A 1,153,433-nucleotide genomic window follows, 5' to 3' on the forward strand; every position below is an offset into this window, starting at 1 on the left:
TGCGCCAGTTATTCGGATAAAAGATCAATACCACACAAAGATACTTCTCTTCAAGCCTTAAGATCTTGACCCATCATTAGATCTTATCCTTCATCAAGTGCTAAGGTTCATCCTTGATTCAGATCCAACTATGCACCATAACCCAATAACCTGTATTTTGGATCTTGTTGTTCATCAAATATTCAATACTTGAGTGCCCTTGCCTAATGATATTCTCCTCCTTTTATAGTCTTAGGCCTTACTCAATACCATGGACCAAAACCACTTAGAACCAATACCTTGGACCAAATACCTGGGGTCAACACTTTGGACCAGATACCTTGGACCAATACCATGGATCAAAATACCATGGACCAAAACTTATTTTTCCAACATGTATGCGCCTTTCCTTTCGTGAAAGTGTGTGTATGCTATACGCGCCTTTTGATCTGTGAACCCGCGTGTACATGTAGCTTGATCAATGGGGAACCTGTGTATACCTCTATTTCTCCATTCCGTGAGTCTGAACTGTGATCTGTCATCTGGGTGAGTTTCCATCAAGGACAAGACCTGTGTCATAGTGCCAAATCTGTGTCATAATGCCAACAATATCCCCCTTTGGACTTGATGGCAACCCCAAGCCACTCTCCCCCTTTTTCGTCAAGGGAAAAGGGTTATGCTCCCCCTGAGTACATGTTGAATTCTATGATATGCTGAAGTGTGTTGATTGAGCTCCATGATTGAGTCCATGCTCCCCCCGAATATAAGAAAGATATGCAAAAAGATGTTCTAAAAGAAGAACATGACTCTATACATACATCATGAATGACCTTCCTATCACTAATGACTCATACATACATCCATCTCCTAACCAATTAGGGATATACCAAGTTTGACTCATCCACCCAACCAAGTGGGGATATACCAATTGTTTATACATGTCAAAACAAGAACATTACATCATCCATCCCATGCATAGTGGGGAAAAATAATAGGTCCTTTCATGACCTTGACATTAAAAAAATATACATGACATAGAGACCAAATATCTGAAACAAGACCATGATAGTCATCAACAACTATCATGAGTAGCATCTGTCAATCACCATCCAGAACAGCAACCATGATCTTCCCCTGAACCTGTTCCACCTGAATAAAAAACAACTGTGAATTTGTACCAAGATCTTCTAAGATAATTCCAACAATGAATTATTAGAAGTATATGCTCCCCCTGAACCTATGCCCATATCAGACTCCTTTCATCCTGAGTCTGGCCCACTGCCTTTCTTCAAACCAACATATGTGTGACTGTATCCACAGCAACCTACATATGTACGTGGATACACTTCATGAAACTCGCGTATAACCACTTTTCTCTGAAACAGATAAGTTTTAACTGCAGGATGATGCATCAACTACTCCCAACTTCTATATGAGATATTCAAATGTCTCTCTGGGCAGTGGTTTGGTGAATATATCAACAACCTGTTCTTTGGAGGGAACATACTCCAATTTGACCTTTTGTTCAAGCACTTGTTCACGTAGAAAATGATATTTGATGGGTATGTGCTTGGTCTTGGAATGCATGATTGGATTCTTTGAAATACTGATGGCACTTGTATTATCACATAGAATGGAGATGGGTGGAGTACATGTGATTTGAATGTCTTGCAATGTTTGCATCATCCAAAGGAGTTGTGTGCAGCAAGATGCAGCAGCCACATATTCTGCTTCAGCTGTAGATAATGCAATTGAGCTTTGTTTCTTGCTGAACCAAGACACTAATCTAGAACCCATATAGAATGCACCACCACTAGTGCTTTTTCTGTCATCAACGCTTCTTGCCCAATCTGCATCTGTATATGCATGAAGTGTAAGATCTGTATCTCTAGGATACCATAAAACAAAGTTATGTGTTCCTTGAAGATATTTGAAAATCCTTTTGACTGCCTGAAGGTGTAATTCCTTTGGATTTGCTTGGAATCTTCCAACTATTCCCATTGCATGCATGATGTCTGGTCGGGTACCTGTTAGATAAAGCAGACTTCCAATCATGGATCTGTAGGTTGGTTGATGTACTACTGTTGATTCATCATTTAAGCTGAGACTGCATCCTGTTACCATAGGGGTACATACTGGTTTAGAATCTTCCATGCCGTATTTTTTCAAGATCTGCTTGAGATACTTGGTTTGTGACAAAAAAATACCATCTTTATTTTTTTGAATTTGTAGACCAAGAAAATATGTAAGCTCACCAAGCAGGGACATTTCAAATTCTTGCTGCATTACTGAAGCAAAATTCCGACTCATGGCTTCTTCATTGCTACCAAAAATGATATCATCAACATACACAAAAAGTATTAGCAATTTATTATTTTCAATCTTTGTATATAGATTGCTATCAGTTGATCCTTTTGAGAAACCTTATTGATGGAGGTATTTGTCAAGATGGTAATACCAGGCCCTTGGAGCTTGTTTTAGACCATAGAGAGCCTTTCTGAGTTTGCATACAAGTTTTGCATCATTTCCAAGGATGAATCCATCTGGTTGCTCAATATATACTTCTTCTTCTAAGTCTCCATTAAGAAAGGCATATTTTACATCCATTTAGTATACTTTGAATTTCTGAAAACTAGAAAGAGAAAGAAACATTCTTATGGCTTCAAGTCTAGCAACAGGTGCAAAATTTTCTTCAAAATCTATACTTTCTTGTTGAGCATACCCTTTACAAACAAGTCTGGCCTTGTTTCTAATAACTTTCCATTTTCATTCAGATTGTTTTTGAATATCCATTTGGTTCCTATGATATTCTTATCATGAGGTCTAGGAACTAATTCCCAAGTATTATTCTTTTCAATTTGCTCAAGTTCTTCATTCATGGCTTTGACACAACATTCATCTTTGCATGCTTCATTTACATTTTGAGGTTCGATGGAGGAAAGAAATTCTAGATAGCTTGAAGCTTCTATAATAGTTATTCTTGTCTGCACACCTGGCTCTTTCTGTCCCAAAATTTGAGTCTCTGGATGATTTTTCTGAACATACCTGGATGGAGTCTTTTCTTCTGTAATTATCTATTCTTCTGGTGCTTCATTGGTTTCTTCTTCAGAATTAGTTTGATTTGATGTGGAAGGATAATCCTCATCTTCTCCACAATCTTCGGTTTTTACCAGCTTTGAATTTTTGCCTGCTTCATCAACCACAACATCAAAAATTTCAATGATTTTCCCAAGTCTTTTATTATAACACTTATATCCTTTACTTCGGGAAGAGTAACCAAGGAGAATGCCTTCATATGCTCTGGGTTTAAACTTGCCAAGTTTTTCATTAGTCCTTTTGATGTAACATTTACTTCCAAAAACTTTGAAGTATTTTACAGTAGGAGTCTTACCATGCCAAAGTTCATGTGGAGTTTGAGTGCTATTTACCCGAACATTTGCTTGGTTGAGAATAGTGATGAAAGAGAATGCAGCTTCACCCTAGAAGGTTGCAGGAGTTCCAGACTCATCTAGAATAGCACGAGCCATTTGTTGAACAATTCTATTCATCCTTTCTACCATTCCATTTTTCTGAGGAGTCCTTGCAGTGGAGAATCGCCTTTTTATTCCATGTTCTTCACAAAAGTCAAAGAATTCATCCGAGGTAAATTCCCCTCCTCAATCAGATCCGAGGCATTTGATTTTGTGATCTGATTCATTTTCAACCAAGGCTTTGAAGGCTTTGAATTTTTCAAATGCTTCATCTTTATGGTTTAGAAGCCCTATCCAACACATTCTGGAATAATCATCAATGAACAATATAAAGTATTCCTCTCCACGAGGCGAATTTTTCCTTGATGGTCCACATAAATCAGTATGAACAAGTTCAAGAGGCTTACTAGCTGATCCTTCCTTTTCAGGGAAGTGCACTCTGGTTTGCTTACCAAATTGACATGATTTTCATATTGTATTTTCTGGGATGCTGATATCAGGAAGATCATGAACAACTTGGAATCTGCATGCTTTTCTTATTTGAGAGAAGCTTAGATGCCCCAATCTTCTGTGCCATAGCCAGTGTTCATCATTTTTTCTTAGATAGAACTGTTGTTGTCCTCCCTTGAGTATGTATAAGTTGTTTGGAGTTCTTATACCTTTGATCACGGTTTCTCTTGTATCAAGCTCACGAACAACACATCCATTTGATCAAAATACTACTTCATTTCCTTGATCACACATTTGACTGACACTCAATAGGTTATGCTTTAGACCATCAACATACATAACATTCCCAGCTTTAACTTTTTCTTTTAAGAGAAAAAAACCTTTACCTTTTATGACAGTAGGAGTGTCATTTCCAAATGAGACCTTCTTTTGATTTTCTAAGGCATTATATGACTGAAGTTTTTCTTTATCACCTGTTATGTGTTTCGAGCATCCACTGTCAATGTACCACTGATTTTATTGTCCTTCTACATACAAGGCTATACCACATCTTTCTATTTGTGGTTCTTTCTTTCTATAGAAATTTTGAATAATATGACACTTATTCACAGAGATTATCCCGATTATACACTATTGCAGAATACATGCACAATACATAATCTCCTCTACTTTGATCATCAATTTAGCAGCGTCAAAAACAATGACAATCGCATGCGCACATTAACACAGTATGTAACCCGGGGAAAGCATACAGCTGAAAACCCCACACTATCTGTATATTATAATGATTGAGAACATGTAACAATACATAGTACAATACTCCTCACAAGTACTCAATACTATCTCCACCTGTTACACACAAAACTAGCTCAGATCCGAACAAGTCACAGGTTCAAATCTCCTCCGCTGCTTTGCCTGCCTCCACTGCACACTCCAAGGTGAAAATCACGTGAGCATAAGCTACAATTGCCTTGGTATTGGCCCATACTACGCAGTCCTCATTGGCATAACTCAATCCATGCATGTGAAAATCTCATGCACGACTGATGGTCACAACTCACCCTTTCACTTACCTATAACACTTGTCTCTGTTGAACTGTCCATGCACTGAGTTAACTGATGTATTCTTTAGTTTCTTTATGAGTTAATAATTAGTGAATTAATTAACAATTAATTCACACAACTCATCACTAGTGTATTCTTTAGTTAGACTAAATACAACTAGTTCAACTAAGTCAAACTGAACACAACTCCATCAACTCCACACCCAACTCCACAGAACTCACATGCATGATTTCTAACTGAAGTCCTCCATGCAATAGCTCAAATAACACAAAAGAAACCACATGATTCCTTTTGTCATCTACATGTGCCACATCCGTAGCTCGAACTGAAGTGATCCAAGAGAATAAGATAATGTTTAGAGTCCAAATATTATTAAGGGCTAATAATATTTGACTGTTTCTATTTTTAGCCTCGCAGTCTAAAAATAGACTCTGATCACTCCGCTGTGAACCAAAAATAGAAGTCCATCTATTTTTCCCAACATGACCAATCATCCATAAACAACATCCTGCAACTCATAGACCGTGATCCATATGTCTAAAAATAGACATAGTCTAAAAATAGAATTTGCGCCAAAAATAGCCTACGGGACCACTTAGTGAAGGCGACTCCTTTCCACTAAGCTCCATCATTTTGTTGCATTTTCAACACTCCCTCTCAACAAGATATGGATTATCTACAACCCCTATCCTGCAACTTTGGAATGTTCTGCATGCAACACATTTGCCCGGTCCACTTGCTCCAACAACAATTGGAACAAAAACACTCCCAACTGACCACTCTGTTGGGCTAGGAACATACTCTGATGTTGAAGCTCTACCTGCTGCTAACAAGTGCTCCCTCTCTGACATCTGTGCTACTACAACATCTCCATGCATCTCGCACCATTGCACACTTCTCTGTGCCACCTAGCACTGTGCAAAACACTTGTGCCTCTCGCATTGCTGCAGCCTGCTAGCTATGCGCTGTCCTGGGATTCCCTACACTGTCACTCTCTCTGCCACTCCATCCGCATCTGTCTCTACCCAATTAGTCAGTTCCTGCTACTCCACATCGGGGCTCCTGTAGCAAGGTCTCATCCAACTGGTTGGGTACCTCAAGGATCCTGCCCCTCCTCCTTGGGATGATCAATCCACATCACCCCACCTCCTACTTGGAGGTATGGCTGCATGCGATCCCTCAGCCCACCTGGCTCTAAGTTCCCCCCTACTGGAGGTCTCTGCATGAGTAGATGTCTCTACTCGATCTCCTCTCAGCTTCCCCTGTTGTGGCTACTCCACAACCTCCTGAAGCTGCTACACCAATCATGGCTCCTCCACAATCGTCTGAGACTTCTTCTAGCTTTGCATGTTGAAAGGTAATATATGCTCCCTCTCAACCACCAAGTCTCCATCAGTTGCCTCGCTGCTCAAGGCTTTGCATGCATCTTGAACCTCAAGAGCATATAGGTTCTTGACCCGTGAACCAATCTGCTTCACCTGTCTAGTGATGATGTGTCTAAGGAAAACCTTTCCCTTACTGAAGACTACATCATAGCCTCCGTCTTCCAGCATCGCGATCGACACCAAGTTTCTCTTCAGTCCTGGTACATACTTGACATCAGTCAAGGTAAGGCGAGCTCCATGCTCCCTCTAAAAAATAACCGTGCCTACACTTGAGACACTATACTTCTCATCATTACCCATCGCTATGAGTATCTGGAGATCTTTCTCCTCCAAAGTACTGAACAAACTCTTGTCACCGGTCATGTGGAAAGAAGCTCCACTGTCAAGAAACCAACCACTTCCCACCATGGATGAAACCATGCATGCGAAGAGTGTGAAATCCAACTCGAACTATGAAGAAAGTACCTCACCTTCAGATCCTTCCCTGGATCCCTTCTTGGATTTCTTCTTTGGGCAATTAGTAGCATAATGACCCAACTCATGACAACGAAAGCATCTCACCTTCGACTTGTCAAACTTCTTCCCATCATTGGAAGAACTGGATTCGAAAAGAGAACCCTTCTCCTTCCCCTTCTTCACCTTACTCGCTAAGGCACAATTCTCCTCATCATGCATGGATGAAGAACTGTCTTTGGTGCTCTGTCTGATCTCCTCTTGCACAAGATCCGACCAAAGTCTCTCCCATCCTGGAAATTTCTCCCAACCATTGAGAGAGTCCTGATAGGAATGTGAACTCTGTGGAAGACCAAGGAGAGCCAAGCTCACCAAGTCCTCATCATCAACAGTCAACCCATACTTCCCAGCTCATCTCGGCATTGGGTGAACTTCGTGAGATACCTGGGCATACTGTCTCCATTTTCACACTTAATGTTTCTGAGTTTATCCTTGAGCGCCAACTTCCTCTGGTCGCTCTCACTTTGGAATAGATCTGTCAACGCTTTCCACATCAAATATGGAGAATCCTTTCCATGCAGGCTGGACACAATGTGATCCTTCACGCCCTCCAACAGAATCCTTCGACACTTTGCTGTCTTCTTTTGCCAAACCTCAACGTGAGCAGCATCAGTAGGCTTTGGGACCTCAGCCTCTATGAACTCCTTCAACACATTGTCATCTAACACTGCCTCCATCCTATCTTTCCATGCAATATAATTCGAGCTGCCTTCAAGAGCATACTTCAATCGCAATCTGTTGAAAGACATTTCAACTTTGACACCAAGAAAACACTGCTGCAAATTAGAATTCCACCAGCTCAAAACTCAACTGCTTCTGATCTAAAATTTGTGAGAACAAAGTATTTATCGTACAGAGATTGACTGTATGGGATTTTACCGGATATCTCACCTTCCAAAGGAAGGATGAATCCCGAGGCTACCTGGCCCGATTACAGACTTTGTCTGAAGAAATATAATGTAAACACTTTCTAAATAATAGATCTGATGATCAACTTCTCCGATACCATGTAGAAATTTTGAATAATATGACACTTATTCATAGACTTTATCCCGATTATACACTATTGTGGAATACATGCACAATACATAATCTCCTCTACTTTGATCATCAATTTAGCAACATCAAAAACAATGAAACATCAATCACATGCACACATTAACATAGTATGTAACTCGAGGAAAGCATACAGCTGAAAACCCCACACTATCTGTATATTATAATGATTGAGAACATGTAACAATACATAGTACAATACTCCTCACAAGTACTCAGTACTATCTCCACCTGTTACACACAAAACTAGCTCAGATCCGAACAAGTCACAGGTTCAAATCTCCTCCGTTGCTTTGCCTGCCTCCATTGCACAATCCAAGGTGAAAATCACGTGAGCACAAGCTACAATTGCCTTGGTATTGGCCCACACTGCGCAGTCCTCATTGGCATAACTCAATCCATGCATGTGCAAATCTCATGCACAACTGATGGTCACAACTCACCCTTTCACCTCTAACACTTGTCTCTGTTGAACTGTCCATGCACTGATTTAACTGATGTATTCTTTAGTTTCTTTATGAGTTAATAATTAGTGAATTAATTAACAATTAATTCACACAACTCATCATTAGTGTATTCTTTAGTTAGACTAAATACAACTAGTTCAACTAAGTCAAACTGAACACAACTCCATCAACTCCACATCCAACTCCAAAGAACTCACATGCATGAGTTCTAATTGAAGTCCTCCATGTAATAGCTCAACTAACACATAAGAAACCACATGATTCCTTTTTTCAGTTGCATGTGCCACATCCGTAGCTCGAACTGAAGTGCTCCAAGAGAATAAGATAATGTTTAGAGTCCAAGTATTACTAAGGGCTAATAATATTTGACTGTTTCTATTTTTAGCCTGGCAGTCTAAAAATAGACTCTGATCACTCCGTTGTGAACCAAAAATAGAAGTACATCTATTTTTCCCAACATGACCAATCATCCATAAACAACATCCTGCAACTCATAGACCATAATCCATATGTCTAAAAATAGACTTTGCGCCAAAAATAGCCTGCGGGACCACTTAGTGAAGGTGACTCCTTTCCACTAAGCTCCATCATCTTGTTGCATTTTCAACACTTTCTCCATATTTTGGGATTTAATGAAGTTTTCTCCTTCTGAGATGTTTGTCGAAATTTACTCCTGCATTCAGATTCATCATGACCAAAGTTGTTGCAGATAGAGCATTCTATTTCATTTTCAAGAAGAGAAAAGTATTGTAGGTTCGTTTCATGATCCCCATCACATTCCTTTGATTTTGTGCTTCTCTAGTCATGATGGTCTTGTAAGCAACACATTGAGAAGCTTTGTGTCCAAAGTTATGACATGAAAAACATTGGCCATTGAAGAAATTCCTGCGATTATCGAATCTACTGACTTGGTGATTGTAGTTGCTATTCATTCTTGAAACAGATTGAGTGTGATTTACCTGAGGTTGGTTGTAGCTTCTGTTTATCCTTGAAGTAAATTGAGCTCGATTTACCTGGTGATATGCTTTATTCCTTTGCTGTCGTTTGTCAAACTGTTCACTGCTCTTTGTTGCATCAAGATAGTTTTTAGTGGAGGTTGACGACTTTTGTGCTTGGGATGCTTCTTCAGTATATACAAGACCTATCTTTATCAGAGGAGAACACTGCACTTTGATAATTTCATTTAGGGTTTCTGATCCTTTAGAAAATTTAAGGTTAAGAGCATTTGTTTTCTCAATATCCTTTCTTAGACCCACAATTTCACATTCTAGTTTTTCATTGTTTTTTTTTTTCTTTCAGCGAGTTGGAATGTCAGAGTATCTATAATCATATTCTTTTCTTCTAGAAAAATTTTGAGTTTATATATTTCTTCATAAAGGTCATCTTCATCTAAAGCATCCAAGAAATCATCATCTTCAATAGCCATCAGAAGTCTATAGTCATTACTATTTTCATCTTCATCACTATTTGATAAACCATCGCTATCTTCATGCATATAGTAGCTCTTCTTACTTACACTTTGTTTTCTATTCCATTTTGTTGATTCCTTACATTTATCAAGCTTTTCTTTATGATGACATTTGGCAGCATAATGACCGACTCTTCCACAAGAAAAACATTTGAAAGGTAGTTTACCTCTGAATCTTTTGGAACCCTGTTGAAGGTTCTTGACAAAGTTTGCTTCTTCCTCTCCTTCTGAAATATGTCTCGATTCATTGAGTTCTTCTCTTCCTGAAGCTTTGAATGCAACTTCTCTCATATCTGATGGACCTCCTTTTCTCATTTCGAAAGCAGTTAAGATTCTATGCAGTTGTGTCATAATAATAGTCTGAAGATCCTGCTTTTCTTCTATGGCAGATACTTTTGATTCAAACTTAGTAGACAAGGAACTTAAAACCTTTTCAAATAAAGTAACTTCTTTTATCTTTTCACCCAATTTCTTCATGCAATTAACAATCTCATCTATACATAAGAAGTAAATAGCTATACTTTCATCATTGTGCATTTTGAGATTTTCATATTGAATTCAGAGAGTTTGCAGTTTTGCATGTTTTACCTGATTGTCTCCTTCATAGCTTAGAACGATCTTGTCCCATATTTCTTTGGCAGTTTTGGGCTGCATAACTTTGACAAATTCTGATTGTGACAGACTCCCCAGTAATGTATTGACAGCCTTGGCATTGGTTTCATATTGCTTTTTAACTGCCATATTTGTAGGAATTTTTGATGGAAATGTATATCCTCCTTCCACGATTTCCCAGACATCTGTTCCAAGAGATTGAAGATAGGCTGTAGTTCTTACCTTCCAATAAATGAAGTTGCTCCCATCAAAAATTGGTGGTCTAATAGATCCCTCTCTTTTGTAGTTACTCATGATGATAGATCTTCCTTCAAGCGATCAAGCTTCTTCTGAAGGACCCGCTTTGATTCCAATTGTTGGAAATAATACTGAGGGGGGGGGGGTGTGAATTAGTATTAGCAAGTCAATAATATTTCATTTCCATAATCAGATTCATATACGCTACTTCAGTTAATGGAACTTGCGTGTATACACAACTGTATTTAAGGCAACTAGCGTATATCCTGCAAACTTATGATTCAGTTAATTCATCATATGTTGATCTTTAATCAGTGCATCATAACCATATAAACAGTAACCAAGTGCAGTAAAACAGAACAGACAATCACACACATGAACACAAGATATAAGGTGGAAACCCAATGTGGGTGAAAACCACCTACTGCAATCGTCTCTATCTTCTTTTTAATAAGAAACTTCTTTTTACATTTTTTGTACTAGTGCAGTCTTATACCAGTACGTAGGCTTCTACTTGCAGAAGGCTACAGCCTTAACTCATTCTCCAGCTTCTCCTAGAAGGGAGCTACAACCGCCTAGCTCTTGTACTAGCTGATATGTTTACTAGTACGTAGGTGCCGACCTACAGAAGGCTACAACCTTCTCTTTTCTTCCAGGGACCACGTTTCATAAAATTTTAGACTGGATCCATCAATAACATTAATCAAACATCAAATATATCGACATCAACCAATCTCCTTTGTACCAACCAAAGCTGAATCAATCAATCACTTTTCAGAATGTTGTAACCAGAATATAGTAACAGTAACCAGAACCCAAGCCAAAACCCAGAACATTGCAACAACAAATAGAAGTAGCTAAAGCATATTTTATGAGGTATACACTACTTCACTGTTTCAAACCTGTGTGCATACACACTTTTCTTAAGGCGAACCTGCGTATAGATCTGCAAAACAAATTTAAGATGTATACGTTGTTTTGATATGTAGAAATAGCGTGTATACGAGCCTTTTCTAAAGTGAACCTGCGTACAGATCTGTAAATGATGATTTAAACTTTACAACAATTCCAGACATCAGTTATACACAGATCATCATATTACAGATTACAACATGCACCAGTTATTTAGATAAGAGATCAAAATCACACAAAGATACTTCTCTTCAAGCCTTAAGATCTTGACCCATCATTAGATCTTATCCTTCATCAAGCGCTAAGGTTCATCCTTGAGTCAGATCCAGCTATGCACCATAACCCAATAACCTGTATTCTGGATCTTGCTCTTCATCAAATATTCAATACTTGAGTGCCCTTGCCTAATGATCTTCTCCTCCTTTTATAGTCTTAGGCCTTACTCAATACCATGGACCAAAGCCACTTAGAATCAATACCTCGGACCAATACCATGGACCAAAACTTAGTTTTCCAACATGTACACACCTTTCCTTCCGTGAAAGTGTGTGTGTACGCTATACGCGCCTTTTGATCTGCGAACCCACTTGTGCACATGGCTTGATCAATGGGAAACCTGCGTATACATCTCTTTCTTCATTCTGTGAGTCTGAACTGTGATCTGTCATCTGAGTGAGTTGCCATTAAGGAAAGCTCCTGTGTCATAGTGCCAAATCTGTGTCATAATGCCAACACTCCCTATAAATTTTTCGCTCTTGCTTGAAGTTAGAAAAGCCTCTCTCCTGCACTGTTGTTGGTTGATTTTTTTTTTCTCCTTTGTTATAGGCTACATAATGTTTCCTCCTTTTTCTTGAGGTTATCTTTTTCAAAATTTAATTGAACTGTCAGAAGGACTACTTCCAGTAAGTCCCTCCTTATTTTAATGCATGTTCTCTTCCTTTTCATCTTTTCCAACGAAAGTATGGGCTTGTCCTCCTTCTTGGAGAAATCCATACGCTTCTTCCAACAACCATTAATTTCTCAGTCAAATTCATTAAAAGCTAAAACAATTCAGTTACATACTTTTCATTAAATGGGCTACTTCCTCCAAATTTCCAAAGCAACACCCTCAACCCAAAGCTCTAATTCTATGTCCTTCCCTCAGCCAGTTCATTGTGATTACATTTCACAATAATTACAATTTTTTTTATAAACATTTACAAGAGGGAATTTAACAAAATGGGAGGTCACACCAACTCCACAAGAGGAATATAAATTATTAAGTGGAAACAATGCAATTATGGTACCCTATTCTATGGAGACACAAGGCTCTGATCCATTTTCACATTATCCAAGATCAATTTGTTAGGGAATTCATACACATGCTCATAATAAATGAGTGCCAAATGATATATTCATAAGCTCAACAAATCCTTAGGAAAATGAGTGAATATGGAAGAGAAAACTCATACATATATTAGGATTTATGGTTATGATGACAAACCAGTGTTTCTTCTCATGTTTATTTTGGTAAGTATTTTGTTGCAGAAATTTGTAGATAGTATCATTTCTGGTCAATTCTATTTGACAAGAAAAAGAAGATTTTTTTTTTTATTACCATTTTATGTTGAAGGTGTTATTGTGAATAATTCTACAAGTTCTAAATGATCTAAAATATTAAATCCATTCAATTTAACTGAAGCTTAACCTACCCAAGGATTTGATCTCGAGGGCATCTTTTCAAGGCATTTGGAAATTGTATTATATGACAATTTGTTCATAAATATTATAGAAGGAAGTGAAGATTATGAAGTTGGAACGTTAAAGGAGAAGGAAGAAATAATACCAAAAGATGTCGTATTTAGTGAAGTGAGTAATAAATCAAAGGAAATAACCAAGAAAAGAGGGGAAAACCCGATTAATGCACAACCTGTACCCTGCCGTAACCTGTGCATAAGCTCCATGCACTTGTCATGTTGCTGACATGCCTATAAGATCTGATCCTTTAAGTCTATCCCATAAGAACTCATAGCTGCTATACGATTCACCTGTATCCTCCTGCTAAGATCATCTGCAACCCTGATCTCTTTACCCTTTATGTACTTGATCTCAAAGTTGAACTCATTGATAGTGGCCAACCATCTAGCTTGCATGGCATTCAAATTCGGATGATCAAACAAGTATCTCAAACCATTGAGTTCACTCATCAATACAAACCTCATGCCAAGAAGATAATGCCTCCACATCTTTAAAGCATGGATGATCACTTCCATCTCAAGATCATGTGTTGGATAATTTTTCTCGTGCTCATTCAGTTTCCTTGATTCATAGCATACCACTTGTCCTTCCTATATAAGGACTCCACCAAGCCTCTCTTGCTAGCATATATACATACCAAAAATTCTTTGTCTAGATCTGCAAAATTTAGAACTGGAGCATTCGTCAACAACTGCTTCAAGTGCTCAAAACATACTGCACATTCCTCTGTCCATTCAAATTTCTTACCTTTCCTTTGTAATGATGTAATAATATATGAAATGTGAGAGATTTTCACGATGAACCTCCTGTAGCAACCTGCTAACCCAATAAATGATCTTACCTCATCCACATTTCTAGGAGGTTCCCATTCCATGATAACTTTTATCTTCTCTGGATCCACTGTTATATCGTCCTTGGAAGAAACTTGTCCCAAGCAATGTACCTCTATATGAAAGAAACTGCATTTGCTAATCTTACCATACAACTGATGCTCTCTCAGGAATCTCAACACTACTGCTAAATTCTTGGTATGATCTTCCTCATTTTTAGAATGTATCAAGATTTCATCAATGAACAAAATAATAAACTTGTCGAGATAAGGATGGAACACACTATTCATCAAACACATAAAGGTAGCTGGAGCACTAGTCAAACCAAATGGAACTACAAATAACTCATAATGCTTGTACCTGATTCGAAAAATTGTCTTTTATATGTCCTCTTCTTCGATGCGTGCCTGATGATGTCCTAATCTCAGATCAATCTTTGAGAACACTGCTACTCCCTTCAACTGATTGAAAAAATCATCGATCCTCCATAATGGGTGCATGTTCTTGATGGTTACCTTGTTCAACTTCATGTAATCAATGCATAATGTGAGAGTACCATCCTTCTTCTTCACAAACAATATCAGTGCACCCCAATGCAACAAACTTGGCCTAATGTATCCCTTGTCAAGCATTTCCTTCAACTGCAACTTTAACTCTACTAACTCTGGAGTGATCACCCTGTATGGTTCCTTTGATGCTGGTGCTACCCCTGGCACCAAATCAATGGAAAAATCCACTTCTCAATGAGGCAGAAACTCTGAAATCTATGTTGGGAACACATCCTGAAACTGTTATAAAACTGGGTACCTGCTCAATGCCTCCACTTCCTCATCCTCCTTACCTTTATCACTAGAAATATGCACGACAAATAACACACACCATTTTATATGACTACACTTTTCCTGCATAGCTTTCACCATCCTTACTGTTGTTGCTTTCTTCTTACCCTGCGCGATTCTTTGTTCTCCGTTGTCATCCAAGCACTAAATGGATTTGTCATAACAATTCACTTTGGTCCTATGAAGATAAAACCAGTCCATACCCAATATAATCCTATATGATCCCAATGACAATACATTCAAATGTGCTGATGTAGGCATACCATTTAACTCGAATGCACATGATTTTACCTTGTGATATACTCTATTTTTTGTACCTGTAGCCAATTGCACTAACGAAGATTCTACATGAATTTCTCTATTTAATCCACACTTATCCTCTAGGTTAGGACTAACATAACTATAATTAGATCTAGGACCAATCAAAATGGAAACAACTTGACCACAAAGCTCACCGTCCAGCTCGATAATAGTTTCCTCGTGCTTTGTCTACTTTTTATATAGCACTGCGTAAATCCATGGAATGCTCTACCCAACATCCCGAACTGTCTATGCCTCCTGTCCACTGTAAATCTTAGGCCTGCCACCCTGATTTTACAAACAATACCTCTTAAGATGTTCCTTACCACATTTCCAACATTCCAACCATCCTGTACCATCACACCTATTCTTCTATTGTGACCCATGTCCCTATCTAGCTACGTTGAACTTCTTGTATGGTGCAAAATTTTCTCTCTTTCGCATTCTGAGGCCTTGTTCTTTTTGTCTGCCATTTACCTTTACCTTTATCTTTCCCTTTCCATCCTTGTTGAGATTCATTCTTATGCTTTGACTACTCATAGCAATGCTTCGGTTTCCTAATAACTTCCTCAAGTGATCGAGGCTCATCATACTCAATTCGATCTCTAAAAACTAATGGCAATCCAGTAACAAATCTCTGAACCTTAGCCTTCTTATCCTTAAGATACAGTACATACCTCAATAGCTCTAGTAACTTAGATGTATATTCCTCATCTGTCATTGATCCCATATTTATCTCGTAAAATTCTTTAGCCTTACTGTCGTGGTACCTTTCTGACAAGTACTTCTTCCTAAAAAATATTTTGAATTCATGCCAACTCAACTCCTCTGTCTTGATGTCTATAACCCTCGTTACATATTCCCACCAGATATTCACTTTACCTTTAAGACTGAATGCCACTATTATAGCCTTCATGTTCTCTAATTAATCATACAGTTCAAAGAAATTCTTCATCCGAAGTAACCAAGCCTCTGCATCCTCAGACTTCTTCAAATATCCATCAAAAGTAGGTGGCTTAGCTCTCTTAAACTCATCTAGAAAATATCCCCTGTCACTCCTCCTATAAGGATGATAACAATGACGATCATAGTTCCTGTCAGAATTGTAGGTTTTAACCCTGTATAGAAATTACGTGTAAACGAATTCTTAAAAGCAGAAAATAAACAGTGATGAGAACATAAAACATAAAACATATATACACAGAGATTTTTCATTATATTCCTTTCATTGTTACAATACAGATATATACATGTTGAAGCATCCATAAACCCCAATCCATTAACCCTGGATTAGAACATAATCCTAGTTCCCTTGACCAGATCTACAAAATACCATGGATAGAAAACCATCATGCCCAGAGCCATGTGAGAAATCCATGCACAAAACCATAGGTAGGTCTACCCACCTAATATAACACACACCCAACATTCTCCCACTTGTTGTTTTATTTCCACAGGGGGACACAAGGGAGTTTATTCACTGATCGAACCTTGCAATGTCCATTGTTTCTATACACCAAGATAACTTCTGAGTGTTCACAAAATTTGTTAATGCATCTGCAATATTCTTCAACTTTACTAGTAACACCGTTTTGTCCACAACCATATCCCTCACAAAGTGATACTGAACATCAATGTGCTTTGCCTTTGAATGATAAGAAGGGTTCTTTGCCAAGAAAATTTCATTTTGGCTGTCACAATCTATCCTTTTAGCTCGTTGTACTAACCTCATACTTGAACATAATCTCTGCAACCAAACTGCTTCCTCGCTTGCATGAGTGGCTGCCATGTATTCTGCCTTTGTAGTTGAAAGGGCCACTACAAACTATTTCTTACTCATCCAACTGACTACACCTCCAAATAGGTTAAACACATACCCACTTGTAGATATTCTCTGATCCATATCTCCAGCCCAATCTGGATCAACCAAGCCATGTATGTCAAAAACTCTATCCAATCCTAGTCTTCCTTGGTAGCACAAACCATAATCACTAGTGCCATGCAAATATCTGAAAACTCGCTTCACTGCTGTCTAATGATCCTTCCCTAGTTTTGACATAAACCTGCTCAATACTCCCACTACATGTGCAATGTTTGGTGCAGTACAGACCATTGCATACAACAAGCTACCACTGCACTTTCATATGGAACACGGGACATGTCCTCTTCCTCTTCTTGTGTCTTAGGACACTGTTCAATAGATAAATTTACACCTACAAGAATAGGAACCTTCATCAGCTTACTATCCTACATATTAAACCTCAACAATATTGTCTCGACATACTTCCTGTGGTTTAACCAGAGCTTCCTCTTTTCCCGATCTCTTTTAATTTCCATGCCCAAAATATAGTTCCCAACACCAAGATCTTTCATGTCAAATTTGGAGGACAATTGGGTCTTCAATTCCTAGATAATTTCTTTGTTATTTCCAACCACCAACATATCATCCACATACAAGACCATATAAATAATACAGTCACCAATTAATCTAAAATATACCTAGTGATCTTCTTTGCTTCTAGTGAATCCAATTCCCCATATAAATGTATCAAATTTCAGATACCACATCTTTGGTGACTGTTTTAACCCATACAAAGACTTTTTTAACTTTCATACTAGTTGTTTATTACCCTTCATCACAAATCCTTCAGGTTGATTCATGTATATCTCTTCTTCCAGATCCCCATGAAGAAATATTGTCTTCACATCCATTTGTTCTACCTAAAAATCAAAAGCAACAACAACAGATAAAAGTAATCTAATAGAAGCTACCTTGGAAACAAGAGAAAAACTATCACCAAAATCAATTCCCGACACCTGGGTATAACCTTTTTCTATCAACTAATCTTTGTATTTCTCCACCTTGCCTTATGCATTCATCTTCTTCTTAAACACCCATTTGCTGCTAATGGGTTTCCTTCCAGCTGACAACTCCATCAGATCCCAAGCTTCATTTTTGTGCAAAGACGTTATTTCATCAACCATGGTCTCTTTCCAGAGTTTTCCATCCTCTAAATCTACTGCCTCCCTGACAGTTCTGGGATCATCATTACTAATAGATAAAGAAAATTTTGAATAGAAACCAGATGGACTATACCTTTCTGGTTACCTTCTTTCTCGAATTGATCTTCTCACAATTGGAGTTTGTGGCTCCTCATCTTCTGATTCCTCTTCTATTGTAGAGTCTGATTCTTCCTCCTTTAGCTCAAACTCTATCTTCTCAGGTTCCTTTGGTATGACTTCATGTTTAATAACATCTTTCACCTCTCTAAACACCACATCGTGTCTATACACAACCTTCCTTGTTTCCGGGTTCCAAAGCTTATAACCTTTTAAACCATCCTTATATCCAATAAAGATGCACCTTTCAGATTTACTATCCAACTTAGTTCTTTTCTCCTTCGAAACATGCACATATGCATCACATCCAAATAACCTCATATGTGAAAGAGAAGGTTTCTTACCAGTCCATACCTCTTGTGGAGTCTTATCCTCCAATGCTGATGAAGGTGATCTGTTGACTAGGTAACATGCAATATCCATCACCTTTGCTCAAAATTCCTATCCTAACCCGATGCCACTGAGCATGCTTCTTTCCTTTTCCATCAACATTCTATTCATTCTTTCTACAACTCCATTTTGCTGAGGTGTGTATGGAGTATTCTTCTGCTGTGCTATACCATACTTCTTACATAACTCTTCAAATTCCCTCTTGCAAAATTCTCCACCGTTATCTATCCTCAGCACCTTTATCTTCTTCTCTGTCTGGTTTTCCACCAGAGCCTTAAATTCTTTAAACCTATCAAATACTTCAGATTTATTCCTGAGGAAATATATCCATGTTTTCTTTGAGAAGTGATATATAAATGATACATAGTATACAGACTTACCCAGTGATGGAACTGACATAGGTCCAAACACATCACTATGCACAAGCTCTAATATCTGTTTCGCCCTCTTAACACCATAGGGTAAAATCACCTGATTATGCTTCCCATATACACAATTTTCATAGAAATCAAAATCTAAAGAGAAATTAGACATAACTTCTACCATACCATTACCATGAAGTATTTGAAGGTCCTTCTCTCCAATATGTCCAAGCCTTTGATGCTGTAGCATGGTCTTTTCTCCAGAGACCACTAGATTTTCTGCTCCACTTTTAGGAACTACAGAACTATTGCACCCATAAATAACAGTGCTACCCTGTATTTTGTACAGAGTTCCAATCCAAACTCCCCACATCAATACCAGTGCTCCCTGAACCATCTTGCAGGTATATTTCTCGAACATTGTTTTTACACTTGCATCATCCAACTTGCTTACATAAATGAGATTTCTAGACAATGCAGGAATAAGAAGAACACCCAAAAGTTTTCTAATATTTTCATCCCCTAAGAAGACATCACCACCATCATATTTTTTATACTCACAAAACCACTCTCTATGGGGAGTGAAGTGAAAGGATGCACCTAAGTCAATCAACCATGCCTCATTATTTACATGTGTACTTGAAGAAGAAGCCAACTACACATCCCCAACTTCATATGAGGTGGTTTTTGCCTATGCAGAAGGAGCATCATCAGATCCCTTTCCTTTCTCAGTAGATTTAGATTTACAGTCTCTTTTGAAGTGCCTTTCCTTTTCACATTTCCAGCACACCTTTACATGTTTTCTTGGAGATTTAGATCTCCCTCTAGATTTAGATCTCCCACTCGAGGACTTATTTTTGTTTCTGTTCTGGGACCATCCTTGTATAGAAAAGGCATCAACATTTTGTCCCTCCATATTTTTCTGTCTCATCTCCTCCAATAGCAAGGATGAGACTATTTCATCAAACTACAGGGCAGTTGCATTGCTACCTATTGTAACAACCAGAATATCCCATGAATCTGGTAGAAAACACAACAAATTGATGCACTTTTCTTCATCTAAAATTTTAATATCAATAGATAATAACTGGCTTACCACAGTATTAAAGGCGTTCAGATTCTCTGTCACCAAGTCTCCCTCCTTCATCCTTAGGTTATTGTTGGGTAGCAGAAGCCCCGCGTAACGGTCATGGGGCACAAAGCCCGAAATTTTGGGTAGAGATAGGGTAAAGACTCCAAGGAATGCGCGAAGCACGAATTATAATAGGTCAAGTCAAAGGGTTTTTCGCCCAAAAGATGATGTAAAGTAATGTAAGTTGAGTTGGCCCGCCCATGGTCCGTGGACCATGGAAATGTATAAATAGAGCGACGCTCTATGGGTAGAAGCTAGTTTTTGGTATGTAATCTTGGATCTAAGATGTAATGTGTTGTTAAGAAGGAAAGTCTTGAAGCATCTGTAAGTTCGAGTTGCGGGTATTGGGTAGTAGATAGAGGCTCTGTAGCTGTGTGTGCAGAGGCCTGAAAGAGTCCGTAGCTGTGTGCGTGGACCCTTGCAGCTGAATGCGCAGGACGGATCTGGATGTATTGGTGAAGAAATTGAATAAAGATAAGTTGATTTTGAAATTCTATGTTAAATCTGAATTATCGCGGATCTGGCTAATGTATGGATAGTATAGTTGTTTGATCTATGCGCGAATGCTTATGTTATGAATATATGTTAATCTGTATCTATTCTAAGTGTGAGAACTAGTTAATCCTGATAAATGTTTGCTTAAAGACCATAAATAGTAGATTGAATCTATAAACAACGCAATAATAAGTATTAAAGAATATTCTGGGTCTGGATCTCCGCAAAGCAGAGTGGCACGAAGCCACAAAATGGTGTGTGAAACCTCTAGACCACATCAAGACATCCCAAGGGTGTAGAAACCTGGTTCCAACACCCTCCCTTGCTACCTCGGGCGAGACCTCAGTCCACGCTCCGCGGGTTGTTACCGAAAGAGCCGGTAGCCGCGGGATTTGTTTGCCTAAATAACTCTTCCGAACCTGGGTCAAGCCCCTATAAGCCAACAAATGGTTCCATTGTCAGGACCAGGATCTGCCTAAGGGGTGTCTGACGTTGGAACACTGGAACCCTACAAAGAAAGAGCTTAAAGAGTGGTTGAATCTGAAGCTCCACGAGTTCGCGGCTCAAGAAAATAGAAATCCACGGATATTAGAGGAAGATTGGTTGGACCGCTATATATACACAGATATCCACGAGGTCTTCTTTGCGACATTTCCAGTAGAGCTTTACAAGTGGATCGCGAGGTTAGCTGACAGCGTGGGAAGGTGCAGATTAGATCAGCCTATTGTGTGGACTCCAGAACTAGTGCGCAGGCTAGAAGCCACCAAAGATAAAATCGCACACGCAGTAGATCATTGGCTGGATCGGGTAATAGGAGGATTTATCACTGAGTTCGTGATAGATACAACTGTGAGTTATAGTGAAGCAGAAAGGCGATTTCTCCAAGGACCGCAGGGTAAGTATATCAAATCATTGAATACTTGGATTAAGATGTTGTTGTGTGAAAAACAGATTATGCGCATCTATTGATGTCTAGAGTAACACGGAGTGGAAGAGGTTACCGAGGGATGGGGGGGTAGAGAATAGTCCTCTGATTTCTATCTCACGGGAGAGCGAGGAGGAGCTTGCAAGGTTCTCACCGAGAAGTGCAGTTTGGTTGATTACGGAGCACTTCCCACTGATACCACCTCCATCCATGCCACCCCCTGCTTCACCTACATCAAACCCATCCACACCGACACCACCCCCACCTCCTCCACCACCAAAAGTTGGGATGGCGAGTGCAGTCCAGCTGTCGATATTTAAGGGTGTAGGAAATGAGGAACCGGGCCAGTTCTAGTTTGTGATAAAATCTGTATGGGATGCTCAAGGCATCATAGATGATAACATCAAGAAGGATACCTTAGTTAGCGCGCTGCAGGACCGTGCGTTGACCTGGTACATGAAATACTCAAGTGATCATCCAAATGAGGGAATAGCAGTAATCTAAGAGGTGCTAAACAAGGAATTTGGGCAACCAAAGTCAGAAGCACAACCAGTTATTGGGTTCAAGGAAATTGTAATGTTGCCTAGTGAGACCCCGTGGGATTTGGATCAGAGATTGAAAAGCACCATCCGTGAGGCAAACATGACACTGTCAGGTGTTCAACACTATGCTTGGTTTGTCACGTCATTGACACCATATATGAGGACGGCTTTGTCACAACAAAAGATCTCAACCCAAGTTGAAGCGTTGGAGATAGCAATGAGGTTGCACGAAACCCTAATACAGGATCTAGGGTTGGGAGTACAACAAATCCAAGTGCAAATACAAAACCTATGTCTAGAAATGTGAAGTTTGAAACAAGGGCAGGCACCTCGGACAGAAGTACGGGAAGAGGTGTGGTGTATCAAATGTAAGGGCCAGGGCCACGATAAGGACCACTGTTCGATCTTCGCGAACTATATGGTAGGAGGGGGACCAATAATATTGCGACCAGAGGTATAAGTTGGTCCAAGCACGGCACCCGCACTCTGGTGTGCAATCTATCAGGTGGGAGGAAAGCATGCCACAGACAATTGTCACCTATTGCTGAACCTAAGACAACCCCCCCCCCCCCTCAACAATTATTTTGTAACTTCTGTAGGATGGTGGGCCATGATGAAAGAAATTGCCGCAGTTATGAGATGTTGATGGATCGAACACTTGCTTATAGGATGTAGATGGAGGCGTGCGGGTAGGATCCCGCTGCACCACTTGCGCGAGGAGGATACCAAGGACATAGACGGGGCTGTGGGGAAATGGGACCTGGATGGGGATGAGGACAATTAATTTGCTATAATTGTGGAGGACCGGGGAATTATGCGCGTGATTGCACGAACCTGACCAAAGCCTGTTTCCCTTACTGTTACCAATTTGATCATGAAGCAGTCGATTGCCCCACGCTAATTGCTCAGATGCGGGAAAAGGGGGTGCTTCCGGCTAACCCTACTCAGAACGTCCAAATGATGAAGGCTGAACCACACGTGGAAGATCCTAACGTAAATATGATGCTCAGAAGTGGCACCGCTACAAGGGAAGATAAGGGGAAGTAGCTAGAGGTGGATACATGGGTCCGTAAGGCCCCCTCAAAACAACCAGAATTTGACTTGGAGCGTGCGAACGTAACCTTTATGGAAGCCAAGAAGAACTTCGCGGAAGCTTCTACTTTGGACAATAAGGATCAATTTGGATACTTCTATGCTAACCACCTTCTTGGAAACATGCATGAAGTTACTCAGGGATGCTAAAGCGGTGAAGGGACTACAAGAATTGATAACTCGTTGCGTAGGAGCAGATGAACTGCGAATGGTCCGGAAGTTAGGCAAACATGCTTTGCGCACTGGGTGGGAAATGCGATTGACTGTCCAGATTGGAGACTATGAGATGGACCAGGTCGTTTTGGATTTGGGGTCCGACGCGAATGTCCTACCAAAACAAACTTGGGAGCGCATGGGCAGGCCCACACTACAATGGTCCCCGATCTAGTTACGGATGGCTAACCAACAAAAGATCCTACCCATGGGAAGACTGCATGGGGTTACAGTAGACATCGATGGCGCTAGCACACAAATTGATTTTGAGGTCATAGAAATTGTGGACAATAGTAACCCATATCCTGAATTGTTAGGGATATATTGGGCAATGGATATGAATGGAGTCATCAACCTCAAGAAACAAAAAATGATATTTGAAAAGAAATCTCTTCACGTAGTAGTTCCGTTGGATCCAACTGAAGGGGCGCACTATACTGAGCCAGTGTGTGACGAAGACAGTGATGGTGAATTGGACTGTATCTACCAGATTACAACGCAAGATCAGGACAGGGTAAATCCAACAGCATATGATAGACTCTCATGGGATCAGGATAGTTCTTGCACATCAGACTCAGATGAAGAGATTGAATGATGGCAGAACTGATTACATGAAGTAACCACACTAAATTATAACAGGATGGTTACAATAGGGGCAAAGGAGAAGCTAGCTGATCAGTATGAATCAACGAATGGGAGAAAAAACCTGCCGGAAGTATTCGAGGAGGCACCACGCGTAACCACTGCTTCAGGAAAGGGTGCAGTTCCAAGGATGCGAAGGAAATGGCGCAGATGTCGGAGGCAGGTGCGCACACAAATGGGAGAGCGAAACAAGGTAAGCATCCCTCCCCAACGTAGGCTGTAGGTGTATGAGGTGGAGATACCCAACCAGCTTAGAATTAGTAGCCCAAAGCCACCACAGCAAACCGATTCGCCAGCAGCCGACGCCAAGGTTAGTAGGGAATCAGGGAAGTTGCAGATACCATGGGTTCAATGGGCCTGTAATAGACGACAGAAGGGAGCCCAGAAAATACAGGGTAGCTGCAGGCCCTGCAACATCAATAAACTATGGGTACAGCCAAGGAAGAAAAGTGTGCTAAGAAGGGATGGATTTAGCAAAGTAGCATGTTGCGACGCCCACGAAAACCGCCCCAGTCTGCATATAAAAAAATTAGGCCAGGTCGGGTATCCCGCAGCACAAGAACGAGTTGTGACCCTGTTATCATGGCTGCGTCCACACTTACGGAAGAGCACACCCCCCATAATGACGCTTATCGACAGACTAAATACCCAGATGCTCGAGAGGTGCTTGTAGCCCGGGCTAGCAGGGAAGTTGAGAAATCGCACCAAAGGTGCGAACACCTGACTAGTAGTAGAAACTACAGTCTCAGTGCCCCAAGCAGTTGAAAGAAGGTGTGGGACTATAAACAAGTCTGTGAGCAGCTGGTGCGGAAAAAAGATTCTCTACCAAGTCATCCAATCCACAAGATCACAGCGGGAAAAGTCGAAAGATGACCGTTAGCAACATTATTCATGACAAGAAAGTCAGGTTACGTCAGAGAGGAGCGGGTGGCGGGACATTAAGATGAGAGTTCCGGACTAGATACGCAAAGATCTATCGACTAGACACCACTAATAAACTAGAAAAGGAGGGAAGGGATTTTTTCAAATCTCATAATCTGTGGATGGCACTGGAATATTGGCGCTTTGAACCAGTGAAGAGCAGCGAGTACTCGGCTACTAGGCACCCCATGAGTACCATGGCCAGAACTCGAGCACGGTTCGTGGAGGAACTGCAACTAAATTAGGAAGAGCCCGAGGACGTGACTCAGGTTCCCGAAGTTCCAAAGTCTCCACGCACACCGCGACCCAGGAAGAACAAGCAGACGGTAGGAACAGTCTGGGCCTCACCAAGATTCAACAAATGGTCGACAATTGACAAAGGCAAGGCAGTCACCACCGAACCCGCTAAGGATGACGACGATCTGCAAGCCCTGATTGATCAAATCGACACACAAGCTAAGGAAGAAGACGCTGCGTTCCAACTTCCATCACTACCTTCATATATTTCTCCTTGGACTGGGATGACCAAGATACTGAAGGATGTGGACGATGTAAAGGCTACGCTCCAGAGCCCACTTCTTCCGGATGAAATAAGGTTCAAAGGGTTTCTGATGGGGTGCATTCGAAGCATCAAGTTCAAATATTGGGACCTTGCGGACAGTGACAAGTTCCCCAAATTAGACGAAGACAAGCTATTGCCATAGCAGTGGTTACTAGGTGTGGATAAGGCGGGACTACTGAATCTCAGGTGGATACCTCACTATCATCGCATGACCATCACCATATTTGTGGTCTGATAGCTGCTCTGTCTCATACATGATGGATATCTCTAGTTGGAAGAGCCGATCCCAATCACAGCCGAATTAATCCACCAAATTACGCACCTGCCACTTAAAGGGAACGACCCCACAAACATAGCAGGAACAAGTAGCGAGGTAGGCCTCGCCGAAACAATGAAGGAGAAATACCAGCTGGAAAAAGGAAAGTGGGGGTATGTCATCACAAGCATCAACGACCACGCAGTACGAGTTGCCACTCAGCTACTAGCTGGTAAAATCATGAGGAAGTAACGCGCAGATGAGGTGCCAGCTCCTGTCATTGGACTGGCAGGGCAGTGCGTCGAAGGGGTTCAATTCAATTAGGCACAGTTTTTATGCGACGAATTTCTGACCAATTGTCAAGAAGCACAGGACAAATGTAAGACATTTCATTATGCATGGTTGCTCTTATAAATCCTTCTGGTTACAGGCAAACTGCCGCAGGAGAGACAATTTCCCCGCGTTGAAGATAGCCTACCCAAAGCAGTGTGGTATATTTCGCTATGGGCTACAAAGGATGCAGCAAGGGTTTTTGAAATTCAAGCTTTTTGGACCTCCATGGAAGGGAAGGTATGGACATGAATTGCTTGAAGACCGCAGATGTCTCCCACAATCTATAATAATTTCCAAAGCACGGCCGAGTTCAAAGCGGACATGCATCAATTGTATATTCGGGCACGAAAGGATCCAAAGCGATCATGGGTCACACTTCTGTTCATTACAATAGATGATGCCATTTATGCGGTATTAGCATCATGGCCTCTAGAATGGCGTGCCCCAGACAAGGCCATTCTTGACAGGATGGCAGCCCAACAGCAGAAGAAGGAACGCCAGCAGCGACTCACTCAACTGGCAGAAAAGACACGTCAGGAACAACAGGCTGCTTCGCAGTAGGAGGCTACCAAGAGCCTGACAGCAGAAGAGAACCAGGCAGATCAGGAAATGGACTTGGAATAGGACCCGCAATAGGAAATGAAGACACAGGACCACCTCAAGCAGTCGTGCGATAAGGAATCACTAACTACAAGGAAAAAAACCCAAAACAACGAAGGCTCTGGAAAAAGAATTCGTTGACAACAGCCAACTAGCAAGAAATGTTTCCACTAGTGCGTTGACCGGACTAATCACCAAGCAGACAATTGTGTTGGGGGAGATCCAAGTGTAGTTGTAGGCATTATAGGTGCGACCCCTGGGAAGGGTCACCCTACAACCAGCAGAAGATACAGCCACCGTCGTGCAGATGGTATGCACGCACACAATAAACACCCTACCATTGCCAGTAGGCACTATCCTAACCGAAGCTGCAGGCGAAGAATGTAGTTGGGGATTAAATCTGGCCGCCCTGTCCAGGGAAGTACTATACCAACTATAAGAGGGGGTAACTAATGAGCTTCGTGATAGGGAAGGTCGCGCCTTATACACCTTGATAGAGTAGAAGGCAAAGTTAGAACAGGTCACTCTCCAGCATGATGACTTGGCTGCACGCTACTGGGAAGTAGAACAAGCTGTGATGGAGGCATGTAGCATGGTATTGGAGCTAGCCATCCCCAGAGACCTCCCAACAGCTACCAAGATTCAGCACATGGCAGCTGGATTTCATATGGCCCAAGAGGAGGCCACAAGAGCCCAGGGGGAACTAACTTTACAAATTGTAGAGCTCCGCCTCAAGGCACAGCCACCCACACCTCCAGCAGAACGAGAACGGTGCTGTGGCGAAATTCAAGCCGGATTGGACACAATCAGGAGCATTGTCTGCAAATGCTCAGGACTACTATATCAGTCTCTCGTTATGCTCACATCCCTCTAGGAGGACCCAACCATATTGCAAATGGAAACCTAGGCGCGCGAGTTATAGCAGGCCTATGACACCGCTTGAGGGGCTGCACAGATGGTCACTATCACACAATGGTTAGCCAAAATGAAGGAGGCCTAGGCTCTCAAGGCCCAAGTTGATGTGGTGTGGCAACAGGAGGCAGTACTTAAAGAACACATCCATCCCTGGCTCAATGAAGCATTTAGCATCTATACAACTATTGAAGGCAAGTTAGCTCATATGCAGGCAGTATGTGACAACGAGCAAGCAACTGCAAGTGATAGGGATGCATCAACGGCTCACCTAGAATAGGTACAGAGGCTCGCAACAGAATTTATTGAAGGCACCTGCAACATGCAGAAGTTGCTGACCGACCTTTGCCCGAAGATTCCTGCACCAGCTGAGTGACTTGGGACGAGTCACGATGATTGTGTTGGGGGACTGTTCGGTAGAAAAAGCCCCGCATAACGGTCATGGGGCACAAAGCCCAAAATTTTAGGTAGAGATAGGGTAAAGACTCCGCGGAATGCACAGAGCGTGAATTATAATAGGTTAAGTCAAAGGGTTGTCCACCCAAAAGATGATGTAAAGGAATGTAAGTTGAATCGGCCCGCCCATGGTCCACGGACCATGGAAATGTATAAATAGAGTGAGGTTCTATGGGTAGAAGCTAGTTTTTGGCATGTAATCTTGGATCTGAGATGTAATGTGTTGTTAAGAAGGAAAGTCTTGAAGCGTCTGTAAGTCTGAGTCGCGAGTATTGGGTAGTAGATAGAGGCTCTACAACTGTGTGCGCAGAGGCCTGAAAGAGTCTGCAACTGTGTGGGCGGACCCTCGCAGCTGAGTGCGTAGGACAGATCTGGATGTATTGGTGAAGAACTTGAATAAAGATAAGTTGATTATGAAATTCTGTGTTAAATATGAATTATTGTAGATCTCGCTAATGTATGGTTAGTATAGCTATTTGATCTATGCGTGAATGCTTATTTTATGAATATATGTGAATCTGTATCTATTCTAAGTGCGCGAACTAGTTAATCCTGATAAATGTTTGCTTAAAGACCATAAATAGTAGATTGAATCTATAAACATCACAATAATAAGTATTAAAGAATATTCTGGGTCCGGATCTGTGCGAAGCAAAGTGGCGCGAAGCCACAAAATGGTGCGCGAAACCTCTAGACCACATCAAGACATCCCAAGGGTGCAGAAACCTGGTTCCAGCACCCTCCCGTGCTACCTCGGGTGAGGCCTCATTCCGTGCTCCGCGGGCTGTTGCTGAAAGGGCCGGTAGCTGCGGGATTTGTTTGGCTAAATAACTCTTCCGAACCTGGGTCAAGCCCCTATAAGCCAACAGTTATATAACTTTTTCCACAGGAATAGTTTATTCACTAGAGACTTATATTGGTACAAAGTCCCTAACTTGTCCTACAAAGCCTTTGTCGAAGCTTCCCCTGATACAATCAACAATACTAAATCTCAGACACACAACTGTATTGTGCTCTTTTCCTTCCGATCCAACTTCACCCTGTCTTCAATTGATATTGCCATTGTTTTAGTACTCTGATCTACCATGATCCACTGATATTTATCCATGAGATGATCCTCCATCTTGAGTTTCCTTAACTCAAAACTCTGACCATTAAATTTCTCGATCTCTATCTTTCCACTACTCGTCATATTCTTTCACGACAAGAATAAATCCCACAAATCTCCCACTGAACAAGGTCTACCATAGGCTCGAGAGAAACCCCTCAGCATCAAATGCGTCCCCTTGAAGCTGAAATAGATCTAATACCAATTGTAGGTTTTAACCCCGTACAACAATTAACTGCAAATGAATTCTTAAAAGTAGAAAAAAACAATGGCGAGAGCATAAAACATAAAACAAACGTACACAGATATTTTCCCCTGGAACCCAAAACCGGGACTACCAGATTGATTTTTCATTATATCCATTTCAATGTTACAATACATATATATACATGTCGAAGCATCCATAAACCCCAATCCATTAACCCTAGATTAGAACATAACCATAGTTCCCTTGATCGGATCTACAAAATACCATGGAAAAAGACCATCATGCCTAAAACCATGTGAGAAATCATGAACAAAACCATAGGTAGGCCCACCCACCTAATATAGGGGCCAATTTGTTTTCTCGGGGCACTATCCTGGACCATGTGAAGGGGGGCTGCCACCCCCCTGCAAACCCCCCAACAAGGGGGGCAGCTGCCCCCCCTATGAACCCCCTGTTATGCCCGACACAACGTACAAGAGAGGTTACCACCCCCCTTGTGACCCACCGCGTGGGGGGTAATTGTGGAAAGAATATAACACACACCCAACAAGAACCATAACTATAATAGTGCCTATGTCCATCACCTCTCCTATCCGAAGTTTCTAAGAACTTGCCATCTCTAACCATGTGATCCCTATCCAACCTATTCCCACCATGAGATCTACTAGCATATACCCCATTAGTTATATCCTCTTGTCCATGGCTAATCCAAAGTGGTCCCTATCTCTGCAATTATGAAAAACTCTGAAGGACTACTCATTGACTTCTGCTTGTTTCTCTTGTGCTTGCATGATTTTGTCATTATTTTCCTTGCAACTCCTTAATTCTTGCTTCAATCTTCTCAATGTGTCTTCTAAGTCAGAAGAGTGCCCAACACCATGCTTCTCATCTGATCCATAGGGAGAATCTCGAGAATTGTAGTCTACCATCTTGTTGTTCATCTTTGATCTCTTTCGTGCCAAACAAACCATGTCAGCTAAACCAAAATATAACATAATCAAAATACCTCAGTGTAGTTTGGGGAGGATATCTCATCTACAGCATCAACCAAATTAGCACAATACATGTATAAACATAATCATAACAACATATAAGTGTCATCCTAATCATAGTCCATTCATCAATGCATGACCATATCAACCACACATCATGACCTCATGCATGACAACTACACCCATATAAACGTACACATAATCAACATATGCATGACATGTATGCATACACAATACATACAACATTGACATGCATAACTAGTGTATAACTGACCTATACTCACGATAAGCATATCCAACAACACACCATCAACTTCCACATGGTGACACAAATGCAACCATGGCCAACACCATGCATATGCAACGAGTACATAGACCACAAGTATAAGGAACACATATGCAACCGACATGAATGCATGACCACCACACCACCCATCTAGTCCAAGGGGTGAACCATGCTCTGATACCACTCTGTAACACCCTCCTCCCACATCTACCCAAGTTGACTAGTTAGTTGGGGTAGACATGTGATGAGAGGCTACTATGATCTGATTCAACTCCCCATGTATGGTCAAGGAAGTGGAACTGCCACCACACAACCAATCTAACCTTCCACACATGCTGCAGAACCTCAAGGAGCCAACCAACCTTTCCAAGTGACTAACACTTGAGGAATATTAACATTTTATTTACCTAGAGCCTCAGCCACTCCTTTTGACATGGGAATTTATGTGAATGGGACTCTCTAGTCGCTCTCATAGCAAGGACATGTAAGTGACTGGGGTCTTTTTCAGCTAGTTCTTAGCTTGCGACCCCAAATTTTGTGCCACTTTTTCAGGGCCAGGACTCAGGCCACTGCCTAGAACTCCATGAAACCTTCAGGAATGAAAAATAACATTGGAACAATGATACTAATGCAAATACTCGAACAAATACTTGACTGGACACCTACTATCCATGACAAATATTTCGTCAAACATGTCACAAATATGCAATCTATAGGTCATAACAACATATCTGAGCGAGAATCACTAAGAAGCATTTATGCCTTATCACATTAGATACATTATCATCTATTAGGTCATTAATTCATTATTCATTCATTTACAAATCAAAACACGATGAGAGCTATACATCATCACTATCATAAAACATACTCATAAACAACATATAAACAACTGAAATAATAAGGATACAACAACCATAAATTCCACATATAAACCAATACATTTACACATGAAATACCAAGGAGAAGGAACTCTTATTAGTGAATGAAAAATCCAACCAAGTTTTGGACTTCCACAAACCACCTGACCATAAATTGGCTGAACCAAATATTTCTTTCAGCCAATCATCCTCGTGCCATATAACAAACGTGAATGTGAGACCCATAACCAAAAATAAACCAAGGCTTCCCGAGGCTATGCCACCTCACCCTCATCAATAGAACCAGGGTTTCCCACAATCGACATTGCATCGTTAGGCCCTAAACAAGCATGGATGCCACTACATTTCTCCACCTACAACATGATGATTTTTCTTGTCTCCTAGCTTCTAGGATTTATTGCAATCCACACCAAATCACTAGGTCCTAACCGAGACTCTGCCCTCTAGGCTTTACCATATATCATGCCAATCACTAGGCAAGGATTCCTAGGCCTAATGGAGAGCATCCAGCTCTAGGATTTACCGTATATCCCACCATTCACCGGTTGAGTAATCCTAGGCCCACTGATGTAACAAAAAATTTGGCTTTACCAGAACCCATAGTTTGGTTCTAGGGTTACTAGGCCATGTGGTCTTTCTTTCAGAAACCACCTCACTCAATTTTGAGTCCATTCGACAATCCAGCTCAACCAAAAACATGAGAACCCATCACACCATGTCTATTTAGAAATGTAAAGGCAAGTCTGAAGAACACTGTCACACCTAGAAAAAGCCATGTCAATGATAACAAGAGAACCAAGAACACACATGCATAACCATGCATTCCAAAAATAGCAAGGAAATCACACATGCAAATCAATACCTACAAATAATCCTATTGTAGCTACTTGATCCTACTCTTCCTTGCTTGATCCTTGCATTCCTTTGCCTTCTTTGATTTCTTGATCCAATGCTAAAGTGATCCAAGAAAACTCTATGTCTAAGAGTGTGTGAGAGAGGGATTAGAGGGAGAGCTCCAAAAATGAACCAAAAAAAGGTTACAAACTGATCCTCAGAAGCTTTTTATTAACGAGGCCTCTATTTTATTCAATTTTCCATTATTTTCCTTCATTTTCCTCCTCACATGAAACTTGTGACCTTTCACCTTCCTTTTCTCCTAATTTCCATTATTTTCATAAATAAAATGCCAATTAATGCCTCATGCCTTTCCAAAGCCTTTGCCATTGCCTTTGCCAATTTCCTTAGCTATAATAAACCAAATGAACACCCACACTAGGATGTTCTGCCCAACATTCAACTTGGAATAAGTGTCCCACAAACGTGGTTATTATTTTTCCTTTATTAACTTTTATTAAATGGAATTTTCGCCAGGGTTGTTACAACAATAATCACCACTAGCTCCAATAGTGGAGCATTGGGGCCACTCCTTGCTCCCCAAAAGAATTCATTCGTCTCTCTAATGCCTTGCTGTTGTTGGGAAAAGTATCCAATACGGAATGACCCTATCCCACTCTAAGGGTGATAGTTCCTTAGCAACAATCAAAGCAAAGCTATCTGAGATTACTTCTTTATGAGATGTAAAAGAGGGGAGAAATAGATCCACTAACCGATGTCTTTCGCTAATGGTTGATCCAATCTTCTCTCCTTGCTGCTTGCCCCCAGCTCCTTGCTCTTTCACTGGCCCAGCTACACCAAGATCCTGCAAAATGGCAAGAGAGGGAAACTACAAGAAGCATACATTCATAATTGATTCAAGGATTAGAATAAATCAAATACACAAGTATAACAATACACCATTGAGACACATGCATATAGAAGAACCTCAAATGCTTTATTAATGGAAGAAGTAAGGTTTAGGAAGTGATACAACCATAAGAGGCCCAATCCAGCATCACCTTCCCAGCAGAAAGAAATCTCCTCTTCACCTCCTTCAAAGCAAATCACCCAATAGTTCTAAACTCAAACCAACAACAATTCTTTACATTCACAAGATTCCAGCCTCCCTAGACCTCATGAGAGAGATCTATATATAGGAGTTTTGGAGAAAGGATGAGTCAGCTTGAGGCTGGCATGAAGCTGACTAGTGTCCTCTCTCACTTCAGTTCTTCTTCAGTTCTTGAGTCCACTTGGAGGTTCTTGCTTCCACTTGGAGATCTAGAACCTCTTACTCATCACCAGTCGAATTCCCTGATCCAAGTGTCATTTTGGAAGCTTCCTGGGCATTGACACCTTGAGGAATGACTGTGCCACATGTCCAAACTCACCCAGTGCAGGTAGCCTTCTTTGCAGTTGACATTCAACGCAGGTAGACAGTGGAGCAGTTGACATTCAACGCAGATGCTCAATGGAGCAGTTGACATGATCCAGAATTGCCTTGTTTTTGAGTGTTTTCAGGTGGAGAACTTTTATTCAGTGCTGTGGTTTGCTGGCCTTGTTCCTCTAGGGGTAGGAACAACATGTTTAGGGACTTTGGATCCCTTAGATTATGGAAATTTCATGCTTCATGCTGTAAGGCACAAAAATGTCTATAACAATTGCCCCCTAAAGTATGAGGTCATTTATCGGGTGAAATGCTTTATCAGGAGGATCCGAAGTTCATTCAATTGCTGAGAGGTGACCTGTAATAAGATACAATACAATACATTATTTTTCATACTGCTTTCATGATCTAGCTGAGGCGGGCATTCCCATGCTCAGCTTTATAAATACATTTTTCTGTACATAGAACAGACAATCGTCTGATGGTAGACTGATAATTCTCTGTTGAAATTATCATCCTTTGAGTAGGATTATCATCTGATGCACATGTCAATGTCTTTATTTCCTGAATATATATCGCAGCCCGGATGGATGAAACTAGATCTGGGGTCTTCAAACTCGTCCGATCTTCACTCTGAGTACAATTCGATCCATGTGAGAATTTCTTGGAGTCGAACATGGAAAGACATCGCTTGATTACCAGTCAATGATGTAAACTGTTAAAAAGCGTGAGAGGAATCACCGATAATGATGATGACCCTCAAGGTACGACAGTACAATCCACGTGGTGTGAATAAATGACTTGGTGTCGAACACCACGCAGAATCTTTCGGTTGAAGGTCATTGATGTATACCTGTCGCGGGAAGTGAGAAACTTGCCATTGAGGCATGCAAGCTTCAAAGTACTGAGGGGGATGTTCCTAGATCAACTTCTTGGATAATGAGCTGAAGTCGACAAGAAGCGATCTATCAAAGGAGGGCCTTAATGAATCCCACATCAGTGACACGGAACGGAGCTAATGATTGTGATGAAGGTGAAAACGATCTGTGAAATATGATTCAGGGTGGCGGTCATGAAAGGATGAAAGATGATGTATGGTAGTGGATGGGACACGGTTGACTCTTTTTGAACAACATCTCTTGAACATATAATGACACTGATGCGATGGATCGGTAGCATTACCCCAAATGTGGATGGTTTGGCGAGACCATGGTGATGAGGCCGGTGAATGAAACAACCCAACCCAATGTGGTACGGAGGAAAAGTGTCATGTTCAAGAGCGACTTGCTACCATTAAAGCTTTGAGGTTCTCCCAATTTTTCCCTAGTCATTTCTGACCAGTACCTCTTTATTTTTGTCAAGCTTGAGGAGGATAACATATGCTTGTTCTATAACCTGCCCTTCGGGCAAGCCCATCGCTATGTTTTAACGAGCCTAGCGATAGGGAAACTCGTTCTCGTCTAAAGACAATTTTGTCGCTATTTAATCATTTTAACGAGTCTAACGACAAGGAAAACTCGGTCCTTTTCATTTTTAGAGAGTCTGAAAAGGTACATAAAGTCAACTCCAAAATTCCTTTTTCGTCATCTAATCCCTTAAGTCTGAAAAAGTATAAAACAATACAAAAGGGATGAGTTTTCGATATCTTTAACAAGCCGAACAAAACAAGCGCTCGATCTTTTTGTGCAATAATCCCTCAGGTCCAAAAAGATTAAAATCTAGAGGAGGGATAGCTCTTCCGGTCCTTTAACGAGCTGGAAGGCCAAAACTCAGCAATCTTTTCATATTTTACGAGTCAGTTGAAAAGAGCTCAAAGAAGACTCGTCTTTTGAGGAACGAGTGATAAACAGGGATAGCAACTGATTCCAGGTACAGGTTGGAATTCTCCAATCACGGCAGTGTCACAAGGATGGCTAAGTGAAATCACTCTTCGCAGCTGTTCCTCAAAATGGGTAAACAATCATATGGAGGTGAACGATCAGCCAAATGAAGGTGGAGGTGGCAGGTGCAAACACGACCAAGGCTTTTATGGCTGATAAATTTACGATCACAGCGGTTATTTACCGGGATAGGTTCATTTTTTATTTAAAAATGAGCTTAAACTCTGGAGGAAACATTGCTCACTGCTTATATTTATTTTTTAATGAGCATGAAGACCGCGTTAAAACTGCTCGGATCTTGCGTTTATTTTTTAACGAGCATGAACTTTATGCTAAAACTGCTCGAATTACCAGTCATAAGATAAGAAATGTCCCCTCAAGATTCTATTTTTTATGGAGCTTCATCTCACTAAGCTTTGCTCCGCTCCTTTTTTTATGCAAGTTCGGAAACGGCTAATCCAAAAAACAGATAAATAACCGCTCTTTGCTTGCACTCCAAAAGGGTTGCATGCCCCCAGGTATAAAATACAATTTCGAGGTTGCCCCTCCTCCTTCCCACCTCTGCTTTTCTTTGGGTGTTCACAGCTACTTGTCGTCTTGCTAGTCCAATTTTAACGATACTTGTCTTCTCGTTAATTTTAACGGGTCTATACGATACTTGTCTTCTCGTCAGCCCAACTTTCAACAGATTTTTCGCAAGATCGCAAGAGAACAGCTACTTGCGACAAGAGAGCAGCTACTTGCGACAAGAGAAGAACACTACTCAAAGACAAAACATTTGTGTTACTGAGGGAGGCTTACCTCTTTCTGGTTACCCAAAGATTGTCTCGTTAATCTTTCAAACAAAACACTTCCTCGGCAATGTCTACCGAAATAGACAAGGGTGAATGACTGGTGCCAAACACGTAACTTTGACAAAAGAATCTTATTCTAGAACAACCCCTCTTCCAACCACGGACGGGGTACGGACTAGTCATATTCTCTCGCGGAAATTCTACCTTATACCCAAGGTTTTCTCTGCCCGAAGCAGACCAGGACGCATGCCCCCTGGGTTCCAGTCCCATCTTTCCGAATCACTCGCATTCATCGGGAAGAAGGACTGGGGGTGGAGACATTTCTTGATTGAATAGACCATTCAGGGTTGGTATGTGACTATTTGCGATGCGTGATCCCGGAAATGAAAGTTGGTCTACGAGCTTGACCATTCTTCCTTCGTGTGGAAAACACATTACTCTAAAGAGTGAGGAGACTATTGCTCCCATGCAATATATATAGTCTCGTCCAAGGAGTAGGTTATAATCCAAGGGTCCTTGGATGACCATCACGTTCATTTGAACGGCCTTCCCTTTCAATGTAATGGGCACATTGGGGAGGATCCCTAATGGTCGACTGGTTCCTTTATCGAAACCCGAGAGATTTCTTATCTCAGGCAAAAGCGTCGGGGAACCCAGTGCTTTCCAAGCAACAGAGGAAAGGATACTCACAGATGCCCCTTCATCAATGATAGTTCCAACCATTACCATTCTGTATATTTGTACTATGATTCTGAATGGTATACTGGCTGGCAACCGGGGTCTGCCTAGTTGGTTCCAATCAAAGGACACAACCAGGTTGCTTGGTGGTGGGACCGAATACACGGCCGGATATGACCCTGACGATGTTCCTTCATGCGATAAAGGAATGGGCGCATTGCCCTGACGCTCGTCAGAGTCTGTGTTGATGAAAAGAATCTGGATGGTGTCATCCTTATTCTCTTCAGTGAGGGTGTCATTTGAAGATGAATCTTCAGTGACGGTGTCATTTGAAGATGAAACTTCTAAAGGGAGAACCGGGTCAACTGCCGTTTCGACCTTTGGACTTTCGTCCGGTCTGGATTCAGTAGGTTCATTTTCAATGACTGACGCTTCAGCTGACCACTTGAGCGGGCCAACTGTATTCTCAACCAACGAAGGACTTGGCACGAGTTTTTTGTATCCAGGAGGAAGTCTCAACGGTGAAACCGGATGATCTTCCAAAACTCTCTTCGCTTCGTCTAAGAAGGGACAACGGTGGATGGCGTGATCGCCTTCACACAGTCTGCAGGGGGATCTTGCTCCCTCTCTTTGTCTTGAACCTTCACTTTCACTGGTTGACGATAAGCATTCAACATGGCTATCAGAGGTTGATGCTCCCGAACTATGCAAACGAGGGGACCAGTCCCTTAGTATCCGGGGAATACAGGGACAATCTCTATGGAAGTGGTCTCCTCTACATATGACACATGGCGATTTAGGCCCGGTCTGTGCTGTGTGTGGATTTTTGTCAGATGTCTTTTGCTTGCCCCCAGTCGCCTTAGGCTCCTTCTTCTTCTTCTCTCTCTTCTTCTTCTCCTTCTTCTCCATGGGAGCTTGGCTTTTGCCGGCTCTACCTTGCGAAGATGAAGGATTGGAGGAAGAGTTATAGGAAGTAGAAGGCTGGTGGGCAGCTCTAGACTGATCTAAATGTTGACTCGACTGTTCAGGAACCATGGTGTTCTGAACTACATTGGTTGAGAATATCCAGATTGGCAGGCCAATTGTTAGTCCTGGAAGCGACAATGTGGCCATGTGGGGCGCACCAACTTCTCCCCAAGAGGAGAAAGGACTAGGATTTCCATCATGGGGAATTCCTTGGTTGGTGCATTCCATGTTCTCAACCTACAGATCAACGCAGGAATAGGAGGTGATTATGTTCCGTTTTAAAATAAATTTTATAATGACGCTTTAGACACAACTTGCTTTTTCACTTTTTAAGAGTCGAGAAAAAGCTAAAGATGACTCTAGTCTCCTTCGATGTTTTAACGAGCCCGAAGTGACAAATGCTCGGATGGACTTTTTCAGTTATAGAGTTTGAAAAAGGCCAAAAGAAACTACTCTGGAGTTCTAGGCAGAGGGTGTGCCAAACTTTTCGCAAAACCACAGAATACGTTTTACGGTACGGGTGGTCGATCTTCGTGAATGTTGTGTTCACTGCATTGCGATCAGTAGGGCGGCCGACGCGGCTTCCTATGGATAAAGGCTTTGTTCCTATAGGGGTCTCCCAATATATACGCGACGGTACGTGGGAGCACAAGTCCGTATTGATACTTATCGCTTCACCGTGGAGGAATCACCCAACCACTCAACGCTAAGATATCACATTTAACGACGCTGGAACACGTCTCTAGCTTAGACCTCTATGTGTTTGCGTTATGTTTGAAAGCGTTGTTATGTAAATTCAATTTATTTTAGGTTGATCTTGTTTAGCAGTTTTCCTTTATGGATCACCACGAGATGTATGGTACAACTCCTAAATGCAGTCTAAAGATGAGAAGCAAGCTTTTTCAATCTTTTCAACCTATGAAAATCTTAACTACTGAGGGAAAAGAAAGACATCATCTTTTCACACAGATCATAGAGCACACACTAATGCACTTTCTCCTAAATCAACATGCAAGCTGTCAAAATGCACATGCACAATGCAAGTATTTCTTTTCTCTTTCTTAATGTTGGTGTACTACAAAAAGAAAGCTGTTGTATAACTTTGAATTCAATTTCAAGTGAAAGCAAACAAGCTTTTGTCCAAAATCAAAAGACACCTTAAGATTTACTTGTTTCAACACTAGAAATACATAAATTCAAACCATATGATGAAAGCAAAAGCTCAATCAGCTATGAACAGCAAACAAACTAACTCTTAAGATCAGAACGACACTTATCACAGGTCTAGATCTAAGAGGCCACAGCAAGACTAGTTCACTTTCGTTATGGGAAACTGCAAATGATGTAAGAAATACACAAAGAACAAATACAGTTTCTTTATACAACTGAGGCGGAATAGTGGCAAAGAAAGGTTGTTTCAGATAGGTACATTGACTGATAACAGGCTGCAAAAACAGGGATGAAAACAGGGCAACAGAAAGCAGAGAACCCCAGTTGCACAAGGCCACACTGGTTCAGCGCAGGTAGAACACTGTCAGTTTGACATTCAGCGCAGGTAGCCCCTTTGGGACCTGCGATGAAGTGCAGACTGCCTTCACAGTGCCTGCAATGAAGAGAGAAACTCTCGTTTCTCCCGGGTTCTGGGTCACAAATTGCTCAAAAATCAACAGTTTTTGGCCAAATCAAAGCTACCAATCAAGTACACACTAAAGGATGATTCAAAGGAGGATGAAAAGCTATCACTAAGAGCTGTTCAGAGTCCTTGTGGATCATCTCTTCAAATCATAAACATGCCCAGAAACTGAGCTAGAGTAGCTGCCCTCTACTTTGCATTTGAAAGATCCAAATGCAGTTCGATTCGGTACTCCCTGTGTTTAGGAAATGAATAGCAAAAACACAAACAACCAACAAGATACGATCCCCAGTGGATTCGCCAATTTGTTGTTGGGAAAAGTATCCAATACGGAATGACCCTATCCCACTCTAAGGGTGATAGTTCCTTAGCAACAATCAAAGCAAAGCTATCTGAGATTACTTCTTTATGAGATGTAAAAGAGGGGAGAAAGAGATCCACTAACCGATGTCTTTCGCTAATGGTTGATCCAATCTTCTCTCCTTGCTGCTTGCCCCCAGCTCCTTGCTCTTTCACTGGCCCAGCTACACCAAGATCCTGCAAAATGGCAAGAGAGGGAAACTACAAGAAGCATACATTCATAATTGATTCAAGGATTAGAATAAATCAAATACACAAGTATAACAATACACCATTGAGACACATGCATATAGAAGAACCTCAAATGCTTTATTAATGGAAGAAGTAAGGTTCAGGAAGTGATACAACCATAAGAGGCCCAATCCAGCATCACCTTCCCAGCAGAAAGAAATCTCCTCTTCACCTCCTTCAAAGCAAATCACCCAATAGTTCTAAACTCAAACCAACAGCAATTCTTTACATTCACAAGATTCCAGCCTCCCTAGACCTCATGAGAGAGATCTATATATAGGAGTTTTGGAGAAAGGATGAGTCAGCTTGAGGCTGGCATGAAGCTGACTAGTGTCCTCTCTCACTTCAGTTCTTCTTCAGTTCTTGAGTCCACTTGGAGGTTCTTGCTTCCACTTGGAGATCTAGAACCTCTTACTCATCACCAGTCGAATTCCCTGATCCAAGTGTCATTTTGGAAGCTTCCTAGGCATTGACACCTTGAGGAATGACTGTGCCACATGTCCAAACTCGCCCAGCACAGGTAGCCTTCTTTGCAGTTGACATTCAACGCAGGTAGACAGTGGAGCAGTTGACATTCAGCGCAGATGCTCAGTGGAGCAGTTGACATGATCCAGAATTGCCTTGTTTTTGAGTGTTTTCAGGTGGAGAACTTTTATTCAGTGCTGTGGTTTGCTGGCCTTGTTCCTCTAGGGGTAGGAACAACATGTTTAGGGACTTTGGATCCCTTAGATTATGGACATTTCATGCTTCATGCTGTAAGGCACAAAAATGTCTATAACACTTGCGGGAGGCGTCAAGGTGAAAATTCCCATTCTCATATAGTGAGGGTGTATATATAACCAATGAGGTGATATTTCACCTTCCTTTGGACTCTTTGACTACCCTCATGATTCTTTGACTTCCTATGACTTTTTGACATTACATGACTCTTCATATTTTGACTGTGTCCTTTGGACTTCCACTTTACAATACATTTTAAATAGATCATTACATAATCCACAATGATGATGTGGCATATGAAAACTCATGAAATGACATGACATGACACTGCTAACATGGACCGCTTGATGACATGGCAATGTCAAACCACTTCTTCTATTTCTTTCTACATGTCTTCTTGAGGGTTCTCTTCTATTCACCTCCTTATAGATTAGAGGTAAGGAGTCTTCAATGATATCAAGTCCAGAGCTATGGTCACAAACTAGTGTCCCTTTTGTATTCTCTTGATTTATCAAATTGCATAATCAACTACACAAGTGTCCTTTTAGCATGTTCCCTTCTCCATATCCTTCTTTATCATCTTTTCATGGTATGATAGAATACTTGCATCTGAAATTCATTCATGATGAGATGACATCAGTCCGATAAAACCCCTAGTCTAATATGGCACATGTTGATCGACTGACTGATCCAAAACTAGATTGTAGGTTGGGAGAGAGGTTCAATGGCTGTGCAATTGCATGGTTTAGAAGCTCAGGGGTGGATTTTGAGCCTTGAGACTGCGCAATGTGTAGTCCAGGTTAGATTGAGGAAGGAAACTATGTAGTTTTAAGGCTCAGTGTGACAGGCTGAGGGGATGGGCACTGGTTCAACCCAATTCATAGTTCTTCTAGAAAAAGGAGGCTAGATGACTATGCAATTGTGCAATTCAAGAGCTCAAGGTTTGAGCTTGAGTTCAGATACTACGCAATGCACAGTTAAGGCTAGGCTGGAGGGATGGATTGCGAATTTTTGGGGGCCAAGGTCCAGGACTGAGCACTGGAACTATGCAGTGCGTAGTCCTGGGAGTAAGGAACTGCGCATTTCATAGTGGAAAGGGACAAGGCTGCAACTTGAGCGTTGGAACTCTGCAATGCATAGTTGGGAAAGGCTATATGAGGCTAAGTTGCTGGGAAATTTTTGAAAATTGGCTAAGTGTGGGGGCAGTGAATTAATGTGATCAATGACATCAATTGACTGTGACCACACTTAAAGACCTGAAAACATAAAAACATAGATCATTTGTGACACATATACCACACAATTCCCTCAATGCGACAACTCTGTGATGACTTACGACAAGTGTGACATGAAAGATACACTCTATGACAACTGTGATGACACTTGTGCGACAATGCTTAAAACTTTGGGAATGAGTGCAAAGAATGTTTACATGGATGGACCAACTCATTACACAAATATAACCCCTTGAAACCACAAAACAATCTTCTACACATTATGTGACGACTAACATATGAAAATAAGACATTTTTCCTTTCTTGCAAAAGGGACTAAAACACTTAAAGAAAAAACATGAAATGGACTTCAATATTTGCAACGACAAAATGCAAGACCAAGGTAAGCTTCAAAATTTTGTGCAGGACAAAATTTTGGAGGGTGTTGTAGTAGCGACAACAAGTGGTCTTAGGAAAATCCCAAGGTAGAGGGTGGAGATTGTTTTCTCCGAGTGAGCCCTTGACAAGTGGAGGGAGAAGAAAAATCCTCTGGGTATGGTGAAGAAATTTTGAGGCATCCAAGCTTGTATTGGTTTTGATGAAATTTGGACCTTGCCTTAGGTCAAATCAATGTGGCTTGAGGGTGGACGTGGTTTTTTTTAGGGCCTTCGTTTTGAATTTTGAGTGTTGGCAAGAAGAAAAGTCAAGAATAGGTGGCAGGGATAATGGTCCAGGTTGCGAAGCTAATAGCCAAAGGAAATGGACAAGAACAGGGAGTGAATGGGTAGTTGTGGCAAGGTGGCAGAAGAAGACAGAGGCAACCGATCAGGGGAAACAACCGAGGGTGGAGTCATCCAAACATAACTGGTAGCGGGAAGATGAATTAAAGGATAAAAGGCAAGCAACAACAAGAGAGGGGGCAGATGATGAAGTGGGTGAGCCAAGGCAGGATCTTGAGAGCTAGATCGATTGCGAAAGAGCTAGGATTGCCCTCGGCTCTTTTTATGTTCATTTCTATCAGTTATATTATATAAAATTATTCTCTGTGTATTTGATGAACAAGCCTCGAGCCTTTTTTATTATTTCATGTACTCCTTTATATTCCAAGTAATGAAAGAAGCAGTTTGGGTCCTATACTGTATCGCTTTGTTCTTTATGGGTTATTTAAAATTTTAAATGAATGATTAACCACTATATAATTTTTTGTGATGATATGAATGGGATGACACTATTAGATTGTCCAGCGATTGAGTGTGATGAGTTATTGTTACATGTTCTTTACATTCCCTCGATACCCCCCGGACTCTATCTAACTTCGGTCGCGACACACCTTGGGTGAGACTCCTTGCCCTTTGGGTAAGGTGAAAATGTTGGTGTTTTCCTAGACTACATCAGAGCCTTGTTGGCCCTCTAAGCCTGAACCTAGGGTCCCTTCCCCATTGTCATTTTCTTGCCAACAAATGGCTTTGTTGTCAGGACATGAAATCAAAGAGAGGGGTTCAGAATATGGTATTGAGGATTTTTAAGAAAGAAATAAGAAACTGGTGGGATGACCAAGTGGACTAGTTTGTATCACAACAAACTTTCCTTCGAAGGTGGACCGTTGCTGAGGTGAACGATGAGATCTTGTATTCATAAGCTGCAAGTGATCAATATGAGATCTTCTGGTGTAAGTTCTTGAAGGAATTATATAATTGGCTGTGAAGATTGCAAGTGAAGGATCAGCTGAACAGACAACAACCATCTCATCGTGGGTGGAGCTCCACTGATATTTCAACACTCCAAAATTTGGACACCGATCAGACTAGAGCAATAAAATTTTTGGTGTAGACTATTCTGGAAGGATACATGGTTGAGTTCACGATGGAAAGTCATCAGTCCTTCTCAAAGGCTGATTTGGTGTTCATATCGGGGCTGAGGGGAAAATTACTGAAGGAAATACCCCTTTGGATTAAAGTTTTGATGGTGGAGGAAAGCTTGATTTCTTTCTAAGAAGCGAGTATGGCAGCGTAAAACCCCAATGTTGGGTTAAGGAGAAAAAGGGGGAAATTCTATTGAATGAGGGGCTATGATGTCGCTGAAGGATGGATGTAGAAGACTCATGAAGATCTAGGGAAGTAAGAATGAAAAGGAGAGCGCTAATAGCAGAAAAGTGGTAGGAAAGGGCCATACAAGCTATGAAAGTGCATGCCAAGGGACTGCACCAAGAAGGAGTGGTGTCTAAGGGTCCAGGAGGAAGAGACGAGATGAAAAATAACTCACAAAAAGGAATAGGGATAGATGAGCCAGGCGGAAGCATGGAAGATGGTAGGAGCCCTCCCTCCCTAGTCATGGGGGAGGAGTCTAATGGAAGTAGTCACATTAATCCCAAAGAAGAGATGGATAATGAGATGTGTGATGTTATGAGATGACTGTTTGCAAAAGATAACACACTAGATGAAATCAAGAATCTGAGCCCCCGAAGCTCAGGTAACATTCACCCCGACCTTCCCTTGGTACTTTACAATAGTTGTTGGGAACAAGTTCCCCTAAGAGTTAGTTTTGGGGCTAAAAGCCTATGTTTTGGGGTAGAAAGCCCAAATTTTGTAATAAAGATGTAAAGTCTCCACATTTTGTGGTCGCATAGTGTGAAGATGTCAAAAGTCATAAAGGGTTGTCCTCCCTTGTTTTGTAAAGAGTCATGTCATTTGTAAATATCTACCCATGGTCTGCGGACCATGGACCATGGGATTGTATAAAAAGAAGCTAAGTAAGTAAGCTCTAAGTAGTTTTTAGTCTTAGTTTTTGGGAGGAAGTTCTAAGTGTTCTCGAATCATAGAGGAGCTAAGAGTGAGAGTCTTAGTGTAGGTAGAGGCTCTGCATATGAGTGCGTAGATGCTATGAAACCATCTCACAAAAAGATAGAAAAGATATATGAACGCCTTATAAATAAGCCTCTTCGAGGGGGAAACCTCATTTACATTACACAAATGAACAATTCTTCGATGATTCAAATGACTAAACCTCCCTTATATATATAGGAGTCTAAGGGGTCATAAGATAATCAAGCCGACATAACAGTAATAACATAGGGGCACAAAAATAACAATAGTGGGTTTCTATGGGGCATACTAATAACAATATGGGGACAATAGGGGCACCATAGTAACAAGAAGGGATACAATGACAATAGTAATGGGGGAATCACTAGTATTATAGGTGCATAACATGCCCCTCTCCTTATGAAAAGCGTTGTCCTCAACGCTTGAGTAGTTCTGGATGCTTCTGTATAAAATTCTCATCCTCCCATGTCGAATCTTTAGCAGATAAGTTCTTCCACTTGATGAGATACTCCGAAATTGATTGATTTCGTATTTGTCGAGTTCTTGTTTCTATGACTGCTTCCAGTTCCAATATGATTTTTCCTTCCTCATGTTCTCGAAATATTGTTTGAACTGGGAGCTTGTCACCTGTAACCTTCTTTAAACATGAAACATGGAAAACTGGGTGCACTTGGGAAGCTACAGGAAGTTCCAATTTGTATGCCATAGTACCAATCTTTTGTAACACCTTGTACGGACCATAATAATTTGGCGCTAACTTATTATCCTTCTTAGCTTGCTTGGGGGGCATTTGTTTATATGGTTGTAGCCGTAGGAATACCCAGTCACCTACATCAAAACTTCTTTCATTGCGATGTTGATCTGCCTATTGTTTCATTCTATTCTGCCCCAATGTGAGGTTATCCTTTAAGAGTTGGAGAACTTGTTGTTGATGCTAGATGTGATGTTCCACTGCTTGAACCTTAGAATTTGCTCTTAAATATGATGTGATGTATGGTGGATGATATTCATAAAGTGCCATAAATGGGGTCATTTTTACTGTAGTATGGAAGGAAGTGTTATACCACCATTCAGCCAGAGGCAACCATTTGACCTATTGTGTTTGTTTATCAGATACAAAGCAATGAAGATATCCTTCCAAACATTTGTTTACCATCTCAGTTTTCCCATCAGATTGAGGATGATAAGATAAGCTATGAGCTAATTGAGTACCGAGACAAGAAAATAATTTTGTCCAAAAATTTCCAGTGAAAATGGGATCTCTCTCACTTACAGTAGCTTTTGGGTAGCTTTTGAATTGTTTCCATAAATGCAGTAGAAACTATACTGGCTTTAAATAGATGTGATAATGCACCAAAGTGTGCATACTTGGTAAGTCTATCAACTAATGTTGGGTAGCGGAGGTCCCACGTGATAGTTTTGGGTCTGATAGCCTAGAAATTAGGATTAAAATATTGTAAACCTCCAAAATATGCGGAGTGTGAAATGTAAAAGGTCGAGTCAAAGGGTTGTCTTCCCGAAAAATAATATAAAATAATAAGAAGTAAGTTGGTTTGCGGATCATAGGAAGGTATAAATAGAGCGTGACTCTCCTAGAAGAGTCCATAGCTGTGTGCATGGACCCCTGTAGTTGAGTGCACATGATGGATCTGGATGTATTGGTGATAAAGTGGAAATAAAGATAAGTTTCTTCTGAAAATTCTGTGTTAAATCTAAGTTATCACAGATCTGACTTTATGGTTAATATATTTGTTTAATCTATATGCTTATATTGTAGAGGTATGCAAATTTGAGTTTATTCCAAGTGCGCAAAATGGTTAAATCTGTTAAATGTTTTCTTAAAGACCCTACTAAGTAGATCGGATTTACAATACTTCATCAAAGAGCTTGCATCTGTAACCCGTGCGATAATAGAAAATAGAAGTTATTCTGAGTCCAAATCTGTGTGAACATAGAGTAGTGTGAAGCTGTAGAAAGGTGTGCGAAACCCCCAGCCCACATCTAGACATCCCAAGGGTGCGGAAACCTAGTTCCAGCACCCTCCCTTGCTACCTCAGGTGAGACCTCAGTCCGCTCTTCGCAGGCTATTAGCGAAAGGGCCGATAGCTGTGGGATTTGTTTGGCTCAATACTTCTTCTGAACCTAGGTCAGGTCCATATAAGCCAACAAATGGTTCTGTTGCCGGGACCAAGATCTACCTAAGGGGTGTCTAGTGTGGAACGCGGGGACTCTGTAGAGGAGAAATTTGAAGGATCGAAGGGATCAGGAATGATAGTAATTCGAGGGTAACAATGACGAGTGCGATTCAATTACCAGTATTCAAAGGAGTAGGAGGTGAAGACCCGAAATAATTCTGGTTCATGCTAACATTAGTATGGAACACACAGCAAGTTGTGGATGATAATATCAGAAAGGCTACCTTAGTCAGCGCGCTGCAGGACCGAGCACTGACATGGTACATAAAGTACTCAAGCAAGCACCCAATGGCGGGGACAACAGAAATTGAAACTGAATTGAAGAAGGAGTTTAGCCAGCCAAAGTCAGAAACACAGTTGATTATAGGGTTCAAAGAGATCACGATGATGCCTGGAGAAACCCCATGGGATTTGGACCGAAGACTGAAAAGTACTATTCATGAAGCTAACATGACATTGACGGATGCGCAGCACTGTGCTTGGTTTATGGCATCCTTAACACCACATCTAAGGGTGGCTCTATCACAACAGAAGATCTCAACCTAGGCCGAAGCGCTAGAGATAGCGATGAGGTTACACGAAACTCTGTTGCAAGACCTGAGGTTGGGAGTTCAGCAAATCCAAGCGCAGATCCAAGATTTGTGTGTGGAAATGAAGAAGCTAAAACAAGAATAGATACTGCGAGCAGAAGTTTGGGAGGAAGTATGGTGTATAAAGTGTAGAAGCCAGGGACACGATAAAGATCACTGCCCGGTCTTAATAAATTTTGTGGCAACGGGTGGACCAGTGCTATTGCGACCAAAGGCACAGAAAAGACCAAGCACCACAGCTCCGCTCTAGTGTGCAATCTATCAGGTGGTAGGAAAGCACAACACTGATAATTGTCATGTATTACCAAAATACAACTAGACCCCCCAGTAGCTATTTTGCAACTTTTACAGGTCGGTGGGCCATGAGGAAGGAGACTATCATAGCTACCAATTGTTAATGGACTATTCACCTGCTTACAGAATGAAAACTGAGGCGCGAGGTTAGGATCCAGCTGCGGTGATCGCGTGCGATGGGTTCCAGGGCCGTGGATGAGGACAGGGCGGAATGGGGCCAGGAAGGGGTCACGGGCAGTTAATCTGCTACAATTGCGGACGACCAGGACATTACGCGTGGGAGTGTACCAACCCAACAAGAATTTCATGCAGTTATTGTGAGCAATTTGATCATGAGCTGATAGATTGTCCTACATTGATAGTGCAGATTCGTGAGAAAAAGGCAGCGCAACCAAAAACAACCTAGAATGTGCAGATGATGAGGTCCGAACCCCACGAGGAAGATCCCAAGGTCAACATGGTGTTGAGGAGTGGCACGGCCATAAGAGCGGATGGAAGGAACTTAGGGGGTGGTAAGGAGACATATATGGAAGCTCGGGAGAGCTTCGCAGAGGTCTCTACCTCAGGTAGTAGGGATCAGCTTGAGTCAGACAAGGACCCCTCGATGATAACTACCTTTTTAGAGACATGTATAAAGTTGCTTTGTGACAACAGGGCGGTTAAAGGCTTACAGGAATTGATAAATAGATGCGCAGGATGGAGTGAACCTCACGTCGTTTGGAAGTTGGGAAGACATGCATCACGGACTGGAAGGGAAATGCGGTTAACAGCGCAGATCGACGATTATGAGATGGAGCAGGTCATTTTGGATTTGGGCTCAGATGCCAACGTACTGCCGAAATAGACTTGGGAGCGCATGGGTAAGCCTACACTACAATGGTACCCTATCCAATTACGGATGGCAAATCAGCACAAGGTGCTACCCATGGGAAGGCTGCAAGGAGTTATGGTAGACCTTGACGACGCAAGTACCCAAACGGACTTTGAAGTTATTGAGCTCATGGATGAAAGTACGCCCTATCTTGCATTGTTAGGAATAGATTGGGCCACCGACATGAATGGGGTTATTAATCTAAAGAAGCGGAAAATGATATTTGAAACAAATTCGCTCCGCATAGTCCTTCCACTAGATTCAGCTGAAGGATCGCGCTGCATTGAACCTGTGTGCGACAGAGAACGCGACGACGACGTAGATTGTAGCTACAGAATGTTTTCCCAAGAGCGAGGATTGGTCAAGACAACGGAGGATAGAAGAATATCACAGGGTGATGGAGAATCCTGCACTTATGATTTAGATGAAGACGAATGGTGGCACAACAGGTTGAACGGAGTAACCACGCTACACTGCAACATGGTGACTAAATCACTATACTATGTAAGGGCCCAGGATCGCAAATTGCTGAAGTATGATGGGTTGACAATAATAGATGAATTCCTGACCAAATTTGAAATCACAGTACTAGAGCACCAATGGTTTGATGTGATGAGATGGGCGCTGCGTGCGACGCCTACGCGATGGTGGGGCACACATGAAGGGACATTCGAAGATTGGCACGCCTGCAGGCACATGATGAAGATCAGATTTGGGAAGCCGAAACTACGCATAACGGAGAAATACGATGGACGTGATGACCCGCGCATGCACCTTACCAGATGGATCAAAGCCTACGGAGAGGAACCTCAGCCAGAATGGGTGCACTTGTTTTATCACACCCTAGACGTCATTCCCAGAAACTGGTATACTGAAGCGGAGCTCTGGCACGACACAGGCGAGTGGGATATCTTGTGCACAGGTTTTTGTCAACATTCCTTTTTGAAGATCAATGGATGGATCCCGTGGATGAAGCATTACAACTGGTAAAGGTCGCCATATTCAAGACATCGCTAGAACCAAAGGAAACTGTGCAGCCCGACTGGTCACGGCAGCTGAGCCAGGCCCTCGAATGCTATAATGTCCAGGTAGAAGATGATGAGGATGATCCGTGAAACGTCAATATTCCAGAATCAGAGGGGAGCCGGGAGGTGCACGGACCCGAAATCGAAGATCCAGATATCACGGCGCCATTGAAAATGAAACAAGTTAATATCAGAACTGAAGAAGAGCCGAAGTATGCAACGCTTGGGGACTACTGGGATGACGCCATAGTGGAGAAGGTCGTCGAATTGCTTTGGGAATATCGAGATTTGTTCCAAATGAAGATCACGAAGTTAAAATGGATCCTAGGATACTTAGGAATGATGAAGATAACATTGAAGCACGATGCGAAACTGGTGAAGCAACGACCCTATCGATTGAATCCAAAATATAAAGCAAAGGTCCACGAAGAGTTGGACAAAATGCTAGTAGCAGGAATCATTAAACTAGTCAAGGAGTCTGACTAGGTAAGTCCGATGGTTGTGCAGGAGAAGAAACAGAAGGGCAATATTCGCATCTACATGGATCTTAGGAAGCTAAATGATGCCTGTGTCAATGATCCGTTTCCAACACCGTTTACAGATGAGGTACTGGAAAATGTGGGGGGGCAGGAAGCCTACTCCTTCATGGATGGGTTCTCAAGATACCACCAGATCAAGATCACACTAGAGGATAGGAGTAAAATAACATTCGCCATTGAATGGGGTTGCTTTCAGTACACAGTGATGCCCTTCGGACTGAAGAATGCGCCGACGATATTTTCACGAATAGTAGTCATGACATTCAAAGAATTTATCCACAAGTTCTTAGAAGTCTATCTTGATGACTGGACTGTGTTTGGACTGGTCAAGAAGCACGTAGCGAGCTTACAGTTGATGCTAGATACTTGCCGCCGACATCAGATTGCACTAAACTTGAAGAAGTGTACTTTCCTTGTCCCATTCGGGAACCTGCTGGGCCATGTGGTCTGTAAGCAAGGCCTAATGGTGGATTCGGCAAAGATCGTCGTCATACTCAATCTGCAAGCACCGCGAAGTGTCAAGCAATTACGCACCACACTAGGACACACGGGCTACTATCGAAAGTTCATCAAAAGCTACGCTCAGATCACGGCTCCGATGGAACAGTTGCTGAAGAAGGATGCTACTTATTGCTGGAATGAGGAATGTAACAAAAGTCTGGAAACGCTTAAGGAAAAGATGGCATCAGCCCCTATATTGGTCTTTCCGAAATGGGACATCGAATTTCATGTGCATGTCGACGCGTCATGTGTCGCATTGGGGGCAGTACTTACTCAACCAGGAGTAGAGGGAATTGACCACCCGATTGCATTCGCAAGTCACCGGTTGTCAAAAGCTGAGAATAATTACTCCACTATTAAGCATGAGGGATTAGCGATGATATACATGCTTCAAAAATTCCGCCACTATCTTCTTGGAGGTCACTTTAAGATGTATACCGATCACTTGGTGTTAAAATACCTAGTGAACAAGCCTGTGTTGGGGGGGCACATCTGTAGATGGTTGTTGTTATTCCAAGAGTATGACTTTGAGGTTGTCGTCAAATCAGGATGTCTAAATGCAAGCCCAAATCACCTGTCCCGAATTGAGACTGGCGAAGAACCCACAAATATAGAGGACGAACTTCCAGATGCTCAGCTATATGCAGTGAGCGTAGCAGATGGTCACTTTGAAGATATAATCCATTTCTTAACTACAGGAACCACGCCGCAGGGATACTCTGTTCAGTAGAAGAAGGAATTGGTGATACGCGCCGCAGACTTCATCGTGATTGCAGGAAACCTCTACAAAATGGGCAATGATGAGATATTGGGTCGATATGTCCTGGAGTTCAAGTGAGGACAGATCCTGGACGAAGCACATGGGGGGTTTCTGGCAGACATTATGCGGGTCGTGCCACAACTCAGAAGATCCTTCGCGCAGGATTATGGTGGCCTACTTTACATCAGGATTCAAAAGCATACTTTCGAGCTTGCGAAGTATGTCAACAATTGGGGAAACCATTGCGGAGAGATGAAATGCTGCTCCAGCCACAGATGATGCTATAGCCCTTCGAGAGGTGGGAAATTGACTTCATAGGACCTATTGAGCTGTGAGGGAAAATGGGCGCGCACTATATCATCATCGTGATAGATTATTTGACCCGATGGGCCGAGGCATAGTCGGTTAAGGATTGCACAGCTGCAACAACTATGAAGTTTTTGTTTGAGACGTACTGACAAGGTTTGGCTGTCCAAAAATTCTCATGAGCGATCGGGGAATGCATTTTCTGAATGAAACAATCAACGCACTCACTGAGGAATTCTAGATATATCACCAACAGAGTACCCCATACCACCCGCAAGCAAATGGGACCGTGGAGGCATTCAACAAAATCTTGGAGACTGCGTTGACCAAGGTCTGTAATGCGTGACCAAATGACTGGGACTTGTGCATCCCTGCTGTGTTATGGGCATATCGAACCACGTGCAAGAAGTTGATGGGATAGACACCTTTTCGGTTAGTCTATGGTAAGGAGGCCGTTATGCCTTGTAGGAATTTACAGGGTAAGTTCCTCAGAAAGAATACCAAAAGGACACCGCTCACAACCAGATCACAGATCAATACACTAGTACTTTTGACGTGGTTAAAACCCTCAAAGAGGGAAACAGTCCACGGCCTGTCCCAACGTGGGTACTACAGGCAATGTATTAATCAAAGAATGAAAATTTACATAAGCTTCTCTCATGCACGGATTACCCGAACAATGACCCTCCATGCGCTTTAAATAGAACTCATGGACCAATCGGGTGTCAAGCCACGGATCAAGTGTCGGTAATACCGAGGTGAGAGTGAACCGTCGGATCACTACATATCGTGACCGTCGGATCGTAAGTTACAAAATGTACAACGGTAAAGAAACACACTTTACCTAACTCTATACCTAACTCTATACTAGACCAAGTTGAACTTAACTATTTCCTATGTGTCGGAATATCCTAACATCCCCCCTTAAGAACAACTTGGGATAGGATTGAAGGATTTACAAATATGAAACAATAGGAGAAGGAAGGAGGCACTAGAGCCTATCCCCCCTTAGTGACAACTTCCTGAACTCCAAGCATATATCGAAGTTTAGTGAACTTCGCCTCTGGGAGAGCCTTTGTGAAGATGTCTGCAACCTGATCATCTGTTGAACAATATTGCACTTCAAGAACATGGTCATGAATGAGCTTTCTGATGAAGTGCATGTGTAGTTCAATGTGTTTACTGCGCTGATGCTGGACTGGATCTTTGCATAGCTGAATGGCACTTTGATTATCACACCAAAGTGTGGTTGGATGCTGCTGCTCAAAGCCAAACTCTGATAGGATCTGACGAAGCCACAAGGCTTCCTTACTAGCTTCCACGGCACCACGATACTCTGCTTCTGCTGACGAAAGAGAAATGGCAGCTTGTTTCTTACAAGCCCATGTAATAGGTCCTGAACCAAGAGTGAAGACATAACCGGCAGTAGACTTCCGATCATCAGGGTCACCAGCCCAATCAGAATCAGTGAAACCAACTAATAGAGGAGCTGCTTTGGTACTGTAATGAATCCCAAACTAGACTGTACCTCGAACATAACAAAGTATTCTTTTAGCTGCTTTCCAATGACTTTCACGGGGGTTTTGCATGAACCGAGCAACAAGGCCAACAGCAAAGGAAAGGTCAGGACGAGTATGGGTTAAATACAAGAGTTTTCCTACAAGTTGACGGTATAATGTAGCATCAACTTCAGGAGAAATACAAGAGACTGAAAGTTTGACTCCAGACTGAAAGGGAGAAGGGGCTGGCTTACAGTCTTCCATGTGAAAATGACGAAGAATATCACAAGCATACTTGGACTGGGAAAGGGAAATACCCTCCTTGGATTGCAAGACTTGAAGACCGAGAAAATAGTGTAAGTGTCCTAAGTCTGTCATTTCAAATTTCTTTTTGAGGCTAGACTTCACATGGTTTATAAGGTTGGGATCACTACCAGTAAGGATAAGATCATCAACATAAAGAACAAGGATGATAAGAGAGTTGCCCACTTTCTTGGTGTAGACAGTATTGTCAGAATGACACCTAGAAAAGCCAGATTCTAAAAGAAAGCTATCCATTTTGGCATACCAAGCCCGAGGAGCTTGCTTGAGACCATAAAGGGATTTCTTAAGTCGACAAACAAGGCTGGAGTCTGTTTGTATGAAGCCAATGGGTTGTTCCATATAGATTTCTTCCTGCAAGTCCCCATGCAAGAAGGCAGATTTAACATCCATCTGATGGACTTCCCATTTTAAAGAGGCAGCAAGGGAAAGAACAAGGCGGATAGAGTTCATTTTGGCAACAGGGGAGAAGGTTTCAGTGTAGTCAATGCCTTCAACCTGTGAAAAACCCTTAGCAACAAGACGAGCTTTGTGTTTATCAACTTTCCCATCTGGTCCATACTTGGTTCTGTAAACCCATTTACATCTAACAAGTTTGCGTCCCTTTGGTAGAGGAACAAGATCCCATGTATCATTTGTCAACAATGAATGATATTCTTCATTCATAGCTGCTTCCCAATGTGGATGGCCTGAAGCTTCTGCAAAAGTGTCAGGATCATGATTTACTGGAGCTTGAGCCAGTAAAGAAGAGGCTCTTTCAAACTGAGAACGTGTACGTCGCTGATCTGTAGGATCACCGGCAAGATCACCTGCTGCATCCCGAGTAGCACGGACCCATCTTGGAAGTTGAGGATCCTGAGAAGGTGGGGGAGGATTATCATCCTCACTTTCATCATCTGAAGAAGAAATGTTTTCAAAAGTAGAAGAGATAGGAAGAGGTGGCACATCCGCCGGACTAGGCTCGCAGGCCGATTTATTTTCATCAAATTTTACATCTCTTCTAATGATAAAATTTTTGGACTTAAATGGAATAAGTCTATAACCTTTTACATCTTCAGAATATCCAACAAAAGTACATTTCTCACTCTTAGGTTCTAAAGCTTTATGCTTTTCATCTGGAATATGGGCCCATGCTTCACTTCCAAAAACACGAAAGTGACTTACATCTGGTTTAATGGAACTCCAAGCTTCTTCTGGATTGATATTCTTTAGAAACTTAGTAGGAGTGCGATTGATTATATAATTTGCACAATTAATTGCTTCGGCCCAAAAACTAAGACTGAGTCCTTTAGATTGCAGCATACAATTAGCCATTTCCTTTAAGGTGCGATTTTTCCTTTCAGCTACACCATTTTGTTGTGGAGTGTATGGAACAGTATGTTGCATTTGAATTCCATTTTCGGTGCAAAAGTTGATGAATGTGTTTTTAACATATTCTCCACCATTATCAGTTCTTAGCTTAAGAATTTGATGTCCAGATTGTTTTTCAACAAAGGCTTTGAAGGCCAAAAATGTGTTAAATACTTCGCTCTTGAGTTTTAAGAAGTATACCCAAGTGCGTCTGGAGAAATCATCAATGAAAGTTAAGAAATACTTGCAGCCAGAGAATGAAGCAGCAGGAAGTGGACCACATAAATCACTGTGCCAAGCTGTAAAGGGGCTGAGGCGTGCCAAGAGGCACGTTTGTCAAAACTGTCCCGATGATGTTTTCCGAGTACACATCCGGAACAAACACCATCTCTGCAAGATACCATAGGAAGACCTGTCACCATATTTTCTTTACATAGATGCTGAAGGGAGCGATAGTTTAAGTGACCAAATCGCTCATGCCAAAGTTTGCTCACTTCATCATTATGAGCAACAAATACTGAGGGAAGATTTGATGACCCAAAGTTGTGAAATTTATACAACCTTGTGGAATCATCAGCAATACCAGTAGCTAGAATCTGTTTAGGATCTCTTAGATCCTTGATTACAACATCATGAGGTGAAAATTCAACAATTTTACCTTCACCTGAATGAGTTATCTGATATACAGATAGAAGGTTGCAGGATAAGGTTGGAACACATAATACATCATTAAACTTACCATTGTCTAGATGAACAGTTCCAGTCCCTACAACATTAAGAGATCTATCATCACCAACATATATATTTTTGGTGTTACAATCATTTAAAGAAGAAAACATGGCTTGGTTTTTGGCCATGTGATAAGAGGCTCCAGAATCAATGAGCCACTCATGAGAAGGAGAAGAAGAAGATACATTTAATGCATAACCAGACTGAGATGATTGACAACGACATGCAGAAAGTGCCATTCTGGAAGTTGAAGTTGAAGTATGCTCCACATGGATGTTATGTTTCTTCATTGCGGCTTCCAAGGCTTCCATCTTCTTAAAGCATTTAGATTCTAAGTGGCCATCTCGATTACAAAAGTTACAATGTCTATCAGTCTTCTTCCATTTGTTTTTATTGGTCTTATCACTTTGTTGAAATGATCTTTCATTTTGAGGCTGAGTTTTCTTAGGACCCTTGTTTGGTTTAGGACCATTCTTTTTAGGATTCTTTGAATTTGGTTGCTGTTGGGCAGCTAACGCTTTCTTGGAAGAGTTTCCAAGATTAAGAAGACCAAGGTGTAAGAGTTTTTCTTGTTCTCTTATTAAGGAATCACAAAAGGAGTCAAAGGAAGGGGCCTTGTAGTCTTTTCCTTGACAAATGAAAGCTTCCCTTGTAGAATGGAAAGTGGAAACAAATACAGAGTAGGCTGGTCCCAACTTAGTAAGAATGGAATAAATAAGGTTACCATCTTCTTTCTTAACTTTAACACCTTCCAAGAGATATCTAAGGGTCTTGAATTTGGACAAGAAATCTTCAATGCAAGAAAAATTATTAGGATCCAAAGTAAGCAACTCATTTTCAAGTTGATGGGCTCTAATTTCATTTTTAATCCCAAAAACTTTAGCGAGTTTTTCCAATGCTTCATGAGGAGTCTCAAGTTCTGCAATATGGAATCTAAGATCAGGAGAAATAGACATCCCTATCAAACCACGTGCTTGATCTTGTCTATTTTCCCATTTTGCAGCCTTGTCTTCATCTTTTGGTTTCTTCTCTTGGTCTGTGCCTATTCTGAAGAGACCTTTACTTCTAAGTAAATCTTCCATGTAGGCTACCCATTGGAAGTAGTTAGTGCTGTCAAGAATGACTTGGCATGGACTTTCCATTTTTTTTTTTTTAAACTGAAGCTGAAGATGCTGAAAGTAAGTGTTCCAATGGATAGATCTCGAAAATTAGGCTGTTTTAAAAAAAACAGCTCTGAAAAAGGCTTCCGGATGAAGAAGTTATGGCTTTTTAAAACAAATTGTTGAAGTTGCCGGCAAAATGCGCGAATGTGCGGGAATGAAAAAAATCCGCCCCCACAAAATGGAGACTTGAACCCAAGACCTCTACTCTCTTAAAATAGCTTTGAACCAATTGATCTATACAAAAAATTTGAGAGAGAGAGAGAGAGAGAGAGAGAGAGAGGGGGGGGGCCTTGGTTTGCGTGCTTGCCTTGAGAAAGTTTTTTTTCCCTACAAAACACAAAACACAAAACCCAACACGAATATGCAAAGAAAAAACGAACCTTGCGGCTCGAAGTTAGCTTTAGCCAAAAAACTAAATATTTTTTTAAAAAAAATCTCAAAGTTAGCTTTGGCCGAAAAACTAAATATTTTTCTCAATGTTTCTGATTTTCCGAGATCACACTAAGGTGCAGGGAAAAGAGCATACGCATGAGAAAAATCCTTCCTTTCTGTTTCTGATTTGCCCAGATCGCACAGAGTCGTAGGGCAAAGAGCATATGCAGAAATGAAAGGTATAGATCCGGTTAAAAAAAGGGCTAAATAAACCGAAACCGAAATAAGCAGAGAGAAAATAACAGTAAACTGCAAAAACACTGTATACCTCCCGATCTGAAAAATGACGCAGCTAGGGCTACCGGAAACCTTTTCGCGTGAAACGAAAGGGGTTCCTCACTGGAACAGATGCTCTGAATGCAAAAGAGCAGTCCTCTCGGCCTGAAAGCAGTCAGAAATAGCAGATCTAGGAAACGACAGCCGCATGCAGTTCTACCGGCTTCAGATTTGGATCACCAACGGACGCGGCCCTCAAATAGCTCTGATACCATGTAGGAATTTACAGGGTAAGTTCCTCAGAAAGAATACCAAAAGGACACCGCTCACAACCAGATCACAGATCAATATGCCAGTACTTTTGACGTGGTTAAAACCCTCAAAGAGGGAAACAGTCCACGACCTGTCCCAACGTGGGTACTACAAGCAATTTATTAATCAAAGAATGAAAATTTACATAAGCTTCTCTCATGCACGGATTACCCGAACAATGACCCTCCATGCACTTTAAATAGAACTCATGGACCAATCGGGTGTCAAGCCACGGATCAAGTGTCGGTAATACCGAGGTGAGAGTGAACCGTTGAATCACTACATATCATGACCGTCGGATCGTAAGTTACAAAATGTACAACGGTAAAGAAACACACTTTACCTAACTCTATACCTAACTCTATACTAGACCAAGTTGAACTTAACTATTTCCTATGTGTCGGAATATCCTAACATGCCTATGGAATATATTGTGCCCAGTATACAGATCATGACAATCACAGGCATGGCAGACCTCGGGGCTTTGGAGGAAAGGCTTGTGAAGCTCGAAGAACTAGAGGAGCAACGATTTTTTGCTAGATTCCATCAACAAGTACAGAAACAATGTTAAAAAACGTGGCATCATCGCCATATCAAGGTGCGCACTTTCAAGGAGAATGATATAGTATTGCTATATGACAGTAAATTCGAGAAATTCCCTGGCAAACTCCGAATGCATTGGTTGGGACCCTATGTCGTCAAAGAAGTTACCGATGGGGGCGTGGTTTAGCTTGCCAAACTCAATGGGGACCCCTTCCCGGGCTGAGTGAATGGAAGTCGCTTGAAGCTCTACACGGGTGGGTTTGCCGCTTGACTAACCATTTGAGGGAAAGTCTCACCACTCTGGCCAGTTGAAAGAGAGTGCGGGATGGTAAAGCAGTCTAGGAGAAAGAGGCGTGAGTGCTAGGATACGTGTCGATCTGGCCCATCATCAGGATCGTGGTTAGAAGTATGCTACTGCGTTGCTCCGAGCATAGGTGACTGTTCCTGTCACTATTCATAATAAGATGTCGGCATTATGGCGAAAGGGAGTGGGCGGCGAGCAATTAAGAGGAGTATGAGCCAGATATGGCATGAGCTGCCATAGAATTTACATGGGGACGCTGGAACAGGTAGGAATCAGGGAATTTGAAATTCAAATCACTTATAAATCACTGAGGGGCATCCACCATGTGACCTACACTTCCGAAAAGCATATGTTGCATCTTGATATGGAGCTGTTTATTATCTATGCACAAGGAGTAAGCTCGAGGGTGGTGATATGGCCGATGGAATAGCAGGACTATCTAAGGAGCATGGTGTTGACAGCCGCGGGAATTCCATAGCCTGCAGCCTCAATAATAGGGGATGTACCGAAAAAGGGGATACACGAAGTAGAATTGGTCCATATGCCGTCGCCCCGCCCGCGGGCAGGTCGGCGAACTACAACAGTTCAGTGAAAGGATGGAAAAACAGAGACCACAGGTAGGAATGAAGTTACTAAGGCGTCTCTGAAAGACCTTAAGGAGTGGGATCTCACGGACAACAGCAACGGTCTTGTAAAATTGCAACACAAGCTGCAGTAGACAGTGCAAAGAGCAGATATGAAGGTTGGAAGTGGCTGCGGTGGTATAAGGAGGTCCCGTATGTGGCTCCCCCGCTCGAGCTAAAATCCTATGAGGGGGTGTTCTATGTTAACCGAGCAAAGCAGAATGAGCATCATCGGTTGCAAGAAATGGTAAAAACACTGAAGCAGGAGCCGAACAAAGCGTTGTAGGAGACAATGAAGAAGCAGTAGGACGACGAGTGTCACTCAGAGGGAGATGAACCATGAAGCCACAACAGCGCGTCTCGCTGCACCAATGAGTGATTCGGGACGAGTCACAATGATTGTGTTGGGGGACTATTGGGTAGTGGAGGTCCCACGTAATAGTTTTGGGTTTGATAGCCTAGAAATTAGGATAAAAATATTGTAAACCTCCGAAATATGCGGAGCGCGAAATGTAAAAGGTCGAGTCAAAGGGTTGTCTGCCCGAAAAATAATATAAAATAATAGGAAGTAAGTCAGTCCGCAGACCATAGGAAGGTATAAATAGAGTGTGGCTTTATGAGGGAAAGACAGTTCTTTTTGGGTATGATCTTGGATCTAAATTGTAATGGGTTCTTGAGGAGAAGAGTCTAAAAGCGTATGTAAGTCCGAGTCGAGGGTTTGGGTAGTGGATAGAGGCTCTGTAGCTATGTGCGTAGAGTCTTGGAAGAGTTCGCAGCTGTGTGCGCGAACCCTTGTAGCTGAGTGCGCAGGATGGATTTGGATGTATTGGTGATAAAGTGGAAATAAAGATAAGTTTCTTCTGAAAATTCTATGTTAAATCTGAGTTATCATGGATCTAACTTTATGGTTAATATATTTGTTTGATCTATATGCTTATATTATAGATGTATGTGAATCTGAGTTTATTCCAAGTGCACGAAATGGTTAAATCTGTTAAATGTTTGCTTAAAGACCCTACTAAGTATATTGTGTTATTGCCTAGATTTACCTTAGGCTAAGGAAGGTAGGATCCAGGGCCAACATCAAACCACGCTTAACCTGGTAGCTAGCCCTACCAGGTCGGGAGAGGGCTCTCTCCGGGTCAATCTCAGCAAATTATGATCGATGAGGGCTTGAGATGACTGATAGAAATACTGATCTTAGGCTAGGTATATGTGCAAGAGAGTTTGATTGAATAAAATGATGTGTTTTTTGGTTCTAATGGAAAAGCAGATTTTGGGTGCGGGGAATGAGGCTCAATTTTGCAGAGGTCTCAATGCGGCAAGGTAGGCAACTGATTTTGGTACTTCAAATCGAATGAGGTGGAGGGATTAGACAGGTGAGGAGTTGAAGAGGGCAAGAGAAGCCATGGATCCTCTCCAAACAGATGATTTTGGCATTTCAAATTGAATGAGGTAGAGGGATTAGACAGGTGAGGAGTTGAAGAGGGCAAGAGAAGCCATGGATCTTCTCCAAACAGCTGAAAACATCAAAACAACTAAAGCAAACTTCAAGTAGAGCACTGCACTTTCAATGGATTCTACTTACACTCTTGTTTGTTTAGTTCAGAAGAAACAAGATAGAGAATGGCATACATGACATATAAGCAAATACACAATTACAAAGAAAAGCACTGTACCAAGACAAATTGCCACATGAATCCCAAAGAGTGCTGCAAACCCTGGTCTCAATTCCTTAGCCAAAATGCTGATATGAGTGTACAATGAAGCTCAAGGCTTTCTCAAGAGTCCAACCATCTACCAAAATCCAACCCCTACACTATGAAATTCATAAAATATATACATTTTCTCATCCTTGTACTAAGGGATTGAGCTCAACCATTTTCTTCAAAATAGAATTAGTTACATTAAACTTGGGCCGAATTTCTGAAAATAGGTGTTGAAGATGAACTCGTATATCCTAAACCATAGCACTTGTTACAAAAATGAAAGAGGTTTTTGTAGATAAGATCATGTTGGAGAAAAACCTCTCTCAAATTTGGGAAATTCGTTTCTAGTAGCTCGAAATATTTTCCACAAAATCATCTCTAAAACAGAAAATCATTAAAAATTTAAATCTGTGAAAATGAGCTGTAAAGATCTAGTCACATATCCCAATCCCTGACACCTGTGAATAAACTAAAAGAGGTTTTTGTTATATGGCTCTTTCTTAACAAAAACCTCTTTGGTTTTCTCAAAATTACTTTCCATCTATTTTAAAATGGCCCCGCACTAAAATGACTAAAACAGTAAAAAATATGAAAATTTTGCTTTGTTTTAATGTAGGTTCCAAATATCACCGTATATCTCCCACATAGTATCACCTGTGCATAAATTTAAGGAGTTTTTTGTTATTTAGTATGTGATGAACAAAAACCTCTTTCACTTTTGAAAAATTCCTTACCATTATTTCAGAAACTGATTTTGTACTAAACTTGTCATTGTGTGCAGCAACTGACCTCAAAACATGCATAACCAAGAATCACTCATTCATTTCTTCTAATCCAGGAACTGGTTACGGGAGTGTGATATACCGTTGGAAATATTTTTCTGAGCTTCTTCTGATGGACACACTTGTGACATGTTTTGTGCTAAACATCATGTGCAAAACATCTAACAAAACCAGACATAGTAAGAGCTCATGTTGATCCCTGGTGACAGGCTGCGAAGACTGGAACTAACATCGGCTCCAATGGGGATGGTAGCTCCTTGGAGGTGCCAAGAACTACAGATATCTGGAAAGTAGATAGTGCCTCTTCCATTGGGCATGGATGGTCAAACAACTGCAAACCCAAAACAACTCATACCAATCCAAAAACATATACATACTGCAACATGTACATAAACAAATACCGCAAACTGAAATGCTACCTCGGGCAGCTTATTTATGTACAATTCTAACCCACTTTGCTGCAAAATTGATAGATCAAATAATGTTGTAATGCCATACCAATCAAGTAACTATGACAAGGATGCTACTTGAAAGTGCTTCAACCAGGACACAGATGTAAATGATGACAGCCATACATGCACATAATGAATTTGGTTGTGTAAAAGGCAATCTGATCTATCATTCAAATTGAAAAAAAATTCCATGTACATTGCAATAGGATCAAAGAAACCAAACTCTATTTTCTGCCCCAACTCCTCAATACATGCTTCCAACTGCAAACTATTAATGAAAATATCCACAGGTAGCCTTACCTTTTGTTCCTTTTGCTGAAAAAGGTCCCCAAAGAATGGGACTCCACAATTTAGATCTTGGGACTATATTTGGGTCTCCAATTCAGCTAGATCTCCTTCAATTTTGATGGCAAACTCTTGAAAAAAGTTGAGCTTAACTTCATGGCTACATCGACAAGATTTCAAATAAGAAGAAAGAGATGAAGCAAAGTTCTCATCTACCTCATCATCTGTGCACATATCTTCCCATTCTCTAAACCCTTGAATAGAGGGCACCTCTATTTTGAATTCTTCCTTTTTCTCCATCCATGTTTCAAGAAATATATGCCAAAAATCTGCAAATGAATTAATAGATCTGATAGGAAAACCTTCAATCCATTTTTTACATTTGCCTTGAAATTAATCAAAGAACAATCTGATGAAGACATCTTCCTTTTTAACTCTAAGAATGTCCACAAATGTTTTAAAATTTTCTATATGTTCTAGAGTCAAATTCATATCTTCCCCATTGAATTTAAGGCCATTACTCAAAATGTATGCATCCTTTGGTAATTGATTAGGAAAAACAGGAAGATTAGAAAAATCGATACATGAATACCTTGAATAAATAGAAGCAACATCTGAGTCCTTCATTTAGCCAGTGGAGCCACCATCAATACTTTGAAACTCGAGACTTCGAACAATGGAGTCACCAGGTAGATGATTTCATCCTTCATATGTGTCTGACTGCTATCCACCATCAGCAATCAGATCTGAACTTGATTACAAAATTGTACTGGGGCAATTTGAAAGTTAGATATTCCGTTCATAAGACTAGACCGGAGATTGACTGAAGTAGCTTTTATCTACTTGTGCTAATGCAAAGCAAAAGCATTTCGAAGGCTACCTGGCTAATCTTCAGGCTCTATCTGTAGTCTATAAAACAAAGAACACTAACAAACAAATAAATGTTTCTTCCCTAGTGTGGTCATCATTATGTTAGTGCCTAGATTTACCTTAGGCTAAGGAAGGTAGGATCTAGGGCCAATATCAAACCACGCTTAACCTGGTAGCTAGCCCTACCAGGTCGGGAGAGGGCTCTCTCCGGGTCAATCTCAGCAAATTATGATCGATGAGGGCTTGAGATGACTGATAGAAATACTGATCTTAGGCTAGGTATATGTGCAAGAGAGTTTGATTGAATAAAATGATGTGTTTGTTGGTTCTAATGGAAAAGCAGATTTTGGGTGCGGGGAATGAGGCTCAGTTTTGCAGAGGTCTCAATGGGGCAAGGTAGGCAACTGATTTTGGCACTTCAAGTCGAATGAGGTGGAGGGATTAGACAGGTGAGGAGTTGAAGAGGGAAAGAGAAGCCATGGATCCACTCCAAATAGATGATTTTGGCACTTCAAATCGAATGAGGTGGAGGAATTAGACAGGTGAGGAGTTGAAGAGGGCAAGAGAAGCCATGGATACTCTCCAAACAGCTGAAAACATCAAAACAACTAAAGCAAACTTCAAGTAGAGCATTGCACTTTCAATGGATTCTACTTACACTCTTGTTTTTTTAGTTCAGAAGAAACAAGATAGAGAATGGAATACATGACATATAAGCAAATACACAATTACAAAGAAAAGCATTGTACCAAGACAAATTGCCACATGAATCCCAAAGAGTGCTGCAAACCCTGGTCTCAATTCCTTAGCCAAAATGCTGATATAAGTGTAAAATGAAGCTCAAGGCTTTCTCAAGAGTCCAACCATCTACCAAAATCCGAATCCTACACTATGAAATTCATAAAATATATACATTTTCTCATCCTTGTACTAAGGGATTGAGCTCAACCATTTTCTTCAAAATAGAATTAGTTACATTAAACTTGGGCCGAATTTCTGAAAATAAGTGTTGAAGATGAATTCGTATATCCTAAATCATAGCACCTGTTACAAAACTGAAAGATTTTTTTGTAGATAAGGTCATGTTGGAGAAAAACCTCTCTCAAATTTGGGAAATTCATTTCCAGTAGCTCGCAATCTGTTCCAAAAAATCATCTCTAAAACAGAAAATCATTAAAAATTTAAATTTGTGAAAATGAGTTGTAAAGATCTAGTCACATATCCCAATCCATGACACCTGTGAATAAAATGAAAGAGGTTTTTTTTATATGGTGCATTCTTAACAAAAACCTCTTTGGGTTTCTCAAAATTATTTTCCATATGTTGTAAAATGGCCCCGCACTAAAATTACTAAAACAGTAAAAAATTTGAAAATTTTGCTTTGTTTTAATGTAGGCTCCAAATATCACCGTATATATCCCACATAGTATCACCTGTGCATAAACTGAAGGAGGCTTTTATTATCTAGTATGTGATTAACAAAAAACTCTTTCACTTTTGAAAAATTCCTTACCATTATGTTAGAAACTGATTTTGTACCAAACTTGTCATTGTGTGCAGCAACTGACCTCAAAACATGCATAACCAAGAATCACTCATTCATTTCTTCTAATCCAGGAACCGGTTATGGGAGTGTGATATACCATTTGAAAGATTTTTTCAAGCTTCTTTTGATGGAAACACCTATGACATATTTTGTGCTGAACATCATGTGAAAAACATCTAACAAAACCAGACATAGTAAGAGCTCATGTTGATCCCTGGTGACAGGCTGCGAAGACTGGAACTAACAGATTGGATTTACAATACTTCATCAAATAGATTAGATCTATAACCCACGCAATAATAGAAAATAGAAGTTATTCTGAGTTTGAATCTGCGTGAACACAGAGCAGCGTGAAGCTACAGAAAGGTGTGCGAAATCCCCAGCCCACATCTAGACATCCCAAGGGTGTGGAAACTTGGTTCCAACACCCTCCTCTGCTATCTTGGGTGAGACCTCAGTCCGCGCTTTGCAGGCTATTTCCGAAAGGGCCGGTAGCTGTGGGATTTGCTTGGCTCAATACTTCTTCTGAACCTGGGTCAGGCCCATATAAGCCAATAACTACCACCATGATGACACTCTTTCCCTCGGACTTGGGTAAACCTGTGATAAAATCCATTGAAACCTCCTCCCAATGTTTTCTTGGAAAGGATAAATGTTGTAATAAACCTAGGGTCTTAATTGTTTCAACTTTATTTTTTTGGCGAACCAAACATTCCACCACAAACTTTTGAATATCTGATTTAAGGCCATCCCAAAAAAAATCCTTGTTAACCCTATGGTAAGTTTTTAAAAATCTCGAGTGCTCTCCTAAGGGAGAAGTGTGTAATTCCATAAGAATATTTTGTTTGAGTTGGGAATTCTTACATAGGTATAAGTGATCTTTGTACCATAACAAATCATTTTTCTAGCTAAATGTATCAGATGTACTGGGATCTTGTTGTATCTTTCGAATGAGTGCCCACACTTCTTCGTCATTCTTCCATTCCTCCCTTGCTTCGTTTATCAAATCTTGTTGGATAATAGAAATGGCACACAACAATGCTTCCACATCCTCATCCTTTCTTGAGAGTGCATCAGCCACAACATTTTGCTTCCCTTTTTTGTAGATGATTTCAAAGTCATAACCCAACATCTTTGTGACCCATTTTTGTTGCTCTTCAGAGGATAATATTTGTTCTAAAAAGTATATAAGACTATCATGATCCATTTTTACCTTGAAGTGTCTTCCTATTAGGTAGGGTCGCCATTTCTTAAGCGCATGTAGTATTGCCAACATTCCCTTCTCATAAATAGCTTTGTGTAAATACTTTCCCTTGATTGGACGATTTTCGAAAGCAATGGGTCTTTCATCTTGCATTAAAACCGCACCAATTCCATTTCGCATCACATTCCACAATAAAGGTTTTTGTGAACTCCAACGTAGCTAAGACTAGTGCTTGGAACATTGCCTCTTTAAGATGTTCGAAGGCCTTTATTGCTTCTAGAGTCCATGAAAATGCATCTTTCTTCAATAATGTTGTTAGAGGTGTTGCTATTCTCCCATAATCCTTAACAAACTTGCGATAATATCCTGTCAACCCAAGAAATCCTCGTAGATGCTTTATGGATGTGGGGATTTTTCATTCCTTAATGGCTTTAATTTTGCTAGGGTATACCTTAACACCTTCATGAGATAGAATATGACCCAGATATTCCACTTCTTGTACTCCAAAGAAACATTTGGAGCTTTTTGCATATAATTGTTTCTCCTCCAATAGTTTGAGCACCTTGTCAACATGTTCAACATGATCCTTCCAAGACTTGTTGTAGATTAGTATATCATCAAAAAATACTAACACAAATTTTCTAAGGAAGGGTTTGAAAATGGAATTCATCAAACCTTGAAATGTAGAAGGTGCATTGGTAAGGCCAAAAGGCATGACCAAAAATTCATAATGACCCTCATGAGTTCTAAATGATGTTTTCGGAATGTCTTTAGTCTTCATTCTAATTTGATGATAGCCTGAACGAAGATCAAACTTGGTGAAGTAAATTGATCCATGCAATTCAACCAATAATTCATCAATGACAGGAATGGTAAATTTATCTTTAATAGTGAGCTTGTTGATCTCCCTATAGTCCGGACACATGCGCCATGATCCATCCTTCTTGTGCACCAATACTACTGCAGCAGAGAAATAACTTTGACTAGGTTGAATTATACCAGCCTCTAGCATTTCTGCAACCATACATTCAATTTCACTCTTTTGGGCATAGGGATATCTATATGGCCTGATGTTTGGAGGAACACTTCCTAGAATCAAATGAACAGCATGATCATGATCACGAATAGATGGGAGACCTTTGGGAGTCTCAAATACCTTGGAATGCTTGTCTAAGACTTTTTGGAGATATGGAGAAATAGATGATTTCAATGTGGGAACCTCTAGCAAACATAATTGTGCAATTACACCTCATTGTTCCTTCTTTAGAAGCTTTGTCATACCGTTAGAGCTAATTATCTTTCCCGGTTCCCCTTTAATACCCCTTAATTCAACTTCATTTCCTTCCACACAAAATTTCATGAACATTTCTTGAAAATTAAAAGCTATTGTACCCAAGGATTGTATCCATTGGACTCCTAATACAACATCAGCACCACCCATTGGAATGGAAATCATTGGGCTATTCAATACATATTCTCCCATGGATAGCTTGATATTATGGCACTTTCCAGAGCAATTTATGGTTCCTCCACTTGCAACCATCACTTGAAACTCTAGTGTTGGATATAGGAAGCAAGTCAATTCCTTTGTTATCTTACAATGAATAAAATTATGGGTACTTCCTGAATCAATCAACACTATTACCTTTTTCTTCTTGATATGTCCTTCTATCTTGATAGTTTGAGGAGTGGTAATTCCAGCCAATGCATTGCAATTTATGGTTGGCTTCATTTCTTCCTTATCTAGAGTTTGTTCCTGCATTATATCCTCTTCTTTTGACATTTCTTGTTCCTTTTCTTCCTCCTCTTCACAATCTATGTAGAATAATTTCTTCTCACCACACTTATGACATTTAGTGTATTTGCTATCACAACTATAACAAAGCCTTTTACTCCTTTTTCTTCCAATTTTTGTTGTGTCAACCTTGTAGGTTGTGGAAAGCTAGGTGCAACAACACTTCCATCTTTATAGTTGTGAGTGGTAGGCTTCCTGGTTGCCATAATTTTGCTTTCCATTTTTCTTGCTAACCTGAATGCCTTCTCTAAGGAATCAGGTTCCCAAAGGTGAACCTCATGTTGGATGTTATCCTTTAAAGTCCCTATGAACACATCAATCCTATGCTCCTCTAGAATATCTTTTACCCTTATGTTCAATTTTTGGAAGTCCTCAATGTGCTCCATCATTGAACCCTTTTGTTTGAGATTTATCAATTGGCTTAAAAAGGTGTTGCTTTTTCTATCCTCATAATGTGCTGTCATTTCTTCCGTAAAAATTGCCCAAGTGACAATTTTTTTACGAGAGCAAAGCCATCGATACCATACAAACTAGTTTGATTCCAAATATAAAGTTACAATACGTACCTTTTGTGTGTTTTGCACATTATGGAGATAGAAAAATTTCTCCATCTGTAGTATCCATGTTCCGGGATCCTTGCCATCAAACTTCCTCATATCAATTTTTGGAACATGGTGGGTCTTCAATCCAACATTAGAGTCTATGAAATCATGATTAACATTTCTTTTGTTCTCATCATGAGTTTCCTTTACTACCCTTTCACCATTAGTGACCATTTCTTCGTCCATGCCATTCATCTTAGCTTCCATGCCATCCATATTAGCTTCCATATTAACGTGCATGCCATTCATATTAGCTTCCACACCATTCATCTTGGCTTCATTTACCTTTAGTGAGAATGAAATTTGTTGTACTTGGTCTTGTAATTTTGATATATCATGTTGCATTTTTTCCTCTTCTTCACGAGTCATGTTAGAGCTTTCAGGTTGCTTACCAGGTGTTTCCATTTCCTTTCTTTAGGGCATTAATTAATACTAATAATTCTTTACTATTCCCTTTGAATTCCTTCAAACTAATTTTTCAAACCAATCTTCTGCAAAATTAAAAAAAAAAAACTACACACCTTTTTTTTTCACTTTGTAAGAGCTTGATATTGAATCTATTGTATCTCTGTAATTGCATATCTCTAATATCTAAACTATCTTCCTATGGTAGCCCTCTGTGTCCTCTTTCTAACCCCGCAATTCTGATCAAGATTGGATTCTCCAAGGAAGATTTATGCCAAATATCCCACGGTGACCTGATTATAAACTAGTTCAGTAGAGCGAACTTGTACGATTTGCCACGTGTCAGTGTTTCAACCTTAGTACCTGAAACTGATACATAGAAAACTACAGGCCATCCTATTTCTGAAACTTCTTATGAAATTTCAATCTGATGCTCAAAACCAAAGGTATGGCAATTTTCCCTAGGTCACCTATTTGGAATGTAATTCGGGAGTCTGCAAAAACCCTAACTTTCTCAGATCATATCTCCACAAATATAGTGAGAAAAGCTCTGAAATTTAGACCCAAAGTTTAGAATGATTTCAGAGAAAATGAGTTTTTTTTTAGCTTTTGAAATGTCGCAGAAAAGAATTTATAGCGAAAATGCCACGATGACCTATTTGGAGCAGTGAAACCCTAGAATCCAAAGCTCTGATACCAAATGTTATGAAACTAGCTTACAAAAAGATAGAAAATATAGATGAACGCCTTATAAATAAGCCTCTTCAAGGGGGAAACCTCATTTACATTACAAAAATGAACAATTCTTCGATGGTTCAAATGACTAAACCTCCCTTATATATATAGGAGTCTAAGGGGTCATAATATAATCAAGCCGACATAACAGTAATAACATAGGGGCACAAAAATAACAATAGTGGGTTTCTATGGGGCATACTAATAACAATATGGGGACAATAGGGGCACAATAATAACAATAAGGGATACAATGACAATAGTAATGGGGGAATCACTAGTATTATAGGGGCATAACAATAGAGGCCTAGGGTGGAAGTCTGTAGCTAAGTGCGCGGACCCCTGTAGCTGTGTGCGCAGGGCGGATATAGTCTGTACTGGGAACTTGAAATATCAATAAAGATAACTATTCTGAAATCACTGTGTATTTTGTCTCTGTTTAATGCATCCGATTACATTATGTTAAGTTCTGGGTTTACATTATAATGCTAATTTGATGCGTGAATGTATCTGATTGCATATGTTAATTGAACACAAGTAAGAATATATGTTTACGTGAAGATAACCTTAATGCATGATAGAGTGGGTAAAAACTTAAGATAATTCAAGAACTTGTACAGTAGCGTAGTTACAGAGGTGCGTAAGTGCTTGAATTTCTAGTTAGGGCTGCGGGAAAGTCAGTCATATACCTTCGCGAAGGTACTAAAGGATGCAAGAGAAGGTACATCGATAAGCCCAGAAGGCTTATCGATCTGTGCGCAGACCAGACTAAGAGATAAATATCGACATCACGACCATCTTAGGGTGTGAAAAATTGGTTCCTGCATTGCCCCACACTGCTTCAGGTGAGACTTCAGTCTGCGCTCCGTGGGTTGATACTGAAAGGGCCAGTAGTGTAGGGATTTGCTTGGTTGACTAACGTTGAACCTAATTCAAGTCCCATCAAGCCAACAAATGGTTATGTTGCTGGGACCGGGATCTGCATAAGGGATGTGTGATGTCATATCACTGGAATCCAACTAAGAAAGATATTGAAGGCTAGTTGGATAGAAAGATCCATGAATTTGTGGTGCAAGAGTACAGGAATCTGCAATTGACGGAAGATTAGTGGTTGAACAGATACCTGTATATAGAGACACACAAAATTTTATTCTGTTCCTTACTAGTTGAGTTATACGAGTGGACCACGAAGCTAGCGGACAACCAAGGAAGGTGGAGGCTTGACGGTCCTATTGTCTAGAGCCTGGAGTTAGTGCGGATATTGGAAGCATATGAAGATAAGATTGCTCGCACTGTAGATCATTGGCTCAATCATATCATAGGAGGATTTGTAGCTGAGTTCACGGTCGATACTTCAGTCAGTTACAATGAAGCAGAGCGATCCTTTTTCAAGGGTCCACGAGGTAAGTATTTGAAATATTTAAATACTTGGATTAAAATTTTATTGTGCGAAACGTGGGTTATGCAGTTACCTTGATGTTTGAGGCTACACGAAGTGGAAGGACTTATAGGAACGGAGGAAGAAAGGGCCTTGAATATAGCCTGTTGATTGCACCTCCTTTAAGTGATGACAAGGGAGTAGCACAGGCTTCTTCGCAAAGTGTTGTTCAATTGATAAAACAAGGGTTCCTACGAATACCACATCCACCTACACCACCTCCATCTTCACCTCCGTCAGTTGTGACCTCACCCACACCACCACCACCTCCACTGCAGTTCAGTATGGCGAATTTAGTAAAACTATTTATGTTCAAAGGCTTGGGAAATGAGGACCCGGACCAATTTTGGTTCATCATGAAGGCTATATGGCAAGCTCAGGGCTTCATAGATGAGCACATGAAGAAGGTGACATTAGTTAATGCTTTGCAGGATCATGCGCTAACCTGGTACATCAAGTACTATAATGGTAACCCGGTAGCTACGCTAGCAAAGATCCAGACCACGTTGAATAAATAATTCAGTAGGCCTAATTCTGAAGCGCAATCGATTGTGGGATTCAAGGAAATCGTGATGAAACTAGGTGAGACATCTTGGGAGTTAGATCAGAGATTGAAGTGTACAATTCGCGAAGCTTATATGAATTTAATGGATGGGCAGCACTGTGAATGGTTCATGGCTTCACTCCTGCCTCACCTAAGGGTTGCATTGTCACTACAGAAGATTACAACCCAAGCAGAAGCCTTGGAGATTGTCTCATTACGTTGTCACTATAGAATATTATGACCCAAGCAGAAGCCTTGGAGATTGGAATGAGACTGCATGAAACACCGATGCAAGATCCGAATCTGGGGGTTCAACAGATTCATGCGCAGCTACAAAACCTTTTCTTATAACTGTAGAGTCTAAAGAATGACAAGACAATTCAACTAGAGGTGTGCGAAGAGATATGGTGCCTGAAATGCAAAAGTTAGGGGCATGACAAAGACCACTACCCGGTCTTTGTGAACTATATTGTAGCAGGAGGACCAATTCCTTTGAGGCCAGAAGCCCAAGTAGGGTCGAGCGCGGGACCTATGCTATGGTGTGCTATATGTCAGGTAGCAAGGAAACATATGACTGACAATTGCCATTTGTTGTAGAAGTTTTTATAGACACCGCAACAGATGTTTTGCAACTTTTGTAAGTCGGTAGGGCATGATGAGCGTAATTGGCGAAGTTATGAATTGATGATGGATAGAACACCCACCTATAGAGTTCAGATGGAAACAAGGCCTCCTGACCAGGGAGCTGGGGTAGCACGGATAGGATTTCACGGGCGTGGTCGGGGCCAAGGCAGAGGAGGACCTGGCAGAGGTTAGGGACAGGTGATTTGTTACAATTGTGGAGGACCAGGACACTATGCCCACGAGTTCATTAACCTGACGTGTCCATCGTGTCAGTATTTTACTTAGTTTGATCATGAGGCTGAAGATTGTCCTACACAGATAACAAGAATATGTGAGAAGGGGGTGCTACCTTCGCAACTGAATCAGAACCTGTAGATGATGAGGGTTGAGCCTCATAAAGAGGATCTGAATGTAAATAGAGTGCTACGAAGTGGAATTGAATGGGCAATGATAAAGGGAAACAACCTGAAGAAAGTATGTGGGTCCACAATGCTCTAGAGAAGGAGGTTGAATTTGACTTGGAGCGCATGCATGAAATGTTTATGGAAGCAAATAAGAGCTTCACTGAGGCCTCTACCTCAGGGAGCCATGATAAACCTGCTAAAGAGATGGACCCTTCTATACTTACTACCTTCTTAGAGACATGCATGAAGTTGTTGTGGGACAGTAAGGCTGTAAAGGGTTACATGAACTAATAAATAAGTGTTATGTGAGAGAAAATGTCCCTAGTGAACCGCGCATAGTTTGAAAGATTGGTAAGCATAAGGCAAGGACGGGATGTGAGATGAGATTCACCGCATAGATAGGAGAATATGAAATGGATCAAGTTATTCTGGATCTGGGGTTGGACGCGAACGTTTTTCCAAAGCAGGCTTGGGAGACCCACAGTGCAGTGGTCTCTTATTCAGTTAAGGATGGAAAATCAACAGAAGATCATCCCCATGGGATGGTTGCAGGGAGCAACTATAGATATTGAAGGTGCAAGTGCATTGGCTGATTTTGAAGTAATAGAAATTGTGGATGATAGTAACCCCTACTGTGTGATCCTTGGGATTTATTTTTCTATTGACATGAATAGGGTGATCAACCTAAAGAAGTGAAAGATGATGTTTGAAAAGAAATCGCTTCGTGTAGTGGTACCCTTGGATCCCACAAAAGGGTTGTGCTATATTAAAGTAGTCCGAGATTACGAAAGCGATGACGATTTGGACTGTATATATAAAATAATAGCACGAGACCAAGATTGGGTGAATCCGATAGCAGATGGATGTACTACGTGGGATCACGGATGTTCTTGTACCTCAGACTCGGATGAAGAATTAGAGTGATGGCAAAATCGATTACATGAAGTAACTACGTTGAGCTTTAACATGATGACTAAGCCGCTGCGATGTGTGTCATCAGAGGTAAGAAATATGACCTCTTATGATGGTTTGAATGATGTGGATATGTTTTTGGATGCATTTGAGAGAGAAGTACTAGAGAAGCATCGCTTCCAGGCTTTGGATTGGGCACTATGCACTACGCCCGTAAGATGGTGGGGTATGCACAAAGGTATTTTTGATGATTGGCATGAATATAGGAGGATAATAGAAGACCTGGGCATTATGAAGATCATGTTAAAACCCGATGTGAAGCTAGTTAAGAATAGGCTTTACCGTCTCAATCCAAAGTATAAGGAGAAGGTCCACTTAGAGTCAGATAAGATGCTCGTGGCAGGCATTATTGAGCCCATAGAAGAATATGATTGGGTGAACCCAATGGTAGTACAAGAAAAGAAGCAGAAGGATGAAAGAAGGATATGCGTAGATCTCAAAAATATGAATGACGCTTGTGTAGATGATCCTTTCCTGACTCCATTTATTGATGAGGTTTTGGATAATGTAGGTGGCTAAGAAGTGTACTCCTTCACTGATGGGTTCTCTGGGTACCACCAAATCAAAATTGCACCTAAAGATAGAAGCAAGATGACCTTCATGACTTAATGGGGATGCTTTCAGTATACCGTAATGCCTTTTGGATTAAAGAATGTGCCTACGATTTTTTCGTGTGTGGTCATTGCGGCATTCAAAGACTTCATTCATAAGTTTCTGGAGGTGTACTTTGATGATTGGACTGTGTTTGGATTGGTAAAACACCATGTGGCAAGTTTGCGCTTGATGCTAGATACATGTCAGAGATACCAGATCACACTCAATATGAAGAAAGGCTTGTTTTGCATTCCTTTTGGGATTTTGCTGGGTCATGTGGTATGCAGACAATGATTGACGGTAGACCCCACGAAGATCGCAATAATAATTAACCTCGAGGCACCAAGGAGTGTGAAACAAATGCACACGACACTAGGACATACTGGGCACTATAGAAATTGCATCAAGAGCTATGCCCAGATCACGGTGCCTATGGAAAAACTGTTGAAAAAGGATGTCACGTTCTATTGGAATGAGGAATGTCAGAAAAGCTTAGATGTGTTGAAGGAGAAAATGGTCTCTACACCAATATTAGTCTTCCCGATTTGGAAGGAGTTTCATGTACATGTAGACGCGTCATGTATTGCGCTGGGAGCGGTACTGACACAGGATGATGAGGGAGAATTGGACCATCCTATAGCATTCACGATCAGAAAGCTATCCAAGGCTGAGAAGAACTATTCCACCACAAAACGTGAAGGACTAGCCATGGTGTACACACTCCAGAAGTTTAGGCACTATTTGTTGGGTGGACATTTTAAGATGTATACGGATCATTCTACGTTGAAATATGTGGTCAATAAGCCTGTGTTGGGGGGGAAGATATGCATATGGTTGTTTTTGTTCCAAGAGTATGATTTAGAAGTTATTGTGAAGCCTGGATGGTTGAATGTGGGACCAGACCATCTGTCATGCATCGAAACTTGAGAGGAGCCTACTAATTTAGAGGAAGGATTGCCTGATGTGTGGCTCTTTGCATCGCGCGTCGCGGAAAGTCACTTTGAAGATATCATATACTTCCTGACGATAGGAACTACCCTAGAAGGCTATACAAGCCAGCAAAAGAAGGAGTTAGTGGTCCACGTGACATAATTTTCTGTCATTGCAGGACATCTGTATAAAATGGGGTCTGATGAAATATTGCGACATTATGTACCAGAGTTTGAAAGACACAGTATCCTTGCAGACGCTCATGGGGGAGCCGCTGGAGGACATTATGAAGGAAAAGCAACCGCGTAGAAGATTCTACGCGTTGGGTTGTGGTGACCAACCCTCCATAAGGATTCAAAAGCATACTACAGGGCATGTGATGTGTGTCAAAAGACTGGAAGGCCATCACGAAGAGATGAGCTGCCTCTGAACCCACAAATGACGTTACAACCTTTCGAGAAATGGGCAATAAATTTTGTGGGACGGATTCAACCTCAAGGAAAGAAAACGGGTGCGTGATACATTAACACTACGACTAAGTATTTGACTCAATGGGCGGAGGCACAACCTGTGAAGGACTGCAAAGGCACGAAAACTATGAAGTTTCTTTTTGAGTACGTATTGACGAGATTTGGGTGTCCAAAGATTTTGATGAGTGATCGCGATACGCACTTTCTAAACGAAACGATCAGCGCTTTGACGAAGGAATTTCAGGTGTATCATTAGAAAAGTACGCCTTATCACCCACAGGCTAATGGGACGATGGAAGCATTCAATAAGATACTGGAGAGCGCACTAACAAAGGTTTGCAATGCTCAGCGAAATGATTGGGATCTGCATGTACCCACAGTGCTATGGGCTTATCGAACGATGTGCAAAAGGCTAACTAGACAAACACCTTTTAGGCTTGTATATGGTGTTGAAGTAGTGATGTCGATGGAATACATTGTACCTAGTCTGAGCATAGTGGCATTCACAGGAATGAAGGACCGTGGAGCCCTGGAAGAGAGGTTTGCGCAGCTCGCAGAGCTTGAGGAAGAAAGGTTTTTGGCTAGATTTCACCAACAGGTTCAAAAGGAGTGTGAAAAAGCATGGCATGATCGGCACATTAAACTACGCACCTTTAAGGTAAATGATCTGGTTTTTTTATATGACAACAAGTTTGATAAATTTCCAGGGAAATTTAGGATGCACTGGCTAGGGTTTTATGTCATCAAGGAGATTACTGACAGTGGAGTAGTTCAGTTGGTCAAATTGAATGGAGATCCCTTCCTAGGAAAGGTGAATAGCACCTGATTGAAGCCATACACCGGTGATCTAGCTAGGTGACTATATGAATGTAGTACAGTCTTAGCACTCCAGGCAGCTGAAAGGAGGCATGTGACTCTAAACTACATTGCCTGGGTTGGGGAGCTGTGCAATGGGGTAACTGCGCGGAACAAGGGAATGTCATAGAGCCCACATCAACGTGAAGAGAGCTATGCTACCAAGGGAAAAACCACGCAGGTAAGTCAGAAAGTGACCATTAAAGTCACTGTTCATGATTTGATGACAAAAAAATGGCCAAATGGAGTGGGGGGCAGCATTTAAGATGAAATTTATGGGTGATATCCTTGAAAATATACCGCCAATCTAGCATTAATGAACTGATTTTGGGGGGAACAGTCAGATTTGAATTCAATATGGCCTATATGTTACATGTGGCTGTCCAGCAAAAAACACTTGGCATTTTCAGCATTGAGTTGTTGAGATCTTAGGCGTGCATGAACCATGAATACTTTGTAGCTTTGATAGCGAGTTCAACGCTTGAGAAATTGCCAAAGGAGACACAAGAGATGTTGATTCAATAGCATCATGTCAACACCGACAAAAACCATAAATATTGGGGAAGTAGTGAGAACCGAAGGGGTCGTTCCAGAGGTCACTATGGAAGTAGAGGGAGATGCTTTGAAGATTGTGGAGATACCGACTGAAGTACCCAAGTCACCACAGTCACATAGACCAAGGCCTACCCCAACCAAAGAAGGTGCAAAGAGAAAGAAAGGCAAGCAGGTAGTGACACCATAGCCGGTGCACGCATTTCCTAGAAGGAACCCACTGAAGGATAAGCCCATTGCACAAGAAAAGGGAAAGACAGTTAACCTAGAGCCGGAAGAAGAAGAGATTGAGGATATCCTAATGGATGACGAGGATGTTTGGGTGGAAATGGAGGATGTTGAATTTGAGGGGTCTGACCCCATTACTAAATTTCCTGAGTACGTTCCTCCATGCAGGAGCAAGACTAAAGTGCCCAAAGAGATTGATGAGAGAAAGGTCACCCTGCTCAAACCCCTTTTGCCGGACCAAATTGTTTTTGAAGGACCGCACTTGGGGTGGATCCCATTGTTGAAATTGGAGGACTGGGACTTAGCTAACACCAAGCGATTCCCTCACTTGGTGATAGACAAAATAATGCAACACGTTTTTCATAAGAGCACCGGAATGACCGCGTTGGAACTGTGGAAGTGGCTGAAAGGTGTGGATAAGGCAGGCTTGCTCAACTTGCTATGGGTGCCACATTACAACTACACACCCATTAAAATGGTGGTAATAAATCAGCTGCTATGCTTGGTACACGATGGGTGTCTATGGCTGGAGGAGCCAATACCCATCACTGATATGTTGATCCATAGGATCAAGTGGCTGGTGTGTACAGGGGAGAATTCGGCCATGGCATTTGGCAGAAAGGGTGGCGAGCATGCCCTCACATAGGCCATGAAGGAAAAGTTCAAGCTCACAAAGAAGCCGTGAGGATATGCCATTACAAGTATCTCTGACCCCACAGTCAAAGTGGCCACACAAATCTTGGTAGGGAAGGTCATGCGGAAGTGTTGCACATATGAAGTGCTGACACCAGTGATAGCTTTGGTAGCCTAATGCGTGGAGGGAGTTCAATTTAATTAGGTGTGCTACCTCTGCGGTGAGTTCCTCGTGAACTGCCACGAGGTGCAAGATCTTAGCAAGACCTTCCACTACGCTTGGCTTTTGCTGTCCATAGTGCTGGTAGCATGGGAGCTACACAAAGACAATTAGTTTCCTTTGGTCACGCCGGACCTATTAGAGGCAGTGAAGTACGCTTCGCTGTGGGTGACTAAGGATCCTCAACGGATAAATGGAAGCAAGACATTTTGGATCTTGATGGAGATGAACGTGCATATGGCCATCAACTGCAAGCCGCGGTTGTCGCCTACCAACTTTGAAAGATTGTAGGAATATGTGGAATTCAAGGCTGACTTCCACCATGTATCAATCCATGCATGAAAGGACCCTGAACAGAAGTGGCACGACTTGCCCTACTTAGCCACGGATGACACAATCGACGCAGTCCTTGATTGTTGGTCGGCAGAGTGGCGCACTACCTCAGAATTGGCTGCGGGATCGAGCAACTCCACCGTACAGCGCAAAAGGGAAGAGGCCAAGCTCAAGATGGAACAACTGGCCACAAAAAGGAGGAAGGAGGCTGATGATAAGGCCTAGGCAGAGTGCGCTACCGCACAACAGACAAGTGGGTAGGCAGGAGAAGAGGAGCGCAACTCTGACAAAGGTCAGAAGTCACCCTCACTAGAGACAGAGGAAGAAGAGGATGAGAAAACAGAGCAGGGAGGAGCGGACCCGCAGACGACTCTATTTCATATCAAGAACCCTAGAGGACTAGAAAAATTAGGGTCATGGAAGAAGTCCAAGGCTAGCAAGATGTCTTTGGATCTGAACACTCTAACAGAGGGGGATCTGAATGATATCTGGGATGCGGTGTGGGATGCTACCGCAGAATTTCTGCAGCAGTTTGAACAACAACAACAACAGGCATTGGGGGCCATTCAAATGGGTCTGCGTGAACTACAGATCCATGCATCACAAATTCAGGCCGACACGATGTCTACTAGTTTGGCTATTGGCACTTTAGAAGCCATTGGGATGTTGCGTGCAAGGGATTCCCGAGCCATAGTGCTGCCAGATGGAGCAATGACGACAAAGACCGAAGTTGATAGGCCCACTATAAGCACCCTCAAGGGAGTGGGTGTTATGAAACCAGTTCACAAAAATATAGAAAAGAAAGATCAATGCCTTATAATTCAGCCTCTTTGAGGGGGAAACCTCCTTTACATTACACAAATGAACAATTCTTCGATGATACAAATGACAAGTCCTCCTTTCTATATATAGGAGTCTAAGGTGTCATAATATAATCAGAGCCGACATAACAATAATAATGTAAGGGCACAACAATAACAATAGTGGGCTTCTATGGGGCACAATAATAACAATATGGGTACTACATGGGCACAACAATATAATAAGGGGGTTGCACTAATAACAATAAGGGGTTACGCTAGTAGTATGGGGACCTAACATGCCCCTCTTCTTCAAAAAGTGTTGTCCTGAATGCTTGAGTAGTTCCGGATGCTTTTCTATAAAATTATCATCCTTCCATGTGGAATCTTCAGCAGGTAAGTTCTTCCACTTGATGAGATACTCTGAAATTGATCATTTTTACAGCTGTCGATTTCTTGTTTCTGTGACTAGTTCAGGTTCCAATACGATTTTTCCTTCCTCCTCAAGTTATAGCAATATTATTTGAACTGGGATATTTTGCAACTTTTGAATGAGTGGCCACACTTCTTCGTCCTTCTCCCATTCATCCCTTGCTTTTTTTATCCAATTTGGTTGGATAACAGAAATAGTACAAAACAATGCTTCCACATCCTCACCCTTTCTTGAGAGTGCATCTGCAACAACATTTTGCTTCCCTTTTTTGTAGATGATCTCAAAGTCATAACCCAATATATTTGTGACCCATTGTTTATGTTCTTCTGAAGATAATCTTTGTTCTAAAATGTATTTAAGACTATCATGATCCACTTTTACCTTGAAGTGTCTTCCCATTAGGTAAGGTCACCATTTCTTAAGTGCATGTCGTATTGCCAACATTTCCTTCTCATAAATATCTTGCTTGAGGGACATTTGCTTGTATGGATTTAGCCATAAAAATACCCAATTGCCTATATAAAAAAGTCTTTCATTGCGATGTTGATATGCCCGTTGTTTCATTTGTTTCTGCACCAAAGTGGCATTATCCTGTAAAAGTTGAAGAACTTGTTGTTGATGCTCAATGTGATCTTTCACTGCTTGAACCTTTTTCTTCTTGATATGTCCTTCTATCTTGAGACTTTGAGGAATGGTAATTTCTACCAATGCATAACAAGATATGGTCAGATTCATTTATTGATGCTTGATGTGATCTTTCACTTCTTGAACATTTTTTTTATTGATATGTCCTTCTATCTTGAGAGTTTGAGGAGTAGTAATTCTTGCCAATGCTTTAAAAGATATGGCTGGATTCATTTATTCTTTCTCTGGGATTGGTTCCTGGTGTATATTCTCTTCTTTTGACATTTCTTGATCATTTTCTTCCTCCTCTTCACAATCAATGTAAAATAATTTCTTCTCAGCACACTTATGACCTTTAATGTATTTGTTATCACAATTGTAATTAAGCCCTTTTGCTCTTTTTTCTTCCAATTGTTGTGGTGTCAACCTTGTAGGTTGTCGAAGGCTAGGAGAAACAACACTTCCATATTTATAGTTGTGAGGGGTAGACTTCCTTGACACCATAATTTTGCTTTCCAATTTTCTTGCCAACCTGAATGCCTTCTCCAATGAATTAGGTTCCCAAAGACGAACCTCATGTTGAATGTTATCCTTTAAAGTCTTTATGGAGACATCAATCCTCTGCTTCTCTGGAATACCATTTTCCCTTATATTCAATTTTTGAAAGTCCTCAATATGATTTACCATTAAACACTTTTGTTTGAGATTTATCAATTGGCTAAAGAAGGTGTTTCTCTGTGTATCCTCATAATGTGCTATCATTTCCTCCATGAAAATTGACCACGTAACAAGTGGTTTACAAGAACAAAGCCCTTTATACTATAAAAATTGATCCAGTTCTAAATATGAAGATACAATACGTACCTTTGTAATAGTTGCACCTCATGTAGATCAAAATATTGCTCCATCTGTAGTATCCAATTTACCGGATCCTGACCATCAAACTTCCTCATATCGCCTTTTCTTGATTTTAGGAGCTCGATATTGAAACGATTGTAACTCTGTAATTTCAGATCTCCAAGTTCTAAAATTTCATCCTGCAGTAACCCTCTGAGGCCTCTTTCTAACCCAACAAGTTCGATCAATATTGGATTCTGCAAGGAAGAGTTATGTCGAATCTCCTAATATGACTTGATTATATAATGTTTCAGTAGAGCGAATGTGTATGATGTGCCACGTGGCACTGTTTCGATCTTCGGATCTGAAAAATATACATGGAAAACTACAGTCTGTCCTCTTTCTATAAATTCTTACAAAATTTCAATATGATGGTCAAAGAGAAAGTTATGATGATTTTCCCAAGGTCACCTATTTAGAATGTAATTCGGGAGTCTGCACAAACCCTAACTTGCTCAGATTATATCTCTGAAAATATAGAGAGAAAAGGTTTGAAATTTGGATCCGAGCTTCAACAAGATTTCGGCTCAAACGGGTTGTAATTTTAGAGTCTTAACCTTCGTCGAAAAACAATTATGTCAAAAATTCCAAGATAAATTGTTTGGGATGAGATTTTGGAGCTTGGAAAAATCCTAACTTCCTTAGATCATATCTCTGAAAATATAGCGAGACCATATCTAAAATTCGGACCCTAGTTTTAGCCGATTTCTTCTCAAATGGGTTTGTTTTTGAGCTTCTGAAACTTCATATCGAAAAAGTTATAGCGAACATTCCACGATGACCTGTTTCGAGTAGCGAAACCCTAGAATCCAAAGCTCTGATACCAAATGTTATGAAACCAGCTCACAAAAAGATATAAAAGAAAGATCAACACGTTAGAATTCATCCTCTTTGAGGGGGAAACCTCCTTTACATTACACAAATGAAAAATTCTTGGATGATACAAATGACAAGTCCTCCTTTCTATATATAGGAGTCTAAGGGGTCATAATATAATCAAAGTCAACATAACAATAATAATGTAAGGGCACTATAATAACAACAGTGGGCTTATATGGGGCACAATAATAACAATATGGGTACTACATTGGCACAAAAATATAATAAGGCGGTTGCACTAATAACAATAAGGGGTTACACTAGTAGTATAAGGACCTAACAGTGGGTCTAAACTTGGCATTGCTTCCTAGTGAGGCGCTCCACCTTCTATAGGATGGTGCGAATGCAAAACTTAGGGCCCACAAATAGTGCACATTGCAGGTGATCAGCGAGAAAAATATCAATAATGCTTAGATGGTCGTGGAGCAAGAATCTTCCATTACCACTGTGAACGACCTTACCAAAAAGAACAAGCGCATAGTCAAGCTTGTGGAAGAAGCATGCCGAATGGTCTCAAAGTTAGCCATTCCCGAGGCTGAACCAGTAGATGTGCAGGTTCAGAAACTTGTTGCGGGAGTGTGTGACGCACGCACAAAGTTGGAAAAGGTTTAGCTGGAGCTGAACCTAAAAATTTTGGAGTTGAAGTTGAAGGCCTAGCCTTCGACTCCGCCGGAAGTCAGGGAGCAGCACGCGACTGCTATAACAGATGCGATGGCAGCAGTAGAGAGTGCAGTGATGGACTGCACGAAGCTTTTCGAATAGTCGTTTGAGGTACTCACCAACCTGTAAGAAGACCCCAATGTGCAGATGTTGGAAATAGAAGCGCGAGAGCTACAATAGTGCTACGACAAGGTTAAAGCAATAACGCGCACTGTCATCGTCATGTACAGACTCAGAAAGCTACAGGATGTTAAGGCATTGAAAGAGCAAGTAGATGCAACTCAGCATAAGGAGGGAGTGTTGAAGGTGTGCTTGAAGCCATGGGTGGAAGAGGTCTACTTGATCACAACCTCTATTGAAGGAAAGCTGGCTAGTCTGTAGGAGACTCAACAGAAGCTTCAGGCTGATAGTGCAGGGCCAATGACAAAGAAGTTGGTCGAGGAGATGAAGCAGGCGACCATGCAGTGCACCGCTGAGGTAGCACTTGTCCAGGTTGAGCTGGGATTTCTTCGCAACAAGGTCTCCGCACCATCAAAGTGACTCAAGGGCGAGTCACCATGTTTGTGTTGGGGGCCTGTTGGGAACAGGTTCCCCTAAGAGTCAGTTTTGGGGCTAAAAGCCTATGTTTTGGGGCAGAAAGCGCAAATTTTGTAATAAAGATGTAATGTCTCCACATTTTGTGGTTGCGAAGCATCAATATGTCAAGAGTCATGAAGGGTTATCTACCGTTGTTTTGTAAAGAGTCATGTCGACTGTAAAGATCTACCCATGGTACGCGGACCATGAGATTGTATAAAAGGAAGCTAAGTAAGTAAGCTTTAATTAGTTTTTAGTCTTAGTTTTTGGGAGGAAGTTCTAAGTGTTCTTGAATCATAGAGGAGATAAGAGTGAGAGTCTTACCATAGGTAGAGGCTCTGTAGCTGAGTGCGCAGAGGCCTAGGGTGGATGTCTATAGCTGAGTGCACAGACCCCTGTAGCTTTGTTCGCAGGGGGGATAGAGTCTGTACTGGGAACTTGAAATATCAATAAAGAGAAGTATTCTGAAATCGTTGTGTATTTTGTCTCTGTTTAATGCATCTGATTACATTATGTTAAGTTCTGGGTTTACATTATAATGCTAATTTGATGCGCAAATGTATCTAATTGTATATGTTAATTGAACACAAGTAAGAATATATGTTTACGCGAAGATAACCTTAATGCATGATAGAGTAGGTAAACACTTAAGATAATTCAAGAACTTATACAGTAACGTAGTTACAGAGGCACGTAAGTGCCTGAATCGCTGGTTAGGGTTGTGCAAAGGTTAGTCGTATACCTTTGTGAAGGTACTAAAGGACAGAAGAGAAGGTACATCGATAAGCCTGAAAGGCTTATCGATCTACGTGTAGGCCGAAATAAGTGATAAAGATCGACATCATGACCATCTCAGGGTGCGGATACTTGGTTCCTGCATCGCCTCATACTGCTTCGAGTGAGACTTCAGTCTGCACTCCGCAGGCTGATGCTGAAAGGGCCAGTAGTGTAGGGATTTTCTTGGCTGACGAACGCTGAACCTGGGTCATGGCCCATCAATCCAACAATAATCTTGATAAATTTGTTGCTAAGTTGGGGAAGGAAATACAGATACATAGTGTGCATGTTAGATATAAAACAAATTTCGGTACTTATAGTAGTAGTGGAAATAATAGTATTGGTAACCTAGGATTATAAGGATCTCAACGGCCAGGCACTTAAGCCAAGATCTTAGCATGCACTCAAGCCAGAATGGCAGGATCCTTTACCAGATATCCAAAGTTATTGGGACGAGGGAATGAGGATGTGAAACAACATTGGTACCTAATGGCTTATATGGGCCTGATATAATCCTGTGCGAAGAATCTTCTGGGCTGTGGCGCGACCCGCATAATGTCCGCCAACAACCCCCCCATGTGCTTCAGCCAGGATCTGTTGTTGCTCGAATTCCGAGACATATCTGTGTAATATTTCGTCATTGCCCATTTTGTAGAGGTGTCTTGCAATCATGGTAAAGTCTGTTGTGCGTATCACCAATTCCTTCTTCTGCTGAATAGAATACCCTTGCGGCGCGATTCATGTAGTTAAGAAATGGATTATATCCTCAGTGGCCATCTGCTATGTGCACCACATATAGCTGTGCATCCAAGAGTCTGTCTTCTAAATTTGTAGGCTCTTCGCCAGTCTCAATTCAGGACAGATGGTCCGGGCCTGCATTTAGATGTCCTGGATTTACGATGACCTCGAAGTCATATTCTTGGAATAACAACAACCACCTACAAATGCACCCCCCCAACACAGGCTTATTCACTAGGTATTTTAACGCAGAGTGATCGATATACATCTTAAAGTGGCCTCTAAGCAGATAGTGGCGAAATTTTTGAAGCGCGTATACCATTGCTAATCCCTCTCGCTCAGTAGTGGAGTAATTATTCTCAGCTTTTGACAACTGGAGACCTGCGAATGCAATCGGATGGTCAATTCCCTTCGCTCCTGGTTGAGTAAGTACCACCCCCAATGCGATACATGATGCGTCGACATGCACATGAAATTCGACGTCCCATTTTGGAAAGACCAATATAGGGGCGGATGTCATCTTTTCCTTGAGCGTCTCCAGACTTTTGTTGCATTCCTCATTCAACCAATAAGTAGCATCCTTATTCAGCAACTGTTCCATAGGATCCGTGATCTGGGCATAGAGTTTGATGAACTTCTGATAGTAGCTTGTGTGTCCCATTGTGGCGCGTAGTTGTTTGACACTTCGCGGTGCTTACAGCTTGAGTATGATAGCAATATTTGCCGAATCCGCCATCAGGCCTTGCTTACAAACCACATGGCCCAAAAGGTTCCCGAAGGGGATGAGGAAAGTACACTTCTTTAGGTTGAGCGCAATCTGGTGTCGGCGACAAGTATCCAACATTAACCGTAAGCTCGCTACATGTTTTTTAACTAGTTCGAACACGGTCCAGTCATCAAGAGATACCTCTAAGAACTTATGTATGAACTCTTTGAATGTCGCTACCACAATTCATGAAAATATCACCGGCGCGTTCTTCAGTCCAAAGGGCATCACTATATACTGAAAAAAAACCCCATTCAGTGGTGAACATCGTTTTACTCCTATCCTCTAGTGCAATCTTGATCTGGTGGTATCCTGAGAACCCATCTGTGAAGGACTAGGCTTCCTACCCACCCACATTTTCTAGTACCTCATCTGTAAATGGTGTTGGAAACGGATCGTTAACATAGGCATCATTGAGCTTCCTGAGATCCACACAGATGTGAATTTCCCCCTTCTGTTTCTTCTCTTGCACAACCATTGGACTTACCCAATCAGACTCCTCGACTAGTTCAATAATTCTCGCTGCCAGCATCTTGTCCAGTTCTTCACGGACCTTTGCTTTATATTTTGGATTCAAGCGGTAGGATCGTTGCTTAACTGGCTTCGCATCCAGCTTCAACATTATCTTCATCATTCCCAGATCTCCTAGGATCCCTTTTAGCTCCGTGATTTTTTTGGGAATAAATCTCGATATTCGCGAAGCAAGTCAATGACCTTTTCCACTGTGGCGTCATCCCAATAGTCCCCAAACGTTGCATACTTCGGCTCTTCTTCTGTTTCGATATTTACTTGTTTCGTTTTCAACGACTTTGTGATATATGGATCTTCAACTTCGGGTCCGCGCACCTCATGGCTCCCCTCTGATTCTGAAATATTGATGTTTCACGAATCATCCTCATCATCTTCCACCTGGACATTGTAACATTCAAGGGGCCAGCTCAACTGTCGTCACCAGTTGGGCTGCACAGTTTCTTCTGGTTCCAGTGGAATTTTAAAAATGGCGGACTTCACCAGCTGCAACGCATCATCCACGGTATCCATCCATTGATCTTCAAAGAGTAATGTTGACAAAAACCCTTCGCACAAAATATCCCACTCGCTTGTGCCGTGTTGGAGTTCTGCTTCCGTATACTAGTTTTTGCGAATGACGTCCAGGGTGTAATAAAATAAGTGCACCCACTCTGGTTGAGGTTCCTCTCCATAGGCTTTGATCCATCTGGTAAGGTGCATGCACAGGTCATCATGTCCATCATATTTCTCCGTTATTCATAGTGTCGGCTTACCAAATCTTATCTGCATCATGTGCTTGCAGCCCTTCCAGTCTTCGAAGGTCCCTTCATGTGTGCCCCACCACTGCGCGGGTGTCGCGTGCAATGCCCATCTCAACGCATCAAACCATTGGTGCTCTGGTACCACGATTTCAAATTTGGTCAGGAATTCATCTATTATTGTCAGCCCATCATATGTTGGCAATTCGCGATTCTGGGCCCTCACGCAGTATAGAGATTTAGTCACCATATTGCGATGTAGTGTGTTCATTCCGTTCAACCTGTTATGCCACCGTTCATCTTCTTCCTCTAAATCAGTGGTGCAAGACTCTACACAACCCCAGGATATTCTTCTATCCTCTGTTGTCTTGTCCCATTCTTTCCTCTGTGCAGACATTCTGTATATACAATCTAAGTCGTCGTCGCGTTCTTTGTTGCGCACAGGTCCAATATAGTGCGGTCCTTCAGTCGGATCTAGCGGAAATGACTACGCGGAGTGACTTTGTTTCAAATATCATTGTCCGCTTCTTTAAATTAACAACCCCATTCATGTCGGTGGCCCAGTCTATTCCTAACAAGGCAGGATAAGGCATGCTTTCACCTATGAGTTCAATAACTTCAAAGTCCATCCCAGTACTTGCATCGGCAATATCTATGATAATTCCTTGCAGCCTTCCCATGGGCAAGACCTTTTGCTGGTTTTCCATTTGCAATTGGATAGGGGACCATTGTAGTGTAGGCTTACCCATGCACTCCCAAGTCTATTTAGAAAGTACGTTGGCATCTGAGCCCAGATCGTGCGACATGACCTTCGGCTAAGCAGTAGGCATGCACTCCCAAGTCTATTTAGGAGGTACGTTGGCATCTGAGGTGGATTGGTTGTAAGTCTTTTAGTTTCTCTATTAAGTTGGTTGGATATCTAGTGCTGAAGTCCCATGAACAACCAGAGGTTGCTTTGGTGTTGCGACATGATCTGGGCTTAGATGCCAACGTACTTCCTAAATAGACTTGGGAGTGCATGGGTAAGCCTACACTACAATGGTCCCCTATCCAATTGCGAATGGAAAACCAGCAAAAGGTCTTGCCCATGGGAAGGCTACAAGGAATTATGATAGATATTGCCGACGCAAGTACTCGGATGGACTTTGAAGTTATTGAACTCATAGGTGAAAGCATGCCTTATCCTGCCTTGTTATGAATAGACTGGGCCATGAATGAAGTCACAACTTGAAGTCCCATGAATGAAGTCCTACTGCTTAGCCGAAGGTCATGTCGCAACTGGATGCCCAAGAATAAGAAGCATAAATCCTACATCAGGGCTGGGGTTGTGGCGGTAGGATCACAAGGGGAATTTTAGGTTCGAAACTAACCTGAGTATTGTGACGTCTGTAGGAGCTATGGATACTCACCTCAGTTGTGCCCGGTATTGCAAAAATATTAGACCATACCAAAAAATACCTACAGTAAGTTATGTGCATCCACAACTCACCACACCGAACCAGAGGTTGTTCAAGTCGCAACTTGAAGTCCCATGAATGAAGTCCTACTGCTTAGCCGAAGGTCATGTCGCAAATGGATGCCCAAGAATAAGAAGCATAAATCCTACATCAGGGCCCACTGGACCATTGGGGACTTCGCCTACAGCTGGGTTTGTGGCGGTAGGACAAGGGGAATTTTAGGTTCGAAACTAACCTGAGTATTGTGAGGTCTGTAGGAGCTATGGATACTCACCTCGGTTGTGCCCGGTATTGAAAAAATATTAGACCATACCAAAAAATACCTACATTAAGTTATGTGCATCCACAACTCACCACACCGAACAATGTCGAGCATTGGATGCTCTGGCAGAGAGGCTAGATTGGTCGATGTTCAGAATCAATGAGACCGCTTACAGAGGGTGAGGAATGAGAGGAGGAAGAATAGGGGGTAGGGGACCTGTGTGGTGCTACAACTGTGACCAGGAGGGACATGTCACCAGAGACTATCCTCTTCTAAGAAGACCTTGGTGTTCTCAATGTCGGGTCAATGCACACGCAACAGAGGATAGCCCTGAGTTGATCACAAGATGGGAGGAACGAACCAAGCAAAGGGGAGATAACTTAATTAATGAAGAACCAAGAGCTACTAAAATAATCCATCTGTTTAACATAAATATAGTAACTAGAGGAGGAAAGAAGACAGGGACTGATCAGGGAACACCAAAGCAACCTCTGGTTGTTCAAGTAGCTTCCCAAAAAAAATCATACAACCCCGAACAATAGAAATAATACTATCAGGATGAAACACAAATGTTTGAAAATTTGGTGGGCACTTAGAAGGACAATGTATCAAATTAAGTAAAGCCTGCCATATCCCGTCCGATTGAAGAATGGTTCAAAATATTCTTGCATATTTTCAACAACGATCAGATGTTAGGAGAACTATGCATGAGTCTAAAAGTAGTTCTAATAGAAGAAGGAATGAGGGAATAAGGAGTCTCAACAAATCTGTTAGAGAAGCACATGAGGAGAGTCCAAAGAAACAAGAAAAGAATAGGTAAGGAGTTTCAAATTGACACACAAGTGGTAGGGTTCCAGACCAAAGACACAATGTTGGACCTAGGTTCGGACGTTAACATTTTTCCTAGGAAAACATGGGAGGCACTGGGAAAACCACAATTGAAGTATTCACCAATCCAGTTACAGATGGCCAACTAATACTGCATTCTACCCATTAGGAGGTTGGAAGAGGTGGAAGTAGATGTCGTAGGGGTGAAAACACACATAGACTTTGAGGTAATAGACATAATGGGGGACAAAGATCCTTACCCAGCATTGCTTGGCATCGACTGGGCCTATGAGAATTATGTTGTCATTGATCTCAAGAAGGAGTTGATGATCTTTGAAGTAGATGGGATGTGGGTAATACAACCGCTGGATCCGTACCAAGGACCAAGATTCACAGAACCAGTAGATGACCGGGATGAACCTAGGACACTAGACCAGCTATACCGATTAACAACCAGAAGGAGGGAATATTACATTAATCCCATGGTGGAGGGGTCAGTCAGATGGAGAAGTATACGAAACTTAAAGGTGGGCTCTGAGGTTGCATGGGATGCCTGGAAGCAAGGAGGATATGAAGTCAATACAAGACATTGCGCTACAATATGTCGCATCAACTGGATTGGGATGGAGGTAAGTGATTATCCTACTTTCCATGGCATAGATTCAGTAGACATATTTTTAAGTAAAGTTGATAGAACCATAAGGGAAAGCCACAAGGTACCATTGTTGGACATTGCACTGCAAGAAACACCAACATGGTGGTGGGGATCTCACCACAACACCCTTTGTGATTGGGACAAAGTCAAGCGGGCCATGAGAGAAAGGTTCAGGAAGAGAACAGACAATGATAAAATGTAAAATATAGGGGGGAATCTAATCCCCGACAGCACCTAGAGTGCTGCACAGACATATGGAATAAGGAACAGATCTTGAAGGAGCTATGTGTACATATGTTTGTACACACCCTGGGTATAGTCTCGTGTGCTTGGTATATACAAGAAGAAATTCAAAGGCAAATTGGGAACTGGGATACACTGGCCGAACAATTTAGTAGCAGCTTTTCATTTAGAGATAGTGACAGATGGCTAACTGAGGCTCTGTACGCCATCAAACAGATACTCTTCACCTCAGGACAATTATGGGAATGATGCATTGGCGAAAATTTCCTATAATAATTTTACGAGTCAGGGTACCCAAAGTCTGTGGCTTGTGGGATGGTGATCACAGATCCAGAGGAGGATGATTTAGAGGGATTGAGGCACTTGATGTTTCAAGAGACTGAAGGGGAAAGGGATATTCAAGAGGGACCGGTAAAAGATGCTCCCCACTTACTCCTAGTGAAACTCAAGAAGCATAACATCGGGACAGAGGATAAGCCAAAGATGGAATCTATAGGGGATTACTGGGATGAGCACACAACTAAGGAAATTTTTGATATGTTGCACAAGTATGAGGATTTATTCCCAACTTTAGTCGCAGAGTTAAAAGGAATCAAAGGAGATATTGGCAAAATGAAAATTGTGTTAAAGCCAGATGTCAAGCCTATCGAGCACAGACTGTATAGGTTGAAACCGAGAGTAAAAGAGAAGGTCAAGAAGGAGATGGATAAAATGTTGGAGGCATGACTCATTTTTCCAATAGATGAAGCTGAATGGATCATCCCAGTAGTGATCTAAAATAAGAAGGACACCACAGAGATAAGGGTCTGTGTAGACTACCGTAGCCTCAACAACGCTTGTGTCCATGACCCATTCCCCACGCCTTTCAGTGAAGAGGTCTTGGATAATGTTGCAGGGAACGAAGCCTACTCCTTCACAGATGGGTTCTCAGGGTACCATTAGGTCCGCATAGCAGAAGAAGACAAGAAGAAAACAACATTCACCATAGAATGGGGTTCATACACATATCACGTTATGCCTTTTGGCCTAAAGAATTCCCCTACTGTATTCTCCAGAATTTTTATCGCCGCTTTTAGAGACTACATTCACCGGTTCTTGGAGGTATACATGGTCGATTGGAAAGGTTACAACCTATTGAAGAAGCATGCCAACTTACTTAGAGTAATGTTTGATCGGTACTGACAACTACAAATCTTCCTAAACCTGAAGAAGTGTATCTTTGCAGTTCTGTTTGGTACATTGCTGGGACACATTGTTTGCAAATATAGAGTTTGTGTGGACCCCGCAAAGGTTGCGGCAATTGTAAATATGGATCTGCTGGCCAATGTGAAGCATTTGCGATCAATAATCGGCCACACAGGTTATGATCATTGATTCATCTGCAACTACGCCTCCATAACCGCTCCTATGGAGAAGCTACTAAGGAAGACGAAAACATTCAACTGGACGAAAGCGTGTCAAGTGACATTGAACATCCTCAAGGAAAAATTTATAAGTGCACCCATCTTATTATACCCAGACTGGAACAAGAAATTCCACGTACATATATATGCATCAAGCATTGTGCTAGGGGCAGCATTGGCGTAACCTAGGGAAGGGAACTTGGATCACCCAATCTATTTTGCAAGTAGGGAGCTGTCAACGATAGAGAATAACTACACCACGACTGAGAGAGAAGCACTAGCCATGAAAACTCAAAAAATTGCTGACACTACTTACTTGGACCTCCATTCAAATTCTTTACAAATCACTCAACATTAAAATACTTTGTCAATAAGCCAATCTTAGAGGGAAGAATCTATAGGTGGCTACTGTTGTTCCAAGAATTTACATTCGAGGTTATCATTAAACAGGGATGGTTGAATGTGGGACCAGATCATCTCTCTGGAATGGAGTCAGGGGAGAGTGGGGGTTCCCTAGATTAGCAACTATCGTACATTGATCTATTCCACATAGAAACAATTCCTGACTACTTGGAGGAAATCACAACTTTTCTAGCCATAGCACAATGTTCGGAAGGATATATAATGACAGAGAAGAGATACAGGGTGGTGCAAGTAGCTGGCTATCAAATAATTGCCAGACACTTATATAATATGGGCTTAGATCAAGTCCTGTGGCGATGTCTCCTCCAACATGAACAATAGGATGTCCTGTGGGAGTGCCACTCCGGAGTTGCGGGAGGGCATGTAGGGGGAAAACAACAACGAGGAAGGTCTTGCAAGAAGGATTATGGTGGCCTACGCTCTACAAGGACGCCAAAGAATATGTGAAAGGTTGTGATGTGTGTTAGAGAGTTGGAAAACCATTGCATCGAGATGAATTACCACTACATCCGGTATGTACAGTGAAAATATTTGAGAAGTGGGCAGTAGATTTTATCGGGTCGATCAATCCACCAACACGTCACTCTCACGTGCAATGTATCATCACAACTACCTAATATCTCACACGATGGGCATAAGAGGTGTTAGCCTTGTGGGAAAACAGCCTAAAAAAATGGATCCAAAACACTCTTGAACTCTTCAAGAGTTGATTAAGATCTTCCCAAGGTCGAAACAATCATATGCCAAAAGCCCTCAGGAGGGCGGAAATACACTATCGGGAAGCTCAAAACACTCCAAAAACATGGAAAAAAACCATTACTGCAGTCTTAAATAGTGGTTGCACAGCAGCCGTTAGATCCAGCCGATCAACGGCCCACATTAAACCGGCAGATCACATCAGTGGATCTAATCGGCACAAGCAAGCAATGGCAATTAGCACTGGGCATCACCGATGATCGAATTGGTGGGTCACAATGGCAAAGGAAAATCTACGCAAACCATGGGGCAATGGCAATGGTGATTGGCGATTAAATGAGGATCGTCGATCACGCACGCGGGTCGATGGCCCAAATCACATTGGAGGATCGCAGATCAGGGAGACCATGTGATTGCGATCAGATCGCATCGGCGGAAACCAAGTGGCATAGCCTTTACAAACATATGGATGCGACTTGTGATAGCGATTAAACCTGGACCCGATGGGATTCACAATGATATCGCATAATTTTTTCAAGTTCGCCCAAGGTCGTTCTCAATGCATTTTTAATGTATTTTCGTTGTTTCAACGAAATACGAAAGAACCTTGGCCAGCACCGATAGCGATGAAGCCCGGACCCGAAAGGGTCTGGGAAGTGAAATATATATATTTTGAAGTTCGCCGAAGTTAATCTTTTATGTTTTCTAGTGTTTTTTAAAAATTACCAAATATAATGGGAAGCGAGGGAACCAACCAGCTGTGATATGTGACAGTAACCCCCAGGGCGGACCCAATAAAGGAATTAATCATTTTTTAGGACTATTGAAGTCCGAAAGGACAAATAAGGGTGGGATTTACACAGTTGCAGTGTTTTATGGATGAAAAGGAAAACAATTATGTCTATCATTTGAAAGGGACTATCGCAGGGATTTCATAGGCCCGATAGCCTCTCCATTTGCAAGGTCAGGTGGCTAGCCATCCTTAGAAGCATTGTGCATAAATGTTTACATGCTATAAGAGGGATTTGGCTGGGATATAGCAGCTAGTGGACAGATCCTAGAAAAGGAAAGAGAGGGGCCACAACACGCTGCAACCAGAATCAAACGAGATCATGGAGCATCGACGGCCCTGCCAGCGTAACAACCATCATAACAGACATGATGGGGCATCTCTGGCACGAGAGAGCTCCCAGGCATCACAGCAGGTTGCCCAAAATATCTTAATATGATTATTCCTCTGTCAAAAGAGGAAAACCACTGAACCATGCCTGCATATTGAGGGAATCAAATGGTTAAACAAGACAGAGGGATAGATTAAGACACCTGAAGCCTCAAAAGGCTCAGGACCATTGTAAACAAGCTATAAATAGCTGAAAACAAGATGTAACAAGGGTTCAACTTTTGGAGATCATTCCTCCTCTGTTCATTCAAGCTTCTCATCTTCATTTTTAGTAATATAAGCTTCTTTTGTTGTTATATATTCAATGTCCATTTCTCTTTTGTTCTATGCTTGCACTCAAACATTTTGTTCTAGTTTTCTTTGTGTTTAAGGCCAGATAACTATCATCTTATCTCTGCTTTGATATATTATATTTGTAAGCTTCTTTGCTGCATGTAGCTAGCCATTTTTATGTGTTATTATATATGCATCTGTTAGTATGGTCAGTAAGTTCATTTGCTACCTGTAGCTAGCCATTCATATATGTTCATGTATGCAATCTGCTAGTATAGTCAGTATTCTCCATCTATCCATTAAATATACAAACTATTGAGCATAAGTGGTCTAAAGTCTTGTGTTTTTGGGGGTGTTCATGCATGTCTTGAGTGAGAATAGAGTTGAAACGGTTATCTGACTTGATCCAAACCATCATCCATTCCAGTAGTTCAGAGAAAAAGACTAAAGATTATGTGTTACCAGGCATCTCCGATTTACAACCATAGGAGAGTTTCCTGGAGTGTTAACTTAATTGGCACCATTGCCAGGGAGAGGAAACTGAAGTTCAACTTCCCTGGGAAACGACACAGATCCAACTTTGATGATAGACAAAGTCTGGGCACATTTTTGGTTGTAATCATCTATCTAGCGACTCTACTGGAGGCCGAACCTCTTGGTGACTCCACTTCATAATTTTGGCTCAGTTTGTGAGGCATACTCGGAGAAATCCTCAGAAATCACAAGCTGACCCAGTACCTGACCCTGAAAAGACCATCAAAGAGAAGAAAGTATTGCAGAAAGGAGCATCAAGTTCAGGTAAACCTAAACAATATTCTATATCTCTTCAAGAAGATCTTGCAATAGAACAAATACATGTTGAGAGTACAGATTCTAATACTAGCAGTGAAGAAAAGCTCTCAGAAATTCATAAAGCTCCTTATTCTTTAGTTTCTCCTTTTGTTGTCAGCCCAAAGGGAACCTCACCTCCTATCCACCATACTCCTTTGGTCTCATCAGTCACTCCTCAGCTTTCTGTCATCCAGACTTCTAGTACTCTTTTAGTCACCACAGTTATGGCAGGTCCACAAACACCCAACAAAATGGAAAGAATCATAGCTGCTAGGTATGGACCTCTAATACTACCCACTCCTTTGAATGCTATGCCCACTGGAGAATATTAGAAGAATATGCCTAAGTTCACTGGGACTGAAGATGTCATTGCTGTTGAGCTTTGAAATTACACCTCTCCTACACCTTTTCCCAAACTTTTTCCTCCTCACCAGTACTCCATAAGCTATTATAGATCATTGCATATCGATTCTAAAAGAAAATTTAAGTGGTTCTTCTAACTATGTTTTTGTGTTTGCTGCTTGACTTAGATTTTTCTCATTAGCTGCGGAATGCAGCCACTTTTCGTAGCTTATTCAACTTTATGTAGCTGTTTTTTTTAACTCCAGGTTGCAGGTGACATCAGGCAAAACGGGACATGTCGGCAGATCAGGAATGACCTGGACATGGATCAGGTCCTATTGGTGCAGCCGAATTCATTAAGGAAAGTCATGGTCAACGATGATCAAGCGGTGGTCAAACAGAGGAGTCCTACAGCAACATGACTATGTTTTCAAGCACGTGAAGGATTCGTGGTCGTTCCTAGATCCCTGGGGTCATGTTGACAGCTGTAGACTGCCCCACGATGCAAATCCAATAGCCACTTTTGATAGATTGAATAATCTCGGCAACCATTATGCTAAATTCATGGACGTTGTCTTTTACGTGTCCTCTATTGACGTAGTTTCACAGGAAAAAAATTATAAAGCTTTGTTATAAATAATGCATTTCCAAATGCATAGAGTTAGTCTTTGTTGATGTAATTTCGCTGTGAAAGTTTACTGTGCCGTCACACTAGTCCCACTGTGGTAACGAGAGGATTATTCCTCTGTTTTGAATTATAAAGAAGACTCTATTTTTATATGACTGCATGAGCACAATTTTGGACTGATAACCTGTTGACCAAGGCCGTGCAGAAGGCCCCTGCACGCTGAGGTTTTGTTTCCTTATTGTTGTACAGATTTTATGTATTGTTTCCTTATTTCCATTGCACATGTTTCATAAGTTATCCACGTGTGTATATATTTCATCTGTTATGGTATTAACATTTCATTCCTATTTATGATTTTACAAGCTTTGCATATTGTTGTTAACGCTGATCAGTGTATGTATGTTTTAGGATAGAGTAGGCCCGGGCATTTTCATATAATTTTCACAATAACTAGTGACATGGGATTAGCCTCTCTACTGACTTTGCTTTTCTTAGTTTTTTTTAATTCCAGTTATGTTTTGTTGATTTCAGTCTTATTCACTTGCTTTGTTAGTTAGTTTAGATATCAACTTGCTCATATCATTGACGTTATCTCCGAAAGCCATAGCTTAGACTACATGGCGAGGTATCAGACTATGAATGATGTGATTTGATTTTAGTTTTACTTTTATGCAATTAGACATCAACTTGCTCATATCATTGACGTTATCTCCAAAAGCCATAGCTTAGACTACCTGGCCAGGTATTGGACTATGAATGATGTGAATTGATTTTACTTTTACTAGATTGCAATTTTTTTTATTTATTTGAGTGCAGTAGCTTAATTCATTTTTTTGTATTTAGAAGGCAGCAGAGATAATGGTTTCATGATCAGTAGTTCATTATTTTCTTGATTTGAATAGCAGCACATTTTTATTCTTGTTCAAGTATTAATTTCATCACTAGTATGTTCTAAGACCCTCTTAAGTGTTAAGTTCTGGAAATCATTATAGAGGACATAATTGCCTTAAAATCTATATCCGTACTTGCCTTCTAGAGTATTCTTAAAACTCGGGAATAGGATTTCCATTCATATTAGGAGATAAACAAAGATAAAAACCCCCAAAACAATTGAAAACGACAAAAAGGTAAGAAAGAGGTTGTCTTGCACATATAGTTCGCCACACTTCATCAGTCTACGACTCGCAGATTGATAATTAATGTAGCAATTTAGGACACACTTGCTGAAGAACACTTTGAGTCATTTTATAGCTATGCTGATAATCTGGATATTAGTGAAGATGATGTGTGGATGAGAGTCTTTGTCCAAAGCCTAGATGGGGAGGCTAGAAAATGGTTCAGAGAACAAGCCCCAAGATCTATAGCAGATATCGAAGCTTTAGATGATGCATTCCTAAAACAATGTGGGGATAAGAAGGATCTCCTCTACTACCACACCAAGTTTGGGAACTTAAAGAGAGAAAATGGTGAACTGCTGTCCGATTTTAATAAGAGATTTAACCACATGTATAGCAAGATACCAGCTGAAGTGAAGCCCACTACTACCTATGCTAATGCTTTTGATTTTGACTTCTGCCTACTGTTGAGAGAGAGGCGATGTGCTACTTTGGCTGGCATGCAGGATGCAGCCTTGGAAGTAGAGTCAAACATCATGGCTGCAGAAAAACTCGGGAAATGATGATAGAAGAAGACAGAGGGGGGAGTCTTCAACATCCTCTGATCCCAAGATAGATAAAATGACCAAAATAATCGAGTCATTAGCCTCTAAAATTTCCAAATTAAAGGTTGAGTAGCACCCTGGGAAAGGGAGAGTTCCCAATACCTTTGATCCTAGAAATCCAAATCCATATAGAAGAGCTAATGAACAGTTGCAGATATTGCAAAGAAGCAAAGATGCCAATGAAGTCCAAAAGGTCAAGACCCCTTTCCAGAATGTAGTCATGGAGGAATATTGAAGAATAAGATGAGATCCATTGCCTTGAAGACAAAGGCAATGCTTCTTTTTTGACCGTAGTTGCCTATGAAAAGTCATTATGCAATGACCAGACTAACCAAGAATGGGGTGGTGAAGCTGTTCTACAAGCTGAAGATCAGCGTAGATATAATCTACAATCAAAGATGAATAATTCCAAGGAAACTCCTGTTCAAAGAGATGCTGACCCTGCAGTGCAGCAAGCTACTAAGCAAAAACAACCGACAATTAATCTTATCATCCTCAAAGCTCCAGTTCAAGAGTTAAGAGGCCTTGACAAGTCCCCTTCTCCTTTCAGTTTTCAATCAGAAATTCAAAAGCTAAGAATACCTATGCCTCTGATTGAACTAGTGAAAAGTGAGTCCTTCAAAAGATCCATCCTCGAAGCCCTTGATCCTAAAGCCATCCAAGCTTCCACAGACTGTGTAAATCTACAAGATGACAAGCCAGCTGTTATCCTTAGCCTAATGATTGAAAATGGTGAGGACAGCTCCCCATCATTCTATGTCTCTCTGAACATTCATAATAAAATCCTCCACAACTGCCTTTTGGACACTAGAGCTAGCCATAACTTAATGCCCAAGGCTGTCATGGACGAATTGGGTCTCGACATCACTAAGCCTTATCATGATTTGTTTTCTTTCGACTCTAGAAAAGTGAAATGTCTAGGATTAATCAAGGACCTAGCCATCACTTTGTCTCAGCTGCCTATGAAAAGCATGATGATTGATATTGTGGTAGCATATGTACCTCCCAAATTTGGAGACTAGGTGGATCATTACAAAATGATCTAACCTATGCTACTATCCCAGTTTTCGGAGGTGAGAGCAAGAGATTATACAAAGAGGCACAGTTGGCTTACATCATCAGCAATGAGAAGAATCCCACTAATCATCCCATCTACACTGTTGATACTGATTTTGGAGCATGTATTCTTCATATTGAAGAGTCTCAGTTGGCCTCCAAGCAACTTAGAAAGCCAGTTGGCTAGATCGCGTAGGATGGAAACCCGCAGATTTGGGGTATGTTCTTTGATGGGTCTTGCTCCAAAGAAGCTGCAGGGATAGGTGTAGTCCTTGTGTCCCCAAAATAGGAATACATTCATTTGTCTTTCAAATTAGCCTTTCAGGTCACAATCAACATAGCAGAGTATGAAGCTTTGATTCTGGGCTTAAGCGCTGCTAAAGAAATGGGTATCAAAGGCCTGTAAGTGTTTGGGGATGCAGACCTCATCATTCAGCAGGTAAATAAAACGTTCCAAGCAAAGCATCCAAGGCTGAAAGAATACAGGGATGAGGTATGGAGGCTTAAAGATTCTTTTAAAGATTTCAGCATTTCTTATATTCCAGGAATGAAAAACTAGCTTGTCAATTCCCTTGTTGTCTCTACTAACACGTTTGTTCCTCCTTTGCCTCCTAAATTGACATATGAAGTTCAGGTAAAATACAGACCGTCCCTATTAGACAATGTCAAGTATTGGAGAGTTTTTGAAGACGATGAGGAAATTAACAGGTGTTTACAAGTCGTTGAGGAATTTGTTGAAACGCACATCAACCAAGAAAATAAAAACATGGAAGAATTCGTCCAGTCCAAGCTAAAAAGTGAAATCGACCGAGAAAGCATTGTCCAATTGCCTAGTAATCACATACCAAAGGGATTGGTGCCTCTAGAGAAACTTTTCGATCATAATGACATGCCCTACAAGCCGACCAAAATAGAGAATGAGTCTGTCACTTGCAAACATGATATAGGGAGCCCAGCCCATCCGAAATTCATCAATTTGTCTACTCATTTGTCTTCTGCCAAAAATTCTGAGTATTGCTCCCTCATGAAGCAATTCACTGATATTTTTGCCTGGGAATACAACAATCTTAAAACTTATGACCCAGACATTATTCAGCATAGGATCCCACTGGAAAAGAACACCACCCCTTTTAAGCAGAAATTAAGACCTGTCAGCCCTCTCTTACTGCCTATGATCAAGAAAGAAATCAAGAAGTTGTTGGATGCCAAAATCATAATCCCCTAAGGTATTCGAAGTGGATAGCCAACCTGGTGGTGGTAAGGAATAAAAATGGAGAAATCAGGCTTTGCATCAACTTCAGAAATATGAAAAAATGCTCTAAAAAATATAACTACCCCCTGCCCAAGATGGAACATTTGCTACAAAGAGTTTCAGGGGCTAGAGTCATGTCTTTCTTAGATGGATTTTCAAGCTACAATCAAATAGTTGTACATCCTAAAGATCAGGAAAAGACTGCCTTCACTACTCCTTGGGGCACTTTCACGTACTCCAAGATGCCTTCCGGACTGATGAATGCTGGAGCTACCTTTCAGAGGGCCATGACATAGCCTTTGTGGGAGAGAAGGACAAGTTTGTCCTTATTTATCTTGATGACATAACAGTCTTCTCCAGTAGCCACGAATATCATTTACAACATTTGAAGAAAGTCTTTCTAAAGTGTAGACATTTTGGAATTTCAGTCAACCCAAAGAAGTCACAGCCTGCTTTAGAAGAAGGCAAACTTTTGGGACATATTGTCTCTGCAGAAGGTGTAAAGATTGATCCAACCAAGGTTGAAGCCATTCAGACATTTTCCATCCCAAGGTCAAAAAGGGACATTCAATCCTTCCTAGGTAAGATCAACTTTGTAAGGAGGTTCATTCCAAACTTTGTAGAGTTAGTAAAGCACATCACTTCCATGCTGAAGAAAGGATCGTAGATAAAATGGACAGCCACTTCAAGAAGCTCTTTTGAAGCCATCAAGCAAGCTATCATGGAGGCTCCTACTCTAATCAGCCCAGATTACACTAAGGAGTTTTGTATCTTCTCTTTTGCCTCTTATGATACACTGGCAACAGTTTTGTTGCAGAAAAATGATGAAGGCATAGAGCACCCCGTAGCCTTTTTCAGCAAAACTCTAAGGGATGCTCAACTAAGGTATGACCTTATTGAGAAGCAAGCTTATGCTCTCATAAAATCTTTGAAAGCATTCAGGATTTATATTTTGCATTCCAAAGTAGTTGCATATGTGCCCTTAGCCTCAGTGAAAGATGTCTTAACTCAGCCAGATATTGATGGAAAGAGGGAAAAATGGCTTGCAAAACTCACAGGATTTGACATAGAGGTGAAGCCCACTAAGCTTGTCAAAGGCCAGGGCTTGGCTAAGCTCATGGCCGAAGAAAATTGCAGCTTGTTAGACATAAATTTCATGGGTCTAAATTCAAATGATGAGCAAATGAAGGGAGCATCAGAAGAGCAAAAGCAGGATCAGTCCTTGGCTGAAAATCTAGCCACATGCGAATGGTATTCCAGCATAGTTCATTTCTTGCAGAAGTTGGAAGTTCCTCTAGGGTTTAGTTCAAGTCAAGCTCGTACCACTAGACTCAGATCAGCCAAATTCTACATTGACAAAAATATGCTTTACTGGAAAGACCCATCAGGAATCCTCTTAAGGTGTCTAGATAAAGAACAATCTGTAGAGGTCATACACCAGTTCCATTCTAGCATCTGTGGTGGGCATCATTATTGGAAAACCACAGCTCACAAAATCTTGAGGGCTGGGTATTATTGGCCTACGTTGTTCTCTAATGTGTTTTCTTTTGTAAAAGCTTGTGACAAGTGCCAGAGGTTTGCAGGAAGACAGCAGCTAAAATCTCTGCCTTTGAAGCCAATATAGGTCAGTGGTCCCTTCCAATAGTGGGGCTTGGACTTTATAGGTGAGATTAACCCACATTCCAGTGGCCAACACAAATGGATCTTAGTAGCCACTAATTATTTCACCAAGTGGATTGAGGCTATACCCACTAAGAATGCCAATCATCAAGTTGTCATAAAGTTCTTGAATGAGAATATTTTCACTAGATTTGGTTGCCCAACCAAACTAGTCACTGATAATGCAACAACTTTTAAGGCAAAAGAATTGATGGACATGGCTGAATCCATGGGCATTCAAGTGGTGCATCTTACCTCATATTATCCTCAAGGAAATGGCCTACCAGAATCATCTAACAAGAGTTTGGTAAGGATAATAAAAAAACTATTAGAAGAAAACAAAAAGAGCTAGGATTCCAAGTTGAAGTTTGCACTATGGGCTGACAGAGTTTCCATCAAAATTTTCATAGCGAACTCTCCATTTAAACTGGTTTATGGTGCTGATGTTGTTTTCCCTATCCAGCTGATCCTCCCTGTGGCTAAGTTCTTGCAAGAAGAACAAGATGAAGAGAATGACTTAGTAAGAAGAATTATAGTAGATCAGAGAGCAGTTGGTTGAGAAGTCACAAGTCCATCAAAAGAAAATGAAAGAAACCTTTGACAAGAAGGAAAAAGTGGACAATTTCCAAGTTGGTGATTGGGTGGTCAAATGGGATGCATTGAAGGAAAATAAAGGTAAGAATGGCAAGTTTGACTCCTTATGGAGTGGTCCTTTTGTCATTGCTCAAGTTTAGCACAACAATACATTCATCCTACACAATCTGGAAGGCGGAGACACTTTTGGTAGCCCAGTAAACAAGTGGTTCCTGAAACTCTATTTCATTTAAGGCTTTAAAACCTTATTATTGTACATATGTTTTTCTTTTAGTTTTTATGTTTATGCTAAAAAGACTCCATGCCCAATGGAACACTAGGGGAAGGCTTTAATTTTGTTTTACAGGAAAGGCATTGCTCTGCAGTTCTTGAAACCTCACAGGGAGGCTTTCATCCCCAGAAGGAGCTAGTGTTAGCCTTGTGGGAAAACGGCCCAAAAAATGGATCCAAAACACTCTTGAACTCTTCAAGAGTTGATTAAGATCTTCCCAAGGTCGAAACAATCATATTCCAAAAGCCCTTAAGAGGGCGGAAATACACTATCGGGAAGCTCAAAACACTCCAAAAACATGGAAAAAACCATTACCGCAGTCTTAAACAGTGGTTGCACAGCAGCCGTTAGATCCAACTGATCAATGGCCCACATTAAATTGGCGAATCGCATTGGTGGATCTAATCGGCACAGGTGGGCAATGGCAATCAGCACTGGGCACTGCTGATCAGTGATATCCAATGATCGAATCGACGGGTCGCAATGGCAAAGGCAAATCGGCGCAAACCATGGGGCGATGGCAATGGTGATTGGCGATTAAACGAGGAGCATCGATCGCACACGTGGATCGACGGCCCAAACCACATCGACGGATCGTAGATCGGGGAGACCAAGGGGCAAGGCCTTTACATATAGCGATATGTGATTGTGATCAGATCGCATCGCAATATCGCATCGGCGGAAACCAAGGGGTGCAGCCTTTACACACATATGGATGCGACTTGCGATAGCGATTAAACCTGGACCCGATGGGATTCGCAATGATATCACATAATTTTTCAAGTCTGCCCAAGGTCGTTTTCAATGCATTTTTAATGTATTTTCGTTGTTTCAACAAAATATGAAGGAACCTTAGCCAGCACTGATAGTGATGAAGCCCGAACCCGAAAGGGTCTGGGAAGTGAAATATATATATTTTTAAGTTCGCCGAAGGCAATATTTTATGTTTTCCAGCGTTTTTTATGAATTACCAAATACAATGGGAAGCGCAGGAACTAGCCAGCTACGATATGCGACAGTAACCCCTAGGGTAGACCCGATAAACAAATTAATCATTTTTCAGGACTGTTGAAGTTTGAAAGGACAGAGAAGGGCGGGATTTACACAGTTGCAGTGTTTTATGGATGAAAAGGAAAACAATTATGGCTATCATTTGAAAGGGACTATCGCAGGGATTTCATAGGCCCGATAGCCTCTCCATTCGCAAGGTCAAGTGGCCAGGCATCTTTAGGAGCATTGTGCAGAAATGTTTACATGCTAGAAGAGGGATTCAGCTAGGATACAGCGGCCAGTGGACAGATCCCTAAAAGGAAAGAGAGGGGCCATAACACGCTGCAACCCAAATCAAATGAGATCATGGAGCATCGATGGCCCTGCCAGTGTAACAGCTGTCATAACAGACATGATGGGGCATCTCTGGCACGAGAGAGCTCCCAGGCATCATGGCAGGCTGCCCAAAATATCTGAATATGGTTATTCCTCTGTCAGAAGAGGAAAACCGCCGAGCCATGCCTGCCTATTGAGGGAATCAAATGGTTAAACAAGACAAAGGGATAGATTAAGACACCTGAAGCCTCAAAAGGCTCAGGACTATCGTAAAAAAGCTATAAATAGCTGAAAACAAAATGTAACAAGGGTTCAACTTTTGGAGATCATTCCTCCTCTATTCATTCAAGCTTCTCATCTGCATTTTTAGTAATACAAGCTTCTTTTGTTGTTATATGTTCAATGTCCATTTCTCTTTTGTTCTATGCTTGCACTCGAACATTTTGTTCAGGTTTTCTTTGTGTTTAAGGCCAGATAACTGTCATCTTATCTCTGCTTTGATATATTAGATTTGCAAGCTTCTTTGTTGCCTGTAGCTAGCCATTTTTATGTGTTATTATATATGCATCTGCCAGTATGGTCAGTAAGTTCATTTGCTACCTGTAGCTAGCCATTCATATATGTTCATGTATGCAATCTGCTGGTATAGTCAGTATTCTCCATCTATCCATTAAATCTACAAACTATTGAGCATAAGTGGTCTAAAGCCTTGTGTTGTTGGGGTGTTCATGCATGTCTTGAGTGGGAATAGAGCTGAAATGGTTATCTGACTTGATCCAAACCATCATCCATTCCAATAGTTTAGAGAACAAGACTAAAGATTATATGTTACCAGGAATCTATGATTTACAACCATAGGAGAGTTTCCTGGAGTGCTAACTGGAGGCACCAGTGAAAGATTGTACAACAGACATAATAACGAGATTCGTCTTTGAAAACATCATATCCAAGTTTGGATGCCCAAAGAGCCTAACTAGTGGCCAAGGGACTCATTTTATAAATGAGGCAGTTGCATAACTACTGACAAAATTCCTAATCTAGCATCACAAGAGAAACCTGTACCATCCACAGGCTAATGGAATGGTTGAAGCATTCAACAAGATATGTTCAACAAGTCGAGACGATTTGGATGAATGTGTAGTAGCCACACTATGGGTGTACCAAACAATAGGTGAGCGTTCACACAAGAAAACAACATTCTAATTGGTATATGGATGGGAGGTCGTGGTACCCATTGAATTTGCAGTACCGAGCATCTTCATTGCCCAAGATACAAAGATGATAGATGATGCATCGCTACAAAAGCGGTTGGAAGAATTGATGGAATTAGATGAAGCCATATTTCTAGTGGAATTCCACCAGTCTGTCGAGAAAGCAAGTCAAAAGCATGACATGACAGGCACATTAAGAGAAAATCATTCATAGTTGGAGGACAAGTTTTATTGTATGACAACAAGTTTCAGAAGTTCCCGGGTAAGTTGCAGATGCATTGACTTGGTCCATTCATAGTCATGGAGATTAGGGGTCTGGAGCGGTGAAACTTGTGCAACTGGATGGAATATTGATACCAGGATGGGTGAATGCCACACACCTTAAGCCCTTCCACCAGAGCAACACCCAATCTTCAAATTGATGAGGTCTCTAAAAAGAGACTATAGGTAGGTTTAGAGTCAGTAGAAATAAGATAGCCAAGTAGTCAGTCCATTTAAGTTTCAATTTCTTTGTTTTCCATTCAATAGTCTCATGTGTCAGTTTAGTTGCGACACCTATGCCGCCCCACTACAACCAAATGTGGTTGGGGAGGTCAGTCACACGTTTCACATGTCTAATCCACTATACTCAAAGTATTTTCCATAATAATTAGGCAATAATACCCCTGTCAGGTAAATTTCCATAAAATATTTTCCCATTATGGAAAGAAGTTAACCAATAAATCCGCCATCACGGTCACATTATTACCCATATGCTCCACTCAATACATTTCCTGTCATGCGTCATCCAAGTAAAGTACAACTCAGCTAGAGGCCAGTTAACACAATCGAGTCTGCATAGGGAAAGTTTTCATAGTAATTAGTTAGCGAGTCTAGTCATAAACGTCGTGTGGAAGTTGGTCAAATTCAGGTGACAGAATTCTTTGAGTCTCGGTTCGAAACTCAACAACGTCACTCAGGAACTAGCTATCGGCCTCCTGTAACTGTTGTATATCAGTGACGAAGAAGTATGACGAAGATAATCTTGGTTCCAGAAGACAAATTAAATGACTGAATTATGGTTGTAAAATCATTGTATGGTAAGCATGATAAGGCCACACTCGTAGAAAATGATATTTTAGACTATTTCTAGTTTCCAGTGCTCAAACAATAGATATATACAAAGGAAGTGTCGAAGGGTGATGGCATGATGGAAACAAAGATCAAAGGAACATTTCAATCATTTCAGGAGTCTACCAATTTTCAGGACGTCTTTTGCTGCAATGAAGTGTACTAAACTTCCGGTGAGCAGGATGCATGGTGGCTCACTCTGGTTAGACAAATAATATTCGATTCATGTGGAAGACATTTTGTGCCTCATTGGACTCTTAGTAGTAGGAGATCCAGTCTTGACAGAATTCAAACTGGGTCAAAGTGAGCCAAGAGAGAGGGGGATAATGATTATTACACCATGTATAACACCAAGCGTGGTGGCAAGGGCACAAAAATAGATTTGATAAACAAGGACCACATCAAATTCACCTACTACATCATTGAAGGGAAAGTAATGAGACACTTCTCGAGAAACGAGTGCACATTGGACACCATTTCGGTTACGGAGCACTATTGTGAAGGAGTTGTGCTCAACTGGTCGACATTTCCATTGAATGAATTATTTGAAGCTTGCGAAGATGTATAAAGAAGAAGAAAAAATTTCATTTGCGGATATTTTCTTATGAATTTCGTGATGTGGAAGTGGTGCCTGCCAAGAGGAAGGAACCTCGTGGAGATCACAAACGAGCAGCCACTAGTGCTCAAATACATGCCATGGAGGACGTCCAGGGACCCCAACAGCAAATAAATCAACGAGATGTGCTTTAAGGACTGGTACCAAAAGATCCTAGTGACAATAAGGGTGACAGAGATAATCCCCAAAGGATTGCTCAATATCTACTCAGAAGATATCTGGTTTGGGGTAACCCATGACCAAACTTATATCAGGCCACAGTGTGTTCATCCAAAGACATTCCAAATGAGGCCACATAGGTTCACATTATCAGAAGGGCCATTTCACACAAGGTTGGATCATGTCCAGGGGTTTCCTACGAGATTAAATATGGCCAATGTAAATACTTGTTCGAGGGCATGCAACTAAAACCACAGATAAGAGAAACGACTGGGAGTCGTAGGAAGAGGGGGATGGAGGAGGATCTACAACTGATGGTCTGTCAATGAAGCAACAGATGAGCTTCCTTAAGTAGATAATCTCCATCTTCGTGGATTCACTAGGTACAACTCCCCAGTCAGGTCTTTTCCAAGGGTTTACTTCATTTAATCCTCTCATTACCACTCCCCTAGCTGAGGAAATACCTCCTTGTGGCCCTCACTCTTAGACCAAGCCATCCATCCCCAAACCCAAGCAACCCAAAGGCACCAAAGCACCAACAGCCAAGAAGCAAAAGACAGTGCTTTCCATAACCGTATTTTACCTCACTGGGGATGGACGCCAATCAACATTAGCCTCCCCAATTGTTGAAGAACCCCCATCATCCACTTCTATAGTTGATCCAAATTGGATCCTAAAACACTCTCTAAGTTTTCATGACTGTTTCAAATTATGCTAAAAGATTCAAGTCTTTGAATCATCAAAGCTATCAAAAGGAATACTCGTAACAGTTGTAGTTGTAGCCAGAGTGGAGCAACGAGGACCCTCGGTCGAGCGCACAGACTGTTGTTCCATGGTAAACGCGCACTGGCACAAACTAGCAAAACGAGAGGCCAAATCAAGAAACGGGGTTGGTTTTTGATATGCGATTAGCACTAAGTGCGTATCGCAGGGCGTCCCCCTCAGTGAAGGAAAGCCTTGAAGCGCCTGGACCCAAAATCGCTATAAAATTCGAAAAAGTAATTGTTTTGGTTCCGTAGCGTGGGATTCCCCAAAACCAGCAGGATATCGAAAGGCTTCGAGGTGGTAAGCAATTTTTGTTGAGTCTCGCCCGATGCCACACATCGAGCGACATGCGTATGACGTATGAGAGAGAAAACTGCCCACATCAGACGGTGAAACGTCGTGCGACTTGTCTGCCCGATATGAAGGATGACTGTAGGATCTAGGGGGCCCAGATCGACAGCGGATATGCGTTCCAATGACTAACCAGATTTGACAAGTCAAAAAGCAAGATGACAGGGGATTTGAAGTCCGATGTGGATGATGAGTTGGCAAACGATTCATGTTCGTGAGTGATATTGAAGTAAATAGATTTAACGGCCATTTGAGTATGACTCAGGGAATCTGACACCCAGTTCGTTAGCAAACAGGTGGTCGCCTCCCTGCGAGGCGTTACCCAATGATGATGACGCAGAGCAGAGGAATTCGAACAGACAGAGGACAAGGAAACCAAAAGGTTGGGAAGCGGAAACAAGCAATCAATGATAGACTGGCTTTAAATCCATGAACTGATAGAAGCAGAGAAGAGGGAGACAGCGAAGAAAGGAAGAAATCTAATAGTAGAGAAGAGAGAGTAAGAGCAGAGCTGACCTGAAGGCAGCATCGAGCTAAACAGAGTGAGAGAGAGTCAGAGAGTCTGTGTACTCCATTGAATACTTGAGAGGTTCAAGAAAATTCCTCAGCATAGGCCTGTCATACTACTGTGACCCTCAGAGGCCAAGTTTCAGTAAGGAGAATCTATGCACTCCATTCCTATCGATTGCTATCTGTTTAGTGAGACTCGAATTGAGCTCACTGTTGTAAAAACTCTGCTTGAAAACATAATAGAGAGGCCACCACTGAAAGGCTGGACCAGGAGATGTAGCCTAGGAGCATTGGGTGAACTCCTTATTAAACTTGTTTTGTTTACATGTTTGACTGTTATGTCTTCTCCGATTACCTACATCCTAGAAATCTTATTGATCTATTGCATAAGTAACATAGGCACATCCATGCACATGAGTCTATAATACCTTTAATTCTTTATCTTGGATAAATTCTAGATCAAGTGGTATCAGAGCCCAATTTTACTAAGGTTAGACAAGCTTGTGTTGGATTTTGTTGTTGAATGCTAACTAGATCAAAGCTTAAATTAGGAGAAGGAGAGTTGACTGAAACTAACCCAGAAATTGGAAGAGTCTATTCTAAGAGGAAAATGTCAAAAGAAAATCCCTTGGAATTAGATTCCCAGTTCATGGATAGTTTTATAACCCTGAAATCCATGGTGGAGGAAATGTATAGGGACTTTAAGAAACATAGAGATGAAGATTCATCAAGCTCCAAACAAGACAAAGGAGTAGAAGAATCTCTCCTCCATGACCACTCTAAAGGCAAAGGGAAAGAAGAAAAATTTCTCACGCCTCCTAATAGCCCTGAAAATAAAAAGAAGACATCTTTGATTAAATTAGATGTTAAATTTGATTTACCAATATATGATGGAGAGTTGAATGCAGAGAAGATGGATAATTGGATTAGGAAGATTGATGTTTATTGTAAAGTACAAAGAATTGACTCAGATAAGAGTAAGATTCAGCTGGCTAGCCTACGCCTTGGAGGCACTGCCTTGGTATGGTGGGAAGGCAGGACACAAGTTGACATGAAGAAACATGGTAAGATTCTTTCTGTCTGGAGTGAATTTGTTTCTGCAATTAAAAAGCAATTCTATCCACTAGCCTACATGCAGCAAGCCATGATGAGCTGGCAAACTCTTCGACAACTAAAAGGGAAAAGTGTACAAGGTTACACCCAAGAATTTAGGAAAAGAGCTTTGATTCTAGGAATTTCTTTAGACTCACCTGAGACTCTGTTGAAGTATATAGGTGGTCTACACAACTACATGAGGCATACTATCCCCATGTTTAATTCCACTAGTATAGATGAGGTATCTGTTCAAGCTATGCATCTAGAAGCTGGAGTTAAGAATGGGAACCCAGAAATTGGGGGATCATCCCAACCCACTGCAAGCAAAAATAAGGAGAAAAGAAAACAGAAATGGAAATAGAGGAAGACAAACACTGTACAGAATGTTGGGTTGTGTTATATTCTTTCCATATAGCTAATAGGGGGTTTGAGGGGTACCCGTAACCCCACTTTATGGGGTCTGGGGCAGCGCCCCGAACAATTTTGATTTTGGACCCTATGTTAGGTTGGCAGACCCACCTATGGTTTTGTGCATGATTTTCGCACATGTTTTTTAGACGCGATGGTTTTTGGTCCATGGTATTGGATGCGATGGTTTTCAGTCCATGGTATTGGATGCTTCGACATGTATAAATATGTATTATAACATTGAAAGGAACATAATGAAAAATCAAGCTGGTAGTCCCAGTTTTGGGATCCAATGGGAACATCTTTGTGTATATGTGTTTTATGTGTTATTATCTCGCATTGTTTATTTTTCTATGTTTTAGAATTCATATGTAGGTAAATTATGTACGGGGTTAAAACCTACACAGAAGAGCAAGTCTTCATGCACTCACTGTAAGAAGGATGGGCATGATGATGAGCACTACTAGATTCTGCATCCGGAGTTGAAACCTAAGAAGTTTGAGGGCAAGAAGAAGAAGACTATTGCAGCTATTCAAAAATATTTGGGATCAGACTCAGGAGATGAAGCAACAATCACAGCCACAGGTATAAAAGGTAAAAATTCTGAAGCATCTACTAGTAATTCTGCACAATCTACTGATAATGAAGAAAATGAGAGAAAAAGACATGAGATTTTTTATATTCGAGTTATTTCTAATCATCAAAATATTGATACTTTGTTTGATAGTGGCTCACAAGTAAATTTAATTTCTAAAGCAATTGTAAAGAAATTGGGATTACTAACCACACCTCACAAGAAACCATAGCCATTAGTTTGGTTATGTGATAAAGCATAGCTACAAGTGACTAGACAATGTAAACTTAAGTTTTCTTTTGGGTCAGCATTTGTAGATGAGGTTGAGTTAGATATAGTTCCTTTGGATATATGTGGAATTGTTTTAGGAAGTCCTTACTTGTATGATAGAAAAGTTATTTTCTATAGAGCTGAGAACAAGTATCTACTCGTTAAAGATGGAATCGAATATATTGTAAGAGCTCATAAGCTCAAGAATAATTATACTCTCATAAACTCAGGGCAGATGAAACAAATTGTAAATTCATGCAAATAATTTTTACTGATGGTTGTAAAGGAAAAGAAACCTGATAAAACCAATGTATTTGAGGGTTGTGATGCTAAACAGCAAGCTGATTTAGAAAAAGTTGTTTCAGAATATGATATATTGTTTCAAGAACCTAAAGGTCTGCCACCCAAAAAGGAAATAGTGCATGATATTAATTTGCAGCAAGATGCTCCATTGCCTAACATCGGAATGTACAGGTTGTCCGCTTTAGAGAATGCAGAAATCAAGAAGCAGGTACAAGAGTTGCTCGAGAAGGGGTTCATCAAACCTAGCACATCACCATGTGGGTCTCCAATTGTTTTGGTGAGAAAGAAAGATGGCTCATGGAGAATGTGCATTGATTACCGAGCACTAAATAAGATAATGATCAAAAATCGTTATCCCCTTCCTCGCATAGATGATCTATTAGATCAATTGAAAGAATCTGTTTATTTCTCCAAGTTAGACATGCATAGTGGATATCATCAGGTCAGAGTTGCAGAGCAAGATGCATGGAAGACTGCTTTCAAAACAAAGCAGGGATTGTATGAGTGGTTGGTTATGCCTTTTGGCTTAACTAATGCTCCTGCTACTTTCAGAGAGTAATTAATGATGTACTTAGACCTTTTCTTGTTGATTTTGTTATTGTATATCTCGATGACATTCTTATATTCAGAAAAATGGTGGAAGAACATTTAAAGCATGTTAAGCAGACACTAAATGTTTTGAAAAGAGAAAATATTTATGTTAAACTCTCAAAATGTGAATTTGGCAAAACATATTTGAATTATTTGGGACATATAGTAGGGGGTGGTGAATTGAAGATAGATCCCTCTAAGGTTTTAGTCATTGTAAACTGGTCTAAACCCAAATATGCTACAGAAGTTAGAAGCTTCTTAGGAGCAGAACAATATTGGAGAAAGTTTATTTCTAACTTTTCCTTAATTGTAGCTCCCTTACATGCTTTAACAAGATTGAACAAGGTGTTTCAGTGGGGAGGAAAACAGCAGAAAGCCTTTGACACCTTGAAAGAAAAGATTAGTACAGCACCAGTACTAGCACTGCCCGATCTTCAAAGACCATTTGAGATTCAGACGAATGCCAATGACCATGCCATGGGAGCAGTGTTGATGCAGCACAGTAAACCCATATGTTATCATTCTGAGACATTTAATTCTGCAGTAGTTAACTATCCCACATATGATAAAGAATTGTATGCATTAGTACAGAGTGTGAAAAAGTGGAAACATTACTTAATGGGCAAAGAGACAGTTATACAAACTGATCATCAACCACTTCAATATCTACACTCCCAAACTAAGTTGTAGAAATCAAGACACTATATATGGATGGGTTTTCTACAACAGTTTCATTTAGTCATCAGATATAAAAAAGGCATACACAATAAAGTTGCAGATACATTGTCTAGACCAATTATAAATGCATCTACTATACTTAAGCATAATTCAGTATTGCATGAAAGCTACATTGAACAATATGCTCAAGATATAGATTTTAAAGATGTATATGTAACTTTAAGTCAAGGAAAATGAGTAGAAGAATTGGACTATCATATTAAGGACCAACTCTTGTATCATTTTGGGAAGCTATGCATTCCACAAACTGAAAGAGTAAAGATAATTCGAGAAGCACACACTTCTCTAATATCAGATCACTTTGGTGTAAGTAAAACAGTTGCATAGCTACAAAGATTTTGTTATTGGCCAAAAATGAATGAGACAGTTTCTAGATATGTAAGAGGGTGTACTATGTGTGTAAAAAGCAAACCCAGTAATAGAAAGCTAGGCTTGTACACTCCACTGCCAGTTCCTTCTCGTCCTTGGGAAAGTGTTTCCATGGACTTTGTTGGAGGACTTCCTAAATCTATGAAAGGTCATGACTATTTATATGTTGTTGTGGATAGGTTCAGGAAAATGTGTATTTTGATACCTTGTAACAAACATATTACAGTTGAACAAACTGCAAAGCTGTTCTTTCAGCATGTATGGGTTCATTTTGGATTACCTACTTCCATTATATCTGATCAAGATACCCGATTTGTTGTGAAATTTTGGTCAAGTTTGTGGGAATTGATGGACACCAGGCTGAAGAAGAGCACAGCTTTTCATCCGCAAACAGAAGTGGTCAACAGGACAGTGATCCAGTTGCTTAGAGGCTATTGCAGCAAGCATCCCAAACTTTGGGATGAACATTTATGTTATGTGTAGCATGCTTACAACTGAGTAAAACATTATTCTACACAAAGATCTTCTTTTGAGACCTGTTTTGTTTTCACACCAAGGTATCCCTTGGATTTTGTCTTTGGTAAAGACATAGTGGTTGATGGACACAGTGATGTGGACAAGGCAACCAAGTTCATTGAACAAATCCAAGAGATTCACTAGGCAGTACAGGAACAACTGGAAAAGTGCCAAGCCAAGTACAAGGCAAGGCATGACAAGCATCGGATGGAGCATAGTTTCCAAGTTGGTGATCAAGTCTGGTTGTATATCAGCAAAGACAGAATGCAAGGTGAAGGTAAGAAGTTAAAGCCAATAAGGTATGGACCTTTCAAGATACTTGACAAAATTGGTGAGAATTCTTTTCGCTTGATCTACTAGCTTACATGCACATCTACTCAATTGTTAATGCAGATAGCTTGAGAATTTTTGAACCTTCATTAATTGAAGATCCCGAAGAGCAGAGTCAATTTCCTTCTATTGATGATATGTTACCTAAATATCTTAATTAATTGTAAGAAGATACGGTTCTGGATAGGAAGGTGAGAACCACGCACAGAGGGGATGTTGAGAAACTCAAGATTGGACTCAAAGGTTCAAAGCCAAGCAATGCGAAATGGATAGAAATTGAGCAAGCGAGGAAGCAATACCCTCACTTGATTGATGCTTAAAAGAAAACCAACTTTTGGTGGTCCAAAAGCTTTTTCAGTGGGAAGGTCGTGATCTGAATTGGATCCTAAAACACTCTCTAAGTTTTCATGAATGTTTCAAATTATGCTAAAATATTCAAGTCTTAGAATCATAAAAGCTATCAGAAGGAATCCTCGTAACAGTTTCAGTTGTAGCCAAAGCAGAGCAATGAGGACCCTCAATCAAGCGCGCAAACCATTGGCCCATGGTAAACGTGCACTGGCACAAACTAGCAAAATGAGAGGCCAAATCAAGAAATGGGGGCGGTTTTTGATACGCGATTAGCGCTAAAGCACTAATCGCGTATCGCATGGCATCCCCCTCAGTGAAGGAAAGCCCCGAAGCGCCTGGACCTGAAATCACTATAAAATTTGAAAAAGTAATTGTTTCGGTTACATAGCGTGGGATTCCCCAAAACCGGAAAGATATCGGAAGGCTTCGAGGCAGTAAGAAGTTTTGGCTTAGTCTTGCTCGATGCCACACATCAAGCAACACGCATCCAGCGGATGAGACTGAAAACCGCCCGCATCGGACGGGTAAACGTCGTGCGACTTGTCTGCCAGATATGAAGGGCGACCGTAGGATCTGGGGGGCGCAGATCGATGGCGAAGATGCATTCCGATGACTGACCGGATTTGACAGCTCATAAAACAAGATGACAGGGGATTTGAAGTCCGGTGTGGATGATGAGTTGGTAAACGATTCGTGTTCGCGGGCGATCTTGAAGTAAATAGATTTAATGGCCATTCGAGTATGAGTTAAGGAATCTAACACCCAGTTCGTTAGCAAATAGGTGGCCACCTCCCTGCGAGGCGTTACTCGGTGATGATGATGCAAAGCAGAGGAATTCGAACAGACAGAGGACAAGGAAACCAGAAGGTCGAGAAGCGGAAATAAGAAGTCAAAGACAGACTGGCTTTAAAGCCATGAACTAACAAAAGCAGAGAAGAGGCAGAGAGCGAAGAAAGGCAGAAAGCTAATGGTAGAGAACAGAGAGTAAGACCCGAGCTGACCTAAAGGCAGCAACAAGTCAGACAGAGCCAGAGAGAATCAGAGAGTCTGTGTACTCCATTGAAGGCTTGAGAGGTTCAAGCAAACTCCTCGGCATAGGCCTATCATACTACTGTGACCATCAGAGGTCAATTTTCAGTAAGGAGAGTCTGTGCACTCCATTCGTACTGACTACTATCTGTTTAGTGAGACTCAAATCGAGCTCATTATTGTAAAAACTTTGCTTGAAAACATAATAGAGAGGCCACCACTGAAAGGCTGGACCAGGAGACGTAGCCCAGGAGCATTTGGTGAACTCCTTATTAAACTTGTTTTGTTTACATGTTTCATTGTTATGTCTTCTCTGATTGCCTCAGTTTCTATGTATTCTAGCAATCTTATCGATCCGTTGCATAAGTAACATAGGCACGTCCATGCACATGAGTCTATAATACCTTTAATTCTTTATCCTGGATAAATTCCAGATAAATATTGTCACCTGGGTCATGAGATCCCTCCCCCCATACCGCTTCCATCTCTGCAACCCTCTCTAAATTGATCCCTCCAAGCACCTATATAACCACAGATAAAATCGAAGTTGACTCGTCCATCCAGAACATTCAGTCACTGAACGGGGATGTGGACCATACTGCTATTCAAACCTCCATGGTATTGTTGGAAATAAAACTTGGGGGAGGGTGAATCAGTATTGGCAAATCAATAACCTTTTCATTTCCATTATTAGATTCATATATGCTACTTTAGTTAAGGCAACCTGCGTGTATACACAACTATGTTTAATGCAACTAGCGTATTTCTAGCAAACTTATGATTCAATTAGTTGATCTTTAATGAGTGTGGTGGACTCCAATATTGCAGCAATAATGCTACAACTCATGGGACTCCCTTCTTTACTTATATTAACCTGGTAGTTCGTAACAAACTTGGAAGCGACGGTGCTATATGCACAAGTACTAGCTCTTGCCGCAGGCTGTCACTTGATCAGCTGACACAAGTCCGCTAGGACCTTAAGCCAACTTCTATGAGCTCTCAGAAGAATATTTTAACTATGATGGATGAAAGCTAACTCTAAGAAGGCTAACCTATTTGCAGAAAGAAACTAAAAGCTGAAAGGAAATGCAAACCCTAGCAAACCCTAGTTTTACCAACTAACCCTATTGGTGCAAGAAAAAAGATGAAAATTGCTGAAATGGATGCCATTGACTCTTGGAAAGGTAAAATGCATGTGTTTAAGCTACTTCTGAAAAAATGAAATAATAATAATAATAATAATAAAATAAATAAATAAAAAATAAAAATAAAAATAAAATAAAATAAAATTTTGCAGAATTATTGTGCATGTGCTTTAATTATTTTTTACTATGCAAAGGTTGATTGGCGAAAGGAAATGGAGCGAGCACTTGCAAGAGGTTGGGAAGGTGAGAAGAGGGCCTAAGGGGTCCCTAGCACCCTTCCAGAGAGTTTCACAACAATCAGATCTCAAGAAACTGCCCACGTGATCTTCTACAGGAAGTCTGCAGGGGTTCTACAGGAAGAGCCGAGAGAGGATTTTTGAGGGTTGATGGAGGAAAACAGGTGGGAAAGTGGAAATGGAGGTTGGATGAGGCTGTGAAGAGGTCTAGGACCTGGTAAATGAGGCTAAGGAGTGGTTAGGGTGATTCGATTCATCAAGGATGGAGGGAGCAATGTTGCACAAGAATGTAGAAATTAGGTCAAATTAGAGAAGTGTGGCAAATGAAGGGAAGGAATCTGGAAGTTGGGGTTGGAGCAGGTTTTATGATGAAGGAAGGATAGGCAGGGACGTATTATAGGTGATCTGCACACTATTTCTTAAAACTAATCAAACAAATACTATGCAAACCAAAGATCTAGCTATCTTGACCTAATTTGACCTAGAAACCCAGCAATCATGATGAACAGAACTTTATTGGTAGAAAATCATGTAAGATAACTATGAAAACTAAGCAAGAACAGATCTACACATGTAATCACAACTGGTATCAATGTTTGGAACTGAGAATCTAACACTAGCAATTGCATGAAGAAGAAAGAACAACGTTTTTGTGGCAGCAAGGACACCTTGGTCTCAGCTCAAGGTCCCGAGGAGGGAGAGGTGAGATCAAGGGTTTCTTGATGGCCTTTTTTGAAGATATTTTCTATTACCAACCTATCAAATCAACCTGAACAAGAAAAGCTATTTCAATCATAAAAAATGACCTAAGTAACAAAACAAGATTTTAACCTAAATAACAGAAATTATTCTATGAATGCAGCAAAGACACATAAAAGTACACAAAGGATGTACTGGCACTTGGGTTGGGCCCAACCCCAAGAGCTACAGCCTCCTAAGAAATATTAGAGTTGTGCAAAGCTAGATTCATCTTTATTGATCAAAAATAATAGTTACATCCCAAAAACTGTCTATAAGAAAAAGCTCGAAAATATGTTGATATAGGGTTGCACTAAAGTGCTAACCTACTGACTAAAATCTAACTACAATCTAACTAAAATCTGACTAACTGAGCTAAGGCCCTAAGCCTTCTTATTTATACAAATTGAGGACCCCAACAGCCCTCCTAAACTTTAGGAACTCGGCTGCCAAAACTTGCAGTTAACAGCAGTCCTACTTGACTTGCTTGGCTACCCCTTGTGCTCCGAGTTTTTGATGGAGAATTCGAGGTAAGGGCTCATAAATGAAGGGGACACCTTCCTACAAATCCTCTCCCTTGTTCTTCCACGAATTTGGCTGCCAAGTGCTCATTAAACCTTTGATTTTGTCTCAAAATTGACCAAAAATCTGCATAAAGCACACATTAGACTTTTTGGCATAATGACTAACCCAATTCACTCTATTAGCATAAATATAATAAAAAACATGCAATAAACTAATGAGAATGGTGGATTAAGTCAAATTAGGAGGCTAAATGAGCCCATATAATTACCCATTTCTGGGGCTCATCATCACCCCCCTACTGAAGGTGTTGCTCATCCTCTGAGCAACTAATCTATCTCTTCATTCTTGCTGGCTCTGGTGGCCTCCTTATCATCCCAAGCTTCTGATGTGGTCTACTCATGTGTGCCATAAAATTCTACCTTCTTGTCCATGTCCTTCCACTGCTCCTCCTATTCTGCTTGTTTGAATTCTTGTGCTTTTCCTGGCCTTAAAATACATGGAGGTTTGCCTTTTTCCTTTTTCTTTTTGTTTTGTAGGTGTGCTTAATGCAGCAAGCACAGTTGCTACCTCCCTTGCCAATATCTCAGGTGATTTCTCCTCTTTTTGTTCTTTTTCCTTGCTTCCTGTAGAAATCCCTGTGTCAACTGTTTCTGTGTGTGTTGCTGAGATCTCAAGGTGTGTCTTTTCCTTTTGTTTTTGTGTGTCTACTTTGGCTGTGGTAGCCTTCATTTGGGTTTTTTCAGCCTTCTCTGTCCTACTCTGCATCCTCTTTTTCCTTGTTGTTTTTGCTGTTGTTTCTTCCTCTATTTTAGGCTCAGCAATCTGGCCCATTTCCCCTTTTTCTTTTTGTTCTTTTTGTGCTTGAATGTCCTGTGTTTCTTCACCATTGGTTTTCTCACCTTCTTCAGTGTGTTCTTCCTCCTCACTGCTGGATGGGGTGATTTTTTCGGCCAAAATTATAATATTGTCATCCCTGGACATGTTTCTGAAGATTTCCCAAGATATGGGAATAGTGTAGGTGTGCAAAGCATCTTCCACCAATAGTTTGATGAGCCCATGATGGGCCAACTAATCTGGGATCCCTTCATTTAACTTTGTACCATATTCAATCAGTGACTGAAGAAGGAAATAGGGGATGCTCAGTTTCTTGGCTGGAGGCAAGGCAATCCCATGCCTTAGTTCACACAGCAACCTGAAATGATAACCATAGATGATGCTAAACCTCCCTTCACACGTGATGTACTTTGTAATTTGGAAACTGACTTCACTCCAGAGATTGATCTTTTTATGTTTTAATTAGAAAAGGAAATGCTTAGGCAACCAAACAGTCAATCTAAAACAGAGGATACCTGAATTTGATTTCCCCTGAACCCAAGAAGGAATTTCTCATGTGTCCAATATCAACTAGCAACAATTCCATTGTTTTAAGGCTGTTGTCACCCAGAATTCAACGGTTTGCTTATGAAAGGAAGAATTTTGTTTTTACAGGCAGAGCACAAGGATTAGGTTCTCTTCTCAGCACACAGACAGATATGGAAATCCAAAAGAAAATTTACACACGCACAGGCTGGCCTCCACGGCTGCATATATCTTCCCTACAAGAGAATTTAAAAAGAAAACATGGAGGAGATTTTTGATGCAGGAAAACTGGGGAAACTCAGTGCAATATGTAGGCAAACGTTTTACTTCCACTACACAGGCAGACTTTTCTTCTGATTTTCCAATCTGATGCTGTTCAATTCACCACCTTGCACAAACATACCATGCATAGAGGAGTTTTTTCGAGCCTACCTCATTTTGAGCTTGAAATTCGCTGAAAATCCTGGGTTTTCTTTCTGCAGGGCTGTTTTCTGCCTTTCCTATAGAAGGCTCTCGTTTCCTGTAGAACAAAATTGTGCTTCCTGTAGAATGCCGATAAGCAGGAGGGTTTTGAAAAATGGCTGAGAAAGACTGGTTCGCTGCTATGGAGGTGGTATGGAGCTTGTTGCAACTGCAGGGACGATGATAAAATGGAAACAACGATGGTGAGAGTATTTCAAAGATGAGTTCGATTGGCTGCTTATGAAGACTTCCGTTGATGGAGGGTGAGCTGGCCAAGTGCATGTTGGCCCCATGCAGACCATTGGTCCCCACTGCAGTGTTATTATGAACTGTATGTTCTCTGCCTGTAATCACTTCCATCAATTACGTTGGAGTTTAAATAGCCACCACTACCTGTTTTCAGTTTTCTTCCTGAGATGGCTGAGCACACGTGTCGATTGCACCCACCGAGCGTTGTTTGAACTGGATGAGGGTGGCCAGTTAGCTGGCCACCAATCTTGTTTAATCACAACCATCTCATTGTTCACGCAGTTCTTAAATTACATTCATGCAACAGAGGAATGGGTTTAGTCACGTACCTGGAAGTCGAATGCGTTTGCTGTGAGGTGTTGTGGCCTTTCCTTCTGCTGCATGCCTTTGTTTTTGTGGATGCATGCTGGTCTGGTTGCTAATACGTGGCTATTTTTCTTGTGCAGGTATCCTCTAGCTAGATCTAAGTTGCAAGAGTCTGTTTCAATGTTCAGATTTGCACCCTCATGCTGCTGATGCTAGATTTTTGCAGGACAACAACTTGTTTTGCCCATAGCTCCCAAACGATAGACCGGATTGACCTGAAACTTTCTGAGCATGTTTCTATCATCATTATGCACCTCCCATAGAAAAATTGTGATCAATGGATGCACAAATTTCAAGAAAAACAGAAAATGGTTGAAGGTGACAAAGGTCAATTTCTTGGAAACCGTGCACTGGAATTGGTTGAAACTTCTTGGACATGTTACTATCACCTACATGCATCTTCCCATGAAACATGTTTTGAAATGGATGCTTGGATATGGAGAAAATACAAAAATGGTTGAAGGTGATGGAGGCTGGTTTCCTGAAAACCATGCACTGGAATTGGCTAAAATTGCTCAAGCATGTTGCCATCATCCCTATACAACTCCCCATAAAACAGTTTTTTAAATGGATGCACGGTTTTCAAGTTAGGGAAAAAACAAATTTTTGCTCTATGTATTTTTGTTTCTAAGCATTCTTGAGCTTGGGGTGTGATGCAGGCATGGAAATGATGGAAGAGGGGTTTGAAGACTGTAGGAGGATTTATAAATCCTTTATGAAGCTTCCATGTTTGCCAAACTACTTTTTAAAATCCATTTCTAGCTTTCTGTAATTTCTATAGGAACTTCCTGTAGAAAACACAGTTTTTAGAAAAGAAGCACAATGAGGTGGAAAAAATGATGGACAAGGGTGAGGGATGGAAACAGGGATGTTTACAGGCCTCATAGACAAATTCTCAACCTTCGGGTCCTCTTCTGAGATCGATTTTGGCTTGTTTGTAGGTTCTACAGGATCTTCCTGTAGAAGACACAGAACTTCCTGTAGAAGGTGAAATCTCAGTCCGAATGGGACCAAATCTTGGGAAAGGGTAGTGGTCATGGAGGAATGGATTGTGAGGGATGCTTGTAGCCTGGTGCTGACCTCTGTCTTTTTCTTGTGCGATCCTCCTAACCTGCAATGTCCTTCCTGCAACCTGCAATTTATTCACCAGAAATTAGGTCTATTTTTCTTTTTCTCTTTGTTTTTTTATTTTTCTCTTCTTCTTTTTTGAAAACAACTGGGGCACCTCATGGAGGTTTTCACCCTAATTGCCTGCCCTGGGCGCCTCCAAGGGATGTTTTCACCCAGGGATCTTATTCTCTTTTTATTTTCTCTTCTTTCCAACCCATTGACTGCCTCATGGAGGTTTTCAATCAATGAGCCAATCTGAGGCGCCTCTGAGGAGGTTTTCGCCTTAGATTTTTATTTTCCTCTTATTTTCATTTTTTCTTTTTTATTTTTCCCTTTTTTTTCCTACCCTACCCTACTTGAAAAACAAAATAATTTTCAAGTATAAGAATACTTCCAATGGAGCCATGTGCTCATCGAGATGATAGAAAAAATGATGTGGAGGCTTGAAATGCATGCCTTGACAGGTATCCAGATTTCAGAGACCAAATGATTTGACTTTGAAGGGATCAAGCATAGTTGAGGAAGAGAGTACTGTTGCAACTTAGTGACCATCTGGAACCATATCTCAATATAACTCTGATATCTTCGATCCTTTTGCTGATCTGGATCATTCTTCATGTCCCCTTCTACCATGACCTTCCCATCTTCCTCTTTTTGCTGATTTTTCTCTTGAATACGTGGAGGATTTGATGGTAACCATGAGGGAACTCTCTCGATCTTAGATTTTGATGTCTTCTCTTCATCAATTGTAGCCCATGGTCCTTTGATCTCCTCTTTTTCATCTTCGTCTGCTAGATGAGGTCCTTCAATGATATCAATATAATTTCTATTTTGCAATATTCTTCCTGAGCTATGGTGAATATCATTGAGCTCAAGAGGAGTTGTTTGGACATGTTGTGCCTCAGCATTGTAATTGGGTTGAGCTACTCCAATGTGCGGGTTTGGAAATGGTGGTGCGGGTAATTGAGTGGGTGTGTATATTTGAGATGGATGTGGATGGGGTTGTGGTTGGGCAGGTGGTTTCCCACTATATACTTGCTGATCCTGCCTATTATTTGGGTTCAGGTTCAGTTGAGCAGGCATTTGGGGCTGCCTTGGTGGAGCAGGAGGCGATGGTTGCGGTTGAGCAGGTGGTGGAGGAAAAGGAGTGGGAGGAGTGTTGTACTGGGGCCTCCACCCCTGATGAGGTGCATTCCACTGAGGTTGTGGCTGAGCATAGGGGTGAAATGGATGAGCAGCTGGTTGGGCATAATATGGAGATGTGAAGGACCAAGGAGGAGGTGTGGACCAGGAAGGATGAGTAGGGGGACCCCAAGAAGGCATGGAAGTGGCTTGATAGGGGTTGTAATAGGTCTGGGATGTCCCTTGCATTCCCTGCTGGTAAGGTATGGGTCCATGTGGCCTCCTTTGGTTCATATAATAGAGTGGTTCAGTGGCTCCTTTGGCCCTCTGATATGCAGCTTTAATTCTGCGCAAGGAGGGGCACTGATTCGTAAGATGGTCTTTTTCACATATAAAACACATTTCTATAGAGTGCAATGGACATCTGTTCCTAGGATGCTTTCTAGTGCACCTAGGACAAAAGATGGCCAAAGCCCTCTCGACTTCCTCTTGCTTCCTTTGGATCCGCAAGGTATCCATTTGCATGGCAACCATCTGCCTTATCTCGCTCTTGCAATCTTCCCACATGTTTCCAATTTCACCTTCAATGGATGAGTTGGAAGAAAAAGTATTGCTCCCAACATTTCTGTTTTCAGCCATTTGCTCCAGAGGAATGTTTTCTTCTTCTTCTCCCCTAGAGGTTCTTCAAATATGTCTTGTTGTCCACCTAGGGGTTCTTCTTAATCACAACCATCGAAGAAGAGAGAAGGTTGGCTGTGTGAAGCAGTGGGGGTGTTGTGCAAACATTTTTTTGAGTTATCTCTACTCCTACGAGGCATGAAAGGAAATCTTTTTGCGTGATTTTTGTGTTTTTTCTACTTGTACCTGCAAAACAAAAATAGATTGAACTGCAACTAACTAAAATCTATCTTGCTGAAATGAAAATGCGGAATTGAAATGAAAGTAGGAAAGGACTAATCTATTTTGTTGAAATGAAATTGCAGGAATGAAATGCTAGGCTACACTTGCAGAATTGAAATTGCGGAATTGAAATGCTAATCTATGCTTGCAGAATTGAAATTGCAGAATTGAAATTGCGGAATTGAAATGTTAATCTACGCTTGCAGAATTGAAATGTTAATCTATGAAAGCAGGAAATATCTAATCTACGCTTTCTGAAATGAAATGAAAGCAGGAATTTCTAATCTACTTTTACAGAAATGAAATTACAGAATGGAAATGAAACAACTACTCTACTCTTGCTGAAATAAACTACTTAGCAGAAGGTTGCAGTAGAAAATAGAAGAAAAGCAGCAATCACCAATACTCTGACACTTCCCTGGCAACAACGCCAAAAAGATGGTGGGTTCCAGTATTGCAGCAATAATGCTGCAACACCTGGGACTCCCTTCTTTACTTTTATCAACCTGGTAGTTCGTAACAAACTTGGAAGCGACGGTGCTATATGCACAAGTACTAGCTCTTGTCGCAGGTTGTCACTTGATTAGCTTGCACAAGTCCGCTAGGAGCTTAAGCCAACTTCTATGAGCTCCCAGAAGAAGCTTTTAACTGTGATGGATGAAAGCTAACTCTAAGGAGGCTAACCTATTTGCAAAAAGAAACTAAAAGCTGAAAGGAAATGCAAACCCTAGTTTTACCGACTAACCCTACTGGTGCAAGAAAAGAGATGAAAACTGCTGAAATGGATGCCATTGACTCTTGGAAAGGTAAAATGCATGTGTCTAAGCTACTTCTAAAGTAAAATCTGAAAAATAAATAAATAAAAATATTTTTGTATTTTTGAGTAATTTTGCAGAAATATTGTGCATGTGCTCTAATTGTTTTTTACTGTGCAGAGGTTGTTTGGCGAAAGGAAATGGAGCGGGCATTTGTAAGAGGTTGGGAAGGTGAGAAGAGGGCCTAAGGGGTCCCTAGCACCCTTCCACAGAGTTTCACAGCGAGCAGATCTCAAGAAACTGCCCACGTTATCTTCTACAGGAAGTCTGCAGGGATTATATAGGATGTTCTACAGGAAGAGCCGAGAGAGGATTTTTGAGGCTTGATGGAGGAAAACAGGTGGGAAAGTGGAAATGGAGGTTGGATGAGGCTGTGAAGAGGTCTAATACCTGGTAAATGAGGCTAAGGAGTGATTAAGGTGATTGGATTCGTCAAGGATGGAGGGAGAAATGTTGCACAACAATGTAGAAATTAGGTCAAATTGGAGAAGTGTGGCAAATGAAGGGAAGGAATCTGGAAGTTGGGGTTGGAGCAGGTTGTATGATGAAGGAAGGATAGGCATGGATGTATTACAGGTGATTTGCACACTATTTCTTAAAACTAATCAAACAAAGACTATGCAAACCAAAGATCTAGCTATCTTGACCTAATTTGACCTAGAAACCCAACAATCATGATGAACAGAACTTTATTGGTAGAAAATCATGTAAGATAACTATGAAAACTAAGCAAGAATAGATCTACGCATGTAATCACAACTGGTATCAACTTTTGCAACTGAGAATCTAACACTAGCAATTGCATGAAGAAGCAAGAACAATGTTTTTGTGGCAGCAAGGACACCTTGGGCTCAGCTCATGGTCCCGAGGAGGTGAGATCAAGGGTTGCTTGATGGCCTTTTTTGAAGATATTTTCTATTACCAACCTATCAAATCAACCTGAACATGAAAAGCTATTTCAATCATCAAAAATGACCTAAGTAACAAAACAATATTTTAACCTAAATAACAGAAATTATTCTATGAATGCAGCAAAGACACATAAAAGTAAACAAAGGAGGTACTGGCACTTGGATTTGGCCCAACCCCAAGAGCTACAGCCTCCTAAGAAATATTAGAGCTGGTGCAAATCTGGATTCATCTTTATTGATCAAAAATTATAGTTACATCCCAAAAACTGTCTACAAGAAAAAGCTCAAAAATATGCTGATACAGAGCTGCACTAAAGTGCTAACCTATGGAATAAAATCTAACTACAATCTAACTCAAATCTGACTAAATGATCTGAGGCCCTAAGCCTTCTTATTTATACAAATTGAGGACCCCAGCAGCCCTCCTAAACTTTAGGAACTCGGCTGCCAAAACTTGCAGTTAACAGTAGTCCTACTTGACTTGTTTGGCTACCCCTTGTGCTCCGAGTTTTTGATGGAGAATTCGAGGTAAGGGCTCATAAATGAAGGGGACACCTTCCTACAAATCCTCTCCCTTGTTCTTCCACAAATTTGGCTGCCAAGTGCTCATTAAACCTTTGATTTTGTCTCAAAATTGACCAAATATCTACATAAAGCACACATTAGACTTTTTGGCATAATGACTAACCCAATTCACTTTATTAGCATAAATATAATCAAAAACATGCAATAAACTAATGAGGATGGTGGATTAAGTCGAATTAGGAGGCTAAATGAGCCCATATAATTACCCATTTCTGGGCTCATCAGAGTGCATCATAACATTATTAACCATATAAACAGTAAACAGGTGCATTAAAACAGAATAGATCATCACACATAAGAAGCACACATGAACACCATGATATAAGGTGGAAACCCAATGTGGGTGAAAACCACCTGCTGCAATCATCTCTATCTTCCTTTTAATAAGAAACTTCTTTTTACAATTTTGTATTGGCGCAGACTCATACCAGTACGTAGGCACCCACCTGCAGAAGGCTACAACCTTCTCTCGTTCTCCAGCTACTACTGGAAGGGAGCTACAACCCCCTAGCTCTTGTACTAGCCAATATGTTTACTAGTACGTAGGCACCGGCCTACAAAAGGCTACGACCTTCTCTTTTCTTCCAGGGACCACGTTTCATAAATTTTCAAACTAGATCCATCAATACAAAACAATCACCACTGCAATACAACCATCAACTATATCTGCATCATCAATCTCTGAATTACCCAAAAACTGAATCACTGAAACCCTGTCACCAGAACAAAGAGCAGAACCCAAAACTTTGCAACAACCACTAGAACAAACAACAACCTCAAATATCAAATCTCATAATGTATACGCTACTTGGCTATGTTGAAACAGTGTATATACGCTCTTTCACCAAAGGTAACCCGCGTACAGATCTGAAAATAATTACATATACCTTTGTTGCAATTTTCAACTTCAGATATACCTAAAACATAAGATATAAAGGATAAGACATGCGTTAGTATTCAGATCTATTCATGATCATACCATATAATGATAAAGCATTTTAGTCTTCATGATCCCGGTTCATCAACCTTCATTCGCCACATAGGTGCATCCTTAACAAAGCATCACATACCCATAACCTGCATACTAGATCTCACCCTTCATCAGATATTCATCACTTGCACACTTGCACTTTGGCCTAATGATCTTCTTCTCCTTATATAGGTTTAGGCCTCTCTCAATACCATGGTCCAAAACCACGTAGAACCAATACCTTGGACCCAATACCTGGGGTCAACACTTCAGACCAAATACCATGGACCAAATACCACGGACCAAAACTTAGATTTCCAACATGTACGTGTCTTTCCTTCTGTGAAAGTGTGTGTGTACGTATATGCAACTTGGTATATGGTGAACCTGCGTGTATACGCTTCTTTGTCATAGTGAACCTGCATATACCTCTCTGATCATTAATTATTTGCTATTTACTTGCTATACTATGGTCTGTCATCGAAATGAGTTGCCATCAAGGACAACACCTGTATCATAATGCCAACAATCTCCCCCTTTGGACTTGATGGCAACAACCACACCAAGTCACTCTCCCCCTTTAACATCAAGGGCAAAGGGTGGACCAAAATATTCTCTCCCTTGATATACATTCTGATGTCCATACTCCCCCTGAGTACATGTTGAATTCTCTGATTGACCTTCCCCTTTGTATATGCTAATATGTATCAATCTGTCCATGCTCCCCTTGAGCACTTGCCGAGTCTACAACATGACTAACTCTAATAAGTGAGTATTACCTTCCTATCACCAATGACTCATACATACATCAATCTCCCAACCAAGTGGGGATACACCATTTTGACTCATCCACCCAACCAAGTGGGGATATACCAAATGTTTATACATGACTGAAATAGACATTATTACATCATCCTTCCCATGCAAAGTGGGGTTACAAATTAGGTCTTTTCATGACCTTTACATCAAATGATATACATGACTTTTATAACAATGACCAATGACCTAAACAAGGCCATGATAGTCATTAGCAACTATCATACACCATATGATCTGCACCATAAGCATCTCTTATCAACATCAGCAACCTGTAACCTGTAATATCATTCTCTTGACCAACCAACAGTAAGTAGCAAGATGTATCATTTATCTACATAAAAATTATTAACAAAGTCTTATAACAACAATTATTCGAAGCATATGCTCCCCCTGAACTTGTGCCAACCAACACATACCATGACTAAACCATATTAGACTTCTTTTCCTGAGTCTGTCCTGTTGCTTTTTCTTCAGAGCTCCATATACGCAACTCTACAACCTCTAACTTGCATATATACACGACTTCTCTTCATAATATTTGCGTATGCATATTAGAATACTAAAGGTCTACACTTTCAGTTTCCCCAGTGTCTATTATGTCTGCTAACTGAGTTATGCCACATTTTTCTGACTCTAATTTTGTCTTCTTCAATACCTGGAATTGCGATGATGTATGATCCTTTTGCTTTGGTGTCCGAATTTTGCTCCTGCATTCCTTTAATTTATGTATCTTACATGTTTCATAATCCTTTTATTGCAATCAATAGCTTCGTGACCGAACATATTGCAAGCAAAACAATATCCCTTAAAGTACCTGGAACGTGATGATCTTTCTTGAACCATTCTACTTCTGCATCTGGCTGCAACATGTCTAATATTATGACATTCATAACATTCAACATTATTCATTGGAGGACCGTCTATCACTTCCACAGTTAGGAGCAAAAGATTTTCTTTGAAGAATTTCTTTCCTTGGTTTTTGCTGAGGTTGACCTCTTATTTCCTTGTTGAGCATTTCAGGTTTTGCATTAAAGTTCCTTGCCTCACCCTATGAGCTAGATTCACTTTCAATAGTTTCATAGAAACCAAGACCAGTTTTGATAGAAGGGGATCTTTGACTACTAATAATATCATCCAAAATCTTAGTACTGTCTTGAAATCATAACAGTTTATCCTTTTCCTCTAATTTACCTTTTAATATATTGACCTCAACCTAATGTTGTTCTTCCTTTCCAGATATTGCTTCTTTATGTTTTCTTCAGCTTTTCTTCCTTCTTCCACTTGTTGCCTTAATTCGAGAACTTCATGTTCTTGTTCTTCAAGAGCTTCTTCATTCTTCTTCTTTGATTCTTCAAGATCTTCTTTTAGAGAGAGGATCTTAGATTCATGTCTCTAAATTTTTATGCTCTGATCTTTTACTACATCCTGCAGCTGCTCCCTTACTTTGGTTACTGTCTCTAGCTGATCTTTTAATCTGGTAACTTCTTCTGTTTCTACATCCTTATTTTCATATGCCATGAGAAGTTTAATTTCTTGATTATCTTCATCACTATTGGACAAGCCATCACTATTATCATGAGTATAATAACTTCTATTACCTTCTTCAGACATCTTTCCTTTGTTATGAGGGCATCTAGCAGCGTAATGACCAACTCTACCACAAGAAAAACATTTGAAAGGTAGCTTACCTTTGAACCTTCCAGATCCCCGTTGAAGATTCTTGACAAAATTTACCTCATATTCTTCTTCTGAGATGTATCTTGATTCACTGAGTTTTTCTTTTCCCTTTGCTGATACTTTAAATGCGGCTTCTCTCATATCTGATGGTCCTCCTTTTCTCATTTCAAAAGCAGTTAAGATTCTGTGAAGCTGTGTCATAGTGATATTCTGCATATCCTCCTTTTCTTCTATGGTAGATACTTTGGATTCAAATTTAGCAAACAAGGATCTCAAAACTTTCTCAACTAAGACAACTTCCTTAATTTCTTCACCCAGATTCTTCATACAATTGACAATCTCATCTATACGTAGGAAGTAATTAGCTATGCTTTCATTACTATGCATCTTAAGAGTTTCATACTGAATTCTGAGAGTTTGAAGCTTAGCACGTTTTACCTGAGCATCTCCTTCGTAGCTTAGAATGATTTTGTCCCATATTTCTTTGGCTGATTTGAGCTACATGACCTTGACAAACTCTGATTTTGACAAACTTCCCAATAAGATAGTAACAGCTTTGGCATTGATTTCATATTGCTTTCTACCTGCCGTATCTGTAGGAATTGCTGATGGATATGCATATCCTCCTTCCACGATTCCCCAAATATCCGTTCCAAGCGATTGTAGATAGGTTGTGGTTCTTATCTTCCAGTACATAAAATTGCTCCCATCGAAGATTGGTGGTCTGATGGCTCCCTCTCTTTCTTGATTACTCATCCTGATGGATCTTCCTTCAAGTGATCAAGCTTCTTCTGAAGGACCTGCTCTGATACCAATTGTTGGAAATAATACTGAGAAGGGGGGGGGGGGTGAATTAGTATTAGAAAATCAATAACCTTTTCATTTCCATTATCAAATTCATATACACTACTTCAGTTAAGGCAACCTGCATGTATACGCAACTGTGTTTAATGCAACTAGCGTATATCCAGCAAACTTATGATTCAGTTAGTTGATCTTTAATGAGTGCATCAGAACATTATTAACCATATAAACAGTAAACAGGTGCAGTAAAACAGAACAGATCATCACACATAAGAAGCACACATGAACACCATGATATAAGGTGGAAACCCAATGTGGGTGAAAACCACTTGCTGCAATCGTCTCTATCTTCCTTTTAATAAGAAACTTCTTTTTACAATTTTGTACTGGCACAGACTCATACCAATACATAAGCACCCACCTGCAGAAAGCTACAACCTTCTCTAATTCTCCAGCTACTACTAGAAGGGAGCTACAACCCCCTAGCTCTTGTACTAGCCAATATGTTTACGAGTACATAGGCATCAGCCTACAGAAGGCTACGACCTTCTCTTTTCTTCTAGGGACAACGTTTCATAAATTTTCAGATTGGATCCATCAATACAAAACAATCACCACTGCAATACAACCATCAACTATATCTGCATCATCAATCTCTGAATTACCCAACAACTGAATCACTGAAACCCTGTCATCAACACATAGTCACCAGAACACAGAGCAAAACCCAGAACTCTGCAACAACCACTAGAACAAACAGCAACCTCAAATATAAAATCTCATAATGTATACGCTACTTGGTTGTGTCGAACTAGCGTGTATACACTCTTTCACCAAAGGTAACCCGCATACAGATCTAAAAATAATTACTTATACCTTTGCTGCAATTTTCAATTTTAGACATACCAAGAACATAAGATATAAAGGATAAGACATGCGTCAGTATTCATATCTATTCATGATCATACCATATAATGATAAAGTATTTTAGTCTTCATGATCCCGGTTCATCAACCTTCATTTGCGACATAGGTGCATCCTTAACAAAGCATCACATCCCCATAACCAGCATACTATATCTCACCCTTCATCAGATGTTCATCACTTGCACACTTGCACTTTGGCCTAATGATCTTCTTCTCCTTATATAGGTTTAGGCCTCTCTCAATACCATGGTCTAAAACCACGTAGAACCAATACCTTGGACCCAATACCTAGGGCGACACTTCGAACCAAATACCATGGACCAAAACTTAGATTTCCAACATGTACGCGCCTTTCCTTCTGTGAAAGTGCGTGTGTACGTATACGCAACTTGGTATATGGTGAACCTGCGTGTATACGCTTCTTTGTCACAGTGAACCTGCGTATACCTCTCTGATCATTAATTCTTTGTTATTTATTTGTTGTACTATGGTTTGTCATCTGAGTTATTTGCCATCAAGGACAACACCTATATCATACCTGTATCATAATGCCAACAGGTATCTCTATTTCTAGGAACGGTCCCACTCTCGAGTGATGAACCAATCATTTCTCAACCACAATCAACTACAATCAAACCATTTGAAACCACTTTTCATTTAAATTTCCCCATTTTTCTAGAACCAGTCATTCTCCCTCCCGCTCACCAGTTTCTTGAGTCCACCCAGCCTATAACTCCCCCCCAAGGCCACTTAGAAAAATCCATTGCTAGTGGCCAAGCCCTGCAAATAAATTTCTCGGATCCATCAACAATGCAACCAAAGAACCTTAAGCATTGGTCCTCCACACAACTCTTTGTTTTTATCCGACAGGTAGCTCAGAGGTTTGGGCAGATCCACAATGACCTTGTCGCTTAGCACAAGAAACAGAGGCAACAAATCATCACGATCACGGCGAAGTGAGATCAGCTCTGGCAAACCAATCAATAGTTTCAAGCACAATTCGAGCAAGTAACGTCAAAGCTGAGAGAACTTTGGCCAGTGGTGGCCGATTTGGTAATTGAGGCACTTGAGAATTTTTCATCGATCACTTTGGTTGACTGTTGCGACTATATTCAGACATAATGCACAGAACTTGTGGCCATTAACAAGGAACTAAAGAAGATCTTAAACAGAGCCAGAGCAGTGTTGTTCAATCCAACTACAAGCTACATCATGGAAAATGAGCAAAGACTAAACACTGACATTACCCTAAAAGCTGCGATAACTGATACCCTGGTGGATGGGTATGTGCTACTGGACCAAGTCAAAGATTGGTACGGTAGCTTGGCCATAAAAAACCAGCCAGTCTATCCACTCTGCCAAAAACTCCAATAACGCATTACTGATAGGAAGACCTGCAAGGGTAAAGGGAAACTAAGACAAATTGATGATGAGATCGCCTCTCTCGAGGCCATAATACAACAAATCAAGGTGGAATCTACTGTGACAAAGAAGAAAATTCGGGACCTGATGCCCCCAGTTCGTAAACAGGTCATAGCACTACGGGAGGTATATGATGAGGTTGAAGAACAATGGAAGACACTGCAAAACACCCAGCTCGAGCAGCCAAAATCCATATCAGCGGTTAAATTTCTCCAACAAGCAAAAATCATTACAAACATATGGTGAACGACTTTGGAATATTATAACCGCTTCCTCCAGGAAACAATGTTGCAGTACTGAAGTTGGGGCCTTCGTTTGGAAAAGAAGGCTGGGGTATAGCATAAACAACAGGACAAACACAACAAGGGGAAGAAGTAGAAAAAATAGTAGGACCAACATGGCAAGGAGAAGAAGCAACATAAATAACAAGACCAACACAACAAGGGCCAAATCCATCAACACCTCAAGAGGAGGAATCAACACAACAACAACCAATGACTACAGAGACCCCGCCAGGAGCAACTACAAAGCTGACAACACTGGAGATATATTGACTCGGGGATGAGTAAAAGGACTATGGTCAGGGCCTGTTGGGGCCTAATTCAAGAACAGTTGGCGGGGACAATGGTCAAGGTTGCAAATATGACAACCAAAGGAAAGAGACAGGAATGGGGAGTGAACAAGTAGTTGTGGCAAGGTGGTAGAAGAAGACAAAGGCAGTCGGGCAGGGGAAACAACTAAGGGCAGAGTTAGCCAAATGAAACTAGCAGTGGGAAGGAAAAATAAAGGATAAAAGGAAAGAGATAACATGAGAGAGGGTTGGTGATGAAGTGGGTGAGCCAAGGCAGGATCCTGAGAGCCAGACCAGTTGTGGAAGAGCTAGGATTGCCCTTAGCTCTATTTATGTTCATTTCTGTCAGTTATATTCTATAAAATTATTCTTTGTGTATTTGATGAACATACCTCAATCCTTTTTTGTTCTGTCATGTACTCCTTTATATTCCAAGTAATGAAAGAAGCAGTTTGGGTCCTATACTCTATCGATGCATTCTTTAAAATTTTAAATGACTGATTAACCACTAGATAGTTTCCTTTTATGATATGAATGGGATGAAAGTCTTAGATAGTCTAGCAGATTGAGTTCGATGAGTTATTTTTACATGTTCTTTACATTCCCTCGATACCCCTCCCATCTCCATATAAATTCTGTTGTGGCACGCTTCGGGTGAGACTCCTTGCCCTTTGGGTAAGGTGAAAATGTCGACGTTGTCCTAGAATACATCAGAGCCTTGTTGGCCCTCTGAGCCTGAACCCATGGTCCCTTCCCTGTTGTCATTTTTTTGCCAACAATTTTCCTCTAGATTCCCTATTTGGTTATGTTTTGGTTTATCCCATGTAGTCCCAATTCTAGCTTGGAATATGGCACGAGGGTGATTGCGGTGGAAGAAAGGATTGGTTCAACCCAATCTATGGTTGAGTGGAACATGGAAGTCCCTGACGTGGTTGGTACTATGCATATGTTAATATGTGTTGTTTTTAATGAAGATCAATGAGCACAAGTTTTAGTTTAATGTGTTTATTATGTGACTAGTTTGTCATGGCTCCATTATTGGTTAAGTGTATATTACACACATATTGTATTTCTTGTTTTATGAAGTGATCTTGCTATTGATATGTTTCATGGTTTGAAAAGATCTTAGATGATTTATATGGATGCATGAGCTAATATTTTTTTTATTGTAGCTATTATGAGATGGCATTAAGCCTTCTTAATGAACATATGATGGAACTATTGAAAAACATGAACAAACTATGCATTCATCACCTACAGGTACCATAATAAAAAAGTGTTTGTATAAATGAATAATATGTGCTACGAAATCATGAGACACAACAAAGCCTAAGAATATAACATGAATGCTTATACATATTGTTGACAAAGTTATGGAAAATTCTAGGCTGTTGGCTTGAATTCTAGCCATAAATTTCTGGAACAAGGTCCATGGCCATACTATTAGAACTAGGAGATCTCAACCACAACTACATTGAGGATGGGTTATCTGTGTGGCTGAAGGCCTATGGTCACATTGACATGCATGCATCCATGCCACTGAGAAGCAATCTAGGTCAACGAGTGATCTAAGCCCAAGGAAAATGATCATCAAGGAAAGTTAGGTTCATAATAATGTGATCATGTGTCTTTGGGTGTTTGCAGTCAATTCACGATAAGTGGACCCCATTTCCATAACTGCATCTTGGAAGTTGGGTCATGCATAGTAACTCTCAACTCATGTTTACCTTGGTAAGCATGTAAAAGTGGGTAAATATGGGGTGGGGTGTTATAGAGTGGTATCAAATCCAAGTTCACAACACTGGACCTCGAGGTAAATGCAAATTATTATGCAAATCTATATGTTTATCATGCATGCATGTCGGTTATTTTACCTTAATTGCTATTATAGCCATGTACATGATGTTGTTACAGTTTTGTGTCATTATATTGATTCATATATGAACTAATATGTTCTTGATATTATTATGTATCATGCTAATCTGAATTGACCATTGCATATGAAATATCCTCACCATAATTAAATTGAGGTAATACTTTTGATTACACATTTTATTTGGTTTATCTAACAATGGTATCTTGCAAGAAAATGAAAGAAAAATAGATGAAGGGAAAAATGGTTTAGTACAATTAATATGACTCCCCGCACACGCCATAAGAGAAATTAGCGGAATGGGAGAAATCAGTTGAGTAGCAACGAGAGGGAGACTCTCCTAATATAGAAGACACATTAAGAAGTCTAAGGGCAGAGATCAGAAGTTGTAAATATGATAATGATCAATTGATTGAATACTAGGAAAGGCTTGCAAAAGCTTAAGAAACGCAAGTTGAGGTTAATGTAGTTATTCTTCAAAGCCTTTTAGATTTATAGAAACATGGACAATTGTGGACCAGTCATTGAGACAAACAAGAAGAAAAAACTAATAGGGTGGATGAAAGCCGGTATCATAAAATCTATAGGATGGATAGTGATGATATAATAAATAGTGGAAGACTCTTGAATACACCTGAGAAAAGTGATAATACACATGGATTTTATTCTAGATCTACTTCTAGGAGACACCATCACCATCACCGTCAACGTCATCATAGGAGGAGTGACAGGGAGTATTTTTTAAAGTAATTCAAGAAAGCAAATCCTCTTACTTTTGATGGTGAGATGACAAAATCAGATGATCTAGAAGCTTGGCTGCTTGGAATAAGAAAATTTTACAGACTTCATGATTTCTTAGAGAATATCAAAGCCAAGATAACTACTTTTAGTCTCAAAGGAAAAACAAATATCTGGTGAGAAGATGCCAAGTATGTCAAGGGCATCAGGGAAGATAAGTTGAATTGGGAAGAGTTTGAAAGACTCTTCATAAAGAAGTACCTATCTGATAGGTATTATGATGGAAAGGCCAAGTAATTCTATCAGCTCAGTATGGCCTCCATGCCAGATGAAGAATATACAACTAGATTTCTAGAGCTATTGAGATATGTGCCATATATCAAGGATGAAAAAGAAAAAATCCAAAGCTTCATTAATGAATTTCCATTATCATTCAAAGACCAAATTGAGTTTGATGAGCATCAGTCATTTGAGGAAGCCATTAGAATGTTGAATCATTTCTATGAACAATCAAAGCACAAGCCTGAGTTCAAGTGTGACTGGAAGGGTAGTGAGAAAACTAAAGGAAAATGGCTCAAGAAGTGAGGAAGATCTCAGGATGCAGGCGAGAAGGAAAATATGGCTCCTCATAAGAAGTTCTATACAATTGAGAAAAGACTTGGGTCTCAGCCTATGGAGCAATAGAATAAAGGCAGTGGCAGAGAACCATTGAGGTGTTGGACTTGTGGCAGAGACCATCGCAAGAAGGATTTTCCATTGTATAAGGGTGCCATGCCTCAGATCTACGGTGCTCACGAGGCACAAATAGTTGGGAATGTAGCTCATAGAATTCCCTGGATCTATGCAATAGTTAATAACAGGCAAACATAATGATTAGCCCCATTATTGCAACAAGAATGCTGCAACTCCCAGGGCTATCGACTTAAATTATCAATCTGAGGTTCGTACAAACTTAAGAGTTTTGCAACATGTAATGTGTCCTTCTTTTGTTGATTTGATTCATTGAAGTGAATGTCATGAAATCAAAGCCTAAACTAATTGCATAAATTGAAATGTTATTCTATTTGCAAGAAATGGAAATGATTCTTTCCTAAATGTAAGTGCTAATCCTAATTGCAGAAATGTAAAGGCTATACTACTTGCAAAAATGTAAACATTAAGCTAGCAAAATGTAAATGTTGCATTGAAAGGAAACCTAGTATATGGAATGGAAGCCATATCTTGAGAAAAAAGAAAAAAACTAATCTAACTTGAATGAAGGAAAGATCATGTAATCACTCACTGCATTCCAAAGAGTTTAGATCCATTGACATAGTTCATTAGATGTGGCAATCAAGAAAATCATTATTGTGTTATCCAATTCATAAATATGTCCACTAACCCAAATTGCAGAGGTGAATTGCAATGGAGAAGAGGCAAGGCTTAAGAGTTCTTTGGTCTTACTCAATCATGGATTCAGAGCCTATGGGTCATGATTCAATCCTAAGAGACAAAAATCAATCTTTTGGAGAAAATCTGGTCATGTTTACATGTTCTATAGGACTGCTACATGACTGCTACTCCTCAAGATAACTTACTGAATGCCCAAGAAATTAAAATGAAAATGAGATGGGATTTTTTTTATAAATTAGGATGTCCTAGGACTCCATTCCAAGTGGAATCATTAAAAAATATGCCTATAACATGTGCCAAAAACAACAAAAAATTACTACTCTAAAAACTGGAAATTTAAGAATTAGTGAGTTAGTTAACCTTCCAAATACCTAGCCTAATCAAGTGAAAATGATATGGGGTAAATTTTTCCATTAAATTGAATTTTTTTATGACCCAATACAAGTGGAATCAACTCAAATGAATCTCATTAACATGTTCTAAAAAATAGTAGAAAATTAATACTCTTTTTCTACAAGGGACTTCCAGAAATTCTAGATTTGTGAACTAGTAAACCAATCCAAGTAGCTCAATGATGAATATGAATTTTCTAAGGATGAATCATGCTTGTGACTCTATAAATAACCTACAAAAAAACTCACTTCAATGATTTAAGTACTATATCCTACAACAAAAGAGGCATGAACACTAAATCCATAAATAAGAGATGCAAGTGAAAAAGACAATGAAAGGAAATAAATAAATTGTACAAGAGGGATCTGAGGCTCCTGAGATGGCCAAGCCCAAGGATACTCAGATTCCTATGAAGGAAACCAAGATTTAAAAGCTAAAAATGGCACCAAACTTCATTATTTGAATGAATCCAAGTACATCTCTTCTAGAAATGAAAGTGGAGCTGCTAAATAACAAGTTTTCTCCACAAGAAGACTAATAAATACATAACCCTAGAGGAAAATTGGAATTGATACTTATACAAAGTGATGAGGAAATATTCTCCTTGAAAGGAGAAAACTTTCCCCTCCAAAATCCCTCAAAAAGTGGATCTGGTTCCCAACACTAGGAATCTTCATTAAATGATAGGGAACATATTCCTAGATTTTCTCAATCAGTGGAGCTCCATAATTTGTCAATAATTTCATGATATTTTGTTCATTTATTATCCAATATTGGTCCATCCTGTAGTAGGGAGAAAGTCCCTATATTATCTCATTCAAAATTTACCCAATATTCTCTCAATATTCTACAAAAATAAATAATATTAGACACATAATACACAATTATCTCTAAACCTTCCTAAGAACATATTAAAGCTAAAAAACATTATTAAGAAGGAGAGATTTAATATGACATTTATGTGCCTAATAAAGGTTAGATGGGCCTTAATTTGTGTCTAATTTAGAGGCCCATCATACCCCCTACTGAAATTGTTGCTCATCCTCTGAGCAACCTATCCATATTCTTTCCCTGTTGTTCTTATTTTATGCCTCAGATGACTTTTACGATGTCCCATACTGATGTTGATGTAGCTACCCCTACTAGATAAGATTTTTGTTTATCTCAATTTCCCATCATTCCTTTGATTCTCCCTCTTGGTTTTAGTATTTCGAAAGTATTTATTCATTCTCCCCCCCTCATGACTTCAATGAACATTTATTAATGTGGAACAAGGACTTTCTATTTTCTGCTATAGGAGTGAGAGTGTTTGTGGAAACATAGGTAGAATAAATGTTCTCTTTATGAGGTTGAGGAGAAGGGAGAATTCAACATGCAACCCAAGATACTTTATGCTTGTTGACACAAATTCATTGATCTTTATTACTGAGATTTAAATATGTAGCAACTACAGAGTATGATTTTGAGAATTGAGAGAGTTTTAAAGGTTTTCATGCCAAGTATTGGTGGGGAAAACTTGTACTTACCCTTTCCCCCATGATTATTTCCTCCTTATTAGGGTTTGAGGGCAATTTTGTCCACTACCATGCTTCCTGTAGCAACCTATGACTTTCCTATAGCACATTTTGCAGACCCTAGAGGTTCCTATGCAGAATAATATAACCTAATTCTATTATCAATTTGTGGAATCTTAAATATTGAGCTAAACAATATAACCAAAAGAAGAAGAATCAAAGGCACAATACACATGAAAATACTTTGGGGAAACTCTCAGATAAAACACTATTGTATTATCATGCATGGTGGAAATACATAGGAATTATACAAAGCCTTAGCTCTCACAGCTAGCCAGCTCTCAGTATAATCCTCACAAATGCTCAGAGGAAAGGCTTCTCTCCAGCCTTCCTCTCTGCCCTCCAAGCTCCTATTTCCTTGTGTTGTTCCTTGTGGATGATTAGTTGTTCCTTGTGGATGACTAGCCCATTACCAAGTGGAAAAACAAGCCTTCAAAACTGCGCAATCCTCAAGGATGAATCCTTTACTGCATGCATGAGTTTTCTCCATGAGAAAACACATGGAACTAATAGTACACTGTCCTTGAACATTAATCTCAACTGTGTCTTTCTCAGAATAGACATGCATGAGTTTCTGATGAGGTAATCTTTAGTTAACTGGAGTAGCACTAGCTGAGTGCATTAATGCATCAACTGACTGCTAACTCACTATTAGTTCCTCAAACAGTTTGGAACTAATTTAACTGGACTTAACTCAGTAAACTTAGTTAACTAATTACAACTCAAATATAACTCAATCTTATCTCCTTAATTTAAGAGATAACTCTTGCATGACCTCAGAAAGACTTCTAACTTGAATTTCTCCAACTAATTAATTTAAAATAAATTAATTAATTATTTCCAAGTAGTTGTTAAGACTAAATTAGATTTTAATTCACAATTTAATTCAAGGAAAATTTAAATTGGAACATTCTTGTTGTCATATTTCAACACAGAATAAGTTTTTGACAATCTTATTTTAAGGTTAAGGAAAGAAAAATTACAACATGCAACCTTTTTTCCTATTCAACACACCATATTGTTAAGCAAATACTTCACCAATCCAACTGTTTTCTCTTTCTAGAATCCAAACTATAGCTTTGCAGAGTACTTTTTCTTGATGATTGAGGTGATTTTGGAATCCTTATGCCACATGTTGGAGAGAAGGAATTTTTTCTTACATTTCCTTGCTTCCCAAGGCTGTAGTGGTTGTTTTGGGTGAAATTTTCCTTCTTGTAGCACTTTGTTAGCTTCCTAGAGCACTGCTAGTACTCCTGTAGCATTGCTGGTACTCCTTTAGAACTTATGGTACTATTGTAGCAGCCAATATAAATCCTATAACAATTATTATTTGCATGTCAAGAGGTGGTGGGTCCACCTTTTTATTCTTTTATTCTCCTTTTCATTCTTTTATTTTTTTCATTTTTTTATTTTATTTTTTCATTGCATGCCAAATAAACTTAGATTTCTTTGAGTTAATTGAGTTGGCCATCACTTACCTCTTCACGCTCCTTGTCCTCCATCACGACTAAATTATTACAACCCACTTTCTCAAGTCGTTTTCACTTTTCTCTTGTTCCTCCCCCACATGTGCAGGTGTCTTGGTGGAAAAGTGAAGCTAATTGCTAGATAAGGCTAAGGCTTCTCTACTACTAAGTTTGGCTAAAAAAAAAAAATTTTCCTTCATACACTTGGAACGCTTTTCAAGCTAAAATAATTTCATATGAAAATTTTAGAGGATTGCATACCTGAGCCATACCCTGGGTGTGTTTTTGCAACTGATGCCAGAGCTGCTGATGTGATTATTGGATTTGTTGATGTGACCATTGGAACACTGATATGATTGCTGGAACTTGATATGTTGTTGGAACTCTTCCTGATGTGATTGCTAGAACTTGGATGTAGTGGCTGGAAGGTTGATGTGACTGCATGAGTTCCCTCTAAGGTTTAATTTGTTTCCTTCATTGATCCATTCTCTGTCTTGAATTTTTCTGAGTTTCTTTTGTTGATTGAAGGTTTATGATGCAGATCCTCCAGAGCCCAGGTGCTAGTGTGGATCAAATGTTGTTGTTGTTTGTTGAACAAAGATCTTGTAGCAATCTATAGAGGACCCTGTAGTTGTCCAAAACTGGTGTTGGAGTCCTCTGATGCTTCATGATGCATATATTTCATGATTTTTTGCCTTGAATGTGGTCCTGTAGGGTATGTGTAGGCTGCTACAGGACTGTGCCTATAGCAGTCACACAAACCCTTATAGGACCAATTTTTTTTCCAAGTGTTGCTTGATAAAATATTGATAATTCATAAGGAAGCTATTGATGAGTGTGAGAGAGTTCTGTGATGATGAAAAGAGGTGGAAAAAGGGATGAAGGACAATGATTTTGATGGAAAAATATGGGAATGAAGGTGGGAAAATTTTAAAATGGTATGATGGATGGATGATAGGGTTATTTTTGGTCCCATCCCCTATTCTAGAGTGAAAATCATCTAAACTTATCCTTTTTATATCGATCAGAATCATGTAGCAATACATGACAATCCTATGGGGGGGGTGTTGGACCTTGCGCGCTGGAGATGGAGCTCCCCTGCCTCTGTAACCCTTGACCGCCCTCGTTCGAGCTTGGCAGCCTTGCTGCCGGGCTTGCTGGCCCTTACGGGCTTCCCCTGCTGCGCCCCCCTCACTGATCTGCTTCCTGGGCCTCCTGCCTGCTTCTTGCTGCTCGAGCTTCCCTGAGGGCAGCCCTCTGCTGCGCCTCTCTTTCCTGGGGCTCCTGCCCCTCCCTTTCTTTCCTCCTGCCGAGCGATCCAGCTCGATGGATCTTCATGCCTCTTCTCAACCCGATTTTGAGAAAGCCTTTGCTTCTCTCGTCCCTGAGAACAACTCTGAAAGGATCCGACCTTCTGCCTCTAAATTTATCAAAAAACTTGATGAAATTCCGGAAATCCCTCTTCCTCTTTCTCTTCCAAGGAGATCGGCTGTAGCCTTAGCTGAACGGGGATTGGTTGGCCAGTTTACGGGGCTATGGCCCTCCCCTCGAACCGTCCAACGTTGGGTGGAGAGAAATTGGAATGCCATGGTCCAGGGGAAAATTGCCATAAGGTTCTGTGGAAGAGGTTTTTTCACCTTTCTCTTCGAATCAGTGGAGGATCGCAACCTAATTTTCAGGAATGGGCCGTACTTCATGGACACAAGAGGCCTCTATCTCAATCGTTGGACCCCGGATTTCGATCCAGAAATGGATGTACCCAACGCAGTTCCTGTATGGGTTCGCCTTCCGCACCTGCCGCTTCACTGCTGGGCTGATGAAACTGTTCGGGCGATTGGAAATGCAATAGGTAAATATGTTGACAGATCTGAACCAAAGGAAAATATGTATGCATGTGCGAGGATCTGTGTTGAGGTAGACTTGGGCAAAGGTCTTCCAGAAGCTGTTAAACTCAGAGTGGACCAGTGGACGCATATTCAACAGGTGGACTATGAACAACTTCCCTTCAAGTGTAAGGTATGTCATGAGTACGGTCATTTTGCTAATAGATGTCCTAAATCTAAATCTGAAACCAATATCAATAACTCTGGAACTCATGAGGAAGCATGGGAAATAGTAAGGAAAAAGAAGAAATCAAACCCCCCCCCTGAGCCTGAGGCGCCTCACTCTGGAACCCCTCCCTCCCCCCCTGTCTTCCCTTCGTCCTCCAACCCCTTTGGATCCCTTGCTTCAGAGGACCACCCTTCTCCCCCACCCTCCCCCAAAGGCCCCAGAATCTCTCCCTCCTCCCCTCACCAAGCTTCCCCCCCGCAATCAGTGGAAAGGAATTTATCCAAAAATAAATCGAAAATGCCCGATGATGGCCCTCATCCTGATCAACCAGTGTTGACCTGTATTGATCCCTTACTGATCGCCCCGAATCCATCTCAGCCAGCCCATGGAAATCAGCCCATCAGAATTACCAGAAGTTCCTCCAAGGACCTTGGTGCATCCGGTGATACCCTTAAGAAATCTGGACCAGGCAGAAAATCAGCCAAGCAGCATCGGGAAGAAAGCACGCAAAAGGACATAGCTTTAGGGTTACAAACCCCCATGGATTCCTTCATTATAGGCTCTCAAGAGAAAGACACAGCAGCTAAAGAATTTGAGAGGCGAGCACCTCCTCGCTCGAACTTTTTATGACGAAGCTCTTATCTTGGAACAGCAGGGGTATGGGGCACCCCTCTAAATCAGCCGCCCTAAGAGACCTTCTTCATTCAGAAAGACCTGAAATTGTTCTAATTCAGGAAACCAAGCAAAATCAGATTGATATGCAGTTAATCATAGAAGCTCAAAATTCCTTTATAGGGATCAGTAGTAATTCCAGAGGAGCTTCCGGAGGAATCACCACCATGTGGAATAAGCAGCAATGGAATTGCAAATCCTCTGTCCTCAATCCAAATTGGATTAGAACCAACCTCGTCAACAAGGAAGAAAGTTGGGATTTAATTATTTACAATGTCTATATTCCCAACCATTTCCGGGAAAAAGAACAATGCTGGAATGAATTGAAGCAGGAAATAGACAAGGAACAGAACTCAAATGTTATCCTTGCTGGAGATCTTAATTTAATTCTCCATGCTAATGAGAAAAGGGGGGGCGTCTTCAACCCCGACCCTTTCAGAAGGCAGCTGGAAATTATCATGGCTGAACACGAATTGATGGACATCATTCCTAAAAATAGAAAATACACTTGGAACAATAGACGTCTGGGACCAGGTAACATTATGGAAAGGCTGGACAGAATTTTGGTTAATGTTACCCTTCTTTCCTCCTTTGCAGCAGGCCACACCAAAATTCTTAGCGCCACAGCCTCTGATCATTTTCCCATTTTATTAACGTTGGAATCTCACGCTAATTTGGGACCAATCCCTTTCAGATACAATCCATTGTGGAGAGATAGCATCGAGGCCGAATCAATTATAGAAGATACCTGGAAGAATCACGTGGAAGGTTCTCCAAACTACATTTGGGAAACCAAAATTCGAAACACTAGGAAAGCTCTTAAGGATTGGGCAAAAGTCAGTTACCAAGAACCAGAAAAAATAAAAGAAAAAATGCAGCAGAGTTTGGAAGATATTCACAAACAAATAGAAGATCATGGATACACAAATCAACTAAAAAGTAAGGAATGGGAAGTGCAGGGACAGCTAACTCAAATTAAGAGGGCGGAAGAAATCAAATGGAGGCTCAAGTCGCGAGAAATATGGCTAAAGGAAGGCGATAAAAATACGGCATACTTCCATAAGCAGGCTACAGTAAAAAAATCAAGGAACATTGTTACTACTATTACAGATAGTCAAGGTAACCAGCATGATGATCAGGAAGCTATTAAAAGAGCTGCCTTCCAACATTACAAGTGCCTTCTCACTGAAAATCAAAGCGCCATGGACTATTCGGCCTTTCTTCGGCACCTCCCAGGGAAAATCTCTGCTGAGGAAAATGAGAGGATGAACAGCGATATAACTGAGGAAGAGATAAGAAAAGCAATCTGGACTCTTCAACCAGACAAATCTCCAGGTCCAGATGGCTTTACTATTAATTTTTACAGGGACCATTGGCATTTGATAAAGAAAGATCTTGTAAAAATGATGAAAGGAATCCAAAGAAAAAAGAAAATGGGGGGTTTTACAAATTCAACTTTTCTTGCCCTCATTCCCAAGGAAACCAGGCCCACTTCCTTCTCGAGATTTAGACCAATCTCCTTGTGCAACACTTCTTATAAGATTTTTGCAAAAATCATAGCAGCTAGACTCCAGCCTCTGCTTCCTTCCATCATATCTGAAAATCAGGGGGGTTTCATGACCAATAGGCAAATTCACGACTCCATCTCTTTGGTTCAAGAAGCTATTCACTCTAGCACCTCTAGACAAGAGAAAGGTTTCGTCCTCAAGCTTGATTTAGCCAACGCTTTTGACCGAGTAAGACACTCCTTCTTGTACGCTGTCATGAGAAAAATGGGCTTTAATTCTGACTTCATAAGCACCATTGCCGCTTGCATCTCTGGTCCCTGGATCTCGCCTCTCATAAATGGTCGCCCTTGTGAAGCTTTTCAATCTTCAAGAGGACTAAGGCAAGGCTGCCCTCTCTCACCCTATCTATTCATCTTGATGGCTGAATCCCTCAGCAGCAACCTTGATTACAACAGAAGAGTCGGCCTCATCTCTGGTATCAAGTTTGGGAATGGAGTCAAAAATATCAATCATTCACAATTTGCTGATGATACCCTGCTCATTGGCGGGGCCTCCACCACAATAGCAAGGCGTTTCAAAAACCTCCTCGATCAATTTATGGAGTGCTCTGGAGGAGAAGTTAACTTTCAGAAAAGCTGCATCTATGGATGGAACATCTCTAATCAAACAGCTCACAATATTGCCAATATCTTTGGAGTAGCCTATAAAGAAAACTGGGATCACTTCACCTATCTTGGGATGCCGGTCACCCTGGGTGCTCTCAAAGCGTCCACCTGGAATGAAATAATCGACAAAGTCAAAAGGAAGATTCAGCAATGGGGTACCCAATGGCTTAACCCAGCGGGCAGACTTATCCTGCTTAAATCAGGTATTTCCTCCTTACCTTTATATCGCTTCACTCTTTACCAAGCTCCTGCTTCGTTCCATAACAAGCTAGAAGTTGCACTCTGCAATTTTTTATGGCAAGGAGGGAAAAAAGAAAAAAATAGATACAATCTGGTCAACTGGAAAAATGTAATTCAATCTCCAGACAGAGGTGGATTGGGAATCAGAACGCCCAAGATTCTGAATCTCGCCTTTGGGATTAAAATGGCTTGGAGACTTATAAGTGAACCAAAAGCCTGGTGGAAACAGGTCTTTGAATGCAAATATCTTTCGGACCATAGACAAAGACTTCTTGAATCTGATATTCCTATAAGAGATTCCACCAAAATTTGGCAACTTTGCAAGAAAGCAATCCCCACTCTTATTCAAAACACCTCAAAGATTCTGGGGGGTGGAAGCAGTATCAATTATGCCACTGACAAAATCATGGGCCTCCAACCATTAAACACTGTTGAAGATGCCATTCCCATCATCCTTTACCTTCATAGCAAAGGCCTTCAAAGGCTGGACCAAATCTCAAAATGGGATGCTGAGAGCGGTGCTTGGCTTAGCTGGGAATTCCCATTTATTCCCCCAAACTTGGATTCAAGCTTCCAAGTTCTTCTTAAAAATCTTCAAAACAGAGCCCCTATAAAAAAAGGAGCATTAGATGGGCTCAGATGGGATCCCACGGGTTCAGGTTACTCCATCAAATCCGGTTACCAATTCCTCTGCAATAATACTTATCAGGCTCCCATCTGGAATCATTGGAAAATAATTTGGAATTCTGAGGCAATCCCAAAGGTCAAATTCTTCATCTGGCTGCTGCTCAAGGGTAGAATTCTCACCTCGGAAAATTTGAGAAAGAGAGGGATACATGGTCCCTCAATCTGTCCTAACTGCTGCTCCGAGGAGGAAACCATCCACCACCTATTTCTTGATTGTGCCTTTGCGAAGAAATGCTGGAACATCATGGCCAACCTGGGCAACATAACTTGGCATCCCCAGCAAAACATTGCTGAGACAATTCAACACTGGAGAAGGAATTGTCCTTGGAAAGATAAGCGAAGCAAGATTGTTAAAAGAACCTGGGACATCATCCCCCACAACCTCCTCTGGAAAATCTGGCTCACTAGAAACAAGAAAATATTCCAAAATAAAGAAGGCAATATCTGGGAAACATGTAGCAGCGCTCACCTTCTGGCTCAGGAGACGATGAGTGTTAAATGCTCAGGAATAACTAAAGCAACTGATTATACAATTGAAGAGCGGATCATGATCAGGCATATTCTAGGCAATTCAAGCCATCATCAGAGAATTCAGAGAAAAGTCATGAAACTCAATCATAAGACCAAAGAATGGGAAATAAGGCTACCATCTCAGGAATTTAAAAGATGGCTAACGAGTAATAATTGTCCAATCCTATTCTTTGACGGAGCCTCCAAGTCCAACCCAGGACCAGCAGGTGCAGGAGGTATTATTTTAGGCGAATCAGGAGAAGAAATATGCAGCTACGAATGGAGTTTAGGGGAAAAAACAAATAATAACGCCGAGGCTCTTGCTCTGTATCAAGGACTGCTGCAACTAAAAAATAGGGGAATCAAAAATGCACTTGTTCTAGGAGACTCCTCTATAATCATTGGCTACATGAACCATTACAGGATATCCTCAAACAGTAGTCTTCAACAGCATCTTCAACGCATCAGCCTCCTCACCAATCACTTTGAAAAAATCCGATTCTGCCATATCCTTCGCACATACAATGGGGAAGCGGATAAACATGCTAATAAAGCAGTTGGACATCAGGAAGGAACACTGAGGCACAGTCAACGAGCCTTCTTCCAACCTCTGCCATGAACCAGGACGACTCGGGAAATACCCAAGCACGCAAACTCAGCAAGCGCGTGAAGGGGATAGCAAAAACTGCCCTTGGGCAAATTTCGAAAATCTCAAGCAATCTCAGTGAGAATACGGCCCTCAGATCAGCTGACATCCCAAGGGATTTTCATAATTATAGTGAAGGACGGAGGAATGATTCTGCTACTGCAGACAATCGTCCTAAAGATATTGGAAAATATCTAATTATCACTGAGGATCGGATCTCTGATAAGAATCCAGGTTGCTGCAGCTGGAACCGATCCATAAATACGAGTATAGGAAAGCACTTCATGGTCTATCATCTCTGCGACCAAGAGCAGCCCCGTGAAAGAGGAGAAAGCGCTCAGGATCAGCCACGAAGGAGACCGTTTGCTCTGGTATCGGCTCCCTATCCTTTGCATAAATTTTCTCTAATTAATCCTTCGGTCTTTTTCAGGGAAAGCTTTGAAGGGAAACCTGGAGATCCAGATCCCCTTCTTCACTCTCATCTACCTTGCTGGCCGTCCCCCTGCCTCTCATCTTGCTTTCTCAGCTTGCATCTTTCCGGCTCTTCTCTCCTATTTTCAAGATTTCAGGTTCTTCCTATTCATCTCTCTCTGAAACTCAGATCGGTGGGCTCGCCCCTCTGTCTTTCTTCTGCCAAGAACCTGCGCTCATCTCCCATATCCTCAAGAAATTATCTTTCAGCTCTGCGCACTATCTCTCATATTTTTCCTATCTACCTCTTTTTGATACTGAAGGCGGCGGGATCGATTCTCTGTTCTCTTTCTGTCAATATTTTGCGCACTATTACCCGGCCCTTAATCCTTTGCAGTAAGAAGGATTCATCAGACCATCCTTGTGAATCTGTTCCTCCTAGAACCTATCCCTCTATTGCAATGGCTCGCTCTGAGCAATGTTTTCACTGCCGCGACCTCCAAGCTGAATTCGACGAGGTCAGAACTCAACAACGCATCCTGGAAGATCAAGTGCGACATATGGAAGCTAGACATGCTGAGCAGATTCGAAGTGTGGAAGCTAAATTCGAGGAGCAGTTCAGAAATCTCCATGCTAAATACCGTACAGAAATGAATCTGTTTCTCCACAGGGTTCACTCACTTCAGGAGCAGTTCAACGGGCTCAACAACAGATGCATCCATGCCGAGGAGTCGCTGGTAATTCTAAGGGAAATTTTGGAAACAAAGCAGAAGGAGAAATCAACATCTTCAAGCGCGAAGCCAATGGAAGAAGAGCAGCACCCCGAGGACTCTACAGCGAGAAATATCAGTCATATTTCCATTGACTAATTATGTATTGCAAATGCAAATTTTTGTGTCATCAGTTCGTCCGGATCTATAGTAGTATTAGCTCTTCAGTAGTTAGAATCTTCAGAAATCACCTCAGGGATAGGAAACTCATGCTCTATCCTTGGACATGCAATGCTCTTGAAGCAAATTTTGTACGGCTTTATGCCTTATCACTTTTTTTTATCAATATATAGCAACCGACTCTTTAAAAAAAAAAATACATGACAATCCTATAGATAACTTGTTTGATCCATATCTATCAAACGGTAGATTGGATTGACCTGAATTTTTTTGTGCATGTTTCCACCATCCATATGCATCTCCCCATAAAAAATCTTGGCCGATGGATGCATGAATCTCAAGAAAAAATAAAAATGGATGTACGTGATGGTGGCCAATTTCTCAAAAATTGTGCACTAGAATTTGCTGACAATTCTTGAGCATGTTACCATAATCCTTATTCATCTCACCATGAAAAAACTCGGCCAATAGATGCACGGTTTCCGAGATATGGTAAAAACAATTTCCACCCTCTGTATTTTGATAGTCATATAAAAAAACCTTTCCTGTAGCACTTCAGGACAACGACGAAAATGAGTAAGAAAGGCTTGGGAAAGATGGGAAATGTCAAGGAATTGGATCTGGGTGATGGATTGACCTGGCCTTGGTCCCATTGGAGAAATTGGGCAAAGGGGGAGAAAGCCCAAGTTAGACTTCCTTTGACTAGGTTTTTGATCAACTTTTCTTCTTTTGGTGCTAATTTATTCTTATTGCTTGCAAAGGTTGGAGAGAACCTACATTCATCAAAGAGAGATACATGAAGCAAATATTTTTTTTCATTTTCATTTTTTCTTATGCCTACTAGCTGACCCAATGAAGTTTTCAACTAGTAGGTCTGCCTAGGCGCCTCAAAGGAGGTTTTCACCTAGGATCTTTTCCTTTTTTCTTTTTTCTTTCTTTCCAACCCACTAACTGCTTCATAGAGGTTTTCAATTAGTGAGCCAATATTAGGCACCTCAAAACAAATTTTCACCTGAGATTTTATTATTTTCCTCTTATTTTTTCTTTTTCCATCATTTTTTTGTTAAGCTTGGCAGGACCATTCATTTTCTATTTATAATCGACAAATTTACACCACATAGATTGGCTAGGTGGCCTCAACTAGCCCAATGAGAAACCAAGTCTGTTGGCCACCTATCGTCATTGTAAGCCATCCAAAAACAATAAAGTTTCAACCTTTCTATCCAAGCTATATATGTCTTTGTTTTGTGACCAAACTCTATATATCTATCTATCCTTATACTTGCATGACAAAAAGTAAATGCTAACTACATATATAACAAAAGTAAACATGGTAAATTGACTATCCATTATGCTCCTCCGATGCTGATTCCACAGGTGCCGAATCCTTGATAGTTGCTCCAAGCATCTCAGAAAATTCCAGGATGCATGGAATGTGTCTTTCAATTCTGTCCAATCTAATGTCCTACTTATGAAGTTGAAACCAAATTCTCTACAGATCTTGTTTTTAGCTTGACATCCCTTGGAGAGAGACCACCATCCCCACCGAGATCTGCCCCATGGCTTTACCCAACAAGCTTTTCGTTAGCCAATAGAGGTATAATGTCTGCTTGAATTGGGTTATCCTTCCTCTAGTATTCCTAGGGTCCGAGGCGAGTGTCCTCAATTCTCCATATACTCCTCTGTCTCACTGCCGTACTTGATTTCATCTTCCCATTCTTCTAGAAAATTGTGGATGCCTTCATCTGTTCCCTCTTGGTATGCAGCAACTGCTTCACTGATAAGATGCTCTACCAATTTCCTTCTTCAACGGGGCTCCGACGTGCTCTGGTCCTTAACATTTCCAGGCTCCCAGCCCCATCTTCCACATCCTCATCCTCTTGTTGGCCGAGCCATATCAACACTATTTGATACCTATTCACAAGAAAGAGTTGTTAGCTGAGAGCAATGTAACATATTATAAAATTGGTTACTGTCTTGACTGGAATTGTCATTTTCGTCATTCTCCCCATTCATTTCCTTTTTCCATTTGCTAGCAGTACCAGGGGTAAGATGGGTGGAGAACCAGTCCTTAGAAAGGGCCGAACTCCATATCCCTTCTAAATTTTCACACCTCCCTCGCCATTGCCTCACATACTCAGTGTGGTTGATAATCCCCGGCCAAGGCCATGCAAGTGAGCCTAGCCTAAACCCAACTTTTATTTTTATTTATATCCTGCTCTACTTGAAAAAAAAAATCTCTTTCAAGTATAGGAATATTTCTAATGGAGCCATGTGCATATCAATATGGCTAATAAAATCATATGTAGGCTCAAAATATATGATTTGACATGTACCTGAATGTGAGAGACCAACTAATTTGAATGAGATGAGATCAATAGTTGTTGAAGGAGAGTGTGTTGCTGGAACTTAATGATTGTATGGAACCATATTTAAATATATTTGTGATGTCCCTGGTCCACTTGCACACTTGGATCTCTTTTTGTGTCCTCTTCTACCATGACATTCAACTATTATTCTTTTTTCCAATTAGCCTTTTGAACACATAAAGAATCTAATGATAAGCATAACATAAATTCTTCATTCTTAGGCTCCAATGGTTGCTCTCCATCGAGTGCAACCTATGATTCTTTGGTATCTTATGGATATTCTTCTTCTAGATGTTGTTCTTCAATGGCATCAAGATAATATATTATTTACAATACACTTCCCGATTTAAGGTGAATACCATTCAGATCAAGAGGAGTTGTTTGGAAGTTTTGTACCTCAACATTGTAAGTGGGTTGAGTTATTAGATTGTTTAGGTTCAGAAATGGTTGTAGATGTAGTTGAGTGGGAGTGGATATTTGAGATGGATGTGGTTGAGGTCGTGATTGTGGTGGAGGTGGATGGTAGGGATAACATAGAGTTGGGTATAGGGGATATTGAGGAAAATATTGAGGATATTGTGGATTTCTCCCATAAGGTCCTTTCTAACCTTGTTGCCAAGATTAGTTTTGGGGTTGAGATGGCAAAGGTTGCCAAGGAAAGTGTGTGTTCCAATTAACTTGAAATTGTGAATTGGGTTCTTACATCATACTAGGTTGACTATTTTGCCATGGTCCTCTTGGAGCTACATAACAAACATGCTTTGGTGATTGACTTGCTCCATTGTATTCTTTATAAAATTCCTTCAACCTTGGTAATGATGGGAAATCTTTAGTAGCACGTGATTCTGCATGGATAACACAAATAACATCATATTATCTTTTCTCATTTTGCATTCTTAACATTTCTACTTATTCACTTAGATTGCTAAGAATTTATGTTTTAAAGTTATCAAGCAAATTTCCAAGTTCAACTTGACTTATCGATCTTGATGCTGATTGACTTACTCTTTCCCTTCCTCTTGATACGCGCTTACATATTTCACAAATTTCTTCAAACGATAATTGGTATACATCACCTCTACTCATGACATCAAGGAGATCAATCCACTCATCTCTAATTGTTCTAAGTAAGATGGTTTTTAGTGTGTCAAATCCTAAATGATGTAATTTTTCCCTCTTAACATTATAAATAAATATCTCTATTAGATCCTCAAGACTCTAATCTTCTTTTTGAGTCATTGCAAAGATTTCTTCTTTAAGATCATGATCTTTATAGTTTTCTAGAAATATATGTTTCATATCATTCCATGATTTATTTCAATTAGTCCCTAAATTCATGAATTGTTTAAAATCTCTATTCTTCAATGTTGTTGGAAACAACCTCAATTTTTGAGTGTTTAGTAAGCAACCATAAGATCTACAAAGGATTTCAAATTCAAAGAGAAAGGATCTGGATCCTCTGACCTCATACCATGGAAGTTGGGAAGGAAAGATGGAGGGATGTTCTTCATATGAACACTGATATCAGTATATTGAATGGGAAATCCAAGAGGATATTCTTCATTGTCACCATCTCCATCCATTTCTTCTACCTTCTTTGCCACCCATTCTTCTTCTACTTGCAAAAGTGGATGGTGATGTGGTTCTTACTACACCACGTGATCAAATGGGGTGTTTTATGTTGGAGAAGTAAATTTTGATGTTTTTATAATTTTTTTTTAATAAGAATGCTAATGCAGTGCAATTGTCTAAAATGAAATATGCTTAATGCAAATTTATGTTTTTGTAGAAATGGATCAACTGGGGAAGAAAACAATGCATACTTTGACACCTCCATGACAATGAAGCCAAAAAGTGATGAGTCCCAGTATTTCAACAAGAATGCTACAACTCCCAGGGCTATCGACTTAAATTATCAATTCGGGGTTCGTATAAACTTAAGAGGTGTCAACACTATATGTGCAACATGCAATGTGTCCTTCTTTCGTTGATCTGATGCAATGAAGTGAATGTCATGAAATCAAAGCCTAAAATAATTGCACAAATTTAAATATTACTCTATTTGCAAGAAATGGAAATTATGTTTGCCTAAATGTAAGTGCTAATCCTAATTGTAGAAATGTAAAGCTAATACCACTTTCAAAAATGTAAACATTAAGCTAGAAAAATGTAAATGTTGTATTGAAAGGAAACCTAGTATATGGAATGGAAATAACAATGCTTGAAATATAAGCCATAGCTTGAGAATAAATAAATCAAACTAATATAACTTGCATGAAGGAAAGAGCATGTAATCAATCACTGCATTCCAAAGAGTTTAGATCCATTGACAAAGTTCATTAGATGTGGCAATCAAGAAAATCATTATTGTGATATCCAATTCATAAATATGTCCACTAACCAAAATTGTAGAGGTGAATTGAAATGGAGAAGAGACAAGGCTTAAGAGGTATTTGGTATTACTCAATCTCAAATTCAAAGCCTAGGGGTCATGATTTAAGCCTAAGAGACAAAAATCGATCTTTTGGAGGAAATCTGGTCAAGTTTACATGTGTTACACGACTACTACTCCTTGAGATAACTTTCTGAATGCCCAAGAAAATTAAATTAAAATGATATGGAACCATTTTTTATAAATTATGATTTCCTAGGACTCCATTCCAAGTGGAATCACTCAAAAATACCCTTGTTAACATGTGTTAAAAAATAACATAAAATTACTACTCTAAAATCTGGAAATTCAAGAATTAGTGAGCTAGTTAACCTACCAAATATCAACCATATCAAGTGAAAATGCTATGAGGTAAATTTTGTTATTAATTTGAATGTTTTAGTTACCCAATACAAGTGGAATCAACTCAAATGAAGCACATTAACATGTTCTACAAAATAGCAGAAAATTACTACTATTTTTCTACCAAGGACTCCAGAAATTCTAGATTTGTGAACTAGTAAACCAATCCAAGTAGCTCAATGATGAATATGAATTTTCAAAGATGTTTAAGGATGCATCATGCTTGTGAATAACGTGCAAAACAACTCACTTCAATCACTTAACCAATATAATGTACAACAAAAGAGACATGCACACTAAACGCAGAAATAAGATGTGCAAGTGAAAAAGACATTCAAAGGAAATAAATAAATTGTACGAGAGGGCTCTGAGGCTCCTGGGATGGCCAAGCCCAAGGGTAGTTAGAGACCTATGAAGGAAACCAATCTTTAGAAGCTAAAAATGGCACAAAACTTCATTATTTGAATCAATCCTATTATATCTCTTCTAGAAATGAAAGTGGAGATCTTAAATAACACGTTTTCTTGACAAGAAGGCTAAGAAATAGAAGCCCCCTAGAGAGAAATTTGAAATGGTACTTATAAAAAGTGATGAGGAAGAATTCTCCTTGAAATGAGGCAACTTTCCCTTCCAAAATCCCTCAATAAGTGGATCTAGTTCCCAACATTAAGAATCTTCATTAAATGATAGGGAACACATTCCTAGATTTTCTTAAATAGTGGAGCTCCAAAATTTGTCAATAATTTCATGATATTTTGTTCATTTATTATACAATATTGGTCCATCCTATAGTAGGAAGCGAGTCACTATATTATCTCATTTAGAATTTACTCAATACTCTCTCAATATTAAGAAAACATAAATAATATTAGGCACACACTATGTAATTATCTCTAAACCTTCCTAAGAACATATTAATGCTAAAAAACTTATTAAGTGTAGAAAGAGAGATTTAATATAACCTTTATGTGCATATGAAAGGTTAGATGGGCCTTAATTTGTGTCTATTTTAGAGGGCCATCACAGACCACTAAACATCCATCATCGAGATGGAAGGTAACCTTTGTGATCAAGTTGTTTCTATTTTGATTGATCCAGGATCAAATTATAGCTATATTAGTCGTCAACTAGTGGATCAATGTCATTTGGACAAGTGTTGGGTTGTGTTATATTCTTCCCACGACTAGCTCCCATAGTTAAACGGGGGGGTTAGAGGGGGTGGAGCCCCCCTTTTGTTGCACCAATGCGTAGCGGGGGGGTCACAGGGGGTTTGAGGGGGGCGGTTAGCCCCCCTCTACAGGGTCTGGGGAAACACCCCGGGGATTCTTTTTTTGCACCCTATATTAGGTGGGCAGACCTACCTATGGTTTTGTGCATGGTTTTTGCACATGGCTTTGGGCGCAATGGTTTTTGGTACATGGTATTGGATGCTTCGGAATGTATATATATGTATTGTAACATTGAAAGGAACAAAATAAAAAAAATCAATCTGGTAGTCCTGGTTTTGGGATCTAAGGGAAAATATCTGTGTATAATTGTTTTATGTGTTATGCTCTCGCTATCGTTTATTTTTTGTGTTTTAGAATTCATATGCAGGTAATTTCTGTACGGGGCTAAAACCTACATTTGGTATCAGAGTTGCTTTGGCTTCAAGGGGATGCCTTTGTTGCTAAGGGGTTTCGCTCGGCCCTGTGGTAAACCCTGTTCAGTGAGATATCTGCGGGATTGATTCTGGTGGTGAAAGAAGATGGTGAGTCGTGGAAAGATAGAGATCGAGAAATTTAATGGTCAGAGTTTTGAGTTATGGAAACTCAATATGGAGGATCTGTTGGTGGATAAAATCAGTGGATCATGGTAGATCCGGGTACTAAACCAACGAGAGTGTTCGATGAAGAATGGAAAAAGTTGTATCGGAAGGCAAAGAGCACAATACGATTGTGTGTCTCAGATTCAGTATTGTTGGATGTATTAGGGGAAGCTACGACGAAGGATTTGTGGGACAAGTTAGGGACTTTGTACCAATCTAAGTCTCTAGGGAATAAACTGTTCCTACAGAAAAAGTTGTATAACTTGAGGAAGAAAGATGGAGACTCTGTGACAGAGCATCTGAACGCATTTAATACTCTGGTAAGTTAGTTATTATCTGTTGATATTAAAATTTCAGATGAAGATAAGTGCATCAGTTTGTTGTGTTCTCTACCAGATTCGTGGGATAGTCTAGTTATTGCAATAGGTAGCAATGCAGCTACCTTGCAGTTTGATGAAATAGTCTCATCCTTGCAGAAGGAGGAGATGAGACGGAAAAATATGGAGAACCAGAACAATGATGATGTATGGATCTCATCATGTTTTTATTTGTAAACTAATGAAAACTCTATCTATGACCTAATAGATGATAATGCAACTAATTATATAAGGGAACAATGCTTCTTAGCAATTCTAAGATAAGTATGAGACCCCTATGCTGAGATATGTTGTTTAAACCCATAGATTACATATTTGTGACATGTTTGACGAAATGTATGTCATGGCTAGTAGGTGTCCAGTCTAATCCTTGTTGATCTTTTTACAAATGCATCATTGTTATGTTGTGTAAATTAATTTCTGAAAGTGTCATTGAGTTCTAGGCAATGACCTGGGCTCTGGGCCCCAAAAATTGGCACAAATCCCAGAGATGTAGGCATAGGTTTGAGGAGAAAAGTCCCTAGAAGCATGAATACCCATGCTGTGGGAGAATCCAAAGCCTCTTGGACACATGCATGCCCATATCAAGGGAGCGTCCAAAGCCTCTTGGACGCATGCATGCCCATATCAAGGGAACGCACAGGAGTTTAATGGTCTAAAACCTCAGTAGGACCCATGGGTTGGTTACTTGAGAGGTTGGGATGACTCCTGGGAGCCCTGTTGCTGATGTGGAAGGTTTGTATGGTGTGTTTCCATCGGTTCCACTTCCTTAAGGTGACTTAGGAGGTCAGATCATATCATAGTAACTTCTCGTCACATGTTTAACCTGATTGGTTGGTTACTTGGGTAGATGTGGGAAGAGGGTGTTACAAATTGGTATAAGATCATGGTTCACCTCTCATACTGGATGGGCCATGTGTTGGTCCTGAGGTGATAGAAGCTGTTTCTAGGAGCGCAGAAGCCAAGAAGTGTGACGCAGAGCCAGCCAGAGCCACGCAGAAGAAGTTGGGAGCTATGCAGAGCCTGAGAGAGGTCATTGTTGCTGACGCAAAGGGCCAGAGGGATGACATAGACCCATATGGGGTGATTCAGAGCCAGCGTGAGGCAGAGGGGGCTGACTCAGTTCATAGAGAGGCAGTTGATGGAGTCTAGAAGGCTGCAGAAATATTGCAAAGTCGATTTGGTGAGGTATTGTAGTCAGAACAATACCTGACAGAGCAAGGCCAAAGGAGTTGTTACCGAGGGTTTCTAGTCGAGGAACCTAGATTGGCAATGCAGTTGCACAAGATGATCAGAGTAGGGGGCATCTCAACAAGCAGAAGAAGGATTTCCAAGAGGGAAATCAGGACTCAGAGGGAGTCCAGAAGAGAACTTCCAGATGGGAAGTAGAGACTCAGAGGAGTCAAACAGATAACTTCCAGGAGGGAAGTAAAGAAGCATCATGGCACTACAATGGATAAGAGACCAGGATAGACTGGACAAAGCATCGAACTTAGTAGTCTGGAAGGCCAAAATCTTATCAGTGCTTGACAAGAATCATGTCAAGAACTTTGCCTTAAAGGTTATATCTATCCCAGTCGACCCCAATGATAATGACAAGTACGAAGAGGCGATGGCGAGGGCCAAGTGCATTATCCTTGATGGGGTCAAGGATCATGTGCTACCACATATAGCCGAGAAGGAAATGACAGTTGAGATGTGGGAGGCTCTCAAGAACCTGTACCAGCATACTTATGTGCAGAGAAGAATGCTGCTCGAGAACCAGATGAGGTCATATTAGATGAAGAAGGGTCAATCGATTGACACCTTCCTCAGAGGATTGAATGAGATCTGATACAAGTTGACTGCTATAGGAGCGACATTGGATCAGGAGCTTATGGTGAGGACGGCGCTGAATGTTGTCTCAGAAGATTAGGAAGTGTTTGTCCATAGTATCCTAGGCAGAGGGACCTTCCCACCTTGGGACGAGATGTGGGCAGCTCTTCGCTAGGAAGAGATCAAACGGCAGTCGAAGACAGGTAGCAGCAGCAAAGTGATCAAGGTCAAGCAGGAGGAGGAGGATGTGGCCCTAGCATCTGAGGAAAAGTAGGAGAAGCGGAAGAAGAAAGATATCTCCAAGATCAACTGCTTCCACTATGGGGAGTTGGGTCATTATGCAACCCAATGTCCAAGGAAGAAGAGTAAGGGAGAGTTTTCTGAGACTAAGGCAGTGCCAACCCAGGCAGAAAAGGAAGTTTTGATAGACGATGACTGTGCCATGAGTGCACACATGTCTTGAGCAGAAGTGGGGAGACATCGAGCTGTAGTCAGGTTGAGTACAGGCGATGAGGGGCAAGATCCTCGAGGTACCCATACTCTTGGATTAGACCTTGTTATGGGAGCCCAACGAGGAGTAGCAAGACTGGCTGAGTGGGTAGAGATGGATGCAGATGGAGCGATAGGGAGAGCTACAATGCAGGAGTCCTAAGACAGTGCAAAGCTAGTAGGATACAGTAGTGTGAGAGGAATAGGAGTGTTGCACCAGTGCAAGAAGGTAGAAAGAGGTGTGCAATGATGCGAGATGCAGGGAGTTGTTGCAGCATCGCAGAGGTTAGAGAGGGAGCACTTGTCAGCGGCAAAGGGAGCTTTAGCATCAGTGGGTGTTTCCAGCCCTGCAGAGAGGTCATCTGGGAGATTAGTTACTTACTTCTCAGTAACTGAGTTGCAGTGCAGCAGTGGGCAGCATGATGCAGCTTGATGAGAGGAGGTGCAATGTGGATGTAGTGATGGGAGAAAGGACCAGCAGTAACATGGATGCAGAGGGATTTGTCGTACAAATGAAACAGTGGAAGTGGCAGAACCATGGGCAACAATGCAGGAGGCAACATTGCAGAGGATGTTGGGCAAGAAGCCCTAGCATCAACATAGGTACCGATGCTGGATGATCAGAGTAATACTCAGTCAAGAGTATTGCTAGAGCACATTCCTCACTAAGAGGGAGTGTTGATTTGGAGTAGCATCGGATGTTCTCTAGCCACAAAATTTGGTGGAGAGGTTGGGGCACATGAGATCTCAAATACCCAGATAGGTTTTTGGAAGATTCTAAGCAGATCAGGAGATATTAAAATAATTAATATTTTTAATGGAGTCCCTGAGTCTAAACTTAGGGAAAATAAAATATTAATGTGTATTAATATGAATCTGTGTTAGAGTGGTCCAAAATACATGGATCAAGTGATATCTAATCTTAGTTGTTGATTAGGGACTTAATCTCAGCCATTGAGATGTCAACAGGAAAAGTATAAGAGGAGGCTTGAGGGTCACTTGGAGAATACACCAGAGTGATCAGTCATTCTATTCTCTAGAGCGGGGTTTGCTAAGAGAGATAGAATCAGTGATCGGGAGAGAAGTTGAGGGGCATTGAGTATAGAGAAATAGAGAAGGCAGAGGTTGTGCCATGAGAGCAGCGCAGCAGCCAAGGAGAGTGACGCAGAGCCAGTAAGGGCTCACAGAGGGCCATGCAGAGGGAGCCAAGTGCTCCATAGAGCACCAGAGAGGCCGGCGTGTCTGATGCAGAGGTCAAGAAAGCTGACGCAAGGCCAGCGTGAGACAGAGACGAGCTGATGCAGTCCAGATTGCGCAGACACTGGGGTTGCAAAGCAGTTTTGTGCTAAGGAGTTTCCAGAAGGATTTTCCGAGGTTTCAGCCAGGAGATTTCTCTCAAACTGTGAGGTATAGCTGCTAAGGAAATTATCTATTGGGTAGGCCAATTTCGGCACCCATATTGTACTCCGATATTGATTAATAAGAAAACCCTCATATAGTTGCACCAATTTTCCTGCATTGGGTTTTTCCAGGGACATTGGTCCAAAAATAATGGTGTCATGTGGTGTGTTTGTTCTTGTTTCTTTTAGTTGCTGATCTGTAATATGTTGAGCATGCACTGGTGTTTATTTTCAGTATTTACTTTGTAATAACTTCTTAAAGAAAAATAACAAGCAGATAGGAATAAATCAAAAAAAGTGCATGAAGGGTTTCTAAACTAAGTAAACTTAGAAACTTCAACGGACTCTATGCTTTATACCTTAAAACTATCATATGTTTATGGTCCTAAAGATTTTCTCTTCAAAAACAAGTCTCACATCACATATCGCTATTTATGAAGACCCTGCCTTAAAAGGTTATCTCAAAACAAGCGAAATGTGAAATTGTGATGGCATTGTAACCTTTATCACATCACATTTTGAGAATTTAAAAGAGTACCACAAAATTACCATGAGTGGATATTGCGAAATGTGATCAAGACCCGGACCCACTCCTTCAATACATCACGAACAAATGTTTAGGTCCACCACTTTTTAAAAAGGTATTTACATAGGAAAAACCTGAAAAGTAGCTATGTTTTGAGGCAATAAACGAGCGGCTCACATCTCGCATCTCGTATCTCACAAAAACGTAAGGGAAGGTAAGAAAAGTGAAAAGGCACAATGCGATATTGCTTCACAAATCGCAAAATTGGCATTCTCACACTTCAAAGGCTTTCCATCCTAGAAGCTTTCTTCCTAACTTACGATGCAGACATTTATGAGCATTAAAGCTAAGGGATAACGAAGCATTAGTGGGCATTTAGTAATAGTTAACTGCATTTATGTGTGAAAATCCATTTAACGTGATATGATATCTTCTTACGAGCGTTCGAATAAAACTCCTTTTATCACCTTTACAAGTTATCCGCATTATTTCATTTCACATTCATTATCATCTATGTGTATTCGACCGTTGTTTTTCTTCACTTTCAGGGAAAATCCATAGAGAAAATCGTTGGGAGCAATGGTGAAGAAAGGCAAGGCAGTTATCTCTAAGAAGTCAGAAATGACACCTCTATTTATGGATACTACATGCAGCAGAGAGGGAGGAACCTCTACGTGGTAAGCCATGCATAATATACTGGAGGAAGAGAAACCAAGGATTCTGGAAACGAAGGTTACAGTTGACGGACGTGATTCCTGAAACTCTTCCATGTTTGAGACAACATACTCATTTTTGCATCGTATAGCTGCGTGCCCGAAGATAATCCCTTATACAGACATGGTTAAATGGTTTATTGATGAAGCCGACATCTCAGATAGAGAATTCAAGACAAGAAGCTAAGATGTTATGGGATCTTTTTCGTCAGACAACCTGCGACTTATGTACCACCTACCAAAGCCACAAGTCATCTACAACAAGAAATTCATCGAGATGTTTGCCGAAGAGAATGAGGACCCAATAGACTGCACCCGGACCTGGTCAAATAATGAGGGAAAAATCAAGAAAGACAAGAACGACATGTACTCTACTACGTCTATTTGTCCCCCTCATAGTTTTGCAATGACCATGCTATGTAGACTATTTGGCAAACCCGATAGTACTAAATTCTCCCCAGAATGCCTGCCATTAATAGATGCAGCTGTAAACACAACTATAATGAATTGGGCACAAATTTTGTTTGATAATTTAGCAAGAACGATAATGGAGTATAGAAGGAAAATAAGTGTTGCTTCGAGGGTTTACCCTCCATTTTTTATGAGCGCCTATGTAATGGATGCAATTTGTTTTGATTCGAAATTTCCTATCATGGGATGGAAGTGGACTATCCAAAATCCACTTCCCATTCACATATACCATAAAGACATGTGGGAATCTCACTTTCAACCACATTTTTACAAAATTTGTCATGGAGTTGTGCTCCCTATCCACAAATAGCTTTATAACCAATATGCCCCCAGGTTTTCCAAAGAAGCCGAGTTAGATATACTCCCAGTGGCCAGAGGGTTCAGGGAGGAAACATTTACATATATCAGGGTATTTGGCAGGATTACCTCCCCCCATGTCCTCCCATACTATGTTCCGGACAAACTGATGGCTGGAGAGATAGCTTATCAAACAACTAGTGAGGGAGGGATGAGCAAAACATTAAAGGAAGAAAAAAAGATCATTTGGCCTACATTCCCTTTACAATGTGGAGCATTTGCATTGCATGACCTGGAGCATGCATTTAAAGAAGCAGAGATTATGTTATCTCTGTAGTTACCTAAATTCCTTGGAAGGAAATATGACCCATTTGGCGCTGTCAAAGACTTTACCACCATGGGAAAAATAAAAGTATTCAGTAATGAGGAAGATGTATTTGATGAAATATTTTTGCAGAAGAACACCTTCACAGAGGTGAAGCATATGGCACAATTACCTTTTGACCGTGAAGATCTTGAAACCTTTAATGAGTACAAAGAAAGGAGGCTAACGGAGGTCCCATTGGACCAATTATTGATTGAACCCATAAGGGAGCCTACTCCCAGTGTAATTCTAGAAGGAGATTCGAAATAAAATTCTAAAATTGATTCTGGATCAAAATCCAAAAATAAATATACCAGGGAGTCAAAGAAGTCATCAGAAAATGGGAAAAGCAGAAGCAGGGAGTCGGAAAAAGATACAACCCAATCTACAGAAAAGACAGTTGAGCAAATTTCAACTAGCAAACAGGCTGAAATCCATGCCACCTCCACACAGGCAATAAAATCCCTGGTGATTGATTTAGAGGAAGAATGGGACAACTTTAATAAAAGGCTCCATACAGAGGAACAAACATTAGAGTTGAAAACTCCACAACAGAAAACAACTCAAGGAATTACAGCAAAGGAGACTATAAATACTCAAGAGGTAGAGCACATCCCTGTTACTCCCACCTCTAAAATTGTTTTGAGAATTGAGAAAATTCCCCCTCTAGATGCGTTTTATAGCCCACAACACAAAGCCATTGTTAAAAGACAAAGGAAGAAAAGGAATTTGGATTCTACAGCTGTTACTACCCCTGATAATGAACTAATGGATGTTGTCTAGAAAGACTCACCCATCAACCCGTATGCCAACCTTACTAGACTGTCACAGTTTGCATGTGCTTATGCTACAATGACCATTGACAAAGAAATAGAGGTGAAAATGTTGCTTAAGGAAAAAGAAGATAAGATTCTACCACTTGAACAACAACTACAACAAGCAAAATCTAGCGAGAAAGCAGAGATACAGTTAGCTAAGCTTCAACAAGAGTTCGAATGGATGCAAATAAAACATCAAGCCAGCTTAGCAGAGAAGGTAGCACAAATACAAGAAATAACTGATCTACATAAAGATGATCCGAAAATTGATCAGTTTATTAGTGAAGCACTCGACCTTACCTCCCAACTAATGCACCAAAAATAACTATTATGCCAAAAAAATTTGTAATGGAATTCTTATTGTGAAACAAGCAACAAATTTACAAGTCAAGTCATGGAAATGAGACTTGAATATGATGAAATCTTGAAAACAGTCTTTGAATTCATCACCTAGAAGAATTCAGAAGATGGGAGAAAATCCAACTTGCCTAAACTGGAGGAGTCACATAAAGAAATCTTATTTGCAAATTGGATTCTCGACTAAGAGAGGCAGAAAAAGCAACAACAGACACGACAATAGCAACAAACAGTGTTATGGAAAATATTAATGAAAATTTACATAGCGCCAACCTTGTGGGAGAGTCCATTCCGGGTTTTCTTCCTAATGTAAAACAACTTGAGCTACAGTGGAGACAGGAAACAAAAGAAAAAGTAGAAGCAATTCGGAAAATGACCAGGTTAAACTGGGAAGCATATTTGCGACATTTAGTGAAACCCCACAGCCAGTGGATTACCCTACGATGCCTAACCTCTTCTATGGAGAAAATGGTGCCAACACTGACCGACGTCATGTTCACTGGGCAATTGAAAGATGAAATCGGCCAACCGACAGAACTCAAACCCATGTTGGACATTTGTGATCTAAAGGATCAAATGCAGAACAGTTAGTCACCATGCTCATTTCTATTTTTGTTTTATTTTTCATAATTTGAGGAAGGCCGTTTAAACCTCCTCAACTATTTTTGTAATAATATATTTTTAGTTTTATAGTTTAGTATTTAAACCCCTCTCATGCATTTAGAGAGGGGTCCAAAAATTTTATCAGAAACAATCTTCAAAACATGCACTTTTGTCCCTTCGAGGAAGTTCTGGTGAAATGAATGGAACAAGATTTATTTTTATCTTATCTTGCATCTTCTACTAAAATTGTACTTTTGTACTCTTAGATGGTGTTGAAAGGATTGAAAGTAGATCAATATTGTTGAAGTACATGAGTAGGACATATTATAAATGGTACTTTTATCTCGTAATTCTTTTTACTTATGTATCAAGCAATAATTTCTCTTCAAGTTGTTTATGTATGAAAGTTTGAATCTTGGTTAGCATTATTGCACTTCTGTATAATGATGGCCTATATTTTATGATGAATACATTAATAATTTCTTATGCGATATATCTTTCACAATTGTTTCAGCTAACTTTTCATACAAAACGATTATTGTTAAATGATTTCATTTCTCATTGCAATTGAATGATATTTATTACCACTTGCTTTTGGACATTATTGTAGATCACATACTTCAAATTATTCGCGGGTATAGTCATAATTAGATAGTGTTTAAATTAGGATAAAATGCATGTGATTATTAGTGTAGATTCAATTACTTTTAGCTTAAACATTACTCCAAAAATATCACATATCACCCCATTAACACAATCATAAAATAGATTGGGAAACTGGTCCCATTATCCCTAGTTGGAGCCACTACTCCAAACGGAAAAGGAGCTGCCAACCAAGGTCTGGATCGGGTGGTTTTCCCCCATGTTGAAGCAACGATTTCCAAGGCTTCAACATTTTGGCGCTAGAAGGAGGGCCTAACTGTGAATGGCAAGTAAATCCAAATCAACAGGCCATTCTAAGAGTAAAAATCCCTCACCATCACCTCAAACTTATCGAAAGCATTCTAAATCCCCTAATCCTAAGCAAGAAGTTGCAAAGAAAATTACAGAACCCACTACTGAAATCCCAAAAAAGCCAGATCATTCTTCTTCTACTGAAGGCCCTGAAGTCCAATCTTTGATTTATAAATTACAGTGGATTTCGTTATCTCAAGAAGAATCTGAGTTATCCCAAGATAGTGTTACCTCTTAGTTTACCCCATCTCAATGGTTAACTAGAGCACATAGTGAAAATCTTGGAATCCCTCTATTTGAATTCCCTCTGCCAAGCCGTAAGAAAGCTAAGAAGACACCATCTGAATCTCATAGAGAGGTTCTTTCGTTAGCTCAATGTTCATCTTCATTCATTCCATCTATACCATCACAATATCAGTCATCCGCCTCGCCATTCCAGATCGTGATTCACACAGGTACAAGAACTACATCTTCCTCTACCCAATCACCTTCAACCATTTCTACACCTTCTCCTACTTACATACCAGCAATGGCACAAAATCCTCCAAGGCCATGGACAAACCCAGGATCTGTTAGGATGGTTGGGCCTTTACATCAATTTCTAGCTCATCCAAAGAAATAGTTACCCAAATTCAATCTTGATAATGACCTACTAGTTGAGGAACATATAAACAATTTCATGTTGTCCATTAGCTTAAATGAAGTAGTGGAAGAAGACATAGTTGTAAGACTAATTCCATATACTTTACAGGGAGCAGTAGGGTCATGGTACTTCTCATTACCATCAGGTTCTATTAATAGACGGGATGCTTTCCAAGAGCGGTTTTTAACCAAATTTGGAGATGATAGATCCACAACTACCCTAATCAATGATATCTCCAATTTGAAAGTCGAACCGAAATAACCCATTAAGGACTTCAACTCTCGCTTCAATAAATTATTGAATAAGATACCAACAGCGTCTAAGCCCAGTGATGAAGTCCAAAATGAGTGGTATATTTCTACTCTACCTTCAAACACAACTATTTTCATTGATGGGGCTTCCAAACCAACTTTAGCAGAAAATATGAAAGAGGAAATAACTGTGGAAAAACGCATTCTAACTGTAGAAAATAAAAATGCATTAGAAGAACAAAAATCTAAGAAAGTGACTTTTAGGGATGACTCCAAGAAGAAACCACCAAAAGATCCTTTTGATCTTGAAGGGTTACAAAAAGTCCTCAAGACCATGTCTAACGAAATGGTTGATGTCAAAAAATAGGTAGCAGAGACTTCCTCTAAGAAATATTTTAGACCATTTAAAAGGAATTCCCATGTTGATCCTAAACCTCCAAATGTTATATCAAATGTTGAATCAGATGGAGAGGAGAATGAAGTTTCAACAAATGAAGAACAAACAGACAATGAAGAAGTGGCATAGTTACACGGAATGTGGAATTTTATCCTTCCCAATGAGGAAACTCAAGAAGCGTTGCTTGTCGTTACCCAAAGTAAAAACCCTGTTCATTTGTCACAAACAAATTCAAAGCAGAAGGCTTCAATGTCACCTCACAGGGACAAAACAACAGGTAAGAAATATTCACCAAAAGCCACTCAAACTACTCCTACTCAATTAGATTCTTCACCTTCACCTAAAACTCTAATAGTCTCTGATGAAATGGAATATAATATAGTTGATGATATGAAGAAAACTAGGGCAACATCACCTTTCATGAGCTTAGAAAATTGAAGCATCAGAAGAAAATACTCCTTAAAGAACTCAAAGTAGTACCCACTGCGTCGCTTCCTACCATCGTGATCTCACAAGCCGCCCAAGAAATGGGAAGCCCCCCTAGCACCTCTTTAAACAAGATTGATCCAACCGACATTGCTCTAATTGGAAGAAGATTTAAATCTCATAATCCTCCATTTCTCCTTACTTTTGAAGTCTTTAATACGAATTTACACAACTATTTAGTTGATTCAGGAGCTTCATCTAACATCTTACCTAGAACAGTTTGTGCAAAGTTGAATGTTTAGCCTCAGAAATTTGTTGTACGTATAATACAGTTATATCGATCTCAAGTTGAAGTTGTTGGGGAACTTAACCAAGTAACCATCAGACTTTCATTAAATCCTAAAGTTTTTCAATTCATTGACATACTTGTAGTTGATATTCCTGAGTTTTATGGCTTAATCCTTAGTAGAGACTAGTCAGAAAAACTTCATGGTTATTTTGCAAATGACTGGTCTCACATGTGGCTTCCCTATAATGGCAAGCCAAATCAAATAAGGGTTGATCACAAGAAACATCAAAAGTATATAGTCACAGAGCTAGAAGGAGAAAATGAACCAGTCGCATATAGTAACAATATCATCATAAACTACTCAGTAGAATCATTTCTAGGAAATTTCAATGCTCACACTTCACCTTTCTTAGAAAGCTATGTTGTATCTCAAGTCAAGATTTTTTCCCATAAATGTGTAAATTTTGTAGATAAACCTGTAGTTAGATATTTATTTTGGAAATTATTTTTTGATGGATCTAAATCCAATGATGGAGCAGGAGCAGGATGCATATTAGCTAGCCCAGAGGGGGAAAATACTATGTTAGCATGCAAACTTGAATTTGATTGCACAAACAACATTGCTGAATATGAAGGACTGGCTCAAGGTTTTTATAAGGTAATCAACCTTAATATCAAACACCTCCAAGTATTTGGAGATTCAGAAATTGTAATAAAACAGGTGAGAAATACTATACACTATTTGTTAGGACATTTGAAACACTATCAGTCGTTAGTCCAAGACCTAACCTTTCACTTTACAGCATTTAATATTTCCCCTATTCCAAGACTCCAAAATGCTAGTGCTGATCTTCTAGATAATGTCACTTCCAAGCTTATTCCACTAGAGGATTATAGCCCTTATCAATTTTCCATTGAATTGATTTTTAGGCCTTCTATTCCAGATAATATCACCAACTGGAGAGCCTTCAATAGCGATCCGAATATCATAAGCTTCCTGACTTCAGAAGGCTCTTATGATGACTAGATAGTTGATGAAGACCAGCATGATAACCAACTTAAACAAGAAATAGTCAATAACGTTATACCAAAATCTGTAGTTAAGTTGGAAGATCTATGACCTCAAAGATAGATTTAAACGACCCACCAACTCAAAACTTCAGAGTTCAACTCTGAGGTTTGAATTGATTAATCTTGGACTAACCTAAAGCCTCAAAATATTAATCTGGGTCTCAGACTTACATCAGACGAAAAATCAGCCTTTATAGGTTTTTTGAAGAGATACAACAATGTCTTCACATGGAACTATGAAGATCTTAAGACATATGACACCACTATTATTCAACACACTATTCCCATGGCATCTGATGAAAGATCTATTCATCAGAAATTAAGGAAGATCCATCCTAATTTAGAAAGTCAAATTAAATCTGAATTGAATAAACTATTGAAAGCCGGGATTATTTTTCTTGTCTAACATTCCCGGTGGGTCTCCAATCTTGTCCCAGTAATAAAAAAGAGCGGCGATATTCAGATATGTATAGACTTCCGCAACCTTAATAAATCTTGCCAAAAGGACAATTTCCCATTTCCCCCTATGAAACAGATATTGCAATCAGTTGCAGGCTTAGAACTAATGTATTTTGAATCAGTGATCGGAGAATCCACAGTTTGAACATCTTTATACCAACGTTTCAAATCCCAAGTGGGATCCATCATCAGGGTTGAAGAATGATGAAACAAGAAGAGCAAAAAACCCTAATAAATACTAATGAGGAAGAAGAATAAGGAAGAACAAAGAGTCGGCTCGAATTTTTAATTTTATTTTATTATTTTTATTTTTATATTTTATTTTTATTTTATTCATCTTAATTATTATAAATAATTAATTTTTATAATAAATTAATTATTATAAATAAATAATTAATTAATATTAATAATATTTTATTGTTATACATATTAATTATTATAAATAATTAATATTTACAATAAATTAATTATTATAAATAATTAATAATAATCATATTTTCTAGTTATTCATATTAATTATTAATTATTAAACCTAATTAATATTTATAATTAATATATTAATTAATAAAATTAATATGATAATCAATTAATATATTAATTAATATTTATAATTAATATATTAATTAATATTTATAATTAATATTTATATATTTATATCAATTAATATTTATAATTAATATATTAATTAATAAAATTAATATTAATAAAATTAAGACTAATCAATTGTTATATAATAATTAATTAATAATTAATATAAAATGAAAATTAAATAAATAATATAATAATTAATTAATATAATAATTATTAAATAAATTAAATTTAATTAATATATTTAAATTATATTAGTAACTATAAATAGTTAATATTTATAGTTAACTAATATAATAAAAATATATTAATTAAATTATTATTAAAGAAGTCTAATGATGTAAAAATAGAATAAGAAAAGGAGAGGGGACAACATATCAAAGGGATGCATTACCTGGGGATGGGTATGCGACTTCTAATTTCTTTTATCAAGGGGAGCCAGCTTCCGCTAATTTCCATACCATTGTCTCTGTTCAGATTCTGAGAATGCTTAATAATCTCAAGAGCTTCTCTGATCTTTCGTCTTTGATGATGTTCCTCTCTTGCGATAATGGATGCGCTTTCTAGGCAAATATGGTGTTTAGTCTTCAAAGAGTGTTCCGCCAATGCTGAGGTACGAGATCTTCCATTTCTGATATCAGCGCCATGTTCTTTGAGCCTTGTCTGGAGGGAGCGACCAGTTTCACCTATGTAGCTTTTTCCACAAGAACAGTTTATTTTATAGACTCCTTTAAGCTGAAGATTGTCAATATCATCTTTAACAGACTTCAAACTTTGTCTGATGGTACCGGGGGCTGAGAAATGAGAGATAATGTTTTTCTTTCTTAGGATTTTAGCGATCTTGTCAGTAACACCATGGATATAAGGTAGAAAAACCTTATCCTGAGGTTGGTCTTGCGTCTTATGCTTATGGGATGACAACTTTCTTTCAACTCTCTCAAAGGCTTTTTTAATCTCATGCTCTTTGTAGTCTATCCTCTTAAAAGCTGAAACCAAAAGAGGATAGGCTACAAAGAGCATGAGATTAAAAAAGCCTTTGAGAGAGCTGAAAGAAAGTTGTCATCCCATAAGCATAAGACGCAAGACCAACCTCAGGGTAAGGTTTTTCTACCTTATATCCATGGTGTTACTGACAAGATCGCTAAAATCCTAAGAAAGAAAAACATTATCTCTCATTTCTCAGCCCCCGGTACCATCAGACAAAGTTTGAAGTTTGTTAAAGATGATATTGACAATCTTCAGCTTAAAGGAGTCTATAAAATAGACTGTTCTTGTGGAAAAAGCTACAGAGGTGAAACTGGTCGCTCCCTCCAGACAAGGCTCAAAGAACATGGCGCTGATATCAGAAATGGAAGATCTTGTACCTCAACATTGGCGGAACATTCTTTGAAGACTAAACACCATATTTGCCTAGAAAGCGCATCCATTATCGCAAGAGAGGAACATCATCAAAGACGAAAGATCAGAGAAGCTCTTGAGATTATTAAGCATCCTCAGAATCTGAATAGAGACAATGGTATGGAAATTAGCGGAAGTTGGCTCCCCTTGATAAAAGAAATTAGAAGTCGCCAACCCATCCCCAGGTAATGCATCCCTTTGGTATGTTGTCCCCTCTCCTTTTCTTATTCTATTTTTACATCATTAGACTTCTTTAATAATAATTTAATTAATATATTTGTATTATATTAGTTAACTATAAATATTAACTATTTATAGTTACTAATATAATTTAAATATATTAATTTAATTAAATTTAATTTATTTAATAATTATTATATTAATTATTATATTAATTAATTATTATATTATTTATTTAATTTTCATTTTATATTAATTATTAATTAATTATTATATAACAATTTATTAGTCTTAATTTTATTAATTAATATATTAATTATAAATATTAATTTTATTAATTAATATATTAATTGATTATCATATTAATTTTATTAATTAATATATTAATTATAAATATTAATTATGTTTAATAATTAATAATTAATATGAATAACTAGAAAATATGATTATTATTAATTATTTATAATAATTAATTTATTGTAAATTATTATAAATTTATTGTAAATATTAATTATTTATAATAATTAATATGTATAACAATAAAATATTATTAATATTAATTAATTATTTATTTATAATAATTAATTTATTATAAAAATTAATTATTTATAATAATTAAGATGAATAAAATAAAAATAAAATATAAAAATAAAAATAATAAAATTAAATTAAAAATTCGAGCCGACTCTTTGTTCTTCCTTATTCTTCTTCCTCATTAGTATTTATTAGGGTTTTTTGCTCTTCTTGTTTCATCATTCTTCAACCCTGATGATGGATCCCACTTGGGATTTGAAACGTTGGTATAAAGATGTTCAAACTGTGGATTCTCCGATCACTGATTCAAAAAACACAAGCCACAGATCTCTTAAAAACTAATGTCTTTCCTAGATGGATTCTCATGTTATAATCAAATCTTAGTACATCCAGACGACCAGATGAAAACTACATTCAGGACAAAATGGGGCACTTATGCTTATCAAAATATGCCATTTGGACTGATTAATGTTGGTGCCACTTTCCAAAGAGCCATGGACATAGAATTCAAAGGTTTAGTAAACAAATTAGTAGTAATCTACTTATATGATATAACTGTATATTCCAAAAAGCACAATAATCATCTAAGGGATTTAAAGCAAATATTTGAACGTTGCCGAAGGTATGGGATTTCTCTTAATCCCAAGAAGTATTTTTTCACATTAATTGAAGGAAAGATCCTTGGATTCATTGTGTCCAAAGCAGGGATTCATATTGACCCTGACAGAACTAGAGAAATTTCTGAGATACCTTTACTACATAACAAAAAATCAATGCAATCTTTCCTAGGTCAGATAAATTTTGTTAAACTATTTGTCCTTGACTTATCAAGAATTGTTTTACCTCTTCAATCCATGATAAAGAAAAATTATTTTTTTAAATGGGTACACTCATAACATGAAGCTTTTAACTTGATCAAGCAAGCAATTATAAATGCCCCATCTTTAGCAACGCCAAAATTTTCAAATCATTTCATTTTATATACTTTCACTTCCGAGAAATCATATGCAACCATATTGACACAAGTCAATGAAGAAAAATTTGAAGCCCCAATCTCTTTCTTTAGCTCCAATTTGCAGGAAGTTGAATTGAATTACTCAGACGTTGAAAAACAAGCTTTTACTGTTTTCAAATCAATAAAACACTTCAGACCTTTTCTCCTCAAAACCCACACCAAAGTAATAACACCATTCTCAGCAGTGAGAAATCTATTAATACAAAGGGATGTAGGTGAGAAAAGATAAAATTGGGTTATAGCTCTGCAAGAATATGACATAGAAATCAAACTAGAAAAAATTGTAAAAGGTCAAGGTATTTGCAAGATGTTGGCAGGAGCATCAAATCTATCAACATTACATCATCCAGGTGACTATTTACAATTCTATGAGGTAAGCCTTAATGACACTGAATCAAGATATGTTGATATCATATTTTACTTAAGAAATGGATATGCCCCAACACAATTAAATTACACAAAGAAAAGGGCCTTGAGATTAAAAGCTAGACAATATCTTCTTTTTTTCTCGGTAAAAACTAATTCTATTAAGAGGAAGTATGGTACAATATGAAGATACAACCAAGAGAAGCAAGAAAACGGGCAGCCGGAAAGGATTGACTATCCACCTCGGCCCCTTGGAGAAAACAAGAAGAGAACAGTGCTAAGCAAGAAGTAACAAGAAGAACAGAGTAACAAGAACAGAACAGAGGATTCTACCCAACGTGGGTAGAATCAACTATTCGGTATTTTTTTCCTTTCTTTTTACCAACTTTGACCCAATCAAGATGATTCTGCTGAGCTGGCATGATTTGCAAACTGAGCTGGGCTGACGGAGAGGACTCCTTGTCTGAATCCGAGGGAGAGGACTCATGAATTCTTTTCTGTGAGTTTGGTGGGACAGTAGATTCCTCAGGACCAGTCGAGGGCGGATCCTGTGCCGACATTGCTTCCATTCCTTCCGCATCGCCTTCCTCTTCATCTGAGCTGGAATCAACATCATCCATGGGAGGAGGATCATGAGGTTTCCAGCTTTTGGATTTCGGCTTAGGATTGGCTTTCTTCTTTTGGGCAGGCATCGAGGGACAAGAGCTCTGAAGGTGCCCTGTGTGATGGCAATTTCGGCAGCGAAAGGCTGTGTTCTCGTAATCTAGGGTCTGAGTCTAATGGAAGTCTGTAATTTTGAGAATAATCTGATCAGGTAGGCCTTTGCTCAAATATATTTCTGCACAAATTCTGGCGAAGGTGTATATACCTTTTTCCCCTCTGGAGGTGTCTGTGGTTAGAAAGCAGCCTAGAGTATCGTCGATTCCTTGGAATACAACAAAGTGCCATAGATGCACCGGGAGATTAGGAAGTCTGACCCAGATGGGGAGCTTGGTGATGATTGCTGTAGAAGGATCAAAATCTGGGAACCAAGGGGTGAGGAATAAACCTGCTGAGTCCCAAAACCATGGGCCTTCAGTTAATGCTTTTTGGTAGTCTTCACTGAAAGCAAATACTACAATGAAAAACCCTTTGAGCAAAGAAAAACCTTGCAGTTGCTGGTCCAGTTAGAGTGAATCCATTGGTAGAGATCCGATGTGCGTGGCCATAGCCCATTGAACCTACATATAATGGCATGCTCTACATACTTTTGGATTTGCTCATCCAGCATAGGATGCATTATTTCAATGGAGGGGGTTTCCTCCAGTTTGTCCACCAAAAAAGGTTTGGGAGCCTGAGCTGGTGGAGCTATTTTCTTGGGCCTCTGAGCATGGACAGCATCTTTGTATGAAAAAGCTGCAGCTGAAGATGACTGTCCAACAGCTCCCCCTCTCAAAGGAAGGGTAAAAACGATGGAGGCATTTCTCTTAATGCTGTAAAAAGAAAGGGGATGAAGATCCTCAAGTTGTTTACCTTCATGGAGGAGACATTGAGAAGCAATGGGAATCCCCAGCCTAAATTCCAGGATTTGCTTGAGGTCCTGCACTAGAACCTAAGAGCTTACCCATTGTAGCAGAGTTTTGCTATAAAGGAGCATGATCTGGATCTGGAACGAGGCAGAGTGATCAGACTGCTGCTTTCCACTGCATATATTCTCCATAGAAAAAGGGGTTGTCGCAATTCTGGGCACAACCTCTGCTAGACGGAGAAGAATAGCATCGGTTTGATTTGGACCTGCGACGAGAGGCGGCAGAGCCAAGGGAATATGGCACGGCAGCGATTTTGTCTTTGTACCTGCAGATATCGCCTTTGAAGACATCAGGCCTGACCCCGAAGAGCCTTCACTTTCCAGCTTCAAACCCTCGTCGACGAATCCTCCCTCGTCTCTTATCCACTGCACCAAATCTCGCACGTCTGGGCTCAACCCTACGCCCTTCATGTCGTAAAATATCCTGACAGCCTCTTCGGAGCACCCATTCTGTGCATACCCACAGATCATCGCACCCCATGAAACCTCGTCTCGCTTCCGCATTTTGTCAAACACTTGTTGTGCATCCGCCATATTCTGGCATTTTGCATATATGTCAACTGGCGCACTCCCGGCCAAAACCTCACGCTCCAATCCAGCTTTAAAGACATGGGCGTGGATCGGCTTTCCTTCTTCAGCCGCTGCTATGCCGACAGAGGCTATCAGAACATTTCCAAACGTGGACTCGTTCGGCATCGGGCCCCCCCGCTGCATTTGGCAAAAATGTTTGAGGGCCTCACTAGCGTGCCCCTGAAGTCCAGTCTTGATAATGTGGGCATGGATCTGTTTACCCCGAGCCAGGGCTTTGGCGGCGGTGCATCTCTTTAGCAGAAAAGCATAGCTGTTGGAGTCTAGGAAAACACCGTCTGCCATTTCCACACCCTCAAAAATCTCATTGCACCGTGACCAGAATACGGATACACCATGAAAATAATGCAGAAAATTGATCTGTACAGATTCAACGTGGTTTTGTTGGAGGTGGTAACTGGAAAGCAGCCCCTCGACCTAACCATTCCCAAAGGCATCCATTTGGTGGAGTGGGCACGAGACGCAGTGCAGAGCTCGGCTTCGATAAAAGCTAGATAATATCAAATTGTCAATGATGCACTATTTAGAATAAATTATGATTCTCTTTTACTTAGATGTCTTGAAAAATCTGAGGCAGATAAGGTGTTGCAGGAACTTCATGATGGACCAGCTGATGGTCACTTTAGAGGAGATACTACTGCACATAAAATCCTACATGTCATCTATTACTGGCCAACATTATTCAAAGATGTACATAGTTATGTAAGGAGATGTAAAAAATTTCAGACAGCTGCTGGAAGACAGAGGAAACCTGCATTACCATTACAGCCAGTCAACATTGACCAACCATTCAAGCAATGGGGATTAGAAATAATAGGTGAGATCATTCCTCATTCTTCTAAGCAGCATAGATATATCCTTACAACCACTGATTATTTCACCAAATGGGTGGAAGAAATTCCACTCAAGGTAGCCAATTCTGAAAACATTATTGAATTCATAGATCAATTTATCATTACTAGATTTGGCCTGCCATTTGCTTTTATGTTTGATAATGCATCTTATTTTTCAAGCAATGTTATGACAGAGTTTGCTCTTAAAATAGGTTTTAAGCTTAAGTACTCTACTAATTATTATCTGCAAGGAAATGGGTTAGCTGAATCCACAAACAAGAATCTCATTAGGATTTTTAACAAAATTTTGACCAAATCCAGAAGAACTGGCATAAGTCTTTGATGTTTTCTCTATGGGAAGATCAAATAACTCAGAAAGCCTCCATTAGCACTTCTCCTTTTAAATTAGTCTATGGGAAAGAAATTGTCTTACCTACAAATGTAGATATTCCCTCTTTAGCCTTATTTCAGTTCATTGAAGAAACTCCTTCCTCATCTATGCAAGTTAGACAATTACAAATCCTTAATCTTGAAGAGGAAGAGAAAAGGCAAGGATCACACATGCACATCATCAGTAGTTAGTTAAAGCTTCCTTTGATTCAAATTTTGTAAGCTCAAAATCTTTTCAACCAGGAGACCTAGTATTGAAATGGGATAAAGCCTACGAAGAGAAAGGTAAGCATACCAAGTTCCAACAAATGTGGCTTGGCCCATTTCATATTGTGGAACAAATAGGCCCATCAACTTTTCTATTACAATATTTATCAAGTAAGAGAGAATCTCTACCTATTAATGGGAATATTTTAAAGAAATACTTTCCATAGAAGATGATCTCTTATGTTCACTATATATCATTACCTTTAGTTTATTTTTTTAGAAAAGAATAATACAAGTTGAAAAACATTTACTTTTGGCTTTACAAATGATATTCTCTTTTTAATTTTGACTTTTCGCTTGTATAAATAAATATTGTTATGAAAGTAATATTCACATATGAAATATATAGTTAAGTTCTATTGCTTCAAAACTGCTTGTTCTCTGCCAAAATTACTTGATCTTTGATGATACTTAGCTTTAGAAAGAAATCTTTCCTTTACATCAGTCAAGAAAAGTATCAATAACAAAGCAAAGTCTCTCTACAGAAAAGAATCTTTAAAACTATACAATTGTCATCCAGAAGCTCTTAATGAGCCAATCATTCTCCCCACCTAATCAGCTTTTATTTTTAGAGTGTAATTCTAAAATATACTTAAACTTAAAGGATAAGAAGTCTCATCAAGAACTAGATTACCATGATCATAATATTATAACTAACTGACATTACCAATATTGCATATCAAAACAAGGTAATGTCTTGAGATTATATTAATCAAAAGACAAGGGATCTCATCAAGAGCCAGCTTGTTTAGTTAAGTTACAAATCAAGTGAATGGCATTGTCAATTTTGGTCACCAAACCAAGACATTGTCCTTTAAGAGATAAAAGATGAAAATTTGAAGGAAGAATGAATTACTTCATAAAATAAAGAAAGCAATAAGTATATAAACGAGCTTATCTTTAAAATTGCATTCTGACCTAGGTGGGATACTGAATCATTGTTGGTTAAAAGGTAACCCTGTCGAGGCTATGAACGCCTGCTGGCAGCAGAGGCTCTACCTATGACAACTGAGTATACCAAAAACTGATCTAAGAAGAGCCTCCTTATTTTTATCTTTAAAAACCAAGTAATGACTGATGTAGACAAAGTGACTTTCTTATGAGAAAATAATAATCAAAAGAATGATAGTTAAGTAGATGTTGTTTTATTATTAATGAGCAGTATTACTCACCTTATATTCCATGTAATTTTTATTTTTAAAACTATCCTTACTTTGGAAGTTTTTAGAAATTTCAAAAAACTCTCAGAGATAACTGGTTCTTCTAAGTGAATCGCCAATTGTTGTGCTATTCAACAAACCCCCCATTTATTAATAGTAGTAGTTAATACTACATCAATAAATGGGGACCCTTTAAAAAATCCCTCCAAAAAATAAACTTATCATTTAGGCTTTTTTCTTATTTTTGGAATAAAGCAAGATATCAATCAAACCCCTTTTTCAAAAGAACTACTAAATGCTTGCCTTCCCGCATATCGCATTATTAAGCATCATCAAAAACATTTCTAACCCACCAAATCTAGTGAAAAACGATTAAAAGAGGACTCTATGCTTTATACCTCGAAACTCTCATATTTTTGACATAAACTAGGTCCTAAAGATTTTCTCTTCAAAAACAAGTCTCTCATCGCATATTTATATTTATGAAGAGCCTGCCTTAAAAGGTTATCTCAAAACAAGCGAAATGTGAGATTGCGATGGCATCATAACCTTCATCGCATCGCATTTCAAGCATTTAAAAGAGTACCACAAACTTACCATTAGTGGGTAATGCGAAATGCGATCAAGACCCGAACCCACTCCTTCAATACATCGCAAACAAATGTTTAGGTCCGCCACCTATTAAAAAGGTCTTTACATTGGAAAAACCTGACAAGTAGCTATGTTTTGAGGCAATAAATGAGCGGCTCGCATCTCGCATCTTGAAAAAACGTAAGGGAAGGTAAGAAAAGCAAAAGGGCACAATGCGACATTTTTATATGCGATATTGCTTCGCAAATTGCAAAATCGGAATTATCACAATTCAAAGGCTCCCCACCCTAGAAGATTTCTTCCCGACTTACGATGTAGACATTTATGAGCATTAAAGCTAAGGGATAACGAAGCAGTAGTGGGCATTTAGTAAGAGTTAACTGCATTTATGTGTGAAAAGTCATTTAACGTGATATGATATCTTCTTACGAGCATTTGAATAAAACTCTTTTTATCACCTTTACAAGTTATCTACATTATTTCATTTCATTTTCATTATCATCTTTGTGTATCCGATAGCTGTTGTTCTTCACTTTTAGGGAAAATCAATAGAGAAAACCAGTCATCTTTGAGAAGTCAGAAATGACTCCTCTATTTACGGATACTACATGCAGTAGAGAGGGAGGAACCTCTACTTGGGAAGCCATGTATAATATACTGGAGGAAGAGCAACCAAGGATTCTGGAAACAAAGGTTACAATTGACGGACATGATTCCTCACACACTTCCATGTTTGAGATAGCATGCTCATTTTTGCATCGCAGAGCTGCGCGCCCGAAGATAATCCCTTACACAGACATGGTTAAATGGGTTATTGATGAAGCCGACACCTCAAACAAATAATTCAAGGCAAGAAGCCAAGAGGTTATGGGATCTTTTATGCCAGACACCCTGCAGCTTATGCACCACCTACCAGAGCCACAAGTCATCTACAACAAGCAATTCATCGAGAAGTTTTCCAAAGAGAACAAGGACCCAGCAAACTACACCCGAACTTGATCAAATAATGAGGGAAAAATCAAGAAAGACAAGAACAACATGTACTTTACTGCGTCTATTTGTCCCCCTCATAGTTTTGCAGTGACCATGCTATGTAGACTATTTGGCAAACCCAATAGTACTAAATTCTCCCCAGAATGCCTGCCATTAATAGATGCAGTTGTAAACGCAACTATAATGAATTGGGCACAAATTTTGTCTGATAATCTATCAAGAACGATAATGGAGTATAGAAGGAAAAGAAGTGTTGCTTCGAGGGTTTACCCTCCTTTGTTTATGAGCGCTTATGTAATGGATGCAATTTGTTTCGGTTCGAAATTTCCTGACATGGGATGGAAGTGGACTATCAAAAATCCACTTCCCATTCACATATACCATAAATACATGTGGGAATCTCACTTTCAACCACATTTTTACAAAATTTGTCATGGAGTTATGCTCCCTATCCACAAATGGCTTTATAACCAAGATGCCCCCAGGTTTTCCAAAGAAGCCGAAGTAGATATACTCCCAGTGGCCAGAGGGCTCAGGGAGGAAACATTTACGTATATTAGGGTATTTGGCTGGATTACCTCCCCCCATGTCCTCCCATACTATGTTTCGGACAAACTGATGGCTAGAGAGATAGCCTGTCAAACAACTAGTGAGGGAGGGATGAGCAAAACATTAAAGGAAGAAAAAAAGATCATTTGGCCTACATTCCCTTTACAATGTGGAGCACTTGCATTGCACGACCTAGAGCATGCATTTAAAGAAGCAGAGATTATGTTATCTCTGCAATTACCTAAATTCCTTGGAAGGAAATATGACCCATTCGGCACTGTCAAAGACTTTACCGCCATGGGAAAAATAAAAGTATTCAGTAATGAGGAAGATGTATTTGATGACATCTTTTTGCAGAAGAACACCTTCATAGAGGTGAAGCATATGGCACAATTACCTTTTGACCGTGAAGATCTTGAAACCTTTTATGAGTACAGAGAAAGGAGACTAACGGAGGTCCCATTGGACCAATTATTGATTGAACCCATAAGGGAGCCTACTCCCAGTGTAAGTCTAGAAGTAGATTCCAAATAAAATTCTAAAACTAATTCTGGAGCAGAATCCCAAGAGAAATATACCAGGGAGTCAAAGAAGTCATCAGAAAATGGGAAAAGCAGAAGCAGGGAGTCGGAAAAAGATACAACCCAATCTACAGAAAAGACAGTTGAGTAAATTTCAGCTAGCAAACAAGCTAAAATCCATGCCACCTCCACACAGGCAATAAAACCCTAGTGATTGATTTAGAGGAAGAATGGGACAACTTTAATAAAAGGCTCCATACATAGGAACAAACATTGAGTTGCAAACTCCACAACAAAAAACAACTCAAGAAATTACAGAAAAGGAGAATGTAAATACTCAAGAGGTAGAGCACATCCCTGTTACTCCCACCTCTGAAATCATTTTGAGAATTGAGAATATTCCCCCTCTAGATGTGTTTTATAGCCCACAACACAAAGCCATTGTTAAAAGACAAAGGAAGAAAAGGAATTTGGATTCTACAGCTGTTACTACCCCTGATAATGAACTGATGGATGTTGTCTAGAAAGACTCACCCATCGACCCGTCCGCCAACCTTACTAGACTGTCATAGTTTGCATGTGCTTATGCTACAACGACCATTGACAAAGCAATAGAGGTGAAAATGTTGCTTAAGGAAAAATAATATAAGATTCTACCACTTGAACAACAACTACAACAAGCAAAATCTAGCGAGAAAGCAGAGATACAGTTAGCTAAGCTTCAACAAGAGTTCGAGCATATGCAAATAAAACATCAAGCCAGCTTAGCAAAGAAGGTAGCACAAATACAAGGAATAACTGATCTACATAAAGATGATCCGAAAATTGATCAGTTTATTAGTGAAGCGCTCGACCTTAACTCCCAGCTGATGCACCAAAAATAACTATTATGCCAAAAAAATTGTAATGGAATTCTTATTGTGAAACAAGCAACAAATTAACAAGTCAAGTCATGGAAATGAAACTTTAATATGATGAAATCTTGAAAAATGTCTCCGACTTCATCACTTGGCAGAATTCAGAAGATGAGAGAAAAGCCGACTTGCCTAAACTGGAGGAGTCACACAAAGAAATCTTATTTACAAATTGGGATTCTCAGCTCAGAGAGGCGGAAAAGGCAACAACAGACGCGGCAGCAGCAACAAACAGTGTTATCGAAAATATTAATGAAAATTTACATAGTGCAAACCTTGTGGAAGAGTCCATTCTGGGTTTTCTTCCTAATGTAATACAGCTTGAGCTACAACGGAGACAGGCAATAGAAGAAAAAGCAGAAGCAATTCGGCAAACGACCAGGTTAAACTGGGAAGCATATTGGCGACATTTAGTGAAACCTCACAGCCAGTGGATGACCCTGCGATGCCTAACCACTTCTACGGAGAAAATGGTTAGCACTGACCGACGCTGTGTTCACTGGGAAGTTGAAAGCTGAAATTGGCCAACTGACATAGCTCAAACCCATGATGGACATTTGTGATCTAAAGGATCAAATGCAGAACAGTTAGTCACCATGCTCATTTCTATTTTTGTTTTATTTTGCATAATTTGAGGAAGGCAGTTTAAACCTCCTCAACTATTTTTGTAATAATCTATTTTTAGTTTTATAGTTTAGTATTTAAACTCCTCTCATGCATTTAGAAAGGGGTCCATAAATTTTATCAGAAACAATCTTCAAAACATGCACTTCTGTCCCTTTGAGGAAGTTCTGGTGAAATGAATGGAACAAGATTTATTTTTATCTTATTTGGCATCTTCTACTGAAATTTCACTTTTGTACTCAGATGGTGTTGAATGGATTGAAAGTAGATCAATATTACTGAAGCACATGAGTAGGACATATTATAAATGGTACTTTTATCTCGTAATTCTTTTTACTTATGTATCAAGCAATAATTTCTCTTCAAGTTGTTTATGTATGAAGTTTTGAATCTTGGTTAGCATTATTGCACTTCCGTATGATGATGGCCTATATTTTATGCTGAATACATGGAATATTTCTTATGCAATATATCTTTCAAAATCATTTCGGCTAACTTTTTATACGAAATGATTATTGTTAAACGATTTCATTTCTCATTGCAATTGAATGATCTTTATTACCAATTGCTTTTGGACATTATTGTAGATCGCATACTTCAAATTATTCCCGGGTATAGTCATAATTAGATAGTGTTTAAATTAGGATAAAATGCATGTGATTATTAGTGTAGATTAGATTACTTTTAGCTTAAACATTACTCCAAAAATATGACATATCACCCCATTAGCACAATCATAAAATAGATTGGGAAACTGGTCCTGTTATCCCTAGTCGGAGCCACTACTCCAAACAGAAAAGGAACTTCCAACCAAGGTTCGGACCAGGTGGTTTTCCCCCATGTTGAAGCAACGATTTCTAAGGCTTCAACAGTTCCTTAGATTGTATCACAACATCTTTACTAGCATAAGTTTTTTGTTTTAATTGTTAAACTATAAAAAGAGATTTATCTGCTTTTGTGTGATGAGAATGTACAACATATTCAATTCCTTTTTTGAACAAGTGATATTGATTTTGTTCCCTGTAAAAGATTTCTTTTATATCATATAAATACGGGCTACCCAAGACCATCCCACATGTATCTAGTTTTACCACACCACACATCACCTTATACTTAAATTAAGAAGTTATTGCAAACGGTAACATGCATTGCTCAGTTACTCGTAATTTATAATTTCTTATCATCCAAATTAAAGCATCCGATTTACGATGCTTTATGGTTTTCAATCCCAATTGCTTAACCACATTTTCTGAAATTAGGTTAGCTTGAGATCCATTGTCTAACAATGTGTCGATCTTTGTATGTTTCATAACAACTCTTATATGAAATAACTTGCCTCTAGAATTGTTAGAATCATTACCTTCATCAGATCTACCAGTCATAATCAATGATGTGATCTACATCTCATCGCCCGAATCTAACCCTAGGTCCAATGGTTTCGATGTTGTTGCAACCTTTTACTTCCCTTTTTTGATCCACTTCGGTTTCATTTTGGGATGCAATTGCCAACAGTGATCCTCGTGATGACCCTCTTTCTTGCAATGCTTACAAGAGAGATTTTCAACCTCCTTCTTGGTGATGTTTACTTTCTTCAATGTAAGTCGCTTGTAGTTCGACTTCATCCAAGTTAGTAGGAATGAACATAAATACAGTATTGCGGACATACTCAGGTAATCCTCCTATGTATTTCATTAGAGTTTCTTGAGTATACAAAGGAATATCTAACATCAATGCCTTCTTACGAAACTCGTCTATATATTCCTGCACTGAATGACCTTTCCTAAATTTGAGTCCTTGCCATTCTATTAAAGCTTTTTCTAGTAATAAAATCAAAACATGATGGAAAAAACTTACCGATATGCTGAGTACTTGTTTGTAACTTACTTTGCCACCAGATCAATGTTGTGCCTGCTAAATGAAGCAATGGTAGTCTAATTTTGACTTCATCTTCAGTGATCTATTGCACGCTACAATATACCTCCATTTTTCTGACCCAGTTGTCAAGATTCTCAGCATCAACTTCTCCATTGTACTTGGGTAACTCGAACTTAACATCGAGTTTCAACAGCGGTTTCGAAGTTTCAGATGGATTCAAGAGAGAAGTTATAAGGTCTTTTTGATCGCTTTCATCTTCTTTTCCAAATTGTGATGGTTTTCCTTGTTCAAATTTAGATTTTTCTATCTTAAACTCTCAATATATTTCTTCGACCATGGCTTGCAAGGTCATGAAAGCATCCACAAAGCCTACATCAGATCCAAATAGGTGATCATCGCTTCCTTTTTCAGCCATCTCTTCTCCTCAAGTTGTCCTTCTTCTTGAGCCAACTTCTGGATATCCTTCAACAAGTTCTCCTTCACCAAGATTTGATTTGATCCTGGTGATCATGCAAAATTCAAATCACAATTATCAACAAATCACTTTGATACCAAATGATCCCTATAAATATTTTTAATTGAAATGGTGATTTGCTTATGTTTAAAAAACAAGTTAATGCATGAATTATTAGAACACCACTTAATCACGTAAATTGTAAATCATGGAGAACTGAATAATAATGTTGCATCAAAATAATAGAACAAACATGTGCAAAAGAAAATGACACAAGAAATTGATAACGGAGTTCGGTTATCTCAAAGCCTACATCTTTGGGCCCAGTCTTCAACGGGGAGGTCTTTTATATTAATAAAAATTGAGAAGCCATACAACATTTCAAAGTTACATCAATGGAATTTCTGACTTGTCTCGCTGTGATCTGCTCTGCCTCAAGAATCCGATGCAACTGACAGCACTAAAAAAAACCTCTTACAACTCCCGGAATAAACCTGCAAAATTTTGCTTCCAAATCTCCAAAGCTACACCAAAACTCTTCTCCGCTACAAAAAAAAATGTCACAACTCCTCTATCCCTCCATAACCATATTACATTAATAATATTTATCGCTCCAAAATAATATAACGTTAATAACCCTTATCGCTCCACATTAATCTCACATTAATTCTCCACCATATCCATTTCTAACCAAACCAAACTAAATATTAAAATCACATTTTACATCTGGTGTATAGTTTGTTTTTGAAATCATAATTCACGTGGCTTTTGAATACATTATCCAACATTCACGTTAATGAGTTATGGCTCATAACTAACACCATAAACCTTAATACGCATATAACCGTTGGTGCTTGGATATGGCGGATAAAGGAATGGTATGATCATGGCGGAGGTATGGTATGATATGGCAGAGATCATGGCGCAGGTATGGTATGATATGGCGGAGATTCCATGGCAAGTGTTGAACTACGTATCAAACATAGTATAGTATTCTCGATGATGACATCACATGAGAACCTGTGGCATGTGAACACGGTGTTGTAACGATGTTTTAAATGGCAGTTCTGCATATTTCGTAATCACAAATCCGACGGTTTTGGATTGTTGACTCTACACCATGTTATACCATATAACAATATTTCCTTTGCAACGTTAATGTAAAGTAACCACCATATATTAATGTATCCACCATATATGGTTTGTAATATTCCATTGCACCATATATTAATGTAAAGTAACCACCATATATTAATGTATCCACCATATATGGTTTGTAATTTATACATAATGCACCATATTTTTAATATATGGTTTATATATATAGAGTTTTATTTTTTATATAATGTATTTAAATATGGATTTTAATGCACCATATATTCCCGAATCTTACCATGCAATCGACTAGAGATATTATCACTGTAACGACGCTGGAGATCTGCCACTGAGCTTAACTTGTACTTTTTCCATGTGTCGAGCAATTAAACACTCGTTCGTCACAAACTTCCACAAGCAATTCCTCATTCATTTGGAGGTCAAATGTGCCCATGCAAGTTGTGTTAGGATCATTTCTGTGAACTCGACGCAATGGCACTACTTTTGCTTAATTCCAGTAACTTTGGATTTTAGGCCTTTTCAGATCCTTGATCAATTTCGGATCAGCATGTGTGTTTTCCTTGCTAGATTTGGCATGCATGGTATTGCATGTGGTTATTTTCTATTATGGCATGGGTTTTTCCAGGTGTGACATTTTTTTTAGCCTAGCCTTTCCATTTCTGGATAACCATGGTGTGATGGCGTTATCATGTTTTGGTTGAGCTGGATTGTCGGATGGATTCAAACTTGAGTGAGGTGGATCTCTGAATAATAGAACACATGGTTTAGTTACCCATGAACTCGACTGTGGGTTGCAGTAAAGCCAAATTTTGTGTTGCCTCGGTAGGCCTAGGAATCCTTGTCGATGAATGGAGGGATATACGGTAAACCCTAAAGGTGGTTGCCCTTTATTAGGCCTAGGAATCCTTGCTGGTGAATGGCGGGATATATAGTAAAACCTATAGAGTGGAGTCTCAGTTTAGGGCCTAGTGATCCCTGGATTAGACTCTAGATTGCGGTAAATCCTGAGAGACTAGGAGACAGGAAAATTCCTCACGGTGTAGGTGGAGAAATCCGGTGGCATCCATGCTTGTTTTGGTCTAGTGATCCGATGGAGATCATGGTAAAGCCTATTATTACATGTTTATTATTTTGGCCTAGTGATCCAGTGTGGAATATGGTAAATCATGGTTTCTATTGATGAGGGTGAGGTCTTTTAGCCTTGGTATGCCCTGGTTGGTTATTTTGGTTTGAGTCCCACATTCATTCTTGGAATATGGCCCAGGGGTGAATGACTGAAGAGAGATTTGGCTCAGTCATTCTATGGTCGGGTGGAGCATGGTAGTCCCATCCCAGGTTGGTTTTTGCATTCATTAATAAGAGGTTATTTCCTTGTTATCTTATATGTAAACGTACTGGTTTATATGTGGATTCTATGGCTGATGTATCCTTGGTATTTCAATTGTTATTATGCTAGTTATGAATATGTATTATGACAGTGATGATGTATGGATCTCCTCATGTTTTTATTTGTAAATGAATGAACATTGTATCTATGATGTAATAGATGATAATTAAACTAATGATATAAGGGAACAATGCTTCTTAGTGATTCTTAGATATGAGACCCCTATGCTCAAATTTGTTGTTTAAACCTGTAGATGATATATTTGTGACATGTTTGATGAAATTATTGTCATGGCTAGTAGGGGTCCAGTCTAATACTTGTTGATATTTTTTCAAATGCATCATTGTTATGTTGTGTAAATTAATTTTTGAAAGTGTCATTGAGTTTTGGGCAGTGACCTAGGCTCTGGGCTCAAAAAAGTGGCACGAATCCCAGAGACACAAGCACATTCATGAGGAGAAAAGTATCTACACGCATGCATACCCATGTTGTGGGAGCATCCAAAGCCTCATGGACGAATGCATGCCCATATCAAGGGAGTGTTCGAGAGTTTAATGGCCTAAAAGCTCAGTAGGACCCAGGGGCTGGTTACCTTAGAGCTTGGGATGGTTCCTAGGAGTCATGTTGTTGATGTGGAAGGTTTGTATGGTGTGTTTTTGTTGTTTCCACTTTCTTAAGGTGACTTAGGAGGTCGAATCATATCATAGTAACTTCTCGTCACATGTTTGCCCCAGTTGGTTGGTTACTTGGGTAGATGTGGGATGAGGGTGTTACAATTACTTGGGGCATATTATTTCCAAGGAGGGGATAATAATAGATCCAGAAAATATTAAGGCTATCATGGAGTGGCCAACTCCAAAGAATGTGAATGAGGTTAGATAACTCATGGGAATCGTAGGCTATTAAAAGAGGTTCATGACGAAATTCTCCAAGATTCACCATCCTATCACATCATTCTAGAGGAAAGTAAATAAGTTTGAATGGACTGCTTAATGTGCAACCAACTTTGATCAAATGAAGCAATTGCTTACCAATTCTCCAGTTTTGAGTATTGCAGATCTTTATAAGGACTTTGTGGTTTGTATAGATGCCTACGAGGAGGGACTTGGTGGAGTCCTGATGCAGGAAGGGCAGATGGCTTGCTATGTATCACATAAAATAAAAGAACATGAGCATAATTATGTAACTCATGATCTCGAGTTGGAAACTGTCATTCATGCATTGAAGATGTTGAGACATTATCTCCTTGGTAGAAAGTTCATTTTGAATAGTGATCATAGTGGACTAAGGTACTTGTTTGACCAACCCAATTTGAATGTAAGGAAAGCTAGATGGTTGGCTACTCTAAGTGAGTTTGACTTTGAAATCAAGTACATAAAAGGCAAGGAGAATCAAGTTGTGGATGCACTTAGTAGGAGAGTATAGGTGAATCATATTTCAATCATGAGATCTTATAGGATATATTTGAAACATATATTATGTGTAGGTAAACAAGATGAGAGGTACTAGAAACTAAAGCATATATTGCATCATCAAGGTGATGGATATAAGGATGAGGAGTATCACCTCACAATAAATGTCTTGGTTAGATTCAAGAGTAGGATCTATGTGCCTAATAATAATGAATTGAAGAAGCTCATTTTGAGAGAGTTTCATGTCAAGCCATATTTAGGCCATTCAGAATACCATAAGACTTTGATAGCCATTAAGAATTTCTACTATTGGCCTAATTTGAAGAAAGAGGTAACTAAGTTTGTTGCTAAGTGCTTGGACTGTCAATGGGTGAAATCTAAATGCAAGAATCCAGTTGGTCTACTGCAACTTATTTCGATTCCAAAATGGAAATGGGAGGTTATTTCCATGGATTTCATTACAGGATTACTAAGGAAATCAAGACAAAATGACTCCATAATGGTTTTGGTTGACAGATTGAGAAAGGTAGCTCACTTCATTGTAGTAAAGTCTACTAATTCATCTAGAAAAGTGGCTCAAACCTTCATTAAGGAGATAAGTAGTTTGCATGGAGTTCCCAAGAGGATCATATCAGATAGAGTTTCCAAGTTCACTTCCAAGTATTAGAAGGAATTATTTTAAGGCTTGGGGATATAGCTAGCATTTAGTAAAACTTATCATCCACATACAAATGGGAAGATAGAGAGGATCAACATGATCCTTGAGGATGTGTTGACGATGTATGTCATGCATCAAAAAATGAAGTGGGGGGAGGATCTTCCACTGGTGGAGTTTTCTTATTATAATGGGTATCAAGAATCCTTGAAGATGAGTCCATTTGAGGCTCTCTATGGGAGGAGTTGTAATACCCCTATCATTTGGAGTGATCTTATGAGCAGAGTGTTGATTGGACCTAATATGTTGAAAGAGATGGAGCAAGAGATTCAGGTTATCAAAAAGAATTTGAAGGAAACTCAAGATAGGAAGAAGAGATATGTGAATCAACATAGAGTATTCAAGGAGTTTCAGGTTAGAGAGTATGTGTACTTTCATATCAATCTATTGATGATGTTGGATGCGTCCAGCATACAAGGGGTCTCCCCAATGTGAAGTCCTAATTAGACCTCACAACATTTGGTGTAGGAGCCCCATTCAGATATAAGGTCCAACCACTATTGCAAGTGATATTAAAGGGATGCCTTGGTTGCACGACACACACAAGAGATCACGCACATAAATTTAGGGTAGAAAGTATGTAAGATTTGTGAGGCATCAAGTGTAAGGTGTAAATGGAGCTTCCAATAGAGGGACGAGAAACAAGCCTCTACTAGAAAAGTAATTGTACTATCCTAAGAGAGACACATGAGAGCCAATGGAAATATTCATTGATTAAGCTGCAAATTAGTTCACAAGATAAAATCAATCATATAAACACATAACGACACCCATTCAACAAGATTCATATCTAAAGAAATGAAATAATTCATTATCTTTAGTATGCATAACACAACATATACCATAAACATGTAAATAATAGTCTTACAAAATTTATGTTACATGCATGAAAGGGTGTTGGCTCCAAGAGATTCTAATAATTAATGAAAGATCCAATTATACTGTTACATTGATGATACACTAGCTCCAATAGTGGAACATGAAGCTACAACTTACTTCTCCAAAAGAATGATCTTCTCTCTTATGTACAACTAGAGAAACTATGGCCAAATATCTAAAAGTTCAAGCCCTTTTTTTGAGTTATGAGGGCTTATTTATAACAAATGACAATGGCTCTTGAGTTTCCTCATGACTCTTTAACTTCCACGACCTATGGGATTCCATGTAAATCTTCATATTATACATATGTGTTTTACATTCCACATGTGTCTCTTCACATTCCACGTGTATCTTGGACTTATTTTACGTTACATTTATACATAAGAGACAAATTACATCAAAATGGTGGCTACATAAGACAAAAATTTAATAAGACAAAATATTCCTCATGAAGAATAAAAATACAACTCAATAGCTTGAGCATGGAGTTCATTTGTGATGTAGGAGTGGAATGCTATGAAATTTGTTGTGATAAATTTGAATCTAACTGGAAGCTCTAAAACATATCACATCTTCACCTCCAAATCATCTGAGAATATGGATTTGGAGCTCGATTGTATTTTATTACAGAGCCAAGACAATTTCATGTGAACTTTAGTTGGCTCAATTTCACACTATAAAGTAGTGTTACTGGTGTTTTCCAAGCCTTATTGCTCAATTGCTTGCTTGATCTACTCAATGAATTCTTTCATCTCCTGCATGATGACATCCTTGCCCTTATATCTTCGAGTGAACCCACAAAAGGTACTTTGTGTTTATGTGTGAGGGACTCTAAACCATTATGCAGTTAGACATAAACAACTGTAGTGTTGGCACATGTTCACCCATGTGGGTGTAATTCTAAGTGTGTAGCCTTAATTGTGCTCTATTCACCTTGGTAGCTATCTTATCCTTCTTGATCAACATTTCGGGAACATCTATATACTTGACACCCAAATCCTAAATCAAATCTACAACTCTTCTTGTAACCTTTAGAAGCTTCAGGATCTCTTGAGATTTGTCCTAAATTTGAGCTAGGCGAGTCATCACCTCAAGCAGGAGAATCGTCTCATTGTACAAATGCCTCATGGTGTCTTCCATTGCTTTAAATTCTTCAGATATGGCTACCCACAACTTTGTTGGTTTGATATTGGCGGAAGCCTAACCGTTGATTCTCTCTGGTAGGTGACCAATCTATTATTTTGCAACAACTAGATCTTTCCTCAATCGTGCACTCACTCAAGAGAGTTGTTATTATCTTGCAGTGCTACCATAAAAGCCACATTTTCTACCATGAATGCTCTAGGATTTCTCTTGGTATTAGATGTTATCGCCTTCTTTGTGGATACAGAGACTGGACGGGAAGGATCATTGGGAAAGTACATTTGCCTTTCTTATACAATCCTCTTCTTCATATGGTTGAAGGTAAGGATGGATACATCAGTAACCTTGTCATCTGGTGGAGGAGCGATTCCCATTTCACTAAATGGGAGATGGTCTCTAGTGAGAGGAGGCTCTGGATGCATGTTTGGTTCATCTGAAATTAGTTCAATGGCATCCTCCTCCTCCCTTATTCTAATTCATGGGCCATTTGTTCTTCCTCCATTATCTGTGCAACTTCTTCCTCATGTATGTTCTTCATTTTTTCTTCCTGTGACTACTTTTGTAGTTCCTCTTCCACTAATTTTCTCCTTTCCTCTTTTCCTTTCTGCTTTAGCAAGTCCTCTTGCTTCTTCTTCTCTTCTATTTCTTTCTATAATATCTCCTCTTCTCTTTTATGCTCTTCTTTTAGTTGCTTCTCTGTTTCTATCCTTCTCTTCTTCTCCTCCTTCTATTTCCTTCATTGTTCTGCCTTAATTGTGCCTTTGCTCATAGGATCAACCTTAAAATTTCTACTACTCTTTTCCATTGGATCATGTTGTAGCTTCTTCCTAGGTGTTATAATGGTGCTATAATGTTCACTTGAGTATTTGATTCATGTTTAATCTCCTCCATCTTAACCTCGAGTACTTGTGGAACCTAAGAGGGGCCTACCTCATCTCCCATCCTATTCTTCCTTAGTGCATTGTACCAATTCTTAATCCTTTCATCTTCTAAAGTGTTCATTGGTACATATGGCCAAGTTTATTGTATCTTATCATAATGTTGCATGCACACCTTTCTAGGATCATATATGTGAAAGATAAACGTTCCAAAATGAAGGCTCTTGAGTCCTTCAATTGCAAGTTTAGTTGCCTTAAGGATATTTAGATTAAAGTCCAATTCGTAAAGGAAAAGAAGGCCAAGGGTCCTTTTTCCTCTTGTGGAGCTGTGTGGACAATCCATTGTTCAGCTAATAGGTTACCTCTTGCAATACAACCTTATTTGTCACATACCTCAACATAAGGTGAGGGTTTTTTTGACACCCGAAACATCTGATGTATGTGCCATGTGGTGAAGCAAATCAATCTGCAATCTCATAAAGTGCCTCCTTCACCTAATTTCTCATGCAAGGGGGATCTATCTCAAAGATCATCATGTATAATACTACAAAGAAACACTCAACCAATTGTGTATAAACTCCTTGAAAACTAGCTTTTATGGCATCCCCCCATGATATTCATCCACCCATATTATTCATTCACCCATGGTATTTTAAATGGTATCCAACCATGGTATTCATCCACCCATGGTATTTATCCACCCATGGAATTTACCTATGATATTGTAAGTGGCATCCACCCATGGTATTGTAAGTGGCATCCACCCTTGGTATTTATCCTCCCATGGTGTTTATCCACCCATGGTATTTACCCACCCATGGAATTTACTTATGATATTGTGACCAAAAAAGGATATAAGTAACAAGTCGCATTTTGTAAAAGAACAAATTATCCACCACAATGTAGTCTTTACAATTATTATTTGTTTAAATAAAAAAATAAATCTTTGTGGTTTTGTTATGTGTGTTCTCCTCTTTTCTTCTAGCATTTCATTTTTTTTTAGATCTTCGGGGCCTCCCACCAAGATTCAGATCAATGGTATCAGATTCATGTTATGATTCCATGGGAATGGGGGTTTGATGCATATTTTAGTTTCAATTTTTTGTAGCAATATTAAACAAACTTCAGGCACGTACTACGACCTCCATAGAGCACTTTCTTGGGCAAAGCGGGAAGAATTTTTCTTTTTTCATTTTTTTTGCAAAATTTTTTTTGGGGGGCAAGTTTTCAGATCAGATATGAAATGTTTAATAAAAAATTTACAAAAGTAAATAATATATTTGGATTTCTTGCAAAAAAATACCCAAATTCAAAAAAAAAATCGACCAAATCAAAGTCCGGATGAGGGAGATATCGCTGATTTAAAATCAGCTATGTTGCTGAATTTTTTCTGACGACAATTCATGGACGGCGGCTCTCCTAATTTGCATTATTTTCATAAATAAAATGCCAATAAATGCCTCATGCCTTTCCAAGGCCTTTTCCATTGTCTTTTCCAATTTCATTCACCATTAATTAACCACAAGTGATCCTCATCACTATGTTTTTTCCCAACATTCAACTTGGAATACATGTCCCATCAACCGTGGTTATTATTTTTCCTTTATTAACTTTTATTACATGGAATTTTCACTAGGGTTGTTACAGAACCCTCCCCCTTAGGGGAACATCGTCATTGGTATTCAACAACACCTTCCTCAGTGTTCAACAACACCTATAACCAACAAGGTTGTTGCAAGCAAACCATTCTTCCAATGGAGATTTATAACATAGCTCGTTGCATTATTTACAATGATCATCCTGCTAAGAAGCAAACCAACATGAAAACATAACAAGTATAACATCATAATTCCATGACATCCATACCACTTATTGGAGAGTTATAACATAGCTCGTGGGTGTATTTGCATCCATATACATATGTACATATACCAAACGTCACCAAAACATGTACCAAAAACATATACAAAAAACGTGTACCAAAAACATATAGAAAAAACATATACCAAAACATTTGCTCAACCAATGAATAAGGAAGGATACATAGCCACATATGATCCGCCATCTCCCATGTAGCTTCATCGGGCCCAAATTTCTTCCATTGCACTTTAACCTACTCAATTGATCGGTTCCAGATCATGAACATATTTCTCTGCAAAATGCATTGTGGTTATGGCTGGAATTCTCCTTTTGGCTCCACCTGCAATACACACTAGTCAATCACATGATCAACATCTTTAACATACTTCTTAAGCAATGAAACATGGAAAACATCATGGAATTTCACTATCGGAGGCAATGTGAGTCGATAGGCTACTGGCCTAATCCTCTCAATATTCCTAAAAGGTCCACAAGACGGGGTGCCAACTTGGAACATGATCCAATATGCAAAGAGCTCTTCTTCGGTTTGATGCACAAGTACACATGTTCCCCAACTTGGAACTCCCTGAACAACCTATTCCGATTTTCATAGCTCTTCTACCTATCATGTGCTGCTTTCAAAATTTTCTTGATTGTTACAGCATCATTTACCACCTTTGTTACTTGATGCTCTGAGTGATGGCCTTGGGAAGCCCTTTCCCTTTAGACTTGGTCCAATTATTAAAAAACATTATTTTAAATTCCATACGTGACTTTGCCCTTCAAAAAATCTGTGAACACGCATGTTCAGCTATACCCAACCCACGTATATGATTTAAAATATGAAAAGAATATAAAATCCCTATTTTTTGGGCGGGGTTTATGGGTTACAGCGGAAGCCTGCCTACTGGAGTCCATGGCCTAACTGTATCCCAACTAAAAAAAACTATTTTGAGGTGATATAAATACACCTCATGGGGTAAGCCTAAGGGGAGAGAAATATAGGATATTGAAATTATATCCAACTTGTCCCTGATCAAGTCTGATTTATCCCTGTGCCTCCTGCACTCCCAACTATAGGAAACCCTTGTTTCCTCATTGTGATGTCCATCTCCTTTATATGGCATCCATGTGTATGCATTTGAAAGAGGATTGTTGAGGCTTGGGATGGACAGATCTGGAGGAAGGTTTTGCTTGGATCAGTGTACAAATCAGGTAGTATTCTTCCACATTCTTTTGCAGTCATCAATAAAGAATCTCTGTCTTGTTTCTAATGTTATGATATTAATGCTTTAATTCATGTTTTAATATAGCTTATGTATGATTTCATGTTTTATACTTATATGCTTATATGATCTAACATCTATATAATGAACATGATTTGAACTACTGTTGGTATATGTGATTTTCTTGAATGATTTGCAAGTTTTGAAGCATTGGAGGAAGCAGAGGGTTTGGACCCTACGGGAACAACCTCAAACGTAGGACCTTCGGGTAATACTTCTTCTTCCTACTTTAGTAGTTTAAGTATTAAGGTTGCTTGCTTGTTTGATTCTTGTTGGTGTATGCCCTCTGCTTTGTTGGGGTGCTCAACCCATACCCTAGGGTGTATTATTCCCATAACAAAATTGGTGACTCCGCTGGGGAATACTTCTAGTATTTCCTAGTTTGGGTTGTTTCTTTCTTGATCTGGGCCTTCTTGTTTGGTTTCTTATCTTTACAGTATCTTTTTCTTGTCTGCAACCTAGGCAAAAAGTTTGATCTTCTAGATCAGACCTAACTTTTTTTTATTTTTCCTTACTGACTTTTATATACGCGAGTTTTAGTTTGCACAATCGCATATACACGTGTTTCCTTGAGAACAATTGTGTATACACGCGGGTCTGTCACTGCACAGTCACGTATGCCTGGTTTTATTTGAATTTTCAAATGCTGAGCCTAGTAAAGTGTTTTTCCTGATGTTTCTTGCTTCTGTTTAGTCATTGATTTCCTTGGGAAGTCCTGCTTCTTGCAGATTTTTAGTTTCCTTTCTCTCTTTGTGAAAAAAACCTAGTCAACCTAGGGTTTTCTTTTTGGTAAGGTGTTGATTTTTTTTTTGAGTTCAAGGCTTCTCAGTGAAGTTTTTGGCATTTCTAATCCTTAGGAATAGAGAATTGGTTTCAATTTGTTTATAACCTAGCCTTTGCATTGCTTTGCCTCGCTTTCTTGAAAGTTGATGTTCTCAATTTTTTATTTGTTTTTTGAGATTTTTTTCTTGCAGTATTGAAAAATTTTATTGGTCTTCTTGAATTCTTTCTTGTTTGATGGAGTTTGTATGTTACCGTTCGGATCATTTTATTTGAGTTTGTAGCCTTTTTTCACTTTAAGTCTTATCATGCTTATGATTTCTATGGCTTGTGAAATGTGAGGTTCTTCATGGTTGAATTTTATCTTGAAGCCTTAAGTAGTTTTTGTTTTCTCAAAAACTCTTCGTGTCCTTAAAAATAAAAAGATAAAAACATTGTTTTGTTGCCTTCCTTTTTCCTTTTTGGTTTTGTTTTTGGTCTTCTTATCATTTTGAGCAAGTGTGAAGTCGTTTCATTAGGTTGAATTTTCTATATGTTGGGAAGAGTTTGTGATTGAATTTGTTCTTCCTTCTATCAAGTTTGGCCTCTTGATCTTTTTGAGAAACACATTTTCTTGTTTCTAGAGTAGACTTTAGGATCTTGCATTAAGAATTTAGTTTGCATTAGGATAGTTGCACTGTAACCATTTTTAGCCTTTTTTTGTATCTTGAGTGTGTGAGCGTGTGCTTTGAAAAAGAAAAAGAAATTTTTGCTTTCATAGTTTGTTCGTAGAACCTTGTAGAAATCTCTTTTCGTCGAAAGAAAAAATGTTACATGTGCATGTAGCCAGGTTTTCTATTCATTTCTTTTGCGTCCATAACATCACAAAGTTGCACTTCCATTTTACCCCTGACCTAAGAAAAGCCATTAAAATCAAGTACTTAATTTAAAATGAACTAGAATGTTTTTTATTTGTCATAGTAACATCAACTAGTCTAGGTAATAGGCGAGTGGAGAGTTAACTCTCCAAGGCCAATCTAAATTTAAACATGGAATTTTATTAAAAGAGTGAAATCTAGTGTCGTGAAGTTGACCGAGAAATCTCTTCTCTTTTGGGAGCTAAGCACGAGGGCGAGTGAAGGCAAGAAAGAGAGATACCCCCTCTCCGACTTGTTGGATCCCGACCAAACACTGTTCTGCCCAGCTATTGATACGAACTGGTGACCTTAGTTGCCTTTCCTAGGGACCACATAGGTGACTGTGGGGGGGAATACCCGTGGTACCTGAGGCAGACATTGTATCACTCTCATTAGTACTTCTGGAGGGTGCCCTTGCGAAGCTTGGGTACTTGCACCAGAAAAGGCTTTTGATTGGAGGTCAGTGTAACTGTTTCTGTTACCTTTGTTGGTAGGCTTGGGTCGTCATTATCCAAAACTATCTTTGGAAGGTCCTTTATATTGCTTTCTTGTATTTTGGTGTCTGGTCCTAATCACCTGGAGCGGAAATACCTGAAAGTAGCTTGATTGATTGTATATTTAGGGACATTTCAGTGAGTTCTCTTTGCTCTTAGATTTCCATAGATTTATAAAAAAAAATGAGACTTTATAAGTTCTCATAAAAAATAAAAGTGGTTGATCGACCATTTCGTCAGTCTAGGAGGCTCCGTGGGCTCTCACTTACGAGTGTCGAGCCTTGTTTTAGAAGGAGTAGGAGAAATTCTGATGGTGATTTTCAATCAGTAGCAGTGAACGCATCGGAGATTGATCCTACACATCAGGTTATAGTTTCATAGGGTAGACCCAGTGCAAGTCATGATTTGGATAGGGATACTCATGTCCTTTCTAGGGTCCTCTTCTAGTCGAAAGATGAATTTGAAGTTGAAGAGATTCCTGAGTCACCTGTGACTCCTTCTTCACCTCTTCCTCCTAATTATCCAGACGTTCTATTATACGTTGGGACCCCAACTCATAGGTCGACAAACCCTGGTTTTTATCGTCCTTTTCTTCAATGGCCACTGCTGGGAGCATGAATCCGGCTATGAGTGCTACTAGTGAGCATACTCCTCTTTCAGTTCAAGGAGGAGGTACTATTGTTATATCTACTATCACTCCTAGTACTGCAATATTTGGCTCTACTTCCATTCCATCTTCGAGTGGGGGCACCCAAGATTTTTCTTCCCACACTGGTTCCTTCCCCTTTGGGATGCCTTCTAGTGCAATTCCCTCAGTTCCTCTATCCATCCCATCCGTTGTTTCCACAACTATGACTTCTATGGCTAGTGGTTCAACCTCTTTTCAGGGTTTTCCCTTCGGAAGCAATCATATACCTCATTATAATCCTTCTTTAGGATCTCTTCCTTTTTCCGCTCAAGTTCAAAGTTATAATCCTTTTCAAGGGTGGACTAACTCTTCTTTTATTGGTTTAGGAATCGAGAATCAATTTTATTTTGGTCAATAGGGGAACATGCCTTACTCCTCCGTAAGTTCCTTTTAGGTTTTTTCTCCCTTCGCTAATGCATGGAACCCTTACCAAGGGCTCTCCTCTCCTTTTAATACTTCACTTGGGGGAAATATTCCTGGTTATGGTAAATTTTTGGCAAGACTTGGTCAACTCCGAATTTCTCTGGACCACAAGATTTCCTTATGGTTTAGTATCTTCCACGGGAAATCCTTGGCAACCTAGTGCCTCTACAAATCTTGGATATTCTTTTCAAACTGTTGGGAATCCATCTCAGAGTGAGTGGAATTCTCAAGCTGCTTCATTGTTACCATTCCTCGCAACCCTAAATTTGACAGATCTCTCAAAATTGATGAATGATCCCATCCGATATAATCTGGTGCGGCCTCTAATTCCTACCAAAATTCTATTGGATATTCCAAAATTCGAAGGAAATTCTGGGGAGGATCTGGCTGACCATATAACAACATTCCATTTATGGTGTTCCTCTAACTCCCTAATTGATGATTCAATCGGGTTGAGATTATTTTAGTGCACCTTAACTGGAAATGTTGCTAAATGGTATATAAAGCTTAATGGGGGTACCTTTGCTTCATTCGGTGAATTGGATACTATGTTTTTAAACCATTTTCAGTTGCCTGTTCGATATGATACTGGAACTGAGCTATTGGCTAGTTTCCAACAAGATACGACAACTCACATTTCTAATCATATTCAGGAATGGCGGAGAAGGAAGAGGCTCATAAAAGCCTATATTCTTAATGAATTCCTTCTCAAATGGTTTTTAAAATCTTTACAACCAGAAATTTCTAAGGATGTATCACTCTCCGGAGTATTCACTAAAGAACATGCTATCTTTAGAGCCCATAATTAGAACTTATATATTCTCAGTTTGGATTCTTGAGAAGATTTTTCCTTATGCTCCTCGATAAAAAGATTGATTTAGTTAAACCGAAGCCAAGTCCCCATGCTGATGGGATTATCGGATCGATCAATAATAGCACGGCTAACATGCTAAGTTAATTGCAACAATTGTCTTTACAAACTACTTCTTCGATTCAGGCATCACCATCAGTGCCTGTGCCTTCTCAACCTTCAGTTATTAATGTTGTCCAATCTTCTAACCTCAAAGGAAATCAACAATCCGATGGGAATAAAAAGGGACAAGGTAAGAAGAAAGATAAGAATGGGAAGGGTAATGCGAACACACCTAGTAATAATACCAGGGAGGGTAAAAAGGAGTCTAAAAATAAAGTTAAGTTTCCTTGCAAACTATGCAATGGAGATAGTTTAACTCATCTCTTCCCTAAGATTCAGGATGCTCGGCGCTTGTTAGTGTAGCAGGGTTCTTCTAGCTCCCAGGCAGTTATAACTAACTCTTTTCCCCAAGGGAAACAAGTGTTTGCTGGAGCGAATGCTAGTACTGGAAACCCCATAGGGGGCAACCAGGAAGGGGAAAATCCATCAAATGTATATATGATGAGTACTCATGTCAATGTTTCTACAAGATCACCTAATTATGGTGAGACGGAATCCTCTAAGGTTAAGGCTACTCCCGATGTTCCAGAGCCACTCCATATTGAGAGGCCCACAGTTGAGTCTATACCTCGGATGCCAGGGCTCCCCATAATTACTCCATTGTCAAATATCTGGCTCAAAATCCTTGTGCGATGTATGTGTTAGAGGTACTCTAGTCGTGTCCATCACAAAGGAGTGTGCTACTCACTGTGATCGGGGCCATTGATCCTAAAAACTCTCTTATTGTTACATTTGGCATGTCAAAGTTTAAGAAGAGACTACATCATCACATGGATTTCCAAATTAAATCTACATATCCAAAGATCAATATATTTCGAACTGTAGTTGATGAGCAAGCTTCCACATGTGTCATGTCCATTGCATGTTGGAAAGCTATCGTATCTCCTCAAGTTGTTCCTTAACCTCCTCGCTTCCCCGCATTTGATGGTCATTATGATAGCCCACATGGAATTATTCTAGCCTTTCCCATCTATGTTGGGAGAAAGGTGGTCAATATAGAGGTGGAAATAGTCGATGCAAATTTGGATTATAATATTCTATCGGGATAGAATTGGATTTATGAAATGGATGCCATTGTATCATCATTATTTCACATCCTATGCTTTCCCCATGAAGGGAGAATTGATCAAATGGAGTATTCTCTGAAAGAATCCAATGCATCCTCTGATTCCTCCATTCCCTTGGTGAATAATCCCAAGAAACCTGATGAGAATTTAGGAGCTGGAATGTATTCCTCATTGATGGGTAACTTTGATATTCCTTCTCCTATTGATTGAATAAATTACATTTCATCGTCTAAGACCCCTTCTCAAAGATACTTCTTCAGAACTCATTATTTTTTGGATCGTTAGCCCTTACCATCTTCTACAACCACATTAGAAGTAGGGAAAGTGGGTGGAATGGCATATCCTATGTTTGCAGCTGAAATTGCTTATCAATTTATTGTTAACACTGCAGATTTCGATCCTACTCCTCTTTCACCAGAGGAATTGGATGGAGATGTGGCTCTAGCTTGGACTCTTGACTCTACTTCTTCTATGGACTTCCTTGATACTATTTTACCATCTGAGGAAGAAATCTTAGAAGCAATTATGGGTATAGACAAACCATGGGATGATTTTCATCATCGGTCATATTTTCTCCCAGACTTGCGTGAAGTAGAATCAAGTTTGTCTACTCCTTTGTCGATTAGTGATGTTCACACAATTTTAAACTCTTTAGGTTTTTTCCAAAGGCAACATGTTTGTTATTTCAGAAACTATTCCGGAGAACATCTCTAGGAATCCAAATATAATCGTGAATGCTTTCATCAGAGTCGAATGCTCCCCTGAAGAAATTCAAATATATATTGAACTTTTTAAATAATTCTATGATGTGTTTGCTTGGTCTTATGAGGAAATTCCTGGAATTGATACATCAATAATCCAACATGAGATCAAGACTTACGTGAATGTGTAGCCTATACAAAAAAATATTCGGCCGTAAACCTTAGGAAAGCGGAAACTATCAAAGGCAAGGTTGAGAAGTTTCTTAAGGCAGTTTTCATATACCCCGTTCCATTGACTGAGTGGGTCTCGAACCCAGTCTCGGTTGATAAAAAATAAGGAACGATCCGCGTATGCATAGACTTTAGAGATTTAAATAAGGCTTGTCCTAAAGATGATTTCCCCACACCATTTATTGATCAAATTATCGACCATTTATTGGTCTTATGAGGAAATGAGATTTTCTCCTTCATGGATGGTTTCAAGGGTTATAATTAGATTACTATCCATCCTAAAGATCAGCATAAGACAACTTTTATCTGCCCTTGGGGTACTTTTACATACAAAAAGATGCCTTTTGGCCTTAAAAATTCTAGAGCTACTTTTCAGTGGGCCATGTCCTATGCTTTCCATGATATAAAACATATCATCGAAGCTTATTTGGATGACCTAGTTGCTCGTTCTCGAAAGAGAATTGATCATCCTCATCATCTTCGATTGGTTTTTGAGCGATGTTGTTTTTATAAAATTCGGTTGAATCTGAATAAATGCGTTCTTGCTGTCACATCCAGTTGATTATTGGGATTCATCATATCTACTGAAGGGATTCGTGTAGATCCTTTCAAAGTTGAGGCAATACTTCAATTTCCTACCCCGTCAACTTCAAAGTATCTAAGGAAAATCCAACTCTTTGAGGAGATTTATCGTTAATTACAATGAGATTACAAAGCGATTTATGCAATTGCTGAAGAAATGAGTTCCATTTCTATGGGATGATTTCACTCAGTGCTCGTTCGATGCTTTGAAAAAATCATTGACCTGCGCTCATTACTGAGTTCACCTGATTATAGCAAGGTTTTCCTCTTATATCTCGTTGCAGCAAAATAAACAATCGGTATGGTTCTAGTTCAGGAAGATTATGCTCTCCGTGAGCACATAATTTATTATTTGGGACAAGGCTTGGTAGGTCCTGAACTACAATATTCTCCTATAGAGAAATTAGCTTTGGCAGCTATTCATGTTGTCCAATGACTTAGATACTATATTCTGCTTAGATTTTTTTTGTCTTGGTAGTTGTCAATCCATTTCAATTTGTTCTTAGTAGGCGAGTGATTGGGAGAAAATATAACAGATGGATTGTTATTTTACAAGAATTCGGTCTCGAGTTCTTTTTAGCCAAATCTAAGAAATCATTACTATTGTGGAATTAATCTAAGAGTTATTAAATAATGAATCCATACAGGTGAGGATAGTTTTAAATAGAGGAGGAATGGCCTGTTATAGAGTTTTATGAACCCAACGTTTCGAACTACCAAGTGAGTCCATCATCAGGGGATGCGACAATAGATATTCTAGAGATATTCATGATGTATCCAAGAGCTATATTTTAAGTTTTATATATATATATATATATATATATATATATAGGTTATGAAGGAGTTAATCTAAGAAATTGGGTCGGCCAATCTCCACTAAGTTTGTTAATATTTAAAAAAAAAAAATTTATTATATATATATATATATATGTATTAATTAATCAATCAATTAGTTTGTTTAATTAATTAATTAATTGTTTAATAAATTAATTAATTTGTTTTAATCAATTCCCTAATTAATTAATTAATTTGTTTGAGTAATTAATTAATTAAACAAATTAACTAATTAATTTGTTTAACTAATTAATTAATTTTTTTAATTAAATTAACTAACTCGTTTAAGTAATTCCCTATAATTTTATATATGATTCATATTGTTTACCTTCTAACTGTTTAATATGAGTTATAAGGACTATTAATACATGTGTTACCATGCTATTATAATTAATAAGTTATGATTTTAATTTATTTTAATAGTATCAAATGATTAGTTATGAAATTGTTGGACACCTAATCCTAAAGGGTTAGTGTGGAATTCGAATGGACAAAAGCAGTCCAAGAGACCTTGGGATCTGAATCCCAAGAGTCACCTATTGTACTATAAATGTGTATCTTATGTTAATAAAAAATGCACTCACTGATTTATCTTTCATGTGTGTCTTGTTGTCCATGTGAGTTTAACATGGTATCAGAGCCATGATGAGTGGCCTGTTTTCCCTGAGCAACTGGTCTGAGTTGCCTTGAATAGTGCTGACTAGAGCTGGCATAGTCTTCTGTAACGCTCCATTAATTCTGCCATCCCTGCGTTGTACCTGCGCCGTACCTGCGCCCTGCTCTTCTGAAGCTGCATACAAAATGATGTCAGAGCTGAAACAGTAACGCTGCCTGAAACATTGCTGAGTGAAACGCACGCTTCTGACATGCTGCCACTGTCCATATACGCTCTGCGTTCACTGTCCATATACGCTCAACCTCTGTGAAATCTTAATCCTCGCAGATTTGCAGGTGAATAACGCATCTATTTAGTTGAATAACGCATCATTTCAATAACGCTACGTTGAATAACGCATCTGTCATCTACGTATCTGTCATACGCATCTGCATAGTTCTCTGCATAACGCTCATTCCAAATACATCTGCCACATTGAATAACGCATCTGCATCAAGTTTGTCATGGGGAGAGGGTTCATTTGGTGCGGTGGTTTGAAGACTCTGGTGCATTAAACAGTCTTGAAACTTTGTTGAGAACCGTTGTGAACGCTGCCTGAATTAAAAGATGGTGCACGATTGTACGTTAAATACTCTACAAGCTGTGGATCTGAGAGCGTAGACCCTAGGCATCACGGACCCTCCGATATCTTCTCCCTGGAAACTTTCTGCTGAGATTGTCTAGTGGTAGCTCGATGCTCTTGGAAACCGAGTGAATGTGTGAGAAGCTTTTGTTGTAAACAGCAGGATCAAAGGACGTTGAAGACAATGACTCTTCTGGTTGCAGTGAATTGCAAGATTGCAGCACACTTGAAAGATTTTTCACCGCGTCTACCTTGCATCTGACAGAGCAATAACGGTAGGGTTCCTGCAGCACCCTGTCACAGGTCTCACAAGAATTCCCCAGGCCCTTCGATTGTCGAGACTGTGGCCTCTGGTTCAAGAACACCACTCTAGCACTGTTGGTGATATAGGTCTGCACCAGAGAACAGTCTATTAGCTTCTGCATGTCCTGAAGCCGACTTGGGACAATCGAATTCGTGCGACGGTGTTGGAGATGTGCAGTGCTTCATGAGGCCCTGGTAAGGATTTTCAAGGGCCGATTTGGTGAGTCCACCCCTCCAAAGGCATATCAAGTGATCTTCTTTCATGTCAACATCAAGAAGTTGCAAGTTCTTCATTTTGTAGCACTTAAGTCTTTCAGAAATTTTCTCTGCAACGAAGGTATAGAGATTGCTGCCGCTGCGTTGGAGGTCTCTAAGTTTAGTGCGCGTTGAATAGTTTGTGTTGAGGAAGTGTTTTAAATGTATAAATCCATTACATCATATGATTCATTGTATGTCATGATCCTTGTATATATCTTCTAGGTGGCATGTAAGAAGGAATACAAACAGTTGTCCGTGGGTGCTCATGGGAAATAAGAGCAAAGTATATGTTTATTCTTCCATCTTCATCTATTGTCATGACATTGAAGTTGAAAAGTTAGTGGGCAAAGCACTCAAGCTATGAAACATTTGGATTCATAGAACGTGAGCGAACTTGACTATTTAATGTAGTGTGGACACTGCCTTGATTCTCGACATAGGCATGGTGTATCGTTCTCAAGGATTTGCATAGCCAACGGGCTTTATTCAGAAAAAAAAAAAAATTCTTTGTATCTTACTCTATTGACTGGAGTAGAATCATATCGACACCCTTTCTCTCATTTTCAAACGAGGAGGAGGAAAAGGTGTGGAGACAACGACTCAGCGGGATTCGATCCCGGGAACACCGTCTGAACTATTGCTCTGCCCGTCGCCATTGCAAAGGTGCTTTTTCAGCGTTTTCAGAGTCTTCTTTGTCATGTAATGTCTGAACTTCCCGCAGGGCAAGGTTGATATAGGTGTCATGTCACGAAGGAATGTGAAACACTAAGTCAGCTATAATATTGAATGGTAGATTTGTTCTTTTCTGTCACTTTCTGAACCAGGAGAAAAAATCAGGGATAAACATACATATCTGGTACACAAACCATTTTCGATACATGCCCATTGAATGGTAGATCTGTCCCTTTCTGCATTGTGGACTGAACATAATCTGGACATGCAGCAATTTCAATGAAGATCAACTTTATGTGAACCAACGTGGCCAAACTAAAATCGGATAACAATTCTTATCCGTGAGCATGTCAAAACGGTGTAATATCATTTTCAATACAGTTCAACTTTATATCGATAAGGTTATGTTATGTTATAATATGTTATAATATCATTTTCAATGAAAGATCAACTTTATATAAAAAAAATAAAAAAAATCCAGATCCAATTTTATTGTGACAGTGCCATGAGAAGGAGTCCAATCAGCCTATAGAAGGGTCGAATATATTGTTTTTCACTAGCAGTAGGAGGGTTGAGCTATTTATCATTCAGAGTACAAATTCCAAGAAGATTTTCTACCACCATCAGTTGATATTGAAGTCATTGTGTCCAGTAGTTGAGGAGCTTGCACTGGTTGATATTAAATATATGGTGATTGTCATTTTCAGATCCAAGGATGTGCAAATAAGGAGCCTGTTTCAGATTTATTTATGCTCAGAATTTCAAGGTATCATGGCCGCATTGATTAGGAAGTCGTAGAGATTAAAGAGTCGGAGCATTGAGGTATGGTTTCTCATTGTACCCAAGGTTGTTTTGTGCATTTTTCAGAGAATATTAAAGCTGAACCAGGTGCCAGAGAAAGCTCTATCTTTGTTATGGAGGAGAGCCAAAATTCTTTATAAGAAGATGGGACAAATTTCCTAAGTACCAAGCACAAAACCGAACTAGATAAATGTACAATGATCCTATGTTTCAAATGAATGAAGAGGGACAACAAATCTGATATGAAGGAGACCATCGTCGTATATATAGGTTCACATGCACCAGATTTGAGTATTTTGCCATAATTCTGTAGCAGACTGCCTATACAGAAGATTGAGTTTATTTCAGTGGCATATGCAATCAACTTGTTCAATTTCTTAATAGAAGGAGCCTATACCAGGGGTACTCCTCCAATAGCCTTATAACTTCCAGACCTAAAGCAATCTGTCTAAAGTTGGTTCGTGACCTGCATAGGCCAACTTTGTATTTTCTACAGCGACTTCCATAAAGAATGATCTAGCCCCAAGGCTACAAACTTGTATTTTCTGTGGTTGTTTCAGTTGAGCAACATATCTATTGTATCTGTGTTGGAAGGACTTTGAGCCTCTCATTCTTGCTGTGAAATTTCTACAGAATTTAAAGAACAGAAAGTCTGGTGATATTTGTATAATTTTGACAGTTTCAAGATATCTCTGGTTGATTTTTTTCCCTTTAAGCTATAGGGCTCTCTTGTGCAACTTGAAGATATTTAGCAGCTTACATTTTTCTGTGAGATTTGGAGATTTTTAAGGTGTAGAAAAATGGCTAAGCTTGAAAGAATATTAGAATTATTGAGAACTCTAATCATGTCCACTGCTAACAGCACAGTCAAAATTAACAAAGCCTCTCTTTCAGACATTCAAACATGTCTGCAATATGCACAAGAAAAGATAGAGTTTTTGCAGCTTGAATCTCAGCTTCGGCAGGAAGAATTACAACAGTGGAGTCATCATTCTGAACCTGTTTCTGTTCAGAACAATGAAGCAGACTCCCATAAACAGCAAGCCAATATTGTTCAAGTTCATTCAGATTCAGTACCCAATAAAGCAGCAGTTGTACATGCAGATGCAGAAACTCAATCTGCACTTCCCAAGCCCATCATCAGACCTTGGGAACAGCTTGTCCACAACAAGCACAGAACTGGTCTTGGATATGACAAGGACTTGTCCTTTCATATTCCAGACTACTCAAAGCCCATTCAGTTTCAGAGTGCTGGATTCACTGATGACAGTTCAGCTTCAGCTGTTCCAGAATCTGCCCCTCTTCCGCAACAACAACAACAACAACAACAGATCGTGAAATGCCAACACTGTGACCGAGTTGGCCATTTGAAAGATCACTGTTTTGATCTTCATCCATGTAAGCACTGTCATAAAACCAGCCATTCTTCACACAGATGCTTCAGAAACAAACGTCCTGCAAGAACGAAGATTCATCTTGGATGGATCGCTTCTTGGCAATGGGCATCAACAGCCAAGAAGATATTCCAAACACATGTCAGAACTTGTTCCAGAATATTGAACAGTCTTGCAGTTGAGTTTTCTCCATCTTCTCACCTTGTACCTGACAGGGGGGGAAATGATGGTCATCTACAAGCTCCAAAGCCACATCAAGCGAGCCTAAGCCACAACCTGCCACTCCAGTTTCAGAGTTGTAGCCAGAGACAAAGATGCCTGAACATGCCTTCAGTTGGCAATCTGGGACACTTCCTCTAGCAGAAGACTCCAGCTTCTTGCCAGTTTTGGAAGAGTTCCAGGAATCGCAGAGTTGTTGGTCATCCTTAAACCATCACAGATTAAGAACACTTCCTCTAGCAGAAGACACCAGCCTCTTGCCAGTCTTGGAAGAGTTCAAGGAATTGCATTAAGCATTCCAGAGTTGTTGGTCATCCTTAAACCATCACAGATTAAGAACACTTCCTCTAGCAGAAGACTCCAGCTTCTTGCCAGTTTTGGAAGAGTTCCGGGAACTGCACTAAGCGTTCCAGTGTTGGTGGTCATCCTTAAACCACTGCCCTTTTTTACCAACATTTCATAGAGCACATTCAGCCTAGTGCTGCCATGCATTTTTGCACATTTTGTATTACAGCTCTCTTCTTGGACTCATACATAACCCTTCGGATTAAGGGGGGGAATGTTGGACACCTAATCCTAAAGGGTTAGTGTGGAATTCGAATGGACAAAAGCAGTCCAAGAGACCTTGGGATCTGAATCCCAAGAGTCACCTATTGTACTATAAATGTGTATCTTATGTTAATAAAAAATGCACTCACTGATTTATCTTTCATGTGTGTCTTGCTATCCATGTGAGTTCAACAGAAATAACCAATTATTTTATTTATATGTTTAGTTAATTAATTTGTTTAATTAATCCATTAGTTGTTTAATTAATTAATTATTTGTTTAATTAATTAATTAATTTGTTTAAATCAATGCCCTAATTAATTAATGTTTGAGTAATTAATTAATTGAACAAATTAACTAATTTATTTATTTATTAATTAATTAATCAATTGTTTAATTAATTATTTAATTCGTAAAATTAATTAATTAATTTGTTTTAATCAATGCCCTAATTAATTCCCTACTTAATTAACCAATTTTTTTGAGTAATTAATTAATTGAACAAATTAACTAATTAATTTGTTTAACTAATTAATTAATTAATTAATTAATTTCTTTGTTTACTTAATTAACTAACTTGTTTAATAGATTCCTTATAATTTTATATATGATTCCTATTGATTATTTTCTAACTGTTTTAATATGAGTTATTACGACTATATGTTTAATTTAAATACATGTGTTACCATGCTATTATAATTAATAAGTTATGATTTTAATTTATTTTAATAATATCGAATGATTAGATATGAGATAACCAATTATTCGATTTATATGTTTATTTATGTTTTTGTTTTATTGTTTGAGGAGGATGTTATATAATGTTTCCTTGTTGAGTTGATTTATCTTTTCTTAATCTTTTAATGATAGATGAGGGACTAAATTATTAGAAAGGATATGAGTTAATTATTGGTTCTTTAAGATCTCAAGTAAAGGTTTCCAGGTGTTGCTTAGTTTTAATCCATCATCTCGGTTCAAGTTGTTCTTCCTTTTTTCTATTTCAATGGCTTCTTTGTTTTTCCTTTTAAGGTAGTGGTCTTTTTTTCTAACTAGTTTGCCTTCTTCCATGCAGATGTAATGAGAGGAGGAGTGAACATGTTCTGCTAAGGCCAATTTTGAGGTCCTATCCATTCTTAAGCCAACAGTGTGTTCTTTAATTCTAATGTTAAGAGACCTACCTGTTTCACCTATGTATTCTTTTCCGCATGAGCAAGGAATAACATAAAAACCTTTTTGAAGGTTAGGGTTTATGGGATCCTTGATTGAGTTGAATAATTGTCTGATGGTGTTGGAAGGGGTGAAGGCTACATTAGTATTGTGTTTATTAAGAATTTTAGTAATTTTATCAGTGGTGCCTTTTATGTACGAAAGGGAGACCTTAGGAGTTGATGAATTTTGATCTTTGATATCATTATTATTCTTGTTTAATGATAGGTGCATGGCTTTCTTAATGGTATTCCTATTATAGCCATTTAATTCAAACACTTTGTGAAGATGGTTGAGTTCATCTTTTAAATGGTTGGGATCAGATATTCTGGCCACCCTAGTGGTTAAGGTCCTAATCTAAGAGTTTCCTTATGAAGAAGAAATAGTTTATGAGGAATCATTCTTTGATGAGCATATTTTTCTTATTTCTTCACAAGATCCTTAGCATGGATATATTATAATATATCTTTAGACTTCGAAGTTTTCCCTCTCTTTTTTAAAGGATGAGCAAAGAAAATTGCATCACTTAGTGAAACATTATGTTATTATTGGTGACACTTTATATCGTTGCGGGGTTGATTCAATTCTTAGATGTTGCTTACACTTAGAAGCAATTGAGTCAGTGCTAAATGATTGCCACAGTGGAGCTTGTGGTGGTCATCTATCTGGGCTTGCTACAAACCAAAATATCTTGCGTGCAGGATATTTTTAGCCTTTGATTTTCAAAGATTATGTTGAAGTGATCAAAAGATTCCATCCTTGTCAGGTTTATACTTGGAAAATGCGCGCTCATCTAGCTCCACTTTTTCCTGTTATTACTGTTGGTCCATTCACAAAGTGGGGCATTGATTTTACAACTTGTAACCCGCCTTCGATAAAGGGTCATAAGTATATTATTGTAGTAGTGGACTACTTTACTAAGTGGGCCGAAGCTATGCCCACTATTGTGAATGATGGTGAAACAACAACATTGTTTCTTTTCAACAAGCCATTTCTCATTTCGATATTCCAAAGGAGATTTTCACTGACCATGGCAGTCATTTCTAGAACAAGATGATGGCTGAATTGGCAGTCAAGTTGGGTTTCCGCCAAGAGAATTTGTCTCCTTACTATCCTCAGGCCAATGGTCAAGTGGAAGTCATGAATAAATCCCTAAAATTTATCTTTTAAAGGACAATTAATAAGGCTCAATCTAATTGGCACATCATGTTATATCCTACTCTTTGGGCATACCAGATGTTGGTTAAGACCGCTACAGGTTTCACTCCTTTTCAACTAGTTTATGGTTTGGAATCGATCTTCCCTATGGAATGTGAAATTCCTTCTCTTAAATTAGTTGTAGAACTTCTTCCAGACACTTCTAGTCCTTAAGAACACCTCATTCATTTGGAACATCTTGACAAGCAACATCGAGGTGCTGCCACAATTAACGAAGCTCATAATATGATAAGGTTGTGCATCTTAGGGTTTTCTTTGAAGGTGACCTTGTCCTGGTTTATGAGCAAGACAAAGAATCCTTGGGGGTAGGTAAGTTTAAACCCATGTGGTATGTTCCTTTTATCGTTAAAAAGGTCTTAAAAAGGGAGCTTACGAATTGGTTTATTTTGATGGAAATGAGTTGTCAGAGCCTAGAAATGGGCTCTATCTTAAAAAACATTTTGCCTAGGTTTCTCCCAAGCATTTGCTTGGTTGTAGATATTGTATATATTTGTGCATATCTGTATATAGGTTTCATAGTGATATCAATATTTTTTATCTACTTTGTTAGGTATCGATGGATGATTTGGTATATCTAGGGTTCACTGATGGTACTAGTCGACATGCCCAAAATTTGGCTTTTGCGGCTTGGGTGATTTACTATCCATCCAGACAGTTGTTGGTTTCAAGAGGCATATGTATTAGCCCTGCTACAAATAATGTTGCCAAATATACTGTTGTGGTTAGCTTACTATTTGAAGCAATGTCTCTTGGTATTGATTCGTTAGTAGTATACTTGGATTCACAACTAGTGGTTTCTTAGTTAAACAACATCTATCGCATGAGAGATCCTTATTTATATCACCAATTTCTGAGAGTGCGTTTATTACAAAGATCATTTAATTTTATCACATTTATTCATATTCCACAATTAGAAAACTCATTTGTTGATTCCATAGCTAATCAAGCATTATATTGGCATATTAATCATTCATCACATTAAAAATAAAAAATAATCAAACATCATTTGTATATATGATCATCACATCATGAAACCATCTGTATATAGATATAAGTTTTATGTTCAAAATGTTATACAAAATCGGGACAAAATGTCCTACAAAATTAGGGCTTAAGCCCAATCATGCCTATCAAAATCTAGACATCTCTAATATATATCTATGGGTCCAACCCCAGATGTGCATCTCGGAAGAAGACGATGGTAGTAGCCACCCGTCGGAAGAGCTGCACCCAATCTCGTGGTACTCCTACCACGTGTCTCTGCATAGCCTCTGGTAGATCCTCTATTGCTACCATAAGTACCTAGTGAGTCAACCTCTCCAAGTTCCTCTGTATGGTATGGAGGAGTCTCTTAGTCTCATATGCGACACGCTCCGTGTCTCTTCCATGACGCCTATGCCTGGGTAGACCCTGAGGTCTTACCGGTCCCACATCTATATCATGATCAAATAATTTTGTAAGAATTTTTTGTCTCATCAAAAGAATTTCAATTCATAATTTTTGAAATCCAAAAAAATCAAATAAATTTAAAAACTTAAAAATATTTTTACCTATGGCACCCCATGTAGCATCTGGTGGAAGCACTAGATCTAAATTCGCTCTAAAGTCCATGCCTGCATAGGGATAGTCCTCGATGGAAATGACTTGTTGTTCCCACCAAAGGAAAAACTCGTTTTCGAAAGTTGTTTTAGGGACCTCGCCACCCCCTAGTCTCTTCATCAAATCAGTCCATCTACCTATATGTGGATCCCTCGGGCTGCTGATGGTCGAGGGAAATTTGGATTGAAACCCTGGTAGCCTCTCAAAGAAGAAAGTGCAAAGGATGGTACCATACCAAAAATGTTTGGTATTACTCTTTTTGATAGACGTGAGTTGCTTTTTCAGATTGATTAGGAGGGTTGTACACCAGTCAAATATTGTGGTGAGGTAATCGACTACTAGGCTCATTGTAACACGTGATGCTTGGTGCAATGAAGTTGAACATGATACCCTCACAATGGTAAAAATGATAATTCTTAGGGGTAGACTCTCCACATTATTATTGGGATATGTGTCACTACCTTCTCATTATTCCGAAGGTAATATATGCGAATATAATCATCTACGAAGAGGCTTCCTTGGGCCTTCCCTTGCAAGTTAATCAACTCTCCTCTTCAGGAAATTCTAGTGATGAAGTAGATATCTTCTACTTCAATTCGCAAGGGAATTTGATTAATCATAAAAACATCCTATTCTAGATCCTAGTAATTCACAAGCATCTCCAACAACCTTTTGTTGGTTTTCATATTAGGAATTTTGAAAATTTTCAATAATCCACACCCTCTCAATGAATCAAGTGACAGTGGGTCATTCATTACTTCATTGTCTACTGCACTATGCTCTCTTTCTTTCCATGTGATAATCATCCTGCAATTCAAGAATTTTTATCCATTAAAATTCATGATTTCAAAATTTTCACTGTGCACACGTGGGTTCACTTCATACATACTCGTGTATAGGGCTTACTCATACGCGACTTCGATATGCCCAGCCCATGTACGCACAGAGTAAACATCTAAAAATGAGTTCCCTACGGTAAAATTCTTGAAAAAATGCTTGAAATGTACATAAATTCATTGAAAGATCAAATTTGAGGAATACCTAGATGTTTGGTAACTGTTCAGGCCAATAAATAGGGTGGATTGTGGTTGTTGGTCTTTGCTCTAGAGCTCCTTTTCTCAATTGTTCAAAACACAAATGAGGTTTGTTGAGCCAAAGGTCTATTTATAACTTATAATTTGAAAAACTTTTAAAAACCCACTTTTACAAAGTTTATGTTTTATTTTTTTAATTTTATAAACTTTGTGACCTTTTGGCTTTGAGTGTTAGGATAGGCTGTCTTTCAGGTTAAATTAAAGACTTTGAGATTTTTTCTACCGCTTCAATTCCATGACCGCTAACCCGTCATTGCAGGTATCATTTTCCTCACTGGCATACAGGTTAGGGGAGATCACTTTTCTGTTGCATTACGCATTCTAGCCTCCATACTACGATATGTTGCCATAGGGTCGACCCCATTGTGTTATGATTCTTAAAACCATTTTCACTCTCCGACTTATAAAAGTCATGACATGATGATAGAGCCTTCCTTTACATGATCTTCCTAGTTAGATCCTCGCTAACATATGTTGCCCATGCTATAAAGATTGAGTAGGCTTGGGAGTCCTTTATAGTCCCGCCATAACTTTTTGCGATGAAGCTTCATTCTCCTTCTTCTTCGCTGTCTTTTTGGCTTTATACCTAGAGGCTCCCACATGTTGAGTTGTACTGTTGCATTGCATGTTGACTATTTGTACCTTTTGGCCTTAAGCCGACTTCACTTGGAATCATGTATAAGCCACTTTTTGACCATGTATTTTTGCAAAATCAACCTTGCAATCACTTAGCCTCTGCAACTTGAAACCTTTTTCCCGTGGAAAGAACATTCCTTTAAGTGTCATTGACTAGTTTCGTCACCTTGCATTGAGCATAGGAATTTTCCCCTCTCATGAACTAGTTTAACCTTGAAGCATATAACAGATTTTTGTCATTTTACTGAGCTTCTTAGAGTTAAACATGAGGATGTTTGTATAAGGTTATTCTATGATTCACTTCAAGGGAAGTGCAAACAGTGGGTTGAATGCTTTCCTGCCAAATCCATTAAGTCATTTCAAGACCTTTGGCTCATGTTTTTGGAGGAATGGATAGATAGGTCAGAGTTGGTGGCAGACTCTCCCTCAGTTGAAGGTTTCAAACAATGGAATGATGATCATAGTAAAGAAGAAACAAATGAATCTTTTTCTTTGTCATTATCCTCATATCTAAAATCTTTTGACTGCAAGGCTGAGGATAGGATGAGATTTTTGGATGAATTTGCTGAGGACCTTAAAAAAGAAATTGAAGGTTTAGAAGGACAAATTCAGGCATACAGTTTTCATGATCATTATTTTCAGCAGCCTTCTATGGCAGAACATAAGGAGAGAGTATTGTTTCCTTTCTCTTTTACACTTGAGGAAATGCACACTGCTATTGAAGGTCAGCTTGCACAGCCGGAAAGTTACGAGAGAAATCAAGCTGATCATGTATTCTGGGATCCTGTAGCTGATTACATGGAAGAGTTTTACTCTCAAGTTTTTCAGTTTTCCTATAAAGATCAGAGACAATTTCAGTGGCAGCGGTCATCACACTATCATATTGGCTCTGAACTCCGATGCAGTCAAAGAGGTCAAGTATCAGATAAAACAGAGGATTGGCTACATTGGAAATTTCATATTGATTGAGCAGAAAGAAGTTGAAATGGTTAGGGTAGGTAGGTATAGGTAAATGCAAATAAGCTCAAGGTCAACTGAGCATTTTTCAGTAGAAGTAGCTTTCTTTCTCCTACAGTTATGCTTGTCAAGCAAATTTTTGTTTGTCACAAATGGATAAGGCACTGGAACTGCAGGTTCTTAGTGCACCACAAGGGCACACTATCCCAAGTGGAGCCACTGTTATCACTGAAAATTCTGTTGCCAAAATTTTTTAGCCTAGCTTAAAGACAGGGTGTTTTCGCAGCGCATGAATTCTTTTTAGCAGTTTCGCAGCGCTACCTGTTTAGGTGGTTTCATAGCGTGCTACGAAACTGGGGTTTTGTTCGAATCCATAGCAATTGTCATGCAAAATAGCGCTGGGGTGGATGCATTTTACAGGTGGCATGTTCTCAAGCTCCTGCATGTGTGCTTGTCATCAGTTCTAAATTTGAAGGGAAAAGTTTGAAGTGATTGCACTACCGAGTTCCTTAGTGTAGCATTCTGTTTTTCAATGCAAAGTGATGTACTTTGAACAGGTACTTGAACTTCTTAAAAAGAATCCTGAATGTCTATCAGATTTGGAATCATCTAAAGAAGGCCGTGATGAAGCTGATATAAATGAGGAAGTGCACTACCTGATTCGAGATCTGGTAATGCATATGCATGAAAAGGAGAAAGACCTAAAGAATAGAATTTTGGTTTTCCTACCAACATATCGGTCCCTGGAGCAGCAGTGGCTGTTTGTAAGACATTCTAGGAGGTGTTTCAAGGTCCTTGAATCTGGAACACTTACTCTGAACAAGCTAAGCGTTGATAAAAATCTTATTGAGGTATTTGTGAAAGATGTGGACAAAGACCATGTGGTTTTGCTTGCAGCTAGAGCCTCCAGAACTGAAGATCAAGATGCCATTGATGCTAATGGATCAGCTGGTTCTTCGTATCATACAAAGACACTTATAGCAAATTTTTGTGCAATTCTGTTTTGGCAACGGATTTTGAAGGACTTAACATCAGCAGAGGATTTGAGTAAACAGCTAGGGTAGCTTTTCAGTGAAGAGCAGATTTATTGGATTGATCATTGCCTTGGAAAGGAATTAGTGCAGAATCTGTTAGTAGTTCGGTGCGCAAACCCCTTTGGAATCGAGATAACATTGATAACGTTCAGATTGTCTTTAGGGAAGATTTTGGAACAGAGAGGTGTTATGGTCGCAGTTGCATCTGCTGATGATGTGGCGCAAGGGCTGAAGTTATATTGACAGATGTCGTTAAAGATGAGTTTGCATTAAATAAAAAAACAAATGGAGGCGGGTTCTAAGCCGGTGCCTCCCATTGCAAAGAAGGTGAAGCGCCTTTTGGTTTCATAACTCAATAATTCAGTTACGACAGCTCTTCCAACATGTAATTTTCGCATCTCCAGCAAGAAACCGACACAGAAAAGGCAGAGGGTTTTGAGATCGATTCACCTTACTTGCACTGCAAAAGTGATCAGGAAGACTATGAGGTTGTGCGAAAAGGGGGCAAGTACAGCGAGGTTTTTAAGGGTGTTAAAATATCATGAAACTTCATAAAACCAAAAAATGACGAGAAAAACCTCATGCTTTATGCATATTCATTCTCTCATTCTACCGTTCGCGCTACAAACTTTCGAAAGAGCCATCTAGCTCTATGATACTCCCGAGTCCCGACGGATTTGAACTTCGAAACTACTGCAGTGATGGAAGGCGAAAGCAAGCGGCAGGATGTGATTCTACAGACAGTATCTCAGGCTTTCGCTCATAGGTTTGTGCTCTATGCAACTTCTCCAACTCTGTTGGCTTTTCCTCGAGAGAATGGCTTCTGTGATAGTGCCGAGGAATTGGGCTCCGTGGAATCGGAATACAATGGGCCATGTTTGGTTCTGCTGCGGAATTGTAGAGTACCACCTCAAGAATTTGAACAACATATTTTATGTACTTTTCTTCGAGGGTATATTATGAGGATGTACTGGTGCCAATATGTTGTCTCTAGTAAAGTTCAGATGGTATCACACATCAGGTCATTGATAGAACTTCTGAGTCCGAGTTCTAAACCTTGGGCATGCAATAAAAATGATGAAGAAGTGTAGGAAAATGTCTTTTCTGGATCTGGTGGTGCATTTGATTCTCAGGATTCAACTTTATTGGATTGCAAAGCATTATTAAAACTAAAATTCAGATTACAGACCCATCCTAGAGCACTTGCAGAATCTTTATTGGATGAGCTGCCAGAACTTGAGTGCAGTCTTCATGGGTTTACACACACTATATATGTGGTTGAGATTGATGGAACCCTTCACTATGGATTAGGCATTGGCTCAAACATGTATCTACCAGGATCCAATAGGGAGGCTCTTTCAAAAGGCTGTGTATCCAGAGCTTCAACGAAAATAGAGGAGGCAATGCATGTTGCTGACTTGAAGTTACACCGAAGCATGCTTGTGCTTGATGTCGGGTTGCATCAGGGGTTTCACAGTCAATAAGATATGTATGCAGGGCCTCACGAAAGGGTAGGTGCAATTTGCATGAGTCAAGTACAGTGAGAAAATAGAAATAACAGCACTTTTGAGCCGAAAGAGTTCAAGGAATGATTCAGACTTGTGTGTATGGCAACAGAAGAAATTGATAAAGTCTTCTTGTTGATTGTATTGGATGGGCAGACCAGCATCATAATATACAACTTTTATGCCTTTGGATAAGACAGAAAATTACATTAACTGTAAGAAATAGCAGCAAAAGGAGATGTAGGGTCATGATGTTTCTGTGCATACATCGGTTTTGGGAAAACCACATATTCTATATGATTATAATGACAGATCTCAGAAGGTTGATTAAGACACTCAGGCTCTCAGAGTTATAGCCAAAGTTATATTGGACTGCCTTGTTTATATACCTTCAGAATTCCGCACCTTTGCTGCAAATATATTTTGGTCAGGGTTGAGTACTTTAACAGCAAATGCATCTCAAGTACTGTTACAGGAATGTGCTGGCTATCATGAATGTGTTATGCTACATGAACTCGGTTTTTCCATGGGTACTATTAATTGGATAAAGGATTATCAACTTTGTTCACTTGATGCAGAATATTCTAGCATGTCTGAAGAATGCCGTGAACTAAACAGTACACAAGCAAAGATTACAGCAGAAACTGAAGAATGGCAACAGCAGCTATTCAATTTTGTGAGGAGTTTAGAGGAAGACTGTGTTTTTTAAATCACACAGCAGTTTCGTAGCGCGCTACGAAACTGCTGTAGGTGATGTTTTCAATGCAGAATAAACAGTTTGACCGGGAATGTTAGAAGAGAGACACCTGTACATCAATACAGCCTACAGCTCATCTGGAGACATGGTATTTGGTAGCAGTGTTCAATACTTTGAGTTATTAAAGATTTGGGAACATGCTGCTACATTTTCGGAGAATGTTGGGAGACAGAGACCGTAAAAACAGAGCACATCTTTTGATCAATTAATGAGCCATCAGCGCTTTCAAGCATCCAAGGTTAGCTGGTTTATTGCATCTTTAGCTCAGCCATCTCAGCCTAACTGAAGGAGGACAACTGTCAAGGATCCAAGAAGAATCATGTTACGAGGAGAATGGAATTAGTGTTTAAGTTTGATTAGGATTTTGTGTAATTACAGCTCAGCACTTTTGTAATTAATGAATTAGTTAAATAGCATATAGGAGTAGTTAATAGAGCCTTTGAGCTCGCTCTAGAGAGGGAAGAATGTATTCCTATAAAGGGATCAGACTAGGATGTAATAGGGGTTGGAGATTTATACAAAAAACAGAGTTTTTATATCAGCTTATGTAAAAGACTTTTGACAGTAATATGAAGATTACTTTTTCTTCCCAAGATTCATCATGTGTTCAAATGCTCAGAATATATGTGGTTTTGTTTTTATCCTTTATATTTTACAGCTCACTAAATATGCAATCACTCTGAATTCACCTAGTGCTCAGACTTCCTGTGTATATTTATGAGTTGAGGTTCTTTTTGAGAAATGTTCTGAGGGTTTAAACATTATATGCCTTGGCTTCCATGATTAAGTAGTTAATAGTTTACTGCAGAGGTGTTTGACTCCATGAGCCCAATGGAAGAGGTGTTATTTTGTTGTTCCAACCAGCTTATTTTCATGTACTGTTTGAAGAGTTAGCCATCTTTTCTTATTATTAATCCATATCAAAAATCTGTGAGAGAGCCCTCTCTGACTAAGGAGGCTAAGCCTTAGTCTAAAGCCTGGTTTGAAGTAGTTACATGAGATCTTGCTAAGTAGCAGCCCTTAGTACACGATTTTGTGATAACAGGTTCTATGAAGGTACAACCAATCCATGCTGAACAACATACTGTATGATACCAACAATAATATATTCAAATGTGTTGCGACAGACATACCATTCAAATCAAATGCACAAGCTCTTACGCAATGATGAAATCACTTCTTTGTACATATAGCCATCTGCACTAGCCAAGACTATGCATGCACTGCTTTATTCAAACCACTCTTATCCACCAAGTCAAGAGTAACATAGCTATAATTAGATCTAGGAACAATGTAAACTTTGAAACGGGAACTAAAAACTCAAAACGGGAACTTTGGCCAAAAAACCCTGAAAAAACATGAAAAACAATGCTAAAAACGAAAAGTATGTATACTAGAAAGATGTTTTTTTTTAGGGTCAATTTTGAACATGTTTTAAAAATGGCAGTGAAAACAAATTTTTTGTGCAAAAAACACCCTAAAAATGAAAAGTGTTGATACTGGAATGATGACTTTTTTTTAAGGATCAATTTTCAACACTTTTAAAAAATGCTAGTAAAACCGAATTTTTATGTGCAAAAATTGTGCAAAAAACACTCTCAAAACGAAAAGTGTTGATGCTGGAATAACATTTTTTTTATTTTCTAGAGTAATTTTCAACATTTCGAAATAATGGTGTAAAAGATTTTATCATGACTCCGAAAAACATTAAAATTTCAAAAGAATAATGAAAACATAAAATTAAAACAATGGAAAAAACAAAAAAAAAAAAGTTAATAAAAATTGCAAAACATAAATTAAAATATATATTAAAAACAAAACAAAAATCAAATATACAAAAATAAATAAATAAAATAAAATAAAAAATCAATCATAAAAATGTTAAAAAAAAAAACAAAATTAACCTATAAAAGGTAAGAATTAAAAAACTAAAAAAAATATATAAAGAATTAAATAATAAGAAAAACATATTTTCAAAAAAAAAAAAAATTGTTTTTCTTTTGTTAACTACAAAACCATATATATATATATATACTGAAAAAATAAATAAATAAATAAATAACAAACTAGATTTAAAAAAGAAAAATAGAAAATTAACAAAAAAAAAATCTAAAAAACTAATAAAATAAATATTAAAAACATTTTTAAAAACCTATAAAACAAAAATATATTCAAATTTAAAAAAAACAAAAAACAAAAACAAAACAAAAAACAAAACAAAACAAACAACAAAAAAACAACAACAACAACATATTTTTTATTTAAAATAAAAATAAATAAATAAATATTTAAATTTTAAATTAAAAAATTTTAAATTTTAAATTTCGATTTAAATTTTTTTAACATTGTTAAAAAAAAATTTAAAATAAATAAATAAATTATTATTTAAAAAAATAAAATAAAATAAAAAATAAAAAATATTTACAAAGATGTTAAAAAATAAATATTATTTGTTTCAAAAAATTATATGCATTTTTTTAATTTTTTTAATTAAATATTCATTTTTTTTAATGGGTAAGTCTTGCAACCGCGTCGCCCGGTCGCCCGTGGGGGCGCAACCCTTGGCGACGTGGCTGCAAGTCTTGCCAATTTAAAAATAAAAAATAAAAATTGATATTAAAAAAAATTAAAACGAATATTTTATAAAAATAAATAAATAAATAAAACAAAATGCATATAATTTTTTTAAACAAATAATATTTATTTTTAAAACTTTTTAAATAGTTTTTTGTTTTTTTTTAATAATTTTTGTTTTAATAATGTTAAAAAAAAAAATTAAATCGAAATTTTAAATTTTAAAATTTTTAATATAAAATTTAAAATATTTTTTTTTAAATAAAAAATATGTTGTTTTTAATTTTTTAAATTTTTTTTTTTTTTTTAAATTTGAAAATACGTATTCTTTTTAAAAATTTATTTTATTTTATTTTTAATTTGAATTTATTTTTGTATTTTTAGGTGTTTTCTTAATATTTTTAATCTTTGTTTTAGTAGTTAAAAAAAAAATTAATTAATTAATTAAATTAAATTTTCTAATTTTCTAATTTTTTTTGAAAAATCTAGTTTGTTTTTATTTTTATTTTTTTTTAGTTTTTGTTAATGTTTTTTTTTTTCTACTTTTACTTGCTTAATTTTACAGGGTTTTTTTTTTGTTATGATATATATATATATATATATATATATATATAACAGTTTTTTTGTCTTTTTTATATCTTTTTAATGTCAAAAAAAATTGACATAAAATTTTTTAAAGTGTAACAAAAATGTAACATTTAAAAAAAATATCCACACTTAATACATTAAAAAATTTAAAGTGTCAAAAATCATTAAATTTAGAAAATAATTATTTACATTTCATACATTAGAGAAAAGTCAAAAAATAGGTCTTTTAAAAAAGGGCATGATGCAGAATCACCACTTTTTTAAATCAACATGCAAATCACTAACATTCTAAAACGTAATGTACATAAAAAAATTTAAAGTGCCAAAACTATGCTCTAAAAAAAATATGTGTGTTTTGCATCGCCCCTTTTCAAAATTGGGTCACTTTTTTGCTATCTCTACGAAACGGGTAACAATATCAGTTCTTGTTTCAAAGTTTACATTGTTTAGGGTTAATCAAAATAGAAAAAACTTGATCACAAAGATGCATGATGATATGATTGTCTTTTATCTAGTGCTGCATAGATATGAGGAATACTCTGCCCAACATATCCAACTATCTATGCCTCCTTAGCACTGTATATCTAAAGCCTACTACCATGATGTTGTGGACAATCTCTCCAATGATGATCTCCTCCACAAGCCCAACACCGAACAGCCTCCTTATTCTTTTCCTCAGTTCGAAGTCCCTGTCCTCTTTCAGATGCATTAAACTTATTTGATGTTGTTGCATTCTCTTTATTACCTCTGCCTTGGGGTATCGCTCATTTCTTATTCCATTTTCCTTTGTTCCTTGCATTACCTTCCCAGTCCAGCTTAGTCTTAGATCTACACTTCGATTGTTCATAGAAATGCTTTAGCTTTCAGATGGCCTCCTCCAATAATCTTGGCTCATGAAACTAAATCTTGTCTTTGAATGCAATCGGTAATACACTAATTAACCTCTAAATCTTGGCCTTCTGTCATCGATCCCATATTTAACTCATAGAATTCTTTTGCCCTATCATTAAATTATCTCTCTGATAGATAATTCTTCTTGAATATCTCTCAAACTAATTCCAATTCAAGTCATCCTCATTAATACCTCTGACATTCTTCACATCTTCCCGCCAAATTTCCATTTTACCTTTGAGACTAAATGTAGCTACTCTAGCTTTCATGTTCTGTGAGTAATCATTCAACCTAAAGAACTTACTCATACCAAGAAACCATGCCTCTGCATCCTATGATTTCTTCATCTCTCCATCAAAAGTAGGTGGTTTTCTTTCTTAAACTTGTCTGGAATATATCCCCTATCACTCCTCCCGTGAGAATGATAATGATGAAGATCATAGTACCTATCTAAACAATAACTAGAATAGTACCTGTGTCTGTCACCTCTCCTATCTGGAGTATCCAACAACCTGTTGTCTTTCACTGCGTCATCTCTATCCGATATGTGACTTCCATGAGAACTACTACCATATGCCCCACTAGTTCTGTCCTCCTGCTCATGACTTATCTGAAGTGGTCCCTGTCGCTACAATTCTGACAAACTCTGAAGTATCACTACATTTACTTATTCTTGTTTCTCCTATGCTTATATGGTTCTGTCATTGTCTGCCTTACAACTCCTTATTTCTACTTTAATCTTCTCAATGTATCTGCCAAATCAGAAGAGTTCCCAACACCACACTACTCACCTGATCCATAGGGAGAGTCTTGGGAACTGTAGTCTACCATCTTGTTATTCATCTTTGATATTCTTCTTGCAAGGTATGTCATGTCAGCTAAACCAAATCACAACAAACCAACGTACATTAACATAGTTTTGGGAGGATACATCGTCTGGAATATCAAAATACCAACGTAATACATGTATAACATAATCATGACAACATATATACATATAATGCATAAGCACAAAACCATATAACCATCACTCTAGATAGAGTCCAGTCATCAATGCATGACCATATCAACTACACATGCCATGAACTCATGCATGACAAAAACCACCACATCAATGTACACTTGACCACATGTGAATACTAACATGCATAAGTAATGCATATTCAACCATACACTCATGAAGGCACACTTTACAACAACATCATCAACTTCCCATGGCGACATCACCACAACCATGAACCATACCATACAAATGAAACAAGCACATGGTATTACAACACAAGAGACACACATGCAACCGACATGAATGCATGACCAACACATAGCCCATCTAGTCCAAGGGGTGAACCATGATCTGGTACCACTTTGTAACACACTCCTCCCACATCTACCCAAGTAACCGACCAACAGGGGTAAGCATGTGACAAAAAGTTACTATGATATGATTCAACCTCTTAAGTCACGTTAAGGAAGTGGAATTGATGGAAACACACCATACAAACCTTCCACAACAACAAAAAGACTCTCAGGAACCATCCCAACCTCTCAGATAACTAGCCCCTGAGTCCCACTAAGGTTTTAGACCAATTAACCCCCAGACGCTCCCATAATATGGGCATGCTTGTGTCTAGAAGGTTCTGGATGCTCCCATAGCATGGTATGCGAACATCCAGGGACTATTTTTCTCAGTGCTGTGACAGTGTCCCTAGGATTTTAGCCACATTTCCAGTCCTAGAACCCAGGTCACTGCCCAAAATTCAGTGATACCTTTAGAACAGAAAGATAACAATGAAATTATGATGCAAATACAATTACATGAACAAGCCCTTGACTAGAGCCCTACTAGCCATGTCAGGGATTTCATCAAACATATAAAAAATATGTAATGTACATGTGTAAACAACATATCTAAGCATAGGGGTCTCATACTCATCTGAGGATCGCTAAGAAGCAATGATGCCTCAACACATTAGCTATAATTTCATCCATTAGGCCATAGATAAATTGTTCATTCATTTACAAGTAAAAACACGACGAGATCCATAGAAAACCATTGTCATAATACATATTCATAACCAACATAATAACAATAGAAATACCAAGGAAACAACAACCATATAATCCACATATAAACTAGTATAATATTCATGGAAGAATAAGGAGAAATAATCTCATATTAATGATGCAAAGGTCAACCAATTGTGGGACTTCTACGAACCACCCAAATGTAGATGCCAATTCTTTCTTCATCTAGTCACCCTCGTGCCATATTCTAAGCACGAATATGGGATCTCATAAAACACATCAACCACAACCATCTAGGGCTTCCAAAGGCCAAACCACCTAAACCCATCAAATACTTATTCCACCTCACAGTTGGACATCACAAAACCATCACCAAATTAGTCTCTACCTAAGCCTTCCAGGGCTCCAAGGCATTGGTTCCAACCAAGGCTCCAGGACTAGTAACTCAAACCATAGTTGATGTCGGGCTCCAAAGCGTTTTTCCAACCAAGGCTCGAGGACTAGTAACTCAACCCACCAAGGTCTCTCGAGAATTTTTCCAACCAGGGCTTCAGGACTAGTAACTCAACCCAAGATGTTACATGGCTCTAGAGCATTTGTACAACCAAGGCTCTAGGAACTAGTAACTTAACCCAAGCTATAGGGAATTTGAGAACCAAAAAAAAAAACAAATAAATAATCCCACAACACCATGGATATCCAGGAAATGGAAGGGATAGGAAAATTCATTGTCAATCCAGGCAATCCTCCATGCCAGTGACAGATCATGACCAATAAACCACATGCATATGTCACGCATGTCAAAAATAGTGAGGAAAACATACATGCAACTCATTACCTACAAGAAAAACCCATTGTAGTTATTGATCCCGATGTCCTCTTACGCTTTCCTGCTCTTCCTTTTCCTTCTTGCTTCAAAACTCCAAGTATGCCACACTCTCCAAGAGTGCTCCAAGAAAACCCTAATTGTCCAAGAGTATGAGAGAGAGAGAATAGAGAGAGAGAGCTCCAAAACTGAACTGACAAAAGTCTATGAACTGATCCTCATAAGCCTTTTTATTAATGAGGCCTCTATTTTCTTCATTTTCCATTATTTTCCATTATTTTCCTTCATTTTCCTCCTCACATGCAACATGTGACCTTTCACCTCCCCTTTCTCCTAATTTCCATTATTTTCATAAATAAAATTCCAATAAATTCTTCATGCCTTTCCAAAGCCTTTGCCAGTTCCTTTTCCAATTTCCTTAGGCATTAATTAACCTCAAGTGATCCCCATCATTATGTTTTTTACCAACATTCATCTTGGAATACGTGTCCCATCAACTATGGTCATTATTTTTCCTTTATTAACTTTTATTACATGGAATTTTCACTAGGGTTGTTACAGAAATCATCGATGAACGTTAAGTAGTAGATATGGCCACTAAGTGAATATATAAGCATTAGATGACACATTTCAAAATGAATGAGTTGAAGGATGTCGTTAGTTATGTTCTTCGGAGAGGGGAATGGTCCCCTTGTCTTATTTCCACTAGCACATCCTAAACATACTCCATCATGTTGAGCTTGAAACTCAGGGATCCCAGATACCAACTTCTTCAATTTTGAAATAACTTCATAATGTATAAGTTCCAATATTCGATGCCACAACTCACTTTAATGACTGGTGTCATGTACCATTGCTAGAAGAGGTCTTCCAATGACCCTATAGATTCCTTCAAATCTAGATCCCAATGTGAAAGCATATCTCATATAAGATCCCACAGGAAAAATAAGTACTTTTCCCTTGACGAAGGTGACCCTCATCCCTTTGTCCTCCAAATTATATATATATACCAAATTCTTCTTCAACCCCAAAAAATACATCACATCATGAAGAATAATAGATTCCCCCGAGTCCAAGTGAAATTCAACAAAACCAATGCCCTTAACAAGATGAGTGGAGTTGTCTCCAAGAATAATCTTCAAGCTTAACTCCCTCTCTACCAAATTAGAGAGAACCTACTTATACCCATAGAAATGAATAGAATCCCCACTATCAATTAACCAACTATCCCAAGTATCTGGAGGAGAGGAACTAGAAAGTGTAGAAATAAGAATATATTCAGATTGACTAGTAGAAACATTACTTTCATACCTGGAGTTTCTTGAATTCTTTTGAGGACAATGGTATTCATCGCAATCATTCGGGGTATCTCTTCTTCTCCTTTCATCTCTTCTATTACTATCATTCATTTGATCGTATCCCCCTCTTTTATTATTGAACCTAATATTGTTGCTTCTAGTGTTTTATCTTGGAGAATTGTTCTTCCCAGGGAAATACCATGCATAATGATATTTCTTGTGATAATTGTAGCATTCAATGTGAAATGATTCTTTTTCTCTTCCATTCCCTCTATTATAATTTTTGGGAGCGGGCTTCCTTGAACTTGATGAACCTCCTTTTCCTTTATTTTTCTTGTTATGAGTAACGAAAGTTGTGGGCTCTCCTTGTTGATGCTTTTGTATCCTACCTCTTGAAATCATCGTGGATTGTTATTGAGTGAGTTTTCCAACAAGCTCATCAAATGACGAGGATACATTTTTTTTGCTTATGGTGGTAATGGAATTTTTCCAAATAGGAGGGAGACCTCTAAGGGATACCAACACCAACTCCCTCATCAAGCATAGTTTCCCCAACTCTATGCAATTAATCTTTAAGACGAGATAACCTCATGACATAAGATTGCATAGATTCTCCTTTATTCATCTTCATATATTTGAGTTGATCTTTCAAGGATATTATTTCATTCAAATTGGTAATGTCATACATGCCAACAAGATTATCATACATATCCTTAGGCCTCTTCAAATTTCCAACATAGGCAAGTAAGTGATCTTGTAAACCATCAACTATAATTTTCTTTGCTTTTAACTTGCCTTTCTTGTACTTGTTCTTGGCATCAGTGGGATCATTTTTGAGAGGCTCAATAACCTTTCCTTGTATGTACTCCAAAACACCATTGTCCTCTGATATGATTTCCAATCTTATCTTCTAGGCAACACAATTTGATGAGTCACCCAACTTCTCATTTTCCTTGAATTAAGAGGTAGACATCTTGACTTGAGTATATAAATTCCTATGAATTTCCAAAGATGATTTCTCTATCTCTTGTCTCCTTTGGGATTGTCCTTCACCTTACCTATGATACCATGTTAATTTTGCACTACTCTATGCTATAACAATTACTTTATCCCAATTCAATTATTCAATTAGCAATATTTTCAACAATAATTAATTCTTCCAATCATCGACAATAATTAAAGATAGAACAATAAATAAAATGAAAATAGGAGACAATCAAAACATCAAAAAGAGACACCTAATTGGTCAAAGACTGGGGAAACCCCACAAGTGGGGAATCCCTTTGAAATTATTCTTCCATTAGATTGTATTTAAATGTTTAGCAGAGAGCACAGTGATCCAAATTTCATCAACAAGAGTCAAAGTTCAACTTTTGATTTATCCAACAACACTACCAACAAAAATCCAAAACATGAGCCAATAGTAAATATGGTCAAAGCCAACAACAGTAGCAACAACAACACATGTTCAGCGATCAATGGTCAACATTCCTCCAAATGAATTCGGTCTGTAGTAAAAAAATGTGGCTGGATTAACCGGTCAAAGTGCCTAAAAAAAATCCAAAAATATCCTTCAAACTTGGTCAAAGTCAAAGTCAAAGAAAAAAACCCTAGTTGCAGATCTGAAGTCAACCATAGTCAAAGTTCCCAAAAATTATCAATTTTGTGCCAAGAAATTAGGCCCTCCAAACAGTCCAAAAACCAAGTCAAAATTGGTCAAACTATGCCTAATCTCCAAAAAATCGACCTTTGTCAAAGTACTAGCCAAAACATAATTCATCCTCCCTACAGTTTTCCTTTCCTCTTGCTCACACGTGTGAAGAAGATCCCTGCGATTTTTCAGATGTATTGAACCCAAGAAGAGGAGAGAGGTGTGATGATGGATGTCCAAATGAGCTTGAGGTGTCATGAAATTTTTAGCATTGGAGGAGGGCTAATCTGTTCTCTAAGTCCACTTGATCAAATGTGACATAGTGGGTTTCACTTGAAAAAATCCAATACTTCAAAGGTCAATTTGTCTTTTCTTAGAAAGAGGAATCTAGTCCAATGATTGGAATTTATCACTGGGTGAATGCACGGATATGGGTAACGCTTTTGGACCAAATCTGGCGAAAAATTTTCAAGTTTTTACTCTTTTATCTAATTGTAGCCCTTAAAATTCATATAAGCATTGTGAATTTTGATTCAGAGTAAAAAGACAATATTTGGAGAATTATGTTTTTGTCCTAATGATATTTTTTACCAAAATATTTAGCGTCGTATAATCTCTCAATTTTCAATTAAATGCAATCCTTGTCCTTGTAAATTTTTGCACATCTTAAGAGGTATGTGTGTGTTCACATAGCATAACTTATTCTAAAATATGTAATTTAATATATATATATATGAGCATGATCTACACAGAAATAAATATGTTTTTCATATTACAAATTTATTTTTTATGTAAAATTATATTTTTTATTATTTTTCGAAATTGGCGAAATAATATTTCAATTGCATTTTGGAGACACAAGTTTTCGCGTAAGATTTTTTTGAACTCTATAAATAAATTGAAAAACCAAGAGTAGCATTTTGAAGAGGACTTGTAAATGAAGATAGTGGTATTTTTTGACTTTTTTGTTGTTGTGTATATTTTATGTTATTGATTTTTTATTCAACCCCTTTGAAACTATCTAAAAAAATTTCAAGCATTATGTTTAAAAGAAATTAGATAAAAATATCATATGAATTTTAAAGTTTCAAATTCATATGCCATTGTATAGAGGATTCTTTCATGAATCCAACATCATCAACTCCTCCACTTAAGGAAAATTCTTCCCTAAATTCGCTAGGGTACAAAATGGGGTTGCAAAGACATTTGCAGGAGGGGTGCTGAAATTGTGAGTTTTAGGATCTTATGAGCTAGATCAAGTGCTTAAAACGCTCGATCAAGCACTTGAATTCAAAATTCAATATGCTAGATTGAGCGTTAAATAAACCCTCGATTGATCTGTATAGTTGGTTAATCAACAAATCGATCGAGCATTAAATAAACCCTCGATCGAGCCGTATAGTTGGGTAACCAGTGGCTCGATCAAGCCATTAAAAGGATAACCATGACCAACCGCCTACCAAATTTTATTAATGCTATTTATCTAAAATGATACATATTAAGGGCTCGATTGAGCCTATATCTCGATCGAGCCTCTGCTGTCAACACAATAATAATAATAATAATAATAATAGTAATAATTGTCTAAATTTGAATGTAGAAAAAAACAACAAACATTAATTCATAGAGAAATATCAGAGCGTGAAAATTACACAAGGATTCACAACAAACATGGGAAATTGGAGATTTGGATCTAAAAAAGGAAATAAATTTCCATCCACAAAGAAAATGTGAGAAAAATCTAGAGAAAGGATGAGAAAAAGATGTCAGACATTGAGAGAACAAGAAGATCATGTAATTCAAGAAATTCATGCAAATACATGTAATTCAAATTGTCTCACTTCTCATATTACTTGCTCCATATTGTATGCATTAGGAAATATGATTGAAAACCATAAACAAATGGAGAATGAAATAATAAAACTAAGATAAAATAAACATTGAAAGTAATACCATGTAGTTAAAAATTGAGATGTAACAAAAACTAAAGAAAACCACTTGAAACCATGCAAATTATTGAAAACCACTTGAAAGCATGCAAATTATTGAAAACTACTTAAAACCATGGTTTATTGGAATTTTTTGAAACCACTTGAAATCATGCAAATCATGAACCACCTTTGAATTGTAATGGTTTAGAATAACCCACAAAAACTAATGATGTGATTTAACAAAATAAAACCATTGGAACATAATTTCAAATATTATTTACATGAATTGCAATTCATGACAATTTATTTACAAGAGAGATTAGAAAAAATGGTTGTCACATAGGTGCTCCAAAACCTATAAATATTAGTTTGATTAATGCTTGATATTCTTGTAGGAGTTAAAAGAGAGAAAATATGTCAAGATATAGGAGCAAGAGTATCCCTCCTTCCAATTTGGATGAACTGAGAAGACATTTTTTGTTAAACATATATAAAAACATTGATTTTTCATAACATTCATCATCATATATAACATTTAATTGTTCCTTGAATCGTAAATGATGATCCCTACTTTGAAAACCTCACAAGTTTATCCTTTCAATTCTCACATGAAGGTTATGAAAATTTTTAAAGAGAACAATTTTTTTAAAGACATACAAAGTGTAGTGTAGATTCATGCTTCCAAAAAAATGAGTGTATTATTGCATATACCTAGAATGCTCCATCGAAGGATCATGTGATTAATCAATATTATATAATAAATGCAAAAGAAATAAATTAGCATGCATGTATTGATGATATGATAGAGATGTTTACAATGTTATTCTTCTTATATTGTGGCAATCTAATGTTGATTAAATTCATCTAGTTGTTTCTCAACATGTAATCATAAAATATATTTCAGAATATGGTTCAAAAGTAAAAAAGAGGAGTTCCTTATTTTAAATTTTGTCAAGATTTGATGAAAATAACTAAAAACATAAAAGACACTGGATATCCATCTTTTCACGTGCATAAAAAAGGTTCCTCGTAGAAACGTATAGTTTTTTATATCCTCTTACCCCTCCGTGTTCCCTACTTGATTGTTGTGCTAAAATTTCCATGTACATTCTCCCAAAAAAAACACTCAAATCATGTGTGCCCCTCTTCACCACAAATGATAACAATGTACATTCATTGTTGATAAGACCTTGAAGCATCTTCCTTGTTCTCTAAATCCACTAAAACCTCTATCTATTGATTTCTTTATGTTTCCTTATCAACAATTTCATTGGCCTTCTCATACTTCTCTTCCCATATTTATTCCACTTTTTATTTGGAATTGTGAAATTCTCTATAGTTATGATAAGTTATTCCTTTAAGAAAGTTTTTTTTTACTATTGTTTTATGGGAACTTTAGTTACAATTTTTTAAAATCTAAATTATATGGTGCTTCTAATGAAGAAAAACTTTTCCAACTAATTTGATTTTGTATAATAGGATTTCAAGTATTAATATACTTAAAAACTAGTTGAATAGGTTCCTGATTGTATCATGGAGTGTGTATTTATGTGTTGTATAGTTTTTTAATCACAAATGATCTTATATTTGATTAAATTTGTATAAATTTATAGATATAGATTTTGTTTTATCTCGTGAAATAAACTTGGCCCTTCAATTTATTAATCACTAGCTTGATTTTTCGAGAATCTCCCACTCTCTCAAATTCAGAAGATTTTCCATATCATTAAGTTCTAAGTAATATTTCCCTTTGAAATATGTATTTAGAATTTTCCTATATAAGAATTTAAACTTAATTTCTATTAGTCTTTAGTTCAAAAACCTTGCAAATTATTATACAATATCTTCTTCATCAATTTTACTAGCTCTGCATCCTCTTCTCATTTTTGAGCCACTCTCTTTGGATTCTTTAGTAAACTCTCCAAATCTTCTAATATAATTCTTAAAACCTATTCTATTTTAATCACTTGAATCTAGTTCATTCTCTTTTCACAATCCCTTTTACTTGACATTGGATTTAAATAATTGAAATGTTTGGTAAATGAGATACATGAACAAAAATATAATACCATCCTTGTTACAGTAGGGATAAGTTTATGTTTGGGATTTATGTAGTATTTTGAAGAAATAGAAATTTGTTTCTAAGAATAAGTAATTTTAAGAAAGGCCTTGAAATGCTTTACTTGGTAAATGTGACTTTCCGTGAAACCAAACGAAACTTCAAACCTAGATTCATTAGTAAAATTTTGGGGTTATATCTAACAATAGATCACCTTTATCACACACCCTTCAATCCTATGCCCAAATGGTTTTAATTTTTTTCATTTCTTAAACATGTGTTGGGGGGAGAGTGAAGAGAGATTATTGCTTGTGGGACTAGATTACTTGGGAAATAGGTATATATTGAAAATTTACTTTCCAAATTCTCTAATTTTATTCTTAACACCTATTATTTTTAAATCATTTTTCTCTTTTCTTCGGTTCTCACAATATCTCTTAGTTGGGTTTGGATTTTAATTCAAATGTTTGGTGAATGAGATGTATGAAAAAAAATATAACTTGATCTTTGTTGTAGAAATCAATTTTAGTTTAGGATTTATATAGTCTCTTGAAGAAATGAAAAATTGTTGCTAAGAAGAACTAATTTTGAAAAAGGTCAAATGCTTCACTTAGTAAATGGAGAAATGGAGGTAGATATATATATATATATATATATTTATGAATTCAATTTTTTATTTTTTTACATTATTAAATGATAAAGCAATTCCAATTTCACATACTTGCAATTCAAACACTTTGTATGTGCACTATATTCACCTTGCAACACACCGTCACTACTAACTAATTTGCTTTACTAACCCTTACAAGTAGAGTAATTGAAGCTTATATTTTACTTTGAAATTTTGCACACAAACATATGACCACATAGTATAATTAGGAAAGAAGTAGTGACCCATCATCTACACATCATTTATTTTCTTGCAAAGAACAAACATCACATAGTGTAATTAGGGGAATTGTATTAAAGAATCATGAACCACATATCCACATGCTTGCAATTCAAACACTTTGTATGTGCACTAGATTCACCTTGCACACACCATCACTATTAACAATTTTCTTTACTAATCATTACAAGTGATTTACTAACCATTACAAGTAGAGTAATTACTTATATTTTACTTTGAAATTTTGCACACAAACATATGCTCACATAGTATAATTAGGAAAGAAGTCCCCAATGAGGTTGGGGTATAAGGAGTTGGGACTTGAATTGGTTAAGCCTTTGCAAGACCATCCTTGCTGACACCAACGACCTCCCATGGCCGAAGGAAAGGAAGATGAGGGAACATGATATCCTATCAAAATGTTTCTTGAAGAAGCCCTTGAGTGGAAAAGGAATGAGATGATGAACAAATTTTCCCAGATCCTTCAGTGGATGCCCACTGGCAATGCATCTTCATCCATCAGTCACTTCGGAGGTGCCGCTCACTTCAATGTACAAGTGAACTTCGATATCCCTATATTCAAAGGTCAAATAGATGCAAATGTTGTATATAAATGGTTGAATCTATCGAAAGGTTATTTTTCGGTCCATACTTTCTTTGATGTGAAGAATATTATTTTTACACTGTGTAAGGTTTTTCCCCATGTCAAGGATTGTTGGGAAAATTACTGTGAGAAAAGAGTTGAGAAACCCTCTTTGTGTACAACCACCCCCTCTTGGAACTCTTTCCAAGACACTGTGAAAGAACAATATTACCACGTGGGGAGCTATGAGAACAAGTACATACATTGGAACAAATTACAACAAAGGGACCAAGATGTGCATGAGTTCATAAATATTTTTCATACTCTACACACAAAGTTGGGTATCAAATACTTTGAGTGCCATCTGGTTCTCAAGTATCATGAATATCTGCACAAATACATTCAGGAGGAAATGGAGTTCCTGGACATCTCCTTGCTTGGTGCAACATATTGATATGCTGTCAAGATTGAAAAAAATTTAAACAAAATAAGTGCGACTTTGGATTTGTGAATCAAAACTAGGGAAAGAGCACCGCCAGACCATAGAACAAAGGATAAAGCTAAGGTGGAGCGACCCATGACAACCCATTAAAGCCACAAGCAAAGAATGGCATCATGAAGACAAAGAAGGAAACCAGAAACTAGTGTGAGTTCCACAAGATCCCCACTCACAACACAAATCTTTGTAGAAAATATATCCTAAAAATGTTGTAGAACTAGGTACTTGCTCAAAACATCCGCATCCTCAACTTCCTTACCTTTTTCACTAGAGATATGTATGGAAAATAAAACACACCCTTTTATGCAACTATGATTTTCCTACATAGATGCCACCATCCTAACTGATGTCGCTTTATTCTTACCTTGCAAAACTCTTTGTTCCCCATTGTCATCCAAGCACTCAATGGCTTTGTCATAACAATCCACTTTGGTTCTATGAAGGTACAACAAATCCATGCCCAACAACATATTGTATGATCCCAATGGTAATACATTCAAATGTGTTGCGATAGGCATACCATTCAAATCAAATGCACAAGCTCTTACCCAATGATGAAATCACTTCTTTGTACATGTAGCCATATGCACTAAGCAAGACTTTGCATGCACTACTTTATTCAAACCACTCTTATCCACCAATTCAGGACCAACATTGATATAATTAGATCTAGGGTTAATCAAAATAGAAAAAACTCGATCACAAAGATACCTGCCGATATGCATATCTTTTATCCAATGCTGCATAGATACGAGGAATACTCTGCCCAACATCTCCCACTATTTGTGCCTCCTCAGCACTGTATATTTGAGGCCTACCACCTTGATGTTGTGGACAATATCTCCTATTATGATATCCTCCACAATTCCAACACCAAACGGTCTCCTTATTTTGCTCCTTAGTTCGAAGTCCCTGTCCTCTTTCAGATGCATTGAACTCATTTGATGGCATTGCATTCTCTTTATTACCTGTGCCTTGGGGTATTACTCGTTTCTTGTTCCATTTTCATTTGTTCCTTGCATTACCTTTCCAGTCTAGCTTACTCTCAAAACTACGCTTCAATTGTTCATAGAAATGATTTAGCTTTTAGATGGCCCCATCTAATAATCTAGGCTCAATGAACTAAATCTTGTCTTTGAATGCAATCAATAATCCACAAATGAACCTCTAAATCTTGGCCTTCTGTCATCGATCCATATTTAGCTCATATAATTATTTTGCCCTATCATTAAATTATCTCTTTGATATATAATTCTTCTTGAATAGTCTCTCGAACTAATTCCAAGTCAAGTCCTCCTCATTAATACCTCTGACATTCTTCACATCTTCCCACCAAATTTCCATTTTACCTTTGAGATTGAATATAGTTATTCTATCTTTCATGTTCTGTGAGTAATCATGCAACCTAAACAAATTACTCATACCAAGAAACCATGCCTCTGCATCCTATGATTTCTTCATCTCTCCATCAAAAGTAGGTGGTTTTCTTTCTTAAACTTGTCTGGAATATATCCCCTATCACTCCTCCCGTGAGAATGATAATGATGAAGATCATAGTACCTATCTAAACAATAACTAGAATAGTACCTGTGTTTGTCACCTCTCCTATCTGGAGTATCCAACAACCTGTTGTCTTTCACTGCGTCATCTCTATCTGATCTATGACCGCCACGAGAGCTACTACCATACACCCCACTAGTTTTGTCCTCCTACTCATCACTGATCCGAAGTGGTCCCTGTCACTATAATTCTAACAAACTCTGAAGTATCACTGCATTTACCTCTGCTTGTTTCTCCTGTGCTTGTATGGTTCCATCATTGTCTGCCTTACAACTCCTTATTTCTACCTTTAATCTTCTCAATGTATCTACCAAATCAGAAGAGTTCCCAACACCACACTCCTCACCTGATGCATAGGGAGAGTCTCGGGAACTGTAGTCTACCATCTTGCTAGTCATCTTTGATATTCTTCTGGCAATGTATGTCATGTCAGCTAAACCAAATCACGATAAACCAACGTACCTTAACATAGTTCGGGGAGGATACCTCATCTACAAGATCAAAAAATCAACGTAATACATGTATAACATAATCATGACAACAGATATATATATATATATATATATATATATATATATATCTATAGATATAATACATAAGCACAAAACCATATAACCATCATTCTAGATAGATTCTAGTCATCAATGCATGACCATATCAACTACACATGCCATGACCTCATGCATGACAACAACCACCACATCAATGTACACTTGACCACATGTGAATACTAACATGCATAAGCAATGCATAGTCAACCATACACTCATGAAGACACACTCTACAGCAACACCATCAACTTCCCATGGCGACATCACCACAACCATGACCCATACCATACAAATGAAACAAGCACATGGTCTTACAACACAAGAGACACACATGCAACCATCATGAATGCATGACCAACACACAACCCATCCAGTCCAAGGGGTCAACCATCCTCTAATACCACTCTGTAACACCCTCCTCCCACATCTACCCAAGTAACTGAACAACAGGGGTAAACATGTGACGAAAAGTTACTTTGATATGATTCGACCTCCTAAGTCATGTTAAGGAAATGGAATCGGCAGAAACATGCCATACAAACCTTCCACAACAACAACAAGACTCTTAGGAGCCATCCCAACCTCTTAGATAACTAACCCCTGAGTCCCACTAAGGTTTTAGACCAATTAACCTCTGGACACTCCCATGATATGGGCATGCTTGCGTCCAGAAGGCTCTGGACGCTCCCATAGCATGGTATGCCACCATCCATGGACTATTTTTCTTAGTGTTGTGGTAGTGTCCCTCGGATTTGAGCCACTTTTTCAGGTCCAGAGCCCAGGTCACCGCCCAGAATTCAATGATACCTTTAGAACATAAAGATAACAATGAAATTATAATGCAAATACAATTACTTGAACAATCCCTTGACGGGACCCCTACTATCCATGTCAGGAATTTCATCAAACATATCAAAAATATGTAATCTACATGTTTAAAAAATAGTTCTAAGCATAGGGGTCTCATACTCATCTAAGAATCGCTAAGAAACAATGGTGCCTCAACACATTAGCTACAGTTTCAACCATTAGGCCATAGATAAATTTTTCATTCATTTACAAGTAAAAACATGACGAGATCCATAGATAACCATTGTCATAATACATATTCATAACCAACATAATAACAACAGAAATACCAAGGAAACAACAACCATATAAACCAGAGACGAGGGAATTTGTAGAACGATTGACATTAGAAGTGGTCTACATATAAAAAAAAAATCCACTTGAACATTAAATACAAGAAGGGAAACATCAATCAGGTTGTAGATTTCCTTAGTCAGCCCCCAGTTGCATCATTGACTATTGTTCTCAACTCTTGTGGCCACAAGGCCTATAGATGGTCGTAATTGTACAAAAATGATCCAGAGTTCACCACCACATACTAGATGCTAGTGGATGGAAAGCGTGTCCCATATTTCCTCCTTCATGACACATTATTATGCTACCTAGACCACCTTTGTGTTCATTCAGGAGAGTGTACCAAGCTGATTTGAAAGGAACACTATAGTCAGGTTGCAAGACACTTATGTGGAGAAAATTATGGTCATATTATAGAAGCATTTTTTTTTTCCAAAAATTTTACAAGACATTGGAAAATATATCAGATCCTGCACTTCCTGTGACATTGCCAAGCCAACCATCAAGAAGCAAGGCATGTACACTCCTCTACCTACTCCTACTACTCCTAGTCAACCTTAGGAATCCATCTCCATGGACTATCTTTCGGGCCTCCCTTCTACTAAGCATGGTAATGACTATGTATTTGTGGTCATGGAAATATTTTCTAAGATGGATATATGAGCAACTTGCAAGAAGAGTATCATAACAGAGGACACTGCTAAACTCTTCTTTGAACAAGTATGGGTACATCTTGGATTCCCATGGACCATTATATCAGATCGAAATAGAAAGTTCCTGAGCACATTATGGTTGGGCCTCTAAACAATATTGGACACTAAGCTCAACAATTTGATTGCATTCCATCCCTATACTAATGGCCATAAAGAAGTCGTCAACAGGATGATAATGCACATACTACACATGTACAACTCCAAACATCCATGAACCTGAAATGATTGTCTTCCTTATGTGCATCATAGTTATAACAAATCTCTCCATAGCTCGACTAGCCGCAGTCCTTTTCAAGAGAGTCTGGGTTTTCAACCATTGTGTCTAATTGATGTTTCCATGTCTCATGTGACTACATAGAAAAATCCACACATGTATAGTCTGAGGCTAATAAATAAACCAGATTTATTTAATGCATTCAACACATTTACCAGAAGGTGCACAACATCTTGGATATGGCCAATTCCAAGTACAGGTAGCGACATGATCAACATCGGGTGCCACGCAAGTTGCAGGTGGGTGACAAAGTTTAGTTTAATTTGAAGAAATAATTCCTTACAGGAGCCCATTAGAAGCTCAAACCACTCTAGTATGTGCCTTACACCATCACCAAGGTTGTGGGAGACAATGATTTTGAGCTCAACGTTCCTCCATTCTTTGGTCTGTACCCATTTTTCAATGTGGAACACCTTCAACCATACTTTCCACCATTATTAGACACATCAAACATTTCATAACAACTAACACCAACATAGGTAAACCCAAACTGCATGGAACATGCCATGATTGATCGGATCATGGACATGCAGATCAAGAACACTCTCCAACAGAAGATCCAACTGTATCGGGTTGTCAAAGTTGGCCAAATGCTGCGCTAAGGAAAGTGGCTCATTAGGTGATCCAGGTGGATATTGGTGGCCACCCGCCTATTCAACCTACATCTCTAGTTGGTTTCATCTGTTTCCTTCTTTATTTCATCATTTACTATTTTTAGCAGTTTTTGGGGTCTTGAACGTCTGGAGCAGTTTTGACCACCTAAACGGCGTTTTTTTAAGGTCAATTGCATGCCCATTTCCATAGCAAGGGGCTTTCCATAAATCATGTAGTACTTGGGGAGACCTTTCTAATAAGGTATTGTACACGCCAAACGGATATAATATGACCAATTTACAACCCCGGGAAGTTGGATGCCCAAATAACCCTAATGGGGCCCACAAACTCTTGCGTTACATCTCTTGGGGTTAGGGTTTTGATTGTTTAGGGTTTTACTTTGTTCTTCAATAATAAATAGGCCCTTGAGCCTCATTTTAACACATTTTAGAGGCATGTAGCCGCCACATCTCTTAGAGATAAGCTACCATCGCCAAAGCTAGTTTATTTCCATTCTGTTTGTAAGCATATTTCAATATTTTGATATTAATGAAATGGGTGTTATTTCTGCTGCATCTCTGTATTTATGGTTATATATGTAGTTTGTTGCGTTCTTGCTTAAGTTTGGATTAGTGGTATCAGAGCGGTCTACTCGTTCTCTTTTTTTCTTTGCATGTCCCCAACGAGGTTAGGGTATAAGGAGTTAGGGCTCGATTTGGTTGGACCTTTGCAAGACCAAGTTCACAAACCCTGACGACCTCCCATGGCATAAGAAAAGAAAGATGAGGGGGTAGGATATCCTTTTCCCAAATCCTTCGAAGGCTACCCACAGGTGACACATCTTCATCTAGCAACCACTCTGGAGGCGCCACTCCTTTCAAGGTACAAGTTAATTTTGATATTCTCATATTTGAGGGCCAGACAGATGTAGATGCCATAGATAAATGGTTGAATATGTTGGAAGGATATTTTCCAGTTCATGACTTTTCCAATCAAGAAAAGATTACTTTTTCACTTATCAAAGCCGCCCCACACGTCAAGGACTAGTGGGAAACCTACTATGAACAGAAGAACAAGAGTGAATCCTCACTATTTTCAGCCGCACCCACTTGGGATTCTTTTCGAGATTCCATCAAGGAAAAATATTACCCTGTTGGGAGCTATGAAGATAAATACATAAAGTGGACCATGCTACGGCAGGGAAGGCACCAAGATGTGCCAGATTTCACAATTTTTTTCGATACGCTCCGCACGAAATTGGGTATCAAGGATTCTGAGTGGAATTTGGTACTCAAGTAAAGCGATTGTCTACACAAGTACATCTAGGGTGAGATGGAGTTCCTAGACATCTACTCGCTCAGCACGACATACCGATACACTGTCAATATCGAGCAGAAGTTTAAACATAAGAAGCGAGACTTTGGATCTGTGAATCCGAAGCAAGGAAAAGGTGTCCCCAAACCACAGAGAAAAGGTCGAAGCCAAGGCGAGGTGACCCGAGACAACCCGTCGTAGCCACAAGAAAAGAACAACATCATGAAGCCAAATAAGGACATGAGAAAATGGTGTGAGTTCCATAACAGCTCCACACACAACATAAGTGAGTGTCGGGCCAAGTAGTCACTAGTGGCGGAGCTGAAGGCTTCTGATTTAAACACAGGTTCTGACTCTGAGTTAGAACCCGACCAGGGGAATGAAAAATGGAAGCAGATCATTGACATGGAGCCTAGTGCCACCATGGCCACCACCAAGATCCAAAAGAATGAGCCTAAAGATCCATAGGAAGGGGAACGCCTCTTCCACTCACAGATGTGGGTGAAGAGTCCTTTGTTGCAGTTCATTGTCGAAAGTGGGAGCCAAAAGAACCTTGTTTCAATAGAGTTCATGAAGTGGTTGGGCCTATTCATGACAACACATCCGCAACCTTACACCATCAGATGGCTTCACCATGGAAGAGATCTCTGTGTCAGCCAACAGTGTTGCCTTCCCTAGAAAATCAAGCCCTTCACGGATGAAGTACTATGCGATGTTGCTACTCTTCAAGTTTGTGATGTACTATTAGGAAAACCATATTGGTGGAAGAGACATGTTGTATATGATTCTGGACCTCACTTTGTGATTATTACTTTGGGAAATAAGTTGTACAAGATACTTGAGGTAGCCTTGCTAACGCCATCTCTTTGATCACTGCAAAGCAATGCAGTAAGATTATTTCCCAGACCAGGAATTTTATTTTCTTTATGATACATCCCTCAAGGCTAGAAGAAGGTTGTGGCCATGGCTTCTAGACAAGGCTCCATCGCACAACAATAACAGATGGACAATTTCGTGGAGGAGTACAGGGACATTTTCACCTCATCCATAGGGGTACCTCTACACTGTCAAGTCAAGCACTCCATAGATCAGAGCCAGGGCACATCGCTACCTAATGGACCGATATATTGATGCTCTGTTATAGAGAATGATGAGATCAAGAGGCAAATTCAGGAGCTTTTGCATAAAGGGAACATTAGGCCAAGATCATCACCCTTTGGGAGCCCCATGGTATTGGTAGAGAAGAAGGAAGGGACCTTAAGACTTTGTATTGACTATCAGGTGCTGAACAAGATCATTGCCCGGAATAGGTACCCAATCCCATAGTTTGATGACCTTCTAGACCAGCTCAAGGGGGCCAAATATTTCAGCAAGATTGACTTGAAGTCCGACTATCACCGGGTGCTTATCAAACCCTCCAATGTGTGGAATATTTCCTTCAAATCCAAGGAGGGCCTTTTCAAATGGTTGGTCATGCCTTTTGAGTTGATGAATGCCCCCAAAACCTTCATGAGATTGAATACATATTGCGACCCTTCACCAATGCATTTGTGGTGGTGTATTTAGATGACATCTTGATCTTGAGCCAGATTTGGGAAGAGCACCACCAACATATTCGACAAGTCCTTCAAACCCTGGGACAACATAAGTTGTGTGCCAATTTAGAGAAATGCACTTTTGGCATGACCGAGCTTCAATATCTGGGGTACATCATTTGATGAGCAGGGTGTGCATGTGGACCCATCCAAGATACAAGTCATTCGGGATTGGCCAAACCCCACCACTCTAATAGAACTCAGCAGATTTCTGGGTCTTGCCAATTTTTACCGCAGGTTCATGTTGGGGTTCTCTCATATCACTTGGCATTTAAGTCAAGTCACCAAGGGCAGAGCAAAATATTTTATTTTTTTTTGGTCCGAAGCCCAACATAAGGCATTTTTTGAGTTAAGGCATCTCTTCTTCTTTGCCAATAGTCCCATTACCAAACCTGCAACAACCATTTGAGATTTAGACAAACACCTCTGACTATGTTATGGTATAGTTCTTACTCAGCAGGAGCATCCAATGGCTTACCACAGTGAGACACTTTCAGACACAGTCAGGAAGTATCCCACTTACGAAAAATAAATGTATTCCATTGTGCAGGCTTGCCGTCAATGGAAACATTATATTTTGTGGAAGCAAATGGTCATCCACACAAACCACCGACCCCTGCAGTTCATACAGATAGAAGGGAAGTTGAAGAAAGATCGCCATCAGAAATGGTCTACCTACCTGCAATAGTTCCATTTGAAAATTAAGTACAATAAGGGAAACATCAATAATGTTGCAGACTGCCTCAACAAACCACCAGTCATGGCACTGATCACTATGCTCGACTCCTATGGGCACAAGACTTATGGGTGGCCGCATCTTTACTAGAGTGATTCAGAATTCAGCAGCACATACCAGAATGTCCTATAAGGGAAGAAAGTTCCAAATTTTCACCTTCATGATGCATTGTTGTGCCACCTAGGAAACATATGTGTTCCTTCAAGTGAGCGTGCCAAGATTATTTGAAAGGAAAACTACAGTCAGGTCGCTAGTCATTTTAGAGTAGAGAAAACAATGGCTACAATCCTTGGGTACAATAGCTTTTAATTTTCAAGAAATTTTCATCAAATTTTCTTTGGAAGGAAAGGAATTTGAATTAAGGGATATCACGGGGAAACCAGGAAAGATAATCATCTCTAACATACTGACAAAGCTTCTAAAGAAATAAAAACAAGGCGTAATTGCACAATTATTTTCACTAAAGGTTCCCACACCGTACTCATCTATTTCTCCATATCTCCAAAAAGTCTTAGACAATCAGTCCAAGGTATTTGAGACTCCCAAAGGCCTCCCACCTATTCGTGATCATGATCATGTTTTTCATTTGATTCCAGGAAGTGTTCCTCTAAACATCAGGCCTTACAGATATCCCTATGCCCAAAAGAGTGAAATTGAACATATGGTTGAAGAAATGCTAAAGGCTGGTATAATTCAACCTAGTCAAAGTTCTTTCTCTGCTCCAGTAGTACTGGTGCACAATAAGGATGGGTCATGGTGCATGTGTCTGGATTATAGGGATCTCAACAAGCTCACTATTAAGATAAATTTCTCATTCCTGTCATTGATGAATTATTGGATGAATTGCATGGATCAATTTACTTCACCAAGTTGGATCTTCGTTTAGGATATCATCAAATTAGAATTAAGACTGAAGACATTCCAAAAACAACATTTAGAACTCATGAGGGTCATTATGAATTTTTGGTCATGCCTTTTGGCCTTACCAATGCACCTTCTACATTTCAAGGTTTGATGAATTCCATTTTCAAACCCTTCCTTAGAAAACTTGAGTAAGTATTTTTTGATGATATACTAATCTAAATAAAATGTCTTGGAAGGATCATGTTCAACATGTTGACAAGGCGCTCAAACTATTGGAGGAGAAACAATTATATGCAAAAATATCCAAATGTTTCTTTGGAGTACAAGAGGTGGAATATCTGGGTCATATTATATCTGAAGAAGGTGTGAAGGTAGATCCCAGCAAAATCAAAGCCATTATGGAATGGAAAATCCCCACATCCATAAAGCATATGTGAGGATTTCTTGGGTTGATAGGGTATTATCGCAAGTCTATTAAGAATTATGGGCGAATAGCAACACCTCTAACAACATTATTGAAGAAAGATGCGTTTTCATGGACTCCAGAAGAAACGAAGGTCTTGTTGAATGTGATGCCTCGAGAAATGGAATTGGTGTTGTTTTAATGCAAGAAGAAAGACCCATTTCTTTTGAAAGTCGTTCAATCAAAGGAAAGTATTTACACAAAGCTATTTATGAGAAGGAAATGTTGGCAATACCACATGCACTTAAGAAATGGCAACCCTACCTAATGGGAAGACACTTCAAGATAAAAATGGATCATGATAGTCTTAAATACTTTTTAGAACAAAGATTGTCTTCAGAAGAGCAAAAAAAATGGGTCACAAAGATGTTGGGTTATGACTTTGAAATCATCTACAAAAAAGGGAAGCAAAATGTTGTGACGGATGCGCTCTCAAGAAAGGATGAGGATGTGGAAGCATTGCTTTGCGCCATTTCTATTATCCAACCAAATTGGATAAATGAAGCAGGGGATGAATAGAATAATGACGAAGAACTGTGGGCACTCATTCAAAAGTTACAACAAGATCCCAGTACAACTGATACATTTAGCTAGAAAAATTATTCGTTATGGTACAAAGATTGCTTATACCTATGTAAGAATTCCCAACTCAAACAAAATATTCTTATGGAATTGCACACCTCTCCCTTAGCAGAGCACTCTGGATTTCTAAAAACTTACCATAAGGTTAAGAAGGATTTTTTTGGGATGGCCTTAAATCTGATATTCAAAAGTTTGTGGTGTAATGTTTGGTTTTCCAACAAAATAAAGTTGAAACAATTAAGACCCTGAGTCTATTACAACGTTTATCCATTCCAAGCCAACATTGGGAGGATGCTTCAGTGGATTTTATCACAGGCTTACCCAAGTCTGAAGGAAAGAGTGTCATCATGGTGGTAGTTGACAAACTTATGAAGTATGCACACTTTTGTGCACTCGCATCCATTTAAATCCAATACAGTTTCTACTTCATTTATGGAAACAATTCAAAAGTTACATAGAAACCCAAAGATTATTGTAAGCGACAAAGATCGAATTTTTATGGGAAAATTTTGGACATAATTATTTTCTTGCCTTGGTACTCAGTTAGCTCATAGCTCATCTTATCACCCTCAATATAATGGGAAAATTGATATAGTAAACAAATGTTTGGAAGGATATCATCGTTGCTTTGTATCTGATAAACAGACACAATGGGTCAAATGGTTTCCTCTCGTTGAATGGTGGTATAACACTTCCTTCCATACTGCAACAAAAATGACCCCATTTATGACACTTTATGGGTCCATCACATCATACTTAATAGAAAATTCTAAGGTTCAAGCAGTGGAATATCACATCGAGCATCAACAGCAAGTTCTCCAACTGTTAAAGGATAACCTCACTTTGGCGCAGAATAGAATGAAACAATAGGCATATCAACATCGCAGTGAAAGAAGTTTTGATGTAGGTGACTGGGTATTCCTACAGCTACAACCATATAAACAAATGTCCCTCAAGCAAGCAAAGAAGGATAATAAATTATCACCAAAGTATTATGGTTTGTACAAGGTGTTGGAAAAGATTGGTACTATGGCATACAAATTGGAGCTTCTTGCAGCTTCCTGAGTGCACCCAATTTTCCATGTTTCATGCTTAAAGAAGGTTATAGATGACAAAATCCTAGTTCAAACAATACTACCAAAACTTGACGAGGAAGGAAAAATCATATTAGAACCTGAAGCAATCACAGAAACAAGAACTCGACAACTACGAAATTGATCAATTTCGGAGTATCTCACCAAGTGGAAGAACTTACCTGCTGAAGATTCCACATGGGAGGGTGAGAATTTTATACAGAAGCATCAGAACTACTCAAGCATTGAGGACAACACTTTTTTGAAGGAGAGGGACATGTTAGGTCCCTATAGTACTAGTGATTCCCCATTACTATTGCCATTGTAGCCCTTATTGTTATTATTGTGCCCCATAGAAACCCATTATTGTGACCCCTTAGACTCTTATATATAGAAATGAGGTTTTGTCATTTGTATCATCCAAGAATTGTTCATTTGTGAAATGTAAAGGAGGTTTCCCCTCGAAGAGGCTGATTTTGAAGGCGTTGATCTATCTTTTCTTCCATTTTGTGAGATGGTTGCATAGCATCCAATGACAACAAGAGAACCAAATACACACATGCATGTACCATGCATGCCAAAAATAGCAAGGAAATCATACATGCAACTCGATACTTGCAAATAATCCCATTGTGGCCTATTGATCCAACTCTTCCTTGCTTGATTTTTGCTTCCCTTTTGCTTTCTTTTCCTTCCTTTTCCTTTCTTACCTCCAAAGCTACAGTTATCCAAGAATGCTCTAAGTGTGTGTGAGAGAAAATGGAGAGAGATCTCCACCCAAAAACCATCAAAAGGCCATGAACTGATACTCAAAATCCTTTTTATCAATGACACCTTTATTTTCTTCATTTTCCATTATTTTTCCTTCATTTTCCTCCTCACATGCAACCTGTGACCTTTCACCTTCCTTTTATCCTAATTTCCACCATTTTTATAAATAAAGTTCCAATTAACGCCTATTTGTCTTTTCAATGCCTTTGTCTTTGCCTTTTCCAATTTCCTTAGCCATAATAACCAAATGAATACCCACAATAGGATGTTTTGCTGAACATTCAACATGGAATATGTGTCCCATGACCTTGGTCTTATTTTTCCTTTATTACCCTTATTACGTGGATTTTAACACAGGGCTATTACAAACCCCTCCCCCTTAGGGGAACACCTTCCTCGGTGTTCAATGACACCTACAACCAGTAAGACTACTAAAAACCAAAACATACTCCCCATGGAGCTTTATAACTCAGCTCGTTGTAGTATTTACAATGACCACTGTTGAAAACAATACAATCATACTGTGTATTAGAGATTTATAACACTTATCATTATGATATTTACAATAAAAAACACATATACTTATACACATTTGCTTCAAACAACAAATAACCATACTGTTTATGGAGATTTATAAATCCAACTCGATATGATATGATGTCTGCATCCACAACAAGGGAATCCAAAGGCTCACACCTCCACCCTCAAAGTAGTACCAAGATTCACCTCCTTCCCAAGAAGTCTAGAATCCACTGTCAAAGTCAAGCCTACATCCAATATCCAATGCAACAATCCCGCTACTTGTTCCCTCAATGAAAAGTTACCGCCTCATTGTTCCAGGGCACACTCCCAATGTGCATCTAATTCCATCTGGCATTGCTAATGACTAAAAAAAATCCATCCCCAAATCTTTCATTCTCTGCTACACAATCCCTTGGTAAATCTGTTCACCCCCTTCCATGTAGTCACTCATCTTCCAAGTTCCCCGATGTCCCTTGTCACATGCGTTCCATCCCTTGGAAAGGTTTCCTCGCATCTGACGGTCCAAAAACCAAGGGATATCCCTACCACAAAACCATCATACCTGTCATAGCATGCTCATGGAAATCAATGAACATTGTTGGGTACTAGTGTCCTACAATGACCCTCCTCCTGAAGTCCTTTACCATAATACCACTGCCCATTCCAATTCCTTTTGTTGTTGCTGCTAATTCTTGTAGTCAGTTCCAATAACCCTAAACCGGGTGTTTTCCATGCTTCCTGTACCAAGCACATAGTTTCCATTAGATTCAAAATGAATTGAAATAAATCAAATCATACCTCATTGGTGGCTCGTCAATAAGGTACACTTGCAATCCAGTTTACTTCATGTCACAAGTGAAACTAGATTTTCGATCAAAACATCATGTATAATATATCACATTCGGTTAGCCCAAAATGCAACCATCATAATCAAAGTTATAGATCTCATGTAACAATCATAAACCAGAATCATAGATCACATGCATAATTAAAAACTTAAATAAATACTAATACTTATTCTTCAATCAGTCCTTTGCTTCTACCTTTGTTCATTTCATACACTCATTGGATCAATTGCGACACCCGACAAGCATCTAGTGCCTTTTCTTCTCTTCAACCACGTATGCATACACACAATGTACATCACATGCATACACCCACACACGACATACAACACCACACAATACATGCATCTACACCTAACATACAACACAACAGATACACCAGCACCTGGTGTACATCATAACACAATACATATATGTACAAAGAGTATAATACAATGAATCAACATGTCATGACACCATGAGTACACCATACACATACGTAGTACCGCATGTACACAACAAAACATTTACGACATGCACACAATACCACATGTACTCTAGTACCACATGTACAACAAGTACACAATACCACTTGTACAATGTGTACACAACACCACTTGCGCAACGTGTACAAACCACCACATGTACACCCCACCACATATACAACGTGTACCAAACACCACATGTATACAAAACCACATGCATGACATATACATGAACCACATGTACACAACGCAACATGCACGACATGTACACATCACCACCTGCACACAACACCACATGTACAACATGTACACAACACCACACGCACGACATGCACACAACACCATATGTACAATTATGCACACAACACCATATGTACATAGCACCACATGTACAACATGTACACAATACCATATGTACATAGTACCACATATAAAACATGTAAATAACACCATATGTACACAAAATCACATATCCAACATTCGCACGATAGTATATGCACACGATACCACATATCCAACATGTGCGCAATACCATATGTACATGACACCACATATCCAACATGTTCATAGCACCATCTATACCTAACATTGCATATTCAATATACACATAACACCATATATACAATAGGCACACAACACCATATGTACACAATACTACACATGCTACATGTACACAACATGACTACTGCACATCCTAAGACCACACTATCCTTACCAAGCGACCTTGTTTCTAGTGCCGTATCCATGCTTGTCCTAGCATACCACAAAGCACACTGCTTTCATTCCGTTGATGCATTCCTTATCATAGCATGTCCATAACATAAACATATACATATTATAATCACATAATATCAATTCATAACCACATGACTCTCACCTCGTACATTTTCTAAGGCTACTCTTCCCACTTGATTCCTCATAAACTTAGAACCTCTTCATTCCATTCATCTGCATAAGCAATCATTCCTCCACAAAAATGATCCCTAACAACCTTGTTAGACAACAACATACATACATATATATAAACATTAGCATAAAATAATCATGATCTTGTTAGAAAATGACATACATACATACATGTATACATATATAGACATTAACATAATCATGATCACAACATAATTACCAGATATCATAAGGTCAAGGTTAAGAGACTCCCTTTATCCATGCACAACATTGAGAACAACGGTTCCCAACATAGCCAAGGCATCTGACGCCTCAAATCCATTTACTTTACCTTTCCAATTACCTTTCTCATGTTTGTACCACCACTGTCCATTTATCCTAATGGACCAACCAGTGCAACCGGTTGTCATATTCTTACCTTCAGCTGCCCTTATACATGTAATGGGCTTCATCTGAGTCTTACATTACTTGTAAGGTTTCATTCATCCCTTCTTGAGCTCCATTAACTTTCCTCTTTCCCAACCAAATCCCAAGACTCTCAAAACATAAAAGGAAAGACCAAGAAGAAAACAAGATAAAACCCTAAAAAACCACTAACAATATAGGAAACTAATATAGATCCGTCTTAACTTTTGATCTATCAAGTGCCCAATGGGATCGAATCTCTCAATGTGAATCTTTCTCATCGCAGGTCATGAAACATTCTAATTTGTAACCGACAATTTGGACCATTAATTTTATCTTTTTATTATATTATATTTTTAGATTTTATTCAAATGTAATTTGATCGAATCAAAATGTTAAATAGGACAAGAACATTCCAACATCTCTTTCTATTATTATATTTTTAAATTTTATTTAAATGTAATTTGATCGAATCATATAACATCTCTACCATATGAAGAAGAACGTCCACTAAAACATTAATCATTTTTAAATAATTAATAAATAATGTGTATTGCAATTAATATGATAAATATTTTTTTTTGGCCATTTTTGTTAGATAATTTTAACCAAAATGGGGCAGAGGTTTTTAAAAATTAGTGTTTAAGTTGTTTAATCAATAGAATTGAGTGTCGTTTTCAAGTGTTGAATCCATTCATACATTCAAAAATGTAATTTACATAACAAAAAATCATCACTTTACTTGAATTTGAGTGTCCTTTTCAAGTGTTCAATCCATTCATACATTCAAAAATGTAATTTACATAACAAAAAATCATAATTTTACTTGAAATCGTGTCGCTAGATTTAGGTGAAAAAAGTCATTTAGTGGACAACGCCAATAAATAATACATACTCTCCACATATTTTTAAGGTAGCAAATATTCATTGTGCTATTGACCCATTAATACGGGGATGCTATATATATCCATCTTTGGATTTACACAAGAAAATTATCCAGAAATAGACATATACAACCCCGCGCATTAAAGCTGGGAAGTGGGTTTGGGTCAATGCCAAACAATATTGGGGCATTTTAAAATGAAGAATAGCCTGTCTACAATGGGAGCAAACAAGGAAGAAACAGTCTAAAAAGAAAAGTAATCGAGCCTTTCGCAAAAAGCAGTCAAACAAATCTCCTCCACAAGCACGTGGCAACAAGAAGTCCAAAGGAAAAGTCATTGATGATTCTGCCTTATATAGTCCCGCATCCACACCTCTCACCTGGTCATCTGATCTTTATGTGAAAGAATTGTTAAATGCAAAACAAAGGTTGGAGGTTTTAGAAGCTAAAGGGCAAGAAAGAGATCATAAAATTCATATAATAACAAGGTGTTAGAAGAAAGCAATAAAATTTTAAAAGAACAAGTGGCATTTCTACAGGAAGCTCTCCTGATAGGGAAGACAGAATGGAAACGCATGAAGGTGGATGTGCAAAACATAAAGAAACCTGTTGTGGAAAGTACAAAGGTGGTGAATGTGAAATCATCCCAGGATAAAGGGAAAATGATTGCCCAAATAAACAACCATGAAGAGAACGCAAGAGAAGAAACGAAAGAAGATTCCACCAAAGTTTCCAAAACTTGGGCTCAAGTTATTAGCAATTCTGCTAACAAGGAAGGAGAAACAAATATTCAGGTTGACAACATGCAAGATAGTGAAGGCAAGGAAAGACAAAATAGGGCGGCAAACATAATTATTAAAGGGGTGAAAGACTATGGGAAAAATTAATGTACTCTTGACTTTGCAAGAGACTTCTTGAAAGACAAGTTGTTATGGCAAGGACAAATATGCCACACATCGAGGGTGGGTAAGTTTAACGGGGAGAGAGCCAGGCCCATAAAAGTCATTATTCCTAGCTTGCATGATAAATATATTATTCTAAGCAAGAAACATCTCTTGAGGCGCTCTCGTTTTTTCCTAGAAGAAGATTTAACTGTAAAACAACAAGAGGAAAGAAGGGAGGAAATTTTAAAGGTTAGGGCAGCAAGAGATGAATGAAAGAGAGCATGGATTTATAACAACAAAGTTGTGATAGCGCGATTTGGACCTCCTTCCAGAACATAGTAGCAAGATGGTAATAAAGAAGAGGCAACAAACTCTTCAACAGGAAATCTGAAAGCAAGGTCCGTATCAGAAAACAGGGACAAAGACTCAAATGTGAGTCTTGCATGTCAAAATAAATAGCAATCAAGTCATACCCAGGTTTCCTTAATATTAGTTTGTTGGAACTGTAGAGGTTACCCATGGAGACGAGGACCTGGGTTAGGGCCTATTGCAGAAAATAGAGACATAATTTGCCTCATAGAAACACATGAGCATGAAGGGTGCAAGACACCTTTGTTTGAAGGATACTGGAAGATGGCAGTGTGGAACAAAGCGACAGGGAATGGCAAAGGGCACGGGGGTATCATGGTTTTAGTAAGGGAGAAAGAAGGTCGTCTCATTCAGTTAGAAAAAGAAGACTCAAATAAGCAATTCATTTGGTTTAAAATATCAGAAAATGGAAACCACATCAAAATTGCAGCATGCTATTTTGCGCCACAGGTTTCAAAAATCTACGAAGGTAGAGGGCTTGACCACAAAGATCCATTTGCAACTTTAACAGCGGATATTGCAACATATTCACAGCTAGGTGAAGTCCTTATAGTGGGTGATTTCAATGCTAGGACTGCAAGTGAGCAAGCTAGCATTCTTTGTTGTAAAGATGATTGTGACCCTATTTGACTTATAGAAGAAAGTAATCATCAGTGGGAAAGAATTTCAGAGGACAAGGGTTGCAATCTCTTTGGTGAACAATTGCTTACTCTATATCGGGCCTTTGATTTAGTCATTTGTAATGGTTTGACTAGATGGGCAAAGTCCGATAATTTCACTTGCAATACTTACAATGGAGCAAGTGTGGTAGATTATGTAATTTGCTTGCATGGTTTGTGAGAAAAAGTGGAATAAGTTTTGGTTGGAGATCAGCTGTGGGATTTGAAATCAGATCACAACCCAATTTATTTATGTTTCTCTTGGATTGGAAAGAAACAATTAGAGTAAAAAATTCAGCATGTCCAACAAAATCTCCCACAGGGCAGAATTATTTTGACCCTAGAAAATTATAATACCTTCAAAACGACACGAGAGGCTCTTTGAGAAGGAGAAAATTACAGTTCATAGCATTCATAGTCATGAATTAACACATTTAATTCAATGCACCCTTGCAAAGTGCAAAAGAGCAAAAATTAAGGTATGAAACAAATTGCTTTCCGGTTAATGCTTGGTTTGATGAGGAATGCAAAAAGGCAAGGAGAATGTGGAAAGATTCAAACAAGGATAACATAAAGCTCAAATCTTACAAGCAGTTATTAAGCAAGAAAAAGGCTTCTAAATGGTTTGACTATGCAAGACAACTCTATGAGCAGGTTTCCAAGGTTGACCCTCCCCACTTGGTCAACACTGATACTGAACTCTTCACGGTACAAGAGGTAGAGATGGGTATCAAGAAGTTGGGTGTTGGAAAAGCAAAAGACTTAGCTGAACTTCAAGCAGAATATCTAAAGTGGGGCTCAAAGATTCTTACACCTCACATTACAAAAATCTTCAACAACATCATACAACAAGGGCTCCCCACAGATTGGACAACTAGTCTGGCAATACCTCTTTTCAAGAGCGGTGACGCCAATAATCCCTCCAATTATAGGACCATCATGATAAACCCTTTGTTTGCAAAGCTATTTGGAAGCATGTTAGAAAACAAAATTAGCAAGTGGGCATAAGAAAGAGATAAGCGTGCTAAATGGAAAACAGGTTTTAGACCTAAGCATTCCGAAATTGATCATTGCATATCTTTAAGGCACATCATTGAAAAAGTTTGGGAGAAAAAGGAAGAAGTCTTTTGTTGCTTTGTTGATTTCAGAAAAGCATTTGACTCAATTCCTAGGGATAAACTTTGGCAGAGAATGGAGGAACTTGGGGTTCTTAAACATTTGAGAGTAGCTGTGTATAGGCTGTATGAAGAGGTGAAAGTCAAAATTAGAACTTCAGCAGGAATTTTTGAAAGTTTTAGAAGTGATATCGGGGTCAAGCAAGGTTGCCCACTGTCTCCTACCCTTTTTGGTTTATATATCGACAAGCTTGAGAAGTGGTTAAATTCACAAGGGGGTGATGGTATCTATTTGTGCAAGTTTGTTATAAAGCTTCTTTTGTATGCAGATGACCTTATTCTAATTGCTAAATCGGCTCTTGGTTTGCAAGAGCACTTACTATCCCTTGAGCATTTTTGTAGAAGTGTTGGGATGCAAGTCAATATCAGCAAAACGAAAGTAGTGGTTTTCTCTAACAAAAGAAAACATAACCAGCATAAGTTCTACTTTGAAGACAACATTTTGGAAGAAGTTGTGGATTACAAATACCTCGGAATTGACTTCAACAAAAATCTAATCTGGAATGTTTGTAGAAAGAAAAGAACTTTGGGGGGTTGGAAAGCATTTTATGCTTTCCAAAATAGGTGTAGAGAGGCAGAGTTATGGGACTGGAAAACCACTCAAACTCTTTTTGGGCTTCTAGTGATTCTCTATGGTTGTGAACTATGGGCTAGCAGTACCTCCGACATGCAGTAGAGACAAATTGAGAAAATTCAAAAGCGTTTGATTACAAACAAATTTAAGATTAAAAGTGCAGTTCCTTATGATATCTTGTTCAGTCAAAGAGGGATTGCTCCTATTGAAGCAATTGCTATGGTATGAGTCATAAGGTATTTAAAAAAAAGTGAGCAAATAGAAGAAGGTAGATGGCCCAAGGTTGTCTTTAATGATAGATTGTGCAAGAGCAAAAAAACTTGGATGCAGCAAAATAACAAATGGTTTAATAAATGGGGTATTTGCTTGAACGCGTGTCCCATAAACAACAAAGAGATAAAAACTTTTGTTATGGAAAAGTTCCACAAACGCACTTGGAATAAGGAGCTAGGAAGAAAGAAAAATTACTATATTGAAGTGTTTAATCCCGCTCATAATCATCAACCAAAAGCATACATAGAGACTAATAGCTCTTGGAGAGCCAAAATTCTTATTGCTTAGTTAAGGACTAATTCTCATCAACTCTGTTGTGAAATAGGGCGCTGGAAAAGGCAAAAGGAAGTGTGGGAGAAAAGGGTATGCATTTTTTGTTCTTCCGGAAAAGTGGAAACAAAAAAACATTTCATTTTAGAATGTGAGGCTTTCAAAGACAACAGAGAAAGTTATGCAGATATGCTGGCAGTTAGCGCTTGGGATAATTTATTTAGTGAGGGGTTTGTCGAAACGTTGGAGCATTTATTGTGAAACTTCACAGAAAAATGGCCTAATACATCAAGCATATGAAGAAACAATCTGTCCCATAGGCTATCTTTAGCCTAGTGGACCTTAAAATAATTTCTTTATTTCTAAATAGATCAATAACACCGTAAATTAATTACCATATTTTTAATATTACCGTGGTAAATTATTTACCTAACAAATTTATCTATATATTTTATTCAAATAATTACTTAAACACGCAAGGAATAAAGTATAATGAAATATAACGACTTGTTCCAAAACCGGCGGGACTGTGCACTCTGACGCCTTGTTTGTTTTCACGACAGGCTCCAAAACGAGCGGGGACGTGGCTGCCGTTACTTCAAATTGAAGATTCGGCAGCACGAGTTTATAGTTCTATGACTTCTATAGTACCCACCAAAGTGCTGCAGAGGCGTTTTTCTGTCTGTATTACCTTTTTCTGCCTGTATCACCTTCTCCCTGTTGCAGATCAATCTGGACAGTTTTAGGCAATGGCGGACTCGTTTCGTAATAGAAATCGCAGGCAGCGGCGGCAAGAGCAGCACTCTAGGATTTCAAACCCTTCTTCGTCCAATTATAGCAACTTCAATGCTACTCACTCGGCAGCTCAGAGTAACCAGCGCAGGGGGGGTGTGAATGTGCGGGCTGACATAATAGCTCGTGCCGAGCAAGCGGCCACAGATGCATACAGGGGCCTTCTGTCAAAGGGAGAGAGTGTGACTGTTTGGAAACTTACTCAATCGGTCTTCTCCACTCTGAAGATTGATTCCTTGGAGTCTGTGGGTTTGAGGGTTCATGAAATACCTTGCTTGTATAGGATCATTCTCTTGGAAGGGAAGGTGAGTTCGTTCTTTCTATTTTGTATTACTCCCCAAATTCTTGTAATTATGAAATTTTGGTCTCAAAAGAATTTGTTTGTGTCATTTTGTTTATTTTTATGGATTGAAACCTTCCTGGATAGTCTGCATTGTACAGAAAGACTGACTTCATAAGTTTAGGTACCCAATGATTACCAACTTTTTCAAGTGCTCAATTTGATCCAGTACTTGTTCTTGGCTTCATCTCTCACGTCATTCAAGTGAGGAAGACCCATCAACCTTTGTTGTCCTCTCATATATAGAAAAATGGTCTTTTTCTTTCAGAATTAGACAGTACAATTTTGGTGATCTTGTGATTTCTTATTATTTTAAAACATATTTTAAATGTATAAAAAATGAGCACTCTGAAAAACCCGAGTATTTGAAATTTGCAAATTTAACAAATTAAGCTTATGATTGTTAAAAATCTTCACCAAATTTTGGCAAAATTGAATGGAATAAATACTAAAAAAAGGAAGAAGCCATAATGATATATATGATGTTTTGATTTTGTCAAAACTAAAGTGGAGAAGATTATTAATGTCTAAAAGTAACCGGCAGAATTGAGTGATTAATGGAAATGTGGCAAAATACATAGGCATAGCCCAACGTTTTGGACTGCCTAATGCAAGTGCAAAACGGTAAAGGAGGTCGTATTACAAGTGTAAAAGCTGTAAGAGGTCATATGGTTTAATTGCATTGCGGAAGAATAACTATGGCAAGGTAGATTCCCTGTACCATGCGGATTTTCAGCTCTCTTGTGCCTTACCCTTTTGGTCTTAGGAGATGGTAATGTCACCACCTTCTTAGGCAACTGGGCATTTTTAGGCAAGAAGATCTCAAAGATTTTGGCTCTAGTAGCGACATCAAGCTCCTGATAAAGTTGGGTGAGGGCTTTTAAGGAGAAAGGGGCACTATTTTCCACAGGGGGAGCCAACATCATCTGATTTATAGACTGGGCAGTAATGGTAAACAGAATGTCACCAGATGGGGCCATAATAGCTCTTTGGGCAAGGACATAACAGGCTTGACATTTTCTGGTGAATTCAGGGGCTTGGAAGGTCAGAGGGAAGATATAATGGGGAAGATTTGACTCCCAGAGTCCAATTTCATCAATCTTATCTGCATGCTTGTCTTCCAGCCAACAGTATAGCTCTAAAAACTCACAGTCACATTGGGTTTCATTAATCTGATAATCCCTGTCGGCTAAAGGGATGTGATCTAAATCTATGGAGGGAGGGATCAAGGGATTGAAAATTTTCTCTTGGGTTTTGCTCTTTGGAGGCATGACTGTATTAGTGAAAGATAACAGAAATTGATAGGAGACCTTACTAGGAAACAGGTAATGAGTTGTCAGGGGGAGGAGACAAAGAACTGTCAATTTCGATCTTGGTCTGATTGCACGAATACTTTGAAAATGATCGTTGTGTAAAAGCTGCGAATTACAGGGAATAAGCTAGTGAAAAGGCAGAAAGTGATGGTTTCGAAGGCTTTTAAACAACGATGGGAAGTCTCGTTGGAGGTGGCGAGGGACCGTTAAGTTTGAACGGTTACCCGGGAAGGTGAATTGAATGTCGAACGGTTATTTTTGTTGGGAGAGCAATTAATTGGATAATGGCTAGGCGACGTGGCGGGAGGTGAGTGGCAGAGATGTTGTGGTAGGGACGCGGTAAAGCGGGCGAGGGGAAGGTGGTTTCAGAGGGGGTAGAGGGTGGTAAGTAGTATTGCAAGGGGGGTGCGAAATAAGGAGAGGGCGCCACTTAGAGATGGGGCCCGACAAAAGAAACAACCTTTTCGGACCCCCCCTGACGGTAAAGGTAGGATGGAGGGGGGGGGGCAAAAGTGAATGAGGGCCGTGGATCATGAGGGACAGATGATCTCGATGGTCTGACAGCGGCGTCGCTTAATCGAATACGACAAAAGAAATTTGTCCGTAGGTGTCTTTAATTTTTATTTTTTGGACTTAGGATAAAGGTTAGGAATAAAAAACATGTAAAAACACTTTATGCCATCGTGCCCCTTTGCCTTTTTACAATGTCATTAAAACTTAGGATAAAATGGCATAGGCATATATTTATAAAACCAACTATTTTACCTACCCTTAACTAAACTAACATTTTTATTCTTTTAAGGGGTGCACTTAGACTAGCAAACCCACATTATTTTCTCTTATAAAAAATGAAAAACTATCTAAATCCTATCACTTATTTCTCCTATTGATTTAGATTAAACCGTTGAATCAATGCCATTTTCTACTTAACTATTGATTTACCAAGATTAAAATGTTTAGCAAATCTTTATTCTCTAATCTATTACAGAAATTTAAACATGTTTAACCATGATTGTATTGTATGATTAAACAAATAGCTAGTCATTGTGGCATTTTAAACAAGCTGCACACAACCTTTATTTATCAATGATGAGGAAAACTATCTATCGGTAGTGGCATTTAGACTTGCAACACTTTTAATATTATTTTTTTTTGTTTTTCTTTTGATGGGGTTCTATCTTTTATTCTTTTTCAATATTTTTGTCTTTTCCTTCTTTTTTATTATTTGAACCCTCTTTTCATTTTTTATTCTATTTTTCTTTATTTGGAAATCATTTGCAGATTGACAATTTTTTGCAATATAAGATTCTTGAGATAAAATACTCAATCACCTTGAGATCCTATAAATTATAGGACCCTAATAGGGCTGATAGCCTATATCTTGTGTCCTCTTGTTTCATTTTTCTTTATTGTTTGGTTTTTGTTTGATGATAAGAATACTAATTATAATAGAGAAAGAAGAAGCTAATCAAGTTAAGTAAAAACACATCACAAGCAGTTATCAAAGTAAGAGAAATCATTTAATCTAGCTGTCCTAGATTTCTCAACAGACACATCCAAGGTCAACGTAGACAAGAGAAAAGAATATGAATGATATACTTCAACAAGCACTGGAGCTCAAGCCTTTAAAGAATCCCCAAGTTGAAGGATTAACACCTAGGGTTCCCTCTTAATGCAATAGCTAGGGCATCAAATTTTGTGGAGAATCCACCATGAGAATTGCCTCAAATCTAGAGGAGAGCTAGAGGAAATACCAACACATAAGGATGTTCAAGCGGTTTTGCAAAAGCTCCTTTCTAATGCAATTCACATCAAGCCTTAGGGAGGCCTCCTTATTCTTAAGGGGACAAAGTTCAAAGAGAGAAAAGAAGAAACGTTTATGTATTAAATCCAAGTTTGACCACCAAGGGACGAGACTAGTGCCTAGACCATTGGGTGTATGGAGTCACAAATGCTTTAGATGAGCTATTTAGATCCTTAAGGAGGCCAAAAGTAGAAGCTCTAGCTGCCACTTTCAACAATTACCCTCTTTAAACAAAGTTAATGGAGTTTCATGGACAAATTACAACAATTCTCCACTAGGAACATTCATTTCATATCATCAATGAGTAACACATGCAAAACTTCCCAAGATCACAATTTCACACCATGTCAAATAAATTAGGGCATAAATCTTCGCTATGAGAACGAATTCCATGCATTAGACATTTACATAAAGATATTCAACAAGAAAAAGCACTTACTAGACAATATGAAGTATATCCATCCATTATACCATGGAAAAGAGGGTCCAAAATGATTCTAAACCAACTCCGAATATCAAAGTGCATTTATGAACATTCAAAACATTCCCAATTTGCAGTTCCAAATTCTTTTCTAGTCCATGCGAAAATCCCAAGTGTGATGGTTTGTAATGAGACCAAGTCTCATGTATTTATACATGTTCTAATAGTTCAAATTCCTGATTACAAAGCCCCTAAAACATATCAAATGATGTGAAGACCCTTGGTTACAAGCCAACCAAGATAGCTTAACAAATAATCATTATTTTAATCTCCTTTTAGCCCTCGTAGGGATGATGTCATCCATGCGAAGTGCTCTCCAAGCCTAGTGTTGAGGCCTTATGTGCTGAGAATGAGGGTGAGGGCCTCAAAAGTGATGAATAAGAGGGGAATGCCCTCCAAATGCTATAAAACATCTTGAAACCATAATTTTGGCTTTGTGGGCTCCAAGTGGGTCTCACAGGTTTCCAAATGGGTCAAGATCAAGTCAATGCTCCATCATTGAGGGCTAGAAGACGACACATGACCGACGACACATGACCTCCCATGTCTCCTTGAGAAAGACAAAACCTGCTTTGGGCCCTGGATCAGCTGCAAAGCGTCAAGTGCAATGTGTAGCCGACTAGGCAACATGGTCCAAGTGCATCATCATCTTTTTATAACTGAGGCACGAACAAGCATTGTGGTGGTGCTGAAGAAGCTCGTGATGTGGCAATCAATGCTCTGCATGGTTGGAGGCCCATGGCTCTCAACGCTCACCCTACAAGTCCCATTATGACCCTTTGGAGGGCTTGGATCTCGTTTAGAGAGGCCAAGTCCAAGATGGAAACCCACTTGCAATCCTGTATAAGATCCAATGCATCTCACCTTCTAGTACAATAATCCATTAGTGAAATCTAGTAAATAAGCTTGCTAATCAGGGGTAAAAGTGGACACTTCATAATGTCATGCCCTTCCAAATGGGCTTTGAAGTTTTGAACATGTACTAATGTTACCTTCCTTGACATGGGAGATTAATGAAGGACCCTATTAGGTGTTTTCAACCTCTAAGGGAGTGGCAGGTCCATGGTAAATCCATCAAATGGCAGGGTCGTGTGTTGAGAAATCAAGGGCAGCTAGATTAGGGTGATTTCGCTTACACCGATAACTGCTTGTGATGTTATTTCACTTAACTTGATGTACTTGTAATTAACTTCCCCTTTCTCTTGGTTATTATTGTGTTCTGTTCATCAAACAACTACCAAACTATGAAGATCAATGAGACAAGAGTACACAAAATGTATGCTGCTAGCCAGGGCCAAAACCTCTTCTCTTGAGAGGAAAACCCACAAGAATTATTCTCTTCTTATAGAATCTTCAAATGATGAATTCCAAGACCTAAAACCCTTGACAAAGACCCATCCAAGACCAAGTCAACCTCTCATTTGATCAGCTTGTGCTTCACAAAGTCAACCCAAGTCAAACTAGCTTCAATTCCTTAGAGTTCGGCCACACTTCAGATTCTCGACTTCTGCTTCAGGTCTGCACTTTTTGGCCTTCCTGTTCTCTTTTGCAATTTTGCACACGTGATTGAATTTAGGGCATATTTGAGTCCTTTCCTTCTTTGCTGAGCTTGCTCTTTTCTTCTAAGATTCTCCAGCTCTTTCTTTGATCTTTTGTTTCCAAACTTCGACTTCTTTTGAGGAGTCTGCAATTCGGTCTTACTGTAGTCACAATGATGCCCTAATCTCGCATGTGTGAAGGATGATTGCCCAACAGTCCTCAAACACTTTGCTTTCTTTTTCCTTTTATTCTCTGTCTTTTTGCTAGGTATTCTTGCCTTTTTTTGTGCTTCAACAAACTTTTTTATGGTGAGGTTGAGTTCTCTCTTATATATAGGCTTCTTATGGAGGTTGAATAGCCCTTGTGAGGCCAACTTGTTGTAGGTACTCCGACTTGATCTTGGAGGGTCTCTATGACTCAAATTGACTTACATAAATTTTCTTTACATGATACAACATGCCAAAGAGAGTCATTACATATGATAAAGACTTCTTTTGACTCCTAGACTTTATGACAAAGCCCTAGAAGCACTCAATGGGTGCTTGACCTATAAATAAAATGACCTAGAGCATGAAACCCATGCTAAAAAATAACGATAATAAATTTTCTTTATCTCTTTACATCAAATACATAAAATCATGATTACATAGGACATTATGAAGACCGAACTTAGTTACATTTTCCAACACTCCCTCTTATTAGGGAGCTATTCATAATCAATGTTGCAGGAAGCGTCCCCCCCTGGTTCTAAGGCCCGAAGTGCGTCCCGTGCGGATGCGTCCAAGAAGCGTCCTCGGAAGCGCGCTTCCAATTCAGAAGCGCTCTTCCGCTTGTTTTGGACGCTTCCAGACGCTTCCGCCTGTTTTGGATGCTTCTGCCTGTTTGGGATGTTTGTTTAGAGTATAAATGCAAATATATATATATATATATATATATATATATATATATATATATATATATATATATATATATATATATATATATACATAAGGAAAATGATGCTTTTGCGTCCTCGCTTCCAAAAAACGTCCCCACTTCGTCCCCGCTTCGTGCAACATTGTTCATAATACATACAATTACTTGGACATTCTCATACTGAAGAATTCTCATAAGAAGAGTTAGATTGGTAAGCCATCTCATAAGCTATCTTATCAACTTATATTAATGCATCTCATCATATCAACCAACATTGTCACATAGCAAGGCCTTGACTAACAACTCTATCTCTCCACAAGATTAGAGCACAATGCTGGGGAGACAAATGATTTATAGACACCTTCATCATTGTCTCTCAAGGCACATAGCCCATCCAAATGTTCACAAGTTATGTCCTTCTAGGACCATTCCTGTCTTGGATTAACACATCCTCAATTTCTTCTTCGACTATTCTTACCTATTCGATGCCCTACCTCATCCTCAAAGAGTATTGGAATTCAGATGCTTACCCAATCCTCCATTCTTTCTTCATGACATGAAGACAAGAATGATGTGTCTATCTCTCCCTCTCAACTAGGGAGGATCAACTCATTCCTATAAAAGGAATATACCCAAGCTCCCTCTTAACTAGGGACTTGTTACCAACAACAACTATCTGCTCTTTGGTGGAGATCATGGTACTATCAGTTGCTTGTAGAGCTCCTCATCATGTCATGAATGAACTTCAACTTCTTCATCATGAAGCCATCTTCTTCTAGAACTTTTTCGTAGGGCATCGACCATCTTCTCCATCACCCTTCAACAGAACATAGTGTTGAACCAATAGTCATGTCATCCTTTTCTTCATCGGGAATTGACCTTCTTGTCCACATCTGGCTATCCTTCATACATCTACCTCTTCCAAGTCATGTTTCTTTCAGGATCTTCCATCCAGTCTCATGAGTACTAGTTGTAGGTGACTTTCTACAACCCTCTTTTGGTAGCCTTGTTTCAACCCAACCAGCTGCTTGCTCAAAAATCAAAATGAACATCAAATCAACATTACCTTTTTATGATGGCCCTTTCTCATGACATCTGCTTCTTGCAACATCAACATCCTTTCGCATACTGTATGAATCCATCTCCAAGACATACATTGCCAAGGTTCTCCTTCTTCAACATATCAAGATCTTCATACCTTCTCTATGGAGATGTCATAGCTAATCCTTCTTGTTGTCAGATGTTGATCACGTGACTATAGATACATGTTTCACAAACTCTTCTTTCACCTTTCTTCACATATTGCTTCCATAGGATCTTCTATACATAGTTCCTTCATCATAGGAACCATAAATGCCAACCACCTCATATTCTTGATGAGGTCATATCATGTTGATTTTATCTTTGTCAATATGTAGAAGAGTTCAAGGCACATTGTCTACATGCCTCCATGCATTATTCTCTTCCTTCCTGTGGTCATTTAGACTCTCTCTAGCAACTTCCTTTCCTTGCTTGAAGATTAAATACTTCAACCAACTTGACATGCTGCACTCCTTTGTCACCATACCTTCATCCTTCTAACTAGTGGATCTCACACAAGGTGGAATGTAGACTATCTGCAAGACAATTGCTTCTTCTAAGTTGAGGTGAATCTCTTAACACAGATTCCAATGGAGGATCTTGATGATCCTCATTCCGCAAATGCTTCCTTCTAGTGATGATGAGGTGTGACAAAACTTTTATTTGCCTATCTTGCTAGATGACTTGCTTTAATCATTGCTACTCCACTTATCCTTCTATGCTTTCAATGAAGATGCCATGAGCTACTTTCTTTCTATCATGTACTATGACTGCTTCAACCATATAGACTTCTACTTCGACTATTCTTCCATGCCTCTATGATATTGTCATCTTAATCTTTGCTCTAATTCATCCTATCATACTAGTGATGTTTTCCATCACGACTTGCTAATTTCTATGTGAGAGACCTAATAGTGGAGGTCTATCACTTCTTCCTTGTTTGTCTTCTTCTTTTCTGGTTCTTCTACTTCTCCAGTGACATGTGCTTCATTTCTTTCTTTTCTCTTCTTGTTCTCTTTCTTGAGTTTAGGACAATTCCTTTTGAAATGCCCATATTCATTACATTCATAACATTGAAGTTTAGACGTGTCGATTTTCTTTTGAAATCTTTTTCAAGACTTTCCTTCTTTCCTTGCCATAGCTGCATATGCTTAGTTTGTTCACTTGATCCAACCTTGTCCTTTGCCTTTAATCTAGTTTCCTCTATTTTGTTCGTTGAATTGGGTAGTTTCCTTCTTTCCATAAATACTTGATACAAAGTTGCCCCATTCATAAGGTATTGCATTGAGCACAATGGTGGTCATCTCTCAATCAAACACTACTTCTCCTAGCTCTTGTAGTTAATCTCTTATTTGAGATACCCTCATAAGGTATGAGGCTACCCCTTCTTCCTTTGATACCTTCATCTTGTATAGTTCGGTTCTTAATGATATAATTTCTCCTGCAATGCTTACAAAGAACAATTCCACCATTTTTTCATAGATCTCTTTCGTTGTCTTCAACTTTGCTACATAGGGAATGAGGGAATCCTTGATTGACTCAATAAGGATTCTTTGAGCTCTTACTTCTCGTTTCATATACTTTGATAGTGCTTGAGATTGTTCTTGAGAAGGTTTGGTAATTGATCCCTTGATATAGTCAATAACTTCATTTTCTATGAGGATCAAATCTATCCTCTTCTTCCGTGCAAGGTAGTTTGATGACCCAACAAGTTTGTTGCTCTCCTTGCAGAATGAAACCATTTGGATAGTAGATTTAGACTTAAATATAAAATACTTGATAAATAAGATATCTCCTTGATGAAGATGTCTTCTACTAGACGCTTTCCTTGATGATGATGTCTTCCTTGATGACCTTCTTTCTTCAAAAGATAATGCTTCTTCTTCTAGATGATGAGAGATTTCTTTCTTCAAGTATGCTTGAGATGTGATCCTTTCTTCAATGACAGAGAGATCACCTTGATTTCTTTGATGATGATGGCAAGGCTTCTTCTTCCTTCCTTTGGATGATAATGTAGAATGTGGAGGCTTCCCAAGGTGCTTCAAGTGTGTAGGGTCTTTTGAGTGGAGGTGGGGTTCTTAAGGTCTTCTTCTTATTTAAAGAGTTGTTCCTTCTAGATGATATGATCCTTGTGATGAAATGGATAGTACTCTTTGATGCTTCTGTAGTTTTTCGTGATGAACTCCTTGTGCTCTGTCCTTATGTATCCTTCTTCAATTAGATGATCTTCAAGTTGCCTTTCCTTCTTATTGTCACCTTAGCTCTAATACAATGTTGAGAAATCAAGGGCAACTAGATTAGGGTGATTTCTTTGACATTGATAACTGCTTGCGATGTTCTTTTACTTAACTTGATGTACTTGTAATTAACTTCTTCTTTCTCTTGATTATTATTGTGTTCTATTCATCAAACAACTACCAAACTATGAAGATCAATGAGAAAAGAGGACACAAAATGTACGCTGCTAGCCAGGGCCAAAACCTCTCCTCTTGAGAGGAAAACCCACAAGAATTCTTCTCTTATAAAATCTTCAAATGACGAATTCCAAGATCTAAGACCCTTGACAAAGACCCCTCCAAGACCAAGTCAACCTCTTCTTTGATCAGCTTGTCCTTCACAAAGTCAACCCAAGTCAAACTAGCTTCAATTCCTCAGATTTCGACCTTGCTTCAGATTCTCAACTTCTGCTTCAGGTTTGCACTTTTCAGCCTTCTTGTTCTCTTCTGCAATTTCGCAAGTGTGACTGAATTTAGGGCAGAATTGAGTCTTTTCCTTCTTTGCTGAGCTTTCTCTTTTCTTCTAAGGTTCTTGACCTCTTTCTTTGATCATTTGCTTCCAAACTTCGACTTCTTTTGAGGAGTCTGCAATTCGGTCTTATTGCAGTCACAATGATGCCCTAATCTCGCATATTTGAAGGATGATGGCCCAAAAACAATTATCAAACACTTCACTTTCTTTTTCCTTTTATTCTCCTTCTCTTTGCTAGGTATTCTTGCCTTTTTGTGCTTCAACGAACTTTTTTATGATGAGGTCGAGTTCTTATATATAGGCTTCTTATGGAGGTCGAACAACCCTTATGAGGCCGACTTGATCTTGGAGGGTCTTTATGACTCAAATTGACTTACATAAATTTTCTTTACATGATACAACATGCCCAAGAGGGTCTTTACATATGACAAAGATTTCTTTTGACTCCTAGACTTATGACAAAGCCCTAAAAGCACTCAACGGGTGCTTGACCTATAAATAAAATGACCTAGAGCATGAAACCCATGCTCAAAAATAACAATAATAAATTTTCTTTCTTCTCCTAACATCAAATACATAAAATCATGATTACATAGGACATTATGAAGACCGAACTAGTTACATTTTCTAACAATGTGAAATAGTGATGGAATGGAGTATGGGCAAGAGGGGAGGCTCCAAGCCACATGCCAGGGTCCAAGGGTTAGCTATAATGAGGGAAGTCCACACCTTGGGGGTATGAATGTAGGAGGGAACAATCGCGACACACCTTTGTTTTTCCACCCTTCTTCATATGCCTCTTGCCTTTATTGGTTTTTCTTCATTTTACTGCTCGGGGCTTAAGAGGATAAGAGCATGTTGTATAAGATGTAGCAGTGATTACCCCCTTATGTTAGGGCAGTACATCGCACACCAGGGTTTGGGACAATCATGGGTTCCTTAATGATGCAAGGGGCACTCATAGGGGCCCTAGGAACCAGGGTGATGGCCATAATGATAGGGGGTAGAGCTCATGTTTGGCTTTTGCCCATGTGCTAAATGAAGCGAACAAAGTTCGTTCTTCAGGCCAAATACTCCAGAAGACTTGGAATATGTAGATCTCCATTGAGGATACAAGGATATATATTAAAAATGTAAGAATAAGAATGATGTTACAAATGAGAGTGAGGGTCATATATATATATATAGCCAGGTAAGTACCCTTTCACGAACGAACATGTCTATAGAGACATGCCTCTTCACTACTAATTATTAGTTAATTAATCATTGTTTATGTCTATTATTATTTATATTATTTTTACTATTTTTATATATATTTTATTCATAACATTGCCTTCCTCCTCAAAAAGCTTTGTCCTCAAAGCTTATTGATGAAAATGCTTGATCTCTTTTTCTGTTTTGAATGTCTTCTCGTCTTGGAACTGTCATCTTCATTGATACAAGACGATATGATCCTCTGAGTGATAAACAAAATTGTCGAACTAAAAATGGATCTAACCACCCTAAGTTAATCTTCTGTGGAATCTTTCGATTATTGGAAACTTGTGATGAATTGTTATCACTGAACCGAGTTGTGCACACTTAAATATTCTTTGGAACATAAGTTTGTTGTTTATGTTCCGATTGATATAGATTCGTCGTTTGATTGAGGTGTCTATTCTTGTGCTTCAGATGTAGATGTGGAGTTCTTCTTATTTGACCTTCCTTTAACTTGTGTGATAATTTCCTGATTTTCTTCAGGGACTAATGTTGTTGAGTTGGCTACTGAAACATCATTTGGAGTTTCCATTGTTTGAACTGCAACCTCTGAGTAGGTCTTCATTTTAGCAGGTTTATCCTCTTCTTGAGTAACGATTTTGACTGGATCGGTATTTGTTCCTCTTTCTTCCACTTGGACTGAAGACTTCGACACTTCTTTCGTGATAAGTTATTCTAATTTGTTTTTCAATGATTTCTTATCATCCTTAAGTTTCTTAATTTGAGTGAGTAGACTTTGATTATGGTTTTTGAGACGTAAGAGTTCCTCATTTTCTGAATCAACTTTATTTTGGTCTTCAAGCTTCTCATCTTTTAAACACTTGATTTGTTCTAATAACCTTTGGTTAAGGTTCTTTAAGCATAAACTTTCCTCTTCTTTTCCTAATAAACTTTCGTTGAGTTTATTTTCAGAAATTTCATTTTCTTTTTCTAACTGGTGTTTCTTAGCTTTACATTTTCTCATTTGTGTAAGTAGTTTTTGATTATGCTCCTTCAAACATGAATTTTCCTTATTTTTGTTGGATATGACTTCTTCAAGCTCTTTCTGCTTCTTTGATACTGTTTTTGGATTCTCTTGAAACATTAGTTTCGAAATATCCTTAATATCTTTTGATGAAGGCATATTATTAGTTCTGTTTTCGTTGTCATGTCTTGGAATGTGACCATCTTCTTCTTGTAAGGGAACATCAAGATTTTTTTTTTTTTTGGGTGTTTAAAATGAATGTACCTAATTCCTTGAACCAAGGTCGACCGAGAATTATGTCAACCTCTTTGTCAAGCATAGTTATGACACAAAATTGAGATATGTACTCATAATGATCAATTGTCACTTGTAAATTATTAATTTCATATTCTCTTTCGGCAAAAAGACTTTTTCGGCAAAAATATCTTTTTGTTCGCCTATATTTGGCTCTAGAACTAATAATTGATTTGCCAAATTAATACTGATGTAATTATCCTCAATGTTTGGATTAATAGCGATACTAATCTCTTTCCTTTGGATACACCTTTTTAATGTAAATAATCTAAGATCTACAATTGGGATACCTTTATAGGAGAAACTTCCTTCCTTTATTTTCGAATTAGGCTCCATTTTATTTTATTTTTATTTTTTTAGAGATTGACTCTATTTGTATTAGTCAATAATTTGGTTTTTTTCCTCCCTTTACTCTTGAAAAATGCTTCCTTAATTTTGATTTATTTTAATTACTCCTTTTATAATTGAATTGGAATTTCCCCTTCCTTCTTCTTACTTCATCTTTTTCTCTTCTTTTTTTTTTTTTCACTTTTTTTAAACTTTATTTTGTTTTATATAATTTTTTTTCTATATATATATTTATATATACATTTTTCTTTTTGAAAAGTTACAACCCTAGTGAAACATGGCTATTCACCTCTTTGGGGTATAATATAAAATATATGTCCACTTATGTGCCTTTGACTCGGTTAATTTTCTCCATGTAATAAATAAAACTTACCATTCACATAAAGAGATTTTGTATTCCTTTTGTTCTTCTTTTATCTTGAAAATACTATGGGTAATTACCATGGGTTGCTAAAACCACGAGTTTGTAAACCACTTAATGAAGAATCAAGATAATCTTATCTACTCTTCCTTCTCTTACATGATTCCTTTTGTTCTTCTTTTACCTTGAAACTACCATGGGCAGTGACCAAATGAAGCGAACAAAGTTCTCTTCAAGTCAAATACTCCAGAAGACTTGGAATATGTAGATCTTCATTGAGGATACAAGAATATATATTAAAAATGTAAGAATAAGAATTATGTTACAAATGAGAGTGGGGGTCTTGTATATATAGTTAGGTAGGTACCCTTTCACGAACGAACATGTCTATAGAGACATGCCTCTTCACTACTAATTATTAGTTAATTAATCATTTTTTATGTCTATTATTATTTATATTTTTTCCCCTTGGAAAAATCGTAATTTTCATTAATAATAGAAAATTACATATTGTAGATGCATTCTGCATATGTTGTATGAGTGGTTGTTGCCAGTCAACAAAGAGAGTATCAAAAATGTGGATCTATGTTCTCCACATAGGGAGAATAAAGCTTTTGTAGTGTTCAAAATAAAGATCAAAAAAGCTCCACGCAGGGAGTATTTATATCGGCCATGTATGTACATCTGATAACTTAATACAAATACTATAAACAAGTAAATAAAATGGCTCCTTCAGAGCCAGTTATGTAGTAATATCCATGTATGGACGGTGATAGTACTGGTAATGTACACCGTCCCTCTGCTCCAGGATCAACCATGAGCCACGAGGCCGGTTTGCCGCTTCCTTGGAAAGCTGGTCGGCAGATTGGTTCCTCTCCCTGTAGATATGGCGACAAACAAAGTGATCAAAGTGTGTAATGAGTCTATGAGCTTCTTCCAGAATGGGCCTCAGAGAGTATGCAGTGCAGATTGATTTATTGTTTATCCAATTGCATACAATTTTTGAATCCCCAAAAATTTGGATGTTCCTGCAATGTTTTTCCAGAGCAAAATGTATGAGATGTTTTAGAGTGAGCAACTCGGTGAAATTGTTGGTTCCCCTTCCCAGTCCCATTTGTATTTTATAAAAATGAGAGTCAGTAAGGTATAGTATGCACCTCCCCGCACCTAGCTTCCTGTGCTGAGCCATCAAAGTATGCCCAGGGCTGTTCTTTGTTTATGTTCTCGGGGACAATGTTCCTGGGGGCAAGAATTTTATCGTCTTTCGGGAGGGAGTTGTAGTCAGCCAGCAAGCGGGCAATGATGGATGGCCAATGTGGAATGATATCCTGAAAGATGCAACGGTTACGAGTAATCCAAATTGCCCAACAAGTGAGAAGGGGGAGATTCCTTGCTTTGTTCGAGGTCGTAGTGGACCACCATGTGTTCCATGCATCAAGCACAGTCCTACCCTACCATGAGCATTGGGAGTTGATGGCCGAGAGGGTGGAGTTCCAGAGGTCTACAATAATCGGACAAGTGAGAAAAAGATGATCAATAGTTTCGGAACTGTTTTTGCAGAGACAACACCAGGATGGTCCTTGCAATGCTCTTTTATTCAAATTGTCTCCCGTGGGTGCCTTATTTCTCAGAATAGTCCACATGAATAATCTGGTTCGGGGGGTGGTGCCTTCAATTTCCACAGGTGCTTCCACCATAGATCTACAGCCGGGGGTTGATGGTCAGCAATAATACAAAGGTATCCCTCTTTAGGGGAGTATAAGCCATTCTTTGCGCGAGCCCAGATAATCTCGTCTTCCCCTTCAGTGACTCTAGTGTGCGATTCTGTCAGCGCTGCTATATACTCATTCCAATGTTGGTGCCAGGTCGGAGGGATATGCAGGCTCCGAGCAGATTTCCATGCCTGTTGGAATATAGTGGTGTGTTCCTGGTCTGCTATGTGACTGATAAGAGAGATGCCAGAATTGTTGAGATGAAGCAGAAGATCTTGTGGAAGTCTGTGAGCGTTACCACAACCAATCCAGGGGTCAATTCCAATGCAGACTGATGAACCTGATTGGATTTTCCACGTGATCTCGTCACGTATAATTGGCATGGAGTTTATCACAGCTTTCCATATGATCGAGATTCCAGTCTTATTCCAACTTGGTAGTCAGATCCAATCCATCAGGTTGAGGGGGGATATATACTTCGAAAAAGTTACTCTAGTCCATAAGCTGCTGGATGTAATCAGGTGCCATCCAAGTTTGGCTGCCAGCGCAGCTGAGAAATCATCCAACCTTTTGATTCCCCATCCTCCCCATTTCTTAGGTAGGGCAAGCGATTCCCATTTGGCCCAAGCAAAAATTTTCCTAGACTGTTTGCCTTTCCAAAGGAATCTGTAGCAGAGGTTTTGTATTCTTGTCAGAATGCCCGAGGGATCCATGCCAGTGACATCCAGTATACTGGGGTAGCTTCAAGTACCGCTTTTATGAGAACAAGTCGCCCTGCTCTTGAGAGGTATTTATGATGCCAGATGTTGAGTCTTTTTTCAAGCTTGGAGATTAACCAAGTCCAATCAGCTATTTTGTATCCAAGAGGTTTCAGTCTGTACCCCAGGTACCTAAGTCCATCCTCCATTTGCAGCAGAGTGAATGGAAATCTATGTAATGCAAACTGAATCTCATGTGTTGAGCACCCCGATGCTGTGAGCGTGGATTTGGAGTTATTGATTTCCATTCCTATGGTAGTTCTGAATAATGCCATGGTGTTCTGTAGGTTTGTCAAGTCCCCAATGCCACCGTTGAGAAAAATCATTACATCATCTACAAAAAGTAAGTGAGTTAGAATGCATCTGTCAGCAATCCTGATTCCTTGTAGTCTGCCCAAGCTGTGCTCTTCCCTTATCAGTTTGCTGAGCCCCTCCATAATAAGCAAAAACAATAACGGGGACAGAGGACATCCCTGTCTGAGTCCTCTTTCTGAGTGGAAAAATGGTGATGCTGATCCATTTATGAGTACACTGAAAGATATGTTGGTTATGCAGCACATAATCCATTGAATAAAGTCTACGGGAAAGCCGAGGTGAGTTAGGAGCATTCGGATGTATAACCAGCTAGCACGATCAAATGCTTTGGAGAGATCTACCTTGAGGATCATACCTTTCAGTTTCTTTATCTGGACAGAGTGCATCACTTCTTGAGCGGTTCCAACAGCTTCATGTATCTTGGTCCTGGAGGAATGCGAACTGTTCTGAGGAAATATGGGAGGATAAGATGGGATGAAGGTGATTTGCAATGATCTTCGCAATGATTTTATAAATGCAGTTGCAGAGGGAGATGGGGCGGAAGTCATCAAATGAATCGGATTATTCGATTTGGGGATGAGGGCAATGAAAGTGGAGTTGAAGGCCTCGTACATTCTCCCAGAGATTCGACAATCTTCAATAACCTTGAGCAGGTCAGCCCCCAGAAGTTCAAAGAAGGCAATATAGAATTCCACCGACCATCCATCTGGTCCAGGGCTCTTGTCGCGCTTGAACCATTTCAGAGTAGCCTCAAGCTTTGCCCATAGTGACCTCCTTGTTGAGTTCCAATACATCCTCCTGATCCACGAATCGAGGGAAGAGTTGTGCCACTCTGATGATTTCAGCCAACGTAGCATTGGGGGGTGCTTTATATAGCTGCTTGAAGTGGGATGTGGCCATGGTGGCTAATTGCTGGAAAGTGTTTACTCGGATCTCCATGGTGGCTAGTTGCTGGAAAGTGTTTACTCGGATCTCCTCCTCATTTGTCAGATGCCAGATGGTATTGATGGCTTTACGCCCATTTGCATATTTGTGGAAGAATTTAGTATTATCATCTCCTTTGAGCAGCCAAATGGCTTTGCTTCTCAGCCTCCAAGTTTCTTCCCTGTCCTTTAAGATTTTGCTTCTCTGTGCTACTAAGGTTGATAGCTTCTCCTTCTGCTCAGGGGTTGAATGACCCCACCCTTGCTCCTCTTCCATATCAGCTATCTCCGCCTCAGTGTCCCTTAGGGATTGGTCATCCCTTAGTCTTTTGTTGTGTGCCCAAATTTTTGATAATCTTTTCAGCTCTCTAAGGTTATGAGCAAAACCCTCAGCTATATTCCCACAGGCAGCAGGAGGGTGTGTCCTCCAGTAATCTGTAACCATATTTATATATGATGCATCATTCAGCCATGATGAGTTGAACTTGAAAGGAGCTTTTGGCTTATTCAGGCCACCTCTTATTTCGAGGTATATCAGTGAGTGGTCTGAGATACCCCCCGATCCAACCCATTGTCTGAAGTTATAGTCCATGCTCAACATTCGCTCTTTGATAAGGAAGCGATCTAGTCTTCTAGCAAGGCTATCTTCCCCAGTTCTTCTGTTCCTCCAAGTAGGTTGAATTCTCGTAGATGGGATGTCAATGAGGCTGTGGTCCTCCAAGATGTTCTCGAAGAAAGCAGATAGAGGGTCGATCTGGGCATGGTGACCCCAAGATTCAGAGTATCCCATTGAGAAATTTAGGTCTCCTCCAAGTATTAGATTATCCACTTGTAATAGATTGGTATTCAGAAGGTGCTCCCAGAATTCTCCATGATTTTGACATGGCCCATAAACATTGAGGAGTCTGATGTCAGAGCCAAGTTCAGATGAGTAAATGTTCGCCCCGATGTGTCTGATACCTCCCCAAATATTACATAGTCTGATAGTCCTAGAATTGATGCCCAAAGCAATTCCACCAGATCGTCCATTAACATCGAGGGCGTGGAACGTCCAACCAGGTAACATGGATTCTAGAAGGTGTGTGATGACCTCGGCTAGGCCCAGGGTTTCCTGAAGGAGAATGACATATGCTGGTTCAGTACTCAAGAGCCTACGAAGAGCTAGTTTTTTTCAGGGCTAGCTAACCCTCTGCAGTTAAAGGAGAGCAGCTTCATGGAGGAGATGGCACCAGGGAGTTCTGTGCTCTAAGAACCTGGTCAATAGCAAGCTGTCTGCCAGAGACAACCTCCTCCTCTGCCTGTTGCTTGGCTTTGGATAAGGAGGAGGGTCTGCCTCGAGGAGGTTTCGGGGGGATGGTAGGAGTTACCATGCCAATGCCAATGGTATCAGGGGGTTGTGATTTGGAGAGCGAGCAGAGGGGGTAACTGTGGGTGAGAGATCCTTGGTTAGAGTCCGAGGAGCGGACAGATGGGGTCGGATCCGGAAAGGATGGGGGGGTGCAGGAGAAGGTGGGGGGAGGAGGTTGCAGGGAACATGCCAAAGATTTGGGGAGAGGAGAGGAAAAAGCGATGCCTCGATGATCAACAACAGATGATGCAATAAAACATGAAGAATTAGAGAAATTCAAAGTACAAGGGGTTGATATGGGCATACTCGAAGTAAGCGCAGCTACCGCAGCCGCCCTAGCCCTGGTCAGTGGTGGAGAGGGAGGTCGATAGGGAGCTTTGCCACGCTTCTTCAGTGTTTCCTTGACTGCTGCTGTCGCTGCCGCCTCTGTGGAAGTATGGTGCTCAGGTTACGTGGTAACCTTGGAGGGAATCGTATTGCCCTTGTCTGCTGCCCTTGCTTTTCCATTCAGGGGACAGTCCTTGAATAAGTGACCCACCTTGTGGCATCGTCTGCATCTAAAAGGAACCCCTTCATAATCGAGGATCTGAACCCGTGAGAAGTGTCTCCATAGCAGAGTAATATGCTCCTGCAACCCATCCCTGGTGTCAAGATGGACAAGTATCCTCGCATATGCCATGATGCCTGTGGTTAGATATGATTTATCGTGCTCCAGGTAGGTGCCCAGGGTGTTTCCAATGCGCCTGAAGATATCCTCCGACCAAAAATGCAGGGGCAGTCCTGGTAATCTAACCCACAGTGGTCCCGCGCCAAGTTGTTCTCTCTTGGGATCGAACAGAGGATCCCATCGACAGAGAAGAACAGGGGCGTGTTCAATGTGCTAGAAGGATGATAGGACCCAATTGGTATGTTCGGCTCTGGCAAAACGGAGGGCGAACCATCCCCGGACGAAAGTTTGCACAAAGGGGAGTTCAGCCATGTGCTGCCCCCAAATTTCCGCTGTCCACTGTTTAAGCCTCGCCACAGTATAGCTTCTCCCACGAACCCTACCAACCAAGACTCTATCGGCGGTATCCATGGTTTGACCCCACTGTATGTCTTCTCCTAGTCGGAGTGCAATGTCCTGAGATCTGGGCTTGACGCACTTTTGTTTCTTCCCCGACCTGTGATCCTTATCGCTGCAATCCGCCTGTGTGCCACAGTGAAGAGGGTTCAGATTAGGGTTTGGTGTATTCGGTCCAGGTCCAGTAGGGTTTGATCCCAGATTCGGGGGGTTGCCTGTGTAGCAGCTAGAGAGGGGAGTAGAATGGGAGGTAGTAGGAGGGACCGAGGGTTCACCGGAATGGGAGGATGAGGGAAAATGTGAGCCGACAAACAGAATATGAGGTGGGTAACCCAAGGAGCCCGCGGTGTGGTCAAGACCTATGCAATGGGCCATAAACTGTAGGGATGCCAGTGAAGGGGGAGGGGTAGTGAAAACTGGCCAAGAGGGGGGGTCCTCCGGTAGGGTAACAACCGGACAAAAGGGGCCCAAAATCGATGGCAGAGGGGCAATGGCGTCCGACAGTTTGCTGCTGAGGGGAAACATTCCGTTCGAGCTGATGGGGTGGCTTGTCCAGATGGTGACATCAACGAGAGGGTCTTCAGAATAGTCAACCACATCCAACTCCATAACTGCCTGCTGAGAGCGACGCGCCAGCTCCCACCGGGAGTGGTAGATTTGTCGATAATCGGAACTGAGCTGTGGAGAAAAGAAACAAGGGAGTCGCTGCTAGGTCACGGGATAATAGGGCAACCATGGAGTCCAAACGGGGTTCAGGTGACGACTTTAGAAGTAAACGACTTTAGGTTCCATTAAGGTCTGTACAGTGTAAGGGCAGCCTCCGTCAGAGCAGGTTTTGTAGTTAGCCCTAGCCCGTATCAGGCATCGTCCATCGAGGGTTCCCCATCTCAGCCTCAGATCTCCATTATTATTTATATTATTTTTACTATTTTTATATATGTTTTATTCATAACACTAAATTTTATTGCCCCGACCATCTTTTGCATTTTCCTGTTGTATCTGGCCATGTCTTAATGCGATAGAGCCTCCTTGCTCATCGACGTACCATATCCCAGATAAGGTAGTATCTGATGTCTATATATTGGAGCAATCATAGAATACGAGATTCCTCAACAATCGAATCCCCCCCTAGTTGACACAGAAGATCACGGTGGTATCCATCATGTGTACAAAAAGCTCACTGAGGAGCTTCCACAACTAGGCAAATTCACACGAGATCATACTCGTAGTTATGTATTTGGTCTCCGTGGTGCTCAAAGAAACCGTCTTCTGCTTCCTGCTCATCCAGGATATTGAGCAGAACCCAAAGAGAACCAGTACCCAGAAGTGCTCTTGCAATCCTCCACACTGCCTGCCCAGTCAGCATTCGAATAATCATGCAACTTCACATTTCCTGCAGTGTATCTCAATCCATGAGAGATTGTGCCCCGAAGATATCTTAGAAGATTCTTGGCACCAATCCAGTGAGGCTCAACCATATATGAACTCATCATGCTAACTGCAAAACATATATCCGAATGGGAGTTCACGAAGAAAATCAATGCTAGAATGAGTTTATGAAACTTAGAGGCATTTCCCAAATCAGGTCTGGCATCCCTACCACATAACTTCTGAAAGTTAAGATCCATCGAGGTAGTCACGGGCTTGCAGTTCACCATTCCAATTCCGGAATCCAACTCCCTCTTAATTTTGCAAATGAGAGGGTCTGCACTTGTCAGAAAGAGGTCGTCCTGAGAAGTTTCTGGTATGAGAGGTCTATCATCCACAACCTTCAAGCAATGGTTTGGATTGACTTCACTCCTAGTGAATCTCAGCTTTATCAGATAGCTATCAATCCTCTCATACTATGCCTGGGGTGTTTTGCTTCAAGCCATAGAGGGCTTTCTTCCACCTGCATACACGAGATTCCCGATCATGAATCTCAAACCCCTCGGGTTGTTCCAAACCTATGGACTTGCTACATGAGGGGAATGGTCCCCTTGTAAGATTTTGCTTCGGTACATCTCAGACATGTATCTTCATGCTCTTTTTGAATTCAGGCATCCCAGTCACCATCTCACTCACATCGGGTAGGGTCCTATAATAAGTAGACCTCCGGTGCTATTGATGAGATACGTCAATTGACATGATCCTCAATGGACCATCCTGCAACTTGATACAAATTGCCAACCCTGAACCCATCAGTAAAAGCATCTTTGAAAATTCTGTTTTCAAACACGTACCTTTCCATCGATGAATGCCACCATGAAACCTTTGACTTCCATTGCCGGAATGGACACCAGGGTCTTCTTGCGATCGGGTACATAAAAGAGATTCTTGTAAATGAATTGAGTTACCCTCATTCACTTGAGGGGTAACATTCCCTACACCCTTTTCGGGATAGGTGACCTTGACTCCAATATAATCCCACGATTGTTTTCCTCTCTACCAGATTAGAGAGAGCACCCTTCTATCCGATGAAGTGCCTTGAAGCACTACAATCAATAAGCCAGATTCCCAAAGAGTCTGAATGAGAGGGCCAATACAAGATAACGCTTCTTATCTTATCAGAAACAACATTTGATTCTTCTTACCTGGGGTTCCTTGCTTTCTTCGAAGAGTCGGCTATTTCCTTGATGACCTGCATTACTTGTCATTCCTTCGATAATTGAAGATGTCCCTGGAATGATTGTTATCTTCATCAAGTGATGTGTCCCCGCCATTCAGACACTCCTTCGTATAATGGCCGAACTTATTACAAACAAGGCATCTGCCTTTCCTTCCACCCTTAGATCTATACTTCCCATTGAAATGATCTTTAGGTAGGCCATCAGAAGTTTCCGCTACGCCATTCTGATAATATTCTCTTCTTTGACTTCATCCTTGGTGAATTTGAAGAGAGACGAGGAATCCATTGATCCTTTTGCCCTTTCCCAACTGTCTTCGGTGATTGCTCTTCCACTCTTGCTTGGGCTTTGTCTTCACCTCAGCTTCGATACCATGTTAATTTTAGGTATGTTCTATGCTTAGAGCAATTTATATCAATTTTTCAGTTAGCTCAATATCTTTTCCAGATTAGCAATCACATTAGCATTAAAGTAAATTGCAGATAGAACATAAATGTAGATCGCAGAAGACAAGCCAAGACAAGAGGACACAAGATGTGGCGTTAGCCAGGGACAAACCCCAATGTGGGGAAACCCTTGATCAATTCTTCTTATATGTTCTTCAATAGTTCAACAGAGAGAGAGAGAGAGAGATAATGCATTTACAATAGAAGTCAACACTTTGACCTATCTAGATAAGAGCATAGATCATCTCTAAGAAGATGATACATGATATCAGTTGAAGACATGTTGCTTCAACTATTTCTCCAAGGTGACTCCTTCACCTATCATTGTGCTGCATCTCGTCATCATGCTGCACCATGCTACACCCATCATCGCAATGCTGGACCTCATGAACATGCTGTACACATCATACTGCTGCACCTTATGCTGCACTGCTGTCCCATGTGCCATTGTTGCAACATGCTGCCACAACTGTCCCATGTGCCATTGTTGCACCATGCTGCCACAGCTGTCCCATGTGCCATAGCTGCATCATGTTACCACACTACTGTCCCATGTGGTAATCTAAACCATGTTGATATACAACATGTCTCATGTGCTTGCAGCACCATGCTTTCCATGTTGTCCATGCTTGCCATGCTGTCCATGCTTGCTGCTGTCCCATGTTTGCCTTAGCATTCCTTTTCTATCCCATTTACTATGTAGCTGTCCCTTGCCATTGCTGCCTAGATATATTGCTGTAGCTTCTATCCCTAATAGTCATGCTATACCTTGCTGTTGTCCCCTTAGCCTTGCCATAACTTGCTGCTGTCCCATGTGTCTTAGCAGCTCCATGTAGCCCAGCTGTCCTGGACAACGTTTAGGGCTGCCTTAGGACAACATTTAGGGCTGCCTTAGAACAACGTTTAGGGCTGCCTTTAGGACAACATTTAGGGCTGCCTTAGAACAACGTTTAGGGCTCTTCCTTGAGCTCCTTTAGGTCAACGAATAACACCCTTCCATCACTTCGCTGGCCTGCCTTCTTTGATGCGGCTAGGGCAACCTCTTTTCCTCCGACGTATAGGGCTTCCACTCCTAGATTTCTCTTCCACTAGAACCCAAGACAAGTGGAGAGAAATCAAGATAGAAGTGTGTGTGAAATGACTCTCAAGTCATCTCCTTTTATACTAAAACGTTGAGCACATGTGGGGTTTATTTGGTTGCTGGCCGACCTTGACGAATTGTCTTATAACACAAATAAATTCATAACTCCATGAATACTTATCGGAATCGGATGATCTTTAGATCAATCCTACACCTCTCGATGAGAGGGATCCAAGAAAAATATCAGCTGCCATAAATAAGATGACCCACATGGAGTTTGGCCGTAGTTGCCAATATTAACATCCTTCAACACTCCCTCTTAACTAGGGAGGTATTCATACAACATTGCAAGGTGTTTGGCTATGTTTCAATCTTGAAGAATTCACATAAGAGAAACCGGATTTGCAATCCATCTGTTATAGCATCATAATAACCAACATTGTTTCCACAGCAAGGCCTTGACTGACAGCTCTATCTCTCAATAGATTAGAGCACAATGTTGGCGAGACCAATGACTTATAGACACCTTAGTCATTGTCTCTCAAGGTACATACCCACTCGGGTGTTCACTGAGTATGACCTTCTAGGACTATTTTTGTCTTGGGTTCCCATCCCTCAAAGAATATCGGTCCTCTTGCCTACTCTTGTCTTGGATGCCCTACACATCCTCAAAGAGTATCGAATGCCAGATGATTACCCAATCCTTCCATTCTTTCTTCCCAAGTGAAGAAAAAAATGTTGTGTCTATCACTTACTCTCATTTGAGGAAGACATGCCCAAGTATCCTCTGACAAGGTACTTGTCTTAGTTCCTTTGTAATTGGGAACTTGTTATAACTCCCTCTTAGCTAGGGACTTGTCCATTCATCAACAACTTCTTCTTTGTGGGTCCTTTAGCTGCTTGATCTCCTTCCTTCCTTTGATGTCATGAAGTCTTTGTTCGCACTTTTTCTAGTTAGGGCACCATCCATCGATCACTTTCCTTCTTGGTTTGTCATGTCATTGCTTCCTTTGTGGAAAGTGGCCTTCTTGTCATATATCGGGTTCCCTTGTCATCTATCAGGTTCTCTTGTCATCTGTTTATTCCTTGTCATCTTGTCTATGCTTCAGACTACTCTTCACATGGATGCTTCTCTGTACTTGCTTGTTCCCATGCTTTGATCTAGTAGCCTTCATGACTTCATCTTGATATTGGTTCAACATTAAATGGTGCTTTTGCTGGATGGCTTCTTCATCATGACATCTTTGTAGAGTAGAATCAGTTATCTGCACCTTTCATATCTCCAAGGCCTTCATAGGTGTCAAGGGTCCTTTGATCTTTTCCTTTCTTAGTCAGAGTTGTCCTGCCTTAGGAGATGTCTTTCAATGGATCTTGTCAGATACTGATTCTTTGTGATCATGGTGTTCTTCACATGCTTGATCTCTTTCTTCACTTGCTTCTTCTTGGATAGATTAGTAAACCACCTTATGCTCCTTGTGGGAGCACTTTTTCATTGCTTGCTTCTAGGACCAGTCAATATTCCTTTTTCACTTGCTTCTTAGTCAACAATCTTATACTCCTTCTGTGAGTATTTTTTTTTGTTGACCTTCATTGTATTGTAGTACATGCCTTTGAGCATGTCATTGGTGAAAGAGATTCTTTCATACTTGATCATGTTATAGAACCATTCCCATGACTCAATAGTATACAAATGATAACATGACTAAACTTTGATGCATACATACCTCATCTTGATTCTCCTTTGATCATTTTAACTTCATTTGGTTGTCCTTGGTGTGGCCCTTCTTGCTTCATCTTAGCTTGCCTTCATATCATCCTTTTCTTGAATCCCATGAATGGGATTCCCAATGAGACATCTGCGTTTGTTTATGAATCTTCTTTTGAAGATTCCATCATAGGATTTTGAAGACCCTTATCCTGCAAATGTTTCTTTCCTTTTGATGATGGAAGTCTTTTAAGATTCTTATTTTCTTTCATTGTGGATGAGGTCCTATTCTAGGTATGCTCCTTCTACATGAATATCTTGAGCTATATCTACTATGCTCCTATATTCTAGAAGATATTTCTAACCATGCATTTTGTTCTCATTTATAAATGCTCTTTCTACATGAGTGTTTAGAACTCTATGTACTTCATACTTCTAGATTCTAGAAGATGTTTCAAGCGATGCATTTTTATTCTATTCCTACATGCTCCTATCTTACTCAAAATTTTGAAAGAAGACTTTAAGTAAAGAGTTTGACTTAGTCATAGTAGAGATCCGAAGGATCTTCCTTCTTTTGCTTCTTTTCTTCTTCTTTCACCTCTTGAGTCATGTGAGCTTCTTCCCTTTTTGTTTTGTTGTTGTTGTCCTTCTTTAGTTTAGGACAATTCCTTTTGTAGCGTCCATATGCTTGGCATCCACAGTGATAAAGTGATGGAAAAAAGTAGGGGATGAAGAGGGCAAATTCTGGGTCACATACCAAGGTACAAGGGTAGCTATCAAAAGGGAAGTCCACACTTGGGTATATAATGTATAGGAGGGAGCAATCGTGGTGCATGAGGTGCCTCAACCTTGATTTTTCCACACTTCTTTATATGCCTTCTTCCTTTTATGATTTTTTCTTTGGTTAGTTGCTCGGGGCTCAAGGAATAATGAGCATGATCTATAAAGTATAGCAGTGGATACCCCCTTTGAGGTGGGAAAGTTCATTACCCACCAGGGGTTGGGACGATTATGGGTTCTTGAAGGATAGAGGAGGCTCATCTAGGGCCTATAGAAACCAGGGTGATGGCCATGGGCATTGGGTAGAGCTCATGCATTGGCTTTTGACCATGTGTTAAATGTGTTTGTCTCGGCCATCTTGTGCGTTTTGTGGTACATTTTCCTATTGAATGTGGCCAATTATGCTTTTACTTTGTTTTCAACTGGATCAACCTCCGGGGCATCATTCCAGGCCTGACCCAAGGTGTGGGCAAGGGGAGGGGGAAGACTAACCCTATGTGGACCCAGTGGAGGAATGTAGACCTAGGTGGGAGAAATGATGAATGAGGTTATAATGAGTGAAAAGGGGGCAATATATGCAACGAGGGAGTGCGACCACACAACCAAAATTAGAGTTTCCCATGAAGTACCATCCCTAGAGCCCAAAGGTCAGTAAAAGAGATCCCACAGGACTAAGATCCAAGGGTAACATCCAAAAGAGATCTAGGGGACAGAATCACAAACCTAACCCACTCTTTCTGCTGAATCCCCCCATTAATCCATGCCCATAAGTGTCCATGATAAGTGCCCATAAGATTTGGCCGAGCACTCCAGTAAAACCAATCATCATATCTGTATTGAAAAGTCTTGTGTTGTGGCCGAAATTGATCATTATCACGATAGGAAACTCAGAGAAGCTATCGAAATAGGTAAACACCCTAACAACCTTAACCGTGATGATGGTTGGAAAATTAGTGATAATTGGATTCCTACTCTAACCTCTGATTCCACCTTCTCCTAAATGCTCCTTGCCCTCTTATCGCTAGATTTGGCCTCCATGATCTTCCTTTTAGTACACCAGCCCTAAATTCATTAAAACATTTTAATAAAATAATCAAGAATAAATAATTTTTATAATTTCTATTTTAATTCATTTTAATTTTTAATCTAATAACTTTAGTTTAATTTAATCAATCTCAATCATTATATTCAATTCTAAAATTAAAAATCTTTATAAATTAATTAATAATAATTTATAATAATATAATAAAGTTTATAAGCATTTAAACTTTGCAACATCATTTACAAAATATTTTTAGTGATTATAAAAATTAATAAAATTAATAAAAAAATTTAGAATCCTCAATTTGAAACAAATTAAAGGATTAAATTTTTTATTCAATTTAAACATTAAATTCATTTTTGAAATTAATAATAAAAATTAATTTATTGTGCATAATAATAAATTAGTTTATAATCATTATTAGTCATTAGGTATTAATTATTATTTATTTTTAATCATTCAATTATAACTGAAAATAAAGATAATTCATACAACTTATTGATTCCAATTACCAAAAATAAAAAATGTAAATCATTAATATTCATTTTAATCATATAATTAATAAAAATTAATTAATTATACAGAAAATTATTAGTTAGTAATCACTAATAGATATTAAGTATTAATTAATAGTTATTTTTAATCATTCAATAAAAACCAAAAATACATTTGTCAAAAATTTTAATGATCTTAAAGAAAGAAAACTAGATATTAAATTAAAAATTAAAAACTAAAACTACAATCATTAACAAAATAAAAATAAATTATAACTAACACTGAATTATATAATTATCAAACCTGTCGACTGATATTCATTCCCATCCCAACCCTAGCCTTATTTATTAACCCTATTGAGTTCTGACTTATTCACTCATGGATCTAATCTTGATGATGAACCACAAAGGTTGGTTCGAAACGTCAATTCCAACAAACATGAATGCGATGACTCCGGAAGATAACACCACATATACTGCAATACTCAATTACGAAATGACAAGCATTCAGGAGGCCCACCTTCAAACATACGATCATGACAGATGGGTGAAGGACCACATGGCTGGCTTAGGTGGAGAAATGCCATGGCGAGCTAGTTGGTGGCTAGAAGGGGCTGCTGGATGCCGGTTGAGGACTATCTTGGAGAAAATAGAATCCTAGTGATATCACCAACAAAATGGTGGTTAATAGGCCCCTACTACGCTGGTGTGTCTCCTAGGTACCCTCCAATTTTGAAGAAATTATGACTGTGGGATTTTAAGATATCTCAAGCCCTGTTCTAGAGATTGAATCTTGCCCTTGGTTTCCTTAGGCTAAAGCCTTATTGGGACCCTCACATTGTCTTGCATTAAAAATTCTTTCTTTGGTACCTTTCCCCCTCTGGAATAGGTCAAGCATATTATTGGTTGCTAAACCCTACCCCCTTGACCTACCCCCAGGTCCATTTGGTCCTGTGTGGTCCCATACAATATTAAGGGTAATTCTTCAAGGATCACTAGGAATCCAAGCTTTCACAAGAATTCCAAGGCCTAGGAACCTCAATTATAAGATACATACCTTAAACCTAAACCTTGAAATTCCCCTTAAGCCCTTCCTTGAGAGCTTTAAACCTTGCGTCCAAAGCAAGCTAGCCTCTTATGTATAGGCTTCTCTACCACCCCTCACCTTATCATTGGTCTATCCATTTAGTGATCCTCATCATAACGGGTCTCCTCCGATTGGTGAAAGTCCCTAAAGAGTAGGGAGCCTTAGTCGAGGTGACAGTGGGCTATTGCTCCATTTGTTGCCCTTAGCGTAGTAGTTGCACTTGAAGGATCCCCCTTTAGGACCCTTGCTAGTTTGCGCGGTAACAAGCCCTAGTTTTGTGTTTGGGGCACAAAATGGGTCTCATGGGTCTCTTGGTGATAGAATAGCTTGAATTTGCTCCATTGTTAAGAGCTCAAAGAATGGTGCTAGCCCTCCCATGTCTCAAAGGGTGAGACAAACCTCATTATGGGCTCGGATTGACTGTCAAACCATGTGATCACTGCTAAGCAGGCTGGGGAAAAACTGGTCCAAGTGCATCATCTCGTGAATAATGGGGGGCAAAGCGCAAACTACTATGGTGCTATAGATTCCCATGGTGTTGAATGATGATGCTCTGCAAGTAACATGAGGCTCATGGCTCTCAACGCTTCACCTAGAGGGTGTCATATGCTCCTATAGTGGTCTTGGGGCCTAGTTAAGTTATGCAACCGATGATGAAACCACCTACCAATCACACATAATGTCTAGTGCTGCATCCTCGTCATTAGGTACAATAATTCATTAGTGCATCTAAGTGAACCAAGCTTGTTAATCAAGGGCAAATTGAGACTTCATATGGGGCTTCCCTTCTAAATTTGGAGCTTTGATCTCAAAGTAGTGTTACCTCCCTAGGTAGGAGTGGTTAATAAACAACCCTATTAGGTGTTCCCAACCCCTAAGGGGAAAGACATGTCCCTGGTACATCCTTCAGTCAATAGGTGGCATATGAGTAATAATGAATGGGTGGGGATAAGGGGTTCTTAGAGCCAAATGCAATGGGTACAAGGATAGCAAGGATGACGGATGTCCATATATTGAGTATACAAAAGTGAGGAGGGAGCAATCGTGGTTACATGGGTTACCCTAGTCTTTGTTTTTCTACCCCTTTATTTTCCTTATGCTTTTTCTTGATTTTTCTTTGTATTAGTGCTTGAAGCTCCAGGAAATGAGAGCATGCTGTGAATGATGTGAAGCAATTATTACTCGCTTAAGGTGAGGCAGTTTATCGCCCACCAGGGGTTGGGACGTGCATGGGTTCTTTTAATAATATGGGTGCAATCATGGGCCCTAGTAACCAGGGTGATGGCCATAATGATAAGGGGTAAAGCTCATCTTTGGCTTTTTCCCACGTGCTTTATTAAATGTCCCGACCATCTTTTGCGTTCTATGATTTTCCTTTTCTTTTGTTTCTTGCTTGTGGCCATGATATGCTTTTAACTTTCTTTTAGCTGCATCAACCTCCGGGGCAATGAGATGTAACCCAAATGGTGAAGATCAATCGTTTTATACTAGTTGCTAAGATTTATAGTCCTGTGTTTAATATATGGGTTATACATTCTATATTTATTTGTTGGGGGAAGGTTGTTTGGAGCAGTGTTTTACAAACCGGCCGTTTCGAAACCGAAACGGCCTCGAAACGGCCGAGTCGAACCGAGTCGATTGCTGGAGGAGTGACCCGGCCAAGTAACCGGTCCGGTTGACCGAGTCACACATGACTCGGCCGAGTCATGTGTGACTCGGTCAACCCGACCGGATCCAATTTGACTCGGCCGAGTCACAAGGGGACGGCTGGGCAGGTCAGCGAAGTCAATTCTCAAGCTAATAAGGACTGTTCTTGCAGACTTGCACAACTGTATGAGGCTTAAAACTCTGAATCATTTAGCTCTGTGATTGGCTTAGTCAATGAGATCCGTTTCGCATTTATTACCTACTTATTGCACTGAAGTATTGATCCTTTATATACATCATCATCTACAAAGTTCAAACTTCAAACGTGGTCTTCTATTCACAATTGAATTTCCAAGTTGACTTGACAAGCAGATTGAGTAGGACTACATCATCAATCATTACTTCAGCAGTGCCTCCAATAGTAGCAGTTAGAAATTAATGGTAGGCACCTTCTGACAGTGTAAGGTTCAGTGGCTTATATTGCAGCAGTGAGAGGTTCATGTTTCATTGGTTTGCAGTAAGGGTATTCACATTGCAGTTGTGAGTCTTGATGATTCTAAGTGAAAAGACAGAGGCACTGTATGTAGTAGCATTCCTCTTATTGACTGAAGTTGAAGATTTGTAGAAGAATATGTCTTTGTCTATAGTAAGGTTATCATCATCGGAATTGGTCTCATGATCAGGAGTTCATTTACATATTCTGGCTTACTTCATCAACAGTCCTTCATTCTAAGATAGGGGGCAGTAAAGGTTTATGTTTCATCATTGTTGTAGCACTCTGGAAGGTGCTTCATTGCTATATCTGAGAAGCTATAAGACGCATGCCAGTAAGCCTCCTTGGGCAGAGGTTGAGATATTTTCAAGGTCATAGAGCTGACCTAAGACATCTAGCTCTGAGCCTCACTGCTCGCAGCATATTTGTTGATACATCCTTTCGGCACCAGTGCAGCAGTGTAAGATTGAAAGCAGCTTGGCATAGTTGATTTAGCAACTGCGCCATGAGCTCCCTATTGCATATTCATTCGTGAGCATTGCAGTGTTTGTGTCGAGGGCAACAGTGGTTGTTGTATAGTGACAATGTCAAGATTGACAGTCAAGGTTTAATGTACAAATTGAACAGAAGCAAAGAGCCTACTTTGATCATATGTTGTCTTCCATCTATATTATAATGCTGTGTGTTTGGAAACATGAATGAAAATCTTTAAAATTATGTTTAAAATATTTAAAATTATGTTTTTTAATAAAAAAAATAAATATTTAATGTATTTTTTACAACGACCGAGTCATTGAAATCGAGCCGGCCGAGTCATTACCGTTTCGGAGTCGGAGTCGGAGTTGATCCTCGGCCGAGTCGGAGTCTTAAAACATTGGTTTGGAGTGAAAACCTAGAGTTCTGTAGTGTGAGGCAAAAGTTTGAACAATAGTGTCTTTTGTATTTTGTATTTCAGCTTTTGAGTTGATCATATGTGTCTGTTCCCTCCTCTACATCTACCTCTATTTCTAATGATGAGTTGTGCTTCTCACTTTTCTAGCATTTACCCTCTTGGGTCGCCTTTTCTTGCTCTCTTTTCTTTCGTTGTTCCCTGTACCTCATTATCTTGTAACATTCACGAGTAGCCTTAGTATTCCCACATTATGTTATTTACTTACTGTATTTTCTAGTGCCATTGATCAATTCTTTTGGTTGCTTGACATTAATAAAATTATACTATCTATTTCAATGCTGCATAGTTTAATTAGTCAAAGTAAAGCATAAAGCAATTTGTATTAGGTATCCCTCAATTCATGATTATGCAGCATTCTCGTCTGTTTCTGTATCTAAAGCAGATTTTTTTGGAAAATGTTTTGATGCCACAAGAGTATACTGGCAACCATCTTTTTCTAGTTTGACTCATTTATTGATGGCTCTGTGTTTGGGCAGTTGAATGCTTTTGTACATTGCTATGTAGCAGTAAGGAGGATTGCAACTCTGCATGACCTGAGCATTGAGATTTGTAGAAATGAAGGGGTGGAGGAATTTGAAGGGCTGGGCTTAGGGCCTTTGATACGGCATCCATTGATCGTGCATTACTTTGCACCTCCAGCAGATGCAGTGGCAGCTTTCAAAATAACAACAGAGAAGATTATATCCTATCTATCTGTTTTCTTGTACAGGGTGAAAGATATACGGGTAGAGGAGTTCTTGTCTTTTGTGGCCAACAAAGAATCTGTTTCTTTTCCTGCACAGTTATGCATACGTATCCAAAGTTTAGGGTATGTATTTCAATTTTCATCCCTTTGTTTAGTAGACATAAGATAGAATAGTCCATTTTATTTTTTAATTGAAAATAGTTTCTTTATTATCAAAATGTTAAGTGATTAATACGTATTACAGGACTAATTTACAATAAGAAAGGGCCCACTGGTTGAGGGTCACAACTGTCATAGTACAAGGTGAGATCAAAATCCAAATTGAGCCATAATATAAGAGAATTCAAGCAACATGCACAATAGCCACTGGAGCACAGCCACTTAGTGCTTTCCCACTACTCAAATGCTTGCTAGCAAAGCCTGGTCATGATCAGCTTGGCCCCAAACGTCTTTAATGAGTACCTAGATTAGTGGATCACAAATTTTAACCTCTGCCTTATTTGTCATGCCGGTTACTGTAATGGTTAAATTATCCTGAGCTGGGGTGGCAACTTCAGCGAGACTATAAATATTTTTTCACTTCCTCGGGAAGATGCTAGTGTACTTAAATGAAGTGTCTCATGGCATGCAATTTGAGTTATGATGGGGTCAGATTTGGTTCCTCTCTCCTTTGTCTACAAAGCCCTCTTGGAGCAGCACCTGGCTCACAATACAAGGAACATTGACCTAGCGACTGAGGAGGCTGCGCAAATGGTCAATATCTATGGCAACTTTTTCAGTGTGTGACCCATCATACTGCATGAGGATTGCATGTGATTTTTATCACAAGTTAGAAGGATTTTCAGAGTGATAGTTTCACGAGGATGGTAATTCAGTTGGGTTGCTTCGGTACTTTGGATTGGATGAGGCCTTTTCTCTTCTCGAGTAATCAGGTGTTAGCACTCATCTCTTTAGTGGTGGCATATCTAAGGTTGATGGATTAGTCTGGTAGTGGATATCTGGTGATAGTGTTTACACTTTGCTTATTGTCCTAGCCCCTCAAGGGGTTGGCTATGGTGGTGATGATTTTACTGGCTGATCGGTTAGGAGGGTACATCTCATATGTTCCCCTTCTCTTATGTTGTTGACCATCACTTGGTGCTGGGTTAGCCTTTGGCGGGAAATTATTTGTAATTTATTTATATGCCCTAGCACTTATTGATGTACTTCCTCTTGCTATCACATGTTGGCTAGGTTGGCATTACATTTCAGGATAGTGCTTGGCATATTCCCCCTTTTATGCACTTAACTTATCTCCTCGGGCTCACATTGCTGGTACACTTGTGGAGTCAACTCCTTAGACTATTTCCCCATGTTCCACCAAGTTTCAAGGACATGGGGGTGAGGGAGCATGGATACGTAGGAGCGGCCTAGCAAAAGCTCCCCACCAATTTTTAGGCAACGTGAGGGGATGTCGGGGTCATAAAAAATTATAAATATAAAAATATATGATATATCATTGAAATTTTAATATTTATAATGTAACTGTCTTTATCATTATATAATATATAACACTTACATCATGAAGGATAAATGATAAATCGATGAATCATATAACTGAAGTCTGAAACAAATTTAAAACGAAAAGCATGATATCATATAATCATACATCATACATGTAAGTTTGTAACTGTACAATGTAACTACTAACAATGTACAATGAAAATAAATGTTTAAAGTTTTAAAGTTTAAACCATATTGAAGTTCCAACTATGAATACTGAATATTGAAATAAAAGTCAAGTCTGATACATCAAGAGTCAAATTTTTATAGAGTCAAGACTCAAGTCTAATATATCATATATCAAGATTCAAAATAAACTGAAGTTTGAAACATAACAACAAATGTGAAAGGACGAGAGGCGCCTAAGCAAAGTGATATCATGAAAAGATGAAACAATGTGAAATGAGCATTGAAAATAAAGTTTAAACCCTTCCCAGTTCATAAAAATTAGGATTTTTTTTTTCATTAAAAAAATTGCGATTTTTGTTTAGGGAAAGTTGGAAACGACCTCTCACAATCCCACATGACCCCTTTTGCCTAGGAAACGACCCCATTTGGAGGATTTGACCCTGAAAATTGAGGAAACACCCCTTACAAGTTTCAGCATGTACCTTGCTTTTTGAGAGCATGGGGAAACGACCCCATTTGGAGGATTTGACCCTAAAAATTGAGGAAACACCCCCTTACAAGTTTCAGCACGTACCTTGCTTTTTGAGAGCATGGGGAAACGACCCCTAGTCGTCCCCAAGTGTCCGGAGCGCGAGGGAGCTAGGAAACTCGATCCTCAGGTGGGGGGACGCGACCCCGTGGAACACTGCTATTTCCTAGTACACCTTAAGCTATTTACTAGTAACCCTTAGACTATTTGTTGAAATTTACCTTGGTTAGCATATATGTGAAATCACTTTATAATGTTTTATTTGTAATGGGGATTGTTATCCCTCAGACAACACCCGATGGAAAATTCCAACCTCTCTCAAGGTTGAGCCTAAGGATATGACAAAAAGCTACCCACTGTCACCTTGGCAGTGTTATGAATAAATAATTCATAAAAAATAATATAATAATATAATAATAATTAATTAATTAGTTAATTAACATTAATAAAAAATAATTATGTAAATGAAAGGTCAAAGGCATGACCAATCAACCCTCGTGACCAGTCAATGCCAATTTAAGCACACCGTTCGAGGGGATGTAACTTACCCTTCAGATTTTTTTCAATAATAGATTTTACCTACTTACATACTTGCACAAGTCTACATTCAATTACACTCTCGTAACTGGTTTCTCTTAACAGTGGTATCAGAGCATTCCTCTGAGTATACGAACTTTCTTCGTTACAGTGGTATCAGAACAACTTCAAGAAGAAGTATTGAAGTTGCCAGTCATTTCAGTACAAGTCGAAGATAAAGGAAAAAACACTGATCCAGTCAATATCACAACTCAAGAAGAGGATAAATCAGTTGAAGGGAAGACGTACTCAGAAGTTGCAATTCAAACAATGGAAATTCCAAGTGATGATTCAGTAACCAACTCAACAATAACAATACCTAAATTAATTCAGGAAATTGCCACACACATGTTAAAGGAAGGTCAAACAAGAAGAACTCCTTATCTACATCTGAATCACAAGAGTAGACACCTCAATCAATCTACGAATCTATATCACTTAGAACGTAAACAACAGATTTATGTTCCTAGGAATACTGAAGTTTGCAGAATCCAGTCCTATGATATCAATTCATTACAAATTTCCAGCGATCAAAAGATTCCACAGAAGATTAATTTAGGATGGTCAGATCCATTCTCAGTTCGACAATTTTGTTTATCAGTTAGAGGATCATATTGTTTTGTATCAACGAAGATGAAAGTATTGAGACATGAGAAGATATTCGAAACAAAGCTTTTTGAAGAGGAAGACAATGTTATGAATATAATTTGTCGTAAAATAATAGAAAATAATTTAAACAATAATAATCATAATTAATGATTAATTAACTAAATAGTTAGTAATGAAGAGGTATGTCCCTAAGGACCTAAGTTGCACGAAACAGGGAAACGGGGAAGCGAAACGAAACGCGGAAGCGAAACGAAACGCGACCTCCCCAAATTTTGGAAACGGGGAAACGCGAATATATATAATAATAATATATATATATATATTAAAAACATTTAAAAATTATTAATATATATATATGTGCAATCATAAAGCATTAATGATACATTTACTTAAACATTTTAACATTAAGATTAAATTTACATCACAATGATCACATTTACTCATGAGTCATCACATAATGAAAATAAAAATATAGGAACTGGAAAATCCAAAATCAGCCTTTATTTATATTAGTATATGAGGCTGCAAGTACAATAAAGACTATAAGGCTGCAAGAACTATAGAGACAAGTCACAAAAGACTAATCCTCATCATAACAATCCTCATCAAAAATAGAAGCAGCAGAATGCTCAACAGTGGATGGTGGTGCTGAAGAAGATGATGCACCAATTCCACTTCCAGAATCCTCCTCAATATTCAGGGCAGCAAGAGAGAGATCCAAATCAGGATTTTCTGCATCCACATCCCATTCTTTAGAAGGACCACTGTTGTATTCTGGACCCCTACGAGATGCAAGGCGAAGGTTGGAGTGCACATAAACAAGATCCTCTGCTTTCTGTGAGCCCAACCTATTGCGCTTCACAGAATGAATAAAACCATAAGTGCTCCAATTCCTTTCTGCTGATGAAGAGCTTGCCACTTGTGAAAGAATACGAATGGCAAGGCTTTGCAAATGTACACCATTTGCTCCATGACAAATCCACCACCTAACTGGATTCATGGTGCTTCTCTCCTCCAAAGCTGATATATCTGCATAATCATCTATTCCTGCAGCAAAACTGGCAAATTCCTCCTTTACCTCCCTATGTAGGTGAGAAGGAAACATTCTCATTAGTGCTTTTTTCACCCCAGTAGCCACCTCTCTATCCTTATGGGGTGCCTTCCTCTTCCCATTGCTTTTAGCAATAAGCTCCTCATCATAAAATTTGGGGTTCAAAGCATGTGCTAAAGTGTGCAATGGTGTATTGAAATTGTTCCACCTGTCAACAATGATTTTCTTGATCAAACCAGCAAAATGATCATCAACAAACAGAAGTTGTGGAGACTCCTGCGAAATGATTTCCATAGTTTTCTCAACCATGGAATCCATGCCATCATATACCTCTCCCAAGAAAGGTTGGTCAGTGTCAGCACTCCGGAGAAGCTCAAATGCAGGGGTTGTGAACTTTAGCAAGAAATCTACCTTGCTCCACCAATCCTCATCAAGGCACAATCTACGCACCATAGATCCCCGCTCTGAATCTGCTTGTCTCCACTCAATCCACAGTTGACTCACCACCATAGAAACTAATGCATGCTTAACCTCAACAAGGCGGCGCAACATCACGAAGTTTGAGGCATATCTTGTCTCAACAACTTTTAACAACTCCAATTTGGAGTACTCTCGAAATATGGCCTGAGACTGGTGGTGGTTGGTGATGAATTTGATAATCTCCCTTGCATCCCCTGTGACTTCCTTTATCTAGGAAACTTTGTTGTCGATCTCCTCTAAGATCAGATTCAGATTATGGACAATGCATGGTGTCCAAAATATGTGGTCATACCTCCCCTCAATAATCAAACCTGCAGCTTTGCAAACTGGTGCATTATCCGTGATAACTTGCACCACCCTGTTAGCCCCTATTTGTTCAATAGCTTTTATAATAACATCAGCAATGAACTGTGCATCTTTCACCTCTCCTGAGCAGTCTTCTGCCTTGATAAACATTGCTCCTTTGGGGGAAGTGGCAATGATATTTATCAATGGTCTGCGCCTCATATCTGTCCAACCATCTGAGACTATGGTAACCCCAGAGCTACTCCAGGAAGAACGAATTGGAGCTAAAACGTCCTCCACAAGTTCCTTCTCATTTTTGAGAAGCTGGGTTCTGACTTTCTCATAGTTGGGCCCCTTGTACCCTTGAGGAGCTTTGTTAACTGCCCTTATCATATCTTGCCAGTAAGGAGAGCGAACAACATTGAATGGGATACCACATGCATAAATGCACCTGGCAACTCTGGAATCAGCTTCTTCTCTTGCTTGCACATTCACCAATCTAGCAATTCTGCTATCCTGAATTGATTGGGATGCCCCTGAGCCTCTGGTATGTTTGGGTGCTGCTTGTTCATGTTCTTGACTGTGACCACCTCTCCTCTTTCTTGCTTCAACTACAATCCTTGGCTCAATGTTAGATGTAGCCTGAGTATGCTCATCATGCCTCCTCTTAGTACCATCCGCCTCATCTTGCTCTCTTTGATATGCCCTCCTTACCAACGGATCTGCTGTTTTTGTGCAACCCAGAATCCCCTGTCCTCCTCCATGCAACAGATGCGCCTTCACTCTTGGGTAGGAGCCCTTGTACGTAATATTGCAAAGAGTGCATCGCCATTCCCATGAGCCACCACCTCCACATTTTTGAAGCTTCGTCACATGCCTCCAAAGAGGATAATATTCAGCCCTTGGGTTGGCCCTAGGGTTTGAAGTTGCAGCTGCACTTTGGCTGGAAGCCATTGCTGCAAAAATAAATTAAAAAAACAAATCTGTAAATAATAAATTTATAAAAACGTTTTTCATATTTTTGGCTGTATAAACCCTAGAAAAATTAAAGAAATAGTAAGAAAAAAACTAAGAAATAAATGTGGCTTACCCAAATTAATTATCTGTGGCTGAATCTACCCTAAAATGCCAGAAAAGAGGAGAAATATGGCTGTAGCTGAGCCAAATCTGCTGCAAAAATAAATTTAAAAAACAAATCTATAAATAAAAAACGTTTTTCAGCAATTTAGCTGCATAAACCCTAGAAAAATTGAAGAAATAGTAAGAAAAAACTAACAAAATGAATGTGGCTTACCCAAATTATTTTTCTGTGGTTGAAACTACCCGGAAATGCCAGAAAAGAGAAGAGAAATATGGCTGTAGCTGAGCCAAATCTGCTGCTACAGAAATCTCTTGCTGAAATCTCCTTCTCTTGCTGCTGAAATCTCTTTCTCCCGCTGCTGAAATCTACTTTGCTCAATGCTCAAAACACCAGCTACTGAAACAACTGCCAATCTCCAAGAGAAACTCCTTGCTGAATGGTGTGATGAGAGAATGAGAGGCACTGCTCTTTTATAACTTTAGAAATGGTTTCTAGAAGTGATTAGAAACCCTAAAATAAATTAAAAACTAATTAGGAAAAAAAAAAATTAAAAAAAAAGTATTTTTTTGTGGGAAACGGGGCCCGTACGGCGTGAAAACGAGTTTCCGTCCGTATGGGCGCGTTTCCATTTCGGGAAACGCGCCCGTACGGACGGAAACTCGTTTCCACGCCGTACGGTACGGGGAAACTCGTTTTCGTTTCGTTTCCGTACGGAAACGGACCCTCCCCCTGCGTTTCCTGCAACTTAGCTAAGGACATAACTGTTGTGAAGAGGTCCCTGCCTAGGGTATATAAGTAGGCCCTCACCCTCATTGTAATCATCTCATATCAATTCTTTTATATAATATTCAATATACAATTATTTGTCCTACAATGGATACTTACATATTTCAGTTCCTTTGAATTATTCTGTTGCGTATACGAACTTTGTTCGTTGCATTGGTATCAAAGCATTCCTCTGAGTATACGAACTTTGTTCATTAAAGGCAGTCTTGCCCCACACTTCAGACCAAGGAAATATCCTAGTCTAGGGGGGAATACCTATGTGTCAATCTAGCCTATGATAGTAATAGAGATGTGAATGTACTACGCTCAGATTGACTAAAAGGATCAATTCACTCTACTCACCTTTAATGATAAATGATGGGAGTGCAAACATGTGAATAGATCAAGCTGACTAGATAAAAAATAAACAAGATTTGATAATCTTGACTTAAATGAAACAATGCTTATTCAAACATTAATGCTTGGAAATGAAGCGCGAGTTACAATGTTCAGTTATATTCGGGAAACAAAGAATGTATATCAAATGGTTGTGCGTCCAGAAATGGAATTATCCACAACATCATCTCATTTATGATAATTAAAACTGGAAATCTCAAACATTTACATTCCAAGTCTTAAGCAATTTATGACGATGATTTCGATCCTATCACGTATTTGATGCATCAGCGAAAGACCAAACAGAGCAAGATATCCTCTCCTAGTTGTTATTATAACCATATTTCATTCATGCATCAGATGTGAGATGCTTATCACTACCCAAATTATTAGTTATCAGAACAATATCTAAATGTCATATCATTTTGAGAGGAAACTGAAATTTAAGATATGATTTAAGCTCAACATTCAAATATTTTAGGCAACCTCAAATCATATTCATTCAACTGTATTTCAAGTTAAAGCTCAGCCATTGATCAGAGATAGAATTTATAATATTGAGATACTGATCATAAATCACAATGAGTGAGCGTTAGAACAGTTCTTTAGTGCAACAATAAACATAAAGATTTGCAATGGGCCCAGTTGCAAAGACTGTTATTAAATTACCAAATGTAAAGAATGATATTAAACTTCAACAAGATTGACAGATTTCTTGTAAATGCCAAATATAAGGACTGTTATTAAAATTCAACAAGATGGACAATTTTTTTTTACAGTTCTATCAAGTTAATTCTATCAAATTAATTGCATTTGCGTACCTGATTCTCCCATCTGGTGTCGATCACATTACTCCAAGTTTTCTGGTTCCGTTACCAAACCAACTGATTCCTCCCTGCCTATCTGGGATCAACCTCTGCGGTTCCTAGATCCAGAGAACTTCGAAATGGAAGTCCACTGGCCCCTATGCCCAAAACTCCAAGAACAGCTGAAGGTTTTCCAATTTTCAGTTCCAAAATCCAGCCCTTGGCTTTCCCTCCAACAGATTTATTTTTCCCCATTCTCTGTATATTTTCCCCATCCCCTTTTTCATGCTTCTCTTCCGTCTATGTATAACATTTCTTGGCGGTCACCATTTTCTACATGGTGACACCTTCCCCCTTTTGTAACATGTAACTCATTTGTCCAAAGCTACAGGGATTTTGACGTGTGTTAGTTTACCTTTAGGATTTTTTATTAGTTTTTTTTTAAATGCCCATAGTTTATAATATTTATTTTATTTTGATTTAAATTTCATATTTAATAATTATTTAATATAATTTATTAATATTATGGGATATATAAATATGTAACCATATTTATAATTAACTTTAAATTTTACATTTATTTCTTTATAACCAAATTTACTTTATACCTTTAAATTTATATCATTGAAAATATTTAGGGTATTTTCTCCTTAATTATGACACATTTAAGCAATATGCTTGGTGATGGGTGAGGGTGTAACTTCTATTTGAAGCAGTGTCGATTTTCAACATTTATAGTTAATTTAGAATATGTATATAATAGTGCAATACATGCATATGTAGCTATCATATGCATGCATTGTATGCATGCTAATACTCTTGTGCTCTCTATATTAAAGATGGGTCATTACACGAGTGATGATGTGATTTCGCTCCTGTGACCTGGCTGTCATCAAACTTGGAAGTCCATCCTAACCGCATCATAAGGGAAACCAAAAATGGGGATATTAAGAAATTCCAGCAATGTATACCTTCAATCAGTATGACATTGATGTTCTGTATTAGATTATTTGGTTCATTTAGCATATATATATGTTTTCATGTGATGTTCAGAATTGCAAAGAAAAAACCAAAACGCTGCAACAAAAGCACAACACCCCTGAAAATATATTCTCACAGAAATATCTGTTATGGCATCTGTAGATTCATATACAGTTATTTAAAGATAGCAAATGAGGTATTATTCAGTTATTGCTTCAGATCATCACAAGAAAATGTGCCAATCTGAATGGAAATGTTGTTCATACAAGAGCTATTAATGAAATATGCAAATCAGAAAGTAAAACCTCGTATGTCACATTCAAACCTGACAAATTTGCACATCGTTAGTTTTACCCAAGGGATTGCAGCACCCTCCTGTGTCTTAACTCATTCAAGGGGCAACAAAAATGTCAAAAACTCATGTGTTGTAAAAATGTCAGATTGCCACACTGGGTTGAATTCTCATGTTGAGAAATAGCACGACGTTCAATGTAATGTCTGAGCTTGGAAGAAATATACTGCACCATGAACATATCACATCTATGCCATGAACATATCACATTTGTTCCTGAACTAATTTACATCTGTGGTGTAATCTGTAAATCCTGAACGCTAAATAAAGTCGTTACCCTTAGGTATTAAATTATTCTTCTTACCTCGTTGCTGATTTACTTACGGACAGGTTTATATGCTCAAACATTTACCCAAACATCATGCAATCAATATGCTCAGATTTCTTTTTACACAGATTTGTCAATGCTGCAAATATCCAGTGCCAGAAGTCTTGAGACAACAAGCAATTTAGTGTGACATGAACAATAGGAGGATTGCTGAACTTGTTTTGCATCGGTTTTCCTTTTAACGGTATTCAGTAAAAATATCAACCCAAAACGTTGCAAATAAATGAAAAGGAGATGTGAGTGCTACTTCACAGATTGAAATCCTATGTGTTTTAATGTCCAGAATAAAGAACATGTTTAGATTTGTGTTAGGCGAAAGATGGACAAATTCTTGTGCCACATATTAATTTACATCACTATGAAGTATATTTGGATCTGCCTGATGACCTCAAGCCCTAACGTCAGGTTTAAAAAATCTGCGATTTGGATTCCAATTGACACAAATTATTGTACTTACAGATCAGCTCTGGTACAAATCTTTGCAAAATGATTTCTAATGAGAGTAAGATTGACCACTAAATAGGTATTTCCAAGTATATGCTTAGGCAAACAACATAGATAACAAATCTTTGAAAAGTTCACGGTTTCCTTTAGTTATTTTGCTTTAGACCTAAAATATATTGATGAAACTAGATTAACACACATAACCATTCTAATTCAATTAAATAAAATTTTAACAAATCGATTTGTCAATGCTGCAAATAACCGGTGCCAGAAGTCTTGCGACAAGAAGCAATTTAGTGTGACATGAACAATAGGAGGATTGCTGAACTTGTTTTGCATCGGTTTTCCTTTTAACGGTATTCAGTAAAACATCAACCCAAAACGTTGCAAATAAATGAAAAGGAGATGCGAGTGCTACTTCACAGATTGAAATCCTATTGTGTTAATGTCCAGAATACAGAACATGCTCAGATTTGTGTTAGGCGAAAGATGGACAAATTCTTGTGCCACATACTAATTTACATCACTATGAAGTATACTTGGATCTGCCTGATGACCTCAAGCCCTAACATCAGGTCTAAAAAATCTGTGATTTGGATTCCAATTAACACAAATTATTGTACTTACAGATCAGCTCTGGTACAAATCTTCGCAAAATGATTTCTAATGAGAGTAAGACTGACCACTAAACAGGTATTTCCAAGGATATGCTTAGGCAAACAATATAGATAACAAATCTTTGAAAAGTTCAGGGTTTCCTTTAGTTATTTTGGCTTAGACCTAAATTGTGTTGATGAAACTAGATTAACACCCATAACCATTCTGATTCAATTAAATAAATTTTTAACACATCGATTAGCAATTAAAATCAAAGCATGAAGAAATGTAATTAATAAAATACCTTTGGATTGATCAACCTATGCTATGACTTGGCCAACAAAACTTTACGTTGATTGTTTTTTAAGCCCAAGTTATGTCATAGATTAAATGATTAAAGGCTTAACTTAGGCAAAGCGAATTCTTTAAGAAATTAAACCTGAAAATTTCAAACTTGCTCAGAAAAATTAAATAAAAGGAAAATAGCAAAGTTGATTAAAGTAAATGGCTGAAGTTTGGTCTACAATTGGGCCATTGAATCCTTCTTGCTCTTGTAGCTGCTTCTTTGCTGATGTGTAGAAGTTCTCTCATTTAGAGTTGAGAGAAAAACATCAACTTGAGATAAAAAATTTAGCAGCTATAAAGAGGGCTAAATCTAATTAAAATAAATAACCCAAGTCAAGCAAGGGCTTCTCTAGACAATCATTAAGTAATAATACAAAATATGAATTGATATTTCACCTAAATGCAATCATAAATTTATTTAGAGAATCCTTGGAAATGCCAAAACATAGAAGAAATCACACCCTTTGCATGTCTCCACAACTTCCATTACCTTTTACTGCTTCAAGATGCTAAAAGCCACCCGATCTCCTATAGAAACAATGAAACATTTGCACAATGGAAAGAGAAAGTACTAGAAGAGAAATAACAGATAAGCTTCTTCCTTATTCTCTAATGAGCAAAAATGAGTTAGAGCAACCCCCTTTATAGGAGAAGAGGTGTCTTAATTCCATCATAAATACAATGTGCTCATGTGAAACGACGAGGTTATACCATGTGCCAGGTAAAATTATGAGCTCAATACATGTGCCCAAGTCAAACTATAGAAGATTCAAAAGTTTGTTACAACAAACCCTTAGTCGAAGGAGCGCCCTTGTCAAAGTGAGTGAATTCCACGTGTGGACATGAAGTGGTCAAAACACATGATATTTTTCATCCGGAAATTTCTTCAACATCATAACTTGGTTAACTTTTGTTAGATTTTCTATTATGACTATGTTGACCACTACTGGTCAACTACCCATGCAGTACTCCCCCCTTTGCTTGGCAGAAAGGGGCAGCTCCTGAGCGACGTGTCCGTGCCAGCCTACCATCATCAGCAGTTTGATCTTTCTGATTGTAAACCCAGTCTGCATGTATAAGTTGTAAATAATCTAAGCAGATCAGAGTCATGTATGTAAAGTTGCCTAGGTGGACCTAACTTTCTGATGATGATCTGCGTCCCGGGAGGTTTTTAGTCTCACCGATCCATGGATCGGCAGAGTTTTCCTTCAAACCCGACCCCAAAGCCGGGATGCATTTTGTTATTAGGACTTTAGGAGAATCCTAGCATGTTAATCTGCTAGATTATAGTTGTGTCGCAGAACTGGGTGTTCTATGAGGGTCTGTGCTAAGTGGTTTCATCCCTTTGAGATGTAAATTGTAAAAATCATGATGAAATGTGTTTTGAGGGTTGAGAATGTTGTAAATCCCCTCATGAGTCCTAGGTCCTAGGTCCTAGGTGATGTTTCCAACGGCTTAGTTTGATGATCCATCTTAAAATGAATTAAAAATTTAAAAAATGAATAAAAATAATAAAATTAAAAAATAAATAAAAAATTAAAAAATTAAAAAATAATAAAAAATTAAAAAACATAAAGCAAAAACCCTAAGCAATAAAATAATAATATTTTTTGTGAATGCATGCAAAAATAGTTTTTTTTAAATAAAATCGACGGATGAGATTAAGGGATGTCTTAACTCTCATCGACGGTCGAGATCGCTTCAACATGGATCACCCAAAACTAGCCGTTGGGATCATTTCCTTTATATAGGGTCTTAGGGGGTCATTTCAGATGATCGGATCTGTGAGTCTAAGACTGAAGAAGCTCTCTTGTAAATTCGTTTCTGGTTAATAAAGAAGACTTTGGGGTCCATATCTTGCTGGTGTTACTCTCCGGAATTGCTGTGAGATGATTGTTTTAATTTTCTGCATATTTCAGTTTTCAGCCATTAATCATAGCTTGTTTTTAGAGTAGTGTGAGCACAGGTATCTTGTTCACCTGCTAGGGTTTGAGGGCTGCTAGGGTTTCTGAAATAATGGCAGGTATCTCCATTATTTCCTGAGATCTAGCAGCTTTCTCTCTCTCTTTGCTGATGGTTGCTTGAGATGTGCAGGAAAACATTTTTTTGAAGGAAACAGGTGGGCGTTTGGGGAAGTTCTAGGCTGAACCAGCCGACTCCCACAGGCTCTTCTGTGCAGAGCCTAGCTGATTGTTCCCTGGGTTAATCATTCAAAGTTTCTTTCTTGTTTTACGTTGAGAGATTCTCTTTCTGTTCACAGTGAAGTTCAAAATTTCTCATATATTGAAAATATTTCTGCTCTTACTGTTAAATCTGGCTGTGTAGGGGCCAAAATCTGTACATTAATCAGCTGCCTAGGGTTTTAAACGTTTGTTTTATTCAGTGTTCATTAGGGTTTTGTTGCCTTGGAATTGCAGATACAGGGTTAGCTCTTCGGTAGCAGGGGTTTTGCAGAGGCTGCAAGAAAAAGTTTCTCTCTGTGTATACACAAGGAATCATTTCCATCTGCCGTCAAACGAGGCTGCTGAATGCGTTAAAGGAAAAGCACATTACAGAGAAGATCCTAACATTTTGGTTTCATTTTTGCTGGGAGGCGACTGCATATGAAAGACAACATTTTGAAGTTTGTAATTCGCATTTCCTGTGGTGAGATATTGGGAAATTCTCAGGACGTGTTATACACGTGGACATCAGAATCGCTCAGATTTGCTTGGCTCCTCACCGTTCACTACTCCATTTTCCACAACCGGCCAACCTGCATAAAAAAACAAACTTGCGTGGATTCAAATAGGGTTCATATTGTTTAAACGCCAGCAAGCTGAATGTAGTTGAGAGCCCAGATCTGACTGTTCCATTTACAAGCGTTCAGCAAAAGCGTGGTCTCAAAAAACGATTTCAAATCTTTTCTGTTCGCCCGCAGCAAGAACGCATTCCCTTCTTCACGTAGATAATCGATGCTCAGATTGTATTTCACGCAGGCACGTTGACTGAAACTCCTCAGGTTTAAGCGTTTATTCTGCCGTCGAAGAGCCTCAGGTAAAAACGTGAATCGTTATTCGAATTCTGCTGAGAGATAATCGTTGTGCGGTTTGCGTCTACGGTTCTGGTCATTCTGCGCAGTGATGTCTATTCTGCTAGGGTTTCACCGTAACATTCGTTCCCACCTTTGACTTTTGATGCGTTTTGATTTTGTTTCATGGCATAGGTTAGCGTAATTTTGTTTCTGAGTTTTAGGATTTAAGATTTGTTTTATGATTTCTTATAGTTAAGTTTAATATTTAGACTTTAGATTTAGGATATTTTGTCATATTTAGATTTTATGAACAAGCAAAAACATAAAAAATGCGATTTCACTCTTAGGTTTTGTATATAATTTTAGATTTTAAATTTTATCGTTTTAGATTTTAGATATTAGTTAATTGTTTCTTGATTTTATAGATTTTAGATTTTAGGGATTTAACTTTAATTAGATTTAAATTTTTTTTTTTTTTTAGAATAGAAATAATAAAAAATGAAAAAATATATTTTTAGTTTTATTTTTAATGGTTAGAATTTAGTTTTTTTTTATTTTTATAAAAAAAAAAAAAGAAAAAAAAAAAAGAAAAAAAAAAAAAATTGAAAAAATAAAAATTTTGCGGAAATTTTATTTTTCCAAGTCTCAGTGGTTTTCATGTTATTATCTTTCATTCTGAGATCTAAAATTTTCAAGTCGAGATGCGAAGTATGATATCTGGCTAATGTTTTATGACTCTTGGTGATTTTAAGCATTTATTTTTCTCGAAAATTTCAGTTTGCCGGATGTCATTTTGGTCATGTGATTTAGCTGATGATAGATGGTTGCTGTTCATGGTCCATGTTTCTATATCATTTAAATAGTAATCATTTCAACATTAACTCCACAAGGCACTGGTCTATTAAATCTCAAAATCCATCGAGCCCTTTTTTATCGTATCTCGTGTCTCCCAGCCCAACTGTTTGGCAGTTGGCCTTCATCATTTCACAGGGTCTACCCCCCTTAGCCGCGGGAGACAGGCTTAAACGGAGGGATCGGGGATCAGAGTGACAGCCCCCGGTCCGAGCGTTGTCGTGCCAATCTGCGCGACAACATTTTTTGGCGCCGTTGCCGGGGACAGAGTTTTTCTGTTCTTGGGGTTTCATCGACATTCAGCTTCTCATCTTCTCACCTCTCATTTGAGCTGGCAGATTCAATATTCTGGCATCTTTTCATCATATATCAGCAGCATCTCTTCGGTTTTGTTTCTTGTTTGGGTGGCGACTCCACTTTTCTCATTTTTCCCAGACAAGAATCTTCCCTCGTATCTGCTTGCGGTTTCTTCTTGGATCTTAGAATCAGTTTTATTGTTCAAGTGGCGACTCCACTTCTTTCATCTTTTGATTTTCTTGAGCAAAGAGCTAGTTCTATCATCCATCTGATCCCTTATTGTTCATCATGGATTATTCATTTAAACCATGTCGTTTTACTCACCGTCTCCATGATCTTCCGGAGGAGGCCACTCCTAAATTACCTATTTTTTCAGGTGGTGATCCAATCGCTGTTAGAAGGCATCTAGGCTTGTTTGATCGCATCATGATCATATATTGCAGATCCCCTCAGTTTAATCATGAAGATATCAAAATGCGTTTATTTGTCCTTACTTTAGAAGATGATGCTTTAAATTGGTTTAACAGTTTTCCTAAGGATTCTTTCACTTCTTTAGAAGACATTGTTGATGCTTTTAAAGATAGATATGGTTATCCAAACATATTGCCTTCTAAAATTGTTGATCAGAAAGAAAGTAATTCAGCTGTTGAAGAAAGATTTCAAGATCAGAATGTGTCATCAACCGGAAATATTGCAGATCATCATAGTGGAAAATCAGGGACAAATAATAGTGAAAAGGAAGAACAAAAGCAAATTATACAAGATCTAATGATGCTGGTAAGAAATATGGAAAGCAATCAAACTAGTCTTATCAATGATGTCAAAACTTTATGCACCCACCTAGAAAAACGTAATAGGGAGTTGGAGGTCACGCAAAATCAGCATGCTAAGGAAATTGAGGCCATAAAAACTAATTATGAAACAGAAATTAGAATCATGCATAACAAGATGTCAGTCTTAGAGGAAAATATGGTGACCATGAAAACTGATCATGATAGGGAAATTGACTCTATGCAAAATAAGCTATTAACCATGGATGAGGAAATGACCATCATGACTTTCAATCATAATAATCAAGTGGCTGACATACAAGCAAATCATAAAGAAGAAGCAAATTTTATGCAGCATTGCTTGATGGACATAAAGGAAGTGAATCATAAAGTAATAAAAGACATGCAAGAGCACCATGCCAGACAAATCAGTGTTGTAAAGGTTGAACACTCTAGTCAGATAGATGCATTTAGAATACAAGTTCAAAGGTTTCAGCAATTGGAAGATGAAAGAAACCAGGTGACATCAATAGATCAGGAGCCTTCTCATGTGCTGCAACAAGATCCATCTTATTATGAGGAGGTTGTTGATTTGATTGAAAGATGGTTAATTGAAGGTGATCCGGACAGACTTAAGAATGATAAAGATCAGATGCGGGCTAAAGAAGGACATATCATGCGTACTTCATCTGATAGTGTTGAAACAGAAAGTTCCAGGTCATCAATAATTCCACCTGCCAGAAAGAAAAAACGTAAGAGAAAGAAGATGAGACGAAGATTTGATACATCAGACGGCCGTGAGCAGCTTGATTTTCGGATAGGAAAAAGTCCTACCATATGCAAAATTGGACATGGCACATCCGACAAGCAGCCCACAGATTTGCCTGAAAGCAGGCAAATGCTTAGTATGCACTATATTGAACACATCTGATGTCGTAGGGCATCCTTTTGTATCGTATTGCTAACCCTACTCCTTGTTTTTCCGCATTTTCATTTCTGCTTTAGATAGTTAATAAATGAAGAGCTTTTATCTTTATTGTGCTTAATGTTATATGATGATTTTTGGATGGACGCTACTTATTTTTGTGTTGTATGGATGCAGATTCTGGATTCTCACATTCCTGCAAGCAGCAACGTGTCCCCAAGTGGAGCCAGATGTTGACCACTACTGGTCAACTACCCATGCAGTACTCCCCCCTTTGCTTGGCAGAAAGGGGCAGCTCCTGAGCGACGTGTCCGTGCCAGCCTACCATCATCAGCAGTTTGATCTTTCTGATTGTAAACCCAGTCTGCATGTATAAGTTGTAAATAATCTAAGCAGATCAGAGTCATGTATGTAAAGTTGCCTAGGTGGACCTAACTTTCTGATGATGATCTGCGTCCCGGGAGGTTTTTAGTCTCACCGATCCATGGATCGGCAGAGTTTTCCTTCAAACCCGACCCCAAAGCCGGGATGCATTTTGTTATTAGGACTTTAGGAGAATCCTAGCATGTTAATCTGCTAGATTATAGTTGTGTCGCAGAACTGGGTGTTCTATGAGGGTCTGTGCTAAGTGGTTTCATCCCTTTGAGATGTAAATTGTAAAAATCATGATGAAATGTGTTTTGAGGGTTGAGAATGTTGTAAATCCCCTCATGAGTCCTAGGTCCTAGGTCCTAGGTGATGTTTCCAACGGCTTAGTTTGATGATCCATCTTAAAATGAATTAAAAATTTAAAAAATGAATAAAAATAATAAAATTAAAAAATAAATAAAAAATTAAAAAATTAAAAAATAATAAAAAATTAAAAAACATAAAGCAAAAACCCTAAGCAATAAAATAATAATATTTTTGTGAATGCATGCAAAAATAGTTTTTTTTAAATAAAATCGACGGATGAGATTAAGGGATGTCTTAACCCTCATCGACGGTCGAGATCGCTTCAACATGGATCACCCAAAACTAGCCGTTGGGATCATTTCCTTTATATAGGGTCTTAGGGGGTCATTTCAGATGATCGGATCTGTGAGTCTAAGACTGAAGAAGCTCTCTTGTAAATTTGTTTCTGGTTAATAAAGAAGACTTTGGGGTCCATATCTTGCTGGTGTTACTCTCCGGAATTGCTGTGAGATGATTGTTTTAATTTTCTGCATATTTCAGTTTTCAGCCATTAATCATAGCTTGTTTTTAGAGTAGTGTGAGCACAGGTATCTTGTTCACCTGCTAGGGTTTGAGGGCTGCTAGGGTTTCTGAAATAATGGCAGGTATCTCCATTATTTCCTGAGATCTAGCAGCTTTCTCTCTCTCTTTGCTGATGGTTGCTTGAGATGTGCAGGAAAACATTTTTTTGAAGGAAACAGGTGGGCGTTTGGGGAAGTTCTAGGCTGAACCAGCCGACTCCCACAGGCTCTTCTGTGCAGAGCCTAGCTGATTGTTCCCTGGGTTAATCATTCAAAGTTTCTTTCTTGTTTTACGTTGAGAGATTCTCTTTCTGTTCACAGTGAAGTTCAAAATTTCTCATATATTGAAAATATTTCTACTCTTACTGTTAAATCTGGCTGTGTAGGGGCCAAAATCTGTACATTAATCAGCTGCCTAGGGTTTTAAACGTTTGTTTTATTCAGTGTTCATTAGGGTTTTGTTGCCTTGGAATTGCAGATACAGGGTTAGCTCTTCGGTAGCAGGGGTTTTGCAGAGGCTGCAAGAAAAAGTTTCTCTCTGTGTATACACAAGGAATCATTTCCATCTGCCGTCAAACGAGGCTGCTGAATGCGTTAAAGGAAAAGCACATTACAGAGAAGATCCTAACATTTTGGTTTCATTTTTGCTGGGAGGCGACTGCATATGAAAGACAACATTTTGAAGTTTGTAATTCGCATTTCCTGTGGTGAGATATTGGGAAATTCTCAGGACGTGTTATACACGTGGACATCAGAATCGCTCAGATTTGCTTGGCTCCTCACCGTTCACTACTCCATTTTCCACAACCGGCCAACCTGCATAAAAAAACAAACTTGCGTGGATTCAAATAGGGTTCATATTGTTTAAACGCCAGCAAACTGAATGTAGTTGAGAGCCCAGATCTGACTGTTCCATTTACAAGCGTTCAGCAAAAGCGTGGTCTCAAAAAACGATTTCAAATCTTTTCTGTTCGCCCGCAGCAAGAACGCATTCCCTTCTTCACGCAGATAATCGATGCTCAGATTGTATTTCACGCAGGCACGTTGACTGAAACTCCTCAGGTTTAAACGTTTATTCTGCCGTCGAAGAGCCTCAGGTAAAAACGTGAATCGTTATTCGAATTCTGCTGAGAGATAATCGTTGTGCGGTTTGCGTCTACGGTTCTGGTCATTCTGCGCAGTGATGTCTATTCTGCTAGGGTTTCACCGTAACATTCGTTCCCACCTTTGACTTTTGATGCGTTTTGATTTTGTTTCATGGCATAGGTTAGCGTAATTTTGTTTCTGAGTTTTAGGATTTAAGATTTGTTTTATGATTTCTTATAGTTAAGTTTAATATTTAGACTTTAGATTTAGGATATTTTGTCATATTTAGATTTTATGAACAAGCAAAAACATAAAAAATGCGATTTCACTCTTAGGTTTTGTATATAATTTTAGATTTTAAATTTTATCGTTTTAGATTTTAGATATTAGTTAATTGTTTCTTGATTTTATAGATTTTAGATTTTAGGGATTTAACTTTAATTAGATTTAAATTTTTTTTTTTTTTAGAATAGAAATAATAAAAAATGAAAAAATATATTTTTAGTTTTATTTTTAATGGTTAGAATTTAGTTTTTTTTTTAGGATTTTTTCTTTTTTTTTATTTTTATAAAAAAAAAAAAAAGAAAAAAAAAAGAAAAAAAAAAAAAATTGAAAAAATAAAAATTTTGCGGAAATTTTATTTTTCCAAGTCTCAGTGGTTTTCATGTTATTATCTTTCATTCTGAGATCTAAAATTTTCAAGTCGAGATGCGAAGTATGATATCTGGCTAATGTTTTATGACTCTTGGTGATTTTAAGCATTTATTTTTCTCGAAAATTTCAGTTTGCCGGATGTCATTTTGGTCATGTGATTTAGCTGATGATAGATGGTTGCTGTTCATGGTCCATGTTTCTATATCATTTAAATAGTAATCATTTCAACATTAACTCCACAAGGCACTGGTCTATTAAATCTCAAAATCCATCGAGCCCTTTTTTATCGTATCTCGTGTCTCCCAGCCCAACTGTTTGGCAGTTGGCCTTCATCATTTCACAGGGTCTACCCCCCTTAGCCGCGGGAGACAGGCTTAAACGGAGGGATCGGGGATCAGAGTGACAGCCCCCGTCCGAGCGTTGTCGTGCCAATCTGCGCGACAACAGACTACATTTCAAAAATCTTGTGGTCAATTTACAACCAACAGTGCTGATCTGATAGAAATCTGGGCACTCTGTCAAAAGATGATTGCCCCTGAAGTTGGCCACCATAAAAAATGTTCTCTAACCACTTCTAACCACCCACACATGTAAGAATATTCCTCCAAGTGGCTCAACAAAGGGGGATGCCTCTCACATGTTCTAGATAATTATTACCCACCCAAGTGCATAACTTCTAAGAAAAAAATTCTCCTAATTGATTAGCTTGACAACCAATAGTCCTGTGATGATCCACATATAGCTATGCTTTAGAGCTCTTCACATATGTTGGGTCAGTGCTCTCTCTCACCTAGCATGCCTCTTGAAAGAAGGTGGGTGATTTATTTCAAGGTACACTAACCATTTCTATAATCACGTGCTTTCATTTAATGTTAAGGGCATTCTAATATGAGTCACGGGTTTAGCTAGATGATTGATTGCTCTTGATTGTATCCTGGTTCCCTTGCTTAGCCTGAGAGGTTATCCTCTTTGCTGCTTTCCCAGTGTGACCTTCCCTAAGGCCGTTCCTTTCCATTGTTCAGTAGGATCGCAAAAAAGAGGCATTGATTGATATAGCGTGCCCAAAGTAATCCATAATTTTCACTTTCCATCAGTCCCTTGGATCCACCTCCATTTTTTGGATTGTTTGTTATTGGTCACTAATATTGGCACTCTTCTTCTCATCTTTGAGTAAGGGCTAGGAAAATTTTCCCTTGAGAGGGTGATGCAGCTGAAAGAAATATAAAAGAATATATATCCACGAATGAAGGAAAATGTAAAATGCAAAAGATGGATGGGACAATTTAAAGTGCGTGGACTAGAGCCTAGCCTGCTTGGAAAAAAGCCTAGCTCAAGCTCTACACCCTTCATTGGCCATCACCCTATTCCTAGCATATCATTCATAATCTAATTTAAAGGAATTTATGAATGTCCCAAATTTGATGAACATTAAACCACTACATCTTAAAGGGGTGTTGGAAAATATCAAGCAAGATGGTTACCCAAGTTGTTGAAGAAAGAAAAAGCAAACTCATTGAAGTAAAAGGCACACCAGAGGGGTAGTAAAAATAGGTTGAGGAAAGGGGTGTCTCAGACCCTCACAGTGGCTCCCTCTTTAGATCTTTACACTCAAGATGTTGGAATCCAGGTAATCAGTACCATGGCTATGTCGTCTTCATTTAAGTCTCTGCCATTCCATGCCCAACTTTATCACATGCACTTGTGGATTGATGTGCCTTCCTAGCAGTTGTCCTTTCCCTTGGTGTTGGAAGTGTTGTAGCATTTTTTGGTTTTGATAAGTTAGAATAAATTAGACAAAAAATGAAAATATATTTACAAAATGTTAAGATAGGATGTGGACCAAAAAAATATTGAATAAAAAATGTTAGGAAAATATTTTGATAAATATGTCCATATCAAAGAAAATGTTAGGGTACATGCCCTAAAAAATGAAGGCAAAAATAAGATGTTAGGTTGGACAGAAAAGAAAAAGAAATCAACTTTGAAAGTGTTGCAAATCTAAATGCCACCACTTTTTTCTAAATTCAGTTTGAAAATAATAGTTGTGTGTAGTTTGTTTAGAGACCACACTAGGTTATATTATCCAATTATACAGTTGCATCATAATTGGATTTGTTTTAAATTGATTCTCATAGGTAGAAAGTAAATTGGCTCAACAATTTAATCTGAGCCAATGGAAGGAATAAGGTATAGAGATAGATTGTTCATAAAAAGAAAATATTGGGTTGCTAGTTTAAATGCACTCTGAAAGGATAAGTGAAAATGTTAGGAGTAGAAGGGTAGGTAGAAATGTGAAAGTTTGGGATGTTGAAGTGGTTATTTCCTAAAGATCGAAACATTAGGAAACATATTGATGACGGGAATTCGAATAACCAAAGTTTTGACCTTATGTTATTTCATTCATATGCTATCACTCCATTCGTTAAATCACCCGAACCCACAGCCGCCGCGTCCGCTTATCATATTGCCACCTCACCTCTCATCCCGCACACTCCTCCGCAATCCTACGGCCCACACTCCCTTTTGGCCCTCATTCGCCGTCTGAAGTTTATCGGCCGGGGGGGAGGGGGGGGCGGCGAAATGGGCAGTCTTTAATACCGCCTACATAAACCACAAAATTACCTTTTAGTCTTTCGGGACTAGAAATCCCAAAACCACAAACCACTCTGTCTTACCCCCGAATGCAGTATCCTTCATAGCCGTTTACCGCCGCCCCACGTCACCTCCATGTCACGTTTCACTTCGTATCTCCCGTCCAATCGTTTGCCGCCTATTCGTTGCCCATTCATTTCTGCTCCCGCGCATTTATAACCAAATGTCCATTAATTAACCCGTTGGATAATTAATGAATTTTCAAACGTTCGGCGCCACCCTCCCACTCCATTTTTCTCTTTATAAACACTGTGTCATGCATTTCAAAGGTTACACAGTTAATTTCTGCGACCAAGATTATTCTTCAAGCCCGCCTGCTCAACAGCTCAGCCACTGTCCGACATTCCAACAACCACTTGTCATGTTCGCAAGCACATCTTCCAGGTCCACTTGTCAGTTGCCTGTCTCCACTCTGGTAACTCCTTTTACCATTTTGTCATTTACAGTCCGCAATTTCGTTTGACAAAATGCCTCCCAAGGGAAAAACAATTGTAGAGGTTTCAAATCCTCTAATTCACCCATAGGTTGATTTCCACCATACTCCATTAGTCGACAAGGATTGCAAAATCATTGAGACTTCTTCTCAATTTGATTTATTTGAAATTTATTGCTGGTGGGAAGATCAGCTAATTGACCAGAGTGATGAAATTGGGATCTGGGAATCCCAATTACCCCACTATATTTTTCCACAAATACACAGAGCTCCAGAGTTTGTGAGAAAATGCCATGAATCTTATGATCCCAGCCAGAGAGCAATTATCTCACCTACTGGAGAAATCCTCTATCCCATTAACGCCGATTCAATTGAGAAAATGTTGCAGGCCCCTGCCACTACACCAACTCATCCTTTTTCCCATGAAAACCTGATAGAAGCTTATAACAAACTAGACTTTACCAAGAGATCCCAGACCCTGGAACTGTTTTTAGCAATTGGTAGTCCTCTACCAAAGAGAAATCCCCCTTATGATTCATCCATGTTTCCTGATAGAACCAGGCATATTACTACTATCCTGTCCTATTTGCTTGGTTATCACTCTGATCAGTCTGTCAATGAAGCCATCCTTGGTTTCTTATCCATGTTTTCTTCTGATTCTAAGCCTACTGTTATTTATGATTTCAGTGATTTCATAGCTGAAACCATACATGAGCAGTTTGTCAAATTTAACACTGAAGAAGTATTCAAGTATGCTTCAGTAGTTGTCTATCTTTTTATATATTTTCAGGGAGACAAATTCCCATTTCCATTGCAGAAACTTGATGAAGAAGGACAACAACAGTGATTGATTTTCTAGACTTCAATGTGGATGAAGGAGAAAGAAGAGTTCACATATAAGCAGTTCATAGAACTGTTTATTCATCCAACCCTCAACTTTATGAGAAGCACTCCATTACCAAGGATCAATGAGGAGATTGTCAAAGAACTTCAGTTCATAGATCAAGCTGCAACAGGAGATTGGTATTGCTACCAAAACTACACAGAAATCAGGGTTTTTGGCTGTGAGCTTCCACCCTACAAACTGCCAAAGTACCTCCCTGTTAGAATCTTTGCACTGGAGTATTTGAGGCAAAGATTGAATGCAGATGAAGTACATTTTGTAGCTGCCAAAAAGAAATCGCAATTTAAGCTCAAAGCTCAAGTTGGTCCCTTCAGTTGTAATACTAGGGCAATAGGGGAGGATGCAGATAAGCTGTTAAAAGAAATGAAATTTGCTCTCAGTTTCTCTTGGTTGTATGACCCATTAGGAGTCATCTCCAAACTCAGGGTGGAAAATAAGTTCACACCATATCATCATACAGCTAGGCCTGAGATAGAACAATGCAATAATCAGTTGGAATGGACTAAGAATACCCTCCAAGACGCTGAGGAGCAGGTAGTCCCTACTTCAAATATGCAAACTCCAATTGCACAAGAAAAGAAAACCAAGAGAGGGAGGGAAGAACAATCTTCACCTAAAATAGAGGCAACAAGCCAAGGCCTCAAGGTTTTTCACAGGAAAAAGAAACAAGGTGTCTCTATGAATATTGATTCACAGTCTGGTGGACAGTCTATAGTATATACAATCTCCAACTCATTCTACCACTTCTCATGAACAACAGATAGTTCAAACTGTTGGAGGCATTCCAGAGAAGAAAGAGGAAGACATTTTCCATGTCTTTAGTGAAATCAAAAGAAAGAATGAAGAATTGAAGTTGAACACTTACACACAGTTTTGGAAGCATTCTTCCAGCTCTCAAGCCAGGCTTCTTTCAGTCTTCGACTCTGAGAAGGGAAAGATGCAAATGGCTTTCTTGCAGGCCCAAGTTCCTCAACCCAGGACTGCAGCACAATACCAGAAACACACTTCTTTTGAGTTTAATGTCAAGGATGTGCATCCAATTGATCAAATTGAGATGCACAAACAAACTAGACAGATGATTGCTTCAACCTTGACAAAAACTGCTATGAGTTTGTCAAAAATGTAGGTTACATTGGCCAACATTCAGTCATAACTAAAGTTGGAGAAGGTCTCCTCATTAGCAAAGGATACCAAGATTCAATCCTTGGAAAATCTAGTGCTAAGGATGGGATATGATCCCTCAAACATAAATGCTGTAGAGGAGCTCATTAAGAAAAAGAACGCTGAAGTTGTAGCATTAAAGAAACAACTGAAACTACCAGCATTTGAGGATCCAATGGCCAAAGAAATTGAAGAGACATATATTCAAAACTTAGATATGATGAAGCTCATCATAGAACATAATTTGCAAATAAAACAAATGGAGGAGCAGATGGAGAAATTGGTCAAGGAGAAGGAGGAAGCTATCAACAACATTAAACTTCAATGGATGTAGTCTCTCTTGCAGCAGTTCCCATCACCAGAGTTTTTACTTCAGCCACTACATCAAGAACAGGTACAACAGAAGGAGCTGAACAACTTACTGAAGTTGTTTAGAACTTGTCTATCCAGACAGGAGAAATTAATAAACTAAAGGATGAACTCAAAGAATTACGACTTATGAAGTCTATATCAGACAGTTCACATACAACTGAAACAAACAGACTCAAAGGCCAAGTGGAAATGTTGTAGAGAGAACTCACAGATTCCTTCATAGGAAACAAACTGTGTTTAGCAAAAGAAATTATGTGGGAAGAAATCACAGAAGCAATCAAGGAGATTTGGCCCTCCATTAAGATAATATTCAATCAGAAAGATCTCTTTGAAAAAGCTTAGGAAGCAGTAGAAACTATAACTAAGCAGCTGGAGGATATGCCAAAGATTGCCTCTGATATAATCAAATTTCTAAATTCCAGGGATGACTATGAGCTTGAGAAATTAAGAATAAATGACAAAATTGCAACGATATTAGAGGTAAAGAAGATTATCACTAAGAAAAATCTCACCCTTCAGCTACAAAAAAAGTGCAGCAATGTTAATACCATAGTTCAGAGATTTTTCAACAAGATTGAACCTTTGGTTAGCAAGGGTTTACCTTCTATGATGGTTATGAATGATAAATTAATGCCAATTAAGGATTATGTCAAGAAGTTAACAAAAGTGGGCACCCATGCAACTTCAGTTTCCAATATCAAAGGATCAGCAACACCAGCTCTCATAGTAAAAACACTCAGGGATTCTTTCTTCATCCTGGATGAAATCAAGCATATATTTTTGGTAAAACCCACTTTTACTAAATATACCGAGATGGATGAAATCTACAGGAGGGTAACAAAGATTTCTATCCTAGATAAGAAACGCTGGGAAGAATTAACAGATTTACTTGATTAAGTATAATTGAACAACATTCAGTTTTTGAGGGAACAGTCATCCAGCTTCAACCATTTTTCAAGTTTTTCAGTAATAGTCATCAAATAGCGCAACACCAAAATAGTGCCAGATCATTAGGCAATTTTATTTTTGATTGTGTAATAATCTATTTTTGTAAAAGCAGTTCAAGATATTTTTCATCCTACTGTTGTATAAATAACTCTCTTCACGAGTTATTAAGGGTTGCACCCTTGAAGAAGCATTTATAGACATTTGATGTAATTAATTTTTCTAGATCATTAATACGAAGCAAAGGATTCTGAATTCTGTTTTACATAGTTTGTGTTTCTTGTAAGTTTTTCCAGTGTCATTCATTATGTTTTTCTTCATATACTTGTGTCTTGCAGAGATAACTAGGTAGGAATAATTGTATTTCAATTTATTCCTATAAGCTTCTGAAGTGATAATCTATATAGAGAATGAATTAATGCACTGTTTGATTAATTAATTCCCTTAAATTTAATAAATCATCAACATCTTTTGTAAGCTCATGTGTATTTTCTCAAACCTTTAACCATAGTTTAAAGGTTTTCATACTTATGATTATTTAACTTTCAATTTGAAAACTGTGGTAATCATATTACTTTTCTGTTTTTGCTCATCATCATAAAAGCTATTTCACTGTGTAAATATTTATAGCAGCCCTCTGCTGAGATATTGATATTATTCAAGAGGTTAGGCACATTAGTTCTATATCTGTTTCATCCATTGGTCTCCCAAATTAAAACAAAACCCCCAAAACAATTATCTTAGATGCTCTGGCATAATAACTGACCATCATTATCTCATAGATACAACATCAAATTGGTGCTGTTGCCGGGGACTCGAATTTCATTAAGTTTTCCTGGGGCAACGATATGTATTCTATTCCTTTAAGGTGATTAAAGGTCTAGAAAGGTTAAAATCCTTCACTTGGCGACTCCACTCTCCCAAACTGGCACCTTTTAAGCACACCAGATCTCGTTCAGAGGCTGACTTAGTTAATCCTCTGTCAGACCCTAAAAAATTTATGAGAAAATCCAGTTCTAAAAGGGGACATCAACCCTCTTCTTCTTCCTCTTCAGTCTTGCAGTTTGAAGATTTAGCATCATTTGATCCTTATAGTAACATTCCACCCAATCTAGATTACTCCCACCTATCACCTAGGGTTGCTGAACTCTTAGACAGGGGAGTTGATTTTAAATCAACATTCCTTATTGATTCATTTGAATCTCATCCAGCACCCTCACTACCACTAGGATCACCTAAAACTGAGTCTGACTTGGGTGTTAATTTTCCAGAATACAAACGAACAGATTTCATATCCTCTACCACTTATTCATTTCCTCCCACTTTTGGACAACCTGAAGCTTCTACTTCTGAACAACTTGAAGAGACCTTCTATGTGTATTCCAATCCACTCGTTGAAACAAAGGAGGGTATTCATCCACAGGTCCAGAAGTTAGTTCTTAAGACTCCTTTGAAATCATTCAGGAGATCCCCTCCTTCTTCACCTCCAACTGGTTCTTCACCCCCTCAATCACCTTTTTCAACCCCTTCTTCATCTTCTTCAACTTCTTCATCCACACAAACACCTCATACACCACCTCCCACTATGGCTTTCCGACCTATTGTACAGGCTAGATATGTAGCTTTAGTCTTACCTCCTAATCTCGATGCATTCCCAGCTGGATACTTGAAATACCTTCCCAGGTATAATGGAGAAACCGGTCCCTCTGCTGAGGACCATCTTCAAGCCTTTTTAGACTTTGCAGATAACATGAATATTGAACAAGAAAATGTTTACATGAGGTTGTTTGTACAATCACTTGAAGGAAATGTAAGAATTTGGTTTAGGCAGTTACTTGCAAATTCCATTAGAAATTGGGAAGAACTTACAAACATATTTAAAAACCAGTGGGGTGTGAAAAAAGATCCTCTTTACTTTCTCACTGAGTTTGATGAACTTAAAAGAAATTTTGGTGAACCTGTATCAGACTTTATCAAAAGATTCAATAAGCTTTATCATAAAATGCCCCTAATTGTAAATCCCTTGTAGTAGCAGCAAAGTCTAGATTTTCTAAAGCCTTTGATGATGATTTTGTTGTTATGATGAGAGAGAGAACTTCAAGAACTCTTGAAGATATGCAAACAAATGCTATTGAGGTAGAAGCAAACAGGGCTACTTCAACTTCTTTGAAAGCTAAAGAGGAAAAGGCCCAAAGAAAACTCAAATCGACACCAGAGGCTTCTAGTTCCTCTAAGACTAAAACTGAAGATTCTAAAATAGATGAAATAACTTCTCTTCTTAGAAATCTATCTAATAGAATTTCCAAGATTGAGACTCAACCTAGGACAATTCAACAAACAGTTACCAGACCCCAAAATCAAAATCAAGGTCAGTATAAAAGAAATCCACAATTACAAATTCTTCAAAGACCTAGTAATGATCAGCAGATTCCCACTCCTTTGTTGATAGATGATCAACAACCTGATGATAATGCTATGACCATCACGGAACATATAAATAATATGGATACTTCCTCTAATCAAACTGATATTATTCCTCTTACACAACAAAATCAGGTTCAAGAAGATCAAGAATCTTCACAGGTTTCTAAATACCATGCCTTCTCTAAATTTTTAATTGCAGAGTTGAACAAAAGATATGACCTTAGGCCTAGGCTTGGCCCTAGAAGACCTCCTAAGGAAACTCCAATAATTGAACCTCGTGCCAAAACTGCTCAAACTCAAACAACTTTTATTCGACCATTAGATTAGTCAATTGATACTCCTAAAAATGACAAAAATGCTTTGACTACATTTAATGTTGAAAAAGAGTTAGAAAGAGTTAAAATCCCAATTCCTCTTTCAGAACTTTCTAAAAACCCTAGGTATAAAAATCAGGTCTCCAAATGGATACAAAGTACCTCGGTTGATGTTGAAGGTGATATCATCAGTCTGCAAGATGAAAAACCAGCAGTTGTTTTTGGTCTTAGCTCAGATATGATAGATGAAATAGTGCCTCCTTTCTATGTAACTCTTAAGACAAATGATTCTATGTTGTATACTTGTATGCTTGATTTTGGAGCATCACATAACCTCATGCCAAAAATTATCATGGACCATTTGAAACTTGACATAACTAGATCCTATCATGACTTGTACACCTTTGATTCTAAAAGGGTGCCTTGCTTAGGATTGATTAAGGATTTAGCAGTCACCCTTGCCCAAATTCCATTGAAAAGTGTAGTACTTGATATAGTTGTCACAAATATCCCTCCCAAATTTTGAATGCTCCTTTCTAGGTCTTGCTGTGCCAAATGAGGGGGAACTCTTCAGATGGATATGTCTTATGCTACTATTCCAGTTTATGGGGGAGAACAACTAAGATTATATAGAGAGGTGAGATTTATGCACACTGTTTGCAAAACAGACTAGCCAAGGAACCATCCCATTTATGGAATTGACCAAGATTTTGGTTGCTTTCAACTCTCTTCAAACCAAGTGCATGAAACTCAAGTTAAAATTGAAGATGTAATTGAAAGTCCAGCACCAAATCAAACTGATATATGGAAACTATTCTTTGATGGCTCCTGTACAAAAGATGGAGCAGGAGCTGGAGTAGTTTTAATATCACCAGAAAAAGAAAACATTACCCAATCATGTAAGCTCGACTTCGAAGTTACAAATAATGTGGCTGAATATGAAGCTTTCCTTTTGGGATTGCAATTAGCCAAAAGCTTAAAGGTTCAAAACTTAAGTGTTTTTACTGATTCAGAACTTATTGTCAAGCAAGTGAGAAATATTTGCTAGACTAAACACCCCAGACTTAGGTCTTACCGAAATGAAGTATGGGATTCAGTTGAAAACTTCTTTGATGCTTTTAATTTGACTTATATTCCAAGAGATCAGAATATTCATGCAGATGCCTTAGCTGTTTCTGCTAGTTCATTTAAAATTCCTGATCAGACTAATTTACTCTACCAAATACAAGTCAAGTATAGACCATCTATCCTAGACAATCTAAAACACTGGCAGATATTTGAAGATGATGAACATTTGAAATCTTTTCTGCAAGTTGTAGATCAATTTTCTGTTCTACAAATTGATGAAGATAGATTCGAAATAAATGAAAATACAAGTGAGAATGATACTTCAGATTTCAGTTCAAAAATTGCTGATCATGATATTATTCAATTGTCTAACAATTTTATTCCCAAAGGCTTGATACCTTTAGAAAAATTGTTTGATCAAAATGATGTCCTTCGAAATCCTCAGTCCATTTCTTCGGAAGAGGGCATAGAGGAAATTAACATTGGAACAAATGATGATGTCAAAAGCATCAAAATCTGTGCATCTCTAGACCTTGAGATTAAAACTCAATATCTTAAGTTACTTCAAAATTATAAGGATGTTTTTGCTTGGACCTATGCTGATCTAAAAACCTATGATACTTCATTAATACAACATAAGATCCCTTTGAAGCCAGAAGCAATACCTTATCAACAAAAACTTAGGAGGATTAATCTAGCCCTTCTACCAACTGTAGAAAAGGAAATTAAGAAAATGCTAGATGCCCAGATCATTCTCCCTCTTAGATATTCTAATTGGGTTGCAAATTTAGTTCCTGTTAGGAAGAAGAATGGAGAAATCAGACTTTGTGTGGACTTTAGAAATTTGAACAAAGCATCATTAAAGGATAATTACCCTTTGCCCAAAATGGATCAGTTACTTCAAATGGTTTCAGGAGCACAAAGACTTTCTATGCTTGATGGTTTTTTAGGTTATAATCAGGTGAATGTTGATCCAGCAGACAGGGAAAAGACAGCCTTCACTACACCCTGGGGTACATTTATGTACACTAGAATGCCATTTGGCTTATCAAATGTTGGAGCAACATTTCAGAGAGCTATGGATGTAGCTTTTATGGGTCAGGTAAACAAATTTGTGGTTATTTATCTTGATGACATTACTGTTTTTTCTAAATCTGATCAGAAACATCTAAAGCACTTGATCAAGGTTTTTGACAGGTGTAGAAAATTTGGGATATCATTGAACCCTAAAAAGTCTTTATTTGCTATCAAAGATGGAAAAATGTTGGGCCATATAATTTCAAAGGAAGGAGCAGTGATTGATCCCAAGCGTGTGTCTGCCATTGAAACATTGACCTTACCTAGAAACAATAAAGAAATTTAAGCTTTTCTGGGCAAGATTAAGTTTTTAAGGAGATTCATCCCAAATTATGTAGAGATTATAAAAGATATAATTGACATGCTCCAAAAGGATCATGAAGTTAAATGGACTGTCTCTTCCAGTCATGCATTTGATCCAATGTTGCACGAAGTGGGGATGAAGCGGGGATGTTTTTTGGTTCGCGTCATTTTCCAAAAATCTAGGAAGCGAAGTGTCTGCTATATATATATATATTTATATTTATATTTTTTTGCATTTATACTCGAAACAAACATCCCAAACAGGCGAAAGCGTCCAAAACAAGCGGAAGCGTCCAAAACAGGCGGAAGCGTCTGGAAGCGTCCAAAACAGGGAGAAGTGCGCTTCCGGGGATGCTTCCTGGACGCATCCGCCAGGACGTGCTTCGGGCCTTAGAACCGGGGGGGGGACGCTTCCTGCAACATTGATTTGATCAGATCAAGAAAGCTATCTCTGAAGCTCCCAACTTGGCCAACCCTGATTATAGTAAACCATTCAGTATCTTTTCTTTTGCCTCAGAAACAACCCTTGCTGTTGTTCTATTACAAAAGAACGAAGATTCCCATGACCAGCCCATAGCCTTTTTCAATAAGGTTATGAGAGATTCCGAGCTTAAGTATGACATAATCGAGAAGCAAGCCTATGCCCTCATTCAAGCCCTGAAATCTTTCAGGATGTATGTCCTACATTCACCTATTACTGCTTATGTTCCTAATGGTGTTGTAAAAATCGTTTTAACTCAACCAAACATTGATGGGAAAAGAGGTAGGTGGATCACTCAAATACTTGAGTTTGATCTAACTATCAAAACTACAAAGCTAGTAAAAGGCCAAGGATTAGCCAAGCTTCTAGCAGAATCCAATTGCAAAGTGCTTGGAATCAATTCTATTTTAGAAGTACAAGGGAAGAACCCACAAGAACCTTCTGTCCTTGCACAAGGGAAGAATCCACAAGAACCTTTCCTAATTTTACAAGGGAAGAATCCACAAGAACCTTCTGTCCTTGTAGAAGGGGAGAATCCACAAGAACCTTCTCTTCAACCTGAAGAAAAGAATCCACAAGAACCTTTACCTTCAGATCAGATCAACCCTTTACATATTGATGACAAATTTCTATTGTCAGATTGGTATCAAGACATTGTAAATTTTCTGCTCCATTTTGAATGCCCAACATCATTCTCCAAAGCCCAGTGTAAAACTCTTAAATTGAAAGCAGTCAAGTACTGCATCATAAATGCAAATTTGTACTGGAAAGATCCATTGAATATTTTGTTATTATGTTTAACAGAATCAAAAACTGAAGGAATCATTGATCAGTTTCATACAGGATTTTGTGGAGGACATTATGCTTGGAGAGCAACAACATACAAGATTTTAAGGGGAGGATTTTATTGGCCAACATTGTTCTTGCAAGTAGGGGCAAAGGTCAGAGGTTGTGTTCCTTGTTAGATGTTTGCTAGTAAGCAGAAACTAGCAGCTCTTCCACTAGTACCATCAATAATTTCAGCACCTTTCCTTCAATGGGGATTAGATTTTGTTGGAGAGATCCATCCCACTTCAAGTAATCAGCATAGATGGATCCTCACAGCAACAGACTACTTCACTAAATGGGTGGAAGCAATTCCAGTAAGAAATGCTACCGATTCAGTAGTAATTAAATTCATTGAAGAAAATATCTTATCTAGGTTTGGTTGCCCAACTCAAGTTGTCACAGATAATGCAACAACATTCTCTAGTGTTAAAATGATTGAGTTTTGCCAAAAATATCAGATTCTGTTACATCATTCAACTCCATACTACCCTCAAGGTAATGGCCTCGCAGAATCCTCAAATAAAAGTCTGGTGAAGGTAATCAAAAAGACCCTAGCAGATCATAAAAAGAGTTGGGACTCTCATTTAATTTATGCAGTATGGGAAAACAAAATAACTTCAAAAAGATCTACTGGAAAATCTCCTTTTCAGTTAGTTTATGGGAAAGATGCAATTTTTCCCACCAATTTGGCTTTCCCAGTTTTAAAATTCTTGTAGGACTCAACAGATGAACTTGATGATTTTTCAAGAAGGATAAATCAGATTATTGAACTAAATGAAAACAGAGATGAAGTTCAATACAAATTGAAGAAATATTAGAATAAGATGAAAAGCCTGTTTGACAGAAGAGCCAGGGAAAGGGACTTCAGGGAAGGTGACCTAGTTCTAAGATGGGACTCCAGGAGGGAGGAAAAGGGAAAGCATGGCAAGTTTGATAACCTATGGTTTGGTCCTTTAGCAATTGTTGAAGTGAAGGGAAACAACACTTTTGTGCTACAAAATCTTGAGGGACTATATTCCACTTTTCCTGTAAATGGAAGGTTTCTCAAACATTTCATTGTAAAAACTCCGGTTTCTTTTACTTTTCAAGATGTCAGTGAGAGTTTTTACAGCAAAGGACTCCATAGCCCGAGGAGAAGGCACATGGATCTATAGGTTCTTTGCATTCTACAAGAGAAGGCGGTGCCCAGTTGGAGCCAATGTTGTAGCATTTTTTGGTTTTGATAAGTTAGAATAAATTAGACAAAAAAGGAAAATATATTTACAAAATGTTAAGATAGGATGTGGACAAAAAGAATATTGAATAAAAAATGTTAGGAAAACATTTTGTTAAATATGTCCATATCAAAGAAAATGTTAGGGTAGATGCCCTAAAAAATGAAGGCAAAAATAAAATGTTAGGTTAGACAGAAAAGAAAAAGAAATCAACTCTGAAAGTGTTGCAAATCTAAATGCCACTACTTTGTTCTAAATTTAGTTTGAAAATAATAGTTGTGTGCAGTTTGTTTAGATGCCACACTAGGTTATTTTATCCAATTATACAATTGCATCATAATTGGATTTGTTTTAAATTGATTCTCATAGGTAGAAAGTAAATTGGCTCAACAGTTTAATTTGAGCCAATGGAGGGAATAAGGTATAGAGATAGATTGTTCATAAAAAGAAAATATGGGGTTGCTAGTTTAAATGCCCTCTGAAAGGACAAGTGAAAATGTTAGGAGTAGAAGAGTAGGTAGAAATGTGAGAGTTTGGGATGTTGAAGTGGTTATTTCCTAAAGATCGAAACATTAGTAAACATATTGATGACGGGAATTCGGGTAACCAAAGTTTTGACCTTATGTTATTTCATTCATATGCTATCACTCCATTCGTTAAATCACCCAAAACCACAGCCACCGCGTCTGCTTATCATATTGCCACCTCACCTCTCATCCCGCACACTCCTCCGCAATTCTACGACCCACACTCCCTTTCGGCCCTCATTCGCCATCTGAAGTTTACCGGCAGGGGGGGGCGCCCGAAATGGGCAGTCTTTAATACCGCCTATATAAACCACAAAATTACCTTTTAGTCTTTCAGGACCAGAAATCCCAAAACCACAGACCACTCCGTCTTACCCCACAAACCCACCCCACTGAGTTCTTCTTATGCTCTCAACCATTGCAAGCATAAGCTTGACCTTTGGTATGATTCAGAGAGGAACTTGTGTTGTGCTGGATAGTATTAATAGGGAAAACCTTTCAACTCTTATTGTAAAATTCAGATACTTGTTTGTTAACTTGTGAAATCAGAGGAATGGCAAGAAACTAAGTTTCTTCTTGTTGGATATTCGTGCAATTTAATTGTATCCATTTTGAGAATAAGAGCCACAGTGGAAACAAACTTTATATTAGTTTTCTTTTTGGCTAAGTTGCAGGAAACGCAGGTACAGGGTCCGTTTCCGTACGGAAACGAAACGGAAACGCGTTTCCGCGTACCGTACGGCCTGGAAACGCGTTTCCAGGCCGTACGGGCCCCGTTTCCTCCAAAAAATCACTTGTTTTTTAATTTTTTTTTTTTTTTTCTAATTAGTTTGTAAATTTTTTTAGGGTTTCTAAGCTGTTCTAGAAACCATTTCTAAAGTTATAAAAGAGCAGTGCCTCTCATTCTCTCATCACACTATTCAGCAAGGAGTTTCTCTTGGAGATTGGCAGTTGTTTCAGTAGCTGGTGTTTTGAGCAGTGAGCAAAGTAGATTTCAGCAGCGGGAGAAAGAGATTTCAGCAGCAAGAGAAGGAGATTTCAGCAGGAGATTTCTGTAGCAGCAGATTTGGCTCAGCTACAGCCATATTTCTCTTCTCTTTTCTGGCATTTCCGGGTAGTTTCAACCACAGAAAATTAATTTGGGTAAGCCACATTCATTTTGTTAGTTTTTTCTTACTATTTCTTCAATTTTTCTAGGGTTTATGCAGCTAAATTGCTGAAAAACGTTTTTTATTTATAGATTTGTTTTTTAAATTTATTTTTGCAGCAGATTTGGCTCAGCTACAGCCATATTTCTCCTCTTTTCTGGCATTTTAGGGTAGATTCAGCCACAGAAAATTAATTTGGGTAAGCCACATTCATTTCTTAGTTTTTTTCTTACTATTTCTTTAATTTTTCTAGGGTTTATACAGCCAAAAATATGAAAAACCTTTTTATTATTTACACTGTTACAGATTTGTTTTTTTAATTTATTTTTGCAGCAATGGCTTCCAGCCAAAGTGCAGCTGCAACTTCAAACCTTAGGGCCAACCCAAGGGCTGAATATTATCCTCTTTGGAGGCATGTGACGAAGCTTCAAAAATGTGGAGGTGGTGGCTCATGGGAATGGCGATGCACTCTTTGCAATAATACGTACAAGGGCTCCTACCCAAGAGTGAAGGCGCATCTGTTGCATGGAGGAGGACAGGGGATTCTGGGTTGCACAAAAACATCAGATCCGTTGGTAAGGAGGGCATATCAAAGAGAGCAAGATGAGGCGGATGGTACTAAGAGAAGGCATGATGAGCATACTCAGGCTACATCTAACATTGAGCCAAGGATTGTAGCTGAAGCAAGAAAGAGGAGAGCTGGTCACACTCAAGAACATGAACAAGCAGCACCCAAACATACCAGAGGCTTAGGGCCATCCCCATCAGTTCAGGATAGCAGAATTGCTAGATTGGTGAATGTGCAAGCAAGAGAAGAAGCTGATTCCAGAGTGGCCAGGTGCATTTATGCATGTGGTATCCCATTCAATGTTGTTCGCTCTCCTTACTGGCAAGATATGATAAGGGCAGTTAACAAAGCTCCTCAAGGGTACAAGGGGCCCAACTATGAGAAAGTCAGAACCCAGCTTCTCAAAAATGAGAAGGAACTTGTGGAGGACGTTTTAGCTCCAATTCGTTCTTCCTGGAGTAGCTCTGGGGTTACCATAGTCTCAGATGGTTGGACAGATATGAGGCGCAGACCATTGATAAATATCATTGCCACTTCCCCCAAAGGAGCAATGTTTATCAAGGCAGAAGACTGCTCAGGAGAGGTGAAAGATGCACAGTTCATTGCTGATGTTATTATAAAAGCTATTGAACAAATAGGGCCTAACAGGCTGGTGCAAGTTATCACGGATAATGCACCAGTTTGCAAAGCTGCAGGTTTAATTATTGAGGGGAGGTATGACCACATCTTTTGGACACCATGCATTGTCCATAATCTGAATCTGATCTTAGAGGAGATCGACAACAAAGTTTCCTGGATAAAGGAAGTCACAGGGGAAGCAAGGGAGATTATCAAATTCATCACCAACCACCACCAGTCTCAGGCCATATTTCGAGAGTACTCCAAATTGGAGTTGTTAAAAGTTGCTGAGACAAGATATGCCTCAAACTTCGTGATGTTGCACCGCCTTGTTGAGGTTAAGCATGCATTAGTTTCTATGGTGGTGAGTCAACTTTGGGTTGAGTGGAGACAAGCAGATTCAGAGCGGGGATCTATGGTGCGTAGATTGTGCCTTGATGAGGATTGGTGGAGCAAGGTAGATTTCTTGCTAAAGTTCACAACCCCTGCATTTGAGCTTCTCCGGAGTGCTGACACTGACCAACTTTTCTTGGGAGAGGTATATGATGGCATGGATTCCATGGTTGAGAAAACTATGGAAATCATTTCGCAGGAGTCTCCACAACTTCTGTTTGTTGATGATCATTTTGCTGGTTTGATCAAGAAAATCATTGTTGACAGGTGGAACAATTTCAATACACCATTGCACACTTTAGCACATGCTTTGAACCCCAAATTTTATGATGAGGAGCTTATTGCTAAAAGCAATGGGAAGAGGAAGGCACCCCATAAGGATAGAGAGGTGGCTACTGGGGTGAAAAAAGCACTAATGAGAATGTTTCCTTCTCATCTACATAGGGAGGTAAAGGAGGAATTTGCCAGTTTTGCTGCAGGAATAGATGATTATGCAGATATATCAGCTTTGGAGGAGAGAAGCACCATGAATCCAGTTAGGTGGTGGATTTGTCATGGAGCAAATGGTGTACATTTGCAAAGCCTTGCCATTCGTATTCTTTCACAAGTGGCAAGCTCTTCATCAGCAGAAAGGAATTGGAGCACTTATGGTTTTATTCATTCTATGAAGCGCAATAGGTTGGGCTCACAGAAAGCAGAGGATCTTGTTTATGTGCACTCCAACCTTCGCCTTGCATCTCGTAGGGGTCCAGAATACAACAGTGGTCCTTCTAAAGAATGGGATGTGGATGCAGAAAATCCTGATTTGGATCTCTCTCTTGCTGCCCTGAATATTGAGGACGATTCTGGAAGTGGAATTGGTGCATCATCTTCTTCAGCACCACCATCCACTGTTGAGCATTCTGCTGCTTCTATTTTTGATGAGTATTGTTATGATGAGGATTAGTCTTTTGTGACTTGTCTCTATAGTTCTTGCAGCCTTATAGTCTTTATTGTACTTGCAGCCTCATATACTAATATAAATAAAGGCTGATTTTGGATTTTCCAGTTCCTATATTTTTATTTTCATTATGTGATGACTCATGAGTAAATGTGATGTAAATTTAATCTTAATGTTACAGTTAAAATGTTTAAGTAAATGTATCATTAATGCTTTATGATTGCACATATATATATTAATAATTTTTAAATGTTTTTAATATATATATATATATATATTATTATATATATTCGCGTTTCCCCGTTTCCAAAATTTGGGGAGGTCGCGTTTCGTTTCGCTTCCCCGTTTCGTTTCGCTTCCGCGTTTCCCCGTTTCGTGCAACTTAGCTTTTTGGAAATCACAAGCAGATCAACATATCCACCTCTCCATTTCGACTCACTCTAATAATCCAAGTGAAATCCACAATAATAAAATTTACTGAGAGCATTTCACCAAAATATTTGACAGCATATGCATTGGGCCATAATCACATTTGGCTGAGGTTCTCATTTCCACAATATAAATATTTACTTCTGGTACTCATCCATTTTTTTCACTATTTAAATTATTGTCATTATTATTTGCTAATCAATTGCATGAATCATATGCTGCCACATTAGATTGGTGATTTATATTGCTCTTGCATTATAATTCAACTCCAAGAACACTTTATTTTGTTTACTCTAGCTTACTTATCCTTAGTTATTTTCTTAGGGACTACCCCCCTTCACTTCGTTATGAGCTAGCCTAGATGAAGGAGTCGAGATAGAGTGACAGTTAACTCGACTCGTGACTCGCCCCTGTGAAAATTCTATTACTGCAGCAACTGATTTATTTTTCCTACTTATTCTTCAATAAGTTATTTACGAAATCGCTTCAGTAAATATTAAAATAAACTCTACTGCAGATATCACACCATAGAACAAAAAGAAAAACCAAACACATCAACACAGTTATTTTTGGACAAATGTCCCCGGAAAAACCCAATGCGGGAAAACCGGTGCAGCAGAGGAGGATTTTATTAATCAGCTATTCTTGAGTACAACTGGGTGCCAAACTGGCTTACCCAACAGAGATAAATTCTCCAACACCTCCCCCAAACTTAGCGTCAGACTTGTTGGTCTTTGCGCAGCTCCCAAACCCTCTCCGTCAACTCCTGCCTCTCTGCGTCACCCACACAGACCCTCCAGTGACTGCGCAGTCCTACTGCCTCTACGTCTACCTGAGTGGCTCTGCATCTCCCTCTATGATCTTTGCACTGATCTTCTGGTACTGTTCTTGCCTCTCTGTTCCATACTTGCTACCTCTTGCTACAATCCAGACCTTTAGTTCGAATTTCTTAGCAATCCCCGCTCCAGAAATCGAATTGACTGGTGTCTCTCAGTATATCTCCAACTGACCCTCAAGCCTTTTCTTATACATTTCTTGTTGATGAATCAATGGCCGAGATTAAGTCCCTAATTAACGACTAAGATTAAAATAGACTTGATCTTCGTCTCTTAGAAGCTTCTCATCCTTATCTTTATTAATACCCAATAATATGCTTATTTTCCTAAGTTTAGACTCAGGACCTCATTAAAAATATTAATTATTTTAATAACTTTTCTTCTGGATGGAATTTTCCAAAACGATTTATGGGTCTTGGAGATCTCATGCTCTTTAGTCTTTCCACTAATTTTCGTGGCTAGAGCACATCCGATGCTACCCCAAATCAACACTTCCTCTTAGCGAGGAATGTGCTATAGTAATACTCCACATTGAGCATCACGCTGATTATACGACACCGCTACCTGTGCTGATGCTAGGCCTCCCCGCCCAACATTCTCTGCACTGCTGCATCCTGTACTGCTGCCCATGGCTCTATCACCACCACTGCTACATCTATACTGCAGCACCCTCTGCATCCGTGCTGCTGCTGGTCCTTCTTCCCAACATTGCATACGCACTGCAACTCCCTCTGCATCTGTGCTGTTGCTGGTCCTTCTTCCCAACACTGCATCTACACTGCAACATCATACCCATTTCTGCTACTGAAATGGATTCTTTATCATCCTCATCTTCTCCCTGAAATAATCAAACTTGGTTTTTCCAAGGGCCTTGGTAAGGATGTTTGCCACCTATTCTCCTGTAGGAGTGTAGCTCAACTGTACAACTCCTCGTTGGACACAGTCTCTAACAAAGTGACACCGAATATCAATGTGCTTTGACTGATCGTGAAATACTGGATTCTCAGAGAGCTTGATGCAACTCTGATTATCACACATGATCCTGGTCGCCTCCATCTTTCTTCTGAATAGGTTCACAAGCAATTTTCTAAGCCGTATGGCTTTGCACGAAGCTGTGCTTGCAGCCATATATTCTACTTTAGATGAGCTCAGAGCTACGGATTTCTATTTCCTGCTGCACCAGGAGGTCATTCTCGATCCAATGTTGAAACAATACCCAGAGGTACTTTTCCGATCCACTGAACTTCCAGCCCAATCTGCATCAGTAAATCCACTCAATCTGATATCCTTACTCCTGGTGTACAAGAGTCCATAATCGATTGTTCCCTGTATATATCTAAGAACATGTTTGGCTGCTGCCTAGTGCGCCCTCTTCGGTTCCACCATGAATTGACTGAGGGTGTTGCCAACGTAACAAATGTTTGGCTTGCTATTGACCAGATACATCAAGGACCCTATGAGCTGCCTGTATAAGGTGGGATCAACATCCTTGTCTTCTGATGCATCAATTTTCTTCCAGTTGGTGATCATTGGAGTAGCCATGGGTCTACAATCCTGCATCTTGAATCTCTTCAGAATTTCTGTAGCATATCTCCCTTGTCCAAGGAAGATCTCCCCCTTTTGCTGCCAAACTTCCAACCCCAGGAAATAATGCATCTGTCCCAAATCCTTCATGTCAAATTCTGTGGCTAGATTCTTCTTGCAGTCCCCGATGAGCCTGGATGATCCTGTCAAGAAGAGATCATCCACATATAATACTAGGATTAGAGGCTCATTCTCTACAACCAGATAGTAGAGATTTGGATCTGTGTCACTCTTGACAAACCCCATCTTCTGCAAGTAGCCATCAATTTGACCATACCATGCTCTAGGTGCCTGTTTCAGCCCATACAAGGCTTTCTTCAATCTGCATACATGAGACTTCTTCTCATGTGTCTCAAAGCCTTCTGGCTGTTCAATGTATACCTCCTCTTCTATCACCCTGTTCAGGAATGCTGTTTTGACATCCATCTGATGAATCTCCCATCCCATTTGTGCTGCAAGAGATATCACGGTTCTAATAGATGTATACCTGGCTATTGGGGCAAAGGTCTCTTCGTAGTCAATTCCTTCCTTTTGAGCATACCCCTTAGCCACAAACCTGGCTTTGTATTTTTCCACACTGCCGTCTGCAACGTATTTAATCTTGTAGATCCATCTCGAACCTACCACCGATCTGTCTTGAGGCCTCGGCACTACCTCCCAGACATCATTCAACATTATAGAGTTGTATTCCTCTACCATCACATCCAACCAAACCTGATGTTGAGCAACCTCCTGAAAACTAGCAGGCTCCCCATCCTGAGCTACTAATGCTTGATATCTATCTGGCTATTTTCGCTCCCTTTTATTGTTTCTTGGTGCACTGATGAAATCCTCTGCATCTCGTAGAATTTGACGAAGTTCCCTACTCATTCTTCCTCTGGTCGCAGGTGCTTCTGTTAGCTCCTCCTCCTCCTATGATTCTTCCTAATCCAGGGAAGAATTCTTGACTTCCGTTGGTTGAAGTGGTTTGACCAATGGCTCATCTTTTGACTGCTCCTTGGAAGGCATTTCTCGAGATTTTCTGAAGGCCCTATCCTCCATGAACTTCACATCTCGTCGAACTACTACCTTCTTGCTCCTTGGAAGATAGATTTTGTATGCCTTAGCGTTCTTGCTATATCCCACTAGATATCCTTTCTCTGCAGTTTGATCCAGCTTCTTCCTCTTTTCCTTTGGTATGCGGCAATATGCTAAGCTCCCAAATATCTTGAAATCACTGACTTCAGGTGTCTTTCTTATGAAGACTTTTTCTGGAGTAATCTTGCCCAATGCCCGATGAGTTCTATTCTGAACATAGACTGTCGTGTTGCATGCTTTTGCCCATAGGAATTTTGGCATATCCTGATCATACATCATGGCCCTGGCTGCTTCCATGATAGTCCGGTTCTTCCTTTCTGCTACTCCATTCTGCTCCGGATTGTACGGAGCTGTCCACTCTCTTCTGATGCCCTCCCTAGCGCAAAAGTCTGTGAAGTCCTTGTCGACATATTCTCCACCATTATCTGAGCGCAAAACTTTTATTTTCTTTCCAGTCAAATTCTCCACCAGAGCCTTGAACTCTTTGAATCGACAGAAAACCTCATCCTTGGTTTTCAGAAAATAAATCCAAGTTTTCTTGGAGTGGTCATCGATGAAGGTGACAAAGTATTCGACACCACTAAGAGCTTTAGTGGACATTGGTCCGCAAATATCTGAGTGTATCAATCCTAGTACACTCTTGGCCCTGTTTTTACTTCTAGGAAATGTTGCTTTGGCATACTTGCCCAGAGCACATCCTCTGCATACATCATCTCTTTCTGTACTAAGATCTGGAACTCCTGTTACAGTTTTCTTGAGGATTCTCAGAGCCCCATGGTGCAAATGTCCCATTCGTCTATGCCATAGTTCATTCAGATCCTTGTCCCCATGACTGCCTATCAGTGCCATTGGTGATTCTAGCTGTAACCTGTACAACCTGTTACTCCTGATTCCGATCTGCACTTTCTTTTTCCAGCTTGGGTGTTTGACGTACACTTTCTCCTTGATGAAGAAAACGTCATAGCCCTTGCTTTGAAGTTGTGATACGGATAGTAAGTTCATCCCCAGTCCTGGCACATGCAACACATTGGTGGCCCGGAACCGCTCTCCCGTTTCTGTTTGAAACACTATGGTCCCCTTTCCTACTGGAGTACACTTTGCCTTATTCCCCATGGTGATCTGAAAATTCATCCTTTCCTCCTGATACTCAGAGAAACATTCGTGGATTCCTGTCATATGCCAAGAGGCTCCAGTGTCTATATACCATACCATAGATGATGCCGAGCTTGTCACACAAGAAAATTCTTCTTCCAATCTGGAAGCTAACATAGAGAAATCAAGATTTCTATCCCTTGTGCAATTTTCTGAAAATTTGCATGAGTCTCCTGATGTTGATGCCTCTGCATCATGATCTCGACCCATAATTGATTTTCCCTTCAGGTCTCTGATCCTTTGTTGTGATACCGTGTAAAAATTCTATTACTGCAGTAACTGATTTATTTTTCCTACTTATTCTTCGATAAGTTATTTACGAAATCGTTTTAGTAAATATTAAAATAAACTTTACTGCAGATATCACACCATAGAACATAAACAAAAACTAAACACATCAACACAGTGATTTTTGGACAAATGTCCCTGGAAAAACCCAATGCGGGAAAACCGGTGTAGTAGAGGAGGATTTTATTAATAAACTATTCTTGAGTACAACTGGGTGCCAAACTGGGTTACCCAACAGAGATAACTTCTCCAGCACCTCCCCCAGACTTAGCGTCAGACTTGCTGGTCTTTGCGCAACTCCCAAACCCTCTGCGTCAGCTCCTGCCTCTCTGCGTCACCCACATAGACCCTCCAGTGACTACGCAGTGCTGTTGCCTCTACATCTGCCTCTCTGATCTCTACGCTGATCTTATGGTACTGTTTCTGCCTCTCTGTTTCGTACTCTCTACCACTTGTTGCACTCCAGACCTCTGGTTCGAATTTCTCAGCAAACCCCGCTCCAAAAATCGAACTGACTGGTCTCCCTCAGTATATCTCCAACTAACCCTCAAGCCTTCTCTTATACTTTTCCTGTTGATGAATCAATGACCGAGATTAAGTCCCTAATCAACGACTAAGATTAAAATAGACTTGATCTTCGTCTCTTAGAAGCTTCTCATCCTTATCTTTATTAATACCCATTAATATTTTTATTTTCCTAAGTTTAGACTTAGGACCTCATTAAAAATATTAATTATTTTAATAACTTTTCATCCGGATGGAATTTTCCAAAATGATTTCTGGGTCTTGGAGATCTCATGCTCTTTAGTCTCTCCACCAATTTTCATGGCTAGAGCACATCCGATGCTACCCCAGGTGTGGGTTAGGTGGTGATAAACATTTTGGTGCCTTAGTCGGGAAAAAAATATTTTTAGACCCAGAATACAACTATTGTTTTCCTTTTTGTTTATTTTTCTTTGTTGGATGTATGATTCTAGTTATTTGAACTTGATTCAGATCATCTCGCACAGGGTACTCTACAAGAAGAAACTCATAAGGTTTGATCAACTTCGTTCCTTATCCTGAAAAGGTGTCGAAGGAGATTGAACGAACTTGCTTCTCGTAAAATCCTTGGTAAACTCGGAGACGAATCAGTCTGTGATATCCTTCTGCTTTTTTGTTTAAATAATTGTCAAGTAGAAATGGATGATCTTTACGAGCCTCTCGAATTGTTTGCTATTAATGGTTATCCTCATGCGCTACTTGACAAAGCCTTGAAGAAATTACCATCCTTTCTGGGAAATAATGCAATAAGTGCCTAAATTGATCTAAGAAATTTTAGGCTCTGTGTTAGTGGTGCAATGTGCATAACCATGAGGATGTGAAGATGAAGTTTGTCTTGTCTCTAGAGGAAGATGCTTTAGATTGGTTCACTGAACAAGATGACAATAAGTCCACAGCCATCAAACAAATCACAAAAGCCAGAGTCGAGATAGAGTGACAATTAACTTGACCCGGGACTCGCCCCCAAGGCCATACCCAATGGATTGAAGATTTCTTCCGTGTTACTTGAGGTGTGGGTTAGGCAATGATAAACATTTTGGTGCCTTAGCCAGGGAGAAAATATTTTTAGACCCGGAATACGACTATTGTTTTCCTTTTTGTTTATTTTGCTTTGTTTGATGTATGATTCTAGTTATTTGAACTTGATTCAGATCATCTTGCACAGGGTACTCTACAAGAAGGAAGTCATACAGTTTGATCAACTTCATTCCTGAACCTGAAAAGGTTTGTCGAAGGAGATTGAACGAACTTGCGTCTCGTAGAATCCTTGGTGAACTCGGAGACGAATCAATCTGTGATATCCATTTGCTTTTTTGTTTAAGTAATTGTCAAGTAGAAATGGATGATCTTTACGAGCCTCTCGAATTGTTTGCTATTAATGGTTATCCTCATGCTTTACTTGACAAAGCCTTGAAGAAATTACCATCCTTTATGGGAAATAATGCAATAAGTGCTAAAACTCATCTAAGAAATTTTAAGCTTTGTATTAGTGGTGCAGTGCGCAGAACCACGAGGATGTGAAGATGAAGTTGTTTGTCTTGTCTCTAGAGGAAGATGCTTTAGATTAGTTCACAGAACAAGATGACAATAAGTTCACAACTATCAAACAAATCACAGATGCCTTCAGTGAGAGATGGGGGGATAAGAAAGAACATTGGCACTTGTTGGCTTCACTTAGCACAATAAAGAAGAATGAAAATGAGACAATGGAGGAATTTAATAAAAGATTCAATGATCTAATCAAAAGTTTTCACATAGACATTAAACCTCTTGATGCCTCTATTCTCATTTATTATATTGAGGCCTTCAGTGGTGACATGAGATATTAGCTAAGAGATAGGGAATCGACAAGCCTGAAGGCTGCCCAAACAATGGCTGTGAAAATTGATAAAAGCATGCAAGCCTTGGGTAAATCAAACCTGCCGGGTTTCACAAGGGGAATTCCTTCAAAGCCTCATGAGCCTAAGAACAATGCATTTGTAATATTCCTAATGGAAACTTTGCAGTGATAACAAAGACATGAAATGATTTTCAAAACAAAATGTACTCAACGATTGACACATAAACATAAATTTCTTCATCAAACACCCAAATGGCTGATTGTCATTAATAAAATATGGATGAGGTGCACCTGGGCTTGCACAAGGCAAGCTACAAGCCACAGGTGATCAATACAAAAGAGCCCAACTGCTGTAGAAGTGTTGCTCTCCAGAAAACTGTGCCGTCCCTCCAAATTTGCACTGCTGGCTGACTTTAAGCTCTGATTTCTCCCCTCATAACAACCCATAAATTTCTGTAAATTTAGGAGTGTACTCCTTGCCAAAAACCCATAAAAACCCAGCAAAGGATTTCCTTGGTTTTGACCCTTCAATTTCAGCCACCTAAAGCTTGGCCCTCCTTCAACACTGGGAATCTACACCTGTAGTTGGAATTGCTATATCTTGCTCCCAAAATGTCAAGGAACCTCCCAAATCAGTCTCCCAACAAATTCCCCCACAACCTAGCTTCTCAATCCTCTGGGTAAACTCCTTCCTAACAACTCCCTCTAGTGACTGTGCAGTCCTGGGTGAAGATGACGCAGTCCCTTGCACCAAAAACTCGACCTGGGTGATTGACTCCTCCCCCTGCTGTAATATCTCTCCTCGGAGATGAAAACCTGATAAGAATGCCTCCAACACCCACCTCACTCCAAAATTTTGTCTATACTGCTCCACACAAACACGCAATCTCTCCCATTGCGTCCCTACTGCTCCCACTGCGTCCTTGTTGAGCCAAGGCAACACAATCCTCTGATGGTGGTCACTCTCTTTGTCTCCAACTGCAAGGAAAGGCCCTCCTAGGGTGGCACTCGAGGTCCACCGAAGAAAGGGGTGTGCTTCACTCCTTGGGAAGCTCTTGTGCTAAACAACCAAGTGACGATGAATTCTCAGATCAGCAAAAGGCTCCAAATGCTGCTCCTCTCATTCTATTTATGCTTGCTCCCTTGGGCCCCACGTGGGTCCCATCAAATATTTTGACCCCAAACTTAGGAAAATCGAGCTGCCTCGAAGGGGTGAGTGGTTCCCACAATCCACTAAAGGCATATCGACCCCCTTTTCTCTTAAGTTCTTCCACCAAAAATGCATTAAGCCAAAAATAACAAAATTGGCAGAATTGTTTTTCCTCTCCTTGGGAGAACAATTAGGAAGGGACATTACAACATTCAATTCAGAAAATAAAGAATCATCTAGTGACCCTTTAAAAGAATTGCCTCAACTAATGAAGGCTATGGAAGCCAACCATGCTAGTTAGATGAGTGCCATGCATAATAGATTAATTGCCGTGGAAAAGTCACAAGCAAATAAATTCCATCCCAAACAAAGTTATAGGTGCAAAAGAGAGGTCCTCCCCAAGATCAAAGGCTACTTAACCAATTGGAAACCACAAATTTTGTTGGGCACCAAGCTCCTCCTTTTTGCAGACCTTGCAACGGATTTCATGAAGAATCCACCACTTTCCCTGTTTTCTACCAAACCGTTGAGGAAGAGCCAATACGAACAAATGGCATTAAAGACTCTCTAGAGCAGATAAATATGGTGGGTAGAAAGCATATAATTTCTATGGATCATTGGATATAAATATGGAGAGGAGTCAAAGTACAAATAATCTGACTGCTACTTATGACAATGTTACTAGAATTTATGGAGAGAAGCTTGTTACCCACCAAAAGTGGGTACCCCTAGGAGAACTTTTCTCCTAATCATCTTCCAGCCGACAACCCCTGGTAGCCACCTTGTAGTTGATGTGATGTGCCATTTCATTTCCGCCACTTGCATCATCCATATGTTTCCTGCTCATTTGTTAGGAGCACATGTTAGAAGGTGGGAAATCTGATTCAAAAGGTATGTTATTCAGTGTGCAATTGGGTGCTTATGCTTGTTTTTCATTTGGGCATTTGGCATGGATTATTTGGTGACTTGGAAGAAGGAAGGGTTTCGACTGTGGTTTGTTCCCTCACCTTAAATTTGGGGTTAATATTCAATAGTCTAGTGGGACCTCCTCTAATGGCCCATGACTTTAGGAAGGGCACTACTTGGGAAACCTTGATTGAGATAGTGTTGTCCCATTTTTCCGTTCCATAGTTATCACTTCCCCTCATACATTACGAGCCCTATACTCCATCTTCCATCTCTGGGTCCACACGGCCATGGGTTCATTGGGTTCTAGCATACCCCCTCCTGTTGTCCACATATCTTGGTTGGGCTTAGAAACTTTGCCCTGGGAGGTTGATGCGACTAAAAAAAAGTAAAAAGCATATTGAAAATCATAAAAATTCAAAAGATGGTTGGGACATCAATATTAGCATGTGGGCAAAATCCAAGCATGAGCTCTACCTCTCATCATTATGGCCATCACTTGGTTCCTCGGGCCAATGTTGCCTTATCATATCATTGAAAAGGAACCCTTGCATATCCCAACCCTTAGAGGGCAATCGAATTGCCCCGCCATTAAGGGGGTAAACGCTGCTACACATCATTCACAACACGTCCTCATTTCCTATAGCTTTGACATTAATACAAAGAAAAATCTAGAAAAGGCAAAAGGCAATAAGATCGGTGGAAAAACAAAGGCCGGGTAACTCGTGCATCCACGATTTATCCCTCCTCACATCTGTATGCCTAGAATGTGGATTTCCTTATCAATGGTACCCCTTTGACCATGACATTTGGCCCTTAGACCCCTTCCCCCCTATGTTCGATTTATTATTCATATGCCACTTATTGATTGAAGTATGTACCAACGACCTGTCTTTCCCCTTAGGGGTTGGGTACACCTAATAGGGTCATCCATTAGCCTTTCCTACCTAGGTAGATAACACTATTCCGTGATCAAAACCACAAATTTGGAAGGGAAGCCTTGTATGAAGTGTCAATTTTCCCTTGACTAACAAGGTTGGTCCACTTAGATGCACTAATGATTATTGTACCTAACGACGAAGATGCAACATAGGACATCGTGTATGATTTGTAGGTTGTTTTCATCATGGGCTGGGCAACTTAACTAGGGCCCAAGTCCCTTAGAGGAGCATTATGACTCCTTACAGGTGAAGCATTGAGTAATAGTACTCCTACCACTTGCAAATCATCATTCCATTCCACGGGTACTGACAACACTCCAATAATATGCACTTTTCCTTGCATTATCCATGAGATGACGTTCTTGGACCAGTTTGGCCCAATCGACTTAGCAGTTGATTTGAGGCCTAGATGAGGTTTGTATCACCCCTTGAGACATGGGAGGGCTAGCACCATCCTCCGAGCCCTCGACGTTGGAGCAAAACTACGCTATTTTATCAGTAGGAGACCCATGAGACCCATTTTGTGCCCCAAACACAAAACTAGGGTCCACACGATGATTTGCATGGAGATCTAGGGGCCAACCCCTAGAGTATGATTTTTGGAGTCCTCTTCAGTCGGTTTGGCACTAGAGGAGCCCAACGCATGCCCTTAAGAGGCCTACACATGCATGACGTCAGCATTTCGATCCACTTGAGGGTGATTTATTATGATTTTACATTGGCTATAAGGTTGGCTTGTAATCTCACTTAGTATTTACCCATTATTTTATGACTTGAGGGAATTTCAGGTTAAAATTAGAGATTATTGTACACATATAAATTAGAGAGATCTCATTTGATCTCTCTCATCATCAAACTTGTGAATTTCAGACCTCTTAGAGAATTCACACTTGCTTCTTGTGGGTGATTTTGGAGATACTTGGATGCATTTTGATGTATGGAAGCTGATTTTGACATTCTTTGGAGCTATTTCTTGGTCTAATGGATGGATATACTACATGTTATCTTGTAAGTGCCTATTGTTGAAGATTATTATTTTGAATTGTCTAATGTATGGAATTGTTGCTTCTAGATTATGCTTGTTTGTGCCCTAATTTGTTGAAAATAAATTCTAAAGGCTATCTAGTTGAGTATTGCATATGTTACTCATTGTATAACATGTAATGAATGTTCCTAGTGGAGTACTTCTTGTTATTCTCCATAAAAATCCATTATTCCATTAAGTGGGTAATTGTTGAAATTTTAATAGGTAGGCATCAAATTTCGACATCCTTGGAAGGGAATTAGGCTTATTTAGGACATCCTTGACTCCATATCCCCATAGGACAAGGCACTGGTTCAATTACTTGATCAACCTTAAATTTTCTCCATAATTTTCTCTTCTCAATTTTGGTCCTTTTAAGGCTAGGGAGAAAATCTAGGGCTTCGAGCGAAATTTTAGGAGGGATTTTTGGTAATTTGAGAACCTAAACAACAAGAGATAGATCTAGGCTACCTAGCCTATCAATTTGGTGGGCATCCACTCAAATTTTTTCAATAAAATATCTTGCCCTAGGTGTTGCTCTAAGAGGAAAACCCTAGTTTCTTATCCCTTCAACTTGAGGATTTTCTTGAGGGTTTCATGAGCCTTGGCTTAGTTGAATATCATTATAAGAAACTCTTTCCGTTGAGAATACATATCATCATCAAAAATCTCAAAAACCTAGGTCTTGAGCCCTGCTTTTCTAGGGCTTTTTTTTGAGAGCGTTATGCTTCTTTGAATATTCCCAAAACTTTCACTCCTCCAATCTCATATTTAAGCATTGATTTGGGTGGTTGGATAAACAATGCTGGAGTATTAGTCCATGTGGTAGAACTCCTCAAGGCACTCCTAGAAACAAAAGTTGGTAAAATCCATAGAGGGTCCTCAAGAAAAGAATCATGAAAAACTTTTAAGGAGACAAATGAAGATGCACATTGCCATATTGCAGAGCATGTATTTGTATAAGGGGAATGAAAAGCATCAACCTTTCTTCATCTCTTTGCTAGTAAATGATTATCTTCTACATAACTACATGCTAGACTCTTGTGTCTCTTTGAATGTTACGACAAAGGTCATGGAATAGTTGATGTTGGAATTAGGGGTGAATCAACATTTCTTATCGATTATTATATTTTTAATTCCACAGAGTCTTAATTGTTATTAGCATAAGATAAACATCATCAACACCATTCAACAACGCATAACAAATAGAGACAATAGACACAGATTTTTAGGTGGAAACCCCTCCGGGACAAAAACCACTGAACGCTTCTTAATATTTGTCTTCAAAGATTTACATCAAGTTTTTAGCTCCAACTGAAGGAGGCACCAACCCCCCCTAGTTTGTAGGCTCCAACCTGTAGGACACTCCAATACCTTGTTTGCCAACTGAATCTGGGCGGATGCTCCAATGCCCTGGTTTATAGGCTCCAACTTGAAGGTGCTCCAACACCCTATGTACCAGCTGCAACTGGATAAACACTCCAACACCCCGTGTAGGCTCCAACCCGAAGGTGACTCCAATCACCTGCCTTGCACTGCCCTGCCACCTGTTGAATTGGGGTAGCATCGGATGTGCTCTAGCCATGAAAATTGGTGGAGAGGCTAAAGCACATGAGATCTCCAAGACCCATAAATGGTTTGAGCAGATTCTAACCGGTTTGGGAGATATTAAAATAATTAATATTTTTAATGGAGTTCCTAAGTCTAAACTAGGAAAAATAAAATATTAATGGGTATTAATATAAAACTGGGTTAGAAGGTTCCAAAAGACATGGATCAAGCCAAATCTAATCTTAGTCGTTGATTAGATATGTAATCTCGACTGTTGAAGGACCAACAGGGAAAGTATAAGAGGAGGCTTGAGGGTTAGTTGGAGAACACACCAGAGTGATCAGTGGTTCCATTTTCTAGAGCGGGGTTTGCTAAGAAAAGTCGAATCAGTGATCAGTTTGTAGCGAGGGGTAGTGAGTACTGGACAGAGAGGCAGAGATAGTGCCGAGAGACCAGCGTAGAGGCAGAGAGGCAGACGCAGAAGCCAGAGCAAGCCATGCAGAGCCTAGCTGAGACAACGCAGAGGCCAAAGGGCTTGCGTCATCCACGCAGAGGGCAGCAGGAGTGATGCAGAAGGTCGTAGAGGCTGCGCAGTGCCTCAGAAGGCTGATGCAGAGGGTTTTTAGGCTGACGCAGAAGCTGGGAGGGCTGATGCAGTGCTTTAGTTGTGATGGAGAGGGTTTCGCGGGGCAGATTTTCTGAATATTTGCTTTCGAATAGAGAGGTATTACTGCCGGTTATTTTTCTCTGTCGGGTGAGCCAGTTTGGCACCCAGTTGTACTCAAGGATATACTGCATAATAAATAACCCTTAGAATTGCTGCACCGGTTTTCCCAAGTTGGGTTTTTCCAGGGATGAGTTGTCCAAAAATAATTGTGTCACTTGTGTGTTTGCTATTTCTTTCAGCTGTTGATCTGTAGATGGTTGAGACTGTATTGTGTTTATTTCGATGTTTATATGTTTAAATAACTTGTTGGTAATTAACAACTAGGAGAGATAAGCCAGAAGAATACAAATAAAATTTCTAACGGTTAGACTTAGAAATTTCAACTCCACCTTGATCAACTGGTAGACCACATGTCACAATTTTCATACTGGATCCACCTGTGCTCTGAATAAATACAAAACAAATTGAAATATAATCACTGCTGCTTCTGCTTAGTATGCATATCAATGTCAAACCCTGGCAACCTCACTGCTCAACTCTGCTCAATCTACACATCAAACTCTAGCTGTCAATGCCAATGTTATACTTCAACTTTTGTTGTTGAAACCCTAGCTACACAACTGTGACCAACATTTCTCATCGTAGAGCTATATCTATTAGCAACTCAAGTGGTAGTATGTCTAATGCACTGACCAAATGACTAGTACTGTCTTTGCTCCTACTCAACGTGTCTGCAACAATATACTGTCAATCCAATAGTCATGCAATCTGTAGCCTGCAACTACAACCTACATAAGGAGCTTTCCTCAAGATATATGCTTTTCTGCTTCCAATCCTCTATACTCTGCAAACCACAAAGTCTGTTCAATACAATAATGTGCTCTGGCATCAACAACTAAAACTTTGCCCAACCTGTCAACTTACATTAGCAGCAAGGCTTCTGCTCCAACGTATCACCCTTTGACAAGTCACAACATAAAACCCTAGCTCGTCAAACATAAGGCATTGTAAACCTTGGCACATACCCTCTGTTCACATAAATAATTCTGCTCCTAGCAACACTTCAAGTTCTCCCACAAACTACTCAAAATCTGATTATCAAGACTTGTGCTTTTATAATTGTTCACTTACAAAGTACAGATTGTGATTCCTTTTTCGAAATTCAATTTGGGCCAAAAATGAGTCTAGAAATCTCTTAAAACAAAAAGTAAATTATCTGTTCTACAAAATGGACATTTTAGATTACATTCTACAATATATACATCGTAGGTTTGCTTGTTCATTCGACAAAAGGCATACCAAATGGGTAAAAATAAAAAAGGTTTATAACTTGTCAACTTTTGGAATTAGGGCCTGTTACCACACAAACTAGCAATGGTCCTAAAGGAGAACATAAAGGGATAACTACTAGGGCACAACAACAATATGGGACAAAGGCCCATGGTCACCGCCCCTTGCCCCCTTGTCTTCTTAGATTTTCACCGACTGGAGGAGTTCCAGCGTCCGTCACTTGTGATAGATATTCCTAGGATAAGTTTGAATTGATGCAAGGCGAATCATTCAATGGAAAGTCTCAATAAAGGTGCAAGCTTAGAGAGAAGCTAGAAAGGCTTTCCACAAAAAACCCCTTGTAATAGATAGCCACACGAGACCTAGGGTTGATGTATATGCCAAAGTATGGGTTCATCCGAGTTCTGGATAGCTAAGAGAAAAGGCTTTGTAAGATGTACTTCAACAAGTAGTTAAACACAAACCTTCAAGAAATACCCAAGTCAAGGCAACTTCAAAGTTTCCTCCTTGGTATGAAGGCTAGGGCATCAAATATCTTGAAATCCATCCATGAGAATGACCTCAAAACAAGGAGGAGACCTAGAAGAAACACCAGCGCAGGAAATTGTCGAATTAGTTTTGAAAGATCTCACTCCCAAGGGATTTCACACCAAGCCCTAGAAGGGTTACCTATCCTTGAAGGGACGAAGAATGAGGAGAGAAGAAGGTGAAACAATGATGTTCTATTAAGTGATATGATCATCAAGGATTTCTAGACTAGTGCTTGGCCATTGGGAAGTCAGGAGTCATGAAAAATTTCAATAAAGACACTTCGCTCTTCAAGGAGACCTAGAAGCAACTTCGCTAGCCCTAATGAAGCAGCTACACAACACTTCTAGATATTTACACTTCGCTGGAAAATTTAAATGGATTTTCAAGGAATATAAAGTGCATTATTTCCCCTAGGAACATTCATTTATTCGTTATCCATGAGTAACAATGCAAAATTCACAATAGCTTCAATGTTCCACCAAATTTCATTAATTAGGGCACATTAAAGACCATGAGACAAATTCCATGCATTAGACATTTATCAAAATTCAGAAATATAGCATTAAACATCACTTACAAGACAACAAAGAATCTATCCATCCATTATAATGCCAAAGAGAAGCTCCAAGAGAGATAGCGAAAATATCCAGACATCAAATTTCATTCAAATTACTGCAAAAACATTCCACAACTGCAGGTCCCAATGCCTCTAAGGAGGCTGGAAATCCAAGTGATGATGATTTACAAATGAGGCAATTATTTATATGAGCCTCCAATAATTCGAATGGGTCTAATTAGCCAAATAAGCCCCTAAAAATGACTCTAATGTGAAAAATAACAATATAATTGGTGACAAGCCCACCAAGTAGCTCAAAAGTACTCAACAAGACTTCCTAATGAGGCTGAAATGATAGAAAAATGGTGCAATAGGGCCATTGAAAGGCCTAGATAAGTCCTCCACGTGCCAAATCAAAGAGGAGGGCTCTCATAATGAGGACCAAGGGGGTGGCCTCATGGTTTCCAAGCAATCTGTTGTGCTCCCAAGTGGCTATGGGGCACAGTAAATCTCCTCATGGGTCTCCAACTGGATCAAACATGTTGATACTCCACCCATGAGGGCTAGAATGATGATACAAGCCCTCCCATGTCTCCCTAGGTGAGACAATACTCCATCTGGGTCCTGGATCAAATGCCAAGTGTCTGGTGCAAGTATGTGGCTAGGTGGGCAATGTGCTCCAAGTGTATCATCATCTTTGCATGAGTGGGGCACAAGCAAGACAAATGTGGTGCTGAAGAATCCCATGGTGTGGCAATCAATATTCTACTATGGAGGAGGCCCATGGGTCTCAACGCTCACCCTACAAATGCCATCATAACCCTCTAGAGGGCTTGGATCCCATATATGGAGGCCAAACCCCAAGATGAAGACCCACCTGCAATCCTGTATAAAATCCAATGCATCTCCTCACCTTCCAATGCAACAATTCATTAGTGCAATCGAGTAAACAAGCTTACAAATCAGGGGCCCAAGTGGACACTTCATAGTGGCACGCTTTTCCAAATGGGGCTTTAGAATGTACAGGTGTGCCCAGGTTCAAGAGGGAGGTTAATAAAGGACCCTATTAGGTGGTTTCAACCTCTAAGGGAGCGACAGGTCCATGGTACATCCCTGTAATGGCAATTGTCATGTGAATATAATGATGGAACAGAGTGGGGAAGCAAGGGAAGGCTCCAAGCCTCATGCCATGGTACAGGGGCAACTATAATAAGGGAACCCCACACATGGGTGTATAGATGTAGGAGGGAGCAATCGTGGTACATGAGTTACTTCGACCTTTGTTTTTCCACCCTTCTTCATATGCCTTTTTCCTTTTATTGATTTTTTTTTTCTTATAACTACTCGGTGCTCCAGGGAATGATAGCATGATGTGTATGATATGGCAATAATTATCCCCTTACTATTGGGTAGGTCATCGCCCACCAAGGATTGGGACAATCGTGGGTTCCTTAATGATGCAGGTGGCTCATATAGGGGCCCTGGGAACTAGGGTGATGGCCATAATAATAAGGGGTAGAGCTCATGTTTGGCTTTTGAACACGTGCTAAATTTTTATGTGCCGACCATCTTTTGCATTCTATGGTACATTTCCTATTGTAAGTGGCCAAATTATGCCTTTAACTTTCTATTTAGCTGCATCAACCTTCGAGGCATCGTTCCAGGCCCGACCCAAAGTGTGGACGAGGGGAGTGAGAAGCTAACTCCTTGTGGACCTAGATGGGAAAAATGTGAAAGGGGGTCATAATGAACGAAGGGAAGTGATGTATATGATGTCAGGAAGCAGTACCACGCAACCAAAAACGGGTTTTCCCATGTAGTGCCACTCCTGAAGCTAGTGGCCAATAAAGGAGATCCGTCGGGATTAGGATACAAGACTAACCACCAAGTTGGAGAAGGGGACAAGAGTACAAACCAAGCCCATTCTATTTGCCGAATCCCCTCACTAATCCATGTCCAGACGTGTCTATGATAAGTAAGCAAAAATACCCAATTACATAATGAAAAGCCATACCTTTGGGGTTGGAAGGCCCACCTTCAAACATGTTGAAAAGTGTAACTAGGTTTGGTCTTCATAATGACGTGTAATTACGATTTTATGTAATTGATGAAAAGAAGAAAAATAAATTATTATTGTAATGCTTGTCCCATGGGTTTCATGAGTAAGGAATTTTATTTTTAGTGATGTCTCCCATTGTGAGCCTTTAGGATTTGTCATCTAGTCATAAATATCAATTTGAGTCTATGTCATATATGAAGGACCCTTCTTGGGCATGTTACATCTTGTATGAGTCATTAGATATGTATAAGTAGCCCTCCAAGACAAGCACAAGTATCTCCCTTCAAGTTAGATACAAAAAGAATAATAATATCTCTCCAGAGGACACGTCGACTCATCTCCAACTAACGTCGGCTTATTACAGGCTCCAATAACTATAAATAGGGCTGTTCAAATTTCATTTAGCCACAAAATTTTAGAGACATATTTTTGGTAGTGGTCTGCAGTTAGAAGTAGTGCGAAGAGTCAAGGAGAGCAACACTATACTCAACGAGACGCTCAAGAAGGAAGCCTCCTCACCAGCGAAGAAGAAGGGAAGATATCTGAATCTATTTTGGGGCTGTCTCCTGTCACTCATGCAAGGAAGAAAGGTGGAATTGGTTGCAGAAGAAGCTGAGAAGAGTTCTAGAAAGGTCGAGGCTAGTAGGGTCACTTGCAAAGTCGAATCAAGGGAAGATTCATCAAGCCGGAGTATGTAAGGAAAGTGATAACAAGGTACATCATACATTACACATGCTGCAACTAAGGTTACTAAAGTTAGCAGGTCTAATCTAAGAAGCTGAGATCTAAAAGATAGCAGAGAAGGAAGGAGAGGCAAATAGTTTGACCATTGAAGAAAGGAGTTAAACTAAGAGGTCTTGTAGCTTGGTTTTGAGTGGCAAAAAGGTCTAGAGTCTTGGTCTTGGTATTCGTCAATTGGAATCGCTATAAGAAGAATAATTTGTTCGGATTTTCCTCTCAAGAAAGAGAGGTTTTGGCCCTGGCTGATAGCCTACATTCTGTGTCTGTTGTCTCTTTATGGTTTATGCATTGGTGGCTGTTTGATGAAAATAACACTAATAATCTAAGTAAAAGAAGATCCTAATCTAAGAAAGTAAAAGGCATTCACAAGCAGTTATCTAAGGAAGAGAAATCACCTAATATTAATGCCCTATATTTCTCAACATGGTATCAGAGATAAGGTGACAAAGTCAAGGAAGGGCATATTATCAAGGGATACTCAAGGATCAAATCTCGAGGAAGGCATCAAAGCAAAGATCATCTTTAAGACAAGATCTACAAAAGAAGCATTATAACCCTAGATCAAAGGAGGAGTCTACAAAGAAGTCTTGGGATCATCATCAAGAAAAAAAGGCCAAGTTGAAGAGGTCTATGAATCAAGGTTTGCAACAAACTAAATTTATATAAAAATAAACACAAATAATGTAAAAGACAACAAATAAGATTAATGATTAATTAGTTAGCAATTAATGAAAAGGTATGTCCCTAAGGACATAACCGTTAGTGAAAGGGTACTTACTTGGCTATATATACAAGACCTTCATTCTCATTTGTATCATATTACATCAATTCTTTATATAATATACAATTTACACTTACTATCCTACGATGGATGTATTTGTCTACGAAGTATTTTAATATTTCCGCTGCGTATACAACTTTTGGTAGTTACAAGGTCCTTACCATTGAAGGCATCACCAAGAAGTCATCATTGATTTTTATCAAAGGATTCAAAGAGATCTCACTCTCTCTAGGATCAAGGATCACCCTTGGAGAAAACTACCTTCATCAAGGAGAAGTTTTCTACTCTCTATATCATCATCAACATCAAGGAAGTAGCAAGGAGAAGGAGCATCCTATCAAGTAAGTATATTTATGTCCACATCTGAATCTGTAAAAATGTCTTTTTGCAAAGAAAGCAACAAATTGGTTGGGGCTTCAAACTATCTTGCATAGAAGAAAATGACAAATTTGAATCTCATTGAAAATGAGGTTATGGAACATGTCAAAGGATCTATCACTAAACCAAGAAAGGAAGATGCTCAAGCTCTTGCAAAGTATATGAAAGGGGAAGTTAGGACTCAAAGGATTCTCATGGAATCTATCAAGGATCCTCTCATCCCATATCTATCCAAACTTGAAACTTCAAAAGAAATCTATGACAAACTAGTATAATTGTATTTTGTAAACACTGCTGGAGAACTCATCTCATTAAGGCAAGAAATCTACAAGTTGAAGATGTCAAGGGAAGATGGAATAGCCTCATACTTTATGAGGATATCTGAAATCCAGGATCAACTACAAGATCTGGGAGAAGTCATGTTTGATAGAGAAATGACTACAATTGTATTAAATGCACTACCGGAGGAGTGGGGTAACTTTACTTCAAGTATTTATGGGAAGAAAGAAGCTACTCCATTCCAGGATCTATGGTCACTGTGCAAGATTAAAAAATCTAGACTAAAGGCCAAATTTGATGTGGGAGCAGGTGAGCAAAGTCAAGCTTATGCTACAATGACAAGAAGAAAGGAAAATTTGGAAAGTCTGGTTCTTGGAAAAAGAAAAGGGACATGTCTAAGATTCAATGCTATGGGTGTCAAGAATATGGACATTGTTGACTCTGCCGCCTACACCTATCTACAACTCAGTGGGAAAAGCCTTCAACCCCACAAGGTATGGTTGGTGGCAGGGAACTAAGAGAAGCGACTGTCACACTAAATCCCCTCTTTCTCTGTTTAAGTTATTTCCTAGGTTAGCTATGGGGGGTGGTCCCTAATGTGGAAAACTAAGATAAAAGAAATGTGAGGTTCTAGGAGAGATGTTAAAGTGAAAGTGGATTACTTTTAAGAATTATGAGTAAAATATGATATGAGAAATAAAAATCATTAACATATTAAAACCATAAAACGAGTGCCTTAAGATAAATTGCTCAATAGGAATGAAAGATATATTTGCTGAAAACAAAAGTAGAATGTTTCAAAAATTAAAGCAAAGCAATCTTGAAATGGAGACAAAGATGTTAACACGGTAATCGATACAAGATATAAAATGCTTTTAAAATATAATCAATACCTAAATCAAAGCATATAGAGATATCTTGCAAAAGGAAAATCAATTAGTGTTCTACTTTCAAAAGGAAAATGAAACAATGCTTGCCAACATAAAATATTCAATGATGACAAGTAAAATGGACAATTGCATGTGAAATCATAAGATGTATTAGCATGAGATGCACCTATACTAGATTTGAATGCAATTAGTCTTGGCTATTTTTAATCTAAAATGTCTAATCTAAATGAGAAGTTCTCCTCTTGAGCTCTTACCAAAGGGTAAAAATTTGGGTGATTGTAAGAAAGAGGGGGCGAGGGCACGGAGGTGTCATTAATGATATCCATTCCCGGAGTCTTACGAGCCAACATGTGCCGTCGTTCCTACAAGGGGACAAGCCACCTTCATAAATGTAGGGTCACAACGCCTTTACCTTACTTCGTATCAGATGGAAGAACTCTCCAAAAAATCTTTTTTCCCTATACTTTCTATCAACCAAGCTTATGCTTGGAGGTTAATTTTAGTGAGGCTTGGGGCTTGGCTTGGAAGCCTTCTTATACTAAAATGCCTAGTTGAAATGCACGAGTGAATGCTATTGCTTCCAAGAAAGTATTGATATTAGTGCTCAAAGTAAAAGACAATGTTCAAATAAACAATACCAATATCTTTCAATGGAAAGGGAAAGTGAAACAATTAGCTCAATGTAGCTCCACATGTTCCAAATATGTTGCTTTGCAAGTAAATGAAATCAATGCCAAATTGCTTCAATGGAGTGACACAAGAAAGACCCAACAATAATGATAATGCCACATAATATAAATTGACAATGATAAAGCAATGTGCTCAAGAGACTTGTGAAACTAAAGTAGATGGATAAATTAAATTAGTTTAAGCTTGCCCAGTAAATATAAAATACTTGCTTGCATCAAAAGAAAAATTGCATGTGTTGTAGTAGATTGCCCAATACAAGTATTCAAGAAATGGAAATGGCAAACATAAACCAATCTCAAATGTATACTAAAATTAGAATGGATGTGAGTGTTATGTTAAGAAACTAATCATGCATAAATGAACTTAGCAATGAGATTAACAAAGAAAATTGGAGTAACTAAACTAAGAGATTAGTCCACCCACAAGCAATGATCCTCCCTTTAAATGGGGAGAAAGGATACCATGGGAAAAATCCCAAGTTCCCTCACAAGAAAAAATAATCTTTTTATTAGAGATTGGTTACAAAGAGAGAAAAGAAAAGTCTTTTGAGAAGACTCCCTAAGGAAACCAAAGGAGTCTTTTACAACATGCCACTTTCAAGGGCTAGATCTCTTCGAGTAACAACTACATGAGAGTCTTTTACAAAATCTAAAAATACAAGAAACAAATTTGCAGCAATCAAATCAGCCACAAAGAGAGTTGTATTCAACGCTAAGGAGAGAGGCTAAGCCTCCTCTAACCCACAACCTAGTGAGAGAAGGATGTTGCCCTCAAACCAGAACTCGGCCTTTCAAGAAATGATGCCTCAAATAATCACAAACTCCTTGAATTTTCATCTCAAAATGCTCCAAAGATCCTGCAAATAACTTGTTAAATGTCTCAAATGAAAACTCCCTCAAGCTGCCACAAGGATTGAATTAGTAAATCTGCTCAAAAGGGGCTGCAAAACAGATCCAAAATGAGTTGAAAGGAGACATGAAAGAGTCAAAATGATAATCTACAATTAGCGTACAAGAACTAGATCAAGACATGCAAATAGAACTCCATACTTGTCTAGTTAAAACCATGCTCTAGGAGGCAAATAAAATCCTTGAAAGCACAAGAAATTGATGAAGAAAAATATTGAATTTAAATTTATGTGATCTTAGTAGGGTAGAGGAAAGGAAACTCCCTCTTTCAAAATCGTTTGATGAGATCTTTGAGGCAAACCGATTGGGTCTTTCTATTCTTGATCTTGGGAGTTAGTTCGTCTATTGGAGAATTACACCACGCCCAAGTAAATCCTTCAACCAAATCTAAAGATCTTTACATGCTTGGAAAAGATGTCAACCCTCATAAAGGGATTAGATTATACAATGGAGGAGAAGACTAAAGATTTCACCAAAAATCTTCTAGTGCTTCTCTTCCTAGAGTATCTCTCTAACCCAAAAACCATACAAGATAACTTGCATATGTTAATCCAAACAAGTGACACAATGATAACTAGCATAGTCCAACATACATATAGAATGTAAAGCACAACAATTGAAATAACATCACCTCAAGCAATGGAAGGAGAACACCAACACAATAGTACCCCAAAGTCTTTTTATTATATGAAAATGAATACAAAATCTAGTAGAGTCTCCGTAAGCCAAATAACTCGTTCTAAAGATACAATATGAGAGCCAAAGGCTCATTTAAATAGAACTATGAAAGTCAATCCCAATGTAGAAGTGATTAAACAAGTGGCATGAGGTGACAATTCCAAAGAGAAATTTGAATTTGTTTAATGGAGCTCCAATGCCAAGTGTAAAAATCGAATTCTTGCAAGTGGACATCATTTTCTTCTTCCTGTATGTGCCAAATTCAAATTTTATGTTGGAATGACAAGTGAATATGGGTGGTAACCCATGTAGGGACAATTTCCCACAAAAATCTCCACCAAATATTCTCCCAAATCCTCCCAAAGGTGCATTAACTTCACAAATTCGAATTTCCAAGTAAGCAACTTTATCATTTAATGCCAGGAATTCGATTTTATTTGAGCACATGTCCTTTCCTTGATTTTAGGAGTCCACATCACATTGGGACTTCACTTTAACTCCCCCATAATTTCCCACCTCATTTCCATAACATTTAGCATGTGTGGATATTTATTTTTCTCCATTTTATTTAATTTCTGGCTTAATCATTGTTTTAAAAAATGGCCGAATCAACATCGACTTGACCGAGTCAAACCGAGCCAATTCCTGGCTGGGTCGGCTCGGTGGCCGAAACGGAACGACCGGCTGGGTTGTTACCGAGCCAGTCATTGACTCGGTCGACTCGGTGACAACTCGACCGACTCGGTAATGACTCGGCTGGCTCGGTAACAACTCTGCCTGCTTGGCTCTTTGACAAAAACCATGAAGCACATTTGTCAAAATTTGTTCTGCCTCCTACATATCAATGGTTGGGTTGTTGTTTATTGCATATTTATAGCCCTAAAGTAATCTATCACTGTGAGAAAGTTTTGAAAATTACAAGGCCGAAGTATGGTTATCCTAGTGGCATGAATTAGAAAATTGAAACGATGCATTGAGCCATACAATGTTTTAAAAAATGCAAACGTTCTGGCAATGGACTAATAAATGCATATTTACCTCTGATTGTTCTTGAGCTTGAGCATAATTAAATCAAGGTTTTTGAGACTTCATTAGGGGCAGAGAATTGGTATTATTGTTGTTGTAGTCTAGTGATTGTCCGTAGGTTGAGGCAGAAAAGAGTCTTGGCATTGGTGGCTAAGTATGAACTTTGTATTGGACAGTGCACTGGTTGCCATTTTGATATAATGGATATATTCATGAGCCTACTTTGATCATATGTTGTCTTCTCTCTATATTCTAAATCTTTGTATTTGGAAACATGAATGCAAATCTTTAAAATTATGTTTTTTATAAAAAAATAAATATTTAATGTATTTTTTACGATGACCGAGTCATTGAAATCAAACTGGTCGAGTCGATACCAAATCAGAGTTGACCCTCGTCCGTTTTTGAACTGGAGTTGGAGTTTTAAAACATTGGGCTTAATTAATTGCTAGATTTCCCACTAAACTTAGGAAAAGTGGGTTTTGAGGGTGAGCAATGCAAATTTAATTACTCATACCCTATATAACTTATCTAGACATTACTTATTACATTACAAATACAATTTTATTAGCAATTTCCGTAGTGCAGAAAATTTACAAATTTAAAAAATGACTATCTAGACCTAACCAAATTCCACGATTTTTTTTGTGTGATCTAGTATGGTAATATACATCGACTTTAGACACTAAGATGTGTTAAGGGCTCAACCTTCAAACCGTCACCCCGACTTTGGGGTAAAAAGTGAGTGAAAAAACCCAGAAAATTATTCGCCTCTGAAAAAGAAAGTATAATTGATCGAGTTCCAACATCCTAGGCCTGTTACAGACTCAAAAACTCATCATTACTAGTATCACTTATTACAATTCCCCGCAGGGTGTGGAATCTGGGTACAAGAAAGATGATGAGAATATAGGAGTTAAAAAACTCTGTTGACTGATGATATATGATGGTACACATGTCCTCTGGATCATCCTTGGGCGTGGAGTTTTCATATAATCATCAGGTGCCACTCTAGTGGTCAACATTTGGCTCTATATGGGGATGCATGCTATATATGAAGTGATAGTGTGCAAGAACGTAGAATCTGCATCCATCGACAATAGACATATATCAGCAGTATCCATTCAAAATATGATCAAATGAAATAAAGTACAGAAATGAAGAAAGAGAAATTTATTCTAAGAGCATAAATGACAATTTATTAATGAAATAAAACTAATTAAACAAAGTGACACGGGATAATGTTAGAAATATGATACAAAAAGATGCCCCATGGCATCAAATATTTTCTTTGTAGAACAATTTGAGCAGTTGGCCGTTCATAGGTAACTCGAGTGGTTCTCCATCCGAAGTGCTGAAATGGTAGGAATTCTGTCCAGTTGCTTCCCTGATAATGTATGGTCCAAGCCACAAACTGTCAAACTTACCATGATTACCTGGCTTTTCATTCCCGCGACCATAGCAAAACCATATCATTGTTGAAAACATTCTATTTCTAGATGATTGTCAAAATTTCTTTTTACCTTAGATTGATTTTTACAACAATGCTCAAAGGCTCTTCTTTTGGTTTCATCCAATTCTACAATTTGGTCAATCCTACATTGCACACCATCTTTATCAAATGTAAAACTTTGTAGCAATTGGTAAGATGGTAGCCTCAAATGCATAGGAAGGGTAACATCCAAGCCATAAACTAACTCAAAGGGACTCTTCCCAATATAACTCTTCTCTGTAATCCTATCAACCTACAAAGCATATTTAGTTTTACTATCCCATGCCCGTTTGTTATGCCCCACTATCTTCTTGATTATGGTTATCAAATTCTTATTACTAGACTCTGCTAAGCCATTACCCTGAGGATAGCAGTTTGACGAATGGGATAAAACAATGCCATACTTAAAGCAAAAAAATGAGAATTCAACAGAGCTAAAAGACTTGGCATTGTCTGTACTAATCTTGGCAGGGACACCAAAGCGAGTAATAATCTTATCTTCAAGAAAATCTATCACTACTTTGTCGGTGGCGTGTTTTGTGGGGATGCCCTCTACCCATTTAGTAAAATAATCAGTGGCAGTTATAATCCACGAGTAGCCATTAATCGAACTTTCATTAAATTTCCCTATAAAATTTAGCCCCCAATGTTGAAAGGGGGCCTCCACGGCCACATGTTGAAAAGGCAAAGAGGCTAACTTCTGCTTCCCAGTGAATAGTTGACAAGCTTGGCAACCTCTAACATACTTTTGCACATCAACAAAAATAGAAGGCCAAAAATAACTAGTTCTCAAGATTTTGTGGGTAGTAGTCTTAGCAACATAATGCCCTCCACAAAATCCTAAATGAAACTCAAATAGAAGCTTTTTGGCTTCAACTTCATCAACACACCTAAGTACTACCCCCTCCAGATTTCTCCAACCCAGACCATCCTTCATAATGCACTACTTAGTTGTTCTAAGCCTTAATACTCTTCTCTTGTGGCCAACTAAATGGTTAGGACATGATAAATTTTGCAAATAATAAATAATGTTTTTATACCATTCAAGTTGACCCAATATTTGAATTTCCGATGAAGCTAATTCCAAATCATTTTGACAAATCATTCCTATCACTTTCTCATTTCCTTCAGTCAAGATTTTGGCCAATCCCTGGCCTTTCACAAGCTTGGTAGGTCTAATATCCAAATCATACTCTTGAATCTTCGAGACCCACCTAGCTCGAGTTCCTAAGCAATCAGCTTGGACTAAAATATCCTTTACAACAGAGTGGGGAACAAATGCAATTATCCTAGAATACCCCACATAAACTCTGAATTGTTTAAGAGACTTGACTAAAGCATAAGCTTGCTTCTCCATGGTGCTATACTTCAACTCAGACCCTTGAAGGGACCTACTCATAAAAGCAATAGGCTGCTCATGCCCTTCATTATTCTTTTGAAGCAACACCCCAACAATAGTATCTTCAGATGCAAAAGAGAAAATCAAAAACTCCTTTGAATAATCAGGGCTTACTAGAATAGTTGCTTTGACAATAAAATCCTTTATTTCTTGAAAACCTTTTCTACCCTCATTTCCCCAAACAAACTTAACATCTTTCTTTAAGAGGGTTTGGATGGGTTTGACAATCTCAGCATAATTTGGAATGAACCTTCTAAGAAAATTAATCTTTCCTAAGAAGGATTGAAGGGTTTTAATATTATGAGGCAACGGAATCGTTTGAATAGCCTCAACTCTTTTAGGGTCAATCTTGATCCCATCCTTTGAAATGATACGACCAAGCAACTTTGATGCCGGGCTAAACCGACAGTAACCACATTATGCAAATAAAATTGCATGTCACTGGTCCCAAGCCTTAATCACCTGATCCATGGTGAAAATCTTCTCAAATAAAGGTTTAAGGCCCTTAATTAAATCTCATGCGGAACCGTTTGATTGACTATTCAATAGTCTGAACTTTAGTCAACCTGTACGTGCCAAGTCATCATTTATCGCAATTGCGGAGATTCAAAGGATTCTTAAGAATATGGTATTCAGAATTCTTGATCAGATCAACGGCTGTCGCATCGTATTGCCACTTAAACCCATTCATCCGCCGGAACTCAAATGACTTAACTCGCGTTGATAAACTTCTCTGGTCTACTAAGGCCCAAGCCTTTATCGGCTTCAATCTCCTCCGTCAATCTTACCATTCAATCTGACAGTTGTTGGTCCACCTGAGCATCGCACATCGCAAATTACATTTTCTTAAGGCCAAGGTTCCTCCACTCATGAAATATTGCGATGCGAAACTAATCGGCGATCCTCCATCGTTGATCAAAACCTATTTGATCCAACGGTTAACAACGATATCGGCGAGCCACTTGCACGAGGATTACCCGTCCGATAAAGTGGTTTCCTCTCTCCTCCGACGTGCTACGTGTCGACTGCTAAATGGAATCGGGTGACCATCCCGAATTACCACTTACCACTTTTTCTCCACCCGATAAACAACTTCCACTTATAAACCCGTCTTTCTTCCTTGACTATTGTACGAGCTGATTGGCGCGCGATGACTGTTAGATATAAGAGGCCATCAAATCTACGGTTTGCGGGACTTCAACTAGCACATGGTTTAAAAATGGCTTAACCCCGCAGTTGACTGTGACCGAAAAGTTTGAAAATGAGATCGACGGCTAAGAGTGAGTGCGGGACTTCAACCACGATCAAGGAAGTCCGTACTCTCCTACCCCCGTAGTTGCTAATCACCGTCGATCTAACAGATCTGTCGATCTGACAATCCAGATCTATTCCTCCGCCATTAATATCCATCGATCTAAACAATCTAACGCTCCTGTGCACGTTTACTTCCTTCCTTCGTACCTTTAAGTGGTTTCTCAAAGTTCTCTGTGTTTTCAGGTTCCTCCAGGGTTTAGGGTATTTATTTGTCCTGCAACACAACTTCCCCCTGAGCTTAATTCCGCATGCTCTTAACACAGTCACTCCTGAATCTCGACTGTGATCCTTCGAATGGATTCAAGCGATCCATTACGATCCTTCATATCATTCTTCTTCTCTGTGTTATGCTCGAATTCCACCTGCAACCTCTGTTACACAGAACTTACTCTAGTTCACACACAAATTATAACTAAATTACTCCATACACACACACAAACCCAAAATTGAGTTGTTTGTATTAATAAACAGGTATTTACATAGGAACTCTCTCCTTGGCCTGATCTTCTGTATCAGTGGCCTCTGTTTTCCTAACTACCCGTAGGCTTACAATCAAACTTCTAACTCACAACCTCTAACTAGCTAACCAGCTAACTATCTAACTTGACTAACTTTCTCTCTATCTTTTTGGCTTACATTTATACATAAGGACTCTATAACCAATTCCTGGTTTAGATCCATAAACTTCTACCAATTCCTGGCTTAAATCCATAAACTTCTCAAAAAAATCCTAAAATCTCATCTTTATCCCTAAGGAGCCTCTTTAATCCGCAAATCATGAAACCAACTCCTAATCTAAGATTTACAATTGATTCTCAAATCTCTCAACTATCCTAAATCTCTCATGTTCTCCAACATTTGAGAATATTTACAAATATGCCTCACTATACTTAATTAAATCCCTATTTTAGCTTCTCTCATTAGAATCACTCAAAACTTTAATAATTACATTAATCCAACACTTAGGAAACCAACTTCCTTAAAACACAAGACCCCCCTATGTCTATTAAAATACAATGATTCTTTTGAGCTGAATGCTCGTGCATCAAACTTCCTTTTAGTCACTCCAAAAATAGATTTAGCAGGATTTAAGGATACTCCATACTCTCTACACTTATCAAAAATTTACCTTAGGTGGCCTATATGGGAAATTCCATTTTTAGAAAAAACAGTTAAATCATCTTGATAGATCTCAATAAATTTCCCAATTAGAACCTTAAAGGCATAGTCAATAGCCCTTTGAAAAGTTGCTCCAACATTCATTAATTCAAAAGGCATCATCAAATATTCAAAAGTACCCTGTGGTGTGGTGAATGTTGTCTTCTATCTATCCTTCTTCTTCACCAAGACTTGGTTGTATTGTGAAAGTCCATCTAACAAAGACATCATTCCAGATCCTGTTACCCTTTGCAATGATGTTTCCATATTAGGTAAAGGGTAATTATCTTTTTTATAAGCTAAATTAAGATTTCGAAAATCTACACATAGCCTGATTGATCCATTCTTCTTCCTTACAATGACCAAGTTTGAACACCATGTGGAATGCCTAGTGTGAGCAATAATACCAGCTTGAAGCATCTTTTGCAATTCCTTTTGCACTAAGGGGGCTAACTTAGGATTGATTTTCATAAGTTTATGCCTAAAGGGTTTGGCATTTTCATCCTTAAGAGGGATAACATGTTCCATAACATCTTCCCTATAACCTTTCAACTCATCATATAAAAAAGCCAAAACATCTCTATATTCATGAAGTAAATTGCAGTAAGGGTTTTTAATGTGTTAGATTTAGGAATTTTCACATGGTATCAGAGCGATTGCAGATCATAGGCGATTGAGGACAACAACCGAGAAAATCTGATAATTGCAGTAGAGAAGCAACTGTTCCGAGAGACAATGCTGTTCCAGAGTTGAAGAGGCAAGAGGAGGAGTGACGCAGTGCAGAGAGAGTGACGCAGAGGCTCATGCATTGCCTGCGTCAGCACTCTGAGCCAAGAGAAGGGCCAATGCAGAGGCAAAGGAGCGCATATCAGGCTCACGCAGAGCCTAAAGGGCTCAGATTCTTCGAGTTGTCGGGGATAAGGGAGTTGTGCAGATTTTGATTTGAGGAGCTGGTGGGACACTGTTTCTGTTGGTGCAGAATAGTGTCTAAGGAGACTGAACCGAGGTAGAGAGAAGCATTACCTCGACATATTTCTAGCTAAGAAATCTAGATCCGGATTGCAGCTGCAAAGGAGGATTGGAGAGGAGTGATTCGACAGTTGGCCGAAGGATTTCCGAGAGGGAAATCAGTACTCAGAGGGAGTTTAGAGAAGAGCAGCAAAGATGGAAATGAATGGGTTGAGGAATCAGGACAAATTGGACAGAGCATCCAATTTTGTCATCTGGAAGGCTAGGATCCTGGCAATCCTAAACAAACATCACATCAAGGACTATGCCTTGAAGGTTGTTGCTGAACCGGTCGACGCTGATCCATTGAAGAAATACAAGGAGGCCCAGGCTAAGGCCAAGTGCATGATCCTAGACGGGGTCAAAGATCATGTAGTACCACACATTGCTGAGAAGAACACAACAAGGGAGATGTGGGAGACCCTGGCCATCTTGTATTAGGGCTCTTCCGTGCAACAGAAGATGCTATTAGAAAATTAGCTGAGATAGTATCAAATGCAGAAAGGAGAGCAAATAAATCCCTTCCTTCTCAGGTTGCAAGGGATTGTGACCAGCTTACTTCCGTAGGGTCTACATCAGATCCAGAGTTCATGGTCAGGACAACTTTGAATGCAGTCTCTGAGGAGTGGGAGACGTTTGTCCAAAGAATTTTGGGCAGAGCAACTCTCCCCAGTTGGGAGGAGATGTGGGCAGCTCTTCGACAGGAAGAGCTCAGGAGATTGACCAAGGTGGGGAGTAGTGGTAAGGGAGTTCGAATCAAGGAGGAGGAGGAGGATGCAACTCTTGCATCAACGGGACAATAGGGGCTACAGAAGAATAAGAAGAAAGACATATCCAAGGTCAAGTGCTTCAACTGTGGGGAGATGGGACATTATGCCTCTCAATGCCCCAGGAAGAAAGGCAAGGGAGAATCTTTTGAGTCAAAGGCTGCTCCAACAAAGGCGGAGAAGGATGTCGAGATTGATGGTGATTGTGCCATGAGTGCTCATGCGCCTCTAAAGAAGAGGTGGGGAGACTTGGAGCTGTAGTCGAGAGGACTACAGAAGGAGGGCATGACACTTGAGGTGCCCAAACTCTTTGATCACATACGGCTACTGGAGCCCTAAAGACAATAGCATGATGACAAGTGTCAGGTGGAGCAAGGTGTGATGGAGCGGCAAGGCAACGCTAGAGTGCAGAAGTCTGTAGTAGCGCAATGGAGGTTGTGTCAGGCCAGACAGTAACTCCACAAGGCAAAAAATGATTCGTGTGTTCTATTCCATCAGGTAGGTCTTCATTATATACATGAGGGAGAGACTGTTTAGTTCATCTCCCGATGACTGTTCATATTTCTTATTTATCTATTTACATATATTCACCCAATCACAAGGATTAGGTGTCAACATTCCCCCCTTAATCTGAAGGGATGTTGGTGAGTCCAAGCATTCTGAATCGTTCAAGCTTTTCTCTTCCAAGCGCTTTGGTGAAGATGTCTGCAATTTGCTCATTTGTCGAACAATGACGGAGATGGATTGTTTTGGCCTCAACATGATGTCGAATCAGATGATATTTAGTGTTGATGCGCTTCGTTCAATCATGGAACTTTGGGTTCTTGGCCAACTTTATTGCAGAGGTATTGTCAATCATGAGTGGAGTTGATTGTACTTGTTTTACCTGCAAATCTTCAAGAATTTTCCTGAGCCACACAATTTCTTTTGTTGCTTCAGTTGCTGCCACGTATTCTGCTTTTGTTGTGGAATCTGCTGGAACTGATTGTTTGCGTGATCTCCAGGAGACAACTCCTGATCCAAGACTCATAGCATATCTTGAAGTAGATACCCCAGTTTCTTTGTCTCCATCGAAGTCTGAATCAGAGTATCCAATCAAGCTGAAGTCGTCCACCTGTGTATACTTGATTCCAAAGTCTTGAGTTTCCTTCAAGTACCTTAGAACTCTTTTTGCAGCAGACCCAATGTTGCACGAAGTGGGAGCGAAGCGGAAGCGCGGAGCGCGGAAGCGTCATTTTCCAAAAATCTAGGGAGCGAAGCGTCCGCGGAAGCGTCTGCTATATATATATATTTTTATATATTTTTTTGCATTTATACTCAAAACAAACATCCCAAATACCAAATTAATTGTAGAAGACATGAAAACATGCATATTTTTGCATAAATCAAGATAGATATGGCATCCATGATTCCATTGTAGTTACTAGTATGTACAACAATCATCTATATTCTAGCTATTACAAACATACATCAAATTTTTAAGCATATTATAAAACATAAAACATTTAAGCATATTATAAAACATAAAACATAGAGCATATTATGATTTATCTAGCAAGTGAGCAACTGTCAACATTTGTCATGTCCAAAATTCAAATAATAATGTTTACAAAATATGTCACTTGGTCACCGCCAAGCCAAAAAGGTTCAAAATTCAAATTCACAAGTCTACAAGTCTAATGAGTAATCTATGACAAAAAGAAGTAGATTGTGAATATATCTACTAATCTCTCCTCCTTCCACCACGAATAGAACGTGATGGCGGGCCTCCACGTGGTGGCAATGAAGAAGATGGTCCCTGTGTAAGTCGTGGCACTGGAACTGATGAAGAAGAACCCCCTGCCGTTGGTGTTGAACCATGGAACCTAGAAACCAAGGGACCAGATGGGGGTGGGGGTGGTGGCATATCAACACCCGTGTCATCATCCTAGAATCGCTCAAAAAATTCATGCAAAAAAAAAAACACTAGTTAACAAAAAAATTAAAAACATGAATTCTTTATAAGGGAAAATTGGAAAATTCATACCACAATGGACATACCTGGATAAGAGAATCCTCTAATTGCTCTAGTCGCAACACTCCATCCTCCAAATTGGGCTCCTCTGGATTCTTGTCCCAAGTCAACAAGTCTTTATTAGACTTTGCATCTTCACAGTAATGGGACAACAATCGCAAGTTGTAATGAACATAAACCAAGCTCTCTGCCCGGTCTAAATTCAACCTGTTCCTTTTAACACTGTGGATGAAAGAATAAGAGCTCCAACACCTCTCTGCAGAAGAAGTGTTTACCACCTGTGATAGCACCCGCAATGCCAAACTCTGTAGAAGTGGAGTAGGCCCTCCATGCATGTTCCACCACTCAAGAGCAGAAAAATGCTCTCGATCTTGAATTGCATGCATGCTCGAAAATGGACCAGTGTTGCTCGTATAGTTGCTCACCTGTCTCCGTACCAATGCAGCCTCCTCCTCATCAGGGATTAATCTACTCAATGCAGCCATATATTTTTCGTGAACCTCTTTATCTTGGTGTGGTTTTCTCCTGACTCCCCCCCCAGGTGCTGGTTTTGAAAGCCATGATGGATGATAGTATTTAGGTGTCAAAACATATGCTAATGCATGCAATGGAACATTTAGCATATCCCATCGGTTTTCCACCTCTTCACGAATATAATTGTACAAGGTGGTATCTCTAGGCTCAACAATGTCTTTAATCTGCCCCAACATGCTATCCATTTGCTCATACACCTCCCCAATTACTGGTCGATCTGAATCTGCAAACTTGATCATGTAATAAATTGGTTTGGTGAATTGCAAAACATATTTAACCTGTGACCAAAAGTAACTGTCAAGAACAGTGTCCTTGACTTCATTAGCACCATCTGTGTTAGTGTTAATTTCATCCCATGTTTCAGCACACACCAGATTAGTTAAAGCTTGTCTCACCCTCACTAGCCGCCTAAAGGTGAGGTAATAACTAGCAAATCTTGTCTTTGCAATTTTAAGCAATTGCAACTTGGAGTAAGTGCCATAGAAGTAGTTTACCCTTGTATGCCCTGTGATGAATTTAATGAGCTGCTTCCCTTTCCTGTAAACCTCAGCAATCCACCCACAATCTTTGTGTTTCACAATATCATGCATCAAAAGGTTCAATGTGTGAACCAGGCACCCAGACCAAAAGATGTGTGGATGAGTACGCTCAATAATTTTTCCTGCTAACTTACAATTTGCTGCATTATCTGTGATCACTTGAACCACATTATTCGGACCAACATCTTTGATTGATTTCAATAGGAGATCTGCAATGTTTGGTGCAGTTGCACTGATGGAGGAGGAGTCATGAGATGCAATAAATACTGCACCACTAGAAGAAACACCAAGAACATTTATCAAATGTTGGTTTCTAATATTTGTCCACCCATCTGATACAATGGATACCCCAGAATCCACCCACTCATGTGTAAAACGTGTCAAAGCTCTTTGAACCTTAGCTTTTTCTCTTTCTAATAACACTGTTCTAGCTTTCTCATAGTTGGGGGCCTTGTATCCTTTTGGGGCTTCATTGATGGCCTTTACCATGTCATGCCAATAGGGAGAGCGAAGCACATTGAATGGTACACCGCAAGCACAAAGAAAACGGACTATCTTTCCATCCACATCATCCCTCCCGGCAACATTAAGGAAATCCCCTATTGTTTTTCTACCTCCAGAGGTTGCAAAAGTACCATGAGGAGATGGGCAACTACCAAATTTAGAGGTTGCACTTGATTCAGAATGAGTTTTTTGTTTCTTGTTTTTTCGTTGTGCAGCCATCTCTATTTTGATGTATTTTTGTCTTTGTTCACTTGAAATGTTTGGGCAAATGGTTACCCCCACGGAACCCTTTTTTTCATCACTGTCTAGCACCCCACAAAGATGCCTCCTCAGACGGGTATATGAACCCGTATATGGTTTTCCTCCATGACAACCATGAGGGCACATCCATTTGTAAGATCCACCACCCTTTCCCCCTTCAAGTTTGGTCACATAGTTCCACAAGGGATTTGATGTACCTTTCCCATCTTGTGCTTCAGTGTCCTCTTCAAGTTCATCCCCTTCCTCTTCAAACCCTTCCTCCTCATCATACATTGGGTCACTACTATTAGGACCAAGTTCATCCCCTTCCTCTTCCCCTCTATTCCTCACCCTTGCCATCATTAAAACCAAGAGTGGAATGATACATAGAAGCCAAAAGAACACCATCTTGGAATATGGATATAGGTGGTGGACAACCTGTAAATAAAGGAGCAAGTAGAAACAATGGGAAAGAGTAGGAGAGGGAGGAGAAAAATACAATTTTTTTTTCAAAAAAACAAGGGAGTTTGGGGTTTGAACTTACCTCTTTAGCTCTTGTAGATGAAGTCTTCCAAGCTCTTGCTCCAAGCTCCTCCTCCTTCTCCTAGCTCCTCCTTCTTCACTCCTCCAAGCTCTCCTCTCTTTTCCTCTCCTTTCCTCTCTTCTCTTCTCCTCTCCTCTCTTCTCTTCTCCAACTCTCATAAACTCGAAGTGAGAAAATGAGAAGAGAATGGGGGCTTTATTCTTTTCTAAAGTCACCCTAAACTCACCTAACCCACCCCCTCATGCTAGTTAAGTTACATTTTAAAACAAATTAAAAAAAAAAAAAAGTAAAAATCGCTGGCCCGCGGGGTTGCGTCCGGGTTGCGCCTGGGTGGCGTGCGGGTGGCGTGCGCTTCCGGGCAGGTTGCGTGGCGCCACCCCGTGCCCGAAGCGTCCTCCGATCCGCGGTTCCGGGCGGCCGCAACAGCAATTGGCAGGAATCGTTATTTTCTGCCGGAATCGCGCCACCTCCAAATCCGATCCGCGCTTCCAGGGTGGATTCCGGGACGCTTCGCTCCGATCCGCGGTTCTGGGTTTGGATCCGGCGGGGGGGGGGGGGGCGATTCCTGCAACCCTGAGCAGACCAATGTCCCTCACAAGGCTTTTGCATAAACCTGGAGAGGATTCCAACAGCAAACGAAATGTCTGGTCTGGTAGTAGTTAGGTAGTTGAGACTTCCTACAAGTTGTCTATACTTTGTTGCATCTCAAATTCTTTTCCTTCAATAGATGTGAACTTTAAGTTTTGTTCCATTGGAGTAGTAAGAGGATTGCGCTCTATCATGCCAAACCTGTTCAACAGATCTCCAATGCATTTCTTTTGAGAAAGAAATATGGACTTCGGATGTTGGGTTACTTCAATGCCGAGATAGTAATGAACATAGCCCAAATCAGTCATTTCAAAACTTTTCCCCAATTCCTTCTTTATGGATGCAATGTAGCTTTCATTGTTCCCTGTCATCAAAAGATCATCTACATATACCACAAGATATACAACTGTTTTGCCAACTTTCTTGACAAATAAAGTTGCATCATCAAGATCATAATGTTTGAAATTGAGTTTCAGAAGATGCTCAATTAGTTTTTCATACCAGGCTCGCGGTGCTTGTTTGAGGCCATATAAGGACTTCACCAATTTGCATACTTTATGTTAATGTCCTTTCACAGCAAATCCTTCAGGCTAGGACATAAAAACATTCTCTTTTAGATCTCCATTTAAGAAGCAGTTTTTACATCCATTTGGTGGACTTTCCAACGTTCTGAGATGCTAGTGCAAAGAGTGTCCGGATGGTAGCCGATTTTGCTGTGGGGGCAAAAGTCTCCTCATAATCGACCCCTTCCTTCTGTGCAAAACATTTTGCCACAAGCCTAGCTTTGTGCTTGTCAAGTGAGCTATCAGCTTTATACTTGTTCTTGTAGACCCACTTGCTACCAATTGGCTTGGTTCCTAATGGAGGATCAACCAGCTTCCAAGTGTCGTTCTTTATGAGGGCATCATACTCCTTTTGCATTGCTTCTTTCCATTCATCATGAGAAGCAACTCCTTTGAAGGAAGTTGGTTCAAAATCTGTAGACAAGTTCAATTCACAATCATAAGAAACATCCATATCAACAGGTGAATTAGAGTCATCCACATCACCTCCATTTTGTCGGTTTGAATTTCTAGTTCCTGTCTTTCCAACCTCATCAGGATGAACACTTTCAAGTGTCTTCGTCAACCACTTTGGAGGGCCTTTTTCAGATGGTCCAGGCTGCTCCGTTGATTGAGTTGGGACTGAATCAAGATTGAGTCTCCCAATTCTATCAATCACATCACTTAAAGCATCATCTGTTGTTGGAGTTTCATGCGGGGGAGAGTGTTCTTCAGAAGAAGATTCCACATATTGATCTAGTATAGGAATCCCCCCTTCAAGATGTGGAATCTGATTATCAAATTCTTGAAATGATTTTGCTTTTGCGAATCTATCCAAGCGATCAAGTTGCCGCTCAACAACATTGTCAGTTTTGGATGATTCAAGAAAAATTACATCTCTATGAAAGAATATTGAATGAAATTAATTAGGAATGAGCAAACAGCTCAATGATAATACAGAGATATTTACAATGATAGAAATATCAGGTTTCTATGTAGAATATGGAAACAATCAGTTTCATCTTAAGAAACTGCTAAAAGAATAAAAATAGCAACAGCTAAAAGAATGAGCATTAAATACTAAATAGAAATATTCTAATACCCTCCCTTAATGCTCAATCTATTTACAACACCAATAGACCCTCGGAATTTTACAAATTTATCAGGACCAAGAGGCTTGGTGAAAATGTCGGCGGGCTGCTCTGTTGTGGGAACATATTGCAACTGAACTGAGCCGTCTTCAACCAGCTGGCGAATGTAGTGGCAATGAGTTTCCACATGCTTTGTTCGTTCATGAAAGACTGGATTCTTGGCAAGTTTGAGCACTCCCTGATTATCACAGAACAAAGGAGTAGGCCCTGTCTGGAAAACATGCATATCTGCAAGCATACGTCGAAGCCAAACTGCCTCACAGGATGCCTTAACTGCTCCCCGATACTCAGCTTCTGTTGAGGAGAGAGCCACTGCCTGTTGCTTCTTACTAGTCCAAGTAACAGCACCAGATCCTAGACTAAACACATACCCAGCTGTAGATTTACGGTCATCAACCGAACCGGCCCAGTCAGAGTCAGTGTAGCCACTGAGAATAGGATTTGAACTGCGAGTATATAAGAGGCCATAATCAGAAGTACCATGCACATATCGTAGCACCCGCTTTGCTGCTATCCAATGATCAGCTTTAGGAGCTGACATGAAGCGGGAAATGTAGCTTATTGCAAAACTGATGTCAGGTCTGGTAGCAGTAAGATAGATGAGACTGCCCACTAATTGCCTGAATAAAGTTTCATCCACAAGGGGAGAGGGTGACTGTGCTGAAAGTTTGAGCCCTGGTTCAATAGGAGTCGTGGCCGGTTTGCAATCCTGCATTCGGAACCTTTCCACAAGATTTTTGGCATACTTGGACTGAGAGAGAAAGATCTGATTTTCAGTCTGCCAAACTTCAACCCCCAGGCAGTAATGAAGAAGTCCCAAGTCTGTCATCTCAAAAGTTCTGCATAGATCTTGTTTGATCCCATGGATCAAATGTGTAGAGCTGCCAGTAATGATAAGGTCATCCACATAGACAACCACAAACAAGATATCACCACTAGTATGCTTGATATACAGGTTTGCATCAGATGGACTCCGCTGAAAACCCTGATCTGTCAGGTACTGATCAATTTTCATGTACCAAGCCCGAGGAGCTTGTTTCAATCCATAGATTGCTTTAGCTAACCGACACACTTTCTGTTCTTGACCAGCAACCTTGAATCCTGGAGGCTGCGTCATGTAGACTTCTTCTTGGAGATCACCATTTAGGAAAGCACTCTTTACATCCATCTGATGAACTTTCCAATTGAACTGAGCTGCTAGAGCAAGGACAAGCCTTATGGTACTCATCTTGGCTGTAGGAGCAAAAGTCTCCTCATAGTCGATGCCTTCCTTCTGTGAGAACCCTCGAGACACAAGACGAGCTTTATACTTGTCTATGGTTCCATCAGCTTTGTATTTCACTTTATACACCCATTTGCAGCCTATGGGATTTTTTTCGGCAGGAAGATCAGAAAGTGTCCAGGTGTGATTCTTCTGAAGACTCTGGAATTCGGCTTCCATAGCCTGTTCCCACTCAGATGTACCCTTAGCCTCTGAATAGGTTTGAGGCTCAAAAATACTGTGTAAGTTAGCCATAAGAGCGAAATTGACTGTAGACTGTTGTCTGTTCTTATGTCTAGAAGTTCTACCTTCAAGGAGCTCATCATCCCGGAGATCACCAATGGTTTTAGCCCACCATTTAGGCCGAAGAGTAGAAGAACCAATATCAGGAGTAGAGGAACCAATATCAGGAGGAGGTGGAGAAGACTCAAGAGCAATAGGGGCAGCAAGGGGAGGGTTATTTTCTGGAGGAAGCTCAGATAGAGTATTATCAAATACTGATGCTACATCATCCCTCCCATCAGGTGGACCGACCGGAAGAAGAACACTGTGAGGCTGATCCTCAGAACGCTGCTCAGAAGAAGAAGACTGAAAGAATCCTCTGTCTTCATCAAATACTACATCTCGACTGAAGCTAAGACGACCAGTGGCTATATCTATCAGCCTATAGGCCTTGTGATGATCACTGTAACCTGTCATCATGAGTTTCTGGCTTTTGGAATCCAACTTAGAGTGCTTAGCAGGTGGAATCCAAACATATGCAACTGAGCCAAATACTTTGAGGTGACTGATCTTAGGCTTACGACCAGACCAAACTTCTTCAGGAGTCTTCCCTTTAACACCCTGAGTAGGTGGTCGGTTAAGAAGGTAAACAACAGTAAATACTGCTTCAACCCAGAATTTGTTTGGAACACTCCTGTGTTGTAACATGGAACGAGCCATTTTAACAACCGTGCGGTTGCGACGCTCGACAACACTGTTCTGCTGGGGAGTGTAAGGTGTGGTTAATTGTCGTTTGATGCCATGAATATCACAGAAGTTGGCAAAAGCTGAGGAACAAAATTCCCCCCCATTGTCGGTTCTAAGGGTCATGATATTACACCCAGATTCTTTTTCAACTAAGGTTTTAAACTTCTGAAAGGTACTAAGAGTATCAGATTTATTTTTTAAAAAATACACCCACATCTTTCTACTGAAGTCATCTACAATAAGTAAAAAATATTTGCAAGCAGTGATAGAAGCTGTATTCATAGGACCACAAATGTCAGCATGAAGTAACTGAAGTACCTTAGATGCGCGCCAAGATTCTCCACTTTTGAATGAAGACCGATGTTGCTTTCCCGCTTGACAGGCGCTGCATACCCCCAACTGCTGAGTCTGAATATCAGGTAATCCTGACACAAGTCCCTCCCGAGAGAGCTGAGAGAGATACTGCATATTTAGATGCCCATATCGCTGATGCCATAGAGTGCTGATGGGAGAGACACGTGCTGCTAGAGCTACTTCTGGAGAGTCACCGGTGTCAAGTAGCCTGTATAGACCATGGTCCTCTAGGCCAACAGCAACTGTTAGACTGGTCTCCCTGTCAATGATGGAGCACTTGTGTGCACTGAACACAACATCGAGCTGAGGAGAATTCCTCATAATCTGGCTGACAGATAGCAGATTAATCTCCATACCAGGAACATAGTATACATTCAGAAATATGAGCGTGCGTCCACCAGACTGAATTTGAACTGTACCCCTGCCAGCTACAGTGTACTTTTCACCTCCACCAAATACCACGGAATCACTGAAAGGTGAGAAGTCAATAAACCAGTCACGCCTGTGAGAGAAGTGGCGTGATGCACCAGAATCAATGTACCATGCAGAGGAAGGAACATGTTCTGAAGACCTTTTAGCCATAAAGGCGTAAAAGGCAGAATCTGTCTGCTCGGAATGTTCTGCAATATTTGCTGTCTGATGTGGCCCTCCCTGTTTCTTCTGTTCAGAAGCAATCCTCTGTCGGCAATCTTTCTTCATGTGACCGAACCTGTGACAGTAATTACACTGCACACTTTTCTTCCTAGCAGGATCAAAAGGCTAAGAAGAGCCTTTCTGCTGAAAGAACTGAGAGGACTGGTATTTTGCAGCAAATGCATTTTCCGAGGGCACTGATGACGCACCACTACCAAACTGCTGTTTCCACCGATCCTGCTGCAGAAGTTTGGTACATAAATCTGGAAACTTCAGATCAACATTTGTGGTTATAATGTTGAGTGTTTCTATGAAGTGTTCATAAGATTTCGGTAGACTTTTCAGCGTAATGACTACCATATCTTCTTCCTCCATGGTCCGACCAATGGCTTCGAGCTGATCTCGAATGTCTTTAATTTTGTTGAGATGTTCCTGTAAAGACATATGTTCATCCATCATGATGGAGAACAACTGATTTTTGAGAAAAAATGTTCTGCTTTTGTCAGATGTCTCGTGCAGTTCTTTCAACTGTTGCCAGATTTCGGCAGCGGTCTTGCCAGAAGGAATCTGTGGTAACTGATCATCAGCGACAGAGAGCTTGAGAAGCATAACAGCCTCTCGATTTCGATCATCAAATTTATCTTGATCGGTACCAGCTGTACCGGGACGAGGCTCTTTGCCCAAAATGAGCTGATCAAGACGCCTGTATTCAAAAATGGTCAGCATTCTTTGTTTCCAAATGTTATAGTTGCTGCCATTAAAGCGTTGATTTCCTTCTAACATCAGATTGGTGAGCGTGGCCATTTTCCCAAAGACAATACAGAAGTCTGACACAAAAAAAAATGTAGCTGCCTGCTTAAAATTCCTCTTTCAAGATGACTGTACCAAACCTTAACAAATTCTGCTTTGAAAGAAATAGTCTTGCACAAAAATAACTCAGATCTGTATCAGTGCACCAGATCAAAAACACCAGACCAAAAATAATAACTCAGATCTGTATCTTCATAAAATTAAAGCTGATTTGAAGAGAGAGAAAAAAATACGTAGACTGAAGCTGTCCACGATTATATATACGCTGTTCTGGTCCCACCGCTTCAAAGGAAAATCACAATAAACTTTAATCAAATCGCTAAGCAAACACGTGAATCTGGAAAATGCCGTTAATTGAAAATACCGTCACTAGAAAATGCGTGATATTTTAATGCCGTCCCTATAATCTGTGGAGGATCTCGATCTGTTGAATACGTTAGCCAAAAGACATGAGCCAAAATACGTGAGGGAAAAAACGATTTAACTGTAGCTTCGGCTTTGGACGCAAACGCTTCGGCTTTGGACGCAAACGCTTCAACTTCGATTTCTGCTACCGCTTCAATAGATTGATACCACGGGAATGATATATGTTTTATAACCCTGGATCGAAACCGCGGGGTTCTGAGATCGAAGCTGCCGTTGCAAGATATTCAATGTCTTTCAAAATCAGCAGAGAAACCCGTCCGAGTCCATCCGACTCTGCTTGGAGAGCACGCGTGATGCGATTGAGAGCCGAAAACCTGATCTATAGGTACGAGCTGCAGCGACGGTGTCTGAATGATATTACTGTAACTTGATATGATTCGGGCGTGCGATTCCTGTGTAGCGAAGACTGTGTGTGCGTCGGGCGTGTAGACTCAACCGACAAATAGACTGCTGCCCCTGGATTCGAAATGCCGGATTTTAATTTCAAGACAATTTCACGATTCCGCCACAAAGTTAATTCCTCATAAAATGACAATGCAGGAGAAGAATCCCTTTCTGTATCGAGATTGACGACTGTAAGCTTTTATCACAGTGAGCAAAGCCGAGGCTAAGACTCAGTGAAGGCTACCTGGCTTACAGAGGGCTCGACCTTAGAAAGGAATGAAGGAACTCAAGAGATTAGGATACGAAGAGGATAGCTGATCAAGAAATCTACAGACCCTGAGAGCAGTTTCGAAATGAACTACTGAATTTTTCAAACTATGAAAAATTATTTCGAAAAAATCCCTGTGCTCTGATACCATGAAAGAATATTGAATGAATTAATTAGGAATGAGCAAACAGCTCAATGATAATACAGAGATATTTACAATAATAGAAACATCAGGTTTCTATGTAGAATATGGAAACAATCAGTTTCATCTTAAGAAACTGCTAAAAGAATAAAAATAGCAACAGCTAAAAGAATGAGCATTAAATACTAAATAGAAATATTCTAATACTCTAGATACAACAAACTTCTTATTTACTTCATCATAGAGGCGGTTTGCCTTGGAGGTGTTTGAGTACCCCAGAAAGATACACTTACGACTTCTAGCACCAAGTTTGTTTCTATGTACCTTTGGTATCAAGGCATAACAAGTGGAACCAAAGACCCTGAAATGCTTTACCGAAGGAACATATCCATACCACATTTCATATGGGGTCTTGTTTCTTATAGCATTCGATGGACATCTATTCTTTATATATGCAACACATAGAACAGCGTCAGCCCAAAACATTATCTTTACATTTTTGAAGAAGAGCATGGATCGTACCATATTTAAGATTGTCCTATTCATTCTTTCAGCTACACCATTCTGTTGGGGATTATAAGGCACAGTTGTTTGATGTTTGATCCCATGTTGACGAAGATAGTTTTCAAATTCATTTGATGTGTATTCTTTTCCATTATCAGTGCGAATAGACCCAATATGAGATTGTGCATCATTTTCAGTCCATTTATGAAAATTCTTGAATGTTTGAAAAGCATCAGATTTGTTCTTCAATAAATAAACCCAACACATTTTGGTGTAGTCATCAATAAATGTCATAATATATTTATTTCGATTTACAGAAGGAACAGGCATTGGACCACATAAATCTGAATGAATGAGTTCAAGTTTTCTATGTGCTCTTGAATGTGAATCATGGAAAGACTGTTTGCTATGCTTTCCTAGAATGCAAGCATCACATTGCTTAAGTTTCCTAGGAATTGTAGGCAAACTAGCAACACCATTTTTCTTCAACAAGCGGAGACTGTTGTAGTTCAAATGTCCAAATCTAGCATGCCATAATAAACTTGATGGAAGTGTACCTTCTTCATGATGAGAATTGTATGAGAAATGTTGTGCACGAGCAGAGGTTCCTTGCAGCTTGAGAAGCCTTTCTTCTTCTATTCCCCTCATGACAAGTGAGTGGTCAGATGCTTTTCCTACCTCAAGCTTGCCATCAAACATATGAATGGAGTGACTTTGCTGGCAGATGTGGACCAAGGACAACAAGTTTCTCTTGAGTTGTGGGAGATATAGAGCATGATGCAAAAGAAAGTCTAAAAGACCAGGCAGTTTAAGCTTGATTGTGCCAAGCCCTGATGGTTTGATTTTTGATTGGTCTGCAAAGTATACTGCTCCATCAACATTGTTAGTGAAATCTTCAAAAAATCTTTTCTATGAGTCATGTGGCAGGTTGCTCCTGAATCAAGCAACCAATCATTTTTCCAAGAAGCAAGTGAAGCATTAAATAAATCTTCATTTACTCCAATGTTACATTGTGCCACAACATAGTGAGCGGATTCAGGTGCTTTACCTTTGTCTGTATCATCAGTTTTACCTTTCTGTTGGTTTCTTTTCTGCTCAATTTTGTCCCATGGTAGCTTGCATGTAGAGGCATCATGTGATCCATTTCTTTTGCAGCGTATGCAGTGCAAATCTGCCTTTTCTCCTTGAGAATGTTTGCCCCCCCGCCTTTGAAATATCTTCCTCTTCCTCTTCGACCACCTCTTCCTCTTGTAGAATCTTGAGCAGGATGCTTTTATTTATGAGCAAGGCACACATCCTCTTCAGAAGATTCAGGGGCTGCCTTCTTTCCAAAATCTTTCTCTCTTTCAGCAAACTTTTTCACAAGAGAGTCAAAGGTTATATCTTTGAGATTTCCATTTGCTTGCAATGACTCAAGATAATTGGAGTAAGTAGGATAAAGTGCCTTGAGAAAAGTGATAAGGGAATATCCAATTCAACTTTAGTGGATTTGATGTCATGCATTATAAACTTTACTTCAGATGCAAGAGCAAGAGGATCATTATTTTGCAGTTCAAGAGTGAAGAGTTTAATCATGAAATGAACAACTTCAAGTGCAAAATGTGAGTCATAGAGTTCTTTCAGCTTTTGTAAGGCTTCAAAGGTAGTTGAATATGACGAAATATGGCGACTCGCCTCTTCATTTACAGATGCTACGATTAATGCATAAGCTTTGCTATTCTTGTTTTTCCAAATGACGAGCTCTTTGTCTAAGGTATGCTGTACTGGTTCATTGTCTCTGTCTCTGACACACACTCCTTTCCACAACTCATTGAAAATGAGGTTGTGTTTTATCATCCGGGACCATTCCGGATAGTTCTCCTTGCGAGTGAGAACTATTCCCACCATGGATATGATTGAATGCATTCTGTAAAAAAAATATTTCTGCTGATAGAAAATACTTCTGCCAATATACAGTAAAATTGTACTCAAAAGGGCATTCTCAAAAGATTTCAAATCTCGTCCTTATATATCAATATGGATGCCAATATCATGCAGTCAGCGTACCAAAAATAAGGGGCTCAATACAATTCCATGTGTTAAACAGAGTTAAGAGTACACATTTTACATGTCAAAAAGTCTTCAACGTATATACCAAAAAACTTCAAAGTATATGCCAACGATAATGATATCATCTCAAACACAAAAAACATATGAATTTTATGTGTTTAGATTAGCAAAACCCTGAAATAAAGCTCAGTTCGCTACCCTAAGCAAATGCACTACTCCGCATCTTTAAAAATGATGGAGAAAATTTGTTGTCTGATGGGAGAGCACAGCCTTCAATCTTCAATAGTGGCTCTCTCACTCACATATATACCATCCAAAAACTTTCAAATATCCTTCTTCTTCACGTGACATTTCTGATTAATCAAGGCAGCAGATTGAGATACAAGTTCAATATCGTTTCCAGGCCAGTCTGTTCACTAAATCATCACTCAGAAATTGGTCTCTTATCATTTTCCTGAATTGGAGGAAGCTCACCACCAATTCCAAAATGCAGGCATCCAAATCGACAACAAGACTGTTGTCGGGCTGCAATTTATCCCTTAAGGCACTGCACTCCTCCACAACCAGAGGAGTTTCGACCTTGAATTCCTTCAACTCGCCTTGGTTGGTCTTCAGCGTTGTAGTTGTTGTTGGTCAGCAGCGTTCTGTCAGTCCAACATTAAAAAATACCGGAGCAGCGTTATGTGGAAAACTTGAAAGCATCATTCACGCAGCATATACCAGCGTTAAAAAAATACCGGAGCAGCGTTATGTGGAAAACTTGAAAGCATCATTCACGCAGCATATACCAGCGTTAAAAAAATACTGGAGCAACATTATGTGGAAAACTTGAAACAACGTTTATATTGAGCATTGATTCGAAAGTGTAAAGATTACCCAAGAAAAGAACCCTTTCCTGAATAGTTAGAACCTTGGCTGAGGTGATGGCTTTCAGTGATGGCGGCAGCTCGACTCACGCACCAGCATTCCTCAAACGGACTGTATGGGCTCACGATAATGGCAGAGGCGATAGCTTTCAGTGGAATCAGTATGGCAGAAAACGTTATGGCAGAAAATGTTTATGGACTTAATGCGCTTTGATTCCTTTGAACAGTATGGCAGAAAACGTTTATGGACAGTCCAGAGAGCCAGAGAGCGCAGGCAGTGTCAGGCTCTGAATTATATGGACAACTAATTGTATGGAGGAGCAGCGCTTCTATATGGAGAGTAGACTAGGGAGTTACAAGGGACATAAGAGCTAAAAAAAGGAGGAGCTGGCTCTGATACCATGTCAGGCCAGGCAGTAACTCCATAAGGCAAAAAATGATTCGTGTGTTCTATTCCATCAGGTAGGTCTTCATTATATACATGAGGGAGAGACTGTTCAGTTCATCTCTTGATGACTGTTCATATTTCTTATTTATCTATTTACATATATTCACCCAATCACAAGGATTAGGTGTCAACAGGTTGTAGCAGTGCGAGAGGCACAAAAGAGGTTGCAGCGGCGCAGTGGCAACAAAGGGAGCACAGGATAACAGGATAGGTAGCTTTAGCATGATGAGGCTTCCAGATTGACCAGGATGTCAGTTTTTGGGTGAAGTCAGTTACTTACTTCTCAGTAACTGAGTTGCAGTGCAACAGTTAGTAGTGGCAGTGCTATGGGCAGCATGATGCAACATGTTGAGAGGGATTTACAGTATTGATGTAGTAGTGGCACTGGCAGTGTCATGGGCAACAGTATAGGAAGCAACAGTGCAGTGGATGTGGGGTAGTAGGCCAAGCATCAACATAGAGGACTGATGCAGAGGATCAGTGTGATGCTTCTATGGTGAAGCATTGCTAGAGCACATTCCTCGCTAAGAGGGAGTGTTGATTTTGGGTAGCATCAAATGTGCTCTAGCCTTGAAAATTGGTGGAGAGGCTAAGGCACATGAGATCTCCAAGACCCAGAAATCGTTTGGAGAAATTCCACCCGAATGAGGAGTTATTAAAATAATTAATATTTTTAATGGGTTCCTAAGTCTAAACTTAGGAAAATAAAAATATTAATGTGTATTAATAAAATATGGGTGAGAAAGTTCTAAGTGACGAGGATCAAGCTAGTTCTAATCTTAGTCGTTGATTAGACACTTAATCTTGGCCGTTGATTTGTCAACAGGAAAATTATAAGAGGAGGCTTGAGGGTTAGTTGGAGATACACCAAGTGATCAAAGAATTCGATTTTTTAGGGCAAGGTTTGCTGAGGAAATCGAGTTAGTGATCAGAGTTACAGTGAGGGGCAGTTTATCAAGGGATTTTCATCCAAGGCTGAAGAATACATAGCAGAGAGGCAACGCAGTGCCGGGAGAGACAACGAAGGCCTTAGAAGGGCTAACACAAAGGCCGTAAAGCTGACATAGGGGACAGACAGGGCTGACGCAGTGAGACGCAGAAACCTTAGAGGCTGACGTTGGGCCTCAGAGGCAGCGTTGGGGAGATTCTGTGGGGTAGACTGCGAGCAGATCAGCAGATTCTATGCCGGGAGAGGGTGGCACAGCTCCTAGAGGAGTGACGCAGTTCTAGAGCAATGCTTGGAGCAGCTTTCGCTATCCAGCATAGGGAACAACCAGAGTCGCTGTGGGGTTTGATCATCAGCTTGTTGATTTGCCGAAATATCTGTCTTCGGATAGAGGTACTATTGCCGAGGATATTCTCTATTAGGTGAGCCATTTTTGGCACCCTAGTTGTATTCACAAAATCTGCTTAATAATACAAACCCTCCATATGTTGCACCGATTTTCCCAAATTGGGATTTTTCGTGGACGATTGTCCAAAAATAACGATGTCCCTTGTGTTATTGTCTCAGTTTATTTCAGTGCATCATCTGTATATTTGTGAAGGTTGCAATAGTGTTTACTTCAATGTTTATGCAATTAATTAACTTGTTAATATAAAGAACAAGTAGGAGATTGTAAACATGTAATTGCAGTAGGGGTTTTTGATGTGTTAGATTCAGGGAATTTCACAATAGGATCATGTGTAGTCTCTTCTTTGGCCTTGCCTTTGGAATCATTCGTTTTCAATGGCCCTCTTGTGAAACCAAGAAGTTCAGACTTCCCTGATTGCTTTTTAGCCTTTGCATTTTTAAGGCTTCAGTTTGAGCTACACCTAAATTCACAGGCTCCTTCCTCCTCAACTCATAAGCAATGTCAACACGAAAAGAATCCAGATATGAGCATAAAAGAAATTCATCAGGAGGTTTAACAGTAGCAGGCATGCTTTTTAGTAATCCATTGAATCTCTTGTTAAACTCCGTGGTTTCGTTCTCATTTTTCTTCATATTGTTAATGGCATTGATCAAATACCTATTTTCCTTATTCTCTCCAAACTTATCTAAAATGCAGTTAGAATGGCTTGTAAAGAGTTATATGTGTTAGCAGCTTGCTCAGTGAGCCAATCAAGAGCGTTTTCTTCTAAAGATAAAACAAAAAGTCTCATCTTCACATCCTCATAATTAGCAGTGTTACACCATTTAAAGATACAAACATTACAGTTTTTCACATGTGATGTAGCACTAATGACATTGTTACTTTGAAGGGAAGGAAACTTTTCAATAGCCTTGTTAGGGATATTGTGAGGATAGCCATTTATGTTATTGAAGTCACAAGGAGCAAAAAGATCATTCATGATGTTAGGCTCTACTTATTTTTGAAAAAGCAAATGAATATCAGAAATAGCCTTTTGCCCAAGACTAGCAAGAGCTCTACTATGAGAAAGTCTATTCAAATTCTCTCTAAAAACCCTTTTAGGATTAGGAGAGGGGCTAACTAGACCACATGAATTTCTCCTAGTAGAGGCTCTTGCAAAATTTGGATTGAGTGGAGTCGCCACTTGAGCAAGAATCAAAATCTAAAGTTCAAAAATGCTAAAACCAAAAGGTTAGCCGATCTCCCAGGTACAAGAAAGCTTGTCCCTGGCAACAACGCCAAAAATGGTGACCTTGCCGCTTACACCTACCTAGTACCTACAAGTCAGTGGGAAAAGCCTTCAACCCCACAAGGTATGGTTCGTGGTAGGGAACTAGGAGAAGGGGCTGTCACACTAAATCCCCTCCCTCTCCGTTTAAGCTATCTCCTAGGTTAGCTATGGCGGGTGGTCCCCTAATATGGAAAATTAAGATAAAAGAAATGTGAGATTTTAGGAGAGATGTTAAAGTGAAAGTGGATTCCTTTCAAGAATTATGAGCAAAATATGATATGAGCAAGGACTTCGTGAGAACATCGGCCATCTGCTCACCTGTCGATATATACTCCAGTTTGACTGCCCCCTTCTGAACATAGTCCCTGATGAAATGATATATGATGTCAATGTGTTTTGACCTGTCATGAAACACTGGATTCTTCATGAGTTTAATGCAACTCTGATTATCACAGTGAATAACCACCAGTCTCAACTTTTGATCAAATAGGCCATATAACAACTTGTGAAGCCAAATGGCCTCACAACTGTTGGAATGTCTAAGTCTAATTGTTAGAAACCTTTTATGTACTTGTTTGATTTATTTCTGCCTACTTGTTTTGATTAATTAACAAGTTATTTACCATGTAAATACTGAAAATAAATACAAGTACATGCTCAACACATTACAGATCATCAACTGAAGGAAACAAAACAAGTACACAAGTGACACCGTTGTTTTTGGACCAATGTCCCCGGAAAAACCCAATGCAAGAAAACCGGTGCAGCTATCTGAGGGTTTTATTATTATGCAGTTTCTGAATACAACTTGGGTGCCAAAACCGGCTCACCTAACAGAGAATAATCTCGGCAGTAGTTCCTCTCAGTCGGAGATAGATGTTCCCGCTGAAACCCTGGATAATCACTCCAGCAACTTCACAGTTGCAATCTGCCCCACGAAACCCTAGCGTCAGCCTCTAGGGACAACATTAGCCCTTTCTGGCCCAACGTTTGCCCAACGTCAGTTTGGCTTGGCTGAAAATGCTGAAATGACAAGGAGTAAGGTTAGAAATACAATACAAAGGATGCCTCATGGCATCGGATGTGTTCAATCTAGTGTATACTGAGCATTTGCCTGCTTTCAGGCAAATCTGTCGGCTGCTTGTCGGATGTGCCATGTCCAATTCTGCGTAAAGTAGGACCTTTTCCTATCCGAAAATCAAGCTGCTCGCGGCCGTCTGATGCATCAAATCTTCTTCTCATTTTCTTTCTTTTGCGCTTTTTCTTTGTGGCAGGTTGTATCACTGATGACATGGAACTTTCTGTTTCAAAGTTATCAGATGAAGTATGTAAGACATGTCTTTCTTTATCCTGCATCTGATCTTTATCATTTTTAAGTCTATCTGGATCACCTTCAATTAACCATCTTTCAATCGAACCAATGACCTCCTCATAATAAGATGGAACTTGTTGTAACAAATGAGAAGGCCCCTGATCTATTGATGTTTCCTGGTTTCTTTTATCCTCTGACCATTGTTGAAACTTTTGAACCTGTATTTTAATGGCATCCATCTGACTAGTGTTCAACCTTTATAGCACTGATTTGCCTGGCATGGTCTTCTTCCATATCTTTTATTAATTTATCGTTATTTTCCTTTATATTCATCAAGCAATACTACATGGAGTTTATTTCTTCTTTATGATTTGCTTGCATGGTAGCCAATTGATTATTACGATCAAACGTCATGATATTCATTTCTTCATCCATAGTTAATAACTTGTTTTGCATTGAATTAATCTCCCTATCATGATCAACTTTCATGGTTGTCATATTTTCCTCTAAGCCTGATAACTTGCTTTGCATAAATCTAATTTCTGTGTCATGATTAGTCTTCATGGCCTCAATTTCTTTAGCACGCTGATTTTGCATAATCTCCATCTCCCTATTACGTTTTTCCAGGTGGGTGCATAAAGTTCTCACATCATTGACGTAATTAGTTTGATTAATCTCCATATTTTTTATCAGCAGCATTAGTTCTTGTATAATTTGCTTTTGATCTTCCTTTTCGTTGTCAACACTACTATGATCTGCGATGGTATAAGTGGATGGCACATTCTGATATGAAGAATTTTCTTGGACAGCTGCACCTTTTACAAGATTGCTTTCATTTTGTTGCACAATTTTAGGGGCACAAAGCGAGCTATCTGGATCACCATATCTATCTTTAAAAGCATTGACAATGTCTTGCAAAGAAATGAAGGAATCTTCAGGAAAACTATTAAACCAGTTCAAAGCATCACCCTTTAAAGAATGGACAAATAGACGCATCTTGAAATCTTCATGATTATATTGAGGAAGTCTACAATATATGATCATTACACAAGTAAACCTGTTTCAATGCTGTCTAACAGCGACCGAATCACCACCAGAGAACTTAAATAATTTAGAAATGGCCTCTTTTGGAAAATCATGGAGATTATCAGTAAAATGACATGGTTTAAATGAATAATCCATGATGAATAATAAGGGATCAAATGGATGATAGAAAGAGATTTCTGCTCAAGAGAATTAAGAGATGAAAGAAGTGGAGTCGCCACTTGAACAATGAATCTAATTCTAAGATCCAAAAAGCAACCAACAAGTAGATATGAGGGAGGTTTCTTGTCTGGGAAAAATAAGAAAATGGAGTCGCCACCCAAACAAGAAACAAATCGAAGAGAAGTTGCTGATATGACGAAAGATAAGATCCAAATGATGCCAAAAAATGTTGAATCTGCCAGCTCAAATGAGAGATGAGAAAGATGAAAGATGATGAAAAATGAGAAGATGAATGTCGAATAAACCAAGGACAGAAAAAACTCTTTCCCCGGCAACGGCGCCAAAAAATGTTGGCGTTGCCGGCTCAAACGAATGATAGAAAGATGAACGATGAATGATAAAAAGTCGTTGAAACACCGAGAATAAAGTATCCCCGGCAACGGCGCCAAAAAATGTTGTCGCACAAATTGTCACGACAACGCTCAAACCGGGGGCTGTCACTCTGATCCCCAATCTCTCTGTTTAAACCTGTCTCCCATGGCTAAGGGGGGTAGACCCTATGAAATGACGAAGACCAACTGTCGACCAGTTGGTTGGGAGACACGATATGATAAGCACTAAATTTGATTTTGGTGAATTAATAGACCAGTGCCTTAAAAGATTGGTGTTAAAACGATTACCTGTTAGATGATATAGAAATATAAACCGTGAACATCAATCATTTGTCATCAAATAATTTAGAACAGCACAAGATTTATCTGCTAAAACCATAAAGTTCTTGTAATGACCAAATCTCAATAACGATATCCAACAATTAAAAATTTGGAGAAAGATCAATGCTTTAAGCAACCACGCAATTATGAATCATTAACCAGATATCATATGCAGCTAATCTTTAAGATGATCATTCATGTACAGACTTGTCTAAAATGATAAAAATTTATTCCACATCAATAAATTTGAATCTCGGCGTGAAAAAATATGACGTGATAATTTCCCGAGAAACAGTGAATCTGACAAAATTTCCCACAATACCTTTTTATGCTCTTTCAAATTATGGCAAAAATTTAAAGCTTAAAAAATAAAATGTATACTTTAAAAGAAAATCTTTTTTTTTTAAAGGTAAAAATAAAACTAATATAAAACTAAATTAAAATCTAAAGTTTATAAAAAAAATAAAAGAATTGAACTATCAAGAAATTAAAATTTTAATCCTAAACAACAAAAGAAAACTTTTATTATTTCTTTTTTTCCACTATTTTTTTATTGATTTTATATTTAATAAAAATCCCAAAAAAAGGAAAATATTTAAAATGAAACTAAAATCTAAAAAACGATAAAGTTTAAAATATGATTAAACCCTAATCTAAAGAGAACTAAAACATGATATCATAAAACTAAAGGTGAAGTCATCAAAAATACGTCTAAAAGAAATGAAAATTAAATGAAAATAAAACGATTTTAATCACTAAAAAAAAATACACGGGACCTACTTACCAAGCCGCATGTATGAAACGTCTTACGCTAAGATTTGCAGTCACGTTTAGAGAAAAAAAATGAGAACGATTCCTCGTGCATACGCAGAGAGAACCCTCCTCTGTTGACGGCTTTAGCATAGAAATTGCTCAGCCAACGCACCGATATATGAATGGATCACCCAGAAAAACTCAGCGTATGCGTTACATCCCCAGACAGGACCGCATGATGGTTTTCAGGACGCAGAGAATCGCTGCTTGAAGGGATCGAGCTGCACATCGATGATCCAGCCACCACACGTTTTAAAACCCAATTTCTTCTTCTATCTTGTCTTGTATATGCGTTAACCTTTGCAAGTGACGGCGGAAGAACAATGATCTGATGCCTTCACCACCGTTTAAAGCGTACACATCCGAATTTATCTTAAGCCCTTGCTTGAAGCGTGCTGCCTCCAGCAAACGGATGATGGCGATTTAAAAAAAGAAAGAACGCGTGGGTATGATTTGAGGCCACCGCTTCTATCCAAGTCAAAAATGCCTGCGGTTTAATTCCCAGAGGAACGTGCTTCTTTGTGGCGACAGACAGAAGGAAAAAAAAAATGTAGGCGTAGGCTGGAAATGGCACGATCTTTTGCAAGGTGCTTGGAGACTGCAAAACCCTGGATAGTGAAATGATAACCCTGCAACACTTAATTTTTCCTCCAGATATTATCTCAGGTCTGTAACCTAGAAATAGAAAACAAAAAAAAAACCCGGAAAATATATGCAAAACTTTAAGGTAAAACCCTTCAAAAACTAACCTAAAATCACAAAAATTCACAGCTCTAGAACAGCCAGATTTAGCAATAACAGCATTAATATTTTCAGAATTTAATTTTAATATAAAACGCTTCAGAAAACCTTGCATGCATTCATAAAAAATATATTTCGAATGATAAGCCCGGGATCAAGAACTGGCTGGGCTCTTTCAAACAAACACAACCCGGGAGTTGGCTGGTTCAGCCGAGAACTTCCCCTAACGCCCGGTAATCTGAAAAAAGGATTTCCTGCACAGCTTAAAATCAACCATCAACATAGAAGGAGAAAACAATAGTGAAACCCCGATCAAATGGAGATACCTGCCAATATATTTTAGAATCTAAACTATCATTCAAACCCCAAAGATCAGACAAGATACCTGTGCCTAGATCAATCTTCATTAAGCTATCATTAATGGCTGAAAATAAAATTATGCAGAACAAATAGAACAATCTTACAGCGTTTTCAGAAGAGTAACACCAGCAAGATTTTTAACCCCAAAGTCTTCTTTATTGCACAAGAAAAATGAACTACAAGAGAGCTTCTTCAGCACAAGACTCACAGATCGAATCTAATCATCTAAAATGACCCCTAGCACCCTATTTAAAGGAAATGATCCCAACGGTTAGTTCGAGTGATCCATGTCGAAATGATCTCGACTGTCGATGAGGATCAAGACATCTCTTAATCTCATCCGTCGAATTTATTAAAAAATGATATTTTGCATGTATTTACTCCAAAATATTATTATTTTATTATTTTTAGGGTTTTTGCTTTATTTTATAATTTATTATTATTATTTTTATTTTTTATTTATTTTATTTTATTATTTTGTTATTTGGTTATTTATTTATTTATTTTTAATTTTTTAATTTTTAATTCATTTTTAAATGGATCCTCGAACTTAGCCTTTGGAAAAATCACCTAGGACTTAGGACTCATGAGGGGATTTAAAACATTTTCCAACCCTCAAGACACTTTACATCATGACTTTTACAACTTTACATCTTAAGAGGGAAAACCCATTTGACATAGACCCTCATAAACCACCCAGTTCTGCGACACCACTATAATCTAGCAGATTAACACACTAGGATTCTCCTAAAATTCTAATGACAAAATCCATCCCGGCTTTGGGGTCAGGCTGAAGGAAAACTCTGCCGATCATAGATCGGTGAGACGAAAAACCTTCCGGGACGTAGATTATCACTAGAAAGTTAGGTCCACCTAGGCAAATTTACATACACGACTCATATCTGCTAAGATTATTTACATTTCATACATGCAGACTGGGTTTACAACATAAATCGATCAAGCTGCTGATGACTGCAGGATGGCACGGACATGTCAATCAAGCGCTACCCCTTTTTGCGAAGAAAAGGGGGTGTACTGCTATGGGCAGTTGACCGGTAGTGGTCAACAATCCCCAAGTCGCAAGACTTTTTCATTTCTATCAACAATGATTTTGTCAATTTCATTTTGCATATTTTGTAATACTGTTTTACCTTCTTGAGAAATTACTTTTGAAATATCTGATATATCTTCTAGTGTTACTGAATTCAGTTTCAGTATAACATCTTGGAGTGTTATTTTCTTCTTCTTGTAAGGGAACATCAAGAATTTGTTTTCTGTGTTTAGAATGAACGTACCTAATTCCTTGAACCAAGGTTGACCGAGAATTATGTCAACTTCTTTGTCAAGAATAGTTACGATCAATTGTCACTTGTAAATCATTAATTTCATATTCTTTTCCGCCAAAAAAACCTTCTCGTTTGCCTATATTTGGCTCTAGAATTAATAGTTGATTTGCCAAATTAATATTAATGTAATTATCTTCAATGTTTGGATTAATGGTGATGTTAATCTCTTTCCTTTGGATACACCCTTTCAATGTAAATAATTTAAAATTTACAATTGGAATACCTTTATAGGAGAATCTTCCTTCTTTTATCTCTAATTTAAACTCCATTTTGTGTTGATATTTTTATGTCAACAATATGTCAACTTGAGCTTTTAAAAATATCCCTTTATTACCTTTTCACCCTCTTTCTCTTTATTTTATTTTATTTTTCTCTTAATAATCTTATTTTTTATTTGTAGCTTTAATAATCTTTTTCTTTCTTTTCTTTTATATCCACCTACCCACCTTGGACATTGATGCTTGACCTTTACTTGAACTCTTTTTTCTTTTTAATTTAATTTTTTATTTTTTTAATAACTTCTACTTAATATTGGTTTTTTTTAAGTTACCTTTTCTCCTCCCTCCTTACACAGATCACCTTCGGATAGATTAAAAATATGCAATGCCTCTCAATATTTACTAAGATCACCTACGAATAGATTAATGCTGGAATACACTTTGGCGGTTCAACTTAGATTTAAATTTGGATTTACATGAACTACATGGTTAATTTACTTCATAGATTTTTATTTATTTTTTGAACGAGCTCTCACACCTAATCCTAGCGGCAATGACTGGATTAACTAATTGACCAATTTATGTTGTGGAGGGTTGCAATGCTTGGAACGAAACTTCTGGAAATTAATATTAATTTCCTCCAAAGTAATATTGTTTGCTCATTAAATTGGTGGTTGGGGAACAAGAAATAAAATGGGGATAGTGGCCACTGAAATGATGCGGAAACAGTAGCAGACAGGATTGTGGTTGGGAATACAAGAAGTCGACATTGTTGTGCCTACAAGGTAGCACGATGATGAGTGCACTGTGTTTGTCGAGGGATCAGTGCGGTGGGGGAAACTTAATGAGTAGCAACAATATGGTGGGGGTAGTTGGACTTGCATTACTGCCAGAGGACGCAGAGCAGTGGCAGTGTTTCCTTCCACGAGAGCGGCTAATTTGGACGACAGCTATGCGAAGTGGTCGGGCAGAGATGGTGCAGATAGTGGTGGCGTTGGGGACGGGCCAGTCGGTCGGATCGGTGGAGCAGTCGCAAACAGTTGTGGGCAGATCGACCTCCTTGGATGGCAACAGTGGAGATGCAATAGAGGAGCCGCGAGGAGTGGATGACTTGCAAAGGATAAAATGGAATGGCGGTTGTGAGGTGGATGTGACAGTGGTTTCGTGATTCAACAAAGGCGTTGTAGAGCCGATTGGCTGTTTATGTGTTCACAGTGGCCGGTTCGTTGATTCGGTTGCTGTCAAGATTGTCGGGTCCGCCGGGCTATTCTTCGCGCGAGACAGGGAATCTGTGTTTTTTGTTTTAATATATTTGTTATATGATTTATTTATTTCTATATATATATATATTTTAAATTATTAGTATTTTTTTAAACCTTCTTTTATATATATACGTATATATATTTTTTTCTAATATATTTTTTTATTCTATTTTTTTATACTACCTTTTTTTTATATGATATATTATCTCTTTTTTTTTCTAATAATAATTCTTCTTGACTTGGAAGTGGCCAAAGACCTAACGACAAGATGGAGAAACTCCAAAACTTTTATAGTGAAACGCTCAAATCTCGACGGCAACAATGTTGACGAAGTTTTGATGGCCAAAGGCCGGGATCAACCAACGTGGCTCTGATACCAAATGAAGCGAACAAAGTTCCTTCTACAGATTAATTACTCTAGAAGACTTGGAATATAAATATATCCATGAGGATACAAATATTATATATTAAATGTGTGAATGAATGATGATACAATGAGAATGAGAGGCTTGCTTATATACCAAGCAGGTGTCTTTTCATGGAGAGTCATGTCTCATTTAGACATGACTCTTCAACCTAATTACTAATTAACTAATCATTATTTATGATTATTATCATTTACATTATTTTACATTATTTTCTATATATTTATTCATAACACCAGTGCACCTTCCTGTGCTCAACCATGAACTGGCTAAGTGTGTTCACTACAAAGCATATATCTGGCCTAGTGTTGACCAAATACATCAAGGACCCAATAAGCTGCCTATACAATGTGGGATCCACCAAACTAGAATCTGAAGCATGAAGCTTCTTTCAGTTGGTGATCATAGGTGTAGACATGGGTCTACAGTCTGCCATGTGAAATCTGCTCAACACATCCACAACATACTTCCCCTGCCCCAGAAATATATGCCCCTCCTCCTGCCACGCCTCAAGCCCCAAAAAAATAATGCATCAATGCAATGTCCTTCATCTCGAACTACATAGCAAGATCCTCTTTGCAACCACTAATCAGTCTCTCTGCCCTAATAATGAACAAGTCATCAACATACAACACAAGAATGAGCGGATCATTCCCTACAACAATGTAGTATAGGTTCAGATCTGCATCACTCTTCGTGAAACCCATTTGCTACAAGTAAGTATAAATCCTTGAATACCAAGCTCTCAGAGCCTGCTTAAGTCCATAGAGTGCTCGCCTCAACGTGCATACATGGGTCTCCTGCCCAAGTACCTCAAAGCCCTGTGGCTTCTCAACATACACCTTCTCCTCTATACTCCGTTCAGAAATGCGGTCTTCACATCCATCTCATGGATCTACCAACCCATTATTGCAGCAATAGAAATAACAGAGCAGATAGAAGTGTATCGAGCTACGGGAGAAAAGGTCTTATCATAGTCAACTCCCTCTATCTATGAGAACCCTCTAGCCACAACCTTGCTTTGAACTTCTCAATGCTGCCATCCGCATCATGTTTGATTTTGTAGAGCCACCTGGAAGTTACAACTGACTTGTCCTCAGGCCTAGGCACCACTTCCCAGCATTGTTCTTAATGATAGAGGCATACTTCACCATAGCCTCTCTCCATACCTCCTGGCTGGCAGCCTCCTCATAGCTAGTAGGCTCAGAGTCAACAATGCTAGTAGCCTTGGCTACAAAACTGCAAAACCGCTCAGGTGGCACACTCTCCTTGTACACCCTCTTCGAAGGACCAATGGACTCCGCTTCCTTCAAGGTTTCTTGAAGCCACTTGGGCCTTCGCTTCCTTGAAGAAGCTTGCCCATAGGGAACCTCATCCTCTGCCCCCAAGTTTGGTGAACCTGAAGGTCTGCCAACTGACCCTAGCGTGCTTGTACCATCACCTGTCCTCGAAGAACTTGTACTGGCACCTGTTCCTGTGTCACTTGAAGTACCACGTGAACTCTGTACCAATGGACTCCCTAAAGAAGTGCTCGGTGAACTCGCCACTGGTGCCTCAGATGTCACTGACATTGAAGTACCTCCTGTACCAGTCGATCTAGAACCATAAGGTCTTGCTCCCTATACCTGACCTCCCTATTGAGATGTCTGTGACTCTCTCTCATCATACTACTGTGATCTTCGATAGGCCCTCTCCTCCTCGAACTTCACATCCCTACTCTTTGTTTAGAAGGAATGAAGATTCGATAGACCTTCGAAGTCTCGTTGTAACCCATAAAGATACCCTTCTCTGCCATGGGTTCCAACTACGGCTCTGTTCTTCCTTTCAGAAACCCCATTCTACTGGGGGTTGTAAGGAACCGTGAACTCTCTCCTAATGCCCTCCTGTGCATAGAAGTCAGAAAACACACCATCATTATACTCACCACCATTGTCTGACCTCAAGACCCGAATCTTCCTACCTGTTTGCTTTTCCACAAGAGCTTTGAAATCTTTAAAGCAACTGAAGACCTCACCCTTGGTCTTCAGGAAATATATCCACGTCCTCCTAAAGTAGTGATCAATGAATATGACATAATACTCATAACCACCCAAAGACACATGAGACATATGGCCACTAACATTAGTATGAATCAAGTCTAGTATACCTGTAGATCTGCTGTTGCTCGCTGTGAATGGTAACTTGGTGTACTTGCCTAAAGCACACCCTCTGCAGACCTCATAATGCTCGACAATGAAATCAGGAACTCTAGTAGTGATCTCCCTCAGTACTCTCAAAGCTCCATGATGCATATGCGCCATCCTTCGGTGCCATAATTCACACAAGTCTCTACTGCTGGTGGTACTAGTGTGAGTGCTACCCACCAATGCTCCTGCCGACTGAAAACTGAACCTATATAGTTTCCCTTAGCAGACTCCAATCACTTTGGTCGAAGTGATGGAAGCTCCCCTGGGATGCATCAATACCTTCCCTCTTGAGAAAGTGATGTCAAACCCTTTCTCCTCCATAGCAGACACTGAAATCAAGTTCTTCTTCATCCCCGGTACATACAAAACATCCATGACCTTCAAAGGAGGCAAATACTCCCTCTTAAAGGTCACAGTACCCACACCAACAACTCTGGTCATCTCCTAGTACAATCTCAATATCAAGTGCCCTCTCTGCAAGCTCTGAAAAGAACTCTCGTGCACTTGTCATATGGCGGGAAGCCCCGCTGTCTATGAATCACACATCAGATGATGTACTCCTACTAGATGTAGAAGTACTAAATGCAAAGTCCTGGTCAAACTGTGAAGCAAACTGTTCCACCTCTGCTGAAGCTGCAATACCCTTTTTCCCCTTGTTCTTCCTCCCGGGACATGTTGCAGCATAGTGCCCCATCTTTTGACATGCCCAACATTTGACTTTGGGCATATCCGTATCTTTCTTCTTCTCTTTCTCCTTTCCCTTTGCCCCATCTGATGAGGCCCCTTTCTTGGCCTTCCCTTTGTTCTTCCCCCTGGTTGTCAAGGCTACGTCTTCTTCATCTGCTATCTTCACGCCACCACTGCCAGTCTTCTGTATCTCATGCTACACACAATCATCCCATAATCTATCCCAATTGGGAAGATTCTCCCTAGAGGTAACAACATCTCCAAAGACCTCCCAAGACTTAAAAGTCCCGCTACAATTATTCTGACTAACTCTTTGGGTGCAACTGCCTCACCAATAGCAGTCAAATCATCAGGTACCTGTTTGACCCTACCAAGATAATGAACTACAGTTTCAGCCTTTGTCATGCTGATGTTCTTCAATTTTTCTTTAAGTACCATCTTCCTGCTCTCGTTGGTACTTTGATAGAGAGTGGTTAGAATTGTCCACATCTGATATGCATATGTGTTTCCTCTCACCTAACGAACCACATGATCCTTTAGACTATCCATCAAAATCCATTTTGCCTTTGCATTATTTTTTGTGAATGCAGCAAGTTCATCTGCAGCAGTATGAGGTACAACCACTTGCTGCACTATGTCCCAAACTGCTGCCTCCTCAAACATTGTCTGAATTTTGTCCTTCCAAACGGTATAGTTCGATATCCCATCCAATTTGTCCTCTATCCTTAGGAACATGGTCATGACTGCTGTCCAAAATTTACAAAACCAAGAAAATGGAGAAATGAAATTTCCAGCAGACCTTGCTGTCCCAAAACATCAATCTGTATGAAATTTCACCTCGCTGTCCCAAAGTATCAGTTTGCTGTCAAAAAATTCAGTTTGTTGTCCAAACCATTGTTTGCCATCCCAAACTACCTTCTGTTGTTCAAACTGCGATTTTCAAACTGTAGCTCTGATACCATGTTGAAATTTGATGAATAAAAAAAAGTTTCTTGCAATCCCAACCCGGTTTTAATTTCACCTTATCACTTCCATTTAGTTAAATGCCCTTTCCCATAAACATACATTCAACATATAGAATTCTGGAAAACACATGAGATTGTCAACACATGCTGAAAATAAATATGGAGATAACTAGACCAACAACACACATAAAAATACACACAGATTTTTGGTCAACTTAGACCCAGGCAAAAGCCCTTCAATCTTCCTTGGGGAAAACCTGTTAGAGAGCTCTTCAAATTTATTTATCTTTCAAGTTCAGGAAAAATACATTTGCAGTCAAAACAAAACAACAAAATACAACGTGCAACTCACAACATTCAATATTGTTCGTACTGTACCTTTTTCTGTCTTCTATGCCTTGATTTCCACGCCCAACTTTGCCCAGAAATCACTCCTTCAACTTGCTACAACAAATTTCTCCTTCAGAACGTTTCTCCAGCTCTCACCTTCCTTTCTCCAACTTGCTCATGAAGAATGAATGCAATCTCTCTTTCCTTTTTCCCCTTTTGTTTCCCTAAATGACTTCTGGGCAACTCTAAGATCTAATGGCTCAGATTCATTTAGATCAAGGGATGAGAATAAATGTGCTTTTGATTTTCACTTTCTATTTTTTAACTCACCCATTAAATAAAGTACCCACATTGTACTTTATGTCTAAAGTCACTTTTCACTTTATGATTTAACATTGACTTTACCACTTATAAAGTCATTTTTACTTTATAAAGTGACACTTAGGAAAATAATTTTTTTGGACACTTTTCCCTAGGTAGAGGCTAACCCATGGGAAACCACTTGTCCAAGGTACATTAAAAATCAACATTAGCTCAATGTAGCTCGACAAGTTCCAAATATGTTTCTTTGCAACTAAATGAAATCAATGCCAAATTGCTTCAATGGAGTGACACAAGATCGACCCAACAATAATGATAATGCCACATAATATAGATTGACAATGATAATGATAAATTAAACTAGTTTAAGCTTGCCGAGTAACTATAAAATACTTGCTTGCATCAAAAGAAAAATTGCATGTGTTGTAGTAGATTGCCCATTACAAATATTCAAGAAATGGAAATTGCAAACATAAACCAATCTCAAATGTATACTAAAACGAGAATGGATGTGAGTGTTATGTTAAGAAACTAATCATGCACAAATGAACTTAGCAATGATATTACAAAGAAAATTGGTGTAACTAAACTAAGAGATTAGTCCACCCACAAGTAATGATCCTCCCTCTAAATAGGGAGAAAGGATACCATGGGAAAAATCCCAAGTTCCCTCACAAGAAAAAATAGTCTTTTTATTAGAGATTGGTTACAAAGAGAGAAAATAAGAGTTTTTTGAGAAGATTTCCCAAGGAAACATAAGGAGTCTTTTACAACATGCCACTTCCAAGGGCTAGATCTCTTCAAGTAACAAGTACAGGAGAGTCTTTGATAAAATCTGAAAATACAAGAAACAAATTTGCAGCAATCAAATCAGCCACAAAGAGAGTTGTATTCAACGCTAAGGAGAGAGGCTAAGCCTCCTCTAACCCACAACCTAGTGAGAGAAGGATGTTGCCCTCAAAGTAGAACTCGACCTTTCAAGAAATGATGCCTCAAATACTCACAACCTCCTTGAATTTTCGTCTCAAAATGCTCCAAAGGTCCTGCAAATAACTTGTTAAATGTCTCAAATGAAAACTCCCTCAAGCTGCCACAATGATTGAATTAGTAAATCTGCTCAAGGGGCTGCAAAACAGATCCAAAATGAGTGGAAAGAAGACATGAAAGAGTCAAAATGATAATCTACAATTAGTGTACAAGAACTAGATCAAGACATGCAAGTAGAACTCCATACTTGTCTAGTTAAAACCATGCTCTAGGTAGCAAATAAAATCCTTGAAAGCACAAGATATTGATCAAGAAAAATATTGAATTTAAATTTATGTGATCTTAGTAGGCTAGAGGAAAGGAAACTCCCTCTTTCAAAATCGTTTGATGAGATCCTTGAGGCAAACCGATTGGGTCCTTCTATTCTTGATCTTGGGAGTTAGTTCGTTTATTGGAGAATTACACCACGCCTAAGTAAATCCTTCAACCAAATCTAAAGATCTCTACACACTTGGAAAAATATGTCAGCAATCATAAAGGGATTAGATTATACAATGGAGGATAAGACTAGAGATTTCACCAAAAATCTTCTAATGCTCCTTTTCCTTGAGTATTTCTTTAATCCAAAAACCATACAAGATAGCTTGCATATGTTAATCCAAACAAGTGGCACAATGATAACTAGCATAATCCAACATACATGTAGAATGTAAAGCACAACAATTGAAATAACATCACCTCAAGCAATGGAAGGAGAACACCAACACAATAGTACCCCAAAGTCTTTTTATTATATGAAAATGAGTACAAAATCCAATAGAGTCTCCGTAAGCCCTTTTGACCACTACGTGTCAACTACCCATAGCAGTACACCCCTTTTTTTTTTTTCGCAAAAGAGATAGTGCTTGATCGATGTGTTCATGCCATCCAGCTATCATCATCAGCTTGATCATCATCTTATAATGTAAACCCGGTTTGCATGTGTATAATGTAAATAATCTCAGCAGATCCGTGTCGTGTATGTAATTACCTAGGTAAACCTACTTTTCTGGTGACAATCTACATTCCGGGAAGTTTTTTGTTTCACGGATCCATTCTCGAATGGTTAGTAGAGTTTTCCTTTAGCCTTACCCCAAAGTCGGAATGGATTTTGTCACTGGGATCTTAGGGGAGTCCTAGTGTTCTAGATAGAGTTTATGTAAAAGGGATTTGGGAATAATCCTAACTATTTGGTTAGGTTATTTTATTACAAATCGCTTGATCTGCTAGATTATATTTTTCGTCGCAGAACTAGGTAGTCTATGAGGGTCCTTTGCAAACGGGTTTTCCCCGTTAAGATGTGAAAAATGTGAAAATCATGATGTAAAGTGTCTTGAGGGTTGGAAAAATAATTTATCCCCTCATAGGCTAATTAATTAAATTTTTTGGCCAAAATTAATTAAAATCCTAAGCCAGAAATTTGATTGATTATAGGTCCTAGGTAAATTTAAATTCTTCAAAGGCAAAATTCGTTGGTCTTTAAAAAATTAAAGTTTAAGAGGTCCAGGGACTAGGGTAAATTAATTATTTTGCTAAATTTTAAGCCTTTGGTCCCTGGGGTTAAGTCAAAGTCAAAATTGTGAGGAAATTAATTCAAAAATTTAATTTTTGAATTAATTAAAAGGCATTTAATTGAAAATTTCGAATTTCCTCAATAATTTAAAATTTCGACGGATGAGATTAAAAGAAATTTTAATCTTCATCGATGGTTGAGATTGCTTTGACGAGGATCACTCGAACTAGCTGTTGGAGGATTTATCTTTAAATAGGAGGTCATTTTGTCAGTCAGGATCATCCGATCTTTTGATCGTATACTAAGCGAGAAGCTCTCTTGTAATCGTTTTATGAGCAATAAAGAAAGACTTTGGGGTTAATTTCTGTCGGTGTTACTCTTCGTGAAAATATTGTAAGATGTGTCATTTTCATACATAGATTTCTTTTTAACCTTTGATGATAGCTTTCTGAAGAACGATTTGAGTAAATGTATCTTGCTCAGTCGCTGGGGTTTGAATGATAATTTAGTTTTTGAATATAATAGTAGGTATCTCTATTTATTTGAATTTTATTATCGTTTTCTCGCTCTATGTTGATGGTTAAATTGAGTTTTGCAGGAAATCCTTGATTATTAGATCATCGGGCGTTCGGGGAAGTTCTCCGCTGAACCAGCCAATGTTATGAAACCAGCTCACAAAAGATAGAAAAAATAGATCAACGCCTTAGAATTCAGCTTCTTTGAGGGGACAACCTCCTTTACATCACATAAATGAACAATTCTTGGATGATTCAAATGACAAAACCTCTTTTCTATATATAGGAGTCTAAGGAGTCACAATATAACCAAGCCGACCTAACAATAATAATATAAAGGCACAAAAATAACAATAGAGGGATTCTATGGGGCACAATAATAACAATATGGGGACAATAGGGGCACAACAATATTAATAAGGGATACAACTACAATAGTAATGGGGGCATCATTAGTATTATAGGGACCTAGCATGCCCCTCTCCTTCAAAAAAGTGTATTCCTCAATGCTTGAATAGTTCTGGATGCTTCTGTATAAAATTCTTATCCTCCCATGTGGAATCTTCAGCGGATAAGTTCTTCCACTAGATGAGATACTTCAAAATGGATCGGTTTCGTAGTTGTTGAGTTATTGTTTCTATGACTGCTTCCGGTTCCAATATAATTTTTCTTTCCTCGTCAAGTTCTGGCAATATTGTTTGAACTGGGAGCTTATCATCTATAACCTTCTTTAAACATGAAAGATGGAAAACTGGTTGCATTCAAGAAGCTGCAGGAAGCTCCAATTTGTATGCCATAGTACCAATGTTTTGCAACACCTTGTATGGACCATAATACTTTGGTGATAATTTATTATCCTTCTTAGCTTGCTTGAGGGACATTTGTTTATATGGTTGTAGCCGTAGGAATACCTAGTGACCTACATCAAAACTTCTTTCGCTACGATGTTGATTTGCTTGTTGTTTCATTTTATTTTGTGCCAACAAAAGATTATCCTTTAAGAGTTGGAGAACTTGTTGTTGATGCTCGATGTGATGTTCCACTGCTTGAACCCTAGAATTTTCTCTTAAATATGATGTGATGGATGGTGGCTGATATCCATGAAGTGTCATAAATGGGGTCATTTTTGTTGCAGTATGGAAGGAAGTGTTATACCACCATTCAACCAGAGGCAACCATTTGACCCATTGTATCTGTTTATCAGATAAAAAGCAATGAAGATATCCTTCCAAACATTTGTTTACTATCTCAGTTTTCCCATCAAATTGAGGATGATAAGATGAGCTATGAGTTAACTGAGTACCAAGACAAGAAAATAATTATGTCCGAAAATTTCCAGTAAAAATGGGATCTCTGTCACTTACAATAATCTTTGGGTTGAAATGTAGCTATTGAATTGTTTCCATAAATACATTGGAAACTGTACTGACTTTAAATGGATGTGATAATGCACAAAAGTGTGCATACTTGGTAAGTCTGTCAACTACCACCATGATGACACTCTTTTCCTCAGACTTGGGTAAACCTGTGATAAAATCCATTGAAACCTCCTCCCAACGTTGGCTTGGAATGGATAAAGGTTGTAATAGACCTGGTGTCTTAATTGTTTCAGCTTTATTTTGTTGGCAAACCAAACATTCCGCCACAAACTTTTGAATATCTGATTTAAGGCCATCCCAAAAAAATTCCTTCTTAACCCTGTGGTAAGTTTTTAAAAATCCTGAGTGCCCTCCTAAGGGAGAAGCGTGCAATTCCAGAAGAATCTTTTGTTTGAGTTGGGAATTCTTACAGAGGTATAAGCGATCTTTGTACCATAACGAATCATTTTTCCAGCTAAATGTATCAGATGTACTGGAATCTTGTTGTAACTTTCGAATAAGTGCCCACACTTCTTTGTCATTCTTCCATTCCCCCCTTGCTTCGTTTATCCAATCTGGTTGGATAATAGAAATGGCGCACAACAATGCTTCCACATCCTCATCCTTTCTTGAGAGTGTATCTGCCAGAACATTTTGCTTACCTTTTTTGTAGATGATTTCAAAGGCATAACCCAACATCTTTGTGACCCAATTTTGTTGTTCTTCAGAAGCTAATCTTTGTTCTAAAAAGTATTTAAGGCTATCATGATCCGTTTTTACCTTGAAGTGTCTTCCCATTAGGTAGGGTCACCATTTCTTGAGTAGTATTGCCAACATTTCCTTCTCATAAATAGCTGTGTAAATACTTTCCTTTGATTGGACGACTTTTGAAAGCAATGGGTCTTTCATCTTGCATTAAAACAACACCAATTCCATTTTCTGAAGCATCACATTTCACAATAAAGGTTTTTGTGAAGTTTGGTGTAGCTAAGACTGGTGCTTGGCACATTGCCTCTTTAAGAGGTTCGAAGGCCTTTGTTGCTTCTGGAGTCCATGAAAATGCATCTTTCTTCAATAATGTTGTTAGAGGTGTTGCTATTTTCCCATAATTCTTAACGAACTTGCGATAATACCCTGTCAACCCGAGAAATCCTCGCAAATGCTTTATGGATGTGGGGATTTTCCATTCCTTAATGGCTTTAATTTTGCTAGGGTCTACCCTAACTCCTTCATGAGATACAATATGACTCAGATATTCCACCTCTTGTACTCCGAATAAACATTTGGATCTTTTTGCATATAATTGTTTCTTCTCCAATAGTTGTAGCACCCTGTCAACATGTTCAACATGATCATTCCAAGACTTGCTATAGATTATTAGTATAACATCAAAAAATACTAACACAAATTTTCTAAGGAAGGGTTTGAAAATGGAATTGATCAATCCTTGAAATGTAGAAGGTGCATTGGTAAGGCCAAAAGGCATGACCAAAAATTCATAGTGACCCTCATGAGTTCTAAATGCTGTTTTCGGAATATCTTCAGTTTTCATTCTGATTTGATGATATCCTGAAAGTAGATCCAACTTGGTGAAGTAAATTGATTTATGCAATTCATCCAATAATTCATCAATGACAGGAATGGGAAACTTATCTTTAATAGTGAGCTTGTTAAGCTCCCTATAATTCGGACACATGCCCCATGATCCATCCTTCTTGTGCACCAATACTACTGGAGCAGAGAAAGAACTTTGGCTAGGTTGAATTATACTAGCCTCTAGCATTTCTGCAACCATACGTTCAATTTCACTCTTTTGGGAATAGGGATATCTGTACGGCCTGATGTTTGGAGGAACACTTCCTGGAATCAAATGAATAGCATGGTCGTGATCATGAATAGGAGGGAGACCTTTGGGAGTCTCAAATACCTTGGAATGATTGTCCAAGACTTTTTGGAGATCTAGAGAAATAGATGATTTCGATGTGGAAACATCTAGCGAACATAATTGTGCAATTACACCTTGTTGTTCTTTTTTTAGAAGCTTTGTCATACCGTTAGAGCTGATTATCTTTCCCGGTTTCCCTGCAATGACCTTTAATTCAATTTCCTTCCACAAAATTTCATGAAAAGTTCTTGAAAGTTAAAAGCTATTGTACCCAAGGATTGTAGCCATTGAACTCCTAGTACAACATCAGCACCTCCCATTGGAATGGAAAGCATTGGGCTATTCAATACATATTCTCCCATGGATAGCTTGATATTATGGCACTTTCCAGAGCAATTTATCGTTCCTCCACTTGCAACCATCACTTGACACTCTGGTGCTGGATATAGGAAGCAATTCAATTCTTTTGCTATCTTACAATGAATAAAATTGTGGGTACTTCCTGAATCAATCAACACTATTACCTTTTTCTTCTTGATATGTCCTTCTATCTTGATGGTTTAAGGAGTGGTAATTCCAGCCAATGCATTACAAGATATGGTCGGATTCATTTCTTCTTTATCTAGGCTTTGTTCCTGGAGTATACCCTCTTATTTTGACTTTTCTTGTTCCTTTTCTTCTTCCTCTTCACAATCTATGTAGAATAATTTCTTCTCAACACACTTATGACCTTTAGTGTATTTGCTATCACAACTGTAACAAAACCCTTTTGCTCTTTTTTCTTCCAATTGTTGTGGTGTCAACCTTATAGGTTGTGGAAGGCTAGGGGCAACAACACTTTTATCTTTATAATTGTGAGTGGTAGGCTTCCTTGTTGCTATAATTTTGCTTTCCATTTTTCTTGCTAACCTGAATGCCTTCTCCAATGAATCAGGTTCCCAAAGGCAAACATCATGTTGGATATTCTCCTTTAAAGTCCCTATGAACACGTCAATCCTATGCTCTTCTGGAATATTTTTTACCCTTATGTTCAATTTTTGGAACTCCTCAATGTACTCCATAATTGAACCCATTTGTTTGAGACTTATCAATTGGCTAAAAAAGATGTTGCTTTTTGTATCCTCATAATGTGCTGTCATTTCTTCCGTAAAATTTGCGAGCAAAGCCATTGATACTATACAAACTGATTTGGTTCCAAATATAAAGTTGCAATACGTACCTTTTGTGTGTTTTGCACATTATTGAGATCGAAAAATTGCTCCATCTGTAGTATCAATGTTGTGGGATCCTTGCCATCAAGCTTCCTCATATCGATTTTTGGAATATGGTGGGTCTTCGATCCAACATTAGAGTCTATGAAATCATGATTAACACTTCTTTTGTTCTCATCATGAGTTTCCTTTACTACCCTTTCACCATTAGTGACCATTTCTTGTAGCAACTTATTCAAATTTATCTTCAATTCTTTCATCTTATCACCCATGCCATCCATCTTAGTGTCCATGCCATTCATCTTAGCTTCCATGCCATTGATCTTAGTTTCCACACCATTCATCTTAGCTTCCACGCCATTTATCTTAGCTTCTGTTAGCTTTTGTGAGAGTGACATTTGTTGCACTTGGTCTTGTAATTTTGATATATCATGTAGCATTTCTTCCTCTTCTTCATGAGTCATGCTAGAGCTTTCAGGTTGTTTACTAGGTGTTTCCATTTTCTTTCTTCGGGGCATCAATTACCGATAATAATTCTTCACTATTCCCTTTGAATTCCTTCAAACTAATTTTTCAAACCAAGCTTATGCAAATATTAAAAAAAATACACACCTTTTTTCACTTTGTAGGCACTCGATATTGAATATGATGTATCTTTGTAATTTCGGATCTTTCAGTTCTGAAATTGCGACTTGTAGTAGCCCTCTATGTCCTCTTTCCAATGCCACCAGTCTGATCGAATTTAGATTCTCCAAGAAAGAGTTATGCACAATCTCCCAAGATGACCTGATTATATACCTTTTCAGAAGAGTGAACTTGTATGAGGTGCCACATGTCACTGTTTTGACCTTCGGGTCTAAAAAATATATACAGGAAACTACAGTCTGTCCTCTTTCTGTAACTTCTTACAAAATTGCAATCTAATGCTCAAAACAAAAGTTATGACGATTTTCCCAAGGTCACCTGTTTGGAATGTAATTCAGGAATCTACAAAAAGACTAACTTCCTCAGATCATATCTCCACAAATATAGCGCGAAAAGCTCTGAAATTCGGATGCGAGGTTCAACGAGATTTCGTCTCAAATGGGTTTTTTTTTCGCTTCTGAAATGTCGCAGAAAAAGAGTTATAGTGAAAATGCCATGATGACCTATTTGGAGCAAGGAAACCCTAGAATCCAAAGCTTTGATACTAAATGTTATGAAACTAGGTTAGAAAAAGATAGAAAAAGTAGATCAACGCCTTAGAATTCAGCCTCTTCGACAGGGCAACCTCCTTTACATTACATAAATGAACAATTCTTGGATGATTCAAATGACAAAACCTCCTTTCTACATATAGGAGTCTAAGGAGTCACAATATAACCAAGCCGACCTAACAATAATAATATAAAGGCACAAAAATAACAATAGAGGGATTCTATGGGGCACAGTAATAACAATATGGGGACAATAGGGGCACAACAATATTAATAAGGGATCCAACTACAATAGTAATGGGGGCATCATTAGTATTATAGGGACCTAACAGCCAACCCCCGATCCGTGTTTTTTGAAGAGCCCAGCTTGATTTAATCCTGGGCTGATCATAAGATTTGTTTTTTTTGGTGATGCATGAAGGGTTTTGAGCTCAGTACCTCTTTTAAAATTCATATTTTTTTTGGTGCTAAATCGATAGATTTCGCTATTGAAAGCTTCAGATTATCAGATCCGGGAGCAGAGTTGGACTCATACTCCCTAGACCTGATAGTTATGCCATTCATGTACATAGATATGTGATTATTTTCAGTTTTCTGACTTGGGTTTTTTGGGTTTTTGTATATATTGTTTGGGTGTTTTATTGTTGTCTTGCAGCTACAGATCTGAGGAAGAAATCTGCATACAGTCTAGATCTAGGCCTCGGGGGTAAGATCTGGATCTTTGGGGTTCGTCGATATCATGTTTTGCAGGGATTCTATCTAGATATTTTGCAGTCCATGGTTTTAATTTTTTTTTTTGTTAATTTGGAATTTTTTTTAGGGTTTCACTGTTAAATCTGAAGCCAGTGGATTAGCAAATTTTAATTTTAGATTTCCAGAAAAATTTTAATGGGTTTCTGGACCACCATTGCGTTGATTCGTTCTTGTTTTGCTGCCTGCTTTTGGGGGTTTACTGTGCAATTTGGATGTTAAAAAAAAAAAAAAAAAAAAAAAAGAAAAAAAAAAAAAAAAAACCTTTCTGCTGCAGCCTTCCCACAAATCATTTCTAGCATGGCCTCTTCCTGCAAAAAACGTTTTTTTTAAAGCCCTGGCAGACTGCTTCTTCAAATCCGCCATTTCTTTTCCTGCAGTCTTCATCACTTGCAAACACAAAGAAAAGCGGCCTCATCCCTATCCGTGCAACTTAATTCCGCATCCATTTGCTGCACATCGTTCAACCCGTAGCCTGCAAAACGAATCCGCTATCCTCAACCAGCCTCCTTCTTTACCCGTGGCTTTCTGCTCGATCTCCATCCCTCACCTCCCTTTGTTGCCCGTCGTTTCTCCTTACGCTGCCATTCCTCTCTTCCTCATTCCTAGATCGAGCTCTATCCGATGTCCTCCATCGAGTTGCTCTTCCCTCCCGCCATCAAACCAGCGCACGCAACAACAAACCCTCGCTCCCAGATCCTGCATGCTTTCCTCAAGCAACCATCTCTGCCGTCCATCCTCCCATCATGGCTTCTGTCCACCGTCGAGCCCTATCTCCTTTACGTGTACCTGCAAACATACTTCCCATCGCATTCTGTCTTCCCTCATCCATTACGAACTCCCTCTTGCGGACCTACACCAACAACAAATGCATACATACGATTTTTTATTTATACGCTTGTGCGTTAGGTTAGATAGGTAAGTTTAGGTTTTGCATATTTATGATTTAGATTAGTTTTGATATTTTTATTTTCATTTATTTTTTTTTGGAATTTAAAACATAAAAATTCAAAAGTTCGATTTTGGTTTCTTTTGATTTTTCATTATTTTTTACCTTGGTCTTATCTTAGTTCTTTTTCTTTTTTTTACTTTGTTTTATTTTCATTTTTTTTTAATTTAAATTCAAAAATCATAAAAATTAAAAAATTCTATAACTTAAAAACCTAAAATATTTAAAAAATATAAAGTCTCAAAAAAATCTAAAAAATAAAAAAAACTAAAAAAACTTGCCTTTTGACATTTTTTCCTTTTTTTTTTTTATTTCTAATTTAAAAAATTCATTAAAAATCATAAAAAAATTAAAAAAATTCTCAAAGATTTAAAAATTCATAACATTTTTGAAAAACCTAAAAATCCTAAACATTAAAAAATTCTAAAAAATTTTAATTTGCGACTAAGGATTTAAAATGAAATAAATTGGGGTTTTCGCTTAAACATTAAAATTTTTAATATGGCTTATGGCACATTAAAATTTTTGATTTATTAACCTGTTGATTTGTTTTACCTCTTTAAATTATTGCCTAAGGGATAATGAAAATTTAAATTTGAAGTTCCTTAGTGTTATTAAATCCATTTTCATATTTCTCTATGGTCAAGATATGATAAATGTTTTAAGTTATATTGACTGTTGGAGAAAATTAATTAATTCTAGATCTTGGTCATTAATGATAATCATCTTAAATCTAGAATATCTTGCATGATAAAGTTTTGGGCATCTTACATTTAATTATTCATAATTGTCACTGTTCGTCACATATTGGAAAATTGTTCTAGATAACTTGTCTTCTTACTTAATCTACGGTCAATTGAGCATAAAGGCACTGGTCTATAATTGTTCCTATCTTGTGGTTGTGTCTTGGTTACATTAGCGTTTTATCTATTCATCTGAATTAATCAAGATTCGTTTACTTTCATCAAGTTGTCCATTATTAAAATCTCCTAGACTCTGTTTTTCACAGGCTATCCTCATCCATTTACTCAAGGGACTACCCCCCTTGACTTGCCTAGGAGATAGTCTAAACGGAGTGAGTAAGGATCAAGAGTGACAACCTTTACTCTGAGCGTTGTTGCGGTACCTAGACACTTTGTGCGACAACAAGCCCAATAGCTCATTCTAAAGATACAATATGAGAGCACAGGCTATCCTCATCCATTTACTCAAGGGACTACCCCCCTTGACTTGCCTAGGAGATAGTCTAAACGGAGTGAGTAAGGATCAAGAGTGACAACCTTTACTCTGAGCGTTGTTGCGGTACCTAGACACTTTGTGCGACAACAAGCCCAATAGCTCATTCTAAAGATACAATATGAGAGCCAGAGGCTCATTTAAATAGAACTATGGGAGTCAATCCCAATGTATAAGTGATTAAACAAGTGGCATGAGGTGATAATCCCAAAGAGAAATTTAAATTTGTTGAATGAAGCTCCAATGCCAAGTGTAAAAGTCGAATTCTAGCAAGTGGATATCATTTTCTTCTTCCCTTATGTGCCAAATTCGAATTTTATGATGGAATGATAAGTGAATATGGGTGGTAACCCATGTGGAGAAAATTTCTCACAAAAATCTCCACCAAATATTTTCCCAAATCCTCCCAAATGTGTACTAACTTCACAAATTCGAATTTCCATGTAAGCAACTTTCTCATTTAATGCCAAAAATTTGATTTTATTTAAGCACATGTCCTTTCCTTGATTTTAGGAGTCTACATCACCTTGGGACTTCACTTTAACTCCACCATAATTTTCCACCTCATTTCCACAACATTTAGCATGTGTGGATATTTTCGAGAGAGACAATGATGAGGGTGTCTATACTTCATTGGTCTTGTCAGCATTGTGCTCAGATCTCATGGAGAGATCTTTCTTCTTCCGCTTCTCCTGCTTTCCCTCAGATGCTAGGGCCACATCCTCCTCCTCATGTTGAACTTTGATCCCTTTGCTGCTGCTACTTGTCTTTGACTGCCGTCTGATCTCTTCCTGGTGAAGAGTTGCCCACATCTCGTCCCACTGTAGGAGAGTTCCTCTGCCCAGGATACTCTGGACAAACACTTCCCAATCTTCTGAGACAACATACAGGGCTGTCCTCACCCTAATCTCCTGATCCGGTGTCGCTCCTATAACAGTCAACTGGTCTCGGATCTCATTCAGTCCTCCGAGGAAGGTGTCAATTGATTGACCCTTCTTCATCTGATACGACCTCATCTAGTTCTCGAGTAGCATTCTTCTCTACACAGAAGTATGCTGGTACAGGTTTTTGAGAGCCTCCCACATCTCAGCTGCTGTTTCCTTCTCGGCTATATGTGGTACCACATGATCCTTGACCCCGTCAAGGATAATGCGCTTGGCTCTTGCCATCGCCTCTTCGTACTTGTCATTATCATTGGGGTCGATTGGGATAGCTATAACCTTCAAGGCGAAGTTTTTGACACGATTCCTGTCAAGCACTGATAAGATTCTGGCCTTCCAGACTGCGAAGTTCGATGTTTCGTCCAGTCTATCCTGGTCTCTTACCCCATGTAGTGCCATGACGCTCCTCTACTTCCCTCCTGGAAGTTCTCTGTTCGACTCCTCTGAGTCTCTACTTCTTGTTTGGAAGTTTTTTTCTGGACTCCCTTTGAGTCCTGATTTCCCTCCTGGAAATCCTTCTACCGCTTGTTGAGATGCCCCCCTACTTTGATCATCTTGTGCAATTGCACTACTGATCCGGGTTCCTCGGCTAGAAACCCTCGGTAACAACTCCTCTATTCTTGCTTTGTCAGGTACTGTTCTGACTACATTGCCTCACCAGCTTCACTCTGCAATATTCCTGCGGCCTTCTAGATCCCAACAACTGCCTCTTTGTGAACTACGTCAGCCCTTCTCTGCCTCACGCTGGCTCTGCGTCACCCTGGATGGGTCTGCGTCAGCCCTGTGTCAGCCCTCTGGCCCTCTGCGTCAACAACGCTGGCCTCTCTGAGGCTCTGCACAGTTCCCTGCTTCTTCTGCGTGGCTCTGTCTGGCTCTGCGTCACACTTCCTTGGCTTCTACGCTGCTAGAAATAGATTCTATCACCTCGGGACAACTGTTTTCTGCTGCTATTACTCCGCCCTGCTAATGTCTCTTAGTCCTCTTGTGATTTGCAATCACGCTCTGATACAATGTTGAGTTTCTAAGTTTACTTAATTTAGAAACCCTTCATGCACTTTTCCTGATTTATTCCTACCTACTTGTTAATTTTTCTTTAACAAGTTATTTACAAAGTAAATACTGAAAATAAACACCAGTGCATGCTCAACATATTACAGATCAACAACTAAAAGAAACAAGAACAAACACACCACATGACACCATTATTTTTGGACCAATATCTCCGGAAAAACCCAATGCGGGAAAACCTGTGCAACTATCTGAGGGTTTTCTTACTACACAATATCAGAGTACAATCTGGGCGACGTAACTGGCCTACCCAACAGAGAATTTTCTTAGCAGCTATACCTCACAGTTTGAAAAAAATCTCCTGGCTGAAACCCGAGAAAATCCTTCCGGCAGTTCCTCAGCACAAAACTGCTCTGTAACCCTAGCATCTGCCCAATCTGGACAACGTCAGCCCCTCTCTGTCTCACGCTAGCCCTGCGTCAGCCTTTCTAGGCCTGCGTCAGCCCCAGGAGGCCCTGCGCCAGCTCTGAGAGCCTCTATGTCAGCTGCGTTGGCCCCTCTAGTGCTCTGCGCAACACTTGGCTGGCTTTGCGTGGCCCTGCGTGAACCCTTGCTGGCTCTGCGTCACCCTCTTTGGCTGCTGCGCTGCTCTCCCGGCACAATCTTTGCTTTCTTTGTTTCTCTGTACTCAATGCCCCTCAGCTACTCTCCCGATGACTGATTCTATCTCTCTTAGCAAACCCCATTCTAGAGAATAGAATGACCGATCATCTGGTGTAATCTCCAAGTGACCCTCAAGCCTCCTCTTATACTTTTCCTGTTGACATATCAATGACCGAGATTAAGTCCCTAATCAATGACTAAGATTAGATCTGGCTTGATCCATGTCTTTTGGACCATTCTAACACAATTGAAAAGAAACACTGAAAAGTAACAATTGAAAAGAAACACTGATTCATCCCCCCCCCCAAGTGTTTCCAACAATTTCTTCTCTTTCTTTTAGTTTGTTGTTCAAAAATTCTTCCTTCCTTTTTGCTTCTTCCTTTTCTATTTTGAGAGAAATGACCTTCTTCCTTAATTTCTCATTTTCTTCAATAACACTAATTAGTAATTCATCCACATTTCCTTCTTCTTCTCTTTCGGATTCATCATCATTTGTAAATTCCATGAATAATACTTCACTGCTTCCAGCATAGTCATCTTCTTCATCAGACTCATCATTATCCTTTTTGAGTAGAAAGGTAATTTTAGTTGATTTTTTCTTTGTAATCATGAATTCTTCTTCATCGAAGTCATCTTGTTTGGAGAAGAAATTCTTCTTATTTGACCCTTTCTTCTTGAACATCCTCTTTTTGTATTCGTCTTCATCATTGCTATCATGTTTATGAGGACACTTTGCAGCATATTGTCCTATTCTACCACACTTGAAACAAATGAGAGGATACTTGCCTTTGAGTTTGGACCCTTTCCTTAGTTTCTTCACGAATTGTGCTAGTTCTATTTCATTATCTGAATCATCACTGCTATAATTACAATTTTTTCTTTTTTCAATGTTTTTGAAGCCTTGAATGCAACTTCTTTAGGGTTGAGATCCCTTTTGTCATTTCATATGCAATGAGAATCCCATGAAGTGTTGATGTAGATTGTCATTGATGTCAATATGGCAATATTCTGAGATACTAAATATTAATGTGAAGTCAAAGAGAAACAGATCTGTGAAGTAATAGGAGAAAGAAGCCAAGAAAGAAAGCCATTGGAAGTCAAGAACATAAGCATTCAAAGAAGAGCTATCAGAAGAGTTCATCAGAAGCAGGTTATCGGAAGTCACAGGAAGAACAACGATATCGGAGGAGCAAAGAGGAACACATCAGCAGAGAAAGAGCTAAAGGGAAGAAGAGCCATAATGGAGGAGTTAACAGTGTTATCGGAGGAATTATATTGGCGACTTTATTATGTGTTACCACTCGAATTCCCCGATTGCGATATGAGTATTGTGGACCCGCTGGACCATTATAATACACCTTAATGAAATATCACATCCGCCTATCGGAAGTTACGTATCGCAAATCATAAAGAGTTGTCACGGTAAAACCTTCGATTGCGATAATAATGCGGACCCGCTGCACCATTATAACATAACTCAATATGATATCGCATCCATTGAATCACAAGTTTCTAAGGGATGTCACGATGGTAGACCAACGATTGCGATAGAGTTATGGATCCGACGGACCGCCGATTGCGATAGAATTATGGACCTGACGGATTGCTGATTGCAATAGAATTGTGGACCTGACAGAGTTATCAAAAACAGTTTAATATCATATCGCATCCGCTCTGTCGGTAGTAGGGGCATCGACTATATCGAAAAACAGAGCATGAGCACGACTTGTAAAACCTTCGATTTTCATGAAGTTGCGATTGCGATTAAGGTGATGACGTGGATGTGGGACCTCCATGTGGGTATAGCCTCTCCTATGTGATTTTCGTAAATAATAAGTCTATTGGATGAATATTAAAAAAAGGGCCTCTCCGATATAATTTTAATATGCGACCTCATAAGTCGGCCTCTCCTCCAATAAACGTGTCTTTTGGGTATTGATGAGACTCGTATATATACAAGTTAAAAACTTCACCTCAAGGATTGATCTTGGGCATCTATCACAGAGAAGAAGGACAGTTCACAACTCGTGAACGTGAAGTAGCATAAGAAAGGAAGCCAAAGGTTGAGCGAATGAAAGAGGAAGCCGAAGGTCGAGCGAGCGAAGAAGGAAGCCGAAGGTCCAACGGAAGAAGAAGGAAGGTGAAGAAGTAGAAGTAGAAGAAAATGAGAAGAAGTAGAAGTAGAGTTTAAAAACTCTGGTGATCTGATGATATCTGATGGTACAAGTGTCCTTTGGTACATACTTGGGCATGGAGTCTTCATATAATCATTAGGTGCCACCTCCAGTGGTCAACATGCCTTAATATGGACATTGTTGTCCAAAGGAAAAGATTAGCAATTGCTTGTTATCTTCTTATTAATTTGCGTTTTTGGATTGAATATTACATGTTTTTCTTGGTTGAATATCATGTTTAGTCCTTTCATTATGCAAGCTACACCTATCTATGTCTTCTAATATTTTGGAAAGATCATAAGTTTCTACAGGTTCCTCTAGCTTAGAGATTGGGGACCTCCTTGGTTGGAGCATCCAGCTTCTTGCACCAAAGAAGCATTATTCCCACATGGCATCAAGTGCCTTCAAGTTCCTTGAAAGGCCCCTCACTCTCTCTTCTCTCTTCATTTGGAGTCCTAAATATCTCATCAATATTCTTTGGTTCTATTTACAAGTGTTTCATTGATATATCTAGCATTTGAAGGCTTCATTTCACTGCTGTCCCAACAACAGTAAAATCAGCCAAGAAGGTTGCATTTGTGTGACTTTTCTTGGTTGTGTTAGAGTAGGAACTTGTACATTTTTACTTAGAATATTTTTGGGATTTTTAGTATTAACATTCTTGAGTGTCCCAAAAGCATTTTGGACACTTTTTGCATAACTTTGCTTGCTGGTTTTTAGCAGGTCAGCGAGTTAACAAGGGGAAATGCAAGCTAAATTTCACCAAATATGAAGATTTGAAGCAACCGGAAAGAACCTCATCTTGTACCCTTTGTAAAACCACCATTTTACCACCATTGCAGCTTCATAAAACCATCTCTTCCTCTCTTTATTCATAAGGGATATCATCACCTAACAAAGCATTGCAATTTTTGGGAGCTAGGAGAGTCTCCTAGGCATCCCCCCTACCCAGGAGGGGCTGCTTGTCTTCTTGTGTGATTGTTGCTCTTTTCATGGTGTGATTTCATTGAGATGATGAAGCGAACAAAGTTCTTTATTCAAATTAATTGCTCCAGAAGACTTGGAATAAAAAGATATCCATGAGAATACAAATATATATTAAAAATGTATGAATAAGAATGATACAGTGAGAATGAGAGGCTTGCTTATATACCAAGCAAGTGCCTTTTCATTGAGAGTCATGTCTCATTTAGACATGACTCTTCAACCTAATTACTAATTCCCTAATCATTATTTATGATTATTATCATTTACATTATTCCCTATATGTATATTCATAGCATTGCCTTCCTCCTCAAACAGCTTTGTCCTCAAAGCTTGTCGATGAAAAAGGCTTGATCTCTTTTTCGGTTTCGAATGTCTTCTCGTCTTAGAACAATAATCTTCGTCAATACAAATTGATATGATTTTCTAAGTGACAAACAAAATTGTCGCACTAAGAAGGGATCATACCATCCTAGATTAAGCTTCTGTGGAATGCTCTGATCACTGGAATTTTGTAATGACTTGTCATTATAGCACTGGATTGAGGTTACATCACTATTCTTTGGAACATCAATTTGTTGTTTTTGTTTTGAATGGTCCCGATATGTAGCTTCGTTGAGTTGTCTACTCTCATGATTCAGATGTTTATAAGGAACCTTTTTGGTTTGACTTTCCCTTATTAGGTGTGTGGGAATTTTTTGATTTCCTTTTGGTACTACGGTTTTTGAGTTAGGTACATAATATTTGTTTGGAATTTTCATCATCTGGATTGTAACATGTGAATGTGTTTTTCCTTCCACTAATTGATCCTCTTCTTGAGTTCTGCTATTGACTAGTTCGGTATTAATTTCCTTATCTTCAACCTAGACTGTAGTTCGGTATTAATTTCCTTATCTTCAACCTAGACTGTTATGTCTGGAGACTTCAATACTTCTTGAGTAAGTTTCTCTAATTTGTCTTTAAGTGACGTCTTATCACATTTACGCTTCTTTATTTGTGTAAGGAGGTTTTGATTATGATTCCTTAGACGTAAAACCTCTTTGTTCTGATTCATCAACCTTATTTTCACTATTTTAACTTTTAACTTTTTCATTTTTTAGATCTCTATTTTGTTCTAATAAATTTTTATTAAGGTTCTTTAAACGTAAAGTTTCTTCTTCTTGTTTTGATTAGTGCTTCTTGAGTTTTTTCTTTGTGACGTTAGTCTTCTTCGCTTGTGCAAGTAATTTTTCAACGTGGTCTTTGAGGCGAGAGATTTCTTCATCCTTTTCCATTACTTCCACAAGATTTTTATGTTTCTGTTGCAACGCTTCCTTGTTTTGCCGAAGTTTGGCTATTTTTCCTTTCTCTTGATCTTCTAGCAGCGATTTCTTGGTACACTGGATTACATCGTTTTGTGGGAGTGATGATGGGCTTACAACTTGCAATGTAGATTTTGTTTTCTTCATTTTCTTATCAAAATCAACTTGTCGTCACTTATATATTGCCATTAATTGTCCTATATCTCTTGTGATTAATTGTTTTTGTGCATCACGTAGATATTTGACTAAGCTAAAAGTTTTGTAACATTTATGCAAACAATGTTTTGATTTCTAAATGATTCTTGACAATTAGGATATCCTTCTAAACAAAAATGACATATTGAAAAGAAACCACTACTCTTTGTAGACGACATCTTTTTGTTTTTCTTCACTTATTTTATCTCCCTTTTTTAATTACTTTTTATTGTTATTTTTTTTTTCACCTTTTAATAATTTGTTTTTTTAATATAATTTTTTTTTACTACTTTCTTTTAAATCTTTTTTTTTTTTTTTTTTTTTTTATAAACCCTTTTATTTTTTTCTAAATGATTTATATATCCTCTTTTATTTTTTAAATTAATTTAATAATACTTTTGATTTTTTTAATTGTCTAATAGTAACCTCTCTCTTTCAAGTATAATTCACGTTTCCATTTTTATACTTAGGAGCATCACAACTTTCTTCTTTTTTACCCTTATAATTTTTTCCAAAAAAAGTAACTAAATATTTTATAATATTCTTTAAGAATTACCTCAAAAACACATTTCGTATCCTTTGACTTACTCAAGGCACTTTAATAAATACCCTTAACGTTTGTTGAATCAAATACCCTTATGTTTATATGAATCAAACCACACTTTGATTTAATATAATGGTCTATGTAGCCTTGTTTAAATTCCATTAATATATAAATAATATGAAGGGTTGCAAATTATTTAAATTAGAACCCTTTTAAATAATCTTGTTCCATGTACGGACATGACTCTATTTGTATGGACACAACTGCACAGGTATTTATTTAGACAAGGGTATGCTGTACGAATGGTGGAAAGCATTCAAACGGTGAAATTATTTTAACTACCAGCAAAATATATATAACTCCTGAGTTCCTACGGCCTAACGAAATATATATAAATTTTCGTTGTAACTTCTGCTGGTGAAAATTCAAATTTAAACACACGCAGAGTAGTATGATTGTTGCTGCCCTATTAGATTTACTTCAAAAATTATCAACACCAAATTTTCTTGTATACGCCCGCTCAATTGATGCACTAAAGAAATTATACACAATTGCAGTACCAAACCATTGATTTTATTTCCAATTATATAATAGTATTTCTGGGTTGCTCGGAATTGTGATCTCTGTTTTGCCTAACGATTTTTTCTTTCTTTGATTTCTTGTCAGTGAAATTGGCTGTGAACTTTCAGGTTGCAGTGAAATTAGAGAAACTCTGAAACTTATATTGGGCAGCCGAATTGTAATCTCTTTTTTATTTTTATTGAAATTCCCCTTTTTTTTATAATTTTATATATATATATATATATATATTTTTTTTTTTTCCCTTTATATATATTTTTGTTCTTTTAAAGTGTTTTTTTTTTAATCTATTTTTTTTAAATTTCTTTAATTTTTTTTTCAATAAATATATTTTATTTTGACTTTTTTAAATGTAATTTTTTATATGATATACTTTCTTTCTTAATTTATTTTTAAATTGTTTATTTTTTATTTTATTTTATTTTTTCTATATTTTTATTTTATTATGGCCAAAAGCCTGATGGCGAGATGGAGATACTCGAAATTGCAGTGAAACACCTGAACTGTAACAACAATAAAGAACTGTAACAACAATAAAGTTGACGAAGGGTCGATGGCCAAAAGCCTGGATCGAAGAGCGCGACTCTGTGCAGCTGCAAGAGGATCGAACTGCATTGATACCAAATGAAGCGAACAAAGTTCCTTCTTCAGATTAATTACTCCAAAAGACTTGGAATATAAAAATATCCATGAGAATACAAATATATATTGAAAATGTATGAATAAGAATGATACAATGAGAGTGAGAAGGTTGCTTCTATACCAAGCAGGTGTTTCTTCATTGAGAATCATGTCTCATTTAGACATGATTCTTCAACCTAATTACTAATTAACTAATCATTATTTATGATTATTATCATTTACATTATTTCTTATATATTTATTCATAACATATGAAAATTAATTATTAGATTTATTTAAGTTCACAACATTAGATTAGTGTAATTTCATTTCATTAGATTAGTGTTTAAGTCCATTCCAATAGAATAGTTTCAATTTCCTAGATTAGAAATTAATTTTTGTTCTTAGATTAGATTTTATTTTCTTGTAGAGTAACGGACCTCATCAAACTCTTTTATGCTAAGGCCATTGCAAGCTTGCCTTGATCTTTGAGTATGACTTGAAAGAGCTTGTTGGTGACTTAGTCTAATAGGGAAAACCAATTCTATTCTCCTTATTGTGAGATAAGGGGAAAATGATACACTTTGACTTGTGAAATTAGGGTAGGGCTAGTTTCCCCTGTTGTTGGATCTCCTTGCAACGGTTGACTTGTGGGCTCTTGACAGTACTCAATTAAGCGAAGCTTCCTCCTGTAGGATCCCCTTGAAACTTTCCGATAAGGGTAGAAGAGGAAACACACTTTTGTTAGATTTACTTCATTGCAATCACACATCTCACATTGTGCACTCAGACAGATCACCACATATCTGTCAATCTAATAAATCGAAATCCAAGTGAAATCTAACTTAAAACATACCAAGAACATTCCACAACATTTTTACAACATTTAGCTTGGTTAATGTTTCATTGGCATACTTAATTTCGAGCATAATCCCAACATTTACATTGAGAATTTCATTTACAATCAACTTTTGGCACTGGTCTCTATTTGTTACATCATTTTCTTACACGTATTTCATTCATATTGTTATTGTCATATCTCTTGCTTATGGATGGTTATTTGTACACTTCCGATCATTTTATTTTCTCATGAAGTTTATGTACATGCTCTAAAGTGATATGTTGTTATTTATATCGATGGTTGAATGTGCTTTGTGTAATTCAATGAAGCGAACAAAGTTCCTTCTTCAGATTAATTACTCCAGAAGACTTGGAATATAAAGATATCCAAGAGGATACAAATATTATATATTAAATTTTATGAATATGATGATGACACAAATGAGAGTGAGAGGTCTGCTTATATACTATGCAGGTGCCTTTTCATGAAGAGTCATGTCTCATTTAGAGATGGCTCTTCAACCTAATTACTAATTAACTAATCATTATTAACTATTATCGTTTACGTTATTTTATATATATTTATTCATAACATTGTCTTCCTCCTCAAAAAACTTTGTCCTCAAAGCTTATTGATGAAAGGCTTGATCTCTTTTTTTTTTTTTTTTTTCTTTCGAATGTCTTCTTGTCTCGGAATTGTCATCTTTGTTGACACAAGACGATATAATCCTTTAAGTGACAAACAAAACTGTCGCACGGAGAAGGGATCAGACTATCCTAGATTAATCTTCTGTGGAATATTCTGATCACTAGAATTTTGTAATGACTTGTCATCATAGGACTGGATTGAGGTTACATCATTATTCTTTGGAACATCAGTTTGTTGTTTCTGCTCTGAATGGTCTTGATACATAGCTTGATTGAGTTGTCTACTCTCATGATTCGGATGTCGATAAGGAACTTTTTTGGTTTGACTTTCCCTTATTAAGTGTGTGGAATTTTTTTTATTTACTTCAGGTGACGATGTTGTTGAGTTGGTTACAAAACCTTCACTTGGGGTGTTTATCATCTGAACTGCAACATCTAAGTGCGTCTTTTCTTCAACTAGTTTGCATTCTTCTTGAGTTATGATATTCACTGGATCGATATTTGTTCCCTTATCTTCAACTTGGACTGTTATGACTGGAGATTTCGAAACTTCTTCTTGAGTAAATTGTTCTAACTTGTTTTTTAATGCTTTCTTATCATCCTTAAGTTTCTTAATTTGAGTGAATAGATTTTGATTATGGTTTCTCAGAGGTAATAGTTCTTTGATTTCTGATTTATCAACCTTATTTTCAGTGTTTTGACTTTTAAGCTTTTCATCTTTTAGATCTCTGATTTGTTCTAATAAATTTTTATTAAGGTTCTTTAAATGTAAATTTTCCTCTTCTTGTTCTGATAAGTGCTCCTTGAGTTCCTTCTTTGTGACCTTAGTCTTCTTGACTTGTGCAATTAATTTTTCAACGTGGTCTTTAAGGCGAGAAATTTCTTCATCTTTTTCCATTATTTATTTGTAATGTATATCTGCAAGATCTTCATATTCCTGTTGTAACGCTTTCTTGTTTTGCTGAAGTTTGGTTATTTTGTCTTTCTCTTGATCTTCCAACTACACTTTCTTGGTACACTGGATTACATCGTTTTGTAAGAGTGATGTTGGGCTTTCAACTTGCAATGTGGATTTTGTTTTCTTCATTTCCTTATTAAAATTAGCGAGTTGTCGCCTATATATTGCCATTAATTGTTTTATATCTCTTGCTATTGATTGTTTTTGTGCATCACTTAGAAATTCTACTAAGGTAAAGGTTTTGTAACATTTTGTGCAGACGACAATTTGATTTCTAAATGATTCATGACAATTATGATATCCCTCTGAACAAAAATGACATTTGAAAAGAAATCATTGCTTTTGGTGGACGTCATCTTTTTTGTTTTTTCCTTCACTTATTTTGTGTTCGTCGAAGAGCTTAGGGTTTAATGATAATCAACCTTTTTTTTTTTAGTTCTGAATCTTCTTAACTAATAATACGTTATTGAGTTTTATATTAACACTCCCTTTTATAACTTATTTTCACTTTTTTTTTTAAACTTATAAATATATTTTTATTTTTATTTTTAATTATATTATATGTATTAATAAATAAACCTTTAGTAAATATCTTAAAAAAAGAATTGCCTCAACGTTTATTACTATTATCTTCATTATTGTTTCCTTTCAATATGATTAGTTTCGACAAGTGATCAAACACGTCCGTACGAAACACGAGTGTGTACGTCCAATGCTGGAATTTCTTATGGTTTTCTATGAGATTTTATTGCTTGTCTGATGGACTGTGGTTAATTATTAAATCCTGGTTTAATTATCAAAGGTCACAATGTTTGACCTTGGGTTTCTTCCTCTTTTAATATGATACCAAATGGAACGCTGTTGACACCAGATGGAACAGGGTGGACCGGAGCAGTTTTTGGGGCAAATATTCTGTTTATGTTTCTGCTGCAGGGTTATATCGGCTCAGGCAACCGCCGTTGCAGTAAATAGTGGCTGCGGTTGGATAATTGTGTTTTCCAGTGGCTACAGTGGGTTTAACCACCGTCAGCTCGCGGCTCGAGGGGAAGGCAGGGAGATGTTGGTGGTGGGGCGTCGATGGTGGTTGAACCGCTGTTGGAATTCCAATAAACAACTGGGGACTTACGATGAGGCGGCAGGTCAGCGAGGCACGATCGCAGGTCTATGAGGGGAACGACAGAGTGTTGTTTGGAGAGATTGGAGTCGGATGGCTTCGGGCAAAAATGGCGGCGGTAAGTCAGGCATTCGACGATAGGTGCACTGTTGTTATATTATATTTTATTTTTAAATTTTTTTTTACTAAATGTGATTTTTTTTGAAATACCCTTTTTTTTCTTTTTTGACTTGTATTTTTTATTTTTATTTTTATCTTTTTTATTTTTTATTTTATTTTTTTGATATATATATATATATATTTAACTGTAATTTTTTTTAACAATTTTTTTAATTATGAATATATATATTTTATTTGATTTTTTTTAAAAATATATATTGGCTCTCTTTTCTTTCTTTTTTTGTTTTGTTTGTTAATTTGACCTAATTTCTTTTGTACTCTTTCTATGTGGCCAAAAGCCTGATGGCGAGACAGAGAAACTCCAGTTGTAGCAAAACGCTTGAACTGCAACAACAATAAAGTTGATGAAGAGTCGATGGCTAAGGGCCTGGATCGAAGAGCGTGGCTCTGTGCAGTGGTGAAGTAGCCATAGGATCCACTGCTCTGATCCCAAATGAAGCGAACAAAGTTCCTTCTTCAGAGTAATTACTCCAGAAGACTTGGAATATAAAGATATCCATGAGGATACAAATACTATATATTAAAATGTATGAGTATGATGATGATACAAATGAGAGTGAGAGGTCTGCTTATATACTATGTAGGTGCCTCTTCATAGAGAGTCGTTTCTCATTTAGACATGACTCTTCAACCTAATTACTAATTAACTAATCATTATTAATTATTATCATTTATATTATTTCTTATATATTTATTCATAACATTCAATTAACTCCTAGATATCTTTTGTTTAACTTAGCTTAATCAAGTCTTAGTTTTCTTTTCTCATAGGGTCTACCCCCCTCGGCTTCGCTAGGAGTCAACCTAGATAGAGGAGTTGAGATTTGAGTGATAGCAGTTCAACGCGAGACTCAACCCAAAGCCACACAAAGTGGACTAGGGATTTTCTCTACGTTAGCCAAGGCGCGGATTAGGAAACTACATTTTTTGGTGCCATTGCTAGGCCTAGACCCGGAATACGACTTGTTTTCCACTTTATTTTTGCTTTGCTTTATGCATGTCTACTTATTAGAAAGATTCACTCACTTTAATAAATCTAAGTGAAATCCATAATAATAAAAGTTATCAAGAGCATTTCACCAAAATGTTTGACAACATATGCATTTGGCCACAATCACATTTTGCCCAGGATCTGATTTCCACAATATAAACATTTACTTCTGGCATTGGTCCATTTTTTGCCATTTAAATTATTGTCATTATTATTTGCTAATCAATTGCATGAATCATATGCTGCTAGATTAGATTGGCGATTCTTTTTGCTTTTGCAATATAATTTAACTCCTAGAACACTTTATTTTGTTTAGTATAGTTTACTTAGCCTTAGTTATTTTGTTGGGGACTACCCCCCTTGGATTTGCTAGGAGTTAGCCTAGATGGAGGAGTCGAGATAGAGTGACAGTTGACTCGAGACTCACTCCTAAGGCCATACCCAGTGGATTGATGATTTCTTCCACGTTACCGGAGGTTTTAGGTGGCGATAAACAGTACTATCTTTAGAGAGATCTGCTTGGTTTAGTATATGCTCCTTGAATATCATTATGATTATTTTCATTAATCTTTTTATTGTATATATAATATATTCAGCTTATCGTCGATTAGAGAGATAACTGGTTGAAAAATGAAGAATGGTTGGGCTACATTTCAATTCACTTGAGAAAATGGTAAATATAGTAAATCAAAGATAGTGTAAGTTTACAATGCAATATTATATTTTTGTTGACAGCATTTCCTGCAATGTCAGAGTAAATGAGTTTCTGCAAGGAGTAATAGATTAAGAGATTTGAAAAGTGTGAAAGCATTTCACTGTAGTTTACATAAGCCATATTGGTACAACTACATTTCTTTGGAGGGTTCAAATTGAATGCCTATCTCAAAATCGAAAGCTTCCTCAATGACTTTTTCTTCACTGATCTAATGTGTAGGTCAGGTGGAGGATAAGAGATTTATATTGCCAGCTATAATTTTATGCCTTTAGATTATTGTCTCTACCTGTCTTTAAATGAAATGTTAAATGGTCATTGGCATCTATGTTCTCAGTTCCATGGTCCTAGATTCTTATGAACTATTTTAATCTCCCAAGGTTTTGATTTTGGTGTTGGTTTGCCTGAATGCATAGTCCTGATCTAAACTTGAGACTTTAGAGTTTAAATAATGATTTCACTAGCCTCCATGTTACTAGCGTATTGATGGAATTTGTGAGATATTGCTAAAATAGTACTGGCAGTTGTCGGTTTAGAACTTTATCGGACTTGTTGATTAATTTGAATCCTTTAAACAGCACTAAAGTCTGAATTCTTGCTTATATCTTCTGATGCAAATGGCTTTAGGATGCATATTGGTTTTATTCGGCGCACTAGGAGAGTTGAAAATGAACTTAAATGCCAGATAGAAGCTGAAGCACGGAAGAAAATTGATATTAAAAGAAAGAAGCAAGTATCTGCGGCAGAGTCGAACGTTATATCTGATGGCTTTGATTCATTTCTGTCTGGCAACATTGAAGCTGCTGTCTCTGGTCCCAAACAAACAAGGTTTGAGACAGTTTCAAATTCAGATGATGACGAGGATCTTGTCATTAGAAACACCAGTGTAAGATTGCCTCTGAAGAGAAATTTAGAATTACAATGTGAGAAATCTGGGGGTAGTCAGAAATACCCGTTGGAGGCGGAAGAATTGGCACTGTTAGAAAAACAACTATCAGCAGAGAAAGAAAGAAACTGTACTGATTTCTTCTCCAATGATTATGAGGATCTAGGTGGAAAATCACAGGATATATCTGGGAGGAAAAAGAGAAGGGTTCTGCAACAGAAGAAATCCTTGGCTAGTCGTCCTTGCAATTTAACAGAAGAGGAGCATGCTAAGTTGGAGAAAAAACTATCTACATTGGAGTCCAAATATGTAACAGCTTTTCTTCTCAAAGATGACGATCTTAAAATATTTATTGCAGCTTGGAAGGATATTTGTCAGGAACATTCAGTATATGAGGTTTGTATTTTCCAGTTTCTATGGTTCTAGCACAAATGACAGTTTACTTTCTTGTTGGACTTCATACAGTAAATCTACAAGTATAAAGAACATGGGTGCTGTAAAAAAGTTTTCATTCTTTTCCAATTAATAATGTATCAAGGTAGTTGAAGTGTGCTACATCAGGCTTCTGGTTTTGCTATTCTCCATATGCAGTGGGTGCAAATGGTTAAAATGGATTATATATCATTATTAGATATTTTCCAAACTATGTTAGAGTTGTATTAGGTATACATTTTTTTACTTATCAAAGAATGTCTTCAGTTATTAAGCAGCTAGTTTCGAGATTTTATGTTTTAGAATAGGAGGTTGGATATTTGTCCCTTTCCATTGTCTCCCATTAGTCCTTCACTGTTTATTATCATCATTGAAACTACTCATGTAAACCCTTTGTTATCTCTTTGCTCATTATTATTGTCTCTAAATCTGCTCATGTAATTTCTTTGTTAGAGTCTTTGCAATTGCTCCTCATTATTTTCAGTGACGCTACTCACGTAACCCCTTTATTACAATTCTTGCTCATTAATGAATATGATGAAACTTATTCCAGTGTTTTATCTTTTATAATTGTGTTTCTTTATAACGGTGTTTTATCATTTTTATAACTTATTATTACCTTGGTACGTGTATTTTTTGTAGTTTATCTATTTTGTACACTTGGCTTTTTTGCATTTGCCCTTTGTGGGTTTCTTGGTTCAAAATGATTATTCACCTAGATTATTGTATTTTATTGGATACTTGGTCACATATTTTCAGTGCCCTATGATTTTTTAATCCTATATATATGTCCGAAGAGTTGCAAGTCAAGCTCGTTGGATTGTGAGTTTGACTTCGATCAGGTTGGGAAAGAGTTTTCTGGCTCAGCCTGAGTCAAACTCAGGGTTGACCAAGTTTGAATCAATCAATTCAGCTTGGTTTTGTGATTAATCACGAGTCAATCTATGCTCATAGATTTTCTATAAAGTTTTTTCCAATTTGAGTTTTTGTACATGTGTTTCTTTACATTTTTGTATGTGCATTTCTTCATTTGTTTAATTATTTGGAATGAAAGTATGGGAAACCCAGGAGTATTTCTCCACGTTTCGTGGATTGTAAACCGGGTAAACCATCGGCCCTGATTATGGGGTCTCACCCCTAGGGAATCGAAGAGAGGCAAACCCTTGATTAGCATCAAGTACAACAATATGAAAGAGCTTCATGTTTGGATCTAGACCACTTGAGTTAACCCTTGGGGCTTATATGTGCATTTCTTCATATTTTTGTACCTGTTGAATTTTTCCCATTTTGGGTCAAACTCTTGTCTCTTTTGCTGTGTAGAAGTTTCCTTGATTCTGGGTTTGGTAATATTGCTGTATATATCTAATACAAATAGGTGCATGACATGGTTACTGTTTTGACAATTCTCATTTTATGCTTGCATAGTTGCCTCTTGTGTTAGTTGTATGCAAGTGTCGTTGCGTTGTTGTGATTGAGACCATATGAATTGGTCTAAGAGCCTTAATATTAGGGCTTTTCGAGAGCTTTGCAATTCTAGCCTCCTTAGGATCTTTTCGCTGCTTGAAATCTTCTTCAAAACTCTCTCTATCAACATACAAGTAATTTATTATTGTTTCGTATGCTTTGGCCATTTGCATATTTTTCCATTTCATTTTTGCAAAAGTTCCATAAATCCTTTGATAGTTGTGGGCTCCTTGCATAACCAGCAGAACTGCTGCCTTACAGTAGTATTACTGATTTCTAGATCAATGTTGAACCATTGATACACCCTGTGAAACTGTTTCCAAAACCCACAAGGCCATTGCCAAATGGGCAGTACACATAGTTACGTGTATTTTTTTCTCTGTAGGACCCACTTTATGACTATATGTTAATTTATGGTATGTTATATGTTTAGAGCAGTTTACTTATTTTTCTTATTATTATCCACAGATTAGCAATCACATGTACATTAAGTAAAGTGCAGATAGAACATTAAACGATCAATAGAAAACAAGCCAAGACAAGAGACACAAGATGTGGCGGCTAGCTAGGGACAAACCCCAATATGGGGAAAGCCTTTGATCAAATCTTCTTTTATCCTCAATAATTCAGCAGAGAGAAATAGTACAAAAATCTGATTTACATCAGCAGCAACAAACCCTAGATCAGCCCTAAACTAGGGCAGTCGATATCTGTCAAACCAGTGGTCGGATCACCTTGAATCCTTCACCAAAAAATGCAGCCTTCCAAGGAGAGTCAGGGTCACCTATTGCACAGTCCAGAGAGAGAGAATGATGGTCAACGCTGGTCAAACTTCCGATCTGCAATTGCAGCCCTAAAATCTGCGTCCTTCCTTCCACACGTGTGAGAGAAGAGTCTTTTCTGCGCAGGAAACAGAAGAGACTCTTTTCTGCGCAGGAGACAGAAGAGACTCTTTTCTGCGCAGGAGAGAGAGAGATGTGACGAGAGTGAAGTGTGCAAATGAGGAGAATACTCCTTGAATTTATATGCAAAACCTTGGGGTTGAATAGATGCGATTGTTGGGCTTCTGAGCCTACATAAGTTGCTGGCCAACTTTGACAATTAGTCCATAATCAAAATAAATTCATATCTCCATAAATACTTATCGGAATCGATGATCTTTAAATCAATCCTACACCTCTCAACGAGAGGAATCTAGTAAAAATATTATCATCCATGAATAAGGTGACCCACATGAAGTTTGGCCCTAGTTGCCAATTTTAACACTCCCTCTCAACTAGGGAGAACTTCATCTGCAATCTGTCGGACCGTCACTGTTGTCCATCCATCAAATGCATTGTCTTGTATGGTTTGACCCTTCTTGCTCTGCTCTGCTTTGCTCGAATTATGAAGAAGAAATGATCGAGGATGTATCATACCATCCTCCATTGACCCGAAGTCAGTCTCAGAGTGTGTACCACTCTCACTGGTCCCAGACCAGTATCATTGATCCTAGATCAATGAAGGTCATCCTAGCATAGGGAGTACGGTAGATACAACGATGCGTCCATCGGTACTACTATGGTCCCTATCCTCATTTCCCTGCTCATTGATCAGATGAGAGGTACTTCCCATGAGTCCCAGACTGCATGGGTAGGATGCCTCGACAGGAGAACTAATCATCCTGTCCATAAGAGAGCGAATCATCCTGTCCCACAAGAGAGCGAATCATCTTGTCCACAGGAGAGCGAATCATCCTATCTACAAGAGAGTGAATCATCCTGTCTCACAAGAGAGCGAATCATCTTGTCCACAAGAGAGCGAATCATCCTGTCCATAGGAGAGCGAATCATCCTGTCCCACAAGAGAGCGAATCATCTTGTCCACAGGAGAGCAAATCATCCTGTCCACAATCGCCATGGAGAACACATCATCCAGGCCCACAGGAGAACTAATCATCCTGTTCCATAGTCGCCACGGGGTGTCACAGGGGAAGGTTGAACCTTTTACCCTGTACCAAGTGCACCAACAGGGGATGGTGAGTCACCCTGTGGTCATGTGTCGCTCCAAGAAGTACCCCGCGCCCCCCTGGAGCTCCCAGAGCTCAGTACATCATACTTGACCCTCATCGGAGGGTCTCTGAACGACACCAAGTCGTTCTCGGAAAGTCAGGAATTTGACCTTTCCTAGGGGCTTTGTCAGAATGTCGGTGACCTGTTCATCTGTACCGATATGTTGGAGCCTTATTGCTCCTCGCTGCACCATATCTCGAATATAGTGGTACCTAATATCGATATGCTTGGAGCGATCATGAAATACGAGATTTTCTGATAAACGGATCTCGCTCTGGTTGTCACATAGAATCACGGTGGTATCCAATGTAAATCCAAATAGCTCACTGAAGAGCTTTCGCAACCAGACTGCCTCACAAGAGGCCATGCTAGCAGCAATATACTCTACCTCGACAGTGCTCAAAGCCACCGACTTCTGCTTCCTGCTCATCCAGGATATCGAAGCAGATCCCAAGGAGAAACAACACCCAGAAGTGCTCTTACGGTCCACCACACTGCCTGCCCAATCAGCATCAGTATATCCAAGTAGTCTCACATCTCTGGCAGTGTATCTTAACCCATAAGTAATTGTGCCACGAAGATATCTCAACAGATTCTTGGCACCAATCCAATGTATGTGGTGAGGTTCAACCATATGTTGACTCAACATGTTGATTGCAAAGCATATGTCTCGACAAGAGTTCACTAGGAACATTAATGCTCCAACGAGTTGACGATACTCGGTGGCATTTTGTAAAACAGGTCCAGCAACACTACCGCTTAACTTTTTGAAGTCGAGCTCCATCGGGGTAGTTACGGGCTTGCAGTCCACCATACCGAATCTTTCCAATAACTTCACCACATATTTTCTCTGAGATAGGAAAATTTCCCCTGGCTTCTGCCAAACTTTGAGTCCTAGGAAATAGTGCATCAGTCCTAGGTCCTTCATTTCAAATTCAGAAGCCAACTCCCTCTTACATTTGTGAATGAGAGGGTCTGCACCTGTTAGAAAGAGGTCGTCAACATACAACACCAGTATGAGAGGTTTGTCATCTTCAACCTTGAAGTAAAGGTTGGGATCGGCTTCACTCCTAGTGAATCCCAGCTTCGTCAAGTGGCTATCGATCCTCTCATACCATGCTTGGGGTGCTTGCTTTAGCCCATAGAGGGCCTTCTTCAACCTGCACACATGAGATTTTCGATCATAAATCTCAAATCCTTCGGGTTGCTCCACGTAGACCTCTTCTTTGATTGAACCATGCAAGAATGCGGTCTTAACATCCATCTGATGTAGTTTCCATCCTTGTGAAGCCGCAAGGGCTATGATCGAGCGAATGGTGGTATATCTGGCAACAGGTGCAAATATCTTGTCATAGTCTATACCTTCCTTCTGGGAGAAGCCATGAGCGACAAAATGAGCCTTATACTTTTCCGTACTTCCATCAGCTACATGCTTTATCTTGTAAAGCCATTTAGAAGTGACAATTGTCTTATCGAGGGGTCTGGGAACCATTTCCCAGACATCATTCTTCATAATAGACTCATATTCTTCGGTCATAGCATCCTTCCATACTTGATGCTTGACGACATCTGAGAATGATGAAGGCTCATTTTGAATGATCGTGCTCATGATGGTCAGGTATCCCTGGTTCCTGTTTGGTTTCTTACTTTCACAGAAGGTTCCTTGGGGTGCAGCGTGTCCTTTAGCATCATCAAGTGTCCCCCTTAGCCATGAAGGCCTCTTCCTAGAAGAGGAAGGCTCAGGTGGAGGAGGATCAATAGGATCGATGGGTTCTTCCATATCGGGCATTGTTTCATCGTCTTTTTCTCTCGGTTCGTTGGTGTCAGCTTCTTGAGAGCTCCTCACAGTTGGAAGATTGTTCACCTTGCTGAGAGCCATATCTTCGTCAAAGGTGACATCATGACTAATCACGACTTCCCTTTGACCGGCTACATAGATTCTATAGCCCTTAGTATTTTCACTATAGCCCACGAAGATTCCTTTCTTTCCAGATGCACCCAATTTGTTCCTTTTCTCTTTCGGCACATGAAAATATACAGGGCTTCCAAAAATTATAAAATGAGATACGTCAGGTTTCTTACCGGTGAACATTTCTTCGGGAGTCTTGGAACCCAATGCTTGATGGGGGCATCGGTTTTGCACATATACGGCGGTGTTTGCAGCTTCGGCCCATAGAAACTTCAGAAGTATTTGATCATGGAGCATAGCATGGACAACTTCCACAATCGTACGGTTCTTCCTTTCCGCCACACCATTCTGTTCAAGAGTGTACAGTGTAGTAGTCTCCCTCTTAATGCCAGCCTCTTTACAAAAGTCATGAAACTCATTAGATTCATATTCAGTCCCATTATCAGTCCTTAAGATCTTGATCTTCTTTTCGATTTGATTCTCGATCAAGGCTTTGAAGTGTCGAAACCAAGAGAACACTTCGTCCTTCTTTTTCAAGAAGTATATCCTAGTCTTGCGAGAATAGTCATTTGTAAAAGTGAGGTAATATGAATATCCTCCCAAGGAGTTCACAGGCATCATACCAGATATGTCTGAGTGAACTAACTGCAATATATCGGAGGTCTTGCTTTGGCTTGAGGGGAATGGTCCCCTTCTAGATTTCCTTCAGCACATCCCGGACATACACCTTCTTGCTCTAATCTGAACTCAGGCATCCCGGTCACCATTTTTCTTACATCAGGTAGAGCTTTATAATGAAGGTGATCAAACCTCCGATGACATAGTTCGGACTGAAGAGATGTGTCAGAAGACATGACATCTAGCGGACTTCCTCCGACTTGATATAATGAATCAACTCGAAACCCAAGAGTGAAGGCATCTTTAATATTGTTTTTCCATGCACGTACCTTGCCATTGCTGAAAGCCACCTTGTAGCCTTTGTCTTCCATTGCCGAAATGGACACCAGGTTCTTTTTGAGATCAGGTACATATAATACATCTTGTAGGTGGATTGTATTACCTTGATTCAATTTAAGAGAGACATTGCCTACACCTTTCACGGGATATTTCATATTATCTCCAAGGACAATTTCCAGGTTGGTTTTTTTCTCTATCAGATTATGGAGAACTTCTTTGTAACCAGTGAATTGCCTTGAGGCACCACTATCAATGAGCCAATTTCCCAGCGAGTCCGGTGGAGCAAAGGTAGATAGAGCAACTGGTGGATAATATTCATCCTGCTTATTGTCAATAATGTTAGATTTATACCTAGAATTTCTTGCCTTCTTGAATGGTTGTCCTTTTCATTGATTTCTAGCACTTCTTTTACCTCGGCCATTTGACCTGCCATTTCTTTGATTCCCTTGAGAGGGATTTTGATCATCATCCCGGTGTGAGTTCCTTTTATCAGGACACTCCCTTGCATAATGACCTGGTTTATTGCAATGGTAACATTGTCCTTTTCCACCCTTTGGTCCAGTCTTCCTTTTGGAATTGTTTCTTCTTTTAGCATGAGAAGAAAAGGCAGAGGGATGACCTTTAAGTGTGGGCATTTCCTGTTCTTCCATTCTCGCTTCTTCTTGAATGCATCTAGCCATTAATTGCTCAAATCCAGGAATTAGATTATTGTTGAAGAGAGTAGTCCTGAATATATACCATTTAGATGGTAGTCCTCCAAGAGTTGTGAGTGCCATTTCCCTGTTAGGAATTACTTCCCCAATAGATAGGAGATCGTTCTTGATCTCGGTGATTCTTAAGAAATATGCTTGCATATTTTCATCTTTGCCCTTCTTAATTTCCTTCAGCTTATTTCTAAGAAACAGAACTTGATTTGCATCATTAACTTTAAATAAACTCACCAGTCTATCGTAGATTTCCTTGGAGGTGTTCAGCTCAGAAACATAGGCCACCAAGTGCTTGTCGATAGAGTCCTGGATGATCTTCTTTGCTTTGACTTCTCCAGATTTCCATTTGTTCCTGGCAGCAGCGGGTGCATTTGATGGAGGCTCAACAATATTGCCTCTCACATGGTCCAACACTCCCTGATCTTCTAAAGTCAGATCGAGAGACATCTTCCATCCGTGATAGTCAGACTTCTCACAGAGCTTGTCTTCGGTGGGGAAGAGTGTTGAGGACCCCATAGTTCTTTTAGGATAGCCTTGCCAATCTTCTCTTCAGTGATTGCTCTTGCTCTTGCTTGGGCTTTGTCTTCACCTCAGCTTCGATACCATGTTAATTTATGGTATGTTCTATGCTCAGAGCAGTTTACTTATTTTCTTATTATTATCCAGAGATTAGCAATCAAATGTGCATTAAGTAAAGTGCAGATAGAACATTAAACGATCGACAGAAAACAAGCGAAGACAAGAGACACAAGATGTGGCGGCTAGCCAGGGACAAACCCCAATATGGGGAAACCCTTTGATCAAATCTTCTTTTATCTTCAATAATTCAGCATAGAGAAATAGTACAAAAATCTGATTTACATCAGTAGCAGCAAACTGTAGATCAACCGTAAACTAGGGCAGTGGATATCTGTCAAATCAGTGGTCGGATCACCTTGATTCCTTCACCAAAAAATGCGGCCTTCCAAGGAGAGTCAGGTTCACCTACTGTGCAGTCCAGAGAGAGAGAATGATGGTCAACGTTGGTCAAACTTCCGATCTGTAGTTGCAGCCCTAAATTCTACGTCCTTCCTTCCACACTTGTGAGAGAAGAGTCTTTTCTGCGCAGGAGAGAGAAGAGACTCTTTTCTGCGCTAGAGAGAGAGAGATGTGATGAGAGTGAAGTGTGCAAATGAGGAGAATACTCCTTGTATTTATATGCAAAACGTTGGGGTTGAATAGATGCGATTGTTGGGCTTTTGAGCTTTTGAGCCTTCATAAGTTGCTGGCCGACTTTGACAATTAATCCATAATCAAAATAAATTCATATCTCCATAAATACTTATCGGAATCGGATGATCTTTAGATCAATCCTACACCTCTCGATGAGAGGAATCTAGTAAAAATATTATCATCCATGAATAAGGTGACCCACATGAAGTTTGGCCCTAGTTGCCAATTTTAACACTATAACTTGTAGGTCATTGTTTCTGTCTTCAGAGCAGTGCAAAACTTTAACATTGTTGGACTCTTGGTAGTGCATATGCGAGAGCTGTGGCATCAGAGCTATGCCTTGGTGGGGATCGCTACTATCTAACAATGACAACAAAATGAGCAAGTGATGATTCAATGAAAATAACATTAGGATTTTTAGGGAAAAATATGTAATATATGGTGAGAATCCTTGGTTGTTGTGTAGTCCTTCAAGACGAACAAAAAGTTTTCAATCTCAGAGTTCATTGAACTTTGAATGGTACTAATTGGCTTTTCGTTCTGTAGGTTGAGTGCCCTTTAATACCTTGAAAAAATTGATAAATAGCAATAAGATTCTAGCCTTTAAGGTTCACATGGAAGATTAGGTCCTTATTGGTCGACCCACTTACTAGACCTAGCTCCCTGCAACTTCCAAACAATCTCCTACTGGTACTTGGCATGGCTGGAAAGTTGTTTAACCGATTAGCTTGCAAGGATACATTGTTGCAAAATCACTCCAATTCAACAAAGCCTTCCATAGATTGTACATCAGTGCATTGACATCCTCCATGTAAAGTTTGTTTTTGGTTTATTGCCCCATTTTCACAAAGAATTGGAAATTTCCCTTCTCATGTCTCTAGAACACACTTTCTATATTGTTCTCATGATGGAATGAACATCGTCTAGGTTGGACACTATATATAAGATAAGATGATTTATTAATGTCCAACGAATGACCATAAATAGGTCAATGGGACTAAAGGATACAACCAATACAAGTACAATGTGGGAGTGCAAATGCAACTCCTAGAAAATGCCAAAGCTAAAACTAGGATAAAACAAAGTAAAGAAGGATACAATAATAATAAGACAACCTCATAAACATGTATATAACTGATCATGTAGAAGGCTAAGTGAATAATTCTAGGGTTGGAGTGTGAGTTTTTGTAGCATCGGATGTGTTCTAGCCACAAAATTTGGTGGAGAGGCTAGAACACATGAGATCTCCAAAACCCATAAATCGTTTTTGGAAATTCCACCTCAAAGTGTATCAATTAGATTATTACTCGTTTTTTAAATATTTCCTAAGTCTAAACTTGGGGAATATGGTTAATTAATCAGTATTAATTGAGATAAGGCGTGAATCATTTTGAAACTCACACGGATCGATCCATTGATGATCCTATCCATCAATAAAATTTTAATCTTGATTGTTGGTGCTCGAATAGTGGATTATAAGAGGAAGTCGATGTGGTGATGGAGAAATCATCTAGTGCAGATACTCAGTTGCCCAGGCAGTTCGATTTTCTCAGTAGCAGTAGCTCAACAGAGAAGATAGAGCCAGAGGGTGAGTAGCAGGTGGAAGAGGAGGGCAACAACATTCTGGGAGGACGATTTCTAGTTCCCGGGAGAGGCAAAGGAAGGAAGCCCAAAATTTCCAGGGGGCCAGCATAAGCTCTGCGCAGAGGGTGACACAGGGAGTTCAACGCAGAGGCTAGGAAGGCAGTTTAAGAGGCAAAGAATAACTATGGGGGAGAGAAAATCCTCAAAATATTTTTTGCCAGTATTTTCCTCAGATTAGATTACAATTTGGCATCTAAATTATTGTACTCAATTGTTGTTGAAGATTAATAATAAAACCCTCATCTGCTGCACCGATTTTCCCAAGTTGGGTTTTTTTTGGGGACAATTGTCCAAGAAATAACTGTGTCAAAATTATTTTGTGTGTGCTAGAATTTCTCAGTTTCCAGTATTTTATTTTCCGCAATATTTTTGTGGTGAAAATTGTAGTTGTAATTTTATTCGTTGTTTGTCGTAGCAAATAAACTGCATAATTAAATTTTTAGATGGAATAATAATATCTAGTAGCTGCGATAGCTAAAATTTCACATGGAGGTTGATGATGTCGAGAATGCCCAAGTCTAGTCATCGATGGTGAGGGCGGTGACAATGATGTTGGCTCGCTATTAGAGTGCTCTGGATCTAGCAAGGAGTCTGGCTGCATGATCCTCGGGGAGATGTAGGAGCGAGGGATACTCCTAACATCTGAGGCCAAAGGAAAGAAGTTCTGTATAAGTCTCTGGTTGCTCTGCTGGGGCTGGGGAGCAACCTGTCGATGGGGGAAGGGTGATTCGAAATTTGTTCTTTCTTCTCAACCATTTATTTCTTCAAGAGACAACCTAGTAACAATGGACAAAATATGATCCCTACTATTACCCTACTTACTATTGGGACAAAAGGGAAGCGAAATCGGTCCTCCTATCGTAGTAAGTATGTCTAGTTGTATGATGAATGTTGATTTCTATAGGTGAAGGTTGACAAGAAGGCTCAGGTTGATCTTGATGAGCAATGGGAACTTGTAGGATATACAAATATAAATGTTACTAAACCATCGTCTATAGATCTACATCTAGTATTGATGGACAGAGAGCCTAGACTACATAGACAGCGATGAAGAAACCCTATTCATCCAAAACTTTGAGCTGAAGGACAAAATAACTTCTACCAATATGGACAACCAAAACTAGATGAATCCAGTGCCCCAACAATTAATAAACAGAGTTGAAGATACCCGTTATTGTTCAAGAACTTGTCCAAGGTGTCAAAGTCCTAATTTACAAGGTGAAGACCTAAAGGGCAATTTGGAGTGGTCATCCATTGTCACCTCAGCAACCCATTCCCACTCTTTAGGTTGGCTCCTCTGAAGCTCAAGGAGGGAATCTCTAAAGTAGTCTATCTAATAAAAAGGTTGGAATAAAATGATTACTTAGACTCAGGTTAGATCTGATTTTAAATGCAAAAATTTAGTAAGAGATTTTAGATTTATATGAGAAAGGTAAACCTAAGAGAAATGATGCACTCAAGGTTGTTTTCTTAGACTTATATGAAGATTTTTGAGTGTTTGTGTAATATTCCTAATGGAAATATTAAGTGATAATAGAAGCAAAAACTATGAACAACAACCAAAATTTCGACACACACAAAATATCAGATTACACTAGAAGTTGCACCAAAATACTGAGCCATTTTATTATTCTGAGCAGAATGGAGTACAAATAGATAGGAATAGAGGAACTTGGGCTTGCTACAACAAACAAGTAAAAACCTAGGTGATAATAATGATGTTTAGGTGCTAGAAAAGCTCCTCCCCAATTTCTGCATTGACCCAAAAATGTTTTGTTGTTGCTGCCAGATGAGAAATGAGAAATCTACCCTCATATGTGCTCAGCAAATTATGAGTAATTAGTTGTTGCACTTCCTCCACAAGACCAACAAAACCTAGAAAGGGCTTGGCTCCAAACCAACTCTCTGGAAAGCCTACAAAATAGTGCGAATTTCCCAGTCTTCTCTCTTGTACGCACTGCTGGGAAACTGCTATAGAATGCTCTCCAAGTCACCTCCAAATCCCTTACAAAAGTCCTTATAATTTTCCTCCCCAAATCCTGATCTCTCCTGATCCTTTCTCCCGTCAAACTCCTAGCCCCACAACCTCTACGCAATTTCTGTGACTGAACCCCTGCACAGGCCCTGAAAGACGCAAATTCGGCTTGAAGTTTTCTTCCACACATAGCCTAGCAAATCTCCACAAAACTCCAACAAAAATTAAAGCAAAACACTCTTGTAATTCCCAGAAACTTGCTTGCACTGAAGCTACCTCTCCTAAGAAGTGCGAAATTCTTTATTGCACTTAGTCTGCACACTAAACTGGTTAGTTGCTCTTGAAATCGACTCCAAAGCAACTCCAAGATGTGACCACAAGCTCTCCAAGGGTGACACTCGAAGTTCACCGAAGGTAGAGTTGGAATTTCCGCCCAGAAATCACTTGGGCCAAGCAACATTGTTGACTTGGCTGAACAACTCAAGCGAACATCAAGTTAAGAAGATAAATTGGCCAAAAGTCCCAAAATGAGGCCCTCTACTTCTATTTATACTTGTTTCTCTCCCTCTCTCCTTGTGGGCTCCACAATTTGACCTCTCTTCCTTCTCTTTTCATCCACATTGAATTTCCTCATGGAAGTTCGAATTTCCTCTTTGAGGTGGCCCCCACATTCCACTATCCAATTTATTTCTCCTTCATGTTTTGAAGCCTCCTCACAAAAACTAAATTGACGCCTCCTCATCCACTTTTCCTAAGTTCCATGCACAAAATTTCTCCTCATCAGCAAAATTGCAAAAATCTGTAACTCACTCAATAAAATTAATTAATGGGGATATTATAGTGCTCCCCTCCCAAATGTTGCTTGTCCTCAAACAACTGTAATGCCGAGTGTTGTAATATTTGCTCTACTTCCCCCGTAACATCCTTCTTTGGTAGATCCTCCCACCTGACAAGAAACTCCTTAATGGCCCTGCTCAGGAGTTTCCTCTCTCTCACCTCCAAAATGTGCCCCTCGCCATCCATAGGTGGTAGCTCCGTGGCTATTGTAACTTGCTGTCCCAAAGCCTTTTTTAGGCAAGAGACGTGGGATACATTGTGACCAATTCCGCAACCTCAAAGTGCCTCTCAATCCTGCCCTTGTCTGGATACAACTTTTGCTGATTTTGTGCTTTCTGCTAGTTATCCTTGAGAGCTCTAGGGATGTCCTGACTCTCTTATATCCAGTCTTTGGCCCTGGGGCCCTGTTGTGTCCGAAAACCATGTCAGTGAAAGTCAATGCATCATAACAATACAAGGCATGAAAGGGTGACATACCTATGGACATGTGATAGGTGGTGTTATAGCAGTACTCCCCAAGATGCAACCACTTCACCCATGCCCATAGTTGTCCTATCACATAATTGCGCAAGTAGCCGTCCAACCACTTGTTCACTAACTTGGTTTGTATGCCTGTCTGTGAATGATAACTAGTGCTGGGTGTGAGCTCGGTCCCCACAAGGCGAAACAACTCCTTCTAAAAACCCCCCATAATTTTTCTATCCCTGTCACTCACAATGGTCTTGGGCAGACCATGCAACCTGAACGCTTATTGGAAAAACAACTCGGCCACCTATGAAGTTGAATATCAGCGTGGAATGGCAAAAAAATGGGCGAATTTTGTCAACCTGTCAACCACCACGTAAATGCAATCTGTCCCCTGTATTGCTGGGAGCCCCGTGATGAAGTCCATAGAAATGCTCTCCCATTTAAGGAATGGGAAGAGGCCGCAATAGACCAATTGGATGAGACAAATCCCCCTTGTTCCTCTGGCAAACCCCGTACTTCTGTGCATGCCTTAAGATGCCCCCATTGAGACCCCTCCATGTAAATCGCTCCCTAATTGCCCGGTAAGTTTTGAGAAACCCTGAGTGTCCAACCAAAGATGAATCATGTGATGCATGCATATTCCTCTCTCTGAGCTGTAACCTCGACACCAAGTAGATTTTGTTCTTGTAGTAGATCACACGTCCATCACCTTGTACCTGTCATATCCAAACATGCCATCAGGATTTCACAAGCTTGCCGATACTTGGAATACTCCACCAATAGCTGTGCCTTCCAATCCTGGGTGATATCCATAAGAGGGAGTGTCGAAGGGCTTTTGGATAATGCATCTGCCACTACGTTGTGCTTGCCCTTGACATATTCTATCTCAAAATCGTAGGGTTGGATCTTGCTAATGCACTTCTGCTACTGTTCCTCAAGCTCCTTTTGCTCCAGAAAGAATCTAAGACTATTGTGGCCAGTCTTCACCTTAAATTTGTTGCCTACAAGGTACTACCGGAATTTGTCCATTGCATGCATTAAGACCAACATCTCCTTATCATAAATATAATACAGTCGCTCATAATCTCGGAGCTTCTAACTCTCATATGTTATGGGATGGCTTCCTCGTGTCAGTACTGTCCCAATGCCCTCGTCGGATGCATGACACTCTAAAACAAAGGGCTGCGTGAAATCTGATAGTGCCAGAACTGGACATGTTCTCATTACCACCTTGAGGCGCTCAAAGGCCTCCTTTGTTTGTCCGCTCAAAATCTCCCTTCTTCGTGAGGTCTATAAGGGGTGTAGCCAACTGAGAGAATCCCCTCATGAAGCGCCTGTAGTAGGTACGTATGCCCAGGAATCCCCTCAAATCCATCATGTTCCTGGGTGTAGGCTAGTCAAGTATGGCCTGTATCTTCTCTTGGTGGTCTCTAACTCCATCCTCCCCAATCACGTGCCCTAGATACAACGTTTCTGTCAACCCAAACTCGCACTTGGACATCTTGGCGTAAAACTACTTCTCTGTTGATTTGGGGAGCATTGGATGTGCTCTAGCCATGAAATTTGGTGGACAGGTTGGGGCACATGAGATCTCCAATACCCAGAAAGGGTTTGGGCAGATTCTAAACAGTTAGGGAGATATTAAAATAATTAATATTTTTAATAGAGTCCCTAAGTCTAAACCTAGGGAAATTAAAATATTAATGTGGATTAATATAAAACTGTGTTAGAATGGTCGAAAAAACATGGATCAAGCCAGATCTAATCTTAGCCGCTAATTAGGGACTTAATCTCGGCCGTTGATATGTCAATGGGAAAAGTATAAGAGGAGGTTTGAGGGTCACTTGGAGGGCACACCAGATGATCAGTCATTCTATTCTCTAGAGCGGGGTTTGCTAAGAGAGATAGAATTAGTGATCGGAGTTGCAGCTGAGGGGCATTGAGTATAGAGAGACAAAGAGGCAAAGATAGTGCTGGGAGATCAGCGCATGAGCCAGAGAGAGTGACACAGTAGTAGCCAGGGCTCGCGCAGGGCCACGCAGAGGCAACTAGGAGCTGCGCAGTGCTTCAGAGAGGCCATCGTTGTTGACGCAGAGGGCCAGAAGGCTGACGCAGGGCCAACTGAGGCTAACGCAAGCCCATTCAAGGTGACTTAGGGCCAACGCTGAGCAGAGAGAGGCTGACGCAGTCCAGAAAGTTAGACACTGGGGTTTCTGGGGCATATTAGAGTTGAGAAGTTGCCGAAAGGTTTATCTGGGGTTTCAGCCGGGACATTTGTCTCAGACTGAGAGGTTCTACTGCCAAGGAAATTCTCTGTTGGGTAAGCTGGATTTGGCACCCAGATTGGACTCTGAAATTACTTAATAAGAAGATCCTCAGATAGATACACTGGTTTTCCCACATTGGGTTTTTCCGAGGACATTGGTCCAAAAATAACGGTGTCATTTGGTGTGATTGTTTCTGTTTCCTTCAGTTGATGATCTGTAATATGTTGAGCATGCACTAGTGTTTATTTTCAGTATTTACATTGTAAATAACTTGTTAAGTAACGAAACAAGTAGGTAGGAATAAAGCAGTAAAGTGCATGGAGGGTTTCTAACTGGTAGACTTAGAAACTTCAACATGCTCCTCCAAGATGCACATGACCTCCTCCAAATGCCGTAGGTGCTCCTCCCAACTCCGACTGTATAAGAGTATAACGTCAAAGAAGACCAACACATATCTACGCAATTGATTGCGGAAAACATGGTTCATGCAAGACTGGAATGTCGCTGGTGCATTGGTTAGCTCGAATGGCATCACCAAAAATTCAAAATGCCCATAGTGACACTTGAATGCAGTGTTTGGTATATCCTGCTTTCTCACCCGAATCTGATGGTACTCCGAATGCAAGTCTATCTTAGAGAAGTAATTGGCTCCTCTAAGCTCATCCATCAACATGTCAATGCGCGAAATCGAGTATCGGTTCTTCAAAGTCTTCTTCTTCAGCGCCTTGTAGTCAATGCACATATAGAGGGTCTCATCATTCTTTTTCACCAACACCACAAAAGAAGAGAAGGGACTAGAACTGAGCCTGATGTGCCTCAAAGCCAACAACTCCTGTATGGCCCGCTCAATCTCATCCTTGTATGATCAGTAAATTGCCGTGAATATTCCACTAGACAGTTTGTCACAACAAATCTAATAATATTATATTAAAACTCTAAAAATTCTACGCTAATACAATTTATTAAACTTTAATATCTGTGGATTTAACTGTAATAAGTGCATGCAGGCGAATATAAATTATGCAAAAAAGTAGAGAACGACAAAATAAGATCACTCGCACATAAGACACAAGATATGCTCTCTGGTAAACACTTTCGGGAGAAAACGTAGCTGGAAGGTGAGGCCACTTTGCTCTCTTTCTCTATCTAGAAATATGGCTGCAGGTACAAAGAAGTAATGCCTGTGGTCCAAGGGATGCTACAATGCATAAATCCTCTCTTTGTGCTCACCTCCTATCTCTCTTGGCTATCTTTGGTCAGCTATGAAACAAAATGCTCTCGAAAGAATGGAATCCCTCTTCCTCCTAGTTGCCCGGTTATAACACAGCCCGATAGCATACTAGTGGTTAATTTTGACTACATCAACTCTTAACTAGAATAACAATGTAGACTCTTCTAGAGTCTTTTACATCAAAAACACATGGCTAGCCCCTTTTCCATAAATAATGGGGGTTGAAGGCGCATCCTTCCAAACTATAAGTGTGAAAACATGAAGTTCAACTTTTGAGTGGCATAAATTTTGCATATGGACTCCGATTGATGCGCTTCTTGCGTCATTGGAAAGTCTTTATGTGTAGAATAGCATGAAAAGGTGCAACGTTATAGCGACAAAGTTTTACCCCAAAAAAACGTCGTTTGATGCCTCAAAATTCTCCCGGAAGGTTTCAAACCCGTTTCACCAAACTGGGTCCTACCGGTAAAAATGGTCCCATGACCTGATTCCTCCACTTTTTCCACTCCAAATGCATCGAGATGGATGACAAACAATATAATGATCCAATTCGGATCACACCTCCCCATTTTGGGAGGCTTCTGGTCCCTAAAATCTTTTACTGAATGAGGTGAGGAAATTCCCCCCTCCCCCCCCACCTTCTCTCTGGTGTACCCTTTAGCTTTGCTTGGAAGTTGTCCCTTCAACCCAATCTGCCAAAGGTCTATTGTCCCTGTCTTGTAGTTTTGGACCTCTTCTGCAAAACTGTATCTTCTGTCAACTTTGCCTGAGCGTCTGGTGCCAAAGCCCCCATAGAAGGTAGGACATATTCCTCTTCTTGATCTAACATGGAAGGCTCATAGAGTTTCAAATTCTTTACATTCACAACTGAGTAAATGCGCATACATGGTGGTAAACTGAATTGATTGGCATTATCACTCACCTTTTCCAGTATCTCAAAGGTACCATACCGTAGAGCCTTTGTGAAAATTTCTGAATCTAACAAATCAAAAATCCTATTGCAGTAAACTGATTTTCGTTACCTACTTGCGTTCTTCATTTTAACAAGTTATTTTCAGAATTATTCAGAAAATATTAATGCAAATACACTGCAGCCTACATGAATACACAAATCAAGCATTGAAAAAAATGAGACAACCACACAAAGGACACACTTATTTTTGGACTAAATGTCCTTGGAAAAACCCAGTGTGGGAAAACCGGTGCAACAGATATGAGGGTTTTTATTATTAAGAAGATTTCTAAATACAACTAGGGTACCAAATCCAGCTCACCCAATAGAGAATAAACCCGACATAAGTATCTCTATCTGGAAAGAAATATTTTGGTGAATCCAATAATAGGATGAACAAACCCCACAGGTGACTGCGCTGTCCCCAGTGCTGTGCAGAGATGGCTAGTCCCAACTCTGTGCTGGAATTGCATCACCTCCTCTAGGAGTTGTGTCACTCTCCCAGTGAGCCTTCTTAGCTTAGAAATCGATCTGCCTCACAGAAACCCCAACGCTGCCTCTAAGTGACTGCATCAACCCTCCAGCCTCTGCCTCACCCTTTCTAGAGTTGCGTTGTCTCTCCCTGGTACTGCGCTGCCTCTCTGCTATGTATTCTCGGCATTGGAAGGAAGTCCCTCTGCCGAACTACCCATCTGCACTAGAAGCTCACTCTAAAATTCTCAACAAACCACACCCCAAAATTTTGATTTAGCTCAAGTGTTGCTCTCATTGTGTGCGTTCTCCAACTGACCCCAAGCCTTCCTTTATACTTTTCCTGTTGAGAAATCAACAACTGTGATCTAATCTCTAATCAATGGCTGAGATTAAATTAGTCTTGGTCTTCGTCTCTTAGAAGCTTCTCACCCATATTTTCATTAATACCCATTAATATTTTAATTTTCCTAAGTTTAGACTTAGGAACCCCATTAAAAATATTAATTATTTTAATAAAATACAACCTGGGTGGAATTTCACCAAACTATTTCTAGGTCTTGGAGATCTCATGTGTTCTAGCCCCTCCTCAAAATTTCGGAGCTAGAGCACATCTGATGCTACCCAAAAATCAGCACACCCTCTTAGTGAGGAATGTGCTCTAGCAATACTTCCCAACAGAAGTATCACAATGATGAACGACATCGTTCCTCTGCGCTACTGATGCTCGGCCTGCTACCCTTCATCCATTGCGCTGCTGCAATTTGTACTTTTGCCCATGACACCTCCATTATCACTGTTGCATACGCACTGCAACTCCCTCTCAATATGTTGCATCATGCTGCCCATGGTACTGCCACTGCTAACTGTTGCACTGCAATTGCTGAGAAGTAAGCGACTGAAAAGCAACCCAAAAGCTGACACGCTGGTAAGTCTGGAGGCCCCTTGACTCTGAAGCTATCTTTGCTGCTAACTTGTGCTGATCCTCTGATGCTACTGCGCTAGTGTTGTATCTTCTCTGTGTCCTTGCTGTCCCGCTAATGCGAGAGCCACATCCTCCTCTTTCTCCTTCGTGGTTCTGATCCCTTTGCTACTACTTCCCGCCTTGGTCAATCGTCTGATCTCTTCTTGTCGAAGAGCTGTGTTGATTTGGGGTAGCATCGGATGTGCTCTAGCCACGAAATTTGGTGGAGAGGTTGGGGCACATGAGATCTCCAATACCTAGAAAGGGTTTGGGCAGATTCTAAACAGATCAAGAGATATTAAAATAATTAATATTTTTAATGGAGTCCCTAAGTCTAAACTTAGGGAAAATAAAATATTAATGTGTATTAATATGAATCTGTGTTAGAGTGGTCCAAAAGACATGGATCAAGACAGATCTAATCTTAGCCATTGATTAGGGACTTAATCTTGGTCATTGAATCGTGAACAGGAAAAGTATAAGGGGAGGCTTGAGGGTCACTTGGAGATTACACCAGATGATCAATCATTCTATTCTTTAGAGTGGGGTTTGCTAAGAGAGATAGAATCAGTGATTGGGAGAGTAGCTGAGGGGCATTGAGTACAGAGGAACAAAGAAGGCAAAGATTGTGCTAGGAGAGCAGCGCATCAGCCAAGGAGGGTGACGTAGAGCCAGCAGGGGCTCACGCAGGGCCACCCAGAGGCAACCAAGTGTTGCGCAGAGCACCAGAGGGGCCAGCGTAGCTGACGCAGAGGCTCCTAGAGTTGATGTAGGGCCTCCTGGGGTTGATGCAGGCCAAGAAAGGCCGATGCAGGGCCAACGTGAGACAGAGGGGCTGACGCAGTCCAGATTGGGCAGACGCTGGGGTTGCAGGGGCAGTTTTGTGCTGAGGAGGTGCCGGAAGGGTTTTCTGGGGTTTCAACAAGGAGATTTCTCTCAAACTGTGAGGTATAGCTGCTAAGAAAATTCTCTGTTGGGTAGGCCAGTTACGACACCCAGATTGTACTTTGATATTGCTTAATAAGAAAACCCTCAGATAGCTGCACCGATTTTCTCGCATTGGGTTTTTTCTGGGGACATTGGTCCAAAAATAATGGTGTCATGTGGTGTGTTTGTTCTTGTTTCTTTTAGTTGCTGATCTGTAATATGTTGAGCATGCACTGGTGTTTATTTTCAGTATTTACTTTGTAAATAACTTGTTAAAGAAAAATAACAAGTACGTAGGAATAAATTAGAAAAAGTGCATGAAGTGTTTCTAAACTAATAAACTTAGAAACTTCAACAAGTTGCCCACATCTCCTCCCAACTGGGAAGAGAAGCCCTATTGAAGATGCTTTGGACAAATGTTTCGCAGTCTTCAGTGACTGCATTCAGGGCAGTCCTGATCATAAATTCAGGATCTGGTGTAGCCCCTACAGAAGTTAGCTCGTTGCAGATCCTTTGCAACTTGAGAAGTAAGGGATCGATTTCTTCTTCCTTCTGCATCTGAAACTATCTTAGCTGACTCTCAAGCAACATCTTCCGTTGAATGAAAGTTCCCTCATACAATGTGGTCAAGGCCTCCCACATTTCCCTTGTTGTGTCCTTCTCAGCAATATGTGGGATCACATGATCTTTGACCTTGTCCAAGGTCATGCACTTTGCTTTTGCCTGAGCCTCCTCATACTTCTTGAGAGGATCAACATCAACTAGAACAACAACCGTCCTCAAGGCATAATCCTTGATGCGATTTTTATCCAAAACAACCAGGATCCTGGCCTTCCAGATAACAAAGTTGTATGCTCCATCCATCTTGTACTGATCCCTCAGTCTGTTAACGACCCTCTCTGCTCAAATGAATGTCGAACTGGTTCTCTTCTTCCTCTTTCGTTGTTGCCCTAGCAAAAATCGATCTGGTTTTCTTTGGCGCTACAAATTCTCTAAGGAACAAGCTCCCTTTGAATTTTGATTTCCTTCATGAAAATCCTTCTGCCAACCACTGTTGAACCACCCCTCTCTGATCTCTCTTCGCTGCTTCTCAACATTGGATCTAGATTTCTTGGCAAGAAATCTTTTGAGGAACTGATTCCCTCTACCTTGCTTCTGCCCCACTAGGTATTGTTTTGCACCAAGAGAATCAACACCCCACCAGAAACTCCAGATAAAATCTGCGCTGCACCCCCAACAATTAGAAAACCGAGACTCAACAGTCTTTGCTCTGGCCCAGCAACCACTGCGCTACCCTCTGCAGCAACAACAACGTCACCCAATCAAGTCGACGTAGGCTCTATGTGAACCTCCCTCCGTGATTGTGTCACCCCTCCTCTACTCTCTTGGCCTGAAACTACGCTGTCTCTTGGGACAATTGTCTTCACGCACAAATTTTCCTCTATCCTTTCGCTGATGGCTTTAGTCCTCCTTGATTTGCAATTGCTCTGAAAACATGTGAAAATTTCTGAATCTAACAAATCAGAAATCCTATTGCAGTAAACCGATTTGCATTACCTACTTGTGTTCTTCATTTTAACATGTTATTTTCAGAATTATTCAGAAAATACTAATGCAATTACACTGCAGCCTACACCAATATATAGATCAAGTATTGAAGAATAAATGAGACAACCACATAAAGGATGTTGGAAATACTAAGAGGGGGGTGAATCAATATTTCTTTTCAATTGTTAACTAGTTAGATTCTACACAATTTAAAATAAGAGAAATGAATAATTTTATTATTGAAATAAGAAGGACAAATGATCCTTTTACAAATGAAGGTGTACAATGATTGCCAAGCACCAACTTGGACTTAATGAGGCTCCAACCTCTAGGGCTTCGACCCTATCTTCACCAAGGCTCCAACCTTGAGTTTAGGGGCACCTACCCCAAGGACACCAATCCTTCTCTACTGCTTCACTAGACTTATTTGATCAAATACTTCATTTCACAAATTTGCACTATTCTGCACCATCTTCAATTTTGCACTGCTCCAAACACCAAACTATACCACTGATCTGTCTTCACACTTCCCAAGAAGAGTTAGCACCACACTGCACCTGCTGCTTCATTGGACTTATTTGATCAAATACTTCATTTCACCAATCTGCACTATTCTGCACCATCTTCAATTGTATTGTTCTAGCAACGTGATCTGCAGTCTGAGGTGGCTCTGTTCTAAACCACAGAGAGATCCGAGGTGCTCCTGTTCTAGTCCATAAGCTGCAAAACAATCTTCAAACAACACCCTAAGACAATCCGCAACCCAGTCTTCAAAAATATCCTAAGGCAGCTCCAAAGGTGACAAAGATCCGAAGTAATCTTCAGAAGGTCCGAGCTACACAATCCATGACATAATATTCCACAGTTTTGAGGGCTAATCCGAGGGCTAATACTTTGAAACAATCAACACCATGTGACCCTGTTCAGCGGTCTGAGGCTTGTTTATTGCACAGTTCAGTATTAAGTTTCAAGAGCCCTTATCCACAGTACCAAGAACAGAGATATGTTGCTAGGTTCGAAGGTGGTTATTGTTCTAATACAGTCTGCCCAGTCCGAGAGAGAAAGCCATCCTTAGTCTGAAAAGGCATCGCAGCAAGAAAAACAGTCAGCAAACGAATCTGGAATGGGAGCCCTAACTGTCCACAGGAGTCCGTATTTTTCCTCAGAAATATTCCGCACTGTACAGGGGTGCTTACTTTAGCTGTTCAGTTCACGAGGTGTGAACTTTCCTGTCACTTTCTTCCTTGAATAAATCCACAAATATACTTGTCTTCTGTACTTGAGGAGGAGGTCCGAGCCTATATTAATAGGCTATTCTGCCCATAAACCTGAATGGACGTGTCTTTTAGTGCAAGCCGACATATATAAGTTTGTGTAGGTTGGCTCCATGAACAAAGGTATAATTTAACTTGTAAAATCAATTTCTCTCTCGTTATTTGGAATTTCGAGACACATAATAACTCATTAGAAAGGTAAAATTATGCCCTTCAAGATGGTCTACGTCTCATGATGAGATTCTTCCTCTAAGATGGAGAAAAATATTATTTAATGTGACTGATCATTCATTAGTGCAGAAATGGAGGCAGGGCAGAATGCCTTTGAGTGTTGGGCTTCTTCATTTATTGCCTTCTTAATCATATCCTTGTCTTCTTCAACATATGTTCATGTCCTTGACGATCTTGCCTTATTCATCACCATGTCCTTCTTCATGTCCTTTCCTTCTTCAAAATATTGACATCAATGACAACTAGATTAACAAAGGACACACTTATTTTTGGACTAAACGTCCCCGGAAAAACCTAGTGTGGGAAAACTGGTGTAGCAGATATGAGGGTTTATTATTAAGAAGATTTCTAAATACAACTAGGGTGCCAAATCTGTTTCACCCAACAGAGAATAAACCCGACAGAAGTACCTCTATCCGGAAATAGATATTTTGGTGAATCCAGCAACTGGATGAACAAACCCCACAGGTGATTGCGCTATCCCCAGTTCTGTGTAGTGATGGTTGCTCCCAGCTCTGCGCTGGAATTGCGTCACCCTCCTAGTGAGCCTTCTCGACTCAGAAATCGATCTGTTGAGCTGATGCACGATCTGCCTCACAGAAACCCCAACATTGCCTCTAAGTGATTGCATCAACCCTCCAGCCTCTGCGTCACCCTTTCTGGAGCTGCGCTGTCTCTCCCTGGTGCTGCGCTGCCTCTTTCCTATGTATTCTCGGCCTTGGATGGAAGTCCCTTTGCTGAACTGCCCCTCTCTGCACTAGAAGCTCTCTTCGAAATCCTTAGCAAACCACGCCCCAAAATTTTGATTTAGCTCAAGTGCTGCTCTCACTGTGTGTGTTCTCCAAGTGACCCAAGCCTTCCTTTATACTTTTCCTGTTTAGAAATCAATGACAATGATCTAATCTTTAATCAACGGCTAAGATTGAATTAGACTTGTTCCTCGTCTCTTAGAAGCTTCTCACCCATATTTTCATTAATACCCATTAATATTTTCATTAATACCCATTATATTTATGATGCAGTGTGCTTAGTCATCTTTCACATGTCCATTGACTCAACTCTTTGACTTAGGATAATTTCCAAGCCATTTCCATGTCATTCTGTCACATGGAATAATTTATTTCTCTCTATTTTATTTAATTATAGCCTAATTAAATGCCACAATTTACACTAAACTTAGGAAATATGGGTTTTGAGCATCTAAAACACATCATTAACCCCTCAAAGTGTTTCATAGTAGAAAGTTGAGGGTGAGAGGTGTATTTTTTATTACTCATACCCCATACAACTTCTCTAGACTACACTTATTACAATTTTATCTGCAATTTTTGACCTGCAAGTAATCTAAAGATTTAAAAAATCATTACGTAGATCTAACCAAATTCTACGAATTTTTTTGTGTGATTTAGTATGGTAATATACATCGACTCAAGACACTAAGATGTGTTAGGGGCTCAACCTTCAAACTGTCACCCCGACTTTGGGGTAAAAAGTGAGTGAGAAAAGCCAGAAAATTATCTGCCTCTGAAAAAAGGGATAATTAACCAGGTAAAAATAACACTCCAAGGTGTACTCGTTCGCTGACCGAGTCCCAAAATCCTAGGCCTGATACAGACTCAAAACTCATCATTACTACTATCACTTATTACAATTTCTTGTAGGGTGTGGAATCTGGGTACAAGAAAGATGATGAGAAGATAGAAGTAGAGTTAAAAAATTCTGTTGATTGATGATATATGATGGTACAAGTGTTCTCTCGATCATCCTTGGGCATGGAGTTTTTCGTATAATCATCAGGGGTCATCCCAGTGGTCAACAACTCCAACAACTTTTGCAAATGTGATTAAGCAAAGAATAGTTCCCTTGATCAATTGTTGTGTTAGTTCAAGTGTTAAGGCCCATTGATTTGCAGGCTAGACATTATGAAGTTAATTACCACTAAGCAAATAAATTCTTCTTATTTGTCCTTGCATCATAGCATCCTTCTAGAAATAACCTAGGGCATCCACTGCAAGCACATTGAAATAGACAGCTAGAGGGCATCACTCTTGAATAGAGTGTTGAAAAAGGAAGATGGCATCAAACAATGCTCACATTGTGGCCAAAGCAAGCTTGCAAACTTTCTAAGGTGGCAGTGCTCCTACTCTGCAACCTGTGTTGCATGGGGATGCCCCCTATGCTGGTGGATATTCATAGGGGATGGGGACACCTTTCCTCTCCTCGAAATGGGGACAAAAACATCTCCATTAATTTGGTTGCCCCCATTAAAATTTAAAAAATTCCTGGAAATGTTTTCCATGTAAACATTTCAAGCCTAGGTGACTGTTCTAATGATATCTCATTAAATAACTCAAAACAAAATTTATTTAACAACAGAAAATTAAATTTCTAAACATTGTGTCAAACACATAATAGCCGAAAAATGAACAGTACAAGAAGTAAAACACATACGGAAGGATTTGTCCTTCTAATGAGCTTTTCATTCCTTTGGTCAAAGCTTACAAGGTGACCTCTGCAGCCTACTTGAACCAGCATGTACGATCAATAAAACCACCTCAAACAATAGTGTACAACCTGGGTAAAAAAGGGTACATCTAAAGCAATACAGACTGCTCTGTTTCTGCCTTTCCCGGACAGCAAACTACTCTTTCTCTCCTCTTGACAGCTACAACACACTCCAGTAATCCACAGAACACTGTGTACAGCCAGATTTGAAGGTGTACGACTTGTGCATAAAGAAAAGGTGGATACAGCAGTGGTACGACTTATATAGACTGTTGGTATCGTGCTGGTCACTTAAGCAATCTGCTCTTCTCCTCAAATGCACTCTTCCTTCCTTAGCTCTCTTCTGATATGAAGTCAACCTTTCCCATCTTGTCCTCTTTATGCTTTAAGAATAAAATTTACTCTTAAAATGAACACTAGAGGTACTCCTGATCTGAAACTGAGGGGTAACATGGTGATGACATGGTTTTGTTATTGGACTTCCTTCTGATGTATTAGGAACTAAAAATGTTGCACGAGTATTTATTGCTATGTATATACCTTTAGGTCTAGATATGATTTCATTAGTGGTGATGCATGGGGTTTCAACTGTTGCTGGTTCTGTAAGAGTCTCTTTGTCGTTAGATTTGAGCGGCAGTTTCCCATGTTCTGGAGAAACCAAGCATGATTTCCTCTAAGCAAGGAGAAATTGATAAGACTCAGCCTAATGAACATGTATTATAGGTGTACTTTGTCTCTTTAGTGGTTCACCACAAATATCATATATTTTGTATACTTGTATTTTGTCCGTTGAGTGTAATTTTTTCCAAAATAATCACTCACTTCATTGTATTTTACTAGAGACTTGGTTAAAGATTATCATTCTTCAGCAGTTTCGGAACTCTATATATATCTAAAACAAATAAGTGTAAAGCACAGGTATATTTCTTGCAATTGTCTTCTTATGTTTTTTTACTTGCCTCTTGTGTTATTTGTATGTGAATATCCTTGCATTGCTGTGACAAAGATCATATCATAATAGCTTACTGGGATTTAAAATGGAACACTGTTTAACTTTTGTTTTGGAAATAGGAAATTCTTAACTTGTTTGTTTGTATGTCAGTAGGTCTTGAAGAGAATGATGGAATCGCAATGGACAGTAAGTAAGAAGGGGGTAAACCGCATAAAAAGGCTCTTCACATTCTTCTCAACAAAGCCTGCTATTGGTTTGCTTAATGTTGCTGTAAGATAATATCTGGTTATTTTAATGATCTTTCCATTAAATTGCTCACAACATCCTAATTATTTTTCTTGTGTAAAGTGTAAGAAGATCAATAGATGTAGTGAATGAAATAGATTAATAGATGCTAAAGTTGTCATATTAAAGTTTAAACCATAAGCTACGTTTCAGTTATGAAAAAATCTTCTCTGCTAGTTTTCCTTCTCTTCTGAACTATAGTTCTCAAGCTGATGTCAGAAAGGTCAAGTCATACTGTACCCCAACAAATAACAGGGTCAGTCCTGTGATTACATTATTCTTAAATTTCAGGATACTAGCCTATTGTACAATGTATTCCATTTTTTGTAAAATGTTCTTTGCCTGACCTTAGCTCTCTGTCTAGTTGTGGATATAGAGAGGCGTTAAGATAAATTTTGTTTGTGCATGTAACCATAGCTGCTGAACATGTAGGGGATCAGGTAAAACAGTAGTTATAATTATATTAATGTTTGACAAATGACGTCAAGTCCCACTAGCACAACTGGTTGAGGAGACATGGTAAAAAATCCAGTGCGCTAAGGGCTGGTGTGGCCCAGGCCGGGTGCGATCCCTGGGTGACTTTGATGGCTTAGATGCCCCTGGGTCGCGGCTCCTCAAGCCACAGGTCAAGCCTGGAGGATCATAAACAACTTGAAAAAAAAATTGACAAATGACCAAAAAGTTAGGTCAATAGGACTGTAGAATGTATAATCAACGATAAGTACCTACAGGAATGCCTAGAGTGACTCCAAAAACATAAACTCAGCTAAACTAACTCATACAAGAGGGATGCGTGAAAGAGCTAGATCAAGTAATGTCGGAAGCACTAAATGAACTGATGCAAGAAGGATGCAGAAAGTGCTAGATCAAGTAATGTCAGAAGGAAGAAAGAGTTACTCATTTTTCAAGAGCAAAAATAGATATGAATGTTGGACATCCTACGTTCTTGTTTTTTTTAATTGAATGTTTGTGGCCATTGATGCAAGACTCATTATTAGGGAATGTTAAATTTGGAAACTAGGGCCAAACTCCACATTGGACGACTCATATGAGGCAGCTCATATTCTTCTTGGATTCCTCTCTCCTAGAGGTGTAGAATTGATCTAAAGATCATCCCATTCTGACATGTAAAAATGAAATTATGAATTTATTTTGATTATGGACAAATTGTCAAGGTCGGCCAACAAACTCATATAGGCTCAGAAGCCCAATAGTCACGTCTATTCATCCTCAACGTTTGCCTATAAATACATGATGCCTCCTCCCCATTTGGACGCACTTTACTCACTCATCTCTCTCTTTCATTGATTGGGTACGAAAACCAGAAGCTGTTCTCCACACATGCAAAGGGAAGAAAGGGTTTTCTGTTCCAGCGTTGACCATATTTGACCGAAATTGCAGAAGGTGTTTTTGGACTGCGTTGACCAAGCGTTGACCTGTTTTGGTGCAGTTCTGGGTGGAGGAATTCTGTCCTAGCAGGTCGCAGTTCTGGGCACAAGAACTGAGGCAATCTGACCTCCTGTTTGACTAGCGTTGATTGTACTAGGGTTGGCCGCAGGGTTGACTTTTGTTGACCAATTTTGACTGGACATTTTCAGAATTTTTTGGGCTGATTAGACTTGCTGTTGGAGTCTGAAGTTGACTAGGTTAGACCGAGCTGAATTGAGGAAGAAATCTGCCTTGTTGACCAACGTTGACTTTCTGGTTAGGACTTTCTGTTTCTACTGTTTGACTCATTAGATTTTCACTGTAATTGGACAAGTGAATATTATACATTGTAGTCTCTCTCGGCTGAACTTTTGAAGAATTATAAGAAGAATTGATCAAGGGTTTCCCCACATTGGGGGTTGTCCCTGGTTGGTGCCATATCTTGTGTCCTCTTGTCTTGGCTAGTCTTCTACTTTTATTGTTTATGTTCTATCTGCATTTTACTATCATGTTGATGTGATTGCTAAATTGGATATTGATATTGGGCTAATAAAGAAATTGCAGTAAAATTGCTGTAAGTAGTAAGCATAGAACATACCATTGTTATCCTAAAATTAACATGGTATTAGAGCTGAGTTGAAGATAAAGCCCAAGCTAGAGTGAGAAGAGCAATCATCAAAAGGAGCAATCACTGATCAAAGACAAGATTCAATGGCTTCCACATCCTACTTCAAGTTTGATGATAAGCTTCATGATAAGTCTGATTATCATGCATGGAAGATGTCCCTTGATTTGACATTAGAAGAGCAAGATGTGATGGATTATGTGCAGGGAAAATTTTCAAAACTTCCTTCTAATGCACCGGTTACTGCTAAGACCAAATATAAGAAGGTTGAAGTCAAAGCCAAGAAGACCGTCAGGGATTCTATTCATAAACATTTAGTTGCTTACACTTCCGATTTGAACACATCAAATGAGATATATGACAAATTGGTTAACATGTTTAAATCTAGCAATGCAAATCAAATTCTTTTCCTCAATAACAAGCTGAAGGATATAAAGAAAGGAAGAACTGAAGATATTAAATCCTACTTCATGAGGATTACTGAGATAAAAAACGATCTTCTTTCGATTGGAGAAGGACTCCCTCGTGACTGGCACGTGTTCAACACTACTATTCTTAATAACGATAGGATTCCAGGTTAGAAGAATTGTTGACTAGATGCTCTCAAGAAGAAACAAGGATGATGGAACTAGATATGCCTTCAAATAGGAATGATCCTACTGCATTCTCCGCTCATGCTAAAAAGAAGAACAATGCAGGTTCAAAGAAGCAATGTCAAGGAAGGTCGGGTTTCAAAAATGGAACGACGGAAGATGCTTCATTTGCAACAAGTTCGGTCACTATGCTAGGGAGTGTCCTATTAGAAGGGATACAGCTCATGATGATGACAACCACAACAACAACAATTTCAGGGGCAACAACAATCAAAGGAATGTCAAATTCAACAACCAAGGAAAAAGGAATGCTCCTGCCTCTCTTCAAGGAAATGGTCGCCCTCCCAAGAGATGAAGAAACACTAGTTATGATGAATCTAATGTTGTTGATAACAAGCAAAAAGAATTCTATCTTATATCTGCCCTTTCTGCTGCATCTCCTCCGGACACTTTGGGAAATTGGTTGATTGATAGTGGTGCCTCAAGGGACTTCACCGGGTATAAGGAAGCTCTTTCAAATTTCATTGAAAGTGATACAAATTTAGAAATTATCCTTGGAGACAATACCACCTATCCCATGAAGGGAGTTGGAAATGTTACTCTTCAATTGAATCAGGGTAACACCATTCATCTACAAGAAGTAATATATGTACCCGATCTAAAGAAGGACCTGGCATCTATCTCGACGATGGAGGACAAAGGATTCAAGGTAGCATTCATCGATGGAAAGGTACGTGTGTGGAACAAAAATTTCAAAGATGCATTTACACTTGGCTTCAAGGTTGATAGCCTATATAAAGTTGGAGGAATCCCATTGGGAGCTATGCGATGAAAGGAAGATGGTGACAGGTATGGCCGAATTTAAAGTAGAACATGAAGGTTTTTTTCAGGGGTGTGCTGAAGGAAATCATACAAGGGGACCATTCCCCTCAAGTGATAGCAAGACTACTAACATATTGCAGTTGATTCATTTTGATCTATCTGATGCAATGCCCATGAACTCATTGGGAGGATACTTATATTATGCAACCATTATAGATGATTTCTCTTGCAAGACTTGGATATATTTCTTGAAGAAGAAGGACGAAGTATTCTCATGGTTCTATTCTTTCAAAGCTTCGGTTGAAAATCAAACCAGGAAGAAGGTCAAAATATTGAGGACCGATAATGGAACCAAATACAAATCAAATGAGTTCAAAGTTTTTTATAGACAAGTTGGCATTAAGAGGGAGACTACTACCGCATATACTCTTGAGCAAAATGGTGTTGCTGAAAGGAAGAACCGTTCTATCGTAGAAGCCACCTGTGCCATGCTTCATGATCAAAGCCTTTTGAAGTTGTTATGGGCCGTGTTGACCACTACGTGTCAACTTCCCATAGCAGTTCACCCCCTTTTCTTTGCAAAAGGGATAGCGCTCCAACGATGTGTCCGTGCCATTCGACTTCCATCATCAACCTGATCATGTTATGTTGTAAACCCAGTCTGCATGTGTAAATTGTAAATAATCTTAACATATATGAGTCATGTATGTAAATTGCCTAGGTGGACCTAATTTTCTAGTGATAATCTACATTTCGGAAGGTTTTTTGTCTCACCGATCTATGATCGGCAGAGTTTTCCTTCAGCCTAACCCCAAAGCCGGAATGGATTTTGTCATTAGAATCTTAGGAGAATCCTAGTATGTTGATCTGCTAGATTATAGTTGTGTCGCAGAACTGGGTGGTCTGTGAGGGTCTATGTCAAATGGGTTTGCCCCCTTTAGATGTAAAATTGTAAAAGTCATGATGTAAAGTGACTTGAGGGTTAAGAAATGTTTTAATCCCCTCATAGGTCCTAAGTCCTAAGTCTTAGGTCCTAGGTCCTAGGTGATTTTTCGAAAGGCTAAGTTTGACGATCCATTTAAAAATAAAAATTAAAAATTGTAAAAATAAAAAACAATAAAAAATAAAAGATATAAATAATTAAAAGAAATTAAAAATTAAAAATTAAAAATTAAAAATAATAATAATAATAAAATTTAAAAATTTAAAAAATAATAAAATAAAATAAAAACTTAAAAATAATAAAATAATAATATTTTTGAGTAAATAAATGCAAAATTTCAATTTTTTAATGCATTAAAGAATTCAACGGATGAGATTAAGAGATATCTTGATCCTCATCGATGGTCGAGATCATTTTGACGTGGATCACTCGAACTAGCTGTTGGGAATTTTTCCTTTAAATAGGGTGCTAGGGGTCATTTGAGATCATTTGATCTGTGAGTCTTGTGCTAAAGAAAGCTCTCTTGTAAACTTTTTCTGGTGCTAATAAAGAAAGACTTTGGGGTTGAAATCTTGTTGGTGTTACTCTCCTGAAGTGCTGTGAGCTGTTTTATTTTCTGCATATTTTTATTTTTTATCCATTAGTAATAGCTTGATTTAGAGTATTGTTGAACACAAGTATCTCGTTCACTTACTAGGGTTTGAATGCTAGTAGTATTTCTGAAATAATGGCAGGTATCTCCATTGCATCTGGAATCTAGTACTATTTTTTCCCTCTTTATTGATGGTTGAAATGAGCTGTGCAGGAAACCCTTATTGAAGAAATCAGTGGGCGTTTGGGGAAGTTCTCGGCTGAACCAGCCAACTCCCACAAAGCATTTTCTTGCAGAGCCCAGCCAGTTTCGATCCTGGTTTTATCATTTAAGTTTATTTTATGAATGCATGAGAGTTTTTCTAAAGTATCTCATAGTAAAATTGAACTTCTGAAAATATTATTGATGATAACTGACAAATCTGGCTGTTGTAGAGCTATAATTCTGTAAATATTGTAATTTTTGACCAGTTTGTAGGGTTTTAGTCTTTACCCTTGCATATATATATTCTCTGGGTGTTTGTTTTTTCATTACAGGTTGCAGGTCTGAGAAGAAATCTTGTGGGAAACCAGATCTAAGCCCTTGAGGGTAAGATCTAGCCTAGAAATTAGTTTTTGCAGGGTCTCTGTTTTGGCTGTCCAAGGGTTTCAACTTCTGTTACTTTCAGATCTGGAAATCTTTTGAGAGGTTTTCATCTACAAAACTGAAGATAAGTGGCTCAACTAATTTTATCAGAGTCCCTGGAAAGTATTTTCTTTAATTGTTGGTTGCCTGGTGGGATTGCAAAGAAAACCCGCATCTCCTCAAGTCGCTCTTCCCTCAGCTATCCAAAACACATTTCTACCCCTCACGCAGTCTCACACTACCTGTACGCTGCCACAATTGCAAAACCCTTCGTGTTGCGTACGTGCAGCCTCTCTGCCTGTATCGAAGCCCTCCACGTTCCACGCATCTTCCGCAGCCCTTTCTGTCCACCTACAGCAGCAAGCTACCCGCTGCTCACTGTCCATTTTCTTTCTCTCCTCAAAGCATACCCTGCAATACGCTGACTTGCAACCCCATTCTCCTTACACAACTCATTTTCCTCTTTGCGTTACACCCCCTGCTACATCACGTATCCGCTCTCCTTCGCAACCAACTCTGCACGCGGCGTTCAAAACCTCCCTACGCTCCTCAGCAATCTGTCCATGCTGCATTTCCCTTACTCACGAGCTCCTGCAAACCCTTACGCTATTTGCTCACGCTGCCATAGAAACCTGCAGTAACTTCTCAACCTTCACGCAGCTTCATTCATCCATCTGCATCGTTCACCCTTGACCTGCAAACCCGCAGTCCATACCTTCGCTGTCCAGCGTCAGCGCTTCACACCTGCCTTCCTCGACCAACCTCGCTGTCCATAAGCCTGCAGGTTCATTCCTTTGCCGTCGTCTCGCTCTCCAAACTGCATCGAGCTCCTCACACACCTGCGTTCACACATATAACAAAAAGAAAAGAAAAGGAAATCACGATTTTTTCTCTTAATCTTTTGTACGCTTATGTATTTACATTTTCAGTTGAATATTTTATTTAGTTTTCTTATTTAAAGTAATGATAGATTCAGATTAAAATTAAGTTCTATTTTGGCTTAGTTTTTAGCTCGTTTTTAGTTTAATTTTTAATTTAGTTTTGGTTTTGTCCAAAATCAAATAAAAAAAAAATAAAAGATATATAAAATATAAAAAAAGCTTAAGAGAATCTTTCTTTCTGGTTTCATTTTTAGTTTGTTTCATTTAGATTTAAACTTTATTTTAAACTTAGAATTTTATAAAAATATAAAAAATATAAAAAAAACTCAAAAGCATAAAGTGTTTTATCCTTCGGTTTTATTTTAAAATTTAGTTTATCTTAAAAAAAAAAAAGATCTTGACTATTTTGGGGTTTTAGTTTTAATAAATTTTTAGTTTTAGATTTGGATTAAGATTTAAGTTATTTTGTGTAGTTTTTCATTTAGAAATATAACAATAAAAAAATTCATAAAAATTCATAAAAGGCAAAAAAGAGTTTCTTTTCTTTTAGTTTAGATTTTAATATTTAGATTTTTTTTTTTTTAAGTTTCATTTAGTCTTTAATTTGAAAAATATAAAAAATATTTTTTGGAAATTGTTTGTGAGTTTCAGTCATGGCTCAAGAATTTGGTATGTTTTATCTTTTCTGCTAAGGCTAAAATTTTGTGGGAATTAATGTTTATCATTCTTTTTTTTAACATGCTTGAATGATCATTTTGAAGACTAGCTATATGAATGTGATATCTGGTTAGCATTTGAAATTACGTGGTTGTTTAACGCACTTTATTTTCTGAAATTTTAATTGCTGGAGTATAATTAAGCCATTAAGCATTTATTGATTATCTCGCATTTGGTAAAGGTTAAGCTTTGTTTGAGTTGATTGATGGTTAACGATTGTTAATGAGCCCATATTCCTGCAGCATTTGACAAGTAATCGTTTAATCATTTATCTCATAAGGCACTGGTCTATTAACTTAATAAAAATCAATTAAGTGCTTGTTTTCCCTCGTGTCTCCCAACCCAACTGTTTCACAGTTGGTCTTTCATTTTCCCATAGGGTCTACCCCCCTTAGCCGCGGGAGATAGGCTTAAATGGAGAGATTGGGGATCAGAGTGACAGCCCCCGGTCTGAGCGTTGTCGTGACAATCTGTGCGACAACATTTTTTGGCGCCGTTACCGGGGATAGAGTTTTTCTGTCCTTGGTCCTTTCCTTTCGAGCTTTTCCGTGTTTCACTTCCTGTCTGGGTTGGGACTCCACTTCATATATTATCTACAAGCGTGTATACTAGAAGACATCCAAGCAGTCTGTGCAATCTTGCTCCTGATTCTGAAAGGGCCCTCAGGGTACGATTATAGAAACTCTCTTCTCGTGCACTTCTTGTTAATCTCGGACAAGAAGCCCTCTGTGATATCCATTTACTTTTTACTAGTCCAGTTGAGCACGACATCATGGACATATTCGCCCCGTGTAACTTTGCTAACATTCAGGGTTATCCCAATGATACTCCAAAGCATGGAATGGATAAATTGCCTATCTTTCAGGGAGATAACACAATCAGTGTTAATTCACATCTGAAAGCTTTTAGTTCATGGCTGGGGAAGTACGCAAGGGCCGCTGATTTTAATCATGAAGATGTTAAAATGACCCTTTTTGTTCTGACCTTGGAGGGTGATGCTTTAGATTGGTTTACGGAAAAGCCTCAAAATTCATTTGATTCCTTACAATCGATTATTAATGCCTTGAAGGAAAAGTATGGAGATAAGAGAGAAGGAAGACACCTTGTCAAAGCTATCAGTATAATCAAAAAGAGAGAAAATGAAACCGTTGAAGAATTTAATAAAAGGTTTAATGATATTATTAAAGAATTACCTCAAGACTATAAACCTACCGACAAATCTCTTCGAGATTTTTACATTGATGCCTTTAGTCCTGAGCCATCTTATGAATTGAGGCGTGCTAGACTTAATGATTATAGGGAGTGCCAGGTTTTAGCTATCGAGCTTGAAAAGGACAAGGCGACATCTGGGAAGTCTGAGATCCCAGGTTTTGATAGGGCTGCTACGAAACTAAAAGAACCTAAAGGAAAAGCAGTTCAAGAGCCTGAAAGCGAACTTGTTCTCAAATTGCTCCAAAAGATTGAAACCATGGAAATTAATCATAACAAGGAGATAGCCACTTTGCAGAATAGGTTGATTCAAATGGAAAGAACACAAACGCAAAACTTCCAACCTCGAAATAATAATAACAGAAATAACAATTGGCAAAAGAAGGGTCAGTCTAGTGAGCAGAGACCTCCTAATCCGATAACTAATTTGGTTGATAATGCTCCTCCTTATTGTCGGGTTTGTGATGCTCTTCATGAAGAGGCCACTTGCCCTATCGTTAGAAGAATCTTGGATAATGGAATGTTTGGGACAGGTGATCAAATAAATGTAGTAGGTAACAAGTTTCCTTTGTCTATGGATGATTGGATAGAGGTCAAGGAAAATAGTCGTGACGTTATGAATCCTTCATCAGCTTTTAGTATAAATAACCTTAAAAATGAAGATGACATTTTGGCTAGGTTATATGGTGAAAAACCCTCTCCTGAGCAAATCTTGGAAATTTCTAGAGATAAAGGTTTGACCTATCATAGAAGGGATAAAGATCAAAGCGGGAATCAAATTCCCCCTTGAACTTTTAACCCTGGTTTAAACTCTAGATTAGATGTCGATTTGGGAAGTTGGTTTAACAATGCAAAAATTTGGGTTCCTGTCTCCGAGATTGCTAAAATCCCTTCCCAAAGAGATAAGTTACTAAAAGCTATCCAAGGTCCTCAAATAAATACTTCTCAACAGAAGATTTGGGAAGTTGACTATCACGATGCTCCCATATATTTGCAAAGCTTAGATGCAGATAACAAAGATCACCAGCCTTTCTTTATCACCTTGTTAGTTAATGGATATAAATTGAATAATTGTATGTTGGATTCTGGTGCATCAACTTGTGTAATGACTAAAAGGGTCATGGAACAGCTTAACTTAAGAGTTTCTAGACCCTACTATAACATATGTGCCATGGATTCTAAGAAAATTGAAGTGCATGGTTTGATCAAAGATTTGCAAGTTCATCTATCAGTTTACCCAGACATCATGATTGTCATGGATATTGTTGTTGTGGATGTGCTTGATGCCTGGGGTATGCTTTTATCCAGAAAGTGGGCCTTTGATCTAGGAGGAAGTATTCAAATGAATTGGTCATATGCTATGATTCCTTCTCCTAGGGGTGATGGTTTTGTAAGACTAAATAGAGAGCCTGAAAGAAAATTTCATGTCGAAGATCCAAAGAGACCTCACAACGAGATAATGAAAGAGCAATCTGACATTGGGAACTATGCCATCATGTCTAATTTCATAGTTCCTCCCAATGATAAGATTAAGGATCTCAATGATAGAGTTTGGTACATGTACTTCGATGGTGCATCGTCTAGGCATGGTAAAGGTGCTGGAATAGTGCTTAAATCTCCCCTTGATCACATTTTCAAGTTTGCCTATCGATTAGAATTTGAAGCAACCAACAATGTCGCTGAATATGAGGCTATATTGTTGGGTCTTGAATTAGCAAAATCTTTGAAGATTAAGTTTCTTAGCATTAAGGGGGATTCTGATTTAATTATCATGCAGCTTAAAAATAAATTCACATGCAAAAATCAAAGATTAAGAAATTATCGAAATGATGTGCGGGATACTATGGAGCAATTTGATGCCCTTGACCTCAAAGCTATCCCAAGAGAGCAAAATAGTTTGGCAGATGAACTTGCCGTAGCTACTACTACTTTCTAGTTATCTGATGAGCTAATTAATGATAAGATCAAAATGGAAGTAATATTTAGACCATCTGTTCCAGATAACTCAGAGCATTGGCAGGTCTTTAATGATGAAAAACAGGTCATTCGTTTTCTTAATAGTTTGGATGAGTTTGAAGATTTCCGGATAGATTCTCAGGAGGATGGATCTTTAAATTATGAGCATATCATAAATCCTACTCCTAGGAATGTGGTTGCCTTAGAGCAACATTTTGATCGGCATGATGCCACGAAGTTGAGAGAAGAAAATAAAATGGACCCAGGCGAATATCTCGAGATAAACATTGGTACTTCTGAAAACCCAAAGATTGTTAAAATTGGTAGAGGTACTAGTGTGGAGGAAAGAAAAATGTTAACTAATTTACTTCGCGAATATCGAGATGTTTTAGCTTTTTCTTATGATGAATTAAAGGGCTATAGGGAAGATGTCATGGAACATACTATCCCCTTAAAAGATGAAAATGCTAAACCCTTTCGCCAGAAACTTAGGAAAATTAATCTTAAATTAGCCCCTTTGGTTTAGAAAGAGCTTGCGAAAATGCTTGCAGTAGGAATTATCGCTCAAACCAAGCATTCGACATGGTGTTCAAATTTGGTGATTGCTAGGAAAAAGAATGGTACGATAAGGCTTTGTGTCAATTTTCGAAACCTTAATCTAGCATGCAAGAAAGATAATTACCCTTTGCCAAACATGGAGACTTTGTTGCAAAGAGTAACCGGTTCTGGAATGATGTCGCTGCTAGATGGTTTTTCTGGATACAATCAGGTATGGGTTAAAAAGGAAGATCGTCATAAAACCACATTCACCACACCATGGGGTACCTTTGAATACATCAGAATGCCGTTTGGATTAACAAACGCTGGGGCTACATTCCAAAGGGCTATGGATTATGCCTTCAAGGGGTTAATCGGGAAATTTATTGAGATTTACCAAGATGATCTTACTGTTTTTTCTAAAGATGGTATCAGTCATGTAAATCATCTTAGGCAGGTTTTCGATAGATGTAGAGAATACGGGATTTCTTTGAATCCAGCTAAGTCTGTTTTTGGAGTAACAGAAGGGAAATTACTTGGCCATATCATTTCTAAGGATGGAATCAAGATTGATCCTGAAAGAATTGAAGCAATCCAAAAGATTCCTCTTCCTCATAATCTTAAATCCCTTCAGTCTTTCCTTGGAAAGACAAATTTTATTAGAAGGTTTATTCCAAATTACGCAGAAATAGCTAAGCCTACTCAAAGTCTTCTAAAGAAAGATGCAAAATTTGTTTGGCAAGAGGACGGCAAAAAGGTTTTTCAAGAAATCAAATGTGCTATTGCAAGAGCTCTTGTCTTAGTTAGTCCCGATTATTCCAAGGATTTCATGATTTTTTCTTTCGCTTCCGAAGATACCATTGCTGGTGTCCTGCTACAAAAGAATAAATATGGTCACGAGTAGCCTATTGCTTTCATGAGTAGAGCACTTCAAAATTCTGAATTGAAGTACAATACCATGGAAAAGCAAGCTTATGCCCTGGTCAAGTCTCTTAAGCACTTCAAAACATATGTGGGTTATTCTAAAATCATTGCTTTCGTCCCACATTCTACTGTTAAAGATATATTAACTCAAACCAATTGCTTAGGGACTCGTGCTAGGTGGGTTACTAAAATGCAAGAATATGATTTAGAGATCAGACCCACCAAGCTAGTCAAAGGCCAAGGTTTGGCTCAAATGTTGACTGAAGGTAACGAAAAGACTCTTGGTTTATTTTGTCTTAGCAATCTATCTTTGCCTGAGTTGCAAAGATTAGGAGAGCATGAGTGGTACAAGGACATAGTTTATTACTTGATGAATCTTGCATGTCCTAACCATTTAGTTGCTCATAAGAGAAGGGCTCTGACATAAAGCCACTAAGTATTGCCTTATGAAGGATGGCCTTGGATGGAGAAATCCTGAGGGCTTAGTGCTTAGGTGTGTTGATGACATTGAGTCCAAGAAATTAATCTCTGAGTTTCATTCAAGATTTTGTGGTGGTCATTATGCTGCTAGAACTATCACCCACAAAATCCCGAGAGTTGGTTATTATTGGCCTTCAATTTTTTCTGATGTGCATAAGTTTGTTAGAAATTGTCAAGCCTGTCAACTATTCACTGGGAAACAGAAGCTTGCTGCCCTGCCCCTACATCCTGTCATTGTAGAGGCACCTTTTCAGCATTGGGGTCTGGACTTCATAGGAAGTTCCATGAAAATTCTAGCAATGGCTACTCATGGATTTTGACTGCTACGGATTATTTCACTAAATGGGTTGAAGCCATTCCTGCTAAGAATGCCACTGAAAAGGTTATTATGGATTTCATTGAAAATAATATCATTACTAGATTTGGTGTCCCTGCTAAGATCACTACTGACAATGCCAAAGCTTTTAGTTCCTTAGAGTTTTCATCTTTTTGTTTCAAGTATGGCATTGTCTTATCTCATTCGTCAAATTACTATCCTCAGGGTAATGGTCTAGTTGAATCAAGTAACAAGAATCTCATAACCATTATCAAGAAGATAGTAGGAGATAATAAGAGATCATGGGATAGCAAAATCAAGTATGCTTTATGGGCAAATAGAATCACTAAGAAGAAGCTATTGGTAAATCTCCCTTTGAATTAGTTTATGGCTTGGATGTAACCTTACCTGTGCACCTGAAATTGCCAGCTTATCAGTTCCTTCATAATTTTTCTACTAATAAAGATGTTGTTCAGAATAGAATAGATCAGATTGTGGAGTTAGATGAAGCTCGTAGGACAACTTTTGATGCTATATGTAAAAATCAATCTAACATTAAGAAAAGCTTTGATAAATTCTCTCGATCTAGATCTTTGCAGGTGGGAGATATGGTACTGCTTTGGGACCGCAAGAATGAAAAACCAGGAAAACATAAGAAGTTTGATAGTTTGTGGCTGGGACCGTACATCATTCGAGACATAGCTGGACCAAATTCATTCCACTTGAGTAGATTGGATGGCGAACCACTTGATCTACCTGTGAATGGCCAAATGCTCAAGCTGTTCTTCAAAGATGATATCTGATGCCATAGGGCATCCTTTGTATTGTATTTCTAACCCTACTCCTTGTTATTTCAACATTTTATTTCCGATTTATGGTTAGATTTACTTTCCTTGTTAATAAATGAAGAGCTTCTATCTTTCATGTACTTAAATGTTATATGATGATCTTTGAATGGACGCTACTTATTTCTGTTGTGTGTTGCATGGATGTAGATTCTGGATTCTCACATTCTTGCAGTGCAGCGACGTGTCCCCAAGTAGAGCCAGATGTTGACCACTACGTGTCAACTTCCCATAGCAGTTCACCCCCTTTTCTTTGCAAAAGGGATAGCGCTCCAGCGATGTGTCCGTGCCATTCGACTTCCATCATCAACCTGATCATGTTATGTTGTAAACCTAGTCTGCATGTGTAAATTGTAAATAATCTTAGCAGATATGAGTCATGTATGTAAATTGCCTAGGTGGACCTAATTTTCTAGTGATAATCTACGTTTCGGAAGGTTTTTTGTCTCACCGATCCATGATCGGCAGAGTTTTCCTTCAGCTTCACCCCAAAGTTGGAATGGATTTTGTCATTAGAATCTTAGGAGAATCCTAGTATGTTGATCTGCTAGATTATAGTTGTGTCGCAGAACTGGGTGGTCTATGAGGGTCTATGTCCAGTGTTGTGAAAATTGCGATTTAATGAAAAAACCGCGATTTTTTCCTTCTGCCGATCAAATCGCGATTTTTATACGAAAAAATCGCCAGTATTTTTTTTGCCGATTTTTACTAAAAAAATCGCGATAAAAACGAAAAAATCCCGATAAAAACTTTAAAAATCGCCGGGGGTCGCAACAGCATAGTTTTATAACGTTTTTTTGGGTTTTTTCATGCAATTTTTTTTGAAAGAAATAAATAATTTTTGAGTAGGGCAGCTTAATGATCAAGTCTAGGCCCTAGTATGGATATGCTATTTATGGTAATGTTAAATTCTTAAAGTAAAAGTGACATTCTCCTTAATCTTCATTTTCATCCTTTTACTTAAATTTTTAACATTACCATGAAATGACTCAGGATGTTTGAGAGTGGTTCCAGCCTCATTGGATTTCATATGGAGAAAGTAGAATTTTAGATTTCATTTAAACTCGAGCAGACTTATCAGTTTTTCAGGATTTCAAGACTGGGAGATTGGAATGTTTCCAGGTGACATCACCTGCCCGGGCTACCCCTGCCACTAGTAGAGGACGTGGTCTACCTCCTATAGCTCCTACTTCTAGTTCTTCAGCTTCTAGAGCACATCAGACTCCACTGCCATCTCCACCAGCACAGGCACCAACATCTACATCTAGAGGGAAAGGGAAAGCTGTGGCATTTTCTCGCAAGAGGGGCAGAGGAAATCAATAGGATTAGACTTTCATTTTATTGTATATGACATTATGACATGATAAGATACATTATCATATTTTTTGTTGATATTTTGAGGCTGAGTTGGGACTCAGGAGTCAGGACTTACTATTCAGGACATGATTCAATGTTATGTGTGATTTTAGCGCTAGAAATGATATTAAACATCTTATATATTAGTTTTTTTATCATATTTGTGTCAATGTATTTATTTTATGTTGTAGATGGTTTAGATACTAAAAAAATTGAAAAAAAAAGAAAAAAAATGAAAAAAAATGAATATTTTTGTACCAAATGATTTTTTCCCGATTTTTCCGATTTTTCCCGATTTGTTCCCCGTGCCGATTTAATCTCGATCACGATTTTCACAACATTGTCTATGTCAAATGGGTTTTCCCCCTTTAGATGTAAAATTGTAAAAGTCATGATGTAAATGTTGGGCGTGGAGCCTGATTATCTTATATATTCAAAGGTATCGCCACATTGGACCCCAGTTCGAAATGGGGGTGGCAACGCCGCCCGTAAAATATTCGCTGCAGGGGGGGTCTAGGGGGGGCGGCTGCGACCTTTCGGAGCCCCCCCCTGGCGGGGGGTTTCAGGGGCAGTGCCCCCGAAGCTAAAAACAACTGTAAAATTGCCTTGTAAAAGTATAGTAATTTCTAGTCAATCTGGGCCGTTCATTAGGCGGATGATCTGACGGTAGAACTTATGTTTAGTTTAGGATTTTTGCCCTAGAAGGCAACCCCTCTCTTTGTATGAGGGCATTGTATTTGAAGCTGTGTGATAGATGCATATTCGGTGAGCGAGAAACAGAGAGGTGAGACTATGAGAGAAAACAGAGGATATTACAGCGGATTTGCTGTAGGTTGTGTCTCTTCATTTTGCTGGATAATATAAAGGAAGGACTGGCTGTTCGGGATGGACGTAGCCCAAACTGGGTGAACCACGTATATCTGTGTCTCTCTTGTTTTGTGCGTTTTCTGTGTTTATATTTTTGCAATATTTTATGTGTTCCATTGCTCCGTAATATATATTTTCTAACAACTGGTATCAGAGCCGAAGGTCTATTTGGCTGATAAACTCGCAGGAAAGAAGGGTTCCTGGTTCGAGTGGGAGCAATGGCGGAAGATGGTAAGTTTAGGGTCGAGAAATTTAACGGCCAAAACTTCTCGCTGTGGAAGATGCAGATGGAAGATTATCTGTATCAGAAAGATCTATACCTACCATTGGGCGGAAAAACAAAGATGCCGTCGGGTATGAAAGACGAAGAATGGAACCTTCTCGATAGAAAGGCACTCGGAACAATACGGTTGTGCCTTGCTGCATCAGTCGCCTTCAACATTTCGAAGGAAACCACGACAGAGGGTTTGATGCAGACATTGTCGAAACTATATGAAAAACCCTCGGCCTCAAACAAGGTATTTCTTATGAAACAGTTATTTAATATGAATATGTCGGAAGGTGGATTTGTTGCAAACCATTTAAATGATTTTAATACAGTTACAAGTCAGTTAAGTTCTGTAGGGGTAAACTTTGATGATGAAGTTAGAGCTCTGTTATTCTTGTGCTCATTACCAGAAAGTTGGAATGGTTTGGTAATGGCCATTAGTAACTCCGTTTCTGGATCTAGTACTTTAAAGTTTGATGATGTTGTCGGTGCTATCCTTAGCGAGGAAATGCGACGGAAAAGCTTCGGTGAGACATCGGGAAATGCTTTGAGTGCAGAGTCTAGAGGAAGAAAAATGGAAAGAGGAAAGAGCTCAGGATATCGCAGTAAATCAAGGAAAGGCAGATCCAAGTCCAGATCGGGGATAGTGTGCTGGAAATGTGGAAAGAAAGGACACCTAAAGAAAGATTGTAGATCTCGGAAGGGAAAAGAAGGAGATGCACAGCAAGAAAACAATCATGAAGCAAATGTGACAGGTGAGGTGTTACAAGATGCTTTGATTCTTTCTTTCGAAAATATTACTGATTCCTGGGTGGTAGATTCAGGGGCTTCATTCCATGCCACACCTGATAAGAAATACTTTCATGACTATGTTCAAGGAGATTTTGGACAAGTTCGTCTGAGTGATGATAAACCCTGTAAAATCATTGGAATGGGTAAGGTTATTGTAAAACAGCAGAATGGAAACCAATGGCTATTAAAGGAGGTAAGGCATGTTCCAGATCTAAAGAAAAATCTGATTTCAACAGGGCAGTTAGGCGGTGAAGGTTGTGTGACAACTTTCACAGATAAAGCTTGGAAGGTCACCAAAGGAGCCCTGGTAATAGCAAAAGGCGAAAAGGTTGGTACATTGTATTTATGCAATGGTATTTCTAACTCTGTTAATGCTTTAACTTCCAAAGGAGCAGATGCAACATTATGGCATCATAGGCTCGGACACATGAGTGAAAAGGGGATGAAGATTCTTCACTCAAGGAATTTGTTGCCAGGTTTGAAGAATGTTGATTTGGACTTCTTTGAGAATTGCATTTATGGAAAACAGAAGAGAGTTAGATTTCTCAGAGTTGAGAAAGAAAAGAAGAATGAAAAATTAGAGCTTGTGCATACAGATGTATGGGGACCTGCTCAGGTATCATCTCTCGGTGGCTCTCGTTATTATGTTACTTTTATTGATGATGCAACTAGAAAAACTTGGATTTATTGTATTAAGAATAAATCTGATGTATTTGATACTTTCAAGAAATGGAAAGCTTTGGTGGAGATTGAGACAGGAAAGAAATTGAAGTGTCTTAGATCAGACAATGGAGGTGAATATTGCAGCAAAGAGTTTGATAGGTACTGTTCAGAGCATGGAATTCGCAGAGAGAAGACAGTTCCAAGAACACCACAAGAAAATGGTGTGTCAGAAAGGATGAACAGAATAATCATGGAGCGTGCAAGGTGCATGAGATTGCATGCAGGATTGCCTTTACAGATTTGGGCAGATGCTGTAGATACTGCTGTTTATCTAATAAACAGAGGGCCTTCAAGTTCCTTGGATGGTGGTGTTCCAGAGGAAGCATGGACAGGTAAAAAGGTAAACTACTCTATTTTAAAGCCTTTTGGTTGTGAGGCCTTTGTCCATATTGATAAAGAAAATAGAACAAAGCTTGAGGCAAAGTCAAAGAAATGTACCTTTATTGGATATGGTGTTAATGATTTTGGTTATCGCTTATATGATTACGAAAATCACAAAATCATTAGGAGCAGAGATGTAATATTCAATGAAAAGGTCTTGTATAAGAATCAGTTGCAGGAAAAGAAACAGGAAAAGGAAAACAAGGAATATGCAGTTCTTGATGAAATCACTGAAAAAGGAAAGGTGCCTGAAAATAATAATAATCAACAACCACAACAACAACAACCACCGCAACAACAACAGGCACCCTAAACACCTGAAAGTGGTGTTAGAAGATCTACCAGGATAAGTAGACCCCCTGAATGATACTCTCCTTCATTATATTATTTATTGTTGACTGATTCTGGTGAACCTGAATGTTATGAAGAAGCAATGCAGGTTGAAAGTAGGAAGAAGTGGGAGGTAGCCATGGAAGAAGAGATGGACTCCTTAATGCATAACCAGACTTGGGATTTAGTCAGGTTGCCTGTAGGAAAAACTACATTGAAGAATAAATGGGTTTACAGGCTGAAGGAAGAATATGGAGGAAAACAGAGGTATAAAGCTAGACTTGTGGTGAAGGGGTTTGCACAGAAGAAAGGTATTGATTTTGATGAAATATTTTCTCCTGTTGTTAAAATGACTTCAATCAGAACCATTTTAAGTCTTGTAGCAGCTGAAGATTTGCATCTTGAGCAGTTAGATGTAAAGACAACCTTTCTCCATGGGGATTTGGAGGAAGAGATATATATGCAGCAGCCACAAGGATATGAGGTGAAAGGGAAGGAGAAACTAGTGTGCAGGTTGAAGAAAAGCTTGTATGGCTTAAAACAGGCTCCAAGGCAGTGGTATCTAAAATTTGACAAGTTTATGTCTGAACAAGGTTATACTAGATGTCACTCTGATCATTGTGTTTATTTGAAAAAGCAAAATGATGGCAGCTATATTATATTGTTATTGTATGTAGATGACATGCTTGTTGCAGGATCTAACATGCATGAAATAAATGTGCTCAAAAGAAAATTGGCAAATTCATTTGCAATGAAGGATTTGGGAGCTGCAAAACAAATCCTTGGTATGAGAATAACTAGAGACAGGAAAAATCGTAAATTAACACTGTCTCAGAATGAGTACATACAAAAGGTGTTGAAAAGATTTAACATGCACAATGCAAAACCAGTTAGTACACCTTTTGCTAGCCATTTCAAACTTAGCAAGGAAATGTGCCCAAAGACCCAAGAAGACATGGATTATATGTCTAAAGTTCCATATGCATCAGCAGTTGGAAGCTTAATGTATGCAATGGTCTGCACAAGGCCTGATATTGCACATGCAATGGGAGTTGTAAGCAGGTACATGAACAATCCAGGAAAGGAACATTGGATGGCAGTGAAATGGATTCTCAGATATTTGAAAGGTACCACAAATCAAGCATTATGCTTTGGTGGTTCAAACATCTCCCTACAAGGATATGTTGATGCAGATATGGCAGGTGACAGAGATAACAGGAGGAGCACTACAGGATATGTATTTACTGTTGGAGGAACAGGTGTCAGTTGGGTTTCAAAAATCCAAAGTGTTGTTGCACTTTCAACAACAGAAGCAGAGTATGTTGCTGCTACAGAGGCTAGTAAAGAAATGATTTGGTTACAAAGGTTTATGGGTGAATTGGGTAAGGAGCATGATATGGGCACGTTATACAGTGATAGCCAAAGTGCCATTCATCTTGCAAAGAACTCAACATTTCATTCCAGGACTAAACACATACAACTCAAGTACCATTTCATACGATCAGTGTTGGAAGATGGAGAGTTGAAGCTGGAAAAGATACACACTAGCAAGAATCCTGCAGATATGCTAACAAAAGTTGTAACCAGGGAGAAACTGAGAATATGCTCAGTTTCAATTGGTCTTCAAGGATGACGATGAAGATGAGAAACAGCCAAGTCCAAAGAGGAGTCATTGTCCAGCAAATGGAGCAGCGGTGGAGTTGCTACAATCAGTCTCCAAGTGGGAGATTGTTGGGTGTGGAGCCTGATTATCTTCTATATTCAAAGGTATCGCCACATTGGACCCCAGTTCGAAATGGGGGCGGCAACGCCGCCCGTAAAATATTCGTTGCAGGGGGGTCTAGGGGGGGGCGACTGCGACCTTTGGGAGCCCCCCCTGGCGGGGGGTTTCGGGGGCAGCGCCCCCGAAGCTAAAAACAGCTGTAAAATTGCCTTGTAAAAGTATAGTAATTTCTAGTCAATCTGGGCTGTTCATTAGGCGGATGATCTGACGGTAGAACTTATGTTTAGTTTAGGATTTTTTCCCTAGAAGGCAACCCCTCTCTTTGTATGAGGGCATTGTATTTGAGGCTGTGTGATAGATGCGTATTCGGTGAGCGAGAAACAGAGAGGTGAGACTGTGAGAGAAAACAGAGGATATTACAGCGGATTTGCTGTAGGTTGTGTCTCTTCATTTTGCTGGATAATAGAAAGGAAGGACTGGCTGTTCGGGGTGGACGTAGCCCAAACTGGGTGAACCACGTATATCTGTGTCTCTCTTGTTTTGTGCATTTTCTGTGTTTATATTTCTGCAATATTTTATGTGTTCCATTGCTCCGTAATATATATTTTCTAACAGTAAAGTGACTTGAGGGTTAAAAAATGTTTTAATCCCCTTATAGGTCCTAAGTCCTAAGTCCTAGGTCCTAGGTCCTAGGTGATTTTTCCAAAGGCTAAGTTCGACGATCCATTTAAAAATAAAAATTAAAAATTGAAAAAATAAAAAACAATAAAAAATAAAAGATATAAATAATTAAAAAATTTAAAATTAAAATTTTAAAAATTTAAAAAATAAAAATAAAAAATAAATATAATAATAATATTAAAAATTTAAAAAATAATAAAATAAAATAAAAACTTAAAAATAATAAAATAATAATATTTTTGAGTAAATAAATGCAAAATTTCAAATTTTTAATGCATTAAAAAATTCGACGGATGAGATTAAGAGATATCTTGATCCTCATCGACGGTCGAGATAATTTTGACGTGGATCACTCGAACTAGCTGTTGGGAATTTTTCCTTTAAATAGGGTGCTAGGGGTCATTTGAAATCATTCGATCTGTGAGTCTTGTGCTGAAGAAAGCTCTCTTGTAAACTTTTTCTGGTGCTAATAAAGAAAGACTTTGGGGTTGAAATCTTGTTGGTGTTACTCTCCTGAAGTGCTATGAGCTGTTTTATTTTCTGCATATTTTTATTTTTTAGCCATTAGTAATAGCTTGATTTAGAGTATTGTTGAACACAGGTATCTTGTTCACTTACTAGGGTTTGAATGGTAGTAGTATTTCTGAAATAATAACAGGTATCTCCATTGCGTCTGAAATCTAGTACTGTTTTTTCCCTCTTTATTGATGGTTGAAATGAGCTGTGTAGGAAACCCTTATTGAAGAAATCAATGGGCGTTTGGGGAAGTTCTCGGCTGAACCAACCAACTCCCACAAAGCATTTTCTTGCAGAGCCCAGCGAGTTATCATTTAAGTTTATTTTATGAATGCATGAGAGTTTTTCTAAAGTATCTCATAGTAAAATTGAACTTTTGAAAATATTATTGATGATAACTGACAAATCTGGCTGTTGTAAGAGCTATAATTATGCAAATATTGTAATTTTTGACTAGTTTGCAGGGTTTTAGTCTTTACCCTTACATATATATATTCTCTGGGTGTTTGTTTTTTCATTACAGGTTGCAGGTCTGAGAAGAAATCTTGTGGGAAACCAGATCTAAGCCCTTGAGGGTAAGATTTGGCTCAGAAATTAGTTTTTGCAGGGTCTCCGTTTTGGCTGTCCAAGGGTGTCAACTTCTGTTACTTTCAGATCTGGAAATCTTTTGAGAGGTTTTCATCTACAAAACTGAAGATATGTGGCTCAAGTAATTTTATCAGTGTCCCTGGAAAGTATTTTCTTTAATTGTTGGTTGCCTGGTGGGATTGCAAAGAAAACCCGCATCTCTTCAAGTCGCTCTTCCCTCAACTATCTAAAACACATTTCTACCCCTCACGCAGCTTCACGCTGCCTGTACGCTGCCACAATTGCAAAACCCTCCGTGTTGCGTACGTGCAACCTCTTTGCCTGCATCGAACCCCTTCACGTTCCACGCATCTTCCGCAGCCCTTTCCGTCCACCTACAGCAGCAAGCTACCCACTGCTCGCTGTCTATTTCCTTTCTCTCCTCAAAGCATACCTTGCAATACGCTAACTTGCAACCCCATTCTCCTTACGCAACTCATTTTCCTCTTTGCGTTGCACCCCCTGCTACATCACGTATCTGCTCTCCTTCACAACCAGCTCTGCACGCAGCGTTCAAAATCTCTCTATGCTCCTCAGCAATCTGTTCACGCTGCATTTCCCTCCCTCACGAGCTCCTGCAAACCCTTACGCTATTTGCTCACGCTGCCATAGAAACCCGCAGTCACTTCTCAACCTTCATGCAGCTTCATTCTTCCATCTGGATCGTTCACCCTTGACTTGCAAACCCGCAGTCCATACCTTCGCTGTCTAGCCTCAGCTCTTCACGACTGCCTTCCTCGACTAGCCTCGCTGTCGATAAGCTTGCAGGTTCATTGCTTTGCCGCCGTCTCGCTCTCCAAACTGCATTGAGCTCCTCACACACCTGTGTTCACACATATAACAAAAAAAAAAGAAAAGGAAATCACGATTTTTTCTCTTAATCTGTTGTACGCTTATGTATTTACATTTTCAGTTGAATATTTTATTTAGTTTTCTTAGTTTAAAGTAATGTTAGATTCAGATCAAAATTAAGTTTTATTTTGGCTTAGTTTTTAGCTCGTTTTTAGTTTAATTTTTATTTTTTATTTTTAATTTAGTTTTGGTTTTGTCCAAAATCAAATATTAAAAAAATAAAAGATATATAAAATATAAAAAAGGCTTAAAAGAATCTTTCTTTCTGGTTTCATTTTTAGTTTTGTTTCATTTAGATTTAAACTTTATTTTAAACTTAGAATTTTATAAAAATATAAAAAATATAAAAAAAATCTCAAAAGCATAAAGTGTTTTATCCTTAGGTTTTATTTTAAAATTTAGTTTATCTTTAAAAAAAAAAGAAAAAGATCTTGACTATTTTGGGGTTTTAGTTTTAGATTTGGATTAAGATTTAAGTTATTTTGTGTAGTTTTTCATTTAGAAATATAACAATAAAAAATTCATAAAAGGCAAAAAAGAGTTTCTTTTCTTTTAGTTTAGATTTTAATATTTAGATTTTTTATTTTTTCTAAGTTTCATTTAGTCTTTAATTTGAAAAATATAAAAAATATTTTTTGGAAATTGTTTGCCAGTTTCAGTTATGGCTCAGTAATTTGGTATGTTTTATTTTTGCTGCTAAGGCTAAAATTTTGTGGGAATTAATGTTTATCATTCTTTTTTTTAACATGCTTGAATGATCATTTTGAAGACTAGCTATATGAATGTGATATCTGGTTAGCATTTGAAATTACGTGGTTGTTTAATGCACTTTATCTTCCGAAATTTTAATTGCTGGAGTATAATTAAGCCATTAAGCATTTATTGATTATCTCGCATTTGGTAAAGGTTAAGCTTTGTTTGAGTTGATTGATGGTTAACGATTGTTAATGAGCCCATATTACTGCAGCATTTGACAAGTAATCGTTTAATCATTTATCTCATAAGGCACTGGTCTATTAACTTAATAAAAATCAATTAAGTGCTTGTTTTCCCTCGTGTCTCCCAACCCAACTGTTTCACAGTTGGTCTTTCATTTTCCCATAGGGTCTACCCCCCTTAGCCGCGGGAGACAGTCTTAAACGGAGAGATTGGGGATTAGAGTGACAACCCCCGGTCTGAGTGTTGTCGTGACAATCTGTGCGACAGTAGGCCGAAGCTGCAAACACCGCTGTGTATGTTCAAAATAGATGCCCTCATCGAGTGTTGGACTCCAAGACTCCCAAAGAAGTGTTCAATGGTAAGAAACCTGATGTTTCTCACTTTAGAATTTTTGGTAGCCCTGTATATTTTCATGTGCTGAAAGAAAAGAGAAGCAAATTGGATGCTTTTGAGAAGAAAGGAACATTTGTGGGCTACAGTGAAACTTCTAAGGCATATAGAATCTATGTGCCTGGTCAAAGAGAAGTGGAGATAAGTCATGATGTCAGTTTCGATGAGGATGCTACCGTTGGGAAGATTAGTAACCTTCCCCTTCTAAGGAAGGACAAAGATGCAAATTCCGGAAAGTAGGGAGAACCGTAGGATGAGCAGATGCCTGATGCTGAAGGACCAATGGATCCCATTGATCCACCCACTCATGAGCCCTCCTCCTCGAAAAGGAGACCCTAATGGCATAGGGAGACTCTCGAAGATGTCGAGAGACATGTTGCACCTAGAGGGACATTTCGTGAAAGCAAGAAACCGAATAGGTACCAAGGGTACTTAATTGCTATGAGCACCATTGTTCAATCTGAGCTTTGCACATTCGAGGAAGCTGTCAAACACTAGGTTTGGAAGGATGCAATGAACGAAGAGTATGAGTCGATTATGAAGAATGATGTCTGGGATGTGGTTCCTAGACCTAAGGACAAATCCATTGTCACCTCTAAATGGCTCTACAAGATTAAGCATGGAGCTGATGGAAGTGCTGAAAAGTTCAAGGCCAGATTTGTTGCTCGAGCCTTCTCTCAAAAGGAAGGTGTAGATTATGATGAGATATTTGCACCGGTTGACCGCTACACCACCATCCGTTCGATCATTTCCCTTGTTGCCTCGCAAGGATGGAATCTACACCAAATGGATGTTAAGACTGCCTTCTTGCATGGTTCACTTAAGGAGGAAGTCTATGTAGAACAACTTGAGGGGTTCAAAGTTCAAGATCGTTTAACACATGTATGCAAGTTGAAGAAAGCCCTCTATGGGTTGAAGCAAGCACCTTGGGCTTGGAATGAGAGGATTGATAGCTATCTAATGAAGTTGGGATTTAAAAGAAGTGAAGTTGATCTGAACCTTTACTTTAAGGTTGAGAATGATAGACCTCTCATCTTGGTACTTTATCTAGACGATCTCTTTCTGATAGGTGCAGACCTTCGTATTCATCAGTGTAAGAGGGAGTTGGCTTCCGAATTCGAGATGAAGGAATTAGGACTGATGCATTACTTCCTAGGGTTGGAGGTTTGGCAAAATCCAGGCGAGAATTTTCCTTTCTCAAGGAAAATATATTGTGAAGATACTTGAAAGATTTGGGATGGTGGACTGCAAGTTCGTGACTACTTCGATGGAACTTAACGTCAAGAAGCTATGCGAAGTGCTGCTGGGTTTGATTTGGGAAATCCTTCTGAGTATCGTCAACTCGTGGGGGCCCTGATGTTCTTGGTGAACTCCTGTCCAGACATATGTTTTGTAGTGAATACATTGAGCCATTTTATGGTCGAGCCTCATCACATATATTGGATTGTTGCCAAGAATCTCTTGAGATATCTTCGGGGCACAATCACTTATGGACTGAGATACACTGTTGGGAATGTGAGGCTCCATGGTTACTCTGATGTAGACTGGGTTGGCAGTGTGGTAGATCGTAAAAGTACGTTTGGATGTTGCTTCTCTCTAGGTTTTTCTTTGATATCATGGATGACCAGGAAGCAGAAGTCGGTTGCCTTGAGCACACTGAGGCTGAATAAATAGCTGCTAGTTTGGCCTCCTATGAAGCTGTTTGGTTGAGGAAGCTTTTTAGTGAGCTGTTTGGACATGTGATTGATACCACCGTGATCTTCTGCGACAATCAGAGTGGGATTCGTCCTTCGGAGAATCCCGTGTTTCATGACTGCTCTAAGCATATTGATATTCGGTACCACTTTATCCGGGATATGGTACAACGGGGAGCAATAAGGCTCCAACACATTGGGATTGATCATCAGGTTGTCGATATTCTTACGAAGCCCCTGGGGAAGATCAAATTCTTTACTTTCCGTGAACGACTTGGAGTTGTGGAGAGACCCTGTTATGAGGGTCCCTTATGAGATGGATGTTGAGCTTTGGGAGCTCTGAGGTGCTTGGAGCGATGAGCGACCATAGGGTTAGTGGTTCACCTTCTCCTATTGGTGCGCGATGTATAGGGTGAGTGGTTCACCTTCCCCTGTGATACCCCATGGTGGCATATGCATAGGATGAGTTGTTCACCTTCTTCTATGGCATATGAGCAGGATGAGTGGTTCACCTTCTCCTGCCTGCACATCCTACTCATGTAGTCTGGGACTCGTGGGAAGTACCTCTCATCTGGCCAATCAGTAGGGAAATGAGGATAGGGATGATAGTACTAACGATGGACGCATCGTGTACTATCGTAGTCCCTATGCTAGGATGTTGATATTGATATGGGATTAATGGACACTGACTTCGGGTTGGTTAAGAGTGGTATGACAACTCTCTTTTATTGGAGACTGACTTCGGGTCAGTCAAGAATGGTATGATACATTCTCGATCATTTCTTCTTTCTTCATAGTTCAGTAGAGCAGAGACAGTGATGGTACAGATTGTAGATAGTTTGGTAGGTGAAGTTCTCCCTAGTTGAGAGGGAGTGTTAAATTTGGCAACTAGGGCCAAACTTCACATTGGACAACTCATATTTTTCTTGGATTCCTCTCTCCGAGAGGTGTAGGATTGATCTAAAGGTCATTCCATTCTGAGATGCAAAAATGAATTTATTTTGATTATGGAAAAATTGTCAAGGTCAACCAACAAACTCATGTAGGCTCAGAAGCCCAATAGTCACGTCTATTCATCCTCAACATTTGCATATAAATACATGATGCCTCCTCCTCTTTTGGACACACTTCAGTCACTCAGCTTCTCTCTCCTTCATTGATTGGGTACGAAAATTAGAAGCTGCCCTCCACACGTGCAAAGGGAAGAAAGGGTTTTCTATTCCAGCATTAGCTAGATTTGACCGAAATTCCAGAGGCTGTTTTTGGATTGTGTTGACCTATTTTGGTCAGTTTTGGGTGGAGGAATTCTGTCCTAGCAGGCCATAGTTTTGGGCACAAGAATTGAGGCAATTTGACGTCTTGTTTGACCAACGTTGATTGTACTAGGGCTGGCCGTAGGGTTGACTTTTGTTGACCAATTTTGACTAGACTTTTTTGGACTGTTTTGGGGTGATTAGACTTGTTGTTGGAGGTCGAAGTTGACTGCGTTTGATCGAGCTGAATTGAGGAAGAAATCTACCTTGTTGACCAGCATTGACTTTTTGGTTAGGGGCTTTTTGTTTTTGTTGTTTGACTGATCATATTTTCACTGTAATTGGACAAGTGAATATTATACATTGTACTCTCTCTGTTGAACTTTTGAAGAATTATAAGAAGAATTGATCAAGGGTTCCCCACATTGGGATTTGTCCCTGGCTGGTGCCATATCTTGTGTCCTCTTGTCTTGGCTAGCCTTCTATTATTATTGTTTATGTTCTATCTGCAATTTACTATTATGTTGATGTGATTGCTAAACTGGATATTGATATTGGGCTAATGAAGAAATTGAAGTAAAATTGCTCTAAGCATAGAACATAACATTGTTATCCTAAAATTAACAGGGTGCAACTCAAAAACAAATATGATTTTGATTAAAACATATTTGTTTGTTGGTTGCTCCTGATTGATAGGGCTTGCATTAAAAGCCAAAAGAAAATAAAACTCAGATTCTCCAACGTTCATAATGTTCAATAACTGTATAATATTATAACTATATAAATACTATATAATATAGGCGATGATAATATACATACATACATACATACATATATATATATATATATATATATATATATATATATATATATATATATATATGTTGATTTGGGGTAACATCGGATGTGCTCTAGCCATGAAAATTGGTGGAGAGGCTAAGGCACAGGGGATCTCCAGCACCCAGAAATCGTTTGGAAAATTCTATCCGGATGAAGAGTTATTAAAATAATGAATATTTTTAATTAGTTCTTAAGCCTAACCTTAGGGAAATAAAAATATTAATGGTTATTAATAAAGATAAGGATGAGAAGCTTCTAAGAGACGAAGATCAAGTCTATTCTAGTCTTAGCTGTTGATTAGGGACTTAATCTCGGTCGTTGATTCATCAACAGGAAAAGTATAAGAAAAGGCTTGAGGGTCAGTTTGAGACATACCGAGGGAGACTAGTCAGTTCGATGTCTAGAGCGGGGCTTGCTGAGAAATTCGAATTAGAGGTTTGGATTGCAGCAAGTGGTAGCGAGTAAATAACAGAAAAGCAGGAACAACGCTGGAGGACCAACGCAGAGTTCAGAGAGGAAGACGTAGAGCTACTTAAGAAGACGTAGAGGCAGCTGGACTGCGCAGTCACTGGAGGGCCTGCATGGGTGACACAGAGAGTCCAAGTGCTGACACAGTGAGGTAGAGGCTGACGCAGAGGGTCTAGGAGTTGCGCAAAGGCTAGCTGGACAGACACTGAGCCTAGGGGAGGCGCTGAAGGATTTGTCTCTGTTGGGTGAGCCAGTTTGGCACCCTAGTTGTACTCGAGAAAAGCTTAATAATAAAATCCTCCTCTACTGCACTGGTTTTCCCGCATTGGGTTTTTTTGGGGACAATTGTCCAAAAATATTTGTGTTGATGTGTTTGATTCTTGTGCATGTATTTGTTTCTATATTATGGTGTGATATCTGCAGTAGAATTTATTTTAATATTTACTGAAGGGTTTTCGTAAATAACTTATTGGAAAATAAGTAGGTAAAATAAATCAGTTGCTGCAGTAATAGAATTTTCACAATATATAATATATTATTAATAATGAAAGTACAAATTCTTATCAATATATAATAATAATGGAAAAACAATAAATGAATAATAATTGATATTATAAACTAAACTAAAATATTGAAGTACTAATAATATAAAATATCATATATTTAACATTTTAAAAATATTTATCATACTTAAAACAATATCACCAAGATTTTAATTAAGGTGTACATATATTAGTTATGGTGTACATATTGTTATATCTTGAATATTTCCAAATATCACCAAGATTTTAATTAAGGTAGGGTGTACATTTGTTAAATAATTAAATATTTCCAATTGAAAACATGTCACATAATCATCCTTGAATTTATATGCCCAACTCAACAATTATGGTGGACTCAATTCCTTATAATTTAACTGATTTTTGATTTTTCAAGTCAACAATTCTCTCCGGCCCCACTTTTGGGGTTATGCCTTAGTGAATGATCTTTTTGGTTCATACATTCTTCTTTGAAGGCAACACTCTTGAAGAAGTAAATGAATACAAGTACCTCGAGATTGATTTCAACAACAAACATAATTGGGAGGACTGCAGAAAGAAGAGAATTTTCGGAGGGAGGAAAGCGTTATATGCTCTTCAATACAGATGTAGAGAGGCAGAGTTATGGGATTGGAAAACGATTAACAATTAAAGTGCTTTTTGGACTCCTAGTTTTTCCAGTGATGCTATATGGATGTCAATTGTGGGCTAGCAACACCCCCATCTCAAAATGGAAACAAATTGAGAAAATCCAAAAACGCTTGATCATGAGCAAGTTCAAAATAAAATGTTCGGTACCTTATGAGATAATGTTGAGTGAAACAAGAGCAACTCCCATCGAAGCAATTGCTATTGTGCAACTCATAAGATATCTAAAAAGAATTGAGCAAATGGGAGTAGGTAGATGGCCTAATGTTATCTTCAATGAAGGCATGAGTGAAAGAAATAAAACATGGATGAGACAAAACTACACATGGATGCAAAAATGGAATATCTACCTCAATGCTTGTCCCACAAATAGCAAGGACCTAAAGAATTTTGTTATGGAGAAGTTTCGTAAATGGGTATAGGGCAAAGAGTTGGGTAGAAAGAAGAAGTACTACGTTGAGGAATTTAACCCTACGTGTGATCTACAACAAAAAGAGCTCATTGGAGCTAGCATTCTGTGGAGGGAAAAGGTTCTTATTGCTCAATTAAGAACCAACTTGCATCAACTTCAGTGTGAAACAGGATAGTGGAAAAGGCCTAAAGAAGCTTGGGAAGAACGGGTGTGTACATTTTTCACGTCTGGGGCAGTGGAATCTGAAAAAAATTTCATTTTGGAATGTGATGCCTTCAAAGACACCAGAGAAAGTTATGGGAATATGTTAGCATCAGTTTCTTGGCATTGTCTTTTCAGCGAGGGGATTGTTGGAAGGTTGGGCCAACTCATCATCAATTTGAATAAGAAAAGGATTGAATTGCAAAAGGCGAAAAGCAGTGAACTAATGGTCCCATAGACTATTTTTAGTCCCATGATGTTAAAATATCATTTCATTTCATTACTATTGGTATTAGAGTAGTTCGTCTTTGGGTTGGGTGCCAAAAATGCTTTCCAGGTGGTAATAAAATTTGAGAATTAGTGGTTTATTTGGGTCAGTGGTTTATTTTACAGATTTAAAAAATATTCAATGCATTGAGCTTGGCTGCAAACACGATGCTCCTATTTTAAAGAACAAACAAAGAATTGTTGTTGATATAGTTCAAGGTAAATTGAACACTGTCCATGGTTACTAATTTTACCAGAGATTGTTGTAAATATCAATGGTTTGTACTGTTAAGGGCATTAATTTCTCAAGAAATAGACTGAGAAAAGGGCAAAACAACTTAATATAAACGGTGTTGTTATCAACATCACTGCTAGCATTATTATGGCCTTCCGTTTCAAAAACGGTCAGCATAAATGTGGGTGGTTATGACGTTTGAAGAATTCTAGAAATTATCTTGGTGAAAAAGGCAAGTAACAACTGCGAAATTTAGGAACATTTGCAACCCTGGATTGAACTGTCGCTTTGGAAAAAGGTCACGCAGGAAAGGAAGTATCACTGTTGTGGTACAATGAATGTAGGGTTGTGTTTTTCGGTGTGCTTGGAGCATCTCCTCTAATTGATTTCGGATCCTTTTTGCATTGTTGGCATTGGTAATAAACCACATTTGGTTGGATGCTCATTCAAATTGCCACCTAACCCATGTGTTGACTGTTGATCCAAGTGATTGCCAGTTTGAGTTGCGACTCTACGAGATACAAAGCATATATGAATTATTGGACGCAATTTTTAAAGTTGAGTAGTGACAAGAGTATACAAGGTGTAATTTACTCTTAAGATAATTTACAATCGAGAAATAAAAAAATAAATTGCTTTTGTAAAAAGGTCCAAGTCTTTAAAGCCAAATTGACGCAAAACTAAAAGAAGGGACATTAAACATAGTGAGGTGAAAAACTGATTGCCATTTCAGTCAGGGAGAAACCTTTTTTCTAGAGAAACACCTATTGGAAAAACCTCAGGCAGTTCCTCTCCTTCAGTGCAAACCTGTCGGTGATGATTATGGTGCCTAACTTTATAATTATATAGTGGGGCATGCAACAAAGAGAGCCAACTTGGAAATTGACTGCCAAAACTCCTACATCCAGTTGAACGCTCTCAACCACTTAAGCTAGCCTATTGGGCTAAGTTGGAATAAACCTTACTTATAATTAAGTTTCTATTAAAATCCACCATTATATCATGAACAAGATAACTATTGAAAATAATGGAATCCTTAGATAAAATTGAACAAAAGGATTGTAGCAGCAAGAAAGAAGGAAGATTTTGTCACAATTATAAAAATCAGGTTAGCAATTTATTTAAAATTAAAGGGAGAAGTCAAGAAAAATTTATGTGCATTGCTATTACAAGAATAAGGAAAATTTCATTAATGTTGACTTGGCCTTTTTTTTGGGGACAAATGTTATAGTCTGTTTGGCTATTTATCTGTATCGTTAGAGTCACCTTATTCTTGTAATTAGCCTTAGCTGCATCGACTTAAGGCTTTGTGAACCTAGATCTCCTTATAGTTTGCTGCTAGACCACACTCCTGTGGGGATAGCCAATTCATTATTCATTCTTGACTCTTGAGCCCAATATAATTGACAAAAATATGTTGTTTGAAGAAAAAGAAAATGAAACAAATGATCTGAAATTGACAATTAACAATTATATTTTCATATCCCAATTCAACATTACATCTATGTGGGAAAGGTTGTGAACATAACCTATGTCGATCCTGGATGGAAACATTGAATACTTTCACATTAAACATGAAGCTAAGATAAAATAGCTTCGTTAGTGTCCAATGAATGACCATGAATAGGTCAAAAGCATTGCCTCATCCGCCAAAGTTGGGAAGTGGGTTTGGGTCTGTTGTAGCGTTTTTGGTTTTGGTAAGTTAGAATCAATTAGTCAAAAAATGAAAAATATATTTGAAAAAATGTTAAGCTAGGATATGGACAAAAAGAAAATTGAATTAAAATGTTAGAATAGATGCCCTAAAAAATGAAGGCAAAAACAAAATGTTAGGTTACAAAGAAAAGCAAAAAACAATAAACTCTGAAAGTGTTGCAAATCTAAATGCCACTACTTTAGTCTAATTTAGTTTTGCAAACAATAGTTGTGTGCAGTTTGTTTAGATGCCACACTAGTTTATTTGATCCAATGATACAATTTAATCATGATTGGATTTGATTTAAATCGATTATCATAGGCAGAAAATAAAATAAGCTCAACAGTTTAATCTGAGCCAATGGTGGAAATAAGGCATAGAGTTAGATTAGGCATAAAAATAAAATGTTGAGCTGCTAGCTTATATGCGCTCTGAAAAATAAGTGAAAATGTTAGGAGTAAAAGGGTAGGTAGACATGTGAAATCAAATTGAAGCATCAAATGTTTTAATCCTAAGTTGTAACATTGGGAGAACATATATCTGACGGGTTTTAATTAACCGAAAGTTTTATAAGCCAATGTTATTTCATTTAATCGCCATGATCCACAACTGTCACATCCGCCCTTGATGTCGTGAGTCGTGACCCCACCATCACTTCCACTCATATGTTAAATACCCCCCACTTCACCTCTCATCCCACACACTCTACCATGATTTGATGGCTCACGGTCCTCCTTGATTGTCATACACTGTCCGAACTTTATTAGCAGGCGGGCGGGGGGGGGGTCAAAAATGGGCAGTTTTCTATACCGCCCACATAAACAACCTTTTCCGCTTTTAGTGTTTCGAGACTTAAAATCCCGAAACTACTTACCGCCTCACCTTACCCCCGAATGCGGTATATTAAAGGATTGTTTACCGCTGCTCCACGTCACACTCCATCTCATGTTTGCTTTCCAATCAACTGTCACCCATCCATTTCCCATTCAATTCCGCTACCGCAAATTTATGACTCAAACATCCGTTAACTAATCCGTTGGATAATTAATGTAAATTCAAATGTTCAGTACCACCCCCGCTCCATTTTTTCATTTATAAACACTATATTATCGATGAGAATGGTTACACAGTGAATTTCTACAACTAGATTAATCATTGAAGTTTTCCCGCCTACAACCCAACCACTGTCCGACATTAAAGCAATCATTCGTTCTGTTCGCGAATCCAACATCCAGGTCCACTTACCCCTTTGTCAGTTATCTGCTTTTACTGTGATCACTCTCTTTCAGACCAATTTCTGTCATTTACAGTCTGCAATTTGTTTGACAAAATGCCTCCCAAGGGAAAAGAAATCGCAAAAGTCTCAAATCCTTTGATTCACCCACAGGTCGACTTCCATCATACCGCATTACAAAGATTGTAAAATCGTTGAGACTTCTTCTCAATTCGATTTATATGAAATCTATTGCTGGATGGAAGATCAGTTGATTGACCAGACAGATGAAATAGGGCTCTGGGACTCTCAATTGCCTCACTACATTTTCCCTCAGATACACAGAGCACCTGAATTTGTAAGAAAATGCCATGAATCTTATGATCCTAGCTAGAGAGCAATTATTTCACCCACAGGAGAAATCCTTTGTTCAATTAATTCTGATTCCATTGAAAAAATGCTGCAGGCCCCTTCTACTACACCAACCCATCCTTTTTCCCATGAAAACCTGATAGAAGCTTATCAAAAACTAGACTTTACTAAAAGATCCTAGACCCTTGAATTGTTTCTAGCTATTGATAGTCCTCTGCCAAAAAGAAATCCTCCTTATGATTCATCCATGTTTCCTGATAGAACCAAGCAAATTACCACTATTTTGTCCTATTTGCTTGGTTATAACTCTGATCAGTTTGTCAATGAAGCTATCCTTGGTTTCTTATCTATGTTTTCCACTGATTCTAAACTCACTATTATTTATGATTTCAGTAATTTTGTTGCCGAAGCCATACATGAGCAATTTGTCAAGTTCAACGCTAAAGAAGTATTGAAGTATGCTTCAGTACTTGTTTACCTTTTTATATATTTTCAAGGAGACAAATTCCCATTTTCTTTACAGAAGTTAGATGAGGAAGGAAATCAAAAATCAGTAATATTATGGACATCAATGGGGATGATGGAAAAAGAAGAGTTCACATATAAACAATTCATAGAACTATTTATTCATCTAGCTATCAGTCTTATGAGCAACACTCCAGTACCAAGGATCTGTAACAACCTATCTCGAATCACGAGCAGCTTAGCAATATTAGCATGCATGTGAGGTATGCATATGATAGCTACATATGCATGCATCATATACATTGCACTAGTATATATATCAACTACTTATGAAGAATGTTTAAATATAAGATAAATGAATTAATTATCAAAAGTGTTAATTAAATACCTAATTCTAGTAAATAGAATGAATATACATTTAGTAAGAAATATAGTGAAAATGTTGAGTTTATAGGTTTACCAACTCGTATATAACCCAAAATGTATATTAAATAAACTAAATTCATAAAACTTTATTATTAAACCTGATATCTTATAAAAATAAAATAATATTTAAGTCATTATGGCTATATACTATTTTAGTAAATCAAAACACCAACCGTCATAGCTAAAAGTGATTCCACCCTATGTTGTAAAGTCATCTGATTCAATTAAATGCAAGAAGCATGATGAGGCAACCACCGTTTAACAGAAAATAATATTCTTTTATAAAGATAGTGAATGAATGCATGGAGGTGAAGGGACCTCTACTATTTAAGGGAGGAAGAATGGTTTCAAAGGGGGGGGGAGAAAATCTTTTGGGCTGCTTTGGGAAAGCACAGTTGAGAGGAGGAAAATTTGTAACAAGAGATTACAGACAGTAAGGACTGAGCCTTGTTAGTTTCTGAAGTTTTTGGGCACGGGGGAACAATTTGCATCAATTGAGAAGCATTCTGGACTGAGTACCTAGGTTGTACCCAGTTAGGCTGGGAGATTTTTGGTCTTTTGATAACGGGAGCGGGAACTGGAGCAAATCAGAAGCATCTGGCTGCGGGAACTGGAGCAAATCAGAAGCATCTTTAGCCAGGTAGGTACTCAACATCAAGTAGGTACTCAGATAAATTCTTATATTTTGAATAGTTATATCCTGTTAAAAATTTCAAGGCTTTACATTTTGGTATCAGAGCCATGTTCAAACTCTTGAATCTGTTAAGTCTATTAAGATAAGGTTACCTTTTGGTATAGATCCCTATTCTACTTCAAATTCACTAACTGACAACGCAAATGCATACCAGGAAACCAGCTGCCCTTTCATAGAATCAAATAAATCAAGAAAGGCATTGAAAAAAAAAACTTATTTCATGCAACATATGTAAGGTAGTGAGAAATTAAAAAAAAAAATAATCCAAAACAACGAGGATAGACCATAGAAGAACAATCTTTAAATAGTAGGCATGTAGAATGACAAGTTACGAGGCAAACACCGAATAATTGAAATCATCAATTACAAGTTAATAAAAAAATGTTAAGTCGGAACATAAGCCTGATCTAAAAACAAAGAACAATGAGCCAAAAGTCTATGACAATATATTATGGAAAAACAGTTCACTTGGAAAACATACAGCCTTCCATTACAAACATAATAAACTCTGTCTAAAGAAGAGTGCCTCTTTAATCAAGTTATCTAAAATTTGAATAACTATTCCATTGTCGGCCTCCCCTCATCAGTGACGTTCCTTCCTCTTCTTTGAAGATTGTTCAGCTGTATCCTTCTTGTCTGATTCAAATAACTTTACCCTCTTCAAGATTTCCTCTGACACTTTAATTCCTTGATCCCTCATTTCTTCCACATACTTCAGTGCTTCTGCTCACTTGCCACCGTCATAGAGGGTATTTATAGAGGTGTTGCTCCATGCTAGGGAGAACACCCTTGCTGCTCATGTGTTTGAGACTGTGATAAATTGAGATAGTTATCTCTGCGTTGATCCAAGTTACATCACGGCCTTGCATATAAGGAAGGTACAATGATTCGAGATAGGTTGTTACATACATCCCTCCTTTAGAAAACCCTCCTTTAGAAAACTTCGTCTCGAAGTTAAGGTTTTATAGAGTATATCAATAATTCTTTTAGGGTATGTAAGGTTTGTGTTTTGTGATTGAATTTTTCATTTATAATTGTGAGGACACCTTAAAATTTGTGATTTGAACATTAATAGGTTTATAATTTGATAGTTAAGGCTGACCCTAACCAGACTCCCAAGCTATTCTAGAATCATCCTATCCTTCCTAATCTCTTCCGCTTCCATCTTGTCCATCCTCTACTAGAGTGTGCCATGGCATCAACTATACTGACTAACCATTCATAGGCTCTCAAAGGTATCAGTGTCGATTATATCAACCTAATTGCCCAATAGGCATCTGGCAGTCATCATCACATGTCTAGGGGAGTGTGATTTGCAGAGTCCTCCCATGACTCCAGGTTTTGGAGGATAAACGGTGGGTAATACCCCCACCCCTCCTAGTGGGACCAGGGTCAATACCCTATCATGGTATCTCTTTGAGCCTTAATTGTTCTGAAGTTTTTGTCATCACGTGGTCATCTTGGTAACGATGTTATTTGTAACATAAACACTTGTCCATACATTATAAAATATGCATCAATATATTCAAAATAAACAGTTTATGTATAATTCATACATGTTATCTACAATATAACATACTTGGCCATATCTTACTCATGTTATTAGCTTTCATATTAAAATGTAATCATTCTTTTATTTCTATCTCATCAATCCTATCGATATGCATAAATGAAACAAAATTATAGATATCTTAATTCATAACATAATTCATGATTTAGATTTTATAGCAAGTTTCATATTGGTATTTATATCCTAACAATGTTAATTAAATGAAAGCTGTAGAGCATTTGAAAGAACATCACAAGATGGAAGACAATTGAAGTCGTGTACTGAGTAATGCATCATAATTTCAGATTGAAGTAATTGTAAAATTGGTTGTCATTGCCATTTGAAGTTGCATAGTTAACAGGCATTAGAGTTCAGGTTTGATATGCCTAGTTGAATAGATAATTTGATCTTTGTGCATACTTGGGTATGCCTTTCCTCGACACATATTTAGCATGCGAATCTTGGTAACAATACGTGAATTGGATAAAACTTAGTTGGATGGTTTGGTCAAAAGGTTAGGTATGCCCATATTTTTGACACATATATGTTTCTGTTATGTTCTAATCTCTCTGAAAACATTTTTTCAAATCGTATTTTACCTGTTCTAAAATAGAGGACAACCTTTAAATCTTTGTTTAATGACCTGGAAAGTATTTAAGCAATATGATTTGAAATATATATATATATATATATATATATATAAGGGATATATATTGCAATCACTGATAAAAATATTTTTGAAGGAATGGCTATTCCTATATCTTAAAAATGGCATGGAGTTAAGAGTTAATTATTAAAATAGTTTATTTAACATTTAATATCCTTGTAGGTGGTGCAGCGTAATCCCTTGTGACGTTGCTTGGGCCATTTTATTGTAACGAGTCCGAGTACACAATGTGGAGGAAAACTTCGTCATTGAAAACCTTTGAAAGGATATCAAGAAGTAACAGTAGTAGGGTTAGATGTGCCATACATGACGGAGAAGTTGCTGACAAAAGATGAAGAAGAGATTGAGAAAGAAAAATTCAAGGTCAAGACTTCAGAGATTGGTGTTGAATTTGTTTCATTACAACTGGAGAATGTGGGCTCTCACTAGATAGCGTGTTCCCAGATGATGGTGAAGAGTGTGCCATTTCTATGGTGCTTTGTTCAAATTAAGAATGCAGTAACTGAGGCAGTTTGTCCAGAGTCGAACTTTTTATTTTGAACTTGCTCATGATCAAGCGTTTTTGGATTTTCTCAATTTGTTTCCATTTTTGAGACCAGGGTGCTGCTAGCGCACAATTCACACCCATATAGCATCACTGGACCAACTAGGAGTCCAAAAAGCACTTTAATCGGTTTCCAATCCCATAACTCTGCCTCTCTACATCTATTTTGAAGAGCATATAATGCTTTCCACCCTCTTAAAATTCTCTTCTTTCTGCAGTCCTCCCAATTAAGTTTGTTGTTGAAATCAACCCCGAGGTACTTGTACTCATTTACTTCTTCAAGAATGTTACCTTCAAAGAAGAATGTATGCTGGCTCTGCTTCCTTTTGTTAGAGAAAACCATTACTTTGGTCTTGCATCCCCACTGCTCTACAAAAATGTTCAAGGGCATATAGGTGCATTTGCAATCAATGGGACGATTTAGAAATCAATACAAGATCATCAACATATAAAAGATGCTTTATCACAAACTCCCCCAACCAAAAACCATCTCCACCTTGCAGATTTAGCCACTCTTCCAGTTTATCAATATATAAACCAAAAAGAGTAGGGGATAGAGGGAAACCTTGCTTGACTCCAATGTCACTTCTAAAGCTATCTGAAATACTCGTTGAGGTTCTAATTTTGACTTTCACCTCTTCATAAAGTCTATGGACCGCAACTATATATTGCAAAGGAATTTCAAGTTCTTCCATTCTACGCCACAACTTATCTCTAGGGACTGTGTCAAATGCCTTTTTGAAGTCCACAAAGCAACAAAATACTTCTTCTTTGTCCTCCCAAACCTTTTTAACAATGTGTCTCAATGTGATACCATGATCAACTGTAGAACGTTTCAGCCTAAAACCCGCTTGTCCTCTTGCACTCTTTCCTTTTACTTCTGCCCACTTATTGATTCTATTTTCTACCATGCTGTCGAAAAGCTTTGCAAACAAAGGATTGATCATAATGGTTGTAAAGTTGGAAGGATTATTAATGTCTCCACTTTTAAAAAGGGGTAATTCTAGGCTAGTTGTCCAGTCTCTTGGGAATCGTTGCTAAATGATGTTGTTTAATATTTCCATGATGTGCGGTGCAAGAGTGTTCATTCCCCATTTTAGATACTCTGCTTGAAGTTCAACCAAGTCCTTTGCCTTTCCCGTTTTCACTTTCTTAATTCCAATCTCCACCTCTTGTAACGTGAAGAGATTTGTAGTTGTGTTGATCCTGGGGGAAGGCTCCGCCTCTGATTCTTTCTTATAGAGTTGTCTTGCATATTCAAACGATTGATTGGCTGTAATATTATTTTCGATTTACTTCTTCCTTGGTTGAAGTTTCTGCCAGAAAAAATTTGGGTTATCTTGCTTAAATATATTAACTCTTCTCGCCTTCTTGCACGAACTCATCTTTTTTCCTTTTTAGTATCTGCTTATATAACTTTACATTCATCTTGTCCTTGCCTGCCTTTTACAAGGTTCTCCTTGCCATTTTGCATTCCTCATCAAACCAAGCATTTACAGGAAACAATTTGATTATGAGTTCTTATTTTTTGCTCTTTTGCACTTCTCAAGTGCACTTTGGATTATATTTGTCAACTCATCACTGTTGAAGCTTTTGAAACCAATTTTCTCCTTCTGAATTAATCTCTCTAACATTGTCTTGCAAGTAATACAATTTTCTTGTGTTAAAAGAATTTTGCCCCTTGATAGTGATTGCGGAGAGCATTGGGTTTTCCTCCTATGTTGCCTTTCTTCTCACCATGATAACTTTATATAAATTGGGTTATGGTATGATTTTAAGTCCCAAATATGCTCTCCAATCTTAGCTTTGTCTATCTTTTCTATCAAGCTTTGTGAACACATCACATAGTCAACGACACTTGCTCCATTGTATGTGTTGCAAGTGAAGTTCCCAGACCTTTTCCATTTATCTAGACCATTGCAAATAATTAAGTTGAAAGCCCCACACAGTGTAAGAAACTCCTCTCCAAAATGATTGCTAACTTTGTCATCTTCTGAACACCTCACCCATTGGGGATTCTCCTCTTCAGTGAGCCAAATAGGATTGTGATCCTCTTTGCAACAAAGAATACTAGCTTGATGATTTGTTGTTCTAGCATTGAAATCTCCCACTAAAAGAACTCTCCGCTGAGAGTACGCGACAATATCTTGCTTTAAAGCTGCATATGGATCCTTGCTATCTAGCCCCTTATTTTTGTAAGTTTTTGAGACTTGAGAGGCAAAATAACATGCTGCAATTCTTATGTGATTCTCATTCTCTGATATTTTGAACCATAAATATTGTTTATTTGCATCTTCTTTAATTAACTGAATGTGATGGCCTTCTTTTTCTTTCACTAAAACTAGTATTCCCCCATACCCTTTTCCATTTTTTGCTACCTTCTTCCAAACTGTGAACTTCAAATAACCGTCAAACATAGGAGTTTTGCAACCATCATGTTCATGAGTTTTCGTGAGACAAATTATGTCTCTACCTTCCACAATAGGCCCTAACCCAGGTCCCCTCCAAGGGTAACCTCTACAATTCCAACAAACTAAACTTAGGTAGACTTGGGTAGGATTTGATTGCTACGCAGTTTGGCACATAAGAATCAAATTTGAGCCTTCACCCCTTTTCATCCATGCTGATCTTGTTGTTTTCCTCCCTATTATCGAATTCTCTATTTTTTCTTTACTGCCAGCTTGCTGCCTTGTTTTGCTCGGATGCCCAAACACTGCAATAACTTCTTTACCATTGTACAAACATGCCCTTTTCCCTTCATTTCTTGCTGCTCTTATTTTCTCCACTTCTTCCCTTTTCTCCTCTTGTTGTTTGCTGGTTAAATCTTCATCTAGGAAGAAGTGTGAGCCTTGTTGTTGGACATAATGTCTAGGCACCGCGACAACGACTCAGATTAGGGGATGTCATACTGATTCTCGAACTCTCCGTATGAGTTGTCTCCCAATAGCAGGCTAAGGGGGGTAGACCCTATGGAAATGGAATGAGGGAAGATTAGTTTGGAACCAACCAATTTGGGAGACACAGTTAAGCAAACAATACTTGTTTAGATTGCGCAAGATTTTGAAGGATTCAATTTGATTTGAGGAAAATGATACCAGTTCTTTGTCGAGTCAACTATCTTGCGAAGAAAATAAAGGCCAAGTAATGGATGGGAAACTGCTGCTAAATGATTTGACTATCTTGTATGTAAATGCAAAACTTAAAACTATGTGAAATGCAGGGACTTGGTTAGTTTTAGTTAAATCCCTGTTTTAAGTTTAATCCCTTAATGTTTCTATCGACCAAGATTATGCTTGGAAGTAAAATTTTAATGTGCAAGTACTAGCTTAGTATGCAAATGCAAAGTGAAATGATGTGATGGCGGAAAGAGGGCCTAAAATATGAGTTATTTCTGAAATATGTCGTGAGTGTTTTTTAACTTAAGGCTCAGAAAAATGATCTTAATGTGAAAACAAATACTTATACTAGCAATGTAAAATATGAAGTCTGCACAAATAATTACTGAAAACACAATAGGAAACCAATGTAAAATGCTGGAAATAAAACACTTTATATTCAGAAATCCATTTGCATGAGGTACTCAATCAGAGATCATTAGATGCATAAGTAAAATTAAATTAGTCCTACTTGAATGAGCATGTAAAAACAAATGTATTTCTGAAATTATGTTATGCTCTTAACCTGCAAAGCAATACCCAAGCGAAGAAAAGATACCGAGAACACAGAATATGCGAAGAAAATATACCCAGAACACAGAATAGCAATGATTTTATTATTCAGAGAGAAATGTTCACAGGCCTCTTCGAGGGGGCAACCTCCAATAGAGCAGAGCTCGATTACAAAACAAGACACGATGCTCCTCGCAGGGAGTCTCTATCCTTTATATATGACTCATACATGCAATACCACGGGCCAATATCGTGGGTTTTATTAATACCATCTATCTAATACTACCGCCCATTTACCATCTATCTAATACTACCGCCCATTTGCAACTAACTGTGGTCCCGTCATTAATTGCGAGTTAACCACTTACAAATATTAATATGGGCTTTATTGACTCTTGACTATGACGTGATCCCATGACATAAATAAGGGGGTTAGGGTTGGACCCTAACAGATACCATTTGTCACATACCTATTTGAAACCATATTAAAAATCACATACTACTGGCAGACACCTCCTAGACACAATATTAAAATCCACATATTATGTTTCTTCAATAAAGTTAACTTGGATTTAACTTAGATGCAATAGTTGTCACCTACATTCATATATAATCATCTCATAAAAAAGTTAACACAAGAAATTCTACCCATGCGTACATCACATCACAAAGGAAAGAACCAATCCTGATCATTCAAGATCTTGCATTCGAGTTTCATTCCTTTGAGGATTCAACACAAGCCTTAATAGAACCATTGTCATAAATACATTGTAGCTAGCATTTCCCTACATCATGATCATAATCATATTGTCGTAGTTGAATGTATTACTAACATATATATTTTATGTAATTTGAACAATTAGCTAAAAAGAGCCTCAGTGGATGCAATTTTCCTCATTATGCATAATGCATAGCCTAGAAAATTGGAACCACCACTGTACAACTGGAACCTTAAAACATATTTATTCATCATACATAGTTGTCCAACTATCATTAAATTTTACACAGGGACGCGGATACCATTGGTCACATATCTCCTTAATTCAATATTAATAATCGCCTATTATGATTCCATCATTAACTACAAACTTTGAGTTAATTTACATTCACTAGTGCCCACATGCATAAGTATTCAATAATTCCCATAAAAAAAGATAAAACACGTAACTTTACACATATGTTGAGAGATTCGACACATAAGGAGTGAGAGGCAAATATACATTACATCCCATGCACTTAAAGAAGATAAAAATATAGAAAGGAGGTCACTTGGAAAATCGAGCACTGCCACCCAACCTAGAACTGACTCTTTCAGTTCACCCCAAAGCCAAGAGTTCTTGCCATGGATCAACTGCCTTCGTTGATCTCTTTAATGGATATTTGATACCCTGTTTCATGATATGGTTTCCATTAGCGGTGTCCCACTTTTATGGATCTTTTTTATCCATTTGCCCAAGATTTTCTCAGAAAAGCTCGCCTTTCTCTCCCGCGAGGCTTTTCCTCATAAAAGCTTGCCTTTATCTCCCACAAGGATTTTATGTTTTCTCAATGGATATATAGCTCCAATCCATCCATATTATCTAGAATTGAATCTAGAAGCTTTATCATGAAAGAATTATCCCTTCCCATTCACCAATGGGATTTGGCAAGCATCTCATCTCTTGGTGTCTTGCTTTTCTAAGTGATTAATTATTTTATTTATTTCATAAAGTATTTACTTTTCTTGTTACACATCGAACCTAGCTTTTCTCATATTAGGTTTGCAACGTTTTACACACAAGGGAGGGGTGTTATAATGATTTATTAATGTATGATATTGTCAGGCCAGGGTAACTCCAGAATGGGCAGAAGAAATTGATTGATTATTTCATTAGACAACTATTGTTTATATACATAAAATGGACGGATCAGTTCATCTTCTTGATGACTGTTCACGTTCCAGGTTACCCAACCGTTGAAGATTAGGTGTGAACATTCCCCCCCTTAATCTGAAGGGATGTTGGTGAGTCCAAGCATCGTTCTGAATCTTTCAAGCTTTTCTCTTCCAAGCGCTTTGGTGAAGATGTCTGCAATTTGCTCATTTGTGGAACAATGACGGAGATGGATTGTTTTGGCCTCAACATGATGTCGAATCAGATGATATTTAGTATTGATGTGCTTAGTACGATCATGGAACTTTGGGTTCTTGGCCAACTTTATTGCAGAGGTGTTATCAATCATGAGTGGAGTTGATTGTACTTGTTTTACCTGCAAATCTTCAAGAATTTTCCTGAGCCACACAATTTCTTTCGTTGCTTCAGCTGCTGCCACGTATTCTGCTTCTGTTGTGGAATCTGCTGGAACTGATTGTTTGCGTGATCTCCAGGAGACAGCTCCTGATCCAAGACTCATAGCATATCCTGAAGTAGATACCCCAGTTTCTTTGTCTCCATCGAAGTCTGAATCAGAGTATCCAATCAAGCTGAAGTCGTCCACCTGTGTATACTTGATTCCAAGGTCTTGAGTTCCCTTCAAGTACCTTAGAACTCTTTTTGCAACAGACCAATGTCCCTCACAAGGCTTTTATAAACCTGGAGAGGATTCCAACAGCAAATGAAATGTCTGGTCTGGTAGTAGTGAGGTAGATGAGACTTCCTACAAGCTGTCTATACTTTGTTGCATCCTCAAATTCCTTTCCTTCAATAGATGTGAGCTTCAAGTTTTGTTCCATTGGAGTAGAAAGAGGATTGCACTCTGTCATGCCAAATCTGTTTAACAAATCTCCAATGTATTTCTTTTGAGAAAGAAATATGGATTTTGGATGTTGGGTTACTTCATTGCCAAGATAGTAATGAACATAGCCCAAATCAGTCATTTCAAAACTTTTTCCTAATTCTTTCTTTATGGATGCAATATAGCTTTCATTGTTCCTTGTCATTAAAAGATCATCTACATATACCACAAGATATACAACTGTTTTGCCAACATTTTTGACAAATAAAGTTGCATCATCAAGATCAAAATGTTTGAAGTTGAGTTTCAGAAGATGCTCAGTTAGTTTTTCATACCAGGCTCGTGGTGCTTGTTTGAGGCCATACAAGGACTTCACAAGTTTGCATACTTTGTGTTCATGTCCTTTCACAGCAAATCCTTCAGGCTGGGACATAAAAACATTCTCTTTTAGATCTCCATTCAAGAATGCAGTTTTTACATCCATTTGATGGACTTTCCAACCGTTCTGAGCAGCTAGTGCAAAGAGTGTCCGGATGGTGGCCCATTTTGTTGTGGGGGCAAAAGTTTCCTCATAATCGACCCCTTCCTTCTGTGCAAAACCTTTTGCCACAAGCCTAGCTTTGTGCTTGTCAAGTGAGCCATCAGCTTTGTACTTGTTCTTGTAGACCCACTTGCAGCCAATTGGTTTGGTTCCAAATGGAGGATCAACCAGCTTCCAAGTGCCATTCTTTATGAGGGCATCATACTTCTTCTGCATCGCTTCTTTCCATTCATCATGAGAAGCAACTTCTTTGAAGGAAGTTGGTTCAAAATTTGTAGACAAGTTCAATTCACAATCATAAGTAACATCCATATCAACAGGTGAATTAGAGTTATCTACATCACGTCCATCTTGTCGGTTTGTATTTCTGGTTCCTGTTTTTCCAATTTCATCAGGATGAACACTTTCAAGTGTCTTTGTCAGCCACTTTGGGGGACCTTTCTGAGATGGTCGAGGCTGCTCTGTTGATTGAGTTGGGACTGAATCAAGATTGAGTCTCCCAATTCTATCAATTACATCACTTAAAGGATCATCCGGTGTTGGAGTTTCATGCACGGGAGATTGTTCTTCAGAAGAAGATTCCACATGTTGATCTAGTATAAGAATCCCCCTTCAAGATGTGGAATCTGATTATCAAACTCTTGAAATGATTTCGTTTTTGTGAATCTATCCAAGCGATCAAGTTGCCGCTCAACAACACTGTCAGATTTGGATGATTCAAGAAAAATGACATCTCTAGATACAACAAACTTTTTATTTACTTCATCATAGAGACGGTATGCTTTAGAGGTGTTTGAATACCCCAGGAAGATACACTTACGACTTCTAGCACCAAGTTTGTTTCTATGTACCTTTGGTATTAAAGCATAACAGGTGGAACCAAAAATCCTGAGATGTTTTACCGAAGGAACATGTCCATACCACAATTCATAAGGAGTCTTGTTTCTTATAGCACTAGATGGACATCTATTCTTTATATATGCAACACATAGAACAACATCAGCCCAAAACATTATCTTTACATTTTTGAAGAAAAGCATGGATCGTACCATATTCAAGATTGTTCTATTCATTCTTTCTGCTACACCATTCTGTTGGGGATTATAAGGTACAGTTGTTTGATGTTTGATCCCATGTTGGCGAAGATAGTTTTCAAATTCATTTGATGTATATTCTTTTCCATTATCAGTGTGAATAGACCCAATATGAGATTGTGCATCATTTTCAATCCACTTATGAAAATTCTTGAATGTTTGAAAAGCATCAGATTTGTTCTTCAATAAATAAACCCAAAACATTCTGGTGTAATCATCAATAAATGTCATGATATATTTATTTCCATTTGCAGAAGGAACATGCATTGGACCACATAAATCTGAATGAATGAGTTCAAGCTTCCTATGTGCTCTTGAATGTGAATCATGAAAAGACTGTTTACTATGCTTTCCTAGAATGCAAGCATCACATTGCTTATGTTTTCTAGGAATTGTAGGCAAACCAGCAACACCATTTTTCTTCAACAAGCGGAGACTATCATAGTTTAAGTGTCCAAATCTAGCATGCCATAATAAACTTGATGGAAGTGTACCTTCTTCATGATGAGAAATATATGAGAAATGTTGTGCATGAGCAGAGGTTCCTTGCAGTTTAAGAAGTCTTTCTTCTTCTATTCCCCTCATGACAAGTGAGTGGTCAGATGCCTTTCTTACCTCAAGCTTTCCATCAAACATATGAATGGAGTGACCTTGCTGGCGGATGTGGACCAAGGACAGCAAGTTTCTCTTGAGCTGTGGGAGATATAGAACATGATCCAGAAGAAAGTCTGGAAGACCAGGCAGTTTAAGCCTGATTGTGCCAAGCCCTGATGGCTTGATTTTTTACTGATCTGCAAAGTATACTGCTCCATCAACATTGTCAGTGAAATCTTCAAAAAAATCTTTCCTATGAGTCATATGACAGGTTGCTCCTGAATCAAGCAGCCAATCACTTTTCGAAGAAGCAAGTGAAGCATTAAACAAATCTTCATTTACTCCAATGTTACATTGTGCCTCAATATAGTGAGCGGATTCAGGTGCTTTACCTTTGTCTGTATCATCAGTTTTACCTTTCTGCTGATTTCTTCTCTGCTCAATTTTGTCCCATGGTAGCTTGCATGTAGAAGCATCATGTGATCCATTTCGTTTGCAGCGAATGCAATGCAGATCTGCCTTTTCTCCTTGAGAATGTCTGCCCCCCTGCCTCTGAAGTATCTTCCTCTTCCTCTTCGTCCACCTCTTCCTCTTGTAGAATCTTGAGCAGGATGCTTTTCTTTATGAGCAAGGCAAACAGTCTCTTCAGAAGATTCAGGGACTGTCTTCTTTCCAAAGGCTTTCTCTCTTTCAGCAAACTTTTTCACAAGAGAGTCAAAGGTTATATCTTTAAGATTTCCATTTGCTTGTAATGACTCAAGATAATTGGAGTAGGTAGGATAGAGTGCTTTGAGAAAGGCAATAAGAGAGATATCCAGCTCAACCTTAGTGGATTTAATATCATGCATTATAGACTTTATTTCAGATGCAAGAGCAAGAGGATCATTATTTTTCAGTTCAAGAGTGAAGAGTTTAATCATGAGCTGAACAACTTCAAGTGCAGAATGTGAATCATAGAGTTCTTTCAGCTTTTGTAAAGCTTCAAAGGCAGTGGAATAGGATGAAATATGACGACTTACTTCTTCATTTACAGATGCTGCGATCAATGCATAGGCTTTGCTGTTCTTGTTTTCCCAAATGACAAGTTCTTTATCTGATGTAGGCTGCACAGGGTCTTTGTCTTCTTCTCCGACACACACTCCTTTCCACAACTCATTATAGATGAGGGTGTGTTTTACCATCCGAGACCATTCAGAATAGTTCTCCTTGCCAGTGAGAACTATTCCTACCATAGAAATGATTGAATGCATTCTGTAAAAAATTACTTCTGCTGATAAAAACTTCCTTACATCAAATCCCTCTAATGTTTGCTAGAAATGATAACTTTTCAATGCAGCATTATCATTCAAAAGAAGACTGTGTGCAATATCAAACACTTTGATTGATGTATATAAACACTTTGAAGAACAACGCAATATTCTGAATGATAATTTTTTTTTTTTTTGTTGAAAACTGCACAATACTTTGACTGCTTACATAAACTGCGCAATATTACCATACCATATCCTTGCGGTTGTGAGTGATGACAAAACTGCTCTCAGATAAATTATAGTGTTCTCAAATAATAAGCGATGACAAAACTGATCTCAAATAAATTACAGTGCTTCTCAAATAATAAGTGATGACACAACTGCTTCTCCGTGAAATTTCTTCAAGCACCCCACACACTCAAAAAACAGCATCACAATCAGAACAAGAAGAAGGCCATTAAGCTTTAAAATGCTAAGCCTACAGGTAATATTCACAACTGCATTAAGCACCCTGCTTCCTAGTACTAGGACTAGGATCGCATTAAAAGTTCCCTTATCTTCTCAACTCATCCTGTACAGGAAAAACTAGGACTAAAACTGCATTACCAGTTCCCTTATCTTTTCGACTTATCCTCTACAGAAAAAAACAAGGCATACTCTGTAAAGAGGGCATGTCATATTCTGATAATCCGGAATCCATTTGTCCACACAAATCTTGTGGAACACATGACGGTAGGGCAGTGGAGCCAAAGTTCACACTTCGCGGTCTCAACTTCAAAGGTCTTCGGTTCAAGTTCGGGCGGCGCCACCAAACTTTGGTCCGGCTCACGATGAGGTACCGACAATCGGTTCGATAGGCGGTGGTTTTCCCTGAAGGCCTGCACCAGTATGACGGTTTAAGCAATTTTGCAGAGTTTAGGGTTGTTAACTATAAACTCTATCGATGGCGGAAACTCTCAAGGTCTCACCGTGCTTCTCTTACAGTTTGCACAATTACATTGGCCGTCATAAGTATAGTAGCGGGAGGAGCAAGGAAGCTTTTCGAGGCAGCGGGATTCAACGTAATGGCAGCATCCAGTAAAAAAGCTCGAAGTTGTAATGGTATACCGCACAGTGGTATGAGAATAACGTTACAAACGAGTTTAATACAATTAAGCAATGTCAGGATGAGGAGTTAACGTCTGAGCGGTGGTAGGTATGGTATGTCAGTGGTATGGGAAGTCGAGTGGTAAAGGGCGCGCAGGTAAAATGGAGAGGCAGCGAAAAGGGCTCATAACCGATGCGTAGAGAATCAATGAGACGCAGGACAAAGGCAGCGCTCAGGACAGAGGAGCGCTCAGGACAGAGGAGCGCTCAGGACAGAGGCAGGAGTTACAACTATTTTTAGAACCTGGGACCTGTGCTCTGATACCATGTCAGGCCAGGGTAACTCCAGAATGGGCAGAAGAAATTGATTGATTATTTCATTAGACAGCTATTGTTTATATACATGAAATGGACGGATCAGTTCATCTTCTTGATGACTGTTCACGTTCCAGGTTACCCAACCGTTGAAGATTAGGTGTGAACAAATATCTTCTCCAACATGCATATAGTATGTTGTATTACATTTATGCACACTCTTCACAATTTTGACCCTAGTTTCATCTAGATTGGGATATACTTTGTGCCTCTTGCATATCTCATTACAATTATTGATATATTTATTTATTCAATAGAAACTTGTAGGTTCCAAACTATGCATGTCTAATTAACTATGCATAATAACCTGATAATGTATATTTGGAGAATTTTCCCACTAAGGGTGAATTAAACTGTTCAACCAATGAACCAACATGTAAATGCATCAATTAACACAAAGTATTAAATTGAAAGGAAATTTTAAAATTACATAGTCTCATTCCCCATATAGAGACCTAGCTTAACGATATTTCAGGGGAACTTCCTGAATAGATACAATTTTAAGAAGACCTTCAGAAACTGTTCTAGGATGAAAATTAATTAACCATCAATCTCTTGTTAATGTTGATAGAATGTCATGATATTTCTTTTGGTGCTTTATATAGATTCCCTCTATATATTTTATCTTTGACTTTTCCCCATGGTCTATGGGAAGATCCTTGTTTCTTTCCTTTATCTTTCATCCTTTCTTAAGATATCTAGGAGTATAAACTTTATTCAATTAGGTTATGTCACTGACTGGACTACCTTTATCTGAATTAGTTTGTATTTTATTAAGCTATGTCCTTGCATAACAATAATATAAGTTTAATATGAGTAAAATGATATGATGACCATATCACTAAAATGCATCAAATAACCATACTTTGAAAAATCACTTATTCACCACCGTCATTTATTCATAACTTTCATATCAATTATCCTTTCTAGAGCTGGTTATATGCTTTACTCCTCTTATGTCGAGGCATTTAGTATTTGAGCCTTCTCTGATTTCAAGGATATATATATATTATCTAATTCAATACATTGTGCATGTAATTTCTTATAGTTAATGAGTAGGCCCATAAAAAAAATAACCAATTTATGGTTGACCCTTTCTTTAGTATTGAAATAATCAATATGTTATTTATTGTCCTTTCTTTGCATTGCTCTTTTCTCCCCCATAATTCAACATTGCAAAATTATTCATTCCAATATAGTTTTTCAAGGTTTCCCCCATGCTATTATAGCTATAAAAAATACTTAGATTTGAGCACTTGTATTAATTCTTCCTGGGCTCCTCCCTTGGTATAGCTCCTTGTGTCTCAAGCTTTGTTGTGATTGTAATTGGTGGGATTCATTGGTATATCTAGCACATAATGAAGACTTTAATGAAAACTTTAAATATTAAAATTGATCACATAATTATAGATATAGTATCATAAGATTTTATTTTTCTTCTTGCTTCTTCCTATCCAAGATTTTCCCTTATGGATGAGATAGATTTACCTCTCATACAAGTGTTTCCTTTAAGGATGAACTTCATTTAGAAAGAAAAAATACCTGTTGTATTTTATGATATATATCCAATATAATGTAGTGTGTACAAATTTTATAGGCACCACACACACAATATACTTGTGTACTTGTGCTTCTGTATCTTGCTAATTCTTTTGTCATATTCATAGCTTTCACCCTTTCAGCTTTGAGCACATATCATTTTACCAACTAGACGTGACACTACTAATAGCAATCGACAGGTCATTCTAGAAATGCTATAGGGATATAACTTACTGATAAGATAATAAATATGAAAAATTATACATCATAACATAATGATGAGGAATAAAAAATACATGTAAAACAATATTACAGTGATTGATCTGTGACAAATTTAGAAATTTTCCTGATCTTTCTACGTCATACAAATTTCAGACTTATTCCACAATTGTCCAATACACAGAAAGATGTATTCTTGAGCATACAAAAATCAAGGCTCATGCATTACTTCCATGTTTTTATTATGATTATAAACAACATTAGTAAAATTTTCTTCTCATGTTCATCAATTATTAGTGACGAACTGGTAATGAACATTCTTCTTTCATATGATACATTGCACTTATTCATAATTAATTGAAACAACATAACTGTATTCTGATATTGATGCAATCCACCGACAAGTTTTCACATTACACCAACAAGTCCAATTTATAATTCGTTATATACCTTGTGTATATCCATCAAACCTCATTTAATCGACTATTTAATCATCAACATGTAGAATGATATGAAAGATACATTGTCGTAGAACTTTTAGAGAAAGTTTAACAAGGTTTAGAAATTTCTGGAGATACCTGAGCTTGCGACACCCACGTCTTGGTAGAATCACCATTCAGTTGACACTAGGATGCAATCACACCATCCATATTCTCCTTATGACGGCCACGCTCACATCGTATTGCCAACGATTTCTCTGGTTGTAGTTGAGCTATATTAAGCCACATTATATCATTCCCACGAAGGTGCAACCCGTAACACCCAAGGTCACTCACGCAATGGCTACAATTGCTATTTAGAATGATCTTACACCCTCGAATATATGTTGCCTCTATCCATACCCCAAAGATACGATAAAGTTATTGAAACAATTAGATAATCCTTATCTTACAGAAACTCAATGGATAAGGTGATTAGACCGAGTGATACTGAAAAAACATTAGTCTTGCCGATCCAATCTTCAGCCGAAAGGAAAATATAGCTATGATTGTTATCAAAGGGATAAAAACCTTATCCAACCGACTTCTTTTAAGGCAGCTTGATCAACAATTGCTCTCGAAAATTTATGGATAATATAAGCAAGAAAAATGAATTTGGATCGAAAGGAACAATCCTCCTTAAGGTAATTTCCTTCGGAAATTATAAGGTGTTGTTGTGCTTTAAAGGTGTTGTGGTGATTTATATACGATCTTAGAAATCATCACATTTGAACCCAACACATATGGCCATGATCACTCACCACTAGCTGGAAATTTTGTTAGAGGTTGTTTCCAATTGAAAGGAAAAATTGCTTTCTTGGTACCACCAATCATTTCACAATTTTTTTAGCATCGACCAAAACACTAGATGTCATGATTTATTCATCAATTGGGCTGGTTAGGGAAACAATATGGAATTGACAGAGCAAACCCCAAAGTTGATGGGATGGGCACAAACGTATTTGATGGAACAATTGAATACTAACTTAGACAACTAGTTAATCTAGTGTGGATGAGAACTGCCACTGTTATAGCTTAATTTTGTTTATTACACTATATCCAGCAATGTGTTTTGAGAATATGGTGAATACTACCAGATTGGCCTCACGGTTAGCATATTTGATATAGTATATTTTACTAAGATATATAATCCTCACATGAATGCATCAGAGGATAACCCAATTAGCGTTAGGATTCATCACTTCTACAGAGTTAAAAAGGTTATGCTTCCAACAAAAAAGTTTAAGATTGGATTCCTAGTTAGCATTTAGATATTTTTAACTCTATAACGCAAATCATCATGAACATAACGACTGGAAGGAATCGCTGCTACAGGTCACCATGATATCATGCCGCAGAGAGAAAGGAAAAAAACATTACTTAATAGGTGTGGAAGAAGTTTAATGAATTTGCAACGAGCCTTTCTACTTTCGAGATTACAAATATGACTAGTTAGAAGGCTTCGAGGAATACAGGGTTGGGATCTGTTCCCTCAAAATGAAAAGGAATAGGCGACACCACCTTGTCCAATTTCACGTGTAGCCATAAATTATAGGAGGGTGTTTCTATAATAGAGATGCTAGTATTGGAGAGTCGTCGAACGAGTTCATGTCTCCAGGGGACTCGGATGGCCATAGGATGAACACTACCTCCGCCGTTGTTGGAAATGTTATGAGAAACACTAATCTTTATGGATTAGACCAAGGAATTTCCCAAGGTGGGGTAATGGGTTCGAGACTGCCAGTCAACAAAGTTGTTGGGGAGGTAACTGCGAGAACACATATGTTCTTGCGGCATTAGACGATGTTAGTGTGGATCTTTTTTCTGTTGCCCTTGGCTTTTCCATTGAGTACCTATTGATTACATTTATCGATATCATGCATTTCATCGTTCTTGTTTTTATTTTCATTTACATGAAGATTGGCTTGCTTACAGTTTCACATAAAAAAATTGATTGAATATTGTTTCTATTTTCATCTGTCCACATGCAGTGGCATTTGGCGTATGGAGGTTAAGCCTTACGAACTCCACATGGTTTCAGTCAGTTATGATCTTGAGGAAAGGAGGTTTGAAATTGAATCATGGGGATTATGATAATGCTTTGAATAGTGGATGGAACTATAAAGGTTTGAGTGATTAACCCTTTGACGATTCTGGCACCCCAATTCTGGTTAACAAGTCAGCATTCCTGAAAAATCCATCCATATACATGAAATTAGTAGGTCATGTGAAAGGTTCAAAGTCAAAAGTCCCCGGTTGAAAATCATAAGGGGATATTTATGAATACTATGGCATGGAAAATAATGAAGAAATCCCAATAGAAGGAAATAAACTCCCATTAGGCTTTAAAAGGGTTGCTGCTTCCCCTACTTTCTAATTGCTAAAGCAACATATCAAAGGGAAAGAACCACAAAAGGAAACACAACCAATAGAGGGGTTATTACTTCATAAAATTTACTTTACATCATTTTTCGTATCCTCCGCATGGTCTTTAAATATCAATCACAGTCATGCTGAGATTAACTCACGTACACAATTTCATTTTATTTCCGATTGATATCATTTAGGTAATTGATAAAGTGTGCCCTTTTCATTGTAATATTTATGTTAAATCTTAATACTGCAGTTATATTAATATTTTGGACTTCTAGTTATAAAAATATATTCTCCTATCGCCCTTATATATATCCATAGCTTATATTAAAGGATTGCAACTATGATATTCATACCCCATGAGCTAATCATATCCGAACTATATAACATATGGTCTTTGTGGAACACTCCAATCACCATGCTTATTTAAACATCTAAATTCTTGTTGAGAATGCAACAAGATGATGGAGCTTAGTGGAAAGGAGTCACCTTCACTAAGTGGGCCTGCAGGCAAATTATGGCGCAAAGTCTATTTTTAGACATATGGATCATGGTCTATGAGTTGCAGGATGCTGTTTATGGATGATTGGTCATGTTGGGAAAAATAGATGGACTTCTATTTTTGGATCACAGCAGGAGTGATCAGAGTCTATTTTTAGACTGCTAGTCAAAAATAGAAAAGTCAAATATTATTGTCTCATAATAATATTTAGACTATAAACTTTATCTTATCCTCTTGGAGCACTTAAGTTTGAGCTACAGATGTGGCACATGCAGCTGTCAAAAGGAAATATGCTTTTCTTGTGAGTCAGTTGAGCTATTGCATGCAGGACATCAGTTAGAACTCATGCATGTGAGTTCTGTGGAGTTGGATGTGGAGTTGATGGAGTTGTGTTCAGTTTGACTTTGTTAAACTAGTTGTAATTAGTCTAACTGGAAATAGACTAGTGATGAGTGATGTGAATTAATTGATTAAATTAATTCACTAATTATTAACTCATAATGTAACTGAAGACTACATCAGTTAACTCAGTGCATGTACAGTTCAGTGGAGACAGGTGTTAGAGGTTGAGATTGCTATCAGTTGTGACTATAGTTGTGCATGAGATATTGCACAATCAATGTATTGAGTATGCCCATGAGGATTGTACTATATATGCCCAGTGAAATAGCCTGTGCTCACGTGATTTTCAGTGTGAGTGATTTTCACATGGTATTGTGTGCAATAGAGGCAGGCAAAGCAACGGAGGAGATTTGAACCTGTGACTTGTTCGGATCTGAGCTAGTTTTGTGTGTAACAGGTGGAGATAGTGCTGGATACTTGTGAGGAGTATTGTACTGTGTATTGTTACATGTTCTCAATCATTAATATACAGATAGTGTGGGGTTTTCAGCTGTAAGCTTTCCCCGGGTTACATAGTGTGTTAATGTGTGCATGCTATTGATGTTTCATTGTTTTTGATGCTGCTAAATTGATGATCAACGTAGAGGAGGTTATGTATTGTGCATGTATTCCGCAATAGTGTATAATCGGGATAATCTCTGTGAATAAGTGTCATATTATTCAAAATTTCTACATGGTATTAGAGTTGTTGATCATCAGATCTACTATTCAGAAAGTGTTTACATCTTATTTCTTCAGGCAGAGTCTGTAATCGGGCCAGGTAGCCTTTGGATTCATCCTTCCTTGGAAGGTGAGATATCCGGTAAAAGCCCATACAATCAATCTCTGTACGAGAAATACTTTGTTCTCATGAATTCTAGATCAGAGGCGGTTGAGTTTGGAGCTGGTGGAATTCGAATTTGCAGCAATGTTTTCTTGGTGTCAACGTTGCAATGTCTTTCAACAGATTGCGATTGGAGTATGCTCTTGAGGGCAGCTCGAACTATATTGCATGGAAGGATAGGATGGAGGCGGTGTTAGATGATAATGGGCTGAAGGAGTTCATAGAGGCTGAGGTCCCAAAGCCTACTGATGCTGCCGAAGCTGAGGTTTGGCAAAAGAAGACAACAAAGTGTCGAAGGATTCTGTTGGAGGGCGTGAAGGATCACATTGTGTCCAACCTGCATGGAAAGGCTTCTCCATACTTGATGTGGAAAGCGTTGACAGATCTATTCCAAAGCAAGAGCGATCAGAGGAAGCTGGCGCTCAAGGATAAACTTAGAAACATCAAATGTGAGAAGGGAGACAATATGCCCAAGTATCTCACGAAGTTCACTCAGTGTAGGGATGAGCTGGGAAGTGTGGGGGTAACTGTCGATGATGAGGACTTGGTGAGCTTGGCTCTCCTTGGTCTTTCGAAGAGTTGGCCTTCCTATCAGGACTCTGTCAATGGTCGAGAGAAATTTCCAGGATGGGAGAGTCTTTGGTCAGATCTTGTGCAGGAGGAGATCAGGCGGAATACCAGGGACAGATCTTCATCAAAGGGACCTGATGAAGAAAATTGCACTTTGGCTGACAAAGCAAAGAAGGGGAAGAGCAAGAAAGCTTCTCAGTTTGGTGCGAAAGGTAAGAAGCAGGATATGTCCAAGGTGAAGTGTTTTCACTGTCACCAGCACGGACACTATGCCACTAATTGTCTGCAGAAGAAGAAGAACAAGTAAGCTGCTGGATTTGCAGCAGGAGAGGCTCTAGCCTCGCAGTTTGAGCTTGATTTTTCATTGATCACATGCTTGGTTTCAAGTGTGATGGGATCGGTGTGGTTCTTGGACATTGGTGCGTCTTTTCACATGACAGGAGATCGAGATTTGTTTTCTGATCTGGAGGACAAAGATCTTGGAGTGCACATCGAGATGGGCGATGATGGTAGATACAGTGCGACCGGTATCGGTACCATTTCCTTTGAGAGGGAGTCTGGTAAACCCTTCGTATTGAAGGAAGTGCTGCATGTTCCAGGATTGAAGAAGAATATTATCTCTGTGGCGATGTTAGAAGACAAGGGATATGATGTTGTTTTCAGCGAGGGAAAGGCTTTCCTGCGCAGCAAGACAACAGGAGAAACCCGGAAGATAGGGGTTCGAGTGAGGAACCTTTATCAGTTGCATGTAGATGGATGCACAGCAATGGCATGCAAGGCAGAAGTATTGGTGAGCCGGGATGATGGCGAGTTGTGGCACAGGAGATTGGGTCACCTTCACCATGGAGCCTTGAAGATACTTCAACAGATCACTACAGGGCTTCCTAAAGGCACTCTTGCGCAGTCAGATCAGTGCAAGGGGTGTACTTTGGAAAAGTTTGTGAAAGCCACCTTTCACGAGAAGGATAGTCGCGCCACGACGATCCTTGAGAGAATTCACACAGACGTGTGTGGACCTTTCTCAGTAGCTTCGACAACAAAACACAGGTATTATGTGATTTTTGTTGATGATTTCTCTCGTAAGTGCTGGATCTTCTTCATGTAGAAGAAGAGAGACATACTCAAAGTTCTGTGAGTTCAAAGCACTGGTCGAGAAGGAGTCGGGGAAGAAGATGAAGGCTCTTACGAGTGATAATGGTGGTGAATACATCTCTAGCGAGTTCAAGGATTTCTGCACTGCAGAAGGGATTCGAAGAGAGCTCATAGCTCCCCATAACCCACAACAGAACAGGGTTGCTGAGCGGAAGAACAGAACAATCGTGGGTGCTGCACGGGTGATGTTACATGATCAGGGCCTACCCCTTCACTTGTGCGCAGAAGCATGCAATACTACAGTATATGTGCAGAACCGTTGTCCTCATAGGATACTTGGCATGAGTACACCCGAGGAGGCTTATTCTGGTAAGAAGCCTGATCTTTCTCATTTGAGGATTTTTGGTGCTAACGTTTACATGCATGTGATGAAGGATGCCAGGAAGAAGTTGGAGCCGACCGCAGAGGTTGGGATATTTTTGGGGTACACTGATACGCCCCACAACTATCGTGTGTATTTTCCAGACAGTGGTAAGACTGTTGTGCGACGGGATATAAAATTTTAGGAGGAAAAAGCCATGAAGTGTTCACTTGAGAGGGAGCCACACTTGCATGCAGATGAGGAGCTATTAGTTCCTAAAGATGAGCTTCAGGACTTGGATAAACCACAGGACGAGGTCCATGGAATGGAAGAGACCACTCATGCAGCGCCAACCATTAGAGGGCAAAAGCGCTTGACAAAAGCTAAACGACTAGCTCAAGATGCAGAGAAAGTTGTAGGACCACCTACAGCCCAACGTAGGTAGAGACAGTCACCTGATCGGTACACTGGATACATGGCTCTTGTGAGCAAATGTGTTGTGACTGAGCCATCCTCTTTTGAGGAAGCTGTGGAGGATCTCGCATGGGTAGATGCCATGGTGGAAGAGTATGATTCGATTGTCAGAAACAGTGCATGGGTGATTGTCCCAAGACCGGAAGGGAAATCAGTGGTGGGTTCGAGATGGATCTACAAAGTTAAGCAGGCAGCTGACGAGAGTGTGGAGAAGTACAAGGCAAGATTTGTTGCCTGAGGGTTTTCACAGATAGAGGGGATCGATTATGAGGAGACCTTTGCACCTGTCGCAAGGTATTCTTCCATACAGACGATTCTTTCTCTCTCAGCGCAGATGGGATGGCACATTCATCAGATGGATGTGAAGACTGCCTTCCTCAATGGAGTCATTGAGGAGGAGGTGTACATAGAACAACTCGAAGGTTTCGAGATCTTCAGCAACGAGTCGCATGTGTGCAGGCTCATGAGAGCGCTGTATGGGTTGAAACAAGCACCACGTGCTTGGTACACATGGATAGACAGTTATTTCAACGGACTTGGATTCTCCAAGAGTGAGGCGGATCCTAACCTATACCAGATTGTGGTGGAGGGTAAGTTGCTTATCATTGTACTTTATGTAGATGATTTGATTCTAATGGGTGATGAGCTGTTGATACTTTCATGCAAGGATGATTTTGCTAAGGAGTTTGCGATGAAGGACTTGGGCCTCCTTCATTATTTCCTGGGATTGGAAATTTGGCAGTGTAGTGATGGACTATTTGTTTCTCAGGGTAAGTATGCACGGGAGATATTGGAAAAGTTCAACATGCATGGCTGCAAGCCTGTTGATACTCCTCTTCCTGGAGGTTGGAGGAAGGAGGATGCTACTTCGACAGAAGAAGTGGATTCCACTGTTTATCGATAGTTGGTGGGGTTGCTTATGTATCTGGTCAATACACGACCCGATATATGCTATGCAGTTAACCAACTTTCACAAGCTATGGTTAAGCCAACCAAGCTCTTCTGGAAGGCGGGCAAGCATGTATTGCATTATTTGAGAGGCACATCGGGATATGGTTTGTGGTACAAACAGGAGGATGAGGTGAAGCTATGTGGCTTCACAGATGCAGATTGGGCAGGGAGCCCAACGGACAGAAAGAGCACATCAGGAGGGGTCTTCAGTATCGGGTCGATAGCAGTTTCTTGGTACAGCAGGAAGTAGAGATCCGTGGCACTCAGTTCAGCAGAGGCCGAGTATATGGCATCAAGTTTGGCTGCATGCGAGGCTATATGGATGAGGAAGATTCTGGTCGGTTTGTTCGGTTCTCACTTGGATCCTACTGTGATTTACTGTGATAACCAGAGTTGCACTAAAATCTCGGATAATCCTGTATTTCATGATAGATCTAAGCACATTGACATCAGGGACCATCATATCAGAGATTGTGTGCAGCGGAGAATCATGTTACTTTCATACATTCCAACGGAGGATCAGGATGCTGATATCTTGACGAAGGCGCTCACCAGGAGAAAATTCGAATACCACCGAGGCATGATAGGGGTTGCTGATAATCCATATCTTGTTGAGAGGGAGTGTTGAGAATGCAACAAGATGATGGAGCTTAGTGGAAAGGAGTCGCAACAAGTTTTTTTTTTGGAAAACTCCTAACGGAGTTTTACTCCTTCCTGATCAATACTGCAGTCGCCAAATCCTCAAAATGTCAATGCCGCCAAAAGTCCTGCGAAAATTATATCCAGGTACAGGAACCCTTCACAACTACTTCGATCTGGTGGATCTGAGAGATCTGAATGGTGGAACAACTGCTGCTGCTGATCTGGAATATCCGATCTGGTGGGTCTGAGAGATATGAATGGTAGAACAACTGCTGCTGCTGATCTGGAATAGATGATGTGTGATCCCCCTATAGAAAGGGAACTATGGTATTGGGGAGTGTCAGGTGCTACAGATCGCAATATACATAAGGGTCTGACAGTAGTACTCGGCTCAATGTTTCAGGGCTCTAACTAAGGAGGATCGACCGTACCCTTAGCCGTACAACCCGACTACCCTATCGTACGGGCGAGTAATCTCTCCGAGTGCTGTTCTCAGTGTACTGTAGCCACAAGACGGCCGAATGTTTATCTATGGCGAGGTTTCAAGGGAGCTAGGGGGCTTCCTATATACCCAGAGGGTACGTGGAAGACAGTCCGTGCGCGGTTCTGCCTAATGCGCTACTACTCGAAGGGGTACCCACAGGGGTTACAAGGGAGTCCAACAGACGTGACCACCTCTTGTATTTCCTGCGTGCATGCCTCCCCAAATCCACAGGTTTATGCGCTTAACGACAGATCCCGTGGTTTAAAGATGCCGGAACATGTCTCTAGCCAAAAAAAATTTTGCTAAAATTTGGAGATCCCACCGAGCCCTGGAAAGTGCTCTGATACCACTTGTTATGCTCTTAACCTGCAAAGCAATACCCAAGCGAAGAAAAGATACCGAGAACACAGAATATGCGAAGAAAATATACCCAGAACACAGAATAGCAATGATTTTATTATTCAGAGAGAAATGTTCACAGGCCTCTTCGAGGGGCCAACCTCCAATAGAGCAGAGCTCGATTACAAAACAAGACACGATGCTCCTCGCAGGGAGTCTCTATCCTTTATATATGACTCATACATGCAATACCACGGGCCAATATCGTGGGTTTTATTAATACCATCTATCTAATACTACCGCCCATTTACCATCTATCTAATACTACCGCCCATTTGCAACTAACTGTGGTCCCGTCATTAATTGCGAGTTAACCACTTACAAATATTAATATGGGCTTTATTGACTCTTGACTATGACGTGATCCCATGACATAAATAAGGGGGTTAGGGTGGGACCCTAACAAATTAATTTAAGTGTTTAAACTCAGATCAAAACAATTAGATGCAAAGCTTGAAATATTAGTTCTAGTAATCTTCTCTTAAAACCAATGGCAATGCCAACAATTTATTTTAAATCAGTGGTCCTATTACCATGCAAGATTCAGATTTTTATTTTTATTTTTATTTTTTTTATTATTTATTTTTATTTTTATTTTTTTCTTCTGTGTGTAACAACAAAAACTTCAAATGACAAATTGATAAATAATAATTCAGAAAATTTCTGAGTTTAAGTATTTCCAATCTAGTGATGCATTTGATCTTAAAACTCAGAAGTAAATTACTGAAAAATAGTGAAATAATATTAAGAAATTTGTCAATTAGCATGCAAAAGTTTTTGAAAATAATTCTATTTTGGAAATGTACTACAGTAAAAGATGCAAACTAAATTTGTTGTTAAATTTCAGCTAATTGAAACTCTATGCCAGTATTAGTCTTGCTTTCAATCAGATAAATAAAATGGGGTAAAGGTTTAAAGGATGTGCTCCAGTCAACCCTTAGGGGCTTGAAGATGCTTGGAGATAAGCTGCCCAAGTCACTGAAACTCCTCAAATCTAAATGCCAACTCAAAATTTTTTTTTGAGAAATTTTTGTTAAAAGTTTTAATGAATTTTTTAGGAAAAAAAAATTAGTGAAAAAATTATGGTGAAGGAGGGTGAAGGAGTGTGAAGGAGGAGACACTAAGAGGGGAATGCCTTGACACTGAGAGATGGAGCAAGGAAGGCCGAGAAAGGGAGGAGAGGAAGGCCAAGAGTGAGGGTTGAGAGGGAAATGAGAGTGAGGGAGAAAGGGCAACGAGAGACGCTGAAAGGCAGGGGAGCCGAGAAGAGAGAGGTGAGGATGCTGTGAGGGAGGGGAGTAGGCTGTAAGGCTGAGGAGCAGGGGAGCCGAGAAGAAAGAGGAAGGAGGCCGAGAAAGAAGGGGAGGCCGAGAGGAAGGAGGGAGGCCGAGAACATGCCAAGAAGGAAAGAAGAGGGCGCAGGGGGCTGGAGATGGCCAGTGCAGGGCCTCAAGGCCCTAAAAAAATTTGCCCACAATCTTTCTGAAATTTGTGTTCAACCTGCAAATAAAATGGAGATTAGATCTTGCCCTCCAAGGCCTAGATCTGTCTCCAAAATCCACAAAAATCGCCTGCAATCTTTTGATCTGTTCCTGTATAAACAAAAGATAGAAAACCCCAAAACATGTATATACAAAAATATGGAATACCCAAAACTGCCAATGAACTAAAAATTTGAAATTTTACAAATCTACAATAATATTCTATAGATCTAGCAGATCTGCAGATCAAACCTTTCTATTAGCCAGATCTAAACAATTTTGCACAAATTTATAAATAAACTAGAAATTTTAAAGAGGCACAAGCCCAAGAACAACCCTGCAAATAAAATATTTTGTAAGATAATTTCAGAAATTAAAAATAGTAGGCTCTTTAGATTCTGTAATCATAGAGTCAGTTGGTCTGCATGGGGACTTCCCCAAATGCCCAAATCTTGAACAATAACTTCTGCAAACTTAGATCTGATTGTTAGATTAATAGGGATCCAAAATAATCATAAAATCATCAAGAAGTAGAGATTCCTGCTAGTTCTATCAAATCAAAATGATATTTTAAAAATCCAGAAATATGTGCAAGGTACCTGTGTCGGATCAATCCTCAAAGGCTATTATCCAGCAAATACAAATAAAAGCAACAGAGTATTAAGAGCAATATTACCACATAGATCTGAAAGAGGAACACCACAGTCTGAAACCCCAAAGTCTTCTTGTTTTATTAACCAAAAAAAAAGTTACAAGAGCTTTCTTAGAGCAAGTACACGATTCAATGATCGGTTCCAAAATAATGGAGAGAGACCTCTAATTTATAGATAAATTCTCCAATAGCTAGATGGCTTGATCCCCATCAAAGCAATCTCAAATGTTGATGAAGATCAAATGATCCTCAATCATCATCGTTGAAATAAAGCTACTTTTTGAGGAAATTCAAATTTCACTTTTAATTTCTTTTAAATTAACTCAAAAATGATTATTTTGAGTTAATTGCCTCAAAAAATTGACTTTGACTTATTATCTACTAAGGCTCAAGGGTCCAAAATATGTTGAATTTTTCAATATTCCCTTGGCCAAGGACCTCCAAAAATTAAAAACTTTAAAACCCATGAATTTTAAATGTTGGATGATTTAATTTTTTCTAGGACCTAAATTAATTAAATTTCTGGTTTTAGCATTTTAATTTATTTTAGCCTGAAAACTTAACTAATTGATTCAGAGGGGATTATTAATTTTTCCAACCCTCTAATACTTTAGCATTATTGCTAAAATATTATTTACATGAAGTATTACATTTCTAACGCATGAAGGGGCAATACTTGTTTGTTATAGACCCTCAACATTTACCCATTTCTGCGACACAAAATATGATCTAGTAGACTAAGTGACCTGTAATAAAATAATCTAACCAAATAGTTTGAATTATTACCAGATCACTTTTACAGAGACTCGATAAATAACAGTATGACTCATTTAAGATCCTGACGACAAAATCCACTCTAGCTTTGGGGTGGGGTGAGGCTGGAGGGAAAAACTCTATCAATCATCTGTGTTTCGAAACCCACATGAATCAGTGAGACAAAAACCTCCTAGGATAGAAATCATCATCAGAAAAATAAACTTACCTAGTTTGTTACATGCATTTGTCTTACTAGGATTATTCACATTACAAAATGCAGAACGGGTTTACAAAACTCTAGTGTACATATAGCTAATAATGATGAATATGTGGATCATCTGAGTGCTCGGACACGATGGAAATCCTTGCGCGAAAAAATGTACAGCTATGGGGTAGTTGACATGGAGTGGTCAACAAGCCTTTCAAGAGGTTCTTTTTGCCCAAGCGCTGGTGTTTGCCTTGCATGCTTGCCATGGTGACTTTTATGGGTCGAGGCCTCTCTTCACATATCTTCCCCACCTTCCTTGCTTGGCAAATTTTCCCTTTCTAATGTAGTTTCTTTTTCAGAAAGTCTCTTGTCAAATTGAGAGTGCTTTCATTCTTCCCATAATCTCTTCCCTTGATAATAAAGTTTGTTTCCCAGTCCTTTCTTTCTTTGTGTTCTCTTTCCTGTGCTCTACGAGCACTTGCATCTTCTTCTTCCTCTGTCTTTATGTAACCATTAGTGTCTTCAGCTCTAGCTTTGATTTCTTTTGGACCATATTTTCTATTATTCTTTTTTGCCTTCTCTTTCGAAAGGTATGTTCACTGAGATACTTGTGTATCTACCTGAGTTGCTTTAGAAATTATCACATCCTTGTTTGCTACTATTGATTCTTTCATGGTTTGCCACACTGTCTTCATACTTTTCCATTCTTGTTTTCCGGTCTCTAGAGCCTCTTGTAACATTGTTACTTGTTCTTTTAAAATTCTATTACCTTCTATTAAACATCAATTAGCAACTATGATCTTTGAAATTTTGCGGTCCCTTTTTTGTTCTTTGGCCGTTTGATAATACTCAATCAAATTAGATAACCAAACGATTATATATATCCAAAAGCTTTTGAAGTTGGAAATAGATTTTGACACGTTGGACGCTGCATAGGTTTCATATTAACGATGGACGCTAAAGGTAATACACATCTAATACAAGTCGACTCCATATAAAAAAAATTGTAATGTCAACTCTCTATTTAACCTCAATAGACGTGTCCCTCCACAATATGCTAAAACAACTATAAATTGCAATCTATACTCGTCATTTTAAGTCATCCATTCGGAAAAGGATTAGAACAGTGTGGATCTCAGAAGAAAGACACAAACAAATATTGGAAAAAGAAACAACTCGACCAATTAAATGAGGTGGGTACTTTTCTTGATCCTGTTTGGGAGCAAAACAAAGGAACGAGATTCTGTAACTATATTTATGTGCTAAATACCAGCAGAATTTGTGATGTATCTCTGTGGAAGCTAGCGAAGAACTGAGACAATCTTATATGTGGAGAAGCAAAAATTAGAAAGCTCTTATATCTTTGTCCAAGTGAAAGGTTTGAGGCAATTATATCTCTGTTTATGCAAGAATTTTGAAGCTATTATATCTCTGTCCAAGCGAAGATTCTGAGGCTATAAGACTATTGTATCAAAGGCATTCCTTGTTATAGGGAAAAGGAAGAGTTGTTACCATACTCATTTCAGATTAAGGCTAAGTATATCCTACTGGTGCAACAAGTGATAGAGATCTGATATCTTATAGTTCTCTAAAGGTTTTTGAGCAGACCTATAGCAATACACAAGCACACTTGGAGTTCTCTTTTTGACTCTGGACCCTTTTGAAGCCTTTTATGACTCTCTCTGCTAGCCTCTTTGGAGCAGACTTGGATTAGGAGTTAAGTGTCTTTTGTGTTGAAGGAAGTGTAACTAGGTTCGGTCTTCATAAATGTACTTTTGATATTTGTACTTATTCAAGAAAAGAAATATTATTTTTATAATATATGTCAATGAGTTTCTTGCTCATTGAAGTAGGTCTAGCACATGTCAAAGTGCTATAGGTGAGTCAAATAGTCAAGAGAAAATATTGAAGGCCTTAAGGGCATGTTACACCATGTATAAATATGTATTAAAGTCAAAGGGAAAAACTCCAAGCAAAGTCAAGTCTACTCCTATGAAATGGCACCTTCAAGAAGCTCCTTCAAGCATGCTACACCACCATGGAAGCTATCCGCAAATTGCTCAACAAATCAGCCTACAATCTGCCCTCAAAGTCGGCCTACAAACAGTTGACTAGTTGGCCTAAATGGAGGGACAATCCTCTATTTATAGAGGTTGTCCACTCCAAATAGAACATGTCAACTGAGCTCTGAAATCCGCAAGGGAAAGAAGAGAACGAAGAACAAAGGAAGCCAAGTATAAGGGTCTAAAAGGTGCAACGAAGAAAGGAGGGACAACGAAGGTAAAGGACTATTTTCTAGGGTATAAACAGTGACACGTGCGAGGAAATGAAGGACAGTCTGCAGCTATAACAATTGTAAGATCACAATTGTATATTTCTCTTTGTTTGGGGCTAAAACTAGGCCTACAAGGCCTCCTACTCCAGCGTGGAAGAAAGAAAATCAAGCGAAGGAGAGAAGAGCATATAACACCTAGTAATCCTCCCATATGTGCGAGAAACTAGGGCAACAGAACAAAAACATTGTCATACTCTCATATCTCAATAAGGATCTCGGTTAGTCAATATTGAAGTCTACTTGGGCAAGGGATAGAAGAGGAACACCTCACCTAGAAGACTCACTCAAGGTCTATCTCTAGACAAGATTCATAATAAGAGAACGAATTTCCGGAAGAAGGAGGACGAAGTGCCAGAGAACAAAGTGCTAGAAGAAGTGTGGGGGAATAGGTTGCAGAAAGAAGGAAGGACTTGACTTGTGCTTGGAGGATACTCTTGTTAGGGGTCTAGGGTTTGGCATTGATCAGTAGAAGCTTCAATAAGAGAAATTCACTAAAGGGTTTTCCTCTCAAGAGGAGAGGTTTTGGCTCTGGCAAAGAGCCAACATCTTGTGTTCTTGTTTTTATGTTTTGGTAGCAGTTTGATGAAGTACACACATATGCACTAATAATAATAAGAAGAAGAATAAGCTAGCAAAGAAAAATAAAACTACTCCACAAACTGTTATCAAGTAACGAAGAATCACTCTACACTACTTTGCCCTAGATTCTTCAACATTTTGAAGGCAGTTCTTGAGGGTGTTTTGAAGGTGTACTGAAATTGTTTTGAAGGAGCCTTTTGAAGCATATTTGTAGTAGTTTTGGGCAGCTTGTGGAGATCCCCTTTTTGGAACAGTTTATGAAGTGTAATTGAGGACCTCCTTGAGGTGATTTGGAACATGTTTGAAGACCTTATTTGAGCAATCCTATTGCAGCCTTTTGAAGATAATCCTCGAGTAGACTTGAAGATCTTTTTGGGCTCGTTTGAAAGGTGATGTTAAGACAGGCTTGGAGACACTTTCATAGAACCAGAATAAAAGGTACTTGAGGAAGACATTGAAGGCATCTTGTAAAAACTTTGAAGTTATTTGTAGACATCTTGGAGACACTTTGAAGCTTTGAACAAAATATTGGAAGTCTTGAAGTATTAAACTATCTTTAAAAACTAAAGCAGAGGGTTGAAGGATGTTGGAATTTCTAAGTCTGACACGTTAGAAACCCTTCATGCACTTTACTGATTTATTCCTACCTACTTGTTCTGTTAATTAACAAGTTATTTACCATGTAAATACTGGAAATAAATACAAGTACATGCTCAACACATTACAGATCATCAACTGAAGGAAATAGAAACAAGCACACAAGTGACACCGTTGTTTTTGTACTAATGTCGCCGGAAAAACCCAGTGCGGGAAAACCATGTAGCTATTTGAGGGTTTGATTTATTACACAGTTTCAGAATACAATCTGGGTGCCAAATTTGGCTCACCCAACAGAGAAAAATCTCGGCAGTAGTACCTCTCTACTTGGAAGCAGATATTCCGGCTGAAACCTCGGATAAACACTCCGACAACTCCACAACTCCAATCTGCCCCACGAAACCCTAATGTCAGCCTCTAGGGACCGCGTCAGCCTCTCCCTGGCCCAACGCTAGCCCAATGTCACTCTGTCTTGCCTGCGTCAGCCTCTGGAGGCACTGTGTCAGCCCTCTAGCCCTCTGTGTGAACCTTTGGCTGCTTCTGCGTCCCTCTCTCCGGCTACTGCGCTTATCCTCTCGGTGCTATCTCTGCCTCTCTGCTTCTGTATTCACTACACCTCAGCTGCAACTCTGATCACTCTCTCAACTTTCTCAGCAAACCCAGCCCCAAAAAGTCAAAATCTTGATCTCTTTGTGTGTTCTCCAAGTAACCCTCAAGCCTCCTCTTATACTTTTCTTGTTGAAAAATTAGCAACCGAGATTAAGTCCCTAATCAACGACTAGGATTAGATTTGGCTTGATCCATGACTTTTGGACCATTCTAGCACAATTTTATATTAATTCACATTAATATTTTATTTTCCCTAAGTTTAGAGTTATGGACTCCATTAAAAATATTAATTATTTTAATATCTCCCAAACTGTTTAGAATCTGCCCAAACCCTTTTTGGGTATTGGAGATCTCATGTGCCTTAGCCTCTCCACCAATTTTCGTGGCTAGAGCACATTTGACAACAAAGCCCTAAAGGTTGGAGCCTCATAAATACTAGGTTGGAGCCTGACCAGTGGATAGGGTTGGAACCCTAGAGGTTGGTGCCTTAGTAAAGTCTGAGTTGAAGCTTGGCACAATGTAGGTTAGAGCTTGATTGTTTGAAGATTGGAGTCTTCATCTAGGGTTGGAGCCCTAAACTATTGTTATTGTAAAAACAAGTTTGGAGTCCTCATCATTGATTAATAAATTTATTTATTCTATATTGGTCATTTTGTGTTCTTTTTATAAGTGATCTAAACTGTTAAAGTAACAATTGTAAAAGAAACATTGATTCAACCCCCCTCTCAGTATTTCCAACAACTATAAAGTACACTTGTATTACAAATTTCTTCACTAAAATCAGCTTGAAAGCGCTGATTTAATGAGTGAGAGTTGGGATTTAAACCCAACAACTTAGCCTTAAATGCTAGATAAAATCAATACTTGTGTAAATAGGAAAGGAAAATATTTAATTTTTTAGAGATGGAGAAGAAGCGTAGGGCTCATGAAACCCCCTTTTCAATAAGTCTCTTGATATTCTTGGAGAATTCCTTGCTTGAGTGGTTTGTGGGCTCCTTGAGTTCTTTGGAGTTGGGTGGTCCAATCGAAGACTTCCCCAAACACCAAAGAAGCTTGATAACTTATCCATTTAGTGCAAAAGAGTATTGGCATATAGTGGCCAAGTTGAGTTTGTTATTCAACTGAGAATAACAGGGTACAACAAGAGCATAAGATATACCAAGCCCAAAGGAGATTGTAGATAGCTACAAATCTCCCCTCCCGAGACAATAGTTCCCTTAGGCAAATGCACAAAATCAACTAGATAGCAATGTAAACTCAATGGAAGATAATCATATAAATGAATAACAACATCAAATGAAACAAGCAAACCTCATCCACAAGCAATAGCACCACAACACCAAGAAGTATCCCCCAAAGACTTTATTAGCTCAATAACAATTCCAACATAGTAACAATAAGCACAAGCTTCCAACCATTTACGAAATCTACATTGCTTTACTTGAGATCCTGGGCTGATGACTTTGCAAATCAATTCCCATTAACTGCTAGTAAACTCGTGGAGTAAAGTATGACAAGTCGATTTGTCTAGGTAGCTTCTCAATCATATTCAAATTGCATTTTAACTAATTTTTCACTTTGACCTAGATTTTCCACCTCATTTTCTCTTAGTGACATATTTATTTTATGCACCACTTATTTAATTTTTTGAAATTTTCCCCCACTTTATGCCAATAACATAGGAAAAATGGGTTTTGAGGGGTTAGAAGATGTTTTTTGACCCTCAAAATGTGTTTTAAGATAATGTCAGGGCTCTGAGGATGAATTTTGAGTAGTCAAATGCCCCAGACATTTCCTAGGACCACTTACTTACACCTTTAAATAGAAATCAATTAAAAAATCCCGTTTTGCAGGAATTTTTTAATTATTAAAAAATTCTATCTAGAATTAGTCAAATTCCGTGAAATTTCAGAGGTGACCTAGAATGGTAATATAAATCGACCATAGACACTAAGATGGAGTAGGGGCTCAATCTTCAAGCTATCAACCTAGCTCTGGGGCTATGCAGTGAGTGAAAAATCTCGGTTAATTATTTGTCGCTAATTAGCGGGAATAATTAGCTATGTGAATAAAACACTCCAGTCCCTAGTCTCCTAGGCTTGTTATATAGCTTCATTCATCATGCTAGCAACATTTTTACAATTTCCTGTAGGGTTGCGGTATTTGAGGATGTGAAAATCCCTAGATCTAACAATCTCTGCAATCGTACTGCAACCAGCTGAATCTACTTCACCTACATCGTAAATTACATTACAAACTTATTTCAGATTTCTTTTTGAAATATTGAAGTAAATTACTGAAGTAGCCTACACCAAATTAACATATGATTTTGAAACATAGAAACTGAGCAAGGAAATACAAACACATAGGAAACCATTATTTTTGGACAAAGGTCCCCGAGAAAACCCAATGCGACAAAACCGGTGCAGCAACCCTAAGGGTTTATTATTATTAAGCAGTAGCAAATTTTGAATTCATCGTTGAATACCTCATGGGGTTATTCAGTTACAGAGAGAAATACTGGTAGTAGCTTAGTGAGATTACCTCACACAATCACTGAGAAAAAGTCTCGGCTGTTTTGGCTGCTGAATGAGGTGACCCTAGCAAGCCCTGTGCTGTCTCTGCGCTGCCTCTACGCTGTCCCAACGTCAACCCTCTCAGGCACAACATCACCCAACCGGGGAATCAATTAGTAGCCCAGAGTCATTGATCTCAGCCTCCCAGTCTCACACCCCGACTTCTGCCTGCTGAAACTGATTCTCTGCTTTGATTTTCGACTTTCTCTCTCCCTTTGCGCTGCTTTTGCGTGGCCTTGCTGATTTGGGGTAGCATCAGATGTGCTCTATCAATGAAAATTGGTGGAGAGGCTAAAGCACATGAGATCTCCAATACCCAGAAATGGTTTGGGCAGAATTTAACCAGTTTGGGAGATATTAAAATAATTAATATTTTTAATGGAGTCCCTAAGTCTAAACTTAAGGAAAATAAAATATTAATGTGAATTAATATAAAACTGTGTTAGAATGGTCCAAAAGTCATGGATCAAGCCAGATAAAATCTTAGCCATTGATTAGGGACTTAATCTCGGTTGTTGAATTGTCAACGAGAAAAGTATAAAAGGAGGCTTGAGGGTCACTTGGAGAACATGCCGAGTTGATCAAAGATTTTGATTTTCTGAGGCAGGGTTTGTTGAGGAAGTCGAAAGAGTGATCAAAGTTGTTGCTAAGGGTGTTAGGGTCCAACCCTAACCCCCTTATTTATGTAATAGGGTCGAGTCATAGTTATAGCTAGTTAAAGGGTCAATAAAACCTGTATTAATAATTGTATCTGGTTGACTCGCATTTAAAGAAAGGGACCACAGTTAGTTGCAAACGGGCCATGGTATTAGATAGATGGTATTAAGAGAACCATGGTAATGACCCATGGTATTTATTCCACAGAAAAAACTCGAACCATCTATTGAAATAGTTAGTTACATAGCATATGCAAAGCATTACAGAAAGACTCATTCTTTGCCTTGTAGTAGGTAAAAGAAAATAGTCTCTGTTGGTTGATACAAAAACCAGCGCAAACACCCTCAACCGGATGGCAAAGAGCCAGCGCGTCAGTCCCAGGTGGATGACAGGAAAAAATTACAATTTGTAATAACCGCTCACCGAAATCTCATCAGAGGTAGGGCAGATGACCCGACCAGAAAGCGCACACCTCCCGGGTACCATTAGAGGATGGCATACAGGAGCGGGATTTGTTGATATAGAGACTGAGGGTCCGCAAAAAAAAGGAGCAAACAGTGTCCAAAAGAGAATCCTGTGTAGACACGAGTAGGATTCTAAAAAACTAGGAAAAGCGAAAGGAAAACAAGTCGAACCGAGCCTCCTTTTACAAGGAAAACAACCCGAAAGACCTGAAGAGGATCAGCGAACAAGAAAGTGAAAAAGAAATGAAGCAAAACAACTATGTACAAAGCACAGGAACAGATTTCTGAAAAATAATGGCTAATCGAAAATGGGCTATTCGATAGGTCGAACCACCCCATTCTCCTCCTCCAAAACAGTCCATGACCCGATGTCTTAATCAACACCTTCTTTGGAAAGGCAATCAGCTTCAGAATTTCTTTCCCTGAAGATGTGGCTAAGGGAAATCACCGTGAAAAGATATTTAAGACGAGTAGCTTCTCTAAGCAGGGGAAGCAAGATGAAATTTCTGCATAATTGCATCCCATTGAACCATCTCACTGTGTTCATAGAATCCCCGAAAATCTGAACTTCTTGCATGTTCTTCAGGACAAGCCAACAAAGAAGAAGCTGGAGGGCTTTCAACTCAGCAAAGTTATTGGAGCCTTGGCCTAGGACGACCGAAGCTTTAACAGTCTTTTCCTTTGAAAATTGAATTTTAAACCAGCCCCACAACGACCATTAATGTCTGAGGCCCCATCATAATAAGCCCACGGAATTGAATATCTTATAGTTTCTTGCTGAACCAACCTGGGAGAAGGAGTAGCCTGCAGAATAGGGATACTATCATAAATAGCAGCTCCTTCTGCAACCAATCTTTCAATCGGGAAGACAGAGTCCTTGAAGATGACCTGATTCCTAGCAAGCCACGTCCCCCAAGTTATGAGAAGCGGAATGGATCTCTCTCTGTCATTTGAAGCTTCTTTCCACCACTTCTGCCAAGCTTCCAAAATCCCCTGCCCTTCCCATCTATAAGGGATTTTAAGTAACCTTAACGTTTCGGTCCACAGACTAGAGTTGAAAGGGCAGAATAGGAACAGGTGATGAACTGATTCGATGCTATCTTTACAGAGGGGACACCATCCAGGACCAATCCTACCTCGTCTTTGAAGAAAATCCCAAGTAGGGACTTTCTGGAGCAGGACACACCAAAAGAAAAGTCTGGTTTTCGCTGGTCCTTTTAACTTCCATAGAGGTTTAGCCCACCAAGCCGGATTTTCCCACCCTTTTTGGGTCATCATCCATTTGTACCCCATCTTTGGAGAGTAGAGGCCATTCTGAGCAAAGACCCACCGAAGTTCATCCGGAGCGTCTGAGAGCCTGACTGAAGAGTTGAGGAGGTCTTTCCTATACGATTCCCATTCCTCCAGCCATTCTTCATCCAATTGTAAATCTATTCCTTGCATCCACCCTTGGCTCCATATGGTGGAAGCCCGGGGATCGGCCACCTGATTTAATGTGTATCGACCCTTCTCTTTTAAAACCGCAACCAACCCCTGAGATAGAGAGAACCGCTCTGAACAACCTATCCAGGGGTCTCTACCCAACCTGATTTGAGAGCCATCCCCCACACTCCAAGCCAAACCCTTCTCAATAATATTGACAGAGGCTACCACAGCTTTCCAAACCACCGAGGAGTTTTTGTAGGTCTTTATTGGCAATCTGATCCAATCTATCATTGATAGAGGGTCAATGTATTTTCTTTTTGAAACAGAAGTCCACAGGTTGTCAAAGGAAATGAGCCTCCAGGCGAGTTTTGCTGCTAAAGATTGGGAGAAGCATTGAAGATTTTTTATCCCCCAACCTCCCCACTCTTTAGGACGAGCCACTTTATCCCAGGCGATCCACGGGGTGACTTTCTCTGTCTTGGACCCCGCCCACAGAAACCTGCTGCAAAGTTTGTCAATTGAGGATAAGATTCCTTTGGGAACCCAAGTCAGACTAGCCCAATAGACTGGAACTGCCATCAGAACAGATTTTATTAACACAAGCCTTCCTGCCCTGGAAAGCCATCTGAAACTCCAATGTTTCAGCTTGGATTCGATTTTTGCAAGGATCCAATTCCAATCTTTGTTCCTGTAGTTATCAGGTTTGAGAAGAAAGCCCAGGTATTTGAAGGTATCCTCCAGCGCTTTGACATCGAAGTTTAGGACCATCTTCACGCTGTGCGTCATTTCTCTGGACATACCTGTGCACATGAGAGAGGATTTTTTCTCATTAATACAAAGTCCAGTAGCCTTCAGGAAAAGGTCCATGATCCTTTTGAGCGTCTTACAATCCTCCAGGCTACCATTACTGAACAGTATTATGTCGTCCACGAAGAGGAGGTGGGTAACCCAGAAATTTTCAGCTGCTTCAATGCCTTTGAGAGACCCTTGTCTTTTTGCGTCGTGAATCATAAGGCTGATGCCCTCTGCTGCCAGCAGGAACAAAAGGGGAGAGAGCGGACAGCCTTGACGCAGGCCGCGTTCAGGACTAAAAAAGCTGGAGGCCGCTCCATTAATCAGAACAGCTATGGAGGAGGAAGAAATACAGCTCATAATCCATTTCACAAAGTCATACCTGAAGCCCAGATGAGTTAGCAAAAGCCTGAGGTACAACCAGCTGATTCTGTCAAAAGCCTTTGACAAATCGATTTTCACTACAACTCCTTTTTTTTCCCAATTTTTAGACTATGAAGAGTTTCTTGAGCAACTCCAACCGCTTCATGAATTTGTCTGCCGTCGAGAAAGCCAAATTGCTCAGGGGAAATGTTTCTGGAGAGAAAAGGTTTTAATCTGGAGGCAATAACTTTTGCAATGATTTTATAAACACAGGTGCACAGGGATATGGGCCTGAATTCTTCAAAAGAGCCCGGGAGGTCAGATTTGGGAATAAGGGCGAGAAATGTGGAGTTGAAGGGATGGTATATTGATCCTGTGCGCCTGGATTCTTCCACAACTGCCACTAACTCGTCACCGATGAATTCGAAGAAGTGTTGGAAGAATTCGACAGTCCAACCGTCCAGACCGGGGCTTTTGTCCTTTTGCATAGATTTGAGAATATCTTCTACCTCCTCCTTAGAAACGGGTGCCATGATGGATTCATTTCCTTCCTCCTCTATGAACCTAGGAAAGAACTGGGCGACTCTTATAACTTCAGCAATAGAAGCTTCCTCTGGCGCTTTGAAGAGGTTCTTGAAATAATTGACCCCTAAAGATGCTAACTCTTCAAAAGATCGAGCCATATCACCATTGGCTTTCTTCATTTCCCAGATAGTATTAGAATTTTTCCTTCCTTTTGCATAGTTCTGGAAAAACTTGGTGTTATCGTCCCCCGCCTGCAACCAGATCGCTCTACTTTTTAAGCGCCAACTCTCCTCCCTGGTCTGGAGAATTCTCTTCCTTTCCATCTCCAGTTCTTGGAGTCTAGCCCGAGACTCTTCTGTTCCATAACCATTACCGCCTGGGTCTTCAAGAAGGGCTATCTCCGAGTTGACATTTTCTAGAGTTTTTTCTTCATTCAGTTTCTTCTGGAGGGCCCATTGCTTAGAGGCAGCCTTCATCCTTGTTAGATTTTCTATGAAAGCCTTGCTGCGACTCTCATCTTCGCTGAGATTAGCATTCTTCCAAGTGCTGTGGAAAAGGCTAATAAAGGATGCATCCAAAAGCCAGGAGGCATTAAATTTAAAGGGAGTGCCCGGTTTAGAGAAAGCACCCTTCACTTCAAGAAAAACAGGGAGATGGTCTGAGAGACCGCCTTCCCCAACCCAATGTCTGAAAGCCTGTAGCTTATCAGTCAGCGAATCACATAGAAGGAATCTGTCAAGCTTCTTCCCAACCCATTCTTCTCCTATTCTTCGATTCCTCCACGACGGGCGCATCTTGAGCGGAGTGACATCCACCAGAAGAGAAGAGGCCAGTTTATTTAGAAAGAAGTCAGTGAGGGGATCTGCTCTTGCTCTGACCCCCCAAGATTCTGTCATCCCCAAAGAAAAATTAAGGTCTCCGCCGATTACAAGATTTGGGTGCGCCATAAAAGATTTAGCGAAGAAGGGGTTCCAGAACCTCTCCCGTTCCAAAACAGGACCATAAACATTGATAATGAGAAAGGGGATGCATAGTTCGATGGAGTATAGTTCCACAACCAGTACATTTTCCCATCCCCAAGAGGAGATCTCTCGAAGAACCTTCGTGTTGAAACCCAGTGCCACCCCTCCCGAATGTCCATTGGCGTCTATGACATGAAAGCTCCAACCCGGAAGAAGCTTAACGAGGCAGCCTGTAACTTCTTCCCCCTTCCCCAGAGTTTCTTGGAGTAGAATAATATCAGGTTTGTTGGACCTGACCAGTTCCTTCAGAGCTAGCTTTTTGGGTAGGCTAGCTAGACCCCTGCAATTGTAGGATAAGATGATCATCGTAAACTCGCAGAGGGTGTCCGCTTTGCTCTAAGCACCCCTGGTAGAGACATCTGCTTCCCGTCAGCAATGTCGATGACAGCCTTCAACTGTGCCTTCGACAGATTAGTTTTCCTTCCTCTTAGCTTCCTCTGGCCTGTTGACACCATATCCAGCTCCAATCCACCCACAGCAAGCCCTTTCCCCTTTCTATTGGCCAAAGGTCTAAGATTATATGGGGGATCAGGACTCCAGACAGAAGGAGGGACAGAAAAGGCAACATCAATGGGAATAGAGGTCAGCAATGGGGAGGAGGGAATGGCCATGATAACACTATCTATGGAGGCTTGACCCTTCCTCAGATCCAGCATTTCATTCAAGAGCTGTCTTAAAGGACCAGACTCATCACAACAAGACAGAGATAGAGCATTAGAATAGCATAAGGAGGAGGAAGGGGAAAGAAACAAACTTGCCTGAGCCTCCCCTGCCTTTTCAGAGACTGTTGAGGGTCCCAGGGAAATCATCGGATAAGAGATGGACTCGTTTGCTGCAGTCCCTGGTTGTTCCTGATCATCAGCCTTCCCTTGCTCCGGGACCAATCCCTGAGCGGATGCCATAGGGTCGCTTTCCTTGGTCTGAGCCTCTGTTTCCTGAATGATCACCTTCTGGTTTGCCTTCTGATTATTTCTACTTCTCCTTTGTCCTCGGCGTCGACGGTGTCCGAGAGGACATTCCCGGGCCAGATGACCATATTGATGACATCGATGGCATCTGAAAGGGAGGTTTTCATAGTCCAGGGTCTGAATAAACTCAAGACCTCGGTACTTCAGGTTCATAGCGTCCGCCAAGCCCTCTCTGGGGTTTAGACTTACCAGTATACGGGCGACTCCCCAGTCGTGAGATCGAAGGTATGATCTATCAATGTCGAGAAACTTCCCCAGAGTATTACCAATAGAGGTGAAGGCCGAGTCAGTCCAGAATTGCATAGGGAGACCCGGTAGTTTGACCCAGACTGGGGACTCCACCTCTTTTTCTTTCTGGGCGTCAAACAGGGGCGTCCATCTTCTAAAAAGGATTGGCCTCTTCCCGAAGCTCCAGTTCTTTTCCATCACCCAGTCGACATGCTCCTTATGTCCGAACCGAATACAAAACCATCCTCTGTCCAAATTTTTGATTTGTTCTGGCTGACCCGGTGCTTCTTTCCATTCTGACTGAGCCCAATCCTTGATGTAGTCTACCGAGAACTTTCTTCCTCGGACTCTACCAACTAATAATGTTTCCGAGGCTTCCATAGCCTGATCTATACGGATATCCACTCCAAACACACAACTAGGTCGCTCCTCCTTTATTCTGATAGGTTTGATCTTCTTCCGCTTTCCACCCCCGCCATCCTTCCTGGCTTCTCCCTTTCCTGTATTCTTTTTAACAGGATCAGCTGCCTTTTCTGCCCCAAACAGCTCAGTTTTTTGATCGTCATTGTCTCTGTTACCTTCTTCCACCTCCACAGCCGACCTTTTTATCCCAGCCCCAGGGGTAAGGGCCAATCTTCTCACTTGTTCCTCTTTTCCGGGACCTTTCGGCTCCCCTCCTTCCTCTTCATTGGATGGAGCCTTTGATAGTTTGGTGGTCAACCCTTCCAATATAGGATTTGTAACAGAGGCCCGTTCCTGAGCTCCTGTCTTCAAACTCCCTTCTCCCACCGCCTTGTCAAGACACCGAGGGTACACTGCATTATTCGGGAAGAAGTGTTTTAGATTTTTCTCGGAAACGTCATGACCCCAGCAAGCGAGAAGGTCTTCTGGCGCTGGGTCTATGTCGACGGTCTCACATTCGAAAGTCATCTCCCATTCGTGACCCATGGTATTGCATGTATGAATCCTATATAAAGGATAGAGACTCCCCATTGAGGAGCGTCATGTCTTATTTTGTAATCAAGCCTTGCTCTATTGGAGGTTGCCCCCTTGAAGAGGCAAGTGAACATTGCTTTCATCTCTGAATAATAAAATACATGCTGTTATTTCTCATTTTGTTTTGTGTTCTGGGTTGTGTTTCTTCGTATACTTGGAATTCTGGCATCTTCTCGCAGGTCAAGAGCATAACAAGTGGTATCAGAGCACTTTCTAGGGCCGTTGGTATCTCCATTTTTAGCAGAATTGTTTTTGGCTAGAGATGTGTTCCGGCGTCTTTAAACCACGGGATCTATCGTTGAGCACATAATCCTGCGGATTTGGGGAGGCATGCACGCAGGAAATACAAGAGGTGGTCATGCTTGTTGGACTCCCTTGTAACCCTTGTGGGTACCCCTTGAAGTAGTAGCGCATTAGATAAAACTACGCACAGATTGTCTTCCACGTACCCTCTGAGTATATAGGAAGCCCCCTATGCTCTTCTGAAACCTCGCCGTAGATAAATCGTCGGCCGTCTTGCTGCTATAGTACACCGAGAACAACACTCGGGGAGATTACTCACGCGTACGATAGGGTAGTCAGGTAGTACGGCTAAGGGTATAGTTGATCCTCCTTAGTTAGTGCCCTGAAAGATTGGGCCGAGTAATACTGTTGGACCCTTATGTATATTACGATCTATAGCACCTGACACTCTTGACTCCATAGTTCCCTCATCTCTCTGAAGATTGCCCATTATCTTCTTTGCCAGTTCAAATCTAGCAGTTGGGGTTCGGTCGCCGCCGCAACAATCAGATCCACTAGTTCAGGGTCTACCGCCACAGTACCATTCAGATCTAGCAGCTGGGGTTTTATCGCCGCAGCAATCCAACTCAAATTCAGTAGTTGAGGGTTTCACAGACAGATCTGACCATTTGTGCAGGGAGGCTGGTGGCTCCTATACCCTGGGGCGATTCTCACAGGACATTGGGCAGGATTAACTTTTTTGGAAATTGGCCACTACAATATTGATAAGCGGGGAGTAAAACTCCTTTTGGAGTAAAAAAAAAAAAAGAAAAGAAAAAAAAGAGAGAAAAAAAAGTCTGAGGCCTGCCCGGGACGCTTATAAGAGACTTAGCCCATAAGAATTAGGACGACGAGCTGAGCGCGGTGGTACCATTCACTTGTCAGCTTCAATTTTCAGGCGGCCCCAAATTTTTTCTAAGTGACGATAAGTGACCAAGATGTGTGTATGGTAGAAACCAGAGCTCAAGTCATGGCCAACAAGAAGATCGAGCGCCTTGAACAGAGGTTGGATACATTCCAGAGCCTAATAGACAAGATGCAACAATTCATGGACCAATTAAAACTGAGCGGGTCAGGGTTGCATCGAGAGGCACATGGTAGTGATGAAGACTTGTAAGGAGAATCTAGCCATCATATTCACTTCCATGGAAATCACCAACATTCCCACCCTTGACCACCCAAGCTAGACATGTACAAATTTGATGGCTCTAATCTGGCAATCTCGGTAGCACAAATGGAACGATATTTCACTCTGAATCACATCGTAGGTAATGAAACTAAACTACGTGTGGGAGGCCTTTGCTTGGACCAAGAAAGATGGCAATGGTGGCAGTGGCATCAGAAATGCTATCCAAGGAAACTTACTTGGCCAGTGTTCGCAAAATCCATTTGTGACTGCTTTGACCGTCAATCTAATTTTTTGGGTCGTCTTACTAAGCTCAGACATACATGCACAGTAAATGACTATATTACAACCTTTGAGAAATTAGCCTTCCGCATAGCAGGTCTGGGAGATGAATTCTACTTGGAATGTTTTATAAGTGGTCTCAAAGAAGGCATCCAAGCCCACGTCCGGATGCACCACCCAGCCACATGTATGGAAGCTTGCACAAAGGATATCGAAGTGGAATGTGCTTTAGCGGCCTAGTCGCCTTGTCCAAATTTCATAGCCAAGGGATGCCCCACCTAGGCTCAGGGCACCACCCAAACACTTATGGTTCAAAAGGTGTCCCCCGCAGAAATGGCTGAAAGAAGAAAGCAAGAATTGTGCTACTACTGTGATGACAAATACTTCCATGGGCATAAATGCAAGGAACCCAAATTCTTTCAAATTGATGCTACTGATCACAGTTCGTTTGAGGAAGCCCCACCCGTTGAGGGACTAGACGAGGAAGATGAGGACAACCAGCAGGACAATGAGCTCCCAACTACACTAGAAGAACCAGTTATGTGCTCCATGCTTTGGCAGGCATTTCTTCTCCCCAAACTCTCAAAATCAGAGGTTTTATTAAACATCGCCCGGTAGTAGTATTGATTGATAGTGGCAGCACGCATAACTTTATCCATCAGAGAGTCGCAGAAGTTGTTCATTGTTCTGTTAGAGCAGTCTCTAATTTCCAGGTCCAGATTGTTGATGGGGGGACAATGGAATGTGAAGGCCACTGTAAAAATATCAAATTTCAGATGGGAGATTACCACCTAAAGAGCCACATGTTTGCCATCAACATGGGTGGTTGTGACATTGTCTTGGGTGCTGAATGGCTCCGCATAGTAGGCCCAATCACAATGGATTTCTAGGAGTTATATATGAGCTTTAAGCAAAATGACCACACGCATACCCTCCGCGCACTCCAAGCAGGTACTCCTATTATTAGCTCGCGACGAATGGAAAAGTTGTTAAAAAAGGGCCATCATGGAGTTATCGCCCAATTTAATGCCATCCAGGCCATTGAGCCCACTACTCTTCATAGTCATCCTGAGATGCAACAGGTCTTAAATAGCCACACGCAGGTCTTTGACAAACCTCACGAGCTTCCACCCTCTAGAGGGGAACATGATCATAGCATCGCTTTCGTCCTAGGGGCACAACCACCGAATGTGTGCCCATATAGATACCCTTTCGCCCAAAAGAATGGAATTGAAAAAATCATCAAGGAACTCCTGGAAGCCGACGTCATTCGTCCTAGCATCAGTTCTTATTCATCACCTATGGTCTTGGCGCTCAAGAAAGATGGGGAATGGCGCATGTCTCCAAACTTCAGGGCCCTCAACAAGCTCACAGTCAAAGATAAATTTCCTGTCCCGGTTGTTGATGATTAGCTGGATGAACTAAATGGTGCTCAATTCTTTACTAAGCTAGATCTTCGCTCGGGCTATTACCAAATATGCATGAAATAAGTAGACATTCCCAATACTGCTTTCCGAACTCATGAAGGTCATTATGAGTTCCTGGTCATGCCATTTGGTCTCTGTAATGCCCTATCCACTTTTTAGAGCCTCATGAATCACCTGCTCAAACCATATCTCAGAAAATTTGTCCTCGTTTTCTTTGATGACATTCTCATCGACAACCTCACCTAGGAAAAACATCTTTAGCATGTAGACGTGCTCTTGCAATTGCTCCGGAAACGTAAATTATTTGTCAAATTGTCCAAGTGCTCTTTTGGCGTGGAAGAAGTCGAGTATTTGGGTCACATTGTGGGTCGTGAAGGTGTCAGGGTGGATCCCAAAAAGATCCAGGCAATGCAGGATAAACCCCAACCAAAGACATTGAAGAGTTTGAGAGGATTCTTGGGTCTCACCGGCTACTATCGCAAATTTGTCTGCAATTATGGTCGCATTGCTAGACCCCTCACTCACCTTCTCAAGAAAAATTCATTCCTCTGGACTCATGAAGCACAACAGGCATTTATGGCTGTCAAACAGGCCATGTGTTCCACTCTCGTATTGGCACTACCTGACTTCACCAAATCTTTTGGGATTGAATGTGATGCTTTAGGTATGGGTATTGGGGTTGTCTTAGTGCAGGAAGGTCAACCCTTGGCCTTCACCAACCAACAACTAAGTGGGAAACATCTGGGACAACCTACCTATAAGAAGGATATGATGGCCATCTTACATGTAGTGGATACCTGGCGCCCATACTTATTGGGGCAGCGTTTCCAAATCCGCACAGACCATCAAAGCCTCAAATATTTTTTGGATCAACGGTTATCCTCGCCACTGTCAGGCCAGGGTAACTCCAGCTATTTATGAGCGCAAGACAGAACTTATTATTTCTCATTAGACAACTATTATTTATATATACATAAAAACGGATCAGTTCATCTTCTAGATGACTGTCCGGCTTCACCTCATCCGTTTCGGATTAGGTGTCAACATTCCCCCCCTTAATCTGAAGGGATGTTGGTGAGTCCAAGCATCGTTCTGAATCTTTCAAGCTTTTCTCTTCCAAGCGCTTTGGTGAAGATGTCTGCAATTTGCTCGTTTGTGGAACAATGACGAAGATGGATTGTTTTGGCCTCAACATGATGTCGGATCAGATGATATTTAGTATTGATGTGCTTAGTACGATCATGGAACTTTGGATTCTTGGCCAACTTTATTGCAGATGTGTTATCAATCGTGAGTGGAGTAGATTGTATTTGTTTTACTTGCAAATCTTCAAGAATTTTCCTGAGCCACACAATTTCTTTCGTTGCTTCAGCTGCTGCCACGTATTCTGCTTCTGTTGTGGAATCTGCTGGTACTGATTGTTTGCGTGATCTCCAGGAGACAGCTCCTGATCCAAGACTCATAGTATATCCTGAAGTAGATACCCCAGTTTCTTTGTCTCCATCGAAGTCTGAATCAGAGTATCCAATCAAGTTGAAGTCGTCCACCTGTGTATACTTGATTCCAAGGTCTTGAGTTCCCTTCAAGTACCTTAGAACTCTTTTTGCAGCAGACCAATGTCCCTCACAAGGCTTTTGCATAAACCTGGAGAGGATTCCAACATCAAATGAAATGTCTGGTCTGGTAGTAGTGAGGTAGATGAGACTTCCTACAAGCTGTCTATACCTTGTTGCATCCTCAAATTCCTTTCCTTCAGTAGATGTGAGCTTCAAGTTTTGTTCCATTGGAGTAGAAAGGGGATTGCACTCTGTCATGCCAAATCTGTATAACAAATCTCCAATGTATTTCTTTTGAGAAAGAAATATGGACTTTGGATGTTGGGTTACTTCAATGCCAAGATAGTAATGAACATAGCCCAAATCAGTCATTTCAAAAAATTTTCCTAATTCTTTCTTTATGGATGCAATATAGCTTTCATTGTTCCCTGTCATTAAAAGATCATCTACATATACCACAAGATATACAACTGTTTTGCCAACTTTCTTGACAAATAAAGTTGCATCATCAAGATCAAAATGTTTGAAGTTGAGTTTCAGAAGATGCTCAGTTAGTTTTTCATACCAGGTTCGTGGTGCTTGTTTGAGGCCATACAAGGACTTCACAAGTTTGCATACTTTGTGTTCATGTCCTTTCACAGCAAATCCTTCAGGCTGGGACATAAAAACATTCTCTTTTAGATCTCCATTCAAGAATGCAGTTTTTACATCCATTTGATGGACTTTCCAACCGTTCTGAGCAGCTAGTGCAAAGAGTGTCCGGATGGTGGCCCATTTTGCTGTGGGAGCAAAAGTTTCCTCATAATCGACCCCTTCCTTCTGTGCAAAACCTTTTTCCACAAGCCTAGCTTTGTGCTTGTCAAGTGAGCCATCAGCTTTGTACTTGTTCTTGTAGACCCACTTGCAGCCAATTGGTTTGGTTCCAAATGGAGGATCAACCAGCTTCCAAGTGCCATTCTTTATGAGGGCATCATACTCCTTCTGCATCGCTTCTTTCCATTCATCATGAGAAGCAGCTTCTTTGAAGGAAGTTGGTTCAAAATCTGTAGACAAGTTCAATTCACAATCATAAGTAACATCCATATCAACAGGTGAATTAGAGTTATCTACATCACCTCCATCTTGTCGGTTTGAATTTCTGGTTCCTGTTTTTCCAATTTCATCAGGATGAACACTTTCAAGTGTCTTTGTCAGCCACTTTGGGGGACCTTTCTGAGATGGTCCAGGCTGTTCTGTTGATTGAGTTGGGTCTGAATCAAGATTGATTCTCCCAATTCTATCAATTACATCACTTAAAGCATCATCCGTTGTTGGAGTGTCATGCAAGGGAGATTGTTCTTCAGAAGAAGATTCCACATGTTGATCTAGTATAGGAATCCCCCCTTCAAGATGTGGAATCTGATTATCAAACTCTTGAAATGATTTCGGTTTTGTGAATCTATCCAAGCGATCAAGTTGCCGCTCAACAACACTGTCAGATTTGGATGATTCAAGAAAAATGACATCTCTAGATAAAACAAACTTTTTATTTACTTCATCATAAAGGCGGTATGCTTTAGATGTGTTTGAATACCCCAGGAAGATACACTTACGACTTCTAGCACCAAGTTTGTTTCTATGTACCTTTGGTATTAAAGCATAATAGGTGGAACCAAATATCCTGAGATGTTTTACCGAAGGAACATGTCCATACCACAATTCATAAGGAGTCTTGTTTCTTATAGCACTAGATGGACATCTATTCTTTATATATGCAGCACATAGAACAACATCAGCCCAAAACATTGTCTTTACATTTTTGAAGAAAAGCATGGATCGTACCATATTCAAAATTGTTCTGTTCATTCTTTCAGCTACACCATTCTGTTGAGGATTATAAGGCACAGTTGTTTGATGTTTAATCCCATGTTGGCGAAGATAGTGTTCAAATTCATTTGATATATATTCTTTTCCATTATCAGTGCGAATAGACCCAATATGAGATTGTGCATCATTTTCAATCCATTTATGAAAATTCTTGAATGTTTGAAAAGCATCAGATTTGTTCTTCAATAAGTAAACCCAACACATTCTGGTGTAATCGTCAATAAATGTCATGATATATTTATTTCCATTTGCAGAAGGAACAGGCATTGGACCACATAAATCTGAATGAATAAGTTCAAGCTTCCTATGTGCTCTTGAATGTGAATCATGAAAAGACTGTTTGCTATGCTTTCCTAGAATGCAAGCATCACATTGTTTATGTTTTCTAGGAATTGTAGGCAAACCAGCAACACCATTTTTCTTCAACAAGCGGAGACTATCATAGTTTAAATGTCCAAATCTAGCATGCCATAATAGACTTGATAGAAGTGCATCTTCTTCATGATGAGAAATATATGAGAAATGCTGTGCATGAGCAGAGGTTCCTTGCAGTTTAAGGAGTCTTTCTTCTTCTATACCCCTCATGACAAGTGAGTGGTCAGATGCCTTTCTTACCTCAAGCTTGCCATCAAACATGTGAATGGAGTGACCTTGCTGGCGGATGTGGACCAGGGACAGCAAGTTTCTCTTCAGCTGTGGGAGATATAGAACATGATCCAGAAGAAAGTCTGGAAGACCAGGCAGTTTAAGCCTGATTGTGCCAAGCCCTGATGGCTTGATTTTTGACTGATCTGCAAAGTATACTGCTCCATCAACATTGTCAGTGAAATCTTCAAAGAAATCTTTCCTATGAGTCATATGACAGGTTGCTCCTGAATCAAGCAACCAATCATTTTTCGAAGAAGTAAGTGAAGCATTAAACAAATCTTCATTTACTCCAATGTTACATTGTGCCTCAATATAGTGAGCGGATTCAGGTGCTTTACCTTTGTCTGTGTCATCAGGTTTACCTTTCTGCTGATTTCTTCTCTGCTCAACTTTGTCCCATGGTAGCTTGCATGTAGAAGCATCATGTGATCCATTTCGTTTGCAGCGAATGCAATGCAGATCTGCCTTTTCTGCTTGAGGATGTCTGCCCCCCCTGCCTCTGAAATATCTTCCTCTTCCCCTTCGTCCACCTCTTCCTCTTGCAGAATCTTGAGCAGGATGCTTTTCTTTGTGAGCAAGGCAAACAGTCTCTTCAGAAGATTCAGGGACTGTTTTCTTTCCAAAGGCTTTCTCTCTTTCAGCAAACTTTTTCACAAGAGAGTCAAAGGTTATATCTTTAAGGTTTCCATTTGCTTGTAAAGACTCAAGATAATTAGAGTAGGTAGGATAGAGTGCTTTGAGAAAGGCAATAAGAGAGATATCCAGCTCAACCTTAGTGGATTTTATATCATGCATTATAGACTTTATTTCAGATGCAAGAGCAAGAGGATCATTATTTTTCAGTTCAAGAGTGAAGAGTTTAATCATGAGCTGAACAACTTCAAGTGCAGAATGTGTATCATAGAGTTCTTTAAGCTTTTGTAAAGCTTCAAAGGCAGTGGAATAGCATGAAATATGACGACTTACTTCCTCATTTACAGATGCTGCGATCAATGCAAAGGCTTTGCTGTTCTTGTTTTCCCAAATGGCGAGTTCTTTGTCTGATGTGGGCTGCACAGGGTCTTTGTCTTCTTCTCCGACACACACTCCTTTCCACAGCTCATTGTAGATAAGGGTGTGTTTTACCATCCGGGACCATTCAGAATAGTTCTCTTTGCCAGTGAGAACTATTCTGACCATAGAAATGATTGAATGCATTCTGTAAAATAATATCTCTGCCAAAAACTTCTGTAAACAAAATCCTTCTGAAAAAAATATCTCTGCCAAAAACTTCTGTAAAAATATCCTTATATCATAGCCTTATGCATTTTATTTTTCTTCCTATGTTTGCAATATTACTATGTTTGAATGCATTCACTTCAAAACACATAAAGGATATATTACTTCAATATATATTACTTCAATATATATTAAGCAATACTAAAGCATTCTGGAAACATAGAAGCAATGCTCTCATATAAACTTCTCACCCACTATAAAAAAAAATTCTGGAAACATAGAAGCAATGCTCTCATATAAACTGCTCTCATAAAACGCATTCCCACTATAAAAAACGCATCTCCATATAAACTTCTCATATAAACTTCTCTTTTAAAAACTCAGGAAAGCTGATATGGAAGACCAATACCAAGAGGGCGCAGTCTCCAGCTAACCGGAATGATCTCTATAACACCGCAGGCAATGCATACGCCGTGGGAATTTCCATGGGATATTCTGGACAAGGGGATACCAAGAGGACGCAGTCTCCAGCTCACTGGAATGATCTCGTGACAGAGAATTCCTCACCGATGACGGAAACCTTGTCATGGAACGCAGCCACTGCGCAATACTATCTGTGCGCAATATCTCGACCTATTTTTTCATTCAGAATAGACACAAGCCGCTATTCCCTCCGTCCTATCAATTCTACGGTCAGCCAAGCATATGAACTATGCACAGGTCATGAAGACTGTGAGAGAAAAGGCGCATCAGTAATACAATTCGTGATTTTACAGAAGGAAACCAGTGAGCCAAACGGGCAAATGAGTGAGGCAGCGAATTCAGTGGTAGAAATTATATCTGACATTCAGAAATTCAGTGGGGCAGCGAATTCAGTGCTAGAAATTATATCTGACATTCAGAAATTCAGTGGGGTTCGATCAACAGCAGCAATAGAACGCAGAGAGGGGCAGCGAATTCAGACGAAACGGATGCGCAGTCTATGAGGGCGCAGAAAACTGGCAGAGGGCAGGAGTTACAGTTATTTTAAGGATTGGGACCTGAGCTCTGATACCATGTCAGGCCAGGGTAACTCCAGCTATTTATGAGCGCACGACAGAACTTATTATTTCTCATTAGACAACTATTATTTATATATACATAAAAACGGATCAGTTCATCTTCTAGATGACTGTCCGGCTTCACCTCATCCGTTTCAGATTAGGTGTCAACAGCCACAACAAAATAAATGGCTAGCCAAAATGCTGGGATATGATTATGAGATAATTTACAAGAAAGGGCGTGAAAATGTCGTAGCAGATGCTTTATCACGCCAATTTGAGGAGGACAACACCCTGCTAGCAATCTCTCTTCCCATTCCAGATTGGATTGAAGAAGCCTGCAAGGAATGGTTTTCACATCCTTCGCTCTCCCAACTCATTAATAACTTGCGAGCAGATCCTAATTCCACAGTGGGCTACTCTTGGAAGGATGAGATTCTTCGCTACAAGGATAGAGTAGTGATATCACCGACATCCACCCTCAAAACGCGCATTTTGGTAGAGTTGCACTCATCTCCCACTGCAGGTCATGCAGGCTTTCAGAAGACTTATGCTCGCACTTGTCGCTCCTTCTTTTGGACAGGCATGAAAACTGACATTCTTACTTTTGTAGCTGAATGTGACGTGTGTCAGCACCACAAAGGAGAAACAGTCAAGTCCCCATGCACTTTACAACCATTGCTCATCCCTGTCTCAATCTGGACAGATGTTTCTATGGATTTCATTCCTGGTCTTTCGATGTCAGGGAAGAAGTCAGTCATCATGGTGGTTGTGGACAAACTTTCTAAGTATGCTCATTTTTGCGCCCTACCCCACCCATTTACCCCCACTTTGGTGGCTCAATTTTTCATGGACCGGATCTTCAAACTGCATGGCATGCCCACTTCCATTGTGTTTGATGTGACCCGCTCTTCACCAGTAATTTTTGGCAGGAACTTTTCAAGCTACAAGGTACCCAACTCCAACTAAGTACTTCCTATCATCCCCAAACTGATGGTCAAACTGAAGCAGTCAACAAATGTTTGGAGACCTACCTCAAGTGCTTCACTTTAGAAAAGCACCATCAATGGGTACATGTAACGACCCATCTATAAATACAAAGAACACAAGCATAATAGCAGGTATACGGTACATGCATATGATAGTTACATATGCATGTGTCGCATACACCGCACTAGTATTTTATACTAAATTGATTATAAGTGCTAAATACCATGACACTTCTTGGAATAGAAGTTCTACTCATTCATCAATATTGCGTAATGTATGGTTAGATCTTAAAAGAGGACTATATATATATTATATGCTCCAGATTATTGATAAACTTATATTAATAAAATAATAAAATAAATGTTAAATATTAATATAAGTAATTAATTAAAAAAGGGGATCCAAGTATAAAGTTTATAATGCTATATTTAAAACAAATATATATAAAACAATGTAATATGTTAAAAAAATATATAGACATATAACGTTATAATGTTTTAATGTTACGTGTATATACAAAGGTAATGGTCATATTAAAAGAATAATTAATAAATACCATATGGTTTAAAACATAAAGGGGTATTCATTCACGATTGGAAAGAAGACCAGGAAGGGATAGGTAAGCACGGGGGTGCCCTCAGCAGGGTGAGCAGTGGCTGCAGATGGAAGGGCGGCCACTGCCAAGCCAGAGCATAAAATCCACGGGACATGGAATTCAGAGGGGCACACAAAAACCAGAGGGAAGAATTCGGAAGGAGAAGGGAATCAGCCACAGAAGAGCTTGAGAGTTCTTTGGTTCTGGGCACGGTGGAACAATCAGATTCTGTTAAGAAGCTTACTGGATTGAGCAGTCAGGCTCTGCTCAGTCTGGCTGGGAAGATTCGGTCTCTCGGTAACTATAGCAGCGTAGCCGGAGGCATCTTCAACTGCAGGAGTACAGGTAGGTACCTCAACAGTCCCGTTAATTGATTTTGTCAAGTTTCTGTTGAAAATTTTATAGGTTCATGGTTTAAATCCCTTACTGTTTTCTGTACATTTGTTCATGACTTTTACATATGGTATCACAGGGGTGTTCAAACCCTTTCGACCTTATAGGCCCTACGCTCGTGTAATTTTTGTGGTTGAATTCTGTTGCGTGAAAACTTTATCAAATAAGAAATTTACGGTTACATTCTGTGGTTGAATTCTGTTGCGTGAAAACTCTATCAAATAAGAAATTTACGATTACATTTTTGCGGTTTGAATCTAAGACCTCATGTTTACAAGCGCTGTGTGTTACCACTATACCACAGGACCGTCGTTGAATTCTATGTATTCACGGTTTGGCTTGTTGTTATGCACCTAAAATAGGTGGAGGATTGTTGAGGGTTTCCCTTTCATCAAAAGGCGCTGTCTAGACCATTCGATCGAGTTCTGTTGAAATTCCTGGTGACGGCCTCAACGTCGCCATTAGGCTTTGCTCTCTTCCCCTCATGCAATGTGGCTTGTCCACTCACGAGGAGTTGCAGTCCATTACCCACCTATCTGGGTCCCTTCCCGTCGAGAATTCTGACATCCTTTTCTATGTGACTTAGTCGTCCTTTATTTTGGTTCTCCAGATCTTGGTTTTGGTTTATTTCTCTAATCTAGGCAGGAGGCCTCTGATCTTGTGTTGGTCTGTAATAGGTTGTATGTTCAATCCGCAGGTCCTACTCCGAGACGCAACCTTAATTATCAACAAACCCCGTTCAGACATTTCATCAAACACTTTGTATGTATACTAACTTGATACATAAGGGATTAGAGTTTCAGGAAAAATATAGTAAATTGGCCGACGCGTTTAATGCCAAAAGAAGAAGCAATGCCAAATTCTGTCAATCGCCTTGACTTAAATTATGCGCTTATCAGTCTGCCTCAGATTGCAGGCACGCGTGAGCGTGCAATTCACGATGTTCACACACGTCCAGCGAGCAAATAGGCTCTGGTTATTCAAGCTTATCTCCGCTAAAACCATCGCCATCAATGGTGATTGGTACCTGTACTTCCTATAACCGCGAGCTTTCGCGGGCAGGCTGTATCACCCCGAGCCTATTGGTTGGCGCATATTTGTGGGTTAAGGCAGTTCCAGGTTCAAAATGTTTTAGGAGCCACCTAGAGACTTGAGGCCCTATAATTTTTATCTTGCATTTATGCTTCAGAAAGAAGCACTTTCTAGTTAGAATGTTTCCACACGCTTTTGTCCCATGCTTATCCATGTAATTCGGATGCAAGCATTGTGCCATGTCAGCAGACACAAGAAAATTCAACTGGGTTGCTTTCTCAAGTGGCACCTTGGAAATGAACCACTCAAAGAAGAAGTTACTCTTGCAAGAGCATCAAACATTACAAGAGAATCAGCTCCTTGCGCAGAATTAGAACCGACTTCTTCGTGATCAAATAATGCAATCATCCTTACTCCAGTCTCATCTTGAAGAGAATCTTCAGATATTGTTGCATCAACTAATGCCTTTAGTGCACAGAATGACATGCAAAGGTTATCAAGACGGCCTGAAAATATGAATTCCTTTGTAATGCCAACAATTACACTTGGTTGTGTATCACATAGTTGTAATTCAAAATCACATATTTCTTCTGGTTTGCAGCCAATCCTACTCGCAATCAACTGTAGTAAAAGCAAATGATGCTGCATGCTCTCAGAATCTTCACCTTCTACTATATTCGTTTCTTGCCCTGCCTTTTGGTTAGCATCTACATGAACATCTTCATTGCTTTCTGTGCATTTATCATTTGATACAGCTAGCCTATTAACTTCAGCCATGAATGCCAATCTGATCAAATTCCTGATCATTTGGTTCAAAACAAGACCATTCAAAATGCCAGATTTATCAACGAGTTAAGTACTCTTTGCAAACCACTGACATCATAGCACCTCTCAATCTGATACAAAAATTCCATTCTTTTGTGATATGAATTTACTTGACAGCTGTTGCCAGAACAGGTATAAGATGGGCCTGTTTATCAATCTTAAATCCATCATTCACTGCCCTGTCCAAATGAATAGCAAGAGTTGGTATTCTAAGAATAGGTTCTTGGATTCTAACAAGTTCATGTGTGTATGAAACAACACCATCAACGTTTCGCTTTACCATCACACGGCCCGCAACAGTCAAATCTCGATCAAACCAGGTGTGCCATAATCCACCCCCATACAGTTGAACACCTATTTCCCTGTTCCATGCTTATTCAATGATCGAAATGTGGCACTGCAGACTGATTTATTGGAGATCAGATATATTAGTAGCCATCCGCATTTTTAGTTTGGTCTGAAAACTGTCTTTACTGTTAAAATATCTTGTTATGTACTAGCCGTTTGCCATATTCATCATAAATAAATTGATCTTCTGTTTTACATTTAGAATATTCCAAAACTTAACGTGATTTGGTTACATTATAGTTGTTCCATGTCTCTCTTCTGCTGTATTGGTTGAGGTCTGACCACTCTTATAAAATTTTAGGATCATTCTGTGAAGCATATACAATGTGCAAGTCCTAGAGCTGTCTGAAGTAAAGCCTGATTGCAAATTTTCATTATGTGAAACCCTCTCAACACTGCATCCTCCTCTGCATATTGACAAGAATGTTTAGGATCTATATACTTGGTAATAGTGCCTTTGGTCCTCGGTCACTCGAATTTCAAAGTAGGATACTGTAGAAACATTAAAAGAACCATTTTTTCTACCTTGCCTGATCAATTGCAATATATAGGCCACTGACCTACATTTTATGTACAATTTGACTATTGATCTGAATTTACCCTTCAGTTTGACCCCCAACCTACATTTATGGTATGGTAGACTGCTGAACTGTATCTCTTCTAGATTTTAATCATGACATGTCTATGGTAAATTTCCCGGCTAAAGGTCAAACTGATATGGAACCAGAACAATCCTTCATTTATATATATTATAGGTTTAATCCATATCTAAGTAATATATTCAAAAATATAAATATGTATGCCCTTCTTTAAAGGTAATAGCTAGATTGAGGTGTGACGGGTATGTTGCCGATGTTCATTGTAACGAGGCATTTAACATTTTCATTTTGTGAATGTTATTTAGTAATAAATTTTAGATGATCTACCTTAGGAGCTAATGACCATACACTTCTGCATTATTTCATATTAGGATAGAATACCCTGCATTAGGACAAGGAGGTCGCGAGACCACCCTCCTTGACCTCGGTACCAGTAAGATCTGCCTAGCAGATAAAAATAGCAAAAACTATACCCGTTTATGAATGTGAAGTTGCAAAAGAAAATTATATGTTAAATTCGATTGTCTACCTCAAAATTTTTATAGAATTTTATTATGTATACAGGAACCATTACAATGGTAAAGACATATGAGCGACGACGACGTGATCGGGCAGCATCACTGTCATTAATGCCGCCACCATCGCCATCATCATCCCCATCGCTGCCACTATCACCATCGTCACCACCAAGACCATTATCAACATCAATCGCCCCAGCACCAGAGTTGACCGTGATAATGAACTCATTGGAAGCCTTATTGGAGACATTAAAAGAATCAACTAAGGCTCAGACCAACGAGGAATTTCAACCTTTAGCTACTAGTTCAGCGGAACCAAAGAATTTTGAGCCCAAAAGATCAAAAGAAGACATTTCTTGGGAGCTTCAGAAAATTAGACTCCCAGAATTCTCAAGAGGTCGAGCAGGTGAACACAGTGAAGCATGGTTAGAAGGAATGAACAGATGCTTTAGATTAAGAGAATATTCTTCTTCGGCAAAAACAAAATTGCTATATTTCAATTAAAGGAAAGTGCCTTGATTTGGTGGGGAAATCTGGAAAAGGTTCCACTCAAAGTATTTACCTCCATACTTTCAACAACAGCAAGCCAGAGCCTTTCATACATTAATTCAAGGAAATAAAAAAGTGGAAGAGTACGAGATAAGGTTTATGGGGCTTGTAAAATACATTCACTACTTAGATTCTGATGAATGTCAAGCTGAATGCTTCATATTTGGGTTATCCTCTCATTAGAGCGGTAAGCATGTGGAAACGATCATCAGTGGCTGAGGCGGTTGAATGTGGTCGTTATGCAGAAAAGCACCTTGGAATCAAAAAAGATATAGGGCCAGCACAACCTTTACAATCAGGATTTCCAATAAAGACTGCCCGAAACTTCTTCAGAGGAGGTAGCTCGAGGCCACCTTATGGTAACAGGTTTACTCGAAGAAATATAGGAACAAGAGCTCCCATGGTAGTAAACACTATAGCCGCGGAATCATCAAACACCAGTCCATGGACATCTCGAGGGATTGCCAGTAGAGGAAGAAATTCGAGAGGAATCAACATGAGAGGACGAAGCTCGTTCTCTAGAAATTCATGTCCTAATTCAAGAGGATCAATGCAGCTTAATTGTTGGGGATGTGGGGGCTCGCATTTTCAACGTGATTGTTCAGAAGCTTTGTCGAATATATTGCATAGGACTAGAAAGGAACCAATATCAAACAATCGAGGTAGTCATAGAATTCATGCAGTAGTCAGCAACGACCAAGCAGCGCATCAATCCACTGTAGTGGAATCTTCAGGTATTATCAATGGTATAAAACTCAAAATCTTATTTGATACTGGTGCCACAGATAGTTTCATTTCGTTGTATGCATCAAACAAATGTGGGTTGGCAGCTCGCAGACAAAATGATTTCAATCAGGTGGAAATGGCCTCAGGAGAACTCCAATCCGTGGGCTTAAGTGTGGATCAATGCAAAATTGACCTAGGGGTCTGTACGACTAAACTGCAAGTTTATGTCACAACCTTGGGAACTTATGATCTTATCATAGGTATGGATTGCTCATCAAGCTTGGGTAGACTGTTATGGGAAAAGAATTATAGGTATAAATGATGAAGGAGAAGTAATCCAAATTCAAGGAATCAAGAGAAAGGTATCTTTACACTACATATCAGCAATGAAAATGAAGCGTTGTTTAAGGAAAGGTTGTCAGGCTTATGTAACTCAAGAAGTAAGCGAAGAAAAAGGACCATCCTTAGGACAATATCCGGTGTTAGCCGAATTCCCGGATGTATTTCCAAAAGAACTACCAGGATTACCCCCGGTAAGAGAGCTGGATCTCACTATTGAATTAAAACTAGGTACCCAACCGATCTCTAAAACGCCTTATAGAATGACAGTTCCAGAACTTCAAGAATTGCAAATTCAATTGAAGGAACTACTGGATATAGGACATATTTGACCCAGTATATCACTTTGGGGCGCTCTTGTAATTTTTGTGAAGAAGAAAGATGGATCTTTAAGATTATGCATAGATTATTGAGACTTGAATCGAGCTACAGTAAAGAATCAATACCCTATGCCTCGAATCGATGATCTTTTCGATCAAATGAAAGGAGCTACTGTCTTTTCAAAAATTGATCTTCGATCAGGCTATCATCAGCTAAGGATTTCTGAAAACGATATTTCTAAGACTGCATTCCGGACACGTTTTGGACATTATGAATTTACTGTGGTACCATTTGGATTAACAAATGCACCAGTAGTGTTCATGAATCTTATGAACAGTGTTTTCCGCGAATATCTTGATCAATTTGTACAAGTCTTTTTAGATGATATTCTCATCTATTCCAAGAATAAGAAAGAGCATGAAGATCATTTACCGATAGTATTGTCCTGCCTTAGAGAACGTCAGTTGTATGGAAAACTATCCAAGTGTTCATTCTTTCACGAAAGGATTCATTATTTAGGTCATATCATATCAGGTGAAGGGATTTTAGTAGATCCTGAGAAGGTAAAAGCGATCATGGAATGGCCAATACTAAAAAATGCACATGAGATACAGAGCTTTATGGGTTTAGCCGGTTATTACCGAAGATTTGTGGAGGGATTCTCCAAAATCACAAAGCTGATTACAACCCTTCTGCGTAAAGGTGTTAAGTATGAATGGACCGAGGAATGTAATAAAGCATTTTCTGAACTCAAAAGACTACTCACCAGTGCACCAATCCTAAGAGTCTCAGATATGGACAAAGCTTTTACGGTATGTACTGATGCATCCAAACAAGGGCTGGGTGCAGTGTTGATGCAGGATAGATGAGTGATAGCATATGCTTCCAGAAAGTTAAGACCTCATGAAGAACTCTATGTTACTCACGATTTAGAATTAGTCGTTGTAGTGCTAGCTTTAAAGATTTGGAGACACTATCTAGTGGGACGAAGTTTTACACTTAAAAGCAACCATCAAAGTCTACAATATTTGTTCACCCAAAGAGTCTTAAATGCCAGACAAAGGCGATGGAGTGAATTCCTAAGTGAATATGACTTCGAAATATTATACATTAAGGGAAAATAAAATGTAGTAGCAGATGCTTTAAGCAGAAGACCTCGGATATTTTCTCTCATACCCATTAAAGTAGAATTAAGACAACGAGTACTGGAACATCTTATAAAAGATAGTTGGTATTTAAAAGTGAGATCGAGTCTTGAGGGTAAAAAGGCAAAAGAATCTAAATTTGAGGGATATGAATTAGAAAACGATGGAATCTTATGATTCCATGGAAGGATGTATATTCCTGATAATAAGGATCTTTGAGACACTATCCTTAGGGAAGCCCACAGAGCAGTATATTGTGCACATCCTGGAGTAGGGAAATGTATGCGGATACCAAAAACTTTTCTTCTGGTCAGGCATGAAACGTGATATCGCTCAATTTGTTGCAAAATGTTTGGAATGTCAGCAAGTAAAAGCAGATTATTGTCACCCAGCGGGTCTCTTACAACCTCAAGACATTCCTATGTCTAAATGGGAGATCATTTCTATGGATTTTATCACTAGGCTACCTCTTACTTCTCAAAGACACAATGCCATTTTGGTAGTAGTGGATAAATTAACAAAAAGCGCCCATTTCATTCCTGTAAGAGATACTTACGATGTTGCTGACGTAGCTCGAGTATTCATAAATGAAGTTATCAGCTTTCATGGAGTACCTAAGAAGATTATATCTGATAGAGATTCGTGATTCACTTCTAGATTCTGGACTTGCATGCAGACAACCTTAGGAACTCAACTAAATTTAAGCATTGCTTACCATCCTGAGACTGATGGGCAAACATAAAGAGTAAATCAAGTACCTGAAGACATGTTGCGAATGTATGTTATGGATCAGCAATCACACTGGGAAAAGTATTTACCCTTAGTCGAATTCGCATACAATAACAGTTACCACAGTTCGATTGGAATGCCTCCATTTGAAGCATTATACGGCAGACCTTGCAGAACACCGTTAAGTTGGGATAGGTTAGAAGATCGAGTGATAATAGGACCAGAATTAATCCATGAAATGGAGGAACAGGTAAGACAAATTAGACAACGATTAAAGGAAGCAAAGGATAGACAAAAGAGTTATGTTGATGCTCACAGAACTGATAGGAAGTATGAAGTAGGGGATCAGGTTTTCATCCGCATCAAACCGAATAAAAGTACTATTCGATTCGGAAAATGGACAAAGTTGTCACCCCGATTTATTGGACCATTTAAAGTTGTGGAAAGAGTTGGACCTGTTGCCTATCGTTTTGCCCTGCCACCTCACCTGCATAGAATTCATAATGTATTTCATGTTTTTGTATTAAGACATTATATAGCTGATCAATCTCATAACCTTCAATTGAAGGAATTGCAGGTAATCGGACAAAGGAGTCGTATCGGTCGAACCATTACGTATACTGGAACGTAGGGTTCGACAGCTCAGGAATCGCCTGGTGGACCAAGTTAAGGTCCAATGGGACAAATATAGTCCTGGATCGGCTACTTGGGAAAATATAGAGGACATATGTCAAAGATACCCTAATCTATGTCAATTTTGAAGAACTTTAAACTATGTTTAGTATATATTTACTTCACTGCAATCAGAGACTCAGAACTATTTTGAATGATTATATATAAACGTGAAATTTTGTGACATAATATATGTTTAAGTTTTGCTGGTACATAGATACCAAAACGATATATGTTGTTGATCTTACTAAATTATAGTTGTCAAAGTAAAATTTAAGACAGTTAAATGATTTTACTTCTGATAGGAATTAAGATATTATAAATCTGTTTTATTTATACATGTCAATATGATCAATGGAATAGAAATCAGGGAATAAATTACATTTTAAATGAAAGTCAAACGACATGCATAGAATATGGCAAAATATGTTATACTGTAGTGACATATATGAATAATACATGAGTTATTTTGAATATGTTGATGCACATTTTACGAATTCATGGATAAGTGTATGATTGCAGATAATAAACAGTTACCGGGATGACCACATGATGACAGAACCTCAGAACAATTAAAGCTCAAAGTGATTCTATGATAGGGTATTAGCCCTAATTCTACTGGGAAGGGTGGAGGTGTTGCCCACCGTTTATCCTCCGAACCATGGAGTCATGGGAGGACTATGTGAATCACGCTCCCCTAGACGTGCAATGATGACTGTCGGATGCCCACTGGGAATCAGGTCGGTATAACCGATGCTGTTACCTTAGAGTTTATGAATGGTTAGGTCAGTAAAATTGACACCATGGCATACTCCAGTAGAGGACGAATAGGATGGGAGTGGAAGAGATTAGGAAGGATAGGATGATTTTAGAATAGCTTGGGAACTTGGATAGGGCAAGGCATGACCATTAAAATCATAAACCTAAAACATTAATTTTATAGTCTCTTTATGTTAAAATAAAATTTTTTAACCTCGGTTTACAAACCTAAGAAAGGTGTACTAATTACTATGATAAGTAATCAGATAAAATAAAAACTCTAGGACGAAGTTTTCTGAAGGAGGAGTGTATGTAACGACCCATCTATAAATACAAAGAACGCAAGCATAATAGCAGGTATACGTTACATGCATATGATAGCTACATATGCATGTGTTGCATACACCACACTAGTATTTTATACTAAATTGATTATACGTGCTAAATACCATGACACTTCTTGGAATAGAAGTTCTACTCATTCATCAATATTGCGTAATGTATGGTTAGTTCTTAAAAGAGGACTATATATATATTATATGCTCCAGATTATTGATAAACTTATATTAATAAAATAATAAAATAAATGTTAAATATTAATATAAGTAATTAATTAAAAAAGGGGATCCAAGTATAAAGTTTATAATGCTATATTTAAAACAAATATATATAAAACAATGTAATATAAATATATATATATATATATATATATATATATATATATACGTTATAATGTTTTAATGATACATGTATATACAAAGGTAATGGTCATATTAAAAGAATAATTAATAAATACCATATGGTTTAAAACATAAAGGGGTATTCATTCACGACTGGAAAGAAGACCAGGAAGGGATACGTAAGCACGGGCGTGTCCTCAGCAGGGTGAGCAGTGGCTGCAGATGGAAGGGCGGCCACCGCCAAGCCAGAGCATAAAAACCACGGGACATGGAATTCGGAGGGGCACACAAAAACCAGAGGGAAGAATTCGGAAGGAGAAGGGAATCAGCCATAGGAAGAGCTTGAGAGTTCTGAGGTTCTGGGCATGGGGGAACAGTCAGCTTCTATTAAGAAGCTTACTGGATTGAGCAGCCAGGCTCTGCTCAGTCTGGCTGGGAGGATTCGGTCTCTCGATAACTGTAGCAGCGTAGCTGGAGGCATCTTCAACTGCAGGAGTACAAGTAGGTACCTCAACAGTCCCGTTAATTGATTTTTTCAGGGTTTTGTTGAAAATGTTACAGGTTCATGCTTTAAATCCCTTAATGTTTTCTGTACATTTGTTCACGACTTTTACAGTACAGTGGTTACCTCTAGCTGAATGGTGGTATAATACTAACTATCATGCCGCCACCAAGATGACTCCATATGAAGCAGTTTATGGTCAACTCCCCCCTTCACCCACTTCTTATATCCCTGGATGCTCTAAGGTGCAAGTAGTGGATTAACTCCTATAGAACCGTGCAACCATGATAGCCCGTCTCAAAGATAATCTCCATCAAGCTCAGAATCGCATGAAGCAACAGGCAGAACAACATCGTTCAGAGCGCACATTTCAAGAAGGGGATCAGGTATTCTTTAGGCTGCAACCATACAAGCAAACATCACTCAAAGATAAGGGCTGTCAGAAATTATCTCCAAAATTCTACGGACCTTATCAAATACTTCAGCACATTGGAGAAGTAGCCTACAAGCTAGCCTTGCCACCCACTACAAAAATCCATCCCGTCTTCCATGTATCATGCCTCAAGAAAGTGGTGGGGAACAATTGCAGAATTCAAACTAGTCTACCTGAATTGGATGAAGAAGGTTCAATTTGGCTCCAACCTGAACAGGTCCTTGACAAGCGAGAACGACATCTGCGCGGCCGCACGATCAAGGAAGTCCTCGTCAAGTGGAAAGACACCTCTCCAGAAGATGCGACCTGGGAACCAACCACTATTCTTTAGCAATTTCCACAGCTTCAGCCTTGACGACAAGGCTGTTTTTATAGGGGAGGGCATGTTAGGGTCCAACCCTAACTCCCTTATTTATGTAATAGGGTCAAGTCATAGTTATAGTTAGTTAAAGAGTCAATAAAGCCCGTATTAATAATTGTAAGTGGCTGACTCGCATTTAAAGAAAGGGACCACAGTTAGTTGGAAACGGGCCATGGTATTAGATAGATGGTATTAAGAGAACCATGGTAATGACCAATGCTATTTTATGTATGAATCCTATATAAAGGATAGAGACTCCCCATTGAGGAGCGTCGTGTCTTATTTTATAATCGAGCCTTGCTCTAATGGAGGTTGCCCCCTCGAAGAGGCAAGTGAACATTGCTTTCATCTCTGAATAATAAAACACATGCTGTTATTTCTCATTTTGTTCTATGTTATGGGTTGTGTTTCTTCGTATATTTGGTATTCTGGCATCTTCTCACAGGTCAAGAACATAACAGAGGGGCAGTGAATATAGAAGCAGAGAGGCAGAGATAGTACCAGGAGGATCAACGCAGAAACTGGGAGAGAGGGACGTAGAGCCAACCATAGGTTCACGTAGAGCCAGCCAGGGCTCACGTAGAGGTAGCCAGAGATGCGCAGTGCCTCAAATAACCAGTGTGGGTGACACAGAGGCTCTAAGGGCTGACGCAGTGCCTCCAGAGGCTGACATAGAGCGAGCTAGGGTGACGCTAGGAAGACGCTGGGCTAGAATGGGTTGACGCAGTCCCTAGAGGCTGACGCTAGGGTTTTCGTGGGGCAGATTGGAGCTGGGATCTGTGGGAGTGTTTATCCAGGGTTTCAGCCGGAATATCTGCTTTCGAGTAGAGAGGTACTACTGTCGAGATTATTCTTTGTTGAGTGAGCCGGTTTTGACACCTAGATTGTATTCAGAAAACTACATAATAATAAAACCCTCAGATAGCTGCACCGGTTTTCCCGCATTGGGTTTTTCCAGGGACATTGGTCCAAAAACAATGGTGTCACTTGCGTGCTTGTTTTGTTTCCTTCAATTGATGATATTTAATGTGTTGAGCATGTACTTGTATTTATTTTTAGTATTTACATGGTAAATAACTTGTTAATTAATCAGAACAGGTAGGCATAAATAAATTAGAAAAGTACATGAAGGTTTCTAACAGATAGACTTAGAAATTCCAATAGGCCCTTCTGGTCCTGGGTCAACCTCTGCGTCAAGGCTACTGGATCACTCTCTGCCTCTATCTGTTGATGATTCCCCGTTTGAGAATCTCTCTCTTTGGAAGCTACTATCCCTGCCCCTCAATTGCAAGAAATTTCCTCAATCGAATTTTCCTCCAAAGAACTTCTCACTTCAGAAAATCGATTTTTTGATCTCTCTTGGTGTATTTTCTAAATGACCCTCAAGCCCCTTCTTATATCGTTCTGTTGAACAACCAATGAACTAGATTAACTCCTAATCAAAGGCTCAGATCGTTTTGGCTTGATCTCCGTCTTCTTCTAGAAGTTACACTCACAATTAGATTAATACCCATTAATATTTTAATTTTCTTAAGTTTAGACTTAGAAACTCCTTTAAAAATATTAATTATTTTAATATAATCGTCTCTGTGTGGAATTTCCCAAAATGGTTTCTGGGTTCTTTGGAATGCATGTGCCCAAGGCTCCTTGCAAACTTTGAGGCTTAGAGCACATCCGATGCTACTCAAGGTCAACAAAGGACTGAGAGAGAAGAGAGAAGATAGAAAGGGGCTAGAAGGCCCTTCTGACTTCTGAACTCTGAAAAAAATTTGAAGTACACTTTGTGTCATGGATTATGGAGTCTTCACAATATCTGCTAAGTACAACTCAGCAGTCAACAGGTTCTAACAAGTTACTATGTGCAAAGGCATTTGAATGTGTGAGAGATAGTTCTTGGAAGGATCTTAGAGGGAGGTCATTGTATTGACTTCAAATGTATGCTAAGTACAACTCAGCAGTCAACAGGTTCTAACAAGTTACTATGTGCAAAGGCATTTGAATGTGTGAGAGATTGTTCTTGGAAGGATCTTAGAGGGAGGTCATTGTATTGACTTCTTCCCTGCCGCAGATGATGATACTGCCATGCATATCATCTGCTTGAACTTGGGTGAATCAAAAGTTGTATATTATGGACATGATAAACATTGTACATCAAATTTAGTGTCCATAGTTTGTGCTTTTGAAACTATACATTCATACTGTGCATCTTGCTTTTTTTAGGAGCTGTTTTCTGCACTCCTACTGTGTATTGGCACTATTGTAATCAGCAGTCTCATTGACCTACTTTTCTGGTCTTTGTTAGACATTAGAGAAATTATCTTATCTAGTCAGACATCATGGACGTTGTGGACTAAACCACATGAATATGCAAACAGTTTGTTAAATGATTATACTTTAGCTTGTTTTTATCTTTCCTTACCTTGTTTTTGGTATATTTAGCTCAGATAAACCTTGGAGGCACTTCCTGACTGATTCTGTTCGAGAAGTTGTTGTGTCACAGTCCAATTGATAACTTCTGATTTCACAAGGGAATCAATGAAATTCTGTTCCAATTCCAATTTCTCAACAAGATTACTATATAAAATAAATATCCCGTTCCGGAATTTAACAATGTAATGGATGAACTATATTGTGCTAATTTTTGATCCAGACTATATTTAATTCAAACTCAAGGAGAGGAAACATCCGAATACATCTGATTTCGCTTCTGTGATACATTAGGGATATTAGGTGTTTCAAGTTATGCATTTGGAATCATCAAATTCCGGGTAACATTCCAGGCTACAGTTATCTTGTTCTTGTGAAATTCTGCATTATTTTAATTAACGATTACTTGGTACTTAGGAAAGGAAATAATATGTGCAACATGCTGATGTTTTTCAGATGCTTTATTTTAGTATTTTTCTGATCATGGCGCAAAATGATGTGATTATATTTTGTCAATAAGTGGTCAAGGATATACATGATCTATTATAGAGGGAGGTTTCAGTGACCTTACAACGTGAGTTCTAGGTTACTTGAACAATCACACTCAATCTTGAGATAAGCAACCTTTGTCCACCTTAAGAATGCTGACCTGCATTAGCGTGTACTTGTAACTGATAAACAATTCATTGATACTGTTTCAACTTACTAAAATTTCGACCTTTAGCATTATTTGAATATTGATTAACCTGTCAGCATTGATCATCTATCAATTTGTGTACTTGTAATCTTCAGACATTTGTTTTATGGTTATTGTTTTATTTTAGCCAATATAAGATTCAGACTGGGAAAAACTGTAATTTCGTAGAAACATGCAAAACATCAAACATATATCTCATTCATATTAATATTTTAGGTGATGGCGATGAAAATGGGACTGTGGGATAGGCTCTATGGTACCTTGCAAGAGTTCAGCAAACAGGAAGAGAAAAAGACCGAAATCACTGATTTTTCAGGAGTGATGGATGTTGGACTTTCTAGAGCAGCAGCAGTAGTTACATCATTTAAGGAAGAAGGCATTGCTTCAGTCTCTGAAAATGGTAAGTTCTAGAAGTCACTGAGTGTTCCATTTTAATTTTGCAGATGCATTTTATGGTATTGAATATCTTAGTCTATGGAAATGATTATCACGCACGACAGTTTATATGGGTTTTGCTTAGATGTGCTTGATTTGACAATCAGATCAACCTTTGCTTTGCATTTTGAAGCGAACAAAGTTCCTTCTACAAATTAATTACTCCAAAAGACTTGGAATATCAAATTATCTGTTAAGGATATAAATATTATATTAAATAGAATGAATAAGAATGAATGATGATGAATTACAATGAGAACGAGAGGCTTGCTTATATACCAAGCAAGTGTCTCTTCATGAAGAGTCATGTCTTATTAGACATGCCTCTTCAACCTAATTACTACTTAACTAATAATTAATTATGATTATTATCATTTACATTATATTTATATTATTTATATATTTTATTCGTTACATTGCCTCCTTCCTCAAAGAGCTTTGTCCTCAAAGCTTGTCGATGAAAAAGGCTTGATTTCTTTTTCGGCTTTGAAAGTCTTTCTCTCTTGGAACAGTCATCTTTGTCGATACAAGCTGATATGATCTTCTTAGTGACAAACAGAATTGTTGCACTGAGAAGGGATCAGACCATCCCAAATTAATTTTATGTATAGTATTATGATCACTGGAATTTTGTAACGACTTGTCAGTGTAAGATTGGATGGATGTTACGTCATTATTCTCTGAAACATTAATTTGTTGTCTTTGGTTTGAATGGTCCTGATACGTAGCTTGGTTGATTTGTCTACTCTCGTGATTCGGATGTCGATATAAAGTTTTTAGATTTTATTTTGGTGAAGATGTTGTTGAATTGGTTATGGAACATTCACTTGGGATATCCATTGTCTGAACTGCAACATCTAAGCGTGTCGTTTCTTCAACTGATTTTTCTTCTTGAGTTGTCATATTCACTAGATCGGTATTCGTTCCCTTATTTTCAACTTGAATTGTTGTAACTGGAGATTTTGATACTTCTTCTTGAGTGACTTGTTCCAACTTATCTTTTAATGCTTTCTTATCCTCCTTAAGTTTCTTAGTTTGATTGAGCAGACTTTGATTATGGTTTCTCAGACGTAAAAGTTCTTTGGTTTTTGATTCATCAACCTTATTTTCAGTGTTTTTGAATTTTAAAACTTTCATCTTTTAGATCTCTGATTTGTTCTAATAAATTTTTATTGAGGTTCTTTAAACGAAAAGTTTCCTTTTCCTGTTCTGATAAGTGCTCCTTGAGTTCCTTCTTTGATGCTTTAGCTTTCTTGACTTGTTCGAGTAGCTTTTCTTGTGATCTCTTAGGCGCGAAATTTCTTTGTCTCTACTGCAGATGACTTCTTCAAGCTCTTTTTGCTTCTTTGATATAGTTTTTTCGTTATCTTGAAACATCAAATCTGAGATATCCTTAAGGTCTTCTAATGAAGATTTTATTGATTTTGATTTACTTGTTATGTCTCGAAAGATGACCATCTTCCCTTTATAAGGAAACGTCAAAACTTGTTTCTTTATGTTTAACATGAATGTACCCAAATCCTTAAACCAGGGTTGACTGAGTATGATGTCAGTATTTCTATCCATCCTTACAACATGAAATTGAGATATGTAGTCATAATGACCTATTGTCACTTGTAGATCACTAATTTTATACTTGTTTTGGTCAAAAATATTTTTCTTTACACTAATGCTTAGCTCTGGAATTAATAGTTGATTTGCCAAGTTGATGTTGATATAATTTTTATCATTGCTTGGTTGATGGCGAAATTAACTTCTCTTCCTTGGATATTTCCTTTTAATGTAGTTACTCTATGATCTGTAACTGAAAGACCATTATAGGAAAACCTTTCTTCCTTCATCATTTTAACTTTGTATGAATTTTTTTTTTTTTTAATAACTTATTTAATCTCCCTTTATATATGTATATATATTTCCAATATTCTCCCTTAACGTGGATTGTTAAAAACTTGAATACCCTTTTATTAAAAAAAATACTCCTTTATATTGTTGCCCTCTATATATGTATGTATTTCTTTATATTAAGACCCCTTTTCAAAATAACTTTATTATCTTAAAATAATAATAGTTTCACTTTTTTTTTAATAATAAATTGGTCCCTTTTTTATATACTTAATTACTCCCTTGATAACTTTTTAATGTCACCCCACTTAATATAAAGGTCACGTCTTTTCATATGACACGGTCACGATGTTCACAATACTTTTTAAGTAAAAAGTAATATTTACCTTTCACGTAAGAGCTTTTGGATCCCTGTTTTCTCTTTAACTTTTAAAATACCATGGGCTATTACCATGGGTTGTTTCTAAAACCTCGGTTAATGTTAAATGTAAAACTTACTACTGGTTTCTAAAACCATGGGCAGTTACCATTGGTTTCTAAAATACCATGGGCAATTGTTTCTAAAACCTCGGTTAATGTTCTCCACGTAAAATGTAAACTTACCACTGGTTTCTAAAACCACAGGCAATTACCATTGGTTTCTAAAACCACAGGCTTCTCCACGTAAATTTTTTTAAATATACTTGAAAAGATTCCCGCTTATCTTTATTATGCACTTTTATCAATAATGTAAAACCCTTCATATATATATATATTTTACTTTCCTCTATTTTTTTATATACCCTTCTTCTTTATTCTTTATTATTATTATTATTATTTTTGACAGTAGCAAATGGCTAAAGACCTAAAAAATGGAGAATCTCCCAATGTACGGCGAAACGCTTCAATTATGACAACAACAAGGTTGATGATAGGTTGATAGCCAAAGGCCTGGTGATCAGCCAAACGTGGCTCTGATACCAAATGAAACGAACAAAGTTCCTTCTACAAATTAATTACTCCAAAAGACTTGGAATATCAAATTATCCATTAAGGATATAAATATTATATTAAATAAAATGAATAAGAATGAATGATGATGAATTACAATGAGAACAAGAGACTTGCTTATATACCAAGCAAGTGTCTCTTCATGAAGAGTCATGTCTTATTAGACATGCCTCTTCAACCTAATTACTACTTAACTAATAATTAATTATGATTATTATCATTTACATTATATGTATATTATTTATATATTTTATTCGTTACACATTTGCGGCATAAAGATTCCTAAAGGATCATGGCACGTCTATTCTGTAATTAATGTTGTTTTTCAGAATTCTCATTTGACGTGCAATATTTCTATTTTTTTAATTATTGTAGTATGAGCTTGCAACTACTTTACAAGAAAAAGTACAGAGAGAGCTCTTGTTTTCTCACATAATTGGACGGTCTGCATTAATTGTTATCTAGTGAAGAAGTAATATTTTAATATCAATAGTTCAGACCATAGGGTTTCTTGTTTGGTTTTGGGCCTCAAAGGTCTTATCGTGTCTTGACTGGGTCTTAAATGAGCTTGAAGAGTTGGTCCTGGTCAAGCTCTTCTGTGTAAGGTAATACCCATTGCCCTATTTGTCTTGTGTCAACTACCTGTATTGTTTGGTTGGTCTTGTTACCCACCAAAATGGATTGCCCACAGGAGAAAGCTTTTCTCCTACATTTGACAGCCAGCCAGCCAACATGACAACAAGCAACCTCTGCAAACCACCATTAGCTGATGATATGTGATGCAAGAGCATCCAACACCCTTAGTCAAAGGGAGGAATCCAAAGCGAAAAAGGAGGAAGATGTGGACCAGGGGAGCAAAACAGGGAAAAATCTGTTTTAAAACAGATTTAAAGATGGAATGAATAAGTCTCGAAGACTTTATAAAATGTAATTTGCCATGTGTATGCATGCTTTAAGGGCTTTTCGTTAGAGGATATGATCAGATCCTTTCATTGATCCAATCCAATAAGCCAATATTTTTTATATATATGTGATTGAACCTGCATGTGCAAAGTAGTAGAGAGAGGAGAGAACAACAGATAGACAAGATGTAGTCGAGAGGGGAACTGCTGCTAAGGCTGAAATGCCTTAAATTTGTAGCTATGCTGTGTTATTTATAATAAATATGTGTTTTGTGATTTCCGCATGTCTGTGTATTTACCATTGTTTGTGTTATGGTGTGTGTTATGTGTCGAATGACTTAAAGCTGTTTGTATGCATGTTGATCGACCATCAAGCGTGATGGCTATCCATTGATAAATGATTTAACTGTGTATGGAGTGGTATGGCAGAGATCAGTGTTAAGTGAAGAATCCATTGACGGTGAACAAGATTAAGTAAAGAAAGGAAACAATTGCGAGAAGACTCAGCAACCGTTAGATCTAAAAGATCAACGGTCGAGATTGATCACATTGGCAGAAGTCTTCGTGGATAGATCGGGTCTTAACCCTTTGCAAACGCCGATTGCGATAGGGCGATGCAATGTAGACTATTGGATCGGAGTTGATCGAACGACGGAGGATTCATCACATATCACGGGATAGGAGGGCCGATGGACAGTGTAGTCGGGATGCTGATATAGCAATTGTCGATAAATCGGAGATCGACGATCGGGCCAAGCGGAGTTCGGCATATCGGAGGAGTGGCAACTTAAGAGTCGACCTGCCGATATTTATAGAGGCGGGTCTATATTGTTTTGAAGTCCGATGCATGTGTCCAGAGCGGGGTTTTCTTTGTTATCCCATATAGTTCCGATATATGTGCTGGCCGGGGTTTAAGGCTTAAAAGCATTAATGTAAGCTTTCGATAATGTGGAAAGGCGATAGTGCGAAAAGCCCGATAAAGTTATATGGTTCAGCATTAATGTAAGTCCACGGGTTAAAGGCTTAAAGCCTCAAGTATGCTTTCGATAGGCTTAGTGGGCCATAACCCACAGGTCTCAGGATCATTTTTTTTAGGGAAAGGGAATTTGGTTGAACCCCAATATCTCATTTCCATCAAGTGGTAAAAGAGAAAGCAAGATTGCTTAATACAAGTTCTGAAGGAAAGGGGACTTGGAAACCAACTAGAGGACAAGCCATTCAAAGTGCAGAAGAATGGGAGAGCAAGATCATGCATAGATCTTGGAGGTAAGATTGCAGAGGAGCTCATGAAGAAAGAAGATGACTACTGATAGTCATAGCAGAGGTTCATAGAGAAGCCACAATAGAGGATATAAGAAAGAGGATGCCAAAGCAAATGGCAAGAGGATGAGACAAGAAGAAATTGAGAAAGAGGTTGCTGAATTAAAAGAACAACTCAATGCATTAAGGAGAATGCTTGAGGAAAGCCAGAGACTAGGTTGGGTCTTGAGGAAGAAGCTAATGGAATGGCATGAGATGCAGAGAAGGCTACAACAAAAGCAAGTGAAGTGTCTGATGGGAAAACTCAAGGAAGTTGAGTTGGAAATGGAAATGGAAGAGTCCATTTGTGAACTAGAACAAGGGGAAATTCTGGGAGAGACGAAAGATGAAAACTTGAAGACTGAAACTTCAAGTGAGGCCAAGGGGTCTAATGATTTTAAAATTGACAATTTGTGTATGTATGCAGGTGAAGGACAATTGGCTAATATTGTCATGAAGAAGGAAGAAGACCAAAGGAATCAAAATTCTGTTATGGACAAAGATGAGATAGATAGATCTCATATGTAGTTGGAGGAAGATGTCAAGCAACCAAGTGAAGGGCTTGAGGAGATTGAAGAAGAGACTATCAAAGAATTTTTGAATCATATGAATGATTTAGAACAACAAGAAGATATGATGGTTGAACCATCAAGTGAGACCATAGGGTCTTATATTTTTAAAACTGATAGTATGTGTATGATGGCAGATATTGCAGGGGAAAAGCAGCCATTTGAAGATATCTTCAAAGAAGGTAAACAACAAGAGACTGAAGGCAAACTTGAGGAGGAGACTATGTTAGCTAAAAACATAGTAAAGGATCATCAATTCACTATGATGATAGGCATAGTGGAAATAGCCATGGAAACTGTTGAGACAAACAATAGGGAAGAAGGACATCTACTGAAAGATGTTAAGAAGGAGGAACCCTATGTAAAGGATTTAACCTTGGGAAAAGGAACACTAACAAAGGAGTGTTTTGAAGAGGATGGACAGTCTTTTGAAGATGTCGAAAGTCTGGAGGAGTACTCTAGGAGAACAGAGTATGATGAAGAAGACCTCTTGAATGAGGGAAGTAGTGATTTGCTACTGCAGAAAGACCTTGAGAGTACAAGGGTCAAAGGAAGACAATATTTTAATACTGTAACACAACATGTGAAGGATGAAGCTGGAAGAAGAGAGCATTGCAATGAAGTGCTTGCTAAGTGTGAAGAGGAAATTAAACTGTTGGAGAAACTGATGAGAGAACCTGACGGTAGAACAAAAGCTGCAGTTATAGTTTTTGAAGAAGAAGATGTGTCTCAAGTAGCCATGGAGACAAGAAGATGCAATAATTTGTTTGCAGGTTCATTAAAAAGCATGAATGAGTATGAGTATGTGATCAGAGAGATTGAGTAGAGATTGTTTGAAGATGGTAAAGAGGCCACAAATAGTAGAATCAGGCCTATGTGTGTGTGAGAGACCAGGAGTCTCGATTGTAATCAATTGTTCATGTTAATATACAGAGGTTCATTTGGAACTGAATAGATGTGTGAATGGATAATGAATGATTGGATTACATGTAAATTATGAACTCGTAGGTTCTGTAATGAATTGCAGGCAGAGTTTTGAAGTACGCAGAGGCGTAATATGGTCTAGAGGAATCACGAGGAATCATTGAATCCAAGTGAAAACCAGAATTAGCTTTGGAGAGGAGTTGCGAAGCAAGAATCCGCTAAGGAGTCCAGTTCAGAGGAAGCTGAACAGTGGAAGCGAAAGAACAGAAGACCAAAACCCTTTGAAGAAACTATGCCACAGAGGAAATACTGCAGACTTAGCGTAATTTCTTTATAAAAGGAAGAACAGAGGAACGAGGAGTGAGACATAGGTATCATTAGATCTCTTAAGATCAACGATCCAGATCGTATCGTATCGGCAAAGACCCTTTTAAAGTAATCAGAACGAGCCTTGGAGATTTGCGAAAAGTGAGTAGCGATTAATCGTGGACCGTTGGATCGTGGTCAGATCAATGATCACGATTTAATCACATATCGGCGATCGGAGGTGCCCAGGGTCAGTGGTTTATGAATGTTGCGAAATCATCGATAGCGATATATCGGTGATCAGCATCGGGCTTATCGGCGATCGGGCATCGAGGCTTTGGAGAACGGAAGTGGATGGTAAGGGCGAACCCGATATTATTATGGATTAAATTGTATATGGCTTGAAATCCGGTATTGTGCTAATCGCATATCAGAGTAGAGGAGGCCTGTGTTAACAATACCTACGACAGAGTGAGGAGCGAATGCCGATAGCGATCAAGGTAGCCTCAAAAGATGTGCAAAGGCCGTATTAAGGCAAAAGGGGTTGTTTGCGGAGTTTCCTTTGTAAATGAGTTAAGAAGGGAAAAAGTGTCGATATTGCAATTTGTGTGATATAGCATATATTAACCAAGATTTAGAAGGGAAGGTTATATATGCATGAATTAAAGGATTTAAAAGGCTCTGAAGGGTATAACAGTTCTGGTGGGAGTTTCAGGCGGGTGATTGAGGTTCCGTTACAATGGAACTGTATAAGAGGGTCACTTGACCATTTATGGTGTGTAGATTTAACTCCATTGCAGATTTAAATATCCTGGGACAGTTGTGGATGCATTATTGACAAAATGCATACTGTGGGTAGTGCGGGTGTAAGCCCTGCATCACAAGCGGTATCAGAGCAGGGAAAGTTTTCCTACTTGCAAAGGAAGAAGATTCTGCGTGCAAGAGAAAGGAAAGGATTCCAGAAAGAAAGAAGAAGGAGCAAGAGGTACAGTTGTTTAGAGCTGGAGAGTTATGGTCTTACTGTCACACAGAGAACGACAACGGAAGGTGAGAAGATTTGTAATAACTTAAGAGCAAGGAGTGCTCAAGAGAAGCTGAGAAAAACTTCCAACTGCGGTTGGGTTGAAGTTGTTGAGGCAGCTCCATAGTTGCGATTGTGGGTAGAGTTGTCTTAGAGATAAAATTCCAGCAAAAGAAGTGTTGGGTAGAATTGTTAGTCAGCAAGAGGTTCGAAGAGAGAACCATAGAGCTTGCCAAAAGACCAAGTCCAGAGGAGAGCTTGGAGAGGTAAGTGGTAGCAGGGAGGACTTGCTGTTGTAGACGCTGGGTTGCAGCGCACAGAAGACCATGAAGGCAGTTCCACTGAAGAAGTGAAGTATCAGGGGGTAGAATTGCTAAGGACAAGGAGAAGCATATGTTAAAATTGGCAACTAGGGCCAAACTCCATGTGGGTCATATTATTTATGGCAACTGATATTTTTATTGGATCCCTCTCATTGGGAGGTGTAGGATTGATCTAAATATTATCCGATTCCGATAAGTATTTATGAAGTTATGAATTTATTTATGTTATGGACAAATTATTAAGTCGGCCAACATCTTATGTAGGCTTAGAAGCCCAACAGTCATGTCTATTGAACCTCTACGTTTTAGTATAAATAGAAGATGACTTCAAGTCATTTCTACACACACTTGGATCTCTTCCTCTCTCTACTTGTCTTTGGGTTTTAGTAGGAGGAGAGATCCTCAGGAAAAGCCGGAAAAGCCGGAAAAGCCGGAACTGTCGGAAAAGCTGGAACTGTCGGAAAAGCCAGAAAAGTCGGAACTATCGGAAAAGCCGGAACTGCCGGAAAAGCCAGAAACATCGGAAAAGCCGGAAACGCCGGAAAATTCGGAAAAGCTGGAAATACCGGAACTGTCAGAACTACCGGAAAATCTGAAACTATCGGAAAAGCTGGAACTACCGGGAACTGCCGAAACAGCCGGAGCATCTGTCTCCAAAGGAAGGCAGCATGATGTATGAGCTCATGGGCAGCATAATAAGTAGCATGATGATATGAGCATGGGCAGCATAATGATGCATGATGATATGAGTATGGGCAGCATGATGTATGAGATCACGGGAAGCATAATAAGTAGCATGATGATATGAGCATGGGCAACATAATGATGCATGATGATATGAGCATGGGCAGCATAATAAGTAGCATGATGATATGAGCATGGGCAACATAATGATGCATGATGATATGAGCATGGGCTGCATAATAAGTAGCATGATGATATGAGCATGGGCAGCATAATGATGAATGAGATCATGAGCATGGGCAGCTTGATGATGAATAAGACCATGGAAGAGCAGCATGATGAGTAGCATGAAGATGAGAGCAACTTAGTCATCAAGGTTCAACACATGTGACAGTACAGCAAGGTGTCAATGTGCAGCAAATAGACGAGATGCAACACTATGATAGGTGAACGAGTCACCTTAGAGAATCAGTTGAAGCAATATGTCTTCAACTGATCTCATGTCGATATCAAAAGTAAAAGTGATTGACTTCTATTGTAAATGTACTATCTCTCTCACTTTCTCTGTTGAACTTTGAAGAACATAAAAGAATAATTGATCAAGGGTTTCCCCACATTGTGGGGTTTGTCCTTGGCTAGTGCCACATCTTGTGTCCTCTTGTCTTGGCTTGTCTTCTGCGATTTATATTTATGTTCTATATGCAGTTCACTTTATGTTGATGTGATTACTAATGTGGAAAAGAAATTGAAATAAATTGCTCTAGCATAGAACATACCTAAAATTAACATGGTATCAGAGTTGAGGTGAAGATAATGCCCAAGCAAGAGTGAAAGAGCAATCACCAAAGACAATAGGGACAAGACAAAAGGATCAATGAGTTCCACATCTCTCTTCTAAGTTTGCTAAGGGTGAAGTGGAAGCGGAGAATATTATCAAAATGGCACAACGGAAGATCACTTCATTGGGAAGTTCAGATCTAAGGGTGGAAGGAAAGGCAGATGCCTTGGTTGCAATAAGTTCGGCCATCATGCAAAGGAGTGTCCTAATAGCAGAGACACATCTCTTGATGAAGATAACAATCATTCCAGGGACATCTTCATTGATCAGAGGAATGATAAGTAATGCAAGTCATCAAGGAAATGGTCGACTCTTCAAAGAAAGCAAGGAACCCTAGAATCTCTTTTATGTACCTGATCGTAAGAAGAACCTGGTGTACATATCGGAAATGGGAGTTTAAGTTTTCAAGGTGGCACTCATCGATGGAAAGGTACATGTTTGAAAATAGATTTTTTCAAAGATGTTTTAGAGTTTAGGGTTGTATCAAGTCCACTTGGGACCATGTCCATTGACTCAACACCGGAGGTCTGTGAGTCAGATGGTGACCGGGATGCCTGAATTCAAAAAGAGCATGAAGGTACATGTCTGAGATGTATCGAAGGAAAATATTACAAGGGGACCATTCCCCTCATGTAGCAGGTCCACATGTTTGGAACAACCCGTGGAGTTTGAGATTCATGAACGGGAATCTCATGTATACAGGTGGAAGAAAGCCCTCTATGGCTTGAAGCAAAACACCTCGGGCGTAGTATGAGAGGATTGATAGCTGTTTGATGAAGCTGAGATTCACTAGGAATGAAACTGATCCAAACCATTACCCGAAGGTTGTGGATGATAGACCTCTCATACTGGCACCTCATAAGGACGACTTATTTCTGATAGGTGCAGACCCTCTCATTTGCAGAAGTAAGAGGGAGTTGGATTCCGAATGTGGAATAATAAACTGCAAGCCTGTGACTACCTCGAGGATATTAACTTTCAGAATTTATATGGTAGTGATGTCGGACCAGATTTGGGAAATGCCTCTGAGTTTCATAAACTCAATCACATTGATGTTCTTGGTGAACTTCCATCCGGACATATGTTTTGCAATTAGCATGGTGAGCTCACATTTGATTGAGCCTCACTGGATTGGTGCCAAGAATCCTCTAAGATATCTTCGGGGCACAATCTCTCATGGATTGAGATACACTGTCGGAAATATGAAAAATGCATGATTATTCGAATGCTGACTGGGCAGGCAGTGTGGAGGATCACTAGAGCACTTCTTAGTGCTGGTTCTCTTTGGATTCTGCTTCGATATCATGGATGAGCAGGAAGTAGAAATCGGTTGTTATAAGTACCGCTGAGACCAGATACATAACTACGAGTATGACCTCGTATGAAGTTGCCTGGTTGTGGAAACTGTTCAGTGAGTACACATGATGAATACCACTATGATTCTCTGTGACAACCAGAGGTGGGATTCGATTATTGAGGAATCCCGTATTCAATGATTGCTCCAACAGATAGACATCAGATACTGCCTTATCTGGGATATGGTAAATCGATAAGCAAGGAGGCTCCATCGCACTGAGATGATGTACAGGTTGCTACACTTTGTCAGAGGCCCGAGGAAAGATCAAATTTGTGATTTTCCTGAACGACTTGGAGTCGTCGAGAGATCCTTGTAAAAGGGTCCTGCATGTTGCATACATTGAGCTCTGGGGGCTTGCGGTTCTTACTGGAGCAACATACGACCACAAGGTGACTCACCCTCCCCTAGTGGTGTGCACTGGGATAGGTTGATTTGCTCTCCTGTGGACAGGATGATTCGCTCTTCTGTGGACAGGATGATACTCTCTCTCGTGGGATAGGATGATTCGCTCTCCTGTGGATAGGATGATTCGCTCTCATGTGAACAAGATGATTCTCTCTCTTGTGGGACAAGATGATTCGCTCTCTTGTGGGACAAGATGATTCACTCTCCTGTGGACAAGATGATTCGCTCTCTTGTGAGACAAGATGATTCGCTCTCTTGTGGGACAGGATGATTCGCTCTCCTGTGGATAGGATGATTCGCTCTCCTGTGGATAGGATGAATCGCTCTCCTGTGAATAAGATGATTCGCTCTCTTGTGGGACAGGATGATTTGCTCTCTTGTGGGACAAGATAATTCACTCTCCTGTGTAGCAGGATGATTAATTCTCCTGTGAGGTCTGGATGATGTGTTCTCCATGACGATTGTGTAGCAGGATGATTAATTCTCCTGTGAGGTATGGATGATGTGTTCTCCATGACGATTGTGTAGCAGGATGATTAGTTCTCTTGTGAGGCCTGGATGATGTGTTCTCCATGGCGATTGTGTAGCAGGATGATTAGTTCTCTAGTGAGGACAGAATTGATTAAGTTCTATCGAGGCATCCTACCCATGCAGTCTGGGACTCATGGGAAGTACCTCTCATTTGATCAATGAGTAGGGAAATGAGGATAGGGACCATAGTAGTACCGATGGACGCATCGCTGTATCTACCATACTCCCTATGCTAGGATGACCTTCATTGATGAGGGATCAATGATACTGGTCTAGGACCAGTGGTAGGAGTTGTACCCACTATGACACTGACTTCAGGGCGGTTGAGGATTGGTCTGGGACCAGTGGTACATACTCTGAGATTGACTTCGAGTCAGTAGAGTACTGGTCTGGGACCAGTGGTAGGAGTTGTACCTACTACGACATTGACTTCGGGTCGGTTGAGGACTGGTCTGGGACCAGTGGTACACACTATGAGACTGACTTCGGGTCAGTGGAGAATGGTATGACACATTCTCGATCAATTCTTCTTCTTCATGGTTCAGCAGAGCTAAGTTGAGCAAAGCAGAGCCAACAGAGATGAGCAGAGCAGAGAAGAGCCAGCAGAGCTGAGCAGAGCCAGCAGAGCTGAGCGAAGTAGAGCAGAGCTAGCAGAGCAGAGCAGAGCTAGCAGAACTGAGCAGAGTTGAGCAGAGCTGAGCGGAGCCAACAGAGCTGAGCAGAGCTAGCAGAGCTGAGCAGAGTAGTGTAGGGCACTGATGGCAAAGATAGTACAGTTGGACATATGGATCAGCGGATGGATTTCCCCCTAGTTGAGAGGGAGTGTTAAAATTGGCAACTAGGGCCAAACTCCATGTGGGTCATATTATTTATGGCAGCTGATATTTTTATTGGATCCCTCTCATTGAGAGGTGTAGGATTGATCTAAAGATCATCTGATTCTAATAAGTACTTATGATGTTGTGAATTTATTTATGTTATGGACAAATTGTTAAGTCGGCCAGCGTCTTATGTAGGCTCAGAAGCCCAATAGTCATGTCTGTTGAACCTCTACGTTTTAGTATAAATAGAAGAGGACTTCAAGTCATTTCTACACACACTTGGATCTCTTCCCCTCTCTACTTGTCTTTGGGTTTTAGTAGGAGGAGAGATCCTAAAGAAAAGCTGAAAAAGCCGGAACTGCTGGAAAAGTCGGAACTGCTGGAAAAGTTGGAACTGTCGGAAAAGCCGGAACTCCAGTAAAGCCGAAACTGTCAGAAAAGCCGGAAAACCAGAAATGCCGAAACTGTCGGAATTGCCAGACAAGCCGGAACTGCCAGGAACTGCCGAAACAGCCGGAGCATTTGTCTCCGAAGGAAGGCAACATGATGTATGAGATCGTGGGCAGCGTAATAAGCAGCATGATGATACGAGCATGGGCAGCATAATGATGCATGATGATATGAGTATGGGCAACATGATGTATGAGATCATGGGCAGCATAATAAGTAGCATGATGATATGAGCATGGGCAGCATACTGATGAATGAGATCATGCGCATGGGCAGCTTGATGATGAATAAGACCATGGAAGATGCAGCATGATGAGCAACATGAAGATGAGAGCAGCTCAGTCATCAAGGTTCAACACATGTGACAGTACAACAAGGTGTCACACGGTAATGTGCAGCAAATAGATGAGATGCAACACTATGATCGGTGAATGAGTCACCTTAGAGAATCAATTGAAGCAATATGTCTTCAACTGATCTCATGCCAATATCAAAAGTCAAAGTGATTGACTTCTATTGTAAATGTACTATCTCTCTCACTTTCTCTGCTGAACTTTGAAGAACATAAAAGAAGAATTGATCAAGGGTTTCCCCACATTGTGGGGTTTGTCCCTGGCTAGCGCCACATCTTGTGTCCTGTTGTCTTGGCTTGTCTTCTGCGATTTATATTTATGTTCTATCTGCAGTTTACTTTATGCTGATGTGATTGCTAATGTGGAAAAGAAATTGAAATAAATTGCTCTAGCATAGAACACACCTAAAATTAACATCATATGACCAGGAGGTCATAAATTTTTGTGCCTTGGGAGTTGGAGCATCCAACACCCTTAGTCAAAGGGAGGAATCCAAAGCGAAAAATGAGGAAGACATGGACCAGGGGAGCAAAACAGGGAAAAATCTGTTTTAAAACATATTTAAAGATGGAATGGATAAGTCTCGAAGACTTTATAAAATGTAATCTGCCATGTGTATGCATGCTTTAAGGGCTTTTCGTTAGAGGATATGATCAGATCCGTTTAGTGATTCGATCCAATAAGCCAATGTTCCTTATATATATGTGATTGAACCTGCGTGTTCAAAGTAGTAGAGAGAGGAGAGAGCAGCAGATATACTAGATGTAGTCGAGAGGGGAACTGCTGCTAAGGATGAAATGCCTTAGATTTGTAGCTATGCTGTGTTATTTATAATAAATATGTGTTCTGTGATTTCCGCATGTCTGTGTATTTGCCTTTGTTCGTGTTATGGTGTGTGTTATGTGTTGAATGACTTAAAGCCGTTTGTATGCATGTTGATCGACCATTAGGCGTGATGGCTATCCATTGATAAATGATTTAACTGTGTATGGAGTTGTATGGCAGAGATCAGTGTTAAGTGAAGAATCCATTGACGGCGAGCAAGATTAAGTAAAGAAAGGAAACAATGGCGAGAAGACGCAACCGTTAGATCTAAAAGATCAACGGTTGAGATTGATCACATTGGCGGAAGTCTTCGTGGATAGATCGGGTCTTAACCCTTTGCAAACGCCGATTGCGATAGGGCGATGCAATGTAGACCGTTGGATCGGAGTTGATCGAACGACGGAGGATTCATCACATATCACGGGATAGGAGGGCCAATGGACAGTGTAGTCGGGATGTTGATATAGCAATTGTCGATAAATTAGAGATCGCCGATCGGGCCAAGCGGAGTTCGGCATATCGGAGGAGTGGCATTTTGAAGTCAGATGCATGTGTCCAGAGCGGGGTTTTCTTTGTTATCTAGTATAGTTCCGATATATGTGGTGGCTGAGGTTTAAGGCCTAAAAGCATTAATGTAAGCTTTCGATAATGTGGAAAGGATATAGTGGGAAAAACCTGATAAAGTTATATGGTTCAACATTAATGTAAGTCCATGGTTAAAGGCTTAAAGCCTCAAGTACACTTCCGATAGGCTTAGTGGGCCATAACCCACAGGCCTCAGGATCATTGTTTTTAGGGAAAGGGAATCTGGTTGAACCCTAATATCTCATTTCCATCAATATGCTATATATCTCCACCACTTGCGTTAGACATTTGCTTCTCGCCCGTCTGGCATGAGCACATGGACGAAGGTGGGCTTCCTCTCAGAAGGTGCTTTGGTCATTTTGCAATTAGGTGCTTATGCTTGTTTGTTCTTGGGCATTTGGTATGGATTATGGGGTGATTTGGAAGAATGATGGGTTTTGACAATGATCTTGTTCTCTCACCTTAAATGGGGAGTTGATCTTTGATCCTAGTCTAGTGGGATCTCCCTTAACGACCCAATGGGTATAGGAGGGGCACTCTTGGGAAGCCCTGATTGAGATAGCATAGTTCCATCTTCCCCTATGTCATAATTAACAATTTCCATCACACATTTCAAGCCCATTTTCCACCTCCATTCTTCGGGTTCAACTTGTCATGAGTTCTTTGGGATGTGACACCAATATGTCCACATACTTGTGTAGGTCCCGAAAACTTTGCCCTAGGAGGTTGATGTACCTAAAATAAATAAAAAGAGCATATCATGGCCATAGAAAAACAAAAGAAAGGAAAATATAAATGCAAAATATGGCCAGGGACATAAAGATTATCACGTGGGAAAAAGCCTAGCATGAACTCTACCTCACTCATAGGGCCTTGACCTGGTTCCTGTGCACATGTTGCTCTATTACATCAAAAGAAAAACCCTTGCATGTCCCAACCTTGATGAGCGATGAATTGACTCATCATTAAGAGTTAATACAATTGTCACATCATTCAAAGCAAGGTTTAACCTTTTAGGTATGAGCAATAATACAAAGAAAAATAAAAAATAAAAGGCGCACAAAAGGGGTGGAAAAACAAAGGCCGAGCTGGGAACTCATGCATCCACAAATGCTCCCTTCTCACACCTATTTGCTTAGCATGTGGACACCTCGATCGGTCGGTCCCTTTGACCTTGGCACTTGGCCATGAGGTCTTATCCCTTCCGTTATCATCATTATCATTCACTAATACCTATTTATACCTTCTGTTATCATCATTATCATTCACTAATACCTATCGATTGAAGGGTGGACCAAGGAAATGTTACTTCTCCTCAAGCGCTGGAAACATCTAATAGGGTTGACCTTTAGCCACTCCTAACTATGGAGAAAACTCCATTGTGAGATTATGGTCTTGATTTTGGAAGGAGATCCTTATTATAATTATTAAATAGCCTATGACGCTCAAGCTTGGTTCACTTAGATGCAATAATGATCTTTGTCCCTAATGAATGGTTGCTTTCAATTGAATTTTTGTTGTGATTGTTAGTTGGTTCAACGACCCAGACCTTGGACACCTTATCCACAGGTACTATACCCTTAGAGAAGTATATTGGCGCAAACGGGTGAAGTGTTGAAACTCTTGGGCGTCCTAGTAGTAGCAACATATGACACATATGCCAAGGTACCTCCTGCACAAATGTTGGATCACTTTGCACCAGATTTGATGATTCTTCAGGTTGACACAACTAGACCCAGCTTGCCCCAAAGACAACCTTGACACCAATTGATTGATGGTAGCTGATTCAGGGCCCAGATGAGGATGGTATCACTTTCAAAGACTAGGGAGGTCTAGTTGCACCTAAGCAGCCCTTGACGTTGGATTGGAGAAGGCCACTTTGAGTAGTTGGAGACCCATGGAGACCACCTTGTGGTGCCCCAACTAGATCTTGGGACCCCACAAGAGCCATTAAAGTGGATTTGAAGGCCAATCCACAAATCGTTGACTTGACATGCTTCTACATCATCTTGGACACCTCATCTCACTTGGAGTTGCAATTTGGAGCACATTTATTGCATGACATCAACCCTAGAGAGCTATCGGATCACACGCGTGGGCTATATTTCCTGAGAGCTAGTGGGTTGGATTGTAACCCAAGCATATTTTGTAATCAAACTTGTTTTAGCGGTATCATTAGACCAATTTTAGGTCTTGCTCATAAATAAATGAGAGGTGTTGAGTATGTTGTCATTGATGTCAGAGCGGTTGCAACATATATGAATTCAAGGGAAACAAGCATGAAAACATAGCAACAATAGGTGCAGGATGTCATCATTGATGTCCTCGACATGTTGGCATATATGGATGAGATGACGCAGTGATGAAACCCTAGGTCTAGGGTTTGATTTCTTGGACGACGGATATACCCCACACATGTTGGAGGTTTTTGAAGCAACAAATCATTGAGTTTTCCTTGGAGACCCTTTCTAGTGGATTCTCCTCGTCATGTTATTTCCGTGGATATCGGGAGCGTCTTGCAGACCTTCACGTATTGAGAGATATGCTCAGTCAAAGCTTGTGACCCTAGCCAATGGTCTAAAACCCCAAAGGCAGCTAATGTGGCAACTTAATATTGGTTGGATGTTCATAAGGACTTCTCATTAAAACATTAAATTAATGAGGACATTTAATTTCTAAATTTAAGGGTGCTTTAGAAGGGTTTCAATACTTATTGAAAGGAAAGGACTTTTAGGGTTTATTAATTTGTGGCCCAACATGCAAGGCAAAATTAAACAAAAGAAGGAGGCATAAAGATTAGTTTAATCTTATGGAGGTGGGCCATAATCTTTGGCTCAAAATATTTTAAATTTATATTTCCCCTCCTTTTCAAAGTCGGCCAACCCTCCTAGATACTTCTCTAAGTTACTATAAAGAGAAGTCTTCGCTCCTCTCATTGTGTGATTAATTCGTGGATATCTTCTTAAGCTCATAAGAATGCGTGAGGCTGCACAATAATACCTGCGACCATGAGGACGATTAGAGATCTAATGTGGATTAAGGAAAATTTGCACTATTGACTGTGACATTGAGCAATTCTATTGTGAACTTAAATCTGCGGGCTATTTGGACAGAGGACAGGGTTAATTTTTTTTATTCTTTCTGGGTTTGGATTATGGTTTAAAAAAAGGGACTTGTGGGGCATTCTATGGCACTGGTCTTGTTAGTTTCTGTAGCATCAGAGGTGTTCTATTATATAAAATTAAAAAAGTGTGTAATTAGAAAGTAATTAGGCAAAGGGCATGATCAAAGATCATGCCCATTCACCAAGAGGCACCCTAGGCTATATTTAAGCCAGGACCTTCCATAATTGTAAACATCATTCATTCATTCACGTATTGATAAAATTATTTCTTCTGACAATCATTGATTGTGTTTGCTCCAGGTGGTATCAGAGCAGTCGATCCTTGGCCTGCAATATCACTATTCTGCTATTGTTGATTGTCATCTGTTGTAAGAAGTCGCGTCCAGACCTCGTCCTCTGCCATTCTTCGGATTTTGCTGTCGTTCTTCCCCACCGCGTTCCCATTGCTGTGCCTTTGACTGCCGTCCAATTGTTCTTCTGTGTCCCTCTAGTAAACATCACAACCGTTGTAAAGAGGAGTGGATGTGGTCCTAGGTATCCAATGGCTTCAAACCCTAGGTACTTACTCTATCAACCATCAAAAGCAATTCATAAAATTTAAATGGGAAGGGCAAAAATACAAGTTATATGGGTTCCAGTCCCCTGAGAATCAAATTGTATCATCATCCCAAATGATGAAAATGATTTGGAAGGGATCACCAGCTTATCTAGTACAATGTCATCAATTAGAAATGGTAACTTCAGATCTAGTCAACGAAGAAGCATCGGAAGTTCAAGAGCTAACTCAAAAGCACGAAAAGGTATTCCAAGATCTTCTAATGAAGTTGCCTCCTAAAAGAGAAATTGAGCATACAATTGAAGTAAAATCAGGATCAAATCCCATCAACATCAAGCTGTATCGATATCCACATCATAAATATTAAATTATGTAATAATGGTCAATAAGAAATTAGACTTAGGCATTTAACTTTATGTTATATTTTTGTGTTTTGTCTTTGTTGACCCTGCCGCCTACACCTACCTACAGGTCAGTGAGAAAAGCCTTCAACCCCACAAGGTGTGGTTGGTGGCAGGGAACTCAGAGAAGGGGTTGTCACACTAATCCCAACTCTCTCCGTTTGAGCTATCTCCTAGGTTAGCTAAGGGGGGCGGTCCCTAATGGAAAGTTAAGTTAAAAACAAAGATGTGAGTTTCTAGGAGAATTGTTAGAGCTAAATAGATTATTTATTTAAGATTTATAAGCAAACCTGATATGAGCAATAACCATAAACACATAAGATAAGCATGAGATACATAAACAACCAGTGCCTTCAAAGTATTGCTCTTTGAGAAATGAAATTTTTTATTTTATTTTTGCTTAGAATGAAGTCAAACGCTTTCAAATGAAAGCCCAAATAACCTTTGACTTGGGTTTCCCAATGGAAAAGGGTTACTTAGCTTATGCTTTAGCTTTCTTCTTTAAACTTGAATTGCTTCCAAGAACACCTGTAGGAAAGCAAGCAAAAGAGTTAGCGTGCAAAAAAAAATAAAATAAAAAATACAGCCTCAAATGCTAGATAAAACCAATATACACACAAATGAAAGAAGAAATATGGGATAATTTTTCAAGATAGAAAATAAGCAAAAGGCTCAGGAAACCCCCTCTTAAATAAATCTTTTGATGTCTTATGAGATTGTTGGCCTGAACAACTTGTGGGACCTTTGATATCCTTGGAGGTGACTATTCCAACCGAAGAAGTCCTCACACTCCAATAGAGTTGGCAACCTATCCTTTAAAACACAAAAATGCCTGCAAACCAATTGTTAGCGCAAAAGAGACTTGGCATATAGAGACCAAGTTGAGTTTGTCATTCAACCAAAAATGACAAACTACAACAAGAGCACAAAATATACCAAGCCCAAAGGAGATTTGAGATAGCTGCAAATCTCTCCTCCCTAGACAATAATGCCTTCAGGCAAATGCACAAAAAAAAAAAAAAAACTAGATAGCAATGTATAATCGAATGAATAATAACATTAAATGACACAGGGATAGCTCATCAACCAAAGAATGCACCACAAGAGAAGCTAGTAACCCCAAAGACTTTTATTTATTTATATAAAAGTTGAGTACAAAATCCAGCAGAGTCTCCGCAAGTCCAACAGCTCATTCTATCGATCACAAATGAGAGCTCAAGACTCATATAAATAAGAAAATGGGAGATGATCCCAAGGAAAATTCCAATGACAAGTGGAGATGGATTGACAATCCCAATGTAGAAAATCAAATCACAAGTGGCAAGCTGACTGGTTGTAGGCAAAAAACTTGATTCCTTGGCTGTCCATCGAATATCCTCAAATCTGTTGTGTTTGGCTGCCTCTAAACTGCTGTTGACACCTCAAACAGCAAGCCAGCCAACTGCTGTGTAAGCTGTTATGAAAATCTACGTATTGGCTGATTTGCGTGGAGCTGGACTGAACTGCGTATCATTCTTTTTGGCTGGCAATAACATATCCCTGCGCTGATCCCATTGGCTGATATGTATGTGAGTGGGAGACAAGTGAGAGTAAGTGGGGGACAAGAACTATCCCATGTGGCAGTTTTGTCCCCACTCAAACTTTTCCAAATCTGTGAGCTTAAAATATGCATAAACTGCTGCGTATAAACTTCACTGCTCCATGAGTTTAAATGGGGGACAAGTGGGAGACAAAGTCTGTCCCATGTGGTAGTTTTGTCCCCATTCAAACTTTAACTTGCACCAACATATTGAAATAAATAAAATTATTTGAACTTTAGCCATATGTAATATTTCAACGTTGCCTCTTTAACTTAACGTTGGACCATTTGACTTGCCACTTGGAACTTTGACTGATTTTCCTCCATGTGGTGGGCCCCACATTGCTACTGCATCACCCTTGATATTCCTTTAACTTTCCATGTCAAAATTTGATTTATTTTGACTATGGAAAATTTCTAAATTTTTCCAATTATTCAATTTTTTGATTTTTTTTCCTCATTTTTGCCACTGTCATTTGAAAAATCGGCTTTTGAGGGGCTCTAAGTCATTCTTTGACCCCCAAAGTGGGTCTTAGGATAATGCTGGGCCTTTGAAGATGAATTTCGAATAGTCATACACCCCAGACATTTCCTAAGGCCACTTATTTACACCATTACATAGAAAATAATTAAAAAAATTCCGTTTTGCGGGAAATTTTTAATTATTAAAAAATCCTACTTAGACCTAGCCAAATTCCACGAAACATTTTGTGTGATCTAGTATGGTAATATACATCGACTCTAGACACCAAGATGTGTCAGGGGCTCAATCTTCAAACCGTCACTTCGACTTTGGGGTAAAACATGAGTGAAAAAATCCAGAAAATTATCCGCCTCTGAAAAAGAAGGGATAATTAACCGGATAAAAAAAACACTCCAAGGTGTACTCGTTTGTTGATCGAGTCCCAACATCCTAGGCCTGTTACAAATTCAAAACTCATCATAACTAGTATCACTTATTACAATTCCCCGTAGGGTGTGGAATCTGGGTACAAGAAAGATGATGAGAAGATAGAAGTAGAGTTAAAAAACTCTGTTGACTGATGATATCTGATGGTACAAGTGTCCTCTGGATCATCCTTGGGCATGGAGTCTTCACATAATCATCAGGTGCCACTCCAGTGGTCAACAGTCTTATTGATCAATCCCACATTCATAAAGCGGATTGACTTAGTGTTAATGTAACCTATATAAGAAAGTTTTTGCTCTCTTATTGTTAAGTTATGGTATGTTCTATGCTTATAACAGTTTACTTCTTTTTCTTATTATATTCCACCGATTAGCAATCACATGTACATAAAGTAAAGTGCAGATAGAACATTAAACGATCGACAGAAAACAAGCCAAGACAAGAGACACAAGATGTGGCCGCTAGCCAGGGACAAACCCCACAATGTGTGGGGAAACCCTTTGATCAAATCTTGTTTTATCTTCAATAATTCAGCAGAGAGAAATAGTACAATAAATCTGATTCATATTAGCAGTAGCAAACCCTAGATTAGTAGCATCAGCATTAGCGGCTTCATTATCAAACTAGGGCAGACCATATCTCACAAACCGACAGTTGGATTGACTTCATTCCACCACCAAAAGTTTCGGCTTCCAGAGGAGGTTTAGATGAACCTACAGCACAGTTCAGATGAGGAGATATTCTAGGCCACGCAAGTCAATCTTTACTTCTGCAGTTGCAGCTTCAGTTTCAACAGTTTCCGGCTTCAAACTAGGACAGTCGATATCTTGCAAACCGTTCGTCGGATTGACTTCATTCCACCACCAAAAGTTGCGGCTTTCAAAGGAGGTTCAGATGAACCTACAGCGCAGTTCCAAAGAGGAGATCTTCTAGGCCACGCAAGTCAATCTTTAGTTCTGCAGTTGCAGCTTCAGTTTCAGCAGTTTTCGGCTTCAAACTAGGGCAGTCGATATCTTGCAAACCGTTCGTCGGATTGACTTCATTCCACCCCCAAAAGTTGCGGCTTTCAAAGGAGGTTCAGATGAATCTACAACACAGTTCCAAAGAGGAGATCTTCTAGGCCACGCAAGTCAATCTTTACTTCTGCAGTTGCAGCTTCAAATTCAACAGCTTCCGGCTTCACAGGTGTGAGAGAGAGACCCATTTCAGCGCAGTAGAGAAGAGACTCATATCTGCGCAGTAGAGAGAGAGAGATGTGATGAGATGAGTGAGTCCAAATGAGGAAAAGTCCTCTTATATTTATACACAACGTTGGTGGGTCAATAGATGCGACTGTTGGGCTTCTGAGCCTACATGAGTTGTAGGTCGGCTTGATAATAATTCCATAATCAAAATAAATTCATATCTCCATGAATACTTATCGGAATAGGATGATCTTTATATCAATCCTACACCTCTTGACGAGAGGAATCTAATAAAAATATTATTAGCCATGAATAAGATGACCCACATGAAGTTTTGCCTTGGTTGCCAATTTTAACACTCCCTCTCAACCATGGAGAACTTCATCTGCAATCTGTCTATCGGTCGTTACTATTCATCCATCAAATGCACTGCCTTGTACAGCCTGACCCTTGCCCTGCTCTGCTCTATTTTGCCTGTTCTGCTTTGACTTGTTCTGCCCTGCATTGATCTGTACTGTTTTGTTCTGTTCTGCTCTACTCTTGCATTGTTCTGTTCTACTCTGCTTTTGTCCGAATTATGAAGAAGAAGAAATGATCGAGGATGTATCATACTGACTCAAAGTCAGTCTCAGAGTATGTACCATTGGTCCCAGACCAGTCTCAACCAACCCAAAGTCAGCGTCATAGTGAGTACAACTCCAATGGTCCCAGACCAATATCATCCTCCACTGACTCAAAGTCAGTCTCAGAGTATGTACCACTGGTCCCAGACCAGTCTCAACCGACCCGAAGTCAACGTCATAGTATGGTACAACTCCTACCACTGGTCCCAGACCAGTATCATTGATCCCAGATCAATGGAGGTCATCCTAGCGTAGGGAGTACGGTAGTTACAACGATGCGTCCATCGGTACTACTATGGTCCCTAACTTCATTTCCCTGCTCATTGATCAGATGAGAGGTACTTCCCATGAGTCCCAGACTGCATGGGTAGGATGCCTCGACAGGAGAACTAATCAATCCTGTCCTCACAGGAGAACACATCAATCCTGCTACAATTGCCATGGAGAACACATCAATCCAGGCCTCACAGGAGAACGCATCAATCCTGCTACAATTGCCATGGAGAACACATCAATCCAGGTTGCCATGGAGAACACATCAATCCAGGCCTCACAGGAGAACTAATCATCTTGCTACACAGGAGAGCGAATCATCCTGTTCCACAAGAGAGCGAATCATCTTGTCCCACAAGAGAGCGAATCATCTTGTTCCAGTGTGCACCACCAGGGGAGGGTGAGTCACCCTGTGGTCATATGTTGCTCCGGTAGGAACCGCAAGCCCTTAGAGCTCCCAGAGCTCAATGTATGCAACATGCAGGACCCTTGTACAAGGGTTTCTTGCCGACTCCAAGTCGTTTGGGAAAATCACAGATTGGATCTTTCCTCGGGGCTTTGACAAGGTGTATCAACCTGTACATCATCTTAATGTGATGGAGCTTCCTTGCTCATCGACTTACCATATCCCAGATGATGTCTATCTGCTGGAGCAACTGATGAATATGGGATTCCTCAATAATCGGTTCCCACCTCTGGTTGTTACAGAGAATCACAGTGGTATCCAATGTAAATCCAAACAGCTCACTGAAGAGCTTTCGCAACCAGACTTCCTCACACGAGGTTATGCTAGTAACAATATATCCTGCTTCGGCAGTGCTCAAAGCCACCAACTTTTGCTTCCTGCTCATCCAGGATATCGAAGCAGATCCCAAGGTGAAACAGTACCTGGAAGTGCTCTTACGGTCCACCACACTGCCTACCCAATCAACATCAGTATATCCAAGTAGTCTCACAACTCTTAAATCCATGAGAGATTGTGTCCTGAAGACATCTCAGAAGATTCCTGGCATCAATCCAGTGAGGCTCAACCAAATATGAGCTCAAACAATGCTAACTGCAAAACATATGTTCGGACGGAGGTTCACCAAGAACATCAATGCGAATGAGTTTGAAACTCAGAGGCATTTCCCAAGTCTGGTCCGACATCACTACCATATAACTTCTAAAAGTTAAGACCTCGAGGTATTCACAGGCTTGCAGTCCATCATATCGAATCTTTCCAATATGTTTACCACATATTTTCCTTGAGATAGGAAAATTTCCCTTGGCTTCTGCCACACTTCAAGTCCTTGGTCCTTCATTTCAAATTCAGAAGCCATCTCCCTCTTACATTTGTGAATGAGAGGGTTTGCACCTGTTAGAAAGAGGTCATCCACATACAACACCAGTATGAGAGGCTTGTCATCTTCAACCTTAAAGTAAAGGTTAGGATCGGCTTCACTCCTAGTGAATCCCAGCTTCATCAAGTAGCTATCGATCCTCTCATACCATGCTCGGGGAGCTTGCTTCAGCCCATAGAGAGCTTTCTTCAACCTGCATACATGAGATTTTCGATCATAAATCTCAAATCCTTTGGGTTGCTCCACGTAGACCTCTTCTTTGATCGAGCCATGCAAGAACGCAGTCTTGACATCCATCTGATGTAGGTTCCATCCTTGTGAAGCGGCAAGGGCTATGATCGAGCGGATGGTCGTATATCTGGCAACAGGTGCAAATATCTCATAATAGTCTATAACTTCCTTTTGGGAGAAACCTCGAGCAACAAAACGAGCCTTATACTTTTCCGTGCTTCCATCTGCTGCATGCTTTATCTTGTAAAGCCATTTGGAAGTAACAACAGTCTTGTCCTAGGGTCTGGGAACTACTTCCCAAACATCATTCTTTATGATAGACTCATATTCTTTGGTCATAGCATCCTTCCATAGTTGATTCTTGGCGGCATCTGAGAATGACGAAGGCTCATTTTGTATGATCATGCTCATGATGGTCAGGTATCCTTGATACCTATTAGGTTTCTTACTTTCACGAAAGGTTCCTCGGGGTGCAGCATGTCCTTCAGCATCATCAAGTAACCCCTTAAGCCATGAAGGCCTCTTCCTAGAAGAGGAAGGCTCATATGGAGGAGGATCAATCGGATCCATGGGTTCTTCTACATCAGGCATTGATTCAACATCCTTCTCTTTCGGTTCCCTGGTGTCGGCTTCTTGAGAGATACTCAAAGTCAGCAGATTGTCCACCTTGCTGAGAGCCATATCTTTGTCAAAGGTGACATCATGACTAATCATGACTTCCCTTTGACCGGTGGTGAACATTTCTTCAGGAGTTTAGGAACCCAATGCTTGATGAGGGCATCGATTTTGTACATATACGGCAATGATTGTAGTTTCAGCCCATAGAAACTTTGGAAGTCTTTGATCATGTAGCATGGCCCGGACAGCTTCCATCATCGTGTGGTTCTTCCTTCCCACCACACCATTCTGCTCAGGAGTATGTGGTGTAGTAGTCTCCCTCTTAATGCCAACCTCAGGTATGCCTGAGTAAACCAATTGTAATATATCGGAGGTCTTGCTTTGGCTTGAGGGGAATGGTCCCCTTTTGAGCTTTCCTTTGGCACATCCTGGACATACACCTTTTTTCTCTACTTGGAATCCGGACATCCCTGTTACCATCTGTCTTACATCGGGTAGAGCTTTGTAATGAAGGTGGGTAAACCTCCGATGCCAAAGTTCGGACTGAAGAGATGTGTCTAGTAGACTTCCATCGACCTGATATAATGAATCAAAACTAAACCCAAGTGTAAAGGAATATTTAACATTATTTTTCCATATACGTACCTTGCCATCGCTGAAGGTTACCTTGTAGCCTTTGTCTTCCGTTGCCGAGATGGACACTAGGTTCTTTTTGAGGTTAGGTGCATTTCATACATCTTGGAATTTCTAGCCTTCTTGAATGCTTGTCCTCTTCCTAGATTCCGAGCTCTCCTCTTACCTTTGCTGTTGAATTTGTCTTTCCTTTGATTGCCATCAGAGGGATTTCGAGTTGCACCACTGCATACTGTAACATGCTTCTCTAATCATGATTATCATCATGCTGTCCATGTCCATGATTTTATCCATCATAATGCTGCTCAAACTAGTGTGCATCATCATCATGCTATCCTATATGTCCATGATCTCATGTTGCCCTTTATGTCCATGATCTCATTTACCATGATGCTCATGACCTCATACATAGTGACTTGCTTTATCGCAAATGTAACATCGTCATTTTCTTCTAGCCTTAGGTCCCGCCTTTCCTTTTGATTTAGTCTCGGAATTATTTCTTTTCTTTGCATGAGAAGAAAAAACAGCAAGAGGACCTTTAGGCAAGGGCATTTCCTGCTCTTCTACCCTTGTTTGTTCTTGAATGCATCTAGCCATTAATTCCTCGAAACTAGGAATTACATTATTGTTCAGAAGAGTAGTCCTGAACACATACTATTCAGATGGTAATCCTTCGAGAGTTGAGAGTGCCATTTCTCTGTCAGTAATGGTTTCCCCAATAGATAGGAGATCGTTCTTGATCTCGGTGATTCTTAAGAAGTATGCTTGCAAACTTCCATCTTTACCCTTCTTGATTTCCCTCAACTTATTTCTAAGAAACAAAGCTTGATTTGCATCATTAACTTTAAATAAACTCACTAGTCTGTCGTAGATTTCCTTGGAGGTGTCAGAGATGTAGGCCACCAAGCGCTTGTCGATAAGGTCCCGGATGATCTTCTTTGTTTTGACTTCTCCATTTTTCCATTTGTTCTAGGCAGCAACAGATGCTTTTGATGAAGGCTCAACAATATTGCCTCTTACATGGTCCACCACTCCTTGATCTTCAAGGGTTAGATCGATAGACATCTTCCATCCATGATGGTCAGCTTTCTCACGGAGCTTGTCTTCGGCGGGAAGGAGTGTTGAGGACCCCATAGTTCTTTTAGGATAGCCTTGCCAATCTTCTCTTCAATGATTGCTCTTGCTCTTGCTCGGGCTTTGTCTTCACCTCAGCTCTGATACCATGTTAAGTTATGGTATGTTCTATGCTTATAACAGTTTACTTCTTTTTCTTATTATATTCCACCGATTAGCAATCACATGTACATAAAGTAAAGTGCAGATAGAACATTAAACGATCGACAGAAAACAAGTCAAGACAAGAGACACAAGATGTGGCGGCTAGCCAGGGACAAACCCCACAATGTGTGGGGAAACCCTTTGATCAAATCTTGTTTTATCTTCAATAATTCAGCAGAGAGAAATAGTACAATAAATCTGATTCATATCAGCAGTAGCAAACCCTAGATCAGTAGCATCAGCATTAGCGACTTCATTATCAAACTAGGGCAGACCATATCTCACAAACCGACAGTCGGATTGACTTCATTCCACCACCAAAAGTTTCGGCTTCCAAAGGAGGTTCAGATGAACCTACAGCGCAGTTCAGATGAGGAGATCTTCTAGGCCACGCAAGTCAATCTTTACTTTTGCAGTTGCAGCTTCAGTTTCAGCAGTTTCGGGCTTCAAACTAGGGCAGTCGATATCTTGCAATCCGTTCGTCGGATTGACTTCATTCCACCACCAAAAGTTGCGGCTTTCAAAGGAGGTTCAGATGAACCTACAGCGCAGTTCCAAAGAGGAGATCTTCTAGGCCACGCAAGTCAATCTTTACTTCTGCAATTGCAGCTTCAGTTTCAGCGGTTTCCGGCTTCAAACTAGGGCAGTCGATATCTTGCAAACCGTTCGTCGGATTGACTTCATTCCACCACCAAAAGTTGCGGCTTTCAAAGGAGGTTCAGATGAACCTACAACATAGTTCCAAAGAGGAGATATTCTAGGCCATGCAAGTCAATCTTTACTTCTGCAGTTGCAGCTTCAAATTCAACAGCTTCCGGCTTCACAGGTGTGAGAGAGAGAGACCCATTTCAGCGCAGTAGAGAAGAGACTCATATCTGCGCAGTAGAGAGAGAGAGATATGATGAGATGAGTGAGACCAAATGAGGAAAAGTCCTCTTATATTTATACACAACGTTGGTGGGTCAATAGATGCGACTGTTGGGCTTCTGAGCCTACATGAGTTGTAGGTCGGCTTGATAATAATTCCATAATCAAAATAAATTCATATCTCCATGAATACTTATCGGAATATGATGATCTTTATATCAATCCTACACCTCTTGACGAGAGGAATCTAATAAAAATATTATTAGCCATGAATAAGATGACCCACATGAAGTTTTGCCCTGGTTGCCAATTTTAACACTTATTAAGTACACCGAATACAAAGAACTCTTTCGAGTTATTTCTTGGTTTTCTCTATGCTCGTATTTTCTTTATATAGTATCAGAGCGAGGTTATCGAGCCATGAAACGGTGAGAGCATGAAGATTCAGGGACTGCTGTCGGTAGTGAAGGATCGAGGGATCGCCATCGTAGCACAGTGGAGAACCAAAAGCTTTTTGTGTCAATCGAGTGATTTTGAGGTTTTAAAACCAGTACTACGGAATTGTACAGAACAACAGTCAATTCCTGTGCTGTTATTTTTTTCTGTACAAATAACTACCATTTTCTAGCTGTTAAACAGTTGCCATATAGCCAACAAACAATCATCAAGCAGTCGTACGGTCTGTAATTTTTTAAATTGCTTGCTGTAATTTCTGCAATTTCTCTCGAATTGTGACAAATCAGATTGTTTTATAGCAGATTGGATCTGCTTGTAACTGATTTGTGAACCAGATTTGCAGATCTGGTGTTTTTAGTGTCTGATCTATTATTTTTCAGCGTTTTTGAGGCACTTTTGATCAGTTTGGTGGGAGATTTCCCAAATTCGACTTGCAGAGATGGCTTCATTGAACAATATCATGTTGGAAAACAACCAGAAGTTCTCTGGCAAGAACTACAACACGTGGAAACAACGGATGCTTGCAATCTTTGAGTATCGTTGCTTGGATGAGGTGGTTCTAGGCAAAACTACCCGACCCACAGTTGCGGGTAAAGATCAAGACAAGTTTGACAGCTATGACAGAGAGGCCATGATGCTTATCAAACTGTCAGTTACTGATGAGATGCTTCCTGAAGTTCAAATAGGCAAAACTTCAACTGCAGTTTGGATGTATTTGAAAGATCTTCATGAGACATCTGACAAAGGGCGAGCATTCTTTCTGAAGAACATGCTGTTCTCGATCACGATGAGTGAAGGTGCCTCATTGCAGGAGCATTTGCTCAAGATCAAGGACATCCGAGATTAGTTGCTAGCCATTGGTCGGAAGATGGAGGAAGAGGACATGGTGGTTATCACGCTGAAAAGCTTACCACGAGCCTATGAGCATTTCATTGAAACCCTCAACATTACTACTATGAATGTTGACCTGACGTTCGAAGAGATTTGTAATAAGCTCTTACAGCAGGACAGATGGAAGAAACATTTCGGCAGCAACACTGAGACAGAGGGTTTTGAGCAGGCTAGCAAAGCAGGGCGGATGGTCCCCAGGGATAGAGGACCATCACTTGTCATTATTGTGGTAAGACAGACCATGTGAAGAACTACTGTAGGAAAAGGTTGGCTGACCAGAAATCCAACTAGGGAGGGCCTCAGCCAAAGGCTCATGTTGCAGAGCACATTGAGGAGAAGGAATCAACCTTCTATGCCTTCAATGCCACAACCCAAGAAGACCAGTCCAAATCATCTGCTTGGTATATTGATTCTAGAGCATCCTAACATTTCACTAACAAGCAGGATTGGTACACAGAGTTCGGGGCATGCTCATCCAAGGATTCGGTAATATTTGGTGGCGGGGACGAGTATAAGGTCGCTGGTAAAGGACATATTGAACTTTCCTTTGGAGAAAAAATATTACTCTTTCTCAATGTCTACTATGCGCCAGTTATGGAACTCAATCTGCTATTAATTAGTTAGATTATGCGACATTGTCAAAATATAGATATCAACTTTAGCAATCATAAATGCTATATAGTTTACAGAAACTCCAAGAAGACTGTTGCTCTTGGTATAGAAGATCATGGTTTGTTCAAGTTGGTAGACATTGGTCAGGTAAAAGAACATGCATTGCTAGCCAAATCTGCATCATATATTGGTACACTATGGCATCTTAGGTATGGGCACCTCAATATGACTTATCTCTCTCAGTTGGCTCGAGAGAAACTAGTTGATGGACTTCCGGATATATCACTAAAGATCCAGGGAGTTTGCGAAGCTTGCCAAGTTGGTAAGCAACATTGATCACCATTTGATGAAGGACAGGCTTGGAGAGCGCAAAGGGTCCTTCAGCTGGTTCATGTGAACGTTTGTGGACCAATGAACACGACATAAAATCACCAGTGCCAGGTATTTTTTGCTGTTTGTTGATGATTTTAGTAGAAAAATGTGGGTGTATTTTCCCGAATTAAAATTTGAAGTGTTTAATGAATTTTAAAAGTTCACAGCATTAGTAGAAAAAGAGTCAGGTTATCACATAACCACTCTTAAGTCTGATAATGGTGGAGAATTCTGTTCCAAATAATTCCAAAACTTTTGTACTAAGCATGGCATAAAGAGACAATACACCACACCCTACACTCCACAACAAAATGCAGTAGTTGAAAGAAGAAATTGCACCGTCACGGAGATGGCTAGATGTATGCTGCAGAACAGGTCTGTTCCACACAGGTTTTGGGCTGAAGCAATGTTCACAGAAGTTTACCTGCTGAATAGATCTCCAATGATGTCGGTAAAGAAGAAGACATCGGAGGAAGCATGGTCTGGTAGAAAGCCTAAAGTGAGTCATCTGAAAGTCTTTGGATCTACTGCGTATACTTGGATTCCAACTTAGAAAAGAACCAAGTTAGATCCAAAGAGCAAGAAACTGATGCTTACAGGGTACAATGACACTCACAAGGCTTACAGGTTGGTTGATCCAGCCACTCATTAGGTGATCTTCAACAGAGATGTTGTTGTTGATGAAGATATTAGACCTTTCCAATCTTCTTCTGAGTCCCGAATTACCAAACACCTAGAGGTACCAAAAGATTCAGGCAGCTCCCCCTGAAGGGGGGAAGATGAGACTCATAGTTCGGTGATTTCTACTCCTGATAGTCTGATTCGATAGTCAAATGATATTCCTATAGGAAGCCCAAGTCATGGTGGCAATACTGATTTGGGTGGGAAAGATCCCAAGACAAGACCAAAATGGTGGCACAACACCATTGGTGATGTTCAGATAGGAGAAATGATCGAGGGACGATCATCCAGAGGAAAGAGCATACAACAACCATCTATGGTTAACTTTGCTCTTATGGCTAACCTACAAGAAATCTATGAGCCACAACACTTTGAGGAGGCAAAAGGAAGACCTGAATGGGAGAAAGCCATGGCATCTGAACATGAGAGTTTGATGAAAAATCAGACTTGGGATCTCACATCTCTTCCACCAGGGAAGAAACCCATAGGCTACAAATGGGTCTACAAGGTCAAGTACAAAGCAGATGATACACTTGACAAACACAAAGCACGATTGGTTGCAAAAGGATTCTCTTAGTGAGAAGGCATCAACTATGAGGAAACCTTTGCTCCCACAGCAATGCTGAGCACCATTCGTCTTATTCTAGCCATGGCAGCACAATTTGGCTGGAAAGTCCATCAAATGGATGCGAAAAGGGCCTTCCTCAATGGATATTTGCAGGAAGAAGTCTACATGCAACAACCACTGGGGTTTCGGGTTTTAGGAAAGCAGGATTTGGTCTGTCGACTGAAGAAGGCTCTATATGGCTTGAAGCAGGCACCTTGAGCGTGGTACATTAAGATTGACATATATTTGGATGAACAGGGGGTTTGAGCGGAGTCCTTCAGATTCCAACACGTATATCAAAAGAGTTGGTAATGATATCATGCTTTGGGTTATATATGTAGATGATATCATTGTCATAGGTAGTGAAGAAAAGGCTATGGAACAGATAAAAAATAATATAAGAAAAGCTTTTGACATGATTGATCTAGGCCTCCTGCACTACTGTTTAGGTGTAGAAGTCTGGGAAATAGGTAGCAACATCATATCACAATCAAAATATGCCAGAGGTTTGTTGGATAGATTCAGAATGATAGATTGCAAAATCTCATCTACATATATGGAAAAAGTGTTGAAACTTTCAGCCTACATGGACTCTAAGAAAGTTAATGAGTTGATATACATATTACAGGCAACTAGTGGGGAGCTTGATATACCTTACAACCACTAGACTTGACTTACATTTTGCTATGAGCTACATTTCTAGGTTCATGACAACACCAAAAGTAGAACACTGGACCGTAGCAAAACGAGTTCTGAGATATGTGAAAACGACACTTGACTTTGGCATTCTGTATAACAGAAGCAAAGAATCCAGATTGAGTGGATATACAGATTCAGATTGGGCAGGTTTTGTGGATGACAAAAAATCCACTTTTGGATATGTCTTCAGCCTTGGCACAGGCGCAATCACATGGACCAACAAGAAACAACATGCAGTAGCCCTTTCCTCAACAGAAGCAGAATATCGAGGAGTAGTGAAAGGAGCATGCAAGGCAGTTTGGCTCAGGAGGATGCTTTCAGATATGCATATGCAACGATCTGAGCCCACACACCTCTTCTGCAACAATCAAGGAGTGATGAAATTTGCCAAAAATCCAATCTTCCACGAGCGATCAAAACATATTGATATACACTGCTGTTTTATTAGACAACTTGTAGAAGACGGATCAATTCAGTTGCAGTACTGTCCCACAGAAGATCAAATTGCAGACATTCTTACCAAGCCTTTGGGTTCTGAAAAATATGTAAAGTTCCGGGATAAACTTGGTGTAGTTAGTAAATTGACCATTAAGGGAGGGTGTTAAATTATGTAATAATGGTCAATAGTAAATTGGACTTAGGCATTTAACTTTATGTTATATTTTTGCTTTTTGTCTTATTGATCAAACCCACATTCATAAAGTGGATTGACTCAGTGTTAATGTAACCTATATAAGAAAGTGTTTGCTCTCTTATTAAGTACACCGAATACAAAGAACTCTTTCGAGTTATTTCTTGGATTTGTCTATGCTCGTATTTTCTTTATAATAAAAAAACCGAGATTGAAAGATTACTCCAAGATCTTTTAAAATGTGGCATTATCACCAAAAGTAGAAGTCCGTATGCTGCTCCAGTTGTATTAGTTCGAAAGAAAGATGGATTGTTTAGATTAGGCGTCGATTATTGAGGACTAAACAAAATAACAATTAAAAACAAGTTTCCAATCCCCTTTATCAATGAAATGTTGGATGAACTACATGGAGCTAAATACTTCTCAAAATTGGACATATGGTTAGGGTATTACCAAATCAAAATAAGGTTGGAAGACATAGCGAAAACTGCGTTTCGAGCACATGAAGGTCATTACGAGTTTAAAGTAATGCCTTTTGGTTTAACCAATGCACCGACAACATTCCAAGCTACTATGAATGAGTTATTCCGTCCATATCTAAGGAAGTTTGTGTTAGTGTTATTTGATGACATTCTAATTTATAGTAAAACATGGAAGGAGCATCTACAACATTTGGAGCAAGTTCTTATTGTTTTAGAAGAGCATCATTTGTATGCCAAGAAGTCCAAATGTAGTTTTGGGAAAGAAGAAGTAGAGTATCTCAGACATATAGTATCCAAGGAAGGAGTAAAAGTAGATCCTAATAAGATCAAGGCTATAAGGGAATGGCCCAAACCAGTTAATATCTCCAACCTAAGAGGATTCTTAGGATTGACCGGATATTATGGAAGATTTATAAAAAACTATGCCCATATAACCACACCCCTGACGAACTTCTAAAGAAGAACTCATTTTGATGGAATGATGAAGCAAAAAAGTGTTTTGAAGACTTGAAGGAAGTTATATCTGATGCCCATGTATTGGCAACTCTAGACTTCTTAAACCATTTGTAATTGAGTGTGATGCTCTAGGTTTTGGCATAGGAGCAGTACTAATGCAAGATGGTCACCCAATCACGTTTGAAAGCAGGAAGCTCAATAAGCAAGAACACCTCAAGTCTACATACAATAAGGAAATGCTTGCTATTATGTGTGTAGTAGCCAAATGGAGACAATATCTCTTGGGAAGTAAGTTCTTAATACGAATAGATCATAATAGTCTTCAACATCTCCTCCAACACAAAACACTATCTACGGAACAACAAAAATGGATTGAAAAAATAGCTCCCTTCGACATGGATATATTAGATAAGAAATGGAAAGATAACATAGTAGCTGATACTCTGCCTAGGAAAGACGAAGAACCATCATGTCTTGCAGTTTCAGTTGTTGTTCCTGAATGGCTTAATGAGGTTCGAAGTGAATATGCAAAAGATCCAGAAACAAGTGCTATAATCAATAACCTTCCTCAGGATTCAACATTTGAATGGAAAAATGATATTTTATGGTACATGGGAAGAATTTATCAGAGTCCAAATTCCAAATTTAAAGCCAAGATTCTCAAAGAATAGAATGATTCACTGTCCGCCGGACATGTAGGTTTCTTTAGAACCTACTATAATATGTAGCAGAATGCGATAAATGCCAGAGGAATAAAAATGAAAATATTATGACTCATGGACTACTTCATCCTTTAAACATCCCAAATCAGAAATGGGAGGAAATATCAATGGACTTTATCGAAGGTTTACCTGTGTCTAATGGTAAGGATAAAATTCTTGTTGTAGTCGACAAACTCAATAAGTGTGCTCACTTTATTGGAATGAGAAAATCAGACTCAACAAAACAAATCGCTGAGATATTTTGCAAAAGTGTTTACAAATTACATGGATTTCCCAAGGTCATTATGAGTGATAGAGATGCCAGATTCAAGGGTAATTTTTGGAAGGAATTTTTCAAACATATAGGAACCTACCTCAACATGAGTTCAACCTACCATCCTCAAACAGATGGCCAAATAATAAATGTTTAGAAACCTACCTACTATTGATTTCTGGTAGCATCAGATGTGCTCTAAGCCTCAAAATTTGCAGGGAGGCTAGGACACATGTTTTCCACAATACCCATAACCGTTTTGGGAAATTCCACCTGGAGATAGTTTTATTAAAATAATTAATTATTTTTAATGGATGCCTAAGTCTAAACTTAGGAAATTAAAATAATTAAAGGGTATTAATCAAATTGACGGTGATACTTCTAGAAGAAGACGGAGATAGAGTCCAAATGATCTGAGCCATTGATTATAATCTAATATGGGTCGTTGATTACTCAACTAGAGGATTATAAGGACTTCGAGGGTCATTTGGAAAACACATCGGACGGAGATCAAGAGATCAAATTTTTCAGAGAGGGCATCACAACAGTTGCTAGAGAGAAGATCGAAGTGATTTCTTGCAGTGAGGGGTAGGGATAGTTTCGGTTGGAGAGTTTCCTCATCCAAGAATACATCACAGTGGAGGCAAAGAGAGATATAAAAGAGGCAGTGTAGGGCCACATAAAGGCAGCGCAAAGCTTCAAAGGGAGTCCGTAATTTTGCTGGGAAGTCGAGTTCCAAAGTTAGAAGTCAGGGTGTAAGACCAGAGTCACAGAGGAACAAAGCTCCAGACAGTGGGAGATCCGGGAAGAGGTGACATAGATCCCAGTTAGGTTGATGCAGAGCTGCGTAGGCTGACGCAGTAGCTGTGCAGAGCCAACGTGGGGCCAGCCATCTAGGGCCTGGATCAGTGTCGGATCGCCAGTGATAGTGTGAGGTATTTCTCACTAATCTGCCAATCAGATTCTCTGTATTGGATAGCCAGTAAGGCATCCAAAGATTGTATTAAGAAAACTACTGCTTAATAATACAAACCCTTGGCTGCTGCACTGGTTTTCCCACATTGGATTTTTCCGGGGACATTTGTCCAAAAGTAATGGTATCATGTGTTGTTTATTTCTTTCTTGCTCAGTTTCTTGTTTCCGCATTTAATTTAATTCGTGAAGGCTACAGTGTATTAGTTTCGGTATTTGGTTTAGGATGCAGTAAATAATTTGTTTAGTAATTTAACAAATAGAAGATACTTAATCAGTTGCTGCAGTAGAAATTTGGGCTCCAAATTTTCACATGGTATCAGAGCGCGGGTGAAGCAAGTGTTAGTTTTTGGTATGTTCTATGCTAGAGCAATTTATTTAAATTTTCACAGTTAGCAATGACATCAACATTACGATAAATTGCAGATAGAACATAAATATAATATGCAGAAGACAAGCCAAGACAAGAGGACACAAGATATGGCGCAAGCCAGGGACAAACCCCAATGTGGGGAAACCCTTGATCAATTCTTCTTATATTCTTCAATAGTTCAGCAGAGAGAGAGAGATAGTACAAATATACAAGACCGATATTTATGACAACAGTAGAAAAGATGTGACCAGAGAAGACAATGCTGCTCGTACAAGACAAAATTTTCCTCTGAAGATCATACATCTGGTATCAACAGGATGTTCAGCAAACTAAGCCAATCATGATCAACCTTTGACCCAAAACATCTCCCAGAACTTTGATGTCTTTCCCTGCACTAGCCGTCATTGCTTCAGCAGTTAGGGCACCAAACATTACATCACCAGTCCTCCAACAATCATCAAAACAACCTTTAACCTTAGTAGTATTAACTCACAAGACAACTCCTAGATTATGCTGATGATCTGGGCATATATGAGCCCTTAAACACTCATGAACAAACCTTGACTGTGGTGTTATGGCCTGTGGCCTAACACACAGTCTTCCTGTAGCTTCCAGGCAGCAGAACGTTATCCTTGATCCTTCAAAGATACCCCAACAGATCTGATCTAGAGTTCCTCTAACTCGGCCCTCCTACAGGAAGAAAACACAGTCACAAAATGATGCCTAAACAGTCCCTTACCTCATGCTGTCAACAGAATTGTTCTTGCTGCGTTTAGGGCTCCTTTTGCTGCGGCTTAGGGTCAGTCGATGACTGTGTATTATGGCTCCTCAGATCTGCTGCTTATACTGCTTCCTTAGCTGCGAATTAGGCCTTCATAGATTCGACTTTAGGCTTCTTTATCATTGCGGATTTAGCGCTCACTTGACAGTGAATTAGGGCTCCTTTATGACTGTGTATAAGGGCCTCTTGGACGGCAGATTAGGGCCTCCCTTTGAGTGTAGATTAGAGCTCTTCTTAACAACATATAGAGCCTACCTTAACTGCGTATGGAGCCTTCCCTTTGATGCGGATTAGAGCTTCTCTTCACAGCGGCTAGATCTCCTTTAGGACAGGGTATAGGGCTCTTCTTAGGACTGCGTATTAGACCTTCCCTAGTGATGTGTATGATGCCTCCTTTACTGCGTATTAGTTCTCCTCTTAATTGCGGCCAGATCCTTCATTTAGGACTGTGGCTAGGTCTCCTTCATTTGGGACTGCCTCTAGGGCTCTTTAGTTGACTGCGTCTAGGGCTCTCTTAGAAGACCCTTTCCACTACGTCCTCCTTGAGAGAGGACAACCCAAATGAGTGGAGAGGAGAGATCAAGAGAGATGAGTATAATCTCCAGCGTAAGAATGTGTTCTCATACTCTAGGTGATTTCATTACAAGACTGCATTCAGATGTTTAGGGCTTCTTGAACAGCGTGTAAGCTAGGGCATCTTTCACGTCTGAGCTGGGGCATCATCCAATATATCTTCTTGTGTGTCTCTCCATCACCAAAAACCCAAGACGTGGTGAGGAGGAGATCACATGAAGAGTGTCTCTAAAAGACTTCACATCCTCTCTTATTTATACTAAAAGCGTAAGGTTGAATATACATGACGTTTTGGCTTCTAGAGCCTACATAAGAGCTGGTCGGCTTGATAATAATTACATAAACAAAATAAATTCATATCTCCATAAATACTTATCGGAATCGAATGATCTTTGGATCAATCCTACACCTCTCGACGAGAGGGATCCAATAAAATTATCAGCTGCCATAAATAAGCTGACCCTCATGGAGTTTGGCCCTAGTTGCCAATTTAACACTCCCTCTCAACTAGCGGGAACTCCATCTGCTGATCAATATGTCCGACTGTACTATCTTTGCCATCAGTGCCCTGCACTGCTCTGCCCATCTTTGCTCAGCTCTACTGGCTCAGCTCTACTCTGCTCAGCTCTGCTAGCTTTGCTTTTCTCTTCTCAGCTCTGCTAGCTCTGCTCTGCTCAGCTCTGTCGGCTCTGCTAGCTCTTCTCTGCTTTGCTCAGCTCTGTTGGCTCTGCTCTGCTCTGCTCAGCTCTGCTGGCTCTGCTCTACTAGCTCTGCTCTGCTCAGCTCTGCTGGCTCTGCTCTACTCTGCTCAGCTCTGCTGGCTCTGCTAGCTCTGCTCTGCTCAGCTCTGCTGGCTCTGCTCTGCTCTGCTCAACACTGCTGGTTCTGCTAGCTCTAATCTACTGGCTCTGCTAGCTTTGCTCTGCTCAGCTCTGTTGGCTCTGCTCTGCTCTGCTTAGCTCATCTAGAACTATGAAGAAGAAGAATTGATCGAGAATGTCTCATACCATTCTCCACTGACCCGAAGTCAAACTCAGAGTGCGTACCACTGGTCCCAGACCAGTCTCAACCAGTGTTTTACGACTCCGACCAGGACTCCGACCAGGCCGAGGATCGACTCCGACTCCGACCAGGATTCGGTAATGACTCGGCCTAGTCGATTTCAATGACTCGGTTGTTGTAAAAAATACATTAAATATTTTTATTTTATTTTATAAAAAAACATAATTTTAAATATTTTAAACATAATTTTAAAGATTTTCATTCATGTTTTCAAACACATAGCATTATAATATAGATGGAAGACAACATATGATCAAAGTAGGCTCATGAACCAATCCATTATATCAAAATGGTACCCAATGGCTACATAGTCAACTGTCATACATGATCAAAGTGAAAGACTCAAAACAAAATACAAATAACCAAGGAGGCTAGAAATGGCCTCTACAACAAAAGTAAACTGTGATGCTGACCAGACTCCAATACTAGTACTACTGGCTACTGCCAGAGGAGCCAAGATCATATCGACCAATCTCTGGATCAGACTCATCATCATCATCAGAGTCAGACAAGGGGCCCCATGCCTCCTCATCATCATCGTCTCCAACTGCAACTGTAGAAGTGGTGCCAGTACCACTAGCAGATGCAAGCTGAGATAGAGTAGATATGCGGCTGCGCTTCTGTCGTGGCTGAGCAGAGGAAGCACCTACAACTGGAGTCCTACTCCTCGGAGTCCTTGCTGGCTGTGAGACTGAGGCTGGTGGATCGGGATCTGCATTCAACTGAACAAGCTGAAGTTGATGTTCCAGACCTAGGTCAAGTTCATCAAGATCCTCATCAGGATCAAACTCTGGTGCACGACTCTCCACTACCCAATCTGATGTTGGATCAATGTCTTCCAACACAATGGGATCTGAATCAGGTCTTTTGTTCAGCAATTGGTTCCGTCTGAGCCGAAGGTTGTATTGGACAAAAACTAGATCATTCAACCGTTTTTGCTCCAAACGGTTTCTCTTCTTTGTGTGAATCCTCTCAAAGACAGACCAATTGCGCTCACACCCAGATGCACTGCAAGTTTGACTCAAAATATGAATTGCAAACTTTTGCAATTGAGGGCACTGGCCACCAAAGGCCTCCCACCATTGTGCTGCAAAAAACATAGGAGTGTAATGAATTATGAGTTAGATGAAGGCTGAAGCTCAACAAAATTACAAATTATATCTAACTTTCAAATTATAAATGATTTAACAAACTTTAGTCTTTAATAAAAAAAGTAAAACTGTAAAACCGTTAAGAAATTGAAAATTGAAATTTTTGTTTACCTGGCTCATCTGCTTCTCTTGCAATCTTTGCTAGGTTCTTCCCAAAGGTACCTGTTGCATTGCTGAAGGATGTGACCTGTTGATGTATCTGCAGCTGATCAGACTCCGATGGGATCATGCGTTCAATGCAATCAACCAGTCCATCTCTGACCTCCCCGCTCAAAGCTCCTGACTCCTTAGCTCTATAATGATACCGTGGGTTCAAAAAATACCCAGCTGCATGTATAGGGCGATGGAGTTGATTGTTCCATCTTTCATCAATGATTGCCCAAATGGGCCCATACTTTGCCACTCTATCCTTGTATGCTGTCTTTATTTGCTCCTTTGCTTGATCCATAGCCTCATAAATGAAGCCCATAGCCAACCTTTCCCCATCCACCAACCGCAACACCTTAACCAGTGGCTCAGCAAGCTTCACAATCTCTGCTGCCTTTCTCCAAAAAGTTTCATCATGGACTTTCCTTTTCAATTCTCTGCCTTCTGGTTTGTTAGACCAATTGGTTTGATTCCATTCATCACTGGAAAACATCTTTTGCAAGTTTCTATGTTGGGAAAGCATAGATTGCAATGTCAAAAAATGTGTAGCAAATCTAGTGATGGCAGGCCTAATAATATCCTTGCCTCCAGTGTGTTTCCTCATGAGACTCAAAACCAGTGTATGATTGTAGATAAATTTTGTTATGCTTTTGGCATTATCTACAATGTTTCTAACCCAATCTAATTTTCCAATATCCTCAAGCATGAGGTCTATGCAATGTGCAGCGCATGGGGTCCAAAAGATGGTCTTGTGTTTTTCCTCTAACAGTTTACCAGCAAGAACATAGTTAGAGGCATTGTCAGTTATGATTTGAACAACATTAGCCACCCCCACATCCTCAATAACCTCATCCAATAGCTGAAACAACAAGTGGCCATCTTTTACCTTATCAGATGCATCAACTGATTTTAAAAACATGGTTCCCTGTGGGCAGAAGACAAGAAAGTTTATGATGGTACGGTTTCTTTGATCAGTCCATCCATCTGACATGATGGTACACCCTGTTCTTGCCCATGAGTCTTTGAACTCTTGCAAATACTCATTAATGGATTGAATTTCTTTCTGCAAACGAAGCCCCCTTAGCTCTTGCATAGTAGGGCCTTTGAAGCCTTTTCCAGCAGCATGTATGGCATCAAACATAGGCTCATAATATGGTGAACGAGCAGCATTAAAGGGGATATCAGCATCATACCACCATCTAGCTATGTAGTCACAAGCAGTCTCCCTCAATTCTTTCTTCCAATGGTCATCTAAAGTGGGCTGAATTTGACCTTTACTAACTTCAGGACCATGTGCATCTGATGGAGAGGAGGGAGTGAAATAACTTTTGATAGTCACATTACCCTTCATTCTACCCTTTCCCTTATCTTGAATTGAACCAAAAGAGGGAGGAACATAACGGAAAGGGTTGGATGCCTCAGTTTGAGGGATAGAGGAAGAACCCTCAAAATCATAGTGGGGGTTGGTAGCCATCATTCTTTGTATCTCCCTCCTCCTCCCAATCTCAGCCTGTATCTCTTGTTGCCTAGCCTTATCTTCTTTAAATTTTTCAAAGCTGGCCAACAAATTCTTTCTAATCTCCTCAATTTCATCAGAGGGACATGGGGTAATTTGGCCTTTAATCCCTGCCAAGTGTTGTTTCAGCCTATTAATCCCCCCAGGACCTGCCTTAATTTTCTTATGGCAAAATTTGCATTGCATTTGACTATCAACCATTTCAACATATGCCCAAGCAGGATCTTTTGCTCTAGGTGCCATTTTTTGACTAGGAAAACAATCTGAAAATGAAAAAAAAAAAAAAAAATTGATTCAATGTTCATTTATTTGACAAAAAACACTCTCTAAGCTTTCTTGATATGCACCTAAAATTTACTAAGCAAAAACAGATTTGTAAGGGTAGAAAAAAATACCTCCAGGCACAAACTGCCTCCTCAAGCTTGCTCCAAGAATCAGCTCCTCAATGCTGCTCCAAATGGCTGCCCAAGAAGCTCCTCACTCCAGCTACAATGCTCCTCCAAGACTCCTCACTGCTGCTCCAAAACAAGCTCAAGAACTGCTCACTAACTCTCAAAGAAGACTCTCACTCAAATGCATAAGACTGCTGTGAGTGAAATGAGAGCATTTGGCTGTCTTAAATAGAGTTTGGGAGGGGGAAATGGACCCCAAAAGCATTTAACAATTTACCATTACCCTTTGGAATCCACAAACCCTATTAACTTTACCAAAAAACACCAAAAAAGTGAAAAAAAAAACATGTTTAACGCTGCCCAGCCGCTTTTTATTGACCCGGCCTGGTCAATACGGACTCGGCCTGGTTGACCGAGTCAGCTATGACTCGGCCTGGTCATTAGATGACTAGGCCGAGTCATAGCTGACTCGGCCAACCTAGCCGGTTACTTGGCCTGGTCGCAATTTTTTTTTTCGACTCGGTTTGACCAGGCCGTTTCCGAGTCAACTCGGCCTGGTTGTAAAACACTGGTCTCAACTGACCCAAAGTCAGGGTCATAGTAGGTACCACTCCTACTACTGGTCCTAGAGAAGTATTGCAGTCTTAGAGAGTGTACCACTGGTCCCAAACCAGTCTCAGCGGACCCGAAGTCAGCATCATAGTATGTACCACTCTCACTGGTCCTAGACCAGTACTGCACTGACACGAAGTCAGTCTCGGAGTATGTACCACTGGTCCCAGACCAGTCTCAGCCGACCCGAAGTCAGCGTCATAGTATGTACAACTCCTACCACTGGTCCCAGACCAGTATCATTGATCCCAGATCAATGGAGGACATCCTAGCGTAGGGAGTACGGTAGATACAACGATGCGTCCATCGGTACTACTATGGTCCCTAACTTCATTTCCCTGCTCATTGATCAGATGAGAGGTACTTCCCATGAGTCCCAGACTGCATGGGTAGGATGCCTCGACAGGAGAACTTAATCAATCCTGTCCTCACAGGAGAACACATCAATCCTGCTACAATCGCCATGGAGAACACATCAATCCAGGCCGCCATGGAGAACACATCAATCCAGGCCTCACATGAGAACACATCAATCCTGCTACACAGGAGAGCAAATCATCCTGTTCCACAAGAGAGCGAATCATCTTGTCCCACAAGAGAGCGAATCATCTTGTTCCAGTGCGCACCACTAGGGGAGGGTGAGTCACCCTGTGGTCGTATGTTGCTCCAGTAGAGTTGCAAGCCCCCCAGAGCTCCCAGAGCTCAATGTATGCAAGATGCAGGACCCTTTTTCAAAGGTCTCTTGATGACTCCAAGTCATTCGGGAAAATCACAAATTTGATCTTTCCCCCGAGGCTTTAGCGACCTGTATATCATCTCAGTGCGATGGAGCCTCCTTGCTCATCGACTTTCCATATCCCAGATAAGGCAGTATCTGATGTCTGTCTGTTGGAGCAATTGTCGAATACAGGATTCCTCAGTAATCGAATCACACCTCTGGTTGTCACAGAGAAAAACAGCTAAGAAATTCCGCAACCATGCAGCTTCATACGAGATCATACTCGTAGCCATGTATTCGGTCTTGGTGGTGCTTATAGTGACCGACTTCTGCTTCCTGCATCGAAGCAGAATCCAAAGAGAACCAACACTGAAAAGTGCTCTAGTGATCCTCCACACTGCCTGCCCACTTATCATTCAAATAATCATGTGATTTCATATTTTCGGCAGTGTATCTCAATCCATGAGAGATTGTGCCCCTGAAGATATCTCAGAAGATTCTTGGTACCAATCTAGTGAGGCTCAACCAAATATGAGCTGACCATGCTAACTGCAACACATATGTTCGAATGGAGGTTCTCCAAGAACATCAATGTGAATGAGTTTATGAAACTCAAAGGCATTTCCCAAATCTGGTCCGACATCATTACCATATAACTTCTGAAAGTTAAGATCCTCGAGGCAGTCACAAGCTTGCAACTTATCTTCCCACATTCCGAATCCAACTCCCTCTGTCTCCTATAAATGAGAGGGTCTGCACCTGTCAGACATAGATGCCGGTACGAGAGGTTTATCATCCACAACCTTCGAGTAATGGTTTGGATCGGTTTCAATCCTAGTGAACCTCAGCTGCATTAGACAGCTATCAATCCTCTCATACTATGCCCGAGGTGTTTTTCTTCAAGCCATAGAGGGATTTCTTCCACTTGAATACATGAGATTCCTTGATCATGATTCTCAAACTCCTCGGGTTGTTCCAAACCTTGTGAACCTGCTGCATGAGGGGAATGGTCCCCGTATAATATTTTCCTTCGGTACATTTCAGACATGTACCTTCATGCTCCTTTTTGAATTCAGGCATCCTAGTCACCATCTGTCTCACAGACCTCCGGTGCTGAGTCAATGGACATGGTCCCCAGTGGACTTCCTACAACTTGATACAACCCTGAACTCAAAAACATCTTTAAAAGATCTGTTTTCAAACATGTACCTTTCCATCGATAAGTGCCACCTTGTAACCTTTGACTTCCATTTCCGAGATGGACATCAGGTTCAATCAGGTACATAAAAGAGATTTTGGGGTTCCTTGCTTTCGTGGAAGAGTCGACCATTGTCTTTGATGACCCGCATATCTGTCATTCGGGCACTCCTTCGCATAAGGGCCGAACTCATAACCAAGACATCTACCTTTCCTTCCTACCCTTAGATCTGAACTTCCCAATGAAGTGATGCCATCGGAAGTTTTGCTGCGCCATTATAATAACATTCTCTGCTTCAACTTCACCCTAGGTGAATTATGAGGAACCCATTGATCCCTTTGTCTTGTCCCAACTGTATTTGGTGATTGCTCTTTCACTCTTGCTTGGGCATTGTGTTCACCTCAACTCTGATACCATGTTAGTTTTTGGTATGTTCTATGCTAGAGCAATTTATTTAAATTTTCACAGTTAGCAATCACATCAACATTACGATAAATTGCAGATAGAACATAAATATAATATGCAGAAGACAAGCCAAGACAAGAGGACACAAGATATGGCGCAAGCCAGGGACAAACCCCAATGTGGGGAAACCCTTGATCAATTCTTCTTATATTCTTCAATAGTTCAGCAGAGAGAGAGATAGTATAAATATACAAGATTGGTATTTATGACATCAGTAGAAAAAACGTGACCAAAGAAGACAATGCTGGTCGTACAGGACAAATCTTTCCTCTGAAGATCATACATCTGGTATCAACAGGATGTTCAACAAACTAAGCCAATCATGATCAACCTTTGACCCAAAACATCTCCCAGAACTCTGATGTCTTTCGTTGCACTAGTTGTGACTGCTTCAGCGGTTAGGGCACCAAACATTACAACACCAGTCCTCCAACAGTCATCAAAACATCCTTTAACCTTAGTAGTATTAACTCACAAGACAGCTCCTAGATTATGCTGATGATCTGGGCATATATGAGCCCTTAAACACTCATGAACAAACCTTGACTGTGGTGTTATGGCCTGTGGCCTAACACACAGTCTTCCTGTAGCTTCCAGGCAGCAGAACGTTATCCTTGATCCTTCAAAGATACCCCAACAGATCTGATCTGGCAGTAATACCTCTCTTCAGAAGCAGATATTCTGAATGTCTACCCCATGAAACCCTCTCTAGCACAATCTGAAGCACTGCGTCAAACCTCCTGGCCTCTGCGTCAGCCTGAAACCCTCTGCGTTAGCCCTCTGAGGCTCTGCGTAGCCTCTCTGGCCCTCTGCATCACTTCTGCAGCCTCTGCGTGGGTGACGCAGACCCTTATGGCCTCTGCGTGGCTCCTTCTTGCTCTACGTCTGCCTCTCTGCCTCTGCGTTGGTCTTCAAACACTATCTCTGCCTCTCTGCGTCGTACTCACTGCCCCTCGCTGCAACTCTGATCATTGGTTCGATTTCTCTTAGCAAACTCCGCGCTAGAAAATCGAACTGACTGATCACTCTGGTGTATCTCCAACTGACCCTTAAGCCTCCTCTTATACTTTTTCTGTTGAGTCTTCAACGGCTGAGATTACATCTCTAATCAACAACTAAGATTAGATTTGGCTTGATCCATGTCCTTTAGAACCTTCTAACCCAGTTTTATATTAATACCCATTAATATTTTTATTTTCCTAAGTTTAGACTTAGGAACCCATTAAAAATATTAATTATTTTAATATCTCCTTCACCGAGCAGAATTTCCCCAAACCATTTCTGGGTCTTGGAGATCTCATGTGCTTTAGCGTCTCCACCAATTCTCATGGCTAGAGCTAATCCAGGTGGATATTGGTGGCCACCCGCCTATTCCATGTGGACCCCCATCATTGTTTCTTTCAGTTTTTCAGTTTCCTTAATTGTAGCACAGTTTACCATTTTTGGTTGTCGTGTCCTGAACTTCCGGAGCCCTTTTGAGGCCCTAAACGACGTTTTTTTGGCAATGAGATCGCTCTAGGCATTCTAATTGAGATCGCATTTTCAGTGGTAGTCCTCAAAGAGATCTTTCTAACGAGGTAACATGCGTGTCAAACAGAGATAATATGACCAAGCTATGAACCCGGGAAGTTGGCTATCCAACTAACCCTAACGGGGCCCATAAACTCTTGGTGTTACATCTCCTCGGGTTAGAGTTTTGGTTGTTTAGGGTTTTCTCTTATTGTTCAATAATAAAAAGGCCCTTGAGCCTCATTGTAACTTAGTTTAGAGGCATGTAGCCACCACATCTCTTCTCAGAGATAAGGTACCATCGCCCGAGCTAGTCTCCTTTTCCATTCTGTTTGTAACAATATTTCATTATTTGATATTAATGAGAGATAGTGTTATTTCTGTTGCATCTCTGTATTTATGGTTATATTTGTAATTTGTTGCATCCCTGTTTAAGTTCAGATCAATGGTATTAGAGCGGTCTGCTTTTTCTCTTTCTTTTTTTTGCATGTCCCCAACAAGGTCGGGATATAAGGAGTTAGTGCTCAAACTGGTCGAACCTTTGCAAGACCAACCTCAGAAATCCCGATGGCCTCCCATGGGGGAAGAAAAGAAAGACGAGGGAGCAGGAGATCCTATCAAAATATTGCTCGAGGAGGCCCTCAAGAAACAAAGGAACGCGATGATGGATAACTTTGCCCAGATCCTTCAACGGTTGCCCACCGATGGCGCATCCACATCCAACAGTCACTCTGGAGGCTCCACACCTTTTAAGGTACAAGTAAACTTTGACATTCCCATATTTGAGGGCCAAATAGATGCAGACGCAGTAGATAAATGGTTGAATCTACTAGAAGGATATTTTTCTGTTCATGATTTTTCCAGCCGAGAAAAGATTACTTTTGCTCTTCTCAAAGTCACCCCCCATATCAAGGATTGGTGGGAAACCTATTGTGAGCAGAAGGATGAAAGTACGACCTCACTATTTTCAGCCGCTCCCACTTGGAATTCATTCCAGGACGCCATCAAGGAGCAGTACTACCCTGTCGGGAGCTACGAGGACAAATACATAAAGTGGACCACGCTGCAGCAGGGAAGGGACCAAGATGTGTTGGAGTTTACTAATGTTTTTCATACCCTTCGCATGAAGTTGGGTATCAAGGATTCTGAGAAACATTTGGTACTCAAGTACCACAGTTGCCTACATAGATACATCCAGGATGAGATGGAGTTCCTGGACATCTCCTTGCTTGGCACGGCGTACCGATACACCGTCAAGATCGAGCAAAAGTTTAAACAGAAGAAGCAAGACTTTGGATCTGCGAATCTGAAGCAAGGGAAAAGTGCCCCCAAGGACAAAGCCAAGGCAGGACGACCTAGGACAACCCGCAAAGGCCACAGGCAAAGGACAACACTGCGAAGCCGAAGAAGGACACGGGAAAGTGGTGTGAGTTCCATAAGAGCTCCACCCACAACACAAGTGAGTGTCGGGCAAGCAATCACTGGTGGCCAAACTGAAGGCTTCAGAATCGGATGCATGTTTTGCCTCTGAGTCAGAACCCGACAAGGGTAATGACAAAGGGAAGCAGATTATTGATGCAGAGCCCAATGCCACCATCGCCACCACAAAGATCCAAAAGGAGGCACCTGAAGATCTAGAGAAGGAGGGGCATCTCTTCCACTCCCAGATGTGGGTAAAGGGTTCCCCGCTATAGTTCATTGTAGACAACGGGAGCCAAAAGAACCTCATTGCAGCAGAGGTCGTGAAGCGGCTGGGCTTACCGACCACAACACACCCACAATCGTACACCATCAGGTGGCTTCACCAAGGACGGGATCTGCGCGTGAGCTAATAATGTCGCCTTCCATACAGCATGAAGCCCTTCACGAATGAGGTATTATGTGACATTGCTCCCCTTGATGTTTGTGATGTATTAGTAGGTCAACCATACTTGTGTAAGTGACATGCTGTGTATTAGTCAAGGCCTCGTTCTGTTATTGTTACATTGGGAAATAAGTTGTACAGGATACCAGAGGTAGCACCGCCTACTGCCATCTCTTTGGTTACTGCAAAACAATGCAATAAGCTCATTTCAAAACCGGGAAATTTGTTTTCCTGATGATACGCCCTCAAGGAAAGAAGAAGACAGTGGCCCCGACCTCTAGACAGGGCCCCTTCGCACAACAACAACAGATGGACAAGGTCGTGGAGGAGTACGAGGACATCTTCACCTCCCCCACTGGGGTGCCTATGCACTGTCAGGTCAAGCACTCCATCTTTCTGACCCTAGGTGTGTCGTTATCCAATGGACCAATCTATTGGCGCTTCGTTCTGGAGAACGATGAAATTAAGAGGCAAATTCAGGCGCTGCTTTAAAAAGGTCACATTCAACCGAGTTCATCGCCCTGTGGGAGTCTGATCGTGTTGGTACAGAAGAAAGATGGTACTTGGAGACTCTGTATTGGATATCGAGCGCTAAACAAGATCACTGTCCAGAATAGGTACCCAATTCCGTGGATTGATTACCTTCTGGACCAACTCAAGAAGGCAAAATATTTCAGCAAGATTGACTTGAAGTCCGGATATCACCAGGTACCAATCAAACCCTCCGATTTGTGGAAGACTGCCTTCAAATCCAAGGAGGGCCTTTTCGAATGGTTGGTTATGCCTTTCGGGTTGGTTAATGCTCCTGCAACCTTCATGAGGCTTATGGATGACATCTTGCAGCCATTCACCAACTCATTTGTAGTGGTATACTTGGATGACATACTAATCTTTAGCCAGAGTTGGGAAGAGCACCTCCACCACATCCGATAGGTTCTCCAAACACTGTGGCAACACAAGCTGTGTGCCAATTTGGAGAAATGCACTTTTGGCATGACCCAGGTTCAGTATCTGGGATACATTATTGATGAACGGGGGGTGCATGTGGATCCGTCCAAGATCCAAGTAATTCGGGATTGGCCAGCCCCAACCACTTTGACGGAGCTCCGCAGCTTTCTGGGTCTTGCAAATTTCTACCGCAGGTTCGTGTTGGGGTTCTCTCATATCACTTGGCCATTGAGTCAAGTCACCAAAGGAGGAGTGAAAGAAAAATTCTTTTGGTTTGAATGTCAACAGAAGGCATTCACATAGTTGAAAGATCACCTATGCTTTGCACCAGTGCTCACATTACCAGACTTACACCAACCATTTGAGATCAAGACAGATGCCTCTAACTATGCTATTGGGGCAGTCCTTACTCAACAAGGGCATATAGTGGCATATCATAGTGATACACTTTCAGACACAGTCCGGAAGTATCTCACTTATGACAAAGAGATGTATTCCATTGTGCAGGCCTGCTGACAATGGAAGCATTGCGTTTTGGGGAAGGAAACAGTCATCCACACAGACCATCTACCCCTGCAGTTCATATAGATGCAAGGAAAGTTGCAAAAATATCGCCATCAAAAGTGGTCCACATACCTGCAACAATTCGATTTGAATATCAAGTACAACAAGGGCAGCACAAATAATGTTGTAGACTGCCTCAACTAACCACCAATCGTGGCGTTAACCACCGTGCTCAACTCTTGTGGGCTCGAGACTTCTGATTGGCCACATCTCTACAAAAATGACCCAGAATTCAGCCACACATACCATACGCTCTTGGAGGGTCAGCGAGTTCCAGATTTTCACCTCCAGGATGCTCTGTTATGCCACCTGGGACACCTTTGTGTTCCTTCAAGCGAGCGTGCGAAGATGATTTGGGAAGCACATTACAGTCGGGCCGCTGGGCATTTCGGGGTCGAGAAAACGGTGGCAGCACTACATAAGTATTTCTATTGGTCGAATATTCGACAAGATGTCGGGAAGTACATCAGATCCTGCACTGCTTGCGCCATTGCCAAACTGACCATCAAGAAGCAAGGTCTCTATACTCCACTGCCTACCCCTAGTTGACCTTAGGAATCCATCTCCATGGATTACATGTCAAGCCTTCCTTCTATTAAGCATGGCAGTGACTGTGTTTTTGTGGTCGTCGGTAGGTTTTCGAAGATGGCCATTATGGCAGCTTGCAAGAAGAGCATCAAAACAGAAGCCACTGCTAAACTCTTCTTTGAATGAGTGTGGGTACACTTTGGGATCCCACAGTCTATCATCTCAGATCGGGACAGCAAGGTCCTCAGTACATTTTGGTCCAGTCTCTGGTTGATGTTGGACACCAAGCTCACTAAGTCCACAACTTTCCATCCCCAAACTGATGCCAAACAGAGGTTGTCAATAGGATGATCGTACACATTCTGCGCATATACAACTCAAAGCATCCACGCACATGGGATGAGAGCCTCCCCTATATCCAACACAACTACAACCAGGTTCTCCACAGCTCGACTGGCCACAACCCTTTTCAGGTGGGCTTGGGATTCCAGCAACTATGTCCCATTGATGTGGCCACGCCATTTGCAGCGACTCAGGCAAATTCGGCTCATGTCCAGTTTGAAGCCGACGAGGCATATAACTTCATTGAGCACATTCAACACATCGGCCAACAGGTCCATGACATATTGGACAAAGCCAATGCTAAGAACAAGCAGCGACATGATAAACATCGGGTGCCACACAAGTTCCATGTGGGCGACAAAGTTTCGCTACATCTGCAGAAGGAGCACCTCGCTCGACCCCACCACAAGATTCGCCCGCTTCTATATGGGCCATACACCATCACCAAGGCTGTGGAAGATATTGCTTTTGAGCTCAACATTCCCCCATTCCTTGGCCTGTACCCAGTGTTCAATGTGGATCACCTTTGGCCATACTTTCCACTATTACTGGACACATCCGACATTGCAGAACAACTCACACCAACAAAGTTAAACCCAGACTGCATGGAACAAGCTGCAACTTATCATTTCATGAACACACAGATCAAGAACACTCGCCATCAAAAGATCCAACTGTATCGAGTTGTCAAAGCTGGCCAACTTTTGCACCAAGGAAAATGGCTCACTAGGGACCAAGTTCAACAGAAGTTTCCCCATCTCATGGAGGAACTCAATGCAATGGAGACCATTGCTTTTTAATGGGGGAGGAATGATCCAGGTGGACGTTGGTGGCCACCCACCTATTCCACGTGGACCCCCACCATGTAGGAATTTACAGGGTAAGTTCCTCAGACAGAAAACCAAAGGACACTGCTCACAAACAGATCACAGATCAATACACCAGTACTTTTGACGTGGTTAAAACCCCCAAAGAGGGAAACAATCCATGATCTGAGCCAACGCGGCCACTTCAGGCAATTTATTAATAAAAGAATGAAAATTTACATAAGCTTCTCTCATGCACAGATTACCCTACAAATGACCCTCCATGCGCTTTAAATAGAAATCATGGACCAATCGGGTGTTAAGCCATGGATCAAGTGTCGGTAATACCGAGGAGAGAATGAACCGTCGGATCACTACATATCGTGACCGTTGGATTGTAAATTACAAAATGTACAAGGTAAAAAAACACACTTTACCTAACTCTATACCTAACTCTATACTAGACCAAGTTGTACTTAACTATTTCCTATGTGTCGGAATATCCTAACAACCGCCCTTAAGAACAACTTGGGATAGGATTGAAGGATTTACAAATATGACACAATAGGAGAAGGAAGGAGGCACTAGAGCCTATCACCCCTTAGTGACAACTTCCTGAACTCCAACCATAAATCGAAGTTTAGTGAACTTCGCCTCTGTGAGAGCCTTTGTAAAGATGTCTGCAACTTGATCATCTGTTGAACAATATTGCACTTCAAGAACATGGTCATGAATGAGCTTTCCGATGAAGTGCATGTGCAGTTCAATGTGTTTGCTGCGCTGATGCTGGACTGGATCTTTGCATAGCTGAATGGCACTTTGATTATCACACTAAAGTGTAGTCGGATGCTGCTGTTGAAAGCCAAACTCTGACAGGATCTGACCAAGCCACAAGGCTTCCTTACTAGCTTCTACGGCACCACGATATTCTGCTTCTGCTGAAGAAAGAGAAATGGCACCTTGTTTCTTGCAAGCCCATGTAATAGGTCCTGAACCAAGAGTGAAGTTTGAACACATAACCTACAGTAGACTTCCGATCATCAGGGTCACCAGCCCAATCAAAATCAGTGAAACCAACCAATAGAGGAGATGCTTCGGCACTGTAATGAATACCAAACTGAACTGTACCTCGAACATAACGAAGTATTCTTTTAGCTGCTTTCCAATGACTTTCACGTGGGTTTTGCATAAACCGAGCAACAAGGCCAACAACAAAGGAAAGGTCAGGACGAGTATGGGTTAGATACAAAAGTTTTCCTACAAGTTGTCGGTATAAGGTAGCATCAACTTCAGGAGAAGTACAAGTGACTGAAAGTTCTGAAAGGGAGAAGGGGCTGGCTTACAGTCTTCCATGTGAAAGTTGCGTAGAATATCACAGGCATACTTGGACTGAGAAAGGGAAATACCTTCCTTGGATTGCAAGACTTGAAGACCGAGAAAATAATGTAAGTGTCGTAAGTCTGTCATTTCAAACTTCCTTTTAAGGCTAGACTTCACATGGTTTATAAGGTTGGGATCACTACCAGTCAGGATAAGATCATCAACATAAAGAAAAAAAATGATAAGAGACTTGGCCACTTTCTTGGTGTAGACAGTATTGTCAGAATGACACCTAGAAAAGCCATTTTCTAAAAGAAAGTTATCCATTTTGGCATACCAAGCTCGAGGAGCTTGCTTGAGACCATAAAGGGATTTCTTAAGCAGACATACAAGGCTGGAGTCTATTTGTATAAAGCCAATACGTTGTTCCATATAGATTTCTTCATGCAAGTCCGCATGCAAGAAAGCGGATTTAACATCCATCTGATGGACTTCCCATTTGAAAGAGGCAGCAAGGGAAAGAACAAGGCGGATAGAGTTCATTTTGGCAACAGGGGAGAAGGTTTCAGTATAGTCAATGCCTTCAATTTGTGAAAAACCCTTAGCAACAAGACGAGCTTTATGTTTATCAACTTTCCCATCTGGTCCATACTTGGTTCTATAAACCCATTTGCATCTAACAAGTTTTCGTCCCTTTGGTAGAGGAACAAGATCCCATGTATCATTTGCCAATAATGAATGATATTCTTCATTCATAGCTGCTTCCCAATCTAGATGGCCTAAAGCTTCTGCAAAGGTGTCAGGATCATAATTCATTGAAGCTTGAGCCAGTAAAGAAGAGGCTCTCTCGAACTGAGAACGTGTACGTCACTGATCTGTAGGATCACCGGTAAGATCACCTGCTGCATTCCGAGTAGGACGGACCCATTTTGGAAGCTGAGGAGCTAAAGGAGGATCCTGAGAAGGTGGGGGAGGATTTTCATCCTCGCTTTCATCATTTGAAGAAGAAATATTTTCAAAAGTAGAAGAGATATGGAGAGGTGGCACATCCGCCAAACTAGGCTCGCAGGCCGATATATTTTCATCAAACTTTACATCTCTTCTACTGATAACATTTTTGGACTTAAGTGGAATAAGTCTATATCCTTTGACATCTTCAGAATATCCAACAAAAATACATTTTGCACTCTTAGGTTCTAAAGCTTTATGTTTCTCATCTGGAATATGAGCCCATGCTTCACTTCCAAAAACACGAAAGTGACTTACATCTGGTTTGATTGAGCTCCATGCTTCTTCTGGAGTGATATTCTTTAAAACCTTAGTAGGAGTGCGATTTATTATGTAATTTGCACAGTTAATTGCTTCTGCCCAATAATTAAAACTAAGTCCTTTAGAATGAAGCTTACAATTAGCCATTTCCTTTAAGGTGCGATTCTTCCTTTCAGCTACACCATTTTGTTGTGGAGTATATGGAACAATATGTTGCATTTGAATTCCATTCTCAGTGCAAAAGTTGATGAATGTGTTTTTAACACATTCTCCGCCATTATCAGATCTTAGCTTAAGAATTTGATGTCCGGATTGTTTTTCAACAAAGGCCTTAAAGGCCAAGAACATGTTAAATACTTCACTCTTGAGTTTTAAGAAGTATACCCAAGTGCGTCTAGAGAAATCATCAATGAAAGTTAAGAAATACTTGTAGCCAGAGAATGAAGCAACTGGAAGTGGACCACATAAATCACCATGCACGAGCTGTAAAGGGGCTGAGGCGTGCCAAGAGGCACGTTTTTCAAAACTGTCCTGATGATTTTTTCTGAGTACACATCTGGAACAAACACCATCTCTGCAAGATACCATGGGAAGACCTGTCACCATATTTTCTTTACATAGATTCTGAAGAGAGCGATAGTTTAAGTGACCAAGTCGCTCATGCCAAAGTTTGCTCACTTCATCATTATGAGCAACAAATACTGAGGGAAGATTTGACGAACCAAAGTTGTGAAACTTATACAACCTTGTAGAATCATCAGCAATGCCAGTAGCTAAAATCTGTCTAGGATCTCTTAGGTCCTTAATTACAACATCGTGAGGTGAAAATTCAACGATTTTACCTTCACCTGAATGGGTTATGGATATACAGATAGAAGGTTGCAGGATAAGGTTGGAACACATAATACATCATTAAACTGACCATTGTCTAGATGAACAGTTCCAGTCCCTACAACACTAAGAGATCTATCATCACCAACATATATATTTTTGGTGTTACAATCATTTAAAGAAGAAAACATGGCTTTGTTTTTGGCCATGTGATAAGAAGCTCCAGAATCAATGAGCCACTCATGAGAATGAGAAGAAGAAGATACATTTAGTGCATAGCCAGACCGAGATGCTTGACAACCACATGCAGAAAGTGCCATTCCTGAAGATGAAGTTGAAGTTGAAGATTGCTCCAAATGGATGTTATGCTTCTTCATTGCTGCTTCCAAGGCTTCCATCTTCTTAAAGCATTTGGATTCTAAGTGGCCATCTCGATTACAAAAGTTGCAATGTCTATCAGTCTTCTTTCCTTTGTTTTTATTTGTCTTATCATTTTGTTGAAATGATTTTTCATTTTGAGGCTGAAATTGCTTAGGACCCTTGTTTGGTTTAGGACCATTCTTTTTAGGATACAACTTCTTAGGATTCTTTGGATTTGGTTGCTGCTGGGCGGCTAATGCTTTCTTAGAAGAGTTTCCAAGATGAAGAAGACCAAGGTGTAAGAGTTTTTCTTGTTCTCTTATTAAATAATCACAAAACGAATCAAAGGAAGGGGACTTGTAGTTTTGTCCTTGAGAAATGAAGGCTTCTCTTGTAGAATGGAAGGTGGAAACAAACACAGAATAGGATGGTCCCAACTTAGTAAGAATGGAGTAGATAAGGCTACTATCTTCTTTCTTAACCTTAACACCTTCCAAGAGAAGTCTAAGGGTCTTGAACTTGGACAAAAAATCTTCAATGCAAGAAAAATTATTGGGGTCGAATGTAAGCAATTCATTTTCAAGTTGATGGGCTTTAAGTTCATTTTTAATTCCAAAGACTTTAGTAATTTGTTGCAGTGTTTCATCAGGAGTATCAAGTTCTGCAATATGGAATCTAAGATCTGGAGAAATAGACATCCCTATCAACCCACGTGCTTGGTCTTGCCTATTTTCCCATTTAGCTGCCTTATCTTCATCTTTCGGTTTGGTCTCTTGGCCTGTGGCTATTCTGTAAAGACCTTTACTTCTAAGTAAATCCACAATATAGGACCACCATTGGAAGTAGTTAGTGCTATCAAGAATGACTTGGCATGGACTTTCCATTTTTAACAGAAACTGAAGTTGTAGATGCTGAAACTAAGTGTACCAATGGAAAGATCTCGAAAAATTAGGCCGTTTAAAAAAAATGGTTCTGAAAACGGCTTCCGGATGAAGAAGTTATGGCTTTTTGAAAAAAAATTGATGAAGTCGCCGACGAAGTGCGGGAATGTGCAAAAATGAAAAAATCCGCCCCCAAAATTGGAGACTTGAACCCAAGACCTCTACTCTCATAAATTAGCTTTGCACCAAGTGAGGTATACAAAAAGTTTGAGAGAGAGAGAGGGGGGGGGTTGATGCTTTGGGTTGCGTGCTTGCTTTGAGAAGGCTCTTTTTCCCTACAAAACAAAAAACACAAAACCCAACATGGACATACAAAAAAAAAATGAACCTTGCGGCTCGAAGTTAGCTTTAGTCGAAAAACTAAATATTTTAAAAAATGAACCTTGCGGCTCAAAGTTAGCTTTAGTCGGAAACTAAATATTTTCAAAAATGAACCTTGCGGCTCAAAGTTAGCTTTATCCAGAAACTAAATATTTTCCTCAATGTTTCTGATTTTCCGAGATCACACTAAGGCACAACGGAAAAGAGCATACGCATGAGAAAAATCCTTCCTTTCTGTTTTTGATATTGCCCAGATCGCACAAAGTCGCAGGGCAAAGTGCATACGCAGAAATGAAAGGTATAGATCCGGTAATAAAAAAAGCTAAATAAACCGAAAACCGAAATAAACAAAGAGAAAATAACTGTAAACTGCAAATAAACACTGTATACCTCCAGATCTTAAAAATGACGCAGCTAGGGCTACCGGAAACCTTTTCGCGTGAAACGAAAGGGGTTTCTCACTGGAACAGATGCTCCCAACACAACAGAGCAGTCCTCTCGGCCCGAAAGCAGTCAGAAACAATAGATCTTGAAACGATAGTCGGATGCAATTCTACCGGCTTCAGATTTGGATCACCAATGGACGCGACCCTCAAATAGCTCTGATACCATGTAGGAATTTACAGGGTAAGTTCCTCAGACAGAACACCAAAGGACACCGCTCACAAACAGATTGCAGATCAATACACTAGTACTTTTGACGTGGTTAAAACCCCCAAAGAGGGAAACAGTCCACGGCCTGAGCCAACGCGGCCACTTCAGGCAATTTATTAATAAAAGAATGAAAATTTACATAAGCTTCTCTCATGCACGGATTACCCTACAAATGACCCTCCATGCGCTTTAAATAGAAATCGTGGACCAATTGGGTGTTAAGCCACGGATCAAGTGTCGGTAATACTGAGGAGAGAATGAACCGTCGAATCACTACATATCATGACCGTCGGATTGTAAGTTACAAAATGTACAAGGTAAAGAAACACACTTTACTTAACTCTATACCTAACTCTATATTAGACCAAGTTGTACTTAACTATTTCCTATGTGTCGGAATATCCTAACACACCATTGTTTCTTTCAGTTTTTTAGTTTCCTTAATTGTAGCACAATTTACTATTTTTGGTAGTTTTTCGGGTTATGAACTTCTGAAGTCATTTTTAGGCCCTAAACGACTTTTTTTTGGCAATGAGATCACTTTTTTAGTTGTAGTCCTCGGAGAGATCCTTCTAACGAGGTATCATGTGTGTTAAATAGACATAATATGACCAAGATACGACCCCGGGAAGTTGGCTGCCCAACTAACCCCAATGGGGCCCATAAACTCTCGGTGTTACATCTCCTCAGGTTAGGGTTTTGGTTGTTTAGGGTTTTCTCTTATTGTTCAATAATAAAAAAGCCCTTGAGCCTCATTGTAACTCAGTTCAGAGGCATGTAGCCGCCACATCTCTTCTCAGAGATAAGCTACCATCGCCCGAGCTAGTCTCATTTCCATTCTGTTTGTAAGCATATTTCATTATTTGATATTAATGAGAGATAGTGTTATTTCTGCTACATCTCTGTATTTATGGTTATATCTATAATTTTTTGCGTTCCTGTTTAAATTCAGATCAAGAGCACATCCGATGCTACCCCAAATCAACACTCCCTCTTAGCAAGGAATGTGCTCTAGTAGTTCTCCACCACTGAGCATCATCTTGATTAGATAACATTGGTACCTGTGTTGATGCTAGACCTTCCTGCCCAACATCCTCTGCACTGCTGCATCCTGTATTGCTTCCCATGGCTCTACCATTGCCACTGCTACATCTGTACGACAACTCCCTTTGCATCCGTGCTGTTGTTGGTCCTTTCTCCCAACACTGCATCTGCACTACAGTTCTCTCTCATCATGCTGCATCATGCTGCCCATACCACTACCACTGCTACTGCTGCACTGCAACTTAGTTACTGAGAAGTAACTGATCCACCCAACTACTAACATTATTGTCGGGTTAGAAACCCTCCCGATGATGAAGCTCCCTTTGCTACTATCTTGTGCTCCCTCTGCAGCCTTTACGCTGTTGCAACACCTTTGTGCCTTTTGCACTGCTGCAAACACCTTTGTGCCTTCCTGCACTGCTTCAACCTCCTTTGTGCCTCTCGCACTGCTACAACCTCTCTGCGCTGCTAGGGACTACTGCACTTAGCACTCTCTGCCGCTTCGTCCACATATGCTTCCACCGACATTTGCCATCCCGCTACTATCACTTTGAGGCTCCTATAGCCGGATCTGATCCAAGAGTTTGGGTACCTCAAGGATCCTGCTGCTCATCTCCTGTAGTCCTCTTGACTACAGGTCGATGTCTCCCCACCTCTTCTCTAGAGGTACATGAGCACTCATGGCACAATCGTCATCGTCCTCTACCCCCTTTTCCACCTTCGCTAGCATTTCCTTGGAGTCAGACTCCTCTCCCTTATTCTTCTTCCTCGGACACTAGTTTGCATAATGGCCTAGTTCCCCACAGTTGAAGCACCTTATCTTGGAGAGGTCCTTTTTCATCCTCTTCCCTGTTGCTTCGCAGATGCCAGAGTTGCATCCTCTTCCTCCTCTTTCTTGACCTAGGCTCCTTTGCTACTACTTCCCACCTTGGTTAGCTGTCTGACCTCTTTTTGACGAAGAGCTGCCCATAGTTTTTCCCAATCTGGAAGATGCACTCTGCCCAAAATGCTTTGGACAAACGTCTCCCACTCCTCGAAGACTGCATTCAAGGCAGTTCTCACCATTAAGTCCTGATCCCGCGTGGCCCCTATGGAAGTCAGTTGATCAGACACGACTTCACAAGGTGTCAGGTATAGACAATGGAGCGTCAACTCACATGACAGGGGTTAGATAATATTTCTCTAGCTATAGTGAGTAGCAGATGGACTTCCAGATTACAATGGGAAACAAAACAAAGTGTACTCCAATGGGAAGAGGTACCATCGATTTTCAAAGTGAGTCAGGGTCATATACCAACACTACAGATGTATTGCATGTGCCGGGATTGGGTATGAACCTACTTTTAGTATCCCAGCTACAAGATAGGGGATATGATGTTCACTTCGTAGGGAAGAGTGTTTGTCAAACACCTTATTATGAATAAAATATTCATAACTATATATATTATTATTATTATATATATATATATATATACATATATATATACATACATACATACATACATACATACATACATTAAAATAATAAAATAATATAATAAATAGATATTAATCAATATTTAATAAGCTAAATTAAATTAGGTGCCCAATTAGTTTTGAAAGGGCATTTATGTCAAAAGACATGTCTTTAATCCTTGTGGCCAGTTAGCTCCTATAAGGAGAACCGCCCAAGGAATTTTAAAACATCATCATATTGAGTAATAAAATATAAATTGTTTATGCATACAAATGTGTATTCACTTGACGAATATAGGTGAACAAAATTATTGTTCCACACCTGAGTTGGAAGAGGGTAAGACAGATTGGAGTTCGAAGTAACAGGTTGTATAAGTTGCAGCTCGATTCTCCAATGGCACTGGTAAGTAGTGACAGTAGTAGTGGGAAGGAACTGAATGAGCTATGAGATAGGAGAATGGGACACTTACATCATGGAGCACTCAAAATGCTCAGAGAGACAGTAACAGGTGTTCCAGAACTTGACACGGAACATGATGATGTGTGCAGAGGGTGCGTGCTTCGGAAATATGCTAAGGAAGCATTCCCAAGAAGCGACAACAGAGCAGATGGTGTGTTAGGACTTACACACTTAGGTATCTGTGGCCCGATGTCCACTAGAGCTCTCACTGGTGCTGAATATTTCATCACCTTTATTGATGATCATTCCAAGAAAACCTGTATCTACTTCTTAAAGACTAAGGATGAGGTCTTTGATCGTTTCAAAGAGTTTAAGTCTCTCTTGGAGAATGCGATAGCGAAGAAGATCAAGGTACTTCACTCAAATAATGGGGCAGAGTATATTGATAAAGACTTCATGGACTTTTGTGCGAAGCGAGGCATCAGATGGGAGTGGACAACTCCATACAATTCACAACAGAATGGAGTATCAGAGCGGAAAAATAGAACTATAGTTGGGACTGCAAAAGGAATGTTATATAAATAGGATTTGCCCAGGTTTCTATGAGTTGAGGCATGTAATACAACAGTGTATATTCATAACAAAACTCTTCATAGAGCATTGGGGAAAAAAACACTAGAAGGGGTCTTCACAGGGAAGAAGCTAGAAGTTAGTCACTTCAAGATCTTCGACAACATTGCTTATTGCCATGTGCCAGATGAGAAGTGCACCAAGTTAGATCAAACTGCAGAGAAGGGGTTCCTCGTTGGATATAGTGAAACCTCAAAGGCATACATGATCTACATTCCTAGCAATAAGAAGATCGTGGTGAGACGAGACGTGAAGTTCATGGAGGATTGATCTTTCAAAGGATCTCGTGAGATGCCTACAGGTGATCAGAGTAAGCCAACATAAGCTCCATTGGTATAGCCACAGGGGCAACCAGTGGGATCGCCAGTGGGATAGTCACAAGGATCTAGTACAGTAACTAGTACCAACATTTTCTCAGGTACATGAGATCTAGTGAGTTCACAGTAGGCGGAGTAGCAGAGGCAGGATGAGGACCTGGTTGAACCTCCCACCGTTAGTGGTCGAGCTAGTAGAGAGGTTCGTCAGACATTGAGAGATGCAAAGGAATTTATTGGAACTCCTATGACGAACAAGAGACAAGACAAATATCTTGGCATGTACCAAGCATTGGTGGCTCGGGTTGTAGAACCTTTTAGCTTTCAGGAGGGCGCACAACATCAGGTGTGGGTAGATGCCATGGTAGAGGAGTATATCTCTATCATGACGAATGATGTTTGGGAGGTAGCACCGAGACCTGAGGATAGGTGAATTGTAGGTTAGTGTTGGATCTACAAGATCAAGTACGTTGGAGATGGCAATGTGGAGAAGTACAAGGCAAGATTTGTGGGAAAGGGGTGTGCACAAAAGGAAGGAATATATTATGACGAGACCTTCGCTCTAGTTTCTAGATACACTTTTATCTAGTCAATTATATCCCTTGCAACTCAGATGGGGTGGTGGATTCACTAGATGGACGCTAATACAACATTCTTGAATGAGGTGATTAGAGGATTCAGGAGATGCCCCACTTTTGTTGATCAAAATGACTTGGCAATTCATGTTGTCTTAAGAATTCATGATTTCTTAAGTCTAGATCATTCTAGTTGGACTCTCCTCATTGAGCTGTTTCCGGTGGTATGTGGCACACCAGGAGAGCCTTCACTATTTGGGAGTTATGATTGTTAGAAGTCAAAGAAACCAAACTGTGGCTACAAACCCCAAATGGATGGTGATTTGGCACTACATCATTGGCTATCTCATTATTCAAATCAAGGAAGTAGGGCTTCCCATCAAAATCGTGGAAAAAATGATTTATGAAGGGTTTCAAAGATTCATTTTTTGAGGCAATGAGCTATGAGTGGTTTTTTGACTCAAGTTAAAAATTAAAGCTTGATTCCTTGGGCTTCAAGCTTTCAAAATAATTCAAATTTTATTATTTTCCTCCCTCCAAATTAGGAGCTCATTGCATCCTTTGAAGCCCCTCCAAATGCCTATAAATAGGATGAGATTTCTCCTCCAAAATATGAACTAAACGATTATTCTCTAGTATTTTGAGATCTGAACTTCTCTTCGGCCCTGTGGGAATATTGTTGAATCAATCGAGTGGATGGATTAAAGAAGGGTTTTTGGCATTTTGTTTATGGCTTGGGTGAAGGATTCGTTTGGGCATGAATTCTTCCAGGTCGATGATTGCAATTTTGAGCCATTATAGATTCAAATAGCACACCTACACGACCCTCTAAGGCATTGAATTTTACAAGACAATGAAGGTGTAATTTTTTTGGTTTCAGGTCTGTCAACCTTGCTCTAAAGTATTTACCATCTTTGAAGAACCAACGAAGAGTATTCATGCATGAATCCAATGTGATAATCCTACAATTAAGGGTTGTAGTCACTAAAAGAAAGATTCAAGCTCTTGAATCATTACCTTACAGAAAAGTGTCCTATCTCTAGTAAATTTTAGATTCGGCCTTGTTATCGCTCAAACTAGTAGGGGTCCTAGAAGTGGATCCTAGAGGGGCAACTGCTAGGTCAAGGGCAACAATGGAGTAATAACCCACTATCACCTTAGCTAAAGCTCCCTAGTCTTTACGAAATTTCACCGATGGGAGGAGACCTGACACGAAGGGAATCACCTAGATAAATGAGCCAATAAAGGGAAAGGAGTGATTCCTAAAGGCCTATTCACAAGAGAGACTAAATTGCGGTTTGCTTGCTTGAAAAGCAAGGTGTAAGGCTCTTTAAGAAGGGCCGAGGGGATTTCTAGGGCTAGGGTTTTCAAATGAGACTTGTAATACAGGGGCCTAGTCCAAGCAATCTTTGTGGAAGCTTGTATTCCAAGTGGTCTATGTGAAGTTGTCTTTAAGAGGTTATGGGAACAAGTGGACTCACAATTTGGTCAAGGGGGTGGAGTTGATCGATCAAGGGTATGCTTGACCTAATTGGGGAGGAGAAAGGGATCAAAGGAAGAATCTTCAATGAAATTAATGCAATGACCTCTATGAGGCTGCTAGCCTAGGGAAACCTAGGGTAGGAAATGGTCCTCGAGCTAGGGCTTGCAATATCTTGAGATCCCACTGTTGGATTTGCTTCAAATTTGGAGGTCCTCTAGAGCAAACTCCAGCGATTCTTCAATGAAATTAATGCAATGACCCCTATGAGGCTACTAACCCAGGGAAACCTAGGGTAGGAAATGGTTCTCGAGCTAGGGCTTGCAATATCTCAAGATTCCACTGTTGGATTTGCTTCAAATTTGGAGGTCCTCTAGAGCAAACTCCAACGTAGTTGTGGACCAAAAATCGAAGTGTTTGGATGGCTAGATTGTGAGATAATTGATGCCCTAGGTGACCTATGTAGGCTAGACCTAGAAATAGGAGAGAAAGGTGAGAAAAATATGCTTTAGGGTGATCACCTATGGAGGACTAGTGCCTAATCCTTTGGGAGAAATGGAGTCAAGATGATTCCAATGTTTGGGATGGTTTCACTTCATCAAGGAGGCCTTTAGAACAATTTCGCATGGCAATTAGGGCATGGGACAATTGCTTCAAGGTCTTTATACTTCGATGTGCAATATGTGATGACTTATCAAGATAAAAATATCTTTAGGAACATTCACTTATTCAAACATGGCCCATGACATGATGCAACACTATAAAAAGACAAATTTCCACCATTTCACACAAGAAAAGCAACAAATTTCAGCCTAGTATAGCGAAATTCCCCAACAACATGCATGTGACATAAGAAAAAGACAAAATAGCATTAAAAGAGCACTTGCATGTGAGAACAAGTATATCCAATCATCATCATATGCCAATACAGAAGCTCCAAGACAAAAATGAAGAGATCCAAACATCAAAATTCATCCATCCATCCAATTTCATCCTCCAAAAAGAATAGCGAAAATCTCACAAGAGAGACTGATCCAATCCAACTGATGATGATGATCAAATGATTCCATCACACTTCTATTTATACACTTCCTAATGAATTCAATATGGCTAATTAGGTCTAATTTAGCCCCTAGAATAAAATAATGTGTATAATAGCATTGACTTTTGGTGACAAGCCCACCAAATAGCTGAATAATACATGAATAAGCCTCTCAAGAGGGTCGAATGATCAACTGAGTGAGTTGTTGGGCCTTTGAGGAGGCCTAATGAAATCCAATGGGTGCCATGATGTAGAAATGGACTCCCAACGTAGTGGACAAGGGGTTGGCCCCTTGTCTTCCAAGCAAAAACGTGTGGTGCTCCCAAGTGGGTGTGGGGGCACAAGGTCATCCTCATTGGTCTTCAAATGGATCGAAAGTTCCTGTAGACTAGTTGTAAGTGTTGGAATGATGACATAAACCCTGCCTCTGCAGTGGGGAACAATCCTCTGGACCCTGGAACATTTGCCAAGTGTATGGTGCATTTGTGGAGCTGGCTGGGCATGGTGAACCAAGTGCATCTTCCTTGTCCAAAAGGTGGAATAGGAGTAATCAACGAATGCTGCTGGGGATCCATGAAGTAATCTCGGCTATGGTGGAGGCCCATGGCTCTCAACACTCACCCTACAAGTGCCAATGTGGCTCTCTAGAGGGATAGGACCCCGTATAGGGAGACCAAGCCCCAAATGGCAATCCATCTGCAATCCTGCATAAGATCCAATGCGTCTCCTTGCCCTCCAATACAACAAATCATTAGAATAATCAAGTAAAAGAGCTTACAAGTCAGAGAACCAGTGGGGCACTTCATGGTGGCATGCCCTTCCATAGTGGTCTTTGGCAAGTACAAGTGTCTCCAAGCTCAAAAAGGTGATTAAACAAGGACCCTATTAGGTGGTTTCAACCTCTAAAGGGGGTGGCATGTCCATGGTACATCCTTCAAATGGTGGAGGCATGGGATAACGAGATGGAACAAAGTAGGGGATGAAGAGGAAAACCTAGGTCACATGCCATGGTACAAGGGTAGCTAATGAAAGGTAAGCCCATACTTGGGTAAATGATGTGTAGGAAAGAGTAATCATGGTACATGAGTTACCCCAACCTTGATTTTTCCACCTTTCTTCATATGCCTTTTGCCTTCTATGATTTTTCTTTGGTTAACTGCTTGGGGTTGAGAGCATGATGTGTAAAGTATAGCAGTGGACACTATTATATAAAAAATTTATTAATTAATAGTTATTAGGCAAAGGGCATGATCTTTGTCAAAGATCATGCCCATTCACTAAGAGGCACCCAAGGCAGTATAAAGCCAGGGGCCTCCCACAAATTGTAATCATCTTCTATCTTTTAACAATAATAAATATGAATTTGTTGAGTATTTGAATGCGTTTGTGCCATCTGGTATTAGAGTTGCTTATTTGAAAAAGTTGCGTTACTATTTCCTTGATGGTGCGTGGATGATTTTTTTGGAGACTCCATTTTTTCATGAGAATCTGCTGAATTTGTTGAATATGATGAATTGTGCTGTTGATTACCTCCATCAAATCATTTTAGTGCTTATCTTAATCGTGTCTCGTGTCTCCCAACCAACTGGTCGACAGTTGGTCTCATCATCTCACAGGGACTACCCCCCTTAGCCGCAGGAGACAGGCTTAAACGGAGGGATCGGGGATCAGAGTGACAGCCCCCGGTCTGAGCGTTGTCGTGCCAATCCGCGCGACAACAGGTAGTATGAAATTCATCACATAAATGGATGCTATTATCACAAATTTATGCAACTATACTTTCATGTAGTTTTACCTTGAAAGATGTAATCTTAAACCTACATTGTATCATGTTTGTAAGCTAGGCATCTATTTCATGGTTTTGAGTTTAACTTGTACACTTCTGAAGACACCATATTGTGAGATTAGTAGGTTCAGTGTTCTTGATGATTAGATTTACAAGTTACATTCTGGTTAAGAAACCTTTGTAACAAGATTTGAGATCTTTTGAAATGTGAACAAACTCGGAAGGATCTTAAACCTTACATTTATGCAACTATAGTTTCATGCCATTTTTCAACTTGAAGGATGTAGTTTTAAACTTACATGGTGTCATCTTTGTATGCCAAGCAGTCATAACTTGATATTTCATGGTTGAAGTGTTTTTATTGTAACTAGGGATGATGGTTTATTAGACTGTTCGAGTTTTACATGTTGGATTGTGAACAATGTATCATCCATCTGTTGTCCATTTTTATTTATGCATGTTGTGGCATTTGCAAGCTGACCTATATGTGAAATTTTAGTTGTTTTTATGTTTTCTTAAATGATTGGTATTTTTTACATAGGTCTAAACACTGATGAAGTTCTTCAACATATTAAAAGTTTTTTTGAGCACAATTCTACCGGGAATAGCGAAACTGGAGAATTAGCAATGGAGGAATGGTTTATGGCATTGAGAAGGATTTGGGACTGTGAAAAGTGGCTTATGAAACAATTTTCAATTAAGGATTTTAGATTCTTAGGCTTTGGAGACTTCCTGGATTTTTTTAAAAGTCACATTTCTCAGTTTCCTGAAAAAATAATTAAAAGCCTCATTGTGCATAAACATAAAAAGTCACCGTTAACAGCTTATATTGCAAAGAACCAACTCTTAGAATTTTTATCACAAACTGCATGGGACCTTGGCAATAATGCAATGCTCTCTAGAGAAGGAGTCAATATTATTTTGCGTAAGCAGTTCCCTTCAATCAGATTTGAGCTATCAGATAGTTATGATTTCGAGGAAATCTTGAATTATATTAGGAAATTCCAAAATTATTCTGAACGAAAGAAGACAAGGTATTCTGCTGCATTGCTGGCAAGGAGCAGCATAAGTGATCAATCAAGTCTGAGTGCTGCTGTTTCTGAAAAGTGGACATCTGAGCCTGTACAGATGGCTGGAGTGTTTGGTGCCATGACCAGTGCTGATGCTTTGAAGTGCCTACTAAAAGCACCTATGCTATCAGATCTAGAGGAGTGGTCACACTGGGATCATGTATTTTCTCCTACGCTTGGTCCAATTCTGAACTGGCTGGACAAAGAAGGTACCAGTAATGATTTGCTTTGTCTTGTGTTAAGGAGTGGAAAAGTTGTTCGTATTGATAGTTCAGCCACGATGGAAGACTTCTTGGCAGTTGCAGTGAAGGGCTCCGCAAAGAAAATGGCAGTGCAGCTTGTTTCTATTGTGTCTCTTTATGGTGGCACGCATCATGCTCCTGTAGCACTCATGAAATCACATGCTTGTCAAGCGATAGATATATTGGTAAAGAATTGTGTAGACTGTTTTGATCATACAACTTTTATGCCTTTGGATAAGACAGAAAATTGCATTAACTGTAAGAAATATCAGCAGAGGGAGATGAATGTTCATGATGTTTCTGTGCATGCATCGGTTTTAGGAAAACCACATATTCTACATGATTACAATGACAGATCTCAGAAGGTTGATCAAGAGACTCAGGCTCTCAGGGTTGCTGCCAGATTTATATTGGACTGCCTTGTTTGTATACCTTCAGAATTCCGCACCTTTGCTGCAAATATATTTTTGTCAGGATTGAGTACTTTAGCAGCAGATGCATCCCAAGTACTTTTACAGGAATGTGCTGGCTATGATGAACGTGTTATGCTGCATGAACTCGGTCTTTCCATGGGTATTATTAATTGGATAAAGGATTATCAAGTTTTTTCACTTGATGCAGAACATTCTAGCATGTCTGAAGAATGCCATGAACTAAACAGTACTGTCAAGAACAATGGTCAATTTGATACAGAAAGCAAATATAGAGCGCATCAATTGGAAGGTAGCCATTTCTCAGATTTAGATGCAATAAAGACAAAAGAAGAGTCACTTGATGTATTGCAGACGCAACATTTTGATGATCAGAATGGTTCAGAGGACATGTTAAAGGATTGTGGTAGCTGCATGCTGGGAAGTGAAGGCCTTGCAATTAATGGGTTAACTCAAATTTCAGACAAAAGGATTCAGGATGAATATGGGAGAAGAATTATTGAAGCTATTCGACGTGATGAATTTGGGCTAGATTTGGAGCTTGAGTGTAATGAGTCACTTCTCCTGAAAAAGCAGCATGCTCGTTTGAGTCGTGCATTGCACTGTCTTTCACAAGAGCTGTATTCTCAAGATTCTCATTTCCTCCTTGAACTGGTAAGGCCTTGCATCAAGCCCACAATTAATTATGTAATTGAAATAAAGTGACTTACTGGAATTTGTTGTATTCAAATAGCCACTTGTGATAAACTTGTCTATAGTTAATATCGTTAAAGTGAACATTCAATTTGAATAATGCTGGAAAAATATACTATTGGTCATGAGCTTTACAGGATGAAGATAAGTTTTTAGAGAAGTATTTTGTGGTTCATGCTTTATCGTTTTTTGTATCCTACATTGTACTTGTTTGCTACCTTTCAAACACATGGCATTTCTTTTGAAATTTCATGATTTGTGAGAATGTTCACTGATACCAGTTAAATGTTGTTCTATATTCTGTTAGAACAGAATTCTGAGTAATTTTTGTCCTCAGATAATGAGAAAAGGCAGAGGTAGAATTCGGAAACAAAGCTGATTTCAATAAGGCATCATTTCTTATATCTTTATTATTGCTTGGAATTAAGAAGTAAACATTTTGCTCACATCTTCATTAACCTTCATGTGATATGTGTCTACACATGCACATAAAATGGAAGGAAAGGCAACAGCTACATAATGAAACTGAAGAGTCTGGAAAAGGAAACTAAATAGCTATGAGAGAGACAAAATCTAGAAAAAGAGGATTTATATGCATCTTATTTGGTCGCTAAAACCAGTGTAGTTTGACTTGGCCATGGCTTGTGAGTATTGTTTGGGCCAACCATTTGCCTCATATGTAAAGAACAAGGTTCATATATGTAGTATCCCTTTCAGGATATTTTGCAAATTTTGCAGAAAACTAATTCAACCAAAATTTCTCCATAAAATCACCATTCGATTTACAGAAGATTTCCATATAATATATAACAAGAGAATGCATGCAATTCAATCATAAAATGAGCAGAGATAATCTCAACTTTTATTATAATATATAAACTGGGGTTTTACATGCTGAAATAACAAATAGCTGAAATATAACTGGCCTCAAGGATTTTCTCCAATGTTGCATCGGCCCTCCACCAAACCTGAACTGAACTGCTGCTGCTAAGCTCTCGTATGAATTCTGGATGAATTCACCAAGGCAAGATGGGTACTCGCCCAATCTCACTAAATCACCCAAAGGTTTCCATCCTGGGGCTACCAAGGAAGTAGAGAACCGGGTTCCCAACCTCTCATACAAGAAGAATTATCAAATCCAAGATGTCCTCTAATAGCCTCCTCCTCTTTCTATAGATTTGATGGACCCCTCTAGAAGCTCCTATTTTATTATTATTTTAATCATTGAGCACATTTCCATAATTAAATTATTCTTTTTAATGTGGGAAAATGGTAAATAGGCCACCATGCTTCCTCAAGCCATCTTGTTGTCGCACAGAATGTATAGGCACCATGACAACGCTCAGATCGGGGGTGTCACCCTAATCCCCAATCTCTCCATTTAAGCTGTCTCCCTACAACAGGTTAAGGGGGGTAGACCCTATGGAAAAATGGAATGAAGAAGAACTAGTTGGGAACCAACCAGTTCAGGAGACACAACGAGGCGATCAAGTACTTGATTAAGATTTACCAAGATTTAGGATTTGATTAGATTTTAAACGATTAATACCAGTGCCTTATGGAGTCAACGATCTTGCTAGGGAAATGAAGACCAAGTAATCAATTAACAATTGCTGCTTAGATGAATGAAATGCAGATCCTAAAACTTAAAGTGAGATGTAGGAATCTTGGTAAATTTTAGTTTAAATGCCTACTTAAATTGTGAATCCTTCAATCCTTTCTGTGTTGAGCCTAATTTCGTAGTAATTAGCAGAGAGAAGATTAGGAAAAGCACACTAAGGTGTGATTAACGATACCTCTCCTGAACTTCTAACATACCCGGTGCCTCTGGCACTGCATAGAGTTGTGGCTCTGACGATTGCAAGGTCACTATTTTAAGTACTATTAAAACAGGCTTCTCAAGAAAAAATGGATGGAGATCTATCTGTCTATCGACCAAGCTTATGCGTGGAAGTAAATTTTATCTATGGAAAGTTAACTTATATGCAAATGCATTGGAAGATGAGATGAAGTTAGACTTGAGGAAGGGAAAACACCTGCGTCGCAAAAGCCCTCAATTACCCATATGAAATGTTCGCTTTGCGGATGAAGACTAAAAAATAAACTTCTGAATATATTACAATTAAAACACAGGCTTATTTCAAATCTTTCTAATACAATTATAGCTCAAAGAGAACAAAAACTTCTTTGCAATTTAATATAGATGTTCAGAAATATTTAGCTTAGGAAATAGAGATATGAAATCTATTATAATGCCATGACAAAATTCTTTAACAATCGCTCGAAAATATTTGCAAAATGTCTATAACATGTAACGAGCATTAAATAATTCAAGCAATGACGATAGATTTTTATAGATGCAAAATATTCAATAGATGCACAATGTTCTAGCAATTAAATTTCAAGAGAGACAAATACTTTAAACAACCACGAAATTTAAATGCTAACCAATTTCGATCCTAGATTTAAAAAATTATGCTTAGTGGCCCAAATCTAGGAAAATTTTCCTACAGTTAACCTTTAGATATAAAATTTAAGCACATTTAATTATAGAGAAATGAAAAATACTAATACCACAAAAGTTCACCTTTAGATTTTATCATTGATAGATTTGATTAGCCCTTAGGAGAACGTTTCTCAAGATGTTGAGCAAGACTTAATGTGGTAAATGATTAATCAAAATCTTTTTTTTTGAAAGTGACCAAAACAAATCGAACTGACTTAATAATTTTTTAAAATTTTTTAATGGGCCGAAGGCCACATAAAAAATTTAAAAATCTTTAAGTATGAAAATTAATTTCGATCTATAATCACACAAAATATAAAAATGAAGCCCGTTCCTTATTTCTTAATTTTTTTTTTTAGGGTTTTTAGATATTTATATTTTTAAAGTTTTTTTTAGGTTTCAATTTTTTTTGTATTTTTTAAATTTTAATAAAAAATCAAACTCAAAAAAAAATGAAAAGGCAAAGTGAATTCAATTAAAAAAAATTGAAAAAAACCAAAATTCGAATCTCAAAATTAAAAAAGGAAAAGAAATGAAAGTTAAACTAAATATTCATAAAACAAAGAAAAGCGCTAAACCTATCTAACACTACCTAACACTCAAGCACAAACGAAAAATAAAGGAAATCACAATTTTTGTTTTTTATGAGTGCAGGTCGACAACAGGAACTTGGAGCTGTAGCGAGAGGAGGGAAGGAGAATGTTGCTGCAAGGAGAGGGATGCTTGTGGCAACACACAGGTGAGGGTTTGAAGGCGTGGACAGAGCGAGGGGAGAAGGGACTACAGATTTAGGCAGAGGAGGAGCGATGAGGAGGTTAAGCGGAAAGGACGCAAGGGACAGTAGATGCGCGTGAGGGATGGACACAAGACTGAAGGAAACATGGGAAACACATTGCAGTTTGAGGGCAACAACGAGGATGACAAGGGAGAAGCGAAGGAGCACGTATGCAGCGATGAAAGAATGTGGAAGAGGAGTTGGAGAAGGGATTGCAGGGTATTGTTTGCAGGTTGATGGGATAGCAGCAGATGGACTGCGGGATGGAGCAGAACGCGAGGGAGCAGCGTGAAGGGGATGAGGACTGCGTCTCGGTTTTGCAGCAGACGTGGATGAGCAATGGGAGAAGGGTACGCACAGCAGAAGGAGGGTATGGGTTTAGGTATGCATGGAAGAGTTTGGAGGGCTGTGGAAGAATGGAGATGGAAACACAGGTTTGGAGCAGTGGACGAGGGTTTAAGCAAAACGCAGAAGGGTAGCATGCTAGGAAGTAGAAACTGATATGCAATGTTTACAGTTGGGATGGACACAGAATGAAATGGAGATGTGACAGTTGCGAAAGAGGATTTTCGAGGGTGGAGAAACTACAGCAAGCAAACTGTGGATAGTAGAAAAAAAATTAGTGTAACAACCCATCTAAACTAATCCACTAATATAAAGTTTTAAACTTTATATTAAAACAGATATGATAAACTTTAAAACAAATATGAGTTAAACTTTAAAATAAATATGATTAAACTTTATAAATATAAATTTTAAACCTTATAAAATATATAAATTAAACTTTATAAAATTAAACATTATAATAAAAATAAAATCAAAAAAGAAACACCCTTATATAAAACGGGACACATAAACCAAATGAGATATATATAACAAAGTACATATGACAGCAGAGGCATAAATATCTAAGGGCCGCAGAATGCATGGAAGGCGTGTTGGAAGGAGGGAAGGTTGTGGCTGCAGGTAGGAGGGCGGCCGCCGCCAAGCTCGTAGTTAAAAACCGGAGGTCTGAATCGAGAGGGGGGGGGGCTGGAACAACGTACTTAGAAACCAGGAGGAGGAATTCAGCAGTGAGAGAGGTCCGCCATTGGAAGAGCTTTAATCCGTCTGAGGTTCTGGGCACGGGGGATAGTGAGCTTCTGTGAGAAGCTTATTGGATTGAGCAGCCAGTCTCTGCTCAGTCTGGCTGGGTGGAATTGGTCTCCCGGGTAATTGGAGCAAAGCAGCAACAACATCATCAGCTTCACCGGATCAGATAGCAGTTCAAGTAAGTACAAAAATCAAAATTTTTACGGTTCCTGTTTTCCAGTTTTGATTACTACACATGGTTTACTCTTCAGTTTGATCCCAACCTACATTTATGGTATATTGCTGAACTGTATCGCTTCTAGATTTCAATCATGACAGGTCTATGGTAAAATTCCCGGCTAAAGGTCAAACTGATATGGAACCAGAACAACCCTTCATTTTTATAGATTTAATCCATATCCAAGTAATATATTCAGAATATAAATATGTATGACCTTCCTTAAATGTAATAGCTAGATTGAAGTATGGCGGGTATATTACCGACACATATTATAACGAGACATTTAACATTTTTTTTCATGGATGTTATTTGGTGAATAAACTTTGGATGTCTTATCTTAGGAGCTAATAACCATACACTTCTGCATTATTCATATTAGGACAGAATACCCTGCATTAGGACAAGGAGGTCGCGAGACCACCCTCCTTGACCTCGGTACCAGTAAGATTTGCCTAGCAGATAAAAATAGCAAAACTATACCCGTTTATGAATGTGAAGTTGCAAAAGAAAATTGTGTGTTAAATTCGGTTGTCTACCTCAAAATTTTTATAGAATTTTATTATGTGTTCAGGAACCATTACAATGGTAAGGAAGTATGAGCAACGACGACGTGATCAGACAGCATCACCACCATTAATGCCGCCACTGTCGCCATCATCATCCCCATCACCATCGTCACCACCAAGACCATCATCAACATCAATCGCCCCAGCGCCAGAGTTGACTATGATAATGAATTCTTTGGAAGCCTTATTGGGAACATTAAAAGAATCAACTAAGGCCAAAACCAAAGGGGAATTTCAACATGTAGCCACCAGTTCAGTGAAACCAAATAATTTTGAGCCCAGAAGATTGAAAGAAGACATTTCTAGGGAGCTTCAGAAAATTAGACTCCCAGAATTCTCAGGAGGTCGAGCAGGTGAGCGCGCTGAAGCATGGTTAGAAGGAATGAACAGATGCTTTAGGTTAAGAGAATATTCTTCTTCGGCAAAAACAAAAATTGCCGTGTTTCAACTAAAGGAAAGTGTTTTGATTTGGTGGGGAAATCTGGAAAAGCCGTTGCACCTTACATCGGATAATGTCCCTTGGGAACTATTTGAGGAAAGGTTCCGTGCAAAGTATTTACCTCCATACTTTCAACAACAGCAAGCCAGAGCCTTTCATACATTAATTCAGGGAAATAAAATGGTGGAAGAGTACGAGATAAGGTTTATGGAGCTTGTAAAATACATTCACTACTTAGATTCTGATGAACGTCAAGCTCAATGATTCATATTTGGGTTAAATCCTCGCATCAGAGACTTGGTAAGCATGTGGAAACCATCATCAGTAGCAGAGGCAGTCGAATGCGGTCGTTATGCAGAAGAGCACCTTGGAATCAAAAAAGATATGGGGCCAGGAGGGCCTTTACAATCAGGATTTCCAGGAAAGACTGCTCGAAACTTCTTCAGAGGAGATAGCTCGAGGCCACCTTACGGTAATAGGTTTACCCCAAGAAATATAGGGACAAGAGCTCCCATGGCAGTAAACACTATAGCCGCGGAATCATCAAACACCAGTCCATGGACATCTCGAGGGACTACCAGTAGAGGAAGAAATTCGAGAGGATTCAACATGAGAGGACGAAGCTCGTTCTCTAGAAATTCACGTCCTGATTCAAGAGGATCAGCGCAGCTTAATTCTTGGGGATGTGGGGGACCGCATTTTCAACGTGACTGCCCAGAAGCTTCATCGAATATATTGCATAGGACTGGAAAGGAGCCGATATCAAACAATCGAGGCTAAGGATTTATGAAAATGATATTTATAAGACTGCATTCCGAACACGTTTTGGACATTATGAATTTACTGTGGTACCATTTGGGTTAACAAATGCGCCAGCCGTATTCATGAATCTTATGAATAGTGTTTTCCGTGAATATCTTGATCAATTTGTGCAAGTCTTTTTGGATGATATTCTCATCTATTCCAAGGATAAGAAAGAGCATGAAGATCATTTGCGGATAGTATTGTCCTGTCTTAGAGAACGTCAGTTATATGGAAAACTATCCAAGTGTTCATTCTTTCAGGAAAGGATTCATTATTTGGGTCACATCATATCAGGTGAAGGGATTTCAGTAGATCCTGAGAAGGTAAAAGCGATCATGGAATGGCCAATACCGAAAAATGCAAATGAGATACGAAGCTTTATGGGTTTAGCCGGTTATTACCGGAGATTTGTGGAGGGATTCTCCAAAATCGTAAAGCCAATTACAACCCTTCAGCGTAAAGGTGTTAAGTATGAATGGACCGAGGAATGTAATAAAGCATTCTTTGAACTCAGAAGACTACTCACCAGTGCACCAATCCTAAGAGTCCCAGACATGAACAAAGATTTTATGGTATGTACTGATGCATCCAAACAAGGGCTGGGTGCAGTGTTGATGCAGGATAGAGGAGTGATAGCATATGCTTCCAGAAAGTTAAAACCTCATGAAGAACTCTATGCTACTCATGATTTAGAATTAGCAGTTGTAGTGCTAGCTTTAAAGATTTGGAGACACTGTCTAGTGGGACGAAGTTTTACACTTAAAAGCGACCATCAAAGTCTACAATATTTGTTCACCCAAAGAGACTTAAATGCTAGGAAAAGGCGATGGAATGAATTCCTAAGTGAATATGACTTCGGAATATCATACATTAAGGGAAAAGAAAATGTAGTAGCTGATGCTTTAAGCAGGAGACCTCGGATATTTTCTCTCATACCCATTAAAGTAGACTTAGACAACGATTGAAGGAAGCACAGGATAGACAAAAGAGTTATGCTGATGCGCACCGAATTGATAGGAGGTATGAAGTAGGGGATCAGGTCTTCATCCGCATCAAAGCAAATAAAAGTACTATTCGATTCGGAAAAGGGACAAAGTTATCACCCCGATTTATTGGGCCATTTAAAGTTGTGGAAAGAGTGGGCCCTGTTGCCTATCATCTTGCCATGCCACCTCACCTGCATAGAATTCATAATGTATTTCATATTTTTGTATTAAGACATTATATAGCTGATCTATCTCATAACCTTCAATGGAAGGAATTGCAGGTATCGGACGAGGGAGTCATAACGGTCGAACCGTTACGTATACTAGAATGTAGAGTTCGACAGCTGAGGAACCGCTTGGTGGACCAAGTTAAGGTCCAATGGGACAAGTATAGTCCTGGATCAGTAACTTGGGAAAATACAGAGGACATATGTCAGAGATACCCTAATTTATGTCCATTTTGAAGAACTTTAAACTATGTTTAGTATATATTTACTTCACTACAATCAGAGACTCAGAAACATTTTGAATGATTATAGATAAACGTGAAATTTTGTGCCATAATATATGTTTAATTCCTGTTGGTACATGGATACCAAAACAATATATGTGGTTCATTTTACTAAATTATAGTTGTCGAAGTAAAGTTAAGACAGTTGAATGATTTTACTTTTGATAGAAATTAAGATATTATAGATCTGATTTATTTATACATGTCAATATGATCAATGGGATAGAAATCAGGAAGTGAATACATTCTAGATGAAAGTCAAAAGACATGCATGGAATATGACAAAATATGTTGTACTGTAGTATCATAGATGAATTCATAAGGGAATAATATGTGAGTTATTTTGAATATGCTGATGCACATTTTACGGATGCATTGTTAAGTGTATGATTGCAGGTAATAGACAGTTACCGGGATGACCACGTGATGACAGAACCTCAGAACAATTAAAGCTCCAAGTGATTCTATGATAGGGTGTTAACCCTAAATTCTATGGGAGGGGTGGAGGTGTTGCCCACCGTTTATCCTCCGAACCCTGGAGTCATGGGAGGACTGTGCGATTCACGCTCCCCTAGATGTGTGATGATGACTGCCGGATGCCTACTGGGAATCAAGTCGGTGTAGCTGACGCTGTCACCTTAGAGTTTATGAATGGTTAGGTCAGTAAAACTGACACCATGGCATACTCCAGTAGAGGATGGATAGGGTGGGAGCAGAAGAGATTAGGAAGGATAGGATGATTTTAGAATAGCTTGGGAACCTGGATAGGGAAAGACATGTCCATTAAAACCTTAAACCTAAAACTCTAACTTCAGGACGAAGTTTTCTGAAGGGGGAGTGTATGTAACGACCCATCTAAACTAATCCACTAATATAAAGTTTTAAACTTTATATCAAAACAGATATGATAAACTTTAAAACAAAAATGAGTTAAACTTTAAAATAAATATGATTAAACTTTATAAATATAAATTTTAAACCTTATAAAATATATAAATTAAACTTCATAATAAAAATAAAATAAAAAAAGAAACACCCTTATATAAAAGGGGATGCATAAACCAAACCGGAGGTCTGAACCGAGAGGGGGGGCTGGAACAACCGAGTTAGAAACTAGGAGGAGGAATTCAACAGTGAGAGAGGTTCGCCATTGGAAGAGCTTTAATCCGTCTGAGATTCTGGGCACGGGGGACAGTGAGCTTCTGTGAGAAGCTTACTGGATTGAGTAGCCAGTCTCTGCTCGGTCTGGCTGGGTGGAATTGGTCTCCCGGGTAATTGGAGCAAAGCAGCAGCAACATCATCAACTTCACCGGATCAAATAGCAGTTCAGGTAAGTACAAAAATCAAGTTTTTTACGATTCTTGTTTTCCAGTTTTGATTACTACAATTAGGGCCACAAAGAAATTCGAAATTTCCAGAAACCCTCAAAAAGGACTTCAAAATTTTCTGGAGGAGAAGAATGCAACAGAAAATCGAAAACCCAGGCAGCAAACAACCAGCAAAAATGGTGGCCAAGAACCTCTTTAAATCCACCAGATCTTCTTAAAGAATTTCTAGAAATCTTAATTAAAAATTTTAAGTCCCTTTGCTTCAGATTTATTTGAATGAAAACCCTTAAAAATGTTCTCCAGATTTAAAATATTTGAAAAACCCTTGGACTGCAAAAATAATTCCCTGCAAAAGCTGCTTTTCAGGCCAGATCTTACCCTCCAGGGCCTAGATCTGGCTTCGAAATCAAACTTCACCTTCAGATCTGCAACCTGTACCTGAAAACACAAACACCCAGAACCCGGATATACAAAAATAAATGAAACCCTAGGAACCCCAGTCAGAATTTTTTTTTTTTTTACAGATCTATGCACAGGAATAACAGATCTATCAGATCTGGCAAGTGTGAGTCCAACTCCGCTCCCAGATTTGATAATATAAGGCTTTTGAAAACCAGTTTTATCACTTTAGCACAGAAAAATTTGAAATTTTGATTTTAAACAGAGGTGCTTCGCCCAAAACCCTTCATGCATCACCAATAAAATTTCTTACGATAAGCCTGGGATCCAATCAAGCTGGGCTCTTCAGGAATTACGAATCTGGAGTTGGCTAGTCCAATTGAAAACTTCCCCAAATGCCTAATGATCTAAAAAAATCAAGAATTTCCTGCACAACTCAATTCAACCATCAGCGTAGAGTGAGAAAAAGAGATACCTGCTATTATATTCAAAACTTAAATTACCATTCAAACCCCAGTGATTGAGCAAGATACCTGTGCTCAAATCACTCTTCAGAAAGCCATCATCAATGGTTAAAAGGAAATCTATGCATGAAAATAACACATCTTACAGCATTTCTACGAAGAGTAACACCAGCAGAAATTAACCCCAAAGTTTTATTTATTGCACATAAAAAAATTACAAGAGAGCTTTCACTTAGCACACGACTCAAAGATCGAATGATCTCAACTGACAACTTACCTCCTATGTAAAGATAAATCTTCCAACAGCTAGTTCGAGTGATCCTTGTCAAAGCAATCTCGACCGTCGATGAGAAAAAATTTCTTTTAATCTCATCTGTCGAAATATAAAATTCTTGAGGAAATTCAAAATTTTCAATTAAATGAATTTTAATTTACCCAAAAAATAAAAAATTTGAGTTAATTTCCTAAAAAATTTGACTTTGACTTAACCCCTAGGGATTAAAGGCTTAAAATTTAGCAAAATAATTAATTTACCTTAGTCCCAGGAACTTTTAAAATTTGAATTTTAAGGACCCACGAATTTTTCCTTTGGAAAATTTAAATAATTAACGTATGAGGGGATAAATTATTTTTCCAACCCTCAAGACACTTTACATCATCATTTTCATATCTTTTACATCAAAAGGGGGGAAACCCATCTGAAATAGACCCGCACAGACTACCCATTTCTGCGACACAAATATAATCCAGCAGACTAAGCAATTTTTAATAAAATAACATAACCAAATAGTTAGGATTATTCCCGAATCACTTTTACATAGACTCGATCTATAACACTAGGACTCACTTAAGATCCCGGTGACAAAATTCATTCCGGCTTTGGGGTAAGGTTGAAGGAAAACTCTGTCGACCATCCGAGAATGGATCGGTGAGATAAAAAACCTCCCGGAATGTAGATCGTCACAAGAAAAATAGGTTTACGTAGGCAATCACATACATGACACAGATCTGCTGAGATTATTTACATCACATACATGCAGAGTGGGTTTACATTATAACATGACAATCAAACTGATGATGATAGTTGGATGACATGGACACATCGATCAGGTACTATCCCTTTTGTGAAAAAAGGGGGTGTACTGTTGTGGGTCATTGACACGTAGTGGTCAACATTTGGCTCTACTTGGGGACACGTTGCTGCACTGTAGAAATGTGAGAATCCAAAATCTGCTTCCACGCAATACACAATATAACATAAGTAGCGTCAATTCAAAATCATCATATAACATTAAGCATAGGAAAGATATAAGCTCTTCATTTATTAACTATCTAGTAACGTGAAAAGTAAATCTAATCCTAAAACAGAAATGAAACGCTGAAAGGACAAGGTGCAGGGTTAGAAATACAATACAGAGGATGCCCCATGGCATCAGATGTCATCTTTGAAGAATAGCTTGAGCATTTGACCATTCACAGGTAAGTGAAGTGGTTCGCCGTTCAATCTGCTCAAGTGGAATGAATTTGGCCCAACAATGTCTAGGATAATGTATGGTCCCATCCACAAACTGTCAAATTTCTTATGTTTTCCCGATTTTTCATTCTTGCGATCCCAAAGGAGTACCATATCTCCAACCTACAAAGATCTAAATCGAGATGATTTATCAAAGCTTTTCTTAATGTTAGATTGACTTTTACATATATTATCAAAAGCTATCCTACGAGTTTCATCCAACTCCACAATTTGATCAATTCTATTTTGAACAACATCTTTATTAGTAGAAAAAAGTTACATCCAAGCCATAAACTAATTCAAAGGGACTTTTACCAGTAGCTTTCTTTTTAGTAATCCTATCTACCCATAAAGCATACTTGATTTTGCTATCCCAAGATTGCTTATTATTTCCTACTATCTTCTTGATAATGTTTATGATATTTTTATTACTTGATTCAGCAAGTCCATTACCCTGAGGATAGTAATTTGATGAATGAGATAAGACAATGCCATACTTGAAACAAAAAGATGAAAATTCTAAAGAACTAAAAGCATGGCCATTATCAGTAGTGATCTTAGCAGGGACACCAAATCTAGTAATAACATGATTTTCAATGAAATCCATAATGACCTTTTCAGTGGCATTCTTAGCAGGGATGGCTTCAACACATTTAGTGAAATAATCGGTAGCAGTCAAAATCCATTAGTAGCCATTGCTAGAATTTTCATGAAACTTCCCAATGAAGTCCATATCCCAATGCTAAAAAGGTGTTTCCACAACTGCAAGTTGTAAGGGCAGGGCAGCAAGCTTCTATTTCCCAATGAACAGTTGGCAAGCTTGACAACCTCTAACAAACTTATGCACATCAGAAAAAATTGAAGGCCAATAATAACTAGCTCTCAGAATTTTGTGGGCAATAGTTCTAGCAGCATAATGACCACCACAAAATCCCGAATGAAACTCAGAAATTAACTTCTTGGACTCAATTTCATCAACACACCTAAGTACTATGCCCTCAGGATTTCTCCATCCAAGGCCATCCTTCATGAGGCAATACTTAGTGGCTTTTAATCTAAGAGCCCTTCTCTTATGAGCGACTAAATGGTTAGGACATGTAAGATTTAACAAGTAATAAATAATGTCCTTGTACCACTCATGCTCTCCTAATCTTTGCAGCTCAGGTGAAGATGAATCGTTAAGACAAATCAAACCAAGAGCTTTCTCATTACCTTCGGTCATCATTTGAGCCAAGCCTTGACCTTTGACTAACTTGGTGGGCCTAATCTCTAAATCATATTCTTGTATTTTAGTAACCCACCTAGCACGAGTCCCTAAGCAATCAGTTTGAGTTAATATATCTTTAACCACAGAATGTGGGACAAAAGCAATGATTTTGGAATAACCCACATAAGTTTTGAAATGCTTAAGAGATTTGACTAAGGCATAGGCTTGCTTTTCCATGGTATTGTATTTTAATTCAGAATTTTGAAGTGCTCTTCTCATGAAAGCAATAGGCTGCTTGTGACCATCTTTATTTTTATGCAATAAGACACCAGCAATGGTATCTTCAGAAGCGAAAGAGAAAATCATGAAATCCTTAGAGTAATCAGGACTAACTAAAACAGGCTCTTTTGCAATAGCACCTTTGATTTCCTAAAAAGCCTTTTTGCCATCTTCTTTCCATATAAATTTTACATCTTTTTCAGAAGACTTTGAATAGGCTTAGCTACTTCTACGTAATTTGGAATAAATCTTCTAAGAAAATTCGTTTTTCCAAGAAAAGACTTAAAGGATTTAAGATTATGAGGGAGAGGAATCTTTTGGATTGCCTCAACTCTTTCAGGATCAATCTTGATTCCATCTTTAGAAATTATGTGACCAAGTAATTTCCCTTCAATTACTCCAAAATCAGACTTAGCCGGATTTAAGGAAATCCCATACTCTCTGCATTTATCAAAAACTTGCCTAAGATGACTTATGTGACTAATACCATCCTTAGAAAAAACGGTAAGATCATCCTGATAAATTTCGATAAACTTCCCAATTAAACCCTTGAAGGCATAATCCATAGCCCTTTGAAACGTAGCCCCAACATTGGTTAATCCAAACGGCATTCTAATATATTCGAATGTACCCCATGGTGTGGTGAATGTAGTTTTGTGACGATCCTCCTTCTTAACCCATACTTGATTATATCCAGAAAAACCATCTAGCAATGACATCATTCCAGAACCAGTTACTCTTTGCAACATAGTCTCCATGTTTGGCAAAGGGTAATTATCTTTCTTACATGCTAGATTAAGGTTTCGAAAATCGACACAAAGCCTTATTGTACCGTTCTTTTTCCTAACAATCACCAGGTTGGAACACCATGTTGAATGCCTCGTTTGAGCAATAATTCCTGTTGCAAGCATCTTTGAAAGCTCCTTTTGAACCAAAGGGGCTAACTTAGGATTTGTCTGCCTAAGATTTTGACGAAAGGGTTTAGCATTTTCATCTTTCAAAGGGATAGTGTGCTCCATGACATCTTCCCTATAACCTTTTAATTCATCATAACAAAATGCTAAAACATCCCGATATTCACAAAGTAAATTGGTTAAGTTTTTTCTTTCTTCAACATTAGTACCCTTATCAATTTTGATAATCTTTGGATCCATAGAAGTATCAATATTTACCTTGATGTATTTGCCTGGATCCATTTTATTTTCCTCTTTCTTCTTTGTGGCATCATGCCGACCAAAGTGTTGTTCTAAAGAAACCACATTCCTAGGAGTAGGATTTATGATATCTTCGTGATCATCAGATCCATCCTCCTTAGAATCTATCCGAAAATTTTCAAACTCATCCAAATTATCAAGAAAATGAATCACTTGTTTCTCGTCATCAAAAACTTGCCAATGCTCTGAATTATCTGGAACAAAAGGCCTAAATATAACTACCATTTTTATCTTATCCTTAATTGGCCCATCAGATAACTGCAAAGTAGAAGCAGCGGCAAGCTCATCTGCCGAACTATTCTGCTCTCTTGGGATAGCCTCAAGGTCAAGGGCATCAAAGTATTCCATAGTATCCCATACAACATTTCGATAATTCTTTAATCTTTGATTTTTACATGTAAATTTATTTTTAATCTGCATGATAATTAAGTCAGAATCCCCCTTGATGCTAAGCAACTTAACTCTTAAAGCCTTTGCTAACTCAGGACCCAACAACAAAGCTTCATATTCAGCAACGTTGTTGGTTGCTTCAAATTCCAATCGATAGGTAAACTTGAAAATATGACCAAGGGGTGATTTTAATACTATTTCTGCACCTTTACCATGCTTAGACGATGCACCATCAAAATACATGTACCAAACTTTATCCTTGAGATCCCCAAATTTTTTATCAACCTTATCATCAGGAAGAACTATGGAATTAGACAGGATAGCATAATTCCCAATGTCAGATTGTTCTTTAATTATCTCATTATGAGGTCTCTTAGGATCTTCAACATGGAATCTTCTCTCAGGCTCTCTATTAAGTCTCACAAAACCATCACCTCTAGGAAAAGGAATCATAGCATATGACCAATTCATTTGAGTACTCCCTCCTAGATCAAAGGCCCATTTTCTAGATAAAAGCATACCCCAAGCATCAGGCACATCAACAACAACAATGTCCATAACAATCATAATGTCAGGGTAAACTGATAAATGAACTCGTAAATCCTTGATCAGACTGTGAACTTCAATCTTCTTAGAATCCATGACACATATATTGTAGTAAGGCCTAGAAACCCTTAAATTAAGTTGTTCCATGACCCTCTTGGTCATGACACAAGCTGACGCACCAGAATCCAGCATGCAATTATTCAATTTATATCCATTAATCATCAAAGTAATAAAGAATGGCTAATGATCCTTGTTATCTGAATCCAAACTTTGCAAATATATAGGAGCATCATGATAATCAACCTCAAGTGCCTTCTGTTGAGAAACATCCACTTGAGGAGCTTCGATAGCTTTTAGTAACTTAGCCCTTTGGGAGGGAATCTTCGCAATATCAGCGACAGGAACCCATATTTTTGCATTATTAAACCAACTTCCCAAATCGACATCTAATCCAGAGTTTGAACCCGGGTTAAAAATTCGAGGGGGAATTTGATTCCCACTTTGATCTGTATCCCTTCTTTGATGAGTTAAACCCTTATCTTTAGCAATTTCCATGATTCGCTCTGGAGAAGGCTTTTCACCATATAATTTAACCATCATATCATCTTCATTCTCAAATTTATTTATACTAAAAGCTAATGTGGGAGGCATAACATCTTGACTGTTTCCTTAACTTCCATCTAGTGTTTCATAGACAATGAAAACTCTTCACCCACTACATTTATTTGATTAACTGCCCCAAACATTCCATTATCCAAAATCCTTCTAACTATGGGGCAAGTAGCCTCCTCATGAAGAGCATCACAAGCCCGACAATAAGGTGGAGCATCATTGACCAAATTAATATGTTCAAGCGGATTAGGTGGTTTCTTCTCACTAGATTGACCTTTCTTCTGCCAATCATTATTTTGATTATTATTATTATTTCTAGGCTGGAAATTTTGCGTTTGAGCTCTTTCCATTTGAACCAACCTATTCTGCAAAGTAGTTATCTCCTTAGCATGGTTAGAGGTTAATTTCGCTTGGTTAAGCTCCATGCTTTCAATTTTTTGCAGTAATTTCTGAATAAGGTCATTATCAGATTCTTGAACCTCTTTCCCTTTAGGTTCTTTCAATTTCGTTGAAGCCCTATCAAAACCTGGGATTTCAGATTTCCCAGATGCTGCCTTATCCTTTTCAAGCTCTACCGCTAAAGCTTGACAATCCCTATAATCTGAAAGTTTAGCACATCTTAACTCATAAGAGGGCTAAGGGCTAAAGGCATCAATATAAAATTCCTGAAGAGATTTATCAGTAGCTTTATAATCTTGAGGTAATTCCTTAATAATATCATTGAACCTCTTGTTAAATTCTTCTGCAGTCTCATTTTCTCTCTTTTTAATGATACTGATAGCTTTTATGAGATGCTTTCCTTCTCTCTTATCTCCATACTTTTCCTTAAAGGCATTAACAATCGATTGCAAAGAATCAAATGAATTATGAGGCTTTTCCGTAAACCAATCTAAAGTATCCCCCTCTAAGATAAGAACAAAAAGGGTCATTTTTACATCTTCATGATTAAAATTAGTAGCCCTCACATACTTACCTAGCCATGAACTAAAATATTTTAGATGAGAGTTAGCACTAACTGCATTATTGCCTTGAAAGAGAGGTAATTTATCCATCCTGTGCTTTGGAAGATCATTGGGATAAGCTTGAATGTTAGCAAAGTTACAAGGGGCGAATATGTCTATGATGTCGTGCTCGACTGGGTTAGAAAAAAGCAAACGGATATCAGAGAGGACTTCTTGTCTGAGATTAACAAGAAGGGTACGAGAAGAGAATTTGTGTAATGATACTCTGAGAGCCCTTTCAGGATCAATAGAAGGATTAACCACATTGCTTGGATGTCTTCTAGTATACACTCTTGCAGAAGATAGAGGAAGTGGAGTCGCCACCTGGACAAAAAGTCTAACACGAAATAACCTGAAAGCAAGGAACCAACGATAGGGAAATTACCCTGGCAAGAGACGAAAGGATGAGAAGAAAGAAATGAGATGAATGTCGAAGAAACCAAGGACAAAAAAAACTCTATCCTCGGCAACGGTGCCAAAAAATGTTGTCACATAGAATGTCTAGGCACCGCGACAACGCTCAGATCGGGGGCTGTCACCCTAATCCCCAATCTCTCTGTTTAAGTTGTTTCCCTACAACAAGCTAAGGGAGGTAGACCCTATGGAAAAATGCAATGAAGAAGAACTAGTTGGGAACCAACCAGTTCGGGAGACACATCGAGGCGATCAAGTACTTGATTAAGATTTAGCAAGATGTAGGATTTGATTAGATTTTAAACGATTAATACCAGCGCCGTATGGAGTCAACGATCTTGCTAGGGAAATGAAGACAAGTAATTGATTAGCAACTGCTGCTTAGATGAATGAAATGCAGATCCTAAAAGTTAAAGTGAGATGCAGGAATCTTGGTAAATTTTAGCTTAAATGCCTACTTAAATTGTGAATCCTTCAATCCTTTCTGTGTTGAGCCTGATTTAGTAGTAATGAGCGGAGAGAAGATCAGGAGAAGCACACTAAGGTATGATTAACGATACCTCTCCTGAACTTCTAAGATACCCGGTGCCTTCGACACTACAGAGAGCTATGGCTCTGACGATTGCAAGGTCACTGTTTTAAGTACTATTAAAACAGGCTTCTCAAGAAAAGACGAATGGAGATCTATCTGTCTATCGACCAAGCTTATGCTTGGAAGTAAATTGTATCTATGCAAAGTTAACTTATATGCAAATGCATCTGAAGATGAGATGAAGTTAGACTTGAGGAAGGGAAAACACCTGTGTCGCAAAAGCCCTCAATCACCCAAATGAAATGTTCCCTTTACGGATGAAGACTTAAAAATAAACTTCTGAAGATATTACAATTAAAACACAGGCTTATTTCAAATCTTTCTGATACAATTATAGCTCAAAGAGAACAAAAACTTCTTTGCAATTTAATATAGATGTTCACAAATATTTAGCTTAGGAAACAGAGATATGAAATCTATTATAATTCCATGACAAAATTCTTTAACAATCGCTTGAAAATATTTGCAAAATGTCTAACATGTAATGAGCATTAAATAATTCAAGCAATGACGATAGATTTTTATAGATGCAAGATATTCAACAAATGCACAATGTTCTAGCAATTAAATTTCAAGAGAGACAAATACTTTAAACAACCACGAAATTTAAATGCTAACCAATTTCGATCCTAGATTTAAAAAATTATGCTTAGTGACCCAAATCTAGGAAAATTTTGCTACAGTTAACCTTTAGATATAAAAATTTAAGCACATTTAACTATAGAGAAATGAAAAATACTAATACCACAAAAGTTCACCTTTAGATTTTATCCTTGACATATTTGATTAGTCCTTAGGAGAACGTTTCTCAATATGTTGAGCAAGACTTAATGTGGTAAATGATTCTTTTAAAAGTGACCAAAACAACGCACTGAGTTCATAATTTTCTTAAATGTTTTAATGGGCCGAAGGCCACATAAAAAATTTAAAAATCTGTAAGTATGAAAATTAATTTCGATCTATAGTCACACAAAATATAAAAATGAAGTCCCTTTATTTCTTAATTTATTTTTTTAGGGTTTTTAGATATTTATATCTTTTAAGATGTTTTTTTAGGTTTAATTTTTTTTTTTTCTTTAATTTTACTAAAAAATCAAACTCAAAATAAAAATAAAATAAAATAAAATAAAAATGAAAAGGCAAAAGTGAATTCAATTAATTTTTTTATTTTTTTGAAAAAAACCAAAATTCGAATCTCAAAATTAAAAAAGGAAAAGAAACCAAAGTTAAACTAAATAATCATAAAACAAAGAAAAACGCTAAACCTATCTAACCCTACCTAACACACAAGCACAAACGAAAAATAAAGGAAATCGCGATTTTTGTTTTTTATGAGTGCAGGTCGACGGTAGGAACTTGGAGCTGTAGGGAGACGAGGGAAGGATAATGTTGCTGCGAGGAGAGGGATGCTTGTAGTAGCACATAGGTGAGGGTTTGAAGGCGTGGACAAAGCAAGGGGAGAAGGGACTGCGGATTTAGGCAGAGGAAGAGCGATGAGGAGGTTAAGCAGAAAGGACGCAAGGGACAGCAGATGCGCGTGAGGGATGGACGCAAGATTGAAGGAAACGTGGGAAATACGTTGCAGTTTGAGGGCAACAGCGAGGATGGCAAGGGAGACATGATGGAGCACATATGCAACATTGAAAGGATGCGGAAGAGGAGTTGGAGAAGGGACTACGGGGAATTGTTTGCAAGTTGATGGTGTTAGTATCAGTCTTTACAGCCTTCCTACAGTGATCAATTGTGCTCTTACATAGTGATTTTGAAGTGTCAAGGTCAAATTTTGTCATTTCAATGAGTCTTCAAGCAAAATTTGGTCAATAGGTATTAGGTCTAGGGTTTGCTTTCACTCTTTTCAAAGTTTGCCCAAATGTCAGTCCATGTCATCATTCAGCTGAGCCTATCATCATTCAGAGGTTTGTCATCATCATGTCAGTGTCTAATGGGTCATTTTACACCATGTTCATGCTTTAGTTGTGCCTAGGCAAGCTCATTTCCCTCTCCTAGGGTTTTGAAGCCAATTTCTCTTGGATGGTCAAGTCACCGGCAAAACTTGTTTCCTGATGTTCATACACCCTCCCCTATCCTTAAAATACCTTATCAAACACTTCCCATCCCTTAGATCCGCCAAATTCCTCATTTTTGCACAAACCCTAGTTTCTAGCTACAACATGGCAATTTTCTAGGTTTGGCCTGTGTTTTGTCCTTTTCGACCCCTTCCCCTCACTCAATCTCTGAGATTCCACTTTCCCCTGCTTCCTAACATCCCTCCCCACTCCCAAAAATTTCCCCAAGAATTTAGAAGCCCTCTATCCCCTTCATTTCGCTCCATTTCGACAAAATTCCTTGCTTCACACATCGGGACAAGTCGCACTCAAATGATGTTCCAGAGCAATCAAAGATGAATTTTGCAAAACTGAGAGAGGTTTTTGTCCAAAACATGCCAAGGAAGAAAAACCTCCTTCACTTTTTACACAGGTGTCATGGTTTGAGAGAAATGTCAAAAATACCGGCGAGAACGAAGGTGCTCCAAGGACGGTTGGCCAAAACACAAAAACGAAGGAAAACGCCCGATCCACTCCAAATTTTGGCCAAAGCCTCTTTGAATGAGCATGGTACTTGATTGGGGACTCCCAGCCCAAATTTCAAGAAATTTGGAGAAAATTTTGTCATTTGTGAATTTTTTGGTAAAATTACAGGTTTTTCCCAAGAACTGGTCTCACCCCGGGTGAGACCAGTTTGAAGGGCTGCTCGGAATTTTGCAAACTTGGCATTTTTGGAAAGGGCATTCAAAAAGAAAAATTACCAATACTTGGGAGAAGCCTGATTTTGAGTTTTGAGCCTCCAAAAGCTCAAAATACACCTAAAAAATGACTTTCTGCCCACTTTTTGAGTTGCAGAAAGTGACCTTGGGAGAAATGTTTTTGAGGGGTCAAATCAACACCAAATTCAGAAATTCCACTTGGGATGGAAAGTAGACAGGCCAAGCTTTCCAATGAGCCATCTTGCACCTGATTTGGACCAGTGGAACCCACTCAAAAACAGCTGTAAAGGGGCGCGACCAGAACTTCCAGGGGTGCGACCAGAACTTCCAGATTTGCCAGAATTGCCATTTTCGGTCAAAAAACACTGTTTTGACTATGGTTGACCATTTTTACTTGTAGATGATGGATAAATGTAATATTTTCATGGCACTTTGGTAGATTTTATCTTTCTTTACCCTTCTAGAAGCTTCCATGATGTAAAAAGTGAAAAATTAATGCATGGATGAGTTAGCTAAGTAATAGAGGCAAGTTGTTGGGCTGCCTATTTTCTAGTTCTTAGTTTAGAATTAGTTCAAACTGCTCCTAGGAAGCTGAGCTCGACCCCTAGAGGTGGGGAAAGGAGTTAGATAGTCTAGATGGTCTATATTATGCTCTCTCCTTCTCATTTTCATGGTTGGACTCTTGTGTAAGGAAGCTTTATTGTATATTGTGCATCTATTTCTGCAATTGAAGGCAAGGAAAGCCAGGGTTTTACAGACATCTTTGAGGATTCTTGTGGATCTGATTGTTGATGGTGTGTTCTCTACATGTTCTTGTAAGTTTGTTTATGTGTTTCACATCTCTCTTATGCTTCTAAATTGGATAGATGAAGTGGTAAAGTTTGAACTCATGTTTTGACATGCTCAGCTTTTTAGTTTGTTCAATTTTAATGTTTTCTACTGTCTAGAGAGGATTCGAATTGTGTGTTTGCCCTCTTTAGCTTCTCCTCTATCATCTCTGATCATTCATCTCAGATTAAGACATCAGCACTCATTCCTACCTTGCCCCTTAGATCCCCCTGTGAAAACTGTGCTCAATCCCCGCACCTTGAATTGCACTTCCACCAATTGCCACCAAAAACCCCAAAAATCATTAAATCAAACCCCTTATCAATTTACTAGCCTAAAATCTTTATTATTAATTGGTCAGCCTAATCATATTGAAAGATCTATCGAATCTGACCCGAGAGAGCCTTCTCATACCTCGTAGGGCTAGCTACGAGGTGAAATGGTTTGATGTAGCCTTGAGAGTTTGTCTATCTCAGCCTAGGTGAATTCCAAGCGCTAACATATTGGCGACCATACTGGGGAAGAACAAACTTGTTTGTGTGTTGATGTGTTTGTTTCGTAAGTCTTAGACGGAGCCTGAAGTTACGCCAGAAGCCTTCGAAAACGCTCTTGTTTTACATCAGCGCAAGTAGATAAACGCTGCTTCAGTCTATCTCCGTGGGATTTGTGAACGTAGCACTTCGATTGCATTTTACCCCAGTACATGTATCAAGTTCAGATCTGATGCTGATGGTGGACAGCAGTCAGATACTTATGCAGGCTGAATCATTCACCTGGCGACTCCAACTTGATCCAGACATTCCAGTGCCTGTTGATATGTTCATGCAATGGTAGGGTATGTGGCAGACCCTGCACTTTGTGAAGTTCTAGATGGAGTTAGAGAGATGTTAGCAGGTATTGAAATTAATGAAGAATTTTTCAGTATTTTCCTTCAATGTGTGAAATCTCCGAAGCTTCATCTTGAAGGCAAAACTAGATTTTATGAGTTAGTTGTTGAAAGAGTTGAAAATGAGATTCAGTATCTCGATGAGCAGATCCACTCTTATGATTTCCAAGACCCTAAAAAGTTTTTGGAAATCCTTCCTCCATCGAAACAAGCAATAACAGATTTGCCTATAGAAGTACACATCGACAATGTGCAGCTGGAAATATGCATTGTAGAGTTGGGGCAGCCAACAGAGGCCGGTGTCCGTGATCCTATTGCGGCCTACATGGACACATTTTTCAGCTTGATTGACCGATCGGGCTGTCTTCTCGGTGACCAGGATCATTATGAGCATGAAGGGCTGCCAGCAACTGCATCTGTGACTTCGTGGCAGCATTCTCAAGCGGCTTCATTTCCAGGTTTACTAGCATGGTTAATTTGGCATTATCGCATTACCTGATCTATTGTTTGTACAGCAAAGTAGAGTAGTGTTGTAAATAAATAAGCAGCCACAAGGGCAGCATCTTGTTTCAGTTGGCTTTTAGTTTGTTTGAGTTCAGTTTCAGTGTGAAAATAAGTCAAGTGTTGATTTGTTGATGATGACTCCATTGCCCAATGGTGGAGGCACTGTCTGCTCTACCAAAGTTCTGCGGTTCTTGGCACCTCCAGGAAGCTGCAGCTGCCATCCCAAGTGGAGCCAATGTTAGACTCCGTCTCAACATGAGATTGATTCTTCTTCAAAACAGGGTTTTGAAGAAGAAATTATTAATGTGCTGTTTAGATTATGTAATTTGTTCTTCAACTCTTCAACTGGAAGCGACTTCAATTTGCAAGTGTCGTGCTGGCTATGATTATTCCGGGCCTAGCGCTTCTTCCTCCAAAGGCTTGTGTTGTGACAGAATGCGGTCTTATAATCCACACATTGCTAGTCTGCTATATTGAGAATCGATTATTTACCTATACTAGCATCTATTACTTTGGTTCTAATGATGCTGTTGCTACTCTGGATGCTATTGTGGAACCATATCCTGCTGCTGCCTCATGTTTCATCTCACGACTGCTGCCTTTATTAAAGAATGGTTTTACTTTGACAATGGATAATGCCTTCAAGCTGTCGGTTTTTGTTTTGGTATTCTGCACCAAGTTCTAAAAGGACATGTTGGCACTTACTGGATAGGAGGTGCTCTATCGAAGAGAATTACTGAACCTGGTTTCCATTTGAAGATGGGTCTGTCCGTGGTGCTTGGGAGAAGATTGGAACTATTGTGTATTGTACAGATGTCACATAAAACTTGACGGAGCTGAATGTTTTAAATTTGAAGGCCAGTATTTTATTCCTGTAAACATCATGAGTGCTGAACCTTTCAAGCGGTTGGTAAGGCTTGTTGCAAGGGCCTTCTATGATGATATCCCTACAAGAGCAGAAAATCAACCGAAATCTGGCAGGAGCGATAACAGAGGAATGGCAGTTGTGGTCCTTGATGCTTTAACAAGGCGACAATGGGTTAAAGAAGATGATTTGGCTAAGGATTTAAAGCTACACTCAACACAACTTAGACGTACCTTGCGATTTTTTGAAGAGGAGAGGCTAATTACTAGAGATCATCGTCGTGAGACTGCAAAGGGAGCTAAAGTTTTCAATGCTGCAATAACAGCTACTGCAAAATCTTCTTTTGCTTCTTGTTTTATTGTGTCTCAAAGATTCTTGCCACGACTTCTAGATGCTATGGGAGCTCCTTTGGATCAAGGGCCTGGTCCATTACTTGCTTCAAATAACATAAGTGTGGCTAACTGCTTCGTGACAGTTAGTGCTCTTTATATTTGTGATCAGATTGTTCAAGCAAACAATATTGTCTGAGGGATTAGTTTTACAACCAATAGTTAGATTGGATCTGAGCTCTGGAAGTTCTTCATTATCTCTGCTTCAGTGTTTAGCAAATCCATTAACAATTGCTTTTGCATCTGCCATTCCAACGCACAATGGAATTGATTGCCCGAAATCACAATTGACAACATAAAATGAGATCATTCATTTGGGAGTGGCTGGGTTGCAGGCTTTGGCTTCGTTTCCAGGATCCTTTTCACCCCTTACTGAAGAGAAATTCAAGGAAATCTTATTGTTTCTAATGTCTGTTCTATCAGAAAGGCATGAGCACAAGTTCTTATGGGAACTAGCTCTTGGGGCATTGGTTCAGATTGGCATCTCATTGGAGAAATTTAATGATTCAGCAAGGGCTTTGGTTTTTGTGGATGTAGTGATTGTAGAGCTGCTTTCTCAGTTGTCAATTCGTGAGCTTTCCCTGCCTATGTTGCTGAAATTGAAAGCCATCACATCTATATGCTGTTCAAGCTCTACAGCAGTCACCCAAGTTCTCCATGGCTTTCAGCGAGTGGTTCTTGAGCCAACTATGGCAGTTATGCGACTATCAGTTCAATACTGTACAGAGGAACTACAGAAGACTGTTTTAATTAAAGCTCTTGACGCACTTCCAGTAAGGAATCAAAACTGGTCTAATGGCACATCAATTGCTTCTGTTTCACATCAGGTTATTGGGAATGCTTCTTTGAACTCAATTGATAGGCCTAACCAAGACGAATAGAAAAGTTTGCTTCCTGAATATAAGTCCAGATGAAGTGATTCGCAGCCTGTTTTATAACAAGAACAATGAGTCTCTTATCACTGTGTCAGTTTATGCTTCAGATAACTTCAGCTCACTGAAATGCAGAACAACACCGATTGAATACATTAGAAGGGGCAAACCAGATGCAGGTTTTGCTTTATTCGAGTCAGAGTCGTTGAAGTGGCCAGGTTTTGTAGAGTTTGATGATGTAAATGGAAAAGTCCTTACTTATTCTGCTCAAGATGGCATCTACAAAGTTTTTGATTTGAAGAATTATACAATGTTGTACTCAATATCTGATGAACAAGTTCAAGAAATAAAGATAAGTCCAGGCATAATGTTATTAATATTTGAGAGAACTTCTGGTCATGTTCCACTGAAGATCTTATCCATAGAGGATGGTACAGTTTTAAAATCCTTCAATTTTTTGTTGCATCGCAACAAATAAGTAGATTTCATTGAGCAATTCAATGAAAAGCTCCTTGTAAAACAAGAAAACGAGAACCTCCAAATACTAGATGTTCGGAATTCACACATGACTGAAGTGAGCAGGACAGAGTTTATGACACCGTCAGCCTTTATTTTCTTGTATGAGAATCAATTATTTTTAACCTTTCGCAATCGCACTGTTGCTGTTTGGAATTTCCGAGGAGTGCTGGTGACATCTTTTGAAGACCACTTGTTATGGCATCCTAACTACTGGTCAGAGAATAGAAACGATTATTACTGCTGCTAGTGCTGCCAACAAGCAAAGATCAAAAAGGATATCTACATCAATTTTTAATCAAGTGGTACAGGAAGCTGTAGCTTTAAGCAGCCACCAATGAGCAGAGGTGGCAAAGAGGTCGGGTTCATTACTGTACCCAAGCTACAATTCGCCCACTTACCTTTGTCTTCTTTGTGAATGATGCAAAGCTTTTTCCAGAGACATACCGGCGCTACATGGAGAAACAGTTAAGAGCAAATATTGATTTCCCCAGAACTCCTATCCGTTTGTTGTGGCGCAGCAAAAGGAAGACGGATAAAAAAAATTAAAGGAAAAAGAAAAGAAACGAGAAACTACAATGGCAACAACCATGGCCCCTTTCAGGTATGCCGCATGGCATGTTTGTGATTCCGTACTTGTAGCACATTTTGCCACCGTCACATTTCATGTGGTATTTTTAGATTCGCCAGAGCATTTGTCTCATATATTGCCAGTTTTAAAGGATAGCAGGCAGAACTTTAAAGTTGGAGATCGGGATGGGATTCTTCATATTTCAATTATAGCAGCGCTTAGGGGAGCAGAAGAGGTGTCTGTTTCAGCTGATGTAATCTTCAAAGGTGGCTTTTCAGTACCTGATGTGCATGAGTTAAGTTTAACAACAAATGACAAATGTAAAATAGGGAACCACGCCAAGGCACTAAGTCCGATCCTCATTCAAGCCACAAAGATATCAACCGTAAACAGAAAAATAGGAACTAATTTCCTATTTCAAGACCGCAGAAACCAAAAAGAGATGCGCTCCAGGATTAGTCAATCAGAGGATTTTAAACCGCATTGAGTTGTTTATACATAAGTCGTTGTTTTATAGAACCTTCTGCATATGAATTAAAGTTATCAGTTACGTGGCAATCGTTGCAAAGTGGCATTCAAAAGTGCGATTACCTATTTCTATCATCAGCTAGTTGTCGCTGGAATAATGGAAGGCTTTTCTATCTTTAGGAGCAGATGGAGGATTCTCCTCTATTTTTATGGCTTTAGTTAAAACAGCGCCTCTGTTTTGGGCAGCAGTTTACTTTTAATGTATTTATTATAAAAACAAATTCATTTTGTAAGGAGGGAGAGTGAAGAGAGGAGAGTTTTTTCTGAGCGCTGGGAGCTGCTGGAGAAGCATAGAGCTTTGTAATGTACAGTTTTCTGCAGAGAATTTAATGGAATTTCACAGCTCTGTTTGCTGAGATTCATGTGGTATGTTGATTTAGCATAAGTTTTTCCCTTTGTCTCATATGTAATCAGTTATATTCCATTTCATTTCATGACCCTTTCAAGCTGAACAAATGAAGTGATTAGGTAGGAATTCATAGTATTATATGCTCCTCCTATAAGTTTGTTCGCATTCGATGTTTTCTACTGTTTAAGGAGGATTCAGAGTTATTGTCTGCCCTCCTTAACTCCTCACCAGTCTTGCCATCCCGTTTGAAACCAGATTTGGTGTTAAATTGCATGCCTACCTTGCCTCAGTTGACAACCTGTGTAGTCATTATATTTTTCTGTTTGAAGCTGTGATTTTGCCCATGTAGCCCAGAAAAGCCCCGTCATTCCATTAAAAAACCCCAAAAATCATTAAATCCAAACCCCCTATCAATTTACTAGCCTAAAATCTTTATTCTTAATTGGTCAGCCTAATCCTATTGAAAGATCTACCGAATCTGACCCGAGAGAGCCTTCTCATACCTCGTAGGGCTAGCTACGAGGTGAAATGGTTTGATGTAGCCTTGAAGATTTACCTTCCTCAGCCTAGGGTGAAATCTCAAGCGCTAACATATTGGCGACCATACTGGGGAGAACATATTAATCGTTTGCTCATTGTCGTGTTATTTCATAAGTCTTAGACGGAGCCTGAAGTTACGCCAGAAGCCTTCGAAAACGCTCTTGTTTTACATCAGCGCAAGTAGATAAACGCTGCTTCAGTCTATCTCCGTGGGATTTGTGAACATAGCGCTTCATTGACACTTTACCCCAGTACATGTATCAAGTTCAGATCTGATTGTTGATAGTGAACAACGATCAGACACTTGAAAGGCTGAAATCATTCACTGGCGACTCCTTCACTGAAAACTCCAGAGATCGATGTTTCATGGTGACTTCACTGCAGATAGATCAGTGGCTTTGAGATTTTCAAGATGGATCAGATTGCAAGAAGATATGCTCCATTGAGCCGAGATCACATTCCAGGTTTTCCGAATAAAATTCCGAAGGTAGATTGGTCAAGGAATTTGCCTACATTTAAAGACGATGGTCGGAAGGACGCTGCTCTACATCTGGTCAGATTTCACATGCATATTCGCAAATTCAAGGTGGATTTTCTTGAAGATTGCTTGATGAAGATATTCTTGGCCACTCTGGAAGGTAAAGCTCAATCATGGTATGAAAGTTTGCCGCCTGCTTGTATTTACTGTTTGAAGGATTTTCATGTCTTGTTCATTGAAAGATATCAAGCATCATATCCATCTTTGATTTTAGTTCAGAACTGTTGTAGCCATGTACATAATTTTATTGAAAGCCTTGAGAAGTTTTATGAAGATGATAATTTTATGGATGTTGAGATCATGGAGGCTTTGTATGAGAATCCATTTCAGCAACATGAAGAGAACCTAGAGGATTCCCATAGAGACGATTATGAAAATTTGCCGCAGGACCAAGATCTTAGTATGGTGGAAAATGAAAAAATTTCGCCTCTTGACAATCAACAAGAATTGCATGAAATGGATCAGCAGTATGAGGAAAATCTGTATACTCCTTCACTTGAAATCAATGAAGACAATCACTGTTTGAGCAGAAGAAAACAAAAGGCATTATCTCCTTTGTCCGAAGAGGAGATAGATCAGCTCTTGAGAGGTCTTGCTCCAGCTCAAGTTAATGCAGATTTGCAGTGCACACATGGTCAAGAAGATGATGGTGGACCTTCTTCCTCTTCTGAAAAGGATGACAGTCTTGTAAGCAGCATTATAGATCAGCAGGTTGAAATTTGTTATATGGCTGAAGATGGTGAAAGAGAAGAGCTCATTTCAGATCTGCCCACAGAAGAAGACAGCATGCAAAGCCTGCATGAGGAGGTAATTCAGTCAGTTCATGAAAATCAAGATGAGATCTTCATTCAAGTAAGTGAAACAGTTCCTTTGGATGAATTTATGGTAGATGATAGAACTGTCATTTTTGCACCTCAAGAATCAGCTGAAGTTTCTTTCCTTATGATTGAAGGATGTAATAAGGAACTAGATAATTTGGTTGTGATATCATATGAAGATGATCTACAACACATTCACACCATAGAAGATCATAGCATTCAGGATTTCCATTCAGATTCTTCATATGTCTCATGTGTTGAAATGTTATCCCAAGAAGAGATCTGCTCATCCATTTGTTCGGAGTTTTTTGAAGCCCATGAGCATACTTTCACCGAAGCACATGAAAAAGGTAGATCAGAATTTGAAACAAAAGACACCTTGTTCTTTCAGCAGGAGGTGGCAATGGCAATGACAAAAGACACCTTGTTCTTTCATGTTTTTCATGATCCTCTAGCAAGTTTGTTGCAGCCAGCAGTGATAGTGTTTATTGCAGTGTTCAGTGATGAAGGAGATCATGGTCAACTATGTTTTTGGATGCCCAGTTACCAGTATCTATTGTTGATCATGAGATCTGATCAGGAGAATCAATCAAGAAGGCATTTGCTTGATTGGTTGCATTGGCATTTTGATATAGTTTGATGTATATAGTCTTGTAAGAAACACAGGTGGTTGTCATCATGATTTCACATCTTGATGGACTGCTGCCCTTCTCTTGTTTTTGTTAATTCAGTCATGAGTCATTTGTGTTTGGTCTGTTGAGTGAGTTTTTTCAAGTTATTTCAGTTTGCCATCGAGTCGGTTTGAGTCAAGCTTTAGTTAAGTTTCAGTCAGTTTTCAATCAAGTTTTCATTCAATAAATGTGTCAAAGTTTTGTGTCAAAGGTGTACATAATGACTCCATCGCCCAATGGTTGAAAGCACTGGTCTGCTCTCCCAGAGGTCTAAGGTTCTTGGCACCTCCAAGGAGCTACCATCCCCATTGGAGCCAATGTTAGTGTCAGTCTTTACAGCCTTCCTACAGTGATCAATTGTGCTCTTACATAGTGATTTTGAAGTGTCAAGGTCAAATTTTGTCATTTCAATGAGTCTTCAAGCAAAATTTGGTCACTAGGTATTAGGTCTAGGGTTTGCTTTCACTCTTTTCAAAGTTTGCCCAAATGTCAGTCCATGTCATCATTCAGCTGAGCCTATCATCATTCAGAGGTTTGTCATCATCATGTCAGTGTCTAATGGGTCATTTTACACCATGTTCATGCTTTAGTTGTGCCTAGGCAAGCTCATTTCCCTCTCCTAGGGTTTTGAAGCCAATTTCTCTTGGATGGTCAAGTCACCGGCAAAACTTGTTTCCTGATGTTCATACACCCTCCCCTATCCTTAAAATACCTTATCAAACACTTCCCATCCCTTAGATCCGCCAAATTCCTCATTTTTGCACAAACCCTAGTTTCTAGCTACAACATGGCAATTTTCTAGGTTTGGCCTGTGTTTTGTCCTTTTCGACCCCTTCCCCTCACTCAATCTCTGCGATTCCACTTTCCCCTGCTTCCTAACATCCCTCCCCACTCTCAAAAATTTCCCCAAGAATTTAGAAGCCCTCTATCCCCTTCATTTCGCTCCATTTCGACAAAATTCCTTGCTTCACACATCGGGACAAGTCGCACTCAAATGATGTTCCAGAGCAATCAAAGATGAATTTTGCAAAACTGAGAGAGGTTTTTGTCCAAAACATGCCAAGGAAGAAAAACCTCCTTCACTTTTTACACAGGTGTCATGGTTTGAGAGAAATGTCAAAAATACCGGCGAGAACGAAGGTGCTCCAAGGACGGTTGGCCAAAACACAAAAACGAAGGAAAACGCCCGATCCACTCCAAATTTTGGCCAAAGCCTCTTTGAATGAGCATGGTACTTGATTGGGGACTCCCAGCCCAAATTTCAAGAAATTTGGAGAAAATTTTGTCATTTGTGAATTTTTTGGTAAAATTACAGGTTTTTCCCAAGAACTGGTCTCACCCCGGGTGAGACCAGTTTGAAGGGCTGCTCGGAATTTTGCAAACTTGGCATTTTTGGAAAGGGCATTCAAAAAGAAAAATTACCAATACTTGGGAGAAGCCTGATTTTGAGTTTTGAGCCTCCAAAAGCTCAAAATACACCTAAAAAATGACTTTCTGCCCACTTTTTGAGTTGCAGAAAGTGACCTTGGGAGAAATGGTTTTTGAGGGGTCAAATCAACACCAAATTCAGAAATTCCACTTGGGATGGAAAGTAGACAGACCAAGCTTTCCAATGAGCCATCTTGCACCTGATTTGAACCAGTGGAACCCACTCAAAAACAGCTGTAAAGGGGCGCAACCAGAACTTCCAGGGGCGCGACCAGAACTTCCAGATTTGCCAGAATTGCCATTTTCGGTCAAAAAACACTGTTTTGACTATGGTTGACCATTTTTACTTGTAGATGATGGATAAATGTAATATTTTCATGGCACTTTGGTAGATTTTATCTTTCTTTACCCTTCTAGAAGCTTCCATGATGTAAAAAGTGAAAAATTAATGCATGGATGAGTTAGCTAAGTAATAGAGGCAAGTTGTTGGGCTGCCTATTTTCTAGTTCTTAGTTTAGAATTAGTTCAAACTGCTCCTAGGAAGCTGAGCTCGACCCCTAGAGGTGGGGAAAGGAGTTAGATAGTCTAGATGGTCTATATTATGCTCTCTCCTTCTCATTTTCATGGTTGGACTCTTGTGTAAGGAAGCTTTATTGTATATTGTGCATCTATTTCTGCAATTGAAGGCAAGGAAAGCCAGGGTTTTACAGACATCTTTGAGGATTCTTGTGGATCTGATTGTTGATGGTGTGTTCTCTACATGTTCTTGTAAGTTTGTTTATGTGTTTCACATCTCTCTTATGCTTCTAAATTAGACAGATGAAGTGGTAAAGTTTGAACTCATGTTTTGACATGCTCAGCTTTTTAGTTTGTTCAATTTTAATGTTTTCTACTGTCTAGAGAGGATTCGAATTGTGTGTTTGCCCTCTTTAGCTTCTCCTCTATCATCTCTGATCATTCATCTCAGATTAAGATATCAGCACTCATTTCTACCTTGCCCCTTAGATCCCCCTGTGAAAACTGTGCTCAATCCCCGCACCTTGAATTGCACTTCCACCAATTGCCACCAAAAACCCCAAAAATCATTAAATCAACCCCCTTATCAATTTACTAGCCTAAAATCTTTATTATTAATTGGTCAGCCTAATCATATTGAAAGATCTATCGAATCTGACCCGAGAGAGCCTTCTCATACCTCGTAGGGCTAGCTACGAGGTGAAATGGTTTGATGTAGCCTTGAGAGTTTGTCTATCTCAGCCTAGGTGAATTCCAAGCGCTAACAGATGGGATAGTAGCGGATGGACTGTGGGATGGAGCAGAATGCGAAGAGCAGCGTGAAGGGGATGAGGACTGCGTGCAGGTTTGGCAGCAGACGTGGATGAGCGATGGGAGAAGGGTACACACAACAAAAGGAGGGTATGGGTTTAGGTATGCGTGGAAGAGTTTGGAGGGTTGCAGAAGAATGGAGATGGAAACACAGGTTTGGAGCAGCGGACGAGGGTTTAAGCAAAACGCAGAAGGGCAGCGTGCTAGGAAGTAGAAACGGATATGCAATGTTTGTAGGTGGGATGGACGCAGAATGAGAGGGAGATGTGACAGCTGCGAAAGAGGATTTTCGAGGGTGGAGAAACTGCAGCCAGCAAAATGTGGATAGTAGAAAAAAAAATTAGGGCCACAAAGAAATTTGAAATTTCCAAAAACCCTCAAAAAGGAGTTCAAAACTTTCTAGAGGAGAAGAATGCAGCAGAAAATCGAAAACCCACACAACAAGCAACCAGCGAAAATGGTGGTCAAGAACCTCTTTAAATCCACCCAATCTTCTTAAAGAATTTCCAGAAATCTTAATTAAAATTTTTAAATCCCTTTGCTTCAGATTTCTTTGAATGAAAACCCTTAAATTTTTTTTCCAGATTTAAAAGATTTGGAAAACCCTTGCACTGCAAAAATAATTCCCCTACAAAAGCTAGTTTTGAGGCCAGATCTTACCCTCTAGGGCCTAGATCTGGCTTCAAAATCAAACTTCACCTTCAGATTTGCAACCTGTACCTGAAAACACAAACACCCAGAACCCGGATATATAAAAATAAATGAAACCCTAGGAACCCAAGTTAGACAAATTAATTTTTTTTTTTTACAGATCTATGCACAGAAACAACAAATCTATCAGATCTGGCGAGTGTGAGTCGAACTCCGCTCCCAGATCTAATCATCTAAGGCTCTTAAAAGCCAGATTTATCACTTTAGCACAGAAAGATTTGAAATTTTGACTTTAAACAAAGGTGCTTCGCCCAAAACCCTTCATGCATCACCAATAAATTTTTTTACGATAAACCCGAGATCCAATCATGCTGGGCTCTTCAGGAAATACGAATCAAGAGTTCACTGATCTAACTGAAAACTTCCCCGAATTCCCGATGATCTTAAAAAATCAAGAATTTCCTGCTCAACTCAATTCAACCATCAACGTAGAGCGAGAAAACGATAATAAAATTCAGATTTAATAGAGATACCTGTTATTATATTCAAAACCTAATTACCATTCAAACCCCATTGATTGAGCAAGATACCTGTGCTCAAATACTCTTCAAAAAGCTATCATCAATGGCTAAAAGGAAATCTATGCATGAAAATAACACATCTTACAGGATTTCCACGAAGGGTAATACCAACGGAAATTAACCCCAAAGTCTTTCTTTATTGCTCATAAAAAAATTACAAGAGAGCTTTCACTTAGCACACGACCCAAAGATCGAATGATCTCAACTGACAACTAACCTCCTATTTAAAGATAAATCTTCCAACGGCTAGTTTGAGTGATCCTTGTCAAAGCAATTTCAACTGTCAATGAGAATTAAAATTTCTTTTTATCTCATCTGTCGAAATATTAAATTCTTGAGGAAATTCGAATTTTTCAATTAAATGCATTTTAATTAACCCAAAAATAAAAATTTTGAGTTAATTTCCTCAAAAATTTGACTTTGACTTAACCCCTAGGGACTAAAGGCTTAAAATTTAGCAAAATAATTAATTTACCTTAGTCCCAGGACCTTTTAAAATTTGAATTTTAAGGACCCACGAATTTTGCCTTTGGAAAATTTAAATTTACCTAGGACCTATGATTAATTAAATTTCTTGCTTAGAATTTTAATTAATTTTTGGCCATAAAATTTAATTAATTAACCTATGAGGGGATAAATCATTTTTCGAATTCTCAAGACACTTTACATTACCATTTTCATATCTTTTACATCACAAGGGGGGAAAACCCATCTGGAATAGACCCTCATAGACTACCCATTTTTGCGACACAGATATAATCCAACGAACTAAGAAATTTGTAATAAAATAACCTAACCAAATAGTTAGGATTATTCCTGAATCACTTTTATATAGACTCGATCTATAACACTAGGACTTGCTTAAGATCTCGGTGACAAAATTCATTCTGGCTTTACTGAAGGAAAACTCTGCTGACCATCCGAAAATGGATCGATGAGACAAAACCTCCTGGAATGTAGATCGTCACGAGAAAAATAGGTTTACCTAGGCAATTACATACATGACACAAATCTGCTGAGATTATTTACATCACTTACATGCAGAATGGGTTTACATTATAACATGACAATCAGGTTGATGATGATAGTTGGACGACACGGACATATCGATCAGGTGCTATCCTTTTTGCGAAAAACGGGGGTGTACTGCTATGGGTTGTTGACACATAGTGTTCAACACATCGAAAATCACTTCTAGCCATCCCATCCTATAGATCTCCTCGTTTCGGTTCCAACAAGCTATTACACTAAGGTGTTCTGCAAGTATTCCTCCCGAAATGGCACCTTAAGCGTAATTAATGGAGTCAGACCCATTAATAACTCAATTTTTTGAAAGTTATCGGAATGCGACGAAACGAAAGGAAAACTATGTGGATGATGGAATATACCTAGCGAATGCCATCGAACCTCATAAAAACTCCTCAAAACGCCATGAAACACCTCCCGAAGCCCCTGGGCACGCTTATGAAGTAAACCTGCACCTATGACCTGTCTGCCCAACCCTGAAAGTCCATCCTAACCATGCCATGAGGAACACCAAAAATGGAACATTAGAAGTCCTCCTACCCCAAGATTGCTTTCCCTCAAGAAATCCAAACCTATGGACCAATCTGGTGGCCCAACGCAACTGAGAACCAATGCCCTAATCCCATACGAACCATTGGGTGATGCTCTGCCTCAGTGTCAAGCCACCATGAACGAACCCCTCAATGCTTGGATCCTAGACCAATCTCTGACTAAACCTATTATCAACAAATCCTCCTGGATTCCAATGCCACCAAGAACAAGCATCAATGCTCCACAGCTCCTACGGTCCTATAGCTCTTGCTATGAATGCTCCCCTATGAAAATTTCTAATACAAAATTCTACTGCAGTAACTGATTTATTTCTCCTACTTATTTTCCACAATAAGTTATTTACAAAACCCTTCAATAAACATCAAAGTAAATTCTACTGCAGTTGTCAGATAATAACATAGAGAAAAGAACAGTGAAATACAAGGACAAGAATCAATCACATCAACATAACTATTTTTGGACAATAGTCCCCGGAAAAACCCAATGCGGGAAAACTGGTGCAGCAGATGAGGGTTTATCTATTATTCTTCAACAACAATCTCTTTACAAGGAATGATTTGTAGAACATAGAGAAACCTCTGAGAAAACACCTGAAATAATTTTCCTCCACCCTTTGGAGAAATTTTGACACCTAAGAGATCCTTCAGCCTTCACTACCTCACCTCTACGTCATCTCTGTGTGAGGACTACATTACCTCTCTGAGTTGTCCCTCTGATGCACTGCGTCCCATCCTCTTCAGTCTCCGACTGATGCTAATAATCTCCTCTTTCTTCACCCTGCAACTTTCCCTCTGAAATCAAACTCTTACTCCTTGAGAATCGATTTCCCTTGAGTTGCTGAGTATTTGCCCGATGTGTCTCCAAATGACTCTCAAGTCTTCCTTGATACTTTTCCTGTTGAGATATCAACGACCGTGATCTAATCTCTAATCAACGACTAAGATTAAACTAGATTTGATCCTCGTCTCTTAGAAGCTTCTCACCCATATTTTCATTAATACCCATTAATATTTTAATTTTTCTGTAGAAATTTCTGTTTTCCCACCACAGTTTTCAGTTTCTCCTTATTTCTCCCACGTAGTTAAATGCCCATTCCCATAACCATACATTTAACAGACTGAAAAAAATAAATATTGCTGAAAACACAAATTCTGGAAATTTTTCAGAATGCTGGAAATTGCAGAATTAAAAATCAGCAATCAAAAACAGCCATTAAAACACATTAAAACAGTGATATTTTTGGTCAACTTGACCCTGGAAAAACCCCCTACAACTCTTGGGGAAAACCAGTTTGAGAGCTCTTGTTTATTTCTGAAAATTGCCTTTTTACAGTGAGAATTATTCAACAAAAAATCAGCAAACAAATTTACAACTTATCTCTTTTCCCGTGCCTCACAGTAATTTGGAAATTACAGCAAACAGGACAACAATAAATGTTGTACGGCCTCCGTTTTGTGTGCATAAAAATCAGCAAACTGCTCCTCGATTTTTGTGCAAAAATCTGCCTTTCACTATGTGCTGAATCAGCTGTACAAATCTGCTCAACTGCTGCCTTGGAATGTGTGCCAAGCTGCTGTCTCCTTCTCCTCCCTGCTCAGAAATCTCTCTTGCTCTCTTGCTCTCCTTCTCCCAATCTGCTCATGAAAGAATGAATGACCTTTTCCTCTTTTTCCTCCTTTAATATAACTCCAAGTGACTTTTGGGTGATCCAAGTGACTTTTGGGTGATCTCTAAATCCAATGGCTGAAATAGATTTAGATCAATGGCTGAGATTAAATGCTCATTTAAATCTCACTTTCTATTTTTTAATTCACCCCACTTTAATAAAGACCCACTTAGTCATTTATTTCCAAAGTCACTTTTCCTTTCTAATTTTTCATTTACTATATAAAAGTTATTTTAAAATTAGACTTAGTAACTTTATCACTTAAAGTCACTTTTAAATTAGATTTAACTTTAAAAAATTATAAAGTCACTTTAGGAGAAAAATTAAATTCTTTTGGACACTTTTCCCTAGGCCAAAGATCAAAGTCTAAGGGAACCACCTGTCCTCCGGTACCAAATTTCAACACTCCCTCTTACCGAGGAAGGTGTTCCTCACCACACCCATCTTGTCCCTGAAGTAGACATGCTTGCCCCGTGGTAAGGCTTTGGTAAGGATATCTGCAACCTGCTCATCAGTGGAAATATACTCAAGCTTCACAACTCCCTTGTGAACATAGTCTCTGATGAAATGATATCTGATCCTGATATGCTTTGACCTGTCATGAAATACTGGATTCTCCGTGAGTTTAATGCAACTCTGATTATCACAGTAAATCACTGAAGGTCTCAACGGCTGACCAAATAAGCCAAACAACATCTTGCGAAGCCAGATGGCCTCACAACTAGCTAGACTGGCTGCCATATACTCTGCTTCCGCTGAACTCAGTGCTACTGACTGCTGCTTCCGGCTGAACCATGACACTACTGCTGAACCCAACCCAAAACAACACCCTGAAGTGCTCTTCCTATCAGAAGCACAACCTGCCCAATCAGAATCAGTGTATCCTGCCAATCTCACTCCATCTCCCTGCCTGTAGTCCAGACCATAATCCACTGTCCCCTGTAAGTACCGCAAAATGTGTTTTGCAGCCACCCAGTGAACCTTCCTAGGCTCACACATAAACTGACTCATCGTGTTGACTGCAAAACAGATATCTGGTCTAGTGTTGACTAAATACATCAAGGAACCAATCAGCTGCCTGTACAATGTGGGATCCACCAACTCGGAATCCGAAGCATGAAGCTTCTTCCAGTTGGTGATCATCGGTGTCGACATGGGTCTGCAATCCTCCATGTGGAATCTGCTAAGGATGTCCACAATATACTTCCCCTGCCCCAGGAAGAAATGCCCCTCCTCCTGCCACACCTCCAAACCCAAAAAGTAATGCATCAAACCGATGTCCTTCATCTCAAACTCCGCCGCAAGATCTCTCTTGCAGTGCTCTATGAGTCTCTCTGCACCTGTAATGATCAAGTCATCCACATACAGCACTAGAATGAGAGGCTTCTCACCAATCACAATAAAGTAAAGGTTCGGATCTGCCTCACTCTTTGTGAAACCCATCCCCTGCAAATATGTATCTATCCTGGAGTACCAAGCTCTGGGAGCTTGCTTCAGGCCATAAAGGGCCTTCTTCAATCTGCACACATGGGACTCCTTCCCATGCACCTCAAAGCCCTGTGGCTGCTCAATGTACACCTCCTCCTGTATGAAGCCATTGAGAAATGCGGTCTTCACATCCATCTGGTGGATCTTCCAACCCATCTCTTCTGCTATCGATATAATGGAGCGGATCGAAGTATATCGAGCCACGGGAGCGAAGGTCTCCTCATAATCAACTCCCTCTACCTGGGAGAACCCTCTAGCCACAAACCTCGCTTTGAATTTCTCAATGCTGCCATCTGCAGCATGCTTTACCTTGTAAAGCCATCTGGAAGTAACCACGGATTTGCCCTCAGGCCTCGGCACCACCTCCCAAACATCATTCTTCATGATAGAAGAATACTCCTCCTGCATGGCCTCTCTCCAGACCTGCTGGCTAGCTGCCTCCTCATAGCTAGAAGGCTTAGAGTCAAGGATGATGGTAACCATCGCCATATAGCTACAAAACCTCTCAGGTGGTCTACTCTCTCTGACTGGCCTCTTCGGCTCAGCAACAGATGTGGCATCTCTCAAGGTGTCCTGAAGCCACTTGGGCTTCGTCTTCCCTGAGCGCACTTCTCCCACCGGAGAATGAAACTCCTCCTCCTCATCATCATCAGTAGCCTGAACTCCTGACTGTCTGTCTGTTGTCCTCCTGCCTGCACCTGAACCTGTAGAAGCTGAGGTACCATGTGAACTGTCCATCAGTGGACTCCCTAGTGAACTGCTCTGTGAACTGCTCTGCATGCTGCCCGGAGCACCACCCCTCTGGCTCGATGAGCCACTGCTCACTGACGGACCTGACATCCTCATAGATGTACCTCCTGATCCTTCTGATCCCTGCCCACTGGATCCCTGCGACTGACTCAACTGCTGCTGAGGGTCTGGCTGATCCAGATACTCTAACTCCCGTGACCTCCTAAAGGCCCTGTCCTCCTCGAACTTCACATCCTGTCTGACAACAACTCTCCTCTGTGCAGGAATGTAAATCCGAAAGGCCTTTGAGGTCTCACTGTAGACCACAAAGATACCCTTCTCTACGGTGGGCTCTAGTTTGGTCCTCTTCTCCTTGGGTATATAGGAGTATGTAATGCATCCAAAGATATGAAGATGACCAAGATCAGGCTTCTTCCCAGAGAAAGCCTCCTCTGGAGTCATGTGCCCCAAGGCACGATGCAGACTCCTGTTCTGCAAGTGAACAGCTGTGTTGCAGGCTTCTGCCCACAAGAAAAATGGCAACCCCTGATCATGTAACATGGCTTTGGCAGCCTCTATGATGGATCTGTTCTTCCTCTCTGCAACCCCGTTCTGCTGGGGGTTGTAAGGAACAATGAACTCCCTCCTAATGCCTGCCTCCGCACAATAGTCAACAAATTCTCCAATGGTGTACTCTCCTCCATTGTCCGACCTCAAGGACTTGATCTTTCGACCTGTCTGAGTCTACACAAGAGCTCTGAACTCCTGAAACCGCTTGAAGACCTCACTCTTGGTCTTCAAAAAATAAATCCAGGTCCTCCTGGAGTGATCATCAATGAATAAAACATAGTACTCATATCCACTCAAGGAAACATGAGACATCCGACCGCTCACATCAGAATGAATCAAATCAAGTATCCCCGTCGCTCTGCTGTCACTGCTGGGAAAAGGGGATTTGGCAAACTTGCCCATCGCACAACCTCTGCAAGTATCAAAGTGATCAGTATTGAAATCTGGCACACCTGTAGTGATCTCCCGCAATGTCCTCAAGGCTCCATGATACATATGTCCCATCCTGCGGTGCCAAATCTCACACAGCTCAGAACTGCTAGCTCTGCTGTCGGTACTACTGCTCAATGCCAAAAGGGGCTGAAATGAAAACTTGTACACCTTTGCATGGCGTACACCTATCACTCTAGCTGAGTCAGCTGGAGTGCCCCTGGGATACATCAACACCTGTCCTCCCCTGAACAGTACCTCATATCCTCTGTCCTCTAAAGCTGAGACGGATATGAGGTTCTTCCTCATCCCTGGCACATAAAGAACATCTGACACTTTCAAGGGAGGTCTGGACTCCCTCTGAAATGTCAGTGTACCCACCCCGACTGCTCTAACAACTCTGTCATCACCGAGTACTACCTCAATATCAGTGCCACTCTCTGAAAGCTCTGAGAAGTACTCCCGGACTTCTATCATGTGACGTGAAGCCCCACTGTCCACATACCAGATACCTGTAGATGCTCCGCTAATCGAGGGAAAAGCATGCTCCCTCTGAACCTGTGCGGCAGGTGATCCTGCACTAGAGGACTCACACGTAGTGAACGCAAACTCTTGGTCAAAACGACCAGCAAAGTCCTCAATCTCTGCTGAAGCTGCCACGTCCTGGTTCTTCCCTTTCTTCTTCTTCTTCTCCGGACACACAACTGCATAGTGTCCCATCTTTTGACAATTCCAACACTTCACTTTGGAATAGTCCTTCTGTGAGTTACTCTGTTTACCTTTACCTTTGCCTTTGCCTCCACTACCGCTTGTGGAAGCCTGCTTCTTCCCTTTGCCTTTCTTTCCTCCTGCCACCAGTGCTACGTCCTCATCCTGCTCAACTGGCTTGGCTGCCCCAAGCTGTCCTTTCCTGATCTCTGTCTGAATACGATCATCCCAAAACCTCTCCCATGTGGGAAGGGTCTCACGTGCACAAACCCCATCAGCAAAGTTCAACCATGAACGGGGGAGGCCATTCACTGCAATCCGCACCAACTCAGTGGGTGGAATGGCCTCTCCAATCGCTGCCAACTCATCTCTCACATTGGTAATCTTTGTGAGATATCTAGCTGCACTATCATTCCCCATCTTAATGTTCTTCAGCTTCTCCTTCAGGACCATCTTCCGGTTCTCATTGGTACTCTGGTAGAGATTGGACAATGCTGTCCACATCTCATGGGCATTGCTCTTTCCTCTCACATGAGGAATGCAATGGTCTTTGATTCCGTCTAGAATCAGCCTCTTACCCTTATTGTTCTTCTTTTTATACTCAGCCAACTAAGTAACATCAGTGGGCACAACAACAAGGTTCTGTGCGGTATGCACCATGATATCCCAGACTTCTGCCTCCTCAAAGATACTCTGCATTCTCTCCTTCCAAACGCTGTAATTTATATGCCCATCCAGCCTATTCTCCACCCTCAATCCCAATGACATCCTGCTGTCCTAAAGCTGAAAAATAGCACTGCTGTAGTAAAGATAAAACTGCTGTTTATGAAAAAATCAGCTTGCTGGAATTTTCTGAGTGAAAAATCAACAACTGTAATTTTTCCTTTTGCTGTCCCAAATTGCCCTTCAACACTCAATCTCCGATACCATGTAGAAATTTCTGTTTTCCCACCACGGTTTTCAGTTTCTCCTTATTTCTCCCACGTAGTTAAATGCCCATTCCCATAACCATACATTTAACAGACTGAAAAAAATAAATATTGCTGAAAACACAAATTTTGGAAATTTTTCAGAATGCTTGAAATTGCAGAATTAAAAATCAGCAATAAAAAACAGCCATTAAAACACATTAAAACACTGATATTTTTGGTCAACTTGACCCTGGAAAAACCCCCTACAACTCTTGGGGAAAACCAGTTTGAGAGCTCTTGTTTATTTCTGAAAATTGCCTTTTTACAGTGAGAATTATTCAGCAAAAAATTAGCAAACAAATTTACAACTTATCTCTTTTCCCGTGCCTCACAACAATCTGGAAATTACAGCAAACAGGACAACAATAAATGCTGTACGGCCTCCGTTTTGTGTGCATAAAAATCAGCAAACTGCTCCTCGATTTTTGTGCAAAAATCTGCCTTTCACTATGTGCTGAATCAGCTGTACAAATCTGCTCAATTGCTGCCTTGGAATGTGTGCCAAGCTGCTGTCTCCTTCTCCTCCCTGCTCAGAAATCTCTCTTGCTCTCTTGCTCTCCTTCTCCCAATCTGCTCATGAAAGAATGAATGACCTTTTCTTCTTTTTCCTCCTTTAATATAACTCCAAGTGACTTTTGGGTGATCCAAGTGACTTTTGGGTGATCTCTAAATCCAATGGCTGAAATAGATTTAGATCAATGGCTGAGATTAAATGCTCATTTAAATCTCACTTTCTATTTTTTAATTCACCCCACTTTAATAAAGACCCACTTAGTCATTTATTTCCAAAGTCACTTTTCCTTTCTAATTTTTCATTTACTTTATAAAAGTTACTTTAAAATTAGACTTAGTAACTTTATCACTTAAAGTCACTTTTAAATTAGATTTAACTTTATAAAATTATAAAGTCACTTTAGGAGAAAAATTAAATTCTTGTGGACACTTTTCCCTAGGCCAAAGATCAAAGCCTAAGGGAACCACCTGTCCTCCGGTACCAAATTTCAACATTTTCTAAGTTTAAACTTAGGAACCCCATTAAAAATATTAATTATTTTAATAAAATACAATTCGGGTGGAATTTCACCTGACGATGTCCAAGTCTTGGATATCTCATGTGTTTTAGGCTCTAGCCCCTCCACAAAATATTGGAGCTAGAGCACATCCGATGCTACCCAAAAAATCAACACTCCCTCTTAGCGAGGAATGTGCTCTAGCAATACTTCCTAGCAGAAGTATCACACTAATCCACGACATTGATCCTCTGCGCTGCTAATTCTCGGCCTGCTACCCCTCATCCACTGCGCTGCTGCAACTTGTACTGCTGCCACTGTCACTGCTACATCTGTACTGCAACTCCCTCTTAATATGTTGCATCATGTTGCCCATAGCTTTGCCACTCTAACTATTGCACTGAAACTCCCTGCACTATCTGTTTCTGCTACTGAAACGGATTCTCAATCATCCCCATCTTCTCCTAGAGATAAACAAACTTTGTTCTTCCTAGAGCCTTGGTGAGAATGTTTGCCACCTGTTCTCCTGTCGGAGTGTATTGTAATTGTACCACCCCGCGCTAGACACAGTCTCTAATAAAGTGACACCTGATGTCAATGTGCTTCAACTGATCATGAAAAACTGGATTCTCAGAGAGCTTGATGCAACTCTGATTATCACACAAAATATTGGTCGCTTCCATCCTTCTCCTGAATAGATTCACAAGCAACTTCCTAAGCCATATGGCTTCACACGATGTTGTGCTAGCTGCCATATATTCAGCTTTAGCTGAGCTCAGAGCTATAGATTTTTATTTCCTACTACACCAGGAGGTCATTCCCGATCCAATGTTGAAACAGTACCCAGTGGTACTTTTCCGATCTACTAAACTTTCAACCCAATCTACGTCAGTGAACCCACTCAGCGTGATATCATTGCCTCGGGTGTACATTAATCAATGCTCGACTGTTCCTTGTATATATCTAAGAACATGCTTGGTTGCTGCCCAGAGTGCCCTCTTCGATTCCACCATGAACTAACTGAGGGTGTTGACAGTGTAACAAATGTCTAGCCTGGTATTGACCAGATATATCAGGGACCCTATGGGCTGTCGGTTTGGGATCTACTTCTTTATCTTCAGACACATCAATCTTCTTCCAGTTGGTAATCGTTAGAGTAGGCATGGGTCTATAGTCTTGCATTTTGAATTTTTTAAAAAAAATTGTAGCGTATCTCCCTTGCCCAAGGAAAATTCTACCCTTTTGCTGCCAAACTTCCAACCCCAGAAAATAATGCATCCATCCCAAATTCTATTGAAATTTCTAATCCTGACCCATTAGAAATCCCTTTTGCATTATCTGGTTTAATTTCTCCTACTTGTTCATTCCATAAACAAGTTATTTATAAATATAAATACTGAAATAAACACAAATGCAGCCTTAACTCATAAACAGATCAACAACTAAAATAACCGAGACAAACAGACAAGGGACACCGTTATTTTTGGACAATTGTCCCCGGAAAAACCCAATGCGGGAAAACCGGTGCAACAAATATGAGGGTTTTATTATTATGTAGTTTCTGAATACAACTAGGGTGCCAGAAATGGCTCACCCAACAGAGGATGCCCTTGGCAGTAGTACCTCTCCTCGGAGACAAATATTTCGACTGATCAATCACCAGATGAATGATCCCACAACAACTACGTCAGCTCCTTAGCTAGACAGCGAAAGCTTCTCCATTGCTCTGCATCACTCAACTAGGGACTGCGTAACCCTTTCCAACTCCAGTCTACCCCACGAAAAATCTCTAGCATTGCCTCTTGGCCCTGCGTTAGCTCTTTTAGCCTCTGCATCAGCCCCTTGGCTCTCTGCGTCGACCCTCTGGCCCTCTGCTTCACCCACGATGGCCTCTTCAACCTCTGCGTAAGTCCTAGTTGCCTCTGCATCAGCCTCTCCAGGCTCTGCGCTGTCTCTCTGGCACTATCTCTGCCTCTCTGCTATGTATTCTCGGCCTCGTGTCGAACTGCCCCTTGCTGCAATAGATCACTAGCTCGATTCTCTCAACAAAACCCTGTTCTAAAAAATCGAACTGACTGATCAATTTTGGTGTATCTCCAACTGATCCTCAAGCCTCCTCTTATACTTTTCCTGTTGAATCTTCAATGATCGAGATTAAGTCCCTAATCAATGACTAAAATTAGATTTGGCTTGATCCATGTCATTTAGAACATTCTCACTCAGTTTTATATTAATACCCATTAATATTTTAATTTTCCTAATTTTATACCTAGGAACCCCATTAAAAATATTAATTATTTTAATATCTCTCCAACCGGGTGGAATTTCCCCAAACCATTTCTGGGTCTTGGAGATCTTATGTGCCTTAGCCTCTCCACCAATTTTCATGGCTAGAACACATCTGATGCTACCACAGATCAACATATCTTTCAAGTCAAACTCTGTAGCTAGGTTTTTCTTGCAATCTTTGATGAGCCTCAATGAACCTGTTAGGAAAAGGTCATCCACATATAACACCATAATTAGAGGCTCATTCTCTACAGTCAGATAGTAGAGGTTGGGATCTGCGTCACTCTTGACGAATCCCATCTTCTGCAAGTAACCATCAATTCGACCGTACCATGCTCTAGGTGCTTGTTTAAGCCCATACAAGGCTTTCTTCAACCTACATACCTTAATTTTCTTCTCATGTGTCTCAAAACCCTCTGGTTGTTCAATGTATACTTCTTCTTCTATCACCTCGTTCAAGAACGTAGTCTTGACATCCATCTGGTGAATCTCCCACCCCATCTGTGCTGCAAGGGATATCACGGATCTAATAGAAGTATACCTGGCTACTGGGGCAAAGGTTTCTTCGTAGTTTATCCCTTCCTTCTGAGCATACCCCTTAGCCACGAACCTGGCTTTATATTTTTCCACACTGCCATCTGCAACATATTTGACCTTGTAGATCCATCTCGAACCTACAACTGATTTGTCCTGAGGCCTAGGTACCACTTCCCAACCCCACGTTTCCTGCAACATAGGTTTGAAAAATTATAGTACCTATTCCTACGAGGTTACATTTTGACTTATTTCCCATGGTGATATGGAAGTTCATCTATTCTTCTTGATAGCTCGAGAAACCTTCTCGTATTCCCGTAATGTGCGCAGAAGCTCCAATATCAATATACCAAACCTCAGAGGAAGCAGAACTGGCCAAGCAAGCGACTTCTTCTTCTAGTTTGGAAGCTAACATAGAATAGTTGTGATCCATGTTCTTCGTGCTTTCCTCTTTCCCGGGAGAACTACGTGAGTCCTTTTGAGTTGTTGCTCCAGCATCATACTCCCTACTCATTGCAGATTCTCTAATCCTGTTGCTCGATCTCAGCTCTGATACCATGCGAAAATTTCAAACACGAAATTCCACTACAATAACTGATTTATTTCTCCTACTTATTTTCCCCAATAAATTATTTACAAAACCCTTCAGTAAATATCAAAGTAAATTCTACTATAGTTGTCACATAATAGCATAGAGAAAAGAATAGTGAAATACGATCACAAGAATCAATCACATCAACATAGTTATTTTTGGACAATAGTCCTCGGAAAAACCAAATACGAGAAAACCGATGTAGCAAACAAGGGTTTATTTATTATTCTTCAACAACAATCTCTTTACAAGGAATGATTTGTAGAACATAAAGAAACCTCTGAGAAAACACCTAAGATAATTTTCCTCCACCCTTTGGAGAAATTCTGACACCCAAGAGACCCTCCAGCCTTCACTATGTCACCTTTGTGTCGTCTCTGCATGAGGACTGCGTCCCTTGCTGCGCTACCTCTCTGAGTTGTCCTTCTAATGCATTGCGTCCCCTACTCCTCAGTCTTCGACTGATGTTGATACCCTCCTCTTCCTTCACCCTGCAACTCTCCCTTTGAAATTGAACTCTTACTCCTTGAGAATCGATTTCACTCGGGTTACTGAGTATTTTCCCGGTGTGTCTCCAAATGACTCTGAAGTCTTCCTTTATACTTTTCCTGTTGAGATATCAACGACTGTGATCTAATCTCTAATCAACGACTAAGATTAGATTAGACTTGATCCTCGTCTCTTAGAATCTTCTCAGCCATATTTTCATTAATACCCATTAATATTTTAATTTTCCTAAGTTTAGACTTAGGAACCCCGTTAAAAATATTAATTATTTTAATAAAACACAATCTGGGTGGAATTTCACCAGACGATTTCTGGGTCTTGGAGATATGTGTTCTAGCCCCTCCACAAAATTTCAGAGCTAGAGGACATCTGATGCTACCCAAAAAATCAATATTCCCCACCAACTACATACCAACTCATCACCTTTCTCCAGACCAACCCCTAACTCAATCCAATGTTAATTCTGCTCTTCTGGTGCCGAGATGTAATGTTGAAGAGTTGTCAACCTGTATCCAACTGCCAACTGGAGCATGTAGTCTCTGACATGTCTAGGGGTCTCTACTCTACTACGCCCCTAACTAAGGATATCACACCATCAATAGGATACAGACTAATGATCTCTCGCTAATCCATCTTGTGGGAAGGATCGGATGCATTGGCACCTGTATATGTGATAAGTCCCCTATGCTACATCGTGCCCCACTCACGCAACCCTGCCCAGTCAGTCAATAATATGTTGATTTTTGGTAGTATCAGATGCGCTCTAGCCTTGAAATTTGGAGGAGAGGCTAAGGCACATGAGATCTCCAAGACCCAGAAATCGTTTTGAGAAATTCCACCCGAATGAATTATTAAAATAATTAATATTTTTAATGGGTTCCTAATTCTAAACTTAGGAAAATAAAAATATTAATGGGTATTAATCAAGATAAGGGTGAGAAGCTTCTAAGAGATAAGGATCAAGTCTGTTTTAATTTTAGCCGTTGATTAGAGACTTAATCTCAGTTGTTGATTCATTGATAGGAAAAGTATAAGAGAAGACTTGAGGATCATTTGGAGACACACCATCAAATACTCAGTATCCCAAGGAAAATCGATTCTCAAAAAGAAGGAAATCGATTTCAGAGGGAGAGTTGCAGGGTGGAGGAAGAGGAGGGCATCAACAACAAGCAGTGACTGGGGAGGAGGTGACGCGTGTTGATTTGGGGTAGCATCGGATGTGCTTTAGCCACGAAATTTGGTGGAGAGGTTGGGGCACATGAGATCTCCAATACCCAGAAAGGGTTTGGGCAGATTCTAAACAGATCATGAGATATTAAAATAATTAATATTTTTAATGGAGCCCCTAACTCTAAACTTAGGGAAAATAAAATATTAATGTGTATTAATATGAATTTGTGTTAGAGTGGTCTTAAAGACATGGATCAAGCCAGATCTAATCTTTAGCCATTGATTAGGGACTTAATCTCGGCCATTGATATGTCAACAGGAAAAGTATAAGAGGAGGTTTGAGGGTCACTTGAAGAACACACCAGAGTGATCAATCATTTTATTCTCTAGAGCGGGGTTTGCTAAGAAAGATAGAATCAGTGATTAGGAGGGCAACTGAGGGGCATTGAGTACAAAGAAACAGAGAGGCAGAGATAGTGTCGGGATAGCAGCAGAGCAACCAGAGAGAGAGGTGCAGGAGCAATCAGTGTTCACACAAGGCCACGCAGAGGTAGCTAAGTGTTGCGCAGAGCACCAGAGGGGCCAGCATAGTTGACGCGGAGGCTCAAAGAGCTGACGCGGGGCCTCCTGGGGCTGACGCAAGCCAAGATAGGCTGACAGAGGGCCAACGCTGGGCTAGGAGAGGCTGACGCAGTCTAGATTGGGCAGACATTGGGGTTTCTATGGCAGATTGATGTTGAGTAGCTGCCGGAAGGATTATCCGGGGTTTCAGCCAGTAGAGTTGTCAGAAACCGAGAGGTATTACTGCTAAGGAAATTCTTTGTTCGGTAGGTCAGTTTCGGCACCCAGATTGTACTCTGATATTGCTTAATAAGAAAACCCTCAGATAGCTGCACCGGTTTTCCCACATTGGATTTTTCCAGGGACATTAGTCCAAAAATAATGGTGTCATGTGTTGTGTTTGTTCTTGTTTCTTTTAGTTGTTGATATGTAATATGTTGAGCATGCACTAGTGTATATTTTCAGTATTTATATTGTAAATAACTTGTTAAGGAAAATAACAAGAAGGTAGGAATAAATCAGATAAAGTTCATGGAGGGTTTCAAACTAAGTAAACTTAGAAACTTCAACATGGTATCAGAGCGTGATAGCGGATCACAGGAGGACTAAAAGTTGTCAGCGGAGAAGAGCAATAGCGACAGAAAACAAATGTCTCGAGGTGACAAAAGTTGTTTCTAGCAACGCAGAAGGCAAGGAGTGTGACGCAGAGCCAGCCAAGGCTACGCAGAGGAAGTCGAGAGTTGCGTAGAGCTCCAGAAAGGCCAGCGCTGCTGATGCAGAGGGCTAGAGGGCTAACACAGATCCATCTGGGGTGACGCAAAGCCAGCGTGAAGCAGAGAGGGGCTGACGCAGTTCACAGAGAGGCAGTTGTTGGGGTCTAGAACGCTGTAGGAATATTGCAGAGTGGACCTAGTGAGGTACTGTAGTCAGAACAATACCTGACAGAGCAGGGCCAGAGGAGTTGTTACTGAGGGTTTCTAGCCGAGGAACCTAGATCAGCAGTGCAGTTTCATAAGACAATCAGAATAGGGGGCATCTATACAAGCGGCAGAAGGATTTCCAGGAGGGAAATCAGGACTTAGAGGCAGTCCAAAAGAGAACTTCTAGATGGGAAGTAGAGACTCAGAGGAGTCGAATAGAGAACTTCTAGGAGGGAAGTAGAGGAGCATCATGGCACTACATGGGGTAAGAGACCAGGATAGACTGGACGGTGCATCGAACTTCATAGTCTAGAAGTCTAGAATCTTATCAGTGCTTGACAGGAATCGCGTCAAGAACTTCGCCTTAAAGGTGATAGCTGTCCCAGTGCATTATCCTTGACGAGGTCAAGGATCATGTGGTACCACATATAGCCAAGAAGGAAACGTCATTTCAGATGTGGGAGGCTCTCAAGAAGCTGTATCAGCATACTTTTGTGCAGAGAAGAATGTTGCTTGAGAAATAGATGAGGTCGTATTAGATGAAGAAGGGACAACATATTGACACCTTCCTCGGAGGACTGAATTGGATCCGAAACCAGTTGACTGCTATAGGAGCGACACCGAATCAGGAGCTAATGGTGAGGACAACCCTAAATGCTGTCTCAGAAGACTGGGAAGTATTTGTCTAGAGTATACTGGGCAGAGGGACACTTCCACCTTGGGACGAGATGTGGGCAGCTCTTCGCCAGGAAGAGATCAGACGACAATCGAAGACAGGTAGCAGCAGTAAGGGGATCAAAGTCAAGCAAGAGGAGGAAGATGTGGCGCTAACATCTAAGGGAAAGCAGGAAAAGCGGAAGAAGATCTCTCCAAGATCAAGTGCTTCCACTGTGGGGAGTTGGGTCATTATGCGACCCAGTGTCCAAGGAAGAAGAATAAGGGAGAGTCTTCCGAGACTAAGGTAGAGCCAGCACGGCCAGAGAAGGAAGTTTTGACAGACAATAACTATGCCATGAGTGTGCACACGCCACTTGAGCAGAAGTGGGGAGACATCGAGCTATAGTCAGATGGACTACAGGCGATGAGGGGCAAGATCCTCGAGGTACCCAGCCTCTTGGATTAGACCTTGCTACGGGAGCTCCATCGAGGAGTATCAGGACTGGCTAACTGTGTAGAGATAGATGCGGATGGAGCAGCAAAGAGAGCTACAGTGCAGGAGTCCCGAGATAGTGCGAGGCTAGCATGCTACACAGTGCGAGAGGCACAGGAGTGTTGTAACAAATAAAATATATAAATAATATAAATATAATGTAAAAGATAATAATCATAAATAATAGTTAGTTAAGCTAGTAATTAGGTTGAAGAGGCATGTCTAATAGGACATGACTCTTCATGAAGAGACACTTGCCTGATATATAAGCAAGCCTCTCGTTCTCGTTGTAAATCATTCTGATTCTTATTCATTTTATTTAATATAATATTTGTATTCTCATGGATATCGTTATATTCCAAGTCTTTTGGAGTAATTAATCTGTAGAAGGAACTTTGTTCGCTTCATTTAGTATCAGAGGAGTTCGGTCCTCTAGGTTGCTTAATCGGTGCACAGAGCTCGTTCTCCTATCCAAGTCCTTGGCTATCGAAATTCATCAACCTTGTTGTAGTACAATTGAAGCATTTTGCTCAGAATTTGGGAGTTCTCCTTTTCTCCGTTTTTCTAGGCCTTTGGCCATAAAAAAAATAAAAAAATATATAAAAAAATAATATATATATATATATATATATATATATATATATATATATACAAGTAAATAAAATAAAATAAAATAAGTAAAAAAAGAAAACAAAACGGATACAAAATCTCATACCAAGTATATTTAAAACTTTTTACGTGGAGAAGCCCGTGGTTTTAAAAACAACCCATGGCAATAGCCCATGGTATTTTAAAAGTTAAAGAAAAAATAGAGATACAAAAGCTCTTACGTGAAAGGTAAATATTACTTTTTACAGGAGATTTTAAAAACAACCCATGGTAATAGCCCATGGTATTTTAACATCGTGACCGTGTCATATGAAAAGACGTGACCTTTATATTTATTAAGTGGGGTGACATTAAAAGTTTATCAAGGAAGTAATTAAGTATATAAAAAAGGGGACCAATTTATTATTTAAAAAAAGAAGAAGTGAAACTATTATTATTATAAGATAATAAAGCTATTTTGAAAAGGGGTCTTAATATAAAGAAATACATACATATATAGAGCATAGTTTTAAAAACTGGTAACCGGCCTAACCGGCCGGTTGGAGGCCTGGCCGGTCCGAACCGGCCCATCTAACCTGGTTTCCTCCCTCACTCGCCCAAAATACGGCCCTAACCGGCAAAAACCGGCCGGTTTAGGGCGGAACCGGCCGGTTTATAGCTAACCGGCCGGTTCCGTCCTAAACCGGCCGGTTTATGGACAGGCCGCCGGTTAAAGGAAAAAGCGCTGCGGTTTTGGCTTTTAGTGGTGGTTTAGGGGTTTTGGGGGGCAGGGAAAGGTGTTTTCCCTCCAAAAACACCCTCACACTTGCTATAAGACACCCCTCTCACTCTCATTTGTCTCACACAACTGATTTGGAGTGTTTGTGAGTGTTTGTGAGTTTGTTTGTGAGCTTGGAGAGTGTGGAGTTTTTGCTGAAGTAGTCATCTTGGAGTTGGAGTTGGAGCTATTTTGGAGATAGTGTGTAGCTGTCAGTGGAGTTGCCATCTTCAAGTGGAGTTGAAAAGGAGTATTTTTTTTAATAAAAGGGTATTCAAGTTTTTAACAATCCACATTAAAGGAGAATTATTGAAAAAGATATATAAAAAATAAAGGAATTACTTAAAAATAAATAAATAAATCCCAAGTTCATCTTAACAAAGTAAAAATGGAGTCAACCATTGACGATAAAGAAATTGAGTGTAGTCCAAAAATGAGAGATGAAAGGTTTCCTGAAACCTTTGGTAAATATGTTGATACATTATTTCAAATCAAAGGATCGCTCACAGGAAGGGACATCATAATCTCTATCTGTCCTGCTGAAAGAAGTAATTATGTTAGTCCTAAATGTGCTAACCAATTGGTGATTCCTGAATCAAATATAGTTGAAACAAATATTTTTGGCAAACAATACGATATAAGCAATTTACATCTAAATATTGGAGATTATACTTTTACCTCAAAATTCACCGTGAAAGCCTTACGTTTTGACGATAGTGACATTGACAGTGACATTGTTTTGGGGTTACCTTGGATGGAAACTCTAGGTTCTTTTATTCTAAATACAAAGAAGAAGTTTTTAACATTTTCTTACAAGAAGAAGAAATTAATGCTCCAAGATTTTACACTGAAAGCAAATTCAGTAACACCAGAAGATATCTCAGATATTTCAAAAGTAATGTCTCAAGAAGGTAAAAAGGTATTACAAAATATGCAAAAAGAAATTGACAAAATGAATGTTGACAAAAATGAAGAAGTTTCTAAATTTAAAAACCATAGCGAAAACTTACTGTCGCAAATTAAGAAACTTAAGAAGGATAAAAAGTCATTAGAAAACAAGGTACAACAACTTATCGAGAAAGAAGCATCAAATGTAGGAATTCAAGTTGATGACAAAACAACAAATACCGATCGAGTGAATATGACAACTCAAGAAGACAAGTCAGTTAAAGAAACGATACACTTAGATGTTGCAGTTCAGACAATGAACATCCCAAGTGAATGTTCCATAACCATCTCAACAACATCTTTGCCAGAAGAAAATATAAAAATTGGCACATACCCAGTAAGGAGAAATCAAACCAAAAAAGTTCCATATCGGCATCTGAATCATTAGAACAGACGAATAAACCATGTTACATATTTGAATCAGTCAGAGCCAAGACAACAAATTAATGTTCCAGAGAATAATGACATAACATCAATCCAGTCTTATGCTAACAAATCGTTACAAAATTCCAATGATCAAAATACTATACAGAAGATTAATCTCAAATGGTCTGATCCCTTCTCAGTGCGACAATTCTGTTTGTCACTAAGAAGATCATATCAACTTGTATCGACGAGGATGACTATTTCGGGAGAGAAAGACGTTCGAAGCCGAAAAAGAGATAAAACCTTTTTTCATCGACAAGCTTTGAGGACAAAGCTTTTTGAGGAAGGAGGCAATGTAACGAATAAAATATATAAATAATATAAATATAATGTAAAAGATAATAATCATAAATAATAGTTAGTTAAGCTAGTAATTAGGTTGAAGAGGCATGTCTAATAGGACATGACTCTTCATGAAGAGACACTTGCCTGATATATAAGCAAGCCTCTTGTTCTCATTGTAAATCATTCTGATTCATATTCATTTTATTTAATATAATATTTGTATCCTCAGGAATATTGTTATATTCCAAGTCTTTTGGAGTAATTAATCTGTAGAAGGAACTTTGTTCACTTCAAGTGTTGCACCAGTGCAGGACGGCACAGAGAGGTGTGCAACGGTGCGAGATGCATGGAGTTGTTGCAGCGGCAGAGGAAGCTTCAGCATCAGTGGGTGTTTCTAGCCCAATAAGGAGGTCAATGGGAGATCAGTTACTTCTCAGTAACTGAGTTTTAGTGCAGCAATGGGCAGCACAATGTAGCATGATGAGAGGAGGTGCAGTGCGCATGCAGTGCTGGGAGAAGGGACCAACAGCAACACGGATGCAGAGGGAGTTGTCGTACAGATGCACCAGTAGCAGTGGTAGAACCATGGGCAGCAGTACAGGATACAATAGTGCAGAGGATGTTGGGCAGGAAGGCCTGGCATTAGCACAGGTACTGATGTCAGATGATCAGAGTAATACTCAGTGAGGAGTATTGCTAGAGCACAATCCTTGCTAAGAGGGAGTGTTGATTTGGGGTAGCATCAGATGTGCTTTAGCCACGAAATTTGGTGGAGAGGTTGGAGCACATGAGATCTCCAATACCCAGAAAGGGTTTGGGCAAATTCTAAACAGATCAGGAGATATTAAAATAATTATTATTTTTAATGGAATCCCTATGTCTAAACTTAGGGAAAATAAAATATTAATGTGTATTAATATGAATCTGTGTTAGAGTGGTTGTCCAAAAGACATGGATCAAGCCAGATCTAATCTTAGTCGTTGATTAGGGACTTAATCTCGGTCGTTGATATGTCAACAAGAAAAGTATAAGAGGAGGCTTGAGGGTCACTTGGAGAACACACTAGAGTGATCAGCCATTCTATTCTCTAGAGGGGTTTGCTAAGAGAGATAGAATAAGTGACCGGGAGAGCAGCTGAGGGGCAGTGAGTACAGAGAAACAGAGAGGCAGAGATGGTGTCGGGATAGCAATAGAGCAACCAGAGAGAGAGAGACGCAGGAGCAGCCAGTGCTCATGCAGAGGCAGCTAAGTGTTGCGTAGAGCACCAAAGGGGCTAGCATAGCTGACGCAGATGCTCATAGAGCTGACACAGAGCCAGCGCTGGGCTAGGAGAGGCTGATGCAGTCCAGATTAGGCAGACGTTGGGTTTTCTGGGGCAGATTGGCGCTGACTAGCTGCCGAAAGGATTATCTGAGGTTTCAGCCAGTAGATTTGTCAGAAACCGAGAGGTATTATTGCTAAGGAAATTCTTTATTGGGTAGGCCAGTTTTGGCACCCATATCGAACTAATATATTGCTTAATAAGAAAACCCGTAGATAGCTGCACCGGTTTTCCCACATTGGGTTTTTCCGGGGACATTAGTCCAAAAATAATGGTGTCATGTGGTGTGTTTGTTCTTGTTTCTTTCAGTTGTTGATCAGTAATATGTTGAGCATGCACTAGTGTTTATTTTCAGTATTTACAATGTAAATAACTTGTTAAGGAATATAACAAGTAGGTAGGAATAAATCAGATAAAGTGCATGGAGGGTTTCTAACTAAGTAAACTTAGAAACTTCAATAACACATTGTCTTCCCTCTGCGATGTCTCTCAATACCCCGCGTCACCTCCTCCTCAGTCACTGACAGCTGCTGATACCCTCCTCTTCCTCCACTCTGCAACTCTCCCTCTGAAATCGATCTCCTTCTCTTTGAGAATCGATTTTCCTTGGGATACTGAGTATCTGCTGGTGTGTCTCCAAATGATCCTCAATTCTTCTCTTATACTTTTCCTGTTGATGAATCAACGGCCGAGATTAAGTCTCTAATCAACAGCTAAGATTAAAAAAGACTTGATCGTCGTCTCTTAGAAGCTTCTCACCCTTATCTTTATTAATACCCATTAATATTCTTAGTTTCCTAAGTTTAGACTTAGGAACCCTTTAAAAATATTAATTATTTTAATAACTTCTCATCCGAGTGGAATTTCTCCAAATGATTTATGGGTCTTAGAGATTCATGTACTCTAGCCCTTCCACAAAATTTTGGAGCTAGAGCACATCCGAAGCTACCCAAAATCAAGACTCCCTCTTAGTGAGGAATGTACTCTAACAATGTTTCCCAATAGAAGCACTACACTGATCCATGGCATCGGTCCTCTGCCCCTCATCTACTGCGTTGTTGCAACTTGTACTGTTGCCCGTGACACTACAATTGTCACAGCTACATTTGTACTGCAACTCCCTCTAAATATGGTGCATCATGCTGCCCATAGCACTGCCATTGCTAACTGCAACTTCCGATACTTATCTATTTATGCTACTGAAATGGATTCTTCACCATCCCCATCTTCTCCCTAAAATAAACAAACTTTGTTCTTCCTAGAGCCTTGGTCAAGATGTATGCCACATGTTCTGCTGTAAGAGTGTACCTCAACTGTACTGCCCCTCGTTGGACATAGTCTCTGACAAAGTGACACCTGATATCAATGTATATCGACCAATCATGAAATACTGGATTCTCAGAGAGCTTGATGCAACTCTGATTATCACACAAAATCCTGGTCGCTTCCATCCTTCTCCTGAATAGATTCACAAGCAATTTCCTAAGCCATATGGCTATGGCTTCGCACGAAGCTATGCTAGCTGGCATATATTCTGCTTCAGGTGAGCTCAGAGCCACGAATTTCTGTTTTCTACTACACTAGGAGGTCATTCCTGTTCCAATGTTGAAACAACACCCAGTTGTCCTTTCCTAATCTACTGAACTTCTAGCCCAATCTGCGTCAGTGAACTCACTCAGCCTGATGTAATTGCCTTGGGTGTTATAATAGTCCATGCTCGACTGTTCCTTGTATATACCTGAGAACATGTTTGGTTGTTGCCTAATACACCCTCTTAGGTTCCACCATGAACTGACTGAGGGTGTTGATAGCGTAAAAAATATCTGGCCTGGTATTGACCAGATACATCAGGGATCCTATGAGCTTCCTATACAAGGTGGGATCAACGTCTTTGAATTCTCATGCATCCATTTTCTTCTAGTTGATGATCATTGGAGTAACCATAGGCCTACAGTCCTACATCCTGAATCTCTTCAGGATTTCTGTAGCATATCTCCCTTGAGCAAGGAAGATCTCACCCTTCTGCTGCCAAAATTCCAACCCCAAGAAATAGTGCATCTGTCCCAAATCCTTCATGTCGAATTTTGTGGCTAGATTCTTCTTGCAGTACTTGATGACCTTGGATGATCTTGTCAGGAAGAGATCATCCACATATAATACTAGGACTAGAGGCTCATTCTCTACAACTAGATAGTAGATATTGGGAGCTACATCACTCTTGATGAACCCCATCTTCTAAAGTAGCCACCAATTCGACCATACTGTTGTTTTGGGATAGCATCGAATGTGCTCTAGCCATGAAATTTGGTGGAGAGGTTGGGGCACATGAGATCTCCAATACCCAGAAAGGGTTTGGGCAGATTCTAAACAGTTCAGGAGATATTAAAATAATTAATATTTTTAATGGATTCCCCAAGTCTAAACTTAGGGAAATTAAAATATTAATGTCAATTAACATGAAACTGTGTTAGAATAGTCCAAAAGACATGGATCAAGCTAGATCTAATCTTAGCCGTTGATTAGGAACTTAATCTCGGCCATTGATATGTCAACAAGAAAAGTATAAGAGGAGGCTTGAAGGTCACTTGGAAAACACACTAGAGTGATCAGTCATTATATTCTCTAGAGCGGGGTTTGCTAAGAGAGATAGAATCAGTGATCGGAGTTGCAGCTGAGGGGCATTGAGTACAGAGAGATAGAGAGGCAAAGATAGTGTCGGAAGAGTAGCAAGTAGCCAGAGAGAGTGACGCAGTAGCAGTTAGGGCTCACGCAGGGCCACGCAGAGGCAGCTGGGAGTTGCGCAGAGCCTCAGAGAGGCCAGCGTTGTTGACGCAGCGCCTCCTAAGGTTGACGCAAACCCATTCAGGGTGACGCAGGGCCAGTGCTGGGCAGAGAGGGGCTAACACAGTCCAGAAAGGGCAAACACTAGGGTTTCTGGGGTAGATTGGAGCTTAGGAGCTGCTGGAAGGATTATCTGGGGTTTCAGCCAGGAAATTTGTCTCAAACTGAGAGGTATTACTGCCAAGGAAATTCTCTATTGGGTAGGCCAGATTTGGCACCCAGATTGTACTCTCATATTGCTTAATAAGAAAACCCTCAGATAGCTGCACTGGTTTTCCCACATTGGGTTTTTCAGTGGACATTGGTCCAAAAATAATGGTGTCATTTGGTGTGATTGTTTCTGTTTCTTTCAGTTGTTGATCTGTAATATGTTGAGCATGCACTAGTGTTTATTTGCAGTATTTGCATTGTAAATAACTTGTCAAGTAACAAAACAAGTAGGTAGGAATAAATCAAATAAAGTGCATGGAGGATTTCCAACTTGTAGTCTTAGAAACTTCAACATGGTATCAGGGGGTGATTACAGATAACAGGAGGACTGAGGACATCAGCTGAGCGGAGCAATAGCAGCAGAAAACAACTGTCCCTAGGTGACAAGTTGTTTCTCGCTGAGCAGCAACAAGAGAAGGGTGACGCAATGCCTACGTCATCAAGGGTGAGCCAGGAAGAGGCAGTGCAGAGGCCAAGGAAGGCAAAGGGAGTCTCATGCAGAGCCACGCAGAAGCTATGAGGGCTGACACAGTTGGCTGAGGAGGTCAGGTTGCTAGTGTCGGGATTGCGCAGAGCCTAGGAGCTCTCACCTTTAGGTTGCTAGGGTTTAGAAGGTTGTGGGAATATTGCAAAGTGGAGTTGGTGAGGTACTGTAGTTAGAACAGTACCTGACAGGGAAAGACCAAGAGGAGGGAGTTTTTACTGAGGGTTTCTCGCCGAGAAACCCGAATCAGTGGTGCGGTTGCACAGACGATCAGAGTAGGGGGCATCTCGACATCGGCAGAAGGATTTCCAGGAGGGAAATCAAGACTCAGAGGGAGTCAGATCAAGAACTTCAGGAGGGAAGTAGAAGAGCATCATGGCACTATACGAAGTAAGAAACCAAGACAGACTGAATGGAGCATCGAACTTTGCAGTCTAGAAGGCCAAAATCTTATCCGTACTTGACAGAAATCATGTCAAGAACATCGCCTTGAAGATTATAGCTATCCCATTCGACCCAGCTAAGAACGACAAGTACGAGAAGGCAATGGTGATGGCCAAGAGCATCATCCTTGACGAGGTCAAGGACCATGTAGTACCACACATTGCCGAGAAGGAAACGACATATGAGATGTGGGAGGCTCTCAAGAAATTGTACTAGCATACTTCTATGCAGAGAAGGATGTTACTAGAGAATCAACTGAGGTCATATAAGATGAAGAAGGGAGAACCGATTGACACCTTCCTTGGAGGACTGAATGAGACCCGAGATCAGTTGACTGCTATAGAAGCCATGCCAAATCAGAAATTGATGGTGAGGACAACCCTAAATGCAGTCTCAGAAGACTGGGAGGTATTTGTCTAGAGTATACTGGGCAGAGGGACACTTCCACCTTGGGATGAGATGTGGGCAGCTCTTCACCAAGAAGAGATCAGACGACAGTCAAAGGCGGGAAGCAGCAGTAAGGGGATCAAAGTCAAAGAGGAGGAAGATGTTGCCCTAACATCTGAGGGAAAGCAAGAAAAGCGAAAGAAGAAGGATCTCTCCAAGATCAAGTGCTTCCACTGTGGGGAGTTGGGTCATTATGCGACCCAGTGTCCAAGGAAGAAGAGTAAGGGAGAGTCTTCCGAGACTAAGGTAACGCCAGCAAGGGTAGAGAAGGAAGTGGAGACAGACGATGACTATGCCATGAGTGCACACGCACCACTTGAGCGGAAGTGGGGAGACATCGAGCTGTAGTCAGGCGGACTACAGGCGATGAGGCAGGATCCTCGAGGTACCCAACCTCTTGGATTATACCTTGCTACGAGAGTGCCAAAGAGGAGTAGCAAGACTGGCTGAGTCAGGTGGAGAAGGATGCGGATGAAGCGGTAGAGAGAGCTACAGTGTAGGTGTCCCGAGACAGCGCGAGGCTAGCAGGCTGCAGTAGTGCGAGAGGCACGGTAGTGTTGCACCAATCCAGGATGGCACAAAGAGGTGTGCAATGGTGCGAGATGCAAGGAGTTGTTGCAACAACGCAGAGATCATAGAGGGAGCACTTGTCAGCAGTAGAGGGAGCTTCAACATCAGGAGGGTCTCTAGACCAACAAAGAGGTCAGAGTTGGGAGATCAGTTATTTACCTCTAAGTAACTGAGTTGCAGTGCAGTAGTGGGCAGCACGATGCAACATGATGAGAGGAGGTGCAGAGCAGATGCAGTGCTGGGAGAAAGTGTTATGCTCTTGACCTGTGAGAAGATGCCAGAATACCGAATATACGAAGAAAGACAACCCAGAACACAAAACAAAATAAGAAATAACAACATGTATTTTATTATTGAGAGATGAAAGCAATGTTCACTTGCCGCTTCGAGGGGGCAACCTCCAATAGAGCAGGGCTCAATTACAAAATAAGACACCATGCTCCTCAATGGGGAGTCTCTATCCTTTCTATAGGATTCATACATGCAATACCATGGTTCTCTTAATACCATCTATCTAATACCATGGCCCGTTTGCAACTAGTTGTGGTCCCTTTCTTTAAATGCAGGTCAACCACTTACAATTATTAATATTGGCTTTATTGACTCTTTAACTAACTATAACTATGACTCGACCCTATTACATAAATAAGGGGGTTAGGGTTGGACCCTAACATGCCCTACCCCATAAAAACAAACTTGTCCTCAAGGTGAAGCTGCGGAAATTGCTGAAGAATAGTGGTTGGTTCCCAGGTCGCATCTTTCGGAGATGTGTCTTTCCACTTGACGAGGACTTCCTTGATCGTGCGATCGCGCAGATGTTGTTCTCACTTATCAAGGACCTGTTCAAGTTGGAGCCAGATTGAACCTTCTTCATCCAATTCAGGTACACTGGTTTGAATTCTATGATTGTTCCCCACCACTTTCTTGAGGCATGATACATGGAAGACGAGATGGATTTTTGCAGTGGGTGGCAAGGCTAGCTTGTAGGCGACTTCGCCAATGCGCTGAAGTATTTGATAAGGTTCGTAGAATTTTGGAGATAATTTCTGACGACCCTTGTCTTTGAGGGATGTTTGCTTGTATGGTTGCAGCCTCAAGAATACCTTATCCGCTTCTTGAAATGTGTGCTCCGAACGATGTTGGTCTGCCTGTTGCTTCCTGCGATTCTAAGCTTGATGGAGATTATCTTTGAGATGGGCTAGCATGGTTGCACGGTTCCGTAGGAGTTGATCCAATGCTTGCACCTTAGAGCATCCCAGGATATAAGAAGTAGGTGAAGGGGGGACTTGACCATAAACTGCTTCATAGGGAGTCATCTTGGTGGTAGCATGATAGTTAGTATTATACCACCAGTCAGCTAAAGGTAACCACTGTACCCATTGATGTTGCTTTTCTGAAGTGAAGCACCTAAGGTAGGTCTCCAGACATTTGTTGATGGCTTCAGTTTGACCATCAGTTTGGGGATGATAGGAAGTATTTAGTTGTAGTTGGGTGCCTTGTAGCTTGAAAAGTTCTTGCCAAAAGTTACTGGTGAAGATCGGGTCACAATTAGACACAATGGAAGTGGGCATGCCATGCAATTTAAAGATCTGGTCCATGAAAGATTGAGCCACCAAAGTGGGTGTAAAAGGGTGGGGTAGGGCGCAAAAATGAGCATAATTAGAAAGTTTGTCCACAACCACCATGATGACTGACTTGTTGCCTGACTTCGGAAGACCAGTAATGAAATCCGTAGAAACATTCGTCCAGATTGAGGCCGGGATGTGAAATGGTTGTAAAGTGCATGGGTACTTGACTGTTTCTCCTTTGTGGCGCTGACACACATCACATTCAACTACAAAAGTGAGAATGTTCATTTTCATGCCTATCCAATAGAAGGAACGACGAGTGTGAGCATAAGCCTTCTGAAAGCCTGCATGGCCTGCAGTGGGAGATGAGTGCAACTCTGCCAAAATGCACATTTTAAGGGTGGATGTCGGTGATATCACTACTCTGTCCTTGTAGCAAAGAATCTCATCCTTCCAAGAGTAGTTCGTTGTGGAATTAGGATCTGCTCACAAGTTATTAATGAGTTGGGAGAGCGAGGGATGTGAAAACCATTCCTTGTGAGCTTCTTCAATCTAATCTGGAATGGGAAGAGAGATTGCTAGTAGGGTGTTGTCCTCCTCAAATTGGCGTGATAAAGCATCCGCTACGATATTTTCACGCCCTTTCTTGTAAATTATCTCATAATCATATCCCAGCATTTTGGCTAGCCATTTATTTTGTTGTGGCGAGGATAACTGTTGCTCCAAAAAATATTTAAGGCTTTGAGGTTTCTGCGGATTTGGAAACGCCGCCCCAATACGTATGGTCCCCAGGTATGCACTGCATGTGAAGGCCAAGGGTCGACCTTCCTACATTAAGATAGTCCCAATACCCGTACCTGAAGCATCACTTTCAATCACAAAAGACTTGGTGAAGTCGGGTAGTGCTAGGGCTCATGCAGGGCCACATAGAGGCAGCCGGGAGTTGTGCAGAGCCTCAAGGAGGCTAGCGTTGCTGACGCAAAGGGCCAGAGGGCCAGAAGGCTGATGCAGACCCATTCAAGGTGACGTTGGGCCAATACTGGGCAAAGAGGGGTTGACGCAGTCCAAAAAGGGCAGATGCTAGGGTTTTTGGGGCAGATTGGAGCTAAGGAGATGCCAGAAGGATTATTCAAGGTTTCAGCCAGGAAATTTGTCTCAAACTGAGAGGTATTACTGCCAAGGAACGTCTTTGTTGGGTAGGCCGAATTTGGCACCCAGATTGTACACTCATATTACTTAATACAAAAACCCTCAGATAGCTGCACCGATTTTCTCACATTGGGTTTTTCTAGGGACATTAGTCCAAAAATAATGGTGTCATTTGGTGTGATTGTTTCTATTCTTTCAGTTGTTGATCTGTAATATGTTGAGCATGCACTAGTGTTTATTTTCAGTATTTACATTGTAAATAACTTGTTAAGTAACAAGACAAGTAGGTAGGAATAAATCAGATAAAGTGCATGGAGGATTTCTGACTGGTAGACTTAGAAACTTCAACACATACCATGCTTTAGGTGCCTGTTTGAGCCCATACAAGGCTTTCTTTAATCTGCATACATGATATTTCTTCTCATGTGCCTCAAAGCCTTCTGGTTGTTCAATGTATACTTCCTCTTCTATTATCCCGTTCAAGAATGTCGTCTTGACATCCATCTTATGAATTCCCCACCCCATCTGTGTTGCAAGAGATATCACGGTTCTAATAGATGTATACCTGGGTAATGGGGCAAAGGTCTCTTCGTAGTCTATTTCTTCCTTATATGCATACCCCTTAGCCACAAACTTGGCTTTGTATTTCTCCACACTACTGTCTGCAGCATATTTGATGTTGTAGATCCATCTCGAACCTACCACTGATCTATCCTAAGGCCTAGGCACCACTTCCCAGACATCATTCACCATTATAGAACTATATTCCTCCACCATCGCATGCACCCATACTTGATGCTAAACAACCTCCTGAAAACTGGAGGGTTCCCCAACCTAAGCTACTAAGGCCTAGTATCTGTCTCGCTGTTTTCGCTCCCTTTTACTCTTCCTAGGTGCACCAATTAATTCTTCTGCATCTTGTAGAATCTGTCCTTAATGAAGAAAACAGTGTAAAAATTTCTCATTTCCCACCCCGATTTCAGTGTCACCTTATTTCTCCAAAATAGTTAAATGCCCTTTCCCATATCCATACATTCAACAACTGGAAAATAAATTTTGCTGAAAACACAAATTCTGGAAATATTACAGAATGCTTAAAATGCAGAAATAAATATCAGCACATACAAACAGCCATTCAACACATTTAAACACAGTGACTTTTGGTCAGTGTGACCCTGGAAAAACCCCCTACAACTCTTGGGGAAAACCAGTTCGAAAGCTCCTTTTTATTTCTGGAAAATGGTTTTTACAGTGAGAGAAATATTCAGCAAAAAAATCAGCAAGCAAACTTTTACAACTTATCTCGTTTTCCGTGCCTCACAGCCAACTGGAAAAAAAACTTGCAAACAGCAAAACAGAACAGCAATAAATGTTTTACGGCCTCCTCGATTTTTGTGCCCAAATTTCAGCCTTAAATGCTGCTGTACGGATTGCCTAGAAAAGCGTTCAAGCTGCCATAAATATTGTTGTATGATTTTCCTCTATTTTTGTGCAGAAAAAAAACAGCATTACAGCTGTACGTATATCTGCCTAGAAAAGCGTGCCAAGGTATAGCCACTTGTTGTACGACCTCCCTTGAAAAACGTGCCAGCAAACTTCAGATTTTCTGCTCCTCGATTTTTGCGCTAACTTGCTGTACGACCACCTTAGAATCTCAACCAAAACTGTTATACGGCCTTTTTAGAAAATCGTGCCCAAAATCTGCCTTTCACTGTGTGCTAGCTCAACTGTACAGACTTGATGAAACGCTGCCTTGGAATGTGTGCCAAACTGTTGCCTCCTTCTCCTCACTGTCCAGAAATCTCCCTTGCTCTCTTGATCTCCTTCTCTCAATCTGCTCATGAAAGAATTTATGATCTTTTCCTCATTTCCCTCCTTTAATCTAACCCTAAGTGACTTTTGGGGATTCCCTAAATCCAATGGCTGAAATAGATTGAGATCTAGGGTTGAGATTAAATGCTCATCTAAATCTCGCTTTCTTTTTTTAATTCACCCCACTTTAATAAAGACCCACTTAGTCATTTATTTCCAAAGTCACTTTTCCTTTTTAATTTTACATTGACTTTATTAAAGTCACTTTTAAATTAGACTTTAGTAACTTTATCACTTAAAGTCACTTTTAAATTAGATTTGACTGTATAAAAATTATAAAGTCACTTTAAGAGAAAAATTAAATTCTTTTGGACACTTTTCCCTAGGCCAAAGATCAAAGCCTTAGGGAACCACCTGTCCTCCGATACCAAATTTCAACACTCCCTCTTACCGAGGAAGGTGTTCCTCACCACACCCATCTTGTCTCTGATGTAGACATGCTTGCCCCGTGGTAAGGCTTTGGTAAGAATATCTGCAACCTGCTCATCAGTGGGAATATACTCAAGCTTCACAGCTCCTTTCTCAACATAGTCTCTGATGAAATGATATTTGATCCCGATATGCTTTAACCTGTCATGAAATACTGGATTCTCCGTGAGTTTAATGCAACTCTAATTATCACAGTAAATCACTGAAGGTCTCAATGGCTGACCAAATAAGCCAAACAACATCTTGCGAAGCCAGATGGCCTCACAAATAGCTAGACTGGCTGCCATATACTCTGCTTCTGCTGAACTCAATGCTACTGACTGCTGCTTCCGGCTGAACCATGACACTACTATCGAACCCAACCCAAAACAACACCTTGAAGTGCTCTTCCTATCAGAAGCACAACCTGCCCAATCAGAATCAGTATAACCTGCCAATCTCACTCCATCCCTGCCTGTAGTCCAAACCATAATCCATTGCCCCCTGCAAGTACCGGAAAATGTGTTTTGCAGCCACCAATGAACCTTCCTAGGCTCACACATAAACTGACTCATCGTGTTGACTGCAAAACAAATATCTGGTCTAGTGTTGACCAAATACATCAAGGAACCAATCAGCTGCCTGTACAATGTGGGATCTACCAACTCGGAATCCGAAGCATGAAGCTTCTTCATGTTGGTGATCATCAATGTCGACATGGGTTTACTATCCTCCATGTGGAATCTACCAAGGATGTCCACAATATACTTCCCCTGCCCCAGGAAGAAATGCCCCTCCTCCTGCCACACCTTCAAACCCAAAAATAATGCATCAAGCCGATGTCCTTCATCTCAAACTCTGTCGCAAGATCTCTCTTGTAGTGCTCTATGAGTCTCCCTGCACCTGTAATGACCAAGTCATCCACATACAGCACTAGAATGATAGGGTCCTCACCTATCACAATATAGTAAAGGTTCGAATCTGCCTCACTCTTTGTGAAACCCATCCCCTGCAAGTATGTATCTATCCTGGAGTACCAAGCTCTGGGAGCTTGCTTCAGGCCATAAAGGGCCTTCTTCAGTCTGCACACATGGGACTCCTTCCCATGCACCTCAAAGCCCTGTGGCTGCTCAATGTACACCTCCTCCTGTATGAAGCCATTGAGAAATGCAGTCTTCACATCCATCTAGTGGATCTTCCAACCCATCTCTGCTGCTATCGATAAAATGGAGCAGATCGAAGTATATCGAGCCACGGGAGCGAAGGTCTCCTCATAATCAACTCCCTCTACCTGGGAGAACCCTCTAGCCACAAACCTCGCTTTGAATTTCTCATCGCTGCCATTTGCATCATGCTTTACCTTGTAAAGTCATCTGGAAGTAACCACGGATTTGCCGTCAGGCCTTGGCACCACCTCCCAAACATCATTCTTCATGATAGAAGAATACTCCTCCTGCATGGCCTCTCTCCAGACCTGCTGGATAGCTGCCTCCTCATAGCTAGAAGGCTCAGAGTCAAGGATGCTGGTAGCCATTGCCATATAGCTACAAAACCTCTCAGGTGGTCTACTCTCTCTGACCGGCCTCTTAGGCTCAGCAACAGATGTGGCATCTCTCAAGGTGTCCTGAAGCCACTTGGGCTTCCTCTTCCCTGAGCATACTTCTCCCATTGGAGAATGAAACTCCTCCTCATCATCATCAGGAGCCTAAACTCCTGACTGTCTGTCCGTTGTCCTCCTGCTTGCACCTGAACCTGTAGAAGCTGAGGTACCATGTGAACTGTCCATCAGTGGACTCCCTAGTGAACTACTTTGTGGACTGCTCTGCATGCTGCCCGGAGCACCACCCCTCTGGCTCGGCGAGCCACTGCTCGACTTGACATCGTCATAGATGTACCTCTGGATCCTCCTGATCCTGCCCACTGGATCCCTGCGACTGACTCAACTGCTGCTGAGGGTTTGGCTGATCCAGATACTCTAACTCCTGTGACCTCCTAAAGGCCCTGTCCTCCTCGAAATTCACATCCTGCCCGATAACAACTTTCCTCTGTGCAGGAATGCAAATCCAAAAGGCCTTTGAGGTCTCACTGTAGCCCACAAAGATACCCTTCTCTGCGGTGGGCTCTAGTTTGGTCCTCTTCTCCTTGGGTATGTAGGAGTATGTAATGCACCCAAAGATACGAAGATGACCAATATCAGGCTTCTTCCCAGAAAAAGCCTCCTCCGAAGTCATGTGCCCCAAGGCACGATGCGGACACCTGTTCTGCAAATAAACAGCTGTGTTGCAGGCATCTGCCCACAAGAACAATGGCAACCTCGGATCATGTAACATGGCTTTGACAGCCCCTTCGATGGATCTGTTCTTCCTCTCCGCAACCCCGTTCTGCTGGGGGTTGTAAGGAATAGTGAACTCCCTCCTAATGCCTGCCTCCGCACAATAGTCAACAAACTCTCCAAGGGTGTACTCTCCCCCATTGTCCGACCTCAGGGACTTGATATTCCGACCTGTCTATGTCTCCAGAAGAGCTCTAAACTCCTGAAACCGCTTGAAGACCTCACTCTAGGTCTTCAAGAAATAAATCCAGGTCCTCCTGGAGTGATCATCAATGAATAAAACATAGTACTCATATCCACTCAAGGAAACATGAGACATCCGACCGCTCACATCGGAATGAATCAAATCAAGTATCCTAGTCGCTTTGCTGTCATTGTTGGGAAAAGGGGATTTGGCAAACTTGCCCATCGCACATCCTCTGCAAGTATCAAAGTGATCAGTACTGAAATCTAGCACACCTATAGTGATCTCCCGCAAGGTCCTCAAGGCTCCATGATACATATGCCCCATCCTGCGGTGCCAAATCTCACACAGCTCAGAACTGCTAGCTCTGCTGTCGGTACTACTGCTCAATGCCAAAAGGGGCTAGAATGCAAACTTGTACACCTTTGCATGGCGTACATCTATCACTCTAGCTGAATCAGCTCGAGTGCCACTGGGATACATCGACACCTGTCCTCCCCTGAACAGTACCTCATAACCTCTATCCTCCAAAGCTGAGACGGATATCAAGTTCTTCCTCATCCCTGGCACATAAAGAACATCTGACACTTTCAAGGGAGGTTTGGACTCCCTCTGAAATGTCAGTGTCCCCACACCGACTGCTCTAACAACTCTGTCATCACCGAGTACTACCTCTATTTCAATGCCACTCTCTGAAAGCTCTAAGAAGTACTCACGGACTCCTGTCATGTGACGTGAAGCCCCACTGTCCACATACCAGATACCCAAAGATGCTCCGCTAATCGAGGGAAAAGCATGCTCCCTCTAAACCTATGTGGTAGGTGATCCTGCACTAGAGGACTCACATGCAGTGAACCCAAACTCCCGATCAAAATGATCTGCAAAGTCCTCAACCTCTGCTGAAGCTGCCAAACTCTGGTTCTTCCCCTTCTTTTTCTTCTCCGGACACACAACTGCATAGTGTCCCATCTTTTGACAATTCCAACACTTCACCGTGAAATAGTCCTTCTGTGTGTTACCCTATTTACCTTTACCTTTGCCTTTGCCCCCACCATTGCTTGTGGAAGCCTGCTTCTTCCTTTTGCCTTTCTTGCCTCCTGCCAACAGTGCTACATCCTCATCCTGCTCAACTGGCTTGGCTGCCCCAAGTTGACCTTTCCTGATCTCTATCTGAATGTAATCATCCCAAAACCTCTCCCATGTGAGAAGGGTCTCACGTGCACAAACCCCATCAGCAAAGTTCATCCATGAACGGGGGAGGCCATTCACTGCAATCCGCACCAACTCAGTGGGTGGAATGACCTCTCCAATTGCTGCCAACTCATCTCTCACATTAGTAATCTTTGTGAGATATCCAACTGCACTATCATTACCCATCTTAATGGTCTTCAGCTTCTCTTCAGGACCATTTACCGGTTCTCATTGGTACTCTGGTAGAGATTGGACAATGTTGTCCACATCTCATGGGCATTTCTCTTTCCTCTCACATGAGGAATGCAATGGTCTTTGACTCCATTTAGAATCAATCTCTTACCCTTGTTGTTCTTTATATTATAAGTAGCCAACTAAACAGCATTAGTAGGCACAACAACAGGGTTCCGTGTGGTATGGACTATAATGTTCCAGACTTCTGCCTCCTCAAAGATACTCTGCATTCTCCCTTCCAAACGATGTAATTGGTATGCCCATCCAACCTATCCTCCACCCTCAATCCCAATGACATCCTGTTGTCCTGAAACTGAAAAATAGCACTGTTGTAGTAAAGATAAAACTGCTATTTGTGAAAAATCAGCTTGCTGGAATTTTCTGAGTGAAAAATCAGCAGGCTGTAATTTTCCTCCTTGCTATCCCAAACTGCACTTCAACAACCTCTGATACAATGTAAAAATTTCTCATTTTCCACCCCGGTTTTCAGTTTCACCTTTATTTCTCCAAAATAGTTAAATGCCCTTTCCAATATCCATACATTCAACAACTGGAAAATAAATTTTGTTGAAAACACAGATTCTAGAAATATTATAGAATGCTGAAAATGCAGAATAAATATTAGCACATACAAACAACCATTCAACACATTTAAACACAGTGATTTTTTGTCAATGTGACCCTGGAAAAACCCCCTACAACTCTTGGGGAAAACCAGTTCGAAAGCTCCTTCTTATTTCTGGAAAATGCTTTTTACAGTGAGAGAAATACTCAGCAAAAAAATCAACAAGCAAACTTTTACAACTTATCTCGTTTTTCGTGCCTCACAGGCAACTGGAAAAAAAAACTTGCAAACAGCAAAACAGAACAACAATAAATGTTGTACGACCTCCTCGATTTTTGTGCCCAAATTTCAGCCTTAAATGCTGCTATATGGACTGCCTAGAAAAGCGAGCAAGCTGCCATAAATACTGTTGTATGGTTTTCCTTGATTTCAATGTAGAAAAAACAGCAGTACAACTATACGGATTTTTGCCTAGAAAAGTGTGCCAAAGTACAACCACTTGCTGTACGGCCTCCCTTGAAAAACGTGCCAACAAACTTCAGATTTTCTGCTCCTCGATTTCTATGCTAACTTGTTGTACGGCCTCCTTGGAATCTGAACCAAAACTGCTGTATGGCCTTTCTAGAAAATCGTGCCCAAAATCTGCCTTTCACTGTGTGCTAACTCAGTTGTATGGACTTGTTGAAACGCTGCCTTGGAATGTGTGCCAAGCTGTTGCCTCCTTCTCCTCACTGTCCAAAAATCTCCCTTGCTCTCTTGCTTTCTTTCTCTCAATCTGCTCATGAAAGAATTTATGACATTTTCCTCCTTTCCCTCCTTTAATCTAACCCTAAGTGACTTTTGGGGAATCCCTAAATCCAAAGGCTGAAATAGATTGAGATCTAGGGCTGAGATTAATTGTTCATCTAAATCTCACTTTCTATTTTTAATTCACCCCACTTTAATAAATACCCACTTAGTCATCTATTTCCAAAGTCACTTTTCCTTTCTAATTTTACATTGACTTTATTAAAGTCACTTTAAAATTAGACTTTAGTAACTTTATCACTTAAAGTCACTTTTAAATTAGATTTAACTTTATAAAAATTATAGTCACTTTAGGAGAAAAATTAAATTCTTTTGGACACTTTTCCCTAGGCCAAAGATCAAAGCCTTAGGGAACCACCTGTCCTCCGTTACCAAATTTCAACAAACGGCATAGCCCTTGCTTTGAATTTGAGATACGAAAAGTAAGTTCATCCCTAGTCCTGGCACATGCAACACATTAGTAGCTCGGAACCACTTTCCTGTTTCTATTTGAAAAACTATAGTACCTTTCCCTATTGGAGTACACTTTGCCTTATTCCCCATGGTGATCTGAAAATTCATTCTTTCTTCCTGATAATTTGAAAAACATTCTCGGATTCCTATCATATGCCAGGAAGCTCCATTATCTATATACCAAACCCCTAAGGAGGCAGAGCTTGCTACGGAAGCAACTTCTTGTTCCAATATGGAAGCCAACATAGAATAATCATAATTTCTGTCTCTTGTGCATTCTTCTGAAAATCTGCATGAGTCTCCTTGAGTGGATGCCTCTGCATCATTCTCTTGACCCATAATCGATTTTCCCTTCCTGTCGCCGAATCTTTTCTCTGATACCATGTGAAAATTTCTAAACAGAAATTCTATTACTGCAACAACTGATTTATTTCACCTACTTATTATTCCCAATAAGTTATTTATGAAATCTCTTCAGTAAATATTAAAATAAATTCTAATGCGGATATCACACCATTATATAGAAATAAACATATGCACAAAAATCAATCACATCAACACAATTATTTTTGGACAATTGTCCCCGGAAAAACCCAATGCGGGAAAACCGATGCAGTAGAGGAGGGTTTTTATTAATCTTCAGTAGCAATCGTTTTTACAGAAAAATTTACATAGACACTAGGAGAAAACACCTGAGACTTTTCTCCGAGACTTTTTGACACCCTGGAGAGCTTCCTATCTCTACTGCATCAACCCTGCATCACTCTGCGTGGCTCTACGTAGCTCTGGTCTTTCTCTGCGTCTCACTGATCTGCGTCTCCCTCTGTGCTGTCTCTGAGAGTCCCTGCATCACTTCTTCTGAGCTCCCCAGACTGTTGTTAATCTCCCCTCTTCCTCCACCCTACAACTCTCCCTTTGAAATCGATCTCCTCCTCTTTGAGAATCAATTTTCCTTGAGACGCTGAGTATCTGCTGGTGTGTCTCCAACTGACCCTCAAGCCTCCTCTTATACTTTTCCTGTTGAATCTTCAACAGCCGAGATTAAGTCCCTAATCAACAGCTAAGATTAGATTTGGCTTGATCCTCGTTCATTTAGAACCTTTTCACCTAGTTTTATATTAATACCTGTTGTCGCACAGAATGTCTAGGCACCGCGACAACGGCTCAGATCGGGGGTTGTCACCTTGATCCCCAATCTCTCCGTTTAAGTTGTCTCCCTACAGCAAGCTAAGGGGGGTAGACCCTATGGAAAAGTGGAATGAAGAAGAACTAGTTGGGAACCAACCAGTTCGGGAGACACAATGAAGCGATCAAGTACTTGATTAAGATTTAGCAAGACTTATAAGATTTGATTAGATTTTAAACGATTGATACCAATGCCTTATGGAGTCAACGATCTTGCTAGGGAAATTAAGACCAAGTAATCGATTAGCAACTGCTGCTTAGATGAATGACTATTTTATATGAAATGCAGATCCTAAAACTAATGTGAGATGCAAGAATCTTGGTTAATTTTAGTTAAATGCCTATTTAAATATGAACCCTTCAATCCTTTCTGTGTTGAGCCTGATTTCGTAGTAATTGGCGGAAAGAAGATCAGGAGAAGCACACTAAGGTGTGATTAACGATACCTCTTCTGAAATTCTAACATACCCGGCGCTGCAGAGAACTGTGGCTCTGACGACTGCAAGGTCACCGTTTTAAGTACTATTAAAACAGGCTTCTCAAGAAAAGACGGATGGAGATCTATCTATTTGTTGACCAAGCTTGCGCTTGGAAGTAAATTTTATCTATGCAAAGTTAACTTATGTGCAAATGCACTGGAAGATGAGATGAAGTTAGACTTGAGAATGGGAAAACACTTATGCTGCAAAAGCCCTCAATTACCCAAATGAAATGCTCGCCTTTTTTTAGATGAAGACTTAGAAAATAGACTCTTGAAGATACTATAGTTAAATCACCAGCTTATTTCAAATCTTCTTGACACAATTTAGCTCAAAGAGAACAAAAACAACTTTGCAATTCGATATCAATGTCAAGAGATGCTCAAAAAAAATACTCAGTTTATGAAACAAAGAATATGCATTTTATCACAATTCCATGACAGAGTACTTAATTTTTAGAAATTAATTTTTAGGGCAGCAGTGAGAAAAACTTTATGACAACGGCAATATGACAATGAAAACAGTAAGCTATCAATGATATCTTTATGCCAAAAATTTACCGAAATTTTTCCAAACTTGCCCACATGAATTATCAAAACTTTTCAGCTTGTTGTGATGTGATTTCTGGAACCAGATGTAATATACTTATTACAGCGAACAACTAAAACATGAAATAAGCCTAATGATGAATGCCCAACTCAAGAAATTAATTTCTTAATGTATTAGACAATTTAGGCACTGATTTTAGGCTAACCCACATGAAATTTTTCCGTTGTTATATTTCAGACTCCAGAAACAGAATTATTCAGAGATAACAGTGACCCAAAATGTAGATCTAGGCCAAATTTTTGATATACATCAAACATAAATGACTTATTAATGTATTTAACAATTTTTAGTTAATTTCAAACCACTTAGATGTGTTTTTCACCACTATTAGAAAAATATATGACTAATGTAGCAAATAGTGAGGAAAAAGATGGTTTAGAGATCAAACACTTAGGCCCAAGTCTTGAAAATCACTTGCCCAAGTTGCCAAAAAAAATTCAATATCTAAAACACAAATTTTTACTAAATTTTCTGCAAAAACCCACCAATGATTAGCTTCAGAAAATCAAATATTCAAATCAGAAATGGAGCAAGGGAATATAGGGCCAATGAGAGCTAGCACTAGGCCCAATAGAACTAGCGTTGGGTAGGAGAACGCAGATCTGGGTTTAGGAGCCCCAAAACTTGAAACCCTTGTTCTGAAAAAAATTATTTTGCTTCAGATCTTCAAATTTATTACAAAATCTTTAATGGTTGGCCTTGTAAAAAGAGTTGGGATAAGATATTGCCCTCCAGGGCCTAGATCTGTCTCAACACCCCAAGATCTGCTTAAAAAATCTCAAATCTGAAGATTTACTTGGTTGATTCCTCATATCTATTCCTGCAAACAATCTTTGAGGCTAGATCTTGCCCTCCAGGGTCTAGATCTAGCTCAGATCTAAAGATTTACTTGGTTTATTTCTCAAATCTATTCCTGCAAACAATTTTTGAGCCAAAATCTTGCCCTCGAGGGTCTAGATCTAGCTCAGATTTAAAGATTTTCTTGGTTGATTTCTCAGATCTATTCATGCGAACAATCTTTGAGCCCAAATCTTGTCCTCCAGGGTCTAGATCTAGCTCAAATCTAATGATTTCCTTGACTGATTTCTCAGATCTATTTCTGCACAAGTGAAAAGAGAAAAGCCCAATACCCAATATGTACAAAAATAGAGAAAATCCCAAAAACCCAAGTGTTAAAATTCAAAATTATGTTACAAAATTTCAAATTTACATAAGTAAATAACAGATCTATATAAATAATTTGCCGATATATACAAATAATTTACAAATCTATCAGATCGGAGGAGTATGAGTCCAACTCTACTTCTAGATCTAATAATCTAAGGCTCTTAATAGTCAGATCTATCAAAATTTGCACAAAATATTTAAAAGATTTTGAAATTTTAGAGTGGTACTAGCCCAAAAACACTTTGCAGAGAAAAAGATTATCGTTAGATAAATCCTGAGGCTTATATGAAGTAGGCTCTTCAAAAAATATGTGTTGAGAGTTGGTTGGTCCAACCGAGGACTATCCCCAAACGCTCAACGAGAACCTGAGAGATCTTCTGCAAACACTAGATCAACCATCAAGTCAAGTAGAGAAATAGAACAACATTAAAATTCTAAAGAAATAGAGATACCTGCTACTTAATCAAAATTAAAAATGTTACCCTAGATCTAACGAACTGAATAAGATACCTGTATTCAGATAATTCTAAGAGAGCTATTGATTGATAGTTTTCACATAATATTAAGCAGAAATTAAAACAATGTTATCATAAATTCATGAAAAGGAACACTACAACATGTTGAAACCCCAAAGACTTTTACATTTATTCCATAAACGTTTACAAGAGAGCTTGAGAGCTTAGTACACGATCCAACGATCAGATGATCTTAACTGACAGTTGACCTCCTATTTAAAGATAAATCCTCCAACGGCTAGTTTGAGTGATCCACATCAAAGCAATCTCGACTGTTGATGAAGATCAAAATTTCTTTTAATCTCATCCATCGAAATTTTAAATTATTGAGGAAATTTGAAATTTGAAATTAAATGTATTTTAATTAATTCACAAATTAAATTTTTGAATTAATTTCCTCAAAATTTTGACTTTGACTTAACCCTAGAGACCAAGAGCTTAAAATTTAGCAAAATAATTAATTTACCTTAGTCTCTAGACCTCTTAAAATTTAATTTTTTAAGGACCAACAAACTTTGCCTTCGGAGAATTTAAATTTACCTAGGACCTAGAATTAATTAAATTTTTGGCTTAGGATTTTAATTAATTTTGGCCAGAAAATTTAATTAATTAACCTATGAGGGGATAACTTATTTTTACAACCCTCGGGACACTTTACATCATGATTTTCACATTTTTTACATCTCAAGGGAGAAAATCCATTTCAAAAGACCCTCATAGACTACCAAATTCTGCGACACAAATATAATCTGGCAAACCAAGCAATTTGTAATAAAATAACCTAACCAAATAGTTAGGATTATTCCCAAATCACTTTTACATAGACTCGATCTAGAACACTAGGACTCTCCTAAGATCTCAGTGACAAAATCCACTCCGACTTTGGGGTAGGGCTGAAGGACAACTCTTCCAACCATCCAAGAATGGATTAGTAAGACAAAAAACCTCACGGAATATAGATCATCACCAGAAAATTAGGTTTGCCTAGGCAATTACATACACAACACGGATATGCTGATATTATTTACAATTTACACGTGCAGAAAGGGTTTACAATATAGCATGATGATCAAGCTGATGATGATAGTTGAACGACACGGACACGTCGATCAGGCGCTATCCCTTTTGCGAAAAAATGGGGTGTAGTGCTATGGATCGTTGACACGTAGTGGTCTACAATACCCATTAATATTTTAATTTTCCTAAGTTTAGACTTAGGAACTCCATTAAAAATATTAATTATTTTAATATCTCTCCAACCGGATGGAATTTCTCAAAACGATTTTTGGGTTTTGGAGATCTTATGTGCCTTAGCCTCTCCACCAATTTTCATGGTTAGAGCACATCTGATGCTACCACAAATCAAAACAGTAAACATTAAAATAAATTTTACTGCAGTTATCACTTATCACATAATTACATAAAGATAATAACAAGCACAAGAACCAATCACATCAACACAGTTGTTTTTGGACAATTGTCCTCGAAAAAACCCAATGTGGGAAAACCGGTGCAGTAGATGAGGGTTTTATTAATCTTAAGCAACAATTGATTTACAAGGAATGATTTTATAGAGAAACTGAGACACTACTGAGAGAAAACATTTGAGACAAGGTTCATCCCTTTCCTGGAAACTTTCTAACACCCTAAAGACCCTTCCCCCTCTTCTGCATTACTTCTCCGTCACTCTGCGTGGTTCTATGTCAGCCTGCATGAGGACTGCGTCTACCCTCTGTGCTATCTCTCAATACCCCTGCGCCACCTCCTCCTCAATCACTGACTGCTGCTGGTGCCTTCCTCTTCCTCCACCCTGCAACTCTCCCTCTGAAATCTATCTCCTTTTCTTTGAGAATCGATTTTCCTTGGGATACTGAGTATCTGCTGGTGTGTCTCCAAATGATCCTCAAGTCTTCTCTTATACTTTTCCTGTGGATGAATCAACGACCAAGATTAAGTCTCTAATCAACGGCTAAGATTAAAACATACTTGATCCTCCTCTCTTAGAAGCTTCTCTCCCTTATCTTCATTAATACCCATTAATATTTTTATTTTCCCAAGTTTAGACTTAGGAACTCATTAAAAATATTAATTATTTTAATAACTCCTCATCCGGGTGGAATTTTTCCAAACGATTTCTGGGTCTTGGAAATCTCATGTATTCTAGCCCCTCCTCAAAATTTTGGAGCTAGAGCACATCCAAAGCTACCCAAAATCAACACAAGGAGGGGAATGGAGCCACAAAGTTCCTAGGTTTGAGGGAACTCATGGACAATAGGATGTGTCCGATCCTTATCAGAAATGATAAGTGTTTATCTCCCCTATTGTCAATGTAGGGATGTTTCTAATACCTACCAAAAGTGTTAAGTGTGTATCTCGATTCTCCCCCTATTGTCATGTTCGGGACTTGACTAAGTATACCCTAGTATGCATGCTACCCATACGATGGGCTTGTTAGGATTACCACCCATCTGGCCAATGGGTGAGGAAACTTGGGACGTGTCTGATCCTTACCACTTGTGGTAAGTGTGTAACTCCCCTATTGTTGTTGGAGGGCGTGTGTGATCCTTACCTTTCTTGGTAAGTGGTATTGCCCCCATTGTCATTGGATATAGGTTGGAGATTGATCTCCCCTATGATAATTCTTCTTCTTTAAATAAAGACATCATTGTTCAACTAAGATGAAGGTCATGGAACTTGACCTGGAGACTAGTAGGGTTTGGAGGATCTTTACCCTTGTGGTCGTTGAATTTCCACGACCTTGGATCTAGGATAGAATCTTAAAATCTATGACACTACCAAACCAAGAATTTCAACAAAGCTAATTTGCACAACGGAATATAAATAGCAGTAAATCACACATGCACAAGTATAAACAACTTTTTTTACAAATTTTTCAACCCAACTTCGTTATATTAATCAACATATAATACCACTGTCTAGGGCTCTCATACAAGGGATAATGGCCCTCAATTATCCACAAGTACAAGATACAAGATATAATGACAATTTCACTGCTCTAGTGCACAATCACAACCTCTGTGTCGTATCTCGTGCTTCCAGTCCTTCACTTTCGTTCTACTCTCTAGCCGCCCCTTAGTCCATCAAGAGACAACACAGAGTCTCTAGGAAGGCTACCACCTACAACTGCTGCAAGTCACTTCTGCTCCAATGAAACGGGCTGATCCAAATTGCTCTTCTAGGCTGGCCAATACCTGAGCTCCAATTTTCCTATCTAGCAGTCCACTAGTCCATCAATGTACTACACATTACGCTCCACAACTTCACCCAAACTTTAGTTTTCAAACTCCCTTTATGACTGTTTGTCAAGGGCTACTTTGGGCTACCAATGCGCAACCCTCCACCAGTCCAATGGCACCCAATCCAATCACCAATTTACACTGGGGAAATTGCCCACTAATTAGGGCTTCTAATCTCTACGTTAGCCCTCCCTCCTTGGTTTCCACGGATTGCAATAAATCTTATCCAAATTGGTCTAACTCTAGACCAAAGACAAGGCAAAATACACACCTTACTGCTCACTGTTTGGAGTCGGTTTCTCTGTTGTTGACCTCGTCTTGGTTAGGGAAAGACACCAGTCCCAATTCTGCTCTTGTTTACATCACACAAGCCCTACTAACAATTGTGGGTTCCATCATACGTAAGGTTCCTTTTATACACTGAAGTTTTGGGCTATTTCCAGCCCCTTTCAATGCTTAACAGACCTATGTTTGGGCTGCAACCCTCCTTCAAAACCTTGTACAGATATGCGGCTTCTAACACAGGATTACCCACAGAAAAATACCCAAAACAATCATGTACTTACCTTCCTTTACTCGGCCCTCCTGCAAGATTGAATTGGCTCCCAAACAGTCTTGAAGATGCTCACCTAAGCCTTCTTCTCCTTCGCTAGTCCTGCCCTTTCCTCCCTATGGCCTAAACAAAAGTGTCCTTCTTCTCAACGAGCTTTCTTCTTGCTATGTGTTGCACGCTTGGATATATTCAAGTGAACATCAATCACCTCTTAGTTACACCAAACAAGAGGGCTCCATTGAATTTCCCAAGAGACATGTTTTTTGGACATTTCCACTTCAAGCGTACATGACTTGAATGCCCAAAAATTCATTGTCAACTTTAAAAATTCATATCTCATCAAGGACCAGTGTTTTACAAACCGGCTGTTTCGAAACCGAAACGGCCGAGTCGAACCGAGTCGATTGCTGGAGGAGTGACCCGGCCAAGTAACCGGTCTGGTTGACCGAGTCACACATGACTCGGCCGAGTCATGTGTGACTCGGTCAACCCGGCCGGATCCAATTTGACTCGGTCATCAATCATTACTTCAGCAGTGCCTCCAATAGTAGCAGTTAGAAATTAATGGTAGGCACCTTCTGACAGTGTAAGGTTCAGTGGCTTATATTGCAGCAGTGAGAGGTTCATGTTTCATTGGTTTGCAGTAAGGGTATTCACATTGCAGTTGTGAGTCTTGATGATTCTAAGTGAAAAGACAGAGGCACTGTATGTAGTAGCATTCCTCTTATTGACTGAAGTTGAAGATTTGTAGAAGAATATGTCTTTGTCTATAGTAAGGTTATCATCATCGGAATTGGTCTCATGATCAGGAGTTCATTTACATATTCTGGGCCAAACTTTCAGTGACATGACAAACAATTAATCAATAAAAAATACACTTCAAACATAATGGGGTATAACTTAGAACCTTTCAATCCCTTTTCAATCCCTTTCCACGATCCATTTCCATTCAGCATAATTCACAGGCCAGCACAAGTGTTTTCATGGAATTGCCATTCTTCTTTCAAACAAAGGGAAAGAGATTTCTTATTTATCAAAGACCTACACTTCTGTAAGGAAGAAATAAATCACTGAGTTGTAAGTAACAAGTGCAATTGTATTAAGCATGAAATTTTACTTTAGATATGTCTTGGACTGACATGAAGAAAACCTCAGACTTTACAAACAGAAGCATTTTTCCCACCTTGCCTCCTGTTTTATAAACTGCTCTGTCATACCCATACTTGTGACTGCAAGTACAGTGTCATTTGATAATTTATCTTCCAAAATTTGGTGTGTTTTGGAAAGGCACTGTATTATGAGGATTCGAATTTGATGTGAACCATTGTCCTACATTGATCATCATCTTTTGCTCTTTCAGACAGATATTCCGAGGTCATTTTAAGGTTATGAGTCCTGGCTTACTTCATCAACAGTCCTTCATTCTAAGATAGGGGGCAGTAAAGGTTTATGTTTCATCATTGTTGTAGCACTCTGGAAGGTGCTTCATTGCTATATCTGAGCAGCTATAAGACGCATGCCAGTAAGCCTCCTTGGGCAGAGGTTGAGATATTTTCAAGGTCATAGAGCTGACCTAAGACATCTAGCTCTGAGCCTCACTGCTCGCGGCATATTTGTTGATACATCCTTTCGGTACCAGTGCAGCAGTGTAAGATTGAAAGCAGCTTGGCATAGTTGATTTAGCAACTGCGCCATGAGCTCCCTATTGCATATTCATTCGTGAGCATTGCAGTGTTTGTGTCGAGGGCAACAGTGGTTGTTGTATAGTTTAGTGACAATGTCAAGATTGACAGTCAAGGTTTAATGTACAAATTGAACAGAAGCAAAGAGCCTACTTTGATCATATGTTGTCTTCCATCTATATTATAATGCTGTGTGTTTGGAAACATGAATGAAAATCTTTAAAATTATGTTTAAAATATTTAAAATTATGTTTTTTAATAAAAAAATAAATATTTAATGTATTTTTTACAACGACCGAGTCATTGAAATCGAGCCGGCCGAGTCATTACCGTTTCGGAGTCGGAGTCAGAGTCGATCCTCGGTCGAGTCGGAGTCGGAGTCGGAGTCTTAAAACATTGTCAAGGACATCTCGGATTTTGATGATTCTTGAAATGTTGGATTCTCCTCACCATGTTAGTTTTTGTAGCATCGGATGTGTTCTAGCCTTGAAATTTTGTGGAGAGGCTAGAATGCATAAGATCTCCAAAACCCAGAAATCGTTTCTGGAAAATTCCACCTAGAAATGACTTAATTAGATTATTAGTCAGTTTTTAAATATTTCCTAAGTCTAAACTTAGGGAATATGACTAATTAATCATAATTAATTAAGTCAATGTTTGAATGTTCTAAAAATTCACACAGATCGACTTCAAGTTAATCCTAGTCATTGATTAAGATCTAATCTTGGTCGTTGAAGTCACAACAGAGGATTAAAAGAAGAAGTTGATTGGGCTTGGAGAAATCACTTTAACAATTCGATTTCATGAGCAAATCGGTTTCTAGAGTAGCAAAAATCTGTTGCTGGAGAGAGAGCTAGTGATTGAGGGGCAGGGACAGTGTGCTGGAGGAATGATTTTCCAAATCTGTGGAGGCAACAGCAAGTGAGTCAAGTTATCCTAGAGAGGCAGTGCTGAGGGACTGCTTAGTGCTTTAGTTAGGCAGATCGATTTGGTGAGGAGAAAAATTTGTTCTCAGTTTCAGAGGCCGGGAAGGAGTCCTAGAGGGTTGAAGAGATGATTTTATCAGCTTCCAGAGGAAGAATGACTTCATCTAAGCCCAGTCCAGAGAAATCCGTCTAGTCAGCTACGCAGAGCAGCGTAGAGGCTGACGTAGTGCTCCAGGAGGTCGAGTTTTGATAGGGAAAGTCTAACCAGAGATTTCCTGTGGGAGAAGGGTAATTCCTTCAGTATTTTACTTAGATTTTCTTGTTGCTTGGATTGTCAGTTGGGCATCCATAGATGTACTCAGATTTCACTGCTGCATAATAAAATAAAGCCTCAATGTTGCACCAGTTTTCCCAAGTTGGGTTTTTCCAAGGACATTGGTCCAAAAATAACTGTGTAAATTTATGTGTGTGTGCTAGCATTTCTTCCAACGTTTATTTTTTCTGTAGTTTTATTTGTGGAGGTTGCATTGTGATTGATTAAGTATTTGTTGTAGAAAACAATAAATAAATTGTTAAAAATTAATTTAACAATTAGGAGAATTATTTCTAGTCGCTACAATAGGATTCAGGTTTCTGAATTTTCACATACCATCCTCTATCATCTCCATCCATCATGTGTCCAAAATGCTCCATGGTTTTGGCCCAAACATCGATGGTTGCAAAACCCAAACCTTGAGTTTCAAGCCCACAAATGAATTTTGTGGTGCTCCAACCTCCAAACCTGAACCCTAGGGCTTGGAGTACCTCCCAAGCTACTCAAAAATCAACACTCCCTCTTAGTGAGGGAGGTACTTCCAAGACTAGGAAGTAGCTCATCATCATCATCACTACTTGCAACACTCGCCCAACTCCTGGCACTCACAACTACAACAATCCCTGTAGCATGAAGTACGCCTCTCTCAGAAGTGTCGTTGTCATTGGAAGCATCTTGCTTCTTCTTCTTCTCTTGGAATGTCTTCCACTCTCTCTATGATTCTTTCTTGGCAGTTGTAGGAGCACCCTTGCTCTGCACTAACCACACGCTCTTCTTAGGCTGCAAAGTCTCCCTCTGAATCTGCAAGCTCCCTCTAGAACTTGACTCTCCCTGAGTCTTTGGAACCTAGACCTTCTTTTTTGGAACTTGTACTTGCCCCTCTAAAGCCTGCGCTTACACCTGCTTCTATGTGTGAAAATTTCTAAACATAAATTTTATTACTGCAGTAACTAATTTATTTCACGTACTTATTATTCCCAATAAGTTATTTATGAAATCCCTTCAGTAAACACTAAAATAAATTCTACTGCAGATACCACATCATTATACAGAAATAAATATATGCACAAGAATCAATCACATCAACACAATTATTTTTGGACAATTGTCCCCGGAAAAACCCAATGCGGGAAAATCGGTGCAGTAGAGGAGGGTCTTATTAATCTTCAGCAACAATCGCTTTTACAGAAAAAATTGACATAGACACTAGGAGAAAACACCTAAGATTTTTTCTCCGAGACTTTCTGACACCTTGGAGAGCTTCCTTTCTCTACTACGTCAACCCTGCGTCATTCTGCGTGACTCTGCGCAGCTCTGGTCCCTCTACATCATCCATGCGTCTCTCTGATCTGCGTCTCCCTTTGTGCTGTCTCTTAGAGTCCCTGCATCACTTCTTCTAAGCTCCCTGATTGCTGCTAATCCCCCCTCTTCCTCCACACTGCAACTCTCCCTCTGAAATCGATCTCCTTCTCTTTGAGAATCGATTTTCCTTGAGATACTGAGCATATGTTGGTGTATCTCCAAATGACCCTCAAGTCTTCTCTTATACTTTCCCTGTTGAAGAATCAATGGTCGAGATTAAGTCTCTAATCAACGCTAAGATTAAAACAGACTTGATCCTCGTCTCTTAGAAGCTTTTCATCCTTATCTTTATTAATACCCATTAATATTTTTATTTTCCTAAGTTTAGACTTAGGAACCCATTAAAAATACTAATTATTTTAATAACTCCTTATCCGAATGGAATTGCTCAAAACGATTTTTGGGTCTTGGAGATCTCATGTGCTTTAGCCTTTCCACCAATTTTCATGGCTAGAACACATCCAATGCTACCACAAATCAACACTCTGGAACTCGCATCTGGTCCTCCTACTTCTTCCCATGATCCATAGGCTTGCCCATCAACCTATATAGACCATGCTCTCTAACTCTAAGCACAATACCTATGGAGCTAGAGCCTCTGGGCCTGAGTTTTGCCTTCCCATCCTGGAATAAGACCTTAAACCCCTTCTTCTCGATCATCGAGACAGATATCACGCTATATCTGAGTCTTAGTACAAATAGTACATCCTAGACCCGCATCACCTGTCTTATCTCCATCTTGAATGGCAAAACTCTCAATCCTCGGATCTCCTTCTGATTCTTGTTGCCCAACACCATGTGCAACTTTGAGTCCCATTCAACTAGAGTCTCAAAAACCTCTTGCGACCTTGCCATATGTTTCGATGCACCACTGTCCACGCACCATCCATCCTCATCAATAGCACCTTGCGAGAAATGAGAGATCATAGCAAAGTCCTCCTCCAAACTTCTGGTGAGAGCATCTATCTCAAAAGAGGTGGCAACACCAATGACCTGCTTCCCTTTCTTCTTCTCGTCATCTTTCGTCTTCTTCTTCATCGGACATCTCGACAAAAAATGACCCATCTCGCCACAGTTGAAACACTTGAATTTACTCAAGTCCTTCTTCTACTTACCCTTCATTCATGCTACAAGTGCCACGTCATCATCGAAAGCCTTCTTCTTTGGATGAAGATCCTCGTCTCGCAACTCTTCTTGAATGATGTCATCCCCCAGCCTATTCCAGTCTAGCAACAATCCCCTTGATGAAGGACTTCCATTCCTCGGTGAACCCTTTCAAAGCAATCCTCACCATATCATAATCTAAAATAGTCACACTGACAACAACAAGCTCAACCTCATTAGATACGAAGTCACTCCTTCACCCTGTATCATCTTGGTGGACTCCAACTTCTCCTTCAATACCAGTACCTGGTTCTCGTTCTTATTGTGGAACAAATTCTAAAAAGCCAGCAACATCTCATGTGCAGTGTTCTTCCCAGACAAATGAGGTATTAGGGGATCCTTCATACCATCAAGGATGATCAATCTCGCCCTTGTGTCAAAATCCTCGTACACTTCCAACTCCTTTGGGTCAGTGGGCTTCTTGATGGCTTTCTTGGCGAACTCCCTGATCCCGTTGACCTGCAAGAACAACTTGATCCTTTCCTTCCATGGACTATAGTTGGACAACTCCTCCAACCTGTCCTCATACCGGAGCCCAACCTGCAACTTCGACATTGTAGTGAGCCCTTCACCTACAATGTGACATGTTACCGCTCAAAGTAGTAGGGGTCCTAAAAGGGAATCCTTGAAGGGCTACTACTAGGCTAAGGGCAACAAATGGAGCAATAGCCCATTGTCACCTCGGCTAAGGCTCTCTGTTGTTTACGGACTTTCACCAATGGGAGGAGACCCGTTAAGATGGGGATCACTAAATGGATAGACTAATGATAGGGTGAGGGGTGATCCTAGAAGCCTATTCACAAGAGAGACTAAAATATGTGGTTTGTTTGCTTTGAAGGCAAGGTTTAAAGCTCTCAAGGAAGGGCTTAAGGGGAACTTCAAGGTTTAGGTTTAGGGTATGTATCTTATAATGGGGGTTCCTAGACCTTGAAATTCTTGTGAAATCTTGGATTCCCGGTGATCCTTGAAGAATTACCCTTAATAGTGTATGGGACCACATAGGACCAAGTGGATCTGGGGCTAGGTCAAGGGGGTAGGGTTTAACAACCAATGATATGCTTGACCAACTCCAAAGGGATAAAGGGACCAAAGAAAGAATTTTTAATGCAAGACAATGTGAGGGTCCCAATGAGGCTTCTAGTCTAAGGAAACCAAGGGCAAGATTCAATCTCGAGACTAGGGCTTGAGATATCTCAAAATCCCACCATTGGAATTTCTTGAAAATTGAAGGGAAACCAAGAGACACACCAACGTAATAGGGGCCAAGAGATCGATTTTTTTGATGAGTGGTTTGCAAGATAGATGATGCCCTAGGGGACCTAATGGGCTAGACCTAGAAAATGAGAGGAGTAGGATGAAAAAGGTTTAAGTTGATCACCTTTTGGTGTACTAGTGCCTAATCCTTTTGGGGAGATTGGAGTCAGGTAAAATTATGACTATGGACCTTTGAATTTTCTAGGTCAAGGAGGCCTCAAAGACAACTTCGCTTGGTAATAGGGAAGCAGAAAAAGTAGCTTCAAAGACTTTATACTTCGTTTTGCATGATAGATGGCTTATCCAGATGAATTTCAGTAATGAAACATCCCTAGGAACATTCATTCATTATACATGGACCATACATGAAGCATTCACTATCTAGAAACAAAATTTCCACAACTTCGCATAAGAGATACAACAAATAAGCCCTAGTATAGCGAAATCCCAACAACAATGTATGTGACAAGATTAGAATGAAAGAATAGCATTAAAATGTACTACATGTATAAGAGTATATACAACCATTCAAAAACTTGCCATCAAGAAGCTCCAAGACATATGAATATTATCCCAATATCAAAATTCATAACATGCTCCAAAAAATCGTCCTCCAAGAAGGATAGCGAAAATATCTAAAGAGATACAAGTTCCAAATCCAAGTGATGATGCTAAAATGAATCCTCATCACTTCTATTTATACACTTCTAATGAGTTCGATTTAGCTACTTGGGCCTACATTAGCCCCTAAAATAAAATAATGTGCAAAACAACTAACTTTTGATGACAAACCCACCAAACTAGCTCATAAACAAAAGAATAAGCCTCTCAAGAGGTGGAATGATCAATAATACATGTCGTTGGGCCTTCTAAGAAGCCTAATGAAGTCTATAAGTGCTACAATGATGACTAAGACTCCCAAAAGTAGTGGACAAGGGGTTGGCCCCTTATTCTTCAAATAATAAACCTGTGGTGCTCCCAATGGGTGTGAGGGCACACAAGTAACCTCATGGATTTCCAAGTAGGTCGAAGATTCCTATAGACCATGTGTAAGGGGTCAGATGATAGTGTAAGTGATGCCACATCAACATACAAGTCTTGGATCATCTGCCAAGTGCATGGTACCACTATGGGGCCGATTGGGCATGGTGAACCAAGTGCATCTTCCTCGTCCAATAGGTGAATCTCGAGCAATCTCTAAATATCTCTGGGGATCCATGGAGTGTTGTCTACTGCTGTCGAGGCCCATGGCTCTCTACACACACCCTCCATGTGGCAATGTAGCCTTCTGGAGGGTTAGAACACTGTATAGGGAGACCAAACTCAAATTAGAGACTGTCTACAATCCTTCATAAGATCTAATGCATCCCCTAGCCTTCCAGTACGACAGGTCATCAAAGGAAATTGATTTAAAGAGCTTAGAAACCATGGACAATAGGTGGGCACTTCATAATGGCATGCCCTTCCATAGTGGGCTTTGGCATGTGCTAATGTCTCCAAGCTCCAAATGGGGTTAGTAGAGTATCCTATTATGTGGTTTCTACCTTTAAAGGGGATAGTATGTCGAAGGTACATCTTTCAAAGGATGGTGGCATGTGATAAAGAGATAAATGGAGTAGGGAATGAAAGGGTCAACACTGGGCCACATGTTGGGGTACAAGGGTAGCTAATAAAAGGGAAGCCCACACTTGGGTATATAATTTATAGGAGGGAGCAATCATGGTGCATGAGGTGCCCCAACCTTGATTTTTCCACCCTTCTTTATATGCCTTTTGCCTTTTATGATTTTTCTTTGACGAACTTCTCGAGGCTCAAGGGGTAAGAGCATGATGTGTAATGTACAATAATGGATATCCCTTCTAAGGTAGGGCGGTTCATTGCCCACCAAGGGTTGGGACAATCATGGGTTCATGAATGAGAAAGGAGGCTCATCTAAGGCCTCTAGGAACTAGGGTGATGGCCATGATAATGGGGTAGAGTTCATGCATTGGCTTTTGTCCACGTGCTAAATGTATTTGTCCTAGCCATCTTTTGCATTTTGTGGTACATTTTATTGTTGAATGTGACCAATTATGCTTTTACTTTTATTTTCAGCTACATCAACCTCCAGGGCATCATTCCAGGCCCGACCGAAGGTGTGGGAAAGGGGAGGAGGAAGGCCAACCCTATGTGGACCCAATGGAGGAATGTGGAACCAGGTGGGAGAAATGATGAATGAGGTTATAATGAATGGAAGGGGAGTGATATATGTGGATGAGGGAGTGGGACCACGCAACCAAAATCAAGGTTCCACATGTAGTACCATCCCGAGAGCGCAAAGGTCAGTAAAAGAGATCCCACGAGACTAGGGTCCAAGGTTAACATACAAAAGAGGTCTAGGAGACAAGAGCATAGACCTAGCCCACTCTTTCCTCTGAATCCCCCCATTAATCCATGCCCAGAAGTGTCCATGATAAGCAAACTACAATACTCAATTACCAAATGACAAGGCATACCTTTAGGTTCGAGAGGCCCACCTTCAAACATATGATCATGACAGATGGGTGAGGGACCGCATGGTTGGCTCTAGTGGCAGAGAAATGACACAATGAGCTAGTTGTTGGTTGCAAAGGGTTGTTGGTTGTCAACTGAGGACCATCTTGGAGAAAATTTTCTCCTATGGACATCACCCACAAAATGGTGGGTAATAGTGCCCATTCAAAGTTTGGGAAGGGCGCTGGAAGGGGCCAGCCAATTTTGTTGTCGGATCAATCGGAATCTGTCGGGTGAACGTCACTCAAGTTTTCTGCCATTGTATTTCTTTGTCACTAGTTCGTCAGGAACGCAACCAACATTTGTATTCAGAATTTCTGCTTAATAATAGAAAACCCTTAGAGCTGCTGCACCGGTTTTCCCACATTGGGTTTTTCTGGGGACGTTTAGTCCAAAAATAAGTGTGTCCTTTGCATGGTTGTCTCATTTATTTTTCAGTACTTGATTTGTATATTGGTGTAGGCTGCAATGTATTTACATTAATATTTTCTGAATATTTTTGAAAATAACTTGTTAAATGAAGAACACAAGTAGGTAATGCAAATCAGTAGGATTTCTAACTTGTTCGATTCAGAAATTTTCACAGATAATTGAAAATAAAGATGAGAGCACCAATTTCATAAAGGAAGATGATAAATAAATTCTTGGAGTAGAAGTTGAAATAGATCTTAAGACAAAGCTTGTAGCTGCCCTAGAAGAGATAAGCATTTTGAAAAATGAAAATGAGGAGCTCAAGAAACAAGCACAAGATGGTGACCATGACCTTGACAAGACAAGGAAGGAAGTTTACCTTTTCAAGCTTCAAGTACAAGAAAGAGATAAGGAGCTCAGCAAATATAAGGAGGAATTGCATCAAAACAAGGAAAAACATCATGAAGAAGTCATATCCATGACAAATCAGTTGGATAAAGCAAAGAAAAGGGAAGACATTTTGTCAAACCATCTTGAACAAAGACATGAGGACTTGGAAAAACTTGAAGCAAAAATTGCTCAATACAAGGAAGAGGTCTCCTCCCTTAAATCTCAACTGGAAGAAATAAAGAAACAAGCACAAGGAGTTGAAAAGGTGATGGAAGTTTTGGCCCTCCTAGAAGGACAAGTAAGTGAAGCAGAAAAGGAAAGAAATTTCATGGCTTACCAACTTGAAGAAAAATATGAAGAAATATTATGATTGAAATTAGATGTCTCCTCTCTCAAGGCCCAAACATGTGAAGCAACAAGGATGAAGGAAGAGATAGAGAACCATCTAGCAAAGAAGGATGAAGAATGCAAGAAGATGAAAGAAGATATTGATATCCTAAGGAAAGAAGTTGATTCGCTGAGCGAGAGTCTAAAGAGCTTTCAAACCCTAGATGAGATCCTAAGTCATCAAAGATCCCCCCTTGATAAATCAGGTCTTGGTTATGCAGGTAAACCCTCAAGCAAAAATGATGCAAACCCTAATGCATCAAACAACAAGGATATGGAGAAACTTGGTGTTGAAGTTTCTAAGTCTACCAGTTAAAAACCCTCCATGCACTTTATCTGATTTATTCCTACCTACTTGTTCTGTTACTTAACAAGTTATTTACAATGTAAATACTGAAAATAAACACTAGTGCATGCTCAACATATTACAAATCAACAACTGAAGGAAACAAAAACAATCACACAAAATGACACTGTTATTTTTGGACCAATGTCCCTGGAAAAACCCAATGTGGGAAAACCGGTGCAACTATCTGAGGGTTTTCTTATTAAGCAATATCAGAGTAAAATCCGGGTGCCAAATCCGGCTTACCCAACAGATAATTTCCTTGGCAGTAATACCTCTCAATCTGAGACAAATGTCCCGGCTGAAACCCTGAATAAACCTTCCGGCAGCTCCTCAGCTCCAATCTGCCGCAGAAACCCCAACGTATGCATTTCTGGACTGCGTCAGCCCTTCTCTGCCCAGCGCTGGCCCTACGTCACCCCGAATGGGTCTGCGTCAGCCTTCTAGCCCTCTACGTCAGCAACGCTGGCCTCTCTAAAGCTCTGCGCAGCTCCCGGCTACCTCTGCGTGGCCCTATGTGAGCCCTCGCTACTACTGCGTCACTCTCTCTAGCTACTGCGCTGCTCTTCCAACACTATCTTTGCATCTCTGTCTCTTTGTACTCAATGCCCCTCAGCTGCAACTCCGATCATTGATTCTATCTCTCTTAGCAAATCCCGCTCTAGAGAATAGAATGACTGATCACTCTGGTGTGCTCTCCAAGTGACCCTCAAACCTCCTCTTATACTTTCTTGTTGACATATCAACGGCTAAGATTAGATCTGGCTTGATCCATGTCTTTTGGACCATTCTAACACAGTTTTATATTAATCCACATTAATATTTTATTTTCCCTAAGTTTAGACTTTGGGACTCCATTAAAAATATTAATTATTTTAATATCTTCTGAACTGTTTAGAATCTGCCCAAACCCTTTCTGGGTATTGGAGATCTCATGTGCCCCAATCTCTCCACCAAATTTCATGGCTAGAGCACTTCCGATGCTACCCCAAATCAACACTCCCTCTTAGCGAGGACTGAACTCTAGCAATACTCCTCATTGAGTATTACTCTGATTATTCGGCATCAGTCCCTGTGCTGATGCTAGGCTTGTTGCCCATCATCCTCTGCACTGTTGCATCCTGTACTGCTACCTGTGGCTCTGCCACTACCACTACTGCATCTGTACGATAGCTCCCTCTGCATCCGTGCTGCTGCTGGTCCTTTCTCCCAACACTGCATGCGCACTGCAACTCCTTTCATCATGCGGCATCGTGTTGCCCACTGTTGCATTGCAACTCAGTTACTGAGAAGTAAGTATTAATCTCCCAACTTTGACCTCTTTGTTGGGCTAGAGACCCTCCTGATGCTAAAGCTCCCTCTGCCGCTGACAAGTGCTCCCTCTCTGACCTCTGCGTTGCTGCAACAACTCCTTGCATCTCCCATCGTTGCACACCTCTTTGTGCCATCCTGCACTGGTGCAACACTCCCGTGCCTCTCGCACTGTTGCAGCCTGCTAGCCTCGTGCTGCCTGGGGAGTCTTGCACTGTAGCTCTCTCTGTTGCTCCATCTGCATCCGTCTCTACCCACTTCAGCTAGTCCTGCTACTACTTTTTGGGGCTCCCATAGCAAGGTATAATCCAAGAGGCTGGGTACCTCAAGGATCCTACCCCTCATCGCCTATAGTCCGTCTGACTACATCTCGATGTCTCCCCACTTCCGCTCAGGTGGTGCATGTGCATTCATGGCACAGTCATCATCTGTTAACAGTTCCTTCTCTGACCTTGTTGGAGCTGCCTTAGTCTTGGAAGAATCTTCCTTACTCTTCTTCCTTGGACACTGGGTCGCATAATGACCCAGCTCCCCACAGTGGAAGCACTTGATCTTGGAGAGGTCCTTCTTCTTCCACTTTTCTTGCTTTCCCTTAGATGCTAGGGCAACATCTTCCTCCTCCTACTTTACTTTGATCCCCTTACTACTGCTTCCCGCCTTTGACTGTCGTCTGATCTCTTCCTGGCGAAGAGCCGCCCGCATCTCATCACAATGTGGAAGTGTCCCTCTGCCCAATATACTCTGGACAAATACCTCCTAGTCTTCTGAGATAGCATTCAGGGTTGTCCTCACCATCAATTCCTGATTCGGTGTGGCTTCTATAGAAGTCAACTGATCTCGGATCTCATTCATTCCTCCAAGGAAGGTGTTAATCAGTTCTCCCTTCTTCATCTGATACGACCTCAGCTGGTTCTCTAGTAACATCCTTCTCTGCACAGAAGTATGTTGGTACAATTTCTTTAGGGCCTTCCACATCTCATATTCTGTTTCCTTCTCGGCAATGTGTGGTACTACATGGTCCTTGACCCCGTCAAGGATGATGCTCTTGGCCCTCGCCATTGCCTCCTCATACTTGTCATTCTCAGCTGGGTCGACTAGGATAGCTATCGTCTTCAAGGCAAAGTGCTTGACACGATTTTTGTCAAGTACGGATAAGATTCTGGCCTTCCAGACTGCGAAGTTTGATGCTCTGTCCAGCCTGTCCTGGTCTCTTACTCCGTGTAGTGCCATGATTCTCTTCTACTTCCCTCCTGGAAGTTCTCGATCTGACTCCCTCTGAGTCTTGATTTCCCTCCCGGAAATCCTTTTGCTGATGTCGAGATGCCCCCTACTCTGATCGTCTGTGCAACCACACCACTGATCCAGGCTTCTCGGGTAGAAACCCTCGCTAGCAACTCCTTTCTCTTGGCCTTGCCCTGTCAGGTACTATTCTGACTACAGTACCTCACCAACTCCACTCTGCAATGTTCCCACAACCTTCTAAACCCCAGGAACCTGAAGGTGAGACCTCCTAGGCTTTGCGCAATTCTGGGTCCAGCAACCCGACCTCCTCAGCCAACTGCGTCAGCCCACCTACCCTCTGCATGGCCCTGCGTGAGGCTCCCTTTGCCTTCCTTAGCCTCTGCGCTACCTCTTCCTGGCTCACCCTTGATGACGCAGGCACTGTGTCACCCTTCCCTTGTTGCTGCTCTGCTAGAAACAACTTCTGTCACTCGAGACAGTCGTTTTCTGCTGCTATTGCACCGCTCGGCTGATGTCCTTAGTTCTCCTATGACCTGCAACCACGCTCTGATACCATGTTGAAGTTTCTAAGTCTACCAGTTAGAAACCCTCCATGCACTTTATCTAATTTATTCCTACCTACTTGTTATGTTACTTAACAAGTTATTTACAATGTAAACACTGAAAATAAACACTAGTGCATGCTCAACATATTACAGATCAACAACTGAAGGAAACAGAAACAATCACACCAAATGACACTGTTATTTTTGGACCAATGTCCCCAGAAAAACCCAATGTGCGAAAACCGATGCAGCTATTTGAGGGTTTTCCTATTAATCAATATCAGAGTACAATCTGGGTGCCAAATCCACCTTACCCAATAGAGAATTTCCTTGGCAGTAATACCTCTCAGTCTGAAACAAATGTCTTGGTTGAAACCCCGAATAAACCTTCCAACAATTCCTCAGCTCCAATCTGCCCTAGAAACCCCAGCGTCTGCCTTTCTGGACTGCGTCAACCCCTCTCTGCCCAGCACTTGCCTTGCGTCACCGTGAATGGGTCTGTGTCAGCCTTAGGAGGCCCTGCATCAGCCTTCTGGCCTTTTGCATCAGCAACACTGGCCTCTTTGAAGCTCTGCGCAGCTCCCGGCTGCCTCTGCGTGGCCCTGCATGAGCCCTGGCTGCTACTGCGTCACTCTCTCTAGCTACTGCGCTGCTCTTCCGGCGCTATCTCTGCCTCTCCGTCTCTCTGTACTCAATGCCCCTCAGCTGCAACTCCGATCACTGACTCTATCTCTCTTAGCAAACCCCGCTCTAGAGAATAGAATGATTGTTCACTCTGGTGTGCTCTCCAAGTGACCCTCAAGCCTCCTCTCATACTTTTCTTGTTGACATATCAACAACCGAGATTAATTCCCTAATCAACGGCTAAGATTAGATCTGGCCTGATCCATGTCTTTTGGACCATTCTAACACAGTTTTATATTAAAAAACATTAATATTTTAATTTCCCTAAGTTTAGACTTAGGGACTCCATTAAAAATATTAATTAGTTTATTATCTCTTGAACTGTTTAGAATCTACCCAAACCCTTTCTGGGTATTGGAGATCTCATGTGCACCAACCTCTCCACCAAATTTCGTGGCTAGAGCACATCCAATGCTACCCTAAATCAACACTTGAAAGAGATGTTGATGCCCCCAGTTCTAGCAGAAACAAGATTAATCAAGATAATCTTAAAGGAACCCTACTCGAAGAAGGTATACAAAAGGTGTCAAGGATGCAAGAGGCAATGGATATCATCAAAGAATCTTGAGGCAAAGAGACTTTAGGAGTACATCAAGGCATGCATCATCCTCCAAGTACCGAATTATATTTTTTGGTTATTGCTCTTCTTTTACAAATTTTGGGCATATGGCAAAATATTGTAGGGCATACAACAACGACAAATACAATGGTCCCCATCAATCTCCCAAAAGCTACTTCACATAAATAAATTATGCCTCCTCATTTATGTACAAAATTGAATGCTACAAATGTCATAATATTGGTCATATGGCTCGTGATTGTAACTTGGATATGGATCCTAAACAAGCTAAATAGTAAAAACATAACAACCAAGCATGAAAAGAAGATTAAACAATTTTGGAGAAGGAAGCAAGTTGAACCAATCACGTGGAATGTGTCTTGAATACTCAAAACATCAATTCATGTTGATGATCTAATTAGTACATCTTCGATAGATATGATAATTCCAGTTTCGATCATAAGATTTTGCCAATACCATGCATATTGTTAGGGGGAGCTTGTGACAATTTGATAAGCCTTAGGAAACCCTTAACGTGTCACACATGGACAAGCTATGAGACACATAGATATATCTCTTGATGGATCATTTCTCATGTACCACATTGCTAGAAGAAGGAAAGTATGACACGGGGAGCAACATGACAAGAAGATGCATGATAGGGGAAGCACTTGATGGAAAAGACGTCAGGACACCCCATTTTCCATTGATGTCAAAGAGGGTGAAAATGTTGAATAGGCGAGAATATTGCCATCAATGACAAAGGGGGAGATTGTTGGTCAAAGTTGTCATTGATGTCAATATGGCATTGTTGAAAATGGCTAAAACCCTAATAATGTTTGGGCCCTAATCAAGCATTAGTTGAATGAAACCCTAGAATACTTGAAACCTTAAGCCTAGCACAAAACACTATCCTTAAGTGCTAATCTTAACTGAAATGACCTAACCCTAACCCTAATTGTTTATTATGTATCCCTATACCCTATTTCCATATGATCAAACCCTAACCACACAAAGTCCTAATCCTAGAAAATCTTATGAAACCCTAACCCTGTTAAAACCCTAATTAAAGAAAACCCTAACTGTTTGACAAATATACACCTTGTCCTAAGTCCTAAAAACCCTAAAAAATTATTGCCCTCACTCTTTCCTTAACTGACCATTCCTAAACTCTATTAAATAAATTAATAAATTATCAAAAGTGCATTAATAAAACCTTTATATGAAGTCTACCTTATAACCACGTATGTGTATAAAATTGAATTACATCACATAACGTCATACCATAACAAATGTATTAATTGAAATAAAAATCCTTTATAAACACTATCTCCATGGCACGCATACTTTTCCAAAGATAACATATTAAAAAAAATGAACACTATATAAATGTTAGACAAATTACACACTCCATGCTAGACACATTACTTAGCTTTCACCCTAGACGTATTACTCAGCTCCACATAAAAAATACACTTTCTATTGTGAAAATTCTATCACTGCATCAACTGATTTATTTTTCCTACTTATTTCATCATAAGTTATTCATGAAATTACTTCAACAAACATTAAAAAAAATATTGCTGCAGATATCACATCATAATATAGAAACAAACATATGCACACATTGACACAGTTATTTTGGACTAATGTCCCTGGAAAAACCCAATGTGGGAAAATTGGTGCAGCAAGGGAAGATTTTATTATTCAACAATTTTCTTGTACAACAGGGTGCCAAACTGGCTTACCCAAAGATAGACAAACTTCCAGCACTTTTCTAAACCCAGTGTAGGACCTACTGTCCTCTGCTACAGCCTGAAACCCTCTTCGTGAACCTACTGAGGCTCTGCGTAGCCTCGTTGGGCTTTTGCGTCAACCTACTGAGGCTTTGCTAACCTCTCTAGGCTTCTGCGTCACTCCTACAGCCTCTGCATGGATGACGCAGGCCCTTTTGGCTCTGCGCAGTCTCTGCTGCCTCTACATGGCTTCTTCTGGTTCTGCGTCTGCCTCTTTTGCACTGATCTCCCGTCTCTTTGTTCCATACTTGTTGCCTCCTGACTGCTCTCCAAACCACTGGTTCAATTTCTCAGCAAACCCCGCTCTAGAAATTGAACTGACTGGTCTCTCTCAGTGTGTTCTCCAAGTGACCCTCAAACCTCCTCTAATACTTTTCCTGTTGACATCTCAACGGCCGAGATTAAGTCCCTAATCAACGACTAAGATTAGATCTAGCTTGATCCATGTCTTTTGGACACTCTAACATAGATTCATATTAATACACATTAATATTTTGTTTTCCCTACATTTAGACTTAGGGACTCCATTAAAAATATTAGTTATTTTAATATCTCCTGATCTGTTTAGAATCTGCCCAAACCCGTTCTGGGTATTGGAGATCTCATGTGACCCAACCTCTCTACCAAATTTCGTGGCTAGAGCACATCCGATGCTACCCCAAATCAACACTCCCTCTTAGTGAGGATTATGCTCTCGCAATACTCCTCACTGAGTATTACTCTGATTATCTGACATCGGTACCTGTGCTGATGCTAGGCCTTCTTGCCCAACATCCTCTACACTACTGCCCATGGTTCTGCCTCTGCCACTGCTGCATTTGTACGAAAACTCCCTCTACATCCGTGTTGTTGTTGGTCCTTTCTCCCAACACTGCATCCGCACTGCAACTTCCTTTGCATCTGTGTTGTTGTTGGTCCTTCCTCTCAACACTACAACTCCCTCTTCATTCGTGCTAATAACGCACTACTTTTGAAAGGGGTTCCTTACAATCCCCATATTTTCCCTGATGTAATCAAATTTTGACTTTCCAAGGGCATTGGTGAGGATATCTACCACTTGTTCCCCTATAGGAGTGTAGCTCAACTGTACAGCTCCACGTTGGACACAATCTCTGACAAAGTGACACTGGATATCAATATGCTTTGACCTATCATGAAATATTGGATTCTCAGAGAGTTTGATGCAACTCTGATTATCACACATGATCCTGGTCGCCTCCATATTTCTTTAGAATAGGTTTACCAATAGTTTTCTAAGCCATATGGCCTCACACAAAGCTGTGCTTGCTTCCATATATTCTGCCTCAGATGAGCTCAGAGCCACGGACTTCTGTTTCCTCTTGCACCAGGAGGTTATTCTTGATCCAATGTTGAAACAGTACCCAGAGGTACTTTTCCGATCCACTGAACTTCATGCCCAATCTTCATCAATAAATCCACTCAAACTGTTATCATTCCCCTTGTTGTACAAGCGTCGATAATCAATTGTTCCCTGTAAATCCCTGAGAACGTACTTCGTTGTTGCCCAGTGAGCCCTCCTTGGTTCCACCATGAACTGACTGAGGGTGTTGACAACGTAGCAAATATCTAGCCTGGTATTGACTAGATACATCAGGGACCCTGTGAGCTATCGGTATAGGGTGGGATCGACATCCTTGTCTTCTGATGCATCAATCTTCATCCAGTTGGTGATCATTGGAGTAGCCATAGGTCTACAGTCTCCCATCTCGAACCTTTTTTGGATTTCTATAGCATACCTTCCTTGCCCAAGGAAGATTTCTCCTTTCTGCTACCAAACTTCCAACCCTAGGAAATAGTGCATTCGTCCCAGATCCTTCATATCGAACTCTGTGGCTAGATTCTTCTTGCAATCTTCAATGAATTTGGATGAACCTGTCAAGAAGAGATCATCCACATATAATACTAAGATAAGTGGCTCGCCCTCTACGATCAAATAGTAGAGATTCGGATCCGTGTCACTCTTGACAAACCCCATCTTCTGCAAGTAGCCATCTATTCGACCATACCACGCTCTTGGTGCTTTCTTCAGCCCATAGAAGGCTTTCTTCAGTTTGCATACATGAGACTTCTTCTCATGAGTTTCAAAGCCCTCTGGTTGTTCAATGTATACTTCTTCTTCTATTACCCCGTTCATAAATGTCGTCCATTTGATGGATCTCCCATCCCATCTGCGCTGCAAGAGATATCACAGTCCTAATAGATGTATACCTGGCTACCGGGGCAAAGGTTTCCTCATAGTCAATCCCTTCCTTTTGAGAATACCCCTTAGCCACAAACCTGGCCTTGTATTTTTCAATACTGTCATCCGCAGCATATTTGATATTGTAGATCCATCTTGAACCTACCACAGATCTGTCTTGAGTCCTTGACACCACCTCCCAGACATCGTTTACCATTATGGAGTTATACTCTTCCACCATCGCATCTAGCCAGACCTGATGCTGAGCTGCCTCCTTGAAGCTAGCAGGCTCTCCATCCTAAGCTACTAACGCCTGATACCTGTCTGGCTGTTTTCGCTCCCTTTTACTGTTCCTTAGCTCTTCGATGAAGTTCTCTGCATCATGCAGAATCTGACGAAGTTCCTTGTTGGTTCTTCCTTTGCCAACAGGTTCTTTTGTTCGCTCTTCTTCCTCATACTGAGAATCTTCCTGATCTGAGGAAGGATTCTTCACTTCCGTTGGTTGAAGAGGCATGACCAACGGATCCTCTTTCAACTGCTCCTTGGAAGGCATTCCACGAGATCTTCTGAAAGCTTTGTCCTCCATGAACTTTACATCTTGTTGTACTACTACCTTCCTGCTCCCTAGAAGATAGATTTTGTATGCCTTAGCATTCTCACTATATCCTGCCAGATACCCCTTTTCTGCAATCTGATCCAGCTTCTTCCTCTTTTCTTCAGGTATGCGACAATATGCCAAACTCCCAAATATCCTGAAATCATTGAGTTCAGGTGTCTTCCCAATGCAGACTTTCTCTGGAGTAATCTTGCCCAATGCCCGATGAGGAGTCCTGTTCTAAACGTAGACAGTTGTGTTGCATGCTTCTGCCCACAAGAATTTTGGCATATCTTGATCATACAGCATGGCCCTCGCTGCTTCCACAATAGTCCTGTTTTTCCTTTCTGCCACCCCATTCTGCTCGGGATCGTAGGGATTTGTCCACTCTCTTCTGATGCCCTCCTTAGCACAATAATCAGTGAAGTCCTTGTCGACATATTCTCCACCATTATATGAGTGCAAGACTTTTATTTTCTTACCTGTCAGATTCTCCACTAGAGCTTTGAACTCCTTGAATTGACAGAAAACCTCATCTTTGGTTTTCAGAAAATAGATCCAAATTTTCCTCAAGTGGTCATCAATGAAGGTAAGGAAATACTCGGCACTGCTGAGAGCTTTGACGGACATAGATCCGCAGATATTTGAGTGTGTCAATCCTAGTACACTCTTTGCCCTGTGGTTGCTCCTAGGAAATGTCGCCTTGGCATACTTTCCTAGAGCGCATCCCCTGCATACATCATCTCGTTCCGTACTCAAATCCGGAACTCCTATTACAGTGCTCCTAAGAATTCTCAGAGCTCCATGGTGCAAGTGACCCATCCTTCTATGCCATAGTTCGTTCAAGTCTTTGTCCCCATGACTGCCTATTAGTGCCATTGAAGATTCTAGTTGTAATCTGTACAACCGATTACTTTTAATCCCGATTTGCACTTTCTTTTTCCAGCTCGGGTGTTTGACGTATACCTTTTCCTTGAAGAAGTAGACGTCATAGCCCTTGCCTTGTAGTTGTGACACAAAAAGTAAGTTCGTCCCTAATCCTGGCACATGCAGCACATTTGTGGCACAGACCGCTCTCCTGATTCTGTCTGAAAAACTATGGTACCTTTTCCTACTGGAGTACACATTCCCTTGTTCCCCACGGTGATCTGAAAGTTCATCATCTCTTCTCGATATTCTGAGAGACACTCCCTGATTCTCGTCATATGCCACGAGGCTCCACTGTCTATATACCATACTTCTGATTATGCAGCACTAGTCATGCACGCCACTTCTTCTTCCAACCTGGAACCCAACATAGAGAAATCGAAATCTCTCTCTCTTGTGCAATCTTCTGAAAATCTGTGTGAGTCCCCTGAGGTGGATGCCTCTGCATCGTGGTCTCGACCCAAACTGATTTTCTCTTTCTGTGTTTGATTACTTGCCCTGATACCATGTTGAAGTTTCTAAGTTTACTTAGTTTAGAAACCTTTCATGCACTTTTTCTTATTTATTTCCACCTACTTGTTATTTTTCTTTAACAAGTTATTTACAAAGTAAATACTGAAAATAAACACCAGTGCATGCTCAACATATTATAGATTAGCAACTAAAAGAAACAAGAACAAACACACCAGATGATCAGTCAATCTATTCTCTAGAGCGGGGTTTGCTAAGAGAGATAGAATCAATGATCGGGAGAGCAGCTGAGGGGCATTGAGTACAGAGGAAAAGAGAAGGCAGAGATTGTGCCGGGAGAGCAACGCAGCAGCCAGGGAGAGTGACGCAGAGCCAGCAAGGGCTCATGCAGGGCCACGCAGAGGCAGCGAAGTGCTGCGCAGAGCACCAAAGGGGCCATTGTAGTTAACGCAAAGGCTCCCTGAGTTGACGCAGGGCCAGCGTGAGACAGAGAGGGGCTGACGCGGTCCAGATTGGGCAAACGTTGGGGTTGCAGGAGCAGTTTTGTGCTGAGGAGCTGTCGGAAGGGTTTTCTGGGGTTTCAGCCAGGAGATTTCTCTCAAACTGTGAGGTATAGTTGCTAAGGAAATTCTCTGTTGGGTAGGCTAGTTACGGCACCTAGATTGTACTCTGATATTGCTTAATAAGAAACCCCTCAGATAGTTGCACCGGTTTTCCCGCATTGGGTTTTTCCGAGGACATTGTTCCAAAAATAATGGTGTCATGTGGTGTGTTTGTTCTTGTTTCTTTTAGTTGTTGATCTGTAATATGTTGAGCATGCACTGGTGTTTATTTTCAATATTTACTTGAAAATAACAAGTAGGTAGAAATAAATCAGAACAAATGCATGAAGGGTTTCTAAACTATGTAAACTTAGAAACTTCAACATCTATAAGCCGACTCAAGTCGGCCTCCCTCATACAGGTCAGATCTCCATAAACTCATTATTTACTCATAACCATAAAATCACTATAAATTTGGCTCGAATTCTCCCATTCCAGGTCATCCAATTCGGTCAAATCATCTGAGATAGTCACAGATAAAAAAAGAGCCCAATAAAGGAGATATAAAGACGGATGAAATTCGAAGCAAAACTATCTCAGCAAGACTACTCACACCTGGCATAAGAAAGATATTGCGAACTTCTAAAAGGTAGCTTGATCTTTGGGAGAATTTTTTTCATTCTTTGGATGATCCGTAAACTATCGTGGATATTCCACTGGATAGTTCGTCACAATAGATATGATAATATTATATTGAAAATTTGAGATTCTATACCATTACAGTTTTATTTCATTTCTAGATCTATAGATCTTACTGCAATTAATGCATGCGTGTAAAAGTAAATTATGCAGAAAAGAAGAGAATGACAAAATAAGCTCACACACATAAGGCATAAGATATGCTCTCTGGGAAACCCTTTCGGAGAAGACCCAGTTGGAAGGTGAGGTCGCTTCGCTCTCTTTCTCTGTCTGGAAATATGGCTACAAATACAAAGAAGTAATGTTTGTGGCCCATGGGCTGCTACAGTGCACAGATCCTCTCCGTGTGCTCTACCTCCTACCTCTTCGAGCTATCTTTGCTCAACTATGGAACAAAATGCTCTCAAAAGAATGAAATGCCTCTACCTCCTAGTGGCCCGGTTATAACACAACCCGATAACCTACTAGTGGTTAAGTTTGACTACATCAACTCTTAACTAGAGTAACAAAATAGACTCTTCTAAAGTCTTCTACATCACAAACATGTGGCTAGCCCCTTTTCCATGAATAATGGGCACTGACGCGGCATCCTTGTAGGAATTTACAGGGTAAGTTTCTCAGAAAGAACACCAAAAGGACACCGCTCACAACCAGATCACAGATCAATACACCAGTATTTTTGACGTGGTTAAAACCCTCAAAGAGGGAAACAGTCCACGGCCTGAGCCAACGCGGCCACTTCAGGCAATTTATTAATCAAAGAATGAAAATTTACATAAGCTTTCTCTCATAGACGGATTACCCGAACAATGACCCTCCATGCGCTTTAAATAGAACTCATGGACCAATCGGGTGTCAAGCCACGGATCAAGTGTCGATAATACCGAGGAGAGAGTGAACCGTCGGATCACTACATATCGTGACCGTCGGATTGTAAGTTACAAAATGTACAACGATAAAGAAACACACTTTACCTAACTCTATACCTAACTCTATACTAGACCAAGTTGAACTTAACTATTTCCTATGTGTCGGAATATCCTAACATCCCCCCTTAAGAACAACTTGGGATAGGATTGAAGGATTTACAAATATGACACAATAGGAGAAGGAAGGAGGCACTAGAGCCTATCCCCCCTTAGTGACAACTTCCTGAACTTCAAGCATATATCGAAGTTTAGTGAACTTCGCCTCTGTGAGAGCCTTTGTGAAGATGTCTGCAACCTGATCATCTGTTGAACAATATTGCACTTCAAGAACATGGTCATGAATGAGCTTTCTGATGAAGTGCATGTGTAGTTCAATGTGTTTGCTGCATTGATGCTGGACTGGATCTTTGCATAGCTGAATGGCACTTTGATTATCACACCAAAGTGTGGTTGGATGCTGCTGCTCAAAGCCAAACTCTGATAGGATCTGACGAAGCCACAAGGCTTCTTACTAGCTTCCACGGCACCACGATACTCTGCTTCTGCTGACGAAAGAGAAATGGCAGCCTGTTTCTTACAAGCCCATGTAATAGGTCCTGAACCAAGAGTGAAGACATAACCGGCAGTAGACTTCCGATCATCAGGGTCACCAGCCCAATCAGAATCAGTGAAACCAACTAATAGAGGAGCTGCTTTGGCACTGTAATGAATCCCAAATTGTACTGTACCTCGAACATAACGAAGTATTCTTTTAGCTACTTTCCAATGACTTTCACGGGGGTTTTGCATAAAACGAGCAACAAGGCCAACAACAAAGGAAAGGTCAGGACGAGTATGGGTTAAATACAAGAGTTTTCCTACAAGTTGACGGTATAAGGTAGCATCAACTTCAGGAGAAGTACAAGAGACTGAAAGTTTGACTCCAGACTGAAAGGGAGAAGGGGTTGGCTTACAGTCTTCCATGTGAAAATGACGAAGAATATCACAAGCATACTTGGACTGGGAAAGGGAAATACCCTCCTTGGATTGCAAGACTTGAAGACCGAGAAAATAGTGTAAGTGTCCTAAGTCTGTCATTTCAAATTTCTTTTTAAGGCTGGACTTCACATGGTTTATAAGGGTGCGATCATACCAGCGTTAATGCACCGGATTCCATCAGAACTCCGCAGTTAAGCGCGCTTGGGCTAGAGTAGTACTGGGATGGGTGACCTCCCGGGAAGTCCTAGTGTTGCATAGGCTCTAGTGCCTCCTTCCTTCTCCTATTGTGTCATATTTGTAAATCCTTCAATCCTATCCCAAGTTGTTCTTAAGGGGGGATGTTAGGATATTCCGACACATAGGAAATAGTTAAGTTCAACTTGGTCTAGTATAGAGTTAGGTAAAGTGTGTTTCTTTACCGTTGTACATTTTCTAACTTACAATCCGACGGTCACGATATGTAGTGATCCGACGGTTCACTCTCTCCTCGGTATTACCGACACTTGATCCGTGGCTTGACACCCGATTGGTCCATGAGTTCTATTTAAAGCGCATGGAGGGTCATTGTTCGGGTAATCCGTCTATGAGAGAAAGCTTATGTAAATTTTCATTCTTTGATTAATAAATTGCCTGAAGTGGCCACGTTGGCTCAGGCCGTGGACTGTTTCCCTCTTTGAGGGTTTTAATCACGTCAAAAATACTGGTGTATTGATTTGAGATCTGGTTTTAACCTGGCTCTAATACCATGTAGGAATTTACAGGGTAAGTTCCTCAGAAAGGACACCGCTCACAACCAGATCACAGATCAATACACCAGTATTTTTGACGTGGTTAAAACCCTCAAAGAGGGAAACAGTCCACGGCCTGAGCCAACGCGGCCACTTCAGGCAATTTATTAATCAAAGAATGAAAATTTACATATGCTTTCTCTCATAGACGGATTACTCGAACAATGACCCTCCATGCGCTTTAAATAGAACTCATGGACCAATCGAGTGTCAAGCCACGGATCAAGTGTCGGTAATACCGAGGAGAGAGTGAACCGTCGGATCACTACATATCGTGACCGTCGGATTGTAAGTTACAAAATGTACAACGGTAAAGAAACACACTTTACCTATCTCTATACTAGACCAAGTTGAACTTAACTATTTCCTATGTGTCGGAATATCCTAACAATCCTCCCAAAATATAGGTGTGAAAACAAAAGGTCAACTTCTGAGTGGCATAACTTTTGCATACGGACTCTGATTGACGCAATTTTTGCATCGTTGGAAAGATTTATGTGTGTAGAATAGCATGAAAAGGTGTTGCGCTTAAACACCAAGTTTTATCCCCAAAAAATGTCGTTTTATGCCTCAAAACACTCTCGGAAGGTTTCAGACCCCGTTTTGCCAAATTGGGTCCTGCCGGTAAAAATGGTCCTATGAGCTGATCCCTCCACTTTTTCCACTCCAAATGCATCGAGATGGATGACAAACAATATAATGATCATACAAGTTAGATCTCGATAAAGTCGTTACTATTCGTAACCATAAAATCACTATAATTTTGGCTCAAATTCCCCCATTCCAGGTCATCCAATTCGGTCAAATCAACTAAGATAGTCACAGATAAAAAAAGAGCCCATTAAAGGATATATAAAGAGGGACAAAGTTCAAAGCAAAACTATCTCAACAAGACTACTCAACCCTGGCATAAGAAAGATATTGTGGACTTGTGAAAGGTAGCTCGATCTTTGGAAGAATTTTTTTTATTCTTTGGACCTCGGACTGGTGGTTATTATTCTACTCGGATCTGTGGAAACAATTGTTAAACAACTCGGTTCTATGCATATTTGTGAAGATTTGGTCCTATGTGTATTTGTGAAAATACAGACCGATGCATCTTTCTGGTGATTCACTGTGATACTAGCTCTTCAAATCTGTCCCTGTGAAGTATTTTTGTTGCCTAGATATGTGTTAGAATTTCTTCCCTATTTGGATATGTGGAAGTATGAAGTGTCTCTGTCAAGTGGATATTTAGTTTGAACATGTGAAGAATTTTGGACTTGTGGACGTTAATAACCTCGGATATATGACTGCTGGAAGAGTGTAGACTCATGGTGTACAGTAGTGTCTTTTTGTGAAGGAATCATCTTGAAAATATTCTTGGGAAAACTATGTATTAGCATTCATTGAAGACACCTTTTAACACATTGTTAAAGTAATGCATTGTGCAAGCAATATCAGTTGAAAGTAGGCTTCTCGACATCATTTGAAGAGATAATTGGAGCAACAAATTTTGAAGAACAGTCTTTTGGCATTGCTTGCAGTTGACATTAATTGGAGAAGCCAAGTGACAGTTTTGAAGAATAGTTTTTGGAGGATAGCTAATGAAGTGACAACCATTTTGGGCAACCCTTGGTAGCATTTTTGAAGCACCATTGAAAGTATTCTTGAATATTGAAGAGGACACCCTTTGAAGACCTTGTTGAAGAAAGCTTGAAAACTTGATTGGAGAGACCTTTGTGACACCTCTAGAGCAACAAATTGTTTTTGTGAAGCACTGTTGGAAGCAACCTATTGAAGAAGTCATCATGAAACCCTGATGAAGTAACCTTGAAAATGTGTTTGCTTATCATGAAGAGCATTGAAGACATTTGCAATTGTCAAAATTGTCATTAATGATTGAAGGTATTCTTGAAGACATTTCTAGGAAGACACTGTTGGAGCTGACCCCCATGCATTGTTGAAGCTTTGTGAAGATCTTGTTAGAACAGACATTCGTGCACTATTGAAGCTTAGTGAAGAGATTCTTGGAGATTCATAAAGACCAAGTCAGAGACTTATTGAGGACATTTTGGAAGTCTCACCAAAACTCTATATTGTCTAGAAGTTGTGGGTTGGAGCCCTAATAGAAGTCCAAGGAGGAGATTGGGTTGTGAAAATTCCTAATCCTCAAGGAACCCCTACTGCAGCAAATATGAATCTACTTCACCTACTTGATTTTAATATACATTATCAAGTTATTCTCTGAATACTTAAGGAAATTACTTCTGTAGCCCACACTACTTAAAATTTGATTACATGAAACAAAAAACTGAGCAAAGAACAAGATACATAGGACACAGTTATTTTTGGACAAAATAGACCTTGGAAAAACCCATTGTGGGAAAATTGGTGCAACAACTCTGAGGGTTTTCTATTATTAAGCAATAATTCTGAATACAAATGCTAGTTTCCCTCCCGGCAAACCAGTGACAGAGAAAATACAATGGCGGAAAAAATGAGTGAATTTTACCTCACTTCGCCCAGCAGATTCTGGCTGATCCGGCAGCAAAACTAGCTAACACCGACTACTTCTGCGCTGGCCCTGCGTCAACCCTACAGGCTCTGCATCAACTCTACACTGTTTGTTCTTCCCACTGCGTCAGCTCTCCCGGTTGTTCCAGCAGTTCTGACTTTCTGCGTGGAGGGCAGCTTATGCTTCTGTGCTAGCCCTTCTGGCTCTGTGTGGCCCTAGATTGGCCTAGCGTCAGTCCTCTTAGCTGTTGCACTGCCTCCAATAGCTTCTCTCTGCCTCTCCATTAGTATTCCTGAACTATCCCTGCCTCTTTGTTGTAGAATGATCACCTTCGAATTTCTCAGCTTCCTAGCCCCAAAATTCAAACTCCAAATCAACATGTTCTCTCCATGTGTGTTTCTAAATGAACTCCAAGCCTCCTCCTTATACTTTTCTCGTTGAGACTTCAACAACCGAGATTAAGTCTCTAATCAACGGCTAAGATTAAAACATGACTTGATCCGCCTTCTAGATCATTCTCACCCATATTTTGATTAATACCCATTAATATTTTAATTTTCCTAAGTTTTGACTTAGGAACCCCATTAAAAATATTAATTATTTTAATAAAATACAATCCGAGTGGAATTTCACCAAATGGTTTCTAGGTTCTTTAGAACTCGTGTGGCTTAGCCTCTCCACCAATTTTCATTGCTAGAGCACATTCGATGCTACCAAAAACTAACACTCCCTCTTAGCGAGGAAAGTGCTCTAGCAACAATGTCCAACTGCATGTTGCTCTGCTTCTGAAGCACCTCCTTTCCGCACTGTTGCTGCCACCAACACTGTGTTGTTGCTGCTACTGTACTGCTGCCCATGACACTGCCACTGCCACTGCTACATCTGTACTACAACCCCCTCTCAATTGCTACATCTGCTATGTTGCTAGCACTGCCATTGCTAACACTGCATTCGTACTGCAACTTAGTTGCTGAGAGAAACCCCTGAAAAACATCCAAAATTATTGAACTTAATTGTGTTAAGCATAATACCATGAATGTTGGAATCTAACTGCTACTAGTCTCTAACCCTCTGAATCTTCTGCGCTACTGCTGACTTCTGCACTGTGTCATCTACAACGCTGCCAACCTTGCTCTGCACTGATCAGTCTCTGGTCTCAGGCTACTACATCTGTCTCTCCAAACAATCCACTGTATCATCTGACACTAAGTCCATCTCACTACTGCTGAATCTCGGGCTCCCATGGCAAGGAATTGATCCAAGAGGTGGACTCCTCAAGGATCCTGCCCACATGTAGTCCTCCCGACTATAGCTCAATATCGCCCCATTTCTCTCTTGGAGATGCATGGGCACTCCTCGCAAACTCATCTTTGTCAATTTTTGTTGGAGCAGCCTTAGGATCATGTTTCTCATCCTTATCCTTTTGCTTCAAAAGACACTGGGATGCAAAGTGGCCCATATCACCACATCTAAAACATTTCACCTTCGAAATGTCCTCCTTCCGCTTCTGCTTCTGTCGTCCCTTTGATGCTAGAGTTGCGTTCTCCTCCTCCTCCTTGTTGAAGGGCTGCCCACACCTCCTACCATGAAGGTAGTCCTTCCCTGCCCAATATACTTTGGACGAAGACTTGCCATTCATCCAAGACTCCATTTAGGGCGGTCCTCACCATCACAGTAGACTGAGGAATAGACCCCACTACAGCAAGCTGGTCTCTGTCGTCCTGAAGAAGTTGAAGATATGAGTTAACCCTTTCTCCCTTCTGCATCAATGTTCGTTGCAACTTTTGTTCTAAGTACATCTTACACTATTTGGAAGAGCCTTCACACAGTGAAGACAAAGCTTCCCACATCTCTCGGGTTGTATATTTTCCCTGCAAGTGTGAGACCACATGATCTCGAGCTCCATTGAGTATGAACCTCTTCACCTTCCCCTTCTCAGCCTTATACTTCTTCATTTGATCATTGTCCGTGGGAACAACCACAACACTTTTGATGTAAGCTTTGAGATCGTACTCCTCTAGAACAACTCAGATTTTGGTCTTCCATATGACATAGTTTGAAGCTCCTTCCAACCTATCCAGATCTCTAAGCCCATGCAATGCCATCTCACCCAACTGTCGAACTGGCTCCTCTAGTCACTACTCAGCTACCCAGCAAGTGACAAATTCGAACATTTTTGGCAAAAAGTTCTCTGTGGAGAAAATTCCCCTTCTAGGTGTCTTCGCTCTTTTCCGATGGATTTCTGCCCCAGCAGAAACTACGCCCTTCAAGCACTACACTCAGGCCCTGCATCACTCCCTTTGCCTCTGCAAACTCACAAGCTAGAAATCGTATATCTTTGTTGACTCTCTCAGAGAGAGATTTCCTCGGAATCTCTGCTTCTCGGCAAGGACTGCGTAATCCCTTCAAGGGGATCCGAATTGCTGCCACTTGTAGCTATTGGCCTCTCTTGCTCAGCATTGGATCTGCTCTTCCTGTTTCAAAATAAATGCTCTGATACCATGTGAAAATTCCTAATCCTCAAGGAACCCCTATTGCAACAAATTTTAATTTGCTTCACCTACTTGATTTTAATATGCATTATCAAGTTATTCTCTGAATACTGAAGCAAATTACTTCTGCAGCCTACACTACTTAAAATTTGATTACATGAAACAGAAAACTGAGCAAAGAACAAGATACATAGGACACAATTATTTTTGGACAAAATAGTCCCCGGAAAAACCCAATGTGGGAAAACCGGTGCAACAACTTAAGGGTTTTCTATTATTAAGCAGTAACTTTGAATACAAATGTTGGTTTCCCTCTCGTCAAACCAGTGACAGAGAAAATACAATGGCGGAAAAACTGGGTGAATTTTACCTCACTTCACTTGGCAGATTCCGGCTGATCCGCCAACAAAACTGGCTAACCCCGACTACTTCTGTGTTGGCCTTGCATCAGCCCTACAGGCTCTGCATTAGCTCTACGTTGTCTCTTCTTCCCACTATGTCAGCGTTCCCCGTTGTTTCGGCAATTTTGACTTTCTACATGTAGGGCAGCTTCTGCTTCTGCGCTGGCCCTTCTAGCTCTGCGTGGGCCCAGATTGGCCCAGCGTTAGTCCTTTTAGCTGCTGTGCTGCCTCCAGTAGCTTCTCTCCGCCTCTCTGTCAGTACTTCCAAACTATCCCTGCCCCTCTACTGCAAAATGATCACCTAGTTCAAATTTCTCAGCTTCCTAGCCCCAGAAATCGAACTCCAGATCACTATGTTCTCTCTGTGTGTGCTTCTAAATGAACCCCAATCCTCTTTCTTATACTTTTCTCGTTGAGACTTCAACAACCAAGATTAAGTCTCTAATCAACTGCTAAGATTAAGACATGACTTGATCCACCTTCTAGATCATTCTCACCCATATTTTGATTAATACTCATTAATATTTTAATTTTCCTAATTTTAGACTTAGGAACCCCATTAAAAATATTAATTATTTTAATAAAATACAATCCAGGTGGAGTTTCACCAAACAGTTTTTGGGTTCTTTAGAACTCATGTGCCTTAGCCTCTCCGCCAATTTTCATGGCTTGAGCACATCTGATGCTACCAAAAAATAACATGGGTAAGTTGAGTGGGTTGGAGCATATTACTGCTCAAACTAGCGGAGGGCATAAAAAGGACTCCTGAAGGGATAACTGTTAGGTCAAGGGCAACAATGGAGGCTTAGCCCACTCTCACCTCAGTTAAGGCTCCCTACTCTTTACGAACTTTCACCGATGGGAGGAGACCTAGTATATGGAAAGTCACTTGTGAAGGATGAATCAACCAATGGATGTGAAGTGACCTTAATGATCCTTTTCCTAGAAGGTGGTTAAGAATGGAGCTCACTTGCTCTTCAAGCAAGGTACAAAGATTTCTAAGATAAGGAGGTGAGGATTTGAGGGTTAGGTTAGAGGAATATGCATTGTAAAGGAGTTTCCCAATCCTAAAATCCTTATTGAATTTGACTTCCCAAATGGTTCTTGAAGAATTGACTTTTCAAAGGTATGGGACCACACGGGACCCAGCCTAGGTTAGGGTGAGAGAATTTAGCAACCAATGATGTTCTTAACCCAGACAAGGAAGGAGAAAGGATCGAAGCAAGAATTTCCACTTAAAGGTGTCAAATTGATCGTATGAGGTGCTAACCTAGGGAATGCCAAGGAAAAGTTTGATCTCAGAGCTAAGGAATGTGTTATCTCACAACACCACTGTCGGAATGGCTTCAAAATTGGAGGAGGCCTTGAGGACACACTAGCGCAGTAGAAGCTAGGAGATCGAACTTTTTCTATGGCTATTTGTCGGGAAAGTGATGCCCTAAGTGACCCAACTTGGCTAGACCACTGGTCCCAAACCAGTCTCAACCAACTCGAAGTCAACGTCATAGTGAGTACAACTCCACTGGTCCCAAACCAGTATCATCCTGCACTGACTCAAAGTCAATCTCAGAGTGCGTACCACTGGTCCCAGACCAGTAACAACCGACCTGAAGTCAGTGTCATAGAATGGTACAACTCCTGCCACTAGTCCCAGACCAATATCATTGATCCCAAATGAATGGAGGTCATCCTAGCGTAGGGAGTACTGTAGATACAGCGATGCGTCCATCGGTACTGCTATGGTCCCTAACTTCATTTCCCTGCTCATTGATCAGATGAGAGGTACTTCCCATGAGTCCCAGACTGCATGGGTAGGATGCCTCGACAGGAGAGCTTAATCAATCCCATCCTCACAGGAGAACACACCAATCCTGCTACAATCGCCGTGGAGAACACATCAATCCAGGCCTCACAGGAGAACACATCAATCCTGCTACAATCGCCATGGAGAACACATCAATCCAGGCCTTACAGGAGAACACATCAATCCTTCTACAATCGCCATGGAGAACACATCAATCCAAGCCTCACAGGAGAATACATCAATCCTTCTACATTCGCCATGGAGAACACATCAATCCAGGCCTCATAGGAGAACACATCAATCCTTCTACAATCGCCATGGAGAACACATCAATCCAGGCCTCACAGGAGAACTAATCATCTTGCTACACAGGAGAGCAAATCATCATGTTCCACAAGAGAGTGAATCATCTTGTCCCACGAGAGCGAATCATCTTGTTCCAGTGTGCACCACTAGGGGAGGGTGAGTCACCCTGTGGTCGTATGTTGCTCCAGTAAGAACCGCAAGCCCTCAGAGCTCCCAGAGCTCAATGTATGCAACATCCAGGACCCTTGTACAAGGGTTTCTTGACAACTCCAAGTCGTTTGGGAAAATCACAGATTACATCTTTCCTCGGGGCTTTGACAAGGTGTATCGACCTGTACATCATCTTAATGCGATGGAGCCTCCTTGCTCATCGACTTACCATATCCCAGATGATTTCTATCTGCTGGAGCAATCGACGAATACGGGATTCCTCAATAATCGAATACCACCTCTGGTTGTTACAGAGAATCACAGTGGTATGTGTTCAAACAGCTCATTGAACAGCTTCCCCAACCAGGCAGCTTCATACGAGATCATACTAGTAGATATGTATCCAATCTCGACGGTGCTTATGGCAACTGACTTCTGCTTCCTGCTCATCCATTATATCGAAGCAGAATCCAAAGAGAAACAACACTAAAAAATGCTCCAGTGATCCTCCACACTACATGCCTAATCAGCATTCGAATAATCATGCAGTTTCATATTTCCAACAGTGTATCTCAATCCATGAGAGATTGTGTCCTGAAGACATCTCAGAAGATTCTTGGCACCAATCTAGTGAGGCTCAACCAAATATGAGCTCACAATGCTAACCGCAAAATATATGTTCGGACGGAGGTTCACCAAGAACATCAACGCGAATGAGTTTTTGAAACTCAGAGGCATTTCCCAAATCTGGTCCGACATCACTACCATATAACTTCTGAAAGTTAAGATCCTCGAGGTAGTCACAGGCTTGCAGTCCACCATGCCAAATCCTTTCAGAACCTTCACCACATATTTTCCTTGAGATAGGAAAATTTCCCTTGGCTTTTGCCACACTTCAAGTCCTTGGTTCTTCATTTCAAATTCAGAAGCCAACTCCCTCTTACATTTGTGAATGAGAAGGTATGCACCTGTTAGAAAGAGGTCATCCACATACAACACCAGTATGAGAGGCTTGTCATCTTCAACCTTAAAGTAAAGGTTAAGATCGGCTTCACTCCTAGTGAATCCTAGCTTCATCAAGTAGCTATCGATCCTGTCATACCATGCTCGGGGTGCTTGCTTCAGCCCATAGAGAGCCTTCTTAAACCTGCATACATGAGATTTTCAATCATAAATCTCAAATCCTTCGGGTTGCTCCACATAGACCTCTTCTTTGATCGAACCGTGCAAGAACATTGTCTTGGCATCCATCTGATGTAGGTTCCATCCTTGTGAAGCCACAAGGGCTATGATCAAGCGGATGGTCGTATGTCTGGCAACAGGTGCAAATATCACATCATAGTCTATACCTTCCTTCTGGGAGAAACCACGAGCAACAAAACGAGCCTTATACTATTTCGTACTTCCATCTGCTGCAGCTTTATCTTGTAAAGCCATTTTGAAGAAACAATTGTCTTGTCCTGGGGTCTGGGAACTACTTCCTAGACATCATTCTCCATAATGGTCATAGCATCCATCCATACTTGATGCTTGACGGCGTCTGAGAATGATGAAGGCTCATTTTGTATGATTGTGCTCATACTGGTCAGATATCCCTGATACCCATTGGGTTTCTTACTTTCACGGAAGTTTCCTCGGGGTGCAGCATGTCTTTCAGCATCATCAAGCATCCCCCTAAGCGATGAAGGCCTCTTCCTGGAAGAGGAAGGCTCAGGTGGATAAATAGGATCCATCAGTTCTTCCACATCAAGCATTGTTACATCATCTACCCATAGAGAGCTTCCACAATTGTATGGTGCCACACCATTCTGCTCCGGAGTATGTGGGGTAGTAGTCTCCCTCTTAATGCCAACCTCAGGTATGCCTGAGTGAAACAACTGTAATATATCGGAGGTCTTGCTTAGGCTTGAGGGGAATGGTCCCCTTTTGAGCTTTCCTTCGGCACATCCCGAACATACACCTTCTTTTTCTACTCAGAATTCGGGCATCCCTGTTACCATATGTCTTACATCGGGTAGATCTTTGTAATGAAGGTGGGCAAACCTCCAATGCCAAAGTTCGGACTGAAGAGATGTGTCATAAGACATGACACCTACCGGACTTCCATCGACCTGATATAATGAATCAACACGAAACCCAAGAGTAAAGGCATCTTTAACATTATTTTTCCATATACGTACCTTGCATCGTTGAAGGTTACCTTGTAGCCTTTGTCTTCCATTGCCGAGATGGACATCAGGTTCTTTCGGAGGTCAGGTGCATTTAATACACCCTGGAATTTCTAGCCTTCTTGAATGGTTGTCCTCTTCCTTGATTTCCAGCATTCCTTTTACCTTTGCTATTGAATTTTCCATCTCTTCGATTACCATGAGATGGATTTTTATCATCGTCACAGTGAGAGTCCTTTCTATCAGGGCATTCCCTTGCATAGTGACCTGCTTTATTGCAAATGTAACATCATCCTTTTCTTCCACACTTAGGTCTAGCCTTCCTTTTTGATTTAGACCCGGAATTATTTCTTTTCTTAGCACGAGAAGAAAAAGCAGCAGGAGGACCTTTATGCAAGGGCATTTCTTGCTCTTCTACCCTTGTTTCTTCTTGAATGCATCTAGCCATTAATTCCTCGAAACCAGGAATTACATTATTGTTCAGAAGAGTAGTCCTGAACTCATACCATTTGGATGGTAATCCTCCAAGAGTCGTGAGTGCCATTTCTTTGTCAGTAATAGTCTCCCCAATAGATAGGAGATTGTTCTTGATCTCGGTGATTCTTAAGAAGTATGCTTGCATACTCTCATATTTACCCTTCTTGATTTCCCTCAGCTTATTTCTAAGAAACAAAACATGATTTGCATCATTGACTTTAAATAAACTCACCAGTCTATCGTAGATTTCCTTGGAGGTGTCCAGTTCAGAGATGTAAGCCACCAAGTGCTTGTCGATAGAGTCCCGGATGATCTTCTTTGTTTTGACTTCTCCGTTTTTCCATTTGTTCCAGGCAGCAGCGGATGCATTTGATGGAGGCTCAACAATATTGCCTCTTACATTGTCCAGCACTCCTTGATCTTCTAGGGTTAGATTGATAGACATCTTCCATCCGTGATAGTCAGCTTTCTCACGGAGCTTGTCTTTGGCAGGAAATAGTGTTGAGGACCCCATAGTTCTTTTAGGATAGCCTTGCCAATCTTCTCTTCAGTGATTGCTCTTGCTCTTGCTCGGGCTTTGTCTTCACCTCAGCGTTGATACCATGTTAAGTTATGGTATGTTCTATGCTTATAATAGTTTACTTCTTTTTCTTATTATATTCCATTAATTAGTAATCACATGTACATAAAGTAAAGTGCAGATAGAACATTAAACGATCGACATAAAACAAGCCAAGACAAGAGACACAAGATGTGGCAGCTAGCCAGGGACAAAACCCACAATGTGTGGGGAAACCCTTTGATCAAATCTTCTTTTATCTTCAATAATTCAGCAGAGAGAAATAGTACAATAAATCTGATTTATATCAGCAGTAGCAAACCCTAGATCAGCAGCATCAGCATTAGCAGCTTCATCATCAAACTAGGGCAGACGATATCTCACAAACCGATCGTCGGATCGGCTTGATTCCACCACCAAAAGTTGCGGCTTCCAGAGGAGGTTTAGATGAACCTACAACGCAGTTCAGATGATGAGATCTTCTGGTCCACGCAGGTCAAACTTCACTTCTGCAGTTGCAGCGTCAGTTTCAGCAGCTTCCTTCAAACTAGGGCAGTCGATATCTTGCAAACCGTCCGTCGGATTAACTTGATTCTACCACCAAAAGTTGCGGCTTTCAAAGGAGGTTCAGATGAGCCTACACCGTAGTTGATATGAGGAGATCTTCTGGTCCACGCAGGTCAAACTTCACTTCTGCAGTTGCAGCTTCAGTGTCAGCAGCTTCCTTCAAACTAGGGCAGTCGATATCTTGCAAACTGTCTGTTGAATTGACTTGATTCCACCACCAAAAGTTGCGGCTTTCAGAGGAGGTTCAGATGAAGATGCAACGCAGTTCAGATGAGGAGATCTTCTGGTCCACGCAGGTCAAACTTTACTTCTGCAATTGCAACTTTAGTTTCATTTGCTTCCAACTTCACATTTGTGAGGGAGAGACCCTTTTCTGCGCAGTAGAGAAGAGACTCTTTTCTGCGCAGTAGAGAGAGAGAGATGTGATGAGATGAGTGAGTCCAAATGAGAAAAAGTCCTCCTGTATTTATACACAACGTTGGTGTTTGAATAGATGCGACTGTTGGGCTTCTGAGCCTACATGAGTTGTAGGTCGGCTTGATAATAATTCCATAATCAAAATAAGTTCATATCTCCATGAATACGTATCGGAATCGGATGATCTTTATATCAATCCTACACCTCTCAACGAAAGGAATCTAATAAAAATATTATTAGCCATGAATAAGATGACCCACATGAAGTTCGGCCCTAGTTACCAATTTAACACTCCCTCTCAACTAGGGAGAACTTCATCTGCAATTTGTATGTCGGTCGCTACTATTCATCCACCAAATGCACTGCCCTGTACAACCTGACCCTTGCCCTACTCTGCTCTATTCTGCCTGTTTTGCTTTGTCTTGTTCTACCCTATACTAATCTGTATTGTTCTGCTCTACTCTTGCATTGCTATGTTCTACTCTGCTTTTGTCTGAATTATGAAGAAGAAGAAATGATCGAGGATGTATCATACTGACTCAAAGTCAGCCTCAGAGTATGTACCACTGGTCCCAAACCAGTCTCAACCAACTCAAAGTCAGCGTCATAGTGAGTACAACTCCAATGGTCCCAAACCAGTATCATCCTCCACTGACTCAAAGTCAGTCTCAGACTGCGTACCACTGGTCCCAGACCAGTAACAACCGACATGAAGTCAGTGTCATAGAATGGTACAACTCCTACCACTGGTCTCAGACCAGTATCATTGATCCCAGATCAATGGAGGTCATCCTAGCGTAGGGAGTACGGTAGATACAACGATGCGTCCATCGGTACTACTATGGTCCCTAACTTCATTTCCCTGCTCATTGATCAGATGAGAGGTACTTCTCCCACTGCAGGAGGAAACACATCAATCCTCCTCTCACAATCGCCATGGAGAACACATCAATCCTGCTAGGAGAACACATCAAGGGGAGAACACATCAATCACAATCGCCATGGAGAACACATCAATCAAGCCTCACAGGAGAGAAAATCAATCCCTCACAGGAGAACACATCAATCCTTCTACAATCGCCAGAGAACACATCAATCCAGAATCATCCTGCTGTCATCCACAAGAGAGCGAATCATCTTGTTCCAGTGCGCGGACCACCAGGGGAGGGTGAGTCACCCTGTGGTCATATGTTGCTCCAGTAAGAACCGCAAACCCTCAGAGCTCCCAGAGCTCAATGTATGCAACATGCAGGACCCTTGTACAATGGTTTCTTGACAACTCCAAGTCGTTTGGGAAAATCACAGATTAGATCTTTCCTCGAGGCTTTGACAAGGTGTATCGACCTATACATCATCTTAATGCGATGGAGCCTCCTTGCTCATCGACTTACCATATCCCAAATGATTTCTATCTGCTGGAGCAATCGACGAATACGGGATTCCTCAATAATCGAATCCCACCTCTGGTTGTTATAGAGAATCACAGTGGTATGTGTTCAAACAACTCACTGAAGAGCTTCCCCAACCAGGCAGCTTCATACGAGATCATACTCATAGATATGTATCCGGTCTCAGCGGTGCTTATGGCAACCGACTTCTGCTTCCTGCTCATCCATTATATCGAAGCAGAATCCAAAGAGAAACAACACTAAAAAGTGCTCCAGTGATCCTCCACACTACCTGCCTAATCAGCGTTCGAATAATCATGCAGTTTCATATTTTCGGCAGTGTATCTCAATCCATGAGAGATTGTGTCCTGAAGACATCTCAGAAGATTCTTGGCACCAATCTAGTGAGGCTCAACCAAATATGAGCTCACAATGCTAACTGCAAAACATATGTTCGGATGGAGGTTCACCAAGAACATCAACGCGAATGAGTTTTTGAAACTCAGAGGCATTTCCCAAATCTGGTACGACATCACTACCATATAACTTCTGAAGGTTAAGATCCTCGAGGTAGTCACAGGCTTGCAGTCCACCATACCAAATCTTTTCAGAATCTTCACCACATATTTTCCTTGAGATGGGAAAATTTCCCTTGGCTTCTGCCACACTTAAAGTCTTTGGTTCTTCATTTCAAATTCAAAAGCCAACTCTCTCTTACATTTGTGAATGAGAGGGTATGCACCTGTTAGAAAGAGGTCATCCACATACAACACCAGTATGAGAGGCTTGTCATCTACAACCTTAAAGTAAAGGTTAGGATCAGCTTCACTCCTAGTGAATCCCAGCTTCATCAAGTAGCTATCGATCCTGTCATACCATGCTCGGGGTGCTTGCTTCAGCCCATAGAGAGCCTTCTTAAACCTGCATACATGAGATTTTCAATCATAAATCTCAAATCCTTCGGGTTGCTCCACGTAGACCTCTTCTTTGATCGAACCGTGCAAGAACACGGTCTTGACATCCATCTGATGTAGGTCCCATCCTTGTGAAGCCACAACGGCTATGATCAAGCGGATGGTCGTATATCTGGCAACAGGTGCAAATATCACATCATAGTCTATACCTTCCTTCTGGGAGAAACCACGAGCAACAAAACAAGCCTTATACTATTCCGTACTTCCATCTGCTGCAGCTTTATCTTGTAAAGCCATTTTGAAGTAACAATTGTCTTGTCCTGGGGTCTGGGAACTACTTCCCAGACATCATTCTCCATAATGGTCATAGCATCCGTCCATACATGATGCTTGACGTAATCTAAGAATGATGAAGGCTCATTTTGTATGATTGTGCTCACACTGATCAGGTATCCCTGATACCTGTTGGGTTTCTTACCTTCACAGAAGTTTCCTCGGGGTGCAGCATCTCTTTCAACATCATCAAGTATCCCCCTAAGCCATGAAGGCCTCTTCCTGGAAGAGGAAGGCTCAAGTGGATAAATAGGATCCATCGGTTCTTCCACATCAAGCATTGTTACATCATCTACACATAGAGAGCTTCCAGAATCGTATGGTGCCACACCATTCTGCTCTGGAGTATGTGGGGTTGTAGTCTCCCTCTTAATGCCAACCTCAGGTATGCCTGAGTGGAACAACTGTAATATATCGGAGGTCTTGCTTAGGCTTGAGGGGAATGGTCCCCTTTTGAGCTTTCCTTCGGCACATCTCGAACATACACCTTCTTTTTCTACTCGGAATTCGGGCATCCCTGTTACCATATGTTTTACTTCGGGTAGATCTTTGTAATGAAGGTGGGAAAACCTCCAATGCCAAAGTTCGAACTTAAGAGATGTGTATAATACATGACACCTAGTGGACTTCCATCGACCTGATATAATGAATCAACACGAAACCCAAGAGTAAAGGCATCTTTAACATTATTTTTCCATATATGTACCTTGCATCACTGAAGGTTACCTTGTAGCCTTTGTCTTCCATTGCTGAGATGGACACCAAGTTCTTTCGGAGGTCAGGTGCATTTAATACACCCCGGAATTTCTAGCCTTCTTGAATGGTTGTCCTCTTCCTTGATTTCCAGCATTCCTTTTACCTTTGCTATTGAATTTTCCATCCCTTCGATTACTATGAGAGGGATTTTGATCATCGTCACGGTGAAAGTCCTTTCTATCAGGGCATTCCCTTGCATAGTGACCAACATTATTGCAAATGTAACATCATCCTTTTCTTCCACCCTTAGGTCCAACCTTTCTTTTCGATTTAGACCCGGAATTATTTCTTTTCTTAGCATGAGAAGAAAAAACAATAGGAGGACCTTTAGGCAAGGGCATTTCTTGCTCTTCTACCCTTGTTTCTTCTTGAATGTATCTAGCCATTAATTCCTCAAAACCAGGAATTACATTATTGTTTAGAAGAGTAGTCCTGAACACGTACCATTCAGATGGTAATCCTCTAAGAGTCATTAGTGCCAATTCTTTGTCAGTAATAATCTCCCCAATAGATAGGAGATTGTTCTTGATCTCGGTGATTCTTAAGAAGTATGATTGCATACTCTCATATTTACCCTTCTTGATTTCCCTCGGCGTATTTCTAAGAAACAAAACATGATTTGCATCATTGATTTTAAATAAACTCACCAATCTATCGTAGATTTCCTTGGAGGTGTCCAGTTCAGAGATGTAGGCCACCAAGTGCTTGTCAATAGAGTCCTAGATGATCTTCTTTGTTTTGACTTCTCCGTTTTTCCATTTGTTTCAGGCAGCAGCGAATGCATTTGATGGAGGCTCAACAATATTGCCTCTTACATGGTCCAGCACTCCTTGATCTTCTAGGGTTAGATCGATAGACATCTTCCATCCCTGATAGTCAGCTTTCTCACGAAGCTTATCTTCGGCAGGAAAGAGTGTTTAGGACCCCATAGTTCTTTTAGGATAGCCTTGCCAATCTTCTCTTCAGTGATTGCTCTTGCTCTTGCTCGGGCTTTGTCTTCACCCCAGCTCTGATACCATGTTAAGTTATGGTATGTTCTATGCTTATAACAGTTTACCTCTTTTTCTTATTATGTTCCACAGATTAGTAATCACATGTACATAAAGTAAAGTGCAGATAGAACATTAAACGATCGACATAAAACAAGCCAAAACAAGAGACACAAGATGTGGTGGCTAAGTTGCACGAAACGGGGAAACGCGGAAGCGAAACGAAACGGGGAAGCGAAACGAAACGCGACCTCCCCAAATTTTGGAAACGGGGAAACGCGAATATATATAATAATATATATATATATATTAAAAATATTTAAAAATTATTATTATATATATGTGCAATCATAAAGCATGAATGATACATTTACTTACATAAACATTTAAACATTAAGATTAAATTTACATCACATTTACTACCTGGAAACCCTAAAAAAATTAAAAACAAATTAAAAAAAAAAAAAATATATATTAAAAAACAAGTGTTTTTTTTGGGGAAACGTGGCACGTACGGCCTGGAAACGCGTTTCCAGCCGTACGGCCAAGTTTCCGTTTCGGGAAATGTGGCCGTACAGCCGGAAACGCGTTTCCAGGCCGTACGGTACGCGGAAACGCGTTTCCGACAGAAACGGACTGTACCTGCGTTTCCTGCAACTTAGTGTGGCGGCTAGCCAGGGACAAACCCCACAATGTGTGGGTAAACCCTTTGATCAAATCTTCTTTTATCTTCAATAATTTAGCAGAGAAAAATACTACAATAAATCTGATTTATATCAACAGTAGCAAACCCTAGATCAGTAGCATCAACATCAACATTAGCAGCGTCATCATCAAACTAGGGCAGACGATATCTCACAAACTGACCGTCGGATCGGCTTGATTCCACCAACAAATGTTGCGGCTTCCAGAGGAGGTTTAGATGAACCTACAACGCAGTTCAGATGATGAGATCTCCTGGTTCACGCAGGTCAAACTTTACTTCTACAGTTGCAGCTTCAGTTTCAGCAGCTTCCTTCAAACTAGGGCAGTCGATATCTTGCAAACCGTCCGTCGGATTAACTTGATTCTACCACCAAAAGTTGCGGCTTTCAAAGGAGGTTCAATGAGCCTACAGCGTAGTTCATATGAGGAGATCTTCTGGTCCACGCAGGTCAAACTTCACTTCTGCAGTTGCAGCTTCACTTTCAGCAGCTTCCTTCAAACTAGGGCAGTCGATATCTTGCAAACTGTCCGTCGGATTGACTTGATTCCACCACCAAAAGTTGCGGTTTTCAGAGGAGGTTCAGATGAACTTACAGTGCAGTTTAGATGAGGAGATCTTCTGGTCCACGCAGGTCAAACTTTACTTCTGTAGTTGCAGCTTTAGTTTCAGCAGCTTCCGGCTTCACATGTGTGAGGGAGAGACCCTTTTCTGTGCAGTAGAGAGAGAGATGTTATGAGATGAGTGAGTCCAAATGAGGAAAAGTCCTCATGTTTTTATACACAACGTTGGTGTTTGAATAGATGCGATTGTTGGGCTTCTAAGCCTACATGAGTTGTAGGTCGGCTTGATAATAATTCCATAATCAAAATAAATTCATATCTCCATGAATACTTATCGGAATCAGATGATCTTTATATCAATCCTACACCTCTCGACGAGAGGAATCTAATAAAAATATTATTCACCATGAATAATATGACCCACATGAAGTTTGGCCCTAGTTGCCAATTTAACACTCCCTCTCAACTAGGGAGAACTTCATCTGCAATTTGTCTGTCGGTCGCTACTATTCATCCATCAAATGCACTGCCCTGTACAGCGTGACCCTTGCCCTGCTCTGCTCTATTTTGCCTGTTCTACTTTGTCTTGTTTTGCCCTGTACTAATCTGTATTGTTCTGCTCTGCTCTTGCATTGTTATGCTCTGCTCTGCTTTTGTTTGAATTATGAAGAAGAAGAAATGATCGAGGATGTATCATACTAACTCAAAGTCAGTCTCAGAGTATGTACCACTGGTCCCAAACCAGTCTCAACCAACCCGAAGTCAACGTCATAGTGAGTACAACTCCACTGGTCCCAAACCAGTATCATCCTCCGCTAACTCAAAGTCAGTCTCAGAGTGTGTACCACTGGTCCGAGACCAGTAACAACTGACCCGAAGTCAGTGTCATAGGATGGTACAACTCCTACCACTGGTCTCAGACCAGTATCATTGATCTCAGATCAATGGAAGTCATCCTAGCGTAGGGAGTACAGTAGATACAGCGATGCATCCATCAGTACTACTATGGTCATCCTGCAACTGACCATTTTGCCTGTTCTGCTCACTAATCTGTATTGTTCATTGTTATGAGAAGAAGTGATCGAGGATGTATCATACTAACTCAAAGTCAGTCTCAGAGTATGTACCACTGGTCCCAAACCAGTCTCAACCAACCCGAAGTCAACGTCATAGTGAGTACAACTCCACTGGTCCCAAACCAGTATCATCCTCCGCTAACTCAAAGTCAGTCTCAGAGTGTGTACCACTGGTCCGAGACCAGTAACAACTGACCCGAAGTCAGTGTCATAGGATGGTACAACTCCTACCACTGGTCTCAGACCAGTATCATTGATCTCAGATCAATGGAAGTCATCCTAGCGTAGGGAGTACAGTAGATACAGCGATGCATCCATCAGTACTACTATGGTCCCTAACTCCATTTCCCTGCTCATTGATCAGATGAGAGGTACTTCCCATGAGTCCCAGACTGCATGGGTAGGATGCCTCGACAGGAGAACTTAATCAATCCCATCCTCACAGGAGAACACATCAATCTTGCTACAATCGTCGTGGAGAACACATCAATCCTACTACAATCGCCATGGAGAACACATCAATCCAGGCCTCACAGGAGAACACATAAATCCTGCTACAATCGCCATGGAGAACACATCAATCCAAGCCTCACAGGAGAGCACATCAATCCTTCTACAATCGCCATGGAGAACACATCAATCCAGGCCTCACAGGAGAACTAATCATCTTGCTACACAGGAGAGCGAATCATCATGTTCCACAAGAGAGCGAATCATCTTGTTCCAATGCGCACCACCAGGGAGGGTGAGTCACCATGTGGTCGTATGTTGCTCCAGTAAGAACCGCAAGCCCTCAAAGCTCCCAGAGCTCAATGTATGCAACATGCAGGACCCTTGTACAATGGTTTCTTGACAACTCCAAAGTCTTTTGGGAAAATCACAGATTAGATCTTTCCTCGGGGCTTTGACAAGGTGTATCAACCTGTACATCATCTTAATGCTATGGAGCCTCCTTGCTCATCGACTTACCATATCCCAGATGATTTCTATCTGCTGGAGCAATCGACGAATACGGGATTCCTCAATAATCAAATCCCACCTCTGGTTGTTACAGAGAATCACAGTGGTATGTGTTCAAACAGCTCACTGAAGAGCTTCCCCAACCAGGCAGCTTCATACGAGATCATACTCATAGATATGTATCTGGTCTCGATGGTGCTTATGGCAATCGACTTCTGCTTCTTGCTCATCCATTATATCGAAGCAGTGTTGCGGAGGAGCGCCTCCCCCCCCTCGAACCCACTCCCGAATCGCGCTCCCTTTAAAAAAATTGCGCTCCCTGGTTTGTTAGGGAGCGATCGCTCCGGCGCTCCCGGAGCGATTTTTAATGCCCGGGAGCGATCGGGGAGCGATCGCTCCCGATCGACATTAAAAATCGCTCCGGGAGCGATTCGAGCCGGGCCGGAAGCGGTTCGGCAGAAAAAAAAATCCGCCGGACCCAAAAATAAAAAAAAAAATTAGAATTTTTTTTTGGTTTTATAAGCCCAATGGGCCAAAAAAAATCATTATAACTTCATTGAGCTTGAGTTTGGAGCTGGAGCAAGAGAAAAGGAGCGAAGAGCAAGTGCTGAGGAGCGAGGAGCAAGTGCCAAGGAGCGAGGAGCAAGCCTGCAGAGGTAAGTAACTTAGTAATTTAGTTAGTTTAGCTGGTTAGGTAGTTAATTTAGTTAATTTAATTTAGTTGTTTGAGTTTAAAGATCATGTATTTAAATTAAATTAATTAATCCCAATAAATTAAATTAATTTGCAGATTCAAGAATCAAAACCCTACAAACATCAAACACCATGGACCTGGCTATATTTATTGGCATTTTCCTCTTCCTAGTCCCTTTTATGGTTATTATGGTGCTGGAGAGTAGGAAACAGAGGGGGCCCCAAACTGAAGAGGGGGATGAAGAAGCCGGAGAAAGTCAAATGGGTGAAAACCCCAGTGAGGAGGAGCTGGAGGAGGGTGAACATGACCCTCAAAAAACTAAACAAGACCAAACTCCATTGTGGAAATATGTTCACAGGGCTGAAACAGGGAGAGGGGGTGGAACCACTAAATTTCATTGCCCCCATTGCAACACTGATTACACAGGTTCATACACCCGTGCTAGAAGACACCTTTGCGGGAAAAGGCCATGGGATGGAGAGAAACAAATAGGAATAAAACTTGTACAGCGGTGTCAACAGCAGATAGAGCCAAATACATAAGGGAAGAGGAGGAAGCCCAATACGGAACAAAAAAATCAAGGGGTTTCTTTGAACCAAGCTCACAATCACAAAGAACTCCTTCAGCATCCTCCCAAGGCAGTGGATATGGACATGGAGGCACAGGGTCATCATCTTTAAGGCATAGAACCATATCAGATTTCCTTGATGAGGGGTGTAGGAATGATGTGGATTCAAAAGTTTACAGGTTTCTCTATACATGTGGGATACCATTCAATGTTCTACGCTCACCTTATTGGCACGAAATGGTTTCTGCCATAAATGATGCCCCTAAAGGATACAAGAGCCCTAGGTATGACAAGGCAAGAACCGTTGGCCTTGATCATGAAAAAGCAAAAATATCACATTCTTTGAATAAAATGACAAGTTCTTGGACTGACCATGGGGTGTCCATTGTATCTGATGGATGGACAAATGTAAAAGGCAAGCCATTGATAAGTGTTCTTGCTGTGTCTGTTAGTGGTCCCATCTTTCTAGCTGCACATGATTACTCAAACAAGTTCAAGACCGCCATCAACATTGCAGAAGCATTACTTGAAACAATTGAGCGTATTGGCCCATACAATGTCATCCAAGTCATCACTGATAATGCTCCTAAGTGTAAGGCAGCGGGAGCAATTATTGAGGATAAATCCCCAACATATTTTGGTCTAGATGTTTGGTTCACACATTGAACCTTCTGTTGCATGATATTGTCAAAAACAAAAACGAACAATACCAATGGATTGGTAATTTGTACAAGAAAGGCAAACAAATGATAAAATTTATTACAAATCATAGCAATACCCATGGCCTTTTCCGCAATCACTCGAGATTGGAGTTGCTGAAGTTTGCGAGGACTAGATTTGGTAGCTATTACCTCACCTTCAGGCGCCTTTTGAAGGTAAGAGAGGCATTAGCTAGCATGGTATCAAGTCCACATTGGCAGGTGTTAAAGGAAAGGGCTACAAATGTAGCTGACATGGCAGGTTTTGAAATGGTGGAGGAGGCCGCTCTTGATGGGCAGTTTTGGACAACTGTGAGGCCGGTATTGGATTTCACCAAGCCAATTTATCACATGATTCGGTTTGCAGATACAGACAAACCAGTGATTGGCGAGGTGTATAAGCAAATGGATAACATGTTGGGGGAAATAAAAGACATTGTTCATAATAGAGATCCCAACTTGTACAAACTGATTCATGATTGTGTGTGTGAACGGTGGAATAAGCTTAACCTTCCACTACATTGCTTGGCGTATATCCTTACGCCAAAATACTACTCTACATCTTGGTTGGGCCAACCTGCAGCAGGGGGTGGGGTTAGGTCCAAACCCCATTTAGATCCAGAGGTAACTAAAGGATATTTGGAAGCATTAGAAAAGTTGGTACCTGACAGGGAGGAATGTGCAGCTGTGCGCTTTGAAATAGGCAGATACTTCAGTGGCACTGGTTTGTATGGTAACTTCCATGCAATGGACGACAAAGATAAATTTGAATCTCTCACATGGTGGGAAACATATGGCGGCCACGGACTTTTGCCAAAATTGGCAAAAAAAGTTCTTTCACAGGTTGTAAATTCTTCTTCTGCAGAGAGGTGTTGGAGCACCTACAGCTATATACATAATGTGAAAAGAAACAGACTCAATGAAAACCGAGCAGAAAGCTTGGTTTATGTGCACTACAACTTGAGGTTGTTGAGTCATTACTGTGATCAGGCTAATGAGGATCCCACATATAAAATTTGGGACAATCACCCAGAGGATGACAATTTGGAGGATGGCATTGTACATATTGAAGAACTAGAAGAGGAACTTGTAAGGGATGAAAATGAAGCAGCTGCAGCAGCCATGCCACCTCCACCTCCACCTCCACCATCCAGTAGCAGTGCTCGATGTCCGAGTCTTGTTCCTTTGCTGTCGCCACCTCCATCTACACCCTCGCGTGGAGGTTCTAGTTCTGGTCGTCGGTCTGTGCGGGAGACTCCTAGAAGACCACCACGACCTGCTTATACTCCTGGAGACTCTCGTGGCAAGGGCCACATGTAGATTTACAGTTTACTTGTCTTTTTTAGTTTCTATTAGACTTTAGTTTTCATAACTGTTGAGTTTTGAGTCCTTGACTCTTGACTCTTGACTCTTTCATATCATAATGATATTTTTTGTAAACATTATATCACTGTGACAATGAAAATTTGAAGTTTGAAGTTGGGCCTTGGCAATTATAACTCATTGGTAATGATTGTGAATTATGAATATGATGCTTTGTGAAAGACTAAAGTTGTTTCATTTCATCTCATTATTCATGTTTCATTTTATAAATTTTTAACATTTCATATCATGTTAACAGTTAGAAGTTAGGACTTAGAAATATCTTCGATATTACTTCTTGTAATGGTTAAACTTAGCTTACAAGTACAACTTTGGTGATCAATGATGATAAATGTTATTGAATTTTGAAATTTTCAATTCTGAAAGCTTGAAGTTGAAACTTTAAGATTGAATTTGATGAATCATGATTTATAAGAGTCTAAGACTCAATATGTTGCAGTTGTAATATGTATTTTACTAACTTGTGGACATGGTTGATGACGATTATAATTTCTAGATGATTGATGTGATATGGTTCAATGATCAATCTATGTTTTTTTATGTTTTTTATGCCTAATTCATCATTCTACATGTTTTTGTTGACATATATGTATCCAAAATTAAAAAATATAAAAAATATATATATTTTTAAAAAATCGCTCTCGGATTTGCTCCTGCTCCCGTTTTCGCTCCCGCTCCCGCTCCCAAGTAACATGGTATCGAAGCAAAATCCAAAGAGAAACAGCACTAAAAAGTGCTCCAGTGATCCTCCACACTACCTGCCTAATAAGCATTCGAATAATCATGCAGTTTCATATTTCCGACAGTGTATCTCAATCCATGAGAGATTGTGTCCTGAAGACATCTCAAAAGATTCTTGGCACCAATCTAGTGAGGCTCAACCAAATATGAGCTCACAATGCTAACTGCAAAACATATGATCGGACAAAGGTTCACCAAGAACATCAACGCGAATGAGTTTTTGAAACTCAGAGGCATTTCCACAAAAAAAAAAACTGGTCCGACATCACTACCATATAACTTCTGAAAGTTAAGATCCTCGAGGTAGTCACAGGCTTGCAGTCCACCATACCAAATCTTTTCAGAATCTTCACCACATATTTTCCTTGAGATAGGAAAATTTCCCTTGGCTTCTGCCACACTTCAAGTCCTTGGTTCTTCATTTCAAATTTAGAAGCCAACTCCCTCTTACATTTGTGAATGAGAGGGTATGCCTGTGAAAAAGAGGTCATCCACATACAACACCAGTATGAGATGCTTGTCATCTTCAACCTTAAAGTAAAGGTTAGGATCGGCTTCACTCCTAGTGAATCCCGGCTTCATCAAGTAGCTATCGATCCTCTCATACCATGCTCGGGGTGCTTGCTTCAGCGCATAGAGAGCCTTCTTAAACCTGCATACATGAGATTTTCAATCATAAATCTCAAATCCTTCGGGTTGCTCCACATAGACCTCTTCTTTGATCGAACCGTGCATGAACACGGTCTTGACATCCATCTGATGTAGGTTCCATCCTTTTGAAGCCACAACAGCTATGATCAAGCGGATGGTCGTATATCTGGCAACAGGTGCAAATATCACATCATAGTCTATACCTTCCTTCTGGGAGAAACTACGAGCAACAAAACGAGCCTTATACTATTCCGTACTTCCATCTGCTGCAGCTTTAACTTGTAAATCCATTTTGAAGTAACAATTGTCTTGTCCTGGGGTCTGGGAACTACTTCCCAGACATCATTCTCCATAATGGTCATAGCATCCGTCCATACTTGATGTTTGACGGCATCTGAGAATGATGAAGGCTCATTTTGTATGATTGTGCTCTTACTAGTCAGGTATCCTTGATACCTGTTCGGTTTCTTACTTTCACGGAAGTTTCCTCGAGGTGCAGCATGTCTTTCAGCATCATCAAGTATCCCCCTAAGCCATGAAGGCCTCTTCCTGGAAGAGGAAGGCTCAGGTGGATAAATAGGATCCATCGGTTCTTCCACATCAAGCATTGTTACATCATCTACCCATAGAGACAGCTTCCACAATCGTATGGTGCCACACCATTCTGCTCCGGAGTATGTGGGGTAGTAGTCTCCCTATTAATGCCAACCTCAGGCATGCTTGAGTGAAACAACTGTAATATATCGGAGGTCTTGCTTAGGCTTGAGGGGAATGGTCCCCTTTTGAGCTTTCCTTCGGCACATCCCGAACATACACCTTCTTTTTCTTCTCGGAATTCGAGCATCCCTGTTACCATATGTCTTACATAGGGTAGATCTTTGTAATGAAGGTGGGAAAACCTCCAATGCCAAAGTTCGGACTGAAGAGATGTGTCATAAGACATGACACCTAGCGGACTTCCATCAACCTAATATAGTGAATCAACACGAAACCCAAGAGTAAAGGAATCTTTAACATTATTTTTCCATATGCGTACCTTGCGTTGCTGAAGGTTACCTTGTAGCCTTTGTCTTCCATTGTCGAGATGGACACCAGGTTCTTTCGTAGGTCAGGTGCATTTAATACATCCTGGAATTTCTAGCCTTCTTGAATGGTTGTCCTCTTCCTTGATTTCCAACATTCCTTTTACCTTTGCTATTGAATTTTCCATCCCTTCGATTACCATGAGAGGGATTTTGATCATCGTCACGGTGAGAGTCCTTTCTATCAGGGCATTCCCTTACATAGTGACCTGCTTTATTGCAAATGTAACATCATCCTTTTCTTCCACCCTTAGGTCCAGCCTTTCTTTTCGATTTAGACCCAGAATTATTTCTTTTCTTAGCATGAGAAGGAAAAGCAGCAAGAGGACCTTTAGGTAAGGGCATTTCTTGCTCTTCTACCCTTGTTTCTTCTTGAATGCATCTAGCCATTAATTCCTCGAAACTAGGAATTACATTATTGTTCAGAAGAGTAGTTCTGAACACGTACCATTTGGATGGTAATCCTCCAAGTGTCCTGAGTGCCATTTCTCTGTTAGTTATAGTCTCTCCAATAGATAGGAGATTGTTCTTGATCTCGGTGATTCTTAAGAAGTATGCTTGCATACTCTCCTATTTACCCTTCTTGATTTCCCTCAGCTTATTTCTAAGAAACAAAACATGATTTGCATCATTGACTTTAAATAAACTCACCAGTCTATCATAGATTTCCTTGGAGGTGTCCAGTTCAAAGATGTAGGCCACCAAGTGCTTGTCGATAGAGTCCCGGATGATCTTCTTTGTTTTGACTTCTCCGTTTTTCCATTTGTTTCAAGCAGCAGCGGATGCATTTGATGGAGGCTCAACAATATTGCCTCTTACATTGTCCAGCACTCCTTGATCTTCTAGGGTTAGATCGATAGACATCTTCCATCCGTGACAGTCAGCTTTCTCACGGAGCTTATCTTCGGCAGGAAAGAGTGTTGAGGACCCCATAGTTCTTTTACGATAGCCTTGCCAATCTTCTCTTCAGTGATTGCTCTTGCTCTTGCTCGGGCTTTGTCTTCACCTCAGCTCTGATACCATGTTAAGTTATGGTATGTTCTATGCTTATAACAGTTTACTTTTTTTTCTTATTATATTCCACAGATTAGTAATCACATGTACATAAAGTAAAGTGCAGATAGAACATTAAACGATCGACATAAAACAAGCTAAGACAAGAGACACAAGATGTGGCGGCTAGCCAGGGATAAACCCCACAATGTGTGGGGAAACCCTTTGATCAAATCTTCTTTTATCTTCAATAATTCAGCAGAGAGAAATAGAACAATAAATCTGATTTATATCAACAGTAGCAAACCCTAGATCAGCAGCATCAGCATTAGCAACTTCATCATCAAACTAGGGCAGACGATATCTCACAAACCGACTGTCGGATTGGCCTGATTCCACCACCAAAAGTTGCAGCTTCCAGAGGAGGTTTAGATGAACCTACAGCGCAGTTTAGATGACGAGATTTTCTGATCCACGCAGGTCAAACTTCACTTCTGCAGTTGCAACTTTAGTTTCAGCAGCTTCCTTCAAACTAGGGCAGTGGATATCTTGCAAACCGTCCATCGAATTAACTTGATTCCACCACCAAAAGTTGCAGCTTTCAGAGGAGGTTCAGATGAACCTACAACGCAGTTCATATGAGGAGATCTTCTGGTCCACGCAGGTCAAACTTCACTTCTGCAATTGCAGCTTCAGTTTCAGCAGCTTCCTTCAAACTAGGGCAGTCGATATCTTGCAAACCGTCCATCGAATTGACTTGATTCCACCACCAAAAGTTGTGGCTTTCAGAGGAGGTTCAGATGAACCTACATCGCAGTTCAGATGAGGAGATCTTCTGGTCCACGCAGGTCAAACTTTACTTCTGCAGTTGCAGCTTTAGTTTCAGCAGCTTCTGGCTTCACATGTGTGAGGGAGAAACCTTTTTCTGCGTAGTAGAGAAGAGACTCTTTTCTGCGCAGTAGAGGGAGAGAGATGTGATGAGATGAGTGAGTCCAAATCAGGAAAAGTCCTCATGTATTTATACACAACGTTGGTGTTTGAATAGATGCGACTGTTGGGCTTCTGAGCCTACTTGAGTTGTAGATCGGTTTGATAATAATTCCATAATCAAAATAAATTCATATCTCCATGAATACTTATCAGAATCGGATGATCTTTATATCAATCCTACACCTCTCGACGAGAGGAATCTAATAAAAATATTATTAGCCATGAATAAGATGACCCACATGAAGATTGGCCTTAGTTTCCAATTTAACAGGTTGGGTCCCTTATTCTCCACATAATAAACCTGTGGTGCTCCCAATGGCTGTGAGGGCAGACACGTGACCTCATGGGTTTCCAGGTAAGTCGAAGATGCTTGCAGACCATCTGTAAGGGCTCAAATGATGGTGTAGGTGATGCCACATCATCCTACAATTCCTGGGTCAGCTGCCAAGTGCATGGTACATTTGTGGGGTTGGCTGGGCAAAGGTGAACTAGGTGCATCTTCCTCATCCAATAGGTGAATCTTGAGCAATCTCTGAACATCTATGGGGATCCATGGAATGTTGTCTACTATTGTGGAAGCCCATGGCTGTCAACACACACCCTACATGTGCCAAATTGCCAATGTAGCGCTCTGTAGGGTTAAGACCCCGTATAGGGAGACCAAACCCAAGATGGAGACCATTTGCAGTTCGGCATAAGATCCAATGTGTCCCCTAACCTTCTAGTACAACAAGTCATCAAGGAAATCGAGTAGAATAACTTACAAACCATGGACCACAAATGGGGACTTCATAATGGCATGCCCTTTTGGCATGTGCTAATGTCTCCAAACTCCAAATCAGGTTAACCAAGTATCTATTAAGTGGTTTCTACTTCCAAAGGGGATAATATGTCCAAGTAACATCTTATTAAAGGTGGTGGCATGTGATAAAGAGATGAATGGAGTAGGAAATGAGAGGGGGCAGCCCTGGGCCACATGCTGGGGTACAAGGGTAGCTAGTAAGAGGGAAGCCCACACTTGGGTATGTAATGTATAGGAAGGAGCAATCATGATACATGAGGTGCCCCAACCTTGATTTTACCACCCTTCTTTACATGCCTTTTTCCTTTTATGTTTTTTTCTTCCATTATCTGCTCGGGGCTCAAGGGGTAAGAGCATGATATGTGAGATATAACAGTGGATACCCCCTTATATGGTGGGGCGGTTCATTTCCCACGAGGGTTTAGGACAATCATCGGTTCCTATATGATGAAGGAGGCTCATAAAACCTGTAGGAACCAAGGTGATGGCCATGATGATGGGGTAGAGCTCATGTATTGGCTTTTGCCCACATGCTAAATGTGTTTGTTATGGCCATCTTTTGCATTTTGTGGTACGTTTTCCTATTGAATGTGGCCAATTGTGCTTTTACTTTTCTTTTTAGCTACATCAACCTTTGGGGTCTCATTCTAGGCCTGACCCAAGGTGTGGGCAAGGGAAAGGGGAGAGCTAGCCCTATGGAGGAATGTGGACCTCGGTGAGAGAAATGATGAATGGGATAATAATGAGTGGAAAGGGGGTAATATATGCGGATGAGGGAGCGGGACCATGCAACCAAAATCAGGGTTCCCATGAAATACCATTCCTAAAGCCAAATGGTCAGTAAAATAGATCCTACGAGACTAGAATCCAAGGTTAATATCCAAAAAAGGGTCTATGGGACAAGATCACAGACCTAGCCCATTCTTTCCACTGAATGCCCCCATTAATCCATGCCCAGAAGTGTCCATGATAAGCAAACTACAATACTCAATTACCAAATGATAAGGCATACCTTTAGGTTCGGGAGGCCCACCTTCAAACATACAATCATGACAGATGGGTGAGGGACTACCTGGTTGGCTCAGGTGGCGGAGAAGTGGCGCAACGAGCTAGTTGGTGGCTACAAGGGGTTGCCGGCTGAGGACCATCTTGGAGTAATGTTTTCTCCTATGGATATCACTCATAAAATGGTAGGTAACAGAGCCCTAAGAGAAGAACATGTCGGAGCCTGTATCGTTGGGTTGGGTTGGAGTCCTTGGAGAGAAACCAAGTTGGAGCTTGCCACAATGCAGGTCGGAGCCTGGTTGATTCAAGATTGGAGTCCTCGTCTAGGGTTGGAGCCCTAAACTTTATTGTATTTGATTTATTGTAAAGAAAAGGATTGGAGTCCTCGTTATTTCTATTTAATGAAATTGTTTGTTTCATATTGTTCACTTTGTGTTCTGTTTAAAAGAGATCTAAAGTGGTAAAGTAACAATTGTAAAAGAAATACTGATTCACCTCCCCTCTCAGTATTTCCAACAAATGAAGGGTGCCAATCCCAACAAACAATGACTAGTAGCTCGAAGAATAGAGATGGATATGAGGGAAAGATGGAAAATGGTATGTATGAATTACCTTGGATGTAAAGCCCTGAAATTTTTAACAGGATATAACTATTCAAAATATAAGAATTTATCAATCTGATGTTGAGTACCTACCTGATGTTGAGTACCTACCTGGCTGAAGATGTTTCTGATTTGCTCCAATTCCCGCTCGCGTTACCAAAAGACCAAAAACCTCCAGCCAAACCAAGTACAGTCTCAGCGCGCAGCCCCAAAATACTTCAAATTCGAAGCATTTTGGCCCCCGTGCCCAAAGTCTCAAGAACAACTGCTCAAGCTCCATTATTCTCTATGTCTTCCTCTTGTTAGTTCCTCCTCTACCTCCCTCTGTCTCCAAGAATGTCCCCTTTTCTACAATACCCTTCCTCCTTTTATGCCCTCCCAAACTCCACCACTCCCTCTTTCTTTATTGTTTTAATTTGATAAGTTCATAAGTTGTAGAGGCGGTCACCGCCTTCTCCTTTCCCAATTTGCTGACCATGCACTCTTATTTATATAGTATCTCCTTTATCATAATGTTATGTTTCACTTTTGTTTGAATCGAATTATTTTCATAGTATTATGGTTTTATATATTCTTCTCTTTATTACATTCACTATTTAATATATATATATATATATAGATAGATATATATAGATACTTATACTTTCCTTTGCTTTTATAAAATATGTTGTTTCTTTTGTAGAATAATATGTATATTATAACTCTTTTGTACATAATACTTTTGGGTATAGTTCCTTTGTATATAGTACACACTTCCTTTGTTGTCAGTTCACTACACTGCATTTATCTTTAATTTTATAAATAGAATTATATATATGTATTATGGTGGTGGTACGTATATCATATACCCTACTATATTCTTGTAAGTTAGGTATTCATTTCAATAGTTAATTCGTTACCTAAATACGGACGTTTTTTCAATATTAACTAATATATATACTAGTGCAGTGCAGGCGATGCATGCATATGTAGCTATCATATGCATGTCTCGTGTGCATGCTAATATCTCTATGTCCCCATTAATTTAAGATGGGTCCTTACATACACCCCTCCTTTAGAAAACTTCGTCCCGAAGTTAGGGTATATAAAGTATTAATAATTATTTAGCGATAAGTATAATCATGTAAGGATTATGTTCCATAATTGGATTTTCGTTTAATGTGGGGACACTTTAAAATTTATATTTTGAAAACTTATAGTTTTTTTTTTTTTTACAACTTTAATATCCATGCTTTGTCCCAGCCGGGTGCCCAAGCTATTCTAAAATCATCCTATCCTTCCTAATCTCTTCCGCTCCCATCCTATCCTTCCTCTACTGGAGTATGCCATGGCTTCAGCTATACTGATCTGTGTCGACTACATCGACTTGATTTCTCAGTAGGCATCCGGCAGTCATCATCACACATCTAGGGGAGCGTGGCTCGCACAGTCCTCCCATGACTCCAGGCTTTGGAGGATAAACAGTGGGTAACACCTCCACCCCTCCCTGTAGGACCAGGGTTATCACCCTATCATGGAATCTTATTGAGCCTCAATTGTTCTTGAAACTTTTGTCATCACATGGTCATTTTGGTAACGATGTTATCTGCAACATAAACACTTATCCATACATTATCAAATAAACAATTTTTGTATAATTCATACATGTTATCTACAATATAACATACTTGGCCATATTCAACTCATGTCATTAGCTTTCATATTAACCTGTAATTATTCTTTTATTTCTAGCTCATCAATCATATCCATATGCATCAATGAGACAAATTTAAAGATATCTTAATTCATAACATAATTCATGATTTAGATTTTATAGCAAGTTTCATGTTGGTATTTATATCCTAACAATGTTAATTAAATGAAGGTTGTAGAGCATTTGAAAGAACATCACAAGATGGAAGACAATTGAAGTCGTGTACTGAGTAATGCATCATAATTTCAGATTGAAGTAATTGTAAAATTGGTTCTCATTGCCACTTGAAGTTGCATAGTTAACAGGCATTAGAGTTTAGGTTTGATATGCCCAGTTGAGCAGATAATTTGATCTTTGTGCTTACTTGGGCATGCCTTTCCTCGGCACATATTTAGCATGCGAATCTTGGTAACAATACGCGAATTGGATAAAGCTTAGTTGGATGGTTTGGTCAAAAGGTTGGATATGCCCAAATTTTCGGCACATATATGTTTCTGTTATGTTCTAACCTCTCTGAAAACATTTGTTCAAATCGTATTTTACCTGTTCTAAAATAGAGAACAACCTTTAAATCTTTGCTTAATGACCTAGAAAGTATTTAAGCAATATGATTTGAAATATATATATATATATAGGGTATATTCATTGCAATTACTAATAAAAATATTTCTGAAGGAATGGCTATTCTTATATCTTGAAATGGGATTGAATTAAGAGTTAATTATTAAAATAGTTTATTTAACACTTAATACCTTGTAGGTGATGCAGAGTAATCCTTTGTGACTTTGCTTGGGCCATTTTATCGTAATGAGTCCGAGCACACAATGTGGAGGAAAACTTTGTCATTGAAAACCTTGGAAAGGACATCAAGGAAGCAACAATATTAGGGTTAGATGTGCCATGCATGACGAAAAAAGTTGCTGACAAAGATGAAGAAGAGATTGAGAAAGAAAAAATTTAAGGTTAAGTCGTCACTGTTCAAAGATTAGTGTTGAATTTGTTTCATTACAACTGGAGAATGTGGGCTCTCACTAGGTAGTGTGTTCCTAGATGATGGTGAAGAGTGTGCCATTCCTTTGGTGTTGTGTTTGCAGTAAGAATGCAGTAACTGAGGCAGTTTGTTCAGAGTCCAATTTTATGCCTGCAAAAGCAATGTGAAAATTATTGTGTTGGTGGGAGAGGCAATAGTTTATATTTGTCATTGGATGAAACCAATCAGAATGATGTAAGAATGCATGTTACATATGCTCTGGATGAAGTTTCCGCAATAGTGCATTTGCAAAGATTGCTATTGTATGTCTAATAACTTTAATGAAACTCTGAGAAGTTTCTGTGGATGAAATGGGAAAAATTCTTGTTCGATTATTAGAGAAATGATAAATTTGAAGCATAGTAGAATTTGTAGGTGTTATCAATATGCTTGAGTTAGAAAGTTAGAGAATTCAAACGCAAGGAATTTGCAACTCATTTTTGGACGAAAGTTGTCAAGCTATTCCAGAGATGCATGCCATGAAAATTGTTGAACTAGACATCACAAGGTCGGATTGCAGGAGGTTTTAAAACCTCTGGTTCACATTAATGAGAATCCTCCTAAACATGAATTTAATCAAGGGTCTAAAGGAGAGTCACCTGGATGGATTACAATTGTTAGGAAATGACAATGAATAAACAATTGTCAATTCTCAATGGATTTTTTTTTAATTTTCAGATTATTTATGTACTTACCAAATGAAAATCTCTGACCAAAATTCAATTTAACAGGCACAATAAAATTAATGCATTGTTGAAAGATTCAAAATGCTATGGAAGAGGAGTTTGCAGTCATAGATGTAGAAATGGAGAATGATAATGAGTTTGCTTGGAAGAAAACACTTGATACTGATATTATTATGCTCCAAAACGTGTAGGATCTGAAGGTTTCGTAATTGACAGAATCAAAGAAATTTAGCAATTTTGTCATTGCTAATTTGAGTGAAAGTGATGTAGTGAAAACTCAAAGACTAAAAAAAAAATTATAATTCAATAGAACCTTTCCCTTTCCAAAAGGTGAGTTATTACAAGTCTAAATATAAAATGAGGGAAAGCATTTCTCATTCTCCTTTTATTGGGCTCTTCACAGATTGACACGGATTAGAAGCCTCATCTTAAACAGCAGTCTAATGAATTAGTATTGAATGTGTGGAAAGGTGCAACTGATACTTGTAGACATATTATGCAGATAGTCAAAACAAGTATGGAAGCAGAGCATAGAGGTATTGATAAGACTTATCCATTGGTAGACGAACACAGAAATAGAGGCTGATATCACCCAGCAGAGTGCTCATATGAAGCCAGAATCTCCTTTAGTCCTGGATTCTTCCGTCCTCTATTTAAAACATTGTTGACCTCTGAAGTCAGGCATGTGTTTTTTTTTTAGAAACTGTTGATGCTGAACTAAAAATTCCCAAGTGAACAGTCACACCATTTCTTTCCACTATTGGTGGCTTATATATAGTTCCGCTTTTTGTAGTATTCAAATCTATAGTATTTAAAGCCGTTGAAGCACCCAATGCTGAACTTCTCTTACAAACAACGTCCTTTGTTGAAGATTCATCAAATGTCAAAGGATGCTTTGGGTTCAACCTCCTGCCCTTCAGTCTCTAATAGACCAGTGTACTCCCTTTCGTAGGTAATATACTGGGCTTTTCTCCATCCATGCACTGGAAGGAAACCTCTCTCTATGTTCTAAGATTCATGGTAAAAAGCTTCAACATATCGGTTCTACAAATCCAAGTGTGTTTCTTCATCTGCCAAAGTGTTGCCTTCAAACACTGAGGAATCATTAGTGTCTTCTCTAACTATTTCTACATAACGCTGAGAGATTCTCCAGCATCAGAATGTACATTCTGAAATTCTTTCCCCAAAATACTATTTTGTAAAATCTCAATCCTCTGAGCGTTAACAGGAGACAATAACCTGCTCTCCCCAGAAATATCAGGAGCACTATCTTCATCTCTCCAACTACCACGCACTGAATCAAAATCACTAGAATTATCCAACTCAGAGCACCACTCTTGCTTTAATTTATGTGCTACCCATGTAGATAATTGTGTCTTGCACACCAGCTCGGCCATTTCCTGCATAATGAATCACCAATGAAGGACTGTTTCCTTCCTTGAATATCCTTCCAACATTCCCAAGACCATTTCTATTACCAACATTATCCAATTCCAAATTCAGTTGCCCAACTTGTAGCCTAACAGGGATAACCACTGATGCACCAGGCTACAAAGGAAGAGCTGACTGTAACATTTCATGCCCAATAGAAATTACGTTTTCCTGTTGCTTCCCAGAAAGTGAAATATTTGCCTCCACCACAGGAACAGCACCAGCATTTGTAAGACTTATCTGGATATCTCGGATCTCTCCTTCATATAAGACTGTTGATCCATCTCCTCCAACCACATGAGGAATCAAGAGTGGCAATGATGGCACTACCGATATATTTGGATTGGAAACGTTTCTTAACTTGGGTAATCCAGAACTTCAAAAAGGATCAACCAAGACAAGACCTTGTCCTATTCCAAGTAAAAGATCATCAACATCTCTAAAAATATGTTCAGTTATTACACCAAAACAATGAACAATGCATCCTTCAACTGTCAATGGACCAACAGAGGTGGGAATCCCAGACAATGATATTATTTGGGATGTATTGGGTAGAAGAGTCACACTCGTAGGAAATGCCTCAAAATTCTCAGAATTAACAGAAAGATATATGCTTTCAACTGACAACTCAAATGTGCATGGGTTTGCTAGCTCCACTAATATTTGAACAGGTTCGCCGACTATCCAGATAATTTCCTGCTTCTTGTCATCACTAGTATCTCCTTTGCCAAAAGGTATGTAAATAAATGGACCTTAGGGATCACTAGCACGTATAGCAGACAACAATATTTCTTTCAGGACAACCATTTGCAGTGTGCTCCACTGGCTTTCGAGTTGCTGCACAGCCTTTCGTGAAGAAATGGTCGTGCAAATTACAGAGATAAATCAAATTGAATCTGGGAGCGTAAATTTCCAGTGTATATGTTTATTTGTTTGGAGAATATTCCAACACGACATCCAAACACTTCATCCGATATGAGGACTCACTGAAGGTTACGGGGTTGGGGTATAGGCCCGGGTTCGCAAGTCAGTCTTTTGCACTATGAGACAGCCTGTCTAACTTCTTGTGTCGTGAGTGAATTCAAACTCTGGTAGCCGGGGTTCATGCCGCCGGCTACATCGTTGCGGGGTATCATCTTTAACAGGCAGTGTAACCCAACCCCATCGATGGATTTTAATCCGTGTGTCGACTCGCGGGTGCGTAGATGTATCGCCGACTTATAAAGGATACATCGTTGCGTGGCATCTTTAACAGGCAGTGAAGGCCCGAGAGCGTTCTGACGGATTGGTGGACATCTACCTTATAGCCAGACGTCATATGCAATTATAAAAGGGTCACAGGTTCAAACCTGCAAACCTATGTATCAACACTAGAGCGCTCCACCGTCACACCACCGCATGTTCCTTTATCCGCCGATGGTTGACATACGTCATAGGTTTAGACAATTAATATCATCGTTCAACACCAAACGCCACCTAAGAAATGAGTTTCAATGCGTCAAGTGTTTAAAAATGTTGTGTGAGCGTCGTAGCTTTTATAATGCATGCAAGGTCGTTAGTTTCAATCTAACAAGTGTATAATACTTGCGGAGAAACTTGTATCATAGAAGTTCAGACATTTTGTCTAGTGTTTCCATAGTTTTTTTTGTGCATCATTGATTTTTCAGAGTTTTGGCCTTTTCTTCATACTTGACTAAGTGCGAGAATACTAGAGTGAGTGTATACTAGAGTGAGTATATCTGTAATCTTTTGCTGAGTTCGGATCTTGAACAGAAAGAGTATATGTTTCAGACCCTTTTGATGTTGCAGACTTCAGACATAATGATGATCTCCTTATTACTGCTATAACGATGGTGAGTCTTCTTCAAGGTTGCCAACAAAAGTGTTGGTAGGGTTTTGATACTGAGGCTGTCGGTTAGGTTTAGGCAATAGCAGCAACAGAGCAATGGGCTCATCTACGGTCATGGAAAAGGAGCTCGTGGAGCTCTTTGAGATGGCGCGGAAGGCCCCAAACAAAGCTATCACAGATGAAGCAGAGGAACAACGCTGTTTGAATGCCTTTATCTGTGCTGTACCTGAACAATGGGTGTTCTTGTTTCTACTTAGAGAATGGAGAGAAGAAAGCATACGAGTCTCTTCAATGGTCAATTCAAGTGTGGATCCTGCTGGAAATTCAGATAGATGCTCAACTTCATGTTAATTAGTTTTACAAAAATTAAGTTACTTATGGAGAAACGACAAAATCTTGGTGGCCTTCCATCCAAAGCATTTGAGCATATTTAACGAAGGGCTTGACGTTGATGAAGCTTATCCTTACACAGCTAAAAATGGTATTTGTAAATATGATGCAAACAATGTTGGTCCAAAGGTTGCTAGAAGTGTCAATATCAGTTTGGGAGCAGAAGATGAACTCAAATCTACTGTGGGTCTAGTCCTGCCTGTCAGTGAGGCATTCCATTCATTCAGGACTTCTGATTTTACAGGAAAGGCAGAAGAAGGTGTATTATCAGATCAGCAAGGACTTAAATAACTGCAAACAGATGAAATTATGTCGTTGCAGATGCAAATCACCGACCTTGGCCGTCTATCAGTTCTTTGTTTTTGGGCATAAATTGTATAATACTTCCATCATTCTTTTGTCCAACATTGGCTTCTTCTCTGAGGAAATCATCTTCTAAAATCGCCATCAATGTGCTATTAATAATACTGAGGAGGCTCACATAATTGTTTCTAAAGCTTAAGTAAACTTGTATTACTAGTTCTGACTTACTATATATATGATTTTTTTTTACAGTGATTTGTTATTTTTTTTTTTTGCTCTTTGGTATACATATATTACCTAACATATGAGTTATATCATTACAGGGACAAATATCTCAAATGATAAATCAATACAGTGACAGATTCTGTATGTATTATCATGGAGTCTTCAACAATAAGATAAGCTATATTAGAGATAGACTTAATTCCCTGAAATTGGAGCCATAGAACAAGCTTCACGTCTCTATAATTATCCAACTAATACATCATTGTAAAAATCAGTCACTATAAAATCCCTCTATTTGTCTCTTCATTACTCAAGAGTTCAATAAATGACTTTAGGACATAATATTTTTTTTTTTTGAGTTCTAATGTAACCTTATCTTAACAGACTTAACACATCCGAGAGTTTGAACATAGCTCTGATACCAAAATGTAAAGCCCTGAAATTTTTAACAAGATATAACTATTCAAAATATAAGAATTTATCAATTTGATGTTGAGTACCTACTTGATGTTGAATACCTACCTGGCTGAAGATGTTTCTGATTTGCTCCAGTTCCCGCTCCCATTACCAAAAGGCCAAAAACCTCCCAGCCAAACTAGGTACAGTCTCAGCACCCAGCCCCAAAATACTTCAAATTCGAAGCATTTTGGCTCCCGTGCCCAAAAGTCTCAAGAACAACTGCTCAAGCTCCATTATTCTTTGTGTCTTCCTCTTGTTAGTTCCTCCTCTGCCTCCCTCTGTCTCCAAGAATGTCCCCTTTTCGACAATACCCTTCCTATTTTTATGCCCTCCCAAACTCCACCACCGCTCCCTCTTTCTTTATGGTTTTAATTTGATAAGTTCATAAGTTGTAGAGGCGGTCACTACATTCTCCTTTCCCAATTTTCTGACCATGCACTCTTATTTATACAATATCTCCTTTATCATAATGTTATGTTTCACTTTTGTTTGAATCGATATATTTTCATAGTATTATGGTTTTATATATTCTTCTCTTTATTACATTCACTATATATATATATATATATATATACACACTTTCCTTTGATTTTATAAAATATGTTGTTTCTTTTGTAGAATAATATGTATATTATAACTCTTTTGTACATAATACTTTTGGGTATAGTTCCTTTGTATGTAGTAGGGTACATACTTCCTTTGTTGTGAGTTCACTACACTGCATTTATCTTTAATTTTATATAATAGAATTATATATATGTATTATGGAGGTGGTACGTATATCATATACCCTACTATATTCTTATAAGTTAGGTATTCATTTCAATAGTTAATTCGTTCCCTAAATACGGACGTTTTTTCAATATTAACTAATATATATACTCGTGCAGTGCGGGCGATGCATGCATATGTAGCTATCATATGTATGTCTCATGTGCGTGCTAATATCTCTATGTCCCCATTAATTTAAGATGGGTCCTTACATTGGACATGCTACAGCAATCAAGGCTTCCCCATTGGCGCCCTTCCTAAACCCTAAAGCCTAAGAGAACTCACTTGACTAGAGTGAAAGACTAACCTTCTACGTGAAGTAGGGGAACAGAAATACAATCAAGGGCAGTTAATTCCAGTTTTGCCCCGTGATCCATATTAGTATGCCCATAACATCAAGTGAAATCACATGATTGCAAAAATGGTTAATGTACCTGTTGATGGATGACCCACCTTCCTTCAAGAAGGAATGCCCAATGGGAGAGAAATCTGACCGGAGCAATAAGTGGAGTATTCTGGCATAATGTTATGCACTAATCATATAAGGCTGCTGGCTGGTTGTCCAAAGAGGAAGAAAATTTCTCCTGTGGGTTACCCACTTTTTGGTAAATAACAATCACAGTACTTCCTAAAACTAGGTGTATGTTATACAGATTAGTACTTGCTCAACAACATCAAATGTGATATCTACCATGTGAATTCACATTTGAGGCATGCTTCAAATCAAAATTGAGTCTAAACTCGATGACTTGTTTCTTAAGCAAGCACTGGTGCAGACTTATTTATCCCCTGCAATTTCCAAATAAAACCAGCAAGGAAGGTCTGTTTTGAAGGGAAAAACAAGCATGAAATACCTGGAAAAAATCCCCTCAAATAAATGCAAGTATGTCTCAAAATCATTGCAAATCCATACTCGAAAAGATAGATAAATCATCCCTGAAGATTGCCTGTACTAGCATATGTAAGATGCTCTTCATTGACCAAAGAAAGCACACAAACCAACATCGAACAGTCCTCAAGTTGGATAGCTTGATCTTCAAGAAGAAACTGATATAAAATAAGGTAATTTTATTAATATCCAACGAAGGACTGGTATTGGCAAGTCCATTGTTCAAGTATATTACAACACTTTGAACGCATGATAACCCCTGATTCCATGGAACTCACACCTGCCAAGAATGAATTTCACATAAGCTGATTAGGAAGCATGGGAAGTGCCCTGCTGCTGGTAATTTAACAGATTTTTACTCCAGTCAAATCAGTCCTTGAAACCTGAAATAACACTCAAGATGTCAGCAGTGGTATATACTTGAAACAATCTACACAAGAGCATCCTTCTTCCTCTCACATGCAGCACTAAAATCTACTGAATCCCCATACTCTTTTATATGTAAGAGTTACCGGTATCTTCCTTTGTTTGTCCTAAATTATCAATACGCATATGGACAAAAAGATTGCAAGTGTGTTGTCAATTGAATGCTGCAGTAAAAGAAGTGTGAAGTGAGGGTTCCCATGAAACTGTGTCTGCTGCCTATCTGCTTATGTCATCCTATTAATTCTGGTTGAAGCACTTGAACCTTGTTATAATGCTCAAACCTGAAAGCAATGATTCCCAAATCTTTATGTTGGTGGTACTAAGTTTCCACAAAGCAAAAGCTTGACTCAATGACAATGTTGATTTGCCTAAGATGCGATTCTGAGTCCTGATAGGTATAAAATGGTTATACCCTTGGGAAATAAAATTTGAGCCAAAGGATAAAATTGAGTCGTTAGACTTAGGATTATGATGCAGGCTTGAAGAATTACTATTATGATAATGCTTAATTTACCATGTTTCTTGGATTGCATGGTTGCAGGTCCAAAATGCAGATGATAATTGTTATCCTGCTCATGTGGAACCAACTTTGGCATTTATCCTACAAAGCGCTGGCGTTGTGGTATTGAATAATGAATTGGGCTTCACTGCTGAAAACATCAGAGCTCTTTGTGATGTTGGGAATTCAACAAAAAAGGATTCCAGTGCTGGCTATATTGGACAGAAAGGCATTGGCTTTAAATCAGTATTTCGGGTGAGCATGGGTGGATTTTATTATATTGGAAAGACCAAATTAGCTAGCAAGTTTTGATGGTTCTATTTTGAACCTATGAGATGTGCTTGGTTGACAATGCAGCATTCCCATGTCTTTGCCCAATCCTCATAAATATATACTGATTAGAGTTACTGCATATTTTTACCCTTTATTTTCACTTTCTGAACTTTATTGAAACTATGAAATATGTACTGCAGTTCTGACAGACCTCATAATATGTTTTACGTTGTAGAGGATTGAACTGAAGTGATCTTTATTTTGCTTTTTCCACAGGTAACTGATTCACCAGAAATTCATTCAAATGGCTTTCATATGAAATTTGATATCACTGAGGGGGAACTTGGCTTCATTTTGCCAACCCCTGTACCTCCTCTATGCAATCTTGAATTGTTTAGTAGAGAGCTAGCAACTGAAAATGAGAATTTAGAGGGTCCTGTTTGGAATACATGCATAGTTCTTCCTTTTAAAGGCTCAACCATGGAAGGAACAGGGATGAGGTCATGGGCATCAAAATTTGCAGATCTTCATCCATCATTATTATTATTTCTTCATCGTCTTCGCTGTATCAAAGTTAAGGATACTCTGACAAATTCTTTAATGATAATGCGAAGAGAGGACATTGGTAATGGACTCGTGAAGGTTTCACATGGTAAGGAAAGCACTACTTGGCTCGTGGCAAGCCGAAAGTTGAATGTTGGTACTATGCGGTCTGGAGTACAAAGCACACAAATTGCTATGGCCTTCACATTATGTCAGGACTCTACTGGAGAGTTTGTACCTTGTCTTGAACAGCAGCCAGTATTTGCATTCCTTCCATTGCGAGCATATGGTTTGAAATTTATTCTTCAAGGAGATTTCATACTGCCATCATCCAGGGAGGAGGTTGATGGTGACAGTGCTTGGAACCAATGGTTGCTTTCAGAGTATCCAGAGTTGTTTGTCAATGCCGCAGAATCTTTTAGGTCTCTTCACTGCTATCAGGACAACCCAGGGAAAGCTGTCTCACTTTATATGAGTTTTGTCCCACTGGTGGGTGAAGTATTAGGTCTTTTCTCTCCACTGCCACGAATGATTCTTTCCAAGTTACAGGTTTCTCCCTGCTTGCCTTTAGAGGGTGAGGATAAACGATGGGCTCTCCCATGCATGGTTCTCCGAGGCTGGAATGATCGGATACGCATTCTTTTACCTGATGACTTAATAAATAGGCATCTTGGTATTGGTTATCTACAAAGAGATGTCTTTTTGTCGGATCCATTAGCAGCAGCTTTAGGTGTGCACACATTTGGACCAAGAATCTTGATTGATTTGATGAAGTCAGTATGCAATAGAGGGGATGATTTAAGAAATTTGGGCTTGAACTGGATAGGGTCCTGGCTTGTTGCTCTTTATGAATGTTTGAGCTACCAACCCACTGAACATGAGTCCTTTTTCCAGGTAAAGTCAGAACCTGATTTCTTTAGTGATCTCGCTCAAATTCACTTTATTCCACTTTGTGATGGATCATATAGTTCAGTTAGAGAAGATTCTATCTGGTTACCCTGTGAAGGAACTCGTTCTGGAGTTGATGGTACATATATTTTAAAGAACTTCCCTAAGTTATATTGTGAGCTAAGAACTGTGCACCCTTCTCTCCTACTCTGCCCGGCAGACGGAGATGCTGTGATCAGAGGTGATTCAGATGTGATTGTACACATGCTTCGTCGTGTTGGTGTTGGTCAGTTGTCAGCACATGAAGTTGTGATGAAACACATTTTACAGGCAATGACAAATTTTGAATGCCTGATAAAAGATAAGTTAAATTTGGCTGAATATATGGCCTTTGTCATGATACATTTGCAGTCGGACTGCTCATTATGCCACTTGGAAAGGCCAAAACTAATACTGGAGCTACAAAAGAAGGCCTTAATTATAACAAACAACGGATATATACGTGCTGGTTCTGAACCACTTCACTTTAGCAGGGAATTTGGTAATTCAGCTGATATGAGCAAAGTTCTTGCTGGCACAAATGTTATCTGGAATGAAATTGATAGTGTCTACCTGCAATTTTCTTCTAATGAAGAGAGCTCATTGAATGTGTTAAAGTGGCGTAACTTCTTCAAAGAACTTGGTGTCACTGATCTTATGCAGGTAGTTAATATTGAGAAGAAACTGCAAGATCGATCTTGTAGTATATGGAAACACTTGGCATGGGAAGGGAATGCAAATTCAGTGTGTTGGACTGTAAAGGATTGGGAATCTCCTGAGTTAATAGATATACTGACAGTCTTGTCAAGTTCAAGCACATATGTGGATCAATGCTCACATTTCCTTGAAGTTCTTGATAGTGTGTGGGATGACTTATATGGTGCCAAAAAAGCTACTTACTTCTGTGGTAATCCTGGTGGGAAGGAAGGAAAGTATACAGAACCTTCATGTGTTTTAAGGATTCGTGAGTATTGCTGGGTAAAATCAAGACTTGATGGGAAGCTTTATTTTCCATCTGATCTATTCTTTGATTGTGATGAGGTTAGGTCTATCCTGGGTTCTGATGCTCCTTATGCAAATCCTCAGGTAAAGTTCTCGATTTCATTGTGATGTACCAAAATTCTTCAATCATTAGGTTTCCAAATTGCTTTTGTAAATTTAACATCATACTAATGAGATTCACATTATGACTGAGATGTGAAGCAGGTTCATAGTAGAAAGTTTGTGGTGGACATTGGATTCAGGACGAAGGTTTCTGTTAAGGATGCCCTTAGTCTCCTTTCCAAGTGGAGCAAATCTGAGTGCATATTTAAAGCATGGTGAGGCTTCTCAGCTTTCCTATTTTGAACCCAGCTTGAAAGGATAAAAAGATGGTAGATGATTATCTTGAGCAGTTCAGGGATATATAGCAGCTGCCTTACTGATTAAACTTCAAGAATAAGATAATTTCCTTGTTGAATTCAGATTGTTCTTGACTATTAAGTGCAATGGTGTTATTTTTATAGATTGAATTACTCTTCATGTCTAATGAATATTATTCACCTTTTATAAATCAATATTGACAGTATTAAAGCAACTTCAGAAAAGATCAACATTTTATTCAGCAAAAGAAATACTGTAATTCAGCATATGCTTACTATATGAAGGGGGTTATTGTAATTTTGGATAGATACAGGTTTATTTGTATCTCTGGGTGCATTTATGGGAATCTCAGCAACCTATTAGTCTGGCTTTACAGGTTTATGTCACATGTCCATAAAACCCAAGTGAAGGTTATTTGAGTTTGTGTGTTCCAAAATTGTTAGATTCAGACTTGACAAAGACTCGGCTGGTCTAGGGCTTGGCAAAACTATGTTCAAGAGTTGGGTAAACTCAGCAAATAGAAAAGAAACTTCAAAATATAATAAGCTTTGTGCAGAAAAAAATATGTTGATGATGTTTCCAATCCATAGAAGCTATAATACAAGTTTATCCACAAATTCAGCAGATCATCTCATAAAATATGATAATGAAAAATTGACACTCGGTATTTGTCTACAAAATGGTAAACTAAAACATACACCAAATGTTGAAGTTTCTAAGTTTACTTAATTTAAAAACTCTTCATGCACTTTTTCTCATTTATTCCTACCTACTTGTTAATTTTTCTTTAACAAGTTATTTACAAAGTAGATACTGAAAATAAACACCAGTGCATGCTCAACGTATTACAGATCAGCAAATAAAAGAAACAAGAATAAACACACCACATGACACCATTATTTTTTTACCAATGTCCCCGGAAAAACCCAATGCAGGAAAACCGGTGCAGCTATCTAAGGGTTTTCTTCTTAAGCGATGTCAGAGTACAATCTGGGTGCCGTAACTGGCCTACCCAACAGAGAATTTCCTTAGCAGCTATACCTCATAATTTGAGATAAATCTCTTGGCTGAAACCCAGGAAAACCCTTCTGGCAGCGCCTCAACACAAAACTGCTCCTGCAACCCCAGTGTCAGCCCAGTCTAGACTGTGTCAGCCCCTCTTTGTCTCACGCTGGCCCTGCGTCAACCTTTCTTGGCCTGCGTCAGCCCCAGGAGGCCCTGCGTCAACTCTGGGAGGCTCTGTGTAAGCTACATTGTCCCCTTTGGTGCACCGCGCAGCACTTGGTTGCCTCTGCGTGGCCCTGCGTGAACCTTTGTTGGCTTTGCGTCACCCTCCTTGGCTGTTGTGTTGCTTTCCCGGCACAATCTCTACCTTCTTTGTTCCTCTGTACTCAATGCCCCTTAGCTGCTCTCCCGATCACTGATTCTATCTCTCTTAGCAAACCCCGCTCTAGAGAATAGAATGACTGATCATCTGGTGTGATCTCCAAGTTGTTGAAAAGTGTGCAACAAGAAATGCTTGTTGAGAATGCAACAAGATGATGGAGCTTAGTGGAAAGGAGTCGCCTTCACTAAGTGGTCCCGCAGGAAAATTATGGCGCAAAGTCTATTTTTGGATCACAGCAGGAGTGATCAGAGTCTATTTTTAGACTGCTAGTCAAAAATAGAAAAGTCAAATATTATTGTCTCGTAATAATGTTTAGACTATAAACTTTATCTTATCCTCTTGGAGCACTTCAGTTTGAGCTACAGATGTAGCACATGCAGTTTACAGAAGGAAATATGTTTTTCTTATGTGTTAGTTGAGCTATTGCATGCAGGACATCAGTTAGAACTCATGTGGTTGAGTTCTGTGGAGTTGGGTGAGCAGTTAATGGAGTTGTGTTCAGTTTGACTTTAGTTGAACTAGTTGTATTTAGTCTAACTGACCAATAGACTAAGTGATGAGTTGTGTGAATTAGTTATTAATTAATTCACTAATTATTAACTCATAATGCAACTGAAGAATACATCAGTTAACTCAGTGCATGTACAGTTCAACAGGGACAGGTGTTAGAGGTTGAGATTGCTATCAGTTGTGCATGAGATTGTGCACATGCATGGATTGAATAATGACAATGAAGACTGCATAGTGTTGGGGCCAATACCAAGAAATATAGCTTGTGCTCACGTGATTTACAGTGTGGGTGACTTTCTCCAAGGTAAAAATGAGTTTGGTTCAGCCATTCTCATTCATTCTCAGCAGGTATTGTGTAGTGGAGGCAGGCAAGTAGCAGAGGAGGTTTGGAGATCAGATCTGAGCTGTATTGTGTGTAGCATGAGGAGATAGTACTGAGTACTTGTGAGGAGTATTGTACTATGTATTGTTACATGATTCAGTCAATATAATATACAGATAGTTGGGGTTTTTAGCGAGATTCTTTCCCCTGGAAAATACTATGTTGATATGTGTGATTGATGTGTTAAGTTATGGTATGTTCTATGCTTATAACAGTTTACTTCTTTTTCTTATTATATTCCACCGATTAGCAATCACATGTACATAAAGTAAAGTGCAGATAGAACATTAAACGATTGACAGAAAACAAGCCAAGACAAGAGACACAAGATGTGGCGGCTAGCCAGGGACAAACCCCACAATGTGTGGGGAAACCCTTTGATCAAATCTTCTTTTATCTTCAATAATTCAGCAGAGAGAAATAGTACAATAAATCTGATTCATATCAGCAGTAGCAAACCCTAGATCAGTAGCATCAGCATTAGCGGCTTCATTATCAAACTAGGGCAGACCATATCTCACAAACCGACAGTCGGATTGACTTCATTCCACCACCAAAAGTTTCGGCTTCCAGAGGAGGTTCAGATGAACCTACAGCGCAGTTCAGATGAGGAGATCTTCTAGGCCACGCAAGTCAATCTTTACTTCTACAGTTGCAGCTTCAGTTTCAGCAGTTTCTGGCTTCAAACTAGGGCAGTCGATATCTTGCAAACCGTTCGTCGGATTGATTCATTCCACCACCAAAAATTGCGGCTTTCAAAGAAGGTTCAGATGAACCTACAGTGCAATTCCAAAGAGGAGATCTTCTAGGCCACGCAAGTCAATCTTTACTTCTGCAGTTGCAGCTTCAAATTCAACAGCGTCCGGCTTCACATGTGTGAGAGAGAGAGACCCATTTCAGCGCAGTAGAGAAGAGACTCATATCTGCGCAGTAGAGAGAGAGAGAGATGTGATGAGATGAGTGAGTCTAAATGAGGAAAATTCCTCTTATATTTATACACAACGTTGGTGGGTGAATAGATGCGACTGTTGGGCTTCTGAGCCTACATGAGTTGTAGGTCGGCTTGATAATAATTCCATAATCAAAATAAATTCATATCTCCATGAATACTTATCGGAATTGGATGATCTTTATATCAATCCTACACCTCTCGACGAGAGGAATCTAATAAAAATATTATTAGCCATGAATAAGATGACCCACATGAAGTTTTGCCTTGGTTGCCAATTTTAACACTCCCTCTCAACCATGGAGAACTTCATCTGCAATCTGTCTATCGGTCGTTACTATTCATCCATCAAATGCACTGCCTTGTACAGCCTGACCCTTGCCCTGCTCTGCTCTATTTTGCCTGTTCTGCTTTGTCTTGTTCTGCCCTGCACTGATCTGTATTGTTTTGTTCTGTTCTGTTCTGCTCTTGCATTGTTTTGTTCTACTCTGCTTTTGTCCGAATTATGAAGAAGAAGAAATGATCGAGGATGTATCATACTGACTCAAAGTCAGTGTCAGAGTATGTACCACTAGTCCCAGACCAGTCTCAACCAACCCAAAGTCAGCGTCATAGTGAGTACAACTCCAATGGTCTCAGACCAATATCATCCTCCACTGACTCAAAGTCAGTCTCAGAGTATGTACCACTGATCCCAGACCAGTCTCAACCAACCCGAAGTCAGCGTCATAGTATGGTACAACTCCTACCACTGGTCCCAGACCAGTATCATTGATCCCAGATCAATGGAGGTCATCCTAGCGTAGGGAGTACGGTAGTTACAACGATGCGTCCATCGGTACTACTATGGTACCTAACTTCATTTCCCTGCTCATTGATCAGATGAGAGGTACTTCCCATGAGTCCCAGACTGCATGGGTAGGATGCCTCGACAGGAGAACTAATCAATCCTGTCCTCACAGGAGAACGCATCAATCCTGCTACAATTGCCATGGAGAACACATCAATCCAGGCCTCACAGGAGAACACATCAATCCTGCTACAATTGCCATGGAGAACACATCAATCCAGGCCGCCATGGAGAACACAAAAATCCAGGCCTCACAGGAGAACACATCAATCCTGCTACAATCGCCATGGAGAACACATCAATCCAGGCCTCACAGGAGAACTAATCATCCTGCTACACAGGAGAGCGAATCATCCTGTTCCACAAGAGACCGAATCATCTTGTCCCACAAGAGAGCGAATCATCTTGTTCCAGTGTGCACCACCAGGGGAGGGTGAGTCACCTTGTGGTCGTATGTTGCTCCAGTATGTTAGCGCTTGAATTTGGCCTCAGGCTGAAAAAGACAAAATCCAAGGCAACATCAAACCACTTAGCCTCGTAGCTAGCCCTACGGGGACAGGAGAGGGCTCTCTCCGGGTCTATCTCAGCAAAAGGTCTTCAAAGGGCGGAGATGACCAATAAAGAACACTGATTTTAGGCTAGTAAACTGATAGGGAAAGTTTGATTTTAAATTTTTAGAGTTTTGTTGGAAAACTAAGCACGGCAATTTTGGGTGCGGGGATGAGACACAGTTTTTGCAGAGGTCTTTTTGGGGCAAGGTAGGAGATTGTCTTGATGCCTTTGAATTAAGTGAATGGATAGAAATGACCGGTGAGGAGCTAAAGAGAGCAAGAAACCTTCGAGAGTTCTCCTTAGACAGATGAAAACATAGATATTAAGAAAACTTAAAGGCAGAGCATAGAAACCATGAATTCTACCTTAACACTTCATTTACTTAATGTGCAGAAAAGAGAAGTAGGAAAATGATACACATAACAAACTTACAAGTACATGAGAGAAACACACCATCAACACAAAACACCACAGGAATCCCAAATAGTGCTGCAAAACCCTGGTCTTTCCTTTGCCAAAATTGCAGAGATACAAAGTGTAAAACAGTCTAAGCTTATCCCTCAAGAGTCCAACCATGAAAATGACTAAGAAAATACATAATATAAGCAAGCTAACACACTTCCTTGCCTCTAGGAGTCGAGCTCATCATCCTAGGAGCTGTTTCAACCAATTCTAAACTGAGCACTACAATCTAGGCAATCAAAACAACTTGCCTCTATAAGCTAGGAAACCAATTCATTCATTAATTTTTTGCCATTTTATGAATGAATCTTCTAGAATAGGTAAAAAGTGTCATGTCAGTCATGAAATTACATCAAATACATCAAGGAGGATGAAAAATCCAACCAAAAAGTCAAAACTAGTCACTGTTGCGTTTTCCTATGCTGAAGATGCAAAACTGGCAAATTTTCCCAACGCGTAGCGCGCCTTTCAGGCCACTTTTGAGGCACTTCCCGGCATCCAAATGAGGCACAAGTAGGCTTGTTGGAAAGGTCTGGATGTCTACTCTCCAGCCCAAGTGGAATTTCTCAATTTGGTGGTCATTTGCCCCTCCAAAATTGCAATCTCCCAAGACTGCTTCATGTGTGTCCAAAAAGTGGCAGAAAGTCATTTTTTGCTTGTTTTTTGACTTTTTGGGGGCTCAAATCTCCATGAAACTTCTTGGCAGTGGCTGAGCAAGTGTATTTTGCCATGACAAATCCAAAAATGCTGAGTTTTCCTGAAATGGACCTCCCCAACTTAAGGGTAGCGCGCGGCGCGCTACGCGTTGAGGGCAAAAACCTGTTTTTGGCACAAAAAAGTCAAAATTGACCAAAATTGCTCAAAATTTCCTGAAATTTGAGCTGGAGGTGTGTCATTGAGCACCATGCTCCCTCAAGGTGGCTTCAGCCAAAATTTGAAGCGGATCGGGCCTTTTCCTCCATTTCAGTGCCTTGGCCAAGCATGCTTTAAGTACCTTCATTTTTGCTTTACACACATGCATGCGGGCCCAATAATGGTTCTTCATGTGGCGGAGCATGTCTTTGTCCCTGTTTGCCTTTGCTATCAACCTCTCTAAATGTGTGTTCACCTGAATGAGCATCGAGCTTTGCTCCTTAGGTGTCAAATCATCGGGTCTCTTGCGAGCCAAGTTCCGGTCTTCTTGGATCCTCCGCAACTCATCAAGAGTGTGTTCATCCTCCAACTGCTTGTTGCGCTGCTCTAAGTATGTGATTGTCCAATTTGCCATTTCCAACTTTTGTTGCAACAAGTCATTTTCCGCCCTAAGTTGCTGAATGATCTCCTTTGACTCTAAGCTAGGAGAGCTGATATCAAGGTCAACAATATCTATGTTTGGATCACCTGATGGCCCCTCATCAATCTTGGGCTGCTTGCCTCTCTCTTGTACTTGTGCTGCTGTCGAAAGCGAGGCCCCTTCCACCTGATGTGGAGATAACACTCGCTGTGCTGATGAAGAAGGCGACACCCCTTCCACCTGATGTGGAGATAATACTCGCCGTGCAGATGCAAATAAGGCCCTGTGGCCTCTCTGATATGTAACATAAGGAGGAGTGCTGACATGCTCTGGCTCAGGAATATCAAACTGCTGTGAAGGCCCTCCCTCATCATGGACAACCTCAGGAGGTGGCTGTGGCATCATGAAGAAGTCGCGAGAAATGAAATCCTCCCAAGCAATACCCTGTTGTGCCAACTGATGCATCACTATGATCTCGATCAATGCATAATGATATATACTTTTGAGTTGCTGTGCGGGATTCTTCCTTTGCACTACGGGCACCATCTTCTCTATATTTCGGCACATGAAAAATGGAATGTTCATCATTCGTACCCGGGTGAAATGCATCAATAAACGGATATGGTACGAATATAAACGTGAAAATCTTCCCTCACAAGTGAAATAACGCATAATGAGCCTCATCAAGGGTGCATACTCATCCCTTAGGAATCTGAAAGGAAAAACAGCAGTAAGGTGCCTCATGCATCTGGGTTTAATGTATGGTTGATAATGAAATTTGTCTAGCAGCTTGCGCTTGGTCCACTCTTCCCCAACATTTGGTATCCCGGTAGCTTGAGCAACCATTTCAAGTGATAAGGTGAAATCCACTCCTGCAAGGTTCACATGGCCATTGTGCAAATGTAGGAAAAACAAGCGGACCAGCTCTCTATGGTGTTGAATTTGTGAGATCCTCTCACAATATCCAAGGCATGATTGATACCGAAAACATGACATTGCAAGTGGACAAGCTTGCAAATGAACCAATGAAATGGGCTCCTCTCTGACATGCCTACCACCCTTACCACCCTTATGATGCCTCCTTGGCACTTCTACCTCTGGTGTTGAATCACTGTCATAGCTCTGCTCATAATCTGATTCGGTTTCTGACATGGTTATGAAGGCAAGATGACTGAAATATATTGCTGACTTGGCACCCAATTAACTGCTTTTTGACTTTTTTCAAATGCTGTCACCAAGGGGACATAAATACAAGGGAATTGTTAGGGATAGGGGAACATGTGGGAATTAGGGAGAATAAACACAAAGAAGGAATTTAGGGAAGACAAGCATGGGAAATTACAAAATTGTGGGATTTAAAGTGAAGTAGGGTTTAGGAATTAAGTATGCTTTTAGGAATTTTAAAGAGGAGAATGATGAAATTTCAAGGGAAAATTTGAGGGAGAAAGGTGATGAAAATGAGGGAAAAAGGGATTTACAAATGGGCAACCTTGGACAGCAAGAGAAATTTGAAACCCTAGTACCATTGAAACTTTAAATTTTCCATAACAAGGGAGGGTTTTGATTTATCATTTACATAGCATTTGAACATATTAATTCTCTTTTTCAATTTGCAAAACCAAATCTAGGCATAGAGGAGAAGCCTACCTGCACTTTGCCTGAGAGAAAAATCGATTTGATGACTTGCTGGCAGTTTGTTGAGCTGAAACCCCAACGCGTAGCGCACCCTGCCCAACGCATAGCGCCCCTCTGACGCGTAGCGCACTTGTAAAATTACACTGAAAAAATCTCCCTGACGCGTAGCGCGCCCCTGACGCGTAGCGCGCCCCTGAAACTGCTCAACTTGCTCAAGAACTCCTCAAATCGACTTTGCAAGGATTCACTTAGCTTGTAAGAGGCAAATGAGTTGCAAATGAGGAGTGATGTGCTTTTATAGGTTTCCTTTTGATTTTTACTTGCCCAAAACCCACTTTGTAATGTTTTGAGTGTTGACACTTTTTGAATTAATTGGCTCTGACCTTTGATTTCTTTTCTTTGAAAAATTGGTTGAAATGATGATTTCTTCTGAAAATTTTTGCAGGGATAGCTTCTAGGATGCTTTGGCAAAGGAGACCAAGGCTGCACTTCGACATTTGAAGAATTTGAAATTTTGAGAATTTTTACAAAAATGAGATAATGACCTTTGTTTTCAAAAACAGAGTTTTTGAGAACAAGGTGAAAATTTAGCTGTACAATGATGAGAATTTTTGAAATAATGTTTAATGAAGGACATCCCTCTAGCCTACTGGTCCTTTATGACCTCTGAAGACAAAAATGGACTCAACCCTAGACCTAAGACCTTAAAACTTAAAGCAAGATGAATGACCCTTTGAGGATTTTATTTACTTGAACAAACCTGAACCAGCAGTGCCAAACAAGAGGGGAATAACGAAACAAACTCCCTCCACCAGGATTATCGCATGCCTAACGGAATGCAACATGATCACACTGATGGGACACCTAATCATGAAATGCAAAGAGCTTTGATCTCTGGTGGAGGGATACTAGACCCACTCTAACACAGTAATAACCGCAAGCCCTCAGAGCTCCCAGAGCTCAATGTATGCAACATGCAGGACGCTTGTACAAGGGTTTCTTACCAACTCCAAGTCGTTTGGGAAAATCACAGATTAGATCTTTCCTCGGGGCTTTGACAAGGTGTATCAACCTGTACATCATCTTAATGCGATGGAGCCTCCTTGCTCATCAACTTACCATATCCAAGATGATGTCTATCTGCTGGAGCAATCAATGAATATGGGATTCCTCAATAATCGAATCCCACCTCTGGTTGTTATAGAGAATCACAGTGGTATCCAATGTAAATCCAAACAGCTCACTGAAGAGCTTTCGCAACCAGACTACCTTACACGAGGTTATGCTAGCAACAATATATCCTACTTCGGCGGTGCTCAAAGCCACCGACTTCTGCTTCCTGCTTATCCAAGATATCGAAGCAGATCCCAAGGTGAAACAGTACCCGGAAGTGCTCTTACGGTCCACCACACTGCCTGCCCAATCAACATCAGTATATCCAAGTAGTCTCACATCTCCGACAGTGTATCTTAATCCATGAGAGATTGTGTCCTGAAGACATCTCAGAAGATTCCTGGCATCAATCCAATGAGGCTCAACCAAATATGAGCTCACAATGCTAACTGCAAAACATATGTTGGGACGGAGGTTCACCAAGAACATCAATGCGAATGAGTTTTTGAAACTCATAGGCATTTCCCAAGTCTGGTCCGACATCACTACCATATAACTTCTAAAAGTTAAGATCCTCGAGGTAGTCACAGGCTTGAAGTCCATCATACCGAATCTTTCCAATATATTTACCACATATTTTCCTTGAGATAGGAAAATTTCCCTTGGCTTCTGCCACACTTCAAGTCCTTGGTCCTTCATTTCAAATTCAGAAGCCATCTCCCTCTTACATTTGTGAATGAGAGGGTTTGCACCTATTAGAAAGAGGTCATCCACATACAATACCAGTATGAGAGGCTTGTCATCTTCAACCTTAAAGGAAAGGTTAGGATCGGCTTCACTCCTAGTGAATCCTAGCTTCATCAAGTAGCTATCGATCCTCTCATACCATGATCGGGGTGCTTGCTTCAGCCCATAGAGAGCTTTCTTCAACTTGCATACATGCGATTTTCGATCATAAATCTCAAATCCTTCGGGTTGCTCCACGTAGACCTCTTCTTTGATCGAGCCATGCAAGAACGCAGTCTTGACATCCATCTGATGTAGGTTCCATCCTTGTGAAGCGGCAAGGGCTATGATCGAGCGGATGGTCGTATATCTGGCAACAGGTGCAAATATCTCATCATAGTCTATACCTTCCTTTTGGGAGAAACCTCGAGCAACAAAACGAGCCTTATACTTTTCCGTGCTTCCATCTGCTGCATGCTTTATCTTGTAAAGCCATTTTGAAGTAACAATTGTCTTGTCCAGGGTCTGGGAACTACTTCCCAGACATCATTCTCCATAATAGACTCATATTCTACGATCATAGCATCCTTCTATACTTGATGCTTGACGGCATCTGAGAATGATGAAGGTTCATTTTGTATGATCGTGGTCATGATGGTCAGGTATCCTTGATACCTATTAAGTTTCTTACTTTGACAGAAGGTTCCTCAGGGTGCAGCATGTCCTTTAGCATCATCAAGTATCCCCCTAAGCCATGAAGGCCTCTTCCTAGAAGAGGAAGGCTCATGTGGATGAGAATCTATCAGATCCATGGGTTCTTCTACATCAGGCATTGATTCATCATCCTTTTCTTTCAGTTCCCTGGTGTTGGCTTCTTGAGAGCTCCTCAGAGTCGAAAGATTGTTCACCTTGTGGTGAACTTTTCTTTAGGAGTCTTGGAACCCAATGCTTGATGAGGGCATCATTTTTGTACAATACGACGGTGATTGTAGTTTCAGCCCATAGAAACATCCGAAGTCTTTGATCATGTAGCATTGCCCAGACAGCTTCCATCATCATGCGGTTCTTCCTTCCCACCACACCATTCTGCTCAGGAGTATGTGGTGTACTAGTCTCCCTCTTAATGCCAACCTCAGGTATGCCTGAGTGAACCAATTGTAATATATCAGAGGTATTGCTTTGGCTTGAGGGGAATGGTCCCCTTTTGAGCTTTCCTTTGGCACATCCCGGACATACACTTTCTTTCTCTACTTGGAATTCGGGCATCCCTGTTACCATCTGTCTTACATCGGGTAGAGCTTTGTAATGAAGGTGGGCAAACCTCTGATGCCAAAGTTCGGACTAAAGAGTTGTGTCACAAGACATGACACCTAGCGGACTTCCATCGACTTGGTATAATGAATCAACACTAAACCCAAGAGGAAAGGCATCTTTAACACTATTTTTCCATATACATACCTTGCCATTACTGAAGGTTACCTTGTAGCCTCTGTCTTCCATTGCCAAGATGGACACTAGGTTCCTTTAGAGGTCAGGTGCATTTAATACATCCTAGAATTTCTAGCCTTCTTGAATGCTTGTCCTCTTCCTTGATTCCCAGCTCTCCTCTTACCTTTGCTGTTGAATTTGTCATTCCATCGATTACCATGAGAGGGATTTTGATCATCGTCACGGTGAGAGTCCTTTCTATCATGGCATTCCCTTGCATAGTGACCTGCTTTATTGCAAATGAAACATCGTCCTTTTCTTCCACCCTTAAATCCAGCCTTTCTTTTCGATTTAGACCCAGAATTATTTCTTTTCTTAGCATGAGAAGAAAAAGCAGCAGGAGGACCTTTAGGCAAGGGCATTTCCTGCTCTTCTACCCTTGTTTGTTCTTGAATGCATCTAGCCATTAATTCCTCGAAACTAGGACTTATTGTACAGAAGAGTAGTCCTGAACACATACCATTCAGATGGTAATCCTCCGAGAGTTGTGAGTGCCATTTCTTTGTCAGTAATGGTTTCCCCAATAGATAGGAGATCGTTCTTGATCTCGGTGATTCTTAAGAAGTATGCTTGCATACTTTCATCTTTACCCTTCTTGATTTCCCTCAACTTATTTCTAAGAAACAAAACTTGATTTGCATCATTAACTTTAAATAAACTCACCAGTCTGTCGTAGATTTCCTTGGAGGTGTCTAGATCAGAGATGTAGGCCACCAAGCGCTTGTCGATAGAGTCCCGGATGATCTTCTTTGTTTTGACTTCTCCATTTTTCCATTTGATCCAGGCAGCAGCAGATGCATTTGATGAAGGCTCAACAATATTGCCTCTTACATGGTCCAGCACTCCTTGATCTTCAAAGGTTAGATCGATAGACATCTTCCATTCGTGATAGTCAGCTTTCTCACGGAGCTTGTCTTCAGCAGGAAAGAGTGTTGAGGACCCCATAGTTCTTTTAGGATAGCCTTGCCAATCTTCTCTTCAATGATTGCTCTTGCTCTTGCTCGGGCTTTGTCTTCACCTCAGCTCTGATACCATGTTAAGTTATGGTATGTTCTATGCTTATAATAGTTTACTTCTTTTTCTTATTATATTCCACCGATTAGCAATCACATGTACATAAAGTAAAGTGCAGATAGAACATTAAACGATCGACAGAAAACAAGCCAAGACAAGAGACACAAGATGTGGTGCCTAGCCAGGGACAAACCCCACAATGTGTGGGGAAACCCTTTGATCAAATCTTCTTTTATCTTCAATAATTTAGCAGAGAAAAATAGTACAATAAATCTAATTCATATCAGCAGTAGCAAACCCTAGATCAGTAGCATCAGCATTAGCGGCTTCATTATCAAACTAGGGCAGACCATATCTCACAAACCGACAGTCGGATTGACTTCATTCAACCACCAAAAGTTTCGGCTTCCAGAGGAGGTTCAGATGAACCTACAGCGCAGTTCAGATGAGGAGATCTTCTAGGCCACGCAAGTCAATCTTTACTTCTGCAGTTGCAGCTTCAGTTTCAGCAGTTTCCGGCTTCAAACTAGGGCAGTCGATATCTTGCAAACCGTTCGTCGGATTGACTTCATTCCACCACCAAAAGTTGCGGCTTTCAAAGGAGGTTCAGATGAACCTACAGTGCAGTTCCAAAGAGGAGATCTTCTAGGCCACGCAAGTCAATCTTTACTTCTGCAGTTGCAGCTTCAAATTCAACAGCTTCCGACTTCACATGTGTGAGAGAGAGACCCATTTCAGCGCAGTAGAGAAGAGACTCATATCTGCGCAGTAGAGAGAGAGATGTGATGAGATGAGTGAGTCTAAATGAGGAAAAGTCTTCTTATATTTATACACAACGTTGGTGGGTGAATAGATGCGACTGTTGGGCTTCTAAGCCTACATGAGTTGTAGGTCGGCTTGATAATAATTCCATAATCAAAATAAATTCATATCTGCATGAATACTTATCGGAATTGGATGATCTTTATATCAATCCTACATCTCTCGACGAGAGGAATCTAATAAAAATATTATTAGCCATGGCCCATGAATAAGATGACCCACATGAAGTTTTGCCCTGGTTGCCAATTTTAACATAATGCTTCTATGTGCGCATGTTATTGTTTCTGCTTCTGTAAATTGATGATCAACGTAGAGGAGGTTATGTATTATGCATGTATTCCGCAATAGTGTATAATCGGGATAATCTTTGTGAATATGTGTCATATTATTCAAAATTTCTACATGGTATCAGAGCTAGCTGATTTGTAGAAAAAGTTTCTACATGGTATCGGAGTTGGTTGATTTGTAGAAAAAAATTCTACAGGATATCAAAGCGGGACTTATCATCAGATCTATTATTCAGAAAGTGCTTACATTTTATTTCTTCAGGCAGAGTCTGTAATCGGGCCAGGTAGCTTCTGGATTCATCCTTCTTTTGGAAGGTGAGATATCTGGTGAATGCCCATACAGTCGATCTTTGTACAAGAAATACTTTGTTCTCACGAATTTTAGATTAGAAGCGGTTGAGTTTTTTAGCTGTGGAATGGCGCTCAAGGATAAAACTCGGAAACATTAAGTGTGAGAATGGAGACAGTATGCCCCAGTATCTCACGAAGTTCACCCAATGCCGGGATGAGCTGGGAAGTGTGGGGGTAAATGTTGAGGATAAGGATATGGTGAGTCTAGCACTCCTTGGCCTTGTTGACCACTACTGGTCAACTGCCCATGCAGTCCACCTCCTTTATGTTGGCAGAGAGGGGTAGCTCCTGAGCGACATGTCCGTGCCAGCCTACAGTCATCGACAGCTTGATCATTTTTGTTGTAAACCCAGTCTGCATGTTTGGATTGTAAATAATCTAAGCAGATCAGAGTCATGTATGTAAAGTTGCCTAGGTGGACCTAACTTTCTAATGATGATCTGTGTCCCGGGAGGTTTTTAGTCTCACCGATCCATGGATCGGCAGAGTTTTCCTTCAAACCCGACCCCAAAGCCGGGATGCATTTTGTTATTAGGACTTTAGGAGAATCCTAGCGTGTTAATCTGCTAGATTATAGTTGTGTCGCAGAACTGGGTGGTTTATGAGGGTCTATGTTAAAGTGGGTTCGTCCCTTTGAGATGTAAATTGTAAAAGTCATGATGTAATGTGTCTTGAGGGTTGAGAAATGTTTAAATCCCCTCATGAGTCCTAGGTCCTAGGTCCTAGGGGATGTTTCCAACGGTTTGGTTCAAATGATCCATTTAGAAAATAAATAAAATATTAAAAAAAAAATATATATATATATATATATATATATAATAAAAAATAAAAAAATAAAAAATTCATAAAACAAAGCAAAAACCCTAAATAATAAAATAATAATATTTTTTGTGAACACATGCAAAATATCATTTTTAAATAAAATCGACGGATGAGATCAAGAGATGTCTTGATCCTCATCAACGGTCGAGATCAGTTCTACATGGATCACCCAAAACTAGCCGTTGGGATCATTTCCTTCTTATAGGGTCTTAGGTGGTCATTTTAGAGGTTTATCTGATCTGTGAGTCTGTACTGAAAGCTCTCTTGTAAGCTGATTTCTGATTAATAAAGAAGACTTTGGGGTTCAAAATGGCTAGTGTTACTCTCTGGAATTGCTGTGAGATGTTTGCTTTTCTGCATATTTCAGTTTTTCAGCAGTTAAAATAGCTGGTTTTTTGTCAGAGCATTGTGAGTGCAGGTATCTTGCTCACGTGTTAGGGTTTGAATGTTGTAGGGTTTCTGGAATAATGGCAGGTATCTCCATTATTCCTTGAATTCTAGCAGCATTTCTTGCCCTCTTTGCTGATGTTTGCTTGAGGTGTGCAGGAAACCTTTAGGTGCAGGGTATTTGTGGGCGTCTGGGGAAGTTCTGGGCTAAACCAGCCGACTCCCACAGGTTGTTCTGTGCAGAGCCCAGCTGATTGTGCCCTGGGTTAATTGTTTTTTAAAGTTTATTTCATGATTTACATTGAGAAATTTTCTTTCTGCTCACAGTAAAGTTCAAATTTTCTGATATTTCAAAAGTATTACTGCAATTATTGTCAAATCTAGCTGTCCAGAGCTGTAATTTTTGTGATTTTGGGCAAATTTGCAAGGGTTTTACTGCAAAAGTTTGTGTATGTCCGCCAAATTCCGTTTTCAGTTTTGCAGGTTACAGGTACATCAAATCTAGAAATTTTTTTCAAGTTCTCAGAAGCAGGGATCTGTGGGTCGTGTTTTTCGAAACGCATTTAGCACCAGCAATATCGTCAAAATCTGGATGAGATATCTGCGAACCAAGGCAACCAAGGCAAGGTCATCTTTGAAATCGATTTCCATTCATCAGTGACTAAGACAAGGCCCACTCGTTCTCGCGCAAGAGCAGCAACAGGTGAAAATTTTGCGTTTCAGGTGAGTACCCTTCCGTCCATCGCTGCCATTGAGAAATCTCGTGCTACACATTTCCTTTCACGCCATTTTTTTTTTTTTTTTTTTTAAAATAATAATAATAATAATCCCTTTGAAAAGTATGCACTGCTCACTGGTCTGCGTAATTCTTTGAAGCGTAATTGTGAGTTTTCGATTCCATAGTATAATTTCAAACCAGGATTTACGCTCCAGCATTTGTGTGTCTCAGTCGTTTGGCCTTTGCTTAATACGTTTGCATTTGAAACCAAGAAGTGCCGTAGGAATCCATTTTAAGCTGAGCCGAAATCGCATTGAGTTTTGGTTTATGCCATTACGCATTGTCAGTTCTCGTCTTAGTTTCGTTTTCCTTACGATTTGCTGAGCCGTATTTTAATAGCATCAAAAAGAAGAGTCGAGCGCAGTAGCTGGGTTCCATTTGCGCACAGCTCACCCCTTCAAACGCCTGGTTGCACTTACCCTCGTCTCGCCTTCGAAACCTGTCACACAAAGCTTCCTTCGTTTTTCACGCCTTCGATTCTGCGCATTGAGTCTGACTGTCATACCCTTTCCTCGTTTTTCTTTGGTGAGCGTTAGTTTGGAGTCGGTCTTCGTATCGTGCCTCAGACGTGAAGCGATTGCCCTTCAATTTTTTACCTGTCGTCATTTTTGCTGGGGTCGCACTCCGTCTTACAGTCCAAACCTGCATTTAGTCGTTTTTTCAAAAAAAAAATTGGGCGTGGTTACGATAGCGTATATGCATTTTTAGATATAGACGTAGGTCATTTTATTAGTTTAAAGTTTTTTTTTAGATTTCGTTAAAATTGTTTATAGTTTAGTCTTTAAATATTTAGTTTACTTTATAGTTCAAATTGTTTATAGTTTAGACTTTAATATTTAGTTTTGTTTAGATTTTAAATTTTAATTTTTTAGTTTAGATTTTTTTTTTTTTTGTTAGGATTTAAAGCCTTTTATTTTATAAATATAAAAATCAAATAAAAAAAAAAAAAAAAAAGAGATTGACATTCAGCTGGAAATTTAGCTTGAAATCTTTTGCCTGAAAATTTGGTGGAAATTCTTTTGGTCAAAGTTCAGTGATTTGGGAAATTTTTTATGCTGAGATTTAAGGTTATTGATGCGGAATGAATGCTTTACCTGAACGATTATCTTGACGTGGTATCTGGTTAACAATTGGTGGTCTATAGCTGTGTTATCTTTCTCCTAATTGCCTGATATTGTTATTGAGTTTCCTTGATTTTTGTGGTTTACTGAATTTTCAAGCGTTGTTCAGGCTATTTGATCGTAAGTGATTGTTGTTCATGGTTTTACATTTTATATCATCTAACAAGAAATCGCTTTAAAGGCACTGGTCTGCTAAATCAAATTATCTTAGTGTTTGCCATATCGTGTCTCCGCCCAACTAGTCGATAGTTGGTCTCCTTCACCTCGTAGGGTCTACCCCCCTTAGCCTCAGGAGACAGGCTTAAACGGAGAGGCCGGGGATCAGAGTGACAGCCCCTGGCCTGAGCGTTGTCGTGTCAATCCGCACGACAACATTTTTTGGCGCCGTTGCCGGGGATAGAGTTTTTCTGTCCTTGGTCCTTGTTCTTCAAGCTTTTCTGTGCTTAGCTTCTTGTTCAAGTGGTGACTCCACTTCCTATATTATCTGCAAGAGTGTACACTAGAAGACATCCAAGCGGTTTGTGCAATCCTACTCCTGACCCTAAAAAGGTTTATAGGGTGCGATCACACAAACTCGCTTCTCGTACACTTCTTGGAAATCTTGGACAAGAAGCCCTCTCCGATATTCATTTGCTTTTTAAAGGTCAAGTTAAGCGCAGCACCATGAGTCTGTTTGCCCCTTGTGATTTTTCTAACATTCCTGGAGCCCCCAATGATATTCCATCTGTTGGGATAGACAAATTGCCTAGCTTTCATGGAGATAATGCCATTACTGTTAATTCCCATTTGCGAGATTTCAACATATGGATGGCTAAGTATGCTAGATCTCCTGATTTTGACCATGAAGATGTCAGGATGACCCTTTTTATCTTGACTCTAGGAGGTGATGCTCATGACTGGTTTACAGAAAAACCTCCTAATTCTTTTGACTCTTTACAATCAATCATTAATTCATTTAGAGAAAAATTTGGAGATAAGAGAGAGGGAAGACATCTTGTAAGAGCTCTTACTCTGATGAAAAAGAGAGAAGACGAAACTGTTGAAGAATTTAACAGAAGGTTTAATGGTATTATTAGAGAATTACCTCACGACTATAAACCTTCAGATAAAACTCTCCAGGATTTTTATATCGATGCCTTTGGTCCTGAACCATCTTATGAGTTAAGGCGTGCTAAACTTACTGATTATCGAGATTGCCAAGCCTTAGCTGTAGAACTTGAAAAGGACAAGGCAGCTTCTGGGAAGTCTGAAATCCCAGGCTTTGATAGGGCTGCTACGAAACTAAAGGAACCTAAGGGAAAAGCAGCCCAGGAGCCTGAAAATGAACTTGTTCTCAAATTGCTTCAGAAAATTGAAACCATGGAAATTAATCATAACAAGGAGATAAACACTTTGCAGAATAGGTTAATTCAAATGGAAAGAGCGCAACCGCAAAATTTTCAGCCTCGAAATAATAATAACAGAAATAGTAACTGGCAAAGAAAGGGTCAATCTAGTGAGCAGAGGCCCCCTAATCCGCTTACCAATCTGGTGGATGATGCTCCTCCTTACTGTCGTGCTTGTGCAGATTTTCACGAAGAATCCTCTTGTCTCATTATCAGAAGACTTTTCGATAATGGAATGTTTGGGACAGGTGAGCAAATAAACATGGTAGGGAGCAAGTTTCCTTTGCCCATGAATGATTGGATAGAGGTTAAGGAAAGAAGCTATGATGTTGTGAATCCTAAATCTGCTTTTAGTATAAATAACCTTGAAAACGAAGATGACATTTTGGCTAGGTTGTATGGTGAGAAACCCTCTCCTGAGAAAATTCTGGAAATTGCTAGAGATAAGGGTTTAACATACCAGAGAAGGGATAAAGATCAGAGCGGGAATCAAATTCCTCCTTGAACTTTAAACCCTGGTATAAACTCTGGAATAGATGTCGATTTGGGGAGCTGGTTTAATAATGCTAAAATCTGGGTTCCCGTATCTGAGATTGCTAAGATCCCTTCCCAAAGAGACAAGTTACTAAAAGCAATTCAGGGTCCTCAAGTCAATGCTTCTCAACAGAAGATTCGTGAGGTGGACTATCAGGATGCTCCTATTTACCTGCAAAGCGTAGATGCTGATAACAAGGATCATCAACGCTTCTTTATCACCTTGTTAGTCAATGGGTATAAATTGAATAACTGCATGTTGGATTCAGGTGCATCTGCTTGTGTTATGACTAAAAGGGTTATGGAACAGCTTAACTTAAGAGTTTCCAGACCCTACTATAATATATGTGCCATGGATTCTAAGAAAATCGAAGTACATGGTTTAATCAAGGATTTGCAAGTTCATCTTTCGGTTTATCCAGACATCATGGTTGTTATGGATATTGTTGTCGTTGATGTACCTGATGCTTGGGGTATGCTGTTATCTAGGAAGTGGGCCTCTGATCTAGGGGGAAGCATTCAGATGAATTGGTCATATGCTATGATTCCTTCTCCTAGCGGTGACGGTTTCGTTAGACTAAATAGAGAGCCTGAGAGAAAATTTCATGTTGAAAATCCTAAAAAGCCTCATAACGAAATAATTAGAGAGCAATCTGACATTGGGAACTATGCTATCCTTTCTAACTTCATAACTCCTCCCGACGAAAAGGTCAAAAGTCTTAAAGATGAAGTCTGGTATATGTATTTCGATGGTGCGTTCTCTAGTCATGGTAAGGGTGCTGGAATTGTGCTTAAGTCTCCCCTTGGTCACGTATTCAAGTTTGCCTATCGTCTAGAATTTGAAGCAACCAACAATGTCGCTGAGTATGAAGCCATATTGTTGGGCCTTGAATTTGTTATGAAACCAGCTCACAAAAAGATAGAAAAGAGAGATCCACGCCTTAGAATTCAGCCTCTTCGAGGGGGCAACCTCCTTTACATTACATAAATGAACAATTCTTGGATGATACAAATGAAAATACCTCCTTTCTATATATAGGAGTCTAAGTGGTCCCAATACAATCAAAGCCTACATAACAATAATATTGTAGGGCACAACAATAACAATAGTGGGCTTCTATGTGGCACAATAGTAACAATATGGGCACTACATGGGTACATCAATATAAATAAGGGGTATAACTACAATAGTAATGGGGTAATCACTAGTATTATAGGGACCCAACATGCCCCTCTCCTTCAAAAAAGTGTTGTCCTCAACGCTTGAGTAGTTCTGGATACTTCTGCATAAAATTCTCATCCTCCCATGTGGAATCTTCAGCGGATAAGTTCTTCCACTTGATAAGATACTCTGAAATTGATCGATTTCGTAGCTGTCGAGTTCTTGTTTCTATGACTGCTTCCGGTTCCAATATAATTTTTCCTTCCTCGTCAAGTTCTGGCAATATTGTTTGAACTGGGAGCTTGTCGCCTATAACCTTCTTTAAACATGAAACATGGAAAACTGGGTGCAATCGAGAAGCTGCAGGAAGCTCCAATTTGTATGCCATAGTACCAATCTTTTGCAACACCTTGTACGGACCATAATACTTTGGTGATAATTTATTATCCTTCTTAGCTTGCTTGAGGGACATTTGCTTATATGGTTGTAGCCGTAGGAATACCCAATCACCTACATCAAAACTTCTTTCACTGCGATGTTGATCTGCCTGTTGTTTCATTCTATTCTGTGCCAACACGAGGTTATCCTTTAAGAGTTGGAGGACTTGTTGTTGATGTTCGATGTGATGTTCCACTGCCTGAACCTTAGAATTTTCTCTTAAATATGATGTGATGGATGGTGGTTGATACCCATAAAGTGCCATAAATGGGGTCATTTTTGTTGCTGTATGGAAGGAAGTGTTATACCACCATTCAGCCAGAGGCAACCATTTGACCCATTGTGTCTGTTTATCAGATACAAAGCAACGAAGATATCCTTCCAAACATTTGTTTACTATCTCAGTTTGCCCATCAGATTGAGGATGATAAGATGAGCTATGAGCTAACTGAGTACCAAGACAAGAAAATAATTCTGTCCAAAAATTTCCAGTGAAAATGGGATCTCTGTCACTTACAATAATCTTTGGGTTTCCATGTAGCTTTTGAACTGTTTCCATAAATGCAGTAGAAACTGTACTGGCTTTAAATGGATGTGATAATGCACAAAAGTGTGCATACTTGGTAAGTCTGTCAACTACCACCATGATGACACTCTTTCCCTCAGACTTGGGTAAACCTGTGATAAAATCCATTGAAACCTCCTCCCAACGTTGGCTTGGAATGGATAAAGGTTGTAATAGACCCGGTGTCTTAATTGTTTCAACTTTATTTTGCTGGCAAACCAAACATTCCGCCACAAACTTTTGAATATCTGATTTAAGGCCATCCCAAAAAAATTCCTTCTTAACCCTGTGGTAAGTTTTTAAAAATCCTGAGTGCCCTCCTAAGGGAGAAGTGTGCAATTCCATAAGAATCTTTTGTTTTAGCTGGGAATTCTTACAGAGGTATAAGCGATCTTTGTACCATAACGAATCATTTTTCCAGCTAAATGTATCAGAAGTACTGGAATCTTGTTGTAGCTTTCGAATAAGTGCCCACACTTCTTCGTCATTCTTCCATTCCTCCCTTGCTTCGTTTATCCAATCTGGTTGGATAATAGAAATGGCACACAACAATGCTTCCACATCCTCATCCTTTCTTGAGAGTGCATCTGCCACCACATTTTGCTTCCCTTTTTTGTAGATGATTTCAAAGTCATAACCCAACATCTTTGTGACCCACTTTTGTTGCTCTTCAGAGGATAATCTTTGTTCTAAAAAGTATTTAAGGCTATCATGATCCGTTTTTACCTTGAAGTGTCTTCCCATTAGGTAGGGTCGCCATTTCTTAAGTGCATGGAGTATTGCCAACATTTCCTTCTCATAAATAGCTTTTCTTAAAAACTTTCCCTTGATTGGACGACTTTCAAAAGCAATGGGTCTTTCATCTTGCATTAGAACAGCACCAATTCCATTTCCTGAAGCATCACATTCCACAATAAAGGTTTTTGTGAAGTCCGGTGTAGCTAAGACCGGTGCTTGGCACATTGCCTCTTTAAGATGTTCAAAGGCCTTTGTTGCTTCCGAAGTCCATGAAAATGAATCTTTCTTCAATAATGTTGTTAGAGGTGCTGCTATTCTCCCATAATTCTTAACAAACTTGCGATAATACCCTGTCAACCCAAGAAATCCTCGCAGATGCTTTATGGATGTGGGGATTTTCCATTCCTTAATGGCTTTAATTTTGCTAGGGTCTACCTTAACTCCTTCATGAGATACAATATGACCCAAATATTCCACCTCCTGGACTCCAAAGAAACATTTGGATCTTTTTGCATATAATTGTTTCTCCTCCAATAGTTGTAGCACCCTGTCAACATGTTCAACATGATCCTTCCAAGACTTGCTGTAGATTAGTATATCATCAAAAAATACTAACACAAATTTTCTAAGGAATGGTTTGAAAATTGAATTCATCAAACCTTGAAATGTTGAAGGTGCATTGGTAAGGCCAAAAGGCATGACCAAAAATTCATAATGACCCTCATGAGTTCTAAATGTTGTTTTCGGAATGTCTTCAATCTTCATTCTGATTTGATGATATCCCGAACGAAGATCCAACTTGGTGAAGTAAATTGATCCATGCAATTCATCCAGTAATTCATCAATAACAGGAATGGGGAACTTATCTTTAATAGTGAGCTTGTTGAGCTCCCTATAATCTGGACACATGCGCCATGATCCATCCTTCTTGTGCACCAATACTACTGGAGCTGAGAAAGAACTTTGACTCGGTTGAATTATACCAGCCTCTAGCATTTCTGCAACCATACGTTCAATTTCACTTTTTTGGACATATGGATATCTGTACGGCCTGATGTTTGGAGGAACACTTCCTGGAATCAGATGAATAGCATGATCATGATCACGCATAGGTGGGAGACCTTTGGGAGTCTCAAATACCTTGGAATGATTGTCCAGGACTTTTTGGAGATCTGGAGAAATAGATGATTCCAATGTGGAAACATCTAGCGAACATAATTGTGCAATTACACCTCTTTGCTCCTTTTTTAGAAGCTTTGTCATACCATTAGAGCTGATTATCTTTCCTGGTTTCCCTGCAATACCCCTTAATTCAACTTCCTTTCCTTCCACAGAAAATTTCATGAAAAGTTCTTGAAAATTAAAAGCTATTGTACCCAAGGATTGTAGCCATTGGACTCCTAGTACAACATCAGCACCTCCCATTGGAATGGAAAGCATTGGGCTAGTCAATACATATTCTCCCATGGATAGCTTGATATTATGGCACTTTCCAGAACAATTTATTGTTCCTCCATTTGCAATCATCACTTGACACTCTGGTGCTGGATATAGGAAGCAATTCAATTCTTTTGCTACCCTACAATGAATAAAATTGTGGGTGCTTCCTGAATCAATCAACACTATTACCTTTTTCTTCTTGATTTGTCCTTCTATCTTGATGGTTTGAGGAGTGGTAATTCCCGCCAATGCATTACAAGATATGGTCGGATTTATTTGTTCTTCATCTAGGCTTTGTTCCTGGAATATATCCTCTTCTTTTGACCTTTCTTGCTCCTTTTCTTCTTCCTCTTCACAATCTATGTAGAATAATTTCTTCTCAGCACACTTATGACCTTTTGTGTATTTGCTATCACAATTGTAACAAAGCCCTTTTGCTCTTTTTTCTTCCAATTGTTGTGGTGTCAACCTTGTAGGTTGTGGAAGACTATGGGCAACAACACTTCCGTCTTTATAGTTGTGAATGGTATGCTTCCTAGTTGCCATAATTTTGCTTTCCATTTTTCTTGCTAACCTGAATGCCTTCTCTAATGAATCAGGTTCCCAAAGGCGCACATCATGTTGGATATTATCCTTTAAAGACCCTATGAACACATCAATCCTATGCTCCTCTGGAATATCTTTTACCCTTATGTTCAATTTTTGGAACTCCTCAATGTGCTCCATTATTGAACCCTTTTGTTTGAGACTTATCAATTGGCTAAAAAAAGTGTTGCTTTTTGTATCCTCATAATGTGCTATCAATTCTTCCGTAAAAATTGCCCAAGTGATAAATTGTTTACGAGAACAAAGCCATTGATACCATACAAACTGATTTGGTTCCAAATATAAAGTTGCCATACGTACCTTTTGTGTGTTTTGCACATTATTGAGATCGAAGAATTGCTCCATCTGTAATATCCATGTGGCGGGATCCTTGCCATCAAACTTCCTCATATCGATTTTTGGAACATGGTGAGTCTTCGATCCAACATTAGAGTCTATGGAATCATGATTAACATTTCTTTTGTTCTCATCATGAGTTTCCTTTACTACCTTTTCACCATTAGTGACCCTTTCTTGTAGCAACTTCTTCAATTCTTCCATGTTTGTATTCAAATCTATCTTCAAATTTGCCATCGAATCCTCCATCTTAGCTTCCATGCCCTTTATCTTAGATTCCACACCATTTACCTTAGATTCCACGCCACTTATCTTAGCTTCTGTTAGCTTTTGTGAGCGTGACATTTGTTGCACTTGTTCTTGTAATTTTGATATATCATGTAGCATTTCTTCCTCTTCTTCATGAGTCATGCTAGAGCTTTCAGGTTCCTTACTAGGTGTTTGCATTTTCTTTCCTCGGGGCATCAGTTACCGATAATAATGCTTTACTATGCCCTTTGAATTTCGTTAAACCAAGCTTACACAAAAATAAAAAAAAAACTACACACCTTTTTTCACTTTATAGAAGCCTGATATTGAATCTGATGTATCTCTGTAATTTCGGATCATCCAATTCTGAAATTGCTACCTGTAGTAGCCTTCTGCGTCCTCTTTCCAATGCCACAAGTCTGAGCCAAATTGGATTCTCCAAGGAAGAGTTATGTGAAATCTCCCACAGTGACTTGCTTTTAGACTGGTTCAGTAGAGCAAACTTGTACGACGTGCCACGAGTCACTGTTTCAACCTTTGGATCTGAAAAACACCCACAAGAAACTACAGTCCGTCCTCTTTCTGTACCTTCTTACAAAACTTCAATCCGATGCTCAGAGAGAAAGTTATGACGATTTTCCCCAGGTCACCTGTTTTGAATGTAATTCAGGAGTCTGAAAAAAGACCAACTTCCTCAGATCATATCTCCGAAAATATCGCGCGAAAAGCTCTGAAATTCGGACCCAAGGTTCAGCGTGATTTCTTCTCAAATGGGTTTTTTTTGCGACTTCTGAAACGTCACAGAAAAAAAGTTATAGCGAAAATTCCACGATGACCTGTTTGGAGCAGCGAAACCCTAGAATCCAAAGCTCTGATACCAAATGTTATGAAACCAGCTCACAAAAAGATAGAAAAGAGAGATCCACGCCTTAGAATTCAGCCTCTTCGAGGGGGCAACCTCCTTTACATTACATAAATGAACAATTCTTGGATGATACAAATGAAAATACCTCCTTTCTATATATAGGAGTCTAAGTGGTCCCAATACAATCAAAGCCTACATAACAATAATATTGTAGGGCACAACAATAACAATAGTGGGCTTCTATGTGGCACAATAGTAACAATATGGGCACTACATGGGTACATCAATATAAATAAGGGGTATAACTACAATAGTAATGGGGTAATCACTAGTATTATAGGGACCCAACAGAATTGGCCAAAGCCTTGAAGATTAAGTTGCTTAGCATAAAGGGGGATTCCGATCTGGTTATCATGCAGCTTAAGAACAAATTCACATGTAGAAATCAGAGATTAAGAAACTATCGAAATGCTGTGTGGGATACTATGGAGCACTTCGATGCCCTTAACCTTGAAGCAATTCCTAGAGAGCTAAATAGTTCGGCAGATGAACTTGCCGTAGCTGCTACCACTTTCCAGTTGTCTGATGAGTTAATTAACGATAAAATTAAAATGGAGGTAATATTCAGACCATCTGTCCCAGACAACTCAGAGCATTGGCAAGTTTTTAATGATGAAAAGCAAGTCGTTCGCTTTCTCAATAGTTTAGACGAGTTTGAGGATTTCCGGTTAGTTTCTGACGAGGATGGGTCTTCAGATCATAGACATATCATAAATCCCACTCCCAGAAATGTGGTTGCCTTAGAGCAACATTTTGATCGGCATGATGCCACGAAGCTGAGAGAAGAAAACAAGATGGACCCAGGTGAGTACCTTGAAGTCAACATGGGCACTTCTGAAAATCCGAAAATAGTTAAAATTGGTAAAGGTACTAGTTTGGAGGACAGGAAAAAGTTAACCGATTTACTTCGCGAATATCGAGATGTTTTAGCTTTTTCCTATGATGAATTGAAGGGCTATAGGGAGGATATTATGGAGCATACTATTCCATTAAAGGACGAAAATGCTAGACCCTTCCAGCAGAAACTTAGGCAGATTAATCCTAAGTTAGCCCCCCTGGTCCAGAAAGAGCTTACGAAAATGCTTGCAGCAGGGATCATCGCTCAAACTAGGCATTCGACATGGTGTTCGAATTTAGTGATTGTCAGGAAAAAGAATGGTACAATAAGACTTTGTGTCGATTTTAGAAACCTTAATCTAGCATGCAAAAAGGATAATTACCCTTTGCCAAAAATGGAAACTTTGTTGCAAAGAGTAACTGGGTTTGGAATGATGTCATTGCTAGACGGTTTTTCTGGGTATAATCAAGTTTGGGTTAAAAAAGAAGATCGACACAAGACCACGTTCACAACACCATGGGGCACTTTTGAATACATCAGAATGCCATTTGGGTTAACAAATGCTGGGGCTACCTTCCAGAGGGCCATGGATTATGCCTTCAAAGGGTTAATCGGGAAAATCATCGAAACTTACCAAGACGATCTTACTGTTTTCTCTAAAGATGGTATCAGCCATATAGATCATCTTAGGAAAGTTTTCGATAGATGCAGAGAATATGGAATTTCTTTGAATCCGGCTAAATCTGTCTTTGGGGTAACTGAAGGGAAACTTCTAGGTCATATCATTTCTAAGGAAGGAGTCAAGGTCGATCCTGAACGAGTTGAAGCAATTCAAAAGATTCCTCTCCCGCATAACCTCAAGTCCCTTCAGTCTTTCCTTGGAAAGATAAATTTTATTAGAAGATTTATCCCGAATTATGCGGAAATAGCTAAGCCCATTCAAAGTCTTCTGAAGAAAGATGTGAAATTTGTCTGGCAGGAAGAGGGAAAAAGGGCTTTCCAAGAAATCAAGTCTGCTATCGCGAAAGCTCCTGTCCTTGTTAGTCCTGATTACTCCAAAGATTTCATGATTTTTTCTTTCGCTTCTGAGGATACCATTGCCGGTGTCTTGCTTCAAAAGAATAAAGATGGTCATGAGCAGCCTATCGCTTTCATGAGTAGAGCACTTCAAAACTCCGAATTGAAGTACAATACCATGGAAAAGCAGGCTTATGCCCTGGTCAAGTCTCTTAAGCATTTTAAAACTTATGTGGGTTATTCTAAGATCATTGCTTTCGTCCCACATTCTGCTGTTAAGGACATATTAACTCAAACTGATTGCTTAGGGACTCGTGCTAGGTGGGTTACTAAGATACAGGAGTATGATTTAGAGATTAGACCCACTAAGCTGATCAAAGGCCAAGGTTTAGCTCAAATGTTAGCTGAAAGTAATGAAAAAACTCTTGGTTTGTTCTGCCTTGACGATCTATCTTCACCAGAATTAAGAAGGTTAGCTGAGCATGAATGGTATAAGGACATAGTTTACTACTTAACAAACCTTGCATGTCCTAACCACTTAGTCGCTCATAAGAGAAGGGCTCTTAGACTAAAAGCCACTAAGTACTGCCTTATGAAGGATGGCCTTGGATGGAGAAATCCAGAGGGCATAGTGCTTAGGTGTGTTGACGATGTTGAGTCCAAAAGATTAATCTCCGAATTTCATTCAGGATTTTGTGGTGGTCATTATGCCGCTAGAACTACTGCCCACAAAATCCTGAGAGCTGGCTATTATTGGCCTTCGATTTTTTCTGATGTGCACAAGTATGTTAGAATGTGTCAAGCCTGTCAACTGTTCACTGGGAAACAGAAGCTTGCTGCCCTTCCTCTACAACCTGTTATGGTAGAGGCACCTTTTCAGCATTGGGGTCTGGACTTCATAGGGAAGTTCCATGAAAATTCTAGCAATGGCTACTCTTGGATTTTGACTGCTACTGATTATTTCACTAAATGGGTCGAAGCCATTCCTGCTAAGAATGCCACCGAAAAGGTGATTATGGATTTCATTGAGAATAATATCATTACTAGATTTGGTGTCCCCGCTAAGATCACTACTGACAATGCCAAGGCTTTCAGTTCTTCAGAGTTTACATCTTTTTGTTTCAAATATGGCATTGTCTTATCTCATTCGTCGAATTACTATCCTCAGGGTAATGGTTTGGCTGAATCAAGTAATAAAAATCTCATAACCATTATCAAGAAAATAGTAGGAGATAACAAGAAGTCTTGGGACAGCAAAATCAAGTATGCTTTGTGGGCAGACAGAATTACTAAGAAGAAATCTACTGGTAAATCTCCCTTTGAGCTGGTTTATGGCTTGGATGTTACCTTACCTGTGCACCTAAAATTGCCAGCTTATCAACTTCTCCAAAAATTTTCCACTGATAAAGATGTTGTTCAGAATAGGATCGATCAGATTGTGGAATTAGATGAGACTCGTCGGACAGCTTTTGAAACTATATGTAAAAATCAATCTAGTATTAAGAAAAGCTTTGATAAATGCTCTAGATCTAGATCTTTGCAGGTTGGAGATATGGTTTTACTTTGGGATCGCAAAAATGAAAAACCAGGAAAGCATAAAAAGTTTGACAGCTTGTGGCTGGGACCATACATCATTAGAGATATAGCTGGGCCAAACTCATTCTACTTGAGCAGATTGGATGGCGAACCACTTGATCTACCAGTGAACGGCCAAATGCTCAAGCTGTTCTTCAGAGATGATATCTGATGCCATGGGGCATCTTTTGTATTGTATTTCTATCCCTACTCCTTGTCTTTTCAGCATTTCATTTCTGTTTTTAGGATTAGATTTACTTTTCATGTTATTAGTTAGTCAATAAATGAAGAGCTTTTATCTTTTCTGTACTTAATGTATATGATGATTTTGGAATGGACGCTACTTATTTTCATTTGTGTGTTGTATGGATGCAGATTCTGGATTCTCACATTCCTACCAGTGCAGCAACGTGTCCCCAAGTAGAGCCAGATGTTGACCACTACTGGTCAACTGCCCATGCAGTCCACCTCCTTTATGTTGGCAGAGAGGGGTAGCTCCTGAGCGACATGTCCGTGCCAGCCTACAGTCATCGACAGCTTGATCATTTTTGTTGTAAACCCAGTCTGCATGTTTAGATTGTAAATAATCTAAGCAGATCAGAGTCATGTATGTAAAGTTGCCTAGGTGGACCTAACTTTCTAATGATGATCTGTGTCCCGGGAGGTTTTTAGTCTCACCGATCCATGGATCGGCAGAGTTTTCCTTCAAACCCGACCCCAAAGCCGGGATGCATTTTGTTATTAGGACTTTAGGAGAATCCTAGCGTGTTAATCTGCTAGATTATAGTTGTGTCGCAGAACTGGGTGGTTTATGAGGGTCTATGTTAAAGTGGGTTCGTCCCCTTGAGATGTAAATTGTAAAAGTCATGATGTAATGTGTCTTGAGGGTTGAGAAATGTTTAAATCCCCTCATGAGTCCTAGGTCCTAGGTCCTAGGGGATGTTTCCAACGGTTTGGTTCAAATGATCCATTTAGAAAATAAATAAAATATTAAAAAAAAAAATATATATATATATATATATATATATAATAAAAAATAATAAAAAATTCATAAAACAAAGCAAAAACCCTAAATAATAAAATAATAATATTTTTTGTGAACACATGCAAAATATCATTTTTAAATAAAATCGACGGATGAGATCAAGAGATGTCTTGATCCTCATCAATGGTTGAGATCAGTTCTACATGGATCACCCAAAACTAGCCGTTGGGATCATTTCCTTCTTATAGGGTCTTAGGTGGTCATTTTAGAGGTTTATCTGATCTGTGAGTCTGTACTGAAAGCTCTCTTGTAAGCTGATTTCTAATTAATAAAGAAGACTTTGGGGTTCAAACTGGCTGGTGTTACTCTCTGGAATTGCTGTGAGATGTTTGCTTTTCTGCATATTTCAGTTTTTCAGCAGTTAAAATAGCTGATTTTTTGTCAAAGCATTGTGAGTGTAGGTATCTTGCTCACGTGTTAGGGTTTGAATGTTGTAGGGTTTCTGGAATAATGGCAGGTATCTCCATTATTCCTTGAATTCTAGCAGCATTTCTTGCCCTCTTTGCTGATGTTTGCTTGAGGTGTGCAGGAAACCTTTAGGTGCAGGGTATTTGTGGGCGTCTGGGGAAGTTCTGGGCTGAACCAGCCGACTCCCACAGGCTGTTCTGTGCAGAGCCCAGCTGATTGTGCCCTGGGTTAATTGTTTTTTAAAGTTTATTTCATGATTTACATTGAGAAATTTTCTTTCTGCTCACAGTAAAGTTCAAATTTTCTGATATTTCAAAAGTATTACTGCAATTATTGTCAAATCTAGCTGTCCAGAGCTGTAATTTTTGTGATTTTGGGCAAATTTGCAAGGGTTTTACTGCAAAAGTTTGTGTATGTCCGCCAAATTCCGTTTTCAGTTTTGCAGGTTACAGGTACATCAAATCTAGAAAAAAAAATTCAAGTTCTCAGAAGCAGGGATCTGTGGGTCGTGTTTTTCGAAACGCATTTAGCACCAGCAATATCGTCAAAATCTGGATGAGATATCTGCGAACCAAGGCAACCAAGGCAAGGTCATCTTTGAAATCGATTTCCATTCATCAGTGACTGAGACAAGGCCCACTCGTTCTCGCGCAAGAGCAGCAACAGGTGAAAATTTTGCGTTTCAGGTGAGTACCCTTCCGTCCATCGCTGCCATTGAGAAATCTCGTGCTACACATTTCCTTTCACGCCATTTTTTTAAAAAAAAAATAATAATAATAATAATAATAATCCCTTTGAAAAGTATGCACTGCTCACTGGTCTGCGTAATTCTTTGAAGCGTAATTGTGAGTTTTCGATTCCATAGTATAATTTCAAACCAGGATTTACGCTCCAGCATTTGTGTGTCTCAGTCGTTTGGCCTTTGCTTAATACGTTTGCATTTGAAACCAAGAAGTGCCGTAGGAATCCATTTTAAGCTGAGCCGAAATCGCATTGAGTTTTGGTTTATGCCATTACGCATTGTCAGTTCTCGTCTTAGTTTCGTTTTCCTTACGATTTGCTGAGCCGTATTTTAATAGCATCAAAAAGAAGAGTCGAGCGCAGTAGCTGGGTTCCATTTGCGCACAGCTCACCCCTTCAAACGCCTGGTTGCACTTACCCTCGTCTCGCCTTCGAAACCTGTCACACAAAGCTTCCTTCGTTTTTCACGCCTTCGATTCTGCGCATTGAGTCTGACTGTCATACCCTTTCCTCGTTTTTCTTTGGTGAGCGTTAGTTTGGAGTCGGTCTTCGTATCGTGCCTCAGACGTGAAGCGATTGCCCTTCAATTTTTTACCTGTCGTCATTTTTGCTGGGGTCGCACTCCGTCTTACAGTCCAAACCTGCATTTAGTCGTTTTTTCAAAAAAAAAATTGGGCGTGGTTACGATAGCGTATATGCATTTTTAGATATAGACGTAGGTCATTTTATTAGTTTAAAGTTTTTTTTTAGATTTCGTTAAAATTGTTTATAGTTTAGTCTTTAAATATTTAGTTTACTTTATAGTTCAAATTGTTTATAGTTTAGACTTTAATATTTAGTTTTGTTTAGATTTTAAATTTTAATTTTTTAGTTTAGATGTTTTTTTTTTTTTGTTAGGATTTAAAGCCTTTTATTTTATAAATATAAAAAGCAAATAAAAAAAAAAAAAAAAAAGAGATTGACATTCAGCTGGAAATTTAGCTTGAAATCTTTTGCCTGAAAATTTGGTGGAAATTCTTTTGGTCAAAGTTCAGTGATTTGGGAAATTTTTTATGCTGAGATTTAAGGTTATTGATGCGGAATGAATGCTTTACCTGAACGATTATCTTGACGTGGTATCTGGTTAACAATTGGTGGTCTATAGCTGTGTTATCTTTCTCCTAATTGCCTGATATTGTTATTGAGTTTCCTTGATTTTTGTGGTTTACTAAATTTTCAAGCGTTGTTCAGGCTATTTGATCGTAAGTGATTGTTGTTCATGGTTTTACATTTTATATCATCTAACAAGTAATCGCTTTAAAGGCACTGGTCTGCTAAATCAAATTATCTTAGTGTTTGCCATATCGTGTCTCCGCCCAACTAGTCGATAGTTGGTCTCCTTCACCTCGTAGGGTCTACCCCCCTTAGCCTCAGGAGACAGGCTTAAACGGAGAGGCCGGGGATCAGAGTGACAGCCCCTGGCCTGAGCGTTGTCGTGTCAATCCGCGCGACAACAGGCCTTCCTAAGAGTTGGCATAGCTACCAGGACTCGGTGAATGGAAGGGAGAAATTTCCAGGATGGGAGAGACTTTGGTCGGAACTTGTGCAAGAGGAGATTAGACGGTGCACCAGAGACAGTTCTTCATCTATGCATGATGAGGAGAACTATGCCTTAGCGAGTAAGGCGAAGAAGGGGAAGGGGAAGGTTTCTCTTTCCGAATCCAGTTCCTCCAACGATGGGAAGAAGGTTGACAAGTCGAAGGTGCGATGCTTTCGTTGTCATGAGTTGGGCCATTATGCTACTAATTGCCCAGAGAAGAAGTCCAAGAAGGGATCTGGGGAAGGATCTGAAGGTGAGGCACTTGCTTCATAGTTTGAGTTGGATTTCACACTCTTCGCATGGGAAGTGGTTTGTTTCTTGACAGTGGAGCTTCTTTCCACATGACCGGTGACAAAAGTTTGTTCAGTACTTTGTAGGAGAAAGATCTCCAGATACTCATAGCGATGGGTAATGATGAGAAGTATAGTTTCTCAGGTGTAGGCACGGTTATTTTTCAGAGGGAGCATGGAGCTCACCTTACCTTGACCAATGTCAAGTATGTACCAGCCTACCAGGACTGAAGAGAAACTTGGTGTCGATTGCGATGCTGGAAAACAGAGGCTATGATGTAGTCTTCAGTAAGGGAAAGGTTTTCCTTAGACACATCATCACTAGACAGGTGAAGCAGATTGGTTCACGGGTCAAGAACCTGTATGCTCTTGAGGTTCAAGATGCATGAAAAGCCTTGAGCAGCGAGGCAACTGATGGAGACTTGGTGGTTGAGAGGGAGTGTATATTACCTCTCAACATGCAGAGCCAGAAGAAGTCTTAGATGATTGTGTAGGAGCCATGATTGGTGCAGCAGCTTCAGGAGGTTGTGGAGTAGCCACAACAAGGGAAGCTGAGAGGAGATCGAGTAAAGACATCTACCTATGCAGAGACCTCCAGTAGGGGGAAACTTCGAGCCAGGTGGGCTGAGGGATCGCATGCAGTCATACCTCCAAGTAGGTGGGGTGATGTGGATTGATCATCCCAAGGAGGGGCGAGATCCTTGAGGTACCCAACCTCTTGGATGAGACCTTGATACGGGAGCCCCGATGTGGAGTAGCAGGAACTGATTGATTGGGTAGAGACAGATGCGGATGGAGTGGCAGAGAGAGCGACAGTGCAGGGAATCCCAGGACAGCGCATAGCATGCAGGCTGCAGCAATGCGAGAGGCACAAGTGTTTTGCACAGTTCTAGGTGGCACAGAGAGGTGTGCAATGGTGCGAGATGCATCGAGATGTTACAGTAGCGCAGATGTCAGAGAGGGAGCACTTGTCAGCAGCAGGTAAAGCTTCAGCATCAGAGTATGTTCCTAGCCCAACAGAGTGGTCAGTTGGGAGTGTTTTTGTTCCAAGTGTTGTTGGAGCAAAGTGGACCGGGCAGATGTGTTGCATGCAGAACATTCCAGAGTTACAGGATCGGGTTTGAGAGGAAGCCTTTCTTGTTGAGAGGGAGTGTTGAAAAGTGTGCAACAAGAAATGCTTGTTGAGAATGCAACACGATGATGGAGCTTAGTGGAAACGAGTCGCCTTCACTAAGTGGTCCCGTAGGCAAATTATGGCGCAAAGTCTATTTTTGGATCATAGCAGGAGTGATCAGAGTCTATTTTTAAACTGCTAGTCAAAAATAGAAAAGTCAAATATTATTGTCTCATAATAATGTTTAGACTATAAACTTTATCTTATCCTCTTGGAGCACTTCAGTTTGAGCTACAGATGTGGCACATGCAGTTGACAGGAAGAAACACGTTTTTCTTATGTGTTAGTTGAGCTATTGCATGCAGGACATTAGTTAGAACTCATGTGGTTGAGTTTTGTGGAGTTGGATGAGCAGTTAATGGAGTTGTGTTCAGTTTGACTTAGTTGAACTAGTTGTATTTAGTCTAACTGGCCAATAGACTAAGTGATGAGTTGTGTGAATTAGTTATTAATTAATTCACTAATTATTAACTCATAATGCAACTGAAGAATACATTAGTAAACTCAGTGCATGTACAGTTCAACAGGGACAGGTGTTAGAGGTTGAGATTGCTATCAGTTGTGCATGAGATTGTGCACATGCATGGATTGAGTAATGCCAATGAAGACTGCATAGTGTTGGGGCCAATACCAAGAAATATAGCTTGTGCTCACGTGATTTACAGTGTGGGTGACTTTCTCCAAGGTAAAAATGAGTTTGGTTTAGCCATTCTCATTCATTCTCAGCAGGTATTGTGCAGTGGAGGCAGGCAAGTAGCAAAGGAGATTTGGAGATCAGATCTGAGCTGTATTGTGTGTAGCATGAGGAGATAGTACTGAGTACTTGTGAGGAGTATTGTACTATGTATTGTTACATGATTCAATCAATATAATATACAGAATCACAGATAGTTGAGGTTTTTAGCGAGATGCTTTCCCCTGGAAAATACTTTGTTGATATGTGTGATTGATGCTTCTATGTGCGCATGTTATTTTTTCTGCTTCTGTAAATTGATGGTCAACGTAGAGGAGGTTATGTATTATGCATGTATTCCGCAATAGTGTATAATCGGGATAATCTCTGTGAATATGTGTCATATTATTCAAAATTTCTACACAAGTGACCCTCAAGCCTCCTCTTATACTTTTCTTGTTGACGATTCAACGACCGAGATTAAGTCCCTAATCAACGGCTAAGATTAGATCTGGCTTGATCCATGTCTTTTGGACCACTCTAACATAGATTCATATTAATACTCATTAATATTTTATTTTCCCTAAGTTTAGACTTAGGGACTCCATTAAAAATATTAATTATTTTAATATCTCTTGATCTGTTTAGAATCTACCCAAACCTTTTCTGGGTATTGGAGATCTCATGTGCCCCAACCTCTCCACCAAATTTTGTGGCTAGAGCACATCCGATGCTACCCCAAATCAACACCCCCTCTTAGCAAGGATTATACTCTAGCGATACTCCTCACGGAGTATCACTCTGATCATCCGGCATTGGTACTTGTGCTGATGGTAGGCCTTCCTGTCCAACATCCTCTGCATTACTACCTCCTGTACTGTTGCCCATGGTTCTGCCACTACTACTGTTGCATCTATACGACAGCTCCCTCTGCATCTGTGTTGCTGCTGGTTCTTCCTCCTAGAACTGCATCTGCACTGCACCTCCTCTCATCATGTTGCATCGTATTTCCCACCGTTGCACTGCAACTCAGTTACTAAGAAGTAACTGATCTCCCAACTAACCTCCCTGTTGGGCTGGAAACACCCACTGATCCTGAAGCTCCCTCTGCTGCTGACAAGTGCTCCCTCTCTCTGACCTCTGCGTTGTTGCAACAACTCCCTGCATCTCGCACCGTTGCACACTTCTTTGTGCCTTCCTGCACTAGTGCAACACTCCTGTGCTTCTCACACTGCTGCAGCCTGCTAGCTCTGCGTTGTCTTGGGACTCCTGCACTGTAGCTCTCTCTACCGCTCCATCTGCATCCGTCTCTACCCGACTCAGCGAGTTCTGCTACTCCTCTTCGGGGCTTCCGTAGTAAGGTCTAATCCAAGAGGCTGGGTACCTCGAGGATCCTGGCCCTCATCACCTGTAGTTCATTTGACTACAGCTCGATGTCTCCCCACTTCCGCTCAAGTGGTGCGTGTGCACTCATGGCACGATGATCGGCTGTCAAAACTTCTTTCTCTGCCTGTGTTGGCGCTGCCTTAGTCTCGGAAGACTCTCCCTTACTCTTCTTCCTTAGGCACTGGGTCATATAATAACCCATCTCCCCACAGTGGAAGCACTTGATCTTGGAGAGATCTTTCCTCTTCCGCTTCTCCTGCTTTCCCTCAGATGCTAGGGCCACATCCTCCTCCTCCTGCTTGACCTTGATCCCTTTGCTGCTGCTACTTGTCTTTGACTGTCGTCTGATCTCTTCCTGGCAAAGAGCTGCCCACATCTCGTCCCAAGGTAGGAGAGTCCCTCTGCCCAGGATGCTCTGGACAAACACTTCCCACTCTTCTAAGACAGCATTCAGGGTTGTCCTCACCATAAGCTCCTGATCCAGTGTCGCTCCTATAGCAGTCAATTGATCTCGGATCTCACTCAGTCCTTCGAGGAAGGAGTCAATCGATTGACCCTTCTTCATCTGATACGACCTCATTTGGTTCTCAAGTAGCATTCTTCTCTGCACAGAAGTATGCTGGTACAGGTTCTTGAGAGCCTCCCACATCTCAATTGTCGTTTCCTTCTCGGCTATATGTGGTACCACATGATCCTTGACCCCATCAAGGATAATGCACTTGGCCCTCGCCATCGCTTCCTCGTACTTGTCGTTATCATTGGGGTCAACTGGGATAGCTATAACCTTTAAGGCGACATTCTTGACACGATTCCTGTCAAGCACTGATAAGATTCTGGCCTTCCAAATTGCGAAGTTCGATGCTCTGTCCAGTCTATCCTAGTCTCTTACCCCGTGTAGTGCCATGATGCTCCTCTACTTCCCTCCTGGAAGTTCTTTGTTCGACTCCTCTGAGTCTCTACTTCCCATCTGGAAGTTCTCTTTTGGACTCCATCTGCGTCCTAATTTCCCTCCTGGAAATCCTTTTGCCGCTTGTCGAGATGCCCCCTACTCTGATCGTCTTGTGCAATTGCACTGCTGATCTGGGTTCCTCGGCTAGAAACCTTCGGTAACAACTCCTCTGGCCCTACTCTATTAGGTATTGTTTTGACTACAGTACCTCACCAACTCCACTCTGCAATATTCCTGCAGCCTTCTAGACCCCAGCAACTGCCTCTCTGTGAACCGCGTCGACACCTCTCTGCCTCACGCTGCCTCTGCGTCACCCTGGATAGGTCTGTGTCAGCCCTAGGATGCCCTGCATCAGCCCTCTGGCCCTCTGCGTCAGCGATGTTGGCTTCTGTGAGGCTCTGCACAGTTCCCGGCTTCTTCTGCGTGGCTCTGTTTGGCTCTGCGTCACACTTCCTTGGCTTTTGCGCTGCTAGAAACAGCTTTTGTCACCTCAGGACAACTGTTTTCTGCTGCTATTGCTCCGCTCGACTGATGTCTTTTAGTCCTCCTGTGATCTGCAATCATGCTTCGATACCATGTTGAAGTTTCTAAGTTTACTTAATTTAGAAACTCTTCATGCACTTTTTCTCATTTATTCCTAACTACTTGTTAATTTTTTTTTAACAAGTTATTTACAAAGTAAATACTGAAAATAAACACTAGTGCATGCTCAACATATTACAGATCAGCAACTAAAAGAAACAAGAACAAACACACCACATGACACCATTATTTTTAGACCAATGCCCCCGGAAAAACCCAATGCGGGAAAAGCGGTGTAGCTATTTTCTTATTAAGCAATATCAAAGTACAATCTGGGTGTCGTAACTGGCCTACCCAACAAAGAATTTCCTTAGCAGCTATACCTCACAGTTTGAGAGAAATCTCTTCACTGAAACCCTGGAAAACCCATCTGGATTGCGTCAGCCCCTCTCTGTCTCACGTTGGCCCTGCGTCAGCCCCAGGAGGCCCTGCGTCAGCTACACTGTCCCCTCTGGTGCACTGCGCAGCACTTGGCTTCCTCTGCGTGGCCCTGAGCCTTTGCTGGCTCTACGTCACCCTCCTTGGTTGTTGTGCTACTTTCCCAGCATAATCTCTACCTTCTCTGTTCCTCTGTACTCAATGCCCCTCAATTGCTCTCCTGATCACTGATTCTATCTCTCTTAGCAAACCCCGCTCTAGAGAATAGAATGATTGATCATCTGGTGTGATCTCCAAGTGACCCTCAAGCCTCCTCTTATACTTTTCCTGTTGATGATTCAATGGCTGAGATTAAGTCTCTAATCAACTGCTAAGATTAGATCTGGCTTGATCCATGTCTTTTGGACCACTCTAACACAGATTCATATTAATATTCATTAATATTTTATTTTCCTTAAGTTTAGACTTAGGGACTCCATTAAAAATATTAATTATTTTAATATCTCCTGATCTGTTTAGAATCTGCCCAAACCCTTTATGGGTATTGGAAATCTCATGTGCCCCAACCTCTCCACCAAATTTCGTGGCTAGAGCACATCCAATGATACCCCAAATCAACACCAAATAGGTTGCAATTCATGATATTGTTGTCAAATTGACAAATAGTACCAAGTTCAATAATTATTATGAACTACATAATTCAACATAACTCGAAATTGAAAGGCATTGTCTCCATGTCCAATCTCAAGTCTCATGCACAACTCTGAGGATTCTTAAAATAAGCCCTCGAAGAGTTAGTGCCAACAAAACTAGCTAAAACTGAAGTTGTGATGTAACAAAAGATAAGATTGATCTGGGCTTAAAAGGTTAGGAACTTAATCCAGTTCAGGCCTCAGATACATACCACAAGCAGCCAAAAAGATTCAGATATTTGGAAGTTTCTCCACGAATTTGTAAGGAGCCTTGTGGATTACTCACCAGATCAACCTTGTAGATCACCCTCAACAATGATATCAAATAGGCCTTTTACCATGTTCATAATAAACCCTACCAGGGTTGCGGGTGAGCCCCCCCCTGAATCTGCTCCCGATTCACGCTCCTCTCGGGAACGAGTAGGGATCTACCTATTAGTTTTTGGTAGCATCAGATGTGCTCTAGCCATGAAAATTGGTGGAGAGGCTAAGGCACATGAGTTCTAAAGAACCAAGAAACAGTTTGGTGAAATTCCACCCGGATTGTATTTTATTAAAATAATTAATATTTTTAATGGGGTTCCTACGTTTAAACCTAGGAAAATTAAAGTGTTAATAGGTATTAATCAAAATATGGGTGAAAATGTTCTAGAAAGCGGATCAAGTCAAGTTTTTAATCTTAGTTGTTGATTAGAGACTTAATCTCGGCCATTGAAGTCTCAACGAGAAAAGTATAAGGAGGCTTGAGATTCATTTAGAAACAAACCGAGAGAACGAATTGATCTAGAGTTCGAAATTTCTGGGGCTTGGAAGCTGAGAAATTTGAACTAAGTGATCATTCTGCAGCAGAGAGACAAGGATAGTTCGGGAATACTGGGCAGAGAAGCGGAGAGCCACCAATGGAGGCAGTGCAGCACCTAGAGGCACTGACGTTGGGCCAGTCTGGGCCCACGCAAGCTTGACGCTGAACCAGGGAGAGCCAGCGCAAAGGTGAATCCGGAAGTTTGTCGAGCAGCTACCAGAACAGGCAGGGAAGGTTGATGCAAAAGGGACAGCGCAGGGCTAACGCAGAGCCTTTGAGGCTGACGCAGGGCCTACGAAGGGCCAGTGCAGAGATAGCTGAGGTTAGCTAGTTCTGTTGTCAGATCAACTAGAATATGCCAAGTGAAGTGAGGTAATCTCACTCAGTTTTCCGCCAGTACCTTTTTCTATATAACTGGACTGTTGGGAGGGCATCCATAATTGTATTCAGAACTACTATTTAATAATATAAAACCCTCAGAGTTGCTGCACCGATTTTCCCGCATTGGGTTTTTCCGGGGAAAATTGTTGTAGGCTGGTGAAGTAATTTACTTAAGTTTTTTTCAGAAAATAACTTGATAATGTATATTAAAATCAAGTAGGAGAAGTAAATTCAGTTTTGCTGCAATAAGGGTTCCTTGAGTATAGGAATTTTCACACTTCCTCGGGAGGCGATGGTCGGTGGATGGAGAGGGAGAGGAAAAGGAGGGAAGGGGAGGGGGGAAAAGGTTAACGAGGCCATCTCCCCTCCCATTATTTACCCATTTGTCAAGTTGGAGAGAGCAAGAGAGAGTTTGGAGCTTGGAGAGAGCAAGAGAGAGGAGCTTGAGGAGCTTGCAAGGGAGATTGGAGCTTGGGATTGAAGGCCAAAGAGGTAGGATCTACACTCTAATCTAGCATTTTTTTTTTATACGTTCATTGCTAAATAAAATAAAAATTCCCTATTTCCCATTCCCATTCCTCCATTTTTTTGCAGACTCAAAACTTCAAACATCATGGCTATATGGCTTGGCATTTTCTTGTTGTTGGTTCCTTTTTTGGTTATTATGGTGTTGGAGAGTAGAAGGAGGGTTGATCATGATGAAGAAGAGGATGAAGAAGTGGGTTATAGTGGATTTGATGAAAACCCTGGAGAGGAGTACCTTGGTGAGGAGGAAGAGAGTGGACATGATGAGGCCCCAAAAACTAAACAAGACCAAACCCCATTGTGGAAATATGTTACTAGGTCTGAAGCAGGGAAAGGGGGTGGAACCACTAAATTTACATGCAACCATTGCAACAACATTTACACAAATTCATTGCAACGCCAAGCTTGATCTTGAACATTTAATATTTAGAAACATTGATGTATTTCGATATATAAATTTGTATTCAAATAAATAACGGTTGTTACAAGGTTATTGTGGTTCTCCTTAATAGGAGTTGACTGGCCATGAGCCCAAAAGACACATCCCTCGGGGACTCATGTCTATACTTATGTCTATTCAAAACTAAATGACTTATCTTAATTTAATTTACTAATTTATTAATTAACTAATATGAATGTATTTACTGTCATTATATATTATTTAATTTATATATATTGAGTTATGAATTTTAATTCATAACATTGCCTCTCCCTTAAAAATGCTTTGTCCTCAAAGCATAGGTAAAGTTGGGTGTTACTGAAGAAAACACGTTGTCTCCCATGATGAGTCTTTCTCTAGTAGTTTCTTCCATTGATGAGGTACTCCTTAATAGCCTTGGACCGTAATACCTTTTCTCCAGTAGCGAGTATACCTTCAGGTTCTAAGATGATTCTCCCTTCTTCATCAGTCTTGGGTATCTCTGTTTGAGCTATTTGATTTTTCCCTAGTACTTTTTTGAGACTTGATACATGGAACGTGTTGTGGATTCGACAATTGTTTGGTAGCCTCAGTCCATAAGCCACACTACTTATTTTTTTGATTATTTGGTATGGGCCATAATATTTAGGCAATAACTTATTTTTCCCTTGTTGTTTTAATGACAATTGCTTATAAGGTTGAAGCCTAACAAAAACCTAATCTCCTTCTTCGAACTCTCTTTCAGTGCGATGTTGGTTGGCTTGTTGTTTCATTCTTTTTTGTGCCACTGTTAGATTTTCCTGTCATGTCCCTTCCTAAATTAATTTGGAACAAGATTAATTATTGCATTTTGGGGCCAATTTTGGAGATAGTGGGGCCCATTCGATTTTATTAGGAGATTAGACTTAGGAGAAGTTATTTTGTTGTGGTTAAGTTCCACGTGGGGGCCACCCACACTAGGGAAATACGCACTCCCTAGTTCGAATTGCATGGAGGGGAAAAGTCAATGGTTAAGTGAGGGCCCACGATGGAGGGAAAATTGGAGGGAAAAGTGCTCCACAAAATCTATATAAGGAAGGCAGCTCTCCTCATTTCATCATCTTTTGGCATATCGATTTCTCTTTGGTTGCTCGAGCTGCTTAGCCGAGTCACTTGTTGTTCAGCAAGAGTTCTTCAAGCAAAGAGCTCACCCTTTCTTTGGGGGACTTCGAGTGCCACCCTAGGAAGGTTTTTCTTCATTCTTCCGGAGGAGGATTTCATTGTGGTTTCCAGCAGTTGCATTCATCTCCAGGTGGTGTGTATTACTAGAGGACGCAGTGAAGAGGAGGCCGAGTTTGCTTGTGGTGTCTTGCAGTGGAGTTTGGTTGGGAGATTTTCTAGAGAGGAGGCATAGGAGGTTTGTTGTCATTTTGGAGAGTTTGGGAGCTGGAGGAGAGTGCTTCTTGGCAGTGTGACTTTTGCACTTCCTGGGCCAGCGCAGAGGCAACATTTGGTGCACACGTGGGAGGTAGAGCATCAATCTTTAAGGTTGAACTTTGCCAGGGGAGCTAAGGGAAGCATTTGTGGAGGAGATTGCTACATTTTCGGAGCTTGGGGGGAGTTTTTTGCTTGTATTCCTTGCAGGCCGTATTCTTGAGTAGTTTGGAGGGCGTAGGGCATATTGGAGGCCAAATTTGGGAGGTTGGATTCAAACCAAACCCTTTCTGGGTTTTTGTGAGTTTTGGTCAAGGAGCTTGGGGCTGATTTTGTACCATGTTCCAAGCAGCGGAAGTGGAGTTTCTTGCAGTTCCTTTAGCCAGCAATGTAGTTTTCTGCACAACGTAGAGCCTTAGAGGAGTAGTCATTTTCCAGTACTTGATATCATTGTCTCATCACCTGGGATCTGTCATGCTTTCCATTAAGGCAAGCCCAAGTGCATTGCTCCATACTTGCTCCATTCATTAATAAAATGGCTCAACTAGTTCTACTTCTGGAGTTTTTATGAGCATTTACTGATTGTTGAAAATTTTTGTGTATAAATCGTTTTTGCTTTGCATATCACTGTTTATTTAAGTTTGGAATATTATAGTGGTATCAAAGCTCAAATTCTGGCTCAGTCATGGGAGAACTTTTCTATGAGTGAGGAGAACCGACAAAATATTACTTACAGGAGGCAGAGGTATCAGAGTAGGGAAAGGGAGTTGGAGATTACTCCAGACACAAAGGATCGTGGGAGGATAGTGGTACCAAAGGATATGGGGGAGCTCAAGAGCAGGGAAGAAATGGCCTTCATCAGTCTCTTGAAGGCCTTGAGCGATTTGGCAAAAGGGAAGAAGGAGATTTTGAACGAGATCAAGATGGTTCTATGTTGAACGAGATCAAGATGCAGAACCGGGAGTGGAGAACTCCCCGAGAGTTTATATTTGGAGAGACTTGAGGAGCCTCTCAACAGCTTGATCATCTTTCACCTACTGCGCAACGGCCATCCTTGGGTGAGCCAACTCGAGCTACTTTACCTTCTTTTATACCTTTGGCGCAAGGTGAAATGAGTGGAGGAGAGGATCCATCGTTGATGGGAGAGCATTTCAGGGAGTGGCAGTACATGGGAGAAAATTTCAGAGAGGCTCTATCTTTCAGAGATTATTGCCAACTCAAACAAAATGAGAAGGGGAAGGGCTATGGAAGCCATGGTACACCATTGGGGAGATGTATTTTCCCACCTATGGTAGCACTACCAAGTGCACAACACGTGCTTGGGTAGAGAAGATGGACACATACTTCCAGCTCAACATGATGACGAAGATAGAAGCCATCTAGATGGCCACATTGCATTTGGAGGGGGAGGCACACAATTAGTGGTTTCATGGCTTGTCCACTCTGGGGCATGCCGGTGTGAACTCCTATGAGGACTTCACATGGAGAGTAGTGGAGCGTTTTGATCGGAGGGATCCACAGGCTCACTTCAGGGAGTTGACTCAGCTCAGGTAGACAAGACATCTGGAGCATTATATTTTGAATTTCTTGATGGTCTCAATCATGGTGTCTGATTTGTTAGATGCTAGGAGAGTATACACATTTGTGGAGGGGTTGACAGAGCCACTGCGGGAACTAGTGAAGTCACGTAAACCATCTACTCTTCTGGAGGTAGTGACCTGTAGGCAAGATTTGCAGGGGGGCATCCCCAAGACCCGGGCACTATTTCCTCCACGCACTCCCTACACTTAGAAGGGAGGTGACAGTAGAGCACCTGAAGCACAAAGAGCAGCCCAAGGGCGGGGACAATTTGATGATGAGACCAGAAGAGACCTCAGGAGGAGGAAGTTGTGTTTTACATGTCGAGAGCCTTGGGCACCAGGCGATTGGTGCACAGCGGGCAAGGCCCATTACATCGAGGTCTTCTCTGACAGCAATCAGGAGGACGAGTGTTGAAATTTCTAAGTCTGACACGTCAGAAATCCCTATTGCATTATCTGATTTATTTTCACCTACTTGTTCTTTTCATTAACAAGTTATTTATAAATATAAATACTGAAAATAAACACAAACGCATCCTTAACACATATACAAATCAACAACTGAAATAACTGAGCCAAACACACAAGGGACACTGTTATTTTTGGACAATCGTCCCCAGAAAAACCCAGTGTGGGAAAACCGGTGCAACAGATATGAGGCTTTTATTATTATGCAGTTTCTGAATACAAATAGGGTGCCAGAAATGGCTCAACCAACAGAGAATGTCCTCGGCAGTAATACCTCTCCTCAAAGACAATTATTTTGGCTAATCAATCACCGAATGAATAATCCCATAGTAACTACAACAGCTACTTAGCTAGACAACGAAAGTTGTTATAAGCTTCTCCACTGCTCTACGTCACTCTGATACAGACTGCATCACCCTCTCAACTCACTAGCACTCAGTCTGCCCCACGAAAAATCACCCAACACTGCCTCTTGGCCCTATGTCAGCTATGCTAGCCTCTGCGCAGCTACTGATGCCTCTACGTCAACCCTCTGACCCTTTGCATCACCCACGCTGGCCTCCTCAGCGTCTGCGTAAGTCCCATTTGCCTCTGCGTCAGCCTACCCAGGCTCTGCACTGTCTCTCTAGCACTCTCTCTGCCTCTTTGCTATGTATTCTCGGCCTCGTGTCGAACTGCCCCTTGCTGCAACAGATCACTAGCTCGATTCTCTCAGTAAAACCCCGCTCCATAAAATCGAACAGAGTGTCTGGGCAGCGCGACAACGCTCAGACTGGGGGCTGTCACCCTGATCCCCGATCTCTCCGTTTAAGTCGTCTCCCGAGGCTAAGGGGGGTAGACCCTGTGGGATGAATGAAGACCAATTGTGGATTAGTTGGGTTGGGAGACACAGCAAGGCAATTTAGCACTTGATTGATTTTAGGAATTAATGTACCAGTGCCTTATGGAGTTAATGATTAAATGATTATTTATTAAATGTTGCAGAAGTATAAACCATGTAAAACAATCATTTATTATCAAATAACCCGAGCGATGTAAGATATTCAACAAACGCACAACGCACTAATAATGATCCAGCAATTAAATTTCTAAAGATTGAATGCTTTAAACAACCATACAATTTTAAATGCTAACCAATTACCACTTTCATATAGCTAACTTCAAAATAAACATTAAGTGCATTTAACTATAGAGAAATGGAACATAGAGACACCAAATATGAAATTTTCAATTTTTTGTTAAACTTTTTCAAGATATTTTTTATTTTTTATATTTTTATATAAATAAAACAAAATTTAACTAAACTAAACTAAATGAAACTCAAAATTATTAAAATTAAATCCTAAATTCAAGTAAATCTAAAAAAAAATTAAAACAAAATATGAAAAACTTTTTATGATTTTTTTTTATTTTTTATGATTTTAAAATTTTTAATTTAAAATGAAACAAAACTAAACTATAACATATCAGAAGACTATAAGTTAAATTAAAATGCGATCTAATATATGTAAAAAAGGTAAAATTTATAAAATCCTAAAATATGAATACAATTCAAAACCCAAAAAAAAAAATTCGAATTTTCTTTTTATGGTCCTACGCATATATCATAACAAAACAAAAACCTACGCTAAACCTAGCCCGCATAATAAAAAGTTTTGATAACCCTTACCCACGCATAAATCAGAATCGAATTTTTATGACATTTCTCTGCAGGCTTGCATGAGAACTTGACGGCAGCAACGTAGAAGTAAGGATAGCCAAAATCGCGTGGAGCTGAATTGCAACAGAACTGAAACGAAGAAACAAGGAGCAGCGTAGGGAGGAGAGACTGCACACAAGCAGAAGGCAGCGGAAAAGGACAAGGCGTAATGAAAACACAGGTTAAGGATTTCGATTTTTCTTTGCAAGCTAGCCACACTAAGGAGATCATGCGGATAGCTGAGCGTAGGAAGCTCCAGCGTGAGGATTTTGATTGGAGGAATGTCGCAGAGATTTGGCAGGTCGAGGGTTTTACTTGCAGCGTGGAGATGGCTATCCAGACAGAGAAACGAATGCAGGTCAGCGTGAGGAGTTTTGAGGGATGTGGGGACTCTTTGCAGAAAATAGAGGTGCTGATAAATACGCTGAGACTAACAGCGTGAGGAAGGGGGTGCTGGGCAACGATTGAGGGTGACCACAGCAACAAAGATAAATTCTGAAGCATGCCAGAATGATAAAACAATTTTTAAACCCTCAGAAAAATATCCCAAATTCCAGAAAACGAATTTCTCACTTATACTTCAGATTTATCAGTGAAACTCTAGCAGACAAATGGCTTGGAAAACCTTGAATTTCTTCAGAAAAACCCTGCAAATTCTCCAGTAAATTTTAAATTTCCCTGCATTCAGATATGTCTAATGAAAACCCTGAAAAAAATTTAAGCTCTGTATCTGCAACCTGCAATGGCAAAAACACAACACCCAGAAGTAAAATGTGCAAGAAACAAAACTTTAAAAAACCCTAAAACCAGCTAAATAATTACAATATCTACAAACTGAAGGCTCTAGATAGCCAGATTTATCATTATGTCACAGAAATATTTTTAGAATTTAAATTTAATGTGAGATGCTTTAGAAAAACCCTTCATGCATTCATAAAAAAAATTCAAATGATAAGCCCGGGATCAAAACTGGTTGGGCTCTTTCAGAAAACACAATCTGGGAGTTGGCTGGTTCAGCTGAGAACTTCCCCTAACGCCGGTAAACTCAAAACTAAGGATATCTTGCACAGCTTAAATCAACCATTAACATAGAGGGAAAAAACAATAGAGAAATCCATATCAAATGGAGATACCTACCACTATATTTCAGAAATTAAACTATCATTCAAACCGCAGAGATCAGACAAGATACCTGTGCCTAAATCAATCTTCATCAAGCTATCATCAATGGCTGAAAATAAAATTATGCAGAAAAATAAAACATCTTACAGCATTTCCAGAAGAGTAACACCAGCAAGATTTTCAACCCCAAAATCTTTCCTTATTGCACAAAAAATGACTACAAGAGAGCTTTCTTTAGCACACGACTCTAAGATCGAATCTGAATCTCAAATGAACCCTGACACCCTATTTAAAGGAAAATTTCCCAATGGCTAGTTCGAGCGATCCATGTCAGAATGATCTCGACCGTCGATGAGGATCAAAATCCCTTTTAATCTCATCTGTCGAATTTTTTAAATGCATTTTAATATATTAAAAATTTAAATTTTGCATTTATTTTCTCAAAACTTTTGACTTATTATTATCTTATTATTTTATTTTATTTTTTTATTTTTATTTATTTTTTAATTTATTTTTAAATTTTATTTTATTTTATTTTATTTTTTATTTTTAATTTTTTAATTTTTTTAATTTTATTTTTTATTATTTATATCTTTTATTTTTGGATCCTCGAACTTAGCCTTTGGAAAAATCCCCTAGGACCTAGGACTTAGGACTTATGAGGGGATTAAAACATTTCCTAACCCTCAAGACACTTTACATCATGACTTTTACAATTTTACATCTCAAGGGGGAAAACCCATTTGACATAGACCGGGACCCTCATGGACCACCTAGTTCTGCGACACAAATATAATCTAGCAAATCAAGCAATTTGTAATAACCTAACCAAATAGTTATTTCCAAATTACTTTTACATAGACTTGAAGCACACTAGGATTCCCCTAAGATTCTAATGACAAAATCCATTCCGACTTTGGGGTTAGGCTAAAGGAAAACTTTGCCAATCATGGATCGGTGAGACAAAAAACCTTCTGGAACGTAGATTATCACTAGAAAATTAAGTTTTCCTAGGCAGTTTACATACATGACTCAGATCTGCTAAGATTATTTACTATTTATACATGCAAACTGGGTTTACAACATAACATGATCGGGCTGATGATGATAGTCGAATGGCACAGACACGTGAATCAAGCGCTATCCCTTTTGCGAAAAAGGGGGTGTACTGCTACGGGTAGTTGACACGTAGTGGTCAACATCTGGCTCTACTTGGGGACACGTTGTTGCACTACAGGAATGTGAGAATCCGGAATCTGCATCCACACAACACACATTAAAACATAAGTAGCGTCCATCCAAAAATCATCACATAACATTAAGCACAGGAAAGATATAAGCTCTTCATTTATTAACTATCTAGTAACATGAAAAGTAAATCCAATCCTAAAACAAAAATGAAAACGCTGAAAAAACAAGGAGTAGGGTTAGAAATACAGAAGATGCCCCATGGCATCAGATGTGTTCAATATAGTGTATACTGAGCATTTGCTTGCTTTCAGGCAAATCTGTCGGGTGCTTCTCGGATGTGCCATGTCCAATTCTGTATACGATAGGACTTTTTCCTATCCGAAAATCAAGCTGCTCACAATCATCTGATGCATCAAATCTTTCTCATTTTCTTTTTCTTGCGCTTTTTCTTTGTGGTAGGTTGTATCACTAATGATGTGGAACTTTCTACTTCAAAGCTCTCAGATGAAGTATGTAAGATATGCGTGACATGTCTTTCTTCATTCTGCATCTGCCCTGCCAAGGATGATGGATCAATCTCACAGGTGCCATGAGTTATAACTTGATCTTCTATGACTGGTGGATTAACCGTGTGAGCATCAACCTTATTATTAATTTCCCTTTTATCCAGGTCACCTTCAATTATCCACTTTTCAATGGAACAAAGGACCTCATAATAAGATGGAGCTTGTTGCAACAAATAAGGAGGCTCCTGATCTATTGACGTTCCCTGGTTTCTTTCATCCTCTGACAGCTGTTGAAATTTTTGAACCTGTATTTTAATGGCATCTATTTGACTAGAGTGTTCAACCTTTATAGCACTGATTTCCCTAGCATGGTCTTCTTCCATGGTCAATAACTTATTCTGAAGACATATCTGATTAGCTTCCATATCTTTTATTACTTTATCGTCCTTTTCCTTTATGGTCATCAAGCAATGCTGCATAGAGTTTATCTCTTTCTTATGATTTGCTTGCATGGTCGTCATATTTTCCTCTAAGCCTGATAACTTGCTTTGCATAAAACTAATTTCTATGTCATGATTAGTTTTCATGGCCTCAATATCCTTAGCATGTTGATTTTGCATGTCAGTTATGTAATCAGAGTGTTTAATTTTCATGATCTCCATCTCCTTATTACGTTTTTCCAGGTGGGTGCATAAAGTTCTCACATCATTGGCGTAATTAGTTTGATTGATCTCCATATTTTTTACCAGCCGCATTAGTTCTTGTATAATTTGCTTCTGATCTTCCTTTTCATTGTCAACACTATTTTTACAATTTGTCCCTGCTTTTCCACTATCATGGATTTGATCTGCAATGGTACAGGTGGATGGCACATTCTGATATGAAGAATTGTCTTGAAATCTTTCATTGACAGCTGGACCTTTTATAAGATTACTTTCATTCTGTTGCACAATTTTAGGGGCACAAGGTGAGCTATCTGGATCACCATATCTATCTTTAAAAGCATCGACAATGTCTTGTAAAGAAGTGAAAGAATCCTTAGGACAATTGTTAAACCAATTCAAAGCTGACCCTCTAAAGAATGGACAAATAGACGCATTTTGACATCTTCATGATTATATTGAGGAAGTCTACAATATATGATCATTATACAAGTAAACTTGTTTAAATGCTTTCTAACAGTGACTGAATCACCACCTGAGAACAAAAATAATTTAGAAATGGCCTCTTCCAGAAAATCATGGAGATCATCAGTAAAATGACATGGTTTAAACGAATAATCCATGATGAATAACGAGGGACCAAATGGATGATAGAACAAGATCTCTGCTCAAGAAAATCAATAGATGAAAGAAGTGGAGTCGCCACTTGAACAATGAATCTAATTCTAGGATCCAAAAAGCAACAAACAAGCTGATATGAGGGAGGCTTCTTGTCTGGGAAAAATAAAAGAAATAAAATGGAGTCACCACCCAAACAAGAAACGAACTGAAGAGAAGTTACTGATATGACGAAAGATAAGGTGATGAAAAGATCCAAATGATGCCACAAAATGTTGAATCTGCCAGCTCAAATGAGAGATGAGAAAGATGAAAGAATGATGAGAAATGAGAAGATGAATGTCGTTGAAACGCCAGGGACAAAAAAACTCTTTCCCCGGCAACGGCGCCAAAAAATGTTGTCGTTGCCGAGCCAAATGAAAAGATGAGAAAAGAGAAGGATGATTGGGAAATGTGGTTGAAACGCCGAGAATAAAGTATCCCCAGCAACGGCACCAAAAAATGTTGTCGCACAGAGTGTCTGGGCAGCGCGACAACGCTCAAACCAGGGGCTATCACCCTGATCCCCGATCTCTCCGTTTAAGCCGTCTCCCGAGGCTAAGGGGGGTAGACCCTGTGGGATGAATGAAAACCAACTGTGGACCAATTGGGTTGGGAGACACAGCAAGGCAATTTAGCACTTGATTGATTTTAGGAATTAATCTACTAGTGCCTTATGGAGTTAATGGTTAAATGATTATTTATTAAATGTTGCAGAAGTATAAACCATGTAAAACAATCATTTATCATCAAATAACCCAAGCGATGTAAGATATTCAACAAACGCACAACGCCCTAATAATGATCTAGCAATTAAATTTCTAAAGATTGAATGCTTTAAACAACCATACAATTTAAATGCTAACCAATTACCACTTTCATATAGCTAACTTCAAATTAAACATTAAGTGCGTTTAACTATAGAGAAATGGAACATAGAGACACCAAATATGAAATTTTCAATTTCTTGTTAAACTTTTTCAAAATATTTTTTATTTTTTATATTTTTATATAAATAAAACAAAATTAAACTAAACTAAACTAAATGAAACTCAAAGTTATTAAAATTAAATCCTAAAGTCAAGTAAATCTAAAAAAAAATTAAAACAAAATATGAAAAACTTTTTATGATTTTTTTTTATTTTTTATGATTTTAAAATTTTTAATTTAAAGTGAAACAAAACTAAACTATAACATATCTGAAGACTATAAGTTAAATTAAAATGAGATCTAATATATGTAAAAAAGGTAAAATTTATAAAATCCTAAAATTAAATTAACACTTAACAAAATATGATATACGGCGAAATATCAAAACCCCGAAAAAAATAAAAATTGAATTTTCTTTATTATGGTATCGCTACGATATATATCATATTTGCCGACCGATAAACAAAATACCCCTATGCTAAACCTAGCCCGCAGAATAAAAAGTTTTGATAACCCTTACCCACGCATAAATCAAAATCGAATTTTTATGACGTTTCTCTGCAGGCTTGCGTGAGAACTTGACGGCAGCAGCGTAGAAGTAAGGATGGCCGAAATCGCGTGGAGCTGAATTGCAACGGAACTGAAATGAAAAAACAAGGAGCTACGTAGGGAGGGGAGACTCCATGCAGGCAAAAGGCAGCGGAAAAGGACAAGGCGTAATGAAAACACGGGTTAAGGATTTCGATTTTTCTTTGCAGGCTGGCCACACTAAGGAGATCACGTGGATAGCTGAGCGTAGGAAGCTCCAATGTGAGGATTTTGATTGGAGGAATGCTGCAGAGATTTGGCAGGTCGAGGGTTTTACTTGCAGCCTGGAGATGGCTATCTGGACAGAGAAACGACTGCAGGTCAGCGTGACGAGTTTTGAGGGACGTGGGGACTCTTTGCAGAAAATAGAGGTGCTGAGAAAAACGCTGAGACTAACAGCGTGAGGAAGGGAGTGCTGGGCAACGATTGAGGGTGACCACAGCAACAAAGATAAATTCTGAATCATGCCAGAATGATTAAACAATTTTGAAACCCTCAGAAAAATATCCCAAATTCCAGAAAACGAATTTCTCACTTATACTTCGGATTTATTAGTGAAACTCCAGCAGACAAATGTCTTGGAAAACCTCGAATTTCTTCAGAAAACCCTGCAAATTATCCAGTAAATTTTAAATTGCCCTGCATTCAAATATGTCTAATGAAAACCCAAATTAAGATCTGTACCTACAACCTGCAATGGCAAAAACAGAACAGCCAGAAGTAAAATGTGCAAGAAACAAAACTTTAAGAAAACCCTAAAACCAGCTAAATAATTATAGTATCTACAAACTGAAGGCTCTAGATAGCTAGATTTATCGTTATGTCACATAAATATTTTCAGAATTGAAATATAATGTGAGATGCTTCAGAAAAACCCTGCATGCATTCATAAAAAATTTCAAATGATAAGCCCGGGATCAAAACTAGCTGGGCTCTTTCAGAAAACGCAATCCGGGAGTTGGCTGGTTCAGTCGAGAACTTCCCCTAACGTCCGGTAAACTCAAAACTAAGGATATCCTGCACAGCTTAAATCAACCATTAACATAGAGGGAGAAAAAAACAGAGAAATTTAGATCAAATGGAGATACCTGCCACTATATTTCAGAAATTAAACTATCATTCAAACCCCAGAGATCAGACAAGATACCTGTGCCTAAATCAATCTTCATCAAGCTATCATCAATGGCTGAAAATAAAATTATGCAGAAAAATAAAACATCTTACAACATTTCGAGAAGAGTAACACCAGCAAGATTTTCAACCCCAAAGTCTTTCCTTATTGCACAAAAAATGACTACAAGAGAGCTTTCTTTAACACACGACTCTAAGATCGAATCTGAATCTCAAATGACCCCTGACACCCTATTTAAAGGAAAATTTCCCAACTAGTTCTAGTGATCCATGTCAAAATGATCTCGACCATCGATGAGAATCAAAATCCTTTTTAATCTCATCCGTCGAATTTTTTAAATGCATTTAATATATTAAAAATTTAAATTTTGCATTTATTTTCTCAAAACTTTTGACTTATTATTATTTTATTATTTTATTTTTATTTATTTTTTAATTTATTTTTAAATTTTATTTTATTTTATTTTTTATTTTTTATTTTTTAATGAATTTTTTATTTTTAATTTTTAATTTGTTTAATTTTATTTTTTATTATTTATATCTTTTATTTTTGGATCCTCGAACTTAGCCTTTGGAAAAATCCCCTAGGACTTAGGACTTGGGACTTATGAGGGGATTGAAACATTTCCTAACCCTCAAGACACTTTACATCATGACTTTTACAATTTTACATCTCAAGGGGGAAAACCCATTTGACATAGACCCTCATGGACCACCGAGTTTTGCAACACAAATATAACCTAGCAGATCAAGCAATTTGTAATAACCTAACCAAATAGTTAAATTTATTTCCAAATTACTTTTACATAGACTCGAAGCACACTAGGATTCCCCTAAGGACAAAATCCATTCCGGCTTTGGGGTTAGGCTGAAGGAAAACTCTGCCGATCATGGATCAGTGAGACAAAAAACCTTCTGGAACGTATATTATCACTAGAAAATTAGGGTTTCCTATGCAGTTTACATACATGACTCAGATCTGCTAAGATTATTTACAATTTATACATGCAGACTGGGTTTACAACATAACATGATCGAGCTGATGATGATAGTCAAATGGCACGGACACATCGATTAAGCACTATCCCTTTTGCAAAAAAGGGGGTGTACTGCTATGGGTAGTTGACACGTAGTGGTCAACACGTATCATCACTACAATCAGATCTAGCTCATCATGTTTCAAAGAAGTGACAAAGTAGCATGATGTAAGGGTAGCAACATAATGATAATACAAATTTGCACGGGCAACAACATAATGATAATACACATCTGTAAGGACAATGATGCATATTAGTATGGGCAACATGATAAGATCATGAACATGAAGGGCAGCATGATAAGATCATGGACATGGGCAGCATGATGATTATCATGATTAGTGCAACATGGTGCAGTATGTAGTGGTGCAGCTAGAGGACTAGATGCAGCACAATGATAGGTGAAGGAGTCACCTTGAGAATCAGTTGAAGCAGAATGTCTTCAACTGATCTCATCGTTATACGAAATGATCTATGCTAAATCTAGATAAGTCAAAGTGTTGACTTCTATTGTAAATTTACTATCTCTCTCTCTCTCTTTCTCTGCTGAACTTTGAAGAACATAAAAGAAGAATTGATCAAGGGTTTCCCCACACATTGTGGGGTTTGTCCCTGGCTAGCGCCACATCATGTGTCCTCTTGTCTTGGCTTGTCTTTTGCGATTTATATTTATGTTCTATCTGCAGTTTATCTTAATACTGATGTGATTTCTAACTGTGAAAATTTAAATAAATTGCTCTAGCATAGAACATACCTAAAATTAACATGGGATCAGAGTTGAGGCGAAGACAATGCCCAAGCAAGAGTGAAAGAGAAATCACCAAAGTCAGTTGGGACAAGACAAAAGGATCAATGGGTTCTTCACAATTCACTTAGGGTGAAGTCGAAGCAGGGCACATTATCAAAATGGCGCAGCAGAACTTTTGATGGCATACCTAAAAGATCACTTCATTGGGAAGTTCGGATCTAAGGGTGGAAGGAAAGGTAGATGTCTTGGTTATGAGTTCGGCCCTTATGCGAAGGAGTGTCCGAATGACAGAGATGCAAGTCATCAAAGACACGGCTCACTCTTCAAGGAAGCAAGGAACCCAGGTAAGAAGAATCAAATATTGTTTCTGATAAAGAAGTGTTATCTTGTATTGGCCCTCTCCTTCAGATTCTTTGGGAATCTGGCATATTGATTGTAGTGCTTCAAGGCACTTCATTGGATAGAAGGGTGCACTCTCTAATTTGATAGAGATGGAAACAATCGTGGGATTACACTTGGATCCGATGCCACCTATCCTAAAAAGGGAATGGAAGTCAAAGGTTCTATGGTGGCATTCGTCAATGGAAAGGTACGTGTTTGAAAATTGAATTTTCGAAGATGATTTTGAGTTCAAGGTTGTATCAAGTTGTAGGAAGTCCACTAGGGGCCATGTCCATTGACACATAGCACCGAAGGTTTGTGAGTCAGATGGTGACAAGGAAGCCTAAATTCAAAAGGAGCATGAAAGTACATGTCTGAGATGTACCGAAGGAAAATCTTACAAGGGAACCATTCCCCTCATCTAGCAGGTCCACAGGTTTGAAACAACCGGTGGAGTTTGAGATTCTTGAACGGGAATCTCATGTATACACGTAGAAGAAAGCCCTCTATGGCTTGAAGCAAGAGACCCCGGGCATAGTATGAGAGGATCAGCAGCTATCTGATGAAGCTGAGATTCACTAGGAGTGAAATCAAACCAAAGCATCCCAAGGTTGTGGATGACAGACCTCTCATACCGGCACCTATGTCTGACAAGTGCAGACCCTCTCATTTGTAGGAGACAGACGGAGTTGGATTCCGTATGTGGAATGATAAACTGCAAGCCCGTGACTACCTCAAGGAAATTAACTTTCAGAAGCCATATGGTAGTGATGTCGGACTAGATTTGGGAAATGCCTCTGAGTTTCATAAACTCAATCACGTTGATGTTCTTGGTGAACTTCCGTCCGGACATATGTTTTGCAGTTAGCATGGTGAGCTCATATTTGGTTGAGCCTCACTAGATTGGTGCCAAGAATCTTCTGAGATGTCTTCAGAACACAATCTCTCATGGATTGAGATACACTGCCGGAAATATGAAATTGCATGATTATTCGAACGCTGATTAGGCAGGTAGTGTGGAGGATCATTGGAGCACTTCTTAGTGTTGTTTCTCTTTGGATTCTGCTTCAATATAATGGATGAGCAGGAAGCAGAAGTTAGTTGCCATAAGCACCACCGAGACTGGATACATATCTACGAGTATGATCTCGTATGAAGCTGCCTGGTTGGGGAAGCTCTTCAGTGAGTTGTTTTGATCACATACCACTGTGATTCTCTGTAACAACCAGAGGTGGGATTCGATTATTGAGGAATCTCGTATTCGACAATTGCTCCAGCTGATAGACATCAGATACTACCTTATCTAGGATATGGTAAGTCGATGAGCAAGGAGGCTCCATTGCACTGAGATGATGTACAGGTCAGAGCCCCAGGGAAAGATCAAATTTGTGATTTTCCTGAATGACTTGGAGTCGTCGAGAGACCTTTGTAAAAGGGTCCTGCATGTTGCATACATTGAGCTCTGGGAGCTCTAGGGGGCTTGCGGTTCTTACTAGAGCAACATACGACCACAGGGTGACTCGCCCTCCCCTGGTGGTGTGCACTGGAACAAGATGATTCGCTCTCTTGTGGGACAAGATGATTCGCTCTCTTGTGGAACAGGATGATTCGCTCTCCTGTGTAGCAAGATGATTAGTTCTTTTGTGAGGCCTGGATTGATGTGTTCTCCATGGCGATTGTAGCAGGATTGATGTGTTCTCTTGTGAGGCCTGGATTGATGTGTTCTCCATGGCGATTGTAGCAGGATTGATGTGTTCTCCTGTGAGGCCTGGATTGATGTGTCCTCCATGGCGATTGTAGCAGGATTGATGTGTTCTCCTGTGAGGACAGGGTAGATTAGTTCTCCTGTCGAGGCATCCTACCCATGCAGTCTGGGACTCATGGGAAGTACCTCTCATCTGATCAATGAGCAGGGAAATGAAGTTAGGGACCATAGTAGTACCGATGGACGCATCGTTGTATCTACCGTACTCCCTACACTAGGATAACCTTCATTGATCTGGGATCAATGATACTGGTTTGGGACTAGTGGTAGGAGTTGTACCATACTATGACGCTAACTTCGGGTCAGTTGAGACTGGTCTGGGACCAGTGGTACATACTCTAAGACTGACTTCCTGTCAGTGTAGGACTGGTCTGGGACCAGTGAGAGTGGTACATACTATGACGCTAACTTCAAGTCAGTTGAGACTGGTTTGGGACCAGTGGTACACTCTCTGAGCCTGCAATACTGGTCTGGGACCAGTGGTAGGAGTAGTACCCACTATGACATTGACTTTGGGTCGGTTGAGACCGGTCTGGGACCAGTAACTTCGGTTCAGTGGAGAATGGTATAAGACATTCTTGATCAATTCTTCATAGTTCAGCAGAGCAGAGCAGAGCTAGCATAGCCAACAGAGCTGAGCTGAGCTAAGCTGAGTTGAGCAGAGCCAGCAAAGCATAGCAGAGTTGGGCAGAGCAGGGCAAGGCACTGATGGCAGAGATAGTACAGTCGGACTTATGGATCACTGGGTGGAGTTCTCCCTAGTTGAGAGGGAGTGTTAAATTGGCAACTAGGGCCAAACTCTAGGTGGGTCAGCTTATTAGTGGCAGCTGATATTTTTATTAGATCCCTCTCGTCGAGAGGTGTAGGATTGATCCAAAGATCATCCGATTCCGATAAGTATTTATGGAGATATGAATTTATTTTGATTATGTAATTATTATCAAGCCGACCAGCTCTTATGTAGGCTCTAGAAGCCCTAATGTCATGTCTATTCAACCTATATGTTTTTGGTATAAATAGATGAGGATTTGATGTCATTTGTGATACATTCTCCAAGTGAACTCCTCCTCTCCACGTCTTGGGTTTTTGGAGAAGCAGAAGACACATAAAGAGAATATGTTCGATGCCCTAGCTATAGTAGAAAGAGCCGCAGTCCATACGCTATGATGAGGGCACATCCACGCAGCAGATGAGGTCTTATCTACGCTAGAAAATGAAGATCTATCTACACGCCGTAATAAGAGATATTTACACGCAGTTCATGACAACGTGATGCCCTATACGCAGCAATGGAAGACTTCTACACTTAGTCAACGTAAGACCATATACGCTGTTCATGAAACACGCAGTTCATGACAACGTGATGAATCTGCTCCGTTGTGTAATAGAATACACAGATATACATACGCAACAACATGAAGACTCTATACGTTCCTGGAGACACAGTCTATACGCAGCCATGGAATATGCGGTCTTGGAAATATTGAAACGCAGTCATGAACCAACGCAGTCTTGAAGACTGATCCCATGCAGTCAACACATTGTTATGAAGACTCATTCACAGGTCATACGCAGATACGTTGGAAGACCTTATACACTGCAATAGAAACCAAATGCACAGCAATGGAAACAATACGCAGTTATTTACAGCAAGGACAGTCATGGAATCTATATGCTGTCATGGAAAATCTTTATACACAGTCGCAGTTATGAAGAGGAATCACTGTAAATGCATGAAGCCACAAAGAGCTACAGTCAAGCAAAGTCATAGTGAAATGGATTTACAGACAAGGTCATGGAACCGTAGTGAGTTAAATCTACTCGGATGAATTAAGACATGGCAATCTTAGGAGCAGTTCTGATTCCGGTGGTAGTCATGTAGCAGACTTGTTATAGTCTTGCTATAAGAATTCAATGAGAAGATCCTTGGCATACGTATCATCACTACAATCAGATCTAGCTCATCATGTTTCGAAGAAGTGACAAAGTAGAATGAGGTAAGGGCAGCAACATAATGATAATACAAATCTGCACGGGCAACAGCATAATGATAATACACATCTGTAAGGACAATGATGCATATTAGTATGGGCAACATGATAAGATCATGAACATGAAGGGCAGCATGATAAGATCATGGACATGGTCAGCATGATGATTATCATGATTAGTGCAACATGGTGCAGTATGCAGTGGTGCAGCTAGAGGACCAGATGCAGCACGATGATAGGTGAAGGAGTCACCTTGAGAATCAGTTGAAGCAGAATGTCTTCAACTGATCTCATCGTTATACGAAATGATCTATGCTAAATCTAGATAAGTCAAAGTGTTGACTTCTATTGTAAATTTACTATCTCTCTCTCTGTCTTTCTCTGCTGAGCTTTGAAGAACATAAAAGAAGAATTGATCAAGGGTTTCCCCACACATTGTGGGGTTTGTCCCTGGCTAGCGCCACATCATGTGTCCTCTTGTCTTGGCTTGTCTTTTGCGATTTATATTTATGTTCTATCTGTAGTTTATCTTAATGCTGATGTGATTTCTAACTGTGAAAATTTAAATAAATTGCTCTAGCATAGAACATACCTAAATTTAACACCTACACAGCCCAGGAAGGGGCTCACGCAGAGCTGACGCAGGCCAATGAGGGTCTTGCAGTGGCAGTGCGAGATAATCGTCGAGAGTTCGAGATTTTGTTGGGAGTTCGATGTTCTGAGCTAGGAGGGTTGAAGTCGAAGCACCTGAGCAAATCGATCCAGTAGAGAAGTGATGCAATCTCCCAGAGGCAAGATGTTGGCCCACACAAAGCAAATTGCGCTAAAATTTTCGCAATGCTTGTCAGAGTCAAGCCATTCAATGGATCAATTGAGACTTGGAGAACAAGGTAAACCCTCGTATGTATTTCTTGTTGTCGTAATATCTCTAAAAGGTTAGCTGGTGTGAGAGGCAACCTGTTGTACTCAGATTCTTCTCGCTTAATAATACAAACCCTCTATATGCTACACCGGTTTTCCCGCATTGGGTTTTTCTGGGGAACGTTTGTCAAAAAATAACAGTGTCCCTTGTGTATTTGTCTTGTTCTATTTTTAGTTCATGATCTGTATGTATGTGTAGTCTGCGATAGTGTTTTCATCGTTGTTTAAATACTTAAATAACTTGTTGAATGTAAAACCAAGTAGGAGATGATAAACCAGTGATTGCAATAGGATTTTTGATGTATAGATTCAGAAATTTTCACATGGTATCAGAGCATTGCAGATCATAGGAGACTGAAGACACCCGCCGGGAGATTCAAAGAATTTGTTGCAGAGAGGCAGCTTTCTCGAGTGACAGTGTTGTTCCAGAGCTAGAGACGCAAAGGGAGAGTGTCGCAGTGCAAAAGAGGTGACGCAGAGGCTCACGCAGTGCCTACATCAGCATTCTGAGCCAGGTGAGGGTGACGCGGTAGCTGGGAGGAGCCCATGCAGTAACTGCGTCAGCTATCTAGGCCAGCATAGAAGCAGAGAGGGGAAGATCAGGCTCATGTAGAGCCACGTCAGCTTTTCGGACCAGGAAGGATTGACGCAGTGGCCAGGAGGAGCTGATCTAGCTCACGCAGTGATTGCGCAGAGCCAAAGGAGCTCAGATTCTTCAGTTTCCAGGGCTGAGGGAGTAGAGCAAATTCGATCTGAGGAGTTGATGGGACGTTGTTGATGTTGGTGCAGAATAGTGTCTGTGGAGACAGAGCCGAGGTAGAGGAAGTCACTGCCTTGACATATTTCTAGCCAAAGAAATCTAGATCTGGGTTGCAGCAGCAAAGGAGGATTGGAGAGGAGTGATTCGACATTTGGCCGAAGGATTTCCGTGAAGGAAATCAGGACTCAGAGGGAGTCTAGAGGAGCTTGTTCCTTAGAGGGTTTCTTGCGCCAAAGAAATCCAGATCCGAGTCTTGTTGGATTAGTAGCAGGAGAGGGAGAAGAGAACCAGTCCTATATCTTTTAGCAGAGATCGCGGTCAATGGACTGAGGGATCAGAACAGATTGGATGGAGCATCTAATTTTGTCATCTAGAAGTCCAGGATCCTGGAAATCCTAGACAAACATAGCATCAAGGACTATGCCTTGAAAGTAGTTGTTGTTCCAGTTGATGTTGATCCATTAAAGATGTACGACGAGGCCCAGGCAAAGGCCAAATGCATGATTCTAGATGGGGTCAAAGATCATGTGGTCCCACACATTGCTGAGAAGGACATAGCAAGGGAGATGTAGGAAACGTTGACCACCTTGTACCAGGGCACTTCCATCCAACGGAAGATGCTATTAGAAAACCAGGTAAGATAGTACTAGATGCAGAAGGGAGAAGAGATCGATCCCTTCCTCCTCACGTTGCAAGGGATTAGAGACCAGTTGACTTCGTGGGGTCTACACCAGATCCTGAGTTCATGGTCAGAACTACCCTGAATGCAGTCACCAAGGACTGGGAAACATTTGTCCAAAGTACCTTGGGCAGAGTGACTCTCCCTAGTTGGGAGGAGATGTGGGCAGCTCTTCGACAAGAAGAGATTAGGAGGTTGACCAAGGCAGGGAGTAGAGACAAAGGAGCCTGAGTCAAGAAGGAGGAAGAGGAGGATGCAAGTCTCGCATCATCGGGACAGCAAGGGCAGCAGAAGCGGAAGAATAAGGATATTTCCAATGTCAGATGCTTCGAGTGTGGGGAACTTGGACATTATGCCACTCAGTGCCCCCAGAAGAAGGGCAAGGAAGAAACTTCTGAATTCGAAGGTTGCTCCAGCGAAAGGTGACAGGGAAGGTGAGGATGATGATTGTGCCATGAGTGCTCATGCGCCTCTCGAGAAGAGGTGGGGCGACATGGAGTTGTAGTCGAGAGGACTACATGAGGGGCAGGATCCTTGAGGTGCCCAAACTCTTGGATCACATACGACTACGGGAGCCCTTAATGATAGTAGCAAAATGACGGGTGTCGGTTGGAGCGAGGTGTGATGGAGCGACAATGGCAGAGCTAGAGTGCCAAAGTTTGAGGCAACACAGTCGATGTTGTAGCAGTGTGAGAGGCACAGAGCATTTTGCAGCAGCGCAGTAGCAATAGAGATAGCTTTAGCATCACGAGGCATCCATACTGACAAGCATGTATTTATTTTGGGTGAAGTTTCAGTTGCTTACTTCTCAGCAACTGAGTTGTAGTGTAGCAGTGGCAATGTTATGGGCAGCATGATGCAGCATTTTGAGAGGGAGCTGCAGTACAAATGTAGCAATGGCAGTGGCAGAGTCATGGGCAGCACTACAGGAAGCAGCGGTGAAGTGGGTGAAGGGCATCAGACAAAGCATCAGCAGCACAGAGGACCGATGCAGTGGATCAGTGTAGTACTTCCGTTGAGAAGTGTTACTAGAGCACATTCCTCGCTAAGAGGGAGTGTTGATTTTGGGTAGCATTGGATGTGCTCTAGCTCCGAAATTTTGTGGAGGGGCTATAATACATGAGATCTCTAGAACCCAGAAATCGTTTGAAGAAATTCCACACGAATGAGGAGTTATTAAAATAATCAATATTTTTAATGGGTTCCTAAGTCTAAACTTAGAAAAATAAAAATATTAATGGGTAATAATAAGAATATGGGTGAGAAACTTCTAAGTGACAAGGATCAAGTCTGTTTTAATCTTAGCCGTTGATTAGGGACTTAATCTTTGTCGTTGATTCATCAACTGGAAAAGTATAAGAGGAGGCTTGAGGGTCAATTGGAGATACACTTGAGAGATTAGTCAGTTCGATTTTTTTGGGGTGTGGTTTGCTGAGAAAATCGAACAAGTGATCTGTTGTAGTGAGGGGCAGTTGCAGAGAGTTGGATCAGAAGGGAGTTCCGAGACAACGAGTACCAGGCAAAGAGGCAACGCAAAGGCCTACGCAGCCCAAGAAGGGGCTCACGCAGAGCTGACGCAAGCCTGGAGGGTCTTGCAGTGGCAGTGCGAGATAATCGTCAGGAGTTCGAGTTTGATGTTTTGAGATGGGAGGGCTGAAGTCGAAGCTCCTGTGAGCAAATTGATCCAGCATAGAAGTGATGCAGTCTCCCAGAGGCAAGATGTTGGCCCACACAAAGCAAATTGCGCTGGGATTTTCGCAGTGCTTGTCGGAGTCAAGCCATTTAGTGGATCAGCTGAGACTTGGAGAACAAGGTAAACCCTCGTATGTATTTCTTGCTGCCGTAATATCTCTGAAAGGTTAGCCGATGTGAGAGGCAACCTGTTGTACTCATATTCTTCTCGCTTAATAATACAAACCCTCTATATGCTGCACCGGTTTTCCCGCATTGGGTTTTTCCGGGGACGTTTGTCCAAAAATAACAGTGTCCCTTGTGTATTTGTCTTGTTCTATATTCAGTTCATGATCTGTATGTATGTGTAGTCTGCAATAGTGTTTTCATCATTGTTAAATAATTAAATAACTTGTTGAATATAAAAACATGTAGGAGATGATAAACCAGTGATTGTAGTAGGATTTTTGATGTATAGATTTAGAAATTTTCACAAAGAATAGTCTAGAAACTCAGACGGATTGACTTCAAGATGATCCTAGCCCTTGATTAAGTTTTAATCTTGGTTGTTGGTGCTCCAACAGATGATTATAAGAAGAAGTCGATGGGCATATGGAGAAGACACCAAAGTCACTTGGAGAATTCGATTTTCCAAAGTAGTAGCAGTCAGTTGCCAGAGAGTTCAAGCTTCAGTGAGGAAGCAGAGACAGTGATCCGGAGGAAGTTTTCCAGATCCAAAGAGGCAGCAGCAAGGAGGCCAAGTTATTCCTAGTTAGGCAACGCAGAGGACGCGCAGTAGCTTCAGAAAAGCAATTCGATTTGGCCAAAGGAAAAATTGATTCAGCGTCCAGAGGTCGGGAAAGTCTTCTAGAGAGTCAGAGAATCAGTTTCCTCACTAGAGATAGGCATAATGACTTCATTAGAGGTTATTTCGTGCTTAGACATCCAAGGGTCTGTGCAAAGACTAACACAGAGGGTCCAAGAGGACGAATTTTTTGAAGGGAAGTTGTGTCGGGGTCGCTTGTGGAAGAAGGGAAATTCCCTTAAATAATTTTGGCTAAATTTTCTTGTTGTTTGGATTGCCAGTTGGGCATCCATAGGTTTTACTTTGAATTTCATTGTTGCTTCATAATATAAAACCCTCAACTGTTGCACCGGTTTTCCCGAGTTGGGTTTTTCTGGGGACATTTGCCCAAAAATAATGGTGTCACTTTTATTATGTGTGCGCTAGATTTTCTCAGTTTCTAGCGCTATTTTCTTCTGCAGTTTATTTGTGAAGGTTGCAGTGTGATTTATTTGATATTTGTTGTAGCAAATAAATTGTTAAAATAATTAACAATTAGAAAAATAAATTCTGGTTACTGCAATAGGATTTCAGTTTTGAATTTTTCACTCTTGCTCTGTTCTTATTCTTTAAGCTATAAGTATTCCATGCAACTTCTCCATGCTAACCTTTTCTAAATCCAATCTTTCTTCTAGCACAGAGACCTTGGCATCAAACCTCATTGGAAGTGATCTTAGTATTTTTCGGACAATCACTTTGTTTTCAAATGGTTCTCCCAATCCTTGTATTGCATTTACTACTTCATCAACGCAGAGAAAATAAGTTGCAATATCTTCATCTTCATTCATTTTCAGCTACTCAAATTTTCCTCTGAAGGTCTAAAGCTTGGCCCCCTTGACCTTTTTGTCTCCATATATATTTTGAATCTTGTCCCAAACACCTTTTGCAGATGTGCAATTCATTACTTTTACATACACTAATTTTGTTAGACCATTCAGAATAACATTCCTAGCTTTAGCATTATTATCATAGAGCTTTTTACTTGCATCATCTGTTGGAGTAGTCGAGGGTTCTGTTAGCGCTTGAGATTTCACCCTAGGCTGAGGAAGGTAAACCTTCAAGGCAACATCAAACCATTTCACCTCGTAGCTAGCCCTACGGGGTATGAGAAGGCTCTCTCTGGTCAGACTCAAGGTATTTTCTCAATGGGGTGAGCTGACCAATTAGGATCAAAGATATTAGGCTAGTAAACTGATAAGGAGGGTTGATTTAAAGTTTTTGGGGTTTTTGGTGGCAATTGGAGGGAATGCAATTCAGGGTGTGGGAATATGAGCTCAGTTTTTGCAGGTGGGTCTTTGGGGCAAGGTAGGAGTTTGTGCTGATGCCTTTAGCTGAGATGGGTGATCAAGGAAGAAAAAAGAGAAGCTAAAGAGGGCAAACAATGACTTTGAATCCTCTCTAGACAGTGGAAAACATAAACATTAAACAAATTTGAAAGCTGAGCATGGCAAGCATGAATTCAAACTTTATCACTTCATTTGTTTAATAAGCTGCAGTAAAGAAAGAGATGGAACACATAAACACACTTACAATGACAAGTAGGAAACACACCATCAACATAATAATCCACAAGAATCCACAATGATGTCTGCAAAACCCTGGTCCTCCTTTTCCTCAAATTGCAGAGATACAAGTAAAATATACAATGGGAGCTTCTCCCTCCAGAGTCCAACCATGAAAATGAGCAAGAGAAGGCATAATATAGATGATCTAACTCCTTTCCCCACCTCTAGGGGTCGAGCTCAGCTTCCTAGGAGCTGTTTCAACTAATTCTAAACTGAGCACTAGATAATAGGCAGTCAAAACAACTTGCCTCTAAAACTTAGGAAACCTATCCATGCATTAAATATTCACTATTTACATCAAAGAAACTTCTAGAAGTGTCAAAGGAGAGTAAATGTATCCAAGTGCTATGAAAATTACACAAAAATCCATCATTTACATGCCTCAAAAGTCAACCAAAGTAAAAACAGTGTTTTGCTGGCCGAACTGGTCAAAACAGTGAAATTTCCCTGAGTGGTCGCGCCCCTCACTTTGACTGGTCGCGCACATTGTCAGCTCTGTTTGAGGGCCTTCCCGGTGTCCAAATCAGGTGCAAGATAACTCATTGGAAAGGTCTGTGAGTCTACTTTCCAACCCCACTGGAATTTCTGAATTTGGAGTTGATTTGACCCCTCAAAAGTCATTTCTCCCAAGACAGCTTTCTGCAACTCAAAAAAGGGGCAGAAAGTCAAAATTTGCATGTATTTTGAGCTTTTGGAAACCCAAATATCCATAAAATCTGAAACCCATTCATAGGCAAGTGTATTTTTGCATGACAATTCCAAAAATGCAAAGTTTTCCTCGTTCTGAGCTTTCCCCATGACTGGTCGCGCGCGGGGTGAGACCACTCAAATGGCCAAAACCTGTAAAATTCTCAAAAATGTCTCAAAACTCTCAAAATTTCTTGGGTTTGTTGCTAGGAGGAGGCTAATGAGTATCATGATGAGTGAGAGAGGCCTCAGCCAAGATACAGAGGGGATTTGGCTTCTTTCTCCGTTTTTGAGCCTCGGTCAAACTCCTTTGAAACACTTTCATCTTTGCTTTATAAACGTGCATCCTAGCCCAATAGTGGTTTTTCATGTTCCTTAGCAGCCTTTTGTCTTGGTTGGCCTTAGCCAACAGCCTCTACAAGTGTGCATTCACACGATTAAGCATGGATTCCCTCTCCTTGGGCAGCAAGTCACCGGGCCTCCTACGGTTGATGACTCAGTCACTTCGAATCCTCCACAGCTCATCCAACTCTTTCTCATCCTCAAGTTGCTTGTTGCGCTGCTCAAGATAGTTTATTGTCCATTGGGCCATGTCGAGCTTCTGCTGTAACAAGCGGTTTTCCGCCTCTCTTTGTCGGATGATCTCATGCAAATCTGAAGTGGGGGAGCGAGCATCAAGATTAATGATGTTAACCTGTGTGTCACCAGCTCTCTCCTCCTCTGTCATGGGCTGTTTGCCCTCCCGTACTGCTGATGGAGAACACGAGGCCCCTTCCACCTGGTGTGGAGATAACACTCGCTGACCTGTAGATGATGATGGCGAGACCCCTTCCACCTGCTGTGGAGAAAGTACTCGTCGAGCTGCTGCAAACAAGGTCCTGTGACCTCTCTGGTAGGTGACCTGAGGTGAGGAAGCAACCTATCTCGGAACAATGATCTCGGGCTGGTGAGATGGACCTCCCTCCTCATAAATGACCTCTGGCTCTGGGTGTGGCTGTGGTGGCACTATAAAGAACTCATGAGAAATGAAGTCTGCCCATGGAATGCCCTGCTGACTCAATTGATGGGAAACAATGAGCTGGATGAGACCATGATGGCACAAACTCCTATGCTGCTGAGTTGGGGACTGCCTCTGAAACACGGACACCATCCTCTGAATGTCCTGGAAGAAGAAAACCGGGATGTTCATCATCCTCACTCGGGTAAAGTGCATCAACAGGCGAATGTGACAAGAGAAGACCTGTGAAAATCTTCCCTCGCATGTGAAGTAATGCATGATAAGCCGCATGATCGGAGCATACTCCCCCCGAGGAATCTGAAGGGAAAGACCCCTGACAAGTGACTCATGAATGCTGGCCTGACATATGGCTCAAAATAAACATAATCCAGCATTTTGCGCTTGGGCCACGCCTCACCCACATTTGGTATCCCGGTAGCCTCTGAAATCACCTCCGGAGATAGTACAAAATTCACCCCTGCAAGAGTGACCTGCCCATCATGAAGGTGCAAAACAAATAAGCGGGCCAACTCCCTGTGGTGCTGAATCTGGGCAAGCCTCTCACAGAACTGAAAACATGACATATAACGGAAACAATTCACTGCCATAGGACAGGCCTGCAATTCTGCCAAAGAGGTAGATTCCTCTCTCCTATGATGACCACCTTTGCCACCCTTACGAGGCCTCTGCTGTACCTCAACCTCTGTGGAAGAAGACCAGTCATCACCTTGCTCATAGGTTTCAGTGGTTGACATGGTGCCTTTGAGCAAAGTGAAGCAAATAGATAGAGTAAACTACTGCCCTTGCCTGCAAAAATGCTGAGTTGTATGCTGTTTTCAAGGGGAACAAAATCATGAAGGAAATGTTAGGGATCATAAGGAAAGGGAAACATATAAAAATAGGGAATTTCTAAGGGACAATTCACAAACTGTCAAACATACAATCTCATCTTAATCACCGGGAAATCATTTGCAAAGAAATGTTTTTATTAGGGAAACATGGATGATAATAACCAAGGGAAATGATATACATGCTCAACAGGGGGTAAGGGACAGCATGTATAACAGGGGTATGGGGCAGCATAGATCACTAGCATCAACAACTTGCTCTTTGATTTTTGTCTTTTGACTGTACATTATAAGGCATACTCTGTTTTTCAAGGGATTCATGTACATTTGATGCTAAGGGAAACAAGGGATTCTTTTACATTTGTCATAGGGGAAGGAGGGCTTTATTTACATTTTTGTCAAAAGGGGAAAAGGGATTTCATTGACAACTTCAAAAGGGAAAAGAGTTGTATTGAAACAAGGATATTTAGGGGATAGAAGGGAAAAGGAAAAACAGGGTTTGGTTTTGGGAGACACAGCAACATTATTTTTGTAATGAATACTCAAAGCAATATGTCTTTTTGATAAATATACACAGCTGCATTGTCTTTGTTTTTGCTTTGAATATACACAGCAAATATGTTCTCTATTTTGTAATGACTATGCACAGTCATTTTGCCTTTCTTTTAGTTTTTGTCATTTTGCCATCATATTGCCTTTTTCTTTTTGCACATCATTTTATTCTTGCTGTTGTTCATTTATTTTCCTTGCCGTGTGGAGGGTATTAGGGTTTAGGTAGAATACATGAAAGGGCATTAGGGTTTTGTAAAGGGATTTGGGGGAGGGATAGGGTTTTAGGAATTTTGGGATGAGAGATTTAGTTTTTATTGCAAATGAGATAAGATATAAACATATTATGACATTTGTGAATTTAATAGGAAACAAGGAGGGAATAAATAGGGATTTAAAGCCTTGAAAAAACATCAACCCTAGCATAATGCCTACATGAACAAGCAATCACCCAAATCCATTTCTCCTTACATTTCTTGGCGATAAACATATATATGCAAGCCCATCATTTCATGTTTCAAGCATTCAAACGCACTAGAAGACCCTACCTCGATCAGTTGAGCAAGCAAGAGGACGATTTAGTCGATTTGGAGTGGTTCTGTAGAAGACAGCTTGAGTGGTCGCGCCCTTGCTCTGAGTGGTCGCGCCCTGCCTGAGTGGTCGCGCCCTTTAGAAAAATACACTGCAGAGGGGTCGCTGAGTGGTCGCGCCCCACCCAACTGGTCGCGCACTGAGCCTGAGTGGTCGCGCCCCTGAGAATGACTCCAACTTTCTGCAAATCGCCTCTTTTGACCTCTCACTCGTTTTTGCAAGCTCTCAAATGCATAATGAGGCTGTTTAGAGGGAAATTTACTCTTTATAGGCCCAATTTGAAAAAATTAACTTACCAAACCCACTTTGTAATGTTTTTGGTTTGACATTCACTTTTAACACTGTTTTGAGTTCACTTTGTCCTGAATTTGATCTTTTGAGTGCTTTAACTCCGTTCTTTTTGCAGGTTGACCATCTGATGGACTCTGACGAGGAGACCAGGGTTATTGCCGGCATTTTGAAGAATTTTGAAAATTTTCCTTATTTTTTGCAAATTTCACATGACCTTGGGTTTAAAAACAGGGTTTTTAAATCCAAGGTATAAATGAGCTGTACCTGATGAAAACATCCATGAAACATATTTACATACCTCCTTCCGGCTTGCTGGGGACCCATGGACCTCTGACTCATGATCTTGCAATGACATTTGACCGAAACCCTAGACCTAAGACTTTGGACTTCAAGACAAAACAAAACAAGCGTGACACAAGTTCATTAACTGATATGACCTGATCCAGCAAAGCCAAGAAGGGAACAAGGACCAGCTCCTCCATCAGTTTTATGGCATGCCTAATGGAATGCAAAACTGACATCGATGAGACACCTACTTATGCATATGCAAAGAGTTTTTTGATCACTGATGGAGGGCATCATGACCGACACTAACAGGTTCTATGTATCCAGTGAATATATATTGCCATACATCTTATCCTAGTGCCTGCACATATGCTTTCATCCTTCCATTCCAAAGCGAATACTTTTGTCCATTAAATACCAGAACTATGATCCTTGCGCACTCCATGATCTCCTTTCCAGTGGTTGAATTGCTTGTGCAGGACCTGCTCTGATACCAATTGTTGGGAATATTGAGAGGGGGTGAATCAATATTCACTTACAATTAGTTAATTATAAAAAAAATAGAGCATGAACAGTAGAACAATAAGCATCAACACATTCAAAGAGCAATACACAACAAATTTTAAGTGGAAACGCTTTTGGGAGAAAAACCACCAAACACTTCTCTAATATAATTTATGAGTACATAATTTTCAGCCACAACTAAGGAGGAAGCCCCAACTCCCTAGTGCTCTAGAAAAGCATTCAATTTATCAAGAAGCTCCAACTCCTGAAAGGACGCAACTACACCCTGATTTACTAGCTTCAATTGGAAAGGCGCTCCAACGCCCTGGTTTTATCAACTACAACTGATAGGATGCTCCAACACTCTACAAGCTTCAACTTTTCCTAGCACCACCTTGCCACCCTAAAGTATTTTTCAGGCTACAACCTGAAGGAGACTTCATTCTCCTACCTTGCACCACCCAACCACCTTGAATATGATAATAAAATAGACAAACAATTGTGGGCTCCCATACTAGGGACAATGACCCACTTACAAGGATATTCAATGAAGCCCTTACTGCTAAACAAAACTGGATGTCTTCAATTGTTGCAAAATGATGTGACAATGAAACCCTTACTGCTAATCAAAACCAAACTTCTTAAATTGCTACATAATGATGAACAAACTGAACGAAAGTACCTCTATTCTTATGATTTGTTCATGCCCTAAAGATTTCCTCAAATTTATTGATGCAATATGTGTCACTATAGTATCCAAGCTATTGATGCAATATATCACTGTTGTATCTGAGCTATTGATGCAACATGTCACTTTTGATGCTTTCAAAGTGTTGATACTTCTAATGTTGGGTCTTTGTAGTTCTCAGAACTAGGGCACAAAAGGAACCTTCCAGAATTGTCTTTATGTACAAAGATCAGTGATTTGTCACAACTTAGCCATAACTCAAATCTAACGATTCTAATTTTGTTGCTCTGCTAGATCAATGATGCTCTAAACTGCAACAAAAGAACTACAAAACTCACTCAAAATGTTCTTCTATATTAGTTTGAGAATGACTTTAGATCAAGTCTTATCACAAGTTTCAGTCCAACAACAATTGTCAACAAAAGATACTATTGATCTGTGTTGATTTTGGGTAGTATCGGATGTGCTCTAACCACAAAATTTGGTGGAGAGGTTGGGGCTCATGAGATCTCCAATACCCAGAAAGGGTTTGGGCAGTTTCTAAATAGATCAGGAGATATTAAAATAATTAATATTTTTAATGGAGTCCCTAAGTCTAAACTTAGGGAAAATAAAATATTAATGTGTATTAATATGAGTCTGTGTTAGAATGGTCCAAAAGACATTGATCAAGCCAGATCTAATCTTAGTCGTTGATTAGAGACTTAATCTCGGTCGTTGAGATGTCAACAGGAAAAGTATAAGAGGAGGCTTGAGGGGCACTTGGAGGACACATTGAGGGAGACTAGTCAGTTCAATTTCTGGAGTGGGGTTTGCAGAGAAATTGAACCAGTGGTCTAGAGAGCAGTGAAGAGGCAGCAAGTACGGAACAGAGAAACGGGAAATCAGCACAGAGGCAGAAAAGGCAGACGCAGAGCCAATAGAGCCAGAAGGGCCTGCGTCATCCACGCAGAGGCTACAAGAGTGACACAGAAGGCCAGAGAGGCTACGCAGAGCCTCAGTAGGCTGACACAAAGGTCAGTGGGGCCTACGCAGGATTCAGAAGAACTGCTGAAAATTTGTCTATGTGTGGGTAAGTCAGTTTGGCACCCTGTTGTACTAGAAAATTGCTAAATAATAAAATCCTCCCTTGCTGCATCGGTTTTCCCACATTAGGTTTTTCCAGGGACATTAGTCCAAAATAACTGTGTCAATGTGTGCATATATTTGTTTCTGTATTACATTGTGATATCTGCAATAGTATTTATTTTAATGTTTGTTGAAGTAATTTCATGAATAACTTATGATGAAATAAGTAGGAAAAGTAAATCAGTGGTTGCAGTGATAGAATTTTTACATGGTATCAAAGCAAGTAATTAGAGACATAAAGGGAAAATCAGTTATGGGTTGAGACCACGATGCAGAGGCATCCACCTCAAGAGACTCTCGCAGATTTTCAGAAGATTGCACAAGATAGAGATTTCGATTTCTCTATGTTAGCTTCCAGATTGGAAGAAGAAGTGGCGTGCATGACTAGTGCTGCATCATCATAAGTATGGTATATAGACAGTGGAGCCTCGTGGCATATGACGGGAATCAGAGAGTGTTTCTCAGAATATCGAGAAGAGAAGATGAACTTTCAGATCACCATGGGGAACAAGGCAAAGTGTACTCTAGTATGAAAAGGTACCATAGTTTTTCAGACAAAATCGGGGGAATGGTTTCGTGCCACAAATGTACTGCATGTACCAGGATTTGGGATGAACTTACTTTCCGTGTCACAACTACAAGGCAAGGGCTATGACGTCTACTTCATCAAGGAAAAGGTATATGTCAAACACCTAAGCTAGAAAAAGAAAGTGCAGATCGAGATCAAAAGTAATCAGTTGTATAGACTACAACTAGAATCTCCAATGGCACTAATAGGCAGTCATGGGGACAAAGACCCGAACGAACTATGGCACAGAAGGATGGGTCACTTACACCATGGAGCTCTGAGAATTCTCAGGAGCACTGTAACAGGAGTTCCGGATCTGAGTACAGAATGAGATGATGTATGCAGGGGATGCGCTCTAGGAAAGTATGCCAAGGCGGCATTTCCTAGGAGCAACCATAGGGCCAAGAGTGTACTAGGATTGATACACTCAGATATCTACGGACCTATGTCTGTCAAAGCTCTCAGCAGTGTCGAGTATTTCCTTACCTTCATTGATGACCACTCGAGGAAAACTTGGATCTATTTTCTGAAAACCAAGGATGAGGTTTTCTGTCGATTCAAAGAATTCAAGGCTCTAGTGGAGAATCTGACAGGTAAGAAAATAAAAGTCTTGCGCTCAGATAATGGTGGAGAGTATGTCGATAAGGACTTCACCAATTATTGCACTAAGGAGGGCATCAGAAGAGAGTGGACAACTCCCTACAATCCAGAGCAGAATGGGGTAGCAGAAAGGAAAAACAGGACTATTGTAGAAGCAGCTAGAGCCATGCTGTATGATCAGGATATGCCAAAATTCCTGTGGGCAGAAGCATGAAACACAGCTGTCTACGTTCAGAACAGGACTCCTCATCAGGCATTGGGCAAGATTACTCCTGAGAAAATCTTCACTGGGAAGACACTTGAAATCAGTCATTTCAGGATATTTGGGAGTTTGGCATATTGTCGCATACCCAAAGAAAAGAGGAAGAATTTAGATCAGACTGCAGAAAAGGCGTATCTGGTAGGATATAGCGAGAACACTAAGGCATACAGGATCTATCTTCCAGTGAGCAGGAAGGTAGTAGTACGACGAGATGTAAAGTTCATGGAGGACAGAGCTTTCAGAAGATCTCGCGAAATGCCTTCTAAGGAGCAGTTGAAAGAGGATATGTTGGTCATGCCTTTTCAACCAGCGGAAGTGAAGAATTCTTCCTCAGATCAGGAAGATTCTCAGGATAAGGAAGAGGAGCGTACAGAAGCACCTATTGACAGAGGAAGAATGAGTATGGAACTTCGTCAAATTTTGCATGATGCAGAAAACTTCATCGGAGAGCCAAGGAACAGTAAAAGGGAGCGAAAACAGCCATACAGGTATCATGCGTTAGTAGCTCCAGATGCAGAGCCTGCCAGCTTCAAGGAGGCAACTCAGCATCAAGTCTGGCTAGATGCGATCGTGGAGGAGTATAACTCCATAATAGTAAACGATGTCTAGGAGGTGGTGTCAAGGCCTCAAGACAGATCTGTGGTAGGTTCAAGATGGATCTATAAGATCAAATATGCTGTGGACGGCAGTGTTGAAAAATACAAGGCCAAGTTTGTGGCTAAGGGGTATGCTCAAAAGGAAAAGATTGACTATGAGGAAACCTTTGCCCCGTAGCTAGGTATACATCTATTAGGACCGTGATATCTCTTGCAACCCAGATGGGATGGGAGATCCATCAGATGGGAGATCCATCAGATGGATGTCAAGACGACATTTCTAAACGGAGTAATAGAAGAATTATACATTGAACAACTAGAGGGTTTTGAAACTCATGAGAAGAAGTCTCATGTATGCAGACTGAAGAAAGCCTTGTATGGGCTGAAGCAGGCACCAAGAGCGTGGTATGGTCGAATTGATGGCTAATTGCAGAAGATGGGGTTTGTCAAGAGTGACGCGGATCCGAATCTCTACTATCTGGTTGTAGAGAGCGAGCCACTTATCTTAGTATTATATGTGGATGATCTCTTCCTGACAGGATCATCCAGACTAATTGAAGACTGCAAGAAGAATCTAGCCACTGAGTTCGACATGAAGGATCTGGGACGAATGCACTATTTCCTAGGGTTGGAAGTTTGGCAGCAGAAAGGAGAAATCTTCCTTGGGCAAGGAAGGTATGCTACAGAAATCCTGAAAAAATTCGGGATGGGAGACTGCAGCTTATGGCTACGCCAATGATCACCAACTGGACGAAGATTGATGCATCAGAAGATAAGGATGTTGATCCCACCCTATACCGACAGCTCATAGGGTCTCTGATGTATCTAGTCAATACGAGGCCGGATATTTGCTACGCCGTCAACACCCTCAATCAGTTGATGGTGGAACCAAAAAGGGCTCACTGGGCAGCAACCAAGCACGTTCTCAGGTATTTACAAAGAACCGTTGATTATGGGCTCTTGTACAACAAGGGGAAGGATATTAGGTTGAGTGGATTTACTCATGCAGATGGGGCAGAAAGTTCAGTGGATCGGAAAAGTACCTTTGGGTACTGTTTCAACATTGGATCAGGAATGACCTCCTGGTGCAATGGGAAACAAAAGTCCGTGGCTCTGAGCTCGTCTGAGGCAGAATATATGGTAGCAAGCACAGCTTCGTGTGAAGCCATATGGCTTAGAAAACTGTTGGTAAACCTATTCAGAAGAAATATGGAGGCGACGAGGATCATGTGTGATAATCAGAGTTGCATCAAACTCTCTGAGAATCCAGTATTCCATGATAGGTCGAAGCATATTGATATCCGGTGTCACTTTTTTAGAGATTGTGTCCAATGAGGAGTTGTATAGTTGAGCTACACTCCTACAGGGGAACAAGTGGCAGATATCCTCATTAAGGCCCTTGGAAAGTCAAAATTTGACTACTTCAGGCAAAAGATTGGGATGGTAAAGAACCCCTTTCAGAAGTAGTGTGTGAGCAGCACGAATGAAGAGGGAGTTGCAGTGCAGATGGAAGTGTTGGGAGAAAGGACCAACAGCAGCACAGATACAGAGGGAGTTGTGCAGATGCAGTATTGGGAGAAAGGACCAGCGGCAGCACGGATGCAGAGGGAGCTATCATACAGATGCAACAGTGGTAGTAGCAGAGTCATGGGCAGTAGTACAGGAGACAGCAGTGCAGAGGATGTTGGGCAGGAAGGACTAGCATCAGCACAGGTACCGATGCCAGATGATCAAAGTAATACTCAGTGAGGAGTATTGCTAGAGCACAGTGCTCACTAAGAGGGAGTGTTGATTTGGGGTAGCATCGGATGTGCTCTAGCCACGAAATTTGGTGGAAAGGTTGGGGCTCATGAGATCTCCAATACCCAAAAAGGGTTTGAGCAGTTTCTAAACAGATTAGGAGATATTAAAATAATTAATGCTTTTAATGGTGTCAAGGCAGGCAGTAACTCCACAAAACAAAAATTGATTCGTATATTATTCCATAGGTAGGTCATTGTTATATACAATAGGAGTGATTGTTCAGTTCATCTCCCGACGACTGTTCACATTCCTAATTTATTTATTTACACAAAATTCCCCCAATCATGAAGATTAGGTGTCAACATTCCCCCCCCCCTTAATTTGAAGGGATGTTGGTGAGTCCAAGCATCATTCTGAATCGTTCAAGCTTTTCCCTTCCAAGTGCTTTGGTGAAGATGTGTGCAATTTGCTCATTTGTGGAACAATGACGGAGATGGATTGTTTTGGCCTCAACATGATGTCGAATCAAATGATATTTAGTATTGATATGCTTTGTTCGATCATGGAACTTTGGGTTCTTGGCCAACTTTATTGCAGAGGTGTTGTCAATCATGAGTGGAGTTGATTGTACTTGTTTTACCTGCAAATCTTCAAGAATTTTCTTGAGCCACACAATTTCTTTCGTTGCTTCAGTTGCTGCCACGTATTCTGCTTCTGTTGTGGAATCTGCTGGAACTGATTGTTTGCGTGATCTCCAGGAGACAGCTCCTGATCCAAGACTCATAGCATATCCTGAAGTAGATACCCCAGTTTCTTTGTCTCCATCGAAGTCTGAATCGGAGTATCCAATCAAGCTGAAGTCGTCCACCTGTGTATACTTGATTCCAAGGTCTTGAGTTCCCTTCAAGTACCTTAGAACTCTTTTTGCAGCAGACCAATGTCCCTCACAAGGCTTTTGCATAAACCTGGAGAGGATTCCAACAGCAAATGAAATGTCTGGTCTGGTAGTAGTGAGGTAGATGAGACTTCCTACAAGTTGTCTATACTTTGTTGCATCCTCAAATTCCTTTCCTTCAATAGATGTGAGCTTTAAGTTTTGTTCCATTGGAGTAGTAAGAGGATTGCACTCTGTCATGCCAAATCTGTTTAACAAATCTCCAATGTATTTCTTTTGAGAAAGAAATATGGACTTTGGATGTTGGGTTACTTCAATGCCAAGATAGTAATGAACATAGCCCAAATCAATAATTTCAAAACTTTTCCCCAATTCCTTCTTTATGGATGCAATGTAGCTTTCATTGTTCCCTGTCATTAAAAGATCATCTACATATACCACAAGATATACAACTATTTTGCCAACTTTCTTGACAAATAAAGTTGCATCATCAAGATCAAAATGATTGAAGTTGAGTTTCAGAAGATGCTCAGTTAGTTTTTCATACCAGGCTCGCGGTGCTTGTTTGAGGCCATACAAGGATTTCACAAGTTTGCATACTTTATGTTCATGTCCTTTCACAGCAAATCCTTCAGGCTGGGACATAAAAACATTCTCTTTTAGATCTCCATTCAAGAAGGCAGTTTTTACATCCATTTGATGGACTTTCCAACCGTTCTGAGCTACTAGTGCAAAGAGTGTCCGGATGGTGGCCCATTTTGCTGTGGGGGCAAAAGTTTCCTCATAATCGATCCCTTCCTTCTGTGCAAAACTTTTTGCCACAAGCCTAGCTTTGTGCTTGTCAAGTGAGCCATCAACTTTGTACTTGTTCTTGTAGACCCACTTGCAGCCAATTGGTTTGGTTCCAAATGGAGGATCAACTAGCTTCCAAGTGTCGTTCTTTATGAGAGCATCATACTCCTTTTGCATCACTTCTTTCCATTCATCATGAGAAGCAGCTTCTTTGAAGGAAGTTGGTTCAAAATCTGTAGACAAGTTCAATTCACAATCATAAGAAACATCCATATCAACAGGTGAATTAGAGTCATCTACATCACCTCCATTTTGCCAGTTTGAATTTCTGGTTCCTGTTTTTCCAATTTCATCAAGATGAACACTTTCAAGTGTCTTTGTCAGCCACTTTGGGGGACCTTTCTGAGATGGTCCAGGTTGTTCTATTGATTGAGTTGGGACTGAATCAAGATTAAGTCTCCCAATTCTATCAATTACATCACTTAAAGCATCATCCGTTGTTGGAGTTTCATTCGGGGGAGAGTGTTCTTCAGAAGAAGATTCCACATGTTGATCTAGAATAGGAATCCCCCCTTCAAGATGTGGAATCTGATTATCAAATTTTTGAAATGATTTCGTTTTTGTGAATCTATCCAAGCAATCAAGTTGCCGTTCAACAACATTGTCAGATTTGGATGATTCAAGAAAAATTACATCTCTAGATACAACAAACTTTTTATTTACTTCTTCATAGAGGCGGTATTCTTTGGAGGTGTTTGAATACCCCAGGAAGATACACTTACGACTTCTAGCACCAAGTTTGTTTCTATGTACCTTTGGTATCAAAGCATAATAGGTGGAACCAAAGATCCTGAGATGTTTTACCGAAGGAACATGTCCATACCACAATTCATAAGGAGTCTTGTTTCTTATAGCATTAGATGGACATCTATTCTTTATATATGCAGCACATAGAATAACATCAGCCCAAAACATTATCTTTACATTTTTGAAGAAAAGCATGGATCATACCATATTCAAGATTGTTCTATTCATTCTTTCAGCTACACCATTCTGTTGGGGATTATAAGGCACAGTTGTTTGATGTTTGATCCCATGTTGGCGAAGATAGTTTTCAAATTCATTTGATGTATATTATTTTCCATTATCAGTGCGAATAGACCCAATATGAGATTGTGCATCATTTTCAATGCATTTATGAAAATTCTTGAATGTTTGAAAGGCATCAAATTTGTTGTTCAATAAATAAACCCAACACATTCTGGTGTAATCATCAATAAATGTCATGATATATTTATTTCCATTAGAAGAAGGAATAGGCATTGGACCACATAAATCTGAATGAATGAGTTCAAGCTTCCTATGTGCTCTTGAATGTGAATCATGAAAAGACTGTTTGCTATGCTTTCCTAGAATGCAAGCATCACATTGCTTATGTTTCCTAGGAATTGTAGGCAAACCAGCAACACCATTTTTCTTCAATAAGCGGAGATTGTCATAGTTTAAATGTCCAAATCTATCATGCCATAATAAACTTGATGGAAGTGTACCTTTTTCATGATGAGAAATATATGAGAAATGTTGTGCATGAGCAGAGGTTCCTTGCAGTTTGAGAAGCCTTTCTTCTTCTATTCCCCTCATGAAAAGTGAGTGGTCAGAAGCTTTTCTTACCTCAAGTTTGCCATCAAACATATGAATGGAGTGACCTTGCTAGCGGATGTGGACCAAGGATAGCAAGTTTCTCTTGAGCTGTGGGAGATATAGAACATGATCCAGAAGAAAGTCTGGAAGACCAGGCAGTTTGAGCCTGATTGTGCCAAGCCCTGATGGCTTGATTTTTGACTGATCTGCAAAGTATACTGCTCCATCAACATTATCAGTGAAATCTTCAAAAAAATATTTTCTATGAGTCATATGACAGGTTGCTCCTGAATCAAGCAACCAATCATTTTTCGAAGAAGCAAGTGAAGCATTAAACAAATCTTCATTTACTCCAATGTTACATTGTGCCTCAATATAGTGAGCGGATTCAGGGGCTTTACCTTTGTCTGTATCATCAATTTTACCTTTCTGTTGGTTTCTTTTCTGCTCAATTTTGTCCCATGGTAGCTTGCATGTAGAGGCATCATGTGATCCATTTCTTTTGCAGCGAATGCAATGTAAGTCTGTCTTTTCTCCTTGAGAATGTCTGCCCCCATGCGTCTGAAGTATCTTCCTCTTCCTCTTCGTCCACCTCTTCCTCTTGTAGAATCTTGAGCAGGATGCTTTTCTTTATGAGCAAGGCACACAGTCTCTTCAAAAGATTCAGGGGTTGTCTTATTTCCAAAGGCTTTCTCTCTTTCAGCAAACTTTTTCACAAGAGAGTCAAAGGTTATATCTTTAAGATTTCCATTTGCTTGTAAAGATTCAAAATAATTGGAGTAAGTAGGATAGAGTGCCTTGAGAAAAGCAATAAGAGGGATATCCAGCTCAACCTTAGTGGATTTGATATCATGCATTATAGATTTTACTTCAGATGCAAGAGCAAGAGGATCATTATTTTTCAGTTCAAGAGTGAAGAGTTTAATCATGAGCTGAACAACTTCAAGTGCAGAATGTGAGTCATAGAGTTCTTTCAGCTTTTGTAAAGCTTCAAAGGCAGTTGAATATGATGAAATATGGCGACTCACCTCTTCATTTACAGATGCGGCGATTAATGCACAGGCTTTGCTATTCTTGTTTTACCAAATGATGAGCTCTTTGTCTGATGTAGGCTGCACTGGGTCATTGTCTGCTTCTCCGACACACACTCCTTTCCACAACTCATTGAAGATGAGGGTGTGTTTTATCATCCGGGACCATTCAGGATAGTTCTCCTTGCCAGTGAGAACTATTCCTACCATAGAGATGATTGAATGCATTCTGTAAAAAAATACTTCTGCTGGTAAAAAAAACTTCTGCTGATATACAGTGAAATTGTACTCAAAAGGGCAAAAAGATTTCAAATTCTTTATGCACTATGTTTTCTTCAAATGTCTCCAAAATTTATAAAATATCCTCATTTAATATTTCCATATCACCTCCCCTTTTATTTTCTTTTAAACAAGAGCTCCACGCACAAATGAAAACCATTCAATATATATATATATATATCATTCAATATATATATACCATTCAATATATATACCATAGACCATTCGCTGGACCGATTCAAATGCAGTTCATAGGCGGTGTATATCACTTAATAAAGCCGCAGTTTAAATACTATTTCAACTGCACAGTGCTAAACTATTCAAATAGCGTTCATACCACAGTTCAAAATACTCAAAACGCTCTGTCATTCAACATATATATTGACCAGACTTTTAAAAGAAAGAAGTATGGCAAGTAGAGACAGACATTAAAATACATCGGGCACGGTTAATAGAACATCCACAGAGCGTTATGTTGCAATCGACCTTTTTTTTTTAGCAGTTTGCAATACCACGGAGTGCAACACGAATATGCTGCGACCGGGCCCCTCTCACAACACGAATATTACGCTGCCGCTGCGCAGAGCAGCCACACCATTACGCAGAAGGTCTCCGGTTCATATCCAGCAGGGTATTGTGCAACTGGACAACTAAGGAAGTGATGGATCATTCAACGTTCAACGAAAAAAGGCGCCGGAAATTGTATTGAAAGCAATGGGACAAGCAATAAGCAAGACTGTAGCTATCACAGAGATTATAAAACGGAAGGTTCCTGGACTGTATCAGAATACAGAGCTCAGCTTGACAAGCATAACTGATGCTTGGGACTATTGCCTCTGGAAACTACTCAACATGTCTCTATGATTGCAATTACTCTTTCAACAACGCCACTGGATGAAAATACAACTGGCTATCAGGATCCATTGAGCGGTCGATACCATCAAAGCTCACTGATTACGAAGCCAACAACATAGCACCAGGAAGCATGACACACAAGGTGCCAAACCAAGGGAGGAGCACAACGCGTTACCATCATTCAACGTTTCAATAGTGAGTTTGCAGCAAAGGCAACGCGTTATGGACAGAGATGAGTTTGCAGAGAATATGAAACGGTTTTGGATTCTGAGCGCATTCAAATGAACAGGGCGCAAAAAAAATCATAAATAGAATATGTCAGGGCAGCGCAGGTGTGGCAGACAGAACGTAGGTATGGCAGATAGAATTATAGAGAGAGCAATGGAGCATATCAGGAGTTACAAAGACATAAAGGGTAAACAGGGAGCTGGCTCTGATACCATGTCAGGCCAGGCAGTAACTCCACAAAACAAAAACTGATTCGTATATTATTCCAGAGGTAGGTCATTGTTATATACAATAGGAGTGATTGTTCAATTCATCTCCGATGACTGTTCACATTCCTAATTTATTTATTTACACAAAATTCCCCCAATCATGAAGATTAGGTGTCAACAAATGGAGTCCCTAAGTCTAAACTTAGGGAAAATAAAATATTAATGTGTATTAATATGAATCTGTGTTAGAATGGTCCAAAAGACATGGATCAAGCCAGATCTAATCTTAGGCGTTGATTAGGGACTTAATCTCGTCCATTGATATGTCAACGGGAAAAGTATACGAGGAGGCTTGAGGGGCACTTGGAGGACACACTGAGACTTAGGGAAAATAAAATATTAATGTGTATTAATATGAATCTGTGTTAGAATGGTCCAAAAGACATGGATCAAGCCAGATCTAATCTTAGGCGTTGATTAGGGACTTAATCTCGTCCATTGAGATGTCAACGGGAAAAGTATACGAGGAGGCTTGAGGGGCACTTGGAGGACACACTGAGACTTAGGGAAAATAAAATATTAATGTGTATTAATATGAATCTGTGTTAGAATGGTCCAAAAGACATGGATCAAGCCAGATCTAATCTTAGGCGTTGATTAGGGACTTAATCTCGTCCATTGAGATGTCAACGGGAAAAGTATACGAGGAGGCTTGAGGGGCACTTGTAGGACACACTGAGGGAGACCAGTCAGTTCAATTTCTGGAGCAGGGTTTGCTGAGAAATTGAACCAGTGGTCTGGAGAGCAATGAGGAGGCAGCAAGTATGGAACAGAGAGACGGGAAATCGGCACAGAGGCAGAAGTGGTAGACGCAGAGCCAAAGGAAGCCACACAGAGGCAGCAGAGACTACGCAGAGCCAGAAGGGTCTGTGCCATCCACACAGAGGCTGTAGGAGTGACGCAGAAGGCTAGAGAGGCTGCGCAGAGCCTCAGTAGGCTGACACAGAGGTCAGTGGGGCCTACGCAGGATTCAGAAGAACTGTTGAAAATTTGTCTATCTGTGGGTAAGCCAGTTTGGCACCCTGTTGTACTAGAAAATTGCTGAATAATAAAATCCTCCCTTGCTGCACCGGTTTTCCCACATTGGGTTTTTCTGGGGACATTAGTCCAAAATAACTGTGTCAATGTGTGCATATGTTTGTTTCTGTATTACAGTGTGATATCTGCAACAATATTTATTTTAATGTTTGTTGAAGTAATTTCATGAATAACTTATGATGAAATAAGTAGGAAAAGTAAATCAGTGGTTGCAGTGATAGAATTTTCACAATCTGGGCTTAAAATGTTAGGAACTTAATTTACATTTAGGCCTCAGATACAAACCACAAGTAGCCAAAAAGATTCAGATATTTGGAAGTTTCTACACGAATTTGTAAGGAGCCTTGTGGATTACTTACCAGATCAACCTTGCAAATAACCCTCAGAGAGGATATCAAATAGGCATGTTGCCACACAATCTAACAGGGCCCTAGGAGGGGAACCTATGAGACAACTACTAGACTAAGTGACAACAATGGGACAAAGACCCACCATCACCTCAGTCAACACCCCCTGCTCTTTATGGACTTTCATCGATGGGAGGAGTCCCGGTAGGAGAGGAATCACTTGAAAAAGGAAGGATCAATGATCTATGTGTGAAGTGATTCCACTAAGCCCATTCAAGGAGAGGCACAACAATGATTCAATGCTTCAAGGAAGCTAAAGGCTCTCCAAGAAAGACCTAGGATGGAGATCAAGACCTAGGGCTTAAAAATTTGCAATAATGATAGGTATGCCTAGAGTCAAGGCTCCAAAGGTGAACTAGGACCTCTCTGAAAGTCTGCAAAATGGTTTAACACATCAAATAGGCCTTTTTCTCTTCTTGAGAGACCCAGTAAAAGCATATGCTAGACCTAGGGTATTTAGGGATAAACATTGGAAGAAATTCTTCCAAGGTATTCACTAGGTCAAGGTAAGAGAGGGGAAAAGGTCTCATGATTTATTCTACCGACTACTAGGCTCATATGACCCTCAAAGGGCCACCTTATTCAAGGAAAACTAACTAGGTTTCCCTTCTAGGGCACACAAATTAATGGAGAAATAACTGTGGGAATTCCATTAGAATTTGAATACTCCCCTAAGGAATTTCGTTGGATGCCCTAGATAAACATCCAAAGAAAGAGAGGCCGAAATTTAGGAGAAGAGAAAAGAGAGGGAATAGAAGGGTGATCACCATTTTTTCTTGGACCAGCACCTAATCCTTGGGCTATGGAGTCTAAGATGATTCAAGATTTTCCAAAACCGTCTTCAAGGAGGCTAAAGAATGATGCCCTAACAACCAATCTTGAACATTTACCTACTCAAGATTTATGGATTTTCATGGAAGAAAAACAAATTCCCATCCACTAGGAACATTCATCTAATTGTCATGCAATGAGTAACATGTGCAATTTACAACCAAATAACCTTTTACAATGATATTCAACAAATTAGGTCACAATAGATTTAACTAGTTGCAATAATTCCACACTATACATTATTCCAAGAGAAATCTTGAACAAAATAGCACTTGCAAAATGACAATGAGATATATCCAACCATAAACCAAGATGTAGCTCCAAGAAGAACGAAATTCTAGCTTCCAAAGATATCAAAATGCATCAAAGAGTCTCCATTTCGTCCAGGAAAAAGTGTGAATGTCTTTTACAAGAGGAATCCAAGTGATGATGATGAGTTCTCACAAATGAGACTCATCTCTATTTATATGAGTCTCTCCTAATTCAATTTAGCCTAATTAGCCCCAAAAATTATAAAATAATGTGCTAGATACAAGTCTTGGTGACAAGCCCACCAAGTAGCTATCAAAAGTGATGAAGAAGTCATCCATAAGTGAGTTGAAATGATGATGTCATGATGAAGAAGGGCTATTGGAGGGCCTCGTTGAGTCCTCTAGGTGCCATGATGAGAGAGAGGGCTCCATGAATGATGGACAAGGGGATGGCCCCTTAATCTCTATGTAGGTCATCATGTGGTGCTCCAAAGTTCTCTTGGGGCACAACTATTGGTCTCATAGGTCTCCTAATGAAAGATAAGCTTGTAGGATGCTCAAAATGAGGGCTCTGAAGATGACACATGCCCTCCCATGTCTTCAAAGTGAGACAAACCTCCTTTGGGTCTCAGATCAGCTACCAAACCATGTGTACACTGCGAAGCCGGTTGGGACAATGTTGGTCCAGGTGCATCATCTCATGAATAAGGTAGGGCAACGAACAAGCTGTTGAGGGTGTTGAGGGTGCCCACAACATGAAGTAATGCTCTAACACATGACAGTGTCCCATGTCTCTCAACGCATCCCCTACAAGTGTCAATATGATCCTCTAGTGGGCTTGGGCCCCATTTAAGTTGCCTAGCCCATGATGAAACCACATGCCGATTACATATAAGATCCAATGCGTCTCCTCGCCATCAGATACGACAATTCATTATTGCATCTATGTGAACCAAGCTTCTTAATCAAGGGCACAAATGGGACTTCATAATGGGATTCCTTTCCAAATTTGGAGCTTTGAGCATGTAATAGTGTAACCTCCCTCAATAGGAGTAGATAATAAACAATGTTATTAGGTGTTCCCAACCCCTAAAGGGAAAGACATATCCAAGGTTCATCCTTTAGGTGATAGGGGTCATGTGAATAATGATGAGGTGGATAGGGACACAAGGGTCTCAAAGCCAAATGTCATGGGTTCAAGGGTGGTAATTATGAGGGATGTCCACATATTTGAGTGTATAGATGTAGGAGGGAACATCGTGATACATGAGTTACCCCAGGCTTTGTTTTTCCACCCTTCTTCATTTGCCTCTTGCATTTTCTTGATTTTCCTTTATTATACTGTTTGAGGCTCTAGGAGATGAGACCATGTTGTGTATGATATAAGCAACAATTACCCCCTTAAGATGGAGCATTTTATCGCCCACCAAGGGTTGGGACATGCATGCGTTTCTTAATGATGGGGGCACTCATGGGGCCCTAGGAACCAAGGTGATGGCCATAATGGAGGGGTGGAGCTCATGTTTGGCTTTTGCCCACATGCTAATATAATGTCTCATCCATCTTTTGCATTTTGTGATATTATTTTCTTTTGTATGTAGCCATGATATACTTTTATCTTTCATTTTTAACTGCATCAACCTCCAAGGCAACATTTCCAGGCCTAACCCAAACATGTGTATAATGGGAGTGGGTGTACCAAAGCCTTGAGGACCTAGAGAGGGAAGATGATGAAATAGGGCATGTAATGTGTGGAGGGGAGTGAAAAATGTGAAATGGGAAAACGGGACCGTGCTACCAAAATCAAGGTTTCCCAAGTAGTGCCCATCCTGAAGCTATAAGCCAATAGGGGAGATCCCACGAGACTAGGGTTGAGTATTAACCCCCTATTTAAGGTGAGGGAACAAAACTACAGTCAAAACCCTTCCTTCTTCCAAGTCACCCAATAATCCATACCTAATGTGCCGAAGGAAAAACAAGCATAAGCACCTGATTATAGAATGAAAGACATACCATTAGGATTGGATGGCCCACCTTCAAACATACATTCTCGACAGATGGGTGAGGAGACCTATGACCGGTTCAAGGAGCAGATATCAACTGGCACAATATATCAACGACACTGGTGGTTGTCAGGGGCTGCCAGCAGAAGACAAATCTACAAGGGCCGAAAGTTCTCCACTAAGTGCCTCAGGTCTATGTTAACACAATGTGTGCCCTAGGGTTGAAACTTCTCAAAATTAGGGTTGAACCTGTCATTGAGATAATTCTCAATATTCTTATTTGTGTTTCTAAAAGGGCTTATCTCAACACTGCCTTAGAAGTTGATCAGATTATTCAAGATGAAGCTTGAAGGCTCAGACTTCAAACGGTGCATAGATATGCCAATGAAACCTCAATATAGAACAGTTCAGTAGCTCTCGGATCTCTTGATTAGGGCACAGAACAGAGTGTTAAATTACTCGAACTAGGGTTTGTTCTTAAGGAAAAGTGAATTCAGATCATGCTTGAATACTTGCTATGAGGAGGCTGAATGGATAAGTTGATCTAAATGTAAAAACCCCAAGGAAAGACTTCAGATAGGTTCCAATGGGAGGGTCAAATGGCATCAAAACATTAGTGAGTCCCCTTATCCAATTAAAAACCAAAAGCCTTTCTTCAAATCTCCAAGAATCTTTGCCCTAGTAGGTGCCAAAAATTCCAAAAATGAGAAGGCTTGAGATATCACATTGATTGTGCTTGAAGGAGAGACAATTAAGCCTTGGATAGAATACAAATACCCTCAGTCACCTCCAGCAATATCCCAACCCAACCAAACAAGAAAATTCAAGATGAATATTTCCAAACCAGACCTCCTTCGTTGATCTTCAAGTCTACACAAGGCCGCAAGGATATCACAAAAATTCTTTCACGAGATTAGCTTCCAAATGCCGGCCTTTGAGGAGAGGAGGAGCCTCCTTTTATAATGTCTAGAGAGTCTTCTATGAGGTGTTGGCTGAAATTCAAATGGAGTGAAATATTTTAAATTTTGAATTATTTAATTGAGGTCGACTTACATATATGGAGGGAACCTTCTTAAAATAAATTTCAAATTTGATTTTGAATTTTTCTTGGAGCCAAAAATCCCTATGCCCATGAAAAGACTCCATAAAATATTTAATTTAAAACGTATATAAAGGTCCTTCTTGGCCTCATTATTTGATTACTTTGCTGACTAATGAGAAATTGCCACATCATCTCCTTTTGGGGATTTTGACCACAAGGGTGCTTTGACCTTCTGGAGGGCATATCATTCGAACCATGAGGAGGTCCAAGGCATGCCATATATCATTAGAATTGGCATGACGAGGACTATCTAATGAAGGTGATCTTGATCCCAAAAATCGTGATTTTCCATGTCATTTTTGTCAACAAAAGCGGGGCTTCTTCTAGCGTTGCTTGGATTGACATCAATGACATCCACTTTTCGACATGTTTTTAGGTTCTTTCTTAGATTCCCTCTCTAGTTCTTCTTGATCTGTCAATTTACCCTCTAATCTGACCTCCGCATTAGAACCTCCATCTTCTCCGAATAGCCTAAGCTTATTGGTCAAGGCTGCCATGAGGAGGCTCACATTATGATTTATATCTCTGACATGTGCTTCCAGCCATGCAAACCTCTCCTCTGCAGGATCTTGAGGGTTATTCACAGATTTGTTGGCCATGACTGGGGTTTTGTGACTTTCGGCTTAAACAATTTGAATGCCCTACAACTTCCCACAACATACTCAAGAAAACCTACTATGATACCAATATGATCTATAAACTGTCATGTATACTCCACTGGACAATTCCTCACAACAAATCTACTAAAACAGACTAGAAATTCCAAAATCTACATTGAGGATTTATTTCTCCCTAGATTTCTAGATATTTTAATTATGTTTATTGCATATGCATGCAAATTATAATTATGCAGAAAATAGAGAACATCAAAATAAAATTCACAAACCACAAATTAACACAAGATATAACCTGGGAAAATCTTTCGAGAGAAAACCCAGGTAGAAGGAGAGGTTGCTCTACTCTCTTTCTCTGAATGAAAAATGGATGCAAGTACAAAGAAGTGAGAACTATGACCTGTGGGCTACTACAACTCACAAATCCTCTCCGTTTTCTCTCTCCCTATCTACTCTCAAAGTCTCAGTTATCTTTCTCATCTATGGAACAAAATGCACTCGAATAGAATGGAACCCCTTTTCCTCCTAGTGGCATGGTTATAACACAACGTGATAGCGTGCTAGTTGTTAAGTTTGACTCCTTCAACTCTTAACCAGAGTTACAATATCAGCTCTTCTATAGTCTTCTTCACCATGATCATGTGGCTAGCCCCTTTTCCATGAATAATGGGAGCTGATGTGGCATCCTCTCAAATCATGGTGGTTAAAACAGGGAGTTTAACTTCTTGGTGCCATAACTTTTGCATACAAACTCCAATTGAAGTGATTCTTGCGTCATTGGAAAGGTATTTGTGTGTAGAATAGTGCTAGAAAATCTGAAAATGTCATGCTTAAGCGTCCAAGTTTTACGCCCAAAAAAACATCGTTTGATGCCTCAAACTGCTTCAAGAAGGTTTCAAACTCCAATTCACCAAGCCAGGACCTGCCAGTAAAATGGTTTTATGAGTTGATTCCTCCACTTTTCCACTTTTAAAACATCAAGATGGATGAAAAATACTATAATGATCCAATCCGGATCAGAAGGCATGATCACAACCAACATCATAACATAGCACACAAGAGCATCGTCACCAATGTCAACACCGAAGAGTATGTGGCTATGAAGAGGCAACAATAACCAAGAAAATCAACCACATAGTCCACTGAATCAACATCTCATGCAACATCAAGGAGGATCATCACTATGTTCATCCAAGGACTATCCTCAAGCAAAAATAAAAGGCATGCATCTCTATTCTATCAGCATCCCTGCAAATTATCCCTAAAATACCTGTTATGTGAATAAAATCACAAATTTACCACTCATGGCATTATGAAGGGTAACAGAAGGAAACTGAAGCTACCAGAAACTGGAATGAAGAATGATGCAACTAAAAATTGAAATATAACAAACTAACTTGACTCAAAGCAGGAAACTGAAAGTAAAAGATGACGTGAGACTTGATCTAAGAAATTGAAGACAGTGGCGAACTCATCCTGACCTAACATACTCCTTTGGAAAGGAGTGAAACATTGTTCAGTGAGGGGCAGGGTAAAAGGCCTCAGGTGTGTGCCATTCACCCACCCTTGGCTCATGAGTCACAAATGAGACTAGAGTGCTGTAGGTCTTTCTTTGCCCTGGCAGTTTCATACCCTGACTTGAGGGTGGAATCTACAGAGGATTCCTACAGTTGGGGAGTGGATCTTTCCTTTGCAACCAGTTTGGTAGACAAAATCATGACTAAAGATAAAATATTGTCTAAAATATATGTATTTCTGTTATTGATTCCTTGAATTCAGTCCATATATGTGAATTCTGTAATGAAATGAGTCATCAGCTGGAAATCTTGCATTACCATACATGTCAATGGAATTCCATTAGACATCTTTGTTAACCATTCATTTTAAATAAATTTATGGATTTCTTAACATAACTGTCTATGCACATATTTTTGCATATGAATGCATTGATGGAGGCTGGGAGCTATCAGAAGTTCATTTCTCTTCATGATTATTAGATCTGATTTGGAAATCAATAAGAGATTTGATTTGGAGTGCCCCAGTGGCTGAGAGCAGTGTCCACACACACTACAAAGGCCCTAAGCAAGTTTGTTTACACTTTGTAGCTGTTAGGTTAAACATAAAATTATTGATCATTGATACATGGTCAATAAGTGTGCTGTGGGAATGCATCCTTCACTATGTATATATACGACATATTCATGTTTTCAGAGGTTATATGTTTAAACTTTTTATGACACGAAAGTTGTCATATTTGTCGCTAATATTTCCAAACAAGGACAATTTTTGCTTTTAGCATGTTGTATTATTATCTCTTTGCCTCCATCTTGAAGAATGTAGAAACACAGATTATGTGTATAGGACATGAAAAATGCCATATTGTCTCTAATTTATCTGAAGATTGACAACATTTTTGATCAGCATGTTGTTTTATATAATATCTCATTGCCTCGATCTCGAAGAATATAGATGAAATTCATGCAGAATTGTTTATTTTTCAAGTGACTCCAATGTCTAATACTATTTTTTTCTTTTGTATGTATGTAGCACTTCCCAAATGGGAAGACTATATTCATTTCTCTGGAATAGCATGGACACATGCAGGGACGAAATAGTGGCCCATTTCAGAATGAATCCTTCTATTTTTGTTCCACTTGTGGATGACTTAAATCAGGAAGCGGTTACCCCAGGAAAGTTTCTTCTACTTGATCAAGTTTACTGGAAAGATCCAACTGGCTGCCTTGATCTGTTGGCAAAGGGAACACTATCTTCTGCCAAGAGTTCTGCCATTGATAAGATGTGCCTTCGAACCTTGTGCCAGATCTATCCAAATCTTCATGGCCTTTTTGTGAATGAATGCTGTTTACAAAGAAGCCCTGATTTTGATGGTTATCTTACAATACTGAAGCATCTTGCAAGTATTGCTTTACCATCAGAAGTGTACGAGGAGGTAATCACACTATCATAGTAAGGATCGAATGGTTGTTGATGTTTTTGTGCCTATAGCAAAGATCTTTCTATGCTTGTTCAAGTCTAGACCTAGTGGTGAACTTTAAACACTGGAAAATTGTTGGCAAAAGTAGAATTTTGGGGTTGCATACCAAGCCTACAAGATGCATACGTAAAGGGACTAGCCTTGGTGTAACTCACTCTCTCTCTCTCTCTCTCTCTGCAAGTGCAAACACATGCACAGACACATAATGTTTGAATACATATATTGTGGCCGTTCATTTAGTCTGGACAGTGCATCTATACCCACATAAAAAGGAACTGCGGAAACCAAATACACATGCATATTAGTACCTAATGGGTATTAGATAGTGATAGTAATTTATTTGCAGTCAGGGTTTTATTATTTAGATATATAGGTCTGCTTCATATTAGTTTATATATAAAGATGGCCCATAACCTTATTGTTGTGCACAGGTTATGCAAGTATTTTACCTGTGGGCTGAAGATATTGAATCTGAGAGGATAGACTGCAAGGAGATTTCCCGGTGGAAAGATTGCTTACATGACTTAGGCAATTCAATTCTTCCAACCATGAAGGACAAATGGGTCTCACTCCATCCAAATTTTGGAATGGTTTGCTGGTATGATGATGCAGAAATTGGTGAACAATTTAAGCAATGTAATGGAGTTCATTTCTTATGCATTGATGCTGGGGGTAAGCAAAAGAAGAAGACAAAAGACAGAGTTCGAGCTAAACTTATAACATTTATGCGTGCAATGGGAGTTTCTTCACTCTCGGAGGTTTGCTTTTAATATATTTCAGTCACAGTAGTTTTTATTGAAGTTGTTTTCAGCTTATGTTTGTCCTATTAGACACAATTCAAAGGGGGTGTTGAATGGTGTACTTATATTACTCTTAATTTGTCAGTTCATTGTCTAAGCACAACACCATATTTCATCTACAGGTGGTGGTGCGCGAGGCAATAGTTTATGGTGTTCAAGACAATGAGAAACTATTTTCCCTCGTTAACTGGATTCTTCCTTATGCTCAAAGATACCTGTACAAAATGCATCCTGAAGTATACCGTGCACTTAAGGACAATATGTTGAACAATCAATTAAAGAAATTGCGTCTTTTTGTAGTCGAGAAACTATTTTACAGGCACACTTTACAAGGCTGTCCCACTGTCTCAAACAAAAGGCATGAATGCAACTCTCTCTTACAGGTTGGATGGGATATTCCTTTTTCTTTATCACTAATTTATAGATGCAATCAATTCTTAAATTACAAAAGCATTCGCTAATTTTATTAACTAACTTTTTATATGAGATAGACTTATTCGATAACCTAGCCTGTGAAATGGATCTACCGTAACACTAACACGGATTGGCTGATGACAATGAGTGATCTAAATACTCGAAGTAATTTTTGAATCTGCAAAACCGACAGAAAAAACATGCTATGCAGTTGATCTTTAAACCTTCCTTGGGTTCTGGACAATGCTTCTCACTAAGTTGGGATTCTGTGTACTGATTAGAAGGCATCCTTTCATAATTCCCACTGTTGGTATAGCTATAACATCACATATTGTTGTAGAAGACTTGGGTTCTTCAAAACAATGGTTAACATACTATTGAGATTCTTATTAAGAAGTGGCATTATATATATATAATAGATTGTGAGTGGAAATATTTCTCATGTTGCATCCCATCTTGTTTTTATCATTCTATTCTTTCATCGTTCCTTTAGACATGGATTTGTCTTGCTTTTTTCTCAAACTGGAGTTGAGGGGTTCTCTTCAACTCTCTGACCATGATCTTCGCTACTATTTTAGGGATTGGGATTTCAATGAAGTAATATCATCTTTTAGTATCTTACCCAAATTGATATTACAGTAAGTTTTTGCTTGAAAAGTGAAAATGGTCAATAATAAGGTATTTTCTCCTCTCCGGGTCATTCATCTAGCACAACAGGTACTTGGCTGTTCTTTTGAGATTAGCTGAGTTTCACGTGTATCTATAACTTTGGGTTAAGTTAATTACTCGGAATATCAAAGTTATCTGCACGCCTTGATAGCTACACGCATAATTTGACACTATATGTTCACGAAGTAGTTTTTGAATTTGTAACTAATGCACTTTATATTTTTATTGCAGGGAAGCACCTTGTATATGTCTCGAACAGCTGACTTTTCTGCAATATACTCAGAATTATCACGTCTTTTCTTCAATGGATGTGTGGATATTCAACTGGTAAATTTTCTTCATCTTATAACTATCATGGCAGAGTCTGGGTCTACTGTGGGACAGACAGAATCATTTATTCTGAATGCACAAAGAATCCCCAAGCTTCCTGTGGAAGAAGTAACCTGGTTTTGCGAACATGGAGATGAGATTGACAAGCATCCAATAGTGGCAAAAACATCCCTTCCTGAAAATCAGTTGATGACTAAGAAGCCAGAAAGGATTAGCGTTGCTGCTAGTTGGCCCCCAACAACTTGGAAAGGAGTTCCAAAATCTGGAGATGAGGTACAGGCACAAGCAGTAAATTCCGTCATCAATCAAGATTCCGCAAGGCATGAACATGGCAATGTAATTGACAACACCCCCATATTTCATACAAAGAGTGCAGGTGCAAGTGATCTGGTCATAAATGCTTCTTCAGCTTCTGCTATTGCTGAATGTGACATGGACATGGAAAGGCTCAAATTTGATGAGGAGAGTGCTTTTGCTAGTAATGATAATCTTTTCCAGGGGTCATCCTCGACAGGACTTGAATATGCCAATATTAACAAATCATTTGAATTGTCTGCCCTTGATGAAATGGATAATTGGACATCTAATGTTTTAAGTAACAGAGATCAACTATGCCTGAGTGTAACTGATGATGAACAACAGCAGCTCACCGGTAGATTAGGAGAGTGCATTGTTTACAAGTATTTAATTGACAAGTATGGTCCAGCATCTGTGAATTGGATAAATGAAAGAGAGGAAATTGGGTTGCCTTATGACATTATTCTCAGAAAAGAGAATGGTAAGAAAGATTTCATTGAAGTAAAGGCAACTAGGTCAGAAAATAAAGATTGGTTTGAGATAACCAACCATGAGTGGGACTTGGCAAGCAAAAATAGTGATTGCTTCACCATAATTAGGGTGCTTTTGGGTAGCAGTGCATATGTAAAGCTTGTTATGCTTCCAAATCCCATGAAGCTCTGCCAACAGAAAATTTTAAAACTTGCCATTTTAATGCCTATCAATAAGCACTGTGCTATTCTAGAGGACACCTTCATTCCCCAAAGGGAGGAAGAAGATCGAAGCCTTTGACATTGATATTCGACAATATTAAATCCACTATGCCGATTAAAACGTTGTTAGCATGAATCTGTGAATTCTATATCAGAAGGATATTTTGACACATGAAAAAATGGTTTCATTGTAAATTTATCTTTACTCAATTTGATGTTTTGCAGTTTCAATAAGTTTTGTCACAGTTAATGCTCCTTTATTGCTCATCCATAAATGCATATAAATTTGAACTTATAAATGAAAACACATTGAATGATTTACTTCAAATATGAGCAGAAACTAGGAAAGCACACACATTAAATGACACATATTTTTGGCCAATTCCCCTGGAAAAGCCCCAAAGGGAAAACCAGTACAGAGTAAATCTTTATTATGAACTAACAGAAAAGGATGAATTTACAGCAGTGATTTCCAGCATTAAATAATATGTGCACATCTCAAAATTTGTGCCTAAACACCACCATGAAAATTGTGCCAAACTCCTCAAAATCTGTGCTTGATTTCCTATATGGCATGTATGGCCAATACAGTCAGAAACAGCAGCAATAAATGTCTCGATTTGTGTGTCTGATGTGCCTTGATTTCTGTGCAAAGTATCTTGATTTTTGTGCATGATTTTCTGTACTAGCTATATGATTATGTTCCTCAAAATCTGTGCAAACAGTGCCCCAATTTCTGTGCAGATTAACAGCTATATGACAGGCAATATATGTTGAAACTTTTCTTGGTTTGCATACCACTGAATAACCTTGGTAAATACGCCCTCTTGCTGCACCTCTCCTCTTTCTTAAATTCTTTGTCTCTCTGTCAATAAAAATGAATTGAATAACAATGGTGCCTTTCCCTAGAATCTCCTTTTATGTCTCATCATTATGAATTTACTCTAAACCTAGATGTAATGGCTCAGATTAAATCCTAAACCAATAAGATCTACCATTGTGATATAATCTCATTATCACAACTAAAGTCACTTTATTCATTAATAATGCACCAAAGTCACTTTAACTTCAAAACTTATAAAGTTGATGTTTTGATGGCCACTTTTGGACATTCACTGACACGCTAGATACCAAGCCAATGTAGAAGACACGTCTTCAAGCTAAAAATTTCAACACTCCCTCTTAGTGAGGAAGGTGTTCTTCACCATCCCCAACTTGTCTCTAGAAAACAAAAACTTTCCTTTCATCAACGACTTCGTGAAAATATCCACAACCTGCTCATCTGTGGATATATATCGAAGTTCAACTGCCCCTCTCTGAACATAATCTCAAATGAAGTGGTATCTAATCTCAATATGTTTTGACTTGTCATGAAATACCGGACTTTCCAAGAGTTTAATGCAACTTTAATTGTCACAATAAATCACTGTAGGTTGTAATTGTTGATCAAATAGCCCAACTAGTGACTTGTGAAGCCATATGGCCTCGCAATTTCCTGATTAGCTACGAGATACTCTTGCCTTAGCAGAACTTAGTGCCACTGACTTTTGTTTCCTACTAAACCACAACACAACTATCGAGCCCAAATTGAAACAACACCCTGAAGTGCTTTTCCTATCCACTACACTGCCTCTCCATTCTAAGTCTGTGTAACTAATGAAACTAACTTGATCCCCTCTCACATAGAGTCCAAAATCCATTGTACCCGGAAGGTACTTGAGCACATGTTTTGTTGCCACCCAGTGCACACTCCTCAACTCAACCATATATTGACTAAGTATTGACATCAAAGCACAAATCTAGCTTGGTGTTGATTAGATACATTAATAATCCTATCAGTGGACAATACAAGTTGGGATCCACCAATTCATTGTCAGAAGCACCAAGTTTCCTCTAGTTGTTTATCATTGGTGTTGACATAGGCTTGCAATCCTCCATCTTGAAATCTCTTCAAGATGTCAACTGCATACTTCCCTTGTCCCATAAAAATGTCTTTGTATTTGTCAAACTTCCAATCCCAAAAAATAATGCATCAACCTGATGTCTTTCATCTCAAACTCTAAAGCAAGATCTTTCTTGCAACTAGATATGAGCCTCTTTGACCTTGTAATAAAGAGATCATTCACATATAGCACAAGAATAAGAGGATCTCCACCAACCATTATGTAGTATAGGTTGGGATCCACCTCACCCTTCTCAAAACCCAATCTATTGAAAGTAGGTATTAATCCTCGAGTACCAAGGTCTAGGAGCTTGCTTCAATCCATATAAGGCCCTTTTTAGCCTGCACACATGAGCCTCTCTCCCATGCATCTCAAAGCCATGTGGCTGCTCAATATACACCTCATGTATAATTCCATTCAGAAAGGTTGTCTTTGTATCCATCTAATGTATCCTCTAGCCCATCTCTATTGCAATGGAAATGATTGCCCCTAATCGAAGTGTATCTTGACCACTAGTGAAAAATTATCCTCATAATCAACTCCATGTGAGAACCCCCATGCCATAAATTGTGCTTTGTACTTCTCAACGCTGACATTTGTAGCATACTTGATTTTGTAGAGCCACTTGGAAGTCACCACTAACTTCCCTCAGGTCTTGGTACAACCTCTAACACATCATTCTTCGTGATGGAATTTTACTCTTCCACCATGGTATCCCTCTAGACCTACTAGTTTGTTGCCTCCTCAAAAGTAGAAGGCTCGAACTCACTGATGTTGTTCACTAAAGCCATATAGTTCCAAAATCTCTACATTGCCTTACTCCCATTGATAGTCCTCTTGGGACTCCCCACAGATTCTTAGGCATCCTTCAAAGTCTGTTGAAGCCATCTTGGCTTCCTTTTCCTTGAAGTAACCTTTATGTAGTGAAACCCTCATATTCATACCTCTCGTCTGAATACCATGTACCTGAAGATTGTGCACTTATGGTTTGTGAACTTGTAACTTGAGAACCTGTAAGCCTTGAAATCTATGAACTTGTACTCTATGACCTTGTAACTTAAGGTGTACTCGATTGACACTTAGGAGCATGTTGCTCCCCCTTCTCTGACTCATATGACCTCCTAAAGGCTCAATCCTCCTCAAATCCCACTGTTAGCGCTTGAAATTTCACCTCAGGCTGAGAAAGGTAAACCTCAAGGCAACATCAAACCATTTAGCCTCGTAGCTAGCCCTACGGGGCAGGAGAAGGCTCTCTCCGGTCTATCTCGGTAAAATCTTCAATAGATGAGATGACCAATATGTTAACACTGATTTTAGGCTAGTAAACTGATCAAAAAGGTTGTTTTGGTCATTTTAGGGTTTTTGGTGGCAAATTGAGGGGATAGCAATTTTGGGTGCGGGGATTCGACACAGTTTCTGCAGGGGGTTCTTTGGGGCGAGGTAGGAGACAGTATTGATGCCTTTGATTGAGGTGGATGATCAGGAATGACAGGTGAGGAGCCAAGGAGAGCAAACAATAACTTTGAATTCCCCTTAGACAGTAGAAAACATTGAAATTAAACAAATTTAAAAGCAGAGGACGGCAAGCATGAATTCTTACTTTAACACTTCATTTGTTTAATGTGCAGAAGTAAAAGAAAGGAAATGATTCACATAACACACTTACAAGAACATTGAGAAACACACCATCAACACATGAGTCCACAAGAATCCCAAAAAGGACTGCAAAACCCTGGTCTTCCTTAGCCAAAAATTGCAGAGATACAGTGAAATAATACAATGATAGCTTCTCCCTCAAGAGTCCAACCATGAAAATGAGCAAGAAAATACATAATATAGATGATCTAACCTCTTTCCCTGCCTCCATGGATCGAGCTCACTATCCTAGGAGTTGTTTCAACCACTTCTAAACTAAGCACTACAAACTAGGCAGTCAAAACAACTTGCCTCTATAAACTTGGAAACCAATTCATTCATTTAATATTTACCCTTTTCATGAATGAATGTTTTAGAAGTGTTACATAAGAGTAAAAGTGTCTAAAAAGTACAATAATTACATCAAAGAGGATCACATTTCATCCCAAAAAGTCAAATCTGCGTTTTCTGGGCTGTACAGTGCATTTCTGGACAAAACTGCCTGACAGGTCGCGCGCCCCTGCCTGACGGGTCGCGCGCCTTTGGAGCCATGTTTGGGGCACTTGCAGGTGGCCAAATTGAGCAAAAGTGGGCTTGTTGGAAAGGTCTGTGAGTCTACTTTCCAACCCAACTGGAATTTCTGAATTTGGAGTTCATTTGCCCTATCAAAACTCAAATCTCCCAAGACTGGTCAAAAAGTGCCAAATGAGGCTGCCTCAAGGAAGAGTGCTGTTGCAGTCAGCTTTTGAATGCCTTCCTCAACCCCAAATTGAGCTCATGATAACTCATTAGAAAGCTCTTTGTGTCTAGTTATCATTTTACCCATCAAGAAAATCATTTGGACAACCAAGCTAGGAGAAAACTTGATTTTCCCAAGGTCACTTCAGAGGTGTCTTTGATTCTCCTGAGGCAACGGTATTCTTGAAATTTCTCTCAAACAATGACACCTGTGCAAAAAGTGAAGGAGGTTTTTCTTCTTTGGCATGTTCTGGACAAAAACCTCTCTCAGTTTCCCAAAATTCATCTTTGATTGCTCTGAAACATCTTTTGAGTGAAACTTGTCCCGATGTGTGGAACAAGGGATTTTGCCGAAATGAAGCGAAATGAAGGGGATAGGGGGTTTCTAAATTCTTGGGGAAATTTTTGGGAGTGGGGAGGGATGTTAGGAAGCAGAGGAAAGTGGAATCTCAGAGATTGAGCGAGGGGAAGGGGTCCAAAAGGGCAAAACACAGGCCAAACCTAGAAAATTGCCAAGTTGTAGCTAGAAACTAGGGTTTGTGCAAAAATGAGGAATTTGGCGGATCTAAGGGATGGGAAGTGTTTGATAAGGTATTTTAAGGATAGGGGAAGGTGTATGAACATCAGGAAACAAGTTTTGCCGGTGATTTGACCATCCAAGAGAAATTGCCTTCAAAACCCTAGGAGAGGGAAATGAGCTTGCCTAAGCGCAACTGAAGCATGAACAAGGTGTAAAATGACTCATTAGACACTGACATGATAATGACAACCCTATGACTGATGATAGACTCAGCTGAATAGTGACATAGACTGACATTTGGACCACTTTAGAAGGAGTGAAAGCAAACCCTAGACTTAATGCCTAGTGACCAAATTTTGCTTGAAACCTACTTATGGTTTGTGAACTTGTAACTTGAGAACCTGTAACCCTTGAAATCTATGAACTTGTACTCTATGACCTTGTAACTTAAGGTGTACTCAATTGACACTTAGGAGCATGTTGCTCCCCCTTCTCTGACTCATATGACCTCCTAAAGGCTCAATCCTCCTCAAATCCCACATCTCACCTAACCATCTTGGCTTCCTTTTCCTTGAAGTAACCTTTATGTAGTGAAACCCTCATATTCATACCTCTCGTCTGAATACCATGTACCTGAAGATTGTGCACTTATGGTTTGTGAACTTGTAACTTGAGAACCTGTAACCCTTGAAATCTATGAACTTGTACTCTATGACCTTGTAACTTAAGGTGTACTCAATTGACACTTAGGAGCATGTTGCTCCCCCTTCTCTGACTCATATGACCTCCTAAAGGCTCAATCCTCCTCAAATCCCACATCTCACCTAACCATTGTTTTCCTCAAAGCAAGACTGTATATGCGATAAGCCTTTGAAGTCTCACTATACAAAACAAAAAAAAATATTTTCTACTATGGGCATCAACTTTGTCCTCTTCCCTAAAGGGACATGTAAGTCAAGCACCTAAGAATCCTAAAGTGTTCAACTTCAAGCTTCTTCCCTGCAAAAACCTCCTCAAGAGTTTTACTCCCTAACACCTTATGGGGACTCATGTTCTAAATATAAATAGTTTTGTTGCATGCCTCAGCCAAAAGAAAAAATGGTAGACCCTAATCATGTAACATGGCTCTTCTTGTTGAAATGTGGTTGTCATCGATGTCAACCCAAGCATTGCTAGAAGATGCCTTGCCTTTGTTGACCAAAACAAAATGGAAAATCATGGATTCTCAAGTCAAGACCATCTTTGTTGGATTCTCCTTGTCATGTCGATTCCGACAGTATGTGGCTCGTCATGAGGATCCTCACTATTTGAGAGATATGCTTGTTTAAAGTAGATGCCCCACGTGGTCAAAAGCCCCAACAAATGGTTGATGTGGTAGTTTGTTATTAGTTGGCAAAATCATAAAGTTAAAGAGGTCTTCTTATTAAAAATTAAATTAAATATTTGTGGCTAAAATAATTCATTGAGAACATCCAAATTTGAATTAAGATCAATATCAATGTCAACCCTATTTGTTGAAAAATCTAGGGCAATTAGGTGTAGTGTGATTCTTCTTGACTAGATAACAATTTGTGAAGTCTTTTTACTTTTCTTGTTAGCCCAATCTTCTTATTATTAATGCATGTGTGTACTTCATCAAACTTCTACCAAAACCATAAGAAAAAGAACACAAGATGTTAGCTCTCTACCAGGGCCAAAACCTCTCTTATCTTGAGAGGAAAACCCTTTAGTAGGTTTCTCTTATTGAAGCTTCTTATTGATTAATGCCAAACCCTAGACCCCTTACTAGAATGTCTTCCAAGCGCAAGTCAAGTCCTTCCTCTTTTCTGCACTTTGTTTCCCGACACTTAATTTTCCTTATCCCGGAGTCTTCCTTCGCCCGACATTTCGTCCTTCTTCTGGAAACTGATATTAGTCTTTGTTAAGTATCTTCTATAAGAGATATTCCTCTTTATTCTTTGGTAGATTCCTTTACATATGAAGAGCACTTTATCCTTCCTTCAACTGAGCCCCTTCTTGAGAAATAGATGCAAGTCTAATATGACAATAGTGTATCACTGTTTCTTCGCACGTGTGAGGGTATTCCTTCAAGATTATTGTGTGGAGGTCCTTCTTTCTTCTTCACTTGAGTGTGCTTCCTTTTCGCTTGAGTGAGAGGCCTTATAGGCCTACTTTTCTAGCCCAACCAATGAGATATGTGTGACTGTGGTGGAGGGTTGGTAAGACAGCAGAGATACCCTCTTTATCTTCGCTCGTGTGACTACAGCTTTCCCTAGGAACAATCCTCTTGAGCTCGGTTGTGTACTCTTCTTCTTCGCTACACTTGGAGACCCTTTCTTTGCTCTTTTCTTTTTCGTTCCTCTATCTTCGTTGATTCAGAGTGAATTTCTTTTCGTTTGAGGTTGTGGATAGCATCTAAATATAGAGGGTTGTCCCTCCTTTAGGCCGACTTGACTCCGTTTGCTTCGATGGGTGCTTTTAATGGTGCCATTGCTTCTTTTGATGTTGTCTTTTCTAGGAGGAGACTTGACTTTTCTTGGAGGTATTCTCTTGACTCTAGTATATAAACATACATGGTGTAACATGCCCTTAAGGTCTTCAACATTTTCTTTTGACTATTTGACTCACCTATAGCACTTTAACATGTGCTAGACCTATTTCAATGAGAAAGAAACTCATTGACATATATTATAAAAATAATATTTCTTTTCTTGAATAAATACAGATATCAAAAGTACATTTATGAAGACTGAATCTAGTTATATTTCCTTCAACACTATCTTTATTTGGGGTTTTTTTCGCTCCAATAATTTTGAATTTAAAATATTGGTTTCCCTCCATATTGTTGAAAAGTGTAACTAGGTTTGGTCTTTATAATGACATGTGTAAATATGATTTTATCTAATTAATATAAAGAAGAAAATAAATTTATTTTTGTAATGCTTGTCTCATGCGTTTCATGAGCAAGAAATTTTATTTTTAGTTAAAGCTCTGATTGTGAGCTCTTAGGATTGGTCATAAAATCAATTGAGTCAATGTCATGTATGAAAGACCCTTCTTGGGCATGTTACATATTTATTTTAGTCATTGTAAGAGTCAAAAGACCCCCCAAGACCAAATCCATGTGCTACAAACAAGTTGGCCTCATGGAGCAGCAAGTTGGCCTTTAAAGATGTGTCAAGAAGCCTATATATAGAGCCATCGACCTCATTTGAAAGACACACACTCGAGCATAAGAGAAGTTCGATCTATGAAAATTTCTAAATCAAAATCCTACTGCAATGATTAATATCATTTCTTCTACTTATTATCACATAAATAAGTTATTCACAATGTTCTTACAGCAAATATCGAAATATATTATACTACAGCCTTCACAATTAAAACATTGCAAAAAGTAAATGTAAAGAAAAATACTGGCGCAAATACAATCACAATGACACAATTATTTTTGGATAATCGTACCCGAAAAAACCCAATGTGAGAAAACCGGTGCAGCAGATGAGGGTTTTATTATTCTTCAGCAAATTCTCATGTACAAATTACAACTAGCAAAATAGGAATGAAAAATTTTACAGATGCTTCCTAACAAATTTCTAACCCAGTTGAAGTACTTCCTCTTCCCCGAAATCCTTATGCATCCCTTTGCGTCAAACTTCTCACACTGGCCTAGCGTAAAGCTTCCTACGCAGGCTCTATGTCAATTTGCCTTTGTGTTGCCTCTTTATGCATCACCTTGTTCCTGCTTTGTGTCTTTTTGCCTTGCACTCTCTAAAGTGTTGATTTGGGGTAGCATCGGATGTGCTCTAGCCATGAAAAATAGTGGAGAGGCTAAACCACATGAGATCTCCAAGACCCAAAAATGGTTTGGGGATATTCCACGTGGTTAGAGAGATATTAAAAGAATTAATATTTTTAATGGGTTCCTAAGTCTAAACTTAGGAAAATAAAAATATTAATGGGTATTAATATAAAACTGGGTGAAAAATGACATGGATCAAGCTAAATCTAATCTTAGTCGTTGATTAGAGATTTAATCTCGGTCGTTGAAGACTCAACAGAAAAAGTATAAGAGGAGGCTTGAGGGTCAGTTGGAGACACACCAAGGGAGACCAGTCAATTCGATTTCTGGAGCGGGGTTGCTGAGAAATTTGAACTAGTGGTCTAGTTTGCAGTGAGAGGCGGCGAGTACATAAAAGAGAGGCAGGGATAGTGTTGAAGGACCAATGCAAAAATCAGAGAGGCAGACGCAGAGGCAGCTGGATTGCATAGTGACTGGAGGGCTTGCGTGGGTGATGCAAAGAGGCCAAGTGCTGACACAGTGAGGCAGAGTGCTGATGCAGAGGGTTTGGGAGCTGCGCAGAGTCTAGATGGATTGACGTTGAGCCTAGGGGAAGTGCCAGAGGATTTTTGTGGTATTACTGCCGTGTGGTTATCTTTGTTGGGTAAGCCAGTTTGGCACCCTAGTTGTACTCAAGAAATCTGATTAATAAAATCTTCTGCTGCACCGGCTTTCCCGCATTGGGTTTTTCTGGGGACAATTGTCCAAAAATAATTGTGTTGATGTGTTTGATTCTTGTGCATGTATTTGTTTCTGTGTAATAGTGTGATATATGCAGTAAAATTTATTTTAATATTTACTGAAGGGATTTCGTAAATAAATTATTGGAAAATAAGTAGGTAAAATAAATCAGTTGTTGCAGTAATATAATTTATGTTTAGAAATTTTCACATGAAGATGGAGATGCCCCCCCTTCCTTTCTCACCTGCAACTCTCTCTTTGATTCGATTTTATCTTGCCGAACTTTGACTAGTGAGAAAATCGATCTTACTCAGGTAACTGAGTATCTATCTCTAGTGTGTTCTCCAAGTGCCCATCAAGCCTCCCCTTATAATCCTCTTGTTGATCAATCAACAGCGCATATTAGATTCTAATCAATGGCTAGGATCATTTGACTTGACCTCCACCTTCTTCTAGAAGTTTCACCCACAGTTTAGATTAATACTCATTAATTATTTTAATAAAACTAACTCTGTGTGGAATTTCTAAAAACAATTTCTGGGCATTGGAGAATGCATGTGTCTAAGCCATCTTGCAAATTTTGAGGCCTATAGTACATCTGATGCTACCCCAAATTAACACTCCCTCTTAGTGAGGAATGTGCTCTAGTAATATACGTTGTTTCATACTACTCAGACTCTGAAACATCGTCCTCTGCATTGTTGATGGCTGACATGTTGTCCACCAACCACTGCATTGTTGTTACAACTGTACTATTGTTGACCTTTCCATTGTCAACACTGCATCCATACTGCAACTCCCCATAAATCTCTGCATATGTGTTGCTGCTAGCACTGCCACTACCAGTTGTCCCTGCACTGCAAATTACTACTGCTACTGAAACGAATTTTCTACCATACCCATCTTCTCTCTTAATTGAGTGAACTTAGCTCTTCCGACAGCCTTTGTGAGTATATCGGTTGCCTGCTCTCCTGTGGGGACATATTGTAGTTGTATTGCCCCACGTTGAACACAATCTCTGATAAAGTGACAACGAATATCTATGTGTTTCGACCGATCATGAAATATTGGATTCTCAGAGAGTTTGATACGACTTTGATTATCACAGTAAACCTTGGTCGCTTCCATCCTTTTTCTAAACAAGCTCACAAGCAATTTTCTTAGCCATATAGCTTTGCACGTAGCGTGTTGGTTGCCATATATTCTGCTTTTGTTGAGCTCAAAGCTATTGATTTTTGCTTTTTGTTGCACCATGATATCATCCCTGATCCAACACTGAAGCAGTACCCCGAGGTAATTTTTCGGTCTACTAAACTACCTGCCCAATTTGCATCTGTGAACCCATTTAATCTGACGTCCTCCCCTCGGGAGTATTTCAACCCATATCCGATTGTTTCGTGCACATACCTAAGAATGTGCGTAGATGCTACCCAATGCACCCTTTTTGGTTCCACCATGAACTGACTAAGGGTGTTGACAACAAAGAAAATGTCTGGCCTAGTGTTGACCAGATACATGAGCGACCCAATGAGTTGCTTGTACAAGGTGGGATCTACTTCCTTATCTGTTGATGCATCTCTTTTCTTCCAGTTGGTGATCATGGGAGTATCCATGGGTCGACAATCTTGCATTCTAAATCGCTTCAGAATTTTTGTAGTGTATCTTCCTTGTCCAAGGAATATCTCCCCATTCTTCTGCCAAACTTCCAACCCTAGAAAATAATGCATCAACCCCATGTCCTTCATGTCGAATTCAGCTTCAAGATTCTTCTTTCAATCATGGATGATGTTGGATTACCCAGTTAGGAACAAGTCATCTACATATAATACCAGAATAAGTGACTCATTCTCTATCATCAAATAGTAGAGATTGGGATCAACATCACTCTTGACAAATCCCAATTGTCGCAAGTAACTATCAATCTGACCATACCATGCTCTGGGTGCTTTCTTGGGCCTATTCAAGGCTTTCTTTAATCTGCATACTTGATTTTTCTTCTCATGAGTTTCAAAGCCCTTGGGTTGTTCTATATACACCTCCTCTTTTATCACCTCATTCAAGAATGATGTCTTGACATCCATCTGGTGAATCTCCCATCACATTTGACCTACTAGGAATATAACGGATCTAATAGAGGTGTCTCGAGCAACCGGGGCAAAGGTCTCTTCATAGTCTATTCCTTCTTTCTGAGCATACCCTTTGCCACGAACCTTGCCTTGTACTTCTCTATACTGCCATCTACAACATACTTGATCTTGTAGATCCATCGTGCATTAGGGGATTTTTGAGGTCTAAAATGGGCCTCCTAAGAAAAATGTACAACCAAAATAAACTTTATAATAACCAATAGGATTCGAGATGATGATGTCAACCGTGAGGGATGATTCACCATTTTTGTAGTAAAAAAGTAAAAATATAAAAAAATAATAAAATAATAAAACTACTTTTTCAACTCATATTTTCAACTTATCTCCCTAAGGTTTTACTCAAATTTCGAGCGGGAGTACTTGTTGGATGCAAAATTTAATTCCTCGTCCAAAGAGTACCCATGTTGCATACTTTCGATGGACCCTCCTACACAAAAAATGAGAAATACATGAAAAAACGTGATTGCAATCATGTTTTTCATGTATTTCTCATTTTTCATTAATCATGGTCCATTGAAAGTATGCAACATGGGTACTCATTGGATGAGGAATCAAGTTATGCATCCAACGAGTGTTTCTGCTCAAAATTTGAGTAAACCCATAGGGAGATAAGTTGAAATTACGAAGTGAAAAAATAGTTATTTTCTTTTTTCCCTCTAAAATTTGATGATGTCACCTAATCTTATTTTATTGTTTCCACTATTATTTTACAATTTCCTTAGGAGGGCCATTTTAGACCTCAAAAATCCCCTAATGGATCCTACAACTTATCTATCTTTTGGTCTAGGTACTACATCCTAGACATCATTCGTCATGATGGAGTTGTATTCTTCCACCATGGCATCCACCCATACTTGGTGTTGAAAAGCTTCCTAAAATCTAGAGGGTTCTTCAATCTAAGCTACCAATGTCTGGTATCTGTCAGGTTGTCTATGTTGCCTTTTCTCGGTTCTAGGAGCTCCAACAAACTCCTCTGGATCCCTCAGTGTCTGTCATACTTCTCTGCTAGTTCTACCACTGATGGTGGGTGGCTCAACCAACTCCTCCTCCTGATCCTGTCGTTCCATCTGCTGAGAACTATCTGCATTTCCTCCTTCTAAGGAGATACTGGTACTGGTCATTGTACTCAATCTAGGTGTATGTCCTCCTTGTTGCCCCTACTGATCTTCGACTAATGGAACATCTCCTCACTGATCTTTTATATGCATCTCACGAGATTTCCTAAAAGATTTGTCCTCCATGAACTTTGCATCTCGTCTCACTACAATCTTCCTGCTGCTAGGAATGTAGATTATGTATGCCTTTGAGATCTCGTTGTATCCTACAAGATAACCCTTTTCTGCAGTGTGATCCAGTTTACTACGCTTCTCTTCTGGAATGTGACAATAAGTGATCCGGGATCCTTCAGCTACCGGGATTATCCAAGGTCTTCTACTTTTCTAATGTTGTTAGAATTGCATTCAAAAAGCATAAAAGAACCACATGTGCATGCTTAAACAAGAGGAAACATGACAATGATCAGCAAATCATGAAAACGACACATTTGATAACGGAGTTCATCCAGTGTGGGCTATGTCTCTGGGCCCGACGTCAAGATGGTGGAGGTCGCTTCATATAATGCAAGAAATGATGATGTTGTACATGGACTATTCTTTTGTCATAACAAGGTCATAAGCCCTCAACAAGAGTGGCTTGTCTCTCCATGAGACGTTCTCCCTACATGAATTCTCACTCAAAATGGGCTTCCTTCAGCATGACAAATTGATACAATCTCACATAATGTGGTAACGACTAATCCCTCAACATAGTTACACGGGGATCTCAACAATAATACATATCATGGAAATCTAATGAAATCTCACATAATGTGGCAATAATGATCCCTCAACATAGTATCAAACGTGGATCTCAAGAATAATCCATCATCTCAGCAATAATGAAAGAAAACATGACATCACTGATTCAGGTACCTTCACCTCTAAAGTTGGTCATAAAATGGGAGGCTCAGCTGAAAGAATTGATTGTACCACCGAATTTCTGTCATCAAGAGGTGTAAAATCGACTATCCATTTGTTGAATTCTAACACTGTCAAAATCTAGGCCTTTAGGAATCTTTTAGATTCCCCGTGATTCTCCAAGGATTTCGTTCTCTAGGTTGACTAGAGATCTGCAACTCATATCACAAATTTGATCTCACCATCAAGATCCTTGTGAGATTTTGAGACTTTTGAGTATAAATTTTGTTGCATTTTGACTCTGGAAAATTTCAACCTCCAAGGGAATCTTTTAAGATTCCTCGCTATTCTTCAAAGACTCACACTGTGGGGTGCCTGCAAATATTCTGCTTAGATGGTGAAGCTGACTTCACCATCACGTTCCCTGCGAAATTTTGTGAAATTTGACTATAAACTTCACATTATTCTGATAAAGTGAAATTTTACCTCACAATGAATCTTTCAGGCATCTTGAGATTCTCTGCAAAGATTTTGTCTCGAAATTGGTGCCTCCATATTTCCACCTCTGCATTCATGTCAAGGTTCCACTCCTGGTTCCATAAGCTTAGTTTTCCGCATCGAATTTCGCTTAGGTTCAGAACTTCACTACTCTCTGCACTTCGTTGGTCCTCCTCCCTTGTGCATATGTGAAAGCAAGGGTAAATAAAAATTAGGTGGCGGAATTCAAAAAATCCACTACTACCGACGGATAGAGGCGAGGAGGTCGACGTTCGAATCCCGCCAACCCCCAAACTTGATGTATTATTTTGTTTAAAAATGTGGCAGTTTAAGACATTTTCCTTGGCATGTAACATTTTATGGTTGGGTCACTCATGGAGCGGGCCATCCACGTTGTTGGGCGGGTTCAATTCTCGCCGACCCATTTAATATGGTTGTCCTCCGATGGGTGGGGTCTTGGGTCTCCCGCAGGCCCTGACCATTATTTGAATACAATGCAACCAGAGGTGGCGGGAGTGGCAACCCGCCCCCTAATTAAATATATATATACTTTGGTTTTCATTAAACAACCTAATATTTTTTTACTTTGCCGAATTTAAGGGTTATTGGGCAAATTAACCCTTCGACAATTTCGCCAGCCCAGTGGCCGGATTCTGTGCGTTGGGTCTCGGTCAATTTCTAGGAACATTAAAACCTGGCCCACTTGCCTACTTTGACCAAAACTTTGACTGGTTCTATCTCCCTCATACAAGATCAGATTGGAGTGTCGTTCACACCGTTGGATTTAGGGTGATGAGAACTTCGATCTAGTTCTAGTTCAATAGCAATATGATCACTTTGAATTTTGAGCTATTATGAGCCCTCTTTGTCTTCGACATGTCTCTGGAGCCACCTAGACCATTCCTCCCCACTAAGGAGCTTTTGGTTCTCCAAAAGCATGAACATAATCTACAACTCATTTTTACATTATCTTCACCACAAGTGTCCTGACAGGTCAATCTTCCTTCTCCTTCACCTTTGTCCTTCGAAGCCATAAGCGGTGAGACGACACCTGCATCCTCTGCAAACCTATAGTACAATCTTTTGCAAATTACATGCTTAATTACGTGAACAAAAAAATGACCCAAGCATCCCATACTCGACACGAGTTTATAACACATACTCTGTGGTCAAGTCTACATCAAAATGGGAAACAATACCCCAGCTATCCATACAAGGCCAAAACATCATTGTTGCTTCAACAAGTGATGGCAAACACATAGTCACTTTTATAATGTAAACTGCAACAAATGATTTGCAAAAATATGGCCATAACAAGCTAACACATCTAGAAAAAAATCCCTCACTTATCGAAGTGAATGGGTCATCTCTCTGTGGCGGATTTGCTTGTCAAACAACTTTTTCAATTGGTTCATGCATAGGCACTTTGTCCTTAAGACATTTCTCTAGATGGAGCCTCCAACATGTGGCTCCTTGATGACCACCTTTGTTGCAATGACTACAATAAGTCTTCTTCCTCCATATCTGCTTAACGTGCTTCTTTCCCTGTTGTGGAGAATTCCTTTCATGCCTCATCCTTTTTCATGTTGCCATTCTCTTCCAGCACTCAACAATCACATGGTTATGTAAACCACAAAAACTACAAGTTTTTCTATGCCAGGATTAATGTTCATCATTAACATGTTTGTAATCAAAATGAACTTTGGAATATTGAGATTGTTTATACCTCTCTTGGTTGCCTGTGGTGCCATTATGGTGATGAGAGCTTGCCTCATCTCTTTCTCTGCAATGTGCACTACCATGGGATGATGGTGATGTGTTCCCACCATTGGCTATCTATACAAGGCCAAAACATAATTGTTGCTTCAACAAGTGATGGAAAACACATCGTCACTTTTACAATGTAAGCTGCAACAAATGATTTACCAAAATATGGCCATAACAAGCTAACACATCTATAAAAAACATCTCTCACTTATCAAAGTGAATGGATCATCTCTCTGTGGTGGATCCGCTTGTCAAACAACTTTTTCAATTGGTTCATGCATGGGCACTTTGTCCTTAAGACATTGCTATGGATGGAACCTCCAACATGTAGCTCCTTCATGACCACCTTTGTAGCAATGACTATAATAAGTCTTCTTCCTCCATATCTGCTTAACGTGCTTCTTTCCCTATTGTGGAGAATACCTTTCATGCCTCATCCTTTTTCATGTTGCCATTCTCTTCCAGCACTCAACAATCACATGGTTATGTAAACCACAAAAACTACAAGTTTTTCTATGCCAGGATTTATGTTCATCGTTAACATGTTTGTAATCAAAATGAACTTTGGAATATTGAGATTTTTTATACCTCTCTTGGTTGCCTATGGTGCCATTATGATGATGAGAGCTTGCCTCATCTCTTTCTCTGCAATGTGCATTGCCATGGGATGATGGTGATGTGTTCCCACCATTTTTTTTCCTTAATGGTTTCAACGATGTTTCAGAAGCTTCTGACACCTTTGAGCATTCTCCTTCGATGTATCCCAAACCTACGAATCGAGTTCTTTGCACAACCTCCAATGGTTGAGTTATGCCTTGGCCATTAACACCAAGTCCTCCTCCTTTGTACCCCATCCTAGTAAGGAGCCTCATGCCAGTTCCTGTAATTGGTATCTCCACATTTCCAATAGAAATAACATCATGTGAAGATGAATCTGAAGAAAAACCAACATTGTTTACCTCAAATGTTGATTCTAAAACAGGTGATGAGGGCTTCTCTAAGCCTTTGTTGTTATTCAACTTCTCCAAGGCCTCTATTGTGGCTTGTAGCTAAAGTTGCACGCTCTGCTTTTCCTCTTTCCCTTCTTATAGAAGCCTTCTTAATTCAGCATGCTCTACTTGAAGACTCTGATTGTTTCACTTCAATTCTTCAAGAGCCTCTTTCGTGGCTCACAACTGAAGTTGCAATTGCTGCTTCTCCTCTTTCTCTTCTCGTAGAAGCATCTTCAATTCAGCATTATTTGCTTGAAGGCTTTGGTTGATCTCCTCATTTGAATGATAAGAAGACGATGAAGGCGATGAATGTACACTGGAAGGTTTTGATGGAGCTTCATTCTCTTCTCTTTCTTTCTCTTGTTCCTCATAAGCTTCATAAATTATGTCCACCATTTTGGACATCCTTACGAAGGCCTCATACATTTCTTTGTCATCCTCCATTGTTGCACGTTCAATTGTTCACACTTGAAATTCACATCAGCGAGAAGACCGCTCTGATACCAAACTTGATCCGAGATCCTTCAGCTACCGGGATTATCCAAGATCTTTTACTTCTGTGATGTTGTTATAATTGCATTTAAAAGAGCATAAAAGAACCACATGTGCATGCTTAAACAAGAGGAAACATGACAACAATCAGCAAATCATGAACACGACACATTTGATAATGGAGTTCACCCAGTGTGGGCTACGTCTCTGGGCCCGGTGTCAAGATGGTGGAGGTCGCTTCATATAATGCTGGAAATGATGATGTTGTACATGGACTATTCTTTTGTCATAACAAGGTCATATGCCCTCAACAAGAGTGGCTTGTCTCTCCACGAGACGTTCTCCCTATAGGAATTCTCACTCAAAATGGGCTTCCTTCAGCATCACAAACTGATAAAAACTCACATAATGTGGTAACGAGTATCCCCTCAACATAGTTACACAGGGATCTCAACAACAATACATAGCATGGAAAGCTAATGAAATCTCACATAATGTTGCAATAATGATCCCTCAACATAGTATCAAACATGGATCTCAAGAATAATACATCATCTCAACAATAATGAAAGAAAACATGACATCACTGATTAATGTACCTTCACCTCTAAAGTTGGCTGAAAAATAGAAGGCTCAGCTGAAAGAACTGACTGCACCACTAAATTTCTATCGTCAAGGGGTGTAAAATCGACTATCCATTTGTCGAATTCCGACACCGTCAAAATCTGGGCCTTTGGGAATCTTTTAGATTCCTTGTGATTCTCCAAGGATTCTGTTCTCTAGGCTGGCTGGAGATTTGCAACTCATATCACAAATCTGATCTTTCCATCAAGATCCTTGTGAGATTGTGAGACTTTTGAGTATAAAGTTGGTTGCATTCTAACTCTGGCGAATTTCAGCGTCCAAGGGAATCTTTTAGATTCCTTGATATTCTTCAAAGATTCCACACTGCAGGTGCCTGCAAATCTGCTACTCAAATGGTGAATCTAACTTCACCATCACGTTCCCTGTGAAATTTCATGAAATTTGACTATAAACTTCACATTATTCTGATAAAGTGAAATTTTACCTCCAAAGGATTCTTTCAGGGATCTTGAAATTCTCTACAAAGATTTTGTCTCGAAATTGGTGTCAGCATATTTCTGCCTCGGCATTCATGTCAAGGTTCCTTCCTTGGTTCCATTATTCATAGTTCCATAAGCTCAGCATTCCACATCGAATTTTGCTCAAGTCCGGAACTCTGCTGCTTTTCGTGCTCCGCTAGTCCTCCTCCCCATGCATATGTGAAAGTAAGGGTAAATAAAAGTTGGGTGGTGGACTTAACAAAGTCTCCACCACTGGCTTGTTGGTTAGGTGGACGGATAGAGGCGGGGAGTTCGGGGTTGGAATCCTGCCGACCCCCAAACTTGATGTATTATTTTGTTTAAAAATGTGGCGGTTTAAGACATTTGCGTTGGCATGTAACATTTTATGGTTGGGTCGCTTGTGGATCGGACTAACCACGTGGTCGGGCAGGTTCAATTCCATTTAGCCCATTAAATATGGTTTTCCTCCAATGGGTGGGGTCCCGAGTCTCTCGCGGGCCCCGACCATTATTTGAATACAATGCAACCAAGGGTGGTGGGGTGGCAGCCCGCCCCCAAATTAAATATATATTTTTTGGGTTTTCATTAAACGGCCTAAAATTTTTTGACTTTGTCAAATTTAAGAGTTATTGGAAAATTAACCCTTTGATAATTTCGCTCACCCGGTGGCCGGATTCTGTGTGTCGGGTCTCGCTCAATTTCTAGGACCGTTAAAGTTGACCCACTTGCGTACTTTAACCAAAACTTTGGTTGGCTCTATTTCCGTCATACGAGATTGGATTGGAGTGTTGTTCGCACCGTTGGATTCAGGGCGACGAGAAATTCAATTTGGTTTTGGTTCGAGAGCAATCTAATCACTTTGAATTTTGAGCCATTATGAGCCCTCTTTGTCCCCTGCGTGTATCTAGAGCCACCTGGATCATTCCTCCCCACTAAGGAGATTTTGGTCATCCAAAATCATGAACATAATCTGCAACTCCTTTATACATTATCTTCACCACAAGTGTCTTGACAGGTCACCCTTCATTCTCCTTCACCTTTGTCCTTTGAAGCCATAAGCGACTAGATGACACATGCATCCTCTACAAACCTGTAGTACAATCTTTTGCAAATTACATGCTTAATTACATTACCAAAAAATTGACCCAAGCATTCCATACTCACCACGAGTTTATAACACATACTTTGTGGTCAAGTCTACATCAAAATGGGAAACAATACCCAGCTATCCATACAAGGCCAAAACATCATTGTTGCTTCAACAAGTGATGGATGGTGCAGGGCTACACCCAGTATATAATCATACTTAACAAATTGATGCCAAGGTAACACTGCCCGCACATACCCACAGTATGCATTAACAACAATAATGCATCTACACCTTGTCCCAGGATATTTAACTCAACGAAGGAGTTAAATCTGCGAACCATTTAATGGTCAAGTGGCCCTTTTATACAGTTGTTCCTTTGTATCGGAACCAAACACCCCGCCTGAATCCTCTAGCGGGACTCAATCTCTCCTTAAAAGCCTTCATTGAAGACTTTATTAAAGTCTTCCCTTAAATCATTCGTATTGGAACTCATTAAACCCTTCGGAGCCTTTCAAAACCTTTAATTCACACATATATATGCTTCCCCCTTGTAACATGAGATCATTTATATATATATATATATATATATATATATATATAGCACATAAAACCATATATTGGCGCTTTTATTCTATTTCTAATCCTTATACAAAGGATTAACACACAATACATATCTTTCCGCATTGGTTACGGCCTTAGCAGAGACTTCGAGGTTAAAACCTCATCACAATCGGCCATCGCAATGTCCAATGGCCATACACATATGAACCATCACCCCTCTGACTCTGATATTCCACTATCAGAAGTTGTTAACATAACATTTAAGCCTTAAAAAGGCTCGCCACACTGTAGCGCCATTATAAAGGAATTCCGCTCCAAACCTTATAGCAGATTTCAAATATTACTTAGTTGCATTCATATATCTTCGGGTCCGCTCATCGCTGGACCACGCTTCCGCTGCAACCTTTGTCTTCTCTGAATGCCGATATGCGATTTCCGAACCTCCGATCACCGATTAGCGCTTAATCGCTATCGGCGTATCGGCGTTCCATGATATTGCTGACTCTTGACGCCTCCGATCACTGATATGCGATTTAATCGTGGTCGTTGATCTGGCCACGATCCAACGGTCCACGATTAATCGTTGCTTGCCCTTTGCACACCTCCAAGGCTCGTTCTGATCCCTTTAAAAGGGTCTTCACCGATGCGACACGATCTGGACCGTTGATCTTAAGAGATCTAATGGTACCTGTGTCTCACTCCTCGTTCCTCCGTCCTTCCTTTTATAAAGAAATTACGCTAAGTCTTCATTATTTCCTCTGTGACATGGTTCCTTCAAAGGGTTCTGGTCTCCTGTCTTTTGCTTCCACTGTTCAACTTTCGCTGAACTGGACTCCTTCACGGATTCTTGCTTCGCAACTCCTCTCCAAAGCTAATTTTGGTTTTCACTTGGATTCAATGATTCCTCGTGATTCCTCGGGACCATATTATGCCTCTGCGTACTTCAGAACTCTGCCTGCAATTCATTACAGAACCTACGAGTTCATAATTTACATGTAAACCAATAATTCATTATCCGTTCACACATTTGTACAGTTCCAAGATGAATATATGTATATTAACATGAACAACTTATTACAATTGAAACTCTCGCTCTCTCGCACAGGCCTGATTCTCAACACTTGTGGCCTCCTCTTTGCCCGTGGGCTTACATATGCTTATATGGAAACTTGTATCGAATTACTAATCCCATCATTTCTTTAAATCACTTCCTAAAGCCCTAAAGCTCTACATGCATGCATATATATGTGGCAAACTTTATCCACTCTAGTTTTTCTCTGTCTTAAAACAAAAAAGTATCCTTATTAGCTCAATGGTCCACATCTATTCTTTTGTGCCTAAAAGCTCTCCCTTGCTCCTAGGATCATGGAACTACTCATGTTCTCATTTATTTATTTTGAGAGCATCTAATTAAATCACACTTAAAGGCATAAATATTACTTTGACTTGGAACTTAGGAGACTAATTCCTAAAATGCATGACACCCTATGTCTACTATTTACAATGATTTTCTTTGGGCTGAATGCTCCTGCCTCAGACTCCCAAAGTAGAGAATATTCATGATCTCCTGATCATGTGTATTCTGGTCTTGTCTTCCTGGATCCCATACTTTGTTTTGTAACTGTTCAAATGCTCTGCTTCTTTGTTGTTGTTGTACTTTTGTTGTCTTTTGTTCTATCTTCTTCTTTTTGTCAATCAGATTCAAGTTCTGATTGATCTTGCTTGTTGCTGCTACCATTTTCCTCCATCTGAATTGCTTCATCATCTGCTGCCACATTTCTTCAATTTCTATGTCCAGCATATCTTTGGGCTGGTCCATCTTCTGCTTCATATTTCTTTGTTCCAGGTTGTTGTTGTTGTCTTCTACGCTGACTCCTGCTTGGCTTGCTACCATTTTTGCTTTACTTGCTTCATCCTTTGGTTTACTTGTTGCCTCCCTATCATCCTTACCCTCTCTCATGATTGAATCATGACTGTTCAGCATTCTTTCCAGCAAATTAACTTCTCTACTCCATGGATTGAATTCTTCCACAAAATTCTCTTCTTTCACCTTTATTTGGCTGTTCACTTGTGCCAAATCTCCTCCAGCAATTGCAACAAAACCTGCACATTCAAACCACTTGTTAAAATTAAAAACATAAGGTTGTTGTGCCTTATTTTCTTTTGGCAACAATTTAGTTTGCTGCTTTGTTTTCTCCTTCTCTTTCGTCAGCACATCAGTATGTTGTTCTAAATTCTCAAAATAATTCATGAGACTGCCTATTAGTCTCACTTCCACACCATCTATCCTAATGATGTCCTCCTGCTCTTGTGCATTGTAGTGAACTCCTTTTTTTGCAATCATACTATTATACTCTGAATTCTCCAACAAATATTCCAGCAATGCAATTTCTCTATGACACTTTGCTAGTATTTCATCATCACTTATGTTTCCTACATTTACACACAAATTACTAGTTTGGGAATCATAAGGTTCAACAGTCTCAACTGTTGCTTCACATATCAGCTCTTCAGACTAATCTTCATCTCCTCCTTTCACAAGAACTTGTCCAGTGTTGTTACATCTTCACACATCCATGCATTTTTAAGTTCCTTTTTCTGCAATAATTCATTGCTTCTATTGTTAGATTTAAGGCTTCTGTGGGAGTTTTTTTATTCATGATCCGGATTGACCACAGTCTTCAGTTCATTCTGCCAACGTTTCAAACCCCAAAGGGGTCCATCATCAGGACAAGATAGAAAGAATAAGAATGAGAGATTATTGAGAGAGAAGAGAATTGCGACCTGAAAATAAATACAAGAACCCTAAATTCATAAATAAAAGCCGACATATAATTTTTAATTATTATTTTATTCATTATTTTCTATTTATTAGAACATGTTTTTATTATTTAAAATTTTTTACTATAATTAAAATATATTAATTATTAAAAACTTTTATATTAATTATTAATATTCCCTAATGTGAGATGGCAATTCTAAATTTAAGAGACATTGCTTCTCTTATTTAAGAGACATTCTTCATCCTCCTTTTCTTTAAAGTTTTTACCTTCTAAAAGATACTTACTTATACTTCTGTCAGTTTCAACAGATTTCTCCACAAAACACTCTTTTACTAGTGTTCTTTCTCCCTCTACTAAGTCTTGTGCATAGACTTCTTCCTTCTTAACATCTTTCAATAGATGTCCTTCTTCCTCAATAGCTTCCATGGCTATTTTTATTGTGTCTGTCATCATGGTGAACTAATGATCCCTTACTATGTTTTCAGCTAACATATTTTCTTGTTGTTTATCTTCTCTTCTGAAGATATCTTCAAATGGTTGTTTTTCTCCTGCAATATCTGCCATCATACACAAACTAGCAGTTTTAAAAATATAAGACCCTATGGTCTCACTTGATGGTTCAACAGTCATATCTCCTTGTTGTTCTAAATCATTTATATGATTCAGAAATTTTTGGATGGTCTCTTATTCAATCTGCTCAAGCCCTTCACTTAGTTATTTGACATCTTCCACCAGCTGTATATGATATCTATCTACCTCATCTTCTTCTAGAACAGAATTTTGATTATGTTGGTCTTTTTCCTTCTTCATGACAATATCAGCCAATTGTCCTTCACCTGCAAACATACACAAATTGTCAGATTTAAAACCATGTGACCCTTCGGCCTTACTTTAAGTTTCAGTCTTCAAGTCTTCATCTTCACTATCTCCCAGAAATTCTCTTTGTTCTGGTTCACAAATGGATTCTTCCATTTCTAACTCAACTTCCTTGAGTTTTCCCTTTAACCACTTCACTTTCTTTTGTTGCAGCCTTCTCTGCATCTCATGCCATTCTACTGGCTTCTTCCTCAAGACCCAACCTAGTCTCTGGCTTTCCTCAAACATTCTCCTTAATGCATTGAGTTGTTCTTTTAATTCAGCAATCTCTTTGTCAATTTCTTCTTGACTCATCTTCTTGCTATTTGCTTTGGCATCCTTCTTCTCATATTCTCTACTGTGGCTTCTCTCTGAACCTTTGCTATGACTATCAGTAGTCATCTTCTTTTCTTCTATCTTCATGAGCTCCTTTGCAATAGCCTCTACAACATCTAGTCCTCCTGGCTGCAATCTTACCTCACTAGCTCTCCTCACTCAATCTTTTTGGTAAGCACGAGTCCTCTGTCTGGAAACTCTTCTTCTTGAGCAACACCTTTGCTCCTTCTAGGCTTCTGCAATCTCTCACTCTCTCTTGAAAAGACTTCAGCTGTCCTCTCTGTCCAATTTCTTATTGGATTCTTCAGGTTCACTGCCACTTTTCTATCAGAGTATTCTCCTTACTCTGTCTTCAAAAACTCACTTGGTTCTTCTCTCATGGTTTCTCTTGCTGTCACCTGTGCATTACTATAAAAACACACATTCCTAATTTAGAACAGAACACTTTACCTCACTTCCAAGATCTCAGCATGATCTTGTTTCACCATTCCAGCTGTCCTTTGAATGGATTGTCCTTTGTTTTGTCTCCAAGTCCTATTTCCTTCAGAACTTGTTGCTTTCTCTTTCCTTCAAGGAATCCTCTGTTCCTGCCTACTCCAAGCTTCTGCTAGAAATGCTACAATCTTCCACTGTAGTCTTTATCATTCAGCACATTACCTTTTCATGTGTGCAAATTCCTTCTCATAAAATTCTTCCGCACTTTATTTCTGCTCTAATTTCAAACTTTTCTTCTGATACAGATCTGCTCTAATATAAACTTCTGTTCTAATAGTAATTTTGCTCTAGTACCACTAATGGTGCAGGGCTACACCTAGTATATAGTCATACTTAACAAATTGATGCCAGGGTAACGCTGCCTACACATACCCACAGTATGCATTAACAACAATAATGCATCTACACCTTGTCCCAGGATATTTAACTCAACAAAGGAGTTAAATCTTCAGACCATTTAATGGTCAAGTGGCCCTTTTATACAGTTGTTCCTTTGTATCGGAACCAATCACCTCGCTTGAATCCTCTATCGAGACTCAATCTCTCCTTAAAAGCCTTCATTGAAGACTTTATTAAAGTCTTCCCTTAAATCATTTGTATCAGAACTCATTAAACCCTTCAGAGCCTTTCAAAACCCTTAATTCACGCATATATATGCTTCCCCCTTGTAACATGGGATCTTATATATATATAAAGCACATAAAACCATATATCGGCACTTTTATTCTATTTCTATTCCTTATACAAAGGATTAACACACAATACATATCTTTTCGATTTGTTTACGGCCTTAGCACAGACTTTGAGGTTAAAAACTCATTGCAATTGGCCATCGCAATGTCCAATGGCCATACACATATGAACCATCACCCCTCCGACTCCGATATTCCACTATCGGAAGTCGTTAACATAACATTTAAGCCTTAAAAAGGCTCACCACACTGTAGCACCATTATAAAGGAATTTCACTCCAAACCTTATAGCGGATTTCAAATATTACTTAGTCACATTCATATATCGTCGGGTCTGCTCATTGCTGGACCACGCTTCCGCTGCGACCTCTGTCTTCTCCGAACGCTGATATGCGATTTCCAAAGCTTCGATCGCCGATTAGTGCTTAATCGCTATCGGTGTATCGGTGTTCCATGATACTGCTGACTCTTGACACCTCCGATCGCCGATATGTGATTTAATTATGGTTGTTGATCTGGCCATGATCCAACGGTCCATGATTAATCGTTGCTTGCCCTTTGCACACCTCCAAGGCTCATTCTGATCTCTTTAAAAGGGTCTTTGCCGATGCGACATGATCTGGACCATTGATCTTAAGAGATCTAAAGGTAACTGTGTCTCACTCCTCGTTCCTTCGTCCTTCCTTTTATGTAGAAATTATGCTAAGTCTTCTGTATTTCCTCTGTGACATGGTTTCTTCAAAGGGTTTTGGTCTCTTGTCTTTCGCTTCCACTGTTCAGCTTCCGTTGAACTAGACTCCTTCGTGGATTCTTACTTCGTAACTTCTCTCCAAAGCTAATTCTGGTTTCCACTTGGATTCAATGATTCCTCGTGATTCCTATGGACCATATTACGCCTTTGTGTACTTCAGAACTCTGCCTGCAATTCATTACAGAACCTACGAGTTCATAATTTACGTGTAAACCAATCATTCATTATCCGTTCACACATTTGCACAGTTCCAAGATGAATCTATGTATATTAACATGAACAATTTATTACAATTGAAACTCTCGCTCTCTCACACAGGCCTGATTCTCAACACTTGTGGCCTCCTACTTTGCCCGTGGGCTTACATATGCTTATATGGAAATTTAGATCGGATTACTGATCCCATCCTTTCTTTAAATCACTTACTAAAGCCCTAAAGCTCTACATGCATGCATATATATGTGGCAGACTTTATCCACTCTAGCTTTTCTCTGTTTTAAAACAGAAAAGTCTCCTTATCAGCTCAATGGTCCACATCTATAATTTTATGCCTAAAAGCTCTCCCTTGCTCCTAGGATCATGGAACTACTCATGTTCTCATTTATTTATTTTGAGAGCATCTAATTAAATCACACTTAAAGGCCTAAATATTATTTTGACTTGGGAAACTAATTCCTAAAATACATGACCCCCTATGTCTACTATTTACAATGATTTTCCTTGGGCTAAATGCTCCTGCATCAATGGAAAACACATCATCACTTTTACAATGTAAACTGCAACAAATGATTTACAAAAATATGGCCATGACAAGCTAACACATCTAGAAAAACCATCTCTCACTTATCAAAGTGAACAGGTCATCTCCCTGTGGCGGATTCGCTTGTTGAACAACTTTTTCAATTGGTTCATGCACGGGCACTTTGTCCTTAAGATGTTGCCCTGGATGGAGACTCCAAGATGTGGCTCTTTAATGACCATCTCTATTGCAATGACTACAATAAGTCTTCTTCCTCAAGATCTGCTTAATGTGCCTTTTTCCCTGCTATGGAGAAAGCTTCTCATGCCCCATCCTTTTTCGTGCTGCCATTCCCTTCCAGCACTCAACAATCACATGGTTACGTAAACCACAAAAACTACAAGTTTTTCTATGCCAGGATTTATGTTTGTAATCAAAATGAACTTTGTAATATTGAGATTGTTTATACCTCTCCTACCATTATGGTGATGAGAGCTTGCCTCAGCTCTTTCTCTGCAATGTGCATTGCCATGGGATGATGGTGATGTGTTCCCATCATTCTCTTTCCGTGACAGTTTCAACAATGTCTTGGAAGCTTCTGAAACCTTTGAGCATTCTCCTTTGGTGTATCCCAAACCTATGAATATGTAATGACCAAAAGTCGTATACGCAGTGGAAATCTTTAAAATACTTCAAAGACGTAAATGTCCATTGTAAGACATGTAACTGTATATTGAATTGATGTAAGATATGAGATAATTACAAATGAGAATGAGGGTTTGCTTATACACTCTAGGCAGGTGCCATTTCATGAATGGTCATGTCTCTAGGACATGCCTCTTCATTACTAACTAACTAACCATTAGTCAATTAATTATTATTTTTTTTATTATATTTATATTTATCTCTATTATTTTTATATGAATTATATTCATAACATTGTCTCTCTCTTCAAGAAGCTTTGTCCTCAAAGAATACTGAGAATATCTTCTCATATCTGAACTTTCATCTTCGTTGATACAAGATGATATGATGCTCTAAGGCGCGAAATTTCTTTGTCTTTGCTGCAGATGACTTCTCCAATCCCTTTTTGCTTCTTTGATATAGTTTTTTCGTTATCTTGAAACATCAAATCTGAGATATCCTTAAGTTCTTCTAATGAAGATTTTATTGATTTTGATTTACTTGTTATGTCTCGAAACATGACCATCTTCGCTTAATAAGGAAACGTCAAAACTTCAGAGGACAATGGCTAGAATTAGAGAATGTGACTATGATACCAATGTAAAGAACAAAGTTCACCTACTTAGAGGAATTCTCTGATACCAATGTAACGACCAAAAGTCGTATACGCAACAGAAATCTTTAAAATACTTCAAAGACGTAAATGTCCATTGTAAGACATGTAATTGTATATTGAATTGATGTAAGATATGAAATAATTACAAATGAGAATGAGGGTCTTCTTAGATACTATAGGCAGGTGCCCTTTCATGAATGATCATGTCTCTAAGACATGCCTCTTCATTACTACTTAACCAACCATTAGTTAATTAATTATTATTTATTATTATTACATTTATATTTATATCTCATCAATTTTTATATAATATTTAATATACAGTTACTATCCTACTATGGATGTTTATGTCTTCCAAGTTTTTTTAAAATTACTCCGCTATGTATATGAACTTTGTTCGTTACATTGGTATCAGAGCATTCCTCTAAGTAGGTGAACTTTGCTCGTTACAAAATCGAGGTCTTTGCACGACCTCGAATGGTTGAGTTATTCCTTTGCCATTAACACCAAGTCCTCCTTCTTTGTACCCCATCCTAGTAAGGAGCCTCATGCCAATTTCTATAATTGGTATCTCCACATTTCCAACAGAAATAACATCATGTGAAGATGAATCTGAAGATAAAACAACATTGTTACCTCAACTATTGATTCTGAAATAGGTGATGAGGGATTCTATAAGCCTTTGTTGTTCTTCAACTTCTCCAAGGCCTTTGTCGTGGCTTGTAGCTAAAGCTGCAATCTCTTCTTTTCCTCTTTCTCTTCTTGTAGAATCCTCCTTAATTCAGCATGCTCTACTTGAAGACTTTGATTGTTGCACTTCAATTCTTCCAAGGCCTCTGTTATAGACATTTTTGTGCCTTACAGCTATAAGCATGAAATGTCCATAAACCAAGGATCCTAAGTCCCTAAAAGTGTTGTTCCAGCTCCTAAAGAAACGAGGTCAACAAATTACAGCTTCTCCCAGAAGTTCTCCACCAGAAACTGCTCAGAACTAGTCAAATCAGGATCATTTCAGACGCTCCACTAGCTAGCTGCGTTGCAAAGAACCCAAATACACTGGCTAGGTGCGTTGCAACGCACTTGAATGCATTACCAGGGCGCATTGAGCGGGAAATGACAAATGGCAGAGTCATTCCACAAGGTGGAGAGACAATGGAAGCTTCCAGAATCTTCTCCAATGACACTTGCCTCACTGAATTCGACCAGTGATGAGTAAGAGGCTCTCAGTCTCCAAGTGGAAGCAAGAACTGACAGAGAGAAGCCACTAATCAATTCATGAGTTGACTCATCCTCTTTGCATACATCTATATATGGATCCCTCACCAAGAGATCCAAAGGCTGGAATTTTGTACATTGCAGAGAATTGTTGTTGGTTTTGAGATAGATATCAGAGTATTGGGTGATTTATGCTTTGTTGGAGGTGAAGAGGGGATTCTATGCTGGGAGGTTGATGCTGGATCAGGAATCATCGGTTGTAACTCCTCCTGGATCTTCTTGTTTTATCAATAAAACTATTTGAGTTTCTCCTACATGCTTGTATATCACTGATGTTTGTTATATTTGTATGTTTAGCTTAAATCTGATCCTAAGCTTTTTATGAACATAAATCCATGTCTTTGTATAGTTTCCTTCTTCTATGATCTTGCAGGAACTTGGTGACGATGGGCAAGTAAGGGAGAAGATAGTTGGAAGCTGTCAAAGAGAAGAGAGATTGGATCAAAGGACTAGCGCAAGACACAGGTTGGTTCATCCTATTCCTCTTCGTTTATAGTTCATAAAGGAGAATACAAGAGTAGTTTTCCCTATTTGTTTATGAGGTCTCTGTCACAACCCAGTGGGATAGGGTCGTTCTGAATAGACACTTTTCCCGATAACAAAATGGCGACTCCACTGGGGAACGTGTCTAGTTAGTTTGTTTGTGTTTCTATTGTTGTTCATCTCATAAACTTAGAAGTAGCGAATCGAACTGCATTTTCCATTTACAAATGCAAAGTAGACATCTGCTACTTCAATCCACTCACTAGATCTGTTTATGATCTGAACAGTTGATTCACAAATGATCTGATTACCCTTTGTGATAGCTCTTAAACCTCTTTTAAATCAACCCTCTGATTGTGCATTACTGATTGCTTTTACCCGGCCAAAAACCATAGATTAAACTGCAAACCGTGACCCAGAACCCAGAGAGAATTCTCGTTTCTGCTCCAGCGCAGGCTCTGTGAAGAGACTCTGCATTTCAACGCAGTTCCCGAGAGGGCTACCTATGTTGCAATTCAGTTTCTCTGTGTAGCAGGTGCGTTGATCAGCTCAGCCCTGTGCAGCTGAGGTTCTTTGCTCACTTTTTCCAGTTTTGCCTCTGATTTTTGCAGCCTGTGATCAGTGTGTGTGTCTGTTTAAAAGCCCCTTTTCTTTGCCTTAATTCCGCCTCAGTTGTATAAAAGAAACTGTATTTGTTTTTGTGTGTTTGTTACGTCATTTACAGTTTCCCATTGCAAAAGTAAACTAGTCATACTGTCGTCCTTGGATTTAGATCTGTCGTAAGTGTCGATTTTGATCTTAGGAAAAAGTTTATTTGTTGTTGACAGTCGATTACGCTTTTACTTTTGCCTTTGGCTTGAATTTGTGAATTTCTAGTGTCGAAACAAGTGTTTACTTCAAAATCATAAAGTGTCGTAATCGTCTCTACCTTTTGATTTCGAAAAGAAGCTTGTTTGTGTTTTTCACTTGAAAGCGAATTCAAATTTGTACAACAACTTTCTTTTTAGGCATCAATATTAAGAAAGTGAAAAAAAAATACATGCACATGTGCATTTGCATATTGACAGTCTGTTTGGCTTGATTTAGGAAAAGTGCATTTACAGTGTGCTCTTTGCTCTTTGAGAAAAGATTGTGTCTTTATTTTCCCCTTGTAGCTAGGATTTTCATTGCTGAAAAGAGATAAAAGCTTGCTTATCATCTTTAGATTGCATTTTAGGAATTACATCTACATCTCGTGGTGAACCCAAAAGGCAAACTTCATAAGAAAGATCAACCTAAAATAAATTCAATGAACTTAACAACGCTTTGTAACTTAATGCACAACATTTAGAGGTCTAGGCTAGAGACATATTCCGGCGTCGTAAAGCCTGGTAACTGTTGTCCTCACTGATGGTTGGGTGATTCCTCCACTTTGAGACGATAAGTGCCAGTACGGACTTGTGCTCCCACGTACCGTCGAGTATATATTGGGAGACCCCTATAGGCATAAAACCTTTATCCATAGGAAGCCGTGTCGGCCGCCCTATTGATCGCAATGCACCGAACACAGCATTCGGGAAGATTGACTGCCATACCCTAAAACGTATTCTGCAGTTTTGCGATTGGTTTGGTACTCCCTCTACCTAGACCTACAGAGCAGTCCCTTTCGTTCCTTTTCAGACTCCTTAACGGAAAAGATCCATCTGAGCACTTGTCACTTCAGGCTCATTAAAAATCGAAGGAGACTAGAGTCATCTTTTGTTTTTTCTCGACTCTTTAAAACTGAAAAAACAAGTTGTGTCAAAGCGTGTTAAAATTTATTTTAAGCGGAACATTCATACCCTTTTCCTACGTTGATCTTTGGGTTGAGAAAATGGAGCCTACCAACCAAGGAATTCCCCTTGGTGGGAATCCTAGTCCCTTCTCCTCTTGGGGAGATGTTGGTGCGCCCCATATGGCCACATTGTCGCTTCCAAGACTGACAATTGGCTTGCCAGTATGGCTCTTCTCAACCAATGTCGTTCAGAACACCACTATTCCTGAACAATCGAATCAGCAAATAGACAAGTCCAGAGTTACCCACCAGCCTTCTACTTCCTCTAATTCTTCCTCTCCTCCTTCCTCTTCGCTTAATGGGACTAGTAAAGCTAAAAGCCAAGTTCCTAAGGAGAAGAAGGAAAAGAAGAAGAAAGAGAAAAAGAAGAAGGAGCCAAAGGCGAATGGGGGAAAACGAGTGTCGTCTAACGAAAATCCACACACAGCACCGACCAGGCCTAAATCCCCATGTGTCATTTGCAGAGGAGACCACTTTCACAGAGATTTTCCTTGCATCCCCCGGATACTAAGGGACTGGTCTCCTCGTTTGCACAATTCGGTGTCATCAACCTCTGGAGATCATGTTGAAAGCGCACCGTCAACTAGTGAAAGTGAAGCCCCAGGACAAAAAGGGAAAGCTAGATTTCCCTGTAAATTGTGCGAAGGCGACCATGCCCTCCACCGTTGTCCCTTCTTAGACGAAGCTAAAAGAGTTTTGGATGATCGTCCGGTTTCACCGTTACGACGTCCTCCTGGATATAAGAAACTCTTGCCGAGTCCGTCACTAGTTGAGAACCCAGCTGGCCCGCTCAGGTGGTCGGCTGAAGCACCTATCATTGAAGATAAACCAACTGAATCCATACCAGACGAAAGTCAAAAGGTCGAGGCGGCAGTTGACCCGGTCTTGCCTTCAGAGGTTTTATCTTCGGATGATACAGTCACTGAAGAGAACAAGGATGACACCGTCGAAATTTTCTTCATCAACACAGACTCCGACGAACATGGGGGCAATCCACCCATTCCTTTACCGCAGGAAGGAAGTTCGTCAGAGCCATACCCGGCCGTCTACTCGGTCCCACCTCCAAGCAACCTAGTTGTATCCTTTGACTGGAATCAACTAGGCAGACCCTGTTTGCCAGCAAGCATGCCATTCCGAATTATCGTTCAAATATATAGAATGGTCATGGTTGGCACCATCATAGATGAGGGGGCTTCTGTGAGTATCCTTTCCTCTATTGCTTGGAAAGCGCTTGGTTCGCCATCGCTGTTTCCTGAAATGAGAAATCTGACAGGCTTTGATAAAGGAACCAGTAGACCTTTAGGGATCCTTCCCGATGTGCCCATAACATTGAGAGGGAAGACAGTTCACATGAACGTCATGGTCGTTCAAGGACCCTTGGATTATAATCTACTCCTTGGACGAGACTATATTTATTGCATGGGAGCCATTGTCTCCTCACTCTTTAGAGTAATGTGTTTTTCGCACGAAAGAAGAGTGGTCAAGCTCGTGGACCAACTTTCTTTTCCCGGATCACGCATAGCAAATAGTCATATACCGTCCCTGAATGGTCTCTTTACGCAAGAAATTTCTCAATCCCCAGTCCATCCTCCCGATGAGCGCGAGTAATTCGGAGGGATATGACTGAAACCTAGGGGCATGCATCCTGGTCTGCTTCGGCAGGAAAACTTCGGGTATAGAATAGGTTTCCACGGGAGAATATGACTAGTCTGTACCCCGTCCGTGATTGGAAGAGGGGTTATTCTAGAATAAGATTCTTTTGTCAAAGTTATGTGAGTTGACAGACAGAGTCACTCGCCTTTGTTTATCTCGGTAGACATCGCCGAAGAAGTGTTTTGTTTGCATCGCGAATAGAACAATCTTTGGGTAACCTGTAAGAGGTAGGCCTCTCCTGATAGAACAAATGTTTTGTTTGCAAATTGAGGGGTAACTTTGAAACTCTGTTTTATACCTGGGGGCATGCAAACCTTTTGGCATGCAAGCAAGGGGCGGCTATTTATTTTTTAAATTTTTAGGACCTCTAACCCTTTAAACTCGTAGGATTAGTCGTCGCCAAACTTGCATAAAGAAAGGATGTGGGGCAAAAATCTAAAAGTTGCCGTTTTTATATGAGACATTCTTATCATATGACTGGATTAATCGGGCAGTTTTAGCACATAGTTCAAGCTCGTTAAAAAATAAACATAAGACCGAGCAAATGTTTCCACCCGCGTTTAAGCTCGTTAAAAAATGAACTATCCCCCGGTAAATAACCACCGAGAATGAAGCATTTTCAGCCATTAAAACCTTGGTCGTGTTTGCACCGTCACCTCCACTTTTCCATTGGCCGATCATTCACCTCCATTTGATTGTTTACCCATTTTGAGGAACAGCTGCGAAGAGTGATTTCACTAGCCATCCTTGTGACACTGCCATGATTGGAAAATTCCAAACCTTACCTGGAATCAGTTGCTATCCATTTTATCACTCGTTCCTCAAAAGACGAGTCTTCTTTAAGCTCTTTTCATCTAACTCGTAAAATATGAAAAGATTGCCGAGTTTTGGCCTTCCAGCTCGTTAAAGCGACCAGAAGTGTTATCCCTCCTTTAGATTTTAATCTTTTTGGACCTGAGGGATTATTGCACAAAAAGATCGAGCGCTTGTTTTGTTCGGCTCGTTAAAACTATCGAAAATTCATCCCTTCTGTATTGTTTTATACTTTTTCAGACTTAAGGGATTAGATGATGAAAAAGGAACTTCGGAGTTACCTTTACGTACCTTTTTCAGACTCTAAAAATGAAAAGGACCGAGTTATCTTTGTCGTTAGACTCGTTAAAAAGATTAATAGCGACAAACTTGTCCTTAGACGAGAACGAGTTTCACTATTGCTAGGCTCGTTAAAACATAGCGATGGGTTTGCCCGAAGGGAAAATTATAGAACAAGCATATGTTATCCTCCTCAAGCTTGACAAAAATAAAGAGGTACTGGTCAGCAATGACTGGGGTAAAATTGGGAAGAAAACTCAAAGAAACTTTGTTGGTAGCAAGTCGCTCTTGAACATGACACTTCCACTCCGTGCCAGAGTCGGGTTGGGTTGTTTCATTCACTGGTCACATCACCATGGTCACGCCATACCATCCACATTTGGGGTAAATGCTACCGATCCATCACATAAGTGTCGCCGACATGTTCAAGAGAAGTCATCCAGAGAAGTCACCCGTGTCCCATCCACTACCATACATTATACTTCATTCTTTCATGACCGCCACCCTGAACCATATATCACCAGATCGTTTTCACCTCAATCAAAATCATTTGCTCCGTTCCATGTCATTGATGTGAGATTCATTAAGGCCCTCCTTTGACGGATCGCTTCTTGTCGACATCAACTCATTATCCAAGAAGTTGATCTAGGAACAACCCCTTCAGTACTTTGAAGCTTGCATGCCTCAATGGCAAGTTTCTCACTTCCGGCGACAGGTATACATCAATGACCTTCGACCGAAAGATTTTGCGTGGTGTTCGACGCCAAGTCCTTTATTCACACCACGTGAATTGTACTGCAGTACCTTGAGGGTCATCATCATTATCGGTGATTCCTCTCGCGCTTGTTAACAGTTTACATCATTGACTGGTAATCAAGCGATGTCTTTCCATGTTCGACTTCAAAACATTTCTCACATGGATCAACTTGTACTTCGAGTGAAGATCGAACGAGATTGAAGACCCCGGATCTAGTTTCATCCATCCGGGCTGCGATATATATTCAGGAAAAATAAAGACATTGAAATGTATAGCATTGTAGCATAGATGATCATCCTACCAAAAGGATGATGACTTCATCAGAATCATCGGTCTACCATCAAACGATTGTCTGTCCTATGTACATGAAAATGAATTTATAAAGCTGAGCATGGGAATGCCCGCCTCAGCTAGATCATGAAAACAGTATGAAGATAATGTATTGTATTGTATCTTATTATAGGTCTCCTCCCCAGCATTAGAAGAACTTCGGATCCTCCTAATAAATCATTTCACCCGATAAACGGCCTCATACTTTAGGGGGAAACTGTTATAGACATTTTTGTGCCTTACAGCTATAAGCATGAAATGTCCATAAACCAAGGGATCCTAAGTCCCTAAAAGTGTTGTTCCAGCTCCTAAAGAAACAAGGTCAACAAATTACAGCTTCTCCCAGAAGTTCTCCACCAGAAACTGCTCAGAACTAGTCAAATCAGGATCATTTCAGATGCTCCACTAGCTAGCTGCGTTGCAAAGCACCCAAATACACTGGCTAGGTGCGTTGCAATGCACTTGAATGCACTACCAGGGTGCGTTGAGCGGGAAATGACAAATGGCAGAGTCATTCCATGAGGTGGAGAGGCAATGGAAGCTTCCAGAATCTTCTCCAATGACACTTGCCTCACTGAATTCGACCAGTGATGAGTAAGAGGCTCTCAGTCTCCAAGTGGAAGCAAGAACTGACAGAGAGAAGCCACTAATCAATTCATGAGCTGACTCATCCTCTTTGCATACATCTATATATGGATCCCTCACCAAGAGATCCAGAGGCTGGAATTTTGTACATTGCAGAGAATTGTTGTTGGTTTTGAGATAGATATCAGAGTATTGGGTGATTTATGCTTTGTTGGAGGTGAAGAGGGGATTCTATGCTGGGAGGTTGATGCTGGATCAGGAATCATCGGTTGTAACTCCTCCTGGATCTTCTTGTTTTATCAATAAAACTATTTGAGTTTCTCCTACATGCTTGTATATCACTGATGTTTGTTATATTTGTATGTTTAGCTTAAATCTGATCCTAAGCTTTTTATGAACATAAATCCATGTCTTTGTGTAGTTTCCTTCTTCTGTGATCTTGCAGAAACTTGGTGACGCTGGGCAAGTAAGGGAACAGATAGCTGGAAGCTGTCAAAGAGAAGAGAGATTGGATCAAAGGACTAGCGCAAGACACAGGTTGGTTCATCCTATTCCTCTTCGTTTATAGTTCATAAAGGAGAATACAAGAGTAGTTTTCCCTGTTTGTTTCTGTGAGGTCTCTGTCACAACCCAGTGGGATAGGGTCGTTCTAAATAGACACTTTTCCTGATAACAACCTCCTCTATGGCTCGCAATTGAAGTTGCAATTGTTGCTTCTCCTCTTTCTCTTCTCGTAGAAGCATATTCAATTCAAAGTTATCTACTTGAAGGCTCTGGATTATCTCCTCATTCGAATGATAAGAAGATGATGAAGGTGATGAATGTACACTAGAAGGTGTTGATCGAGTATCATCCTCTTCTCTTTCTTTCTCCCATTCCCCATAAGCTTCATACATGATGTCCACCATTTTGGACATCCTTAGGAAGGCCTCATACATTTCTTTTTCATCCTCCATTTTTTCACGTTCAATTGTTCACACTTGCGATTCACATCAGCGAGAAGATCGCTTTGATATCAAACTTGATGCGAGATCCTTCAACTACCGGGATTATCCAAGATCTTTTACTTCAATGATGTTGTTAGAATTGCATTTAAAATAGAATAAAGGAACCACATGTGCATGATTAAACAAGAGGAAACATGACAACGATCAACAAATCATGAACACAAAAAATTTGATAACGAAGTTCACCCAATGTGGGCTACGTCTCCGGGCCCATCGTCAAGATGGTGGAGGCCGCTTCATATAATGATGATAATGATGATGTTGTACATGGACTATTCTTTTGTCATAACAAGGTCATATGCCCTCAAGAAGAATGGCTTGTCTCTCCATGAGACGTTCTCCCTATAGGAATTCTCACTCAAAATGGGCTTCCTTCAGCATCACAAACTGATACAATCTCACATAATGTGGTAACGAGTATCCCCTCAACCTAGTTACACGAGAATCTCAACAATAATACATAGCATGGAAAGCTAATGAAATATCACATAATGTGGCAATAATTATCCCTCAGCATAGTATCAAACATGGATCTCAAAAATAATACATCATCTCAGCAATAATGAAGGAAAACATGACATGATTGATTCATGTACCTTCACCTTTGAAGTTGGCTGAAAAATGGAAGGCTCAATTGTAAGAACTGATTGCACCACTGAATTGCTGTCATTGAGAGGTGTAAAATCGACTCTCCATTTGTCGAATTTTGACACCGTCAAAATCTAGGCTTTGGGAATCTTTTAGATTCCCCGTGATACTCCAAGGATTTTGTTCTCTGGGCTAACTGGAGATCTGCAACTTAGATCACAAATATGATCTTACCATCAAGATCCTTGTGAGATTTTGAGACTTTTGAGTATAAATTTGGTTGCAGTCTGACTCTAGAAAATTTCAGCCTCCAAGGGAATCATTTAGATTCCTTTATATTCTTCGAAGATTCCACACTGCGAGGTGTTTGCAAATTTGCTGCTCAAATGGTGAATCTGACTTCACCATCGCGTTCCCTGCGAAATTTCATGAAATTTGAATATAAACTTGACATTATTATGATAAAGTGAAATTTTACCTCCCAAGGAATCTTTCACGCATCTTGAGATTCTCTGCAAAGATTCTGCCTTGAAATTCATGCCAGCATATTTCCACCACGCCATTCATGTCGAGGTTTCGCTCCTGCTTCCATTGTTCACGATTCCATAAGCTCAGCGTTCTACATCAAATTTCGCTCAAGTCCGGAACTCCACTTCTCTCTGCGCTCCCCTGGTCCTCCTCCCCAGTGCATATGTGAAAGCAAGGATAAATAAAAGTTGGGTGGCAAACTTAACAAATTCTCCACCACTGGCTTGTTGGTTAGGTGGATGGATAGAGGCAGGGAGGTCAGAGTTTGAATCCCGCCAACCCCCAAACTTGATGTATTATTTAGTTTTAAAATGTTTCAGTTTAAGACATTTGCGTTGGCATGTAACGTTTTATGGTTGGGCCGCCCGTGGAGCGGGCCAGCCACGTGGCCGGGTGTGTTTGATTCCAACTGGCCCATTTAATATGGTTGTCCTCCGATGGGTGGGGTCTCGGGTCTCCTGCAGGCCAACCATTATTTGAATACAATGCAACCGGGGGTGGTGGGGGTGGAAGCCCATCCCCCAATTAAATATATATATATATATATATATATATATATATATATGTATATGTATATATATATATATGTATATATATATATGTATATATATATATATATATGTATATATATATATCTATATATATATATATATATATATATATATGTATATATATATATATATATATATGTATATATGTATATATATATATATATATGTATATATATATATATATATATACTTTTGGTTTTCATTAAACAACCTGATATTTTTTTACTTTGCCAAATTTAAGGGTTATTGGACAAAGTAACGCTTCGACAATTTCGCCCGCCTGGTGGTCGTATTTTGTGCTTCAGGTCTCAATCAATCTATAGGACCATTAAACCTGGCCCACTTGCCTACTTTGACCAAAACTTTGACTAGCTCTATATCCCTCATACGAGATGGGATTGGAGTGTCGTTCCCACCATTGGATTTAGGATGACGAGAAATTCGATCTAGTTCTGGTTCGAGAGAAATCTGATCACTTTGAATTTTGAGCTATTATGAGCCCTCTTTGTCCTCTACGTGTGTCTGGAGCCACTTGGATCATTCCTCCCCAGTGAGGAGCTTTTGGCCCTCCAAAAGCATGAATATAATTTGCAGCTCCTTTGTACATTATCTTCACAACACGTGTCTTGACAAGTTACCCTTCCTTCTCCTTCACCTTTGTCCTTCAAAGCCATAAGCGATGAGACGACACTTGCATCCTTTGCAAACCTGTAGTACAATACCCCAGTTATCCATACAAGGCCAAAACATCATTGTTGCTTCAACAAGTGATGGGAAACACATCATCACTTTTACAATGTAAACTGCAACAAATGATTTACAAAAATACGGCCATGACAAGCTAACACATCTAAAAAAACCATCTCTCACTTATCAAAGTGAATGGGTCATCTCCCTGTGGTGGATTCGCTTGGCGAACAACATTTTCAATTGGTTCATGCATGAGAACTTTGTCCTTAAGATGTTTCTCTGGATGGAACCTCCAACATGTGGCTCTTTGATGACCACCTCTGTTGGAATGACTACAATAAGTCTTCTTCCTCTAGATCTGCTTAACGTGCTTCTTTCTCTATTGCGGAGAATGCATTTCATGCCTCACCATTTTTCGTGTTGGCATTCTCTTCCAGCACTCAACAATCACATGGTTATGTAAACCACAAAAACTACAATTTTTTCTATGCCTGGATTTATGTTCATCATTAACATGTTTGTAATCAAAATGAACTTTGGAATATTGAGACTGTTTATACCTCTCCTGGTTGTCTCTAGTGCCATTATGGTGATGAGAGTTTGCCTCAGCTCTTTCTCTGCAATATGCACTGCCATGGGATGATGGTGATGGGTTCCCATCATTCTCTTTCCTTGACAATTTCAACAATGTCTCGGAAGTTTCTAACACCTTTGAGCATTCTTCTTCACGTGAGAATTTCTAAATCTACACATCATAAATCTTACTGCAATCACCGATTTATCATCTCCTACTTGTTTTTTACATTCAACAAGTTATTTAATTACTCAAGAAGTGATGAAAAATACTATTGCACCTATGCATACACACAGATCATGAACTAAAATAAATTGAGACAATCACACAAGGGACACCGTTATTTTTGGACAATCGTCTCCGGAAAAACCGGTGCAGCATATAGAGGGTTTGTATTATTAAGCAGATTTCTGAGTACAACTGGGTTACCAAATCCGACTCACCCAACATAGAATAAACTTGGCAGAAGTGCCTCTATCCGGATACAGATATTTTGACAATTACAGCAACTGGATGATCAAACCCCACAGATGACAATTGTTGTTCCCAGTGTTGGGTAGCGATGGCTGCTCCAAGCCCTGCGTTGGAACTGCATCACCTCCTCTAGGAACTGCTTCGCCCTATCAGTGTGCCTACCTTGCTCAGAAGTTGATATGTTGAACTGTTGTTCTCTCTATCCCACAAAAAACCTCAGCGTTGCCTCTAGGGAACTGTGTCAGCCCCTCTAGCTTCTGTGTTAGCTCCACTGGCTTCTGCGTCAACCCCACTGGCTTCTGCGTCACCCTCCTTGGAGCTGTGTTTTCTCTCTTGTTGCTACTCTGTCTCTCTACTATGTATCCTCGGCCTTGGACTGAAGTCCCTCTGCCGAACTACCCCTCTCACTACAACTCAAATCACTTAGCTCGACTTTCTCAGCAAACCATGCCCCATAAAAATCGAACTCTTTGATCTCTTGGTGTATCTCCAACTAACCCTCAGGCCTCCTCTTATAATTTTTTTGTTGATGAATCAACAGTCATGATATAATCTCTAATCAACGTCTAAGATTAAAATAGGCTTGATTCTTGTCACGTAGAACCTTCTCACCCATATTTTTATTAATACATATTAATATTTTTATTTTCCTAATTTCAGACTTAGGAACTCATTAAAAATATTAATTATTTTAACAACTCCTCATCAGGGTGGAACTTATCCAAACAATTTATGGGTTATGGAGATCTCATGTGTTTTAGATCCTCCACAAAATTTCGGAGCTAGATCAAATCCGATGCTACCCAAAATCAACACTCCCTCTTACCGAGGAATGTTTTCTAGTAACACTTCTCAACATAAGTACTACACTGATCTACTGTATCGGTCCTCTGTGCTATGATGCTTGGCATGTTTCCCTTCATCCACTGCACCACTACTTCCTGTACTTCCTCCCATGACACTGCCACTGCCACTACTATATATGTACTGCAGCTCCCTCTTAAAATGTTGCATCATGCTGCCCATAGCACTGCTACTACTAACTGTTGCACTGCAACTCAGTTATTGATAAGTAAGTAACTGAAACTTCACCCAAGCATTGACATGTTGGTTAGTTCGGATGCTTCATGATGTTGAAGCTACCTTTGTTGCTAATATGTGGTGACCTTCTATTACTATTGCACTGCTACAAATTGTTTTGTGCCTCTCGTACTGCTACAAGATCCACTGTGTTGCCTCAAACTTTGGCACTCTAGCAATGCCATTTTCGCTCCATCACACCTTGCTCCAATTGACACCCATCATTATGCTACTGTCGTTAAGGGATCTCATAGTCATATGTGATCCAAGAGTTTGGGCACCTCAAGGATCCTACCCCAGTTCATGTAGTCTTCTTGACTACAACTCCATGTCACCCCACATCTTCTCCATAGGTGCATGAGCACTCATGGCACAATCTTCATCCTCGCCTTCCTTGTCCACTTTTGCTGGAGTAGCCTTTGATTTAAAAGCTTCCCCCTTTCCCTTCTTCCGGGGCACTGAGTGGCATAATGTCCCAGTTCCCCACAGTTGAATCATCTGACCTTGGTGATGTCCTTCTTCTTCCTCTTATGTTGCACTTGTTGTCCTGACGATGCGAGAGTCACATCCTCCTCCTCCTCCTCCTTCTTGACCTGGTCTCCCTTGCTGCTACTTCCTGTATTGGTCATCCTCCTGAGCTCTTCTTGTCGAAGAGTTTCCCACATCTCCTCCCAACTAGGGAGAGTCGCTCTACCCAAGGTACTTTGGACAAAAGTCTCCCAGTCCTCAGTGACTTCATTTAGGGTAGTCATGGCCATGAACTCAAGATCTGGAGTATACCCCACGGAAGTCAAGTGGTCGTGAATCCCTTGCAATCTTAGAAGGAAGGGATCGATCTCTTCTTCCTTATGCATCTGGTACTGTCTCAGTTGATTTTCTAATAGCATCTTTCGTTGGACGGAAGATCCCTAATACAAGGTGGTCAACACCTCCCACATCTCCCTTGTTGTGTTCTTCTCAACAATGTGTGGTACTACATGATCTTTGACCCCATCTAGGATCATGCACTTGGCCTTAGCCTAGGCCTCCTCGTACTTCTTCAACAGATCAATGTCGACCGGTTCAGAAACTACCTTCAAGGCATTGTCCTTGATGCGATGTTTGTCTAAGATTTCCAGGATCTTGGCCTTCCATATGAAAAAATTGGATGCTCCATCCAATCTGTCTTGATCCCTCAACCCATTCATTGCCATCTCTGCTAAAAAATAGGATTGGTTCTCTTCTCCCTCTCCTGTTGCCAATCTAGCAAGACTTGGATCTGGATTTCTTTGGCGCTAGAAATCCTCTAAGGAACAAGCTCCTCTAGACTCCCTCTGAGTCCTTATTTCCTTCACGGAAATCCTCCTACCAACTGTCGAATCACTTCCTCTCCAATCCTCCTTTGCTAATGCAACCCAGATTCAGATTTCTTTGGCTAGAAATTTTTCAAGGCAGTCACTCCCTCTACCTCAGCTTTGTGTCCACAGATATTGTTCTGCACCAACAGAAACAACGTCCCACCAGCTCCTCTGATCGAATCTACACTGCTTTTCCAACCCCATCAACTGACAGAATTAAGCCTCTCAGGCTCTACGCTGGTCCATAGAGCTGACACAGTCACTGCATGGGCTCCTCTCCTACTTTGAGTCACCCTCTGTAGGCTCGAAATGTTGACGTAGCCATTCCGTGAGCCTCTGCGTCACTCTTGCAGGAAATTCTTTGGATCTTCTCAACTAGTTTCTTCAGTCTCCTATGATCTGCAATGCTTTGAAACCATGTGAGAATTTCTGAATCTACACATCAGAAATCATACTACAATCATTGGTTTATCATCTCCTACTTGTTCTTTAAATTCAACAAGTTATTTAATTACTTAAACAATGATGAAAAACACTATTGCATCCTACACATACATTCATGAACTAAAATAAACTAAGACAATCACACAAGGGAATCTGTTATTTTTGGACAATCGTCCCTGGAAAAACCAAATCGGAAAAACCGGTGCAACATATAGAGGATTTGTATTATTAAACAGATTTTTGAATACAACTAGGGTGCCAAAGCTGGCTCACCCAACAGAGAATAAACTTGGCAGAAGTACCTCTATCCAAAGACATACGTTTTGACAATTCCAACAACTAGATAATCAAACCCCACAGATGACAATTGTTGTTCCCAGTGTTGGGAAGCGATGGCTGCTCCAAGCTATGTGTTGGAACTGCGTCACCTCCTCTAGGAGTTGTGTGACCCTCTAAATGAGCCTCCCTTTCTCATAAGTCAATATGTTGAACTATTGCGCTCTCTTCCCCAAAGAAAACCCCAACACTGCCTTTAGGGAACTACGTTAGCCCCTATAGCTTTTGCGTCAGCCCCACTATCTTTTGCGTCAGCCCCACTAGCTTATGCATCACCCTCTTTGGAGTTTTGTTGTCTCTCATGTTATTGCTCTACCTCTCTGCTATGTATCCTCAGCCTTGGAATGAAGTCCCTCTGCCGAACTGTCCCTCTCACTGCAATTCAGATCACTTAGCTCGACTTTCTCAGCAAACCACACCCTAGAAAATTTGAACTCTTTGATCTCTTGGTGTATCTCCAACTGACCCTCAAGCCTCCTCTTATACTTTTCATGTTGATGAATCAACGGTCGTCATCTAATATCTAATCAACTGCTAAGATTAAAATAGGCTTGATCCTCGTCACTTAGAACCTTCTCACCCATATTTTTATTAATAGACATTAATATTTTTATTTTCCGAACTTTAGACTTAGGAACTCATTAAAAGTATTAATTATTTTAATAACTCCTCATCGGGGTGGAATTCCTCCAAACGATTTCTGGGTTCTAGAGATCTCATGTGGTTTAGCCCCTCCACAAACTTTTGGAGCTAGAGTACATCTGATGTTATCCAAAATCAACAATTCGGTGTATTCCAAACCTACGAATCGAGGTCTTTGCAAACCTTCCAAGGTTGAGTTATGCCTTGGCCATTAACACCAAATCCTCATCCTTTGTACCCCATCCTAGTACGGAGCCTCATGCTAGTTCTTATAATTGGTATCTTCACATTTCCAACAGAAATAACATCATGTGAAGATGAATCTGAAGAAAAACCAAAATTGTTTACCTCAACTGTTGATTCTGAAATAGGTGATGAGGGCTTCTATAATCCTTTGTTGTTCTTCAAATTCTCCAAGGCATCTGCCGTGGCTTGTAGCTGAAGCTAAATTCTTTGCTTTTCCTCTTTCTCTTCTTCTAGAAGCCTTCTTAATTCAGCATGCTCTTCTTGAAGACTCTGATTGTTGCACTTCAATTCTTCTAGGGCCTCTTCCATGGCTCGCAACTGAAGTTGCAATTGATGCTTCTCCTCTTTCTCTTCTTGTAGAATCATCTTCAATTCAGCGTCATCTACTTGAAGGATCTGTATTATCTCCTCATTCGAATGATAAGAAGACGATGAAGGCAATGAATGTACACTCGAAGGTGTTGATGGAGTATCATTCTCTACTCTTTCTTTCTCTCGTTCCTCATTAGCTTCATACATTATGTCCACCATTTTGGACACCCTTAGGAAGACCTCATACATTTCTTTGTCATCCTCCATTATTGCACGTCTAATTGTTCACACTTGCAATTCACATTAACGAGAAGAATGCTTTGATACCAAACTTGATCTGAGATCCTTCAGCGATCGGGATTATCCAAGATCTTTTACTTCTGTTATTTTGTTATAATTTCATTTAAAAAGCATAAAATAACCACATGTGCATGCTTAAACAAGAGGAGACATGACAACAATCAGCAAATCATGAACACGACACATTTGATAACGGATTTCACCCAATGTGGGCTACGTCTCCGGGCTCAGCATCACCTTGAACATGAAACCCATGCTCCAATAATAAAAATAATTTTCTTTCATTTTAAAATTTACAAGAATCGAAAGTACATTTCATATTTATGAAGACTGAATCTAGTTACACATTTTTCAACATCATAGACATCTCAAATTATATATGCATAGATTTAGAAAATTGGTGTCCCAATTGTTCCAAGTCGTTGCCAAAGATTATATAATCTACATAAACCACAACAATCAAAAAGTGATTATCTTCAGATTTTATATACAAATTGTTGTTAGGAGTGCCTCTCTTGAAACCTTTTTGCTAAAGGTACTTGTCTAATCTAGCATACCAAGCTCTAGGGTCTGATTGAGCCCATATAGTGCCTTTTTTAGTTTGTAGACATAATATTCATTCTCTGAGAGCCTAAAACCTTTTGGTTGTTATATATATACTTCTTCCATATCACCATTGAGAAAAATTGATTTCGCATCCATCTGGTATATCTTGATGTTCTTGTGACTAGAAAAATCAAGAAACATTTTGATGGTTTCTAATCTTGCTATAGGTGCAAAGGTTTCTTAAAAAGCTATCCCTTCCATTTTAGCATACCCTTTGTAGAATATACGAGCCTTGTTCCTTATTACTTTTCCTTGCTCATTTTTGCTTATTTTTGAAGACCCATTTGGCACCTATAAAAAATTTCTCTTTAGGTCTTGGAAAAGGCTCCCAAGTATAATTATTCTCAATTTGATATAGTTCTTCATTCATTGCTTCACCCATGACATATCTTCAGTTGTATGACTGAGATTCTTAGGCTTAATGTGAGACAGCAGAGCAAGGTTTTCACAGTTGGACTGCCAAGGAACGTTCTTCTAGTTTGAACACCAAGTTTATCATCACCAATAATTTGACTTTCAACGTGTTGTCTCTATACATATCTTGAAATGGTTTTGGGCCTTTATGTTGTAACTTTTTCTTCATATTAATCATTTTCCTTTACTTCTTCTTGATCAGAGCATCTAGTGGTTGGACCTCCTTCTTCATCTGAGTTCTCATTGCCTTTGGATGGCTTTGATCGTGGTAGTATCTCCTCCACTACAATGTCAATGAAATGTTCAACCCTTTTGTTCTCTTATTGAAGCATTTGTAGCCTTTAATTTTGACTAAGTATCCAAGGAATTGTTAATTTGGTAGCTCAGTGACAAATTCCAACCATGGGACGAGATTCCTATTTTCGAGAGGACCAATTTTGACTATTGAAGTGCTTAATTTTGACAAGAAAAGTGTAACTTTGAATTAAAATATCACGTATGCATATTTAATCAAGTCAACCTCAAAGCAAATTGGACACTGTTGGAAGGCTATAAATATAAGTGACATCAACCTCATTTGGACATCATCATGAGACATTATTTTATTCTCTTTCTTGGTTTTGGCTCATACTGGTCTGAGGCATGTCCGCGAAGAATTGGTTCGCACAAAGGAGAAATTACAGGGTCCGAAGCTCGCACGTGTTTCTAGGGTTTTGAGTCACAGTTGCAGGCTTACCAAAAGAAAATCTTGACTGCAATAGCTGGCTTGCATGCTCAAGGAAGCAACTAGAAGCTCTCAGTCACTTTCACACCTCTTCCTTCCTACAACCGGAACCTAAAATTGCATTTTTTCAGTTGACTGAATTTTTTTCTCGTTGACCACAGATAATGACAGTTCATCATAGGCTTATGAATCATGATTTTGATTATGATCATTGTTGGGTTCATTTCAAGGATATTGTTTCATTGATTTTGCTAGATAGGTTTATGGTTCAAGGCATGGATCATTGTACTCTCTTTTGAAGGATCATTCAATGAAAATCTAATAAGAAGAATAATTTGTAAGGGTTTTCCCCATAGTGGGTTTTTCCTTAGTCTCTGAGCAATCCCGGTGTCTCTATGTGTAAATGATTTTCTTCTATTGGTCCTTTATGTCCTATTGCATTGATGATGATGATTTTATTCTTTCTATATAATTTCATATGCTACTAAATAATGATGTAAATCTGAATAATGTTATGATGTTATGGGGTGAATTTAATGTGTAAATGAAGAAATTCAATTATCAAAGCAAAGAACAATATATCCTTAATAAAAATTAACATGGTATCGGAGTTGGGCTAAAGAAAAGTCATTGAAGATCACCCCTATGAAGACAACTTTGAAGGATACAAAAGAAGATGGAGAGGCCTAAAAGAATGCAAGGGTTTGAAGGAAACCCTAGGAAATTTGTGTTTTAGGGTTTGATAGATATTATGAGGTTAGGATTTGACAGAAACCCTAGTTTATGGCAATGACTTGAGATCTGCAATCTAGAAATCCTAGCATGATTAGCATGAAGATTTTCTAGCACTTATGACAGATTTGATGTAGCCCCTAAATGGGATAGTCTCAATTCGGCCTTGGTTATTGATGAAGTTGATGAATATATATTGAAGGAAACAAGTGTTATGCGAACAATGGATAGTCATGACTCTTGAAGGTTGGTTCATAGGGAACTGATCTCTTCTCATTAAAAGATAAGTGCTTTTCGATTTATGTTACTTCTTTATGTCTTTACTTTTGTTTATATATTTTGTGAGGCTAGCTAGAACCTGTGGTGGCTAGACTTTGGCTTGATGAACTAATCGGAGTTATAGAGGGAAAGTACTCGATCGGAGATGCGTGATCGCAAGAAATTCAATTCGATCAATTATTTGATCAATTATTAGATCACATAAGTCGCTTACTTATTTCTAAGGTATAAGGGTGATTTTCTCCTCCGTAAAAGCGTCGCAGTTGCCTTTACGTCCAAATTATATAAATTCATGGGTGGAATTAACAAACATCTTCCTTAAACAATGGGGAATTAAAAAAGATCATGTTTATTATTTAACAGAATTTGAAGATTTAAAAAGGAATCCTGGTGAACCTGTTGCACAATTTATCAAAAGGTTTAACAATATTTCCAATTGTTGGATAGATGGCATTTTCTGGATGGCTTGTGGCACTTGGTATGTTGGCATTGATGTTAACTGGACTAGCTTTGAGGCAGAGAGCTAAAATCCATTCCTCAAGTAGCAGATGGGCTCAAGCCTACATCAGAACTCCATTGGAAAGTGCTCTAAAAGAGATTTCCAATGGTGTGTGGAAGACTAAAATGGCCGCGTGGATCAAAATTTATTGATATCCAAAGTAAATGAGCTTGGAGTCCTTTGAATAAGGTCAAATATTGGTAGCCGAATTTCGGAAGGCCGAATATCGGAAGCAGGGAACCATCAGGACCTCAGAATTCTATTTAAAATAAACCCGAAAGGAGCATCCAAATATCGGAGCTAATTTTCGGAGCTTTGGAGCCTCAAGAGCCTAGATATTTCGAAACCTGAGAAATCAGAACAAGTCACAATATCAGAGGTCAGAGCAGATGGCATAGAGAGGAATATCGAAACCTTTGAGCATAGGGCCTCAGAACCTCGTATGTCCTTATAAATTACATTTTCTTGGAAACGTCAAGGTCTGTAAAGGAGAGGAATTAAAAATGAATTTGATGAAAAACCAAGGACCAAGAAGACCCTTTCTCTCTCGTCTAATAAACACATGGCAGTAGTTGATTGGCCCCTCATGACCTGATGAGGAAAATGACGACAGCATGAGTGACTATATGATGAACATGTGGCAATCAAATTCAGCATTTTCGATGGCCTAATGGGGAAAATCTGAGTGACATGTCACCACTAAGGGGGTGCCACATGTAATGATGATGACAACATGACATCATCTCGAAGGTCAACATATCGAGGGTTGGAGTTTTCTTAACTCCTGTCTAATTGCTTTATAGAAATGTTTTGATCTGATAAGGGGGCTCTAATGTGGATTGGCACATGGTCGTAGGAAATCTAAAGGAATAAGGGCACAGAGAAGGCATAAGAAGCTAAGTTTTATGTGATGCCACGTGGAGAGTATTTCGGAGATTGGAATTTCAGGGAACCCTCTAATTGAATTATGAGAAAGATATGATATGTAGGAGCTCCAAAGTGTTGGCGCTTGGTCAAGGAAACCCAAAACAAACAAGGGAGAAAGAGAAAATACAAATGGATATAGGCCCCCAGCAAGATTTGAAGGCATTAACACCTAAAATCTAAGTCGTCGGTCACAACACCCAATCTCATGGAGAAAAAATAAGAAAGGGCTAAGCGAATGGAGCTCAGAACCTCGCAACCTCGTAACATCACTTGAATAAATATTACGATATTTGAGGGCTCCGATATTGTAACACCTAAGAGCTAAGCTGGCGGTTTCAGACAGCGGTCATATGAGAAAGAAAATGATAAGGGGGCTAAGAACTAAGGGGAAAAAGGCATCGGAATTGTGTGATTTCATAACATTCTTTTAATATAAGTTACAATTAGTTATGGATTTGATACAACTGTACAGAGTGTTAAAGTATGAATGGGTTAGCAGCTGTTGAGTAAATATGTGTATAGAAGTTAGTTGATGAAGTTAATGGAAATTGTATAAATCGCTTGGTCAAGGCAATGACGGCCACAATTCTTAGGGAAATAACTATTGGGTTGTTCCGATGTTGGAAGAAATCCATCTCTGATCTCTCGTGCATGCATTATAAACTTAAATAAGAAACAGAGAAGCCATGTTGTGGTATAGTCAAGATTTGTGAGACTTTAACAAGCATAGGGAGTATCATTGGAGTGTGTAGGTGGACTAAGATTAAATTCTTAGCATGGAGGATCACACAGTGGGTTGGTGAAGTGCTCAGGAACCCATCCTCATGTTTAATGCAATGATACAACTCAAGAAGCATACATAACAACAGTATGGAGGTGTCATACAGAGGTACACTCATGCAGTGTGGAAATAGGAAGGAGAGGCAGCATTGTGCAAAGTACATCAGAGGATCAAAAGCAGTGGTTGTCATTGAGAAAAGTAGGCGAAGGGAGTAGTGTTGCATGTGTTGAAGTGTGAACAACAGAGTGTGTGAGAGCTGAGAAACTAGCCCAAGTGTTGAACTAAAGCAGAGTGTTTGAAAGAGCCTATGGAATAGAAGGCAGAGTGCAGAGGATAGAGTGTTGTTGTGTGAGGCCGAGAGAGACTATGGAATAGTAGAGGACTGAGAGCAGTATTTGATTTTGCAATAAACTAGATTTGTGTTTTTCTTTATTTGTATTTGTCTCTGTTTTCAGTTTGAAAATTGTATTAAAGGTAGAACAGTGTCTAGAGCAGGTGGTGGCCTAAATTTATAAAATTTTGGTGCCTCTTGGCAAGTAGGTGCTTGCTATCCTAAGGGGTTTGGTGCCTCCTGTGAATGGGTGCTCACAAACAAACTGATGTAATTAAGTAGGTTCTTAATTTACATCATAAAAACAAACAGATTGGTGGTTTTTCTCCCTTTGGGTTTCCACGTGAAAATATTGGTGTCAATATGTGTATGTTGCTCATGTGATGGATTATATGTACATAAGAATGTCTCATATTGCTGCTCATTTGTATTATGTATGAATTCTCTCATAAGTAGTATACGGTAGAGGAAATAACTAAAGACATATTCATAAAACATTTTAAGAACCTCATTAATACTAATCCCCCCCTCTCAGTAATTCCTTATTCCAACAATTAATGTCAGAGCCAAGTTCCCTCGGGAATATTCTAACTGCTGGAAGGTAGATCCATAAGGAATTTGTCTAGGCAAGAGAGACAATATGCTTACTCAATAAAAAAACTAGTCTTTGATGGGACAAACTATTCCTTCTGGAAAATTTGGATGGAAGCCTATCTTATGACCCTAGGCATAGAAGTTTGGAGCTTTGTACTTGATCCAGGTGGATCTTGGTGGCCACCTGCCTGTAGGAATTTACAAGGTAAGTTCCACAGAAAGAATACCAAAAGGACACCGCTCACAACCAGATCTCAAATCAATACACCAGTATTTTTGACGTGGTTAAAACCCTCAGAGTGCAAGGAGGGAAACAGTCCACGGCCTGTCCCAACGTGGGTACTATAGGCAATTTATTAATCAAAGAATGAAAATTTACATAAGCTTCTCTCATGCACGGATTACCCGAACAATGACCCTCCATGCACTTTAAATAGAACTCATGGACCAATCGGGTGTCAAGCCACGGATCAAGTGTCGGTAATACCGAGGTGAGAGTGAACCGTCGGATCACTACATATCGTGACCGTCGGATTGTAAGTTACAAAATGTACAACGGTAAAGAAACACACTTTACCTAACTCTAACCTAACTCTATACTAGACCAAGTTGAACTTAACTATATCCTATGTGTCGGAATATCCTAACATCCCCCCTTAAGAACAACTTGGGATAGGATTGAAGGATTTACAAATATGACACAATAGGAGAAGGAAGGAGGCACTAGAGCCTATCCCCCCTTAGTGACAACTTCCTGAACTCCAAGCATATATCGAAGTTTAGTGAACTTCGCCTCTGTGAGAGCCTTTGTGAAGATGTCTGCAACCTGATCATCTGTTGGACAATATTGCACTTCAAGAACATGGTCATGAATGAGCTTTCTGATGAAGTGCATGTGTAGTTCAATGTGTTTGCTGCGCTGATGCTGGACTGGATCTTTGCATAGCTGAATGGCACTTTGATTATCACACCAAAGTGTGGTTGGATGCTGCTGCTCAAAGCCAAACTCTGATAGGATCTGACGAAGCCACAAGGCTTCCTTACTAGCTTCCACGGCACCACGATACTCTGCTTCTGCTGACGAAAGAGAAATGGCAGCCTGTTTCTTACAAGCCCATGTAATAGGTCCTGAACCAAGAGTGAAGACATAACCGGCAGTAGACTTCCGATCATCATGGTCACCAGCCCAATCAGAATCAATGAAACCAACTAACAGAGGAGCTGCTTTGGCACTGTAATGAATCCCAAACTGTACTGTACCTCGAACATAACGAAGTATTCTTTTAGCTGCTTTCCAATGACTTTCACGGGGGTTTTCATAAAACGAGCAACAAGGCCAACAGCAAAGGAAAGATCAGGACGAGTATGGGTTAAATACAAGAGTTTTCCGACAAGTTGACGGTATAAGGTAGCATCAACTTCAGGAGAAGTACAAGAGACTGAAAGTTTGACTCCAGACTGAAAGGGAGAAGGGGCTGGCTTACAGTCTTCCATGTGAAAATGACGAAGAATATCACAAGCATACTTGGACTGGGAAAGGAAAATACCCTCCTGGGATTGCAAAACTTGAAGACCGAGAAAATAGTGTAAGTGTCCTAAGTCTGTCATTTCAAATTTCTTTTTAAGGCTGGACTTCACATGGTTTATAAGGTTGGGATCACTACCAGTAAGAATAAGATCATCAACATAAAGAACAAGGATGATAAGAGAGTTGCCCACTTTCTTGGTGTAGACAGTATTGTCAGAATGACACCTAGAAAAGCCAGATTCTAAAAGAAAGCTATCCATTTTGGCATACCAAGCCCGAGGAGCTTGCTTGAGGCCATAAAGGGATTTCTTAAGTCGACAAACAAGGCTGGAGTCTGTTTGTATGAAGCCAATGGGTTGTTCCATATAGATTTCTTCCTGCAAGTCCCCATGCAAGAAGGCAGATTTAACATCCATCTGATGGACTTCCCATTTTAAAGAGGCAGCAAGGGAAAGAACAAGGCGGATAGAGTTCATTTTGGCAACAAGGGAGAAGGTTTCAGTGTAGTCAATGCCTTCAACCTGTGAAAAGCCCTTAGCAACGAGACGAGCTTTATGTTTATCAACTTTCCCATCTGGTCCATACTTGGTTCTGTAAACCCATTTACATCTAACAAGTTTGCGTCCCTTTGGTAGAGGAACAAGATCCCATGTATCATTTGTCATTAATGAATGATATTCTTCATTCATAGCTGCTTCCCAATGTGGATGGCCTGAAGCTTCTGCAAAAGTGTCAGGATCATGATTTACTGGAGCTTGAGCCAGTAAAGAAGAGGCTCTTTCAAACTGAGAACGTGTACGTCGCTGATCTGTAGGATCACCGGCAAGATCACCTGCTGCATCCCGAGTAGCACGGACCCATCTTGGAAGTTGAGGATCCTGAGAAGGTGGGGGAGGATTATCATCCTCGCTTTCATCATCTGAAGAAGAAAGTTTTCAAAAGTAGAAGAGATAGGAAGAGGTGGCACATCCGCCGGACTAGGCTCGCAGGCCGATTTATTTTCATCAAATTTTACATCTCTTCTAATGATAACATTTTTGGACTTAAATGGAATAAGTCTATAACCTTTTACATCTTCAGAATATCCAACAAAAGTACATTTCTCACTCTTAGGTTCTAAAGCTTTATGCTTTTCATCTGGAATATGGGCCCATGCTTCACTTCCAAACACACGAAAGTGACTTACATCTGGTTTAATGGAACTCCAAGCTTCTTCTGGAGTGATATTCTCTAGAACCTTAGTAGGAGTGCGATTGATTATATAATTTGCACAATTAATTGCTTCGGCCCAAAAACTAAGACTGAGTCCTTTAGATTGCAGCATACAATTAGCCATTTCCTTTAAGGTGCGATTTTTCCTTTCAGCTACACCATTTTGTTGTGGAGTGTATGGAACAGTATGTTGCATTTGAATTCCATTTTCGGTGCAAAAGTTGATGAATGTGTTTTTAACATATTCTCCACCATTATCAGTTCTTAGCTTAAGAATTTGATGTCCAGATTGTTTTTCAACAAAGGCTTTGAAGGCCAAAAAAGTGTTAAATACTTCGCTCTTGAGTTTTAAGAAGTATACCCAAGTGCGTCTGGAGAAATCATCAATGAAAGTTAAGAAGTACTTGCAGCCAGAGAATGAAGCAACAGGAAGAGGACCACATAAATCACTGTGCACAAGCTGTAAAGGGGCTGAGGCGTGCCAAGAGGCACGTTTGTCAAAACTGTCCCGATGATGTTTTCCGAGTACACATCCGGAACAAACACCATCTCTGCAAGATACCATAGGAAGACCTGTCACCATATTTTCTTTACATAGATGCTGAAGGGAGCGATAGTTTAAGTGACCAAATCGCTCATGCCAAAGTTTGCTCACTTCATCATTATGAGCAACAAATACTGAGGGAAGATTGGATGACCCAAAGTTGTGAAACTTATACAACCTTTTGGAATCATCAGCAAGACCAGTAGCTAGAATCTGTTTAGGATCTTTTAGATCCTTGATTACAACATCATGAGGTGAAAATTCAACAATTTTACCTTCACCTGAATGAGTTATCTGATAGACAGATAGAAGGTTGCAGGATAAGGTTGGAACACATAATACATCATTAAACTGACCATTGTCTAGATGAACAGTTCCAGTCCCTACAACATTAAGAGATCTATCATCACCAATATATATTTTTGGTGTTACAATCATTTAAAGAAGAAAACATGGCTTGGTTTTTGGCCATGTGACAAGAGGCTCCAGAATCAATGAGCCACTCATGAGAATGAGAAGAAGAAGAAGATACATTTAATGCATAACCAGACTGAGATGATTGACAATGACATGCAGAAAGTGCCATTCCGGAAGTTGAAGTTGAAGTAGGCTCCACATGGATGTTATGTTTCTTCATTGCGGCTTCCAAGGCTTCCATCTTCTTAAAGCATTTAGATTCTAAGTGGCCATCTCGATTACAAAAGTTACAATGTCTATCAGTCTTCTTCCATTTGTTTTTATTGGTCTTATCATTTTGCTGAAATGATCTTTCATTTTGAGGCTGAGATGGTTTAGGACCATTCTTTTGAGGATATGACTTCTTAGGATTCTTTGAATTTGGTTGCTGCTGGGCGGCTAACGCTTTCGTGGAAGAGTTTCCAAGATTAAGAAGACCAAGGTGTAAGAGTTTTTCTTGTTCTCTTATTAAGGAATCACAAAAGGAGTCAAAGGAAGGGGCCTTGTAGTCTTGTCCTTGACAAATGAAAGCTTCCCTTGTAGAATGGAAAGTGGAAACAAATACAGAGTAGGCTGGTCCCAACTTAGTAAGGATGGAATAAATAAGGTTACCATCTTCTTTCTTAACTTTAACACCTTCCAAGAGATATCTAAGGGTCTTGAATTTGGACAAGAAATCTTCAATGCAAGAAAAATTATTAGGATCCAAAGTAAGCAGCTCATTTTCAAGTTGATGGGCTCTAATTTCATTTTTAATCCCAAAAACTTTAGCAAGTTTTTCTAATGCTTCATGAGGAGTCTCAAGTCCTGCAATGTGGAATCTAAGATCAGGAGAAATAGACATCCCTATCAAACCACGTGCTTGATCTTGTCTATTTTCCCATTTTGCCGCCTTGTCTTCATCTGTTGGTTTCTTCTCTTGGTTTGTGGCTATTCTGAAGAGACCTTTACTTCTAAGTAAATCTTCCATGTATTCTACCCATTGGAAGTAGTTAGTGCTGTCAAGAATGACTTGGCATGGACTTTCCATTTTAAAAAAAAACTGAAGCTGAAGATGCTGAAAGTAAGTGTTCCAACGGATAGATCTCGAAAAAATAGGCGGTTTTAAAAAAAACGGCTCTGAAAAAGGCTTCCGGATGAAGAAGTTATGGCTTTTTGAAAAAAAATTGTTGACGTTGCCGGCAAAGTGCGCGAATGTGCGGGAATGAAAAAATCCGCCCCCACAAAATGGAGACTTGAACCCAAGACCTCTACTCTCTTAAAATAGCTTTGAACCAATTGATCTATACAAAAAATTTGAGAGAGAGAGAGAGAGAGAGAGGGGGGGGGGGCCTTGGTTTGCGTGCTTGCCTTGAGAAAGCTCTTTTTCCCTACAAAACACAAAACACAAAACCCAACACGAATATGCAAAGAAAAACGAACCTTGCGGCTCGAAGTTAGCTTTAGCCAAAAAACTAGAAATTTTTTAAAAAAAATCTCAAAGTTAGCTTTAGCCGAAAAACTAAATATTTTTCTCAATGTTTCTGATTTTCCGAGATCACACTAACGTGCAGGGAAAAGAGCATACGCATGAGAAAAATCCTTCCTTTCTGTTTCTGATTTGCCCAGATCGCACAGAGTCGCAGGGCAAAGAGCATACGCAGAAATGAAAGGTATAGATCCGGTTAAAAAAAAGGCTAAATAAACTGAGACCGAAATAAGCAGAGAGAAAATAACAGTAAACTGCAAAAGAAACACTGTATACCTCCCGATCTGAAAAATGACGCAGCTAGGGCTACCGGAAACCTTTTCGCGTGAAACGAAAGGGGTTCCTCACTGGAACAGATGCTCCGAATGCAACAGAGCAGTCCTCTCGGCCCGAAAGCAGTCAGAAATAGCAGATCTAGGAAACGACAGCCGCATGCAGTTCTACCGGCTTCAGATTTGGATCACCAACGGACGCGGCCCTCAAATAGCTCTGATACCATGTAGGAATTTACAGGGTAAGTTCCACAGAAAGAATACCAAAAGGACACCGCTCACAACCAGATCTCAAATCAATACACCAGTATTTTTGACGTGGTTAAAACCCTCAGAGTGCAAGGAGGGAAACAGTCCACGGCCTGTCCCAACGTGGGTACTACAGGCAATTTATTAATCAAAGAATGAAAATTTACATAAGCTTCTCTCATGCACGGATTAACCGAACAATGACCCTCCATGCGCTTTAAATAGAACTCATGGACCAATCGGGTGTCAAGCCACGGATCAAGTGTCGGTAATACCGAGGTGAGAGTGAACCATCGGATTGTAAGTTACAAAATGTACAATGGTAAAGAAACACACTTTACCTAACTCTATACTAGACCAAGTTGAACTTAACTATATCCTATGTGTCGGAATATCCTAACACTGCCAAGTCCACCTAGAACCCCACCAGTGTTTCTCTCAACATTTTCAGTTTCCTTAATTGTATCACAACTTACTATTTTTAGCAGTTTTTCGAGTCCTAAACTTCCAGAGCTGTTTTGAGGCCCTAAACGATGTTTTTTTGGTAAATATAGGGCAACATGGGTCCATGGACTGATGGACCCATGTTTCCTCCCAAAGTGGTAGTGCTTGGATAGATCTTTCTAACGAGCTATTGTACGCGTCAAACGGAGATCGTATGACATAGTTACGACCCCGAGAATTTGATGTCCTGAAGTGGTAGTGCTCGGATAGATCTTTCTAACGAGCTATTGTACGTGTCAAATGGAGATCGTATGCCATAGTTACGACCCCGGGAAGTTGATGTACCAATTTACCCAAACCGGGCCCATAGTTTGGTGTTTCATCTTCTAAGGTTAGGTTTTGGAATGTTAAGGGTTTTCCATTATTTCTCAACAATAAATAGGCCTTCGAGCCTCATTGTAACATAGTTCAGAGGCAGGTAGCCACCACATCTCTTCTCAGAGATAAGCTACCATCGCCCTAGCTATTTTATTTCCATTACTTTTTGTAAGCATATTTCAGTATTTTACATTAATGAAATGAAGTATTATTTCCACTGCATATCAATTTTTATGGTTATCTCTGTAATTTGTTGCGTTCTTGTTTAAGTCTGGATTAGTGGTATCAGAGCAGTATGCTTTTTCTCTGTTTTTCTTTGCATGTCCCAAACGAGGTTGGGATATAAGGAGTTAGGGCTTGAACTGGTCGAACCTTTGCAAGACCAGCCTCGAAAATCCCAACGGCCTTCCATGGCGAATGAGAAGAAAGACGAGGGGGCAGGAGATCCTATCAAAATATTGCTCGAAGAAGCCCTCGAGCGACAACGGAACGCGATGATGGACAGCTTTGCCCAGATCCTTCAGCGGCTACCCAAAAGCGACACATCGGCTTCCAGTAGCTATTCTGGAAACGCCACACCCTTTAAGGTACAAGTTAATTTTGAAATCCCCATATTCGAGGGTCAGATAGACGCAAATGCCGTAGATAAATGGTTAAATCTGCTAGAGGGTTATTTTTCTGTTCATGAATTTTCGAGTCGGGAAAAGATTGTTTTTGCTCTTCTCAAAGCAGCCCCCCATGTCAAGGACTGGTGGGAAACCTACTGCGAGCAAAAGGATGAAATTATTGGCTCACTATTTTCAGCCACACCCACCTCGAATTCATTTTGGGATGCCATCAAGGAGCAGTACTACCCTGTTGGAAGATATGAGGATGAATACATAAAGTGGACCACGTTGCGGCAGGGAAGGGACCAAGACGTGTCGGAGTTCACCAATATTTTCCATACCCTTCACACAAAGTTGGGTATCAAGGATTCAGAGCAGCATTTGATACTCAAATACTGCGGCTGCCTGCACAAGTATATCCAGGAAGAAATACAATTCTTGAACATCTCCTCGCTCGGCACAGCATATTGATATGCCGTCAAGGTCGAGCAGAAGTTTAAACAAAATAAGCAAGACTTTGGATCTGCGAATACAATGTAGGGGAAAGGTGCCCCGAAACCACAGAATAAAGGACAAAGCCAAGGCAGGGCAGCCCAAGACAACTCGCGGAAGCTGCAAGCAAAGAACAACGCCGCAAAGCCGAAAAAGAACATGGGAAAATGGTGTGAGTTCCATAAGAACTCCACTCACAACACAAGTGAGTATCAAGCCAAGCAGTCACTAGTGGCTGAGCTAAAGGTTTCAGAGTCAGATTCATGTTCTGACTCTGAGTCAGAACCCAACAAGGGGAATGACAAAGGGAAGCAGATCATTGATGCAGATCCCAACGCCACTGTTGCTACCGCCAAGATCCAGAAAAATGAACCCGAATATCCAGAGGAGGAGGAGTGTCCCTTCCACTCCCAGATGTGGGTAAAGGGCTCCCCACTATAGTTCATTTTTGATAGCGGGAGCCAAAAGAACCTTATTACGGCAGAGGTCATGAAGCGGTTGGGCTTACCGACCACAGCACATCCACAACCATACACCATCGGGTAGCTTCACCAATGACGGGATCTTCATGTGAGCCAGCAGTGTCGCCTTCCATACAACATCAAGCCCTTCACGGATGAGGTATTGTGTAACATTGCTCCCCTTGAAGTTTGTGATGTATTATTAGGACAGCCATACTTGTGGAAGCAAAATGTTGTGTATGAATCAAGGCCCCGTGCTGTTATTATTACATTGAGAAATAAGTTGTACAGGATACCAGAGGTAGCACTGCCTACCTCCATCTCTTTGATTACTGCAAAACAATGCAGTAAGCTCATTTCCAAAACCAGGAAATTTGGATGATACATCCTCAAGGAAAGAAGAAGACGGTGGTCGCGGCCTCCAGACAGGGCCCCTCCGCATGACAACTACAGATGGACAAGGTCGTGGAGGAGTACGAGGACATCTTCACTTCCCCTGTAGGGGTTCCTCTGCATTGTCAAGTCAAGCACTCCATTGATCTGACCCTAGGTGCGCCACTACCCAATGGACCAATTTATCGGCGCTCCATTCTTGAGAATGATGAAATCAAGAGGCAGATTCAGGAGCTCCTGCAGAAAGGTCACATCCGTCCGAGTTCATCACCTTGTGGGAGCCCGATCATGTTGGTACAGAAGAAGGATGGGATGTGGAGACTCTGTATTGAATATCGTGCGCTGAACAAGATCATTGCCCGTAATAGGTACCCGATCCCGCGGATTGATGACCTCCTGGACCAACTAAAGGGGGCGAAATATTTTAGCAAGATCAATCTGAAGTCAGGATATCACCAGGTACCAATCGAACCCTCCGATGTGTGGAAGACTGCCTTCAAATCCAAGGAGGGCCTTTTCGAATGGTTGGTTATGCCTTTCGGGTTGACGAATGCTCCTGCAACCTTCATGAGGCTAATGGATGACATATTGCGGCCATTCACCAACTCATTTGTAGTAGTATACTTGGATGACATTCTGATCTTCAGCCAGAGTTGGGAAGAGCACCTCCACCACATCCGACAGGTTCTCCAAACACTGCGGCAACACAAGCTATGTGCCAATTTGGAGAAATGCACTTTTGGCATGACCCAGGTTCAGTATCTGGGATACATCATTGATGAACAGTGGGTGCATGTGGATCCAGCCAAGATCCAAGTCATTCAGGATTGGCCATCTCCAACCACTGTAACAGAGCTCCGCATCTTTCTAGGTCTTGCCAACTTCTACCGCAGGTTCGTGTTGGGGTTTTCTCATATTACTTGGCCCTTGAGTCAAGTCACCAAGAGAGGAGAAAAAGCAAAATTCTTTTGGTCTGAATCTCAACAGAAAGCATTTATAGAGTTGAAGGATCGCCTCTGCACGGCACCAGTGCTCGCGTTACCAGATTTACAACAACCATTTGAGGTCTAGACAGATGCTTCTAACTATGCTATTGGGGCAGTCCTTACTCAACATGGACATCCAGTGGCATATCACAGTGAAACACTTTCAGACACAGTCCGAAAGTACCCCACTTATGATAAAGAGATGTATTCCATTGTGTAGGCCTGCCGACAATGGAAGCATTACATTTTGGGGAAGGAAACGGTCATCCACACACACCACCGACCCCTGCAGTTCATACAGACCCAAGGGAAATGGCAGAATGATCGCCAACAAAAGTGGTCTATATACCTACAACAATTCCACTTGAATATCAAGTATAAGAAGGGCAGCACCAATAATGTTGCAGATTGCCTCAGTCGACCACCGATCATGGCATTAACCACCGTGCTCAACTCTTGTGGGCATGAGAATTCTGATTGGCCACTTCTCTACAAAAGCGACCCAGAATTTTGCCACACATACCAAACACTCTTGGAGGGTCGGCATGTTCCAGATTTTCACCTCCAGGATGCCCTGTTATGCCACTTGGGTCACCTTTGTGTTCCTTCAAGCAAGCGTGCCAAGATGATTTGGGAAGCACACTACAGTCGAGTTGCTGGGCATTTCAGGGTCGAGAAAACAGTGGCAGTACTGCAAAATTATTTCTATTGGCCGAATCTTCAACAGGATGTTGGGAAGTACATCAGATCATGTACTGCCTATGCCATTGCCAAACCGACCATCAAGAAGCAAGGCCTCTATACCCCGTTGCCTACCCCTAGTCGACCGTGGGAATCCAACTCCATGGATTACATGTCAGGCCTTCCTTCCACTAAGCATGGAAATGACTGTGTTTTTGTGGTCGTCGACAGGTTCTTGAAGATGGCCATTATGGCGGCCTGCAAGAAGAATATCACAGCTGAAGCCACTGCTAAACTCTTCTTTGAATGAGTGTGGGTGCACTTTGGGATCCCACAGTCTATCATCTCAGATCGAGACAGTCGGTTCCTCAACACATTTTGGTCCATTATCTGGTCAATTTTGGACACAAAACTCACGAAGTCCACAACCTTCCATCCTCAAACTAATGGCCAGACAGAGGTTGTCAATAGGATGATTGTGCACATTTTGCGCATGTATAACTCAAAGCATCCACGCACATGGGACAAGAGCCTCCCCTATGTTCAGCACAGCTACAACCGAGCTCTTCACAACTCCACTGACCATAGCCCTTTTCAGGTGGGCTTGGGATTCCAGCCACTATTCCCCATTGATGTGGCCATGCCACTTGCAGCTACTCACATAGATTTGGCTCATGTCCAGTCTGAAATAGACAAGGCAACTAGATTCATTGAGCACATCCAACATATTCGCCAGCAGTTCCATGACATTCTGGAGAAATCAAATGCCAAGTACAAGCAACGACATGATCAACATCGGGTGCCACACAAGTTTCAGGTGGGCGACAAAGTCTGGTTGCATTTACAAAAGGAACTCCTTACTGGAGCCTATCGGAAACTGAGACCACTCCGATATGGTCCCTACACCATTAATAAGGCGGTGGGAGACAATGCATTTGAGCTCAACATTCCCCCATTCCTTGGCCTGCACCCAGTGTTCAATGTGGATCGCCTTCGGCCATACTTTCCACCATTGTTAGACACATATGACATTGCAGAACAGCTCACACCCATAGAATTAAATCCATATTGCATGGAACAAGCTGCAACTGATCGGATCATGGACAAACAAATCAAGAACACTCACCAACAGAATATCCAACTATATCGAGTTTTCAAAGCAGGCCAACTCCTTCACCAGGGCAAGTGGCTCACCAGGGACCAAGTTCAGCAAAAGTTTCCTCATCTCATGGAGGAACTCAACGCAATGGGGACCATTGCTTCCTAAGGGGGGAGGAATGATCCAGGTGGATCTTGGTGACCACCTGCCAAGTCCACCTGGACCCCGACCAGTGTTTCTCTCAACATTTTCAATTTCCTTAATTGTAGCACAACTTACTATTTTTTTGCAGTTTTTCGGGTCTTGAACTTCCGGAGCTGTTTTCAGGCCCTAAACGACTTTTTTTGGGAAATCTAGGGCAACATGGGTCCATGGACCCATGTTGCCTTCCAAAGTGGTAGTGCTCGGATAGGTCTTTCTAACGAGCTATTGTACGCGTCAAACGGAGATCATATACCAAAGTTACAACCCCGGGAAGTTGATGTACCAATTTACCCAAATAGGGCCCATAGTTTGGTGTTTCATCTTCTAGGGTTAGGTTTTGGAATGTTAAGGGTTTTCCATTGTTTCTCAACAATAAATAGGCCTTCGAGCCTCATTGTAACACAGTTCAGAGGCAGGTAGCCACCACATCTCTTCTCAGAGATAAGCTACCATCGCCCTAGCTAGTTTATTTCCATTACTGTTTGTAAGCATATTTCAGTATTTTACATTAATGAAATGGAGTATTATTTCCGCTGCATATCGGTGTTTATGGTTCTCTGTAATTTTTTGCGTTCATGTTTAAGTCCGGATCAGTGCTAGTATATTATGATGTACCTGATGTCCCTCCCACTGATGCAAATGGTAAAAAATTGTATGGAAGTAATGTGAAAGCCAAGAATTTCATTCTCTTTGGCCTTAGTCAATCTGAACTCATAGATGTTATGCATTGTAAGTATGCCAAGGAAGTGTGGGTGAAGCTCAATCAGAGTCATGAAGGAGATGACAAAGTCAAGCAGGCCAAACTTCAAACTTTCAGAATGAGGTTTGAAAATTTAAAAATGAGTGAAGAAGAAAGCATAGCAGAATACTTCCTCAAAGTTGATGAAGTAACCAATATGATTAGAGGACTTGGTGAAGAAGTCAAGGAATATATGATTGTTCAAAAAGTCTTAAGATCCCTACCCATGAGATTTAATTCCAAAGTATCTACTATTGAAGAAATGGCTAATTTAAAGGATCTCAAGATGGACCAGTTTCTTGATACTCTTATAGCCTATGAGATGAGAGTAGGAAGAAAGAAGTGTGAGCCCAAGGAAGATGTGTTATGTTATGCTCCTATACCAATAGGTGTCATATTTCATGATTGACTGATGAAGTGCCAAATATGTTCATCCTTTCCATGCTACAAAGGTTCCATATTTTGAAACAATCAAAAAATTTAAAAAAATGAAAAGAGGGTATGCCCTACAAGAAAAATCGAAGGGCAAAAAGAATGAATTGGTCAAAAAACAAAGGAAATGAACCCCAGATGAAGAAGACCAGGAAAGTGTGCTAGTCCAAAATTCCACTACTATCCTATTTTTACAAAGAAGTTCAATATGTGCAATCAGTGACTTATGTCACAGTTGATGGATGGCCAAACAGCTTAATCTTGGCTAGTCCATGTTTAAATTTCCTGTTTTAGAGGTAGAGAATGAAATCTGTCCAAACAGTTCAAGCTTGGCAGATAAGTAGTTAGATAGAGAAACAAAGGTGCTCAACAGCTAAATCTGAGCTCCTGGAAGAAATAAGGGCAGACTTAGATAGGAGTGCAGCTAAAAGAAAAGAAGAGAGTAAGGGTTTGCTAGTTCAAATGCACCCAATCAAAAAAGAAGAAAAAATGTTAGGTGTAATAGGCTGGGTAGGCAGTTTTGATGTTGCAGTAGCAGATTTGTAAGAAATTGTGTCTTTTAACGGTGATTTATCTTATGGATATCATAAGTATCATGGCAAGGTGTGGCTAAAAAATCAAATGAAGCATGACTAACCTCCCTCCTCATTTCTCCAAAAAACACTTACTAACCTCCCCACAAGGACATTGAGATCTGCTCAATACTCCTGAGATTACTCCATTTCATGAAAAGGATTAAGTAAAATAACATTTTTCTTAAAACACAAAGCCACATTTCTTGTGTAAAAATTCTATTGTTCCCAAAGCCTCAGTGTCTTAAACATTACACTTAACGCTTATTCTTGCTTCATATTCATATTAACACATTAACTCTATTATTTAACTCCCTATGGCTATTTCCCCTTTCCGGTATTATGTAAATGTATAAAAACCCCAAAAAAATATAATATCCCTCCCCCAGCTTAATTATAGCCATATTTTAATATTTTCAAGGGGGTCAAAGGTTTATTCGAAACCTTATGGACAACCCTCCCCACGTGCGCATTTACCAAGTTTGATTAATGTTTGGATTAATCAATACTTATGCCCCTCCGCAACCAACCACAATAGCCCTGGAGCTGTTAATTCATCGCTTATATCACGTGGGTCCCACGCCATAACCCTCCACCCGCTCCTGTCAGCGTCAACCGTCGGATCTGGGCTTTCCCATCCGACGGTCCACAGCAATATTGGAACCCCTCTGATGCCCGAGCTATACCTTTCGGGAAACTGGCAGTTTCGCCGCCGTACAAAAAACACGTGGCGCCCATCCGGTGTTATCGCGGCCCATCCTCCCGAAACCGCTTCAGTCCAAAGGCAGTGCGAGAAATACCATTTACCGCCCCCGCTAACCCTCCAATGATGTCACCTGCCACGCCAGCCTTCGTACCCTGCTACACGACAAAAAATACATCATGCTAACGTCATCCGAAAAAGGTGCCAAAAGCCCGCGAAGTCAAATTTTGTTAAAAAACCCATGAAAACCGTCGTTTTCGTTCATTTTCACTCATTTGCTTCCTGAGACTGTGCATGCAAATTACGTCCAGGAAACTACAGGAGCTCCAGTCCGCCACCCGGCCTCCATAATCCAGCATCCTGCTCTGCAAATCATCGTCCAACCTGCCAATTACTCTCGTGTGCATCCCAAAAACACAGGTATTTACTCAATTACCTCCAAACCCTGTGTATTTCCGGTTTTTTCTCTGAATTACATCCGTAGAACCAAAAATCGCACAAATTCAGTCTATAGCTCTTGAAAAATACACCCCAACCACCTGTTTTGTCCATTTTCCGCAAAAAACCCGACTTCTACAGTTAAAAACACAATGAGCAAACATGGAAACTCTTGTGTCTTTTGCCCTCAATATTGTGCCCCTCAATGCACCACACAAAGAATTGGAATGGTTTCCCCTTGCTGACAGAGATTTCTAGATTAATGACTTAATTGGTGACAAGCCTCACCTCCAAGCATTTTGTGAAATTAGGAATAGCTACCGCAACAATACTGATGTCTATGGAATTTGGGAGTCCAACATGCCCATGTACTACCTCCCCTCAGTTAATGTTTTCCCTGATCTCATCCACCAATGCCATGCCAACTATGAGCCTACTCAAAGGGCAGTGATGGCCCCTTCTGGAATTGTCCTCTTTTATATCACCCCTGAATCCATCAATGAGATGCTACACTTTAAGCCAACTCAGCCTCTGGCTCCTCTTTCCATGGGATTCTTGCTTGACCAAGGTGCTAAATTGCCCAGTTCAGAGATAACCAGATTAACTCAATTGTTCATGAGACCAGACTGCCAGCACCGAGGCCCACCCCCATATGTGCATGCTTGGTTCACTGAAGCAGGGAAATTCATTATAGACATGATATCCTACATCTTGGGATTTAAAACCAGTGAGTATGTTGATGAGACTACCTTAGTTTTGTTGTCCATGTTTACTCCAGGACAGCCCCCTGCTGTCAAATATGATTATGCCACCTTCATAGCTGATAAGATCCATGAGCAATTCATGAGCCTGGACAGAGAAAGAGTGTTTAAATACACATCATACATATATCATCTGTTGTTGTACAATCAACCAGATAGTTTTCAAATTCCCCTCAGAAAATTGGATTTCAAAGGAGAGCGAAGGTCTGTAATCTTCTGGACCTCAGTCTTCCACCGTGTTAGTGACTCCCCTTATACTTACTGTGAATTCATTGACCTGTTCATACATCCAGCCTCTTCTTTATTGATGACAACTCCTCCTGCTAGACTCTCTGGTGAAATGCAGAAAATTTTACAGCTCTCCAAAAACTACAGTATAGGTGACTGGTACTTATACCAGAATCACACTGAAATCAGAATATATGGCTGTGAACTGTGCCCCTACAAGCTACCCAAATTTGTGCCTATGAGACTGTTTGCACTGGAGTATTTCAGGCAGTTTATCCATGCAGACATAACCCACTTCTGCAGTGCTAAGAAAAAGGCACAGCTCAAAATAAGAAATCAATTGGGCCCTTTTGTCTTCAATAAAAGGGAAGCTTGGGAAGAGGCTGATAAGATTTTAGGGGAGCAACTTAAATTGAAACAAAGTTTTTATTGGGCACCATATGACCCCGATCATTTCATAAGTTATAGAAAAGTGAAAAACAAGCTAACAGCATATGTTCACCACAAGATCCCTGAAATTCAACAGTATGCTAACCAACAAGAATGGGTAGAAGGCACATTAGTTGAAGAAATTATTGAGGAAGAAAAAATGGAAAAAGCCATGAAATAGCTTGAAAAAATGCTTGACCTGGACTCTTTTGGACATGTATCCTTCAAACTTCCTCAGCACACAGGAGGTGACACATCCTTTGTCGGGACTTCTCAGCAGCCCACACAAAAATCCAACACAGGATCAGCCCAGGGCAAGGAGGTAATAGACACTGAGCAGGAAATAATCATAGACCAGCTTGCTACAGCAAAAGAACAAGGCCAAGGTCAGGTTCCTCCAGCACAAACAAAAGCACCAGAAATCCCTGCACTAAAAACCCCTCTAAATGAGGAAAAGGGCAAGAAAAGGGACATACAAGAAGATACATCGATTAGCGGTTTTGCAGAGCAACCAGGGGAGAAAAGGTAAAGATTGAACCCCCTATCAGAGGAGGAGTTTACTGAGGAGACCACCGATAGTTTAGAATGAATGGTCAGCCAGGATACATCCCGGGTCATAGAAACATCGACCAGTTCACGTAGGCAGGAGATGGAAAGACAGCATAGTGTGGAATTTCCATCCACCAGGCCACAAAGCAAGCAAGGTTCTGACATTAAGAGAACATTTATTGAAATAAAAGCAAAGAATGAACCAATAAGAATTCAACTTTATAATCACTTGCTGAAAATGGCCCCCACAAATCAACAAAGGTTAATGTCAGCATATGACATTCAAGAGGGGAAAATGATCCTTAGTCACTTTAAGCCCAAATTGCAGCAGCCACAGTCAGTTGCTGATTATATCAGGACCAATCTGGAAGTTTTTGCCAAAGACATTCATCCAATGGACCAGATTGAATTGCATAAGCAAACCGGAGAGATGGTTTACTCCACATTGGTAGACAAGGCATTGTTGGCACACAAATTTCAAAATTCGTTGAATAACACATCTGCTCAATTGGATTTGGAAAAGGCTTCCTCTTTAGCCAAGGATAACAAGATCAAATCCTTGGAAGAAATTATTATTGAGCTAGGACATGATCCCAAGGATGCCAAAGGCATTAAAGCATTAATAAAAAAGAAGGAAGAAGACATTGCAGCTCTCAGGAAGCAGCTCAAGCTGCCCATTACCATGCATCCCCAAACTACAGAGATTGTTGAGCTGAAATCACAAGAAGATATGATGGACCTGCTAATGAAAATGAATGAGAGATTGACAGAGACAGAGCAGGAATTGGAGAAGGAATTGCAGGAAAAGCAGGGAGTGTCGACCTCCTAGCCATCTCAAACAGCTCCAACAGTTACAACTGCTCCTCCTACAGCCACAACAACAGTCTCTCCCATTGTCCCAACAACAGCAGCAAGTACTTCATCAACAGCAGCAGTAGGTAGCAGCACTACCATGACTACAGAGGAGTTAATCAAAGCTATGGAGGATTTAAAACTCCAAGTATCAGAATTAAAAGAGGCTAAAGAGAAATTGGCCAAGTTGGAAATAAGTTATGACAAATCTAAAATGATTGTGGCAGAAAAATCAAGGGAGGTAAAAGCATTGGAAAATAAAGTAAGAGCCTTAGAGAAGGATCTCTCCCTGCATAAACCCTTGGCAGAAATCAAAACAATTTTATGGACCAACATTGGCCAATCCCTCACTGATGTATGGAAATCAATACAGGTAATTCATGAGCAGATTGATTTGGTAACAGCAGCTCAAGTGGAAATTCAAAAGGCCAGGGATTTATTGGGACACATGCCCGAACAGGCCAATAGGCTAATACAGTTTTTGAACACCCACACCAAGGAAGAGTTGGCAGCACTAGATATCAGGGACAGGACAGGCACCATTCTAACAGTCAAAAGAGTTCTGACCATGAGGAACTTCATACAAAATCTGGAGAGGAAGTGCCAAGACATGCAAGTGGAGATAAATGCTTTCACACAGAAGTTTACAGCTTTGGAGGAAAAGGGTCTGCCCAGTTTATTAACCAATGACTATAGACTGATGACACATGCAGACTATGCTCACAGGTTGAATACATATGTGGATAATCAAGTCACAGCATCATCAAGTTCTGTAGAAGAGAAGGCACTCCCATCTGGACAGAGCCTGTATGACAATTTAGAAAATCTATTTTATATTGAGCATGAAGTGAGACATCTTTTCACAGTCCAGCCTACTTTCTTCAGGTACACGGATGTTGATGAAACTCTAATAAAACTGTGTAGACACCAATTACCAGATGACCAGTGGTGGCAAAGCATGTTAGAGATCCTGTAGGCATATCTCTGATTTCTTTATATCTTTGGGAAATCAAAAGTTCGTGTCACGCACCATAAAGTGGAAAACAGGAAGGGACGAGAATCAAGCTGGAGCAACAGTGTAGTAAAGACGGTCCAGATACAGCCAAGAGAGATGGGACAGCAGCGCGCAATATCAGCGGAAATATCCACCGGCCGACTCACTAAGCAAACAGTCAACGCACCTTACCAACTGAGTGGCCAACACAACATCACTTACCTCTGCATTTATTTCTCCCTGTTCCCAAGATCATTTACTTCTCCTATAGAGTAGGTAGAAGAATTTATTGCTAGATATTATCTCATTGAGATATTTTGTAAACATTTTGTACAAATACCTCCCCAAGCAAAGTATTAGGGGTTGGTGATACATTTCTGGAACTACGCTGTAATTCTGAGAACTCTTCTGAATAAAAGGTCGCTGGAATGCGTTGTTGCTAAACTCTTTGGATGTGGAATTGATGGCAGAGGACTATGTTGCAGAATTCTTGAATTATTTCATGGATCAATAAGTCTTTTTAACTCATGTTTTACAGTTTCTATGTTTTTATATATCATCTATGTTCATTTTCTGAATAACAGGGAAAAAGAATAACCCAGAACTTGCTTCACTGTACTCTGTGTTCAATCTCTGTTATTGTTTATGTTTTCTTCAGAATTAGCATAAGCAGGAATTCTTAACTGCTCATGTTTCCCTGGTTCTTACACCTTGAATATAGCTAAGGAATTCTTAACTGCTCCCTGGTAATATTCATCCACTTTCCCTCTGTGAGCATGATGAAGGATTCTTAGTTGCCCTTCACCCCCTGACTCCATCTCACCTGATTCTAGCTTACAAATATTTAATTGTTGATTACCTTGCTCTACAGTACCCCCCTTGGTAAAAGAATCCATATCCAGCAGTTCATCTGCATAGACTCCATTAGCCCAATGGACTGAACTTCTCATATTACACCCATGTTCTATCGAAAATCACCATCCAAAAATTAAACAAACCCCTGTGCTTCATAACTAGCCTAATATACATTAAAAACAAAGCTAAATCATAAAGAGAGAACCCTCTCTGGATGCAAATTGGCTAGAACCTGCATCTAAAAGATTCATTTGTGGTTACCTCGGCTGTATTCCCTTTTCTCACAACTTTTGGGGAACAACCTGAGTGATAACATGTTCAAAGTGTCAAGGAAGGCCAAGGAGCACAAATATCATCAAGACGCTCCAGTTGTGAATCTAATCAGGAGTGGGCTCAATTTTCTAGGAAACTGAAGTGTGGCTTAGGAAAATACAGAGGGAATTTTCCCTGTAAATGCTTTGACTGTGGGAGAGTTAGACATTTCTCATCCAAGTGCCCTTAAAAATAAAGAACTGAAAAGGAATATGATCAAAATTTTAGAAACAAATCTCAAAAAAATCATAAGAATAACTTCTATAAGAAAAGGGGGCTCTACTCAAAACGGGATAGTTCAACACTAGAGTCAGACAGTGAAAACTCTTCAGAATATTATTCAAAAAAATACTTACTTATGGAATTTGGAGTAGACTCCAAGAAACAAAATATTATTGATTCTAAAGAGGAAAAAGAAGAAGGAGTAGTGGACCTTGAAGGGGAACTCATCATTTCTCTTGATGAGTTAAAGAAGGTCAAGAAAAAGAAAATTCAGCTAAAAGAACAACTGTAGCGTGTTGAAGAAAGTATGTACAACCCAGACAATGAAGAGTTTTTTTATCAAAAATAAAAACTTAAAGAAGCCATTAAAAGAAAATATAGTTTAGCTCTTATACTATAAGAAAAACAAGGAACATGTGAGAGACTAGAAGAAGAGAACAATCATTTAAAACAAGAGTTATTCAAGGTGCAGAAGGAAACAATCACAAAAACATGCAAATATGAAATTATGTCCTTGAAATTCAAATTAGAAGAAGCTAAGCGAAAGGAAGAAGTTATTCATGATTTGATCCATGAATGGGAAGAAAATTGTTAGAGTCTCAAGGCAAAGGTTGTCTCTTTGAGAACGGATCTTGAGAGAATGGAGAATAAGAAAGGTTTAAATGAAAAATTTGTAGAAGGCACAAGAAATCTAGATCAGATTCTATCTTTGCATCCTAAAAGATACTCAAGAACACAGGAATCTTCCATGGGAAAGTTAAACTTCAGGCCCGTGGGATTTGAGGAACCAGATAGATATGCAAAGAAGCTTTAAGAAAGAATCAATAAAGACAAAAGGGAATCAATACAAAGAGGATATCATCACTGGAATAATAACTCCATTCACCCCAAAGAGCCACACCAACGGAGAATGAATCAATCATCTAGACAACAGAGGTAACTACATGCACAAACTCATAAACCCTCCAACAATAAGTACTTATTTATTTTATGGTTATTGTTATAATTGTCACATCTTTGGACATAAGGCTGTTGATTGTAGAAGGATTTTTTATCACTTAGAGAAAACCTTGGTTGCGGGGAAAACTCTAAGGTAACCTCAAATCACTTTGAGGTTGAAATTTGGCCCTTCAACCTGGAGAGGGATCTCTCCCTAAAACTAAGCTACCCAAGGTCATAGTGCTAGAAGGTTTGCGATAAGTCCTATGGCCATATTGTTTTAAAAAAAAATAAGGTTGGTTGGACTGTAAAAAATTTTCACCATTCAGCATGGAGTCTGACCCAATCAACTTTATATAATAACAAGTTCAGTAAGAAAACATCACAAACGCGAGATAGTAATAATTCCTTTGACAATTTTTAGAAAAGTTGGAGGATATGGAGGGAATCAGTGTGATATATATGTGAAAAACAAGTATGTAAATATCTGAAACATAAAGAAAATGGAGCACAACAATATGAATTCCAAATTCAAAGCACTTAACATTCATATATTGAAGAAAATATTAAACCAAGAGACAGACAGGGAATCATGACATAGGAATTTCTGCAAAATTTCTCACATGGACTACCTTATTATAATATGATCACACAATACATAAAAAGGCTATCTTTTAAAAATTTCCAACCCTCACATTTTTTAGAAACTGAATTTATAGAATAGACCATAACTTATAACATTTTTCTAGCAAAACTTAATTACAAAATCTAACAATAGTAGTGTACTTTATCAAATACATGCATATAGAAAACTTCCTAATCATATATGCATCTAAATATCATGTTTTGGTTAGATTCATGGTTGGAGATAAGGATCACCAAGTCGAATTTGATGAGGTGCATCCAAGTCAACAACTATCCATGAGCTTTTCCCTCACGAATTCCTGAAAAATATAGTCCAGTGATCCCTTTGAACCTCCAAAACCGTGATTAATGTTATCAAAACCAAGAGAGGTTGTTTTAAATGGTTCTAGTCTAGAAAAAAACCTTTTACGATTTTGAAAAATTCATTTTCATTTGTTTGGAAATTATGTCTGAAATTATTGTGTCGTATAGGAAAAATAGTCTAAAAATAGAGTTTTTGTCAAGTAAAAATAAATATAGTTTGGCACCTTTTCCCTTTGACTACTGAGCTTGTGTCATAACATCCACCACCCAGAAACACAGGTAATAGAGATGGGAGTGGGATTTTATTACAAGAATGTGGGATAGCAATTGTTTTACTTTGGCGAATAAAACAATAAAAACGATTAACTTTGCACAACTTTTAACTCATGGAAATATAAGTACTTCCACCATCTAGAACACTTGAGATTAAACATGTTATTCCATCACTGCACTTCTTTGGTCATGAAAAAGTTTGAAATTTTCATTTGGCATTGATTTTCCAGTTGTCGGAGTTTAATTGATTGTATTCTGAAATTCGCGTTGTTACTCTAGTTATCAGCACAATTTTAAATTTTCAAAACTACAAAAACGTTGACATTGTCTTTGTCAGCGCTTTTAGCCTTATTTATTATGAATTGGCACTCACACTCCCGTTTTCAGCGCTTTAATACTGTTTTTTAAAAATTGGCACTGACACTGAAATTGTCAACGCTTTTAAAAACTAGCAACTAAAATTGCGATAATAGGATCAAAGTTGAAAGAGATGAAAATCCTAGATATAATAAGAATCAAAATTTTAGATCTCGAAACTATCCTCTCAGAGATCAAAATGCCTTATCTCCCCTATTAAGTGATGTTGAGTGTTTCAAATGTAGAAGCAGGTTTGAGTACCTAACTAAGTCCCAGAATATTCGGTAGCCAACTACTCAAAAGGATAAGGATAATTGGAAATGAAAAACTGAAAAGAGCATGCAATGTGGACTTGCTCTATCCGCACATAATCAAGAGAACAGATGGTATGTGGATAGTGTTTGTTCCAAGAATATGACTAGGGATAAGAGAAAATTTATGTCGCTAAAAGAAAAAGACAGAGGGAACAATGTCACTTTCGACAACAATGCCCCAGCAAGAATTAAAGGTAAAGGCATAGTTAGTCTGGATCAAAAGACGAAAGCTCAAAATGTGTTGTACATGGAAGGTCTCAAGCACAACTTTCTTAGTGTAAGACAAATGTGTGATAATGGCTATGATGTGATCTTTCAATACAATGACTATGAGATTTGAAATGAGAAAGATGGAAAGCTGGTGGGAAAAGAAATCAGAACTCACAACAATGTATATGTGTTTGATGACTCCAAAGCAAAGTTTTATTTAAGCAAAACAAATGAAGCACATTTGTGGCATAAGAGACTTGGTCATATGAATTTTGACAGTTTGATAGGAGTCAACAAGATGGGAGCAATGAAAGGTTTGCCAGTACTATCAAGGCCTGATAATTCGATCTGCAGTTCATGTCAATTTGGTAAGCATACTAGAATTCATTTCAAGCCAAAAGAGTTATCTTCATCTAGACCACTGTATTTGATTCACACAGATATCTGTGGCCCAACTCAAGCAAAAACCCCAAGAGGAGAAAGCTATTTTATGCTTCTCATTGATGATTTTAGTAGGGCCACTTAGATTGTGCTCTTAAAAGAAAAATCAAAAGCATTTAAGAATTTTTAAAATCTCAAAGCTCAATTAGAAAATGAGAAAGACTTAAAGATCAAATTCTTAAGATCCAATAGAGGAGGAGAATACACTTCAAGAGAGTTTGAAGAATTCTGTGAAGAGCGTGGCATTAGCAGACAATATTCAGTGGCTAGAAATCCACAACGAAATGGAGTAGTTGAGAGAAAGAAAATAAAAATTCAGGAAATGGCCAAATCTATGTTGGATGAAGCAGATATATCCCGCATCTTCTGGGGAGAAGCAACACAAGTAGCAGTGTACCTATAAAACAAAACTCAACTCAGGCCTAAGAGTGATAAAACTCCCTATGAGTCGTGGAAGGGAAGACCTACAACAGTATTACACTTCAAGGTGTTTGGGAGCAAACTCTTTATCAAAAGGAATGATAAAAATCCAAGAAATTTTGACTCACGTGCTGATGAGGGTATATTACTCGGGTACTCTGCTCGAAGTAAAAGATACAAGTGTTACAACAAATGAACAAAGAGGGTTTAGGATTGCATTGATGTAATAGTAGATGAAATAGCTTCACAACCTAATTCCTCCAAAGGAAATATGAACTCATATGGAGAAGAAAATTTAGACATGAGGCCCTCAGATCAAGAAGAAACAGATTCAAATAATGAAGGCAATGAAATGAGCATAAATCCAACACCCAAAACACTTTTCAGGTATGTACAGAAGGAATATCCTGAGAGTCAGATTCTTGGAGATCAAAGACATGGTGTTCAGACCAGGAGGAAACTTGTCGGTAGTTCAAGTTGTGAAAATCTTGCTTTGTTGTCTTCGATTGAGCCTAAAAATCTCAGTCAGGCAAGTGAGGAAAAATTTTGGGCAAGAGCTATGAATGAAGAACTTGGCAAAATTGAAAAGAATGGCACTTAGGAGCTTGTTCCAAGACCCAAAGAGAAAAATTTCATTGGAACCAAATAGGTTTTAAAAAACAATCTAAATGATCAAGGTCAAGTAATTAAGAACAAGGCTCGATTGGCCTGCAAAGGGTATGCCCAAATAGAAGGGGTAGATTTTGAGGAAACCTTTGCACCAGTAGCGAGACTGGAAGTTATCAAAATGTTTCTTGCCTTTTCCAATTATAAAAATATGAAAATATATCAGATGGATGTGAAGTTTACATTTCTCAATGGAGATCTGGAAGAAGAGGTTTATATTTAGGTGTCAGAAGGATTCACACTCACCGAAGATAAAGAGTTTGTGTGTAGACTAGAAAATTCCCTATATATACTCAAACGGGCTTTGAGATCTTGGTGTGCAAGACTGGATCGATACCTTCAGCAACAGGGCTTTAAGAAAGGTATTGCAGACAACAACTTATACATCAAATTTGAAGGCGATCATCTACTAATTGTAGTAGTATACATGGACAACATAATATTTGGCAATGACATGAAATAATTGGGACATCAATTCACAAACTGAATGCAGACCAGGTTCTAAATGTCCATGATCGAAGAGTTGTCTTTCTTCTTGGGACTACAAATTTCTCAGTCTCAAAATGGAGTTTTTATCTCCCAATCCAAGTACCTACGAGAAACTCTGAAGAAGTTTGGGCTGGAAGATTGCAAGACATGTAGCACACTTATGGTTACATACTAGAAATTATGCAAAGAATATAAGACATCATTGGTAAATCAAATTAAATACAGATCCATGATAGGAAGACTATTTTTTAGACATGTTTCCAGCGATAATCACATCAAAGTTAATTTTTCGACGTGTTTTGAACCAACGAGTGTGGTTCATCGTCAAGACAAGATGAAGAACCAGATCATGGCAACAAGTTAAATAGAGAGACCAATCATTCAAACGGATAGAAAGAAACAACCACTTTTGACTAAAGGAAATGGCTACTTTTGACCAAAGGAAATGGCTGCAATGGACTGGACCTCAACTACTTTTGACCAAAGGAAACGACTACAATGGACTGGACCTTGGCTACATTAGACTGGACCAAGAGTTACGGGAAAGTTAATTAATTAATTTGTTAGATTTGTTAGATTTAATTACTTTATTTAAATATATATGTAACTATATATATATATATCCTAATAAATAATTGTTAAGGGACAATATATGATCATCTTTCTAATTTAAAAATAAATTACATATAAACATATACTACTATAGGAAATATTATGGGATAAATTACGATTAAAATACAAATATTTATTAATTAAATAATTAATTAGTTGATTAAATAGCTAATTTGTTTATTAATTTTATTCATTTAATTATATTTGTAAAAATATATTATCCTCATTTTTAATTTAAAAATATAAATTTATGAAGAAACATGGGATAAACAAGGATAGGAATATAAATGTTTTTTATTAATTAATTAAATGTTTATCTGTTTATAAATTTTATTTATTTTTACATTCAAATATATATGTTACTAAATATAATATAATATGGGATAAATTAGGGTTAAATATAAATGGTTACTAATTAATCAGACACTTAGTTAATTAAGTTTATTTATTAAATATGAATATAACTTATTTAATTAAAAAGTAAATTTATGAGAACCTAAATTTATAAATTAAACCTAATAAATAAATATTACGAGAAGCTATATTATCCTCTTATTTATAAATTAAAGCTAAACAAAATATAAACTATAAGAATATTATTATAGGATCAAATTGGAAATATTAATAAAAATAATGCAAAAAAATAAAGGAAAAGAGTACCAAACAAAAAGGAAAAAAATAAATCAATAGAAAAAGGGAACATAAACAATCCAGAAGTTGTGGGAGTAAAACCAAAAAGGAAAACAATGAAAAGAACGAAGGAGGGTAAAAAGAGGGAGGGAGGGGGGCTAAGAGGAAAGGGTAGGGATCCAACAGCTGCTAATCTTCCATCTGTCATCCCTATTAATATTGCTCGACCTCCTTTCGATTTATATGGCCTCCCTAAACTTACGATGATGAAAAGGAGCAATCTTAGCAATAACCTGGGTCTTCTCAATACATATATGATGCTTAGACTTCTCCACACATTCTGCCAAGGCTGAAGATCGAGTCCTCCCATGCTTCATATCAGTTGCGTGCTCATGAACCCTCTGATTAATAGAGTGCCCAGTTTCACCAACATAGGGGGTCCCACAAGAACATGGAATAACATAAACACCTTTCATGTCCTTGGGGTCAATAGTGTCTTTAACATATCTAAGGGAGTTACGAATGGTGTTAAGGGGTCTAAAGGTTGAGGAAACATTATGCTTCTGAAGGAGTCTCACAATCTTGTCAGTGGTCCCCTGGATGAAAGGGAGATCCACCCCTGAGATTCGATCTTTAGGGTCTTTCTTAACCTTGGGACCTCTGCTAGATTTTAGGAAAGCTTTTAGAACTTGGTGCCTACTATATCCATTATTAACAAAAACATTAAGGAGATGGGCTTTCTCTTTATCAAGGTTCTTTTCATCAGAGATTCTCAATGCTCGAGTAGATAGTGTGTTGAGAACACCCAAATTTTGAGCAGGGAAATGGTGAGAGTTGGCATGATGATACTACTCAGTATGAGTTTTTTTTAAATCTTGTGTGAGAAATAATTGTCATCCTTTTTCGAAATAAGAACATCAAGGAAATTCAGGCACCCATCAACTTCCTGCTCCATAGTGAACTTTATGGAGGAAGATTGATTGTTAAAATGCTGGAAAAATTGATCTAACTTTTCTTGGCCATGAGACCAAATAAAATAAGTATCATCCACAGATATTTTTCAAACCTTGGGTAGGAGATGGGAAGAGGCCAAATCCTTGGATTCAAAGTCTTCCATAAAAATATTAGCAACAACCAGGGACAGGAGGGAGCCCATGGAAACCCCGCATGTCTACTCATAGAATTCTCCTTCAAAGCAGAAAAAAGTAGAAGTAAGACAAATCTCTACTAATATTATTGTATCTCACAGCTTCGCGGCTAGATATCATGCAAGAAGTGGGTCTTATGGCCAGAATTCAAGCTTTCCCTCATGAGATTCATGTCATCGTTGTCAAAAGGATATTCAAATATCTTCAAGGGATAGTGGATTATGGACTTTGGTATGCTAAAAGAAGAGAGTTTAAGTTGAAGCCCTATAGTAATGTTGATTGGGCAGGAAGTATTGATGCCAGGAAGAGCACCTTAGGTGCATCATTTTTTTTAGGAAATTTCTTAGTGTCATGGGTCAACAAGAAACAAGTCTTCATTTCTTTATCAATTGTTGAAGTAGAGTATATTGAAGTTGCGACTTGTTGCTCGTAAATTTATGGATGAAGCAAACATTGAAGGATATTAAGGTAGACTTGATTGATCCTATTCCAATCATGTGTGATAATACAAGTGCCATCAGTATCTCTAATAATCTTGTCATGCATTCAAATACCAAGCATATCCCTATCAAGTTCCATTTCTTAAGGGAACAGGTTGCAGCCAATGTTGTTAGACTTGAATATGGGGCCATTAAACACAAATTTGTAGATATATTTACTAAGCCACTGGAAAGAGAACCCTTTGAATATCTTAGGCAACAGATAGGAGTTGTGGTTCCTCCTCTCAAATGACTCAATTTTGGTGTGTGTTGGAACTACTCAGCATGTGGGATAAATGGAAGAGTAGGTTGCAATGGTTTAGGGGTAGTATTCAATGAAATCCTTTGTCATTGATTCCAAAGGGGGAGAAGAATAGCAGTAGATAAGACCATGCCTAGTCTTAAGGGGAGCTTACGTTGTTTCCATCAATACTAAAGGGGGAGATTGTTGGACAATTGGCTTTTTCTGGATGGCTTGTGGCACTTGATATGTTGGCATTGGTTTCAACCAGACTATCATTGAGGAAGAGAGTTTGTAGCCGTTCCTCAAGTAGCATATGGGCTCAAGCCTACATCATACCTCCTCCATTGGAAATTTCTCTGAAATAGATTTCCAACGATGTGTTAAAGACTGCAAATGGCCTCATGGATCAAAATTTATTCATATCTGAAGTAAAGGAGCTTGGAGTTCTTTGAATCAAGTCAAATATCGAGAGTCGAATTTCGGAAGGTTGAATATCGGAAGTAGGGATCCATCAGGGCCTCGACAGTTTATTTAAAAGAAACCTGAAAGGAGTAGCGAAAAATCAAAGCTTATTTTCAAAGCTTGGAACCGCAAGAGCTTAGAGATTTCAAAACCCGAGATATCAAAGTAAGTCACAATATCGAAGGTCAGAGCAGAAGGCATGAAGAGGCATATCAAAACATTGGAGCATAGGGCCATCGGAACCTCGGAACCTGTAAGTCCTTATAAATTTCATTTTCTTGGAAGCATCAAAATCTGTGAAGGATAGGAATTACAAAGGAATTCCTTTAAAAACAAAGGACCAAGAAGACCCTTTCTCTCTCCTCTAATGGACACATAGCACTAGCTGATTGACCCCTCAAGAGATGACGAGGCAAATGATGTCAGCATGATGTGAGTGTATGATGGACACGTGGTAGCCAGATTCGACATTTTCATTGGCCTAATGGGTAAATCCAAGTGAAATGTGTCACCACTAAGAGGGAGCCACATGGAGTGATGACTACAGCATGACGTCATCTCAGAGGTCGGCACATCAGAGGTTGGAGTTTTCGTAACTCCAGTCTAATTTATTTATAGAAAAATTTTGATTCAATAAAGGGTTTCCAATGTGGACTGGAACATGGTCGTGGGAAATACAAATGACCAAGGGCACATAGAAGGCATAAGCACCTAAGTTCTATGTGATGCCACGTGGAGAGTATTTCGGAGGTTGGAATTTTGAGGACCCCTCTAATTGAATTATGAGAAATTTGTGATATGCAGGAGCTCTAAAGTGTTGGAGCTTAGTCAAGGAAACCCAAAAGAACCAAGGGTGGAAGATAAAATACAAAGGGAGATAGGCCCACGCCAGGATCTAAAGGCCTTAACACCTAAAAGCTAAGTCATCAGTCATAGTGTCGGGTCTCATGTAGGAAAAACAGGAAAGGGCCAAGCGAAAGGAGCTTGGAACCTCACAACCTCAAAACATCACTTGAATAAAAATTTTGATATTTGAGGGCTCCAATATTGTAGCATTTTTGTAGTCACTAGAACATCACCAAAAATTTTGGGTATATTCCAAATTTTGGGTCCCCCTCTGCTCACCCCAAGCCATTAGGGTTTTGATCATGCTTTTCAACTGGTTGCTTCCCCACAACCCTTCCTATCAAACCTTGTTGATGTGCACACTCATGCTTTACACATTGCATCCACACATCATGTTTTTACCTCAGATATTGACCTTATGATTCCGTTAGGGTTTCGGAGGTTTGTAGCGTCATTAATGTGCTATGATTCTCCCATGAATTTGAAACTTATCTCTGTAATTTGCATCACAATCATTAGAGGTATTGTGTGTGGGTGAGCAAAAAATATCTTTCAGCCTCCCTTATGTTGGCCATATTAAGGTTTGGGAGAAACCATAGATTGTCAAAATAAGGGTTCCCCTCATGCTTCAACTTGATTCATAACCTCTCATCGGCATCACATGGCATCATGGCAAGGATCATTTATTTTCATATTCCCCTAGGCTCATGATTTTTTCCCAATCTCATGTGCCTTAGGATTTGTAAGAGTGAGATCTTTCCCTTGCATCCTTGTAACCCTAGAATTTCCTGACTAGGAGCGAGGGGATAAATCACTTCTACTGGCACTATCTAGCTCATCTACCATCAACTAGTAACGTTTTTTCTTAATAGAATTGGTCATTTAATCATCCCTTTAGATACTCATATGCATAAACATCCGATTTTCCAAATAGAAATTATGTTATTCATTCAAAATTTCACTAGTGTGTGGTATATATTATGCGTCCTAGGTTTCGGGTTTCTTTTGGATTATATATATATATATATATATATATATATATATAGAGAGAGAGAGAGAGAGAGAGAGAGAGAGAGAGAGAGAGAGAGAGAGAGAGAGAGAGAGCTAACCTATATCTACTTTGTACTTTGTAGGTCAAATGGGTGCAACACAGTGGGGACAATCAAAAGGTTTGAATGGAGTATGCATAGTCATTATATGTATGTCCAATTGCAAGACAGGAAGAGCATAAGCCCCAGCAAAAATTGATTTCAGCAACATATATTATGAAGAATAGATATGTTGTCCTCTGAGATAATTCTAGGTTAATTAATTATGCCAATACATCTAAAATGTTTCATTGATCTAAAAAGTTTTTGATTTACCAACGTGATGATCAAGTTAAGGCAAGTGCTTAAACCTTATTAGTACTGCATATTATGAAAGGGCTGATTCTTTACCTCTAAACAGTAATTTTATTTAAATTGTATGGAAAGGCAGAATTGTAAGAGGCTATGATTTCCTAAATATTCAAACAAAATTTTTAGTTAATCATAAGAAAGCATGCAAGTAAACAATGTTTACAGCCCAACATGAAGATGGTTGACAATTTATAAATGTAGAGGAGCTTATAAAGACAAGCAATCTAATAAGTTATTCCCTAAAATAGATTATAACTTCAGGAGGCTTTAAGATACACTGATATTCAGTTTTCTCTTACACAATTATCTTCATAAAATTAAATACATGTAGAATAACAAAAATGAAGTGAAAGCATTAAGATAAACTCACAAAGTAACAAGTTGTTTGAATCAAATCCAGAATCCTTTCATTAATGCGAAGTAATTTCAGTCTGATACAATTTTTCTTTAGAAAAACTCATGCAAGGGTTCAACCCTTAATGCATCGAAATGTTACTTATTTATACAAAAATAGGGATTCTAGAAACATATGAACTGATTTACAAAAATATAGAACTTCTTAAATTATTGAGATGTTGGCACTATCTTCGAGGAAGTTGTTGATGACTTGGCCCCCAAAATGTTGTCTTGTTGCCTGTTTGATATATATATATAAAAAAAATTACTCAATGGTATCACATAACTCATCCCATGTTTCATCAGTTGGTATAGAATCGGTATATTTCTCGAAAGTGGGTTTTTTGATGAAAATATTCTTTATTTCATGTTTGATAATTAAATAAGCTCCAAGGCTTCTATGAAACGTTTGCCTGTGATATGTCATTTGATACTTGCAAATTTGGATATATCTATGGCAATGTTGTAAAGCTTCTCACAGTAATCTTCCAAGCTAATTAGTTTGTCATTTGGTGCTACTAGCCCTGGCAGTCCTCTTTGATTCAGCAAATTGAATTTAGTATGAAATCTCTGGACAATATTTTCCAGAGCTTGAGACTTAGTCTCCAATTGGGTCATTAAATTCCTTTTCTATAATACCTTTTTGATCTCTAGGATGGTCTTTGTTCTATCTGCAATTTGAATCTGTTCCAACTCTGACCTAGTCTTTGAATTCAATACTCTGATCATGGAAGTAGCCTCTACTAGTTTTTGTCCCAGTGTTGTTCTGACATGTTCAATAGTTGTTCTGCATCTATCAATTAAGTCTTCTTGCTCAAATATAATCTGGATAGATGGACAAACTTCAGTTATGGCATTAGGTATATCCACCCAGATCCTTTCCTTAGCTTGGGCCAAGGTGTGAGCCACTAGTCACTGATTTTCCAATTGGTCAATCTTCTTGGCCAGTTCATGAGATTTTTGCATCTCTTCCACCAGACGAGAATCATTTTTTATCTTGTGTGCTTCTATATGCTTGAACTTTTGCTGGAGCCTTTCATTTTCTTGTCTCTGAAGAGATAGGTCCTGCACAACTTTATTTAAATCATCAAGTGTTGATGTCGAATATCCTACTATGTATGCAACTATGATTGGCATGGATGTCAATGGAGTTGTAATGAATTGTGCAGCCTCTTCTTTTTTCTTAATGAGTTTCTCAATTTGTTCCTCCATCTCCTTCATTTGTATATTTTTCTCAATGATCATTTTGAGCATGTCTTCTTTATGTTGTTCACTTTATTCAATCTCTTTTGTCAATGGATCTTCTGTAGAAGGTAAATTCAATTTTTTCTTAAGTGTTGAAATGTCTACATTCTTCTTCTTGATGATCTTCTCCACATATCCTAGCTTAATCACCAAATTTTCCAATGTTTTTATTCTGGTGTCCTTTGTTAATGAAGAATTTTTCTCCAATTTTAATTGTGTTTGAACATTTCAAAGAGATGTACTTAACTTTGAAATTTATATGGAAGTATTTGTCATGGTGGAGAAAATAATTTCTCCAAACTGTCTATGCATATCCATTTGATCAATGGGATGTATTAACTTTGCATCAAATGAGAAAATATTCTTCTTATAATCTGCAGAAGATATTGGAGATGGTACTTGAGCCTGTAAGAATTCCATTTGCATTCTTTCTTTTTCACTGTCAAATGTTGTTAACGACCTGTGCTGGGAGGTAGAAGTCTGCTTCCAAAAATGATCATAGGTATTGGCCTTTAGTGTTTCATTTTTCTTCTTAATCTTCAAAAACTTGCTTAAGATATTGGAATCATAAAGTTCACCCAATTCCATTGAATTTGAATTGTATGAAGGATTTTGTGAGGCCGAAGAGGATGGGATGTCAAGGAGGTGTTCTTTTGACCCTGTGAAAAGTTGTAAACCACTCATAACAATAGTTTTTTGCTCTTCCTCATTTTGAATGGTGACATCTTTGAGCTGTGACTTTTGCTTCTTCTGTTGAATAATGAATTCTTGAACACTTATTTCCTAACATGTTGGAGATGAAGTTTCTTCTCTTGGCCTTTTTTCCTCTTTATCTTGAGGTAGTGGAGTGTGGAGATAGTTGTAGACAGAATATGATCTTCCTTCCTGTAATGTATTCTCCTTCCACTGGTCTTGATTCATAAACTTTTCGATTTTTGTTCTGGGTTATGATTATAATGTGTGGTTTTGAGTTGCACCCTTAACTTAGAAATAATGTTGAATGGATCATATGACCAGGTGAAACTAGGCTAAAAGTTGAATTGCCTAAGGATTGAGTCTGCCTCATCTCCTGTTGTTCTAGTATTGCATATGAATGGTCCTACTTGAGTGTTGATCTTGAATTGTGATTTCCTTTTCCCTGAAACAAAATGGATTTCATCTATGTTGATCATCTGCCTTATGTATTCTAGAGAGAAAATCATCATTGGAACATACTTAGATAGTTTATAGGGAGCTATCTCACACCCATATACTATTATTTATGTATAATTGTGGTATAAATACCAGTCTCGAGTCTTTGTCTACTCACTCAAGTGTAAAACCCTTTTAATTTATACACTAATCCTTAGCTCATTCTGACTTCTAAGAAACCCTGCAACTGTATGAACAAAAATGTCAATGAATTCTGTAAACTTAAACTCTGTTGAGTTTCTCTTGAGTAACGAAGTCCACTGTGTCACTGCTTGATTGATGCCCTAATCATCTTGCCTATGTAGAGTTATTGGAAACTTATATGCCTACTGAAAAAGAAACATATAAACTAGTACAGATGCATAATTAAACATGCCTTATGTAGTAATATTCATCATCTTTTAATGCATATATCAGCCAAAAAATTGGCTAAAATTGAACATGAATGTTGGTTTATGCTCATTGGAGAAAATTGATAGAAAACCTAAGATAGGCTCATCTACCCATTGGTCTAATGGATACCCTAAAAGGCAGGAAACTAAGGAAATTATCTTCTTGGCTTTCTTAGGGAACATAGAAGTTGGATAAGGGGGATTTTTCTTAGGAAGCTCAGAGTCTTCAAGAAGGAAAATCTCGAAAATCTGGGCTCTTTGGGGAAAGGTGAGCTTATGATACAGGTCCATAAGAACTGCTGCAGAAAAATGGTTGAGGGAGTCATTCTAAGGAATCAACATCATCTGTTTTATGGTTTATGGTGTAATGGAGATCAGAATGTCTCCATTCTAAACCACAATGGTCCTTTGCGGCGGATTATATCTGGCTTGACACCACATGACCAGATCAAGTAAATAATATGTTTGTGGAAAGATAAATATATGTAACAAGGATTCCCAAAGAGTAATGATATCTTGTTGGTCTAGGTAATTTTTCTTCAACTAGAGATGTAATTCGAACAAGTCGAATTCACTCTCGATGTCAGCAATATTGAAGTATTGGTCAGCTAATGGCATGTGATCTAGGTCTAAGGTATCATAGGTCTTAGGGTTATCATCAGTATCAGATTTACTTCTAGAAGATTGGGTTTTTCCCTTTGGTTCCATCACTGAGGATTTTGAGAAAGCAAATGATATCAAAGGAAAAAAATTTGGCTTGAATAGGTACATGGATAAGATATAAATCTGTGTCAAGGGTATCTAGACTCTGGATTCCAGAAATTGATAGGTGCTGAATAGTAGGAGTGCGGAAACTTAAAGCAATACCTGCAATCGAAAATAGTAATCAAAGTAGCTAGGGGAGCCGCGTGAAATGTGTCAAAGTGATTTTATAGGCCTTGATGGATTACCGTTCTGATGGAGCTGTTACCAAATAGAACTTAGGTACATTAATGGGTAATGGGAATATGGTAATGGATAACCATTTTAACAGGAAAATGATAATGGGAATATGGTAACAGATAATAGATGGACAAATGGCGGAATATGATTAGTAGAGGGAAATGTGCAGGAGGTGATGTATTAACCATTGGCGGGAGCGGAGGAGCGATAGTGGATTTCGGGGGGGGCAATGGTAAGCGGTTTAGGACGAGGGGGGTACGAAGTCATGAGAGAGTTCCACGTTGTGCGGGGCCCGTGAAAATCAATACATGTTTTCGGACACCCCCCCCCCCATCGGTGAAATGGGACAAGGGGGTGCGAATTGGTTTCCCTGTTGTTGATCTGGGCGGGGAAAATCATGGTCGTTGAAAAGTGCCCTTTGGATATTGCAAAACGACAAAACATCAAATCATCTCTAACATAAAAACAAAACTCAAGTTTAATGCTTATTACATAGCACTAATCATGTTTAAATGACATGATTAGTTTATTGTTAAACAAAATAAATCTAACAAAGCATGATCTATAATTCTAAAGGCGCATTTGATCAGGCATGCCCTTTTTATTTCCTAAAGTAACTCCTAACCCTATTCTAGTGCAAAAAATGAAATTGACCAAGATTAAATTCTTTGGTCACTTTTTCCTCTAATATATCCTATCTTCTAATTTCAACCAAGATTAAATAGTTTGGTTGAATTATTTTCTAATCATAAAACATAATTTTAAACATGTTTGATCATGATTATACTATATGATTCAAACAGGGTTTATTTCAAGTGGCATTTGAGCTTTCTCACTTGTACATTTTTGTTTCTTTTGATGGGATTTCTTTTGATATTTTTTCAGCAATTTTCATATTTTCATTCTTTTATTCTATTTTTTGTTTTTCTATTTTTTTATACCATATTTGATAAATATCTAACTTATTAAAACTATTTATATTACAAAATCAGCTCCAACTAGGGACCGCTTCCTCCTACAGGATGCAAAGAACTTGTAGATCCATGTGCCTTCTCCACGGGCTAATGGGGTCTCTGTTGAAAATAATCGCACACTGCATGTAAAAATAGAAGCAATCTGGTGATGTACAAATGATGAATGAAGGAAAGAATCTCAATATTAGATATAATGCTTCAAATATTTCCCATTGACAGGCAATGAGCAATATTGTCCTTCCAAGTTCTGCAAGATAAAAATATTGTACCCTTTAACCTCTACAGTGCCAAAAGGTCCAAACTAGAGATTATCAAACTTTATATGTTTTCATTTATCTTCCCTTCTTGCATCCCATCTTAATACTAAATCTCCTTCGTTAAAATCTTTTTCTCTAGCCTTTCTGTCAAACAGACTCTTCATTTTGCTCTGATATTTCTGAAGTTATAATGAACTTCATCTATGTTTTCATTAAGTTCTATAATATAATTGATTCTCCTAAAAAATCATCAGGTTCTTCATTTGCTTCTTGTAAAAATGTCATGACACGAAAATCTAGATGTGTAGGAAATATGGCTTCCTTACCATAAACAAGTTGAAACGGAGATTTACCTGTTGACCTTTTTGGAGATATCCTATTTGCCCAAAGTGCATATATGAGATGGTTGTCCCAACTCCTTTTGTGGTCCTCCAGTTTTTTCTTAATAACTTTAACGAGACTCTTGTTTGAATACACTACTAGTCCATTTCCCTGTGGATAGTATGGGGTAGAATGATGCAATAAAATTTGGTATTTTTGAAAAAATTCAATCATTTTGACACTGTTGAAAGTTGATGCATTCTCTGTAACTCTCTGTTGGGGACACCCAAACCTAGATAGTATATTATCTTCAATAAATTTAATAACTACAATGTCAGTTGCATTTCAAACTGGAATTGCCTCTACCCATTTAGTAAGGTAATATGTGGCAGTCAATATCCATCTATGTTGGCTTCTTGATGTTGGATGAATTTCCCCAATGAAATCTAATCCCCATTGTAGGAAATGTGCTTGAACTAGTACTGGAACTAAAGGAAGTGTTGCTAATATTTGCTTTCCAACAAATATTTGACATTGGGTACAGCTTCTAACCTTTGCTCCTACTTGTGCAAACAATGTAGGCCAATAAAATTCTTCTCTTAAAATCTTATATGTTGTAGCTCTCCAAGCATAATGTCCTCCACAAATACCTGCATGAAATTGATCAATAATTCCTTTTGTCTCACTTTCTGTCAAGCAAAGAAAAAGGATGTTAAGTGGGTCTTTCCAATACAGATTTTCATTGATGATACAGTATTGTATGGCCTTCAAATTTAGTGTCTTGCATTGATTCTTTGTAAATTCATATGGACACTCAAAATCTCTAAGAAAATGTACAATATCAGTGTATCATTCAAATAACAAAAATTTCTCATCAATATGAATAGGAGTTGATTGAATTGAAGATGAAGGTTCTTGTGGATTCTTCTCTGTTGAAATTTGAGAAGGTTCTTGTGGATTATCCTATGTTAAAGTTTGAGAAGGTTCTTGTGGATTCTCCTCTGCTGAAGATTGAGAAGGTTCTTGTGGATTCTTCTCTGCTGAAATTTCAAAAACAAAATTTATTCCCAAGACTTTACAATTTGACTCAACTAAGAGTTTATCCAAGCCTTGACCCTTTACTAAATTTGTAGTTTTGATAATGAGATCAAATTCTAATATCTTAGTAATCCACCTTCCTCTTCTTCCATCAGTATCAGGTTGAGTTAACACAGTGTTAACAACACTATTGGGAACATAGGCAATAACAAAATAATGAAGGACATAGACTTTGAAATCTTTCAGTGCTTGAACTAAGGAATAGGCATGTTTTTCAATAATATCATATTTGAGTTCAGCATCTCTCATAACTTTACTAAAAAAGGAAATAGTATGGTTGTCTCCATCCTCTTTCTTTTTCAAAAGAACAGTAGCTAAGGCAGTTTCAGAGGCAAAGGAAAAGATGTTAAATGGTTTAGAATAGTTTGGACTCGCCAGTATTGCGGCTTCTGAACTAGATTTTTTAATCTGGTCAAAAGCATATCTTGCTAGAATTTTCCATTTAACTTCATGATATTTCCTCAACATATAAGTGATATCCTTAACTATTTCAGCATAATTAGGTATAAATCTTCTTAAAAAGTTGATTTTTCCAAGAAAAGCCTGAATTTCCTTCTTATTCCTTGGTAATGAAAGTGCTTGGATAGTTGAAACTCTTCTAGGATCAATAACCACCCCTTCCTTAGAAATAATATGGCCAAGAAATTTTCCTTCTTTGATTGCAAACAGGGACTTTTTGGGATTAAGTGAAATCCCAAACTTCCTACACCTGTCAAAAACTTTCCTCAAGTGATTTAAATGATTTTGATCAGAATTAGAAAATACAGTCAGATCATCAAGATAAATGACAACAAACTTATTTGTCTTACCCACAAATTCTGGATCCATAGCTCTTTGAAAGGTAGCTCCAGCATTGGTTAATCCGAGAGGCATCCCTGCATACATAAATGTACCCCAAGGAGTTGTGAATGTTGTCTTATCTCTATCTTCTAGGCTCACCATGATATGATTGTATCCAGAAAAACCATCTAACATAGAAATTATATTAGCACCTGAAAATTTTTGAAGCAATTGGTCCATCATGGGTAATGGATAATTATCTTTCAAAGACGATTTGTTTAAGTTCCTAAAATCTACACACAGATTGATTTCACCACTTTTATTTCTTACTGGAACTAAATTAGCTACCCAATCAGAATATCTCAAGGGAACTATGATTTTGGCATCAAGTAGCTTTTTGACTTCTTTCTCAATCGTAGGAAGAAGGACATGATTAATTCTCCTTAACTTTTCTTAAAGGGTTTAGCTTCTGGTTTTAAAGGGATTTTATGTTCAATGAGTGTTGTATCATATGTCTTCAACTCACTATAGGACCAAGCAAAGACATATTTATAAGCTTTAAGGAGAGCTAAATATTTATCTTTCACTTCCATTGGCAAAGATGCAGAGATTTTAATATTTCTGATTTCTTCTAAAGTTCCAATATTACATTCTTCTATATCTTCTTCAAGTGAATTTGATAATGGATTTTTAGGAACATCATTGTGGTCAAACAACTTTTCAAGAGGGACCAAGCCCTTAGGAATGAAATTGTTAGATAATTGAATGATACTATGATCACCAATTCTTGAGTCAAATTGTGAAGTTTGATTTTCCTTATTCAACTCATTATTATCCAGTTGTTCTTCTTCGATTTGTAAGGCTGAAAAATCATAAATTACTTGCAAAATTGATTTCAATTGCTCATCATCATCAAATATTTTCTTGTGTTTAAGATTGTCAGGAATTGAAGGCCTATATTTAACTTGAATTTGATATTGCATAAGAATTTGATCAGGAATTTTAAAAGAACTAACTGAAAATCTAAAGAGTTTGCATGAATATTTTCATCCCTTGGAATAGTAGTGATGTTAAATGCTTAGAATAAATTATCCACAGAGTCCCATACCTAATTTCTATAAGATCTAAGTCTAGGATGTTTTGTTTGACAGATATTCCTTACTTGTTTAACAATGAGGTTTGAGTCACTAAATACACTTAGATTTTACACTTCAAGACTTTTGGCTAATCCTAGAAGGAATGCTTCATACTCTGCTACATTATTTGTCACATCAAATTCAAACTTATAGGATTGAGTTATATTCTCTTTGTCTGGTGAAACTAGTACAATAAGAGTGCCAACGCTTTCCTTTGAGCAATAATCTTCAAAGTATAACCTCCAAATATAAGTCTTAATGGTCTTTAGTTTTTCTACAATGTTTTCAATGCTAAGATGAGTGTTTTGTGAGTTATTTGATGATAATTTGAAACATCCAAAGCCTTGACCTACTGCATAAATGGGATGATTTCTTGCTTGATCTGATTTGTAAACAATATCTAAGATTCTCTCTGTATAATCTAAGATGCTCACCCCCATATACAAAAATGGTAGCATAAGACATGTCCATTTGAAGACTTCCTCCTAATTTGGCACAACATGATCTTGATAATAACATGCAAAATTTAGGAGGAATATCAGTAACTACAATGTCTAATACCACACTCTTAACATGGATTTGAGCTAAAGTGACCACTAGATCCTTTATAAGTCCAAGACAGGGTACTTTCTTGGAATCAAAAGTATATAGATCATGATAAGTTTGGGTAACCTCTAATTGAAGTTGGTCCATGATTACCTTTGGCATTAGATTATGGGAGGCTCCAGAATCTAACATGCAGTTGTATAATAAGAAATCATGAACTTTTAGAGTAACATAGAAAGGTGGTACATTTTCATCAATCATATCTGAGTTGGGACCAAAGACTACTGAAGGTTTTTCATCTTGTAAGCTTATTACATCTCCTTCAGCATCAACACTTGATGATTGGATCCATTTAGAAACTTGATTTTTATATCCTATATTCTTTGAAAGTTCAGATAAAGGAATGGGTATTTTGACTCTTTCTAATTCCTTTTCAACATTGAAAGTGGTTAAAACAGTTTTATCAATTGAAGTTGTTTCATTTGACTGATTCAATGGTTGGATTGTTGTTGTTTGAGATTCAGTAGATTTAATTTGTGGTTCATTTACAATGGGATTTTTGGGAGGTCTACCAGGCCCTGACCTTGGTCTTAAGTCATATCTCCTATTCAGTTCTACAATTAAAAACTCAGAAAAGGCCTGATATTTTGAAACTTGTGAGTCTTCTTGATCTTGTTGAGAACATTGATTTAGAGGAAGAGAGACAATAGCATTTTGTAGAGATGAATGATCAAGATTATTTATATCCTCGATAGTCAAAGAGATAGTGTCTTCAGGTTTTTTATCATTGATCATTAATGGTGGTTGAATTTTTTGATCAACATTTGGTCTTTGCAAAATTTGGGGTTGGGAAGCTCTCCTAAATTGAGTTTGAGGTCTAGCAGCAATTTGTTGAATTTTTCTAGGCTGAGCTTCTATTTCTGAAATCCTATTTGAAATATTTGTAAGAAATGAAGTGATTTCATCTATCTTTTGATCTTCATTTTTTTTTTTGAGGAAGAACCTTCTTCCTTGGCTTTCATTTTCCTTTCAACTTTTTTTGCCTTAGCTTTAATTTTAGTTGATGTTGACCTATTGGCTTCAAATTCTATGGAATTTGTTTGCATGTCTTCTAGGGTATGAGATGTCCTTTCCCTAAGCATAACTACAAAATCATCTTCAAATGCTTTAGAAAATCTAACTTTGGTTGTTGCTACTGGTGGTTTACAGTGAGGTGGCATCTTATGATAAAGTTTATTGAATCTCTTTATGAAATTAGCCACTGGCTCACCATGGTTTCTTTTTAGTTCTTCAAATTCTATAAGAAAATAAACAGGATCCTTCTTAAACCCCCATTGATTCTTAAATATGGTAGTTAATTCATTCCAAGATCGGATAGAATTTGGTCTAAGTTGTCTAAACAAAATTCTAACATTCCCTTCTAGTGATTAAACAAACAATCTCATATACACATGTCCATGATCAATGTTCATGTTATCAGCAAAGTCCAAGAAGGAAGTTAAATGGTCTTCAGCAGACAAACCAATTTCTAAATTAAACCTCGGTAGGTGTTTTAAATACCCATCAGGAAAATTATTGAGTATATTAGGAAGTTTTAAAGCAGCATACCTAGCTTGAACAATAGGTTGAAAAGCAGCCATACTTGAAGATGAATATGAATCAGTAGAAGATGTGGTAGAAGATGAGGTAGAGGATGATGAAGTTGCAGGTGAAGATGGTGTAAAGGTAGGTGGAGGAGGAAAAGAGTGTGGACGATCTCTTAAATTTTTTAAAGGTGTTTTGATAACTAAATTCTAGACCTTTGTTTCAACTTCTTCTTTGTTTTCAAACAAAGGATTTGAATATATACAAAAAGTTTCCTTAGGTTGAGCAGAAGTAGACGGAAAGGTATAATGAGTGGGAGAGATAAAATCAGTAGGTTTTAACTCAGGTAAATATACATCCAATTCTTCTTCTGACTTAGGTGAATCTGAAGGTATTTCAGGAATTTGATATGATTCTAGTGAATGGACTAAATGAGTTGATTGCAGATCAACTCCTTCGGACGGTAGTTCTAAAACCCTAGGTGTTAAGTCAGCCAAATCTAAAGGAGAAGGAACAGGCCTAAAGGGGTCAGAGACTTAAATATCCTCAGGTTGTAGTGGTATATAGAAAGAAGAAGAACCTTCAATTCTTCTTCTTAAAGAGGCTTCTCTTACCAGTCTCTCTGGATCAGATAATGGAGAAACAATTTCATAATCAGTATGAAACCTGGTGTGTCTTGAAGGATCCAGTTTGGGTTTGTGAAGTTGCTAGGTGAAATATTTTAACCTACTATTCCTTTATTCACCTTAAAGGAAAATCTCTATTGTTGCCCCAGGGAAAAATAATTCAATTTTTGTTCCCCGGCAACGACACCAATCTGATGTTGTCCTCTAAGATAATTCTAGGTTAATTAATTATGCGAGAGCATCTAAAATGTTCGTTGTTTTAAAAAAAATGGATGACCAATCCGATGAGCAGGTTAAGGCGCATGCTTAAACCTTATTAGTATTGCATACTATGAAAGGGTTGATTCTTTACCTCTGAACAGTAATTTGATTTAAAGTGTACGGAAAGTCAGAATTGTAAGAGGTTGTGATTTCCTAAATATTTAGACAGAATTTTTAGTTAATCATAAGAAAGCATGCAAGTAAACAATTTTTACAACCCAACAAAATATATTTAACCTTATGAAGATGGTTGACAATTTATAAATGTAGAGGAGCCTACAAAGACAAATAGTCCAATAAACTATTCCCTAAAATATATTATAACTTCAGAGGGATTTAAGATAGACTGATATTCTGTTTTCTCTTACCTAGTTATCTTCATAAAACTTAAATACATGGAGAGTAACAAAAATGAAGTGAAAACATTAAGACAAACTCACAAAGTAACAAGTTGTTTGAAGCAAATCCAGAATCCTTTCATTAATGTGAAGTAATTTCAGTCTGATACAATTATGCTTTAGAAAAACTCATGCAAGGGTTCAACCCTTAATACATCGAATTGTTACTTAGTTATACAGAAATAGGGATTCTATAAACATCTGAACTAATTTACAAAAATAGTACAAAAATATAGAACTGCTTAAACTATTAAGATGTTGGCACTATCTTCAAGGAAGTTGTTGATGACTTGGCCCCCAAAATGTTGTCTTGTTGTATGTTTGAGATAAAACTTTTTTACTCAATGGTAACACATAGCTCATCCCATCTTTCATTAGTTGGTATAGAAAGATTTATTAGCTTTCTATACTCTTCATCTACCTCAGTATATTTCTCGAAAGTGAGTTTGTTGATGAAAATATGCTTTATTTCATGTTTTATAATTAAATCAAATTCCAAGGCTTCTATGAAAGCTTTGCCTATGATATGTCCTTTGAAACCTACAAATTTGGATGTATCTATGGCAATGTTGTAAAGCTTATCACAGTTATATTCCAAGCTAATTAGTCTGTCATTTGGTGCTACTATCCCTGGTAGTCCTCTTTGATTCAGCAAATTGAGTTTAGTATGAAATCTATGGACAACGTTTTCCAGAGCTTGAGACTTATTCTCTAATTAGGTCATTAAATTTCTTTTATGCAATACCTTTTTTATCTTTGGGATGGTCTCTGTTCTATCTGCAATTTGAATATGTTCCAACTCTGACCTAGTCTTTGAATTCAATACTCTGATCATGGAAGTAGCCTCTGCTGGTTTTTGTCCCAGTGTTGTTCTGACCTGTTCAATAGTTGTTCTGCATCTATTGATTAACTCTTATTGCTCAAATATAATCTAGATAGATGGCCAAACCTCAGTTATGGCATGATTTATATCCACCCAGATCCTTTCCTTGGCTTGGGCCAAGGTGTGAGCCATTAGTGACTGATTTTCCAATTGGTCAATCTTCTTGGCCAGTTGGTGAGATTTCTGCATCTCTTCCACCAAAAGAGAATAATTTTTTATCTTTTGTGCTTCTATATGCTTGAGATTTTGTTGGAGCCTGTCATTTTCTTGTCTCTGAAGAGACAAGTCCTGCACAACTTTATTTAAATCATCAGGTGTTGATGTCGAATCTCTTGTTGTGTCTGCAACTGTGATTGGTATGGTTGTCACTGGAGTTGTAATTAATTGTGCAGCCTCTTCTTTTTCCTTAAGGAGTTTCTCAATATGTTCCTCCATCTCCTTCATTTGTATATTTTTCTCAATGATCAATTTGAGCATGTCTTCTTTATGTTGTTCACTTTCTTCAATCTCTTTTGTCAATGGATATTCTATAGAAGGTAACTTCAATTGTTTATTAAGTGTTGCAATGTTTGCATTCTTCTTCTTGATGATCTCCTCACTGCTTTGACATCACTGGGATCATATCCTAGCTTGATCACCAAATCTTCCAATGTTTTGATTCAGGTGTCCTTTGCTAATGAAGAAATTTTCTCCAATTCTAATTGTGTTTGGACATTTGAAAGGGATGTACTTAACTTTGAAATCTCTATGGAAGTATTTGTCATGGTGGAGAAAATCATTTCTCCAGACTATCTATGCATATCCATTTGATCAATGGGATGTATTAACTTTGCATCAAATGAGAAAATAGTCTTCTTATAATCTGCAGAAGTTTTTGGAGATGGTACTTGAGCCTGTAAGAATTCCATTTGCATTCTTCCTTTTTCACTGTCAAATGTTGTTAACAACCTGTGCTGGGAGGTAGAAGTTTGCTTCCAAAACTAAGCATAGGTGTTGGCCTTTAGTGTTTCATTTTTCTGCTTAATCTGCAAAAACTTGTTGAAGATATTGGGATCATCAAGTTCACCCAATTCTGTTGACTATGATTTGTCTGAAGGATTTTGTGAGGCCGAAGAGGATGGGGTGTCAGGGAGGTGTTCTTCTGACCCTGTGGAAAATTGTAAACCACTCATAACAATAGTCTGTTTCTCTTCCTCATTTTGAATGGTGACATCTTTGAGCTGTGTCTTTTGCTTCTTCTACTGAATAATGAATTCTTGAGCACTTATTTATGTACATTTTGGAGATGAATTTTCTTCTCTTGGCCTTTTTCCCTGTTTATCTTGAGGTAGTGAAATTTGGAGGGTAGTTGTAGGCAGAATCTAATCTTCTGCTTCCTATAATGTATTCTCCTCCCACTAGTCGCGATTCATAAACTTTTCGATTTCTAGTGTGGGGGTATGATTATAAGGTGTGGGTTTGAGTTCCACCCTTAACTTAGAAATAATGTTGAATGGATCATATGACCAAGTGAAACTAGGATGAAAGTTTAATTTCTTGAGGATTGAGTCTGCCTCATCTGTTGTTGTTCTAGTATTGCATATGAATGGTCCTACTTGATTTTTCATCTTGAATTGTGATTTCCTTTTCCCTGAAACAAAATGGATTCCATCTGTATTGATCATCTGTATTATGTATTCCAGAGAGAAAGTCCTCACTGGAATGTACTTAGGCAGTTTATAAGGAGCTATATCACACCCATATACTCTTATTTCTATATGATTCTAGTATAAATACTAGTCTCCAGTCTTTGTCTGCTCACTCAAGTGTACAACCCTTTTAATTTTGCACTAATTCTTGGCTCATTCTGACTGCTAAGAAGCCCTACAACTATAGGAACAAAATTGTCAATGAATTCTGCAAACTTAAACTCTGTTGAGTTTCTCTTGACTAACGAATTCCACTGTGTCACTGCTTGATTGATGCCCTGATCAACTTGCACGTGTAGAGTTATTGGAAATTTATCTCCCTGCTGAAAAAGAAACATATAGACTAGTACATATGCATAATTAAACATGCCTTTTGTAGTAATATTCATTATTTGTTCATGCATATTATCAGCCAAAAATTGGCTAAAATTGAACATGAATGATGGTTTATGCTCATTGGAGAAAATTGATAGAAAACCTAAGATAGGCTCATCTACCCACTGGTCTGATGGATACCCTAAAAGGCAAGAAACTAAGGCAATTATCTGCTTGGATTTCTCAAGGAACATAGAAGTTGGATAAGGGGGATTTTTCTTAGGAAGTTGAGAGTCTTTAGGAAGAAAAATCTTGAAAATTTGGGCTCTTTGGGGAAAGGTGAGCTTATGATACAGGTCCATAAGAACTGCTACAGAAAATGGCTGAGGGAGTCATTATGAGGAATCAACATCATCTGGTTTATGGTTTCTGGTGTAATGGAGATCAAAATGTCTCCATTCTGAGCCACAATGGTCCTTTGCAGCGGATTATATCTGGCTTGACACCACATGACCAGATCAGGGAAATAATGTGTTTGTGGAAAGATAAACATAGGTAACAAGGATTCCCAAAGATTAATGTCATCCTGCTGGTCTAGGTAATTTTGCTTCAACCAGTGATGTAATTCGAACAAGTCGAATTCACACTCGGTGTCAGCAATCTTGAAATATTGGTCAGCTAATGGCATGTGATCTAGGTCTAAGGTAGCATAGGTCTTAGGGTTATCATTAGTTTTAGATTTACTACTAGAAGATTGGGTTTTTCCCTTTGGTGCCATGACTGAGGATTTTGAGAAAGAAAATGATATCAGAGGATAGAATTTTGGCTTGAATAGGTACCTAGATAAGCAATAAATCTCTGTCAAGGGTATCTGGGCTCTGGATTGCCGAAATTGATAGGTGTTGAATAGTAGGAGTGTGAAAACTTAAAAAAGTAGCTACAATCGAAAACAGTAATCAAAGTAGCTAGGGGAGCTGCACTAAATGTGTCAAAGTGATTTTATAGGCCTTAATGGATTACCGTTGCGATGGAACCGTTACCAAACGGAATTTAGGTGCATTAATGGGTAACAGGAATATGGTAATGGATAAGCATTTTAACGGGCAAATGATAACAGGAATATGGTAATGGATAATAGATGGACAAGTGGCAGAATATGATTAGCAGAGGGAAATGCGCGGGAGGTGATGTACTAACCATTGGCGGGAGCGGAGTGTTAGTTTGACAACGAACTTCAAACGTAGTTAAACAGTTTTCTTTGTAACGAATAGTTTTTAGTTATGTAACGGTAATGACATGAATATATCGAATGTCATGTAGAGGAAATTAATCATCGAATAAAACAGATTCACATTTCAGTTTCTATTTCTTGGTCTTCTCTCTCATTTTGTTCTTGATGTTCTTTCTTTCTCTGCTATTAACTCAATAAGTGGTATCAGAGCTGGACAAAAAATCCTGTGATCAAACCCGTGATTTATTCCTGAGGACGGTGATTGCCCAAACGCTGGAGCTAGAATCCCTAAGGACGACCTGTGGAGCGTTGTGAGGCTTGAAGAATACGCTGAAGGCAGAATCCCTGAGGACGGCAGCGGACGGGAAGCTCGATTGCCCAAACGTTGAACCTGTGGACGAAGTGCTGGATCTGAGGACGGCAGAAACGTTGGAGATAGGACGGCTTGAGGTCTGTGGACGTGGAGGCCTGTGGACGGCATTTGCAATCCGGGTATTTTTTTAGCAGAATTTAAAAAAAAAAAAAAAAGGGGTTTGCAGAATTTTATCGGACGGGTATTGTTTTTTAGCAGAATTTTTTAAAAGATAGCAGCAGAGCAGAGTTTTTTATAAAATTTTAAAGATAGCAGCAAAGGTTGTTCAGATTTTTTAAAGATAGCAGCAGAGATTGAAAAGGGTGTTGTAGTTTTTTTTTAAATATTAGAAGAACAAGTTTGCAAGGGTTTTGCACGAAGGTTGTGAAACTAGAAAAACAAAAGGGTTTGCAAGAAATCAAAGGATTTGAAACTTGTCTTTCTGTTTGAATTGGGGAAGTTATTTTTTTTTGAAAGCCTGAAATCCTAGGAAGGAGGGAAAATGGCCAAGATGTCGAATGCAAGATTCGAGGTGGAGAAATTCACCGGAAAGAGCAATTTTGCTCTTTGGAAACTGAAGGTTAAGGATCTGCTTGTGCAACAAGGGTTGCACAAGGCATTGGATGGGGTTACTAAGAAACCCACAACCATGACTACTTCAGACTGGGAGGACTTGGATGCCCGAGCTCTCAGTACCATCTGGCTATGTCTAGTGGATGAAGTTCTCTTCAACATCGTTGAAGAGACTACGGCGTCAGGTTTGTGGGAAAAACTTGAAAACCTTTATATGACGAAATCATTAACCAACAGAATTTATCTGAAACGACAATTATACAGTCTTCGAATGAAAGAAGGTTCAAGCGTTGCAGAACATTTGAATGTTTTTAATACACTAATTTGTCAATTAACAGATATGGAAGTCAAAATACAGGAAGAAGATAAAGCCATAACCTTGTTGTGTTCTCTGCCTGAATCATGGGATCACTTCGTAACCTCAATCAGCTTCAGCTCTGCTGATTCTTTGAAGTTTGAATCAGTCGTGGGAGCTCTTCTGTCTGAAGAGGTACGAAGGAAATCCAGCGCTGATACAACTGCATCAGAAGCCATGGTCGCTAGAGGACGCTCAAAGGAAAGAGGAGACAAACCAAGGGGGTCTTCCAGGTCAAAATCGAAGGGCAAAAAGTGTAAGGAAAAATGTTGGAACTGCGGTAAAGTTGGACACTTGAGGAAGGACTGTTGGAAACAGAAGGAATCCGAAAACCTGAAGAACGAAGCAAATCAGGCTGATTCAGGTATTGTAGACGAAGTTTTATCTGCTGAAGATTTGTGTATGATAGATGAAACTTCACTTAATGTAATGTCTCTCAGAGTTTTGATAGCTGGCTGTTAGACTCTGGTGCTTCGCATCATATGTGCCCACATAGAAATTGGTTTACTTCGTATGAAAATGTAAATGGTAGTTCTGTGTTTATGGGTAACAATATGTCATGTCAGACTGTTGGGATGGGAGATATCAGGATTAAGATGTATGATAACACAGTTAGGACATTAACTAGTGTTAGACATGTGCCTGATTTGAAGAAAAATTTAATCTCTTTGGGAGTGTTGGATTCAGATGGTTATAAGTTTACAGGTCAGGATGGCGTCTTGAAAGTCTTCAAAGGTGCCCTTGTGGTTATGAAGGCAGAAAAGGTCGGGAATCTTTACAGGTTAAAAGGAAGTACTCAGGTCGGTGAAGCAGCGGTTGCGTCAGAAAAGGAAGAAGCAGGTACTCGTCTGTGGCATCAGCGTTTGGGTCATATGAGCGAGAAAGGTCTTCACATACTGATGAAACGTAAATCTCTTCCCGGTCTGAAATCCTTGAATTTAGATTTCTGTAAACATTGTGTGTATGGGAAACAGTGTAAACAGAGATTTAAAGTTGGCAATCATAATAGTAAAGATGTTTTAGACTACATTCATTTTTATCTGTGGGGGCCTTCCCCTGTTATGTCATATGGAGGTGCATTGTATTTTTTAACGTTCATTGATGATTACTCTCGTAGAGTTTGGGTCTATATGCTAAAAAGGAAAGCTGATGTATTCAACGTTTTTAAACAATTTAAAGTAATGGTAGAGAAAAGAACAGGCAAATCTATTAAATGTCTAAGAACTGACAATGGTGGTGAGTTCACTTCTGTTGAGTTTGAACAATACTGTAAGGATGAGGGCATTGTTAGACACAAAATTGCTGTTTATACTCCTCAGCAAAATGGTGTTGCTGAGCGTATGAATCGGACTCTTATGGAAAGAGCCAGAAGCATGATCAGCAATGCTAACTTGCAAAAGGAGTTGTGGGCGGAAGCAGTATCTACTGCTTGTTATTTAGTTAACAGATCACCCTCAGTAGCAATTGATTGTAAAATTCCTGAAGAAGTCTGGACAGGTCAGTCTTGTGACTATTCTCATTTGAGGATATTTGGTTGTGATGCTTATTCTCTGATTCCGAAAAATCAGCGTTCAAAGTTAGATCCAAAGTCGAAATGTTATGTCTTTGTTGGGTATGACTATGCAGTGAAAGGATATAGGTTGTGGGATCCTACATTGCGGAAGATAGTCATTAGTAGAGATGTAACATTTGATGAATCCTCTTTGTTAAAATCAAATGTTGAAAGAATTGAACAGGAACAGGTATCGCCGTGTCAACGAGTTCAGTTGGAGGCTAGATCTTTCGGTGACAGTCGAAAGGAAGGAGAGACTTCTGGAGACAAAGGTGTTGAAGACACAAAGGAAGCCGTTGAAGCTTCTGAACCAATACAAGTTTCTGAACCAGTTCAGCAACCAGTTACTCTGAGAAGATCAACAAGGGAAAGGAAAACTCCCAAAAGGTATGAAGATTCTGCTTCATCTTTTGCTTTGGTTACTGCAGATGGGGAACCGTCTTGTTATCAGGAAGCGATAGATGATACAGATAGCGAAAAATGGAAAAAGGCTATGGAAGAAGAAATTGACTCCTTAGCCAAGAACAATACCTGGGATCTTGTAGAGCTTCCTGAAGGGAGAAGTGTTGTTGGATGTAAATGGGTCTTCAAGCTGAAAAGGAAAGTTGATGGTAGTATCGAGAGATATAAGGCGAGACTGGTAGCAAAAGGGTATTCTCAGTTTGAAGGTATAGACTTTCATGAGATTTTTTCTCCAGTTGTAAAACTTGTTTCTATACGCACTGTGTTGGCACTAACTGCGTTGCTTAATCTTGAGTTAGAACAGTTAGATGTTAAAACAGCTTTTCTACATGGTGATTTGAACGAAGAGATATATATGGAACAACCAGAAGGTTTTGTACGAGGTCGCAGCAGAAGATTAGTTTGCAAGCTCAGGAAATCATTGTATGGTCTGAGGCAGTCTCCCAGACAATGGTACAAGAAGTTTGATTCCTTCATGGTGAGCCAGAACTTTATAAGAAGTGAGTATGATCATTGTGTGTACTTCAAAAGTTTCAATGGCATATTCATTATCTTAGCTTTGTATGTTGACGATATGCTTATTGCAAGCAAAAGCATGGAAGAGATCAACAGGTTAAAGGCTCAACTCTCTAGGGCGTTTGATATGAAGGATCTTGGAGCAGCAAAACATATCTTGGGCATGGAGATACACAGAGACAGGAAAAATGGTAAGCTTTGGTTATCACAGCAGAAGTATGTGGAGAAGGTACTTGAAAAGTTTTCTATGAATAATGTGAAACCTGTTAATGTTCCCCTAGCTTCCCATTTTAAGCTTTCTTCGGTTTTGAGTCCTAGAGCTGATGAAGAAAAGCAGTATATGTCTCATGTACCATATGCAAATGCGGTAGGCAACTTAATGTATGCAATGGTATCTACAAGACCTGACATTTCACATGCAGTTGGAGTTGTCAGCAGATTCATGGCAAATCCAGGTAAAGAACATTGGCAAGCAGTGAAATGGGTGCTTCGATATCTAAGAGGCACAAGAGATCATTGCATCGTCTTTAATGGTAGTGAAGGATCAGTCTGCGGATATGTAGATGCTGACTATGCAGGTGATTTGGACAAAAGAAGATCTACTACAGGTTACGTCTTTACTCTTGCAGGTGGAGCAATTAGTTGGATGTCAAAGCTTCAAGACACGGTTGCATTGTCCACTACCGAAGCTGAATATATAGCTGCTTCAGATGCCAGTAAAGAAGCAATCTGGTTAAAGGGTTTGCTCGATGAAATTGGAAGAACGCAGGAGAAAGTGAGTGTACTTTGTGACAGTCAAAGTGCTATTCACTTGGCCACAAATCCTGCCTATCACAGCAGAACCAAGCACATTGATGTGAGATATCATTTTCTGAGACATGTGATCGATGGTGGAAAAGTAGCTCTTAAAAAGGTCCACACACGAGAAAATTGTGCAGACATATTCACAAAGCCAGTTACAGTAGAGAAGTTGCGGTGGTGTTTAGCTTCTCTTGGCTTGCAGGAAAGATGATGAATGGGAAAGTTGTTGTCAAGGTGGAGTTTGTTAGTTTGACAACGAACTTCAAACGTAGTTTAGTTTTTTAGTTATGTACAGTTTTCTTTGTAACGAATAGTTTTTAGTTATGTAACGGTAAATACATGAATATATCGAATGTCATGTAGAGGATATTGATCATCGAATAAAACAGATTCACATTTCAGTTTCTATTTCTTGGTCTTCTCTCTCATTTTGTTCTTGTTGTTCTTTCTTTCTCTGCTAACTCAATACGGAGGAGTGATAGAGGATTTCGGAGAGGAGGGGAGGGGGATGGTAAGCGGTTTAGGACGAGGTGTGTGCAAAGTCATGAGAGAGTGCAATGTTGCATGGGGCCTATGAAAAGCAATACCACTTTACAGAACCCCCCCCCTCCTGGCGCTAGCATGAAATGGGACGAGGGGGTGCGAATTGGTTTCCCCGTCGTTGATCTGGGCAGGGAAAATCATGGTCGTTGAAAAGTGCCCTTTGGATATTGCAAAACGACAAAACATCAAATCATCTCCGACATAAAAATAAAACTCAAGTTTAATGCTTATTACATAGCGCTAATCATGTTTAAATGGCATGATTAGTTTATTATTAAACAAAATAAATCTAACAAAGAATGATCTATAATTCTAAAGGCACATTTGATCAAGCATGCCCTTTTATTTCCTAAAGTAACTCCTAACCCTATTCTAGAGCAAAAAATACGTTTGACCAAGATTAAATGCTTTGGTCACTTTTTCCTCTAATCTATCTTATCTTCTAATTTCAACCAAGATTAAATAGTTTGGTTGAATTATTTTCTAATCCTAAAACATAAATTGAAACAAGTTTGATCATGATTATACTATATGATTCAAACAGGGTTTATTTCAAGTGGAATTTGAGCTTGCTCACTTGTACATTTGTTTTTCTTTTGATGGAGTTTCTTTTGATATTTTTCAGCGATTTTCATTTTTTCATTTTTTTATTCTATTTTTTATATACCCTCTTTTATAAATATCTAACTTATCAAAACTATTTATGTTACAACAAGATCCATCATATATCTTCGAACACTCTATCCAAATATAGATGAGATAAAATACATTAGGTGTCTTGTGTTATACAAGGACCTGACAATACTTTTACTAAACAAGCCTCCTCACCTACTAGTTCAAGGCAACCTAGGTGTCCGCAATAGTATGGATACATTGGTAGTTGCACCATTATCGTATGATTATAAAGATGGCCCCAGATTGGTGCACATTCTTGACATAGAAAGTAGTGGAATTTTGGTCACGGGGAAGACACAGGAATGTATTCAACCTCTTCACACATTGTTTCTAAGAGAATACAGATGCAGCATGAACACCCAAGGATTTCACTCTGTGTAGGAGGACTATGGAGCGAAGATATTAGGATTTGGTCGTCGCATGTACAAAATAGAAACATGGGGTTATTTCTACTCCATTTACAAAGGTTCAGATATTTTTTATGGTCTAAAGACTAAAAGAATCAATATTGCTAATAATACCAAAATGGACCATGCACAAGAGGCAATAATAGAGTATAGAGTATTGGGGCCTTTTGTTCGTGGCTGCTCATGAATGGAGCTTTGTCCACTTACCGAAAGAAAGCTTTTGTTTAATAGCATGGAAAGGATACAAAAGGGAGGTTAATAGCTGCATATTGTAAAACGATTTTAGGTTCATGAGCCAACGATGGGCATAAAACGAAATCCATTCACATACATGCTTAATTGAATATTGAAGGAGGCGTCGAATGAAGGGTCTTACTCCACGCCAGCGATGGTTAGGAAATTAAAAAATTTATGTTATATCGACAACTGCATTTCCATAGCAGACAACGATCTTGCATATGATGGTGGATTCATTTATTGAGTGGCCCTACTCCTGGAAAGGATGATCTTCAGAATAACGCGTTCAAAAGAAAGGCGTTGCGTCGAATTTTTTATCTAAAAAACGCACTCCCCACCTGTGATCATTGTATAGGTCGTAAAGTCACGTTTGCGAGTTTTAGATATGAGCTGGAAAACGTGACTTCTTCGTATTGGGACTATGCGACCTCTCCCAGTGGCTAGGTTGCAAAATCGCACCTAAGAAATCTCATAACCGGTGCGACTCTCCCTTTGTTCCGACTATGCAACCTTTCCTCATGTTGAAGGATCACGATTATGACCCATGCACCATAACCTTAAAAAAACGACCTTCTCTTAATGGCGACCCTGCGAACTTTTCTCCAGAATTGCGACCTAAGGAAAATATATATCTAACTCTTTGCTCATCAAAAAGATCTTCTTCATAATGTAAGGAAATGGAAGTAGGAGGAATGCACTACTTCTGATGACCTTCGTAGACTTAAAGGGTTGAAAAAATAAAGGGATCCATCTTTAAAAAGGAAAAAAGGTGTTTTGAAGAGGTGATAAAAGAAAGATGAAATCCATTATGAGGGGGATCAATAACTTGTTAGTGTAGTCTCTTGGGGATATAGTGAAACATCATCCTGTTTTAGAAGTGATATGCCTTTTGACATGGAAAAATAATAAATCTTCATTGGATACTTGTTATATGAATAATAGTAGATCTACGAATGATGACAATATCAAAGAAACTTGGAAACAAAATTTGCAAAGGCGACTTGCTTCAACAACATTGTTACATAAAAGGGAGGGGGAAATTAGAGTTTTATTTTCTTTATTTCAATCAAACGCTTATGCTTTTAAAATCATTCTCGATTAAAAATATATATGACCAATGCCATTTGTTTTAAGGTGAAAGGTTTGTATGGAGAGAGCTAGGGTTTCTTGCAAGACGCTGAGATATTAGGGTTTCAACAAATATGTTAGTTGAATCCATGGAGCTACCTGAAGCATTGTGTCAACTATGATAATAGGACCATTAGCACGAAAATCAACATTCAATGTAGCAAGTGGACCACAACCTTGTTTAGTTTCTCATCAGGATTACATGACAACATTAGGGTTTGGATTCAATATGATTAAACTCATAAAGAAGGACATGAAAGATAGGATACCATTAGAGGAATTATGGCTCGAAGGAGTGGAATATTCCTTTATGGTCTCCTAAGGAAATCTATATTAGCGCATTCTCGTTGAATCAAAGTTGCACGCGTAAGCTAGGGCAATGAAATTGCATTTAACACTCACTTAATAGATAATAGCAAGCCATAAATGAAAACATGTCTGAGGAAGCCTAGGAAGACTTTGCAAGGCCACTTACTCTGACAATTCCATAGCACGAGAAAGGAATATACAGGGGTCTAAAGTTGATTTATGTTCTTCATGAGTATTTTTACATTTATAGTATGGTTCTTTTATTACAAATGAGTATAACTATATTAATTAGATTTCAGGGTGAAGAATAACAATAATCCCAACCTATGTAGTGTTTTTCCGCAACAACTACACAACTAGGGTTTCAACGAAGTCGAAACTGGGTCCACTCAGCCTCCTAAAATCTTGTGGCAAATGTCAGGAGCACAACGACAGGAGATGATTGGATGCAAGCGATGCATAATAGCAAGGATTTCAACCATTCATGTAGGTGTTCATGTTGTCACAGTAATGTCGGCAACGAAGAACCAACCCTAGGGTTTCTCGAAAATTCTATTTTCTCCTCACATTCTCTCTTTTATCAGTGTGGAAATGTTCTCATCATGATGTCTATGATTATGTTGAGATCAATTAAGCATGTACTAAGCAATAGGCATGATAGAGCAGTGAGGAAGCTCAAGAGTCATGAGGGAAGGTCAAGGGTCGTGGTAAGTGAACAATCACCTCATCTCTATAAATGTGCCCTCATGCCTCATTGAAGAGGACTCTAACACCTTAGTTGAGGCTAGGATGAGATAGATACTTTATGCTTGAGAGCTAGAGGCACCCAGCTCTTGGAAGCTAGTAGAGTGGAGTTGCAGTGAGAATAGGGTTTTGCATTGGGCAATGGTATGAGCAGCCCGTGTTCCATTATTGGGTTTTGACCAATTACAAGATATGTACTTGAAGTTGCAGCAGCATTAATGAAATTTTCTTCATGTTTGGCACTGATTCCCATGCTTACTCATGGTGGTTGTATTGGTTGTTTGGTATTTTCATTGTATTTGTATGTGTTATTTCATATATGCAATATGTTATGGACTAGTTCATAATTGTTGCATGTATGTTTTGCTTTGGAATTTGTTTTTACTTCTTTCTTGCCATTTCGGTGATCTATTGTGAACTATTTTTCAATTAACTTCTGGCATGTTCTTGTTTATGTATGTCTGATTAGGTTTTGGATCACTGGTCCCTCTCATGGCATACCTCTTCTTATTACTCTTGAGACTTGTTTGTACTTCTTTTTGTAGTTTGTCAATCTTGGGTTGATTTTGTTTCACAGTCTGGGCATTTCATTCTTGTCCCCTCTAATACCTTCTCATTTGATAACCAAGAGCAGAAGCATTCATGGTGGAAGGAGGGCCAGACGGGGCTCTTATCCCAAATGATGTGAATTCTAATTGAGACTTCACACCGAGGAAACACCCTAATTGTTGGTAGTACATTCCATATCGTCAACAAATTGGCGCTAGGAGGGCTAGATGACAAGTTCAGCCCTTGGAGCCTGTAGTTTAGTCTCATATATGTAAATGGCTTCCTCTAGAATCTTACTCCGGGGGTGTTTATCTGATTTTTCCATTTTTCAATTTTCAATCCCTGATGAGCCTCTCTGTCACTTGTCTCAGTTAAAGTTTGATCATGAGGATGGAACATCCATAACCGAGCACACTTTTTATTTCCTTAAGTTTTGTGAATCTTACGAAATCAATGAAGAAAATTTTTCTTTGTGTCAAGCAATGGTGCCACATGTTACCAGCAACTTCCATCCACTTGTTCGAGCAACTCATCAGTATGCTCTGACAATATTTTGACATGTATGATTTTCAAGATGTGTTTAGAAGGATAAATAAGCTTAGGATGAAACCTGAAGAATATTTAGAGGATTTTGCTGCTAGATTTGTTCATATTTGTTTTGAATTTCCTAAAAGAGATGTCGATTGGGTGTATCTGAGTGGAAATTTTCAACAGTTTGTTCTCGTTTCTCTGTAACACCTTCAATCTGAAACAAATCCTGATTCTTATGAGTATCATGATAATCGGCAAGTTACAAGTTTCCCAGACCTTATCCCAAATACAGTCTTGCCCGCCTCTCTGAGTCAGGAACAACCTCAAGCCCTGAAGGAGGAAACTAATACTTGCAAAATTTCTCACCCTCCTCCTTCTTTGTTACCTAATGATCTTTTGGTCACAAACAATTCAGATGATGAAAAATGCTTGCAGGGATATCAACCAACTTGTATCACCTCCGAGACTCTCATACATCCTATTGAATCCAAGCCTGAGGATCAAGTTGATATAACATCTCTCCCTGTCGATGAAACCAAGCTGGAGTCCATTGAACATATGCCTCATTCTATTCCTGAACTTCATTCAGATTTCGATAATGACTTAGGTCTTGTCTCAGATAAATTTGATTGTCAGATCAAATCATGAACCATGACATGCATGCAAATCCATTTCTCCCTCCGAATAACACTAATGTGCGGGATGTCAATCCTGGTCTGATTGGTGCCCCTTCATCTGACCCTTTTCATCCATTGTACCATGATTTATTTCATGATTCTACTACACCAACGGTTTATGCAAATAATTCAAAATTTTATTATGCTAGTGTTGGTTGTAGTCATGTACATCAGGGTTATTTTCCAAAAACATATTATGAGAATGTTGAATCTCTCATTCCTGGTCTCTTCCATCTGTAGTATTTAATATGTCAAGAAGAAGAGCCTTATGTGTCAAATACCCAACTGATCAAACTAGTGGCATCAATGATTGCATTATTCGAAAAACCTATTCACTCACACCTCTTGTGATTATCATTCATACATGTTTTTTGATCCTACGAAGACACCTGAATTTGATATTTCACCTTTTGAAGGTTTGGGGACTCATCAGGAAGTTGAGGCACTTCAACTTCCGCTAATGCTTATTTCATGTTCTCGTGAACCTTATGAGACCCCTGAACCAAGTCAAATTAGGGTTTCTGCACACCATGCACCTCTTAGCATCATCTTGTCAGATGCAAGCTCATCTTGGAAATCCATTGATTCGAGTGATGTCTCTCTAAGAAAATATTTACATCAACTATCAACTGATATGCATCAACCTTGATACGCTAATTTGTTTGTTGAAGGGAGTGCACCGCCATTGACTCAAATCTTTTTGACCATCACCCAGCCGGCACGGATTGTGAACAGGTACAAGCAGGTGATTTCTTACAACCCCTTATATGTGAAGGTACCAATTGGCTAACCTCTCCTTCGCCTGAGAATATTCTAGTTGATTCACCTCATTCTTGGGAATCTAAGGGATATGATTTGTTGAATTTCCACTATATCAGTGTTCGAACATCTAATCAAATCAACAATATTTTCATTGATAGTTGTCATATCACAGCTAATGATGACCTGTTAATCTTATGAAGCCTCCAATATTTGATGACTTTCTGTTTGAAGGTTCATGGATTTGTCAAGACGGTGAGGCACTTCAACTCCTGTTGATGGTTATGTCAAGTCCTCACGTTCTCGACGAAATCCATGGATAGATTCAAACTAGGGTCTATGAAATTAGTGTTTATGTGCTTGAATCTTACGATGTCTCAGTTACACCCAGAAAAAAGCCCCTCTTTTCAAAGTCATCAAGTTGATCATCCTCAATATCATGATAGGGTTGTTAATTGGCTTGAAGAATCTTACATGTCGTATTTCTCTGATAGCAGACAAGCTCTTGCCTCACTTACATTGGATTTAGGGTTAAGCATGAATGGATGTATGTCATGGTTGGATGATTATAAATTTCAAGTTTGTGATTTTTTTTACTAGGATTGGATTGAATTTTGGCTTGAATGATCTTTTATGGCATGTTTTCCTATAAGTAGACGTGACCTTCTTGCTGTTGTACATGTTTCATAGGTGAGAATTATGGTTTTTACACAATTTTTTTGCAAATTCTAATTGCTGACATCTTTGTTCTTGCAGGTCGGGAACTGTTGTGATGGTTGTATTGGAAGTTTGATTTCACATAACTCGACCACCTCTTTGATTAAATTATGATTTTAGGGTTTATATTAGTTAGTTTTTAGGTTTTTATTATTAGTTCTCTAATTAGGGTTTCTTTGTCACAGTTTTCTTACTATTGTTTTCTTCTATGTATAAGGTTTATATATTCTTTGTTGTGTTTTATTTATCATAGGAACTTAGTTGTTGCGTGACATTAGGAATTTAAGCTTACATTCATATTTTTGCATTTCTCGTTATTGCATAGGTTTCATGAAATTTCTGCATATGTGTATTGCATTGGTCTTTTATTTGAAATAGGATGTTTTCTTTCTTGCATTTACTTAGAATTGTGTTGCACTTAGCCTTGCTTGCTGCATTACATCGTGCATTCATCTTCTTACAAAGCATACACTTTCTGATTACCTAACCTTGCATTTTCTCTATGGTTCAAGCCACTAGACAAGCCCTCACGAACCTAGAGCCTTCAAACCTTTAGTGTTGTACATAGTTTTCTCACACCTGTTTGTGCATGCTCAAACCTTAAAGGGATTGCTTTGACCTCTTCACACATATTGAAACCCTGGAAGAGACTCCCTGGTCACCTTGCCCTAATATCAAAAGCCTGACCTAATGCTTGTTTATGGGTGCGATGGTTACTCCAAGAGGTAGCTTCTCTTGGAACCAGTAATCGAAGTTACAACCTCGACATCATTCCTATGAGTCTAACTTATTATCAAGGAAAATGTGAATGTATTGCTTGTGGGGAACCCTAATTAGTTTGAATGACCTATACCCATAACCTGAACCTTGTGCTCAGCATGGTCGTAAGTGCTTCAATGACTTGTTTTTATTGTTCACCTATTAACTAGAGATGACATGTGAAAGCTTGGCATGAGGACAAACCAAAACTAGAATATATTTTAGTTTCTGTCAAACAAGAAACAACCTTTTTTACCTGTAAAATAAGTTGGGATCCCTCATCTTCCCTGGCGCAATGAACGCCCAATAATAGGTGCCAATTTTCACACACACACATATATATAAAGTGGAAAGGATTGAGAAAGGCTTCTTGCGCAAAGAGGTAATGCAATGACTTTGTGGGGGTACTGACTAGGCTCGCTAGCAGCGAATCAACATTTGTAATTTCTTGAAGTGACTCTATCGGGGTACTATCTAGGCTTGCTGGTAGCGGAGCAACACTAGAAAACTATTTTAAAATTTTGGATACAATAAGCCCTTTGCTTTGTTCTCTACATCATCATTAACTACTGGCATGCATGAACTTCTAACTGGGTGTTTACTAACTAGCAGTACCTAATTGAGACACAAAGGGAAGGCATATTTGGAAAGGTCAAGGTAACACAAGAGGTGCCCATGGTGACTGTTCAGTATTCCCTTGCATCACTATCCAAACTCGAACTATTATAGGAATGTTGGCGGAGATGTTGGATTCTACCAGTGGTTCACCAATTGTTGTATTCGCTACAACAACAACCAAAATTTCGGGTATATTCAAAATTTTGGGTCCCCCTCTGCTCGCCCCAAGCCATTAGGGTTTTGATCTTGCTTTTAAATTGGATTTTTCCCCACGCCCTTCCTGCCAAACCTTCTTGATGTGACTACTCACGCTTCATGTGTTGCATCCACACATCATGTTTTTACCTCGTATATAGACCTTATGATTGTGTTAGGTTTTCGAAGGTTCATAGCTTCATTAATGTGTTATGAATCTCTCATGACTTCGAAACTTATCTCTGTAATTTGTATCACAATCATTAGAGTTATTGTGTGCGGGCGAGCAAAAAAATGGTTTCAGCCTCCCTTATGTTGACCATATTAGGGTTTAGGAGAAACCCTCGATTGTCAAAATAAGGGTTCCCCTCGTGCTTCAACCTAATTCATAACCTCTAAGGGCGCATTCTCATTGGAATTGCATGGCATCATGGCAAGGACCATTGGTTTTCATAATCCCCTAGGTTCATGATTGTTTCCCCATCTCATGTGCATTAGGATTTGTAAGAGTTAGATCTTTCCCTTGCATCCTTGTAACCCTAGACTTTCCTAACTAGGAGCAAGGGGCTAAATCACTTCTATTAGCACTATCTAGCTCATCTCCTATCAACTATTCACGATGTTCTCAACAACATTGGTCATTTCATCATCCCTTTAGATACTCATATGCATGAGCATCTGATTTTCCGAAGAGAAATTATGTTATTCATTCAAAATGTCACTAGTGTGTGGTATATCTTATGCGTCCTAAGTTTTGGGTTTCTTTTGGATTATCTATATATTCCTTCATTTTCCTTTGCAGGTCAACTGGATGCAACACAATGGGCAGAATCAACAGGTTTGAATGGAGTATGCATAGTCATTAGTTGTATGTCCAATTGCAAGACGGGAAGAGCATAAGCCCCAACAGAAATTGATTTCAACAAGAGATATTATGAAGATTGGATCCATCATATATCTTCATGTGACAGCCTATTCGAGTAAAGTTAATAAAAGATATGATCCTATACCAAGAGGAACGCTCTATCCAAATGCATATGAGATAAAATACATTAGGCGTCTTGTGTTATACAAGTACCCGAAAATAATTTTACCAAACAAGCCTCCTCAGCTACTAGTTCAGGGCAGCTTGGATGTCTGCAATAGTATAGATGCATTGACAACTGCAACACTATCATATGATGATAAAGAGGGCCCCAGATTGGTGCACAGACTTGACAGAGAAAGTAGTGGAATTTTGGTCATGGGGAGGATGTAGGACATTATTTAACGTCTTCACACATTGTTTCAAGAGAATACAGATGCAGCATGCACGCTCAAGGATTTCACTCTTTGTCAGAGGACTGTGGAGCGAATATATTGGGCTTTGGTTGTCGGTTATCCAAAATAGAAACATTGAGTTATTTATGCTCCACCTAAAAAGGTTCAGATAGTTTTGATGGTTTAAAGATTGAAAGAATCATTATTGCTAATAATGCTAAAATGGACTCTACACAAGAGGCAATAACAGAGTATAGAGTATTGGGGCCGTATTCTCATGGTTGCTCATGAATGTAACTCTGTCCACTTACCGGAAGAAAGCATCAGTTTAATAGCATGGAAAGGATACGAAAGGGAGGTTAATGGTTCATATTGTAAAACGATTTTCGGTTCATGAGCCAACGATGGGCATAAAATGAAATCCATTCACATACATGCTTAACTGAATATTGAAGGAGGTGTCGAATGAAGGGTCTTACTCCACGTCAGCGATTGTTAAGAAGTCAAACAATTTATGTTATATTGACAACTACATTTCCATGGCAGACAACGATCTTGCATATGACGGTGGATTCATGTATTGAGTTGCCCTACTCCTGGAAAGGAAGGTCTTCAGAATAACACTTTCAAAAGAAAGGCGTTGCATTGAAATTTTTTATCTAAAAAACGTTGGAGGGGTGGTGAATAGCTCTGCAAGGCATTGATTTGTTAAGGCCTTTGGCACCTCTATGCTCGAAAATGCAAGCAACACGTTGGTTGTTAATGACAAATTGCAGCAATGGGATCGATTGCATGCCAAGTTTCAAATGAGGGAAGTCACTAATACAATTCTTCTGGTCCGTTGGCTAGGCGTTGGAAGGTTCTAAAATAATCCACTCAGTGTGATGAAATTAAAAGTGAAGTTCTCATCATTGGAAAGGACGTTAACGTATGAAAATGTGGTGGGAGGAAAGCTGAGTTGAAAGGAAAATATCTCGATGAAAAAAGTTGGTGCCATTTGGCTATGTTAGAAACGCGAAAATCATGAACAAATGATTCAGAATATGATCCTAAACTGATTGGTGAGGCTGAAAATGAAGGCACTAAGTCACAACAATCTATTTACGAAGGCCATCGCATGGCAGCTGAGAATAAATATGAGGAACAAAGAGACTAGTTAGATGTAATAAAGCTGGCAAGATCGGCAACCAAATCACACAAATAGCATGAAATCTTGTTCTCCAAGGACGTTAAAGGTCCCAAGTCGCAGCGACTCCCTCCAACACTCTGTCAACAGCAGATGTGACATGTGCTACCTTTGAGAAGTGTGAATAACCACATCCCCCACCTGTGATCATTTTATAGGTTGCAAAGTCCATTTGGGAGTTTTAGAGATGAGCTGGAAAATGCGACTTGTCTGTATTGCGACTAGGCTACCTCTCCTAGTCGCTAGGTCGCAAAATTGCACTTGTGAAAGCTCATAACAAGTGTGAATCTCCCTCTGCTCTTACTATGCGACCTTTCCCAAGTTGCAGAATCGCACCTGAGAAAGCTCAGAACCGGTGTGACTCTCCCTCTGTTCCGACTATGCGACCTTTCCTCATGCCGCAGGATCGTGATGAGAACCCATGCACCATGAACTAAAAAAGCATGACCTTCTCTCAATGGCGACCTTGCGACCTAAGTTAAATATATACCGAACTCTTTGCTCATCAAATAGATTTTCTTCGTAATGTAAGGAAATGGAAGCAAGAGAAGCGCACTACTTCCGATGACCAATTCGTAGACCTAAAGGGTTGAAAAATGTAATGGGGTCCATCTTTAAAAAGGAAAAAAGGGGTATTGAAGGGGTGATTAAATAATTACGAAAGCCAGTGTGAGGGGGATTGATAACTTGTTATTGTAGTCTCTAGGGACATCATCCTGTTTGAGAAGTGTTAAGCCTTTTGTCATGGAAAAACAATAAAACTTCATTTGATACCTATTATATGAATAATAGTAGATCTACGAATGATGAAAATATCAAGGAAATTTGGAAACAAAATTTGAAAATCCCACTTGCTTCAACAACACCGTTACGTAAAAGGGAGGGGGAAATTAGTGTTTACTTTTCTTTATTTCAATCAAACTCTTATGCTTTTAAAAATCATTGTCGTTAAAAGTATATATAACCAATGCCATTTGTTTGTAGGTGAAAGGTTTGTGTGGAGAGAGCTAGGGTTTCTTGCAAGAAGCCGAGAGATTAGGGTTTCAACAAATATGTTGGTTGAATCCATGGAGCTACCTAAAGCATTGTGTCAACTATGATAATAGGACCATTAGAAAGTAAATTAACATTCAATGTAGCAAGTGGACCACAAGCTTATTCAATTTCTCATCATGATTGCACGACAACATTACAGTTTGGATTCAATATGATTAAACTTATAAAAAAGGACATGAAAGATAGGATACCATTGGAGGAATTATGGCTCGAAGGAGTGGGTTATTCCTTCATGGTCTCCAAAGGAAATCTATATTATCACATTCCCTTGAATCGAAGATGCCTACACAAGCTAGGGCAATGAAACTGCATTTAACACTCGCCCTATGGATAATAGAAAGCCATAGATGAAAACATGTGTGAGGAAGCCTAGGAAGACCCTGCAAGGCCACTTTGGCAATGCCATAGCATGAGAAAGGACTATCCAGGGGTCCAAAGTTGATTTGTGTTCTTCATGAGTATTTTTACATTTATAGTATGGTTCTTTTATTACAAATGAGCATAACTATTGTAATTGTCTTGTAGGGTGAAGAAGGACGAGAATGCCAACCTATGTAGGTTTTTTATGCAGCAACTACATAATTAGCGTTTCAACGAAGTCGAAATGGGGTCCACTCAGCCTCCTAAATTTGGTGACAAATGTCAGTAGCACAATGAGAGGAGATGATTGGATGCAAGTGAGGCATAATAGCAAGGATTTCAACCATTCATGCAGGTCTTCATGTTGTCACAGCAATGTCATCAATGAAGAACCAACCCTAGGTTTCTCAAAACTTCTCTTTTCTCCTCACATTCTCTCTTCTGTCAGTATGCAAATGTTCTCATTATGGTGAATATGGTTATGTTGAGATTAATTCAAAATGTACTAAGGAATAGGCATGAGAGAGTAGTGAGGAAGCTCAAGAGTCATGAGGGGAGGTCAAGGGTCGTGGTAGGTGAACAATCACCTCATCTCTATAAATGTGCCCTCATGCCTCACTGAAGAGGACTTTAGCACTTGAGTCAAGGCTAGGATTAGATAGTTGATTTATGCTTGAGAGCTAGAGGCACTCAGCTCTTGGTAGCTAGTAGAGTGGAGTTGCAATGAGACTAGGGTTTTGCATTGGGCAATGGAATGAGCAACCCATGTTCCACTATTGGGTTTTGACCAATTGCAAGGAATGTACTTGAAGTTGCAGCAGCATTAATAAGATGTTCTTCATGTTTAGCACTAATTCCCATGCTTATTCATGGTGGTTGTATTGTTTGTCTGGTATTTTCACTATATTTGTATGTGTGCTTCAATATACGCAATATGTTATGGACTGGTTCATAGTTGTTGCATGTATGGTTTTCTTTCAAGTATGTGTTTACTTATTTCTTGCCATGTCGGTGATATATTTTGAACTATTTTTCAATTAACTTCTGGCATGTTCTTGTTTATGTATGTCTGATTGGGTTTGGCTCACCGATCTCTCTCATGGCATACCTCTTTTTATTGTTGTTGAGACGTGTTTGTACATCTTTCTGCAGTTTGTCAACCTTGGGATTATTTTGTTTCATGCTATATGAATTTCATTCTTGTCCCCACTCTAACACATTCTCATTTCATAACCGAGCAGAAACATTCATGGTGGCAGTCGGGCCCACATACCGGACGGGGCTCCTATCCCAAACGATGTGAGTTATAATTGGGACTTCACACCAGGGAGACCCCCTAATTATTGGAGGTACATTCCAGCCTGTCAACAAGCACCTAAGGGCTACACCGATGGTCTCAAACAGTGGTCATATGAGAAATAAAATGATAAGTGAGCTAAGCACTAAGGGGTTAAAGGCATCATAATTGTGTGATTTAGTAACATTATTTTAGTATAAGTTATAATGAGTTATGGCACTAATATAGCTATACATAGTGTTAAAGGATCAATAGGCCAACAACTGTTGAGTAAATGTGTGTAGAGAAATTGGTTGATGAAGTTAATGGAAACTGCATAAATCGCTGGGTCAAGGAAACGACAACCACAATTCTCAGGGAAAGAACTATTGGGTTATTCTGATGTTGGAAGAAATCCATTTATGATATCTCGTGCATGTATTATAAACTTAAATAAGAAACAGAAAAGTCATGTTGTGGTACAATCAAGCTCTACGATCCTTTAACAAGCATGGGTAGTATCATTGGAGTGTGCAGGTGGATTGAGATTAAATTTTCAACATGGAGGATCGTACAATGGGTTGGTGAAGGGCTCAGGAACCCATCCTCATGTTTAATGCAAAAATAGAACTCAAGCAGCAAATGCAACAGAAATATGGAGGCGTCATACATATGTACACTCGGACAGTGTGGAAATAGGTAGCAGAGGCAGCATTGTGCAAAGTGCAGCAAAGGATCAAAACCAGTTATTTCCATCGAGTAAATTAAGGGAAGAGAGTGGTGTTGCATGTGCTAAAGTGTGAAGAGAAGAGTGTGTGAGAGCTGAGAAACTAGCCCAAGTGTTGAACTGGAGTAGAGTGTTGTAGAGAGCCTGTGGAATAGAAGGCGAAATGCAAAGGATGGATTGTTTTTGTGTGAGGTCGAGAGAACCTTTGGAATAGTAGAGGACCGAGAGCAGTAGTTGATATTGCAGTAAACCAAATTTGTATTTTTATGTATTTGTATTGGCCTCTATTTTCAGTTTGAAAATTGTATGAAAGGTAGAACAGTGGCTAGAGAAGGTGATGTCCTAAATCCATAAGAGGTTGGTGCCTCTTGGCATGTAGGTTCTTGCTATCCTAAGGGGGTCGATGCCACTTGTGAGTGTTTGCTCACAAACAAACTAATGTAATAAAGTAGGTGCTTAATTTACATCATAACAACAAACAGATTGGTGGTTCCTTTCCCTTTGGGTTTCCATGTGAAAATATTGATTTTAATATGTGTGTGCTTCTCATGAGATGGATTGTATGTACATATGAATGTATCATCTTGCTACTCATTTTCATTATGTATGAATTCTCTCGTAAGTAACAGACAATAGAGGAAAGAACTAAAGACATATTCATAAAAAAAATTAAGAACCTTACTATTACTGATTCACCCCTTAGTAATTCCTTATTCCAACAAAAATAAGATGCCTCTAGATTGTAAGCCTCCAGTTACTGTAGCTAAAGTTAGATTTTCTAAAGGATTCGATGAAGATTTAACTTTAATGTTAACAAAGAGAAAATATTAAACTTTAGAAGATATGCAAACTAATGCAATTGAGGAATTGGAATTTTGACCCTTTCTAATTCTTTTTCCACATAAAAAACAAGAGGGACAATTTTTTTGTAGTAGATTGGCCTTGTGACTGGATTTGAGGTTGAAGAGATGAAGTTTAAATAAATTTATCTTATGGGAAATCAAAGGTAACCTTTTTGGCAGGTCTGCGTAGGCCTTGTCTGGGTCTCAAGTCATATCTTCTATTCAATTCAACAATCATAAATTCGTAAAAATCTTGATATTCAGAAATTTCAGAGGATTCTTTATTTTGAACCAAAGGCTGAATTTGATTGATAGAGATAATAGCATTTTCAAATGGTTGGTTCGTAAAATAATTGATATCATTGGTCACAATTTGATCCAGGTGGATATTGGTGGCCACCTGCCAAGTCCACCTGGACCCCCACCATTGTTTCTCTCAGCATTTTCAATTTCCTTAATTATAGCACAACTTACTATTTTTAGCAGTTTTTCGGGTCCTAAACTTCCGGAGCCGTTTTGAGGCCCCAAAGTGGTAGTTCTCGGATAGATCTTTCTAACGAGCTATTGTACGCGTCAAATGGAGATCATATGCCAAAGTTACGACCCCGGGAAGTTGGTGTACCAATTTACCCAAACGGGACCCACAGTTTGGCGTTTCATCTTCTAGGGTTAGGTTTTGGAATTTTAAGGGTTTTCCATTGTTTCTCAACAATAAATAGGCCTTCGAGCCTCATTGTAACACAGTTCAGAGGCATGTAGCCACCACATCTCTTCTCAGAGATAAGCTACCATCGCCCTAGCTAGTTTATTTCCATTACTGTTTGTAAGCATATTTCAGTATTTTACATTAATGAAATGAGTATTATTTCCGCTGCATATCTGTGTTTATGGTTATCTCTGTAATTTGTTGTGTTCCTATTTAAGTCTGGATCAGTGGTATCAGAGTGGTCTGCTTTTTCTCTATTTTTCTTTGCATGTCCCCAACAAGGTCGGGATATAAGGAGTTAGGGCTTGAATTGGTCGAACCTTTGCAAGACCAGCGTCGCAGATCCCGACGGCCAATGGTCCCTTTCAACAGTGGGGTTTAGATTTCAAAGGGGAGATTAATCCAAATTCTAGTGGCCAGCATCGGTGGATCTTAGTAGCCACTGACTATTTTACCAAATGGATTGAGGCCATACCCACTAAGAAGGCTGATCACCAGGTGGTCATGAAGTTCTTAACTGAGAATATTTTCACTAGGTTTGGATGCCCAACCAAACTAGTTATTGATAATGCAGTAGCTTTCAGAGCAAAGGAATTGATGGACCTGTGTGAATCAATGGGCATTAAATTAGTGCATTCTACCTAATATTATCCTCAAGGCAATGGCCTGGCAGAATCATCCAATAAAAGCCTGGTAAGGATAATCAAAAAACTACTAGAAGACAACAAACGGAACTAGGATTCCAAGTTGAAGTTTGCACTGTGGGCTGATAGAGTTATCACCAAGAAATCCATTGTGAAATCTCCATTCAAGCTAGTGTATGGTACTAAGGTTGTTTTTCCTATCCAATTGACCCTCCCTGTGGCCAAGTTCTTGCAAGAGGAGCTGGATGAAGGAGGTGGCATGGCAAGGAGGATGAATGACTTGGTTGAACTCCAGCAGATCAGGGAACAGCTAATTAAGAAGTCAGCAATGCATCAAAAGAAGATCAACGAGGTCTTTGATAAAAAGGCAAATATAGACAGTTTTCAGGTCGGTGACTGGGTTATCAAATGGGATGCATCGAAGGAAAAGAAGCGAAACCATGGTAAATTTGATGCCTTATGGACAGGGCCGTTTGTCATTGCTCGAGCTCAGATGAACAATACTTTCACTTTGCAAAATTTAGAGGGGGAAGGTGTTTTTGATGGCCCAGTCAATGGGTGGTTTTTGAAACCTTATTTCATTTAAGGCTTTAAAGCCTTAGTATTGTAAATATGTTTTTCAGTTTTGTTTCATACTAGTTAGACTCCATGCCCAATGGAACACTATGTAGTAGGTTTAATCTTGTTGTTTACTGGAAAGGCAGTGGTCTACAGTTCTTGAAACCTCACAGGGAGGCTTTCATCCCCAGAAGGAGCCAGTGTTAGCCCTGAAGTGCAGCGCTGCCATATTGGAGGCTAAAGGAGGGAGATGATCTGCTTTTATGTCTCAGATAGGGCCCCACACGGGCCATCACCCCACTTTCCTCACCCTTCCACTTACCTTTCATTCCGCTCATTTCCTAACCCAACCCTCACATCCCCATGGGATCCTCTTTTCGCCTTAAGCCTAAGTAAATTAACCCAAAAACCCCAAAAAACCTTACTTTTCCACCCATGCGCACCCTCTGCACATTTCCCGAGGACATATCATACCACCGTGTCCCTCTGCTGTTGATTTTCCCCGCTGATCCAATGGCCCACGTCTCACCCGATTAATGAAACCTGCCCGATCGTTCCCCACCATCAGATCACCCTTGCCAGATCTGACGGCTATTTCTCATATCTCACAGGCAACTAGCAAGAAGAGTACCCACCCGATAAAGGCGGTTTTTCTCTCTCTTTCGCTGCGACGTGTCATCCGCTGAATGGAATCGGGCAGACTCTACCATTTACCGCTTATCACTCGATACCCTTTCGATAGAAACCATAACCGCCCGAGCCCAACCACCCCGAGTGTTATCGTTCGCGCTCCTCCTCCACCCAATAATCGTCTGATCTACTCACCTAAGATCTAACGGCCCGGACATGTTCCGTTCCCACCACAACCTCAAGCCTCCCGCGCACGATCTCCACCATGTATTCCCCTCGATCCGACGGTCCTCATTCATGACCGCTCTCGATCGTCCTCCACCTCTCTATCACTTCTCTGTACATCCGATTCGGCACGTTCGTCCACCCATGCACCTCATATTCCACTCCCTATTTGTTACCCGAAGGGGAAGATGGTCGGCTCTGTCAATCTAATGGCAGTCAGACCACTGAACCAAATTAACAGAAAGCATGGCCAAAGAAAGAAGGACATAGCACAATCCAGTAGGCAAAATTAAACAATCATGGAGCTCCACTTCCATAATCAAGCCAACCACCTAACAGGGCAGCGCAATACCAGAATTGATTAATTTTTTCGTGACGGAAAGGAAATTGCGTCCCAGAACGCAATCAGACAATTAATGACAGTAAGTGGTCGACTAAGACATCTCCAGCACTAAACGGCTAAGGATCATTGTAAAAATAAACTATAAATAGCTGAAAGCAAGATGTAATCAGGATTCAACTTCTGGAGATTGTAGATATTATGTTCCTTGCAGCATCTCATCTTCATTTTCAGTAATACAAGCTTCTTTTGATGTTACATGATCGATGTCTATTTCCCCTATTGTTCTAAACTTGCACCTGGATTAGTTTATTCATGTTATCTCCTATGTCTAATGCTAGATAATTTTCATCTTATCTCTGCATTGGTGAGTTGGATCTATTATTGAATAGGTCATCTATGTTTCTTCTGTATCTAACGCTAGATAACTGTCATCTTATCTCCGTTTAGATAGATTAGATTTACAAGTTTCATTCACTGGCTGCAGCTGGCCATCATATGTTATGTATGCATCTGCTGGTGTGGTTAGTATTCTTCATTCATTCACTTAATCTGCAAAATTATTGAGCATTAGTGGTCTAAAGCCTCATAGGTTGAGGGTGTTCATGCATGTCTGGAGTGAAAACAAAGTTGAAGTGGTTATCTGGATTGAACCAAACCATCATCCATTCCAATAGTTCCTAGAACAATATTGAAGAATATATGTTACTAGGCATCTCCAAGCTACAACCTAGGAGAGTTTCCTGGAGCGATAACAGGAACTTGTCACAACTGGTTAAAACACAACTTCTTGGTGAATAATTCAACCTAAATATTTCCTAACTCGTTGTCACTCACAGGAAATAGGTTTATGATTTTTTTAATCAAAGTTACCAAGGAAGTGTCCCCAACAAATTCACCATAATGTTAGCACTCTCTAGTTTTCCTAGGCTGAAGAGGAAACTACAAAGATAACCACAAACTCCTTTTAAAGCTGGGATCTAGCCCTTCCAGCTTCAAAGAGGGCTCTCTTTATATGATTTTAAGCTTACTGTGTAGATCTTAGGCTAGTTATGAAAGGTTAAGATAGTTTTTTTTAAGTTTTGGTTGTAAAATGAAAGAAAATTCCATTGGGCATGGAGTCATAAAATATCTTTAGTAATCAATCACAAATAAACAAAGCAGTTGAAACAGGTCAGGGTAGGAAAACTCATGGGACTCGTGAATTATATGTGGTATGAATAAGATTAATAGGAAGTAAGATTCAATAAAATATAAAGCATACTTAAATGAATTTTATATTTAATCTTTAGATGGAAAACATTCGGATTGTTAAACAAGCGAGAGCAAAGTATTATAAGTAAATTCAGGTCTTAATATTCTTGCAACAGCTAGGAAAAAACATTCATGTGAAAACATAGAAGGAATAACACATTAACAAAGAGGAAAACATCACCATTTATTTGACACAAGAATCCTGAAACAATAATGCCTCTGTATTTCTGAAATTGATTACTCCAAAATTTAATTCAATGCTTACAATCAAAGAAAATATCTTATCTTTTGCAAAATCCAACCCTTTCTAAATATTTTTACAAGTACTCATATAGTTTCTCTCAAACTAATTCGGACCTCAAAACAAATTAATTTTAAAATAATATCTACAAGAAGATGTAGATATTTAAAAAATAGAACTAAGTAATAGGAAATATGGACTATTTCTGATGTTTTTTTCACACTTTGAGGAGAATTGTCGATGACTATAGCTACATTTGTTCTTCTTATGTTTGCCTACTCCCTAATTTGTAGTATTCTGGTTTACCCTTATTCAACGAGCTCCAGAAATTTATACCACCGCTCTTCACTAGGAATGGCGAAATTTACCATGCTCTGAAATCTCTCATCTACTTCTGTATATGTCTAAAAAGTTGATTTGTTTAGAAATATGTGATGGATTTCATATTGAATGAAGAAATCATATTGCAGTCCTTCCATGAAAGCTTCTCCACTTATTGTTCCTCTCACTTTAGTGAACTTGGATGTGTGTGCAACTATATTACACAACTAATCTTTATAATTTTCTAGTGGAATCAATTTTCAATTAGAATCTCTTAGGGATGGGAGTCCTTTATCCTGTAATAAACCAAATTTTTTGTTAAATCTTTTCACTTGAAGTTCTAATTCTTTGCATTTGTTCTCCAGCTGTATCATGAGTTTTTTCTTTGTTAGGACTCTCTTCACTTCCATGATTGTGTCTATTTTGTCTTGAATGTGGAGTTCTTCAAGCTCCTCCTTAGTTTTCGAATTCAACATTTTAATAATTTTGGGTGCCTCTGTTGGCCTATGTTCGATCTCAATCTGTGTCTACTCAGCTATTGCCTTGACATTCTACACTAGTTCCTCCTACTCAAATATAATTTGAATTAATGACCATAACTCTGTAATATTTGCATTTATATTATGCCATATGCTCCGGTTGGCCTCTGCCAACATTTGAGCTATTAAAGATTGATTATCATATTTTTCAATTTGTTGAGTCAATTTGAAGTTTATCTGCACCTCTTCTATATATGCATTATCAGCTTTGATTTTCATTTCCTCCATCTTTGTCAGAGTTGCCAGTAACTTCTCGTTCTCCCTGTTTGTTAATGATAGTTCTCCCAAAGCTTTGACTAACCTTTCAGAAGAATCTACAGAGGATGTTTTTGTTATTTGTTGTACTTCCTGTTGTATTGATGTACCTGTAGCTGCTAATTGTTCTCTCTTTTAACAGTGCCTCCATGTCTGTCTCCATCTTCTGAATTGAATGTTTTGTCCAACTATTAATCTGAAAAACTTTTCCTTTTCTATCTCCATATTAGTTATTTCTTTGTCCTGAGAATGATATGTGGTTGGAAGCTTAAGTTGTTTCCTCATAGCTTGAATATATGCATCTTTATTTTGAATTATCACCTCGGCTGCTTTAATGTTATCCTAGTTTAATCACTAAATATACCAAAGCTTTGGTTCTAGTGTCTTTGGCCAAAATGACATTTGCTTTATTTTTAGCTGTGAATGCATATTATTCAAACAGGCTTGTAATTTTTAGGCAACCATGGCTTAACTTGTCAGCGTTGAATAAATCATTTCACCTACTTATTTATGCAAATCAATTTGATCAATTGCATTGACCTTTTTTGTGTCAAAATAAAATACTAAGGCTTTGTAGTCTTTTGCACTTTTGTGAGTGGAACTGTAGGTTCCAAGAAGGCCAATTGGAATTGTGCCTTCTCTGTGTAAGTGCAGACAACAACCTGTGTTGATTAGTAGCAATTTGCTTCCAAAACTTTGAAAATGTTGTAGCCTTCAATGCTTCATTTTTCCTCCTGATCTCCATGTATCTGGAAAAAATGTTATATTGTGTTGCAATCTGAGATGTAGAAGACATAGGTGACTCAATTGTCTCCTCAACATATGGGAATGATGTAGTGAGAATACCTATCAAAACCACTGTGGCTTGCTCCTGTGAGCCCTTTTATTCTCAGGATACCTCTTGAATATTTATTACCTGAGCATCACTTTTAGTATCAGTCTTAATATTGGTCTTTGGATATTTCTTTCTCCTCTTCAAAGCACGAAAATCTGCAGCTTGAGATCCTGAATTTGTAGGGGACAAACATTCCTTTGGTCTCTTTATTTCTTTGTCCTTTGGAAGAGGAGTTTGTAGAGATGATTGGCTGACAATTTTCTCTTCAGCCTCCCGTAGTGTGTTCTCTGTCCACTGCTCTATCTCTAGCCTATGTATGTTCATATGGTATGGTCTTCTGCTCGACTCTTAGTCTTGAAATTATCCCTAATGGATCATAAGACCAAGTGAAATTTAGCTTAAATGTCATTTTATTTAGTATTTCATCCACTTCCTTTATTGTTGCTCTGGTACTTACAATATAAGGCCCAACATGTGCCTTCTATTTAAATTGTGCCTTCTTTTTACTTCATACAAAATGTAGGACATCCATGTTTAACATATGTCTAATGTATTCCTCAACAAAAATCCTTACTAGTACAAATACTGGAAATCTGAACAGAGGAAGCTCACACCCATATATTTGCATATCTGTATAATTATGGTAAATATACTAGTCTCTAAACTTAGCTTGTTTTTTAAGATGCAAAACCTTTTTGATCCCTCGTGAAATTCTTGGTCTAATATCGTTGCTAAGAAGACACAAGGATGTATGTAAAAACTAATCCACAAAATTGTTGAATGAATAATCTTATGAATTCCTTCTTACTAAAGAAGTCCAGTGAATGACTGATAGTGGACTTCCCTATTCATACACCTTCAGTAGCTAGAACTTGAATCTGTCTACTTGATAGAATATCATCAAATATACTAGAACTGACTGGTGTTAAAATGCACCTTCAGCTTTAAGTTTTAGAAATTTCTCATGAATAGCATCTACTAGGTATCGACTGTAATTGAAAATGATTGATGGCTTCTGACCAACTGAAAATACTGACAAAAACCCTAGAACTAATTCATGCATCCATTGGTTAGTAGGATAACCTAATAGGCAAGTAACCATGGAAATAACTTTCCTTCACATTTCAGGGAAAATAGAAGCAGATTATGGAGGATTATTTCTAGGCAATTTGGAACTCTCACGCAGAAAACATTTAAAAATATGGGCTCGCTGGGGGAAGGTAATTTTTTGTATATTTCCTTGAGTGCATCAGTGGAAAATGGGTGTAAAGAATTTTGAGAATTAATCTGAAGGGCTTAATAGATAGCTTCTCGGGTAATTGAGAATAGTATTTCATTGTTTTGAGCAATTACCACTTTCTGGTTTGGGAGGTACCTAAGATGACACCAAGTAATGAACTCTGGGAAAAAATGAGTCAGGAGAAAGGTAAATTGATGTAGAAATGGTTCCCATATGCTTAGATCATCACTATTATCTAAAAGTGTTTGATTCACCCAATTCTGTAGCTCATATAAATCAAATTCACATTGAGTTTCTGCTATCTTATATTGTGTGTCAACCAAAGGAAACTCATTTAAATTGGAAACATAGGGTAAGACAGGACTCTCGACCACCATTTTAGCTTTTCCCTTATGTGATGACATTTCATATTGTAAAGAGGCCCAAGGGAAATTCCCTGATTTATAACTGATTAATAATGGAAGAGGATGGCGATTATAGAGGGCACTGGAGCACTGAACAATCTCTGAGCATGAACCTGCACTGATACAATGGAATGGAAAAGGGATAAGTTGGGCAATGCGAGATTTTAAAGCGAAAAGGGAAAGAAAATCAATGACAAAATTACCGTTTTTGGAGCGTCGCATTTAATGGTTTTAAACGTTGGCGGGAGTTAATAACCAACGTCTAAATAATTGTTGGTGGGAAATCTGACCAACAGTAATATGACGTAAGGGGGTGAGGTGACGTGGACGATGTGGCTGTGTGGCATGGATGGGTGTGGTGTTTTGGCACGCTATGAGTGGAGCGGTAGCTAGTGGGAGTGGGGGAAATTAGAAACATGAAATGGTTTTCGGGGGGGTTGTATGGTGAGCGGTAAGGGAGGAGAGGGCCCCAAAATATCTGTGGGGTCACCACGTGGTCAAAGTTGGTTTCAAACAAACCAATTTTCGGACACCCCCCCCCCCTCCACATTAACCTTTAGGAGGTCGGGGGGAGGGGGCGAACATCGTTTCTTGCCACTGATTTTGGCGGGGATGATCTCATTCGTCCAAAAGTGCTAGTCCTTTGTTACAAAATGACAAAACATCATGTCGTCCTTTATTCACCGTTTAAACCATACTTTTGCTAATTTAATCAAGCTTAAGGATAATAAAAAAAATAACTTAGGCAACATTTTGACTGGCATGCCCTTTGAGGATTTTATTTCATTTATTTTTATTTAAATACTTTTCCTTTATTCCTCTCTTCATTTTTCTCTATTTTCCTTTATTTTTCCATTTTCTTAATTTCTTTTTCTTTTTCTTTTCTTCTTTTTCTTTTCTTATTTTTCCTTTTAACGGTTGAACAACTTAAAATGAAAAATATATTACAACATCCCACTGGGATAAATGGCTGGATAATCATACCTTGATCGCTATATTTATAGGACCCTAACACCATGTGCCCTCTTTGGCTCCCTTGAGCACATAGCGCACTTGGGAAGGTCAAAGCTCAACCCCTTCAGCCTTTAGCCCTGTGCCCACTTTGGCTCCCTTGAGTGCATAGCGCACTTGGAAAGGTCGAAGCTTAACCCTTAGGCCTTCGGCAATGCGCCCTATGCCCTCTTGGCTTCTCTTGAGTGCATAGCACACTTGGGAAGGCCAAAGCATGATTCCTCCAGCCTTCAATAATGTGCCCTACACCCCCCTTGGTTTCCTTGAGCGAATAGAGCACCTCCAAAGCCTCAATAAAATTCCTTCATCCTTTGAACTTGTACCCTGCACCCTCCCTTGATATTCCTCTCCCATTTGAGTGCACAACACATCATTGAAGCCTCAAGCACTCAATCTTCCCTCCTTGGCAATGTGCCCTACGCCCATAAGCCTTCATTTTTCTTCTTGAGCACATTGTTAAGTCACAAACATAAATATCATGTGAAAGATGTTAGAATAGGATATTTTCAAACTAACATTTGATTTCCATGAGTGGAATTAATTGCAGGTAGTCCAAAACAACATGGCAAGGACATATGAAGGGAATCTGACAAAGAGTACAGTCAAAGAAGCATTCAAGAACAAAGAACACGTGATGAGACAAAATCAAGAACATTGAAAATTGTATGATTGAAGCAACTCAAAAGACTCCATATGATCAAATACCCTTTGGAGGGTGAAAACATCAACACCATGGAAGTTTTATGCAATATAGAGGACACGAGTGGCAGCATTGTCACCTATCAAGGAAGTTCGTGTCATCAGTCACCATGAGTCCAAGTCATAAATGTTAGCAATTGGTCATGTTCTCACCACATGATGATGTGGAAATCATGATGTATGATGTAATCATTGTAAAGACAAAGAAGTGGAAGTCCAAGAGTCATGTATGGACAAAAGAGCCACTTGAAGAAGTCCAAAAGAAATGTAATTCTAGGAGTCATGTAATTGAAAAAGTCACATGTAATTGAAAAAGTCATTTAGAATTCCAACGGGTATATAGAAGTCCAAAGATCATAAGAAGTTGAAAAGTCATATGAGGAACTCAAGAGTCACGAGGATATGAAATGTCATGCCTCGAGTGATAAAAGGAGCCTCATCACTCGAGAAAAAGACGTTTCACCTTGGCTTCTCCCAGAAGGCGTTAGAGAGGTAGAGATAATACTTTTGGAGAGCAATTAGTGGCTCTGACGCTCCACTATTGGAGCTAGTTATGTTCATTGTACTCATGTATATTGGAACTTTCGATTAATACTTGAATCCATCCGGGCAACACATTTTCATGCATGGATGATGGATGTTTTGAGTCTATTTTTCTAATGTCTGTGATTTATGTTGGCTTTCACATGTACTAAAGTAATTAAACTATTTCGGTGACTTTAGTGCTAAACTTGCTGGAAATGTGTTGTGATGATTTTAATGATAATTACATCTATGTGAACTATTTTTCTTGATGTCTAACTATTATTCCTTGTCTATGTGTGTGTGTATTTACTAGATTAGTATTATTACTTTTGTTTTAGAGACTCTCTTTTCTCCCTTGCAGTGAAAGAACCTAATACATCTACAATCGAACATTTCATGAGGCATAGTCTCTTGCTCATTCAAAAGCACATGTGCACTACTCTCTCATGCTAACTGCTTAAGCCAAGGAAATCTCTAAGTTCATGGCAATAAGGTCATATTTTCGGATGAGACTCCTACACCAAATAGTGTGAGGTCTAATTGGAACCTCATATTGGGGATATCCCATGTATGTTGGTGAGATCTAGCACCGTCAACATTCTAGCGCTAGGAGGGAATTTAGTTTTTTATGGTTGATAACTCATCACACCCTAACCATTAATATTTTGGACAAGGCAGTAATATCCCAAGTTCCACCCCAACTCCTATTCGTGAGGTAGGAGGGTCTTCTAAGCATGGTCTAAAGTTAGCCTATGAAGTTACCTGTGATCAACTTCAGGCAATTTGGCCTATTACCCATCAATTTGTGAAATTTGTTGGTTTACTTTCCGTTGCTCATAATTTTTGCCATCACCCCAAGAAGAAAGAAACAACTTGTACTGGTGTATTGGTTACATCAGATAAAGATTTGGTCTTTTCAACTCTTGAGGAATTAGCAGAGTATTCAAAAGAGTCCAGCAAGAGCCGCTTCCACCTATTAATGAAGAGTACAAGGAAGACATTAGTTTTTCTAAAGGAGAACAACCAACAGTTGAGTTTGATTTTAACGAAGGCTTAAATAGTGAAGGATAAGGCTCATCAAAATTAGAAAATGAGGAGGAAGAAGGAGACGAAGACATGGATGATAAAGACCTGGATTGGATGGCCTAAGGGCTACTCAATCTCCAAGATAATCTTCATAGAATTCCTAAACATCTAGAGAAGTTGTTATCAAAGTTTGATCCTAACAAGAAGATTAAGGCAGAAGACCATATAGATGATTTCTACATGCATATACGAATACTAGAGGTATGATATGATGATGTAGGCTCTTTCCTTTAACTTTGGAAGGTAGAGAAACAACATGGTATCATAGTCTGCCTATCAATTCAATTCATGGTTGGATGGAGTTTAAGAAATTGTTTTTGGATAAATTTTTCGATGACAAAACTTTGGCCATGCTTTTAAATGAACTTGGAACTATTAAGATGGGGGGAAAGGAGAAAGTAAAAAATTTCAATCAAAAGTTTAATTTTATATTGAACAAGTTTCCTCCAAACACGTAGCCTCACGATTCTATCACTATAGATTATTATACATCTACCTTACCGGAAAACATTTATGTTTTCATTAACAGAGCTGCAAATGAGACACTGGATTTAAACTTTGAAAAAGCAATTGCCATAGAGAAATACTTGCATGCCATTGGAGCTATTACTAATGATGATGAATCTAAAGACTCCAAGGAGACTGTAAAGAAGTCTCAACCTTCATCGAATAAGGCTAAAGAAAAGGATTTTGTTGATATTGAGAGCTTGAATAAATATTTAAAGTCAATCACCAATGAAAAATTCTCTAAATTGAAGAGAAAGTCAAGTGAGGCTTCTACTAGTAACAAGCCCCCTAAGTCTTTCTTATTCAAGAATAATAACAATAATTTGTTGACTGAATCTACCCAGAGCTCAAACTTTATGTTGAACGTTGGAAGTATTGGCATCGATAACTATTGCTCCTTCCATCATGCAATATCACCATTCATACCCTAAAACCTTAGGTCTTTAACCCGTTCTATACCCTAATTCCATCAACTTTCCGTCAAATCACATCCTATGCCTCGTGGTTGATTATCATTAGTTTTATAAGATTTTTGATGATTAGAGATGATTTAGTCATGATTTATTAATGATGGTTTCACTAAGCTCATCTTTTCATAGGGTTCCATCGCTTAGTTTCTTTACAAGCCAGTGGAGTATGAAAATGACCAATTTGGGGCTTTGACACTTTCGGAATGCTTCCGGAGAAACCGAGAGAGTTTATTATCAAAAATAATGTTTTAATGCCTTTCCATAATCCGGATTGCACCCAAGTCACTCATGTGGGTCTCTAGAAGGAAATTCACAAATTTGCCCAAATGTGTAATAAGTTTCAAACTGCCAACTTCCACCTTGATTTAGGTGCAGGTGAAGGTGAACGAAGAAAATATGGCACATGGGTTTTGGTCCCAGTATAGCCAATTTACTAACCCTAAAACTGTTTTCTAAAATTCATTACGGTTTGGAAGATATGTAGAGTTCTTTGAGGCCAATTTATATAAAATATCCAGATTTGTACTTAACAATCAAATTCGGATTTGCCTATTTTCGGCCACTTGGATAAAAATCTAATGACCCGGTAAAATTCTTCCACGTCCTCATGACTTCTAGAAGGTTGTATACACATAGCTCAGGAGATCTTGATTAAAGCCAAGCTCAATGTTTTCCATAAAGAGGATTCTCCATAGCAGAATTGCGCTAATGATAACAGTTGGTTGAATGCATTTGTTTCAAGCAAATCATGTTGATTTGGGATCAGATCAAAGAGCCTGGATTAGTATTAATTTGTTGAGTTTTCCATGTATGTACTTTCTACTATTTTGTATATGAATTGTTCCCTATAAAGGGAAACGCTGTAATGAGTTAATAAGTGGTAGCAGAGAGTTGATTTGGTGCTAATTATTAAGTTGTCAAGTTGTTGTTCAGACATTACAATTTGTAAGTGAAGACTCTATTCCAGTTAATATATCATGGCTATGGTTTGAACCAAATCGTTCCAAGTCATGGTTTGTTGTAAGTTCTTCATTTGAATGTTCTAAATCTTTTTTACTACAAATCGTTTAAGCTTGCCCAAGTGTGGCAGGGCCCGCCATCATCTGAGAGCAAGCTTCATTGTTAGTTCTTAAGTAGATCGTTGTGTGATAGCTCTATAAAATTCGTCTTTCATCTAGTTAATGCGTGAGATATTCTATTTGATTTTGGAGTGTTTGTAATTGTTACAACATTGCATTCATTGATAAATAATAGGATCAAAAGTTTTGAATATACATATTGCCAATTGTCATATAAATCATGCATGAACCTCCAACACAGAGCTATGCTCTGTTCCTCATAAAAGAGCCGAGCCCATTTTATTCGCAATCAAATTATCCTTCGATCAGAATGTGTCTCAAGTTATAACAATTTGCATGCACTAGTTCATAGAACATGGTGAGGATTTTGAGTGAATCTATTCCTCAATTTGATAATAATCAAAGTTGTGTTTGGTAGCATTGTGTGAAGGATAGGACTTGTGTTTACATTGTGAGCTGTGTGTGTGTTTGAAGCATTATGACTCCATTCTATGTTGTGCATTTAAGATCAAGTTATGATTGTTGTGTGTGTTTATTTTCTAGTATTCATAGTTTAAAGTAGTATAACAGTGTGATCCAAGGCCGACAGTGAAATAGTGTGATTTTAAGTTGAACGTAGTGGTTTCATTTTCATTGTGAAATTTACTTTCCAGCAGTGATATTCAAGACCGAGAAGTGTTGATTTCTTTCTAGCAGTGAGAGTGATTTGAGGCAAGTGTGATTTAGTTAAGCAGAGTATTTTCATTTTTAAAAAGCTTTGTGTGATTCAAGTTAAATGTATGATTCATTTCTAGTTTATGGGATTGAATTAAGCAGTGAGATTTAGTTTTAAACTGAGATTTTTATTCCAGCATTAATGTAATTTAATTTAGGGTGTGCAATTCATGTCCAATATTTCAATTTAATTTAAGATCGAGTGAGGAGATATTTGGTTTAAAAGCAGTGTGGGTTGCTCTGTTTTGAGTTTGATCTGGGTTAATTGAATCGAGTTGGGTACAGTATTAGAAGAAGTGTGATTTGCTTTGGTTTGATTTTATTTAAGACATGGTTAATTCAATTTGGTAGCATGAGGTAATTTAGCTCAAACAATAACATAAGATTTGATTTTGTGAGTAGTGTGATTATAATTAGAAACAGAGGTTGAATTGTCATTTGAGTTTCTTTCCAGCATTAAATAAGGAGGTAAATTTGATAGGTTTCTTAACAATAGGATTTAGTTTCCTTAAATGTCATTTGTTTAGATTGCTTTGAGTATCATTTTAGTTGCTTTGAGATTGGTAGTCTTTGTGTTTGAATGTTGAAATTAGAGAGCTCCAGAGCTTAATTCCAATTCCGCATTCACTAGCTGAATTCAAATTTCGAGTTCATTAGCTTAGTTTAGATTTAATCTTTATGCACTTTTGATTTAGTAATTCATGTTTTGTCTTGATCAACATTAGAATGGATAAATGAGTGTTTTCTATTATACATAATGTGAATCCCGCAATTAGCATTTTTTTAAGTCGAATTTTACTAGAAATAGTGTTTGATTTGTTTTTGTACTTAAACGACAAGTTGATTTCTTACTCTAGTCTAGGTTAGATGCTCTGATCCTACGTTACCTGCGCTTGTGCCTCTAAGTCTTATGACCCAAGATTGATAATTAAATGTTGGAAACAATAACACATATAATTTCCCCAACAAAAACTATTGATTATAATATCGTTGAGGACTTGAAACGAGCTCGTGCCAACATTTCCATCTTTGAGCTTGCAAAGTAAGCAAGCCAGCGAGAGCTACTTGTCCCAAACTTCTCACAACCTTCATCAGGCGACAAAGCTTCTACTTCTAAAAATGTGTCTGGTAAGTCTCTTGGAACCCTCAAATTTGTGGTTAATATTTTAACTTTAGATGTTAACAATATTTACCCCCCATTTAATAACTTTTGAAATATTTAATTACAATGTCCATAATTGTTTGGTTGATTTGGGTGCATTTGTGAATATAATCCCATTATCTGTTGCTAAGAAAAGTAACACTAAATGGGATAAAATTGATGCACAAACCATTCAGCTAGACAAATCACTTGTTCAAGCTATTGGTGAACTCAAGAATGTTATTATTCACTTGTCATCAGACCAAAGGGTACACCAATGCATAAACATTGTAATTTTGGGCATCCCTAAAGCATATGGCTTACTCTTGTGTAGACACTGGTCTAGTAAATTACAAGGGTATTTTTCAACAAATTGGTCACACTCACGGCTTCCTTACAAGGGCAAAAACAATCAAGTTCGAGTGGAAAGTGAACTCTACATGAAATTTACTATGACACCACTTGAGGGTCATAATGAGTCTATTGGCTTTGCATACATCATATTTGGAAATTGACCACGGGTGTTATCAAGAACAACCATCACCCATCCCACCAAATTCACATTTGGATCTCCTTCCTTATGCTCCAACTAGTGGTAAGGAATCTTGTAATATAGATGTACATAGTAATAATAATGTAAGAACCAGTTTAGTAGCTAATAATATTTGGACTTTGTACTTTGATGGTTCAAAAATGCAGGATGGCTTTGGAGTTGGTTGCATTCTCATAGACCCAGATAACAAGAAGTACATCCTATCATGTCTTTTGAAGTTCGAGTGCAGAAACAATGTAGCCAAATATGAAGCACTTGTTTTTGGGTTAAAGTCCATTAACCTAAAGGTAGAGTTGCTTAAGGTAATTGGTGACTCAAAATTGGTTACTCGCCGCGTACATAACACTATCCACTGTGTTTCACCAAGTTTAAAAACCTACCAACAAGAGGTATGGTGAATTATTATTTGTTTTAAAGCTTTTAATATTATTTTTGTCCCTAGAATTAGAAATGTTGCAGCTGATACATTAGCTAATGCAGCCACTAGAATGTTGCCTTTGAAAAATCATTTTTCTATAGAGATTATATAGAAACCACCTTCATTTGATAACATAATTAATTTTCATGTTTTCAATGATGACCAATAGATACGGCATTTTATGGCTAGTGCAGACATGTTCAAAGATGAGGCCATCGAGGAGGATGAGCATGACAAGGCTTTGCGGGAAGCATTTGATGCAATCAAAGGCAATACTATGCCTAAAGGTGTAGTGTCCCTGAAAAAATTATATGACCTGCAAAACCGTTCAGAGGACCTGTTAACACTAAGACTTAGAGCTCAAATTTGTCATTGGAACATGTCAACCTAGGAACTCAAGACGATCAGAAATATGTAAACCTATGTACATGTTGTTCTTTGCAAGAATGACAAGCATTCATTCACCTTTTCAAATAGTATAATGATGTGTTTGCATGGAATTACGATGATTTGAAGATATATGACACTCGTATTATCCAATATATCATTCTTATTAAAGAAGGGGTGAAAACATTTAAGCAAAAGCTAAGGAAAGTCCATGCAACGCTAGAAACCCTAATCCAAAAGGAATTAAGTTACTAGATGCTCGGATCATTTTAAAGTCAAACATTCTACTCGGGTCTCAAATTTGGTCCCCATCAGGAAGAACTCTTGTGAGATAAGGTTATGTGTTGATTTTCACAATCTCAACTGAGCATCATTCAAAGACAATTATTCGATGTTATCCATGGAATAGATCCTCCAAAAAGTGTCTAGATATAAGATGTTCTCGCTACTAGATCATTTCTCTGGCTATAATCAGGTGCTAGTGGTAGAACTTGACAACCTCAAAACCACTTTCAGAACTAAGTGGGGAACTTTTACCTCTAAGTTCATGCCATTTAGGCTTATTAAAGTTAGCGCTACATTGAAAAGAGCAATGGAAATTATTTTCCGTGGCATGATTGGCCAAGTGCAGTTGTTTATATGGATGATGTAATTGTAATCTTTAAAAGAATATCAGACCATGTTCATCATCTAAAACAAATATTCGATTGATGTCACAAATATGGGATTTCTCTCAATCCCAATAAAATAATCTTTAGTGTGTCAGAAGGCACTCTCTTAAGCCACACCATTTCCAAGAGTGGAATGGAAGTTGATTCAAAAAGGGTCAAAGCTATAATTCAAATATCGTTCCCAGTAAATAAGAAGGCTATGCAATATTTCCTAAGAAATATTAATTTTCTGCACAAGTTCATCTTTGACTATGCTCAGATAGTTAAACCATTGCAAGAGATAATAAAGAAAGATGCAATCAATAAATGGGACAAAAGGGAAAAGGATGTCTTTGATCGTATAAAACAAGCTATTACTGATGCACCTGCAATGTTTAATCCTGATTATGGCTAGGATTTCCTCATTTATATTTTTTCCTTGGATTCATCTATTTTGGTCATATTAATGCAGAAGGCTATTGAAGGAAATGAATGTCTTATTTCTTTCATAAGTGTTGGCTTCGGGGTCAAAGTTGAAATACCCTGTCATTGATAAATAAGATTATGTTGTATATAAGGCATTCAAACATTTCAACCCTACGTCCTCAAAGCTCACATGATCATATACGTGCCTCATCGAGTTGTCAGAACACTTTTTGTGCAATAGGAGTTGGGTGAGAAAAGGGAAAATGGGATGACCTATTTGCAAAAATATGATTTGGAGTTTAAGCTAGTCATGGCCTTTGTCAATTAGCAGCATAAGCAAGAGATGCTTTGAAGCAAGACCTTTTAGGATGGGAGAAGGAAATAAAGATGTATAACATTGAACAAGTTTCCCAGTCAAGCTCGACAACACCATGCTATTTAGATATATGGAAATTCTTCGAGCATTGCACCTTGCCCACACATTTATCAAACAAACAAAAGAGGGCAATCCGCCTTAAATCTCTATCTTATAAGCTTGTTCATGGAGTGCTTTTCAGAAAGCACCATAATGGTGTATTCTTAAGATGCTTAGATCCTCAAGCCACAGAGAAGGTGTTATTAGATTTTCATGTCAGACCGTCGCGTGGGCATTATGCGGGTGATACAACTTCACATAAAGTAATGAGAACAGGTTATTATTGGCCCACCTTATTTAAGGATACTCATGCTTATGCCCATAAGTGCACAACTTGTTAGAGATGTGTCGGTCAAGACCAGAAGTAAGCCACCCCACTGCTACCAGTAGCAGTTGAAGATTTTTTCCAACAGTGGGGACTAAATGTTATTGGAGAAATATTTCCGCACTCATCAAAGCAATACCGATGCATTCTAACAGTGATAGATTATTTCACTCGATGGACAGAAAAAATTCCTTTAAGACAAGTTAACGACCAAGAAGTCATCTAATTCCTAAATCAGAGCATTATAACCAGGTTTAGCATTCCAATGCCTCTTGTCTTTGATAATGCGACTTATTTTTCTTTGTTGAAACTTTAAGAGTTTGCATTATAAAATGGTATTGTATTAAAGCATTCATCAAATTATTACCCAACAGGAATTGGTTTAGCAGAATCAACAAACAAAAATCTCATTCGCATAATTAAGAAAAAAAAAATCTCTGAGTAAAGGAACTGACACAATGCTTTAGTAAACCCATTATGGGCTCACTGTGTAACTCCTAAGCCTTGCATCAAGACCTCACCATGCTTCCCGTTATATGATAAAGAAGTTATCTTGCCTCCTAACTTGTACTCCCAGCCTTGCAACTCTCCCAAGAGTCCCAAGGCAAACCATTCCTTATGGTTCAGATCATGATAGATACTTTTCTTAAACTTGAAGAAGAAAGGTTCAAAGCTAAATACATATTTTCCATTCACAAAAACAATATTAAGCATTAGTTTGATAAGAAATTTGTAGGGACTAAGCATTTTGATATGGGTGACTTACGAAGAGAAAAGAAAAGACATGAAATTCCAATCTGGATAGGCCCCTATACCAGCGAAGAGAAGCTCGATCATAATGCTTTCAAGCCGAAATATTTAGATGGGAGGATAGACCCTCTTCATATTAATGGTCGAGATTTGATGCATTATTTTCAGTACCAACTCTAAGTTGTGTTTATTGTACATTTTATTTCTTTATTGTTTCTTTTCAATCTCATGTTTGTTGTATCGAGTCACGTCCCGTCTTATTTCATGTCTTGGCAATTATACATAAATAAGACCTTGTGTGAAATAGTGCATGGCTCTGAAGGGATTTATGGTGCAAAAAAGAGGAAATATGACAACCACAACGCTTGGCTATTTGTTATTTCTTCTTCTTTCTTTGGGAATAGGCTATAAGTTGAGCTAAGTCTAGACGGAAAATACGATACACCCAAGAAGAAAACCTTGAGAGAACCTATTAGATATGCATCTATTATAGTATCCAAACTCCTCCACTTAGTTTTAAATCTACTTGGTGTGTTGCATGCTTATCCAATCTAGTGGAGAAAGGATAATGGGGGAAAACCAATATCAGAGGTGTTGGGCTGCCAAATTAACATTCACTTTCACTCTATTGTTCACCTTTATCCTCATTTTTTCACCTCATTCCATCACATTATCATTACATAACCCTACATTATCATTACTACATGAGTTCACAATTACATTTTCCAAAGTTATTAATTTCATGTATTTAGAGTAAATTTATGATTAAAAGTTAGAAAAACAACATGTATTTGCTTATACCTAAAAATGGTTTGAGTTTGATGACATGTGTAGATCATTTGGAAGCTTCCAATTCATCCTTATGTGGCCTCCCAAGATCAAATTCGAATTTCAACTCAAGAGGTGGACCATATTCCAAGGAGAAAGATCATGGAGATCTTGATGTGTCATGGGATTTGTATCTAGTATTTAGGAATAAGTTGAGACAAGTATGGACCTAGTAGATGTTTAAGGGATCTACATTTATTGAGTAGATATCCCTAATTCATGTATAAATAAGAGGAACATCCTTAAAAGGAAGGTGAACATTTATTAGTTATTCATTAGCATCAGATTTATGATTGTTCATTCAACATGAATAATATCATTTTCTCCAAAATTATGAGTTATGAGTGGTGTTTAATTCTTAAGGTGTGATAGTTGATCATTGAGGAATGGAAGGATCCCCATACCAAGCTAAGTACACTTTGTTGTAGAGTAAAGTTCATAGTTGTGAATATACTAGTTTTAATTGTGGATGTTCATCTTATTTCTTTGTTGTAAATACTTGTAGATAATTCCAGTATGAATTCATGTTGTGGCCATGCTTTGTTGCGTGAAGATTGATCTCTTTTCAGTAATTAGTTTGGATGTGGAAGGACAACCAGGACTCTTAGAAAATAGTCTCTTCTCTGTGAACTAGGACTAGACGGAATCAAGATTCACTTTCTTATATGCTTTCCTAGATTAAATTGATATGCTTTCATAGTTACATTTCATCATGCTTTCTTAGATGTTTGGAAATGTTATTATAGAAGGAATGGGGAAGGAAAACCAGGACTCTTGAACAAGAGCCTCTTCTCCGTCTTCTAAAATAGACTAGTCTCATTGACCAATCATTTATATGCTTTCATAAAATAGATATGAATCTTTTCTTTTCAAAATAGTTTAGATTTGTAATATGCATTTCCATTCTAAACAAACTTCTTACAACAGTTTCATCTAAGGTCCTATATATTTTGGTTTGCTTTTAATTTTACGAAACCCCCAAGTTGAAAAGTTAAATGATGGGTATTTAGCATACAATTAGATCGCCCTACATGGAGCTAAGAGACTACCTACGAAAAGGAACATCTTGAGTTTTATTTTTTGCCTCTTTTTCATACTCTCTGAACATGAAAAATATGTCAAGTTATACATTTGTTGGACTCGTTAAAGCATCAAACAATGATGGACTCGTCATTCATGTTGAGACCGAAGCACTCCTTCTCTGGGTTCATTAAACAGACTCGTAAGGATCCATCCAAAGAATGGACTTACAGATCAAGCATATGTTATCCTCCTCAAGCTTGTTAAAAAATAAAGAGGTACTGACCAGTATGGTTGGGGAAATTGGGGAAACAAGACACTTCATTTGTTAATGGGAGTGAATTTCTCTTGAACACGACACTCTTCCATTTCATCTTTGTGGTTGTTGAGTTGGGAAATCTGCTTGTCTTTTGGCTTATTATACTGTTTCAAAGCCTCTACTTTTGGTTTTGGGTCAATGCTACCAACTCCATTTTAGTGTCGCCACTATGTTCAAGAGAAGCCATTCAGTTAATATTTGCTACAATACTCTTAAGCCTTCATTATGTGTCTGCCTTTTCCGTTTAACATCATTATGGTCATTTTTTCTCAAATCATCATACATGTTTCATGTCATTGATGGGGGATACATCAAGGCCCTCATGTGACAAGTCGCTTCCTGTTGACATCATCTCCTTATTCAGGAAGTTTACTTAGAAACACCCCTTGGTACCTTGTTGCTGCATACATCAATGGCAAGTTTCCTCACTCTCGGAGACAGATTTTCATCATTGGCCTTTAACCGAAATATTTTATGTGGTGTTCAACATCAACTCATTTATTCACACCACACGAATTGTACTAGAGTACCTTGAGAGCCATTAACATCATCGGTGGTTTATCTTGCATTTGTTAATGGCTTACATCATTGGCCGGTAATCAAATGGTGTCCACCATGTTCGACCTCAGCCCATTGAATCACATGGTTAGACTCGTACATTGGTTGGTCATGTGAATGAGATAGAAGACCCCAAATCTAGTTTCATCCATCCAGGTTGTGATTTCAGAAGTAGTACAAGATGACAATGTATGATGGTTATGATCATACAAGCATTCATCCAATCATGCGTCCACTATTAGTCATCCATGGTCATGTATTTTGATCATTTTACATGTAATATTTTATGTGTTAAGTATGGGTATGCATCCCTCATCAAAGATGTCATGATGTAAATGTATTGTAACAGATGATGATCTCGTCGGTTATTCTTGATCCCAACTTGTCACATGGTAAAGCACTTCAATCATAAGTTATCGTTTCTAACTTTGTGATTTAGGGGGCAATCTGTTATAGGCCATTTTGTCACATTTGGTCAATAAGCCTTCAACTGGATTAATCAACATCCTTTAACCTCCTTTTCATATCCTTTCACAAATCCCTAAGAATGATTCATTCTAATCCCTAAGTTTCTGCCTAAAAACACCTTGTTTCAGTCATTTTAAGGACCAACGCTCCCTGGCCTCTTATTGGACAACGTTGGCTACCAAGTTGCTCCACTCTGCACCTGCGTTGATCACCAACAGGTTGCTCAGTGTTGGGGGCGCGTTGATTCTATAAATTCGAGAAGAAGAGAGAGAATCCCGAAGTCTCTTCTTCCAAGGTCTATTGTAACCATTTACCTTAGATAAAAGTCTCGAACCTTATCCTATCCTACCTTGGATTTTTCATCCCTTATCCCTTGAGCTCATCCTCCCACCAAGAGTGGATCTCAAGCCAAAATTGGTAAAAGGATAAGAATTCATGAACTACCTCCTTCACCTATATATTTACTGCCATCCATAGGCAAGGGGTTTGCTTTTGGAGAGTGATTATACCCTTATGTTGTTATTGGGAGAGATATATTTCCATGCATTAGGGTGGTTAGAGGTGCACTTTGTGACAAAGACAGGATAAGTCAACTTGGAGGAGCTGTTTTACAGGATCAACAACCATTTTTTCTTATAACTCACTCCATTTCTATTAATGCAAATATTTATTTGTTTTCCTATATATGATGATATTGTTTCATATATTTGAATACCATGTTGTTCTATTGAATAAAGTGATTGGTTGATGATGCATAGATTATGTGGATCATTGGCTTGTGTTATCTGATTGTTCAGGTTCTAATAATAGCGATCAGAGCTAGGATTGGAGCATTCAAGCCAAAGAAGGAGTGAAGTACACGACATATTCCAGGTAGGCTTCACCCCGTTCTCTATTTGCTTTAAGGAAAACATTAGTCCCCTTGCCTTTTTGTTGTTCTAGGTCAGTCCACTAGGCCTAGGGAAGATACTTCTGCCCACAATCGTAGATTCTGCATAGCACCTGCACTGATGTGGTATTAGAGCACAGTGTTGGAAATATGTTGTCATTGATGGCAAAGCAAACATAAAGGCAATGGAAAACATTGGCAAGGCAAGCAATGGAAAATGAAAATGCATTGGTAAATATGTTATCATTGTTGACAAAGGAAAAAGTAACAAAGGTGGCAAAGGAAAGCATGGAAATTGAAAAGAACTATAAATGGTGTTGTCATTATTGGCAAAGGAAAAGGTAATGGAAAAGGTGGAAAAGGCAAAGCATGGCAAAGGATCAGTCACAAGAAGATCAACATGGATGAGAATGATGCAGAGACTAAGGAGTTAGTTTTGGAGCAACAGATCATCTCAGAAGTAAGTGGAACCAGAGTAGATGGAAATATCTCGCAAAAATATTTCCAATGATATGTGGAATATTGAAAATGGCCTCCTATATTAAAAGACAGCGCCAATCAAAGTTTGGTGACCTTAAGTCCATGATAGCAGAGTTAAAAGGTGATTGGGTGAGCCTTTGGTGCCTAGCCAAAGTTGGTATAAGTGTCAAACCCAGTATCAAAAGTTGGAAGAGTCATTATATAGAGCTCCGAGTAGACATGGCAGACAATGCAACAATGAGAAGCATTTCAATTGGCACAAGAGGAACCCACCTGACAGCTTATCTCGACAGAGTTACCTCAGAGGTATAGGTATGGTGCACAATTCTTAGCGCTGGGATGAATGGAGAAGGATGGCGCCATCCTAGAGAAATTACCCTGGTGGATGCACCTCGAAGGATTGCAAAGGGTGCATAAAGTGAAAGTGTCGGGAGGTGGACGTCGGGACATGGCAGCGGAGCAGTGACCAATGAGGATTCGAGTGGGAGGTTCGCACTACAAAATCTCAGCCTGCTAAGGGCGATCCCATAAAACTATTTGGGGAGCATAAGGTTAAGCACTGGAGATAGGCGTCGGGCCACGCGGCAACATTATGATATCCCTATAGATGGAAGTCTTGTCAGGCCTTGAGGCATCGGGAGGTGGTTTCCCATACCACCGATCATGTAGATCAATGATGAAGAACCACTTCGATACCACTCCAACAAGGGAGTGTTTCGAGGTTGGTTTCTTAAGCCCAAAGGTATAACGAAGGTGCAAGTGAAGGAGATCCATCCCAGAGGATTTTGAAGCAAAACATAAGAAATGGTCTTGTTTGACTAAACATTTTGGTGTCGTTGCGGGGGAAGTGTAACTAGGTGACCTTATCTCTTAGATTCAAAAAAAAAATTGATATGCATAGAGAAATAGACTCTAGGGGTAGATTTATAGCTAGAGGCAGGAGTTCAATTCCTACAATACCACCTACTCCATGAATAACAAGAAGAGATACACCTCCATCCCAAGCTCACACTCCCAGCCATCGAACTCCTGAAATTGCAGGGGCAGAAATCCAATCAAAAGAATCTCCTACTTCATCTACCAAGTCAGTCCTAGAGGAGAAAAATCTTGGGTCTGCAACAATAGGAGTATCTTTTTTCACCTCTACAAGGGAGCACATTTTAGATTAAGAATTAGGAATACCTATTGAGGAAGAATAAGTAGAACCTCTCTCCCATACCCCATTAATAGAAGAACCAGAGGAGGAGAAAGTAACCTTGCAGGTTGAACCTTATACTGACTCTGAAGAAACTATAATGGTAGAAGGAGAGGATGGATAATTCGCTCTGTTTGGAGGAGGGGATAGAGGAAGAGGTAGAGGAAATAATGGAGGAGGCAGAGGAAATAGGGAAATAGATAATTCTTTTGGATTCCCTATAGTGGATGAAGAAACAAATGCCACAATGAAAAATATCTCACCTTCTGTCCTCCCAAACTTCCATGGGTTAAAAAGTGAGGATCCTGAAACATTTTTATTTGAGTTTGAAGTCTTGTGCAGAACCTATGATTATCTAGAAGACTCTCAAAAACTTAAGTTGTTCCCTTCAACACTGAAAGGAGCTGCTTTGAAGTGGTTCATGGGGTTAGTCACTCAGTCCATTAGAACATGGAATGACATGAAAAAAGTGTTTTTGGATAGGTATTTGGATTATTTCATGCCTACCAATCACAAAGATGAAGTGTTCAAAATGATGCAAAGAGAGGATGAAAATTTAGAGGATTTGATTGAGAGATTCAACTATAATTTGAAAAGAGCAAAGATGGACAATTTAGATGAAGATACCTTAAAAGCTATTTTATTAAAATCCATTAGAGATGAGTGGATATATATCCTTAACATGATGGGGAAGGGAGATATCTCTCAACTCCCATTAAATGATATAGGAGAATTATGTGTTCATCTCTCAAGAGGGAAATCCAAAACTGGGAAAGGTCCAAGAGATCCTTCTCTTGTTAGAGTAAATAAATCCGCAACTGGATCAGTGAGTAGGGCAGAAATTGATAATATTCTTGATGAATTCAAAACTAATATTCTAGGGAGTCTTAGTGAGCAAATATACACCCTTAAGTTGCAAAATACGAATAAAACTGAGGCTGATGCTTTAGCTATTTTCTATCCAAAAAGAAGAAAAAAAAACATGCTCTAAGAGAATGCCCTTTGGATGCAAAAATTATAGAGACTTGTATGATTTTCTCAAAGAATTATGAGACCAAGGGTTTTCCTTCGATTCCAGATATTAAGGTTTCTTTTCAAGAAGTAACAATTCCAAATTCAGCAGAACCTCTTTGTTTTGTCTCCAGAAAACCTTGGCAGGGGCCACAAAATCAGGGATTTAACAATCAAATATATCTTCAGCCCCCACCAAATTGGAATTCTTGGCAGTAACCTTCGCCTCAACCTCAATCTCAATCTCAACCTTGGGCACAAGGAGTAAAAAATCCTTATGGGAGATTTTCTCAATATTATCAATATCCTCCATCATATCAGAATTATCCTCCCCACACATTCCACAACAAAATCAACAGCCACAACTTCAAAATCAGAACCCTCAACTTTCATTACCATTTCCACAACAAAACCAAAATCCTCAACTCTTACTGCCATTTTAGCAAAGACCAAATTAGCTACCTACCCAACCATTACGAAACCCCAACAATAAAAATCCTCAGAATACTTACATGGTGGAAAGACAACAATTTCCAACTTATATGATCACTCCTCTAGATCTCAATGATGTTCAACTAAGATCTGGCAGGATATTAGAAAAGGAAAGGCCTCCTGTAGTTATTCAAGAACAAGACAATTCTGAGGAAGATTCTCTATAGCCCAATAAAATTTTTAAGGGAACATCTCTCCAAAACCAAAATACTGAAAATGAAAAATAGAAAGAACTAGTGAACTCAACTCCTATCATTGAGTAGCCAGTATCTACTTCTGCACCTCCTTTTCCTGAAAGATTACAAGCTGATAGAGGAGTAGAAAAGCAAATCATGTTGCCTAATTATGATTTTCTAGATGAATTAAAACATGTCTGTATCAAAATTCCTTTGTTACAAGTCATTAAGGAGATTCCAATCCTAGCTAAAACAATAAAGGAGTTGAGCATAAAGAAACTAGGAAGAAAAGAAAAAGAAACAAAAAGAATTCACCTGGTAGGAAAAATAGAAGATATAATGATGGGAAAAATTGCCATACAAAAATATGTAGATCCAGGAAGTCCAATTGTGAAAATAAATATCAATGGAGTTGAAATTCCAAATACATTGATTGATTTAGGGGCAGCAAAAAACATCATGAGCAAACAAACCATCGAACAACTCAAGCTTCCTAATCTTCTTTACACCCCTACATTACTGCAATTAGTGGACAGATCTGTAATCAAACCAGATGGAGTGTTAGAAGATATTTTAGTATCCTTATATTCTTGGGAATATCCTGTTGATTTTATGATCTTAATCCACAAGAATAATCTAGGAGGACATCCACTCATATTAGGAAGACCTTGGCTAGCCACAGCTGATGCTTTCATTCGATGTAGATCTGGTGATATGTATATTTCTGATGGGAATTTAACAAAGAAATTCACTCTATATCCTCCAGCAAGAACAATCACAGAAATAGATGACAAAGAATGGATTGATGATGAAAATGACATTCAACCTCTCTTTACTATTTCAGATATTAGTGAAGATAGTCAAATCTTAAATACAATGGAAAATTTTGAATCATCTCCAGAATATGAACATGATCAATTTCAAGAAAAATCCAATATTGAATATTTTTCATCTCGACAGATGTCTTTTTATTCTATGGAAGAATTTGGTAGCTCTACAATTGAAATCTTTCCAAGGAGAACATTGAACATAAACAATAACTTGGAGAAATTACAACAGGAAAAGCTAATCAAGACATTACAACAACATTCTACTGCATATGCATGGGAATATACTGACATGAAAGGAATTAGTCCTAAGACTTGTATACATCACATCTACATTGAGGAAAATTGTAGACCTATCAGACAACCTCAGAGAAGTATGAATCCAAATCTTAGGGAAATTGTGAAAGAAGAGATGCAAAAAGTACTGAATGTAAACTTCGTTTACGCAATTTCAGATAGCCAATGGGTTTCCCCTTTAGTGATTGTGCCTAGAAAGAATGGTAAATGGAGGGTGTGCATCGGTTCCCGGGAATTGAATAAAGCTACCCTTAAGGATCATTTTCCTTTGCCCTTTATAGATCAAGTGTTAGATACATTAGCAAGTAAGAAGTATTTCTCATTCTTGGATGGTTTTAGTGGTATTCAGATTCAGGTGGCACCTGAAGATCAAGATAAAACCACATTTACTTGTCCATGGGGAACTTATGCCTACCGAGTACTTCCTTTTGGGTTATGTAATGCATCTGCAACATTCCAAAGAGCAGTACTAGGAATTTTTTCTGATCTAATACATGATTGTGTAGAGGTATATATGGATGACTTTATAGTCTATGGGAATACATTTGAAGAAGCTTTGGAAATTTTGGAAATAGTTCTTAGAAAATGTAAGGAAGCAAACCTTTCACTAAGCCATGAAAAATGTTTTATGATGTTTACAGAAGGTATTGCTTTAGGGCATCACATTTCAGGAGATGGGATTAAAGTTGATAAATCTAAAGTTGAAGTCATCTCTAAATTATCAATTCCAAACTGCCAAAAGGATGTTCGAAGTTTTATAGAATTTACAGGATACTATAGACAATTTATAGAAAATTTCACTAAAATAGCATCCTCACTCTTCAAATTACTCACCAAGGATTGTGAATTCAATTGGAATCATGACTGTGAGTTAGCATTTGAGACTTAAAAACAAAAATTTCTAAAGCACCCATATTGAGAGGTCCAAATTGGAAACTACCTTTTCACATTTCAACAGATGCTTCAGATACAGCTCTAGGAGCTGTATTAGGACAAAAAGACTTGATTCCCTATGCCATCTACTATACAAGTAAGAATTTGACTCCCACTGAGTTGAACTATACTGTAACTAAAAAGGAAATTTTAGTTGTTTTTCATGCAATCAACAAGTTAAGACATTATATAACAGGCTATGAAACCTTTGTTCATATAGATCACTTTGCAATTAGATATTGAATGAATAAACCTATTACTAATGGCAGAGTTACAAGATGGCTTTTACTCTTGCAAGAATTCAATATCACTGTGCTAGATAGACCTGGAAAACAAAACACAGTTGCTGATTTCTTGTCCAGAATTCAAAATATCAAAGATGACACTCTAGTTGAAGATAAGTTTCCTGATGAATATCTTTTTGCAGTGACTACTCAAACTCCTTGGTTTGCAGATATTGCTAATTACTTAGTCACAGGGAAATTACCTTCACATTTGTTTCCTAGAGAAAAAAGAAAAATCATTTAGATAAGTTCAAGATACTTATGGATCACTAATGAATTGTATAAAACTGGCTCAGATCTCATAATCAGAAGATGTGTTAGGGAAGATGAAATGCCTGAGATTCTTAAGGCATGTCATGATGAGCCATGTGGTGGACACTTTGCTCGCAAGATGACAGCATATAAAATCATTTCTTTAGGATATTATTGGCCATCCATCTTCAAAGATGCCAAAGAATATGTCAGGAGGTGTGACAACTGCCAGAGGGTAGGGAAACCTACTCCTTCAAATGAAATGCCACTACAAATTCAAGTACTCATTGAACCTTTTGAAAAATGGGCCTTAGATTTTGTTGGGCCAATTAATCCTTCATCTAAGAAAAAGAAGTATATATTGGTATGCACTGATTATGTCACTAAATGGGTAGAGGCCAAAGCATTACCTTTTGCTAATGAAAAATCTATAGTTAATTTTCTTTTTGAGGACATATTCACTCGTTTTGGTGTTCCAAGAGAAATTGTGACAGATTAGGGATCTCAATTTACATCTAAAATGGTGAAGGGTCTTGTGGAAGATTACAAGATCAAACATAAGAAATCTACTCCCTATCATCCACAAGCAAATGGTCAATTTGAATCTACAAATAATGTGATTGAAGGAATTCTCACTAAGACTATGCATCTACATAGAAGAGATTGGGCAGAAAGGCTTCCTGAAGCCTTATGGGCCTATAGAACTACATGGAGGAACACAACGGGACATACACCCTATGAACTTGTTTATGGGAAACAAGCCCTGTTCCCTATAGAGTTTCAAATAAAAACCTTCAAGATGGCAGTCCAATTGGGATTGGGTTTATCAGAGGCATAGAAACATAGACTGGAGAAACTCAATGAACTTGATGAAATGAGGCAAGATGCAGTCCAAAGAACCACTATAGTCCAACAGCAAAGGGCTAAATGGCATGATAAATATATTAAGGAGAAGAAGTTTCAAGCAGGAGATTGGGCACTGTTGTTCAATTTAAAGTTCAAAGATTTTCAAGGGAAGTTTCAAACTCATTGGCTTGGGCCATATGAGATTGAAGAAGTCTTTAATAATGGAGTAGTAAAGATAAGGATGATAGATGGAAGCAAAATACCTCTTCTTGTGAACGCTCATCGGTTGAAGATATATCAAAAACCAGTTTCAAGAGAGGAGTTCATTAAGATTTTCCAGGATAACTATGAAATGAAGCTAATGAAGAAGAATTCTTCTTCTCCACTAACTTAGTCTTTATTTTTCCTAAAAAAAGATTAAAAAATAAAAAATTGTATGAGGTTGAAAACCTATCATTGATTGGCATCCTTATACAGAAAATCAGAGATTTCTGACATCCTATATTTTCCATTTCTTAATGTAATAAGTAATGACAAAAAGCTACATTCATTTACGGTTTAAAGTCTGCAAATTCATCATCTCTTTCCATCTCATTCTGTCTTCATTTTTTTCTACAGATCCTCTTCATCTCACTGTCATATTTCATTTACATTTTATCTTTTTACAGTTTTACCCCATTTCACCCTGTTTTTCATTTTATCTTACATCTCATTCCCTCTCACAGTCATAACTCATTTCCATTTTATTTTTACATCCATATTCCATAAGCCATATTTCACTTTTCCTTCTTTTCACAGTGTGCAACCGATTCCATTCTGCAGCTAATTTGATTCTGCAGCTACAACTTACTTATCAGCTCTAGCACAATTGTATAGCTCACAAATAAATCATGAATGCAGGGAAATTGAAGAATCAAGTTTTGGAGATCAACCATTCTCAAAGTACCTACAGATCAACACCAAAAGAATTATCAAGCAAAAGGTTAAGTTCTAAAGGTAAAATGCAAATTTATTTCAAACAGTAAGTCATAAACATAAGTAATGTATAATATGAATGATCATATGTCTCCTTAACAAGTCATCATTTGATTTGACTACCACTTCATGATACCACATCTCTGCCACATCTTCCACATTCGATACCAAACGGTCTATAATGATTTCATCATACCACACCTTCGCTACGTTCTCCATACTCTGTACTTAAACGGTATCAATAACTCCATCTGTTAACGGTCAAAACTACGATGTGACCAACATATTCATGTCTCTCCAAACCCTCATTGTCTACTTATTCCATGCAAACCCATAGTTCTTTTTCACCATACCCGCAGTCAGTCCATTTCATAGACTAGGAGAGTAATTCTGAAGGTTAGAAAATTCTACGAAACAAAGACCATGGGACTCATTGTCAGGGTAGAGCCCGTAGGGGAAAAGTTTATGGAAGGGTACCCACAACTCAAGGAGATGCTGCAGAAGACTGGATGGCTCAATTTCATTGAAAAATTTGATGGATATCACAAGGAGATCACAAAATCTTTTGCTAGATCATTCGATGGTACAGAAGTAGAGATTGGAGACATTAAGTTTGCAGTAACAGAATCTTACATAGCAGAGGCTACAGAACTGCCAAGACTTGGTGAGAGATGGTTCAAAAACAAAGAATTTCACAGTGAATCATGGAAGGTAATCCTCAGGAACCCAGGTATGGATGTCACTGTGTTTAGAAAAGGAATTCCTATTTCAACACTTAAAAATAAATGGAGAAGCATGCTTTTGATATTACAAAAATTTATTACCTATGAGGGAAGATTTGAATGCATGTATGTTTATCATATACGTTTATTGATGAACTTTCTAGAAAATGGAAACATCAACTTCCCTTTCTTCCTTCTAAACAGTCTAAGGAGGATGGCTTTAAATGTACAGAAGAAAATAGAATTCATAGACACAACTATGTACTGTTGGGTATGGAGCCTGATTATCTTCTATATTCAAAGGTATCGCCACATAGGACCCCAGTTCGAAATGGGGGCGGCAACGCTGCCCGTAAAATATTCGCTGCGGGGGGGGTCTAGGGGAGGCGGCTGCGACCTTTGGGAGCCCCCCCCCCCCCTGGTGGGAGGTTTCGGGGGCAGCGCCCTCGAAGCTAAAAACAGCTGTAAAATTGCCTTGTAAAAGTATAGTAATTTCTAGTCAAGCTGGGCCGTTCATTAGGCGGATGATCTGATGGTAGAACTTATGTTTAGTTTAGGGTTTTTTGCCCTAGAAGGCAACCCCTCTCTTTGTATGAGGGTATTGTATTTGAGGTTGTGTGATAGATGTGTATTCTGTGAGCGAGAAACAGAGAGGTGAGACTGTGAGAGAAAAAAGAGGATATTACAGCGGATTTGTTGTAGGTTGTGTCTCTTCATTTTGCTGGATAATAGAAAGGAAGGACTGGCTGTTCAGGGTGGACGTAGCCCAAACTGGGTGAACCACGTATATCTGTGTCTCTCTTGTTTTGTGTTTTCTGTGTTTATATTTCTGCAATATTTTATGTGTTCCATTGCTCCGTAATATATAATTTTCTAACAACTGGTATCAGAGCCGAAGGTCTATTTGGCTGATAAACTCGCAGGAAAGAAAGGTTCCTGGTTCGAGTGGGAGCAATGGCGGAAGATGGTAAGTTTAGGGTCGAGAAATTTAATGGCCAAAACTTCTCGCTGTGGAAGATGCAGATGGAAGATTATCTGTATCAGAAAGATCTATACCTACCATTGGGCGGAAAAACAATGATGCCGACGGGTATGAAAGACGAAAAATGGAACCTTCTCGATAGAAAGGCACTCGGAACAATACGGTTGTGCCTTGTTGCGTCAGTCGCCTTCAACATTTCGAAGGAAACCACGATAGAAGGTTTGATGCAGACGTTGTCGAAACTATATGAAAAACCCTCGGCCTCAAACAAGGTATTTCTTATGAAACGGTTATTTAATATGAATATGTCGGAAGGTGGATCTGTTGCAACCATTTAAATGATTTTAATACAGTTACAAGTCAGTTAAGTTCTGTAGGGGTAAACTTTGATGATGAAGTTAGAGCTCTGTTATTCTTGTGCTCATTACCAGAAAGTTGGAATGGTTTGGTAATGGCCATTAGTAACTCCGTTTCTGGATCTAGTGCTTTAATGTTTGATGATGTTGTTGGCGCTATCCTTAGCGAGGAAATGCGACAGAAAAGCTCCGGTGATACATCGGGAAATGCTTTGAGTGCAGAGTCTAGAGGAAGAAAAACGGAAAGAGGAAAGAGCTCAGGATATTGTAGTAAATCAAGGAAAGGCAGATCCAAGTCCAGATCGGGGATAGTGTGCTGGAAATGTGGAAAGAAAGGACACCTAAAGAAAGACTGTAGATCTCAGAAGGGAAAAGAAGGAGATGCACAGCAAGAAAACAATCATGAAGCAAATGTGACAGGTGAGGTGTTACAGGATGCTTTGTTTCTTTCTTTAGAAAATATTATTGGTTCCTGGGTGGTAGATTCGGGGGCTTCATTCCATGCCACACCTGATAAGAAATACTTTCATGACTATGTTCAAGGAGATTTTGGACAAGTTCGTCTGGGTGATGATAAACCCTGTAAAATCGTTGGAATGGGTAAGGTTCTTGTAAAACAGCAGAATGGAAACCAATAGCTATTAAAGGAGGTAAGGCATGTTCCAGATCTAAAGAAAAATCTGATTTCAACAGGGCAGTTAGGCGGTGAAGGTTGTGTGACAACTTTCACAGATAAAGCTTGGAAGGTCACCAAAGGAGCCTTGGTAATAGCAAAAGGCGAAAAGGTTGGTACATTGTATTTATGCAATGGTATTTCTAACTCTGTTAATGCTTTAACTTCCAAAGGAGCAGATGCAGCATTATGGCATCATAGGCTCGGACACATGAGTGAAAAGGGGATGAAGATTCTTCACTCAAAAAATTTGTTGCCGGGTTTGAAGAATGTTGATTTGGACTTCTGTGAGAATTTCATTTATGGAAAACAGAAGAGAGTCAGATTTCTCAGAGTTGGGAAAGAAAAGAAGAATGAAAAATTAGAGCTTGTGCATACAGATGTATGGGGACCTCCTCATGTATCATCTCTCGGTGGCTCTCGTTATTATGTTACTTTTATTGATGATGCAACTAGAAAAACTAGGATTTATTGTATTAAGAATAAATCTGATGTATTTGATACTTTCAAGAAATGGAAAGCTTTGGTTGAGATTGAGACAGGAAAGAAATTGAAGTGTCTTAGATCAGACAATGGAGGTGAATATTGCAGCAAAGAGTTTGATAGATACAGTTCAGAGCATGGAATTCGCAGAGAGAAGTCAGTTCCAAGAACACCACAAGAAAATGGTGTGTCAGAAAGGATGAACAGAACAATCATGGAGCGTGCAAGGTGCATGAGATTGCATGCAGGATTGCCTTTACAGTTTTGGGCAGATGCTGTAGATACTGTTGTTTATCTAATAAACAGAGGGCCTTCAAGTTCCTTGGACGGTGGTGTTCCAGAGGAAGCATGGACAGGTAAAAAGGTAAACTACTCTATTTTAAAGCCTTTTGGTTGTGAGGCTTTTGTCCATATTGATAAAGAAAATAGAACAAAGCTTGAGGCAAAGTCAAAGAAATGTACCTTTATTAGATATGGTGTTAATGATTTTGGTTATCACTTATATGATTACGAAAATCAAAAAATCATTAGGAGCAGAGATGTAATATTCAATGAAAAGGTCTTGTATAAGAATCAGTTGCAGGAAAAGAAACAGGAAAAGGAAAACAAGGAATACGCAGTTCTTGATGAAATCACTGAAAAAGTAAAGGTGCCTGAAAATAATAATAATCAACAACCACAACAACAGCAACCACCACAACAACAACAGGCACCCCAAACACCTGAAAGTGTTGTTAGAAGATCTACCAGGATAAGTAGACCCCCTGAACGATACTCTCCTTCATTATATTATTTATTGTTGACTGATTCCGGTGAACCCGAATGTTATGAAGAAGCAATGTAGGTTGAAAGCAGGAAGAAGTGGGAGGTAGCCATGGAAGAAGAGATGGACTCCTTAATGCATAACCAGACTTAGGATTTAGTCAGGTTGCCTGTAGGAAAAACTACATTGAAGAATAAATGGGTTTACAGGCTGAAGGAAGAAGATGGAGGAAAACAGAGGTATAAAGCTAGACTTGTGGTGAAGGGGTTTGCACAGAAGAAAGGTATTGATTTTGATGAAATATTTTCTCCTGTTGTTAAAATGACTTCAATCAGAACTATTTTAAGTCTTGTAGCAGCTGAAGATTTGCATCTTGAGCAGTTAGATGTAAAGACAGCCTTTCTCCATGGGGAATTGGAGGAAGAGATATATATGCAGCAGCCACAAGGATATGAGGTGAAAGGGAAGGAGAAACTAGTGTGCGGGTTGAAGAAGAGATTGTATGGCTTAAAACAGGCTCCAAGGCAGTGGTATCTAAAATTTGACAAGTTTATGTCTGAACAAGGTTATACTAGATGTCACTTTGATCATTGTGTTTATTTGAAAAAGCAAAATGATGGCAGCTATATTATATTGTTATTGTATGTAGATGACATGCTTGTTGCAGGATCTAACATGCAGGAAATAAATGTGCTCAAAGGAAAATTGGCAAATTCATTTGCAATGAAGGATTTGGGCGCTGCAAAACAAATCCTTGGTATGAGAATAACTAGAGACAGGAAAAATCGTAAATTAACATTGTCTCAGAATGAGTACATACAAAAGGTGTTGAAAATATTTAACATGCACAATGCAAAACCAGTTAGTACACCTTTCGCTAGCCATTTCAAACTTAGCAGGGAAATGTGCCCAAAGACCCAAGAAGACATGGATTATATGTCTAAAGTTCCATATGCATCAGCAGTTGGAAGCTTAATGTATGCAATGGTCTGCACAAGGCCTGATATTACACATGCAGTGGGAGTTGTAAGCAGGTACATGAACAATCCAGGAAAGGAACATTGGATGGAAGTGAAATGGATTCTCAGATATTTGAAAGGTACCACAAATCAAGCATTATGCTTTGGTGGTTCAAACATCTCCCTACAAGGATATGTTGATGTAGATATGGCAGGTGACAGAGATAACAGGAGGAGCACTACAGGATATGTATTTACTGTTGGAGGAACAGCTGTCAGTTGGGTTTCAAAAATCCAAAGTGTTGTTGCACTTTCAACAACAGAAGCGGAGTATGTTGCTGCTACAGAGGCTAGTAAAGAAATGATTTGGTTATAAAGGTTTATGGGTGAATTGGGTAAGGAGCATGATATGGGCACATTATACAGTGATAGCCAAAGTGCCATTCATCTTGCAAAGAACTCAGCATTTCATTCCAGGACTAAACACATACAGCTCAAGTACCATTTCATACAATCAGTGTTGGAAGATGGAGAGTTGAAGCTGGAAAAGATACACACTAGCCAGAATCCTGCAGATATGCTAACAAAAGTTGTAACCAGGGAGAAATTGAGAATATGCTCAGTTTCAGTTGGTCTTCAAGGATGATGATGAAGATGAGAAACAGCCAGGTCCAAAGAGGAGTCATTGTCCAGCAAATGGAGCAGCGGTGGCGTTGCTACAATCAGTGTCCAAGTGGGAGATTGTTGGGTATGGAGCCTGATTATCTTCTATATTCAAAGGTATCGCCACATAGGACACGAGTTCGAAATGGGGGTGGCAACGCCGCCCGTAAAATATTCGCTGCAGGGGGGGTCCGGGGGGGCGGCCCCTGGCGGGGGGTTGCGGGGGCAGCGCTCCCGAAGCTAAAAACAGCTATAAAATTGCCTTGTAAAAGTATAGTAATTTCTAGTCAATCTGGGCTGTTCATTAGGCGGATGATCTGACGGTAGAACTTATGTTTAGTTTAGGGTTTTTTGCCCTAGAAGGCAACCCCTCTCTTTGTATGAGGGTATTGTATTTGAGGCTGTGTGATAGATGTGTATTATGTGAGCAAGAAACATAGAGGTGAGACTATGAGAGAAAACAAAGGATATTACAGCGGATTTGTTGTAGGTTGTGTCTCTTCATTTTGCTGGATAATAGAAAGGAAGGACTGGCTGTTCGGGGTGGACGTAGCCCAAACTGGGTGAACCATGTATATCTGTGTCTCTCTTGTTTTGTGCCTTTTCTGTGTTTATATTTCTGCAATATTTTATGTGTTCCATTGCTCCGTAATATATAATTTTCTAACATGTACCATCATGGGTTGGTAAAAATACTGGATGAGTTTCATCTGAAAAGAATAGGAGATACTTGGGAAAACTTCTTGATAAGAAACTATTTCCAAAAGGCACCAGAATCACCTGAAGAGGGTAATGTCAGAAGGAGTAAGAGGAAAAAGACCAGTATGACCATTCAAAGCAAACCTGAGTCCTCCACACAGAAAAATGATGAAGATCTAGTCCCTGAGACAGAGATCAGGGATCAGATCAAGAAAAAAGAAAGATAAAAAATAAAGTTGGTGGAATTACTGAGAGCAAACCTAAATCTTCATTACAACAAGATGATGAACAACTAATCTCGAAAAAATTGATAGAGATTAGGAAACAAATCAAGAGGAAGGAAAAGATGGGAAAGGAGAAAAAGGGTACAAAGGAGGAGAAAATAAACCCCCTACAACTTAGAAGGAGCTCTAGACTCTGAGGTATGGTAAAGAAGGTATCATCAAAGGGAACAGAGTTCATAAATCTAGAAGAATAAACCCCAGTACCATCTCCTGATAATGTTCCATTTACATACATTCCTCAAAACTCTCCTAAACAGTATTTTGAAGGCAGCCCCAGCAGAGGATCCCTAGGCATAGACCCAATGCAACAACAAATTTATGATTACATAGAATCACTGGAAAAGAAAAGTGCCTCAATGGATCCAGGATCCTCAGCCAATCTAGAACAACCTGTCAATCCACAAGAACCTCTGACTGACTCTCTCAAACAGGAAATCTATGAGTTAGAGATATTGAACAGGCATATCAAGAAAGAAAATGAATCCCTGAAGGAACAAAGCAAATTGGATAAAGCCGTTCGTGATAATACAATATTGCACCTAGGGCTATTGTACAAGAAGAATAGGAAGTTGAAGAGGAAGAATAGAAACTTGAACAAAACAGTCATCAACCTTAAATACAGACTTCTCATGAAGAAACCCAGGATGGAAGTCACTTAAAAGAGGAGCAAGAGAAGAAAGTTAGATGTACTAGCAGAGGTATCTTAGTGGATGCAATAGGAAAGAAGAGTTCACAGTTTTCGAAAAATTGCATGGGGACATGCAATGATTTTGCAGTGGGGGTATGTTGAACCTCAGAATTACTCTCTCTTTGACAACTTTTCTCATTTCTTTCTCTTGTTTTCCATAAAAGACAGATCCAACATACCCCCAAGGAGGACATTAAATGATTGACATGTTATACTCTTATGTTTTTGCTATTTGAAATAATTTTTTGCAAATTAGCTACAGAACGCAACCTATTCTGTAGCTAACCGTGTGTTCCGTAGCTACTTCCATGGTTGAACAGGTTACAAGTGTCAAACGAAGAAACCGGCCACATGGGCATCTCTGGAATCGTCTCGACATGGATCCTATCCTAGTCACCCAGCCCAGATCGACAAAAAAGCCAACTCAAGACCACAGTCAAAGGTGGAGTCAAACATATGAAACCTGGAAGCAATAGGACTCTTTGTCTACCCTTTCGTGGTTAATTAATAAATCCAACAGATCTGTTGAAGCATTAACTCGGATCAACCACCTGTGTCAACGGTTTTGTGCAACCACCTTGTTCGAATTCAAGTCACCTGTAGTTGATCAAACATTTACGCAGACTAGTTGTAATACGTGTAGACCACCTATACCTAATTTTCCTCAAAAGACAGTTATGAATATTTTCTTTTAAATACTAGTTGAACAGGACGGGTCCAGTTCGAAGTTTTTGATGTATTAAGTTTAAACTTATTAGCTCTGTAATTTTGGACTTTTGTTCCTGTTTTATAATACAAAACCGTGTGTTGACTGATGATCATTTGAAGGAGAATTTTGAATTAAGTTAGCAACTCAACCTAGTCAGTTGCAAAGGGCCCCTACGCTGAAGGAGGTTTTCTTTTCATTTGTTTTCTTCTTTCTATTCAGTTTTAAATTCCTCATTTTCTTTTAGCAGTGTTTATAACTTAGGTTGATTTCTTATAGTTTGATTCCTTTTAGTTTTAATCAGTAGCATAATGTTAGAATTCAATTATGCAGTCTTGTTTCTCCAATCCATTTCATAAAGGAAACAACTTTGTTTCTAAACAGAGTAAGGTTGAAAGTAATGAGGATGCGTTGTTGATTAGTTTACTCACTATTTTTGTTATTTACTTCCTAGTTCAGGTTGTCAATGCACTGTACTAATGAATGTTTTTGGTCACCATTTCAAGTTGATATCCATCCTAAACTAAATGGTTAAGAATTCACTTTACATAAGGGTTGAAACCAATCAATTACCTTCTGCATGTTTTTATTTAGTTTCTTTTCTAGATCATGAAGTACAAAAGTTTCTTGAATTCCATCTTAAGGAGGTTATCCTTCAAAATTAAAGGTTAAGGTAACTAGAAGTACTTCAGTTAATTTCATTCTCTGTATTTATTTCAACATGACTTACAACTTTACCTTCTAGTTTTAAGAATTATTCATGAATTAGGATTAGATGAGAAGATAGGATAGATGCTCTGTTTTTCTTTCTTTTAACTTAGATTTTGACTAGTTTTAAGCTCTTGGTTCACCTTTAGGAAATTTAGATTCGGTTTCTCATAGTTCAAATTGTACATCATTAGGAATCAAAGAACAGAAACCCCCAAAACAATATAAAATACAAAACAATGAAGTAAGAAGGGTTAACTATCACATACAATGCACTACACTTCACCAGCTTACAAGCCTCGGTTGATATTTTATGCAAAGCAATTTAGGACACTAAAATGACTAAACATTTTGGCACCACTGTTATAGACATTTTTGTGCCTTACAGCTCTAAGCATGAAATGTCCATACACCAAGGGCTTCTAAGTCCCTAAAAGTGTTGTTCTAACTCCTAAAGGAACAAGGTCAACAAAATACAGCTTCTCCCAGAAGTTCTCCACCAGAAACTGCTCAGAATAAGTCAAATCATGATCATTTCAGCTGCTCCACTAGCCAATTGTGTTGCATAGCACCTAAGTCCACTAGCTAGGTGCATTGCAACGCACCTAAATGCACTACCAGGGTGCGTTGAGCGGGAAATGACAAGTGGCAGAGTCATTCCACGAGGTGGAGAGACAATGGAAGCTTCCAGAATCTTCTCCAATGACACTTGCCTCACTGAATTCGACCAAGGATGAGTAAGAGGCTCTCAGCCTCCAAGTGGAAGCAAGAACTGACAGAGAGAAGCCACTAATCAATTCATGAGCTGACTCATCCTCCTTGCATACATCTATATATGGATCCCTCATCCCAGAGATCCAGAGGCTGGAATATTGCACATTGTAAGGAATTGTTGTTGGTTTTGAGATACATATCAGAGAATTGGGTGATCTATGCTTTGTTGGGGTTGAAGAAGGGATTTCTTTGCTGGGAGGTTGATGCTGGGTCGGGAATCATCGGTTGTAACTCCTCCTGGATCTTCTTGTATATCAATAAAACTATTTGTGTTTCTTCTCCATGCTTGTGTTTCATCGATGCTTGTTACATTTGTATGGTTAACTTAAATTTGATCCTAAGTTATTTATGAATATAAACCCATGTCTTTGTATAGTTTCCTTCTTCTGTGATCTTGCAGGTACTTGGTGAAGCTGGGCAAGTGAAGGAGCGGGTAGCTGGAAGCTGTCAAAGAGGAGAGAGATTGGATCAAAGGACTAGCACAAGACACAGGTTGGTTCATCCTATTCCTCTTTGTTTATAGTTCATAAAGAAGAATACAAGTGTAGTTTTCTCTGTTTATTTCTAGGGTCACTGTCACACCTTAGGGGGGTAGAGAAGATCTAGATAGACACTTTTCCCGATAACAAAATGGCGACTCCGCTAGGGATCGTGTCTAGTTAGTTTGTTTGTGTTTCTCTTGTTGTTTGTTTCATAAACTTAGAAGTAGCGATCGAACTGCATTTTCCATTAACAAATGCAAAGTAGACATTTGCTGCTTCAATCCACTCACTGGATTTGTTTATGATTTGAACAGCTGATTCATAAACCAACTGATTACCCTTGTGATAGCTCTTAGAACCCCCCTTAGATCTACCTCTGATTGTGTATTATTGATTGCTTTTACTCGACGAAAAACCATAGATTAAACTGCAAACCGTGACCTAGAACCCGGATAGAATTCTCGTTTCTGCCCCAGCGCAGGCTCTGTGAAGAGGTTATGCATTTCAACGCACTTCCCGAGAGGGATACCTATGCTGCAATGCAGTTTCTCTGTGTAACAGGTGCGCTGATCAGCCTAGCCTTGTGCAGCTGAGGTTCTTTGCTTCATTTTTCCAATTTTGTCTCTGTTTTTTGCAACCTGTGATCAGTATTTCACTGTTTCAAACCCCTTTTCCTTACTGATATTCCGCCTCAGTTGTACAAAAGAAAATGTAGATGTTTTTATGTGTTTGTGGCATCGTTTACAGTTTTCCATTGCAAAAGTATAATAGTTGTATTGTCGTCCTTTGATTTAGATCTGTCGCAAGTGTCGATTTTGATCATAGGAGAAAGTTTATTTGCTGTTGATAGTCGATTATGCTTTTACTTTTGCCTTTGGCTTGAATTTGTCACTTTCTAATGTCGAAACGAGTATTTATTTCAAAATCATAAAGCGTCGTAATCATTTCTACCTTTTGATTTCGAAAAGAAGCTTGTTTGTATTTGTCGCTTGAAAGCAAATTCAGATTTGTACAACAACTTTCTTTTTAGGCATCAATATTAAGAAAGTGAAAAACAAAACGCATGCATGTGCATTTGCATATTGGCAGTCTGTTTGGCTTGATTTAGGAAAGTGCATTTACAGTGTGCTCTTTGCTCTTTGCGAAAAGATTGTGTCTTTCTTTTCCCTTAGTAGCTAGGATTTTCATCGCTGAAAAGAGATAAAAGTTTGTTTATCATCTTTAGATTGCATTTTAGGAATTACATCTACATCTCGTGGTGATCCCAAAAGGCAAACTTCATAAGAAAGATCAACCTAAAATAAATTCAATGAACTTAACAACGCTTTGGAACTTAACGCACAACATTTAGAGATCTAGGCTAGAGACGTATTCCGGCGTCGTAAAGCCTGGTAACTGTTGTCCTCATTGATGGTTGGGTGATTCCTCCACTTTGAGACGATAAGTGCCAGTACGGACTTGTGCTCCCACGTACCGTCGAGTATATATTGGGAGACCCCTATAGGCTTAAAACCTTTATCCATAGGAAGCCGTGTCGGCCGCCCTACTGATCGCAATGCACCGAACACAGCATTCGGGAAGATTGACTGTCGTACCGTAAAAAGTATTCTGCAGTTTTACGATTGGTTTGGTACTCCCTCTACCTAGACCTCTAGAGCAGTCCCTTTCGTTTTTTTCAAACTCCTTAACGGAAAAGGTCCATCTGAGCACTTGTCACTTCAGGCTCATTAAAAATCGAAGGAGACTAAAGTCATCTTTTGTTTTTTCTCGACTCTTAAAAAATGAAAAAACAAGATGTGTCAAAAGCGTCTAAAATTCATTTAATTCGGAAACATACCTTCCCTTTTATTTTAGTTGATTGAGTAATCTGCAATCGTGGAAGAAAGTCAATTGAAACCCCGTCGTTCGCGGAGGCTTACGAGTCAACCATCTTTGTCTCCGGAATCGAAACCAGTACAGACAAAGCGAACTCGTTTAACCGGTTCCAAGTCTCCTATCAAAGTTAGAACAAGTGTTCCAATGACATCAGAGACTCTGGTTACTCCAAACATTTCTAAAATCCCTGCCTCAACAGAAGAAGTTCAACAGCCACAGAAGGACAGTGGTACTGATCCTAGTTTGAGAATAAACACTTGTGTTACTGAACCAGTTCCATCTATAACCGGTTCAGAGAGCCTTACTCTTCAAACAACTGTCGCTACTTCTTCCACCAGAAATATTTTACGGACCTAACGGTCTTCCCCTTCCACCTGGTCTGATTGCGATAGAAGAAATTGTAGAAGATCCTCAAACAAGTACTCCAACGCACTTTCGAGTCGGGATCACTCTATATCCTTCGACATCAGAAGTTAGTCTACCACCAACAGAAGTTCCTGTAGAATCGCTAGGTAATCTTTTGGATAGACTACAAATGTCTGAACAACCGTCAACATCTAGGACTGTGTCTTCTGACACAGCGACGGCAGAACTCCCTGCTGTCACTCCGACAATGTTCGTCGGCATACCATCTGTCCCGACTAGCTCACAACCGGTAGAAGGAGCCTGCCTAGGGACTATTACGACAGTCTGGTCCGTTCCTGTTTGTTCATCCAGAATAATACTCGGAAACTCTTATGTTGAGTCTCGACAAATTGATCCATTTGGAGGTCAATTTGGGCAGTCCAGTCCCCAAGGGCAAACAATTCCCTTTAGTTCTGGATTACCACCGTATGGGGGGCAATATGCCCTTTCACTATCCCCTCCGGGAGGATATCCATACGGGAGTTCACAACAGCATTCAGGTTATACTGGAATTACCTCAAGTGGTTGGGTACCTATACTACCTCAACAACCAAGAGTTGTGTATTCGATGCAACAATGCGTACCTATGTCGAACATCCCGACTACGCCAGCTATTGTGACGGTGTCGCAAGTTCAAGCGCTGCCTGTTGTATGCCAACCTCAGGTTTCTCAGGTTGTAATGCAACAACCCCTTGACCCTGCGACTCAACCACAATCGCCGACTAGTGGGGTGACACAGGTTCAGACGGGTACAATTACCCCTCACCTTGGTCAAATGGTTAGTATCGGGCAACAGTACATGGCTTCACAACCGTGGCTGGTGCAATACCAACAACCACAATTCCAACAAGTATACCAAGGTGCTGAGCAGCAGATCTTTGCGAACAGTGGACAGCCGTACATTCAAAACGGTCAAAATCAACCATTTTATAATGGTCAAGTCCACCAACCTTACCAAAAATAACAGCATCAAATGCATTATGCCGGTATGCAAAGACCAACTGCTCAGGTGATTCCATCGTATCCTAGGTATGCTTCACCTAACCTGAATCAACAGTTACCATTCGTGGCAACTTTAGAGTTACCTGATTTAAACCGGTTAACAAACGATCCAATTGCTTACGCCCCTTGGTGGCCAACGATTCCGCATAAACTTCCATCAGATATTCCTAAATTTAATGGAAATCCGGGTGAAGATCCATTGAATCACGTGATGACCTTTCATCTATGGTGTTCATCAAACACCCTAAATGATGATTCGATAAGACTTCGCCTCTTTCAGAGGACGTTAACGGGTCCAGCGGCAAAATGGTACATTGAATTGCCTAGAGCTTCGTTCGACAACTTCAGTACCTTAGCCACAACCTTTTTAACCCATTTTCAATTACCAATAAGGTATGAAACGGGAACAGAACTGCTTACCAACTTCAAACAGACAACGGCCACTCACATATCTGATCATATACATGAATGGCGACGTCGTCGTAGGATGGTAAAAACGTACGTTCCCGATCAGCTATTAGCTGAATGGTTTATCAAGTCATTACTGCCTTCCATCACGGAAGATGTGGCAAAGGGGGGAGTTGTAACAGAAGAGCAAGTGATCGCTCGTGCACAATATCTGGACTTGATTTACACTCAATCCGGCATGCTCTACAACAAAATACCTGATGCCCCTAGACCGGAATTCTCAATTCCTCCTCCTCCTAAATCGAACAATGACTCTCATGTCGGCGATGGCGTGATTGGCACGACAGACACGAAATCGACAAAGGCTACATCCAAGAAGGCTCGTAAGATTTCAGGTCAAAATGCAAAAGACGAACTTCTTGCTTCGGAAGTAAATGTTGTATCGACAGATAAGGGCAAAGAAACCAAACAACTAGGGAGCAAGAAGAAAGGCAAAGGGAAGAAGAAGAAACAGGAAGAATCATCACCTGAAAATTCTTCTTCAAACCCTTCTGGGCAAAGGAAACCCCCTGCGGGGTGTCATATATGCGATGAGGAACATTGGACGAAAGAATGTCCATACAAAGCTGAGCTTAAGAAATTCTTTAAAAGTTCGAAAACCTCAGCAGTGTTAACTGATCCGTTTCCAAACCCAGGAACAAATCTGGTTGAAAGTGGAAATGCTTCCCCGTCTCAAGTGCTAATGTTGTCGATTTCAAAACAGCAGAATGATGCTTTGATTTCGACAAGGAACAAAGATTACAGGAATCCGCAGCTGTCGAACAACAAGGATAAAGATCAACCGAGTAGTTCGACAACAACTTCGACAGAAGTTGTACCACCCACCATCCCTGAATTGATGATAAAACCGCCGAAGGGAGTAGTACACAAGTCGACATTTAATCCCCGCGCTAGAGCGGCGCAACATTATAACATAGTGGAAGATTTGGCCCAATCGCCATCCGCTATGTCGACTCTTGAAGTACTACAAAATTGCCCATCCCAAAGGCAGACGTTATTATCAGCCATTGGTGGGATTGATCCAAAGGATTCCAATCTTGTATCCTTCGACCACAAAGGATACGATCCTCAGTTACCGGCTCAACTAGCTTTCCTTGTGCAAGTGAAAGCCCTCAACAAAACTGTTCATCGAACAATTATTGATGAGGGGGCATCTACATGTATTATGTCGATGAGTTGCTGGAAAACTTTAGGATCTCCAACCTTGTCGCGATCTGCGACGACATTAAAAGCATTCGACGGAAGGACATATACCCCATACGGTATCCTAAATAACTTGAAAGTTGAGCTAGGAGGGAAAACAGTAGAAATAGATGTTGAAGTCATCGATGGGAATCTTGATTACAACATCCTACTGGGACGACCATGGATATATGCCATGGCAGCTGTTGTGTCGACCTATTTTAGAAAGATTGCATTTCCCTTTCAAGGAGGGATCACAATCGTCGATCAGCAAAACTTCCTCCCCAATGGTTCTCAAGTTACAGGAAGCATTCCCATGATCCATGGAAGCCCCCATTCGCTTCAGAATATCGGAGTAGGCCTACTAAAAGATCCTATACTAATGGGAACTTTCGCTCTTCCACCTCCAATCAATCTGGCGGAAGTAGCATCAATAGGAACCTGCAACATGATATCTTCCACAAAGATCTCAGAAAACGATATCGACATGGATCATGCAATGGTTTTGCCCCTAAGCCCAACGGAAATATTATAGCAATCAATGTTTCTAGCATGGGAGGTAAACCCAAATCAACGCTCATCGAGCGTTTGGATAGATAGGTCTAGAGAATATGGTACTCCTTCAGATCCTTGGTCGCAAGTGCATCGCACCGACGAAGGAATTCTCCAAGCTATGGTAATTGAAGGAGCACCATGGAATGACTCCCACCATCGTTCTCTTCTTCCGGATTATGAAGAAGATACTCAAAATGACCTTTACCATCCTTCAGTAGTTGATTTTCTATCAAATACTGTAAATACGGTGGATTCCGAGCGAAACTTGTCCAACATTGAAGAGACTATAGCCATAAATATCTCAACCAAAACAGATGTTGTAGAGAATATTTATGTCGGAAAATGTTGTTCTCCTTCTGAGCTGGAAATATATAACGCTCTTTTTCACGAATTCAGAGATGTCTTTGCTTGGTCATACATTGAAATGCCAGGCATCGACTCGAGTATCGTTGAACACGAAATTAAGATGTATCCAGATGTCAAACCAGTACGACAACGGCTAAGGAAGGTGCACCCCAAGAAAGCCGCTGCCATTAAGGCAGAAGTTGAAAAACTTCTCCATGCTGGTTTCATCTACCCAGTTCCGCTAACCGATTGGGTATCGAATATTGTCCCTGTTATGAAAAAACAAGGGACAATTAGGGTGTGCGTCGATTATAGGGATGTAAATCAAGCTTGTCCAAAAGACAACTACCCTACACCCTTCATTGACCAGATAATTGATGAATGCGCCGGATGCGAAATCTTTTCATTCATGGATGGATTCTCTGGGTATAATCAAATAAATATCCGCCCACAGGACCAGTCAAAGACTGCATTCATTTGTCCGTGGGGCACATTCGCATATCGAAAATTACCCTTTGGTTTAAACAACGCAGGGGCTCAGAAAAGTAGGGAATAAGGCACAAAATGCAAAATGGAAACCATGAAATGAAAGAGCTCAGGTTTAGCTCCTACCTGGTCCAGACGGCGCCGAGAATCGTCCACAGAATCTCCCGAAATCAACTGATGAAAATCGAGGGGGAAAGCACCTCCAAAGCTCCAACAAACCAAGTTCAAACGAAATGGTAAAATGAGAGGTAAAAAACACTTTTTATTTACTTTTACGTAGTTCAAAGTAAAATATTAGCGTTTTAATCTCGTTTTCAAGCAAATATTGTTCATTTCTAACTAGTTTGATGAAGCAGTTGAAAATACAGTACGATCTTTGGAAGGACAAAGCTATTTATGGTAAAAAATCAAAACAAGACCATCCGATCGAGCAGTTTTAGCACATAGTTCAAGCTCGTTAAAAAATAAACATAAGACATGAGCAAATGTTCCCACCCGCGTTTAAGCTCGTTTAAAAATGAACTATTCTCCGGTAAATAACCACCGTGAATGAAGCATTTCAGCCATTAAAGCCTTGGTCGTGTTTGCACCGTCACCTCCACTTTTCCATTGGCCGATCATTCACCTCCATTTGATTGTTTACCCATTTTGAGGAACAGCTGCGAAGAGTGATTTCACTAGCCATCCTTGTGACACTGCCGTGATTGGAAAATTCCAAACCTTACCTGGAATCAGCTGCTACCCATTTTATCACTCGTTCCTCAAAAGATGAGTCTTCTTTAAGCTCTTTTCAACTGACTCGTAAAATATGAAAAGATTGCCGAGTTTTGGCCTTCCAGCTCGTTAAAGCGACAGGAAGTGCTATCCCTCCTCTAGATTTTAATCTTTTTGGACCTGAGGGATTATTGCACAAAAAGATAGAGCGCTTGTTTTGTTCGGCTCGTTAAAACGATCGAAAATTCATCCCTTCTGTATTGTTTTATACTTTTTCGGACTTAAGGGATTAGATGACGAAAAAGGAATTTTGGAGTTACCTTTACGTACCTTTTCAGACTCTCTAAAAATGAAAAGGACCGAGTTATTTTTGTCGTTAGACTCGTTAAAAAGATTAATAGTGACAAACTTGTCTTTAGACGAGAACGAGTTTCACTATCGCTAGGCTCGTTAAAACATAGCGATGGGTTTGCCCAAAGGGCAAATTATAGAACAAGCATATGTTATCCTCCTCAAGCTTGACAAAAATAAAGAGGTACTGGTCAGCAATGACTGGGGAAAAAATTGGGAAGAAAACTCAAAGAATCTTTATTGGTAGCAAGTCGCTCTTGAACATGACACTTCCACTCCGTGCCTGAGTCGGGTTGGGTTGTTTCATTCACCGGTCACATCGCCATGGTCTCGCCATACCATCCACATTTGGGGTTAATGCTACCAATCCATCATATAAGTGTCGCCGACATGTTCAAGAGAAGTCATCCAGAAAGGCCACCTGTGTCCCGCCCACTACTATACATTATACTCCATTCTTTCATGACCGCCACCCTGAACCATATATCATCAGATCGTTTTCACCTCCATCAAAATCATTTGCTCCGTTCCGTGTCATTGATGTGGGATTCATTAAGGCCCTCCTATGACGGATCACTTCTTGTCGACATCAGCTCATTATCCAAGAAGTTGATCTAGGAACACCCCATTCAGTACTTTGAAGCTTGCATGCCTCAATGGCAAGTTTCTCACTTCCGGCGACAGGTATACATCAATGACCTTCGACCGAAAGATTTTGCGTGGTGTTCGACGCCAAGTCCTTTATTCACACCACGTGAATTGTACTGCAGTACCTTGAGGGTCATTATCATTATCAGTGATTCCTCTCGCGCTTGTTAACAGTTTACATCATTGACTGGTAATTAATCAAGTGATGTCTTTCCATGTTCGACTTCAAAACATTTCTCACATGGATTGACTTGTACTTCGAGTGAAGATCGGACGAGATTGAAGACCCCGGATCTAGTTTCATCCATCCGGGCTGCGATATATATTCAGGAAAATAAAGGCATTGAAATGTACAGCATTGCAACACAGATAATCATCCTACCAAAAGGATGATGGCTCTATCAGAATCATCAGTCTACCATCAGACAATTGTCTGTCCTATGTACATGAAAATGAATTTATAAAGCTGAGCATGTGAATGCCCGCCTCAGCTAGATCATGAAAACAGTATGAAGATAATGTATTGTATTGTATCTTATTACAGGTCTCCTCCCAGCATTGAAAGAACTTCGGATCCTCCTAATAAAGCATTTCACCCGATAAACGGCCTCATACTTTAGGGGGCAACTGTTATAGACATTTTTGTGCCTTACAGCTCTAAGCATGAAATGTCCATAAACCAAGGGCTCCTAAGTCCCTAAAAGTGTTGTTCTAACTCCTAAAGGAACAAGGTCAACAAAATACAGCTTCTCCCAGAAGTTCTCCACCAGAAACTGCTTAGAATAAGTCAAATCAGGATCATTTCAGCTGCTCCACTAGCCAAGTGCGTTGCATAGCACCTAAGTCCACTAGCTAGGTGCGTTGCAACGCACCTAAATGCACTACCAGGGTGCGTTGAGCAGGAAATGACAAGTGGCAGAGTCATTCCACGAAGTAGAGAGACAATGGAAGCTTCCAGAATCTTCTTCAATGACACTTGCCTCACTGAATTCGACCAAGGATGAGTAAGAGGCTCTCAGCCTCCAAGTGGAAGCAAGAACTGACAGAGAGAAGCCACTAATCAATTCATGAGCTGACTCATCCTCCTTGCATACATCTATATATGGATCCCTCATCCTAGAGATCCAGAGGCTGGAATATTGCACATTGTAAGGAATTGTTGTTGGTTTTGAGATACGTATCAGAGAATTGGGTGATCTATGCTTTGTTGGGGTTGAATAAGGGATTTCTTTGCTGGGAGGTTGATGTTGGGTCAGGAATCATCGGTTGTAACTCCTCCTGGATCTTCTTGTATATCAATAAAACTATTTGTGTTTCTTCTCCATGCTTGTGTTTCATCGATGCTTGTTACATTTGTATGGTTAACTTAAATCTGATCCTAAGTTATTTATGAATATAAACCCATGTCTTTATATAGTTTCCTTCTTCTGTGATCTTGCAGGTACTTGGTGAAGCTGGGCAAGTGAAGGAGCAGGTAGCTGGAAGCTGTCAAAGAGGAGAGAGATTGGATCAAAGGACTAGCGCAAGACACAGGTTGGTTCATCCTATTCCTCTTTGTTTATAGTTCATAAAGAAGAATACAAGAGTAGTTTTCTCTGTTTGTTTCTAGGGTCGCTGTCACACCTTAGTGGGATAGAGCATATCTAGAATGACACTTTTCCCGATAACAACCACTGCCAATTTAGTCAATTTTAGCGGCGCCAAAATGTTTAGTCAATTTAGTGTCCTAAATTTCTTTGCATAAATTATCAACCGGGGCTCGTAAGTTGATGAAGTGTAGTGCACTGTATGTGCTAGTTATCCATTCTTGCTTCGTTGTTTTGTATTTTATATTGTTTTGGGGGTTTATGTTCTTTGATTCCTAATGATGTACAATTTGAACTATGTGAAACCGAATCTAAATTTCCTAAAGGTGAACCAAGAGATTAAAACTAGTCAAAATCTAAGTTAAAAGAAGGAAAAACAGAGCATCTATCCTATCTTCTCATCTAATCCTAATTCATGAATAATTCTTAAAACTAGAAGGTAAATTTGTAAGTCATGTTGAAATAAATACAGAGAATGAAATTAACTGAAGTACTTCTAGTTACCTTAACCTTTAATTTTGAAGGATAACCTCCTTAAGATGGAATTCAAGCAACTTTTGTACTTCATGATCTAGAAAGAAACTAAATAAAAACATGCAGAAGGTAACTGATTGGTTTCAACCCTTATGTAAAGTGAATGCTTAACCATTTAGTTTAGGATGGATATCAGCTTGAAATGGTGACCAAAAACATTCATTAGTACAGTGCATTGACAACCTAAACTAGGAAGTAAATAACAAAAACAGTGAGTAAACTAATCAACAACGCATCCTCATTACTTTCAACCTTACTATGTTTAGAAACAAAGTCGTTTCCTTTATGAAATGGATTGGAGAAACAAGACTGCATAATTGAATTCTAACATTATGCTACTGATTAAAACTAAAAGGAATCAAACTATAAGAAATCAACATAAGTTATAAACATTGCTAAAAGAAAATGAGGAATTTAAAACTGAACAAAAAGAAGAAAACAAATGAAAAGAAAACCTCCTTCAGCACAGGGGCCCTCTGCAACTGACTAGGTTGAACTGCTAACTTAATTCAAAATGCTCCTTCAAATGATCATCAGTCAACACACAGTTTTGTATTATAAAACAGGAACAAAAGTCCAAAATTACAAAGTTTATAAGTTTAAACTTAATACATCAAAAACTTTGAACTCCTTCCAGTCCTGTTCAACTGGTATTTAAAAGAAAACATTCATAACTATCTTTTGAGGAAAATTAGCTACAGGTGGTCTAAACGTATTACAACCAGTCTGCCTAAATGTTTGATCAGCTATAGGTGACTTGAATTCAAACAAGGTGGTTGCACAGAACTATTGACACAGGTGATTGATCCAAGTTAATGCTTCAACAGATCTGTTGGATTTATTAATTAACCACGAAAGGGTAGACAAAGAGTCCTATTGCTTACAAGTTTCATACGTTTGACTCCACCTTTGACTTGAGCTGGCTTTTTTGTCGATCTGGGCTGGGTGACTAGGATAGGATCCATGTCGAGACGATTCCAGAGATGCCCATGTGGTTGATTTCTTCGTTTAACACATGTAACCTGTTCAGCCATGGAAGTAGCTACGGAACAAACAGATAGCTGCAAAATAGGTTGTGTTCCGTAGCTAATTTGCAAAAACTTATTTCAAATAGCAAAAACATAAAAGTATAACATGCCAATCATTTAATGTCCTCCTTGAGACAAGATCTATCATTTATCAATGATGGGGATCTGTCTTTTATGGAAAACAAGAGAAAGAAGTGAGAAAATTTTTCAAAGAGAGAGTAATTATGAGGTCCAACAAGTCTTGAACCCTTTAAAAAAATATAAAGGGATTTAGCGAAAAAAAAAGGGCCACAAGACCCTTTCACTCTCCTCTCTAACAGAGGACAAGTGGCAGAATATTATTGGCTCTCAGGAGATGACAGTCGCTGATGACGTTAGCATAACATGGTCCAATCATAGGTGGACGCGTGGTAGTCATATTTGGCGTTTTCGAGGACCCAAAAGGCCCCTTTCTTGGTGACATGTGGAGCAATCACATGTCGACACATGGCACAGGTGACATTAGCGTGATGTCATCCTGGCGAGCTGTTTATAGTATGTTGTTAGGCCCCTATACTACTAGTGTAACCCCTTATTGTTATTAGTATAACCCACTTATTATATTGATGTACCCATGTAGTGCCCATATTGTTACTATTGTGCCCCATAGAAGCCCACTATTGTTATTATTGTGCCCTTACATTATTATTGTTATGTCGGCTCTGATTATGTTATAACCCCTTAGACTCCTATATATAGAAAGGAGGTCTTTTCATTTGTATCATCCAAGAATTGTTCATTTATGTAATGTAAAGGAGGTTGCCCCCTCGAAGAGGCTGAATTATAAGGCGTTGGTCTATCTTTTCTATGTTTTCTTGAGCTGGTTCCATAACATTTGGTATCAGAGCTTTGGATTCTAGGGTTTCGCTGCTCCAAACAGGTCATCGTGGAATTTTCGCTATAACTTTTTTTCTGTGACGTTTCAGAAGTCGCAAAAAAACCCATTTGAGAACAAATCACGCTGAACCTTGGGTCCGAATTTCAGAGCTTTTCGCGCGATATTTGCGGAGATATGATCTGAGGAAGTTGGTCTTTTTCCAGACTCCTGAATTACATTCAAAACAGGTGACCTGGGGAAAATCGTCATAACTTTCTCTCTAGGGATCGGATTGAAATTTCGTAAGAAGGCGCAGAGAGAGGACGGACTCTAGTTTCTTATATGCATTTTTCAGATCCAAAGGTTGAAACAGTGACTCGTGGCACGTCATACAAGTTTTCTCTACTGAACTAGTCTATAATCAGGTCATCTTGGGAGATTGTGCATAACTCTTTCTTGGAGAATCCAATTTGGATCAGACTGGTGGCATTGGAAAGAGGACACAGAGGGCTACTACAGGTCACAATTTCAAAACTTAAAGATCCGAAAGTACAAAGTTATAGTCGTTTCAAGGTCGAGCTCCTAAAATCAAGAAAAAGCAAGATGAGGAAGTTTGATGGCAAGGATCCGGTAAATTGGATACTTCAGATGGAGCAATATTTTGATCTACATGGTGTACAACTGTTACAAAAGGTATGTATTGCATCTTCATATTTATAACCAGATCAATTTTTATGGTACAAAGGGCTTTGTTCTCGTAAACAACTTGTTACGTGGTCAATTTTCACGAAGGAAATGATAGCACATTATGAGGATAAAAAGAGCAACACCTTCTTTAGAGCAACACCACAACAATTGGAAAGAGTAAAAGGGCTTTGTGACATAGTGGAAAGCAAAATTATGGAAACCAGGAAGTGTACCCCTCACAACTATAAAGATGGAAGTGTTTTTTCTCCTAGCCTTCCACAACCTACAAGGGTTACACCACAACAATTGGAAGAAAAAAGAGAAAAAGGGCTTTGTTACAATTGTGATAGCAAATGCACTAAAGATCATAAGTGTGCTGAGAATAAATTATTTTACATAGAATATGAAGAGGAGGAAGAAAAGGATCAAGAAACAACAAAAGAAGAATATATACGCCAGGACCCCACCCAAGAGAAAGAAGAAATGAATCAGACCATATCTTGTAAAGCATTGGCAAGAATTACACTCCTCAAACTCTCAAGATAGAAGGACATATCAAGAAGAAAAAGGTGCAAGAAGTGAAAGATCACATCGAGAAAGAAGAAATGAATCCAACCATATCCTGTAATTCATTGTTCGAAATTACCACTCCTCAAACTATCAAGATAGAAGGACATATAAAGAAGAAAAATGTTCAAGAAGTGAAATATCACATCGAGCATCAAGAAATGAATCCAACCATATCTTGTAAAGGATTGGAAGAAATTACCACTCCTCAAACTCTAGAGATAGAAGGACATATCAAGAAGAAAAAGGTTCAAGCAGTGAAGGATCACATCGACCATCAACAACAAGTTCTCCAACTTTTAAAGGATAACGCCACTTCGGTGCAAAATCAAATGAAACAACAGGTAGATCAACATCGTAGTGAAAAATGTTTTGATGTAGGTGATTGGGTATTTTTACTGCTACATCTCAAGCAAGCTATTTATGAGAAGGAAATGTTGGCAATACTACATGCACTTAAAAAATGGCGACCTTACCGAATGGGAAGACTCTTCAAGGATGAGGATGTGGAAGCATTGTTTTGTGCTATTTATATTATCCAACCAGATTGGATAAACGAAGCAAGGGATGAATGGAAGAAGGATGAAGAAGTATGGCCACTTATTCAAAAGTTGCAAAAGATCCCAATTCAAGCAATATTGCCAGAAATTGAAGAGGAAGGAAAAATCATATTGGAACCTGGAGCAGTCACAGAAACAAGAACCCGACAGCTACGAAATCGATCAATTTCAGAGTATCTCATCAAGTGGAAGAACTTACCCGCTGAATCTTCCACATGGGAGGAAAAGAATTTTATACAGAAGCATCAAGAACTACTCAAGCGTTGAGGACAACGCTTTTTGAAGGAGAGGGGCATGTTAGGCCCCTATACTACTAGTGTAACCCCTTATTGTTATTAGTATAACCCACTTATTATATTGATGTACCCATGTAGTGCCCATATTGTTACTATTGTGCCCCATAGAAGCCCACTATTGTTATTATTGTGCCCTTACATTATTATTGTTATGTCGGCTCTGATTATGTTATAACCCCTTAGACTCCTATATATAGAAAGGAGGTCTTTTCATTTGTATCATCCAAGAATTGTTCATTTATGTAATGTAAAGGAGGTTGCCCCCTCGAAGAGGTTGAATTCTAAGGCGTTGATCTATCTTTTCTATCTTTTCTTGAGCTGGTTTCATAACATATGCAAAAGGGATGCACCCGACAAGAGGCATCGGGATGATGTGGCGACTGACTCAACCTGAAGAGTTATTTTATTGGCTCTTTCTACAGTAGGAGAACCCCAACAGGACAACTCATCCTGTAAGGAAGACCCTAGTGGTTTATGAAGGGGCACAAGAAAAATGTGTCGAGAGAGAGGCACTAGGACATGTCAGCATTGACAAGTTGGCAAAGCAACAACAAATGAGAATAAGGTCAAGCAGTCCCCTCGGGACACGCTAACCTGATGCCATGACCCTGGTGGGTGTGTAAATAGGCACAAGCTTAAAACGTCGAGATAGAAGGGGCTATGGGGTAAGCCCCAAACCTTAATCATTTCACGTAGAAATAGATCAAGTGCGTGATGTATAATGAAGAGGCACAAATAAAACATGTTGGGCTTGGGAGCTCTGGCCTTAGCACCAACCCGTGGTCATTTCATGTAGATATGAAAAAATAAGTAAATAAATAAAATTGTTGAAGGTTGATAACTTGGTGAACACAATTAGAGGACTGGAATGAATAGGACAAAGGAAAAAAATGAAGATTCATGCAAAGATCTGAAGAAAAAGTTAACCAAAAGTTCAATCCAAAAATATTAGTCCATAATTCTTTAAAAGCAAAACTCAAGCAGCAATTTGTGAGGTTGTAGAGAGGAGTGTGTGGATGAGCATTGTCGATGCAGCGTGATGCATAATAGTATGGGTATGCATCAAAGTTAAATCAGAGAGGTGTTTGAGAAGGAAAAGAATGGATTAGTTATTGATGTTGCAGGTATGTATGGTTGGTGATTTGATCAATTAGGTATGTTCAGTAATGAGAAATTGTTGAAGGTGATTTTATTAGTAATCAAATATTATTGGAGGTGTTTGTAAGGTAGCTTTGGTGAGCAGTAGCAGTGAGCAAGATTTATTTGATTGTGATATAAGTGGATTATTGGTTCTAGTTTGAAAATGGACGGAACATGGATCAATAGGGCCACCAAGTGGTAGCTTTCAGATTAGGGGTAGTAACTCCTTCTAGCTAGTGGGTGCTAGTAAATGAGTAGGGGCAAAAGTCCCTTTCAACAGATATTGATAAACCAACAGGGCCACAGTCCCTTTCAGCGGAGATTGATAAACGAGCAAAGGCAAGAGTCCCTTCCAATGAGAATTGGTAAATGAGAAAGTGTAGCTGTCCCTTTCAGTGGTAGCCGATAAACAAGCAGGGATAGAAGTTCCTATCAGTAGCAATTGATAAACCTACAAGTACTAGCTTGTGGGGCATTGATGTAATCATGTCGAGGCTTGTAATAAAAAAGAATATGTTGGGTCTCTATAATAATAGTGATTACCCCATTACTATTGTGGTTCTATCCCTTATTAATATTGTTGTGCCCCTATTTTCCCCATATTGTTATTACTGTGCCCCATAGAATCCCTCTATTGTTATTTTTGTGGCTTTATATTAGTATTGTTAGGTCGGTTGGGTTATATTGTACTCCTTAGACTCCTATATATAGAAAGGAGGTTTTGTCATTTGAATCACCCAAGAATTGTTCATTTACGTAATGTAAAGGAGGTTGCCCCCTCAAAGAGACTGAATTCTAAGGCGTTGATCTATCTTTTTTATCTTTTTGTGAGCTGGTTTCATAACATTTGGTATCAGAGCTTTGGATTCTAGGGTTTCGCTGCTCCAAATAGGTCATCATGGAATTTTCGCTATAACTTTTTTCTGCGAAGTTTCAGAAGCTAAAAAAAACCCATTTGAGAAGACATCACGTTGAACCTCGGGTCCAAATTTCAGAGCTTTTCGCGCTATATTTGCGGAGATATGAACTGAGGAAATTGGTCTTTTTGCAGACTCCTGAATTACATTCCAAACAGGTGACCTAGGGAAAATTGTCATAACTTTATCTCTGAGCATCGGATTGAAATTTCGTAAGAAGTTACAAAAATAGGATGGACTTTAGTTTCTTGTATACATTTTTTAGAGCCAAAGGTCAAAACAGTGACTCGTGGCACGTCATACAAGTTCGCTCTACTGAACTAGTCTATAATCAAGTCACTATGGGGATTTCGCATAAATCTTCCTTGGAGAATCCAATTTGGATCACACTGGTGGCATTGGAAAGAGGACACAGAGGGCTACTGCAGATCCAAATTTCAAAACTGGATGATTGGAAAGTACAGAGATACATCAGAGGCAATATCGAGCTCCTACAAAGTGAAAAAAGGTGTGTAGATTTTTTTTAATTTTTGCTTAAGCTTGGTTTGAAAATTTATTTTGAAGGAATTCAAAGGGCATAGTAGAGCATTATTATCGATAACTGATGCCCCAAGAAAAGAAAATGCAAACACCTAGAAAGCAACCTGAAAGATCTAGCATGAATCATGAAGAAGAGGAAGAAATGCTACATGATATATCAAAATTACAAGACCAAGTGCAACAAATTTCAATCTCACAAAAGCTAACAGAAGCTAAGATAAATGGCGTGGAATCTAAGATAAATGGCATGGAAGCTAATATGGATGATTTGAAGATAGATTTGAAGACATACATGGCAGATTTGAAGACAGATTTGACAAATTTTCTACAAGAAATACTTACTAATGGTGAAAAGGTAGTAAAGGAAACTCATGATGCGAACAAAAGAAATGTTAATCATGATTTCATAGACTCTAATGTGGGATTGAAAACCCACCATATTCCAAAAATAGATATGAGGAAGTTTGATGGCAAGGATCCCGCAACATGGATATTACAGATGGAGCAATTTTTCGATCTCAATAATGTGCAAAACACACAAAAGGTACGTATTGCAACTTATATATTTAAACCAAATCAGTTTGTATGGCATCAATGGCTTTGCTCTCGTAAACAAATTATCACTGGGCAATTTTTACGGAAGAATTGAAAACACATTATGAGGATACAAAAAGCAACACTTTTTTTAGCCAATTGATAAGTCTCAAACAAAAGGGTTCAATAATGGAGCACATTAAGGAGTTCCAAAAATTAGACATAAGGGTAAAAGATATTCCAAAGGAGCATAGGATTGATGTGTTCATAGGGACTTTAAAGGATAATATCCAACATGATGTTCGCCTTTGGGAACCTGGTTCATTAGAGAAGGCATTCAGGTTAGCAAGAAAAATGGAAAGCAAAATTATGGCAACCAGGAAGCATACCTCTCACAACTATAAAGATGGAAGTGTTGCTGCCCCTAGTCTTCCACAACCTATAAGGTTGACACCACAAAAATTGGAAGAAAAAAGAGCAAAAGGGCTTTGTTACAGTTGTGATAGCAAATACACTAAAGGTCATAAGTGTGCTGAGAAGAAATTATTCTACATAGATTGTGAAGAGGAAGAAGAAAAGGAGCAAGAAAGGTCAAAAGAAGAGGATATACTCTAGGAACAAAGCCTAGATAAAGAAGAAATGAATCTGACCATATCTTGTAATGCATTGGCAGGAATTACCACTCCTCAAACCATCAAGATAGAAGGACAAATCAAGAAGAAAAAGGTAATAGTGTTGATTGATTCAGAAAGTACCCACAATTTTATTCATTGTAAGGTAGCAAAAGAATTGAATTGCTTCTTATATCCAGCACCAGAGTGTCAAGTGATGGTTGCAAATGGAGGAACAATAAATTGCTCTGGAAAGTGCCATAATATCAAGCTATCCATGGGAGAATATGTATTGACTAGCCCAATGCTTTCCATTCAAATGGGAGGTGTTGATGTTGTACTAGGAGTCTAATGGCTACAATCCTTGGGTACAATAGCTTTTAATTTTCAAGAACTTTTCATGAAATTTTCTGTAGAAGGAAAGGAAGTGGAATTAAGGGGTATTGCAGGGAAACCGGGAAAGATAATTAGCTCTAACGGTATGACAAAGCTTCTAAAAAAGGAACAAAGAGGTGTAATTGCACAATTATGTTCGCTAGATGTTTCCACATTGGAACCATCTATTTCTCCAGATCTCCAAAAAGTCTTGGACAATCATTCCAAGGTATTTGAGACTCCCAAAGGTCTCCCACCTATTCGTGATCATGATCATGCTATTCATCTGATTCCAGGAAGTGTTCCTCCAAACATCAGGCTGTACAGATATCCCTTTGCCCAAAAGAGTGAAATTGAACGTATGGTTGCAGAAATGCTAGAGGCTGGTATAATTCAACCCAGTCAAAATTCTTTCTCTGCTCCAGTAGTATTGGTGCATAAGAAGGATGGATCATGGTGCATGTGTCCGGATTATAGGGAGCTCAACAAGCTCACTATTAAAGATAAGTTTCCCATTCCTGTCATTGATGAATTATTGGATGAATTGCATGGATCAATTTACTTCACCAAGTTGGATCTTCGTTCAGGATATCATCAAATCAGAATGAAGACTGAAGACATTCCGAAAATAGCATTTAGAACTCATGAGGGTCATTATGAATTTTTGGTCATGCCTTTTGGCCTTACCAATGCACCTTCAACATTTCAAGGTTTGATGAATTCCATTTTCAAACCATTCCTTAGAAAATTTGTGTTAGTTTTTTTTTATGATATACTAATCTATAGCAAGTCTTGGAAGGATCATGTTGAACATGTTGACAGGGTGCTACAACTATGGACGAGAAACAATTATATGCTAAAAGATCCAAATGTTTCTTTGGAGTACAAGAGGTGGAATATTTGGGTCATATTGTATCTCATGAAGGAGTTAAGGTAGACCCTAGCAAAATTAAAGCCATTAAGGAATGGAAAATCCCCACATCCATAAAGCATCTGCGAGGATTTCTCGGGTTGAGAGGGTATTATTGCAAGTTTGTTAAGAATTATGGGAGAATAGCAGCACCTCTAACAACATTATTGAAGAAACATGCATTTTCATGGACTCTAGAAGCAACAAAGGCCTTCAAACATCTTAAAGATGCAATGTGCCAAGCACTGGTCTTAGCTACACCGGACTTCACAAAAACCTTTATTGTGGAATGTGATGCTTCAGGAAATGGAATTGGTGCTATTTTAATGCAAGATGAAAGACCCATTGCTTTTGAAAGTCATCCAATCAAGGGAAAGTTTTTACACAAAGCTATTTATGAGAAGGAAATGTTGGCAATACTCCATGCACTTAAGAAATGGCGACCCTACCTAATGGGAAGAAACTTCAAGGTAAAAGAGATCATGATAGCCTTAAATACTTTTTAGGACAAAGATTATCCTCTGAAGAGCAACAAAAGTGGGTCACAAAGATGTTGGTTATGACTTTGAAATCATCTACAAAAAAGGGAAGCAAAATGTGGTAGCAGATGCACTCTCAAGAAAGGATGAGGATGTGGAAGCATTGTTGTGTGCCATTTGTATTATCCGACCAGATTGGATAAACGAAACAAGGGAGGAATGGAAGAATGACGAAGAAGTGTGGGCACTTATTCGAAAGTTACAACAAGATTCTAGTACGTCTGATACATTTAGCTGGCAAAATGATTCGTTATGGTACAAAGATCGCTTATACCTCTGTAAGAATTCCCAACTAAAACAAAATATTCTTATGGAATTGCACACTTCTCCCTTAGGAGAGCACTCAGGATTTTTAAAAACTTACCACAGGGTTAAGAAGGAATTTTTTTGGGATGGCCTTAAATCGGATATTCAAAAGTTTGTGGCGGAATGTTTGGTTTTCCAACAAAATAAAGTTGAAACAATTAAGACACCAGATCTATTACAACCTTTATCCATTCCAAGCCAACAATGGGAGGAGGTTTCAATGGATTTTATCATAGGTTTACCCAAGTCTGAGGGAAAGAGTGTCATCATGGTGGTAGTTGACAGACTTACCAAGTATGCACACTTTTGTGCATTATCACATCCATTTAAAGCCAGTACATTTTCTACTGCATTTATGGAAACAATTCAAAAGCTACATGGGAACCCAAAGATTATTGTAAGTGACAAAAATCCCATTTTCACTGGAAACTTTTGGACAGAATTATTCTCTTGCCTTGGTACTCAGTTAGCTCATAGCTCATCTTATCATCCTCAATCTGATGGGCAAACTGTTATGGAACCAGCTCAAGAAAAGATAGAAAAGAAAGATCAACGCCTTAGAATTCAGCCTCTTCGAGGGGGCAACCTCCTTTACATTACATAAATGAACAATTCTTGGATGATACAAATGACAAAACCTCCTTTCTATATATAGGAGTCTAAGGAGTCACAATATAATCCAGCCGACCTAACAATAATAATATAAAGCCACAAAAATAACAATAGAGGGATTCTATGGGGCACAGAAATAACAATATGGGGGTAATAGGGGCACAACAATATAAATAAGGGGTATAACTACAATAGTAATGGGGTAATCACTAGTATTATAGGGACCCAACATGCCCCTCTCCTTCAAAAAAGTGTTGTCCTCAACGCTTGAGCAGTTCTAGATACTTCTGCATAAAATTCTCATCCTCCCATGTGGAATCTTCAGCGGATAAGTTCTTCCACTTGATAAGATACTCTGAAATTGAACGATTTCGTAGCTGTCGAGTTCTTGTTTCTGTGACTACTTCCGGTTCCAATATAATTTTTCCTTCCTCGTCAAGTTCTGGCAATATTGTTTGAACTGGGAGCTTGTCGCCTATAACCTTCTTTAAACATGAAACATGGAAAACTGGGTGCAATCGAGAAGCTGCAGGAAGCTCCAATTTGTATGCCATAGTACCAATCTTTTCCAACACCTTGTACGGACCATAATACTTTGGTGATAATTTATTATCCTTCTTAGCTTGCTTTAGGGACATTTGCTTATATGGTTGTAGCCGTAGGAATACCCAATCACCTACATCAAAACTTCTTTCACTGCGATGTTGATCTGCCTGTTGTTTCATTCTATTTTGTGCCAACACGAGGTTATCCTTTAAGAGTTGGAGTACTTGTTATTGATGTTCCACTGCCTGAACCTTAGAATTTTCTCTTAAATATGATGTGATTGATGGTGGTTGGTACCCATAAAGTGCCATAAATGGGGTCATTTTTGTTGCTGTATGGAAGGAAGTGTTATACCACCATTCAGCCAGAGGCAACCATTTGACCCATTGTGTCTGTTTATCAGATACAAAGCAACGAAGATATCCTTCCAAACATTTGTTTACTATCTCAGTTTGCCCATCAGATTGAGGATGATAAGATGAGCTATGAGCTAACTGAGTACCAAGACAAGAAAATAATTATGTCCAAAAATTTCCAGTGAAAATGGGATCTCTGTCACTTACAATAATCTTTGGATTTCCATGTAGCTTTTGAACTGTTTCCATAAATGCAGTAGAAACTGTACTGGCTTTAAATGGATGTGATAATGCACAAAAGTGTGCATACTTGGTAAGTCTGTCAACTACCACCATGATGACACTCTTTCCCTCAGACTTGGGTAAACCTGTGATAAAATCCATTGAAACCTCCTCCCAACGTTGGCTTGGAATGGATAAAGGTTGTAATAGACCCGGTGTCTTAATTGTTTCAACTTTATTTTGTTGGCAAACCAAACATTCCGCCACAAACTTTTGAATATCTGATTTAAGGCCATCCCAAAAAAATTCCTTCTTAACCCTGTGGTAAGTTTTTAAAAATCCTGAGTGCCCTCCTAAGGGAGAAGTGTGCAATTCCATAAGAATCTTTTGTTTTAGCTGGGAATTCTTACAGAGGTATAAGCGATCTTTGTACCATAACGAATCATTTTGCCAGCTAAATGTATCAGAAGTACTGGAATCTTGTTGTAGCTTTCGAATAAGTGCCCACACTTCTTCGTCATTCTTCCATTCCTCCTTTGCTTCGTTTATCCAATCTGGTTGGATAATAGAAATGGCACACAACAATGCTTCCATATCCTCATCCTTTCTTGAGAGTGCATCTGCCACCACATTTTGCTTCCCTTTTTTGTAGATGATTTCAAAGTCATAACCCAACATCTTTGTGACCCACTTTTGTTGCTCTTCAGAGGATAATCTTTGTTCTAAAAAGTATTTAAGGCTATCATGATCCGTTTTTACCTTGAAGTGTCTTCCCATTAGGTAGGGTCGCCATTTCTTAAGTGCATGGAGTATTGCCAACATTTCCTTCTCATAAATAGCTTTGCTTAAAAACTTTCCCTTGATTGGACGACTTTCAAAAGCAATGGGTCTTTCATCTTGCATTAGAACAGCACCAATTCCATTTCCTGAAGCATCACATTCCACAATAAAGGTTTTTGTGAAGTCCGGTGTAGCTAAGACCGGTGCTTGGCACATTGCCTCTTTAAGATGTTTAAAGGCCTTTGTTGCTTCCAGAGTCCATGAAAATGAATCTTTCTTCAATAATGTTGTTAGAGGTGCTGCTATTCTCCCATAATTCTTAACGAACTTGCGATAATACCCTGTCAACCCAAGAAATCCTCGCAGATGCTTTATGGATGTGGGGATTTTCCATTCCTTAATGGCTTTAATTTTGCTAGGGTCTACCTTAACTCCTTCATGAGATACAATATGACCCAAATATTCCACCTCCTGGACTCCAAAGAAACATTTGGATCTTTTTGCATATAATTGTTTCTCCTTCAATAGTTGTAGCACCTTGTCAACATGTTCAACATGATCCTTCCAAGACTTGTTGTAGATTAGTATATCATCAAAAAATACCAACACAAATTTTCTAAGGAATGGTTTGAAAATTGAATTCATCAAACCTTGAAATGTTGAAGGTGCATTGGTAAGGCCAAAAGGCATGACCAAAAATTCATAATGACCCTCATGAGTTCTAAATGTCGTTTTCGGAATGTCTTCAATCTTCATTCTGATTTGATGATATCCCGAACGAAGATCCAACTTGGTGAAGTAAATTGATCCATGCAATTCATCCAGTAATTCATCAATGACAGGAATGGGGAACTTATCTTTAATAGTGAGCTTGTTGAGCTCCCTATAATCTGGACACATGCGCCATGATCCATCCTTCTTGTGCACCAATACTACTGGAGCTGAGAAAGAACTTTGACTCGGTTGAATTATACCAGCCTCTAGCATTTCTGCAACCATACGTTCAATTTCACTTTTTTGGACATATGGATATCTGTACGGCCTGATGTTTGGAGGAACACTTCCTGGAATCAGATGAATAGCATGATCATGATCACGCATAGGTGGTGTTAGCGCTTGAAATTTCACCTCAGGCTGAGAAAGGTAAACCTCAAGGCAACATCAAACCACTTAGCCTCGTAGCTAGCCCTACGGGGCTGGAGAGGGCTCTCTCCGGTCTATCTCGGTGAGATCTTCAATGAATGAGATGACCAATAGGGTGACACTGATTTTAGGCTAGTAAACTGATAAAAAGGGTTTTTTAATAAAATGACGGGGTTTTTCTGGGCTGCATGGGCAAAGTAACAGCTTGAACAGAGAAATATAATAAAAAACACAGATTATCGACTGAGGCAAGGTAGGCAAGAAATTTAACATCAAATTTAGATTAAATGGGATGGCAAGACTGCTGAGGAGCTGACAAGGGCATAGGAGATGAATCCTTGTCAAACAGAGGAAAACATTAAATATGAACAAACTTATAGGCAGAGCATATAATACTATGAATTCTACCTAAACACTTCATTTGTTCAATTAGAAATGATCATGAAGTGAAATGAAACATAACAGTTTACATATGAAACAGAAGAAAAACTTATGCTAACTTTCATACCACAGGAATCTCAGAAGTCAGAGCTGTGAAATTTCATTAAAAATCTCTGTCAAAAACTGCACAATGAAGCTCTGTTACACACACCTCTCAGCACTCAGAATTCCCTCTCCCCTTTTAAATGATTATCTTTATACATTAAATAAACTATGAGAGGTGTTAACTGATTGATAAAAACAAGGAGCAGTTACATTAATAATCAAAAAATAAATAAAAATAGGAAAACTCTGCTCTAAAAGGAATAGCGTTGTATTTGTCTGTTGATGACCAATGAATTAGTAGGACGCGTAGCTAGACTTTCTGAACTGCAGCTTGAAGACCCAAAATAGATCAACCAATTCGATTTCTGTGCTGGGATAGTTATCTGTATTTAAATTTGGCTTTTGACTTTTATTCTCTCCCAACTTGTCACGGCAAGTGTTTGCTGAAGGCCGTTTCCATGCTGCCACATATTTCCCTGAGATGACTCGAATGCCTCAGATATTGCAACGATTGCCACGTTACATTTTCCCTTTTTGCTGTTAGACCAAAATAGCACTTGGAATGTGGAGTGTATCTATTATACAAAATCCAGTTTTTTTCTTGTGCATTCAACCCTGCATCCCTCAGAAACAACATAGAGCATAGAGGGAGGATTCTTTTGGCGTGTGTATGATCGATGCCTGTATAAATGATGTTCTAAGAAGTCTTCAAGAAGTTCCATTTGAGGGGCTTTCCAAGAACAAAATTCAGGAAGGCCTGTGGTTTCTTGACCAAGAAATATATCATTTCTTCATTTGGAAATCCATCAGTGGCACGAAGTTTAGAAAAAATTTCGTTTGCCAGTCCAGGGATTTCTTACTTCTTCTCCTGCAAACGGCTTGAACATTCATACTTGAATCTTTGAGATTTTTTTCTACACACCTTTTTTCATTGTAAAGGGTCTTTCCATACAACAGTGCAATAGCCTAGGTTGAAAGATTATTGAGCTCCCGCTGTGTGTGTCATCGGGAACTCCCTTTCTGCGTGGATCTGTTTCGCCCTCCTACTAATCGTAGAGCAGTCCCTCTGTAACGTGCCCGAGTCCTCCTTGCTCAGAACGTATTTCTGATGGTTTATAATGCTGCCTTTCAATTTCTGTTTGCCAGAAATACGCTTCGTTGAGTAAAAAGCGTGATGAGGGATTTGAATCCCTATTTCCATATATTCTCTTCATTTATCCTTTTGGCAAACTTGTTTTAAACGCAATATATCGCATGTAATCTTTGTTGGCGCAGTTCATGCGATCTTATCTGATGCTACCGTTACATAATATCTCGGTTGGTGATTTCCTGCGAAAGAAAACGAGTTTAAGTTAAATATCAATTAAAGCCTCCTATGATCTCCTTTCTTCCCCAAGTGCCCACAATGAGAACAATGGTGCTCTCTTTTAGTGCGCATGTCACCAGGAAGTTCTGATTCAACACGGTTCAACACTGATGTATCCATCTCTGAAGGTGATGATGCATTCCCCTGTGTCTCAAACAACTGAAATGTTGCATTCTGTGAATGTACTGGCCAATGTGGTGGATTCAACTCAGCATCATTCGCCCCAAATAAATCAAAGTGAGCATTTGCGTTATATGGCGCTGAGCTCACTTCTCCCAAAGGCATGGGATGCATGGAAAAACTACTATGGATGAACGAAAAGCCATTTCCCTCTGGTAAAGCTTCGGATGTACTAAGTGTTGCTGTTGCTAATCCACCTTGAACATGATTATCTGAACCTCAAAACCGTGAAGCAGCTTGTAAACCAATATTAGCTCCATTAAGTTCCCAATCTCCATCACGATTTCGCTTCATCCCTATTCTCAAAACATTATGATTTTCTGATATATGATCCCCCTGTTTCACCAGCTTAAAATTTGAGGTTCATTTTGGGCATCTCCTTTGGTGATGGGCGAGGACCCATCTGGCAAGCGCCATTGTTGATGGGATCTTGCTTCACCTTTAAGTTTTGGACGCCAAGAAGCATCGGATTTCACTTCGACTTCACAAACATCCTCTGGATAGTTTTTCATTACCGATGCAATGTTCTCTAATGAAACATTCTTCAGACATATAGGGCACTGCCGCTTTCGTGTATGCTGGGTGAGCTCTATCAAAGATTGAAGATCAAAACAACCCATACGTTCACAAGGTTTAAACCTTCCAGCTACTCTTATACGCGATCCACTCATCGGACAACGGAGATTCACTGTAACAGAATCTGAAACAACTTCAGGATGACTATCACCATCTTCACTGTTTTCCAGAGAGCCACCACGGTCCACCACCGATACAACGCCGAACACGAGCAAGAGCCTCTTCTAAAGGTTCACCTTCTGTCTCATGAGACACTAAACGCAAAACCTGTTCAGAAGTTCGGCGTTTAACAATCATCACACCCATACAAAATTGTCGAGCATCATAAGCTGACAATGACACTTTGTTGGTTCCTTCCCTGCTGCAAGTTCAGATCCCTGCACCGTCATCACGCCCATTGAATCCTAACAACTGAAGCCCCGGCCTATTTGTCACGCGCACATTCATTCCATTAATCCGAAGATCAATATATTGTGGCCATTGCATCCTAAACAGCACTGTATCAATTAAGAAGAATGCACCAGACCTGCCAATAATAAAGAGAACAGTTCTTCAATATTTATAGCCGCTTCTGCTGGTACATTTGAACTACCTTTCCGAGCAGCAAGGAGATACAGCAACTTCACAAGTTTAACAACTTCTATCTTCCTCTGTGTTAGAAAAGAAGAATTGTTTCTGTCATAGATTGCATTTTGCTGTGTAGTCTGGCTGTGACCACCACGGGAAATGACTGCATCCTCATTATTAGGAGTTCCATGCTGACTAAGATTTGGAAGTGCGAGTAAGTTTACTATGCCATTCAAAGATCTGAACATTGTTCCCTTGTCAGACTGACCAAAAAACTGTAGAGATATAAAACCCGTCCAGAGAATAGTTGGTATAAACTGAGAATGTACCATCAGAAATCCCAAGGCATCTGTTGCAAATTGACTAACAATATCTCTAGCACAGCTTTCTTGTGACAGTGCAAGACTAAGACAATGTAATGCTCTCATGACTATAGGGTCCTCGAACCTTGCAGAGTCAGTTGTTTCCATTTTACATTCTTCAGCTCCGGATTATATTTTGCTCTCTTGAGCATGTTTTGAAGCACCATTTCCAGGTTGTTTGTCTGTCTTCCTTTCTTGATGCAGAGGCAAGCAGCTAGGCTTTGGGAACAGTAGCCACCTTGCCAAGGTCACATCCATGTTTATTTTCTTCAAATTGTTATATTATCTAAACATAAATGAATTTGAAGCAGATTGTCAATTCTTCATTAACGCCCTGATTTGTTGCCTACAGTTTTAAGTACCCACATGCATACATGCCAATTTGATTGAGAAGACAGAGTCTAACATCGGCTCTAATTGGGATGGCAGCTGCCACTTCGTGGAGGTGCCAAGAACCGCAGAACTTTGGGAGAGCAGACAGTGCCTCCACCCCTTGGGCAATGGAGTCATCATCGACACAACTCTTGATTTAATTTTCAAACTGAAAATGAACTCAAACAATCTTCAAGCAAACTAAAACAAGATGTTGCCCTTATGGCTGCTTATTTATTTACAAAAGCTATCCTACTTTGCTGCAAAAACAATAGATCAGGTAATACTAAAATGCCATATTAACCATTCAAGTAAACCTGAAAATGATGCCGCTGCTTGAGAATGCTTCCACCAGGTCACAAATGCAATTGCTGGCAGCCCTTCATGCACGTAATGAGCCTGGTCACGGAAAAGACAGCCTGATCTGTCAATCAAACTGAAAAACATGTCCATGTAAGCCGCAATAGGATCACGGAAGCCAGACTCTGTTGGCTGCCCCAACTCTGCAACACATACCTCGAGCTGCACATTGTCAATGTACACATCTATAGGCAAGTCTATTATTTCTTGTTGCGAAGGAGGGAGGATTTCCAAGAACTTTTTAGGATCTTGGAAATCATATGATTGGATTTGCTCACCTAAACATCGAATCTCCTTTTCAATTCTTTCAACAACTAACTCACAGCCACTAGTTTTAAACCAAGGGAACTTTGGAGATTTCAACAAACGAAGGAAGATACTGAAAAATTCTTCATTAATTTCAATATCCACTAACCATTCTCTAAATTCGTTTAGAGCTTCACACAGGGCAGGGTTTGCCACATACCCCACCATTGCATGAGTGAATCAACAAGCACTAGAATGTCTGGATCGAATTGGAGTCGCCAAGTGAATGGTTCAGCCTGCATAAGTGTCTGACTGCTGTCCACCATCAACATCAGATCTGCACCTTGATTGCATGTACTGGGACAAGACAATCAACAAGTTGAATGTTCTCCCCAGTATGGTCGCCAATATGTTAGCGCTTGAAATTTCACCTCAGGCTGAGAAAGGTAAACCTCAAGGCAACATCAAACCACTTAGCCTCGTAGCTAGCCCTACGGGGCTAGAGAGGGCTCTCTCCGGTCTATCTCGGTGAGATCTTCAATGAATGAGATGACCAATAGGGTGACACTGATTTTAGGCTAGTAAATTGATAAAAAGGGTTTTTTAATAAAATGACGGGGTTTTTCTGGGCTGCATGGGCAAAGTAACAGCTTGAACAGAGAAATATAATAAAAAACACAGATTATCGACTGAGGCAAGGTAGGCAAGAAATTTAACATCAAATTTAGATTAAATGGGATGGCAAGACTGTTGAGGAGCTGACAAGGGCATAGGAGATGAATCCTTGTCAAACAGAGGAAAACATTAAATATGAACAAACTTATAGGCAGAGCATATAATACTATGAATTCTACCTAAACACTTCATTTGTTCAATTAGAAATGATCATGAAGTGAAATGAAACATAACAGTTTACATATGAAACAGAAGAAAAACTTATGCTAACTTTCATACCACAGGAATCTCAGAAGTCAGAGCTGTGAAATTTCATTAAAAATCTCTGTCAAAAACTGCACAATGAAGCTCTGTTACACACACCTCTCAGCACTCAGAATTCCCTCTCCCCTTTTAAATGATTATCTTTATACATTAAATAAATTATGAGAGGTGTTAACTGATTGATAAAAACAAGGAGCAGTTACATCAATAATCAAAAAAAAAAAAAAAATAGGAAAACTCTGCTCTAAAAGGAATAGCGTTGTATTTGTTTGTTGATGACCAATGAATTAGTAGGATGTGTAGCTAGACTTTCTGAACTGCAGCTTGAAGACCCAAAATAGATCAACCAATTCGATTTCTGTGCTGGGATAGTTATCTGTATTTAAATTTGGCTTTTGACTTTTATTCTCTCCCAACTTGTCACGGCAAGTGTTTGCTGAAGGCCGTTTCCATGCTGCCACATATTTCCCTGAGATGACTCGAATACCTCAGATATTGCAACGATTGCCACGTTACATTTTCCCTTTTTGCTGTTAGACCAAAATAGCACTTGGAATGTGGAGTGTATCTGTTATACAAAATCCAGTTTTTTTCTTGTGCATTCAACCCTGCATCAATTTTTTTCTTGTTGAAAAACACTGCAAATATCACTGCATATGCATCATTAAATACATGTGTTTACATGGGTATTATGAGGGGTAGGGTTAGGGCTTGATTTTTTATTTTTTAGGGAAAATGGGTAGGGTTTATTTTCTTTACAAATTTAAAAGGGAGATTTATATGGACATACAGGGAAAATGAAATGGGAATGAGGAAAAATGAGTACAAGGGAAAAAACCATTGAAACAGCAACAAACCCTAGCAAATTTTTACAAATTTAATATACAGCCATATGGAGCGTTTTCTCTTGCACAATTTGATCATTAAAAACACAATCATGATGTCCTTCAAACATAACCAGCAATCATTTCCAAGTTTTGAGAACCTACCTCAAGCAATTTGATGATTTGGAGGGTGCTTGAACAAATTTGCAAAGGGTTTGGAAGGGAGGTCGCTGATGGGTTGCGCGCCTCTGACGGGTCGCGCGCCTGGCCTAACGGGTCGCGCGCCTGTCAAACCCCCGAATTCGCTCAAATTTCACTCCTTTCACTCAATCACTCGCCCAAACTCTCTTGCAAGTGTCTTGGATGCACAATGAGAGTAAAAGGAGGGAGTTTGGGTCTTTATAGGTTTCATTTGAATAAATTTCATGCTCAAACCCACTTTCTAATTTTTCTCTTTGACACTTTATAAAACTAACTTTTTGGTTTCCTTTGTCCTGAAATTGACTCATTTAGTGCTTTGGCTTGATTCTTTTTGCAGGGAGATCATCTGAAGGATCTTGGCAAGGGGACCAGGGTTACATGCTGTCCGCTGAAGTCTTTTGAAATTTCATCACTTTTTACAAAAATTTGAAAAATGACCTTGGCTTTAAAAACAGAGTTTTTAAATCCAAGGTGAAAATTAACTTTACAAGATAAAAAACTTCGAAGAAACATCTTTACAATCATCCCTCTGGCTTGCTGAACACTTATTGACCTTCAGACACAAGACCTTGTAAACATACTTGACCAAAACCCTAGACCTAGGAAAATGACCTCAAGACAAGCTTGAAAGAACTTAATGACTGAAATGACCTGATCCAGCAATGCCAAGAGGGGTACAAATACACCAGCTCCTCCATCAGGGTTATGGCATGCCTAATGGGATGCAAAAATTGACACTGATGAGACACCTACCTATGTAAATGCAAAGAGTTTTGATCACTGATGGAGGGCTCAAGACCGACTCTAACAGGTGGGAGACCTTTGGGAGTCTCAAATGCCTTGGAATGATTGTCCAGGACTTTTTGGAGATCTGGAGAAATAGATGATTCCAATGTGGAAACATCTAGTGAACATAATTGTGCAATTACACCTCTTTGCTCCTTTTTTAGAAGCTTTGTCATGCCATTAGAGCTGATTATCTTTCCTGGTTTCCCTGCAATGCAATAACCCTTAATTCAACTTCCTTTCCTTCCACAGAAAATTTCATGAAAAGTTCTTGAAAATTAAAAGCTATTGTACCCAAGGATTGTAGCCATTGGACTCCTAGTACAACATCAGCACCTCCCATTGGAATGGAAAGCATTGGGCTAGTCAATACATATTCTCCCATGGATAGCTTGATATTATGGCACTTTCCAGTACAATTTATTGTTCCTCCATTTGCAATCATCACTTGACACTCTGGTGCTGGATATAGGAAGCAATTCAATTCTTTTGCTACCCTACAATGAATAAAATTGTGGGTGCTTCCTGAATCAATCAACACTATTACCTTTTTCTTCTTGATTTGTCCTTCTATCTTGATGGTTTGAGGAGTGGTAATTCCCGCCAATGCATTACAAGATATGGTCGGATTTATTTGTTCTTCATCTAGGCTTTGTTCCTGGAGTATATCTTCTTCTTTTGACCTTTCTTGCTCATTTTCTTCTTCCTCTTCACAATCTATGTAGAATAATTTCTTCTCAGCACACTTATGACCTTTAGTGTATTTGCTATCACAACTGTAACAAAGCCCTTTTGCTCTTTTTTCTTCCAATTGTTGTGGTGTCAACCTTATAGGTTGTGGAAGACTAGGGGCAACAACACTTCCGTCTTTATAGTTGTGAGTGGTATGCTTCCTAGTTGCCATAATTTTGCTTTCCATTTTTCTTGCTAACCTGAATGCCTTCTCTAATGAATCAGGTTCCCAAAGGCGAACATCATGTTGGATATTGTCCTTTAAAGACCCTGTGAACACATCAATCCTATGCTCCTCTGGAATATCTTTTACCCTTATGTTCAATTTTTGGAACTCCTCAATGTGCTCCATTACTAAACCCTTTTGTTTGAGACTTATCAATTGGCTAAAAAAAGTGTTGCTTTTTGTATCTTCATAATGTGCTATCAATTCTTCCGTAAAAATTGCCCAAGTGATAAATTTTTTATGAGAGCAAAGCCATTGATACCATACAAACTGATTTGGTTCCAAATATACAGTTTCCATACGTACCTTTTGTGTGTTTTGCACATTATTGAGATCGAAGAACTGCTCCATCTGTAATATCCATGTGGCAGGATCCTTGCCATCAAACTTCCTCATATCGATTTTTGGAATATGGTGGGTCTTCGATCCAACATTAGAGTCTATGGAATCATGTTTAATATTACTTTTGTTCACATCATGAGTTTCCTTTACAACCTTTTCACCATTAGTAAGTATTTCTTGTAGAAAATTTGTCAAATCTTTCTTCAAATCTGCCATGTCTGTCTTCAAATCTGTCTTCAAATCTGCCATGTTTGTCTTCAAATCTGTCTTCAAATCATCCATCTTAGCTTCCATGCCCTTTATCTTAGATTCCACGCCATTTATCTTAGATTCCACGCCATTTATCTTAGCTTCTGTTAGCTTTTGTGAGCGTGACATATGTTGCACTTGTTCTTGTAATTTTGATATATCATGTAGCATTTCTTCCTCTTCTTCATGAGTCATGCTAGAGCTTTCAGGTTCCTTACTAGGTGTTTGCATTTTCTTTCCTCGGGGCATCAGTTACCGATAATAATGCTTTACTATGCCCTTGAATTCCGTTAAACCAAGCTTACACAAAATTTAAAAAAAAAAACTACACACCTTTTTTCACTTTATAGAAGCCTGATATTGAATCTGATGTATCTCTGTAATTTCGGATCATCCAATTCTGAAGTTGCAACCTGTAGTAGCCTTCTGTGTCCTCTTTCCAATGCCACAAGTCTGACCCAAATTGGATTCTCCAAGGAAGAGTTATGTGAAATCTCCCACAGTGACCTGCTTTTAGATTAGTTCAGTAGAGCGAACTTGTATGACGTGCCACGAGTCACTGTTTCAACCTTTGGATCTGAAACTCGTACACAAGAAACTACAGTCCGTCCTCTTTCTGTACCTTCTTACAAAATTTCAATCCGATCCCCAGAGAGAAAGTTATGACGATTTTCCCCAGGTCACCTGTTTTGAATGTAATTCAGGAGTCTGCAAAAAGACCAACTTCCTCAGATCATATCTCTGCAAATATCGCGCGAAAAGCTCTGAAATTCGGACCCAAGGTTCAGCCCGATTTCTTCTCAAATGGGTTTTTTTTGCGACTTCTGAAACGTCACAGAAAAAAAGTTATAGCGAAAATTCCACGATGACCTGTTTGGAGCAGCGAAACCCTAGAATCCAAAGCTCTGATACCAAATGTTATGGAACCAGCTCAAGAAAAGATAGAAAAGAAAGATCAACGCCTTAGAATTCAGCCTCTTCGAGGGGGCAACCTCCTTTACATTACATAAATGAACAATTCTTGGATGATACAAATGACAAAACCTCCTTTCTATATATAGGAGTCTAAGGAGTCACAATATAATCCAGCCGACCTAACAATAATAATATAAAGCCACAAAAATAACAATAGAGGGATTCTATGGGGCACAGAAATAACAATATGGGGATAATAGGGGCACAACAATATAAATAAGGGGTATAACTACAATAGTAATGGGGTAATCACTAGTATTATAGGGACCCAACACAAATTGAGATAGTAAACAAATGTTTGGAAGGATATCTTCGCTGCTTTGTATCTAATAAACAGACACAATGGGTCAAATGGTTGCCTCTAGCTGAATGGTGGTATAACACTTCCTTCCATACAGCAACAAAAATGACCCCATTTATGGCACTTTATGGATATCAGCCACTATTCATCACATCATATTTAAGAGAAAATTCTAAGGTTCAAGCAATGGAACATCACATCAAACATCAAAAAGTCCTCCAACTCTTAAAGAGAGCCTCGTGTTGGCACAAAATAGAATGAAACAACAGGCAGAACAACATCGCTGAGAAAGAAGTTTTGATGTAGGTGATTGGGTATTCCTACGGCTACAACCATATATGAAAATATCCCTCAAGCAAGCTAAGAAGGATAATAAATTATCACCAAAGTATTATGGTGTGTACAAGGTGTTGCAAAAGATTGGTACTATGGCATACAAATTAGAGCTTCCTACAGCTTCTCGATTGCACCCAGTTTTCCATGTTTCATGTTTAAAGAAGGTTATAGGCGACAAGCTCCCAATTCAAACAATATTGCCAGAACTTGATGAGGAAGGAAGAATTATATTGGAACCGGAAGTAGTCACAGAAACAAGAACTTGACAGCTACGAAATCGATCAATTTCGAAGTATCTTATCAAGTGGAAGAACTTATCCGCTGAATATTCCACATGGGAGGATGAGAATTTTATACAGAAGCATCCAGAACTACTCAAGCGTTGAGGAAAACACTTTTTTGAAGGAGAGGGGCATGTTGGGTCCCTATAATACTAGTGATTACCCCATTACTATTGTAGTTATATCCCTTATTAATATTATTGTGCCCCTATTGTCCTCATATTGTTATCACTGTGCTCCATAGAATCCCTCTATTGTTATTTTTATGGCTTTATATTATTATTGTTAGGTCGGCTGGGTTATATTGTACTCCTTATACTCCTATATATAGAAAGGAGGTTTTGTCATTTGAATCATCCAAGAATTGTTCATTTACGTAATGTAAAGGAGGTTGCCCCCTCAAAGAGGTTGAATTCTAAGGCATTGATCTATCTTTTCTATCTTTTTATGAGCTGGTTTCATAACAGAATATTGGTGTCTTGTGTATATGTTGCTCATGTGCTTGATGTTTATGATGTTATGTTCTACATGATTAAGTTGTGTTGTTGATACATGAATAATTGTTAAAGTGATTAAAAAGTGTAATTTGTGAAAATTATTATAATTTGGTCACACTAGTGATTCACCCCCCTCTCAGTAGTGTCTTGGTTTCCATTGTTTCTAACAATTGGTATTATAGATAGTGACCTTCAGGATTAATTTAACAACTAGAAGAATGACCAGGGATCATGGAGAACCAAGAATGGATTACCGCATACGAAGATCCATTTTTGAATAGCTCAAATTATATAACTGGGAAGGTAAGGATGTGAATCTACTTGCAATCTCTTGATTTGGATGTATGGCTATATGTGGGGTATATAGAGATAAATGATAAGTTTGATAAACAAGATAGGAAGGAAATCATGAGAGGTTTGTTTGATTCTGATATTGAAAATGTAATCTCTTTTAAAACTGCCAAGGAGATATGGGACAAATTGCAATCCATTTATGAAGTAGACATGTAAGTTGCATGTGATGTCAAGAGTTTTCCATGGAGGATGAAGTAGTCAAAGATTCAAAGAGCGTTGAATATCATGAATCAGATGATTATTATTTTGTATCAAAAGGCCAAGTTGATGATCAACACCTAGAGAAGATGCAATCTACAAGTAAGTTGTTGTTTTGTTCTTATTGTAGAACAATAGACCATCTACCTTCAAATTGCTTAGCTGTGAGTACTGGTGAAAGTGAGAGTTGCTCATCAACTTTTAGTGGATAAAGGACCACCTCGATAGTAATAGAATACCTTGACAATGTTCAAGAAGATAATGGGTCCACCTCTGGTGAAGAGGAAGAAAGGACAACTTACGTGTCAGTGAAAGAATCCCTAGAGTCATCAAGGGAACAAACTCTTGAACAAGATGTGAGTAAGGATGACACTTGCCACGGATCCAGTTGCTCCTCTAGTGACTTAGAAGATCTTGGTGAAAAGATATATTTGAAGAGGCAACTCATATCAACTCTTGAGGAGATCAAGAAAATAAAATCCAACAATATGGATCTATAGAAGGAGAATAGATCATTAAAAGAGAAATCGATGAATCTTCAAAGCATGCAAATAATTCTAAAGCATTTGAAGACATTCAAACCATTCATTTTTCCTCTCAAGTCGATATAATATTGGAAGATGATAGTGAAAGAGATGCATCATTAAAGAGGCACACCATTTTTTTAAAAATAGGTCCAACAACACTGCAAGTGCAGAGAAAATAGGGCATCATCAAGGAGATGAAAGGAATTCCAAGAATCAATATAAAGGTATGCAAACCCTTATATGCTTTTACTGTAGCAATGCAAGGCACTTTTCCTCCAAGTGTCTATAAAGGAAAATGAAGGTGCAACAACATAGCTTGAATGCTCCATTTCAACCACAACCATGAGTTGTTGAGAGCTATTTTCACAGAGAGCCTTTTCCCCTCAAGACCAGTGGCCCAATAAATGTATGAGAATGAGTATCAGTCCAAGAAATTGGACAAGCAAAAGCTTTGGTAAGATAAATTATTCCTTTTATTCCTTCTTGAATAATGTTGAATGCTACATGTGTAAGAAATATGGGCATAAAGCAGCTACATGTGAATTTGTTAAGAAAACCTCTCTTCATAACACTACAATCAGAGGCATAGATTATGATGAGAACAAGCACAGAGAACTGCACATGAGCTATTTTGGCACTTAGAAGAAAGGTAGATCAAATGGTGCATGGAGGTAACACAAAATAGTGTTTGGATTTGAGTATAATCAACAGAATGTTGACCTATTAGATTTTGAAATTCCAGTGGTTGATCTCTCTTATATAACCTACAATAGGTAGAGACTCCAAGAAGACAAAAGAATCAACATCAATTTTGATAGTCCTCCAAAGCAATAAAGTGAGGAAAGAAGAGAAATAGGTAAATTGTAAATTGGCTTTAATTAGTGCTAACAAAAATAATGAATAGTGGTTTGTATGCTTAGGAAATGGTAGAAAGTATCTAGTTAGGCAAACCAACACAAAAAATCAACTCAAATCCAGGTGGAGAATAAAAAGGAAGATAGTATACTAATAGAGAGTAGACCCCTTGTTCCTCTTCATTGAAGAGAAGCGGTTGGCTTCAAGGGAAGCTAGAAAGTTTAGATGCAAGTAACAGAAAGGAACATGCCAAGCAATCCATATGAAGCATAAGAGAAATATTAAATGTTGTTGTCAAATTAGATTGATAGATAGATGGTGATGATATATTTACTACTAATGGAAGTATTGTTTTCATATTCCTAATATAAAGAGGAAGCATGGCCACAGGGGGATTAATACTCAAGCCAAGATTTGAGTATAAGATTATGCATTGACAATTGGTATCATTAATTGGTATCAGTTGTGTGTTGCATGATAGAGGCTAATGGTTTTGCTACATGTTATCTTGAGTTGTTGATATCATAAATCGATTGATTGTTATGATGTTGTTCCAATTGCTAATTGGTCTCAGAAATATTGGTGAAAGGAGCACAATTATTGGATGAGGACACTCAGTTATCAAGTGTTCAAAAAATGCTAAAAGTGGCATCGATTTAGAAATTGGTATCACAACTACTATCAATTGGTATTTATAGTCATTCGATTCTTTGTTAAGAGTATGGTGTTCATGTTGTCTGTAAGTAAAAGTGTTGGTTGGAAAGTAATGATTTATATGATTTATTTTAATGATGAGTCAAAAGCATCATCGTGAATTTGTTGTCAATAGAAGTATACCAGGAGAGATACCAGCTAAGTTGTTGGTCTAGGCATGCATTGATGAGAGTCCCTCTATGATTTTCAAGTAATCACTTCTAAGTGTTGTACTTTGTTGTTCATCAGTTGACAATTGATGGTGTCGTTCATAAGAAAGGTTGTTCTTATTTTTAGAGGTCATGTGTATGTGTCTAGGTAGGCACTGTTATGAATGTAATCCTAGTTGAGACTCAGACTAGCATGAATCATTTTCTCATGACTCAATTGCACAAGCATGTGTTGTTTTAGCAAGAGATCCCTCTTGCCTGCTTAAGGTAGAGATTGGGAGTAAATATTCCTTTCCCTTCAACTAAATATTCTTCACAGGATATATCAAAGGTACCTTAGTTTTTCAGCATAAGAAGAAGCAGTTGGCAAGACCATAGGATCATAAGACATAGGGAGATTGTTGACAGGGGGAGAATGTTAGTATCTTTGCAATTGATGTCAAAGGGGGAGATGTACTTTTTATCAAACACGAGATGGTAGTGATGTGTTGTTTGACCTTGATGTTGTCATAAATGCCAAAGGGGGAGATTGTTGGAAATATGTTGTCATCAATGGCAAACGATAATGTAAAGGAAACGAAAAATATTGAGAAAGGCAGGCAATGGCAACTTCAAATGCATTGGTAAATATGTCATCAACGGTTACAAAGGAAAAAGTAACAAAAGTGGTAAAGGAAAGCATGGAAATTTAAAATAATTATAAATGGTGTTGTCATTATTGGCGAAGGAAAAGTAAAAGGCAATGACAAAGGTGGAATAGGCAAAGCATGGCAAAGGATCAGTCACAAGAAGATCAATGTGGGTGATAATGGTGCAGATACTTTGAAGCCAATTTTGGAGGAGTAAATCATCTCAGAAGTAGGTGTAACCCACACATATGGAAAGAGCTCAGAAAAATAAGTCCAGTGATATGTGGAAGATTGAAAATGGCCTCCTGGATCAAAATATAGAGCTAGTTAAAGTTTGGTGACCTTAAGTCCATGATAACATAGTTAAAAGGTGATTGAGTGAGCCTTTGGCGCGTAGCCAAAGTTGGAACAAGTGCCAAACTTGGTATCAAAGGTTGGAAGAGCCGCTATATAGAGCTCCAGGCAGACATGGTCGACAATGCAGTAGTGGGAAGCATTTTTATTGGCACAAGAGGAGCCTACTTGATAGCCTCGCCCGGTGGAGTTACCCCCATGGTATAGTTATGGCGCACAAGTCTTAGCGCCATGATGAATGCCATCCCAGCGGACTTATCCTAACGGATGTAACTTGGAGGATTGCAAAGGACATACAAAGAAAAAGAGTTGTGCAGTGGATGTTGGGACACAATAACGAAGCAACAACCAATGAGGAGTTGACCCAGAGGTCCCCATTGTTAGTCCTTACAATCTTCTAGGCTGGAAAGGAAATCGAGAAGGGTAACCTCAAACCACTTCAGCTCAGTAGCTAACCCTACTAAGCATGAGAGGGATCTCTCTAAGTCTCTTATCAGTGATGTGACTTTAAAGCAAATGAATTTTAGACTAGATATGAGTATTTGTTTGTTTGTTTGTGAAAATTTGTTTTTTTAAGGATTTGCTGAACTTAGGGTTTGGAGCCACAAGTAGGTCTAGGTTGTGGGAATGCAGGAGAAAACGTAAGAAGGAGCTAGATATCAAAATACATGGTGTAATTTGAGTATATTTCAGTGCAGTATAGAGGATATAGCGTGGAAGAAACTAATGAGCATAAATAACCATGATTTCATTAGCTTAGGAAGACAAAACACATAACTATGAAACCAGATAACATAGCTTGAAAAACAAGAATTCTAAGTATTTTATCAACAATCATTCATAGAAAGAAGAGATATAATGTAGATAGAGATGTTTAGACCATGATAAAACAAAAATAATGAAGTACAAGCACCATGAACTCACTAGGCTAGAGTTCCTTGAAAATAGCTACAACCTGTCTCTGTATTAGCTGAAAGATGATTACAGTGCAAGCCTCCTTCACAAAAAGTTCAACCTTCTTCTCCTGAACTGAAATGATACATATAGACTCTCATAGACCACTTTCCCATCTTCAGGATTCAAATTCCTTGGTGGAGGAATTGACTCCAAAATTCTCTCAACCAACAAGTGAGAGGGAGAAGGTGAAACTCAAACACTTCATGAAGAGTTTGTTTAGCAGTTTGCTTCTTTAATGAAGCCTAATAAACATCAAAAACAACCTATGATGTACATTTATTCATTCCTACATCACCTAGCCTCATAACTAGTTCCATTACATAGAGAATCTTGAATTTGACTAAGTTGGACTAGAAACTAGAAATTTTACACAGTGAAATTTTCCAAATAAAAACACAGAAAGTGCACAAGCACAATGCCGACTTTGAGCTGATTTTTAGGTGCCTTACAGGGGTCAAAATGAACATCTGAGAGAATGGTCAACTAGACCTTCAAGTTTAGTTTCCCGAACAGTCTGAATTTCTGAATTTGGAGCACGGTGAGACCTTCAAAAATCCATTCTCCCAATGTCGCTCCAAAAGCGCAACGCCTGCCAAGAAATTGTCCAGAATGCTAGTTTTTTGCCACTTTTTTTCATTTTTCTCCAAAACTAAGCCACCTCTACAAAATCTAGGCAAATGGATTTTTAGAGGATGGCAAGACCTTTCCAAAAATGTAAACCTTTCCTCAAATGGAGGCCTGAGGAAAAATCTGGAGCAGCTGAATTTTTGAACTTAGGCCAAAATTTCTCAAAAAACTCAAAATGCTCAGAATTTGCTCAAAATTGGAGAGAAGGTGTAAAATAGGTTTGTTATAGCTTCATGGATGCTTCAGAAAGCATCTCCAAGTTTCCCTCATCCTTTTGGTAACTTTTGGCCTCCTTGAGCTTGTTTTCAAGTTGTTTTACCTTGACATTGGCGATCATGTTTTGAGCTTGGTAGTGGTGTGCCATGTGTCTGAGCAACTGATTGTCTCTGTTTTCCTTCTCAAGGAGATTCTCCAAGTGTTCATTCACCCTATTAAGCCAATATTCCTTATCTTGATGAACCTCTAGGGCGATCCTATCTTCTAGGTCAAGGTGCTCATTCAACAAAATTTGTTCTTGCTCCTCTTGCAAAGCTTTCTTGAGGCCTCTTGTTCTTGGTCTTTTCCTTTTTCCTCTCACCTCTGATGCTTCAGGCTCATTTGATTTCATGATCTTCTTACCTTTTCCAACTTGCTGCATTAACTTAGCTTTTTCCTTTTCTAGGATCAACTCCTTTGCTTTGACTTGCCTGTTTTCTTGTTCTAGGAATGATATAACATACTTCGCCCTTTCCAAATTGATTGCTAGCTCCTTGATTTGGTAGTCCTTATCCCTGATAGTTTGTCTCATGTTGGTGGTCTGATCCTTAGTATCTGGATCAATTAGTTCAAACTCATGTTCAACTGTGTCTTTATCTTTTATGTTGATTCCTGCTTTGTCGATGAAGAAGGCTTGGCCCCTTTCTCTTTGTGAGAAGAAAACACAAGCCTCTACCCCTTCTTATACACTTTAGTCACCTCAGGTTTGGATAGTGAGTCTTCTCCACTGTTTTTCTAGATGACCCCACCTCTGTTTCTTATTTTGGTGCACTAAGAGACCGAGATGTTGCATTCTTCTCATGCCATTCCAAGGCTTCTTTCAAAAAGGCTTCCCAAGCCATACCTCTCTCTTCCAACTGGTGAAGGACAATGGTTTTCATGAGACTGTGATGGAACAAGCTTGGGGAGTGTTCTTTGTCCTTTAATTGTATCTTTTCAGACATTTTGGAAATGCTCCCGAATAGATAATTACACATGTTGAGTGGATTTTAAGAGGTGAAATGCATCAGGAGGTGAATATGATAGGCATACAACATGGAGAATCTACCCTCACAAGTGAAGAACCTCATGACAATTTTCATCAAAGGGGCATATTTCTCCAATAAATATCTGAAAGGAAGGAGGTGAGTATGTGTATCTCTATATGGCGTCTTCAAGAAAGGCTTGTAGTTTTCAAGATCTAGGTTCATTCCTTTGAACCAATATTCGCCATTGTCCGGTAACCCAGTTTCTATTGAGATGGAGGCCACTAAGAAACTGAACTCAACTCCAGCAATAACAGCAAATTCTCCTTTCAGTTGTGTTGCTACCCAATCTGTTAGTTGCTCATGAAATCCTGCCTCGCTCACCCTTTTGCAAAACTCCAAGCAGTGGACATCCTCAAAGCATTGTTTGATGAAAGGATAGGAGTTAATTTTGTTGCAGTCTGATGGTTCATATATGAGGATCCTCCCTCCTTCGTGTTGTCTCTTTCTTTCTGGCAAAGATTTAGCCTCCATGATGACACAAAGCCCTAACAGCAGGAAGCGAGAATAAGATGTGAGGTGTGAATGGAAATGAAGTGATATGTAGGTACTTTTCGACAAAATGATGGGAGGGGTCTTGGGAAAGGTGAGATGACTTTGAAATCTGATGAAAATGAGTGGAGAAATAGTGGAAAGATGATTTGCTTGCAGGTGGGAACAATAGGGTTTATGATGAGACTTGCTCAAAAACCTCTAGGAATGAGCTAGGGTTTTGCTTTTTGAGTGTTTAAACTTTGTTTTGAGGTGGGTAAAGTGGTCAAAATGGATAATTAATCATGTATGCAGGTGTAGGATATCATTTTACATGTTTTGGAAATAAAAAATAATGATGGTCATTTTCACCCTAACATTTCCCATGCAAATTTTGCTACAACCCCTAACTTGAAGAATCATTGACATAAGATGAAATTGGGAAAGAAAAAGATGGAGGATGATGGTGTACTTACTTGTTCCTTAGATTATAAGTCAGCGAAATCTAGATTTCAAGTGAAAAAATGAAGTTTGGGAGAGTTTTGATGAATTTCGGGGCACTTTGTGTTGCGCGCAGCACAGTGTTCCTACGCGCAGCGCCAAAGCGCAGCAAAGTGCTTCTACGCACAGTGCCTGTCTCCTAAGCGCAGCGTAATGATTCTACGCATAGTGCATGTCTCCTAAGCGCAACGCAGTGCTTCTACGCGCAGCGCCTGCAAATTTTTGCTAATTTCTCCTAGGAAAACAAGTTTTTTGCTTTTTTGAGCAAGAGAGCTTGATGATAAAGAGTGAATAGGATATGAATGAAGGAGTTATGGGGCTTTTGAGTTTATATAGGGAAAGTTTCCTCACTTTTTCAAAAAGAAATGGGACCCACCCTCCTTTAGAAACTAATCTTCACTTTATGAAGACAGAATTTACCAATGTTGTAAAAATCGCGATAATATCACGATAAATGAAATAATCGCGATTTTTTCGTTATCCCGATAAAATCGTGATAACTGTATGAAATAATCACCGGAAATTTTTTTTGCCGATTTTTATTGAAATTATCACAATAATTTCGATTTTATCGTCATAAAAAAGGAAATAATCATTGGGGGTCACGACAGCATAGTTTTATAACGTTTTTTTGGTTTTTTAATGAGCTCATTTGGACAGTCGCGCGCGGAGGGCAGAGAAGAGCTGGGAGACCAAGCTGGAGAGGGTTTTTAGCTAAATCTAAGTGCTTAGAGGAGAAAATCAAGAGGAGACCATTGATTTCTCCATAGAAACGGTATGTGGATTAATTTTTTTTTGTTTTCATTGTTTAAAAACATTGTTTTTGTATGTTTTTCATTGTTTTTGGTTGGGTAACTTGGTATGGGCGCCATTTTTCTTTTGTTTTCATTGTTTTTAAAGATTTTTTTGTATTTCTTCATTGTTTTTGGTTAGGTAACTCGGTATGACTATGGGAACCAAAAAACAATTGTTTTCATTGTTTTTAAATATTGTTTATGTATTTTTCATTGTTTTTGCCATTTGGTTGGGTAACTTGGGTTTGGAATGGTTGGGTAACTTGTGTTTGAAACTTTGAACTTTGGAATGGTTGTTTTAGGTTGGGTAACTTGGATTTTCAATTTACAATGTTAAAAATTAAAAATTAAAATACTAAATTGTAAATTTGTAACTTGTAATTTTGTAAATGCTAAATTGTAATCCTTATTTTCCCATAGGTTCACAACTGCACCAAAACACCATTCAAGGGTCAAGAATTCAAGTTTGCAACTTCAGAGTTCAAAAACAAACATGCCAAGGAAATTGGATCCTTTCTAGGAATATGGTGTACCTGATTCTCCGAATGATAGACTAAACTTGAGTTGTAAGTTGTGTGGCCACCCTATGTCAGGGGGGTGTACAGGTTGAAGTTTCACCTTGCAAAAATCCCTGGAAAAGATGTGGGGCCTTGTACAAATACAAATCCTGAACTTATCCAAAGAGCCATGAGAGCATTGGAAAATTTAGAGCAGACTAGAGAGGCCAAAGAAGAACTCAAAAGGCAACTAAAAAGGTCAGTTGAAGGAAGTGGGCCAAGTGGCACTGGTTCTACTGCAGCATCAACCAATCTGGTAGCTACCACATCATTTTTTGTTCCTCGAACCACACCTGGTTCACAGCCATCTATCGGTTCAATGCTAAAAAGAACTGAGAAAGAACAAGCTGACAAGTTGCTGGCAAAATTTCTCCTCTGGAGTGATATTCCTTTCAGCATTGTAAGGAATAATCCATTTTTCCAACCTACTGGTGATGCTATTTCTAGTGTTGGCCTAGGGTACAAAATCCCTTCTTATCATGATTTCAGAGGCCGAATTCTTCAAAATGAAAAGCGTGACTGCACCCAAAGATTGGAGGAATTTAGGGCATCATGGGCACAAACAGGATGCACTGTTATGTCAGATGGTTGGACTGACCAAAAGGGGAGAACCCTTATAAACTTCTTGGTTAGTTGTCCCAAGGGGACTATGTTTATCAAATATGTTGATGCATCTGCACAAATCAAAGATGCAAGAACTTTATGTGATTTGCTGGATGTGTTTATTTTGGAGGTGAGTGAACAACATGTTGTCCGAGTCATAATGAACAATGCTGGAAATTATGTTGCTGCTGGCAGGATGCTTATGGACAAGCATCCTACTTTATTTTGAACACCTTGTGCTGCACACTGTATTGATTTGATGTTGGAGGACATCGGGAAAATTCCCTTTGTCAAAGATATTGTTGATTTATCCAAAAGCATTAAAAAATTTATATATAACCATGCATCTGTGCTTAGCTTTATGAGAAGATTCACCAACAAAAAAGAGTTGGTGTGCCCTGCCATTACACGGTTTGCCACCAGTTTCATATCTCTTCAATCCCTCTTGAATTCTATGTGGGATGTGAAGTGAATGTTTCTTTTAGAGGAGTGGCTTGCTTTGCCAATGAGCTGCAAACCAGAAGGAGAGGCCGTATGTAGACTAGTTTCATACCAGGAAGACTTCTGGGTGGGAGTGCAGGAGGTGTGCGGCATTACTGAACCTTTAGTAAAGGTTCTTCGGTTGGTTGATGGTGAGAAGCCCGCAATGGGCTATTTGTATGAGGCCATGGACAGGGCCAAAGAAGCCATTCGGGCCTACTATGATAGTAAGGGAGATGATGGGTTTCAGAGACAACTCCTCCTATGGGGAGTGATTGATGAGCGATGGAACAACACACTCCATCGTCCCATTCATGCTGCTAGGCTTTTCCTGAACCCTGCATTTTCTTACGCATGTGGGTTTGATTTTGATGCTGATATCATGAATGGATTCTTATCATGTGTCTAGAAGATGGTGTGATCTCCAAAACAACTTATAGATATCTCTAAACAAATTGAGACATATAGGATGGCAGGTGGCACATCTAGCTTTGAGATGGTTGTCACTGATAGGACGATTAAAATGCCAGGTATTTTTTAGTTTGTAACTTTCTTTCAAATTTCATTGTCTCTTCAAATTCCATTTTTTTCTTATGTTTATCTAAAATTTTATTTGTAATTTTGTTGTAGATGCATGGTGGAAAATGTATGGTGGTAGGGTACCCCTTCTGCAAAAGCTTGCCATTTGCATCCTCAGCCAAACATGTAGCTCCTCAGGATGTGAGCGCAACTTGAGTGTATTTGAAAAAATACACAACAAGAAGTGCAACAGGTTAACACTTAAACATTTAAAATATTGCAAATTTCCAAATAAATTTTTGAATTCATTAAAAAATATTTTTTTATAATTATTAATTATTATTTCATGATCTTTGTACAAGTTGGAGTCCCAACGACTTAATGACATGGTCTACGTCTACTACAATCTTCGATTGTGGGTGAGGAAACTTGAGAGGACACCTGATGTGGATGCCATCTCATTGGATGGGATTGACACCACTGCTGCATGGAGGGTTGAGGCCGAGAGGCCTCTCATGGAGTCTGTTGATGATTGGTTAGTGCAGGATGTAGTGGATGGGGAGGAGCGGGAGGAGCAGGAGGAGGAGGAGGAGGAACAGGAGGAGGAGGTGACACCACCTGCCCGGGCTACCACTGCCACCAGTAGAGGACGTGGTCTACCTCCTATAGCTCCTACTTCTAGTTCTTCAGCTTCTAGAGCACATCAAACTCCACTGCCATCTCCACCAGCACGGGTACCAACATCTACATCTAAAGGGAAAGGGAAAGTTGTGGCATTTTCCCGCAAGAGGGGCAGAGGAAATCAATAGGATTAGACTTTAGTTATTTTCTTCATTTTATTGTATATTACATTATGACATGATGAGATACATTATCATATTTTTTGTTGATATTTTGAGGCTGAGTTGGGACTCAGGAGTCAGGACTTATTATTCAGGACATGTTTCAATGTTATGCATGATTTTAGCACTAGAAATGATATTAAACATCTTATATATTAGTTCTTTTATCATATTTATGTGTCAATGTGTTTATTTTATGTTGTAGAAGATTTAGATATTAAAAAAAATGAAAAAAAAAAATGATTTTTTTGTACCAAATGATTATTTCCCGATAATTCCGATTTTTTCCTTGCGCTGATATTATCCCGATAACGATTAATGCAACATTGGAATTTACCTTTACCATTGCAAACCTGAGATGTCCTTTGCTTTCTTGAGTGCTGGAGCTTCTTTTTCTGGAACCTTTGATAACATGAGAGTATGAAGAGTGTGTAAAAAATCAAGATCAATTCTCCAAAATTTGCTTTGTCATGTTTACTCACTGATGGTTTTATTCATGGAAATGATGGACCTTGGAAACCCTAGCGACCTAATGGATGACCTGAGACCGAATGGAATGATGTTGATGACTGACCCATTTTCATTGTGACACCTTCATAAAGTGTGATAGGCAACTAGCATGAGTGAATTTTCAAACAATGACTTCATCTTTAGATTGGCCATACAATGACCAAATTTGTTGTGTAAACCTAGTAACAGAAAAATTTTGATTTTGAAAGCCTAGAAAAACATAGTAAAAGAATTTTTGATCCAGGTGATAGGCTAACAAGACTAACACTAACATTGACTCCAACTGGGGATGGCAGCTCCTTGGAGGTGTCAAGAACACAGTAGACCAACTAGCCTTATTCATTGGGCAATGGAGTCAACATGCATAAAAACTGACTTTTGACTTAAAATTGACTGACCTTTTGACATGACAGAAAAACTGAATAAAAATAATGAAAACAATACTAACTTAAAGAGCCTTAGGGCCTTCACTTCGGGCTTCAAACTCTTATGACAGCTATCTAAAATTCTAGAAGTAAAATACACATCGGTATGTACAATGATGATGACTTTTCAGGATTTTTTAGACATAGTAGTGCTTGAGAAGCCTACCATTGGTCGCCCCTCCTGAATAATCTCTTCCATCCATTTCTTCCAACAAGAAAGCATTCTTTCCTCTAAAGGCAGAAATTTTGTAGGGTCCCTTCCATAAGTTTTCAAACTTACCATGTTTGCCTTTGTCTTCATTTCTAGCATCCCACCGAAGGACTACATCTCCCAGATTGAAATTGTCTTCCTTGGTTTTGCAGTCATAAATCTTTTTAATATTTTCCTAAAGTTTGGATGTGTTCTGAAAAACTTCTTCTCTTGTCTATTGTAAATGAATCATCTGATTTATTCTCCTTTGTATGTCATTAGATTCACTATCCAATTCCTGTAGGATTTTCATTACTGGGACAGCAAGAGATGAAGGAAATATTGTATCAACTCCATATACCAGCTGAAAAGGAGACATACCTATTGATTTTTTTGTGCTGACCCTGTCCACCCACAAGGCATTGATGAGTTTTTTATGCCAATTCTTTTTGTTTACCTCTAGGACCTTTTTGATGATGTTAACCAAAGATTTATTGGAAGATTGAGCAAGGCCATTCCCTTACGGATGATAAGCAATAGAATGTCTTAGCACAATATTATATTTAGCACAGAAGTCCACCATTCTTTTTTATTTGAAAGCAGCAACGTTGTTTGTTATTATTTTATGTGGGCAGCCAAATCTAGACAAAATATTAGACTCCAGGAATTGAATGATGACAGAATCAATAGCTTGCCTGGTTGGGATAGCTTCAATCCACTTTGTAAAGTAGTCGGTGGTTGTTAATATCCATTTATGTTGTGCTGAAGATGAAGGATGGATTTCGCCAATGAAATCAAGACCCCATTACTGGAAAGGAGCTGAAATTAAAATTGGTTGTAGTGGTAATGGTAGAAGTTTCCTCTTTCCTTGAAAAAATTGACATTCATGGTAGCTCATGATTGTTTTGTATGCATCGGAAAAGAGGGTGGGCCAATAGAAGCCAACTCTTAAGATCTTGTTTGCTATAGTTTTCCAAAAGTGATGTCCGCCACAATCTCCTTTATGAAAATCCTTCATTATATCTTTAGCTTCATTTTCTACCAAACAATTCAGCAGCACACCTCCAGGATCTTTCCAAAATAAAACACCATCCAGAATACAATATTTTGAAGCTTTGAGTTTTAGTGATCTAGCTTTACCTTTGGGGACTTCCGGAGGGGGATTCAAGTGCTGCAAGACATAGACAATGTCAGAATACCAAGGTGAGGACATGAACATGTCAGACACCTGCAGGAAAGGGTCGTCTTCTTCTGGTTCTTCTAATATTGCAGCAATCAAATTGATATCCAGTGCATGTAGATTTGATTCCGCCATAAGTTTGGCTAACCCTTGTCCTTTGATGAGCTTTGTAGGTTTTATCCCCAAGTTATACTCCAGCATGGATGCAATCCACTTTCCTCTTCCGCCTTCAAGATCTGATTGCACAAGAATTTCTTTTACTGTTGTGGTAGGGACATAAGCAATGGTATGAGAATGTAGAATATAAACTCGGAAATCCTTGAGGGATTTTACCAACGCAAAAGCCTGCTTCTCAATGATATTGTATATCAATGCTGCATCTCTTATAGTGTAACTGAAGAATGCTATAGGCTACTCATTTTTCTAATCTTTTTTTTTGCATTAGGACTACTGCTAACGTATGCTCAGAAGCAAAAGAAAATATGATGAAATATGAAGTATAATCTGGGCTAATCAAAATAGGAGCAGTAGATAATGCAAAATTTACCGCATGAAATGATTTCTTAGCCTCCAAAGACCACTTTACCTCGCTGTCCTTCTTCAACATATTTTCCATTTCTTTCAAGTGCTCAGCTAGATTAGGAATAAATCTCCTCAAAATATTAATTTTCCCATTGAACGACTCAATCTCTTTCTTGTTCCTAGGGAAGTCTAGTTGTTGAATAGCCTCCACCTGTAGGATCGATGCGGATGGCATCTTTAGAGAAGATGTGTCCTAGTAGCTTACCTTCCTCCATGGCGAACAAGCTCTTCTTTAGGTTAAGTGAGATGCCAAATTTTCTACATATCTGAAAAATAATCCTTAAGTGATGCAAGTGATCTTCATCAGATTTTGAAGATATTGTAATATCATCTAGATAGATAACCATAAATACATATTTTTCATTTGCAAATGTTATGCCCATAGCTTGTTGAAAGGTAGCTCCTACATTCTTCAACCCAAAAGGCATCTTGGCATACATGAATGTACCTCATGGCGTTGTGAAGGTTGTCTTGAGTTGATTGTCCTTGTGTACTAGAATTTGATTGTATCCAGAGTATCCATCTAACAGTGACATCCTAGAGGATCTGACCACCCTCTCTAGTATGTGATCCATCTTAGGTAGGGGATAGTTGTCTTTCAAGGACACCTTATTGAGATTTATGAAATCAATACATAGACGAATTTCCCGGTCTTCTTTCTCACAGGTACTAGATTAGACATCCATTCAGAAAACCAAATGGGGACTATTATTCCAAACTTATAAAGTCTATTTACCTCTTTTTCAATCGATGGCAGCAACTTGTGATTAATTCTTCTCAATTTCTGGAAAAATGGCTTCTGATCGGGCTTAATAGGAATGGTTTGATGAATGATACTTTTGCCATAAACTTTCAGATCTGAGTAGTCCCAAGCAAATGCATCAGCAAATTCCTTCATTGAAGACATATACTTACCCTTTGTTTGAGGAGATAAAGACTTTGATAACTTGACTAATTTATGATTTTCAGTCATGCCAATGTTTACATCTTCAACTCCCTTTTCTGTAGGAACCATGGCGGCATTCTTGGCGATATCATCTCTATCAAATAACTCTTCCAAAGGCACCAAGCCTCTTGGAATGTTGTTGTCCTTGAGATGTAATACTTCAGTTTCAGCTGAATGGATGTTTGGATCATCAAAGTTGTATGCATCATCAATGTGAGAATTATGAAATTTTCCCTCCGATTGCAGAAAACTATTTATTTTCTTATCATCACAAAACACTTGCCAAAACCTATATTATCTGGGATAGTTGGGCGATGTTTAACATGGATGGAGTACTTATGATTAGGATGAATAGGGATCTTCACCATACTTGCTGCAGTGGCAAGTAAATAAGCTATGACATTCTAAGTTCTAGGAATAAGAGATAGAGTATATTCTGAAAAAGATTTGAGAATATCAAGTACATCATTGTGATAAGCTCTCATTCTTGGGTGTTTGGCCTGGTATTCCCCTTTGACTTGCTTGATCACTAATTCGGAATCGCCATAAACAGAAATCATTTTTGCTCCCATATTTTTCAGAATTTTGAGGCCAACAATCAGTGCCTCATTGTTTTAACATTCAAAAGCCAACTCTTAAGAGATCATTTTCACATTTCGAGGGATTTTATTTGACTAATGTAATGGACCATGTATCTAGACACAAATTCCTGCTCCTTCTCTTCCCGATGCACCATCAAACTCCATGGTCCAAAGACGATTTTCTTCATCCAGAAAAAGGATTTCTGAAGAATGAATTTTTTGGTTTTTAGGATTTTGAATAGCTATTCAAGACTTTATGTTTTCTCCACTATTCTTTGAATCTCCTCAATAGGATTTGCAGGCTGCCTATATTCCTCACCAACCTTTTTACCTTCTACTGTAATAGTTTCATGTATGCTGCCCATTACATTGGGAACTTCTGAAATTTCCACTAACTGACTTTCATCATCAACAGAATTCATATCACTAAACAGAATGAAAGAGTCAAGATTAGTATGAACAGCATGTATAGGATGATTGAATGGCTTCTCCTTACTATTGATCATAAATTTCATCTTCTTTTCTCTATAAAGTTTTCGAAGTTGTCCAAAAAACAAGGATAGTGGCATATGAAAAGTCAAGCTGCATAGTGCCCTTTAATTTTGCTCCCCAAGACCTTGAGAGCAACATGCCAAACCTAGGAGGAATATCAGCAACTACGACATCCATAAGTACATTTTTAGTCGGGATTTGGTCCAAGGACACTACCAAGTCTTTAATAAGGCCAAGGCATTTCACTCTTCCAGAATCAAAGGAAAAAATATCATGGTAAGGTCGAGTGATGCTCAATCCTAGTTTATCCATTATGGCTTTAGGCATCATATTATGGGAAGCGCCAGAATCTAGCATAGCATTATGAAGGATAAAATCGTGAAGTTTAAGGCTTAGATAAAAAGGAGGAATTTCACTATCTTCAAGAACTCCTTCTAAGGCTGGACCAAAAAGGATTGTTGGCTCATCATTAGCTACATTAACTGTATCAGACATCTGATCAACCTTAAGCATTTTTACAATCTGAAATTTATATTTGTCATTCCTTACCAATTCGATGAGGAGAATGGCGATTTTCAATTTATAAATTTCATTCTCCAGACTAAAATGATTAGATTGCTTTTCTACCTCTTTTGAAGCGATGTCCTTCCTTTCTATTTGGCCTTTACCTTGGGGTTCATTCCTTTGACTTTCAGTTTGTAGTTCTTTATCTTTCCTTACATTGCTAGTGGAGGCTTCATTTGTTCAATCTCGATTTAGTATGACAATGTCCTTGTCTTTATTCTGGTCTGCAGGAGTGGTTTCTTTGCTTGATGCATCCTTTTGTAGATTTTGTCTTTTCTGAGTTAGAGTGACAGGTACATTTATATTCCTCAAATTGTACTACTTTTGGAGATGACTGATGGCATTCTAATATCCTCTTTGGTACTCTTCAGTCTGAACAACCCACAGATATTCACTTGCGAACACAAATTGTTGAATCATTTCGTATGAGAGAGTCTTAGGAAAATTGATCTTCCTCTGTTAGGAAAGTAGGAAGTTCATCTTCTTGAAAGAAGTGATTTGCTTCTACAATTTCTTCTTCATCTTCTTTATGACCTTTAGTGTAGTTTTGCTAGAATGGAGCTCTTTCTTGACCTTGAGGATCTTGGTTTCACTGCTCTTTCTGTCAATTTCTGAACTTTTGTTGTTGCTGTCCGTGAAAGTTAGGATTCCTCACTGAAGGTTAAACTTGTCGATCAGTTATGGATATTCTATCCATCATCCTCTCCATAGTTTTTATTAGATTGTCAAGCTTTGCATCAGAAGATGATGCAAGCTCTTCTTTGAAGACAACTTTCTTCTCGGCCCTCTTTGGCTTTGATTTTGACTTCTTAATAAGAAAATTGGTTTCAACACTGATTGCTTTCCGCTACATCTCTTCAAGAGTGGTGGGGTCTATTTCTCTAAGCTAGTAGGCCATGTCCGGATCAAAAGCATCAAGATAATGAAGAAGAGCCAAACCAAGAGGAGGCTTCATATCATCAGGTATAGAATTGTAACTATATTAAATCTTGACGTGAATTCTTGAACTATTTCATTTGGTTTTCTTTTCATCGAATTATACTCAGGCAATATCTGTAATGGATTCTTCTTCTCTTGCCAACGAGCTAAGAATAAGTCAATCAATCTTTGAGAACTGATAATAGAATTAGCAGCCATACTATGAAACCATTTCCTAACATCTCCTGAGAAACTCTAAGCTATAATCCTGATTTTTGCATTCTCCTCATCAATTTCTTCTAAATCAATGAAATCTATTAACTTGTCAACATGTTGTTGAGCTATAATTTATGCACTTCCATCAAACAAAGGGAGTCTTTGACCATAATTCTTAGGAAAGGTAGCAAGTTGAGCAGGCAGTAAAAGAGGCGCAAATCTTGCCATGACTGTTAGAGAAAGTGAAGGTGTTACACTGGATTGTGTAAGTAAGGGTGGTGATGATGATGAGGATGAAGGAACTACTAAAATGGGTTGTGGAGGAAAAGATGGAACGAATGGGGGAGGTAGGAAAGATTATGAAACTAAAAATTTGGGAGATGTAGCAGATGTGCTTGGAGGTGAAACAGAGGATGAAGTTGTGGCTAGGTATTCAAGTTGATATTGAACAAAAGTTTTTTAAGTAGTGATCTGGAGTTGGTCAGCAAGGCTTTGAAGCTTATCAAAATTTAACCACAGTTCATGATCAGTTTTAGCAGACAAAGATTCTGAAGAGATAAAGTGAATTTCAACCTTTAAAGGTTCTCATGTTATATCATAGATACATGACTTAGACTTGGACCTTGTAAGCGAAAATTCTATCTGCTCTTCGAAAGGAATTTGCTTAAAGGAAAATAGATTTTTAGGAAGAGAAGTTGTTCTTTTAATTTTAGAAACTGCACTTTTAGTGATGGGTAGTCTAAGTTTTCTGAGTAGTCTTTCCAGATCCTCAACAATAAAGGGTGGATTTGGGTCAGTGTTTGACCTGGTATGCCTTTTAGAAGCCAGAATGTATACACCCTAAACTGATGAGATTTATGAATTCAACCTAACTTTGAATACTGGAAACTAAGAGGTACAAAACCAGTTCTTTGAAAGATCTTAGATATTTCCCAGGAATAATTTAACAGTCGTTCCCCGGTAGAAGCGCCAAAAATGTTAGTCCTTACAATCTCTTAGGCTGAAAAGGAAATCAAGAAGGGTAACCTCAAACCACTTCAACTCGGTAGCTAGCCCTACTAAGCATGAGAGGGATCTCTCTAAGTCTCTTATCAGTGATGTGACTTTAAAGCAAATGGATTTTAGACTAGAATGAGTATTTGTTTGTTTGTTTGTGAAATTTTGGTTTTTTAAGGATTTGTTGAACTTAGGGTTTGGAGCCACAAGTAGGTCTAGGATGTGGGAATGCGGTAGAAAACATAAGAAGGAGCTAGATATCAGAAGCCATGGTGTAATTTGAGTATATGTCAGTGTAGTATAGAGGATATAGTGTGGAAGAAACCAATGAGCATAAATAAACATGATTTCATTAGCTTAGGAACACAAAACACATAACTATGAAACCAGATAACAGAGCTTGAAAAATAAGAATTTTGAGTATTTTATCACAAGGCTTTTATGAAACCAGCTCACAAAAAAATAGGAAAGATAGATAAATACCTTAGAATTCAGCCTCTTCGAGGGGGAAACCTCCTTTACATTACACAAATGAATAATTCTTGGATGACACAAATGACAAGACCTCCTTTCTATATATAGGAGTCTAAGGGGTCATAATATAATTAGAGCCGACATAACAATAATAATGTAAGGGCACAATAATAACAATAGTGGGCTTCTATGGGGCACAATAATAACAATATGGGGACTACATGGGCACAACAATATAATAAGGTGGTTGTACTAATAACAATAAGGGGTTAAACTAATAGTATAGGGACCTAACATCTCCCTCTCCTTCAAAACAAACCAATGCTTCCACATCCTCATCCTTTCTTGCGAGTGCATCTACAACAACATTTTGCTTCCCTTTTTTGTAGATGATTTCAAAGTCATAACCCAACATATTTGTGACCCATTTTTTATGTTCTTCTAAAGATAATATTTGTTCTAAAAAGTATTTAAGACTATCATGATCCATTTTTACCTTGAAGTGTCTTCTCATTAGGTAAGGTCGCCATTTCTTAAGTGCATGTAGTATTGCCAATATTTCCTTCTCATAAATAGCTTGCTTGAGATGTAGCCATAAAAATACCCAATCGCCTACACCAACACTTATTTCACTATGATGTTGAACTATCTGTTGTTTCATTCGATTCTGCACCAAAGTGGCATTATCCTTTAAAAGTTGGAGAACTTGTTTTTGATGCTCGATGTGATCTTTCATTGCTTGAATATTTTTCTTCTTGATATGTCCTTCTATCTTGAGAGTATGAGGACTGGTAATTTCTTCCAATGCATTACAAGATATGGTCAGATTAATTTCTTGATGCTCGATGTGATCTTTCACTTTTTGAACAATTTTCTTATTGATATGTCCTTCTATATTGAGAGTTTGAGGAATGGTAATTTCTACCAATGCATTACAAGATATGGTTAGATTCATTTCTTGATGCTCAATGTGATCTTTTACTTCTTGAACATTTTTCTTCTAGATATGTCCTTCTATCTTGAGAGTTTGAGGAGTGGTAATTCTTTCCAATGCTTTACAAGATATGATCGGATTCATTTCTTCTTTCTCTAGGGTTGGTTTCTGGTCTATATCCTCTTCTTTTGACGTTTCTTGATCCTTTTCTTCCTCCTCTCCACAACCAATGTAAAATAATTTCTTCTCAACACACTTATGACCTTTAATGTATTTGTTATCACAATTGTAACAAAGCTCTTTTTTCTTCCAATTGTTGTGATGTCAACCTTGTAGGTTGTGGAAGGCTAGGAGAAACAACACTTTCATATTTATATGTGTGAGGGGTAGACTTCCTTGTTTCCATAAAAAAAAATTCCACTTTTCTTGCCAACCTGAATGCCTTTTCCAATGAATCAGGTTCCCAAAGACGAATCTCATGTCGAATGTTATCCTTTAAAGTCCCTATGGAGACATCAATCCTCTACTTCTCTAAAATATCATTTTCCCTTATATTCAATTTTTGAAAGTCCTCAATAGGCTCTGCCATTGAACACTTTTGTTTGATATTTATCAATTGGCTAAAGAAGGTGTTGCTCTTTGTATCCTCATAATGTGCTACCATTTCCTCCATGAAAATTGACCACGTAACAAGTTGTTTACAAGAACAAATCCCTTTATACCATAAAAATGGATCAGGTTCTAAATATGAAGATGCAATATGTACCTTTTGTAACATTTGCACCTCATGTAGATCAAAATATTGCTCCATCTATAGTATCCAATTTACTGGATCCTTACAATCAAACTTCCTCATATCATCTTTTCTTGATTTTAGGAGCTCGATCTTGAAATGATTGTAACTCTGTAATTTCATATCTCCAAGTTCTAAAATTGCATCCTGAAGTAGCCCTCTCAGTCCTCTTTCTAACCCTACAAGTCTGATCAAGATTTTATTTTGGAAGGAAGAGTTATGTCAAATCTCCAACGATGACCTAATTATAGATTGGTTCAGTAGAGCGAACTTGTACGGAGTCCCACATGTCACTATTTCAACCTTATGATTTGAAACTGATACACAGAAAACTTCACTCCGTCCTCTTTCCGTAACTTCTTACGAAATTTCAATCTGATGCTCAAAACAAAATTTATGACGATTTTCCCCAGGTCACCTATTTAGAATGTAATTCGGGAGTCTGCAAAAAGCCCTAATTTCCTCAGATCATATCACCGAAAATATAGTGAGACAAGCTCTAAAATTTAGACCCGAAGTTTAGAACGATTTCGGCTCAAATGGGTTTTTGTTTTAGCTTACGAAATGTCATAGAAAAAAAGTTATAACGAAAATTCCACGATGCCCTGTTTGGAGTAGCGAAACCCTAGAATCGAAACCTATGATACCAAATGTTATGAAACCAGCTCACAAAAAGATAGAAAAGATAGATAAACGCCTTATAAGTTAGCCTCTTCGAGGGGGCAACCTCCTTTACATTACACAAACGAACAATTCTTGGATGATACAAATGACAAGACCTCCTTTCCATATATAGGACTCTAAGGGGTCATAATATAATTAGAGCCGACATAAAAATAATAATGTAATGGAATAATAATAACAATAGTGGGCTTCTTTGGGGCACAATAATAACAATATGGGGACTACATGGGCACAACAATATAATAAGGTGGTTGTACTAATAACAATAAGGGGTTACACTAGTAGTATAGGGACCTAACATGAAATTCATAGAAAGAAGAGATATAATGTAGATAAAGATGTTTAGACCATGAGAAAACAAAAAGAATGAAGTACAAGCACCATGACCTCATTGGGCTAGAGTTTCTTGAAAATAGCTGCAACCTGTCTTTGTATTAGCTGAAAGATGATTACAATGCAATTCTCCTTCACAAAAAGTTCAACCTTCTTCTCCTGAAGTGAAATGATACATTAGAATCTCCTAGACCACTTTCCCACCTTCAGGAGTCAAATTCCTTGGTGGAGGAACTGACTCCAAGATTCTCTCAACCAACAGGAGAGAGTGGCAAGGTGAAACTCAAACACCTCATGAAGAGTTTGTTTAGGAGTTTGCTTCTTTAATGAGGCCTAATAAACATCAAAAACAATCTATGATGTACATTTACTCATGCTTACATCACCTAGCCTCGTAGTTAGTGCCATTACATAGAGAATCTTCACTTTGACCGAGTCAGACTAGAAACTAGGAATTTTACACAATGAACTTTTCCAAATAAAAACACGGAAAATGCAGAATCGCGGTGCCAAATTTTAGCTGATTTTTAGCTGCCTTACAGGGGTCAAAATGAAAATATGAGGCAATGATCAACTAGCCCTTCAAGTCTAGTTTCCAAAACAGATTGAATTTCTAAATTTGGAGCACGGGAAGACCTTCAAAGATCCATTCTCCCAAGGTCGCTTTAAAAGCGCAGCGCCTGTCAAAAAATGGTACAGAATGCTAGTTTTTTTCCACTTTTTTGCATTTTTCTCCAAAACTAAGCCACCTCTGCAAAATCTGGGCAAATGGGTTTTTAGAGGATGGCAAGACCTTCCCAAAAATGTAGACCTTCCCTCTAATGGAGGCCTGAGGAAAAAGTAGGCCAAAAATTCTCAAAAAAACTCAAATGCTCATAATTTTCTCAAAATTGGAGGGAAGGTGTAAAAATAGGTTTGTTATAGCTTCATGGATACTTCAGCAAGCATCTCTAAGTTTTCCTCATCCTTCTGGTCTTTTTTGGCCTCCTTGAGCTTGTTTTCAAGTTATTTTACCTTAACATTGTCGATAATGTTTTGAGCTTGGTAGGGTGCTCCATGTGTCTGAGCAATTGATTGTCTATGTTTTCCTTATCAAGGAGCTTTTCCAAGTGTTCATTCACCCTATTAAGCCAATATTCCTTATCTTGATAAACCTCTAGGTCAATCTTATCTTCTAGGTCAAGGTCCTCATTCAATAGAATTTGTTATTGCTCCTCTTGCAAAGCTTTCTTGAGGCCTCTTGTTCTTGGTCTTTTCCTTTTTCCTCTCACCTTTGATGCTTCAGACTCGCTTGATGTCATGATCTCCTTACCTTTGCCGACTTGCTGCATTAACTTAGCATTTTCCTTTTCTAGGATCAACTCCTTTGCTTTGAGTTTATTATTTTCCTGTTCTAGGAATGATTTAACATACTTTTCCCTTTCCAAATTGATTGCTAGCTCCTTGATTTCGTAGTCCTTATCCCTGATAATTTGTCTCATGTTGGTGGTATGACCCTCAATCTCTGGATTAATTAGTTCAAAATCATGTTCAATTGTATCTTTATCTTTTGTTGTCGGTTCCTTCTTTGTCGATGAAGAAGGCTTGACCCCTTTCTCTTTGTCAGAAGAAAACACAAGCCTCTGCCCCTTCTTATACACTTTAGTCACCTCAGGTTTGGGTAGCTGAGTCTTCTCCATTGTTTTGCTAGATGACGCCACCTCTGTTTCTTGTTTTGGCGCACTAGGAGACTGAGATGTTGCATTCTTCTCATGCCATTCCAAGGATGCTTTAAAAAAGGCTTCCCAAGCCATATCTCTCTTTGCCGGCTGGAGAAGGACAGTGATTTTCATGAGACTGTGATGGAACAAGCTTGGGGAGTGCTCTTTGTCCTTTAATTGTATCTTTTCATACATTTTGGAAATGCTCTTGAATATATAATTACACATGTTGAGTGGCTTTTGAGAGGTGAAATGCATCAGGAAGCAAATATGATAGGCATACAACCTAGACAATCTACCCTCACGAGTGAAGAACCTCATGAAAGTTTTCATCAAAGGGGCATATTTATCCAATAAATATCTGAAAGGAAGGAGATGAGCATGTGTATCTCTGTATGGTGTCTTCAAGAAAGGCTTGTAGTTTTCAAGATCTAGGTTCATTCCTATGGACCAATATTCGCCATTGTTCGGTAACCAAGTTGCTATTGAGATGGAGGCCACTGAGAAACTGAACTCAACTCCAACAATATAACAACAGTTTCTCCTTTCAATTGTGTTACTACTCAATCTATTAGTTGCTCATGAAATCCCACCTCCCTCACCCTTTTTCAAAATTCCAAGCAATGGACATCCTCAAATCATTATTTGATGAGAGGATAGGAGTTAATTGGGTTGCAGTATGATGGTTCATATCTTAGGGTCCTCCCTCCTTTATGTTGTCTCTTTCTTTCTATCGAAGATTCTGCCTCCATGATGACACAAAGCCCTAGCAGCAGGAATCGAAAATAAGATGTGAGGTGTGAATGGAAATGAAGTGATATGTAGGTAATTTTTGACAAAATGATGGGAGGGTTCTTGGGAAAGGTGAGATGACTTTGAAAGCAGATGAAAATGAGTAAAGAAACAGTGGAAAGATGATTTGCTTACAGGTGGGAACAACAGGGTTTATGATGAGACTTGCTCAAAAACCTCTAGGAATGAGCTAGGGTTTTTCTTTTTGAGTGTTTAAACTTTGTTTTGAGGTGGGTAAAATGGTCAAAATGGATCATTAATCATGTATGCAGGTGTAGGATATCATTTTACATGTTTTGGAAATAAAAAATAATGATGGCCATTTTCACCCTAATATTTCCAATGCAAATTTTGCTACAACCCATAACTTGAAGAATCATTGACATGAGATGAAATTGGGAAATAAAAAGATGGAGGATGATGGTGTACTTACTTGTTCCTTAGCTTGGAAGTCAGTGAAATCAAGCTTGCACGTGACAAAATGAAGTTTGGGAGAGTTTTGATGAATTTCGGGGCACTCTGTCTTGCGCGCAGTGCAATGCTTCTACGTGCAACGCATGTCTCCTAAGTGTAGCGCCTACAAATTTTTGCTAATTTCTCCTAGGAAAACAAGTTTTTTGCTTTTTTGGGCGAGAGAGCTTGATGATAAAGAGTGAATAGGATATGAATGAAGGAGTTATGGGGCTTTTGAGTTTATATAAGGAAATTTTCTCACTTTTTCAAAACGAAATGGAACCCACCCTCCTTTAGATACTGATTTTCACTTTATGAAGACAGAATTTACCTTTACCATTGCAAACATGAGATGTCCTTTGCTTTCCTGAGTGTTGGAGCTTCTTTTTCTGGAACCTTTGATAACATGAGAGTATGAGGAGTGTGTGAAAAATCAAGATCAATTCTCCAAAATTTGCTTTGTCATGTTTTACTCACTGTTGGTTTTATTCATAGAAATGATGGACCTTGGAAACCCTAGCGACCTAATGGATGACCTGAGACCTAATGGAATGATGATGATGACTGACCCATTTTCATTGTGACACCTTCATAAAGTGTGATAGGCGACCAACATGAGTGAATTTTCAAACAATGACTTCATCTTTAGACTAACCTTACAATCACCAAATTTGTTGTGTAAACCTAGTAACAGAAAAATTTGATATTGACAGCCTGGAAAAACATAGTAAAAGCATTTTGATCGAGGTGACAGGCTAACAAGATTGACACTAACATTGGCTCCAACTCCGGATAGCAGCTCCTTGGAGGTGTCAAGAACACCATAAACCAAGTAGCCTTATTCATTGGGAATGGAGTCAACATGCATAAAAACTGACTTTTGACTTAAAACTGATTGACCTTTTAACGTGACGGAAAAACTAAATAAAAAGAATGAAAATAGTACTGACTTAAAGAGCCTCAGGGCCTTCACTTCGGGCTTCAAACTCTTATAACAACTATCTAAAATTCTAGAAGTAAAATTCACACCAGTATGTACAATGATGGTGACTTTTCAAGATTTTTTTAGACATAGTAGTGCTTGAGAAGCCTACCATTGGTCACCCCTCCTAAATAATCTCTTCCATCCATTTCTTCCAACAAGAAAGAATTCTTTCCTCTGAAGGTAGAAATTTTTCAGGGTCCCTTCCATAAGTTTTCAAACTTACCATGTTTGCCTTTGTCTTCATTTCTAGCATCCCACCGAAGGACTACATCTCCTAGATTGAAATTTTCTTCCTTGGTTTTGCGGTCATAAATCTTTTCCTGAAGTTTGGATGTGTTCTGAAAAACTTCTTCTCTTGTCTATTGTAAATGAATGATCTGATTTATTCTCCTTTGTATGTCATTAGATTCATTATCCAATTCCTGTAGGATTTTCATTAGTGGGACAACAAGAGATGAAGGAAATATTGTATCAACTCCATATACCAGTTGACAAGGAGACATACATATTGATTTTTTGGTGCTGAGCCTGTCTGCCCACAAGGCATTGATGAGTTTTTTATGCCAATTCTTTTTGTTTACCTCCAGGACCTTTTTGATGATGTTAACCAAAGGTTTATTGGAATATTGAGCAAGGCCATTCCCTTGTGGATGATAAGCAGTAGAATGTCCTAGCATAATATGATATTTGGCATAGAAGTCCACCATTCTTTTTTATTTTAAAGCAGCAACGTTGTCTGTTACTATTTTCTCTGGGCAGCCAAATCTAGAAGAAATATTAGACACCAGGAATTGAATGATGACAAAATTAGTAGCTTCCTTGGTTGGGATAGCTTCAATCCACTTTGTAAAGTAGTTGATGGCTGTTAATGATCTAGGTGCATCTTCAGACACAATGGCATGGAAAAATCTCAAAATTCAAAGTGCAGGAAAGGTGATGAACTTGACATTAGATTGAAATAGTCGTCTCCCTGATTCCAACGATGCAAAGGGCACTCCAATCCGAGTTCAGATGAAGGAGATAGAGGCAGTCAAAGTTGGGTTGACTTTTGATGACTTGGCAGGTTTAACAAGGACACAATTTTCACTTTTCCAGAAGGTGGAATCTAGCCAACTGCGGCCAGATTCTGGGCGAAATTGTGGCCTAGTTAAAAAGACTCCTTCGGCTTAAAAAAAGAATTTTTAAAAATGGCCATTTTGTTATTAATATATACATACATATATATATATATATATATATATATATATATATATATATATAAACAAAAAGGGTGGCGGGCCACCAACCCCGCCACCCCTTACTACACCACAAAAAAAAACATAACCAAAGGAGAGGCAGGCCATGACCCCCAGCCCCTCCCCTGGCCATGGAACGATCAACATAAAACGGGAGGAACAGGCCATGACCCCGGCCCCTCCGCTGCTCCCAAGGAGCCACCAAATATTGAGCATGGGTGGGCCAGCCCTTGGGGCACAGACCCAACCCAAAACAATAACATATTAACATTAAAATGGAGGTGGGTACAGCAGGCAGGCCACCCAAGGCGGGCCTGACCCAACCGTTAATTATTTTTGAAACAAAAATTATTATAAAGTAAAAAAAAAAAAAAAAAAAAAAACCATTTTTCAATTATGTAAAACGGAGGAGGCGGGGTTTGACCGCTCGACCTCCTCCATATTAATTGGATCCCCAACCAACTTCCCTACAACAAATTTGTTGAAGAATCCACCGCCACTTTTTTATTTAAAATGTAGTTTTCAGTGCGCTGAGGCAAAGAGGAGGCAGTGCACACAGTTTGAGGCAAAATATTGCAGGAGGGTCAAAATTTCACTTTGTCAGAATTTGACAAATTTTATATGGCTTCAGCACTTCTAGACACCACGAATGCAAAATGGCACTGTCCGTTTCTCCATCAGTGTTATGCATTTTTCGGCCATTTTTAGTATGGAGTTATAAGACTCCTTTTTGTAACTGATGCTTGTACTCTTCTTTTTCATGCCACTTAATGAATGAAGGCCTCCCCATTGATCGAGCAAGGCCCGGAGACGTAGTCCAAGATGGACGAACTCCGTTATCAAGTCTTGTTGTCTTCTTTCATGCTTTATGTGTTTCTCCTCTTGTCTCATGTGCACATTAAGTTTTCTCTATTAAGCTACAATTTATGCGTGTAATTCTTTAACACATCTATAAGAAAAAGGTTTTGGATCAAGTGGTATCGAAGAAGGTCTTTTTTAGATGTGAATTGCATGTTTGTATGCTAAAAAGAAACATGCTCTGAAGAGGCGAAGGGAAACTAAAGTCTTTCAATCCCGAAGCGGGGCATGCACATCGAAGGAGAAACATGGCAGATGAAGAGGCTCGTCATGAAGAGGAGCACAATTTCCGCAAAACCAATGGCAGAGAATGTTGGTCAGTTGCTTTCAAAGCTGGAGAAAGCAGAAGAGAGAAATATAGAAGAACAAGGTTCAGTGCATGGAAATGGTGGAGAAGAACCCCCTCCTTCTCCTTCCATGAGTGAAAGCTCTTCTTCCTCTCATCACCATAATCGTATAAATTCAAGGGATGCATCTAAAAAACCTTTCTTTAAATTAGATGTCAAATTTGATCTTCCCATGTTTAATGGTGAAAATAATGCAAAAACACTTAACAACTAGATTAGGCAGATTGAAATCTATTGCAGGATTCAGCAAATCGATGAGGACGAGGCAAAGATTCAACTAGCCTCTCTTCGGCTAAGTAGCACCGCTCTTGTTTGGTGGGAGAGAAAATTGCGAAGTAGTAAGAGTGTGGGTAATCTTCTTTCCTCATGACCTAATTTCATTTCTGCATTAAAGGAACAATTCTATCCCTTGGGTTATAAACAAAAAGCCTTAATGGATTGGCAATACTTAAGGCAAGGCAGAGGTTATGATGTTCAAAGCTTTATAGAGGAATTTACAAAATAGACACTTAATTTGGGCATTGCACTTGACTCACCTAAAGTAGGAACTAAGTATATTGGATCATTACATAGTTACCTTAGACATTCATTATTATTGTTTGAACCAACTACTATTGACTCCGCCAGTGTGAAGGCAATCCATCTTGAGAACATGGGCAAAAATGAAAGAGATGATCATTTCAAGAAACCACCTTTCAAACCTCCAAATGGAAAACCCAAAGTGAAAGGAAAAGGAAAGGAGAAGAGGACGGCATCAACCAAGAAAGATGAATTAGAAAGACCTTATTTCAGTCATTGCAAAAAGGAAGGTCATGACGACGATTATTGTTGGAAATAGTACCAGGAAAAGAGACCAAAGAAGTATGGAGGAAAAGGAAAGCAGAAGACAGTGGCAACTATGCAGCAAGACCTTGGATCCGATTCTGGAGATGAAGCATTGATCACAGCAACAGGAACAAAAGGTACTCTTACCCCTCATGTTAATTCTGAATCACATGAAAGCACTAATTCAATAGCTGAGTCTCTTCCTAATGAATGAAAGAGAATTGAACTATTTCATATTAGAGTCATCATAAATCATACGAAAGTGGAAACTCTATTTGATACCAAATCCCAAGCAAACTTAATTTCAGAGTCCTTGGTAAAGAAGCTAGGCTTGGAAACTACGCCACATCCAAAACCTTACCCACTTGGATGGATACATGATAAAGCAAAATTGAATGTAACTAAGCAGTGTAAGGTTAAATTTGTGATCGCTTCTAAGTTAGTGGATGAGGTAAAATTTGATGTGATACCATTGGACATCTGTGGCATCGTGTTAGGGAGTCCATATCTATATGATAGAAAGGCAATCTTCTTCCATCATGAAAACAAATGCCAAATCACAAAAGATGGGGTAGAATATATTGTAAGGGCTCATCAAACTAAAATCAATGTCAGCCTTGTAAGTGCAAGACAAATGAAGAGGTTGGCGAATTCCAATAAGGGTTGCATGCTTATGGTTGTAAGGGGAAAAGATGCAAAATTATCCGATGCTTTCTAGAGTTGTGATCATGTGCATAAAAAGGAATTATGTTAATTAATTTCTAACTATGATGAGATGTTTCAAGAACCAAGGGGATTATCTCCGAAGAGGGAAATCCAACATGAGATCCATTTGCAGCGTGATGCTCCTTTATCGAATATTGGCATGTATAGGATGTCGACCATTGAGATGGAGGAGATCAAAAAGCAAGTGCAGGAACCATTGAACCAAGGGGTCATCAGACCAAGTACTTCTCCATGCGGCTCACCGATTGTCTTAGTGCTGAAGAAAGATGGCACATGGAGGATGTGCGTGGATTATCAAGCACTAAACAAAATCACGGTGAAAAATCGTTACCCTCTTCCCCACATTGATGACTTATTAGATCAGTTAAAGAATGTTATCTATTTCACCAAATTGGATTTGCGTAGTGGTTATCACTAGGTCCGAATTGCAGAGCAGGATGTGTGGAAAACCGCCTTCAAGACCAAACAGGGGTTGTTCGAATGGATGGTGATGCCATTCGGACTTTGCAACGCTCCAGCCATTTTCATGAGGGTCATGAATGATCTATTTAGGCCTTTCATTGATGAATTTGTTCTTGTATATCTAGATGATATCCTTGTCTTTAGTAAAAGTTGGAATGAACATTTATGTCATGTGAAGAAAGTGTTTGATGTATTGAAAAAAACAAAAATCTGTGTAAAATTGTCAAAGTGTGAGTTTGGTAAAACCTCTTTGGTTTACCTAGTCATATTGTTGGTCATTGTCAGCTAAAAATTGATCCTTCTAAAGTTGAAGCAATTGTAAATTTTCCTAAACCTATTAGTGTAACTGAGGTTCGCAGCTTTTTGGGTGCAATACAGTATTGGAGGAGATTTATTGCCAATTTCTCTATTATTGCAGCACCTTTACACGCATTAACAAGTGTAAAGCAAGCCTTTCAATGGGGAGGAAAGCAGCAGAAGTCCTTCGAAACATTGAAAGAAAAGATTAGCACCGCACCAGTCTTGGCCTTACCAGATCTCCAACAGCCATTCGAGATTGAAACAGACGCCAGCGGATATGCCATGGGAGTTGTACTAATGCAGCAAAAGAAGCCGATATGTTACCATTTAGAGAAATTCTCTCAAGTTGTGATAAACTATCCCACTTATGACGAGGAAGTATATGCCTTGTTCCAGAGTGTGAAAAAGTGGAAACACTACTTGATCGGAAAGGAGACCATCATCCCTTGTCGTATCTTCAGTCACAGACCAAGTTGTAGCAATCTCATCATTTCATGTGGATGGGTTTTCTGTAGCAGTTTCATCTGGTAATAAATTATAAGAAGGGCACTAGCAACAAAGTGGTCGATATGCTATCTCGCCCTCCTATTTCTGCTTCTGTTATTTTGCATAATGCTTCGTTATCTTTTGAAAGTTATGTTGAACAATATGTTGACGATGATGACTTTAGGGAGATTTATGCAAAACTAACCCATGGTTCACAGGTGGAAAACTATCACTTGCAGGGGAAACTGTTGTATCACCTTGGCAAATTGTGCATACCCACAGGAGAAAGGGTACATGTAATTCGGGAGGCCCACACCTCCCTTGTGTCTGGTCGTTTTGGTATTGAAAAAACTTTGTGTCATGTACAAAGATTTTGTTTTTTTCCTCATATGAAGAACATTGTGACTCGCTATGTAAATGGATATGTGATGTGTTATGTTTCAAATCCCTCTAATAGAAAACTAAGGCTCTACACACCACTCCCTATTTCGAGTCGTCCATGGGAAAGTGTGTCGATGGATTTGTAGGAGGTTTGCCTTTGTCTAAAAAGAGTCACAACTATTTGTATGTTGCCGTTGACCATTTTAGTAAGACGTGTATTTTAATGCCTTGTAACAAGCAGATCACTACAGAGCAGACTGCTCATATTTTCTTTCAGCGTGTTTGGGTCCATTTTGGGCTGCCCACACCGATTGTGTCAGATCGAGACTCTCGCTTTCTCGAAGAGATTTGGACCAGCTTGTGGAAGATGATGGACACCAAGTTGAAAAGAAGCACGGCATTTCATACACAAACCGACGAACAGACAAAGGTTGTAAACCACAATGCGGTACACTTGTTGCGAGGCTATTGTGGGAAACATCCTAAGTTGTGGGATGAGCATCTTCCATATGTGTATCATCCCTACAACTGAGCAGTGCACTCATGTATGCAACGTTCACCATTTGAGACATGTTTTGGTTACATGCCAAAGGACCCTTTTGATATGGTCTTTGAAATGGAATATGACTCCTGTGGACGTAATGACAGGGACAAAGCGCAGTAGTTCATTCAGCAGATCCAGTTGATTCACCAAGCAGTACAGGAGCAGTTGGAGAAAACTCAAGCCCGATACAAGGCTCGACATGACAAACACCGATTCAACCATCAATTTCAAGTGGGAGACAAAGTGTGGTTCCACATCAGCAAGGACAAGATGAAGGGAGAAGGGAAGAAGTTGCGACCAATCCAGTATGGTCCATTCAACATCTTGGAGAAGATTGGAAACAATGCCTTTCATCTCGATTTGCAGATATATATTCAAATGTACTCCGTAGTGAATGTGGAGAACTTAAATCTGTATGAGCCACCATTGATTATGGACACCGAAGAGGTGGGAACATTTCCTACAGTTGATGATTTTTACACCAGAGTATCTCGATGAGTTACCGGAAGACATCATCCTTGACAGAAGAACCAAGACTTCACGATGGGGAGATGCGGAATACCTTCGAGTTGGTTTCAAGGGGATGCACCCTAGCAAGGAAAAAGGGTTGGAGAAGGAAAGAGTGAGGGAACAATTCCCTCACTTGCCAATTGACTGATAAAGATTTTGGTGGTCCAAAAGCTCCTCAATTGGGAGGATTGATCCAGGTGGATTTTCAGACACAATGGCATGGAAAAAGCTAAAAATTCAAAGTGGCGGAAAGGTGATGAACTTGAAATCAGATCGAAGTACTCGTCACCCTGATTCCAACGGTGCAAACAACACACCAATCCGAGTCCAGATGATGGAGATAGAGGCAATCAAAGTTGGGTTGACTTTTGATGACTGGGCGGGTTTAACAAGGACATAATTTGCACTTTTCTGGCAAACAGAATTCAGCCAACTCTGGCCAGATTCCGGGCAAAATTGTGGCCTAGTTAAAAAGAATCCTTTGGCTTAAAAACAAATTTTTTAAAAATGGTCATTTTGTTATTTAAAAGAAAAAAAAGGTGCAGGCCACCAACCCCGCCACCCCTTAACTGCACCACAACAAACAACATAACCAAAGGAGGGGTGGGCCACAACCCCCAGCCCCTCCCCCGGCCATGGAACGGTCAACATAAAATGAGAGGGACAGGCCATGACCCCGGCCCCTCCACAACTCCCACAGAGCCACCAAATATTGAGCATGGGTGGGCCGGCCCTTGGGGCGCGGGCCCAACCAAACCAACAACATATTAACATTAAAATGGAGGTGGGTACGGTGGGCAGACCGGCCAAGGCAGGCCCGACCCAACCGTTAATTATTTTTTAAACAAAAATTGTTTAAAAAACAAAAAACAAAAAAACGATTTTTCAATTATGTGAAACAGAGGAGGCAAGGTTTGACCACCTGACCTCCTCCATATTAATCACATCCCCAACCAACTGCCCTACAATGAATTCGTTGAAGAATTCACAGACACTTTTTTATTTAAAACGCAGTTTTCAGTGCGCTGAGGCAAAGAGGAGGCAGTGCACGCAGTTCGAGGCAGAATTTTGTAGGAGGGGCAAAATTGCACTTTATCAGAATTTGACAAGTTTTATATGGTTTCAGCACTTCTCGACGCCACGAACGCAATGGCGTTGTCCGTTTCTCCATTAGAGTTCTGCATTTTTCGGTCATTTTTCAGTATGGAGGTATAAGACTCCTTTCTGTAACGGATGCTTGTACTCTTCTTTTTCATGCACTTCATGAATGAAGGCTTCCCCATTGATCAAGCACAGCTCGGAGACGTAGTCCAAGATGGAAGAACTCTGTTATCAAGTATTGTTGTCTTCTTTCATGCTTTATGTGTTTCTCCTCTTATCTCATGTGCACATTAAGTTTTCTCTATTAAGCTACAATTTATGCATGTAATTCTTTAACACACCTATAAGCAAAATATTTTGGATCAGTTAATATCCATTTATGTTGTGTTGAAGATGAAGGATGGATTTCGCCAATGAAATCAAGACCCCATTGTTGGAAAGGAGCTGAAATCAAAATTGGTTGTAGTGGTAATGGCAGAAGTTTCCTCTTTCCTTGAAAAATTTGACATTCATGGCAGCGCATGACTGTTTTGTATGCATCAAAAAAGAGGGTAGGCCAATAGAAGCCAGCTCTTAAGATCTTGTTTGCTGTATTTTTCCAAAAGTGATATCTGTCACAATCCCCTTTATGAAAATCCTTCATTATATCTTTAGCTTCATTTTCTACCAAACAATTGAGCAACATGCATCCAGGATCTTTCCAAAATAAAGCATCATCCAAATATAATATTTTGAAGCTTTGAGTTTTAGTGATCTAGCTTTACCTTTGGGGACATCCGGAGGGGAATTCAAGTGCTCCAAGACATAGACAATGTCGGAATACCAAGGTGAGGACATGAACATGTCGGATACCTACAGGAAAGGGTCATCTTCTTCTGGTTCTTCTGATAGTGCAGCAATCAAATTGATATCCAGTGCATGTAGGTTTGATTCCGCCATAAGTTTGGCTAACACTTGTCCTTTGATGAGATTTGTAGGTTTTATCTCCAATTCATACTCCAACATGGCTACAATCCACTTTCCTCTTATGCCTTTAGGATCTGATTGCACAAGAATTTCTTTTACTGTTGCAGTAGGGACATAAGAAATGGTATGAGAATGTAGAATATAAACTCGGAAATCCTTGAGGGATTTTACCAACGCCAATGCCTGTTCTCAATGATATTGTATCTCAATGCTACATCTCTTATAGTGCGACTGAAGAATGTTATAGGCTGCTCATTTTTCTGATCTTTTTTTCTGCATTAGGACTGCTGCTAACGTATGCTCAGAAGAAAAACAAAATATGATGAAATTTGAAATATAATCTAGGCTAATCAAAATAGGAGCAGTAGCTAATGCAAACTTTACTGCATGAAATGATTTCTTAGCCTCCAAAGACCACTTGATTTCTTAGCCTCCAAAGACCACTTTACCTCGTTTTCCTTCTTCAACATATTTGTCATTTCTTTCAAGTGCTCAACTAGATTAGGAATAAATCTCCTCAAAAAATAAATTTTCCCATTGAACGACTGCATCTCTTGCTTGTTCTTAGGGAATTCTAGTTGCTAAATGGCCTCCACTTTTGCAGGATCGATGTTGATGCCATATTTAGAGATGATGTGTCCTAGTAGATTACCTTCCTCCATGGCGAACATGCTCTTCTTTGGGTTAAGTGAGATGCCAAATTTTCTGCATTTCTGAAAAACAATCCTTAAGTGATGCAAGTGATCTTCATTAGATTTTGAAAATACTGTAAGATCATCTAAATAGATAACCAGAAAAACATCTTTTTCATTTGCAAATGCTATGTCCATAACCCATTGAAAGGTAGCTCCTACATTCTTCAACCCAAAAGGCATCTTGGCATACATGAATGTACCCCATGGCATTTGTGAAGGTTGTCTTGAGCTGATCGTCCTTGTGTACCAGAATTTGATTGTATCCAGAGTATCCATCTAACAATGACATCCTAGAGGATCCGACCACCCTCTAAAGTATGTGATCCATCTAAGGCAAGGGATAGTTTTCTTTCAAGGACACCTTATTGAGATTTCTGAAATCAATACATTGACGAATTTCCCTGGTCTTCTTTCTCGCAGGTACTAGATTAGACATCCATTCAGTAAAATGAATGGGGACTATTATTCCAAACTTATAAAGTCTATTTACATCTTTTTCAATCGATGCCACCAACTTGGGATTAATTGTTCTCAATTTTTGGCGAAATGGCTTCTGATCGGGCTTAATAGGAATTGTGTGTTGAATGATACTTTTGTCATAAACTTTCAGATCTAAGTAGTCCCGATCAAATGCATCAACAAATTCCTTCATTAAAGACGTATACTTACCCTTTGTTTCAGGAGATAAAGACTTTGATCACTTAACCAATTTAGGATTTTTAGTCGTGCCAATATTTACATCTTCAACTCCCTTTTCTGTAGGAACCATAGTGGGATTCTTGGCGATATCATCTCTATCAAATAACTCTTCCAAAGGAACCAAGCCTCTTGGAATGTCATTTTCCTTGAGCTATAATACTTCAGTGTCAGCTGAATGGATGTTTGGATCATCAAAGTTGTATTTATCATCAATGTGAGAATTCTGAAATTCTCCTTCCAGAAAACTATTTATTTGCTTATCATCACCAAACACTTGCCAAAACCTCATATTATCTGGGAAAGTTGGGTGATGTTTAACATGGATGGGGTGCTTATGATTAGGATGAATAGGGATATTCACCATACATGTTGCAGTGGCGAGTGAATCATCTATGACATTCTAAGTTCTAGGTGTTAGCACTCTATTAATTCCTTTGAAGTAATAAGAAGGAAAGCCAAAGGTAACCACTATCCACTTTTGGAGATCAAGACCTAGCCTTCCTGATGCTCAGAGACGGCTCTCTCTTTAAGTTTTAAATTTTTTTAGTTAAGAATGTTTTAGGCTAGCTATGATTGTTCAAAGAATTTTCATTTTGTTTGAAATTGGGTGGTGGGATCTTTTAAACAGATGGATAAATTGATGTCTTTTGGATCATTGGGCTATGGAGTCAACTGATAAGGAAATAAGACTGGATAAACTCACTAAAGGGGATGTTCCAAGGGCAAGATAACAGAGTGTATTTCAAATATTTGAGACAGAGGGGTGAAAGGGTTTCACTCGGGGTGAGAGAGTAGTTAAGGGTTCTGAGACCCGGATAATGAATGAGGAAGGAAAGGGTAATCGAAATCAAAGGGCAGCTAAGAATCCTTTAACCTAGATTATTTTTTAAATGAATCTAAACCAAAGAGCAATTAAGAATTCTTTAATTTAAATATCAAAAGAAAACATTCAAATGCTTAGCTGTTAAAACATAGTGTGATTTAAGCAAGTTCTGAAATATTATTCGAGTTATAGCATTTAGATTGAAACACATATAAGATTATGAATAACTTTGAGAAAATGAAAAAAACACATGAAAATACTTGTCTGAAATTCACTCAACACATGAATCCTTGAAACAGTCTGATCTTTATTAAGCAATCGAGTTTATGCAACTTTATCTGGAACCGTGAAAAGGGAAGCTGGAACAGGAACGAATGTTGCTTCAACTAGCTCTGTATGTGCTATCGTTGCTTCCTCTACCACTGGATATGAATCTGCTCGAACTTATCATGGGTCTTTGTCTCGATATCAATCTCGATATGCTCCTACTCCCTGCGGGATTGATCCGTCGCCCTTCTCTCTACATACGTGTAATCAAACCAAACCCGAGCCTTTTTTGCTATCACTTTAGTTGCAACCACTGAATGCACTTCCTCTCATCAACTGATACAATACCCTTCTGGGTCTTCTTGATCATAAAGTCTATAGAAATGTCTAATAGAATCCACCCTACATACTTCGAATTGTGAAGTATTTATACAAAAATTTATTAAAAGATATCTCAAACTAATTTGAGATTTAATCTATGAAATAAAAATATCTTCTTGCAAGAAGATAGAGACAGCTATTGAACTCTTTCATGTCATCCATTTTATTTTGGTTGTGTTGGTTGTCATGCTGCGATATTAGCCCTTTATGCTGCTTTGTTGTTTGATCTTTAACGCTGGAAGCTTCATTTACTTTAGGCTTTTATCTGATACACTTTGACACTGATACACTTTAACTTTGTTGATCTATTTTCATCTTTTTACCTGGTTGTTTTACTTTTACTGTATATTAACCTTTTTACTACGTATTTCTACAGTAAAACAGTCAATTTTTCCCACATTTCAGCATCAGGTAATTGGATTTTTAGTATCCTCCTATATATTTCAGGAAAAATATGTACTTGGGGAAACTGTTATTTGTGCAAATTGGATTCCCAAAGGCCAATGTCATCTGAATGGTTCAGATATCTGTCTTTACTCAAACAATGAATTTTGAGTATGACTTCATAGGCACTTGTGTCTCTAATTTGAACATCTTTGTCCGCCAGGGGAAGGTGTTCAAGGTCCAAATAGGGAGTTGTGATAGGTCTGACATCCATAATGACGGGGACAGCCATAATTCAATTCTTGTGGATTTGAATTTGGCACTACAGGTTTATTCAGAGGTTTTGAAGGAAAATGGAAGCTTTTAGAAGGGTTTTGGGACAAACTTTTAAATTTAAAGTAATTTCAATTAATTTTACTTAATTAAAACACTTCAAATACTGAACGTTTTCAAATTTGAAAGGGTGACTGGTAATTTGTCTTTAAATACCTAGAATAGGGTGAATTAACTTCAAATTCGGAGTTCACGACAATTGTAGAAGTTTGAATGGCTCTGGTACGGATTTGAGAGCTTGATTTGGGTCTCTACAGCTTCTCCAGGGGTGCAATTTGAGGTCAATTGGTGAATTCAGCGTTTGCAGGTGTCGCAATGGTTCGCAGAGGTTTGCACAGAAAATGAGCGAAAAAGGCAAAATGGGGTTTCTTGGCCTTTTATTGAGAAACGGTCACTTTTTGGCAGGTAATTTTACAAATGAACAGTGGGCAGTTTTTCGGGTTTGGCGGGAAGGTAGTTTCCCAAGTCATCGCATCGCTTTCATGGGGGATGCGGTATTTAGGAGGGGTCACCCGATCTATGCCAACAATTGACACGTAGCAGATGGGGGGCCGGGGAAAACCACTTTATCAAGTGGATAAAGGTTGGCCGTCAGGTGAAGCTGATATGGCTGTGGACCATCAAATGAGGGTGATGATGATGAGGGGGCAGGGCTTTAATCCTTGGAGGTTTGGGATTAATTAGGATTTAATCATGGGATTAAACGATCAGGTGGGGCTTAGTGACGGGATTAATTTAGCACTAGCACGTAGTGGTGCATTAAATGAGTTTTGTCGGGAATATGGGACAAAGTATAATTTATATTAAAACTAAGGGTTGGGATATATATATGGGGGATTTATTTAATATAAGGGAAAAAGTATATCAGGAATTATAAAATTAAGTTAAAAATTGATATGAAATGAATGTGCGGAGTGAACATACCACTAAGCATAATGTAATATTGATGCACTTTCTTCACATACACTTACACTTAGGATAAAGCATTTTTGTGGGTTTTTTGAGTGAAATGGAATTTCACATGGAGATTGTTTACTTTTTCCTAGGCAAATTAAGTTTAACCTTAGGAAAAGGGGTTTTATTAGGGTAATGAAAGAAAATGAATTTTATGATACTAATTCTAACACTTGATGTCCATAAGTCATTAAGCTGAGAGTCCGGTCCCACCAAAAGTCAGAGAAATGCTCTAAGCCTTTATGACTTGAAGGATTTTAAGTAGTAAAACTTTACTTGTGGATGGGGAAATTAGTAAGTAAAGGGATGAAAAGAATGAAGGGGAGTTAATTAAATGAACTTGTAAACCATTGTTTTTGCTTTATCGATTGCTCATGCAAATTGAAAGATATGATTTAAGCATGATAAATGTTTTTTTATCTAATCAACTTTATACTTCAGCAACCTTTCTTCTACTTTCTTTTTTCGGAAATGGATAGAGGATATATTAGATACTTGGCCTTAATGCCAAAAACGGATTACAAAAGGTGAGTCTAATTCCACAAGTCTCGCACAACCATGCAAGTCCATGGCTTTTATGCTTAGCTCACATCTCTTTTTGCCTGCTACTATGTAATCTATTTCAAAGATTTTCCCAACTTTATAGGTACATACAAACTGATTCAACAAAAGGTAGTAAAACATGACAGCTATCTAAATTAAGGAATTGTTTCCCATGATTCTTGTCCTCCTCTGAGTAAGGCTCCAGCTGTAAGGTGGGCTGCTTTGTTGGCTTCGATGTCCGCCTCCTTATTATTTGCTCTCAACACATTATAGAAATTCAACTTATGGAAAGAATCTCTAAGATCTGTTACTCTGAAAATCAGCCTTGCAAGCCTTAGATCTATTGGCTTAGAATGATTCACCATAATGTTAGTTATTACCTGGGAGTCCCCAATTACGTTTGCCTCCCTGATGTTCAGCATTTTCATAATCTTGAGTCCTTGGAAAAGAGCCAAAGCCTCAGCTTGAACGCTAGAAGCTATGCCCAGGCCCCAGGCGAAACTGTGTATCCTTATGCCATCAAGATTCAATATGATGCCTCCAGCTCCAGCTCTTCCAGGATTGGCCTTTACATCCCCATCAAAAAAGAGGCCCAATCCTTGAAGTCATTTGCTGAAAGTCTTATTTGCCAATCTTTGGGGAGGGAGATACTATTTGCACTCTTTTGGAACTGGAGTTCGAGAGAGGAGCCCCAATTTATATCTTGCTGGCTGAGATTTAAGTCGTCTTTAATATCTCTCAGACTCTCTTTAAGATGGTTTTTAATATTAACTTCCACAAGCTTGGCCTCCTATTCGTAGCTTCTAAAAATCCTTTTATTTCTCTCAAGCCAAACCTGCCAACAGATTATTTTAGGGAGTGCAGTCTAAGCAGCTCTGATAATTTTGTTTTTTGGGGGAGTACTAGGATACCTTTGCAGCCATTTAGTAAAAATATCGGAGATGCAGGAAGGCAACACGATGTTGAAACTCAGAGTTCCCAACAATTCTGTCCAAATCTGCAAAGTAAAGGTGCATTCAAGCATCAGATGGATTACTCTTTCCTGGTTTACCTTACAAAGGTTGCACCTTGAAGGACTGTGAAAACCATGTTTCTAGATATTATCATATGTCAAGATTTTGGAGTGACATAACAGCCAGTTGAAGAAGTCGATTATAGGCAAGGTGGGATAATTCCATATCCCTTTCCAAGGCTCAGGGTTTGTGGCCACATGGGGGCGCTCACACAGCTTGGCATAACCTTGAGCAATAGTGTATCCACCAGTCTGCGTACCCCATCCTCTTGTGTCCCTTTTTCGAGCCAGCGATGGAGACAGGCCGTGGAGCTTGGAAATCAGAATCTCGCGCTCCATAGATAGTTCTGGGGGTGTTTGAAGATTCCAGCCAGCCCAGCGTGAGTGCTGCCAAGCTAAAATGTCCCACAAAGTTAGCATTATAGCCTCATTCATCCATCTGCGCAGCATTTGGAGTGAACGGCAGTCTCCCAATGGCTCGTTATTCAAAATTTTATCTATCCAGAGGTTGATCCTTTTTCCATTACCAGGAACCCAGAAGGCATGATCTTTGATGAGAGAGCAAGCTTTGCTGCATAGCTTGAGAAGGGGCGTATTTGGATGCATCTTAAGGTGATCTAGGAACCGAGAACACTGGCCTTTGAAGTATTTTTCCAAAGAGCTAATTGCGCCCAGCCAAGTTTAGGGGCAATAATTCTCCAGAATAATTTAGCTGCCATTGCTACATTATGGTAGCCAAGATTCTTGAAATTAAAGCCTCCTTCCAATAGCGGCTTAGAGATACATTCCCAATTGACTAGCGGAATCTTTTTCTCATTCTGCTTGCCCCCCTTCCAAAAGAATTTTCGAATGGTCTCCTCCATTTTTCTAAGAATACCAGTTGGAGCAAGAAGGATAGAAAATTGAAACAAGGGAAGGTTGGAAAGAACAGATTTAATAAGGATAGACTTACCAACAATGTTAAGCCAGGAATAACCCCAGGCAAGCAGCTTATTCTTGAATTTCTCCAATTGGGGGAGCCAATCTCCGCTGTAAGCTTTTTTGAGAAAAACCGGAAGGCCAAAATACTTGAAGGAAGTCCAGTTTGAGGATGCTGCAAAACCAAAGGTTCTAGAAATGGAATTGAGCAAGCTGGGAGTGGTGTTCGAGCAATAGATATGGCATTTTCCTTTATTTAGACTGCTTCCCGATACCAAACAAAACTCATCCAAATATTTTTTAAATCTGGAGGCAATAAGCCCAGAAGTTGCTCCCAATAGCAGCGAGTCATCTGCGAATAGGGCATGATTAATGGTTTTCACACCTCTTGCAATACAGAGCCCAGCAATATCCTGATCTGCTCTTTTTTTTCTAGGTAAAAACTGAGAACAAAGGCTTGAAGAACAAATAAAAGAGGTGAGAGAGGGCACCCCTGCCTGAGCCCTCTCATGGCTGTGAAAAAATCAGCAGCTCTGCCATTTACTAATGGGGCAATCCAAGGCTCCGAGATGCAAGCTCGAATCCAATTTATAAATTGCTCACCAAATCCAAGCTTATGTAAGACTTTCAGCAAAAACCTATGCTTAACTCTATCAAAAGCTTTTGCTAAATCAAGTTTGACAACCATACCTTTTTCATTGTGAATCGAGCTTGAATGGATTGCCTCCTGGACCAAACTGAAGTTGTCCACAATCTGTCTACCTTGAATGAAACCTCCTTGGCTTTCCGAAATGATTTTGGGGAGAATGGGCTTCAGTCTGTTAGCAATGACTTTGGTGATCAATTTGTAACCTATATTACGAAGAGAAATTGGATGAAACCTGTTGAAGGAGTTGGCTCCCTTCTCTTTGGGGATGAGAGCAACAAAATCAGAGTTCGTGCTTCCTCTGATTTTCTGGAAAACTTGGGATTTTAGAACCATTTTGTAAAGATCCTTTTGCACAATGGACTAGCAAATTTGGAGGAATCTGGCTGAGAATCCATCCGGCCCAAGGGCTTTGTCTAGGTTCATGGAAAATAAGGCAGCCTTGACTTCATTCTTGGTGACTTTAGCTTCAAGGAGGTGATTCATTTTAGCAAAAATCAGGGAGGGGATCCCGTCCATCATCTCTGAATTTTGATCCAGATTTATATATTCTCTATACAGACTTTTAAAATGAAGAGAAGTTTCTTTTTTTATGTTTGCATTATCCTTGTGAATGATGGTACCATCTTTGATTTCGGAAATGGAATTGGTACATTTCCTTGCCTGAGCTTGTTTGTGAAAGAAGGAAGAGTTCCTGTCCCCTGCTTTAAGCCAAAGTGTGCGAGACTTAAGTCTCCAGTATTCTTCCTCAGCTAGACATGCCTTATGATAGTTTTGCTGAAACAGGGCTTCTTTATCTAGAATCTCTTTTGTTATGTCAGCTGTTTTGGCTTGGAGCTGATGGACTTCCAGCATGTGTTGGACTTTTTTCCTTTCGTTGGCTGGATTTGGCAGAGATTTGGCCATATTTTCAAAGCCCTTTTCACTCTTCTGAGCTTTTTTTCCCAGACAAAAAAGGGGGAGCCTTTGGTCGGCTGCAACAAAGTGTCCTTAACTAATTGCATGAAGTCTGATTCATTAGCCCAGAGCGGGCTAAATCTGAAAGGTATAGGTCCAAGGTCAAGTTAAAACACGAGTTCCAGCTTGATGGGTTTATGATCTGAAGTACTGCATGGGAGAATATGCACTCTAGCCTCTAATCCAAGCAGAAGAAAAGAGCTTTGAATTAAGAATCTATCCAATCTAGCAGCAATGTGGCCAGGACAAATTCTTTTATTAGTCCAAGTGTACTTACCAGAGATTGGCTTGATGTCCAACAGGTCCCAATCCTGCATAAGGTCCTCTGCCCATTCCCTTGCCAGATCTCAAACAATGTTGCCTCCTCTCTTGTTTGCTGATAAGAGAGTGAGGTTGAGATCTCCTGCTATGATGATATTCTCAAGATTAACTAGATTTGTCTGGGTTCTTATGGAGTCCCAGCAGGCCTTTTTTTCCACAGCATTCATGGGGGTGTACACGATGAAGAGACTGATTATCTCTTTTGAATCTATGTGCTACAATTTTCAGAGTAGCCAGTGAGTATTGAGGGTTTCAGAGACGGATGTGAATTTTCTAGTGTTCCAAAGAGTGCCCAACCCTCTGGAAGCCCCTCGGGCTGAGATTGCTTTCGCCTCACATTTGTTCCAGAGTTTCTTACTTCCTTGAAGGAAGATAGAGTCTTCCAGTTTGGTCTCCTGGATGAGAAGTATGTCAGGAGTTTCTGTTCTTATTAAGCTTCTGATGGCTTCTTCTTTGATTCTACTCCCCATACCTCTACAGTTCCAGGAGACTATCTTCATCATTTGTATTTCTGGTTGGCTCCTTTGGAGCCTTGGGACTGGTTTCTCGCCATCTTTGCTTTTGATGCTAGTAACTTCTCAAGGGTTGGCTGGCTGCCTTGAAGCTTATCCTTGAAAGTTTCCTGCTCTCTTTTTTCCCGATCTGATTTGCGGCCTCTTGTGGATCTCCTTACCGAAGCTTGGGATTTGCTTATTTCCCCTTCTTCCTCTGAGCACTCCGATTCATGCTCATCTTCCTCTACTTCAACAGTGTTTCCTTTAGAGCTCTCAGCCATTGCCATATCTATTGCTGGAACACCGCTTCCAGCTTGCTCTACTCCATTTCCAGGACCTTTGGGGGTACCTTTAAAGGGAGGGGTTGATTTTTTATTTTTTGGTTCCTGAGATTCCTCTATTTGTGAGCTTAGAGGGATGAATTTATTTTCTTGGTCTGGTTCCAACCTGAGGGGGGACCTGAGACCTCTTCCATTTGGGCCAACCTGCTTTTGGATTTTCCTGTTGCGCTTGATCTGGTTCCAACCTTCTTCTTTACCCTTATCTAATTCATTGGTTGGGCATCCTCTGGCAAAGTGACCGTAGACATGAAATTTTCGGCATTTGAAAGGCAGCTGCTCGTAATCTAGCTTCTGCAAGTGGGTCCAGTTTCCTACTTTGATTTTGATGCCTTCCAGGAGACCCACCTCTACGTTTACTTCTACGCAGATACGAGCACAATCATATTGATCTTTGCTATTTGCCCTATCTATGAATTTCCCAAGGGCGTTTCCGATGTGTTTCAGCGAGTCCCAGTTCCAGTAATGGGCTGGGAGATTAGGGAGTCTGACCCATACAAGAACAGCCGAGGGGACATCGACTACAGGGTCGAAATTTGACATCCATCTATTGAGGTACAAACCCTAGGGGCCCATGAAATATGGGTCATTCTGAAAGATCAGATGCTTGTCTTCCTTTGAGGCGAATTCGAAGAGGAAAAACCCTCTTCCTAAGAAGTAAGAAGTGACGCTGCACTTGATCAGAGGAGCCCAGTTCCTGTTTACCCAGGATTCTGTGGTCTTAGGAGAAGGCAAAAGACCTGTGAACTGGCCCACGAGAGCCCGCTTAGCTAAGGAAAGGGCGACTTGAATCGGGGTCTCTGGCGGCAGGGAGATTTCAGGAATGTCTTCCAGCCTCTTGAAAAACTTGGTTGCTTCGCTCTTCTTCTTCTGCGGCAAGCTGGCCAAGAGCTGAGAGAAAGCTTCGGCAGATGAAGGTGGGCCTACCTGGGGCGAGCTTGGGGCCTCCATGAGGGCGAGCCCGGCTTAATCATCCCTCCCAGCAGAAGATGTGCGCTCTAAATCCACAGAAAATCAAAAAGGAATGCAGAGGAGGAGGGCAAAGGGCCCAAAGCTACGGGCCGCAAAGCAGCAAGGGCGTGAAGGCGCTGAGACGCAGCTAGGGTTCCATGGCTACTCCATAGCTTAATCGCTAGCAACCTTTCTTCTACTTACCCATTACTTACCCTACCATTTTTTCTTCATTTTATTTGGGTGCATTTAGGCTAGCAGACCCTTATCATTCATTTTTCTTTTGAAAAGTAAACTATCTAATACTAACTTTATATCATCCAACGGCTCAGATTAAACTAATGAGCTCCTTTTATTTTATCTACCTATCTAATGATCTGCCAAGATTAAACTGTTTGGTCAAAGTTTATTCTCTAACTATAAACATAAAATTGAAAACATGAAATAACCAAGATTTAACAGTTTGACTACCATGGGTTGTGGCTTGTATGACAAGCTGCACACAATCATTATTTAAAATAGTAAAACAGTAAAATAGTAGTGGCATTTAGACTTGCACACTTTTATGATCTATTTTTGTTTTTGGGGTTCATATTTTTTCATTTTTTTTATCTTTTCTTATTCTTTTTGTCCTTTGATATTTATTTTAGGACATACCCTCTTTACATTTTTTTATTTTTTAATATGGAAAACATTTGCAAAAAGCAAAGGTATGTACAATATTACAAGGCTCAAACTTAGCCATTTCAAAATTATGAATCCTATCACAATAGGACTTTAATAGTGGCTCCACATGGGGATGGCATTTCCTAGTGAAATGTCAAGAACTCTAAGATCAGTAGCCTTTGAATTGTGGCTAAAGTTACCTTGCAAAGTGTCCTTCTGTGAATCTGCATTATTGATACTTATGGCGGTAAATCTTTAAAAGATTAGGGCCTTCTCTCCATGCTTCAACTTTGTAGGATAACCATTCAATCCAATCTACACTATGCAATGTTATGTACAATGATGCAAAGTAAAGTGAACTAATGTAAGTCAGTGGAAAACTAGTGCTTCAGCATCCTACCATTAACAGGTCCTCTTGGTAGATCTGATCCATCTATGTTTGTCAAGAAAAAGGCAGTGTTGCCTCTGTAGCCATAAATGACATAAGGCCCCTGCCACAGAAAATCAAATTTTCCATGCTTGCCTTTATCCTCTCTCCTTGAATCCCACTTGAGGACTTTGTCTCCTATGTGAAAATCATCTGCTTTAGTATTTTTATCAAAGACTTTCTTAATTTTTTCTTGGATTTTCTGTGATTTTACATAAACCTCTTCTCTGGTCTGTTGCAAGTGTATAGTTTGGTTTATTCTTCTTTGAATTTCATTCGGTTCCAACTGTAGTTCTTGAAGGATTTTCATGACTCGCACTCCCAAGGATGATGGGAAAACTGCATCCATCCCATAAACCAACTGATAAGGTGATGTTCCAATGGAATTTTTAGTAGTTAGTCTATCTGCCCATAACGTATTGAATAACTTCTTGTTCCATGTCTTTTTATTATCCTCTATTAACTTTTTGATAATATTGACCAGGCTTTTGTTGGATGACTCTGCTAGTCCATTACCTTGAGGGTAATAGGTTGTGGAATGGCCAAGGGTGATATGGTATTTATTACAGAAATCTATCATTATTTTGGACTTAAAGGTTGTTGCATTATCAGTAATGAGCTTCTGGGGACATCCAAATCTTGAAAGAATATTACTCTCTAGGAAGGTGATTATGACAGTGTTTGTGGCTTGCCTAGAAGGTATGGCGTCTATCCATTTGGTAAAATAGTATGTGGCTGTTAGTATCCACTTATGCTAAGCTGAGGATGGGGGCTATATTTCTCCAATGAATTCTAACCCCCATTGTTGAAATGGCATCTCAGTAGAAATTGGTTTAAGAGGCAAGGGTAACAGTTTCCTCTTTCCCTCAAAAATCTAGCATTTGTGATAGGAGGTCACATAATTTTTGACATTTGCAAACAAAGTAGGCCAATAAAAACCATCCCTTAGAATCTTGTCAGCAGTACTCTTCCAGTACGAGTGTCCTCCACAGTCACCTACATGAAACTCTTGCAAAATTTTGTCAGCTTCATCCTTTAATAAACATGTTAAGAGAATACCACTACTATCCTTCCAAAACAATGCATTATCTACAACACAATATCTTAATGACTTCATTTTTAAGAATCTAGCTTTAGTTCTTGTCACTCCAGGGGGAGCTTGTAAGTTTAGTAATACAAATGTAATATATGCATACCATGGTGATTCAGTAAAGGGTTCACTGATCTGTGGAGTCGCCATCTCCTCCTAGTCATCCAAAGAACTAATGAATTTGATATCAAGGGCCTGACAGTTCGATTCAGCCATGAGTTTGGCTAAACCTTGGCCTTTGATGAGCTTGGTAGGTTTTATATCAATGTCATATTCCAATATTGTGGCAATCCACTTGCCTCTTTTTCCTTCAGGCCCATTTTGAGTGAAAATTTCCTTAACTACAGAGTTTGGAACACAAGAAATGATGTGAGAGTACAGAATGTATACTCTAAAATCTTTGATAGCTTTAACCAAAGACAATGCCTATTTTTCCATGATATTGTATTTTAATGTGGCATCTCTCAAGGATTTACTAAAGAATGTTATTGGATGTTCATATCCTTGATTGTTCTTTTGCAGCAAGACAGCTGCAATGGTGTGTTCTGAACCAAAAGAAAAAATGATAAAATCCTTGTTAAAGTCAAGACTAATCAGGACTGGAGTCTTGGTTAATGCTTCCTTAATAGCTTCGAAGGATTGTTTGGCTTCCAATGTACATTTGATTGATGAGTCCTTTCTTAGCATATTGTTTAATTCCCTAATTAGTTCTGCTAGATTTGAGATGAATCTCCTAAGAAAATTAATCTTACCTAGAAATGATTTTATCTCTTTTATGTTTCGGGGATGGGAAATAGTCAAAATGGCTTCTATTCTAGCAGGGTCTATCCTAATCCTGTCTTTAGATATGATTTTTCCTAACAAATTTCCCCCTTCAAGACCGCAAAGTGTCTTTTTACGATTTAAAGAAATCCCAAATTTCCTGCTTTGATAAATACTTCTCTAAGGTGGTCTAAGTGTTGATTGTCAGATTTAGAGAATATTGTAATATCATCCTGGTACACTACTAAGAAATCATGTATTTCTTTGGCAAAAGTTATATCCATAGCTCTTTGAAATGTGTCACCTGCATGCATTAATCCAAAGGGCATCTTCAAATACATGAAGGTACCCCAAGGAGTAGTAAACGCAGTTTTGGGTTGGTCCTCAGGTTGGACTAATATTTGGTTATAGCCAGAGAATCCATCTAACATTGAAATTCTAGATGAGCCCACTACCCTTTGCAATATATGGTCCATTTTCGGTAAGGGGTAGTTGTCCTTTAAAGAAACTTTGTTCAGGTTTCTAAAATCTACACAAAGTCTAATTTCACCTGTCTTTTTCCTAGTTGTAACTAAGTTTGAAATCCAATTTGAGTATCTAATGGGTGCTATTATTTGAGCATCAAACATTCTTTTAACCTCTTTTTCTATGGATGGCATAAGAACTGGGTTTATCCTTCTAAGTTTCTATTTGAAAGTTTTATGATCTTATTTTAAAGGTATTTTGTGTTGGATTATGCTGGTGTCATAAGATTTTAAGTCCTCATAACTCCATGCAAATACATCCTGGAATTCCTTAAACAGATTCATATATTTCACATTTTCCTCTGGGGGTAAGGCTTTAGATATCTTAATGAGCTTTGGATTACCTTCAGTTCCTATATTAACTTCTTTTATGTCAGCTCTTAGAGGTTCCATCTTGGGCTTTCTAGCTACATCATTAGAGTCAAACAAATCCTCTAAGGTACTAATCCTTTAGGCCAAAAATTATCTTTCAGATTAAGAATCTCAGGGTCATTATCCATTATTTCATCTATCTCATACATTTTCTAAACTATTTGTTTCCAACCTAGTAAATTTAGTTGGTTTATGTACATCAAAATCATTTACATCTAAGATGCTTTCTACATTATTGTCTATTGTGCAGTCAGTATATATCTTACAGTTCTGAAATTCACCTTCATTGTTCATGAAATCGTAGATCTGAGAGTCTTGGGAAAAGATCTGCCAATACTTAAGGTTATCTAGTATAACAGGCCTATCTCTGACCTCTGCAGTGTACTGGTGGTTTGGTTGGAATGGAAATTTACATGTACTAGAAAAGGTAGCCAGACTGTGGGCTTTCATGTTTTGTTTTCTTGGAATGGCAACGAAGTTTGATTCCAGGAGGTCCTTGACCAAGTCTAAAACAGTATCCCTATATCTACCAAGCCTAGGGTTGTTGACAAAATCTTCACCACTAATCTGTTTCATAATCAGTTCCGAGTCTCCCATGACAAAAACTCTTTTGTCTCCCAATTTTCTAACCAACTGTAACCCTAGAATCAGGGCTTCATATTCGGGCATGTTATTTGTACATTTGAAGTTCAATCTGAAAGCATGGCCCTCAGCATGGTTATTTTCCATATTATGGATCCAGACTCCTGCACCAGCCCCCAACCTATTTACAAACACATCAAAATCTAAATTCCATAATTATTCATGGAATATGTTCTCACTATCAGTTGTTTTGTACTTAAGGTCTTTGGCTGTGATTTCCTTTTTATCAGTTTCTGCATTGTATAAGATGAAGGAGTCCATATCTGAGTGCATGGAGTATATGGGAAATTTTTGGGGCTTCTCCTCACTACTAACCATGTACTTCATCAATGTCTCCCTATATAATTTTCTTGGTTGGCCAAAAACAGATATAGTGGCATAAGACATATCCAACTGCAAAGGTCCCTGTAGTTTTACTCCCCATGAGCGAGATAGTAGCATTCCAAGTGGGATATCTGTAACTACAATGTCCATTAGAATTCTCTTTGCAGGGCACTGGACAAGAGTCACGCATAAGTATTTGATCATACCAAGGCATTTAACCTGGCTGGAGTCAAAAGAAAATAAATCCTTATAAGGCCAATAATATCTAGGTTCAGTCTTTCCATTATTGCTTTTGGCATGAGATTGTGGGATGCACCTGAGTCCAACATAACATTATGAAATTCTTTATCATGAATGTTTAGGCTGATGTAAAATGGAGGAACTCCCCCTTGCTGATGAATTCCATTGGCCTCAAGGACAAACAACAATTTGGGTTGGTCATCGTTCAAATTAACAGAAGCCTCTCCCTCTCCTATGTTCAAAGTCCAGATATTTGTGGCCAGTAAGTTTCATTGTTTACCAGTTCGGTTAAAGGAACTGATATCTCTAATTTAGCTATCTCGTTTTTAATATTGAAAGGGAGTTGAGATTTGTTTGTTTGATTTTGATCTTCTTTAATGTGTGCAGTTTGAATTTGTTTATCCTATTTCTTAGTGATAGGCATTTCAGTCTGTGTTTCTATTGTTTTACCTTGATCTCTTTTATCTTGATTGTTTTCAATGATTGGCACTGTTTGGGTTTCATTAGAGGTTATATCTACAATCCTAGGGGTTGAAGTTTCAAGTGCTCCCCTAGGGAGAATTTGCAAAACCTTTTTAACTGGAGTTTCTTTTATTATCTTAGTCTAAGTTTGGATGGATCTTTTAAGGGAGTTTCGTTATTTTTCTTACTTCTCAAGCTATATTGTTTATGTACCTCATATATAGTTGATTCATATCCCTACTTAAAATCAAAAGATTCACCATATTCTAATTGTAACTGCTGAAGCATATATAACTCATGTTATTCTTGAGTAATAAAAACAATGTTTTCCTCTGTGGTTTCTAGTAAGTTAATCTGGGTATCATCCTCTAGTTCTTAGTTTTGTGATTCCTCAACATAATTTTCTTGGAAGGGTGGCCTAATTTGTTGGTCTGGTGTAGCATTTTTTGCAGCGTTAGGGTTCTTCCTAAAATTTGGGTTTCTTATTGGGGGTTGTTGTTGCTGATTCCCCCATTGATTTTTCCTATCCACGATACCTAACCTATCCATAATTCTTTCAAAACTTTTAGCTAAAACATCTACTTTTCCATCTGAAGTTGAAGCTTCTTCTTTAAATACAACTTTCTTTTCATTCCTCATTCTTGCCTTCTTAGCTAACAAGTTGGCCTCTACACTAACAGCGTTACTTTGCATTTGTTCAAGTGTTTCAGGGTTTCTTTCCCTCAATTGGTATGACATGTCAGCATCAAAACCATCAGGAAACTTAATCAATGCTAGCTCGAGTGGGGGCTTAATGTTGGCTGGAATTGCACTATAGATATTATTAAACCTAGTGCAATAGTCCTGAACAGACTCATTGGGAGCTCTCCTAATATTTTCATATTCGGAAATAATTTGCAATGGGTTCTTCTTTCTTTCCCATCTACCAAAAATAACCTTTGGAAATTGGCTAAGTCTGCAATGTGGTTGGCAGGAAAGGCTTTGAACCATTTCTTGACATCACCAGTTAAATTTTGGGCAAAGAGTCTCATTTGGACATCTGCCTCATCTATTTCATGCAATTCAAAAATGTCAGACATCTTGTTTACATGCTGGTGGGCAGTGTAACGACCAGTAGCATCAAACAGGAAAATATTACTCTCATAATTTGCAGGTATGGCATGAAGTTGGGTAGGTAAAACAAGAGGAGCATATCTATTTGCCATTGTTGTGATTCTGGTTTGACTTGGGGGTAAAGTTGTGGTGGTTGAAGAAGGGCTTGAAATTGATGGAGGTGAACTAGATGATGATGAAGATGACTGATTAATTAGTCGTTTAGGTGATTGGATTGTGGTAGATACAATTGATGAAGTTGTGGTAATGGAAGGTGGATTTACAGTGAGTGAAGAGTGTGAAGAAATTTGAGAAGCAGCAGCAATAATGGCAGCTAACTCTACAAATTGCTGAAGATAAACACTATCTATATTATTGATCAACGTAGAGGTCAAGGCTTCTAACTTGTCAAAAGAATCTAAGACAAATTTCTCTAAATCTGGATGAATAACCCTTTTTGATTCAATAAGTCTAGTAAACTCAGGGCCTAAAATTGTTTCATGGATATCATTTCCAGATTTGGTTTTAAATAGTGAGAGGTCAAATGACAAATCGAAAGGAACTTCTTCTAAAGTTGAAAGCTCCTCAAGGAGTGAATTGGCTCTGTCTAGCTCACTACTACTTGGCTGAGTTTTTCTCTTTTTTGATTCCTATAATTATGTCTGGGTCATCCACTATAGTTGCAGGGTTTGGATCTGGGTTGGCCCTAGTGTACTGAATCTTTTTAGGAGCGAGAATTTTAAGCTTTTAAATTATTTTTATGAAATTTTCTGAAAACTTACTTCAGGTAATGACCTTAAAGGGCTCAAGATTTGATTGAAGGTTTCCTTAAAGTTTTTTTTTATGAGATTGAATATCGAAGTCCCCAGTATGGTCACCAGAAATGTTAGCACTCTAGTAATTCCTTTGAAGTAATAAGAAGGAAAACCAAAGGTAACCACTATCCACTTTTGGAGATCAGGACCTAGCCTTCCTGATGCTCAGAGAGGGATCTCTCTTTAATTTTTGACTTTGTTTTAGTTAAAAATGTTTTAGGCTAGCTATGATTGTTCAAGGGATTTTGATTTTGTTGAAATTGGGTGGTGGGATCTTTTAAACAGATGGATAAATTGATGTCTTTTGGACCATTGGGCTATGGAGTCAATTGATAAGGAAACAAGGCTGGATAAACTCACTAAAGGGGATGTTCCAAGGGCAAGATAGCAAAGTGTATTTCAGATATTTGAGATAGAGGGGTGAGAGAGTAGTTAAGGGTTCTGAGACCCGGATAATGAATGAGGAAGGAAAGGGTAACTGAAATCAAAGGGCAGTCAAGAATCCTTCAACCTGGATTAATTTATGAAATGAATCTAAACTAAAGAGCAATTAAGAATTCTTTAGTTTAAATATGAGAAGAAAACATTCAAATGCTTAACTGTTAAAACAGAGTGTGATTTAAACAAGTTCTGAAATATTATTCGAGTTATAGCATTTAGATTGAAACACATATAAGATTGTGAATAAATTTGAGAAAATGAAAAAAACACATAAAAATACTTGTCTGAAATTCACTCAACACATGAATCCTTGGAACAGCCTGATCTTTATTAATCAATCGAGCTTGTTGCCTCATCAACTGATACAATATCCTTCTGGGTATTCTTGATCAAAAAGTCTATATAAATGTCTAATAGAATCCACCCTACATACTTCGAATTGTGAAGTATGTATACAAAAATTTATTACAAAATATCTCAAACTAATTTGAGATTTAATCTAGGAAATAAAAATATCTTCTTGCAATAAGATAGAGACAGCTATTGAACCGTTTCATGTTGTGATATTAGCCCTTTATGTTGCTTTATCGTTTGATCTTTCATGCCGGAAGCTTCATTTACTTTAGGCTTTCATCTGATACACTTTGACACTAATACACTTTAACTATGTTGATCTGTCTTCATCTTTTTACCTGGTTGTTTTACTTTTATTGTATATTAACCTTTTTACTGCATATTTCTACAGTAAATCAATCAATTTTTCCCACATTTCAGCATCGGGTAATTGAATTTTTAGCATCCTCCTATATATTTCATCTGTCTCGGTGCATTTGGCACAAGTAGGCTTATTGATAAACAAGTGTTTTACCTCATGCTGGAGGTAAAACAAGTTTTCAAATGTCTGATAAAGTACTTTGTCTATTGGAAATGCCTTGATTGATGATGTATTGACATGTTCTTTTGCTAGCTCTCTGATTTTGCTATTGTAATCCTATCGTGTCATGAGCTTGTCATCTATCACTAAGGGACTGGGTAACCCTTTCTCTCTCAAAGTTTGAAACTTAGCCATAAATTTGTCAATGGCTACTTGCATATTCTAACATTTGTCCTCCAAGTTTAACATTAAGTTTCTTTTGGAGAGGACCTTTCTCACCTCCAAAATTGTTTTTTTTCTATCCTCTATTTCCAATTCCTGAGCTCATACTTATTCTCACTATTAAGGAATTGGATAATTCTAGTAGCATCTTCAGGCATTTCCCCTAATTCTTCTTTTACTCTTTGGATGGCCTCTGTAGCCATCTTTATTAAATCTATCTGTTCAAAAATTACCTGAATAGATGACCAACAGAGTCAATGATATTGGCCCATAGTAGTTCCTTAGCCTGCCCAAGAGGTTCTTTTAGTGTAAGGTCCTTCTCCATGGTTTTCAATCTATCACTCATCCTGGCAACTTTTTGCACTTCTTCTTTGTGCATGATCTTGGCAAGCTTGTAATCAGTTTCCAAGCTTGTCGCCTTTTCTTTGAGCTTATTCATCTCTGTTGTCTGTATGGACATCTCTTCCATAGCTTTAACTAACTTTGTTGCTTCTTCAGCTGATGTACTTGCTGCTGATGTAGACTCTATTGAAACTTGTTATGTTGTGGCCATAGGAGCTGTGGGAGCCAATGAGGCTGCCAATGTAGAAGGAACAGCTGTGGTGACTGTTGGGATGACATTTACTGATGTATTGCCTGTAGGTTTTAACCCTGTCAGAAATTACTTGCATACGAATTCTTAAACAAAGAAAATAAACAATGCGAGAGCATAACCCATAAAACACATATGCACAGAGATTTTTCCCTAGATCCCAAAACCGGGACTACCAGCTTGATTTTTCATTATGTTCCTTTCAATGTTACAATACATATTTATACATGCCGAAGCATCCAATACCATGGACCGAAAAACCATCGTGTCCAATACCATGTGCGAAAATCATGCACAAAACCATAGGTAGGTTCGCCCAACCTAATATAGGGTCCAAAAAAAAAAAAATCCCGGACCGCTGCCCCGGACCCCGTAGAGGGGGGCTACCCGCCCCCCTCAAACCCCCCGGACAGGGGGGGCTGCCGCCCCCCTCTAACCCCCCATTTCACTATGTGGGTTAGTCGTGGAAAGAATATAACACAACCCAACATTGCCAAGATCACTTTGCTTCAATTAGATTAAAATATCCAATTCCTTCTCTGTCTCCCTCAATTGATCATTTAGTTTGAGGACTAAGTCCATCAACTCTTCATGCCTTGTTTGATTTTCCAATACTTCCTGTGTCTGGGGATGTTGCAGCTGAGGTATCTTCAATTTCTTTTTGAGTGTTGCAATGTCATCATTCTTTTTCTTGATCAGTTGTTCAGTAGCTTTGATGTCTTTGGGATCATGTCCCAATTCAATCACTAAGTCTTCCAAAGACTTGATTCTGGTGTCTTTTGCCTATGAGGAGGCCTTTTCCAATTGGTACTAGGCTGAAATGTTGTTCAATGAATTCTGCAACTAATGGGCAGCTATGGATTTTCCTATATGGGTGGAGTAAATCATCTCTCCAGCCTGTTTGTGAAATTCAATTTGGTCAATGGGATGAATATCCCTTGCCAATACCTCGATATCGATCTTTTTGAAATTTGTTGATGTCCTTGGTTGTTGTACAGTTGGCTTTATGAAGGACATTTGCATTTTTCCTTCCTTGATGTCAAAAGCCGACATCAACCTGATTTGATTGGTAGGTGTGTAAGCTTGAGATACTGTGCATAAGACTGTGCCTTTAGTTTCTCATTTCTTATTTTGATTTCTTTAAACATATCTTCTATGTCCTTATCTTTATCAACAGACCTACTAAATGAGGAGACCTCTATACTTAGCTGCCTTTCTAACATTTGAGTCTGTGATGCAGATGGGTCATGTGTTTCTCCAGATGGAATTATGCCCTTGCTCACGTCTAACTCAGTATTAGTTATTTCTATTGAGCTTTTGTGTCTTCCTGTTCTGAAACAGGATTAAGCCTTGGCCTTTTGCTCTGGTTGGCTTCATCCTGCACATTTGAAGTGTCCATACCTGAAGTGGAGGCTCCCTCTCTGTTCCTCTTCCCATTCGTTTCCTCATTCCGAGGAGTCTATAAAACAATAGGGGTACTCATGGTTGCTTCTTGTTGTGGTACTTGTAGGAATGAACTTTCATCAAGTTGTCTTTCTAAATCACACAAGGTATTTTCAACATCTACCTTTGTATTATCCTTGTCTAAGAGAGTGTTTTCCAACCACTCAGATTCATTGGAATATCTTTCTATCTTTGGTATGGGGTGATGAATGTAAGGTCCCAATCTAACCTTTTTTGTAAGTTTAGTCATAAACCCTTGAGGGTCATATCTCCACATGAAATTGTTTTGGAACTTCATTTGTTGCAGAATTTGATCTGATTCCTGCCCTGCTTCTCTAGAATTGAAATGAAAGTGCCTAACTGATTTTTAACTTTGAACTAAGTTCTTTTCTTGGCTGAGACAAAATTGAATTCATTTAAGTTCATTATCTGCCTATAATACTCTAGAGAAAATAACCTCATGGGGAGGTATTTAGGGAGTTTGTATGGCACTGGCTCGCAACCATAGATTCTTATTTCAGTGTGATTTTGGTAAAGGTACCAACCTCCCACTTTACTTTGCTTGGAAGACTGGAGGACTCTTTTGATCTCTTGGCTTATTCTGGGTGGAGGACTTCCTATCAGCATGGTCATGACTGGATGGACAAAAGAGTCAATGAAGTCTGTGTAGCTGTATGGTGATGAATACTTGTGGAAAAGTGGTATCCAGAATATAACAGACCTAGGCTGGCCTTTGGTATCTAGCTTCTAGAGGGTGAAGGGAAATCTATCTGACTAATAATACAAAAACATTTGGTATAGTAAAGATGAGTACTTGAATACTCTTTCATTGTGCATTATGGTAAATTGTTCATGCATTCTTTCAGCTATGAACTGGGCATAATCATACAAAGTAGCAAGAGGCTTTCCTGGGGTAAAAATGGACATAAAGGCCAAGATGAGCTCATCAACAAATTCATCAGTGGTACAACCCAAAACACATGATATCATAGTCACAATATGTTTGCCCCTTTCAAAGAAAATGGCAAAAACATATGGAGGGGCAATTTTAGGAATGTGTTGCTCTTCTACAATGAAAGTTTGAAATATTTGAGCCAGTCTAGAGGAACTCAACTTGGTGTACAGGTCTAACAAATCCCAATGGCGAGTGGGGTCAGGTTTGGACCTGGTTGGACTTGCAACATCTCATTAATTGATTCAATTGTAATTGTGAACAAAATATTTTGGTCAGGGGACATTATAGCTCTCTGGCTGGGAATGTACCAGGCATGGCACATATGGACAATTTCAGAAAAAATATGTACTTGGGGAAACTGGTATTTGGGAAAATTGGAGTCCCAAAGGTCGATGTCATCCAAATGGTTCAGATATCTGTCTCTACTCAAACAATGAATTTTGAGCAGGAATTCATAGGCACTTGTGTCTTTGATTTGAAAATCTCTATCCGCCAGGGGAAGGTGGTCAAGGTCCATATGGGGAGTTGTGATAGGTTTGACATCCATGGCGACAGGGGCAACCATAATTTAGTTCTTATGGGTTTGAATCTGGCATTACAGGTTTATTCAGACATTTTGAAGGAAACTGGAAGCTTTTAGAAGGGTTTGGGGACAGACTTTTAAATTTAAAATAATTTCAATTAATTTTACTTAATTAAAACACTTCAAATACTGAACGTTTTCAAATTTGAAAGGGTGATTGGTAATTTGTCTTTAAATACCTGGAAAAGGGTGAATTAACTTCAAATTCGGAGTTCACGGCAATTGCAGAAGTTTGAATGGCTCTGGTACAGATTTGAGAGATTGATTGGGGTCTCTACAGCTTCTCTAGCGGTGCAATTTGAGGTCAATTGGTGAATTCAGCATTTGCAGGTGTCGCAATGGTTCGCAGAGGTTTGAACAGAAAATGAGCGAAAAAATGCAAAATGGGGCTTCTTGGCCTTTTATTGAGCAACGGTCACTCTTTGGCAAGTAATTTTACAAATGAACAGTGGGCGGGTTTTCAAGTTTGGCGGGGAGGCGGTTTCCCAAGCCATCGCACCGATTTCATGGGGGAGGTGGTATTTAGGAGGGGTCACCCTATCTATGCCAGCAATTGACACATATGTTTTGGAGAATCTAGCATCTACGGATAAACACTAACTCACTAGACAAGTAGATGTGCCTAGAACAACAGGTTAAAGTGTTTTAGGCTTTCCCTAGAAGCAATAGATAATAAGAGAGAATAAAAGGCTTACCTATATTTCCGCTTTCCTCTCGTCTCCCTTGTATCAATTTTGTCACTCCTTCCCATACTTAATCTGCTTGAAAAGTACCTTGTCAACACAACAGAAGACGAAAACCGGTCAAAGAATACGATCCATTGATATAAATGAAAGGAATCATAAGCAATTCATACATATAAGCATTATGAAAGAACACAAATATGGAAAAAGGTTAAAACACTTTATTAGATAGAAGAAGAAATTACAACCATTAGTATCCGATTCAAAGTCATTCCTCCAGCTTGGATCTCATCCACATCACATCAAAAGCAAGACAAGCTTGTGGCATCACATCATTTGCTTCAAAGTCAAGTCTTATAGCACCATTATCTCCTTACAATTCAACATAGTCCAGCCCCTGATCACTTAGATGAGTGGTTAATTTATAGAAGATGAAGGAGGTTTTGTCATTAATGGTGACAATATATAGCCTTCCATACTTAGAATTAGTTCCATGGAGGAAGGGATGAGAGGATATGATGATCCTTAACTTATTCCTCATCCATTTTCAAGCTCATAGGAGTTGATAATATAGGGAAACTTCTAGATGACTCCATAAGATAATAATATTCCCAAACCCTATGTGAATTTCGCTCATTCTCGCCCAACGCAGGTGAAAGGAAGCCTAAGTGCTCTACAGAGCACCTTGGCAGTCGACTTAGCTGCTCTGTAGCGCACCTTCATAAGGGCTTACCTGCGCTGGTCCCTCTAGAGGTAATTTATGGATGTCTTCAAGTCATGAAACAGTTTGGGAAGGAGGCATTCAAAGGGTTGACTTGTTTAGGGCATGAAACAACTGATTTTAGGGTTTGATGTGTCCTAAATTAGTGATCTGAATGTTGGGATTTGTTGTGCCCAAATGGATCTGTAACAACATCGCAGATGGGGGGTCAGGGAAAACCGCTTTATCGGGCGGGTAAAGGTCAATCATCGGGTGAAGCTGATACGGCTATGGACCGTTGGATGAGGGCAATGATGATTGGACAGTAGTTGGGCGAGGGATGTGCATGGATGATATGAGCATAGGATTTGGGGGGGGGGGGGTGCTAGGGCTTTAATCCTTGGTGGTTTGGGATTAATTAAGATTTAATCATGGGATTAAATGATTGGGCGGGGCTTAATGACGGGATTAGTTTAGCACTAATGGGTAGTGGTGTATTAAGTGGGTTTTGTTGGCAATATGGGACAAAATATAGTTTATATTAAAGCTAAGGGTTGGGATATTTATATAGGGGATTTATTTAATATATGGGAAAAAGTATATCGGGAATTATAAAATTAAGTTAAAAATTAATATGAAATGAATGTGCGGAGTGAACATACCACTAAGCATAATGTAATATTCATGCATTTTCTTCAATACACTTACACTTAGGATAAAGCATTTTTGTGGGTTTTTTTAGTGAAATAGAATTTAACATGGGGGTTCTTTACTTTTTCCTAGGCAAATTAAATTTAACCTTAGGAAAAGGGGTTTTATTAGGGTAATGAAGGGAAATGAATTTTATGATAGGAAAAGTAACACTTGATGTCCATAAGTCATTAAGACGAGGGTCCGGTCCCACCAAAAGTCAAATAAATCCTCTGAGCCTTTATGACTTGAAGGATTTTAAGTATTAGAACTTTACTTGTGGATGGGGAAATTAGTAAGTAAAGGGATGGGGAAATTAGTAAGTAAAGGGATGAAAAGAATGAAGGTGAGTTAATTAAATGAACTTGTAAACCATTGTTTTTGCTTTATTGACTGCTCATACACATTGAAAGATATGATTTAAGCATGATAAATGTTCTTTTATCCAATCAACTTTATACTTTGGCAACCTTTCTTCTACTTACCCATTACGTACCCTACCATTTTTTCTTCATTTTATTTGGGTGCATTTAGGCTAGCAGACCCTTATCATTCATTTTTCTTTTGAAAAGTAAACTATCTAATTCTAACCTTATATAATTCAAGGGCTCAGATTAAACTGATGAGCTCCTTTTATTTTCTCTACCTATCTAATGGTCTGCCAAGATTAAATTGTTTGGTCAGGTTTTATTCTCTAACTATAAACATAAAATTGAAAACATGAAATAGCCAGGATTTAATAGTTTGACTACCATGGGTTGTGGCATGTATGACAAGCTGCACACAATCATTATTTAAAACCGTAAAGCAGTAAAATAGTAGTGGCATTTAGACTCTCACACTTTCATGATTTTTTTTTGTTTTTTGGGTTCATATTTTTTCATTTTTTTGATCTTTTCTTATTCTTTTTGTCCTTTGATATTTCTTTTAGGACATGCCCTCTTTACATTTTTTAATTTTTTAATATGGAAAACATTTGCAGAAAGCAAAGGTATGTACAATATTACAAGGCTCAACTTAGCTAATTCAAAATTATGAATCCTATCATTATAGGACTCTAACACTAGGAATAAGAGATAAAGTATATTCTCTGAAAAACGTTTTGAGAATATCAAGTACAACATTGCAATAACCTCTCATTCTTGGGTGTTTGGCCTAGTATTCCCCTTTGACTTGCTTGATCACTAATTCAGAATCGCCATAAACATAAATCTTTTTTTCTCCCAACTTTTTCAGAATTTTGAGGCCAAAAATGAATGCCTCATACTCTGCCTCATTGTTTAAACATTCAAAAGCCAACTTGTAAGAGCTCATTCTCACATTTCGAGGGATTTTATTTGATTATGTAATGGACCATGTATCGAGACACCAATTCCTGCTCCTTCTCTTCCCGGTGCACCATCGAACTCCAAGGTCCAATAACCATTTTCTTCATCTGGAAAAAGGATTTCTGAAGACCGAATTTTTTGATTTTGAACAGCTATATCAAAACTTTCTGTTTTCTGCACTATTATTTGAATCTCCTCAATAGGATTTGTTGGCTGCCTATATTCCTCACCAACCTCTTTACCTTTTGCTATAATAGTTTCATGTATGCTTCCAATTACGTTGGGAACTTCTGAAATTTCCACTAACTTTCATCATCAACAAAATTCATATCACTAAACAGAATGAAAGAGTCAAGATCAGTATGAACAACATGTATAGGATGATTGACTGGCTTCTCCTTACTGTTGATCATAAATTTCATCTTCTTTTCTCTATAAAGTTTCCAAAGCTATCAAAAAAATAGGGATATTGGCATATGGAAAGTCAAGTTGCAGAGTGCCCTTTAATTTTGCTCCCCAAGACCTTGAGAGCAACATGCCAAACCTAGGAGGAATATCGGCAATTACGACATCGATAAGTACATTTTTAGTCAAGATTTGGTCCAAGGACACTACCAAGTCTTTAATAAGGTCAAGGTATTTCACTCTTCCAGAACCAAAGGAATAAAGATCATGGTAAGGTCAGGTGATGTTCAATCCTAGTTTATCCATGAGGGCTTTAGGCATCAAATTATGGGAAGCGCCAGAATCTAGCATAACATTATGAAGGATAAAATCATGAAGTTTAAGACTCAGATAAAAAGGAGGAATTTCACTATCTTCAGCAGCTCCTTCTAAGGCTGGACCAAAAAGGATTGATGGCTCATCATCAGCTACATTAACTGTATTAGAAATTTGATCGACCTTAAGCATTTTTGCAATCGAAAATTTATATTTGTCACTCCTTACCAATTCGGTGAGGGGAATGGAGATTTTCAATTTAGAAATTTCATTCTCCAGACTAAAAAGATTAGAATTATTTTCTACCTCTTTTGAAGCAACGTCCTTCCTTTCTGTTTGGCCTTTAGCTTGAGGTTACTTCCTTTAACTTCCAGTTTGCAGTTCTTTATCTCTCCTTACATTGCTAATGGAGGCTTCATTTGTTCTATCCTGATTCAGTATGATAATGTCCCTGTCTTTATTCTGGCCTGTAGGAGTGGTTTCTTTGCTTGGTGCGTCCTTTTGTAGATTTTGTTTTCTCTGAGTTAGAGTGATAGGTACATTTCTAGTCCTCAAATTGTACTTCTTTTGGAGATGGCTGAGGGAATTCTGATATCCTCTTTGGTACTCTTCAGTATGAACAGTCCACAGATCTTCACTTGCGAACACAAATTGCCAATCATCTGGTATGAGAGAGCCTTCGGAAAACTGATCTTCCTCTGTTAGGAAAGTAGGAAGTTCATCTTCTTGAAAGAAGTGATTTTCTTCTACAATTTCTTCTTCATCTTCTTCCTGACCTTCAATGTAATTTTGTTGGAATGGAGCTCTTACTTGACCTTGAGGATCTTGGTTTCGCTGCTCTTTTTGTCGATTTCTGAACTGTTGTTGTTATCTACAAAAGTTAGGATTCCTCACTGAAGGTTCAGTTGTCGATCAGTTATGGATATTCTATCCATAATCCTCTCCATAGTTTTTATCAAATTGTCAAGCTTTGCATCAAAAGATGATGCAGGCTCTTATTTGAAGACAACTTTCTTCTCTGCCCTCTCTGGCTTTGATTTTGACATCTTAATGAGCAAATTGGCTTCAACACTGATTGCATTCCGCTGCATCTCTTCAAGAGTAGTGGGGTCCTTTCTCTGAGCTGGTAGGCCACGTCCGGATTGAAAGCATCAGGATAATGAAGAAGAGCCAAACTAGGAGGAGGCTTCATACCATCAGGTATAGAATTCTACACTATATTAAATTTTGATGTGAATTCTTGAACTGATTCATCTGGGTTTCTTTTCATTGAATTATACTCAGCCAATATCTGTAATGGATTCTTCTTCTCTTGTCAATGAGCTAAGAATAATTCAATCAATCTTTGGGAATTGTTAATAGAATTAGCATCCATACTACGAAACCATTTCTTAACATCTCCTGAGAAATTCTGAGCTATAATCCTCATTTTGGCATTCTCCTCATCAATTTCTTCTAAATCAATGAAATCTATTAACTTGTTAACATGCTGCTAAGCTATAATTTCTACACTTCCATCAAACAAAGGCAGTCTTTGACCATAATTCTGATGCAAAGTAGCAAGTTGAGCAAGCAGTAAAAGAGGCGCAAATCGGGCCACGATTGCTGGAGAAAGTGAAGGTGTTACAATGGATTGTGTAAGTAAGGGTGGTGATGCTGATGAGGATGATGGAAGTACTAAAATGGGTTGTGGAGGCAAAGATGGAACGAATGGGAGAGGTAGGAAAGATGATGAAACTGAAACTTTGGGAGATGTATCAGATGTGGTTGGAGGTGAAACAGAGGATGAAGTTGTGGCTAGGTATTGAAGTTGATATTGAACAAAAGCTTTTTCAATAGTGATCTAGAGTTGGTCAGCAAGGCTTTGAAGCTTATCAAAATTTAACCATAGTACATGATCATTTTTAGCAAACAAAGATTCTGAAGAGAGAGAGTGAGTTTCAACCTTTAAGGGTTCGAATGTTATATCAGAGATACACAAGTCAGACTTGGACCTTGTAAGTAATAATTTTGTCTGCTCTTCAAAAGTAATTTGCTCAAAGGCTAATACATTTTTAGGCATAGAAGTTGTTCTTTTAATTCTACGAACTGCAATTTTTTTTTTTTACAGAAACGGATAGTGGATATATTAGATACTTGGCCTTAATGCCAAAAAGTGAATTACAAAAGGTGAGTCTAATTCCACGAGAACCACACAACCTTGCAAGGGCGTGGCATTTATGCTTAGCTCACATCTCTTTTTAGCTACTACTATGAGATCTATTTCAGAGATCTTCCTAAGTTTGTGGATACATACAAACTGATTTAACAATAGGCAGTAAAACATGACAGCTATCTAAATTAAGGAATTGGTTCCCATATTTCCTGTCCACCTCTAAGTAATGCTCCAGCCGTAAGAAGGGTTGCTTTGTTGGCTTTAATGTCTGCCTCCTTATTATTAGCTCTCAACACATGGTAGAAATTCAATTTCTGGAATGAGTCTCCAAGATCTGTTATTCTGAAGATCAGCCTTGCAAGCCTTAGGTCCGTTGGCTTAGAATGTGTCACCATAGTGTTAATGATAACCTGAGAGTCCCCAATTACATTAGCCTCCCTGATGTTCAGCACTTTCAAAATCTTGAGACCTTGGAAAAGAACCAAAGCCTCAGCTTGAATGCTAGAAGCAATGCCCAAACCCCAGGCGAAACTGTGGATCCTTATGCCATCTGGATCCAATATGACGCCTCCAGCGCCAGCTCTTCCAGGATTGGCCTTTGCAGCCCCATCAAAAAATAGAGAGTGTCTCTGATGATTTGTAGTCCATTCCTCGAATTCTTTTGTTGTAACTCTTATTTTCCATTCTTTGGGGAGGGAGATACTATTTTCAATTTTTTGGAACTGAAGATCAAGAAAATTGCCCCAATTTATATCATGTTGGCTGAGATTTAAATCGTCTTTATGATCTCTCAAACACTCTTTTAACTGGCATTTAATCTTGACTACCACAAGCTTGGCATCCTGTTCGTAGTTTCTGAAGATCCTTTTATTTCGCTCAAGCCAAACCTACCAACAGATTATTTTAGGGAGAGTAGACCAAGCAGCTTTGATAATTTTGTTTTTTGGAGGAGGACCAGGATACCTTTGCAGCCATTTAGCAAAAAAATCAGGAATGGAGGAAGGCAAAGCGAAGCTGGAACTCAAAGTTCCCAGCAGCTCGGTCCAAATCTGCAATGTGAAGGTGCATTCAAGCATCAAATGAGTTACGCTTTCCTGGTTTACCTTACAAAGGCTGCACCTTGAAGGGTCGTGGAAACCACGCTTCTGAAGATTATCATCTGCCAAGATTTTGGAGTGGCATAGCAGCGAGTTGAAGAAGTCGATCTTTGGCAAGGAGGGATAATTCCATATCCCTTTCCATAGCTCTAGATTCATGGGCACGGGAGGGCACTCACACAGCTTGGCGTAACCTTGAGCTACTGTGTAACCACCAGCTTGTGCACCCCATCCTCTTGAGTCCTGTTTTCGAGCCAACATTGGATCCAATCCGTGGAGCTTGGAAAGCAGGACCTCGCAGACCATAGACAATTCTGGGGGCATTCATAGATTCCAGCCAGCCCATTGTGAATCCTACCAAACTGAAATGTCCCATAGGGTACGCATTCCGGCCTCGTTCATCCATCTGCGCAGTTCTTGAAGTGAGCGACAGTCTCCCAGCGGCTCATTATTCATTATTCTATCTGTCCAAAGGTTGATCCTTTTTCCATTACCGAGAATCCAGTAGGCATGATCATTGATGAGAAGGCAGGCTTTGATACATAGCTTCAGAAAGGGTGTATTTGGATTGTCAGAGGATGATCTAGGCAGCGGGAACGCTGGCCTTTGAAATATTTTTTCCAAAGAGCTAATTGCGCCCAGCCAGGGTTAGGAGCAATAATTCTCCAGAATAATTTAGCTCCCATTGAAATATTATGGTAGCCAAGATCCTTGAAATTCAATCCTCCTTCCAACAGCGGTTTGGAGATGGATTCCCAGTTGACTAGTGGAATCTTTTTCTCATTCTGATTTCCCCCCTTCCAAAAAAAAATTCGAATGAGCTCCTCCATTTTTCTGAGAATGCCAGTGGGAGCAACAAGGATAGAGAACTGAAATAAGGGAAGACTGTTAAGAACAGATTTGATGAGGACAAACTTACCAGCAATGTTAAGCCAGGAAAAGCCCCAGGCAAGCAACTTGTTCTCGAATTTCTCCAATTGGGGGAGCCAATCCCTGCTGTAGGCTCTTTTGAGAAAACCAGGGAGGCCCAAGTACTTGAAGGAAGTCCAATTTGAGGAGGTGGCAAAACCAAAGGTTCCGGAAATGGAGTTGAGCAAGTTGGGAGTGGTGTTCTAACAATAGATATGGCATTTGCCATTGTTTATACTGCTTCCCGAAACCATACAAAACTCATCTAGAGCTCCTTTAAATCTGGAGGCCATAAGCACAGAAGCTGCTCCCAACAACAAGGTGTCATCCACAAAGAGGGCATGATTTATGTTTTTAACACCTCTTGCTATGCAAAGCCCAACGATTTCCTGATTCATCATTTTTTTGTCTAAAAAAAATTTGAGGACAGAGGCTTGAAGAACAAAAAGAAGTGGTGAGAGGGGGCACCCCTACCTGAGCCATATCGTGGCTTTGAAAAAATCAACAGCTCTGCCATTTACTAATGGGGCAATCCAAGGCTCCGAAATCCAAGCTTCTGTAAAACTTTCAGCAGAAAACTATGCCTAACTCTATCGAATGCATTTGCTAAATCAAGTTTGACAACCATATCTTTTCATTGCGACTCAGGCTTGAGTAGATTGCCTCTTGAACCAGAATGAAATTGTCCACAATTTGTCTACCTTGAATGAATCTTCCTTGGCTTTCCAATATGATTTTGGGGAGGATGAGCTTCAGTCTATTAGCGATGACTTTGGTAATCAATTTGTAACCAATATTACAAAGCGAAATCAGGCGAAACCTGTTGAAGGAGTTGGATCCTTTCTCTTTGGGGATGAGAGCAAGGAAAGCAGAGTTCCTGCTGCCTCTGATTTTCTGGCAAACTTGGGACTTTAGGACCATTTGGTAAATATCTTTTTCCACAATCGACCAACAAGATTGGAGGAATCTGGCTGAGAATCCATCCGGCCTAGGGGATTTGTCTGGGCCCATGGCAAAAAGGGCATCCTTAACTTCATTCTTGGTGACTTTAGCTTCAAGGAGGTTGTTCATTTCAACAATAATCAAGGAGGGGACCACATCCATGATATCAGAGTTTTGGTCCAGATTTATTTCTTCACTGTACAGACTTTTAAAGTGAAGAGAGGTTGCTTTTTTTATGTTTGCATTATCCTTGTGAATGGTAGTGCCATCTTTGATTTTGGAAATGGAGTTGGTACTTTTCCTTACCTGAGCTTGTTTGTGAAAGAAGGAAGAGTTCTTGTCCCCTGCTTTAAGCCAAAGACTATGTGACTTAAGTCTCCAATACTCTTCCTTAGCTAGACAAGCCTTGTCATAGTTTTGCTGGAGCTGAGCTTATTTATCTAGAATCTCTTTTGTCATGTCAGTTTTTTCAGCTTGGAGGTGATGACTTTCCAGAGAGCGTTGAATTTTTTTCCTTTCGTTGGCTGGATCGGGCAGAGATTTGGCCCAGCTTTTCAAAGCCCTTTTCATTGTTTTGAGCTTCTCCTCCCAGACGAAAAAGGGGGAGCCATTGACCGGCTGTAACCAAATGCCCTTAACTAATTGCATGAAGTCTGATTCCTTAGCCCAGAGCAGGCTAAATCTAAAGGGAATTGGTCCGAGATCAAGTCGGGACAACAGTTCCAACTTGATAGGTTTATGGTTAGAAGTACTGCACAAGAGAATGTGGACTCTAGCCTCTAATCCAAGCAGAAGAAAAGAGCTTTGAAGAAAGAATATGTCCAACCTGGCAGCAATGTGACCAGGGCCAATTCTTTTATTAGTCCAAATGTACTTACCAGAGATTGGTTTGATGTCCAACAGATCCCAGTCCTACATAAGGTCCTCTGCCCATTCTCTTGCCGGATCGCGAACAATGTTGCCTCCTCTCTTGTCCGCTGATAAGAGAGTGAGATTTAGATCTCCGGCAATGATGGTATTCTCAAGATTGATGAAGTCTGCTTGGTTTCTTATGGATTCCCAGCAGACCTTTTTTCCCTAGCGTTCACAGGAACATACACATTGAAGAGACTAAAAATCTCTTTTGAGTCTAAATGCTGCAATTTTAAGAGCAGCCAGTGAGTATTGAGGGTCTCATAAATGACTGAGAATTTTCTAGCATTCCAGAGAGTTCCCAACCCACTGGAAGCCCCTCGGGCTGAGATTGCTTTCGCTTCACATTTATTCCAAAGTTTCTTACTTGCCTGAAGGAAGACGGAGTCCTCCAGTTTGGTCTCCTGGATGAGGAGTATATCAAGAGCTTCTGTTCTTATTAAATTTTTTATGGCTTCTTCTTTGGTTCTGCTCCCCATACCTCTATAGTTCCAGGAGACAATCTTTATCATTTGTATTTCTAGTTGGCTCCCTTAGAGCCTTGGGGCTGGTTTCTCGCCATCTTTGGTTTTAACGCTAATAGCTTCTCAAGGGTTGGTTGGCTGCCTTGGAGCTTATCTTTGAATGTTTCATGCTCTCTTTTTTCCTGATCTCTTTTGCGGCCTCTTATGGATCTCCTTATCGAAGCTTGGGATTCTCCTATTTCGCCTTCTTCCTCTGAGCCATCAGATTCTTGCTTAACTTCCTCGAATTCGACGGTGTTTCCTTTGGAGATCTCAGCAAGACTTGCCCCCTTGGGAGAAGAGGGGGTACCTTTTGCGAGGGGGGTTGATTTTTGATTGTCTGCATCATGTGTTTCCTCTATTTGCAAGCTTAGAGGGGCGAATTTATTTTCTTGCTCCATTCTGGAAGGGGGTTGTTGAGGAGCCTACTGGGGACCTCTTCTGTTTGGACCAACATGCTTTTTGGTTTTCTTAGCACGCTTGACCTGGTTCCAGCCTTCTTCTTTACCCTTATCTGGTTCAACATTGGATGGGCATCCTCTGGCGAAGTGACCGTAGACATGCAATTTTTGGCATTTGAAAGGCAACTGCTCGTAATCTAGCTTTTGCAAGTGAGACCAGCTTCCTACATTTATTTTGATGGCTTTTGGAAGTCCCACCTCTAGATCTACTTCTACGCAAATTCGGGCACAGTCATATTGATCTTTGTTGTTTGCCCGATCTATGAATTTCCCAAGGGCGTTACCGATGTGCTTCAACGAGTCCCAGTTCCAACAATGCACTGGGAGGTTTGGAAGTCTAACCCACTCTAGGATAACCGTGGGAACGTCGACTACAGGGTCGAAATCCGTTGTCCATCTATTGAGATAAAGGCCTTGGGGACCCATGAAATAGGGGCCATTCTGGAAGATCAGATACTTGTCGTCCTTAGAGGTGAATTCGAAGAGGGAAAACCCTCATCCTAAGAAATAAGAAGTGACGCTATTCTTGATCATAGGAGCCCAATTCTTGTTGACCCAGGACTCAGTGGACTTAGGAGAAGGCCATAGTTCGGTGAACTGGCCAACGAGGGCCCGCTTAGCCAAGGATAGGGCGACTTGAATCGGGGTCTCTGGTGGCAGGGAGATTTTAGGAATGTCTTCGAGCCTCACTTTTTTCTTCTGCGACAGATCGGCCAAGATCCGAGAGAAGGCTTCGGCAGATGAAGACGGGGGGGGAGAGGGCCTGCCTAGGGCGAGCCCGGGACCTCCATGGGGGCGAACTCTAGCTTACAAGCCCCTCTCAGCAGCAAAAGAGCCACAAGCGCAAGCTCTCAAAAAAGGAGCACAGGAACAACGCAGCAGTGCAGAGGGTCCAGGGCCACGACGCCACAGGGCAGGGGGATCTAGGGCGCAGAGGCACCGAAGCGCAGGCAGAAGACTAGGTATTCATGCTGCACCAACGCTCCAGGTCTCGATCGCCAGCTTTTTACGAACTGCACTTTTAGTGATGGGTAGTCTAAGTTTTCTGAGCAGTCTTTCTGGATCCTCAACAAAAAAGGGTGGATTTGGGTCAATGTTTGACCTCGTATGCCTTTTGGAAGCTAGAATGTATACACCCTAAACTGATGAGATTTATGAATTCAGCTAAACTTTGAATACTGGAAACTTAGAGGTATACAACCAGCTCTTTGAAAGCTCTTAGATATTTCCCAGGAATAATTTAATAGTCATTCCCCGGCAACAGCGCCAAAAATGTTAGTCCTTACAAGCTCCTTAGCTGAAAAGGAAATCAAGAAGGGTAACCTCAAACCACTTCAGCTCAGTAGCTAGCCCTACTGAGCATGATAGGGATCTCTATAAGTCTCTTATCAGAAGAAAATGGATTTTAGACTAGATATGGGTATTTTTTTGTTTGTTTGTGAAATTTTGGGTTTTTAAGGATTTTTTGAACTTAAGGTTTGGAGACACAAGTAGGTCTAGGTTGTGGGAATGCAGGAAAAAACATAAGAAGGAGCTAGATATCATAAGCCATGGTGTAATTTGAGTATTTTTCAGTGTAGTATAGAGGATATAATGTGAAAGAAACTAATGAGCATAAATAAACATGATTTCATTAGCTTAGGAAGACAAAACACATAACTATGAAACCAGACAACAAAGCTTGAAAAACAAGAATTCTGAGTATTTTATCACAAGGAATTCATAGAAAGAAGAGATATAATGTAGACAAACATGTTTACACCACGAGAAAACAAAAATAATGAAGTACAAGCACCATGAACTCACTGGACTAGAGTTCCTTGAAAATAGCTGCAACCTGTCTCTGTATTAGCTGAAATATGATTACAATGCAAGCCTCCTTCACAAAAAGTTCAACCTTCTTCTCCTAAAGTGAAATGATACATATAGACTCTACTAGACCACTTTCCCACCTTCAGGATTCAATTTCCTTGGTGGAGGAACTGACTCCAAGATTCTCTCAACCAACAAGTGAGAGTGAGAAGGTGAAACTCAAACACTTCATGAAGAGTTTGTTTCAGGAGTTTGCTTCTTTAACGAGGCCTAAAAAACATCAAAAACAGCCTATGATGTACATTTATTCATGCCTACATCACCTAGCCTCGTAACTAGTGCCATTACATACAGAATCTTGACTTTGACTAAGTCAGACTAGAAACTAGAAATTTTACACAGTGAAATTTTCCAAATAAAAACACAAAAAGTGCAGAAGTGCAACTCCGAATCTGAGTTGATTTTTATGTGCCTTCTAGGGATCAAAATGCAAATCTGAGAGAACAGTCAACTAGCCCTTCAAATATAGTTTCCCGAACAGTTTGAATTTCAAAAATTGGAGCACATGAAGACCTTCAAAAATCCGTTCTCCCACGGTTGCTCCAGAAGCGCAGTGCCTATCAAAAAATGGTCCAAAATGCTAGTTTTTTGCCACTTTTTTCCATTTTTCTCCAAAACTAAGCCACCTCTGCAAAATCTGGGCAAATGGGTTTTTAGAGGATGGCGATACCTTTCCAAAAATGTAGATCTTTCCTCAAATGGAGGCCTAAGGAAAAATTGCAACGCTAATGCATTGCGCTTCTAGAGCAGCTGAATTTCTAAACTTAGGCCAAAAATTCTCAAAAAACTCAAAATGCTCAGAATTTGATCAAAATTGGAGGGAAGGTGTAAAAATAGGTTTGTTATAGCTTCATGGATGCTTTAGCAAGCATCTCCAAGTTTCCCTCATCCTTTTGGTCTTTTTTGGCCTCCTTGAGCTTGTTTTCAAGTTGTTTTACCTTGCCATTGGCGATCATGTTTTCAGCTTGGTAGTGGTGCGCCATGTGTCTAAGCAACTGATTGTCTCTGTTTGGCTTCTCAAGGAGCTTCTCCAAGTTTTAATTCACCCTATTAAGCCAATATTCCTTATCTTGATGAACCTCTAGGGCGATCCTATCTTCTAGGTCAAGGTCCTCATTCAGCAGAATTTGTGCTTGCTCCTCTTGCAAAGCTTTCTTGAGGCCTCTTGTTCTTGGCCTTTTCCCTTTTCCTCTCACCTCTGATGCTTTAGGCTCGCTTGATGTCATGATCTCCTTACCTTTTCCGATTTTCTACATTAACTCAGCTTTTTCCTTTTCTAGGATTAACTCCTTTACTTTAAGTTGATTGTTTTCCTGTTCTAGGAATGATATAACATACTTCGCCCTTTAGAAATTGATTGCTAGCTCCTTGATTTGGTAGTCCTTATCCCTGATAGTTTATCTCATGTTGGTGTTTTGATCCTCAGTCTCTGGATCATTTAGTTCAAACTCATGTTCAACTGTGTCTTTATATTTTGCTGCTGATTCCTGCTTTGTCGATGAAGAAGGCTTGGCCCCTTTCTCTTTGTGAGAAGAAAACAAAAGCCTCTGCCCCTTCTTATACACTTTAGTCACCTCAGGTTTGGATAGTTGAGTCTTCTCCATTTTTTTGCTAGATGACCCCACCTCTGTTTCTTGTTTTGGCGCACTAGGAGACTGAGATGTTGCATTCTTCTCATGCCATTCCAAGGTTGCTTTCAAAAAGGCTTCCCAAGCCATACCTTTCTCTGCCAGTTGGTGAAGGACAATGGTTTTGATGAGACTGTGATGGAACAAGCTTGGGGAGTGCTCTTTGTCCTTTAATTGTATCTTTTCAGAAATTTTGGAAATTCTTCTGAATATATAATTACACTTGTTGAGTGGCTTTTGAAAGGTGAAATGCATCAGGAGGTGAATATGATAGGCATACAACGTGGAGAATCTACCCTCACAAGTGAAGAACCTCATGACAGTTTTCATCAATGGGGAATATTTCTCCAATAAATATCTGAAAGGAAGGAGGTGAGTATGTGTATCTTTGTATGGCGTCTTCAAGAAAGGCTTGTAGTTTTCAAGATCTAGGTTCATTCCTTTGAACCAATATTCGCCATTGTCTGGTAACCCAACTGCTATTGAGATGGAGGCCACTGAGAAACTGAACTCAACTCGAGCAATAATACTAGTTTCTCCTTTCAGTTGTGTTTCTACCCATTCTGTTAGTTGCTCATGAAATCCTCCCTCGCTCACCCTTTTGCAAAATTCCACGCAGTGGACATCCTCAAAGCATTGTTTAATGAAAGGATAAGAGTTAATTGTGTTGCAGTTTGATGGTTCATATTTGAGGATCCTCCCTCCTTTATGTTGTCTCTTTCTTTCTGGCGAAGATTCTGCCTCCATGATGACACAAAGCCCTAGCAGTAGGAAGCGAAAATAAGATGTGAGGTGTGAATGGAAATGAAGTGATATGTAGGTGATTTTTGACAAAATGATGGGAGGGGTCTTGGGAAAGGTGAGATGACTTTGAAAGCTGATGAAAATGAGTGGAGAAACAATGGAAAGATGATTTTCTTGCAGGTGGGAACAACAGGGTTTATGATGAGACTTGCTCAAAAACCTCTAGGAATGAGCTAGGGTTTTGCTTTTTGAGTGTTTAAACTTTGTTTTGAGGTGGGTAAAATGGTTAAAATGGCTCATTAAACATGTATGCAAGTGTAGGATATCATTTTACATGTTTTGGAAATAAAAAATAATGATGGCCATTTTCACCCTAACATTTCCCATGCAAATTTTTCTACAAACCCTAACTTGAAGAATCATTGATATGAGATGAAATTGGGAAAGCAAAAGATGGATGATGACGGTGTACTTACTTGTTCCTTAGCTTGGAAGTCAGTGAAATCAAACTTGCAAGTGAAAAAATGAAGTTTGGGAGAGTTTTGATGAATTTCAGGGCACTCTGTCCTGCATGTAGTACATTATTCCTCCGCGTAGCGCCAAAGCGCAGCATAGTGCTTCTACGTGCAACGCCTATCTCCTAAGCATAGCGCAGTGCTTCTACGCGTGGCGCCTACAAAATTTTTCTAATTTCTACTAGGAAAAGAAGTTTTTTACCTTTTTGGGCGAGAGAGCTTGATGATAAAGAGTGAATAGGATATGAATGAAGGAGTTATGGGGCTTTTGAGTTTATATAGAGAAACTTTCTTCGCTTTTTCAAAAAGAAATGGGACCCACCCTCTTCTAAAGACTCATTTTCACTTTATGAAGACATAATTTACCTTTACCATTGCAAACCTGAGATGTCCTTTGCTTTCCTGAGTGCTGGAGCTTCTTTTTTTTCTGGAACCTTTGATAACATGAGAGTATGAGAAGTGTGTGAAAAATCAATATTAATTCTCCAATAGTTGCTTTGTCATGTTTTACTCACTGTTGGTTTTATTCATGGAAATGATGGACCTTGGAAACCCTAGCGACCTAATGGAATGATGATGGTGACTGACCCATTTTCATTATGACACCTTCATGAAGTGTGATAGGCGACGAGCATGAGTGAATTTTCAAACAATGACTTCATCTTTAAACTGACCATACAATGACCAAATTTGTTGTGTAAACCTAGTAACAGAAAAGTTTGATTTTGAAAGCCTGGAAAAACATAGTAAAAGCATTTTTTATCCAGGTGACAGGCTAACAAGACTGACACTAACACCCACTATGACAACTCAGCCCGCTAAGGGCCCAAAAAATTGTTTTGGGAGCACAAGGTTAAGCGCGAGGAGATAGGCGTCAGGACATGAGTGGCATTCTGACATCCCTATATATGGAATTCTTCTCAGGCCTCAAGGTGTCAGGAGGTGGTTTCCCATATAGCCGATCGCGTCGATCAACAACATAGAACCAATTTGGGACCACTCCCCCTAATAGCACAAACCACAATGGAGTGGTGTCGATGCTGATTTATTGAGCCTAGAGGTATAAAGAAGTTGCAAGTGAAGGAGAGCGGGCCCGAAGGATTTTGAAGCAAAACATAAGAAATGTTTGGGAACCCTTAAAAAAATTATAAATGAATTTGGCAAAAAAGTATGGTTGAAGGACCCTTTCTCTCTCCTCTCTGGCAAAGGATAGCTGCCAGCATATCATTAGTTCTTGGGAGATTACAGTGGGTTATGACATCAACATGACATGGTCCAATCGGAGGTGGACACAAGGTAGTCAAATTTGGCATTTTCAAGCACCCAAAATGCCAGTTTATGGGGACATGTAGACCAATCATAGGTCGACATGTGGCATAGACGACATCAGCCTGATGTCATCCCGGCAACTTGTTAATAGTGTGCAAAAGGGATGCATCGGGCAAGAGACATCGAGATGACAAGGCGACTAACTAAGCCCGAAGAGCTTTTCTATTGGCTCTTGCTACAGTGGGAGGACCCCACCAGGACAACTTATCCCGTAAAGAAGACCCCGACGGTTTATGAAGGAGTAAAAGAAAAATGTGTCGAGACATGTCAGCATTGACATGTTGGCAGAGCGGCAACAAATGAGAATGAGGTCAAGCGATCCCCACGGGATACATTGACCCAGTGGCATGACCCCACTGGGTGTGTAAAGAGGCATAGGCTTAAAGCGCTGGGATAGAAGCGGCTACGAGGTAAGCCCTAGCCCTTGGTCATTTTGCGTAGAAAATAGAACAAGGACATGTTATATAATGAAGGGGCACAAATAAAAGGTGTCAGACTTGGGAGTTTCGGCCTTAGCGCCAGCCCGTGGTCATTTCAGATAGAAGTGAAACCAAGGGTGCAGAGGTTATAATGAGTCAGGGAGACTCTTAAGGTAGCCAAGCACTTGTCCATGGTCATTTTGCATAGAAGTAGACCAATGGCACAGAGGATTAACAAAGGGAATTAAGCCCGCGTAGGGAATAAAGTAGTTTAGTGCCCAAAGGCCTAACCAATGGTCATGGAGACATGGTCTTATGGTAGAAAAATGGGTAAAGGGCAGATAAATAAATGCTAAAGGCAAAAAGGTAGAACTATCGGTTTGGCAACAACCAAGCCAAATTAAACAACTGATAAAAAATAAAAGCCTAGCTAAAACTTATAAAATGCCAGAATTGCTAAAATTAGTGAAAGAATTGAGTTTAACTTGCATAAAATAGTTTGTTTAAGGTTGATAACTTGGTAAACACGGTCAAAGAATTTAAATGAACATGACAAAGGCAAAAATTGAAGATTCATGCAAATATTTCAAGAACAAGTTAACCAGAAGTTCAATCCAAAAATATCAGTCCATAACTCTTTAAAAGCAGAATTCCAGCAACAAGTTATGAGGTTGCAGAGAGGAGTGTGTGGATGAGAGTTATCGGTGCAACATGATGCATAATAGTATGGGTATGCATCAAAGGTAAATCAAAGAGCAACCTTGGTGTCTCAAAGGTGTTTGAGAAGGAAAATAATGGAATAGTGATTGATGTGCGTGTACGTATGGTTGGTGATTTGGTCAATTAGGTGTGTTCAGTAATGAGAAATCGTTGAAGGCGATTTTATCAGTAATCAAAGAGTGTTGAAGGTGTTTGTAAGGTGGCTTTGGTGAGTAGTAACATTGAGCAAGATTTATTTGATTGTGACATAAGTGGCCTATTGGTTCTAATTTGAAAATGGATGAAAGATGGATCAACAAGGCCACCAAGTGATACCTTGCAGATCAGGGGTAGTAGCTCTTTCTAGTGGGTGCTAGTAAATGAGCAAGGGCAAGAGTCCCTTTCAACAAAGACTAATAAACAAGCAGGGGCAAGAGTCCCTTTCAGCAAACACTGATAAATGAGCAAGGGCAGGCTTCCCTTCTAGTGAGTACTAGTAAAAGAGCAGGGGCAACATTCCCTTTTAATGGTAGTTAATAAACAAGCAGGGATAGAAGTTCCTTTTAGTAGCAGTTGATAAACCTACAAGTAGTAACTTGTGTAGTGTTATTTTCCGGAGTCATCGCATTCATGATTTTATTGTATCGACGTTTCGAACCAACCTCTGTGGTTCATCATCACGATCAGATGTGTGAAAAAGTCAGTGAATAATGGACCAATAAATAGAGGATAGGGTAGGGAAGATAATGAATGGAGCCGATAGGTTTGCTAATGCTCAGAAATAAATTTATTATTATTATTATTACTATTATTTTTATTTTTTTATATTTATTGTTTTTATTAATTACTTGATACTAAAGTTTATATAAATTAAAATGATTTTAATGTAATTTTAATAAATAAAATTATTTAAATGTTTTGTTTTTTTTTTTTTTTTTTTAAATGTTATTTATTCAAACATTATTTGGTGTGATAGTTATGATGTTATAATATTTCAAATATATTATAATGTTTAACTAAAAGTTTCAATAATAATTAATTTGTTGAATTTTTGATGTTAAATAAAAGTTTTTAGTTAAATATTTATAATGTTTATTATATTAATAATGTTTTTAGTGCTTCAATCGGTTAATTAGGTTTGAAAAAACTAATTAAATTAAATTATTAGTTTTAATGATTTTAGGGATAGGTGAACTATTAAGAGATAAAGGGGCATGGGTACCTAGGGGGCAGTAGAATCCCTCGTTAGTGTAGGAATCCAATTGTCGCTAATTTCCGACCGTCATCACGGTTGAGGGTATTGGGGTGTTTTCCTATTTCTGTAGCTTCTCTAAATTTTCTATGGTGATAATGATCGATTTTGGCCAAAACACTGGAGTTTTCAATGCAAATGTGATGATTGGTTTTACTAGAGTGCTCAGTCAAGGCTGAGGTTTTGGAGCAGTTATGTTTGATGTCAACAGCATGTTCTTGAATCCTAGTTAATATCGTATGACCCGTCTCACCAATGTAGGATTTTCCACATGAACACGGAACCAAATAAACCCTTTTGTGGTGCCTAGGATCAATGTGATCTTTTATAGATTTCAGACATTTGCTAATTGTATTCAAGGGTTTGAAGGTGGTTTTTATGTTATTATTTTTTAAAATGTGTGAAATCTTATCAGTGGTGCCTTGATTGTAGGGAAGGTGAACTTTGCCTACACAGTTATCCAATGGTTGTTTCTTTTTAGGATCCTCCGTTGTTTTGAAAGCTTTGATTCCTTGGTGTTTTCCATATCCATTCCTTACAAAAACATCTAAGAGGTGGTTCTTCTCTTGATCAAATGATCATGGTCCGAAATACAAACCACCCTAGTAGCTAGAGTGTTGAGCACCCCGAGTTTCTGAGCCAGATGATGGTGAGAGTTGGCATGTACGTTGTGTTCTGTGTGAGTTTTCTTGCGATAGACCTGGTGAGATATTGCGCCATCTTGGTTTCTCTTGATTAGGATGTCAAGAAATGGAAGACATCCATTCTCTTCAATTTCCATTGTGAACTGATATAATTCGATTCATTGTTAAGGTGCTCTAGGAATTTGTCCAGGTTTTCTTTTCCATGAGGCCAAATGATGTAAGTTTCATCTACATATCTCTTCCAAAGCTTAGGTTTTAAAGGTGAAGACTCAATGCTTTTGGCTTGAAAATGTTCCATGAACAAATTAGCAACAATAGGGGATAGAGGTGATCCCATGGGCACACCACAAGTCTGTTTGTATATATCATCTCTGAAGTTGAAGAATGTGGATCTCAAACAAATTTCTACTAATTTAGCTGTGTCAGGATCAACGATTTTGTGGACTATTTACATTGCTTCATCTTTAGGAATATTGGTATATAGCGCCTTTACATCAAAACTTACCAAGATGTCATTTTGGTCTAGTTTTATGTGTTTGATCTCATTAATGAAGTGATGGGAGTCCTTGACAAAGGAGCTAGTGTTTCCTACCATAGGTTTAAGCTTCTTAGCAAGATGTTTCACGAGATAGTAAGTGGGACCTCCAATTGTATTGACTATGGGTCTAATGGGGATACCTTCCTTGTGAATTTTAGGGGCTCCTTAGATCCTAGGGGTGTAGGGATTGGTTTCAATAAGATTCTTGATATTGTGTTCATTGCTCATTTTTATTAAGTTATTTACATTTTTGGAGATCTTCCTTATGGGATTCTTTTTTAATTTAATGTAACAACCACTGTTGGTTAAGTGGTCTATCATTTTCTCATTGTAATCTTGTGTGTTCATTATAACAGTGGCACCACCTTTGTCTGCTTTTAAGACTACAATGTTAGGGTTTTGGTTTAGGGTTTTGAGAGAAAGGTATTCTTGTTTGGAGATGTTGCTACTGGGAGGTTTAGCTTTTCCGAGGATAATGGAAGAATCCTGTCTAATAGTCTCTTTGATATTATCAGGTAAATTCTTGATCCCATACTCAATGTTGCATAAAATGTCTTCTTTGGGAATGGGGCGTGGGGAAATGGCAAAATTCAATCCTTTTTCAAGTAGACCTAAAGTGACTTGGTCAATCTGGGTATTAGAGAGTGATACTTACCTGCCCAATGTTGGATGTCACTGTCTCACTTCTTGTTTCAATTTCTTGAGTTGTGGATTTAGTGTTACTAGGGTTATTGTTTCCGTTGTTCAACATTGGATCAGTCGTTGTTTCATCTGTTTCAACCCCTTCGATATCTATTTTAATGGATGAGATAGTGTTATCGATCTCATCGCACTTCATAGTAGTCCCTGTGGTTTTGTTGTCTAATTGTGATGTTGATCCTTATGAAGTAAGATGCTTAGCCCCAACAAATGTTATGTGTCTGTTATTGGCTATTTGTCCTGTGTTTTTATTCACAGGTTCCAACTTTGTTGTTTCAAGCTCATTGTTTGTTGTTTGATTCCAATTTCTGCTGTAAGATTAACATTCTTGTCAGTGGTATCATCATACGCATCTGCAGTACCATTGTTCTTGTTACTCACCAACATAGGTAATCGAATGTGTGGTAGATCTATTTCTTTTGCATAATCACGTTGTCCACCACATTTAAGCTTGATTTCTGTGTTGCAGGTTGAACGCAGGTGAATCAAGCTTAAATATGGGTAAGAAATATAGTAGTTTCAGGACAGCATCTAACAAGCCCAACACAGTGGAACATAACTCTAACGCTGGTCCAAAGAAGAACGGTTCAGCTGCTTCGTTTGGGGATGTTGTGTATCATAATATAGGTCATATTGCCTCCCTCATAAATATGTCTGGAACCATTTTGAATAACGCAGGTCCTCCTGGGATGGATACAACAAATATTGAGCTTACAACAACTGTTTTGACTAACGCAGGTCAGATGGAGCAACCCGCAACACAAAAATCAAGCTTAAATGTGGTGGACAACGTGATTTGGAAAAAGAAACAGATCTACCACACATTCGATTACCTATGTTGCTGAGTAACAAGAAAAATGGTACTGTAGATGTGTATGATGATACCACTGACAAGAATGTTAATCTTACAACAGAAATTGGAATCAAAACAGCAAACAATGAGCTTGAAACAACAAAGTTGGAACCTGTGAATAAAAACACAGGACAAATAGCCAATAACAGACACATAACATTTGTTGGGGTTAAGCATCCTACGTCACAAGGATCAACATCACAATTAGACAACAAAACCACAAGGACAACTATGAAGTGCAATGAGACCGATAACACTATCACATCCATTAAAATAGATATCAAAGGGATTGAAACAGATGAAATAACGACCGATCCAATGTTGAACAACGGAAACAATAACCCTAATAACACTAAATCCACAACTCAAGAAATCGAAACAAGAAGTGAGATAGTGACATACAACATTGGGCAGGTAAGTATCATAAACCTCTCTAATACACAGATTGACCAAGTCACTTTAGGTCTACTTGAAAAAGGATTGAATTTTGCCATTTCCCCACGCACCATCCCCAAAGAAGATATTTTATGCAACATTAAGTATGGGATCAAGAATTTACCTGATAATATCAAAGAGACCATTAGACAGGATTGTTCCATTATCCTCAGAAAAGCTAAACCTCCCAGTAGCAATATCTCCAAACAAGAATACCTTTCTCTCAAAACCCTAAACCAAAACCCTAACATTGTAGTCTTAAAAGCAAACAAAGGTGGTTCCACTGTTATAATGAACACACAAGATTACAATGAGAAAATGATAGACCACTTAACCAATAGAGGTTGTTACATTAAATTAAAAAATAATCCCATAAGGAAGATCTCCAAAAATGTAAATAACTTAATAAAAATGAGCAATAAACACATATCAAGAATCTTATTGAAACCAATCCCTACACCCCTAGGATCTATGGAGCCCCTAAAATTCACAAGGAAGGTATCCTCATTAGACCCATAGTCAATACAATTGGAGGTCCCACTTACCATCTCGCGAAACATCTTGCTAAGAAGCTTAAACCTATGGTAGGAAACACTAGCTCCTTTGTCAAGGACTCCCATCACTTCATTAATGAGATCAAACACATAAAACTAGACCAAAATGACATCTTGGTAAGTTTTGATGTAAAGGTGATATATACCAATATTCCTATAAATGAAGCAATGGAAATAGTCCACAAAATCATTGATCCTGACACAGCTAAATTAGTAGAAATTTGTCTGAAATCCACCTTCTTCAGCTTCAGAGATGATATATACGAACAGACTTGTGGTGTGGCCATGGGATCACCTCTATCCCCCATTATTGCCAATTTGTTCATGGAACATTTTGAAGCCAAAGCCATTGAGTCTTCACCTTTAAAACCTAAGCTCTGGAAGAGATATGTAGATGACACTTATGTCATTTGGCCTCATGGAAAAGAAAACCTGGACAAATTCCTAGAGCACCTTAACAGTCAATCGAATTATATCAAGTTCACAATGGAAATAGAAGAGAATGGATGTCTTCCATTTCTTGACATCCTAATCAAGAGAAACCAAGATGGCTCAATATCTCACCAGGTCTATCGCAAGAAAAACCACACAGAACACCATGTACATGCCAACTCTCACCATCATCCGACTCAGAAACTCGGGATGCTCAACACTCTAGCTACTAGGGCGGTTCTTATTTCGGGTCATGATCATTTTGATCAAGAGAAGAACCACCTCTTAGATGTTTTTGTAAAGAATGAATATGGAAAACACCAAGGAATCAAAGCTTTCAAAAAAGCAGAGAATCCTAAAAAGAAACAACCATTGGATGACTGTGTAGGAAAAGTTCACCTTCCCTGCATTCAAGACACCACTGATAAGATTTCACACATTTTAAAAAAGAATAACATAAAAACCACCTTCAAACCCTTGAATACAATTAGCAAATGTCTGAAATCTGTAAAAGATCCCATTGATCCTAGGCACCACAAAGGGGTTTATTTGGTTCTGTGTTCATGTGGAAAATCCTACATAAGTGAGACAAGTCGTTCGATATTAACTAGGATTCAAGAACATGCCACTGACATCAAACATAACCGCTCCAAAACCTCAGCCATGGCCGAGCACTCTAGTAAAACCAATCATCACATTTGCATTCAAAACGCCAGTGTTTTGGCCAAAATAGATCATTATCACCGCAGAAATTTAGAGAAGCTATAGAAATAGGAAAACATTCCAATAACCTCAACCGTGATGACGGTTGGAAAATTAGTGACAATTGGATTCCTACACTAACGGGGGATTCTACTGCCCCTTAGGTACCCATGCCCCTTTATCTCTTAATAGTTCACGTATCCCTAAAATCATTAAAACTAATAATTTAATTTAACTAGTTTTTTCAAATCTAATTAATCGATTCAAGCACTAAAAAAATTATTAATATAATAAACATTATAAATATTTAACGAGAAACTTTTCAAAAATTCAACAGATTAATTATTATTGAAACTTTTAGTTAAACATATAACATATTTGAAATATTATAACATCATAATTATCACACCAAATAATGCTTGAATAAATAACATTAAAAATTAATTAATGTCAAAAAACAAAAAACAAAAAAACAAAACATTTAAATAATTTTATTATTAAAATTACATTCAAATAATTTTATTTTATATAAACTTTAGTATCAAGTAATTAATAAAAATAATAAATATCAACAAAAACTAAATAAATAAATAATAATAATAAATTTATTTCTGAGCATTGGCAAACCCGTCGGCTCCATTCATTATCTTCCCAACCTATCCTCTATTTATTGGTCCATTATTCACTGACTTTTTCACACATCTGATCCTGATGATGAACCACAAAGGTTGATTCGAAACGTTGATACAATAAAATCATGAATGCGATGACTCTGGAAAATAACACTACACAAAATGAAGATCGCAGAAGCCTCAAATCTACAAGTAGTAACTTGTGGGGCATTGATGTAATCAGGTTGAAGCTTGTAATAAAAAAAAAGTTTGGTGTCTTATGTATATGTTGCTCATGTTCTTGATGTCTATGATGTTATTTTCTACATGATTGAGTTGTGTTTTTGATCCATGAATAATTGTTAAAATGATTGAAAAGTGTAATTTGGGCTACGCTACTAATTCAACCACCCCCCACCCGCCCCAGTAGTTTCCTAGTTTCCATTATTTCTAACAATTGGTATCATAGCCAGTGTCCTTCAGGGTTAGTGTAACAACTAGAAGGAAGATGAGGGATCATGGAGAAGCAGGACTACATTACCTCAGAAGGAGTTCAATTTTCGAATGACTCAAATTATACAACTTGGAAGGCAAGGATGAGAATCTACTTGCCAGCTCTTGATTTGGATTTATGGGTATCTATGAAGTATGGAGTAATAAATGATAAGTTTGATAAACAAGCCAAGAAGGAAATCATGAAAGGGTTGTCTAAGTCAGATATTGAAAAAGTAATCTATTTTAAAACTGCCAAGGATATATTGGACAAATTGTAGCCCATCTATGAAGTAGACATGCAAACTGCATGTGATATCAAGATGCTTTCCATCGAGGATGAAGCAATCAAAGATTCAAAGAGCGATGAAGATCATGAATCAGATGATGATTCTTTTGTACCAATAGGCCAAGTCTATGATCAACACCCACAGAAGATGCAATCTGCAAGTAAGTTGTTGTTTTTTGTTATTGTAGAACAATAAACCATTTATCTTCAAATTGCTCAGTTGTAAGTGCTGGTGAAAGTGAGAGTTGCTCATCAAGTTTTAGTGGAGAAAGGACCACCTTGATAGTAATAGAAGATCTTGACAATGGTCAAGAAGACAATGGGTCCACCTCTAGTGAAGAGGAAGAAAAGAAAACTTGTGTATCAGTAAAATAATCCCTAGAGTCATGAAGGGAACAAACTCTTGAACAAGGTGTGAGTAAAAATGACACTTATTGTGGATCCAGTTTCTCCTCTAGTGACTTGGAAGATATTGATGAAAAGATCTATTTGAAGAGGCAACTCATATCAGCTCTTGAGGAGATCAAGAAAATAAAAGACAACAATATGGATCTAGAGAAGGAGAATAAAGCATTAATAGAGTAGTTGATGAATCTTCAAAAGAATGCAAATAATTTTGAAGCATTTGAAGACATTCATGCTAGTTGTTTTTCCTCTGAGGCAGAGATAATGTTGGAACATGATAGTGACAGAGAAACATCATTAAAGAGGTCCAACATATTTGTAAAAAGCATGTCCAACAACATTGCCATGGCGGAGAAAAGAGGGCAACATCAAGGAGATAAAAGGACTTCCAAAAATCAATATAAAAGTATGCAACCCCTTATATGTTTTTATTGTAGCAATGCATGACACTCTGCCTCCAAATGTGCAGAAAGGAAAATGAAGGTGCAACAACATAGGTGGAATGTTCCATTTCAGCCATAACCACAAGTTGTTGGGAGCAATTCGGAAAATGAAGCACATAGAGCCTTTTCCCCTCAAAGGCAATATGACCAGTGGCCCAATAATAGCAAGAGAATGAGTACCAGTCCAAGAAATTGGACAAACGAAAGCTTTGGTAAGATAAATAATTCCTTTGCTCCCTTCTTGAATAATGTTGAATGTTATAGGTGTAAGAAATATGGGCATTAAGCAACTACATGCAAATTTGGCAAGAAAACCTCTTTTTCGTAGCACTACAATCAAAGGCATGGATTATGATGAGAACAAGCAAGGAGAACTGCACATGAACTATTTCAGAACTCAGAAGAATTATAGATCAAATGGTGCATGGAGGAGACATAGAACAATGTTTGGTGTTGAATATAATCAACATAATGTTGACCTATTAGATTATGTGATTCTAGTGGTTGATCTCTCTTATATAACCTGCAATAGGTAGAGACTCCAATCAAACAAAAGAAGCGGAATCAACCATGACAGTCCTCCAAAGAAAAATAGCAAGAAAGAAGAGAAAGAGGTAAATTGCAAATTGGCTTTAATTAGTGTTAACAAGAAGAATGACCAGTGGTCTGTATGCTTAGGCAATGGTAGAAAGTCACCTAGTTAGGCAAACCAACACAAGAAATCAACTCATATCCAGGTGTGGAATAAAAGGAAGATAGTTGACTCAGGAGGAGTAGATACCTTGTTCCTCTTCATTGAAGAGAAGAGGCTAGATTCAAGGGAATCTTGAAAGGTTATATGCAAGGAGCGGAAAGGAACATGCAAAGGAATGCATCTTAAGGATAAGAGAAATATTGAACGTTGTTGTCAAATTAGATTGATAGATATATGGTGATAATCTATTTACTGCTAATGCAAGTAATTTTTGCAGATTCCTAATATAAAAAGGAAGCATGGCCACAGGGGGAGTAATACTCAAGCCAAGATTTTAGTATCATATTATGCATTGACAATTGGTGTCATTAACTGGTATCAGTTGTGTGCTTCATGATAGAGGCTAATGGTTTTGTTGCATGTTATCTTAAGTTGTTGATACGATAAATGGGTTGATTGTTATGATGTTGTTATGATTGGTGATTGGTATCAGACATAGTGGTGAAAAGAGCACGACTAGAGGATGAGGACACTCAATTACCAAGTGCTCAACAAATGCTAAAAGTAGCATCAATTCAGCAAGTGGCATCATTTTAAATTGGTATGACAACTATTATCAATTGGTATTTACAGTCATTAGATTTTTTTGTCAAGAGTATGGTGTTCAGGTTGCTCGTAAGTCCAAGTGTTGTTAGGCAAGTACTAGTTTATATGATTATTTTTAATAATGATTCAAAAGCATCATGGTGAATATGCTATCATTATAATTTTGTCATGAGAGATACAAGCTAAGTTGTTGGTCTATGCATGCATTGATGAGAGTCCCTCTATGCTTGTCAAGTAAGCACTTCTAAATGTTGTACTTTGTTGTTCATCAATTGACAATTGATGGTGTCGTGCATAGGAAAGGTTGTTCTTGTTGCTAAAGGCTAGGTGTATGTGTCTAGGTGGGCACTGTTATGAATGTAATCCTAGCTGAGACTCAGACCAATAGGATGAATTTTTGTTAACCAGAGAGATAATTATTTATTTACAGAGATTTAACAAGAGGAATAATAAACACACAACAACAATAATAACACATACACATAATGCACAAATATTTGTCCTGGGAAATCCCCAACTCCGGGGAAGAACCCAACCCAATGAAATTTCATTAGCCTTCGCCAAAACCCTAGCCAACTCGCCAACTGAGCCTTCACCGTGTTATTGTTCTGTATTTTTGAGGTTGTGGGAGTAAATACATTGGACAACATCAAACCACTTTTGAAGCTGGGATCTAGCCCTGCCAGCTTTAGAGAGGGCTCTCTCTTTATAATTTAGATTGGTTTTTAGGTTGATTTTATGCTAGTTATGGTTATGCTTGGTTGTTTATTTAAATTTGTTTATTTGGTTTGGTTGGTTGATCTAATCAAATTACTTTCTTTCCATTGGGATATGGAATCAAATAAAGCTCGATGCTACACCAAAAGTTCAAAGGAGTAATCACATGGTAATCTAGCCACGTTTCTTTGATCTTTAAATTGAATTATGGATTGGAGAAAAGGTGTGATTCATAAGGGATTGAGAAGCATTTAAGAATTTCTCAATCAAACTTTCAGAAGAAAACATATAGATTGTAAACCCAGTCTAAATAGGGTGTTAAAAAACATATCCTATTTTTCACATCTCCCTTTTTACAATTAGATTTCAGATGCACAACATAAAGATAATAATAGTGAAAACACAATTACAGTAAGAAAAACATCACCAATATATCATAACCCAAGTATCCAGTGAAAAGTCTTTTATTAATGGTGCTCCAACTATGTGGAAAAAGTATAGTGCTTAATAGAAAGATGTTACAATGTTTAGGAACCAACCCTCAATACTTCGATGAATGAAGTATTTAAACATAAATTACAAAAAGATTACAATTAATGCCTCATCCACATGGAATTCTATTATTAACTTCAAACTAACAGAATGAAAAAATGCAACCAAAAGAAGTGAATGTGGTGAAGTGATATGGACATCTGGCGCTGCTTTGGTGGAGATCAGTTGTTGAGTGGCCACTATTTGGGTGTTGCGCTGGTGAAGCTAACCTGTTCTTTAATCTTGAAATTCACACAACTTATCCCACCGCTCCTCATCTGGAATAGTTTTTTTTTTTACCTTGTGGTAGATCTCATCTACCTCAGTATATCGAGCGAATGTGGGTTTTACTTCAAAAATGTGTTTTATCTCATGTTGGACAAAACTCATATTACTAATAACTTCATAGAAATCTCTCCCTGTCATAGTACCTTTAATGTGGGAAGACTTGGCAGTATCCTTGGCAATGTCTTTCAGCTTCTTCATATAGACTTCCCTGGTCATCAACTTGTCATTGATTACAAATAAAGGGGTCAGGCCCTTCTTAGTCAATGCTTCCAATCTGGTGAAAAACCTGTTGATTGCTACCTCCAAGGTATGACATTTATTTGCTAGTTGCTCATTCAAATTCTTCTTTGTCAGAACTTTCTTCACTTCTAAAATTGTTTCTATTCTTTCATCTACTCCCAAATCATCTAATTCATATCTTGTTTTTAGAATTGAGAAATTTGATGATTTTGTTTGTTGTCGTAGGCATTTCTCCCAACTCATTGTTGATAGTACAAATCGCTTCCTTGGCTTTCTCCATCAATTATTTTTTCTCAAATATAATCTGAATACATGGTCGGATTTCATCCATTGCCTCAATAATATTGTTCTAGATGATTTCCTTAACCTAGGCCAGTGTGTGGCCAATAAAGGACTCAATTGTTGATCTCTTCCATATTTCTATCTGGTTTTGAGCTCTCTGTAGCTCTATTGCATGGAAAGTTTCAGTCTTTGTCTTCTGGTCCTGTTGAAGGTTGACTTGAGCCTGCATTCATTTGATTTCTTCAGTTTGGAGGGACATGTTCTGCACTGTAGTTGCCAACTGATCTATAGCAGCCCCTGTGTTTGTTGTAGAAGATGTAGCTGTAGGAATGGCAATGATAGGTAGTGCTTCCAAAGGGACAATATCCATTTTGGCAGCCTTCTCCTTTTCTTTGATTATCTTCTTCATCTATGTCTCCATTTGTTTCAACTGTGCACTCTTCTCCATGATGAGCTCCATCATGTCTGCCTTCTGTGACTCTCTTTCTTCAATGTCCTTAGCCAGAGGATCTTTTGTTGCTGGTAACTTTAACTGCTTCCTTAATGTTGTTATGTCTGTATTCTTTTTCCTTACAAGCTCTTTTGTTGCATTGATATTTGCAGGATCATAACCTACTTTGATCACCAAGTCCTCCAAAGTTTTGATCCTTATGTCTTTGGCAAGTGCAAAGACCTTCTCCATCTTCAATTGTGATTGAACATTGGCTAATGTAACCTGTAATTTAGACAAACTCATAGCAGTGTTAGTGACAATGGAAAAAATCATTTGCCTAGTCTGCTTGTGCATCTCCATTTGGTCAATGGGATGTATGCTTTTCACATCAAATTCAAATGATGTCTTCCTGTAGTCTGATGCTACCTTGGGCTAGGGAGTCTGTGCTTGGAGGAATTTCATATGCATTTTACCCTTCTCTGAATCAAAGGTTGACAACAGCCTGCTTTGAGAACTGGAAGTATGCTTCCAGAACTGATTGTAGGTGTTAATCTTCAAGGCCTCATTCCTCACTTTAATCTCCTTAAAAATATCAAATATACTCTTTTTTTTGTCTCCCTTCTAGTAGATGTGCTGATCTGCATAACCTGTTGTTGATCTTGTGAAGCTTTGGAGGTAGTGGGAGAAAGTGTAGTTTGATCACCTATCAATGAGGAAAGAAGTGGCTCTTTGGTGGTAATAATGTTCTCTTTCTCTGAATCCTTGCTAAGGCTCATTTTGGAACTGAGCTTGTCCTTCTTCCTGTACATGATTTTGAAGCCTTCACTAAAAATCTCAATCCCTGGAGGTGACTCTTCTTCTCTGCTTCTCTTTGTTGTTTTCTCTTATGTGATGGGAGTCTGTACTGTGGAGGATGATACCAACTGATCCTCGGCCTCTTGTATGGTGTTCTTAGTCCATTCTAGTTGGTTTTTATAATTTTCTATCTTTGGTTTGTCTGTGTGAAAATAAGCAGTCGATTTATTATCTACCCTTAACTTAGAGATGACTCCTAATGGATCATATCACCAGGTGAAACCTAGGCTGAACTGCATCTCTTTAAGTAGCTTATCTGCTTCTTCCCTTGCTGCCTTACTGTTGCAAACGAAAAGCCCTATTTGTGTTTTGATTTTGAATTGGGACTTCTTCTTGGCAACTACAAAGTGAATTTCATCCATATTGAGCATCTCCCTGATGTATTCTAGAGCGAAAAACCTCATTGGGAGGAATTTTGGCAGCTTGTAAGGTGCAATATCACACCCAAATATTCTCAGTTTTGTATCATTCTGACAGAGGTACCAATCCCCTATCTAGACTTGGTCTGATAGTTACAAAACTTTCTTAATTTCTTCATCGATCCTTGGCACTGTCCTGCTGCCCAGGAGACTGAGTGTTGGATGTACAAACATCTCTATGAACTGTTTGTATGAGTATTCCTTTTGTTCCTTCATCGCTAGCATGGTCTAGAAGATGATTGACTGTTGATTTCCTTCTTCATCTAGCTTTTGTAAGGCAAGCTTGATGTTGTCTCCCTGAAAATATAGAAACATATATACTAACACAGAAGTATATTTAAATACTTCCTTAGTCTAGAATTTGATAAACTTATCATGGATAGAATCTGTAAGAAATTGGCTAAAGTTAAGCAGGATGGAAGGCTTGGAATCTGCAGAGAAAATGGAAAGAAATCCTATTATTGCCTCATCTACCCACTGATCTGAGTAATAGCCAAGGAGGTAGGAGATAACTATGATGATTTTCTTGGCTCTCTCGAGGAAAATGGAGGATGGATAAGGGGGATTTTTCTTAGGTAATGGGGCATCTTTAGTCAAGAAATGTTCCAGGGTTTTGGCTCTCTTAGCAAAGTCCAATTTATGATACAATTCAACCAATGCTTCATGGGAAAAATGGGTAGGATTCTCTGTTGTAGGAGCTTGCATCATTTGGTCTATAGCTTGGGGAGTGATGGTGAATAGAATTTCTCTAGCAAGGGCAATGATGGCTCTTTGGCTAGGCAGATAGCAAGCATGACACTTCCTAACAAATTATGGAGTGTTGTGGGTATGGGGAAAATATAGTGGGGCAAATTAGATTCCCACAATTGAATATCATTATACTTATCTATATATTTGTCCTCGAGCCAACAATAAATCTCAAAAAAAGCTAAAATTCATAGAGAGTTTCATGGGTCTTATAGTCTCTATCTACCAATGGGATGTGGTGAAAATCAATGGGAGGATGGATCAGAGGGCTCACAGGTTCTTCTGGTCCCTTGTCTTTTGGAGGCATGATTGCATTAAGCTAAGGACAATCGTGAAATTTGGATTACAGGCTTAAGTACGCAAAGAGGACTTGGGATTTTTAGACAAAAACAGAGGTAATGGCCTAAAATTCGATTAGCTAGCAATGTTCTCGGCACGGTGAAGTTTTTGCAGTTTAGACCGGTCTAACAATTACAGTGTGAAAATCAATAACTAGTGAATGAGTGAAAAGAAGGACTATATAATATTATGGTTTTCCCGTTGATGGTGGTGTGGGTCCATTGAATTAACGGTTAAGCGAATTCATTGCCTAACGAATTAATTTTGGAGACAGCAGATGTGATTGGCGGAATCAGCGGGCAGATGACGTGTCGAAGGATGAGTGGCGGGAGCACAACGGATAGAGCAATGGTATCGGGAGGTGGAAAAACCACTTTTGAGAGGGGGCGGAGGTGGTTACTGGTTTCGGCCGAGGGGGTGCGAAATCATATAGCGTTGACACGTAGTTGTGAGCTCGGTTTCGAATATCGCCCATTTCGCACCAACCCCCCGGTAAAGTTCAGATGGTGGGAGGGGGGGGAATGCATTATGGGACGTCGGATGTTGGGAGGTGGGCGCGAATGAGTGGAGAAGTGGCGGGGTGTTAATGTGATGTGACTAGGTGCTCGGTGGGGTTGGGTGAAATGAATTTAATGCATAGTGGGAGAAAGATTGGAATGTATGGTGGGGTCGGGGAGTGGACGAAATATGAGCGGAAGGGCGACTTTGGGGTATTAAAACTTTAGGGATAGGGGATAATATATCAAATATTATTTGATATCCAACTTGTGAGTAAAAATTCAATATTTTTTCCTTTGCTCTACACATGAAATGTATTTAAGATTCATCTTAGAATAAAACTTTCATGCTTTTACTCTAACCACCATAGTGCTTCTACCTACCCTTTTGTATTTCAATTCCTTTTTAAGCTAACATTTTTTCTTCTTGCTTTGCAGGGCGCACTTAAAGTAGTAGACCCAAATCATTTTCTTTTGTAAAAATCCACCTTATCCTATCACTTATCTCACCATTGACTCAAATTAAACTGTTGAGTCAATTTTATTTCTACCTAGCTACTGATTTACCGAGTTTAAACTGTTTGGTAAATCTTCATTCACTAACCTATTTAACAGAAATTTAAATGTGTTCAGTCATGATTAAACTGTATGACTTGAACATAATTTTAGTCTGTGTGGCATTCAAGAATAATTTGCACACAACCTTATTTGATAATGAATTAAAAGAACTAACTTACTAGTAGTGGCACTTAGACTTCAACACTTTCAGTCGTATATTTTTTCTTTTGTGGGGCTCATATTTCCTTTTTTCTTTTTCTTTTTTTAACATACCCTCTTTTCATTTTTTTTTTTCTTTTCATATTTTTTTGAAATCATTTGAATATTGAAATTTATGTACAATATGAAATGACAACTACAAAATACTCAATCACCTTGAGATCCTATAATTTATAGGACCCTAACACACCGCTCACCTCCCGACGTGTATTATAATGAAGTCATCCTGGTGTTTTAAAGGCTACATTACATGAAATACCATGGGTACACAATATCTCGTGCCCAAAAACCACTACTGTTATTATTGGTCGGCTTTGACTATATTCTCAAGTCAATTTTAACTAACATTCCCTCCTTAAACTTGAATTGGGGTTCTTTAACTAAATCCAGTCAACCTTGCCAAGTGAGTCAGCCCAACCCTACTCACTTTGGCCCTTACCCTTCTCAAAGTTTTATACCTAGGGTATATGTTAACCTGACATCCCCCCTGTCACCTAGGTCTAACCTAGACTTTACCGATGATTACCAAGGGGTATGCATGCCTTACCATGTCTTGCAATAGTATGCCCATTTACATGCAATAAATATTTTATGACTCCATTATAATAATATATATATATATATATATATATATATATATATATATATATATTATTTTTTTTATTTTTTTTTTTGTTTATTTCTGTTGTTATACTGACCCATCCTCTCATATTATGATTGCTCCACACTTTGAGCCTCATGCTTTCCTACCTATCCAGTATCCATAGTCACTTGCTTCTTAGCCACAGAAGTGAAAGCTTTGAAAATTTCTAATGAACCGCTTGAATTCCCATCAAACATCACAGTAAAATTATTACCTACCACATCGGACATACCCAGAGTCATAACTTCAAGCTGAACCCTATTCAAACTCTTGCCATCAGTATGGCCCACATTAGGTAGAAGCTTGTCCACACAGTGTTGCGCGAACCCTTCATGAATCACCTACGTAGAGTATGGACCACGTTAGTAAAATATTGTCCACACAGTGTTGTGCAAACCCTTCATAAATCACCTGCGTAACTCCTTCTTAATTCAGCAGTCGAGCCTTGATTTAGTAGCTTACAGTGCTCAATACGATGCTCTAATAGTGGTATAGTCCACTCATTACATTATAGTGGTATTCAATGCTGCTTTACTATACACCATTCACATCATGTCGGATCTCACATTCAATTGCTAACCTGACCACCAGCAACACTACACAAAGTTGTGCGACCACTTATGGTCATCTATGAGCTTCATATTTTCTCCGCTTGTGGCACGTATATGTGGCATTACTCCACGCTTGCTAACCATAGACAACACCCATCTCTCCTCATCTGTCTGAGATACAAAGGCACTTACTTGATCCACATTATTATTATGCCTCAAGATTCAATGCAACCTTCCTCTTTTCAACTTCAAATTTGAATCTTACAATTTTATAGACTTGCAGCCATCCACGATCAATGTCCTCTCCAGCTTTAGATCTGATAGATCCAGTGGATCTACACTATACCAACAGATCATGCCCAATGCAGATGTTGTTTAAGATATTGTCAATACCCCTCATGGCCACAATCCCACTCTTCCATCCAGTGTAGAGGAGCTCTATGATACCCACTCAGTTGCCGAACTTCATTCCTATGTGACCAAAGGCATTCAAGACCTTGTTCCCCTCACTAAATGTTACACATATTTGTGATAGATCCATACATTATCAAGCTTGGTCAACGCCCCATTTTCTATATCATAAAATTATACATTTTGCTTCAGTCGATCAATCCGTTGAGCACTTGATCTTGACTCATTGTTGCTCAATCTCTGTCTGCCACAACATAATCATTGTTGTGGTGTCGCTCTTGACCAATTGATTGCCCAACCTATTATGCTTCACATGAAGTCTAGCAACCTCATTTCTAACTTTGGAGACCCTCTGACTAGTTGAAGCAGCAACACCTCTTGGGATTGTCAGGTGTCCATCAACATCAGCCATAGCGCCTCCCAGATCATCAACTTCTTCATCTTCATAGACCACCAGAAGATCTGCGAGAGCCACTAGATCCACTAACTAGCATGGAAAATGAGGTACTTAGATGGAAAATCACCCATGTTCACGCCCACAAGAAACTAGGTTGCACTCATATCTACGATCTCTCTATCTACATAGTCCGTAATCACTTCCTTTTTTGGTTTCAGGTGACATGGCCACTCAATACTTACCAAGTAAATTGCTCTTATGAAACACTTGGCCATTGAGATCTACTTGATGTTTATACATCAGGCCATAAACCCTTGGCAACATAATCGTCCCTCTGAAGCCAAAACATATCCACCTTCAACTCTGATATCAAATGAAGAAAATTTAGCCAAAGAGAATTATGTATTTACGGAGATTTAACAAGAGGAATAATAAAAAACACAACAAAAATAATAACATATAATGCACATATTTTTCGTGGGAAAACCCCAACTCAGAGGAAAACACAACCCAATGAAATTTCAATAGCCTTGGCCAAAACCCTATCCAATCTGGCCAAGTTAGCCTTCACTGCTCACCTCCTATCCTTTTAAAGGCTACATTGTATGAAATACCATCGGCGAAAAACCATGGGTACACAATAACTCGTTCCCAAAAACCACCATTGTTAGAATTGGTCAATATTGACTCTATCCCGGAGTCAATTTTACCTAACATAGGAATCATTTTCTCATTCTTAGTTACACATACATGTGCTCTTTTAGAAAGAGACCCCTCTTGCTTGCTTGAGGCAAAGATTGGGAGTAAATATTTCTTTCCCTTAAAATCAATCTTCTTCACAGGACAAATCAGAGGTACTTGAGGTTTTCAACATAAGAACAAAACTTATTTCATATTAACAACTATGGAAAATTATGGCACGCGCGTTTTCAAATCCTACGATTAGGTCAAGAAAAGCTGCATGTTGAGCCGCCGCCATGGGTGCTCCAGGGGGCGGAGAGGCCTCTCCCCCCCCTCCATTCTCTGCTACAACCGCATTCAGAAACCTCCTGTCTCAGAAAGGGAAAAAACGCCCAAATCCTGAAGTCCCAACGTTTATCAAAAAGCTTGAAGAAATACCAGAGATCGCTCTGCCTGAAGAACAACCCATCAAAATCGCTCTTGCCTTGGCTGACAGAGGATTGGTCGGGCAATTTATGGGTCACTGGCCATCAACAAAATCGACAGATGAATGGGTTTAACGAAATTGGAGGCCTCTGCTGACGAATAGCGTGATCTGTTATGCTGTCAGCAGAGGATTTTTCATCTTCGAATTCACTACCAAGGAAGATCGTGACCTAGTGTTCAGAAATGGTCCATATTTCATGGGAAATCAAGGCCTTTTCCTGAACAAATGGGCCCCTGATTTCGACCCTTCAGTCAATGTTCCAAAGGAGGTCCCTGTTTGGGTCCGGCTCCCAAACCTGCCGATCCACTGCTGGAGCTACCAATCCCTTCAAAAGATTGGAAACGGGCTGGGTCGATTCATTGACAAAGCTGACAATAGGGGCCAATACACCTGCGCAAGAATCTGCGTGGAAGTTGACTTGGAAGCTGGTCTGCTGGAAGCCATTAAACTTACAGTTGGAGAATGGCATCACTTCCAGAAACTGGACTACGAGCAACTGCCCTTTAAGTGCAGAATCTGTCATGAGCATGGTCATTTCCAACGAAACTACCCTAAAGCCCCATCAAGGGACAAGGTGGAAGAAGAAGGATGGAAAGAGATAAAAAAGGGCAAGGTAGTCTCAAAGGCTTCTGAACAGACAAAATCTAGAACAATGGGGAACCCCCAGTCCAATTCTCAGACCAAACCAATCACAAAAGAAGGCCCCCCCCAGTTGAAAAGGTGAATGTAACAGAGAATCAGGAAGAAACTGAAGACCACTCGAATAAACTGAAAGAAACCGTAGAAAATTCACCGGATCCTCTAGCAGCTGCTGATCAAAGGGGAACCGAAGGTAATGAGGAGCACATCAGTCCAGCCTCTGACTCAGGGGAAGAGTCAGAAGAGAGAGACACCGAATCAGATGGATCACAAATCACTCCTATCAAGTCGGCTAGGGGTCGAAAATCCAAGAAGAAACAGAGAGAGGATAAACCTTATCTGGATGTCCTTCAAGGCTCCCAGAAAACTCTAAAATGAATGATGAACACCAGATCCAGGCGCAAGCAGAGCAGGGCTCCAAAAGGAGCCACCACCTCCCAAGGTAGTAAATAATGAAGTACGTCTCCTGGAACTGCAGAGGGTTAGGCAGCAGACTGAAAGAAGAAGCCCTGAAAGACATTGTTAGGATACATTCGCCTGAAATCCTTCTCATCTAGGAGACAAATATGGAGGATAATCCGCTCCTCCAAACTAGTAAGACATTCTGGCGTAAAGGTCCCGGAAGAGCTGTCAGCGCTAGGGGAGCCTCTGGCGGGCTTGCCTCCTTCTGGGACAGCTCAAAATATGAATTGATTCAAGAAGAAAACTACTCTCATTGGATTTTCATCCAGCTCCTCCACAAAGATTCTGGTCAACAAGTAAGTATGTTTAATATTTATGCTCCGGTCCTTCCAACAGAGAAAATTTTTTGCTGGGACTTGCTTCAGTCCTTTCTTTTATTGCAAAAGCCAGGAAATATCATTATTGCAGGTGATCTGAATGTCACTCTTACCATTGATGAGAAAAAGGGGGGTTCCCCAGTAAGGGATCCAGCTAGAGAATGGGTGGAAGACATAATGCTAGATTGGGATCTTGAGGATATCAAGCCTTCTGTTGGAAAATATACCTGGACTAACAAAAGATTAGGGCCCAACCACATAGCTGCTCGTCTGGACAGATTCCTTGTCCAATCCTCTTTCCTTTCATGTGGTCTAACAGCCTCGTCTAAAATCCTCCCAAATTGCACTTCTGATCATAAACCTATTAGTCTCGAGCTCTCCCTTGATGGAAACCTTGGTCCAATACCTTTTAGATTCAGTCCTTTGTGGATTCAGCAAGATGGTTTCCATGAAGTGGTTTCTGAAGCTTGGAATCGGCAGATCCTGGGATCTCCTTTCTATGTGTGGGAAGAAAAATTGAGGGGCCTTAAAAGAAGACTCAAGGAGTGGGCTAAAACTCTGAAAACACCCACTGCCAAGAGAAAAGAATCCTTAGAAAACCTTGTTGCCCATCAATCTGCAATGGAGAAGTCTGTTATATCTCAAAATCTGATTCAAAGAGAAGTGGAGCTGCAAAAAACTCTCCATAGAGACAGTAGGGAAGAAGAGGAGTATTGGAGACAAAAATCCAGAAACTTATGGTTGCAGGCCGGCGACAAGAATACCAGTTTCTTCCACAAGCAAGCCGAAGCTCGCAAGCAATTCAAATCTATTTCAGAAATTCGTTCCCAAGATACAGTGGTCAAAGATTTTGAAGGCATCAAAAGAGTTGCTTTCACATTCTTCAAAGAGCTTTATATGGCTCCTGAAAACCCTCCTTTAGACTTCCAAGCCTACCCCTTTGATCTAATCCCTCATCGTGTTCATGAATCTGTTAACGCTATGCTGACGGCTCCGATCAGCATGGATGAGCTCAAGAAGGCTTTGGACGGCATGGAGCCAGATAAAGCTCCTGGGCCTGATGGGTTCAATGCCAGATTTTTTCAAACTTGCTGGTCTATTATCAATAAAGATCTTTTGAGAATGCTTAGGAAATCTCAATCTTGTTCCAAGATCGGAGGCAGCACCAACTCGGCCTTCCTGGCCCTGATCCCGAAAGAGAAAGGAGCTTCTGATTTTGGTAGATATCGGCCCATTTCACTGTGTAACACCAGTTATAAACTGATCACCAAAACAATAGCCAATCATCTCAAGAATGTTTTGCCAGATATCATTCCGGAAAATCAAGGAGGTTTCATCAAGGGGAGAAAGATTTTGGACAATATTGTGCTGGTGCAAGAAGCAGTTCATTCAAGTTGCCATCGAAAAGAGAAAGGAATGGTGATAAAGCTTGATCTAGCAAATGCCTTTGATAGGGTGAAACATGATTTCCTCTATGTTGTTATGAAGAAATTGGGCTTCTCTATAACCTTCATAAATTGGGTGAAAGCCTGCATCGCCTCCCCTTGGATTGAGCCGCTGGTTAATGGCCGCTCAACAAAGTTCTTCAATGCATCAAGGGGCTTAAGACAAGGTTGCCCGCTGTCCCCGCTCCTCTACGCTATTCAAGCCTCTGTGCTTAGCTTCCAACTTGAATGCTGTCAACAAATCCAGACTCTGCCAGGACTCAGAATGGCTTCCAATGTTAAAGACATTAACCATGCCCAATTTTCCGATGATACTCTGTTGCTTGGAGGAGCGAGCATAAATTCTGCAAGATCCTTTAAGAAGGAGTTGGACATCTACAAGGAGGTCTCGGGCAGCAAGATAAACTATCGAAAAAGCACTATCTATGGCTGGAACTGCTCGGTCAAGGAACTGGCTGATATTGCCAGGCTCTTAGAGATGAAAGGAATTCAGACCTGGGAGTTTCTAAAATATCTGGGGATACCAATCTTCAAATCCACTCCCAAAGTTGCTCACTGGATGCCCCTGCTTGACAAACTAAAATTAAGAATTCAAGCTTGGGGAGCCACTTGGCTGAACAATGCGGGGAAGGTTATCCTGATGAAATCCGTTCTCACAAGTATGCCTCTTTATCAACATTCCATTCTGCTTGCCCCCAAAACCTTCCTCAGTAAAATGGACAGTCTGCTGAGAAGATTCCTATGGGAAGGGGGGGGAAATAATGAAAAAAGACTCCATTTAGTTAAATGGGACACTATTAAAAAACCAATGCTGGAAGGAGGTCTTCAATTAAGAGATCTGGGTGCCCAGAATCTCTCCCTGGGCACCAAAATTCTATGGAATATTGTTGCTGGAAAGGCTAGCTGGAGTAAGAGAGTTCTGTGGAAGAAATACTTCAACGGACAGCGGCTGAGGTGTTTGGACCAGCCTCCAAAAATCATTAAAGGTTCTCCGATTTTCAAACTCTGTCTTTCTGCTATGGAACATTTCAGTCACAACCTTTACTGGATACCAGGTAATGGGAAAAAAATCAGAATTTGGGATGATCCAATCCTTGGTGAACAGCCTCTGAATCATGTTGAAGGCCTGACAAACATTAAAAACTGGCTACAATCCAACAACCTGAATACCCTGTGGGACATTTCAAATTGGACAAATGATAATGGAAGACGGTGGGATAGCTGGTACTTGGGAGAGATTCCCCAAAGGCTGCAGATTGAAGCTTCGCTTCTCTTAGATAAACTCCAAGGAAAATCTCCAATCAAAGCAACAGTTAAGGACAAAAGAGGGTGGGGCTCCATCACTGGCAGCTACATAGTTTCTGAAGGATACAAAAGTATAACAGCTACTCCTAATGTCCCCCCTGATCCTACTCAATGGAGATTTATTTGGGCCTTTCCTTCGCTTCCCAAAATTGACTTCTTCTGTTGGACGTTAGCTCATAACAACATTCTCACCAGAGATATTCTGAGAAAACGTGGAATGGAAGGGCCTTCCAGATGCCCTTTGTGTGTGTCAGAGGAAGAGTCGGCTAACCATCTGTTGTTACTTTGCCCCTTTGCCCGTGAGGTCTGGAGGGGGGTCCTGAGGTCAGGGGCTGACAAAGTGGAGCTTCCTGGTAACATTCCTTTCCTGCTTCACAATTGGGCCAAATTATCCCCGTTCAATCTTTCTAAAAAATGCCTCCTCAAAACAGCCTGGATATGGATCCCTAAATTCACCTGCTGGAAGCTGTGGTTGGAGAGGAACAATAGGCTGTTCAGGGATGAAAAATGCACTCCTGGCAAAATTATTATTAAAATCCAAGCATTACTGGGAGAGACTTTGGACACCAAACCTGCTTTAAGGAATGAAGCAGCTCTGGACAGTGAGGAGGAGATTTGGCTCAAAGATCTTGTTCCAAATTATGATTCCAAGCCCATACCTCCTGCTATCTCCCAAGCTAACTGGGAAATCCGCCTGGAAGAACAGGAGTTTATCAAATGGCGATCTGCTTTGGGGGAACACTGCCTTTTCTTCGACGGGGCCTCTAAAGGCAACCCCGGAGCTGCGGGTGGGGGTGGGGTTCTTCTGAATCCGGATGGATCAACTGAACTTCGGTTCCAATGGGGGCTGGGCATCGAATCTAATAACAGAGCTGAAGCTCTGGCTCTGTGGCAAGGGCTCAATCTGGCTATCAAAAGGAACCTGCTGACTTTGTCGGTCTTTGGAGACTCCAGGCTGATCATCCAAGCATTGAACCTCAATTCAACTCCTTCGCAGATTCACTTAGTCTCCATTTTCAAGAAAATCAGGTTTACTCTGGCCCAATTCCGGAAAATATCCCTTTTCCATATTCTGAGACACCTGAACAGTCAAGCTGACCTGGAAGCCAATCTGGGCTCTATCCGTTGCAGAAGATCCCTGTTAGTCAACTCTGATGAGTCTATATGCATCATCCCTTAACCTCTGATTGGAAGGGGTTCTGTCTCCAGAGAACGCGTGCTTCAGGATTCAGCTTATCTATTCTATTCAGAAGCATCTTCAGCAGTGGCGGGTTTCGACAAAGAAGACGAGGAGGGCCTTTTGTCATTGAGAAAGGCAATAAAATCAGATCCTTATGAGCTGTTGTCCAACTGGACGGTTGGGCTCAAAGAACGGTTGCCAGCGGTGGTATGGGATTGATCGCAAAAACAACAGAGTGGTTCGAGTAGATCTTAAGGTTTGGATCTAGGTCTCATTCTGGATCGACAAGCCATCATCTGGGCAAGCATCAGGTGGACTCCGGTCATCTGAATTGAAGGGTCATCGTTATGGCAGTGAAAATATTACTTGGCCTGATCCATCCTCAAATTCCAAATCAGCAATGTAAAATTAACTAAGTTCTCAGACTTGTCGAGGCTCGAAATTTGTGGAAAGAGCGAATTCCCTCTTTGATGTAATGATCCAGTCCGCGGCAACTGGTTTGCCGCTCAATAATAACTTTACCCGTTACAGTCTAAAAAAAAAAACATAAGAACAAGCAGTTTGCAGGTCCATAGGATCAAAAGAACGAGGGATATTGTTGACAGGGGGAGCATGTTAGTATCTTTGTCATTGATGTCAAAGGGGGAGAAGTATTGTTGATCAAACACAAGATGGTAATGGACATTTGTAATGATGTGTTGTTCGATCTTGGTGTTTCCATCAATGCTATTTAAGGGGGAGAGTGTTGGAAATATGTTGTCATTGACGGCGAAGGCCAACAATGGAAACTGCAAATGCATTAGTAAATATGTTATCATTGGTTACAAAGGAAAAAGTAACAATGGTGGCAAAGGCAAGCATGGAAATTGCAAATCACTATAAATGGTGTTGTCATTATTGTCAAAGGAAAAGGGAAAGGTAATGGCAAAGGTGGAAAAGGCAAAGCATGGAAAAGGATCAGTCACAAGAAGATCAACATGGATGGGAATGGTGCAGATACTTTAGAGCCATTTTTGGAGTAGTAGAACACCTCATAAGTAGGTGGAATCTACACAGATGGAAAGAGCTCAGAAAAAGCTTTCGAGTGATATGTGGAAGATTGAAAATGGCCTCCTTGATAAAAACGTAGAGCCAATCAAAGTTTGGTGACCATAAGTCCATGATTGCAGAGTTAAAAGGTGATTGGGTGATCCTTTACCACGTAACCAAAGTTGGCACAAGCCCTAAACCTGGTAGCAAAGGTTGGTAGAGCCATCATACAGGGCTCCAGGCAGACGTGGTCGACAACACAGCAGCGAGAAGCATTTCTATTGGCATAGGAGGAGCCCACCTGAAACCCTGACAGAGTTACCCTCACAATATATTATGGCGCACAAGTCTTAGTGTCAGGATGAATGGAGTGGGATGACACCATCTTAGCATACTTACCCTAACGAGTACACCCCAGAGGATTATAAAGGGCGCACAAAGCGAATGCATCGCGCAGTGGACGTTGGGACACAACTCATCTAGGTGGATATTTGTGGGCACCCGCCTATTCCACCTAGAACTCCTGTCGATTTCATCAGTTTCTTTAATTATACAACAATTTACTATTTTTAGAATTTTTTGGGTCCTGAACTTTCAAAGTTATTTTGACCACTTAAACAACATTTTTTTGAGGTCCCCGAATAGATCTTTCTAGCTAGTTATTGTACATGCCAAACAGAGATCATACGAACAAGTTACGACCCTGGGAATTTGGTTGCCCAACCAACCCCAACAGGGCCCACAAACTCTTGGTGTTCCATCTTCTAGGGTTAGGTTTTTGGTTGTTTAGGGTTTCCCCTTATTGTTCAATAATAAAAAGGCCCTTATGCCTCATTGTAATACAATTCAGAGGCATGTAGTCGCCACATCTCTTCTCAAAGATAAGCTACCAACGCCTGAGTCAAATTATTTCCATTCTACTTGAAATCATCTTTTAGTTCTTTAATATTAATAAAACGAAGATTTATTTCTACCGTATCTATGTGTTTATGTTTATATCTATATTTTTGGTTGTGTTCCTGCATAAGTCTAAATCAACGACAACAGAGCAACAATCAATGAGGAGTTGAGTGGGAGGTCCTCGCTAAGACAACTCAACTTGATGAGGGAAACCCCGAAAAACTATTTGGGGAGCACAAGTTTAAGCGACGAGAGATA

At 39.4% G+C, this 1,153,433-nt stretch overlaps 1 protein-coding gene and 2 pseudogenes across 2 annotated transcripts; 2 read left to right on the plus strand and 1 right to left on the minus strand.

The window, feature by feature from the left end:
* The first annotated feature begins 255,005 nt into the window (after positions 1-255,005).
* LOC149173919 (protein NO VEIN-like) lies at positions 255,006-856,971 on the plus strand. Of its 2 annotated transcripts, XM_089424783.1 has the most exons (13): positions 255,006-255,558; positions 287,626-287,957; positions 416,265-416,919; positions 443,655-443,771; positions 547,071-547,254; positions 614,281-616,136; positions 759,856-760,068; positions 760,363-762,642; positions 762,763-762,875; positions 853,088-853,490; positions 853,967-854,293; positions 854,458-854,718; positions 855,650-856,971. In XM_089424783.1, the coding sequence occupies exons 1-13, from the start codon at positions 255,211-255,213 to the stop codon at positions 856,814-856,816; spliced, it is 8,256 nt and encodes a 2,751-aa protein (XP_089280909.1). In that variant the 5' UTR covers positions 255,006-255,210; the 3' UTR covers positions 856,817-856,971. The 2 variants fall into 2 exon arrangements, with proteins under 2 accessions (XP_089280909.1, XP_089280910.1); XM_089424784.1 differs by lacking the exons at positions 255,006-255,558; positions 287,626-287,957 and having other exon boundaries at positions 416,802-416,919; positions 443,652-443,771.
* On the minus strand, positions 534,229-535,116 carry LOC149173920 (putative aspartyl aminopeptidase pseudogene; annotated as a pseudogene).
* LOC149173921 (5S ribosomal RNA) lies at positions 718,786-718,904 on the plus strand (annotated as a pseudogene).
* Positions 856,972-1,153,433: the final 296,462 nt, after the last annotated feature.

This window comes from Pinus tabuliformis, chromosome 4_2 (genome assembly GCF_031772625.1).
Source record: "Pinus tabuliformis cultivar Carrire ecotype Pingquan chromosome 4_2, CPIR1, whole genome shotgun sequence".
NCBI lineage: Eukaryota > Viridiplantae > Streptophyta > Pinopsida > Pinales > Pinaceae > Pinus > Pinus tabuliformis.

Excerpts from the sequence above, each read along its gene's own strand:
- LOC149173919 (XM_089424783.1), top strand. The coding sequence starts at position 255,211 with ATGGCGGACTCGTTTCGTAATAGAAATCGCAGGCAGCGGCGGCAAGAG. Across the intron at positions 287,958-416,264 it reads ATACGTATCCAAAGTTTAGG|GATGCATATTGGTTTTATTC; the intron begins GTATGTATTTCA and ends AAATGGCTTTAG. Across the intron at positions 762,876-853,087 it reads GAGTGCATATTTAAAGCATG|CACTTCCCAAATGGGAAGAC; the intron begins GTGAGGCTTCTC and ends GTATGTATGTAG.